The sequence below is a fragment of the Carettochelys insculpta genome, chromosome 1 (assembly GCF_033958435.1).
Source record: "Carettochelys insculpta isolate YL-2023 chromosome 1, ASM3395843v1, whole genome shotgun sequence".
In the NCBI taxonomy this organism is placed as follows: domain Eukaryota; kingdom Metazoa; phylum Chordata; order Testudines; family Carettochelyidae; genus Carettochelys; species Carettochelys insculpta.
In genome coordinates, this window is record NC_134137.1 from 12,585,819 (window position 1) to 13,673,669 (window position 1,087,851).

A 1,087,851-nucleotide genomic window follows, 5' to 3' on the forward strand; every position below is an offset into this window, starting at 1 on the left:
CTGTTAAATATCTCCAGTGATGGAGATTCCATGTCCCACTTAAACCTCCCTTACTGCAATTTAAACCCATTGCTTCTTGTCCTCTTATCGGAAGTGAAGGAGAACGATTTTTCTCCCTCCTCCTTGTAACTCCCTTTTAAGTACTTGTAAACCACTGTCAGGTCACCTCTCAGTCTTCTCTTTTCCAAACTAAATCAAACCCAGTTCTTTTCCTCTTCTCTCATGGGTCTTTTTATAAACCTTCAGGCATTTTTGTTGTTCGTCCCTGGACCCTCTCTAATTTCTCCACATCTTTCCTAAAATGTGGTGTCCAGGACTGGACACAATACTCTCGTTGAGGTCTAATCAGCGCAGAGTAGAGCCTAAGAATGACTTGTCTTGTCTCATGTCTTGTGCACAACACTCCTGTTAGTGCGTCTCAAGATCATGTTTGGGTGTTTTTTTTTGCAACAGTGTCACACTATTGACTCCTGTTTAGCATTTGGTCCACTACGACCCCTCAATCCCTTTCTGCAGAGCTCCATCCTAGGCAGTCAGTCAGTTCCCGTATTGCACGTGTGAAACTGATTGCTTCTCCCTAAGGGGAGCACTTTTGTACTTGTTCTTATTAAACTTCATCCTGCTTCCCACAGACCATTTCTCCAGTTTGTCCAGATCGGTTTGAATTCTGACCCTGTCCTCCAAAGCAATTGCAGCCCCTCCTGGCTTGGTATCATCTGCAGCCTTGATAAGCGTATGCTCTGTGCCATTATATACACCGCTGGTGAAGATATTGGACAGAAATGGCCCCAAAACTGACCCCTGTGGACCCCCAGGTGTTGTGCCCGTCCAGCATGAATGTGAACCATTAAGAAACACTCCCGGAGAGCAGTTATCTGGCCAGCTATGTCCATGTGACAGGTGAGTTCCATTGCCCAGGGCACTCATGGAAGGTGCCTGAAGACTATAGTGAGGAGAGTATCAGAGGAACCTCTCTAGACTGGAGAACAAACAGCTGTACCCCCTGTGTCCCAGGAGGCTGCTGTGTGGGTTTCATTCTCAGTTGTTCCTTCGGTGTTAATTTAAGTGGGATCCAATTTTGCAGGTGATGCCAGTGTGGGAGGGTTGGCAAATAGGCTGCAGAAGTGAAGCAAGCTGCAAAGTGTCCTGGGATGAGGAGAGCAGAGGAGAGGGGCAAACATGCTGTAGAGGTCCCCAGCTAAGCAGTCAGTCCTTAGGTCTGGAGATGATCAGGCTGAGAGGTCCCCAGGAAAACCTCTGTCTTCAGCAGCAGACAGGTAACTCTGCCTTTAGGTCATGGGCCTGATTCTCTGCCTGCTGATTTGTGCATCAGCCAGGCAGCGCTCTGCCCAAGCCAATGGAATTATACGAGCTACAATCCAACATTCTGTTGAGGGGCAGTGTTGTCTAAGGGTTAGGGCATCAGATGAGCTTGAGCTCCTGGATTTGCCCCATCCTGCTGGATGATCTTGGACAAGTCACAGCGTCCTGCTGTGCCTCAGTTTCCCTTCTCGCACTTTGTCGGTTTCGCCTGCAAGCTCTGTGGGGCAAGGCCTGGCCCTCTCTGTGTGGCATCCCATGCAATGGGGCCCTGATTTCACGTGGATCTTCCATGCGCTACTGTCATATAAATAATATTTTGGGTTGGCTGGCTCCCAGTTTCAGCCAAATCAATGACAAAACTCCCCGGAACCCAGATCTCTTCTGCCACCCACTGGCTGTCATTCACAGCCCTGTGGAGCGGATGAAGAATGTGACCACAAGTGGAAAAGAATTGCTTCTCGGCCTGTAGCAAATGCCAGGATTTCCGGTCACAGCTGTATCGCCCCTCTGGTTACTGGAGAGCACAGAAACATAGTGTGAAATGTGAAGGAATCTCATGAAGAGGGGGCTGGTCAGTGTATCCACCCTGCACGCAACCACCTGTTAACCTGTGGAACTCATTGCCAGGGGATGTTGCAACACCAAAACTATAACTGGGGTTGAGAAAAGGGCTAGAGACATTCATAGAGGACAGCGCCGTCAATGGCTATGAGCCAAGAATATCAGGGATGTAACCAGTGTTCTCCGTAAGCTGAGCGCGTGGGCGGCCACTCAGGAGAGATGCAGGTGCTGCCCAGCTGATTAGCAGAGCACCCACAGGCAGCAGTGTGTGCTTCCACTGGTGGTGCTCATCTGCACATGCCTCGGTGCACAACAAAATTTATTCTGCATATGGATGCAAACAAATTAAAGAGAACATTGGCTGTAGGAGAGGTGGATCTTTGCAAATTAACCCTGTTCTGTACATTCCCTCTGACACTCTGATACTGAAGACTGTCACCGACAGGCTCTTGAGTTAAATAGACCCAGGGTGTGAGTCACCAGGGAAGCTGTTACGCTCTCACATGGTCCATGCACTTCCTTGGTGTGCGGTTCTCTCCCAGCTAGTGGCACCAAGCCCCATTAACAAGTCTGCTCTCTGGCCTTCGCTGAGGCTTTTAGCTCACACAACAGAGGCCAGAGGGCCAGAGGGCCAGGCTTCAGGAGTTCTAGGCTCGATCCTGTCTGCCAACAACACACACAGACCAGGGCAGTGGAGTCTTCCAACGAGTTTCCCACAAGGCTCCTTCATGGCCCTGCCCTTGCCCCGCCCTTCAGCTTGAAGCCCCGCCCCCGGACTGGGGTGAGAGCCTCGGCCCCTCGATTTGTCTGGGGTGAGGCAACCTGAGAGCAGCTCTTACATATGTATAGACTCTAGGTCCCCTGCGCACGGCAGATGGAGGGTCTGCGACTCCCCATGGATCCCTGGGCTGCTCCAACCCGGGCCACGCTTCTCGCCTGGCTGGTGGGCAAGGTCTGGGGAGCTGGGCCTGTAGTGCAAAGTAGGAGAGCCCTGGCCCCCTACTCCCCACAGCTCCTGTTCCAGCTCCCCGGCAGAAATGCACATCCTGCAGACCTGTGCACACTCACGAACAATCATGTGTGCAAACACATGCAGAGACACACATGTGCACCGGGAGAGCTGCACACGCACAGGTATTCCTTCCCAGACAGAACCGACCCAGCACCACTCTTGGTGTTTTGTTCCCATCAAGAACAACTCGGTTTTGTTTCTCTTTCTTTTCTTAACAAATCAATGCAGCGATTTGCAGCTCTGCCACGTTTTCCAAACCTTGAACTAGAGGGGAAAAAAAAAGAAAGCTGGAAAGATGAGGGATTTCATCAGAAAAGACCTTCCCGGAAAATCACTTTGGATTGGCTACTTAGAGGCGCAGGATCCCGTAGAGAGGTTTCCATGACTACCTGCGAGACCTCGGCAACCAGAACCCAGTGCTGAGAGGGGAGCAGGGCTGCAGTGAGCCCCATGTATTGTCAATGCTTCATAACCATAATAGCGATCAATCGTGGTGGCAAGCGAGTGCCTGCTGTCTGAGCGCTTGGCAAGCGGTCGTGCTTTTAGCCAGACAACCTCCATCCTCCTGAGAGATTGGGATGCATCGTCGGCCCCTTCGGATCCTGGGGAAACTGAGGCACGGAGCCAGGAGGTGATTTGCCCAAGGTTAGCCAATCATTGGCAGAGAGCCAGGGAGGTGGGAGGCACGTTCTCCCTTGCTCTGCAGCATAGGCCTTGTATTGCTTCCTGGCTAGAGCAAGCATGCCTGATGCAGATGCGGTATCCTCACCTCAAAAAAGATATATTGGCATTAGAAAAGGTTCAGAAAAGGGCGACTAAGATGATTAAGGGTTTGGAACGGGTCCCATATGGGGAGAGGCTAGAGAGACTGGGACTTTTCAGTCTGGAAAAGAGGCAATTGAGGGGCGATGTGATAGAGGTATATAAAACCATGAATGGTGTGCAGAAAGTGAATATAGAGAAATTATTTACCTTTTCCCATAATACAAGAACTAGGGGACACCAAATATAATTGATGGGTAGTCGGTTCAAAACTAATAAAAGGAAATTTTTCTTCACACAGCGCACAGTCAACCTGTGGAACTCCTTGCTGGAGGAGGCTGTGAAGGCCAGGACTCTATTAGGGTTTAAAAAAGAGCTCGATAAATTTTTGCAGGTTAGGTCCATAAATGGCTATTAGCCAGGGATAAAGTATGATGCCCTAGCCTTCATAACAAGGGCAGGAGATGGATGGCAGGAGATAAATCACTTGATCATTGTCTTCTGTTCTCCTTCTCTGGGGCACCTGGCATTGGCCACGGTCGGCAGACGGGATACTGGGCTGGATGGACCTTTGGTCTGACCCAGTATGGCCATTCTTATGTTCTTATGATGGGTTTTCTGCAGCATGAAGTATTTAAACCATGATTTGAAGACTTCGCTATTTCAGCCAGAGGTTCCATGCCTGCTCCAGGTCTGTGGCCTGCAGTGCACCGGACGTCAGAGCAGGTGATCACACGGGTTCCTTCTGGTGAGGATGGTTCTAGAGGTAGCAGGGGCCATGTGGCCTCCCTCAGTCCCCCTTCGCCGCAAGACCTGTCCTTCCCCTGCCCCCTGCTCCTCTCCCACCCGCCTCTTCCTCTGGAAGTCCCTCCTGGTGAGCAATAGGGGGGGTGCGGCTGTAACTCCATAGTAACTCCCCCAGGCTGCTCCATACAGGTGCCAGGAGTCACGAGCGTGGTTGAACTGGGCACCTGCAGCACTAAAAAGCCAGCAGCTCCCTAGAGCCTGAGCAGGGGTAAAAAAGCAGCTGCTGTGAGCCTAGGCCTGTCCGTTAGCTCAGTGCTCCACAACGGGTGTGCCATGGCACACTGGTGTGCCACAAATCAGCGTTTGGTGCGCCTCAGAGCCGTGCGCCACAAGTGCTATCTGCTGCTCGGTGCACGCACCTCACCGCTTGGTGGGAGAAGCACATGGCAGCAGTGGTCCTGGAGCAGTGACAGCGGCTCTGGTGAGTCGCCGGCATTGAGTTAGAGCTGAACTGGGGGTGCCTGGCTCTGCGGGAAGGGGAGAGGGATTGGATTATATATGTTGGGTGTGGCCTGAAATGACATGTGCCGGGAGGCGATACCGCCCTGCGCTCGCCGAGCCCAGGCACTAGATTATCGCTGTGTATCTCCAGCTATTTCAGAGCAGGGGCTGGTTCGCTGCCTTCCCGAACTGCAGCAGGGATGTCTCAGGGACCGGGGCCAGTCCAAGGACCTGTCCTAGAGAAACTCCACCCCCTAGGAGGACTGGCTCCCTCCGGCAGGGGTGGCCTCCAGACGCTTCTGGGGTCAATGCTCAGTTCCTCGCAGTCTGTGCTGTAGGAGGGCGCCGTGCTCAGCTCGGGAGGCCGGGACAGCGGAAGTGGCCACCAGTGGGGATGGATGGGGCCTGTCATGTGAAGATCATGGACCCCTCTGAGATTCCGGGATTTGGGAAAGGCCTGGGAGGCGCCGTCCCCCTCAGCTCACCACTTGTTTCCCCTGCTGGGCTCCTGGGGCTGCCAGCCCAAGATGGTCATGAAACATCTAAAGGCAATGCAAAGCCTCCCTCCTGCAGGTGCATGGTGGCCTTTTGCAGGTCTCTGGTTCGAAACCAGGTGGAGATGGCACCAGCACCCCAGCCTGTTATCGTGCTCTGCTCCTAGGGTGCTGATACCTGAACCCTGAGTTATGCACTAAGAGGTACCAGCCACTGCTACTATTTCAGCTCCCTGGGGCCAAGAGCAGGTGGTGACCGTCGCTAAAGCCAGCTGCTGGAGGTAGACGTGATTTCTTGCTGCAGACAGGGGACAGCCCTTCCACGAGTGAGTTCGAGCTCCAGGCCCGTTCAGTCCCTACCCATATTGCTGCCTTCAGAGGGGTGGGCCACACAGCCTCAAGGAAATGAACTGAGATTCACTTCAGGATCAGGGCCTAAGTCCTTTCTCAGAGCCCACTGGCCTAGCAGTACCCTCACTGCATGTTCCCCAGCTGCCCGGCCTGACCTGCCTTCAGTTTAATCCCCTCCAAGAGCCCAGGGGCGACCACGGAAGAGGAAGCCCCTGTCTGCTGCTAAACACAAGCAAATAGATCCGCTGCAGCAGCTTCTCTCCACAGGGCCCCGGTGGCGGGAAGCCAGGCTGAATGCATCTGAGCTGGAAGTTGCTCTTCGCGTCTCTTCCATTACACGGGGAAATGAGGAGGAAAATAGGAGCACATCAGGGACCCGGAGTGGAGATTTTTAAAGGCAGTTAGGGGAGCATCACCCGGGCCATGTCTTGCAAGCGAAAGTCCTGGGACGAAGCCGGAGCGTGTTTTCCTCCGTGTGCTCCAGGCTGCTGGCTGGGGTGGGAACAGCAGGAGAGAGCAAGGGTTCTCTGCTGGCTGTGTGACTTTGGCAACTTGCTTCGGCTGCTCTGCCTCAGTTTCCCCATCTGTCTAATGAATGCTGCCGCAGCTCGCCAGGGTGCTGGTGCTGTGGAGCCCAGGCGTGAGCCCCATGAAGTGGAGAGAGATTAACAGGCTGATTCTTTGGTCACCAGTGGGGCAAGCTGAACTGGGAGGGGAAAGGGTCAAGGGTCACACTGCTGCTACCAATCTGACTCCAGGTCAGTGGAGATGAAGCAAAACTCTTAGCATGAGGGGATCGCCAAGCACTTCTCCATCTTTAATATTTGGCTCTGGATGACAACCTTGGGAGGTGGGAAGATGTGTGTGCGGTGCTGACAGCTGCTGCAGGCCCAGGGGGAAAGTGGGAGGGGGGGCCTGGCTCTGTGCCCCAAAAGGGGTGGGACCAAGAGAAAAAGGGGCGGGACAAAGGACCGTCAGCACCACCCAGACTGTGATGCTGCCCCTTCCCCGTCACTCCCTGACAGCCATGTGCAGCCAGAGCAGCGCTGCTGTGGCGTTTCAGAGGGGCCCAGGGACCACTGTCCCCTTTGCCCCGGCAGGCTGCAGGTCTCTGTGTGTGTGTGTGTGTGTGTGGGTGTGACTTCAGGCCCAACACAAGCAGAGAGGTGGGGCTCAAAAAATTATCAGCAGCAACAAATTTCAACCACGCTCCAGAGGTTTTGTCCAGTCTTTGTGTGGGATTTTTCAAGGTTTTGTGGAAAACCTGCAAGCCCCATGCAGGTTTCGGTGACCTGAACGTGGGTCAAACCTTTGAAGTTTGTGTCATAAAAGTTTCCATTAAGTCCAAAGATCATTTTGGCCCAAAGTCACGTTGCTGCGAGTTTGGTGTTCGGAGCAGGACTATGAAACTCCAGCACGAAGGGCTGGCTGAGCGTTCCCCAGGGTGAGAACACCCACACAAGCAGCTCCTCGGCCCTTCGCCTTCCTGCCTGAACCAGCAAAGTTGGATCATCACCATGGTAGCACGCCCTGGGCACGTCAACGCATCTGCAGGATTGATCTGGCTCTTTCTTGGCCTCTGAGGATAGGACAAGAAGCAATGGGCTTAAACTGCAGCAAGGGAGGTTTGGGTTGGACATTAGAAAAAATTCCTAACCGTCAGGGTGGTCAAACAGTGGAATAAATTGCCTAGGGAGGTTGTGGAATCTCCAAATTGACGCAGCTCACCGCCACGTGGCTCATTCAGACGGGGCTCCTTTTCCAAAGGAACCTGGCAACTTCGAAGTCCCCTTATTCCCATCTGCTCACAGGAATAAGGGGACTTCAAAGTAGGCAGGGTCCCTTCGAAAAGGAGCCCAGTCTGGACGAGCTGCGCGGCGGTGAGCCGCGTCAATTTCGAAGTGCCGCGGCCGCCCGCATGCTAATGAGGCGCCGAATATGTATTTCAGCGCTTCATTAGTAAACTTCGAAATGGCCATTTATATGGCCATTTTGAAGTTTGGGGCTAGTGTAGACATAGCCCAGGTGAGATAAATGTCTGTTGGGGATGGTCTAGAGGGTACTTGGTCCTGCATGAGGGCAGGGGGCTGGACTCGATGGCCTCTCAAGGTCCCTTCCAGTCCTAGCATTCTATGATTCTGCTGTAGTGAAAGGAGAACATACAAAGGCCTCTGGCGAAGGACCTGCTGCATCCCTCCCCCAAGGAGGAAAAGCAGAAACACAAGAAGAAGCGCCTGATCCAGAGTCCAGACTCTTATTTCATGGCCATGAAGTGCCCAAGTTGCTATAAAATCACCCCTGTATTCAGCCATGGACAGACTGTGGTTCTCCGTGTTGGCTGCTCAACTGTGCTGGGCCAGTGTGCTGGAAGAAAGGCTGGGCTTACAGAAGGATGCTCCTACAGATGAAAGCAACACCAGACCATGTTGTGCCTGAGAGGGGTGGGATCACCAACCCAGTTGTGGCACAGACAAATACAGAGGGTTGAGGAGCATAGGATGCAGCCACAGAGAAACATTGTCAAGATGTGAGCAGAAGGCTTTTAAAACACAACGCTGGAAAGTGACTGAGAATGTGACTTTCATTTTGTCCCTGTAGCCACATCCATCTGTCAATACGTTTTGGATTTAAAAAAAAGTGGGGGGAAATGTCTCTTCTAAGAAGAACATAAACGTGGTTAGTCTGGTCCCTCTAGCCCAGTATTTTGTCTTCTGATAGTGGCCAATGCCAGGTGCCCCAAAGGCAACGAATGGAGCAGGTAACATCGAGTGATCCATCCCATCACCTATTCCCAGCGTCAGGCAAACAGAAGCTAGGGCTTCCATCCTTGCCCACTTTGGTTAATGCCCATTCATGGACCTACCAATCTTTAACGAACCCTTTCATAGCCTCGGCCTATACAACATCCTGTGGCAAGGAGTTCCACGGGTTGACTGTGCATTGTATGAAGAAATACTTCCTTTCCTTTGTTTTAAACCTGCTGCCTATTAATTTCATTTGGTTACCCCTAGTTCTTGTCTTGTGAGTATTTTTCATTGAGATATTTTGCTTTTCCCAATGAAAATGCTCTGCCAGCATAGTGGTGTTGTAGCCATGTTGGTCTCTGGATACTAGAATCTCAGGGTTGGTCCAATAAAAGATATGATCTCATCCACCTTGTCGCTATAGAAACGTCTTTTGGAATGTGCTTGTTCATTTGTTTGTCATTTCCCAGTTGGGGGAGAAGGGTTTGGTCATGTTGGTTTGAATTGGGTGGCATTACCCCGACAGGATGTTCCAAATTCAGTGCTTTTCATGGTCTGAGCTATTCTCTTGTCAACACTGAAAACTTTTGTTTAGAAAATGAAAACTTTTTTTTTTAAAAAAATGGGGAATTTGAGAAAAAATGTTCTGTGGAAAACATTGGAAAATTCAAAATAAAAAAAAGAGGCAAAACGTCTCGTCTAAAAAGAACACAAAAGCCGTTATTCTGGGTCAGCTAAAAGGTCCCTCTAGCCCAGTATTTTGTCATCTGATAAGTCTCACCAGTGTTTTGGTTGGCTCTCATTAGCAGTACAGGGCCTATGACACACAGAGTAACTCGGCATTCATGTTGCACAGGCCGTCATTGCACACATGGTCTCTGGTTCACAGCTGGACAGAGACACACTTTGTATCTAATGCTCCCTAAACCCAGGTGGCAGAGAATGGCGAGATCCTTGTTAAAGGGACGGGCTCCTGGAGTGTCAGTGCCAGGGTTCTGGTTCATACACAGACTGGTGTTTTGTCCATTCAAGGGAAGGACTCCGCATATGTTGCTAAAGTGAAAGAAACAGGTGGAGCCTCTTCAGTATTTGGCAGGGAACACAGCCTGCCCTGGGCGGGCTCATGTCATGGGCTGGGCTTGGATCCCTGGTGCGTGGCAGGATGTTGTTCCATCACAGCCTGAGTCCCCACAGCCCCCAGTGATACAAGCCCCAACCATCTGTGGGCAGGTGTCCCACTGCCCAGGGTCGGAGCAGCAGGGCCAACAGCCGCCGCAGGCTCCAGCACCCCAGCTGCCCATCATGGGGCTGCATTTATTGCTTCCTCATGGCTGGTGCACATGCTGTTCCTGCAGGCACTTCCTGGGCCATGGACAGACCTCTGCAGCGTCGGGGCTGGAGGGGTGGGAGCTGCTGAATCCCTGGCGTGCTAAGATTTACCCAGAACGCGGGGGCTTTGTGCAGCTGTTGGGTTTGATAAGGTTTCACAGCCAGGGTTCCCCAGCTGATCTCCTGCAGGTGCAGGGGCTAGAGCTGCCCCATTGACCAGAGGAGACAGTCAGCTGATTAGCCCCACTGCGATCCTGCCCTCCCGCCAGAGGGGAATATGGATCCCACAGTGTTGCCATAGAACATACCGAGGACATTAGATGGCAGGAGCTGCCGGGCAGCTCTCTCGCATGGTCTGATATGTAGGGCTCAGGGAAGAGTAAACGAGGCCCATTGGGATAGGCATGGCCTGGGGGCCGTGGCTGGATGGTCCCATCTCCAAGATTCAGGAGGGTCACATGCATCCAGGCACTTTGGTGGACTGGCTGCTTTCCTGCTGCAGCTGAGTCCTGCTTGCCGGAGGGCCAGGTCTGTTTCCCTGCCCAGCTGCCCTTAGCGGCCTGTTCATTCTCACACCCTAGCCTGGGAGCAACTTGGAGCCAGGATTGCTCTTTCTTGATTGCCTGGAAAAGGCTGTGGACGTCACCCTCAGGCAGTAGGTGCCCATTGCTTGCTTATCCCACTTCAGGCTCTGCTGGGGCTACTCTGCCTCTGCCCTGGAGGCATAGGAAACTGTTAGGCTGCCGTGAAGCTCTTAGCTTTGGTCCCGGACAGTGCTACCTGTAAGCAGAGCACTTGGGTGGATGCCCAGGAGACAGTCAGGTGCTGCCCAGCTGATTAGCAAAGCTCCCACAGCCAGCAGTGTATGTTTCTGTTGGTGGTACACCTCTGCACACGCCTTGGTGCGCAGAACAAAATGCATTCCATGTAGGGGTGGAAAAACAGAGTGAAAACTGGTTCCAGCAACCTGGAGTGAAATGTGCCTTTCCCTCCTGGCTGCTGCAGCCCCAGCATGTTGGCCGGGAGCCGGGGGACTTCTACTGGTGCTGCATAACTGTAGCCCCCATGAGCCATCCTCTGGAAGCCACTGGCTAAGGGTGGAGATAAGAAATCCCACCTCATCCCCTTTGTGATGCTGGTTAGACCCATTCCCCCAGGGAAGGCAAGACAGCCCCAGTGGTGCGACGTGAGCTGCTGGATGGAAAGCTGGCAGGAAGCAGGTTTAGGCAGCTACCTGGGAATGCCTTCTGTGTACTGGGAATCCCCGGGTGGCATTGTATCGGCTCTAAGCCATGCCCTCTTCCTGCCAACTCTGGGGCCAGGGGCGGGGCTGGTGAAAAGGAGGTGGGGCCAGCTGAAAAGGAGCCCTGTGTGGCAAAGCAGCAGGGCACCCATTAAACCCCACACGCTGCTGTGCCTGACCCCAGGGCATGTGTGTGGATGCAGACCAGTTCCTGGCCACTCCCAGAATCTGTGGGGGTGGCACTTTCAGTTCCCCTCCCGCCACCACTTTCTCTGCCATTGACTCCAAGGAGGGCTCAAGCTAGTGTAATGCCAACAGACCCAGGTTGCTAGCCCCAAGGATAGACCCTGTGAGCATAGGGGTTAAAGCCCTGTACCCTACCATGTGAGCCAGAAGCCAGCTAGCTTTCAGCTGAGGCTGTAGAGCAGAGACTTCACTCACCCCTGCTGAGGTCTCAGTACCTCTGGGTACTAGCTAGCTAGTTTTCTCACTTGCTTTCCCCCAGCTAATGTCTCCTCCACCTCCGAGCTCATTGAAGATGCCAGACCCATTGCTCTTGGCTCCCCCCATCCCCTAGCCTCCCCGCTCCCCATTCCTGTACCACGACAGGCTGGGGAGAGATCCTGGCAGCTGCCAGGGCTGAAGAAACAAGCGCGCCAGCTCAGTGTCAGGTGTGATGAGATGCAGACTCCCCCGCTGCAAGTGAGTGACAGCCACCTGGGCTCTCCCTGGTAGGCAGATTGTGGCAGCCAATCCCACAAAGTGCATGTCTCTATGAGGGCAGAATCCTTAGCTGGGGCTGTCACCTCTGTCCCACCCCTGTACCAGACACCTGGCTATGGAGCTTGCTAATACACACCAGGTGTGTGTTCACCATGAGCCTTTAATGTGCTGCCAGGTCTGGCTGAAGCTCTTTGGAAAAGAAGGTGCTTTTCACACAGGGACGCCAGCAGAACAGGGTAATCCACTCCCCCTCGCCCTTGCCGTGCCAAACACCTGCCCTAGACAATGTTTACACCCTCACCCTGCATTTGAAGTTCAGCCCAGCTCAGTCTGTTCAACGTCTGTGCATCATGCTGGTTTTCTAATTGGATGACCTGCATTTGTGAGGGCTTGGTCAGCTGCTGGTCCATTTGTTGTGCACTACCCAGAGGTACTGAGACCTCACTGGGGCTGAGGGAAGTCTCTGCTCTACAGCCTTAGCTGACAGTCAGCTGGCCTTTAGCCCCTCTGCTTACAGGTTCTATTCCTGGTGCTAGCAACCCAGGTCTGTTCAGCATTACAACTGGTGCCTTATCCAGGAAGAACTGCTGGAAGGTCTCAGAAGCTGAGGATGCACTTCCTCAGCCCAGGGCAGCATGTAGTACCCAGAGGTACTGAGACCTCCTCTGGGGTGAGTGAAGTCTTTGCTCTGCAGCTAAGCGCCAGCAGGCCTTTAACTCACATGATAGAGTGCAGGGCTTTAGTCACTATGCTTGCAGGTTCTATCCCTGGTGCTGGCAACCCAGGTCAGTCAGTGTAACAGTTGTAATAGCTGGAATGCTTGAGCCATTGCCTTTCTGCTCTGCACTGCCACAGGTAGAGTCTGCCCTGTTGATTGTTGTTCAGCAGTGCTGTTGAAACCTCTCAGTGGTTTGCACCTTGGCCTGCTAAACCCAGAGTTGTGAGCTCAGTCCTTGAGGAGATTATTTAGGGACTAGGGCAAGTGGATGGCAGGGAGGGTGCTTGGTCCTGCCAAGAAGGCAGGGGGCTGGACTAAATCACCTCCTGAGGCCCCTTCCGGTTCTATGAGATGTGCATCTCCATGTTCATTTATTTAACCTCTCCTGGCAATCTTGATCACAAAGGACTTGGCTATTGTATTCTTTTTCTCTGTGACAGCTGCTGCTCACCTCTTTTCTCCATCTAGTTTGCCATTGTCATGGGTTCACTTTGTTCCTTGAGAGCACTCCTAGCTATGGGATGTGGGTTCTTGCACTCCCCCAAGGTTCAGTAAAGTCTTTGGGCTTCTTGGCCATCTAGTTATGTCTCAGTCTATGTAGCAACAAGTCTTTCAGTTACTCAGCCATCCCTGCTGAGTTGTGGGCCCGGTCTACACTAGGGAACAAAGTTGACCCCACATACACAATTCGAGCTATGCCATTAGTGTAGCTAAACTCGATGTATCAGAATCAACTTTCTGTCCTAGTGTAGATTAGGCCTTTTCGGGCTCATGCCAATGTCCCTTACTCCATGCAATAGCGTGGAGACCAGCGTTGGCAGCTGAACCCAGAGTGATCGATTTTGCCATGTCTTCACACATACACAGCAAAAATTGAACTCTGGAAGATCGACCACGGCACGGCGACCTTCTTGTAAGAAAAGACATACCCATAGTCCCCAGTAATCGTGGTTGCCTTTATAGGCTCAGCCCTCTGTTTGGGCCACACTGCGTGGAGATAAAACTTCTGCTGGGTTAAGGGCGTGTCTTGGAGCCCTTTCTATAACGACTCTTTAATAGCGTCCTTGCCATTCTCAGGGTTCTACCTGCTGTCCATCAGCATCTGCTGCAGACCCCCGTGCCAGCCAGCTCTCTACATGGAGCTCTCCAAGGTAGGTCTTTCCCCAATGAAGTCTCCAGCCACACTTATCTGGCTCGGGTGCTGCAGTGCCTTTTTACAGGCCTCCCTAACTCCTGATTGGCTGCTTGTCCCAGCCGCTGCTCTAGGCTCCTTGGAGGACTTCTCTATGGTTGGGAGGGTGGGACGAGGCCCCAAGACTCAGCAGGAGCGTTGTGGGGCCATGATCTCGGTCAGCGGGTTTTAGAGCTGGTTGTTGTCTGGGGCTCTATTGACACTGTGGAATTATTTTGGGATACCGAGGTACCCAAAATAGTAACTCCTCATCTAGGAAACATGCCCAGTATTGCAAAATATTTTTCGAAATAGCGGGTGCACTCTTCCAGCCTCCCTCTACCCCTCACTGTGGGAGCAGTAAGGGGTGTCTTGAAATAACCCAGTATTTTGCAATTTGGCGCCACATAGATAGCACTAAATCCCAGAATAGCCTATTTTGAAATTGACTCAAGGTAGGCCACGCAATTTGCATCGAGCAAACTGCGTATCTTATTTTGGGTGAAGGGCACAGTGTAAACATAGCCTGAGGGACTGACATCTCTTGTGAAAGGTGTCATAAGATCTTTTAGCCTTTTATCTGATCTGACTATTCTTTTCATAGAATCATACAAGATTAAGGTTGGAAGACATCTCAGGAGGGCCTTTAGTCCAACTCCCCTGCTCAAAATAGGATCAGCCCCGAATAATTCATTCCAGGCTGGGCTTTGTCAAGCTCGGCCTGGAAAACTTCTAAGGATGGAGCTTCCACCATCTTCCTGCAGAACTCATTCCAATGTTTCACCACCCTCCTGGTGAAATAGTTTTCTTAATGCCCAACCTAGACTTCCTCCACCGCAACGTCAGACCATTGCTCCTCGTTCTGCCATCTGTCACCACTGAGAACAGCCTGGCTCTATCCTTTTTGGAACCTTGCTCCAGGTAGTTGAAGGCTGATATCAAGTCCCCCTCACTCTTCTCTTTTGTAGACCTAATTCGCCCAGCTCCTGCAGCCTCTCCTCATAAGTCATGTGCTCCAGCCTCCTAATCATTTTTGTTGCCCTCCACTGGACACTCTCCAATTGGTCCACATCTTTTCAGTTCTGGTTGCTTTGCAGACAAATTCTTTTCCAAACTGGAAGAGTGGCTCTCAGTAGCCTTGCCATCAGGAAGCCATGCTGGACTCTATCCAGTAGCTGCTATGGATGTTGCGCTGTAATCCAGCAGAGCCAGGGATAGGTCTTCTTGCGGTTGGATTTTCTGGCCTGTCTGTGTATCTCTGAGCCTCTCCATTCCCTTGTGGGTAAGTCAGCCTGTCAAAATCACATGGCTCTTCGAAGGACTTCAATGCCATGGCCGCGAACTGTGATTCATTGTTGGCTGCTCTGAAGGCAAGCCGCAGAGCTGAAGGTGCATTTGAAAGATGGGCCTGCTATTCCCCAGGCGTGTTAAAATACAAGATGATTATCTGCATTGCTCATGTAGCGCGTCGTCTAATCACCTCCACACAAGAGCCTCTCTTGCTGGCGGGCATTGATTTCATACAAATCCATTACTGCCTTCTGCACATCTAATTGCTGGCTGCTCATGGAGTCAGCACTCCCTTCTTTTATGCAAGATGACACAAAAGGAAACGACTTGGTAATTCTGCTAATTTCGGAGTCTCTGCGTCTGGCTGGTGGGTTTTTTTCCTAGTTCTTTTCTGAGGCCGTCTGATGAACCCATTAGCATTTGCTTCATTGCTCGTGGCACTTTAGCCATGGGAAGACTCTCTAATTGCAAGGTAATATGAAACCATGGAAGTGCCCTGCCGTTACCGGGGGGCTGCAGGTTTAGACTAATGTTGTGAGAAGCTGTACCATGGAATGGTGCCCTGTTACTCTCATATTCATCAGTTATATATGGATGTGATATTTCAGCCACAGCATACCATGGAAGGTATCATAACAAAGGTTCAAGTCAAATATATGTACACTCATCCCTCATTAAACAAGTACTTTACTAACGAGTACTTGCTTAAATGAGAGACACATTTACTTACCTTAGTTCACTCATAGAGTGAACTCCCCCCAGCTAATATGAGGCTAATGCCCTCCCCATGGCTCCAACCTGCCCTAGTCTGACCCCCCAACAGCCCTGTGGCCCCAACGCATGGCAGCCTGACCCCCCGATCCTGCAGCCCCAACCCACAGCAGCCCGACCCCCCCCCAACCCTGCAGCCCCAATCTGCGGCAGCCTGACCCCCCCAACCCTGCAGCCCCAACCCGCAGCAGTCTGACCCCCCAACCCCACAGCTCCAACCTGCTGCAGCCTGACACTCCCCTACCGCACCCCGGACCACACACCCAACCTTCAGCAACCTGAACCCCCCACCCATCCCACTCACCCAACCGGCCATCAGGTTTTAACCTTTCCTCCCACTCATGGACCTAAACTTCCCCCAGCCTTTAACCTTTTCCAACCTCCAAACCCAAGGGTCACTTACCTTCCAAACTCAGTGCCACCTGCTGTCGCTCCTTCCCCGAGCTCGAGGAACCAGGCGGAGACTTCTACGTGTATTTTAATGAGAATTTAGCGTCCCTCTTACGAGTTTTCGCCTACAAGCACAAAGTTGGGATCCAGTTGTGCTCGTAGAGCAAGGGATGAGTGTATCCTTAGTGCAGGGTTCAGCACGAACAAGAGCAGCACCCAAGCTGCTTTTCATCAGCATGCGAGCCGGCAGCTCAGCCACATCCCTACTCCCCAGTGCAGCCGGGAGCTAGCTCAAAGCCAGGCTGCCTGCAGATGAACAAAAGAGCGGCTAATGCCACCAACCACCACCTAGACCGTAAAGCTCTGCATTGCCACGTATTTATTTATTAAGGAAGCTGTTGGAAGTAGGACTACGAGGGACTTTAAAAAGCATCCTCAGCATTCGGCAGGTACGTAGAGGTTGAAAGGTCACTTTTCGGCCCTCCGCCTCCGGAGGTTTGTTGACCCTGCCTTCGTGCAGAACAAGTGAGAAGATTTTGCTGCGTGGGCAGTGCTGGACGACGGCATAAATTTACAATTGATGTGATGCCCATTAATTAAGAAGAGCATAGGTGATATCCAGGGGTGCACAGGGGCCACATGGACCCCCCCAGCATCACCCCCAGCCACACTCACTGCAAGCACTGCACTGCTTCTGATGGGTGTGGGGGTGGACGTGGCCCTAGAGTAGAGTGGACTTACTAGCTCATGCTATTCCTATGCTGCGCCATGCCAGGGGAAGGCGGGGGCTGGCCCCACCCCCACTGGAAAAAGCACAGCACTGTGGCGGGAAGAGTGGAGCAGGGAGGGGGAGGGACATGGGCAGAGCAGAATGGGAAGGGGTGGGGCCAGGATAGGGGCGGAGCATGAGCAGAGCAAGGACAGGAGCGGTAAGAGCCTGGGCTGGGTGGGGGCATGGCAGGGGCACATGACTGGTGCATCCGCTACTATCTCCACCCCAATCACCTTTGAGCGGAGACACTGGAATTGAAAGATTGCAATTTACCAAGGGTCACCCAAGCACCACCCAATGCGGACAGCCGGACCCTGTGTCTCAGTTGCACAAGACCACTCCCAGAGGATGGCCAAATCCAGGAACTCAGCAAAGCCCCCCAGGACATGTCTGGGCACGTGTGGACTGAGGATGTAAAGTGGGGAGCATAGCAGCCTCCCCACCTACCGTGGAAGAAGCGATGAAAAGCCGAAGGGATGAAAACTTGACCTGTGAGGAGACTCGTGCAGGTTTTAGAGGGAAACTGAGATCACTCGGCAGCAGTGACATGTCCTCTTCTTAATTCACCACTGTCCAAATTTCTAGGGCACCTGCAAACCTATCAGGAATGATTTATGTTCACTTCCCTGAGCTTCCATTGATAAGAGTGTTAACTGGTGTAGGGCCCAGCACCGATCCCTGCAGGACCCCCCTGGAAACATTCCCAACCATGATTCCATTTACAGATTATATTTTGAGACCTGTCAGTTAACCAGTTTTTAATCCACTTAATACCTGCCGTTTTGCTTTTATATTGTTCTAGCTTTTTAATGAAAATGTCTTGCGGTACCATGTCAGACGCCATGCAGAACTCTAAATATATCACATCCGCCCATTAGCTTTATCAATCAAACTTGGAATCTCATCAAAAAATGTCAAGGCGGTCTGATAAGATGTATTTTCTACAAACCCATGTTGATTTGCATTAATTACATCACCCTCCGTTAATTCCTTATTAACAGAGCCCTCTGGCTGCCTCTCCAGCATCCAGCTCAGGATCAACAGTGATGGGCCACCGTGCAAAACCAAATGATGGAGAAGTTTTCTGGCCTTTGGTACAAAGGTGGTCAGACCAGACTGGGGTCTGCAACTGAAACAGCGAGAAGAGCCATTGTTTTCAAATTCCGTTACGAAATCAATCCTTCCAGAGCCGCGATGCACGTGAATACAGGACAGTCCTTAATAAGTAACATCAAACCGTACTTCTTATCAGTGCGATTTTAAGACCAGCACACACAATGATTTGTACTAGTTGGAAAGTTGTTACCCCCCTCTCCAGGTTTTACCCGCCTCAGCCCCCAAATCTGTCAACTATCCCCAGGCTTTATCCCCATCCCACAACTCCACCCTCCACCCCAAGTTTTAACACCTCTCAGCTCCCATCCCTGGGGTTAGCTCGCCGCTACGTGTGCAGCTCCTCTGCGTTACTGCCTCACCCCCGTTGCTCCCTGCTGCCCCTCCTCCTCCTTCTTGGTGGAGCTGCGCGGGTCCAGCAGGGGCAGGTTTGGCTGCCCCTCCATCTGCTCTCCTGAGGACTTAGCGCTTCCCCCACACGCTCCCTGCCCTGCTGGCTTTCTTCTCCAGGGCTCCCTGCTGCAGCTGACTGCTCATTGGCTCCAGAGGCTGTCGCCACTTAAACAAAAGAAATACAAAATTCAGTTGATTTAATGGTGGGCAACTGAATTTAGATTTTCGTTTACATGGTGGCAGCCTCCGGACCTGCAAGAGGAGTCAGTGGCGGCGGCAGCGCTCGGAGCTGCAAATGGCTCTTTAAAGAGCGCCAAGTGGTTCCAGAGATTCAGGCTGCCGACTCCTGGACTAGATGATTACAGTGGGACCTCCTGGCCTTAGATTTGCTGAACGTAGGTATTGTCTTGCTCCAAGGCTGTGCAGCAGGAGCTCAGAGCTTTACCCAAGCAAGGACTGAGAGGATCGTAGAATCCTAGGGCTGGAAGGGACCTCAGGATGTCATCTAGTCCAGCCCCCTGCTTCAAGCAGGATTAACCCCCACTAAGTCATCCCAGCCAGGACCTTGTCAAGCTGGGACTTAAAAACCTCAAGGGATGGAGAATCCACCACCTCTCTAGGCAACGCGTTCCAGTGCTTCACCACCCGCCTGGGGAAGTCGTTTTTCCTAATAGCCAACCTACCCCTCTCCTTCTGTAACTTCAGACCATTTCTCCTTGTTCTGCCATCTGACACGACTGAGAACAGTTTCTCACCATCTTGTTTAGAGCCCCGCTTCAGGAAGTTGAAGGTTGCTATTAAATCACCCCTCACTCTTCTCTTCTGTAAACTAAACAAGCCCAAATCCATCAGCCTCTCCTCATAGGTCTTGTGCTCCAGCCCCTTAATCATTTTTTTTGCCTTCCCCTGAATCTGCTCCAGCAAATCCACATCCTTTTTATACCGGGGGGGCCAAAACTGGACACAATATTCCACATGTGGCCTCCCCAGTGCCAAATGGAGGGGAACAACCACTTCTCTAGATCTGCTCAAAATAGTCCTCCTAATGCACCCTAGTATACCGTTAGCCTTCTTGGCTACCAGGGCACACTGTTTACTCATATCCAGCCTTTCATCCACCATAACCCATAGCTCCTTTTCTGCTGTACTGCTGGTGAGCCAGTCGGTCCCCAGAGAAGACCGTGACATTCCACTAACACAGTGCAATAAACTCTGGGGTCACTAGGACTATACCACAATGTTTAGGCTGCACAGCTAGAATACAGAACCTCCTGCTCCAAAACACAAACATCTACCACTTGAACAGTAGGACAATCCCCACTGGGATTTGACAGTCTGGGGCATATGACACACACACACAACATTGCCCATTCCAAGTGTTCAGGAATCATGAGCGGGGCCTTCTGAAATTGTGAGAGTGAGTTAAAGATCAGGAGATTTTTAAAAAAATTTATACATTTTGGATCCTTTGGCTTGTTAAACTGTCGGGTGCTCTCGGGTCACGTTTTCACTTGCAAAAGGATGAGAACTAGAGATTCACTTTTTGAAAAGGAAACCAGAGCGGCTCCCTTCTTCACGGGAATGCGGGAGCTGGAGGGTTAAGAATCACAAAGAGTTAGCAACAGGACATACGGTTGCTCAGTGCAGACTCTATAGGTAGGTCTGCACTGTAGAGTTATTCCAAAATAGTTAATTCCAGAGTTACTATTCCAAAATAAACTATTCTGGAATACTGCATCTATGCTACAGGGAAGCCCCCAAATGAGCCAAACTGATTCTGAAACAGTGCATCCACACACAATAGAGCCTATGTCAGAGTAGAGCTCCCAGAAGCACTGCTTTGTGGGGGCTCTAATCTAAAATACTGTGTCTACACAGCAGCTTTATTTCAGAATAAACTATTCAGGTGCATCTACCCTTGCATTCCTTGCGCAAAGGAGGCATGCAAATGAGGGAACTCAAAAATGCAAATGAAGTACAGATTTACATATCTGGCACCTCATTTGCATATTCCTTTTTCAAAGGAGCTTCTTTCGAAAGAAGAGAAGCAGTGTAGACACGGCTCTTTCGAAAGTAAACCCCATCTTTGAACGAATCCTTCTTCCCTTTCAAAGATAGGGTTTACTTTCGAAAGAGCCGTGTCTACACTGCTTCTCTTCTTTCGAAAGAAGAATATGCAAATGAGGTACCAGATACGTAAATCTGCACTTTCAATTTCCCTCGTTTGCATGCCTCTTTCGAAAGAGGAATGCAAGTGCAGACGCACCCTTCCAGAATAGCTTATTTCGAAATAGCCCCTATTTCCTGTCTACACAGCCCCTGTTCCGAAATGCCTATTTTGGAACAGGCGTTATTCCTTATAGAATAAGGTTTACCAAATTCGAAATAAGATGTCCGCTATTTGAAAATTATTTTGAAATACGAGTTGCGTTGTGTTGATGCTCGCAAAGTATTTTCAGAATTGCAACTGTTATTCTGAAATAACTTTGCTGTGTAGACATACCCTAAGGAGGAGAGAATAGTTATGTACATACACAAGCCTCCATTCATCACACCACACTGAGGCATAGCTATAAAATACACCTGCATAGTGGATGTCTTAATCCCACCTGCTTCTAACAGAGCCTTAACACATGCATGCTGCTTCAGGCCAAAAGGCACCAAATGCAAATGCTTGATAACAACAACGATTTCTTGGAGGACGCGTCAGATTCATCCTGGCGGTCCCGGCATTGGCCGTGCAATTAAAAGGATGTTTTGAAAAGGCAGCAGCTCTCGTTCAAGCGCCGTGGGACGCCTCCGAGGAGAGTGAACGACTGATTTCGTGGTGGCTCACGAAGGCGCTGGGGGGGAAATGACCCGGAAAATAGTCATCTGCTGCAGAAGGATGTTGAAATCAGGTCAGGTGCTGGCTTCCCTTCCTTCATGAAGCAGATCACGGTAGCGCCCACAGCTGGATAGCAGCTTCTCAATGCCCCAGCCCCTTAACAAGCCAAACCTACTTAATCTGCGGAACATTCATTACAGGGACAGGCGTCCAAATTGCTGCAAATGATGTATGACTCATAAAATTAACTCTGTGTGGCTTCTTGCACAGTCATATCCCCTATGGGACAGCAGAGACGCATGCAGCTGCATGAGCACAGGGATTCCTTGGGGAGGCTGGGGGTGAACATTCTCGCCTGTCTCCCGTGTGATTTGGATGGTGAGTTCGTCGGGCCAGGGCTGGCTGTCCTGATGTGCATATCCTGTGCCTAGCCTGGATTTTGACTGGGGCCTCGGTGGCCATTGCTATGTCACAGGACGGTGCCTGGGCCCAGAAGAGCTTCTCGTTGAAATCAGAGGAGCCGACAGTCTTGCTTGGCCCCTGGACTAGGTGTGTGCGGTGAGAGATGCACTGAACACCTGGAAGGGGTGGAGCTTGGGAGAAAGGGGCAGAACTCAGGAGGAAGGGGCGGGGCCTTGGGATGAAGGGGCAAGGGGTGGGAGCAGACAGATTTAAAAGGTCTGGGGCTTTGCTGCAGTAGTGGTGGCAGCAGCCAGATCCCTTGGCCCTTTTGAACTGCCAGGACCCGGGGCCAGTGCTCCCTTCCCTCCCCTCATCGGCAGGCCTGGTTGAAACTGACACAAATGGGAGGTGAACCAGAGGCAGAGAAAAGGGAAGCGATGGTCTAAAGTCATGTGGGAAGAGCTTGCACGAGACTGCAGGTCCCTGACTCCCAGGCCGGACACACAGGCTACTGGGACACGCAGGTTTGCTGGTGCAGGAGGGCCGGGGAATGGGAGTAGTTGCCCCAGGGCCCAACAGCAGTGGCCAGAGCCCCACAGCCTTTTGAATCACAGGTTGGGTGCTCAGCAGGTCTCCCATGGCTGGGTGGGCAAGGACCACTGAAGTCTACGCAGTGCTGGGGACTGGCCTCCCCTAGCCCTACCCCTTCCACTTGAGGCCCCGCTCCTTCGCAGGCTGCAGAGCTGCCCCATTCCACTTTCCCCACCTGTGGAAGCTGTCAGGCCCACTGGGGAATGTGCAGACATACTCATAACCAGCCATGCAGTGCCGGATGTGGGACAGCCAGCCCCAGCTGCAACCCTCTCGTGAGAGCAGCAGTGTGGCGGAAGGTGGGCGAAACAGCCGGCCTTTGGTCTGAGAGCATCACCCTGAGCAGAGGCCTCCGACAGGTGCCTGGCTTAACAAGGCAGCTGAGTCTAGGCAGGTTTAAGGGGGCTGGGGGCCAGCCAGGAAAGGCAGAAGACGAAGTACTCCCATTATAGAACTGGATGGAACCCGGAAAGGTCATCAAGTCTGGTCCCGTGACCTCCTGGCAGGACCTATCACCTATCAAACTCTCTCAGATGAAGAGTTAATGGGCACAAAACAGACATAAAAACACTCCTGATCCACAAACTGGTCAGCCAGCATTTTAATGGCGTGGGCCATTCTGTTAATGACTTAAGAGTTTGGGTGTTACTGAAGAAGAATTTTCACATGACTTTGGAAAGAGAGGCTGCTGAACTCTCTTTTATATTCAATTTTGACACATTAACACATGGTTTGAACCGGGATGTGAATTTTCTGGGTCATTATAGGGGCTGTTTTGCAAACTTGGCTTAATCTAATTCTTGACTCTCCCCCCACCCCACCTTCTGCCCCTCTACTCTCTGATTTGCTCACCTTGATAATATCTTTCTGATTTGTCAACCTAGATTACTATTTTTGGTTCTCTGTGCCTTAATATTGAGTCTGTTCTGGTATGGCTATGGGCTGAAGAAGTGGGTCTGTCCCACGAAAGCTCACCTAATAAATTATTTTGTTAGTCTTTAAAGTGCTACTTGACTGCTTTTTTGTTTTGATAGTATATAGACGAGCACAGCTTTCTCTCTGTTACTATCCCTGGGCATTATTTTTTAATCTAACGTGCCCCAGACCCTTGAAAGGTCCCTCAAGGGCTGAACTCACAATCCGGGTTTGGGAACACATAGAAATACTGAGCTGAAATCAGGCTGGATCACCCGTGTGCTAAATGGGCATTAGATTGATATGAATGTGATTAGTGTTTTGATTTTATTGCCTGATTGTGAGTTGCTGCCTGCTTTAATATTACTTATGACAGCTGTAAGCCCTACAGTGAGGCAATATCTGAGTGATGGTACGGCAAGCCTCTGTGAGGGCGTAAATCACGGACAGGAGAGAGAGACAGTGACTGGGGGTGAAGGGCTGGTCTGTGATCCAAGGTGTTATGTCTCGTCCAACAGGAAATGGCCAGCAACCCTGGATGGACCACAGGAGGATGAGAAAGACGGTAAAAGGTTTTGTCGTCCCCTTGCCCAATTGAGTCATATATTTGGATTCCTCCCGCCAGCTCAGCTTGCCGCCCAGAGCACAAGGTGAAGGAAACAAAAAGGAAATAGATCTCTGAGCTGCTTTGATTCTGGGGATGCCGGGGGGTGGGTGGGGGTGGGGGGTTCCTAGGCAAAGCAAGAAAACTCCCTCTGCTTACCTTGATTTAGCCTTAATCCTCGTATAAAAGCTTCTATTGCCTTTTGAAATGTAAGGCTTTACCTGCTTTGTGTATCTATCCTTACTCCCCTTTGCTTTGTCCATAACTGGCTTGTTTCCTGATGTAATATTTAATACACTCCGTGCAGGTTATTACCGCCGTGTTTCCCAAAGCGTGGGACGTGTACCACTGCCAGTACGTGAAAGGGTTTCCAGGGGTACGCAGCAGAAAATAAATTCCTAAAAAGCAGGAGATCAGCACTGGGACTAAGGGAACCATCCATCCCGTTTTCAGCAGGACAGTCCTGTATTTTAGGCAGGCACCTTCTTTTACCAAAAGGTTAATTGCGCCGTATATTCACTCCCTTTCCTTAACTCAGGGCAGCTGCAGGTAAAATCAATCAGGAGCTGGCTGGGCACCACGTGCAGCTCATACTGACCGGCCAGTACAGGGAGCAGCCAGAGACGGCGCCAGTAGCAGGGCCATAGAGGTAAGGCAGGGTATGTTGGAGGAGTTGAGGGGTGTGTTTTGTCCTCCCTCTAAGATTTTAATGGGGACCTGGTGGCCCAGCTGTGCTGGGCAGCTCTTCCATGGGGCAGCTGCCCCTGCAGCTGGGGAGCTCTCCTGCAGTGGGGCAACACTGGTGCTGGCATCCCATGGCATGGGGCAGCCACACAGCTCTCCTGCGGGGTGGCAGCCCCACTGCCAGTGACCCCAAGGTGTGGGGCAGCCACCCTCTGCAGCTGGAGAGGCCTCCCGACAGCAGGGCGGCTGCCCTGTTGCTGACGCCCAGAGGTGTGGGGCAGCTGGTATCTGCAGCCGCCCCTCCCCAGGGTGGCAGACCCCACAGGAGCCATGGAGCATCCCTGCAGCATTCTCGGAGCACAGTGGTGTGGGGCAGCTGCCGAACCCCTCCCCCTTCTGCAGGGCAACCACAGAGCTCCCTCATGGGGTGTCAGCCCCATTCCAGCACCCCATGGCATCAGGCAGCCAGGGAACTCCACTTGCTTGGCAGCCACAGCCGGGGAGCTGCCCCCTAACCCCAGGGTGTCCTGTATGTGGCATAGGGAAATATGGTCACCCTAACTGGGACGGTGCTGGGAGAGAGGGTACGCCAATATGGCAGAAGTCCCGCAAAGGGTACGTGAATGTTTTAAGTATGGGATTGGCTGTATTGGGATAAGTGACTGGCCCTTTGGGACCAGGCGTAACCTGAATACTGCTGTGATCTTTGGTATAAAGGGCTGTTTATCACCAAGGCAGGCTTCACCGGGTGATGGGACAGATGGGAGTATCCAAGGGAACTGTCCAGGGCTGTGGTAAGGCTGTTACCGTACCTGAAGAGTTTACGCTTGATAACTAGTGACTGAAAGCTAAGTACAGAACTCACAGCCAGTTTGGGGTCTGTGTCAGGTTCTTATCAGCCTGCTCTGCAGTCGGTAACTGTGCTCTCGAGTTTGCTGCAGGTACTGAGCCTCTGCAAATCCAAGAGCTGGTCTGCTAACCCTCAGCTAGCGTCAGTGGGCCCTGCAGTCAGCAGAGCTGAGCTGATTCACTCCAGCTCAGGAGCTGGCCTAGTCCTTTTTGCTGTATAAACTCAATAAGCTGCCAACATGGAACGTGGCCAGAGACACCAAGCAGCTGTTTTCACACTGACATTTCAAGCCAAGATGCTGAGGAGGTGGCAGGCTGTGCTCATTTCATGCAAGGAGCAATAAGAATCAGCAGTAGCTTAATTACATTCTCCTGCTCTGGGATGTCAGATGAATTAGTCCTGATTCTGCTTTCATTTCTTACATTGGGTGTCAATCAGGAATGATGCTACTGGAAGCAAATGCTGAGGTTATTGCTGTGTCCAGGGGATGCTGCATAGGAATCAATTGTGACTCCCGCATCATGGAACTTATTCTGGGATTGCTTAGCTTAGAGCAGCCTTGAGGCTGCTCTAAAGTCAGGTGGCTGATTATAGTCCATACAGCCAATACAGCAGCTGAGAACAGCCAGAGTGAATAGTGAGCTATCCTCATAGGCTCTGCCTACGCAAGGTCTATTTCAGCTGATGACTCTATTGCTTCTCTAGAAAAATGCTGGAGTGGCCCAAAGAAGCTACGTTGTGGCAGAAGAGTCTGGGGCACAGGAGCTTTTCTAGGTACATAATGGGGACTGGGCCTGGTGTCTTAACCCTTTGACCTGACCCTTGTCTCTTTGTTTTTCCATTTTCCTCTCAACATATGGCTACAGGCAGTGAAGTGAAATGAGATAGCCAGCTTAGCCTTGAGACAAAGTGTCTTAATCACAAGCCTCTGCGGGAATCATTTCTCTGTGCTGCAAAATCCTGGTGCCAATTGTTCGAGAGTTGTAAATGGAGACGCAGGAATGTGCGATTCAGCATGGTGAGCTCACGTTCCTTTCCATCCATATGCCTCTGACAGCTCGAGAGAAGCCGGGGGCGACGGCTGGAATACTGCAGATGGAAATTGGTTCTGATTAATTAGGCAGGATAGCTAGAGAGACTTTTGCATTCAATGCTGGGGAAAGGAGTTTAATCTTACTGGTCCAGAGCTTCTGGATCAGCCACTGCACAGCAGATCATGAGGGCTGTGCTCATGAATGAGCATCTTTCTGGCTTGGACTGGAACCAGAGCCTCATAATATACTGGCATGCAATGAAAGTAACACAAGTGTATGTGTGTCAGTGTTTCCTGTAAGCGGAGTGCTTGGGCGGTTGCCCAGGAGAGATTCAGGTGCTGCCCAGCTGATTAGCAGAGCGCCCACAGCCACCCACAGCTGGCAGTGTGTGTTCCTATTGTGGTGCGCATCCACGCATACCTTGGTGCACATAATAAAATGTATTCTGCCCATGGATGGAAAAAATTAGAAGGCACCCTGGCGTGGGTGGGAGAGACAGAGAGAGGGAGAGAGAGAGTGGGGGGAGCAGGGAGGGGAGAAATTTTAACAAAAATGAACACGTTTTCAGTTTTTTTGACACTTTTTGATAGTTTGAGGGCAGTCATTGAAATTTTAATTATATTCGTTTGCTTTTGCCAACAAACAGCCAAAGCATTTCCAACTGGAGGGGAAAAACTGGGGGTGGGGGGATGTTATTTGCTAATGAAGATGCCCCAAATATTGTCAAATGATTATTTGTGGTTAAAAAAAAAAGGCGGGGGGGGAACTCCAACCCGCTGTAACTAGAAACACCAATTAGCTTGTTGGGGTGTTTTAGCTGCCGCTTGGCCCCATTGCATCTTGGGAGTACAACTTCCCACAGGGGGTGGAAGGCAGCAGCTGACCCAGGAGGGAGGGAAAGTTATTTCTGGGCCAGCTGATCACCTCTGCTGCAGGTGAAGTCTAGAAAACAAAGGAGGCCGCTATTCAGGCACATGATGTGTCTGCATTACACCGAGCAAAACTCACACGGAGCCGGTCTGGGCTGGAGGGAGCTACCTGTAGCGAAGCTGCTGGAATTGGGGCAAAGCTGAGAGATTTGCCTTGTGCTCACTAAGTTGCAGAGGTTTTTTCAATCAAGCCTGACCACTGGTGCGTAGCTACAACAGACTGCCTGAAGCAGGCATACGGCCGTGCTAACAGCACAGGGACGATCTCACCCAAGCCTTGGTGGCAGGCCCAAGCAGAGCTGACATCTCAAGGAGTTTGGCTTCCTTCTCTCAGCCTGCCTGTCTCATCATCCGTGCACCTGGGAGGATGGAGTGCCATGCTGCAACAAGGAAGGCCCAGTAAGTGCCTTGACAGGTGGGGTCATCGATTCTAAGGCCAGCAGGGACTTGATCGTCCCAGCGGAGCTGCAGAGAACTGCCCCGAATTCCCAGAGCCGATCTACGAAACCAGCCAGTTTGGATTTAAAAACTGCCAGTGGTAGAGACTCAGGCCCACCCAACCTGAGTGATCTATGCGCTCGGTTTCTAGCTGTAGCACCCTGTGTTTGGCAGTATTAAAATTCAGTCACAGAGGTTGGGGGGCTAACAGAACAGGGCTGACTTGCATAAGGCCTCTGGCCCTTGGAGGAGCGGGCCACCTAGCGATGTAACTCCAATGCCCCATGGTCGCCGGCTGGCACAATTGAACCTGGGACTCTGGAGCTAAACACATGAGTATTGCCTGAGCTAGAAGCCACAGGGCTCTCAGCTCAGGCTCCAGCAGACTCATTCATACCTAGGAGGTCTCCGGGCCACTAACCGGGGGCAGAGCACCACACCCAGGAGGTATGTGGGTTACAGGTATGCATGACCAGCATCTTCTTAGCTCCACACCATCTCCATCCCTCAGCAATATGCTTTTCCCTTGTAGCTGTAGGTAGGGATAGCTCAGAGGTTTGAGCAGCGGCCTGTTAAGCCTGGGGCTTGTGAGTTCAATCCTTAAGAAGGCCATTTAGGTGCCTGGACCCAGTAGACTTTTTAAAAATAACTCTCTCAGGTAGGGTGCTTGTTCCTGCCGAGAGGGCAGGGGTCTGGAGTTGATGACCTGCTGAGGTCCCTTTCAGCTTGATGTGATGTGACTGCCTGTATTCTTCCTTCCCCTGTGCAGACATCCATAGGTTCCTTCCCAAGGGTACCTAAGCCTGGGGTGTTCTAAGTGCTCCCCGGAGGCGTTACAGGCGTGTCTCCTGATCTGCAGCACTTGGGCTTATGGACCTGGTGCCTTCTGACTCTGTGCTTGAGCATCCACACTGCATTTCCAACCTGGGCTTAACGGTGGCAGGAGCCAGGTCTCATGGCTGTGCTGACACGCAGACACTGCATTGCACAGCCTTTCTGACATGGGGCTGTGGCTGGGGGCGGGGTGGAGGCCATGCTGCAAAATGCCTTAAGTGGGCACTGGGGACCTCCTGTCTTCTAGAGCTGTAGATCACTCTCAAACTTTTCCAGAAGTCCCCAGGCATTCCGAAAGACTGTCCCGTGTGTGCAGGGCACAGCCTGCCCCAGCTGAGTGGCTTATCACCGAGGGCAGCCGTTTTCCTTCCTTAGTTCCCCGCTGCCGAGCTCACCTTTGCATTGCTTCTCTTCCTTCTAGCTCCTGTTTGAGTGGAAGGGGTTCTAGCTGCATTTTTCCCTCCCCAGGTGCATCCATACTTGGCTTGGGCCAGAGCAGGCTCCTCCCACTGCTGCAGCCCTCCCTGAATTTCTGTGGACTCAGCTGTTCTCCCAGTGGCTGGTCAGATTCGATGAGAAAAGTCCTCGTCTCTGCTGGCGTTTCCCCAGGGGAAGCAGGAGAGTTATGCGAACAATGTGGCCTCGCTGCTTTCTGTTAAACTGAGCATATCTTTCCTTGCTCGTCTGGCCCCTGCTTCCGCTCAGCCTCCCTCACCCAAAACAAGCAAACAGCAATCAGACTGCAGCGTTCTCTCCACTGACCCCAGCCTTCCAGCTCCAGGCTTGTACGAAGCTAGTGTTGGGGTGGGAATGTAAATAGCAAGCTGGACATCATCCCTGCTGTTACATTTTAGGGTGCAGTTGATTCACGAGCAAGGGGGGAGGTCCTCTGGAGAGCCTGGTATAACTCAGCACAGGGAGACATGAGCCTGGGACCTTTAGAGCTCCCTGCAGGGGGCACTACAGGTTGAGCTAACCACCAGCTGGGTCACAGCTCAGCCTGTCGAGGAGACTCATTCTTTCCCTGTGTAAGTTGTCTAAATGCCGCTCCATGGGGCAGTTAGCCAAACCTAGGTGTGTGGGTTACACTGTTGGAAGAGAGGACTCTGGGCTAGATGGATCTTTATTCTGACCCGGTAGGGCTGCTCTTATGGCTGCCCTGCAGCTCTGGGAGGCTTCAATGCTATTCCTTTGGCTCACCGTCCGGACACCAGCCGCCAGCCCATGAGCATGCCGAGTTCCCCCAGTCCAGTTACTGTGTGTCGAGCGACCCCAGGTGGGAACTTCCCCCCAATGGTCTCTCTGCAGCATCCCGCAACGCTTAGCAAAGTTATTAAGTCCATGGCTCTGTTAAAGAGGCAGAAACGGCCGCCTGTAACCTTGACAGGAGTCACCATTCCATTCAGTTCAATCACAGCACTGGGGCTGTTCAGAGCACAAGTAAAGCCAGCGCATTTAAGGTCAAAGAGGCTTTAAGTGAGTCCAAGTGCAAGGGACAAAATTAGGAAGGTTTCCCAATGAAGCTCAGTAAAAATATGCTTTCTCATGGTTGAGATTTAACATAACAAGCCACACTCTTTGCTCAATGAAGTTTCCTCTTCAGGGTTCCTTTCCTAGGTTAACATTTAGCCCAGCTCCCTGCAGTTTTCTTTTTCTCCTTGGGGACAGGGTAATTTAAGAGTTGTCTATAAAGCTTCTTAGTGCCCAGTGAACCTTTCAAGGTACCACTCCCCATGTGACTGCCTACAGGGGGACTCAAGCCTGGTACTTCAGGGCAGGTACTACTACAGCTGCAGCTACAGGCCAGCCAGCTCTAAGCTCCGGCTGCATCAGGCACTTTCTCTGTGAAGTGGTCTAGGTACCACTGGGACAGTTAGTCACACGTAGGTGTGTGGGTTACGCTCCGCTCCAAGAACCAGGAAGGCTTCCTGCAGTGCTGTCAGTGTGCCCCACTGGGATGGTTTAGAGAGCACTTTTCCCCCTGCTTGCTCTCCTGATGGCTTTGTTTGCCTGTTATGCAAATGAGCTTTTCTTTGGCTGTGGGCCCGCCTCACTTGGTTTACATGGGAGACGCATTCAAGCAAGCGGAACCGCCGTTCTTTGTCTGTAAAAAACTCGTTTATCAGCTCTGCGGGCATGCCTGGATTCCTGTCCGAATGATCCTCTGCCTGTCAACCTTGCATACACTAGGCAAGAATATTAAGGGTCAGTGAGTGGTTCGTTGCCTGGTGGCATATTACATGACATGTTGTAGACATAGATTATAACAATAGTGAGCTGAGGTGCACGGAGCTGGTCAGGCCAGTTGCAACTCACTGTCCCTCTCCTGCAGGCAAAGGGAAGGTCTTAGAGTCACTCTGTGCCTCTGCTGGACTCAGGCTCGGGCCCAAGCCCCTAGCAGGCTCCTAGGATGTGTTCCTGACTGCTCGCTGATCCAAGCCTGACTGCCTTGTGTGTGAGCAGCAGGCCTGCTGATGGGATCGGAGGGCAAAGGGAGCAATTGCCCAGGGGCCTGGTGATCCCAGAGGGCCCAGAGCTCCTGTCTGCTAATGTCGGAGCCTCAGCTCTGAGGGCTGCCTAAGGAGAGGGGGCAGCGTGTGCTGGGTGGCCCTGCGGGCTGGCTGCCTTCAGCCCCACCCCTTCCACCTGAAGCCCTGCTCCCATCATGCCCAGGAACTGAGCAAGACCCTGGTGAAGGGAAGCCGGGCTTGGGCTCAAACCAGAGCGAGCACCTTAGCACACAGCGTGGATGTACCTTGCACATGACCTGTGCTCCAGGTGCTCGGCTCTGTTAGGGACTGGCCTTCCAGTTCCTGTTGCATCCAGAATGCAAGCACAGCCACAGCTGCTGAAGGGCAAATCTTCCCCCCGCCATTGCTGGGAGCCAGCGGGGCTGCTTGAGGCAAAAGGGGAGAAATGAATCAAGAGGCGATTGTCCCCTCGCTGCGGTGCACTGGACTGGCGGCTTTTCGTTATTAAATGCAAGCTGGGTTAGCAGCTCCTGGTGAGGTTTGTTTTAATTTCCTTTACTATCTGGATAAAAGATCTTTTCATTAACAGCTTCCTTCAAAGGCTGCAAAACCTCTTGTCTCTTCAGCTCCCAAACATGTTCATTACCTGCTGAGGCTACAGAGGAATAAAACATCCAACATGTTAGTTACTGTTCCTCCAGCTATCGGGGTTCTTCTTCCTCTCATAGGAAGGGATGTCTTGGCAGGAGCTGGCAGTGTAGCTTCCAGCACAGGTGGATGTATATGCATGAGCTGTGATTGAACTGGGAAGCAGGGATCTAGTCTGGGTTCAGTCTGTTCAATAGTTTCATCAATGATTAGATCATGGCATAGAGAATACACTTATAAAGTTTTCAGGTGATACCACACTGGGAGGGGTGGCAGGTGCTTTGGAGGAGAGGGTCAGAATCAAAATGATCTGGAGAAAAGCTCTGAAGGAAATAGGATGCAATGCGATAAAGACAGGTGCAAAGTACTGCACGTAGGAAGGCACAACCAGTTACGCACATACAAAATGGGAAGTGGCTGCCTAGGAAGGAGCGCTGCAGAAAGGGGTCTGGGGATCATAGTTATCAAGCTAAATATGCGTCAAACTGTGGCGAAGAAAAGCAAACTTCCTCCTGGGATGTAGGAGCAGAAGTGTGATGAGCAAGGTGTGAGATGTAATTCTTCCACTCTGCTCTGCACTGATTAGGCCTCAGCTAGAATATTGTGTCCAGTTCTGGGCTCCACGTTTCAGGAAAGTTGTGGGTGCATTGGAGAAAACCCAAAGAGCAACGATGATGAAAAGTCTAGAAAAGATGTCCTATGAGGGCAGATGATAAAAAATTGGGGTTGTTTAGCTACATAAAAGGCCTTACACGGAGGAGGGAGAAAAAATGTTCTCCGTAACCTCAGACAATAGGACAAGAAACAAGGCTTAGGTTGGATATAAGGAAAACCATCCTCACTGACAGGATGGTGAAGCACTGGAATAAATTGCCTAGGGAGGCTGTGGAATCTCCATCTCTGAAGATTTTTAAGAGCAGGTTGGACAAACACCTGTCAGGGGTGGGTTAGATAATACTCAGTCCAGCCATGAGTGCAGGAGGCTGCACTAGATGTCCTCTCGAGGGCCTCTCCAGTCCTGTGATTCTATGCTAAAAATAGCCCAGTAGCCCTGGCAGTGGGATGGACTATCTGTCTAAGACCGTACATATGGTTTTAGATGGGGTAGCGCTCGGGGCAGGTAGCCCATCTGGCCACCTGTGCTGCTGGACTGTAGTATTTAGAGCGCTAGCTCGGCTATGTCACCCCCCCTAGAAATTACATCCCCGGTTGCAGTGCAGATGTGCCCTCAATCGCTTTCACCTCCCCCAGTCATGTTCTCAAGGGCCAAGAGAGTGTTATTTTGGGTAACTGCTATGGATTGTGGTTAAGGCATCTGCCTAATTCCTAGGAGACCTGGATTCAGTTTCCCCCTGTAAGACTGGTTTCCTTGGGAAAGGTACTTAAGGTATCTCATGCCTCAGTTTCTCCTCTGTAGAAAGGGCAGAATAGCATTTCTTTGTCTTAGGGATATCGCAAGCGTAAATGCACTGATCTCTGTGTTTTGTGGATACTTACGGCCCCATCCCTTCAAAATGCATTGTAACATAGGTATTGTCACATGACTCCCGTAGGTTTCTCTTGTCCCTGTTGAATAAAATGGAGGAACAGAGAGGCTAAGGGACTTGCCCAAGACCACAGAGGAAGTATGTGGCAGAGCAAGGAATTGTAGATGGGTTTTCTAAGTCTTAGGCTGGTATCCTCTCCACTGGACATCCTTCCTATTAACAAGTGTCAGGTGCTCAGAGACGATGATGTTGGGATTCCAGCTATAAAAGGAGATGGAGTTCTTTCATGTTCTGTCCACACTTGCTGTTAAAATTGTCATAATCATAGTTTTATCACCTAAGGATTGATTTTGTTTTTGCGAACAGTGGTGGATTAATCATGTTATAAAACCCACGCTGTGGCCCTCTCTGAGAGTGGGTTTAAAGTAGAGATCGGCAACGAATGATTTTTGTTCCCATAGTGAATTTTCATAAAAAGGGGAACTTTTTTTGCCCACATTCTTTTTCTACAAAAATATTGAGGTTCTGGTTGAACCCTCTCCCCGCTAATTCTCCTCCCACCCACTTCCAGTTTTTGGCAACCCAAACAGCTGAAAAGTTTATCTGAAAATGGACATTTCCCACAAGAATTTTCCCCTCTGACAAAAATAAAAATGTTTTTTGAAAAAAAAATCCAATGAAGAATTTTGAGACTTTTGATGAGATTTTTTTTTAACCCATTCTCAGGAAAAGCCATCTTCTGAGTCCTGTGCTGGAACATACCATGTTTAGAGATTGCTGTTGCTACCACGGTTCTAGCTATCTCATAAGTGTTTCATGTCGAGTAAGAGTTTGGCTACCTGTAGAGGCTTCCTCCTTTCTTCCAGGCTGGCAGAGCTGTGTTCAGATCCAGGGTCTGCATATTCCATGCACCTGCAGGAATGTCTCTGTATAAAATGTAGCCATGTGTAACTGCCCCACCTGCTGGGGAAAGTCATTCATTATCTGACTCTTGCAATAAAGCATCCGAGCATAAGACAAGCTAAAGAAGCCTCTGGGTAGGTCCCTTGGTGTGAGTGGGTGTGTGTTTGCACATCCTTGGTGCATGGTTGGCTCCCTCAGGGTAATGTCACCCAGCTCCCAGGGGACTGGGGTTCTCCAGAGCAGTGGATCAGGTCAACAGCACAGAAAAATGTGTCTGTCCCACAAAAGCTCACCTAATAAACTATTTTGCTAGTCTTTAAAGTGCTACTTGACTGCTTTTTGTTTTGATAGTGTATAGACTAGCACGGCTTCCTCTCTGTTACTAGAAAAATGTGTGTGTTAGACATGTCACATTGTTGGCCTCCTATTTCTCTCCTAATTAGTGGTGGTCCAGGCCCTGGCCCCAAAGCCTCCACCTTTCCAGGATGGGTGCTACTGGTAGCAGAGGCTGCCCCTGGAAAAAACAGTGTGTGGTTCTCGGTGTTCCTTGCCTGTCTGTCTGCTGGGTTTCAGAGCTAGCTGTCTTAGTCTGTTTCAGCACAAACAACAAGAAGTCCAGTGGCACCTTATGGACTAACAATTTTATTATGCCCTGAGCTTTCATGAGTTGTAACTCACCTCATCAGGTGCATGAAGTGAAAGGAAAAGAAGGGGGAATGTTACCACAGAGCTAATTCAATCAGGTTGGCTGTAGATATGAAGGTGAGAATACTCAAGGGTGAGAATAATGTGTCCAGTTCTGGGCACCACATTAGAGGAAAGAGGTGAAGAAATTGGAAAGGGTCCAGAGAAGAGCAACTAAAGTGATCAAAAGTTCTAGAAAATAGGACTGATGAGGGAAGACTGAAAGAACGGGGTTTGCTTAGTTTGGAAAAGAGAAGGCTGAGAGGGGATGTGACAGCTGCATTCAAGTACCTAAAAGGATGTTCCAAGGAGGAGGGAGAAAAGTTATTCTCCTTGGCCTCTGAGGATAGGACAAGGAACAATGGGCTTAAATTGTAGCAAGGGAGGTTGAGGTTGGACATTAGGGAAAAATTCCAAATTGTCAGGGTGGTAAAGCGCTGGAATAAGTTGCCTAGGGAGGTTGTAGAATCTCCATCATTGGAGATATTTAAGAAGAGGTTAGACAAACATCTAACACAGATGATCTCTGTGGGGCTTGGCCCTGCTGTGAGTGCAGAGGACTGGCCTTGAAGAGCTCTAGAGGTTCCTTCCAGTTCTAGCCATCTGTGAAAGTGGAAAATTACTTAGCGTAAGAGAGACCCATTCTGGTGGTGTCAAATTTGCATATGAATTCCAGCATCGTGTGCCAGCAAAGCCCTTCTGCCATGTTCGTTGGACCAACCGGACTGTCTCTATGCAACCGAATAAATGGACGCAAATCAGACTTCAAGAAAGGTAACATACAAAAACCAGCAAGAGAACGTTGTAACCTCCCTGGACACAGAATGACTGACCTGAAAGCTGCCATCTTCAGCAAAACCAGAACGAAATCTTCAAAAACAGGCAGCAACTGTTGAGCTGGCATTCGTATTGTTAATTCATGGCCATGCGTTTTTAGTCTTTAAGGTGCCACAGGACTCTGCTGGGTTTATTCCATAAACACGCTATGGCCCTTTTTTGTCTTGAGAGGCGGTGATTAGCAGCCGTGGTGAGGATCTGTGGGCAGTGTTTGAGCCTGCAGCTTCTCTCACGGCTTATCCATTGGATTTGCACGGTCAATCACAATAACCGCATGTCAGTCTATTTCCGAATTCTTGAGTCTTAGAGCTTTTCCTTCTAAGATGACGTTCTTTTGCATGGCTTGCACATATGCTACTGAAGGATGAGATTCCCTGTCGTAGCAACCAGCACCAGGTATTTCGATCTGATGATGTAGATTCACAGGATTTTGGATCAATGTTGAATTTTTTCATGGTGTTTTTGCATGTATCCTGGAATCTTCGCTTCGGTCTTCCTCTTGTTCTCAACCTTCATGACACTTCACCGACGAGGATTTCTTTCAGAAGACATTCATCACTTATTCTTCCCACATGACCAAGCCATCATAGTCTTCTGCTGTTGAGGATCGCTGTGAGGCTGGGTGTGCCAGATCTTGACAGGACATCTACATTTGAAACTTTATCTTGCCAGTTGATATTCATAATTCTGCAGAGGCAGGGAAGATGGAAGCAGTTCAGTTTTTTCTCCTGGTTCGAGTAGGTGGTCCGTGCCTCAGAACAATATAGCAGGATACTCAATACACATGCCAGGTAGATTAGCATCTTTGTTTTCACTGTTAGCTTAGGATTGTTCCATGTTCGTTTCGTAAGTCTGCCAAAAATTGTAGCTGCCTTCCCAGTTCTGATGTTCAGTTCTTCGTCCATGGATAGGTTTGTGGTGACAGTAGATCCAAGGTAACAGAATTGTTGAACCACATTTAATGAGCTGTTATCCAGAATTACATTGGGTCGCTGAGGTACACCTTGAGTGAATACAACCGTTCTCTTCATGCTTATGTCAAGGGAAAACAACTTGCAGGCTGTGGATAGAGAATCCATCAGTGACTGTAGCGTGTCTTCATTAGGAGCAATGGAGGAGTTCCCTGATGAGGACTTTCTTGACCTTAGTTTTGGCCTTGAGTTTTGCCAGGTTGTAGAGAGAGCCCTCTAATCTTGTGTGGAGAAAGACATCGCTGTGTGAGTTTTGAAATGCGCAATTTAGTAGAACTGAGAAGAACATGCCAAAGAGGGTAGGGGCAAGAACACGCCCTTGTTTGACTCTGCTGTTCGTTGCAAACGGTTCCGATGTAGATCCGTCATATTGCATTGTTGCTTTCATGTTTTCATGAAAGGATGTTATGAGCCTGAGTAGGGTCCGTGAGCAGCCAATCTTGGTTAATACTCTGTATAGTTCTGATCTACTAACTGTGTCAAATGCCTTTGTTTAGTCCACAAATGCTGTGAATAACGGCTTTCCTTGTTCCCTGCATTTTTCCTGTGGTTGTTGAAGTGAGAAAATCACGTCCATTGTTAACCTGCCAGCCCTGAAACCACATTGTTTCTGGACAGACTCGATCTGCGAGGTTTTGCACATGTTTGAGAATGACATGGGCAAATGCTTTGCCTGTGATGCTCAGTAACGAGATGCCTCTGCAGTTGTTGCAGTCGCCCTTGTCACCTTTGTTTTTATAGAGAGTGATGATGTTTGCATCCTTCATGTCGTGTGGGTCACCACCTGCTCTCCAACATTTTAGGAGTCAATCACAGAGGAAGGGGAAGAGCACAGCCTTGTTTGCCTTCAGGACTTGAGCTGGGATTCTGTTGTTTCCTGGTGCTTTTCCATGGGAGAGAGCACCAAGAGCTTGAGAAATTTCCTCCTCTGTAGGTCTGCATCTAGCTCAGACATTTCTGGAAGACTTGCGATGAGGTTGTCAAGTTCAGGTTGTATTGTACACTGATGGTAATAAAGACTTGAGTAGTGTTCCACCCATCTGGACAGCTGCAGCTTTTTGTCTGTGACCACCTGTCCATTTAAATGCTTCAGTGGGTGACTTGGATAATATTTGGTCTGAGTGCTTTTTTCAATCCATCGTACATGGCTTTCATGTTGCCCAAATCAGATGCCTTTTGAATAGTAGAACATAGATTGGCCCAGTACTCCTGGCTTCTCTCTGAAGAACAGATCTTGTGTGTCGAAGTTGATCTCTTGTGCTTTGAGATGGGTTCTTTACGTTATTCAGATGTGCCTTGTGTTTTCTTCAAGAAGAGGCCTAAGAATGTCAGCTTTTTCATTGATCTAGTCTTTGTTAGAGAATTTACATGTTCCAAAGGCAGATCTGGCACATCCATATATTGCTTCTCTCAGCATGGACCATGTTTCATCAATGATTTGTTGGTCAGGTTTGTGTTCCGTTTTGTGAGTGAGATCCTCTGCAAAGACAGAGCATCTCTGGTATTGAGGGTATTGACTTTTGGCTTATTGCAGTCCTTTGTCATTTAGAGTTTCTTTGGGGCGATCTTCACTCTGCTGATGCTCAAGGAGTGATCAGTGTCACAATCTGCGCAGCGATATGTGCATGTAATTTTGACGGCATTGAGATGTTTCCTGCGTACCAGTACAAGGTCAAGTTGATGCCAGTGACCAGATATGGGGTAGCTCCAGGCAACCTTGTGACACTCTTTAAAGTTAAAGAAAGTATCAGTGATGCAAATTAAATAAATAAACTGGCTACTGCATATGTGTTGCCACTGCCCTCTAGTGGATGGACTGGGAGTTGCTCACCTGTGTGTCACAGGCCCTGTACTGCTAGCTTGTGCCCATCCAGGGAAAAGCCAGCTGAGCCAAAGGCTATATGCTTCCCTCCTGAGTACAAAGAGCATATCCCTGGCTAGAGTCTCCTCCCAGGATGAGAGAGAGGAGGTGAGGGTGTCTGGGGAGGCAAGGTCATCTACAGACCATGCACGTCACGGGCCTTCTGTCGGAGGCTGGAGATGACACTTGTGCAACCCAGTGGCCAGCGAGCATGTGTTATGTGTCTGATACGGGGACAAAAGGGGCACAGGAGACTGAAGATGGGGAGAACAGGAGAGTGAAGAGAGAGAGGAGGATACTTACCACGACTTCACCACGTTCTGCGCCATGCATGAAGCCTTCCAGTGACTGTCCCATTCACCCAGAAAGGACCTGGCTCTGCCTCCTTTGTCCTCTCCAGACCATTCAGTTAATTGGTAAGCGTGGGAAAGGTCATAGACAAAGCACGTGGTCCAGGTGGGGAGGAGGCATTTCCTTGGCAGACAGCCAGGCTGAAGGCAAGCAAGCACCGGCGCCAACCAACAGGAGAGCTCCCTTGTGTCCCTTTTTAGCTTTTGCTTCACCAGGCGTGTGCTCCACTGCCTCATGATGGCGAAAGCCCACCCCTGTGCAGGGGTGAATTTCACCCGCCTGACGTTCACTTAGATCCAGGACCTCATTTCCCACTAGCATCTGCCTGAAGACAAACTCCTCCTGCCTGGTTGCTCCCCAAAAGTGCATTCAAGCCAGGGGCAGAAGGCAGTGGGAAGAAACCGTAGAGCCTAGCAAACTGGTCTTTTGGCTCTGAGCTCTTGGTTCTATTCCTACCACTGGACGTCTCCGTGACCTTGTGCAAACTACTTTGCCCCTTTGTTTCCCTTCCGATCCCTGGTCCCAATTGTAAGCTCTTCAGAACAGGGCTGCCTCTCCCTATGTGTCTGAGCAGCACCCTGCACAAAGGGGGTCCAGTTCTGAATGGGACTGTCATGGAGTTTTGGGGCCCCAGGCCCTGCACCCCACCCACAGGCAGATGTGACTCTCATTCACAGGGAGAACAGAAGGTTATTGGGCAACAGGGACACAGCATAGAACAGACTTGTCAGCACAGAAACCAGAAGCCGTCAGTACAATCCACCTTGGGGAGAGGGGCCCAGAGGGGGTCCCCGAGCCAGGCCCTGGTCCTCCTTCCTCCCTGCTAAGTCAGCCAAGACCCTCAACGCAACAGCCCAGTTCCAATTCACACCAGCCAGGCCCCTCCTCCCTCCTTCGTCCTGTTCCCCAGGGAAGAAAAGTGTCACCTGGTTGCCTAGGCTACAAAGGCCATGGAGGGCCATTGTGTAGGGGAGCGGGGAGGCGGGAGAGGAAGAAGTCATCACACTGAGACTCCCATCACCAGCTATGCACTGATGTGGTACCTAGGGAAACTGAGGCACCCAGCTGCTGTTCCTAAGGGACAGCAGGAAACACATGCAACCCAACCTGGGGAATAAAGACCTCACACACCCCACTTTGTCATGGTGACCTCTGGGAGCTATTGTCACACTCACAATAACAGCATCGCTGAAAATCTTTGTCTAATCCTGCCACTAACTGGCTCACTCTGCCCGTGCAGCATTTATTCGGTATACCCGATGGAAGGCCATACGGAGCGGCTGATGGACGTGCAGCTGACTAAAAGCTTGACTCGGAGAAGTGAGTTTGGGGGATTCCTTGGGAGAAGAAAGGTCAGTATGTGGAACAGGGTGTGATCACACGGTGGGCCCCGTTTATCACAGGGAGCGGCCTGCATCTGAACCCACCTCACAGGCATTTGGAGAGCTGGGGAAACGAGGCCGATCCGGATGGGTTCTGAGGTTTCAGCAGAGACTCCTGATCGGGATGAAATCTGAGAGGCAAAGTTTCTCAGGAGAAGGGGGGCCACTTCAGCATGCACTTCCCTTTAAGCCTGCCAGCTTTCCCAGGACTAGTCACGCTTAACATTAAGCACCTGCATCGGGTTCTGGGGAGGGGATATTGGCTCTGATGCAGCAGAGAACATGGAAAAAGCAATTGTCCGGTGTCTGTGAGCGGTGCAGGAAAACAAGTTGTTTTCCTACTGCATGTGACAGCATGGAGCCGAGTGCGTCCAGGCGCTCTGAGAACGGCGAGGCAGCGATGTGGATCTCTTTGGAGGCTCGCTGGCTGCAGAACAAATTACTTTCCATCAGCAAACATCTCTCCCTTCACAATGGAACTGCCATCCTTTACAATGGGCCCTGTCGCGCCGCGCGAGGCTGTTCAAAATTCCAGCGCTCAATGCCATAGCTAAGGAGATTCTGCAGAACTCTCGTTTTCATATTTCGGGTGCAGAATGCCAGCAGAAGGCAAGGAGACATCAGGAGATGTTTTAAAAACGAGCATCACTGAACCTTCCATGAGTAAATATAGACGTATAAACCAGGGTCGTGCTGAGAGCGCCAGGTGCTGTACGTGGACAAAGGAAGCATGATTGCTCTCTGATAGCAATGGGGAATGGAGGCAGAGCCCAGAACTTAGTGGAGTCGAGTTAGGGTGGCTTTGAGCTCCCTTTGAACACCCACCATCCCGAGTTGCCCTGTGAGTAACTTACGTCAGGCTCTACTCTAGTATGCTCCCCAGCTTGACACTAGACACACCCCATGCCCCCACTCTGTGCAGCTGTCTTCCATGGAGATAGTCTGGCAGAACCCTCCCCATCACCTTTGATCTGAGGAGCATATTACCCCAGAATGTACTTAATTGCAGCCAGAGAATGTTCATTCTGCCACATTCATAAAACAGCACACCGTTAATTACAGGGGCCGACTAACATAAGGGCAAAGGGGGCAGTTGCCCCAGGGCCCCAGGTGTGAGGAGTCCCAAGGCTCCCTTACTCCATTTGGTTTAAACAATCCCCTTGAATGGAGCAGAATGAATGTGTCACGTCATTCTTACTTTAAAAATGAATTTAAGTGTAATTTATTATGCATCTTGGGTAATAATAGGCATGAATAGATTTTGAAGCTTAAATAACGATGTTATATTAATCTTTTAATATATTGGGAGAGGTCTTTGTAACTTCTTTGTCCCAGGGCCCCACCTGTTCTTAATCCACGCCTGCTAAGTGAAGGGTTAATTTGGACAAACTGGGATTCCAGGGGTAAATTTAACCACCAGCAGCATGTTCAGAAAGGGAGGAGGGGAGAACAGGTCAGACACTTCATGAGGCTGAGGCTATGTCTAAGCTATCCCGGAAGGACGACCCACTCAGGGACAATCTTCTGGGGTTTGATTTTGTGCGTCTAGTAGTGATGCGCACAACTGACCGCTGAGGGGTCACAGTCGACCCCTGTCCTCCTCATGAGGAGGGAGGGAAGTTGATGGGAGAAGCCCTCCCATTGACCTTGTTCAGTAGGGACGGCCAAGTGAGCTGACCGCAGATAGGTTGAGTCTAGTTAGGCAATTGCTGCAGCTAGAATTGCATATCTGAGGTCAGTGTCCTTGCCTACCAGAACAGCAAGAAGTCCTGTGGCACCTAAAGGCTAACAGATATTTTGGAGCATCAGCTTTCGTGGGCAGAGACCCGCTTCATCAGACTTAGTATAAGGTGCACAGGACTTCTTATTGTTCTCGAAGATACAGACTAACACAGCTACCTTTCTGATCCTTGCCTACTGCAGACAGAGCCTGAGAGAAAAGAAGTGGATGGGACCTTGAGCTGGAGTGCCCTTGAGATAGCAGCTTATGATGGTTACAACTGTTAGGAACGTGTGTTGATAAGTAGCTGGTTGCAGTTGGGTGAAGCAATGACCCAGTAGGGGTCACTATGAGCTGTGGGTTGTGTGAAAATTACTTTTAAAAAGACTCCATACTGGAACAAAATAGCAGCAATGTAGCACTTTAAAGACTAACACAATGATTTATTTGGTGATTAGCACCAAATTATCTCAGACAGGACAATTAACATCCCCCCACCTCTCACCCCCTTCCTTCAATCCTATTTGATTTGTCAGTTTTTATTGCTTTTTTGGGGGGGCGGGGGGGTGGGGGGTTTGGTCCGCTGTACTTATAAATGTCAGTCTGTATTGGAAATGAAATTCATCTGAAGAATGGGTCTGTCCCACAAAATCTCATCACTGAATAAATCATTTTATTAGTCTTCAAAGTGCTACATTTCTGCTGCTTTGTTTTGTTCGAGTACAGACTAACTTGGCTACTGCTCTGTTACCATTCGATAATGGAGTGTGCTTTGGAGCAGTTCTCTGTAGCTATCCTGAGAGACGTTTTCCTTCTCCCTGGTGGGGAAGAGAACAGCCAGTGCTGGTTGTTGCTAATTACTCGACACAGCTCAGATTTTAACTAGTTATTGGGATGTTCTAAACTAGACGTTCTCAAACTTCATTGCGCCCTGACCCTCTTCTGACAACAAACATTACTACAAGGTCCCGGGAGTGGGGGCCTCTGAGCATGCCTAAGTCCTGCCATTCCTGGCTGGGGGCCATGGGCTTCAGCCCTGCCGACGCCATGCAAGCATTCTAAGCCTATTGCCTGTGCCGGTGTGTGCTTAAATCTAGTAAGCAATAGCCTTAGATCAGCGCATGTCTACTAGTGTCAATCTTTCATCACTCGGAAGCGCTGTGATCCATTGATTTATTGCTTTCACCGCCTGGTGACGCAGGGCATGTCTATGCAGCAAAACCACACCCCCTGGCAGTGACTCTCAGAGTCTCAGGGGACTCGAGCTTGTGCTACCAGGCTAAAAAAAGCAGTGGAAATGTTCCCCCTCCCGCCCCTCCATGAGGTCTTACTGCCAAGGCTCCAGCCTTAAGATCTACATGGCTGTTTTTAGCTCAAGCCAGGTCTGAGACTCAACACCAGGCCAGCGGACTTTCGTTGTCAAGTCAATGGTCTGTGGTGCCATAAAAGACCTTGACAAAGACTGAGAACTGCAGCAGAGGAGCTCTGACACCCTGACAGGCAGAAGGTCTGTGACCAGTGTTCCCTGTAAGCTGAGCACTTGGGCAACTGCCCAGGAGAAATTCAGGTGCCATCCATCCATGGGACTGGAGCACTTCCTGTAGTCTTCAGAAGAGAAAAGTGAGAGGGGGTTTGATAGCAGCCTTCAAGTACCAGAAGGGGAGTTTCAAAGAGGATGGAGAGAGGCAGTTTTCAGCAGTGGCAGATGATAGACTGAGGAGCAATGGCCTCAGGTTGTGGAGCGAGAGGTCTAGGTTGTATATCAGGAAAAACCATTTCACTAGGAGAATGGTGAAGCTCTGGAATGGGTTACCTCGGGAAGTGATAGGATCTTCTTCCCTACAGGTCTTTAGGTCCCAGCTTGAGAAAGCCCTGGCTGGGATGATTTAGTTGGGACTGGTCCTGCTTCCAGAGGGGACATTGTTCTTGCTGACCTCCTGAGGTCTCTTACAATCCTGTGAGTCTATGCTTCCTGCAGGTTGCTGGGTCACAGCTGCCTGGCTCAAAAAGGATGAAGATGGGCTGGATCCCTGAACACATGGGAGGTGCTGAGATAGGACATTGGTGGCAGCTGTAGAAGAACAGGGACGAAATGCTTTGCCCTCTAAGAAATAGAATGTGCTTGCCAACAGATGGAAGGAAGCTTCTTACACTGCTAAATAGTCTCAGAGGGGTAGCTGTGTCAGTCTGCAGCTTCACAAATAACAAGCAGTCCCATAGCACTTTAAAGACTAAGGAATTTATTAGGTCATGAGATTTCATGGGTAAAACTCACTTCATCTGATAATTCACTCTTCGGCTGTTTGTACTGAAAAAGGCTGTTAGGGTGGGTAGCTGTTTAACAAAAGTGCAGCACACACCCTCAAGAGAGGCTGATAAAATGGGAGGGGACAAGCCCTTACGCAGGAGAAAATACAATTGACCCAAGAGATCTTGTTATAAAGAGACATGAAGATATGGAAAAGCAAAGAATTACTGGAGAGGCAGCATTGGCTAGAGGCCACATTAGTGCTACAGTTGCACTGAAAAGCCAAATAAAGTATAAATATGCCTTGATCATAGGAATTTAAGCAGAGTCATTAAACGGGAAGGTGGTATTATGAAAACTGTTGAAGCAGCAACTAAGTTCTCTGAAGCAAAAAATTATTCTCTGTCTGAGATGCAGGACATGAATTCCAGCAAGGCAAGGTGGTGAGTTAACGCTAAGCTAATGACTTAATACACCATTTGGATGTTATAAATGTAAGAGAGTGCAGTTTGGTATTAGTTCTGCTCCCAAGATATTTCAGCGCCTAAATGCACAGACCTTTGAGGGATTACAAGATGTTGAATTTATAATGGGGGGGATTCTTCTCCAGGCTAAGGACCTTTAACAAAGTAATGAATAGCTTAGGCAAGTGTTAATAGAGAACAAAAGAGAGGCACTTAATTCTGAACGTAAGAATCCAAAATTGGCTTATCAGAAGTTATTTGTATTGGGCATAAACCCAGGGCTTAGCTGCTGGTTCAGGCTGAACAAAGGCCTGACTGGAATCCCCACTCCCCCATGAAAAGCAGAGCCAGAAGGGGAGCTATTTGGCAAAATCCCTTCTATGGTCAACTGCTGGAAAAAGATGTCGAGAATGTAGAGAAACGTGGGCATCTGAGCAGTCATCTCTCACCACCAGACTCCACATATGGTAGAACAACAAAGTCAAAGGGTTTGTCAGTGCACCTTCTAAAGGACCCCGTGCGCCTTACAGGAATAAATCCCAGGAAATCCAGTGGACTGTATTTCCGATTCCAAGGCCGGGGTCTTATTCTCAATTTACTGATGATTACCAAGCGTGACTCTGAGGTGCAGCAACCAGCATCCAGCGAGACTGGCTTTGCCTGGCCAACAGGAGAAATCTGCCTGCCTTTATCAAGACTGGTGAGCATGACACTGAGTGCTTAGCGTGTATTCTGCTTGCTTGGTAATTCTCACGAAAGAGAGAATGAGAATATTACTGTGTGAGGCTTTTTCAGTGGCAGAGATCCTGCATTCCCACAGGAAATTACGCCCTGAGCCCTAGGAACTGGGTGAGGGCATGTGTGTTCCTGAACTGTGGAAAGAATAAAGAAATCGGTGCAGGTAACAGAGGGACCAGTGTGATCAGCTAGACATTAGAAGATCACAATGGTCCCTCATTGCCTAATCTATGAACCAGTGAGCTGACTGTATGGGAGGGAACAATCAATCACATTTACACAGAAGCCCTGACCAAGGCAAAAAGGAATAAACTACTTCCCTCGCAGAAGGACACGAAGAGGCTTGGGAATCACCTATCCCCCATTATTTTGATGCACAGGTCTGCATTGTCTTTCTCCAGTGAGTTTCATTTTGATTGAAAAGAAGGTGCTGGTGAACTCAAGCTGTTGTACTGAAAAGAACTGCACAGGATCTTTTCAGGGGAAGAGGCAAAATGCCGCATTTATTGGTAATACACATATAGCAATCAACGCTTACCATATGCATATGATATATCCCATTCCCGTTCATACATAAACACACACACACACAAGCACACTCCTGTCTTGTTGCTGTTACCAATAGTTGCTCCCCATAACTGCACTGGCAAGGTGAGTTAGATGGGGGAGGGGTGGAGCCGGGCTTCTGCCGATCCAGATCGGTGCTCCAGTGATGACAAGACAAAACCTGGGGTCCTGGTGCAAGATGCCTTCGTTTATACAGGCCTCTCTCTCAGGCAGGTTGCCACAAGTTAGCCAGCTCATGCAGATGCATACTCTGGGAGTGCACTTTTAAGAATATGCATTTAGCACCTTCTGGGTGGTGCTTCCAAAGTCAGGCACTTGCTGGTGACTCCCAAGGTGTCCATGTGTCCAGTCTTCTTTCAATGGGCCCACGTCACAGGCTCCATTGTTCTTCTCACTGGTCTTGGATCTACCTTCGCCACACCTGGAGGTGCTGATCTCCCACGCCTTTCCATTCACACCTCATTCACTCAAGAGGACAATTAATTAAGCAATCCAAAAAGAAAGGGCACAGAGAGTTTTGGCTTTACCTTCCCTACTTCGAGGAACTGTTCTAAAAAATAGAACTACATTTCTGTAAAACAAGGCTTAATACAAAGATACATAAAATGACTTGACAATATTTAAAAATTCCAATGGGAATATAGTTAAAACAGAGATGTATCTACAAAGCCCCCCCGCCCCCCCACACACGTAGGGCTGGAGTGGGCTGCAAGAGGCCCTTTAGTTCAATAGCAATGTACAAAAGCCTGTAGGAGAACACTTCAGTCTCCCAGGACACACAGTAACAGATTGAAAAGTAGCCATCCCACAGCAAAACAATTTTAAAACCAGTCTCCAAAGAGAAACTGCTGAGCTGCATTTCATTTGCAAATTTGACACCCTCAGCTCAGGATTAAACAAAGACTGTGAATGGCTTTAATTTAATGAAATTTAATGGCTTTAATTTAAATTTAATGGCTTTAATTTAATGAAATTTAATGTGGGTAAGTGTAAGGTAATGCACGTTGGAAAAAATAACCCAAATTACACGTACAACATGATGGGGTCAAATTTAGCTACGACAGATCAGGAAAGGGATCTTGGAGTTATAGTGGATAGTTCTCTGAAGACATCCATGCAGTGTGCAGCAGCAGTTAGTAAGGCAAATAGGGTGTTAGGAATTATTAAAAAAGGGATCGATAATAAGACAAAAGATATCATACTTCCCCTATATAAAACTATGGTACGCCCACATCTTGAGTACTGCGTGCAGATGTGATCTCCTCACCTCAAAAAAGATATATTGGCATTAGAAAAGGTTCAGAAAAGGGCGACTAAGATGATTAGGGGCTTGGAACAGGTCCCATATGGGGAGAAGCTAGAGAGACTGGGACTTTTCAGTTTGGAAAAGAGGCGATTGAGGGGCGATATGATAGAGGTATATAAAATCATGAATGGTGTGGAGAAAGTGAATATAGAAAAATTATTTACCTTTTCCCATAATACAAGAACTAGGGGACACCAAATGAAATTGATGGGTAGTAGGTTCAAAACTAATAAAAGGAAATTTTTCTTCAGTCAACCTGTGGAACTCCTTGCCCGAGGAGGCTGTGAAGGCCAAGACTCTACTAGGGTTTAAAAAAGAGCTTGATAAATTTTTGCAGGTTAGGTCCATAAATGGCTATTAGCCAGGGATAAAGTATGGTGCCCTAGCCATCAGAACAAGGGCAGGAGATGGATGGCAGGAGATAAATCACTTGATCATTGTCTTCTGTTCTCCTTCTCTGGGGCACCTGGCATTGGCCACCGTCGGCAGATGGGATGCTGGGCTGGATGGACCTTTGGTCTGACCCAATATGGCCATTCTTATGTTCTTATGGCTAGCTAAATACAAAAGCAGTTTCTCCTCTCTTGGTGTTCACACCTCCAGATCAACTGCTGGCCATAGGCCTCACCCTCCCTGACTGAGTTAACATCATTATCTCCAGCCTTGCTCTGGCCTGCCTATTTATACCTGCCTCTGCAAATTTCCACTACCTGCATCTGACGAAGTGGGTCTTTGCCCACGAAAGCTCATGCTCATACATTTCTGTTAGTCTATAAGGTGCCACAGGACCCCTTGCTGCTTTTGCAGATCCAGACTAACACGACTGCCCCTCTGATACTTAGTTCCGCCTCCTGTGCTGAAGCAAGACCAAGTAAACCTAGGCCATTTGTGAGCCATAATTGTCCAGCCTGGTGTTAAAAACCTCTGAAGATGGGCATTCCACAACCTCCCTTGGGAGTCTATTCCACTGCCTCACGAGGCTTAGAGTTAGGAAGTTTTCCCCCTTATCTAACCCAACTCTCCCTGGTTGCAGATCAATCCCATTACTTTTTGTGCTACCTTCAGTGGACCTGGAGAACATTTAGTCACTGTCCTCTTCAGAAGAGCCCATCACAGAATTTAAGGCTGTTGTCTAGTCTCCTCTTGCTCTTCTTTTCTTATGACTAAGTTGTCACAGAGTGTGGGGGTCCCCAGGCCCTGCACCCCATCCGCAGTCAGATGTGACTTTCATTCAGCAGGGAGAACAGAAGGTTATTGGGCGACAGGGACACAGCATAGAACAGACTCAGCACAGGAACCAGAAGCTGTCAATACAATCCATCTTGGGGAGAGGGGTCCAGATGGGGTCTCCCAGCCGGTAGCCCTGGCCTCCTTCCTCCCACTCCAGCCAGACCAGACTGCCCCATTCAACTGCTCGGTTCCATTTCAAACCAGCCAGGCCCCTCCTCCCTCCTTTGTCCTGTTTCCTGGGGAAGAAAGGTGTCACCTGTTTGCCTAGCTTACAAAGAGCCTGGAGGGCCATTGTGTATATGGGAGAAGTCATCCCACTGAGACTTTCATTGCCAACTATGATGCTGTGCCTGGGGAAACTGAGGCATCCATCTCAGGTTACTAAAGGACAGTAGGAAACACATGTAACCTAATCTAGGGTATAAAATTCTCACACCCCTCACTTCGTCACATCAACATGCTCTATGAATTCACAACTTGACAGGCATGGACTGTGGTGCCTTTTGGCTACTGGCAGTAGACCAGCATCCCCAAGCGGAGGACTTCAGATTCTCAGATGCAGGATGATGGTGCCCACAATTCAGAAAACATGTTGATAAATTGAAAAAGGTTCAGAGAAAAAGAGCCATGCAAATGATTAAAGTATTAGAAGAGCTGCCGGATAGAGATAGACTCAGGGAACTCCATCTGTTTAGGTTGGCAAAGACAAGGTCAAGGCGAGTTGGTTACAGTCCATAAGTACCTACCTGGGGACCAAATGGTTAAAAAGGGGCTATTCAATCAAACAGAGACAGGTCTAACCCAATCCATTGGCTTAAAGCTGAAGCTTGGCCGGTTCAGACTGGGAGTAAGGTGGACATTTTTAATGCTGAGAGCAGTTAAGCCCTGGGAGAGTTTAACAAGGGTGGTGGTGGATACTCCTTCACTGGCGAGAGTTAAATCAAGACTGGCTGTTTTCCTAAATGCTCTGCTCAAGGAATTACTGCGGGGCAGGTCTCAGGCCTGTGCTGTCCAGGAGGGTGACCAGGTGATCACAATGATGCCTTCTGGCTTTGGGATCTCTAAAGTTCAGGTATTGTGAGTCTCACCTCCTCCCTGCACTCTCACTAGACCGGCGGGTTGCAGAGTTGCCTGGTGAAAATCACAAGATTGTTAGTCGGGCTGATGCCAGTGGACATTAGTAACAAACCAATAGAAGGGCCAGATTCTCCATCACAGCTGCTCAAAGGGCAGATAAACCAGGCCTTTCGCTGGTTCCCTCGGGTGGGGTTGGTCTCCCTGCTTCAGCCACATGCTCAAGTCAGGCAGGCAGTGGCCGTACAGCTGCTCCAGCACCAGCAGATCAAACAGTTCCTCTCTGGTCTGGGCCCCTGCCCCCTCTGCTCACCAGTCCACACAGCTGCTCCTGCAAAGGCCAACCTTTGCTTGCCATCCATCATCTCTGGTCTGACACTGATTGGAAGCTCTTTGGGGCAGGAGCCATCTGTTTGTTGTGTGTTTGGACAGCATGTAACACAGTGTGGCCCTGGCCTTTGACTAGGCCTCCGAGACACTATGGTACCGCAAATAGTAAGTGCTAACAACAAAGAGGCAAAAAAAGGAGCGTGCGGCACAACAGCACAATGGCTATAGAAACAGCATGGCAAAATTGTCAAGACGTATTTGCCCCGCAGACCTGTTTGACATAGGAGAGCAATTCTGTGCCATGAGAAATCTGTATCTGTGCCCACTGGATCTTTCCAGGCAGCAGCATGCACGAGGTCACCATCATGATGAACGGGAGCTTTGCTAAGGTTGCCAGAGCCCAAATCACAGCCAGCAGCAGCCACCTGAGCCACCTAGCACAGCTGTGGGCTGGAAGAGCTGATGCAGACAGGGCTAATGTAGAAATAAACAGCTCACCTGGCGTCTGAGCTGGTGTCTGTCAGATGACGAACCTCTCGCTGATTTCAGTAGTTCGCGGCTTGGGCCTGTTCAAAAGGTCCTCCAGAAGCGATTGGTTCAGGAACTAAAGCTCCTGTCTCAGAGGAGCTCACAGGCAGGCTGCCACGTTGCGCAAGGCAAGGCTGCTCTTGTACTAGCACTGCCCAGGACTTGGCAACTCTTCTGCCAGGCCCTGGCTTCTCGACAGACTGACTGGACAGCTCATTCACCACTCAGCACCTCGCCTGTACCATGTGGATAAAGGCTCCGCCCCCACCACTTACCTGTCTGGCCTATTGAGGATCTAAGATCTTCTGGGAACAATCTGTCACCTGCTGAGCAAATAAAGTGTAGCCAACTCTCCCAGCTGGCTCGCACTACTCCCCCAGTCCTGGCTGTTCCGAATTCCCGGCCTCTTGGAATCAGGTGAGGACATGAGAACCACCATTGCCTTTTCTTGCTTTTAATAAGTTTCCTGCTGTTGTGGCAGCAGAGAAAAGCTTCCAAATGCAATTTTCTGCAGGCTCCAAAGCCGGCCGGGCCAGTGAAAAGAATCTTCCAAAGTGGATTAAAAAACAAACAGCTCGTGATTTTAGAGGCACTCTCATGCTTTTGGAGTACTTGGGGTTCTTGAATACAGTGCCAAGCACAATGGGAATCTGGTTTGGCTGGGGAGGCGGATGCCACCATAGGATTAATTAATAATAATTGCAATAAAGGAGTGACGGTGTTAAACCTCTGATGGCTGAGGGCCCAGTGGGTGAAACACACCCCTTTACAAGTGCCTGTGAAAGACAGGGCGGGGCATCAAAGGCAGAAGCCTGGTGGTTTGGTGTCAGCTGACTTGACAGGGAGGGAGGACCAGCACCCAGCTTGGGGACCCCCTCTGGGCCCCTCTCCCCAGGATGGATTGTACTGATGGCTTCTGGGCCCTGTGCTGACAAGTCTGTTCTATGCTGTGTCCCTGTCACCGAATAACCTCTTCTCCCTGCTGAGCAAGAGTCACATCTGCCTGCAGATGGGGGGCAGGGCCTGGGGGCCCCCACGCTCCGTGACAGAGGAAGCGTGCCTCAGTTTCCCATCTGGCCAATGGGGATAACAGCAGGGTCCCAATGGCTGGAGCTACTCGGGGGATAAACACATAAAGAATTGGCAGGGGCTCAGACAGTACAAGGGTAGGGGGCTGGCAGAAAACTGTGCCCAGGGAACAGTGCAGGGGTGTGTCACATGGCAGAGTCTGATGCTGATTGCACACGGTGTTTAAGAGGATGAGCCGTGCCCAGCGACGTCGTGTGCTGGGGCAGCTGCCGCGGGCCGGATCCTCAGCTGCTGTCAATCAGTCCTGCTCCCGCACCGTTAATGGAGTTCCATTGATCGGCTGCAGCTGAGCGTCTGGCTTGGTGAAGTCGGAGGCTCCTTGGCCTTGTCTGATACTTGGATGCTGTTCTAGCTGCTCCCTCCCACCTTCACCAGGTGTAAATGCCATGGGGGTTCACACGCCAGATCGGAAGTGAAACGCCTCTGTCCCTCCCTCTCCCTGGCATTCTGACCCACTGCAACACAATGCAGGGAACAAAGTGGGGGAAGTCGTCCGTCCAGAGCATAGGAACAGCCTCACTGGGGCAGACGTAAAGTCTATCTAGCCCAGTGTCCTGACTTCTACCAGAGGCCAATGCCAAGTGCCCCAGAGCGAGGGAGCAGAACAGGGAATCTGTAAAGGTGAGAGCTTTGTTGGACCAACTTCTATCGGGGCCAGAGACAAACTCTCAAGGATCAGAGTTCTGGTCTTCTGCAGAGCTCCAAATTTTCTCTCTTTCACCACCAGCTGCTGCTCTTATAAAAGAAATCACCTCACCCACCTAGTATGTCTTATATCCTGAGACCAACACGGTCACATCACCACCGCCTGGAACTCAGCCAGCAAACAAAACTGGGCTCAGCCACAGAGAAGATGAAGAACCATTGAGCTGCCTTGACACCACTTTAGCAGGATAGAGGGAGCCTTCACGGTGCTGAGTATCCAGCCCATGGAGCAAAATCCAGGTGGAAAAGGGAGCAAGACCAGGCTCAGAGAGTGACTCCAGCCACCACTACAATCATCAGAAGGTGCCAGTCTCTGTTTCACAGTGTGAACCTGGAGTGACTCAGCTGAAGTCAAAGGGCCAAAAACCTCAGCTGGTGGAAAGCATTGAAACTCACAGAGCTGCACTGTTTTACATCAGCCAGGGAATAGACCCAGGGGATGTTATGCTGGATTCTCACCAGTTTCAACTAAATCTTGTCCGCCCTCCCCTAGATCAGTGGTTCTCAACCAGGTGGATACTTACCCCGGGGGGGTATGCAGAGATCTCCCTGGGGGCATCTGCTTATCTAGAGATTTGCTTCATGTTACAATAGGCTGTGTAAAAAGCACTAGCAAAGTCAGCACCCTCTTGAACCCTCTTGTTTACGTAGCTGTAGAGATGGTCTGCTGACAGCTAAGTACAATATTTATATTCCAGTTGATTTATTTTACACCTATATGGTAAAACTGTGCAAGTTAGCAATTTTTCAGGAACAGTCTCCTGTGACCCTTTTATATTTTTATGTCTGATTTTATAAGCAAGTCGACGGGGTGGATTAAGACCAGGTGTGGGGCCCTGGAACAACACAGTCATGAGCCCTGCCGCCCAATATATTAAAATATTAATGTAATGTCATTCTTCATGCTTTAAAATCAATTCATGCTTATTAATACTCATGGTGCACAATAAAATTACACTTATGTTAATTTTAAAATAAGAATGACAGGACACATTTCTCTTTGCCCCATTAAAGCAAATTGTTTAAACCAAATGAGTTACGGAGCCTTGGGGCCCTTCACATCTGGGGGCTGTGATGCAACAGCCCCTTTTGCCTTTGTGTTAAGCTGCCACTGCTAATTGTTGTTAAGTGTGTATGGTGGGGTTTTATGCGAAACGTATCAGACTCCTCAAAGGGGCACGGCAGTCTGGAAGGGTTGAGAACCACTGCTTTAGATTACTGACATCCATGAGTGTGATTTAGCATTCAAATTAGGGTAGCCTCTAGAGGCCAGCCAGGTCAGACCCTGCTGCGCTCGGGGCTGTACACAACTATAGTAAATTACAGGGCCAGCCCCAGAGAACTTGCAGTCCAAGGGTATGTTTACACCAGGGGTGAGCAACTGTTTTACATCGGACCCTACTTTTCATCCCTGCAATTAACAGGGCCTCCCTCCCAACCTGTCTGATGCAATCCAAACCGATGGAAATTTCGGTTATGTTCATACAAAAACCCCAAACCTTTCAGCCCGTGTAAGACAATAAGTCTGTAGAATGTAAACACTTTATGAAGCGGTATGTAAATGTGAACACACCCACATAAAAACAGTAACAGATTTCAACATTGTTTATGAGATGGATGAGTCTGAGACCCAGCAGCTGATCACGCTCCCCTCCCCCTTATGAAATGTCATGCCGCCGCCCCCCCCCCACGTTGCACACCCTTGTCTACATGGTGATCGGAGCTGTGACTGCAGCACACGCAGACGTAGCCAGGCTAGCTGTGAATGAGCTAGCTAGCACGTGTGAGGGCAGCACATGATCTGAAGAAGTGGGTCTGTCCCACGAAAGCTGATACATTATTTTGTTAGTCTTTAAAGTGTTACCTGACTGCTGGTTTGTTTTCGCAGCCATGAAGCTGTGGTGGCATGAGCTAGCCACTCGAGGATGGGGAGAAGCATGGGAACCCCTCTTTGGAGCTCACCATTCTGCAGAGGTACTTGAGTGCCTTTGTTGGCCATTGGAGCTGGGCAGGTGGGTGGCACCAGACCAGCACAGCTCTGTGGTGGACAGGGGCCAGGGACCAATGAAGAACACCCATGTCCCGCCCGGAGCTGGGACCAGGTGCCGTTGTCCCTCTGGCCTTTTGGCTCCAGGCTGCGGAGAATTGGCTCCATCTCTCCCCTTGGGAAGTGGGCGAACAAGAGATGAGGAAACAGCAGGATGAGATCATAGCCATCATAAGGATGCAGATCGACAGCTTGTCCAGCAGAACCCAGGTAGCCAAACCATGCACCTGCTCGTGAGGCTGGGTACGGCTGGAGGAGGGGCAGGTCTCACCAGCAGACAATTGATTGTATCTGAGACATCTCTTTGGAGATCCACTGGGACTCTGGGCTCTCAGGAATGCTGACAGGGCCAGCCAGCCAGTCCCCTCCAGCAGCTAACCTGGTATGAGTGGAGAGGCGGCTTCCAGTTCTGACTGGGGCGAAAGTAACTTCACATTTTTTACAGGTACCACCCTATTGCAACCCAGGTCCCTGCGAGCTCTTTGCATACTCTCGGCTGGCTTTTGCCACAAGCTGTGCACCAGGACGCTCTGGCTGACTTTCACCTCTGGTTGCGACACACTCGGTGTCACGGGGCTGTGTGTGTTGGTGCACCCAGGTAGCTTTGTACAGATGCCTCAGTCACTATTGAGACTCCGGGGGAGGTGACGGGAAGGGGTGGATCGCAGCTAGCTTGTGTGTCTGCCTGCACTGCAATCACACCTCTGACTGCAGTGTAGACATAGGCTATAAGACAAGGCATGGCAGATGGAGGAGGGCGGGGTTGGGGTAACAGTACAAGCAGCATGTGCACTATTTTCAGTCCAGCAGGACCACTGAAATCCATCGGTGGAAGCCAGGGGACTTTCCTCCAGGGTTTTATTTGGCTCCAGGGCATGAGGAATAAATGCCTTGCAGGCCAGGCAGGCAGGCAAGACAGCTGCAGGCTGGGTCTGCTCCAGCACGGATTGCTCCAGAGCTCCAACCAGGGTGATGACAAAAGAGGCAGAAGATGGCTCAGGGTGGGGCTACCAGCCCCCCCAGCTCCCCCAGGCCTGCGCTGCACGCTCAGGGATCACACACTCCACTCACTCCCAGCGGCTGTAACAAAACAGCCAGGCTTCCCAAACCGCATGGATTAAATCACTAATGTGCACCCAGCTAATAATAGCCGGAGCCATTTCAGCAGCAGAATGCCAGGACCCACAGCGCCTGGTTCACTCCTGGCTCACAGGCTGGCCAGAGCAGGGCCCAAAGCAGAGGGGGAGACATGGGGGTCCGGGTGGGTGCCAGTCAGTGTCACACCACTAGGGTCACACAGGGCTTTGCTGGAGTCTGGGAGCTGGGGGTGGGGGCTGGTTACAGCAGCCCCGGCTGACACATGCCACGGGGCTGGCCCATGAGCCCAGTGAGTGTATAGCTGTTACACACACACCCTGATGACATCAGGTGAGGATTTGGCTCTGCTCCTGTGTAGCTCTCTCTTTCTGACTCACTCACCCAGACACACATACAATGACACCAGGCGAGGAGGTAGCCAACAGCCCAGTGAGTGCACGGAGATGTTACACAAACACACTCATTGGCACCATCTGAGCATATGGCCCACCCTGTGCCTGTGGATTTTACACACACACACACACGCATGTATGCACACACACACTGAAACCAGCCTAGGATCTGGCCCATAAGCAAAGTGGGGGTGTGTAAATATTACACAAACACACACACACTGACACTGATACCAGCCTAGGATCTGGTCTACTGGCACAGTGAGGGTGTGTAGATGTTACACAAACACACTGACACACACACACACACAAACACTAACCTAGGATCTGGCCCCTTGGCACAGTGAGGGTGTGTAGGTTACACACACACACACACACACACACACTCGCCTAGGATCTGGCCCCTTGGCACAGTGAGGGTGTGTAGGTTACACACACACACACACACACACACACACACAGAGGATCTGGCCCCATTGGCACAGTGAGGGTGTGTAGGTTACACACACACACACACGCGCGCCTAGGATCTGGCCCCTTGGCACAGTTAGGGTGTGTAGGTTACACACACACACACGCGCGCCTAGGATCTGGCCCCTTGGCACAGTTAGGGTGTGTAGGTTACACACACACACACACACACACACACACAGGATCTGGCCCCATTGGCACAGTGAGGGTGTGTAGGTTACACACACACACGCGCACGCGCCTAGGATCTGGCCCCTTGGCACAGTTAGGGTGTGTAGGTTACACACACACACACACGCCTAGGATCTGGCCCCATTGGCACAGTGAGGGTGTGTAGGTTACACACACACACACACACACACACACACACACACACACCCAGGATCTGGCCCCATTGGCACAGTGAGGGTGTGTAGGTTACACACACACACACACACACACGCCTAGGATCTGGCCCCTTGGCACAGTTAGGGTGTGTAGGTTACACACACACACACACACAGGATCTGGCCCCATTGGCACAGTGAGGGGTGTGTAGGTTACACACACACACACACACACACACACACACACAGGATCTGGCCCCATTGGCACAGTGAGGGTGTGTAGGTTACACACACACACACACGCCTAGGATCTGGACCCTTGGCACAGTTAGGGTGTGTAGGTTACACACACACACACACACACACACACACACACACACAGGATCTGGCCCCATTGGCACAGTGAGGGGTGTGTAGGTTACACACACACACACACACACACACACACACACAGAGGATCTGGCCCCATTGGCACAGTGAGGGGTGTGTAGGTTACACACACACACACACACACACACACAGAGGATCTGGCCCCATTGGCACAGTGAGGGGTGTGTAGGTTACACACACACACACACACAGGATCTGGCCCCATTGGCACAGTGAGGGGTGTGTAGGCTACACCCCGCCCCCCCCCCACCGGTCCGAGCCGCACCCCCGCCCCGGCCGTACCCCGCTGCCCGCCGCCCCGCGGGGCTCCCCCCGGCCCGGGCGCTGCAGCGGCGCGGCCGGGCCGGGGCAGCCCGAGCGGGTCCCGCTCCCCCTCCCGCGCCCGCCCAGCGCCCGCCCACCCCGCCTGCTCGGGCGAGCTGCGCTCGGCTCGGTGACGGCTCCGCTCCCCGCCGCCGCAGCCGCAGCCCGGGCCGGCAGGCGGGAGAAGGGCGCCCGGACCTTCGGCAGCAGCGCCCCCGGCCCCGCCTGCTCCTCCTGGCCGGGCGGGCGAGAGGATGAGGAGCCATGGGCCAGGCTTGCGGCCACTCCATCCTCTGCCGGAGCCAGCCCTACCAGCCGGCCGCGTCTGACATGTGAGTGCCGCCTGCGGGGCGTGCGGGGCGGCGGAGGGAGCAGAGGCTGGGAGCCAGCGGGGGGAAGGAGGAGGGGGAAAAGTTCTGCCTGGCTCCCGGCCCGGGAGGGGAGAAGACACCAAGCCCCCGGGGCCAGCTCCCCTGGGGTCTGGCCAGCCCCTGCCCCCTGCTGCGGGCGCCTGCAATAGCTGGAGCCCTTGCTGCTGCCAGCTGGGTGCGGGCAGGCAGAACCAGGGCAGAGCGTGCTGCCCTGTGACATCCCCCGGGGGGCCGGGCTGAGTGGGTGGCGAGGGAGCAGGCCCAGGGGAAAGGGTTGCTTCCCAGGCTGCTCCTGTCTTGGGCCTGTATGCAGCGGCCCGGAGCACCCAGTGGGGCAGCGGAGCAAGACCGGCCCCCCACCCCCCTCCGCTGCCTCAGTTTCCCCTGAGTTGCTTTGGCCTGGCAACTCAGCCTTGTGGGGAGGGAGCGAGGGGGTAGCTCCCAGCACAGCATGGGAGTGTGGCTGGGGCAGGCGAGCCGTTTCCCAGGGAGCCCCTGGAGGAATGTTGGGCTCCTTTTGTAAAGGAGAGTGTGTGTGTGTTTGTGTGTGCGTGTGCGAGCACACGTGCAGGGAGGAGGGGGAGAACTTCGCACTGACAGCTACAACTCTCCCTGTACCACTGACATGGGAAGCAGTGTCCTTCCCAAGCCACAGGAGCGCCGACACTGGTACGGCTGCACCTGTCAACTCCCTCCCTGCAGGTGCTGCATTCTGCCTCTGGAGCCAGTGTTTCCCTGCAGGGACTCCACGGGAGGACCCCTGGGTAGTGGGGTACTGGCCTGGGGGCGTGGAGCATTTCAGGTGCTGGGACGGTTGGCCGGACCCGAACTGTTTACAGCCTTCATGTAGGTGCAACGTGCCTCATTGGGTACCTGACCGGGATTCATCAGCGAGTTTCGTCCTTGGGTTGGATCATTAGCATCCCCGGCCTGGGCTGGGCGTTGGTGTGATTTGTGGTGGAACAAACGGGTGCAAAACTGCCCTTGTAAGCCGGGGAGGAGGCTGCCTGGTTCAGCCTGCCATCTCCGGGTCAGGGTCAGTGGAGGGCCTGCTGCCTCCTCGGGTGGCTTTTCCGCTGCCATCTGCCAGCAATAGCCGGCAAGCGTCCTCCTGGTGCCCCGGGGCTGGGGGCGCGGGGCAGGGACACTGTGTTTTGATTGGGTTCCTTTGTTTGCCCGCGTAAGTCACCAACAGTCAGACAATAGCTGAACAGTGTCAGCCCGTGCAGTGAGGCCCGTTCCAGACCTGCTGGTTATTAAACAGCAGCCTTCTGCTTGGACGTGATCCCCCAAACATCCCCTTTCCCGAGGTGCCCATGCAAACCCCCCCTGGCCAGCTGCTGATCTCTTCAGGCCTTGTCTTAACCCTGCTGGCCCTGGGGCCAGCCAGAATTCCTATTTCCCCTGGGGGGAGGCGTTTGTCCAGCCGTTCCCCTGGTTCCTTGGTTGCTGGCACGTTTCCTGCCCACCCACGGGCACAGAGGGTCGTTGCTATGCCTTGCGGATGTCGCAAGCAGGGAGAAACTGAGAAGTGAAACCTCCGCCTGTTGCAGGGAGAAGCCACAGCTCCCCTCTTCCCCCAGAGCTGATTTGCATCTGAAAGCCAACGGCAGCAGCGGGGTGCAGCTCCTGGCGAGCCTGCAGGCTCTTGGAGCAGCGCCCAGCAAGCTGGGGGATCCACGTTGCTCTCTGGGTAAGAGGACCGTACAAAGAAGCTGCCCTTGGCCTTTCCCCAGCACCCTCCAGCCTTGCCGCTGTGTGCAGCAGGCAGCCCAGAGCCGTCCGTGGCACGAGGGCACCAGCCGTAGCAAGCCCAGCCCAGCTGGAAACAGGGAGTGGAGAGGTGCCCTGCAAGGCACTCTGCAGCAGTGGGGGGAGATCTGCGGGCACTTGCTTCCCACCAGGAGCAGGCCCCACTGGGGAGCTCCGTGTCTCCTGAGCTGCCTGCCCCAGCTGGGATGCCAGCACTCCCCCTTGGAGCCAGCAGGGGGCTCACTCCACCCTGCTGGTCCATCACAACCACCCCCAGGCCTTCAGGGCAGAGCCTGCGGTGGGGACCCAGAGGCCCTCTGTGCGGTGGGACGGCGAGTGACGGGCACAGCTAGCGGATGGTGTGCTGGCCGCACCCGTCTCTGGGCAGCACGGAACACCGCTTGGACTGGGGCTGCCTCTGCTGTGACCGCTCCGGGGACGCCCTTCAGCCAGCCCTTTCCCTAGGAGCTACAGGGGGCAGGTCTCCAGTGGAGCAGGTGCCCCATTGGGACCGACTCTCCTTCTATATGCACAGGCACTGGTGCCAGCACACCCTCTCCAGCCCCCCAGGTGCAGTGGGCATGGATGAGTAACTGGGAAGCTGGTGCTTTCCCTCCTGATCCATGCACTCCTGGAGCCCTCCTCTCCCCATGCAGGCTTCCAGCTGTAGATTGCAAACACAAGCTGAGGCACCCATGCACTACCAATGGGGAAACTGAGGCACGGGGCAGTGAGCGGCCCTGCCCCAGGTTGCCCAGCGGGCCAGTGTCAGAGCTGGGACCACAACTCGTGTCTGCTGTCTGGAGCCTTCTCCCTACATGACCATCGCAGACGCAGGTGCAGGGTGGGAGCTGGATCACCAGTGCTGCCTGGCCTTGCGGGAAGTACGTCAGTGGCGTGATATGCCGCTCATTGGTGGTTTGCTTTGGGCTTAGAGCACAGACCAAGAAGTCAGGGCTCCTGGCTCTGCTCTGGATCGCAGGACGGTGCTGCTAACCTTCCTGCAGGGATGTGGAGCTCTCAGTAAGGCTGGTAATGTGAGCGCTGTCATCCCCTTACTCGGTGGCAGCGTTCCCTATAAGCTGAGTGCTTGGGTGGCCGCCCGGGGAAGATTCAGGTGTGGCCCAGCAGATTAGCAGAGCATCCGCAGCCATGGGTTTCTATTGGTGGTGCACATCTGTACATGCCTTGGTGCACATAACAAAATGTATTCCGCCCTGGATGGGAAAAATTAGTGGCAACACTGTCTGGTGGGCGCCATGGAAGGCTTGTTAGCATGGGCAGGGGATGGTCACAGGCAAGCATTGTGTGATGGAGCCAATGCCAGGCAGAGAGATGGGGGCAGGAAAAAGGAGGCTTAAGTGCATTTTTTTTTTATCACTGGTGCAAACAGGGCTGGATTGAAGCACACTGACCTCCCTGGCTGGGGAGAATTGATGGGGAAGGACCAGAGATGTTTAGCTGCTGCCTCAAAGCATTCCCATGAGGGCTGAGCTCAACACAGCCCTATGTCACGGGTAGGGAAACTGCAGTAAAGAAGTGAAGTGACTCGCCCAAGGCTGCATAGGAAATCAGTGGCAGAATCTGGGTTAGCCCTCCATTCTCTTGGCTTCCAAACCCAGATTTATTTGTTCATCCTGAGTGGCACCGGGCACCAGGATGAGCCCACTCACAGAAGAGATTCAGAGGTTTTTAAGGCAAAAGGACATAGTGCCATCTGCTCTGACCTCCTGAACAGCTGCAGCCAGGGACCGTCACCCCTGCATCAAGCCCAACAGCCTGTGGCTCAGCTGGTGCAGAGTATATGAAAGATGCCATGTCTTGATTTTTCAGTCTTCCTGTGATGGAGCTTCAGCCGTGGCCGCGAGGGTTAACTGGCCCAGTTAGTTTCCAGATCGGGCACAAGGACCCTCTGAAGGGCAAATGATTTCTCTGGGCGTTTCTTCTTAGTGAAGCAGCCTCCCCTTCTCTGGCTTCAGGGGCAGTAACAGGGCAGAGAACTGATTCCCCCATTGCCTGGGGCTTTGTGGTCTGTGCAGTGCCAGCACTCTGATGAGGCAGTGCTTTACTGTCACTGCAGAGGGGTGTAAGTGGTCACACAAGGTAACAGCACTGGAGAACTGCTCCCCTGCCCCCCACTTTTCCACCGTATTCCTGTCTCTGGGTAAGTCAAGCTGCAGTTCAGGGCGCTATAGCTGGTTGCTATGACGGCTGGGTGAGTGTTTGGTCTCACTGACAGGTAGACACGGTTAGACGCAGCTGTGGGTTGCAGCCCTTCTATGGTACTTCTGCAGGTCTGATCAGCACCATGTCTCAGCACCTCACAGTCATTAATGCGTGTTTCCTCATGCCCTTCTGGAGTCAGGACAGGGCTGTTATCCTCATTACTCAGATGGGAAACCGAGGCACTGGACAATTCAGGATTGGCCTAATATCATGCAGGAAGCACATGGCATAACCCTGAACCCAGAGGTCTCATGTCCTAGACTAGCGCTCTAACCACTGCACCATCCTGCCTCTCAGGAGCATGGCCCAGTGAGTGACTTTCAGTCCTGGAGAGATTAAACAGCCTCTGCTGTCATTTATCCCCGTGCCAATCTGTGGCACCGCCACTGAATTCAGTAACATTACTCTGCCAGTGCCTTGAAGATACAGAGTCCAGCCTGACCCTGCATATCTGGAAGTCAAGCTGCATGGGAAGCCACATTTCCCCCCTGGTGGCGCTCCGTGGGTGACTCCAGGGAGGACTGGAGAGTAGAAACCAAATAACTAAGGGCACAGAGAATGCCCCAAGCTTTAGAGCTGAACTGCTGCTCACTCTGGCGCTTGTCGCATCTTTTGGGGGCAGCTCAACACCTCTGCATGACAGAAGTTTTGTCGATCAATTGCCCGTGTGGACGTTGCCAAAGTGGGTCAGAAGCAGAATCAGGCTTGGGACACGCAGGGCCCAGTTCATCTCTGTTCTGCACCAGGTGCGGTCATTGGCAGTCCAGCCAAAGGCCTGCGAAGGAGGGTGACTCCCTCCCTGTACTGCAGATAGATCCCAGGGCCTTCCTGAGGCTTCGTACAGCAAACACCTGCAACTATCCCTACAGCCAGGGGTGGGGGGAGAGACCTGTCAGTCAACAGCTGTGTACACAGGACAGCGTGACTGCCATATCTAGCCCTCCACGTCGCAGAGGGGTTTGTAACAAGCTCAGAGTGCAAATCTGCTGCAGGCCAGTGGGGAAAGGCTGCAGCGTTTCCTGGAGCCGAAGCAACCCCCTATCCTCTGTGCGACCCTTTCCAGCCTGGCTGGTGCGAGTGGGTGGGATGTATCCAGCAGCCTATGAGCTTGGGTGGGGATGGGGGTGGGGAGCTGTCCATGAACAGCTCTCATCACGTTTCACCCCAATGCTCATTGAATGCCAGCCCTGCACTTCCCGAGGGAGATCCGGAGCCAAGCTTTTCTCTGTCCTGAGCTCAGGGAGACATCCCAAATTGACCTTCGCTCTGAGACCCATTGCATAGACTTCCTGTGCAGCCTTTCTCCACTCTGAGACCCATTGCATAGACTTCCTAGACAGGCTCCTCTCTAGCACCGCCTCCCTGCCAGGGCAGGACTGGCTCAGCAGGGCTTTGCGCAGCCTGTTTGGGAACGGCTCATCTCATCATTCTGAGGGACGGGTGCTTACTTGTGCCAATGCTCCAGAGCCTATTGTCACCTGCTTCTCAATCCCTGAGGCTGCTGAGGGATGATTCAGCCTCTGGTGTTAGTTAGAGCAGCCTTGGGGGTGCTCTAACTGATGCTGACTGGTAAAGGCCACTTCTGATTTGTCACCACCCTGTGGTGCTAGGAATGGGAACTGACATCATTGGAAAAGGGAACTGGCCATCTTTCAAAGAGCTACGTGCTTGCTTCCAGCCCTGGATGCAGCCAGCTTTAAAGTCTCTTATGTAGCAGTGAAAGTAACATAACATTTCTTATAGGTACCATCTTATGGCAACCCAGGTCCTGGCCAGCTCTTTAAAGAGCTCCCCACTGGGTTTTGCCTCAGCTCAGCCAGATCTTGCTGGAGCTGTATACCAGGGCAACCAGCTTACTCTCACCACTGCTCTGATGCCTAAGAAAGTCTGTGATGGAATGAAGGGGGCAGTCCCCAGGCCCTGTGCCCCAGCCACAGTCAGAGTGGGCCTCACCCACAAAAGTTCCTTACCAAATACATACATTTAAGGTGCTACAGGACTGCTTGTTTCTTGCTCAGTAGGGAGAACAGGAAGTTCATTATCAGAGGGAGAGCTGTGTTAGTCTGGATCTGCAAAAGCAATGAGGGATCCTGTGGCACCCAGATCCAGTGGGTCTTTGCCCACGAAAGCTCATGCTCATACGTTTCTGTTAGTCTATAAGGTGCCACAGGACCCCTCATTATTTTTGCAGGAAGTTTATTAGGCGACAGGGACACAGCATAGAACAGACTTGTCAGCACAGAAACCAGAAGCCGTCAGTACAATCCTCCTTGGGTAGAGGGGCCCAGAGGGGGTCCCCAAGCCAAGACCCTGGTACTCCTCCCTCCCCCTCCACCCAGACCAGACTGCCCCACTCAACAGCCCAGTTCCAATTCACACCAGCCAGGCCCCTCCTCCCTCCTTTGTCCTGTTTCCCAGGAAGAAAGGTGTCACCTGGTTGCCTAGGTTACAAAGGCCAGGGAGGGCCATTGCCTAGGTGCCAGAAGTCATCACAGCGAATCTCCCCTCACCACTGCGCACTAATGCTGCGCCTAGGGAAACCAAGGCACCCACCTGGCATTACTACAGGACAGTAGGAAACACACACAACCCAGCCTGGGGAATAAAGTCCCCCCAATCCCCACTTCATCGCAAAACCACACGGCGTTCTTGAGCCGATTCTTCAGTACTAGCTGCAGAATATGTGGTGTCACTTGTGGCTGCTCTGCAACCCTGAGCACATTGTTGGCGCCTTGCAAATAACAAATCATCAGAAGAATAATCAAATGTAGGACATTAATGGAATTAATCCCATTGTGTCTGCCGATTGCTGGCCAGACACTACAGCAGATGCTGTCAGTTCGTATAGGCTCTGCTCCATTGGACGTGACTATATCCTTCAGCCAGCAGTCAGTCAGGGTGGGGAATTTTACCACCTGAGCCAAAAATGACATGGATGAGCTGGCGGGAAAGATGCCACAGCTGGACATGACTGCCTCCTTCCCAGCACAGGGCAGCATGCATAGTGTAAGCAAGTGCCCCAGCTAATGGCTGTTCCATAAGAGAACAGCCTACTACTGCTGGCTGCTGTCACAGAGGGTGGGGGTCCCCAGGCCCTGCACCCCACCTGCAGGCAGATGAGACTCTCACTCAGCAGGGAGAACAGAAGGTTATTGGGCGACAGGGACACAGCGTAGAACAGACTTATCAGCACAGAAACCAGAAGCCGTCAGTACAATCCACGTTGGCGAGAGGGGCCCAGAGGGGTCCCCGAGCCAGGCTCTGGTCCTCCTCCCTCCCTCTCCAGCCAGACCAGACTGCCCCACTCAACAGCCCAGTTCCAATTCACACCAGCCAGGCCCCTCCTCCCTCCTGTGTCCTATTTCCCGGGGGAAGAAAAGTATCACCTGGTTGCCTAGGTGACAAAGAGCATGGAGGGCCATTCTGTATATGGGAGAAGTCATCCCCCCCAGATGTCCATCACCAGCTCTGATGCCCTGCTGAGGGAAACTGAGGCACCCACCTCAGGTTACTCCTGGACAGTGGGAAACACATGCAACCCAGCCAGGGGAATAAAATCCTCTCCCCTGGCCCCAGCCACTTCATCATAGCTGCTGAGGGAGCTGTTTCATTGGCTCAAGTTGGAGGGCAGAGCTTTAGTGCTGACAGCCCAAGCTGCCAGTCTGGTTGCTGACTCTTGCTGGGAACCGTTGTGTGAGCACATGCTGAGGGAACCCCCCCAGGGGGAATTGTTTTTTTTCCCTGGGAAGCAGTGAATGATCTAAAATGCATTTCCAGGAATGCCCGATGCTTCTCAAGCCAGTCTGTCTCTTCTCGCTCTTTCACCACTGCTAGAGTTTTGCCTGTCTCTTTCCAGGCTCCCACGTGGCTTGCTGATAGCTCGGCTGGTCATGAGCCAGAAACATGGGCGTGTTGGAGCATGGAGGAGGAAGCTGTCCTGGGACTCTGGAGCAGTCCAGCCCTCCCCTACAAAGGGCTGAGCTGGGCTACTTAACGGATGGAGCTGCTATACGAGGTGGCTGGGGTGGGGGGGAACCCTTTGAATGACTCTTCCCACCAGGGCTGTGACTGTTGATGCTGCTGCATCAGCAAAGGAAACGGTTAAGCTAAGCAAAGCAGGAACTGGGCTACTTTGAGATAGACCGGAGAAAACACTGCACTGCTAGGCACCAGATCACAGCATCCTCTTTGCAATAGGAATGGGCCCCCATAACCCTTAAATTTTGGGGTGTTATTTGCTCTCCGTCCAGACAAGAACCCCCTAGTTTGCAACAGGCTGACCCCAAAACCCTGCACCTAGGTCCTTTGGGGGTCTTCAAAACCCAGATACAAAATTTTGCCCCTTGAGATCCTGTTTAAACAGTGCATGCACAGTGTCCTTGCAAGTACCAGAGCTATGCCCTGGATAAAAGACACATGCCAGTTCTGTGAAGCAGGACAGGGAACCAGCTCAGGAAGTGGGAAGCCTGCCTGCAACTCAGGCTAGTGGAAGGAAATCGAATAGAGCAACATGTATTCTCTGCCACACCCACCTAGTTCTTACTATGGAACATGCGACGGAGGCAGAGGAGGTAAGGACAGCTCTGTAAAGCTCTCTGGGCTACAGCTGACAGGCTGCTGCCTGTGCGTGTCCCAGACTGAGGTGGATCTCAGCTGAAATGTTGCCGTGATTTCAGACCTCGCAGCTCACCCAACAGCCGGCTTCTTTACGAGCCGTTTGAAACATACCCCGTGCAGCTGGGGGACGTAGCCCAGAATGAATATTTAGAGAAAATATTTAGAGAAATAGTTTATGCTGGTGTGGATTTCCTCTCTTGTTGTGGTCGTCATCATCAAACATCAATAACCGTGGGCTCAGCACCCATGGTGTCTGATGCCTCTCTCACTATTTCCTTCTATCTTTCCCTGTCCAGTGCAGAGTGGCTTAGTTTCTGTAGACCAGCTCCGCACCAATCTACTATATCATCTACCCATTCTCTGTGGGGTCTGCTTCTCCTATTCGAACCGTCCGTTAAGCCCAATACCAGGGTCTTGACTTTTCGTTCGTCGTTCATTCTGCAAATACGCCCGAATAGGTGTAACTTGCGTTTTATAACCTTCTGCAGCTGTATCTTCCTCTATAATTCCTCATTGGTGACCTTCTGCATCCATCCTCTTCTCAGAATCTTTCTATAACAACTCCTTTCGAATGCCAATATTGGTCTTTCCGTACCTCACCCTAAATGCACAATGAAAACCCACCGCACCAGGGTTCTGTCTTTTGCTCTGACCTGGTGGGTCACTTTGGGCAGGTCATTGCCCTTCCCTGTGCCTCAGTTTCCCCTTTGGCTTGGCTAATTAGACCGGCAGCTCCTTTGGGGAAGGGGCTATCTTTTATTATGGGCTTCTCTCCAAAACAGGCACTGCGGCACTGCCGCTGTAGCGTAGGCATTCACTACAGCAACAGAAAGGGGTTCTTCTGTCGATCTAGCAGTGTTAGCTAGGGGAGTAGATTGACTTCATTATGTCACACTGGGGCGTGATTTTTTTCACACGCTGGAGTGACATAGTCGTGTAAACTAGGCCTGTGCATCCATTGTCTAGCACGATGGGGCCCTGAGCTGAGCAGCGGGGGCCTCTAGGTGCTATTATGTGTAATAATAACCGTTCTTATCACCAACCCCCCAGACTCAAGCCAAGGACGGAGCAAGGAAATACTGTTCAGCCTATTAGCAGCCAGCCAGGCCGTTAAATAGGCCCTTATTTGCTTGCACTTTTCGGCTGGGTGACTCAGAAGACACCGTGGAGTTATTTATAATGAACAGCTGGGATGCTAAGACTGCTTAAGAGTTTTATTTTTCTCGTGCTGTTATAAGCGACGGGCCGAAAGCAGCTGCACTTACTTCCACCAAGGCTGAAATCGGGACTGGCCCCACAGTGACCTTCCAGGGCTAATCATGGGGATAGCAGCAGCTCCAGTGAGAGCTGGCTCCTCTATAGCCCTTTTCATTCAGATGTAAGTCCGATGGATGCGGGTTGTCAGCAGCGGGGAATGAATGGGCAACCTTTAGGCCTAAAACCACATGCTCTACTGCATTAGCTAAAATAAGCTGCACGACAGCTAAGGCTGTAGGGGAGACATCACTCTCCTTTGTCTGTGATCCCAGGGCCTTTGGGGTTACACATAGATCACAACCTGCTTTTCAAAGGAGGTTAGCCTATGAGCCCTGTGTTGCAGAGGGGGAAACTGAGGCACAGAGCAGGACCCAAGCTCATCTTGCAGCTAGTGGCCAAGCCAGGAAGAGAACCCCAGGTTTGCTGAGTCCTAGTCCAGCCCACTGTCTGCTGGGTTTGCACAGCACAAGGAGGGCTAAGGGATTCCAGTCTTCCTGTTAAAAGCAGTGTTATTCCAGTGATTGTGTCCCTTTACTGCAGTGTGGGGGGTGGGGTTAAAGCAGCAACTGGGCAAGGCTACACCAGAGCCAGACTGGTGGGGTGACGCTGCAGTTTAGGACTGCACCGCCGCCTTGAACAGGTCAAAGGAAATATACCGAACCCCTGATTGTCCCCTGGAACTCACTGCCACAAGATACCACCGAGGCCAAGAGATTGCGAGGAGTCACATAAGAAGGGATTGGCTGTTGCTGTGGGTGATCAAATAGTCCCCTCTGTTACCAGGGCTGACAGAACAGCTAGCAGGGAGAGAAACCTCGGTACGTCAGCGCATAGGCTCTGCACCGGTAGCTGGGGGTGTCAGAGCTCTCAGGCAGCTCCATCATGTCTCTGTTTGAATCTCTGCGAAGAGTAAACGACCCCTTCACCATGTGGGGAAACTGAGGCACACACACGCGTCAAAGGAAACATGTGCACGTTGTCACACGGGGTTAGAAAGAGCCGAACAAGACAGGCCCCGTGTGCTAGAGCAACGCCATATTCCTCAGGTGGAACAGGGCCCAGCCTACCAGAGCTGCCACAGCTCGCGCTAAAGGGCTACACCCGCAGCTTGAAGCTGCAGCTGACACCCTGCTTTGCTGGGCCTGCCATTCAAGGGGCCCACAGCTCACACTGGCTGTAGTTCCAGTGCTCCTTGGCAAACTGTTCTTCCTCCTGACAGCCTTCCCCATCAGCGAACCCTCGCTGTGGCTTCGTTTCATCCCAGCAGCACTCAGAGCCACCCCCCATGCCCTCCACCAGCCCAGAGCAACCCCCCCTTCTTCCTTATGGCTGCGTCCCTCCCGCCCTGCGTAGAAGGGCATCAGAACGGCAGACCCCCGTGGAGGCTGCCACGTTTAATTTAAACAGCGGCGCTTTCGGCGGCCCAAGGCAAGAGAAGTGCAGGGATTAGAGCAAGGAAATGAGGCCAGTTGCAAACAAACTGCTCACGTGGGATTAGCTGGGGGGCTTGTCACAGAATTCCATGTTCCGGGCGCCGGACAGCGAGCGGCGAACGCAGGCGGGAGGGATGGGGGAGATGGATTTGGGAGATCCAGGGGAGCTGGCAGGGCGGTTGGATGGTTCAGGCTCCAGACTGGATCAGAGGGTGTCTAGATGCCTGGCTGTGTCATAGATGCCATCTGGGGATCCAGTCAGCCAGGCCGGAGCAGCTGGGCTCGCCTCCGTTCATAAAGAGACCGAGTGGCTCCCACTGATGGCAGGGTGGCCTAGTGGCTAGGTCCCCCTTGCCGGGGCCTGGGTCTTCAGCCCCCACCCAAGAGGCTAATGGATAAGCTTGGGGAGTAGCCTGAGAATCTAGCTTCCCCTCCAGTGGGAGAGGGGCTTGCGGGGGGGCTCCCCTCTTTGTGTCTGGGGGAGGGTCTGCCCTCCAGGTATCCCCTCTGGCTTGGGCCCTGCTACCTCAGAGCCAGCTCTTAGCTATCAGCCCTGAACTGGGCTGGCTTCCCTCCTTTTATGTGCCCCCAGGCCTGACACTGGCTGCAGGTGAACCGGGGTGGGGCTGACTGGGCACACAGGCCCTGTTTAACCCCCACCTTGCCTGGTCTTCCTCACCCACCCTTACAGGACATAAAATACAGCCCTGCTGGTGGGGCTGACAGCCGCCATGGGCCCCACAGCAAGGCTGGAGGGGGCCTGGCTTTGTGCCCCCGGAATGGGCAGGACCTAGGGCAGTCAGTCCTTAGTGCCACGGTGCTCCCGCCTGGCCCCAGCCCCGTCCTCGCCATGTGGAGCAGCAGCCAAAGTAGCAGCAATGGCAGCCGGAGCTCTGGGCCTATCTGAAATGCCCAGCCCCAGAGCAACTGCTCCTCCCACCTGTCAGTGGGCCTGCTCCCTGCAACGCACCCGCCGCGCTTAAAGCCCTTCGACCACACAGGAGGGAAGCTGTCGTGGGCAGGGTGCTAGCTGAGGAGCTGGGAGGCCTGGACTCGACTCCCTGCTTGGCATCAGACTTTGGGCAGATTATTCAGGGAAGGTCTAACACAGCAGCCGGGGCTGCAATTTCCAGCTTTGATGGACCTGTGTCTGCTCCAGTCATGCTCCTAGGGCTGGAAGCTACCTCAGGAGATCATCGAGTCCAGGCGCCTGCCAAAGCAGGACCAACCCCAACTAAATCCTCCCAGCCAGGACTTTGTCAAGCCAGGAATTAAAAACCTCTCAGGCCAGAGAGTTCACCCCTCTGTGGGCAAACCACTGCAGTGCTTCACCACCCTCCCAGGGACACTGCTTTTCCTAATACGCAACCTGTCCTGCTGTGTGGAGCAGAAACCTTGAGACCAATAAAGACAACTGTCAAAAAATCCAGAAGTTTATTAGTCACGGCCTCCGTAAAATCCTACGGATCCACAGGCCAGAGACCAGGCAACTGACTCACCAACTTCCTGCCGAAGAAGAAATCAGGAAGAGAAGATGGCGATGGATTGGATGTAGCCTCAGAAAACCAACCCCCAGCATCACAAGGCAAGCCACAAGTTGGAACCCGGAAGGAGAAAGGGAAAAGAGGGCGCCCCAGAAACATCCGGCACAGAGACCTGAGGCAGACACTCAAAAGATGGGATACACCTGGTCAGAGCAAGAAAAGATCACCCAGGACAGGGGACGCTGGCGAACAGTCGTCAATGGCCTGTGCTCCAAGTGTCGGAGTGGAAGAGGCTTATTAGTACTGCTAATATCCAACCCAGTGTGCTAAAAAGAGCAGCAGCCTCCTCCAGCCATGCTGGGTACAATCCCCCTGCCTGACCCCTGGGTACATGGTGAGATGGACAGCCCATGCAGACATGACTACCTGCTATTCTCAGCGCGCCTGCCCATCGGAGCGCACACTGGGGACCTGGATCTGAGCTGAACTTTTATCTCCCCATTGCAGTGTAGACATATCCTTAATGTCTGTGCCTGTTTCCCAAGTGCCAATGGGACAACAGCCCTTCCTTAACTTTCCTAGCTCTGGGCAGAGGGGTAGCTCAGTGGTTTGAGCATTGACCTGCTAAACCCCAGGTTGTGAGCTCCATCCTTGAGAAGGTCATTTAGGGATTGGGTCAGATAGATGCCAGGGATGGTGCTTGGCCCTGCCAAGAGGGCAGGGAACTGGGCTACATGACAGTCCCTTCCAGTTCTAGGAGATGCACATCTCTGATTATTATACAGCCCCAGGGGAGTTGGAAGTCTCTGCACACAAAGGATTCTGCCCTGCCAGGCACTAGCACAGTCCAGATTTGTATCTCACTGATACCTGAAACAGACTCCAGTGTCCGATCGCGCTGTGGGGCTGCCACAAATGGGCTTTAAATACTATTGAAACCCTCCCGGCAGCAGCACCTTCTTAAATGGAAGAAGTAGGGGGGGGCACCCTGACATAAAAAATCACAGCAGACAGGACACATCCAGCAGTTAAGGGGGATGCTGAGTCCCGAAAAGTCTTTCATCTCCTTATTCACGCCGAGCGACAACACAAATGTTGCTATTTATTGTCGGTTACACTAGGCAAGCCATTGTGTCCCTGCCCCGTCACTGTCTGTGCACTGCCCTCGTTTGCTCGCCCGGTTGAGTGCGGACAGGCTTTGCTGTATGGGGACAGTGGCCATGCATGCTCCTATGCTGCACTGAACAGAGGATGCAGGACACACAACCTCCTTTGATGGGAACCATCTCCGTGGTGCCGTGCGCCCTTTTGGGTATGGCCTTTTCAGCGGGAGCTGAGCAGGGCTCCTCTCATTTCTCCCATCCATAGTGGGGGGGACTAAAGTTTTTTCTGTGCACGAAGGCATGTGCGGATGTGCACCTCCAGTGGGCACGCACGGTGGTGGCACTGGGTGCCCTGCTAATCAGCTGGGCAGCACGAGAATTTCTCCTGGGCGGCTGCCCAAGCACTCGCTTGCAGGCAACACTGGAGCTGAGCTCCTTTCAGGAGCAGACCTGGACTCCTGCTTTGGGAATGGGAAGGTATAATGCAGGCTCCCAGGGCAGCCCGTGAATTATGAGTGCACATGCTCTGCCCCACTCGGGTGGTTGTAGAGTATCTACGGAGGTGCCGGCAGACAGGCTAAAACCCAGAGCCTTCAGCTCTAGTACCACTGGATGGAAGGTTGGCTGAAGGTAGTGTTAGGCTTTTATCTTCTTTGCAGACCAGCCGCAGATGGGAGACAGAATCACAGTCGCTTTGGAAAGCCTGGCAAATGTAGGAAGTCCCAGGCAGGCTGGGACAGGTCGATGGCAATGGCCTGGAGAGCTGGCTGGCGACCTATGCCACTGATTCTCTGCATGACCTTGGGCAAGTCACTTCATCTCACCAGGCCTTGTCAGAGAATGAGGGCATAATGATTCTGTTGTTTCTATTCAGCTGGCCAGGTCTTTGTACAGGGACTGGCTCTCATGAAGAATTTCTATAGTGCCCAGCACAACAGGCCAATAGTGACGTAACAGAGTCTGGAGTACAAATATCCCATAGTTACATACAAAACAAAAAAGGTGTCAAGTAGCAAAAAAGCCAAGAACAGAACACCCCTGGTCATTACCTACAGCCCCCAACTCAAACCTCTGCAACACATCATTAACGACCTACAACCTATCCTTAATCAGGATGCCACACTCCAGAAGGCCCTAGGTGACAGGCCTGTTCTTTCCTATAGACAATCTCCCAACCTTATGAGGATTCTCACTAGCAACCACAGGCTATACCACAATACTAACAATCCTGGATCTTTTCCTTGCAACAAGGCCCATTGCCAATTTAGTCCACATATCTGTTCTGGAGATATCATCACTGGACCTAACCACGTTAATTACAGAATCATGGGCACATTCTCCTGTTCCTCAGCTAACATCATATATGCCATCATGTGCCAAGAATGCCCACACACCATGTATATAGGACAGACTGCAAACACTCTTGGACAAAGAATGAATGGACACAAAACAGACGTCAAAAAACTCCTAACTCACAATTGTTAGCCAGCACTTTAATGGAGTGGGCCATTCTGTTAACGACCTGAAAGCCTGTGTTTTGCTGAAAAGGAACATTAACAATCGTTGACAGAGGGAGTGCTCAGAACTGTCATTTATACTCAAATTCAAGACATTAACATGTGGTTTGAACCACGACAGCAATTACCTGGCCCATTATAAGGACTCTTTTACATACTTTATCTAACTCTTAACTTCCCCACCCCACGCTCCCCTCCTGCCGCCCCTCTGCTCTTCTGATTTGCCAACTTTGATAACAATTTTTCTGATTTGCCAACCTTGATAACCATTTTTGGACCTCTGTGCTTTATATATTGAGTCTGTTCTGGTATGGCTATGGTCTGAAGAACTGGGTCTGTCCCATGAAAGCTCATCACCTAATAAATTATTTTGTCAGTCTTTTAAGTGCTACTGGACTGCTTTTTTGTTTCAATAGAATACAGATAACATGGCTATCTCTCTGGCATTATTACATACACAGTTCCTCTATGTGGTACTTCACTGGCCCCCATGGCTGTCATGTCCCCATTGTTAATGCATTTAGCCTGGCAACAGCCCTGTGAGAGGGTCACGCGGGGGCTCTGAGGCACAGGAAGGAGCAGAAGCCAGTTCTCCCAAACCCTAATCTAGAGCATGGAGCATTGGGCCTTCCTTCCTCACACACTGTGTGCCAGCACTTTGCTAATGGAGGAGGGAAGGCCAGGTGCTTGAGTCAAGGCGCTCACCCAACCTAGCCACAGATGGAGCTTGGGGAGGGGAAAAATAGCAGGGGCTGGTGCCACAAGTCACTTTCCAGCATTCCCTGTCAGCTGAGTGCTTGGACAGCCACCCATAAGGAAGTCAGGTGCTGCCCAGCTCATTAGCAGAGTGCCCCCAGCCGGCAGCGTGTGTTTCTGGGTGGTACACATTTGCACATGCCTCAGTGCACAGAAAAAATTATTCCACACAAGAGGGAAAGAATTAGCGGGAACCTTGGCTTTGACGCATGCAGGCAGCAGGGCAGGGTGGTCTTTAAGAGGAGACAGGAGAGGGTCTGTGTGGACAAACTCAGGCCAGCAGCATGGTGCATTGTGGCAGGTCTGTAGAAGAAGCACAGGAGTGTCTGTGGGACAGAAATGTTGGGCGGGTGTGACGTTATTGGATTTTCAAGTGAACATGTTACATTGCTACAAACTTCTGTAACATGTTACATTGTAACAAACATTGTTACAAAGCTCTGTTCTGTGTTGGTCCCATATCTTGTGCAAAGTGGGCCGGGGAGGTGTCTCCTGAAAGCTTACAGTACACCAATTCTGTTTTTACTGCTCGTACACATGTATTGTCTTTATATCTGGAGTTCTAAGGATTGGCTCTGTACTTGTGTTTGTCGTTTCTGGGAGACCTCAAGGGGAGGTTTGGCAGCCTGTCTTGAAAGTGTTCCTAGTCAAGTGAAGCCCTGCTTGACAGACAAAGGCTACGTCTACACGTGCACGCTACATCGAAATAGCTTATTTCGATGTAGAGACATAGAAATGATGAATAACGTCTACACGTCCTCCAGGGCTGGCAACGTCGACGTTCAACTTCGACGTTGGGAAGCACCACATTGAAATAGGCGCTGCGAGGGAACGTCTACACGTCAAAGTAGCACACATCGAAATGAGGGTGCCAGGCACAGCTGCAGACAGGGTCACAGGGCGGACTCAACAGCAAGCCACTCCCTTAAAGGGCCCCTCCCAGACACAGTTGCACTAAACAGCACAAGATCCACAGAGCCGACAACTGGTTGCAGACCCTGTGCATGCAGCATGGATCCCCAGCTGCCGCAGCAGCAGCCAGAAGCCCTGGGCTAAGGGCTGCTGTACATGGTGACCATAGAGCCCCGCAGGGGCTGGAGAGAGAGCGTCTCTCAACCCCTCAGCTGATGGCCACCATGGCGGACCCCGCTATTTCGATGTTGCGGGACGCGGATTGGCTACACGTGCCCTACTTCAACGTTCAACTTCGAAGTAGGGCGCTATTCCCATCCCCTCATGGGGTTAGCAACTTCGAAATCTCGCCGCCTAACGTCGATTTCAACTTCGAAATAGCGCCCAACACGTGTAGCCGTGACGGGCGCTATTTCGAAGTTGGTGCCGCTACTTCGAAGTAGCGGGCACGTGTAGACACAGCCAAAGAGCGTTATCAGGTTCCAATCAACGTCTGAGGAGTTCGGCTGTGACCCTGCCATCCAGCAGCCAGGCAATGGCTGATTGCTTACCTGCCATGTCATCTTGGAGGTGCTTCCACACAAGGAGAACAATGGAATTTGCTCCCCATGAGCCAGGGTGTAAAGGGGGCCCTGAGAGCTCCTCATTTGTCTCCAATCCACTCATCACTTCAGGAGCATCTTTGTTATGAACTGAGCCTGGAGGGACAGCTGACCCATCCCAAGAAAGGATGGAGTTCAGAGCTAGCAGCCTACTCCACCGCTGCTGCGTGTCTGCCTCGAGAGCTTTGTGATTGGTGTGTGTAATTTGATTGCTCTAAGAACCTCCCTCTCACCCTAGTCTGTCCTTTTTATTAATAAACCTTAAGATTTTAGTTGCTAACAGACTGGTGCAACGTGCTCTGGTGGGTAAGATCTGAGTAGACATTGACCTGGGGATGGGGCTGATCCTTTGGGACTGGAAGAACCTGTTTGGCTTTGGTGAGATTGGTTTACATAAACCTCCCAGCTGTGTAAGAAGAGGACTGAGTCCGGCCCAGGAGAAGCTTAAGTGTGCAAGGGAACTGCTTGTGTGACTTCTTGCTGGGCAGTGTGGTGAACAGAAGTGCTCTGTGTGACTGGTTTCGTGCCTTGTAGCGGAGGACCACCAGTCTGAGGCTATAAATAGCCCTGTTCGAAGCAATTTCCCCTGCTTTGGCCCTTGCAGCAGTGCCTAGAAAAACCTCCCATATTACAGTGGGCAGAAAAAACTGGGAGTTGCCGGCAGAGGGTGATGGAGAGCATGGCAGGAGCAGAGGAGAAACAGGAGGGCAGAGTTCCATGCTGCTTTGAGGCTAGGACCTGGACTTGAAATCTGATGCAAGAGCAGACAGAGACCTGTAACACCTCGGCTGTGTTCTGTCTGCTCCGGGTTTGTTTCTCCTGCACAGTCATTAAAATCTCCTCCCGAGAGTCCCAGGAGCATCACCCAGCAGCATTTTCCGGGAGTTGTGTTTCACATCACGGCCCCTCTGGCTGACAGGCGCTTTTAACAAGCTCCTCTGGGTTGCACCGGGGTGGTTGGGATTTGCAGACAGGTGGCTGCTCTGTCCTCATCAGTGGCTCATTTCTGTTTCCGGTCGAGGGAGGCTGGGTGGTGAGCTCTGAAATCCTGCAGCACTCGTTAGAGAGCCACTCTCTGTAAGATCATCTCTCGACTCCTAACACGCTGGCACCTACCCTGCCACTCACTGGCTAGTACAGCGAACGATGTGCACTCTTCCCTTTAAAGAACAAGGCCTTTGCATGCCTAGGTTAAAGATCCGTGGGACAGGTCAGAGGTTCTCAGCCACGTGCCCAGCAGTGGATGGGGAGCCAAGGGACTTGGGCTCTAGCCCTGGCTCTGCCCCTGGCTTGCAGGATGTATGTTTGTTGTCTCCTCCAAGGGAAATTGTGGCTGTCACTATGCCAGGGAGCTGGCCTGATTTCCCTGTGCTGCCAGGTGGCCTCCGTCACTCTGAGTAGCTTATGGATAATAGTGGGGTTGTCCTCCCACCACTTCTGCAAGAGTGCTGTTATTCCATTTGTTTTGCAGATGGGGAAACCAAGACACACAATAATTAAGGGGTGGAATTTTCAGAATTCCCCCCCTGCTTTCAGGCACCAAAATAAGCAGTCGGATGTCAACCGAAGAGTCTGTGATAAAAGAGCCTGGTTCTTGAGAGGCCCAATCCAGTGTCTCAACAGGGACTGTCACATCTCATGCATCTGACGAAGCAGGTCTTTGCCCACAGAAGCTTATGCTTCAAAATATCTATTAGTCTATAAGGTGCCTCAGGACTTCTTGGCTATGTCTACACGTGAAGCCAACATCGAAATAGCTTATTTCGATGTAGCAACATTGGCTATTTCGATGAGTAACATCTACACGTCCTCCAGGGCTGGCAACGTCGATGTTCAACTTCGACGTTGCGCAGCACCACATCGAAATAAGTGCTGCGAGGGAACGTCTACACGCACACATCGAAATAAGGGTGCCAGGCACAGCTGCAGAAAGGGTCACAGGGTGGACTCAACAGCAAGCCGCTCCCTTAAAGGGCCCCTCCCAGACACAGTTGCACTTAACAACACAAGATACACAGAGCCTACAACTGGTTGCAGACCCTGTGCCTGCAGCATGGATCCCCAGCTGCCGCAGCAGCAGCCAGAAGCCCTGGGCTAAGGGCTGCTGCCCATGGTGACCATAGAGCCCCGCAGGGGCTGGAGAGAGAGCGTCTCTCAACCCCTCAGCTGATGGCCGCCATGGTGGACCCCTCTATTTCAATGTTGCGGGACGCGCAACGACTACACGGTCCCTACGTCGACGTTGAACGTCGAAGTAGGGCGCTATTCCTATCCCCTCATGGGGTTAGCGACTTCGATGTCTCGCCGCCTAATGTCGAAGTTAACTTCGAAATAGCGCCCAACACGTGTAGCCGTGACGGGCGCTATTTCGAAGTTAGTGCCGCTACTTCGAAGTAGCATGCACGTGTAGACACGGCTCTTGTTGGCATCTAATAATGTATCAGCTTATGTTCAGGAGTCATGGGAGCTGGGATCAGGGCCACCAGGAAAATCTTGATCCAGGCCCAGGTTCCAATTCAGCTGGTCCACGGAGTTTGGTGCTGTTCAATTCTGAAGCCCAGCTGGGCGAGGCGCCTTGGTCGGAAAATGAGGCAGGCTCTGGACTGCAAGGCTCCGAGCTTCTGCTGACATGACCACAGTCCGTGGCTGAGTCGTGGTGCAGCGAATGCACTGCTGTAATCAAAACGCACTCGTTATTCCTGTCCTGTTAAGTCTGCGACTCCTCCACTGCAACTTGACACCCTGTTAACGGTGTGGTCATCAGGGACTCCGACTCATTAGCTTCCATGGTATCATTTGATCGCACTAGCTGCATTTCTACCCCTGTTTCCTGCCCACCCCAGCCAGTAACTGCTGCTTTGGCTCCGTACACCTGGCCCTGAACAGAGAACTAAAGATAATGCTTCGGTTTAAGTGGCACTAATTATACAAGGGTTTGCGGGCAGCCCCAGGAAAATGGATTTGGCTCTGCTGTGCTTGCATGGAAATGTAATTCTCAGCGCAGCTGGAATGCTTGTTTTCGCCTGGACTCACTTGATCCAGGAGCTGGAATGGGCACTCGGATAGGGCGTGGAGGGCTCCGGCTAGCAGGGTGTGCCAGCTGCAAGGGTGGCAGGCACCAGCTATGCCAGTGGTAGATCTTGTTTTAGTGAGGCTTTTGACATTGCCCACGGAACGTTCTCGTAAGCAAACCAGGGAAACTTGCTCTAATGCACACCTGGGTGTAAAAACCTACTCCCAGAGCAGTGTGATGGGGCAGACTGGGCCTTGAAGCCCCCTGCTGGAGCCTTGCAGCCCTGCCACACCCTAGCTCAGCAAACACAGAGGAGTCCTCCAAGTAGGGGCTAGAGAGGCAGCTGAAGGAAGCGGCCAATCGGGGCCAGGAAAGTCCTATATAAAGGGTTGCAGCACCACAGCCAGCTCAGTGCAGGAGAAGTTCTCGAGGGGCGGAGGACCTCCAGGACTGGCTGCTGGAGATGAGGCAGCACCTTGGAGAGCTCACTGGGGGGGGAAGGGCTGAGGGACTGTGATAGAGACCTGAGGAAAGGGCAAGGAGTCCACAGGTGCCCAGGGAATTGGCAGCAGTAAAATGAACTTGGCATATAGGTGCTCTCCATAGGGACCCCGGGCTGGGCCTTGGACTTGAGGGTAGGATAGGACCCCTCCAGTTCCACCCCTCCCACAGCAAGTGGGAGTGTGTAACCTGCATACCTAGGTGTCATTCCCTCTCCCATGCAGTAGCACTGGACCACTTACTCAGCAGAAGAGCAAGTCTCCTCTACACCCTAAGCTGAGAGGCAGCTGGCTTTTAGCTCCAACTGTAGAGGCTCCAGCACTAGGCTGCAGAGGTCCTAGATTACCTGGCCACTGGCATCCTGGGGGGCACCAACCTGGGACCTCTGGAGCTCAGTGCAGGAGCCTGTCCAGTTTCTCTAACCCAGTGGGCACCAGTCCCTGTTGCAGGTGGGATACGGCTCTGAGAGCGGCTGACCCTTCCTGGGTAGTCAGGAGCAGAGCACAGATCTCCTGGCCTATGTCTACATTACAGCCATCTGTCGACAGAAGTTACAGCTGGAAGAGCTCTTCCGACAAAGCTGCTGTTGACAGCAAGTCCACACACAAAAGCAGATCGGAAAAGCACTCTGCTTTGTCGACAGAGAGTGACTGCAATGCCCGGCTGCTCTCTGCACAGAACGGCTAACTGGAAGCGCGGGGGACCTGGAAGCCCTGTCTGTCAACAGAGCCTCCCCCCGCCCCCCCGGAGTGTCCATGGGGCTTTTTAGTTGACAGATTCTATTGAGAAAGGCGCTCTGCTTCACGGGGGAGAGGCAGACGGCTGTCGATAAAATGCCAAGTTCTGTCGACAGAACGCCTTTCTAGTGTGGACGCACCGTGAGTTTTTTCGACAGAGCCGGAGTTTTGTCGACGAAACTGTAGTGTAGACGTAGCTCTGGTATTTAGGCAGGGGCAGGCTGGCTGGCCCTCACTCCCTAATCCCGCGGTTATAAAACACAGCATCTGAACTTTGCAGCGGGGTTTGTCAAGGAGGACACGCTTCTTGGACACTGGTTGGCTTAGCAACACCACACCTTCCTGGCTGTGTCTTGACCAGTATCCCTTGCACTCAGGGGTGGAGTGGGCTGGGGCTTTGCCTCTTAAGACCGAGGGAGGCAGGCCTGGTCCAGGCTGAGAATGTAGCTTGACCTAGCTACAGAGCCTGGGAGTATGAAAATCCACGCCCCCAAGAACTGTCATTGTGCTGAGCTAAGCCCTAGTGTAGGTCTGTTAGCCGATGGCCAAGGATGTTTGGTGAGGTGCCAGCTATGCCCGTTTCACACCATCTGTGACTTCAACCGCTAGGACTCACTGTCCCTTCGCGGCGGGCAGTCAGAATTGACTGACAGGCACCCGAAGAGTTTGCCCCGTGGAGGCGGCACAACTCAACGCTAGGCTCTTAGTACTCTCACCTAATGGCCAGGCTTTATAGCCAAACCGGCTGAGGTTCTTTAATTGTGTTGGCTGCTTTACAGTAACCCAGGGAAACAACAGTCAGGCTTGTGCATAAACGGTCACCAAAATTTATTAAACTAGATTCTAATCATGTGGTTACAAAATTGCTAGCGCCTACTTATTTCAATGTATAGATGTTACACACACAAACAAGTTACAAAACTGAAGCCACGATCCCAAAGAAGAGAAAAAAAAAACCAAACTATAAAGCTCTATTTCAAAATATGTGTACACTAAAGATAGGAGATCAGGTGTGGGAGCTTCTTACCCTCCTTGCATCTCTCGATTCCAGAGGTGCCAAGCCAGGATCGGTCACTCAATTCCGCGGAAAGACGAATAAGGGACAAGGCTTAGGGACCCCTTTTGCTGCAGAAGCCTTGGGAGGCTGTCACTTATCTGACCAGCAGATAGATAGTGAAAAGCACTCAAAAATTATGGTGCTGTTGGTCCCATACTTATACCTCTGTAGTCCTGTATTCTCTTTCTCCTTTCTTATGCCAAATTGGGGCTGGTCTGTCTGGGTGACGCCAGCTCTCGCAAGAGTAGTATGAACTTAATTTGCACTTGCAAGGGAGAGTAACAATAAGTTTTGACTACTGGACATTCCTTTTATTAGGGTAAATATTTCCCACCTGGGATGTTAGTGTGTGTGCATCACGTTATTAGTAGGGGCTAAGAGCCATGTCTGTCACAGCTCCTCTGTCTGCTGTGAGCCTAATCGTTGTGTATGTTCCCAGAGGCACATTGTAGCAGCACCTGTGCTTTCTCACAGCCTCAAAGGCTGTGCTGGAATTTACGTTAAGTGCCCTGTTGTCTTGGCTCCCTTGTTTTCCCAGCAATGCTGGTCTGAGGGGGGGCTGGCTGTCTGGCTACAAGGTCCAGCTTGGGTGATGGAGGAATCTCTCGCCCTTACTGGCATTGCTCAGGGAGTGATGGGAAAAGCTCCTTCCGCGATCGTAGGCTGCCCCCACACCATGCGGTTATAGCAGCGTGGCTGCAGAGCCGTAGCTGGGCCCTGGAGTCCCTGTAGTGCAGACAGGCCCTGGCACCTCTCTGAAAGGAGATGGAGTCCCCTGCTTTGAGGAGGGAGCCCATGTGCTGAGCCTGAACGCTGCTGTTGCCTCTGGAGGTGCCCTGCCCTTTCCCACTTGTTGATAAACCAGCACGGCGAAAGCAAAGCCATTTCCCATGGCTCCATGAAGGAGTCAGTCACTCTCGGGATTCGGGTTCCCTCTAAGTTTTCCTATCTGTGGGTGGAATAAATTTTGTGATGTGCACCAAGGCATGTGTGGAGGTGCACCACCAACAGAAACGCATGCTGCCGGCTGTGGATGCTCTGCTACTCAGCTGGGGGGCATCTGAATCTCCTAGGTGGCCACCCCAGCGCTCAACTTCTGGAGAACACTGACCGTGGGAAAGACCACGGCAGCTATATAGAGGCAAGGGCAGGGCAAGTAGGACCCAGCTCCACCGAGTGCAGAGCACCGAGGAACGCTGGCTTGGCAGGACATGCTCAGCACCAGGTTGTGTAACTTCCCCCACACCCGGCTTTGGGGAACTTTTTCTGTGCCACCACCTTCTGGGACAGGCTTCCTTTCTCCTTCCCTGAGCCTGCTCCCCGGTCCTCTCCTCCAGCTTAGCTAATGCACCCAGATGCAGCCCTAGCCCAGCATGGGAATCCCCCGCCGGTCTGGCCATTAACCAGGGATAGGAACAGCGAGGACATGTTCCGAGTCTCCCAAGGCTGCATTACATCGGCTAACGCTGGTATGAATCACACACAGCTGGGCACTGGTAAAGTAGAATCCAGCTCTCTCCTGCCTGGGATAAAATAACTCCTGGGCCAGATCCAGCCAGGAACTGAGCACCTCTAGTGACATGCTCCTGTGGCCCCCAAAGGAGGTGTGACGAAGTGGGTGTGTGTGAGGATTTTATTCCCCTGCTTAGGTTGCATGTGTTTCCTACTGTTCTGTAGTAACATGAGGTGAGTGCCTCAGTTTCCCTCGGCACAGCATCAGTGCATAGTGGTGAGAGGAGTTTCGGTGGGAAGACTTCACTCATGTAGATAATGACCCTGCAGGCTCTTCGTAACCTAGGTAACCAGGTGACACCGTTCTTCCCTGGGAAACAGGACAAAGAAGGGAGGAGGGGCCTGGCTGGTGTGAATTGGAACTGGGCTGTTGAGTGGGGCAGTCTGGTCTGGCTGGAGCGGGAGGAAGGAGAACCAGGGCCCGGCTCAGGGACCCCCTCTGGGCCCCTCTTCCGAAGATGGATTGTACTGACGGCTTCTGGTTTCTGTGCTGACAAGTCTGTTCTACGCTGTGTTCCTGTCGCCCAATAACTTTCTGTTCTCCCTGCTCAATGAGAGTCACACCTGACTGTGACAGGGTGCAGGGCCTGGGGCTCCCCACACTCCACGACACCGGGCAGCTTCATTGTTTGCTGTGGCTGTGCTGGTTTATCAACAAGTCAAGGCTCTGTGTGTTGCAGCCAGGAAAGATCCTCTGGCACTTGGTGTTAACGTCAGTGTGCTGGGCATGTTTTCATCCCCAGTTGCTGCCCTGGGGCCTGGACTCCCACTGTCTGCAGAGAGAGTTCAGCCCCGTGCTGCGTCACAAACATTCCCTTCTCCTGTATGTTTCACTGGCCTTGTCCCACTGGAGCCAGGCCAGTTGCTACTAGCTGAGCCACAATCTCCACTCCTGGAGAAACACTATGCAGCGGGGATGCCTTAGTTGCTTTTTTTCCCTCCCTTATTGCCCCTCTTTCACCAGCTTGGTGGAGTGGCTGCTTCTCTCAAGGGTACTTCCGCCGCCTGAGTCCCCACAGCACCTGAGCATCTTGCAATCTGTGGCGTATTTATCCACACACGTCGCTGGGAGGCGGGGCAGGGCTGTGAGCCTCATTGCATGAGTAGGATCTCCGAGACGCAGTTCTATTAATGTGGTGGGACTGGCAATTGAAGCCTGATTGCACCAATATCACCTTAACCACTAGATAACCTCTTCCTTCCCCCTCACCTTTTCCCTGACTCCTTAGAGATGCTGCTCTTATTATCATTGATCCTTCGAGCTGGATTCTTATAAGCAAACCCAGGAAGTGCCATACCGAGAGAGAATACCTGGGCCAGGATTTGCCTAGTGCTGAGGCTTCAGAGCAAACTTGCCATTGTGGGCCCATTGTGCAGCACTGTGTCATGCTCCTTGATTATTGCACCGGGGAGAGAGACTAACAATGAACGACCCTCCCAGCACCCCATTCAATGATCAAGGAGCGTGGGCTGCCTCTGTGGACTTGTAATAGGCATGCAGCTCTTGTCCCGGCACTGCTAAGCCCCTGTCAACAATAAGCAGTCAGAAGCTTTGCCATCTCAAGGTCCTTGCGTAACTTGTGATTAAGGAAGAAGAAAAGCAGGAGAGCGCAGTGTGCGCATGTTGTCTCTTCGCCATGCGGCATCTGCTCAGAGAGCAAAATGGGCCCTGTAAGGTGAAGGTACGAGAGTGAGAGTAAAGATGGTGGGAGGGGAAAGGTGTGTTCTATAGAAGACGGTTCTGTTGCTGTGATCACCCACCAAACTTGAGGTTACTGGGTGAGAAGTGGCACAAGGTGGTAGCAGCCATGACAAGATACTCACAGTGGGGCTGGAAATGCAGGTGCTGGGAGGTGCTGCCTGGCTTGAAGTAGCAATAACAAACCCCAAATAGATGGTTTCTGTGGTTTCCATCAGCAGCACCCCCCCACGATAAAATGATTCCAGCCCCCCTGGAGGCTAAGGCGCTTCTGGGAAAGTCTGGGTGGCTGGCTTCCAGATGTATCAAGGAAAAAGCACTATTGAATTGACTGGATATTACAGTCCTTTTACAGAGATTTTGGCCGATAGGGGGATTATATCCATCCAGCGTAGCTCTGTCAGATGAGTCAATAAATACACAGATTTCAGAGGGCAAGCCATGTTTGTGTGTTTCAGCAAAACCAGCAAAGGTTTCCGTGGCACCTGGAAGGTAACACATTTATTTGGGCATCAGCTTTCGTGGGCTGGAGCTGACTTCATCAGATGCAACTGACAAAGTGGGCTCCAGCCCAGGAGAGCTGAGGCTCAAATAAATTTGTTAGCCTTAAGGCATCACAGGGATCATCCTTGTTTTTGCAAAAGAGCCTCTTTCTCTACAGAACACCCCAGGGCTTTAAGGGTCATTTCTGTAGAGCCCCTTAAGTTTCTATAGCTTCCATTGCTCTTGGCTTCTAAAGGACTCTTCCCCAAGGAACACCCCCCCTGTAACTGATCAGCTGAGAGGCCAAATGGATCACAGAGAGAAAGCCCGAGCAAATCAGCAGGCAGCCTCATTGGCAGACAGCATGGGGCAAGCTCTGGCGCAGGACATATGGTGCACATTGGTCTCCTTTCACGTGTGTGTGCCTGGTTTCAGGGGTGGCCTGCAGTTCAAGGGCACAATCCTCGTGCATAAGACAGTGACTGCTCCCTTCTGCTCTCGAGCCCCGTGGTTTCTGGCTGCAGGCAGGCGTCAGCAGTGACACTTGTGATGTGTCAGTTTCACATCTTTAGAACGAAAGGCGCTAATGAAAGTGGCTGAGCCCCGGCGTCCGGGCAGGGGTCTGCAGCTTGTGGTGGAAGTTATTGGCCTTGAAGCAAGGAGCTCTGCTGTGTGGATAGCATGTGCCCCAGGAACCCTGACATATGGGTGTTTGCAGTAGCACCTGGAGAACACAGCTGTGCTGAGGCCCCTATTGTGCTGGGTGCTGTACATACAGAGTAAGAGAGAGTCTCACCCCAAACTGCTTACAATTTAAAGGGCCAAGGCAGGCGAGGGAGTATTAGCTCCCCATGGCCCACAGGAGTAACTGAGGCAGATATCTGTCCAAACTCATGTTGGGAGTCAGTGGCCAATGAAACCCCAAACCCCAATTCACTGCCGTACCTACAAAAGAATCTTGCGACCTGGTGTTGCAAGTGTACAGCTCCTGGCCATAGCATGCACCTGGGCTGACTTCACCGCACAGCCGCGTCAGGGAGCAGCCCCACCAGCACAGGCATAGCAAGTCAACCCTCACTTTCTCTCCACCGTGGCCCGATTCCGTCCCCCGAGTGAGAAACGTCTGGCCTGTTGGAACTCCCTGCCCTTTCACTGGCTGCTGTGCGTGTGACACGGTTGCACAGGGTTGAGCTCAGTGGGGAGCAGATTAGAGGTCTGGCACTAAAGCCATGAATGGAGATTCTCCCTTCGCCCGGGCGGTAGGGGAACAGACACATCGTTCTTCTCCATAGCTGGCCAGTCCCGGCAGCAGAGCTGCCTCGTGCCAGCCTGAGAGCACAGGGGACGCTGGCTTTTCAGCATGGGGGCAAATGTGCCTTAGAAGGCTTCCTGAATCACTGGGACACATGGCTAGGCAGTAGAGAGGGTGTACACCCCATGCCCCTCCCTGCACCCTCTTAGGGCACGTGGGTACAGCCATGTGCACAAAGGACTAACCCAAGGCCATTCTGTTGGATCAGGGCAGGGGGAAGCCTTCTGTTCTCCCTAGTGGCAGTTGCCCGGGGTACATTGACAGCAGGTTCTGATTTCAACCGAGCAAAGGTCTCAGGACAGAGGGCAAAGAACCCTTTGCAGGCCAGCTGGATGTTCACTGGGGTGGAGCACGCAGTAGCGAGGGATCTTAGCAGTGCTTCCAGAGGTTGCAGCTGTGTGATAGAGAGGCACCATTACACCCTGCTCCCTCTCTGAGAACTTCATTGCTCATCATTGGCCATTACTCAGTGAGGAGGGAGAAACAGTAACAGGGAACTTGGAAATGACAGAGATGCTTAATGACTTCTTTGTTTTGGTCTTCACTGAGAAGTCTGATGAAGGAATGCCCAACATAGTGAATGCTAATGGGAAAGGGGTAGGGTTAGAAGTTGAAATAAAAAAAGAACAAGTTAAAAATCTGCAAGTCACCAGGGCCTGATGAAATGTACCCTAGAATACTCAAGGAGCTGATAAAGGAGGTACCTGAGCCTTTATCTATCATCTTTGGAAAATCATGAGAAACAGGAGAGATTCCAGAAGACTGGAAAAGGGCAAATATAGCGCCCATCTATAAAAAGGGGAATAAGAATAACCCAGGAAACTACAGGCCAGTCAGCTTAACTTCAGTGCCAGGAATGGTAATGGAGCAGGTAATTAAAGAAATCATCTGCAAGCACTTGGAAGGTGGTAAGTTGATAGGGAACACCCAGCATGGGTTTGTAAAGAATAAATCTTGTCAAACTATTCTGATAGCTTTCTTTGATAGGATAATGAGCCTTGTGGATAGGGGACAAGCGGTAGGTGTGGTATACCAAGATTTTAGTAAAGCATTTGATATGGTCTCTCATGATATTCTTATCAAAAAACAAGGCAAATACAATTTAGATGAGGCTACTATAAGGTGGGTGCATAACTGGCTGGACAACCGTACTCAGAGAGTAGTTCTTAATGGTTCTCAATCCTGCTGGAAAAGTATAAAAAGTGGGGTTCCGCAGGGGTCTGTGTTAGGACTGGTCTTGTTCAATGTCTTCATCAATGATTTAGATATTGGCATAGAAAGTACACTTATTAAGTTTGCAGATGATACGAAGTTGGGAGGGGTTGCAACTGCTTTGGAGGATAGGGTCATAATTCAAAATGATCTGGATAAATTGGAGAAATGGGCTGAGGTAAACAGGATGAAGTTTAATCAGGACAAATGCAAAGTGCTCCACTTGGGAAGGAACAATCAGTGTCACACATACAGAATGGGAAGAGACTGTCTAGGAGTGACTACAGCAGAAAGGGATCTAGGGATTATAGTGGACCACAAGTTAAATATGAGTCAACAGTGTGATGCTGTTGCAAAAAAAGCAAACATGATTCTGGGATGCACTAACAGGTGTGTTGTGAACAAGACACGAGAAGTCATTCTCCCGCTCTACTCTGCGCTGGTTAGGCCTCAGCTGGAGTATTGTGTCCAGTTCTGGGCACCGCAGTTCAAAAAAGATGTGGAGAAACTAGAGAGGGTCCGGAAAAGAGCAACAAGAATGATTAAAGGTCTAGAGAATGTGACCTATGAAGAAAGGCTGAAAGAATTGGGCTTGTTTAGTTTGGAAAAGAAAAGATTGAGGGGAGACATGATAGCAGTTTTCAGGTATCTAAAAGGGTGTCATAAGGAGGAAGGAGAAAACTTGTTCTTCTTGGCCTCTGAGGGTAGAACAAGAGGCAATGGGCTTAAACTGCAGCAAGGGAGGTTTAGGTTGGACATTAGGAAAAAGTTCCTAATTGTCAGGGCGGTCAAACAGTGGAATAAATTGCCAAGGGAGGTTAAGAACAGGTTAGATAGATGTCGATCAGGGATGGTTTAGACAGTACTTGGTCCTGCCATTGGGGCAGGGGGCTGGACTCGATGGCCTCTCGAGGTCCCTTCCAGTCCTAGTGTTCTATGATTCTATGATTCTTTGTTCCAAGGCACACACGGAGCTTTCTCTTTATGCTCCCACAGCCAAGAGAGCACCACGGGCAGACAAGCAATCGTTTGTAATGACCAAGGCCTGCTCATGCATACAAGCCACGTCATTGCTTAGAGCCAGGAACAAGCTACACTGCCGTCCTCTGGGGCTTTGCAGCAGCCGCCTCCACACGCAGCCTCCACATATGCCAGGCAATATTCCTGCCTCACTCCCTGCTGTTTGGTTAGCTGCATGGCATTTGAGATGCGCCAACAGGCAGCCACGCTCTGGTGCCCAGGCTATGCAGGGTTTCCTCTGCAGGAGACACCACAGTGGCAGGCCATAGAGGCGGAGCGGGGTGCAGAAGGAGGATGACATTGGGTGGGAAAGTCGCAGTTTGGCCAGGAACTTCCACGGAGACATTGCTGAGCTGCGTTTTTCCGTGAGGCCGAAGCATGTCGTTTGGACTTGGGCATTTCAGCTTGTAGCTCGGACGGGAATGGGAATGACAGCATCATCACTGGGAGGGTTTGAGAAGAGGTTGGACAACCGCCTGTTAGGGTGGGTCTCGGTTTCATGGACTCGTAGAACACTGGAACTGGAAGGAACCTTGAGAGGTCATCAAGTCCAGTCCCCTGTCCTCATGGCAGGATGAAGCACCAGCTAGATCATCCCTGATGTATATTTATCCAACCTCTTCTTCTATATCCCCAAGGGTGGAGATTCTGTGACCTCGATAGGCAATTTATTCCAGCGCTTCACCACCCTGACAGGAAAGTTTTTCCTAATGTCCAGCTGTGGTGTGGTCAGACTCATTCCTGGGCCCCAGGCTCTCTGTTTAGTCCACTGGCCCCACTGTATGCACCACATTACCCTTGCTGGGGCAGGCTGGGGAGGAACCCGGTCCCCACCCACTCGCTCCGGGTTCCGGCCCAGGGACCCTGGACAGCCGCTACCTGGGAGAGCTGACTTAATTCTCCCTGGCCCCTGCAGCTTCTCTCCCTGGGCCACTTCTCCCAGATGCTTCTCCCTGGTATCCCCTTCCTCAAGTGGTAGTCGTGGCAGCTGGTCTCCTCCTTAGTTTGGCTCCTTCCGCTGACCAGTTCCTCCAAGTCTCTGGTGAGGCTCCAGGCCCTCCCTGGGTTGGGGCAGCACCATCTTTTCTTGCCTGTGCCTCAGGGCAGGCGGGTGGACTGCATGACCATTCATGGTCTCTTCTCACCCGACTTCTCTATCATTCTGTTGTGTGATGGGCTGTTGGCCAAACCCTGTCGCCTGATGGAAATGCAGTCCTTCAGTAAGGTCCTTTGGAGCATCCAGAAACCAGGTTTTTTTTAGAAAGGCCATTTGGGTGGACAGTGGTGCTGGAATAATTTTTAGGGAGAGGGTGCTGAGCTGTGACCCCTCTGCTTTACCCTTTCTACGCCCCTCTCTGCTCTATGCCAGGGCCACAGGTGGTGGTGGTGCAGAGCTCCAGGCCTGGGGACAAGAGTCGGGGCCCAGTCCTATGGTAAAGCCCTGAGGCTTGGCGGCTAGGACCCCGAGCAGCAGCAGAGCTGCTTGTGGCCAGGATCACGTGGCCAATGCTTCCACCAAGGACACCCAGAGAAGCTCCACATTTTGCCCAGCTCTGCTTAGAGCTCCAGCCAGCCACCTGCTCTTCAACTCAGAGCCTGGAAGCCCATGAGCTGAGAGGCAGAGTCACCCAGGCCTTTTAATGCTGGTTGAATGCTCAGCAGCCCATTCCTACCAGGACTCGTTCTTATTCCAGGTGGTATTGTTACAGCATGGCCCTCAGAATCTGCCTTCCTGGCTCTGCTGCTGACGTAGTGTGGTCCCTTGGGCAACTTTTTGTTGCCTCAGTTTCCCCTGCCATCCCACATCTACAAACAACCCTCCTAGCAGACTGTGTTTTCCATCAACTTGCTCAATGTGTTGATTCCCAAATGAGTCACTTGTTTGTCCTACCCATCCCCACCTCATCGGTTCATTCCACCCCGCCGTGACTGCATCATTGGCTGTTCACCCCGACGCTTGTTGTGCAAGGCCCCTTCCCCTGCCTACCACTGTTTGTGCCCTGTTGTCTCTGCACGCACACATACACACACACACACTGAAATCACACACAGCTACTCCCTCTGCACATCCATTCTGTTGCTCCCAGGCACCGCTTGTGAAGCCAGCCCCTGGGCAGCAGTACACAAAGGAAAATGCCTCCGCAGCTCTTCTCCTGTGCCAGTAAAGCCCAGAGGTAGGACGGCAGGACCAGCCCTGCCTGCTCCTGTCCACCTCTGCTTTCCTTGGGGCGAGGCACTCCCCCACCCCAGTCCCTGTGTCACCACCACTTCCAGAGTGTTTGGCCTCATGATTCTGCTGCCTGGGTCCCCTTTCTCTGTCCAGGAAAGTTACACCCAACCCCTCTTATATCCCCCCACTAAGGGGTCAGATCAGCCTGGTCCCGCCCCCAACTCCACAGCACCCACATTCCCACCTCCCCGCCCCCCATTTCAGCTTCCTCCAGCTCCCTGCCCCACGCCATGGAATAGCCCTGGCCTCTTCCAGTGAGTTCAGAAGTAGAGGGGTGAGATTCCCAAAGTTCTTATCTGTGGGAACTTCTGCTAGTCCGTCCCCCAGCTGACCCTCACTGCCCCATGTCTCTCTTCCACACTTCTACCCCCGCACCAACTCTCCCCATGATCCTCGGCCCCACGGTGCCTCTATGTGACCTATCCCTCCCTCGTGCTTCTGGCACCTGTGCCCAGCTGGTCCTGCAGTCAAGAGGCTCAATGCATCTCTGGCTCAGCCATTTGCTTAGCTGCTTGGGAGGTGGGGGTCGGTGCTCTGTCCGCTCTGCCTGGGTGTCCTCAGCCTGCGTAGCAGCTCTGAATGGCTCACCTGCCCCAGGAGATGGGTGCCTGGGAAGAGACACCCGATCCAATTAGGGAGTATCCCTGCAGAGCCAGCAGCGATCAATGGGACAATCTGGAGCAGTAGAAGGTCTGTTTTCCCCATCCAGGGGGCTCATGAGCTTTATTGACCCGCCAGAGGCTGAGGAAGGTCCAACCGGAAATCACTGCTGGAAAAGCCTTCATGCACACAGTGCCCCCGGGGTCCTTGCAATGCACGTCTGCCTTTGGCCTACGTGGGCCGGAGCCACTGCTGGTGTGATGGGATCGTCATGGAAACCAGCCTTCCATGCCAGGGAAGGGAGGCCAGAGAATGCTGGACCAGGATACCAGCCAGCAAACTTGGCATCTGATACCTCCAGCTGGCCGAGCCCAGACAGAACTGGGTTACCCTGGTGTTCCTGAGGGGACTTCAGCTGAGAAATGATTTTAACTCTGCCTTGAGAACGCCACAGTCCACTAGGAGCCCAACTGCCCCCCCCAACATCTGGATATCCACTGAAATCAGTGCTGCTTACTGGGCTCTGCAGATGCAGCTAGGAGCAGGAGTCAGCTCACCTTCATTGGGGGCGAACGCAACTTTGGAAAGGAAACACCCTGGGCTTGGCTTGGCTTGGCAAGATGTGTTCTGAATCAGATAGATGTTGCTGTAAATGACTTTCATTTTAGCAAGCCACCAAAGCCCAGGAGTCTTTTCACTCTGATTCTATCTTGCAAATAATGATCATCGTCATCATATTTTGCTTTCATATGATGCACTTTCCTGAAAACAGACGCTAAAGAGCTTTGCAGGTAATATAGGGAGCATAGCTCAGTGCCACTGAAATGTGGCCAGCTCTGGAGTGGAGCAGACAGATTGTCTTTAATGCCCATGTCAGGGTGGCACTTAGAGGCCCCAGGCTCAAGGCTGGGTGCTGCGCATGTGCAGAGAATGAGATGATCTGCGCTCTCGGGAGGGAGTCAGATCACTCCGGCGTTGATTTCTATAAGCTCTAAGTGATTTCTTTAAGGCCACATAGAGTCTGTGGCAGATCCCAAGCTGACTCTATCACCAGATCCCAGCCCAGAGCTTCCATTACAAGCTCTGCACCTTCACTTCTAAAAGGGGAACTTTGAACCCCGAATCGTGGGGAAAAGATCTCCAAGCAACAGCTGCTATTAAAGAGCTGGGGCTGTAGCAGGTCAGAGCAGCTGAGAGGTAGCCCAGAGCTGTATCTCACATTCAGTGGCAGGTTGCACACACAGGAGTGGGGCTCATGTTTTAAGATCAGAACATTTAGGATTACTACTCCATGCACCGAAATGTACAATACAATAACAGGGTCTGGCTTAGTGAAGCTTCCATGGCTGCTAAGAAACCCCCTTCCCCTGCCTCCCAGCCCATAAGTCATCTTAGGCCCAGCCGGCTAAGACAAACTGTAACCCCAATGGGGCTATAGATCAGCAAGGAACTGGGCGGCAAGCAGGGAAAGGGAGACAGATGCGAGCCAAGCAGCAGAGACCCCAGCCAAGGAACAAAGAAGCTGAAAGATAAAGAGAGAACCTGTCACCAGATGCCTCATCCTCATTAGAAAACAAACCCATTCATTACAAGGTGGGCTGGCGATGTTTTTATTAACCCGCGACACCCAGCCAGGAGGGGAAGATTAAAGTTAATCGTATGTCTCCATTAGCCCTGCAGGAGTGCTGCAGATTTCTCTCACCCCAGCGGAAAGTCGCCAATCTTGTCTTTTCCCTGGTTGCATTTATTTATTTATTTTGGAGCTTGCATTAAAATGAATCAAAGGTGATGCGGCTCCTTTCCCCTCTGACTGAGTTCCTTTCATCCCCATGGCTCCCCTTTGAATTGTTCTTCGGCAGCTGAGAAGTAGCATTACAGCTGCAAGAGGCCCTGAGCCCCTGAACCACAGTTCTTGGTTATAGTCAATGAATCAAACACAAACCGATTTAACCTTTGGTGTCTCGAATGCCTGGGAGTTTACTCTGCCTTTCAGGAGCGGAAGGGAAACGTGTCATTTGGAGATGCCTTTTAGTTGTTCTGTACATTGGCAGCATGTGTATTCATCCTCCTCTCCTGGCTGTGCTAGCTAATGGAATTCCTCCTGTACCTCAGCTGGTGGAGCTCAGAGCTCCAGGGCTGTGTGTGGTTCATTGTTGCTGTGGGCTGTTAGGTTATCACTAGGGCTCTGTCTACACTAGAGAGTTTTGTCGACAAAACCTGTGGCGTGTTTACACACAAAAGGCGTTGTGTTGGCGGTCCGTCGACAAAACTCTACACTTCCGCCGACGGCTTCTGCCTCTCCGCGAGGAGGAAGAACAGCTTTGTTGACAGCTGGTCGAAAAAAAAGCCATGTAGATGCTCTGGGGGGGCCTCTGTCGACAGACAGGACTTCTGGTTCACCAGACAGCTCTGTTTGTTGAGCTTCCGGTTGGCCGTTCCGTGGAGAGAGAGCCCAGCAGTCTGGCTGCTCTCTGTCGGCAGAGCAAATTGCTCTTTCCGTCCGCTTTAGTGTGTGGGCGTGATCTGCCGACAGAAGTTTTGCTGGAAGGTCTCTTCCGAGAGTAACATCTGTCGAGAGATCGCTGTAGCACAGCATAGACGTAGCCTAGCAGAGCAGACGGGGGGAATTAGAAAGAGGCCAGAGGAGCTGCACGCATGTTCCTTCCCCTTCACTGAGGGCCTTTTATCTGTTCTTGGCAAGTGAAAGGTTCATGACATACTCAGGTCTTCTCCAGAAGCAGGACAGGGCAGGGCCGAGACCTAGATGTAGGGTGACCTAGATTCACCAACCCCAGCACTGAGAGCTGGTTTAGTGGTTCAGGAGCTGTGCACAGCTAGTAACATGTTCTCCTTACATCCTGGGCAGTGAGCTCAGCTGTCACAAGTCCCGCAGGCTTCTGAGAGGGTGGGACTGGGATGGGAGACTAGACACCTCTCCTGATCAGTGGTCCCAACCCACAGCCCTGCCTGCCACGTGCTCTGCTGGCTGGCAGGAGATGCTTAGGGCCTGATTCACCCTAGGGAAAGGAAGAACTAGCCCCAGCTGCTGTTATCTCTATTATGGAAGGGCACAAGGCCCTAATCAGAACCCCATTGTGCTGCAGCTTGTCCAAGATGCTACCTTGAAGCAGGTACCAGGTAATAATACCCAAGGTGCCTGCACCTGGAGATGGGGATGGGAGTTAGTGTTCCCTCTAAGCTATTCCATCCATGGGGGGAATAAATGTTATGTGCACCAAGGCTTGTGCAGATGTGAACCACCAATAGAAACACAGGCTGCCGGCTGTGGGCGCTCTGCTAATCATCTGAGCAGCACCTGAATATCTCCTGGCTGGCAGCCCAAGTGCTCAGCTTACAGGGAACACTTGTAGGAGCAGAACTGGCAGAAAATGGCTGGAAAATTACCTCTGTCAGAAAACACACCCATTTGTGGTAATCTAACATTTCCAGAGGGTCGGGGCTCAGAACTGGGGCTCCCAGTGTCCCCAGATAGGTTCCCTCTAATCTGTTCTATCCATGTGAGGACTATTTCCATGCATGGGCGTGTACCACCAGTAGAAGCAAACCCAGCTGTGGGTGCTCTGCTCTTCAGCTGGGCAGCATTGGAATCTCTGCTGAGCAGCCGCACAAGCACACAGCTTACAGGCAACGCCGGTCCCCAGCTCTGCAGCTGTCACCGCAGTGGCCTGTCCCTGAATTAAGGCTCCCCCCCGTTCCCTGGGTCCTCAGGCAGGAACATTTTGAACAAGTCCAAACGTCCTTTTAGTGTCTCCCTCCCCCTCTGTGAATGCTGGAATTCCCGTGCAGAGAGAGACTTTTAAAAGCCATTGTGTAGCCTGCCTTGGAATGAACATCATTACAGTGATTTTTCACAAGTTCAGGCAAAATAGAAATTCTGCTGTCCTCCAGATGGGAGGCACCACAGTCTCAGCTGATGCAGGACCCTCGACCTGAGAGGAGTGGGGCTGTTTTACATGAGCTGAGAAGCTAGCCCACAAAGTTCAAGTAAAGAAGGATGGCCTAGTGGTTAGGGTGCTTGCTTAGGGTTTGGGAAAAGGGGATTCACTTCCCATTTCTGCTGTGTCTGTTCTGTAGGTCATTGGGCAAGTCCCCTCCTCTCTCCATAGCCTGGTTTCCCATCTGTACAAGGCGACAGTAGCTCTTGCCTGTCTCCTGGGGATTTGTGCAGGTTGCAGCTCCCAAAACTGGAATTCTCTGGTCCGGAGACTTCCATCATCTGGCAGGACCAAGGATTTTGCTGGATCAGAGGGCCCTTGCTGGTGGGCTCCTAGGATAAGGACCAACAGCTGGGAGCCCTGCGGGGCTAGCTAGCACCCCTGTGCAGGGGAGGCCGGGGGCTTATGTCCCTGGTGCCAGCTGCCTAGCCAGGGCTGGAACCAGCTCCCTGGCCAGGGCTTGTGCTGGTAGCCTGGCCAGGACTGGAGCTAGCCTCCAAGGGGCCAGCAGCTGATGCTGTGGCCATGCCGGGTCAGGACCTGCAGCATCAGCCCAGCAGGGGCCAGCCACAGGTATGGGGGCTGCTGGGGCTGGAGGTGGGGGAGCCAAAGCAGGGGACCTCCCTTGGTCTGGCAAATTCCCTCATTTGGGACAGATCAGGTCCTGAGAGTGCCGGACCAGCGAGGTGCCCCTTAACATGCAAGTAAAACACGTGATGAAGGGGCTGATGAAAACGGGCATGGAGCCAGCTAGCAGTTCTAGAGCACTGGCCCATGAAATTTCCCAGCAATAATTGTCGCTATCTGAACACATCTCCAAATCAAATTCCAGCTCTTAGTTCGCTTATCTCACTCTGCAGGGTCTGCTTCCCCCCCGCCCCCAAAGAGCTCTGCCCTCCACAACCTTACCACTTCTCAGAATCCCTATGCAAAGCCAGCAACAGCCCCTGCCCTGAGGCTGGCAGAATTACGCAGTGAAAAAGCGCTGGCAATTAACACAACCCTTGCAGTTTGTCCCTCGAATTTACACAGCATAAATCAGCTGCTTTCTGGCTGGGTAACTGAGGTAAACAGGCGCTTTTCTTTCACTGCCTGGGGCAGAACAAAATCAAATACATCTCCCCAGAATTCAGCACCTGGGTTCTTTTCCAAATCCCTTTTCTGTTATCCCGCACCCTCCCTAGGCTTCTGCAGCTGTCTTTGGCCTGGATTTCAAGAGCCTGTTGTCACACTAGGGATTCTCCTCCTCCATCTCATATTTTGTGGAGTAAAACAAAAAAAAACAAAAAACAGTCCTGTAGCACTTTAAAGACTAACAAAATAACCCACTTCTTCAGATCTGGAGATAGTCGTCCAACTGGATGTCACCAGGAGTAGTCATCCACCCAGTTATCTGTTTCTGTGTTATGCCTCTTCCCCTTCCCGGGTCTGCCCTGGGAAGTGCTTAGGGAAAAGGCATCATAGAATCCTAGGGCTGGAAGGGACCTCAGGAGGTCATCAAGTCCAACCCCCTGCCCAAAGCAGGATTAAACCCAACTAAGTCATCCCAGCCAGGGCTTTGTCAAGCTGGGACTTAAAAACCACCAGGCGTGGAGATTCCACCACCTTTGTAGATAATCCAGTGCTTCACCACTCACATAGTTTTTCCTGATTTCTGACCTACAGCTCCTGCTCTGAGACTGCTGCTCTGGGTTTAGTACCCAGCACAGCCAGGTCCTGTAACAGCGTACCTTGCTGCAGGGTCTGGAGTGGCTGGGACCAAGCCAGCACCTGGGTTGTATCAGGTCTTCCAAGGATAAAAACAGCAGAAAGGTACAGCCAAGTGGGGTGTAGTCTAGTGGGGATGGATTTACACCTTATGTACCCCTTCCCCTACAACTGACCTTTGTGTTGCACAAAGTCCAGATGCCCCTAAAGCACTGGTGCCCTTCGGCAGATGTCTTTGTGGCCTAATACGAAATCTGGCCCTGGCGTCTAGAGAGGTGTGAGTTCAGATCTGGTGTGGTATGGCTCATGCAGGGAGATTCCAGTGGAGCCTGTAGCCGGCAGAAAGGGGAAGCTGCCAAAGCAGGAGAAAACTTTCCAGGCAGAGAAGTCGACTCTCCAGGCCAACTGGCAGGAAGACTCTATAAAGGTGTCAAGTATCGGATTAACTAGCAGTTAGCCAATGAACTCCTAGATTGCTGTCAGGGGAGAGGCATATATATCAGAGGAGTAAATCAATGTGACCCTTTGCTGGTGCCGTTTGACCTTTCTTTGAATGGTGAGGTACTAAAGATGGGGAAACTGAGGCAGCGCACTGCAGGGTGAACTCTGGCCAGGAGAGCATGCTTGAGAGGTGGATGCAGGATGTTACAAGCCTGAAGTTTGGGCAGTCTGTAAGCACTGCAGAACCAGCTATGGCTAATAATGTCTATCTTAGAGTTATATGCAGTGCCCCATCATAGCAGCCAAGTCCTTAGTAGACTTGATGTCATCTCTGGCTCTTTTCTCTCCTTCCCGCCTGGACAAATCTGTGTAAAATGCTAACCGGGGAGTGAGAGGAGATTCTGGATTTAGTCCCTGGGAGTCCCTCCCTCTGAAGTTTGGTCCCAGAGGGGAGGTCTGTGTTTCCATACTATGCCAAGCCCAACAGAACACTGCTCTCCGCTGGGGTCCGAGCCCTGAGCTCTTTGAGTCAGAAGATTTAAGGAAAACCGAGACTCTCATGTGAAAAATAAACACCAAACAGTGTGAGACTCCCTCTGAAATTGCAGGAGGTGACAAAGCTGGACTGCCCTGCCCTGGCAGGCCCCAAAGCTGAGTCTTCTCCACGCTTTCTTCGGATTAATTTGTATGTTTCTTAATGTGACATTAATCTGACATCCGTTTCCTTCTTTTCCAAAGGGGAGGATCAGCCACTGGGAAAAATCTCTGGCTTTTCTATTTCTTGTAACCCTATAGCGGCTGGAACAAGATCTACAAAACCAGGAGAAAAATTAGACAGCTCTCTGCTGGTAGAAGTCACCCCTCTTGGGGCTGACCCTACTGCCTTTGCTAAACGAGACTCTTGGCCACCTCTTGCAGAGCAGCTATGAGAGAGGAGCACACCTCTTACTGTTTATACTAGTCGCACTTTTCCCCCTACGCTGTTCCCATTAATTCAAGAGCATTCATATGACCATAGGTCCACTGATTCTCAGGCTACAGCCCCTCCTCATATGCAGAGTAGCTCCATCCAAATCAACCTTACTCTAGTGCAGTGATGGGCAACCGAGGTTAGTGAGCAGGCCACATGATGGGTTCCCTCCCGTTGTTCAGGATAACAGTGCTAGGGACAAGACGCGTGTAGTACAGATTTCCTGATTCTCATAAGTCACTAGAGCATGTACACGCATGGGCCACTAAGTAGTGTAATTACAGCTAAGCTTTAATTAACATAATTACGTTTCTGCACAAATAAAACATTCAGTACAGTAATTCCTAGTCTGCAAATTCAAACTGGCAGGTTTTCCTCCAACTCGAGGAAGGCCGGTGTTCACAGAGCAAAGCAAATATTTTCAGGGTGCGCCATGAATGAAACTGATGGGCTGGTGCGTGACTCTGTGGCCCCGCTGCCCTCAAGTGAGTTAAATTGGAGCTGCAAGTCATAAGCCCTATACTGCTGAAAGTTATCCTGCTTCAGCAGAAGTGGAAAGGACAGGAGATTATCAGCCTTATTGGTCCTTGTCTGGCTCCCACCCGCATTGTATCTGAGCACCTCAGGAGCTTTAATTTGGTTGTGCTCACACCACCTCAGCGAGGAAGGGAAATGCTACCGATCTCTTCCATTTCAGCTGAGGGGAAACTGAGGCACAGGCCTACTTACTCAAGGCCACATAGCAAACAGGTAGTAGAGGTGAGAATTGAACCTGTCCATCTTTAGTCCCACTCTAGCACCTTAACCACCAGACTGCTGTTCTGGTGGAGCTGTGCAGCTGGATCCCACACCCCTTGTTTCCAGGAAATTCCAAGTTGCGTTGGCGAGCCAGGTAGCAAGATCTGGGGCATTCTGGATGAGCACTGGCCTCACTTCATCGTACCCCAAGAAGTGAGACTCCAGTAATCAGTTTCCTCCAATTCCCTTGGATTTGGTCTCTTCTGAAAGGGACCAAGCCTCATAGGACAGCTGCAGTGAAGTTACGGCAGGTTTTTGTCGTCATCATCATCATCAACCATCATCATCAACCATGGGCTCAGCGCCCATTGGTGTCCGATGCCTCTCTCACTGTTTCCTTCCATCTTTCCCTGTCCGGTGCGGAGTGGCTTAGTTTCTGTAGACTAGCTCTGCACCAATCTACTATATCCTCTACCCCTTCTCTGGGAGGTCGGCCTCTCCTATTCGAAGTGTCCGTTATGCCATATACCAGGGTCTTGATTTTGTGTTCATCCTTCATTCTGCAAATATGTCCAAATAGCTGCAACTTCCATTGTATGACCTTCTGCAGTAGGTTCTCTTTCAGCTGTCTCTTCCTATATAATTCCCCATTGGTTACTTTCTGCATTCAGCCTATTCTCAGGCTCTGTCTATAACAACTCCTCTCGAAAGCCAATATTCTTCTCTTTGAATCTTTTGTTATCACCCATGTCTCATATCCGTACGACAAGCTGCTGAATACATACATTCAGGACACTCAGCTTTGTTCCTAAGCTAATTGCTTTGCTTTTCCAGATCTTATCCATCGTCTTCAAACTCACTCTGGCTTTCACTCTTCTAGTCACTATTTCCTAGTTCCTAGTAGTCTAAATCATATGTTATGTTGCTTCCCGGATACATGAACTTCTCTACATTTTCTAGTTCAATACCATCCACACTGATCTTCCCTCCTATTTCCTTATCTCCAAATACCATTGTTGTTGTTTTATCGATGTTCATAATCAGTCCATACTGCTTCCCTTCCTCCTTTAGCACCTGCACCATTCTCGCTAACTTCTACTCATCTTCCTCAATGATAAGTATATCATTCATGAACCTGAAGTTGTTAACTCTTATCCTGTGCACCGATATCCCTTCTACCTCTTCCTTGACTTCCTCCATTGCTTTCTCTAGGTGCGTGATGAAGATATTCGATGATATCGGACCTCCTTATCTCATATCGCTACTCATTCTAAACCAACTTCCCGACTCTCCGCATGTTCTCACCACTGCCTCTGCATTGTCGTTGATATCCTTCAACAACCGTATCAGTCTGCTATCCATGCTGTATGATTCCAGCACCGCCCAAGACACTTTCTGATCTATGCTGTCAAATGCCTTTTGAAAATCGACGAAGCAAGCGTGTATGTTCTTGTTCTTTCGTCGAGCTTTCTCCGCTATCAGTCTTAGTGCCAATATCTGCTGTATGGTACTTCTATCTTTCCTGAACCCCACTTGCTAGTATGTATTTTGCAAGCAGTCTCAATAGCTACTTGAGTTCCCAAGACACAAATTATAACTGGACAGATTATCAGCTACTGCAGGACAACATGGGACAGATTGCTAGCGCTTGGGGTGCACCTAATAGGTAGGCTCTGAGACCCGCTAGGCAAATTGCTCCTCTAACCTCTCATGGTCTTGTTGAGGATATTCCCTGCTCACGTCTCAGCCATCACCCCCCCACTGGGTGAAATTCTCCTTCTCTCAGACCTGGCCCTTTGGGGCAGTCCCCTGTATCTCAACCATGATCTACATTAGCAGGCCTTACATGTCCAGACCCCGCTGTTCTACGCTCCCTAAGACAATGGCAGGGTTCCCAGGTACCACACAGCTTCCTCAAAGCAAACCAGTGATGAGAAAACCTATTTTAAAACCCGATCATCCAAAGCACAATTGTCTGGCTTACTGGGTGTTTCACCTAATTATCCTGGCTCCCTTAGGCCAGGCATGAGCAAACATTTTATGATGAGCCCCACTTTTCGTCTCTGTGATTAGCATCTCCCCCACCCCACCCTGTCTAACGTAATCCAAACCGATGGACATTTCCATTAGGTTTGTATGAAACAACCCTTTGGGCGCAGGTAAGAAAATAAGTCTGTCGAATGTGAAAACTATTAATCAGGAGAGAAGGGTGAATGCACGGACATGAAAACAGAAGTGTCCTCCTGCATTTTTAATGAGATGGACGAGCCTGAGACCCTGCTCATGCTACAACCCCCTTACGAAATTTCATGCCCCGCCAAGGGGGCCCCCCACTTTGTGCACCGCTGCCATAGGCCAGGAGCATGCAAAGTGGGGAGCAGATCCCCTCATGGGGGCATGAAATGTCATGGGGGGGGTGCAGAATGATCAGCTGCTGGGTCTCAGGCTCATCCAGCTCATTACAGATGTTGAACTACGCTACTGTTTCCACGTCTGTGCATTCTCATTTCTATACCAACTAACCTACTTTCTGGGCTGCCTTGGGTCTCTTCAAGGCCAGGACCCCTGGTTTATTCTGGCTGCTTTTCAGGAAAAAGCGATGAGATTTCGGGTGACAAGAGGCAGTTCACACTCTTGCTTTAATGCCGGCCGTTAAACTCACTTGCGCTGTCCCTCCTGGAACAGCTCTCTGCTGCGCTCTGTGTTTATTGCTTCTCCTGTTTGTGGAGGAAATGTTGCGCGACAGTGGCTGGGCTGGGCTGGGCTGTGTGCTCACCCTGCTGTATTTTCCAGGCTTGCCCTGTGCTAACAGCACTGCCCTAGAGCTGGGGAAGGCGGCTGGAGTATAACATAGGTGCTACCTAACCCTGCTGTGAGTGACCCGCTGCTGCGAATGTGTCTGATAACAAAGCTGGTGCCTGAGGATGGGGCAGGTGAAGGGCAAAACATGAAATCGCGATGCTGGAAAGCCAGTGCAGCTTCTGTCATCTTGGGCTAGTTATCCAAACACGGCTCTGTTATTATGTGCCAGGCTGTCAAGGCTGATCCCTACTCTGCGTGCAGAAGGTGGGCCCTGCAAGAGATTGTAGAACACCTGGCCTCTATAGGCTTCTCCTTACAAGCTTTCCAATGTCACAGATTCCCTGACCCTGGGAGGTAGCTGGGCTGCTACCACCCAAGTGAGAAAACCCCCCTCTGAAACCCAGGAAGACACACTTGGGATGTCTCCTTGTGGGGTAACCCCAAGCGCTTAATTCTCCCTTAGGAGAGAGCTTGGAAACAAAAGGAAGAAATTAAGTTGCAGTCTGATAGCCGGCCTCTCAGTCTTAGGCCTGGATACACACAGACCCTTCTCTAGGACACAAGAATCAAATCATTGTCTTTAAACAAAAACGATGATTTATTAACAAAACAAAAGATGAAGATGAAATACGCCAAGAAAGTAATAAAGCATAGCTGGTTGCTAAGTGTTACAAAGCTACTAAAAAGAAAGTAGATAAAAAGACAGAGAATTATTTCCCCGGGATTCAGGTTTGGTGTTACAGTGTATCGGAAGAATACCTTGGCCAGCCTGAGATGCCCTGCACCAAACCCAAAATAAAAAATAACCTGAGTGTGTCTGACGAAACATTTCCTCTCTACTTACATAGCTGTATGCCCAGGTTGTGTTATGGCCTGGGTATTTACTGGACTCATTAAGCCAGCTAGCTTGGTGTCTCCGCTGTGCCCAGCAAAGAAGGACCCCTCCACCACACCAGGTAACTGCTTCAGTTCAAACGATCAGTCTCTCTTCCCGTTGGCTTATCTGGCTGCATGCCAGCAGAGAACCCCCTCTCTCTGGGTTTAACCCTTTCCAGGCATTCATTCACAACACAGGCCAGCTGCAGCCGAGGAGGGGAAATCATCGTGGAGCAAGTTTATTTCAGCCCATGCTGCTGGAAGATGTCAAGCCCTTTGCAGCTGCCCTTGTTGGGACAAAGTCCGAGCACACCTCCCTGCCACATGCTGGTGAGCAGGGCAGGCATTGAGGGAGCATCATCCCTGCTCCCTGCCACTGGTAGACAGGAGCAGCTTGTGTAACAGCCCCCAGGGCAGGCTTGAACCTGGGACTTCTGGAGCTTAGTGGAGGTGTCTCTACAGCCTGAGCTAAAGGCAGGGAGCTTGGGCTGTAGAGGACATTCTTGCTCTGTGACATGGTCTAGAACCTACTCCATGGGGCAGTTAAACACTCATAGGTGTGTCGGTTACACTTGCTGGCCAAAAACTGGTAGGGGAAGGTGCTGGGCGGGGGGGAGGGTGTGTGCTTCCCAGCCAGAGCACCTGGGTGCTCTAAGGCACCTGTTAGGCAGAACCAGCCCGGAGCCAACACAGAGCAGAATTGTTCTTGTGGCCCCTGAAGCACTGAGAGTGCCTCGGCACGGCAATGCAAGGCCCACGGCACAGCTGCGGCTGGCTGCTAGGGCCAGTGCAGGCCTCTGGGCTCTGAAACTGGGCGTACGTGTGTGGGCACCTGAGCGCCAACCTCTACGCTGAGGTCTTAGAGCCCACGCCCTAAGACCTGCGCCAGGTGACCCAAGCTCTCCACTTCAGTGCGGTGAGCTTTGCCGTCGATGCTCCCTGCAGGCAGGTTGGAGCTCCTTCCATGTGGCCGCTGTCTACTTCCTCCTGGTGGGTGGGTGGGAGAAGGGCAGTGGCACATGTTATGGCCTGGCAACTCTGGGCCTCGCTGCCGCTGGTCCCAGCTAGTGGTGGTAGCTGCCTTTGAAAATTCAGCCCCTTGAACAGCTGCCTAGGTGTCCTGCACTCAGGAGCCTCGCTCTGTTCTTGGCCTCTGGGCTGCAAGTGCCAAGGAGTTTGTTGTGGGCATGTCTCACCCTTTGCCCACCAGTCCAGCTCCTGGGAGAATCTCCTAAGGTCCCCTAGCAGGCAGTGGACAACTGCCTAGGGAGCCTGACGCCCCGCGAGAACTCCCATCGGATGCTGAAGACTCGTCAGACCAAAAGGCCTTTAAAATCCAGCATTACGACTTTTCCTGCCTCCCCGCCCACCTCGTGCAGTTTGATTTGCTTTGAGTATCAGATCTTGGCACAGGATTTGTCTCTGCCAGAGTACCGGTGTCTGCACTTATTGTATTCCTCAGGAAAAAAATCCAATCGCCTTCCCTGATAACAGGGACTAATTGACAGCCTGGCCTTAAGAGCAGCAGGGCCCCTGTTATTAAATATCCCCTTAAAAGGCTTTCCTGGGATGGGTGCATGGGGAACGGGAGAAAATCAGTGCATGGATTGCCGCCTCTTGTACTCCTCTTTTCGCCTGTGCCAGTTATCAGAGCAACCGGACGCTCATGCTGTCCCCAGCCAAGCCCCACTGCACCTTTGCAGGCCCCCAGGAGCATGTCAGACGGTCATAGCACGGAGCAGATTGTTACCGCCTCTACCATACATTGCCACTGCAAGTCCCAGCATGCACTGCTCCACATTGCCCTGAGACCCTTTAGCTGGAGAGGAGGCACTGCATTCTGGGCCCTGCAGTCTGCGTGCCCCCTGCCCAAAGGAATGGAAGGGAGCATCTGGCTACTTTAAAGGGAGTCAGGCTCCCCCTTGCCTTGGAGTAGCAGTTACCCTCCCCCTGATCCCAGCCTGGTGACTCCATTTCAATGTGTGACTCCACAGGGAACCAAAGCACAAACCCTGGAACAGGGCTAGGTTGTACCGTACCGATATCTTATGTCACCCATTTCCCCAAAGAAGAGAGATCTGTTCTCTGCCACCGCTGAAATGCAGCCACCTCGGGGGTGGAGCACATCCATCTGTTTAACAGTATATGGGAACGCTATAAAGTAGTGTAAGCCAGGAGAAGAAGCCTGTTGCAATGATACCTGGCAGGGGTGTCAAATATCAACTTCGAAAGGCATTGCAGAGTGTTCGTCATGGGGCTGTTGGGTGACATTATTATTACAGTACTGCATAAAAGCCCCAGTCAGGATTAGGCCCCTACCGTGCTAGGTGCTGTCCATAAAAAGAAGGGCCCCGCCAGATCTCATTGTAAGACAAGTGACAGCAAGCTGCTGTAACAGAGAGAGCACCAGGGAAGAGCGAGGGTGATGGTGATTAGTGTAATAAGCAGCATTTTTACAGGAGAATTTGCCTCACGGGCAAAGCACAGCGGCATGGCTGCAAAAGGAGAGGCGGAGTCAACATTTCACTAGCATCTGACAGATGATTGGCATGGTGGGGAGAAAATGCAGGTAGGTGTTGGAGGCTTAGAAAGGAAACCCAGATCCCAGTTTCATATTTGTAGCTTGCCATGTCAGCTCTCACCATCACAGATCTGGTATCCTGCCTCCAGCATGGCTAATACCAGACATTTCAGAGGCAGTAGGTCCTGTCCAGTGGTCTCTGTAAGCTGAGCGCTTTGGTGGCCACCCAGGAGGAATTCAGGTGCCCCCCAGCTGACTAGCAGAGTGCCCCCAGCCGGCAGCGTATGTTTCCATTGGTGGTGTACATCTGCACAAGCCTGGGCGCACATAAGAAAATTTATTCCACCCACGGATGGAAAAAAATAGAGAGAACACTGATCCATTTCTCCAGTGTATTTACACTATTTATACAACACTGTTGTTAGGGGAGGCATCAACAGAGAGCTCTGTCACACAGAGACACGCAAGTTCTTAGCATGTGAGCCAGTTTATAGTATTGGAAGAAATTGCTGTGCGGGTTGGCTTTTGAGGCGGGTGCTTTGGGAAAGCTGTGGCATGCAGGAAGAATTGTAGAATCATAGAACTGGCAGGGACCTCAAGAGGTCATTGAGTCCAATCCCCTGACCTCTGGCAGGACGAAGCACCATCTAGACCATCCAGATAGATATCTGTCTAACTCGCTCTTAAATGTCTCCAGCAATGGAGATTCCACAACCTCCCTAGGCAATTTATTCCAGTGTTTAAGCACTATGTTATTTGGGAAGTTTTTCCTATTGTCCAACCTAAATCTCCCTTGCTGCAGTTTAAGCCCATTGCTCCTTGTTCTATCCTATGTTCCTTCTATCCTCAAGGAGCACAGTTTTTCTCCCTCTTCCTTGTAACACCCTTTTTGGTACTTGTACACTGCTATCATGTCTCCTCTCAGCCTTCTCTTTTCTAAACTAAACAAGCCCCGTTCTTTCAGTCATCTCTCATAGCTCATGTTCTCTAGACCTTTAATCATTCTTGTTGCTCTTCTCCGGACCTGCTCCAATTTCTCCACATCTTTCTTGAAATGTGGTGCCCAGAACTGGCCACAGTACTCCAATGGCGTGATCAGCGCAGATTGTTTCATGACAGATTTAGAGAGAGTAGAATTAACTCATTGCACTAAGAATATACCCGAATCTGTGTTACATTCCTCTCACGATGGGAAACCAACAGGCAGGGCTGTGACATCTGCTGGTACTTGGCACAGGGACTACACTATATAGGCAAGGAAAGAAATTCCTTCCTGACCTCAGCAGCGATCGATGCAGCTGCTCTTGAGGCATGAGATCTGTCTCGCCTAGACCTTAACAGGAGTAACTTCAAATCAAATGTTCCTGGCTGGAGTCATTAACAAGGACTAAAGCCTCAGCATCCCTTGTTCTAGCCATTAGATCAGACAGAACTGTTAGCCTAGAGCCCTACTTCTAAAAACCATTAACTTAGGCACATAAAAGTTGGGGAAATGTGTAATTATGATTTTAATTTAGAATTTCCTAAATGCCCTTTTTATTTTTGTAGCGCCTTTTTCGCTAGTGCTGAATATTGAGGCAATTATATAACTAGCAGTAAATTGCTTAAAAGGAATGACTCATTACAGCAAGTACAGAGAAGTCACGGTGTATTTTTGGAACACACACACACACACACTACACCCTCCTGTTAACCCTCCAGTAGGAATGGAAGGCATAGCTCAGCCCCAGCCTGGTCCAGTGCATTTTCCCATGCTGGGTTGCAGCTCTTTACCCCATGCCCGGCCATAGTCACAGCTGCCCTGCTTTCTCCCTTTCACAGTCCTGAAAGATTTCCTTCAGAACCCCTCTTCCAGCCTTCAAACAACCCCCACCTTCTCCATCGGCATCAGAACCAGACCAGGACACACTGATTCAAAGCAGCACCAGACCCTTCCAGAACGACAGACGTAAAACCTGCAGACATAGCTTCACTGGTACAATAATCAGCATCGCTGTGTATCTGACCCCTCTGTCCTTCTTCCCAAAGGAAACCTGGGCAACGCTTTCAGAAGACAAGCCCAGGAGCTTAAATGCATAATTCTGTTGGAGACTAAAACTCATCATCTTAATAATGACACCAGATTAATGGCTTATTCCATCCATTTGCCACCCGCCCTTTTGTCCTATGACTGTAGGTGCTTGGATGGGCCATTTTGCCTGGAATGGGCCCTTAGGGTACATGCTAAGTTACTCGTGCTAAACTGTCAGTTTGATCTTCTATTTTGCTGCCGTACCTTGTCCAGGACCTGAAGAAGAGCTCGGTGTAGTACGAAAGCTCGTCTCGCTCACCAGCGAGCGGCTCAAGCTGTGAGTCCAGGAAGGGTGCAGGCAAGAGTGAATTCCCTCTGTGGATATTGCTGAGGGAAAGAGCTGGGGGCCAGGTAGAGCACTCAGATGACCTGGCCTTAAGGGGTGAGACAAGGCTGAGCCCCACTACCACCAGCAGTAGTGGGTCCTGCTTCTTATTGATTCTGAGGCCAGTAAAGACCCTTGGGGTCATTGCGTCTGATGACTTGTATAGTGCAGGCCAGAGAACTGCCTCACAAGAGGTCTTAGTGCAGTGGTGGGCAACTTGTAGCCCACAGACCCTCAGCTGCCCCCCTCCCCCACACCTCCTAGGTCTCCCCCCTCTCTCCCAGCCCTTTTGGAGCTGCAAATCCCCTGATTTATGCTCCATCTCCTGTCCTCCAGCTCCGTCTCAGAGCTGGGAGGCCACAAATCAGCTGTTTGCAGCATTCCAGGTCGGGGAGGTAGAGGGAGGAGGAGGGACAGAGCAAGGATCAGGTGATTCAAGGCTCCAGAAGTGCTGGGAGGGAGGAGAAGGAGCAGGTAAGAGGGGGGCTTCATTGCATGAGAGGTGTGGGGGAGGAAGGCACATGGAGGAGGAGCTGCGCATGGAATCCTAGTGGCCTGGGGGCTGCTCCGGCCCAGGGAGATGAAAAAGGGTCACACCTGGTTGCCCATTCCTGTCCTAGAGCCAGCCTTTTAGATAGTGTTTCTTAAACTATGTTCTGCAGAACACTGGTTTTCCACCAACTCGCAGCTGTGCCACGAGCGGCTGACGCTTATTTGATATCATGCACTGATGGGCTGTATTTTCTGTTATTAAAACCAGATACAATGTTACTTCTTCCTTGCTGTCCCTGATTACATTCTACCTGATTAAATTACTTCATTTTGGTTTTGCTGTATATCTTGCCGGGGTTTTTTTCTTCCATTGTTTTTGGTCTGACAACATTTTTTGTTTTGAAGAACATTTTCATAGGTGTTCCCATGGTCTCTAAAAGGTTAGGAAACAGACTTATGCATCTGACGAAGCGGGTTTTTGCCCACGAAAGCTGATGCTCCAAAATATCTGTTAGTCTATAGGGTGCCACAGGACTTCTTGTTGTTCTCGAAGATACAGACTAACACGGTTACCTCTCTGATACTGTTTTAGACAGCATCCGGTCTTGATTTAAACTGTGCCCAGGAAGCAAAATCCAGAGTGGTAACTTGCTTCAATGGTTAATTACCCTCACTGTGGCTACATCTTCGCTACAGCTATCTGTCAACAGAAGTTACTGGCGGAAGAGATCTTCTGGCAAAATTTCTGTCGACCGATCATGTCCACACACAGAAGTCTTTCAAAAGAGCAATCCGCTCTGTCGACAGACAGCAGCCAGACTGCCCGTCCGTTCTCTCGACAGAACAGCCAACCAGATGCTGAGCACACAGGGCGAACCGGAAGCTCTGTCTGTTGACAGAGGAACCCCCAGAGAACGCACACGGCTTTTTTGTCGACAGAAACTGTGAAGAAAGGCATTTTCCCTCATGGTGGTGAGGCAGAACGCTGTTGGCGGAAATGCCGAGTTTTGTCGACAGACTTTCGACAAAACGCTTTTTGTGCGTAGCTGCTCCGTGGGTTGAGTGGCAAAACTCTCTTGTGTAGACATACCCTGTGAAAAAGACAGGGTTTATTTCCAGGCCAAATATGTCTAGCTTTATCTTCCAGCCACCAGCCTGTGTTAGACCCTTTTCTGCTAGATGACAGACTCCGTAATGGAATATTAGCAATCTTTGCGGGTACTTATACTGTTCACTGAAGTGCAGACAGCAGCAGCTTCCCTCGGTTACAGTGAAGCTGTGCCGATTTACACTCAGGGCAGGTGGGGAGGGGCAGTTTTGGTTGGTTCAGAATACAATACCCCAACAGCTGATCCACAGGGGGAAATCTTCGCTTTGCAAGTGACTTTCCTTTGGCGCTGTGCTCACTCCACCAGCTGAGACTTCCCTAGGAAAACATGCTGCAATCTCTTAGCCCGAGTCGGCCTGAAATGGCCATGATCCTTGGCTCAAGGTAGTCATTGCTCCCTGTCACTCTTAGCCATTGCTACCAATTAAATGGAGTCCTGGCCGGACATGAGCTCAGGTGGGGTTGTATTTCTGTACCAAGACTGCCCGGTGAGTTCATTTAGACATACAAATGATGAACAAATTAACTGGAGTGTGTGTGTATGGGGGGGCGGGGACCTGATGAAGTTTTATTCCAGGTTAAATTAGCCAGCAAATACATTGGGGGTGGGAGTTGGGAAGACCCTTGAGAAGAATTAGCATTTGTAGCTACTTAAGCATCCTGGAAGCAGCATGCAGACGCCTGGCTCGGTCACTCACTGCTGTGGAAGAGTAGAAGTGGCTAATGTTATGGACTCTGGAGCTGTGTCTACACGTGCACGCTGCTTCGAAGTAGCGGCACTAACTTCGAAATAGTGCCCGTCGCGGCTACACACGTCGGGCGCTATTTCGAAGTTAACTTCGACGTTAGGCGGCGAGATGTCGAAGTCGCTAACCTCATGAGGGGATCGGAATAGCGCCCTACTTCAACGTTCAACGTCGAAGTAGGGACCGTGTAGACGATCCGCGTCCCGCAACGTCGAAATTGCCGGGTCCTCCATGGCGGCCATCAGCTGGGGGGTTGAGAGATGCTCTCTCTCCAGCACCTGCGGGGCTCTATGGTCACCGTGGGCAGCAGCCCTTAGCCCAGGGCTTCTGGCTGCTGCCGCGGCAGCTGGGGATCCATGCTGCAGGCACAGGGTCTGCAACTAGTTGTCGGCTCTGTGTATCTTGCGCTGTTTAGTGAAAGTGTGTCTGGGAGGGGCCCTTTAAGGGAGTGACTTGCTGTTGAGTCCGCCCTGTGACCATGTCTGCAGCTGTGCCTGGCACCCTTATTTCGATGTGTGCTACTTTGGCGTGTAGACGTACCCTTGCAGCGCCTATTTCGATGTGGTGCCGCGCAACGTCGAAGTTGAACATCGACGTTGCCAGCCCTGGAGGACGTGTAGACGTTATTCATCGAAATAGCCTATTTCGATGTTGGCTTCACGTGTAGACGTAGCCTGGGTGTGGTTAGGGGTGGGAGGGTGTGGGGGACACCAGGGCCTGCCCCCCATCTGCAGTCAGATGTGACTCTCGTCCAGCAGGGAGAACAGAAGGCTAATAGACAACAGGGACCCAGCGTAGAACAGACTTGTCAGCACAGCACCAGAAGCCATCAGTACAATCCATCCTGGGGAGAGGGGCCCAGAGGGGGTCCCTGGACCAGGCCCTGGTTCTCCTTCTTCCCTCTCCAGCCAGACCAGACTGCCCCACTCAACAGCCCAGTTCCAATTCACACCAGCCAGGCTCCTGCTCCCTCCTGTGTCCTGTTGCCCTGGGAGAAAAGCATCACCTGGTTGCCTAGGTTACCAAGGCCATGGAGGGCCCAGCCTACATGTGAGAAATCATCCCACCAAAACGCCCTTCACCACTATGCACTGATGCTGTCATGAGGCACCGGGAAACTGAGGCACCCACCTGATGTTGCTACAGAACAATAGGAAACACATGCAACTCAACCAGGGGAATAAAATCCTCACCCCTCCCCCACTTCGTCACATCTAGAAGCTAAGAAAGAAAATGTTTGATCTAGAGGCTGGTCCTCTGGGGGAGACATGCTGGGGCAGCGGTGGGGCAAGTATTCAAGCCCCGAAGAGAAGGGGGAGTTGTCTGACATGCCCAAGAGCTGAGCAGTGTGCGGTACCCAGGTGGGGGCATGAACCAGCAAGGTGCGTTTAGTTAGTTGGCCTATCCAAGGGGCATATGGGAGCCCCAGTACTGGTCAGGTCCCTGGTGTTGTCAGTGCTGCATGGACACAGAGTGAGAGAGCCCCTGAAGGAAATAAGGCTCTGAAGCTGTGATTGGGCTCAGGCCTGGGGAGTTTCCCAGATCCCTGTGTGCAGGTCAGTGGTTCTCCCTCAGGAACCCTGCAGCTAAGGGAGCCTGGATTCAAGCTGGGGGAGGCTGAAGGTGTGGGCTTCCTCGCAAGGGAAGTGGCTACCCCTGCTCCTTGGTGTGTCACTGAGCACTTCCCATCCCCAGGGCCTGTTCCCGTGGGGAAATCCCTGTTGGAAAGGGACGAAAGGAGCATGCACTGCAGCTCTCCATGGGGGAGTACAGGTGCCCATGGTAGGAGCAGGCGTGGAATAGCTCTGGTGCCCGAACACACTCAGCATCACCATTCCCAGGCGGTAGCAGAGACCCTCGTGCACAGAGAGCTGTGTAAGGGGTGCATGCTCGTGGCAGAGCTGGCAGGCATAGAACCCTACTGGTGCCAATGCACTAGCTCCCTCTGCTTCCCCTGGGCTGCCTTAAGTCTGGTTTCCTCTGCTCAGCCTCCAACGATGCGTGTCGGCAAACTGACCTTGATTTGATTCCCTCTAAGTGGCGGCTTTAATCGAGGGGCAGCCGGAGAATTGGCCGCAGATGCAATAGAAAGAACTAGGGCACAAGTGAGATGCCCCTTATCCTGGCTCTCCCTGCTGCGTCCTCTGCTTGTAGGCAGCCGGCAGAGGTTACGCCTTTAGTTAATGATCTAGACGTCATTAACATGGCCGCCGATGCTCATGAAGATGGGACCCTGGCTCAGCTGCCGGTCTGGGCTCAGTAGCCTGTTCGGAAATGAAGTCATGCAGTGGCTGTCCCGGTTCCCCCAGCAGCAGAGGTGGGATTGGAAGCCGCATTTCTGGAGTGCCAGTTTGGTGCTAGTTCCACCATGCCACACCCCCTCCCTTTTGCCTAAGCTATGACTTGCTCAACTTCAATGAAAACTCACCCAGATCACCTTGCGGCTGCACTGGGTAGCAGTGCGGGGTTTAGCTAGTCACTGGTGGTTACGCCCAGCCGGAATTGGGCTGCTTTTCCTACTGATGAAAAACCCCGGGGTGAGAAGCTGACCAAGATGGCGACCTTAGGGCACTGCCCCACAGAGCACCAGCCTAGAGCACGTTGCAGCTGAAACTCTCAGAGTCCTTTCTCTGGTGGAAGAGTGTCACCAGGCTCCTTTTACCATGACCTGCCAGCCTCCCACAGAGCTGGGGAGCCTGGATCCCAAGCCAGTCTCCTGTGCCCCTGGCTTCCCTGCCTCCAGGAACTCATTTGAACATAAGAACGTAAGAATGGCCAAACTGGGTCAGACCAAAGGTCCATCTAGCCCAGTATCCTGTCTGCTGACAGTAGCCAATGCCTGGTGCCCCAGAGGAGGTGAACCGAAGACAATGCTCACGCGATTTGTCTCCTGCCATCCATCTCCCGCCTTCAACAAAAGGCTAGGCACCAGACCTTACCCCTTGCTAATAGCCATCTATGGACCTAACCTCCAAACATTTATCGAGCTCTTTTTTTAACTCTGTTAGAGTCCTGGCCTTCACAGCGTCCTCCGGCAAGGAGTTCCACAGGTTGACTGTGCGCTGTGTGAAGAAAAACTTCCTTTTATTAGTTTTGAACCTGCTACCCATTAATTTCATTTGGTGTCCTCTAGTTCTTATATTATGGGAACAAGTAAATAACTGTTCTGTATTCACTTTCTCCTCACCTTTCATGATTTTATAGACCTCTATCATATCGCCCCTCAGTCTCCTCTTTTCTAGACTGAAAAGTCCCAGTCTCTCTAGCCTCTGCTCATATGGGACCCATTCCAAACCCTTAGTTGCCCATTTCTGAACCTTTCTAACGCCAATATATCTTTTTTGCGGTGAGAAGACCACATCTGCATGCAGAACTCAAGATGTGGGCGTACCATAGTAGCTATCACCTGCAGCGGAGACTAGGTCCGGAGCTAGCTGGCCCAGGCAAGCTGAGCAGTGCAGGAGGGAAGAGGGGAGTTTGCACGGCCCATGGGCTGTGCTTTGCCAGTTCTGGGAGTCCGGGGAGAGCAAGAAGCCCAGCTGGTCTAGATCAGCATTGATCCCTTGATGTTGGTGGAACTTGGGCAGCTGGCCCTGCCTGCCAAGGCCATCAGGGAGGGGGAAAAGGAGCACGATCCTATAAGGACTGGAACCCTGTTTGCTCTGTTCCCCGCTTTCATGGCCTGTTCTGAGTGGCAGTGTGGGCGAGTGGCCAAAGCTGAGAACTCCTTGCTTGGTTCCGGGGCTGCTGGCTCACCTTGAGTAAGCCCCTTAGCCCTCGATACTCAAAAGCACTTAAGTTCTGAAAGACCTTTGAGGATCTGGGCCATTAACAGCTCCGTGCCTTGGCTTCTGTAATAGGTGGTTAATGATCCTTTGCAACTTGCTTTGAGATCTTTCTGCCCACCTTGGCTGTGTCTACACTACAAAAATAACTTCAAAGTTGCTTAGTTTGAAGTAGAGCGTCTCCACACACCTTACTTGGCCATGTCTACACTAGCTCCAAACTTCGAAATGGCCATGCAAATGGCCATTTCGAAGTTTACTAATGAAGTGCTGAAATGCATATTCAGCGCTTCATTAGAATACGAGCTGCCGCAGCACTTCGAAATTGACGCGATGGGAATAAGGGGACTTCGAAGTAGGCGGGGTCTTTTCGAAACGGAGCCCCATTGGGATGAGCCGCGCAGCGGCGAGGCGCGTCAATTTCGAAGTGCCGCGGCCGCCCACGTGGCCATTTTGAAGTGCCGCGTGGCCATTTTGAAGTTTGGGGCTAGTGTAGACGTAGCCCTTGAGAGTTAAACCCCAGGAATGGAGCAAGGACTTCGAAGTTGGCCCCCCTACTTCCAAGTTAACTTCGACGTAAGGGAAAATGTATGTAGACTCTCTGCTGGCTACTTTGATGTAGTGCCTAACTTGGGAGTTAGTTCCTCGTGTAGACGCACCCAGTTTGGCTGTGGCCATACTTGGCCAAAACTTCGAAAAGGCCATGCAAATGTCCATTTCAAAGATTACTAATGAGGTGCTCATTAGCATTAGGATGCTTCGAAAGTGCCACTTCAAAAGCTCCACTTTCGAATGCTTGTGGCTCGGCGCAGCTACACGGGGGTCCTTTTCGAAAGGACCCTGCACTTTTCAAAATCCCCTTGTTCCCCTCCACTGAGAGGAATAAGGGGATTTCGAAAGGTATGGGGTCCTTTTGAAAAGGACCCCCGTGTAGCCGCACTGAGCCACAAGTGTTCGAAACTGGCGCTTTCGCAGCGCCGTGGCTGGAAGCATCCTAATGCAAATGACGCGCTGAATATTCAATTCAGCGCCTCATTAGTAATCTTCGAAATGGCCATTTGCATGGCCATTTCGAAGTTTTGGCCAAGTGTAGACACACCCCTTGTGTAATAATGTCCGAGCAGTGTAAGCACTAATGTGAGAGCTGGCTAGGCTGGAAAAGCAAACCTGGGTGCCATGTATGGGCTCTGCAAGTCCAGGGATGAGCCATCTGGGTGCAGTTACAGGGAGAACTGTCTGAATGAGCATGTCTGTATCCCATAGGTGCGGCGGGACTGTGCCAAGCTTCAGAAGGGACAGGGCTGGAGGGTTTCCAAACAGCTCAGCTCTGTCTGGGGGCAGGTCTCTGGCCTGTGCTGGCAGGCTCACTGGTACGGGCTCCAAGCAGGGGGCAGATGTGGGCCTGCCAACGGGGGGGCAAAGGAGGCAGTTGCCCCAGGGTGTTTAAAGGGATCCAGCGTTCCAGCCACTGTTACGATCGCTGTTACTGCCATGCCATTGCCCTGGGCTCAGCACTCTGGTCCAGGAGAGCACTAAGGTCCCTCTCCTTCCGCCCTTGCCCTGCCCAGAGCCGGGCCCCCCCTCCCATCTTGCCCCAGGGCCCATGGTGGCTGTTTGCCCCACTGAGCAGCTGCATAGGGGCCCAGAGCTCCCGGCTGCCACTGTTGCCACAGTAACAGCAGCAGAGGCTGGGCATTCCGGCAGCATGATGCTGCTTCTGAGGTCTGGGGGCGGGGGGCTCAGTCCCAGGCCCAGGTGGCACTAAGGTCTGACTGTCTTTGGCCCCGCCCTGTCTGCCCAAGACTCCGCCCCTTCCGGCGGCATGGGTCAGGCCCCTACACCTTGCCCCCAGGCCTGTGATGACTGTCAGCCCTGCTTTGTGCTCGACAGGAGGTCAGACTAGACGGTCACAGTCCGATTCACTGGTGTGTGCGCATGCAGAACTGGGGTGGGCAGGAATTTCACCGAACCACCTTATGTATCAGACCCAATGAATGGCGTGAAGTCTGTGTGACAAAGAAATCACTGCCCTAATCAACTGGTCTGAGCCTCCCTGAGCCCCAGGCAGCACAGCTTCCGAACAGCTCAGTCACGGGCGGGTTTATTTCCACCCCATGCCCAGGAGGCAGGCAGGACTTCACAGCTTTTTACAGAGGGGGAATTGAAGCCCAGGACAGGCTGCAGACACTCATATAGGAGCGGTTCTAAACCGGGGGCCACCAAGCCAGAACCAGTGTTAAACACACAGGGGCCTGGGTCAGCCCGAGCCCTAACCCTGAGCATCTGAGCTTCATGGGGCCCCAGGCACTTTTCTGCCCTGCTACCCCTATCGCCAGCCCTGGCTGCTAGATGCAGAAAACCAGCTGTTGTAGCTTCGGTGGGCCATGGAGTTTTGTAGCAAGATGTGAGGAAGGGGAGCTTGGAAAGCAAAACCTTGAGAAGCCCAGAAGCTGACTTGGAAGCTGAGCTTGGGTGTCGTCCAGCAGCTGTGCCCCTACTCACCTGCCCCCGACATTAACGCTGCCTCTGGAGAATCCTAAATATCTTTTGGGAGCAGAGGTGCATGAACACGAGCGTCCTGGAAGAGTCCAACATGACCAGCCTTGAAGCCATTATTATGCATCAACAACTTCCTTGCACTGGTCACACGGTTCAGGTGTCTGATCAGCGCCTCCCACAATGGAGTCTGTTTTCTGAGCTGGAGGAAGGACAGAGGAGCACTGGGGCCAGCGGAAGTGATATAAAGACAGGCTGAAGGCACACGTCCAAAAGCACAAAACCGGCATTGACATCTGGGGGAGCCTTGCCCAAGACCATCCCCAGTGCAGAACGGTAACCCGTGAAGGGATGGCACAATTTAAGACGTCCCACCACAGCACACATGGGGAGAGGCGGAGAAGGAGAAAAGAGCAGTAAAAATGCCCCTTGTCCCTCTGAGAGCTACCAGCACCTGCCCCTTCTGTGATATGAACTAGTAGTAGGCATCCTTCAGTCTGCATAGACTATGGATCACGCCCTTTATAGTTTTAATTGAGGACTTCATTTACAGCGTCTACTGTGACTATGAAGAGCCACACGAGAGTGACAGTCCTTGCTGCATCTCTTGCAGATGTGTGGGTGTCTGGCAAGTCCTTAGTGTGCATTCTGTGCGCTCGCTTCTCCTCTGCTAGCTGTCTGATCTTCATCTCACCCTTCTGAAGGCCCTTGTGTAACCCCTGCCTCCATCTGCTGCGGTCGTCTGCTAGTTCTTCCCAGTTGTCCAGCTCGATGTCTACCTCTCTGAGGTCTCTCTTGCAGACATCTTTGTAGCATAACTGGGGGTGTCCCGGAGGTCTTTTGCCAGAGGCTAGCTCACCATACAGGATGTCTTTTGGAATCCTTCCATCATTCATCCTGTGGACGTGGCCAAGCCAGCGGAGTCGACGCTGCCTGAGGAGGGTGTGCATGGTTGGGATTCCAGCTTGCTCGAGGACGGCGGTGTTGGTCACTCTGTCCTTCCAGGATATTCCAAGGATGCACCTGAGGCAGCAAGTGGAAGATGTTCAGCCTCTTTTCCTGGTGGGCATACAGGGTCCAAGTCTCGCTGCCATAAAGGAGGGTGCTGAGGATGCAGGCTCTGTAGACTTGCATTTTGGTGTGAGTGTGCAGCTTGTGGTTATTCCACACTCTCTTGCTGAGTCTCGACAGAGTTGTGGCCGCTTTTTTGATCCTCCTATTTAGTTCTGTGTCCAACGACAGGGTGTTAGCGACGGTGGACCCGAGGTAAACGAACTCGTGGATGACTTCTAATGTATAGTTGTCAATGCTGATTGATGGGGATTCAGCAACATCCTGACAGAATCAGGCTAGTCAACCATCAAGGGACTCACAAATAGGAGGGTGACGAAGAAGTCCTACTTGTTATCGAGTCACTGCCCAGAAAGACAATGCTGCTAGCACAGAGCTGGGTGAAACTTTACACCTAACATTTTTTGGCACAGAGGGCTGCTTGGTGCTGAATAGCTCAGTGGTTAGTGCACTGGCCTTAAAAACCCCAGGGTGTGAGTTGGAGTCTCAAGGACATCCACGGCAAGTGTGTTTAAAACAATAGTTGCCAAGAATTGTGGTAGGACTTCCCCTGAGGCCAGGGATTTGGATTGGATGACCTTGTGAGGTCCCCTCCAGTTCTATGATATGACAAGCATCAGTTTTCCCAGATTGTTTCAATGATGGGGAGGGGAAGGCATGCTGAAAAAGTTCAAACCAGTGGTCACTTCTTAAAGGGAAAAAACTTTTTTTTTTTTTTGATCCTTGTGGGGCATAACTCTTTGTACTGAAATGGAAGAAATGCACATGACAAAATCAATTTGAAAACCTGAAAAATGCTTAAAATCCAAGCCCCACTTTTGGGGGTCGAGCAATGTGTTTCAGTTGACATGGAACTAACTTTTTTGACTTTTTGATGTTGCAAAACATTTCCGAATATTTCATTTTCAAGTTGCTCTCAAACAATTTTCCTGCATTTTTGAGAGAATCACCTTTATTTGTTATTCGTGAACCAAATTTTTTAAAAAAATCCGTTATTTGCAGAGCCCTGGTCTGCCAGAGACAGCAGAGCTCATGTCTCTATGTCTGCTGGTTGGATCCAATGCCACACCACAGATTTGTGGTTGCAAGGCAGTCTCTTCCCCACATGCATCTGACAAAATGGGTCTTTGCCCATGAAAGTTTATGCTCCAAAAAATCTGTTAGTCTATAAGGTGGCCCAGGACCTCCTGTTGTTTCTGTAGATACAGATTAACATGGCTACTCCTCTGATACTCTTCTGTATTATTCCTTTCACCCTCTCAGATGGTTTGTGGCTCTTCCCTGGGGATGTGCCTTATCTATATAAATTTATTCAGGCCTTGTATCTCCTCTTGGTTTGATGCATTTGTTCCCGAGTTGTCTCCGGACGCAGGCACCCGATGTAATTAGAGTTTAAATTATTTGTGCTATCACTAATGCTGTAATGACTTGCATAAGTACCTCTGGACGAACATAACCCAGCTGGCTGACTTGCATATCTAATTTATAGCTCGTGTATAACTCAAGATGGGAATTTACATTGAAAAAATAACAGTCACATTCAGGTCTGGCTTTATTCCATTGGTCACAGTGGCCTGACACTTGAGATGGATTTGGCCTATTTTGTTTTGACACAGTTGTTTATAAGCGATGGGGTCGAAATTAGCTGGGTGCCACCTGAGAGAGAGAGAGCTTGGAGCCACTGTGGAGTGTTCTCTGAAAACATCCTGGCTACGGTTACACTACAAAGTTCAGTTGACAGAAGTCATAATCGGAAGAGATTTCCTGACAAAACTTCTGTCCACAGAGGCAACGTCTATGCTAGAACGACTGTTGACGTCTACAGTAACGACTGTTGACAGAGTTGTGTCGACAGAGACAAAGTGCATCCGCACACAAAAGCAGATGGATGGAGCAATCCGCTCTGGAGACAGAGACCAGCCAGCCTGCCCGGCCCTCTCTCAACAGAACAGCTGACCAAAAGTTCTGCAAACAGGGCTGCCCGGTGAACCAGAAGCCCTCTCTGTCGAGAGAAATGTCTGCACAGCATTTCTGTTGACAGAGCTCTGAGCATCCAAGCTTCAGGCACTTTTCTGCCTTGCTTCCTGCCGACAGAGCGTTATTCCTCAAATTTTCGAGGGGTAACACGGTTGAGACAAATGCAGAGTTCTGTCGAGACTCTGTTGAGAGAATGCTATATGTGTGTAGATGCTCCCTGAGTTATGTCAACAGAAGGCCCCTTCTGTCAACAAAACTCTCCAGTGTAGACACAGCCAGAGTGTGGCCACACACAAAAGCCAATCGGGAGAGTGTTTTGCTCTGTCGACAGAATGGCCAGACTGCCCTGCTGCTCTCTCGACAAAACAGGCACCTGGAAACACAGCAGACAGGGCTGCCCATTGTCCTGGACACCCTGCCTATCAAGAGAAGGCCCCCAGAGTGTCCACACAGCTTTTCTGTCAACAGAACCTGCCGACAAAAGGCACCCTTTGTCATCTGGGAGAGGCAGGTCATCGGCAAATGTGCTGGGTTTTGCCAAGATACTGTTGACAAATCCCAATTTGTGTGTGGACACTCCACTAGTTTTCTCGACAAAACTGGGGTTTTGCTGGCAAAACTTGCTAAACTAACCATAGGCCGAGTGTGCAGCAGCAGTCAGAAAAGCAAACAGCATGGTGAGAACCACTTAGAAAGGGATAGATTGTGCAACAGACAATACCATTGTATATATTAAGTCCTTGGTGTGCTCGGAGCTTGAATCCTGAATGCAGACCTGGTTGTCCTTTCTCACAAAAGAGATACATTAGAATTGGAAAAGGTTGTGATAAGGGCAACCAAAATGTATCAGAGAGGTGGCCGTGTTAGTCTGTGTCTTCGAGAACAACAAGAAGTCCTGTGGCACCTTATAGACTAATAGATATTTTGGAGCATAAGCTTTCGTGGGCGAAGACCTGCTTCATCAGATGAAGCGGGTCTTGGCCCATGAAAGCTTATTCTCCAAAATATCTGTTAGTCTACAAAATGCTTAGGGACATGGAGCCACCTCTCTGTGAGGAGAAATTAAGGAGACAGGAACTGTTCAGCTTGGAAAGGAGACAAATAAGTAGGGGGAATATGATAGAGGTCTATAAAACCTATGAATGAGGTAGAGCAGGGGTTCCCAACCTTTTCATTATTGTGGAATCAGCTCCCCAAACTGTCCATAGACCCCCAAATGACTCCCTCCAAGCCATTCACAGACCCCCATCAAAGTCAAATCTAGCTGCTATGTACACTTCATTAAATGAAAAAAGGAACCACAACATAGATTTTCAGACAGCAATGAGTAACATTATTGGAAGATATTTAATCTAAAAATAATAACTGACTGTAATGTTGCAATTTATTGAAAACTTATTTACTATGATCATTTTCACTGATCTTTTATTTTTTGCATGGGGGTCCACAGGCCCCAGGTTGGGAACCACAGATGTAGAGAAAGTGTGTCAGTAAGTGTTGTTTATCCCTTCCCGTAACACAAGAACCAGGGGTCACCCAATGAACTGAATAGGCAGCAGGTTTAAAAGAAACATAAGTCGGTATTTTTTCACACAGCTCAGTTAGCCTGTGGAACTCCTCGCCAGGGGATGGAGTGAAGACCAAAAGTGTAATGCAGTTAGAAAGGGAACTAGGTAAGTTGATAAAGAACAGGCTATGACTGACATAGAAATGATCGTCTGGGCTTCAGTTTTGTGTTTACACTTCCATAGCACAAGAACGGGAACAAGGACAACCATTGCACTTAAAAAGCTGCACACTTAGTGCTGACAAAAGGAACTTCTGTTTTACGTAACATGAACCTTACCTGTGGAACTCACTGCTGCCGCACATCACTGAGGTGAGGGACGTAGTGGGTACATTCAGCAAAGGAGTACATTGAACTGTTTGTTCAAGATGAATCTCAGTTCAGCCCAGAATAGGGGATTCTGGGAATTGTAGTTCCTGTCAGGGGCTGAGGGAAACCATAGGCTGCACAGCAAGGAATGCTTGGAAGCAGCAGTGAGATATAAGCAACCCCTTCCCTCACAGTGGGAAGACACTGGGTACAGATGTCCTGGGAGACATAGCAGGTGCAAGGGAGAGCCCAGCCTGGAGAAGGTGCCTAAGGAAGGGGTGTTGATTTGACTGGAGAGCCAAAACTAAAAGGGGAGTCACCCATGGAATGGATCGAGTGGAGGTGCTAGCCTTGGTGGAAGAGAAGTAGGGTGTATACATGGTGGCACCTGCCATCCACCTCACTGGGTAGAGCTCAAAGGTTGGAGCTGTGGGGAGAACTCCCATTGGACTCTGAAGAGCCAGCAGGAGGTGCTATTGCTACAACCCTAAGAAGGATGGAAACTGACTTGGAGAGCTGGGTATCCTTCCCTGCTCTGCCACAGACCCCTCCTGTGACCTTGGCCCAGTCACCCAGCCTCTTTGTCCCTCAGTTCTGCAGCTGTGCCATGCAGAAAACAGCCCTGCCCTGCCTCAGGGGGCATGTGAGGATAAACACCCACTACAGAGATAAGGGCCGTCTAAGCACCATACCCAGACAGACCCTCGAGGCAGGCCCTTGGCCTCAGTGAGATTGGGAGACATTTGGAATTTGTTTTCTCAGTTGGACTTGAGTTTTTGGTTAAACTACCCAGCCAGTGAGACTCAAGCCAAGACAGTCAAGCCTTTGGGACAGCACTCTGAGCTGTGGAAGCCTCTCCTGCCAGACTAGCGAGACCCCATTGTATGAGATGCTGAACTACACTGGTCCATGTGCTAGAAAATGTCCTGCAGAGCCCACCAGAGGCTGGGACTGGACTGCCTGGAGCCCAGCAAGACTGTTCTAGCTCTCATTTCCAGGGGTCTCCCCAGGCTTTCTGTCTCATGCCGTGTTCTGAGCTTCAAATGAATTAGGAGCTTGGTTATCCTTTCCCTGACACCCCTGTGACCCTTCCTGGCCCCTGACTTGCACTGATGTAACCAGTGTTCCCTGTAAGCTTGGCACTTGGGTGGCCGCCCAGGAGAGATTCAGCTTCCCCCCAGCTGATTAGCAGTGTGTCTGCAGTTGGCAGCCTGTGTTTCAACTGGTGTTGCACATCCATACAAGCCTTGGTGCGCATTACAAACTTTACCCCACACATGCTTGTTAAAAACAGAGGGCACACTGGCTGTAACCCTTGTGTTAGGGGGTTGGAGGTGAGTAGGGGGGAGGCTCCAGGTAGGTGAGGCTGACTGAATCAGGCAGGGATGAGCCTTCCCTGCCCCAATCCTTGGTGGATAAGCGCTGTTTAATCTACTCCTCCTGTCTCCTATCCCTGCCCCTCCTGTCTGGAGCCATTGGAGTGTTCCAAATGGCCCTCTGGCTGCCGGTGCTCCTGCCCTGGAATGTTTTCTGCCCCTCTCCGCAGAGGAGGGATCTCCAGCCAGGCAGATGGACCCATTGATTGTCTTTATCTTTTCATTAAGCCGCTGGAGATGCTGCCGTGATGTTGACCTTCCAGTCACCTGGGCATGTTCCACGCAGATTTGCACAGCTGCTGGCAAGACAGATGCCTGGCATGGGGGCAGTAGGGGTTGCGGCTCTCTCTCTGCCTCTTGGTAGCGTGTGCCGATGCACCGGTCATGTGACTAGCTCCCCCAAGCTAGGAACGTGTCTTCCATCTGCTTCCTGGAACTCCACTTAGCTGAGGACTTGGTTTCATGCCAAAAGTGGGGAAGACGGATTCTTCACAGGCCAGTGTCATTTCTCAGCCGGATAATCAGCCGTCTCGATTTTATCATCACCCCTGAGGGCCCCGACTGAGATCAGCACTGCCTTGTGCTAGGCACTGGGCGTACACCTGGCGAGAGCTGCAGAGAGCTTGCAGTTTAGCTAGACAAAGCAGCGGGAGGAAAGATTTCTGCTGCTGCTTTACAGGTGGGAGACTGAGGCATTGGGGTGATGATGTGACTAGCCCAAGGTCACCCAAGGAATCTGTGGCAGGGCTGGGAGCTAACACTGAGGGCCTTAATCCCAAGCCTGACCTCCCTCTTTATGTGCTCAGCAGACAGCATATCTCATCCAGCTGACCAAACAGCTGTCCCATGGGAACTGCAGTCTGGCTGTTAGGTTCCCAAGGGTGGAGACAGCTGCTAGAGCTCAGGGGATAGATCAGTGTGGGTGCTGGCCCTGGATAGGCCCAGGAATTCAGAACAGCTCTATTCCCAGGCCCTTCCCCATCTCACAGCCAAAACACCCCTGTCACCGCCAGCCACCCTGCTGACTCTCCTTTCCTTGGTACAGGGCCGTCAAGGCAGGGCAGGATCAATGCTGCAGGCTAAGCCCACCTATTGGTGTCTCCAAGCCCACGCCTTGAGCATCCACGCTGGGCTGACAGTGGGTGGGTCTCCAAGCCAATGGGCATATTTGCAGTGCCCTGTGCAGAGCTTCTGATCCAGGTCTGCCGCATGAACAGCAAATGCCAAGGCCTGGATCCACAGCAGGGCACATTCTCTGTGCCACCCTCCAGGCAGGGCCCTCGGGCTGGAGTCAGACAGATTTGTGTGTGGACAGAAGATGGGCTCACACCGGAGTCGGCACCAGAGTTGTGGTGGGGAGCAGACATGCCCCATGAGGGCCAGGCGCAGCTTACAGCCTGTTCCTTTCTACTGGTTAGAATAAGGCCTTTTTCCTGTGCAGTGTTCAGCACCGTGGAAAGCTCCCTTCCAACTTCAGCCGCTGCTGCTGTTTTGCTGGCTAGGCTGGCTAGGAATTGACTGGCTAGATCTGTGGTTCTCAAACAAGTGGACTTGCTCCTCTGCGGGGTATGCAGAGGCCTTCCACCAGGCACATCTTATCTAGGGATTTGCCTGGTGCTACAACAGGCTACCCAGAAAATCTAGCTGTGTCAGTACCCTCTAAAATTTCCCATGGACAATGACTGGCTTATATGCTATATAGACTATGCACTGACATGTAAGTACAATAGCTAGATTCCAACTGATTTATTTTATAACTATATGATGAAAATGGAAAAGTCAGCAACGTTAGGAGTCATTGAAAACCTGTGGAACTCCCTGCCAGAGGATTTTGTGAAGAACAGGACTCGAACAGGGTTCAAAAAGAGAGAAATAAATTTGTGCATGGGCAGGAATGGTGCCCCTAGCTTCTCTCAGGGCTAGGAATGGGTGACAGAGGATGGCTCACTTGATGATTAACAACAAAACAAAACAACAGAAATGCGGCACTTTAAAGACTAACAAAATGATTTATTCAGTGATGAGCTTTCGTGGGACAAACCCACTTCTTCAGATCAATCTAATTTCCAATATCTATAAGTACAGAGGCCCAAAAAATTGCAATTAAAACTGACAAATCAAATACATAGGGCTAAAGTATGTGGATGAGGAACTTGGGGGGATGATAATTGTCCTGCCTGAGATAATTACAAGCATTGGAGGAAAGGAAGCAGTCCCTGTAATGGATGAGGTAATTTACTGCAGTTTTTTTTCTGGGCCTCTGTACTTATAGATGTCAGTCTGTATTGGAATTGCGATTGATCTGAGGAAGCGGGTCCATCCTATGAAAGCTCATCACTGAATAAATCATTTTGTTAGTCTTTAAAGTGCTGCATTTCTGCTGCTTTGTTTTGTTGGAGTGCAGACTAACACGCTGACCTCTCTGTTCTGATTGATGATATCCTGTTCTGTTCCTTTCCTTTGGAGTGCCTGTCACTGGCGGCTATCGGCAGACAGGACACGGACCTAGACAGACCTTTGCTCCGACCCAGTCTGGCCGTTCGTATGTTTTCAGTACTGTGTTCTGACCCTTCTATTTTGACGTCTGATATTGTAAGCAACTGGCTTTTAAGTGGGATGAAACTTGAGGACACAAAGGACAAATCAGGCTCCTGAAAGGAGTACGGCAGTCTGGAAAGGCAGAGAACTGCTGCAGTAGCTCAGATCTGGGGACTACCTAACCCAGCACTGGAAGCACCAGCCAAAGGTGTCAGAACCCTGCACAGCACAGGCGGGGTTATCTACCCCGACACTGGGGACTTGGCCCTCTCGGAGATCAATCAGCTGATGCCCCAAAGCACAAGGCTTAATATCTCTGGATATTTTTATCCATCATGATGTCCCGTCCCTTTCTGAGTCTTGCCTGGTGTTGGCCTCTCAGTGACTTCCTGGGGCTGTGGCAGTTGGATGACGGGATGTCATTTCACGGGGTACGGACTGATGTTTCAGGGACACTGTCCCCTCAGATCTCAGCTGCAGCCCTTCGGCTGTGCCCGGCTGCTGGGGCAGATAAAGGAGTGGGGCACAGGCACTGTGGGAGGGGTATAATATTTACCATTATACCTCTGGATCAGCTCCTTGGCCAGAGAAGCCAGGGCCCATCAAAGGCGGGCAGCTCACGAGAAGGTGCCTGGGACTCTCACGCTGTCTGAGTGGGTAAACGTCCTCAATGTGGTACAGCCACCTTGTGGTAACAATTTGGACCCAGCCGCATAGGGGTGTGTTAGGCACATTAATTCTACCACCAGCTCTGCGGCTGGCCCTGCCTGACCTGAGGCAGGTCACTTGGGACCACCTTCTCACACAGGATTTAACTGCCTGATTTTGGGGACCAGGGTTGTAAAATGTTGGTGCCTCAGTTTTCCCAACTGGAAATGAGGACTGTGCCTTCATATGCCTGTGTGCAGTGCCTGGCACAGCAATGTTATTCACAAAGGCGCATGTGGTGGTGAGATGAAGTGTGGGGGTGTGTGAGGATTTTATTCCCCTGGTTAGGTTGCATGTGTTTCCTCCTGTCCTGTAGCAGCCCAGGTGGGTGCCTCAGTTTCCCTAGGCATGGCATCAGTGCATAGTGGTGAGGGGAGTTTTGGTGGGATGGCTTCTCCCATGTACACAATGGGCCTACTTTAGCCTTTGCAATCTAGGCAACCAGGTGACATTTCTGGCTGGGGGTGGGGTGGGGGGTGTGGTATCCCCTGTGGTCAGCCTCTGCCATTGGCGAACTTAGGCAGCTCCATGCTGGTGTTTGAGGAGTCCATTCCATGCTGCTTCCCCCTCCCTAGACCTTGTGGAGGCATGAAAGGGCTCTGGGCATCCGTGATACTCCTCCGAATTTTCTGGGTGTCCCAAAGCACAGCATTGCAACAGCCAAGTCCCTCTGTGGATTCAGGCTTAAACGACTTGCCCAAGGTCACACACAGAGTCTGTGGCAGAGCTGGAACTATTCCCAAGACCGTCAGTGTCTCAGTTTAGTGCCTTAGCCATCAAAACTGCCCAAAAGATCCCTGGGGTGAGTGGCAGATTCCACCTGAGACTAATAAGCCAGGAGTTCATCTCTAAATCAAAGCCAAGAAGACACATTAGCTCCCCAAGCAGTGCACAGCTGAGTCTCAAGGTGTGATTCCTCCCCTGGGAAGATCACGATGTTGCAAGCAATCCCTGTGCAGAGTGGCGTTCCAAGCCGAGCGTCAGGTGACGGGAATTCCTTTGCAGAGGGCTCAGCTATCCCAACTGGAAAACTGCGTGGCAGAAAGGCAGAACCCGCCGGCCAGCCAGCGAAACAGACGCATCAAATAGCGAGACGATAACAAGATGAGCCTTTTTTTTTCTGCCACCAACTCCCGCAGGACCCAGCCTCTTTCTTAAAAGAGGAACAGTCTGTAGAGAAACCCACTTTCCACTCCAGCTCCCTAATTCATTGGGCTCACCGAATGCTTCTTGGGCATAAAGTCTCCATCAGGTCCCCCTCTCACCCTGTCCTCTGTTAATTTGTGCATCCACTGTCCTGTTGCCATAGGGTGTTAGTTAGGGCTCCGTGACTTATTCATCAGCTGGGAGCGCAATACTCAGCTGGTCCCGCTTTCAAGTTAAAAATGAAAACGGCTGTTGTTTACGAAAGAAGTTTGAAGTGAGTTTAATCCTGGTGATTGACAGGGGAGGCATCACTCAATGGTTACCTGTTCTGCTCAGCCCCTCTGGGGCATCTGGCATTGGCCACTGTCAGAAGACAGGACCCTGGGCCAGATGGACCTTTGCTCTGCCCAGTAGGGCCATTCCTATGCTCTGGTGAGTGCTGCCTTCTGCCAAGCGCTGTGGTCTACTGGTTAGAGGGCAGGGCTGGTAGGCAGGACAACTGGGTTTTCTTTGGCCACTGGACCATTGTACGACCTTGGATAAATCACTTCTACTCTCTCGCCGTTGGCCCATGTATAAAATGGTACCAATGACACCTACTGGCCTTTGGGCACGTCAGCTCAAACGCACAACGTACGTACACAGGGTCTTCACTGTCGGGTGTGTTCTCCTGCAGCCTTCGCCTGACAGGGTCTGAGGGCAGCGTTCCCTGCAAGCTGAGCACTTGGGCAGCTGCCCAGGAGAGATTCAGGTGCCGCCCAGCTGATTAGCAGAGCACCCCCAGCCGGCAGCCTGTGTTTCTACTGGTGGTGCACATCCCCACATGTCTGGGTGCACAGAACAATATTTATTCCACCCATGGATGGAAAACATTGCAGGACACACCACTTGAGGGTCATTTTCCTTCCCTTCTCAGCATGGAAGCCAATCCATGTCCACTGAGATCGTCTTAGCTGGGGGACGCAGGTGAATGGAGTTCTCTGGTGGCTGACCTTGCTGCATTCCTTCACAAGCTTACCCCTCCTGGCTCCTCTGCTTTATGCCTGGCTGGGGAGAGCCCTGTCCTGGCCACGGGTCATATCTCCCTGTGCCTGGGGCTGAGGAGTGGTATGTGAGTGGATAGGGCAGGCAGCCCTGTGCCAGCTGAGGAGGGTTATTCTCAGGCAGCCAGAGTCAGCAGCATTGCAATCAGCCCAGGCAGGGGCCAGGAGCTGGCCAAGTGCATGTGAAAGGCGCCTCGGCTGGGGGTGAGTGACTGACCACAACCTGATGGCAGGGGAGGGGCCCCGACTGTGCTGCTGTGAGCTAAGCCTGGGAAAGAGCCCAGCCCTTTGTCCCCAGCGCTCAGATCCCAGCGTCAGACGGAACGTGCCCCACGGCCGTCACCATGCTGCAGGCGGTTTCCTTTTAGGGACGAGCTCGCCTGGGGGAGCCCACGGACTGGGTTGCACAAAGCGGCCAGGGCGCAGCTGGAGACAAGCGTGTTGGAGCAGTGAAGCCAGGAAGGATCCTCTGTCACCTTCTCGAGGCACCGCCTCTGGAACACTGCTTCTGCCTGGGACTTCTCAGCCCTACAGGACTATGGAGGGTAGTAATGAAAGCCAAAGTGCCTGGGTTCTCTTCCTGGCTTGGCCCATGTGCCTCCGTTTCCCCGCTTGTGAAATGGAGATGTCACTCCTTTGCAGAGTGTGTGGAGGTCTCCTGGAGCAGGCCCTGGGGACAGGCATATTAACTGCTGCTTCCTTGCATGCCTCGTGCCCCTTCCGCCTCTTGCCAAGATGATGCTGGGTTTACTGAGTCCTCGCTGGCGGGTGTTGTACTTGCAGGCAGCTGGCCGGGCTCAGCATAGGGTCTTCTTGTGTCTCTCTCTGGACACTTGCAACAACATCAACGTGGATGTAGGGATGAGGCAGTCTAACACTGCACGTGTTCCCCCAATGGAGATTCACGCGCTGTTGATGCCTCTCCAACATCTACTGAGGTCAATGGAAAGATTCTCCTTGATTTCAATGGGCCCCAAAGACAGGTGGGACCAGAACCTGATTGTCAACCACTCAGGTGGAGTAAGTCATTGAAGTCAGGGGAGTGACTCCGGCAAGTGTGAGATCAGCATCCGGCCAAAGGTCTCACATCCTCGTGTCTCTGGTACTGGAGATGTAAATATTTCTGGCTCTGCTGGGCAGGATAATGAGCCCAGCATGGATAAGTGTCACTCTCCTGTTCCTGCTTCATCGGCAGGGCTTTGAGGGCGGAGGAGTGATTCACCGCTGCTTTGCTCTTCTGAAGCAGCGTTGAGCTGGACAGAGTGCGGAGGGCACCAGAGAAGATGCTTCCTGCTTGGGCGGTCTCCGAGCCAGGCCCAGCAGCCAGCTGCCCCTTGTCATGGCCAACTGCTGGCTGGCACCACGTCCCCTCTCACTCAGCTTTTCCATCAAGAAATCCCTCTGCCTTTTCCAGGCAGGTGAAGCAGGAACAGAAGAGTGACCCTTATCCATGCTGGGCTCATTATCCTGCCCAGCAGAGCCAGAAATATTTACATCTCCAGTGCCAGAGACTTGGGATGTGAGACCTTTGGCCGGATGCTGATCTCACACATGCCGGAGTAAATCCCTGACTTCATTGACTTATCCCTGCCTGAGTGGTAGGACGGTCGGATTCTGGTCCCACCTGTCTTTGGGGCCCATTGAAATCAAGGAGAATCTTTCCATTGACCTCAGTAGATGTTGGAGAGGCATTAACAGTGCGTGAATCTCCAGTTGGGGAACATGTGCAGTGCGAGACTGCCTTGTCCCTACATCCATTTTGACATTATTTCATGTGTCCATATAGAGACATAAGGAGACCCTATGCTGAGGCTGCATCATAGGACTATAGTGTTAGTAGGGACTGCAAGGTTAACCCTCTGCCAGGATACCTACAGCACAAATTAGAGCAGCCCAAAGACTGCTCTAACCTGCCATCATAAGGAAATAGAGCAGATGCCCAATGTGATTTCAAACACCACCAAAGTTCAGGATTCCTTATTTCTGGCCCTTTTTTATCACCAAAAACAACTGTGTGCATTAAAAATTGTGCCCTTGACTTTTTCTCACTGGTAAGTTACCTGTATTCCACATCCACTTCTATAAGGACATCAGCAGCCACAAGAAAGGAATCCCCTGCAGTCATAGTCACCTCTTCTCAGCAATGGGCCAGGAGCTGGTGAAATCAGCCAGGCAGGCAGGCGCTGCAAGCATGAGACTGGTATAAATATCCAAGTTACTCACTGCAGCGAGAGGCTCACCTGAGGTAGGAAGCTGGGGGCTCATTCAACCTGGGAAATGAATGAGAAAGGAGCAGAAGAGTTTTCATATGACTCATCCCCTTGTCTGTTTCATAAAGTGTCAGTCCCCAGAGCTGGGCTGGAAGGTTCCGATGGGTGGGCAATGTTTGCACTCCAGCCCCGAAGTCGGAGGCATGGTGAGTGCAAGGAAGGTTACTGGGGCTGAAATGTGGAGAGTTATTCCTCGGAAAGGCATCGCGATGGGAGAGCACACTGCAGCATGCAACCTTTGGGCTCCCTGCTTTGCTGTGCCCTGCGGTGACGCCGACCTGATCGCTTGTACGGCTGTGATAAAGACAAAGCTGTAATTTCAGATTGGTTCTGCGTCTGGTCTGGGGGGACCCTGGGAGCCCTGCTAATGAGGTTTTGCAAAAAGCGGATAATTTGGTTTCAAATAATTATGAATGAAAATTCATGGGGCTTTTTCTTTCAAATCACTCGCAGCGCGTTTCCACTCCACTTGAGCTAGCTGGTCACTTCTGCTGAGCAAATGCTTGGTGACGGGCCCTTGAATTTAATTTATTCTACTCCTTTTTGGAATTGCAATTCCCTTGCATTCAAGTGTGGAATTGGGCCTTTGTGTATTTCTGTAGGACCTGTCCCTGCGTGTGGACCAGCCCTCGGCTGTGCTAGGTGCAGTGCAGACACAGAAGGAAAAGATGTATCCTGCCCCAGGTGCTTACTGTTGTCTAAGAGAGCAAGAACATAGAATACTAGAACTAGAAGGGACCTTGAGAGGACATCAAATCCAGTCCCCTGCCCTCCCGGCAGGAGCGAGCACCGTCTAGATCATCCTTGACAGGCAGTTAAATAACCTGCCCTTAAAAGTCTCCAGTGATGGAGATTCCACAACCTCCCTAGGCGATTTATTCCAGTGTTTGACCACCCTGGCAGCTAGGACGTTTTTCCTAATGTCCAACCTAAACCTCCCTTGCTGCGATTTAAGCCTATTGTTTCTGGTCCTATCCTCAGAGGTTAAGGAGAACAATTTTTCTTCCTCCTCCTTGCAACCCCCTTTTAGGTACTTGAAAGCTGTTATGTCCCCTCTCAGCCGTCTCTTTTCCAAACAAAACAAACCCAGTTCTTTCTGTCTTCCCTCAAGCATCATGTTTTTCTAGGGTTTAATCACTTTTGTTGCTCTTCTCTGGACCTTCTCCAATTTATCCACATCTTTTTTGAGAAGTGGAACCAAAAACTGGACACAGCACTACAGCTGAGGCCTAATCAGTGCAACGTAGAGTGGAAAAATGACTTCCTGCGTCTTGCTCACAATGATCCTGTTCATGACATGACAACCAGTGGAGAGAAGCTCGTTGCTGGCAGAGGCTGGAGTCATGCTCTGTCAGACTCCAGTGATGCGGGTTCCGTTCTTAGCTCTGTCACTGACTCTCTGTTCGACCTTGAACAAGTCACTCGGTGTGAAAAGGATTTAGGCTCCCAATAGGAGTTAGGAGCTCAAAGACCCTTATGATCGGGGACTTTGGGTTCAAGAGGGAATGTTAATCCCTTCCCCCCTTGCTCGGTTTAGACCAGTGGTTCTCAACCTATTTATCGTTGTGAGCTGCATGTGCAGCTTTCCATGTGTTATGTTACGTGGGCTGCATCTGCACCAGTATGGCCCCGAGGTTGTCACATGGGCCACACATGAGTGCTGATTGGCCTGCAAGCAGCCCATGGGCTGCAAGTGGAGAACCGTTGTTTTAGACTAGGCTCTTATGGGAGAGAACTGCCTCTCCTGGGGGCGTTTGTAGAGCACCTGATGGAGAGGGGCCCTGAACTCAGACGTGTCCCTTAAGAACCAGGCTTGCTGGTGGCGAGAGGTTAGGAAAGGGGACAACTGCCCTGGGGCCCAGTGATTCACAAGGTCCTGGGGTGCTCAGCAGTGTAACTGCCCCGGGAGGCCATGCTCTGGACAGCGCTAAGGGCTGGCGGGGGTGGGTGGTGGGGGTCGCAGCCAGAACCTCAGTAAGGGGTTGCGGAGAAGCTGGAAGAGGAGCTGCAGCCTGGTACACTCAAGGTAGATGTGTGCCGGGGTCTGCCTCATGCTGCAGAAAGAACAGGGCTCAGGGATGGGGTGAGCCACGCCAAGAGCACGCCTGTGCTGCGTGGAGAGCCCTCCAGCTGACGTCCCCACCAGGCCGTCGTGCGGACAGCTGTCTGCCCCGGTGCTGCCTCTTGCACCTGAGACCGGCCCCTCCCAGGAGCACGGAGCTGCCCCCAGTGTTGCCCAGGGACAGCAGGGCCGACGGCTGCTGCAGGTGTCCGGCCACGGTGGGAAGGGAGCCCAGTTCCCTGCCCCAAAGGGGCGTGGTCTTGACTGGAAGGGGTGGGGCCTAAGGCAGGCAGCTCTCGGCACGGCGCAGACCGTGGTGCTGGTCCTTCCTACACTCCGGCTGCCAGAGCTCCCGGCCCCTTTGAAATGCTGGACCTGGGGCAACTGGCCCTTGGGAGCCCCCTGTCCATGGGCCTGCCCAGAGACCTGGCAGTTCTGTCAGCCCTCCTGCTAAGAGCTGCCATAAAACTGCCACTTCCCAGTACTGCCCACACAGGCCTCCAGCCAGCAGGTAGAAATCTGGCCCACGGGGACACAAAGCACTGAAGTGAGTGGAAGAAATGTCCCGTTTTCAACTTCATTCTGGTGGGCTGACTTCCTGCACCTCCTTATATGGCGCGACTTTGCATCCCTTGCCAGGGCAGAGGCTAATGCACCTTCCATCCACTTCCGTCACGTTGCCAAGCCCTTAGCAAACGCTTCTCTTATTTCCCAGGCCAAGGAACTGTAACGGAGCTGAGTGCCACTGGGTCACCAATGATGCTGTTTCATCAGCTCCCGGGAAAAAGCCAACTGGAGCCCCTCAGTTTAAATTTCAACACGTGATTAGCTTCTTATTTCCTGCTGGAATGAGCCCTCCTGCATAACTTTCGGCAACCCATTATTTTCCCACCGCAGACACCAAGGGCAGGAGGTTGAATTGTGATTTAAATACACGGTGCTGGGCTTGCGAGCTGGGGTTTGTGCGTTTTCTTCCTGTGGCTAAATCTCCATTGTCAGGCAGTGCGAGCCTGTGTCAGAGAAAAGCAGCGTCGGCCTCTACATGTGTAGCCCACAGACTTCCTGGGTGTGGTCGACAATGTTCCTTGTGAGCTGAATGCTTGGGTGGCTGCCCAGCAGTCAGCCAGCTGCTATCTAGGTGATTATCAGAGTGCCCATACCTGGTAGTGTGTCTCTTTTGGTGATGCACATCCACCAACACTTGGGTGCACATAACAAAATTTATTCTGCCCATGGATGGAAAAAAATTAGAGGAAACGCTGGTGCGGTACTGTCCTATCTAGTGAAACTGAGACTACATAAAGGAGTCTGCTCTTCAGCCTTAGCTGAGAGACAGCTGGCTTTTAGCTCATGTACAGAGGTCCCGCGTTTGATTCTGCCCGTAGATGACTGGTGTCTGTCAGCATTACACGCGCAGCAAATCCTGGTTCAAACTCTGGTTCCATCACACGCTCCTTAATGGGATGGAGGCAGACCATTTACTCTGCCTGGGCCTTGGCTTGCTGTTTGTAAAACAGCATTTGTGGTACTTCTTTTCCCTTGAGATAGCAGCATCTTTGAGGCAGGCGCTGCCTCTCACTGTGGGTACGTACAGCACCTAATGCACCGGGGTCCTCGTCTCGGCTGGTTTCTCCAGATGCCAGGCAGGGTGCAGAAAATAACCTGCGAATGGCTTGCTTGGCTCAGGACTGTCCGTGGGGGTGGGAGAGGAACAGTGGGGGTCTCAGAGCGCGTGGTAAGGACCTGCGAAAGCTCGACCTGCAGAGCCCTGCTAATTAACGGCAGTCCTCATCTGCAGCACCCCCTATTGTTCCAGGCCTGGGTCGCTGCACCGAGTAACAACCCGCACTGTTCACTGCTCCAGCCCCCTGTGCTGCTCTGCAGTATGCTGACCAGCCTGACCTGCCGCCCTGGGCTGCACACGCCCTTCTGCTCTGCCCTAGCGACCTCATTTCCGCTCAGCAGCTCCCCCCGGCCCTTAACACAGCTCTGCTAGTGCAGCTCAGTCCTGATTTGCACCTGCCTCTGTGTTGCAGCTGTATTTCGGGGGAGGTGGAACCAGGGCCTCTGACTCATTGTGTGAACACATGCACACAGGTTAATAAGCTAATTTGCATCTCTGCAAATTGGGTGTATGTCTATCAGCGGTTGAAAAAAAAGGCATGTGCGTTTTGGGCTGAAGACGTGGTTGGTTTATCAGCCCTGGGGAAAGAAACCCTCTGCTTTCTGGCAAGGCCAACATCCCATCTCCCCGCATGCCTTGCTCCAGATCCGGAGCATGGCTTCTTTCTGGGGTAGTTGTCTCCAGATCCCAGAAAGGTCTTGGCCCTTTAATGCAAAGAGGGTTGTGTGGGGGAGTGAGGTTGTTCAGTGTTGCCTGGAATGGTGGCCTCCTAAATAGATCTTATGTAGAGGCCTCCAGTCCTTACTGGGGCTCCAAGGCTCCAGACCACTCTTTCCTGGAGCAGCCCCATAGTAGCAGCCTAAGCAGCTGAATTTATGAGATTGAGCCCTGGACCCTTGTCTGAACTTGGCTAACCCGGATCCCAACCTCACGACCCCAGGGTACCTCTCCTGTCGTGAGGATGCTGTGTAGCCTATACACCCAGTGCGTGGGCTGGGAAGGAGTTTCTCGGGAGAGGAATGATGAAAGGTATCTGAAATGGCCTGCTGGGTTGCTACAGGCTATACTTCACTCCCAAAAGTTCCAGGAGGATTCAGAGAATGCTGGGGGTGGAGAGGCAGAACAGTTCAACCTCCGCAGGTGACAAAAAGTAACTCTTTCCCTCCCTTGCCAGCCACTCTCCCAACTGACTGCAATTCACACCTCCCCTCCAGGCAGATGGCTGAACGGTGGGGAGCCTGGGGATGGGGCTGCATGCTCTGTGTACCGCCAAACAACTCACATCCCAGTAATTAGCAGATGACAGCCCTGGCTGGTGCTGGCATCTGGTCAGCCAAGCGCCGGCTGGTCCCCTCAGTAGCCAATCTGAGCCTGCCCTGTCAGAGACGACGGGGAAGAAGGAGCGTGTGGGTGGGCAGAGGGGAGGGGAGACATGCCAAAGAGCTGGACAGCTGTGCTGGGTATCACGGGGGCACTGCAGTGGGAGGGGGAGTAGCCATGGCAACGCATTTGGATGGAGGAAATGTGTAAGCACCAGAGAGGGCCAGGAACTCCTTAGAAGTATCTGCACAGGGTGGGAAAAGAACCCCAAAAGTTACTTGAGTAAAAGCGCAGCTGCTTTCGCTTTTGGATGATTGAGTACAATCAAGATGTGATGTGATGGGGGGGTGTACTTTTACTCAAGTAGCTTTTTGGGTGCTTTTTCCACCTTTGGGTCTAAACCAACAGTGTTAAAGCTGAGACATATTCTCCTCCTAGGAGACTCTGTAGAGATGGTGCTTGGTTACTCCCGGGGGAGTTGTCCCAACCATACTTAATGCTTCTTTTGAAATTTGATGGAGTTCTGGGGTTCTCAGGGCAAACTGGGAAAGAGCATTTGGAGTCAGTGCAGTACCCAGGAAACCGTCCCCTCTCCCAAGCCTTTTCCGTTGCTTTCATGTTCTAGGGCTTTGTCTCAACCAAGTGCACAAAAAGGACCTGGCAAGCTCTTAACGACCCAGTTTCCTTTTTGAAATCTGCCCCCCGCCCAGCAACTCAGTCAGTCTTTTGTACCCCTCTTATTTCGGTGAGGTCCCAAGCAAACATCGCAGCGTAGTTGATTAAATCTAAACCATAAAAACCAAGTATTTCCCTAAGCCTGGCCGGCTGCCAGTTCCAATTAGTAGTTCTGCCGGCCCAAGTAGCAAACCCCAAAGACTTCATCGTTTTCATGCATTGCAACACAATCCCCAAAGTTGGCTTTGTTACAGATTCAGCTGCAATGAATGGTTTGATCCCTCTGGGTGATACGGCGCCTTTGTCCTGGCCTCTTCAACTTTTCCCCATTGCTTGATGTATTTCTTCTGCAACCTGGCCAAAGTCTGCTTGTGGGTGTGCTTCTTATAGAGTCTAAGATGCCACTGAGAATTGTGTTTAACTGCGTGGAGGTGTTCGCCAAAGATTCATCTACTTTGTAATAAATTACTTGGGGGATGTAATTAATTCTGTTGTGTGACTATGTGAGTTCTATTTGCAGATGGATCCCAGGGATTCTTGGCTGGAAGCTGATGTCTTAACCAGTCTCTCATTACATCTCTTTTGCCATAATAAAAGAAGCTAATAGTCAATCCCACGGAACGGCTTTCTTTGTGCTGATCATGACAAATCAAACTGAAACACTCATTCCATGGATAATAATCTGTAACATGAACAGAATTAATCAGGGCTCATGTTCTGAGCATTAACCGATAACTAGGGGCTTACCAAATTCATGGCCATGTCTGTGAAATCTGATCTTCCCTGTGAAATTTAGCTATTGTAGGGGAAAAACAGGGCACATCAAGTTCCTATCATATGCCAGGCTTCAGCTGCTAGTCCCAGCTGGGCTGGGGAGAGACAGGACTTCCTTTCCCTCTGCAAAGGCTGCTCCTGTGGCCAGGTCAGACCTACCTGTGGGAGAACCCCCCCAGCTTCCAGAAGCCCTGTGGTTGCTGTCTGGAAGCCCAGCTCTGAAAGCAGCTCAAAACCAATGGTTGCCACTTTTGTGTTGCTGGCTTCAGAACTGGCTGCCTGGCCAGCAGCCACCACTTTCCAGCCATGCAGCTCTGAAGGCAGAGCTCCTGCCAGCAACAGCACAGAGGTGAAAATGGCAGTCTGACAACCCCACTACCATAGCTCTGTGGTTCGATGGCCTCCTTTTGGATCGGAGCTCCCCGGTTACAGCACCCTGATGTGAACGTTTGAGACTGTGAAACTGACTATTTTAAGAATCCCCAACATTGAAATTGACTAAAATGGAGCATGAATTGTTAGAGCTGCCTGTTTCAACAGATTTTTAATTATACTTGAACATTTTCTCCAACAGATACCTGCATAATTGTTCTACACTGGTAATTTCATGCCATTGTGTTCATGAGAGAAGGGCTTTTGAATGATATCTTGACTGACTTAACTTAAACACTTGTACTCTGGGTGGAGCATAGATCATTTACAAGTCTCCTGCATTTCACTCTGTCCTGGGACAAAACTTCTAGCTGATTCTCAGAGTACCCCAGCTGTTGTCCCTCAGTCTCAGTAGATCTTCTCCACGTTGTCCGAGGTCTTCCTTTTTTGCGTTTTCCTTGAGGGTTCCATGTGAGAGCTTGACACATTATGCTGGATGATGGTTTTCTGAGAGCGTGGCCTCGCCATCCCCACTTTCTTCTCTTGATTTGAATGTCAAGTAGTTCTTGTCCTGCTCTGTTCCAAAACTCCTCATTTTGACCAAATCTTGGCCCGTTGATGTGAAGGACGAACCTCAGGCATCTGTTTATGAATGTCTGTAGCTTGTGATTTGAAGACTTTTTCATATGCCAGGTCTCGCATCCATACAAAAGCTCCCTCTTCATATTTGTCTAGTAACAGAGAGGAAGCCGTGCTAATCTATATACTATCAAAACAAAAAGCAGCCAAGTAGCACTTTAAAGACTAGCAAAATAATGTATTAGGTGAGCTTTCATGGGACAGACCCACTTCCGTCTGAAGCCTGGCATATGATAGGAACTTGATGTGCCCTGTTTTTCCCCTACAATAGCTAGATTTCACAGGGAAGATCAGATTTCACAGACATGGCCGTGAATTTGGTAAGCCCCTAGTTATCGGTTAATGCTCAGAACATGAGCCCTGATTAATTCTGTTCATGTTACAGATTATTATCCGTGGAATGAGAGTTTCAAGTTCAAGTCTGTCCCACGAAAGCTCACCTAATACATTATTTTGCTAGTCTTTAAAGTGCTACCTGACTGCTTTTTGTTTCTTCATATTTGTGTTGAAGATCCACAGTTTTGTACTCACAGACATTATCTGTGAACTCCATACGGGACAAAGAGTCAAATGCAGCTATTGCTTTCCCCATCCTAGCACTGATATCCTTGTCTTTTCCTCTGTTGCTGTCCATAATACTCCCCAAGTAGCTGAACTTCTCCACATCTTCCAGGTCATCCCCTCCCAGCGTGACGGAGCCGTTTGACTGGCTGATCCTCAGTGTGTCATTGTAATACCAAAATTTCCACTGTCTGGAGGACCTCGGTCAGCAAGCACCTTCTGCCAGGCCACAGGGGCTGACTCACTTGAAATCATGACTCTGTAGTTTATTATGACTCCAGAAACACCTTCCTTCCATTCCTACCATTAACTTTCCCATGTAATTACACATGCTTCCAGGCCAAGGATTCCAAACCTATAGGTCACCATTAGACTTGGTAAGTGTTGCTGGCTGGGTGGCTCTGAGCATCGTTTGGCTTTTAAAGGAACCGTTTGCAGCTCCCATCTCTGCAGCTCATTCCTCTGGCTCCCAGTCACGCTGAAATGGAACTCAACTGATCTGGTTTAACAGCCAGCATGAGGGATCCGGCCATTAAACCGATTAAATTGAGCCCCATTTCGGCGCGGCAGGGCAGGGAACTGCTGGTGCTGCAGGTGGGGGACGGGAATAGGAGGGCTGGGGGGAGCCACACAGAGGAAGAGGCAGGGGCAATGGCGCAGCTTAGGAGCAGCAGGGGGCAGCAGCCCACAGAACTCATGTGAGGCAGGTGGGGGTCGGGGAGGGGGCTGAGATCCAGGCAGGGATCCGCACCCCAGCCATGGGGCTGCGGGGGTTACCCCCAGCTGGGGATCCCGCAGGGCTGAGCGGGGTTTAAATCTGGGGGTCGGGGACAGTTTGGGGCTGAGATGGGTTTAAGCTGGGGTGCAGGGGTGGTGTATTTTTTCCCAGGGGAGAACTGCTCCCCCCACCATTGAATTGCCTTGGGTCACATAGTCTTACTGAATTGTCAGATCAGGTCCCTGTCTCGAAAAGGTTGGGAACCGCCGGTCTAAGCTGTCTGTCAGAGCTGGGAGCTGAACACCCGGGTCTGGTGCACATATTTATGCTCATTCCCAAGTGGGACCAGTCATTTTGCACTCGGCAATTAAATGATTATTGAATGAGGCCGACGAGAGGATTAAAAGCTGGCCTATTGTCAGACTGAAGGAGCACAATCTCTTTAGTTCATCAAAGCGAGGGTGAAGAGGTGACTTGTTCAGTCTGTAAGGACCTACGGGGGAATGGGAATTTGATAATCGGCTCTCCAGTCTTCCAGAGAAAGATACAACAGGATCTAAGGGCTGAATGTTGCAGCGAGACAAATTCAGGCTAGCAACCAGGCGTATATTTTGAACAGTGACGGTAATTGAGCATTGGAAGTGTTTGCCAAGGGCATTTTTAAATGGAGAGTGGCTGGTTGTCTAAAGAAGCTGCCCTTGGAGTTATCCGGAGGAGGGTCTTAAACCTGTGCTAGACCAGAGATGGGACCAGAGGATCACATTAACTGTGGGCACATGTCATTGGAGAGGTGAAGCTGAGAGCCTGGCTTGGGGGAGAGATGGCACGAAGCAACAGGTGGGATGGTTGCCCTAATGAGTCATCTAGGCAAGGTGCTGATAATGATAATGACTGAGAGACTAAGATCGCAGGTAGAAGAACATATAGCAGACGAGCAAGCGGGGTTCAGAAAAGATAGAAGTACCACACAGCAGATATTGGCACTAAAACTGATAGCAGAGAAAGCTCGATGAAAGAACAAGAACGTGTACACTTGCTTTGTTGATTTTCAAAAGGCATTTGACAGTATAGATCAGAAAGTGACTTGGGTGGTGTTGGAGTCATACGGAGTGGATAGCAGAGTGGTACGGTTGTTGAAGGATCTCAATGATAACACGGAGGCAGCGGTGAGAACATGCAGGGAGTTGGGAAATGGGTTTAAAACAAGTAGAGGTACGAGACAAGGAGATCCAATATCGCCAAGTATCTTCATCGCACATCTGGAGAGAGCGATGGACAAGATCAAGGAAGAGATAGAAGGGACATCTGTGCATGGGAAAAGGATTAACAACTTGAGGTTCACAGATGATATAGTTATCATTGAGGAAGATGAGGAGAAGCTAGCGAAAACGGTGCCAGTGTTAAACGAAGAAGGGAAGTGGTACGGACTGATCATGAACATCGACAAAACAACAACAATGGTATTTGGACATAAGGAAATAGGAGGGAAGATCAGTGTGGATGGTATTGAACTAGAAAATGTAGAGAAGTTCACATGTCTGAGGAGCAACATAACGTATGATCTAGACTGTAAGAAGAAAATAGCGACTAGAATAGCGAAAGCAAGAGGGAGTTTGAAGGTGATGGATAAGATCTGGACAAGCAAAGCAATTAGGTTAAGAACAAAGCTGAGTGTCTTGAAAACGTGTATTCAGCAGCATGTTGTACAGATGTGAGACACGGGTGATAACAAAAGATCCATAAAGAAGAATATTGGCATTCGAAAGGAGTTGTTATAGAAAGATTCCGAGAATAGGATGGATGCAGAAGGTCACCGATGAGGAATTCTATAGGAAGATACAGCCGAAAGAGAACCTGCTGCAGAAGGTTATAAAACGGAAGCTACAACTATTTGGCTATATTTGCAGAATGAACAATGAATGAAAAATCAAGACCTTAGTATTCAGCATAATGGATGGTTCGAATAGGAGAGGCCGACCCCACAGACAATGGGTAGATGATACAGTAGATTGGTGCGGAGCTGGTCTACAGAAACGAAGCCACTCTGCACTGGACAGGGAAAGATGGAAGGAAATAGTGAGAGAGGCATCAAACACCCACGGGTGCTGAGCCCACGGTTATTGATGATGTTGATGAACATGTGGGAGGAAGGTGGAAGGAGGTTGGGAAAGAGAGCGGGCGACTCATTCCCCCGCGCTCGGAAATTGCTGAGCTGCGAGAGGAGGTGGTGCGAAGGAAGGAAGAGGATGCGGTGAAGGCAGCTGCCTTGACCGACTGATGGCTGGTCCTTTATGGCTGCATTCAGGAGGGATATGTGAGGCATCGGCTCGGAGTGTCCCCTTCAACACTGGTGTCCAAGGAAGCCCTGTTTGCTCCCAGGGTCCCAGGGGAGGAGAAAGCAGCCTCCCTCAGCCAACAGGGCTCCACTCTCTGTGTCGTGCACAGGCAGCAAAGAGGCAAGCAGCCAGATCTTCTGCAAAAGCCACTCAGCCGAGGCCACGAAATGCTCTTTGGGGCCACGGGGCATTGAAAATTGTATTGTGTCCTAGAGCAAAGGAAATCTCCTTCTTCTGCCCCCTCCTCTCATGAACACCCTGGCAAAGATAAACCTCACTCCCGGGGAATTAAGGTCTGCAACAGGTTTCCAAGGGAGGCAGTGGAAGCCTTGTCACTGAGGGGTTTAAGAGCAGGCCAGACACACCCCTGGCAGGGCTGGTCTAGGTTTACGTGGTCTTGCCTCAGCGCTGGACTGGACTCGATGACCCCTGGAGGCCCTGTCCAAAGCAACACTTTTCTGATTCCGCACCTGTCCACGTGGCACCCGTGCCAAACGTCACGCCTTGCAAGGGCTCCTTGGGGCACGTGTTATGTTCTCACTATGGGCCTATAACAAAGTGTTCAGGCCCCAGGAGTAAATGCTCTTAGACTCCCGCTGCCTCCCCCCAGTGGTTGCTCCGTACAGAGGATAACAACCTTACGATTGCTGCCAAGGGAGGGAGTTGTCCGTTAGCTCGAGCGTTAGAGGGGTATGCTGCCGCATAGGGCATCCCGGGGCCAAACCCTGGTGGTGGCTGGGTGGACAGGTGTTATATGGGCGTGATTTATAGTGGCCAGTCCGTGAGGATGCTAAGATGGAGCAATGGGAGGGGCAGAGGTGGGCTGTCTGGGGTACCCCAGAAGCTTTGATATGAGCTGCCCTGTATGATATGACCTCCCGCAATCCCTCTTGCATGTGCATCTTCTTAGCCAGCGTGAAAGGCGCACGCAGAGGGAATTGCTGGCAGATAGCGGGCTCATAGCACAATCCCTGCACTGGCTGGGGAAATGAGCGGTCGGACACGTCGCCAGGCGTTCTCCACTGGGACAGAACCCAAGCTGAGCATATGATAAGACCCGTCCTCAGGCCCAGCATGGTGGTGTGCCTTGAGTGTGTGTTCTTCTTGCCTTACAACCAAAGGCAGCTGTCATGGAGTGTGGGGTCCCCAGGCCCTGCACCCAATCCACAGTCAGGTGTGACTCTCACTCAGCAGGGAGAACAGAAGGTTATCAGGCAACAGGGACGCAGCATAGAACAGACTTGTCAGCACAGAAACCAGAAGCCGTCAGTACAATCTCCACCTTGGGGAGAGGGGTCCAGAGGGGGTCCCCGAGCCAGGCCCTGGTCCTCCTTCCGCCCTCTCCAGCCAGGCCAGACTGCCCCACTCAACAGCCCAGTTCCAATTCACACCAGCCAGGCCCCTCCTCCCTCCTGTGTCCTGTTTCCCAGGAAGAAAGGTGTCACCTGGTTGCCTAGGTTACAAAGGCCATGGAAGGCCATTGCCTAAGAGTGAGGAGTCATCCCAGTGAAACTCCCCTTATCACTGTGCACTGATGCTGCACCTGGGGAAACCGAGGCACCCACCTGGAGTTACTACAGGACAGTGGGAAACACATGCAACCTAACTGGGGGAAGAAAATCCTCACACAGCCCCCCCTTCCTCCCAACAGCTCCCTCTGAGAGCCCTAGCAATGGTCTGTGTTGCAGAGGTGGTGTATAAAGGTTGCAGAAACCCCTGTGTTGTTACTATCAACCTGGCTGAGCTGTCTCTGCCTCACAGGGATTGGAGCCCAAGTGAAATGGGTTTAGGTGCATGGGTAGCTGTGGATGCAGAATCCTGGATAGGCAATAGTCATTCTTCCGCTCTACCCTGCGCTGGTTAGGCCTCAGCTGGAGTATTGTGTCCAGTTCTGGGCACCGCAGTTCAAAAAAGATGTGGAGAAATTAGAGAGGGTCCAGAAAAGAGCGACAAGAATGATTAAAGGTCTAGAGAATGTGACCTGTGAAGAAAGGCTGAAAGAATTGGCCTTGTTCAGTTTGGAAAAGAAAAGATTGAGGGGAGACATGATAGCGGTTTTCAGGTATCTAAAAGGGTGTCATAAAGAGGAGGGAGAAAACTTGTTCTTCTTGGCCTCTGAGGATAGAACAAGAGGCAATGGACTTAAACTGCAGCAAGGGAGGTTTAGGTTGGACATTAGGAAAAAGTTCCTAACTGTCAGGGTGGTCAAACAGTGGAATAAATTGCCAAGGGAGGTTGTGGAATCTCCATCGCTGGAGATATTTAAGAACAGGTTAGATAGATGTCTATCAGGGATGGTTTAGACAGTACTTGGTCCTGCCATTGGGGCAGGGGGCTGGACTCGATGGCTTCTCGAGGTCCCTTCCAGTCCTAGCGTTCTACGATTCCATGAATCGGCTTCTTTGAGCCAGGCGCTGTGCAGATGCTTCATTAAGCAGCATATAGCTTTGGTGTGTCACAGCTGTTGTATTCTGCCAAGAGGTGGCTGCCCTTCGGTGTTGGCTGGCTCCCCTCTTAGATGGACAGCCTGGACGATCCTTTGCAATGCTCTTTGGGAGCCCAGTGCTGAAGCTATGTTCATTTTTCTTTGCCACAAAATTTCGGCTACCGGAAAACAAAACAAACAGACCCTCTGCAAGCATGATCCTCGCCTCTGTCCCCTGTTGGATGGAGTCAGTTATATCATGTACACTGGGGTATTTGCAGATGTGCCTAACCAAACAGACTCATATGCTAGCAGCTGGTGCCGCTCAAGTGCTCAGCTTACAGTGTATACTGCGGGGCTCCCTCCCCCCGCTGTTTGTTGAGTTTGGATGCAAACTCTGGGTTCGTAAGGAAGCTGTATGAGAGGGAAGTGCCCTGGCACCTGGCCAGCAATGGAAAGAGGTGAAAGCCAAGGGTACACGGCAAAGGTTTGGAGCAGATTAGAGGAGAGATGTAATGCAAAGGTTTGTACAGGCTGTTTGATGTCCTGCTAACCTTTGCGATACTGCTGGCAGCAGGTGACATAAATGTATAAGCCGGGTGATAAAGTCTGAGCAGCTTCTGAGAGGCAGCAGTAGCGTCATGTAAGCCATGGGGATTACTGCAAGGGCTGCATCCCACGGCCCCAAGTAAATCATTTGAGCCAGAGGCTCGTTTCCGGGGATGGCGCTGGCTCCGGTGGGATAAGCGTACGGCATCTCACTTGCATGCGGAGGTTTGGGGCTGGCTGAGGGCGCAGAGCACTGGCTTCTCCCTCTGAGAAGGAGGAGGAGGGAGCAACGCTGTTGCGATCAGGGGAGCTCTGGCTAAACTCAATAGGACAGCAGAGATTCTGTAGCTGGCATTGCGTAATAGCAGAGTGCTGGAGGCAGAAAACTGTGGGCCTGTCCGCTCAGGATCCATAAAGAACCCAGAGCACGTGTAGGAAGAGCTGGCTTACTCACTTGGATTTGGGCAGTGGACCTGTGTCAGTTAGAACATTCAGCCTGGTGAATCACCCCTCCCATTTCAGCTGGCTGTGGGGTTTTTCCTTCCCCTCCTGTCCCAGACCGGCACGTAGCACTGGTGTCAGCTGTTAGAAAACATCCCCAGTCCTCCCCAGAGCTGGCTGCATTTCAGGGGGGGAGTGGAGTGGGCTGGCTGTGGAGCTATTCTCTGCTGGCCGTTCGTTAGTCATACGGCTTGTTGCCAACCCTGTGCTCCCTCTGGGAGTTACTTACTCCTGCTGCAGGTGCTTCGCTCTCATTACAGTTAGTCATGGGGGCGTAATTTTCAAAGCTAACGAGGAGTCCTAGCCACACAACTCCCACAGAAGTCAGTGTCGCCTTGGGGGTTCTGGAATGCATTGGGCCGACGGATACACCGCCCTCTTCCCACTGCGCTGAGATGCATTAACCGCTGCCTGTACAGAGTGCTTTGCTCACATGCTCTGTCTAAAGCAGTCCCAGGCCCCTTGTTTTGCAGACTGGGAAACTGAAGCACAGAACGAGGAAGTGACTTGCTCAAGCTCACCCAGTAGTAGAACTGGGAGTAGAACCCACCTCACCTAAGGTTTACCCTAGTGCTTGGGCCTCAAGGCCACCCTTCGAGATGGACCATGGGGAGGCCAGGTCCTCAGGGGCATGAAGTGGCCCAGCTCCACTGGAAGCAGTAGCGATCAGCTGAGTGTCTGGTCCGGAATTTGTCAGCCTGTTCTCCCAGCCTAACAACACGGACGGTGGCTGAGGCAGATCAGGTGCCGCATGTCGTTGCATCATATTGCAGACCTGAACTGTTACGTCCCTTTCACCAACAGCTGCACCAAAAATCTCCCCCCTGCTGGCTAGTGAGGTTCACCCCGGAAGAGCAAAAGAACAGCTGGGAACAGCTCAGATTTTTCCAGGAGCTTGAACCAAAAATCTCCCCCAGCTTTGAGGAAGTTCTGAACTGGGTGCAAACTTTGCAGCTGCTGGCGCCTTTCACAGGCTGAGCCAAAGCCCTGGCTCCAACCATAAGAGAAGGGGGCTATTCCTGCCAGAATCCTGCTTTAGGGTAGCTTCTATAGTCCTGTAGTTTTGATGCCGACAGAATCCCCCTGGGCTGCAATTTAGGGTCAGCCTGCTCAGCCTGCAAAGTTTGTAATGTGCTCATTCTGCACTGCTTCTAGTTCTGCCGCTCAGTTCCACCCCACAGCCACCACCAGCCCTTTCGGTACAGCCTCCAAATGGCAGGGCTCCCTGGCGCTGTTGCTGCAGGTGCAGAGGCTAAGGGGCTGGGTTCTTATAGGAGCACCTAGCTCACTAGATGGGCTGTGACAGCAATGTGGTCAATGCTTCTGATTTTTCGTGGGTTTTTTTCTTGATGTTGGAGGCCTGATTCTTGGTGTTTGAATCTTCATGGTGGTCAGTGATGTGATACTGTGTCTGGGGGCCTGAAGGTTTCCGCCTCCTGTTGAGGGCCAGGGGCCTGGTGCTCAGTATCCCCTTAAGAAGGGCTGTTTGTTGCGTGGGGGAGGTTCTGTGCTGGCTGTGGGATAAGTGACACTTAAAGGGGAGGTGGCCATACTTCCCAAAGGGAAAACAGGGCCCCACATGGGCAGGGTTCCCACTGGTTTATTTTCCATCTGTGGCGGAATAAATTTTGTTGTATGCACCAAGACGTGTGGATGTGCACCAGCAATAGAAACGCAGGCTGCCTGCTGTGGGCATTCTGCTGATCAGCTGGGCAGCCCCTGAATCTCTCTTGGGTGGCTGCACAAGCAATCTGTTTCCAGGGAACACTGCACATGGGGCTGGTGTGAGGACCCCCCCCAACACTCATACATGGGGCTGATCTGAGCACCCCCATTGCCTCTCAGATGGGACTGACCCACTGGTCAGCTGAGGCCCCTCCCAAGCACAAGGCTGGCCTTAGGCCACTCCCTTCCCATGTGGACCTGAGCCCCCAGATATTATTGGCATTGCTGCTCACTCCCCCTCCCCACCCTGCCCGAATGTTCCTCTGTTAACTGGGCATTTATCCCATAGACTCTTGCCAGCGCATATTAATTAAATGGGAGAATCAACTTTGGGATGCTCAAGACAGAATTCTAAAAGGAGCCACAGAGCCTCCCTGCTTCAGAGTGACCCACTGCAAGAGAAATATTGGACTTGTGACGGTTTTTGCTTCTTTCCGTGGAAGAGCGAAGGCCTGGAGCATTTGGTTTGTTTTCAAGAGGGGAGGTTTTTGGTGAATATTTTACTCTAGAAATTCAAGAGAGGTCGAGCCTGGCTTTCCTGACAGTGTCCATGGGGAATCCGAATTCTTATACCACATATACCAAGGTACTGAGACAGATGTAGTTGAAATGAGGCAGGGATTATTAAATGCCAGATTGTTTTAGAGATGGCTTTGTCCCATGGTGGTTCTTACTTAACTCAAAGGCCCCAAAACCATTTGGAGGAAAGATGTCTGTGTTAAAAGTTTGAGGGGCTGGAGCACATGACCTGTGAGGAGAGGCTGAGGGATTCAGGCTTATTTAGTTTGCAGAAGGGAAGAGTGAGGGGTGATTTGTTAATAGCCCAAGAAATTATATAGGAAGACACAGCTGAAAGAGAAGCTACTGCAGACGGTTATGCAGCAGCTACAGCTATTAGGGCATATTTGCAGAACAAATGATGAACGAAAAGTTAAGATCCTGGTATGCAGCATAATGGACAGTTCGAATAGGAGAGGCAGACCCCACAGAGAATGGGTAGATGATATAGTAGACTGGTGTGGAGCTAGTCTACAGAAACGAAGCTGCTTTGCACTGGACGAGGAAAGATGGAGGGAAATAGTGAGAGAGGCATCAGACACCAACGGGCTCTGAGCCCATGGATCATGATGATTCAACTTCTTGAAGGGGGGCTCTAAAGAGGATGGAGAGAGGCTGTTCTCAATGGTGGCAGATGGCAGAACCAGGAGCAATGGTCTGAAGTTACAGAGGGAGAGGTGTAGGTTGGATATTAGGAAAAACTACTTCCCCAGGAGGGTGGTGAACCACTGGAATGTGTTGCCTGGAGAGGTGGTGGATTCTCCATCTCTTGAGGTTTTTAAGTCCCGGTTTGACAAGGTCTTGGCTGGGATGACTTAGTGGGCTTGATCCTGCTGTGGGCAGGGGGCTGGACTTGATGGCCTCCTGAGGTCCCTTCCAGCCCTAAGATTCTATGGTTCATACCCCCACTGCACTTTCAGCAGAAGGCAGATGAAATCTCCAGCTCCCCATTACTTGCAGGAGATCTGCTAAGGAACAGCAAGGACAAGGCTTGGTCTTTCTAAGGTAAAAGCCAAAGAAGGCCCAAGCATTTTGAAACACATGCAAGGAACACAACTCTGCTTTATTCAGGCGGCCGGTTTCCTCAACCGGACAGGAATCCTCTCGCCAAGGGAAAAGCATATTGGTTTCTCTGCGCCTGATGAATTAGCTGGGTTACATAGAATGAGCCTCTTAGACCGAGAAGTATTGATCATACGCCTCCTGAGAAACCTGTAGCTAAGCAACAGAAGCTCCTAATGCTTCCAATGCCAGGTCGACATGTTTTTGCTAAAGAGATAGTGAGTAAAGGCTCAGACCCTTGTGTAGTGGCTGGAAGTGCTGCAGGGTAAGTGTCAAATCAGTAGACATATTAATGGCTGTATCTTCCCCTGTTGTGATTTCACTGCTCCTTTGGAGTTATGCTGTTACACTTCCACCATGTTCTACCTCAGAGCTGGCTGCATTTCCCTGCCCAGTGAGAAGAGCCCTCTTTCTTACAGTGATGTAGACCCGTCAGAGAGGAAGGTCTCCTCTCCGTCTGATCTATGAGGAAGACGGTCCATCATTCTGCAACCCAGCTGCGCCCCCACAGCAAGTGGATGGCGACGAATGCATCCCCGTGTTTCTTCACTAGCAGCGAAATGGCTATTGATTTGCAGCCGGGTGCACCCTGCCTGGAAAGAGCTGAGTTCCCAATCTCAGTCGTTCCCTGGAGGAACAGGGAAGGGCAGCTTCTCATGTAGGGCCCTGGCCCTGCGGCCCATGTGCAGCTGCTGCTGTGAGCTCAGAAGAAAACAGCCACCCTCTGCTGCGCTCCATTGGCCGGGGAAGGGGTTGGAGCCTGTGCCAGGGAGCAGATGGATTTACTCCCGACTGACTTAAGTGCTGGCTGAATGTGCCAGGTTCACGTCGGTGGAGAAACAACACCTTATTTATCTACTGTGCTGGCCCTGCCTCAGCAAACTACCCTGGGCTGGGAAGTGCCTGTGTGGGAGCCATTCTGCTGGAGCATTTAGCTCAGGCACCAGAGGGTGGGAGCAGAGGGGTCAAAGCACAGCTGTACCCTAATTTTCCACAAGGACCTTGGAGGAAACCCAGCAAGTCCCGGTCTCCAGTCAGAGTCAGCCACCTGGCCTCCCACCTCCGACACCGGCTCTGGTTCCAGCACTCTCCCTGTGCACCAGACCTCTGCCCCGCGAATCCCCCTGAGCGTCTCCCGCTCTGAGGTTTTCACCCTTTGTTGGGATCAAAGGCTATGAGATAGGCAGCCGGTTCAAAGCAGAGGCGGGTTTATGGGTCATCAGGGACCCAGCATCGGAGGGGGACCCTTAGCAATGTTCCCTCTAATTTTTACCGTCTGTGGGTAGAATAAATTTTGTTGCGTGCACCAAGGCCTGTCACGCTGTGGCTATGGGTGGCTGTGCGCACTCTGCTGATCAACTGGGCAGCACTTGACTGTCCCCTGAGCAGCCGCCCAAGCACTCAGCTTACAGGAAACACTGGCCCTCAGTCTCGGGAAGCCAAATCCTGCAAAGACTTCCTGCTGCCACTGGGCCGGTTCCCCTTCAGCTGCAGGAGCTTCACAGCCTCAGAGACACCATCCATGGCAAAGGCCGGGTGGCTCTGCCAGCTCGTCTCCAAAGGCCCTGCAGGTCTTTCACAGCTCATTGGCCCCACTAGCTCTCCAGAGCCTGCTTCCGAGGCATCGCCTGGTTTCAGGATAGACACCCACAGTCCCTCTATGGCACTCGCATCTCGGCCCTGGCCTGGCGCATGCCATGGACACTGCTAAGATCGGACGCAGCGCACCAGCCGGCAGACCCACTGCTGGCTGTGTCCCCTGCGCTGCCGATGAGCTGCCCCTGGCCGAATGGAGCTTCATGGATCTGACGTCCTTTACGGCAATGCTGCTGGAGCTGGTAATTGCCATGCCGTGTTCCATTGGCATCCTTCCGCTTTTGCCAGCCACGCAGGGCCCTGCTCCTCGCAGGGTGGCTTGTTCCCGTCGGCCGAGCATGACGCGGGCATGTTCTGTCTCCACTAGGGGACAACTGGCAAAGTGAGGCGGCGGCGCAGACTCTGTGGCGCATTTGCCATAAGGCAATTTATTGTTGCCATAGCTTAGGTGAAGTTTCATGGTCTAGGGCAGTGTTTCTCGACCTTCGCGGTACACTGAGGTCTTCAACTCGTCTAGACATTTGCCTAGTTTTACAGCAGGCTACATAATAACACTTTTAAAGTCACAGAGAGATAGCTGTGTTAGTCTATACGCTATCAAAACAAAAAGCAGTCAGGTAGCACTTTAAAGACAAACAGAATAATTTATTAGGTGATGAGCTTTCGTGGGACAGACCCACTTCTTCAGCCCATAGCCAGACCAGAACAGACTCAGTATTTTAGGCACAGAGAACCAGAAACAGGAATCCAGGAGGATAAATCAGAAAAAAAAATGATCAAGGTGAGCAAATCAGAGAGTAGAGGGGCAGAAGGGGGGGTAGTCAAGAATTAGATTAAGCCAAGTATGCAAATGAACCCCTATAATGTTCCAGAAAGTTTGCATCCCAGTTCAAACCATGTGTTAATGTGTCGAATTTGAATATAAAAGAGAGTTCAGCAGCCTCTCTTTCAAGACTGTTGTGAAAATTCCTCTTCAGTAAGATGCAGACTTTTAAGTCATTAACAGAATGGGCCATTCCATTAAAATGCCGCCTGACCCAGTTTGTGGATCAGGAGTGTTTTTATGTCTGTTTTGTGCCCATTAACTCTTTGTCTAAGAGCTTTTAAATTCAGTACAAGCTAAAGGTTAATTCAGACAATGACTTGTTTCTGTTGCTTCATATGCCTCCCACTGAAATGTAACTCCAATGTTTCTCTTCCAGTTCATTTCCTTGGTAATAAGATGGCAGGAAGTCGGCACGTTTTCAGCAGTAGCCTTCTGTGATAGTTTTACATGTTTTTGTACGTAAGTTGTTTTTAGGTGAGGTGGAACTTGGTGATATGCAAAACAACTCTGACTCCTGCAAAGGGTACAGTAAACTGGAAAGTTTGACTATTAACAGAGAGGGAGCCGTGCTAGTCTATATACTATCAAAACAAAAAAGCAGTCAAATAGCCCTTTAAAGACGAACAAAATAATTTATTAGGTGAGCTTTTGTGGGACAGACCCACTTCTTCAGCCCATAGCCAGACCAGAACAGACTCAATATTTAAGGCACAGAGAATCAAAAACAGTAATCAAAGTTGACAAATCAGAAATAAATTATCAAGGTGAGCAAATCAGAGAGCAGAGGGGCGGTGGGGGGCGGGGGGAAGTCAAGAATTAGATTAAGCCAACTATGCCAAAGAGCCCCTATAATGTTCCAGAAAGTTTGCATCCCGGTTCAAACCACGTGTTAATGTGTCGAATTTGAATATGAAAGAGAGTTCAGCAGCTTCTCTTTCTAAAGCAGACTGAAAATCCTTCTTCAATAAGACGCAGATTCTTAAGTCATTAACAGAATGGTCTACTCCATTAAAATGTAGACTAATTGGTTTGTGGATCAGGAATGTTTTGATGTCTGTTTTGTGCCCATTAACTCTTTGTCCGAGACAGTTTGAAGTCTGTCCAATATACAAAGCATCTGGGCATGGGTGGCACATGATGGCATATATGATGTTAGTAGAGGAACATGAGAATGTGCCCATGATTCTGTGACTAACCTGGTTAGGTCCAGTGATGGTATCGCCAGAATAGATATGTGGACAAAGCTGGCAGTAGGCTTTGTTGCAAGGAAAAGTTCCAGGGTTGGTATTCTTGCGGTATAGTCTGTGGTTGTTGGTGAGAATCCTCACAAGGTTGGGAGATTATCCGTAGGAGAGAACAGGCCTGTCACCCAGGGCCTTCTGGAGTGTGGAATCCTGATTAAGGATAGGTTGTAGGTCTTTAATAATTTGTTGCAGTGGTTTGAGTTGGGGGCTGTAGGTGATGAGCAGTGGTGTTCTGTTCTTGGCTTTTTGGGGCCTATCTTGGAGTAGCTGGTCTCCGGGTATTCATCTGGCCCTGTCAATTTGATTTTTATTTCTCCTGGACTGGCACTTGGTTCAAGACCTCAGATTAACTCAGGACCATATTTCTCATCTGGTGGTATGTGTACCCTTAGGGGCACATGAAAGAAGTCTGGGGATACCTTTTTATTTGTTTTTAAAAGGGGTGCTTTATTTAAAAAAAGGTTGAGAAATGCTGGTCTGGGGCCATCACGAACAGGGCAAGCTGCTGTCTGAAAGGTGAGCTTGTATCAGGCAGTGAGATGGTTGTGTCTGTTTTGCCCCGTGGCAACTTTATGGGGCAGAGAAGGGCTGAGCGTATATTTCTTTCTGCTTGTCTCTTAACTTTGGAAGGGCAGGTCTGGCTTTGCTGGATAACTCACTGGAGGTCTTAGCGATGACTCTTGTGAGCATTCGCTGCCTTCCACTGAAGGAGTGGGGAAAGATCTTTAGCACAGACAACTTCTCTCCCAAATGTGTGTGAGGCCTTTGAGTTAAATGAGAGTCAGTGGAAAAGCCTGCTCAGGGTATGAAGGATGAAGATGACAATAGTGTGTCCCTCTGAGCATCCACTGGGTAGCATTTCCATTCCCTGCCGTCCTGCCAGTGAAGCCAATGCAGTGTACCATGAGCACACAATCCATGTGCTTACAGGCGACCCTGAAAACACAGGGGCTGATCCTTACGGGAGGAGCCTTCATTCTGCTGTGGGACTAAGTGCTGTGCAGGGAGCCAAGCCTGGTAAGGACTCCGCACTGGCCCTGCTCCAGCCCCTCACCTAAGGGAAGGATCAGGGGATAGAATGGATTGTGTGGTGTCTAGGGTCTGCTCCTCCTGGCCAAAAGGGAGTCACAGCATGGGTGGGAGCAGCCTTGTGGCTGCTCTGACTTACCCTGGGGAGCGATGAGGCAAGGTGAATACAGAGAAAGCAAAGATGGTTTACAGCCCACCTCTTCAAGTCCATGATCCAGCCGGGAAGGCAGTAACTGGGAATCAGGCCCCCCAGCTCCTCAGGCAGCAGCTAAATGCTGCAGCCCAGCCCTGGCACTGCTTGGCATGTGTGCAAGGAGCCCATGGAAGTTTGGCAGCCACGGAAGTTTTCCTGGGGGGTGCAGGGCAGAGCTTGGTGCACAGAAAGGGAGTGGATCTCACACCGCCTACCTGCCTCCATGGCTGCTCCTTGTCCTCCCTACAGGAGCGTGTAGTTCTCTCGACTCCTCTTCAGTCCCCTTTTCTAGGTGGCCATGCGGCTGGACTCCCACATGTGCAGGACTGGGCTTGCCTGACTGCCCTCTTGTGCTCTTCCACAGGCAGCATCACATCCCCAAGACAGCTGACATTCATTGCTGGCTAGTCCCCTGCACTGGAAGTCACTGCCCGGCGAGTGGCCGGCTGTCTCTGCTCCATTGGCCACCTGCCGGAGCACTTGCTTTGGGCCGTACCTCTCTGCAATTTTGCTGCAGGGCTGTGGCTGAAAGCTGGTGATTTAGCCGCAGTGACCTGCCAGGGGCTGTCATTACAGTAGCTCCGTCATTGCCAAAGGCTGATTTTATACTTACCTGCGGTGTCCCTCATCCCACCGAGTTTCCCAGCCCTGTGCATACGGTGGGTTTGTCCCTTGCCTGGAGCCCCCAACTAATTCCTCTGCATGCACCGCTGATTCCCTAATGACCACAAGGGGGCAGGATGGAACCAGCCGGTAATAAGCTGACTATGAGCCTGGGAGTGTCCATTAGGGGTTGAAGAGGGGCAGGGGAGGTGCCACAGTCCTTGTGGATAACAGTCTACTACTGTGACCAACTGGTGGAGCTGCTTCTCCTGTTCACATGGGAGGTGTCTGAACCACATTGCTAAAGATCTTGAGGTCGCGGCCTCCATGGGGGAGGGGGGTCGCTAAACCTTTTCAGTCCTCACACAGGCAAACCTACCATTGACTTCCCAGTTCAAGGATCTTGGCTGTGCAGCATCTCCATTTCCATCAGGTTTCTTACATTGTTTGTCTTCGGCAGCCTGTGCCCTTTCAGTCGTAAGGCCTGAATGACGAACAGCTGCTCGTTATAGCTGCCAGTCATTAACAAACCCAAACTGGGATCCGCCGAGGGGGGGTGACTGGTCGTGGGCACCAGGTCGCACTCCGAGGGGAGTCCTGTGAGCGACGGAAGGTTGGTGGGAGCTCAGCCCAGATTCCAGGTGCTCCACAGCTCACAAAACAGCCAGCAGCCCGAGTGCCTGGCACAGGGTGACTGGCCCTTTAAGGGCAGATGGGTCCAGCTGCCCCGTCCTCCCCAAGTAGGACAGATGAGTAGCCACAGGACGGACAGGTGCTCTGAGTGCAGGGATAATAGATGGGAGTCAGGTTAGAAGCCACTGCTTTGCCAAGAGCCAGGAGAAACTCCCAGAAGGAGATCAGCTCCTGGAGGAGATTGGTCTGTCAATGGCTAGTAGCCAAGGGGCTCTGGGTATTCCCAGGCCCCTGATTGCCAGGGGCTGGGATCAGATGACAGAGGGTGGGTCACTGAGTGAGCACCCTGCTCTGTCTGTTCCCTCTGCAGGACCTGGACACTGGGCTAGCTGGCCCTGTGCTCTGACCCAGTGTGGCCATTCTTATGTGAAGAAAACAGTGGGTTTGTCTGCCTACAATGCAGCTCAGGTGGTATATACCTGGCTAGTTCCAGTCTGCAAAGAAGCCACAGCTGGGGGGGCGGTTTCTGTGTGGGTTACCCGAGGCCACCTGGAATGGGGGGTCACCATATGACCAGCTAGCTTCTGCTGAATTCAGTGCGTCCGTAGCCTCCCTGCTGTGGTACCTCAACTATCCAGGGGCAGGCATCGGGGGGGGGGTGGTTACAGAGCTGCCCTATTAGAGCAAAGGACAGCAAGGGGAGTGCAGAATGCCTGAAGTGTCTGTCCCTACGTAAAAGAATAAATGGACATAAATCGGACATCAGGGATGGTACCATACATAAACCTGTTGGAGGACACTTCCGTCTCCCTGGACACAGGAACAGATTTAAAAGCAGACAGCCAGCAACCAAAACACTTCAAAACCAGACTGCAAAGAGAAACTGCAGAGCTGCAATTCATTTGCAAATTTGACACCATCAGCCAAGGACTGAACAGAGACTGGGAGCGGCTGGCCCATTGCAAAAGCAGTTTCTCCGCTCTTGATGTTCCTGCCTCCAAGTTAGCAAATGATAAAGGACCACATCCCCTCTGGCTGAACTGACTTGATTTCTCCTCTCTTGATGTTCACAGCTCCACATTAACTGCTGAAAATGGGCCACATCCTCCCTGGCTGAATAGACCTTGTCAGCTCTGGCCCTCCCCTTGTCTGAGACCCCCTCTTTAAATCCTCCTCTGAAATTCCCCCACTCATGCATCTGACAAAGTGGGTCTTTGCCCACGAAAGCTTATGCTCCAAAATATCGGTTAGTCTATCAGGTGCCACAGGACTTCTTGTTGTTTTTGAGGTTAGAAAGGGGACGAAAAAACCTGTGGAACAGCCATGCCTGGCTTAGCTGGGGGAGGAGAGACAGTTGCATTCCTTGTAGGGGGCTTTTTGTCTTTAATGACTTAGCTGGAGGCCCAAGTCCTGGTTATATCATATGATAGAACTGGAAGGGACCTTGAGGGGTTATAAAGTCCAGTCCCTCGCAGACACATTTTTGGTTTTTCAGGCAGGCCTGCCTCAGGTCCTTGAAAGGCCCCCACAAGGGCTGAGCTCACAGCCCTGGGCTTATAAGGCCCACGCTCTAACCACTGAGCTGTCCCTCCCCTGGTTGGTGTGCGGGGAAACTGAGGCAGCAGCTCGCCTGCGGGCCGACTGGCAGGAGGTGCTGCAGCTCTGCCCCCCGCCTGGCTGGCAATCTCTGCGGTGGAGCCAATGAAGAAACAGGCCTTGGAGACCGAGCAATGTCCACTCTCCTCACGACAGTCCCCGCAGGTCAAGGGGGCAGGCGGTGAGCTCTGCATGTGTCGCTCCTGCTTGTTCCACGCACAGCCCCATCCCCAGAGGAGTCAAGGCAATGCTGAGGCCCCTTGAAAAGAAGGATCTGCCGGACTGCACTGTGGCTCCGAGGAAGTGGGGGCTGTGGGGATTTTATTCCCCGGGTTGGGTTGCGTGTGTTTCCTGATGCCCTGTAGTAACACCAGGTGGGTGCCTCAGTTTCCCCAGGCACAGCATCAGTGCACAGTGGTAACGAGAGTTTCAGTGCGACGACTTCGCACACGCAGGCAATGGAAGTTCCCGACCTTTGACACCAGGTGACACTTTTTCTCCCAGGGAAACGGGACACAGGCGGGAGGAGGGGCCTGGCTGGTGTGAATTGGAACTGGGCTGTTGAGTGGGGCAGTCTGGTCTGGCTGGAGAGGGGGGAAGGAGGGCCAGGGCCTGGCTCGGGGACCCCCTCTGGGCCCCTCTCCCCAAGGTGGATTGTACTGACGGCTTCTGGTTTCTGTGCTGACAAGTCTGTTCTACGCTGTGTCCCTGTCGCCTGATAACCTTCCGTTCTCCCTGCTGAGTGACAGTCACGTCTGCCTGCGGGTGGAGTGCAGGGCCTGGGGATCCCCCACTCCGTGTCAGTGGCTCACCCCTGCAGAACTGCCGTGAAAAAACTCGTTACACATCCCTTCAGAAACAGCCCATTGTCACCCAGCCTTCACAGGGGCCCATCTGTTCCCCGGGACCCGGCGGGTATCATGCCAGCTCTGCGCAGAATGCCCGGCCCGAGAGCTGCTCGGCAGCCACCAGCCCAGCAGCCCCCTCCGTTCCATTTCTTTTTGAGCACAGCTCCTAAGTGGAAGCATTTGCGGCGGCTCAGGGCAGGCCTCTAACACAGCGCTGGGGGTGGCATTCACCCGGCAACTCCTGCAGCAAGGCTGCTGCTTCGTTTGAGCTACAGCCTGCCTCAGAAAGTCACCGAGCCTTGATTTAGAGACTCCGAGCTGCGGCTGCATAGGCTGGGCAGTAACCTGCCGCCGGCTGGGGCTTGCTCACAAACCTGCTGGTGATGCTGATGTACAGGCCTCAGTCTTGGAGCACCTGGGAAGCAAGCTGGGACTGGACTCGATGGGGGCTGCTGGCAGAGCCGGGTGGAACTGGGCTTGCAGTGCAGAGCTGGGGCGGAGGGAAAGCCAGGCACAACAGGCGGGCTGGGGCTACAGAAGGAGGCTGGGGGCTGCAGGTCAGGACTGAGGTGTGTTGTCTGAGCTGGGACCCAGGGCTGCATTTGCCTAGGAAGAGCTCTGTGGGCAACTGGGTCTGGAGCGAGAGGAGGGGAGAAGCCACGTGCCATGTCCCTGGCCAAGGTGCCACTGAGTCCCACAGGCTGCTGGGACACGCCGTGCTCAGCCCCCTGCAGCCCACCCGCAGGCCTCTCATGATGTGACTAGCCCAGAGGGAGCTTTTAGCCACTTCGCCCAGCTGGAGTCAGCGGCTCCAGGCTGTCAGTAGCCCCCCTCCGCTCCCCCGGCCCTGGGGAGCAGCAATACAGCCACTGTGGCCTCCTGTCAGCGCCCCCCACAACTGGAGCTAAGCCAGACAGTGCAGCATTCCCTGGCTGCAGAGGGCCAGCCCCCTGGAAAGCATACTGGGGCCAGGCCTAACAAAGCCCAGGGACAAGCACTGCTCCCATGGTACAGCCTGAGAGCCAGACCCCAGCCGGGTGGGTGGCAGAGATGCTCCCTAACCCTTAGCATGAGACTGGGGTAGCCACAGGCCTTGGAGCTGGGTATAGAGTGGAACCAGCACCCTCTGCTGGGCCCTTGCTACTCCCACGGGTCAGACGGGTGTTGATAGCTGGCTGAATTCATAGATCGGCCTTTCTATCAGCGATGGGCAACCGAGGCTGGCGCCCGAGGGTCTCTCCATCATCTCAGTGCGCTGGTAGGTTGCCCTAACCGAGAGCGCCTCCCGCTAACTGCGCCTGCGTGCCTAGAATTGGCGGGTGTTCCGGAGGAACCAGCGCTGCACTTTGATTGGGTGCAGAGGGGCGAATGGCCCTCACTGTCCATCTTGTGTCCAGTCAGAGCTCCCCTCACGTCACCTGTCCTGGCTTTGCCTGCGTGTCCCGTTAGTCGCGTAGTCGGAGGAATACTGCGCAGACGGAAACGTGCGCAATCCTGCAGCCCTTTGTGTCCTGTGGCCATTCCCAGAAGCCGATGGGCCACAAGTTGCCCACTGCTGCTTTAGATGCTTCCTGCCCCTGGGGGGTGGTAATTTGGGAGCTGCCAGCCCTCCAGCAAGGGGCTACCACATCTTCCGCCTTCCCAAGCAAAGCTGGAGGGACAGCCTGGCAGTTCTGCTCCTGGCAGTGGTGACTGGTGCCAGTGTTCCTGGGGGGCACTAGTCACAAGTCCCAGCCTGCTCGGGCCTCTCCCCTCCCTTGCCCACACCCCAACCCCTCCCTGCCCCTGTGCCATCCCCACAGCACTGCTTCTGGTGAGTGCAGGGGGGGCTCTGAATCGTGGAATCCAAGGGTTGGAAGAGACCTCAGGAGGTCATCTAGTCCAGCCCCCTATCCACAGCAGGACCAACCCAACTAAATCATCCCAGCCAGGGCTTTGTCAAGCTGGGACTTCAAAACGTCTAGGGGTGGAGATTCTGTCACCTCCCTGGGTAACACATTCCAGTGCTTCACCACCCTCCTGGGGAAATAGATTTTTCCTAATATCCAGCCTAGTCCTCCCACACTGTGACTTGAGACCATTGCTCCTTTTTCTGTCATCTGTCACCACTGAGAGCAGCTGCTCTCCATCCTTTTTGTGATCCCCCTTCATGAAATTGAAGGCTGCTGTCAAATCCCCCCTCACTATTCTCTTCTACAGACTTAATAACCCCAAATCCCCCAGCCTCTCCTTGTAGGTCGTGTGCTCCAACCCCCTCATCATTTTTGTTGCCCTCCACTGGACTCTCTCCAGTGTGTCCACATCCTTTCTGTGATGCTGGGCTATCATGGAGGCTGGGGGGTCCCAAGCACTGCATCCCGTCCACAGGCAGAAGTGATCATCACTCAGCAGGTAGAACAGGAAGTTTATTGGTTGGCAGAGGTACAGCTCAGTACAGAGGTGTCAGTACAGCAGGCAGAGATGGTCATTCTAATCCACCTTGGGGTGAGGAGCCGGAGAAGTGCCCCCATCTGGTGCCGAGCCTCCCCTCAACCCAGGCTAGCTGTCTCCCTACTCTCCCACCCCAGCATCCAACAGCCGCCTCCGATTCAAACCCCCAGCTCGGCTCCTCCCTGCTCTTTGTTCAGGTCAGAGGTATTACCTGCCAGCTTAGGTTACAGCCCCAGGGGGTCATCCTTAGCCGCTGTGAGCTGCTCTGCCTGTCTCACACACACACACATCCAGCCTGACTGTCACACACCCACCCCGCACTCCATCACAGGGGCCCAGAACTGGACGCAGTATTCCAGATGTAACCTCACCACTGTCGAATAAAGAGGAATAACCAGTTCCTCAGATCTGCTGGCAATGCTCCTACTAACACAGACCAATATGCCATTAGCTTTCTTGGCTACCAGGACACACTGCTGAGTCATGTCCAGCCTCTCATCCACTGTGATCCCCAGGTCCTTTTCTGCAGAACTGCTGCTTAGCCAGTCCGGCCCCACCCTGTAGCAGTGCTTGGGATTCCTCCACCCTAAGAGCAGGACTCTGCACTTGTCCTTGTTAAGCTGAATTAAATCACTCCTGGCCCATTCCTCCAATTAATCTAGGACTGGAATCCTGTGATTGCCTAGGACTGTGCGTCCCCATATGTCTGCACTCCCCAAGTCACCCCGTCCCCTGCCGCCTCATATGCCCCCCTCCAGGGAGTCTAACAAAGTGTACAGGGTGGGAAGAAGAGCCACAAGCTGGGGTGAAGGGATTAAACCCATGTCTGATAGGGAGAGATTTTAATCGCTCCATTTCTTTAGCTCGGCAAAGAGACGTTCAAGGTAGGACCTGACCACCGTGTGTAAGTGGGAAAGCAATAGCTAACGATGGGCTCTTCCGTCTAGCAGCTGAAGGTCTGGGATGATGCCATGGCTGGATGTTGAACTGGAAAGAAGGTGTGAATTTTTAGGGGTGAGGTTAATTAAGCAGTAGAACCATTTCTTGTGGGGGGTTCTCCATCATTCCAGCCCACCCTGGTGGTGTTTCTAAGAGCTCTGCTCTGGGAATTACCAGCAGTATTCTGACTGATTTATCTAGTTCTGAGCGTTCCTTGATTGGCTCCAGGCTGGTGGTGCTCAGCCATGGGCTAGAAGGGTTCCCCAAGGAGCTTTTGATCTAGGTAGCTCTCTGGGAAAAGCCTGGGACACCCAGTGAGGGTGTCACACGCCCCCAGCATCTGATCCCACACAACGAACGTCTATTCCTGCTCCAGGCGCTCAGGGACAGGGGCCTGTGTGGGGAGGCTGAAGGACCTGGGTGGTTGTGTCCCACCTGAGGACTTTAGATGGGGGTTGTTCAACTGAGGCCAGCGGCTTTAATCTTTACATGCTGCCTTTGCAGGGGGAAGGGGTTGAAGTGACCCCCTCTTGCCGCCAGCATGGCCGTCCCTTCTTCAGCTCCTTATTCCAGCTCCCGGGAGGTCTTCCAGGCTCAGCAAGGCAGGGTCTGGTTGCTCGCTGGATGGGAGACTTGTGGGAGCAGTGCCCCACAGCTGCCCATGTCTTTCCCACAAGAAAGGGGCCAGGTGGCGAGGTCACGATAGGCATCCATGCCCGTTGGCTGCCGTCACTGCTGGCATGCTGGCCTGTATTTGCCACTGACTCTTATCCCAGGGCCCTTTCCAGGCTGCTGCCCTGCTGTGCTGGCTAAATCCCAGCTGGGACGTTTACCTTCTCGGGCAGTCACTGCGTACCAAACAGCAGCTGCTATGCCCGGGAAGCCACTGGGTGCTGTGTGCAATGCTGGGCATGAATCAGCAGGGGGTGCTACCCCTTGTGACTCTGTACGGTGCCAATGCCCCAGTGTGGCACTAGGGGGCGCTGTGCAACAGGAGGGGAGGCGTTCAACTCTGCTGTAAAAGTTAGGTCCTGCCCTTGTGGGGTTACAAAGGAGCCCCCGGCCGCTGGAGCATCTAACAGGGCCAGGCTCCAGCCAGCCTTTGAAAGCCGGCTGTTTGAATTTCGGTGCTGAGCCCCAGCTCTGCAGCCCTTGCCCATCTTTGACCCGATCTCCTGGCCTAGTTCCAGCTCCAGCCTCCCACCCCCATCCTGCGATCTGAATGGCAGTTCCATTGTCCGGCTCCTGGGCTGGGCTGTCGCTCTTCCCTGCCCTGTTCTGCCTCTCCAGTGGCTGCCGGCCAGCGATGGCTGAAGCCAAGAGCTCCCCGGGCTCCTACGGCACTTTGCTGCCCGGGCGAGGTGCTGTGTGAATGGCTCACTAATGATAATTAATACTAATTTCCGTGTACTCTCTCCCACACGCCCACAGTGCATTACGCCTGTAACCATCACAACGGGGCCTTTATCCCTCGCTTAGGAGCTGGCTGCGAAGGCGGCTGTGCTGCGGGGGACTAAAAATATCTAACAATTATATTATTAAACAAAGAACCTACTCAGGCTGGATTTCTGCCTTCTCCGGTTTATTTCTACACCACCCTGATTTCCCTGCGTATTGCTGGGGCTGAGCCAGGAGAGCTCTCCTCTGCCTGGCTGTAACACGATGAGGTTTCTAGGCACAGCTAGAGAAATCAATCCAGGGTATCTTTGCTTAAAACTGGGCCACTTACAGCCTCAGGCTGGGATTTCCTTCTCACACAGGCAATTCCAGTTAGCCACAAAAGTATCTCTGCCAGCTCCGCTGGCCAGCCAGAAGCCACACATGCAAACCCACCGATTTTCCAGCTGCTGTACCAGCCCAGACCAACACCCCTAACAGAGGTGAGCGATTCTCTTTCACCAAGTTCACACAGATTCTCTCAGGCCCCAAAGGGTCCAGCCACAGCCCCCCGGGTCAATATACTCTTGGATCTTACCCAAAACAACATGCAAATGCCCAAATCCTTCAGATTTAAAATCTAAAGACAGCCAATGGCAAAGTCTTTTATTAGCAAAAAGAGAAAGAACAGGATAAGATAGAAGAATTGTTAAAGTGATACTTTACATATGTCAATTACAGGTATTGATGCAGACCAGCGATGTTCTATGCTGATTCTTGAAAGTTTCTGAAAGTCCACCCGATAAGGGGTAAGAGTCCAGGTTATATGGTTTTAATTACTGGAGATCTGGAGATCCGGCCAGCTGGGGCCAATGTGCTGCAACATGGATCGTTGGAACAGGAACGGGGACAAAAGACACAGGACTTTTTCTAGACAGAAGGTTTCTCTCCACGATGGCCATGGCTAGGCCACTTTTATAGTTTTCTCCTGTGGAAAGAAAAAGTCCTTCTTCTTCCCCTCAGGCCCTTGAGGGTCAATGCCATTGGTGGCTGGTTTTGCTAGCACACCCCAGTCATTTACACAACAGGGTGAATCTGAGTCTGGGCATCTGATTTCCACTCCTTTCCTCAGCCCAGGTCACATGACCCATGGGCTGCATTCTATTGACAAGTCCCAAATTTCTGAGATGTGTATTCCACATCTGAGCCTTTGTTGAGCCCATTATCCTGGCTGGGGCTGAATTCACACCTCCTATTGGGAATCTTAGCAGTAAAACATTGCTAATACAGAGAGGAAGCCGTGCTAGTCTATACACTATCAAAACAAAAAGCAGTCAAGTAGCACTTTAAAGACTCGTAAGATAGTTTATTAGGTGAGCTTTTGTGGGACAGACCCACTTCTTTAGACCATATCCAGACCAGAACATTATTGTGCTAGGCTAGTGCTGGGTCACTGCTGTTTCACACTTTTTTAAAGAAAAATGTTTAAAATATGGGGTCGTTGCTAGATAACTGCCTGTACTGCTAGTTTTGAAATATGCAAGTCTAGGTGATTGAAGTGTCTGTCTTTTTTACACAACAAATGCCATAATATTTTTTAAAGATGACAGTTGAAGGAGGACAGAAGGAATGCTGGTCATCCTTTAACAATTACTTTGTTGGACTTACAGCAAAGATGAAAATCTTAAAGATTTTTTTAAATTAAATGAAAATCATTGCTTGAAATAAATTTCCAGAGTCACCTGTTTTACTTTTCAAAAAGTGGAAGGACACGCCTACATATGTGATACAGCCATATAAGTGGCACACACAGATTCAGGGCTTTGTCAGCTTTCATTAGACACCTCACTTGCCCCTCTGGTGCACTGACTGGTGCCAGTAGATATGATGAACACATAAAACGGCTTCCATGTCCAATCACGTGTGTTTGGCTCCTGGGAGAAGAGACAGGCTCTGGCTGTAGCCCATAGACAGCACACTAGGTATAGGGACTACTGTCTGTAAGCAGACCCTGTTGCTCCCCCCCATTTCTGAGTCCCATGCAGGGTGTTCCTAAATCTTGCCCTGGACTTGGGAGTCAGGGAAGGGCCATTTGGCTTTGTGACTGCCCACAGGTGGACTTGAACCTGGAACTTCTGGTGGTTAGAGCAGGAGCCTGTACAGTTTGAGCTAAAAGCCAGCCTCAATGTGCTGGTGTACTCAGTGATCAACGGGAGATTGCCACAATGGCCCCCCTGGGCCAGGGGACCCTGAGCCTCCAGTGCCTATGGGAAGGAGAAAGGAATTTTTCCCTTAAGATGGAAAACTTTGCCATTGGCTGTGTTGCCGATGACAAGTTCCAAATTCCTGAGATGCGGATTCGACGTCTGAGTCGGAGTCTGTGTATAGTCCATCATCCCGGCTGGAGAGGTGATCACACTTCCTATTGTGAATCTTATCACTAAAACATTTCTCACACAGCTAAAGAGCCAGTATCTACAACTTCCCATACAAACACAGCACAGACATACAAGTAACATAGTGACGGTTTTCAGTTCTCCAGCCTCCAGAAATTAAGTTACGTAAACTGGGATCCCATCCTCTCACAGGGTGAGCTTTCAGAGACTTTCAAGAAATCAGCATATAACATTGCTGGCCTGCATCAATAACTGTAACTGATGTATGTAAAGTACCACTTTAACCATTTTTCTCTCTCACCCTGTTCTTTCTTTCTTTGGCTGTGTCTACACTAGCCCAGAGCTTCGAAATGGCCGTGCAAATGGCCATTTTGTAGTTTACTAATGAAGCACTAAAATACATATTCAGCGCCTCATTAGAATGCCGGCAGCCGCGGCACTTCGAAATTGACGCGTCTCGCAGCCGCGCGGCTCATCCAGACGGGGCTCCTTTTCGAAAGTATCCTGGCAACTTCGAAATCCCCTTATTCCTAGCTGCTGATAGGAATAAAGGGATTTCGAAGTTGGTGGGGTCCTTTCGAAAAGGAGCCCCATCTGGACAGGCTGCGTCAATTTCAAAGTGCCGCGGCTGCCGGCATTCTAATGAGGTGCTGAATATGCAAATGGCCATTTTGAAGTTTTGGGCTAGTGTAGACACAGACTTTGTTAATAAACCTTTAGATTTTAGATTATAAAGGATTGGCCCAGCGTGCTATTCTGGGTAAGATCCAAGTACACATTGATTAGGGACTGTGGCTGGACGCTTTGGAGCCCAGAAAAATCTGTGTGGAGGTGGTGAAATAGGTTTAATAACCTCTCACCTGAGTAAAAGACGGCTGTTGGTCTGGGTATTAGAGCAGCTGGAAAATCTGTGTGGCTTCTGGCTTGCCAGAGGGGCTGGCAGAGGTATTTTTGGGGCTGGTTTGATTTGCCTTTGTGAGAAGGAAGTCATAGCCTGGGCTATAAGTGGCCCAGTTTTAAACAATTTTACCCCGGATTGATTTTCTTAGCTGTGCCCAGAACCCCCTTCATATCACACTTGGCACTGAGCTAATGGGGGCTGCTGGCCTTCAAGTGGAGCTGAGAACCTGGCTGCAGGCAAGGGTGGGAGGTACAGGTCACACTGATTTTCTTAGCCGTGGGTTAAAACTCCATTGCACAACAGGGCTCCGTGTCTGTTGGCTGCAGTCGCTGCTGGCATGCTGGCCTGTATGTGCCACCAACTAGTATTTCAGGGCACTTTCCGGGTGAAAGTTGAAGGCTGCGATCAGATACCCCCTCACTCTTCTGTTCTGTACACTAAATAAGCCCAAATCCCTCAGCCTCTCCTTGTGGTTCATGTGCTCCAGCCCCCTCATCGTTTTGTTGCCTTCCACTGGACCCTTTCCAATGTGTCCACATCCTTTTTGTAATGTGGGACCCAGAACTGGGCACAATATTTGAGGTGTGGCCTCACCAGTATCGAATAAAGCGGAATAATAATTTCCCTAGATCTGCTGGTAAGGCTCCTAATAGTAGGCATCCTTCAGTCTGCATAGACTATGGATTGCGTCCTTTACAGTTTCAATTGAGGACTCCATTTACAGTGTCTACTGTGACTATGAAGACCCACACGAGAGTGACAGTCCCTACTGCATCTCTTGCAGATGTGGTGGGTGTCTGGCAAGTCCTTATTGTGCTTTCTGTGCGCTCGCTTCTCCTCTGCTAGCTGTCTGATCTTCAACTCGCCCTTCTGAAGGCCCTTGTGTAACCCCTGCCTCCATCTGCTGCGATCGTCTGCTAGTTCTTCCCAGCTGTCCAGCTCGATGTCTACCTCTCTGAGGTCTCTCTTGCAGACATCGTTGTAGTGCAGCTGGGGGCATCTGGGAGGTCTTTTGCCAGAGGCTAGCTCACCATACAGGATGTCTTTTGGAATCCTTCCATCATTCATCCTGTGGACATGGCCAAGCCAGCAGAGTCAACGCTGCCTGAGGAGGGTGTGCATGGTTGGGATTCCAGCTTGCTCAAGGACGGCGGTGTTGGTCACTCTGTCCTTCCAGGATATTCCAAGGATGCACCTGAGGCAGCAAGTGGAAGACGTCCAGCCTCTTTTCCTGACGTGCATACAGGGTCCAAGTCTCGCTGCCATGAAGGAGGGTGCTGAGGATGCAGGCTCTGTAGACTTGCATTTTGGTGTGAGTGTACAGCTTGTGGTTATTCCACACTTTCTTGCTGAGTCTGGACAGAAAAAAAGGCTCCTAATAAGGAAGCCCAATATGCTGTTAGGTCTTGGCTACTAGGGCACACTGTTGAGTCATGTCCAGTCTCTCATCCACTGTAATGCCCAGGTCCTTTTCTGCTGCACTGCTGCTTAGCCAGTCGGCCCCTAGGCTGTATGCCTAGGGCAGAACTCTGCACTTGTTCTTGTTACACCTCATCAGATTTATCTTGGCTCAGTCTTCCAATTTGTCTAGGTTGCTCTGGCACCTCTCCCTGCCGTCCAGCATATCTACCTCTCCCAGCTAGCTCAGTGGCCAGGTGGCCAGTATTCAAGTTTAGATGGTGAGTATTCAGCTTTGCCCTGCTGTTCTTGCTAAATCCCAGCTGGGACCGTTCTATTCCGAGGCAGTGCTGTGACCCAAATAACAGCTACAGAGCCTGGGCAGCCATAAACAGGATGAAGTTTAATAAGGACAAATGCAAAGTGCTCCGCTTGGGAAGGAACAATCAGCTTCACACATACAGAATGGGGAGAGACTGTCTAGGAGTGACTACAGCAGAAAGGGATCTAGGGGTTATAGTGGACCACAAGCTAAATATGAGTCAGCAGTGTGATGCTGTTGCAAAAAAAGCAAACATGACTCTGGGATGCACTAACAGGTGTGTTGTGAACAAGACACGAGAAGTCATTCTTCCGCTCTACTCTGCGCTGGTTAGACCTCAGCTGGAGTATTGTGTCCAGTTCTGAGCGCTGCGGTTCAAGAAAGATGTGGAGAAATTAGAGAGGGTCCAGAGAAGAGCGACAAGAATGATTAAAGGTCTAGAGAATGTGACCTATGAAGAAAGGCTGAAAGAATTGGGCTTGTTTAGTTTGGAAAAGAGAAGATTGAGGGGCAACATGATAGTGGTTTTCAGGTATCTAAAAGGGAGTCATAAGGAGGAGGGAGAAAACTTGTTCTTTTTGGCCTCTGAGGATAGAACAAGAGGCAACGGACTTAAACTGCAGCAAGGGAGGTTTAAGTTGGACATTAGGAAAAAGTTCCTAACTGTCAGGGTGGACAAACACTGGAATAAATTTGCCAAGGGAGGTTGTGGAATCTCCATCGCTGGAGATATTTAAGAACAGGTTAGATAGATGTCTATCAGGGATGGTTTAGACAGTACTTGGTCCTGCCATTGGGGCGGGGGCTGGACTCGATGGCCTCTCGAGATCCCTTCCAGACCCAGTGTTCTATGATATGCCTGGGGGGGGAGCCTATTTGGAGGCAGGGAGATAGGAAGAGGGGGTGACTGGTTTCTAGGCCCGCTCCTCTCTGACCCTCTCTCCTCGCTGGAATGCACAATCGGGCTGTAGCTTAGGTCCGCCTGCAGCTGTGGTACAGCGCTGGCTTCCCTTGCAAGGGTCTTCCTCTAATACTGACACTGCTGCTCTCCTGCTAAATCTGCTGCAGCAGCATCTGTGGGAGAGGGTGATGTGGGGCCTGCCACATGAGACAGGATTTGAGAGCAGAATGGGTGCAGCCCTGGGGTAGTGAACCCCTGCTCTGGCCAGCAGGGGTCGCTCTCCTCTGTGGAACACTCTGGGCAGTAACACAAGAATGTTATTGAAACAATCACACACACACCACAAGTATTCTGCTCCCTGAATCTCTCCACTGCCCTGGCTATGTGCAACATAGCAGCTGGGTCTGAACCCATGACCTCTGGCACAGCGCCCAAGCAAATCCCATCGAAACAGCAGGGGGACTTCAGAGAGATGGGCTCTGGGCAGACCCTGGGGTGCAGACTCAGGAGACCTGGACTGTATTCCCAGTGCTGTCACTGGCCTGCTGAGTGCCCTTGGTGAATCAAATCACTGTTCCGTGCCTCAGTTTCTCCAGCTGTAAAATGGGAGCGGTGATCCTGACCTCCTGCATAAAGTGCCTTGAGATCTGCTGGTAAAAAGCTCTAGATACAAGCAGGGTAATATTACAGCCTGCATCTGATAAAGGAGAAATTGGGGCACTGAGCACCTTTTCAAAGGTCACACAGGGATCCTGAGCAGAGCCCAGGATTTAAACACTGCTCTCCCAAGCCCCCTGCCAATGCCTTAGTTACTAGGCCACCCTGCCATGCACTTCTCACCTCAACCTTTCTCTCGCTGTTGTTCTACTGAACCCTGCAGTTCACCCATGCCTGCAAAGTGCTTTGAGATCCTCAAGCAGAAGGCACCAGTGAAGCATGTGGGCAGTAAGTGGCTGGCTATGGATGCTGGTAGGAGCTGATGGCAGTTTGCCCTCTCCCTTTTGTGCCAGCCAGCTGTAGCACAGGAAAGCAATAACCTGCCACTAAATTACCATTGCTGAGGATTAAAGCAAATGTCAGAGCAGATAATAAGATGTGACTTGGAAATGGTAACGGTATGGGTGGGGGAAACTCTTGCATACAACAGAATAAATTAACGGGCATATGAAATCCGCAGGAGACATAAAAGCCCATCTGACAAGCATAAAAACCAGGGAGCTGAGTGGGAACAAAGGAAACTGAGCTCCTGTTTGCAGTGGAAGTGGTTTTCAAGTTGGCTTCTTCAGTCTGATCCTGTTTTGTCTGTTCAACCCAGGGAGCATTGGGAGCAGGTCTGGAGAGGTTGTGAACTTGCTGTTAGCATTGGCCAGTGGCTCCATGTACCGGTAATGCAGGAACTTAGCACCAGGCTAGCCAGTAGCAGGGGGACTGATGCCGATTAGCAGTAGTATGGCTGGTAGCCTGTCTGGGGCTGAGCCAGTAGAGGGCAGCATCATGCTCACATATAACCCAAAGCCTTGGCCATATTCCACTGACCTCCAGCCCGGCATGTGGTTGGATACTCGCTGTCTTGTGTTTTTTATCTTAACACCTGTGATTCTGCATTGTTCAACAGCTGCCATGTTCTACCCAAGAGCTGGGTGCATGGGCTAAAGTGATCTCTATACAAAATTTTGGTTACGTCTACACTAGCACACTACATTGAAATAGCCTATTTCGAAGTAAGAACATTGAAATAGGCTACTTCGACGCGTATCATCTACACGTCCTCCAACGGCTGGTGCCGTTGATGTTCCCCGTCGAAGTAGCGACGGGGAATGTCGAAAGGAGCCACCCCAGAAGGAAATGTGGAGCGTTCACACACACAAGCGCCCCCTGTCGAAATAAGGGGCCAGCAAAGCCCCAAGCCGCTCCCTTAAAGGGTCCCTCCCAGATACACTTGCCCTGTACAGCACGAGATCGACAGAGCCAACAACCAGTTGCAGACCCCATGCATGCAGCATGGACCCCCAGCTGCAGCAGCAGCAGCCAGAAGCCCTGGGCTAAGGGCTGCTGCACACAGTGACCATAGAGCCCCACAGGGGCTGGACAGAGCGTCTCTCAACCCCTCAGCTGATGGCCGCCATGGAGGACCCAACTATTTCGATGTAGCGGGACGCCAATCGTCTACACATGCCCTACCTCAACGTTGAACATCGAACTAGGGTGCTATTCCCATCTTCGGATAGGAATAGCGATTTCGATGTCTCGCTGCCTAACATCGATTTGAACGTCGAAATAGCACACGGTGTGTGTAGACGCAACGCATACTATTTCGACGTTGTGCTGGCTACTTCGAAGTAGCTGGCTAGTGTAGATGCACCCTTTGAGGCATAAAGGGACTTTGAAATACCGGCAGGTGAGCCACGGCTACACACAAGCCGGCACTTTGAAGTTTAACACTTTAAAGTTGCTGCGGGGGGAGAATTAGCTTAATGAAGCGCTGCATATGCACCGCACCAGTTCCTTAGTAATCTCCCAGCACCTTATTTACCATGCTCCCTTCAAAATAGGGAGCTAGTGTAGACACAGCCCAGCCAAAGCCGATGCATTGTGCTGCTGCTGATTTAGGGAAGGGACTAGAGTCAGTGGTCTCTTGGTTTATTCTACAGCTGTGTCAGGCTGCAAACAGGGTCTCTCCCATTTGCCAGCCTCTTCCCTGTAGGAACAATGGAGGCCAAGGGGACAGGAATAAGCTAATATGACTGCCCACAGATGGTCTTGAACCTGGGACCTCAGTAGAGGAACTACTGCAGTTGGCTGCCTCTCAGTTAAGGCAGTGTAAGAAGCACCTTCTGTCTCTGGGTAGGTGGTCTAGGTGCCACTATGTGGGCCAGCAAACTAGGCATGTGGGCTATGCTCACTTCAAGATGAATCTGGCTAACTGTATGACTGGGATGCTGTGAAGGGGCTGCCCATGACAGCAGGGGCCTGGCCTCAGGATTAGAAGGTATCTACCAGGTCAATACGTCCTGCAGGCAGCAGAGCTTTGGGGTAAGTGAGTTTTAGATGGTTGGGTTTCTGCAATGTGTAGAGATCACTTTAGCCAATGCAGCCAGCTCTTGGGTGGAACGTGGCAGCTGTCGAACAATGCAGAAACACAGGTGTTAAGATAAAAAAAAAGAGACAGTGAGTATCCAGCCACAGGATGGGCTGGAAGTCAGTGGAATGTGGCCCAGGCTTCGGGTCAGCATCCTGTCCTCTTCTGCAAAGCGCCCTGCGTCCTTAGCGAGCCGCTGGGAAAGTTGCCGGCTCTGAGGGTTGAGCAGAGCAGACGCCTTCCTAACAAGGCTGCAGAGACTGCACTTCTGTCTGGCCAAGGGCTCATCGTCTTATTAATTGCTGCTTCCCAGGCGGTTTACCCATCTCTTTCCCCAGGAAGTCTTGGTGAGTCCAGACTGCCAGGGAGTGACAACTTGTGAGGAACTGGACGGGTGTGAGGATTTTCTTCCCCTGGTTGGGCTGCATGTGTTTCCTACTGTCCTGTAGTAACCCGAGGTGGGTGCCTCAGTTTCCCTACGCACAGCATCAGTGCATAGCAGTAAGGGGAGTTCCAGTGTGAGGACTTCTAGCCACTAGGCCAGGCCCTCCCTGCTCTTTGTAACCTAGGCAACCAGGTGACACCTTTCTTCAACAAGACACAGGAGAGTGAAGGGGCCTGGCTGGTGTGAATTGGAACTGGGCTGTTGAGTGGGGCAGTCTGGTCTGGCTGGAGAGGGAGGAGGGAGGGCCAATGCCTGGCTTGGGGACCCCACCCTCCCTGACACATCTCTCATCCCACACAAGCCAGAGCTCGGCTCGGCTGGGGGCTGATTTGCTCCTGTTGCTCTGTCCCTCGCTGGTGGCTCAGGACTGGCTAAAGTACCAGTGATCCAGTGCTCCCTGCAAGGGGAGTCCTCTGACTGCCTCCGGCAGGGTGCCCAGGCCAGCTTTTGGTGCTGCTGTCTCTGGATATCAGTACAAGGAGTTAAGTCAGGGTTTCCCAACCTGTGGGTCGGGACCCAAACGGGGTCGTGATTACATTTCCAAAGGGTCACCTCCTGGGCTGGGCGGCTCCACAGGTGGCTGTTAAGAAGCCATTCACATGCCTGAAGTGGTTCTCAACTTCTTAATTGGATCAACAGCTGTCAGGGAGTTAGGACAATCAATTACATTGAGAACCATTTTAGCTGCAGGGCAGAGCAGGGCCTACCTGAGGAGCAGTGCCCAGCTCAGGTGAGGTGGGTAGAGCAGAGCTGATCAGCTCCCTGGTGTTCAGCCTCTGCAAGAGGTGGGGGCCCTCCAGCCCCCCAGCCATTCTCACTGCTGGCACTGCCAGCCAGGGCTCTCTCCCAGCCAGCTTCTAGCCATGGTGAGGGGTCTGGATCTCTCCCCTGGCCAGGGCCCTGCCCCAGCTGGCTTCCTGCCATAGGAGCTGGGAATCCCCCACCCCAGCCAGCTTCCAGCCACAGGGCTGGGGGTTTCCCCTTGGACAGGCTGGGATACCTGCAGCTGATGCTGCCAGATGAGGCTTTGCACCCCAGCTGGCTTCCATCCATGGGGGTCCCTGTGCCTCCCCTAGTTCCCTTCAGCCTGGGAGTGACTCTATGCCCTGAGTGTGACTCCCTTAGCCCTGAGCTAGACACCCTTGCCCCCTTTCAGCTCCGAGTGATTCCTAGCCTGAGTGTGACTCCCCTGGCCCACCCTAGATCTCTCCAGCCTCTGTGTGACTCCCCTAGCCCCTGAGTGAGACACCCTTAGCCCCCTTCAGCCCCTGAATGTGACTCCCGTAGTCCCCTGCAGCCCCTGAGTTGCTCCTAGCCCCTGAGCAAGACTCCCCAAGCTCCTGATTGTGGGGTTTAAGCTGGGGGGAGCAGTTGGGGGATGTGTCTTTTCACCAGCCCAGCTCTGACTAACTATAGTAAATGTAGTGTTGTTGTTTTTTTTAATGTATTTCCTCTTTTCTATGAAATAACTTATGAATATATAAACATGAAGGGGAACAATGTTATATTCTTGCTTCAGGTGGAAAATTAGCTAGTTCCGGCTTGGCTCTTCCCCCCCATTTTTGAATTGCCCTGGGTCACCAGGTCTTCCTGGATTTTTAAAAACGGGTCTCTGCCTGGAAAAGGGGAACTGCTGGGTGGGTGTTTAACAGCCCCAGTTTCTATTGGGCTTATTGAAGGAAACCAGGCTCTGCATTTCAGCGAGCAAATTGAGAGCCCAGCTTGACCATCCATTTCTCTCTCGCGCTCGCTTCATTTCACCATCCCTGGAGCATCTGGGCAGTGTGCTTTAAGCTCCAGCTAGCGAGTTGGTTCTTGTGCCCCAGATCTGGTCCTGGGAGCAGCTTCTCTTCTTGGAGGACTCCAGTTGTGCCCAGTTTGGTGTTTCAGCTCACCGTGGCTCCAGATCCTCTGCAAACAGCAGGCTCTGGAGCTTGGGGTTTCTCCTATCAGTGAGACAAGACAGGGCTCAGTTCAATTATAGAATCCCAGGGCTGGAGGGGACCTCAGGAGGTCATCTAGTCCAGCCCCCTGCCTGAATTAGGGTCAACCCCAACTAAATCATCCCAGCCAGGACTTTGTCAAGGCCAGGACTTAAAAACCTCCAGGGATGAAGAATCCACCACCTCTCTAGGTAACACGTTGCAGTGCTTCACCACCCTCCTGGTGACAAGTATCAGAGAGGTCACCGTGTTAGTCTGTATCTTCAAGAACAAGAAGAAGTCCTGTGGCACCTTATAGACTAACAGATATTTTGGAGCACAAGCTTTCTTGGGCAAAGACCCGCTTCGTCAGAGGCATGACTGGGGGGGTGGTTTCAGAAGGGTATTTAAAGAATGGGGTCCCAGGAAAAGGGAGGGCCAAAGCTGACGAGCTCTATTCAGTCAGGGTGGAAAAGGCCCAGTATCAGTAGTATGCATGAAGAGAGTTAAAAACAGGTCAGATAAGATGGTGGGGATATGGCCCTCACCCTCCTGGTGAGTTCAAACTGGAGAGGGAGCCATTGTTAGTAAGGCTGCTGCACACAGGCAGCCCCTGTGGTTTTCTCCAGCTGCCGCAAGAACTGAGCACAGCAGGGGATGTCTAAAGAGGCTAAGTGGGGTCTGCCTCAACCCTGATCTGGGCTCTGCCTGGCATGACCCTATAGGGCCAACAGATACTGTGGAGTGTAGGCTTTTGTGGGCAAAAACCTGCTTCGTCTTTGCCTACTAAAGCTGATGCTCCCAAATATCTGCTAGTCTATAAGGTGCCCCAGGACTTCTTGTTGCTTGTGAAGATACAGATGAACTCTGCTGCCTTTCTGGTACTACAGGGCCAGAGGCCTCGGTGAGGAGCATGGTGTGACAGCTGTGCCCAGGGGCCGATGGAGATGGGGGACATCCACACAGCCATCCACATGCCCCCCCAGCACAGTATGCCAATGCAGGGGTTCCCGTCACAGTGAAGGGAGGCCAGGGCAGGAGTCAGGCCCCACCCCCCCAAACCTGGCTTTAGGACCAGTCCCATGGGGAGGTCCATTTCCACCTCCAGGGAGCGGAGCTGATTGCTGGAGCATGGCGTTGTTGGTCTGCAGGCTGCCTGACGCTGTTCTCGCTGGCAGAGAGCTGGCTGGGAGAGCAGGGCGTTATGCATGGTTCTTCCTTCACTTTCAACCCTTCTCCAGTGTCTGATCCCTTCCACGCACCAGCAAGCCACCCTGATTCACTCCGGTTCCTATCCCCGCCCCGCAGAGGTGCGCGCCCATGGCGTTTTGCCGCCTCCTGCCAGATGACAAGGTTCAGAAGACTGCTGGGGATTCCCCAGGGTTTGTGCTGAAAGCAGAGAGCAATCACACCTGCTGCAGCATTAGTCTGGGCAAAGCCCGGCTGGGTAAAGTTACACATTTGCTTCCTAGTCTGCTTTGGCTTTCCGTGTGCTGACAAAACCTGGGTGTGTTTGAGAGCCTCCTAGGGACTTCAGTGACAGGCTAGGGAGTGGTTGATGCTGGTGAAAATAATTTAACTCCTCCAGCTCCAAAAGTAGAACCCTTATCACAAGCTAAAGGAGAATCTCCACTAGCTGTCTAGGGCTTATGCCACACGGCTTGAGCAGCTGTGATTCCCTCCAGTGGTCCACATCCAGCCACTCAGTGTATTACATTGAGGCCCATTTCCCACTCAGTGCACCACAAGGAACTTAAAAGCTGGGGGATGTTTGCCTGCTCAGCTGTTATTAGCTCACAGCGATGGATGTAAACCCCAGCATCACACGCCATCAGGGCCAGGCTGTCCTCTTCCTTACCCTTCCATTGCAGCACTTCCACTGGTTTGCTGCTGAATTACCCCCACGTGAGCGAAGATCTGTGGGTTAGGCACCAAAGCCTGGATCCATCCTGGCTGCTCAGAGGTGTGCAGGTGTCACAGAGTGTGGGGGTCCCCTGGCCTTGCACCCCCACCGGCAGGCAGATGTCTCATCCAGCGGGGAGAACAGAAGGTTATTGGGCAACAGGGACACAACGTAGAGCAGACTTGTCAGAACAGAAACCAGAAGCTGTCAGTAAAATGCATCTTGGGGAGAGGGGCCCAGAGGGGGTCCCTGAGCCAGGCCCTGGTTCTCCTTCTTCCCTCTCCAGCCAGACCAGACTGCCCCACTCAACAGCCCAGTTCCAATTCACACCAGCCAGGCCCCTCCTGTGTCCTGTTTCCTCGGAAAGAGAGTGTCGCCTGCCCAGGAGGCCTACCATGTAGGTAGAATTCATCCCACTCAACCTCCCCTCACCACTATGCACTGCTGCTGTGCCTGGGGAAACTGAGGCACCCACCTCGAGTTGCTACAGGACAGTAGGAAACACACACAACCTAACCAGGGGAATCAAATCCTTACACATCCCACTTGGTCACACCCAGCTAATATCAGCTGCCTGTAGCTCATTCTCTTCCCCATCCTTGCCCTGTGGCACACGGGTGCATACACCCAGGTCTGTGCTGGCTCGAGTCGCCAGCGGAGGACATGTGCCTTGTCCTTGGAGTGGAAATGGAGTGAAAGTTGGGACTGTCCCTAGTTCTTCGGGGAGTAGTTTGGGACTGGCCTCCGGGTCTGGGAAAAGCCCTTTCTGCTCCCAGAGCTTAGAGCTCTCTTAGAGCTACTTACCTCAGTGGGGGACCCGTGTTAGTCTGTGTCTGCAAAAGCAAAGAGAAGTCCTGTGGCACCTTATAGACTAAAGATGTTTGGAGCATCAGCTTTCATGGGCAAAGACCCACAGATGCATCTGTCGAAATGGGTCTTTGTTTGGAGCATCAGCTGTCATGGGCATTCTGTTAGTCTATAAGGTGCCACAGGACTTCTAATTTTTTAGAGCCACTGAGCACCTCAGAGGTAAGGTCTGTGTCCTTCTGCATGGCTCCCACAGGACTTTTGCTGTGGTGGGTAGTCCTGTGGGCCAATTGCAGATTGTGTGGCAAAGAGGTCTTCCTTTTAGTGGCGCTGCATTTGCTGCCTTTCAGGTTCATGGGCCCTGCCTTTGGCTACCTGTACACTGCAGGGTTTGGGAGTAACTTATTTTGATGTTCTAACTTCTGAAAAGAACGTTTACACGGCAAGAGTGCTCTGAAATGGAACAGTCACGCTCAACAGCCCAATTTCAAAATAACCCCAATGATGGGATGCCTCTCTGGAGGCCAATTAAGGCGTAATTATCTCTGCTCAGTACACAGTGGGTCAATTTTGAAGTGGAAAGGGAGGCGGGGTTCGGGAAAGTCATTTGTTTGGGTGGAGTTATGATTTTTGAATGAAATGCCCTGTTATTCCAGAATAACAAGCTTTGCAGTGTGGATGCAAGGGGTTCTTTTTCTGGAAAGAGGGGGATTATCCACAAAAAAAAAAAAAACAACCCAGAGTAGACAAGCCCCTTTATAGATGTCAATAATTAGGCAGATCTAAGCACGTCGTAATAGCTTCCCCTCAGTGAAAGACAAGAGAAGAGCATAGAACGGACCTTCCCCTCCGCCCACCACGCCTGCATCAGCACCTGGGTGAGGATGCTGAGCTCTCTTTCTGAGCATTCAGCGGGTTAAGAGCCAGCCGTGATGCAGCTCTTCTGAGTTACAATCCTCGCCCCGCAAGGCAGGTGGGAAGCTGAGCAGCCCCACCCACAAAGCCCGGGAATCCCAGAAGCCACCGCTCCTGGCGCTGCGTTGTTAGATAGCCAGGCCAATGGAGGTGCCTCGGCTGGAGCGTACAGCAGCCACTTCCAGTTCTGGGGCAGCTGGTGGCTGCACGTGGCGAGCGTTGTCGTTTATGTAGGTGTGCTGCAGAAGACGAGTTCATAAAGCTGTTTGTTGCCTGCTGAAGAGTACATGGCAGCGGGGACAGGGCGGCTGAATCTGATGGGACCATGCGGAGAGCAGGGGCCAGAGAGGATTGTGGGATGATTAGAGCACGAAGCAGCGTGGCCTAGTGCAACAAGCACACATAGGAATCCCTTCCTCTTGCTGCATGAACTGGCTTGACTGCCACCAAGCATGGGGTCCCCAGGCCCTGCACCCCATCGCAGTCATGACTCTCGCCAGCAGGGAGAACAGAAGTTTATTCAGCGACAGGGACACAGCGTAGAACAGACTTGTCAGCTCAGAAACCAGAAGCCGTCAGTACAATCCACCTTGGGGAGAGGGGCCCAGAGGGGGTCCCCGAGCCAGGCTCTGGTCTCCTTCCTCCCTCTCCAGCCAGACCTGACTGCCCCGCTCAACAGCCCAGTTCTTATTCACACCAGCCAGGCCCCACCTCCCTCCTGTGTCCAGCAACACCCCCCAACCCCAAATATGTCACCTGGTTGCCTAGGTTACGAAGAGGAGGGAGGGCCTGTCCTGCAGGTGAGATGTCATCACCCTGAAACTCCCCTCACCACTATGCACTGATGCCGTGCCAAGATAAACTGAGGCACCCACCTCCAGTTACCACTGGGGATCAGGAAACACATGCACCCCAATGGGGGTGTGGCATAAAATCCTCACACCCCCATTTCATCACATCGCTCCCTGCTTTGAGACTGACCTGAGCGGGGTCACTTAGCCAGTGACCTGGGGAAGTTCGGGGCCCTCCCTGTGTGACGGGGCGTCAGCTATAACACCGGTGCTGCCCTTCACGAGGACCAGCTCCGTGTCGTAATCCTGCAGGAGCAGACTCCACCTCAGGAGCTTGGTGTTGGCCCCTTTCGGTGATGCAGCCCAGTCAGGAATGAGTAATCGGTGTACACAGGGACGTGCCACCCAAACAGGTGAGGCTGCAGCTTCCCCAGAGCCCACACCATGGCCAGACATTCCTTCTCCTGGGCTGCGGAGTTCTGCTCCCGGGGCAGCAGCTTCTTTCTCAGGTACCCAATGGGGTGTTTCTCTCCCTAGTCGTTCACCTGCTAATGCACGGCACCCAGCCCAGTGTCTGAGGTGTCAGTGGACTTCATAAAGGGCTTGTCAAAGTCTGGATTTACCAGCACTGGGGCAGGGCCTCCTTCAGCACACAGAGAGCCCCGGCACTACTCAGCCCAGACCACCTTGTCTGACTTCCCCTTCTTACGTAGCTCCGTGAGGGGGACTGCAGTGGAGTTAAACTGAGGCACCCACCTCGGGTTCTGAGACCTCACCCTAGCCCGTGCCTCAGTTTCCACATCTTGTCCAGAAACTCCCATGAGACTCAGTTTATGTCTACACTAGAAGCATCCGTAGACAGAAGTTACTGTCGGCAGGGTAAGCTCGCATCTACAGATTGCAGCTACGTACAACTTGCCCTGTTGACAGGGAACTGCCAGACTACACTGCCCTCTGATGCCAGAAAGCAGAACGGCAGCTCTGCAAAGAGGGCTGCCAGGCAACTGGCAGTCCTCACTGTCGACAGAAGTGTCTACGCTACACTTTCGTCGACAGCAATCTAGCCAGAGATTGTTACGCCTCAAATTTTTGAGGGATAATACTGTCGAAGAAAACGCAGAGCTCTGTCGAGACTTGTTGACAGAATGCATCAAGAGCATTGCCGGTCCCTCAGTTATGTTGATAGAAGGCCCGTCTGTCGACAAATCTCTGTAGTGTAGACCCAGCCTCAGAGTCAGTGATGCTCTTGCATGTAATGGGAGACATGCTCTTTCCTGAAGCTGTTGCAGCCTGAGCAGCTTCAGCAAAGGATGTATCCCTGGAGCCTCACATATTTTGTCGCTTCTGCAAGCTGAGCGGTACCCCAATGAGGGACAGTAGCATAATAAGCTAAGAGCTCCCTCCACTGGTCTGATTTCTCTCTCTCTTATCAGGTCTTTCTCCTGTTCTACTTTTCGCCATAGTTGTTAATAGTTCTGCCCACTGATGCCTGGAACAGACCTGGGGAGTTTGCAATTGTTTGGCTGTCATGGGGAGAAAGAGAGAGCGCAGCTGCAGAGTTCAGGGTGAAACTTTGCTTTGCTTGGCCAGTTTTCCCTACTGGCCTGAGGTCAAACTGAAGCACGGGGAGATAAGGGACTTGCCCAAACTCATTGTAAAACCTGGGAGAAAGGTGACTAGATGTTCCGATGCTATAGGGACAGGCCTTCTATGGAGAGCTTTCCCTTATACAGGTATCTCTCACCCCTTGCCTCCTCTCCTGATGGATCGCACTGGCTGTCCAGTCATGCTGGTCAGGGAGCAATCCTCATCAAAGGTGATAGTTTGTCCGAGAGGTCCATTCACTGGGAGATTCAGCCCAAAGGAGGGTATGAAGAGGCAGCTGGCAGGTCTGAGAAGCAGCTAGCTGACAAGGCCAGAGTGGAAGCGGACATTTATAGTGGCCGTGATCAGAGTCACACACCCATCAGGAAGCAAGTTGGTGATGACCCAGAAGTTGGCTAATCCAAGTCTGTGAATTCCCTGGTCCCCGATGCAGAAGTGTGGCACAGTGGTTAAGGCTGCTGGCCCAGGTCCCCTGTGTTGGGAGTTTGGGGGGACCTCAGTCATGGTGCGGGTCTGGGACAGAGCTGGAAAGTGAATCCAGAACTGGGGGCTCTCAGCTGTAACAAAATGACCAGCCCCCAAAGAGCTGCCTCTATTCGTTATTGGCGGGACTGTAGGACGTGTGGTCTGGGTCCAAATTTTGCATTGTTTCAATATCCATATGGATGAGCCATTGCAGGCCTAAAGAGAGGCCACAGGGGTAGGAGTGTAGCTACCTATAAAGGCTAGTTAGCAGATGGCAGGGAGTAATTTTACCCCATAGTTTACCTAGGTCCTAAAGTGTAGGTTCCCAAACTGGGGGGCGCCCCCCTTAGGGACCTGAAGAAATTCCAGGGGGGCATGTGGTGACCCAGCTCACCCTATCAACTCCACCACCACCACCCCAAGAAAGAGCCTGTGCTGGTTTTACCTCCTGCAAAAATGGAGGTAGCATTCCTGCCTTCCTGTGGTATGGCGGGGGAAGTCCTACAGCTGCACACCAGAGCTGGTGTCTCAGGAAACACATGTGCTGCTCCCACTCCCACACAGCTGGTGCTTTTCTTGAAAATCCAGGTCTGTTGACCACTGGTGACTTCCTGCTGCCTTCCTGCACAGAGGGCGGGGGCAGGAGGAGCCCAGGGTCCATGCCAGCTCCAACTGCCCAGGCAGCACACGCCCTGCTCCTCAATCCCCATGGCAGCCATGCACTGCCTGAGCAGTTGGAGCTGGCATGGACCCAGGTCTACCACTCCCCGCTGCACAGGAAGGCAGCAGGTGGAAGGAAGATGTGCTAGTGGAGCCCTGGGCAAGGCATTTGTAGGGGGCAGGGCAGAAGGCGAGGTAGGACAGGCACCCCAGCCCCACACAGGGAGGGTAGGTAGGACCAAGGTTCAAGGACTCAGGCCAGATTAATTCTTCTGGGGTTCCGGGGTTAGTGGAATTTGTGGGCCCCACTATGCTCTGAGGTGGGGCCAAAAGACAAAGTGGGTCTTTGGTCACAAAAGCTTATGCTGCAAAATATCTGTTAGTCTATAAGGTGCCACAGGACTTCTTGTTTTTGAAGATACAGATTAGCTCAGCTACCGCTCTGATAAATGGGGCCACAGTATCATAACACCCCTGCATCCCCGCACACAGCTCAATCCTGAGTCTATCGTACACCGGAACCCCTGTCCTGAGCCTCTCGCGTCCCCAGTCTTCTGCCACAACACTACTACACAATCCACACGGTGCCACAGGACCCTTCGTTGCTGTTACAGATCCAGACTAACACGGCTGCCCCTCCGATACTAATCCACACACTGTAAATCTGTGTGCTGAGCCCATCAGACTCCCCGCTTGCTGCCCTGAGCCCCCTCACACACCCCAGCCTGGAGTCCTACACCCCAGCCTGGAGTCCTGCACCCCCACATCCACAAACCTGTGGTTTGCTCAGCACCCCAAGACTCCACCTGACCCCAATATTCTCCAGCCTGGAGCCCCCTCCATGAGCCAGCAGCCCCTTCTCCACCTCTTCCTGCAGCCAGATTCCCTCCCAGAGCTTGCACCTTTCACCCCTTCCCACACCCAAATCCCTCATTCCCATCCCAGGGCCTGGACCGCCTGTCTTAACCCAAGGAGAGTGAGTAAAGGGTGGGGCAGCAAATGATGGAGATCGGTGGAATGTAGAGGGCGGGGCCTCAAGAAAGGGGCGGGGCTTGCCTGGCCTTTTAAAAAGTGATGTTGGGTGTAAAAAGATTGGCGACCGCTGCTGCAAAAAAATTTAAGTTTCAAACCAAAAAATGCAATTTTTTTTTTGGCCTTTCAATGCGTAGGGGTCTGAACTGAATGTTTGGTTCAAAGGGGGTTGGATGATGGTAAAGAAGCGCTGGTGGGGGCATGAGGTGTCTCAAAATCGAAAAGGAGGCGTGTTGCTGAAAAGTTTGGGAACCAGTGTCATGATGCTCATTGTCTTTGGCCGTATCTCCCCCTAGTGGCTGGCTGGAGCACTTACAATAGTCTACTAGTGGCTTACAGCCAGAGGGGATCGGTTATTCCTTTAGCTCAGGGGTTCCCACACTTTTTGGCATCACGCCCCCCTTTTGATTTTTGAGAAACCCTCACGTCCCCCAACCTCTTTTTTTGCCACGGGCCAGCCACCCCAGCTGCCTGTGAGCTGCCTGCCTGCCTCTCTGGGTGACCTCAGGCAAGCAATTGATTTGCTCTGTGCCTCAGTTTCCTCCCTGCGCAATGGGGACAATAGCCCTGCCCTACCTGTGGTTGCTATATGAGTTAGAGCAGTGATTCCCCACCTTTTTGGCATCATGTCCCCCTTTCGATTTCCGAGAAATCCTCACGCCCCCCGACTTCTTTTTTTACCATGGGCCAGCCACCCCAGCTGCCAGCCTGAGCCCTTCCCCTCCTCCAAAGCTAGGCAACACCAGCCCCTCAACTAACCCCATCCTCCCCTTCCCCCCCAACCCACACTCACTCACCTTTGCAGGAGGCAGCTAACTCTACATGTGCCTTCACCGGCTGCCTGCTTTTAAGAGCGGCTGCGCTGGATTGTCCATGTAAAATGGCAGGGGCTGAGAGCCGGAAGCAAAGGCCGGCTTTTCTTCGGGTGTGGAGAATGGCTGGGGAGGGTGTGGTCTGTGTTGCCTCACACCCCCCTGGAATTTCTTCATACCCCTCCAGGGGGACATACCCCCCGCCATTTGGGAACCATGTTTTAGCTCAAGGGGTGGCTGCTGTGACCTGAGTTCTGGAGCTTTGAACTTTGAAGACTCTCTTGCCTGCTGACGACAAGCCCTGGGGTTGCGGCGATACTGTGAACCCACACAGGGAGAGGGAGCGGGAGTGGGAGCGGGAGCGGGAGACTGACGTTACAGCAATGGCTTGTGCGGGGTAATCGGGAGTCAGCACACACACGAGAACCTGGTAACTCAATCCATATTTCAAAGCCAAACAGCCACTGGAGGCAAATAGCAGCTCACCTGAAATCAAACCGTCCCGCCACTGATTTATTTATTCATTGATTCCTTCACTCGGCCTGCCCGGGGCTTTTCCCAGGGATGCAGATCACTTTATTAAAACATACACACGGCAGCTCTTTGAACGTTTCTCTGCTCCGGGTGGCCCCCGTCTCGGGAGCGATCTGATCAAAGAAAGGGAAGGACAGATGGATGGCAGAATCAAGGATTCTCTTTGGGCGCGGAGTTTTTCTGCTAATGCACCGTGATTTGGAAGGTCACATTATCGGTGGGGGGAGCTTGCACAGCAGGCCCCTGGATTTTTTGATGCTGTTTCAATATGGCCCAATGACTGCGGAGGTGGGGGGTATAGACACGGGCATTTATGCCCATGGGAGAGCTGAAGGTCAAGGTCAAGGCCAGACCATCTTCTCGTGCAACAGCTTCAGTCAACATTCCACCCATGTCTGGCTGAGACCAGGGCTCCGTTGTGCTTGGAGCTGTACGTGCATAGCCACAGCCCCTGCCCGTAGGAGCTGACAGCAGAAGCAGACAGAGGGCTGGAGAAGGGAAGGATCACCACCCCCATGTTACAGGGAGAGGGGTGGGGGAAGGGAGGCAGCTGATGCCCAGAGGGACAAAGTGCCCTGGGCCACACAGGGAGTCAGTGCAAATCAGGGATCTGAGCTGAAGGCGGGGGAAGGGGGTGCTCTGTTGGGTGAGTAGCAAGGGGACCAATGGGTGGACGTGTAACTGGCGGTGTCTGCAGCCCATGCAATGTGACAGGTGGATGACTCAGGGGAGCTGGCAGCCTCGCTGGGCCCCTGGGCAAGGCGAGTGTGGGCGTCCAGCTCCAGTGTTCCCAGGAGGGGTTGGGCCTCTGGCAGAAGGGACAAGGCCAAGGGCAGCCAACCCTCAGAGCCGCCTAGACCACAGCATGTCCTCCCTCCCAGCCCCCAAAGGCTCCTGGGGTGTGCAACACAGCACCAGGACTCCGGGTGCTACCATAACAGCTGGGAGCTCTGGGGCCTTTTAAATAGCCGGCCCCCAGAGCAATTGTTCCCCCTATCAGCAGGGCTGGGTGACCCTGGCAGGGGGAGGCCTGCAGTCCAGGCCTACTGTTCTCCCCACTGCTTGTTGGCTGCCGTGGGGGAGGGGCTGCTTTAGGTCCAGCCTTGCTGTGGACTCCTCCAAGCCCTGGTTTGTCAGCCCCCAGCTGGGCGTGAATGAACAGAGGAGGGCAGGGGTGGCCACCCAGCTCTGCCTTTGGGGCAGTTTGTTCACAGGCCAGCCGCAAAGCGAGAGCCTTCACCGTCCCCACAGCGCCCAGGCGTTCCTTATGGCGGGGAGTTCCACGGGTTAATTGCAGATCCCGTGTCCCTGGGGCCTGAGTTGAGCAGTGGGGGTCCATGTGGCTGCTCGCTGCTGGAAGCTGAGCTCTCCACCAGGTTTAGTCATGGGCACTGTGGTGAAGGGAGATGTGTGAGGATTTCATTCACCTGGTTCGGTTGCATGCGTTTCCTGCTGTCCTGTGGTAACCCGGAGTGAGTGCCTCAGTTTCCCCTGGCACAGCATCAGTGCATGGTAGTGAGGGGAGTTTCGGTGGGATGGCTTCTCACCCGTAGGCAAAGGACCTCCCAGCTCTCTGTAACTTAAGCAACCAGGTGACACCGTTCTTCCCTGGGAAACAGGACAATGGCGGGAGGAGGGGCCTGGCTGGTGTGAATTGGAACTGGGCTGTTGAGTGGGGCAGTCTGGTCTGGCTGCAGAGGGAGGGAGGAGGACCAGGGCCTGGCTCAGGGACCCCCTCTGGGCCTCTGTCCGCAAGGTGGATTGTACTGACGGCTTCTGGTTTCTGTGCTGACAAGTCTGTTCTACGCTGTGTCCCTGTCGCCTAATAACCTTCTGTTCTCCCTGCTGGATGAGTGACATCTGCCTGTGGATAGGTGCAGGGCCAGGGCACCCCACATTCTGTGACAGGCACATCCTGCCCACTGGGCGGGGTTAAAATCTGAGGCTGTGGCTGCTCTGTGGGACCTGCTCTAACCACCCAGGGTCCGGCAGCCTCCTTCTGGCAGATGCTCTGAGGCTTCACTCACTAACCCAGGGCTGGGGGAAGTCCCTGTTAGCGGCTTGGGGCTCTCCCTCATTTGAATCCATTTCCAGGAGGCATCGGGAGCCCAGCTGTGGGCAGCTTACCCCACTGCCACCCCCGCAAGGCCCTCCCACCAGCTCTTCCTTCCCCCTACACCAGCTGGGTGAAGAGGAAGGCTGGAGGTGGGGCAAAGGCACAGGACCAGGCCTGAGATGGGGGTTCAGAGCCTAGCCCTGCTACAGGGCACCCTGTGGCCAGGGGGAAAGTCATGCCATGGTTCTGTGCCTCAGTTTCCCCTCTGTACAGCACCCGGCGCAACAGGGCACCCGCCCAAGTAAAGGGCTGCAGTGTCAGCACATGGCGCAGTAGGGGGTGCACTGTGCCCTCTAGCAGCTGGGGTAAAGGCCTTACTGCTGCTACCCAACCAGGGAGCTCTTCCTTGGCCGGAGACCTGAGCTATTCAGAGGGGGATGCTGGGGGCTCCAGCCCCCTGGAGCTGGGAGGTTTAGCAGTGGGGGGATCTGAGCCGCTCTGGCCGGGCCAAGCCTCCGGCGCTGCGTTTCCCGCCTGGCTGGAGCCCGGGGGCACTGGGCCTCCAGTGCCCGGCTCCCTCCCGCAGGTGCTTAGGACCCAGCGGACCCCTCTCCTTGCTTTCCCCCTGCCGCTGCCTGCAGCCGCTCCGCGCGCGGCACCGCCTGCCCCGGGGCCAGCTGCGCCCGCCTGGGGCTGGGGAGCGGGAGGGGCGCAGCATGGTGCTGATCCTGCCTCACCTGCTCATGGCGCTTCTTCACTATTTCAGACGGGGCCAGCACGTGTTCCGGAAGGCGGAGGAGCCCCCGCCCGCCTGCCCGGCGCTACAGGTAGGAGCCGCTCCGGGCGGGGTGGGGGGCCCCGGGCGGCTGCTTTCTCCCTCCTCCCCCCCCCCCGCGATCGGGGCTGGGGCTGCCCTGCGGAGGGTCCCGCTGAACTTTCCGCGCTCAGCCCCCGGCTGGGCGCCCCTCCCCGGCACGGGACGGGGCTGGCCCCGTGTGCGCAAACTTCCCGCGGATCCCGGCCTGGGGTGGGCAGCAGAGCCCCGCGCTTCGGGCGGGGATCGAACCCGCAGCCTCACCCCGCCCCAGCTCGCCCGTCTTCCCGCTTAGTGATGCTGCGGGGGGCCACGCTCCCAGGAGCCCTTCACCCACCCCCCTGGGTTCTGTTCTGGCCGACCCCTCCCCTGTCCCCCCGGTGTCCGGGTGCAGACTCTGGCATGCCCAGCCCCCCTTCCCGCCCCCATGCCAGGGGCGTCCTGGGAAGCCAGCTCCTGGGGCTGCAGAGAACAGTCAGGGATGGCCCCAGCCCCCACACCCTCCTGATCATAACCCTGGGGCGGGGGTGAGCATATCCCTGTTTTACAGCCCAAGAGACAGTGTGTCCAGGCATGGGTGGGAGGGTGTGTGTGTGTGTGTGCGCGTGTGTGCGCGCGTGCAGCCATGGATGCACCTGAGGCCGCCAGACCAGGGCTTGCACCCTCCGTGTAACATACGACCCACTCGGAGCTATCACAGATTTAATTCCAAGTGTAGACAGATCTCTGAGGCTCAGCCATATACTGGTGACTAACCTCTATGTCCTGCCAGGGCTCACAACTTCTTCTCTGGTAGTTTCTGGTGAACACTAAATTCCTGCTCTCCTGGGAGAGGGTAAGGAAGAGCAGTCTTGTGGTGGTGAGATGCTGTGCTTTATTCCTTTCTCTGACACCCACTCCCCACAGGGCCTTGGGACAATCACTTAATGCCCCTGTGCCTCGGTTTTCCCACCTGTAAAATGGGGGTAAGACTGCTACCCCCCCCCCGCCTGCCTGGGAGGCTTTATTTGTTAATTCAACAGTAAAATGGAAAGAGTTATGATGAGTATAGCAGGATGTCCCCAGATATCAGCCTAGAGTAGCAGTTTTTTCCCAGAGGGGATGGGTGGAGTGTAGGGCCTCGGGGGGGATTGCACTGGACAAATAATGAAGTCCTCATTCGTTTTACAGTAGCACTCAGCTGACTCAGTTGAGCCCAGGGCTGCAGCACTGTGTAAACAAACTGTACGACTGCCCCCAAGGTGCTTATCATCTCGATAGACAAGCTGGACAAAGCGAAACCTCATGACCCCCAATTTGCAGATGGTGAACTAGGGCACAGAGAGGTCACAGTCCAGATCCTCAAAAGCGTATGGGTGCCTAACTCCCCCGGGATTCCTATGCTCCAAAATATCTGTTTAGCCCACACGGTGCCACAAGAGTTCCTGTTGTTTTTGAAGATGCAGACGGACACGGTGACGTCTCTGACACTTGGGGCCAAAGGGAGTCTATGGCAATGCTGGAAATTTTAACCCCTGTCTCCGTAGGCCCTTGAGCCCAGTTAAGGCATTGGAGAAGGCAAACACCACAGCCTTATGGTATCCTGAGAACCTGAAAGTGAAACTGACTATACAAAGCTGAAACTGACAATTCTAGTTCTCCTGTCCTTGCAGAGGTGGTGCGAAGGGCAGGTGAACAGAATCAATCAGTTGTTAAAAGCTCAGGTATTGTTAATATTGTAGATCTGGGGAATTTTTTTAAATACTGTTCTGGGGGGCCTCAGAGGGGGTTGATGCAAGGTGTTCTTGATGCTCTTAGAATATGGGTCAGGTGGTGCATAGGTCTCTCCAAGGGGGAACTCCACCCTCCAAATTATATCTGGACAGGGTCCCTTCTCAGCCCTGTTTTCTCAGCTGTGACTGGGCTTGTTTGCCAGAGATTTGCTCCAAAACCACGTGCTTTGTGTGACTTTCCCACACAGAGACTAGGACCTAGCCATGTTCTTCTGGAGCCCACAAATGCAGAAAGGGGGGGATGAGCTGGACAAGGCTGCAAGGCGATCACCAGAGACAAAAGTGATCTGCAAAGAGCCCAGGGCAGTGGCAGATTCATTTGTGACTGGAAAATGGGGAAACAAATGTTTTGCTCTCTTAACGTATAATATGCAGCTGGCTGCGGAGGGGCGAGTGACAGTCTGGAGACAGTCATAGGTATTCTGGTCTTTTGGGCCTGTCTGGGGAGAATGCTCCAGCTAAGGAAGGGCCATGTATTGTTCCCTATTGGCCTGTTGAAAGAACAGCCTTAGTGGGCAGTGGGGGAAGTGGCAGCCAGGCCTCATTTCTGGACAGGTGGCAGAACCTCTGAGAGGGAATACGGTCAGGAGGAAGGACGAGCCCATGGTTTGTGTGGGAATCTTCCACCCTGGACACCAGGGTTTAAGTCCTGCTCTGCTGCAGACTCTCTGCATGACCTCAGGCAAAGAACTGATTGCTCTGTGGCTCGGGTTCTCACCTGCGCAATGGGGACAATAGCTATGCCCTGCCTGTGGTTGCTGTATGAGCTAGTGCGAGGTTGCTCAGACGCTGCCTTAAAGGGGGTCAGATAAGAACCATAGGTAGTAATGAAGAGGAATAACGGGCCTGCAGACCACTCAGAGATGCCCTGCTCCCATTCAGGTCAATGGCAAGTCTCTCTTAGAGCTCGGTGGGTTTCAGCATTGGCCTTGTCTGCCCCATTCTGCAAAAACAGACTCTCTGTTGTGCCTGGGTGTGGCTGCTGCTATCCTCTTCCCTACTAGCACAGGGTTACTGCAAGGGCCACGCAATGACTCCTGGAGGTGGGAATCTCTCTTAGCTCAGAACATGACTCCAAGCCAGACCCTGCCAGCCTGACCTGTGCTGAGGAGCGAATCATTCCTCTGGCTGACCCATGGGGTCAGGATCTGTGGCAGGATCTAGCCCTCTGCAAATTTCATCAATCTACTGCGGGCAGTAGGAAAAGTGCAGCGGGGCTGGGCGTGTGGGCACTGGGAGGCAGTGTGGTGCTGCAGACTAGCAGGCCAGTCTAGGACCAGTCGTCCCTGCCTAGCAGGCGGGTCTATTCCCATCTCCGCAGAGTGCCCTTGGGTAGTCGCTCACTTTCCCATGCCACGTCCGGACTTGGGACTTCAGTACCCTGGGTGAAAGAACAAACTATTGATCCTGCATGAGTTCCCTGTGCAGCCTCAGGTCAGCAGATGTGAGCCAAGGCTGGCAGGTACGGTACTGTCTGGCACGGAAGCCCACGGGGTTCGTGGTAGTCGAGAGACTCCACCGGCTGGGAAAAATTGGGTAGAAAGGGCCCATATGCTTTCCGAGCCTATGCAGGCAACGAACTTTAAGGTAGTGTTATCCTGCCAGGCTCCAGCCTTGGGTGGGTCACTCAGACCCACCACCCACGGCAAGCAACTATCAGGCTTCCCTGTGATGTTTTCCATCCAGGGCAGAATAAATTTTGTTCTGTGCGCCAAGGCGTGAGAAGATGTGTACCACCCATAGAAACACACTCTGGGGCCGCTCTGCTAATCAGCTGGGCGTCACCTGAATCTCTCCTGGTCGGCCGCCCAAGTGCTCCGCTGACAGGGAACGCTGGTCATGAGTAAAGACCACAGGATCACACCCTGCAGGCCTGATCGACGGCCCGTTGAAGTCAGTGCAAAAAGCTTCCATTGATTTCAATGGCTTTTGGCTGCTCAGTGGATCACAGCTGAAGCTGCTATGCGCCGACTGCTGTGAGCACAGATCACTTGTGGGAGCAAGGCTCCACCTGAGCCTGAAGGTGGAATTCACAGTGGCTAACCCAACCCCCTGGAGAACAGGGTGGATTCTGCTCCTATTCTTGTAGGGGTCATGTGTGTCATTCTGCAGCTCGACCCTGTCACTCTGATCATTGCACGGGCCAGTAGGTGGGTGCAGCCACGGCAGATCCCTGCTGGAGTTGTGTTCCTCCCCCCGGGCCCCGTCCTGCAAGCCCTCGGTCACACGAACATCTCAATAGCAGCTGTTGTAACCTGCCCATCTCACAGCTCCGCTGGTGTAGGGACGAGCAGGGTGGCCACGGACAGCGTGGCTCAGCCCCTGTGAGCTGGGAAAGCTCAATGCCAGCATGGAGCTCTGATCCTGGCAAGAGACCGCGCTTCTTCTGGGTGTCAGCAGCTTCTGTCCGCTCCTGGGAGATGGGGCTGGGGCTGTGAACGCCCCTGCAGCTTGTGGCTTTCGGGGGGGGGGCGGGGGCCACAGGGCGGTGCTGTCAGCATCGGGCAAGGCTGCCAGGGCAGATGGAGCGGCTCAGGTTAGGCCGGACAGTAACACAGTGGCATGGCCGAGGTTGCCCCAAGGGGAAAGTAACAGGAGTAAAATTAACACAGCAAGTCCAGGCTCAGCAGCTGCTCTCCCTGCAGCTGGAAAGGGATCTGGTGGGGGAGGGGATGTGGCTGAGAGCCGGGAGCTTCCTCGCCTGTGGTTTGCTTGTTGGAGAGTGAAGGGTGTCACTCTGGTGCACTCCTCCCCCGTGCCTTCGCCGGGTGGCTCCCAGGCGTGCCGGGCTCCGATCCATTTGCCTGTGACAGCGCAGCCCTGTGGAACAGCCTGGCTCAGAGGTTGGGGAAGTGAGATTCTTGCCAGGCGCAGGAGGAAAGGGGCAGGACCACCCCCGTCTCCTGCAGCCTGGCCCAGCCCTAGCGAGCTGCCCTGTCCGGAGATCCCTGCAACCACTGCAGGGGCTGGTGATGGGCTTGGAAGATGGAGAACATCCAGGACAATGTAAGATCAGACCCTTCACTTATTATTACTAATGCCAAGAACAGTTCCAGTGACTGTCCTGAAATTCCTAGCCCCTGCCAGACCTGACTCTCCCGCTTTGGGATGACTCTGGATCTTCAGTTACCAGCTCTTTCTTTCTTTCTCTCTCACTTGTCCTTGTGCGGATGACTATCACTTGTGGCCAGACAGCTGCTTTTTTTTGAGTTCTGTTCCCCACCCTGCCACCTCCGTGTGTGTGTGTGTGTGTGTGTGTGTGTGTGTGTGTGTGTTCCTTGCAGCCCTGCCACTCTGTGCAGCCCGCAGGTGTTTGCGTGACTGTGTGTCAGAGAATCTGCTGCTGGTTTTCCCTGCAGACTTTGGAGGCAGATTCCCAGCTGGGGTAAATCAGCATGGGAAGGGTGGGAGCCCTGCTGATTTACACCAGCTGAGGATCTGGCCTTTTTCCCATTCAGGGGCTTTATGTCACCTTGAGGCTCTTTCGGCTCCAGCTGTGTGTCAGAACAATGGGCATTGATTTAAACTGTGATTATTTGAACATACCTGAGATCTCCTTCTGAGCCCCATGCTGCAGCTCTGGCAGAACCAGCCGCAGGGTCTGAGCTGTCATCCCCTGGTGCTAGCACAGACCTTGTTGGCCAGAAGGTGGGTGAGTTCCCAGTGAGTGACCCCTGGGTTAGGGGAGGTGATGAGATATTATGCTTCAGGGCTTGAGCTGATCGTGGGGGCTCAGGAAGGGATTCTCCATGGGGCCATTGGCAAGGGGTGTGCGGGGGTGGGAAGACTGCTTTCCTCAGCCAGGCTGGGGTTAGCCACTGCTGGGCACTGCTCTGGTCGTGCTGTGTTTGCCATTGTACCTTGTCTTGGCATCTCCATCAGCCCAGGTCTCTCCCCCCGCAGAACAGGGAGAGCTGTCTGCACTGAAACCAGCGCCAGGCTAGGGCAAGATCCTGCTTCCATCCAAGTCAAGGGCCAGGCCCCAGCATGAGCAGGGCCTTATCCTTCCAGCCTCTCTGCCCCCTACCCTGTGTCTCACTGAAAGCCCTTCCCATCCTGCTTGCTGTCACCTTGCCTTGCCCTTCCTGCCAGGGGTGCTGGCAGATTTTTGGTAGTGGGGATTATGAAAGCTCCCTGTCTGCATCCCCCTCCATCTCCCGCTGAGAAAAGGGAAGTGGGGACCTGGGTGGAGGGAATGGAGAGAGGCCACAGCTGTGGGGGGTAGACCCAGGGCCAGGAGTGAAGCTCTGGGCAGGGGCCAGCAGCTGAGACCTCACATGTGGGGTCAAGGGCAGAGGCCTGGCCATGAGGTCCCAAGAGAGGAACCCTGGAAACATGGGGACCCAGACATAGGGCTCTGGGCAGGGGGCTGAGAGTGGGGCAAGCTCTGGGAGTGGGGGATAGGGCTGGACATGGGCCCCAGTCTAGCAGTCAGGGCCTGAGCTCCATATGAGCTGAGGGTTTGGGGAGCGAAGTGTGGGTGGAGGGCTGGGAGCAGGGCATAGGCCTGGGAAGCCCCCTCCTCACTTCTCTGCACCAGCCGCCCCCCACAACCCTGCAGCCCAGCTCCCTTGCACTGTACTTTAGACCTGTCCTCCCGGCAGGGAATGGAGCCATTGGGTGGACACATCCCTGTGCGCATCCTCCCCTGCATCCTGCCAGCCAGCAAACTCGCCTCCCCCTGCCCCCGAAAACTTCAGCTGGGCAGCTTAGCCTGCCTGGTGCCTTCAGCAGCAAACACTGACAGTCTGAAGAAGCAGGTAAGGCCTGTCCCAGCCCCCCGCTTCTGCAGGGAGATGAGCTCCCCCACCACAAAGCGCAACCACTGCTAGTGTGGACCTTTCTGCAGGTGCTTGGGACTTGCCGTCTTTGTGTGGGGGGTGGGGTGGAATGCAGCCCTGGCCCTCAAACTATGTCCACGTTCAAATGTGCTGGGCAGAGGGGGTCCCTGGCCCCCCGCTTGGGCGCCAGTGCCCCTTCCGCTTCTCCTAAGTCGCCAATGCCCTGGCTGCACACACCGTCTTCGGCTTAGTAGGGGTTTGGACAGGAGAGATCCAGAATCTCCATGAAGTCCACTAGGGACCTGGCTATCTGCAGCTGACTGTATGTGGCTGAGGCCCAGAGGTTAGGAGTGTAGCAGCAGCTAGACAGGACCTGTCCCAGCGTTCAAGCAGCCCAGTCTCCTGCCTCTGCGTGTTTCGTGCTCGATGCTTCAGAAAGAGCAAGAAAGCCACAGAGCAGACAGCTGTAGGGTTGTCTGCCTCCCATGAAAAACGCATTTTAATCCCTGGCTGTTAGAGATCCTTGCGCAGCTGTGAAGCGTGAGGCACCGTCTCCCTTCCAAATGCCTTTTTGAAGTGTTACCTATAACTCAGGCTATTCTTGCTATCCATGTCCATGTCCCAGCCCTCTCTGGTCCCGGTCAATTCCTGCCCTCCCTGGTATCTTGTGGCTGGGAGTTCCACAGGCAGATGACGAGACAGTGTTTAATATGCTCACATTTTGCTTTCCTGTTTCATTGTTCTTGTGGTGAAGACAGACTAGAAACACTGGGTTGTTCTGTGTTTGTCCAGCCCCTGGTGCCGGGGGCTCGGGGCCATGACTTGTAGGCATTATTGCGGTAGAATGAATAACAATATAGTGATGTTTGGTTCAGGTGGGACATGAAGGAAAACTTCCTTGCTGTCAGAGCGGTGAAGCACTGGAATAAATTACCTGTCAGTGGAGGTATTTAAGAGCAGGTTTAAACAAACATCTGCTAGGGGATGATCTAGATCATTCGTTCTCACCCTGGGTGTCCGCGAGGGTATTGCAGGGGGTCCTTGGGCAAAAAATAAAAATGCTCATTGAAAATGAGTTTTATATAAATTGCAAAGTTATAGTCAGTTATTTTTAAATTTAAATATCTTCCAAAAGCGGTATGAATTGCTGTCCAAAAATCTACGGCGTAGCGCCTTTGTGTGGTGAAGTGATGGTGACGGTTAGATGCAAGCATTAGCCTTACGTTCAACGCGGCTCTGTGGCTGAAATCGGGCTTGCTGAAGAGAGAGGAGCCTGATGAGTAGAGTGAAGCACCGGCAAGTGGAACATGTAAACGTTCATGATCTACGTGTCCGGTGTCGTGTGATGAAGTGTACGGAGCGGCTAGAATTGGCTTTGATGGAGGTCCACAAACCGACTGGTTTGCAGGGTGATTTGGGGTCCGCCTAAGTGAAAAGCTTGGGAACCACTGATCCAGATGGTGCCTGGTCCTGTGGTGAGGGCAGAGGGCTGTGCTTGATGACTTCTCAATGTCCCTTTTAGTTCTAGTGTTCTGTGATTCTGTGTACAAAGCTTGTGCCTGGATCAGAAAGGGAGAGATGTGTAGCAAACAGGGGAAGAGGGAGTGAAAGAGGTTATTTTTTTTTTTCTTTAGCCCTCTCCTCTGCAGCCGACTGATGCATGCTCAGTAGCTATGGATTGGGGGGGGGTGTGTGTGTGTGTGTGTGTGTGTGTGTGTGTGTGTTGCCAAGAAAGGGGAAGGAAGATAGTATACAAGAAATAACTGAGAACGGCTCTCCAGGGAAGGAGGAAATGAGCCCAAAGGCCGTCACTGTACCGAAGCAAACAATACCAGCCCTGCTGATATCCTTCAGATAAGGAAACCTGGCCAGCGCTCTGCGTAGTAGAGATGTTAATTTGCTTGTAGGCACCGTGTGGCTGCAAGTGCCAGGCACTTCCCTGAGGCAGAGGGAAGAGGAAATAAAGTGTCACAGGGAGTTAAGGGTCACCGGCCAAGACAGCAGCATTTGTGATTTCTTTATGCTGTAACTGGAGGGGGTGTGGGAATGCAGGGTGCTCTTGTTTGGAGCAGGGTGGCCGGAGGAGGTGGTGAAGGGGCGTGTGTGTGGAAGAGAGGGGCCATTTGGTTGACTAATGCTGAAGTTAGCCACAGTCACCTAATATAGACGTTTCAAACCTTTGATTGTGAAACCGACCTGCCTCTGTCTCCCCAAGGATATCGAAATTGACTCGCCTGTCTCCCCTGCTGCTTAGGTGGAAATAGCTTAAGAATCTGTTTCCAGCCCATCTGTGGGCTCCTGAGAGAAAGCAGCCGAAGGATCCGCAGGATGGAGCAAACGCATTTTGTGGCCCCGAAGGGCAGCAATGTAGTTCCAGTGTCATAGCAAGTGGCTTCCCCAGATAGTCATCAGGCGAACAGCTAAGTCCCACATCTTGCTAATAGGTGACGGGAAATCCAGGCCTTTGGTTTCTCACTACCATGGACTCCTGGTAAGTGTTCTTTCGTGGTGCTCATTCTGTTTGGCTCTTGGAGAATGTGCCCAGGTTTGGCTCCATGCGAGGGGAGGTGAGGATGCTCAAAACACCAGGGGCGCCCCCGCCTTCCATATGGACGGTGTTTCAAAGGCCAACACACAGGTGCTGTGTAGAAGCAATCTCAGTGGAGGGAAGGGAGCTGCTGGAGTCTAGGGGTGCCCTCAAAGCATGGGCTGGGAAATCACCCCAGTCTTGCATTCTGCGTGGTGTGGGAACATGAGGTTCCCTGAGAGCTCAAAATCATCCCAGCTCCTGAATGTTTGACTTACTTGACTTAAACTCTTGTACTCTGGGTGGAGCGTAGGTCATCTACAGGTCTTCTCCAATTCGCTCTGTCCCAGGACAAAACTTCTAGCTGACCCCGGGAGCACCCCAGTTGTTGTCCTTCAGTCTTGGTAGATCTCCACGTTGTCCAAGGTCTTCCTCTTTTGCGTTTTCCTTGTGGGTGCCATGTGAGAGCTTGACGGGCTGCACTGGACGATGGTTTCCTGAGAGTGTGGCCTCGCCATCCCCACTGTTTTGTCTTGATTTGAACAGCATGTGGTTCTTGTCCTGCTCTGTTCCAAAGCTCCTCATTTGTGACCAAGTCTTGCCATTAGATGTGAAGGATGGACCTCAGGCGTCTGTTCATGAATGTCTGGAGCTTGTGATTTGAAGACTTTTTTTAAGTACACCAGGTCTCGCATCCCTACAAATGCACATGCAATGAGGGGTCCTGTGGCACCTTATAGACTAAAAGAAATGTATGAGCATGAGCTTTTGTGGGCAAAGACCCACTGCGTCTCTCCCTACAGAAAAGAAAAGATGCACGCAAGTCGCATATCAGAAATGGCAACGTACAAAAGCCTGGGGGAGAGCACTTCAGTGTCCCAGGACACACAGTAACAGATTTAAAACAAAAAGCAGTCAAGTAGCACTTTAAAGACTAGCAAAATAATTTATTAGGTGAGCTTTCGTGGGACAGACCCACTTCTTCAGACCACAGTGTATAGACTAGCACGGCTTCCTCTCAGTAACAGATTGAAAAGTAGCTATCCTACAGCAAAAAAATTTTAAAACCAGACTCCAAAGAGAAACTGCTGAGCTGCATTTCATCTGCAAGTTTTACACCTTTAGTTTAGGATTAAACAAAGACTGTGAATGGCTGGCTAAATACCAAAGCAGTTTCTCCTCTCTTGGTGTTCATACCTCCAGATCAATTGCTGGTAGAAGGCCTCACCCTCCTTGACTGAGTTAACCTCGTTATTTCCAGCCTTGCTGCAGCCTGCTTATTTATACCTGCCTCTGCAAATTTCCACTCTCTGCATCTGACAAAGTGGGTCTTTGCCCACGAAAGCTCATGCTCATACATTTCTGTTAGTCTACAAGGTACCACAGGACCCCTCGTTGCTTTTGCAGGTCCAGGCTAACACGGCTGCCCCCTGATACTTGATGCAAATGCACGTTTCACATTTGTGTTGACCTGAGCATTTACAGTGGGCTAAATCCTGCTCTAGTTACTCCATAGTTCTACCTTTGACTTCAGTGTAGCACCCCTGTGCACATCAGCAGCGAGAGCTGAACCTGGTGTTCGCAACCCGAAGAGGCTGGGTGAGCTGATGGAGCAGCTCTACTGACCAGCATCAGCTGTGGGCTCTTAGCCACCTAAGTGCCCCAGCGGTGCCCGGGACACATCACAACCTAGGCAGTGTTACAGTGGGCCTGAATGAAGCCTGTGGTGGATGGGGCTCCATATCCAGCCCCGGCAATTGGTTAGCACTAATAAATGCCTGACTCCATTTGCACCCTCCTTTTGTGGTGGTAGCGGGGAGGGCTGCAGGAGCAGACCTAGGATGTCAGGGCTGCATGACCCCGAAGGCTGTGCTTAGGATGCTCCTGAGTGGGGGTAAGGGGGCTGTGCACCCAGCATGCAGGGCTGGGAGAGCACCATCCCAGCGCTTCCACTTAGTTCTAGCACCTGTTGTTGTCATAAAAGTCCTAGGCCAAGCACTGGCTGTGTGCTGGGAGCCACGTGCCCAGACTGCAGGAGTCAGGGCCAGCTGGTGGGGCGCTGAGGGGGTCAGGGGACGCAGCCAGCAGCCTGGGGTTTTGCCTGGTTGCTAGAGCACCATCAAGCCGTGACGGGGCAAGGAGCTGTGAGTGGCCTGTTCCATCCGGGTGACGGGGAGCCAGAGCAGCCGCTATCGCTGGCTACACTCAGTGACTCCTGCTGTATGCTCCTGTGAGCCCTGCGCTGCCCGAGCTAAGAGAAGTGAAGGGTAGGAGGGGAAACTGAGGCACGGTGTGGGGCTATGGCTCATCCAAGGTCCCTCGTGAGTTCAGCAGCACAGCTGGGAATAGCAGCCAGCCTTCCTGACGCCCCCGGCAGCGCCCTGTCCGCGCCACCTGCTGCCTCTGAAATGTAGCATGAGAGCCTTTGGCATGAAAGGCATGGCAGTGAATTAATAGGGGGGATGTATGGGTGCTGGACTGCGGATGGACATGGGATACATCCGGAAGGGGGGCAGGGCATGTTCTCCCTGGGCGTCCTCTCAGGCCCGGAAGCATGTGGGCGGAGCGCCTTCGTAAGTTGCATTCTAGTGGCAGCCGCCCTGGGTGTGTGAACGTCTGATCCCACTGAGGAATATACTGAGGCCCTTGCCTCCGTCTTGGGGGGAACAAAGCAGGGCAGGGCTGGCCTGTGCTGCCGGGTTCTTGGAAGTCCTTTACTCTGGTGCATCTTGTCAGAGGATCACAGTGGCTGGACTGGTCTGAAGTAGGCGCCTTTGGTAACCAAACCAGAAACGGAGCTATCTTATTCCCCCATTGATCCACCTCCTAATCTGCCCACTCTCCTACAGAGCCCCGTATGGGGGAGTGGAAAGCAATCGCTGCGCTCTGCCTGCCAGGCCGACCCACCCTACTGCCCCCAGCTATTCATCTGAGGAAGCCACGGCCAATAATTTGTCTGCAGCTGGGACCATCACCTCCGTTCTTTCCATCTCCAAAATAACAGCTCACCCAGTCCTGCTCTGCCATTATCCCGGGTCCCTGCTGAGCGCCCCTATGCAATTGCCTGCTGCCACCACTATCAATCCAAAGCTTAATTGATACGTCTTTGCCACCTGGGTAAGCAGGAAGTAATCTAATAGCAGGTAGCGCTGCTGCTCCTGCAACAGGGGCCTAGTCTTGCAGGTGTGTGTGTGTGTGTGTGTGTGTGTGTGTGTGTGTGTGTGTGTGTGTGTGTGTGTGTGTGTGTGTGTGTAGCAGAGAGGCAGGCAGAGCAGCTCCCATAAGCTGCAGGTGATCCCTTGCTGGCTGTAGCCTAAGCGGACGGGTAACATCTCTGTCCCCAAACAAAGAGCCAGGAGGAGCCCAGCTGGTTCGGAGTTAGAGGTGCACAGTTAGTGGGGGAAGGGGTCTGGAGAAAGACACAGGCAGGCTGGGCCCGAGTCGAGGTTCCCTCTGGGGGATCTCCTGCTCCCAACATGGATCAGACAGAACCCCTCTGGTTGCTGTGCTGACAAGTCTGTTCCACTCTGCATCTCTGTCTCCTAATAACCCTTCTCTTCCACGTGCTGAGTGAGCGTCATCTCTGGCTGTGCCTGGGGTGCAGAGCTTGGGGACGCCGGGGCCCTATTTCACTGTGTTAGTCGGTAGCGTCACCAATAACAAGCAGTCCTGTGACACCTTAGAGACTGACACACTTGTCAGGTGGGTAAATGTTATGATTTGTGGGTAAAACCCACTTCATCAGGTGAAAATGAAGAAGAAAAACAGAGTCCAGGGTGTCCAGACAGGCGGGGGAGAGAGTCACCTGTCCCTAGTAGGACATTTTAATGAAGCAAATTAAGTTGGATGTGTCCCATTCCTGCGAATACCACGGGTGGGGCAACTGCCCGGGTGACACACAGGATCTCTCTTCGGGCTGAGGTTAAACATGGTGAATGGATTCCAGATCAGTGTCTCCCTCGGACACCTTGTGGAAAAGGTCTGTTGGAGAAGGAGGGCGACTTTCACCTCCCTGGGCATTCCCCAGTGGATTTAAAAGCGTTCTGGGTCTTTGCCTTTCAGAGGGTCTGGCCTGTCTCCGGCGGGGGGAAGCCGGGGCAGTATGTTACAGAGGACTGGGCTCCCTTGTTCCTTCTCTGCCATGGTGACCTGACTTCTCATGGAATCAGAGCAGTGCTGGGTGGGGAGGGACCTCAGACAGGCCATGACATGAGCCCAGCCCTCCGTGCTGAAACAAAGCCATGTGCACCTCGATCAGCCCTGAGAGGGGTGTGTACTGGCTGGTGTTACAACCTCCCGTGAGGGGATGCTGCAGGCTCCCGCCGGAGCCTGGTCCAGAGCTTAACTCCCCTGAGAGCCGGGAGGATTTCCCTGGTATCTGCCCTACATCTCTCATGCTGCACATGGAGCTCCTTGCTTCTTGTCTCACCTTCACCGGCACCGACAGCAACTGATCATTGTTCTCTCTGTAACGGCCCTTAATGAATGTGATGACTGTTCCCAGATTCCGCCCTCGTCTTCATCATCCCTTGTCTCTGGGCCACACGCCCACACCCCGTCTGGGCCATACACCCTCACCCCTCTGGGCCACACCCTCAGTCTCTGCCACACACTCACCCCGTCTGTGCCGCACACCCAGTCTGTGCCACACACCCTCGCCCCATCTGGGCTGTACACCCTCATCCTGTCTGTGCCACACACCCGCTCCCAGTCTGGGCCACACACATGCAATCTGTGTCACAAAGTCTCTGTCTCACTAACTCTCTCTCTTTCTAGCCCCCCAGCTCCGCCCCTTCTGTCTGTGGCACGGCCCCTTCTAGATGCTTGGAGGTGCCCCCTGAAAACTTACCAAAATTCATGGAGTGGCCTCCCCCTGTGAAAATTATTTCCCCCCCCCAGCACTATGTGGGCCTTGGCCCTACATGGGCCCCTCCCCCACTGCACACATCAGGGTCAGTGGGAACACACCCACCTTGCCTAGGGGAAATGGGTTGCAGAATCGGGGCGGTGCCTCTCCAGTCCTGAGTTCCCAGCTTGCCACTAGTTCACGCTGCCTAGCAGAGCTGGGACAAGGACCCAGGCACCCTAATGCCAGAGCTTGGCAGACAGCCCTGCGTGTGGCAATGCCCTTCTGGCCCAGCCCAGCGAGCCAGCCCGGTGCAAGCACCAATGTTACTCTGCAGCGACTAACATAATGAGGCATTTGCACACAGCTCCGGTGCCTGAAGGGAGCTGAGTCTCCCTGGGAGTCGCAGGTTGCCTCCATGATTAACAGGTCTGCCCTGGGATGCTTCAGGGAACAGAGTTTTCTGGGTTCCCGCTAATATTTCCATCCATTGGTGGAATAAATTTTGCTGCATGCACCTAGGCTGGTGAGGACGTGCACCACCTGTAGACGTGTGCTGCCGGCTGTGGGCATTTAGCTCACAAGGAACTGGCAGGGGGAGGGAGTGTCATCCAGAGCTGGGGCTGGGTGTGAGGAGCAGGACGCCTGGGTTCTTCGCCAGGTCCAGTTCAGCAGTGCCGGCCCTTCGGCTGTGGCCACGTGGCAGGCGAGCCCTCCCGCAGGCGCATGCCCGGCTCTCGTGGCAGCTGCGCCCCGTGGTGTTTGCATAACAGATTATCCATCCGGCCTTATCGGCGGCCACGCTCCTTATCTCCTGCGCATGTGCAGCAGCCTGAGTCGCTCTCCAGCTGGGCAGCTCGGGGGGGGCGGGCTCTGAAACACCAGCCAGCTCCTGCCCTCAGGCTGGCCCCGTCCCCTCACCCCATGTCCTTACGGGGTGGAGGCTGCATTCCTGCTTCTTTCACCAGCGTAGGCCAAAATCTCCTCTGCTACACCCCTCTGCTCCCCTGACTTCCACGCAGTGAGAGGCGGGTTTGGCCCCTGGATGCCACCTGTGACGTTCTGGTCTAACCCACACACCTTCTGGGGCTGGTTCTCTGTTCTGTGGGGTGGGACCTAGACCACTTACAGAGAGAGGGGCTGAGTCTCATCTACAGCCATAGCCGAGAGCCAGCTGGCTTTTAGCTCAAGGATAGCGGCTCCTGCACTGTGCGCTAGAGGTCCCAGGTTCGAGTTCGCCTGTGCATGATTACACTGGCTCATAGAATCCATGGGCTGGAAGGGACCTTAGGAGGTCATCTAGTCCAGCCCCCTGCTTCAAGCAGGATCAACCCCCACTAAGTCATCCCAGCCAGGACCTTGTCCAGCCGGGACTTAAAAACCTCGAGGGATGGAGAATCCACCACGTCTGTAGGCAACACATTCCAGTGCTTCACCACCCGCCTGGGGAAGTAGTTTTTCCTAATAGCCAACCTACACCTCTCCCTCTGTAACTTCAGCCCATTGCTCCTTGTTCTGCCATCTGACACCACTGAGAACAGTTTCTCACCTTCCTCTTTAGAGCTCCCCTTCAGGAAGTTGAAGGCTGCTATTAAATCACCTCTAAGTCTTCTCTTCTGTAAACTAAACAAGCCCAAATCCCTCAGCCTCTCCTCATAGGTCTTGTGCTCCAGCCCCTTAATCATTTTTGTTGCCCTTCGCTGAACCTGCTCCAGCAAATCCTCATCCTTTTTATACTGGGGGGCCCAAAACTGTACACAACGTTCCAGATGTGGCCCCACCAGTGCCGAATAGAGGGGAACAGCCACTTCTCTAAATCTGCTCATCATGCTGCTCTATCAAAAAGCATTAGAGAGCGAGTGCCCAGCCAAGGGAAGGCTCTGCTGTGCAGGGTGTGGCAGGCCTTGAGCATGAGAGAGGCCCTGGCACACAACTTAGACAGAGGGGGAAACTGAGGCACAGGGCAATGCAGTGATTCACAACAGGAGGTTGCTGGTAGAGGTGGGTTCAGAGCCCAGGCATCCTCTGAGTCCCTGCTGTGCATGCAGCAGACAGCTCTGCCCTGTGGAGGAGGTTGCTTCTCTGTGTTTCTGTTGATCTCCACGGCTGTAGCCAAGGAGACCCTCCCAGTGGCCCTGGCTGTCACTCTAGAGCTAGGCGGTTCTCCTGGCTGAGGCTGTCGCCCTCCTGAGAGCAGCAACTGGTGCTTATCTCCTGCCTTGCCCTGGGGCTCGAATCCAGCTGTGAGTGGAACATTTCCGCAGAGGAAGGGACTAGTACCCGGTCAGACAGGAACCCGGGCGGAGGACTGGGGTGAGCCCCGCTGGGCTGGCTGGAGGTGACCCAGGTCTGTGTGAGGCCTGTTTATAGCAGACACCTGCCCCCTTGCCACTGACAGCTCCATTCTGCCCCCTGGCACCACATGGCCCCCCGTCCAGCAAAACTTCCTGATGGTGCGGAGCTGAGCTGGGTCCTGCGGGTTTGGTGAAGCACAGCTGGGGTCGGGAGGCAGGCAGATACCCCGCGACTGTAGAGTGGCAGACCCTGGAGCTGTAGTCCGTGTTCCCAAATGCAGGATGCTCCCCCTGGAAGCATGCTGGGGCCATGCCCCCACGACTCAGCACCTGGCGGGGAGCAGGAGGGACAGAAGGCCCCCCTGAAGTGGAATCCCCCGCAGCGCCCACTGCCTACCCCGTCACAGGCCTGTGCTTGAGAGCCAGGACTGAGCTCCTCGTGTGCTTGGGCCTGCTGCCGTCCTCCCGTGCCTCAGTTTCCCTGTGGCTCTAGCTCCAGCTCTGCTTCCTTGGTGGTGACGTGATGGGCTCGCTCCTGTTTTCCCCTGCCTTGGAGCCTCAGAGGGAGGTGGCCCAGGGAGGGCTAAGTGTTCCTGAGCCCTTGGAGAGGCCAGGTGGCTGTCAGTTTCCCAGAGAATCATTTGTCTCCACAACTGGCTCATTTCCTCCCTGCGACACACACTCATTAGCAGGGTAATAAAGGAGAGGAAAGGGCCGGGGGAGAGCCACTGCACACAATGCACCACTCGGAAGCTGGACGGGGTCGCGTCTTTCCATGGCGCTGGAGAAGTAACCTCCTTCCTTCCCTGCCTGAAGGGAACGGGTGACCGCAGGGTGAGCTTGGGGGTGTTTGGGTCGGTGCCTGGTCCACATCATTGCTTCAGTGCAGGGGGTTCAACTGGGCTGGCTGCGTGAGGCAGGTGAGGCTGGCCTACTGGTTAAAGCACTGGGAATGGGATTCAGGAGACATGCATGCAATTTCTACTCTGCCACTGCCTCCATGGGGGACCTTGCCCATGTCACCTCATCTCTCTGTGCATCCGGTCCCCCTGTGTAGCACTCTATTTGACTGTTAAAATGTGAACTTCCCTGGCAGCATCTGCCTCATACCGTGTATCTGAAAAGCCCAGTCAGGGCCTGATCTCTAGGTGCTGGTGCCAGGAAGGCTGAGCTCAGCCCAGCTGCTCATGGACAGGTGTACGCAGGCGCCAGTCAGTGGGATGGGGCAGCTGGACCTGTCTGTATTGAACCCGGAGCCAAATGCCTGCTTCTGGAGAACAGCATGAATGGGCCTGACCCTCTGGAGCAGAGGCTCACCCCAGACTGATGTAGTAACAATCAGAGACTCATCCATGGTGTTTCTGGAGAGCTGTTCAATGGAGGATCTCGGAGCCAGAGAGTTGTCTGCGCACCTTCCCGCAAGGAGGGCAAGTAGTGTTTCCTAGAGTGGGACACAGGCACGGAGAGGGCTGCCGAAGTGAGAACACCTGGTATCTGGGGTCCCCACTGTGTGCCTTTCTTGGTTGGCCGGCCTGTGGCTGACGGGTGTGGAGGCAGCAGAGCTCCAAGGAGGGCTCTGAATGGGGAGATGAGTGGGACAGAGTGCCCAAGGGGAAGGAGGCAGTCACCGGCACAGGGTTGGAAGAGGTATCCGGCTGGGACGAGGTGGAGGACGGCAGCTGGGGGCTGAGGAGCAGCTGGGGCTGAAGAGGTGGAGTTGGGAAGCTTGAAGGCCAGAGGGAGCCAGGGAAGAGACAAGCGATGGGCTCAGAGCAGGGAGAGAGGTGCTGCAGGTCGTGCTGCTCGCTGACAGATCCCCGCCAGCTGCAGAGTCGCTGCAAGGTGGGGAAGGGGCTGTGTGAACAAGCAGCAATCCAGCTTGGGCGTCCGTTGGTTCAGGCTGCAGGCAGGTGTTGGAGTTGGGTTGTAGTGATGGCTTTGGGGTGACCTGCAGGACATGCCATGGAAGGAAGGAAGCTGGGCCACCTTCATCCCTGGTGGGACTTGTAGCGTTTTGCCAAGAGAGGAAAGTGGCCATCCAGGCCTAAGCTGGGCCCCGATCCAGTCTCTCCCCAGTGGCAGCCTTCAGCCGTGGGAGACTCTCGCTCGGTGCTCCTTTCGCCAAGCAGAAGCCTGCAGGAAGGGACCTGGGCACCGAAGTGTGGTTTGCCCGTCTCGGGAAACCGCCTCCCCCGCAGGATCTCGTCAGCACCCCGAGGGGCGGCAGTGCTGACTCCCCGGGGTCTCCGTGTCAGGAGATCCAGATGGGCTTTGGGTGGCAGAAATTCAGGCTGATTCTTATATCAACCATGATGCGTTGGCCACCCCATTTACGCCCTCCTGGGACATTGGTCTCTGAAGCCTGGGGTCCCAGGCAATTAGAACCAGCACAGGATCCTTCTCGAGAGCACAGTCCCAAAAGTTTTGCTCCATCTCATTGCCAGTCTGGCTGAGAACTCCATTCCCAGTGGCTGGCCAGAGCGTGGACAACCCAAAATCATTACCTGAGAGCTCTTTCCAGTCCTGAATCTCCAAATGCTCCTACATGGCCAGCTCTGCTTTCCTCTGGCTTGTTCCTCTCCATATCCCATCACCTGGAACCTGGTTGGGGTGCAAACACCCTCCCACATCTTCATCTGAGGTAGTGCTGAGGTCCAGCCAACTTACCATCTTCTTGCCTCAATCCATCCATCACTCCCTCAGCTTTCCCTCCGTTCTTGCCCTAGGCGGCAGGTCCTCAGCTGCCCCTCGGGGCTGGCTGACAGGGAGCTGTTCACAGAGTTGCCAAGATTTTCTCTGGCTGGCTCTTGAGTTGCTAGCCAGAGCCTGTGGAGGTATCTGAACAGGGAGCTCATTCTTTGCTTGAGGGGGCTCTGTCCCATTCCTGGGAGTTCCAGATTCAGAGTCCAAGGCCAGAAGGGATGGGGTAGTTGGACCCTCTGCAGAGCAGAGGCCAGAGAACCATTCCCAACCCTGCACTGCCGGTCCATCAAATCAGTCCCACCCCCATCTAAGTCAATGGCAAAACTCCTGCTGTCGAACCCCTGTGGGGGGCAGGCCCAGGCCTGCTTCTTGCAGCCAAGCAGCACGCGGGGCTGTGTTCAGCAAATCGACTGACTGTAGCTTCGTCCTGTCAGAGGGCCAGCGCCCGGCCCATGCACTGGGACTGAGTCAGCGGTCACCCGGCTGCCATGGTCCTCCGTACGTGTCCTCTCACGGGCGAGTTCTCTGTCTTGCCAGCTCCCCTGGGATCTGAAAACCAAGCTGGGCTTTCCATCCAGCCAGCTCCACCAAGGAAGCTCCTACACTTCCCTTTGCGGGTGGCTGGCTATGCTGGGTGAGCCAGGCTAGGAGCCACCCGCTTCTAAATTGCCGAGGGCTCAGCAGGGCAAACAGGGCTGAGGTCTGTGCGCATGGGGAAAGCCAGCCACCGCCGTGCGCTGGGGGGCTGGATGCTGATCTCAGTGACACTGGTGGAAATCTGGAGGGAGTCTGTGGATTTCCACCTGTGAGGTGCCTGAAGCAGCTGCTGATGGGGAATTCTGGCCTCCGGGTGTCTGCCGGAGCGGAGGAATTTATGCGCCGTTGGGATCGGTAGCTCTGTTGCACCTGACAATGCTCTGCAGCAACGTTCCTCCAGTGGCGCACAAGTGTAGCCCTGCCTGGGAGCGGTGCTTGGTCTGGAAACGCCTCCCCTGTGCCGATCCACTGGGCCCCCATCACCGCCAGCGGGGTCATGCCGCAGGGGCAGCGTCAGCTCCGGGGACCCAGTGCGGCTTTTTGTGCTGAGCCGAGACATTTTCCGCACAGCAAAACCCACCTGGGCCCTGCCCAGGGGCCCACTCAGCCCCAGGCAGCCTGAGCACAATCCCAGGGGACCCTTCGAGCCAAATCAATCTGTCACCATGATGGGGGAGTGGGTTCCACGCCAGCTGCCAGAACCTCCAGCTGCATCCAGCCGGGAGACCAAGGCTGGCAGGAGAGCTGTCATCCCCGAGAAGGGAAGGGAGCGGCCAAAGAGACAGCCAGTGATGAATCAAGAGGGAAAGGAGCCTCCCCGGTGACGGGACAGCTGCCAGCCTTTTTCCTCTAATGGACCCACACCAGATCAGTGCCTGGGCTGGCAGCTGCTTGGAAGCTTCTGACCTCCATCTCACAGGGGACTTGTCCTCTTCCTCCCTGCCCCACTGCCTCCCTGCTCCACGCTGCCCCCTCCCCAGCTGCGCCCAGGAGAGAGAGTCCAGGGAGGTTTCAAAGCCACCAGGCTCCGGCTGCCTGGAGCGCTCAGAGCTGGATGGGGTGAGGGGCTGGGCTGGGGCTGAGGAGACCCGGTCCCCTGCTCTGGGTGATTTTGGGAAGGTCATAGCCTCATTCTGTGCCTCAGTTTCCCCACTGCAGACGAGAGGCAATGATGCCATCTCTCCTCATGGGGCTGCATGAAGGTCTGTTGGGGGTGTCTGGTGGGTGTGTGCTCAGGCACTGCAGTGACATGGGAGTGGGGAGAGGGTTAATCAGCAGGTAGAGAGGAGGTCTGGTGAGTGGTTTTTCCCACCCAAAGGGCTCTTCAGGGGTTGTTGCTGCCTCCCCTGGCTGCTGGGTGTAATCTCGCTGCCCTCGGACGGGTGAAACACGGTAAAAGAAACCGAGAAAATGGTGCGACCACGTGGGAATTTGCTGTAATATTTTGGGCTGTTCAGACAGCGCTGCCTGGGCTCGCTGCAAAGCTGGCAGGAGAACCCCGATCCCATCAGTCTGTGACATGCAGGTTCTCTGGGTCTGGGTAAAACCCTCCAGCTGCACTCCTGCCTCTTTTGCGCACGGTGCTCGGGGATCTGCCTGAGGAGACCTGTGTCTTCCTCAGAGAGGCGAGCGCCGCTCGGAAATCAGGCCAGCCCGCTTCTGGTAGAACATCCTACCCAGCCTGGGGCTGGGCCCCGGGACTCGGTCCAAGGCTTATCTCCCTCCAGTTCTGCAGCTTCCCTGACTCCGGTGGGACCTCTCCTGATTTACGCTGGGCTGCGTCAGGTCGGGCTCCAGCGTTCAGTGCTGGGTCTGGAAGCACAAAGGAGCTGTCCGGAGGGCCAAATCGCCTTTCGCGTCTACTGCTGCCACAGCTGGTGTTCGCTGGGAGCCTCCCCCTTGCAGGCCTTGGATTGCCCTGAAGACCAGGGCGGGGGCCACACCGGGGGTGTCAGTCCGGGCAGCGCCATTCCTGCCAGGCTGTCGCGTGCCCGTGCCGTGCTGTGTCACCGCAGCTGTGCGGAGCGACCGGCCGCCGTGAGCAGCCTGGCCCAGCTCCGCCGGACACCAGGGCTTACGTCCATCGGCGGGGATGTGTCCCCGGCATTGCTTAGCGGAGGAAATGGCCCATTTGTAACCCGCTGCTGTCATCCTGCGGCTCATTGTGTGCTGGGCCGGCTCCGCTGACCTCGGGTCAGGGTCTGAATGGTAAACATGTACCACGGGCCACTCCCCGCTGGCACCCTCTGCGTGCTCCTGGGCGGGCGCTGGGTCCAAGCACACGCTCCGGGCCTGCTCCTCGGCTGGCTCAGTACTGGGGGATTCCACAGCCTGATTGTCTCCATCCGGGAGGGATGTGGGACCCCGGCATGGTTACTGTAAGTGGCACCTGCGGCGGCGTTGTTGCCAGAGTTGATGGCTTCCTGTGCCAGGAGCTTGCTTCTAGACTGACCCCAAACGCTGTGTGACCCTCCCAGGCCAGAGCAGTAGGGTGGAAAGGCACCTGGTGCTGTTCTCTGCCAGCGCCCGCTTGGGAACCCCCTGGGTGCACCAGTTGCTGGCACACGGCAGGGCTGTCGCTTCCCTGCCTGTGTGTCCTGGGAAAGCAAAGCCAATAGAATGGGCCTCTGGATGTGGCAGTTCACCCTCATGCCGAGCACATAATTCTCTCCCAGCCCTGCCAGGACCCAGCTGTAGCACAGCAGAGGACAGAGGGAAATGTTTGCATGCATGGTCTGCGTAGCTGCCAGCTCTCAAGTGCCTGTTCCGCATGTGCTACGTTTATGCCGCTTAGTGTGCCAGAGCCGTGCACGGGTGTGCGTGCGTCCCACGTTTATCGTGCGTACTGTCGTGTACACGTCTAGGGTGCACACCCATTTGTGCACAAGCATCATATGCTTGTGCGCCAGATGTAACCTGTGCGTGTAGGTGTTCCGTGAGCCCTGCCTATGACACGGCATGCCAGCAGGCCATCTCCACTGCCTGTCCTCAGGCGCTGGCAGCGCTGCTGCGGCAGAGGCGGCTGTGTTTCAGCAGTGGGTGAGGTTACGGTGGCTGTCATTACACTTTGCGTTGCAATAGAAAGAGCTGGGGACCGCAGGTAACCCCAGAACACCTCCACCCGCGCGGTTACCGCAGGGGATTAATGGTCATGCTTTGGCATTGGCTTCCCCAAACCCTAACCAACCCGGCCCTGCCTTGCAAAACCAAAGTGAGATTCGCCAGGCCTTGCATCAAATCAAAGCTGCTTCCAGGGTGCTCTCTCTCCTGCCTGTCTCCACTGCCCGACAAAAGGAAGCGCAGCCCTCACTGACCCCTCCCAGCCAGCTCTGGTGTCTGACCTCCGCCCTGCTGGGTGCTGACAGATTTCCTGCTGAGAAGGGTGTCAGCCAGGCCCTCACGGACTCCAACCCCACCCACGCCAGGAGTCACACCGGGTTCTCCCGCCATCCTTCTTTGCCTGTCGGGCACAAGTGGATTTTCACACACCCGTCCTCGGAGAGGGGAAGGGCTGTAGTAGCCGGGGTGGCGTGGCCTAGTGAATGGGACACAGGCGACTGAAGAGGAGAGGATGAGTTCAAGTACTGTTTCTGCCAGTGAATCATGCAATGACTTTGGGGGTGTGCCTCAGTTTCCCCGTTTACAAAATAGGGGCATTACCATTCCACTGATAGGGCTGCTTCAAGGATTCATTAGTTTGCATCTGTAAAGGGGTTGGCAGCTGTGAAGCGCTCTGCGTGGGCTGCTGCACAAACAGTGGTTCCTTCTATGGATACTTCTTCCCGCAGCTCTCAAAAGTGGGGAGGGGCACACAAGGGCCGGTCTCTGGCCTAGCTGGCGACAGAGGGCAGGTCTCTGGAGTTCCAGGCTGTAGTTCTAACCACTTGACCACACTCTCTTGAGCTCTTACGTTATCAGAAGAGACCTAAAACACCTGGAGGTTTTCTGCCCTTCCCTAATACTAACAGCGCCTTGCTTTGCATAGCATCTCTGATCCCTAGGGCTTTGCTGAACGTCTACAGGGATCCCTGTCCCGCCACTGAAATGCAGCTGCCTCCGGTGTGGAGCACAGCATCGCTTCCACCCTCACAACACTGGGGGGAGAGGCGCGAGGGATCACTTCTCCAAGTAAAACTCCAGGGGGTTGGTAGGTAGAGAGAAGGTCATTACGCACCCCAGCACCAGGGTTCTTGAGTGAGCTCAGGTGGCTAGGGCCTGTGGTCTGCTCACAGCTGCAGTGACGCTTCCAGCTGGGCGGGGCCTGTTTGAAGGTGGTCGGCTCAGCACTGACTCAGAAGGAGGAGCCTCCTGGGGTTGTCGACACGGCACGCTAAGCCTGGGGTCAGACGGGTCTGAGCCCACTTCCGTTCACACCCGCCTCAGTCTGACTGGGGTCAACACACGCTCAGGGTCTGGGCCGTAGGACCCTGCTAGCAGGAAGGGGCAGAACCCAAGCCCTGCGGCAGCGACAGCATTCTGCAGTGCAGCCTCTCAGCTGTCAGGGAGTGGGAAACATTGAGTCCACCTGGTGCCCCAGGCTGGGATTTCCAATGAGCTGTCCTGTGTGATACCCTCTGCTGTGCATCTCGCTCAGCTCCCCTTTGGGATCTCTGCAGTGGCCTGAATCCCGGGCTGTGGAAGCAGTGGCCACTGTCGTCCAGGGGGCTCACGGCTTACGAGCCCCTAGCCAGCGGTTGCTCATGCTGCAATGTGAGCGGCCTGGCTAGGGAGCTAGTAACCCCCCCGGCCTGCAGCACACAGGAGCTGTCTCGTCCCCCCGTGCCCCAGTCCAGCCTCACCATGCCCAGGTGGGCTGGTGATGGAGCACTGGTGAGACTGGCCAGTCCCCTGCTTGGTCCGGAGCTTGTGGGTGGTTTGTAATGTCCTCTGAGGAACCCAGAAGACTTCTCCTCCCTCACCCAGGTGCCCATTTCTCCTCTACGTAGGGCTTTAAGGCAGCTCAACAGGGTCAGCAAGCTGAGCCCAATCCTGTTCCCGATCCTGCTCAGCTGTAGGTGCCGGAGTCACCGCTCGCTGATTGGCAGGTGTCTGCCCATTGATTTCAAGGGGGGCTGGACCTGGCCTGGCGCCAGAGCGGGTAGCTTTCCTGGGCAGCTTTCCCCTCTGCAGCAGGGATGCTCCCTGGGCCCCTCCCACTTGCACTGAGGGCCAGGCAGGCGGCCACCCGTGGTGCAGCTGTTTCAGTGTCCTGGCTTCTGACAGTGGCTGCTGCCGAGTGCTCCAGAGGGAACGGGGGCAACAGGGCTACGGGCCGTGTGAGCCGCCTGCTGTTGGCTGGTCCCAGTGTCGGAGGCTGAGTGGGGTCTGCACTCAGATACCCATGGCCGGCCCGGGCCAGCTGACTCCGGGTCTTGGGACTCGGGCTAAGGGGCTGTTTAACTGTACCCAGGGTCATCCCTAGAGGGCCTGAGGCAACCTCCTACCCCAGGCCCCTTTCCACTCCCTTTGGCCCCTTACCTCAAGCCTCCTCCCTGTGGGATGCAACCTGGCGGGGGGGATCTGGTGCGGGGCAGCAGCAGGGGTCACCTCCCAGCTCCACCCAGCTCCCTCCCCAGCCCACTGCTCTCCATGTTACCGTGGCAGAGTGCGGAGGGGGGACCCCTGCAGCTACCCCAAGCCAGTAATTCCCCGCTCTACCCTGGGACCACAGGACAGGTGAGGTGGCTACTGCAGGGCCCCCCAAAGTGTGAGGCTGGGGGAGCCACCATGAACCATGCTATGGCTCTGACTGTATTGCAAATGCACCCTTAGCTCTGGGACCCTCCTGCTTCCCGCTTGAGCTACATTGCAGTTATACAGCCCTTCAGTCCAAATCTGCTGCCATAGGCCAGCTGGGGTTTTAACGGCTGCCTAGCCATTTGCCTAGGGACACCCCGAGCAAGGAGTTGCATCTGTGACCGCCTGGGGTAATAGCCACTAATGGACCCATCCTGCATGCTGATTTGAGCCCAGGGATAGTTTTGGCCTTCACAACATCCCCTGGCGAGGAGTTCCACAGGTTGACTGTGTGTTGTGTGAAGAAATACTGCCTTTGTTTTAAACCTGCTGCCTATTCATTTCATTGGTCGACCCCTGTTTCTGGGGTATGTGAAGGGGTGAATAACACTTCTCTTCACTCTCTCCACACCAGTCATGGCTTTATAGACCTCCATCCTATCCCCCCTTAGTCATCTCTCTTCCATGCTGAGCAGTCCCAGCCTTTATAGTCTCTCTGGAGATGGAAGCTCTTCTGTACACTTAATCATTTTTGTTCCCATCCCTTTTCTAATTTACCATTTCTGAGGCAGGGTGACCATATTCAAAGTGTGGGCATTCTGTGGTTTTAGTGATGAGATATTTTCTCTCTTGTTACCCATCCTTTCCCTAATAGGGCCTAACATTCTGGTAACTTTTTTGACCATCACTGGCACATCGAACAGATATTTTCAGTGAGCTGTGCATAATGACTCCACGATCTCCTTCTTGAGTGGGAACAGCTAGTTAAGAACACATTGTTTTGGGTGTATATTTGGGATTGTGTTTTCCAACACACATCATTTTGTACTTTGGGCCATTGAATTTCATCAGCCATTTTTGTTGCTCGCTCGCCCAGTTGCGTGAGATCCCTTTGTAACGCTTTGCCGTCTACTTTGGACTTACTTCTCAATTTCTCAAGATAGATTATCTGCAAACCTTGTGTAACTGCCAGTTACACTTGCTACCTCACTGCTTACCCCTCTTTCCAGCTGATTTACGAATATGTTGAACAACAGTGGTCCCAGTGCTGATTCTTGGAGGACTCTGCTATTTACCTCTCTCTGTTCTGAGACTGATCATTTATTCCTACTCTTTATTTGGTGTTTACTACCTTTTCACCAGTTACTGATTCATGAGAGCACCTTCTCGCTTACCCCATGCCTGCTCCTATGGGGTAGCAGTCTTTGGACAGCAACCTTGCCAAAGGCTATATGAAAGGCTAAGTCTGTTATAAGTCTGTTATATCCACTGGATCCCCCTTGTCTGCACGCTGGTTGACCCCCTGAAAGCATTCTAATAGATTGGTGAGTCGTGGGGTCCCTATCTAAAAGCCATGTTGTCTCTTCCTGGTCATGTCATATGGATGTGTATATCATTCATATAATTCATTCTTTACTATACCTTCTGTTACTGAAGTTAGGTTCACTGGTCTGTAATTGCCACAGTCACTGCTGGGGCCTTTTAAAAAAAATCTGTGTTCCATTCGCTATGCTCCAGTTGAGGAGTACAGAGGCTGATTTAAATGATGGGTTACGTACCACCCTTAGGCTGTGTCTACACTACAAAAATAACTTTGCAGTTGCTTAATTTAAGCAACTTTGAAGCTGAGCATCTACACACGCCTTTTCTCGAAGTTAAGCTTTGAAGTAGGGCCCTACTCCATTCCTAAGAATGATGTAAGGACTTCCAAGTTGGGCTCCCTACTTCAAAGTAAGGGAAAATGCATGTAGACTCTCCGGTGGCTACTTTGAAGTAGTGCCTGACTTCGACGTTCATTCCTAGTTGAGACACACTGTTAGTAGTTCTGCAGTTTCGCCTTTGAGTTCTTTCAGAACTTCTGGCTGAATCCCATCTGAGCCTGGTAACTTACGACCATTTCGTTTATCAGTTTGTTCCAAAACCTCCTCTTCAGGCACCTCCAAGACTGTTCCTCTGATTTGTCACCTAAGAGGAATGGCTCAGATGTGGGAATCCCCGTCACATCCTCCGCAGTGAAGGTCAATGTGAAGAATTCATTTAACTTCTCTGCACAGCCCTCCTCTTCCTGGGCTGCTCCCTGAACCCCTCAGTCCTCCCCTGGCCCCACTGGTTGTTGGGCAGCTTCCTGCTTTGTTGCACTTGCAGCAAATGTTGCTGGTTGGGTTTGTGGCCTTTGCTAGTTGCCCCTCCGATTCTTTTCTGCTCGCTTTGTTGTGGCCTGCATGGCCCTCAGGTCAAAGAGGACCCCGAGGCTGCTGGGTTAGGGACTCTTCTGCCTCCTCGCAGCCAGTCGGGGGACATCTCTCTGGGAACTGATGTCTCCTTCCCTCCCACTCACGCTGGTGTAGATCAGGCAGGGAGCCAGTGGTGACTGGGGAGAGGGGACCCTGGGGGGGCCAGGCACCATGCAGCCACACGCCCCAGCCACTGCACTGCTCATCAAGCCCCACCCCTGCTCCTCCTATACCCCCTCCCGCCACTGCTGTGCCCTTCCCCTTGTTCTGCCCTCCTCCCTGCCTCTCTCTGCTGCCGCACTGCTTCTGGTGAGTGCGGGAACAGTCCTGCTCCTCCCCAAATGCTTCCTGGCTCGGTCTGCTGTAGGGCTGTGCCACTCCAGGGGAGGGGCAGGACCACCCCTGCATTCACCAGAAGTGGTGCGGCCCTGACCGTGAGTGCAGGGGGCCAGACACTGGGTGGGGCGCATGTGACCCCCTGTGCACCCCCGTGCCTGCGGGGATTCACCTGCTGCTCCTGAGCATTGTGTTGATCTGGGAGGTGGGACCCTGCACAGGCATTCAGAGCCCATTGGGGAGGGAGAGCTTAGTGGTTTGAGCAGCAGCTTGCTGAACCCAGGGTTGTGGGCTCAGTCGTTGAGGGGGCCATTTAGGGCTCTGGGGCAAATAGGCTTTAAAAAACGGGGGATGGTGCTTGGTCCTGTCAAGAAGGCAGGGGACTGGACTCCATGACCTCCTGAGGTCCCTTCCAGGTCGGAAACTTGTATCTTCCTGTCTGACACCCTGCCCATCGCAGACCCCAGCTGCTCACCCACCTACTCCTGTCATAGACCCCAACCTCTGGCCGAGTGACTGACATCCTCAAACTGTGCTTTAAGACATCAAGTGGCAGACGATCCACCATTTACACTTCTTCAGACCTGCCAGTGACCTATGCTCCCTCCTGCAGAGCTGGGGTGAGCAAACTTTCTAAGCTGGGCCCCACTTTTTGTCCCTGTAGTGAGCAGGTCTTTATCCCGACCCGTCTACTGTGATCCAAACCGATAGAAATTGAGAGAAATTCATAGGAAAAAGAAAACTCTTTTGGCGTGTGTAAGAAGAGATGTGTGTAGAATGTAAACCCTTCATTCATTGGTATAGAAATGAGAGTACACAGACATAAAAAGTAATTGTTCATGAGATGGATGAGCCTGAAACCCAGCCGCCCACCCTGCTGTGCCCTCCCCTTAGGAAATGCCATGCTTCCCTGATGGATCCCACCCCCCGACTTTGCACACCCCTGCTGCTGAGGAAGGCAAAACTCCATGCAGGGTCTCTGCCAATCTGACATGGGCCGCGGAAATTCCCTGCCGACCCCATCAATGGTGACCAGTTAGACCCTGAGCACGTGGGCCAGACCCACCAGCCTCACCCCTGGGAAAGAATTCTGTGCAGTAATTCAGCCCTCCCCCTCTACTATCCCCTCATCGATCATAGGGGATATTTGCTGGGAGAAGTCTCAGATCAGCTGCAGGCCATTGGAGGCGACTGCATTAAATTATCCCCTCTACAAGCTCAGTCTTGAAGCCTTTGGAAGCAGTTCCAGAACTTCATTTGCCTGGCTGGCATCTCTCAAATGCAGGCGTGGGGAGGAAGAAGTTAATTCATTCTCCCTCTGACAGTGCCCCTGAAAACATGACTGCTGCGGATGAACAGTTTATCACACTCCTGTAATTTCCACTATGTGAGTCTTACAATCACTGTGATTAAACCCCCAACCAAAGACTTGGAACGAAAAAAAAAATTAACTGCAGAACATTGTTACATTTCCTGGTGGACCTTTTGTTGCTGAGTTGGAAGCAGAGTGGTAAGATGAAACTCTCTCTATAATTCTGTCCCCCTAGTTGTTCCCAAAGGGCTTTGCAGCTGTAAAAAGAGCTTTGCACCCATCACTAAGATGCAGCTACCTCTGAGGTGGAATGCACCAGGGTACCAGTACCGGGAGCACAACAGTTTATAGGAAGGAGAAGAATGAAATCTCTATCCTGCAATGGTTAGAAGCTATGTAAACAGGGCTTCTCAAAGAAGTAAGGTACCCAAATGGCACTGAAATTCAGTGGGAGTTGAATGCCTAGTGCAGTTTGGAGTCTTTGAAAATCCGGCCCTTTGTTTATGAGGATATAACTTGTGAATAGCAGCTGGATCCAAGGAAAGTGATTCTTAGTCAGAGGCAGAACTGACTTGGCTGGGCATGTGCTCACACACTTTAAAAACAATTGTACGCAGCTCTCTTTGAGCATTTATCCAAGATCTCTCTCCCATCCATTCAGATTCACAGTATTTAAAATGCTACTTGTAACAGTGCAAGCCAGGGGCTGCCGAGAATTTTGCCAATCCAGTTGAAATAGCCAGTGGGGGTAAGGAAATATTAGGAAGGCAAATTGTATGGAACTTAACTGGTGTGGTCACACAAGTAGACAGGGCCTTGGTTTATGTCTCATCTGAAAGAAAATGTCCTTCAGCAGCATAGCATCCCCAACTATCTTCACATTTATTTGTAGGCCTGGCAAAATTTGCTTTTTTCTTTTATTTCATAATTTTCATGGATGATGTCTTTGTTTATTTTTAAGCTTTTTTTAATTGATTTATGTTTTCCCCACGGAGGGAAATTATGGGAGGGTTAGACAATGGGGAGGGGGATCAGACAATCATTATTTAATGATAGCAACTAGAGTGATTCAAAAAGAGAAAGTTTTATAACCATTGAATCACAAGCTACGTCTACACGTGAAGCCGACATCGAAGTAGCTTATTTCGATGTAGCGACATCGAAATAGGCTATTTCGATGAATAACGTCTACACGTCCTGCAGGGCTGGCAACGTCGACGTTCAACATCGATGTTGCGCAGCACCACATCGAAATAGGCTCTGCGAGGGAACGTCTACACGCCAAAGTAGCACACATCGAAATAAGGGTGCCAGGAACAGCTGCAGACAGGGTCACAGGGCGGACTCAACAGCAAGCCGCTCCCTTAAAGGGCCCTTCCCAGACACACTTGCACTAAACAGCACAAGATCCACAGAGCCGACAACTGGTTGCAGACCCTGTGCCTGCAGCATGGATCCCCAGCTGCCGCAGCAGCAGCCAGAAGCCCTGGGCTAAGGGCTGCTGCACACGGTGACCATAGAGCCCCGCAGGGGCTGGAGAGAGAGCGTCTCTCAACCCCTCAGCTGATGGCCGCCATGGAGGACCCCGCTATTTCGATGTTGCGGGACGCGGATCGTCTACACGGTCCCTACTTCGACGTTCAACTTCGAAGTAGGGCGCTATTCCCATCCCCTCATGGGGTTAGCGGCTTCGACGTCTCGCCGCCTAACGTCGATTTCAACTTCGAAATAGAACCCAACACGTGTAGCCATGACGGGCGCTATTTCGAAGCTAGCGCCGCTACTGCGAAGTAGCGCGCACGTGTAGACACGGCTCCAATGTGTCAGGATTGTATGTTGAAAACGCACAAAGTAAATAACCTTCAATCAGCCTTGAGGAAGTTCTCAGGCAGCATTTTTCTTACTTTGCCTCTTGGTCTGTTTTGATGATTATCTATGGAAATATTGTCTTGTCAGTTTGTGTGCGGGTGTACAGTAAACCTGACATTTGCCGATAAATATCTAGTCCTTCTCAGCCTGTTCCAAGCACTGTAAGTGCTTTTCGTCTTCAGACGTTGACCTTGGGACTTTTAGGGCAGATTGTAAGATGCATTGTTCTGCCTGGGCTGTCTCCTAACAAGAGGGGTTGGACTGCCCTTGGCTGTGGGGCATCTGCTGTGTTACCTGGTATTATTAGTTAATTGTATCACCTGAGTGACCCTGAACTCCAGTCATGGGCCAACCTGCTGTGCTAGGTGCTGTACAAACAGACAGTCCCTGCCCTGAGACATAACAGATGGAAACAGACTGATGGGAAAGTGCAAGGAAGTGGTGAGACGCTACTGGTCAGCATGCCAGGCAGTGGTCTAAGCACACCGTCAGCTTGACATTTGTCAGGTCGCTTTGCCTTTAAGAAAGCAGTATTGTCTGACCAGAGGAGGGTGGCTGGGAAGGCAGGCGGCGAGTGGGATGCTACAGATGGCAGCACCTTGGAAATGATTTTAATAATGCTGTGGTACAGGCCCCTGGGCAGTTGGGAAGTTCTGCTGTCCACAGGAGATTTCAGATGCCTAGAGAGGTGGTGGGTTCTCCATCCCTTGAGGTTTTTAAGTCCCAGCTTGACAAGGTCCTGGCTGGGATGACTTGGTGGGGGTTGATCCTGCTTGAAGCAGGGGGCTGGACTAGACGACCTCCTGAGGTCCCTTCCAGGCTTTTAATTCTATGATTTTGTGGGGAAGCGCTAAAGGGAATCATTACTTCTGTGTCAGTTTAGAACTCCTGATTTCTTGGTCTTACCCTCCAACCACTAGTCCTCACTGCTCCCTGGATCAGGAACTGCCATGTGGGATCTGACCAGGGCTGTGAGTCCCATCAGAAGGTGCAAGATCCCCTGTGACAGAATAACCCGCTATCACTCCAGGCAGCCAGGGCCTGGTGTGCACCCTACAGCTGGAGGGTTATTTCCAACCTAAGTACCTAAATTCTCCTGGAGCTCTTGGTATCCATCAGGACTTGTCTCATGCATCTGACGAAGCGGGTCTTTGGTGGTGGACTATGCAAGAACTCTGTGATTGGTGTTTGTGATTTGATTGCTTTAACAATTTCACTCTCATCCTAGACTGTCTTTCTTTTGCGGCAGGGCCAGGATGGAGGGCCCCCTCCGAGGGAGCCCGAACAAACAGAAGGGCCTTCAGGACAATCACAGGCAGCTGGGTGGGAAATGGCTCAGCCTAAGCGGGGCCAGCTGACTCCATGACTGGCCTAATAGGAGGCCTTTAAAAACCCTTCACGGGGGGGCGGGGGGAAAGGTGGGAGGAGTGGGAGAGGTGAGCAGAGAAACCCAAGGAGACCAGAGGGGTGGGGGAGAGCCTGTTTGAGAGGAGCACAGGAGAGCAGCAGGAACACCAGAGACCACAGAGGGAGAGTGGGGGGTTTCAGTGGACTGAGAGTGGGGACTTGTGACTGCTGCGGCCTGGAGAAGGTACCTGGGGGAATCGTCTGGGGAAGTGGCCCAGGGACGAGAGCTGCTGTGCCAAGGGCTGATGGGGCCAGGTCCTCCCACTGGCAGCTGCGTAGGGTCCCTGGGCTGGAACCCGGCATGAATGGGCAGGGGCCAGGTTCCTCCCAGACCACCCCTTGCCCCAGCGAGGGCAACTGGGCCCTTCAGTGGGCCCACTGGACTGAATAGAGCCCAGAGGCCCAGGAATAGAACTGACTGCCACGCTGTTCAGTGATAAACCCTTAGATCCTAAAGGACGGGCACAACATACTCTGGTGGGTAAGAGCTGCGTGTACATTGACTTTGGCACCTGGCTGGGCCTTTGGGACTGGAAGAACCTGTGTGGATTTGGTGAGACTAGTTTACATAACCTCCCAGCTGTGTGAGGAGGACGCTGGTTGTGGCACAAGGGAAGCTGGAGTGCGCGAGGGACTGGCTTGTGTGATTCTTGCTGGGCAGTGTGGCAAAGGAAGTGCTCTGTGCGACTGGTTTGGTGCCTTTTAGTGAAGGACTCCAGTCTGGGCTGTAAGTAGCCCTGTTCGAAGCAATTTGCCCCTGGAAAAACCTCCAGTATTACAGTAGCCCCAAGTAACACAGTGGGGTTTGTGGGGATTTTATTCCTCTTTTTATGTTGCCCATGTTTCCTCCTGTCCTGCAGTAACACCAGGTGGGTGCCTCAGTTTCCCTAGGCACAGCATCAGTGCATAGTTGGTTATGGATGCTCCTGGTGTGTTGACTTTTAAGAGGTACTCAATGGCTAGGCCCTTCGTAACCTAGGCATCCAGGTGACACCCCCCCGTTTGCCCTGCTGCAGAGTAAAGGCAGGAGGAGGGGCCTGGCGGTGGGGATCTGAACTGGGCAGTGGGGGAGTAGGGTGGTCTCAGCAGCTGAGGAGGAAGAGGGGAGAACCAGGGCCTGGCTCGGGGACCCCCTCTGGGCCCCTCTCCCCAGGATGGATTGTACTGACGGCTTCTGGTTTCTGTGCTGACAAGTCTGTTCTACGCTGTGTCCCCGTCGCCCGATAACCTTCTGCTCTCCCTGCCGGATGGGAGTCACATCTGCCTACGGATGGGGTGCAGGGCCTGGGGACCCCACCCTCTGAGACACACGGCGTGGCTGAGCTAGGCTGGCTGGAGAGGCGGCATGCGGGTTAACTCAGCCATAGTCACAAAGCCAGTGCAGGTTGTCCGCAGGGTGCCTGCTTTGCTGGCTCGTTCAGCCTGGCTGTGGAAGAACCAGCTGGAGACAAATGATAGTTCACCCTGGTCCATTCAGCCCACGGCCTCTGGGCTCATGAGGCTCCCAGCGGGACAAGTCGTGCTCAGCGTCTGTCCGCCTAGCCCCTTCTTTGGCCTCAGAGCCCTTCATGTTGCTTGTGCTCCAATCATCCAAAGGTCCATCTAGCCCAGTGTCCTGTCGGCCGACAGAGGCCAGTGCCAAGTGTCCCAGAGAGAGTGACCAGTGACCATCGAGTGATCCATCCTGTGACCCATTCCCAGCTTCTGACAGAGGCTAGGGGTACCGTCCCTGCCCATCCTGGGTCATAGCCAGTGATGGATTTGTCTTCCATGAATGTATCCAGCTCTTCTTGGACCTCTGTTAAAGCCCCAATCTTCATAACATCCTCTGGCCAGGAGTTCCACAGGTTGACTGTTTGTTGCATGAAGAACTGTTTCCTTTTGTTGGTTTTAAACCTGCTGCCCATTTCGTGGGCCTTAGTTCTTGTGTTAGGGGAACAAGTAAATTGCTTTTCCTTATTCGCTTTTTCTGCACCAGGCGTGATTTTGTAGGCCTTTGTCATATCCCCTCTTAGTCTCCTCTTTTTCTAACCCCAGAGTCCCAGTCTTTTCAGTCTCTCTTCAGACTGCACCTGCTCCAAACCCCTCATCATTTTTGTTGCCTTTTTCTGCACTGTTCCCAATGCCAAGATGTCGGCTTTTGAGATGAGGTGACCCCGTCTGCAGAGTACATACTCCCTTCTCCCCTTGCTCTCTGGGCAGTAACAGTTGTAGGCTCCTGGACCCGTTTGTAGCCCCTGGAATCAGACTCCTCCCTACCCTCTAAGGGCTGGCTTGGTTCTGGAAAATATAAGCCCCAACACCACTTATTGCGATTGCTCCCATGCACTGCTGGAAGGAAGAGGAACTCTGCTTTCCCCTGCATTCCTATGCTGCTTGCCTGCCAAGTGCTGAGAACACCCTGCCCCTTTGGAGAGGCAAGGGATGGATTCTTACAGCTAACAAGATTCAGGGGGGTGTTCTCTCCCCTGCTCCCCCCCCCGCCCCCGCACAAGGCAGGTTTTCCTATTTATGGCTGAAAATTGCTTTTCCCAAGAGGGAGGCCTGTTAGTTCTCTGACTGCCATCACACAAGCGGCCTGTATTTGTCAGCTGTCTGCAGAGAGCCCAGCCCATTAGATAGACTCTGATTTGATTTAGCAGTCCCCTTTAAACAAGGTGTATATTTACCAGGAACCCCAGAGCTGGGAGCTGCTCAGTTTCTGTCCCTGCTCTTGCTCTCTGCTGAAGTCCAGAGGCTGTAGGGGTGGGGAAGGAGGCCCAGCAGACTTCCTTGGTAGAAGGCATCTCTCCTTCACTCTCACTTTACCTCCATAGTGTATTCTTTGTCTTCACCCTGCAGTTTTCTCTCTTGCTTTCCTCTTTCACTCTACTTAGTGGCACAGAGAGGACACTTAAGTTTGCAGGTGATAGCAAGCTGGAAGGGGTGGCAGGTGCTTTGGAGGACAGGATCAGAATTCAAAATGATCTGGATCGACTGGAGAAATGTTCTAAGGGAAATAGATTGAAGTTCAATCAGCACAAGTGCAAAGTTCTGCACTTAGGGGGGAGCAATCAGAGTCACACATACAGAATGGGAAGTGACTCCCTAGGAAGGAGTACTGCAGAAAGAGATTTAGAGGTCGTAGTGAACCACAAGCTAAATATGAGTCAACAGTGTGATGCTGCTGCAAAAAAAGCAAACATGATTCTGGGATGCGTTAACGGGAGGGTTGTAATCAAGACACACAGAGTCATTCTTCCGCCCTTTTCTGTGCTGATTAGACCTCAACTGCAGTATTGTGTCTGGTTCTGAACACCCCATTTTAAGAGACGGTCCAGAGAAGAGCAGTAAAAATGATTAAAGGTCTAGAAAAATCATGACCTGTGAGGAAAGACTTGAAAGAATGGGGTTTGTTTAGTTCGGAAACGAGAAGGCTGAGAGGGGACATGACAGCAGCTTTCAAGTATGGTGTTACAAAGAAGAGGGACTAAAAATGTTCTCCTTAGCCTCTGGGTGTAGGACAAGAAGCAATGGGCTTAAATTGCAGCAAGGGAGGTTTAGGTTGGACATGAGGAAAGTAACCACCCTGACAGTTAGGAAAACACTGGAATAAATTACCTAGGGAGGTTGTGGCATCTCCATCACTGGAGACATTTAAGAGAAGGTGAGATACACAGCAATCGGAGATATCCTAGAAGGTGTTTGGCCCTGCTATGAGGTCAGGGGACTGGACTCAATCTCTGGCATTCCCTCCCAGTTCTCCCTCCCAGTGATACCCTTTCTCACTCCCTCTTCCCTTTCGCAGCCCAGAGCTGGGATTACCTTGGCATAAGCCCAGCTGTGCTTAGATAGAATGTCATGTATTATGGCCCTTTTTTAGATCAAGGCTCTATTGCGCCTGTTGCTGCACATTCACCAAGTGCTCCACTGATCTCCAAGCTGAGCAGACCAGGGCAGGAGTCTTGGCCCTATGTTGGCTGTGACACGGAATAACCTGGCAATCTCCAGGTGTGAGAGCGTGCACACAGTCATTCCTGGACTAGCTTTGACCTAGTGAACTCAGTTACCGCAGGAAAGCCGTGGAGACACGCACGCCGTCCAAACCCACCTGGGACCTGCCACATGTGAGTAGCTTGTGCTACAGGATGCTTTGCTACTCCAAAGCCTGAACTTGCAAGATTGAAGCGAGCAGAGGTCCATCTCCACCTGCTGCGGTCACGCTTCCAGTGCAGACAGACCTTCAGCTCACCGAGCAAATCTGTGCCAGAGGCAGGAACTGAACCTGTGACCCAGCCTGGGTGTTGTTTGCCTTGTGGTGTTGCATGTGAGTTCTGCTGTGCTATAGTGAGCCTGTGCCTCAGTTTCCCTGGGTGCTGTACTGATACCTAGATGGTGATGGGAATTTCAGTGTGGTAGCCTCCCCCGGTAAAGGATGGCTGGTGCTCTTTGATGGCTGATGCCCTTTGTAATCAGTCCAGGAGGGGGTGCAAACAGCTGACACCTTTTGCCCAAGAAGCAGGATCAAGACTGGAGGAGGGGCCTGGCTGGGCAGGGCTGAGACTGGGAGCTGTGAGTGCGTCAGTGGAGTTCTGGGTCAGTGGCTTGGGGGTCAGGAGGCAGGCCAAGGCTGGGGCTCTGGGCCCCCCTTCTCCCAGGGATGAATTGAACCGAATGCTCCTGATTTCTGAGCTGACCAGTCTAAGCTGTTCCCCTGTCACCTAATAAACCTTCTAGCTGCCGCCTGGGTGTCACTTCCGTCTGCGGATGGGGTGCAGAGCCTGGTGGGTGCCCCACACTCCATGACAGCCACTGTACTAGCCACGAGCCCACCTTCCCTTGTGCTGTTGCCTGGTCCGTCTTGGCTAGTCGTCCCCATCACCCCAGGACCGGTCCAAGCCAATGAAAGAAACACAGTGATTGGTCTGTCTCTGCGGAGTTGTCTCTGAAAGCCGCGAGGGCCTTTCGGCCTGGAGGGGTAGAGGTGCCAGACACTAGAGGAGATGGAAATAGGTGGAAGAAAGAGTAAAACCCGAAAAAGAACAAAGGCTCACATTGCCAGGAGACCCCAGCAGCACAGGGACACGGCATGGGGTTGTGCTGGAACGTGATGTGTCCTAGGCCTTTAAAAAGCTGAGGAGCAAAGGGAGCCAGGATTTATCACTCTCAAAAAGCCACAGGGAGCAGGGGAAGCTGCCAAGCCCCTGGGCCTGCTTCAGCCTTAGCCAGGTGGCGATCTATTAAAAGATAGCCATGGAGATCTTCTCCACGCCTGTCCTGGAGCAGATGGAGAGCCTAGCAACCAGCATCGGCAGCCGCCGCGGCAACACGCTGCCAACGATTATTTTTAATCAAGGCAAATGAATCTTGATTCATGTTTGTCTTCGTCCGTTTCCCTCCTGCCAATCCCCTTCTCCCCATGTTCTCGCCACCCAGTCCTGCTGCGGAAGGAGAACAGGCAGGCGGGGCAGGTCCTAGTCCCAAGATTTAGTGGGAGACCTCAGCCAAATGCTTTCCTGCTCGGTGCCTCAGTTTCCCCATCTGTATGATGGCACCAGTTGTCCTTTGGGAAGCTGTCACCTGGGAGGTCCCTGGGTGGAAAGCACAGTGGAGCAAGGGCCAGCTGAGTCACACCAGCATGAGTCGCACGGCCAGGTAGTAGCAATGGGCCACTCCCAGGCCCGGTTATCCAATGACCCTCTCTCTCACTGACACTATGTGGCAGGGGTTGGAGAAAAAGGGACCCTGGTCCCATCCACCTGCTTTTTTTCGGATTCCCAGAACAAAATATCTCCCCCCCCAAACCAAAGCTCATCTCTCTCCTTGCTGGGGCATCTCTGTAATCTGACCTCAAGGCCAATAATATAACAAAGGTGTAACTCCCTCCATGATGAGCTCTGGGCTCCATAAATCACTTTGTCTTCAGCCTCCTCGGTGATAAGGGGTGGGTGGGGGAACTAGAACTCGGCTCTTTCTGGTCTAAAAGATCAGGCTTCTCCCATGTGAGCAAAAGGAGATTTGCCAGACAGTCTTGGCAGTATAAGGCCTATGATGCACAGTTGGGCTGCTCTGATTCCGTCCCACAGGGGGAGGTGATGCACAGAGGGGCGGGGCCATGGGTCAGACAACAGCATGCACTGGACATGGTGCGAGGTGGTAGTTTAGCTGGTGGGTTTGGCAGCTCACTTGTTGCAGGGTATTTGGCAGGATGGTAACTGGGGCAGTCAGAGGGGTCATTAGCTGGCAGCAGGGAGGGTGGCAGCTGGGGCTGCAGGTCCCTAAAGCTGGGCCGGAGGCAGTAATAGCTACAGCAGCTTTATGGCTGAATGGATGAGGAGGTGGGCATGTCTCTAGCCTCAGCCAATGAAAAAACAAAAAGGAAAAGGACAAGGCGGCAGGCCAATCAGGAGCGGAGATTACATGACAAGCCCACCTCATGCCGATGGTGTCTGAACCTCAGTGGAAAGGGAAACATCCCTGCAGGGCTGCAGAAAGAGGGTGGGAGATGGCCCAGGCCCTGGATCAGAAAAGGTGGTGGGCAGGTTTTGCAAGCTGAGCAGTAATTCAGGGCAATTTACTGGGGTGCTCCAATGCTGGTGCTGATTGTGGCGGATCTAACTGCTCTGTGCCAGGGTTCGCTCTCTTTTTTTAATTTTTTCCTTATCCATGTGTGGAATAAATTTTATTCAGTGCACCAAAGCCCATGGGGAAGTGCACCACTAATAGACACGCAGACTGCTCTCTGTGGACATTGTGGGCGCTCTGCTAATCAGATGGGTAGCACTTGAATCACTGCTGGTTAGCCGCCCAAGTGCTCAGCTAAGTGGAAACATGGCTGTATGCGCGATTGGCTGAGGTCTGGCTGGAGGTCTTGATCACAGCATGGCTGGGCTGGAGTGGTGTGCTAATGGGAGACTAGCTGCCAGACGTTCAGCCGCCTGGCTCTGGGGCAAGTGCCAGCATGGCTTGATGTTCTGCTCCCCCTTGCGAGTCAACTGTGGGCTGGGGTGGGCTGTAGGGAGATGCGGTGTCCCTGACATCTCTGACTCCAGCCAGCTCTTTGCTGCTGCAGATGAATTTAGAAGGTCTCTGGATAATTTTCCTGTCCTGGGATAGCATTTCTGTCTGCTCAGAGCAGGTAATGCTAAGCTTTCTAAGCGATAGGTGGTCACTGCAGGCCAGGGCCATGGAGGAATTACTTCCCCCATATGTGATTGTCAAGGGGAACTAAGTGGAAAAGCTGGTGTGCACCCTTGCTGAAGGCTTGGTGGGTGGGGTCCTGAATCCGTTATCATATTCTTCGCCAACTTGTCCTAAACGGCTGTTGCGCTTAACCCCAGAGGTGGCTGCATTTCAGTGGCTGGCCATGAGAGTCCTAGCCGTATGGTCTATCAAGGGTTTTCCAACCCACTGCTATGTGGATTGGAATCACACCGCAGGCAGCCTTGTGCCTGCTGCCTGTGGAGCCAAGGAGCTGGACGACCTTTGCCAAGCCCCGCTAAGCCAAGAGCAAATGTCTAGGAAAAGCTCAGACACGCCAAAGGCCTTGAGCTTTGCAGCAGGAAAGTGAGCTTGGTCCAAGGGGAAGCATTCCAGGAACACGTTGTCCTGCACAAAAGGTCTGCACCACGGCTTTCTGCCTCATGACTCATGGCTGGGGAGACATCTCCTCTCGCCCAGAGGTGCTGTCCTCGTATAAGCATGATCTGGGACCCTTCCTCCCCCAAATGAAATCTGCCACCTGCTGCACCCCACCCTAGAGCTGGCTGCACACCAGGGCTACGTCTACACGTGCACCCAACTTCAAAATAGCTTATTTCGATGTTGCGACATCGAAATAGTCTATTTCGATGAATAACGTCTACACGTCCTCCAGGGCTGGCAACGTCGATGTTCAACTTCGACATTGCTCAGCCCAACATCGAAATAGGCACAGCGAGGGAACGTCTACACGGCAAAGTAGCACACATCGAAATAAGGGAGCCAGGCACAGCTGCAGACAGGGTCACGGGGCGGACTCAACAGCAAGTCGCTCCCTTAAAGGGCCCCTCCCAGACACACTTTCATTAAACAGTGCAAGATACACAGAGCCAACAACTAGTTGCAGACCCTGTATATGCAGCACGGACCCCCAGCTGCAGCAGCAGCAGCCAGAAGCCCTGGGCTAAGGGCTGCTGCCCACGGTGACCACAGAGCCCCGCAAGGGCTGGAGAGAGAGTATCTCTCAACCCCCCAGCTGATGGCCGCCATGGAGGACCCCGCTATTTCGATGTTGCGGGACGCGGATCGTCTACACGTCCCTACTTCGATGTTGAACGTCGAAGTAGGGCGCTATTCCCATCCGCTCATGGGGTTAGCGACTTCGACGTCTCGCCGCCTAACGTCGATTTCAACTTCGAAATAGCGCCCAACACGTGTAGACGTGACGGGCGCTATTTCGAAGTTACTGCCGCTACTTCGAAGTAGCGTGCACGTGTAGACGCAGCCCAGTAGTGAGAAAAAGACCCATGTGCCATATTACCATGTGCTGTTAAACAGCTGCCCCAGGGGGCAAATTCTTCCCTTCATTACATTTGGCCAATTTAGGGATCTCCACACCCACATGAAGGATGCAGCCACCTCTGGGGTGCAACATGGCAGCTATGCCAGGCCCCAAATCATTCTTTATATTAAGGTAGTGCCTAGAGGCCCCAGTGCGTCTGAAGGCAGAGGCAGAGCTGGAACTGGCATCAGCAGGTTCCTTTTCCATCACTAGCATCTCACCTTCCAGTATTATGCTGGATTAAAACACACAGGGGTTGAAAGCTCAGTCAGTGCATCCAGCTTCCAAGTAAGGATGACCAGACAGAGTAGTTGTGGCAGGTAAACAGAGGCCAGCAAATGGTGCATCTACTTTGTCTGGTGGTTAATAATTATGATTTTCCTGCAGGTGTTGGTGGAGAGAGGGATGGGTTCCTTGCCGGCTGACAAGGGAGGGAAATATTCGTCTCCTTGATTTGCATGAGAAGTGGATGGGCGGGCTGCTGTCTGGGCAATTCCAGCAGGGGACGAGACATTCATTCACCTTCTGGCCCTGATCTGTGAGGTCTTGGGCAGCAGCAGACTTGGGGCTGGCTGGATTTGAGTCTCGAGATGATCTCGGGTTAGAGAGGTACCGGTGCCCTGGGATGAAGGGACTGATTATCAATGTTCTTTTCCAGCCTCAGGGGCAAATCGCGCTCCAGAGGCGCTTCCCCGGCCCCAGCGAAGGCCAGTTGCCTGAGCCTGTCAGAAGTGGCCCCTCATCCGAGCCGTGGGGGTGGCTCCCTGCAGCCAGGCCCTGTGGAGCGTGGCTGGAGACCAGATCCAGCTGCAGAGCTTGCCTGAGATGAGAAGTGACGCGTGGGAGCTGGGGGGACGAAGGAGGCATTGGCACAGATCCTGGTTTGGGCAGATGTAGGGGCCTGGGCAGTTGGGTTCGCGAATTATAAGCGAAGGCAGCACCATACATGGAGCTGTTCCCTGGCGAGAGAGGATTGGAGTCTCCCAGGCTGCTATTAATCATGGAGTATTTAGAAAGTTGCCATCCCCGGAGGCGTGAGAAGCTCCGTTAGCTCACCCCAGCTGCCTCCCTGCCTGGGTAGCATCACGCCCTGTTTCACCCGTGCTTTAGCCAGATGAGTTGCAAACACTCTTCATCCCAAGGCTCTTGTCAGGAAGCTGCTTTGCCAGCTGCAGGAGCTCACCTTTAACTGGCTGGAATTTTAGTGTCTGGGCTGTAGCATCCAGCCCCTTCCTCCAGCCATGGCCATGGTCTGCCCTGTCTCACTGGGGCATGTTACCTGCTGGAGGAGCAGCCAGGACGGTGCTGGCCAGGGCTGGTGGGAGGAGAAATGGCTCTAGCACACAGGAGACCTGCATTTGTTTATTGCTGGTGAAGGAGGTCAGGTTAGTAGTAGTAGTAGGCATCCTTCAGTCTGCATAGATTCAACATGGGAGGCAACAGATACCGGTTATAAGCTCTTGCTCGACTGGCGTAGAGAACGAGCGCCAGGGGTTGCCTTCGACGGTGGGAGAGATCATCGCATCTCACTGGACAGTCACCGCCCGCCTCAAGCTGGGCAGCCCCCAGCCAATAGGGTACTGTCCCGCCACAGTTCACCTGCCTCGCTGGGTGCGTGAGGCTTAAGGTTCCTGAATCTGACAAGTGACTGAAATTTGGGCACCAGCCAAACCAATAAGGTAATCAACAAGAAATGAGAAACATCAACAATTCAAGCTTGCTTGCTGGAATGTGCGGACCATGCTGACCGGCTTGACTGAAGATCTTCAGGCCTTCAGTGACACCCGAAAGACCGCTGTCATCAACGAGGAACTGAAGAGGCTCCGAGTTGATATCGCTGCACTGCAAGAGACGCGACTCGCAGGTTCGGGATCTCTAAAGGAAAAGGACTACACCTTTTTCTGGCAGGGTAAAGCCCAAGAAGAACCCAGAGAGCATGGTGTTGGCTTTGCTGTCAGAAACACCCTTCTACAAATGGTGGAATTAGTCATGGGCGGATCAGAAAGACTTCTTCGGATCACGCTTCAAACTTGCGCCAGTCCCGTCCACCTGGTCAGCGCTTATGCCCCAACCCTGTACGCCACACCAGAAGTCAAAGGAAGTCAGGTTATTGGAGTGAAAGCTTGTAACCCCAGTTACAGGATGAGCAGCACCCAGCACCTCTGAGTTCATAGCGTCCCACATCACTGATGGGCTCCTCGAGAGCTAGCACCTCCTGTGGGGAGAGAGTAGGCTAGCATCAGTGTTGTCTGGAAGCTGGGCACTTGGGCAGCCATGCAGGAGAAATTCAGGGGCCTCCCAGCTGATGAGCAGAGTGCCCCCAACCGGCCGCAAGTGTTTTTAGTGGTGGTTCACATCTGCATATGCCTCAGTGCACAGAACAAAATTTATTCTGACCAGGCATATTAAAAACAGTGGGAACCCTGACTGGCATCCAAGGACATTTAGTGCTGGACTTCTGCCAAGGCTCCCTGGCTCTGATGGGACATAAGAGATCGTGGATGCTAGTTCCTGCTCTGCACAGGCTCCCCAGATGACCTTGGGCCAGTCACTTAGCTCTGTATCTCCACATTCCCCTGCCAGTACAATGGGGATCATAATCCTTTCTCTCTGTCTTGTCTATCTATTCAGCCAGCATCTTGGGGCAGGACCTGTCCCGCAGTGATTATACAGCACAGGTTTGGTAGGAACTCAGCTGAGAGCCACCAAACTCATTTCAGTTAGGCCTCCAACGAGCCAGGAGCAGGTAACAACATGTGCTTATTGCTGACCTGCGCGGGATTCAAACCAGCCACCTCAGCTCCAGTGCAGAGTCTCTCCAAGCTGAGCTGTCTGATGCCTCGAATGGCCAAGGCCCATGCAGCCCCGAGCCAAGGGAGGTGTCCAGGAAGGGCTGGGGCTACGTTTAGATTTATGATAGAGGTATATAAAATCATGAATGGTGTGGAGAAAGTGAATACAAAGAAGTTATTTACTTGTTCCCATAATATAAGAACTAGAGGACACCAAATGAAATTAATGGGTAGCAGGTTCAAAACTAATAAAGGGAAGTTTTTCTTCACACAGCGCACAGTCAACCTGTGGAACTCCTTGCCGGAGGACGCTGTGAAGGCCAGGACTCTAACAGAGTTTAAAAAAGAGCTCAATAAATATTTGGAGGTTAGGTCCATAGATGGCTATTAGCAAGGGGTAAGGTCTGGTGCCTTTCGTCAAAGGCGGGAGATGGATGGCAGGAGACAAATCGCTTGATCGTTGTCTTCGGTTCACCTCCTCTGGGGCACCAGGCATTGGCTACTGTCGGCAGACAGAATACTGGGCTAGATGGACCTTTGGTCTGACCCAGTATGGCCGTTCTTATTTAGGGAACAGCAAGTTATGGAGGAACTGCCTTTTTCCTCCTTCCCTCTCCCTGAGCTAACCAGCGCTCTGTCCTCTGCATTGGCAAGGCACCTTTCCACGCTGGTTTTCTCGCGCTGCTGTTACTTATTACACCGTCAATGCCTCCTGCTTCGCCTCCTCTGGGGCTGCTGAAATGGCTGTGCACGGTCTCCTGTGGCTTTCTTCCCACGGGGGGGTCTCATGATGTCAGGCCAAGGCAGCGTGCGCTAGAGGACATGACGATGACGTGGGGTGGAGCAGCGCTTGGAAGACCGCCCTCCGAGGGAGGTTCTCAGTGGTTTACAGCCACGGGGCAGATTTGGGTGTCTATCTAGTGGGGTCCTGCTGTGATCAGTCCTGGGACTGTTTAATATTTTCCTTAATGTCTTGGCTGACAATGTGGTTTTTTAGTCCGCAGGTCTTTAGCGCAGGGTGAACGCTCCAGTGCTCCTGTCTATCTCTGGCAAATCTTTCAGTGGCTCCCCAGCTGTGCCCCAGGGTTTTGTGGCTGGCCTCATTTTCATCTGCCTTCAGGCATCCGTCCTACTGCTGTTGTGTTGCTGGAATCGGCTTCCATCTGCAGGTCACGGCCAGTCCCCCCCTGACGCTTCCTGGTACCGCTGGCACTCATCTCTTCTTGGCGGCATGGCAGGACTAGAGCTTGGTTTGAGGTTGTGCTGCCTACGGAGGGTTTTTCTGAGGCAGGTGGCAGGGAATGAAGACAGCTTGGCCCTGTCCTACTTTCGCATTCCCCAGCAGTCGGTGTTGGCAGCATGCAGCATTGATACATATGGAGTCTGGTGTTGTTCCTGGCTTTGATTCTGTTCCTGATGTCTTGGCTTGGTTCATTGTCCTTGCCAAGAGTCCTGCCCAAGTATGTGACAGTAACCCAGACACGCGGGGATGTGGGCCACTGTCCCATGGAGTGGCACCTAGGTCACTTAGAGAGAATGAGTCTCTTCCACAGCCTTAGTTGAGAGCCAAGTGAATTTTAGCTCAAACTGTAGACTCCTGCACTGAGCTCCTGAGGTCCCAGGTTCGAGTCCACCTGCCCACAGATACAAATTCATCTACGGCGGTGAGAACATGATCTACTATCCATGCTGCCAGGGATGGGGCAACATCAAGGGTCATGACATCTGTCTTATTGTGGTTGATTTTTCTGTCTGAATGTATTGAGTTGGATTGTTCATGCTTGTTGGGTGTGGGATAGGTGAGGTGTCCAGCTGTCCCGTATTGGAAGGGACAGTCCCTTATTTGGGACGTAGAAAAGGCATCCTGACTTATTTAGGAGCCCAAGGTCATGGGCAAAATCCAGGTCTTCAAGGGAATGGAGTGGAGCACGTGCTTGTCCGATCAACTCGCTCGATGACTCTAAGCCAGGAAAAGCTGCAGGCCCGTTGGTGGAGAGGGTCAGAATTCAACAGACCCTTGGCACATTGGTGAATTGGTCTGGGACCAAGGAGATGAAAGTGGGTCAAGTTAAGTCCAAAGCACTTGACGGGGGAAGGGAAGAGGCACAGGCACAAAAGGGGCCAGGCTGGCTGGGCAGGGGCGCTGCTGAGAAGAAGCCCGGGGGGGGCGCAGCTGATCACACACCAAATACGTGCCAACAACATGCTGTAGTCGTGAGATAAGCTAGTATCACGGGGGAGGGGAGGGTGTATGTTCGGGAGCATTTGTGTGTAAGACATGAGAGGTCATTGTCCTGCTCTGTTTAGCAGTGACGAGGCCTCTCGGCTGGTCACCGCATTTCCCAATGCCGAATATGGAATACCTGGTAAAATGACTCATGTTCAAGGGAGTTCAATGGCAATCCGCCAGAACCGGGCAGTAACCACGAGCCTGTTTAAAAAGAAACACTGTGTGCGGTAATCCCTTGGCATGCACGATTTCGAGTTAAGTGCAGCTCAAAATCCTGCTCTCCCTGGCCTTCGCTCAACCCAGTGGCCCCAGTTTAACCCGCCCCCACAACCCTGCACAGCCCCAGTTCAAACCCTGCCTCCCACGTGACGCTGGTTCATCCCCACCCCACATGCCTCCGGCTTATGCCCCACAGGGCTGCGTGGCCCCGGCTTGGCCCCCAGCCTGCAGCCCTTAACCCTCCCCAGCTGCTCCCCACCCGCACCCCAGGACTTACCTTCCAAAAGGAGCTCCAGGTGCTTCTGCTGCTTCCCCAGCGACAGAACATGGCATCCGCCAGGGGAAAAAGCCATCCCCTGACTTACGCGAGATTGGAGGTTGCACGAGGGTGCGTGGGAACAGAACCCTTGCGTCACTCGCAGGACACCTGTAGTTGGGTTCTTTTTTTTGAACTTCTTGTCTTTAAGGCTTCCAGGTTCTCGCAGGGAGCGATGCCACACCCACTCCTGTACTCCAGGCAGATCACCCTGGTCCTCCCTGCCTGGTGCTCTCCACCCTCCAGACCTTGCTGGGCTACTGGGACAGACCTGCCTCTCCTGGTACCCGATGCTGCACCTTCCAAAGGCAGCATGGGGGGGAGGTCACCTCCACCCGTCCCGGCTCTCTGCCAGGATTCCCACCCGAACGTGGCCAGCAGCAGCCTTCTGGCACTGGGGAGCAAGGAAGAGCCAGGAGCTTCTTCCAGCCCCGGCGGAGGAGGGGGAGAAAGGAAGACTTGGCGTGTGTCTTTGCTGCGCTCATCCCCACTGCCCCATCTCCTTTCCCCCAGCCCTTTACCCTCACCCAGCTCTTGCCCGTCCCCCCAGCTACAACACAGGCAGGAAGGGGTTAAACCCTAAGGCTGCTTTCTGCACCAGGGCCCAAAGAACCTGACTGCGAGAGCTTCAGCCCAGAGAGGTGGCTCTGCAAGGAAGGGTGCCCTGGAGACAGAGCAGCCCTGCACTGCCTGAGGGCAGGACCCCAGGGGCAGATGAAGGGGGCGCTAAGCCCCTGTCCGGAGAGACAGCTGTGGAGCCTGCAGGGCTGGGGCACGGAAAGGCTGGAAAGCGCTTCCCCTCCACTCCGGAGCTTAGCTGAGGGGCCCAGAGGCAGCTCCATGCCAGCACCGTGTGGGGCTTTGGCACAGGCTCTAAGGTTGGAGTGGGAACCCTTAGGGTACCAGTCCAGCTAGAGTGATGGGGGAAGGAAGGAGCCTGCTGGCCAGGCTGTAGGGGAGCTCAGCTCTGGGGTTCTCCATACAGCACTGGGAGCGGGACGCGAAACCAGGTTCCACCTGACCCCTGCCCACACGGCGTGGCCACCACAGCTAACAGGGCACAGCCAGCATTGGCCAGAAACGGGACAGGTGACGAGTCCCATGCCAGCACATGGTGGGGCGGGACTGCCCCGATAGACAACCGCATCCCCATCATCAGCCATTGGCTTCTCCCATTCACTAGGGGTCAGCAGGTAGCTGGCAAACAGGGGCACCAACACTGATTCGGGCAGACAAAAACTACAGTACAACATGTTCATTTTTGAGGAGAAGTCGTGACACCAAACGGGAGCTTAAAGGAGAGTAGCCGTTTACACACGGGACACTCCACTCCAGAGCCCAGTTTGGGGCATCATGCTTGGGAGCGGGGGGACGCACGCGGAGAGTCCAGAGGGGAGCAACAAAAATGATCCCAGGGTTTGAAACCCGAGGGAAGGTTAAAACCTGGCTCTGATTAGCCTGGAGGCCTGAGAGCAGCCTTCAGGTCCGAGAAGGGCCCTGGTGGAGAGGATGAGGCTTGATGGTGAGCTGTGTCCCCTGAAGGCAGGACCGGAAGCAACAGGCTCAGACAGCTGTGAGAGAGAGTGAATGTCAATAGCAGGGAAAGGTCGCAAACTCCCAGCCAAGGGAAGCTACAGAACAGGCTGCTGGACTGGTCTAGGTGTGCTTGGCCCCTGCACTACCATGGTGTGACCGTTGTGAGTTGGGGTCGTTGGGGACAGTCTTTCCCCACTGACTCAATGGCCTTCTGAGCTAATGCTGGCCCTGCATGGGGTAGCTTTCCAGCACCCAGAGGCTAGATCCCTTTGGAGAAGAAGTGTTGCCTAGAGGATCTGCAGTGCAGAACTCACAGGCTGTGTTCTTTGCACACCCTCCTACACCCCTCCCCCAGGCCAGAATCCTCTCCTACACCTATATCCTCTCCCCAGTCCTGCACCCCAGTGCCCTGAGCCAGGTCAACACCTGAACCTCTGCACTTCCCCTCCCCCGACTCCAGGTCACAGCTCCCCCCCAGCCCCAGCCCCAGCCCCCTATTGGGCTTTAATTCCTCTAGGACTCAGCCCATATCTGTAAAATGGGGGTAGCAATCCTTGTATGGATGGATGTGTTTGTGTATGTACAGCACCTAGCGCTGATCTCAATGCACAGAGCCTCTTGGATGGGGTCTGATGTCACCTGGGGCCTGGGTGCAACCGATGGGGCCTGATGTGTGAATGTAGATGGAACATATTGGGTAACGGTGTTAACTGTTAGCACGGGTTAACAGTCAAATGGTGTTCATGAAGGGGCAGGGATTGGTAGGCAGACTTCTGCCTGCTTAGTACCCTGGAAATAATCACTGTTAATCCTTTCTAGGTAGGATTGAACTAAAGAATGTAGAGGTATTCACATCTCTGGGGAGCAGCATAACGTATGATCTAGACTGTAAGAAGGAATTAACGACTAGAACAGGAAAATCAAGAGCGAGTTTGAAGGCGCTGGATAAGATCTGGAAAAGCAAAGCGATTAGCTTAGGAACAAAGCTGGGCGTCTTGAATGTGTGTATTCAGCAGCATGTCGTACGGATGTGAGACACGGGTGATAACGAAAGATTCGAAGAGAAGGATATTGGCGTTCGAGACAAGTTGTTATAGATAGACCCTGAGAATAGGATGGCTGCAGAAGATCACAATGAGGAATTATATGGGAAGATACAGCCGAAAGAGAACCTCCAGGAGAAGGTTGTACAAGGGAAGTTACAGCTATTCAGGCATATCCGCAGAATGAATGACAAATGGAAAATCAAGACCCTGGTATTCAGCATAATGGACAGCTTGAACAGGAGAGGCCGACCCCACCAAAAATGGGTAGATGTTATAGTAGAGTGGGGCAGAGCCAGTCTACAGAAACTAAGCCACTCTGCACTGGACAGGGAAAGAGGGAAGGAAATAGCAAACAGGCATTAGACACCAACGGGTGCTGAGTCCATGGTTGGTAATGATGGTGGTGAATCCTCTCTCTAACCTTCAATTAAAGTTACAGCAGAGGATGGAAAACTGTTAAGCACTGGAAATGCAAAGTAGTAAGTGAGGCTTTCATTTGAGCAAGATTTCTTGTTTCCCTTCCCTTTAGCAGGCGAGAGCGCTAGGAGAAAGGCCCCTTTTTTGACAGTACGAGGATCAAGGTTTCAGGGTGTGGTGTGAAAGGTCTAAGGGTACATCTGTACTTACGAGGGGGGGGTTGATGCGTCATAACTGGTCTTCCAGGGATCAGTTTTGCCACGTGCATGAAGATGAGGCAAAATCGATTTCTTTGAGCTTGGCTGTCCACCCTGGCACTCCATGCTACTGCGTGGGGTAAGGGACATTGGCGCCAGCCCAAAGAGCCCCAGTCTACACCAGGGAAGAAAATCGATCCTGATACATCAATTCTAGTTATGCCATTAGGGTAGCTGGAATTGCCTGTGTGGGGTCGATTTTGTTCCCTGGTATAGACCAGGCCTAAGTTGGATATTAGGAAAAGCTTTTTCACTAGGAAGGCAGTGAAGCACTGGAATGTGTTACTTAGAGAGGTGGTGGAATCTCCATCCCTTAAGGTCTTTAAGTCCCAGCTTGACAAAGCCCTGGCTGGGATAATTTAGTTGGGATTTGTTCTGCTTTGAGCTGGGGGTTGGACTGGACGTCCTCTTGAGGTCTGCTCCAACCCTAGGGTTCTATGAAATGTCTTAGGTGATATTAAACCTTTAACAGGAGAGAATGTTAGGAGAGCGAGCTCCCTTGTCTGACGCCTCTTAGGTGGCGTTAATGAAGGTGGTAACTGTTCTTTGTGGGGAGAAGTTGGCTGAGATTGACCAGAGCTGTTGGCCTTGTGGCTGTTGAGGGTCCACTCAGCTCAGGTGGTGTTTGGGATTCACTTGGCTCCAGCAGGGGTGGTGAAGTCAGCTGGGTTGTGCTCTCTGACAAGATGTGGTACATGATTAGGATGAAGAAGGTCTTACGACCCAAGGGACAGAGCGGTGGGCCGCCATGATGGTGCCGCTCACTCCAGCAGCCTCTCTCTTCCATGAGTGTGGTGGGTTTTTTCCCTCTTTTGGTGAACTTCTCCCACAAAGCCTCGTCCTACCAAGAGCCAGAAAGGGCGTGAGGGGTGGAGCAGACCCCTCCCCTCAGCATTGCCTTCACCAGTGAGGCCCAATCGCCGACACACCGCTTTTGGTTTGTTAACTCCCCACTCCTCCTCGTCTGTTTCTAACAAGCACAATTGGAACAGTCTTTGAATACAGTCACCTTGGCCTTTTCACTTCAGATTAATCCCGTTTCTCTCCCTCGCTGGTTTGCACCTATTTTTATCGCTCTCTGTTGTGATGGCTTCGCGTGACAGCTTGTGAATTTTTACTCACTCCTTACAATTAAGCACATCATTAGGGTAGACACATGGGCCTCCTCTGGGCTCGACTGCAACATAAATAACAATCAAGAACCCGCCAGATGGATCGGTGACAAGCTGAACTGGCAGCCCCCTCGGGCGGGGTGTTTGTTGGAGGGCTGTCAGGCTGAGAGCATGCATCTCTTGGCTGACTGAAGGGCCAGTTTGTGTAACAAAGTGCCGGCTTGCAGGGTACACGAAGAGATCCAGGCTTGCCGTCTGACGGTTGTGATGATCTCTGCTCCCTCTGAGACTTTGCTGGGAGGGCCTACAGCTATCATGGGCCCTGGGGCAAGGGGGGGCCTTGCTGTGTTCCTCAGAAGGGGCGGAGCTAGTGGCAGAAAAGGGGCGGGGTCTAGCCCCCCCATCCCTACCCTAGAGCCATCGAAAGCAGTGAAACTGCGTTGCTGCAGCATTTCAAAGGTGCTGGGAGCACCGGCTGCTGCCAAAGTGACCCCTTTGAAAGGGGGGGCCCCAGGGTAACTGCCCCCCTTCCCCCTCCTCCCATTGGAGGGGCTGAACTTTGCTAGCTCCATACCAGGATACTGCGTCCCAGCCCAAAGCCTAGCAGTGACAGCCTCTTTCCCAGGGGTACAGGCAGTGGGCCTGATCAGGGAAGCAACGTTACAGCAAATAAGCTGCAGCATGGAGCGCTCCAGACCCCAGGTTCATGTGCATGTGCAAAGCCTTTGGACGAGCTTCTATTCATAGATTCCAAGGCCCGAACGGGGCACAGGAGTCTGACCTCCTGCACCGCACAGGCCAGAGACCCGGCCCATGTTAATCCCCAGAGCTTCTAGAAAACCAGCCAGGCTTGATTTCAAAGTGGCCAGCGATAGACCGGCCGCAACCCATGGTCGGCTGTTCTAGGCTGTGCTCTCTGCTGTGTTCGGGGCCCTACTCCCCCTGATTCCCTCACCTGCCCTTCTGTGTGCAGGCTGATGCCACCTGCCGCTGTCTGAGAGCGGGAGAGGAGAGGTCTCCTGCAGATGAGTTGGAGGTGGTGGCTGCAGATAGCCTGGTACATGCAGCCCGTCCCTGAGCTGTAAATAAGGGAGTTTACAACACTGGGGGCAGGGTTGCTTGTTTCTCATATGGAACCACTTGTGCATTGCCTAGGGAGGTGGTGGCATCTCCATCCCTGGAGATTTATAAGTCCCGCCTTGACATAGTCATGGGTGGGATGACTTAATTGGGGTTGATCCTGCTTAAGGAAGGGGCCTGGACTCTATGATCTCTTGAGGACCCTTCTAGCTGTATGATTCTATGAGCATGCTCTACCACACGCACACACATTGGAAAAATGACTAGTTTACTAGTCATGACTTCATCATAAACGGTGGAACTCCTCGCCAGAGGACAGTGAAGGCCAAGACTGTAACAGCTTTTAAAAAGAGCTAGATAAATTCATGGCGGACAGGTCCCTCAATGGCTATTAGCCAGGATGGGCAAGGATGGCGTCCCTTGCCTCTGTTAGCCAGCAGCTGGAAATGGGTGAGAAGGGATGGATCTGGAATACTGTATCCAATTCTGGGGCCCCCATTACCAAAAGGACATGGATTCATTGGAGACAGTCCAGCAAAGGCAACAAAAGTGAGGGGGGCTGGAGCACATGAGTTATTAGGAGAGGTTGAGTGGTTTAGACTTCTTGAGTCTACAGAAGAGTGAGGGGGGGATTTGATAGCAGCCTTTAACTGCCTGAAGGGGGATTCCAAAGAGGATGGAGAGAGTCCGTTCTTAATGGCGACAGATGGCAGAATAAGGAGCAATGGTCTCAAGTCACGAGTGTGGAAAGACTAGGTTGGATATTAGGAAAAACTATTTCCCCAGGCGGGTGGTGAAGCCCTGGAATGTGCTGCCGAGAGCGATGGTGGAATCTCCATCCCTACGGGTTTGTAAGTCCCAGCTTGACAAAGCCCTGGCTGGGATGATTTAGTTGGGATTGGTCCTCCTTTAAGGAGAGGGGTTGGCCTTGATGACCTCCTGAGGTCTCTTCCAATCCAATGATTCTATGGTCCTTTGATGATGACCTGCTTCATTCATTCCCTCTGGGGCATCTGGCATTGGCCACTGTTGACAGACAGGATATTGGGCTCGATGGGCTCATTCCTATGTTCTTACAACTTAGCCCTGGGCGATTGCCCAGAAAACACAAACTCTGAGAATACACACTAAACCCCAAAGGATAGACCAGTACATGTCTAATGAACACAGACGAGAGGAGCCACCCACCATTAACTGGTCTGCGGGCTTGGTGGCACTGGCCGTTTCCTCATTCCAGTGCCCGAACACGCAAGTGGGGCGGCCGCTTCGCTGACGGATGCATTGTCAATGCCGAAAAGTACCCTGGTTTCTGAGATGCTGTAGGAAAAGGGGCCAGGCCGAAATGCCAGGAAGCCCTTTCGACCTCAGCCGGCAATAGACCTAACAAGGGTGGTACCAATGGTGGAGCTCTCCCATCTGCCTTATGCCACATGGACACAGGCAGGTCCATTTCCCGGTGCTGGTACAGCTGCGGGGAGGTGGGAGTGTTGCCAGTACATGCACGCTAGAATCAGGTGGAAGGGTCCAGAGTGTGTGTCCCCTGGGGAGACTCCCCCCAAGTGCACCAGGGATGATTCTGTCCCAGTACGTATCTGCTGAATCATACTCAGCCAGCTGCAGATTGTGAGATGTTTATTCTTGACTTCTCCCCATCTACCCTTCAGGCATCCTGTGCTAGGCAGGCTTCTATTCTCAGAGTGACACAGAGCGGGGCAGGCCCTGGCTGCAGAACAGCTCACTGTCTAGCTTGCAGCTGGTGTCAAGCAGGGTGCCCCCGGGGTCTGTGCTGGGGACAGTTTTGTTCAACGTGTTCATTAATGACCTGGTTGAGGGGATGGATTGCACTCTCCACTACTACGTGGGTGACCCTAAGCTCGGGGGAGAGGAACATAGGCTGGAGGGTAGGAACAGGGTCCAGGGAGACCTAGACAAATTGGAGGATTGGGCGCACAGAAATCTGAGGTTCAACAAGGACAAGGGCAGAGTCCTGCATTTAGGTCAGAAGAATCCCAGGCACTGCCACAGATTGGGAACCGACTGGCTAAGCAGCAGTTCTGCAGAGAAGGACCTGGGGATCAGGTAACAGCAACGAAGGGTCCTGTGGCACCTTATAGACTAACAGAAAAGTTTTGAGCATGAGCTTTCGTGAGCACAGACTCACTTCTCTGAGCTCACAAAAGCTCATGCTCAAAACTTTTCTGTTAGTCTGTAAGGTGCCACAGGACCCTTCGTTGCTGTTACAGATCCAGACTAACACAGCTACCCCTCCGATACTGGGGATCAGGGTGGTTGAGAGGCTGTATGAGCCAGCAGTGTGCCATGGTAGCCAAGAAGGCTAATGTCATATTGGGCTGTATTAGTGGGAGCATTTCCTGCAGATCTAGAGAAGTGATTTTTCTCCTTTATTGGTGATGAGGCTATATCCGAAGTACTGCGTCTAGTGTCTCCACAGAAAGGATGTGGACCAATTGGAGAGAGTCCAGCAGAGGGCCATAAATAAGATTAGGGGCCTGGAGCACGTGACCTATGAGGAGAAGCTGGGGGATCTGTGGCTGACTGAGTTTGCGGAAGAGAAAAGTCAGGGGGATTTGATGGCAGCCTTCACCTTCCTGAAGGGGGGTTCCAAAGAGGCTGGAGAGAGGCTGTTCTCAGTGGTGACAGGTGGCAGAAGAAGGAACAATGGTCTCAAGTTATGGTGGGGGAGGTCTAGGCTGGATATTAGGAAAGCCTGTGTCACTAGGAGGGTGGTGAAGCACTGGAATACATTACCTGGCGAGGCGGTGAACTACCATCCCTAGCGAGGCAGCAGCCCAGGGGAAGGGATTGCTCAGTGGTTTGAGCATTACCCTGCTAAACCCAGGAGGGTGAGCACAGTCCTTGAGGAGGCCATTTAGGGATCAGGGGCAAATATGTCAAGGCTGGTGCTTGGTTGGCAGGGACTGGGCTAGATGACCTGCTGAGCTCCCTACCAGCTCTGTTAGAGGTTTCTGCAGACCGGTTTGACAAAGTCCTGGCTGGAATGATTTAGTGGGGGTTGGTCCTGCTTTGAGCAGGAGGTTGGCCTAAGATCTCTCCCAACCCTATGACACACACACTGCGTGCCGAATGTGACACAGGCCGAGGGGAACCAAGCCAGACAGCTGAGCTGAATGCCGTGCATGTCACACACCATCTAGGGGGCTTCCTCTTCCCCACGTTAGTCTGCCCTGCCCAAAATAAGTCTCCAGGGATAGCTGCAGCTTCTGCGGAGCCTGGCACGGCTCCTCCCTGTGCTCAGTTTATTTAGGAGGCAGTTACTGTATCCCTCTGGCCTGCTGCTATCAATCATTCGTCTGGCTGAGGGAGAGCCCTGAGGGGCCCCTCTTCCCCACCCTCCTGTCACCCTGGGTGGGCATTAACTCTCTTGGCAGCTGGCTGGCCCCCGCAGTCCCAGGGGGCACTCCATAGCAACCCGGCGTGCCCCTCGTCCCCTGGCGTCAGTGCGGAAGGGACCCTGGGTTGTATCTATGCATGCACCCTGGGCCGTTCTGCACTGAACTTAGACACTCATGGTCAGCCCATGCCAGCTGAATCAGGCTCATGGGATTCGGGCTGCCAGGGCCTTAATGCTGCAATGAAATAGCCCTTTTGCCCACGTCAGCTAGCAGAGGCCAGCTGCAAGTGTCTAATGTGAGGGCGTATCTCAGGGCCCCGAATAAGCTGCACATCTGGGGCTCAACGCCAGTGTGCCCTGTAAGCTGAACCCTTTGGGTGGCTGCCCAGGAGAGATTCAGGTGTGGTACAGCCGACTGGCAGAGCACCCACCGTGGGGAGTGTGTGTTTCTGCTGGTGGTGCACATGCCGTGGTGCACATAACAAAATTTATTCCACCCCCCTGGATGGAAAGAAATAGAGGGAACACTGCTCAGCACTACCTGCTCCAGCAAGCAGCTCACTGTTGGCTGCAATAGTATTTATCTGTATCACGGTTGCAGGTCTCTAGCTTCTAGCGGCAATCGTATAAACACCAAGTCTGATTCCATCCAGCAGGGGACAGTGGTGCCGCTGGAGGCAACAGGTAGTGCTAAATGGAGCCAGACCATTGCAGCAACTGGCCGATCAATTGGTCACCAGTGCAACTGGCAGAGGTTGAGCCAAAGTTCAGAGGCAGGCACTGCCCGAGTTCAGGGAAACGGCACCTGGACACCGCCCTCCCCAGCTAGGGTCTGCCTCATCCTTATGTCTTTCTCTGCTGGGCCTCTATTTCTGGTGCTCCCACGCCACAGCCTCACTGCGGCCTCCGACTGTTTGCCGGGAATTCTTAGAGCACCCATCCAGCCAGAGGTGATGGGGGAAGGAAGGAGCCTGCTGGCCTGGCCCTTGGGAATGCCGGCCTCTGATCAGCCTTCGACAGCTGTCCCACAAAAGCTCACCTAATAAACTATTTTGCTAGTCTTCAAAGTGCTACTTGACTGCTTTTTGTTTTGCTCATGGACTTACTTGACTTAAGCCCTTGTACTCCAGGTGAAGCACAGGTCATCTACAAGGCTCCTCCCCCTCACTATATCCTGGGACAAAACTTCTAGCTGACGCCAGGAGTACCCCAGTTGTTGTCCTTCAGTCTCAGCAGATCTCCTCCACGTTGTCCGAGGTCTTCCTCTTTTGCGTTTGCCTTGCGGGTTTGCTTGACAGACTATCCTGGATGATAGGTTCCTGAGAGCGTGGCCTTGCCATCCCCAGTGTATCCTCTTGATTTGAATGTCAAGTGGTCCGTGTCCTGCTGTGTTCCAAAGTGCTTCATCTGTGACCAAGTCTTGCTGTATGATGGGAAGGACGGACCTCAGGCCTCTGCTTATGAACATCTGTAGCTTGTGAAGACTTTTTAATACTCCAGGTCTTGCATGTGTAGACAAGCTCACCCTTCACATTTCTGTAGAAGGTTAACAACCCTATCCATAAAATACAAACGTTACAGAATCCTCTGCAAAGTAACTTACAACCCACTGGCTTCATTTTCGAAAAAGCACCTTCTTTTGCTTTCTCCCTTTCTGCCCCTCTGCCTTGGCAAGAGCCCAGCTGCTCAGCGAAGAGGGAAAGAGGATAATGGAAAATGCAGCAGGGGGTGCAGGGTTAAGCACTTTTTTTGTTTTACCGAAAAGCTTAGCAGTGTTTGGACAATGAATGTAGTGACCAGCAGTGTAAGTGGAGCAGGAGCTGAGCCTGCAGTGGGGAAAGAACAAAGTAAGAATGACTTCGAGAAGTGAGGCCACGTCTAAATTACTCAGAAGATCAACCTGCTCAGGATCTAGCACAAGGAATGAGATGTTGATGGGAGAAACGATCTCATTGACCTTCCTCAGTGAGGATGGCCAGGTAAGTCTGTTTCAGATAGGTCGATCTTTAGCTATGCTATTGCCAAAGCTAGAAATGCATATCTGAAATTCACTTATTTTCCTGATGTAGACTTCTTTGAGATGTCTTCAGGTCCATGAGGCCTGACAAAATACTTCCTACTTAAGGAACTGGCAGAAGAGGTCTCTGAGCTGTTAGTGAACGAACTTTGAAAACTTATGGAAGATGGGAGACATCCCATAAGATGGGAAAAGTGCAAATATAGTTCCTACCTATAAAAGGAGAATCAAGGGCAACCCAGGGCATTACGGACTAGCCATCTTAACTGTCCTACCCAGAAAGATAATGGAGCAAATAAGCAATCAATTTGTCAACATTTGGATGATACTAATTTGATAATGAACAATCAACATGGATTTGTCAATAACAGATTATGTCAAATCTTCCCCCTATCTTTCAATAGGGTGACAGGGCTGGTGGATAGGGGAAAGAGGTAGATGTGGTATATCTCAAGCTTAGTAAGACTTTTGATGCTATCTCATGATTTTTCTCATGAGCAAACTATGGCAAAGTAGCCCAGACAAATCTGCTATAAGGTGAGTGCACAATCAGCTGGCAAACACACTCAGAGAAGTTTGCAAGGGTTCATAGTCAAACTGGAAGGTGATATTGAATGGGGTCCCATCTAGAGCTGTCCTGGGTTTGTTCCATATCTACATAATGCATTGGATAATGGCATAGAGAGTATACACATAAAATTTGTGGACTATACAAAGAGAGGAGGGGTTGCAAGCATGTTGGAGAGCAGAATTAGAGTTCAAGATGACCTTGACAAACCAGAGAAGCCATCTGAAATAAATAAGATGAAATTCAATAAGGACAAATGCAAAGCACTCCACTTAAGGAGGAATAATCAATTGCACAACTACAAAATGGGAAGTGACAGCTTAGGAAGGAGTTTTGCAGAAAATGATCTGGGGATTATAGTGAATTACAGAGTACTTAGGAGTCAACAAAATAACAGAATTAAAAAAGGCAAACATTGTTCTGGGCTATATTAACAGAAGCATTGAAAGCAAGATACAAGAAGCAATTCTTCCACTCTATGCTGCTTCAAGTGAAGTCTTGTCTCCAGGTCTGGGACCTACACTTTGGAAAGTGGTGGACAAATTGGAGAAAGTCCAGAGGAGAGCAACACAAAGGATGAAAGGTCTAGAAAAATGTGACCTATATGGGAAGACTGAAATTGGTTTGTTTAGTCTAAGGAAGAGAAGACTGAGAGGGGACATGATAACAGTCTTCAAGTACCTAAAAGTTTGCTGTAAAGAAGAGGGTGATAAATTGTCCTCCTTAGCCACTGAGGACAGGACAAGAAATAATGGGCTTAAATTGCAGCAAGGGAGGTTTAGGTTAGACGGTAGGAAATTAGGTTAGACATTCCTAGCTGTCAGGGTGGTTAAGCACTAGAATAAATTGCCTGGGGACGTTGTGGAATCTCCCTCACTGGAGATTTTTAGGAACGGGTTGGTTGAACACCTGACGGGGATGGTCTGGATCAGGGTTTTCGAACTTGGGACCCCAAAGTGGGTAGCTAAAATTGCAAGGCTCTCCCACCCTGGTAACTGACAGGGGTCATTTCCAGTCAGGGCTTGTGTGTGCTTTGTCACTTCTTGACAGCCGGAAGAGGGGCCGGGGCTGTGATGGACGATTCTTCAGGAGTTTCTGGTTTTGCGGGAAGAATGAAACTGACATCCACTACAGGTGAAGTCTGGTGTACCCCAGCACCTGGTTCTTTTGGGGCAGAATTCCCAGCCCTTGTGACCGTGGCAGTGAGATGGGCTGCATTGGAGACCCTGGGTGTGGAACTAGGGTGTGGGGAGTGCTGTAGTCTGCACTTGCTGGAAGTGAGTTACCTCTGGCAGGTTAACAGTTTGGTTCAAGGGCTCTCAGCCCCTCTGCTACAAAAATCACTCCAGCGCCCCAGTGCAGACAGCTCTAGGGATCGGCACAGAGGAGAGACAGGGGAGACCCGCTACCCTCTCTGTTTACTACAGGGTGATGGAACGATGTGAACTAATTGTCAAACTTGTCCCCTGCATCTGATGAAGTGGGTCTCTGCCCATGAAAGCTCATGCTGCTACATTTCTGTTCATCTATAAGGTGCCACAGGACCCCTCCTTGCTAATTGTCAAAATGTTTTTCTCATTTCTGGTCTACCAAGACCCTCTGTGTTGTTGGAGGCTGGCTCACGAGCGCTAGGCAGCACAAAAGGTTCTATGTCGTAGGGCTGCTCCTCGTGTTGGGTTGGGAACTCTGGTTTCTTAGCGTAGGGTTGTTTAGTCTGTGCTGGGTGAAACACATGGGTTTGTTATTGTAGGGTTGTTAGTGCTGGGTAGATCATCCGGGTTTCTTAATGCAGGGTTATTAGTGCTGGGTGGAACACATGGGGTTAGTGTGGGGTGGCACACACAGGTTTGTTAGTGTAGGGTTGCTAATGAGACTGGGTTTGTGCGTGTTGGTTCATGCTATGGGGCGCTAAAGAGCACTGAGCTGGGCTCACTCCTTTGCTCTCGTGGGGTCCTTCCTGAGCGTTGACCTGGACACACAGTTCCCTGCCGAGAGCTGGGCTGGTCCCATCCATCGGTAGTTGCAGAGTGACACGGGGTGGCTTTGTCACCAGTGACGTGGCAGCTATACAAGCACACGAGTGAGGGAACAGGTGGAGCCCAAGCCCTGCACTAAGTGAGTGCGAGTGGGCCCTTGTAAAGCCGGATCACCACATTTTGCCCTGGTTAGAAGTGCTTTGTCTGCTGCACAAAGGAGGCCTGCAGGCATTTCCCTCTCAATTATTTCTCATGCTCGAGTAATCGCCTGTTGACAGATGTGCGGAGAGACGCTCCTGGGGCTCTGGGGTTGCCAGGTTTGTCAGGCCTGCAGGCTGTGAAACACGCTCTCCGGAAGCTTCCTGTCAACAAGTCCTCGGTGGCATTTGAATCAGGCCACAGCCCGGCGTTGAGAGTGCTGGAAATTTACGAGGCTAACTCTGGTCATAACTCACTGGAGAGAGCCTTCAGGCGACTCAGCCGGGACTGGCAAAACTATCTGCCCATCAGCATCCTTGGTGGCAGACAGGGAACATAAAGAGCTGCTGGTAACCTAGCTGCTCTGTGGCTGTGAAGCAAGCCTCGGTCTGGGAGCTGGGGAATTGGCTGAGAGCCTGGCATGGAAGGTAGTGTGTGCCCAAGAGCTGGGAGGCAGCCCGTTGCCTTTTGATGGGAACAAGCTGGTGACACAGATGCCAGGCTGCGAGGGTGCCGAGAAGGGGGTGGGCATAGCTCAGCCCCCTTCCTAGCAAGGGCTAGATTGGGCTAATTCAGTGGAGGGGGGTCTGGAATGAAGTAAATAAAACCTGAGCCTCGGGAGTGCCCTGCTGAATCACCCTTCTCTTCTGGCCAGCTTTTCCATTCCCAAGCCCCCCTAGCTGTTACCTCTCTTCCACTTACAAAACAGGAAGAGCAGGGTGGCTGCAACTTCCCGACACCTGTTTATGACCTCGCTGGCAGGGGGTGTGTCACAGCCCCTAAGCCGCGCGCCCACGGGCTAGCCCAGGGCCTGGTTGCTAGTAGCAGGATGTACCAGATGCACCAGAGGAAGGTGCAAAAAGCACTGCAGTAGGCAGTGACGGAAATAGGACCAAACACCAGGTTCCTTCCTGACCACCAGATGATAGGTGCCGTGAGCTCTGAAGCATGAGGATTTATAACCCTTCTAACTATGGATTTCTCCAAGCCAATGCAAGGGTGAATGGTCCTATTATCCTAAACTAACCTGCTACCTAATCCTGCCAAGTTCTTGACCTTATGACATCTTGTCTCAGGGAGTTCTCCAGGCTTATTATGTCCCATATAAAAACTGATTCTTTTGATCAGCTTTGCCTTTGTTGCCTGGCAGTTTTATTGAACAGTCCCTTACTCTTGTATCAGGAGAGAGAGGGAGTCGGTGAACCCAACTCACCTCTGCTGTACCAGCTGTTTTTCGTACCCATCTCCTGTTCCTTTGGGTTTGTGCCTAGATGAGCAGTAAGCTCACAAGGGAGTTGGTCATGCCAGCGGTGGTGTCTCTAATTTTTTCTGTCCCAGGGCAGAATAAATTTTGTTCTTTGCACCAAAGCATGTGTGGGTGTGCACTACCAGTAGGAAAATATGCTGCTGGCTGTGGGCGCTCTGTTAGTCAGCTGAGCAGCACCCGAATCTCTCTTGGGAGAAGCTTGTGCTGTCTCTCTGAGCAGCTCCCTTCCGGTGTACCTGTGAAACCAGCCTCTGTAGGGAGGTGGAGCTTGGCCCTGGGGGAATCGGGTTTAAGTTGTGGGTTGAAAGCGACAGGCCAGCTAAAGGCTGGGGGTGGAAAGGGGAGGTGCTTGTGATAGGTGGCAGCAAACTGGGGTTCTGGGTTTGAGTCCTGGTGCTGCTGCAGGTGTTCTGATCGCTTTCCAGCTCTCTGTGCTTTGGTGTCCCCTGTGTAGAAAGGCTGCTGACTCCTTCTCCTGTTTAGATTGCAGATTCCTCAGGTACTGGGAGCTCTCACAGCAGGTGCAGCTCCCCATGTAATGCTGCCATAATACAAACGATAACAAATCAGCCTCACTTAGTGTTGCCTGTAAGCTGAGTGCTTGGGCAGTGGCCCAGGAGAGATTCAGGTGCTACCCCGCTGTCTGGCAGCGTGCCCACAGCTGGCAGCATGTCTGGTGCACCCCAGGACATGTCTGGGTGCATGTAACAAAATTTATTCTGCCCATGGGTGGAAAAAGTTAGCAGGAACCTTGGTAACGGTGTTGTCGAGGGGAGGGGTGGAAACAGAACTGGACCAGACTTCTGGAGTGTGCAGGGCAGGGCTGATTCCAGGCAGAACCATCCCACTGCCTCTCTCCAAGAAACAGTGCAAATCCAAAGCAGGTCTCATGTCACTGCTATGATGGAGGCCAGGGTGTGTGTGCGGTGAGGCAGGGGCTTTAACAATCAAACCCGTTGACCATCCCTGCAATTTGTTTACCAGCTACACAACAATTTCCTCCCTGTTCTCTCGTGAAATCGCTTAAAAAAAATCCTGAGTGCCCCCTCTTTGTCCCCATCCCTTTCAGCTTCTTCCTTATCAGCAGCTCATTAGGAGCAAATGCTTTTGTCAGGCCTGTTCCAAGAGGAGCGTGATGTTCCGGATGACGGGAAATCCTTGAAGGAGATGGCCAGCTTCCACGACATCGTTTGTCCTCCCCAGCAATAGTACATCAACAGGAAGGGGCCTTGACTTGGGCTCCTCTTTATCAGCCACCCCTGTGTTCTTCAGAGCGAAGAGAGGGGGTTCCCAAGGGCGTGGGTGGAAAGTAACTGATAGCCGGCACTGACTGTCAGTTTCTGCATGGCCCAGCACCAACGTGCTTTGCCTGTCCACGAGCCAGGTATTTGTTGGCAGGGTCAGAGATGCCGGGTTCCATTCTTGGCTCAGCAGGGAGCTGTGGCATAATGGGTGCCCATTCTTCTTTCTCTCCCCCATTCTTAGCCTTGACACTTCCTTTCTGCTCCCCTTTAACCTGTCACGGTCCTGTCTCTGCCCGTCCCCACCCCAGTCCTGTCCTCCTGGTCGCACCACTCTGTGTGATGAGATGTGTTAGTATTTGCATACCAAAAAAGCCAAGAACGGAACACCCGTGGTCATCACCTACAGCCCCCAGCTCAGACCACTGGAACGAATTATTAAAGACCTACAACCTATCCTTAATCAGGATGCCACACGCCAGAAGGCCCTGGGTGACAGGCCTGTTCTCTCCTACAGACAACCTCCCGACCTCATGAGGATCCTCACTAACAGCCACAGTCTATACCCCAGGAATACCAGTCCTGGAACCTTTCCCTGCAACAAAGCCTGCTGCCAGCTTTGTCCACATATCTTCTCTGGAAATACCATCACTGGACCTAACCAGGTTACTCACAGAATCACGGGCACTTTCTCATGCTCCTCTACTAACATCATATATGCCATCTTGTGCCAACAATGCCCAGATGCTTTGTATATTGGACAGACTTCAAACTCTCTTAGACAAAGGGTCAACGGGCACAAAACAGACATCAAAACACTCCAGATCCACAAACCAGTTAGTCAACATTTTAATGGAATGGGGCATTCTGTCAATGACCTAAAGGTATGTGTGTTACTGAAGAGAAATTATCGCACCGTTCTGGAAAGGGAAACAGCCGATCTGGCTCTTATATTCAAATTCGGCACATTAACACATGGTTTAAATTGTGGTGGGAACTTTCTGAGTCACTCTAGGGGCTTGTCTGCATACTTGGCTCAATCTAATTCTTGACCTTCCCCCCCACCCCTCCACTCTCTGATTTGCTCACCTTGATTATCTTTTTCTGATTTGTCCTCCTTGCTTACTGTTTTTGGTTCTCTGTGCCTTAAATATTGAGTCTGTTCTGGTCTGGCTATGGTCTGAAGAAGTGGGTCTGTCCCACGAAAGCTCACCTAATAAACTATTTTGCTAGTCTTTAAAGTGCTGCTTGACTGCTTTTTGTTTTGATAGCGTATAGACTAGCACGGCTTCCTCTCTGTTAGTATTTGCACGTGTAGGGTTCTGTACAGCGACCTCATGCTTCAGGGCAGAAGCAGAGTGACAGCTGTGGTCAGGAAGGATTTCACTCGTGTTGTAAGACTGCACAAAACCTGGCTTTTCACACTTGGGGATGCTGCAGCTTTTCTCACACCAAGCTCAGGAGAGGCCCCCCCACCACCGGAGCATCTGAACACCTGACGTCTTTACCCTTGTGAGACAGGGCAGGACTGTTTTCCCCATTGTACAGAAGGTAAACAGAGGCACAGAGGGATTTAAAGTCACTTCCTGAGGTCATACAAAGAGTTTGGGGCAGCACAAGGAATTGAGCTTTCACCCCCTAGGCAAGCACCCAGGCAACTCAGCCAGCATCATCTTTATTGACTCTGTCAACCTCGCTGTCCAGTGATGCAACTCTGGGCGAGCTGGTCTGCCAGTTTGCCCTGCTGCAATGGGGAAAGTTTACCAGGGACCAGCCAAAGCCTAAGCTGGACTGGGAGCGCCCTTTGGAGGGAGTAAGGACAATACAGGCCAAAGCAGTAAACCAGACCCCCATTGGGCTGGCCTCTGGGCTGATTGGAAGGATACATGTGTGGGTGTCTGTGTGACCTTGGGCAAGTCAGGACCCCACACCGTTCCTCAGTTTCCCCAGCTGTAATATGTTTCACTAATCTCTCCCATGTGTGTGGAGACCCCCCGAAGGCAGGTGCCATACGGTGCAAGAGTGTGGCATCGTCCACATGGCAGGGCCAGGTCTAGCAACTGGGAAAGCTTTTTCTTCCAGGCCAGCATCACTTGTCTCCTCCCGGGTACTCTGCCATCCCAGCTTTGGAGATGGGTGTGGAGGGCCAGGCTGGGAGGCAGGGGGACCCAAGGAGGGGAGCAGCATGCAGGGAGGAATCTGAGCAAACTGGTGTCCAGTGAGCTTTGGGCGAAGGTAGCCAAAGGGAAGATCGGACATCAAAGAAGGCATGAAGGCCACCCTGCCAGGATGGGGGACTCTGTCCTGGGCAGCAGTGAGTGCAGAAAGGACTCAGGGTCAGAGAAGATCTGTGAGAATGATTGAAGGGTTGGAAAACCTGCTGTGGCAACAGACTCAAAGAGCTCACATTATCTGGCTGGGCAAAGAGAAGGTGCCGGGATGACTTGATCCCAAAGGAGTTGCTATGGAAAGATTCCGAGAATAGGATGGATGCAGAAGGTCACCAGTGAGGAGTTATAGAGGAAGATACAGCCGAAAGAGAACCTGCTGCAGAAGGTTATAAAATGGAAGCTACAACTATTTGGACGTATTTGCAGAATGAACGACGAACGAAAAATGAAGACCCTGGTATTCGGCATAATGGACGTCTCGAATAGGAGAGGCAGACCCCACAGAGAATGGGTAGATGATGTAGTAGATTGGTGTGGAGCCAGTCTACAGAAACTAAGCCACTCTGCACTGGATAGGAAAAGATGGAAGGAAATAGTGAGAGAGGCATCAGACACCAACAGGCGCTGCGCCCATGGTTATTGATGATGATGATGGGGAAATCGGATAGTTGTGTCTTCAGTCCAGCAGAGAACACTCTGACGTGGCCCGGAGGCTGACCCTATGCATTGGGAATAAGTCCATTTCTAACAGCCGGGAGTAACTAACCACCGGAACTGCTCTCCAGGGGTGTTGGGGGATCCCAGGGCTGCCCATGTTTAGATCAAGATGGAGTGGGAAAGATCTGCCCAGGTTCACGCCTAGCTGTGGGACCTGGAGAAGTTATTAACTGAGGGGAGTCGTATGGCCTCTGTTGGAGGTCCATGCAGAATCTTGGGTCCAGGATTGGCTAGTGCCTCTGTCTGACCAAGGGTTTCTCTGCTCTTACAAGGCTACAATTCTGTGACCGTAGCACTTCCATGTAAACCCGACCCAGCTGAGCACTTGGACAGCTGCCCAGGAGAGATTCAGGTGTTGCCCAGCTGATTAGCAGAGCATCCCCAGCCAGCAGCCTGTCTTTCTACTGGTGGGGCACATCTGCACAGGCCTCGGTGCACAGAAAAAATTTATTCTGCGTATGGATGGAAAAAACTAGAGGGAACACTGGACGTTACTCACACCGACCTATTGTTCTAGAGTAGACCAGGCCTGAGTGTCTATGTAGCCAGGCACAGAGGTGGTCCCCACCCCTACCCCAGTGTCTGAGGCTCAGCTCTACAGAGGTGTTGAGGGTCTGAGAAGCCCGCTGACAGGGAAGGCAAATAGGACAATTGCCCAGGGGCTGGGGCAATTTAAAAGGGCCCAAGGCCCCCAGCTGCTGCTACGCTATCTCTGCCTGCTCTGTGGAGAGCAGCTCTTGATTCAAAAAGGTTTTTGAGCTGCCCCAATGCAGGTTCTGGGATGAGTTTTCTTCCCCCTAGGGAAGATCAGCTCACGGCCAGGCTGGGATAGGAGCGAGATCCTGCTTAGTGAGCACTGGTGAGACCATAGCTGCACATGGGTTCCGGTTGTGGGGTCTCTGCACCCGAAAGGCCGTTGCCAAGTTGGACAGGGTGCAGAGGAGAGCTGCCCCAGGGATTCCAGAGTTGACAACCCTGCCTCCTGCCATGAGACTCAAGAAGTTCCATCTCCTGGCCTGTGCAAGAGAAGACTGAAAGGTGTCTTGATTGGTCTGCAGCTACCTCTGGCGGGGAAGAGATTCTCGATAGCTGCGGGCTCTTCCCTCTGGGAGGTGGAGGAAGAACAAAAGCTGGCTGTTGGAAGGGGAAGCTAGAGTGATTTCAGACTAGAAGGACAGTGCCCATTTCTAACTCCCAGGGGAACTGACCGTGGGAAGAACTCCCTTATGTTGGTTCTTGATTCTTGGAGTCATCCTATCAAGACTGGTCTCTGCTTCTAACGCAGGCGCTCTAGCTCAAGCCTGGCCTGAAGCAGGAATGGGGGCCAGGGGAATTGTATCACCTATCCTACAAGGGTACTCAGGCTAGCTGAGGAGCCCCAGCGCGCCCTGTAACACGCAAGCCTGAGACCCCTCTAAAACCTGGAACTGTGGAGGAGAAGGGACCAAAGAGATGGATCACTGAGCCAGGGCTCAAGGGACATGCAGCATGTTCCTGGTTGCACCTGCTGGCTTACTGGGTGGCTTTGGGCAAGTCACAGCCTCGCCCTGTGCCTCAGTTTTCCCAGCTGGGGGTAAGGATCCCAACCTTCTTTTGTTTGGTGCTTTGGGATCCACAGGTGAGGAGCAATCGGAACCGTTATGACTGTCTGCATAGGCAGGTCTCCTTTAACTCAGGCTAGAGACTTAATTTTCAGCACGTGGACACTGGGCATGGGTGATGTACCAATAACTGTGTCCTTTCCTGATAGGACACAGGTCATGGCCAGCCCTCTCCACCTTCCTTGGCTCCTTTTAAAGGGGCCTCACCTTCCTGTTCAGTCCCTTTCATGCCCAAACGTCTCCCCTTCCAAGGTCCAGCTTCAGTCGAGTTTGTAACCTAACTTGGCTTTATTTGTGTCGCCGGATTATGCCGCTTGTGGGTCTTATCTCCCCCGCAAAGTGACGCAGCGCCTTAGTAACAGCTTGCTCCAAGCCGAGTACGTGGCGGGATTACCTGCTGCCTACAATAGCCTGCGCCAGGCTCTGACATGAGCATAAGCGGCTGGAGATTTGGGCCGGCGGCAGATCTCGGTGCCTCTTTGAACGATTCTTTCACGAAGCCAGTAAATCCAACCAGCCTGGCGTGTGATCCCCTCCTTCCTTAGTGACCAGCCCTCCGCTTGTCGGAACGACGGGGAGGGGAGAGGCTGAGACAATCCCCCTCTGCAGATTGGCAGCTCAGGGTGGCTGATTCCTCTATGTTGGCCACAGTACCACTGAGCCACGGAACGTGGATCAGGGCCCGAGGTCTCCACTGAGCCACGGTGGATGGTATCCTTGGCTCACTCCGTGGCCCAGATGCTCAGTTGGCACCCATGGATGTAGCTCAAGGGAGCGACCCTGCTTCACCCCGGCTGAGGATTTGATCCTTTCTCCCCTCCCTCTAAAGCCATGGCTCTGCAGAGAGCATCGCTGGGCATGGCCTTAGGATTTGGGATCCAGGAGAGGGTTTCTCTCCCCACCGCAGGGTAAAAAGTTGGCATCCACCGTCTGCTGAGGTGACAGCTCCCACCTGGGGCATGGTGTGGCCACTCGGGCTGGTGATTCCATGGTAAGGACACTCGCCCTGGCAAGATAGCATGATAGCGCGCTGCGCTAGACACCTCGATTCAACCCCCTGCTTTGCTACGCGCTCCTGGGTGTTGGGGGGGGGGTCCCTGAGCTCTGCACCCCGCCCGCAGGCAGGAGCGACTCTCACCCAGCAGGAGAGCAGCGGGTTTATTAGCCGACAGGGCACAGCGGCGTACAGAGGAGACAGTGCAGCAGGCAGAGACAGCCAGCCCAATCCGTGTTGGGGAGAGGAGGCCCCCAGGGGCCCCCAGAGCTGAGGCCTTGCCCCCTCCTTGTCTGTCTGTCTCTCTCTCTCCCAGACTTCCTGCTTTCCAACTCCCAGTTCCAGTTCAAACCCCTCAGGCTGCACCTCCCCCTTTGTCTGCAGTCCAGAGGTGTTACCTGGCCGCCTCAGTTACCCTCAGCAGGAGCCCCCCACCCTCTGTGGGCCACACGTGCAAACACACACACTCCTATCCGCCGCTGTGTCACACTGGGATTGGTCGCACGGCTCCTCTGCTGCCAATACAAAGGCCCTTCCTACCTCCAGGAAAAGGTTTTCCCTGCTCAGGGACACTCTGACACACCTACCTGGAGCACCCGCAGGAATATAGGGTTGCTGCACCAAAGTAACTTCTCCTTCTGTCAGTGTAGCTAACCTGTCGCTCTGAAAGGCAGTAGTTACATCAGGCTCAGGCTGACCTCCCTACCATGCTAAGGCGGGGGTGGCATTTGTCAGGCTAATTGGGTGACACAGTTATGTCCGTCTTCATTTCTCAGGGTAGAGCAGGCAGATGAAACTCAGTGCTGATAAATGCAAAGTCATGCACGCTGGGAATACATCACCCCTACTATTGATGGGCTCTAAATGAGCTGTTAGCACTCAGGAGGGAGAGCTGGACGTCACTGTGGAGAGTTCTCTGAACATACCCGCCCGATAGGCAGCGGCAGTCAACAAAGCAAACGGGATGGTGGGACCCATTGGGAAAGGAATAGAGAATAAGACAGAGAACGTCCTATTGCCTCTGTGTAATCGCATGGCACAGCCACCCCTTGGATACTGAGTGCAGATGTGGTCTCTCTAAATCAGAACAAAATATTGGCCTTGGAAAAGGGCAAAGAAGCGGGTAGGGGTGAGGAACAGCTTCTGTACGAAGAGGGGTTAATGCAACTGGGACTTCTCAGCTTGGAAAGGAGACAACTAAGTGACAAGATGATAGAGGTCTATCATGTCATGACTGGTGAGCAGAAAGTCTGTAAGGAAGTGTTTGTCTGTTCACGCAATACAAGATTGAGGGGTCACCAAAGGATGAGGTCCCTCGCCTCTGCCTGCCAGAAGCTGGGAATTAGCACTGCGGGAGGATCACTCAATGATCCTGGTTCATTCCCTCTGGGGCACCAGGAGCTCTGGGCTGACCCTCCCTGGCTGTTCTCACGTGTTTATATTCTTCATCTCTCCAGCTGTGGAATCGGGAAGCTGATGGCTCTGTTGCCCTGTTCCTGTACTCCTTGTTATCATGAGGAGTAAAGGAGGTCAGCAGGAGAAATTCTCCCATCAGCCTTCCTCAGTGAGGATGGACAGGTATGTCAACTGCAGATAGTCGATTCTAGCTCCGCAGTTGCCATAGCTGGAGCTGCATATCTGCAGTCAACTTGCCTGCCTAGTGTAGACCAGGGAGTGCCTCATGGCAGGAGATCTCTTACTCTATAGATGGGTGCCCTGTGGGGTGTGGTGGCAGATGGTTGGGGGCCCTGCGCGTCAGGTTCCCACGGGAGAAGGAATCAGTGAAGTGAGGCATGGTAGACGGCCACAGCCACTCAGTTATAGCAATCCTGGAACTGCAGAACCTTAGAACTGGAAGGGACCTCGAGAGGTCCTTGAGTCCAGTCTCCTGCCCTCACGACAGGGCCAAGAGCCATCTAGACCATCCCTGGCAGATGTTTATCTAACCAGCTCCTAAATATTTCCACTGATGGAGATTCCACAACCTCCCTAGGCAAGTTGTTCCAGTGCTTAACTGCCCTGACAGGTAGGGAGTTTTTCCTAATGTCCAACCTAAACCTCCCTTGCTGCAGTTTCAGCCCATTGCTCCTTGTCCTACGCTCAGTGGTTAAGGAGAATATTTTTGATCCCTCCTCTTCATAACAACTTTTTAGGTACAGTCTTCCCCCGCCTTACGAGGGTAATTTGTTCCTGAAAAAACCCTCTTAGGGCGAATTCTCGTAAGTCGAAAATGTAATTGCCATTAATTTCAGTGGGAAAAAATTCTATGCATTCCTGAGCCCCAAAATGTGCACCTGTTTATGCTAAAACAACACCAAATCCCATTAAATCCAGTGCAAGAGGGCAGGCAGGGCATGGGGAGGCAGCCCGGCCTGATTGCAGCTTCGGTTAAGTGGGGAGGGGGCGCTGCCAGGGGCTGGCTGCATGGGGAGCTAGGCAGGCACGGGGGTCCCTGGCTGGCGAGGGGCGATTCCTCTATGGTGTGGGGCTGCACAGTGGAGCTGCCCCACTGGCGGCGGCAGCAGCAGGTGAGCCAGGCGCTAAATGGGAGGGAGCGCCACAGACGGCGAAAGGTGCCTGAGGCACAGCTGTTCAGGGCAGGCGGTGGCGGCCCCCTGGCTGCCTGGGGAGGTGAGCGGCAGCAGCGGGGCTGGGATGGGCCGGGCGCCCAGCATCCACGTCTTGCAGAGCGGCGTGATCTACTGCTGGGACTCAGATGAGTCTACCTCCCCGCACCAGACTGCCGCCCTCTCGCAGGGCGCCGCCGTCCCCCTGCACGGCCTCTTCATCAAGACCAATGCAGCCGACTCCATCCCCTCGGTGCTCGCCTCAGAGCCGCCAGCCTCCAGATCGGTCCTCGTAAATGCGAAGAAATGCCTCGTAACTGAAGTAGGGGTATTAAATGAAACTCCTCGTAAAGTCGAATTGTCGTAACTCGAATGGGCGTATCTCGGGGTATGACTGTACTCGAAAACTGCTGGCCTGTCCCCTCTCAGCCTTCTCTTTTCCAAACTAAACAAACCCAGTTCTGTCTGTCTTCCCTCAGGGTCATATTTTCTAGACCTTTAATCGTTCTTGTTGCTCTTCTCTGGACCTTCTCCAGTTTGTCCACACCTTTCCTGACATGGTGCCCAGAACTGGGCACGGTGCTCCAGCTGAGACCTAATCAACGCTGAGTACAGTGGAAGAATTACAACTCCTGTCTTGCTCGCAACGTTCCCATTAATGCATCCCAGAAGGATGTTTGCTTTTTTGACAGCAGTGTCACTCTGTTGACCCATATGTAGCTTGTGATCCACTATGGCCCCTAGATCTCTTTCGACAGGGGGCTAGAAGTAGGCATCTTATGATCCCCAGATCCCTTTCTGGGGCATATTATTACCTGAAGAGCATTCAAACCTCCTCCATGCTTGCACTGCGGTTTACATCGACTGACCCGTTTACAATAAGCTGCTCCCGCAGGAGATGCTTAAGCCGTTTGCTCCCTACTCTTTCTTTCCTCTCTTTGATCCCTTCCCCACCCTATGCCCCTGGTCAGCACCCTTCCCCGGAGAGCTGAGGTGTGTGTTCCAAGGGGAGATAGGCCAGGAGGAGATTTGCATGCACCGTAAATATTTAAATACACCTGAGAGGGCAGATCAGACAGAGGGAGGATTGTTGGAACTGTCTGTTTCTCCAAACTCAGCCATGACTTCCTGCTCTGACCGAAAAGCCCAGCACAGGGAGTTGCTGTGTCTTGGCTATTTTTTTTGCTTATGCCCGTGAAAATCAGCTGACGTGGGCGAGGAAGGCGAGCGTGGTTTATTAGTGTTTCCCGGCTGCTGAGCACACGGGGGCTTTGATTGCTGATGGGCAGCCTGCGGAGGAGCCTGGTTTTGACTTTGGTGTCGCCTGGGCTTTCTGTAAAGCTTGGGGAAGGCTTGGTGGCTCAAAAGGGATAAATGAAACCATGCTGACAAAAGGGGCGGGGCTGGCAGCCTGGGGCCTGGATAGTGCTGTGACAAGGCCGGGACCTAGCAAGGCTACTTAGTAGGCAGCAGTGCAAGCCCGTGGATAAGGCACTGGGCTGGGAGTCAGGACAGTTGGGTAAAAATCTTGGCTCCGCCCACTTGGTCAAGTGCCTTGCCCGCTCTGTGCCTCAGTTTCCCCATCTCTATTTAGGATATGTGCTCTCTCTCTCTCTCTCTCTCTCTCTCTCTTGCTAAGGGTAGATGCAGTGCCACAGGGCAGCAGCCTGGGTTAGGGTGACTGGATGCTATTGCAATAACAATGATAGAGGCTGAAATGTTCCTAGCCAAAGGCGCAGCCCAGGCTTACAGAATTGGCTTCGTGCTCCCACACATGCCACAGACCTTCTTCCTGATTCTTTGGAATGAGAAAGGTGTTCTAGCCCAGTTCATCCCCGGCGGCTTTGCTGAAGTTGTCATTCAGTGGGGGGACAAAGGTGGGGGGTTCCTAAATCCCATAAATTCCAGGTGAGGTGCCTAGCCACCTTTGACAATCTGTCCTTTAGTGCTGACTGCATTGGGTGATGCAGGCTGAGAACGGCCAAACTCGCTCCACCAGAGGACACGTCCTAGACTGACGGCATGTCATCTTGCTCAGCTGCACAGAGTGAATGGCCAAGGACACGGCAGCCGCCTCTGCCCAGCCCAACATCTCAGCCTGTTTGTGCTCCGGCCACGAGCCGCCGGCTAATAATAAATCAACCTCCGTTTATAGTCGCTGTCGTCTGGGAGGATAGAATTGGGAGCCTCCCAGCTGGGGTGAGCCGTCGGGCTGGGCGACCTTCTGGGCCTCACCCGCCTCTCGATGCTCTGCTCTTGCACCACGAAGCAGAGACAGGAATCAGAACTGCAGGGAGAAGGAGGCTTTTAAAAGGCAAGTCCTCTTGAAGCAAGCTGGCTAGACCCCCGGCAAGGAGGGGAAGGCACTTAGCTCCTCAGCTTGTTTTTAGCATAGGCCTTCTAGCCCCTGGTCTGTTCCTCTCACCTTCTATCCCCCGTAGCCGAGCCCTGGCAGCAAGGCTGCATCACAGCACCCAGAGCTCAGGCTGCCAGTCCGCCTGGGAGCACAGCAGCTTCTGGCTTTGGCCGCAAGGCAGCTGAATCAGGAGGGGAGTGGAGGCCTCAAGGTGACCCCTTCTGCCTGGTCAGAGCTGGGAGCCCTTAGCACAGGGCTGACAGTGCAGGCCAGCCATGGTTCCCTCAGTCTCAGGATCCCTGAGTCACTGCGTGCAGTGATAAACCTCCAGTGAAGGCAGAGCCCATCTCCAGCCTGCAGTACGAGGACAACACAGGACAGAAGCTTCAGCCGTTAATCTAGGCACCCAGAGGTGGAAAAAGTATGCACACAGTTACTTGAGTAAAAGTGCGGCTTCTGAGGGGGCGGTGTACTTAAGTACACATCACCAGTCTCCTCCTGGAAAATGACTTGAGTGAAAGTACGCACGCACACATGTCACATCTAGACTGTACTCAAGTATCCAGACATGGAAGCGGGCGCAGTTTTACTCAAGTAACTTTTGGGGGACTTTTTCTATTTCTGCAGGCACCCACTGATCAGTTTTACCTGGCCCTGCCTCTCCCCATTCTAGCAAGAAATTTAAGCGCAAGCCCTCCAAGATATTTAAACTCCCCACTTCCATTGCAGTCAGTGAAGTCTGAATCCCCCTAAGGGTCTGGGCCACGTTGATGAGCTCTGCTGTTTTCTGCTTGCCCCACCTGGTTTGGAACTGGTGCTTTAACAGCCGCCTCACCCAGGCTGATCACCAAGTAGCTGGCCCTTTAAATCTAGGAGAGTCAACCAACTGCTGCCCTACTGAGGCCGTTTTGCTCAGGTGTTTGCTTGTTGCATGTCCTTTCTCCATGCCCATGAGTCTGGATTTTCTTCTGTACTGTTTTCTCATACCCCTGATGCCAGGGTTAAGCTCTGCACTGTGTCCTGCTCTAGCCAATAGGCTGCGCTGCTCGTGTAGGCCGAGTTGGCTGCAGCCAGCACTGCATGGCAAGGGGAAGAGTGGGAAATGGCTGTGACCTTGGAAGCCTTGGTAGGGTGATTATAGGCAAAAGGAGTGGCAGCTGGTGGAGCCTGTTCTCCCTGCCATCCTGCTTACTCACAGCCAAGGGACTCATCTGGCCTGGGCTACTTCTTCTGTTGCTTTGAAAGCACGTGCCACTCTTTCAAGCAGCCAGGAATGTAATAATATCCCAGCAGCCAGGAAGGGGTTCATAGTGTAATGAGCTGCTCTCAGTGTTACCTCTGTCATTCAATGGGAAAAGTAAGAACTCTTCTCAAGTGTGTGTGTGTGTCATAACCACCGTACTGCTCAGAGTGAAGTGAGATTCTTTTGAGTTCAAGTGATAGGCTGTGGAGGTTCTGGAGTCTATCTCTGCTGTGAAAAACTTAGCAGCCCCAGAGTGCAGCATCAGAACCGCCACACAACCCCAGGTGGCTGCAGATGTTGTTAGTATATAAAGCATGAGAAACTGATCATCTCTTGAGAGTTGCATCCCCATCAAGCTGTTTACAAAAGTTGCAGCCTGTGGGTGAAGTTGCTCGTAATAGTTTTCTATTAGTCTCAGGCAGTCTTCGCACGCCAACCCAGAGGCAGCTGTACCTCAACACCACGCAAGATGTCTGTACATAATCAGCTGTCACACCCTGCTCCAGAGGCAGCTGTATTTCAGCTTTGGGCAATGGAAGATCACCTACCTAAACAACTGTAGTTGCTGTGTCTTCCTGCTTCCCTTGGCTTGGAGTGACAGAGTTTAGTTGTTTCACTGGGCATGGGTCGAATTCCAGCATCTCTACAATAGCGTAGTCACTCTTTAAATCATCAAGAAGCAAAGACAGATTGTGTACATGAGTGAGATGTATGAGTTTGTAAATCACGTTGCTGCTCCTTGGAATAATGAGGGGGGAAAAAAGCAGCTCTGGTGTTTCGCTCTGTTGTTAAGAAGGCAGAAGACTGTCCCCACGTCCCTCTGCTTGCTGGCGGGTACACAAATGCCTCACACCATCACCTAACATGTTATTGTTAATGTTGCCTTTTCCATGGAGTGTAGATGGCATTGCATCAGACGGAAACTGTGGCCTAATGGGCAACTGTCATCAATATAATTAGGAGTCTCCATAGTGCCTGTTAGTAAGAAAGCTCTGTGCTGCTGGTAGAGGTTATGTTCACAGGGACTCACACAGAGAAGTTAAATAAAGAGCATAAAAGCCTCTTGTGAGAGGCTTATGCCGAGCATCACTTTATGCTTCAGACTCCAGAACGATAACACACAAGAACCAAAACAGAAGGAGAGAAAGCAGGCTGCTCCCTGATGCAGACAGGCACAATTGGCCCACCTGACTCCAGGCTGGCACTTTGCAGATGAATCACACCTCATGCTTTCCTCGGGAAATCCCTAGCCGTCGTGCAAAGCCAGGAAGTCCTCACAGCATGTAAGCACAGAGTGCCTGGAGTTGTAACACAGGTTCAAAGTTCAGTAATCCCTCTGGATACACGAGGGTTGTGGTCCACACAACCCTCGTGTGTCCCGAATTTCAGGTAACTCGATGGGGTGGGGCTTGAGCAGTGGGTTGGAGCCGAGGGTTGAGCCTGGGGTGGGTTAGGGCTACGGGAGTGGGAGGGGGCAGGGGGTGTAGAGTTGAGCCAGGGCATGTGGGGGTTGGAGCTGGGTCTGTGGAGGTTGGAGCAGGGTCAATGGGGGTAGTGGGCACTGAGCTGGAGCCCGAGCCCTGTGTGCCGTGCCAGGGGCTGGAGCCCGAGCCTCATGTGGGGCTGTAGTGCGCTGGGGGCTGGAAGCCCTGTGCACAGGTTGAGGCTGAGCTGGGGCTGCAGGACCGGGGCAGGGGGGGCTGATCCTTGGCAAGGCGCAAGGGGATTTTAGCTCCCCTGGCTGCCAGCAGCAGTGGGCAGCTGGCAGGTGCTAAAACCCTTCTCCTTACCTTCCCAAAATGCTGCTGCTGTCAGCTTGACAGCAGAGCCGCACTGGCAAGCGGGGGTTAGCCTGGACGGGGGGTTAGAAGAAGGCAGCACCACTCTGGAAAGGGGGGTTTAGCAGAGATGGGCAGCTAGGTGAGCTAAAAGCCTTCCACTACCTTCCCAGAGTGGCACCTCGCACCGCTCTGGGAGGGCAGGGGAAGGGGCTCTTAGCCTGCCCCCAGCTGCGGGAAGCTAGCCAGGCTGGCAGCCACGCGTCTTCAAGTCGTGTGAAACTCGCACGAACGCGCGTTTCGCGCACTCTGAAGGCGCGTAAAGCGGGGGATGACTGTATGCCCCCGGAGGGCTGGGTGAGACCTCGCGTCTCTGGCTCAGCAGTTTAGGAGTGGCAGGCAAGCTGCTCCTCGCCGCTCTGGGGGCGAGTCTGGAGGGGCCTCTGGGGGGAATTCCACCTCTCTGACACAGCTGCCCCTTGAAACACAACCCCCTGGTCTGCCCAGAGCCGGGCTGAGCCCCTGCAGCTCACCTCCCAGGGGCCCCTGAGCTGTGACTTTAGGTTGCTTTCTCAACATGTCCACCTCCCACTTTCCCACCAAGGCGTTGCAAACCCCAGGGCCTGTTTCCCAGCTGTCGCTGGCGTGAGCCGAGGGCGATGCTGGAAGTGGCCGTCCGGGACAGGTTGCCATCAGAGGCTCGGCCAGCACACACGTAGACACACCCGAGTTAGCTTTGCCCTCGCTGGCCCCCATAACAATTGCAGTGACGTTGTCTCTGCGAGGCTGGCGTCATACCGGGGAGCTGGGGTGCGGATGTGCAGTATTTAATTGCAGCCCAGACACACCCGGGGATGACAGTCTGGCAGGAGGGGATAGTTAGCTATAGATAGCTCCTGGGGGCTGGGCAGCTGGGCTAGGGAACATGTCGGCTTCTCATAACCATCCCAGCCGGGTGGCAGCTGCCCTGGGTGTGTTTCTTTGGCTCAGCCCATTGTAGTGATTTTCAGCAGAAATGGTAATTAGCTGATAAATGGAGGAGGGTGGAAAAGTCCTGGGGGAAGGGGTGATGTGCGGAGTGGGCAGCTGGTGAGATAAAGGGGGCCGCAGTGTCGGTAGGGGAGAGGAGAGCAGCCGTCTGCGGGGCAGAAGGGGCATTGCCGGCAGAGGAGGAGGATGGGCATGAGGGAGAAGCAGTGTTGGAAGGCCGGGGTGTGTGGCAGCCATGCCCACAGCCAGAGACAAGCCCTGGGACACAGCTTCTGATCGTGTCACCAAGCCCCCAGGAGATTTGGCCTTGTTCCCTGCACGTTCCACTCCTACCGTGCCGTCCTGCCAGGGCTGGGGGTTGGAAGCCAGTGCACCAGGGTCACCGGTGATGTGACGGCTTGTTCCGTGGCACAAAAGGGCTTTGAGCAGAGGGGTTGTGTGGCTGTGCCCTCGCTAGAGCAAACAGCAGCATGCAAAGCGTGACTCACAGGTGCAATTTGCATGGAGCCCCTGGATCAGAGTTTTGCATATTTCCTGGGAAGCACCTGGCTGCTGGTGAAAGGAGCCCATTTAAGTGCCTTGGAAATTGAACTCGTCCTAGCCCAGAGCAGGGCACTGTGAGGTGAAGTCAGCAGGGGACCTGCGCTCTCATGAGTCCCAGGTTGTCCCCCTCTGTCGGAGGGCAGGCAGGCTGGAGTGGGTTGTCTGCAGGGTTGTGACTGTAGCCAGGGCGCAAAGTCGTGCCCATAGGACCTGGCCTACGACCAGAGAGAGGTGCCATGCAGGAGCAGCAAACAGCTGGCAGAGTGCAGTAACTTCTCTCTGCCTCAGAGGCGAGCCCCAGGCGGAAGCTCTGCCCCGCTGCCTGTTTTTGCTGAGGTTCCTTCCTCCGTCAGTCTCTTTCCTCAGCTCGGTGCAATTGGGCCAGAAGGCGAGGTCTGTCTCCCAGGTGGGAGCCCTCCGGCCAGTCATTGCCTTGTCCAGCAGGAGGTGCTCAAACGGCAGGGAAGCAATAACCTCTCCCAGCCGAAACACTGGGACCCCTCCCTCGGTTGGCCCTGCAGCTAGCTGACCCCAGCTCAGGCCTGGGGCTCAGGGCACAGCTGTCTCCCTCAGGGCACGGGGTTGGCATTGGCTGCTAAGGCACCGGGCCCCGAAGCCCATCATGCCAATGGCAGCAGGGCAGTGAGTGAGAGAGCAGGGGATAGCAGGGTATGGGGGGAGCTTACAGATCAGGTGACCAAGTGCTTCCCTGACCGACCCTGATGCCCTTGGAAAGTGGCTGCACTGCTGGCAGGGGTGCTGGGACAACATCACGGTGCGGGTGCTGAGAGCCCTTGGACCAAGCTGTAAACCTTACTGGAAAGCACTCCTGACAAAGGTGGTGTAAGGAGGGTTGCACAGAAGCCCCATCCCTTGGGCACGGCAAGGTAGTGTTTTCTCTAATTCGATCCATCCATAAAGCAAAGCCAGCAGTCCTGTAGCACTAACAATCGTATTTACTGCGTGATGAGCTTTCCTGGGACAGACCCACTTCAGGGCTGGAGAATTGCTAAGGCAAAAAGAAAGGAGAGAAAAAAAAATCAGGCTCTGTGTAACCTACGCAACCAGGTGAAGAGGACACAGGCATGAGGAAGGGCCTGGCTGGTGTGAATTGGAATTGGGCTGTTGAGTGGGGCGGCCTGGTCTGGCTGGAGAGGGCGGAAGGAGGCCAGAACCTGGCTCAGACTCACAGAGGTAGCCAGGTTAGTCTGTATCTTCACAAAGCAAAGGCAGCAGTCCTGTAGTAACTTAAAGTCTAACAACATCGTGATGAGCTTTCGTGGGAAAGACCCACTTCTTCAGAGTCTGAGTCTTTCCATCCATATGTGGAATAAATTTTATGTGCACTAAGGCATGTACGGATGTGCACCACGAATAAAAACGCACTGCTGGGTGTAGGTGCTCTGTCAATCAGCTGGGTGGCACCTGATTCTCTCTCCAAGCACTCAGCTTACAGAGAACTCTGGTCAAGTCCCTGGTTCAAATCAGGCCTGGGGAGGGCTCAAATGCAGGTCTTAAGCACCCAAGGGTGGCCTCCCCCACCACTAGTCTCCAGAATCTGCTTCTTGGTTTTCATGGGACATCCCATCCCTGAGCCACAAAACCTCTGTGCTGAGTGTCTCCTCAAAACCAAAGCGTTGCCACAAAAAGCAGCTGCATTTGCCCATGACAAAACACGTCGTAAAAATTCCTGCCTGCTCACTGCCAGTCCTTGGCACCCATCCGAACTAGCTCAGATGCAGCCATGCCCATCTTGCGTTTGTTCGGCTAGAAACAGTTAAAACACCCCGCTGAGTTCCCAGCCTGGTGGGTTCCCTTGGCTGATGTGTGGCTTTGGCTTCTGCCCGCTGGCAGGGCGGGTACAGCAGGTGCGGGAGGCACTGCAGAGATACCACAGGCCCAGATTTGTTCCAGAGCTGTTTAGTTCTCCCATTGTTCTGGTTTTCTCTCCGAGGCGCTGGAGGGCTCCAGCTGGGCGGCAGGAGATTATTTTGCAAGGCAGGAAGCGAAGCTTCCAGTTTTGCTGTTGCTGAGGAATTTCAGTGGCTGCCTAATAGAGGTCTGGCTCTTGTGAAAACAGGTCAAGCAGCATCCATTTCCCATCCCACTTGGACTCTGCAGATAACCACCACACAATGGCCAGAGAGCTGGCCTCCATGAAGCCCTAGTCTGGTTATTTTTGCATTTAAAAACCTGCAGTGACACCCCATGTCACATGCTCTTTGACTCTCTTGTGGAATCCCTCTAACACCCGACATTTTCCTAGTAGCTGCCCCCAAACCTCAGGAAGAGGGGGGGTCAGTGTTTATTTTAACAGCTGAAACTGTAGCGGTCTGCCTGCCCTTACTTCATGCTCCTTTAGTGCTGTTACTGCCCTTCCCTGTGAAGTAATGCAGGGTTATTGGCATCCCCACGGGGAAACTGAGCCACCCAGTTTCAGTCCCACAGGCTTCATATGTGGGTGTCCAAGATTTCCTCATGCTTCAGGGCATGAGCCGACCTCTCACAAAAGGGGTCAGGAAGGAACTGTCCTTGGGGGCAGATTATTCCCTCTCTGCCTGCGACAGGGTTGCCTGTACCTTGTGTGGAAATGTCCGATGCGAGACGCTGTCAAAGACGGGATACGGGATTGATGGACCTCTGGGCTTATCTCGTGTAACCGTTCCTGTCCTCCCTCGTCTCTCTACAGACTCCTAACGAGTGGCCTGGCTGTGAGAGGGGCTGGACATTCCCAGCTGCCATTGGCTGAGGTGGCTCTGAAGCTTTGACCTAGGTGGTGTATTCAAGTCCAAGGCCAAACCCAGCGAAGTCATGGGGACTGGGAGAGTGGTCGAGCCATTAGACCCTGCATTCTTTGAGTATGCCTGGCTGTGTCTCTGTGGTTTTAGAGAGCTCTGCAAAGGCACCTAGTGCTGGTAGCAATATCTCGCTCCAAGCAGCACGTCCACCAGTTGCTGTCCAAGCACTTTACAGAGGAGGCCAGATTCATTCACCTCATGGGGAAACTGAGGCATGCAGCGGTTCAGTGAATCGCCCAAGATTGCCCAGCTCACCCGAGCGGCAGTCTGGTGCTTTCACCACTAGGCAACTCTGCCCCACTTCCAATTCTTGTACAGTCCTGGGGACCAATTTTGCGAGCACCTAATCTCCCCAGCATGGGGCTGGAATCTCGGGGTCAGGCAGATCAGGGGAGGGGCACATAGCATGCTCCGGGGCAGCACTCACTTCTTGCCAGCACCTTCCCTGCTGTTGGTTCACAGGCCCGTTGGCCGTGGCAGAGACACCCGGCACTGCCCAGGCTTGGTTCCATGGTCGCTTTTTCTCTCTGTGCCAGGGGAGGAGGCGAACATGGGTGGGAAATCAAAGGCAGCCAGATCCTCTGGGGCAGGGCACTAGGTGGGCAGGGGCTGATATTAAAAAAGGGATCGATAATAAGACAAAAGATATCATACTTCCCCTATATAAAACTATGGTACGCCCACATCTTGAGTACTGCGTGCAGATGTGGTCTCCTCACCTCAAAAAAGATATATTGGCATTAGAAAAGGTTCAGAAAAGGGCGACTAAGATGATTAGGGGCTTGGAACGGGTCCCATATGGGGAGAGGCTAGAGAGACTGGGACTTTTCAGTTTGGAAAAGAGGCGACTGAGGGGCGATATGATAGAGGTATATAAAATCATGAATGGTGTGGAGAAAGTGAATATAGAAAAATTATTTACATTTTCCCATAATACAAGAACTAGGGGACACCAAATGAAATTGATGGGTAGTAGGTTCAAATCTAATAAAAGGAAATTTTTCTTCACACAGCGCACAGTCAACCTGTGGAACTCCTTGCCCGAGGAGGCTGTGAAGGCCAGGACTCTATTAGGATTTAAAAAAGAGCTTGATAAATTTTTGCAGGTTAGGTCCATAAATGGCTATTAGCCAGGGATAAAGTATGGTGCCCTAGCCTTCAGAACAAGGGCAGGAGATGGATGGCAGGAGATAAATCACTTGATCATTGTCTTCTGTTCTCCTTCTCTGGGGCACCTGGCATTGGCCACCGTCGGCAGATGGGATGCTGGGCTGGATGGACCTTTGGTCTGACCCAGTATGGCCATTCTTATGTTCTTATGTTCTTATGATGTCACTTATAGGAGAGCCGCCTCCCAGCATGGAGGAGAAGACAAGATCCCAGGCTTCATGGCTTAGCAAAGGGATGCCAGGCAGCTGGTGCTAGGAGTGGCTGAGGGCCACAGTAATGGCCTGTTTCTCAGCTCAGCAGCTCTGTTCCCTGTAAGACACCGTCTCCACTATGAGAGAAATCAAATGTGTGAAGTTCGAATTTGTAACGCTGGGTTTTATAAATTCGAATTAGAGTGGCTTCATCTCCCCACAAATTCCCCACAAGTTCCAGTTAGGGCTGCCACACTAAATCACCAAAGATCGACTGTTACAGCAGTGCATTGGGGGAACTTATCCCACAGTTCCCTCAGATCTGTAGCATGCTTGTTTTTTTTCCGCTGGTGCAACATAGGAAAAAAATGCCCTGCAAGTGGCTGTGGGTATGCGTCGTCATCTTCCTACATTGCAGCCCCTGAAATCTTTGCCACAGGGGTAGACTTCTGTCCCCCTCAGTGACAGCCAACCCCCAAAACCTTTGCTGTGGGGGATAGGGGGCCGACTTCCCCCTCAACAGCCAGCCCTGAAATATTTGCCACAGGGGGGAGACTGGTCAGAAAGAAAATGAATTTGCATTCCTGATACCATTCAAATTCAATTCAAATTTGTGGGCTTCCTGCTCGCTGCATGCCTGGAGAGCATGGGAGATGCCACCAGACAGAACAGACACCGGTGGGACATTGTGGGATACATGCCGGCCTCCTCTGGAGGCCAATAAAACCGGTTTAAATGGAAGCTTGTTCCACACCACCATGAATCCCAGCACTTACATTCAAACTTCCCATGAATCCCACTTGGGTTGTCACAGCTCCCCCTAAATTTGAAATCATGGTATCTGACGTGAGAAAAGGTGTAATTTAAAATGGAGCTAAGTGCCTTAGAGTTGAATTTGTGCTGTGGTGCAGGCGTAGCCTAAAATGAGTGTAACTTGTTGGCCTCTTACTGAGCAAGAAAGAGTGAGCCTCCTGCAGAGGTAGCTGGCTTTTAGCTCCAACCGTAGAGGGTCCTGCACTAAGCTCCAGAGGTCCCTGGTTTGAATCTGCCTGTGGGTGGTTACAAGAATGCTTAGGCAGTTGCCGAGGAGAGAAGGTGGCCCTCTGGGATGTCAGAGAGAAGCAAAGCGATGAGGGAGCGAGTGAGTACTGCAAAGAAATCTCTACTCCGAGCAGCTTAGCCAGGAGACTGCTGGGGCCAGGGCAAGGCTTTTGCTGCACCGTCTCCTCGCCTGGCTTGGCCCAGGAGCCAGCAGCGAAGGGAGGGAAGAGCTGGTTGCAGAGTGAAAATGTTGCACCGCAACAATCAAGCCAGTGGCAGGTCCTGTTCACCAGTCACAATGGAGCAGCGGCTTTCGAGGAGCTGATCGAGTAAGCGCAGTCCCTGCTCGGAGGCAGAAGAAAGGGCAGAGGGAGGCTGTAGGGCTTCCAGGATCCATGGCTCAGGGCAGCCCAAGGACAGGACTGAAACCCAGTTTTGAAACACTGAAAATGTGCGCACAAAGAACTATCATTCTTTGCCCAAATCCTTTGCGTGTGTTCATCTTAGGCAGGCTGAAAAACCAATAGTGTGTTTGCACACACACACACACACACACACACACACACAAAGCTGTTAATATAGCTAGATAGATTAGATACTACCCACTTCCTCTGGAATTAAAACAGCTCAACTGTGGGTCATAAGCCCTCTAGGGCTCACACTTAACAGAGACTCTCCTTTACCTCAGGCGGCCTGGGCCAGAGGTTTTTGAGCAGGAGGAGGGCATGTCTCTTATCCCCAATGCTACTGTGAACTTGCACGTGACCAGGAGTTGTGAGCACTGTGAGTTCTGAGTGGCCATAGACTTGTTCAGGATAACCCCTCGGCCTCTCCTGGAGTCCCGTGCCGAGCTCTCTGAGCCATGGAAGTTCTGCCATCCTGGGGGGTCAGCATCCCTGGCACTGGCCTGCAGGAATGGCCTTGTGGATCTTGGTAAATACGGATCCCCAAAGCAGAACATGCTGTGTTTTGTGACCAGGAGGGCCAGATCTACCATTCCACACCAGAGCAGCTGTCCAGCCAGCTCAGGGTGCTTTCTGCCCATGGCCAGGTGCTCCGCAGGAGGGTGCAAAAGAAACCCTGGTGGGCGGTTAGGGGATGTGTGGAAATGTCTCCCTAATTCCATTGCTGGTGAGTTTAGCTGGGTTGTGATTGGCAGGATGCAGTCATGTCCCCTGCTGTGATTGGTGGGACGTGAGTAACTCCTTTGCTGTGAATGCCAGGGGGCCAGCATCTCCTCCACTCTGACTGGCCACAAGAGTTGCATTGCATTGGCCTTTGCTCAGGTAGGCGGGACACCATCATGAGCTTGACTCTGATTGGTGGGTGTCAGTCCCGCGTGATAATCCAAGCCGCTCAGAGTTGGGTGGGGAACGTTGGAGAACCCTTAAGCTCTACCACAGTATCCTTTATGGGCTTGGCTGCTTGATAAAGGGCTCCCTATTTAAAGGCATTTAATTCTGCTCTCCGTAACCCGGCATAATGACCGATATTGCCTAAAAAGTCAGCAACCATAATAGAACACTGAGGGGGACTAATAAAACCCTTCTGAAAGCTAGTCCTGACATTTCCAAAGGCTGTAACTGATGGCTTCATTTAGGAGCAGCTTGTGGCAGGAAAATTACCCCAGATCACGGCAGCGCCTGTCGTTTAGATAGAGATATTTCAATTTAATGTCCCATTGGCTGGAAAAATAGCATGGAGCCAAAGAGTGACAGGGGCTACTCATCAGTGTCAGAGAATCCAAAGGGGAGGAGGAAGGGAAAGGGCTTAATATAGCATTGAAAAATACAAGCCTGCTTGGCCCTATTATTGGTACAGTGGCTACAGCCAAGTGTGGATATTAGCATCCCTTTGTGCTAGATACTGTGAAGGCATGTGGTGAGATACAGTCCTGGCCCAAAGAACTTATGGTCTTCGTAGGCAACCCAGACCAGGGAAGGGGCATTATTCTCCTGATGTAGAGGGGAAATGGAGACCCGGAAAGAAGGTGATTTTGCCAAGGTCGCATGAGGTGGTAATGGCAGGCTGGAGTTGATTCCAGAACTCTTGAAACAATTGTCTTAGCCAGGAACCTGCCTTCCCTTCTTATAGGAGGTCATCGTTTTCCAGTGGCTCAGTCTGGCCGCTCTTTGTAGGGCGCGAAAGCACCCAGCGGGGGGGTCGCCCTAGGAAGAAGAGCTCTGGCCTGCGGAAGCTCAGACTGACCCCTGCGCGCTGAGGGGTTCTCTTCAGAATTCGCACGCTGTTCCCAGCGACTTGCCTGGCCCATGGGGAACGTTCCCCTGTCAAACTGACACCGTGGGCTCTCCTCGCTGGTCTCTTTCGCAGACTCCAATTCCAGCTCTCTGACACACCAGATCAGCAACCGGGTGCAAAGCTCGGCCCATTCCTGCTTGCATTTGAGTATCTCTGGTACCCAGCAGCAGTGGAAAGCTATTATCCATGCTCAGCAAGAAGTCCTGTGGCAACTTATAGGCTAACAGATATTTTGGAGCACAAGCTTTCATAGGCAAAGACCCACTTCCTCAGATGCGTGAGTGGGAGGGTTTCAAAGGAGGATTTAAAGAGGAGGTCTCAGTAAAGGGGAGGGCCAGAGCTGACAAGGTCTATTCACTCAGGGTGGATATGGCCCATTATCAGTTTTGAACATTATTGGTCAATTATGAACTGACTTGATTTCTCCTTTCTTAATGTTCACACCTCCACATTAACTGCTGATAATGGGTCACATCCACCCTGACTGAATCGACCTTATCAACTCTAGCTCTCCCCTTAACTGAGACCCCCGTCTTTAAATCCTCCTCTGAGCCCCCACCCCTACTCGTGCATCAGACGAAGCGGGTCCGTGCCCACAAGAGCTTGTGTTCTAGAAGGTCTGGTAGGTATCACAGGACTCCTTGTTGTTTTTGAAGACACAGACTAACTGGGCTACCTCTCTGATAATTACCCATGCCGTGAACAAGTTAACAGAGGGGGAACAGCAGCACATGGACATTTTCCAAAGGGTTTATTTTTTCAGTATCCCCACTGCAGGGGCCCTGCTTACAAACATGAGATACGCACACAGAACTGGGATGGACCTCAGGAGGTTATGGAATCCAGCCTCCTGCCCTCTCTTGGCAGGACCAACCACAATCCCTTTGGGCAAGGTCCTTAAATGGCCCCCTCAAGGATCAAGCCCCCAACCTGGGGTTTAGTAGGTCATTGCTCAAACCGCTGAGCTGTCCCTGCCCCCTGCTCACAGTCTCACAGCAGGTTGTTTAATGTCACAACAGCTTCTTAAGAGACGGGCTCAGATTAGAGAGCAGAAAGAGTCTGTTTCAATGGAGCAGCCGCCACACAAGCCGGCCGCCTTGGGGGCCCGAATGGAGGCTGTCTTATTGCCCTCTGTTGGCTCTGGGTCCATCCCTTAGTCTGTGTGTCACAGAGTGGTGGGGTCTGTGCACTGGAACTGCTCTGGATGTAGCCAGGCAGGACTGAGGCAGTGGCTCCCCTCTCTGAGCACGCTGCCACCAGGGCAAGAAGCTTACACAGCTTGGACCTTCCGGGGTCTGACCTCAGCGGTTTCAGCATCCCCTTCCATGCACCAAGTCCGCCCCGTCGGGGCTCCTGGGAAAGCTGGAGGGCCCTGCCTGACTCCACAGTCAGCTGTGACTCTCTCCATGTGTAAAACGGAGGGTGTATTAGTTGGCAGGAGCACAGACCAGAACAGAGCTTGTTAGCACAGAAATCAGTACATCCAAGCAAGTCCGTTTTGGAGGGCTCCTAGGCTAGCTGCCCTGTACTCCCATTCTCCAAGTCCCACAAGGCAGACTTTCCAGCCTCGAGTAACCCAATCTCCCACCCATCCATTGGTCCTCCTCCTGGTCTTTGCCTCACTTCCTACATCACCTGGTCACATCCCCCTCCTAGGGTTCAAGTCAGGAAGGGCACCAGTCCTAGCCTACATTCAGGCAGCTGGAGCAGTCTCATCTGCCCCAGAGGGTCTCAACGACAGCCACACACCCTTATTCCTACCACCTAAGCATTGGTGCAATACCCAGGGAAACTGAGGCAAGTGCAGCAGTCCTGCAAAACAGTAATACTCACGTAGGTTCACATATAATAAGGGAAATTCCTGCTTTGTCACACTGCTTTTGCTCGTTAGAGGCTGAAGGCAATTTAGACAGGTTTGGGATTTTAGCTTTCTCTTGCTGTCCGGCTGTGCTGCCTAGTGGTTGGGGCTGGAGAATGGGCACCTGACCACTTGGATTCTATTCCCTCATTTGCTGAGTTACGTTCCAGAGAATGGGCTCAAGGAGTTGGGCTGAATCCCAGGTTGTGGGTTGTTGGTTTTTTTTGGCTAAGTCTTCACTGCCAAAATGTGTGGATTTTGTGACAGGGAGGTAACCCACGTGGGATTGCCCTCTCGGTGTAAAACCCTCATGGAGGCTAGACACTGCTGTCCAGGACTGGCTGCCCTCACCAGGGTACAGTACAGTGGGAACACAGCGCCTTGTCTCCACTTGGGTTTTGTAGGCAGATTGCTAATAGACCAGGTGTGTCCAACCCGCGGGCCGCATGCGGCCCTGGACGGCTAGTAAAGCGGCCCCACAAGATTGTAAACTTTTAACATTATTATGTGATTTATATACATTAACTATATTATATATTTTATATGCGGCCCAAGACAATTCCTCTTCACTCAGTGCGGCCCAGGCAAGCCAAAAGGTTGGACACCCATGTAATAGACCCTCCTTGAGTGAAGACCTGTCCTGTCGCTGTCAGCTGTAACCTTGGAGGAAGAAGGCTGTGGGCTGTTTGCTGTTGGAGTCCCACCAGCTCCGGCAGGCATGCGCCATGGTGGGGAAGACTGAGTTGGGTTCAGGTTGGCAATGATTGGTGGACAGTGATTGGCTCTGCATCTGCCTATCCAGCAAGTACTATGCAACAGCCATGGAAATTAGAGAGCCGCCCCTCCAAGGGGCTGCACTCCCATTGGATGCAGGTGACCTTGTTCCTGACAAAGCAACCAATGGGCGGCTTCCTGCGGAATGCGGCGCCTCGGCTCATCCACATGGCTCGGCAACTGGGATGGGTATTTCGGGCAGTGGGGTTCAGCCAGTAGCTGTGGCCTGGCTCGCACACCCGTCTCCACGTCAGATAGGGGGTATTGTAGTTCGTTTCCAATCCGAGCTGCCAATGGTAGCTCTCCTCTTCCTCCCACCCCCTGGTACCCCACCCCAGAGCGAGGAGGGGAAATAGCTTTCGTCCCAGGAATAGTTCCCATTCCAGAGGAGTAACTAATTCAATCGGCGTTGCTAAGGAACCACAATCCCATCGTGGCAACAGAAACTCTATCGACCCGCCTGAAAGAGTCTTCTCTTTCCAAGGGTTTAGCTCATGCAAGTGGCATGGGGGAGCCACAGCTGAAAGCGGAGACACCTGTTTCTCCCAGAGTGGGGAGACGGCCTGAGCTGGCGAAGGGGGGAGATGGGATTTTTGCAGTGAGGAGAGAGAGCGTCTGTCCCTGCTGCATGTCACTGGGCCCGTGCAGCTTGGGAGCTCTTTAGGGGCAGCATTCATGCAGCAACTTGCACCCAGGGGTAGGGGGTTAGATGGGCCTTCCTGTCGACAGGATTTCTGATCCGGCTGGTGAGCTCTGCCAGGCTGTGGGACAGAGGAGAATTGTTGCTACTGCTCACTCACATGCTATTGTGGGTTACAGTCCTAAGTCGTGTGTCATAAGCCCTATAGTGTGAGTGGAGTTTCTCCTGTAAGTTAGATGCTTGGGACTTGCGCTCTGGAAGAGTGACAATCTGCGATTAAAGTGCTGCCCCAGGGGGATCGGCAGGAAAAGAGGGGTTGGTTCTCCTGCCAAATCTCACATGTTCCAGGCCATTGCTTGGGAGACATACCCTCTCCAGCCACAACAGTGAAACTGGGGTCCAGGTTGTCCTTCTGTCTCTGTAGGGATGGGCAGGAGTCCATGGCCGTCTATTGGATAGAACCAGACCTGTGTCCTATCCCCCTGTCTGCTAATGGAGAATTTTCTCTCTTCCCTCTACCACCTGGGCACTGGGAAGCGGGGAAAAGGAATGCCCGTCCCAAGACGTGGCAGCTGTAAAAGCTTGCCTTAAAATGCCAGGGACCCTTTAAGAGTCATGAGCTCTCTCAGCTAAGCCTGCAGCCTCTGGCTGGGAAACAACCTTCCTCGCTAACCTACCAGGAGCTCATCTCAGAGATGCTAAAGGCCCCCAGCGCCCGGGACCTCTCAGGTAAAGAACAGGGCTGCTTCTGTGCCATTTCAGGCTGCTCTGCTCTCCAGATGACCTGGGGTGATCCAGGAGTGATAGCACAGCGACACCATTCGGGGCAGTGTAGCTGATCCTGTGTCAGAACAGCATTGGGGATTGTTAGCCTGAAAGGGGCCGGAAGACTGAGAGAAGGTGGCCTACATGCGACACCCTTGTGTGGCTGTAGATGCAGGAGTGCCTGGGCATCTGCTGGGTGCCGACTGGTGTGTGGATGGGGTTGTATGAGTCAGCGTACAGAGACAGGAGTGGGCAGATGTGTTTGTGCAGGGCTGGGGGTGTCAGAGACGCCCACATGCACACAGAGCCGGGCTGCTTTGAGCCATACTAACTCCTCGTCAGTGTGCAATCGGAGATGGATCACCGGTATTAATTAACTCTTCCTTAGAGTCCTGCAGGAGGGCTGGGAGCCACATTTCATCCCCCTTTGGCACACCTCTCACTAGCCTTTGTGCCACAGGACACTGCCAGGGTACAGCCGAGGCCAGGGACTCTCTGTGCTGGGCGTGGCATGTGCAGAGGCCCAGACCCTGCCTGGGAGAGCTTACTGGCAGACAAGACGGGCAAAGGGTGGGAGGCAGGGAGAGGGGAAGGGGCTTTTCCCAAGGTCACCCAGCTCCAGGCCCAGCTAATGGAGGTGAACAGAATGCTCAGCTCTCGTAGGAAAGGGACAGCAAGTGAGATGCTCTGGATGCCTGTCTGAAAAGGGATGTGGCAGATCTGGAAGAAGTGCAGAGAAGGCCGAGAGAGCTGATCAAGTGTTTGGAACAGCTTCCATGTGAGGTGAGGCTACAAGGATTAAGGCTGTTCAGCCCAGAGAAGAGGCGGCTAAGCGGGAGCTGGTTGAGGTCTATGTAATTATGGCCAGTGTGGGGTACTCCTGGGCTCAGCTAGAAGGTTTATCCCGGGACTGAGTGACGCGGAGGAGACTCGTAGATGACCTGTGCGCCACTCGGAGTACGAGCGTTTAAGTCACGTGAGTCAGTTGCTGAATGCGGTCGAGAGGGAATACTTGTCCACATACCTGATGGCGGCCCTGTGGAGTTCTTCACCAGGGGATGTTGGGATGGCCAGGGGTTGATTGGATGAGTTTAAGGACGTTAGGACCCTGAGTGGCTATGAGCCAAGATGCCCAGGGATGCAAACCCATTCTGGCTGAGTACCCAGACTGCTCACAGTCTCACGGGAGCAGTAACAGCCGCGATACACAGGGCGTGAGGGTTGGAGATTCAGATCCAGGCCAGCAATACCCCCGTAATTAGCACTGTGGGATCAGCACTCTCGCAGATACCCGGGTGTGCAAGGGCACGGAGGTGACTGTGAAAGCTGGGCCCATGTTTTGCTTTGTGCACATACAGCACCTTGCATGCTGGGGTCCTGGCGCAGGACGGGGGAATGATGGAAATCGCAACCCCTAATAATAATAATAGGCACAGCCTGGAATGCAGCCCCTGTGTGGTGGTCATTGTGCGCACAATTCCCTGCAGCTCACCTCTGCCCTCAGCCTCTCTGCTTCTGGGCTCCACGGTCTTTCTGCCCCTCCCTGCTGGCCAGTGGAAGGGGCTGCACCTACAAGTCCATCCCAGCCAGTCATAGATCAGCGGGGTGGGGGCTGCAGCTCGGCAGGTTACTCATCTCCAGCAGGTGTCCAGCTTGTGGGTGGCCTGGGTTAAGGTGGAGGCTGCTGCCTTGTTTCTTAGGGACACTGCAGCAAGGAGTCGGCGGAAAGGACGCGAGTGGTGGGGAGTGGCCTGGCAGAGCGGTTCAGGAAGGTCACCCGTGCACAGGAGAGGGATGTGGGAAGTGGCGGAGGACGAGCAGAAGGCCTGGAGGCTGGTCCTGCTGGCAGAGCAGAGCGCATCAGGCGCGATGGCAGATTAGGCTGCAGGTGTCAGCAGGGCGAGGAGGGACTGGAGGGGCAGGCTTCATTCTCTGCAGGTCAGAGCCGGCAGGGCGCCCTAGGCAGGGGCCCTGTGAGACGCTCCTGCTGAGGGGCGAAGTTGAGGCTGGAGGCTGATGTCTTTGAAGCAGGCCTGCTTCTTCACAAAGGCCAGAGCAAGCCCTGTTCCCCCAGCATAGGGGGAATCAAACAGCAGGAGAGAGTCTGCGTGCTGCTCCCTGCTAGCTAACACTCTGTCTCTGAGCTGAGCTCCCGCTGCAGCCTCTCCTCAGGGGACGCTCCCACGCTTGGCCCACCTGTACTGGCTTTTTCCCATTTGCATTCTCTCCCCACTTCCCTGCTCTTTCCCTATTTTTCTCCCTCACATGCAACCCTACCTGTCTCTGTGCATGGGGTGGGTGGCCCCTACCAGAGGTGGAGCAGCTGCCTGCTTCCAGAAAGGACCTTAATGCCATTTTACACCTGTCTTAAACCAAGGGGGGGACAGTTACTCCCCACATTGATGCGTGTAACCCAGCAGGACTGGAGGCTGCAGATGAGTGCTGAGAGGGACCAGGAGCAGAGCTGGGCTAAAGCAGCAGGCGAGGTGTGAGATGCCGTGGCAGGGGTGTGTGAGGCCCTTTGACTGGCCAGGATTGGGGTAAAATAAATATATGGAAATACACATCTCAGACCCAAAGGGGACCTCAGGAGTTTATCCAGTCCTGTCCCCTGCTGGCAGGATCAAGCACAATCCCACCCCCAGTGCTGTTTTTTTTAAATTTGCCCCAGATCCCTAAATGATGCCCTCAAGGATTAAGCTCACAACCCTGGGTTTAGCAGGCCAATGCTCAAAGTGCTGAGCTATTACCTCCCCTGCTCAGGCCAGCTGAGGGGCATTGGCAGAGTGTGGTGGGGCCCCAGGTCTGGGGGGAGGGGAGTATTTGCAGGCAAGGAGTGAAGGACACTGGAAGAGCCACGTAGCTTGCTCCGAGTCTGCCTGCCAAGGCAGGTCTGGCCTGCCCATCGCTCACTGCCAGGTTTCCTGTGATTTGTAGCTGCTCTGCTTCCCTCAGCTGCATGATCAGCTGCTTTGCAGTCCTGGGCATGATTCACTCATTTGTCCTTTCAGGCCCCATGCTGCTGTGGCTCTAGATTGAGAAGCCAGACTGACGGCAACTGATTAGATGGTTTGATGGCAAGGGCTGATAAAGTTAACTGCCTCCATGATCTGTGTGGGGACAGGGGGACGGCACGTGAGGTTGCAGAGTAATGGGACGCAAGGCGCTGCCGCGGCCGCTGCAGGAGATTGAGTTGGCTTGTTTTGCTGCGATGGGACCAGTCCTGGGGCAGGAAGCTGCTTCGTGGCACTGGGTGTGATTAGCCACCCCATGGTGTCAGCTTCCAGAGGTGGCCTCAGCAGGGAGAGATGCAGCCTGACGGAGAGGGAGGGATCCCAGACAGGAGCCCAGTTCTGAGGGGGGACCTGCGGGTCCCTTTCCCAAACAGAAGCAGGGCCATGTGGTTCCGCCACTCCCGTGGGGACTCAGGAGCCCTGGTTTAATTTCTGTCTCTGCCACAGACTTCTCGTGTGCCCTGGGGCGAGTCACTTTGTGTCTTAGTGCCTCGGTTTCCCACCTGTAAAACGGGGACGGTGCTGCTTGCTCCCCGGCTTTATCTGCTCTTTCTAGTTAGGGTGTAAACTCCATGGGGAAGAGGCTCTCTCCCTCACAGTGTGTCTGTGCAGCGCCTGGCAAAACGGGGCGACGGTCTTGCATGGCACCGCCAGGCGCTACAGGTGGAGAGACGGATGTGTGGCTGGCTCAATGCCATTCTGCAGTGCTGCGTTTCCTTTCCCGTCAGTAACCCCCTGCCTCTGCACCCGCCTATTAAAATCCCAAGTGTGATTATCACTTCCCATGGTGAGCTAGCCCTGCCCTCTGCGCAGGGCGCTGCCGTGTTCTGCTGATGGCGTCAGCCAACGGTACGCCAGGGTCATCCCGCACCGATGCTGTCTTTGTGCCAGCGGCAGAGAAGAAATCAGATAGAAGGTTATTAAAGGAAATTGCCTGCCCTTCACTGGCGCCCCGTGAAATCTAGTCACGGTTCTGCTGCTGCCAGCAAAGCGGGGATGTGTCTCCAGAGCTCTCCAGGGGGTCTTGGTTATTGGGAGAGAGAGAAGCCCCGTGGGGCCTTTGTTTTGTCATGTCAGAAGTGTGCCCCAGCTTGAGCTAAAGGTCCCACTGTGCTTGGAGCTGTACGCGCTCCAGGAGCTCAATGCCTACGCTGCCCAGACAAGGGAACTAGCCTCATTCACAGTGTAGAGCTGAGAGAATGGGACAGACAAAGGGCTCGTTGGCAGTCTGGGTGTAGCTCCTGAGCCCCCAGGCCAGGGGTCTGCCTCAGATGGGAACGATGGTCCTGCTCCAAAACTCCAAATCCCATCTGACCCAACCATGGCAAAGTTTGATCTGGGTCCAGTGATAATGTATGGTAGTCAGGAAAGCTGGAATCAGTTCCCGGCTCTGCCACCGACTTCCCATGGGACCTTGGGCAACTCACTGAAACTGTGCTGGGCTGTTCCTTCTTTACAGAGGGAGAACTGAAAGGGCTGGCTGCTCACGTGGCGGCTGCTCAGGGGTAATGATTACATTGATCCCGATGTCACAGGTGAGCCTACCTCCAGCTAACTCTGGACCTGCCAAGACCACCCCACTGAGCACTGGAAGCTTTCTCAGCTGACCAAAGAATTGTAATGGGGCTGTTGCCCAGTATATGGGTCAGTTATACAGCAATTGGAATCCCCAAGTCACAGTCTGTGCCTAGGCAGGTCCTGTTGCAGGATCAGACCCAAGGTTAGTGGAGTTATTTGGATGAAAACCCCAATGTTCCAGCTGGAGACCCCCTCTTTGCATGCTTAAGAGAGGCCTTAGGGCTTTATGAGTGCAACTGGCAAAGCCACAAAAGCACCAACCAGCCAAGAAGATGGAGCTGAGATAAAAGGAGCGGCACAGACACATGCCATCCCTTGCAGGAAAACCCCAAAATGTCGCTCCTCACCCTGATCCTCCCCCTCCTGATGATCGCCAGAGGTTGTCATCTGGATCTGCCGACGTCCTCGGCTCAGGGGACAGCATTACTTTCAAGTACCTACATGGGTGTTGCAAAGAGGAGGGAGAAAACTTGTTCCCCCTAACCTCTTATGACAGGCCAAGGAGCAATGGGCTTAAAGTGCAGCAAGGGAGGTTTAGGTTGGACATTTGGAAAGTCTTCCTCACGGTCAGGGTGGTGAAGCGCTGGAATAAGTTGCCTGGGGAGGTTGTGGAATCTCCATCACTGGAGATACGTAAGGACAGGTTAGATAGACGTCTGCCTGGGTGATCTAGGCGGTGCTTGGCCCTGCCGCGAGGGGAGAGGACCGGACGCTGTGACCTCTCAGGGTCCCGCCTTGTTCTATGATTTATAATGGCTTGTGCTGACGCCCCCTGTACCCAACGCACAGCCTGTAGGGAGGTCATTCCCATTTCCAGATCTGTGCTTCCTCACTCTTCTCCTGGGGGCGGGGGCCCTTCCCCATAGATGACCAGGTCTTTTGCCTCAAGCTTGTTACCACTTATGTCAACTAGTCACCCCATTCTGGGGGTTGGCAATCGGCAGATGCTCTGAACGGAACGTACCGAAAGCTGCCATCAGCTGGCGTCTCAGGGTTACCTGGCAGCTGATTAGCAGCACTTCCCAGCGGCATCAGCCCGTCACGTGGCACCTTGTGATGTAGTCGTTTAAGAGTTAGCTACTTAGAGCGATTCTTTAGCTCCTGGGCTGCTGTTCGCTCAGCCAGCTCTCATCCCCACCGGTACCTCGCCTACCTAGAGCTGTACGCTGCAGGGTCAGAGCAAGCCCTTAGAAGTCACTGTGACCATGTCAGGCTCTGTTTGTCCCAAGGTCTCTGCATCCTGTGTGTCCGGCTGGGAAGGAGAGAGGGAATTGCACGTGTTTGGTGTCACCAGGAGAATGTGGCCTGGCGTGGCCATGGCTGTGGCATGGGGCGGATGGTGTCGGGGAGCAGGGGTGCAGAGCTGCCGCTGGGAGGAATGCAAAGGTGAGAGCAGGCATGCGGACCCGGGAAGTGCGCCTGGGCTGGAGCAGAGCTGGAGGACAAGACGAGGCCTTAAAGCAGAGGGAGAAGGTCTGAGGCTGCTGCAGAATTAAACTGAAAGCCGGGGGAGGTGCTCTCCCTCGTGCCCGGGCCAGGGCTCCTGGGTTCTGATCCCAGCTGTGACTGGGGCGAGGTGCTCTGTGGGCTTGCTCCAGCTCATGGTGAAGTCAGTGGGGGTTTTTCCATTGCCCCCCTTGGGAAAGGAGCCTAAAGCTGAGCACCCACCAACGTGCACCAGGAGTGGTCCCACTCAGACTGGCGGAGCTGCCTTAGCGCAAGCAGGGTCACATTGCACAGGCTGGCAGAGGTAGGGTGCTAGCCCCGGGTCACTGAAGACCTGGTTTCAATTCCTTGCCCCTCGGGCAAGTTACTTGGCTGCTGCCTGACTCAGTTTCCCCACCTGTGCAATGGGGATAGCGGCTGCCCTGCTCGGGTAGCGAGGAGAAATACATTACAGCAAGGGCGACGCCCAGGGGCTGTCATGAGAGGGCTGTCTGCAGGCACAGAGATCAGAGCAAGCACTCTGTCTGCTCTTGCCCCCTACCCTATTCCAGCCCCTCCCTCCCCCCAAAGCCTTTGTGTCTCTGGCCCTCTGGCAGAGCCACGTTCCACAGGCTGGCAGCGCGATCAAGTCCTGGCCTGCCCCAGCCTGCTTAGGGCTGAGCCACACGCAGAGGCATCCTCGCTCTCTCCTGCAGGTGGGGAAACTGAGGCCTGCAGCAGCCACGCGACGTACGCTGGGTGTCGGCAGAGCAGCTGGGATCTGATCCCAGAGTTCCCTTGCTCCGGGTCCCCGGTGGAGCGGTGCAGGCTGACAGGTGCAGGCTCGCTCCCCCCAGCCAGCCGCTGTGGAGGGCGAGGATTGTTATTGAAGCACAGGGCTGCAGACTGATGACTTCCCAGAAGCAGCTGTCAGTATGAGGGCACCCGGTGCACCCCTTTGTTATGCACCAATAGCTGTGACCTTTTCCCTCCGTGATGGGCTCAATGAAGGGGAAAACACCAGGCAGCAATCTGACATCCTCTGTGTTTATCATCGGCCCCTGAGACATGAGGGATTAAAGCAATTTGCCGGCTGGGGGGAAGGGAGGCGGCACAGGGCACTGGCCTTATGCAAAGGCACAGCCTTGGGTACGCAGCAAAGCAAACAACTTCCCCCACGGCTGATCAAGGCCGGAAAATCCCTAAGTCGGACCTGCAAAGCGGGAGGAATTGTGTGGTGTCCCTGGAGAGCTGATTCTCTGGCTCAGCTCCACGGGTCCCCCTGAGTTTTGTCCATCCATGGGTGGAATAAATATTGTTCCACGCACCGAGGCCAATAGAAACACAGGCTGCCAGCTGTGGGTGCTCTGCTTCTCAGGTGGGCAGCACCTGAATCTCTTCTGGTCCGTCCCAGCACTCAGCTTACAAGGAACACTGCTCAGCCCTGGGATGTCACCTGCCCCCTGCCAGGCACTCCCATCCCCTCCTCCCTTTGAAAGGAGCAGCCTTGAGGTTTCAAATGCTTTTGAAACTCCCTGTGGCTTTCCTGCTACCCCCTGTCACAGCAGGCCAAGTTCCCAGGGCTTTTAAAGATAGCGCTTACCCAGCTGCCATCCCAGGTCAGAGCATTGGGCCATCCACTTGCCCACCCAGCCTCCAGGGAAGACAGACTGTCCCCACTCTACACAGTCCCTTGTGCAGTGTTGGGTGAGGGGAGGATTTCTTTGGGATCCCTGCTCCAAAGTGTGAGAGTTGCGTTAGCACATCACTGCAGCCAGAGGCATGCATGTGATGTTAGCCAGGCCCTGATTAAATTCCATGAATGTCTTTATGTCGCCGGACAGGAGCAGATTCTGCCAACAGGCTGCACAATCAAAGCCGTGATCCACCTCATTCTGCTTAGGGCTGAGACACACTAAGGGAGCTCTCTGATGGGGAAACTGAGGCATGCTAAGTGACTTCCCCTGGGTATCAGTAGAGCTGATGAGAATCAAACCCAGTCCATCCAGGTCCTATGGGGAGGTTCCCTCTCCCAGCTACATGGCTTCCCCAGTCGCCTCTCCTGAGCAATGCCACCTCCCCAGACTGCTGTCAGTAACACCCAGGCTATGTCTACACGTGAACACTACATCGAAATAGCTTATTTCGATGTAGTGACATCGAAATAGGCTATTTCAATGAATAACGTCTACACGTCCTCCAGGGCTGGCAACGTCGACGTTCAACATCGACGTTGCGCAGCACCACATCGAAATAGGCGCTGCGAGGGAACGTCTACACGCCAAAGTAGCACACATCGAAATAAGGGTGCCAGGAACAGCTGCAGACAGGGTCACAGGGCGGACTCAACAGCAAGCCGCTCCCTTAAAGGGCCCCTCCCAGACACAGTTGCACTAAACAACACAAGATCCACAGAGCCGACAACTGGTTGCAGACCCTGTGCATGCAGCATGGATCCCCAGCTGCAGCAGCAGCAGCCAGAAGCCCTGGGCTAAGGGCTGCTGCACATGGTGACCATAGAGCCCCGCAGGGGCTGGAGAGAGAGCGTCTCTCAACCCCTCAGCTGATGGCCGCCATGGCGGACCCCGCAATTTCGAAGTTGCGGGACACGCAACGACTACACGGTCCCTACTTTGACGTTGAACGTCAAAGTAGGGCGCTATTGCTAACCCCTCATGGGGTTAGCAGCTTCGACGTCTCGCCGCTTAATGTCGATGTTAACATCGAAATCGCGCCCAACACGTGTAGCCGTGACGGGCGCTATTTCAAAGTTAGTGCCGCTACTTCGAAGTAGTGTGCACGTGTAGACACGGCTCCAGTGTGCCAGCCTGCGTTTCCTGGAGCTGAGAGCCACAGGGCTGGTATAACTATCCACAGCTGGTCTTGAATCTGGGACCTCACTGCAGGAGCCTCTACAGTCTGAGCTAAAGACCAGCCACATCACTGCTAAGGCTGCAGAGGACACTTGTTCTTTCTCTATGATATAGTCTGGGTGCCACTGCATGGGACAGTAACCCACATTTAGGTGCGGGGGCTCCATTGGCTTTTCTCAGAGGCCAGGAAACCAACCTCATTGTGCTCCACAGCTCAGCTCCACAGGGGTGAGGGAGCCACTGGCCTCAAGAGAGCAGCCCCTGGGGTGGGAGGCGTGGTGAGAGACATGCCCCCCCCGCCTCCCTGCTGGGCAATGTGCTCTGGCAGGAACCACGCATGGCCACCAAGCTGCTGTATGATGCAACCCTGCTTCTTTGGGGGGTCCCATCCCCCACCCCCAGTTCTGCCCCCTCTGCACGGAGGAATGGAGCAGAAGCAGCAGGTGGAGGAGGCTGCACTGAGACCACAGTGTTGGGCACGGGGAAGAGTGCCAGGCAAGCGGAGTAAGGCTGGGATCTCGCTGCCCCCTGCCTCTGTCCCTGTCCCTCCCCCTGGTTCCCTAGTGATGGAGCAGGTGGCCACAGCGGTGGAAGAGATCTCCCTCCGGCATGCTCAGAGACCTGTGTCTGGCTGGCTGCAGCCTTGTGCTCACTGCATTGGGTCCCTTCTGACCTGACCACGCTCTCTGCACTTCCGTTGGTCCCCTTGCTCTGTAGTTCTCCTCTGCCCACGAGCAACCATAGAGCCGTGACCTGCCGTAGCACTAAACTTCCAGCACTCAGCATGCTGCCCCCGAGCCCCGCCGCAGCAGCTATGTGCTCTACCCACCAGCTCCATCAGGCCCCTGCCTGATCTGAGTGGAAAGTGGTGGTATTCACTGAGTCCTTGGCCTGCCTGGAGCTGTAAGCCCAGCTCTGTCCACGCCGCTGCGTGCAGCCAAGGGCCCAGAGAGGGCTCAGAGTTCTGGGGTGGGGAGCAAGGGTCCCTCTATTTTTTGCCATCCATGAGCGGAATAAATTTTGTTATGTGCATGGAGGTGTGCGGATGTCCAGCATCAGTAGGAACACACGCTGCCAGCCGTGGGCCTGTGACGAAGTGAGGAGTGTGAAGATTGTTTTCCCCTGGTTAGGTTGCATGGGTTTGCCACTGTCCTGTAATAACACCAGGCGGGTGCCTCAGTTTCTCTTGGCACAGCAGCGGTGCATAGTTGGTTATGGGATTTTCAGTGTGATGGCTTCTTATATGTATGCCGTAGGCCCCCATGGCCTTTGTAACCTAGGCAACCAGGTGACACCTTTCTTCCATGGGGAACAGGACACAGGAGGGAGGAGGGGCCTGGCTGGTGTGAATTGGAACTGGGCTGTTGAGTGGGGCAGTCTGGTCTGGCTGGAGGGGGAGGAAGGAGGACCAGGACCTGGCTCGGGGACCCCCTCTGGGCCCCTCTCCCCAGGATGGATTGTACTGACGGCTTCTGGTTTCTGTGCTGACAAGTCTGTTCTACGCTGTGTCCCTGTCGCCCGATAACCTTCTGTTCTCCCTGCTGGATGGGAGTCACATCTGCCTGCGGATGGGCTGCAGGGCCGGGGGACCCCTCAGCTCCGTGGCAGAGCACTCTGCTAATCAGCTAGGCAGCAGCTACATCTCTCCTGGGCTGCCACCCAAGTGCTCAGCTTGCAGGGAACACTGGCGGGGAGGATGCTGGTGGAGGTAAGGACCAAGAGGAAGAGGCCTGGCTCACCTGGAGTGATCTGATGGCCTTGGCACCTGAAGTTGGCAGGTTCTCTGGGGGAGCTGGTTGAGGTGTGTGAAGAGGTGGCCAATAACCACAGCCATCTATCTCTGTTCCCTGTGGGTGCTGCGTGCTAGTCCAGCTGCTCTTTGAAAGGCTGGGCAAGCTGATGCTGGAGACACACGTCTCCATCCCTCCCTGTAGGGTCTTGGCTCCGCAAGGTGCGTGTGGGAGCTCTGTAGGCTCCCCCCATCGCAAGGGCCCTCAGGAGTCTGTTCCAAGCAGGGCCAGGGCTCTGCAAAGGTGGGGGCGCTTCGGCTGTCAGTCACCAGCAGACGCAGAGAACTTGGAGGCTACGTAGGGCGGGGCAGGCTGGCCTCACGCCCAGTCGACTCTTCTTTGCCGAGAGGCCTGGCTGTATTCTACAGTGCATGTGTCTCCAGTGTTACTAGGCAACTGGAGATACAGCCCTGTTGGAATAACAGCCAGAGCCACTATCTCCAGCAAAAGCCCCAGGATTGGAAACCGCCTCCCCCACTGCCAGCCCTGCAGAGACGGGACAGGCGCTCAGTCCGGAGCGCAAATGAACTGCTGCAAGATGCTGTTTGCTCCCTCTGTGTGCACCACGTAATGCCGTGGGGACCCCCTCCCCTGGCCAGTCTCATGACTAGGGCTTCAGGCCAGCGACGATCGCGCCTTCTTCAGCATGTGCTTCCGCCAAGCTCAGTGCATGCTGGGAGAATCCCCAGAGCTAGGCAGATGCCCCGTCAGCTGTGCTCTGAGCTATATGTGTCCCCCAGCGTACTCGGAGCTCTTCCAGAGGTACATTAACTCAGTGTTTTTCTGCCTTTCTTTACAAATAACAAAGTGGACTTATTTTATGTTCCTCTGTTTTTTATTTATCTTTTTTGCAGTCATACGTCCAACGGCCAGTTTATTACCTAGAGGCAATTTCTTCCAACCACCCCGTTACGATTAAGTTGTTCAAACAAATGTGTTGCAAGGGTGGAAAAAATTGTGTGTCTGCAAATTGTAGGTACTGGGGGTACTTACAATGTTTTTGAAGAAGGGTACTTTATAGAACAAGGTTAAGAACCACTGGACTGAGAGACACTGAATGATAGCGAGCGAGTCAGCCAGCACCCACGGCTGGTTTAATTCCTTTGGGGGCAGAGATTCTGGCACTCCCCGGTCTGAGTTTTGGGGTGAGGAGCCAATCAAGTGCTGGCAATAGCACTACTGGGCTTTGCTTGGCAGGTAGGGGCAGACTGTTGCTGTCATAGGCTCCCGTCTCTTGTGTCTGCATGATGTCAGTGTGGTTGTTCCCTGTGGCTTGAGGCCTTGGACGCTGGGTTTGCCCCAGGTTGTGACTCCTCACATCCTAGGCTGCAGGGTTCAGAAACAGTTCCCACTCTGGACAAAGCGCTGTAGAGCTCAGCCCCCCCAACCCCCCGGCCTCAGGGACATCGGCAGGATGAGACCAAGTGGTTTTTTTCTGTGATGATAAATTCTTCCCCCACTCCCATCGCAGAACCATCCTGGCAGCCACAGGGCTGATGCTACATTCGGAGCGGCTGGTGCAGGACCACTACTGGATGGAATCAGAACTGCTCTACCATGAATCCTGGACCTATACTGCCATCAACTAGAAGAGATTCTCCTTTAGCTGCAGGGTCCCCAATCTTGGCAGTCTCCTGGCTATGGCCAGGGTGTGTGGTGGCCGTGACACTCGAGATGCCCATAAATTTGTTACCGCATCAAGCTCCTTGAATCCCCCTGGGTTTCTGCTGCTCTGAACCTTTCCAGCTCCTGGCTGTTGCAGTTGGCTCAAGAGAGCTGGGGAAGATGCTTAGCGTCCTCCCTCCCTGCCAAGCAGAGCTGGTGCCTTCGCCTTTTGCAAGGATCCAGCCCTCCTGCTGGAATGCGTCCAGCTCCAAAGCCAGGCTTCAGTGCTTTGCCTCTGGCAGTGGTGGCTGGTGGTTGGAGATTATTTGCAAAAGGCTGGCAAAGCCTTCCGGAGATCAGCTGTTCTCCAAGCAGGCAGAGAGGGTCCCAGTGACACAGCGGGTAGAGGAATTAAGGTGTTTACCCACGCCCACGCTGGATGGGAAAATGAGAGAGAACACTGGAGGAGAGCTGAATTGAGCAGGGTGATGGGTAACAGGGTGGATATGGCTCTGCAAGCCAGCCCAGGGGCGCTGAAAGCTGCCTGGGCTGAGAGGTAAGGAACCGCTTGCCTAGAACGCTGTTAGGCTGTTCATGGCTGTGCCCCACCATTAGCCACTAATTGTGCCATCAGCCAGAAATAAGGCCCCCACGTTGCAGGGGATGAAGCAGCGCAGGAGGGGTTAAGTGACTCTCCCAAGGCCATGCAGCCAGGCAGTGGCAGGAATGGGCCCCAGAAGCTCTGAGTTCCTGTCCATCACTCATGCGGTGCTGCTGCTTTTGTATGCACCAGTGGACAGATGTCCCCATGATAGGAGCTCCACCTTCCCCAGCCTGGATGCTGGGCAGACTGCTGGCTGGAGACACCACATCTGCTGGGCCTCGAGTAGTGGTGCCAGCCAGAATCGAGAGACGACTCCATGCGCAAGTTTAGGCTGGGGACACAGCCCGGAGGCCCTGGTGCAGAACTATCTCCAGCATTCATAGCACATCTCTGGCATTTTTGCTCATTATGTATTGATCCCAGTGAGCAGTCCTGTGTTTCTCTCTCCAGCCTGCAAGCTTACTGGGGCTGGGGCTGGGGCTGGGGCTGTGCCATCCTACAGTGTGTGTGAGTGTGCAGAGCAGGGGGATGCTGCTAACAACGTGAGAGAGAATCTGGGCTTGTGCCGGTCTAGGCTACAGGAGAGCTATGTGCAAATCCCTCCTCTGCCACTGCCTCATTGTGTGCCCTTGGGCTAGTCATTTTGCCTCACTCCTGGACAGTGAGGGCTAACAGACCTGTCTGTGTGTTAACGTTAGATGCGAAGGGGAAGTGGGACCTCACTCTCCGCTGCAGGTTTCAGTGTGTTGTGGGAGATTGCCAAGGGGCTCAGGAACTGAGTAAAAAAGCCAGAATAACTCCACTGTGAGTGTCCAGCACCCACAAGGCCCTAAGGTCAGTCAGCGTCTGGGCAGTCACAGCATAATGGAGCCTGTCAAGCCCCCCTGCAGTGGCTCAAGGAATAGCCCAGGCTAAACGCTGGGGATCTCATGCTTATGCTTGGAAACTCTGGCCCTCCTAGAGTCCAAGCAGCACAGAGCTAGTTTCTTCTTAGGGGCTTTCTCCACTCGTGCTTTAGCCGATGGGAGGGGCCAGCTGTGTTGGATGGGACCCAGTGCTTTCTGCTGGAAGGGAGCACATCTCCCCTGCCCAGGCCTTTTTCCGGGTGAGAGGTGTAGGCACATGCAGCAGATTACAATGCAAGCCCTGGGATGTTCCCTTCAAACTTGGACTGAGCTGGTCGTACCTGCGATCAGTGGCAGCTGCAACGTGCCAGCATTTTATCAAGTCTAAACACTGGCCACATTCCGACTGTACTCAGGTCTGTTGTAGCAACGTTGACACCCAGGGGAGCCAGCCTGATTCCAGCTCAGTGTTTGTCGGTGCTCAGCAAGACCTGGCACCTGCTCCCTCCATGTGACAGAGAGAGCAGCAGGATTCACACTAGAACTGGTGGACTGGACGACAGAGAGGCAGAAGAAATTTGATGTTGATTAAATGCAGAGCAATGCAGATTGGAAAACAAAATCCCAATCATACCTGTAAAAGCCGGGGAGGTCCAAATTAGCTGTTCCCACTCCAGAAAGAGATCTTGGAGCCCTCGTGGGCTGCCCTCTGAAGACATTTGCTTCCTGTGCAGCAGCTGTCAAAAAGCTACCAGTGCTAGGCACCATGAAGAAAGAGAGGGCTCATGATACCGCTGTAAAATCCCTGGCGGGGCTAGATTTGGACTAGAGTGGGCGGTTCTGCTTGTTCCGTCTCAGAACAGATCTATCAGTGTTGGAAAAGGTCCCGAGAAGGGCAAAGCAAGGATGAGGGGCAGAGTGCAGCCCCTGTGTCAGGAGAGAGTAAAAAACTGGGACTGTTCAGCTTAGAAAAGAGCCAGGGAAAGGGAGCGATACCAGAGGGAGGGTTAGCTCAGTGATTTGAGCGTGGGCCTGCTAAACCCAGGGCTGGGAGCTCAATCCTTGAGGAGGCCACTTAGGGAACTGGGGCACATATGTTTAAACAAAAACCTGCTGGGGATGTTGCTAGGTCCTGCTCTGAGTGCAGGAGACTGGAGCTGATGACTTCTGAAGGTCCCTTCCTGCTCTATGAGATAAGGATGCCTCTCTCTCTATAGGTGTATAAAGTGAGGCAGAGAAAGGGTTATGTGCTTAGTTGCTGACAGACAGGGGTGGGCACTTGATAAATTGCTCTGTGCTGTTTGGTCCCTCTGAAGCAGACAGACCTGGCTGTAGTTGGGGCTGGGGGGGAGAGGTGATGGAAGCCCAAGGTGTGCTTGAAAGGGGCCTACCACTCTGGCCATCACCATTGCTGAAGTGGCAGTCTGAGCTCTGGAACCCTTTGAAGTACCTTGGAAAGGTTGTTCTGCTGCTGTTCACATGAGGGAAGCCATGGCTGATTGCCCTCACCCCATCCCCTTCTGCAGACACAGAGCCTGGCCATCCTCCCACCTTGCCCTGGGGCACCATGTGTGGTTGTTGGCCCTGCTGCTGCTCTGAAGCATCTACCATTAGAAGACAGGGCGCTGCATATAACTGTAACCTCCCACAAGCAGACTTGAATCTGGGACCTCTGGAGCTCGATGCAGGAGCTGCTATGGTTTGAGCTAAAAGCCAGCTAACCCTCAGCTGGGGCTGGACAGGAGGCTCACTCTATTACTGTGTAAGTGGTCTAGGTGCCCTGCCTGGGACAGGGAACCACATCAATGTGTGAGTTACATAATTTAATAGAGAGCGACCTCTGTAGCTGGACCTCTGCCCTGACTCAGCCTGGCTCTTGCAGCACAGTCTGAAGCGGGAGGCTAATGAATTGTTGGAACAGCTCGCCAAGGGATGTGATAGATTCTCCAGCAGCTGGAGCCTTTCCATCAGAGCTGGACGTTTCCCCCAAAGAGATGTTCTCAACGCAGGTATAGGTCACAGGACTCTCGACTCACAGGGAGAAAGTCTCTGGCCTGCGCTGTGCCAGACATTGGTTGTTACGGAAGGGTCAGTTATGGACTTTTCTAACCATCCCATCTGGCCTTCGAATCTACGCCACCTATGGATGCCCAAGTACACCCGGGAGCGTGTGTACCTCATGCCTGGACTGCAATGGATATGTTTGTATGTAGGATGCAGCACAAGCAATGGCGATGGCCTTTAGTACCCCCACAGGGAGACGCTGGAGCTATCTGTGTATCTGCGGACGGCAGGCACATGCTGTTCCTTTCGCCATCTGAAGCCTGTGTGTTTATCCGCTCTTTCCCGGCTGCGGTGCCGTTGCTGTTTGATGGCTCAGACAACAGTTCAGCGAGTCTAAGCTGTTTAATTAAACTTCCCTCTCCTGCCCAGCCTTGGTGCATCTCTTTGCAGAGGCAGAGATTTAGCTCAGCCTTAGCCACGCCAGGCGGGTTTCTGGTTTCCCGTCTCATTTTCATCGTGTCGCTTTAATTGAAGATGGAGCTGGGGCCACCGGGTGAATTTCTCTGCCGACGTGTCATTTGTCAAAGGGATCCGAAATCCCAACAGGGATAGGACCCCAGGGATCAGACTCATCCCAGGAGGCTGACCTGTCCTGAAGCAGGGAGGCTAGCTAATTAATCACCACCACGATAAGTGTCATTAGCCATTTCTGTGCTTTGAGGCTCCAATTGGCCTGTAAAAGGAAGCTGGACACTGTGCTTTGCTAGGGGCCCCTGTTGGAACAGCTCCTAAGATTGTTTTGTCATGGTGGTGCAGCCAGTGGCGCTGAGTGGACGCCCCAGTCGCAATGAGGAGCCCTTTGTGCTAGGTGCTGTCTATTCCAAGTGAGAGACAAGAGCTTACAGTTGCACAGCTGAGACAAAGAGAGTGAGGGGAAACAGAGGCCCAGAGAGAGGAAGTGACGTTGCATGTGTTTCCTACTAGCCTACTTTATTCTCAATGTTATGTTGCATGTGTTTCCTACTGTCTCGTGGTAACACCGGGTGTGTGCCTCAGTTTCCCTAGGCACAGCTCCAATGCATAGTTGTTGATGGGAGCGTCCATCTGATAATTTCTCACGCGTACTCAATGGCCTTCCATGCCCTTTGCAACCTCGGTGACCAGGTGACACCTTCTGCCCAGGAAACAGGACAAAGGCTGGAGGAGGGGCCTGGTGGGTTTGAATTAGAACTGGGCAGCTGGGGAAAGGAGCAGCCTTAGCTGGCTGGAGGGCCAGGCAGGAGGGCCAGGCCCTGGCTCAGGGACCCCCTCTGGGCCCCTTCTGCCCCAAATGGATTTTACTGACGGCTTCTGGTTTCTGTGCTGACGAGCCTGCTCTACGCTGTGTCCCTGTGACACAATAACTCTTCTGTTCTCCCTGCCGAATGAGAGTCACATCTATGGGGATGGGGGTCAGGGCCTAGGGGCCTCTCCCAGCACACTTTCTGTCAGCTTGCTCAAGGGGAACACAGGGAGCCTGGTGCTGAAACCTTCCTCCAATCTCTTTGCCACAAAACCACCCTCACGAAATAAAAGAAGCCGCGTGGTTCACTGGGGGTGTGTCTATATCCCAAAGTTATTTCAGAATCAGAGCCGCTATTCTGAAATAACTGTGCAAGCGTCTACACAGCAAAACCACTATTTTGAAATCATTTCGAAACAGAGGATGGCTGACTAGAGTTCTGTAAACCTCATGGTACGAGGAACAGCACCTCTTCCACAATAGACATTTCAGAATAAGAGCTGTATTGACAGGAAATGGGGGCTTTTTTGAAATAGCTTATTCCAAAATAACGCAGCTGTGTAGACACAGACCATGGGTTGCAAGTACCTATCTTTTATGTGCTTCCTAGGGCTCTAATCTGAAATCGGCTCTATTGTGTGTGGATGCGCTGTTTCGGAATAAGTTTGGCTTCTTTTGGGGCTTCCCTGCAGTGTGAACCTCTTATTCTGGAGCACGTGTCAGGGAGGTGGCCGTGTTAGTCTGTATCTTCAAAAACAGCAAGAAGTCCTGTGGCACCTTATAGGCTAACAAATATTCTGGAGCATCAGCTTTCTGGAGAAAAGCTGATGCTCCAAAATATCTGTTAGTCTATAAGGTGCCACAGGACTTCTTGTCGTTTTATTCCAGAACAGTTTATTTTATACATGTGTAAATATATGTATCACATAGAACTGGAAGGGACCTCATGAGGTCACTGAGTCCAGTGCCTGGGGCTTACAGCAGGACCTATTACCATTCCTCACAGACATAATTTTTTTTTTTTTTTTTAAATCTAACCTGCCCCAGAACGTTGGGAGGCCCCTTTAAGGGATGAACTCACAACTGTAGATTTACAAGACCACCACACTAACCACTGAGCTCTCCCTCCCCTCAGCTTTGGAGTAATAACTCCAGAATAAGATACTCGGGCTTAGCTCTGTCGTGTAGACATGCCTGGGTGAAAAATCCGGATTCCCCGCTCACACCACAAGGGGTGTTATCCCGGGATGTCACTCTAAAGCTGTGGTGTCCAGTATGCTCCCCGATTGCCACATGCGGCGGTGAATGGGACAGAACAGCGTGGCGAAATGTGGCTCAAGAGAGCCACTCACTTGGGGTGCCCGACCGGCTGCTCCATGCATGCCTCCCACCACAAGCATGTGGCTTCAGCCGCAGAGGTGGTTCATGCAGCAGCCACAATGACTTCACCCCGGGGCAGCTCCGGTGAAAAATCTCATGGGGATGGGGGTGTCTAGCTCAGGGGAGGGTGGTGCCTGGCTGGGGTGGGGGAGTGCTGTGGCGATCATTTACATTTCTTTTGGACACCACTGCTCAACAGAGACTGTTGGCTGGAGTCCAGCCAGAGGCCAATAGAACACAGCTTATTCTCTAGCTTCCAGCAGTGGCTGTGGGATGTGGGTGAATTTAGTTAGGAGCTGCCGGGCCTGATTGCCATTTCTTTACACCGCTGTCCCTCTGCTGGCATTCGTGAAATAGCTGCTGATGTATTGCACAACCGAGCTCCGTACGCTACACCTCATCTTCCCCAGAGGTTCAGGGTCATCGCAGCTCTAATACGATTGCTGCGAGTGGGTCAGTTCCTCGCTTGTGTGATGTTCTGAAGAACCCCGAAGCTCTCCAGTGTGTGCCACTTCCTTCTGCTTTCCCCCCCGGGAGATTTTGCTGTGCACGGCAGGTCTTGTCTTCAGAAAGCCACGCCTAATCAAATCCCTGCTGTGGACACTGCTGCTCTGGGTGCCTTCATTTCAGGCCTAGGATGAGTCGAACCATTTCATTTTTACCCCTCCCCCCATGGTTTTTTTTGTCTAAATGGATATTTCAGCGGGAAATGTCCACTTTTGCCTTTTTTTCCACCCAGTTTTCCTTTTAAACTTTGCTCACAACCCTGAAAACATTTTGCATTTGGGGTGAAATGTACCAAAGCCGAGACCTGAGAAGGCTTCTTTTCATTTGGAACAGCCCAGAAAACTCTTGAAGAAACTTTGAAAGAAACTTTTCCTTGTTGTCAGTGTTTCACACGACCAGGAAACGTGTCCCTAGCGGTTGTAGTTGTGCCATCCCAGTGCAGAGAGATGATACCATGGTATTGCTACTCACGTGTTGCTAATGACCAAGGTGCCGCTCAGAAATCAAAGCCCCACGAGGTAAGGGGCCCTGCAAGCCTGTTGTAAAATTGACTCTGTCTCTGTCCACCCATGTTTATGACCTAAGTGAGTGGCAACACTCAGCCAGTTGATGAAGCAGCTCTGGGCAGGAAGAGAAACGAATCTAGGAACCTGTACTAGGACTGGAACTGTTACACTGAGTCATAAATGATCTGGTGAGCAATGAAGGGGCAGCATTTGCAGATGATACAAAACAATTCAAGTTAATTATTTCCAGAGCTGACTGCAAAGGAGATCTCACAGGGAGAGAAAACGGTAGATGAAACCAGCTAGACATACAAAATGACGGGGTGTAAATTAGCTGATATCACTCAAAAAAGAGATCTTGGGGCCATTGTGGGTGATTCTCTGCAAACATCTGCTCCGTGCACAGCAGCAGTCAAACATTGGCCAGCGTGCTCACAACCACTAGGAGAGGGACAGATAACAAGACAGGAAATATCATAATGCCAGGTTACAGATCCGAGACATGGATATGCTTTGAGCGCTGTGTGACTGGCAGGGAGAAAGGGAATAGGGAGATGTTATTTACACCTTCGGATAATGCAGGAACCAGGGGTCACCCAATGAAATTAATCCACAGGCTGAAATAGAAGTCAGTGTTGTTTCACACAATGCAGTCACTCTGGGGAATTTTGTGCCAGGGGATGTAGTGAAGGATAACACTATAGTCAGACTGAAAAAGGACCTAGATCAGTGCAGGGAGGGCAGGTCCGTCACTGGCTATCAGCCAAGAGGGACAGGGATGCAACCTGATGCTCTGGGTGTCCCTAGACCTCTGAGTGCCAGAAGCTGGGCCCTGAGGACATAGGATGGATCACTCCATAATTGCTCTGCTCTGTTCATGCTCTCTGAAGCACCTGGCTTTGACCACTGTCAGAAGCCAGGAGCCTTGGCTGGCTGGACCATTGGTCTGACCCAGTGGGGCCGTTCTTATGTGCTGCCACCCTCCCCTTCCGCCCCTCCTTCCCTGTTGCTGTGTGCTGCTGTTACACCATGCTGGAAAACATCCTTCAGGTGCCTTTGGTGGTGCTGCAAAGCAGCACAGTGCTGGGCAGGAAGGGGAGCTCATGACCCTTTCCTTGGTTTGCAGTACACCTGGCTGCTTCCTGCCCCGGTTTTTCTCCTAGCCTGTGTTTTAAGCCCTGATGCAGTGTGGTTGACCATTGGTGACCAAGCCTGGAGATCAGCCAGGTGGAGGCTCACATGCTCTGGTTTGCTCCCACAGTTATATTTTTCAGGGGGCAGATACATTTTGCAGTTACAGATTAGTGGCAGGCGTCACCAAGCCCTTGTCTGCTGTGGAGGTCTTCTGCCCAAGCACTCGCAGCCTGACTGCTCCCCTGGCTGTTCTCGCATGCAGCCGGGGCCAGTTTTGCGGTGCACTGGCAACTTTGCAGCACACAAGGCAGGGGTACATGAGGGCACAAACCCCCGCTTCGCCCTCTGAGCCTGCTGACTGGGTCTCCTGCACTGTGTTAGAGCAGTTTGTAAGCGGCTCTAATTTACACCCCAGTGGAAATGCCGCAGGAGGCCAACAATTGGTGGTGTACCAGATATAATGGTCATGCCCCTTCAGCCTGTACCAGGGCAGCAATGATTACTCTCATGAGCCCTTACACAAGCCCTATGCTTCCGAAGGATCCTGTTGTACTGCGGGCGCTGGTGCAGCTGCTTTGCAGCCAGGTTCACAAATCTATCCTGAGTGAGTCAGGGGACCATTATTGCTCCATTTGATGGATGTGGAAACTGAGGCTCAGACAGACCGTGTGACTTGCAGAGACAGCCTGAAGCTGACCTGAGAACCAAATCCAGGTTTCAGCAAGCCCAGGCAAAGACCTTGCCTGCTAGGCCATCTTCCCATTCCTGATTACATTACTGGGGGCAGGAAGGAAGCTGGTGTGATAGACAAACAGGTAAAGACCAAGGTGCATTTCTTAGTAGTCCTACCTTCCTGAGGAGCGGGAGTAGCTGAGGTGGCAGTGTCTATCTGTCTCAGTCTGAAAGCATCTCTGAGGACTTTCTGTAGGGAAGATGACTTAATTCAAACTTTTTCCTGTGCCCCCCAATGGCTAAAACGTGGCTTCATGCCCAAATGGCAGCAGAAGAGGCCTGTTTTCTATATCTAGGCCACTGGTTTGGCTGAAGGGGAAGCTGGATGGTGCCTCATTCTGTGGAAAAATCCAAGCGACCTTCACCGAGGATGCTTTCTGCTCCAGAATAGGCTCCCGTCCTAAAACAAGAAAAAGAATGAGCTTAAAATAGACAGCGGCATTGTTCTGGGGAGGCAGAACATTCCCTTCCCATTGTGTCATGGACGCGCCTGTCCGTCAGGGAGCTTTTTGTGGTAGCCAAGGGACAGACACACGCTCTTGCCAGCTCACCTTTGCCTCAGCTCTTGGTGGGGGGGTGCCGGGGATGGACAGGTTGGCTCAGGGCTTCAGACTGGCCTTGGGCAAGTCCCTCAGGGTAGACGTTTCCAAAGCACCTCAGTGATTTCAGAGCCAATCGCAGGAGCTCTGGAGCAACACTAGAGCAGCAACGCTGTCCTGAATTTAACCGACCATAACCGCAAGCGGGGGTTGGAGAAGAGTGAGCAGGGCGTGGGGTCTTGAAGGTGAAAAGGCAGCATGGGGCGGAGCCTCGGGGAAGAGGCGGGGCCTCAGGGACTAGGTAGGGCAGGGCAGGGCCCCGGGAGACAGGCCCACAGGTTGGGTGCCAGTGGCAGGAAGCGTCATCTGCTCCTGGCCTAGAGAAAACCAGTGGCACTTGAGCGATTTGGAGCAGTTCCCCTCAGTCGCTCGGGGCACGGTGGGGATAACGGGCTTCACCAACTCACTGGGCGGGTGCGGGTGTTCGTAGCTAGGTCTTGATTTAAAGACACCTTCCGCCGTTCGGCACTCGCTCGATGGGGGGCAGCCTCCTTGGAGGCAGCAGGTATCACTGTGAGCGCCCTGGAGCAGGGCTCAGAGAACGTTGTGTCCCCTCCTGCTCTGTAGTGGGCTGCCCTTGTGCAGATTACATTACTGCTGCCTGCCTCAGTTCCCCCTCTGCACCATGGGGACAGTGGCACCTCCTTTCCCTTCACCTGTGTCCGTCTTGTCTGGCTGCAGATGCAGACTGCATGCATTAAAGGGCAGGGACTGTCTCTCACCTTGTGTCTGTGCAATGCCTAGCACAATGGGGCTCTGGTAACAATCGGGGCCTCTCAGTGCTATTGTAATATACACAGTAAGAACACAAAAAAGACCATCTGTGGTCAGACCAATGGTCCTGCTAGCCCAGTACCCTCTCAGCCAACAGTAGCCAATGCCAGGTGCCCCAGAGGGAATAAACAGGATAGAGAATCAGCCCCATCCCCTGTTGTCTGCCCCCAAGTCCTGGCAATCAGAAGTTTAGAGACTCCAGGGCATGAGGATGTGTCCCTGCCCATATTGGCTAATGGCCATCAATGGACTTCACCTCCATGACCTCATCTCATTCTTTTTTGAGCCCCTTTGTACTTCACAACCAGGAGTTCCACCGGTTGACTTGTGTGTGTTTTAAATCTGCTGCTGATTCATTTCATTGGGAGACCCTAGTTCTTATGTTCTGTGAAGGGGTAAATAACATTTCCTTATTCGCTTTCTCCACTTCAGTTCTGGGTTGGTACACTTGTATCCTATCTGTACTTAGTCACTGCTCTTCTAACCTGAACAGTTCCAGTTGCTTTAATCTCTCCTCCTACAGAAGCTGCTCCATACCCCTAATCATATTTGTTGCCTGTCTGTGTACCTTTTTCCAATTCTAATGTATTGGTTTTGAGATGGACAACCAGAACAGCGCACAGTATTCAGGCTGTGGGCATACCATAGTCTTTTACAATGGCAATATAATATTGTTTGTCTTTTTCTCTATCACTTTTCTAGGGATTCCCAACTTTCTGTTTGCTTCTTTGACTGCCACTGCAAACTGAGTGGATGTTTTCAGAGAAGTCTCCACAGAGCCTGCAGGATAGCTCTCTCTTGAGTGCTAACTGCTAATTTAGACCCCATCATATTGTGTAGATAGTTGGGATTATGTTTTCCAACAAGCATCATTTTGCACTTTTCAACCTTGAATTTCATCTGTCATTTTGTTGCTCAGTCAGTCACTTTTAGGAAGTCCCTTTGTAACTCCTCAGAGTCTGCTTTGGACTTAACTAGCTTGGGAAATTTAAAATCATCTGCACGCCTCGCCACCCTCATCATTTACCCCCTTTTCTAGATCATTCATGAACATGTAAAGGTCTAGAACATGAGCTATGAGGGAAGATTGAAAGAAATGGGCCTGTTTAGTTTAGAAAAGAGAAGATTTAGAGGGTACATGATAGCGGTTTACAAGTACCTAAAAGACAGTTACAAGTAGGAGAGAGAAAAATTGTTTTCCTTGGCCTCTGAGGATAGGACAAGGAACAATGGGCTTAAATTACAGCAAGGGAGGTTGAGGTTGGACATTGGAAAAAATTTCCTAACTGTCAGGGTGGTTAAACACTGGAATAAATTACTTCGGGTGGTTGTGGAATCTCCATCACTGGAGATTTGTAAGAGCAGGTTGGACAAACACCTACCAGGGATGGTCTAGACAATGCTTGGTCCTGTGGTGGGGGCAGGGGACTGGACTCAATGGCCTCTCGAGGTCCCTTCTGGTTCTAGAGTTCTATGATTCTATCTTGAGGAGGACTGGTCCCAGAACAGGCTGTGGAAGGACACCACTTGTAACTTCTCTCTATTCTGTATGGGTAGTTGGTGAACAGAGGACAGGCCAACAGGGTGTTTGCCTGGGAACCGCCCAAGAGGGACCAACACACGCACATTCACCCACCAGTTCACTACACAGGTCTTCTAATGCATTAGGCTCCCTTCCTATCAGTTGGAGCCTGGTTGCCTGGCAGTGTTTACCAAAGTGCTGTGTGTGCCTCAGCTAGATCCTGCATCTCAGGGCTGAGATGGGGTAGGTATGGGGAAAGAGCAGGAGGGAAATGAGTTTTAGAGCTCGGTCCAAAAAATGCCATGTGCTTGCGTCTGGGGCCGTCAGCTGGAGTCAGGAGAGGGCTTCCCCTTCCACGAAGCACTTGGCACCACAAAGGATCAGGCCCTTGCAGAATGTGGCGCTCTCCCTGGTGCTGAACTATTGACACCGAGCTCCTGATCCAAAGCTTGGTGGACAGCTTGAATTCTGTTGAGTCCAACAAGCTCTGAGATCACAGCTCCAACTCTGTAGTTAGCTGAAGGAATGGGGTTGGGAGGATAAACATCCCAAAAGTTCCTGGGGCATCCTTGTAATGCTGGCAGGCCAGGTGCCAGCTCATGTGAAGGCCCTCAGGCCTCACCGAGCTCTGGCAGATGGCTCTCCATCTGGCTCACCTGTGCATTAGCATTGTTAAAACAGATGTTACATAGAAGTGAATGTGCTGAGTGTTGTCTTTACCACTTACAAGTAGCTCTGAGGATGCTGCGGGTATTAGTCTGACCTCTCCGCACCCCAAGCTCTCCAGCCACAACCAGGTTTGCATAGTAAATCCTGTGACTGAAACTTACCAACCGGGAAAGAATGCAGAATTCCAGGCCTGCGAACAAGAGAGTCTACTGAATCAAAGGAGCCATTGGGCAACATGGAAGGAGAACCGGCTGTTGCCTTCCCTACTCATGTGAAGAGGAGACAGGCGCCACCGTTTGGGACTCTGGGGGAAGGGAATAAAAATGCACAGGTAGAAGAAACTTTTTCTTCTGCTGCTTGAATTACAAGGGGCAGGGGGGTTTCTAAGCACAGCCAAGAAACCCCCGGCTTGTTAGCTTGGGTTAGCCCTAAAGGACACATTTTATCAGAGCAGCTCCTTTCACCATTGGGAACCTGAAATTTTGTCTCATTTGCATGTGGCGCTGACCCTGCTTTGACCTTGTTGCAGTTTTCTGGTTAATGAACCTTGAGTCAGTTTGTTGCACCACCGAGTGTCACCTGTGGGAGAGATCTAAGGTGCAACGGGCCTGGGATAAGTGACTGGTCCTTTGGGACTGAGAGTAACCCGGAGCGTGGTGTGATCTGGGGTGTAAGGGACTATCTACCACAAAAGCAGGCAAGCCTGGGTGCTCAGATGGAGCGGTGGTAGCAGTGCAGGATCTTTCCTGTGCTTCCTCCCAGCCTGCCCCGAAGTTGCTATACATGGGCATGAGCCACACCAGACAGTCAGAACACGGCCCTTAATGGACTCCAGTGAGTCCCGGCTGTGGGGCTGGCAGGAGGTTGGGCTTGGGGCTGGGGAGTCTGGCCCTGTGATTTAGGACAGGGCACGATGTCCTCTCCCGTTGCAAAGCCAGAGCAATAGAACAAGTCGGACAGAGTCCGTCGGCTGCTTTCTCGGGGCAGCTGTGCCTTTGTGCAGGCCAAGGAGAAGGGCTGCCAAGCAGAGCTATCGAGAGAAGGGGGATGATGGGATTCTAGCCTTCAATTCCACCCCCTCAGCCTCTCTTTTACCTGACAGCAAACAGCAGGGAGTGAAAAATGAGCCTCAGGGAGCAGGAATTTATTGGGAGCAAAATTTCAGTTCCAAGCCCCAGCGTGAGAAGGTGCTCGGACCGACGCTGTACGTCTCAGGCCAGTGGGGATGTGGGAAGGAGACCAGCTGCCAGCAGCATTCGCTGTTGGTGCCAGAGGCCCATGTTGCTCTGTATCCCACATGCCGCCTCCTGCTTCTCCGGCCGCCTGTGGGAGAGGACATCCCCCGTCACTGCAGGACCTAAAGGCTTCACAGGGTCTCGTTTTCCAGCATGGCTCTCACTGCTCCGATGTGTGAGGCATCGCACTGACAGACAGACCGAGTCCAGCCCTGCCTCCAAAAGCTACATAGACCAGACAGAAGGGAGGGGAAACTGAGGTACAGAGCAAGGGCACGTCTTACCCAAGGTCACCCAGCTGATCTCCTGACTCCCAGGCCGGTGCTCTATCCATTGGACCTCATTGCCCCGTGAGTGTGTGTGTGTGTGTGCACCTGAGTGCACGTTCTGCAGGACCTGAGGCTCTCCAGTGTAAAGCTCTTTCCATAGGGTCTGACCAGGAGGGAGCCCTCTTTCCCCAGCAGGCCTATGGGCTGATGCTGTGAAACAGCCAGGGAGGAAGGGAGTGAACGGCGCGCTGGGGATGGATGCTGAGCTGCCCCAGAGAGTGGGTCTAGAGTGGAGCTGTGCTGATGCATCTCAACCAGGAAGGACCTGGCCCCTGCTAGGGTTGCCTTTGTTGTGATCCTTGCTCTCCAATGTGATGCTTGCTGCAGAGCAGGTGGGGGTGGGGTGCAAAGAGTGGTGTTCGTGGTCCAGGAATGTCTGGACGTGTCTGGGCGGGCAGGGGGAGCCTTGGCTCTGAGCAAGGACCAGGTGGCCCCTCCTCCTGGTGAGATCTTCTGTGCCACAGTCCTCTGCAAGCGCTTGGGTTTTAAAGCAGCCGTGGGAAACCGGAGCGCAGCTTCCCAGTGTCGCTTGTTTATTTCCAAACCTGGGGCCAAACTCAGCTCTCAGAGACAGTGGGGTAAATCCACTGACATCATGCTGGGTTTACACCAATGTAATTAAAAGCAAGCTGTGCCCCCCGGGTCGCTTTGCTGTCTCTCCTAAAGAAAGAAATGATACACTGAGATGCTGCTGCTCGCAGCCCAGGGTTCCCTCTCATTTTTCCATCCATGGGTTAATAAATTTTGCTGTGTGCACCCAGACATGTGTGGATGTGCACCACCCCAGACTCATATGCTGCCAGCTGGGGGCACTCTGCTAATTAGCTGGGCAACACCTGACTACCGCCGGGCAGCCACCCAAGTGCTCAGCTTACAGGGAACCCTGCTTGCAACCCACCCGTGGCTGGAGAGCCGCACCCAGCATCTCACTAAGTGCCTTGGCTAGGGGGCGTTAGGCTTTTCCTGTACCCAGGGGCACTGTAACCAGAGCTACCACGCGAGGGCACTCTAACCAACTGGGCCTTGCCCATCTGTCTGCTACGTGGTGTGTCTGCGTAGCCTGGACTTAATCTGTACACTGGAGTGACTGTCACTGGGATGAGAAGTCTAGTGAACTACTTGGGAGTGGTTGAGCATCTAGCCCGGGGTAATTATTGCATCTTTATCACCAGAGCATGGCTTAGGGACCTCCTGGGCCTAGACTCGGTGTGGTCCCCAGGCCAACCTTCATCTGCTGCTGCTTAGCGGCTGTCCCAGAGCTGTCACTACAGGCAGAAGGTTTCCGTGAGGTTGCATGGCTAACCCCGCTGCTCCTTTCCGTGGTGCTTGGCGAATTCCTGCCTGTCGGCCCCAGCCTGCTCGTTGGAGACACAGGGACCTACGCGTGCCATGAATCAGTGCTCGGGTCAGTTTGACTAACCTTTAACGTTGCGGCTGGGCAGCCGCGGCTTTGGGTCCCAGATGTCTGATCTGCAAATGTCAAAGCGATACAATCTCTTGCCTTCCGGGGCTCAGCCTGAGCCAGCAAGGCCGGGGCAGCATTCAGGCTAGGTCATCTCACCTCAACGTTGTCTCGGGGGCCTTGAAATTCATTAAAATCCAGCCCAGGCCTCGGGAGCCAGGAGGACACCCAGCTGGTCAGTGCACCTGCCTGGTCTGAGCTTCCCATCTCACTCGTCTTCCCCCTGCTTGCTGCTTTGGGCTTGGACGGACCCAGCTATCTTCAGCGCAGGCCATTGCAGGAAGGGACCGGACTCCCAGCCAGCAGAGCAAAGGCGGCATAAAGCCACCAACCTTTGCTTATTCCCTTTAGGTTGCTCTGGTGCAGCGAGAAGGGGGTTGGGTTGGGCAGAGCTGCAGGAGAAAATTTGCAAGGGGCAGATGAGGTTACAGCTGCAGTGAGGCACCCAGGGGGAGGCTCAGGAATCGGTGAGGGGACAGGCAGGCTGGTCATGCGGGGGATGAACTGCTTTAGCGGGTGCCCCCCGACGGAAAAGGCCCAAGACAGGAATGTGGTGGAGGCCTGTGTGCAGGGGAACAGGGCAGTCTGGAGCACCATAGCGGGCGCACCTGGCATTGGGGGTGTCCAGAGCAGTGGCTTCTCTGCATCCCTGAGTTGGGCTTATCCAGCGTGAGCTCCCAGGGCCACAAGCAGTCCCCGTGGTTCCCTTTAGCTCCCAGAGCGTCTGCATGGCCCAGAATCACGTGCCGGCCTGGATGTGGCAAGCCTGGATGGCTGCCTCCACTTCCCCACCCATTATGGGTGTCAGAGCAGCTCATCAGCTCCCCATGGGCATCAGTCAATTCTGGAGCAAGGAGGCTGTTTCCAGCACAGGGCAGAGGCAACGGAGGAACTTGCTTTGTGCCTGTCTGTCAAACCAGAATGACAGTCGCTGAAAGCAAAACCTTTGGCTGGGCTTGGGAAGCCGGGATTTCAGCGGAAGCTGATCTGGCTCAGCAAGCTGCGTGTTCTGTTTAGATTTCCACACGCGCTTGTGTTCCCTGGGCTCCCGGAGGCAGCAGCCGGCAAAGGGCATCGTTAGTAATGCAAAGGAATTGACAGCGAAGCCAGGGGGTAAACAAATCAAGAACAGCTTGATGCACGAAACCCAGCTCAGTCAGCCTGATGGCTGCCACGCTGCTTCCTATGTGCTTGTCCGTCAACACAGGCAGTAAATTAGCAGTGCCTAGCAGCTCAGAATCCACATCAAAAGCAACCTGTAGGCTTATCGGATGCAGGGAGACACAGGTGTAATGACATAAAATGCTTTGTATTAGTTGAGCAGGTCATTGCTGTCTGTCAGATGAAATTAAAATAGCTCCACTGTGTGTCATAGGCCTTCTACTGCTGACTGCTAATGGGGATTCTCCTTTAGCTCAAGTAATGAGGTTCCTGCTGCTTTTCTAGGAGGAGGATTTGAGTTCTTTCCAAGCAGCGGCTGTTCAGTCCCAAGTGGTTGTTAGGGGTAGTGTAATGGTACCTGTGAATTCAGAGCTAGCCATGGGTTTGTTACCAGAAATGCAGCAGCCATAGGAAGGTACAGCCTGATGGGTTTCAGTGGGCTCTCAAGGTAAAATGAATGGGGTTGATTTATCCCTGGGAGAGCTCCACTGATTTTTTTTTTTCAGCCAGCAGGAAGGCTCTGATTGCCCACGAGAGCTCATCACCTAATGAATTGTTTTGCTAGTCTTCAAAGTGCGACAGGACAGCTTCTTTGTTTGGTTAGAACACAGCCTCACCTGGCGACCTCTCTGTGGCTGTCAGTGAGAGAGACAGAGATGCAGTTTCAGAGTTGGGCAGCGAGCTAAACGACTGGAAAAAGCCGACACAACAGGAAAGGGATGATTGTTCCAGAGGGGAGATTCAGGGCTGCCCAGCTGATTACCAGAGCACCCTCAGCCAGCAGCGTGTGTTTCTGTTGGGGGTGCTCAGCCTCCCATGCCTTGGTGCACATAACAAAACTGATTCTGCCCATGGATGAAAAACATGAGAGGGAACACTGGCGCTGACCCTTGGTGGGTAGCAAGCCCTAGGAGTGAAAGTATGGGCCTGCTGTATCTTGTCCCCTGAGAGCTCGCCCTGAATCCTCCGTTTGCAAAAATAACTGGAGGCACGACTGACCTGGGACAAGTCCACTATCTGGAAAAAAACCTGTGGATCAAAGAGTCCCTGGAATAACCGCTGGCCAGCAAGCAGGTGGGCCAGGAGCGCTCCACTGACTGGGCTGGCCTGTGCTAGCCGGGCTCTCTACAAGCCTGTGTAACCGCTGGCAGTGAGCCGGCGGAGTCCATCTGTGCCAGAGGCTGGACACACACCCACGGAGGGACACGCATCCCTGCCAGGTCTGTCCTGCCCTCCCCATTGCACCACAGTCTGAGCTGTCTCTTCCTGTTCCCCTGGCTGTGATGTGAACCCGCTGGTGCTGCCGCTTGGGCCCCGCTCGTCCAGTGACATTTGGCGAAGGCAGCAGGTGCAGCAGCCGTCATGATGGGGGGACAGAAAGGGCGGCAGCTTGACGCACGGGCCAGGCGAGGCGCCGGGGGAAGAGCCATGTCAGCGTCACGCTCTCGCTGCAGGCTCAGCTTTGCACCGGGAACGTGGCCTCATCCATCTCCCCTCACTTGCCTGACAGAGCATGTTGGCACCTGCTTTCCAAGCAAGACGCCCCTTCTCCCCCTGGGCTGGCGTCCGGGGGCCATCAGCGAGGGGCTTAGAGGGGAAAATAGCACAGCTCCCTTGCCCAAAGGCTGCGGGATCCAGCCTCTTCCAGTCTTCTGCTTCTCTGCTGATGCTGCCTCTTGGGACAAAATGAGCCCCAGCATTCACACCCATAGCAAGCTCTGCTCCTGCCTGGCTCCTGTAGATGTGGCAGTGGCAGGCAGCCCCACCAACTCATGGGATCTCGTCACTTTCATGGCCCTCCTCAGCTTGGTTCATGGCAGGGTTCCCTGTAAGCAGGGCACGTGGGCAGCCCCCCAGCAGAGCTCCTGGAGGGGTGGTATAGTTCAGCGATTGGTGCATTAGCCTGCTAAACCCAGGGTTGTGAGCTCTAGCCTTGAGGGGGCTGTTTAGGGAGGTAGGGCAAATAGAGGTGAAAAAAGAAAAATGGGGGGGATGATGCCTGATAACCAAGATGGCAGGGGACTTGGCTTGATGACCTTATAGCTCTACAAGATGTATATTTCCACCTATTTAAGCCTGGAGAGAGATAGCTCAGTAGCATGTTAAACCAAGGGCTGTGAGTTCAAGCCTTGAGGGGGCCATTTAGGGATCTGGGGGAAAAGGGATGGTACATGATCCTGCGTAGACTCTATGACCTCCTGAGGTCCCTACCAGCTCTACAAGACGTGTATCTCCAATGGCTTCTTATTTTTATATAGATATTCAGGTGCCGCCCAGCTGAATACCAAAGCACCCAGAGCAGGCAGCAGGTGTTTCTGCTGGTGGTGCCCAGCTGCACAGGCCTCAATGCACATAACAAAATTTATTCTGCCCATGGATGGAAAAAATAGAGGGGACCCTGGCTCCTGGGCTGGGGAGCAGGAGACGGCTACGGGCTGGCCTTTGGCTCTGAGCACTGTGAGGCCTCTAATTTTTGTCACATGTGTCAGTGAGTTCCACAGCTTAGATCTGGATCTGCTGAATATTCTATCTTCCCCCGTTTGTCTAGCTCAGACGTGGGAAAAGTACCCCCAAAAGTGGCTTGAGTGAAAGTACTGCTGCTGCCTGGGAGGGGAAGTGTAATTAAGTCAAAGTCAAAGTGTTCTTTCTGAAAACTGCTTGGGTCAAGGCACAAAGTGTCACTTCTAAAATCTACTCAAGTATCCAGAAGCAAAGAGCATCCCGCCTCTGGAAGCCCTGAGATACTTGAATATAATTAAGATGCGGCACTTTGTGCTTTACCTCTGACTTTTACTGAATTATGCCCCCACCCCACCCCAAGAAGCTGACCTTTTACTCAAGCACCTTTTGGGGGTACTTTTTCCACCTCTGGTCTAGATGCTCAGTCTAAATTGAGGCCTCGGGGAGCTGGGGAGAAGCTGACATCCTGTGGTTTGTAAACCCCACCGGCAGAACGAGAAAAAAGGTCAATTCTTGGCACAGTGTGCTACCTAGGTTCTACATGCACCGGTTTTCACAGCCAGAAGGGAGCATTACAATCATAGTCTGTCCTGCCCAGCGCCTGCCAGAGTCCTTCCCCCAGCAGTCCCTGCTCAGGTGCTGGCTGTCTGGGGGTCATCTGCAGCGTCCGTTACTGCAATGCTGATGCTGGCAGCTGCCTGTTAGCTGCTGGATGTCTCCAGTAACTGATGGGCTTTCTCTGCTTTTCCAGGATGCCTTACTGAATCTCGGCTCCGTGATTGATGTCACCTGCCTCCGAGAAGCCATCAAAGATGCTCTTGTGTCTGTGCTGCCCAAAGTGGTACGTAGAGGCGGGTTGTGGCTGGCCAGGGTGGGGGCATCTTTAGCCCTGTTTGCTCTGAAGTCTCTCTGGGATTCCCTGTCCCTCTGGGATTCCCTTTCAAACCTGGCCCAGCTGTTTGTGAACTCATCCGCCAGCTTCCCCGTGCTGTGTGAGTCCCCTGGCTTCCGGTCCTCAAGCCACATTCTCAGGTCAGGTGGGCACATCTCACAGAACCATTCCAGAACCATCAGGTTGACCAAGTCCTTTACGGACTGGGCTCCCATCCCGAACACACACCTTTGTTAGTACTGCGTCTACATAGGTTTCATCTTGCCTCTTCCGCGCCTCCTGGAACTTCTTCCTGTACATCTCAGGAGTCAGCCCAAACTTATGCAGCAGGGCCTGTTTGACCCGGTCATAGTCCCCAGGCTGCAGCCCCTCCAGCTGGCTGACCACTGCTATGTCCTTCTCATCCAGCGCGGGGGTGAGCTGTAGGACCTATTCGGCTAGGAAAGCCACACACTCCTCTGCAAGGGCAGCAATGCAGCGCATGAAACCAGCCTGGGGGCTGTCCACTCAGCTGCGTGATTTATGGTCCGTCCAGGGAGAGTTTCCATCTCACACTGGGATCTGCAGCTTGCTGAATTCAGCAAGGCCTCCGGTGCCGTGGTGTGATCAGCTGGTGGAGAGGCTGGATTCTAACCCAGCTGTGCTACTGACTCCCCCTGAGGACTCAGGCACGTCACTAGATTCCTCTTGGCCTCAGTTTTCCCCTCTTTGTCATAGCCTTAATCGAACCCGGCACCAAATATACTGCAAGCAGCAATCTCCTGGGCCTGGGAAGGGCAGATCAAATCACCTGGGTGGTCTCTATGACATTTAACCTGTGCCTGAGTCGTCTGATTGGGAATCACAGAGGGGGGTGGGTTGGCCAGGCAGGGCCTCATGAATTGTCTGTTCTTTGCACGGGTCCCCATTGAAGGACACTGGCAGGACTTGCCCTGCCTGGTGTTTTGCCAGTGATCTGAGTCCAGGAGAAGGCAGGACTCCATGGTCTGTCCATGGAAAGCAGATGGGATCCCAAGGAAGGGCAGAGGAGATGGGCCCAGCTGCAGAGAACCTCAGCTCGGCTCGGCTTCAGCTGGAACTGGAGGGGAGCAAAGCATTGCTCAGGCCAGTACTGGTGCCCGTCCCCCCAAGGTGAGGATCAGTCCAGGTCTCTATTCCCGCCAGACAATGGGGCCAGGATCTGACCCTGGTGCCTTTCTGTAGGCCCTGCAGTGTTCCCTGAATCTCACACTGGCTCCTTCACTGCGCTGGAGTTTGATGAGTCACCGTGTCCTGTGCAGTGGGATGGAGGGTGCATTGTTAGAACAAGAAATCTCCAGGGACACGCCCATGGGGGGCATGGAAACGGGCAGTGGGGAGAGCCACGCTGTGTCTGGGGGCCAGCTGTTAGTCCGGGAGCCTGGTTCCCCGCTGCACTGCCTCTGCAAAAGGGGACACTGCCCACGTGAGCAGTTCATGGCCCTCAGGCCTACTCTGCACTCCAGGGCATGCACCCCAGTTCCTCTCCAGCTGACGCCCAGGCACTGGTCCAGCGTCACAGTGAGGTCCCCTCCCTCAGCGGCTGTGAACGAGCTCTTGAGGTCAAAGCAGGACATGTCTACACCCTGGGCAGCTCCCCAGCAGCGATGGCGGAGCTGGTTTCTGTTGTGGTGGGGCTGTACGGACACCCCAGGGGAGACAGAGTGTGCAGTGTAGACAGACAGGGTGGACCAAATGCAGCCTGGAACTCATTTACTCACAGTCATGTGATGCACAAGGTGACTCGAACTTGGCTCTCCTGATTCCCAAGCAGGATTCCCTCTATTTTCCCATGCCTGTGCCGAATAAATTTTATTATGTGCACTGAGGCATGTGGGGACGTGCACCACCAGTAGAAGCACAGGCTGCTTCTGTGGGTGCCCTGCTAATCAGCTGGTGGCACCTGAATGTCTCCTGGACAGCCACCCGAGCGCTCAGCTTACGGGGAACACTGCTCCCAGGGTAGGGCCCTTGCCATTAGGCCACACGGCCTCTATTCTAGCACAGGCAGCGGCTCAGGGGACCGGCCACCTTCTCGACCTTGGTGGGGGTGGGAACGGTCAGTTCAGAGCCTGCTAGCTTGTTTCTGTCCCGGCTCTTGTGTTAGTGGAGCCTGCGATCCCGGTTAATGTCCTGCCTCTTTGCCAGCTGGCAGATATAACGCACATGGGCCTCCAGCCTCAGGCCTGAAATTGTTCTTGGGCTGACGTTTGCTAATCTCATTCTCCCATGTGTGCACTAATGGCCAGCAATGCACAATCTCCCCCTCCCCTGGCTCCTAGAGGCTGTCGTCTACCTAATGTCCCAGCATTATAGCATTAGCGCAGGGGGATAATAACTGTGCTGTCCCTTGCTGCCAATTGTCTGCTGGCCCCTGTAACCGGGGTGGCTTCTGCTCTAGCAGGGGTGGGTGGTGTGTTCCTACGGGGGGAGGGGTTGCCGTTCTCAGTTCATTCTCAGCACACCCAGGCCACTGCCGTTCCTCAGCCTGGATGGCTTCCTACCAGTGTTCCCACTGGTCTTTTCCACCCATGTGCGGAATCAATTTTTATGGGCAACCAGGCATGTGTGAATGCGCACCACCAGCGGAACCAGAAAACCTGGCTATGGGCCCTCTGCTAGTCAGCTGGCCGGCCGCACAAACGCACAGCTGCCTGGCAACACTGCTTCTGACCCCTGCGAGGAGGCTGGAGAATCCTGTGCCTCTCTGCAAGGGGTTGCCCAGCTGTTGTGAGGGCCTGGGTAACAAAGCCAAGGAGGCTCATCCAGGAGCAGAATGCTGCACATGACCTGCATAGGCGGGTGCTTATGCCTCTCACTTCATGGGGATAGGCAGGGACTACAATCCCATTCCTCCTCAGGGGAAACTGAGGCACAGAGGGTTGGCTTGCACAAGCTCACACAGCAGGGAACGGAGCTTTGCTCTTCTGAGCTCCTGGCAGGGTTTGGCCATAAGATCGGTGTCCCGGGCGCACAAGGGGTTCGCTGGACAAGTGGGGGACTGAGACGAGACAAGCAGTGAGCGTAAAAAACTTTATTAACAGTGGCTTAATCAATGTTATGAGGGGAATTAAGGGGGAACACCTCGCGCACTCTCTCCATCTACCCTCTCGTGATGTCAGGTGACAGACATGGGAGAGTCTGTACTTACGGGGCAGTTACCAAACCGCAGATGGCGAGCTGAGCCCACGCCAACATCTAGCCGAAAGGGTCCAAATTGTCGGCGGGAGGGACAAGCGACTCGGGCCGGCCGACGGGCTTGTCAAGGTTCACACGTCTCCGATTTGGGAGGGGGGAGTTGACCTTTTATCGGGGTTTGGACGCGGAAGCAACCCCGGGCCAATGTCAGCGTGTTGTGCTCTTTTGCTCTTTTTAGGAGTTAGGATTTTTTCCTTTTTAGGAGTTTAGTGTTGGGGGGGTGGGTCTCGCGTCCACCTATGTGACTAAGCCCTTAGCCAGCCCTGCTTCCTCGTATGTGACTGAGCCTTTAGCTCCGGTGGGGGGTTTGTCAGTGCACGCTGGCCTGCTGGGCTCTGATTGGAGAGCGAAGCCTTGATCACTCATGGGGTGCATGCAGGTTGCGGCTTGCAACGCTGTCGTGGTCACGCCACAAACGGCTGTGCCCACAATCGGCCACCGGAAGCCACCTCCTCTTTCAACGCAGCCCATCAGACGTCTTTGCGTGGTGACCCAATGGGGCTGGATTTGAGTCAGTGGTGCAGCTTATGCCTCTCACTTCATGGGAACAGGCAGGGACTACAATCCCATTCCTCCTCGGGGGAAACTGAGGCACGGAGGGCTGTCTTGCGCAAGATCACACAGCAGGGAACGGAGCTTTGCTCTTCTGAGCTCCTGGCAGGGTTTGGCCATAAGATTGGTGTCCCGGGAGTACAAGGGGTTCGCTGGACGAGTGGGGGACCGAGACAGCCCAGCAGCTGCCCAGGCTGCAGACCCTGCGGCGTTAATGCAGGTCCCAGCCAAGCGGTCGGAAAGTGATTCCCTGCCAGCAAGGCCAGCCCCACCCCAGGCTGTTGATCTGATTAGAGTGCCGGTGCCCTTGTGGAATCCAGCTGTTGTGGCCTTCTGGACCTGATCCTCAGCAGGTGTCCATCAGCAGAGTCAGTGCAGAGCTACCCTGCTCAACGCCGGCCGGGGATGTGGCCCCCCTGAATGGGAAACCTTGTAATCCCAAATACAGAAATCCAGCCCCCGGAAGGATGTAGCTCCATCATCCTGACCCTGCTTACAGGTGATGAAGTTGACGGAAGAGTTTTTCCATCCACTTAGTTACCACCCCTCTGGGAGGTGAATTGTCTATCTGAAGGGGAGATCCCCTGTCGTACGTTGAATAGCGTCTGTACTGACGCCTTAGAGCAGTGCCGCTGTTGATTTAAGTGTAGACAAGTCCTCAGGCAGGTCTCGCAGAAAAGCATCCAGTCTGGTTCTGCAGCTGCGGGGGTTTGCTGAATCTATCACTCCCTTCGCAGTACGTCCCACCAGTCAATCCCCCGCAGTGGTACATATGTGGCCCTTATTTTTCGCTGGAATTAGCCCAGCTTTGAGTTCCTGCTATTGGGCCTTGTTCAGCCTTTCTTTGCTAGAGGTTGAACCTCTCTCGTGCGGCACCCTCAGGAGCTGACCAGTGCTGAATGAGAGAATTTGCCAGGCCACAGGAGGTCGGTATTGTCTGGCACATTACTAGCATTTCCACTGCTTACTGGGCTCCTTGAAGATGTTTAGGGGTAAATTACAGCTAAATAACAGCCCAGAACGCTGAAAGCCAGGCCTGGCGGCTGGCAGCAAACTTTATGGGACCACAGGAGAATTGGCCGTGCCCATGATAAGCGGAGATTCAGCTAACTAAATCGTGCCAGATGGTACCAGATGAAACAGTGCCGGAGTAGAGAGGTTCTTCCTGTGTGGGTAAGGAGCTGCAGATTCAGCTCTTGTCCAAAGAAGTGGGACCCCTGTGTCCTTTGCACATGGTTGCCTGATTCACTCTTGCACGATTTAGATGCTCAGGCACAGGGAGCAACAGAACACCCCCTCACATCCTGCTCTTGTTTGCTTCAGTGTCAATGTGGGGTCCCTACTGACAGCAGCGGGATGGCTGATTTGAACCAGCATCTCTAACAGGCTTCCTTGTATTTTTTTTTCCATACGTGGGTGGAATAAATTTTGTTCTGTGCACCCAGGCATTTGGGGATACGCACCACCTGTAGAAACACATGCTGGTGGCTGTGGGTGCTCTGCTAATCAGCTGGGTGGCACCTGAATGCCTGACTCTCTCCCCATCGGCTGCCCAAGCACTCAGCTTACAGGGAACGCGGGTCTCTAAGGACCCGATCAGTCCTGGCTCTCCTCGCCTGAGGAAAGGGAACATTAGCTGTCGGTGCTTGGGCTGCAGGATGGCGGGATTGAGCAGCACAAAGGCTGGCATGGTGGAACGTATTCTTTTCACGCCTCTGCTGCGCTATGTAAGCAATTGAATCTGTTTTCACACAATACAATTATTCCAGTGAACTGTTAGCAAGGGGCTTGTGTGGAGTGAGGGTTTTTTTTTTTTTAATTAGTTCTTTTCAGCTGCCTGGTATCTGAGCGCACATTACTCCTTTGTTAACCAGCGCTGCCTTTATTGCCATGATAAATGTGGCTCATTCGCAGGCGCCTTGCTGCATAGGAAATTAGGGGTAACTGCCAGTGGTTTTTTAAATCTAATAACACGCGGTGTATTTATTCCAGACCCTCTCAGCACTGGGTCCATGGCTTGCTTGCATAGCTCAGGTGCTCAAATATGCTTGTAAAGTGCCATCTCAGCTTGGCACATGTAGAAGATAATAACCTACTACCACTGTTACAGTTGACGTATGATCTAGACCAGAGATTCCCAACCTATGGGTCAGGACCCAATCAGGGTTCGCGATTAGATTTGTTAAGGGTCGCCACCAGCTCGGAGCAGCATGTGGCTCTTAAAGAAGCCATTTGCAGCTCCTTAACACTACCACGTCCAGCAGCTGTCTAAATCAACAGAGAAGCAGTTACGCGTTACAAAGATAGCTTCCCTGCCTTTGATATTCGTAGCCGTCCCAGGTAAGCCACTTAATAGACACTTGGAGTTAGTAATTTCTGCCCCCTCTCCTCCCTTCCTTCCTTTTGCCCCCTTCTGTTCTATGTAGCTGATCTATCAGTTTCCATTTTTGTTTGTATCTCCCCTACAGCCTGAGTGCGACTCCCTCCAGCTCCTCAACCCCCCAACCCCTGAGTGTGACTCCCTCCACACCCCCAGCTCAAGCGTGACTTCCCCAGCCCCTGAGTGTGAGGTTTAAGCTGCGGGAGCAGTTTGGGGCTGAGGGTCTTTTCCCCACCACAACTCAGATCAACTATAATAAAATAATTAACTATAATAAACACAGGCTGTGTCTCCACTACCTTCCTACTTGGAAGGGAGCATGGTAAGTAGGGTGGCGGGAGATTATTAATGAAGTGCTGTGCTACATATCCAGCCCTTTCTTAAGCTAATTCTCCCCCGCGGCAACTTTGCTTCAAAGTGCTGGCTTACGTGTAGCTGCGGCTCACCCGCCGGTACTTCAAAGTGCCTGGGCAACTTCGAAGTCCCTTTACGCCTCAAAATTTTGAGGCGTAAAGGGGCTTCGAAGTTGCACTTTGAAGTTTAACATGGGGGGAGAATTAGCTTAATGAAGTGCTGCATATGTACCGCAGCAATGTGTATATTCAGCAGCATGTTGTACGGTTGTGAGACGTGGGTGATAACGGAATATTCAAAAAGAAGAATATTGGCATCTGAAAGAAGTTGTTATAGAAAGATTCTGAGAATAGGATGGACGCAGAAGGTCACCAATGAGGAGTTATAGAGGAAGATACAGCCGAAAGAGAACCTGCTGCAGAAGGTTATAAAACAGAAGCTACAACTATGTGGACACATTTGCAGAATGAACGACGAACGAAAAATGAAGACCCTGGTATTCGGCATAATGGACGGTTCGACTAAGAGAAGCAGACCCCACAGAGAATGGGTAGATGATGTAGTAGATTGATGTGGAGCTGGTCTTAAGAAACTAAGCCACTCTGCACTGGATAGGGAAAGATGGAAGGAAATAGTGAGAGAGGCATCAGACACCAACGGGCGCTGAGCCCATGGTTATTGATGATGATGGTGACTTCATTAATAATCTTCCAACACCCTACTTACCGTGCTCCCTTCGAAGTGGGGACGTAGTGTAGACAAAAGAGCGTTATTAATGTATTTTCCCTTCTTCTATGAAATAACTACTATGAATATATAAATACGAGGGGCACAATTTTATATTCTAGCCTCAGGCACAAAATTAGCTAGCTACTGCTCTGCTCGTCCTCCAGCCCGCATTTTTGAATTGCCTTGGGTGACCAAGTCTTCCTGAATTGTAAAAATGGGTCCCCACCTGGAAAAGGTTGGGAACCGCTGGTCCAGACTGTAAGAAGGAAATAGCACCTAAAATAGCAAAAGCAAGAGTGAGTTTGAAGGCGATGGATAAGATCTGGAAAAGCAAAGCGATTAGCTGAGGAAGAAAGCTGAGCGTCTTGAAAGCATTTATTCAGCAGCACGTCGTAGGGATGTGAGACATATTGAATAGTAACAGAGAGATGGCTGTGTTAGTCTGTATTCTATCAGAACAAAACAGCAGTCATGCAGCACTTTAAAAACTAACAAAATGATTTCTTAGGTGGTGAGCTTTCGTGGAACAGACCCATGAAAAGATCTGAAGAAGTGGGTCTGTCCCACGAAAGCTCATCGCCTAATAAATTATTTTGTTAGTTTTTAAAGTGCTACATGACTGCTTTTTTGTTTGGATGATGAGACATGGCAGATGACGAAGGATTCAAAGAGAAGGATATTGGCGTTTGATGAGTTGTTATAGAAAGATCCTGAGAATAGGATGGATGCAAAAGGTCACCAACGAGGAATTATCGAGGAAGATACAGCCGAAAGAGAACCTACGGCAGATGTATCAGAGAAGTAGCTGAGTTAGTCTGTATCTTCAAAAACAATAACAAGTCCTGTGGCACCTTATAGACTAACGGATATTTTGGAGCATGAGCTTTTGTGGGCAAAGACCTGCTTTGTCAGCAGAAGCTTATACAACAGAAGCTACAGCTATTTGGGCACATATGCAGAATGAACGACAAGTGGAAGGTCAAGACCCTGATATTCAGCATAATGGACGGTTCGAATAGAAGAGGCAGACCCCACAGAGAATGGGTAAATGATGTAGTAGACTGGTGCGGAGCCAGTCTACCGAAACTAAGCCGCTCTGCACTGGACGGGGAAAGATGGAAGGAAATAGTGAGGGAGGCATCAGACACCAGCGGGCGCTGAGCCCACGGTTGTTGTTGACGATGACGATGATGCTGTCACAATGCACAGGCGCTCTTCTAGCTCCAGGGTTAGAGGTCTGTGCTTTGGTGCTGGTGGACCCAGATTCAAGCCCCCAAAACCTACACTTGAGGTGGGCACAAGTTTGCTTTGCTCAGAAGGAAGTAAGATCGGCGCTGGGTGCCCTGTTCCCGCAGCACAGCACATCAGCCGGATGGAACCCCTTCCCTCCCAGGAGCGAGCCTGGAACAGACTTACCCCCCCACCGCCTCCGAGGTGGCTGTTGAACACTTCCAGCAATGAAGAATGTCCCCTGCTGCCTCAGTTTCCCCATCTAATTCAGCGCTGCTGCGAGGCTGAATTATTCTTTGTAAAGGCTTTGCAGTCCTGACGCCCAGCCCTGTAGCCTATCCGCTAGGCCACGCTGCCTCCCAGTGCTCGCAGGGCACTAGCTAGAGGAGACATTAGTGCGCCTTTATTTGTCCATGCCATGCGCTCTTCCTCATTGAGTGAACACGCGACCTTATTGCTTAGCCCCTCACCTGCCTCCCTCCCTCTTACTGTCTTATTTCCATTGTCCGCCTTGAGGCTAAGCATTGGGAAGCATCTGCCATGCTCCGGCGCTCTAGAAGATATTCATGTACTTGTGCCATAGTCCCTGATCCATCCTGGGGCCAGCCTGGCTTCAGTTGCCCCTGTCCTTGACTGGCCACTGGCTGCGGGCATGGCCAGTCCTGGGAGCTTGGCCGGAGATCAGCGGCTGCTGCAGATGCTGACGGCGAGTGTGGGGTGGTCGATGGGGAGGTGGATGCCCATCCATGTCTTCCCTGCATGGCTGACTCCTGTCTGCCCAGCTGGGCTGTCTAGGAAGACTCCCTCCCCTCCGCCGTGGAACCTCACTGCATGCTCCTGAGATCCAAAGCCACCCTGGCCTGTGAGTGACACAAGCAGCAATGAAGGAGTTAATGTCCTAGTGTCCCAGGGGCTGCGCCCTCCAGCCACTGCCTAGTGAGCCGAAATCAACTTGAGCTGCAGGGGCTGGGCACCTCTTCGTAGCCTCAAGTTCAGTAGCTGCTCGCCCTCGTTAGGTTAAGGCTCCATATGCCACCTCTACCTGCTGGTTTCTTGCCCGTGGAAGGTGCTACGGAGACAGCCCAGGAGGCTGAGATGCTTGGTATATCCCTGGGACAGGAGCAGAATGGCAACCCCCACCCCCTGAAAAAAACATCTCGCCGAGCCTCCCCCATCCTCTGCGGGCGAGTGGGCAGCTCTGTCTGCCAGGCTTTCTGCCGAGACCATCCACAAAGGTGCCTGTTATCACGGCATCTTCTCGGGAGGGGACCTCCCTTCCTCTCCACCCTCATCTGAGACCCAGCAACTCACCTCACAGAAGCCACCACCGAGCCAGCAGCTGGAAAAGCCTTCCAGTCACTCCTATTGGTATTGTTACAGCCTGGGAGGCGCTGACGGAGCTCCGGGCCCCATTGTGCCAGTGACCGTCCCTTCCCCAGACAAGAGCAAGTGAGGAAGGGAGAAGGGATGGATTCTGGGTAGAACTACTCTTCTGAGCCAGATTGCAAGGCCTGGACCTGTCATCAAACTCACGCTGTTGAGTTTATTCAAAAGAAGACTAGGAGGTGACTTGGCTACAAGATTTAAGACCTTTATGCAGAGATTTGGGATAGTAGCAGGCTCTTTAACCAAGCAGACAAAGCTGTAACGAGACCCGAGGTCTGGAAACAGGAAAGAGACAAATATGGCCTGGAAGGGTGTAATTTTTAATCCAAGGAAGGGAGTTAACTCGTGGTGCGACTTCCCTGGAGCTGAGGTGGAGTCTACGCCGAGAGGCCATTACATCAAGGCTGGCTGTCTTTTTGGAAGATCGACTCCAACTCGTTCAGAAGTGACAGGCCTGGTGCAGAGTTTATTGGGTGAAGGTCTCTGACCTGTGTCATGCCAGAACTCAGCCTAGCTTATCCTAATGGTCCCATCTAGATTTAGCATCGCCGAATCGTTCAGTTATTGCACCTCTCCTCTCCCCGCGCCCTCCAGCCCACTTTTATTGAAAGCAGACGAGGCACCCTCCATATTAGTCAATTACCGGCTGCCCGACAAGAAGCTGTGTCTGTTTAAGCACCGAGCTGGCTCACGGAGAAAGCATTCTTTGTGCTTGGCAGACCAAGCGAAGAGGATACCCTTGTGATCTCACTGTGTGATATATTTATTCAGATGTTCGCGTCTGTTTCCTGCAGGGTGGGAGGGAAGGGGCACATGCCTTATGGAGACAAGAAACTGAAACACAGCAGAGATCAGCCTGTTTTGTTCTAACTGCTTGGTCCTGCCTCCTGGAGGCAGTGCATCTGGCCAAGGGCGCCTCCAGGTGGGAGCGCCACATCTCAGCTGGAGAGGGACATGGGGCAGCCAGAGCGTCCTAGAACCACAGCCTCAGGAGGTCAAGTCCAACCCCGTGCTCAAAGCAGGACCAATCCCAACTAAATCATCCCAGCCAGGGCTGTGTCAAGCTGGGACTTAAAAAAGCCTCAGGACAGAGATTCCACCACATCTCTAGGCAATGCATTCCAGTGCTTCACCTCCCTCCTGGGGAAATAGTTTTTCCTAATATCCAACTCGGACCTTCCCCACTGCAACTTGAGACCACTGCTCCTCATTCTGTCTTCTGGCACCACTGAGAACAGCCTCTCACCGTCCTTTTTGCAACCCTCCTACAGGAAGTTGAAGGCTGCTATCAAATCCCCCCTCACTCTTCCCTTCTGTACACTAAATAAACCTAAATCCCTCAGCCTCTCCTAAGCCATGTGCTCCAGCCCCCTCGTTGTTGTCCTCTGCTGGACTCTCTCCAAAGCATCCACATCCTTTTTGTAATGGGGTCCACCTCCTCTTCCCTGTAACATCTGAGCACCTTATGCAGGTAACACTGAGGCAATGGCATAGTCCCCGGTGGAGTACAGCTTCCGGGGCCAGAAGGGACTGCTGTGATCATCTGTCCAGCAGCTCTCAACCTCCCCAGACACCTGTACCCCTTTCAGGAGCCTGATTTGTCTTGCATCTGGCCCTGAGTTTCACCTCACTTAAAAACTGCTTGCGTACAACTGCACTCATCAGAATACAGCAGTCGCCCAGCGCACGATCACTGAAAACCTGCCCACTTTCTCATGTTTACCATCTACCCATTGAATAAAGCGATTGGAATAGGACTAGGGCACTCGCACTGCGGTGTGTAGTCTCTCTGTAGAGCCTTGTAAAAACTAGTCATTGTCCTTATGCAGTGTTAGTTCGTACTTTCTGTGGAGCCTGTTGTAAAACTAGGCAAATGCCTACATAAGTTGATGTCCCCCAGAAGAGTCCTCTGTGTACCCCCAGGGGTACGTCTAGCCCTGGTTGAAGCCTCCCAGGATCTGATTCGCTCTGTTGGCTGCAACGTGACACTGGGAGCTCACTGACTACCCACCGTGACGCCCCAGCATCACTGCTCCCCCAGCCTGCGAATGTGGCCTGTGTGCTTTATTTCCAGATGCCTGCACTTACACTGAGCTGCATAAAACTACAGATCATTTGCTTGCATCCCCATCAGCTGCTCCCTAGCCCCGTGGCTGGCAGCTTGTCGCTTGCTTCTCCCGTTGCTGGGCGGTGAGTCAGGCTGGGCTAGGGCACTCTGTCTGCTGTGGGCTCTTCCCCCTGGGCAGGCCAACACCTCCCTGCAGTGAGCTTGACTGAGCATGAAACTGGGAGGAAGTCCAGGTCTGCCCCCCAGTAAATCAATGGGTGAGACAAGCCGCCATGAGGCCACAGCTGGTTGTGCTATGAGCTGGGTCTGCAGAGATCCGGGGTATTCAGAGAGACCAGCCCCACCCGGGCCTGGCTGCCCCCTTCCCATCCTCCACAAAGAGCATCTCTGTTGTAGCAGAGAGCCCAGGGCAGCCCTTGCTGAATGTGCATTTCCCAGGTACAGCCTGGCAGCAGCAAGTGTGGGCCCAGCCTCCCACTGTGGCTTGTCCCAGTGTGGCACTGGAGGTGGCCCAGTCTAGCCCTCAAGCTTTGGGTTGTGCTGAATTGCTCTGCGGGGGTGGGTAGAAGCTGCCTTCTCGGGTCCCAGCTGCAGAAGCAGGGTTCCCTCCAAGTTTTTCCATCCATGGGTGGAATAAAGTTTGTTCTGTGCACCAAGGCATGTGTAAATGTGCACCACCAATACAGCCACATGCTGCCGGCTGTGGGCTCTCTGCCAAGCAGTTGGGCAGCCCCTGAATCTCTCCTGGGTGGTCACCCAAGTGCTCAGTTTACAGAGCGTGCTGGAGAGGAGCTGGGCCAGACAGAGGTGCCATGTTCTCACCCTCAGGCCCAGTGTGCTGTCCAGAGGCCTCTCCAAGCCTGTGGCACAGCACGGCCTGAGCCCCACAGGGTGTCTGGCGAGCACATTCGCTCTGCTGACTTAGCACACCCTGAAGGCAGTGAGCGAACCTTGTCTGCCCCGGCCTCCGCCCATGGCAATGCCACCTTGCCTCCTGCTCCCGGCAGAGGGCACGTCTGGTTGCTCACATTCACCATCCACCCCCTGCACAACTGCAGGTCCTTGCACCCCGCCATCCCCGCCGACCCAGCTTTGCTGACACTCACAGGCAAGTTTGCTCCCACCCCCGCCCCCGGCTCCTGGCCACCCCCCTTTCCTGGCACTGACATTAATCCTTGGCTGCCGGCAAGCAATGGCTGAGTCCTGTGCCTGTCCGTCAGCTGACTTGTTTGCCAGATGTGATCGGCAGGAGCTGCTGTGGAACACAACTGGGTTGTGGCCCACTGTTTCCCTGCCGTAGTCCCATTAAATCCGTGCCCGGGGGGGTGCCATGCATTGTCTCTGACGTGAGCCGGCGAAAACAGGATTCATTGTACACAGCTGCCCAGAATCAGCCTTTTCTGCTTCTCACTGGCTCCCTGCAGAGGGCCTGGATGTGGGTGCTGGTGAGCGCTCCCTCTCACGCTGCTGGGAAGGGCAATGAGCTACGGACGGTCCTCGGAGCCAGGCAGAGGCGTGCTGGGCCGCCCAAGGCATCATGGACTGGCTGGATGGGGCAGGAGGTTACCGCAGTGATGCAGAGTGTAGGGGTCCCCAGGCCTTGCATCCCGCCCGCAGTCAGATGTGCTTCGTGTTCAGCGGGGAGAACAGAAGGTTATTTGGAGACAGGGACACAGCGTAGAACAGACTTGTCAGCACAGAAACCAGAAGCTGTCAGTACAATCCACTTTGGGGAGAGGGGCCCAGAGGGGGTCCCCAAACCAGACCCTGGTTCTCCTCCCTCCCTCTCCAGCCAAACCAGACTGCCCCACTCAACAGCCCTGTTCCAACTCACACCAGCCAGGCCCCTCCTCATGCATGTGTCCTGTATCCCGGGGAAGAAAGGTGTCACCTGGTCACCTAGGTTACAAAGAGCTTGGAGGGCCATTGCCTAAGAGTGAGAAGTCATCCCACCGAAACTCCCCTCAGCACTGCGCACTGAGGCTGTGCCTGGGGAAACTGAGGCACCCACCTGGTGTTACTACAGGAAAGTGGGAAACACATGCAGCCCAACCTGGGGAATAAAATCCTCACACCCCCACTTTGTCACACCCAGTTCGTTTCCTGGCAGGTGGAATCTCCACCCAGAGGATGGGCTCCATTTCCCACCTGGCGCCTCTCCCTGGTGCCCACAGCCCCCTGTCGGCCCCACGCCGGCTGCAGAGCACCATCTAGGGGGCACCCCATGTCTCTGTGCTGGCCCTGCCCACTTTCTGCCTCCTCAGCTTCAGAGATGATGCCGCCAGGCCTCACAGGGCTGGCCAGGGGCGCCCCCGCCCAAGGACTGCGTGCGGAGCATGTGGGGGCCACAGACGAGGCCAGGCAGGGCTGGATCCGCACTCGCTCCAGCCTGCAGAAGGGGGATGGTAAGTCCCCTCCCAGGCCCTGCTGCCGCAGCCTGCGAGACCACCAGGCAGTAGGGGGGGGAGCCCCAGCCCCACCTCAGCACCACCCGGTCACTTTGAAAGTGGAAGGTAGCTTGGGAGGGGGTGACCATGTAGGGGAGAACCGCAAAATAGAGACAACGGATTTCAGGAAAGCAAATTTTGGTAAACTCAGAAAGCTGGTGGGCTGGTAGGCAAGGGCTCATGGGAAGCAAGATTAAGAGAAAAACCAACTGAGGAGAGTTAGTTTTTCAAAGGGACATTATTAAGGTCCCACAAGCAAACTATAGCGCTGCATAGGAAAGCTAGAAAGTATGGTAAAAGACCACCTGGGCTTAGCCAGAAGATCTTGCATGATCTCAAAATCAAAAAGGACTCATATAAAAAGTGGAAAGTAGGAGAAATTGCAAAAGATGTATATGAGCAAACAATGTGCGTCTGCAGGGGCAAGATTAGAAAGGCCAAGGCACAGAATGAGCTCAAATTAGCTAGCTCTAGGGATCTCTGGCTTATGCCTAGTAACCCTGCCCCACCCAGAGTCCGGGCAGCCTAAAAATCCAGCTTTCTCCTTGTTGTAAGCTTTGATGTCCTTACCCCCTTTTGTGTGGCACTGCAGTGTTTGACAATGGGAGGTGTCCCAGAGCAGGGCTCATCTTAAGCAATAATACACAGAGATACACATCTCACAGAGCTGGAGGGGACCTCCAGAGGTCATTTAGTCCCCTGCCCTGCCCTTTTAGCAGGACCAAGCACCATCCCTCTTTTTTAAAGCCTATTTGCCCCAGGCCACTAAATGGCCCCCTCAGGGATTGAGCTCACGGCATAGCAGGCCAATGCTCAAACCACTGAGCTACCCTCCCAGGCTGATAGGGACCTCTAAACAACAGCAGTCCTTTGTTCTCCATGATGGTCCACTCTCCTCCAGCAGTGACTGGCCTTCCTCATGGGCAGGACATCGCAAAGCACTTGGTCACTCTTATTAAGGTCTCTCCAGGCTGGTGAGTGAGGCAGCCAGAGCCATATAGTGCAGACACTCAAGTGCGGCCTTATGCCACAGGATGCCCATGTTATGTATGAGATTAGCCAGGACCTCTGCTCTGAGTCCCAGTTTCTCTCCCGGCTCCGAGGTCCCGAGCCTGCCGGTTCCTCCCAGGTCATAGCTCCCAGCCAGGGGAACCATAGAAAGAGACCTTCCAGACTCAGCAACAGCCGTGGAAGTGGGGGTGGCCACTCGGCCTTGGGAAGCTGGGAGCTGCTTACAATGCCAGCGGGGACTTTCTGTGGCCTTTTCTTTGGCTCTGCAGCACTTCAGCCGACCCCTGGGATGCAGCGGGGTTTGGCCGCTGTCCCGAACCAGACGCGGTCGGTAGCCATATTTCACACCCACACCCCCTGCAGCCTCAGGTGAAGGGCATGTGGCTCAGCAAAGCACTGCCCCGCCGGACACGCTGGCCTGAATCTGGGGCATTGGGCCTGAGGTCTGACGATGGGGAAACCGTCCAAGGTAGCGTTACCATATGGAAAGGGGGGCACCCTGGGGAGGGAGCGTGTGTGTGTCAGTATTTACCAGCTCACGCGGTGTTATATCTAGTACATGAGTGCACGGGGAGTTGGTAGGTACTGATACACTCCCTCCCTGGGGTGTCCTCTTTTCTGAGAGCTCAAATGTGTGACCCTGCTCCATGGCTCCTCTGTGTGTGCACACCCAGAATCAAGAGCTGCTCCTCCACCAGGCCTGCTGGGCTCCGTCGTTACCAGGGTCCCTGCTCTCCTCTCGCCCCCAGATCAGGTATCCGTCCATCCACATTTCACCCTGTCCCAATGAGGGAGCTCCACCCTGTCATGCCCTCAGTGCACCGCCGGGACAGGCCAGCTCCATCCTCCAGACCAGGCACAAGGGGACTCTTGCGTCCAAAGGCCACACAGAGAGCCAGTGTGTGGTCCAGGAGCTCAACCCAGATCTTGTGGATCCCTGTCCAGTGCCCTGTCTGCTTGGCTCCTACCTACCCAGAGCCAGGGCATGCTCTAGCTCAAAGAGAGGTCCATGCAGGTCCAGTGGCACCGTTTTCCTGTGCCCCTGTGACTGACTGAGCACGCGGCCTTCTTCCCTTAGGAGCACGTGTACATCTACCTGCTGGACGGAGAAGCCAGGCTGATCTGCGAGGACCCTCCGCATGAGCTGCCGCCCGAGGGAAAGCTCAGGTAAGCCCCAGCTCCGTGTGCGACAGCCTGGCAAAATAACCCCCCTTCTCGGCCTCCTCTGAGACCTACGGAAGAAGCTGCAGTGTGCCACAAAGGAATTAGCCACTAATGAGAGCTGGTCAGTACATTTGCACCCTGTTTTGGGGGGCTTGAACGTGGGTCTCTTCCAGGCCACCTCCCCTGCCCCCATTAGAGCTGGCCAAAATGTCGTGTGTCAGCGAAGCTGAACCATTTACGTACATGAAATGTTCAGGAGATGGAAGTGGGGGTGCAGGGCAGAGCGTCACCCTGTCTGGACAGCTGGGCACACAGGGAGCTGCCCTGAGCAACCAGCTTTGAGTCAGGTGTGCTCCGGCTCAGGGACTTGCAACCTGGGTTTTCCCTGTCCCTATTGAATAGACTGAGCTCTGTGCTTGGTTTTGCAAACGCGGTCTGAAGCTTTGGGTTTTGTTTCAACATGGAATGAGGGTAAAAAAAACCCCAAACCTCCCGGGAGCAGAGGGGGAGCTGTGTTAGTCTGCATCCGCAAAAGCAACAAGAAGTCCTGTGGCACCTTATAGACCAGTGGTGTCCAAAAGCAAGACGCCCGGTCGCCATATGCCCTCCGCAGCCAGGCTCCTTACTTCCCTGCCCCTGGTGACTCACTGAAGCCACCCAGCCCCAAGCTGCATCGCCTGAGAGCCAGGCGGCACAGCGCCCAAGCCCCCAGGCCAGCTAAGCCCGAGCTCCTGAGCCACTGCCGTGGTTGTAGACAAACAGATCTCTGACAAAGCAGGTCTTTGCCCACGAAAGCTCCTGCTCCAAGAAATCTGGTAGCCTCTAAGGAGCCACAAACACCCCCGGTGGCTGAGAAATGGGATTGCCACCCTGCAGCCATCATTGGCCTGGGTGGAAGCCTTAATGGAGAAGGGGTAACGACAGCCACCGATAGAGTTACACCTGAGATGTGGTCTCCATTCCAGCCCCCCAGCTTTTCCCTGAAGGCTGAAATTCCCCAGGCTTGGTCCAAGCACCGAACATGGTGAGAAACGTTTGGGCCACATCATCTCCGCTGCTATTGGTGCGGAGAGTCAGGGAGAAGGCAGGTCAATGCCTGTTTCAGCTGAACCTTCTGGGCTTCACTGGAGGCACCAGAACTCGGAGACTCCCTTTGAGAACGTCAGGCAGTCGCCTTAGGCCAGCGTGTCAGGGTCTGAGTCCGCTGGGAGGACGTTAACAATTAATGGATGGCGGTGGGATTTTCTGATTGAAGGAAGAGTTGGGACTCATGTCACCTCGGCAATGATTGATGGTAGAGCCATCCAATGGCTGCTTTCATTGGCGTCTCAAAAAGCAACCAGCATGTGAAGCAAATGAGCTCAGGCCTGGGAAGGTTCTGACCCGGTGACGGCAGCAACGCAAGAGCTGAACCTAGGAGTTGGGGGAGGGGTGCTTTAGCGCCCCCAGACTTGAAGTGGTTTCCGTTTTATGCAGGGTTTCCCATTTGCTTTGATGGCTCTCCACAGCGCCAACTACAAAAATTGTTCCAGCCCGCCCTGACAGCAGTGTTGTATAATGCTGGGTGCTTTTCCGTGGTTTAGCAGTGGGGGAAACTGGAGCGATTTACCTAAGGACCAGGTGGATTTGTCATCTCTTGATAGCTTTCAATCAAGACTGGGCTCCTTTCTGAAGGAGATTATGTTGCAAGAGACGTTTTGGGCTTGATAGAACATTTCCTGCTGAAGTTCTCTGTTCTGTGCTATACCGGAGGTCACACTAGATGGCCCTCCTCCTGGCTGTATCTACAAATCCAGTGGGACAGAGGTTTGTCTCTGTCTTTATGTGATTATTCCCCTGAGAAGTCCTTTGCTGCAAGGGTCCCAGATCAGAGACACTGGATGTGGCAGGCATTTCTAAAGCTCCATGGAAAATGTATGGTTTTTTTTTTAATGGATGCGCTCTGTGGGCTTGCATCACCATCCTCTTCGGCAGCAGATCCCATCCTCTTCCAGAGGGGGACCCATTCTGACAATTCAGAAAGACTTGGTGACCCAGGGCAAATCAAATACGGAGGGGAAGAGCAGAGCTGTAACTAGCTAATTTTGCACCTGAGGCAAGAATATAAAATTGTGCCCCCTCGCGTTTATATATTTGTAATAATTATTTCTTAGAAAAGGGGAAATATATTAATAAAACAATAACACGACATTTACTACAGTTAGTCAGAGCTGTGGTGGTGGAAAGACCCTCATCCCCAAACTGCTCTCCTGGCTTAAACCCCACAATCAGGGGTTTGGGGAGTCACACTCAGGGGCTAGATGGGGCTAGGGGAGTCACTTAGAGGGGCTAGGAATCACTCAGGGGCTGAAGGGGGCTATGGGTGTCTCACTCAGAGGCTAGGAGTCACTCACAGGCTGGAGGGAGCTAGGGGAGGCACAGGGACCCCCCCTCAGCTGGAAGCTGCCTGGGGCATGGTGCTCTGGCCAGCTGTACCAGCCCCCTGGGTGTGGGGGGAACCCCGACCCTTACAGCTGGAAGCCGGCTGGGACACAGAGCCTCAGCCGGCAACAACAGCTGCAGGAACCCTGCTGGGATCTGCCAGGACCCCATCTCCTGCAGAGGCTGGAAGCCAGGGAGCTGATCAGCTCTACCCTCCCTCCCAACCTTGGCCTCAGGCCCCCACCTTACCTGAGCTGGGCGCTGCTCCTCAGGTAGGCACGTCTCTGCCCTGCAGCTGAAATGGTTCTCAGTGTAATTGATCGGCTTAACTGCCTGATGGCTGTTAATCCAACTGAGAAGTTAAGAACCACTTCAGGGGTGTGAATGGCTTCTTAACAGCCACCTGTGGAGCTGCCCAGCCCAGCCAGGACCCTTTTGAAATGTAATCACAACCCATGTTTGGGTCCCAACCCATAGGTTCAAAAACCCTGCTCTACTGGGTGGAAACAGCTCTGCTCAGCAATGTGTCATAGGCCCTATACTGATGCCAGCTACTGAAGATTCTCCCATGGCTGCGGGGCCAGGTTTATTTCTGAACAGGACTTTGCTGCTGCTTAGGAGTTCCAGTAGGAAGTGATGCAAAGTGTAGCAATAAGTTCAGCATCCCCGGGGCCCTGGGTTGGTTACAGTAGATTCTCACTCGTGCTAGTGAATGGGTTCTCTGGGGTCTTAGAATAAACCACCATCATTTCTCCTTGGCCTCTCATCTGCTTCAGAGCTACTGCAGCCCTGGCGGGAGTTTCTTAGGAAGCAGCTACCTTGCTGAGTGGCCCATTAGGTAGAGATCAATGGAGTCAGAACGAAGCTTCATTCAGGCTTTTTAATTCCTCTCTCTCGCCCCGATGCTGAATGCCCGCAGCATGAAATCACTGGAGACCTGGTCCCCCCAGAGCAGCAGCAGGCAGGGGGCAGAGTGACTGATGCAGCACTTGTCTCCCCAATTCACCTGTTGCCAGGAATTGTTTGTTCTGGTTGATTTTTCCATCTGCAAGGAAATTTGCACCAAACAGGAGTGACAGCTGAGGCAGCGCTCCCGGGACAGTGCACAAACTTCCCCCATGGCCCTGCCAGTGCTTCTCAGTCCTGGTCTTCAGCTCCAGCCTCTGCTATTCCAGTCCTGGCCACCACGTGGGTCTGAGGAACAGCTGTCCACTAATCCGCTGCCTTGTGCTGGAGTCCTGTTATGTGGGTCCTTCGCAGCTGCTGGGAAAGCTGGGCCTCCCATTACCAAGGCCCGTGAATAGCACTCAAACACGGCGAAGCTGCTCTCTCTATTGTATCAGGTGGGGAAACTGAGGCACGGAGCCGGGAAGTGACTCAGCGAAAGGCCACACACATGAACCCAGTAAATGGGGCGAGAGTTCACCCTATGTATGCAAATATCACTTGACCCACCCCCAAAATGCAACCGCCTCTGGGGCACGGAGTGGCAGCTGGTTCACTTGACAGGGAAAGACTGCCCTCTGTGGGGCAGAATTGGTTTTTCCATTCATCCTTTAGCTCTGCTAAGGATCTCTGCATTACAGATATTTTGGGAAAACATTCTCGTGCCTGGGATGCACACCCTAAATGTGCCAGGGAGAAATGCACAGATAGGAGGCTCATTCTGCATGGGATGGAGAGGAAGCAGTGTCCTTCAATTTTTATTTATTATGCGTAAGGGCAATAGCAGGGAAACAGGATCATTGTCACTTAGGAATCCTCATCCTCTGCTTTTGGGACACCGATGTCCTCGTGGCAACCAATGCTGATGTCAAAACAAAGGATTGTCATGCCAATTGCGGGGAGAGGGAACTGAAATGCCCAGGGAGTCCTGGTTTCGTGCAGCTCCCCTTGCAGTGGGAAGGCAGGCTGGGGAGAGATGAAGGTGTTTGTCTTCTGAGAGCAGCAGGGCTATCGCTGAGCACATGGCCATGATCCCCAGGTGCGTCCAGAGTTAGGAGTGTGGCATATCGGGGAAGTTGTCACTTCCCATCCCAGAGCTGACACCTACTTCCCCCTGCCCCGGAAGCACAAACTCCCTCCTGCACTAGAGGAGATTCTCCATTAGCTGTCCACAGTAGAGGATCTAAGACACACAGCTGGGCAGTTCCCATTCTACCCCAGCAGAGAACAGTGGTGTCATGGACCCACTAGCCCATGGTTCCCAACTTTCCAGTAACACGGCACACGCCAATGAGACAAACAATTCCACGGCACACCCACTTTTCCCAGCTGAATCGATTGCTTTTAGATATCACCTTTACTTCCATTTACTATGGTTACAGGCTTACTAGAGAGGTTTGCAGCACAGCAGGGCCTCCAACGAGCTAAACGAGGCTCAAGTGGGATGTTGAGTAATCGAGGAACTGCTGAAATGTCCAATTACGCACGGGGAGGGGAGGAGGCAGGTTCCAGAGAGCCGGCTCCACTTCCTGCCAGCCCATTGGAGCCAGGATGTGACATTTAAACTGCATCCCAGCTTCAATAGGCTCCCCCGCCTTCCCTCCCCCCTTGCCACAGTGGGGAGGAGGGGCGGGCTCCCTGCCAGCACTTCAGGCTGGGAAGCTGCATCTCAGCCGCCTCCCAGTGTGAAGAGGCTCCCTGTAGCAGCTCTGCAAAGAGCCACCAAGGAGGGAAACTGACCAGCCCTGTGCCACCCTGTGCTGCCTGAGTCCCAGCTGGCACAGGGCTGGTCAGTTTCCCCTCCCCGCACAGTGGCTCTGCAAAGAGCTGCCATGAGGGGGAAATTGACAAGATTTCGTGGCACACTTGGGCAGTTCTCATGGCACACTGCCGTGGCACACTGGTTGAAACCCACCCCACTAGCCCATTCATTACAATACTTGCATAAGCCCAGCATTGGCAAGGTGAGTGCTTTCCACTCCCCAACTTGGCTGATAACTAAGTTTGCCCTTTACTGCCCTGGGGAAGCAGAGGGCTCCAGTCGGCAATAAACCAAGAGAGCAGGCAGCAGAAATTAAATTGTTCCATTCAGTGACTCAGTGCGCACTCCCTATTTAATTTCTTAGCTGCCATATATCTCCAGTTGGCACTGGCTATGAGAAACGCTGTCACCATATTAATAAAGTCACAGGGTTTTATATGTCTCAGACTCACTGAGTTTTAACCTTGTTTTTTGGGTGAGTTCCGGGATGGCTCTTGCGGCGTGTTGAGATAAATGCATTAAGATTGTAAGGCATGTGGATGCTAAAGGAAAGGAGCTGTGTACATTCAGCATGAGAGACGACAAACTACAGATAAGTCCCTCAGGGATGGTGGTTTAAAGATAAGAGAGAAGCTATTGCAAGCGTTCACCTTTGCTGCTCAATGTCGGCATTTCCAAAGTAGAAAGCCTTGTTTCTATGCAATGCCCAAGTATCCGTGGAACTCCCCACAAAAGGAAACTGCTGAGGCAAATCATTAGAGCAGTAGTTTTCAACCAAGGTGCCATGCAGAGGTGAGAAAAGTACCCCAAAAAGTTACTTGAGTAAAACTCCTGCTACTTTGGGGGGGGATTACTTAAGTAAAAGTTCCAATGTCGGTCTGGAAAACTACTTGAGTAAAAGTGTGGCCGCATCACATCTTGGTGGTATTCAAGTATCCAGAAGTAAAAAGTAGCCATCTTATGGAAAGCTATGGATACTTCTGGACATTTGAGTACTGTCAGTATCCTGGATTTTTACTTTTACTCAAGCACTTTTTGATAAGGACATTGACTTTTCTTTAATTACATTTCACCCCCAAGTAGCTGTATTGGGCACTTTTTCCACCTCTGGGGCCAGATTGCACTGGTGTGCTGTGAGAACTGTCCGAGTGTGCCATGAAATTTTGTCAATTTCCCCTCCGATGACACAACGTCCCTAGCATGGCATTGAGCAGATTCCGAAAATGTGTCCATGCTGGCTACCGAAGACGGTGTATTCTATGGTGGATTTGGAAGGTGAATGCATCTGAGCCTCGTTTAGCTTGTTGGGTGCACTGCTGTGGTGCAAACCTCTCTAGTAAGCCTGTAACCCTGGTAAATGTAAGTTGACGTGATGTTTATGAGCAATCGATTCAGCTGAGAAAAGTGGGTGTGCCGGTGAATTGTCTGTCTCACTGAAGTGTGCCGGTTTGGGAACCACTGCATTAGAATAGGGGGGAGCAAATTTTTTGCATCAGGCCCCACCTTCTGTCCCTGCAATGCGTAGGGCCCCACAACCCCCACTAACATAATCCAAACCAACAGAAATGTTGGGCTTATGCTCACATGAAAAAAACAACCCTTTCGGCACGTGTAAGAAGATAAGTCTGTGGCACGTGAAAGCTTCCTTAATTGGTGTATAAATGTGGCTACACGGGCATAAAAAAACAGTAACAGCTTCCAACATTTTAAATGAGATGGACAAGCCTGAGACCTGGCTGCTGGTCATGCTGTGCTCCCCTTACCAAATCACCCCCCTGGCCCCAGGGCCGCCCCCCATTTTGTGCCCCCCCATTGTGTGCCCCCTCCCCCGCATTAGAATACCAGCTGGTCAGAGAAGAGTTGTTTAGACTTTCATTCCCAGGCCTGACTTACACGCACAGTGTGAATTGGTGTAACTCTGGCAGCCAGGCAGGTGGTTGTCTGTCGGAGCCCTCACATCGGTACAACACCTGGTGCGGTTGCAGTGACGTGGTGTACCTTGTGCTCTCCAGTGAGGGACCTTGCCCCTCTGCCTGCGCAGGGCTCGCCAAGCTGGTAAAATAGGCAGCAATGCCAGTGTTGTGTTCTGTGCGCACATGGACGTGAGTTCTCTGTGCTGAGACGTGCTCTGTGTGTGGCTCCCTGACTCCGATCTCCACCTGCTCCACAGGTTGCTGAGCACGGCCCTGCTCACCGTATTCACTCAGGGCACCCGTCCCCAGCCAGGCAGGACTCTCTGCAGCCCCACACACTGCCTGCTCCTTCTCTCTGCTGCTCCCTCCGGGGCCGGGGGGAGCCGGTGAGTCTGTTCTAAGCAGGGAGTGGGCTGGCAGCGAGCAGCTGTCAGCCTGGCTGTATGGGACCCAGGGGCTGGTACAGACAATTGTGAGCTGCAGAAAGAAAGGAGCAAGTAGGGGGAGAAGACTGGCAGGGGCTGGCTTGGGGGCAGCTCTCCCAGACACCAGTCCCTGAGTTCAAAGCCCTGGACTGTCACAGACCAGGTGCCCCAAATGCAGCCGCAGGACAAGTGATCCATGTGGAAGGGCTACAGCCCGGCCCTGGAGTGAGAAGCACAGACACAACCAATGTCCCTGGGCCTCTCAGCCCCAGCTGTGAACAGCTCAAACAGCCCTTTTAGGGCACAGAAGAGGGCTCAGCACCTAGCCCCTTGCTGGGGGGCGGTGCCAGTCAGCGCCAGAGAGAGACACCACCAACTGGAGTTGGGCCACCAGCCTGTATGCTCACTGGCAGGGCGCCCACTATTTTTTTTCCATCCATGGGTGGAATAAATTTTGTTATGTGCACCAAGCCATGGGCAGAGGTGCACCACCAATAGACACACACACGCTGCTGGCTGTGGTGCGCTGCTAACCAGCCGGGCGGCACCTGATTCTCTCCTGCAAGCTCAGCTTACAGGGAATGCTGCTCACCAGTCTATGGGGCTGTGCCTCTGGGCTGGGATACCCACAGCGAGCGCTGGATAACAAATGGGGGAACCTCTCTCTAGATTTACCTGCACTGCAGCTGCTAGGGCGGGTTCCAGCCTGTCCTGTGGCTGTACTGTGCCTCTCCCCGCTGGGCTATCGGGGAGCTGCAGCCGCTGCTCAGCACATGGCCCACCAGCACCTCGCTATTTCCGGGGGCTCCCCCAGTTGTCTGTGTCCCTTGGCTTTCTCAGCTCCCATTCAGCTGTTCCAGAAGGGCACGTCCCACTAGCTTGGTGTTTGTCCAGCACCCAGTGCAGCGTGGCCCGATACGGGATTGAGGCCCCAGGGTGCTACTCCAATGCAAATAGTGGCCAGGGCTCGTCATGCGCTCATAGCTTGGCTGTGCGCCCCAACTCCAGCCAATGCACCTGCAGCTGCGGCCAGGGCCCAAGAATAATTTTGTCAGGCCCCCCACACCCCAAGTCTCATACCACTATTTGCAGCCTGGGCTGGGCCCAGCCCTGTAAGACCTCCAGGCCACAGGAAAGCAAACCTTTTCCTGGCACTGGCTGTGGGCCCCTCAGGAGCTTTGAGTATCAGGTCTTCCCGGGACTGTGTTCAAGCAGCCTCCATCCTCATCCTAACAATCCCTCTCTCTTACCCAGCGCTTTCCATCAGCCATTCTCAAAGCAATTTACAAAGGAGGTGGGCACAGCCCCCTCCATTCCACAAATGGGAAAACTGAGGCACAGAGGGATCAATCCACAAGGCGGTGATCGAGCCAGGACCTTGGTCTCCCTGAAATTAACAGACTTTCCAAGCTGGCCTGGCTTGTGCCACATTCAGTTGCTCTAAAGGCCTGGTCTGGAATAGGGAAGAGATCGCTCCAAGCAGTTCGTCCATCAACAGAGCTCTGTGGCACCAGGTGTTGTGGGCCCATAACTAAAGCAAGAGGCAAGGAGAAAGACCCTGTTGCTATCCCCGCCTCTCTGTGTGGTCCACCGCTGATCTGTGCCTCAGTTTCCTTATCTGTAAAATGGGAGTGGAACCACCATCAGCAGAGCTACTCACGGGAAGCTCTGGATGTAATTTTGAGTCTGTGACGTGGCCTGATTTTTTCCCTGAGCAGATTAAATTGACTTTCCAACCTGGCTGCAGATCTTCATGATTTATGGCCCATCTGCTGAATCATTGGGAGCCGGTGACCTGTCGCTCCCTGACATTCCCACACAACCATGAGCAGCCAGCCCTGGTTTAATTAAACTTTTAAATAACATCCGCATAATAATGCTGCTGTGGCTTGGAAGAACGGATCCTGGGCTTGTTCTGAAGCAGCTTTAAGGATAAATTATTCAGGTCCTTGTGGGTTAACTGTCAATAATACCAGAGGGATAGAGCCATTCCTGGCCAGGACCGAGTCGCCCAGGCAGACACTGTTCACTCCCAGTGCCGTGCTCCTCACAGTCACTGGCTGCAGGAATGTACAACCCTGGGCTCAGCGTTACGGAGCCATCACCAGGAACTGAACCCAGGACAGAGGTGGGAAAAGTACCTAAAATTTACTTGAGTAAAAGTGCAGCTGCTTTCACTTCTGGGTACTTGAGTACATTAAAGATGTGATGCGGGGGGCATACTTTTACTTTTACTCAAGTAGTTTCCCAGAGGGACTCCAGTGACCTGTACTTAAGTAACCCCCTCCCCCGTGCACCACTGTGCTTTTACTCAAGCACTTTTTGGGGTACTTTTCCCACCTCTGACCCAGGGTTGCTGGGGTTTGAGCCTTTTCACCTGGAGGACTAAACCCCCTATGCAGGGTGGTCACAGACTTGTATCCTCTGCAGATCCAGTGCAGCCGGGACACTGAGCCCACTTGGACTGCCCAGGTGGTGGGTGTACAAGGCAGGAGATGTTAATGCCATCCCAAACGGCCAGCCCAGCCCTGCCCACACTGCGGCCCCAGCCCCGGTCCCCTTCAGAGCATCTCCCAGGGCTGTCTGGGCTTGGGGCCTTGCCGCCAGCCCTTCCAGCACCAAGGAGGGATGGGAAGGCTGAGGCTATGCACTGCCAGCTGGGGGAGGGGTGGCCTGCCCCTACAATGGGGGGTTGCTTGGCTCCCATGGGGTCCTGGGCAGCAGGGGTGGGGCTGGGGGTCTGCGTCTCCAAGCCCCCAGTTCACCCACAGAACAGCTCACGATAGCCGATAAACCAGCCCTGGAGCGGTGTGGGGTTCTTCTCTCAGCTCCTTCCAAACAATCAGTCTCATTCTAGTTTTTCTGGGACGGTGGCACCAACCTCTGCCACTGATTGTTTGGAAGGAGCTGAGAGAAGAACCCCACACCGCTCCAGGGCTGGTTTATCGGCTATCGTGAGCTGTTCTGTAAAACGGGGGAAGAGTCGTTAGCTGGCCTGAGATTCTGGCCTTCTTGGTTCTGGGGTGGGCTGGGAAGGGGTCACTCCAGGGCCACGGTTTTCAACTGGCGGACCCCTGAATAATTTTGACCGGAGGGAATTTTAGCCCTAGGCTGCAGCCCTGCAGGTAGTGAAACCCAGGCCATTAGCCGTCCCCGCTGGCTGGGCACGTCATTGAGCAGTAGAACGCATAAGGCCCAAGACTGGGGCATCAGCAGCTACATCCGCGTCAGGCCTTGTGCTTGCTAAAATCACTGGAGGGGAAAATACACCCTGGCTGGAAAGCTGAGCTCAGCTGCGGCAGCAGCTGCTGTGGACAGATTTTCCACCTCCAGTGGTTTCCTGATGGGGCAGCAACTCAGCAACTTGCCTGAGTTCCGCAGAGAGCGTGGTCTAACCACTCAGGGTCACCCGGAGCTCAGCCTTTCTCTGGAACCACGACCCCAGCTGGCCTCCTGGCAGTGTTTCTTATACTTCAGCAGCTCCGTCTGCTCTCTTCCACAGAAGGCTGCGCTCCCAGAAAGAGTCTCCTTCTTTTTCTTCTAGCTTAAGGGCAAAATTGACCTAGGTACTGTTATCAGCTCCAGTGTGACACCCGGACTGGCCCTCGTCCAGGGATAATGCCCCTACCCACCTGGCAAAGCATTAAACAAATCAGCGCTGGCTTGATAAAACACCCTGAAAAGTGAATTGAAGGGAGTGTGAGCAAGTCAGTCTGAGGGAGGAAGGAAGGAAGTGTGAGCCCAGCGATTAAAGTAAACGCGCTGTCCCTGGAGCACTTTGCAGCCTGAGGCTAGTCACTTGGCTGCTCCGTGCCTCAGTTTACCGAGCTCCCTGGGGAGGAGACGAGTGATTCGGAAGGGCGATGGCAAAATCAATATTTGTAACCTGCTTTGCCGATCCTGCTTGCCTGCTGCTGAAGAAGTCCGGCAGTGGGCCAGCTGTGGCCGTAGCGATGTAAATCAGGAGGAAGCGATGCGGAAGTGACCCGTGAGATGCAGGAACAGGCATTGTAAATCCACCCATCTCCAGCACCTGTCCGGCCTCAGCATTGGAGCAGCTCAGTCTTTCTGCGTAGGTACCCCCCTCCCCGAGCCAGGGCTGTTCCCCACACCCATTATGGAGATGGGAAACTGAGGTATGGGGAAGCAAAGTGACTTGGCTGCAGTCACGCGGGAAGTCTGTGGCAAAGCCGGGGAACAGACATGGAGCCGTTAGGTAAGAACCAAGGGGCTGTGCTCTCGAAGGCCCAGTGTAAACTAGTGCAGTGCCATTGGCTCGTTGCATCTTCTTGCCCAGGGATGAATCTGGCCCTGGGTTGCTCTGTGGGGCTGGGCAGGGCTTTCCCAGGAGGCTGCGGGGCTCTGAAAGGGGAATCGTCTGCGTCACTTCTCAGGGTGCCCCGTCAGTCAGCACCGAGTCTCTTTCCAGCCCTGGTGTTGCTAATTCAGTTCAGAGGGGGATTAGCCAGGCATGCTGCTCAGGCAGGGAAAGAGCTCGCAGAGGGGCAGCTGGCTCATTGAGCTGCCCCCAATCCTCTGCTCCCCGGGCGTGTGAATGGGGGCCCAGATCTGGACTTCAGCCTCCCCTGCACAAGAGCAGGGTGTCCAGGGACTGCCAGGCACTTGCGTGCTGGGTTCTAGGCAGGGCACCTAGCAGCCCGGTTCGAGGTCAGAGCCCCCTTGCACTCGGCACTGCACGCACAGCCAGTGAGGAAGCTCACAGCCTTGCTGGACAGGACGGACATAGGAGCCTGTCCTGCAGAAGGGGGATGTCAGGCTGGTCCCACCCATGCAAGCTGCAGCCAAACTCCACACGTGCTCCTCTTATCGTAGGTCCGTCCTCAAGCACTGGGTTTGTTCCGCTCCGATCTGTTGACGTCTCTCGGGCCATAGGGTGCACCCCGAGGTGGCCATGCCATTCCAGGTGCAACCCTGCTGGGACTGTCACGCACGCCAGCCTCTGACGTGTGACCGGGCACCACGCCTTGTTTGGCTTGGTCGGGGCTGCAGAAGATTGCCAGGCAATCCTGCTGCGCTAATAGCCATTGGGCAAACAGTCGTAAAAGGGAGAGTGCCATAAAGGGCCTGTACACACACCCAAGGTGTATCTCTTACGTACACCTAGCCATAAAACACTTCTCCACACAAGCTGGAGCCGGCTGTGCAAACAGCCATAAAGGGGATAAGTGGTCGCAGAGCAGACGGCGGGTGTCCGGTAAACATCGCCACGCCATCCGCCATCCGTAGGGCGTGGGCACACTGGGACAGAACCAGACAAGAAGTGAGGCCTCCATGGTCTCACCCGCTGGATAGAATTCTGCCCACCCCCCGTCATGCCCACCCTGAGTGGTAGCCCCCATCCTACACCCAACCCAGGCTCTCCCACAAAAGCTGCTGTGAGCAGGCTTGGCCCATGGGCCAGGCCAGGGACCTCACAGCCTGTATGCGCCAGCAATGGAATCTTCTCGCCAGCTGAGACGGCGCTGAATCAAGAGGTGCAAACAGCCAGTCCCAGCTGCCGGCTTATTGACAGGAGACAACAGCCGGGGAGGCCTCGACAGGCTGGCCGGATGCAAGTCCTCTGCCTTGTCTGTGCTGCGGAAGGGTTGGCAGTCCAGCCGGCGTCCTGGTGGAGAGGCGGCTCGAAGCGGAAGATGGGTGATTTTAGACAGTTCCCCAGCAACATAAGTTATGCTGGGAAAAGCTACACTGACTGTCTTCTGTCTCTGGTTGCTGGTCTACACAATGCACTGCTAGGCTGGGGAGGGCACGCATTTCACACCCTTACAACAGCAAACCCTGCCTGCACAGACCAGGGCTGAGTCTGAGCAGTAGCCACAGGCCGACGAGACGGGCAGGCTGTTCATCCGGGGCCTGGGGTGGAACAGAAGGGACCCACCAACGCCCTTACGCAGTGGCGTCTGCACCCCCTGCCTGGTGGGTCGATTCTTCCCTTGTCTTAACTTTCTAGGGCTGTGTGAGAGCCACCCTGCCCCACAGTGTCCTCTCCATGGGTCCTGCCACCTGGGCTGCAAGCTCCCATGGCTGCAGCTCTCTGCGGGGAGCCACAGTGCAGCAGGGTGATGCAGGTGGAGCACTCGGGGCTGGCTTAGACCAGCCCGTGGTATGAACCAGGTCCCCCTGTGGCAGCCCTGTCCCCAGGGCAGCCCGGAGTGCATTGCAGGAGGCCATGCGAGCAGGCCAGACTGGCTTGGCAAGGGCTTTGCTCACGGCTGTCGTGCAAAGTCAAACGGCTTTGCAAACAGAAGCGGCTGTGTCCACACGGGCATGGTGCTCTTGCATGTGTTGGGCCTGGCCCTGGTCCTTAGCACCGCCCGAGCTGGGTGCTGTCCCTGTGTGCCAAGTGAGACCCGGCCCTGGGCAAGCTGGGGACCAATGCTCACCCCTGTAACACAGCCCCCAGAGGAGACCCGTGCCCTGACTGGAGCCAGCATAGCCTCTCTAAGTCTGCCAGGGCTTAAAACAGGAGCCGGAGCTGGAGTTGGACTTCTGCAGGGATGGGGACCTGCAAAGCAGGTTGTGGGTCATTAACAGCTAAGCGCTAACTGGGGAGGAGGTCGCGGGTGAGGCATGGGGCTGGACCTGGGCGAGCCGTACCCAGGGCCAGGCTTCCCAGGCACTGGCGCAGGAGATCGGCGCCACGTCGGATTTTCACAAACTAAAGCTGCTTCTGCAGCGACGCGCCACTGAAATCGCTGAACTTCCCGGGTGCCGTTTCCTGCACCTGCTGGGGCTGCGCGAAATTGAGTGATCTAGGGACATCCATTCACCTCTGCACTCCTCAGTAGCATGGGGAGTAAGGGAGCTCGGGGGGGAGAGTTTCTCCAGTTGAATTCCCTCAGTGAAGACGGCCAGATAAGTCGATGGCAGGTCATTCTAGCTATGCCGCTGTTGCAGCTCGAACTGCGTATCTACAATCTACCAGCATGTCTAGCATAGAACTGGCCGGGTCTGCGCTAGTCGATGGTAGATATGCAATTCTAGCTACGGCAATGGCGGGGATGGAGCACAGGTTTGCTTGGCCCTGCTCCACTGCTAGACGCGACGACCACTCGAGGTTCCCGGCCGTTCTCTGATGCGGGTGTCTGCGCTGCACCTAGCACAGAGGGGAGCTCAGCTGGGGCCTCTGGGTGCATTTAACAAAATCTTTTCTCATATTACCACAGTCTTTCCAGTAGTACTAAACTATCCTCCTGGAAGCTGGTGCCCCTCTCTCTGCCAAATGCCTCTTCGTTTCCCTCTCCCCACGCAGGGATAAGAAGAGGACGCAAACAAAGACAAACCCAAAGCCCCGATAATGACAGCAAATTAAAAAACCCAGATTTAATTTGTTTTCTCGACTTCAGGGACAAAGCGACTCCGCAGCTGAAGGCTCCTGGCGGTATCAGCTGAGCGGCTGTACCTTGTTAATATTCACACGTGGCGCTGGGAGAATGTGTCCACAGACAGGCGCGTGCGGCTAATGTGGGTTGAAAAGGGAAAACAAAGGAAATTACGATGGTTTGGGTAAAGAGCAGAGACGGTTTCTATTGATCCACAGGCTTCATTTGCCAGTTGGCTCCATCTGGGCTTCTTTCATCTCGTCGAGACCCTCAGTGAGCTGTCGTTAATTGCATAAACCAAACAGATCAGAGGGAACAGGTGACAAATTGAAGCTTGGCGTGGAAAGGAATGAATCCCTCCGGCGTCCCTCTGCAGCTTGTGTCTCTTCCCGTCCCCACCGCCCCACAAGTGCCCGCAGGGCTTTTCCAAAGGGAAAACAAAGCCACAGCATGTGGCATCTGGAGAGGCAGCCTGGCTTTAATCTCCCTTTGCGAAGCCCAGCACCTGGCACAACTGGCTGGATGGTGCAGGGCAGGGAGAGTTTATTGAATCGGTTGCAGCTACAAATCTGAGGTGGGGCGTCCCATGCACCTGCCAACCTGTGGGCCTCCGTGCCACAGACGAGTCCTAACCACTGCAGAATAGTTCCGGCTTTGCAAATTCCTGACTCATCTGGTCCTGTGGCGCTGGCTAGGAACTCTAGGGTCTGTTCCTGGCCGCCTGGCTGCCTGGCCTTGGAACAGTCCCTTCATCCTTATGCGGCCTGTTCCCTCATGTGTAGCATGGTGGTAGAAGGCTACAGCGACACAAAGAGGTACTTTGAAATAAGGTAGTTGGAAACAGCTATTGCAAAAGAGCTTATTTCAGAATAACTCAGCTATGCACAGATTGCATTTCGGTACAGCACCCAGCCCTTTTCAACCTGGAAAGCGGGTGTCAGCAAAAGTTATGTCCAGAGCTGGAGTCATTATTTCAAGGGAAAAGCCCTCTTGTCTTGAATTACCCTGCCTGGCTGTGTGAACACTTTGGCTATGCCTACACTAGCCCCAGAGCTTTGAAAGTGCCGCTTTTGATCACACATGGCTCATCTACACGGGGTCCTTTCTGAAAGGACCCTGCACACTTCAAAATCCTCTTATTCCTATAACCAAATAGGAACCCAGGCCTATTTGGTTATAGGAACAAGAGGATTTCGAAGCATGCAGGGTCCTTTAGGAAAGGACCCCGTGTAGCTGAGCTGCACGCGATCGAAAGTGGCACTTTTGATGGCCGCCATTATGCTAATGAGGTGCTGCATATTCATGACAGTGCCTTATTAGCATCTTTCAAATCGGTTCATTATTATGCCCCTTTCAAAGTTCTGGGGCTAGTGTAGACATAGCCTTTGCGTGTTTTTTTTTTCCCTTCGAAAAACAGGAAAAACCTAAACCAGTGTAAACAAGGCCTCCCAGCAAACAATTTTACAGAGCATTTCAGATAGGATTACATTTTAGAAAGGATTACATAGTTACAAAAGAAATTACAAAGCAACTTTACTCAGCTTAAGCCACAAAGCAGTCAAGGTGCACAGCTTAATTTACAAGTAGCCCAGGGGTAGCAGAGTTTGTCTGTAACCTTAAAAACAACAAGAAGTCCTGTGCATGTTATACACTAACAGGGATTTTGGAGCATAAGCTTTCGTGGGCAAAGACCTGCTTCGTCAGATGCACACAAGAAGTTAATTTATGATGCACACAAGAAGTAAGAACTTATAGCAAACACTGGAGTAAAACCTTGTTCTTGGGTAAAAGAGATGACAGTATGAAGTTATGGTCACTTCTTGCCTGAACACTGGGGTATCCACTTATCAGCTTAGCCAGTGCCTATGTATCTGTAATGCCAACAGACCTGGGGCACCAGCACCAGGGATTGAATGTGCAGTTATAGGGACGGAAGCTCTGTGCCCTACTGCATGAGTTAAAGGCCAGCTGCTTCTCTGCCAAGGCTGTAGAGCAGAGACTTCGCTCACCCTAGTATGAGGTCTCAGTGCCTCTGGGTGCTCCATACCAATGACACAAGCTGTTGCGGGTGGGGCGGCTGGGGGGGGGTGTAGAAAGGAAACATACGAAACTGCTAAGCAAAGTGGTATTGTGTTACCTTTACAAACGATTACCTAGCGCTGGCACAGACTAGAGGGGCAGTGTGGGAGGCGCTGAAGGAGAGATTGTCTTGTCTGGCAGAGGCAGCTGTGAAGTGAAGGATTAAAAAATCTACAGGGGGCCACCGGCGAAGCTGCTTCCATGGCCTGCAGCCGGGCCCCTGGGGCATAACGAGCCCTCGTGCCCCATGCTCTGCCCTCCCCTCCGCAGCATTTGTCACTGGCACAGTCACCGGGGAAATGGAGCCCCCCGTTGAAAACTTCCTGCCCCTGCTGATGTGGCATCTGTAAGAGCCCTCCTGGGGACCCTGCATTTCTCGAGAGATTTTACTGAGAGTGGCCCGCTGGATTTCCTCCTAAAGAAAGGGCAGCAATGGGAGCGGGGACCTGATCAAGCAAAGGCCCCTCCTGCTCCTGAAACAGGCCCCAGCCCCAGCGTATCCAAAGCCAGGAGAGCCATTCACCCTGCAGTTGGCTAGCACTGGCCTAGCCCTGGGAGCGGTGCTGCTACAGAAACAAAGCTACTAGAGGTTGTGGCCCATGGGTCCAAAGCACTGAATTCCACTGCCCAGAATTTCCCCTCCTGGAAGAAGGAGCGCTTGGCCTTAGTGTGGGCCTTGCAGCATTGGGAATGTATCATTGATGGGTCCAGACTCATAGCACCGACCATCCGTTCCCCACTGAAATACATCATCTCAGGAAAGGTTCAGGAAGGGCAGGGATCTAACCCTAGGTTGCTTGCGTCCTGAGCCGTGGATGGGAGGGAACCTAACACAGCAGTAGATGAGGTTTCTGATTTTACCATCCCGGGGAAGTGGGGCTTGAAGAGATGTCTCCTCCTGTAGTTTATAGTCCATACGGGTACATGGGATTCAAAATCACAACTCTTTGTGATGTTGCGAAAACATCGATTAATCGAGTGAGTCATAAAATACAATTCCTTCTCGTGTACTGCCGCAGGTTCACACTGACTTCTTACACAAAGAGGAGAGCTCTCGTTGGTCTGTCTAATCCAGGGGCGGGCATGAATTTTTGATGGGGTAGGGGCACACCAAGAACTTGCTAAAGGGTCAAGATATTAATGGAGGGGGTGCAGGCTCCTGGAGGGATATTGAGTACAGGAGGGAGCTTGGAGCAGGGGATCGGGGTGCAGGATAGGGTTCTGACCTGGGGGAAAGGTGTAGAAGGGGGTGCAGAAGGTTTGGGCTGTGACAGGAGGGGGTGCCAGGTGCAGGCTCTTGCTGTGAGGATCGGCTACTCCTTTACCCTTGCAGCCCAAAGGAGCTGACTGCTGGGGCCAGCTTGTGTGTGTTAGAGGAGGGTTTCCACACACTGTCCCCACCCAGAGCACCATCCCCATAACACCTGTGGGCCAGAGACCGCTTAATGGAGCTGCCTGGGCCACAAGCAGCTTGCAAAGATCTACGAAGGGTCCCACTAGGGCACAGAACATTGATGACCCAGAGGGTCACATTTTGCCTACTTCTGCTCTAATGGTTCCTGTCTTTTAATGAACTAGTATAGATATATGGAGATCCACATCGCATAGAGCTGGAAGGGACCTCAGGAGGTCATTGAGTCCAGTCCCCTGCCCTCTTGGCAGGGCCAAACACCATCCCTGTTTTTTATTTATAGTCTATTTGTCCCAAATGGTCCCCTCAAGGATTAGGCTCACAGCCCTGGGTTTAGCAGGCCAATGCTCCAACCACTGAGCTAACCCTCACTGTAGTAATAAAGGTAAAATAGCCAAGCCCACAACTTCCCACTGGCGGCTCATGTCAGCTGCTTCTGGCACTCCTGTCCGCCGAAGAGCGGTACTGCACTTTCCCCAGCTCATTGCAAATGAGCACAGGACTGAATGGTGTTAAAGCAACATGCAGTGGTAATGAACCAGGAAAGGGGCTGGAAAGTCACGCCTGCAGCTCACTGCCGCTCGGAGTAAGAGCTGAAATGACTCTCGTGAAAAGACATCGGAAAATATATTTCCCTCCCTCCCTCTGGCCCCTGTCTTCCGTAACTTTGTGATGAGCCTTTGAGGACAAGTTGAGATGCAGGCTGGGGGTAAGCGTCCCGGTGGGGAGCCCTGAGACCTCCCCGCAGTGCCGAGCTCTCACCCAGCCACCCTGTGTAGCCTGATCTCTGTGCCTCCAGGCCTCATGTGTACCAAGGCATTGTGCTCCTCTCTGGGCACAGAGCTGGAGAAATCCAAGGACCTCTTGGTGCCCACTAGCAGAGGGCACGAGGAGTTCATGGGTCCTCTGGGTTCACCAATATAATACTATATAAGGTGACCAACAAAAGCCTGTATCACGCTGGTGATCATAGAGTCTCAGAACTGGGCAGGACCTCTAAAGGTCCTCAAATCTAGTCCCCTGCACTCATGGCAGGACCAAGCACCATCTAGGCCATCCCGGATAGGTGTCTATCTAACCTGCTCTTCAACGTCTCCAGTGATGGAGATTCCACAACCTCCACAGGCAATTTATTCCAGTGTTCAGCCACCCTGACTGGAAGTTTTTCCTGATGTCCAACTTAAACCTCCCTAGCTGCAGATTAAGCCCATTGCTCCTTGTCCTGTCCTCAGAAGCCAATGAGAATCATTTTTCTCCCTGCTCCTTGTAACACCCTTTGAGGTACTTGAAAGCTGCTATCACGTCCTCTCTCAATCTTCTCTTTTCCAAACTAAACAAACCCAAATCATTTAATCTTCTCACATGGGTCATTTTTCTAGCCCTTTAATCGTTTCTGTTGCTCTTCTCTAGACTTTTTCCAATTTCTCCACATCTTTCTTGAAATGTGGTGCCCAGAATGGGAGACCATGCTCCATGTGAAGCCTGAATCATGGAATCATAGAACACTAGGACTGGAAGGGACCTCGAGAGGCCATCGAGTCCAGCCCCCTGCCCCAATGGCAGGACCAAGTACTATCTAAACCATCCCTGACAGACATCTATCTAACCTGTTCTTAAATATCTCCAGCGATGGAGATTCCACAACCTGCCTTGGCAATTTATTCCACTGTTTGACCACCCTGACAGTTAGGAACTTTTTCCTAATGTCCAACCTAAACCTCCCTTGCTGCAGTTTAAGCCCATTGCCTCTTGTTCTATCCTCAGAGGCCAAGAAGAAGAAGTTTTCTCCCTCCTCCTTATGACACCCTTTTAGATACCTGAAAACCGCTATCTTGTCTCCCCTCAATCTTCTCTTTTCCAAACTAAACAAGACCAATTCTTTCAGCCTTTCTTCATAGGTCACATTCTCTAGACCTTTAATCATTCTTGTTGCTCTTTTCTGGACCCTCTCCAGTTTCTCCATGTCTTTTTTGAACTGCGGTGCCCAGAACTGGACACAATACTCCAGCTGAGGCCTAACCAGCGCAGAGTAGAGCGGGAGAATGACTTCTCGTGTCTTGTTCACAACACACCTGTCAATGCATCCTAGAATCATGTTTGCTTTTTTTACAACAGCATCACACTGTTGACTCATATTTAGCTTGTGGTCCACTATAATCCCTAGATCCCTTTCTGCTGTAGTCATTCCTAGACAGTCTCTCCCCATTCTGTATGTGTGAAACTGATTGTTCCTTCCCAAGTGGAGCACTTTGCATTTGTCCTCATTAAACTTCATCCTGTTTACCTCAGACCATTTCTCCAATTTATCCAGATCATTTTGAATTATGACCCTATCCTCCAAAGCAGTTGCAACCCCTCCCAGCTTGGTATCATCTGCAAACATAATGAGCTTACTTTCTATGCCAATATCTAAATTGTTGATGAAGACATTGAACAGAACCAGTCCTAACACAGACCCCTGCGGAACCCCACTTTTTATACTTTTCCAGCAGGATTGAGAACCATTAAGAACTACTCTCTGGGTACGGTTATCCAGCCAGTTACGCACCCACCTTATAGTAGCCCCATCTAAATTGAAGTCAGCGTGGAGTAGAGCAGAAGAATTCTTTCTCATGTCTTGCTTACAACATTCCCGCTAACGCATCCCAGAGTGACGTGTGCCCTTTTTTTGCAACAGAATTGTGCTGTCGACTCACATGTTTAGCTTGTGATCAACTATGACCCTTAGAGCCCTTTCTGCAGTCTTCCTTCCGAGGAGGTCCCTTCCCATTCTGTACGGTTATGTCTACACTAAAGGGTTTTGTTGACAAAACCCAGAGAGCATCCAGATTCCCAAGGTGTTCTGTGGACAGTCAATCTACAGACCTCAGCACTTGCGTCAACAGCCTTATCCCCCTCCCCACAAGGCACAGCGCCTCTGTTGACAGAGATCTGTTGGCAGAAAGCCGGTCTGGACTATCCGGGGAGGGGAGGGCCTCTCTCAGCAGACAGGTCTTCACACTGGGCAGCCCTGTCGGCTGTGCTTCTGGTTGGCTGTTTTGCCAACAGTGTGTCTGGGCAGTCTGGCCGCTCTCTGTCGACAGAGGGGGTCGCTCTTACAATCTGCTTGGCCATTGGGCCACGATCTGCCGACAGAAGTTTTGTTGGAAGATCTCTCCTAATAGAAACTTCTGCCGACAAATCCCTGGAATCTAGACATAGATGCCTCCCTGGTGCTAGCTGGGTATTGTGTGCCTCATAATAGCCGTGTGACAGCAGGCGGAGTCAGATGTTAATGCAGCGCAGGCAGGAAGAAATAAACCAGAAGATGCACAGTCAGTTGTCAGGGCAAGATCAAACGTCTGATCTGGGTATCTAGGGTGCAGAAGAATGCCCCAGGTGCCCATCAGTCGGGGACGACAGGGTTGATTGTATGAGAAGGGCTCTCGGCCAGTTGGCAAGGCGAAGGACTTGGGGAAGCTCTCCTGTCGGAGATGGGGAATGTCGTGTGAGTTGTGTGTGAGCTCTAGAAAACTCTAGGAAGTGCTTTTATATGGAACCGTTCTCTGCTTGGCTTCTCGCTCGTTAGCTCCTGCGTCTCAGCTCTCTGGTGATCCCAGTGTTCTTGTTTGTGCTGTAAATGGGTCAGTAAGAATTGCCGAGGGCAGTGGGAAATGAATGTCTTTCCATCGACCCGGGGCCATAACAGTGTCCCTCATCGCTGCTGGGAGTCAGGTCATCCCTGTTGGACTCAGGTGTTTCACTGCCAGGAACCAGTCCCCACATGACGGGGAAGCGCGGGGCAGCAGAACAGCGAAGGAAGATTGGAGAGCTGTCCCAAGCATGTGCTGATAGCGTGACATCAGGACCCATCAGTGGTCCCTGGAAGCTGAGGGCTAGGGTGGTCACCCAGGAGAGATGCAGGTGCTGCCCAGCTGATTAGCCAAGTGCCTGCAGCCGGCAGTGTGTGATCCAGTGGTGACAGATGGCAGAACAAGGAGCAGTGGTCTGAAGTTACAGAGGGGGAGGTGTAGGCTGGATATTAGGAAAATCTACTTCCCTGGGAGGGTGGTGAAGCATTGGAATGCGTTGCCTGGAGAGGTGGTGGATTCTCCATCCCTAGAGGTTTTTAAATCCCAGCTTGACAAGGTCCTGGCTGGGATGACTTAGTGGGGGGTTGATCCTGCTTGAAGCAGGGGGCTGGACTAGATGACCTCCGAAGGTCCCTTCCATGATTCTATGATTCTGTGGTGGTGCACATCCACGCATGCCTTGGTGCACATAACAAAATTTATTCTGCTCCAGATGGAAAAAACAAGAGGGAGCTCTGATACTTGCCCAGCTTGTCTACCACTCCCTGCCCTGCAGGCCAATCACCCTTCCCCTGCCAGTCCCATGTACACATCCTCCTAATCCTGGGCACACCCTCCTAGCTGGAACACACAGACATCCATGCCCACTCCCCGACTCCCACCCCACGAGCTGCAGGGCCGGTGCATGTGAGAAAAGAGGCCAGTTCATAGCGATAAAATGTGAAGAAATGAAATCAAAGCATGGCCAGGCCCAGACAGAATAAATCTCCCTTGGGCTGTCCCAGCCAGGTGCTGTCTTAGCTCAGCAAGGAGATGTGTGTGCTTTGGGGGCAGACGGCCCCAGGTTCTGCACTTGGCTCTGTGTAGGGTTCACTGGTGTGGCGAGCTGCTATGAGGCTTGGTCAGCTGGCACAGGCTGTGTGTGCTCAGCAGCATTTGGCTCGGTCAGTTGGAAAAAACTGCACTGAAATTATTCTGATTTTGCAAACTCACACGGGAAGTTGCAAAGCCCCAGCCCTGCCTGTGACTTTCCAGCCATCTGGCCCCCCAGACGGCGCCTGCGTGCTCCAAGCGTTGCAACTGGCACAACTGTTGGGACCGATCTGGGGAACAGTGTTGCACGGCTACACGCTTGTCATCGCACGCGAGTTCAGGACCCAGGCGCTGGCTGGTGCTCCTGCAGCTCGGGAGCTGATTGGCTGTGTGGAAGGTTGGCTCCAGGAGCAGGCAAAGGATCTTTCTTGGAATCATAGAATCATAGAACACTAGAACTGGGAGGCACCTGGAGAGGTCCTGAAGTCCTGTCTCCTGCCCTCACCACAGGACAAACCCCATCTGGACCATACCTGGTAGATGTCTGTTTAACCTGCTCTTAAATATCTCCAGTGAGTTAGGTTGTTAGGTGGATGGGAGGTGAATTGTTGTGATCATAGAATCACAGAATGCTAGGACTGGAGGGGACCTCGAGAGGCCATCGAGTCCAGCCCCTGGCCCTCATGGCAGGACCAAGTACTGTGTAAACCATCCCTGATCGACATCTATCTAACCTGTTCTTAAATATCTCCAGCGATGGAGATTCCACAACCTCCCTTGGCAATTGACTACGCTTGTATTTCAGCAGAGACCGTAGGGCAGAGCAGGGTGCAGGCTGTGGTAACGCATGTGGCGTTATTGGACAGTAAAAAGAACATCAGAACCATTATTGGAACGACCGTCCTAGTATTTCCCAACTGCGGCGCTGGCAGACCCAGCCATGCTAGAACATGTTCAGGTCACCTTGTTTGTGCGTTAGTACAGCTCAACGTACCGGTGAGTTACGTATGTGTGGACGGGTGGTTGAACTTCATCAAAAAGTAACGAGACCTTATCTGTGTTTGTGAGCGGTTTGCACCTGGGACGGGGTGAGCTATTGATTTAAACTCCCACCCTTATCCAATTCCTAGGGCGCAGGGAGTAATTCCCTGCGGGTCTGCAGGGTCTGTGCCACTGAAAAAGCCTCACACAGTAATAGTCTTATTCTCTATTTATTTACAATTATCAAGCACGCAGAATACATGCTGCTCACACAGTATCATGCTCACCAGTCCCCATAAGGCAGGCCGACCTCCCCTGTTGGGTCAGACAATGTCACTCTCTGCATACTGGTTGCTGCACCTCAGGGTCTGAAAGTGCTGGTCTTGGGGGGTGAGTCCTCCCAGGTTTCTTCCATAAGGTGTTCCTTCTTCCCTTCCTTCTCCTTCCAGATGCTTTGCTTCTTGGACTCCAGTTTAAGCAGTGAAACTCGAATCCCGCTTAGTTATACCTTGACCAATTATTTTAGTGTCATTTTACTAACCAATCATAAGCAATCACCCTAGTGTAACAGAATTATCTAACCAATCAAATCCCACCACCTTAACTGATTTACACCTAGCAAAATTAATTACGTAGCAGATGGGACAATTACAAACCAGACAGACATCTGACAGAAAGTGAAGACGATCATTGTAGAATGGGGATTCTACAACCTCAGCTATTGATAAGTCAAAACAAAAAAGCAGTCCTGCAGCACTTTAAAGACTAACAAAATAATGTACTCGGTGATGAGCTTCTGTGGGACAGACCCACTTCTTCAGATCATAGCCAGACCAGAACAGACTCAATATATGAAGCACAGAGGTCCAAAAATTGTTATCAAGGTTGACAAATCAGAAAATTTTTTATCAAGGTTGGCAAATTAGAAGAGCAGAGAGATGGGGTCGGGAAATGAGGGTTACATCCAGCATCAAATTTTGTGAAGGAGTCCTTATAATGGGTCAGGTAATTGCTGTCCCTGTTCAAACCACGTGTTAATGTGTTGAACTTGAATATGAATGTTAGTGCTGAGCATTCCCTCTGTAGACAGTTGTTAAACTCTGTTTGCTCCAGAACACCAGCTCCCAGGTCTTTAACAGAACGGCCCACTCTAGTAAAGTGCTGGCTGACAGGTTTGTGTAGTTGGGGATTTTTGATGTCTGTTCTATGTCTGTTCATCCTTTGTTGAAGTGTGTCTGCAGTTTGCCCTGTATACAGGGTGTGTGGGGATTGTTGGCACATGATGGCATATGTGATGTTAGTTTAGGAACAGGAGAATGTGCCCCTGATTTTGTAATTAATATGGTTAGATCCAATGACAATGGCTCCAGAATAGACATCTGGACATAGTTAGCAACGGGGCTTGCTGCAAGGAAAAGTTCCAGGATTGGTATTATTGTGGTATAGCCTGTGGTTGCTAGGGACTATCCTTATAAGTTTGGGAGGTTGTCTGTAGGAGAGAACAGGCCGGTCACCTCAGGCCTTCTGGAGTGCAGCATCATGATTTAGGATGGGTTGTAGGTCTTTAATGATGCATTGCGATGGTTTGAGCTGGGGGCTGCAAGTAATAACGAGTGGTGCTCTGTTATTGGCTTTTTTGGTTCAGACAAAATACTGTTCACTAAGTTTTCTTTACCCACCTTGAGATCTGCTTTCTGCATCTGGAGACAGTGGGTGGCACTTCAGGATGGGGTCTTCTTCTTAACAGCCTGATGTGACACTGTTGTAATGAGATTTTAGCTGGAATGCGAGTATGTGACTTCCAGCTGCCCGTTACTGGGGAGCTGCTCTGGCATTCTGGCCGTAGAGGAAAGCCATTCAGTATGGCTGTAGAAAAACTATATTGGTTACACTGAGGTATGTGTGGATGTGCACCATCGACAGAAACACAGGCTGCCGGCGCTCTGCTGATCAGCTGGAGGGCAGCTGAAGCCTTCCCGGGCAGCCACCCCAGTGCTCAGCTTACGTAAGAACGGCCAGACCGGCGCAGACCAGAGGTCCATCCAGCCCAGTAGGCTGTCTGCTGACAGCAGCCAATGCCAGGTGCCCCAGAGGGGGTGGACTGAAGACAAAGATCAAGTGATTTGTCTCCTGCCATCCATCTCCAGCCTCTGACAATCAGAGGCCAGGGCCACCATTCCTACCCTTGGCTAATAGCCTTTTATGGCCCTAACCTCCATGAATTTATCTGGCTCTTTCTTAAATTCTGTTACAGTCCTCGCCTTCACAGTCTCCTCTGGCAAGGAGTTCCACAGGTTAACTATGTGCTGAGGGAAGAACTTTCTTTTACTAGTTTTAAACCTGCCACCCATTAGTTTTATTCTGTGTCCTCTAGTTCTTGAGGAATATAACCAGAGATACACATCTCCTAGAGCTGGAAGGGACCTCAGGGGGTCACACAGCCTCATGCCCTGCCCTCTTGGCAGGACCAAGCACCATCCTTGGCCTCATCATTAAAGGGCCTCCTCAAGGATGGACCTCACAACCGTGGGCTTAGCAGGCCAATGTTCAAACCACTGAGCTATCCCTCCACTGGAATCCTCTCCTGATTAGGGGTGAGGTTCAGGCCCCTGCATTCCCTCGGGGTGGCTGATTGTCAGAGGGCTGCTTGGCTCTGGGGTCCTGGCCGAGCCCACGACTGAAATTCAAGTCCAGGATCTGCAGATGAATTTCTGCCCTGGGCTAGGCAAGGCTGAGCCTGGTCAGGGCATTTGCCAGGGTCTGAGATGAAACTTGTTCGTCCAATTCCAGCCAGAGGAGCAGGTGCTATTGGCCTCAGTCCGTCGCCACGCGCTTTCCCCTGGGCTCCCGGGAGTTGGGCGCTCACTCTGAGCATCCCACCAGTCTCCCAGGCTGGGGCAGGCTGTCCCCATCCCCTCCCGGTGGCTGCACCTGATTGGCCAGCAGGCTCGGCTTGGCGCACTGTCCATGTCCCGTTGGGTCTGAGCTCTGCCTTCTGCTCTTGTGCTTCCAGAGATGCCGTCCTCAAGCAGCAGCGGGTGGAATGCAGTGGCCTGCCCCAGTCCGAGCTCCAGGGCGGGCAGCTGGGTGGCCTGGCAGCTCCTTTGCCTCCTGATAAGCAAGGTAGGAAGAGGTCGGGTGGGGTCACGCAGCCGGGGGAGGGGGAAGTCCTCGTGTCTCGCTCTGCGTTTGTGACGGGCTGGTGCTGAGTTCCTGCTGTGACACGAGTGGGCACAGATAGCTTGAGCACCAGCACCTGCTGAGGGAGACCATGAGGTCCATGGCCCAGATCAATGGGTGGAGAGTGGCGTGCACAGGAGGGGTTGGGAAGGGGGTACAGGGGATGAATGCAGGTCAAAGGGTGAATGGCCAGAAAGGAGCATACATGGGACAGGTGAGTGGGAAGTGGGTAGATGGGGAGGGTGGGTGGATGGATGAGGAGAGGGGGTCCATGGGATGGAGAGATGGGGAGGGGTATATGGGACACCTGGGATAAATGGAGGGAGTGGCTGTATGGAGAGAGGGGACCAGGGGATTGAGGAGTGGATGGACGTGGAGAGGGAACCGATGGGTGGGTGGATGGATAGTTGGATGGAGGGGAGGGGAAGCCTGGATTCCAGGGATGGATGGTTGGAAAAGGGACCAGAGAGCGGGTGGGTGGATGGATGGATTGGGAGGGGATCAGAGGGCAGGTGGGTGGGTGGATGGATGGATTGGGAGGGGACCAGAGGGCAGGTGGGTGGGTGGATGGAAGGATTGGGAGGGGACCAGAGGGCGGGTGGGTGGGTGGATGGATTGGGAGGGGACCAGAGGGTGGGCGGGAGGATGGGTGGATGGACAGTCGGATGGATGGGGAGGGGACCCTGGGGTCCATGGGGCAGATGGAGGGTGTGGATGGATGGACAGCTCCCCATCTCTAAATGCCAGCCCATGTCCCCACTGTGCTTCCTGCATCATGGCTCTCGCGTGCGGCTCCTCTGCGCCAGGCTGACTTTGCGCCTTGCCTTTCAGTGCTGATAAACCCGCTGGTGGACAAGAACTCGGGGGGCGTGGTCACCGTCCTCCTGGTGAGTGGCTGGAGCTGGTGGGAGGGGGAGAAGGCTGGGAGGGGCGGCCAGGCGACCCAGACGCACTCCCGGCCCCACAGAGGTATCTGTGCAACGCGCTGCCCGACCCTTCCCAGACAGCCCCTCCCCGTTCCCACACACCCTTGGCTGTCCTTGTAGGCTACTGGGAAGTAACTCCCCTGGGATCCGGGCAGGAGAGGGTCACGGCTCACTGTGGCCATCAGAGGGGCAGGGGGGCCTTGGATCTGATGGGTGCAAGGAGAGGGCAACCTCTAGCTGTGGCTGCCCCAGACTGTCCCCCTGCCCAGGCTGTGTCTTCCCACGGCTGCCGCCCGCTGAGCAGGGCTGGGCAGATCTCCCCACGTCTGGCCGTGCACAGCGTTGCGGGTGGGGAGTTCCTCTTCTCGCCCACTGGCTGCTCACCCATCTCTGGCCACCCGGCGCATCCATCATCTCTGCTGCTGCTCTGCACCGAGCCCGGGAACGGATGCTCACTGGCTCCCGCGAGAGGTGAAGCAGGAGGCTGGTGGGGGCATGGCCACAGGTGCTGCTCCCGGGCTCCCCCTGCAGGTGAAAGGGTAGAATGGAGGAGGAGCCGGTCAGTTTTCAGCTATTAAATGGCAGCCCCGGCCACACCGGAGCCTGGCCAGGACGGGACAGATCAGCTCCCAGCTGGGGTAGGAGCAGCCAGCGTGAACGCACTGCCCTGGCCGAGAGTAGTGAAGGTGAAGCTAAACTGCGATCACTGGCCCCCACCCTCAGCAGAGAGCCTGGCCCAGGGCTCCCTAACCCTTCCCTGCTGCGTGCCCCTCTGCTCCCCACGGCACCACATGGTGGCTCGTGCATGTCCCCACTGCCTCCCTGGGGTGGGCTGGGCACTGCCCCAGGCCCTGACCCCCAGCTGAAGACAGCAGGTGAGATCTCTGGATTCCTCCGCTCATCGGTGGAGCCCTGCCAGGCTGCTGGGCTGGATCAGACGCTGCGGCATTGGGTGGCACTTGCTCCGTCTGGTTGCCTTCGCTCAGGGAGCTGCAGGGCTGGATGGCAGCAAAATGCGGGACCCAGCTGCTCCTCGGGTGACTTGACAATTAGCCAGATGCCAATTAGGCTGCTGCCTTGGGTGCAGTAATGAGCTCTTCTGGAACTGGACCTTGCAGCGGCCTCCCCTCACCTGGAGCCGAGCGCAAAGAGAGAGTGAGAAGAAATGCAAGGTTAATGACTAGTCCCCTCTGCACGTCCCGCCTGGGCCCAGACTGGAAGAGGAGCTATCACCACTGGGGAGCACAGCTCCCCCAGACAGTGCTCGGAGCAGGGAGAGAGCGGGCTGTGCGTGGATTAAGGAGCGAGACGAGCAGCGAGAGATTTCCTCCTGCACTTAATTAAAAAGGAATTAAGATGATTTACAAGCACCGACCTTTCTCCAACTCGCCGGTTGGCCCTGTCATGGGGAAGAGCTCCCAGCCCCAGCGAGCGAGCCCGGCTGCTGATCAAGCACACGCAAGTTCACATGGATGCCACGCCTTGCACAGATGTGACCTGCACACGCTCTGCTGTATGGAAGCTGTTGATGCAGAATACAGCCGACGACGGTGCAAGCTGCTGTCTTGAATGTCTCTGAAAATACATCCCCTGAGGGATGGGTCCCAAGTCCGTGCAGGCTGAGTTCGTAAGGGAGGCGTATCTTTAGAGATTTGCCCCATGGAGGGAAAAAACCTTTGTTTGAGAGTCCCCTGATCTGGTTCCCTGTTGGGGCAGTCTGCCGTCGTCTGCTTCCCAGAAGACACCCAATTCTTGAGATGTAACAGAGAGAAAGCCGTGCTAGTCTATAGCCTATCAAAACAAAAAAGCAGTCAAATAGCACTTTAAAGGCTAGCAAAATAATTTATTAGGGGATGAGCTTTTGTGGGACAGCCCCACTTCTTCAGCCCATAGCCAGACCAGAAGGGACTCAATATTTAAGACACAGAGAACCAAAAATAGTCATCAAGGTTGACAAACCAGAAAAAAAAATGATCAAGGTGAGCAAATCAGAGAGCAGAGGGGCGGGGGGTGGGTGGGTCAAGAATTAGAGTAAGCCAAGTATGCAAAAGAGCCCCTATAATGTCCCAGCAAAAGCAACAAGGGGTCCTGTGGCACCTTATAGACTAACAGAAATGTAGGAGCATGAGCTTTCGTGGGCAAAGACCCACTTCGTTAGATGCAGGGAGTGGAAATTTGCAGTGGCAGGTATAAATAGGCAGGCCAGAGCAAGGCTGGGGATAACGAGGTTGATAATGTCCCATAAATCATAATGTCCCAGAAAATTCCCATCATGGTCCTTGAAATGTGGATTGAAGTCTGAGCCTTTGGTTAGCCCGTCTTCCTGGCTGGGAGGTGACCACCCCCTCTGCTGTGATCCCATTCTCTGAAGCATTTCTAATAGAGGTATTGAGCCAGTATCTATCACTCCACATACACACACGGCACAGATGTGCAAGCAGCATAAGCAGAGTCAGTGAATTACCAGCATTCAACACCTCCCTTGGCCCACGATTTGGTGCAAGCTCAATGCAGTGGTTACAGCAGCGGCTTTCGAATTTAATTTAAAAATCCCGTAACGTCATAGGTGTCTGTGACACACACATGTGCCTTTTCACACACGCCACCCCCGCTGCCTGGCTTTGTTCACGCTGGGTGGCGGGCCGTGCGAGACAAGCCCCTCCAGGGTGTAGAAAGAAAACAAATGCCCCATATGTCTATCCCAGGCTGGGGAGGGCCTCACCACCACTGGGGGCTGATCCCAGCTAGCAGCCTCCATTGCTTGGGTGATGGCCGGTGACGGGCTACTTTGAAGGTGATGCTCTAACTTTCAGACCAATGCAACAGGGCAGCTGTGTGGCTCTCCATCCACTTCCAGCTCCTCGGGGCAGGCACAAGGTCCCATCCTGTGTCTGTCTGCTCCACTCACACCCTGGGCCAGATGGGAATACAGTCGCTGCGCACTGTGGCCGGCCCTGCACTAAGGGAGTCGAACCAGTTTCCTTCAGCTGAGCGGGCGTCCAGGAGACACACTTCCAGGGCTGTCTAAGAGCTCGCTTGATGCTGGTGCTGGTCCCTGTAGGGTCTGGAGACCTTCTGTAGAACATCAGTAGCAGGAGGGAGGTCCGTGGCAGAGATCACCGCATCTTCAGCTCTGCCTCCTTCCAGAGTCAGAGCTCTGCCTGGGCTGTTGGCTCTTTGCTTTCCCCTCTACAGCCAGGACTCTTCCCAACCCCCCCAGGAGGGCTTTTCCCCTGGAAGATCGGCCAATCCAAGCCATAGATCCGGCTTCACTAAAGCCGCTTCTCAGGGCAGGAAGCCCCTGGCAAGCAGGCAGGTGCATTAGTGAATGACTGGCTTAGGAGAGCAAACAGCCCATTGACACGCGGGGAGAGGTAAGTTCTGGGAGCCAAGTGGGGAAAGGTGCTACCGCCAGGTTAGCGCCTTTCCCTGCAAGTGCAAGGAGTCTCGGGTCGCTGTTCTCGGGGGCCGTTTGGGCTCAGCTCGTCAGCCTCCAAGCAGCTGCGAAGAGAAAAGTGCTAATTAATCACAGACAAAGATATGGGCTAAGAGTTAGGCATGCAACCAGAACTGGAAGAGAGAGAGAGCCGGCTGCAATCTCGAAGCAAAGAAAATGCCCACAGGACTCAGTGCTCCATCACACAGGGCCTACATGCTCTAGCACGCGTGTGCTGAACCACACAGGGATACACACCCCAACAGTGATGCCGGCCTTGCAGCTGCAAACTTCATGGATTTCCCTGAGTCTCTCCTGATTCCCCCCCCACATGAGTGTGGTTCAAAGCTGCTGGTAGAGCTGCCCCAAGTGCCTACATCGGAGATGGTCCCAAAGGAAATGCACTGGTTTCCATGGAGAAAAACTCCTTCAGGGAGTGACGGAGTTGGGGCACTGGGCTGGGAGTCAGGCTTGCGAGATTCCAGACTGCTGGGCAGGGTTCCCACTAATATTCTCCATCCAGGGGCGGAATAAATTTTGTGGTGTGCACTAAGGCATGTGTGGATCTGCACCACCTGTAGAAACACACGCTGCCAGCTGTGGATGACTATGGACGCTCTGCTAAACAGCTGGGCAGCACCTGAATCTCTCCGGGGCAGCTGCCCAAGCAGTCAGCTTACTGGGAACGCTGCTCCTAGGTGCTGATCTCTGCTCTGTCACTGACACCCGGAGAGGTCGAAAGCAGCTGAACACCTGTTCCGTGCCTCAGTTTCTCTCACTGCGGGTGAGGACAATAATAGTGACCTGTCTCCTGGCAGGTGGGAGGCTTAAAGCATGAGTGCTCATAAAGGCCTGTGTGCAGAAGGAGCTGGGAAGGTACAGATTGAATCTCTCTAGTGCGGCATTCGCTCCTCCGGCAACACCCGTCATCCGGCATGATTTTAGGTAGCCGGACAACCACTTATCACGGCTGTGGCCAAGTTTCCAACGGTGCCATTAAGTACGTTTCCAGCCACCGCTCCTGGCTCTCAGTGTCCTGTGCTGTTATTTAACTCTAATTTAGGACTATTCAGTCAGGGTGGAAAAGGCCCAGTATCAGTAGAATGTATCAAAAGAGGAGAAAACAAGTCAGATCAGACGGGAGATATGGCCCATTGTCAGTCTAGTGTGGAGATGTTAACACCCAGGGCAGAGAAGCTCCTTTTGTAAGCTGCGAGCCACTCCCAGTCTTTGTTTAATCCTTGGTTGATGGAGTCAAATTTGCAAATAAATTGCAGCTCAGAGATTTCTCTCTCCGTTTGATTTTTGAAATGTCTTTGTTTTAGGACTGTCACCCTTAAATCTGCTACTGAGTGTCCAGGGAGATTGAGATGTTCCCCCACAGGCTTCTGTACATTACTGTTCCTGATGTCTGATTTATGTCCATTTATTCTTTTACGGTGAGACTGTCCAGTTTGGCCAATGCAAATTGCAGTGGGGCATTGCTGGCACATGATGGAACATATTAGCTGTGTCTACACGTGCACGCTACTTCGAAGTAGCGGCACTAACTTCGAAATAGCGCCCGTCGCGGCTACACGCGTCAGGCACTATTTCGAAGTTAACTTCGACATTAGGCGGCGAGACGTCGAAGTCGCTAACCTCATGAGGGGATCGGAATAGTGCCCTACTTTGACGTTCAACGTCGAAGTAGGGCCCGTGTAGACGATCCGCGTCCCGCAACGTCGAAATTGTGGGGTCCTCCATGGCAGCCATCAGCTGGGGGGTTGAGAGACGCTGTCTCTCCAGCCCGTGTGGGGCTCTATGGTCACCGTGTGCAGCAGCCCTTAGCCCAGGGCTTCTGGCTGCTGCTCCTGCAGCGGGGGATTCATGCTGCATGCACAGGGTCTGCAACTCGTTGTCGGCTCTGTGTATCTTGTGCTGTTTAGTGCAAGTGTGTCTGGGAGGGGCCCTTTAAGGGAGCGGCTGGCTGTTGAGTCCGCCCTGTGACCCTGTCTGCAGCTGTGCCTGGCACCCTTATTTCGATGTGTGCTACTGTGGCGTGTAGACGTTCCCTCGCAGCGCCTATTTCGATGTGGTGCTGCACAACGTCGATGTTGAACATCGACGTTGGCAGCCCTGGAGGACGTGTAGACGTTATTCATCGAAATAGCCTATTTCGATGTCGCCACATCGAAATAGGCTACTTCGATGTAGGCTTCACGTGTAGACGTAGCCATGATGTGAGTAGATGTGCAGGTAAAGGAGCCCCTGATGGTATGGCTGATGTTCGGTCCTGTGATGTTATCGCTGGTGTAGATATGTGAGCAGAGTTGGCAGTGGGGTTTGTTCCAGGGATTGGTTCCAGGCTTAGAGTTACTGTGCTGTGATCCATAGTGGCTGGTAAGGATTTGTTTCAGGTTGGCAGGCTAAGTGTTGGTAATGTGCTAGACAATAGCGGCCTCCTGTGGTCCAGCAAATCCCCTCGCATGGCACCGGTCAGGTCTCCAGGGTGCCGGACTAGAGAGGTTCAATGTGTGCATGTTTTGCCAGTGCTCATTAGTCCCAGCTTGAAGGACAAGCCCCAGAGTGGGTTTTTCCTTTGCTGGGGTTGGCTGGCTGGCTGGCCCCTTCTCAGGAGGATGGCCACTTGCAGTGGGCACGTGCCATTTGAGCAGCCACCTCTTACCCAGGGTGCCTGAGGCTACCAGGGGGAGGCTAGAGACAGCTCAATGGCTTGCGGGGCTGGGGCTGGGGCTGGATGTGGGCTTGTGGCTCTATGGAGAGAACAGGGTGATGTCATGGGTGCTCCTTGCTCACCTGTGTGACCTCAGCAGCTGGGCTGAGCTAGAAGCACAAACAGCTTATCTACAGCCCAGGGCATCCCGGCTGGCTCTGCAATAGGGGGATGTGAAGAGTGGGAGGGAGGCCGAGGGCAGCCATGGCCGCAGTCCGGACAGCTGGCTGCACTCTGGGCGGGAGAGGGGGTGCACCGGGGGGGCTGCAGGGACATCAGCCAGGCTGCACTGCTTCACGCCCGTGGAGACGCTGGCCCCGTAGCTGGCCCAGGGCAAAGCCACGGATGTGGTGGTGAAACTAACATTGATTTTGTCAGGGTTTCGCCCACTGTCTCTGCCTGTTCATCACACGGCCCTGTGAGCACACAGAGCCCCCTTCCCTGGCCAGCAGTGCCTGCCAGCCGGGGCACCCCTATGTACGCCCGTCTCTGCTGCTGACTGTTGGACCCATGCAAGTCCCACCCGACTGGCTGTGTTAGTCCCTGTGCTGTGCGAGGCTGGCAGAGCTGAGCTGCTGCAGGGCCTCTGCAGATCGGGGGGGGCGGGAGCAGGCCTGGGGGTGGGGGGGTTAGCTCTGAGGACCACGCACGGACCTGCGGCTGGGGGTGAGGAGCCCAGGGCTGGTAGGGTGCTGCGGGCTGCCTGTGTCCTTATTGTCTCTCCTTCCTCCCCAGGTGCACTGCGGGCGGCTGAGTGACTTGGACGAGCAGAACCTTCGTGTGCTGGAGAAGCACGTGAGTTAGCGCCGGAGCTCCCTGCGCTGCATAGCCCCCAGCACTGGGCTGCCCTCTGCGCCCTGTGGGCTCAGCCGGGCTCCTGCCCAGGGCCCCTGCTGCCCAAGTGTCCCGGGCAGCCTGCCCCAGCTGCAGCTGGAGGGGGAGCATGCGTTTGTGGCCTGGCCTCACGCTGGTGCCAGAAGGGAATGGCCTGGCGGTCAGGGGGGTGGGGCGGGTAAGGGCTGGTCAGGGAGCAGGAGATTCAGTGACACACAATGATTGAGTGTGTGCACACCTGCAGGGGATCTGTGTGTGCACATGTGTGTGCAGGGGAACCATGTGTGTAAACGTGTACGTGGGATTGGCATGTGTGCACATGCATGTGGAGGGGATTCATACGTGTGCACACATGTTCAGGGGATCTGTGTGCACGCATGTGTGCGTGCAGGGATCGGTATGTGTACACATTCGTGCAGGGGATCCATATATGTGCACACGCGTGTGGAGGGGAGCTATATGCATGCACATGTGAGCAGGGGATCTCTGTGTGTGCACGTGTGTGTGCAGGAGATCCATGTGTGTAAACGTGTGCATGGGATCGGCATGTGTGCACACGCATGTGGAGGGGATTCATATGTGTGTGCACATGTGTAGGGGAGCTGTGTGCATGCATGTGTGTGTGTAGGGATCTGTATGTGTACACGTGCATGCAGGGGATCCATATGTGTACACATGTTTACAGGGCATCTGCACGTGTGCACACATGTGTGGAGGGGAGCTATATGTGTGCACATGTGTGCAAGGGAGCTGTGTGTGCACGTGTGTGTGAAGGGGATCTGTATGTGCATGTGTGTGCAGGGCATCCATGTGTACACGTGTGCAGGGCATCTGCATGTGTGCACACACATGTGGAGGGGAGCTATATGTGTGCACGTGTGCAGGGGATCTGTGTGCACGCACTCGTGTGCGCAGGGGATCCGTGCGTGCCCATACGTGTGCATGGGACCTGTGGGGAGACATGCTCTATGGGGACAGGGTTCTATGAGCAGGTGCATGCAAAGGGGATCTGTACCGGGGAAAGTGGGGGGGCGTGGCGGTGGGAACAGCACGTGTGCACGTTCACTGGTGTCTGTGTGTCTGTGTGTCTGTCTTCACCCCCGCCCCCGCTGCTCCTGGGATGGAAGGCTTCCCTTTGTGTAATGGAATGAGTCATCGCGGGGGGGGGGGGGAGATGGGAAATAGCCCAGCTGGCGGGGGAGGGGTATGGGGGATGGCGCCAGATAAACCCGCAGTCTCCAGGCTCCCCTTGGCTCAGAAGCGGGCTGGAAATTGCTGGGAGCTCTCTGCTCCTTCCTGGGCCTGGTGCGGTGCTGCCCCCTGCTGGTCACAGCAGCACAGGGTGGGTCCCACACCTGCCCAAGGCTCTGTGCCGTTTGTGGGTGAGGCAGGTTCCCCCTGCAGCAGCTCCCCAGGGGGCCGGTGGGCTCTCTGTCCATGTCCTTGTTCCAGTCAGGACAGGGCGGTTCCCTAACAGCTCTGCTGCAGCCATGACTGGGGGCAGGTCCCTGGCCTGCGCCAGGGACACAGACCCCTTCTGGCTCTGGACTGCGAGCCCTGGGGGGGCCCCACTCCAGATCCCAACTCCCTGGCTCAGTGCCCGTCTGCACGGTGAAGGCTTAATTCCGGGTTTGCTCCTGTGGCTCTGCCGGTGCTAGCATGGCAGGCGGAGGGGGTGTCTGCCAGTCATGAGGCCTGGCTGGGGCTCATGGAGCCCTAGTCCCTGCCACTCTGCCAGCCACTCAAACCCACCGGGCTCACCTCATGCCAGGGAGGGGGCGCAGCAGCCTGGGGAGCATGAGTGGCCATGCAAAGGGGCCACCCGGAGCACCAGGTTTTCTGAGCCACTGGGTGGATCGGGCAGACGGCAGCTGGGGAGCAGCATGACACCGGTTACTGCAAGTCATGGCTCCTTCCCCACTCTAGCCAGACAAATGCAGAAGTGGGGGCCAGCAAAATTACCTCCAAAACCTTATCTACCAGGTTTTGGTACAAACTTCCCCCCCAAAATCCTAAAACAACCTTAGATTTTGGGGATAGAATTCGCTGCCACCACCCAAGTGATAATAAGGAAACCAGGGAGAGACTACCTGAGAAATCTCAGCCCCAAAAGTGAAAAACCAGGACACAAACATTAACCAATACCAGGTTACTAAAAAGAAAAAGAGAGAACTTTTATCATTACGACAATATTCGTGCTGCAAGCCTCGTGACTAGATGGAAGAGTCACAAAGTAAAACACATGGGGAGTCTCCACCATGGGCCTAGAACTTAGTTACAAGGAGAGTAAAAGAACGTTTTTAAAAAGTGCCCAGACATCAGATCCCACTTCCCAAACCATAAAACAATAAAGCCTAACGGACTTATCAAAACTTTACCCTACTTAAACAAGATTGGAGGGCCTGTTCTTGGGGGGAGATATTCTGAGTCTGTCTCCCTCATGGCTGGAAAGAAGAAGGACAAGAGGACAGCAAAGGGGGGAGCCAAAAAATTCCTTTGTCCCAGTTTGGAATTCTTACCTACTTTCCTATAGACCAACCCCACCTGGCTAAGGAGGTTAACCCTTTTACTCCCAGGCTGCTGGCTAACCCTCATGATCACGACACTGCATCATAGCGATGCCCTGGCCCTGGTCCAAAATTCACTGCCTTCAGTGGGACCTTTTCCACTGATTTCACTGGGCTGCCCTGGATTTTCCAAGCCCACCTGGCCTCTGCTGAACCTTCTGCAGCGCTTGTGGCTGAGAAGCGAGGGAAGACCCCCTTCAGAATAGACAGGGGTTCTGCACCAGGAGGGAGGTGGAAGAAACTGCTTCACAACTTCCCCACTTCAGGGCAGAGCAAGGGGCAACACCTATTCTGAGACACATGGGCTACGTGTACACTAGCCAAAAACTTCGAAATGGCCATTTCGAAGATTTTGGCTAGTGCAGACACGGCTATAGGTGCACCCTAAGGCTCCTCAGCACATAAGTGTCCATTTAAATGGAAGATTTATTAATTATAGCCATCCCTTGCTTGTCTCTACGCCCTTCCATCTGGGAGCGCCAAACACTTTTATATAAGTTAGTAAAGGCCCCAGCTGTGATTGGGTCATTTTGTCCTAGGTGTTGCACAGACACAGTGTGTGAGGTGGGTCCTGCCCCATACAGCTTGCAGTTTAAAATAGGGCACCAAAGAGCAGGAGGAAGGATAAATCAGTGTCCCCAAAGTGCAGAGAGACGAAGAGCTGGTGTTTTTAAAGCCTCCCTCCTGCTGATGAGGCCAAGTTTTCCCCAGTTATTTTTGATTAAACTAAAAACCAAAACCCCTTTGGTTTCTTTATCCCCTCTCCCCTCCTGTTGTCAGTGGCAAAACGGAAGGCTCTCGAGCGGGGAGAAAGCGGAAAAAGAGGCAGAGAACAAAACCAGTGGCATTCAGGTGGTCGCGCAAGTTGTGGAATACATGACACGTGCCGCGCAAACCTCAGCTTGAAGTCTGATGCAAGAAAGTGTGAGCCCTTGGTAGCCAGCCTGGCTGCTGGCAGTGGCCGTCCTCCAGCCCAGACAGCCAGGGCAGGGCAGGGGCTGAGCTCCAGCATAGTTTCTAAGGAGGCACCGAGTTTTCTCAGCCTTCTTTCTGAGGGAGAGAAGCAGCGGCATTATTTGGTTCAGGAGCCAGCGTCTCCTCCACGCTGGGAGCAACCAGGCTAATAGGAACATCAATACGGTCTTGTCAAAGCAATTAAGGCAGCTGAATGAGTGCGAGACACAGGGCAAGATTCAATGGGAACAAGGCTAGCAGGAGCGAGGCTACATCTGATGTGTCTGTGCACTACTGCCCTCTGCTGCCCCGAGGGGGAACTGCTTCTCTACACATCACCTGAGCACCACATTGCCTGGGGATGTACCAGAGAGGTGGCCGTGTTAGTGTGTGTCTTCAAAAACAACAAGCAGTCCTGTGGCACCTTATAGACTCACAGATATTTTGGAGCATCAGCTTTTGTGGGCAAAGACCTGTTTCGTCAGAGGCATGAGTCACACGTCCGATGAAGCGGGGGTCTTCGCTTACGAAAGCTTATGCTCCAAAATATCTGTGAGCCTGTAAGGTGACACAGGACTGCTTGTTGTTTCTGAGCACCCCACGATCTTTAATACACTTACCCTCACACGCCCCGTGGGGACAAGGCTGTGATCTGCTTTGGGGAACTGAGGCACAGGGAGGTTAAGTAACAGGCCCAAGGTCCCACAATCAGAGCAGGGAATTGAACTCCCATCTGGTTCTATGTCGGGCAGATAGCTGGGCCTCTCCTCCCTGTATGCTAGACTGGGATAACAAGCCTCCCTTTGTCTGCTTAGCATGAGAGCTCTTCTGAGTGAGGGCCCTGTCGGGTCTAGGCAGGTGCATACGGAACGCATTTGCTGCTGGTTGCATCTCCAGCTGGCGGAGAAGAGACATTCGAAGGATTTTTTCGACATGCTCCTTTTTCCCAGCTGGCAAATTCCTCTGCAGATCTGAGCGCCCAGGTGCACCATGAGCTGCACCCCCTTTGCTACTCAACTCACTGACCACCTCCCGTTTGCTTCCGCGCTCACCAGCGTGTTCCATCTCCAGCGGGCCTCGTGCCTATCCCAGGAGACCCTCTGCTCCCGGGGGAACAATGGAAGTTCTACTTCGGCAACTGTATGCGTCCTATGGAAACATCTTCCAACAGTCCAGGCAAGCGGAGAGCCACACTGCCATATTGCTTTGATCCTGAAGGGCAGCAAACCTTCAAGCCTCTCTCCCTTGGTACCAGCTTACTGCAAGACGCATCTCCGGATAACGCTGCTCTCTGAGCCCTGGTGGATCATTTTAATCTGCTGCTCAGTGTTGTTCTCAAGCCGTGTTGGCCCTGTTCTGGTGCATAGATGTCTCAGGGGACCACTGACCTCTGCATAGCTGCCTTGCACGAGCCTCAACCAGGCAACTTTTCACAGGTGACCCAATCAGGAATCATCACAGAGAGGTGGCAGTGTGAGTCTGTATCTCCACAAAACAAACAAGCCGTCCTGGACCACTTTAGAGACTAGCAGATTTGTAGGTGATGAGCTTTCGTTTCCTGCTCTGAAGAAGTGGGTCTGTCCCACACAAGCTCATCGCCTAATACATTATTTCATTAGTCTTTAAAGTGCTCCAAGGCTGCTTGTTTTTGTTTTGATCAGGAACTGTCAGGAAGACGACCTGGTCTAAGAATACCGCATGACACCTCACGATAAAAAGCCTTGCCTTGGAGAAAACCACAGAAACCGCCCTATGGGTGGAAAGCACCATCTGTCTCCCAGCCGGTGGAGGTGAATACAGTCTGATTTTCTGCAGTGCTCCTAAGTTTGTCTCCACGTGCCTTTACCCTCCCACCCATCACATTGCTATCCACGCTACAGATGCAGTGACTCGGGCAACTCAGCAGACTCCCCAGTGAGCCCTGCGCAGAAGTCAGTATGCAGCCGCAAAGGACACTTTGCTAAAACCTGCCGTCAGTCTTGTTTCTGGAGGTCTCGCAGAAGAGGACAATGGCAAATAGAATCCCAACAGTTTCCGACAGGCAACACCAAACCTGGGCCCTCGGGAGATTAGTACAGGAGCCTCTGCAGCTGGAGCCAAAGGCCCCCTGGCTCTCAGCTAAGGCCGTAGAGGAGACTCATTCTTTTGCTCTGTAAGTGGTCTGAGTGCCGCTGCATGGGACAGTGACCCAAAACTAGAAGGCGCGTGGTTTCAGCTTGTGAGTTTTTGGTATTGTCTTGACTGAGCTGAGAAGTGGATGAGAAGTTACCACTGTATTCAATTCCAGAGCCCTGACTGATCCAGAACGATCTAATTCCTCCACTGAGTGAAAAGCTCTGGCATGGATCAGGGGGTAGCCATGTTAGTCTGTAGCTTCGAGAACAACAAGAAGTCTCCCTGGACACTCAGTGGCAGATTTAAGGGTGACAGTCCTGAAACAAAGACATTTCAGAAATCAAATGGAGAGAGAAATCTCTGAGCTGGAATTTATTTGCAAATTTGACTCCATCAACCAAGGATTAAACAGAGACTGTGAGTGGCTTGCAGCTTACAAAGGCAGCTTCTCTGCCCTGGGTGTTAAGATCTTCCCATTAGACTCTGACAATGGCTCATATTCGCCTGTCTGATCTGTCTTGTTTTTTTCTCTTTTGATACCTACTATTGATACTGGGCCATTTCCACCTTGCTGAATAGACCTTGTCGGCTCTGGCCCTCCCTCTTACTGGGACCCCACTCTTTAAATACCCCCCTGAAACCACCCCCCCACTCATGCATCTGATGAAGCGGGTCTTTGACCACGAAAGCTCATGCTCCAAAATATCTGTTAGTCTATAAGGTGCCACAAGACTTCTTGTTGTTCTCGAAGCTCTGGCATGTTTCCGGACAGTAAAACATTTCAGCCCCTCCCGGGGAGGATGGGAGAGTTATCTTATGATCTGATCACAAACCTCTTTCAGCTTTTTTCAGCATGCAAGACCTTGTACGAGCAATTCCAAGAATTGCCATATGGGCCATGTAACTAATGGACTTCAGTTTCCAGACAGGGAGTCTTTCAGGAGCCAGGAGCAGAACTGCAGACTGCCTGTCTCGTCTGCCCATATCATGAGCGTTCAGTAGAGAAAGTCAAAGAAGTAATTGTCATTACACCAAGTTCTGTTACAACTCAAGGAGCGATCACAGTCTCAGAGTGAGCAACGGCCCTCAGAGACAGCAAGGTATATAAGGACCTAAAGCATTACACGGTCAATGGATGACCTTAGAAGATGGGGCCACCAGAAAATTTGCAACTTTGGCAGTCACTCAATAATGAGTAGGATGTTTTTATGTCACCCTCCTCTTGGTGAGTCCGGTGATGGTTGATGAGCCCGATTTTGGAGCCACGGGTCTTACCACAGAAGGGGCAGGTGTTGGTAGCTGGTGGAAGGCATGGGGCAGTTTTTACTGCTCTTTTTATCTTCACCTCTCCTCATCTGCACTGCAGTGGGACCTCTCAAATAACACCGCCTCCTCATGGAGTACTACTCTCCATTGGGGACGGTCTTGGACAAGGTTTTTCACGTGCGCCTTCAGCATGTACTTACATTGCTTCCACTGTCCCCCAATGCTCCTCTGTCCTTCCTCCAACTTGGAAAACAGAATCTGTTCTGGAGGGTCCTGATTGGACATCTGAACCACGTGACCGGTCCAACAAAGTTGTTGGTGAATGATAATGGCTTCAATGCTGGTTGTGTTCAGCTCTTCCAGGATGCTTCTGTTTGTGCTTCTATCCTCCCAAGAGACATTGAGCATTCTCCTGAGGCAGCAGTGATGATATTGTCCAAAACTTGGAACCATATTGGCCTGCATCACCTGAGCTGTCCCTTGTAAATGGATGGAAATTGAGACTTGATCATCTTCTTGGGCCTAAGCTTCTGAGAGAACTATTGCTTTACTTAGCCGAGGAAGGACAGCTGGGGAGGAGTCAAGCTGGCAACTGTGAAACAACTTCTGGTGGCCAGGGAAGAACGAACAAACTGAGGATTTAATCCAGGTTCATGGCTTGTGCTACTAGCGAGAAGTCAGAGAAAATCTTCAACACTGCTCGTACCAGTTGCCTATCCCAGCTGCCCATGGGAGAAACCGGCTCTCAACACAGTGGGACCATTTGAAGATCAGCCTGGTCAACAAAAGTTTCTCCTCGTCTTGGGAAGCTACCATTCAAAGTGGCTGGGAGTTCCATTCACTGGAAAGGTGACCAATGAAATAGTGATTAGGTTCATACCATCAGTTTTCACCCAAGATAGGGTTTCCCACGGCGTTGACCCTGACAAAGGGATGCAGCTGACTTCTGCTGAAATGCAACACTACCTCTGTTGCAGTGGTATCTAGCACAAAATGATTTCTCTGTGCCGCCACCGAGTTAACAGTCTGCTGGAAGGAACAGAAGTTTGCAGTTTAGTTGTAAGTGAGACCATGGAAAGAAGCCCTTGTTTGCTTCAGCACCATGCTACACTCAACAAAGGAGTATCACTCTTTGAACGGTTAAGAGGATGCAAAGTAAATTTGTGACTTACATGTCAAGGATTTGTGTGTTCTTTTCTTTTTCAGCCCAATCCTAGTGTGCAACTACTGGTGAGCGTGTTGAGAAAAGACAGGAGAAAAGCAGACACAAGATGGCTAAGAAAAAATGTTAAGCATCCCAAGTTTCTGACTGGCAATTCTGGTCATGTGAAGCTGCCATTCAGAGTCCAGAGAAGGATGTTGGAGATGTTCATATCCTTTGCAGATAAGAGAAACCCGAGCGGATGTTGCTGGGTTAATATAGGGAAAGAAATGGGACATTTCAAGGTTGTCCGCAACCCGTCTGCCAGCGGCTGAAGAAGAGAATGCTGATTTCCGTCTTGGACTGGAGAACGCCGATGACACTGATAGTGATGATGGACAACTACACCATTTGTGACTTGCTCCATTGCCCAGTCTCCTTCCTGCACCTGCATGTACCAGAAGTGTGGGACAAAGGCAACTGCCTGAAAAATTGAAACACTTTGTCGTTAGACTTGAGTCACAGTTTGGAAATGACTGTTTGAACTTTTACAATGGTTATTCTGCTGGGGAAGTGAGTGTTGGATCTAGCTAGGATCAGAGAGCCACCCCAGTTTGCCCTCTGCTTATGGGGGGACCTGTAGCTTTGAGTCTAGAATGACAATTCCCAGGATGCGCTATCAGAGAGGAAAGGGAGGGTGGAAAAGGAGAAGGCAGAAAGTGAGCTCTGTGAAGGGGGGGGGGGGCTTATCTTTTGTGGTTATCTAGCTTCCTGGGCCTTCCTTAAATGAACCCTGGGCTGTGTTCCCTCTAATTCTTTTCCGTCCATATGCAGAATAAATTTTGTTACATGCACTGAGTCATCACGTGCAGATGTGCACCAGGCTGCTGGCTGCGAGTGCTCTGCTAATGTGGCATTTGACTCTCTCATGTGTAGCCACTCAAGCGCTCAGCTTACAGGGAACACTGGTGTGTGTCTGTCTGTCTGTCTGCCTGCCTCTGGCTCCTAGCACAAAAAGGGCCTGCACTTGGCTGTGGATTCCAGGTGCTACTTTCATACTAAAAGTAGTAACAGTGGATTTATTGCACCATCAATTTAAGGAAGGAGACAACTGCCGTGTCCCATTATTTAAAAGGGACAACAGTAAAAAACTTTAAGGAAGCTTTCTTAATTTCCTTGGGCTATTTTCTCGTACTAGTTTTAATTCTCAGACCTGGGACAGATCTCCCTGGCAAGGTGAATTCACCTTCTAATAGCTCAGCTCATCTAAGCTAAGTGCCTCTCCCCTCTGTACCCAAACACAGAGCATCTGTAAGCTTCTGGCTCCCCAAAAGCTGGCTAACTTTCTGTGCCACCCACCTGCGTCTCCTCGGGATGAGTCCATCCCTTCCTCCCATGGTCTAGCCCCATCCTCTTTCCATGCCTTCTGAACCAAGTCCCTGAAGTTCCCCCAGGAGTTGGTCCTAGGCTGGTGATGTGGCTTGGCTAGGAAAGAAACCAGCTGGACTGAGCGCTGTCTGTAGCCACACAGAGGCCAGGAGGTAGGCAGAGCTATAGATTCAGGGATGTATAGGAGAGACAGGAACACACACACCTGGCTGACCCCGCCTGCCCCCCTGCTTGTGCTGTGCAGATCCTGGTGGCATACCAGCGTGTCCAGACCCTCCAGAAGCTGCAGCCTTGGCCCCAGGTCAGCCTGTCCACCAGCTCGTCCCAGAATTCCCTGGCCAAGACTGAGAGAGCAACAGATGGAGGCTACACTGACCTGGACCGCAAGATTCTGCAGCTGTGTGGTAAGGGAGTGTCTGTGCCCAGCCCGAAAGGGGCTGCAGGGCCAGTGGGGGCTGGGAGGTAGTGCAGCACGTGGGCCCTTTCTCTGGTGGCACAGCCCGAGCTCCGCCCAGGGACCCCAGAGCTATAGACAGGGAGGTGGACAGGCACAGGAGTCACTAAGCTGGAGTGTACCTGGGGCCAGCTTGGCCCAGCTTCCCAGGGAGTCTCCCAGCTCCATCATCCTCTGGAGCCCCCTGGCGCTGGAGGATGGGGGGGGTCACTGTCCCAGATCTAGCCAACCCGCAGAGACACTTGGCCCGTAGCTTGGCACTTGCCCGCCAGGGGTTGTCAGGTGGTTGGAGTCAGGGCGGCTGGTTTTCAAGGCCCAACCCAGCTCAGCTGGATGGCGGCATGAGAAGGCGCAGGCACCGAGCCCTGATTCCTGGCTCGGCCCCTGTGGCTGGGAGGCAGTGGGCTAATTTGCCTCCTTCGTTGCCTCAGTTTCCCCGTGTGTAAGTGGGGAACCTGACGCAGCTGGCCAAGGAGAGGAGGAGCGACTCGCTGCCCGGCTTTCTGTAGGGAAGCCAGTGGCCCGGCTCAGCTGGCAGCTTCCGCCACAGCGTGTGTAGCCAGAGGGCCCAGGACTGACCCTCCTCCAGCTGGTGGGCGATGGCTGGACGATGGAAGGGAGGGGAGTCACCAGGAAGAACAGCCCCTGCCCCACCCAGCGCGCTGGTTCTGGCTGGGTTAGTGGCATTGCTACCTGGCCTCCCGGGGGCTTTGGCTTGAGAGCTGCTGTCCCCCCGCTCCCGCCAGCCTGTCAGCCCCGCTCACGCTCTCGCTTGTTGCTCTTCCAGGGGAGCTGTACGACCTCGACGCGGCCTCGCTCCAGCTCAAAGTCATTAACTACGTGAGTAGCTGGGTGCTCGGCTGTGGCTGTCTGACCTCCAGGGGTGGGAACGTTCTGCCCCTTCTGCCTCCCCAGGAAGCCCCAGGCAGCCCCGCGATAGACCTCAGCCGAGCTGCAGAGCCCGTATTAGCAGGGCTGGAGTACGCCTAGTGCCAGGCAGGTGTTAGCTTCTCCTGCAGAGGGTCTCACACAAAGCCGGCCCCTGCTGGGGCTGGCCTGAGCGGGCTGGTTCGCAACACAGCAAAAAGCGCAGGAGGGAGAGGGATATGGTCTGCTTCTCAGTGTTTCTAGAGCACTTATTGCCCTAGTGAAGGGGTCGGATTTGGTGCCCGGCCCAGACCTAATGGTTTTGTGTTACACTCCTCTGTCCATCCCTGTTTTCGTCATTTGGGTTGCAAGAAACCACTCAGACAATGTCTGCCGTGTCATCAGTAGGCTTCAGAGTGAACAGCTGGCTGAGCTAGCTCGGGGAGTGGGGGCAGCTCACACCTCCCACTCCACCTGGAAGGGTTTAGTTCACATTTGGGCACATGCAGAAGCATTCCTTGGCAGATGGGGCCTGGTGTCCCTACAGCTGAGCAAGGGTTAAAACACGGCCGGTAACCTGCAGCTGTCTCACTGGGTTTGGCTTTAGCGAGATCTCACAGGCTGTCAGAGGGAGGCAGGCTGGGAGGGGGAGCAGAGCAGCCCGCGTGACCCTGGGGGCTGTTGACTTACATGTACAGGGCCCGGCACAGTGACAGCCAGGAGGTGATTTGCTGCATATGGGGTGCCAGGGCAGCCCTGGAAGGGCACAGGGAGCTGGTGTAACATTGTAGGACAATGTACTGGGCAGGAGCCAGGATTTCTGGGTTCTTGTCCTCCCTCTGCCACAGGCAAGGCAGGCAGTGCCATGCCTCAGTTTCCCCACCTTTAGCCAGGCGGGAGGACCCTCTTTCTTCCCCTTTATAAGTACCAGGCAGTGGTGAGAGTCAGGGGCCCCTGGCAAACAACATAGCTCAGCTCAGCTGCTTGGAGCTGGCTGGGCTGCCGACGTGCCAAGGTCTCCTACCTGCACCGGGGAGCTCCACCCTGCCTGCTCTAAGGGGGGCCGCTCAGCATCACTCACCGCTGTTTCTCTCTCTCTCATCCAGCTGAAGCAGGAGACCCAGTCCCCCTGCTGCTGCCTCCTGCTGGTGTCAGAGGACAACCACCAGCTCTTCTGCCAGGTGGGTGGTACCGTGGCCCCACGCGGGCTGTGTCTGTCCCGGGGGAGCAGCCGTGGTCCAGCTGCCCTGTGTGGAGTGCACAGTGCAGGGAGGCAGGCTCTGGGGCTCAAGATCTGATTGGCTGTTGCAGGAGGAGCACAGCCCCATGACAGAAATCCCCGTGGTCGTCTGTCCATCCAGGCAGCCATCCACCGGTCCCTGTCCATGCTGTTCTGGCGAGGGCAGCTCTGCTTCTCTGGGGTATCTCCTGCATCCTCATCGTCCCTGCTCCATTGGAGCTGGTTCCAGTAGGGTGCTCCCATGACATCACTGGGTGTCAGTGCTCAGCACCTCACCGGATCAGGTCTGACAGATCTCCCAGGCAGGGACCTGACTCCCTTCCAACCTGCGTGGCACAGGACGGGGGCCATACCGGTGACCCCAGCAGAGGCACTGTGGTGCCCCACCGGTGTGAGTGGAGGGGACTGGGGCGGGTCCCTCAGCTGGTAACTTAGGGCACCAGAGATGCGCCTGATGCTGTGTAGCAGAACCAGCTGGAAACCAGCCCTTCCTGCCTGGGTAAAAATGTGAAATCAAAGAAAAATATTCCTCCTAAATGGGGACTGAAATGAATGTCCAAAAGGAAACCAGGAAGGAGGAGGAAGGAAGGAAACGTGTTGGGGGAGAAAACAGAAATATTTGGCTGGCTCCCTGGGTGCCGGGAGCCAGCTGCCCCGGTTGTTAGCGAGCCGGCTGCCCAGGAAGCAGCCGAGCTTGGAAGCCCCGGTTCTGTCTGCCAGATGAACTGGGAAGAAGCTGGGAGCCCAACAGGCGGCAGGAGATGAAGGCGGTTCCCACCTGGCATTAGTCCGGAATGAAAGTGACACATTCCCGGTTTTGATGAGCTGGCCTTTCCCGATGGAAACGCTTGGCATTGCCAGGGACATGGGCCCTGAGCTGAAGGAGTGGTTCCTGCTCAGGGACACACTGACCCACAGCCGAGCTCTGCCCTACCCCACGGCTCACTGCCTTCCCCCTGTACCTTCCCTCCCCCCGCTGGTTCTCCCCTGCACGCCTGTTGCATGGACAGGGGTTTTCCAGAGTACCAGTTCCTCTGCCCCCAGCCTCACCTCTGTGCTTCTTCTTCCCTCTAGGTGGTGGGAGATAAAGTGCTGGAGGAGGAAATCAGCTTCCCAGTAAGTCGTTACCTGTTCTCTGTCCTTCAGCAGCAAAGCTCAGCATGTTTGTGCCCCAGGCAGCTAGGCTGCCTGGTCCCTCTGAGACTCAGTCCATGCACAGATCTTGGATCTCCTCCTTGATCACCTTCTGTCCAGTCAGCACCAGGGCTCCCCCCTTCTTTTTTTCCCTCTGGGGTGGAATAAATTTTGTTGTGTGCACCAAGGTATGTGGGGTGTGCACCACAAGTAGAAACCTACACTGCCGGCTGCGGGCGCTCTGCGAATCAGCTGGGCAGCACCTGAATCTCTGCTGGGAGGCCTCCTGAGCATTCAGCTCCAGGGAACACTGGTCAGCACCAGAGCCACCCTGCTGCTAGCCCTGGCTAGAGATGCTCCTGCCCAGTTCTCTCCAGCTAAATGACCTGGCCACACTTCGGGGCTTGGAGAGGTGTTTCCATGTCCCCAAGTATCATGTTTTGGGGGGCAGGTTCCAGAGAGCTTGTGTCACTGCTGTGCAGGCTGCCCTGTGGGCTGGGAGCACCCCGGTTACAGGGCAGGTGACACGACCTCTCATGGGCCCGGATGCCTCCCCAGAGCATGCCACAGGGATGTGTCCTTTACTGAAGCTGAGACAGATCCCCGCAGGCTGCTCCCAATGCAGCCGCCTTCGAGTGGAGCAGGACTGGCCCCTGACAGCTCTCCCTGACTGTTAATCCAAAGCAAAAGGGGCTGATTCATCCCTGATGGAACCTGGGTAACCGCAGTGCAGCTAACACCAGGGATGCTGCTGGCCCAACGTGCAGGGTGGCTGGCAGGCAGCAGGCAGGCTTTTGCAGCCAGATTGCAACTGTAGGACTTGATGGGCACAGCAGACTGGTGCTAACGGCCATTGCATGGTGCGGGGGACCAGTGACAGCCTCTTGGTTGCAAGTCACTGGTTTGATAATGCCCCATATGCTGACCCCATCTAGCAGCTGCCTACATGGCGGGAGTTAGGTGGGTCTCAGCCATGTCCTCACTGGGACGGAAGAATCCTGAGCACTGTTACAGGCTGGGGACCAACTGGCTAAATAGCTGTGCAGCAGAAAGGGACCTGGGAACTGTGGTGGATGACAGGCTGGATATGAGTCAATAGTGTGTACTGGTAGCCAAGAAGGCTAGCGGCATATTGGGGTGCATTAGGAGGAGCATTTCCGGCAGATCTAGAGAAGTTAGCATTCCCCTCTATTTGGCACTGGTCAGGCCACCTCTGAAGTATTGCGTCCAGTTCTGGGTCCCCCAGTACAGAAAGGATGTGGGTGCATTGGGGTGGGTCCGGTGGAGGGCAACCAAAATGATTAGCGGGCTGGAGCACATGACCTATGAGGAGAGGCTGAGGGATTTAGGATTATTTAGTTTGCAGAAGAGAAGGGTGAGGGGGGATTTGATAGCAGCTTTCAACTTCCTGAAGGAGAGATCCAAAGAGGATGGAGAGAGGCTGCTCTCAGCGGTGACAGATGGCAGAACAAGGAGCAATGGTCTCAAGTTGCAGTGAGGAAGGTCTAGGTCTAACTATTTCCCCAGGAGGATGGTGAAGCATTGGAATGCGTTACCGAGAGAGGAGGTGGACTCTCCATCCCTGGAGGTTTTTAAATCCCAGCTGGACAAAGCCCTGGCTGGGAAGATTTAGTTTGGATTGATCCTGCTTAGGGCTGGGGGCTGGACTCCCCACAAGCCAAATGGCTCCTGACTCTCTTCTCTCTGCTGGCAGCTGACGTTCGGGCGCCTGGGGAAGGTGGTGGAGGAGAAGAAATCCATCACCCTGCAGGACATCAGCGCGGTACGTTCTGGGGTTTTCCCCGGGTTTGCTGTGGGGAGAGGCCTCAATGGGAGTGTCATAGAGCGTGAAGGTCCCTGGGCCCAGCACCCCATCTGCAGTCAGATGTGACTGTCACTCAGCAGGGAGAACAGAAGGTTATTCAGCGACAGGGACACAGCGTAGAACAGACTTGTCAGCACAGAAACCAGAAACCGTCAGTACAATCCACCCTGGGGAGAGGGGCTCAGAGGGGGGTCCCTGAACCAGGCCCTGGTCCTCCTTCCTCCCTCTCCAGCCAGCCAGACTGCCCCACTCAACAGCCCAGTTTCAATTCACACCAGCCAGGCCCCTCCGCCCTCCTTTGTCCTCTTTCCCAGGAAGAAAGGTGTCACCGAGTTGCCTAGGTTACAAAGAGCAGGGAGGACCACTGCCTACGTGTGAGAAGTCATCCCACCGAAACTCCCCTCACCACTATGCACTGTTGCTGCGCCTGGGGAAACTGAGGCACGCATCTGGGGTTACTACAGGACAGTAGGAAACACATGCAACCTAACCAGGGGAATAAAATCCTCATCCCTGCCCCCACTTCGTCACAAGGAGTGTGGGTCTTGGTTGGCTGAGGGGGAGGGCGTATTCAATCCTGAAGGCATTGAAACTGTGACGGCTGAGACCCCAGGTACAGGAGAGGGCTGAGCATGCAAGAATTCCTCTTGGCTATAGGCCAGTCCCATAGTCCATCTTGTCCTCCCCCAGAGCTGCTCCAACACCAGGGTGAGGGGCACAGGGTGAGACGGGCAGTGGCAGAGAAGTGGCAGACTTTGCCTGTGACAGCCTTAGCCACACAACACTCACTTTGCGGCAAGCAGCTTGGTGCCTGGCCGCGGCCACTGGGCCATTACAGGAGGTGTTGCTGCTGTCTCTGGGTGACAGGCTGAGGCCCTGAACCAGCTCCGTCGCCGGCGGAATAGCTCACAGCTGGCTGGCTGGAGAGGCCCCATGTTCCTCTCTTCTGCCTGAGGGCTCCACAGAGCCTCAGCTGCAGTGACGGTGTCACCCACCCTCAGGTGTTGTTACAGTGACACCGTCAGAGCCGTCCATCCAACACCCCCCCCGAGCAGGCATGTCAGGAGATCACCCGGAATGTATGAGCATCCCTGGGCTGGGTCCGCAGAGCACACCCTGCCGCTGCAGCCAAGGGGCTCAGTCTGGCAGCACATTCCCAGTGGGGGACACGTTTCTTTGCATCCCTGTCCTGCGATAAGGGATTAAATGACCCAGCTGATGGGTGTGTGCCCCACTGCCCTCTGTCGGGTGGAATCGGAACCGTGATGGTGTGTGTCATAGGCCTCATACAGCGCATGGCTAAAGGAGAGTTCAAAGCTTTCCATAGACACCTCACTTGGCACACTTTGATCTGTATGTTCCTATTGTAATAGGATGGGGTTTCTGGGCACAGCTAAGGAAATCAACCCAGGGTATCTTTGCTTAAAACCAAGCCACTTACAGCACCAGTCTGGGATTTCCTCTTCCCACTAAGACAAATCAAACCAGCCACAACAATACCTCTGCCAGCCCCACTGGCCAGCCATAAGCCAAACAAGCAAACCCACAGACTTCCCAGCTGCTCCACCAGCCCAGACCAACACCCCCAACTAAAGTGAAAGGTTTTTAAAACCTATTTCACCAACGCCACAGAAATTCTTCCAGGTCCCAAAGGGTCCAGCCACAGACTCCGGTCAGTATAAACTTGGATCTCACCCAATTCACCCTGCAAAAGCCAGATCCTTTTAAATCTAAATGTTTGTTAACAAAAAAAAAAAGAAAGAACGGGGTTAGATTTTGGAGCATAAGCTTTAATAGCAGCCTTCAACTTCCTTTAATAGCAGCCTTCAACTTCCTGAAGAGCTGCTCTAAAGAGGAGGGTGAGAAATTGTTCTCAGTGGTGTCAGATGGCAGAACAAAGAGTAATGGTCTGAAGTTGAAGAGGGAGAGGTGTAGGTTGGATATTAGGAAAAACTTCTTCACCAGGCAGGTGGTGAAGCACTGGAATGCGTTGCCTAGAGAGGTGGTGGATTCTCCATCCCTTGAGGTTTTTAAGTCCCACCAGGACAAGGTCCTGGCTGGGATGACTTAGTAGGGGTTGATCCTGCTTGAAGCAGGGGGCTGCACTAGATGACCTCTGGAGGTCCCTTCCAGCCCTGTGATTCTGTGATAGAGAGAAGAATTGTTAAAGAGATACTTTACATGGGAATTTTCTAGGTCATTATAGGGGCTCTTATGCATACTTGGCTTTATCTAATTCTTGACTCCCACCCGCCCCTCTGCTCTCTGATTTGCTCACCTTGATAATATTTTTCTGATTTTTCAACCTTGATTACTATTTTTGGTTCTCTGTGCCTTAAATATTGAGTCTGTTCTGGTCTGGCTGTGGGCTGAAGAAGCGAGTCTGCTCCACGAAAGCTCATCACCTAATAATTTATTTTCTTAGTCTTTAAAGTGCTACTGGGCTGCTTTTTTGTTTTGACACATCAATGCAGTGATTGACGCAGGCCAGTGATGTTCTGTGCTGATTCTTGAAAGGCTTAACTATGAGGACTGAAGAACAAAGATGGTCGCTGCCAGGGCCCACCTTATAGTTTTTTCTATGCAGAGGGAAAATCCCCTTCTTCTTCCCCAGGTTACCACGTGACCAGGTGGGTTACGGAGCGGTGTTGCAGTTCGTTGCAGCCCAGAAGGAAAATTCCACCAACCCGATAGGTGTATAGGCCGTCTGGGCCTTTGCTTAGTCCATTATCCTGGTTGGGGCTGAATTTACACCTGCTATTGTTTCCTCTTAGCACTAACAACAAGAAGTCCTGTGGCACCTTGCCACAGGACTTGTTGTTTTTGAAGATACAGACTAACTCAGCTGCCTCTCTGATCATAGCACTAAAGCGTTCCTCCTACAACTACAGAGCTAAAATCTATAACTTCACCTACAAACATGGCACAGGCCCAGCAGAAGCATACATAGACTCCGAGCATCCTCAGCTCTCATTAGACACCTCACACACACTGCCCCCCCCAGCACAATATTTGGGGCCAATAGATGCATGGGCTTCCACACCCAATATAAAAATCCAGTCATGTGACCTCTTTGCATTCCTATTGTTCTGTTTACCGCAGAAGGGTTTGGCGGGTTTGGCTTTTAAAAAGAATATAAATCCAAATGCCTGTCACCTCCTGGGCAGTGCCAGTCACACGCAGGGCCCCGCAGGGATCTGGCCTGGCAGAGATAAGCATTTCCTTTCTGCCCTTAGCAGCCTCCACCCCCAGCAGCTGGCGAAGGGCTGGAGCGATGGAATTACACACAGAAGGGCTGTGTAGTCTAACAACAGGGCAAACAGGTGTTCAGATGGACTCCGGGCAGTAAAATCCTGGAGGCTGCTGGCCGGCACAGGAGCTGAGAGGTGTGAACATCCCAGGCCGAGCTCGCAATCAGGAGCAGTGGTTTGTGATGGATTGACATTGCAGGCTCCCTTGGTGACAGCAGTGTAAGGAACAGACTGCTCCTCTCAGCCCGGTGCCCCAGCCACTCCGAGCGAGGCGAGAGAAGGGGATCCGAGGCAGCAGCTGCCTGGTGTCTGTGGGTCGCGGCTGTGGAAGGAATTAATAATGCTAATACCCAGCTCCTGCATGGGACACGGTCGTCTGCCGAACACAAGAGGCTTTAGTAGCATCGTTGCTGTTGTAGAGATGGAGAAACTGAGGCACAGAGCGAGGCTGTGACCCCCACCCTTGTCTGCCACCCCCTGCCTCACATCCTGCCCCCCAACCCCATCTGACCCTCCTGTGCCCCCCATCCCGACCCTCAGCCCCGACTGACCCTCCCCTGCCCCCCATCCTGAGCCTCAGCCCTGTCTAACCCCCTTGTGCCCCATGCCCCGACTCTCACCCGTCTGATCCTCTCTCCCCAGGAGGAACACAAGCAGCTGCACAACATGCTGGGCTTCGAGCTGACCTCCATGCTGTGCGTGCCAGTCATCAGCCGGGCCACCTCGCAGGTGGTGGCCTTGGCGTGTGCTTTCAACAAGCTGGGCGGAGAGAGGTGAGTGGCGGCCGGGGGGCACAGCCCCACCCCACTTGTCCCCCGCACTTGCCCTGTGCTGATGGCGCTACCGCTCCTCACCCTCCTTCCCTTCGCCTTGCCGCCGAGCTGCGCTGCTGGGGGGCAGAGAACAGGGGAGGCCCAGAGCCCAATGCGGAACAGGGCCCCAGCACCCAGCCAGCTCCAGCCCGGGTCCCTGCATGCCGACGGCTCCGCACTGCTCCAGCCCCGCCCGTCCAACCTGCCCGCCTGTGGCTAGCGGGAGCTCACTCTGCCGGGGTGGGCGCCCAGCCGGGGACGGGGGACCGGCTGCACTTTCATGGTGGTTCTGGCTGGCCTGGTCCTGTAGCTCCCCTGCCCCCATTCTGTGAGGGGCGCAGGCATCCATTGTAGTGAGTGCTGTGCGAGACGGGCTGGGGTAACAAGGGGCCAGCCATGGCCGCCCCTCCTCCCAGCACTCCTCTGCACCCCGAACTGGGCAGGGGAGACCTCTGTGCGCGCTGGGGCACTAGGCTGGGCACTGCCATCCCTCCCCTCGCACCTGCTGACCTTGGGGAAAGCTGCAGGGACCAACCAGGGACTCCAGTCTGCGTGGGCCAGGCAGGGGCAGAGAATTTGCTGACTGGCTTTTTTCTGCTGGCTTCCGCCCTCCTCCTTCCTTCAGCCTCCCCCACATCTCCGCCATCTCCCCTGCCCCATCCCCCTCGGCCCCTTCCCCTCCCATTTAGCTCGTCCGTCCTGGGCCCCACCCCCAAAACCCCATGGCCCCAATGTGCCGTTTGCTGCCGCGTTCTTGGTCTCTCTGCCACTGTGTCCTGCTGCTTCCCCCTCCGCGGGGCTACTGAGCTTGTCAGCTTTTCAGGGCAAGGGCCATCTGCTGCATACGCCACGTACAGCTCCTAGCGCCGAGGGGCTGAGCTCGCGACTGGCCCCGAAACGGAGCTGGGATCCCTTTGGTGAGTCCAAACCAGCCTGGAGCTCTCTGGCGATGGCAGTGACTCACCTCAGTCATGCTTTACAGTACAGGGGTGTTCAGCCCCTTCTCCCAGAGCAGAGGCAGCGCAGTGCGAGGCCTGGGAAACTGGCCTTGATGCAGTTCGTTGCAGGAGTCCGGGAAAGAGGGGGATTGCCCAGCCCACTGGTACACCGCTGCCACGTCCCACCCCAGAGGTGGCCGCAGGGCAGCGAGGCAGGGCCCCGACCGTGCTGTGCTTCTCGCCTCTCAGCTACACGGAGGCCGACGAGCACAGGATCCAGCATTGCTTCTGCTACACCTCCACCGTCCTGACCAGCACGCTGGCCTTCCAGAAGGAGCAGAAGCTGAAGTGCGAGTGCCAGGTAGAGGGGCCGCTCGCTCGGGCGTGTGGAGCAGGCCAGGCCGGGTGGCTGGAGTGTGTGTGGGGGCCGGGTAGGGTGTGTGTGTGTGTGTGTGTGTGTGTGTGTGTGTTGTAAGGTGCATGTGTGTATGTGTGGGGGGTAGGGTGTGTGTGTGGTAGTGTGTATATGTGCGTGTGGTAGCACGTTGGTGGTAGAGTGTGTGTGTATGTGTGTATTTGTGTGTGCTAGGGTGTGTGTGTGTGGTGGGGAGTGTGTTTGTGGCGGGGGTGTTTGTGGTAGGGTGTGTGTGTGTGTGTGTGGTAGGGTGTGTGTGTGTGGTGGGGAGTGTGTTTGTGGTGGGGGTGTTTGTGGTAGGGTGTGTGTGTGGGTGGGTGTGTGTGGTAGGGGGTGTGTGTGGCAGGCGGTGTGTGTGGCAAGGTGGGTGCTGGCCCAGCCCACGTTTTTGTGGGGGTGGGACGGGGCTGAGCACACACGCTCCGTCGGAGAGCCAGGGAGCGTCGAGTGGTGGGGCAGGGCCACTGCTGCCCTGGGAGATGGAGTGGGGCCAGACGGGCATTTGAGAGGGGTGTGAACGGGGCACCACCAGCAGATTGTGTCCCAGCCCCCGGCTAGCACAGGCAGACCCCGGCCTGGCAGCTCCACAGACCAGGCACCACTGCTGCCAACTAAGGGAGTAACTCCGCTGGCTGGTAGCAGTAGTTGGCCCGTATCCATTGTGTGGGCCTGTTTCCAGAGGGGGACGTGATGTGCACAGGTTGCCTGCTCCACTGGACAGGGTTGGCTGGACACCCCCCTGTGAACCCCTGCCAGGCGGGACGGGCTGACAGACAGTCCCCAGCAATGCCATAGGGCAGGGCCCATCAGGCCCCTCTCCCCTCAGCCAGGTCGCTGGGTGGTTGGGAAGGTATCCCACACATCTCCGTGTGAGCTCAGGGCTGATTGTCCTCAGGCCAGGAAAAGCCAGTCCAGTCCCACGTTTCGGGGATTCCCAGCCTGGAGGTGAGGAGCAGGGCTTCCTGCATGTGTACCCCGGTTATCTGCACCCCGGCCTTGGACCTGTCAAAGCCCCTTGCAGGGGCAAATGGATTAAAGTTCCCAGCCCCCTTGAGAGGGAGGGAAGCATCACAGGTATTTACAGCTGGGGAAACTGAGGCACGGAGGAAGCCAGAACTTGCCCCCACACTGACAGCACCTCTAGGGTAGAGCAGGCGCTGCCCGCAAGGTTTCAGGCCTGATATTAACACATAAGGAAAGCCAGGGGCAGCGCCTGTCTGACTCACCCCCCTCTGGCCTGCCCTTGGTTGGGTGTCTGGGCTGCGCTGGCATCACCCGGCCCATCCTGGGTCCACCCAGATGGGCCGGTCGGCTCCGACCCGGCTTGGCACCCAATGGGAATGAGTCGGTGCCGTGCTCTGCGGCCCTGCCGCCCCTCCCCTGTCACAGAGCTGCCACAGCGCTAATTACATTGCCTGTCGTCCAGCCCCTGCTCCGGCAGAGCTAGTCCAGAGCCAGCGCTGTTCTGCCTGGCTAAACGGGCGTGTGCCCTGGGAGGAGAGGCTGATCTGGTAGGGGCAGGCCAGCCAGCAGGGCCTCGCTCTGCCCACGGGGCCGCAGAGAACATGGGGTGCCCTGCCAACACCCCGGCACACTTGTGCACACACACGCACGAGCTGGATCACGCACGCCGACGTGCCATTTCTCTCGTGCCATTGCATGGCATGGCGCACGGGCAGCTTCTGACACGCCCAGGCAGACACCAGGACGCAGGCAGTGATCTGCTCCCGTGCGCGTGCAGAGACCCTCGTGTGCGTGTGTGTGGACGCACTCGGGATCTCACCCAGCCTCCTGGGCTGATGCTGGTTTCACACCCGCGCGGCCATTTGCGCACACCTGCCGCCTTGTGCTCAGGGTACACTTCTTCAGTGTCAGATGCTCCTGCCAACTGCACCAAGCCCCAGGGAAGCAGCATCCGCAGGCGTTCCTGGCCCCAGGGCCCTAGGAAGCAGCAGCCTCGGGTGTTCCTGGCCCCGGAGCCCCAGGGAAGCAATAGTCTTGGACTCTCCCGCCCGCACCCCAAGCCTCCTAGGGCCCAAATACAGGACAATTCATCCCTTTTAAAAAATGAGTCAGGATTTCTTATTGGCGTCCCAAATATGGACCCGTCCCACTCAATACTGGATGGATGGTCCCTGGGGGCTTGCACAGCTCCCTGCCCTGCACACTCCTTTGGCCTTGTGCTTGGGGCTCCCTCCTGTGGGGGCCCAGAAAATAACTGATAGCGACGGCATCTCCCAGGGAGGAATTAACTCCTGCCCTGAAGGACGGCAGCTGCTCCCAGGGGCAGGCTGTGTGCCCCAGTGGTTAGAACATTGAACTAGGGGACGGGGGTCAGGTGACTGGGTTCCGTTTTCAGCTTTGCCACAGTCCTGCTGTGTGACCACACCCACACCGTGCCTCGGTTTCCCCTCCCACCCTTCCTGTGGACTGTAAGGTCCCCAGGGCAGGCACCGGCTCGCTCTCATTGCACACAGCAGGGCCCTGATCTTCACCGCAGCTCTAACAGAGCTGAGCTGACAACAGCTCCCTGCATCAGCGCTCACTGGTCACGGCTCTGCACGCCCAGCACTCAGGCTGGTTCCGTGTTGCTAGCCCCACTGCCATCGTGGGCTGCCAGCTGGCACAGCACCGTCCCTGCGCCGGGGCGTCAGGCGCTCAGGGAAGATAATGAGAGCTATTAAGCAGAACCCTGGAGATTTATAGGAACTGGCGTAGGTCACAGGCAGGAAGGCAGAGGGGGGCTTGGCCGGTGGCTGGTCTTGAGCCCAGGGTGACGCCAAGACAGGGGAGCAGATTGTGTAATTAACTCTGGTAATGAACTGAGATAACCTGATTTCCCTTCTCCCCACAGGCACTCCTGCAAGTGGCTAAGAACCTGTTCACGCACTTGGGTAGGTGGCTGTTTCTGCTCAGACAGGTTTCATGCTCTGGTAGCGCCTGGCGCAGCTGGGGTACGGGGCCGTCCCCCTCGAGGTCTGTACCTGCATCTGGCTCAGGTCTGGTGGCACCAGGCAGGGGCCTGCTGAGAAGCCACAGGCCTGGTGGACAGACCAAGGGACTGAGACAAAGGCACGGCTGGTCTGTGCAGGTATTAGAGAGGCAGGGCTCACTGAGCCCAGAGCCCTGGTTTCTCAGCTCCGATGTACAGCTCCCAGCACTAGAACTGACAGCATCTTTAGCTAGTCCCTTGTGCTTCCTTCTGAGCAGTCACTAATGGGCAGCAGCTATCTCTCACACTGAGACAGAGCCCCTGCACCCTCCGGCACCCACACACAGATCCCCTGCACACACAGATCCCCTGCACATTTGTGCAAATACACAGATCCCCTGCACGCTCAGGCACACACAGATCCCCTGCATGCTTGTGCAAATACACATCTCCCTGCACACTCATGCACACACAGATACCCTGCATGTTTGTGCAAATACACAGATTCCCAGCACACTTGTAAACACACAGATCTCTTGCACACTCGTGCACACACAGATTCCCAGGATATTCGTGCACACCCATACAGACTCGCTGCACGCTCATGCACACACGCATCCCCTGCATGCACACACACATGCACAGACTGCCTGCCTCCCCTGGTATATCACAGCCTTGCCACGCCCTGGAGGCTCAGCCTTGTGCCCTGAAAACCCCTCATCCCGCTCTCCTTCCCTCTGCCCTGTAGGGCATCTGTGCCACCTCGCTCTGTGATGCTGGGCCTTAGGGTGGCAGCTGTTGCTGCGAGTGCCAACGCACAGCCTCCAGGGGAAAGGGTTAGTGGCGGGGGGGTGCTCAGTGGGGGCTGGACTGGGAACTCCCCACTCATTTCCCAAGGCAGCCATTGCTGGCGTTTTCCCACTGGTTTGGCACAGGGCTGGCTGGGCCGGGCTTTGATCCACCAAGGGGCAGGATGTGACAGTGTCCCTGGCTATCTGTATGGGGACTCTCCTCTCCAGCTGGGCCTGAGCCCCCGTTTAGCCAAGGTGGGGGGGTGTGACCCCCTCCCCCAACACCTGTTCTTGGCCCTCTGCTCTATGCTTTGCTGCTATGATTGAGTGGGGGCTGGGCCTGTGCCTGGCTCTCTGGGGACACTGATGGCAGGGCCCCTGCCCAGGCCACTGGCTGAGCACCACTGCAGAATTCCCCACGTTCCTGGGCTGGGGGCGAGGGGGGTCTCGTGGCTCTGTGGGCCCAGCTGGGAGGAGTCTGCGCAGGCTGCCCTGGAAGGATCTCAGCCTGCCTCCGGGTCAGGCGCTGTGATGGGGTAGAAATGCCCCCACCCTGGCCCGATTCCCATCCTACCAAAGCTACAGGCCGTGTGGAGTCCCACTCAGCAGCAGAAAGGCAACCTTCCAGTCCCCCTGGGGATTGAATGGGACCAACCTTTTCCCCTGGGGCTCCCAGCCCAACTCTGTTCTCAGCCAGCAGTGCCTACATCCCCCCCACATGCCCTGGGCCTGGGCCACATCATCACCCCCATTTCAGACAAGAGAAACTGAGGCAGGAACAATGACACAACAACCCATGTGATGGGGGGGAGTCCACAGAGAATTGCACCCGGGTCCCAGGCTGGTGTCTAACCCTGGGGCCAGTCTGTCATCCTCCGGCTGGTTAGCTGGTTCCCAGGCTGGCGTCCCTCAGTGGCTCTCACATGGCTGCGTGCTCCCAGATGTCCTTACTCTGCTCCAGTGGCCTGGAGGGTGTTGACAAGCCCCGCCTGTGTATCCAGAGGCCTAGGGACAGAACCAGGGCAGCAGGGCCTTGTTAGGGCTCACTTCTGCTCTCAGTGACCCCATCGGGTCCCTGGTGACACCCCTCTGGCTTTACCCCGGTGTCACCATCAGCAGTCTGGCCCTTACACCCTTTATATAGCACCTCCACCATGCCCTGAACGTCTCACCAGGCCTCCCTGTGGAGGAGGTCAGCAGCCCTGTCCCCTTGTACCAGTGGGGAAACTGAGGCATAAGGCCAGGAAGTGACTCATCGTGGAGGGAATTAGCATCAGGGCTGTGGTCAGAACCCTGGCCCGTTCACTTGACAAGGCCACAGCCTGGCACCCTAGTATAACCCTTCTGCTGTAAGGCGTTGGCAGCAACCAGGGCCAGGTTCAATATCTAGGAGTTGCTTCAGGTGTGCGTTGCAGAGGGCTCCCCCCACTCAAAGCCTTGCGGAGATGAAAGAGGAGGGGGCGTAGCAGTCAAATCCATCTTTCAGCTGTATTGCCAAAGGGCTTCCAGCCAGCTGGCTCAACCACAATGCCTCCCCCCTTTCCCCCACACAATGCTTCAAGGGGGGAGCCCTATGCAGTCCATATCTTACATGTAGTGAAGGCTGCCCTCTACCCCCCACAAAACTTAAAGCATTGATGAGACCCCACAATTCTTGCGCTGGGTGATAGCCTGAACTGTGACTTTACAGCAGACAAAAACTCCTTGCTTTGCCTGCTCCCATCAGGCTTTGTTTACAAGGCATTACATAGGCGCACCTGTGTATTTTCATGCAAAGGATCCCTGCAGGACACATTCCCCAACTTCTTCAGCAGTATTGAGCTCCTGCTGGTACATTCCTTACACTAGCAATGGACCCGCGTAGGGGGCAGCCTAGCCCCATAGCTCCAGCACAGGGTGAAGTGGGAGCCTGTGTACCACACCCCAACGTCCCCAGCTCTGGGCACTGGGCTGTCCCTTAGGGAGGCCTCTTGCTCAGTGGCCAAGGGCTCAGGCCTAGCAGCGGGGCGGGCGGGGGGGCTCCATGTCCTGTCCTGCCCTGCCTTGTATGAGCTGACGAGCCACCTGCTTCTTCCCCGCAGACGACGTATCCGTGCTGCTCCAGGAGATCATCACGGAAGCCCGGAACCTCAGCAACGCCGAAATGTGAGCGAGGGGCTGCTCTGCGCAGGGCGGTACCTGTGGGGGGGTCCCCTGGGTGGCTCCCCAGGCCCGCGGACGCCATGTGTGCTTGTGTTACTGTCCTGGGTCCCAGTGGCGGCTGGGACGTGCTCTGGGATCAGCTGATCCTGCGGGGAGCAGACCTGCAGCCTCCTGGAGCGTGGAGAGGCAGCCTGGCTCTAGCCTCATCCCGGAGCCCTGAATCGGAGCAGGGTCTGCAGAGGCAGCACCGGTTGCGGCTCCAGGCTCCCTTGGGCTCAGCAGAGGCCAGGCCCTTTGCTCTGTGATCAGCGTGGCTCTCTCTTGGGACTGGGCTGGGCTGGATGCCTCCCAGGACAGGGGCTATTGTCTGGGGCCACGTCACGGAGTGTGGGGTCCCCAGGCCCTGCGCCCCCCACCCGCAGTCAGGTGTGACTCTCGCTCAGCAGGGAGAACGGAAGGTTATCGGGCGACAGGGACACAGCGTAGAACAGACTTGTCAGCACAGAAACCAGAAGCCGTCAGTACAATCCACCTTGGGGAGAAGGGCCCAGAGGGGGTCCCCGAGCCAGGCCCTGGTCCTCCTCCCTCCCTCTCCAGCCAGACCAGACTGCCCCACTCAACAGCCCAGTTCCAATTCACACCAGCCAGGCCCCTCCTCCCTCCTGTGTCCTGTTTCCCGGGGGAAGAAAGGTGTCACCTGGTTGCCTAGGTTACAAAGAGCAGGGAGGGCCATTGCCTACCTGTGAGAAGTCATCCCACCGAAACTCCCCTCACCACTGTGCACTGATGCTGCGCCTGGGGAAACTGAGGCACCCACCTGGGGTTGCTAGAGGACAATAGGAACCACATGTAATGTAACCAGAGGAATAAAATCCTCATGTGCCCCGCCTCCTCACAGGCCACACTTAGAATGCCTCTGTCTGCCCCCTCCATTGGATTGCATAGAACGAGGTGACGATCACAGCCCAGCTCCATGTCACCCTGTGCTCAGGAGAGGCAGCAGAGTCGCCCCAAGGGGCTTGAGGGTTGCCTTCACCAGCTCTGCAGTGTGCCTGGTTGACAGCCGCATAGAGGCCCCTACCCGCGGTCCCCAGCCCCAGGGAGGTAGAAACAGGCCTGAGCCTGCAGTCCACAGGCTGGCCCCCAGAGGGCAGCACTGAGCCTGATTCCCAAGAAACGCCTGCAGGGACTGGACCTGGGCAAAATTCAGCCACCTGCGGCTTCTGCAGGGCTCAGGGAACAGGGGTTTTCTTTGGCTCCTGCGCTGTGCAGTTTCGGGTCCCAGAGAGAAGCTCCTGTGGTGCAGTGTGACAGCTGAGGTGTGACAGCAGCATAATGATGCAGGTGCAAAAAGACTAGGGGCAGTGTTAAGGGTTTGTGTTTCAGGGCAGAGTTAAGGTTACAAGCCCAGGGGCAGAGTTAAGGTTACACATTTCCCATCTTAATTTTCCACTTCTGAGGAGTCTGCTTTTGTAACTAGAACAAGAAGTGGGTTTTTATGTTTTAATTTCCCTGAAGTTTTTTTGGGTGCAGAGAGTTAGATCATCCCCTAGCTATGAGAAAAGACATAGGGACCAGGGTGTAGAAATATGCCACCCACAGACAGCTGCCATTGGCAAACCAGCTAATTTTATCCAACACAGCCCCGAAGGGTTTCACACCTATGCAAAGGGATCTCTGTCCACCACAGAAATGCAGCCACCTCCAGGGAAGAATGTGGCACCACTGTGTGGTTTAGGACAGGAAGCAAAGACCAGCTTGCCTGGAGGGGAGAGCAGGGGAAACTGAGGAAAGCCAAATGTCTTTCTACATGCGAAATTTAGCCAGAACTAAGGAGCTGATCGTTAGTGCCCTCAGGACAGGATCAGGGGAACCTTTAGTTTCCTGGTGGGGCACAGGGCCAATGAATCCAAAGTGGGGAGGTGTTAACCAGAGGCTGTGGGCCTGGTCAGAAGCTGAGGGACATCAATAGGGTTGTTCTGCTGCCTGCCAGGGGCTTTGTCTCGGGACTGGACAATGCTGCATGACCACGAATGCCTGGTTGCTGTGACGATCTGACTGAGCGGCCATGTGTAATAATATACCAGAGATTTTCTGCTGAGAGATCCAAACCTGGGCAAATTTCTTAAAACCAGGCCACTTACAGCCCAGACTGGGGGTCCTTCACATAAGGCACCAAGCCAGTCACAAAGAGCACTTCTGTTGCCACACTGGCCAGCAAGAATCACACAAGCCATTCCCTCAGACATTCCAACTTCCCTTGTCCCACAGCCAGTGTTCTCCTCCCACATCACCCTCACCAAATCCACACAGATCTTTCCAGTCCCCAAAGGGACAAGCCTCATCCCCAGGTCAATATATTCTTGGATCTTACCCAAAGCAGCATGCAGGGCCAGTCCTTTAGAATGTAAGATCTAAAGGTTTATTAATCAAAGAAAGACAGACTAGGGTGAGAGAGAAATTGTTAAAGGGGTCAAATTACAAACACCAATCATAAATTTCTTGATGCAGGCTGCAGCAGATGGAATCAGCTGCTATCCTAATAGTCTCTGGAATACATCCTTTGTCAGGGTGGGCCAATGGGCCGTACAGGCTCAGTTCATAGCAGAGATGTTCCTTCAGAAGACAGGGTGGTGACTGACGGGCTCCCTTTTATAGCCTTTCCCATGTGGAGGGAAAACCCTGTCAGCGATCACGCACACAATAGAGACCCACATGATGAGGTGACCTGTTTATCCTTCTTTGGGATGTTCTGCCCTGGCAGCCAGGCAGATCACGTCCCATTCCTGAGATGTGACTGGAGTCTGATGAGGCTTTTTCTCCGTTAACTCCATGTTCACGCTGCTAAGAGCTAGCCACGCCTCCCCTTGGGAATCCCAGCACTTTAATATTTCTAGTACAAGTACAGAGCCAAGCTTATAGCTTCACATACAAAAATGACACAGACATGGAAGCAGTGTAAACAGATTCAGTGAATCACCAGCTCTCTGTAGCCACCTCGCTTGGCCCATTCAGCACAAGATTTGGACAGTGGTTACAATCATGGTTTTCACATTCATTTTAAAAATCCACTGTCATCCCTGGGTGGGGCTGGTTGTCTCTTGCAGATGCTCAGTTTTCCTGCTGGACAGGTTCAGCCATGAGCTGGTGGCCAAGGTGTTTGATGGAGGTGTGGTGGATGACGAGGTAAGTCCTCCGGGAGCGTGGAAGGCCGAGGGGCCCAGCTGGAGCCAGGGACGGCTGGTCCCGAGGAGGAGAGCTGGCTCGTGGTGAGGCCAGAGGCCAGGCCAAGTAGTGAAGGCCTGGAGTTGGTCACTCAGCCAGGAGCTGGAGGCTAGGTGGGTCCCGGAGCCTCGGGAACTGGCCGGAGCTGGGTGTGCAGTGGGTGTAGGGAAGGCTGGACAGTGCAGGACCCATGTCTCCACCCATCCCATCCCACAGAGCTACGAAATCCGCATCCCAGCAGACCAGGGCATCGCAGGTCACGTGGCAACGACGGGGAAGATCCTGAACATCAAGGACGCCTATTCCCACCCACTTTTCTACCGGGGGGTGGACGACAGCACCGGCTTCCGGACCCGCAACATCCTGTGTTTCCCCATCAAGAACGAGAACCATGGTGAGAGCCCAGGCGGTGCTGCCGAGGGGTGCAGCTCCCTGGGGGCAGCTGGCTCCTTTGTCTCCAGGTGCCTCCGCTGGGCTCATGCGGCAAAGCAGCTGGAGACGAGGGGAAGGAGCCCCAGCTGCCTCGCACTGCCCTGGCCCTACACGGGGACGTTCCCCAAGTGCTGCCGACGGAGGGCAAAGGAGCTCTGTTTTCGGAGGCCAGCAGCACGTCTGCCAGGGGATCAGTGTGCCCACAGGTGGAGCAGAGAATGGGCACACTGGCCAACCGGGAAGCAGGTGTGGGAGGACAGGCAGGGAAGGGACCAGGGGCAGTTGAGCCCATGCAGGGGGCAGAGTGGCTGCAGGACTGCAAAGGGCAGGAGAGAAAGTCCAGGGTTAATTCCCTGTCAGTGCTCAGAGTGAGAGAGCCCAGTTGTAGTGGTGCCAGCAGGACTCCAATGGCCTGCTCATGGCTCTGGAATCCTGGACGAGGCAGATGGCTGCTCCGTGCCTCAGTTTCCCCACTTGTTTGATAAGGGTTGCGGAGCTGACTCTTGTCCTGGAGCAGGCTATGAGGAGGGAGGAGTGAATGTGAGGTGCCCTGACTCTTACAAGTACCGTGCGCTTTGGAAATCCCAGACCTTCCCCAGAGAGTATCCCACAACCTGCTTGGCATAGTGGGAGTGCCTTGGCAAGCCACCTGGCCATTCAGTGCCTTAGTTTCCCCACCTGTCTCAACAGCTGGGCCCAACTCCCAGCGGGAGTTACCTGGCAAATCTCCATTGCAGTCATCAGAGTTTTGCTGCTCCACAGCAGCCGACCATGTCTAGTGGCCATCGTAAGGGTGACGTAACGGTGAGGCGTACCTAATGGTTCTGAAGTGCTTTGAGAGCCCCAGCTGGGAGGAGCCCAGAACCCAGGCTTGGTGGCACTGCTACTGCTGGGGAGTGCCTGGCCCTGGTACTGCTCAGACTTTTGTGGGCACAGGGTCCCCAGGAGACCTCCAGCTTCGTGGGGTGTCACATTGATAAGTGGAGGTGGAAAAAGCACCCCAAAAGTTACTTAAGTAAAAGTACAGCTGCTTGGTGGAGTGTACTTCAGTTCAAGTTACTGGTGTCCCTCTGAACTACATGAGTAAAAGTACATGCACTCGCCACCCATCACCACCTCCAGCACGTCACATCACGTCACGTCTAGAATGCACTCAAGTACCCAGAAGTGAAAGCAGCTGCACTTTTACTCAGATAACTTTTTGGATACTTTTTCCACATCTGTTGATAAGTGACCCTTCTGCACCAGGGGCTGAACTCCATGCTGCAGTCTGCCAGGTTCACGTACAGGGGAGTGTGCGGGGGTCCGTGTGCAGGGTGCATCATATGGGGAGTGTGCGGGGGGGGGGCCGTGTGCAAGATGCATCATTCAGGGGATTGAGTTGGGGGGCAGTCTGCCAGGTGCATTGTACAGGGGAGTGTGTTGGGGCAGTGTGCAAAGTGCATCATATGGGGAGTGTGTAGGGGCAGTGTGCAAAGTGCATCATATGGGGAGTGTGTAGGGGCAGTGTGCAAAGTGCATCATACGGGGAGTGTGTTGGGGCAGTGTGCAAAGTGCAGCATATGGGGAGTGTGTAGGGGCAGTGCAAGGTGTGTCATACAGGGGAGTGTGTAGGGGCAGTGTGCAAGTTGCATCGTACGGGGAGTGTGTAGGGGCAGTGTGCAAAGTGCATCATATGGGGAGTGTGTAGGGGCAGTGTGCAAGGTGCATCATACAGGGGAGTGTGTAGGGGCAGTGTGCAAGGTGTGTCATACAGGGGAGTGTGTTGGGGCAGGGTGCAAGGTGCATCGTACAGGGGAGTGTGTTGGGGCAGTGTGCAAAGTGCATCATATGGGGAGTGTGTAGGGGCAGTGTGCAAGGTGTGTCATACAGGGGAGTGTGTAGGGGCAGTGTGCAAGGTGCATCGTACAGGGGAGTGTGTAGGGGCAGTGTGCAAGGTGCATCATACAGGGGAGTGTGTTGGGGGCAGGGTGCAAGGTGCATCGTACAGGGGAGTGTGTTGGGGGCAGTGAGCAAGGTGTGTCATACAGGGTTTGGTGGGACGGCCAGCACAGGGGCAAGGAAAGCAGACTGAGGAGAAGGATTTACTCTGGCTGCCTGCAGACACTCAACAGCCACCAGCACGGACTGAACTGGGAACCTTCAGCCCCTGCCTCTCCCGACAGGCCCACACGCTTGGAAATAGCAGAGCCCTGGTGAGGGTAGAGGTGGCTGGGACTGGCTCATTGCTCGCGGTGGGCAGGGATCCTGGGAAACTGAGCGCTTGGGCAGCCGCCCAGGAGAGAGTCCGGCACCACCCAGCGGATTAGCAGAACGCACACAGCCGGCATCAAGTTTCCACTGGCGGTGCACATGCACACGGCCTGGGTGCACATAACAACACTCATTCTGCCCTGCATGGAAAACATTAGCGGGAGCCCTGGGGTGGGACGGCGTTTGATGGCAGTGGCAGCCTTGTGGGGCGGCTCTCAGTGAGCAGCTTTACTCGCCGGTATCACCGAGCCCTGGGGCGGCCCATGCTATTCTGCAGTGCTCGGGGGGGAGGATCGAGGCTGTGTGGTTGCTCGTGGGAGGGTCAGGGCAGGAGCCCACCGCAGGGCAGATGGCCGGGCACAAAGGGTGTGAACTCGGCAGATTCCCTGTGCCCCCCCATAGAGCGCCCTCAGTGGGCCAGGCTGCTGTAAGGTGCCGGCTGCAGCCCCAGAGCCCCATGCTGGCTGCACACAGGGCTTTGGCCTTTCCTCCCGGCTCAACTTGCTTGAGCAGCGCTGGGGCTTGCGGGTCATTGGCGCACAGGGCTGCTGAGTCACCAGTCACCAGCCTGGGGAGGCAAGTGGGAGCAGCTCCCTCTGCGCTGGCACCTGCCCCGATCAGACCCACGCTGGAATGTGGCTGGGCCCCCAGGGAATCTCAGGGGTCCCCAGCCCACTGCAGCAGGAGCCACCCCCCACACCCCAGGCCCTGATTCACTGGGCTCTTCATGCTTTTCCAGAGGTCATCGGGGTGGCGGAGCTGGTGAACAAGATCAACGGGCCTTGGTTCAGCAAGTTCGACGAGGACCTGGCTACGGCTTTCTCCATCTATTGCGGGATCAGCATCGCCCATGTAAGTGGGACGTTGTCCAGGGACGGGAGGATTCCTGTCGCTCGGGCGCTGGCCTACAGAGCTGTCACATTTTCTGGGGAGAGCTGGAGGCAGAGACTAGCAAGTCAGGGACAGCTGGGGACCCAGTGACTCCCCACAAGCCCTCATGTTTTCAGAGTACGGCTGTCTCAGCGGAGTGAGGTGAGCCAGGAGTGTGTTCCGCCCTCCTAACACCTCCCTGCGAATGGACCCCACGCCTATCCTGAGCTGGTGTGTGACTGCGTGCCGGCTGGTGGGTTCCACTCCAGAGGCAGCTGCATTTCAGCTGCAGAGGAAGGAGCGTAGTTAGAAGTAGAGAGCTGAGACTTAACTAACACTGGCTCATCAGTGAATCCAGTCACCTCTTGGTACCTAGGAGAGGTGGAAGGCAATGCCCAGCTGTGCGTGTGTGTGAGCTGAGATCAGGGAATGGGGGGAGGAGCTCAAGGGCACCCCAGAACTCTGTGCCTGAGCTGGAGGAGGCAGGGAAGGAAACATGAAGGTTGAGGTAAACTGAGGGGCCTGTGTTACTTGTGCTGAGCGCACAGAGCCCCGTCCCAGGCCCTGGGAGAGCCAAGGGCAGCCGGATCTAGTCCTCCCAGAGCTCTGACCACCCTGTCCTTCCTTCCCCTCCAGTCGCTGCTCTACAAGAAGGTCCATGAAGCCCAGTACCGAAGCCACGTGGCCAATGAAATGATGATGTACCACATGAAGGTCAGGCCCTGGTCAGGCAGCCAGTGCAGGAGCCTGTCGCTGTCTCCATAGCAACAGAGCTGCACTGAGCTGTGGGTGGGGATGGGGAGCCCTGGGGCACCCTGGCTAAACTGCCCTCCCCGGCCTGTGGCCTGCTGCACACCCGGTGTTGCTGCCGTGCTCCACCCCAGAGACAGCTGCATTTTTGGGGCAGGCCTATGACCATCCCCCTTGGTGGAGCTGTGGATTTATCCCCAGTGTAACCCAGGGCAGAGCCTGAGGCAGCAGCCCATGGACTGCCCCAATGGCACTAGCTGGCCCACACGCTGGCAGGCTGTGAAGAGAGGCCCTGGGTATCATGGGCCACGGTGCAGGAGCCCCTTACACCCTCTGGGTCAGATCCGGGTGCCAGCCCCACAGCTGCCCAGGCTGTACCTCCAGGATTGAGGAGGCCAGCCCCAGGCTCTCAGCACAGCACCATGCGCCTGCGTCGGAGGCTGCTGCGAGGGGCCCCGGCTGTGCCCCCCGGCGCTAACGGCCCGCCCCGGGGCTTGCCTCCCAGGTCTCGGATGACGAATACAAAAAGCTCCTCAGTGACGGGATCTGCCCCGTGGAAGACATCGATTATCGCTTCGCCGATTTCACCTACACGCCGCGCTCGCTGCCCGAGGACGACACGCCCATGGTCAGTGCCCGCGGTGGGTCGGGGCCCCGCGGGTGGCTCCTTGGCACCTCCCGCGTGGGCAGATCCCTCGGTGCCTCTACTCCCGTCTCCAGCGCTCTCCTGCCTCCCTGGGTGCTAGGCAAGGTCCCGCTGTCCAGTGCTATGGTGATGGGGGTAGGGAGGTCGCTGAGGCAGCCTGGGCCTGCGTCCAGCCCTATGGCAGCAGGGGGCTTCCGCCCACGAAGGAGCTGCCTTGGCCTTTGACTAGTTCATGCTCCAGCCCTGTCTCCGTGCCAAAGCGGGGGTAAGATTTCCTGGCATGACAGGCCGCTCCTCCATGCCCGTTCGGGGCGGGGTGCCCGACAGCCCCGGGGCCGGGGGTTAGCTCCATGCCTGGCCGCCTCAGTTCCCTCTCAGCCAGCTCCCAGCTGCCTTTCCCTCCGCAGGCCATCCTGAGCATGCTGCAGGACATGAACTTCATCAACAACTACAAAATAGACCGCCAGACATTAGCCAGGTGGGATCACATGCGGCTTGGCGGGGGGCCGGGCAGGGGAGAGGGTGTGCCCAGCAGGGGGCGCCTTTGTACCCGGGGGGGTGCACCATACCAGAGCTGGAGCTGGAAAAGGGAAAATGCACAGGTGGAGCTGGGCAGCCGTAAGGGGTTATGGGGGTGCTGGGGCAGGGGAGCACAAAGAACCTAGCACACTGGGAACAAAGAGCAGTGGGGTGGGGGGAGCCAGGACTCCTGGGTTCTGCTCCTGGCTCTGGTCCATCAGGCTGCCTGTCTGCAAGGGGACACCCGGGATCCTGACCCGTCCCCCGGGGTGCTGTGAGGCTTTGCGATCCTGGCTGGGCCGGGGTGGAGCAGTAGAGCCCTGGGAGATGGGCAGCCACTGACTGCCAAGTGAGAACTGGGAGCACCGGGCCAGTGGAGTCCAGGCCAGGAGTACCAGGGTGTGGTACCAGGCATGGCACAGCCTGAGTGTCTGACACACACTTCTACTGGTGCACCTGAGGGCACACGTGCACTGACACCAGGTCCATGCACACTCACACGTGCACAGACACGCAGGTCCACACACGCTCATGTGCACCAAGACACGGGTCCACACACTCACATGCACAAGCACGCAGGTCCATGCACACTCACAGGTACAGAGACACGCAGGTCCATGTGCACTCACACGTGCAGACACACAGGTCAGTGAACACTCACAGGTGCACAGACCGGTAGGTCTATGCACACTCACACATGTCCGGACACACAGGTTCATGCACACTCACATGTGCACCAACACGCAGGTCCATGCACATTCACACCTGCACAGACACACCAGTCCATGCATACTCACCCATGCACACACACGTGCACCAACACGCAGGTCCATGCGCACTCACACGTGCATGGACACAGTGGTCCATGCACACTCACATGTGCACCAGCATACTCACACATGCACACCAACACACAGGTCTATGCACACTCACAGGTACAGAGACACGCCGGTCCTTGCACACTCACAGGTACAGAGACACGCCGGTCCTTGCACACTCACAGGTACAGAGACACGCAGGTCCATGCGCACTCACAGGTACAGAGACACGCAGGTCCATGCGCACTCACAGGCATGTGGACAACACGCGACACAGGGAGGCACTGCTCAGGCCTTGTGAGCAGCAGGACAAGGCAGCCCAAGGGTGGGAGCTCCCTGCCATGCACCTGCCAGCTGCCCTCTGGGTCAAGCTTGGGGCAGCCCACCCAGCCAGAGCCCAGGACGTTGCATTCTCACACCCTTCCCCCTCGCTCCGGCCAGGTTCTGCCTGATGGTGAAGAAGGGCTACCGGGACCCTCCCTATCACAACTGGACGCACGCCTTCTCCGTCTCCCACTTCTGCTACCTGCTCTACAAGAACCTGGAGCTGGTCAACTACCTGGAGTAAGTAGCTGGCGGCTCTGGCTCCGGCTGAGACCCAGCAACCAGCCCCCCAGCCCTGCCCCAGCTCTGCACCCCTAAGCCTGTGGCTCTCCCGGCTCAGCTGGGTGGGTGATCTGCACTTGAGCATGTGGGGCTCTCCCTGCCGGTGGCCGTGGGCTCCCGGCGTGGTGCTGGGGGGCTCTGTGCCATGCTCCCGGCCGAGCAGGGGCTTGGCCGCAGCATGGAGCACATGTCGGGACTGGCCCTGGGCCGGTGCGGGCTGCCACTCTGTTCCTCCTTGCATCCTGTGCCAAGGCCCCCGGAGCAGCGGTGGCAGTCCAGCCCGGATGGGGACGCATGGAGACCTCTGCCCCCAAGCGGGCCTGACATGAGGAGGTCCATAGAGGTCGATGGGAACCCTTCTCCCCCAGCTTCCAGTGGTGGCGGAATAGGGCCGCCTGCTTGGCGCTGCAGCAGTCAGCTGCTTCACACAGCCCCAGCGCTGCAGACCTGTCGGGGGGCTGGGTCACTCAGACTGGGCTGAGGCGGCAGCTGCCAGGGGCGTGTGTCTCCCATCCTTCCCCACCGTCATTCAGCGAGTGATTTTCCCCACAGAGACATTGAGATCTTCGCCCTGTTCATCTCCTGCATGTGTCACGACCTGGACCACAGGGGCACCAATAACTCCTTCCAAGTGGCGTCGGTAGGGAGGGGGGTTGCGGCACGTTTGCTGGGGAGGGCGGGAGGGGACAGGAGATGAGAGAGGGAAGGGGAGTACCGGAGATCAGTTAAAAAGGCCAGGACATCTGCCAGTGAGCCCTTGGGGTTACAGGAGACGTGGGAGGGAAGCCGGGGGGTTACAGGAGACGTGGGAGGGAGGCCGGTGGGTTATAGGAGACGTGGGAGGGAGGCCGGGGGGTTACAGGAGACGTGGGAGGGAGGCCGGGGGGTTACAGGAGACGTGGGAGGGAGGCTGGGTTGTTACAGGAGACGTGGGAGGGAGGCTGGGGGGTTACAGGAGACGTGGGAGGGAGGCTGGGTTGTTACAGGAGTTGTGGGAGAGAGGCCGGGGGGTTACAGGAGACGTGAGAGGGAGGCCAGGGGGTTACAGGAGATGTGGGAGAGAGGCCGGGGGGTTACAGGAGATGTGGGAGGGAGGCTGGGGGGTTACAGGAGACGTGGGAGGGAGGCCAGGTTGTTACAGGAGATGTGGGAGGGAGGCCAGGTTATTACAGGAGACATGGGAGGGAGGCCAGGTTATTACAGGAGACATGGGAGGGAGGCCGGGGAGTTACAGGAGACGTGGGGGGGAGGCTGGGTTGTTACAGGAGACGTGGGAGGGAGGCCGGGTTGTTACAGGAGACGTGGGAGGGAGGCCGGGGGGTTACAGGAGACGTGGGGGGGACGCCGGGGGGTTACAGGAGACGTGGGAGGGAGGCCGGGGATTACAGGAGACGTGGGAGGGAGGCCGGGTTGTTACAGGAGACGTGGGAGAGAGGCCGGGTTGTTACAGGAGACGTGGGGGGGAAGCCGGGGGGTTACAGGAGACGTGGGAGGGAGGCCAGGGGGTTACAGGAGAAGTCGGGGGGACGCTGGGGGATTACAGGAGACGTGGGAGGGAGGCCGGGTTGTTACAGGAGACGTGGGAGGGAGGCTGGGGGGTTACAGGAGACGTGGGGGGGGCCGGGGGGTTACAGGAGACGTGGGACGGAAGCTGGGTTGTTACAGGAGACATGGGAGGGAGGCCGGGGGGTTACAGGAGACGTGGGAGGGAGGCTGGAGGGTTACAGGAGACGTGGGGGGGAGGCCGGGGGGTTACAGGAGACGTGGGAGGGAGGCCGGGGGGTTACAGGAGACGTGGGAGGGAGGCCGGGTTGTTACAGGAGACGTGGGGGGGAGGCCGGGGGGTTACAGGAGACGTGGGGGGGAGGCTGGGTTGTTACAGGAGATCCTCCTGATTCACTGCCACTCTGTCTTCCAGAAATCGGTCCTAGCAGCGCTGTACAGCTCCGAGGGCTCCGTCATGGAGGTGAGAGGCCTTCCCCCATGTCTGGCCTGGTTCCCTCACTCTCCTGCTGCACTCAGGGGCAGCCTCTGCCTCTGGCAGCCATTTCCTAGCTCACCAGTGCAACAGCTGCATCAGTTCTCAGCCTGTGCAGCTCTGCACTGGCAGGGGAATGGGGGCTGCCACTGGTGTCCCCAGGAAGCATGGGGGCCCTGAAGAGATGGGTCTGGAATCCCCCCTATTGGGAGCAAGGAGAGAAGGTATCAGGGATCTCCCTGCCTTCCCCACAACCCAGCCACGTGGCCATCCACACCCAGAGCTGTATGGAGCATGGAGTCCTTCCCCGCTGGTCGCTATAGGCAGGGTGGGTGCGCACGCTGATGGGGGCGGTGGTCTCTCACGAACACAGCCCCTCCCACTGTGCCTCGGTTCCCCCCACCACAGAGACACCACTTCGCACAGGCCATCGCCATCCTGAACACCCAGGGCTGCAACATCTTCGACCACTTTTCCCGCAAGGTGAGTGGGGCAGGACAGGCGCTAAGCTCCCTCCGCAGCTCTCTCCAGCCCTCCGCTAGTCCAGCCCGGTCTGACCATGCGCCTCACCCCTGACCCCAGGTGACCCCGGCTGCCCCCTCTGTGCTGTGTCCTATGCAGAGCACTCCCTGTCCCCCGGGCTGGTCACACAGTGCTACTGGATGCCAGGCTTGTGCTAAGTCAGTTCCTCTTCTGGGTGGGGCCGCTCAGGAGCGAAAGGGTTTCTGCTTCTGCCCTGAATTAGGCTGTAGGTGGACTGCAGGGTGGAAGGAAGTGCGGTCTAGTGGTTAGACGAGGAGACAGGGTCTGTAGGTCCTATTCCCCGCCATGCCACTGCATCCTTTGGTGACCTTGGTTGAGTTCCTTGACCCCCCTGAGCTGACCAGGCCACTGAGTATATGGTGGTCCCCGAGTCAATCGGTGCTCAGCCCCGGTGCGATCGGCCTTGCAGGATTACCAGCGGATGCTGGATCTGATGCGGGACATTATTCTGGCCACGGATCTCGCTCACCATTTGCGAATCTTCAAGGACCTGCAGAAGATGGCGGAAGGTAAAGGCAGCCGATGCGTGCGGAGGCTGGAGTCTGTCCCCGGGAGGCAGCCAGCAGCCATCTGAGGGCTCCAGTGTGGTTTACAGCTAGAGCAGGAAAGCATTTGGGGGCCTGTGGTTAGAAACAGCAGCAGACCTCAGCAGTCCCCAGTTTGGCTCTGAAAGTAGAGGGTCTGGTCCAGGGGAAATCTGGGTGGTGTAATTCTTCCTCTGAGCACTGGGGGGCAGTGACCACTCACACCTTAACTCCTGCACTGTGTCCTGGCACCCCTGAGAACGCCCCGAGGGCAGCACCCCTGGATGCTGGGGGTTCAGATTTCAGCTCCACCTTGTCCGTCCTCTGGCAGGCACCTGCAACAGCTTCTGCAGCCATTCAGCCCTGCAAAGGCCATTCGAAGGCTCCTAACTCCCTCCGAAACCCAGGAGAGTTGGGCTCCTGAACCCCTTGTAGAGCTGAGCGTGAGCAGCTTTTCCATCCCTAAGCACGTTGGGCTGGCAAGGGGCACTTGCTCTGCTGCAGCCGGCGCAGGCTGGGGAGAGGGGCGCTGGCCCTAGGGCTGAGATCTCAGCAGCACGACCCTGGATCTGACCCGCGGGCGTCCAGCGACTCATGATGCATCCGGCTTCCTTCCCTAGTCGGCTATGACCCGAAGAACAAGCAGCACCACAGCCTGCTGCTCTGCCTGCTCATGACCTCCTGCGACCTCTCGGACCAGACCAAGGGGTGGAAAACCACCCGGAAGATCGCTGTGAGTACTGGCAGTGCCAGCATGGGCTCCCTGCTCTGCGTGAGTGGCAGGGCCCAGCCTGGGGCCCTTCGTGGCCTCGGTGTCTCCAGCCACACTCAGATGTGGCACTGGGATCCAGCACCCCCCAGAGGATGGCAGGCAGGAGGCCTCCTGCAGCAGTGAGTTCCACAGGTCCAGCCTGCATTGCCGCAGGAAAGAGCTCTGTTAGCTGGCTCTGCCTCTACTGCCCTGTAACGCCACTGAGTGCTGTGGCACAGGGAGACCTTCAGGTTGGGAGGGTGTATCCAGTGATGCCAGAGGGCCCTGCGTCTCATGGGGGGTGCCCTGCACTGTGCTGACAGTGGAGGGGGCAGAGGAGCTGGGGGCGGGCAGTGGTCAGACACCCACGTCACCCATGGCCTTTCCTTCACAGGAGCTGATCTACAAGGAGTTCTTCTCCCAGGGAGATCTGGTATGGAAATTAACCCCTCTAGAGGGTCTGTCTTGGCTTGCATCCATTCGCTCCCCTGTCCGGGCTGCCGGGCCAGCCGGAGAGCGCTGAGGTTGGCTCTCAGTCCAGGGCATCTGATGCCCAGTGCAGCTGGTGTTTCAGTAGGACTCAACAGGGGAGTTTGGCATTGCTGAGCCTGTCCCAAGGGGCCGTTCAGCCTGCCTGGGATCAGGGAACCCTCCCTCCGGCCGCAGACTGGGCTCAACTCAGCTGCGGCCCTTCACACAGGCGCTGGCTTGGCTGTCATCATGGGGCTCGCCAGATGCCAGCTGTGTGTGCGTGCCTGTAACTTCTGGGCTGCCCCAGTCACCTGCCAGCCTCCCTCCAGCACCCCAGACAGAGGCAGAACACAGGCCTGTGGCTGGCCCTCTGCACTTCCCTGCGTGGGGCTGTGTGCTCCTGTGGGCTGGGATTGCTGGCTAAGGGGCAGGCAGAGAGAAGGAAGCTGGGACTGGAAGGTCACTTCCCCTGTGCCTGTTCTCTGCAGGAGAAAGCCATGGGCAACCGCCCCATGGAGATGATGGACCGGGAGAAGGCCTACATCCCCGAGCTGCAGATCAGCTTCATGGAGCACATCGCCATGCCCATCTACAAGTGAGGCCCGGGCTGGGGGCTGGCTGCAGGGCAGGGGAGGGGCTCAGCCAAGGAACAGTGCCCCCGGAGGCACATGGTGCCCAGCAGACACACATACACACAGGCCTGGGCATCATCTGTGTCACCGTTCCTGTCCCCCACTGCCACATGCATGCAGAGCCCTGGATATTGCATCCTGTTTAACCACCCTCCCTTCTGCTCATACACACAGCCCTGGGCATTGGATCTGGTTTAGCCCACTCCCCCGCACAGACACACACAGGCCCAGCTGCGCACAAGCCTCACTGGGCGCTCGCTGGTGGGTGGTGTCTGTCACACTGTGCTGTCGCTGTGGCTCATGCCAGGTGCTTTTAGAAACACCCACAGGGCCCAGTGTCATCAGACCCCTGTGCCATGGGGTGCTGGGTCCCAAGGCAGTGATCAGACCATCACACCGGGTCCCAGGGCAGTGATCAGACCCCTGTGCCATGTGGGAGGCTCTGGGTCCCAGGGCGGTGATCAGACCCCCCCACCCCCCGCCAGGAGGGGAGGGGACGCCGGGTCCCAGGGCAGTGATCAGACCCCTGTGCCATGGGGACGCTGGATCCCAGGGCAGTGCTCAGACCCAGGTGTGTGTGGGGATGCTGGATTCCAGGGCAGTGATCAAACCCCTGTGCCATGGGAGCACTGGATTCCGGGGCAGTAATCAGACCCTGTGCCGGAGGGGCACTGGGTCCCATGGCATTGGGGATCTCTCCTCTCTCGTGGGCACACACAGCCACCAGCATGGAGGGCAGCGCCTAAGCTGCAGCAGGACAGCCTGCTTACCCAGGCCCCCTGGGCTGGGATCTTGCAGGTGCAGCAGGGGGCAGTGACTCCGTCTCTGGGATGGGAGGGATATCCATCTGGAAGGGAAGAGCAGTGAGTTCAGGCCTCCAGCGGTTGCCTAGAGAGGCCTCCTATGATCAGCCGCAGGCAGAACCAGTGAGTGCTGGTCCTCCAGCATCTAGAAGGGCTGGAGACAGGCAGGGACCAATCCAGGCCCAGCAGACTAAATAAAAAGTGCTGGCTGGTGCTGCCGTACTAGTGGCCAGGTCCGGGTGAAGCCAGGAGTAGGAAGTCTGGCTTTCTCTGCCCCAGCCCAAGCCACCTACCTGGACAGGGTCCTGTTCCCAGTCCAGTGCCCATTTGTTTTCTGCCCTGCGGCGAGCACTCCATGAGGCACCTCCCTTGCCAGCATCCAGCACGGTGCAATCCTGACCCCGTAGGCAACCTCCAGGCCTGCGGCACACCAGCCGGCTGCCGCCACAGTGACGGGCACTTTCCTTGTCCCCCAGGCTGCTGCAGGAGCTGTTCCCGAAAGCCACCGAGCTGTACGAGAGGGTGGCCAGCAACAGGGAGCAGTGGACCAAAGTGTCTCACAAATTCACCATCCGGGGCCTCCCCAGCAACAACTCGCTGGACTTCCTGGACGAGGAGTACGACCTGCAGGGCATGGGGCTGGAGAGCGCCAAGATGAACGGCTGCCTGGACACGGAGGGGCACATGGAGACGCTGGCGCAATGAGGGTCTCATCAGGGTCGGGGGGGCAGGGTGGTGACGGAGAGACAAACCCAGGCGGCCTCTTCTCACTGCCTTCCTGGATCCTGTGGAAAGAGGGAGCCGGTCTGGATAAATCTGAGCCCAGCCCGTTCGCTGCAGTCCCCGCACCTCGCACCCAGGCCCTGTGCCTGGCCGAGCCCTGCGGCAGACCGGCAGCTGAATCACACCAGGGGAGGCTCTGCCAGACTCTCGTCCCCTTGCCCTTTTCAGTTGGTTATTCTTGGACTCCTTTTGCTGCACATTGAAACAAACCCACTTGCCCCATCACCCTGTGTATGGGCGCCCTCGCTGGACTTGGCGCCCCCGGCTCAGTTTCTGGGCTGGGAACAGAAAGGGCTGAGCCAGGGTCAGGAGTTCCCAGACCCGGTTCTCAGGATGCACTCCATGGCCAGTCCCCTCCCAGCCAGCCCTCGGGCCCGTCGACATGGAGGGTCTAGCCCCTGGCTGCTTGGGGGCAGGGGAAAGTGTTTTCCCAGGGGCTGGCTATTGACTGGGGGAGGAACATGGCCCGTGGGGCAGGAGCAGGGGAGGGACATGGTTCGCATGACACTGGCCCTGTGAACATGCCTGCAGGTATTGGGTTCTCTCTGCCCTGCAGAGCAGTGGGGCTGGTAGAACCCGGGTCTCCACTGCAGGGACATCAGGCTGGCAGCACTACCGGGGCTCTGAAGAGCGTTTTTCCAATCTCCAGGCACTCAGGCGTGACTGGTCCTGTTCTCCTAAGCGCAGGCTCTGTGCTCAGATCCAGAGCCAGATGCCTCCTGCCGCCTTGTGGTGGTGGACGTGCCCAGGTGGCCTGCACTGAGTGCAGAGGAGGTGGCGGGGGCAGAGGCAGGGTCAGGCCTGGGGTAAGCAGACGTGCGTCCCTCTACATCAAGGCAGAGCACTGTGCTACCCATGGTGGGCCCCAGCTCCAGCCAGCTGACTCTCAGGGCAGCCGGTGAGAACTACAGCTCCCAGCATGCCTTGCATCTTGGCCCAGATGGAGCTCGGCATGCTGGGAGTCCTGGGCCAAGCCCTATGAGGGATGAAGATCATTGTGGGCCATGGTGTAATTATGTTGGTCCGAGAAGCATTTTCCCCAGCGGCTGCATCTTGGCCCATCGTGGCCTTTGTAACTGGAACCTGGTCAATGGAGATGAGCCATTTAGATGCTATGAAAGAGAAGTCTCCAGTGCCCGTGGGTGTCCAGCAAATTCCCAGCCACGTGCCAGTGCTCATGTGTGCCCTGCAAATTCCCAGCCTGCACTAGTGCTCTGACCGGTGCCTCGAAGGGCCAGGAATGGAAGGGGCCAGTCAGGGCCCAGCAGACCAGATAAAAGGGGCTGGTTGGCATCACGGTACTAGTGGTCACCTCTGCCCCAGCCCAAGTTACTTGCCAGGCCATTGACTCCAGTAAGACCAGGGTTTCTCCACAGCTGTTCCCCTGGGGAATTCACTCTGTGGAGAGGCCAGTCTGCTGCTTTCTCACTTTTCTTCATGCCCAGCCTGGGTCTTTCTCACAAGGGCACTCTGTGGAAACGGGCTCACATCTCTAAGACCCACATACTCCTTCGTCTCCCAACTGAAGGCGTAAACAGGCTGTCTGCAGAAGGCAAGGAAGTGAGCCGAGGAGCAGGTGCAGAAGGACATCCCCAGCTGAGGACTATGTCTTGCCTTTGGAGTGAGCTGGGCTCCCTGAACCGATAAGACTTTCTGACCCCTGTATCAGAGAGGGTCCTGGCTCAACACCCTCCTCTGAGCTGCCCCAATGGTTAGGAAAGTTGAGAGCCAGGTCTGAGCTTATGAGTTAGCCCCCAGCACCGCAAGACAGACCAGAACCCCAGATCCAAGATCTCCCTCAGCTCTGCCCTTTCTGGCTTAGACGCCCACGTGCTAACTGCTGCCTCAGCCCCTCCAGATAGACAGGAAAGAGACTTATGGGCAGGGTCTAGAGGCAGAAGCGGCTCCAAAGAGAACGTGGCCAGGTGTTACCAGCTGCTCCTGTGTCGTTTCTGTAGCAAGTCCAGAGAACCAGGTTCTACCCACACCAATGAGCATGGACGTAGGCCTGGGGTGGGCCAGGGTCTCTGACATGGCAAGCGGCACCGATCCAAATGAATCACTGGTGGCTCTTCCTAGGAGTGAAATTCGTCCTCTTTGGAGTGCTGACACTAGCCCATGACACTACATGCCCACTTAACACTGCTCCAGGCTGGGAACCGACTGGCTAAGCAGCTGTCCTGCAGAAAAGGACCTGGGGATCACAGTGAATGAGAAGCTGGACATGAGTCAACAGTGTGCCCTGGTAGCCAAAAAGGCTAATGGCATATTGGGCTGTGTTAGTAGGAGCATTGCCAGCAGATCTCGGGAAGTGATTGTTGCCCTTTATTTAACATTGGTGAGGCCACATCAGGAATATCATGTCCAATATTGGACCTCACTCATTACAGAAAGGATGTGGACACATTGGCTGCGTCTACACGTGCACGCTACTTCGAAGTAGCAGCGCCAGCTTCGAAATAGCGCCCGTCACAGCTACACGTGTTGGGCACTATTTCGAAGTTGAAATCGACGTTAGGCGGCGAGGGGATGGGAATAGCGCCCTACTTCGAAGTTGAACGTCGAAGTAGGGACCGTGTAGCTGATCCACGTCCCGCAACATCGAAATAGCAGGGTCCTCCATGGCGGCCATCAGCTGAGAGGTTGAGAGGCGCTCTCTCTGCAGCCCCTGCGGGGCTCTATGGTCACCGTGTGCAGCAGCCCTAGCCCAGGGCTTCTGGCTGCTGCTGTGGCAGCTGGGGATCCATGCTGCATGCACAGGGTCTGCAACCAGTTGTCGGCTCTGTGGATCTTGTGTTGTTTAGTGCAACTGTGTCTGGGAGGGGCCCTTTAAGGGAGCGGCTTGCTGTTGAGTCCGCCCTGTGACCCTGTCTGCAGCTGTTCCTGGCACCCTTATTTCGATGTGTGCTACTTTGGCATGTAGACGTTCCCTCGCAGCGCCTATTTCGATGTGGTGCTGCCCAACGTCGAAGTTGAACGTTGACATTGCCAGCCCTGGAGGACGTGTAGCCGTTATTCATCGAAATAGCTTATTTGGATGTCGCTACATCGAAATAAGCTATTTCAATGTAGCATACACGTGTAGACGTAGCCATTGGCGAGTCCAGCGGAGGGCAACAAAAATGATTGAGGGGCTGGAGCACAAGACCTATGAGGAGAGGCTGAGGGATTTGGGCTTCTTTAGTCTACAGAAGAGCCTGGGGGGATTTGCTAGCAGAGGAGCAATAAGCAGGGGAAAGTGATAGCTCAGGGATTAGCGTATTGACCTTATAAACCCAGGGTGGATGAGCTCAGTCCTTGAGGCAGCCTGCCAAAGGTCTGGGGCAGGTTAGGTTTAAACAAAAATAATCTGTCAGGGATTGTGATAAGTCCTGCTGTGAGATGACCTCTTGAGGTTCCTGCCAGCTCTATGTGATATGTGTATATTTGCTTCTCAGCCTTTTTACAGCTAGGATCAAGTGTTACAGCTCCGCCGTTCAGAGTGATAATGGAACAAGGAGCAATGGGCTCAAGTTGTGGCGGGCGGGGGAGATCTAGGCTGGATATGGGGAAAATCCTTCCCCAGGCGGGTGGTGAAGTGCCAGAATGCGTTGCCTAGAGAGGTGGTGGGATCTCTGTCCCTAGAGGTTTTTAAGTCCCAGCTCGACAAATCCCTGGCTGGGCTGCTTTAGTGGGGGTTGGTCCTGCTGTGGGCAGGGGGCTGGACTAGATGACCTCCTGAGGGTCCTTCCAGCCCTGGGATTCTATGATCCTAAACTCCACTTGGGAGGTAAAAACAAGCCCCAGGCCTTGCAAGAGCCTTCTGCAGTGGGGGGATGCATTTCACAGAAACCAGGCCCTTCCCTTTACTCAAGCAGCACCTTTCGACCTAGCAAGCCTGGCGACGCCCGACCAAAGCTATCCAATACCTACGCGGCTGCAAGGAGTCCTTGCCCACTGGCGGGGTGAGAGACATAGACAAGTCTTTGTGACGTGGGAAGGTGCCTTTTCTGTGACTGAATGGTAATGTTCCCTGTCAGCTGGGTGTACGTGCAGCCGCTCAGGAGAAAGGCCAGGACCACCTAGCTGTTCAGGTTTTGTTTCTACCAGCGATGCACATTCCTGCAGGCCCCAGTGCACATAAAAAACTTTTCTGGATGGCTAATCTAGCCCCAGAGAAGATGTGTGCTCACTGCTGAGTGGTTCTAGGCACCAAGAGTCAGTTCTCTGGTGGATAACGCCGGAAGCCAGGCGCCATGAGCACAACAGTCTGGGCTGGCCTTAAAACCTATGGCCGATGAGCGGCAGGAGCGGCTGGGCATGTTTAACCTGAGACAGTTTGACTCAGCCGTGTTGTAAAGTGAGGCAAATCCCAGGCCCATGAGAGGGACAGCTGGTAAATGCAGCAGCCAGGGGATCGTGTCCTGGCGAGCATACAACAGGGTTTCATCCCAGCATGGGGACAAAGAGGGGGGCTGGTATTTAGAGGAGCAGCTCGCATCCAAAATGAGGCTGCTGTTCTTGGCTTCACCGCCAACTCTCTGCATAACCTCAGGCAAATCACTCTGTCTCTTGCTGTGCCTCAGTTTCCCCATCCATGACTCCCTCATCTCACAGGAGCTGCTCTGAGGCTGTGACCCATTACTCAGGCTTTGAAAGCCTCAGCTGGCAAGGGCTACCAAAGTGAATCAGTGTCTGCAGCGGCCAGATTATTTAACTGGCGAGGAAGGGCGGGGAAGTCTAGATTCGGCAGGTGGATGAGCACAGGAGTGGAATTGTAGGAAGAGCTAGTTTTTCACTGACACACAGGCCTCATCCATTCCTGCCCTGTGCAGCATCCAGCAACCACGCACTGGGTCACGCTATGGAGTCCCGGTGGATTGGGGCTCCATACCGGTTTTCCTCGGGGTATTTCTTTAAATTGTACGTTTCTTTGACTAAATGTTGTGTGTGCCAGTGTGTGCAGGGAAACTCTGAAGACAAAGATGCTAACCGAAAACATGTATTCATTTGCCTTACCTATTCGGAGTTGCCTTTAGAAAGATGCTTTGTATAAACCTATCTGTAGGATCTTGTGTAATTACTAAATGTGAACATTGCCTGATAGCTTTGTATAGGAATACGGCTCTTTCTTTCTACCGGAATCCCTCTTAGAACAACTGTAAGTATTTGCAGAGGGGAAGATAGCAAAGAAATGGGAAAAAAATTAAAAACCCCTTAAAAAAGAAAAAAACACTTAAAATTTTTTTTCTCTGATTGTTACTCTCTCTTCTATTGTATCTGGAAGTGCTTGGCATTAATTTTAACTACTGCATTGTATTATAGCCATTGTGTGTGAATGGGATATTATATAACAACACTCCAGCTTCCACTGGGGGAAGAACAAAGGTTTGTGGCATCTGTAAACTTGCAGGAATTTGGCTTTAAGGATAATTTCTAAGGGTCTGATTTAGCCATTGGTAGCAGGATGGAAAAGGGGCCTGAGGGAAAAAAAAACAAAACGGTGGGACAAGTTTGTCTCTTTTGTCTCTGCTGAGGATGTGTAAGGAAAAACCAACAGGTGAAATTCACCGCTGTGGATAATTCTCACAGAATCACTGCAGGTTGATCCTCTTTCATCTGGCAAATTCTGTAATCTGATTAGACAGATGACCGCTTATCATGGGTGCGGCCAACTTTCCTGCAGTCCCATAAAGTTTGTTTCCAGCTACTGGTCCTGGCTCTCAGTGTTCTGGGCTGTTATTTCGATGTAATCTACCCCTCAATGTCTTGGAAGAGCTCAGCAAGCAGCGAAAACGTTGGTAATGCTGCTCTGATCTGGCACCGGTCAGATCCCAAGGGTGCCGGATGAGAGACGTTCACCCTGTAGTTTGAGGATTACATATGTGTGTAGAACTTGTGCTGGCCTGATTTCGCCCTTCGAGAACACCATTGCCGCTACCTTACGCACGTCCATCAGCATGTTTTTCCTGCAGCCTGGTCCTGGCCTGTTGCAATCCTTTCCTGCAAACGAAGCCAGAGCTGTCAGCAGACCTACACAAGGTGCCCCCTTCCTTCCATCCACAGGCCAGGACAAAAGAAGAGGGAGGGGGCCCAGATGTGCCTGTGTGCCCACCCTCCTGCATAGATGCCACCAGATCCCCCCCAGTGCTGTATAAATCGGAGACGACAAACCAAACCCAAATGTGAAATGGCTGTTTCAAAGTTGTGGCCGTGTTTTGCACGCTTGCTGGGCTCCTCGTTGCTGTGAACGCATGTGTGGTTCCGTTTCTTGCTCTCCTGTGTACATAGCCACCTGTAGATATTGTAAAGCACGTCTGGTTCGCAGGGGTTCTCTTACCTAGCGTGTGTGTGTGTGTGCGCGTGACTTATTTTCCAGCTTTTCTGCCTTCTTACATTGGCTGTTCTGGGGTTTCATTTTTTTTTCCTCCCTTGAGTAGTTGTGAAGGGGGAAAAGGGGAATATTTTTCCTAATAAATTTCATACACCGATCTCTAGCATCTGGTTTTTTTTCTGCCTGGGGACGAGGTGGCCTGTTCTGGGTGTTTCGATGACAGGGCACAGGGCCTGATGTTTCCATGTACCATGTCTCAGCAAAAGAGGCTCTGGCCTGTGTCCACTCTGGGGGGCAGATTCCCAAGAAACAGCCAGCAGTGGTGCTGGTCACACAAGAGGTACTTTTCTTTCTTTTCAGTCAGTCGGGTGGTGCTGGGACACAGCTGCCTGGAGACAACAGGTCCAGCCCAGCCAGGGCTTCACTAGGTCTCCAAGGCAGTTCAAGGAGTTGTGTTTGCAGTCTGTCTTGTTACTTGGTGTAATATACAGGAGATTTCTCAGGCACTGCTGAGAGAACCAAACCTGGGCAAATTGCTTAAAGCCAGGCCACTTACAGCCCCAGACTAGGGTCTTCCATTATAAGGCAAACCAAATCAGTCACAAAGAGCACCTCAGCTGCCTTCCTGGCCAGCGAGGGGTTTCACAAGCAAATCCCTCAGGATCTCCAGCTTCTCTGATGCCCCAGCCAGTATCCCTCCTTACACAGATGAGAGCGTATGAAAACCAATCTCACCAAATCCAAACAGGTCTTTCCATTCCCCAGAAGGTCCAGCCACATTTCCAGGTCAATATATACTTGGATTTTACTGAAAATAGCACGCTGGGCCAATCCTTTAGCATCTAAAAATCGAAAGAAAGAACAGGGTGAGAGAGAAAAATGGTTAAAGTGACACATTACATACATCAATCATACATCTCTTGGTGCAGGCTACAGCAGGTGATGTAGACTGCTACCTTAAAAAGTCTCTGGAAATACACCCTTTGTGGGATGGGTCCGCAGGCCATTCAGGCTTTGTTCATAGCGGAGATGTTTTTGCTAACTGCAGACAAGATGGAGGCTGAGGACAAAATAGCGAGGGCCAGTGTCTTCTGTAGACTTTTGCCCACGTGGAGGGGAGTTCCTGCTTTTTGTCATGTATACAGTGGAGAACCACCTCCTTAGGTCGCCTGCCCTTTCCTTTTTGGGGCATTCTGCCATTGGCAGCTTCCCAGATGACACGTCTCAGCCAAATTCCTGCGGCTGGAGTCTGCTGGGGCAGTGCCTTTGTTCAGCCCACCGTCACCTGGCTGGGGGGGGACCCAGCACTATACCATTTCTAATGCAAGCACAGAGCCACTCTTGTGATTTCACATACAGAACAACACAGATACACAAGCAGCATAAACAGAGTCAGTGAGCTGCAGGCTTACGTTCCACACTTCACTTGGCCCTCAGCACCGGATATGGTGCAAACATAGGACAGTGGTTAAAGGAGTGTTTCTCGTGCTCCTTTTAAAACTCCAATAACATCACACTTGCTAATGGAAACGCTGACGGATCCTGTGCCTCTTTGGTCAGTGGTTCTCAACCAGGGAGATGTGGTGGTACAAAGAGGTCTTCCAAGGGGGTCCATCAACTAATCTAGCGATTTGCCAAGTTTTCCAACAGGCTACATAAAAAGCACTAGGGAAATCAGACTTGTTCATGCTGCTCTATAGACTAGCCACAGACATGTAAGTACAATATTTATATGCCAATCGATTCATTTTATAATTCCGTGGTAAAACTGAGACGTGAAGCAATTTGCCAGGAACAGCCCACTGCAACGCTTCTGTATATTTAAGCCTGGCTTTGTAAACAAGTTGTTTTTAAGGGAGGTAAACCAGGGTACGCAAGACAGATCAAACTCCTGAAAGGGGCACAGCTGTCTGGAAAGGGTGAGAGCCCCTGCCCGGGACTGGTGGCCTTTCAGATCACAGGGGACTGTCATGATTGTCTCGGCTGCCCGTTGTAGGCCACAGAGCCTCACCAGCCGCACCTGAAATAGACCCCAAAGATCTGGCTGAGTTACTGATGTCCTCACATCATGCTGATAAGTGCCCAAGACTCCACCATCTACAATAGCTCAGACCTGCAACTGACCTGTGCCGCCCCCCCCTATGCTGCAGAGGAAGGTCAAATCCCACCAGGGCCTCTGTCAATCTGGCCTGGGGGGGTGGGAAATTCCTTCCCAACCCCAGATATGGTGATCAGTGAGAGGCTGTGGTCCAGACCCGCCAGCCAGACCCCTGGGGAGGCTTCTGTGCAGTAACTCAATGTTACCTGACTGGTATCACAGCCCATCAGACGCATAGCTGCTACCGCCACTGGACAGTATAGAGTAAGGCCTAACATGTCTGAAAAGTTACACGCCGGCTGCTGTACATGTACATTCTGGTCCTCTGCAGGTGAAATCAGCGCTTCTCCACTAGGTGTCCTAGACCCAATACCGCTTTTTGCAGAAAGGAGATTTTCTTGTATGTCATGTGCTACGACCCTGACCTTTCAGAGCCAGAAGTTGTGACTTCTATCCCTGCTTCCGTTGTGGGAGGAAATAGCCAGCATGGAGGCTGATATGTGCTGGCTCATGCGGGCGTGCCACGAAATGGACTAGCCCCTCTGATAATAGCTGAGGCCCGAATGAAGTGGACACAAATCCCCAACAGCAAACAGACCCTTAAGGCCCAGTAGTTAGCAGAGCTTACAGAGGTTCAGAATCACCCCACACATGGTACAGGCGGAGGGGCCCTACCCACTGCGTCGTGGGACAATCTGGAGGCCGAATCTGCTCTGGGTTCGTGACAGCCCCAGGTGAGATCCTGGGTCTCACAGTAACCCTGGCTTGTCTCCACAATGCCTAAACACGTGGGAAGCCGCTGCCCCTTCAGCTTAGCTGAGTTGCTTGTTCACTCAGCCTCGTGCTGGAGACAAGTGATTTTTTTTCCTAAAGTTACTTGTAAACTATCCTGTCAAATTAAACAAACTCCAGAGGCATTTCCACAGGCCCAGGTTAATTGCGGAGCACACAGCTGATAGCATCCATTGGGCCCACACAAGGGCCCAGCGATTACAACCACATAAGAAGCATTTCACTTCACAAGCTGCTCAGGCAGCGCTACTGAAATGCAGCCACTTCTGGGGAGGGCAACCACTGTGTGGTGTCTGGCTGGCTGCACCAGAGTGGGCAGAGGAGCCATTTCAGCCAAGCATCAGAGAGGTGGCCGTGTCAGGCTGTATCCGCAAAAACAACAAGAAGTCCTGTGGTACCTTATAAACTAACAGATTTATTGGCATATAGGCTTTGTGGGCAAAGACCCACTGCATCAGCTACATACCAAGACCGTGCACAGGAAGCCAGGTACAGAATGATCTTGTACAGCCGGGCTTGGCACAAGCTAACCACCACTGAGGAGCACCTCAGGGGCATAGGAAAAAGAAGCTCACAAGTGTTTGCTTCGGCCGGTGGCAAGCCCACGAGATGCACTCAGATCCGTTCTGCCCTCGCTGACGCCTGCTGTGGAGCATCCGTCAATGGCGATGCTGAAGAGCAGGTGAGCTAGACATCTAGCAGGGATGGTCTAGACCAGCGGCTCCCAACCTTTTCCAGACAGTGACCCATGTTGCCGGCACCGTAAGACTTTGTGACCCAAGGAAATTAACACCTGGGGGGGGGCATTATGGAGGCTCTCCCTGTGGGAAAATTGTTTTTATAAACCCTGATTTCCCCCCCACCCCCCACCCCCAGGCTTAACCCCTCCCAGCCCCAAACCACCTACCACCCCCAGGCTTAAACCCCTCCCATCCTCAAACCGCCCCCCAGGCTTAACCCCTCACAGCCCCAAACAACTTCCCACCCTCAGGCTTAAAACCCGCCTAGCCCCAAACCGCCCCCCCACCCCCAGGCTTAAACCCCTCCCAGCCCTAAACTGCTCCCCACCAGGCTTAACCCCTCACAGCCTCAAACTACCCCCTGCCCCCAGGCTTAAACCCGTCACAGCCCCAAACCACCCTCCACCCCCAAACCACCCCTCTGCCCCCAGGCTTAACCCCTCACAGCCTCAAATCGCCCCCCAGCCCCAGGCTTAAACCCCTCGCAGACCCAGTACATCCCCCCTTACCTCACACAAGTGCTACCGTTGCCCCACTGCTCCTTCATTAGGCCGCCACTGCCTCCTCCATGCAGCTCCCCCCAGGCCCCTCCCACCACCTGCAGCAGGGCAGTTCCCTGCCCTGCTGCGCAGAAATGTGAGTTGGTTTAATGGCCAGATCCCGCCTGCCAGCCGTTAAACCAAGTAAACTGAGTTCCATCTCAGCGCGACAGGACAGGGACTGGGAGCTGGAGGAGCGAGCGGCGGCAGCAGCAGCAGCAGGAGCTGCAAATGGCTCCTCAAAGAGCCACCCAGCTGACCACCCTTAGCAAATGCAATGGCGTCCCATGTTTGGGTCCTGACCCATAGGCTGGGAATCCCTGGTCTAGACGGTGCTTGGCCCTGCTGGGGGCAGGGGGCTGGACTGGATGACCTCCTGAGGTCCCTTCCAGTCCTAGTCTTCTACAATTCTATTGGTTCAGCTATCACTACTCAAAGGGGCATTTAATTCTTCCTTCCTTAGCCTGAATGCAGGCCGCTCAACAGGTGTGTGATTAGTGGCAACAACAAACTCCTTCCACCTGATTCAGGGGACTGGCCTCCTTTCCGCCCCCTCCCTCCAGCTCCTCTGTGCCAGCAGCTTCCTCTAAATGAGACACTGGGGTCTCCCTGGTAGATTTCTCACCGAATATTGATGTAGAAACAAAGGGAAGTGGCGTCTCTTACCAACGCTGGCCCTGATCTGTCCCATATTTGGGGCTGTATGTGGCACAGTCATCCGTCTGCCTTCACTGCAGGGCCAGACAATGGCCAGTGATAGTAAATCCTGTGGTTCAATGAGCGGGGTCCGGAAACGGTTCACAGTGGAACCAGCTGGCTCCGACTGCAGCAAGATCGGGCTTTGATTCACAGTCCTGGGGGAGGTGGCAAAGAAAAGCAGCTTTGTTGGCAGGGAGGGGGCGTGGGCTCGGCGCCATCATCTGACAGTTTAATCTGATAGGAAAAATTCTGAAGTAGGATGTGATATTGTCTAAGAACCACTCTTCCAAAATGAAGGCTGGTGATCCCCCTACCCAGCCACCTGGGGAGGGCAGCCCACCTGGTATAAATAACCCCCTAGGCAGCCATGTTCTAGGAAGAAGCCGTGCAGGGAGGGGAACTGGGCTATAGTTAAGGGGTGATTGACACAATTCTTTCACTACCTTCTGCTTAGATCCTGCATTGCCCGCTTGCTTTGATTCTGTAGAGCTAACACGAATGGTCACGTCCGTGCGAAGATTACATCAGGACGCCAGACGAGACATCAGTGCTCTACACATCGGTGTTGGGGACTGCACTCTTCAAAGGACTTGTGTATAGATAAAATGTTCTGTAAAATGTGCACAGAAGCTCTGTAACTCCCAGAATGGTCGTTAATTCATCGGGATTGCACATTGATTGTTCATTGATGATGCTCATTTCCTTACTGTCTGCTCCTATTCTTGCCTCTGCCTATCAGCTTGCTATGTAATCACTCACCACTTGATGCCTGTCAGTGCGCTCTGAAACTCAACCAAGTTCAGACTCACTCTGCCAGCTGGTTGTAATAAACCTGTTGCTTCACATACAGTATCCAGACTTTATTCCAAGAATTCCATTTAGTGGACAAGTCATTCTGCACTGCGAAATCTCCCTGTAAAAATGGGTGCAGAGTAAATGGTGGGCATTGTGGAACAGAAACCTAAACAGGCAGGCAGAACACCTCCCTCCTCCGGGTCACGTATTCTTAACAACACCCAGCCTGACCCCTACCCCACACCCCCAGTAGAGGATCTACTACAACTTCTCAGGGTGCAAAAATCGTGAGCACTGTGGCTCAGACTTGAGGATACCAGAGAAGTGACTCCCAAAGAAGGAGCACTGTGGAAAGGGATCTAGGGGTCATAGTGGACCATAAGCTAGGTATGAGCCAACAGTGTGATGCTCTTGCAAAAAAAGCAAACGTCATTCTGGGATGCATTAATGGAGTTTTGAGAGCAAGACACAAGAAGCCATTCTTCTGCTCTACTGAGCTGATTAGGCCTCAATTGGAGTATTGTGTCCAGTTCCGGGAATCACTTTTCAAGAAAGATGTGGAGAAATTGGAGAAGGTCCAGAGAAGAGCAACAAGAATGATTAATGCTCTAGCGAACATGAGCCTTGAGGGAAGACTGAAATAATTGAGCTTGTATGTCTACACTGCAGCCCTTTTGGAAAAGATACACCACATCCAAGGAACAAATCTCCTTCTCTGAAAACACTTTTGGAAAAGCGGGCATGTCCTTTCGCCATCCCTGTAAACCTTGTTCTAGAAGGAAGAAGAGAAGGCCCAAAAAATGAGGTTTTTGTGAAATTTGGAGCCAAACAGATGCACCAAATTTTGGAAAAGCCTCTTTTGAAGGCACGATTTGCGTATTTTTTTCCAACATTTCTTCGTAGTCTAGACATACCCTGAAAGGGGACATGGTAGTGGTTTACTAGTACCTAAATGGGTGTTACAAGGAGGAGGGAGAAAAATTGCTCTCCTTGGGCTCTGAGGATAGGACAAGAAGCAATGGGCTTAAACTGTAGCAAAGGAGGTTTAGGTTGGACATTAGGAAAAACTTCCTAACTGTCAGGGTGGTTACACACTGGAATACATTGCCTAGGGAGGTTCGTTGCTAGAGATTTAAGAGCAAGTTAGATAGACATCTCTCAGGAATGGTCTAGAAACTAGATGGGGTTTGGTCCTGCCCTGAGGGCAGGGAACTGGATTCAAAGACTTCTCAAGGTCCCTTCCAGATCTAGTGTTCCATGAGTCTGTATCAGCAAATTCCCTTAAATGCAGATGCCCTGGAAAAGTCATCTTCTCTAGTGGTATCTGGCTTGAGTTTAAGTTTATGTCATTTAGATTAATCCCTATCAGTGCTTCCTTTAGGAGGCTTGTCAGCCAGGTGCTGCAGGGTTTACAGATCTTCTTCAGGGCCTATGTACACAACTTGGCTGTTTTCAGTGATTCTTGGCAAGCCCAGCTGAGACATTTGGAGATGGCATTGCAGAGACGCACAGAGACCAGACTCACTGCTGCAGCTCCCAATGAAAGATGGGGGCCAGGGTGTTTCCCACACAAATTTCTCATCCCTTCCACACTCAGGGACGTACACACCTTTACCTAATCCGTAGGGCTCAAGGCATGACCCTGTTAATTTAAACTCCCACCCTTACCCAGTTCCTAGGACTCAGGGTGTAATTCCCCGTGGGAATGCAGGATCTCTGCCACTGAAAAAGCCTCACAGAGTAATATTCTTATTCTCTATTTATTTACAATTACCAAGAAAGCAGAATACATGCTAAGCACATATCATGCTCGCCAATCCTGATGAGGCAGGCAGACTTCCCCTGTTGGGGCTGACAAAGTCACTCTCTGGACGCTGGCTGCTGCACCTCAGAGTCTTGTGGGGTGAGTCCTCCTAAAGGTGTTCCCTCTTTCATCTTTCCTGCTCGATGTTCTTTCCTTTCCTTGCTGCTTGATGTTCTGTTCTTCCTCACCTTTTTCCTTCTTGGACCCCAGTTTTAGTAGTGAAACTTGAGTCCTGCTTAGCTATCCCTTGACCAACCATTTTAGTATCATTTTATTAACCAATCATAACCTATTGCAACAGAACTACCTAACCAATCACAACCCACTGCTTTAACTGATTTACACCTAACAAAATTAATTATACAGCAGACGGGAGCAATGACAAACCAGACAGATATGATCCAGTAAACAGTAGAAAAATGAAGCCAATCATCACAGAAGGGATTCCACGCCCTCAGCTATTGAGAAGTCGTTGCCTGCCAGCCGAAATGCTGTTAGCTAAGTTTTCTTTACCCATCTGTTTAATGATGGGTGGCATGACGATGTGGTCTTCTTCTTAACAGCCTGATGTGACACTATTGTAGATGGATATAAAGCAGTCAAGTAGTACTTTAAAGACTAGCAAAATAATTTATTAGGTGATGAGCTTTTGCGGGACAGACCCACGTCTTCAGCCCATCGCCAGACCAGAACAGACTCAATATTTAAGGCACAGAGAACCCCACCCCTCCACTCTCTGATTTGCTCACCTTGATCATTTTTTTTCTGATTTGTCCTCCTTGATTACTGTTTTTGGTTCTCTGCGCCTTAAATATTGAGTCAGTTCTGGTCTGGCTATGGGCTGAAGAAGTGGGTCTGTCCCACGAAAGCTCATCACCTAATAAATTATTTTGTTAGTCTTAAAGTGCTACTTGCCTGCTTTTTGTTTTGATAGTATATAGACTAGCACGGCTTCCTCTCTGTTACTATTGTAGATGGAATGTGAGTATGTGACTTGTAGCTTCACAGTTAACGGCTGGTGCTCTCTAGTCTGGCTGTAGACAAGTTCTAGGCCTCTCAATATGGTTAGAGAAACCATATTTAGAGAAACCAGGTTATACTGTTACAGGGGAGATACCCGAGTTAGGGCACAAGCTGGCAGTGAGTTTGTTCAGCCTGACTCTTGAAAAGGAGACGCCATCAGGAATTTGTCTGCTGTACCAACCACAAAACCTCTCCAACCCTTGGTAACCTGGCCCGCTACTCCTGGAGGTTGGTAAATGGGGTTAGTGAAATTGTGACTCCTATAATAAACCTTACAGGAAAGGGTGCGCCTGACAGGGATGATGGCCTGGGTAGAGGGCTTCAAAGAATTTAACCACTGGAATAAATTGCCTAGGCCCAGGTTTGCCAACAGGGAGGGCAAAGGGGCAGTTGCCCGAGCTCCTGGCCTTTCAAAGGGGCCCAGAGCTCTGGCTGTCACCGCTGCCAGAGTCATAGCAGCAGCCGGAGCTCCAGGCGCCTTTGAAATGCCATGGCAGCGCTATACCACCGCTCCGCATGTGGCTGTGCAGGAGCATGGGAGTGCCCAAGCCTGATTGATTTAAGCCCACCCCTTCCACCCTTGGCCCTGCCCCTTCCGGGATGGGGAGCTGGCCCTCCTCCCACCCTGCCCCAGGCCCGTGGTGGCTGTCGGCCCACTGCCTAGGGACATTGTGGAATCTCCATCACTGGAGACATTTAGGAACAGGTTAGGTCTAGAGCAGGGATTCCCAACCTGTGGGTCAGGACCCAAACATACCTCACCATTAGATTTTCTAAGGGTCGCTGACTGGGCTGCTCCGAGCCACATGGGGCTCTTTAAGGAGCCATTTGCAGCTTCTGCTGCTGCTGCCACTGCCGCTCACTCCTACAGCTCCCAATCCTGCCCTGCGGCGCTGCGCTGAAATGGAGCTCAATTTAATTGGTACAGCCGGCAGGAGGGATCTGGCCATTAAATGAATTGAACTGAGTCCCATTTCTGCATGGCAGGGCAGGGAACTGCCCATGCTGCAGGTGGGGGAAGGGAGGAGGAGGGCTGGGGGGGAGCCATGGAGAGCAGGTGGCAGTGGCCTGGTGAAGGAGTGTGGGGGGCAACAGTGGTGCTTGTGGGAGGTAGGTGAGGGGGTGTTTGGGGGTTTAAGCCTGGTGGGGGCACGGTTTGGGGCTGCAAGGTTTAAACCTGGGGGTGGGGAGGCAGTTTGGGGCTGTGAGGGGTTTAAGCCTGGGGGTGGAGTGGGATGGGATGGCAAATCAAGTTTTATAATAACAGAGAGGGAGCCATGCTAGTCTATATACTATCAAAACAAAAAAGCAGTCCAGTAGCACTTTAAAGACTAACAACATAATTAAAGGCTCCACTGGACCTAACCAGGTTATTCACAGAATCACGGGCACATTCTCATGTTGCTCAACCAACATCATATATGTCATCCTGTGCCAACAATGCCCAAATGCTTTGTACATTGAACAGACTTCAAACTTTCTTAGACAAAGAGTTAATGGGCACAAAACAGACATAAAAACACTCCTGATCCACAAACCGGTCAACCAGCATTTTAATGGAGTGGGCCATTCTGTTAATGACTTAAGAGTTTGCGTCCTATCGAAGAATTTTCACTCTGCTTTGGAAAGAGGCTGCTGAACTCTCTTTCATATTCAAATTCAACACATTAACATGTGGTTTGAACCAGGATGCAAATTTTCTGGGACATTATAGGGGCTCTTTGGCATACTTGGCTTATCTAATTCTTGACTCCCCCCAATTCTGCCCCTCTAGCAGACGACCGCAGCAGATGGAGGCAGGGGTTACACAAGGGCCTTCAGAAGGGTGAGATGAGGATCAGACAGCCAGCAGAGGAGAAGCGAGCCCACAGAAAGCACACTAAGGACTTGAAAACACACACCACATCTGCAAGAGATGCAGCAAGGACTGTCACTCTCGTGTGGGTCTTCATAGTCACAGTAGACGCTGTAAATTAAGTCCTCAGTTGAAACTATAAAGGGCGCGATGCATAGTCTATGCAGACTGAAGGATGCTACTACTACTACTACTCTCTGATTTGCTCACCTTGATAATTTTTTTTCTAATTTGTCAACCTTGCTTACTATTTTTGGTTCTCTGGGCCTTAAATATTGAGTCTGTTCTGGTCTGGCTATGGGCTGAAGAAGTGAGGCTGTCCCACAAAAACTCACCTAATGAATTATTTTGTTGGTCTTTAAAGGGCTCCTGGACTGCTTTTTTGTTTTGCAAGATTTATAATGCTTTTTTCTCAGGGGAGGACCCCCCGACTCTGGTTTTGAATTGCCTTGGGTCACAAAGTCTCACTCAAAACAACAAGAAGTCCTGTGGCACCTTATAGACTAACAGATATTTTGGAGCCCACTCATGCATCTGACAAAGCAGGTCTTTGCCCACTAAAGCTTATGCTCCGAATTATCTGTTAGTCTGTAAGGTGCCACAGGACTTCTTGTTGTTTTGAAGATACAGACTAACTTGGCCACCTCTCTGATAAAAGTCTTATTGCATTGTCAAAATGGGTTGCCATCTTGAAAAGGTTGTGAACCGCTGGTCTGCACCATCAGGGATGGTCTAGAAGGTGCTTGGTCCTGCCATGAGGCAGGGGAATGGACTTGATGACCTTTTGAGGCCCCTTCCAGTGCTAGTGTTGTGTGATTCTATGATATGCACAAAGCAGTGGGTAAAAAGCCAGTTTTCATATGCCCAAATTCAGCAAACCCTGTGTGGTGTGCCCTGACGTATCGTGTTAGACCCAGGGCTAATGCAGGCTGGACAAACAAGCCCCATTGCCTTCTAAGACAAAAAGAACCCTCTCCAAGCAGAACTGTGCTGCCATCGAGAGGGAATCATATGCGATAATTTGGGTTATTAACCACTCAGTCTGTATAGCAGGAATGTAAGGGTCTAACAGCGCACTCCCCCGCCAAGGGACCAATTTGCAATGCTACACTGCAGCCTAGCTCTGCATGAGTATCTCAGGGAAACAGCCCATGGTAAGAGAAAAGAAAATCTAATGACAGAGACCTAACTGAGACATATGCAAGAGGGTAGGTGCTCCATCTTCCTCCACCATTTTTGCACTGAGGGTGTGATGTTATCAAACCAGCTCCTGCTGAGGTCTCCATCGCTCAAACAACAACCGGGCTGGAATCGGGCTGACTCCCCCACGCGTTACAGTTGTCCAATAAGGAATTAGAACTACAAGAATGCGTTTCGAAAGTATTGGACGCTTGTGAGTTGATGTCTGCATTAATCTCACCCATAATCTCGATCTCTATCCCTGGCTGGTTGCAAGGTGACCATTGTGGGGTTATAAAGAGGACAGGAAATGTACGTTGTCTTGAATGCCACAGCCCACGAAGATGAGTCATGCAAGGGGATTCGTCTCATCAGGTGAGCGTGCAGCTCAGAGCACAAGGAAGGAGAGGATAAAAACCCCTAATGAGAAGGAACTGCCTCTCTGCTGCATGGCCTCTTAGGGGTGTGGTGAGGGGCAGGTTTACCCGGCATAAGCAAGTGGTCCTCAGTGCTTAACTGTGGTTAGCCTGAACGGACGTACAAAGCTTGCTTGTCATAGAAGCGTCTCCAGGCTGAACCTCTCTCTCCATAATCCAGCATGATTTTAATTAGCCAGACCATCACTTATCATGGCTGTGGCCAAGTTTCCCATGGTTCCATAAAGTTTGTTTCCAGCCACCTGTCCTGGCTCTCAGTGTTTTGTGCTGTTGTTTAGCTCTAATTTGCACTCAATGTCCTCTAAGAGCCCCGTAAGCAGTGAAAATGTTGGTAATGTGCTAGAAAACGTTGACTTCCCATTGTCCAGCTAAGGCTCTCAGCCGGCTCTGTTCAACTCCCGAGGGTGCCGGACGAGAGAGGTTCAATCTGTATTCCTTTTTGAAATTGAAGAGTGCAACTCATTTGTGTGCATTTCTGCTTGCACGCTTTCACCTTGCAAATAACAACCTCCTTTTCCTATTTAATAACTCTCTATGGAGCTGATCACAGGATTAGCAACAAGACTTGCCTTTGTCATCAAATCTTAGGTTGAACTGACCTACGTGACCAATCCATGGGGACTGGGAGTAACCTGAATATTGCACAAAACAAAAAACAGTAAAGTAGCACTTTAAAGACCAACAAAATAATTTATTAGGTGAGATTTGTGGGGCAGGCCTACTTCTTCAGCCCATAGCCATACCAGAACAGACTCAATATTTAAGGCCCAGAGAACCAAAAATAGTAATCAAGGTGGACAAATCAGAAAAAAAAAATTGTCAAGGTGAGCAAATCAGAGAGTAGAGGGGCAGAAGGGTGGGAGGAGTCAACAATTAGATTAAGTCAAGTATGCAAAAGAGCCCCTATAATGACCCAGAAGATTCCCATCCCGGTTCAAATTATGTGTTCATGTGTTGAAGTTGAATATAAAAGAGAGTTCAGCAGCCTCTCTTTCCAAAGTAGTGTGAAAATTCCTCTTCAATCAGATGCAAACTCTTAAGTCATTAACAGAATGGCCCAGTCCATCAAAATGTAGGCTGACTGGTTTGTGGATCAGGAGTGTTTTTATGTCTGTTTTGTGCCCATTAACTCTTTGTCTAAGAGAGTTTGAAGTCTGTCCAATATACAAAGCATCTGGGCGTTGTTGGCACAAGATGGTATATATGATGTTAGTTGAGGAACATGAGAATGTGCCCGTGATTCTGTGACTAATCTGGTTAGGTCCAGTGATGGTATCTCCAGAAAAGATATGTGGACAAAGCTGGCAGTGGGCTTTGTTGCAAGGAAAAGTCTCAGGACTGGTGTTCCTGGGGTATAGACTGTGGCTGTTTGTGAGGATCCTCCTAAGGTTGGGAGGTTGTCTATAGCAGAGAACAGGCCTGTCACCTAGGGCCTTCTGGAGTGTGGCATCCTGATTAAGGATAGGTTGTAGGTCTTTAATAATGCGTTGCTGAATATTGCACGCATCTCTGGTAGAAGGGATGGCAACGGCAGGTTTGCCAGCATGGCAAGACCGATGAGAATACCCAGTCAGAGGGGGACCTGCTGAAGTGAGTGAAGACTTTGATACTTGTGTAGGGAATGTGGCAGAAGGAATGCAGTGCTGCTGAAGGCTGGGAGGAATGAGTCTCCCAGAAGTCATCTGCATGAGAATGCAAAAGGTGTGCATGTGTGATACCTTTTCAGGCAAAGCCTAATGGGTAGCAAGTAAGCCATGAGATTGGGTCTATTGTAAACATGTAGTTGTAAAATCACAATTTAAGCTGACACTTAAGGTGGGAGTTGTGAGATCTCACCAATGCTCTGGGTTGTTGTGGAGGGACAGGGCAGTCGCCTTAGCTGTGTAAGACATTGATTACACAGGGCTCCCTGGTTTAAAGCATTGTCAGAGAGCAAGGGGAGGGGTATGGGTTGAGCCAGCTTGCTGAGTGCCTTGGCCCTGCCTGTGCCTTGGCCATATAGCTGTAAGCCTGGCTTGACTAACCCTCCCCACCTGTTAAAAGATAGAGCTGGATACTAGGGTGTTTGTGAAACCCCACACTAGAGATACCAAGAGCTGAAATCACAGAGTGGCAGCTGAGGCCACACAGAGCTGAAATCACTGGGTTCTGCCTTAGGGCAGTCCCAAGCAGTGGGGTTAGGACCAGTGGACAACAGCAGGACCAGCGGGCAGCCGGTAGGAGGGGCGGTGGCGGTAGACACCGGTGGGCGGCCGGTAGGAGCGGTGGTAGATGACAGCGGCTGGTAGGAGCGGTGGCGGATGATGGCGACTGGCAGACGGCTGGTGACAGCAAGGGGAGGCTACAGACAAGTGGACAGCTAGTATTGCCCTGGTGATGTATCTGTGGGCTTTGAGTTTGGGACTGCACCGCAGAGGGTACCACCCTGTAACCGTGTGTGTGTGGAAAAGGGCCAAGAGCCCCAGCAAGAGACTGGGTTCTACTGCATATGGGGATGGTATCTGGGTAAAGGGGGGCTTGTCTCTTCTTTGCTGAGATATGCTGCATCTGTCGCTGTAACCTTGGGGTAGGTTACGGTCATTAAACAAGCCATTTCTATCTCAGACTCTGTGCTTGCGAGGGGGGGGAGAACCGCCTTACAGGCACCCAGCACGGGGGTGAAATTGTCCCAGGCCACTGGGTGGGGGCTCGAGCCGGTTGGTTGTATCCTTGATAGGAAAACCCCACAAGAGTTGAGCCCGGCCCTTCTGGCAGGCATCTGGCGTTAACAGAAGGGTTACACTTGGTTGGTGAAATCTAAGTACAGAACAAAACCAGGGCCCAAGCCCCAGAGGTTGGCACCCAGTGCAGGCAGCGTTGAACAATAAGGAGGGAGCCCGAGATTGGTAGAAGGGCATTCACTGAGGATGGGCCCCAACTTCAGAACTGGGAGCGCAGTCCAGCTTGTACCCTTCCACGGGGCTGTTCAGGTCAGCGGCTTTGGTTCATGGCACGTAGCTCTCAGGCAGCTCCTGTCTGTCTGGAGATTTGAAACTGACGTGCTCCTTTACTGAGTGACCCAGAAGGAAGGCAAGAAAAGAATTCACTGGTGGTGGGTGCTCAGGGCACCTGCTGGGACCTGCTTGCGAAAGACGGGATAGAAATAGCCATGGTGCTGTGGTTGCTGGCACTGGGCCATGACCTAGAGGCACCCAGTGCAGAGAAAGGAGCTTCTGTTCCTGCTGCCTACTGATGCTGCATCTGCCCTTGGTGTGGGTGTGCTGGGTGCCCTGAGATGGGGACAGCACGGGGTCTGCAGCAGAGCCGGGTCTGTCCTGCATAGGCCCCTGCGCTCAGCTCACCTCCTCCTGCTGGGGCCAGGCTGGGCTCTGTGGGGGCAGCTGGTTACAAGGGGGGCTCAGCACATGGAGCGGCGGGAGGGAAACCAGGGTTCGGTGCACAGGGGGCGTATACCAGGCTCTGTATGGGACAGGGGGAGGCGGGTACAAGACCAGCTCCGTGCACCACAGGGGGAGAGGTCAGCTGGGCTCTGTGCATGACAGGGGAGATACAAGAGCCGCTTCGTGCAAGGAGGGGCAGGTAAGAGGGGAGACCGACTCCATGAATGGCAGGAGGGGCACAGGGGACACCGTGCACAGTGTGGGGGGGTGGGGGGGAAGCCGGACTCTGTGCATAGTGAGGGGGGACACCCAGGATCCGTGGAGGGGGGGGCAGCTGGGATCTGTGGAGGGGGGACAGCCGGGCTTTGCGGAGGGGGGGCAGCCGGGCTCTGTGGAGGTGGGGGAGGGCAGTCGGGCTCTGTGCATGGGGGGGGCAGTCGGGCTCTGTGCCTGGTGGGGGGGGCAGCCGGGCTCTGTGGAGGGGGGGAGCAGCTGGAGTCTGTGCATGGTGGGTGGGGGGAGCCAGGCTCTGTGGAGTGGGGCAGCCGGGCTCTGTGCCTGGTGTGGGGTCAGCCGGGCTCTGTGCATGGTGGGGGGCAGCCGGGCTCTGTGCATGGTGGGGGGCAGCCGGGCTCTGTGGAGTGGGGGCAGCAGGGCTCTGTGCATGCTGGGGGGCAGCAGGGCTCTGTGGAGGTGGGGAGCAGCCAGAGTCTGTGCATGGTGGTGGGGGGGCAGCCGGGCTCTGTGCCAGGTGTGTGTGGGGGGGCAGCCAGGCTCTGTGGAGGCGGGGGCAGCCGGAGTCTGTGCATGGTGGGAGGCAGCCGGGCTCTGTGGAGGGGGGGAGCAGCTGGAGTCTGTGCATGGTGGGGGGGGGCAGCCGGGCTCTGTGGAGGGGGGGCAGCAGGGCTCTGTGCCAGGTGGGTGGGGGGAGCCAGGCTCTGTGGAGGCGGGGGCAGCTGGAGTCTGTGCATGGTGGGAGGCAGCCGGGCTCTGTGGAGGGGGGGAGCAGCTGGAGTCTGTGCATGGTGGGGGGCAGCCGGGCTCTGTGGAGTGGGGGCAGCAGGGCTCTGTGGAGGGGGGGAGCAGCCAGAGTCTGTGCATGGTGGTGGGGGGGCAGCCGGGCTCTGTGCCAGGTGTGTGTGGGGGGGCAGCCAGGCTCTGTGGAGGCGGGGGCAGCCGGAGTCTGTGCATGGTGGGAGGCAGCCGAGCTCTGTGGAGGGGGGCAGCCGGGCTCTGTGCATGGTGGGGGGGCAGCCGGGCTCTGTGCACGGTGGCGAGGGGGGGGACAAGCCGGGCCGTGCACGGTGGGCGGGAGGGATAAGCCCCGCTCCGAGCATGGCCGGGGGCAGCTGGACCCCCCCTTCCCTGTGCCCGCCCCAGCAGCGCGCCCGGGGCTAGGCCCCGCCCGCCCGGGGCTTCCCCGCTGGTGACTGCAGGAGGTTCCCTCCCCTCGCGGCACAGCTCGCCCGCAGCCATGGCCGAGGTGGCGGGGAGCAGCGGCCGGGCCTGGAAGCGACACATCGTCCGGCAGCTGCAGCTCCGGGACCGGGCGCAGAGCGGCCGCTTCCTGGACGTGGTGCAGGCCTGTGAGCGAGCGCGGCCGGCCGAGGGGCAGGGGTGGAGCTCCTGGGGCGGGAGGGGTGTGACTTGGGAGTCGGGTGGCTGGAGTAACTGGAGTTTCTGGGAGCTCTTAGATCTGGGCAGGGGCAGGGGTAGGTGCAGACTTGGGCCGGGGGTGTTAGATTTGGGAGTGGGGGCAGGGGTAGGTGCAGACCTGGGCCGGGGGTGTTAGATCTGGGCGGCGGGCAGGGGTAGGTGCAGACCTGGGCCGGGGGTGTTAGATTTGGGAGTGGGGGCAGGGGTAGGTGCAGACCTGGGCCGGGGGTGTTAGATCTGGGCGGCGGGCAGGGGTAGGTGCACACCTGGGCCGGGGGTGTTAGATCTGGGCGGGGGCAGGGGTAGGTGCACACCTGGGCCGGGGGTGTTAGATCTGGGCGGCGGGCAGGGGTAGGTGCACACCTGGGCTGGAGGTGTTAGATTTGGGAGTGGGGGCAGGAGTAGGTGCAGACCTGGGCCGGGGGTGTTAGATCTGGGCGGAGGCAGGGGAGGGTGCAGACCTGCTCTGGGGGTGTTTGATATGTGTGGGGGGCAGGGGTGGGTGCAGACCTGGTCTGGGGGTGTTTGATATGGGCAGGGGGCAGGGGTGGGTGCAGACCTGGTCTGGGGGTGTTTGATATGGGCGGGGGGCAGGGGTGGGTGCAGACCTGGTCTGGGGGTGTTTGATATGGGCGGGAGGCAGGGGAGGGTGCAGACCTGGTCTGGGGGTGTTTGATATGGGCGGGGGGCAGGGGTGGGTGCAGACCTGGTCTGGGGGTGTTTGATATGGGCGGGAGGCAGGGGAGGGTGCAGACCTGGTCTGGGGGTGTTTGATATGGGCGGGAGGCAGGGGAGGGTGCAGACCTGGTCTGGGGGTGTTTGATATGGGCGGGGGGCAGGGGTGGGTGCAGACCTGGTCTGGGGGTGTTTGATATGGGCGGGGGGCTGGATTAACTGGAGCTGCTGGGGACTGTTTCATCTGGGAATGGAGGGAGCTTAGGGGCTTCAGACCTGGGCAGGAGGTTCGGTGGGGGAAAGCGGGGATGGAAAAGCTGGAGCCCCTAGTGGAGAGCGTACTCGACTTGCGATGGGATACGTAGGTGCAGGCCTGTGGCGGGTGAGGGGCGTGCTGCACTGGCCGTTGCTTGGGACAGGGGAAGATGTGGAGGTGGGGGTGAATGGAAGGGCTCAGTGCGCCCCTGGGGTGGGTGTCTTTGTGGCAGTGATGGAAGGGAAAGGGGTAGGTGCCGACTTGGAGCTTGTCTCTGTTTCGGGTGTGAGGCAGGAGCACCTGCAGCCCTGGTTTGTGGGTGAGTTTGGAGGCGGAGCAGCCCCTGCTGGGGTGATGGATGGGGCACTGGGGGCCACCCCGGGCCCATCACACAACGAATCTTGGGCAGTAGGCAAGACAACACTCCATTTGTTACCCAACAAACTGTTGTGTGCTGGGTTCCGCCCCTTCCCTCTCTCCGCCTCTGGCTGGGTGAGTCATTTGTTTTGTAGCTGCCTGCCTATAAAATAAGAATATCCCTTTTCTGGCCATGGGACCTGTCGTGTGCGAGCTCACTTTTCCACCTCACTCTGCTCCTCTGTTTTGACTTGGAAATCTGAGCTGCAACATTGGCCTCGTCCCCCGCTGCTGGCCCTCGCACACTGTGCACTCTGGCCTTTTTCTTCCCTGCATCTGCCAAATGCCCACTGGGGAGGCACCCAGAATTGCTGAGTCTCCCCCGGCCCTGAAAGCTGTCACAGAGCTGAAAGAAACTTTTCCATGGTGTCTGAGGCAGAAGAAACCTTAGGGGCTGTTAAGTGTCATGGGATAAGAGGGAAGGTCCTCTCTTGGATTGGTAACTGGCTAAAAAGATTGGAAACAAAGGGTAGGAATAAATGGTCAGTTTTCAGAATGGAGAGAGGTAAACAGGGAGTCTGTGCTGGGACCAGCCCTATTCAACATAGTTATTTGGGAAAAGGGATAAACAGTGAGGTGGCAAAATTTGCAGATGACACAAAGCTGCTCCGAATAGTTAAGTCCTGAGCAGACTGTGAAGAGTTACAAAAGGATCTTAATAAATTGGGTGATTGGGCAACGAAATGGCAGATGAAATTCAATGTTGATACGTGGAAAGTAATGCACTTGGGAGAATATAATCCCAACTATACATATAAAATGAGGGGGTCTGACTTAACTGTTACCACTCAAGAAAGAGATCTTGGAGTCACTGTGGATAGTTCTCTGAAGACATCCACTCAGTTTGCTGCAGCAGTCAAACAAACAAACAAAATGTTGGGAATCATTAAGAAAGGAACAGATAATAAGGCAGAAAATGTCATATTACCTTTATATAAATCCATGGTATGTCCACATCTGGAATACAGTGTACAGATGTGGTCGCCCCATTTCAAAAAAGATATATTGGAATTGGAAAAGGTTCAGAAAAGGGCAACAAAAATGATTGGGGTGTGGAGCGTCTGCCATATGAAGAGAGATTAATAAGACTGAGACTTTTTAGTTTGGAAAAAAGACAGTTAAGCGGGGATATGATCGAGGTGTATAAAATCATGACTGGTGTGGAGAAAATAAATAAAGGGTTGTTATTTACTTCTTCTCACCACACAAGAACTAGGAGTCACCAAATGAAATTAATAGGCAGCAGGTTTAAAACAAACTATAGGAAGTATTTTTTCACACAGCGCACAGTTAACCTGCGGAACTCCTTGCCGGAGAATGTTGTGAAGGCCAAGACTATAGAAGAGTTTAATAAAGAACTAGACACATTCATGGGGGACGGGTCCATCAATGGCTGTTAGCCAGGGTGGGCATGGACGGTGTCAATAGCCTCTGTTTGCAAGAGGCTAGAAATGGGCGACAGGGAATTGATCGCTTGATGATTCCCTGTTCTGTTTATTCCCTGTGGGGCACCTGGCACTGGCCGCTGTCAGAAGACAGGATACTGGGCTTGATGGGCCTATGGTCTGACCCCGTATGGCCGTTCTTATGGCTGGTTAGATCTCCGTGCTGCTGCTCGGGCTCTGAACTGCTGCCGGAAATGAGGCTTGTTCCGCCTGGAGCGGGAGGGGAGTACTCTTGTGCAGTGATGGATAAGCCAGCTTAGTGAGTGGGCCACAGGAGTGGCCCTCTTTCATCTAATGGGCTGCAAAATCATTGCAACCAAGGTGGTCTCCCAGGAGTGGGTGGTTTTGCTCAAGGTGTTGGCGCACCTCGAGTTTGCAAGGCGTGCCGATTGAACTGTAGCAGGGTTTTGATTGGCTGCGGAGTCACCGTGCATTTGTCATGCACCTCACAGTTAGTACTGCCGGTGGGAAAAAACAGCACGGATGGAAACCAGCGGAAGCTGACAACCCTGCCCATGGGCAACGGTAAATGAAACTCCTCGTGGGCCGAATACAGAGCCCCGATCCTCTGCGCATGGCCTGCAGCCGCAGACTGCCAGCCACTGCTTCAGTGTGGTAAAGGGAGAGGAAGATAAAAGCTCGGAAATGACATTAGCCGAGGAGAGAGCTAGGCTGCGTGTCAGAGAAAACTTCCTGGATGTTCTCAGCTATTTGGCTTGTGCTAGCAATGAGCATCTGGAAAGGCGATTATATCTCCTGCTTCAGGGCTCATGCCAATACGCAATGATTAGAGGCCAAATTGTGACTTCCTGGGGGGGAACAGGTTCATCAACTTCCTTTTGAAACAGCCAGTGCCAGTTGCTATCGGCGACGGTATATGTGACTGGAAGGACCTCAGACGTTGGATCGGGCAGTCATTATACTCCCCAGTCAGGATCTGTGTCCCGTTGTGCAAGGTGCTGCACATACCCACTGACTTAATCCCTGCCCCGAAGAGCTGATATCTCAGGCATGACCAAGTAGCTCTGTATCAGAGGGGGAGCTGTGTTAGTCTGTATCCGCAAAAACAACGAGAAGTCCTGTGGCACCTTAGAGACTAACAGATTTATTGGAGCATCAGCTTCCGTGGGCAAAGACCCACTTCATCGATGCATACAGCAAGCAAGCGGCTCTCTTCAGCTGTGCCCTGGAATCGTCATAGACACATTTGCAGGATAAGGGTCTATTTTAAGTCAGTACTCCAGAAGTGAATCTGATGAAGAGTATGGGGTGACTGATAAAAGGTGGTTGATAAAATCCACGGTTACATAGCTAGGCAACAGCTGTATGAGTCTGATTTTTGTTAGCCCTTGCATTTGCCAAGTTCTATTGTTTAAATCTCAGGCGGTCATCAATATACATATGTATATTTCTCTTTAAAATAAATGTAATTTCCCAAGGAAGTGCCACCCTTACAACCTTCTCTACATCATGCAGCCAAATTTTAGAAGTCCTGGGGGGCATAATCCTTCCCTGGCCTTCATGAGATAGATCAAAGGAGCTCTGTGCCTCAGTTTCCCTGTGCGTAAATACTGACCATCTTTGTAAAAGGCTCTGAGATCTGCTGATGAAAAGCTATGTAGAGCAGCTAGGTCGCATTATTATTGCTCACGTCCCTGCCTCCTGCTTTATACTTTTCTGATGGGCATCCAAAGTTTATCGTACACTCCCCTCTGCTAAATGGCTGTTCAGGGTCCAAGGTTACTGTAATTTTCCCTGTTGTTACTCACTCTTTACATTTGTACCTTTATCTCAAAGTGCTTTCCCGGCCCTCCAGCTGCATTTCTCAGCCTGGATCTAGTTTCACTGTAATTTCTGTGCCAATCTCCAGAACCAAAGCAAAGGAGCGTGTGAAATGGGGGGGCGAGAGTACCCCAGGCTCTAGGATCCCCTGCAAGGCTGGCGAGGGTTGCAGGAAGGTTCTAGGGAGAGCGCAGCTCTTTCCTTGAGATCTTTGTGTTGAGATTGGCAGGAAACGCCTGTGTGTGCTTTCGCTTTCTGCTTGTCAGAAGCAGAGGCTGTGTCAGACTGATGCATACAAATATAAATGCTGAGTACATATGTAGGTGACAGAAGCAGCTGAACCACTGCTGACTTCTGTCCTGGTCTGCACTTGTATCTAAATCAGGCTCACCGCTGGTTCTGATCGCCCTGCCAGCAATGAGGAGCTCCAGTTGCGTAGACACAGCTTGATTGTTCTTCCTGGTTTTGGCTTTGCACTCTCTGTGCCCTGGGGGTTCAGTAAGTGATATGCATCTGATAGAACTGAAAGGGACCGCTGGAGGTCAGCTAGTCCAGTCCCCTACCCCCTTGGCAGGACCAAGCACCATCCCTGCTATCTACTTGCCCCAGTTCCTAAATGGCCTCCTTCGAGGATTGAACTCACCACCCTGGGTTTAGCAGGCCAATGCTCAAACCACGGAGGGTCTGGAGGAGAGTAATTCAGGGATCCTTCACTTTGGGGGTGGCAAGGGGCTAAATTGCAGAAAACAACAAGGAAAGGCCATTCCTGACAAATGCAGCCAGAAGCACAAGGGGGGAAAAACCCTTTGTTGTATTCCGCTCTCAAGCTGTTTTCCAGACTGGCTTTCTTAACAGGACTTGGCTCTCTCCGTCTCTGGCTGTAGGTGGAGAAGGAAGGCGAACAGCCTGGATGCTCATTGCCTGTGGATCTGCCCGCCAGGGAATTGAAGGGCAAACCTTCTCAGGGCAGGTCTACCCTAGACCTGAAAGTCGACCCTAGATATGCAGTTCCAGCTACGACAATGGTGGAACAGGAGTCGACTTATCTAGGATTGACTGACCTGGCCGTGCTTGCAGCTCGCAGAGAGAGGTGGACAGGGGAAACCCGCCTATCGACCTCTCTTCCCCCTCGCGATAATGAGGAGTACCAGGGTCGACTGTTTAAGCTCTGAATGTTCAATTTTACCCGTCCCCCACTAGGTGAGCCAAGTCGAAACCCGGCAGATCGACCCTCACCAGGTCGACTTCCTGGTAAGTGTAGATGTGAGATACACCTGGCGGTTCCATTTCAGGCAGCAGAATGCCGGAGAGAAAGCAGGGTGCAGTGGTTAGGGCCCTGGCCTGTGACCCGGGAGCCCTGGATTTAGTTCCCTGCTCTGCCAGAGACTTCCTGTGTAACCTTGGGCAGGTTGCTTGCGCCCAGGTCCACAACGGTGTTCAGGCTCCGAACAACCATTGCTTTCAAATGGGCCTTCGTCCCTCAGGGCCTCGCTTTCTCTTGCATAAAACAGGACTTAGAGCATTTAGCCCCCAGGGCGATAGCCTGGTAAACACAAAATAGCCTGTGAGCCACTCAGAGACTACAGTAACAAGGGACGGATGCGATGAGTATCTCATTGTGGGAGGAGACAATTACAGCGTAGCCCAGAACTCCTGGGTTCTCTTTGCAGCTCTTCCACTGTCTTGCTGGTGCAACTCTGATCTGACTTGTTTTTCCTCTTTTGATAAGTGCTGTTGATACTGGGCCATTTCCACCTTGCTGAATAGACCTTGTCAGCTCTGGCCCTCCCTCTTACTGGGACCCCACTCCTTAAATACCCCTCTGAAACCACCCCCCCACTCATGCATCTGATGAAGCGGGTGTTTGCCCACGAAAGCTGATGCTCCAAAATGTCTGTTAGTCTATAAGGTGCCACAAGACTTCTTGTTGTTCTTGAAGCTACAGACTAACACGGCGACCTCTCTGATACTGGTGCAACTCTGGCCAGTCTTGTAAGCTTTGTGAGCATCAGTTTCCACCTCTGTGAAATGGCCCAACTTTTGTGGGTGCCTGCGGCTGCTGTGTTTGAATTTCAGGCTTTGTCTGCCCTGCTAACCAAACTTCTGTTGTTCACAGGTGCTTAATTCCCCCCCACCCCCAAACAGAAGTTTGCCCTCAGCAAGTGGCCGTGTAAACATAGACTCACAGACTCTGAGAGCTGGAAGAGCCCTCCAGAGGTCATGGAGTCCAGCCCCCTGCCCAAAGCAGGACCGACCCTGCTCAGGTGTGTTCCCCTGTCCACAGCATGACCCCCATTTGTAGGGGGTGGATGTATTTTGTCGGCAAAAGAGCTGACAAACAGCTCCTGCGCTGCCCGACGTCTAGCATCGTGGCCGTGCCCGAAGCCTCGTGGTCCCGGGGAGCTGTCAGACTGAACGAGTTTGTGTTTGGACGCAGGGGGGGAATGAGACGGACTTCCAGTGACGTGCCCGAGGCTGGGTTACCGTTCCGAATTCGTTCCTGACCGATTTCAGGGGGGAGCCATGCTCATCCGGCTCAGCAAAACCAGCACAAAGTCCAGCATGTGCCTTCGTTAGTATCTAAAGTGCCCCAGGCTCCTTGTTGTTCTAACTTGGTGCCCAGCAGGAGCCCACCGATCACCACGCTGGTGGTAGTCATCTTTCCCTACTTGCTGCATTCGTCCCACCCCGCAAATAAATGCCCTTTCCCATCCCCAGAGCCAGGCACCTCTAGCCCAGGGCGTCAGCAACCTTTTGGAGGTGGAGTGCCTGCCTAGGCCTTCCCACTCCTCTGCCCTGCATCCCCCCATTACCAGTGGGGGTCCACTGGAGGGGGCTCTGGCCCTGGATCTGCGGCGCTCCAGCCCGGCCCTGGGTAGGGGCTCGGGTGCCAGCACCGTGTTCCAGCGGGGGCCCCACAGCAGGGGCTCAGGCTCCGGCCCTGGTGCTGTGCTCTGACGGGGACCTTGTGGCAGGGGCTTGGGCTCCAGCCCTGGTGCCATGCTCCAAGATCCCCATTGGCCATGAAGCCGTGTCCTATTTGCCACGTGTGGTGAGTGGAAACTGTTTTGGACAGCACAGTTCTCACTCTTTCCTGCAGGCTGGATCACTGGGTCCTGGCAGGTTTGTTGAGATTCCCCCCCCAGGAAAAAGGTTCTATAGAAGTGCAAAGGCTGAAGTAATAGGATCACCAATGCTGTCTTGCCCACAGTGCATGAATGGTGTCCCAGTTCACAAAGACGATCGCCCCCCATCTCCAGATCTCACAGGTCTCTCTCAGATCCTGCAAGCCAGGTGCCTATTCAGGTCACAAATTGACCCCCTGTTGGCTGAGAAGACTCTCCTTGCTGTGCCACAAAAGGGGTGCGTTATGGGGGTTTGCGCTTTTCTCGAGGGCACCAGGCATTGGCTGCTGTATCTGACACAGCAGCTCCAGTGGGAAAAAAGTCTCTCTAGGTCACGCACTGTGTTTTTTTCTGCTTTAACCAAATTGATTCTCTTCCTTCTGTTGGGGGCGACTTTTCTTCTTTCATTTTCAGTAACGCTTTTCGAGCAGAGACTCGAGCCAGGGAGGCTGAATTTTGACTCACTCCCCCTAGATTATGCAATGTTCTTTGCTGTGGCCTCAGTTGAGAGTAACTCAGAACCCAACAGGAACAGGAAGTTTTTAACACACATCGGCACCGTAGAGGCGGATGACCGCTGGGACATGCAGCCGTTTTCCATCCGTGGGTCTCACTGTTCCTTTCCTGTGTAGCTCCACAGAGGGGGTGCTTCCAGGCTGCAGTTCTGAATGCACTGGACCATGGGAGCAGGGAGGAGATAATAGTGAAATCATTTTTGTAACATCCAACCTAGACTTTCCGCACTGCAACTTGAAATCATTGCTCCTCGGTCTGCCATCCGCCACCACTGAGAGCAGGCTCTGTCCCTCTTTGGAACCCCCCTTCAAGGAGTTGAAGGCAGCTATCAGGTCCCCCCTGTAACATGATTGGGTTTTAAGATGAACGGGCAAGACGTTGTCCCAGGTTTGCACCAAATCTTGTGCCAGTTGGGTCAAGTGAAGTGTCTATTGAAAGCTGGTGATATGCAGAATCTGGTCATACTGCTCATTTGTCTGTATGGCTTTTACCTGTGGAGTTAGAAGTATTGGCTGTGGGCTTACATGGGAAATTCTCGTTTCTGGGGGACTACAGTAGTTTAGTTTCTGGGCAACCAATTGTGGAAGTGTTGCTAGTCTGGCAAAGCTGGACTTGACAGGCAAAAGACCTTAATGGATTCCAATCAGCGTCTGAGGAATCTGGCTGCAGACATGTAACCCAGGCCACAGGCAGTGGCAGATGGCCTAGAAAGGCCATGCACAGGCGACCTGCCCACGTGACAGGCTCCATTTCGGACGTGCCTCCACACAAGGAGGAACAGTGGAATTCCCGCCATGTGGGCCAGGGTAGGAAGAGGTCCCTGAGAGCTGCTCTGTTTGCCTTCAGTCTAGCCCATCACTTCAGGAGCATCGCTGCTGGGGACTGGGCCCGGAAGTGCTCTGTCTGACTGGTCGGGTGCCTTGCAGTGGAGGACTCCCAGTCTGGGGCCGTAAGGAGCTCTGTTCTAAGCATTTTGCCTCAACTTGGCCCTCGTAGCAGCACCTGGGAAAACCTCCACTATGACATCCCCTCAGTCTTCTCTTCTGCAGACTAAATAAGCCCAGTTCCCGTGGCCTGTCCTCATAAGTCATGTGCTCCAGGCCCCTCATCATTTTTGTCACCCTCCGCTGGACTCTCTCCAGTTGGAACGCATCCCTCCTGTGGTGAGGTGCCGAGGTCTGGACACAATGCTCCAGAAGTGGCCCCACCATTGTCGAAGAGAGGGGAATAGTGATTTCCCTCAATCTGCTGGAAATGCTCCTGCTAATGCAGCCCAATATGCCATGAGCCGTCTTGGCTACTGGGCACACTGTTGGCTCATATCCAGCCTCTCATCCACTGTCATCTCTAGGTCTTTTTCTGCTGCTCTGCTACTAAGCCAGTCGATCCCCAGCCTGTAACAGTGCTTGGGATTCTTCAGTCCCCAGTGTAGGACTCTACTCCTGTCTGAGTTGAACCACATCTGATTTCTCTTTGCCCAATCCTCCAGTGTGTCGAGGTCATTCTGGACCCTCTCCCTACCCTCCAGCGTATCAGCCTCTCACCCCAGCGTAGTGTCCTCTGCAAACTTGGGTGACGTAGCTTCTAGCTGCTGTGTTGCACCCCAGAGGTGATTGCATTTCAGCAGTGAGGGAGACGATCCCAGAACAGATTCATAATGGTAAACCTCTTTGGGACGAATGGCACAAAGAAACGGGAGGGTTGTGTTGTTGTCATTCTGGCTTCTGTGGGATTTAGCTAGGACCCGTATTCCCTGTGCACCTGTGCAGCCACAGCCAGGGTCTTTGTTTCTAGTGGTGGTGTGCATTTGCAGTTGCCATGGTGCACATAAAATTTATTCCACACACAGATGGAAAAGATTAGCGAGAACATTGGCTGGGATCTCTGTGTGCACCTAGAAGGGCAAAACAATCGGATTCATCCTGATGACGCCGTCGCTTTTGCATCGCAACTGGATGGCACCCAAAATAAACCAAGGGTGTGTAATCAGTGTGGCCGTCTGACGGTCAGGATGAGCTGACCTGTTTCAGGGTTGCTGGGGACTTTTGGCCTCGATGTTTGTATGGAACTCTGGAGGCAATTTTCCTTCATCCCAGTGATGCCCATAACCTCCAGCCAGCTCAGAGGGTTCGGTAGCTCTGGTTCAGCGCTCCTGGGTGGATTAGTGCTCTAGGCCTGCGGTTTGAAATAGGTGGACTCCTGTAGGAGTCCTGGGACGCCCAGCCCTTGGCCTAGGGCGGGCAGCAACCAAAAGAGGGCTATAACACCGGCCCAGCCCTCAGTTCAGGGCGGGGCAGCAATTCACAATAGTAATACAGTGCAGGCCCAGCCGTCGGTTCAGGGCGGGGCAGCAGCACATGGGTTTGAGCAGAGGCCCAGCGCGGGCTGGCCCTGTCAAGGAGGGAGTGGGGGGTCGCAGGCCCTCCCACTCCACTGCGACCCGGCCCGGGGCCCTGGGGGTCGCTCACACACGACCACGGCAGTGGGGATCCAGGCCGCAACACACTGCCATGGGTTCGGGAGCGTCGTTCCCTGGGCCACTTCCTACCTCCACCTCCACCGGGGGAAGGTCCCAGTCCATCTGGTCAGGGGGTCCCGCGGGGTTGGTCTCCTTCAAATCGTCCACCTTCGAGGGCTCCGGCCAGTCGCTCATGTCGATGTCATTGGGATAGTCGGGCGGCGGTAGCACGCTGGGCCCGAGGCAATCCTGGGCCTGGGGGCTGCAGGGGTCCGCCGGGACTCTGGGACAGGCCGCTCCTGGGGCCTCGTGGTCGCTCACCCTCGCCGGTCTGGCCACGTCCGGGGCTTCTTCCAAGGCGGGGGGGTCTCCGCCGGCGTGAAGGTCCTGGCAGGTCGGGGAAGTCCGGGTAGTCCCCCTGGGGCATCTGGATCCGTGGTTGCTCTGGGCCGCTGGGGGCTTGCTCAGGCGGCGACAGACCCTCTGCCCTTGGCGCCGGGGAGCTCGCGCAGGCGCCTCCTCCCTGCCCGGAGGCCCAGGCTTTAATGGGTCCTGATCCCTGCCCTTGGCCCTTCTAGCCCTAGGCCCCGCCCTCTGAGGGGCGGGCCTCTGGTGTTCTGGCTCTGGGCCCGCCCACCCGGGCCTCTGCGCAGCCTCCTCTGCCTCTGAGTCAGCAGGAGGCCATACTGACTCACTACAACTCCCAAGTTCAAATCCCCATGGGCTTCTCTCAGGTCTCCTTTTTTCCCAAGACAGCCCCGCTGACTTTACCGTGCAGCTCTAAACAGGCAAAGTTTTTCATTGTTTTGCGGGCCCCAGGTCCCACCACACTTCTGATCTGAGCAGAGGGGCATTTTCCTTCCCCAGAAGTGGCTGCATTTGACCCTTAGTCTGAAGGGTCAGCAGGCATATGCTGCCATCGGACGTCGCTCCCTGAAGACCCCATTCCAAGGCAGGCGTTCTGCGCGTGAGGCCTCGTCGGGGTGAGGAGGACATGTATCCATTGGCAGTGTGACTGTTGCAGGGTGGGCTGGCCTAGTGAGGTATCTGTTCCGGTTTCGCTGCCTCCTTATGTTTTTCCAACGAGGAACAAAGCCCGACGTTCCATGTCTGTCGTGCAACTCGGCACCACAGTGGGAGTTGTGGAGTTGGCAGGGAGCCCCCTGGCGGCATCTTTGTCTAGGAGTGGAGGACGTGCTGCTGCTTCCAGGGAGCCAGGTCGGGAGCCTGCCAGCCCCACCACCCACCCTTCCCAGTGACAGTAGGAGTGCTGGATGATGTTCCTGGAATCACCCTCCTCCGACCGCCTGTGGTGCCCTGGGGCCACAACCCCTGCAGCACCATGAGGTATATAATACCAGCCCTGGACACATCGTGGGCCATGAATTCACAGCCCATGGCCTGTCCACAACTTTTGCTGACAACATCTGTGACTAAAACACAATGATTACTGGTAGCCAGCATGGATCGACTAAGAAGAAATCCTGCCTAATCAGCCCGAGTTCCTTCTCGGTCAGGGCAGCTGGTTTGGTGTACGGGGAACACAGTGGACATAATATACCCTGACGTTAGCAAGGCTTTTGCGTCAGTCCCATGTGACGTTCAAGCTAGAGAAATGTGGGCTGGGTGGCATTGCTGTTAAGTGGATTCGTGATTGGTTAAACAATTGCAAACACAAGTAACTATTGAAGGCCGGGGCCAGATTGGAAGACGATCTCTGGATTCCACAGGGAGCTGTTCTGGGCCCCTTGTGCTAGAACATCTTTGCTAATGGCCTGGGTGTGTGCTGTGCTCTGGGGAGGGGAAAAGTCAGTTAGTTGCCAGGGCCAGGCATGGTGAGAGGTCGTAGAAAGCTGGAACCACACTTGGTGCTGGCATAGGCCGTGCTTTGGGCCCCACCGTATTATCAGCCGATCACAAACTCAGCGACCAACCTTAGCATAGCAGCCTGGGCCGCATGCGGCACACAACAGCGTCACTTTACCCTGAGTCTTGTTGGCGCACATGGGGATGATCTGAGCAGGGCTGGATTGTCCGGTTTTCTATTCTGTGAACCCCTATCAGCTCCCTGCCTGACAAGACCCAAAGTGCTGTGGGAGCTTGATGTGTATAGCGCTGCTGAAATGCAGTTGCTTCTGGGGTGGAGCTTGGTAGCGAACATGCTGGAGAACAGTGACAGGAGGGGAAAACTTGCTTAAGAAGCCCAGAATAAACCTTCCATTTGTGGGTCTTTGATGACCACAGCAGTACAGAGGCTGTTAAGATCTCTGCAATATTCCCCCATGGGAAGTAGCAGGGGACTCAGGTTAAAAGAGGAAGCATAACTGCCTAAGGGCATGCTCAAACCCGGGACCTTACTGCAGGTACCTCTGCAGCTTGAGCTACAGGCTCAGGCTCAGCTGAGGCTGCAGAGGACACTTATTCTTTCTCTGTGAAGTGGTCTAGGTACCACTACGTGGGAGAGTGAACCCCACCTAGGTGTATGGGTTAACCAAGCATCAGCTGGGAACTGCTGGATGTGAGGTTATGGCTGAAGCCTGAGGCTCAGGGCTGTACCCCACGGCTTTGGCTGGGGTGTGGGACAGCACCCGAGGGTGAGTAAGTGCACCCCGGCCCATTGGCCTGCCTGGAGCTGATGGAGCCGCACCACCACCAGTGCAATGGGGGGTGCTCACCCCACAATGCAGGCGGTCGGTGAATGAGCACCGAGTGGCGCAGCCCCAGAGGGCGAAGCAGCATGAGAGCTGGGTGCCTGTCCCGTAGCAACCCCAGGGCTGGGCTGGGCTGGGCTGGGCTGAGATAGCAGCACTAGGGCAGAACAGTAAACACTGCAGCACAAAAACCTACCCCAGAGCAGGTCCAGCTGCCTTTGAGAGCCACCAGCTCACTCCTGGCTGATCCGGTTCCCAGGGAGCCCAGAGCAGCTGGGGCGGCTAAGGGGCAGGGCTCTGGGGGTTTTCTGCCAAGGCTCATGCCCCAGGCCAGGCACAGACTGAGAGACACATGTCTGCTGTCAGCAGAAACTGCCCCACTGGAGTCAGCCCTGGGCCAGAGGTGCTGTGCCAGTGGGGAGCTGTAAAACCCACTTGCTCCCCACTTCTGCTTGTCAATGCCCCTGAACTCAGCCAGGTGGCTGGTTACCTTCTGCCGTCCGAGAGTCCCTGGTGGCTGCATTTGGCTGCCTTCCAGCGATGGGGGGGGAAGCAGGGCTGGCTGATTTCTCAGGGGTAGGAGTAAGCCTCTTTCACACCTACGTCCTGGAGCACAGACCATTGACAACCATTCGCCAGTGTCCCCTGTCCTGGGTGATCTTTTCCTGTTCTGACCAGGCGTATCCCGTCTTTTGAGTGTCTGCCTCAGGTCTCCATGCCGCGTGTTTCTGGGGCTCCCTCTTTTCCTTTTCTCTTGTAGGTTCCAACTTAGGGCTTGCCTAGTGATGTGAGTGGTTGGTTTTCTGAGGGTAGCCATCTGGTCTCACTGAGCCCACGCACTGCGAGCTGATAACATCGCGTTTCTGCAGCCAGTGGCGCTGTCTTTCCTGGTTCATATGTTGTTCTGATGTTCCATGGTCCAATGAGCAGGTTTCCTGGGTAATAAAAGGGTAGTCGGCCTTGTAGCGTCCTTCTGGCTTTCACTACAGCACATCACACTCCCTCGAGATGAGGGCCCTTTTTCTCCCAGGAGTGGAATCTGTTGAACTGCCATCAGGGTTTCTGTAGCTGGGATTGCTAAGGTGCTAAACTTACACGCAACCCTCTTTCTTTCTCATCTGAGCTTGGAACCGGCCATGCCGGAGATTCTCAGGGCAGCTGAGGGTTAATTAGCTTGTGCTTGTGAGTGGGCCTAGAAGGTGGGTAAAGCTAAGCATCCTTTCTGAGGGGGAGGGATGGTATTTTCACGCAGAGTGGTCCTTCTTGTCTCTGCAGGGCCAAAATCTCTCCTCCACCCCAGTGGCTCCCCAAGGGGAGGGCAAGGCAGGGCAAAACTTCAGGTGCCGCAGGGCCGGAGCGAGTTCTGGAACAGGAGCTGTGGTGTGAAATCTGCCACGGCCCCTGTGAAATGCCACATGCAACGAGGCAACGCTGACATGTGACTCTCCCTGCACTCACCCAGAGAGCCACCTCCTCCTTGGCTTCCTCTCCCAGCACCAGAACCGCTCTTGCACTTTTTACTGATCACGAGGGAGATGGCTCATTCTGCTGCTGGAGCCAAATGTCACAAATCCACGTGCGTGAAAGCCCCAGCCCGCTCATCGTCTGATGCGCCAGATTACAGCACTTTGCTATCAAAGACTCCCCTGCCAGCCTCTGCTGAGGGCGGCTGAGATGGGAGCTCTCTGATCCCACATCTGCTCTGTGCCTGGGGCTGCTCGAAAGTACGTGGCCCTGGGTGGCCAGCATCAGCGGGGGGGTGGCCAGAGCAGCCATGCCTCCTGCCTGCCCTAGCATGGCTCTGCTGGTGGCAGCTTCTATGGATGTGGTGTGGAATCCTGCTGTCCAGCCTCTTTGCACCCCTCGACGGAGCAGAGAGGGCTGGGCTGCAGCCCAGAATGAGCTCCCGGGGGCTGGAGAGCCATGCAGGCTCTTCGCAGGTGCTAAAGGAATGAATATGAATCCTCAACCCTGTTTTGAGGTGGGCAGCCTTGTGTCTATCCATAAAGTGACTTTACTCAGTGGTTTGCAAATTAACCTAGGAGGAGTGATAGCTCAATGGTTTGAGCATCGGCTTGCTAAACCCAGGGTTGTGAGCTCTGCCATAGGGAGCAAATAGGTTTAAAACAAAAATCTGTCAGGACAGACAATAGGTCCTGCTGTGCAGGCAGGGAATTGGACTGAATGATCTCTTGTGGTCCTTTCCAACTCTGTGAGATAGGTACATCTACTTATTTATTCTGTCCCCTCCCCTCCAGCTGGTGGTGAGAAGGAATATGAGCAGGGATCTACCATCCATCAAGTGAATCCCCTAGCTGCTTGTCTGCAGGGTCATTCTCCCTTGTTTGTGTGGGAATTAGTATTTAATCATTACAGTGGAAAAACTTCAGCACAATTTCCAGATCTGAAGCAGTGGGTCTGCCCCACAAAAGCTCATCATACGTCACTTTGTTAGTCTCTAGAGTGCTACGGGACTGCTGGTTTGTTTTAGCATCAGCAGACACTGAGGAAGCCCCAACTAGATACAGTAGGGTCTCAACGTTTGCGAGGGGTCTGTGTTCAGAACTCTGGTGAATGTTGATTTTTGTTAATACGGGGTGTGCCCGGAGCCGCGGGGGAAGCGGCGGCTGCTTCCCACTGTGCAGTGGTCGGGGTGCTCCCTTGATTCCTGTTCGAATCCTTTCGTGGGTGGGATCCGGTTGGCTGTCTTCCACTCCAGAGACCTCCTCGTCTGGCACTTTTGACAATGCAGCCTAGTGGATAGAGCAGTGGACTGGGACTCAGGAGACCTGGATCCGTCCTTGGCTTTTCTGCCAAGTAACCTTGGGCAAGTTCCTTCCTCGCTTATGCCTTAGTTTCCCTGTCTGTAAAATAAGGCTAATAATACTTGTCTCCTTTGAGCCCCTTAGGTAAATGAAGGTAGGTCCACGTGTACGTGTGTGTGTGGGTGCAATGTCACTTTGGGATACAACCGGAGCAATCAAACAACTTGTAACATCAGCCCCATCAAGTCTTGCTCACCTGGCTGTAATTTTAAGGAGGTGTTTAAAGACCTGGACTCTTGGGTGTTTTTCCTGAGGGAGTCAGGCCAGCCAGCCTGGGCCGGTCAGGGTAGATTCATACTGGGACCAGCAGGAGGGGATGTGACTTGCGGGCAGAGCATGGGTGGGGCCTATTTGGGGAGGCAGAGCTTCCCCTTGCCTATGCTACCCGCCACCCATGAATCAAACAGTGGGGAGTCCTCCGTAACCCTGCCCTTCTAATGCTCCGTGTCCAGGAGCCCTGCTGCATAAACCATGCCTACAGAACAAAGTTTGGTTGATATGAGCTGCCTTATGTCGGTTTGCATCAGTCACCAGCTTATGTCGGAGTAGTTGGGGCTATACAATACAGTGTCCCATAGAGCGGGGTGCACAAAGCAGGGGGCATGCATGAAATTTCTTGGTGGGGAGCACAGCACGATCGGCCCCCTGCCGCCACAGTGTCACCAGCTGGACTCCAGTGCTATGAACAAGAAAAGTGTCCTGAATACTCTGTAGCTCCTTACTGCAGAGAGAGAAAAGCAGCAGAGATGCAGCACTTTAAAGACTAACAAAAGGATTTATTCGGTGATGAGCTTTCAAGGGACGGATCCACGTCGTCAGATCAATTAAGTGGCTCCGTCCCCACGAAAGCTCATCGCCAAATAAATCCTTTTGTTAGTCTTTAAAGTGCTGCATTTCTGCTGCTTTATTTTGCTGGAGTGCAGACGAACACAGCCACTTCTCTGTTACCACGGAGAAAGACGGCAGCCCTTCGCGTGACACATCTTACAATTTGACAAAAAAGGTACAAATTCCAATGCATCTTACCCTGTTGTGTGTCCCTGCAGCCCTGGCACAGTGTGGAACAAATGTCTCTCACACGTTGTACAGCATTTACCTCATGCCTAGTGGCCGCTTGACCAGAATAAACAATAGGTAAACTCAGCTGCTCTAAACTGACCAGCCAGCTGGACAGCTACTCGGATTTAACCAAACGAGCAAAAGAAGTGATTCCAGGGAATAACCATCTGGGGAAGGGGATGGGAAGGAGGAAGAATAATTAGAAAGAGTTAGACAATGCAACAAGAAGTCCTGTGGCACCTTACGGCTACCCCTCTGATATTAGACAATGCAGTCACTTCCACATCACTTCTGGGAGACTGATGCTTGCTTCTGGGGTCACCCAGAGGGTGGGGGATGCCCTTCTGATTGCAGGGATGAAAACTGAGGCCTGATGTAGGAAGTTTGCTAACCCCTGCCAGAGGCAGGGACTTTTATCTGCTGTCTCCAATTCTTGTGAATTTCATAGCTCTGTACTGGAGCCCTGAAACAGACAAGAAAGGTTGGAAAGAGTGGCAGGTGCCCTGCTGGGAATCCTGCAGCTGGCTCCAGCTAGAAGCCAGCTCCCTGCCCCGCAGCTCCCCACAGAGCTCCAGCAGTGCCCCTGCTCTCAGCAGAGACAAAAGTGGCATGAAATTGACAAGAATGTAAATTGCAGGGCTGGCAGGCTCTGTGCTGTGAAGTTAAGCCCTGGCAAGGGTCACAGCAGGGGCTGTCACCCCAGGGTGGCTGGGGAGCTCCAGCTGTGCACCCCACACTTCCCTGTCAGAGCCCCACAATGCCTCACTTCAGTGGGTGCAAGCATTCCTGGTGAGGATGCCCTCCACTGGCAGGAGGACAGCATGGACCCCACCCCCCCACCCCCACGCCCACCATCCCCAGCCGACTAACTTACTGCAGTGACTGGAAAATGGATTCAACCTGATTTTATTGTGTCGAGTAGACAAGCACTAGCTCTTGTGGCGGAGGGATAGCTCAGGGCTTTGTGTCATAGTCTCCTAAACTCCGGGTGGTGAGCTCAGTCCCTGAAAGGGCCTTTTGAGATCTGTGACAGGTTAGATTTTTAAAAAAACGTCTCAGTGATGGTGGTCAGTCATGCAGCGACTGGGCTGTTTGACTTCTCCAGTTCCTTCCAGCTCGATGAGCTGTCTAGCTCCCATGTTTCTTGGCCTTGTCTGTAAGCAGCTGGTGACAAGGTGGACTCTGAATCCTCACAGCACGGGGAACGCTTGGCTAGTCACAGGGAGAGCTAAACGCTTGTTGTCCTGGCCACGACAGGTAGTTTTGTTTGTTTTCTCCCCGGTGTATCCAAGTTAGAGGACAGTTATTTTTACGAGTTTGACTCCTGCTTGTTCCTCTCCACTGTGCATCGTACATTGCCCTGTGCGTGTCCTGTGCCCTGCGGAGACACAGTAGCACAGCTGTTGTGTTTTCCCCAGCATGCACTGAGAAACTGAGTGCTTGGCTTGGGTGCCTCAGCTGAATCATAGGGGGGGTTGTGAAAGGAGCAGTGTCGCGGGTGTGCTGGGTGAGTAACTAGCATGCTGGTTACTGAATGTGACGGTGCTTCATGGTGATGGGCTTTCCTCCAAGAATCTCGGCATTAAACCTCAGCGTGACCCTGTGAGGGGTGCCACTCTTATTAACCCCTTCTGCAAATGGGTCCAGACAGACTCAGGTCAGCATTCATTGGAGTGGCCTTTGATTTGGGGCTCCTAAATTTTTGGGGCTCCCACTTTGGAGCAGCTGGTCCCTGACATTCAAAGGTGCTCAGCTGCTCCAGCTCCTGCTGATTTCTCATAGCGCTGCAGGTGCTCAGAGCCTCTGAAAATCTGCACGTTCCAAGCCGTTTGGGGCTGGAACGGTCTCTGTGTTTGTGGGCTAATTGTAGGCGTGACACTGACACAGAGTGATTCTTGAACAGAGCTGGGAGCAGAATGCAGGGATCCTGATGCCCTGTCCCGTGCTTGACCCATGAGGCACGTGGATGCTTTCCTGTGGGAGGCATGAGCCATATTCACCACTGACATAAGCAGGCAGTCATCATCAGTCATGCTGCGCTAGATCCAGATTCCGGCGAGAATGGCATTTAGAGGTGGTACAAGATCTGTAGGCCTGGTCCACCCCATTTTGCAGGGGGATGCTGCTAGAATTGGTGGTGCAGTGGAGACTGCTAGACCTGGGAGTTCTATCCTGCCTAACCTCCCCACTCTGGGTTTCAGAGAAGGGGTTCTCATGAATGCCCCCCCCCTTCCCCTGCATGGTGTTCGTGCTCCCTATGTCCTGCTTCTCTTTGCTTCCTTGCAGACACCAAACTCTTGGAGAAGTCCAACATGCTGGTGCATTTCACAGGGAAGCTAGAGGCCAAGTCGGCTGAGCTCCAGGTCCCGCGGTAAGGAGAGCGTATCTGCCTTCTTCCTCCTCAGGCGTGGAGGAGGTGTGACAGCTCCGCAGAGCCAGCACAGCCAGGCTCTGTCCCCACGTCCCCCACAATGGCTGCACTGTTAGCTTTGAAAGTTGATAGGCAAGAGTAGCTGACCAGTTCCCAGGTCCCTTGTGGCACTGAAGGCCTCTGGTTAGTGGTGGCTGTCTGCTCCTGGGGGGAGGGAGGGTATGTGTGGGCGTGGCGGGGGGGCTTACACAATCGGGCCTTTCTTCCTTCCCAACAAAAATCCACTGAGTCAGCCCGGCACCCGGCTCCATAGCTGAGCGAGGGGCAGGGGGCTCAGGAAGGACAGAGCCATGCTTTCCCCACTGGCAATGCTGAGCTGCTGCTGTTCTTCAAAAGAAGTTTTTTGTGGTTTTGACCACAGGCCCTAGAGTAAGGGGAGCTTAAGCCTGGGGGCCAGGCTAGATTGCATTGTGGGTAATTAGGCTTAGACTTCCTAGATCCCCTCTGCAGCTTTCAGTTTGAGAGTGTTTTGCTTCTTCATGTCCTGCCCCAAACTTCTGTGTGTTAAACAGCTGCCATGTTCCACCCCAGAATTAGCTGCACTCCAAGAGGGGACCGAAGCGATCCTTTTGTGTGCATGTAGCTCGTGCTCTCTCACCCCACAAAAATCTGTGATCAGGATTCTGCCACCCTTCTCCCAGCAGGTCAGGGACACAGACTTGCTCTGATTAGGTAATGGTAAAGTTGCACAGTTAACCTATTTGCTCCAGTCCCTCAAGGATGAAACTCACAACTGGGGGTTTAGCAGGCCAATGCTCAAGCCACTGAGCTATCCCTCCCCCCTTGTCAAGAACACTTCTGTTCTGCAAAGAGGAAGCTTCCTGCAGCAAAGTGAGCATGAGCACCTAAGGTGCTCATCACAGCTTGTCTAGCTGGTGGGCAGAGTGTTGGTGTGGCCTTGGTTAAACACCCAGGAAATCTGCAGCATGTGCAGCACCGCATGAGTAATGATCTGTCTAGTGTAATATTAAGAGCAGTGGGAGCACTTAATTCCCTGGCTAGCACAATGATTGTCTTGGTTTAATTTGGCCATCGGCTTCACGCCTCAGAGAGCATCTTTGCAGGGGCCATTTGGCGCAGAATCGCCCCCCCCTCACGCCCTGTGTTTACGTTATGATTTGCTGCAAAAAAGCAGAAGCTGGTCTGTTCTCACTTGAAAGTGGCTGTTACGGCGTGTGGGGGTCCCCAGGCCCTGCACCCTATCCGCAGGCAGATGTGACTCTCACTCAGCAGGAGAACAGAAGGTTATTAGACAACAGGGACACAGCGTAGAACAGGCTTGTAAGCACAGAAACCAGAAGCCGTCAGTACAATCCACCTTGGGTAGAGGGGCCCGGAGAGGGTCCCCGAACCAGGCCCTGGTTCTCCTCCCTCCCTCTCCAGCCAGACCAGACTGCCCCACTCAACAGCCCAGTTCCAATTCGCACCAGCCAGGCCCCTCCTCCCTCCTGTGTCCTGTTTCCAGGGGAAGAAAGGTGTCACCTGGTTGCTGGGCTACAAAGGCCGTGGAGGGCCTTTGCTTATGTGTGAGACGTCATCACACCAAAACTCCCCTCACCACTATGCGCTAATGCTGTGCCTAGGGAAACTGAGGCACCACCTGGTGTTACTGCAGGACAGTAGGAAACACATGCAACCCAACCAGGCTCTGATTTCAAATCTGAAATGCAGGAAGCAAGAGAAATCATTACTCTCTTTCTTGCTCACTGCCCCAGCGGCGGTTCCCCTCTGCCTCAAGGATTTGCCCCTGCTCCTGGGGAAAACTGGTTTTCATCACCCTTGGGTGCAGGCTCAACAGGTGCATCTCAGACCTGACTTTGGCTTTGGAACCTGCTCTGTTCGCAGGCCAGGGCAGGAGACTCCTGGCTCCGTGCTGGACCCGGCCACTGGCGCTGCAGATGGGCTGAACACCTTGGAGAGACAGCACCAGAGAGAAATTGCAGGAGTGAAAGACACCAGTGGGGAGGTACGGTACTGGCTGGCAGCATAATGCTGGGAGGGGGAATCAAACCTGGGGTCTTTGCAGCTCAGTGCAGGAGCCTCTGGAGGTGGAGATAAAAGCCAGCTGGGCTGTCGGGGAGTTTAATGCTTTCCCTCTGTGCGTGGTCCGCATGCCCCTGCATGGGGCAGTGACCAGCACCCAGAAGTGTGTGGGTTACATCAGTGCTTGCAACACCTACCACAGCAGCTGGTGCCCCGGGGGACTGTCTGCATTTCCGGGAAGCTCGGCCTGGTCAGGGTCAGGCTTCTGGAGTTCGATTTTGTGCGCCTAGTAGCGACGCGCAGGGCGGGTCTGCGGGGCAAGGGGGGGTCAATAGGCGAGACTCTCCCGTCAACCTCCCTCTGCGGGAAAAGCCAGGTAAGCCGATTGCAGATAAGTTGCAATTGCTGTAGCTAGAATGACAGCTCTGCAATCGACTCACCTGCCTGGTATAGCCCAGTCCTAAGTCGGGTTGACAACACTGTCTTTCCTTAGCCTGTTTCCTTAGCCCCGGCATGGGCGTGGACGGCCATGGGCTTGGGCGGGCGCAGAGCATGGGGCAGGGGAGGAAATCCACTCCCTGCAGCAGCCAGCCTGCTGGGCCCCAGCTCCGGGAGCGAATAGGGCAGCACTGAAGGCCAGGGGTCAGGAGGGGAGTGAAAGATGCACCCGTGAGCCCAGCTCCCTGCGGAGCTCAGCCCTGGAGCACGGCCCCGTCTGCTTTCCCTGCACAGTGTCTCTCTGGCAGGGCATGTGGCCGGGCTGCGTGGTCTGGAACTGTGGCAGGGCTCTGCTTAGCGGGCATGGGGGGCTGGGAGTCAGCACTCCCAGGGGGTAGCCTCCCTTCTCGCAGAATCTCTGCCAACATCCCTGGCCGAGGAGCCATAACCACAGCAGTGGGGGAGTGAGGTGGGCAGGAGCCTTGTCCCAGCCAGGGCCATCTGCACAGAGCCCTGTCCACGTCCTCTGCCAGACAGGGCCGTCATCTGGCTCCAGCCTGCAGCATGGCCCCATCAGGTCCCCCACCCACACCTGATAACTTTCTTGGCTCCCCTCCCCCAGTTTGGAAATCTGAGCCATAGGACTGTGAGTTGAGTAAACACGGGACTGATTTTACACACTGGAGATCCTTGGCAGGCAGGGAATTAACGACAGCAGTTTTGCCTAATGAGAACATTTGGAATAGATTGAAGTCTGGGGTAAAAAGTTGGCAGCCCTGTACCCTGGGGTAAAAAGGACTGTGGGCAGCCCTGTGCCTTGGTCATGCTACTACAGGTTGAACCTCTCTCATCCAGCACCCTCGGGACCTGACCGGTGCCAAATGAGAGAATTTGCTGGATGACAGGAGGTCAATATTGTCTAGCACATTACCAACACTGCCACTGCTTCCAGGGCTCTTAGGACACATTGGAACAACTTAGAACACTTAGGACAACATCGAAGTAGGGCATGTGTAGACGATCCGCATCCTGCTACGTCGAAATAGCGGGGTCCTCCATGGCAGCCATCAGCTGAGGGGTTGAGAGACGCTCTGTCCAGCCCCTGTGGGGCTCTGTGGTTGCTGCGTGCTGCAGCCCTTAGCCCAGGGCTTCTGGCGGCTGCTGCTGCTGCTGCTGGGGGTCCATGCTGTGAGCACGGGGTCTGCATCCGGTTGTTGGCTCTGTGGATCTTGTGCTCTGCAGGCCAAGTGTGTCTGGCAGGGGCCCTTTAAATGAGCGGCTTGGGGCTTTGCTGGCCCCTTATTTCGACGGGGAGCGCTTGTGTGTGGATGCTCCACATTTCCTTCCAGGGCGGCTCCTTTTGACATTCTCCGTTGCTACTTCGACATTGAACATCGATGGCACCAGCCCTGGAGGATGTGTAGACGATACGCGTCGAAGTAGCCTATTTTGATGTTCTTATGTCGAAATAGGCTACTTCGACATAGTGTGCTAGTGTAGATGTAGCCATTTAGGGGTAAATTACAGCTAAATAACAGCCCACAACACTGAGAGCCAGGCCTGGTGACTGGAAACAAACTTTAAGGGACTGCGGGAAACTCAGCCATGCCCAGGATAAGTGGTCGTTCGGCTAACTAAAATCCTGCTGAATTACAGCTGTTGCTGGATGAGACAGTTCTGGATTAGGGACGTTCAACCTGTAGCGAGCAGGGTGTGGTATCGCAGAGGACTCAGCATTGCATAAGTTATACCACTGTGCTGGAGATCCAAAGGCAGTCCGGCTATGGAGGCTGTAGGTAGGCAAGCAACTGGGAAACCCATTTGCAATTCTGGCATCTAGAAAATAACTCTGTCTAAAAGCTGCTCCAGACTTTGTAGTTTATCCCTAAAGATCAGAAATTAGTCTCACTTGGAGATGGCTTGTGATGAGAACATACCCCAGTTGTCGGTCCCGGGTTGGTAGAGCGACGTGGCGGGACTGGGAGGATAATATCTTCTGTTAGAGCGACTCCTGGTGGTGAAAGAGACAGGAGTTTGGTCCAGTAAAAGATAATCTGAGTGCTGTTGTGTTAATGTGCAGCCAAACAACTCCATCTCTCCTAATTCTAGTATCCCACGGCACACACCACAATCGCAGGTGAAGCTCTGCCACATGTTCTTCACAGCCCTAGAGAAAGCAATGCCCATGCCTGTGCGTTTCTCTTTGGAAGATCACCTAGCCTTTGAAATCTCTCTCTCGCTTGCAGTTGGCCTATCAAATTTTTGAACTGAGCAAATTACTCAAGGCCAAAGAGTGTGAACTGCAGGAGCAGAAAACAAGGTAAGAGTACCCCAAAGCTCCTGGATTCACCCGATTGAAGACGGCTTCCTTCCCACCCGCCTCTCCCAGGGGCTGTTTTATATGGACAGCTGTTTATTTAACCAGCATGAGGGGTCAAAACTGGCCCCTCCTTCCTCTGCAGACCTCCCCCTTGGTTGGAATCACAGTCCAAGTGGCCCATGTTACTAGCAGTGCATGTTTGCAGGGCGAGTAGGAGTGAACAGTAGAGATGACCAGCGAGCTGGGTGTGTGGCAGAGAAACGCGCATGCCTAGCGCTAGGCCAGTTACCTGCCGTTTAGCCACTCTTATACGTTTCCCCGCACTGCCTGATTCAGGGTAGATCTGAGTCTGCTATAGCTCCTTGCTAAGGGAGTTGAGCTTTTAGCTCAGCTGCAGAGGTCTGTCCTCTGCTCTGCAGGCCCCCAGTTCAATCTTACCAGACTAACAAACCAAATTAGCGAACGCCTCAGTTGGCAAAGGCAGATCGTAGCACACGCCACTGCAGGCTGGTTTGGCGTTGGGAACTCTGTCAGCAACACCGATGTCTTGGCACAATGAGCGGAGGAAAGGGCCTGTCTCCAGTCAAGGCTGGCAGAGGCGGTAACATCCAACACCCGTGGAGGACAAGACTAATCGAATAATCCTGAATGGTTTAAAGGATCTGTTCAATTCAGTACCTACCTCACTGAGTAGCCAGACTACCCAGACTGAAGGCTAGTTGATCTGTTGTTATTAAATGGTACTAAATTCCTGGCATTGATCAAGGGGGTAGATGCTCTCATCTAGGTTCTCTCTCTCATGATGCTGTCTCTTGGGTGGGCCCAGGTTGGGGTCTCTGAGCGGGCAGCTATCTGAGCTGGAGGCAGAGCAGCAGTGGCTGGAGAGCCAGGCGGAGGCTCTGGGCCGTGGGAACAATGCCCTGAAGAGAGATTACGACGTGCTTCGTGAGCGTTACCGGCGCCGGGAGAGCGAGCTGCGGCGAGCGGCCGAGAAGGGGCAGGAGCTGCTGGGGAGCCTGGTGCAGATGAAAGCGGAGGCTGCCGAGCACCAGAACGAGAAGAACGAGAGGTGGGTGGCGGGGCTGTTGCCGCCCAGGGTGCTAGAGAGGTTGGTGGAGGGCGCAGGGCGTGCAGACCCCGGGCACGGCAGACGAGAGCTGATGGGGGTGTGACTGAGCAGGGCAGGAGGGAATTTTGGCCAACCCCACTACAGCGGAAGGAGGGATCGGAGCAGAGGCCCACAGAGAACATGCACAACTCTGCTCACAGCCCCTGCAGCTCCGCCTTTGCCAGGTCAGAGTCCTGGAGCGGGGGGATGTTTTCACACCGGGGTGAGCGAGCTCACGCAAGTGTGAATGCCCTGGGGTGACTGGCCCTATGCTGTGCAGCATGGTGGGGGAGAGCGGAGCAGCCCCCTCAGCAATGACAGGAGTCACTCATGGAGGCCTATGGGAACCCCTGGGGTGGGATTTCGCAGCTGTCCTAAAGGCCAGGGGATGAGGCTGTCAACGTGCCAGGAGCCTGCCCTGTACTAGCTGTCTGGCGGAGCTGCATGTCTGACTCCATCCCCCTAGAGTCTGAGCGCCTCCTGCTCTGTAATGAACTTATTCTCCCAGCCCACCAGGGGCAGGGCAGGGCTTTATTCCTGATGGGGAAACTGAGGCAAGGGCGGTTACGTGACTGGCCGAAGGTCACAGGGGCAGCCTGTGGCAGACCAAGGCCTTGACCCAAAGGTTCCCATGTCTCAGGCTAGTGCCCTAACCACTAGGCCATCCCCCCTTTTGAGTCCGGCTCCTTCTCCTGGTGGAATCGGCCTGGTTCTCTTGCCCTGTGTTACGACTTACATCCACGCAGCTGCCAGCTAAGTTGCTTCCCATGCAGCTGCCAGAAGCCCCAGTAACATCAGCAGCTAAGGGAGGTCTCCAGTTCACACAGCAGAGTACCACGAGGCACAGTCAAACCGTGGAAGTCGTTGCCAGGCGGTGCAATGACAGACCAGACCGTAACTAGGGTAAGACAGGGACTAGATCAATCCACGGAGGATAGATGCGGCGACGGCTGTTAGCCAGGAGGGGCCAGGGTGGAATCCCTCACCTCTGTTTGCCAGAAGCTGGGAATGGGTGACGGAAGGTGGATCGTGGATGGTTGCCTGCTCTGTTCACTCCCTCCGGGGCCCCTGGCTTTGGCCACTGTCAGAAGACAGGACGCTGGGCGGGGAGGCCCGTTGGGCTGACCTTGTACGGATGCTCTTAGCTTCGGAGCTGCTGGCTGTGCATTCTGCGCCCCGGGGGGCGGATGGGCGTATACATGTGCAGACGCCCTCCTGCACGTGGCCAGACGTGCTGCACGTGGACGTGCCCGACCCTGCTCTGGGCGCTGACGACGGTGGGGATTTTGAGCGGTTCTCCCTCTGTGCCTCCGGCTCGGCGGCCGCTGGTGGGAGCAGGTGAAGCAGCATGAGCGTGGACGGGAGGCAGCTGTCCGTACCCCTGCGCTCTGCAGTCCGGATGCCGCCTGTGCGCCGTACTAGCGCTCACACCTTGGCTCAGCCTGGGGCTGCGGCATGAGGGTTAGGCCAGGGAGGGAGAGTTCCCAGCTGCAGCCCGGCAAAGGGGCACACAGCCAGCAAGGGCCAGTGCTGGTGTATCCCTTTAAGCTGAGCGCCTGGATGGCTACCCAGGTGAGAGTCGCACGCTGCCCTGCTTAGCAGAATGCCCACAACGCTCCCTCCCGGCAGCCTGTGTGTCTCCCCTGCTGGGGCACATCTGCACATGCCTCGGTGCGCAGAACAAAATTTATTGCGCCCACAAATGGAAGAAGTGAGAGGCTGTGCGTCTCCCCACCCCTTCTGATTACTTGTCCGTCCCTGCAGGGCGAAGCAAGCCAGGCTGTGCCGGGAGCTGAAGAAGGCAATGAAGAGAACCGTCAGTATTGATGTGTGAGTCGATGGGCCGGGGGTGCTCGCGAGGCGGTGGGACAGACCTGTGCGCGGCTGCGGCTCCCAGGAGGGCTGGGGAGGTGTGGCCAGGCAGCCCTGCCGAGAGGCGGGATGTACCGGGCAGAGGGAACATTGCGTGTCCCAAGGGACGTCATCGCAGGCCCGTCACGTGAGCCTGCGCAGGCGAAGAGCCCAGCCAAGCGAGGAGGGTTGGGACGGTGCTGACAAGCGACAAGTCTTAGGCTGTGGGTGTCGACCTCCTGAAGGTTCCCCTGCAGTCGTCTTTTCCCTGGGCGTGGTTCCCTGGGGTGTGGCTGCCCCTTAGCTGCGTGCAGTTGGCTCTCCTGCCCCCTGCTCTCTCTCCCCTTCCTGGGAGGCTGCATTGGAGTTGCTGGGAGGCTTTGGGCTTTGGCCTGAGCTGGCGGAGAGAAGCTCCTTAGCGCGGCACGAAGCCCTGCTGCCGGCGTGTGCCGTTTGCCGTGGCAGTCAGACCTCGTGCCGAGCAGGGCTTGCCTCGCCCCACTCCAAGCCCTGCAGCAGCACAACAGCGCCCAGGAGTGGCAGGAGGCATAGGTCACCCGCCGGTTCTTCCGTTGGCCTCCCGCTGCCTGCTCTGGGTCGGCTCAGCTCCATCGCTGGGGCTGGGGAGCAGTTCGCCCCCCCCGAATGGCAGAGTTACACTGATGTCCGTTCCCGGCACGGCTCCGCCCTCGCATTGGCCGCAGCCGTCGGGGCTCAGAGACCAGCTGGCCGGCCCCTCTTGCATGGTGGTGACTGCGACTCTGTGGAAATGTGACCTTGTAGCCGACTGAGAAGCCCTGGTTCTCTGGCCATGGACCTGATTTGACTTGGCCTGTGGAGTGGGGCAGGGGGGCCTCTCTGGAGAGCTACTAATGAAGCCTCCTGAGGCTGAGACTGCCCCTGTACTGGGCATGCTTTAGATCAGCACCAGGCAACCACAGGTAGTAAGTGGGGTGCATGAGCGACCCCCCACCTTCATCTTCACACTGTCCTGGCTCCCCTCCGCCGCCCTCCCAGAGCCGGAACACCGCAAACAGCTGTTGGTGGTGTTCCGGCTCTGGGAGGAATGGGGCAGGGTGTAAATCAGTGGATTCACAACGCTCTGACAGTGCAGGGAGGGACGGGAAGGGGCAGGATGTGTGGGGCTCCAGGGCCCCAGTGGGCAAGAGGCACGTGGGGGATGGGGGCAGAGAGGGGGCCCACAGGTTGCAGGTGGACCTCACTGCCTTAGATTGTCTGCACCTCTGGTCCCTGCCCAGCTGTCTCCTGGCCAAATAACAGAAATCAGAAGCGGAGAAATGCCTGTACCCCATCTAGCCCCTGCTCCCAGGCCAGTGTTTCTACCAATATTGGCTCCTGGGGTACCCAGGGAGTGATGTAGAGAAAAGCGGTAACAGGGTGACTCCCAAGCGCTCTGCTCTGGGCTAGGCCAGCCCTGTTCTGGCTGTCAGTAGGCACACCCAGGCTCTTGAGTCCGCTTGAAGCATTTCCCTGTGATGTCCAGCCCCCAACACTGGCTGCTCCTGGAAACCTTCTGCCCGCAAAGGTGCAGCATCCCCCTGTTCAGTAGCTTTACCTTAAATCACCAGTCCCACATCACACACAGCTCCTGTACTAAAACCCACGCGGGGCTGTGTAAGAAAAGGCAGCGATTTGAGTAGGAACCAGAGAGACAGACGCCTGCAGACAAATGGTTACAACACAAACCAGAACCACAAAGCACCAGCTCCTTCTCTACCACTACCAATGGTCCCCTGGCACAAGACATCTCCTCCGAAAGGGGTGTGGAGGGCCTCTCTCCACCTTGTCTGTTGTCTGTATTCACAGGCTGGCAGATCCCTGTCTGCTGTAAGATCCTTTTTACCCCCGTGTGACTTTGATTGTTGGCTGTGGTTGCAGGTGGTTTTCCATTGCTTGTTTCAGGATGGGGGACTGAACCACCAAGTCATATCACTGCCGGGTGACGCTTTGTTACCTTTATCAGAGAGGTAGCCGTGTTAGTTTGTATCTTCAAAAACAACAAGAAGTCCTGTGGCACCTTATAGACTCACAGATATTTTAGAGTGGGTCTTTGCCCACGAAAGCTGATGCTCCAAAATATCTGTTAGTCTATAAGGTACTACAGGACTTCTCGTTGTCCTTGTTACCTTGAGACCATACTGGCATTAAACTTCAGCGTAGCTCCAGTCGTACCCACCCCCGAAACGATCACATATGTGGGTAAGTCACACGCTTTCGATAGAGATCGTACAGTGCACATTAAACCCTTTACAGGTAAATATCCTGCAAGGAACAGATTTGGTGCAGCGAGTTTGCCAGGTCTGAGATGGGAATGGCTTGCCAAAGGGCATTTCTGTCCCAACAGTCAAGCAGTGTAGCTGGGCTTTCGTTGGTATTTTGCCAGGAGAAGCTGCCTGTATTCTGGGAGTACTTTGCCCATATAGCACCAAAGATGTGGGAAGTCAGGGTGCCCCCCATGCCTGGGGGGTGGTCAGGCTTCCGGGTCCTCCAGCCCTGGGTCCTGGCCTCTAGGCAGCCCCTGTGGGGTCCTCTTAGCCCCACATGCACTGTCAGCCCTTCAGGGTCCCATCACCTGCCAGCCCCATGGGCTCTGCTGGACATTGGGTGCCCACTGGCCCTGCCCTGGGCTCCACAGCCTACTAGCCCTGGGGTCCTGTCCCCTGCAGCTGCCCCCAGTGGACCCTGTTGGGGCAGTGAGTGTTGTCAGTTCTCCCAGACTGGAAGGACCAAGCACCATTTGCAGCAATGAGGTCTGATCCAGGATAGTTGGCACCCAGTCTCAACAGGTCCAAGGGGGGGTGTATGTGCAGCTCAGCCCCCTCACCCCAGCCAGAGCTCCAGCACCACTCCCACGCCAGCGGTGCCAGGCACGGCCCGAGCGTGGGCACAGCTGTCTCAGCAGAAAGGGAGGTCTGTTGGTAGATGTATCTCAGGGCATGATGGGACTGAGCTCTGCAGTCACCCCAGCTGCCTTCATGCCAGAGCACTGCCCCAGAACCGGCCTCAGGCTCTAAACCCAGCAGGCCGCCGGCAGACAAGCCCTCGGGAAGGCTTTGCTTACCCAGCCCCCGCGGGCTGGGCCCCAGGCTTACACGCTGCTGCGTTCCCCTTGCAGGGAATCAGACGAGGTGATGCCAGCAGAGGGGAAGGTGCCCACCGGGGAGCTGGTGGAACTGGAGGATGGCGAGAAGCTGTGGAAACGGCCCTTCAGGTAGGAGATGCTGCCTGACATGGTGCAGAAATTGGGCACACACATGGAGAGACACAGCCAGAGCATCTCAGGGAGGTCCCTGGCCTGGCCTGCAAGCCCCGGAGGTGATTGTCTACTCACAAGGCTCGGTTCTGGGGCCGGTGTTATTCAACATCTTTATTAATGACCTTGATGAGGGACTGGGTTGCACCCTCAGCAAGTCTGCGGATGACACAAAACTAGGGGGAGAGGTAGATTCATTGGAGTGTAGAGAGAGAATCCAGAGGGACCTGGATAAATTGGAGGACTGGGCCAAAAGAAATCTGGTGCGGTTCAATAAGAAGTGTAGAGTCCTGCACCTGGGGCGGAAGAATCCCAAACATTGTTGCAGGCTGGGGACCGACTGGCTCAGCAGCAGTACAACGGAAAGATACCTAGGGGTTATGGTGGATGAAAGGCTGGATATGAGTAAACAGTGCGCCCTTGTAGCCAAGAAAGCTAACGGCATACTGGGGTGCATTAGGAGGAGCATTTCGAGCAGATCTAGAGAAGCAGTTATTCCTCTTTATTCGGCACTGGTGAGGCCACATCTGGAATATTGTGTCCAGTTTTGGGCCCCCGAGTATGAAAAGGATGTGGATTTGCTGGAGCAGGTTCAGCAAAGGGCAACAAAAATGATTAAGGGTCTGGAGCACAAGACCTATGAGGATAGGCTGAGGGATTTGGGCTTGTTTAGTTTACAGAAGAGAAGACTTAGAGGTGATTTAATAGCAGCCTTCAACTTCCTGAAGGGAACTCTAAAGAGGAGGGTGAGAAATTGTTCTCAGTGGTGTCAGATAGCAGAGCAAGGAGTAATGGTCTGAAGTTGAAGAGGGTGAGGTGTAGGTTAGATATTAGGAAAAACTTCTTCACCAGGCGGGTGGTGAAGCACTGGGATGTGTTGCCTAGAGACGTGGTGGATTCTCCATCCCTTGAGGTTTTTAAGTCCCGGCTGGACAAGGTCCTGGCTGGGATGACGTAATGGGGGTTGATCCTGCTTGAAGCAGGGGGCTGGACTAGATGACCTCCTGAGGTCCCTTCCAGCCCTATGATTCTGTGATTCTGTTCCCAAGAACATCTCTCCCGGCCAGGCCTTGCTCATCCATTGCCTCCTTTTCTGTTTGGCTTTCGCTGCAGATCTGCGTCGGCCACATCCATGACTCTGGCCCGGTGTGTGGACGTCTTCAAGGGGCTGTTGGAGTAAGTTTGCCTTCGTGTGTCCTGCGTTGCTGGGGGCCCGCGATTTAATGCACTTCCCAAAGGTCTGGGTCCTTCCCTTCCTTTACCTCCCCCCAGCCCTCTCCCACCAGACTGCTGGTGTAGCAGCGTCACCTCTGCTCTGACAAGGCTGGCTGGGCCAAGCCCTGTGTTCCCAGAGATGCTGCTGTTGTGACCTGGGTCTGTTCTCGTTAGTTTCAGGCTGAAGCGAGGGAAATCCCTCAGCAGCGGCTCGGAGGCGCGCTACCACTCCATGCCCATCTGCTTTGTCGCCTGCCTGCCCTCCCGAGTCAGCGATGTCCAGGTAACGGCTCGGAGACATGGGGCAATCTGATCAGCATCTCGCTTCTCCTCCCACAGCCTCCTCCCGCTCCAGGCACCACATTGCCACACTGCCCAGCAAGAATCACACAAGCCAGTCCCTCGCGCACTCCAGCTTCCCTTGTCCCACGACCAGCGTCCTCCTCATGCAGCTGCGAGGTTATGTAAACCAGTCTCACCAAATCCACACAGGTTCTTCCAGTCCCAAAGGCCCAGCCACATCCCCAGGTCAACGTCTACTCAGATCTTACCCACCAGAGCACATTGTGCCTGTCCTTTAGGATCTAAACTCTAAGGCCATGTCTATACTTGGTAAAAACTTGGAAATGGCCATGCTCATGGCCAAATCGGAGAATGCTAATGAAGCGCAGAAATGGTAGCTGATAGGAAGAAGGGGATTTCAGTGTTTGCAGGGTCCTTTCAAATAGGACCCCCATGTAGATGAGCCACGCTTTCAAAGCACCGCAGCTGGCGGCATGCTAATGAGGCTCTGAATATTCATTTCAGTGCTTCGTTAGGATTCTCCGATTTGGCCATTAGCATGGCCATTTTGACACTTTTACCAAGCGTAGACGTAGCCTAAAGGTTTATTAATAAAAGAATGAAGGACCAGGGAAAGAATGAATTTGTTGAGGCAATTAAATGACATACATGAATCACAAAGTTCTTGGTGCAGGCCGCAGCAGAGGTGGAATAAGCTGTTCTCTTAAAAGTCTCTGGAGCACATCCTTTGTTGGGATGGGTCAGCGATGCTTCTGGGCTCAGTTCATAGCAGGGGTGCTCCTGAAGTGATGATCTGGATTGAAGACAAAGATGGAGGAACCTCAGGGTCCTCTTTATACCCTGACCCACCTGGAGGGAATTCCACTGTACTTCCCTGTGTGAAGGCGCGTCCAGAATGGAGCCTGTCCTCTGAGCGGGTCATCTGTCCGTGTCCTTTCTAGGCAATCTGCCATTGCCTCTTGCCTGGCTTACATGTCCGTAGCCAGATTCCTCAGATGTTGGTTGGAATCTGATAAGGTCCTTTCTCTGACTAGTTCTGCTCGCCTGACTGGGAACGCTTTCGGAAGAGGTTGCTACGTCTCCAAGGGTGCGTCTACACTAGGAACTAAGTCCGAAGTTAACTTTGAGGTTAGGCACTACATTGAAGTAGCCAGCACAGAGTCTACACGCATTTTGAGTTCCTTGAAGGGAGCCCAGCCTTGAAGTCCTTACTCCATTCCTGGAAACGGAGCAGTGCCCTGCTTCGAAGTTGAACTTCCAAGTAGAGGGTGTGTAGACGCTCAACGTCAGAGTTGCTTAGGTGGAAGTTGTACACTCATCCATCGCTGTACGAGCACAATTGGTTCCTAACGTTTCGCTCGAAGGCGAAAAGTCATAAGCGGGACACTGAATTCCTATTAAAATACGTGTAAAAGTCTCCGATTGGTTCCAAGTGCTCAGAGTGGCAGCAGGTGGCGCTGCTTTTGGAAGGTAAGTGAACGGGGGGGTTGGTGGGGTTAAAGGCTGGGGGCAGTTTGGGGACATGAGTGGGAGGGAGGGTTAAAACATGGTGGCGGGCTGGGTTTAGGGGGGTGGTTTTCAGGCTGCTGCCAGGTTGGGTCTGTGGGGCTGGTGTGGGGGTTAAGGCTGCGGTGATTTAGGTGTACAGGGCCGGTGGGGGCGGGGGTTAAGGCTGCGGTGATTTAGGTGCACAGGGCCGGTGGTGGGGGTGTTAAATTGCAGTGGTTTGGTGTCTGTGGGGCTGGCGGAGGGGCTGGGGATGGACGTCAGGCTGCGGTGGGTTGGGACTGCAGGGCCAGTGGGGGTGGGGGGGGTCAGGCTGCGGCGGGTTGGGGCTGCGGGGCCAGTGGGGGGGGGGTCAGGCTGCGGCGGGTTAGGGCTGCGGGGCCAGTGGGGGGGTCAGGCTGCGGCGGGTTGGGGCTGGGGGGCCAGTGGGGGGCGGTCAGGCTGCGGCGGGTTGGGGCTGTGGGGCCAGTGGGGGGGGGGTCAGGCTGCGGCGGGTTGGGGCTGCGGGGCCAGTGTGGGGGGGGTCAGGCTGCGGCGGGTTGGGGCTGCGGGGCCAGTGGGGGGGTCAGGCTGCGGCGGGTTGGGGCTGTGGGGCCAGTGGGGGGGGGGTCAGGCTGCGGCGGGTTGGGGCTGCGGGGCCAGTGTGGGGGGGGTCAGGCTGCGGCGGGTTGGGGCTGCGGGGCCAGTGGGGGGGTCAGGCTGCGGCGGGTTGGGGCTGTGGGGCCAGTGGCGGGGGTTAGGCTGCGGGGCCAGTCGGGGGGTCAGGCTGCGGTGGGTTAGGGCTACGGGGCCAGTGAGGGGGGGTCAGGCTGCGGCGGGTTGGGGCTGCGGGGCCAGTCGGGGGGTCAGGCTGCAGCAGGTTGGGGCTGCAGGGCCAGGGAGGGGGGGTCAGGCTGCGGCGGGTTGGGGCTGCGGGGCCAGTGAGGGGGGGTCAGGCTGCGGCGGGTTGGGGCTGCGGGGCCAGGGAGGGGGGGTCAGGCTGCAGTGGGTTGGGGCTGGGGGGCCAGTGGCGGAGGTTAGGCAGTGGCAGGTTGGAGCCATGGGGAGGGAGTTAGTCTCATATTAGGAGGGGGAGTTCACTCATCCAGTGAACAAAAGGTCAGTAAACGTGCCCTCGTTTAAGCGACTGCTCGTAAATAAAGTACTCCTCTAGCAAGGGCTGAGCGTACTTGGAAGTAAGCACCTTGGAAGTTATTTTTGCAGTGTGGACACAGCCCTAGTGTGTCTCCCAGAAACTAACCTTCCAACCACATGCACCGCACCAGTTCGTAGCCCTCCACCAGAAAGTGATACCAGCGTGCGAGCAGCACAAACCGATTCAGCGAATCCCCAGCTTTCAGGAGACCCGAGGTGTGGCGCAAGCCTGGGATGGGGATTGCGGTGATGTTTGCATGTTCAGCTTAAAAGCCAGCAGCATCACAGCCTCCCGGTGCCGTCCTCCCCTGCAGCTGCAGCCAAGGGGCTCTGGAACAAGTTCAGGGCTGCCCCGGCCCAGGAGGCCGTCCCCCTCGGCTCCCGCTTCTCGCCAGCACCCAGTGGCTCTGCTGTGTTCTGTTCGGTGCAGCTCCTTCTATCGCCCTCATTACCGCTGTAATACAGGTGCTTTCTGGGGTGCTGCTGAGAGGGTCAGTCGGGGTGAATTGCTTAAAGACTGGGGCTGTGTCTAGCCAAGCCCCCAGCTTTGAAGGGGGCCTGGCAATTAGGGTGTTGGGAGGTTACTAACGAAACATTTTGAGGAGTAAAGGCGCTTGGAAGGTGTGTGGACGCACCGAAGTCCCTGCGGCTGACCCGCCGCTATGGCAAGCCGGGGCTTTGAAGTTTCACGCTTTGAAGTTGCCGGAGGGGAGATTTAGCCTAATGAGGTGCTGCGTATGCACGGCAGCGCTTCGTTAGTAACCTCCCCACACTCTAATTACCAGGCCCCCTTCCAAGTTGGGGGCTAGTCTAGACCCAGCCTGGGGGACTTACCGCCCAGGACTGGGGGTTCCCCAGTGTGGGGCACCAAACCAGTCGCAAAGGGCACGTCTGGTCATCGCGTGGGCCAGCAAGAGCCACCCGAGCTGTCCCCTGCGGCACGGCAGTTCTGCACCCCCCGGGCCGCTTCTCACGCCGAGGAACAATTACCAAAACCAGCTCGCCCAACCCAGCCGGGTTCTCCTGAGCCCCAGGGAGCAGCCACCTCCCCAGGTGACTGTCACTCAGAGCTTACCCCCAGGCACGCTGGGCCTGCCCTTTCGCCGCCAGCGTCTAACGCGGGGGTCGGCAACCTGAGCCCCGGAGCCACATGCGGCACTTTAAGGAGCTTTAATGGATTTAAAAGGAAGCGGCAGCAGCCCTGGAGCCACTCAGCAGTTGGGGGCAGAGCGGGGAGCCCGGAGGTGAGGGCTGTGGGGGGAAGTCAGCCGGCAGGAGAGCTGGGGGGATGGACGGCTGAGCCTGCCCCTGCTGGAGCTGCGCCCCCCGTGGGGAAGGAGTTGGAGGTGGTGGGGAGTGGGGCAGGGGAGGCTGCGGCCCCGGTGGAACTGTGCAGTGAGGTGAGTTAATCCTGCAGGGGAGGTTGGGGCTCCGAGGGGCTAAGCCTGGGGGCACTGGGGGGGAGGTTGGGGCTCCGAGGGGCTAAGCCTGGGGGCGCTGGGGGGGAGGTTGGGGCTCCGAGGGGCTAAGCCTGGGGGGGTGGGGGGGGAGGTTGGGGCTCCGAGGGGCTAAGCCTGGGGGCACTGGGGGGGAGGTTGGGGCTCCGAGGGGCTAAGCCTGGGGGCGCTGGGGGGGGAGGTTGGGGCTCCGAGGGGCTAAGCCTGGGGGCGGTGTGGGGGGAGGTTGGGGCTCAGAGGGGCTAAACCTGGGAAGGGGGGGTGGTTTGCAGGAGGGGTGGGTAAAGCCTGGGGGCAGGGAGCGGGTTTGAAGGCTGAGGCGGGTACAGCCTGGTGACGGGGGTAACAACTTTGTACCTGGCACAAATCAGCGTGCGGGCGCCTGCCCTGTGTTTCAACTCGGCATGATCAAAAGTGCGGTTTGCCGCTAGTTGTGAAGAACCGTCCCCTGTTCTCGCGCCCGGCGGCTCTTGGAGGGGCGGGTTCATAACTGAATTTCAGAAACAATGGCTCTTCTCGCGGGTTCGGTTGCGAACTCCTGGTCTCAAGGGTTATTAATGGAGAAGGAGAGGAAGGAAGGAAGGAAATAAATGGGTTTGGCGCCTTAAGTGGAGCAAGCCCCCGTCGTGGGCTGTATGCGGCCCTGGTTTGGCCCTCTCAGCCGTGCTCAGAGAAACCCCTGCTAAGCCAGCACGTTGCGTGAAGGAATACTTCCCTGCCTATTCCTTTTCTCGGGTGCCCCCTGGATCTTATGGGTAACTAAGGTCAGGGCCCTGATATCAGCTGGGCCTGCGACTTGTTACTGGGAGATTCCGGAGAGTTGCCTCCTGGGGCTTTGTTGTTGGGGAAGATGGAACCTGCTGGGCCAACAGGCGTGAGAAGACCCTGGAGAAGTGGCTAACGAGCTGCGGTTGCATGCACCCCAGCCTGCAGCCGTCAGCTGGGACCAACCAGGGAGCTCCCATCTCCCAGAGCAGGTGCGCACATGCCTGAGCCCTTCCTGCTCGAAGGGAGTGGGGTCCTGTCCTTGCTGAGGCCGGCAGCTGGAGGGAGAGCTGATCTCCCACGCTCAGTCAGTGCCTGAAGATGGGATGAGCGGTGAGATGCAGCTCAGCACAGCCCCAGACGGGGCTAAGTTAATGTGAGAAGTTGCTGTGCTTCACCATGACCCTAGCATGCCTGGGGCCTGGGCACTGAGCCCCTGAATCCTAGGGCTGGAAGAGACCTGAGGAGGTTAAGTCCAGCCCCCTGCCCAAAGCAGGATCAACCCCAACTCAATCATCCCAGCCAGGACTTTGTCAAGCCAGGACTTAAAAACCTCCAGGGATGGAGATTCCACCACCTCAGTAGTTAAAACCCATTCCAGTGCTTCACCAACCTCCTGGGGAAGTCGTGTTTCCTGATCTCCAGCCTACACCTCTCCCTCTGTAACTTCAGCCCATTGCTCCTTGTTCTGCCATCTGACACCACGGAGAACAGTTTCTCACCCTCCTTTTTAGAGCTCCCCTTCAGGAAGTTGAAGGCTGCTATTAAATCACCCCTCAGTCTTCTCTTCTGTAAACTAAACAAGCCCAAATCCATCAGCCTCTCCTCACAGGTCTTGTGCTCCAGACCCTTAATCATTTTTGCTGCCCTTTGCTGAACCTGCTCCAGCAAATCCACATCCTTTTTATACTGGGGGCCCAAAACTGGACGCAACATTCCAGATGTGGCCCCACCAGTGCCAGGCAGAGGGGAATAACTACATCTCTAGATCTGCTGGAGAAGCTCCACCTGATGCGGTGCAATGTGCCGTTAGCCTTCCTGGTCTCACCGGCTCTCCTCTCTCCCCTGCAGGAGGCGCACTTCTCCGAGGTGAACGCCGTCACGTTCAGTCCCAGCCCCGGCGTGCTGGCCACGGGCGGGGCCGACAGCCACATCCGACTCTGGAACGTGGCGGGAGGTACGGCAGCAGGCCGCTCGCTGCTCCTGGCCCTGGCGTCGTGTACCGCAGCAGCCGGGGGTTAACCCGGGAGCGGCACCGCCAAGGGGACGGGGCTGAGCGCTCATTGCCTGGCTCAGCCGGAGCCCCGCTAGCTGGTGTGGTACCTTGTCCTGGTGTGCATCAGGCTTGTGCTTGGTATTAGCTGCATGGCCAGTGAGCCCCTGCTGCCCACCCAGCCTTTTCGGGCCCTCCATAACCTCTGCAGCAGTTAGCCCACCTTCCCGTAGTGCGTGTCCTCCAGTGTGCCCTTGCTGCACAGCTGTGCGGCTGTGGCTGGGGTGGAACCCATCAGCTGCCAGACAAAACACCGCAATGTGACCGAGGCAAGCTCGGGGGAGCTGGGGGTGGCCAAGTGGGAGGCTCTGGTTTGGCCCAGCGCTGCGGGCTGCGGGCTGTGCCGGTCGTGGCTGGGTCTCAGGTGCTATAGGGTGTATGTGCAAAGGCGTAATCTGGGGGTGGCCAACCAGCGAGAGAGGAGGTGCCAAATAGCTGGGAGTAGAGTGCAAAGAGCCACGTCTTGTGCCGGGTCTCTAGCGATGGATGGATAAAAATGAATATATAATACGTGGCTCAATGCCCTCCCTGCCCCAGAGCCAGGCACCTCCAGCCCCCAACTCTGACCATCCACCTCCCCGCCCCAGAGCCAGGCACCCCCAGCCCCCCACTCTGACCATCCCCCTCCCCGCCCCAGAGCCAGGCACCCCCAGCCCCCCACTCTGACCATCCCCCTCCCTGCCCTAGAGCCAGGCTCCCCCAGCCCCCAACTCTAACTCCATCCCTCACCCCTCCCAGAGCCAGGCACCCCCAGCCCCTCTCACCTTGCCCGCTCTAAGCCAACACCGCCACCACCGCTGCCACCCCCTTCTCCCTCCCCACGCTGGGGTGCGTGCGCAGGGCGGCAGCCGTCATTCCTGGCTCGCGGCTCCGAGCAGGAGCTGCATTTCACTGCTCAGAGAGCCGCAGGCTGGTTTAACCCGCCCGGCAGATGGCAGGTGCTCTGGGCCAGGCCGCTGCAGAATGTGGCCCTGACTTAGCTGCCCCTCTGTCGGGTGTCCGCTCCCTTCAGGATGCCCTCAACCTTTCCTCCCCCACCCCTCCGCTTCCTGAATCCCCGAGGGCATGGCAGCTCTGGATTCAGACCCTGTCCTGTTGGCTGGACTCCTGCTGCTCTCCTGGGGCTTCCCTTCCTCCTCCGCTTCCTCTGGCAGAGCTAGGGAGGCGCCTGGGCCCTGAAGTTCAAACCCAGCACGCCCAGTCCAGGCGCTCTCTGCCTGGAGACGTTGCGGGGTCAGTAACCCCCACTGCACGGAGGGGGAAACTGAGGCAGGAAGGGGCTATTTCCTAACATGGTCTTGGTCCGGGGGCATCTCCCGCTTCCGAGCTGTGGGCGTCTCCCAGCACGTGGCACCTCGGTACTCAGGAGTCTGTCTGTCTGTCTGTCTGTCTGCTCGCAGGGAGGCTGGAGAGCCTGCAGATCTTGGAAGGGGCCGGCGGCAGCATCACCAGCATCGCCTTTGACCCGTCGGTGAGTGGGGCGTCTCGCTCGGCATTGCCAGGGCCAGCCCGGCTCAGATCTGGGGGGCCCCAGCTTGGCTGTGACTGTCCCCAGCCGGGAGCCTGGGACAGAGGCCCCAGGAGCAGCTGCAGGAAGTCACAGGACCTCTTAATCAGCCTCCTCTGGGCTCTTGCTGACCTGGCCACCTACGGCACCAGGAGGAGGATGCTGGATGCGGGGTGGCCCAGAGATGGTGGGGCCTATTTCTGCTCCTCCCTTGTGTCTGGGCAGAAGCCCTCTGGGTGGGGTCCACTGGGCCCCTGGCCAGCTTCAAGGAGCGGTGGGCGCTCTCCGGGATTCCCTGGTCGATGTCGTCCTCAGGGAACCTGAAGGGGACACTGAGCAGCTGCCCCCACTTTGGTTTTTCTCATTAGTGGCCCCAAGCAATCAGGTGGGTCCTGTGTCCGGTAGCCCCGCCCACTCGACTAGGGGCGGGGCCTTAGGCTTAAGCCCGCCCACTTCCCAGCATCCAAATAGTGCTCAGAGGATGACCCACCTGCCCCCTTGTCCTTTACCTTGTCCCGGCTGCGGGCAGCTGGCGTGTCCTGCTGCAGCCTCCCTGGACCCCAAGGAGGGGGCTGATGAGGGGCAGGGGTTGTTTCTAGGGGAGAGGAGAGATGGAGGGGCCAGGCCAGGCAAAAACAGGCCAGAAGCCTGCAGAGTTCTCTGCCCTGTCCGGGGAAGGGCTGGTTGATCTTCTTGGGTTCCTTTGCGGTATGTCAGAGCCCAGCCTGGTGGCCAGGTCCCCTAACACCTCCCTGCTCCTGGGGCCTGGGTCGCAGCTGTGGGACAGGGCAGCTGCTGTGTCCTCTGCTCATTTCCGAGCCATTCAGAAGCCCCGGGAGAGCGGGACGTGTTGGGAACTGCTGGGAAGCTTGTAGGGGAAGGGAGGCTCCTGGTGCCGCTGGGGCTGCAGGGTGGGAGGGGACCATAGGCTGCCCAGGAAGGGGCTATGAGGGCTGTCTCTGGTGGGGATCCCCATGCACTGCAGGTGTGTTTGCAGCGCATGGCCACTAGATGGCAGCAGGTGGCTGCGAGAGGCGCCACCTCTGGGCTGGCCGGCTCCTGGTGGTCCTGGGGTGTCCTTTAAACCTGGCTTCCTTCCAGCTGCCAGCTGGTGCTCCGGGCCGGGGCTGGTGGGACAGGGAGCCCAGTGCACCCCAGGAGTGGCAGGGGCTGGGAGGCCGGGCAGTAGGGTGCTGCACCAGGGGGAGAGCAGGACTGGCCATTTCACGCCCCCCTCATGGCGATGGATGGGGGGGGTTCCTCATTTGCATTCACACCCCCTGCAGCTACAGCCCGCACGGGCCTGCCATCGCCCATGGCCTGAGCAGGCAGGAGGTGGGGAGGGGCAGTGAGGGACAGGGAAGAGGGCAGCTCGCTGTGTGGGGAGAGGGGGTCGCCTTGGCCTGGTCCAGGGGAAGAAGGCTGCAAAGTAGCCAGGGCTGGGCGTGGGGAGGCAGCTCAGGTGGGAGATCCAGGCTGCTAGGTGGGTAGCATTGGTCTCCAGGTGATCAGCTGCCCATGGGACATCCTGGCACCTGCTTCAGAGGCAGCGGCCGAATCCAGCCTGCGCTGGGGGCAAAGCGAATGTCCCCCACTACAAGGAAAAGCAAAGGGTGGCTCTGTGCAGGAGGCCGGGTCTCCACTGAAACCACCTCTGACGTCTCTGGGGCAAGGGCGGCTGGCAGGGCGTGCCCGCTGCTCCTGAGTGCCCCACGGACATAGCTCCCTGCGCCCACGTGGCATCGGCAGATCCCAGGTCTCTGAGGTCCCAGGGCCCAGAACGATGGTCACATGCGGCCGAGGGCAGGACCCCAGCTCTCACCGCTGCTCCTCTGCCTGGCCCCGTCAATGCCCTCTTCCTCCTTTCCCAGGGCAGCCAGATCCTGGCGGCATCGTACAACAAGTCAGCGCAGCTGTGGCATTTCGGGGACTGCAATTCCAAAGTAAGTGCAGCCGGGGGGGTTCCCTGGGTCCCGGCCTCTGGGAAGGGGCTGATTTGAGCATCCCCTGCTGACCAGAGAATGATCCAGCCGCCGAGGGGGTGAGGTCCGGGTCCGAGGACCCCCGACAGTCACACATCCGCTGCAGGAGATGTCCCTGGCTGTGCTGGAGACAGCTTTCCTGCTCCGTGCTAGGAGCATGTACGCCTGTTTCACAGCCGCAGCGCACTGCCGGCTCGGGCGCACCCTGGGGTGGACCATGGGACTCTGATTTACTACGGAATTCTCCCCTGGGGGTCTGGCCGGTGGGTCCTGCCCACATCTCAGGGTCTCGCTGATCCCTGTATCGGGTGTTGGGAAGGGTGTCCCCCCTTGCCCCCCGCCAGTAGATTAGCAAAGGGCCTAGTGGGGTTTCGCCTTCCTCCACAGCATGCGGCATGGATCACTTGCTGGTTTGAATGAGAGTAAATGGTGGATTCTCTGTACGTCGCAGCCTTTAAACCATGACTTGAGGATCACAGAATCCTAGGGCTGGCAGGGACCTCCCCGCCCGATTCACAACATGGGGCAGAGGAGCGGCACTGCTGGGATTTCAAAGGGGCCTGGTGCAGCTGCAGCTCGGGGCCCCTTTGAAATGCTGAGCCCTGGGGCAACCGCCCCATTGGCCCCCGCATCAGCAGGCCTAGCAGGGGAGGTTTTGTGACCTGCAGTGTGCAAGTCAGGTTAGAGTATCATGATGGCCCCTTTGGACCTTAACATCGCCGAGCCTCAGCGCTGGTTTCGTTGTTGGGAATTGCAGAGTTCTGTGGTTTCATTAATTTACAAAAATAACCCCACTGAACTCCAAATCCCTGTGGTTCCTCAGCAGCCCCAGCAGGGGCAGGACTGAGCCTTGGTCACCAAGCCCGTAACGAGCTGCCCTGGACTCAGGCAGTGGCATGGCTCGTTTTCCTGGCTTATCTTCGATGACTTTTAAAAAACAAAATTAGATGATTGGGAAGAAAATGCCACATCCCCCCGGGCTCCTCCCCTGCAGCCTCGTAACATCCCCGGCTCTTCTGTTGTCCAGGAGACGCTCACGGGCCATGCTGACAAAGTGACGGCGGCCAAATTCCGCTCCATCCGCCACCAAGCGGTGACGGGCAGTCGGGACAGGACGGTCAAAGAGTGGGACCTGGGCAAAGGGGCTTGTAAGTAACTGGCTACCGGGCGCTGTGTCCTGTTGCACCAGTGCCCTCCACGAGGGGGCAGCAGTCCTGCTCAAGTGTGATATGTAGCGCCCCCTCGTGGCTGGGGAGATTATTACTGCATTGCAGTAGGATCCAGCGTGGCCTGGAAGCCGGGCGCTTAGGCAGCCAGCCAGCAGAGATTCAAAGGCTTCCCAGAGCGCCCACAGCCAGCGGCGTGTTTTACTACGGGTGGTGCACATTTGCACATGCCTCGGTGCCTATAATAAAATTTATTGCACACGCGAATGGAAGAAATGAGAGGGAACATTGAGCTGCACTTGGTTCACGCTGGGTTCTGTACAACCCCAGCACGAGAGGCAATCCCTGCATTGGAGAACTTACCGCTTGTGGGGGAAACTGAGGCACAGAGCGGGGACATGACTTGCCTAGGGGCATGCAGCAGATCAGTGGTAGGGCTGGGAATAGACACCCGGTCTCTTGACTCCCAGTCCTGCGCCTTAGTCCAGTGGCTGTGATACAGGCTCGAATACTGCGGCAGCTGGTAGTGTGGCCCCTTTAGTCCGAGGCTTGAGCCGCGGAGCAGAGGGTCCTAGGTCCAGTCCAGGTGCATGATGCATATGGGGTTCCCCCGGGACCTCTGCGGCCTGGCTGTGAGTCAGTTACACCAGGTTCTTACAGCCCTTCCTTGTGCAGGCCTCTCTGAGATGCCAGCTCAGTGACTGGTTCTCTTGTGGTGATTCCCCAGGGCTCCGATGCCCATTGGGCCTGGCGGTGCTGGGCACTCCACATGCGGGGAGGAGACAGGCTCTGAATCAGAATCACAGAACCTGCAGGCTGGAAGGGACCTCAGGAGGTCATCGAGTCCAGCCCCCTGCTTCAAGCAGGATCAACCCCCACTAAGTCATCCCAGCCAGGACCTTGTCAAGCCGGGACTTAAAAACCTGGAGGGATGGAGATTCCACCACCTTTCTAGGTAACGCATTCGAGTGCTTCACCACCCGCCTGGTGAAGTAGTTTTTCCTAATGTCCAACCTACACCTCTCCCTCTGTAACTTCAGCCCATTGCTCCTTGTTCTGCCATCTGACACCACTGAGAACAGTTTCTCTCCATTCTCTTCAGAGCCCCCCTTCAGGAAGTTGAAGGCTGCTATTAAATCACCCCTCACTCTTCTCTTCTGCAAACTACATAAACCCAGATCCCTCAGCGTCTCCTCGCCGGTAAAGGGACATGAAACTCCCAGCACCACCCCACTACCCCGGTGCCAGTGTTCCCTGTAAGCTGGCATAGCCCTGGCTGGGGCATGCAGACACACCACCCTCACCTGCGTGGGTGGTGCTGAATTGGCTCTGTTCGGTGGCTTTTTACCTGGAGCTGTCAGACTTGGAAAGATGGGGAAAGGAGTCTGGTCTTGTGGGCAGGGCGTGCCAGGGCCTTGGGTTCAGTTCCCAGCCTGCCACCCACACAGCAACTCGTGCCACTGTCCTGTGCCTCAGTTTCCTCCAAGGAAATTGCCTTCTGTGTTGCCCGTGTCCCGGGCAGTGAAACAGAGTCCATTCCCCTGGCAGTTTGCCTCCCAGCATCAGGGCAAGGTGGAGCAGGTGGATAAACAGACCAAAGCAGGGAACGGACTGGAGCTGGCTGCTGTATTTGCAGAGCACAGAAGGCCTTGGAGGCCCTACTAATGAACACTGGAGTGGCCAGGGGGAGCCAATTAGGCACCTGTATTGACCAGATGGGGGGGAGGGGGTCCCCGGCAGGGTTCCCTCTAATTTTTTCTGTGCGTGGGCGGAATAAATTTTGTGGTGTGCACCAAGGCACATGTGGGTGTGCACCACCCACGCAGAAACATGCTGCTGTCTGTGAGCACTCTGCAGATCAGCTGGGCTGCGCCTGAATCTCTCCCGAGCGGCTGCCCCAGTGCTCAGCTGGCAGAGACCATTGGCAGGCCGGTGCTGGGAGTTTCCCGTCCCTTGTCTTTCCACCCCTCGCCGGCAGCCAGACAACTGCTCCGGGAAGGAACACGGGGCCTCCCCGCCGTGGGCGACTCTCCCGAGAAATCTGGGGAGCTGCCGGAGAGGGTGCTGTGCCAGCCCTGGGCCTCCCCAGCCCTCCCTCTGCCAGTGAGTGTCAGGTTGGCCCCTGCACCCTGCTCTGCCAGTCCTGAGACCTGCCCCCCACAGCTGGGCGGGTGCTTCTCCTTGCTGTCTGCAGACCCAGGGTGGGAGCCGGCGCCTGCCCCAAAGCGGGCAAGAGCCAAGTGGTACCCAGGGGGCTGGATGAGGGCAGCCCCGGCTGGGCCTGGCCACCTTGAGTGGAGATTGCCCCTGGCACCGAGCCCCTGAGTGGTCTGGGCTGAGAACAAACCTGCCCCAGGCCACAGCCGGCCATGCCCTATCCCAGGAGGACTTGGCCCAGATCGCCTGCTGGGCGTCAGTCATAGAGGAGCCCTCCCCGCCAGCCTCAGCCACCGTCTTATCTAGCCCTGCTCTCGCCCCTGCCTCTCATGGTTGTGCTGTCCCTACAGGCTGCAGGACCATCAATGTCGTCTCCTATTGCAATGACGTGGTGTGCGGTGACAACGTCATCGTCAGCGGCCACCACGACAAGAAGATCCGCTTCTGGGACAGCAGGTGACTCCCCTGCCCGTGAGGGAGTGCCAGGGAAGGAGCCCTGCTGGGCTCCGGGGTCTTTGTCCCCCTTTGGTTGGTAGTGGGGGGGAGAAAGCTGGGTAAAGCACTGTCCTAATCTAGAAACACTCCCCCTCCTGGCCTCAGCTCTTTCCGCCCAGGGATCTCAAAGAGGGATTGGCTTGAGCAGAGAGGGCCCGGTCAGTCTCCCTGTCTCACAGATGGGGAAACTGAGGCACAGATTGGTTAAGTGACATGCCCAGGGACCACAAAGGGAATTGGTGTCGGAGCCAGAGCTAGCGCTCAGGAGTTGCTTGGAAGCCTGTGCTCTGTCTCTTAGGCCATGCGGCCCCTCAGTGATCTGACAAGCAGTTAACACCTCCTCCCGACCTGGGTATTCTCCGACTGGCCTTTCCCGGAGGACCTGGTGGCTACAGCTCTGGGCTGGAATGGGGGAGAACAGGTTCCCTGCCCGAGTTGTGCAATGCCTTGCCTCAGTTTCTGCTCTATGAATTCTATGCATCCTGTGGGGGCAGGAGATCAGTCTGCTGAGGGCTCAGACGCTGCTGAGTTCGTCGCCACAGGAGAACAGCAACCTTACTGCCTAAGTCACACTCCTGGCTGCCTCTGGGCCTGGCCCAGGTGTGCGCATGGGCCCATGGAACTCCCTGCCTAGGCCAATGCCAGCTGGGGCAGCCAGGCGCCAAGAGGGCCCAGCTCACTCAATGCCTCGCTCCCCCCGGCAGCCACAAGGGGTGGGCGAGGAGGCCACCGTGCACCGGAACGCCCAGTAACGGATCTGTCCAGATAATTCACTCCTGTTATTGAGCCCAGCGGGTCCCAGATCAGCAAGGCCAGACCGTAACTGATGACCTCCAGCGGGGCCACTCCGGCATGTGGGAGCCTGGGGGGCAGTCGTGGGAGCAGAGATATGGATGGACGGCAGGGCTGGTTCTGATCCCCATGGGCCTTGGGGAGTGGGCAGACTTGGGCGGGTTTCCAGGGGCTGCCAACGTAGCTGATGCACTAACCAGCTCCCACCCACGCTCCAGGGGGCCCCGGTGCACAGAGGTGATCCCCGTGGACAGCAAGGTCACCTCCCTCCACATCAGCCAGGACCAGATGCACCTGCTGAGCTGCTCCAGGGACAACACGCTGAAGGTCATTGACCTGAAGATGAACAACGTCCGGCAGGTGTTCCGGTGAGCCGGGGGTGCGTGTGTAAATAAGCCCCCTGCTCGCCTGAGCCCTGCTGGGTGTAATGCTGTTCGCTCTGCCACGGCCAGGCCTATTCTGTGCCCCCGTCCAGCTCGGGCACCTCCCTTCTGTCACCACCTGTCCTAGCAGCTGTGGATTGCACCACTTCTCAGGCTGCTGATAGGGTGCTGTTCCCTGGGGGAAACTGAGGCACTGGGCGGGTGACTTGCCCACAGTCACCCAGCAGGGCCAGTGACAGAGGCGGGAATTGAGCCCAGCCCTGCGTCCTGCCCACCTGCAGCTCAATGCACCCTCTCTTCGGTCAGCGGCTCCTCCCCAGAGCCAGTCGCACTGCTGCTCCGGGAGTCTGAAGGGGCCGGTGCTGCCTGAGCCCACGGGTGCTAGGCCCAGATGAGCAATGCTGCCCGTTGTCCTTGCGGGCTGGCCGAGATGCTGGCGTTGTCCCATCAGATGCCTGAGTGTTGGCCTGGGGCCCAGTGTCGCAGGGCTCTCGTCCCTGCCAGCAGCTGTCCCAGGGCGGCTTGTCTTGGCCCCCGGCACGTCCCCAGGGAGCCGTCGCCCTCTCTGGGGAGCGATTCCCATTCACCAGGGATGTTGGCATTTGCAGGGCTGACGGCTTCAAGTGCGGCTCAGACTGGACCAAGGCGATATTCAGGTGAGCGGGTGCTGGTGGGCTCGGTGCTGTACAGACCGGGGCGTGGGCTGGGGGGATGAAGGGTCACATCCTGCAGGGGGCATGGGGCTGTGAGGGGGGTGGGGAACTGCAGAGTCAAGCCCAGTCTGTCTCTTGTCTCAGCTCTGAGTTGCTGCTGGGAGCTCGGCTCAAACGTGAGAGGGCCCCACAGCTGGGCACAGAGCTGACCCTAACCCTAACCGGTACCACTGTGCTGGTCCTGAGTGTCCTGGTGCCCCTCCTGCCCCATGGAGCCCACTGTGCCGGTCCTGAGTGTCATTACGCAGGGCCCTGCCGGTGCCCCCTGCTTCTGCGCCACAGACTGGGCTGGGCATGTCCTGGGTGCCATCACCCCTGCCCCACACAGCCTGGGTGCCACCTCCTGTGGCCCTGCCAGTGTTCCTGACTCCTGCCCCCAGCCCCTCCTATGCCAGCTCTGGGCCTGGCCACCCACGGCCCTGCCAGTGCCCCTCACTCCTGACAATCTTTGCCCACACCCTGTAGCCTGGTCACCCCCGAGCCCCAGATGAGGAAGGGGTGGGAGAGGGACCCCAATGGGTTTCACTGCTCCCAGGAGCTGCCACACAGCATCCTGCTCTTGATCCAGACTGGCCAGCAAGGCCCCAGGGGAGCCTCCCTGGAGGAGAAATGCTGGATGCCAGGAGAAGCCCCTGGGCGCCTGCAGAAGCTTTCACCATCCAGCAGCAGGGCCCTGTGCTCTCCTGGAAGGCCCCAGGGCTGCATCCTGGCACGGGGGCTCGTTGGTGCCAGGGGTTGACCCCGCCGCTCCAGCCCCATGCCCCGGTATCAGCCCCTGAGCACTGGGCTCGCAGTCGCTCTGGCCAAGCGGCCGGTGCCAGCCAGAGCGTGGGCTGGCAGGAGGAAATGGCGCTGGCAGGCCGCGCGCTGACCCCTGGGCTGGATCGATGGCTGCTGTTGACATTGGCGCCTTGTTAGCAGGCAGCTGCGAGCTCCCATGGGCCGTGCCCCAGGCTGCGGCAGGGAGGAGTGAGCTCAGGGCTGAGGCTGAAGCCGAGCAGTGCTAATGGGGCCCATGTGGCACGAGAACGTTACCGCTGCGATGTCCCCCTGCAGCCCATCCCCTTCGCGTCTGAGCCCCTCTCCCTCCGACCGCCTCCAGAGCCCTCCAGCTGGGAGCAGAGGGCAGACGGCCCCGGGAAAAGGCCCAGCGGTCCCTCCGAGGGGCAGGCCAGGGAGCCTGCCCCACGTCACTCCTGGGCACAGGCAGCCTCAGCCGGGGTGTCCCAGCACCAGCTGCTGATGCTGCTTGGATCCCTGCTGGGGGTGGGAGGGCTCCGGTCGCGCAGGCCATGTGGGTACCCAACGCCTAGCTGTGGGCAGCCGTTTTCAGGAGCACGGTGCCCATGTCATGCCCCACAGCTGCCCATCTGTCCCGACTGGAGGAATGGAATGGCTGCAGCCCGGAGCTAGCCGCCCCGGCACAGCTCGGCTCCCAGGGACCGGCTGCCTGGGCTTGTGTGCAGCCGCCCAGGACCAAGGCAGCTGGAGTTTGGGCCGGGCCATTGAGAGACCCTGCTCCACTCGGGCCGGCCAGCAGGGGGTGGTGCAGGGCTGGGGAGGAGCCATGGGAGGGCAATGACCCCTCCCCCCGCCCCTTTGCCACCCGCAGTGCAGAGCTGTGTCTGTGCCCGATGTGATTTTACCTGTGCAGCTGTTGGGCCCCGCTTGAGGCTCCAGGGAAGGGGCCCAACAGGCAGGGAGGGAGCAGGGAAATACAGGCAGATCCTCCAGGGCAAGAAGCCAGGTGCTCCCTTTGAAATGCCCAAGTTCTCAGGGTCCTTCCCCCACAGGCTGTGCCCATCTGGGCCCTATCCTGTGTACATTCCCCAGATCCTTCACCTCTCCCCCCATGCAGTGTCTGGGCCCAATCCTGTGTATATGACCAGCTCTGTTGCCCCCTCCACGTTCTGCTGGCTGCCCCAGGGGAAGCTTCAAGGTGTCAGACTTGGCCTGTGAACCCCCAGCAGTTGGGGGTGTGGGTGGCTGGAGGGGTTGCTCTCTCCCTGGAAGTGCCTCCAGCTGGGATCAATGCACACAGCTCAGAGGAAGGCAGATCTGCCCCAGGGTGCCCCTGGTCAAACTGGGCAAAGCTGGATTTGGGAGGGGGAAGTTAGTGAGATTCTTTGCTGGCATTTGTGAGTGGTGAATGAACAGCCTGGAACATGAGCTGCAGTTACCTCTAGTCTGCCCTGGGCTTAGCAGTGGCTCTTAGAGGCTGTAAAACTCTCTAGCCCTTTTTGGTTAAGCAGCAGTTCCCAGCAGCAGGGAGTTCCACAGATTTGCTGTACTCTCTAAACTCATTGTACTTCTCCGGCTGGAACTCCCAAACCCTGGAGTGGATTCTGTGTCTCACTGGACTGGAGTCACTATGTCACGGGCTAATATCAACCTGCACAGCTGAGCTCACATGCTTCTCCGTTCCTTGTTTCCCCACAGCCCCGATAAGAGTTATGCCCTGGTGGGCTCTTTGGATGGCTCCCTCTACTTCTGGAACCTGGAGAGCGGGAAGCTGGAGACGGTCCTGTCTGGGGAGCACAGGTGACAATCTGGTAGAAAGCTGGCTTGACAGTCGAGCGCGATGGGCAGTGGTCAATGGCTCAATATCTGGATAGCAGTCGGTCTCAAGTGGAGTACCCCAAGGCTTGGTTCTGGGGCCGGTGTTGTTCAATATCTTTACTAATGACCTGCATGAGGGACTGGATTGCACCTTCAGCAAGTTTGCTGGCGACACTAAGCCGGGGGGAGAGGTAGATATGTTGAGGGTAGAGACAGGATCCAGAGTGGCCTGAACAAATTGGAGGATTGGGCCAAAAGAAATCTGGTGCTGTTCAACAAGGAGAAGTGTAGAATCCTGAACGTGGGACAGAAGAATCCCAAGCATTGTTATAGGCTGGGGCCCAACTGGCTAAGCAGCAGTACAGCAGAAAGGGACCCAGGGGTTCTGGGGCATGGAAGGCTGGATATGAGTAAACAGTGTGCCCTTGTAGCCAAGAAGGCTAATGGTGTATTAGGCTGCATTAGGATGAGCACTGCAAGCAGATCTAGAGAAGTGGTTGTTCCCCTCCTCTATTCAGCACTGGTGAGGTCACATTTGGAATATTTTGTGCCCCCCCCCCCACCCGCGCCAGTAAAAAAAAGGTTGTGGATGTGCTGGAGCAGGTTCAGCAGAAGGCAACAAAAATGATTAGGGGGCTGGAGCACGTGACCTGTGAGGAGAGGCTGAGGGATTTGGGTTTGTTTAGTTTACAGAAGAGAAGACTGAGGAGTAATTTAATAGCTTTCAACTTCCTGAAGGGGGGCTCTAAAGAGGATGGAGAGAAACTGTTCTCAATGGTGTCAAACGGCAGAACAAGGAGCAATGGTCTGAAGTTACAGGAGAGGAGTAGGCTGGAAATTAGGAAAAACTACTTCCCCAGGCAGGTGGTGAAGCACTGGGATGTGTTGCCTAGAGAGGTGGTGGATTCTCCATCCCTAGAGGTTTTTAAGTCCCGGCTTGACAAGGTCCTGGCTGGGATGACTTAGTGGGGGTTGATCCTGCTTGAAGCAGGGGGCTGGACGAGATGACCTCCTCAGGTCCCTTCCAGCCCTAGGATTCTGTGATCTGCTAGCACTTAGGGCATACTGCTGGCCCGATGAGTCCAGGCTGTGTATTAAACCAGGATCCTCGGGATGGGTGACCCCTGAGGCAGCCAGGGGTCACATCAGGAGGGAGGCCTACTCTGGCTGTTCCTGGGGATGGAATGCACAGCACAGAGCAGGCTCTCAGGATACAGAGGATCCATGGGGAGGGAAAGAAGGCTGGCTGGGATAGGGAGTCTCAGGGCTACTAAAGCCCAGACTGGGGTCTCCTTCTCAATAAGGCAAACCAAGTCAGCCACTCCAATACCTCTGCTGCCCCGCTGGCCAGCCAGAAGCTACTCAAGCAAACCCACAGATTCTCCAGCTGCTCCTAATGGCCAAACCAGCCCCCCTCCTTGCTCAGGAGAGAGGTTAAATACAACCTATTTCACCAAATTGAACTACAGCTGGGACCCACTGGAGAACATGGCCAAGGACAGACAGAAGTGGAGGACCTTTATAGCTGACCTACACGCCAGTGGGCGTAATAGGCTTTAACTAACGAACTAACTATTTCACCAAATCCACACAGATTCTTCCAGACCCCAAAGGGTCCAGCCACATCCCCAGGTCAATATATACTGAGATCTTCCCCAAAACAGCACGCTGAGCTGATCCTTTAGGCTGTTTCTACACAGGCCACTTCCTTCAGAAGCGGCATGCTAATACACGGAGGGAAAGATGCTAATGAGGCGCAGATGCAAATTCCATGCACCTTATTAGCATAACGTCACGTGATTTGGAGTCCGGAAGACCATTCTTCCAGACTCCAAAACGCCGTGTAGAAGCGCAGCCCCGGGGAAGAATTTTGGGGAAAATTTTTGGGAATTAGGGGCCTCCGGAAGAAGGACTTCCTTCTGGAAGCCGTCCCAGGGCCGCACTTCTACAGGACGTTTTGGAGTCTGGAAGAATGGTCTTCCGGACTCCAAATCATGTGACATTATGCTAATGAGGTGTGGGGAATTTGCATCCACGCCTCATTAGCATCTTTCACTCTGTGTATTAGCAAAACAAAAAGCAGTCAAGTAGCACTTTAAAGACTAGCAAAATAGTTTATTAGGTGAGCTTTCGTGGGACAGACCCAGACAGAAGTGGGTCTGTCCCACGAAAGCTCACCTAATAAACTATTTTGCTAGTCTTTAAAGTGCTACTTGACTGCTTTTTGTTTTGATAGTGTACAGACTAGCACAGCTTCCTCTCAGTCACTATTCTGTGTATTAGCATGCCACTTCCAAAGGAAGTAGCCTGTGTAGAAACAGCCTTAGAATCTAACATCTAAAGGTTTATTAATAAAGAAAGAACGAAAGAACAGGGCGAGAGAGAGAAATTGCTAAAGCAATGAATTGCAAACATCAGTTAAAGCTATTGATGCAGAATGCAGCTGATGGTAAAAGCTGCTGTTTTTGAGAGGCTCTGAAATTACGTCCTCGGAGGGATGGACCCCCCCAGGTCACACAGGCTTACTTTGTGAGCACCGAAGACATGACAGCTACTGCCAGGGACATCTTTATAGTCTTGCCTTATGGAGGGAAAAACCCTTTCTTCTTCATGTCTACTCGATCGGGTTGCCTGCTGGGACAGTCTGTCATTGGTGGCGTGGTTAGCCAGCACCTCTCAGTCATTTTCCATACGATGCGGATTCCAAGGCTGATTTTCTGTTCCTTTGTTCAGCCCATGTCCCCTGGCTGGGTGGTGACCACGCCTTCCGTTGTGATCACAGACCACTAGAACTGGCAGAGACCTCAGCAGCACATCAAGTCCAATTCCCTGCCCTCTTGGCAGGGCCAAACACCGTCTAGACCATCCCCGACAGGTGTCTGTCTAACCTTCTGGCCACTCTCAGAAGACAGGATACCAGACCAAACAGACCAATGATCCTTAACTGTAGAGCAGTGGTTCCCAAGCTTTTTGGCATCACACCCCACTTTTGATTGTTGCAAAACCCTCATGCCCCCCCCACCTCTTTTTTTTTTTTTTTACCACGAGGCCAGCCACCCCCACTGCCTGCCTGTGCCCCTCCCCTCCTCCAAAGCCAGGCACCGCCAGCACCTCATCTAACCCCATCCTCCTCCTCTCCCCGCAATCGACACTCACTCACCTTTGCAGGAGGCAGCTAGCTCCACGGGGGCCTTCGCCAGCTGGTTGCATTTCGTAGCAGCTGCGCCAGGTCGCCCACAGGAAATGGCAGGGGCTGAGAGCTGGAAGTAAGGGCCAGCTCTTCCTCGAGGTGGGGGAGAATGACCTTGGAGGGGGCTGGGTTGCCATGTGTCTCCCCCCAGAATTTCTTCACGCCCCCAGTTTGGGAAGCTATGCTCTAAAACCTTTCTAGTACAGGTACAGAGCCAGGAGCTGTAACTTCGCATCTGTCCATGGCACAGACATACAAGTAACATAAACAGGGTCAGGGCATCGGCAGCTGTCACTAAGCACCTCACTCGGTGCAAGCTTTGGTGCAGACTTAATGCCGTGGTTGCAGAAATGGTCTCATATGTAATTTAAAAGTCCGGTAACATCACACAGGGCCCACGGTTTGGGGGCTGGGTGAGTGGATCCTGGCAGCCCTTTCTCAGCCGGAGCCTGCGAACACCGGGGTGCAGGGTTAGTGCCCGGCAGGCGGGCGGATGTTTGCACCGTAGTCTGGCAGCCCCATGGAGCCCCCTCTGTGCAGGCCCCATCCCCACAGTCCTCCATCTTCACCTTCATCTCCTCTCCAAGGGCCCTTGGGGGCAGCGGGGAGGGACCAAAGCTGGTTGTGCTCGGGGCTGCACTGTGCGATCCTCCCCACACCCACGTCTTTTGCCCCAGCCCTGAGACATGCACCAGGCCTGAGCTTCAATGCACAGGGGAGACTTACAGGTCCCCATCCTGAGTAATTGAGCTTGTGCTGCTGCCTCCTAGGTAGTAGGGCAGGGCGACTCAGGGGCTAAGGGAGGTGACTGGGAGCCAGGACACCTGGCTTCTGTCGCCTCCCTCTAAACGCAGTATGTGAGTGCGTAATGCTCTGTGCCTCAGTTTCCCCATGTGGACATTGTGTCGCAAGGGTGTTTTAAGGCACGAACCATGTCTGTACACAAGCGCTGTTGGTGAAAGCACTGCCAAAGACCAATAGCTGGCGCTTTGCATTTAGAGATCTCTAAGCACTTCAAGAAGTAGGTCAGTGTCATAGATGGGGAAACCAAGGCTAAGGCGGGGGGATGAGGTGACTTGCCCAAGGTCACCCAGGAGGCCAGTGGCAGACGCAGCACCAGAACCCAGGTCTCGCTGTCCTGCTCAGCTGTGCTAGACACTAGGCCATGCTGCCTCCACAGTACTTTGGGCAGATCCTCAGTAGGGCTAAATCTGGGTCAGTGGAGCTGTAGTGGCTCCCACCATTCTCAGACTGTCCCTCAGGTGGCTGTCATACTGTCCCCATCGTTCCTGGGATAACCGCTCCTCTGTCCCGGCAGGAGGGTGGTGGGAGCACAGAACCAGGAGCCAGGATCTCCTGCATTCTGCTCCAACCCAGGCCCTGCAGGGCTTTGGCCGAGCCACTTACGGGCCTGGTGCCTCAGTTTCCCTATCGGGATAACAGCATCTCTTCCCTCCCACTGTGGCACCACCAAAGAGCTCTCGAGGACGGATCCTTAGTAGCGCCTGCTAATTCTCTTTGCCTGTGTCCTTGTCCCCCATCCAGGGCCTCTGTGAATGCCGTGGCCTGGTGCTTCTCGGGCCAGTACGTGGTGAGCGTGGACCGAGGGCGGAAGGTGGTGCTGTGGAAATAGGGCTGCATGTGGAGCCGAAGCCCAGCTGGGACACCAGCCCCTCTTCTATCTGCAGCCCTGCTCGGCCCCTGCTGCTGCAGACCAGCTCCCCTGGTGGGAACCCAGCCAAGGGCTACAGAGTGCACCTGTGCTGGAAGGGGCTGCAGGGGGGTTAGCAGCTGCCTCTGCTGCTCTCCCAAGCTCTCTGCTGCCTCTAGCAGCAGCCCCCCCCATCAGACGGGGCCCTTAGCAGGACATGGAGCGGTTGGACCTGGCATTTCACCCAGCGGCTGGGGGTGCTGGGCTTACACCCCTGGGGACGCTTCCCCGCGGTGGGCACCCTTCATGGCAAAGCGCCGCCTGTGGGACCCAGCTGGTGCGACTGGGCGTTTCCAAACCTGCGCCTGAGCGGCTGTGCTGCTGCAGAGCCGGGGCTGAGGCGTGCCCACGCAGCCCTGCTGACTCAGGTCTGGAGCCTGAGCTGCATCCACACTGCAGAGCGCCAGGCCAGCGCTCGGGTCCTAGCAAGACTCAGGCTCTCACCTTCCCCAGCAGGACCCCGGGCCCAGCCCTATGTGCTGGCCAACCCCATCAGACTCATGGGCGTGGACAGAAGGGGGTTTGCCGGGGCTCGGTGTGGCTGTGCCCAAGGGATTTGGGGACAGATCTCTAGGCTCTGTCCTGGCACCAACCCCCAGGCAACTGTGGCTGACTCTGACCCACGGGGAGAGGTAAGATCCCAGGCCCAGTGCAGGCTGTGGCCAAGCTCCTGTTAACGGTGCGGGGGGGTGGCCTGCGTTGGGCCTATGGAATCTCCCCCCAGGAAGCACCAGCTCTGTGGCAGGCCCTGGCTGGGATGGTTTAGTGGAGCTTGGCCCTGCTTTGAGCAGGGGGTGGGACTTCATGACCCCTGAGGTCTCTTCCAACCCTCATCTTCTCTGGTTCTGTGCCTGTGCCCAGCCAGGTGCCAAAAACATCAGCCCTGTGGGCTCCAGCCATGACTCCGGGAGTCAGCCACTGAGCTGCCGTCTCTCTGGAGCCCTTCCTGCCTCTGCGAGGCAGTTCTGAACTGTGCCTGGGGCAGGTCCCCACGGCTGGGATCTGCTGGGAGGGCCATCTGCTGTCTGCAGAAACGCTGGCTTTAGTTGGCCCTGCGGGGCAGCTGGCTGCTCCTGGCGAGGGAGCAGGCAGTGGGCAGCGGGCCCTATAATCTCTTCCCTCCAGATGTGGATTCTTTCCAGTCACGTGCAGAATAAATTTTTATGTGCCCCAAGGCACGTGCACCACCAGCTGGAAAAGCACCACCACCTGCGAGCGCTCTGCTAATCAGCGGGGCAGCAGCTGAAGCCCTCCCGAGGGGCCGCCCAAGTGCCAGCTTGAAGGGAGCGCTGGCAGTGGGTGCCGAGGGGCGCAGCATTCGAGTGGACGTGGTGTCAAATGCAAGGCTCGGCCGGCCCATCACGGTGCTGGGGAGTTGCCCCCCCTCCCCCCCCGGTGTCACTTGGCCAAGGGCAAAACACGCCCAGGTGGGCAGGCGAGCTCCCGCTTGCAGCCAGCAGCCAGCCTGCTCGGCCGGGGAGCGCGCGGCACTCCAGACCCGCTGGGTAATCTTTGTGGCTTTTGAGCATCTGCCTGCCTGCACTCGGTGTGGAGCTGCCGGGGTGTGTGTGTAGGGGTGGTGAGACCTCTGTGTGTGTGTGTGTGTGTAGGGGTGGTGAGACCTGTGTGTGTGTGTGTGTGTGTGTGTGTGTAGGGGTGGCGAGACGTGTGTGTATGTGTGTGGGGGGGGGTGAGACTTCTATGTGTGTGTGCGTGTGTAGGGGTGGTGAGACCTGTGTGTGTGTGTGGGGGGGAGGGGGCGAGACCTGTGTGTGTGTGTGTGTGTGTAGGGGTGGTGAGACCACTGTGTGTGTGTGTGTGTAGGGGTGGCGAGAGGGCACTTACGTACCTCTAGCTAACGCCCCCGTCACGCTGCCAGGCGCTGGCGGGAGGGGTGCTGTCACCCCAGGGGCAGGCCCAGTACCGTTTGGCTGCTGGGAAGTGGATGGGCCTATCCTGCTCAGGCCCCTCCCCCAGCCTAGTGGGCGGGGCCACTGGACGCGGGGTGGCTTGGGACAAGGCCTGGGAATGGCGGGCCGGGGGCGCAGGGCACAGCAGCGGATGTGCGTCTGAGCCCTGGCCGGTGCGCCCCGGCGTGGCTTGGGAATACAGCCTTAAAACCCACCCAGGGCTGCCAGGCTGTTTCTTTCCCCCGCTCTCGATCGCTCCTTCCGGTGCCCAGCCTCTGGGAGCAGAGACCGGCAACTCCCCAGGCGTGGTGCTCACAGAGGCTGTTGTTTTAGGGGGGCACCAGTTTCAGTGGCCTCCAAAACTGAAGACTTCCAGCCCTGGCTTGGGCGCAGTGGAATGCAGCTTTCCTCACCGATGCTCCTCAGCCCTGCCCTGGAGGGGTCAGGTCTCCCTACGCTGCTGTATGTGTGTTGAGTGCTGGGCTCCACACCAGACGCAGCTGCATTTTGATGGTGCTGCCCAGCCAGTCCTTTGGGAGCTTTGCTAGGGAGGGAGCTGTGGAAAGCCGCGCGGTTGCTAGTCCCGGGAGAGCAGTAGCCGGGTTTGTGAAAGTGATTTAGGAGGTTCATTCATGAACCCTGAAATCCCCCCCACATCCCACCCCTCATTCAAATGCCAGGCTGCAAAAAGGCCTGCACGGGCAGAGGTAAAGAGTTAGCGCTCACCATCCCCTGCTCCCCCTGGGCAGGTGAAATCCACACTGGGGCTGCCAGCTTGGCCCATGTAAATTGCAGGCACCAAATGGCGAGCACTGGTGCTGGACTCTGTCACATGGTTCGTGCTTTATTTTGCATCAGCAATGCAATGGCTAGCACCTTGCATGCTGGTGGTCCAGCCAGCTTTGCACCTGCAGGGATCAGACCCTTACTGCCAATAACAAACACTTCCCACTGAGTCACCCTGCCCCAAATGAACCTCGCGAGCCCTGCGAGCTGGGCCCGGTGGCGTAAACGAGGAAACTGACATACAAAAGACAAGAGACTTGCCCAAGACCGCACTCCCAGGCAGTAGCAGAGGAACAAACCCCAACGAACCGGTGTGCCCCCAAGCAGGGGCGTGCTGCTCCCTGACGAGGAGTTGAAGCTGCACGAATGCTCCAGTGAGACAGGGTTTCTCTCCCCTCTGCAGGGCTGGGGAACATGAGCCGGTCAGTGCACCACAGGGTAGACCTGGGCAGTGAACTTTGCTCACTTCACTGCTCCGCCACAGGGCCAGGGCTTGCTGGCACCCGGGCAAAGCAGCAGCTCTGCTGAATCCCCCAGGTTCCAACCCCATCTCTGCGCAGCTCCCAGCAAGGCCCAAAGAGCCTGCTTCTGCAGGGGTGCACAAGAGGGGCCAGGCCAACCTCAGCAGGGGCGATAGAGCCTGTTAATGTTTGTTGGGCACTTTGCAGCCAGCAGCTGCTACCTTCTCTTAGGAGGAAGCACATTGTGAGGAGGCTGCAGCAACTGAGGCTCTGACAGGTTTGCCATCAGCGGCAGCTGCTGTGGGCCTTGGGACAAAGTGGGAGGGGGCCCCAGCTCTGTACCCTGCATGGGGCGGGGCCAAGGGCAGTTCTCTGTCAGCGCCCCCTGGACCCCAGCCCTGTCCCCCCCTCCCTGACAGCCACATGCAGCTGGAGCAGCACCACCCTGGCACTTCAAAGGGGCCCGGTGCTCCGGCCACTGCTGCCAAACTAGCAGTGCCCACGGCAGGACCTCTGGGCCCCTTCAGATCCCCAGGCCTGAGAGCACCTGCGCACTTCTCAACCCACTGCTGTGTCCTGCAGGGGTCCGGAGCCGGCTGGTAAAAGAAAACATCCCAGGCCGGGGAGGGAGATGGGAACCCAGAGAAATCAGCTCAGGGCGGGTCGCAAATTTGTGTTGGGAGGGGGGCGAACGTGCCCATTGTTACGGTTTGTCCTGCGGGACTCAAATGAGCAGAGCCCGGCCCCACCGGCGGAGCACTTCACCCTGAAGCTAGAGCAAACTCTGGGCCGCTGCTTTCATGCTGCGAGGGGGAGGTGCTGGGTGATGCGCATGGGGGGGTTCCCAGGTGTCGGCCTGTAGGGTCTACAGCTTGCAGGCTACAGCAGCAAGTGGGGGCTTGAGGGGGAGGGTTGAAGCAGAGCAAGGCCGATAAAGTTTTAGTGGCTGGTGTTGCAGGGGGGTGACCCCACGGCGAGGGCAGACAAGCTCCCCAGCCCTGCCCCTTCCTTTTGTGCCCAGCCTCCCTCCTCCCCTGCACTGGGGACACTGCTGGCCTGTGCCCAGTTCCCCCCCGCTGCCCCATGGTGGTGCCCCCAGCCTGGCAGTGTGTAGCCCAGCCGTGCCCCTGGCCGAGCTCTGGAGCGTGACTGCCGGAGCTGCCCTGGTGCTCCAAAGAGAAGCCGGGGGGCCCAGAGCCCTGGAGAAGAGACCCAGGGGGTGCAGCCCAGCCTGCCCAGGCCAAGTCTACCAGGCAGAGCAGGAACCCCACCCCACCTGCAGCTGAGCCAGCTCCAGGGCCGGGAGGCATGGTGCAACCCCAGCCCCTAACACTGCTACGGGGGTGGGGGATGAGGGTGGAGCATGGGCAGGACTGGGTAAGGCTGTCTGGGATGGCGGCACCTTCCCCTCCCTGAGACCTGCTGGCCAGGTGACCCCCCCGCCTTTTCCTGGGGGTTCCTTGTGCAGGGCTGGAGAACAGGACTGACTTTTAACCTCCTCACCCCAGAACCAGGGGTCTGAAGTGCGACGCCTCCCTGGCCAGCATGAAGAGAGCGAGACAGCAGCTGAGCCCAGCACGGAGTCCCAGCATAAGGAGCCCCGGCCACCAGGCTGGCCAATGGGGTGGGAGGTGCACAGGTGCCCTCCAGCCTGGGGATCTGAAGGGGCCCAGAGCTCCTGCCGTGGGCACTGCTAGTTTGGCAGCGGTGGCCAGGGCACTGGGCCCCTTTGAAGTGCCAGGGTGGTGCTGCTCCAGCTGCATGTGGCTGTCAGGGAGTGGGGGACAGGGCAGGGCAGGGCTGGGGTCCAGGGGGAGAGACAGAACTGCCTTTGGCTCCACCCCTTCGGCTCTTGGCCCCGCCCCATCCAGGGCACAGAGCTGGCCCCCCGCTCCCACTTTGTCCCAGGGCCCATGGCAGCAGCTGGTGCTGCTGCTGCTGGCAAAGCTGTCAGAGCCTCAGTTGCTGCAGCTCTACTGCCACGCACGTGGGCAGTGCCATGCTCTGCATGGGGAAGGACTGAGATGAACATCACAGACCAGCTCCAGACAAGAAACGGAGTTCCCTTGCCTGCCCGAAAAGCAACTCAGCTCCCTTCGTTACGGAGGGTTTTATCGTAACAGCCCAGTGCAAGGTGCACCCCGGTGCAAGTACGACCGAGAGCCCAGCCCCTCCTTGTAATTAATCCAGCCCTTTAAGCAGCAGTAGCTATGTCAACATCCAGCCAGCCAGGCATGTCTCCGCCAGCCCCGAGCAACATGGCCAGGCCAAGCTAAGGTTTAGGCCTACGCCAGACCTGAGCCCTCCCTGAGAACATCTGATTCTGCAGAAGGACGTACATGAACACATGAAGTTTTCCAAGTTCTTCCCATCTGGCTCAAAGTCTCAGACACTGGCTCAAAACACGCCCCCCGGAGGGCTCACCCTGGGACTGGCTCGTTCCCTTAACTCATGCATACAAATACCACATTCCAGTTCCTGTGTTGTGCTCTTTACCAGCCAAGTGTCCAGACGGCAGCTGGTTTAATTATTTTAATGTATGACCTTTCGTGTGTTCTTGTAGCAGAACGGGGGAAAAAAAATCATGTTTTTGAATTCTATTGAACCCAAAAAGGCCTCTAGAGATTTTATTCCAAGTCCTGAAGGTTGAGAGATGTTTTTCCATCCCAAACCCGGCTCTCAGGAAGCCTCATTAACTTTCTGAGGGACTTTCTTCTGCTCCAAATGTCACGCAAAGGCTCTTTTGGAAAAAGGCATTTGGAGGGCAAGTTTGAGGAACTGAACAAGCCACTTGAGAGGGGCCTGCGTGCGCCAGGCGGGGAGGGGTGTTTGCAGAGCAGTATCTGGGTCTGAAGCATCAGATTTACAATATCCACTACATCTCCATGGAACTAAATAAGGACCTTTGCTTGTTATTTTTTGTTTGTGTAACCCCGGAGACACCCAGCCTGCTGGCAAGGGAGGGTAAGTCTCTGTTCTACAGCCTTGGCTGAGAGCCATGTGGTCTCTAGCTCATGTGATGGAGCACATCGGTTAGCCCCTATGGTGGCAGCTTCATTCCCTCCTGATGACCCTGGTCCTTTGGCTTTATGTCTTTCATGTATTTTTTTTTAATTTAATGCAAAAGAGGAAGACCGCGGACAACGTGGAGCAGATCTGCTGAGCTTGAAGGACAACAACTGGGGTGCTCCTGGGTTATGGGAAAATGCTATTTTAGACCCACCCTCTGAACCACAGCAGCATATGATGATTGCAACAAAAACTGCAGCTTCCCTGAGAGCTCCGAACTTACCGACGACGAGGGCTGCCGACCAACACGTGTTAACACCTGGGATCAATGCAGGGCAGAATTAACACACGTTAATAAACTTAACGCCAGTTGATCGCAGAGTTGCAGAGGGCAGGAAGCCAACGTCAGCTGCTCCAGAGACTGTCTTCGATAACTCGCAGTAAGGCGAACCGCCACCAGAGGGCGCATGGGAAGAGCCCCCGCGCCCCTGACACCTGGCCCTCTCCCCTTCCAGGGGAGCCTGTTTTTAAATCAGAACAACCTGGGGGCTTGCCCAAGACCTCCCCGCCCTTGTCCAGCTCATCTCTCTTAGCCTCCTGGGGCAGGGGCTCACATCTGATTCCGGGGCTGAGTCCCCGCGTCCCAAACCCTGCATGCCCATGGCGGGGTCTACCCCCGCAGCCCAGGGGCTGCCCTCCACCCCTGCTCCCTGTGCCACCTGCAGTTGGGGAGCCGAGCTCCCCCAAAGCGCACGGCCCACGGCAGAGTCTACGCCCCTCCAGCCCTGTGCCGCCCCCTGCTGGGGCTGAGATTAAAAGGACAAATGTATTGATCGTATAGATGGATGTATTGAATTAGTCCAGAAATATTTAACTAGATAGTGGCCTTATTATTAACAGTGGAATTAATCTCACTTTTGTTTGCAATCACTTGACAGCCCGAGGAAAGCTGGAATGGCACATGCTGTACGTGCTAAGGGACAAGTCCCTAGCGATCATGAATCCGCCACCTCCCATTTATACATCCGCGGAATCCTCCAGACCCCATGGAACAGTCGCTCTGGAGGACCACAGCGTGGTTATGTCTTGGACAGCAAGTAAAAATGCCATCAGGCGATCCTGGCTGGACATCTCCATGACTCCAGTTCAGCTGTGCTCAACTTAGAGGTTACATAGGCTGGGGTTTCCAAAGCAGCCTAGGGGAATTAGACACCTCTTCCAAGATGTGTCTAAATCCCCTATGCACCTTTGAAGGTCTATCATCTTTGTTTTTTGAACCCCCATCTGGGAGGCACGCTGAGGTTTTCTGGCTAAGGCTTCACCGCTTCAGCCCCTTTTCCAGTCCCGCAGCCCCCGATCTTCAACTGTTATATACTTGGGGTTGGAAGGGTTATGTTTCTCCCCCTGAACCTCAGTGTCACCATAGACCCATGTCTCCCAATTTTATTTGGCCACGGAACCCTTTTAAACGCGAAATAATTTTGTGGAGCCCCTAATAACGGTCTTATGTAGCTCGGTGGTTTGAGCATTGGCCTTGTAAGCCAGGGTTGTGAGCTCAGTCCATGAGGAAGCCATGTAGGGGTCTGAAGCAAATCGATTAACAACAAAAATCTGTCAGGGCTGGTGCTCGGTGAGAGCACACAATGACCTCTTGAGGTCCCTTCCAGCTCTGTGAGATAGGTATATCTCATGGCTTATCCCCTCTCAGCCCCAAACCCACCCCCGCCCCATCCCCAGGATTAACCCACCTCAGCCCCAGACTGGCTCTGGGAATAACCCACCTTCCACCCAACGAGGCTCCCAGCCTAACCCCACCTGGACAAAAGCCACCTGAGCTAGCTCCTCCGCTTACCTCACCCAGCGTGGCGAAAGACCGTACCTCAGCCACCACTGGTCCTCCAACACCCGTCCCGAGGGCCTGGTTCCATTGGCCTCCCTATGGCAGCGCCAGAGACCAGTTGCAGCCAATGAAAAGCGAGGATGATGCAGGCACCGCAGTGTCTGGTTCTCCTTCCACGTACCCCTGGGCTCCCCTTGCCCTGCCCTCCTTGTGCACGTGCTGGCTACTTGGCAAGTGAGGGGCTCTCTGCCTCTCCCTGCCCTGCCACCGCTGCAATAATGGAGCTAAAGTCAGTTCGTTGACTGGTCGGATCCCTCTTGCTGCCCTGCCGGCCGTTAAACCAACTAAACATAGTTCTACTGTTTCTGTGGCGGCAGGGCAGGGAGCTGCAGAGGAATCAGCAGGGGCAGCAGCAAAAGGGTCCTAAGAGCCGCAGGTTGCTGACCCCTGATCATTTTCTCGCAGAAGCCTTCTTTCCCCCTTGCAGAACCCCGGGGCCCCTGGGAATGCTATTTGAGAAACACTGCCAGAGGCACGCGAGCCGGCAAAAATCCATTTCCTGTGATGAGGCTCGAGATGTACAGCTTACCACCATACGAAAAATGCTGCTTCAGAACTTCGTAGCGTTTGAGTTTAAAGCTATTGTGTGGATCTGTTTTGACATGCCACATGCACAGGGTGTGTTTTAACCACGAGAACGCTTGAACTTTTCGAATCTCAACACGTGCTGGTCCCCTGTCCTTTCCTACCACCGTGAAAAATTTTCATTTGTAACTGGGTCACAGCTAATGATTTTGTTCACCTGCAAGAAGGCCGTTACCCTGCTCGTATGCTGGAGTGCACAGGGCTCTGCCAGAGCAACAAGGCTGAATGCCTTTGTCCCTTCGCCCTACTCGATGCATCTCCCTGCACAGGGAGAACTTTCACCCTCAGGGAGTAGCTACCGCACATGCAAATGAGACCATCAAACATGTGACAGTCACCGCTGGTTCCTCTCTCAACATGTGCCTCCAGCTGCTTGGTGTTACTATGTTCCAACATTAGATGAAGTGGGCAGAGATTCTCAGGGCGAAAATCCCATTAACAAGCAGCCTTAGGGCAGATGTTCATTTTGACTCCCTGTATCCTGTTTAGCAGGGATATGAGAAGCTTTTGCCATCTAGATCCTTGTTTAGCTGCTTTACAGAAATGCTTAGAAGTTCCTGGAGGCAGACATTAGTGGGGTCAGAGCTTTATCGTCTCTCCCAGCTAGGTAATCTCCTTACATGGATTTGAAACCAGCAGCGTTTGTGAAAGGCCAAACCAGGACTTGGATGCATCCGTTAGTTTCGTCGGCTCCAAGGTGAATGCTTAAAATCAAGCAGCTGCAGCACATTTGCCGGCTGCAGCAGTGGGGGAAAGGAAGGGAGATTTGAGCATCACAGAAGTACACTGTCCACATGGGAGTGGGGGTTGTGCATCCTTCCTGGTCAAAACATTCTCCTTGTTGATGTCAACCTGGATTGTCAGTAAGCTGGAGCTGTGGTGGAATGAATGGGCTTCAGGTGAGAAGTGGGTAAGTGCTAAGAACCTGGATCTACCCCAGGCTGACCTGCGTGAAACGGGGCCTTGCAGATAAGAGCCATGTCCCAGGCTTTACGCGATACAGCCTCAAGCAGCGGGCGTCAGACTCTGAGGCATTCGCCCTGCTCTGAGGGCAAGCACAGACTGCCCAATTGCCTTCCTTGCTGTTGGGAGACTGTCCCTCCTGAGGGTCTGGGGGATGGCAGGTTGAGGCCACCCACAACTAACAGCCTCTTGCCCTAAGAGGAGGAGCTACAGGACCAGAACCTCCAGTGAGTCTGGCGGACAATAAGTGAGCAAAGAGAGAGGGAAGTGAGGGTCATGGGGGACTGCGCAGAGAGCCCCGGACAACGCCGACCGCTCTTGGAAGGCGGCCAGAGAGCTGCGACGCCACCCAGAGGAACTGTGCCTGGACATGTAGTCTGAGGGAGGAGCAGAAGTAGGCCCCTGAGTCACAGAGCAGCTCCCCATCCAGCAGCCCCTCTTGGAGGGTGCTCCCAGCTGCCCCTCAGCCCAGCCCTCCTGCCCTCACTTACCCCACAAGCCCCCATGGCCGCCCACTCTGCGCCCCCTGAGCTGGCTGTGTGACCTGCAGCCTGTCTGGTGCCAAACCACAGCTAGGAAACAGCTCTACATGCATGCTCCTTTGCTTCCTTCCCCTCATCTGCCCTGAGGGCTGGTGGCTCCTTCACAGAGCCATGAGCATGGGTAAGTCACAGAATCACAGAATCCGCGGGCTGGAAGGGACCTTAGGAGGTCATCTAGTCCAGCCCCCTGCTTCAAACAGGATCAACTCCCACTAAGTCATCCCAGCCAGGACCTTGTCCAGCAGGGACTTAAAAACCTTGAGGGATGGAGAATCCACCACCTCTCTCGGCAACGTATTCCAGTGCTTCACCACCCGCCTGGGGAAGTAGTTTTTCCTAATATCCAACCTACACCTCTCCCTCTGTAACTTCAGACCATTGCTCCTTGTTCTGCCATCTGACACCACTGAGAACAGTTTCTCTCCATTCTCTTTAGAGCTCCCCTTCAGGAAGTTGAAGGCTGCTATTAAATTACCCCTCAGTCTTCTCTTCTGTAAACTAAACAAGCCCAAATCCCTCAGCCTCTCCTCACAGGTCTTGTGCTCCAGACCCTTAATCATTTTTGTTGCCCTTCGCTCAACATGCTCCAGCAAATCCACATCCTTTTTATACTGGGGGGCCCAAAAATGGACAAAATATTCCAGATATGGCCTCACCAGTGCCAAATAGAGGGGAACAACCACTTCTCTAGATCGGCTTGAAATTCTCCTCCTATTACACCCTAATACGTCATTAGCCTTCTTGGTTACAAGGGCACACTGTTTACTCATATCCAGCCTTTCATCCACCATATCCCCTAGGTATCTTTCTGTCATACTGCTGCTGAGCCAGTCGGTCCCCAGCCTGTAACAATGTTTGGGATTCTTCCACCCCAGGTGCAGGATTCTACACTTCTCCTTGTTGAACCGCATCAGATTTCTTTTGGCCCAGTTCTCCAATTTATCCAGTTCACTCTAGATTCTCTCTCTACCCTCCAACTTATCTACCTCTCCCCCTTGTTTTGTATCATCCACAAATTTGCTGAGGATGCAACCCAGTCCTTCATCCAGGTCATTAATAAAGATGTTGAACACCGGCCCCAGAACCGAGCCTTGCAGCACCCCACTTGAAACCGCCCTCTGTCCAGCTATTGAGCCATTGACCACTACCCGTTGGGCCCGACCATCCAGCCAGCTTTCTATCCACGTCATAGTCCAAGGATCCAATCCGTATTTCCTTAACTGTCCCTGGCACGATTCACCTGCTTTCCTTCACAACTGCGATTCAAGGGATACCCTGGTGCACAACTGCCTCCAATAGCTTCCTGGGGAGGACTTTCCTTCCCTTTCCTGCCGCCGCTCTGAGAAGGCTGCACTTCCACTGCTTTGTGCGTTGGTGTCCGCAGGACAATCCCGTCTGCATTTGGTCCCATTGTCGTGCGAAAATTAGGAAGTCCTATTCAAGCCCCACCGCTGGAACCTCTTGTTCATTTCCTCCCCTCCTTGTGGGCCCTGAAGCCGCCCATATGCAGGCAGGGACGTCCCGAAATTGCATGCGAGGCGCCCCTGTGTTCGCACGTTGAGCTGCGGTCTGGCCCCGTGTGCTTTGAAACCTCCTTTGCCGGGCAGCTCCCGCTTCGTCGGAGCCCGACTCCTGGAACCTGGCACGGCTTCCCCTTAACCGCCTTGTGCCTGTGCCATGGGGGTGCACATGGCCATGCAAGGGGCAGGGAGGATCTGGCTCATGGGCTAAGACCTTCAGAAGGGATGAGCCTCTTTGGGTGCCAGCTGGTGAGACCTGTGGGCCTGATTCTCATAATCCTCAGCACTCAGCCTCTGAGAATTGGGCCCCTTGAATATAGGGTCTGACCTTCTAATGTGCTGAGCAGGGGTGTCCCCAGGCCCCACCCTCTCTCCAGCTGTGCCCCAAGGCCCCACTTCCGCCTGGACTCTTCCTGCCCCAATTTCAGCTCCTTTCCCAAACATGCCACTTTTACTCTTCCTGCCTGTCACTGGTCAGCTGTTGCAAAGGGTGTGTTAGACGCTGGAGGGATGGGGAGGAACTGACGGGGTTGGGGGGGGAGCGCTGCCAGCAAGCGGGAGGTACTGATAGGTGAGCTGCTGGAGGGTGGGTTGGACTGGGGGAGGGGTGATAATAGGTGGGCTGCAGGAGGGTTTTTCTGTGGTGCTCCTGTCCTGTGCCTGTGCCTTACAAAGTTGGCCAAGTTGGGCAAAGGAGTCGTAGAATCATAGAACTCTAGAACTGGAAGGGACCTCGACATGTCAAATCCAGCTCCTGGCCCTCACAGCAGGGCCAAGCACTATCTAGCTCATCCCTGGTAGATGTTTATCTAACCTCTTCTTACATATCTCCAATGATGGAGATTCTACAACCTTCCTCTGCAACTTATTCCAGCGCTGAACCACCCTGACAATTAGGAATTTTTCCCTAATGTCCAACCTCAACCTCCCTTGCTACAGTTTAAGCCATTGTTTCTCCTTCCTCCTTGTAACCCCCTTTAGGTACTTTAAAGCTGCTGCCACATCCCCTCTCAGCCTTCTCTTTTCCAAACTAAACAAACCCAGTTCTTTTAACCTTCTTGCATAGGTCCTATTTTCTAGACCTTTAATCATTTTAGTTGCTCTTCTCTGGACCTTCTCCAATTTCTCCACAACGTTCCTGTAATGTGGGGCCCAGAACTGGACACAGCGCTCCAGCTGAGGCCTAATCAGCGCAGAGCAGAGAGGAAGAATGTTCCCCGGTTTTGCTCACTCACCACACGCCTGGAACACACCCCAGAATCACATTTGCTTTTTCTGCAACAGCATCACACACCACTTGTTCAAATCTTGTACTTAATTCTTTAATGTTCCTGTGTGGGGCCAGGCAGCTCACCTGCCCTGATGCTTCTTCTGCCAAGAAAGGTCACATCTGCGAGCAAAGCATGCAGCCGACCCTGACCCCCACCTCCAGCCGGGAGGACTCTACTCTGGCAAATGAAGCTGGGGTTTAGAAAATAATTTGGGGGTCCCAGTGGGAGCTCCCAGAGTCATGCTGCGCTGGCTAGGAGGCTTGGTGCAATCCTGGGATGTATATGTGGGAACCGAGAGGCTATTTCACCTCTGTCCTTGGCACTGGTACAGCCGCTGCAGGAATTCCATGCCTGCTTCTGGCTCACCAGTCAAGAAGGACAGTGATACGTAGGAGAGGTGTGGAGAAGAGAATGTTACCCGCACACATTTCTCATCCCTTCCACGCTCAGGGATACACACACAGAGTATTACCCAGGCCGTAGGGCTCAAGGCATGACCCTGTTAATTTAAACTCCCACCCTTACCCAATTCCTAGGGTGCAGGGTGTAATTCCCTGTAAAAATGCAGGATCTGTGCCACTGAAAAAGCCTCACACAGTAATAAGTATCAGAGAGGTGGCCGTGTTCATTGGTATCTTCAAAACAACAACAAGTCCTGTGGCACCTTATAGCCTAACAGCTATTTTGGAGCACCAGCTTTCGTGGGCAAAGAGCTGCTTCATTGGATGCATCCGATGAAGCGGGTCTTTGCCCACAAAAGCTGATGCTCAAAATAGTCTATTAGTTGCCACAGGACTTCTTGTTGTTCTTGAGGATACAGACTAACACGGCCACCTCTCTGCTACTTGTCACCATCAGAGAACGGTGATTCCACAACCTCATCTATTGATTAGTTGTTGCCTGCCAGATGAAATGCTGTTGACTGAGTTTTCTTTACCCATCTTGAGATCTGCCTGGCAGTGGGTGGCATGAGGATGTGGTCTTCTTCTTAACAGCCTGGTGTGACACTGTTGTACTGAAATGCAGCTGGAATGTGAGTATGTGACCTGTAGTAGTAAGTAGTAGGCATCCTTCAGTCTGCATAGACTATGGATCGCGCCCTTTATAGTTTCAATTGAGGACTTCATTTACAGCGTCTACTGTGACTATGAAGAGCCACACGAGAGTGATAGTCCTTGCTGCATCTCTTGCAGATGTGGTAGGTGTCTGGCAAGTCCTTACTGTGCCTTCTGTGCGCTCGCTTCTCCTCTGCTAGCTGTCTGATGTTCATCTAGCCCTTCTGAAGGCCCTTGTGTAACCCCTGCCTCCATCTGCTGCAGTCATCTGCTAGTTCTTCCCAGTTGTCCAGCTCGATGTCTACCTCTCTGAGGTCTCTCTTGTGGACATCTTTGTAGAGCAACTGGGGGCGTCCGGGAGGTCTTTTGCCAGAGGCTAGCTCACCATACAGGATGTCTTTTGGAATCCTTCCATCATTCATCCTGTGGACGTGGCCAAGCCAGCGGAGCCGACACTGCCTGAGGAGGGTGTGCATGGTTGGGATTCCAGCTTGCTTGAGGACGGCGGTGTTGGTCACTCTGTCCTTCCATAGCTTCACAGTGAATACCTGCTACCCTTTAGCCTGGCTGCAGAGAGCTCTCGGCCTCTTAATATGGCCAGAGAAACCATATTGGTTATACTGTTACAAGAGTGATTACAGGCTTAGAAAACCCACTTGTTGTGCTGGATTCAAGACGCACACCCTCTTTAGCTTAACCACATGTAGCTTAAGGGTGATTGCTCACAGCCTGTAAGTTTCTACATAGGGAACAAATATTTACTGAGGAGCTTTCCAGCCTAGCAGGTAAAAGGAGCACGAGCCAATGGCTGGCAGTTGAAGTGAGACATTTTCATCCTGGAAATAATGCTTAACTGTGAGGATAATTAATCTGGAACAATGTATAATGGGGGGATGGATTCCCCCCTCTCTGACAACTGTGAAATCGAGAGCAGAGTTGGTTTTTAATGAGCTACCCTCGTGATTATTTCAGGGCAGTTCTCAAGCCCAATGGCGCTCCTCCGTCCTGGACTCCTTTGATTTGTCTCACGCACTCCCAAGTTCCACCTCACTTAAAAATGACGTGCTGACAAAATCAGGCACCAAAATACAGACGTGTCACAGCCGCGCACCCTGAAAAGTTGCTCACATTCTCACTGCGCCTTGTCGTTATAAAATACGTTGAGTGCAATATAACTGTTGTGTTTGCAGTTCAGTGGATAATAGCCACATCGGTAAAAACAAGTCATTGTCTGTATGAAATATGAGTTTGCGTGGACTTCATGGGTGCTTTTTATGTGGCCTGTAGTAAAACTAGGTACATATCTGGAGGAGTTGATGGATGTGTACCACTCCTGTGGCCTATGTGACCCAAGAGGCAGGTTAGATGATCACAGTGGTTCTTTGTGGCTTTTGGCAAGTGGTAATGCCTGGGCCAGCTTGCACTGAAGGCCAGGGGAGGAAGGGAGATCTCTGAAGTCCTGGGTTTAGTCCTGGCTAGTCTCCAGATATAACCCTTCCCTTACTCCCAGCCTGCACTCAGGAGCACAAGGTGTTAAGGCTCCTGCTCTTTTTCAGAGAGTTGGTGGCCAGGAATGACTAATGAAGCAGCTAATGATTAACTAACCCCTCGCACTGTGTCAGCTGTTATGTATAATTAAACCAATATTAATTTTCCATGCTATTCATAGGATTGCTCTAATCAGGACAGCCTATAATTGGAACCTAGAATAATGACTCTTCCTCTACTTCTCATCACAGGGTTAACAGTTGTGCTGCAGTGGGGGTGTGATTATTTCTATGACTTACGCTACCGGACCCTTACATACAGAGCATTCAGTGCCCTTTAGCATCAGCCCTGGGCCAGCTTGCATTGAAGGCTGGTGGTCGAAGAGCAGTTTCTAAGGTTCTGGTCTTGACTGTGTGCCTTGATTCCTTGGTCTCCCCCTATAAAACCAAGTTATTTGTTGCCATTTGACATCATCCTATGGCTGGTGCTATGGAGACAAAGTATTATCGCTCTCCCAAAGTACAATAAACCCCAAACCTGTGCTGCTGTGGTCAGATAAGTCTGTATGTACAGTAGAGCAGAGAGTCCAGGTGAGACCTGTGTAGATAGATGGATGGATGCAGGACGCACTGTCTGGGTGTAGAAAGCTGCATGTGGTACACACCCTACACCAGCCCCAGGCAAGGTGTTCTGCAGGTTGACTGCATAGCAGAATCATAGAATGCTCCGACTGGAAAGGACCTTGAGAGGTCATTGTGTCCAGCCCCCTGCCCTCATGGCAGGACCAAGTGCTGTCTAGACCATCCCTGACAGACACTTATCTAACCTGTTCTTAAATATCTCCAGTGATGGAGATTCCACAACCTCCCTTGGCAATTTATTCCAGCGTTTGACCACCCTGACAGTTAGGAACTTTTCCCTAATGTCCAACCCAAACCTTCCTTGCTGCAGTTTAAGCCCATTGCTTCGTGTCCTATCCTCAGAGGCCAAGAAGAACAAGTTTTCTCCCTCCTCCTTATGACACCTTTTTAGATAACTGTAAAACTGCTATCATGTCTCCCCTCAATCTTCTTTTTTCCAAGCTAAACAAGCCCAATTCTTTCAGCCCTTCTTCATAGGTCATGTTCTCTAGAGCTTTGATCATTCTTGTTGCTCTCCTCTGGACCCTTTCCAATTTCTCCACATCTTTCTGGAAATGCAGCGCCCAGAACTGGACGTAATACTCCAACGGGGGCCTAACCGGCACAGAGTAGAGCGGAAGAATGACTTCTCGTGTCTTGTTCACAACACACCTACTAATGCATCCCAGAATCAGGTTTGCCTTTTTTGAAACAGCATCACACTGTTGACTCATATTTAGCTTGTGGTCCACTATCACCCCTAGATCCCTTTCTGCCACACTCCCTCCTAGACAGTCGCTTCCCATTTTGTATGTGTGAAACTGATTTTTCCTTCCTAAGTTGAGCACTTTGCATTTGTCTTTATTAAACTTCATCCTCTTTACTTCAGACCATTTCTCCAATTTGTCCAAATCATTTTGAATTTTGACCCTATCCTCCAAAGCAGTTGCAACCCCTCCTACCTTGGTATCATCTGCAAACTGAATAAAAATTTATTTCCTTACACTTGTTTTAAACCTGCTACCACTTATGCCCATTGAGGGTAGGTCTACACTACAGAGTTTTTTTCTGGAATAGTTGATTCCAGAGTTATTGTTCCAAAGTAAATGATTCGAGAATGTGTCCATACTACAGGAAAACCCCAAAATAAGCAAAATTTATTCTGAAATAGTGTGTCCATACAGAAGAACCAAGTCTACAAGGCAGCATTATTTTGGAATAAGTTATTCTAGAATAGCTTATTTCGAAATCACCCCTATTCTAAAATATCTGTTTTGGAATAGGCCCTGCTCCTCATAGAATGAGGTCTACCAAATTCGAAATAAGCCATCCCCTATTTCAAAATTATCTCAAAATAGCGGTTGTGTTGTGTCGACTCTCACAAAGTTACTTCAGAATAGCGGCCCTTATTCTGAAATAACTTTGCTGTGTGGACACACCCCTATTTACTCCAGTTGAGGTGTAATGTGACAGGGTAAATAATACTCCAGGCATGCAGGGCACATTGTATTAATTTAGATATAGTATATGGGCCACAGGTGTTAACACAACCCCGTCATTGTCCACCATTAAAGCTCTGGGGTTTGGTAGACAGAGACTTGGTACCTACTTGGCACCAGGACAAACAGAGTCAGACCAAAGGTTAACAATGTATTGATTGGAACACACACAAGGAAAACAATCGAAAGGAGGGAAACAGTGAGGCGGGGAAGTGTGCGGCCAGTATAGAATTACTCCCGATAGCTTAAGTCCAAAGCTGACTGCAGAGAATTACAAATGGGTCTCACAAAACCAGGGGACTCGGCAACGCAGCGACAGAGGCAATTCGGTGTGAAGTGCAAGGTAATGCATGCTGGGAAACGCAGTCTCAACCCCACACGCAACCTGAGCTGCTACGAGTCGGGATGGAAAACATAATGCCACTTAAGCAACCCTCTGCAGTGGCACCTGGTGAGGGGGATTCTAGGGGGGCCACCGGCCACGTGCCCCTCCCCACTACTGCTCTGCCCATGCCCTGCGCCTTTCACACCCCTCTCTCACCCCTGCTCCTCCTCCACCCCCTGATGTGCCCCCACCTGCCTTTTCCTCCAGAAGTGCTGCACCACTCCCAGTGAGTGTGTGTGAGTCCCCCGACACTCCCAGAGCAGTACAGTCCTAGCTCGCGCTGCTCTAGGGCTGCCGGGGGAAGGGGGGAAGGCAGGACCACCCCTGCACTCACCAGCAGCGATACGGCCCTGTCCAGAGAATCATAGAGCGCTTGCACTGGAAGGGACCAGGTCATCGAGTCCAACCCCCTGCCCAAGCACCCTCAAGACCATCCCTGGTAGACATCTATCTAACCTTGCTCTTAAATATCTCCAGTGACAGAGCTTCCCCAGCCTCCCTAGGCAATTTTATTCCAATTTTATTTTATAACCACCCTGACAGTTGGGAAGTTTTTCCTAATATCCAGCCTAAACCTCCCTTGCTGCAGTTTAAGCCCGTTGTTTCTTGTTCTATCCCCAGAGGCCAAGGAGAACAATTTTTTTCTCCCTCCTCCTCGTCACACCCTTTTGTAAACACTTGTAAACCGCTGTCATGTTCCCTCTCCATCCTCTCTTTTCCAAACTGAAAAAGCCCAGTTCTTTCACTCATCCCTCCTGGCTGCTGTTCTCTAGAACTTTAATCATTCCTGTAGCTCTTCTCTGGACCTTCTTTAATTTCTCCACTTCTTTCTTGAAATGTGGTGCCCAGAAAATGATGAGTGCGAGGGAGAGGGGATGACCCTAGTGGCTGCATGTGACCCCCTGTGCAACCCCCTCATCGGCCCTGAATCCATGATACACTCACACTTTGAATCCTGCATGCAGTCCTGGTCACCCCATCTCAAAAAAGAATTGGAAAAGGGGCAGAGAAGGAGGGTAGGGAACAGCTTCCCAATGAATAGAGATGGAAAAGACTGGGCTTGTTCATTCTAGAAGAGGGGGACTAAGAAGGAGAAGACAGAGGTCGATAAATCATGACGGTTTGGGGGAAAGGTGCTCAGGGAAGAGCTGTTGGCACCTTGGCATAACACATGCACCAGGGGTCACCTGGTGAAATTACTAGACAGCAGGTTTAAAACAAAGGAAGCATTTCTTCACACGACATGCACGGTCAACCTGTGGAACTCCTTGCCAGAGGATCTGTGAAGGCCAAAATTGTTACTTGGTTCAAAAAAGACAGCTATGTTCCTGGAAAGCAGATCCATTGAGGGATATTAGGGCTAGCCGTTGACGGGGACAAACCCATGTTCAGCATGTCTGTGAGCCTCTAACTTCTGGGACTGGAAGAGAGAGGTCAGGTCACATAAAGATTGTGCTGGTCTCTTCATTCCCTCTGAAGCACCTGTGGCTGGCCACTCTCCAAAGACCGGGAACCAGGCTAGATGGATTGTTGGACTGACCCTGTGTGGCCGTTCTTATATCTGGTGCAGCCTCCTACAGCCACTGGCCTGTTTCCTACGGAGCAGGGTAGGCTGCCTCCTCTCCCCAGGCTGTTGCCACGTAGTATAGTTGATTCCAGGGCTAGGTGAAACACTGCTAGGAAGAGCCAGAAGACTGGGAGGATGGAGGGAGAAAGAGGCAGCTGCGGGAGAGGAAGACAGAGTAGGGTCTTGCAGTTTGGGGTCCTTGCTGGTGTGCTGATGATGGTCTCCATCCAAGACCTGGTGTCACCAACACAGGCCTTCCACCCCAGCCATGGCTCTGTGGAAGGGCCCCAAACAGGTGGAGGGCAGACTAATTCAGCCCTTCTTTCATTGGCTTAATTTGCAACATGCCATTCCTGGCTTTCCAGTCCTCTGCTCTGCCTCTTTATTGGGCAGCCCCTTACCAGAATGCTTGAAGGGTGCCAGATGCCTGAGTTCATACTAATTTTTTCCCATCCATGGGTGGAATAAATTTTGTTATGTGCGCCAAGGCATGTGCCTATGTGCACCACCCATGCTGCCAGCTCTGGCCACTCTGCAAATCAGCTGGGCCTAAAATCATAGCCATGGGTGCTGGGAAAACCCGGGACCCTGACTCTCATTCACATCCACCTAACACTTCTAGCTGCAGTGCAGCTGCGTCTGAATTACGTGGCTGCAAAGTGAGCTCAGCCCCTGGCCCTACAATATTCGATTGTTCCCTGCTCCAGAGCCTTGCCCCAGCCAGTGTGCAGGGTGTGGGACTGTCTGTCAGAGCAGGTTTGGCTGGGCCCTACTTCTGTAGGCCCTGTTCTGCAGAGCGCGCGCTGGGCTAAAGCTAACCAGCTCGCCTGCCTTTTGCCATCTGAGTTCTTCTGTGCTGAGGTCAGAGTGTGATTAGGTTTGTTGCTAATGGTTGCAAAGGGGCCTGAGTCACCCAACGCACAGCGGCTGGGGCAAAAAAAGCAAGTCACCTCACACCGGGGGTGGGTGCAGGCAGCAGAACATGCGTCAGTCTTGGTGTATTATTAAAACCTTTTCGACGTACCACTGGCTCCAGGGCTCTGGTCACATTCTGGAGCCCTGGTGTTCCTCTGGCGCTCATTCAGAGATGCTAAGAGTTCACTGCATTCCTGTTTGCTGATCTGAAGTGCTGACGTCACGCCAATGCTTGTGGTGCCCGGCTGGAGGGTCCTGCGGGGCTTCTGGGAGCCGTGGGGAAGACAGGAGGGGGAGGAGAGGGACTACACTGGTTTATGAGACAGTAACCCCGATCCTAACGGGACTGAAGGGGAGGCAAAAGGCCAGACTACTTGTCTCACTGAAGGCGCAGGATTATTGGCGTGTGTATGGCCCAGCAGGGCTGGGATGGCTTTTATGTGATGCGGCGTCCCTCTGCCCTGTCCGTCTGTCCTGCATAGGAGTCGGCCATTCACCTTAGAAGGAAAATGGATGAAGTCTGAGCGCAGGACAAGACGCGGATCGAGTGCCTGTGCTTGCGAGGCCGGGAGGCCGGGCTGTGGCAGTTGTTCCCATCACAGAGGCGGGGGAGACGAGCCAGTTTTCTCAGCCCAGCTCTTTAGGAAAAGGGCAGCACAGCAAGTCCTCTTGGGCAGGAGTCTGATGAGGCTGAAACATACACGTGAGCCGCTCTGCTGGTGGGATTTTTGGGGCATGACTCTTTAGCACTAGTTGTTCGCCTGTTTCATGTAGGGGCAGGATATTGCAGTGGTTCACCCACAACAGGGAAGGGACCTGCTACTACTGGCAGCGGAAGGAGCTCTCCTCTAACAGGAGCTCATGAGTTGTGGCTCTCCTCTCTGCTGCTCCCGCTGTGTGTGGTGGACAGAAATGACTAGAACAGCCTGTTTGCAGCGCATGGATTCTCTTTCCATGCCCCCGTTGCCCCACTGGACACAAGAGCCCAGATTAGCTGGCTGCTAGGGGCTAGCCCTGTTGCGTTACCCATCCTGGACCAGTAACTTGTCAGGCAGCTCTCGGGGCACGAGGGCAGAAGAGGGCAGCTATCTCGGAGGACTGGGCTACAGAGTTGTTTTCCTTTCAGGCACCAGTGCAAATCCAGGCTTCATTAGTGTCTGGCCTGTGTGAAATGAGATCGTTGACTCAGTCTAGGCCTGAGTGGGCAGGGAGTTTGAATGTCGGACACACCAAGCTCATAGGTCATTTCTTTGCTGCACCTTTCCTCCCCAGTGGCTAGCCTGTGCACCATGGGTTGTGTGCTGCTGCTTCTGAGCTGGGGGACCCGGTCCTCTTACTCCACCAGTAAAAGCTCATGTTCTTAGGAATGTCGACACTTACTGGGAGATCAGCTCCTTCAGGGCCAACCGTCTGAGGTTTGATTTAGCATTGCCTCGCAGGGATGCGTTAAATTGAACCACTGGAGCTCTACAATCGGCCCCGGTACTCGTCATTTTCACGAGGAGCAAGGAAGATCAATGGGAGAGTTTCTCCTGTCGACCTCCCTCTGGGTGGACAGCCAGAAAAAAAGATCTAGGACACATCAATTCCAGCTACGCAACTGTCATAGCTGGTACTGCGTTTCTTAGATTGACTTTTCTGCCTAGTGTAGACCTGACCTTAGCATGGTAGGTCCTCACTTTGATTCCTAGCTGTGCAACCAGACACGACTCTCACCTGTACATCAGAGACCTGGGACTTGGTGGGGCTGGAGGATTGTACAGGAGAGGGATCCTTTGAGCAAACGGGGCTCTGACACCTCGTTGCCCTGCCTTGTGGATGGCCAGTCTCCTGCCTTTCCCCTGCGTGTTGTTTCTGCCCAAGATGAGCTTAGGGAGGGTGGTCTGCACAGCCACAGATCTCTGGTGTGGGGACAAAGCCCCCCAACGGTAACAGGACAACAGCCTTAATTGGGCAGCAATGGCATTTCCAGTAGGACTGGGGTCTCAGTGGACGCAGCCTTCTTGGTCCAGCTTGTTAACTGCACAGCTGGCAGGCACTGAGGTGTAATTTACAGCCCCTTCTGCATTGCCCAAGGGAGAGGCGCATGGAGGGGCAGGTAAGACTGTGTCACTCCTTCAGCTTCCCTGACGCTCACTTGTTGCCCTGACTTACAGATCACTTGGATCAGAGCCTGTGTGCAGACCACAGGGGTTTATCACCAGGGATGCAGCTAGCTCTGAATGCACAACCCCAAACCCACAGACCTCCACCCCCACCGGCTGCTCAGTGGCTGCAGACCACTCTCCCTACCCTGTTGCTACCCAGCTTTCCGTGGCTACAACACACTGGGGACGGCAGATGTATTGTGTTTCCCACCCACACCCTCTCATCTTAGAGTGAGTCATCTCCAGCCTCTTGCCTTTTGTTTCACAATCACAGCAGCAAAGAAAGGCAACCAGGCTCTGGATGCTCAGAGTTCTCCCTGTTCAAGGTCTGTCTCTCTGCTGGCAAGCGGACCGTTGCCTGGAGGCTTCCGTGAGAATGGGCTTGGAGGTTATTTTCTTTTTAAATGTAATTTGTCAACAGCAAGATTCGTTCCCGTCGCTTATTGCCAGGTGCTGGGAACAGACAATTGCCTTGAGAATGGTGTTATTGCAATGACATCTCCAATGGAAGACAGCTCGAAAAGCGGGGAGCTGGAAGAGATGGGATCTCAGCCTCTCAGCCTGTTGTGACTGTAGATTCCTAATAGCACCATGACTTAGAATTGGAGCAAGAGGTGCAGAATGTTTGGGGGTGGCTTTTCTGAAAAACCCCAGCTCCCGGAGTCATTTGAGTTGGTCAGACTCCCAGCTTTCATTTGAAACAAGAGATGCTTTTTTTTTTTTCTTTGTTGGTACTGAGTACTGGCACCTCAGCAGCCCCAGCAATGGGTGTAGCTGGAGGGGCGTTGGGCTGGGAAGCTGAGTACCAGCTCCTCTTTTTCCTTTTTTTTATTTTTTTTAAATAAATAAATTAAAAAGAGCACTGGAAAAAATTCCATGTAGGACTGCAAGTGATAGCTCATAAATATGAAACTGGAAAGCCTCAACCAGAGGCCAATAAAAAGACCAGCAAGTCTACCTTCTTCAAATCTCATGGTTATTAATTTTTCAAAGCCATTCTCATGGACTCTGAACGGTTGGGTTGTCAACATGGCTGCAAGCATACAACAGTGTGGATCTGCTCTAAGATGGGATAACGTCCCAGGTCTGCAGTGTTTGAAAGATGTTACTATCTGAGAACTTCTAGACCTTAAATCAAAAGAGTTTTCATCTCAGTGTAGTTCCTGATGATGAGGTGTCTATATTTTTAACCAGTAGGAGCTGCAAAACTCCTTAGTCCCATGGGTAGCTAACCTTCTAAAGACCTCCTTGTAATCTATGGAGCTTTCCCGGGTACTGCCAAGGGACCTAAACCTGGGCAAATACCTTAAAATCATTCCACTTACACCCTGGACTGGGTCCTTCCCTATAAAGCAAACCAGTCACAAAGAGCAGCTCTGTTGCCTCCCTGGCTAGCCAGACGTTACACAAGCGAAACCCTCAGGCTCTCCAGCTTCTCTGGTTCCCCAATCAGTATCCGTCCCCACACAGATGAGAGGTTATGAAAACCAATCGCGTTAAACTGACACAGGTCTTTCCAGTGCTCAAAGGGATCAGCCACATTCCCAGGTCAATACATACTTAGCTCTCACTCAACAGAGCACGGCAGGCCAGTCCTTTAGATTGAACATCCAAAGGTTTATTAAGAAAAAGAAAGAATAAAGTGAGAGTAATAATTGTTATAGTAGTCAAATTACATACATCAATCATAAATTTCTTGATGCAGGCTGCAGCAGATTGAATTGGCTGCTATCTTAATAGTCTCTGGAATACGCCCTTTGTCAGGATGGGTCAGCGATCCATCCAGGCTCAGTTCATAGCAGAGATGTTCTTGAAGTGATGAGCTGGATTGGAGAGGGGAGACAAAATGCAGATTGCAGAGAAGATGGAGGGATCTCAGGGTCCTCTTTAAACCCTTGCTCAGTGAAGGAAAGTCCATTGTTCCCTTGTGTCTGGGAGCACATGGTCAAGTCACCTGTCCGTGTCCTTTCCTTGGCATTTTTGGGCAACTGGCAGCATGGTAGATGACACATCCATGGTACATTCCTGAGCTGTGGATTGGAAACCATTCCGCTTCACCCACGCCTCCTATTCTGCTCTAACTTCAGCTACATTTCACACACCAAGCGATACAGACATGTACGCAGCACAAAGAGATTCAGAGACAGGATAGGACAAGAAGCAATGGGCTTAAACTGCAGCAAGGGAGGTTTAGGTTGAACATTAGGAAAAAGTTCCTAACGGTCAGGGTGGTGAAGCGTTGGAATAAATTGCCTGGGGAGGTTGTGGAATATCCATCACTGGAGATATTTAAGAACAGGTTAGATAAGTGTCTATCAGCGATGGTCTAGACAGCACTTGGTCCTGCCACGAGGGCAGGGGGCTGGACTTGATAACCTCTCGAGATCCCTTCCAGTCCTAGCATTCTATGATTCTATGATACTTCTCTTGGCCCACTTGGCACAAGATTTGGTGCAAACCTAGGACGGTGGTTACAATAATGGTTCTCATGTTCCTTTGAGAATCCAGTAGCGTCACACCCCTAATGGAGATGGTCTAGACAGCCCTGCGCTCCACTTACAGGTGAAGACAAAACCTATTTTTGTCCTGCACTTGCATTATCTCTCACTGTGGCCGAGGCTAATGGTTATGTTTACAGCTTTCAATCCACTCTAGCTTCACAGAAAAACTGAAATGGAAAAAGGGTTTTGTTTCAAAGTGTTCCAACCGGACCCATGTTTCATTTCTTCTAATTTTCAAGTAAGTTTCTTTCTGTATTTTAAAGATACATTTTGGGGGTTTTATGGCTATTCAAAACACATTGTTCTTTACAGTTTTGGGTAGCTTTGGGGAAGGCACTTGTAGGATAAAGAAAGGACCTGATGTAAGGCCTGAGGTTTGAACTGAAGTAAGTGTAATGCTGACAGATGGGGGTTGCTGGCCCCAGGGATAGAACCTGAGAGCATAGGGTCTAAAGCCCTGCACTCTACCACATGAGCTAAAAGCAGCTGCCTCTCAGCTACGGCTGTAGAGCAGAGACTTCACTCACCCCAGATGAGGTCTCAGCATCTCTGGGTACTACATGCTTCCTGGGGCTGAGGAAGCACATCCTGAGCTTCTGAGACCTTCCAGCAGTTCTTCCCAGCCAATGCACCAGTTGTAATGCCAACAGAGCTAGGTTGCTGGCCCTAGGGATGGAACCTGTGAGCATAGGGTCTAGAGCCCTGCCCTCTACCACATGAGGTGAAGGCCAGCTAGCTCTCAGCTGAGGCTGTAGAGCAGAGACTTCACTCACCCCAGATGAGGTCTCAGTGCCTCTGGGTACTACATAAGCAAGAATTGTCCTGTGAGTAATGGGCGGGCCCTCTCAGAAGCAGATGTTTGCCTGCAAGTCTGTGTCCGGGACATGAACTTGGCACTAGCACTGTTAAAACATACAGACCATGTAAATACATCCCACCAGGACAGTCCAAGGACACCTCACCTCAGTACACGACATAATAGTTTCACAAAAGTGATGAATAGTGATATTTTGTCTGAAACGTCAGGAGTCAAAGCCCAAGGATGGGGGGAAAAGGAACACTGTCTGTGGTGCCAGGAGGAAGGTACAAGGGGAAGGTAACAAACGTGTCATTAATGCGTGAGATGATACGTAAGGTGTAGGTCTTAGAATGTCTCAGTCTATAAAAGTTGGGGGACTGAATTTCAGCTTAACTCTTTGTCCAGCCTAGGGGGCAGTGTTGTAGTTCTGGCACTGACTGAGCTGAGCCATTGGAACGAGCATGCATGTCCAGGGGTCGGCCGCCCCAGGCATGCACAGTAAGTGTGGCACATGAGCCGATTTTCTATGGCTTGCAGCGGGAGCTCAGCCCTGTGCCTCCTGCTACCATGCAGCACCCTGTAGTGTCTCTCAGCCCACGGCCAGCAGTAGCTCCATGCCTGGCACAGCAGCAGCTGGGTGCATCCGGCCACTGGGGCTTCCCATTCATGGCTGCCGTCAGCTCTGCTTCCAGCCAAAAGGGCTGCCTGCCAGACTGGCTTAGCCCCCGAGACCCTTGCAAGCTCTGTGGCTGTGGCTCCCTGGTTCAGCAACATCCGTGGTCCTACCAGACCACGGATGTTGCCAGACCAGAGAATCTGGAATGAGAGAGGTTCAACCTGCATGAAGATCCCAGACATTTTTAAATATTTAAAAAACCTGGCTGGACGGAGATTTAAAGACCCAAATGGTAAAGCTCTGCATCTTTAGTTATTAATAAGGCTGCCGTAAGTAGGACTATTAGTGACTTTAAAAAGTATCACCGGCGCTTGGACCATACAGAGAGGCCAGAAGGTCAGTTTTTGGCATACTGCTTCGGAAAGGTTGCCAAGCCCTATATTAGCCTAATCCTAGACCTCTGCTCTGGGGAAGCTAAGACCATGCCTTGTTTTCAGTAAACCTGGCCTGGCACCTTGGATCCCTATCTGATTTCTGTATCTGAGAGCCGGGACATCTATCCCAAGACAAATCTCCTCGTATACCACGCCGTGGTTGTTCCAACACTACTATACACGTGTGAAACCTGGACAACATACAAGCATCATTTGAAGGCACTTGAACAATATCATCAACGTTGCCTCAGGAGAATCCTAAATATCTCTTGGGAGAATAGGTGCACAAACACAAGCATCTTGGAAGAGTTGAACACAACCAGCATTGAAGCCTTTATCATTCATCAACAACTTCGTTGGCCTGGTCATGTGGTTCAGCTGTCCGATCAGTGCCTCCCAAAACAGAGTTGGTTCTCCAAGTTGGAGGAAGGGCAGAGGCGTGTTGGAGGCCAGCGGAAGCGATATGAGGATGTGCTGAAGGCAGGCGTGAAAAACTGCAGCGTTGGCGTTGACACTTGGGAGAACCTTGACCAAGATCGTCCCCAGTGGAGAACGGTAATCTGTGAGCAGGTGGCACAATCTGAGAGGTCCTGCCACAGCGCAGACAAGGACAGGTGGAGAAGAAGAAAAGAGCATCAAAAGCTGCCCTGTGTCCCTCCACCAGCTACCAACACCTGCCCCTTCTGTGATAAGACCTGCGGCTCCAGAACTGGGCTGATCAGCCATCAATGGACTCACAAATAGGAGGGTGACATGAAGACGTCCTACTCGTTATCGAGAGACCGCCAAGACAAGTCTCATTCCTGAGAATATCGAAGGTGGGGAAATTGCCCTTGTAATGTATAAGCCAGTTAAAATCCCTATTCAGGTCAAGGTTAAATGTGCTAAACTTGCACATGAATTCCAGTTCAGGTGTCTCCCTCTGTGATCTCGCGGCTGAATTCTTTCGCTGGAGAATGGCTACTTTTAAATCCATTCGTTTGCCTCATTCACTGGTACCCTACCCCCGCTTCCTGCAATATAAGCCCTGGCCCACTATCAGGCCTAAGACAATCGGCCAAGCTGATCTGACCACACCAAAGAGCAGGCACCATTTACAGAGGCACCGGCTGGCTGCAGCACCGTATCCGGCTTGTGGAACGAATGGAGGCTTGGCAAGGGTCATCGGAGTGACCGCAACCCAAGAATCCTGAGGCACAAGGCAGCCGCTTCAACGCCTCAAACACGCTGCATCTTCTTATTGCGCTGAGTGGGCAGCCCTGAGTCCTGCCCAGCTGGCATTTAGATTCCAGCAACTTGTAACCTGCGATGGCTGGAAGGAGAAAAGAGCTAATTCTCCATTATGTACACTAAGTGGCTAAGGCAAAGGCCACTTATCTGATTCCCACCCCGGCTCCCCTACGGGGATAATTTCCTCCCCCTTCTGGGCTGCCACTGACACTCACACCACTGCTCCTATGTGACACACCAGAAACGAGAAGGGAAACGACCCTGGAAAGGTTAAGAAGTCACCCTGTCAGGAATGCTTCCTTCAGAACAGAATGCTACGGATGTGCAGGAGGAAGAGATAATAAGAGCGGGCAGGAAAGCTCATTAGGGAGGGAATAGCAGAGCCAGGAAGCTGCAAATGGCTTCTCTTTAAAAAGGAGGCTTCATTTGTTCTTCTGCATAATGACGTCGCTGAGGCCAGGGTGAACTCGGGTGAGTCGCTGCTCTTGGCACTGTGACCCAGGCCCTGGTGTGCTGGCAGGTGCATAGACACCTAGTGAGAAGTAAGAGGTGAGCTGCTCCACAGGTGAGCTGGGGTCAGACTGCGCAGCCGGTGAGAGGCCGAGATGTGAGGAGAACTCAGGTCTCGGGAGTGGTGTTCCCTGTAAGCTGAGCATGTGGGTGGCTACCCAGGGGGGATTCATGGGCTGCCCAGCTGATCGGCAGAGCGCCCACCGCTGGCAGCCTGTGTTTCTAGTGGTGGTTCATATCTCCACCAGCCTTGGTGCATATAAAATTTATTCCACCCGGAGGGGCACAAAATAGAGGGAACACTGCTCTAGACCCTCAATTCAGAGCCCTGGCTCCGGACCAGGCTGCCTCATCACTCTGGCATATGCCTGTATTGACAAAGTCATCAAATCTGACGGCCTGCAGTCGCCCAAGGGCAGGTGAGAGATGTGATATTGTATCCAAGTGTAAGGAATCTTGGAACGTGGCTGTTGGTCCTGGAACCCCCCCGACAGCTGCTTAGGGTGCCAACCCTTTAGCTCTGTGGGTACCAGGTCCTGCTCTGTGAACAACAGAAGGATCTTTCTCGGCAGAATAACACCAGGGACAGACAGTGGGTGGTTACAGACCGCTGAGGGGAGCAGCGCTCAGGCTTACCACAAGCCCACAGGAGTCTGACTGAGGCCCGATCTCTGCCGACTTCATCCCATTACTGCCCACCCCAGAGCTTACAGTCTAAGGGCACAGGATATTTTAGGAGCACCCAAAGGCCAGGCTGGGCCCACATCATAGCTACAGCCCCTCCAAATTCACCGTCCACTTTGATCAATTTCACCATCATAGGATTTTATAGGTGGTGAATTCCATGATCCCAGCTATTTAAGTCTGCTCTTTCATGGAGTTGTCATTGTTGGGGCCCTGACCTGAAAAGGCGTTATGGGGTGGACACAAGATTATTGTAGGAGGGATGCAGTATGGCTATATCTACTTCTGTGCAGCTGCTGGCAGTGACATTGCTTGAGCAGCTGGAGAGCAGCCGCTGCTGGTCAGGAATCGAGGTCTGAAGGCAGAGCGGCTGCCAGCAGCAGTGCAGAAGGGAGCATGGCCTGCTATGGTATCACCACTCTTACTTCCACACCATTGCCTGCAGAGATGAGCCCGGAGTCAGCAGCCACTTTTCTGGCCACCAGCTCTGGAAGCAGCAGGACAGAAGGAAGGGTGACATGGGTATGGTATTACTGTACTGTACTTCTATACTGCTGCTGGTGCGGTGCTGCTACTAGAGCTGGGCACGCAGCCAAAGTTACAACCACTGCGCTCCAGTTACTCAGCTCTGGAGGTAGCGCAAAAGTAAGGGGGGGGTGTTAGTTACCAGCACTGTGTTTTGGGGGGACCCAGAGCATGACCACCTGTCAGCCCTGGGCTCTTGGGGAGCCAAGGAGTGATTCTTATTCACTGTCTCCACACCAGTCATGATTTTATAGACCTCTGTCTCATCCCCATTAGTCATCTTTTCCCAGCCAAAAAACCCCAGCCTTATTACTCTTTCCTTGTATGGCAGCTGTTGCAAACCCCTTATCATTTTGTTGCCCTTTTCTGAACTTTTTGCAATGCCAAGATCTCTTTTTTAAGATGAGGCAACCACATTTGCACGCAGTATTCAATATATGGGCATACTGTGGATGTATATAGAGTCAATAAGATATCCTCTGGCATATTTTCGATCTCTTTCTTAATGATTCCCAGCGTTCTGTTTGTTTTTAGGACTGCCACTGCACACAGAGCGGCTCTTTGCAGAGAACTACCCACAAAGTCTCCAGGACCTCTCTTGAGCGGTAACACCTCATTGACACCCCATCCTTTTATGCACATGGTTGAGATTATGTTTTCCGATCTGCATTACTTTGCATTGCTCACCATTAAGAAGTCCTGTGGCATCTTATGGATCAACATTTTGGTGCCTAAGCTTTCGTGGGCAAAGATCCGCTTCGTCCGAACTTCTTGTGTTTTTGAAGACACAGACTAACTTTGCTAGTTCTCCGATATTTCTCACCATTGAATTTCATCTCTTAATTTGCTGTCCCCCCCAGTTGGTGAGATCCTTGTGAAGCTCCTTACAATTTGCTTTGGACTTAGCTATCTTGAGCAGTAAAATGGCATAATAGGATGATCTGGGGTTTACTGGGCTGTGATGTGTTTAAAAGCCAAGTAAACACCCCAGTGACTGGTCTGCATCCCAGAACTATTCCAGTCACTTGCTATTATTTGTAGAAGTGCCTGAGCGGCACAATGCTGGGCCAGGACCCTGCTGTGCTAGGCGCTGTACGGTCAGAGACCCAAAAGATGGTCCCTGACCCAATCTCTCCCCCTAGTGAACCTGGCCCCTGGCTCTAATCATTCCCATTGCCAAGCCAGGAGCTCCAGACTCCTATCTGAGTTGCAGGGAGCAGAACTAAGCGCAGTATTCCTGGTGAGGGCCTGCCATGGATCTGTAGGATTTGCTGCACTGTCACGCTATGTTTGCCCTGTTGCCTGCTGCTGTTCCGTGAGGAGAGAGATTTTCACGGCGACGTCGGTGATCTGCCGGTTGCTTCCTCTGACATGTGCATTGCTTCGCATTTCTCAGTTGGCTGCCCTTTGCCTGGAGGTTGCTCAGTCCCCTCGCTTGGTTAGGTCCCTCTGAATTTCTCCCATGTTCTCCGCTACTGAGTCACCAAAAGAACTAGGGTGTGATCCCAAACCTATGGCCGTGAAGCGGAGCCTTTCCAGGCACTTCACTTAGCTTAGATCACATCTTAATTCTCTGCCCCTGCAAGGTTTGTCAGCCGGCTGCTTGCCCCCCGGTCGAAGCACTGGACTGCAGCCCTGGGAGGCAGAAGGAGCCCCCCCAGGAGCCAATGGCCTGGGAAGCTGAACAACTCCATGTTTATGCTCTCCGCAGCCATTAGTTCTGCTGCCACTTTGGAGGAGGCATAAAGCTGGATTTAGCCCCAGGCCTGATGACTCGACTCCACGTAAGGAGGGAGCTGGTGCTTGGCGTGACAATGTGCCGGGGGAGCGGGGACACGGCTGTTTCTCAGGCTGGGATTTCACACCCCAAGCTGCTGAGGGTGGAGCAAGCCTGGGCCTCCGCAGCTGCAGAGCACGCTCAGGTGCAGGGCTTGCTGGGGAGGGGAGGGGACGGGCTGGGGGAGAGGAAAGGAGAGGCTGTCTGGGGGTAGGAAGCTGGTCAATATATTCTGGGACGGAGGAATCCAAGGGGGCCCTGGGTTTTGGGTAGGGCCCCACCCGGTGTCCAGGGGCGTGACTCCTTTTCCAGGGGCAACTAGTGGGGTGGGACACGAGAGGTCATGTGCCCCCAAAGCCTGTGCAGGGGGGCAAGGGGCCGGCCAGCAGCTGGGGGTATGGGGGGAAAAGCAGAGCAAGGCAGCCCCAGCTTGCTCTGCTTCTCTGTCCACGACACGCAGGGAAGGGGCAGGACTGGCTCCGCGGTCACCAGCGGGAAGTGGAGCGATGCAGCTGGGAGGTCAGGACGAGCTGGGCCGTGTCACTCCATTTCTCCCACCACTGCCGGCCAGTGCTGGGGGCTGGACCCCCGCGCCAGTGTTTCCTCCAGGCCTGCTAATGCCTTGGGCCACCTCGGTTGGGGGCAGAGGTGGAGCAGGGGCATGGGAGGGGGGTTGTCCTGGCCCTTTCGTGGGCTGAGGGGGTGTCTCGTGCAGGGTTCCCTCAAATTTATTCCATCCAGGTGCAGAATAAAAGTTGTTCTGTGCGCCATGGCACGTGCTGAGGGGCACCACCAGTAGATGCCCACGCTGCCGGCTGTGGGCGCTCTGCTGATCAATGGGGCAGCCCCTGACAGGGAACACTGGATAGGTGGCCCATGACCCGCCCCCACCTACCCCTTCACCAATCACCCTTCTCCTCTGCCTCTCCCATTCCCCTGACAAAGGGGCATCGCTGGACACTGGGGCCGGGGCTGGGAAGTCCCGATCATCTGAGTGGCTGAGACTGCCTGATGAACCCTCGGTGGGGCTGTGACCATGCCGCAAGGTGAGGGGAGAAGAGGAGAGGAAGGACGTGGCCGAGAGGAGGCTGGTCTGTGGACTGAGACTCTACTTGGGCTGGGACCTATTGGAGACAGGGGGGCCCAGATCAATCAACCTTTCTTTCCAGCCTTTGTCTGACCAGGAGAACCTGGAGGAGGACGGACTGTAACATGGGCCCCAGCCACTCAGATTGCCTGACACGGCCCCCTAGGATTTTTGGGGACTGCTGAGCTGCAGCCTGTCCACTAGGCCTGCCAGCTCCTACCACATCCTTGCCTGAAGAGAGATGGCTTCCAGTGCGTCTGTCAACACACAGGGCTTTGTGGTTGGCTTAGTCTGCTGCCGTGTGCACCCAACCCTGGGGGCGTTGGGGCTGAGTGGAGAAAGTCCCAAGGAAGGGAGAAACTGAGGTCCTGCTTCTAGTCTGTGGTCTGCAAACGACTTCAGGCAGGTCCAATGGCAGGTGGGCAGCAGTGATACTTTTGAGACCTAGGCCTGGAAAGCGCTAAATTAGGGAGCACAGTGGTGGGCAAAGGCTTTGTTAATCTGGCCAGTACGCACGTCGTCCCGGCGCTAAATCTAACGTTAGCACCAGACTTGATGAGTGGAGGTGCCAAGCAATTCCCAGGGATATGGCGGTGATGTAGACTGGCTCGCTGAGCCGTTAGCAGCTTTCACGTCAAAGGGTTCTGGTTGTTGAAGGTCTCCAGGCCTAAGGACAAAGACCTGAATTCTTCTCTCTTACGCACTGAGCCAGAGCTCCACCTGTGTTGTGCGGAATGTGTATTGGTACGAAATGGACCAGACCGACATCACCAGCCAAACAGCGTGAAATGGAGAGAAAGGAAACAGTCAGGAGCAGTAAGAAGAGATTACTGAAAAAAATATTGATATTACTGTAAAGGGTTACAGGATAACTCCTTCATGTGTGGCTGGGTGAGGCTCTGCTCCGAAATAAGCTCTATTGTGTGGACGCACTATTTCAGAATAAGTTTTGCTTATTTTGAGGCTTCCCTGTAGTGTGGACGTGTTATTCCAGAATAGCTAATTTTAGAAGAATAATTCTGGAATAAACTATTCTAGGATAACTCCGTACTGTAGACATACTCTTATAGGCCTCAACCAGGTCAAGGGCCAGTTGGTGCTAGGCACTGCACAAACCAAGAGTAAATGACAGAGCCCGCCCCCCAGTGTTGCATCATTTTAACTGGGCCTGGCTGAAAATTGTCTTTCATGGGAGCTGGGTCAGTGGGGCTATATCTCCCATCATGCATCAGGACCAGGGACTCCCATGATGCAGTGCCATCCCTCTGCAAGAAGGGAGACAGGTGCATCATGGGAAAGGTAGTTTTCACCAGGGAAACTGAACTATTTGGGGGTTTTCAGCCTAAAATGTCTTGGGGCAGAAAATAAAAACCATATGTGGGGAGAGAATCCCAATGGGTAATACTGCATGGCATAGAGGAGAGTCAGGCTCAAGATATCTGAATGGCTTCATCATCTGCCTCAGAAATGGAAATTGCCTCTGTTATCTCCTGGCTGTGGGAAAGATCAAGCACCGCCCCGCCCCCCCACAAACTGTCTGACTTCAGCTAACCACTTACTTACACAAACAGCCCTCTATTCGCTGGAGAGCAGTGCCTCGCGCTGGGTTAGCAGGAATCATATGCACGCCTGGTAATGGGCCACTGCGGTCTTTTTCGTGAATGAAAAGTGAGATCGAGAACGTCAGTAACATCGTGAGAGAGACTCAAGAGAGGACGAACTGCACCGGCAATGAGATTTTCAAACACACACAATCACGTAACAGAGAAAATCTCTACGGCAACGTCCCCTGTGCCCTACACTCCAGCTGGCACTTCCGTCTTCATACTGGAGAAGTTTTCTAAGAGCTGTGTGCCCTGAAACAAATGGCGGTCCGTTTCCCTCCAGGCTTCTTCCTCATGTCCCCAGCCCTTTGACTCTTCACATCATATGGTGCAACCCAGGAGCTATGGCTCCCATCCTCTGCCACAGCCTCCCTGTGTGACCTTGGTCAAGTCACTGCATCTCTCTGCTCCTGGGATTGCCTGCTGCACATAGGGGAGATTTCCTTTCCTCTGCCTGCTGCCCATTTGGGTTGTCAGGTCTCTGTGGAAAAGGACACTCTCTCATGATATATTTTTATGAGCCCAGAGTGGGATCCAGGTGCTACTGTAACAACAGGTGATGGATTCAGGGAGCTCGTTTCTGCATCTCTTGAGACAGCCACAGGGCTTGAAGCTGGCCTGGCCGGGGCACATGGGGGAACGGTGCAGACTCTCTCTCTCTGGTGCTTGCTTGGCTGATTCTTGCTGATGTGCTCAGAGTTTAGTTGCCCACTCTGTGTGGGGTCTGGAAGGGATTTTCCCCTAGCACACATAGGCACTGGCCTTTCGGGGGGTGGGAGGGGGTAGTCACAGACAGATAGCCCTGCTTCTGTGTCTCTTCAGCGTGGGTGCAGCTCAGTCAGTAGACCACCCAACTGTACCTCAGTCATTTCCCCACCACGGCAGCGTGCTTGGGCATTGGTGCACCTTGGCACCTTCTGTGTTCTGCCCATGGCACTGCCCAGCCTCCTGTGGGCTGTCAAACGTTCGCCTGATTTAGGTTGCTGGGTTGCTCGTGGCCAGCGATATGCAGCAGGTTGGACTGGGTGGCCTGGTGTGCTCCAAGCCCCCTCCACTGCCTTTATTCTGTTCAGATGTCAGCCATCCCGCATCAGCCTCTTGCAGCTCCATCCATCCCCACCAGTGCCTGCTCCGCCGCCCCCAACCAGCCCATGAAATCAGCTGAGCCTAATAAGTGACCAAAGTGTGGCCATGTCAGGCCAGTGCAGGGGCAGCTCTGGGTGTGTGACGAAGTGGAGGGGTGTGAGGATTTCATCTGCTGGCTAGGTTTCATGTGTTTCCTACTGTCCTGGAGTAGCCCAAGGTGGGTTTCTCAGTTTCCCCAGGCACAGCATCGGTGCATAGTGGTGTGGGGAGTTTCAGTGGGATGACTTGTCATAGGTACTCAATGGCCCTCCATGGTTCTTTGTAACCTAGGCAACCAGGTGACACCTTTCTTCCCTGGCAAAATCGACACAGGAGGGAGGAGGGGCCTGGCTGGTGTGAATTGGAACTGGGCTGTTGAGTGGGGCAGTCTGGTCTGGCTGGAGAGGGAGGGAGGAGGACCAGGGCCTGGCTTGGGGACCCCCTCTGGGCCCCTCTCTCCAAGGTGGATTGTACTGATGGCTTCTGGTTTCTGTGCTGACAAGTCTGTTCTACGCTGTGTCCCTGTTGCCTGATAACCTTCTGTTCTCCCTGCTGGATGAGTGACATCTGCCTGCGGATGGGGTGCAGGGCCTGGGGACTCTATGACAGAGGGGTTGTACCTGTAGCATCTCTGCTCACCTGTGCAAATGCCAGGGCTCAGCAGGAGGGTTTGAAACAATGCCCTTAAACGCCACTTCACCGACCTCTGCTGCCTGAGTTAAAGGAGTAACTCCCTCAGCCGGCAGCAGTGGTAGGCTGTTCTCTCAAGAGGGAGAGGCCGTACGGTCTGTGCTGGTGTGCATTCCCCAGTGGCAGAGGGGAGGCTCGGATGTTTGCCCTGGCCAGGAGGGGAGCTCTGGGCTGCAGCCAAATTAGAACCCAGTGCTGCTTCCAGGGCCTCTACTGTCCTGGCGATGACAGAAGGGAACAGCCCCCGCTGTTGTGCAGGGATGTGAAACCCGCCATGAGCTGGAGGGCACAGGCCGAAATTCCAGGCACAGGGCTGCAGCCACCCACTGGGAGGCCCTGTTCTGCGGAGGCCGTGTTCTGCTCCAGAGGTGGCTGCATTTCAGCTGTGGGGGAGCGAATCCATTCCGGTCTGGGTACAGGGAGGGGAGGTGGGGGCTAGCAAGAGGCTGATTCCGTAGGCAGCGCTGGGGTGAGAGCCCTCGCGCCCTGCCCCAAGGCGGCCCAAATCCAGCTGTTTGGCCCCAGAAAGAGAGAGGTCACAGCGCATTTCCAGGAACCACAAACTCCCCTGCCTAGCAAGCTGCAGCCGCGCACACGCTCCCGAGGTCACAGGCCGCCAGCAGAGCCAGCCCTCCGCTCTGGCGCAGCTCCGGGCAGCCAGAGCCCAGAGGAGGAGGAGGATTTCCTGAGCCTGTCAGTACACGGGGTGCTGCAGCTGTGCACGACTCAGTCCCGAGCTGTGCACGCCTGGGCTGGGAGGCAGTGCTGCTCGGAGGCCGGCGAGGGTGGATCTCTCTCCTTAGCGGCAAGGCGGGGAGCAGGCAGGGGGCGAGATGGAGCAGCCGTGTCTGTGGGAGACCAGCCTCTAAGGGCTCCTGTGTTTGTGTGGGTGGGTGCGCCCCTCTGCCTGGGATTTCGGCCTGTGCCCTCCAGCTCATGGCTGGCTTCACATCCGTGCACAACAGCCGGGGCTCTTCCCTTCCGTGATCTCCAGAAACAAAGGCACTCCAGAGCCGGCCGGCCACGCGCCCAGCAGCCGCCTTGTTCGGAGCCGCGGAGCCAGGCGACAGCCCCTCCGCCGTCTGCAGCGGGGCTCTGCGTGTTTGTGCGGGCGAGCGAGCAGCAGCGCCTTTCCTCTGGCTCCGAATTAAGCGCCAGTAATTTTCCACCCCTCTCTGATCCTTCCCCGGCAAGTGGCGGGAAGGTTGGCCCAGGCCATGGGAGACAAAGGAACCAGGTGGGTTAATATCTATATCTGTGGATTTCCACGCGGGTTATGCTGCTTCTTACTCGTGCACGATCTGGATGTTTGCGGGACCGCCACAGAAATACTGGCTGCTCCCGGGGCTGTTCCAGCCACTGGCAGATTTATTTTTCTGGAGGGTGGGGAGAAGCGGGAGGGGTTGGTTTTGTGTGCAGAGCGGCCCAGCGGTGCGTGGTATTGAATGGCACCGGCGAGGGGATGCAGCCTCCAAGCAGGCAGCTCGCAGAGGAGGCATTTGAACATTCATAGCCCCATGAATCACACGTCAGCCCAGGCTCTTGCTTGCACTGAGCAGCTGCCGCTAGCCGGGGTGCCTAGACCTGAGAACCTGGACTTTTCCCATGCATGGGGGTTTGCACCCTGGCCTGACCCCCCGGGGAAGCGAGGGATGGAGAGGCGGTGGTTTGGCAAGGCGCAGATCCCACACCCCGGCTGCTTGCGGGGGTTGGGGACAGGCTGGGGCCGGGGCAGGGTGGTCCCATGGCTGGGGGTGAGTGGCATTTTTGCTCTCCAGCTGTGGCTTTGCCTGGAGCTGATCCAGGGCAGTGTGGGCTGCTGAGGACACCTTGTGCGTGTGGGGGGAGGGGGGGTTTCCGTTGGGAGCTGAGCCCAGGGGAGCGGGGCTGGCTGCCCCGTTGGGTCAGGGATTGCACAGCTGCTGGCTGGCTCTGCGGAAAGCGGTGCCCTGACCCCGTTCCCAACAAATCACCGTCGCGTTCTCACCTGGCTTCTCCAGGGCACAAAGAGAAGCGGAGCCAGGGCTGGCTGGCTCGAGGCCGGGGTTGGGTTCAGTGGGGTCTGCTCCCTGGGGGATGAACACAACACTGCTCCGCCAGTGAGCCCTCTAACTTTTTCCATTCATGTGCAGAATAAATTTTGTTCTGCGCACCGCAGCCTGTGCAGATGCGCACCACCAATAAAAGCACACACTGCTGGCTGGGGGCGCTCTGCTCATCAGCTGGGCAGCACCTGAATCTCCCTTGGGCCGCTGCCCCAGCGCTCAGCTTACAGGGAACACTGCTTCTTGCAGTGGTCTGGGGGTAAAGACTGGGTGACCACATGGCACAGGGTGGGGGAGCTGCCCTCTAGTGGGGTCCCTTTGGGGCGAGGGATTAATAGTCACACCCCACGCCCTGTTCAGTCCCCATTCGGCAATGGTGGGGTGAGCCACAGGGCTCATACAATAGCTGGTGCAGCATTAGCTGGTCTGACAATCTCCCTCCCACCTGGCCCAGGCGAGTACTAATCCTTCACAAACAGGGAAACTGAGGCACGGCAGTGGTGTGACCCACTGCCCAGCGAGTCAGAACTTTGGTTAGTGTGTGAGAGGCCTGGCTCGCAGTTGGGGGCTGAGGGCTTGGCTGGCCATGCCGCGGTCCATGGGGAGCCCAGAGCTTCTCCAGCCCTGAAGTTTGTGGGTGGGGAAGGAGACAAAAGGTGCCGACTGCCGGGAGTGAGGAAATGGTGCAGGAGGTGAGTGGACCTGTGGGCCTGTAATAGGCGTGTGGAGTTGGTGCTGCAGAGAATCTTCCAGTGACAGCCGCCAGCCCTGGGTAAATCGAACTGCTCTCTGCTTCATCCTCCTGCCTGATGCTCGTAGGTGTAAACCAGGGTATGGGTGCAAAATCCCCTCCCAGCGCTGGCCTTCCCCATCCCACTCCTCCTCCTCCTCAAGCAAGGATGGTCTCATGGCTAGGAGGCTAGTCTAGGAGTTAGGAGCTTTTAGTTCAATGTATGGCTTTACCACAGACTCCTATGTGACCTAGGGTACCAACCGCTCTGTGCCTCAGTTTCCCCATATGCAGCTAAGAATCCTGCCTTTTCCCCGCCCACCCCTTGGCTATATACACTGCAAGCTCTGTAATAAGGACTGCCTCTTACTAAGTGTGTGTACAGAGGAGTCCTCATCTCACAGTGCCTAAGCGAGAGGGTAGCCAAAAAGACTGGGCACTCCTTCCCTCGGCAGATGATTGCTCTATAGGCATAAAATTTGATCCACCCATAGCAAAAAGGAACCCGTTCTTTTAGTCATCAGTGAAATGCGGCCACTTCTGGGGTGGAATGTGGCAGATGGTGAGCAGCTCACAGCAACGTCGCCCAACAGCATGGGAGAAGAAGTTGACGACCAGGTCTTGTGAAAGAGGTCATGTGGAGAACCAGGGCAGCCCTTAAAGCCAGGCAGGAGCACTGGTTAGTACAGACTCAACAGGGAGAGAGGGACACCAGAGAGCTCTGAATATGCAGGAGTAATACACAATGACTCTCCCTGCTAGTGAGTGGCCCAAAGATAGGAGAAGAGATCCTGTGCTGGAATTTCAAGGTCTGAGGGTACCTGAATACCCTGAAAAATCTGGCCCTGCTATCATCAGCCACTATGTGAGCGAGATTCACTGGGTGGCATCTTGCATAGCCACGTGCTCGGGGTTTGTAATTGATTTATTTTTTGGATTTTGTTGCTCAATGTTCCTCATACTTATTTTCCCAATTTCTAACCCCCAACCTGCCTTAGCATTTCCTTGCTAAGAAGTACCACGTGTCATACTCTTATTTATGTATTGTGGTAGCATATAGGTGGCACCATTGTGGGCCAGAGCTCCATCGTGTGAGGTGCTTTTATAAACACTAGAGGGCTTTGGGCCAGGCCCTCAGTGTCATTCTGTTGGCATGACTCCAGTGACTGCGAGGAGGAGTTAGCTGATGTACCAGGAAACTCTCCAACTGGATCCCAAAGTTCAACCTGAGAGAGATTTTCAAGGCCCCAATGGAAGCGCTTTTGAAATTTCTCCCCTTTGTGTCTGAAATAAAAAGGTGTGTACAGGAGACAGGAAACTCTCCTTTCACTGTTAGCAGTATAGGGCCTAAGCTACACACTGGAGTAGTTCTGAGTCCATCCAGCAGAGGGCGTTAGTACAGGCATGGATGCACAAACATACTGTGCATAGCGGTGTCTGTTTTCAGGAATGGGAAGAACTGGTCGGCAGAGAGAAGTATGTGAGCTCTGACAAATTCTTTGTGTTTCCCATGAGTCGGGGACTTTGGGTGCGATTAAATAGTTTTGTTGTTCTTAAAACCTTTGCTAACACTGGACCAGCCCTACTGTGCCACTTCCTGTCACTTTCTGCTGCCTGTGTGTACCCACACACCACTCCTCCAGCTCTGGCCTCCCACCTCCCGCCTCGCCCCAGCTATCAAAGGCATCTGGGGGGGAAAGGATTACTAGACCTGTAGTCACTGAGCTAAGGGGCTGAGCAGGATTTCTCTGTTGACAGGTCTCCCTTTCACAGGGACTCCCTGCCTGCAGCATGTGTGTGATTAATAATTTAAGCCCCAGGTACTTCAGGGCTGGTCTCTTGCTTGATGTTCCTGGGGCAGTGGTGCTCATCTGGCTTGTCTCTGCCTCAGGAGGTTTGCTCTTCCAGGAGCTCAAGCTGGGACTAGTTCCACTGCCCACCTGTTCCCCTGGACCCATAAGGAAAGTGCTATCATATCTGGGGAAACCGAGTCACAGGAGTCATTGTGCCGATGAGAACCACACTGCTGCCAGCAGGCCTGGTGCAACCTACTTCTCTCCCTGCAGCACGGCTCTGTGGACTGAATCATTTATGTCTGAGATACTTAAGAGACCATATTACTCCCCCCTCCAGCCTGCCGAGGAAGCCCTGATGGAGCTGATTCCTGGCTATGCAAGGCCATTCAGGATGGGGTGTGTCTTGTAACCCTTTCCACAAGCACACGCAAGCAGGGGTGGGTGGTAGGGTGCAAACACCTCAGGAACTCAGCCAAGGAGCCCGGCTATTAGCAAACCCAGCTGTATTGTTGCAGCTGTCACTATGGTCCTCTTTGTGGCTGATCTGATCTCTATGGTACAACAGGACCAGAACTTGGATCTTCTTCCCCCCTAGTGCTTAAACTCAAGGCGACTCTCCAGTGACCATTTGCAGTACAGGGGGAGTGACATCCACTCAAGCAGTTCCCATTCCATTCAGTGGGGGGCGGTGGCATTCGCTTACATACATGAGCAGTGCAGGCAGCATGGCCAGCTGCTGGCCCAACTGGATCCCGTTGGTGAAGGGCTGCCCTTTGGCTACACAGAGTGGCTGCAGTTCCGGCAGGAGGCTGGAGGTAACTTCTCTGGCGGGGGGCAGAGAGCCCCTGACTGGTTACTGTGGGAGCTGGAGTGCAGGAAGGCTGCCTTGGGGGGGCTCACGTTCCCCGGGGCAGTGCCAACAGGGGCTGATTTTTTCCCAGCCACGCTGAGTTACTCCGGGAGGAGGCGTTCGCAAGTGAGGGCTGCTAAAAAACTCCAGTGTGTGTGGGGGGCGCGGGGGACAGTACCAAGGGTGTGTATATGGGGCAGAGCTAGTGTGTATGTGGGTGGGCTTTTTCTCTCCTCTGTGTGTGTGTGTGTGTGTGTGTGTGTGTGTGTGTGTGTGTGTGTATACATGTGCTCAGCGAGGAAAGTGCTGTACGCAGTGTGTCTGTGTGTGGGGAGAGGAGGGACACACTATAGCCTGTGTGTCTGTGTGTGTTTGTGGGCATGTGGGAGGAAGGTGCTGTGCCCAGTGTGTCAGTGTGTCTGCGTGATGCCATAGTACCCTGTGTGTGTGTGTGTGTGTGTGTGTGTGTGTGTGTGTGTGTGTGTGTGTGTGGGGAGGGCTTGCCATGCCCTGGGTGTCTGTGTGTCTGTGTGTGGGGGGGAGGGGGGAGGAGAGGGCTTGCCACGCCCTGTGTGTCTGTGTGTCAGTGCGTGTGTATGTGGGGGGTGCCTTACCCAGTGTGTCAGGGGGCTGTGTTGTACGCAGTGTGTGTGTGCATATGGGGAGGGGCACAATACCCGGTGTGTCTGTGGAGGCTCTGTATCTGGTATGGCAGGGCAGGGGGGAGACGCTCCATACTGCGTGTGTGTGTGTGTGTGTGTGCGCGCGCGTGGTGCACAGAGGAGGCATCATACCCAGTGTGCCACCCTGGGGGGGAGGCACGGCGAGGAGTCCCCAGACTGTCAGTGCATGGGGGGGCAGGAGGGGCTCTGTACCCAGCATGACAGTGTGTGTATACATTTGTCTCTGTACCCAATGTGTGTGTGTGTGTGTGTGTGTGTGTGTGTGTGTGTGTGTGTGTCTATACCCAGCATATCAGCGTGATAGAGTGGCCTCTGGACTCAGCGTGTGGTTCTGGAACCAGTGTGTCAATATGTGTGTGTGCTTGTGGGGAGGTGCTCTGGACCCAGCTTGTCAGCATATGTGTGGGGCGGGGGAGGGGGGATGCTGTGTATCGTCCACACAGAACCTCCCTCCCTCCCGGGCATCGCCCACACCTCGAATCCTGTCTGCAGACCTGACCGCCTGTCTCAGATAAGAGGGATAGGAATGGGAAAAGGTGCAGAGAAGGGCGAGGTGTAGGAACAGCTCCTGCCTGGGGCGAGCGAGCAGGACTGGAAAGACGGGGGCTGTTCAGCATGGAAAAGATGTGACCAAGAGGAGAGATGAGAGAGGTCTGTAAAACCACAACTGGCGTGGAGAAAGAGAACAGGGAAGTGTTATTTATTACATCGCCTAACACAAGAACCAGGGGTCACCCAAGGACATTAATAGGTGGCAAGTTTAAAACAAAAGAAACATTTATTCACACAACCTGTGGAACTCCTCACCAGGGGAGGTTGTAACATCAAAACTATAATGGGGCCCAAAAAAGAATTCAATACGCTCGCGAAGGGTATGTTCACCTACGGCTGTTAGTCAAGATGGGCCCGGATACACCTCATGTTCTGAATGTCCTGAAATCTCACTGCCAGAAGCTGGGACCAGACAAGGGCAAAATGCCCCACTTGGGAAGGAACAATCAGTTTCACACATACAGAATGGGGAGAGACTGTCTAGGAACGACTACAGCAGAAAGGGATCTAGGGATTATAGTGGACCACAAGCTAAATATGAGTCAGCAGTGTGATGCTGTTGCAAAAAAAGCAAACATGATTCTGGGATGCACTAACAGGTGTGTTGTGAACAAGACATGAGAAGTCATTCTCCCGCTCTACTCTGCACTGGTTAGGCCTCAGCTGGAGTATTGTGTCCAGTTCTGGGCACCGCAGTTCAAGAAAGATGTGGAGAAATTAGAGAGGGTCCAGAAAAGAGCGACAAGAATGATTAAAGGTCTAGAGAATGTGACCTGTGAAGAAAGGCTGAAAGAATTGGGCTTGTTTAGTTTGGAAAAGAGAAGATTGAGGGGTGACATGATAGTGGTTTTCAGGTATCTAAAAGGGTGTCATAAAGAGGAGGGAGCAAACTTGTTCTTTTTGGCCTCTGAGGATAGAACAAGAGGCAACAGGCTTCAACTGCCACAAGGGAGGTTTAGGTTGGACATTAGGAAAAAGTTCCTAACTGTCAGGGTGGTCAAACAGTGGAATAAATTGCCAAGGGAGGTTGTGGAATCTCCATCGCTGGAGATATTTAAGAACAGGTTAGATAGATGTCTGTCAGGGATGGTTTAGACAGTACTTGGTCCTGCCATTGGGGCAGGGGGCTGGACTCAATGGCCTCTCGAGATCCCTTCCAGTCCTAGCGTTCTATGATTCTATGAAGACGGGTTGGATCACTCGATGAGCATCTGTGAAGTGCCTGGCGTTGGGCACTCTCAGAAGACAGGATACGATGGACCATTAGTCTGACCCAGTATAGCCATTCTTATGTTCTTATGCACTATGGGGAGCGGGGGGAGGAGGGAGTTGGACTCTCCTCCCACAGGGACTGGTTCCAGTCCTGCCTAGAACCCTAGAGGAAGAAATGCCCCAGCCATTCCTAGAGCAGCTCTGTCCAGCCTGAGGCATCGGGGGTAACAGAGAAAGCAGCTAGATTTTCCTAGCATGCATCATGTTCATCCCTTCGCAGTCCTTTCAGATGGTTCTCTGGGCAGGAGGCCCCCTTCTAGAGGACGCAATTGCCCCGTGCTCTCAGGAAAGAAGCAGGAGGAGCCCGCAGAGCTCAAGGTCTGCATATGGAAGCCAGGTGCCTCAAGCACCAAGACTCCCACACCTCCCACCACCTGGGCCTCTCCTGCCCTGAAGGCATCTGCCTCGCAGAAAAGCTCTAGCAAGCTCCACACGCCAGGTGAAGGACAAGCGGGTGAGGGTTACCCACTGCCCTAGCAGTGTATACACTAGCGAGCCAGAGCCTGGCTTCCCAGAGGCTTCCATTGTGGAAGGGCGGCCCAGAGGCTAGGGACTTGGCAGACCAGGGTTTGAATGTTACAGATTCCTTGGGTGAGTTGCTGAGGGCCCATGGGACTGAGGGGCTTGTGGAAATCTCCTTGGAAGTCGATGTGCAGGCACCTTGAGACCTATGTCCAGCAGCACTCGGGCTGCCTGTGCAATAGGGGTGAGATCACTGCCCTCCCTGTTGGGGGGCAGTGGAGAAAAGCCTGTTAAGATGGGGACACGGTTCATGATGGGGCCCTGTCAGTGCCTCCACTGAGGCAGGTGGAACTCGTCTGATTTTCAGCTGGGTCTCTGAGATGCCAGCTGGCACTATGGCCAGGCTGGACAACAACTCTTTAATTACACCGTTCTCTTCAAATGCAATTCCCAGCTCGTCTGGGGCGAGAAACGCCCTCCCCACAAGGGCAGCATCTCTGATCCCAGCCTGCCTGCTCAGGGGCAGCGCACCAGTTCCACTTTCCTTCTGGTTGCACCTGCGGTTCAGACCTGCTGGGATCACAGCTGGCAGCCACGTGTCCCAGGGCTGACTCCAGGCAGGTGACAAGCAGGGTGGCTGGTCCATAACCTACGTAAAATCCTGCACTGGCGTTTTCACTCCCCTTAATTTGCAACCGGGAGGTTCCTCTGGGAATGCCAGCCTACGTCTCTGCACCTGTGCAGAGCAGCTGTGTGCCAGGAGCAGGTGAGCCAGACCGTGCAACAGGTCTCTCGAGATCATCCCAATGGAGAGTAAAGCAAAATCAGAATGGCTCTGATACAGAGCTGGGGCGCCCATCCCCGTGGAGCTACGAGGCCTTTTGTTTTCTGCACACAGCATCTTTACATGTCTGAGCCCTCTGCCTGGGAGCAGACAGCCTATGTGATGGGTTGGGTCATAGACATCGCTTTGAGATTGTCACTTGTTCAACTGATCACACCACTGAGCCCACCTACCTGTCCTCTGGGGCACCCCACCACCCTGTCCTGCTGAGCCAGAAGCTCTGATCTCTCTCAGCAAAGGCGCATTGTTGGGGTTACAGCCCCTCTGCAGAGTAACACACACTGGGAATAGCCAAGCTCTGGGGCTTGACACAGACCCCTGCTGCACAGCCCTGTGGGATGAGAACCCCAGATAAATCCATCTTACCATGTTATAAAAGTTTTATATAGAGAAAGTCATTAAGTTCACCCCCCTTTGTCAATGAGAGTTATGTACAGCTTTGCCCACACCCGCGGTAACAATTATTTAAGTTGGTTTTTGTAACAAACAAGTGTTTTTATTAAGTATAAAAAGTAGGATTTAAGTGCAAGTGATAACAGACAGATCAAAGTAAATTACTAGCTAAAATAAAACAAAACACACCAGCTAAGCCTAATACACTACCCCTGAGTCTACATGCGCCCCTTCCTTTTGAAAGGGGAATGTTAATGAGTGGGTTTGAAATATGCTAATGAGACGCTGCAATGAATATGCAGTGCCTCGTTAGCATAATGGTGGCTGTGGCGGTTCGAAAGTGCGGTCTTTTGAATCGCATGCCACCCGTGTAGACGGGACCTTCCGAAAGGACCCCCCCCCCAGTTTTCGAAAGCCCTTCTTCCTAACACCAGATAGGAAGAAGGGTTTTCGAAAACTGGGAGGTTCCTTTTGGCAGGTCCCATCTCCATGGGCAGCGTGCGATTGGAAAGGCCGCACTTTCGAACTGCCACGGCCACCATTATGCTAATGAGGTGCTGCATATTCATTGCAGTGCCTCATTAGCATCTTTCGAACTCGCTCATTAACATGCCCCTTTCGAAAGGAAGGGGCTTGTGTAGACCCAGCCTATGGGTGCATGTACACTTGCATTCCTCTTTCGAAAGAGGTTTGCGAATAAGGTAGATTGAGAATGCAAATGAGGTTTAAATTGGCGTATTTGGCATATCATTTGCATATTCTTATTTTGAAAGAGCTTCTTTCAAAAGAAGAAGGCCAGTGTAGACGCTGCTCGTTTGAAAGTAAACTCATCATCGAAAGAATCCTTCTCTTTATTTAATGGGAAGAAGGATTCTTTCGAAGGTGGGGTTTACTTTCGAATGAGCAGTGTCTACACTGGCTTTCTTTTTTCGAAAGCTCTTTCGAAATAGGAATATGCAAATGAGGTGCCAAATATGCAAATTCACGTCTCATTTGCATTCTCGGTTTACCTCATTTGCATACTTCTTTTGAAAGAGGAATGCAAGTGTAGATGCACCCATAGGCTGGGTCTACATGAGCCCCTTCCTTTTGAAAGGGGCATGTTAATAAGCGGGTTCAAAAGATGCTAATGAGGCACTGCAATGAATATGCAACTCCAAAGCAGCAAACTTCGAAGTGCCGGCTTGTGTGTAGCCAGGGCTAAGAAGATTAAAGGGACTTTGATGTAGCCCGGGCACTTTGAAGTACCAGTGGGTTAGCTGTGGCTACATGCAAGCTGGCACTTCGACTTTTGCCACTTCAAAGTTGCCACGGGGGAGAATTAGCTTAATGAAGTGCTGCATATGCACCAAAAATTAGATGCCTGCAAGTCACCAGGGCCTGATGAAATGCATCCTAGAATACTCAAGGAGCTGATAGAGGACGTATCTGAGCCTTTATCTATCATCTTTGGAAAATCATGGGAGACAGAAGAGATTCCAGAAGACTGGAAAAGGGCAAATATAGTGCCCATCTATAAAAAGGGGAATAAGAATAACCCAGGAAACTACAGGCCAGACAGCTTAACTTCTGTGCCAGGAAAGATAATGGTGCAGGTAATTAAAGAAATCATCTGCAAGCACTTGGAAGGTGATAAGATGATAGGGAACACCCAGCATGGATTTGTAAAGAAAGAATCATGTCAAACCAATCTGATAGCTTTCTTTGATAGGATAATGTGCCTTGTGGATAGGGGAGAAGCGGTAGATGTGGTATACCTAGGCTTTAGTAAAGCATTTGATATGGTCTCGCATGATATTCTTATAAAAAAACCTAGGCAAATACAATTTAGATGAGGCTACTATAAGGTGGGTGCATAACTGGCTGGATAACCGTACTCAGAGAGTAGTTCTTAATGGTTCTCAATCCTGCTGGAAAAATATAACAAGTGTGGTTCCTCAGGGTCTGTTTTAGGACTGGTTCTGTTCAATGTCTTCATCAACAATTTAGATATTGGCATAGAAAGTAAGCTCATTATGTTCGCAGATGATACCAAGCTGGGAGGGGTTGCAACTGCTTTGGAGGGTAGGGTCATAATTCAAAATGATCTGGATAAATTGGAGAAATGGTCTGAGGTAAACAGGATGAAGTTTAATAAGGACAAATGCAAAGTGCTCCACTTGGGAAGGAACAATCAGTTTCACACATACAGAATGGGGAGAGACTGTCTAGGAACGACTACAGTAGAAAGGGATCTAGGGGTTACAGTGGACCACAAGCTAAATATGAGTCAGCAGTGTGATGCTGTTGCAAAAAAAGCAAACATGATTCTGGGATGCACTAACAGGTGTGTTGTGAACAAGACATGAGAAGTCATTCTTCCGCTCTACTCTGCGCTGGTTAGGCCTCAGCTGGAGTATTGTGTCCAGTCCTGGGCACCGCAGTTCAAGAAAGATGTGGAGAAATTAGAGAGGGTCCAGAAAAGAGCGACAAGACTGATTAAAGGTCTAGAGAATGTGACCTGTGAAGAAAGGCTGAAAGAATTGGGCTTGTTTAGTTTGGAAAAGAGAAGATTGAGGAGTGACATGATAGCAGTTTTCACGTATCCAAAAGGGTGTCATAAGGAGGAGGGAGCAAACTTGTTCTTTTTGGCCTCTGAGGATAAAACAAGAGGCAATGGGCTTAAACTGCCACAAGGGAGGTTTAATTTGGACAGTAGGAAAACGTTTCTAACTGTCAGGGTGGTCAAACAGTGGCATAAATTGCCAAGGGAGGTTGTGGAATCCCCATCACTGGAGATATTTAAGAACAGGTTAGATAGATGTCTATCAGGGATGGTTTAGACAGTACTTGGTCCTGCCATTAGGGCAGGGGGCTGGACTCGATGGCCTCTCAAGGTCCCTTCCAGTCCCAGTATTCTATGCTTAGTAATCTCCCAACACCCTACTTACCATGCTCCCTTCGAAGATGGGAGCTAGTCTACATAAACACAGTCTAAGAGAAATCGTTACAAATGGTAATTTCTCACCTTGGTTCTTATTTCAGATAAAGTTGTTCTCAGGCCAGAGCTGATTTTTTTTCCTGACCTGGGTCTGGCAGCGGCTCCCCTCTCTCCCATTAGGGTTCTTTTCTGTTCAGATTGTTTTATGTATCCTCTTGTGATGGGGGAGCAGACTGTGAAGCAGCTGAAGCAACCATCATTGCTTGCTTCTGATTCCTTAAATAGAATTTTCCCATTCCCCTCATTCCTATAGAAAAATACAAAATCCCAGATGGATTCCAGCACCAGCTGGCAATATCACATGGCTTTGTGTGACCAGTCACAAACAGGGTTCACAGGAAAAACAACAGTATTCACAGATCATTGCCTTGATCACTGGGCCATCAAGTTCCTTAAGTACCACTAATGGCTTTCACTAGAAGATCTAGATGAGGAGTCAGCAACCTTTTCGAGGTGGCATGTAGAAACTTGACCTTTTGACCTCTATGTACTGTCTGAGTGCCAGTGATACTTTTTAAAGTCACTAGTAGCCCGATTTACAACAGCTTCATTAATAAATAAATGAAGATGCAGAGCTTTCCCATTTAGCTGGTGGTTGTAGAATTAACTCATCTTTTGTTAATCCACAGGCAGCTTGGCTTTGAGCTAGCTCCTGGCTGCGTGGGGGAAGGAGGGTAGGGCTGAGCTTCCAACTCACAAGTTGGTGAAAATTGGCTCACCTGCCGCTCTTGGCACCTGTGCCGGAGGTTGCTGACACCTGACCTAGATTAATGAACAGGTTTACATTTCATATTGCTAACTTCACACATAAGAAAGATACATGCAAACAGAGCATACGTATCAGGGGATTACAAACTCTTGAATGATTGGTCCCATGCTCTGACTTGCATGAAGCATATCTGAGTTTTGCATATTCATAGTCAAAACACATTTTCATAAAAATATGGGGACACAGCATCACAGCATACAACTGACTTTCTCATTTTCCAGACCCCTGCAGACTCTCTCTCCCTTTCTCACACACACACAGAGCAATAGATTATGAAATTTACCAACTCCCTCTTTCCTGTACATACGACCACACATGCAGGCTGCTGGAAAGCAGTAGCTGCTTGTTGACTCAGAAGGTCAACCTGTCAGGGGCTTTGACTTCCTGACCCATTTTCCTGCTAACTCTTTCCCTTTATACACATCTCATAGAGCTGGAAAGGACCTTGGGAGGTCATGAAGTCCAGCTCCCTGCCCTCTTAGCAGGAGACTAAGCACCCTTGCTTCATTTTGGCTACAGATCCCTAAACAACCCGCTCAAGATTAAACTCACAGCCCTGAGCATACCAGGCTAATGCTCAAGCCACTGGACTATTATCTGCGTCCAATCAAGTGGGTCTTTGCCCACAAAAGCTTATATTCCAGCAAAGGTGGCTTATGCTCCAGAAAGTGCCCCAGGAACTCTTGTCACCTGCAAGCTGGGTTTTGCTCTTTGCAAAGGGTCTGTGCAGAGAGCACCCCGCAAAGGCAGCAGCTTTTCTGTGAGCCTAATATGGAAAGCAGATTGGTGAGCAAAAGCTGAGGATGCAGGCACTTGTAAGCCACCCAACTGATTAGCACAGCGCCCACAGCTGGCAGAGTGTACGTCTAATGGTGGTGCACATCGGGCACTTGCCTTGGTGCACCTAACAAAATTTATTACACAGGAGCAGGCCGTGATTCCTTGCAGTGAGGCTGGGGAATGCCAAGGCGATGAGATATGATCGCAAATCCCCCTAGTATTTTGGACACCGTCCTGCAGACAAACTATGTCCCCAAGCCCTTTGCAGAGGTCAGTACTCCAGGAGTAGAGCTGAAGTAGAGCTGGTGTTGCGCCAGTCCCAGAAAAGAGCAGGAAAGGAGATAGAGAACCTGCAAGAGGCCTGGGAAGTTGCCCAGAGTCGGTTCCAGGCAGGGGACTGGATCCCCAAATGAGTGGGTAGCCCACAGAGCTGATAGCATTTTGGAAGGCAGGTAGCTGGTGTGCTGGAATCCGCGGGCATCGAGGGTTTGTGGCAGGGGGCAGGAAGGTGTGGCTTGTACAGGTAGCGCAGCAGAGGCAGGGACAGGCAAGCCTGTGGGCAGTGCTGGGAGGCTGTGATGGGCTGCACACCAAACTCTGCTGCAGCATTTGGAGAGGTGGTCCAGCACAGATTTCAGCTTTCTTGCTCTGTGCCCCTTGGTGGCTAGCAGTGTGAGCACAGGACCTTGAGTGCCTGAGGGGGGCTCAGTGAGCCTGGGTGACTTCTTGTGACGCTTCTGTTTTGCCAGTTTCGTTCCCAGAGGTCTGAGCCCTGTTCGTCCTGCTCTCTTCCTCTTCCCATCCATCCCAGGAAATGGGCTTTTCCCAAAAAGCTCATGACCTAATAAACATGATAGTTTTTAAAGGTGCTACAGGACCGCTTGTTATTTGTGAAGCAACAGACTAATACAACATCCCTCTGAGACTCTTCCTTGCTGGGAACTCCTTGTTTGTAACACTAAGGTGGCTGTCTATGGAGAGACCTAATTACCGAACTGCTGCAGCTAGCATTCCAGCCATGTGCACACAGACCAGCTTCCATCGGCTTCCTGTAAAAACTCTTTCTCCTGCAACTCATGCTTCTCCCTTGGCGTTCCAGGCAGGTTGAAACCCTGCCTGATGCTAATCAGAAGCCCCCCCATAGGCTGGCCACCACTTTGTTTAATCAACAACCGCCAGCCCCCAGTGGTAAAGAGGACTGTTATTCCTGCATAGCTAGTGTTTGTGTGAAAAGCGTTTGCACCAAACCAGACATCAGGAGTCAAACACAGCTGGGAACCAACAGTGCAGAACTCCCAGCAGACGCCTTGAGACAGAGTCAGCATGTAAACGCAGGGACTTGTCAAACGTAGGTGGTGAGTGGATCAGGAAACAGCGTGAGCAGTGATAGAGCCAAGAAATTCAGATCAGGATTTGGGCTCTGACGCGTTCCAAGGTTTAGGATCTTTTAAGGGGGGCTGGCAGGGTGAGGGAGGGGGGACACTGACTGATTGAAGCCCAGTTCCAGTTTTGTCCTGTTATTTCGAAACCCAAGGGCAGCCCTGCACTTTCGGTTGCTTTACGGCTTTACCTTGGAGTAAAGAGAACAACCAGAAACGACCAATGCAAAGTCGCCGGTGGGGAAAGCAGAATGTCTCCTCTGTCCCGCTGTGCAGTGTGGCATTTGGACAAACCGCTGGGTCACAGTCGGGGTTCCTGGGCTCTATTCCTTCCTCTACCTATGACTCGCTGCATGATCTTGACAAATCACTTAGCCTGGGACTGTCAAAGAGGACAATGAGTATTTGAATGTCCTTTGAAAATAACCCGTGCCTCAGTTTCCTGACCCCGATTGAACCTCCCAGCGGGATTTGAGGCTTAATTAACATTTGTACCATGACTGGAATAAAGATTGCCCAGAAATCTTTCTTTCTTTCTTTCTTGGGGGTGGGGAGAGTTGGAAATTCTGTTAAGTGGCAGAACAGAAAAGCAAGCGTTACAGAAATATTTTCAGAGAAACGGCTGCTGTGACTGCATGGGCTCCCAGCCACAGCCAGCAGGGATTGCAGAGCAGAGAGAAGTGATATTATGTCAGATCCACCTACACACTGCTTCTTTCTCTGACTGCATGCCTTGCAGGAAGGCTAGGATTGGATTAAGCTGACAAATCTCTCTCAGTCGCTCTTCCTTTAATTTTCTGGGTGCATTTAATGTGCCAAGTTTTGGAATGAAGTCCCTTGGAACTTTTTTCTTTTTAGCTTGAGGGATATTGTGTCCATGATTAAAATAACGTTGGGCGCAGCCTGTTGTGTGCAGAGAACAAGTGTGGAAATTATAAAGGAGTCAGACCCTGGAGGGTTCTCTTGATTGGGGGCCGCTGTAAGTTGTGTTTTGGGCTTGATGTTTCTCTAAATTACAAGTCATTTCCAAGGGGTGTGGCCATGTATAGGCTTAGCTAGGAAACCTGACTGATGGTGGAAACGCTGAAGAAGCAAACACATAACCCATATTGGACTTTCCCGGCATGTTTCCCCCATGGAGAAGTCCTGGGTTTTCAAATACCTGAGTTAAGCATTTGAACACTGGGGCTGCCCTGAAAGCATCATTCTTGTAGCTCTGCTGCTAAAATCTGCAGGCCTGAAGCTTGGCTATTGAATTCTGCTCAGGCAGCGTCTGTCTTTTGCTGTTGAGATCAGGAGCTGGCTGAGATGGGGAACTAACTGCTCAGGGCTCAATGCAGGAGTGACCGGGGGGAAGAAGATCTCTTGTGTGTGTGATACTGGAAGTCCAAGTAAACTATTATAATTGTTCCCTCTGGCCTTACATGCTGTGGAGGTCCCTGGACCACTGTGTTACACACCGGTGTGCCAGTTGTGCTGTGTAGTGTACAAGCACGCAGAGGAAACAAGCTGCCCTTGGCTCCTACACTTTAAGGTCTTGGTCCTGGAAAGAGCTCCTGTCAGAATAGACCCCAGTGTGAGTAGGAGAGCTCAATGTAGCACCAGAGCCTAAACTGAAGATCTACGAGAGTGGATTTGACGACCCCTGTGGGAGGTGTTAGTTCGTATAACACACCACTTACCCACATCTCCATTTCTGCAGAAGGGTGGGCTAGCCCCTAGGGTGTCATAAAATTAAGGTGATTAATAATGATTTGATGGGGGCGGGCATGAGGGACAGTAATGTTCATTGCTCCCGGGGCTTTATCTGCACCTGTTTGGCAGTCCCTGGCAAGCCCATAGCTGTAGGACTGGGTTGGTATCTTGCAGCTGAAAGTCCAAGGATAGGGGACAGTAGATCAAGGCCTGCTGCCTTTCACTAGGCCGTCTCTGGCCACCCAACAGGGCTTTCAGTGAAATGATTTTTTTTTAAACAATTGTCTCTGTGAATTGATGGATGCAACTGGATTCTGTGTCTGAACTCTGCCCACCTCCAGGCCTTGCTCTAGCTCACTCTCCGGAACAGCAGTAGGGGTGCACAAGAGGCCACTAAGCCGCATCCAGTCTCTAAACCAGTGTTTCTCATCCTTTTATTTTATAAAGTACCCCCTTTTCAAAAATAAAAGAAAAGTACCCTAGTACCTACAATTTTCAGACGTGCAATTTTTTCCCCATGATTGCAACACATTTGTTTAAACCACTTCTGCCTCTAGGCAACAAACTGGCCAGCATACTTATGACTGAGCAGAAAGGATAAATAAAAAAATTAGATGGACATAAAATAAGTCCTTTTTTTTTTAATTCATAAAAAAGGTTGAGAAACACTGAGTTAATGTACCTCTGGAAGAGCTCGGTGTACCCCCAGGGGTACATGTACCAGTGGTTGAGAACCTTTGCTCTACACCCCTCGGGGCAGGGATGGCATTTTTTAATTTAATTTTAATTTAATTTAATATTTTTTAAATACCGGTTGGAGCGACGCAGTCTATATTTAGTTTTAAACCAGTGGTGGACAACCTCTGACCCATGGGGCTGCATGCAGCTCACTGGGACTCCCCGTTCAGCCCTGTCTGTCCCCACCTGTCATGTACCTCTTGCACCCTGGGGTTCCGGAGCCCCGCACTTCCTCCCAGCACGGTAGGAGTGCCACGAATCCCCCTGATTCACACTCTGTTCCTGCTCCTCACCGTCCCTCCCAGAGCTGGAATGTTGCAGATCAGGAGTTTGCAGCTGCTCAACCTCTAGGAAGGAGGGTGCCAGTAGGAAGAGGCCTGCGTGGGAGAGGGCAGGCAGGGTGTCTGTGGGGCTGCAATCTGCAGCCCGTTGAAGCCAGGTCTACATCATGAAGAAAAATCAATTTAAGATATGCAACTCCAGCTGTCAAGTATCGGAGGGGTAGCCGTGTTAGTCTGGATCTGTGACTGCTCGGCTGTAGTTGACATATTCTAAGTTGGTTTTTCCTGCCATGCCTACAGTGGGAAATTGACAGGAAAAACTCTTCCTTTGACATCGCTTACATATCAAAGGAGGAAGTTGACATAATAGGCATCTCAGAAACATGGTGGAATGAGGACAATCAGTGGGACACTATCATACCGGGATATAAATTATATCAGAAAGACAGAACAGGTCGTGCGGGTGGCGGAGTGGTACTATATGTGAAGGATAATATAGAATCAAATGAAGTAAAAATCCTAAAGGAATCAAAATGTTCCATAGAATCATTATGGATAACAATTCATTCCTCTAATATGAATATGGCATTAGGAATATATTACCGACCACCTAACCAGGACAGTGATAGTGATGCTGAAATGATAAGGGAGATTAGAGAGGCTATCAAAATAAAAAACACAGTAATAATAGGAGATTTCAATTATCCCCATATTGATTGGGTGCATGTCACCTCAGGACGGGATTCAGAGATTAAATTTCTTGATGCCTTAAATGACTGCTTCTTGGAGCAGCTAGTACAGGAACCCACAAGGGGAGAGTCGATTCTCGATCTAGTCTTGACTGGAACGCAGGATCTGGTCCAAGAGGTAACTGTTACTGGACCGCTTGGAAATAGTGACCACAATATAATAACTTTTAATATTCCTGTGTTGGGAAGAACACCGCAGCGGTCAAACACTCTGGCATTAATTTCAAAAAGGGGAATTACACTAAAATGAGGAAGCTAGTTAAACAGAATCTAAAAGGTAGAGTAATTAAACTAAAACCCTGGAAGCTGCATGGAAACTGTTTAAAGACACCATACTAGAGGCCCAACTTAAATGTATACCCCAAATAAAAAAACACAGTAAGAGACCTAACAAAGAACCACCATGGCTAAACAGCCATGTTAAAAAGGCAGTGAGAGAGAAAAGGGCAGCTTTTAAAAAGTGGAAGTCAAATCCTAGTGAGGAAAATAGAAAGGAACATAAACACTCCCAAATTAAGTGTCATAAGCTGCGTCTACACGTGCACGCTACTTCGAAGTAGCGGCAGTAACTTCGAAATAGCGCCCGTCACGTCTACACGTGTTGGGCGCTATTTCGAAGTTGAAATCGACGTTAGGCGGCGAGACGTCGAAGTCGCTAACCCCATGAGGGGATGGGAATAGCGCCCTACTTCGACGTTCAACATCGAAGTAGGAACGTGTAGACGATCCGCGTCCCGCAACATCGAAATAGTGGGGTCCTCCATGGCGGCCATCAGCTGGGGGGTTGAGAGATACTCTCTGTCCAGCCCTTGCGGGGCTCTGTGGTCACCGTGGGCAGCAGCCCTTAGCCCAGGGCTTCTGGCTGCTGCTGCTGCAGCTGGGGGTCCGTGCTGCATATACAGGGTCTGCAACTAGTTGTTGGCTCTGTGTATCTTGCACTGTTTAATGAAAGTGTGTCTGGGAGGGGCCCTTTAAGGGAGCAACTTGCTGTTGAGTCCGCCCCGTGACCCTGTCTGCAGCTGTGCCTGGCTCCCTTATTTCGATGTGTGCTACTTTGGCGTGGAGACGTTCCCTCGCTGTGCCTATTTCGATGTTGGGCTGAGCAACGTCGAAGTTGAACATCGACGTTGCCAGCCCTGGAGGACGTGTAGACGTTATTCATCGAAATAGCCTATTTCGATGTCGCAACATCGAAATAAGCTATTTCGAAGTTGGGTGCACGTGTAGACGTAGCCATAATGTAGTAAGAAAAGCCAAAAAAGAGTTTGAGGAACAGCTAGCTAAAAATTCAAAAAACGATAGTAAAATGTTTTTTAAATACATTAGAAGCAGGAAGCCCGCTAAAAAAGCAGTGGGGCCCTTGGACGATAAAGATATAAAAGGAGCGATCAAGGAAGACAGTGCCATTGCGGAGCGATTAAATGATTTCTTTGCTTCAGTCTTCACGGCTGAGGATGTTACAGAGGTTCCTAAATCTGAGCCAGCCTTTTTAGGTGACAAATCTGAGGAACTCACTCAGATTGAAGTGACATTAGAGGAGGTTTTGGAATTAATTGATAAGATGAATAGTAACAAGTCTCCAGGACCAGACGGCATTCACCCAAGGGTTCTGAAAGAACTCAAATGTGAAATTGCGGAGTTATTAACAGTGGTTTGTAACCTATCCTTTAAATCCACTTTGGTACCAAATGACTGGAAGACGGCCAATATAACACCAATATTTAAAAAAGGCTCTAGAGGAGATCCTGGCAATTATAGACCGATAAGTTTAACATCAGTACCAGGCAAATTAGTAGAAACACTAGTAAAGAGTAAAATTGCAAGGCACATAGAAGAGCACGAATTGTTGGGCAAAAGTCAGCATGGTTTCTGCAGAGGGAAGTCGTGTCTAACTAATGTGTTAGAATTCTTTGAAGGGGTTAATAAACATGCGGACAAGGGGCACCCAGTGGACATAATATACCTAGATTTCCAGAAAGCCTTTGACATGGTCCCACACCAAAGGCTTTTATGTAAATTAGGTGGTCATGGGATAGGAGGAAAGGTCCTTTCATGGATCGGGAATTGGTTAAAAGACAGAAAACAAAGGGTTGGAATAAATGGTAAATTTTCACAATGGAGGGGGGTAACTAGTGGTGTTCCCCAGGGCTCAGTCCTGGGACCGATCCTGTTCAACTTGTTCATCAATGATCTAGAAAATGAGGTAAGCAGTGAGGTGGCCAAGTTTGCAGATGACACCAAGTTGTTCAGGACAGTCAAAAGCAAAAGGGATTGTGAAGAACTACAAAAAGATCTCAGCAAACTGAGTGATTGGGCAGCAAAATGGCAAATGAAATTTAATGTGGGTAAGTGTAAGGTAATGCATGTTGGAAAAAATAACCCAAATTACACGTACTACATGATGGGGTCAAATTTAGCTACGACAGATCAGGAAAGGGATCTTGGAGTTATAGTGGATAGTTCTCTGAAGACATCCACGCAGTGTGCAGCGGCAGTTAGTAAGGCAAATAGGATGTTAGGAATTATTAAAAAAGGGATAGATAATAAGACAAAAGATATCATACTTCCCCTATATAAAACTATGGTACGCCCACATCTCGAGTACTGCGTGCAGATGTGGTCTCCTCACCTCAAAAAAGATATATTGGCATTAGAAAAGGTTCAGAAAAGGGCAACTAAGATGATTAGGGGCTTGGAAAGGGTCCCATATGGGGAGAGGCTAGAGAGACTGGGACTTTTCAGTTTGGAAAAAAGGCGATTGAGGGGCGATATGATAGAGGTATATAAAATCATGAATGGTGTGGAGAAAGTGAATATAGAAAAATTATTTACCTTTTCCCATAATACAAGAACTAGGGGACACCAAATGAAATTGATGGGTAGTAGGTTCAAAACTAATAAAAGGAAATTTTTCTTCACACAGCGCACAGTCAACCTGTGGAACTCCTTGCCGGAGGAGGCTGTGAAGGCCAGGACTCTATTAGGGTTAAAAAAGAGCTTGATAAATTTTTGCAGGTTAGGTCCATAAATGGCTATTAGCCAGGGATAAAGTATGGTGCCCCTAGCCTTCATAACAAGGGCAGGAGATGGATGGCAGGAGATAAATCACTTGATCATTGTCTTCTGTTCTCCTTCTCTGGGGCACCTGGCATTGGCCACCGTCGGCAGATGGGATGCTGGGCTCGATGGACCTTTGGTCTGACCCAGTATGGCCATTCTTATGTTCTTATGATAACAGTGTAACCCTTCCAAGCCTAAGGATATGGTTTAGAAAGACATGGGGACTTGGTAAAGGACTCTGAGTGACAGAGAAACTAGCACCTCCCTGGCTAAGGTGCACCTCTGGTTAATTGCCAGTTGTTATCAGCCACGAGAACTGCCTTTTGTATTTCACATCTTTATTTTTACCCACAATTCTATCAATGTGACATGAAATAGCCTTTGTTTAGGTAGGACCTACACTATTTTGTGATCTGCAAAGCCAGCAGACAGGAGACCAAATTAACTCCCGATATCACAAAGGATCCCAGGTCACAATTATGAAAGGGAAAAGATGCCAACCACCAAGGCTTATGTTCCACATGACAGAGTGGGGGTGGGGAGCAGGGGAGCAGTTTAGGGACAGGCGCGTTCTTGGTGAGTTTCTGGGGGAGTGAGTCAGGTTTTCTGGAAGGAAGGAAGGAGAGAGACACAGCAGGTGGTGGGAGACAGCAGGTGTGGGTTCAGATTCTTGCTTCACCATGTGCTCCGTGTGTGATGTGGAGCAAATCACTCAGCTGCTCTGTGCCTCAGTTTCCCTATCTGTAAAATGGGGTTGTCAATACTGCTGGTAAGAGCGAGATGTTATTATGCTGGGGCTGGGTCCAGATCCTCCTGAGCAGCTGCTGTATCTCAGCAGCCACCCTCCCAACATCACCAGGCCTGGCCCTTCCTTCCCCAGCAAGGCAGGGCGTTGAGTGGGATGCCTGCCCTGCCATTGCCCTCTGGGTGCCTGCTCTGAGCACGTTGGTTTCCGCGGAGGCCCATCCCACACAGGCTGCACCCCAGCATGATGTGTCTTTAAACCCTCAGCCGCCCTTCCTTCCAACCACTGTGCAGAAACCGAGGGCAGCATCTCCAAAGGTGCAAACAGCCAGGCAGGCAGCTCCTGCTGCTTATGTGGCCAGGCTGATGCAGTAAACATGTCGCCTAATTATTTGCAGCTTCACTAAACAAGCATCCCCCGATCCTCCCCCAGCACATGTGCTCGCTGTGCTCCAGCCAAGGAGAGTCACTGACAGCAAGACAGAGCTTCCCACCCTGGCCTGCTTTGTTTTCACTGATACTCCAACAGGACAAGGGCTGGCAACTTCCAGGCCTGGATCCTCCGAGCTGCACGACTCACCTTTCTTGTTCCAGCTCCTCCCTGCTGGTGCTGATGGAGACCTGGCAAAGCACTTCACTTTAAACCAGTGGTACTCAAACTTTTTTCTCCACAGCCAGGGTTCCCTCCAATTCCTCCCCCACACGCATGTGTGGAATAAATTTTGTTATGTGCACCAAGGCACAGGCAGTGTGCACCACCAATAGCACCACAGGTGGCTGTGTGCATGCTGTTAATCAGCTGAGCAGCACCCAAATCCCTCCCGGGTGGACCCCCATGCCCTTAGCTTACGGGAACACTGCCCACATCCACCCCACGCAATGCAAACCTTTCCGAGGAGCATCTGTCAGCCACCCGTGATGGCAAAATGCAGTTGCTTTTCTCCAAACACCTTAAAATCTAAATTATTCCTATTGGGCTACTGGAGCACAAAACTGTAACTATGCAGCTATACCCTAAAAGTCGGGGGGGGGCATATATTTAAATCTGATTGCATATCATATGTTAGTTGACCAACTTCCCTTTAACTGAAAAATGCATTAATTTATGTCCAAAGCAAAAGGCTTCAATGATGCCTTTATTGATGGCAGGGGTGGAGAATTGTTTTGAGTTGGGAGCCGCTGACCCATGGAAATAAATCACTCTGGGATTGCACAAAAGCAAAACAAAAACCCCCAACCCTCCCTGCTGTGACCCTGACTTAGATGCCTCACGCCCCTGGTGCTCCAGCCCTTTCTTGCTCCCCAGTATAACTGACTTCTTCCCTTCATAACCCCATGTGTTGTGAGGCCAAGACTACAACAGGGCTCAAGACGAGCTAGATAAGTCCCTGGAGGATATGAATGAAGGTTAAACCCCAGATGGAGAACTCTTGTGGCAGGAACAGATGCTACCTGGCAGTCTCCATCCCATGCTGTGTTTATTCACCAGGATGGGTGGGGATGGTGTCCCTAACCTCTGACTGCTGGAAGCTGGGAATGAGCAACAGGATGGATCACTTGCTGGTTACCTCTCTGCGTGTTCCCTCTAGCTGACATTGACCACTGTCACAGTCCACCCTTCAGAGCAACTTCTCCCTGCTGTCTTACCCACTGTTACCTGTCTGTCCTTCTCCGCTTTTTACCAAGGCCCGCAGCCCTCCCAGACCACGGTGTCCTTCCCACAGGGCACGGCCCTGCTGCAGTGCTCCCCAGTCTGGGGTCCTCCCCTCCCAGGGAAAACTGGCTCCCAAAACCCACATGACCCACTGCCAGTCATTGCCCAGCCCCTTACCTCCGGGGCAGACTGCAGTCAGAAATAGCTGCTCGTCCTTGGCAGGGGGTTGGACCTGCTGCCTTCACTGCCTCCTAATAAACAAACTTTGTTCAAGTGCTACAGACGTGCTTGTCCCTGCAGCCTTAGTACCCTCAGGCCTTGTCTGAGGCCCTGCAGCCTGGGGCTTGTCTGGCCAGAGCTCCCCAAGCCCCGTCTGGCTTTCCCCATCCCTGCTCTGTGTTAGGAAGCCCTGGTAGCTTCCCAGGTAGCCACAGCCTTCCTGCTCCACAGCAAAAACTCTTTTCCTTTTCTCCCAGAGCCCCTATTTACACAGCCCCAGCTGGGCCCTAATTGGCAGCTGGTTGCCCCAGCTGCTGGCTCCAAAGCCATTTCCCAGGGCTGGGTTTAACCCGTTCTCCTCCAGGAGTGGGGCAGCTGCCCCACTACACCATCACACACCCACTTGTTCTCATTTCAAAGCCTTTCTCCATCTCTTCCTATGTCACCTATCCACCCCAGTACCTTACCCAGTGATTGACCCCTATATACATCGCCCCATTGCACTGGCCTAGATCCTATGCTTTTTTCACGAGAACCTTCTCTTTTGCTCCTAATGTTGCTGCTAGTGTGGGAAACGCCCTGACGACGTCCAGAAAGCCACGGCCAAGTTCTCCTTCAGGCCCCTCCATGGATTCATAGAGTCTCAGGATCTAATCTGACCTCCCGCAACCCAGGCCAGAGAACTTCCCTGAGCTCACTCCTGTCTGAACTGGATCTCTTACCACACAGCCCATCGGGAGCTAAGAATTGCCTGGGGAGCTCAAAATCCAGAGCTGAAGCCTGCAGCTGGCCCTTGCGGCTCGTGCGTTTGACTCAAAGCCCTGCTGCGACATCCTGGGCTATTTGCATCTGGTTCGAAGCGCTGAGACGCGGACCAGCTCCTATTGCCAGACGGCAGGGGTAGCAGGCCTGACAACACATGGTTCCATCCATCAATGTCTGTTCCGCCTATGCACATGACTGGCGCTCCCACGCTGCCTTACAGCCCTCCGCAAAGCACACCACATCCTGTGCAGTGACAGATGCACCATACTGCTTCTCACAGGTGCTCACCCCATGAGATGCTTCAGCTGCTGCCTGTACCCTGTGGTTGGAACACCACCCACAGGGCTGGCAGACCTCACCGGAGGTTGTAGGGCGTTGGCCCAGGGCCTGCGTCATGGGGTAACAGACTTCAATCACGCACGCACGCACAGACGCCAGGTGCTTTTCCTGTCTTGTTAGGCTGCATGGTTGAGCAGTTTATTCCGTATCGCTCTATGGCTATGTGTACGTGAGAAGTGTATGTCTACAAAGGTTACTGTCAGAAGCGATGTGCCAACACAACTTCTGTCAACAGATCACGTCTACACATAAAGGCGGATCAAGCTTCTGATCCGCTCTGTAGACAAAAGGCCACCTCCTCCCCTGGAGCACCTCCACAGCTTTGCTGTCAACAGTTTCTGTTGACAAACTCATTTTGTGGGCAGACGGTCCCTGAGTTTTATCTACAAAACCCCAGTTTTGTCTACAAAACTCACTGGTGGAGATGTAGCCAGAGGTAATGTCACCAGGGTGGAGTTTAACTTCTGATTAAAAACACTCCTGGCCATGCAACCCACCACCGAGCTGCCTTTCAGAGGGGAAAGCATGTGTGAGGCTGGGACCTGGAAGAGTACAGTGCAGTGCAAGGATGGAGAGGCAGACGTCAGGCTTATGAGAAACCCATGGGATCTTTTTCAGGGGAAAAAGCAATAGGTTGCGTTTATTGAAAATGCACCACAAAAGCAGCCTAAGCATTCTCTCTCTCTCTCTCTCTCTCTCTCTCTCACACACACACACACACAGAGGACCTGCAGGTGTTCTTACAGGTACCAGTCTGTCGTGGCTCAAGTCAATCCAGTGGTCAGTGACACTGAAGACGACAGGGGAGCCGGGTTCTGTTGGTCATGATCTGAAGTGCTGAGGCCCCCTCCCCTTAACAGAAATCAGCCAGGCTGAACTGAACTTGGCAAACTAAGGGGGAGATCCCAGATGATCCTGAATGCCGCTGTTAGGTGCCGACAGGTCCTGCCAGCTGCGACCTCCGTCCCACCCCGCACCGTCTCTGACACATGTCCCCTCAGTGCCCATATGCATCCCAGGCTCACCGGTGGGTCTTGGTGTCAGCTCCCCGGGGCTCTGCATGGCACCAATGCCACGGCAGCTCGTACCAGCTCTTGAGCTTCCTCCCCACTCCCCCATGCACATGAAAAAGAGCGCACCCCCTGCCCCCTGTGATGCCCACCGCCTGGGTCTCCAGCCCAGGAGTGGAGTTAGGGGCTTGCCTGACACTTTCCACTGGGGAACGGGGTCGGCCATGGGGGCTTGCTCGGCTCCAGCAAGGCAGAGGGGGTCAGGCCATGAGGTCCCGTGTAGCAGCCTGCCTGGCATTCCTGCCGGGGAGCAGGGCTGGGCTGTGGGGCTTTGACCCACTCTGGTGCTCCAGCTGGGAAGTGGGGATCAGGGCTTTCAAGCCCACATGCCCCAATCCTGCTGCCCAGGAAGATTGCCAGGTGGGAAGCAGTGGGCAAGTCTCTGACATGGCTCTGCAGCGGGAACACTGGACAAGCAGGGTAAAACAAGCCCCTGGCCCTGGCCCCGGGCTGTGGCAGGAGTGCTGGGCAGGCAGAGCAGGGCAAGCCGCTGCACCCTGACCTTGCAAGACTGCCAGGCTTTGCCACTGGGGGAAAAAGGCCAAGTGGGGCTGGGCTTTGAGCGGAGCATGGGTGGGGCCTCATGGGAAAGAGGCAGAGCTAAGGCATCCTGGGGCGAAGCACAGGCAGGGCCCCCTGGGAAGGAGGCTAAATGGGGGCGTGGCCTGAAAGCAGAGCACAGGTGGGGCCGTGGGAATGAGGCGGAGCGGGGGCGGGTCTTGGGATGGAGCCGCAGAAGCAGCCTTGGAGAAGACTCCCAGGAGGGCGGAGCTGTGGGGTGGAGCCTGATTGGAGCAGGGGGCGGGGCTCAGAAAGATTAATCTGCTCCTGCTGGGTGCTGAGCACCCCTTTTATTTGGTGGGTGCTGGAGCCCCAGAGCACCCACCGTGTCGGTGCCTCCGGGCTGGCAGCTTTGGACGGGCCTGGGGACATGAATGCTGAGTGATCATCAGGCTTGCGTGCAGTGGGCTCCCCACCGTGCCGTTGCCACCTCGCCTGCTTCCCCTCTTAGCAAGTCACTCAGCGCCAGGCAGGTGTGCCAGCACAGGCCATTACCAGCGAGCGCCCGCCATTCAGTGCCCAAGGGAAATCAATGGCCTTGCTTTAACATCCCAGCCTGGCCATGGATAGGTCTGAGATACCCATCAGCCTTCAAAACAAAGACCAGACGAGCCTCACTCAATTATCGGCCATTAAATAAGGTGCTCGTTAGCACGGCGCAGCCCCGGATGAGTGTCTAATGAGCTCATTAAACTACCCAGCAAATCTATGGGCACACACAAGCTCAGGACTGTTCTCCATGGCCAGGAAGGGCGCCTCATCCCTTTTCATTAATACTGCTCTCCTGAGGGGGTGCTTGGCTGCAGCCCTCCCCCTGCAGTGTGGCTGGGGGTGCATTTCAGAGAGCCTACATCTGTAGTTTTGCCTGCGATCCTCGGTAGAGCAAATGTGTCCTCCGCAGCGTAGGCAGCAGCCCATCCCAGGGCAGCTTCCTCCGTACGGTGATTGTGCCAGGCCAGTAAGCAGCGTGGGCCTGTGATAAGGGAGACAGAGGGAGCCCCAGGATGTGTCCATGTCCAGCAGCTCCTCCTGGTTGCGTTGGAAACACTGTCATTCCTGGAATTTCAGTGATTTCCTTTCAGGCCCTGAGAAGAGCTTGGAAGAGCAGAGAGAGAGGTGGGGTAAAGGCAGGTGTGACAGCCAGATAGCTTTGTACACCTGGCACCAGCCCAGGCCAGCATGTGGCTCATGGCTCTGCCACTGAGGCTGTGCAAAATGGTCCTGTGCCTCAGTTTCCCCATTTGGGAAACTGGGGTGATGCTCATTTGCTGTCTCACAGGCTGTGTGTGTGTGTTTGTGTGCAAAGCTCGGTGGGCTCCTATTCCTCAAGTGCTGGGAGCCTCGTGTGGGGAAGGAAAGGAGAAGGGTTATTAGCAATTGAGCAATGTCATGAAAGGGTTAAACCGCATTCTTTGCAAACCTCCGGCTGAGTCTCAGCCTTGGGTGGGGCAGTTCTGGTCTCCGAGTGGGCTGGTCTGTTCCCATCTCCTGTCCTTCACCTCCTGCCAGGGAAGGAGGAAGGCAGAAAACTGCCTGCAGCTTGAGCCTGCTCTCACGTCAGGAAAACACAGAACTCTTCCCTTATCCGGTCGAGCGGGACTGGCTGGAGTCTCACCACCCGCCTTGTGGTCCCCGTTTCTGCTGGGCCCTCCTTACACAGCCCTGGGTCTGGGAGCGTGAAATCTGTCCAGGCCAGGTACCAGCAGGCTACGCAGGGCCACTCTGCTCACGCACCCTGAAATTTGTCCTGCACACGGACACTCTCCAGTTCCATAGCTCAGACGCTGCCTGTGTGTGCCCTCCTGGTCATGCAACAGTCCCCAGCTTGGCCAGTGCCGCACAATGAACCAGACCTCCATGCTAACAGGCTAATCCCAGTGGGGCGTACGGTGCAGCCCAGCCTGTGACGTAGCGAGCGGGGCAGACTTCAGAACCCGAGCCCCAGCATAATCACATATGCCCGAGTGGGTCGCCCCAGGCTCAGGGTCGGCTGCTCCTTGCCGTGGGCTGCAGCTGGCAGCATGTACGAACCCTAATGGACTTGCCTCCTCTGTGGGTGGGGTGCAGAGGGGGGCCCATGGCAAGCCCTGACCGATGAGCTGCCCCAGAGCTCCTGGCAGGTGGCTGGAAGGACAGCATTCTCTGGCCAGCCCAGGCCAAGAGCTCAGCAAGGGAATTCACAGCATCTCCAGGGGTCACTGCAATGTTGCCTGGAAGACGAGCACTTGGGTGGCTGCCCTGGAGAGATTCAGGTGCCGCCCATCTGATTAGCAGTGCACCTGCAGCAGGCGTGTGTTTCTATTGGTGGTGCACCTCTGCCCATGCCTTGGTGCACATAACAAAATTTATTCCACTCTTGGATGGACAACATTAGTGGGAACCCTGGTCACTGGAGCAAATGCAGTCTCAGGGCTGCTCTAACTTACACCATCTGGCCATGTCCCCAAGCTGCCCCCTGCCTGTGGGCTGTGGAGATCCTCACCAGGGGTTCCCTGCACAGGTTTGTTTGGGAGGTGGGACTGGCTTGCCCAGTTTGAGGCTAACCTCTCCTGGCAGTTGTCAGCAATTAAATGGCACAGCCCAGCCCCCAGCTCAGACAAAGGTAATATACTCAGAGAACGCCTTCCGAACCCCTGCTGCTGTTGTTAAAAGACAGTGATTGCATACTGACAGCCAGGCAGGCACATGGCATCTGTGTGACAGACCAGCCTCAGTGGTCAGGCCCTCCCCTCTTTGCACTGGTCCCGATCCCGGCTGCAGCACAGCCTGAATCCTTCAATAGAAGCTGAAAGTTCCTGTCAGCTGCTGGGAGGCCTGAGCCTTAGGGGTGCCTATTCAACCTCCCTGCATTTCTCTCCACACAAGGGACTTTCGTAACTTTAACAGGGATGCACCCTGCTCGCACGCAGGGCAGATGTACTCTGCAGCCTAAGGCGATTTTTGTCCCTATAGGAGGATGTTTAGAAATTGCAGGCACTGGAGTGTACCTATGGTTATGCTGTGCAGAGAGAGGGGCCTGCTCAGATGGGGAAGACAGTCCTGTCCTGAACCAGCTCAAGCGTACTTGGAGGTAGAATACCTGGACGCAACAGGAGTCTGTTGACATCAGCTTGCCACTGAGTTTCACGTCTCCCGGGGGGGTCTTTTCTACCCTGCTTTCAGCGGGTCAAAGCTGATTCTTGCCGGGAAGCTGGCAGTCATTACTGGGAGCACAGGACAGCACCACTTTAGAGCGCACCGGGTGACCGTTTGAGAGCATGGGGCCTGAAATGCTACAAAACTAGCCGCCTAAAAACAAAATCTATCTAAAGACAATAAAGGCTTCAGGTCTTTCAATATTGCAGTCAGTACAATTATGCACTTTGTCTTTGTCTTATTTTTCCTGGCTTTGCGCCTCTTCTCTTTATGTTTTTGGATGTCTTGAAGTAGTATGTAGAAGGCAACATCAACATCCCGTCTTGTTTCTGCTGATGTTTCAATGAGAGGAATTCCATAACACCGTGCTAAGGCCCGAGCATCAGCAAGAGGTGTCAGGGCCCGTGCGGACTGGACCAGGTTGTAAGTGGAGCATTTGAATTGGGGGGTATGGAGAAAGTTGGGTGTGTGGATTGGCTGTTTACTGTATTGGACTGGTGAGCCTGAGAGGCCAAGGACATTGCTCAATGCATTTGAGCTGGGACAGTTACTTGAGGATTGGTTATGAACTCTAGGTGTGGTATTTTCCCAAGCTTAAGCCATATGACTTTTTTTGCCTCTGTCATTAAAAGTTTCTTTTCTGCACTCAGTCTCTGTGCTTGCGAGTAGGGAAGCATTGCCTCTGAGGCGCCCAGGGGTGTGTGAACTTCCTAGGCTACTAGATGGGGGCTTGAGCTGGTTCTGTGTGAGATGGATGGAAAGGAGCCTCTAGATGTTGAACCCGGCCCTGGTTGCTGCCAGCTCCTTCCGGCAGAAGGGTTACATAAGGGTGTGATGTTGTTCCCAGCAGAAGCTTCCTCAAGTGCTCTAGCTTTTGCTTCCATAAAAGCTTTGTGGTCAGCATGTCTTGCTTTACTGTGAGCTCCATTTAGCTTACGACACGTGACCACATCACTTCTCAAGTGAGCTGGGTGACTTGGATATCCACCGGGTCTTCATTCTTGTTCTCAGTCCAGAGGCCATCCTGGTGGCATTTGTTATCCAGAATCTGAAGTCTGTCCAGGCAGTCTCAGCATCCAGATGTGCACTCAAGATCTCAGACCTAGAGGTTTCAGTGGCACAGGGGCTTTGAAAGCTGTTGATTTTCAGGACCCGACATTTGAAATCGTAGTTGTCACTTTGCCTGTGCTTTTCAGTCTGAGATGGAACATTGCAGAGACTAACTCATGCTTTGTGTGACCGAGTCCAGCAGCAGGCTGATAAGTTTTGCCGTTGCTGATGGATGATGTCCAGCAACGGGAGATGATAATTTATTTCATCAGTCATCTTCTTTGTTTTGCTGTCATTATTTGACCACATAAATTGGTGAACTGCCTTCCTGTGAAATCACGTGTTCCTAGTGACAAGCTCATGAGAAATACTCAAGTCTGAAAGGTCTTGGCCATTGCTGTTTAAGGTCTCCAGGGTAACAGGTCCGACAATGTTTTTTTCTCATGCTCTGCTCAGATTGTCAACAGCAGCAACAGAGTCACAGAAGAGACAGAAGAGTGTAATTTGAGACTTGGATGGGGAAGGTGTTGTTCCTTGCTCTGCCACACACTTCCGGTCTGCCCTTGGTCAAGTTACTTAGCCTCTCTGTGCTTCAATTGCTCATCTCTAAAAAAAGAAATAGCATTTTGTGCTGTGAGTATATTAAAGACTGTGAGGTGCTTCACTCCTATGGTAGTGGAGGCCATGCATGTAGCTAATGGAGATTAAAAACAACGCTTCTACCATGGACTGACTTCCCACTGAACAAAGAGCTTGTTTGTGGTGAGAAAAATAAACAAAACATCTTATTTTCCTTGGAAAATTGTCCTGGTAACTTTCTGTGAAAACTGGATCCAGACACACAATTTATTGGGCTTCCACACAGGGGTGACTGGTTAACTTTCTCTGAAAATGCAAATTCCATGCTGGACGTAGCTAATTTTCTGAGGTGTCAGCTGTTAATTTCCCACTCGGCCCATAAAGCAGCCAGTGACAACTTATTCTGCTCATGAACTGTGTGATACTTTCTGTGGGCTTTTTAAGGAAACTGGGAGTGTTGCTCCTTTACCTGGGCCATTTCAGTGTCATGAATGCATCACATTCATTTTTCTTCGTAAAAGCCAGTTGTTATTTTCCTAATTCCCCTCTGTATACGTCAAAGGACTGCTGGATGTTCTCTGCAGAGCACTCTGACATGGAGAAAGTTCAAATATGGTAACCCTAGTTTTTAGCTTTTCTTCTCCTTGGGAAAATAGTGCATGCATGGACTTGGTGGTTTAAATATTCAATGGTCTTTTTAGTTCCATCTTCCGTTTTATAGAATCATAGAAAGGTAGGACTGGAAGGGGATGTGAAGAGGTCATTTTATCCTCCAACCCCTGGCACTATAGTTTCTCTTTTCTCTTTTGGCAGTCATTCCATAATGAGTAAGACACCTTCATATCACCCTGCTAAATGTGAGTCTGTTGACGGCTGATCATCCCAGTTCTGGAACTGCAGGTCTTGTTCCAGAAGGGGCAGGTGTTGGTAGCTGTTGGAGGGGCGCCGGGCAGTTTTTGCCTCTTTTCTTCTTCTCACTTCTCCTTGTCCGCACCACAGTGGAACCTTTCAAATTCTGTCGAAATTTGGGAGAGCTTTACTGCACTTTTTCATGTGTGCCTTCAGCATGTCCTCCCATCTCTTCTGCTGGCCCCCAATGCTCCTCTGTCCTTCCTCCAACTTGGAAAACAGAATCTGTTTTGGGAGATCCTGATCGGACATCCGAACCATGTGACCAGTCGAAGGAAGTTGTTGGTGAATGATAACGGTTTCACTGCTGGTTGTGTTTGACTCTTCCAGAACGGCAGTGTTTGTGTGCCTGTCCTCCCAAGGGAGATTTAGGATTCTCCTGAGGCAGTGTTGATGATATTGTTCAGGTGCCTTCAAGTGACGCTTGTATGTTGTCCAGGTTTAAGACGTGTACAGGAGCATTGGAACGACCACTGCATGATATGCGAAGAGCGTTGTCGTGGCACAGATGTCCCGGTTCTTGAAGACCCACTTGTCTCAGGTGGGCGAAAGCAGAGCTAGCATGGCTCAGATGATGACGGTGGTAGGACCAAATAAACCCAGCCCCTCCCTGACAGATGTTTGCCCAGAGGTGTGTCTTGGCAAAGGGGATGGGGTAGAGCACGGGCTGGCTGTATTATTAAAATGACCAGGCATTGTGGGTCTCTGCTGGCTGACTCCCAGTTACTCCGAGGTCTGGGGTTCTTCCTCCTTCAGTCCTTGGACTCCTCAGCTCCATCACTGCCAGGTCTACAATTTCCCGCTCTCTCCTTGCTCACTGTCCCCGTTGGCGCCTTGTAAACGTAGAGGAGGAATCCAGGGTTGGCCCCAGCACCTTGACCCAGTGGGCATCCATTCCACTGCCTGCATCTGAGGCTTCAGAGGAAGGTGAGGGAAACCCACAGAGAACCTTCCATCTCAGGATTGCCACATCTTTTGCAAACAATAACAGATTAAACCAATGCCCTCCCCTGCCCTAATAGATTAAACCACCCCCCACTAATAGATTAAGCCACCCCCGCAACCTGAATGCACTTTCCCCATTTTACAGATAGAGAAACTGAGGCAAAGAGGCGAAGCAATTCGTCCAAGGCCCGTCAGCAGTCTGACTAGAAAACAGCTGTCTCAGCTTGTAGTTCTCTAGTCTGATCACTAGGCCAAGCTGCCTCCGACACGCCATCGCTGTCCTGTGGTGATATTGAGGGCTTCAGGCTCTGGGGCCGTTCGTGGTAGATGTGCGCCCATTAACCTGTGTCCTCAAGCACTCCTGAACTTGGAGGGGAGGAGTCCTGAACCAGAGCCCGTGCCAGCAAGTCAGTATGGGCCAACTTCATCTCATGGCCATTGGAGGAACGCTGGAGGAATCAATGGTATTGGCAGCTGCAGCAGTTCATTCTGAGGACTGTGGTCTGCTTGACTCTGCAAAGTGACGTGCTGAGCAGGAGGCTGGTGGGAGATCCAAACCCTTCGCCCATGAGTGCTTGGCTCTGCAATGGGCTCAAACTTTGTGCAAAGTATTTATACAACCCACAAAGGTCCCCATGCTGTTCCTGTGAGGCCAAGCAAATAACCCCTCTGAGTGGTTGGCGGCTCGGGAGAAACTGTCACTCATTTTCCATCCCCCCGTCAGGAGTCCGTCCAAAGGAGCCCATCAGAGCTCCACCCACAGGGCCTTCAAGGCCCACCCACCGCAGAGGGGCACCAATCTCAGAAAGCCCAGTAGGGATAGGACAAGGAGCAATGGGCTTAAACTGCAGCAAGGGAAGTTTAGGTTGGATCACTGGAGATATTTAAGATCAGGTCAGATAGATGTCTACAAGGGATGGTCTAGGAGGTGCTTGGTCCTGCAGTGAGGGCAGGGGGCTGGACTCAATGACCTCTCGAGGTCCCTTCCAGACCTAGTGTTCTATGATTCCTTGATCTGGAGAGACCGGCTGTGAACAGCAGAGGCGGGCGAGGAGATTTGTTGTCCTGTTTGTTCTGTAGCGACGGCAAACCTCTTAATCTCATTGCTCCCTTTCCCCACCAGCCCCAGTTCTAGGGGCAGCCCCTTGGCTCCAAACCTCTGTTTGTTTCACTCACTGCTGTGGGTGGTTGGCCTGGGTTCATCTCTGGGAAGCCAGGTGATCAAGGAACTCATTGGCCCTGGCATTTCTTCTCTTGCTCTGCTTTTGGTGCGTGGGCAAACAGCTGGAGGAGCACCAGCCTTGGACTCCAGCTTGGACGAACCAGTGGTGGAGACCATAGGAATCATGGGGCTTGTCATTGTTTTGGGGTCAAGCCCTGAATTCAGTAGGTTTTCAGGGCTCAGAGTCAGCTGGAACAGGCCAGCTCAGCAGCCCAGTGTGCTGTCACCTTATTCACCAGACCTAAGCTTTCATTTCAAACAGAAAGTCAATCTCCAGCTGTCACCACAGCTGAGACAGCCTGGAAACTGGGACCCAGATGCAATGACAGTGCCTGCATTTGCAAAGAGCCTGAGACCATAACTCAGCAAGGTGTGACCAGCCCTGTTCAGTGCGGCTGGCTCAAATGCTGTTAGCATGTGGAGTATTAAGTAGCCCACTGCTCATCAAGGGGGGGAAGGGCCATCTGTCTGCACGATTTAATGCGAAGCACACCTCTTTCTGGCACCAGGAGTGGTGGGATTGGGAGATATTGGCCAGCCCCAGGTCTGGAGTCCAGCCAAAGGAGCCAATCAGAGGGCCTGCTCCCCGTAGAGGGGAGCCAATCTCAGGCAGCCCAGCAGGGTATCCCTGAACCTGGGCAGTCCGGTCCATCTCCAGGCTGGGAGCTCTATTCAGTTTCTCCCTAGCTGTGTGTACAGGGGTCAGGGCTTAGCAGAGGCAAGCTCTGAGCTGAGCCTGCTGTGCCTGACTTTGTGCTACGCCAGCCTGGGAGTTACACGGTCTTACTGTTGGGCAGAAGGGCCTCCAGTGATGATGTAGTGGGGCTGGTGGCACATCTCAGGCTGTGCCCTGTGCCGAAGAGGAAGGTGAAATCCCACCAGGGTCTCTACCAATCTTACCTGGGGGAACATTCCTTCCTGACCCCAAATATGCTGATCAGTGAGACCTGGAGCATGTGGGTGGGACAAGCCAGCCAGACCCCGGGGGAGAATTCTGTGGTAACTCAGGACCTCCCCACCTTGTGCCCCATCTCTGGTCACTGGAGTTACTTGTTCACAGCAGTCACGAGCAGGGTACTTGGTGACTAGGTGAGCTCTTCCTCTCATCCCCTCCAGGAACCTGGGTATGGGTCTGCTGCAAGTGGAGTGGAGGGAGGGGCTGCATGGAAGAGCAGGGGTGCGAAGGTGGGAGGGCGGACAGTGAAATGCAATAAGAGTGCTCCGCTGGTATTTCCAGGGCTTGAATCCCATCGCCTATGAAATCAGTGCAATTTCTCCCCAGGAGTGAAGAAGGGCTGCTGAAAGCCAGAACCATGAGCACTGGCAGTGCTGGAGGGCTGGATGTGCAATCTCTGCACATGCTGGAGGTGCACTGGCAGTGCTGGGGGGCTGGATGTGCAATCACTGCGCATGCTGGAGGTGCACTGGCAGTGCTGGGGGGCTGGATGTGCAATCACTGCGCATGCTGGAGGTGCACTGGCAGTGCTGGGGGGCTGGATGTGCAATCACTGCACAAGCTGGAGGTGCACTGGCAGTGCTGGGGATCTGGATGTGCAATCACTGCGCAAGCTGGAGGTGCACTGGCAGTGCTGGGGGGCTAGATGTGCAATCACTGCGCATGCTGGAGGTGCACTGGCAGTGCTGGGGATCTGGCTGTGCAATCACTGTGCATGCTGGAGCTGCACTGGCAGTGCTGGGGATCTGGATGTGCAATCACTGCGCAAGCTGGAGGTGCACTGGCAGTGCTGGGGATCTGGATGTGCAATCACTGCGCATGCTGGAGCTGCACTGGCAGTGCTGGGGGGCTAGATGTGCAATCACTGCGCATGCTGGAGGTGCACTGGCAGTGCTGGGGATCTGGCTGTGCAATCACTGTGCATGCTGGAGGTGCACTGGCAGTGTTGGGGGGCTGCGTGTGCAATAGCTGTGCACGCTACAGACTGGGTGGAAGGTGCACTGGCAGTGCTGCAAGGGCAGTGACCTGAGCTATGCTCAGTTGAAGCCACGGCTTTCATGAGCCCATCTCCTTCACTCCCCTCTCATCTGCAAATGGTGAAGCCCCACTGGGCCATGCCCTGTACGCGCTGGGTGCCCCATCTGCGCTGCCTGCTCAGACCTCTGGCTGACTGCGTGGGAGGGAAGGGACCGCAGGTTCCTGAGCATGTCCATGTGCTTCCCCTGCAGTGAAGTGCTGGGCTGGGCTGGGCACCGGCCGGGGCGGTGGGGCCAGGAAGCATGCAGCAGTGTTGGTGTGCACGGGTCTCTCCGCACTTCCAGATGTTTCCGCTGATACCCTGGTGCCCTGCCAGGCTGCTCCCCAGGCTGCACTCCACACCCACCACGGAGAACTCAGGCTGCACGTCCCTGGCTCCTGAAAGCCATTGTCTCAGCACTGTCATTGAGCTGTCCACCTTTGTTTCCAGGCTCACCCTACCCTGGTGGCCCTGGCCCCAGCCACTGGGAGCGAACCAGGTGCTGCACGAGGGATTAAAAATGCTGAATCTCTTAGACCTGCAGCCCCGGCGGCGGGGTGTGACCAGCTGGGTGCTGAGCACAGGTTTCTGCCGGACACTGGGATATGGAGCTCACAGAGCTCTTCCGCCCCCACCACAGTGACAGCTTTGCAGTCTGTCCCCCAGGACCAACGGGCGTGCCCCTGTGGAGCCTGAGCACCCTGGCTAGTCTTCCTCTAAGGGGCGTGAGCTGTATATCCCTTGGCGCATCCGAGTGCTGCCTCCTCTGGAATGTATGTGCCCTCCTGATGCCCTGAGGGATGCTCACCCCCATGGGACAGGCGGAACTGCAGCACACTGAGGCTAAGGGATGTGACCAAGGCCACACAGGAAACCTGTAGCAGAAGATGGGACTGAACTCATCGCTCCACCTAGGACCCTGACCTTGGGTCTATCTTTCCTTGTGACAGGGGAGGGAAGATGCCCCCACCACCAGATCTGCATTGTCCACCCTCTTTTGTAGGGTGTAATAGCAGATTGACAGCTGTGGACATTGTAGGTGTCCAGCCCCAAGACATGGGTGGTCTAGGCAGGAGCAGGGCAGGCTGCCCCCACAATGACACACTGCAGTACTTACCTGGAAGGGGTTCCTCAAGTGTGAGTGGATCGCATATACAGGGAAAAACTGGTTTACCCAATGCACAGTTAACCTGTGGAATTCCTTGCTACAAGGAGTGTGGTCCGGGAAGGAACCTCCTCTTAGGCCATCCCATGTTTGCCTTTGTCAGTATTTAGGCTGTTCCTTACGCTGACTCTCTGAATGCAGAAGATGGGGCCCACAAGAGACCTTAAAAATACCTGGCTTCTATAGACTTCTGTTTAAATGCTTCCCAAGATCACAGATTCCCTGACCCTGGGAGGTAGCTGCCACCACACAACTGGGAAAACCCCCTTTGAAACCCAAGAAGACACAGTTGGGATACTCCCCTGGGGTAACCCCAAGCTCTTAACCCTCCCTTAGGAGAGAGCTTGAAAACAAAGAGTTAAAAATAAAGCTGCAATCTGATAACTGATCTTTCAGTTTTAGGCATGAATATACACAGACCCTTCTCTAGGGTACAGGAACCAAATCATTGCCTTTAAAAAAAAAGGGATTTATTAACAAAGCAAAAGATTTAGGTGCTAAAGCCCATGTGGTTGCTAGGTGTTTCAGAGCAACTGAAAAAAGGAGCACAGAGAATTACTTCACTGGAATTCAGTTTAGAAGCTACAGCGTACAGGAGAATACATCAGCCAGCCTGAGAAGTCCCACACCAAACCCAAAATAAAAAATAACCTGACCACGTCTGTCTAAACATTTCCTTTATACTTGCGTATCTGCACGCCCAGATCTCCTTATGGCCTGGGTATTTACTGTATTCCGTAAGCCCTGCTCAGGCTTAAAACGCCTCTGTATTCCTCTCCTCTGGCCACACATAAGAAGGACCCCTCAGCAGGTAACTGCTTCAATTCAAAAGGTCTCCCTCTCTCTTCCCATTGGCTCACCTCACTGCGGGCCAACACAGAACCCACTCTCTCTAGGTTTAACCCTTTACAGGCATTCATTCCTGACGTCAGGTTTGCAATCAACTGGCGGGGAGCTGTCAAGAGACATCCCACTGAAGTAGGCAGGACCCTGGTCTGAGCTAGCAGAGCAATACTGGCTGATCCTAGTGTCACCCAAAGGATAACATTTTCCCGATGGGGGAACAGTTCTGTAGCTGCCGTTTGTGGCCGTGTCTACACGTGCCCCAAACTTCGAAATGGCCATTTGTGTGGCTATTTCGAAGTTTGGGGCACGTGTAGACGTAGCCTGTAACACAAAGGCTATGTCTACACTAGCCCAAAACTTTGAAATGGCCATGCAAATGGCCATTTCGAAGATTACTAATGAAGCGCTGAAATACATATTCAGCGCCTCATTAGAATGCCGGCAGCTGCGGCACTTTGAAACAGCAGATAGGAATAAGGGGATTTTGAAGCTGCCAGGGTCCTTTCGAAAAGGAGCCCCATCTGGACGAGCCATGTGGCAGCGAGCTGCATCAATTTCGAAGTGTCACAGCTGCCAGCATTCTAATGAGGCACTGAATATGTATTTCAGCGCTTCATTAGTAAACTTCCAAATGGCCATTTGCATGTAGACATGGCCAAACATTTTCCAGTTCCATAGCCCATGTTCCCTAGCACATGTCCTCTTAGACAGGCGCATGTACTTGAGCAAACTGGCAGCAGGCATGCCTGCCTGTACAGACACACACCTGCCCTCTACTGGATGTAATCAGAACAGGCCTCTGTGTGCCACAGGCCCTGTACTGTTCATGGCTGAAGGAGATTCTCCTTTAACTCCAACTGTGCAGTGGGAGGTTCTGAGACTCCTCCCTTCCATGGTGTTCCAAGTACTCCTGCTGTGCAGGCCCTGGATTAACATGATGCTTCAGGATGGCTGTCGATTTAGGACAATCTACACAAATACAGCCTCCAAAGAGTTAATCTGCGAGCTGCTGTCCGGTCCGCCTCTGTACTGCAGTTGCCTTAGTACCACAGAGCTTACTTGAGGCTCGCAGTTAGTGGGAAGGTTGCAATGTGTGGCTCTCCGAGTGTCTCCAGGAAGGCAAGTGCTCACTGCATCATGTGTCCCCTTCAGCATTTCCTCTCACTCAGCTGCCCACCCCGTCCACGTAACAGCAGTCTCTGTGCATTTGCAAGCTGGTGAAATTCCTGCAGGAAGGAGGAAGGGCTGTCTGCCTGCTGGTTCAGCCTGAGTTAGCAATGCCATGGGAGGAGTTTCATGCACGGCCCCATTGTCGCCCATAGACATGAATGGGTATGGATTTGACTCCTGGCTCCTGGGTATCTCCGCACCTGGCTGATTGGCACATCTGAGCTGCTCAAGTTGTTACAACTAAGTTGCCTTTGGCAGCCAGATTTTCAGGAGCTCAGGACCCGCAACGGGAGCCAGCTTTTGCCAAAGACCTCAGAACCAGGAAGCAGAAGTGCTCTGCACCCAACATGCATAAAATCTGTTCCCTACACCTGGTACATTGCTCTGCAAATCTCACCCCCAACGGCCAACTAGATCTATTATGTCACTGTCTAGTGGTGTCAGCCTGCAGCAACAGGACCCCCTAAGGCTCCTGGCCCAAGCGTGAATTTTGCATCAGTCGCTGCTCATAGCAAATAATCCCTTCGTGTCTCAGAGAGCGAGAGCCAGAGCTTCACGTTTAACGCGTTCTGGCAGGGAGCACTGCCCTGGAGTACACCTTTGCAGGGAGCAGCGCTGCACATGAGGCTGGGGGAGGGGGAAGTGGCCCAATGGGTCTTTTCAGTCTCTTGAGGTCAATGACTCTGGAAGCAAAGGTTGTCTCCGCCAGTTACCTTGTTGTCACGGAAGCGATGTCACCCTGTCCTGTCTTGGGTGCAGAGCAAGGCAGACCCTTTTGTCTGGCAGGCACCGTGTCCTCATGCTCGGGTGACAGGCTCTTCAGCAATGCTGATTGGTCGATGGCTGGGATTTGTGATTTTTCGGGGGTGCTGAGCACTGATAAGAACATACGAATAGCCACTCTGGGTCAGACCAAAGGTCCATCTCGACAGTGGCCAGTGCTAGATGACCCAGTCCGGCAGTCTGGGGGGAGGCTGGCTGCCTGGCAGATTGTCTGATGAAACGTGGGCCGTGAGGATTTTAATCCTCAGCTTAGTTTGCATGTGTTTCCAACTGTGCTGTAGTAACCTCAGGTGGGTGCCTCAGTTTCACCAGGCACAGCATCTGTGCATAGTGGTGAGGGGCATTTCAGAGTGATGGCTTCTCACACGCAGGCAATGGCCCTCTAAGCTCTTTGTAACCTAGGCGACCAGGTGACACCGTTCTTCCCTGGGAAGCAGGACACAGGAGGGAGGAGGGGCCTGGCTGGTGTGAATTGGAACTGGGCTGTTGAGTTGGGCAGTCTGGTCTGGCTGGAGAGGGAGGGAGGAGGACCAGGGCCTGGCTCGGGGACCCCCACTGGGCCCCTCTCCCCAAGGTGGATTGTACTGACGGCTTCTGGTTTCTGTGCTGACAAGTCTGTTCTATGCTGTGTCCCTGTCGCCTGATAACCTTCTGTTCTCCCTGTGAATGAGAGTCAGAGCTGACTTCAGGTGAGGTGCAGGGCCTGAGGACCCCCATGCTCTGTGACGATGTCTAGTCACAGGCGCTGGTGGCGTGACAGACCTTTGACATGATAGTTTCGCTGCACTGGGAATATAATTTGGGGAAATTGTCAAAGCTGACACTTTCCCCGGGACAATTTCCTGCTGGGACAAATGGGCATTTCCCAGCGAGAAAAAAAAAATTCAGTGCCAAACGCTCGGTTAGCCATAAATTTGTCGCTCTTGCTCGCATGGGCACGAGGCTAGATTTCACCCAAAGCCCTAAAAGTAACTGGTTGTTGCCAACTCCCTGGGCCAGGCAGCTGCTGTCTACGTTGTCTTTTCCATCTCCCCCCTTATGACCAATCCTATGATCCGCCTTCCCAGCCCCTCCGTCTGGCCTTTGCTGGCTTCTCGCCTGGCGAGCGCCCTGCTGGTGACCTGTGGGCACAGAACGAGGTGAGGCAGTTTTAATTCATCAGCCTTTTGGGAAATCCATCATGTTTATGAGTCGTAGAGTTACTGGAACACTTCTTCCTTAAAGGGAGCATCGGGGGGGCGGGGGGTGGAGGGGGAGGGAGTGAAGCACCAGCGTTAGGAGTCCGGAGTGGAATACACAGAAGTGCGGAGGAGGGGAAAGTACCAGCAAAGAGCACCCCGCCCCCAGAGAGCGATCCCAAGTGCATCGGGGGGAAAACGGGTGTGCGAGCCAGGAAGGGCGGAGAGGAGCGGATTGAAGCAGGGAGAGGGAGCATAAGAAAGAGCAGCGCAGTGTTGGGAGCAGGTCCCCCGCCCTGGCCGAGGGCTTAGAAGAGCTGCCGCTGGTTTCCTGGGCGACCCTCAGGGAATCCCACAGGCCAGGGGTCAGCAACCTTTCCCAGGCGGAGGGCAGAAATGTGACCTTTTGAGTACAGTCTGAGTGCCGGTGGTACACGAGACACCCCTGACCCCCGCCTGTCTGTGTGGGGATGGGGGAGACGTGAGACACACCCACCTCTCAGACTTCGGAGGGGCACAGCCCCCACTGAGGCCCCTCTGTGCCCAGCGCCCCCTCCTCCACATGGGTGCTGAGGGCTCTGCAGAGCTGGCTGGCCAGGCGGCTCCCTGTGGAGGGGTCAAGGTGAAAGTGAGGGGGTAGGCACAGCACATGCCCCTTGGCCAGCCGGCTCGAGAGCGGGGCTCACCCATCCGAATCTCTGCTCTAAAACATTTCTAATACAGGCACGGAGCCAATAGCTATAACTTTAAACACACACGGCACAGACATACAAGTAGCATAAACAGATGCAGTGAAACACCAGCTCTCATTAGACACTTCTTGGCTCAAGATTTGGTGCTAACTTAATACAGTGCTTCCAAAAAATGGTTGTATATTTAATTTAAAAATCCAGTAACGTCACAGTGCATGCATGGGAGACTTGTCGAGCCCCTGCCTGGCTCTCAGATGCTACTAGCCCTCCTTTCATGAGCCCTAAGAATGAAGGAAATTCTCTGCTTAAAGTAAATAAATGCATCAATCAGAAAGGGACGAGAGAAGGGGCTGCCTCACGCTCTGAGTGGTGTATGTGTTTGATCTCTGGGAAATAATGAAAAACTTGGGCTGCGGTGGCCCTTGGGAAATCGGCCGAGCCTTGTGGTTGCGAATGCAGCGAAACAGATTAACAATTAATACCATATGAAAGCAATAGCCTGAGCCATTTGATTCTTGGAAAAAATTGTTGCTGAGCTGGGTTTGTTCTCTTTTTGCCCGTTTCCGTATGAGGTGCAGAGTAACTGCATGAGCTCTGGCACTTTGCTGATGAACACTGTCTTCAGCCCCAGGCAGCTGAAGATGGTTTGGCTTATTCTTTGGAGTGAGCAATGCAGTCATATATAAAGGGCAAACTTTATCATACATTGAATCATCCCTTACGGTCCAGAGGAAATACTTTTCTACCCAATGTACGACTGACCTGTGGAACACACTGCCACTAGTTAGCCGTGAAGCTGGGTGCTTAGTGGGAGCTAAAGCTGCGTCAGACTTCCCCAGTTACATGTGACGGGGTGGCAAAGACATAAATCCTCATGCTTCAAGGCACACCTGAAGCTCTAGCTGATGGTGGCCAGGAAGAAGCTTCTAAGAGAAGGTTACTGCAGAATTTTTGAGGATTTCTTTCACCTCTAGATGAAACATTGAAATCTGAGAGAAAGGGTACTGGTCCTGAGTGGGTTACTCCTCTTATCCAATGTGGCATTTCCTATGACCCTGTTTGCACAGCTGACAGTTGCAATTGATGCTAGAGGTATCCTTCCTTCTCAGGTTTTCGTCCGCTTTCAAGAGACTAAGCTGATGTGCTGTTTTGTTTCTTTATAGCAAATCCTGGGGAAAATGTGAATGATGTGGAGGTGGGGGGATCATTCCTCGCACTTCCATAAACCTACCAACTCCAGCTTTTCTTCTCTTTGTGCTTTGTTCCAAAACAGAGCCCAGTTCCTATGTCAGCACCCAGCCCAGTGGCGGTCTGCCTCCCAGGGGCTATCCCGAAGCACCGGAGCAGCCTAGGACTGCATTTTACTGTCACAAGCATTTTCAGAGTTTTTGTGAACACAGGCTCAGCTGTTTGCTTTTCTGAGGGTTGTGACAATTCACTACCTAGTTGTGGTGGTGTGGGACTGGTCCTCAGGAGAGGATGAAAGCTGTAGCTGTGAATTTTGCAGGATTCAGGGAGGCATAGGAGGCCAGATGGGTAATGAGCATCCAGCCTTTAACCTGTTCCTACTAACAAAATAGTATGGTCTGGGAAATTAAACCTCATGTTTTGGGACTTATACCAATCTCTAATGATTAGGGAGCAGGAGATATTCATGAGGGACAGATGTTCCTAGCTCTGCTGCTGCAGGTTCTTCCACCTTGCTTCAACAAGTGGGTTGCTGGCCGTTGTCAGAGACAGGACATGGGATTAGGTGGACTGGTCCCATGTCATGTCATGACTTTTTCCTCTTTTTTCTGTAGTTCCCCATTCTGATCTTAAATGCTATGGCATATTAAATGTAATTCTATTGGGGTCACCCATTCCTGAGCAGTTCAGACAGATTCACCTCTTAGATGAGGTCCTGTGCACCACTTAAGACTTCACAAAGAATTGCCTGTTTGTTGGTTTGAGGGCTAGTTGCTCCAATAAGCAGTCATTTATTGTGTCTAGCAATTTTAGCTTTATATTCCATCCTGGGGTGACATAGAGATAGTCAGTAGGTAGATAGTTGAAATCTCCAGTGGGTAAATAGTTGAAGTCCCCCATTATTACTGAGTTTTCTGTTTTTGTAGTCTATCTAATCTCCCTGAATATTTCACAATCGCTGTCAGCATCCAGGTCAGGTGATTTACTTGACTTAAACTCTTGTACTTCTCCAGTGGTGCACGGGTCATCTACAAAGCTCCTCCACTTTGCTCTGTCTTGAGACAGAACTTGTAGCTGACTGTATCAGTACTCCAGTTGTTGTCCTTCAGTCTCAGTAGATCTTCTTCACGTTGTCCGAGGTCTTCCTCTTCTGCGTTTTCCTTCCAAGTTCCATTTGAGAGCTTGACAGACTATGCTGGATGATTATTTTCTGAGAGTGTGGCCTAGCCATCCCCACTTTCTTCTCTTGATATGAATGCCAAGTGGTTCTTGTCCTGCTCTGTTCCAAAGCTCCTTGTGTGTGAACAAGTCTTGCCATTTGATGTGAAGGATGGACCTCAGGCGTCTGTTTATGAATGTCTGTAGCTTGTGGTTTGAAGACTTTTTAGTAAGCCAGGTCTCGCAGCCATACAAGAGCTCACTCTTTGTATTTGTTTTGAAGATTCACAGTTTTGTCTTCTCACATATTATTTTTAAACTCCATGGCTACGTCTACACGTGCCCCAAACTTCGAAATGGCCATGCAAATGGCCATTTTGAAGTTTACTAATGAAGCGCTGAAATGCATATTCAGTGCTTCATTAGCATGCGGGTGGCAGCGGCGCTTCGAAATTGATGCGCCTTGCCGCCGCGCGGCACGTCCAGACGGGGCTCCTTTTCGAAAGGGCCCCGCCTACTTCGAAGTCCCCTTATTCCCATGAGCTCATGGGAATAAGGGGACTTCGAAGTAGGTGGCGTCCTTTCGAAAAGGAGCCCCGTCTGGACGCGCCGCGCATGGGCTGAAGAGTCTTGAATGCAGCTGCTGCTTTGCCCATCCCGGCATTGATAGCCTTTGTCTGTTCCTCCATCTCTGCTTATAATACTCCCCAAGTAGGTGAACTGCTCCACATCTTCCACCACCAGTGTGATTGTGTTGTTGCTGGACTGGCTGATCCTCATTGTCGTGATCTTTCCCATGTTAATGCTCAGTCCAAACAGTGAGGCAGTTTTGTCTAGTGTTGAGACCTTTTCTTCCATGCTTTCATGTCAGTGAGAAAGGAGGGTGACATTGCCAGCAAAATCAATGTCCTCCAGCTGTTTGAATAGTAGGCCCCTTAGCCTACCTTACTCAGTAAACCTTCTCTGCTCTCCAACCTGGTGTTGTCTCCAGGAGGCACTGGAGGATCACTGGCCTGTCCCAGAGTACTGTGTGCTTGTACCAAAGACGTGTTCTCTCAATTCCTGCCTCTTCTCTCTCTGTGGTTATTTATCCTGATCCCTCAAACTCCCCTGTTCCCTGTGGAGGTTGTGATGAAGTGTGGTATGTGAGGATTTTATTCCCTTGGTTAGGTTGCACGTGTTTCCTACTCTCCTGGAGTAGCCGGAGGTGGGTGCCTCAGTTTCCCTAGGCACAGCATCAGTGCATAGTGTTGAGGGGAGTTTTGGTATAATGATGTCTTGCACAAGGGCCATCACCCTCCATGGCCTTTGTCACCTAGGCAGCAGGTGACATCTCTCTTCCCTGTGAAACAGGACAAAGGAGGGAACCTGGCTGGTTTGAATTGGAACTGGGCTGTTGAGTGGGGCAGTCTGGGCTGGCTGGAGAGGGAGGGAGAGAGGAAGGAGGACCAGGGCCTAGCTTAGGAGCCCTTTCTTAGACCCTCTCCCCAAGATGGGTTGTACTGGCAGTTTCTGGTTTCTGCTGACAAGTCTGTTCTACGCTGTGTCCCTGTCACCCAATAACCTTCTGTTCTCCCTTCTGAGTGAGAGTCACATCTGACTGAGGATGGGATGCAGGGCCTGGGGACCTCCACACCCTGTGACAGGGGTCACACAGGAGTTTGTGGCGGGTCCTCCCTCCCAAGCCAGGGCATTAGCCATAAACCCAGCCCTCCTCCTCCATTGTAAGGAGAGGCTGGTTGTGTTCCCACGGAAGGGAAAGTCCCCACGGGAGCTGACAGGGCCCAGTGAAATCAGATTAAATCTGCACCTCATTTGCATTTTCAATTTCCCTCATTTGCATACCTCTTTCAAAAGAGAAATGTAAGTGTAGACACAGCTGGTGAGTCTGCCTGAAATCAGTAGGCACCCTGTGCTTCTCAGGACAGTGAAACTCCAACACCTTCAAAGGATTGACTTCCAATTCACAGCGGTGTAAAGTAAAGGAGGCAGAAACAGACCCTGCATGGGGAGAGATTGGTTAAGACTTTCCAGGATCGCTCTTTTAGATCTGCAAGCTGTTAAAAGCGAGGGTGTTTCAGTCACTGCGATGATGCAGGGGAATCGTACACACAGAAATTGGGGTCACAGGCTCTTACTTGGATATGTTTCCTACGTTACCACTTTGTTCTTCCTCAAGCAGCAGCCCATGAGTTCTGCTCACAGCTGACAAGACTGTACACGCTTCCCCCCTTTGCTAGTGCCTCAGGGACCGTGTTGTTTTGAGAGAGCCTGAGCAAACTGCTCCGTGCTTTCTTGTAATTGTTTTCCCAGGCTGAAGTGCAGTACATCATCTTCCAAGACAAAATTGATAGAATTTAAATGCAAGCACTGATTAGCCAAGGACAACCATTATCTGTGGCCTAATGCCAAAGGAGACAGTTAATAGCATTATAAATAAGGAAGCAATAGGAGAAATGAAGATGTTTGCAGATCTGCTTTCCTGTCTTTCTCTTCTGGTGGCTGTGGATGAGGTTGTGGTCACAGCTGGGAGCTCGCAGTGTCAAATATTTGTGGGGGAGGCTTTTATCACTAAGGCCTTGTTGTAAGTGGCTATTGGTCAGTTTCGGTGGTCAGTCCCACTAGGGTTGAAAGAGCCCTTAAGACTGCTATGTCCCTGGGGAAGAGATCATCTTTGTGTTTTGTGTTTGGAGTCAGAATTACTGAGGGTGGGAATTTCAGGTGTGGCTCTTCCTGAGGGAAGCTGGCCTAGTCCCAGCATGTCCATTATGGCTGAAGCCTTTCATAAGCTGAGTCCATGTGCAGCCAGGAAACACTTTTGGCCAAGGAAGGAAAACAAAGGGCAGAGAAGGGGCTTGGGACCAGGAGCTGGACTGGGAAAGTCAGTCTCAGGTGGCACTGGGTCTGGGAGGAGGTCAGGTCTGGTCCCTGAGCCAGGTGCTCTGACAGCCCTGGGGTCAGCTGCACCCACCACGGCTGCTGCAGAAGCCACAGAGGTCGTGGAAAGTCACAGGATCCATGACTTCCGTGACCCAGTCACAGCCATAACCATAACCACTGGGCCATTCTTCCTGCCAGAGAGGAGAACTAAGTTCCAGGTCTTAATGGTTCTCAATCCTGCTAGAAAAGTATAACAAAAAGTATAAAAGTGGGGTTCCGCAGGGGTCTGTGTTAGGACCGGTTCTGTTCAATGTCTTCATCAATGATTTAGATATTGGCATAGAAAGTACACTTATTAAGTTTGCAGATGATACCAAGCTGGGAGGGGTTGCAACTGCTTTGGAGGATAGGATCATAATTCAAAATGATCTGGATAAACTGGAGAAATGGGCTGAGGTAAACAGGATGAAGTTTAATAAGGACAAATGCAAAGTGCTCCACTTGGGAAGGAACAATCAGTTTCACACATACAGAATGGGGAGAGACTGTCTAGGAACGACTACAGCAGAAAGGGATCTAGGGATTATAGTGGACCACAAGCTAAATATGAGTCAACAGTGTGATGCTGTTGCAAAAAAAGCAAACATGACTCTGGGATGCATTAACAGGTGTGCTGCGAACAAGACACGAGAAGTCATTCTCCCGCTCTACTCTGCGCTGGTTAGGCCTCAGCTGGAGTATTGTGTCCAGTTCTGGGCACCGCAGTTCAAGAAAGATGTGGAGAAATTAGAGAGGGTCCAGAAAAGAGCGACAAGACTGATTAAAGGTCTAGAGAATGTGACCTGTGAAGAAAGGCTGAAAGAAATGGGCTTGTTTAGTTTGGAAAAGAGAAGATTGAGGGGTGACATGATAGCGGTTTTCACGTATCCAAAAGGGTGTCATAAAGAGGAGGGAGCAAACTTGTTCTTTTTGGCCTCTGAGGATAGAACAAGAGGCAATGGACTTAAACTGCAGCAAGGGAGGTTTAGGTTGGACATTAGGAAAAAGTTCCTAACTGTCAGGGTGGTCAAACAGTGGAATCAATTGCCAAGGGAGGTTGTGGAATCTCCATCACTGGAGATATTTAAGAACAGGTTAGATAGATGTCGATCAGGGACGGTTTATATAGTACTTGGTCCTGCCATTGGGGCAGGAGGCTGGACTCGATGGCCTCTCGAGGTCCCTTCCAGTCCTAGTGTTCTATGATTCTATGATTCTATGCATAGAACAGCAAAGCACAGGTGACTGACAGCCTGATTTGCAAATATTCTGAGCGGGTCCAGTTCCTACCAGCGTCCCCTGGACTTGTGAGTGCTCTGAGCTTCTGAAAAGCCCATCCCAAGCAGCTGTTTAGCTGGGGCTTTCACAGGGAAACAGGTGTGTTCTTCACTTGTGCTCATGCTCCGTTGCAGTTTTCAGAACCTGTTTTCTCCCATCTTAAAGCCTTTGAGGAAACTGAGGCTTTAAGTCACCTGCTAACTAGGCCGGGTCAGTACAAAAGGGTTAGGTCGCTGTAAGGTGCCGTGTGCCATCCTAGGTGTGGAAGCATCTTCATTTAAACGTTTATGTAACTGGCCTCCCTACACTAGTTTAGTAACATCCCTCCCCCACCAGTGCAGCGTCAATGTGTCCTGAGGTCAATGCAGTATCAATGTACACACTGCATTGCTTATGTCAAAGGTTGCTGGCTCTCAGGAGCTATCCCACAATGCCCCAGGCTAAGAATACCCTTGTGACAAGTGCTCCTGGTGAGGACATCCACCGCTGACACCAGGATCCAAATGTGCACTCGCACAAGTGATTTTATAACTGTCATGGCTGTGGGCTGATGTGTGTTAGGTCGATGTAATCTGGTGAGGGAGACATGATCTTAGCACGAAAGCCTGATTTTCCCCAGACTTTTACCTGGAGTTTAGAACTCACCCTTTATCTGTCAGGTTTTTCTACCTGGGGGAAAAAGTCCACAGTAACTGGCACACGCTTGCTCTTCTGCACTAACTCTCCATGTGAACACACTTGCAGTGCATTAAACGTGCATTTGTGCACACTAGCTGAATGCACTTTGGAAGTGTCTTACACTAACCCGCCCGAGGGCACTCAGCATGCCGTAGGGGTGTGCACACGGGGAATTAGCGAGACGTAGCGAGTGCGCTTTGAATGCACCCCTGGGCTCACTGTGCATTAGCTTCCCTGTATAGACAAGCCCAGGGTTACTCCAAGGATGGAGCCCAGGGGCTCAGCTCCTGCTTTAACACTCCTGCTGCGACAGTATCACTTTTCACTGCCACGGATTCCAGAACGTTTGCTAGTGGGTCATCTGATTGAGGGGCCACATTCAGCTCTGGCACAAGCGGCTGAAATGCGCTTCAAGCCGCTGGGGTTTCTCCAAGTATGATTTTGGCTTGTGTGCACCTGTGTATAGCGATGGAAATCGTTTCATCATTCCACTGAACTGCAACCTCTGCTTGGGCGGAACGCAGCCGTTGTCGGACAGCACACAACGACAGCAAGCAATGGCTTGGAAGATAGTTGTTTCCAGTTAATTGCTCTGCTCCTGTAGCTCTGCCTCTTAGTCTGAGCCTCTTATACGAGGCTGGTGTTGGAGGCTACGTTCTTCTTTTACGAGTGGAGAAGCTGAAGCAGAGCAGTGCTGTGACTTCCTAGCATGTACATGACAGAGCTGTGAGCAATCCTGACAACCCTTCCCCCAGCCCACAGTCCCCTGCTTTCAGTTCTGCACAGCTGGCACCATCTTTCTGCACACCCCCTCCAGGCTACTTCCGTTTAAACACCAAGGGACTGGTCAGCTGTCCAAGGGAGGCTGGAAAGCCTCCATGTGCAGCTGGCTGGCTGTGTGCAAGCCGCAGCGCTGGGGTAGGGGAGACAGGCGTTGGTTTCATTAGCAAGAGCAGCAAAACCTCACAGTGCTGCACAGAGCCTTGCAATTAGACTCAGAAGCCGAAAGCTGAGCGCTGCCTCAGCGATGGATGTCCCCTGTCAGGCGACACCACACTGCTAATGGGACAGCCGCTCTCCCTGCACCTCCTTCCCCAGGGCACTGGGTTAGGAGGAGGCTGCTGAGTTGGGAAAGCTCCTATAAGTGGTGTGCTACATGGACAGGCAGTGCTTCCGTGGCTCGAGAGCAGACCCCACTGCAGTGCATCTGGAAAACTGGTGGGTCTGACCCCAGTGCTGGGCAATTTTGGGCAATGCCCAGGCAGTAAGGCAGCAGCTCTTGCATCATCTGGTCCTTGCTGCTGGAAAAGGGCTGTGGCTGGAAGGAGGAGTGAAATACCCAGGAATCCACATGGTGAGAAGAGCTCCTGGGCAGCCCTACTGGTGTCAGGATCAAGAGAGGTTAAAATGGTTTAAACCGCTGCTCTCTGAGGGGTAGCCGTGTCAGTCTGCACCGCCAGAGATGAGCAGTCCTGTGGCACCTTAAAGACTAACCGATTTATGTGAGCATCAGTTTTTATGGGTAAAACACACTTCATCAGATGCCCTGGAGTGGAAATACAGAGTCAGGGATATCTATCTATCTATCTATCTATCTATATATCTATCTATCTAATTAGTAAATCAGAAGGAGGGAATTACTTGTCAAGTGTGGGACCAATGTTAATGAGTCCAATTCAGTCCGGGTGGATGTGGGAAAGTGATCAAAAGTAGCCAACATGGATTCACCCAGGGCAGGTCCTGCCTGACCAACCCGATTAGCTTCTATGACAAGGTAACTGGCTCTGGGGACATGGGAAGTCAGTGAATGTGATATTCCTTGACTTCAGCAAAGGTTTTGATACAATCTCCCACAACATTCTTGCCCATAAGATACAGAAGTATGGATTGGATCCATGGACTATAAGGTGGATAGAAAGCTGGCTTGATGGTCAGGCCCAACGGGTAGTGGTCAATGGCTCAATATCAGGATGGTGAGCGGTTTCAAGTGGGGTGCTGCAAGGCTCGGTTCTGGGGCTGGTGTTGTTCAACATCTTTATTAATGACCTGGATGAGGGACTGGATTGCACCCTCAGCAAGTTTGCAGATGACACAAAGCTAGGGGGAGAGGTAGATACGTTGGAGGGTAGAGATAGGATCCAGAGTAACCTAGATAAATTGGAGGATTGAGCCAAAAGAAATCTATGTGGTTCGATAAGGAGAAGTGTAGAGTCCTGCACTTGGGACAGAAGAATCCCAAGCATTGTTACAGGCTGGGGGCCAACTGGCTAAGCAGCAGTACAGTGGAAAGGGACCTAGAGGTTATGGTAGATGAAAGGCTGGATATGAGTAAACAGTGTGCCCTTGTAGCCAAGAAGGCAACTGGCATATTAGAGTGCATTAGGAGGAGGATTTCGAGCAGATGTAGAGAAGTGGTTGTTCCCCTCTATTCAGCACAGGTGAGGCCATATCTGGAATATTGTGTCCAGTTTTGGGCCCCCAGTATAAAAAGGATGTGGATGTGCTGGAGCAGGTTCAGTGGAGGGCAACAGAAATGATTAAGGGGCTGGAGCACGTGACCTATGAGGAGAGGCTGAGGGATTTGGATTTGTTTAGTTTACAGAAGATAAGAGTGAGGGGTGATTTAATAGCAGCCTTCAACTTCCTGAAGGGGGGGCTCTAAAAAGGATGGATAGAGACTGTTTTCGGTGGTGACAGGCAGCAGAACAAGGAGCAATGGTCTGAAGTTACAGAGGGAGAGGTGTAGGTTGGATATTAGGAAAAACTACTTCCCCAGGCGGGTGGTGAAGCACTGGAATGTGTTGCCTGGAGACATGGTGGATTCTTCATCCCTCGAGGTCTTTAAGTCCCAGCTTGACAAGGTCCTGGCTGGGATGACTTAATTGGGGTTGATCCTGCTTGAGGCAGGGGGCTGGACTAGATGACCTCCTGAGGTCCCTTCCAGCCCTGTGAGTCTATGATTCTATGATGTGGATCACTCCCGGCAGCTAACGCGGAGGTGTGAGCTCCAAGGGAGGGGAAATTGCCTTTGTAGTGAGAGAACTGTTCTAAGTCCTTATTCTGTCCACACTGAATTGTGTTACATTTGCAAATGAAGAGCAGTTCCCCTGTTTCCCTTTGTAGTCTGGCTTTGACTGGTTTTTGTGGAAGGATGGCTACTTCTAAATCCGTTACTGGGCTTCCAGGCAGGTTAAAGTGTTCCCTTGCTGGGTTATGTACATTTCCTTTCTTGATGTCTGATTTGTGTCCGCTTGTCCGTGGGTGCAGAGATGTGTGGTTGGGCCAGTATACATGGCAGAAGGTCACTGCTGGCATTACTACTGAAACTGGTGTGTCCCCTCTCCCCCCGCCAGAGAGGTGGAATATTGTGGCTGAGGGCCCAGTTTGGCCACTGTACACTGGGCATTAAGGTGGTGCAGTGCTGGCAGGGCTGGGGTCCCTGCTGAGACACATCGGCCAGAGCAACACCTGGGATGCTTGTCCTGCTGCTTCCCACCAGGCGTTGCCTCTCCGCTCTGCAGGGCAGTTGCTCTAGCACCTTTCACCAGCCACCGTCAGACACAAAATGTCCCGAGTCCTACACTGCTCAACCCCTGGCCTCTATAGCCTGTTCACAGGGGATTTCATACTGCGCCAGATCAGACCTCAGGGCTGCTGTGGCAGAATAGGAGACCAGACCGGAGCCAGCTGCATGGTCTCTCCCAAGTCAGAGGGTGCTCGGGGCAGATCTATGGGAATCAACGCACACTTGTCAGTAGTTTATCTCAGGGAGCAGATGGGGGTGACTATGCTGTAGGGTGTCCTGGCTTTAGTGCTTACTTCCTGGGAGGGAAATAAATTGATGAGATGCCAGTGTGAGCCCTCCTGTCACAGGTGATCCCTTGTGCGTTCCATCAAGGATTGCTCTGGTCATTTTCTCCCCTCTGTGGTTAATCACTCGTAGCACCAGCACTTCCTGGAAGCTCTTCAGGTAGTTGAAGGCTGCGATCAGATCCCCCCTCACTCTTCTGTTCTGTAGAGTAAATAACTCCACATCCCTCAGCCTCTCCTCACAGGTCATGTGCTTCAGCCCCCTCATCATTTTTGTTGCCCTCCACTGGACTCTCTCTAGTGTGTCCACATCCTTTCTGTAATGAGGGCCCCAGAACTGGACACAGTACCCCAGATTTGGCCTCACCAGTGTCGAATAAAGGGGAATAATCACTTCCCTAGATCTGCTGGCAATGCTCCTACTAATGCAGCCCAATATGTTGTTAGCCTTCTAGGCTACAAGGGCAGAAGATCTTATCAGAGCCTGATCTGCAACAGCCCCCCATGTGTCTTCCATGTGGCCTAATTTCCTTCATCCATCTCTTCCCCTTGTCTTCCTCCCCTGGTTGCTTCTCTTCCCAGCCTGTTGTCCCTGGGGATGAGAACCTCTCTGTGACTTGTGAAGGGGTTAGAAGACAAGGGGCATTCCCAGGAGACGGGTGACCCCTGCACGTCACTGGCGCTGCTGGGCAGACAAGTCAGAAGATGCAGTGGGGCAGAGCAGGGCACTCTGGGGAAAGTGAGGTGACTGGGAGGTGTTGTCAGGTGGGGGCCTGCAGGCACAGAGCAGCGCACAGAGGAAAGGGTGGAGGCAGGATATGAGCTGAGGGACCTGAGGCTTGGGGAGAAGATTGAGATGAGGCGGAGCTTGGTAGGCAGGAACTAAATGAGGCAGGGCCGGGAGATGAGGCGAAGGAGCGTGGCTCCCAGGCGAGGGGTCGCTGGGGCATTGTTACGAGGGTGTGCCCGGCAGGCGTTCCAACCACAAAGGATTTGCATGCGGGGCTGGCAAGCGCTTACAAAGGGAGTGAAGGGAGACTGAGGCAGAGCTGAGCCCATAGGCTGAGCTGAGGCACCGCCCCAGGTCCCTGCCCTGTGGCCACCCCAGCCATGTTCTGGATGGGAGGCGGGAGGATGATCTGGCTCAGGATGTGGCATGGGCATCAGCAACGGCAGGGGGTTGCCTCCCCTCAGCCTCCCCGACACGCACCACACATGCGAGCGGCAGCCTCCCCCGCCGGCCTCCCGGCCCACTGAGCCCTGCGGCTCTGTGCCTGCGGGAAGCGGCCTCCACTCCCCACTGCCCGTGGGGAAGCGGGGCTCAGCGGGGCGGGGGGGCACGGCACAGCAGAGCGGAGCAGCCGGGTGGTGAGTGTTGGGGGGAGGTCCAGGGCAGGTGACCCCCTGCAGCTGCTGCCGTCCACACCATGCCCTGCCCCAGGGGATGAATCCCTGGCCAGGCTGGTTGGAGAGCAGGTAAGGGGGCAGGGTGGGGGCAGAGCAAGGAAGGGGCAGAGCCTGTGGCTTGGGGGGTACCCGGGGCCCCACACTTGGGGCAATGGGTGGGGTACCCTGGGCCCTGCCCCCCTCAGGATGGCCCTGAACTGGAGCCCAAAGCAGGGATGTGACTCGCTCAAGATGACCCGGCGGGTTCATGGCTGTAGCAGGGATGAAAGCCAGGCCTCCTGACTGCCAGCCCCGTGCCCCTGCCCACGATCCCTCACTGCACCACAACCTGCCACCGACTCCTGGCCCAGTCCTGCTTCTCCATCCCACGGCTCTTCAGCCCCCGTGGCAAAGACACTGTGTTCAGCCTACTTCCCAGACCTGGGCGCCCCCACGACAGCAGCTGGCCCCAGCAGGCTCAGCTCCTGCATTTATAATGGGTCCGTGGTGGCCGAGAAAGGGGCGTATAGGTGGGAAAACAAGTGAGGAATTTTTCACCCTGTCGGCTCCGATCTGAATGAGCCTGGAGATCAACCCCCCACCAGTGAGCGGTTCCCTTGATCTTCACGTCCTGGTGCCCTCGACCGTCCTTTCTCTCGCTGGCCGTAACACCAGAGTACAAAGGGAGACAGCCGAGTCGGAATTGATTTATCTCTTCTCAGATTTGATACCTATCACCATGGACTCAACAGAGATCTCAATTATCTTGCTCATTACAAGGACAATTTCCTCATCTTTGATATTCGCAGTGGTCCCAGGCATCCCAGTTAAATTAAGACTCTTTTCTCCTCCCCCAGCCCTTTCTTCCCCTCCCCCCATCTAGCTCATTCATCAGCTTTTGTCTTTTATTATTTTGCTATATTTTAATTTTTTTTTCTCTCAGCTATCAGTAATTCTCCAGCTCTGAAGAAGTGGGTCTGTCCCATGAAAGCTCATCACCTAATAACCCATATTGTTAGTCTTTAAGGTACTACAGGACTGCTTGCTTTGTTTTGTGAAGATACAGACTAACATGGCCACGTCTCTGAGACGACCTAGAGAAGCAGAAAGGACCTATCTCAGCAGCTGTTTCCTTTCATTGTTTTCTCTTTGTCCTCTGCAGATTGCACCGGCTCAGACAAAAACACCCTCTCCTGGCATTTGTGCTGCTGCTGCTTCTCTAGATCCCTCGGCTGGCTTTTCTTCCTCTTTGCTTCCCTTTCCCCAGTGTATTTTGTTCACTTCAGATGCGGTCAGCGTAACCTGTTCTGTCACTCTGCTAGAGCAGGGTTCCCAAACTTTTCGGCATCACGCCACTCCACCTCCTAATTTGGTTCAGGAAGAAGGGTGCTTTTCAACAGTGCTGTTCCGGAAGTGCGGGTTTCGAAAGCCAAAGCAGCCGTGCTTTACCACGATCCAAACCCTCTTTAACAAAAAATTCCATTAATAATTTAAAATAAATACAAAAACTTGACATAAAAGTTATTTAAAAATAAGCACAAATAGTTTTCTTGGCCCTTGTGGGTGCCTGGTGCTGCCGCAGCTGGCCAGCTGCCTGAGCCCCGTGTCAGCCGCCTGCCTGAGCCCTTCACTGCCTGCCCAAGCCCTGCACTGCTGGGGCCAGACACTCACCCGTCCGCTAGGGCCAGCCTCCCACCGGCCACCTGAGCCCCGTGCTGCTGAGAGCAGCTGCCCACCCCAGCCTGGGCCAGCCACCTGAGCCACCAACCCAAGCGTCATGCTGCCATTGCCAGCTGCCAGCCTGCCCGCCCGCCAGCCCAAGCCCCCCAAGCCCCATGCTGGTAGGGCCAGCCACTCACCCGCCAGCCCGAGCCACCTAGGCCCCACATTTCTGGGGCCAGCCGCCTGCCTGCTGGCCTGAGCTGCCTGAGCCCTGTGATGCCATGACCAGCTGCCCAAGCCCTGCTAGTCCCACAAGCTGGCCAGCTGCCCAAACCCCGCAAGCCCCGTGAGCCACCCACCCGAGCCCCTCCCCTCCCGCAAAGCTGGCACCACCAGCCCCCACCACTCTCACCCCAACCCTTCCCCCTCTCCCAAACCAGGCACCCCCAGCCCCACATCTAACCTCATCCTTTCCCTCCCCCACAACCCACACTCATCTTTGCACGAGAGTCTTCAACAGCAGCCTGCTTTTTATAGCAGCTGCGCCAGGCCACCCATGTAAAATGGCAGGGGCTGAGAGCTGGAAGCAAAGGCCGGCTCTTTCTTCAGGTGTGGGGAGTGGTGGTGGGGAGCTGGGTTGCCTCACGCCCTCTCCTGGAATTTCTTCATGCGTGTCCCCCAGTTTGGGACACCATGTGCTCGAGAGAGTCCCAGTGCTTAGGGCTTTTTCTTACGTAAGCACCAGGGTTCCCTGTAATTTTTTCCATCCGTGGGCAGAATAAATTTTGTGATGTGCACCGAGGCACGTGGGGTGGTGCACCACCAAAAGACACACAGGCTACCAGCTGTGGCTGGTTGTGGGCACTCTGCTAATCAGCTGGGCAGTGCCTGAATCTCTCCTGGGGGGGGCCGCCCAAGTGCTCAGCTTACAGGGAACGCTGCTAGACACTTAACTAACCTGCATCCCCAGGCCTGATTTTTCATGCTGGCTGATGCCATTGTCAGTAACCTTTGTGAAAGCAGGTTGCTTTTGCCTTCATTTTGCTTTGCTATGGCAACAATGCTCTGGCTGCATAATAAACACCGAGAATGTATGTGGGGGTGGGGACAGGTCCCTGTTCCTATGGACGTCAGTGGTAAACTTTGCCTTGACTTTACCCAATGGGTGCCACACTGGGAGGCTTGTGATCCAGGCGTGTGTGGTCCCTGGCATTTCTGCTGGGTGCCAGCCTAGGTGAAGTGCAGTTGTGATCTCTTGCATGGGGCTGAGGTGCCGGAAGTTTTGCCTAATGGTCACAGCAATGCGCAGGGGTTGGAGAAACTGCTACAGCGAGGTTCAAGAAGCAAGAGCCAGGGTCCAGGGTCAGAGACGGCACCTCAGAGGTAGCCCCAGCCAGCTGGAGTCCCGGTCAGAGACCTGCCCTCAGGAGACAAGGTGAGGTCTGGGGCTACAGCAGGCCAGACTTCTCTGCGATTGCCCAGGTACCTCCCAGGGTTAGTTAGTGTGCCCAGCAGTCAGCTGCCTGCAGGGTGCTGTCGCTTGCAGTCCTTCCCGAAGTGCCCACTCCCTGCAGGGCTGCCAGGCTGCTGCTCTGCTGGGCCCCCTGGAGGTATCCCGGACCAGCAGCTGTGCCAGGCTCTGCAGACCCCCCTGCGTGTTCCCCCGGGCACTGGACTGAGGCCATGCTTTTCATTTCGTATTAGTCCTGAACAGCCGCCCCGTCCTACAGGAATAACAGGTGACTGCTCCAGCTGAGCCAGCGATGGAGCTGGGAGAGGCACTGCAGCCTGTTACGGAGCTCCCAGGGGCCTGGGATGCTCTAGGTAAACAATTCATGAGTTCCAAGGAAGAAGATGGGTCATGTGGTTCAGATGCTCAGTTCCCACCTGTTCCACTGGCTTCCTGGGTATGTCCTAGTCCAGTTCCTTGCCTCAGTTTCCCCTTAGTATATGGGGCTGGCACATGTCCTTGTCGGAGGGGTCTGGCAGCATAACCCAGCTGCAAACATTCCTACGGCAGCTCAGATGTTGGGGGGAGGAATGAAGAGAATCTTTCATTCTCCAGTGGTTCCCCATTGCCTCCTGGATTCCTCGTGCATTTGCGGTCCCACGGAGCTGGCCAGTGTGATTGATGGGGAATTGTCTGACCCTGTAACCTCATTAGCTGACCTAATCCTCCCCGGGGGAGGTTCTGACCACGCTGTTTTCTGACTTGCTTCTCAGTGGTAACGAGACGGCACTCTACAAGTACAGGTACTGGCTTGTCAACTCACACGTCTGCATGCCTCACAGAATGCTGCATTTTGCCCCCATGACATCATGCCCCGGCCAGCTGCTTTTTAACTCATTCAGTACTGCACCCCATCACATCCTGCTGAGCTGCCTCCATGAGAGAGCTGGATTGTGCCCACCGCACTGGCCACGCAACTAGCGTGTTCTACAAGAGCATCCCTGGTTGATTTAGTGCCCCTGCAGGGCGCCCACCTTGTGCATTTAATACCATGGCAGGTGTATTCGAACGGAGCATACCTGGTGCTCTTTTGCAGTGCGGCTGGTGCGTCTGCCCAGTCTGTTCAGCAGTGAGGCTTTGCATTGCATTGCAAACATTTGCTCGGGTGTTTAGTCTGGCTCAGGGTGGCCTTTCAGCCAATGTCTCTCCAGCTGTCTCTCCCCTGGGAGATCGCCCCAGATGTTTACGTCTGAAGAGGGCTTAGGCTGCAAACAGCTGTGGCGATGGAAAATTGCGTTGGTCAAAAGGTCCACGGCTGGACAGGCTGACAGGGCAAGCCACAGGCTCCCATGCTATTGCAGCAGGGACCATCGTCAGCTGAGTCTGACAGCAGAAGGAGATGGGATGGATTCAGTGGGGATGGGACAACAGCTTGGTCACTTCTGCAGAGGCCACCGTGTTCCAGCAGAGGCCTCAGGGTTGTGTGACATGGCTGGCCTGCAGCAAGCCCTTTCTTAGGCAGTGCTTAGCACAAAGCAGAGAGTGAAATGCCAAGGGAAACAAACCCTTTCACAACGGTGCCCCTTCCAAAAAGCCTTTGACAAGGTCTGTCCCCAAAGGCTCTTCAGCAATGGAGCAGCCATGGGATCTGGGGAACAGTCTTCTCCTGCATCCATGACTGCTTAGAGACAAGGAACAAAGGGTAGAATTATTCCCATTGACGGGGCAGAGAAGTGGACAGCTCTCTTGGGCCTCATGATTTAAAAGGGCCAGAGCTCCCAATTACAGTCCCTGCTAGACTGCAACAGCAACGCTCCTGGGCCCTTTAAGTCACTACCACAGGCCTGAGCATCTTGTGCAATTGTAGGCTTCTTTGTAGATATTTCTGTAGCTAAGCGTAACACCGACAGATTTGGGTTGCTGGCACCAGGGATAGAACCTGTAAGCATAGGGGCTAAAGCCCTGCACTCTACTACATGAGGTAAAGGCCTGATGGCTCTCAGCTGAGGCTGTAGAGCAGAGACTTCACTCACCCCAGATGAGGTCTCAGTACCTCTCGGTACTACATGCTTCCCGGGGCTAAGGAAGTGCGTCCCAAGCTTCTGAGACCTTCCAGCAGTTCTTCCCAGCCAATGTAATGTATGTAGGTAGTCTGTTGTGTCTGACAATGATATCTGGAGCACGGGCAGGCTCATCCATTGTGGACTCACACGTGGCTGAGGAGTCCAAGCTTTAAATGGTATGGGCATTCACAGTCAGGGCAAGGGAATTGTCCTGGCTCTGTTGGTGAGGCCAATGCACCAGTTGTAACCCCAACAGACCCAGGTTGCTAGTACCAGGGACAGAACCTGTGAGCATAGGGGCTAAAGCCCTTCACTCTACCATGTGAGCTAAAGGCCAGCTGGCTCCCAGCTGAGGCTGTAGAGCAGACACTTCACTCACCCCAGATGAGGTCTTAACACCTCTGAGTACTATATAAGGGTAGGGCTGTTAACCCTAAGCCAATGCCTTTTACCTCAGGGAGAGGTGATCCAAATTTGTCTGGTCTTTTCCCATTGACCTGTCCAGGTTGGGCGACTCTTGCTGGAGCTGTAGCTCTCTGGGTCATTGAGACACACAAGCCACCTCACCACAAGGAACGGACAGCGGAGGAGACTTGCAGATGACCACCTGGAGTACAAGGGTTTAAGTCAAGAGACCTGGGCATTGCACACGAGGCGGCGCTGAATGGCTGGCTGGGAAGGCAAGCCCCCCAGTCTGTCTGTTACACCCAAGCCCCCTCCCATTCTGGGACCTCCCCTTGCATTTTGCCAAGAGCCTGACAAAATCTGTCAGCTGCCCTGGGCAGGAATAAATGTTCAGTTTTCAGAGAGGGGAGAGATCGCCAGTGGTGTCCTCCAGGGCTCTGGATTGAGCTTGTGCCCTTCAACATATTCATAAGCAATCTGGCAAAAGGGGCAAACAGTAAGGTGGCAAAAGCCGCAGCGATACAAAACTGCTCAAGATACTTAAGTCTAAAGCAGACAGCAAAGACCTCCACAGGGACCGCATAAAATGGGCGAAGAGGCAGGAAAACGGCTGGTGAAATTCAGCATTGATAAATGCAGAGCAGTGCACATTGGAAAACAGCATCCCAACCAGAAATGCAAAGAAAGAGGGTCTATATTAACTGTTACCACTCACGAAAGAGATCTTGTAGCAGTCACTGACAGTTCTCTGGAAACATCTGCTCAACATGCAGCAGGTGTCAGAACAGCTAACAATGCTAGGAATTGTTATGAAAGGGACAGACAAGAAAATGGAAAGTATCATAATGGTGCTGTATAAATCCATTGTGCACCCACCCCTGGAATATTGCCTACAAATCTGGTTGATCCATCTACAGAGAGAGCTATTGGAACTGGAAAAGGTTTGGAGAAGGGTAACAAAAACGATTAAGGTTATGGAAAAGAGCAAACTATGAAGAGAGATGGTAGAGGCCTATAAAATTGTGAATGATGGGGAAGGAAGTGTTAATTATTCCTTTATATAACACACAGTTCAGGGTCACCTAATGAAACTAACGAGTGCCAGCTTTGACATAAAAAGGAAGTCTTTCTTCATCCCATGCACAGACAATCGGTGGCACTTGTTGCCACGGGATGTTGTGAAGGCCAAAACTATAACTTGGTTAAAAAAAATCAGATCCGTTGCTGGAGAATAGAGCCATCAATGGCTATTAACCAAGATGGGCTGGTATGCAATCCCACGCTCTGGGATTCCCAAAGTCTCTGACTGCCAAAGGCTCAGACCAGGTGACGGGCTTGATCACTCAGTGATTACTTGCTGTCTTCTTTCCTTCTGAAGTCCCTGGCATTGGTAAGAGACTGGGCTAGCCGGACCTTTGGTCTGATCCGTTATGGCTATTCTTATGTTCTTAGGAGCCAGGTGAAATCGTGTAACACATTTGCAGTCACCTAGAACATCATAGTGGTGGTCAGTATGTTGGGTACCATTAACAACTGAGAGAATCCAGCCCTTCCTGTTGCGAAAAGCTCAGGCTCTTGCGGTGTGAGATGAAGGAGAATCTTTGTTATCTGTTTGCACTCGAGGGCCAATGACATGCATTTAGGTCATCGACAGCTGTGGGTGTCAGGCATTAGTCAGTTTATTGGGAAGAAAACCATAGCTCAGAGCAGGGAAATGACATACCAGGGGGCAGACAGAAGCCCCAAATGGCACGTGTGTGTCTTAGCCAGCACACTGACTGTGAACAACCATTCAAGTGACTGGCACCTGCCTTGCCCTGCAAAGCCAGCTGTGGAAGTGGGTGGAACTGTTGCTTCCACGGAGTCAGGGATGAATCTGACTTGATTAAAGGCTGACCCGACGCAGTCAGAGTCAGAAATGGGTTGTGGTGTACTCAGTCCACTCTCTGGCCATCGTGGCCCTCTCTCCAATTCTCCACTGCTTTGTCCTCTCTTCCCTGGGAAGCCTATTTCATTGCTGGGCAGCGTGCGCGGAACAATGCTTTGTGACATGCAGTTGAAATACCTTATGCTGGAAAGGACCTTGCAACATTATGAAGTCCAGACCCCTGCACTGTGGTAGACCAGCCCTGGCAGGTGTGCGTTCAGCCTGTCCAACCTCATGCTTTCAGTCATGCTCTCAAACCCCCTGCAGAATTCCCTTCACTCCTTGATAGTCACCCTCTCTTCTGACCCTTGGAGACTTGTAATTGTGTTTCCTGTGGTTACCGATCTTCCCAGCCAGCATGACAGGGGGCTAATGTGCTGAACTCAGCTCAGGAGATCTCTCTATCCCTGGTTCTAGCCTGACTGGTAGACTTAGGCAAGTCATGCGCCTGCCTTTCCGTGCCTCAGTTTCCCCACCTGTAAAATGGGAATGGCACCTGGGACCACCGCATGTTGCGATCCAGGGATGAAAAGTGTTGCTTTATAAGAGCTGGAGAGTGCTATTCTCACTGCTCGCTTTCGCATTTCTAATATGCCTTGGCAGACCTCAGCCCCTCCAGCGACTAAGGCCCGAACAGACGTTGAGAGAAGGGAAGTAGGTTAAACAAGGACACAACTGGTTAACCCTTTCAACTCATCTCCTGCCATCTAGCTGCATGGCAGCTCTGACCATAGGGACCACCCCCTCCCACCCCATGCCCCCGGCTATGAGGTCTTGTCGCTGGCCTCTCTGATGCTGGGGCTGCTTCAGCCCAGCATGGCTGGCCACTGCTGGCGTTCACTGCCATGGGTCAGTGAAGTGGTTAACTGGGAAGCATACTGGTCAGCCTCATGACTGTTGGACATCCCTAGAAGGAAGCAAACCAACAAGGGGATTTTGCAAGCACAATAGCTGTGGAAGGCAAATTCGTAACAGCGTTCAGAAAAGAATGAGATAAGTTGACGCATGATTGGTCTGCCCATAGCTATCAGCCAGATGCTCAGAGACACAACCCCATGCTCTAGGTGTCCCTAAATCTCTGACTGCCAGCAGCTGGGACTTGATTGCACTGGACACAACACTGGAAAATCATCCGGTTCTTTTCATTCCTAATGAAGCCCCTGCTGCCAGCCCCTGTCAGAGACAGGATCCTGGGCTAGATGGACCGTTGGTCTGGCCCATAGTGGCTTTTCTCATGACCTTAGAGTTCAGCCCCAGCATATGTCAATGTTTTAGGGTGTCACGCATCTGATCTGGAGGTTGGAACCCTCTGGTCATCCGTGCTTGTCTTGTGTGGCCAGCACTGTGATGTCTAAGAGCTTTCCAGTTCTATGGAAGTGGACTCCAAGGTCTGGGTGGATTTGTCTACACAACAGCCAAGAGTGTGCCTCCCAGCCTGGTTAGACAGACAGGTGCTTAAAATACCAGCCTGAGTATTGTGGCTCAGAAGTTGGGCATGGGCTAGTCACCGGAGTCCGAGCTTGGCCACCGCCTCGGTCTGAAGGTAAGTGGCTAGCCTGAGCCGTCACTGGTACTTCAATGTTCACCCGCGTCTCTGTCTCTCTTCCCTCTGCCGTCTGAGGTAAAGTGCCGGTTGCATTGTTTCACAACCACGATATTGGGAGGACAGATGAGCGAGCATAAGAACCCAAGAACAGCCTTGGGCTATGTCTACACGTGCACGCTACATCGAAATAGCTTATTACATCGAAATAAGCTATTTCGATGAATAACGTCTACACGTCCTCCAGGGCTGGCAACGTCGACGTTCAACTTCGACGTTGGGCAGCACCACATCGAAATAGGCGCTGTGAGGGAACGTCTACATGCCAAAGTAGCATACATCGAAATCAGGGTGCCAGGAACAGCTGCAGACAGGGTCACAGGGCGGACTCAACAGCAAGCCGCTCCCTTAAAGGGCCCCTCCCAGACACAGTTGCACTAAACAACACAAGATCCACAGAGCCGACAACTGGTTGCATAGATCCCCAGCTGCTGCACATGATGACCAGAGAGCCCCGCGGGGGCTGGAGAGAGAGCGTCTCTCAACCCCTCAGCTGATGGCCGCCATGGCGGACCCCACTATTTCGATGTTGCGGGACGCGGATCGTCTACACGTGCCCTACTTCGACGTTCAACTTCGAAGTAGGGCGCTATTCCCATCCCCTCATGGGGTTAGCGACTTCGACGTTTCGCCACCTAACATCGATTTGAACTTTGAAATAGCGCCCAACACGTGTAGCCGTGATGGGTGCTATTTCGAAGTTGGCGCCGCTACTTCGAAGTAGCGTGCACGTGTAGACGCGGCCATGCAGAGTCAGACCAAGGGTCTGTCTATCCTAGTGTCCTGTCTCCGGACAGCAGCCAATGCCTGATGCCCCAGAGTGAACGAACAGAACAGGTAACCATCAAAGGATCCATCCTGCTGCACATTAACACCCCTGACAAACAGGTTAGGAACACCATTCCTACCCAGCCTGGCTTATAGCCATTGATGGATCTAACCTCCATGAATTTATGTCATTCTTTTTGAACCCTGATGAAGTTATGGCCTTCACAAAATCCTCTGGCAAGGAGTTCTACATATTGATTGTGTGTTGTGTGGAGAAATACTTCCTGATTAGTTTCCTTTAAATTTGCGGACTATTATTTTCATTGGGTGACCCTTAGTTATTATGTTATACAAGAGTATAAATAACTTGTCCTTATTTACTTTCTCCACAGCAGTCATGATTTTATAGACCTCTATCAAATTCCCCCTTAGTTGTCTCTTTTCCAGTTGGAAAAGTCTCAGTTTTATTAACTCTCCTCATCTGGCACCTGTTCTAAACCCCGAATCATTTTTGTTGCCCTTTTTCTGAACCTCTTCCAATTCCAGGATATCTCTTTTGAGAGGACGCGACCATAGCTGCATGGCAGTATTCAAGGTGTGGGTGTGCTGTGGATTTATACAGAGGCATTAAGTTATTATCTCTCTTATTATCTATCATTTTCTTAATTATTCCTGATGTTCTGTTTTCTTTGTTGACTGCTGCTGCACACTGGGTGGATGTTCTCAGAGAATATCCATCATGACTCAAGATCTCTGGTTTGAGTGGTAACAGCTCATTTAGTTCTCATGCTTTTATACAGCTAGTTGGGATGGTGTTTTCCAATGTGCGTTACTTTGCATTTATCAACACTGAATTTCATCTACCATTTTGTTGCCTGGTCTCCTAGTTTTGTGAGATATTTTTGAAGCTCGCCTTGTGTGCCCAGCGCTGTGATATCTAAGAGCTTCCCAGTTCTATGGAAGGGGACTCCAAGGTCTGGGTGGGTTTGTCTACGCAACAGCCAAGAGTGTGACTCCCAGCCTGGTTAGACAGACAGGTGCTTAAAATACCAGCCTGAGTATTGTGGCTCAGAGGCTGGGCATGGGCTAGTCACCTGAGTCCGAGCTTGGCCACCACCTTGGTTTGAAGGTAAGTGGCTAGCCTGAGCCATCACTGGTACTATAATGTTCACCTGCGTCTCTGTCTCTTTTCCCTCCACCGTCTGAGGGAAAGTGCCTGTTGCATTGTTTCACAACCACGATTTTGGGAGGACAGATGAGTGAGCATAAGAACCCAAGAACAGCCATGCAGAGTCAGACCAAGGGTCTGTCTAGCCCAGTGTCCTGTCATTCAGGACTGCTTTGGACTTAACTGTCTTGAGCAGTAATATGGCATAATATGATAATCTTCTGACGAAGTGGGTCTTTGCCCACAAAAGCTTATGCTCCAAAATACCTGTTAGTCTGTAAGGTGCCACAGGACTTCTCGTTGTTTCTGAAGATACAGACTAACACGGCCGCCCCTCTGATATATGATAATCTTGGGGTCTGTTGCACTGTGATGTGCTTGAATGCCAAGCAAATGGCTCAGTGACTGGTCTTCCTCCCAGAACTATTCCAGCCACTTGGTAATACTTGTAGAAATGCCTGGGGGTTACAATCCTGGACGAGGACCCTATTGTGCTAGGGGCTGTACAGATACAAAACCAAAAGATGGTCCCTACCCCAGTCTTTCCTCCTAGTGACACAAGACAGCTCCTCCTGCTCAAGACAAGGGCAGTTCGTCCATAGATAGTGCTTGGCCCTGCCTTAAGGGCAGGGGACCAGACGTGATGATCTCTTGAGGTCCCTTCCAGTTCTAGTACTCTATGGTTCTATACTGGGCATGCTGGACCTGTCTGTGGCATCTGATCTGCTGCAATTGCCCAGTTCCCAGTTGCAGGGATTAATGGAATTGGCTTGACCTGCTCAGCTAATTCCTCTCCCGCTAAACCTCCAGGGTCGCTACGTTTCTTCACCTCAGCTGCATCTGCACTGCCCCTCCCTTTCGGAAGGGGCATGCAGATGTGGCTGATGGGAAATGCAAATGAGGTGCTGACTTACACACAGCTCGGCTCATTTGCATAATGGCGGCCACTCACTGTTCCGGAAGTGCGGGTTTCGAAAGCCAAAGCAGCCGTGTAGACGGGGTTCATTCGAAAGGAAAGCCTGCTTTCGAAAGCACCCTTCCTAATTTGGTTCAGGAAGAAGGGTGCTTTTGAAAGCGGGGTTTCCTTTAGAATGAACCCTGTCTACACGGCTGTTTTGCTTTCAAAAACAGCACTTCCGGAAGAGCGAGTGGCCGCCATGAGGCAAATGAGCCACACGATTTGTAAACCAGGGTCTCATTTGCCCTTCTGATTGGCCGTATTTGCATGCCCCTTCTGAAAGGGAGGGGCAGTGTAGATGTGGCTCTCCAGTGCCCCACAGGCCTCTGTGTCTGTAGGAAGCCACAGGGGGAGCTGGTGAGATGGTCCCGGCTGAAGTGTGTGCCCTCCGTACCCTGCACTGCATGCCCCCTCACAGCTCAGCCAGTGCCTGGCCAAAGCCAGCCCTTGAGGGGAAGGAGCTGGCCTTAGTGGAATACGAGCAACGTTGAGGGGCACTGCTCGTATGAGGACTGTGGGTCTCCACTTGTGCAAAGCTCCTCTCTGTGGTTTAGCTCCCTCGTGCTTCACACACTTAGCAGCCTCGCACGCTGGTTCTCCTCCAGCCCAAGAAGGAAGATAAAGGGAGATGGTTGGTTTGATTGTGAAGTACTTGGAGGTCCCTGGCACCCTTTAGGCTCCTGTCACCACAATGCCCAGGTGGACAGTGTTGTTTGGTTCTTCCCTTCCGTGCTGTGTTTGGATCTGGACCACTGTTCCCTCTAATTTTTTCCATCCATAGGCAGATTAAGTTTTGTTCTGTGCAGCGAGGCTTGTGCGGATGTACACCACCAAGGGAAACACACAGTGACGCTTGTGGGTGACTGTGGGTGCTCCGCCAATCAGCTGGGCAGCACCTCAGTCTCTCCTGGGTGGCTGTCCAAAGCTCAGCTTACAGGGAACACTGGTCTGGATGCCAGGCCAGCCCAGGGCTGGGCAAAGCAATTCCCATACTGCTCTTGCTCATTTGCATGTGGTGTTTGGCAAGGGTCACGGGACCCATGTGGAGACGCACCGCACAGATCCAAGATCATCATTGTTCCCAGCCCAGCACCGGACAGTCCAATGCAACAGAGCTTCCGCTTCGTCCTGTGGGAGGCCGCCTGACCGCGAGATTGATTGCCTGCAAACAGGAGCCTTCCCAATCCGCCCCTCGCAGGTTTCTGTGCCTTATGAAATGGCACCATTGCCCGTCCTCAAGGCGCATCAGGAGCACGTACCTCTTTCTAGTGCACACCTCTGTGGAGGAAGGACGTGCCGTAACAAGTCCCTCACCGGACGAGTGACACAAGTATGTTGTGTTGAAGACCCAAAAAAGACCTAGATACATTCCTGGAGGTTAGGTCTGTCAATACTTACTAGCTAGGTTGGGCAGGGATGGTGTCCCTTGGCACAGAAGCTGGGAATGGGTGACTGGGGATGGATCACTTGATGGTTATCTATTCTGTTCATTCTCTCGGGGGCCTGTGGCATTGGCTGCTGTTGGAAGACAGGATACTGGGCTAGATGGACCTTTGGTCTGACCCAGTCTGGCCGTTCTTAATGTTCTTTGGACTCTCAGAGTGACAGTGAGGACCAAAACCTTAGGTCATCAGTTCCTACTGCTGGAGCAGAAGGTGAACCTCTGCAAGACTGCTTAGCAATCTAGGACATATGAGACACATGTAGTACCCAAAGGCACTGAGACCTCATATGAGTGTGAGTGAAGTCTGTGCTCTACAGCCTTGGCTGAGAGCCAGCTGACCTTTAGCTCACACAGTAGAGCATGGGGCTTTAGTCCCTATGCTCCCTTGTTCAATCCCTGGTGCTGGCAACCTGGATCTGTTGCCACTACACATGGATTTGCTAAAAAGACAGCTGTGGTACATATGTACTAGCCAGGTCATTACATTACTGTCCCTGTGAGGAAACCGAGGCCTGGAGCAGTTCCATGCCTCGTCTGCAGTTGCAAAGGTGAGTCACAGACAGAGCTGACATTAGAATTCAAGCGTTCCTGTCTCCTAGGTCAGAAATTGGAGCGCAGATCTCCTGCTGCGTTCATCTGCAAAGAGGCTGGTATCCAGCAGGTCTATGGGATTTGGCAGCAGGGCTTGAAGCATAAAATCTCCTTGTAAGACTTCACCTAGAGCAGAGGTGGTTTTAGGACCCAGTAGCTTGAGGGTAGTGTCACACCACAGCTCTGGCTGTAAGCCACCCTGAGCCAAGATTTTGCTAAGCCTCTTGGCAGTGCGAATCAGTGGTTTCATGGCTTCCCAGGTCGAGCGTGCCCCTTTCAGAAGGCCTCCTTCCCTCCAAAGGCTCGGAGATCTGGATTGTGGCTTGTGGTGAGATGGGCAAAACAGCAAGAAAGCAGAGAATGATGCTGAGCGATTATTTTTTAAGGAAATCATTCACTGACAAAAACCAAGCGCCAGCAGGAAACCACTTGCGGTGCATCCCATTCTCTTCATTGTGCTTTCAGTTTGTTGTCCTCTGCCTTTCACCCAGGCCCCCCTCCCTCTCTCCTCTTTGCCACACATGGCTTAGCACAGTGGGTCTCCACCAGCGTGCCCATGACACACTGGTGTGCTATGAGAACTGTCCAAGTGCACCCTGAAATGTTGTCAAGTTCCCCTTTCCGCTGCTCTTGGCAGAGCCACCCTGTGTGTATGAGGGGGGTGAGGGGAATCGAGGACCCTGCACCAGGTGGAGCTCAAGCGGCAAGGCTGCCTGAGTCCCAGCGGGCACGAGGTTCATCGGTTTCCCCACCCCACAGGAGCCCGTTTGCACTGGGAAACAGCTGACATTCTGTGGCATGGAGGGAGGGAGGGAAGTCAGGAGCTTACTGGATCTGGGACATGGTTTAAAAGCTCGCGCCTCGTACCCCTGCCCCCGACACCATGAGTAAAAGGTCGGTGTGCCATGGAATTGCTTGTCTCCTCAAAGTGCGCCATGTGACTGCAAAGGTTGGGACGCTGGCTTAGCACGCCCCCCTGCAGAGGCTGTTTGCCCCCTGAGCCATGCGGAAGGAGTTAGCTGGCTGCAGTTCTGTCCCCCACCCCAGACACCTCCAACAGCAGCCTGGGTGGGGCCGGACTCAGCTCTGTCAGCAGAACAGGTTGTAGGAGTGAACTGCATTCAGTGCCATGCCCACTAAGTGGAATTACAATCACAGGCTCTCAGGCCATGCCTGCTTTAAACAGATTGCCTGTTCCAGCATATCTTGGCTAAAATTTTCACGGGAATTCAGGGTGCCACAATCTGAAACACCTTACAGAGATGGTAAGGGCCAAAGATATCAATTTGACTGTCTAGTCTAACCTCCTTCCTAGGTCAGGCCAGAGGATTTAATCCATTGATTCCTGCAGTGGATCCAATACCTTGCGGTTGAACCAGGGCACAGCTTTTAGAGAGAGATCCAATTTTGATTTTAAGAAGCCTGATTTTCAAAGTGCTGATTCTTAGCAGATCCACAAAGCATGGACCCTTGTAAGACGCCTCCCGCTGAGCACCCAATGTTCATGCACCTCCAACCATTAGTTACTTTTGAAAATCCCAGGCCAGGCTGTCACTGCTTTGTGCCTCAGTTTCCCTAAGTACCAAACAGTGTGATCATGCAACTTCACCTCATGGGATGAGAGAGGAGTTGGTGACATTTCATTACTGATCCTGGGGTGTGTAGATCCAAACGTAACAAAGGCCATATACATGTCTAGTCCCATCCCCCTGCCTTTGGTGAGAGATGAACTCTTAATTTTGTTCTTGGGTTTGTGCCATAACAAGCTCATGCACCAAAAGCACTGTTTTTGCTAGCTTGGCTCAGGGCTAGCCTGTGTAAGTTTCCTTGACCTGGGAATTCGCCCTCCGGCTCCAAGTGCTGGGAAAAAGATCTGTTAGACGTTTACCACGTCAGTTTCCAGCCCCAAGGGAAGCACTCCATTCCCCCTTCCAGAATGGCTACATGTTGTCAGCTTCACTCACAGAGCCTCCTGGGCAACATCGCAATGCCCTGGCTGCCAAGAGGCAGCCTGGAAGCTCTGTGTTTGTTGGTTTTCTGATGCTGATCAACAGCAGCACTCCTGGCAAACTCGCTCTCTGGGAAATTCTGTTGGGTTCTCGAAGAACTTTCTGATTACAAACAAACACTCTGAGAACAGTCTCTCTTTCCTGCACGTTGGAGCAATGACAGGGATTTGGGGTAGGGACTTTCATTTATTCTCTTTCCAATAACAGAGTGAAAAGTTGTTTTTCTCTCCCAGAAAGAGATGGTCATGTATCAATTCAATAGTTTATTAGGTTATGAGTTTTTGTGGGACAGACCCACTTCTTCAGATCTGGAAAGACTAACACAGCTATCTCTCTGTGACTATTGAGAGAAAGGTGGGTTTATAGTCCAGACAGTACAAAAAGGCATAACTAGTCACTTAGGTAAATACAGTCTGTCACCACCAGCAGCATCAATAATTACTTAAACCATGCTTAGTGCTGTCATCTGTGATGTCTTTCATTGCAAGCTCTTGCAGGATTTATGCAGCCTGCCAGCCCTTGTCATTAGTACAGGCTGAAACTCTCTAGTCCAGAACTCTCTTGTCCAGCAACATCTGTAATCCGGCATGATTTTAATTAGCCAGACAACCATTTATCATGTGCATGGCCAAGTTTCACAAGGAGCAATGAAGTTTGTTTACAGCCATCAGTCCTGCCTCTCAGTGTTCCGTGCTGCTATTTAGCTGTAAATTACCCTTAAAGGTCTTCTAAGAGCCCATTACACTTAATAAGGAGGTGGATGAGGGGGGAAACTGAGGCACAGTGGTTTGCTCAAGGTCATACAGCTGGATTATTGCTTAACGAGGTCATTGGGCACCAGATGATTGCCTATTCTGTTCATTTCCCTGTGAAGCACCTAGCATTGGCCCTTGTATAAAGCCTATATTAGCCTAATTAGAGCCTATGCTTTTATATATTTTATTGATCCAATAGAGCTTACGCACCTATATATTTTACACATTAAGGAACTTATTAAGGGTATATTTATTCTTATCTTAGCACAAGCCAAAGGGCACTTGACCTACTTTTCTAGTCTTGTTCTATTTTTTTTCTTTGTCCTGTTGAGCAGTCATGCAAAAGGGCTGCACAGAGTTCACACTGTACCAGGGGGGCTAGCAGGCTTTTTCTGTTTCTGGGTGTCAGGTGAAGAGATGAATGTTTATGAATATCTGTGTATAAATAGCCTCTAGCATTCAGTGAGAGAGAAAGCTCAGTGGGGTGAGCATTGGACTGCTAAACCCAACGTTGCAAGCTCTATTTTTGAGGAGGCCATTTAGGGGTCTGGAGCAAACAGATTAAGAAGAAATCTGTCAGGGATGGTGCTTGATCCTGCTAAGAGGGTGGGGGACTGGATTCGATGTCCTCCCAAGGTCACTTCCAGATATGTGTGATGTTCTGGCCTCCCTTTTCTGACACAAAAGGGGACGTTATCACAAGGAGCATCAGTCGGTGCTCAACAACATCATGGCCTGGTGCAATGGTCATCCTGGTGACCCAAAAGTATAGCCCCAGGGTCAGCAGCCTTTCCGAGGCAGAGTGCTGAAATTTGACCTTTTGAACTCTATATGCAGTCCCAGTGCTGGTGATACTTTTAAAGTCACTAATTGTCCAGCTTACAGCAGCTTCATTAATAAATAAATGAAGATGCAGGGCTTTCCCGTGTAGGTAATTGTTGGTAGCATTAGCTGGTCTTTACTTAATCCATGGGCAGCATGGCTTTGAGCTAGCTCCCAGCTGCATGGAAGAAGAGGGGCAGGGCTGAGCTCCCTCCTGGTGCGTAGATGAAAATCAGCTTTCATGCTGCTCTAGGCTCCCCTGCTGGGGGTTGCTGCCCCTTGCTATAGACAGAGGTCACTTGGTGGTGTTTCATTGACAGATGACTATTCTTGGAATTTGCTCACAAGGTTGCAGCAACCCACCTCATGCATATTCAGAATGGTGATGCAAATGAATTCCACCAATCAAATCTGCCTACCCCCTATATTCCTAGCGTACAGATAGCTAATTTAATATTGGAGAGGATGGGTCAAATTGATGCAAAATAGCCTGTAACACCCTTCAAGGGTTTTCAAGAGATCCTCTCACAGTTTGACCCATGAGGAGAGGCTGAGGGATTTGGGCTTATTAGTGTACAGAAGAGAAGACTGAGGGGCGATTTAATAGCAGCCTTCAGCTTCCTGTAGGGGGGCTCTAAAGAGGATGGAGAGAAACTGTTCTCAATGGTGACAGACGGCAGAAAAAAGGGGTAATGGTCTGAAGTTACAGAATGAGAGGAACAGGTTGGATATTAGGAAAAACTACATCCCCAGGAGGGTGGTGAAGCACTGGAATGTGTTGCCTAGAGAAGTGGTGGATTCTCCATCCTTGGAGGTTTTTAAGACCTGGCTTGACAAGGTCCTGGCTGGGATGACTGAGTAGGGGTTGATCCTGCTTGAAGCAGGGGGCTGGACTAGATGACCTCCTGAGGTCCCTTCCAGCCCTATGATTCTAATCCTCTATCTGTTGTATGAGCTCTTTTAATCTTTAAAGTGTTCCTCTACTAGTACTGTCTTCATGGCCACCCACCCCTTTCACTGTCTGAGGAGCAGGATTCTCAGGAAGGAGTGAGTATGGTGTTTTATTAGACCTAGTGCATAGATGCAAACCATAAATGTCATCAGATAGGCAAGCTGTATTACCATAGTCAAGCCGAGCGATCCAGCCTGTATTCAAATATAAACTCATTTGTTTGATACCACTGTGCTTCTAAAAAGGAAATTGCTGCTAAATACTCCATATGCAGTCACTGAAAATCCTGAAAACCACCTCAAGAGCTTATCAGCTCTGTGGGATTGGGAGATCCCAGGGTGGAGGTTGGACCTTGGGATCTTTAAGTCAGATTGGCAAGTCTTACTCAGACTAATATTCTATCTGAATACCTTTAAGCCTTGGTCTACACCCTGGTTTTGATCACAGGGGCACCGGGCCAGTAACACCCTTTCAATGCACTGGAACGCTTGACCTAGAGAGGTGGTGGAATCTCCATCCCTAGAGGCTTTTAAGTCCTGGCTTGACAAAACCGTGGCTGGGATGATTTAGTTGGGGTTGACCCTGATTCAGGCAGGGGGCTGGACTAGATGACCTCCTGAGGTCCCTTCCAGCCCTAGGATTCTATGATTCTGTGATTCTAGGCTTGTAATGTGTCCGTGAGATGTAGGTGTGCTGGTGAGAAATTGCTGACAATGGTTCTGCTTTTACACCCCCCTCTGACTGAGTTTTCTCAGGCTCTGGAAGCTCCTTTTATGATGTCTTCCCATAGTGACTGGCCCTCCACCCACTACTTGAGCTGCATCTACCCTGGAAACGCTGCAGTGGCACAGAGGGAGCTCTGTCACGTAGACGCTTCCTTCAGCCACTGAGGGGTTCTTCTGTCGCTGTCCTACCTCTCTGAGATGAGGAATTCTGCCCTCAGCTTGGTGGGCTTTGCCCCAGGGCTTACATCAGCCGAATTGCACCCAATGAGCTGTGAGATGTTTCCCAGTCATGAGCGATGGAAAGCAGCCTGGTTCTTCTTCGAGTGTCCCCGTGGGTGCTCCACGTTAGGTGTCGGGCTCGCCCTGGCGCCACAGGTCGGATCTTCCAAGCAGTGTCTGCCGGACCGCGCATGCGCCGGTGCGCGCCGCTCCCTTGCGTGCTCCTGGCCACGTGAGCTATACGGTCCCCGCCAGTTCCTCTTTAACCGCCATCAGCTGCAGACGGAATCCACTCAGGCTACGGCCAGAGTTAGCGTATTTAACATTTTAATTGTTTTAAAGTTTCTTCAGTCTTAGATTAAGTTAGTCGGTTGTTGTTTTCAACAAAAAAAAAAAAACAAAGAAAGGGAAGGAATTCAAAGCTTCCAATCCTACTAAGAAGCGGAGCACCGGAGGCCAGGAGCCAAAGGCCATTAGCCCTCCTGCTGCGGCAGGCTTTATCCGAGAGGGGAACAAGCACAGAGAAGGTGCTAAGTACCCTATTAACAACTCAAAGACTCACCACAATGTCCTCTTCAGGATTCAAGAAGTGTGAGTCGAGCCGCGAGGCGATGCCAGCGTCTGATGGGCACAGTCAGTGTATAAGGTGCTTGGGGGAATCCCATGTCACTCACAAATGTTCCTTCTGCGCCAAGTTAACAGCCAGAGCAAGGAAGGACAGGGAAATGCGGTTGAAAATGCTGCTGTTCGACAAGGCCCTCCAGCCAGACGTGCCGAAGCGGCCGCAGCAGAAGGGAGCGTCCGGGGCCCATAAAAGGAAAGCCGCATCCCTAACCCCATCAGCGCAAAAATGGAGGAAAATCTCCCCAACCCGATCCCTGCCGGCAGCAACAGCGAGCGGGACGGGTGGAGAGCACAGCCCCCAGCCGCAGCTACAGCTGATCGGCGGCGGCACGGAGATGCATGTGGCGGAGGTTCAGCCTCCAATGATCAAACAGCCGCCCCGCACCGCGGGCAGGGCGGCGGCTAAGCAAGTGCTGGAACCGGCAGCTCCGCAAACAGCGGCACCGACCCCCGGGGAACCGGCAACGCAGAGCGCGCAGGCACACGGCCTGCAGGCACCGGGGGAGACTGCCCGTGCGGCACCGCTGAGGAGCGTGCCGAGCGCAGTGCAGACTACGGGGCCGAGATCCCCGACGCGTCAGGGGGCGGAGCCACCCCCACAGGGGAGGGGAAAGGCAGCACAGAAAACACGGCACCGCAGTCCCTCTCCAGACAGGGCTGCAGAGCTGCTTTCTCTGAGCCCTCTGCTCGTGCTGCGGACTCCAACGAGAAGGCAGGGGTCACCCCTAGCCTATCCGGAGCCCCCATCTCCATTTCTACAGCCAGCCTCCCCATGGCTTGGACCACCTTCGCCCTTCTTGGGCTTCGAGCCACTTGAGTACTATCACAAATCGGCCTCTCCAGCGTCCCATGTCTCCAGAAGATCTCGCTCCCCCAGACGTAGGGGGTATGCACCAAGGGAGTGGTCCAGGTCACCATCCCAGGAGCAGTGCCCGTGTTGCCATGGTCGCCCCTATCATGCAGGGCATAGACACCATAGGCATACTACCAGGGACAGATCCCCACAGACGGTTCCGTATCCCCGAGGGCAATCACGAACGGGGACAGAGACTCGTATATCTCAGGGGGAGTTGGTTCTGGAACCCTGGGATTTTCCCTCGCAAGCTTCTAGCGAGTGGATGTACCACCGTCAACAGGACCCGGAGGGGTCCAGAGAGGCGTACGCTAGAGGTTCCTCGCTGTCCTCCCCGGATGAGGCTACGGCCCCGGGAGACATCCATCCTCCGGACGATCTCAAACAATTCCAAGAGCTGTTTAAAAGGGTGGCCTTCACGCAAGGCATCCAGACAGCAGAGGTGCAAGAGAAGCACCATAAGCTCCTTAAAAATCTGAGACCTCCAGCCTCCTCTAAAATAGCCATACCGCTTGACGAAGCAATCTTGGAGTCCACCACCACGATATGGCAGACCCCTGCGACTATTCCGCCTGTCCACAAGAGAGCGGACAAGAAATACTTCGTGCCGGCGAAGGGCGTGGAGTTCCTATTCAGCCACCCGCAACCAAATTCTCTGGTGGTAGAATCGTCTCAACAGAGATCCAAAAAGTCTCAGTTCAAAACAGGGGGAACGGACAAAGATGCCAAGAAACTAGAGCTGTTTGGCAGAAAGGTCTACTCCTCCTCCACCCTACTGTTGAGAATGGCAAATTACGCAGCACATCTAGCGAACCACAATTTCGACAACTACTCTAGGTTAACCTCCCTCATGGACTCGCTTCCAGAGGACAAGAAGCCGGTGCTCAAGGCTATTGTGCAAGAAGGCTACCTGGCCTCGAGGACGGGAGTTCAGATCGCCCTGGATGTTGCGGACACAGCAGCACACTCAACAGCTACGGCAGTGGTAATGCGAAGGGAGTCCTGGCTCCAAACATCGGGTATACCGAGGGATCTGCAGGCAAAGATCGTCGATCCCCCCCTTCGACACGCAGAAGCTGTTTGCTGAATCAACTGACTCGGTCCTTCATTCCAGTAAAGACTCAAGAGCCACTCTTAGGACCTTAGGGATTTACACCCCTCCATACAGAAAGAAAAAGTACTACCCTCGGCAAAGACGGTACCAGTATCAGCCACAGCGTCCCCAGTACCACAGGGGTTACGAGCAAGGGCGACATCAACAGCATCAACAATATAGAACTTCCAGGCGCTGTTCCCAACAGAGCCGTGCGTCCTCGGGGCAGGGCCAAAGGCCACAAGTTTGACACACAGATCCAGGGCTGCGCCATCACTACCATCGCACAATGTCATCCGAAGCTGTTATTCCACCATTGCCTCCGACCATTCTACGACCAGTGGCAAAGGATCACCACAGACAAATGGGTGCTGGAGATCATAGCCACGGGGTACGCGATCCCCTTCCAGTCACTCTCACCGCCACGACCTCCACCCAGGCCCCATCTGCAGGATGCCTCCCACGAAGCGAGACTCAAGCAGGAGGTAGACCATCTTATGCTCATAGGGGCAGTGGAAAGAGTGCCGGAGCAACTGCAAGGTAAAGGGTTCTACTCCAGATACTTCCTCACGGAGAAAAAGACAGGAGGCTGGAGGCCCATCTTAGATCTTTGAGGCCTCAACCGGTACCTGCGCAAGCAACGCTTTCGGATGATCACAATCGCCTCCATCCTTACGGCACTGGACGATGGAGATTGGTTCGCAGCCCTCGACTTACTAGACGCGTATTTTCACATAACTATCCATCCGGCTCACCAACGATTCCTCTGGTTCATGGTAGGCAAAGAACATTTTCAATACAAGGTCCTACCGTTCGGCCTCTCCTCGGCCCCCAGAGTCTTCACCAAGACCTTGGCAGTGGTGTCAGCCTACCTGCACAGACAGGGGGTATTTATATATATTTATATAAATCGGCAAGGAGGAGCTTGGCCCTGTGCCTTATGTGTGGAAGCAGTCCGGTTGTGGAACTGGTGCATCGCCAACAATATAACCTTGAAAGCCTCGTACTTACCAGGCGCTCACAATGTGAAGGCAGACCAGCTGAGCAGGTGCTTCGCTCTCATGCACGAGTGGCAGATCCATTCCGATCTGCTACGACCGATCTTTCACGCATGGGGCTTTCCCCAGATAGACCTGTTTGCCACTCAACACAACAAGAAGTGCCCACAATACTGCTCCAGGGCAGGACTGGGACAGGGGTCCCTGGGGGACGCATTCGCGATCTCCTGGAGGGGCCCCCTGCTTTACGCTTTTCCTCCCACAGTGCTGATCCACAAAGTCATGCAGAAAGCCAGGAGAGAAGGAGCCCGAATGATCCTGATAGTCCCAACGTGGGATCGACAGCAATGGTTCCCCCTACTCCTGCACATGTCGGACCATCCACCGATGCCCCTCCCGGTGGTGCCGGATCTGCTCACGCAAGCCCCGGGGTCCATAGTGCATCCGCATCGCCAAGGCCTGCGACTACAAGCATGGTTAATCCATGGCTCAGCTCCCTAGAGAGCACATGTACAGAGGAAGTGCAACAAGTCCTAGAAAGTAGCAGGAGGGCTTCCACCAGGAAGACCTACAAGCAGAAGTGGACTCGCTTCACGGCATGGTGTTCTACCAAACAGTTAGCCCCCCTTTCGGTGCCTATACCTGTAATATTAGAGTATTTACTGGACCTCAAGAGAGGAGGACTCTCACTATCCTCGTTAAAGGTCTACCTTGTTGCCATTTCGGCGTTCAGACACGAAGAGGAAGGGCACACGGTGTTTGCCCATCCCATGGTTACCAGGTTCCTCAAAGGGTTGGTAAACCTATACCCCCCTCGGAAACCGCTTCCACCCTCGTGGAACTTGGACCTGGTGCTTAGTGCGCTAACGGGACCACCGTTCGAGCCTTTAGCCACGGTTTCCCTCCGCCTCCTTGCGATAAAGACAAACTTTCTTCTTGCAATCACGTCAGCTCGCAGGGTGAGCAAGCTTGCGGCAGTTATGGAAACACCACCCTGCACAGTATTTTCCAAGGAGGCGGTAACCTTACGGCTGCATCCAGCCTTTGTTCCTTAAGTTTCTTCTGAGTTTCATATTAACGAACCTATTGTTTTACCCTCGTTTTATCCAAAGCCTCATAACTCTAACAAAGAGGCGTGCCTACACCTCCTGGACGTGAGGAGAGCACTAGCCTTCTATATAGACAGGACCAAGTCCTTCCGGAAAACGGAGACTCTTAGTCTCTCTCGCTCCCAAATCGAAAGGAGAAGGTCTCTCTTCGCAGAGAATCTTGAAGCACATCGTATCCTGCATAAAAATGTGCTACGAACTCAAAAAGACTCCTTTACTGGCCACGCCCAGGGCTCACTCCACTAGGGCGGTGGCGGCATCGACAGCCTTTTTCAAGGGCGTTGGGCTAAAAGACATTTGCAGAGCGGCGACCTGGTCATCCTATGACACCTTCGCCAAGCACTACGCCCTTCACAGGGTATTCCAAGAGGATACCCAGCCCTCGACAGCGGTCCTCTCGGGGACAAGCTGCACATGATCCGATTACCCACCTCCTATTTTGGGTTACTGCTGGGTAGTCACCTAACGTGGAGCACCCATGGGGACACTCGTAGAAGAAAGACAAGTTACTCACCGTAGTAACGGTGGTTCTTCGAGATGTGTCCCCGTGGGTGCTCCACCACCCGCCCATCCTCCCCGCTTCGGATCTCTGTTTAGTGTTTTTCAGGAGCATCCAAGGTGGTTGGTCAAGGAACTGGCGGGGACCGGATCACGCACGTGGCCAGGAGCGCGCAAGGGAGTGGCGCGCACCGGCGCATGTGCGGTCCAGCAGAAACTGCTTGGAAGATCCGACCTGCGGCGCCGGGGCGAGCCCGACACCTAATGTGGAGCACCCACGGGGACACATCTCGAAGAACCGCCGTTACTATGGTGAGTAACTTCTCTTTTTCTGGCCAGCCCTTCCTCACAGCTCCCTTAGCTCAAGGGGTGAAACTCATTGTCTTGGATACTGGCGTCCCAGGGCTCCCTGCTCAGAGATGCAGGTGTGTTTATGTAACGGTGGCTTGAGGCAGGGGCTCGCTCTGGGCCTGGCAAGGCAGTTCCATTCACAGATCATTTCTTCCATAGTGGCTTGCTTTAGGGCCTTGGCTCCTCATTACCCCAAGTGCTGTTGTAACCTACACACATATAGGCATGGTTGACTGCCTCACCTATAGGGGCACATGAATGAGCCAGCTGTCTTCTTTTAGCTCACACTGTAGCAGCTCCGGCACAGAGGTCCCAGGTTCGAGTCTGCCTGTGGACGGTTGCACTGTCCCTTCAAGACCTTGCTGTTTCAGCTACCCTGCTGCTGCTAGCTTTACTCCATGGAGCCTTGAAGCTCGGAACACTTCTACCAGGGAAACATCTGAACTCTTCACAGCTGCCATCTGCCAGCAGCAAGTGAGGAATAACATCTGTGCTCATGTACACAGCTTCCCTGGGTTTGGCTGCCGAGCTGCATTTCCCAAATGCCATTGGCTGTTCCAGGCAACGCATCAGACGATCTGAGAAGTGAACATACTGCAGAGAGAGCCAAGTCAGCCTCGGGCTGCTCCTGTTGGCAAGAGCTCTGAGGTTTTACAAGGAGGCCTCTCCTGACATTGCACTGACAGCCGAGGAGCGGGAACGGCATTGGGCACTTGGTGGGGAAGAGACAGTTGTCTTGGTGCTGGTGAAAGGGGATCACTGGAGAGAGAACTCCTGCTAACAACCTCAGGACAGGAACAGCATAGACGCAACCTCATCAGAAAACGCTTCTCCTGCCGCCCACATCGACCTCTCTAGCCGGGGACAGCTCCTGGAGATGAGGCTGTACCTCGCTGAGCCAGCCCCGCTGAGCTGAGCCCTTTGCCTAAGCAAAGACATACTAAGCCATTCAACCCCAAAAGAGTGCGCACACGAGGCTTTGCACCAGTTCAGTGAAACCAGTGCACTCGTGCGTGTGCACAAGGCCGAAGTGAGAAACGAATCCGGCCACCCCACACTCCCAACTGTCATTAAACTATTGCAAACTTCAGAGCAGTTTGGATTTAAGTAAAAAAATAAACCCCAGCAGCCCTTGGACAAACAGCTGCTTTTCAAGGGATTTGCATGTTGTTTACAGCTGCATATAAATGATCTGGCTTCAGGAAACCCATGTGTCACTTGGGAAGCTGCTCCCGGCTGGGGACTCTGTGGTTTGGCTTGGGCAGGATGGTGCTGTCTTACTGCAGCTGTTGTTCTTTAATTGAAACCCTTCCGTCTGCCTTTAGCTGTGGCAGGAGGCTTTCCACGACAGTTCTGGGCTGGGCATGCCAGAGAAGGGAGAGCAACGAATGCCAAGAATGGCCCATATCCAGATGGAGCAACTCCCCCCAGTGCAGTCGCCTCCTATTTTTTCCATTAATTTTCTTCTTTTTGAAAGTAATGACCCATGGCCTCCTGCAGAGGGGCCTCGCACCAGCCACCAGCAATGATCAAACCCAGGACTTTTGGCACTGATCCAAGCAACAACGCTGCTCAGTGTAAGAAGCACGTTGTTATCCTCGCTGAGACCAGCCACCAGGAGATGATATGACCCCATACACCAGGGGATCGGCGACCCAAAGAGCAAGAGGAGCCATTTTCTTCCAATTCGGTAAAAAGCTCAATAATTCAAGAGCCTCAATGCATGTGAATACGAGATGGTCCTTAATCAATAACATCAAACTGTACTTTTTGTAACCCCTATTTTAAGAACAGCGCACACACAGTGATTTGCAATGCGACGTGTTTCCTGCAGGACCTTCGCAAACTTTCTACGTATTTTGTGTCCTCACACTTTACACGTGTATTTGTGCAACCGTCTTCCTGACGTTCACTCCCGAACCTTCTCTCTCTCTGGAGAATGCTAGGGGGATTTATGCAACATTTTGAGATCCCATCATTGGCTATTTACATACGAATTGTTCATTTTGGGCCTTTTAGACATTCACCATTTATCGAAAATAATCAGGAGTTTGTTTTTGTTTTAACTTTGCAATTCTAAAGTCGGGAGCCAGAAGGACCGTAAAGAGCCGCGTGTGACTCCGGAGGTACAGGTTGCAGATCCCTGCCATATAATGAGCTGTTATAAGATGCTTTGTCTTCAAATCCCCAAGGAACGGGAAACACATGCAAGACATTCCAAGCAGCACAGGTTGCAGGAAAGGAGTAACAGTCTCCATAGGGGAAGGAAACCGGCAAAATGGAAATGACCACAGGGCCAAGAGCATAAGGGGAACCTGAGGCACAAACATCAGTCATGGAAAACATTAAGCAAATCCTCCACTGTGTCACAGAGGGCCATGCCATCTCCTGGGCAGTACATCACCAAAGCAGCCTAGAAGGCACTGGCAGCTGGGCAGAGTCCTGGAAGACCAAGGGGAAACTGAGGCAAAGGTGTGGCCATGCCCTGCTGCACAATGAGGAGGCGATCTGGGATGCTGAGTTGTGTTACAGGTCCCTTCCCTCCCTCAGCCCTGAAGGTAGGGTCCAGTGGGGCCTGGTGCCCCTCTGCTGCTCTGAACACTGTACCAGGGTCCCTAAAATACCTCAATGTCTTGCTGATGATACCTGAGCCAGAATAGGTTCACTCCCTCTCCTGCAGTAGCTGTGCCAAGCCCCAGCCCTGCTTCTGCTTTGAACCATCCCAGACCTGCTTTGGTCCCCACCTTGCTTCAATCCAGCTGTGACCCTAGGCTCCAGTTCCTGGCCTCTGACTCTGGCTGCAAACTCCTGCTCTGATTACGTGGCTGGACTCCCTCCTGCCCCAATCACTGCCGGCTGCTCCGATTTACGGTACATGGCCTGCTTGTATGGAGGCAACCCCAGGGAGTGGGCTGGATGGAGGAGCAGTGTGGACAGAGCTGAAGACCAGTTAGGAGAGGCGGGTGATGAAGTGATGAAGTGGGGTGTGTGAGGATTTTATTTCCCTGGTTCATTGCATGTGTTTCCTACTGTCCCAGGCACAGCACCAGTGCACAGTGGTGAGGGGAGTTTCAGTGGGATGACTTCTCACAGTAGGCAAAGGACCTCCCTGTTTAGGTAACCTAAGCAACCAGGTGACACCTTTATTCCATGGGGAACAGGACACAGGAGGGAGGAGGGGCCTGGCTGGTGTGAATTGGAACTGGGCTGTTGAGTGGGGCAGTCTGGTCTGTCTGGAGAGGGAGGAAGGAGGACCAGGGCCTGGCTCGGGGACCCCCTCTGGGCCCCTCTCCCCAAGGTGGATTGTACTGACGGCTTCTGGTTTCTGTGCTGACAAGTCTGTTCTACGCTGTGTCCCCGTCACCTGATAACCTTCCGTTCTCCCTGCTGACTGAGAGTCACGTCTGCCTGCGGATGGGGTGCAGGGCCTGGGGACTCCCACACTCCATGACACAGCCCCTCCCACCTCCTCAGCACGACACACACAACGTTGTGTACCCCACTAACATCCAGACCAGTGCAAGTCGTGACCCTTTTTTGATCTCTTTACAAGAGCTGTGTTGCCCCCTGCCATCACCGCCCTCACGGCCATGTAGCATGACCCAGGCCCTCTGGGGGGAGCTGTCTTGCCAGGTGCTCAGTGGGAATACCCTGTTGTCCCTAGGTTACCCCCTGTATTCACTCCTCAGACTTGTGCTTTGCTGAGGGTCTCTGGCCCGTTGTGGGGATGACCTCTCTGGTGAGGTAGCCCTCCCCATGGACAGCAACGAGCCGTCTTCATCCAGGGCTTGCCATTGCCGAGTGCAGGGGCTACGCATGTCACGTCACGCCAGCAAACCTGAAAGTGAATTTCTGGCAGGAGACCTGTTTTTCCAGCTGAGTAAGTCTGATAAGGCGGCTTTCCTGTGTAGGCTGCATCTTATCTGAAAAGGAAACCAACAGGCCCTATGAAGCGAGAGGGAGAGGAAGCAGGCGGGGAAGGAGGATGGTTACAGGCTATGGGCTGGGACTCAGGATGCCCACGGTTAAGCCCTAGCTCAGTCACAGCTGAGTGTTGTGGCCGGGGGTGAGTCACTTGACTTACTAGGTCAGTGCCTGAGCTCCCATCTGTATAGTGGGGAGCAGGAGCTGAGTCCATGTCCTGTATCTGTACAGCCTGGTTCACGACTAAGGGTCCCCCATGCTACGGTAATGTGGATAATTATTATCCAGGTAATAATAAATCCCTTCAGTCATCCACCCCTCCACTCTCCCCCGCAGTCCCCATTTATGTTGTGACCTCTGAGCTGAGAAGAAAGCGGGCTGTGTGCCTGAGGCACTGGATTGAATCCCAGGAGATCAGGGCCTTTTTCCCCTCTTGACTCTTCTGTGCCTCAGTTTCCCCATCTGCAAAACAACAATAATAGCAGTGTGTTACCTCAGAGGGGAGCGAGAATAAAATCGGTCACTGATGGTGAGGTGCTCAGTCGCTGAAGTAAGGAGTTCAATAGAAAAGCCCGTGTGAGGGGAGAAAAGTGTCATAGGCCTTATACTGCTGATGGTGATTCTCCTTTCCCTGAAGCGGGTAGGTTATGTTGTTGGAGCAGGAGATATGCGTGCTGTCCCAATGGCGTTCTGCAAGCTGTCGGGTACAGCCTAGCATCATACAGCCTCTTTACAGTGGCTGGGCGGTGGCTGTACTGCTATTTGTTGCCATTTCTGCTACTGCCTGGATCCCTATGGCTGTGAAAGGGGCATGGGGCTGGTCAAAGCTAAAATGTGCTCTGTTATCATTATGCCAAGCTCCTTCCTTCCTGGGGCTTCTTCATTTCACCTTCTCAAAACCATTTGTGCTCCAGCCACGGCGAGCAGGCCCAGCCAGGATCAGGATCTCACAGTGCTGCATATACGCGCTGTGCGAGGCCGTCACTGTCTCAGCAAACTTCCATGTAAATAGACAAACCAGAGACAGCACAAACCCGCTCCATAGGACTGCTGGAGTCACAGGTTTTTAGATTCAAAGATTTTTTTAAAGGCCACATCACGTTCTCACCACAATCAGTCTGACCTCCTGCAGAGCTGTGATGAGGTGCGTGTGTGTGTGTGAGGATTTTATTCCCCAGTTAGGTTGCATGTGTTTCCTGCTGTCCTGTAGTAACCAGAGGGGTGTGCCTCAGTTTCCCTCGGCACAGCATCAGTGCATAGTGGTGAGGCGAGTTTTGATGCGATGACTTCTCGAATGTACACAATGGGCCTCCCTGGGCTTTGTAACCTAAGCAACCAGATGACATCTTTCTTCCCCAACAAACAGGACACAGGCGGGAGGAAGGGCCTGGCTGGTGTGAATCGGAACTGGGCTGTTGAGTGGGGCAGTCTGGTTTGGCTGGAGAGGGAGGGAGGAGGACCAGGGCCTGGTTCAGGGACCCCCTCTGGGCCCCTCTCCCCAAGGTGGATTGTACTGATGGTTTCTGGTTTCTGTGCTGACAAGTCTGTTCTACGCTGTGTCCCTGTCGCCCAATAACCTTCTGTTCTCCCTGCTGAAGGAGAGTCACAGCTGATTGCGGATGGGGTGCAGGGCCTGGGGACCCCACACTCCAGGACAGCCCTGCAGACTATTTCCTGTCAACTTTGGGGGGGCTCTGCAATGGCTCTGCCACCCCCTCCTCTGGGCCGCACAAGTCAAAAGAGGTCGGTTGGGAGCTGCCAGAGCTCGGTGCCACTCAGAGCTGAGTTAGAGACAGTCCCGGGAATGGCAGCAGAGCTGAGAACAGCCTCCGGCCCGCAGCAGAGCTGAACGCCGGCATGGCTTTGTAATGACTCTGTAGCTTCCTGCCTGCCGCCTGGGCTGCTAATGCTTCGGACCACAAGCCGTCCAAGGCCTTGCTGAAGGCTGCAGCTGCAAATATCGATCATATGATGAATATTAATACCCTCTTTATTGCTGGAGCCTGAATTTAAACTCTGTCTCCCGCCTCCATATGCACAGGGAGTGCTCAGGCTTGGCCTCAGGGCAAGGTGAGCAAAGGGGTCAACCAGGGCCCTGCTCCTTCAGGGCCCCCTGCTCCAATTGACAGCACCATCTACCGCTCACTGGCCGGGCCCAGCTGTCCGTGTGCCACCTCGGGCCTCACAAAATTCATTGCCCTTTATAACACACAATCGCTTCCTCTCAGCAAATGCCCCAGGTTTCCTTCCTTCACCTTTGTTGCTCTCCTCTGGTTTCTAAGCTGCTACAGATCGAACCTCACTAGTCTGGTGCCCTCGGGACCTGACCGGTGCCAAACAAGAGAATTTGCCAGCCCCTGGGAGGTCAATATTGTCTAGCACATTACCAACGCTGCCACTGCTTCCTGGGCTCTTAGAAGACGTGCAGGGGTAAATTAGAGCAACAGCACAGGACCCTGAGAGCCGGGGTTGGTGGCTGGAAACAAAGCGTATGGCCGTGGTGTCTAATAGGTTTGCCACTTGCGACATGTGGCAATTCTGGTTCTGGAGATGCGTGCGGCTCTTGCAGCCTTTAAATGCCTCTTCTCCTAGAGCTACACGCGGAGAATTCCATCTTTGCCCACTCCGTGTGGTTGGTGGGAGAAGCACGTGGCCGCAGCGGCCGTGGGAGTGGCTCTGGTGAGTTGTTGGCTTTGGTTTAGAATGGGGGATTGGGGGTACCTGGCTCTGGAGGAGGGGGAGGGATTATTTAAAAGGGGGGGCTGAGAGTGCCTGGCTCTGGGGGAGCCTGACTGCGGGGGAGAGGAGAGGCCCTGTGTATGGGGGGAGCTGTAATGAATATTGTTGGAATAAAGTCTAGATGTATGTGAAGCAACACAGGTTTATTACAACCAGCTGGCGGAGTGATTCTCAACTTGGTTGAGTTTCAGAGTGCACTGACAGGCATCAAGTGGTGAGTGGTTATATGGAGAGCTGGTAGGCAGAGGAGAGGAGCAGAGAGTGGGGAAATGAGCATCATCAATGAACAATCAATGTGCAATACATGTGAATTAACAAACAATCTGGGAGTTACAGAGAGTTTCTGTGCACAGTTTGCAGAACATTTTATCTACAAACAGCAAGTCCTTTGAAGAGTGCAGTCCCCAACACCGGTGTATAAAGTGGTATCTCGTCTGTAATACACCGATGTGTAGAGCAGTGATGTCTCGTCTGGTGTCCTGATGTAATCGTCGCAGGGACACGATCATTCGTGCTATCTCCACAGCATCAAAGCGAGTGGGCAATGCAGGAGCAAAGCAGAAGACAGTGAAAGAGTCGTAACAGAGAGGGAGCTGTGCTAGTGTATATGCTAGCCAAACAAAAAGCAGTCAAGGAGAACTTTAAAGACTAGCAAAATAGTTTATTAGGTGAGCTTTCGTGGGACAGACCCACTTGGGTCTGTCCCATGAAAGCTTACCTAATAAACTATTTTGCTAGTCTTTAAAGTTCTCCTTGACTGCTTTTTGTTTTGATAGTGAACGAATCGTATCAGTCACCCTTTACCTATATCCCAATTGCCCTCCCCGCAGGGTCCCTTCCTGGAATGAGACTGCCTGGAAAGCTATTTACACCAGCTGGGAGGCCCTCCCCCGATGGCTGGGCTGGGGGGGCGGGGGTGGGGGGCTCACCAGACTCCACCTTGGAACAGTGGTTCTTAGCAAATATCGTGGCCTACTTCAAAATTTTATCTTATAACATGGAAGGACGACAACCACCAGTGTGGCAATCTTTGAACTCTTATTGGACACCACTGCCTTATGGGACCACGGGAAACTTGCCCACACCCATAATAAGTGGTTGCCCAGCGAACTAAAATCATATGGATGTTGCCGGATGAGACCGTGCTGGACTAGAGAGGTTCCACCTGCATTGGGGGCACAAGTCTGAGGTCATATGTAGCGGGAAAGGAGAATCCGGAGGTGATTGCAGGGAGGTTGAGGAAGGCGAACAGTTTCTGTCAGGTTGAGTACCCACCCCATGCCTGGCAGATGGTGCAGTGGGTGGTCTTGGCATATGGCTCCGTTCCACTCTGCCCTTTAGTCCTGCCCGTACCCTTCCCCTACCTCCTTCTGTGGGAGGTGAGTGTGCGGGGAGGAAAGCGGCTTTTCATGCTGTGCCAGCCAACTGTCTTTCCGAGCGCCTGTCCCCAGTGAAATGCCCCAGTGTCTCAGCATGACGGAGCCGACCGACTGGTGATCTGTGCTGGCCCTTCTTGCTGGCAGTGGCTGCAGCACCTCTGTTGGGAATGGGGCTGAGATGCTGGTGGTGCTTTCTCTGTGTTGGCTTGATTCCCCTATGTCACCTGCTCTGCCTTTGTGGGTGGAGAGGGCACCTGTCTGGCTGCCCCGGCTTGTGGAAGTCCAATCTCAGAACGGGGCAGAAGCACAGCTTGTACAGGTTGAACCTCTCGAATCTGGGACTCTTTTGTCAAGCAATATCCATAATCCGGCATGACTTTAGTTAGCCGGACGACCGCTTATCAGGGGCGTGGCCATGTTTCCCGAGGACCCATAAAGTTTGTTTCCAGCCACCGGTCCTGGCTCTTAGTGTTCTGCGATGTGTTACTTGGCTCTGATTTACCCCTCAACATCTTCTGAGAGCCCTGGAAGCAGTGGAAGTGTTGGTAATGTGCTAGACAATATTAACCTCCCATCCTCCTGCAAATTCTGCTGTCCGGCGTCAGTAAGGTCCTAAGGGTGCCGGATGGGAGAGATTCAACCTGTAGTGCTATTGGGAGCTGTCAAATGCACCATTACAGGCACTGTGCAGTCAAGGTGCCGGCAGTTAGATGTGGGAGGAAGTGCTCTTGTGGGAGAGGGGTGCATGGAAGCTATGGTATGGGGTAAATGGAGATGGTTCACTGCGTCACTGAGCGTCCCGCCGAGGGCAGAGACAGAGCTGCCAACCACAGGAGACACCTGGGCAAGCGAGTGGAAGCACAGCAGCGTTCTCGTGAGGTGGAGGGAAAGGCAGGTTGAGGAGGCACTCTCCAGTCGCCCCTCATCCTCTTTCTTCTGGGCATCTGACCACCATAGGGCAGCTATCCAGCTGGCAGGGCTGGCCAGGATCTTACTGCCTGCTGAGCAGGTGAAATCCTTCACCACCCCACAACCCTCTTCTGCCCGGGGAGGGTGTGTGTGTTGGGTTTCACAGCATTCCCAGCTCTTCTGCATCCCCTCTCCTCCATCAGCAGGTACGACCGTACTCCTGTTGCATGGTGGGGACTGTGGCTTCATCGCTGAACTAGTTCTGCTTTAGCTAGCGTGGGTCCTAAAGCAGTGTGGCCCCATGGTAGCACAGACTCCAGTATGGATCTGGGGCAGTTGCTCACCAGGGATGCTTTGACTGCTGTAGTTTCACTGCCCTGGGAAGGCAGAAAGAGCTCAGCGCCTCACGGAGAATTGAAAACACTCGGTCTCTCAGAGAACAGAGCCTGGAAGGGGAAGCTGCCTTAGGTACTTACCTGGCCCCCATCACCAGAGGATCTGAGCATCTCTCAGTCTGTTTCCTCACATACCCCACCAGGCAGGGCAGGGGTGGTTTCAACATTGTGGCAATGGGAAACTGAGCTCAGGCGAGGCTAAGTGACATGCCCATGGTCACACAGAGAATCAGTGGCAGAAAAGGGGCTTGACATACTAGCATTTTCTTTATTGGCTGGACTTGCTGACCTGCTCAGGTGTGGAATTATATTTGCCCTCTGGGGGACTGGAGGCCCAGCCAGGCTGTGAGTGCTCAGACAAGTCACAGCTGAGAGCTGGAGAAAGGACCCATACAAGTCTGTGTGGGCCACACCTCCAGCAGGAGGCATGTGTGTGCCCCAGCTTGTGGCAGAAATGCTGGGAGCAGGTTGTGTGGTCTGTTATGTGCCGCCTGCCAGTGCTATCTCGCATGGGGGCCCCTCCTTCGCCCCCATCTGCCTGTCCACTAAAAACAGCCCCCTTTCCCCCTGCCTTTAACCCTTTGCTCCACAGACTGCTGAGCAATCAGGCCTCTCAGGCATCCTTTACTTCTCAGCAGGGCCTGGCTATTTCTACCCCTCCACAACCCCCCTCTGAGCAGTGCTAGAGAGAGGTTGGCTCTGGGCCTCCTCTGCTGTCATGGATGTGCTTCTGCTGCCTGGAGGCAGCGCTAGAAATTTATGATCCCATAAAGCAGAGGAGAGAGATGGCGCCATTGCCAGTCCATTAACCTAAGGTAATAGCGGCGGGGGGGGGGGGGGGGTTGGGGGGCGCAGGCCAGGGTTAGATTCATAACTGCAAGGTGGCACCTTTGCTCCTGGAGACTGACAGGCCAGGCTCTGCTGAGGGAGGGGGCGTTGTGCCCTGCCACAGCTCTGTGATCTGCCTCAGGCTGTGAGCATGGGGCAAGGACTATCCTGGCAGCTGGGTTGGTGCTGGGCTTTTGCCTGGGAGGGCTGTGTGCATGACTCCAATGCCCAGTTCCCATTGAGCACGATGCCGACGCGTGCGATTGGCCGCCTTTGGGATGCTCCAGTTGGGTCCAGAGCGTGGTCCCCCTCCTAGTTCAGCAATGCCCCTGGCTGGGACCATGGAACAGCCACGAAGAGACAGCCAGCCCCATCGCCACCTACCACCCTCTGAACCCATCCCGGGGCTTTCGCCTGGCCCAGGGCATGCTGGGAGGGCAGTCACCCCTGCATGGTCAGGGCAGAGGTTATCACTGGGGCTGGGCTCCGGCAGCGCCTTGTGATGGGTGTTCTGCCCCATTCAGGGACAGCCTGGTGCCCATAGCCGAAGCGGTGTGAGGCAGTCAAGGAGCCCAGCCCCTGCTGAGGCTGAGCACTATAAGGAGGAACAGACAGCTGAGTAGGGGAGGGTCAGAAGCCATGCTGGCAGCCGCAGTTTGCAAGCCCTCGGCTTCTGTCTGAGCAGGGCCCCAGGCGCCTCGTTTTCTGCCTATGAGTGTGGTAGCTCTGGGGCTGGGGCCTTATGAACTGGGTTAAGTGGTGCCTGGTGGGGTGTGAGCACAGCGTCTCAGGGCTGGAAGGGACCAGCACCGCGGGAACTGCTCTGTGGAGCAAGAGAGGCAGGAGCTGGAAGCTGTTGAGAACAGAGCAGCGGAACCGAGCCAGGGGACAGACAACAGGAGCTAAGGGCTCTGGGCCCACTGGAGATCAGAGCGCGCACCCCGGCATGGCAGAGGGCAGGATTCTGCCCTGCGTGTCTGACGTGGAAGAGAGAAAGTTCAGTTCTGCGGTTCCGCACGGAACACAGAGGCTGGGGAGCTGCATAGTGGGATGAGAACCCAGGAAAACGAGGGTGAGCATTTGGGAGGTGGAGGGGGATGCTCCTGGGAGACTCGGTGTCCCCAGCACCCCTCTGGGGAGGACTCCTGGCCCACAGCCAGTGCTGAGTCTCACTGCCCTGGGCTCTGCGCGGCTGGAGGTGCCTTTGGTCTGCTCGGCTCCCTGGACTCATCCATACGTCCCACTCTCCCTGGCATGTCACAGCCTGAACACATTTTGATTGCTGTCAGCAGGGTCGCAAACCTCTCCGCTGACTCACTGGTCCTGAGAGCGATGCTGGGCTCTCTCCTCTCTTGCCAGTCGTCTGCGCCCAGACTGGTCCTTGGCTGTGGAACTGTCTTGGGCATCTTGGCATAGGCAGCAGCAGCACCAGCTGACCCAGCTCTGGGCAGCTCGCGTCGCGTCGCACTGCAAACCCCTACGGGAGCTGAGCTCTGGTGCAGAGCCAGGCCTCCGAATCCTGTCTCAGTAGCTCCGGGGTTCTTTGTTTCCAGGGCCGTTTCCGCATTAATACACTGCCCTGGGCTGGCCCGAGACGGAAACTGGCAGGACACAGCGAGGGCTGTCATTTCATTGCCAGTGCTCCATGCTCCCCCAGGACCCAGCGTGCCAGATGCCTTTGCAGCCATCCTGGCTTCCTGTCTTGTCTGCTCCCCTGCGAGGCGGCTGTGTGTGGCACGCCCCCGCCATTGTGCCTTGGCTTTGTATCGAGACCTCGTTACGCCCAATTGAAATCAGTCCTCTTGTCCCCCTTCCCAAAGCGGTGAGTGGGGAAAGGAGGAAGGGGGTGATCAAAAATTCATGGCGGCCAGACTGAAAGAGGAGCTTCTCCAGGAAAACTGACTGCGTGTTCATCTCGTTGGCCTGGGGAGGGCCAAGAATGGCTAATTAATGATCTACAGCTGTGGGTTTTCTCTGAGGGGCTCCCCCGTTAGCCCGCAAGGGCCCTTTCCTGCAGGGCTCTCAAATCAAAGACCACCAGTCCCAGGGCACTGCAAAGGGCAGCCTTTGCTGCGTTGCATCGCGAGCTGCCGTTTCATGCAGGCCCGGCTGCATTGCAGAGCCATTTGAAGCCCCAAAGCACACCCCACTAATGCCTGAGCTTAAAGAAGTAGCTCCATTCGCTGGTAGCCGTAGAAGGTTATTATCCTCTGTGCACTGGAGGGGAACACGGCATACCCCTGAGCAGAGCTCTTGCTAATTTTTTTCCATCCCAGGGTGTAATAAACGTTGTTACATGTAGCTCGGTAGGTGCTGAGGTGCATCACCCATAGAAACACAGGCTGCCCACTGCAAGCGGTTGTGGGTGCTCTGCCCATCAGCTGGGTAGCACCTCAGTCTCTCCTGGGCAGTTGCCCAAGTGCTCCGCTTACAGGGAATGCTGCCCCGACACGTTTTCCAGAGCTCCATCCTGGCTAGGGTGACCATCTGGCTCATTTTTCCCAGGACAGTCACTTTTATGTGTCCCAACTTTTTTAAGAAAATGGGCAAATTGTTTCATTTTTTGTGGGGCTCCTGTTTCCTGGCACCCCATGTCGGGGCATTTGCCCGCACTGCTGGGTAGATCTAAAGAAGTGGTTGTTCGCCTCTATTCGGCACTGATGAGGCCACATCTTGAATATTGTGTCCAGTTTTGGGCCCCCCAGTATAAAAAGGTTGTGGATTTGCTGGAGCAGGTTCAGCAAAGGGCAGCAAAAATGATTAAGGGTCTGGAGCAGAAGACCTATGAGGATAGGCTGAGGGATTTGGGCTTGTTTAGTTTACAGAAGAGAAGACTTAGAGGTGATTTAATAGCAGCCTTCAACTTCCTGAAGGGGAGCTCTAAAAAGGAGGGTGAGAAACTGTTCTCAGTGGTGTCAGATGGCAGAACAAGGAGCAATGGGCTGAAGTTACAGAAGGAGAGGAGTAGGTTGGATATTAGGAAAAACTACTTCCCCGGGTGGGTGGTGAAGCACTGGGATGTGTTGCCTAGAGAGGTGGTGGGTTCTCCATCCCTTGAGGTTTTTAAGTCCCAGCTTGACAAGGTCCTGGCTGGGATGACTTAGTGGGGGTTGATCCTGCTTGAAGCAGGGGGCTGGACTAGATGACCTCCTGAGGTCCCTTCCAGCCCTAGGATTCTATGATTCTATCAGCTCCACTGCAGGGCGACTGCCTGGTTCCTGTGCACCCTGCGCCTCAGGGCAGCAGCTCCTGCTGCAGTGATGCTCATCTGCGAGACAGGTACCCTGTTCCCCAGCACGCCACTGCCCACTGCCAAGGATCCCTGCCACCGTGCGGCTGCCCCACTCCCAGGCACCCTTACTGGGAGGCTGCAAAGCTACTATTCTCGGCACTCCCACCAGGAGGTTGTGGAGCCTCTGTTCTCTGCTCCCCTTCGCCAAGAGGCTGCAGAGCCCTCATTCCCAGCACCTCACCGTGGGGCAGCAGCCCTGACACAGGACGACAGACCCCCATCCCCAGAGGCTGGTGTTCCACGCCCACTGTCCACACCAGTCTGTCCTTACAAATGGTTCCTTCTATCTACAGACCTGGTGCTTCTTCCTGGAATTCTCCCAGCTGGGCAGGTGGGACTTTAAAACTTCTGGACAGTGATTTTTCACCGTGTCTGAAATGCAACCTGCCTCTTCATTATGCGGCACCTCCTGGTGCCAAACGGAGACAGTCACGCTGTGCCCTGGTGGGCTTGGACTTAGGCAGCGTTTTGCAAACTGCGTTCTGTAAAACGCTGGTGTTCCAGGCAATGTGAACAGGTGTTCTGTGAAAAATGTCATTGCTGCTCACATTTTTCCTTCCAATCTATTAAATAAGAAATTAGGTGTGTATACAAATTACTAAGGTATCTGAATAGCATTGAGATTGTAGGTATGTTAATATTTCTAATGCATTCGTAATATTAGATTTATTATGCAGCTCATGCTGAAACAGAGATGTAAAACACTCTTCCCACTAAAAAAACTGTCAAATGTTAGATGTTTATTTTCCAGTTTTCAGTAAAAATAATAAATTTGTAAAACCACAACATTTAAAAATATTTTCCCCTACCTAATTAGTTTCATGTTTCTTTTTCATAAACATGTTTTTTTAAGCTTTAGAGTCCTTTTAAAACCATATCATGCTTTTTACTTTTGCACAAAAGAACATCACTAACCATCCTGCTTGTGGCTACTCTATTGGGCTGTCTACACTTGCATTTTTCTTTCAAAAGAGGTATGCAAATGAGGGAAATCACAAATGCAAATGAGGTGTGGATTTGCATATCAGGTGCCTCATTTGCATATTCTTATTTTGAAATAGTTTCTTTCCACAGAAGAAAACCAGTGTAGACGCTGCTCTTTCGAAAGTAAACCCCATCTTCGAAAGAATCCTCCTTCCCTTTTTTACTGGAAGAAGGCTTCTTTCAAAGATGGGGTTTACTTTTGAAAGAGCAGTGTCTACACTGGTTTTCTTCTTTCAAAAGAAGCTCTTTTGAAATTAGAATATGCAAATGAGGCATCAAACACGCAAATTTACACCTCATTTGCATTTCTGATTTACCTCATTCGCATATCTTTTTCAAAAGAGCAATGCAAGTGTAGACACACCCTTGATGTTTTGTTTTGGTCTTGTACTTCATTTTTCACTTCATTTTAATTTTTGTAGGGTTGCTAACCGTCCTCCTATCAGAAGGACAGTAGTTGTTTATTCAGATGATTTTCTCTAGTTATTTTTTGTCCTTTGTAAAATGAGAGACACCTAAAAAACTAACATTTTTAAATCAACTTTTGAGCTTTACATATGGGTATTTTTCAGGGTGAAACCCTCCACGTCCAACCAGCATGTCTGTGTTCTGTCAATACATCCCAAGCCCAAAAGTGTTCAGTGGCCTAATTAGTTTGGGAACCACTGGATAAGGGTAATTCAGTGTTCTGGGAGCCTTATAATGAGGGGCAATATAGCGATGGTGTGAGTCGTTTATTGCAGCAAAGGGTTACTAGACAGGAGCTGGCTGCTCTGGACCAGGTGATAGGAACTGAGGCTGCTGGCTGCCTCTCAGGGCCCGCTCCTTAGGGATTGCTGCCGAGGGGGCATGTGGGGGTGAGCGTAGGCAGAGCCGTAGCTCCATGTTTGCTCCAGGGAGAGAGTTGTGTCGTTGAGTTCCCGGCCTTGCTAATTGCTTCTGATGCAGCTAACAGGGCCAGCGGCTGTGAAGGATGCGGAGTCTGCCAGCTCAGAGGGATGTGGGCACGGCAGGCCGGCAAGGAGCTGGTCCTGAGACTGACGCTGGGTGCTCCCCTCTCTGTATAGGAGCTGTGTTGTTGTGGCACTGAGGCCATGACTCCCAGCCAGGGGCAAGAGCTGAGGAGGGGGAAATGGGACAGAGCCAGGCTCAGTAGGGGATGGGCTCTCTTTATGTCCATGGACACGTGCCACTGTGTTTTGTGTGGCCAGCAGAGTTCCCTGCAAGCTGATTGCCTGGGCAGCCATCCAGAAGAGATTCAGGGGCCACCCAGCTGACTGGCAGAACGCCACAGCCGGCAGTGTGTGTTTCTACTTCTGGTATACCTCTGCACATGCCTTGGTGCGCATAAAATTTATTCCACCCATGGATGGAAAACATTCGAGGGAATGCTGGTGGTCAGAGGGGCACACAAGTTTCTGTGGAGTGTCTGGGGGTGAGCCTTGATTTTCCTTGTATCAGTGTCTCTGTGTTTGTGTTTACCTGGGGGTGGTGCTTGAATTCTCTGGGTGGTTGTGGGCAAGTGCCCTGCCCACTCTGCTTGCCTGCCTGGACCTAGTGAGCTCTCCAGCTCCCTGGGACCCGACTGCTGAGCTGCCCCCAGGGAGCAGAGGTGCCAGCCTGGGTTGGGACCCTTCTCAGGGCTTGAGCGGAGCAATGAGCACTGGTCTTTCTACTGCTGGTTCTTGGAGCATCATGCCTGCAGCCCAACACAGACCTGCTCCCTCTGCTCTGGAAGCCTAGAGGATGCCGAGCGCTACAAACCAGCCAGCTGTCACTGTGACAAAGGAGACAACCTGGCCACAGGGCTGATACCACACATCCTGCACCGAGAACCTCTCTCTTTTCCAGCTGCTCTTAGCATCAGTCGTGCTCTGAACTTGCTTTCCCCAGGCTCACAAATCTCTGAAGCTCTTTGGCCAAGCAGGACAGAGCCTGGTGAGGCTCTGGTGCCCCCACTTCATAGCCAGGGAAACCTGAAGCACAGGGAGATCAAGCAGTAGGCAATCCCACCATGCATCCAAGTGAGGAATAGAACCCCAGTATCCTGAGCCCTGCTTCTGTGGACTGGCCACTGGGCTACACTGCCACATCCCCGTAACACCTGGTGACTCCACATACCTTTGCCTTAGGGTGGAGGAGAAGTTGCAACCCTCCTGCAGTGACATGGAGAGTGCAGGCAGCGAGCACTGGGGGCGGGTGGCACTGGGCTGCCTTTGACAAGGAGACAGAGCATCTGGCAGGGACATTAAAGGCAAGGGAAGTGTCATTTCAATTATGCCCTGATTGCCCTGATGCTCTGAGCATCCCTGAAGCCCTGATGTGAGGCAGCCAGAGGGGAGGGAAAGGGAAGCACAACAACCCCCCACCCCCTCTGCAAACAGTAACCCCCAAGCCCAGAGGGGGATCTGGCTCTCAGACTGTCCAGCGGCTGTGGGATTGGCACACAGCCGATCAGGGAGCTGATTGGGCAGGGTGGCAAAGCTGTTGACATGTCTTAGGGCGGGGAGACGCTCTCGTGCACTAAGCATTTAGCTCCTGCTAAGTCAATACAGCAGGAGGCGGTTGGGGTTTTGGCTTCTTGCCGTCTCTCTCCCCTTCAGAGATCCCAGGCGGTGATTGTTTATTAACATTGTAATCGAGGCTCTGATGCAGATGGAGATTGCATCCTGCTGCGCAACCCCAGCAGCGAGACGAGCTCTGCCCCGGCACGCTTAGACAGGGTGGGAAGGGAAACTGAGGCAGGGGGAAGGGCTTGTCCAAGGTCAGCCAGCTGCAGAGCTGGACTAGCCCTCTGCCCACAGATGTGAGCTGGGTCTCAGTGGCTGGCTCTTGGGACCTTCTCGGAGGGTGGACAAGTTGGGCAAGAGCTGACAGGTGGCGTCTGAAAGGGGCGAGAGAGTTGGCAGAACTGACACACAAAGGGGGCCGGCTCAGAAGCAGTGTTTTGTGCCCTGTAAGGAGTGTGTTGTGTTGGGCTGAGACAAGGAAAGGAGAAGCAGCTCTACCACACGGTGTCCTGATGAATGTGACAACCGTGCCTGAAGACCCGGACACACAGCCTTGCAACCCATCACCTGTGATGGCCCGGGAGCAAATGAGCTCTCATCCCCATGGGCGGTGACTTGCAAGGACTCACTGCCCCAGCAGCACCTTGTGAGACGTGGAATTTCCTGGAAGGGATGTTGGTGGCCAACTTCTATTGACTTCTAGCTGATGCCTACATTCCTGGCCCCACAAGCTCTGAGCACCCACCAGTGCTGGAAACATTGGAATATCCTTTGTAAAAGGCAGAGCTTTTGCTGGCAGAGAGATCCCATCTTTGACAGGCTAAGCTGGTCTTTGTCTAACCTGGCTTCTGCGTAGGATCTGGTAGAGATGAGGGGGCAGATCCTGAGCCTTGGCTATCCCAAGCCAGGAAGGCAGTGGGAGCTGGGACCCTCTATGCTCCTTGGCATGTTCCCTGATATTACAGAGTTTCCTTGGAGAGTAAATGCTTTGGGATAGTCTATTGTTTGCTTCTGTGTTTGTATGGCACTGACAGAATCCTGGCCCTGGATTGGGAACCCATGTGAATACAATCAGCCATAGTAAAAACTCAAAGAGCAGGGTGGATAAAAAGAGACCATTTTAAAAAAATAGATTTTTTAACTTAAATCAGAATTTGTCATTTTTTAAAATCATCAATAAAATACCAAATTGCTCTTTAAAAAAAACAGATACAATTAAATCACATCCCAAACACACTGCACCCGCACTTACAGTCTCATAAAAACAAGTTAATGGCTCTAGTCTGTCTAGGCGAACAACCAGTTCTTGCTTCTCGAAAGTTCTGGGCTTTCAAGGTGTGTTTCTCCACAGACTAAGACGTACGTTGCAGAAAGACACAGGCTGGACACGGCTGTTTTGTTCTGTGCTTATGTGGTGGTGGTGACCTTTGGCCAAGCAGGGCAGAGGAGTTTGTTAAGCCATTGTCTTAAAGACAGAGGCTTCGCCTACGCTAGCACACTACGTCGAAGTAAGAACATCGAAATAGGCTATTTTGACACGTGTCGTCTACAAGTCCTCTGAGGCTGGTGCCATCGATGTTCAACGTCGAAGTAGCGACGGGGAACGTTGAAAGTAGCCGCCCCCGCAGGAAACACGGAGGGTCCACGCACAAGCACTCTCCGTCGAAATAAGGGGCCAGGAGAGCCTGCGGACAGGGTCACAGGCTGGACTAGCCCTTCTGGGGCAAGAGCAAGCTGCTCCCTTAAAGGTCCCCTCCCAGACACACTCGGCCTGCACATCATGAGGTCCACAGAGCTGACAACTGGTTGCAGACCCCATGCACACAGCATGGACCCCCAGATGATGATGCAGCAGCAGCCAGAAGCCCTGGGCTAAGGGCTGCTGCAGGCGGCGACCATAGAGCCTGCAGGGGCTGGACAGAGTGTCTCTCAACCCCTCAGCTGGTGGCCGCCATGGAGGACCCCACTATTTCGATGTAGTGGGATGTGGATCGTCTACACACGCCCTTCTACATTTTACTGAAGAGGAATTTTCACAACAGTCTTGAAAGAGAGGCTGCTGAGCTCTCTTTTATATTCAAATTTGACACATTAACATGTGGTTTGACCTGGGATGCGAATTTTCTGGGTCATTATAGGGGCTCTTTGGCATACTTGGCTTAATCTAATTCTTGACCCCCCACCCCGCCCCTCTACACTCTGATTTGCTCACCTTGATAAATTTTTTTTCTGATTTGTCAACCTTGATTACCATTTTTGGTTCTCTGTGCCTTAAATATTGAGTCTGTTCTGGTCTGGCTATAGGCTGAAGAGGTGGGTCTGTCTCATGAAAGCTCACCTAAAAATTATTTTGTTAGTCTTTAAAGTGCTACTTTACTGCTTTTTTTTATAGTATATAGACTAGCATGGCTTTCTCTCTGTTACTATTCAGCAGAATGTAGATTTCAATGTTGTTAATGAGATGGATGAATCTGAGACCTGGCAGCCGATTGTGCTGCTCCCCTTTTATAAAATTTCATCCCCCTCCACCCAGGGTAGGGTGACCACATTGCCCTGTGGCAAATATGGAACATCAGCCTCAGGGGATGGGGGCTGCTGTCCCATGTTAGGGCTTCTCAGCAATGGGGGGCTGCTGCCCCATAGTGAGGCACCGGGGATGGAGAGCTCCACAGCCTCCTGATGAGGGAGGGGTGAGGATGGAGGCTCTGCAACCTTCTGGCAGGGAGTGCCGAGAGTAGAGGCTTTGCAGCCTCCCGGCAGGGGAAGCACAAAGCAAACCCAGCTGCACTGATTTCAGTGGGTGGCTCGCCTGAGTGCCGATGGTTTGTCCAGTTTGGGAGAAGCAGTTGAAAGATCAGCTAATGCTGATCGGAGCCTTGTTAAATTTAGGGGACTCGGGTTCTACAGGAATAAGAGCAGAGAGAGAGCAGACCTGTTATATCAAAAGCCATGGACATAGGTGCCTAAACAGCCTGGGCTTCTGCTGTTGTGTTTTGGCTACACTGGTTTAGTTGTGCCATCCACTGCATGCTCCGGGGAAGTCCACCTCTTTCCAAGTCCCTCTTGTTGCTAACAAATCTTTCTCTTCCTTCTCTTGCAGGGTATTTAAGAAAGCAAGTCCCAATGGCAAGGTGAGTCCTCCTTCCCTGTATCTGTGGGTGCTGAAAGCCAAGCGTGGGGGGTGGGGGAGGTTCAAAAGCTGTTTTTTCAAGACTGTCTTGTGAAACTGCGAGGGCCCTTTTTGTGGTCATGACATGACAATGTCTGAATCTGAAATGGGTGCATGAGATTTAATGAAGTGAATGCAAAAGTAACCTGGCAGAGGCTTTTCATAATAATTAATTTTGGAGTTGTTTATTTGCCTTAGGTTTCTCAGCTGTTGGGGTTGGAGGGTGCTTGGGACATGTTATTAAACTTTGCTTTGCAGCCAGAGGGAAGAATCTTGTTTTAAATAAAGAGAGAGTGAGCGAGAGCTGAAATGGTCATGTGGTCCCATGAATCCAGGAGCCGAGGCTTTAAGAATCCCCCTTAATATCATAACTCATGATAAAATCTCAAAGTTCAGGAATGTCCAGAGCCAGAGATTTATTTTAGCCCAATGTAAATCTCTATTAAGCTGTACAATGAGAATCTGGCCTTTAATATGCAGGCAGGGCTTTATAGAAGCCCTGTTTTTATTCAGCAACAAATGAATCAGGGAAAAGTTTTGCTCCCCTGCAGCCATCAGGGAACTTCATTGTTGCTCCTTGTGCAGTGACTTGTTCAGTGTGACCAGCTGGGTCAGGTGGTCAGTCGATTACCTAGAATTCTGCAGGGATGATGACATGGCATCTGATTGGTCAGTGGGGACAGCCAATCCCAGAGTGATGTTTTATCGACCATTGAGAGGAAGCACTTGCTTTGCTTGAAAACGAAACAAACCATGGATTGGCCTCTTGCTGATGGTGAGATGATTTCAGTTTGCTGGGAAAATTGAAGGAGGTGAAATGGAACTCGAAACAGCCAGCTGGCCCCTTAGACTAGGTCTTGTGATGAGTGGACTGGTGTGTAACTGTACCGTTGCCCTCTGCTGGACAGAGTTGGAACTTCTCTGTGTGTCATAGGAACCATACTGCTCCTGGAGACTTTCCCCAAGGTCAAATGGCAGGGGGGCTGTGCTAGTGGAGCTGGAAGATGTGTGAAACCCACCAGCGGTCGGGGGTTCTCACAGTGTTTTGTAGCAGGCCACTCAGTTAAGGAAACTGCACGTCACAAAAAGGGATTAAAATGCTGCGTGCAAGGGGAGAAGTACACTGGTGATTGGGAAGGGCACTTACCTAGTAAACTGGGGCAGGAGGGTGGGACAACCCCATTGCATCTGGGAGTGGTCAGCTGGCCCCTGATGGAGCTTTAAAAAGGGCAGCTGGGGCCTAGAGGGGAGAGACGTAGTGAGTCAGAGAGGCCTGGGAGCACAGACTGCAGGAGGAAGGAACAGAGCAAGGGAGAGCTGCCAGGAACTTCAAAGCAGCCATCCTGGGTCAGGGCAAATGTCCATCTAGCCCAGTATCCCACCTGCTGTTAGGGGCCAGTGCCCCAGCCCCTCCCACTCATACCCAGATCTTGCACCTTCATTCCCTCACACTTCTTTGCTCCCTCCCTCCCTCCCTCCTAGGCCTTGCACCTTCACCCCCAGAACGCTCTTGCACCCTCCCTCCCTCCCTCCATTCCAGGCCCTGCCCCCAATAACAGCATAAACACTGTGCATTATGGATTTATCTTCTGATGTGTTGTACAGGTACAGTGCTCTAGAACTGTGGTTCCCAGTCTTTTCCCTAGTGCGGACCCCTAGTCGCTCCCCCCAAACTGTTTGCTGACCCCCACCAAAGCCACTTCTAGCCTCTACGTACACTCCACTACATAAAAAAGGCAACCGCAACAAGGAGTTTTGGGCAGCAATTCATAACATGATAGGAAGAGAGCTGATTTAAAAAGAATTGATTGCAACTTGTTTAAAACTTATCTTCTATGATCATTTTTATTTATCTTTGATTTTTTTTTCCATGGACCCCCTGCAAAACCCTCACGGACCCCGGGCTGGGAACCACTGCACTACATCCTACTGGGGACTTAGCCGTAGGTAGGAAGAGAGCTCGTGGTTGAGTCGCCAGCCACATTTCCTGCTTTGCCCTGGATTCAGGGGCAGAATGCCTGCCCAAGCATGTCCTTTGCTTGGCCCTGCTTAGCTTAGGAGAACTGTGGAGACTATGGCGCAGCAGTAAAAAGCCCAACAAGGGACGAGTGTGGCGTGAGGGGAACGCAGGGCGGGGTGGGCAAGAAACATAGGGTGAGGGAGAAGCCAGTGAGTGAGGGGATGCGGGGTCAGATAAGGGCTATCCTTTCTGCTGTCCGGTGGGCCTGCCACCTCCCACACTCCTGGCGGACGGGCAGTGAGAGGGCGGGAAGCAGACAATGGTCTGTTGAGCTCTCTCGGCTGCTAGATAAAGAGAATGTGTTTCTCTGACGTGGCCCTGTTTGTTTAGAAGAGACATATCAAATCCTGAGTCCCAGGATGCCGAGGGAGCCAAGTGGAGCCATTTGTGAACTTCCTAGTCGTCGAGTTCCTTTTGCCAGTGCCAGAATATCTTTCTCTCCAGGCTTTCTGGCTCCCGTGTGCTTGTCTCCAGGTTTTTTTCCAGGTGTTCTCTCTTACTGCCACCCAACTGAGGGACAGGTTCCTCCAGGGAGTGGCTTGACGCTTGCATTGGAAAGCAGCTAGGCTTTGGACCCAGCTGCGGACCCATGGGTTTTCCTTGTCTTTTTCTCTTTCTCTTTCTCTTTTCTTAACTCCAGAACCTGCTGTTTCTCCAGGCTCCTTTCTCAACTGGCTCATCCCAAGCCAGCCTCCCCCACACTGCTGGTCTCTCACCCCACCCTGCTTGGCAGGCCATTTTCTTCTTGTGGTTTGACATTTTCTGACAAACCTTTGAGTGGACTCTAGGCCAGAGGTTCTCACGACAATTTGCTGAGTGGCCTGATACTGCAGCTGCCAACTCCAGCTGGCAGTCACTGCTCAGACAGTTTTTCCTAAAAGACTTGGCTAACCTTAGGATAAGGAGAGACATACGCCCATATACATGGTCTCTCTGTCCCTGCCGGCCGTGGCCCTGCAGCGAGAGCCGGTCAGGACCTCATCCACCAACTATGGACTCTCAGGCCCTGGCCAGATGGGAGCTGCCCAGCTAGGGCCCCAGCAGCAAACACTACAGCTGCTTCCCTTGACAAGCCCTGCCTCAGACACCGCACACATCGGCCCCACGTATCTCCAGACATGCTGCCCAAACCCTCAGAGGCTGCGCTGTACAGGGCACCAATCTCTGCTTGTGGGCCATGCGCAAACACCACGGCGGGCGTCTGGCTGCCCTTGGTAACGGCTATTCTGCTGCAGCCGCTGGGCGCTGCAGGGTGTGGAGGCCGAGGGTTAGATGGGCTGTAATTGAAGCTGTTTTGGGGGGCAGCTGAACCTCTAAATTGTGCCTCCTCACTATCAACACGTTTGAGGGAGGAGACGGCGCCCTGCCTCCCTTCCCGCCTGGGCTTTGGGGCTGTGGGGGCCACACAAAACCCACAGTGGCCACACTTGGAAGCCCTGCTCTAGGTGCTGTTATGGGTGCGGCCCCGATCTGTCCTAACAGGGGGGCTTGTTCCTGCATTGCGGCCATCTCTGCAGATGACACATGCTGCTGGGCTGCTGTTAGCAGCCACACTCGGCGTATGCTATTGGGAACCTGGGAGGCTGGACAAGCCAAGGCAGCAGCGGATTGGGACTGGGCTGCTTTGCCTAACGAGGCTGATGCCAGGAACACTCCAACGGGTGTGTGATCCATCATTAGGGGCTTCATGGAGAGTGGTTGCTGCGTTCACTCGTGGGCATTTCTAGTCATGCAACTGTCAGAGAGTGGGGGGGTCCCCAGACCCTGCATCCCATCGACAGTCAGGTGTGACTCTCACTCAGCAGGGAGAACGGAAGGTTATCAGGCGACAGGGACACAGCGTAGAACAGACTGGTCAGCACAGAAACCAGAAGCCATCAGTACAATCCGTCTTGGGGAGAGGGGCCCAGAGGGGGTCCCCGAGCCAGGCCCTGGTCCTCCTTCCTCCCACTCCAGCCAGACCAGACTGCCCCACTCAACAGCCCAGTTCCAATTCACACCAGCCAGGCCCCTCCTCCCTCCTGTGTCCTGTTTCCCGGGGAAGAAAAGTGTCACCTGGTTGCCTAGGTTACAAAGAGCCTGGAGCCCCATTGTCTATGTGTGCAAAGTCATCACACCAAAACTCCCATTACCACTATGCACTGATGCTGTACCTACAGAAACTGAAGCACACACCTGGTGTTACTACAGTAGGAAACATGCAACTTAATCAGGGGAATAAAATCTTCACAGCCTCTCCCCACTTCGTCACAGCACCGGAATTGCAGAAAAGGCACGCCCACCCTTTTGCAAGGAGCCTTCCCCGAAGAGCTCTGAATGTCCAGAAATGGAGGCAGTACAAACAACCCAGGGCCAGGGTAATTTATCCCGTAGTGAGACAGGAGCTTGTTTTCCGAGTGCCTCTGTGTGTGCAGCTGGCCGGTGAGTCATGCTGCCGGCTCTCCAGTGCCAGGACTCTAAATGTGATTGAGATGGAAGTTTATTCAATAAGTTAATCGGATGAATCTCGGGGCAAGGGAGCTAATGAGCTGCACCTGGAATTCCAGGGACACTATGGAACAATTCCAACCTGATTTGCTTTGATGGCCAGTGAGAGGTCTCAACCTGGATGGTGAGCAAGGCAGGGGCTGTGCGCTCTCATGTGTAATAAAGGGTGAGGCCAGAATGGGGAGGAAAGGAAATCTAAGCACCAATCCAACCTTGATGTGACCCACTGACTTCACTCCAGGGCTAATCTCATCTTTCTGTTGGTTCTTATTAAGGACTAGATTCTGCTCTCTGTGATGGGGAAGAACTCCCGTGATTTCCCTGAGGTGCCATAGATGTACATGGGAGAAACATTTGACCCACTCTGACTTACCGCCGCTTACAGATCTGATTCGCAGATGCAGAGGAAGTCTGGGCTGGTAATTGGAGGGAAAGACCAGGTGTTGCTGGCTGCTATCTTAGCTCTGTTGCTCACGTTAGTAAAGTCACTTAGTAGCTCTGTGTCTCAGTTTCCTCCCTGTGAAACAGAGCTGACAACTCACCCTCCCAGGGACATTTGTGGGGCTTAATTAATGTTTGCAAAGTCCCATGGGCTCCTGGGGCTAAGAGTGGAAAAGCAAATGTAAGGCTGACAGACCCTGGTTGTCACCAGGAGGGATGGAACCTGTGACCCTGGAGGCTAAAGCCACGTGCCTCTCATGACTTAAAAGCCATCTGCTCCTCAGCTACAGCTATAAAGAAGACTTCATTCTGCCTTGTCAGTGGTCTTGGTGCCTCTGGGGATTACACAAATAATGTCACTAATACACTGGTGTGACCATATGAAGCAGCCCACAGGCAGGAGTAAACCACCCGGACACACCTGAACCAGTGACTTCACATTTCTAAAATGGTCCCTGGAGGCTTCCTGGGACACACTAAGCTGGAGAAAATGGTACCTTCCATGGCTGACTGTAAGAGCTGCACCCCAAAAGCAATCAGCCTGCATGTGACTGTGCTATGGAGGGAGCCCACTCGCCTCAAAACGCAGAGTGGCCACCCTCATAGAAGTCCATGTGTCCTTCGCTCACTGGGAAGCTGCCATCAGTGAATTAGTAAAGCTCTGCGCACGCCAGTGCAGCTACAGGCCCTTCCATGAGCGGTGAGTTATGGCCAACGAGGCCCTTTCCAAACTAGCTCCTGACATGCACAAAAGCAAGCATGATGATGGGATGCATTAACAGGAGGACCTGGGGATTACAGTGGATGAGAGGCTGGATAGGAGTCAACAGTGCGCCCTTGCAGCCAAGAAGGCTAATTGCATATTGGGCTGCATTAGGAGGAGCATTTCCAGAAGATCTAGAAAAGTGATTACACCCCTCTGTTCAGCACTGGTGAGGCCACGTCTGGAATATTGCATCCTGTTCTGGGCCCCGCAGTATCGAAAGGATGTGGATGCATTGGAGAGGGTCCAGAAGAGGGCAACGAAAATGATCAGGGGTCTGGAGCACATAACCTACGAGGAGAGGCTGAGGAATTTGGGCTTATCTAGTTTGCAGAAGAGAAGAATCCAAGAAGGTCCAGAGAAGAGCAAAAAAAATGATTCAGTGATCTAGAGAATACGAGCTATGAGGGAAGATGAAGGAATTGGGTTTGTTTAGTTTGGAAAAGAGAAATCTGAGAGGGGACATAACAGCTTTGTTGTACCTCAAAGGGTGTTACAAGGAGGAGGGAGGAAAATTATTCTCCTTTAGCCTCTGAGAAAAGGACAAGAAACGGTGGACTTAAATTGCAGAAGGGGAGGGTTAGGTTGGACATGAGGAAAAATGTCCTGTCAGGGTGGCTAAGGACTGGAATAAACTGCCTGGGGTGGTTGTAGAATCGTCATTATTGGGGATATTTAAGAACAGGTTGGATAAATATCTAAAAGGGATAGTAGATGTCGTGTTTGGTCCTGCCATGAAGGCAGGGGACTAGACTTGATGACCTCTTGAAGTCCCTTCCAGTTCTAGTGTTCTATGATTCTATGAATAAGTCTGAAGGTTGGGAACCATAGACAGGCTTCCAGGTGTCACTTGCTGGCCAGTGTGTTGTGAATGCTGAGGAGGTAAGTCAGGTATAGTGCCCAGGTATAGTGCTTTCAGCTCTGGGGATGCCTCCTTCCAGGCCAGGTGTGTTGGCCGAGATGGAGCTTGTCCCAGCTGCACAGACAAGCAGGTGTGCAGAAGCGACAGGTCTGTTCTGGGCCGTGGGGGGCTGGCCTGCCAGGAAGAGGTGATGGGGATGTGGTTAGAGGGAGTGGCACCTGTACACACGACGGCTGAGAGTGAGAACAGCTTCTTAGAGCCTTTTGCGTCTGCGATATCTGCTTGATATCTGCAGACCATGTTTGTGGATTGTGGGTCCGATGCAGGTGCAAACAGTGTATCTGCACAGGGCGCTCCAGATTTTCAGGCATAGGCATGGGCGGTAGGTATCAAAGGCAGGGGAAAGAGGTGTCTTCCCAAACTGCCTCCCCTGGCACTGTGTATGCTCTGCTGGGGTTGCAGCACCCACCAGCTCCCCAGAGCCCTGGGGCTGTGGAAGGCTGCAGCCACACTGCCCAACAGCTTCTTGGAGCTCCAGGGTCATGTTTTCCTGAACCTGCTGTCCAGCAGCCCCATTGTATGTGTATGTTTGTGGGGGAGGCAGGGGAGGGCTGGGCAGAGGCCAGTGCCTGCTGTGGCGGTGGGGACCTCAGGCAGGCGGGTGTGGCCTCCAGAAGCCCTGGGGTTCCCCACTGCCTATGGGTACAGGGTATCTAGGATCGAGGAGTTTCAAGGTCCAAGTTTATTTATATTTAGCCATAGCTTACTATTTGGTAAGGACTCCCCTTAGAGGGAGAAATTCACCCTCTGTGGAGGGCTAATGCAAGGCCTAGGCCCCGTTTAACTTCCTCCTCAGTAGCATGTACCACAGCAGGTCCATCACCAGCCTGCCATTGTGCCCATCTGGAGCATGCTCTTAGAAGAGGCATTTTGGAGATTTTCCTGTAGCAGCATTCCCCAGCCAGGGGTACATGTAACCTTGATGGTACACCGAGGTCTTCCAGGGGGTCCATCAAATCACCTCGAGATTCGCCTTGTTTTACACCAGGCTACGCAAAAAACAAAGTCAGTACAACCTAAACGTTCATTCAGACAGTGACTTGTTTCGACTGCTCAAGACGCCTTATGCTGAAATTTCTCCATCTGTTCATTTCCTTGGTAAGAAGATGGCAGAAAGTCAGCACATTTTCAGCAGTAGCCTTCTGTGATCGTTTTACATGTTTCTGTAAGTGAGTCGTTTTTAGGTGAGGTAGAACTTGGTGCGATGCAAAATAAATCTGACTCCTGCAAAGGCTACGGTAACCTGGAGAGGTTGACTGGCACTTGGTTCAAGACCTCAGAGTACCTGGCAACCATGTTTCTCAACCGGTGGTGTGCATACGTGTGCAAGAGAAGTCTGGGGGACTTACAGCAAACCCTCGATTTAACGGATTAATGGGAGTGGGGTGTCTGTTAAACAAAAAGGCTGTTAAATCGGAGGGTTTACTGCCCACCCACCCCCCGCCAGTCTCCCCCCTGCAAAAATGCTCACGACTCATAGCCACTGTAGCTGGAAGTTGCCACAGCTGGGATCCACGCTGCAGTTGGAGGCTCCACTGTGGACGCAGGAGCTACTGTGGCTGGAGGCTCTGTCGGGGCCTGGAGGTGCCCCCTCCATCGCCACAACCACCACCCCCTCCTCCCACCGGAGTGCCGTCTGCCTGCTCATGCGCCACACTCCTGGTGAGAGGAGCGCGGGGCGGCTTCGCTGGGTGGAAATGACAGACCCTCCAGCCGCAGCAGCGGTAAGTCACCCTACGTGCTTTTTGGGGGGAGTGGTTGGTGGTGGGTATGTAGGATTTTACGGGCCTCGGTTAAGGGGACTTTGGGAACAGCAGGGGGCTGAAGCCAGCTAAATCAGGGTCTGTAAAATGGAGGGCTTCCTGTGTACATTGTTTTAAATGGGGGAGATAGTACTTTATAAAACAAGATTGAGAAACGCTGTCCGATAGGACAGCTGCTGACATTGCTGCTTTCAATATCCAGCACCTCCCTCCCGCCACATCTTCCCTGAGAGCCGGAGCATCTGTCTCCTGCTGGAGAAATGCTCCATGCTCATGCTGTCAGGGAGGAAATGTCTGCAAGGACCGGCTTTGATTCATCACAGGATTTGATTGACAGGACCTCAGGAGCCCCCTGAATGCAGAGAATGACTGGGGCAGATTTGTCCATTCGCATTGATGGCTCTAGTCAGCACCATGTCAGAGTGAGATCGGCTGTTCCGCCAAGGCTTAGAAATGACACGTAGAATCATAGAATCATGGAATCCATGGTCTGGAAGGGACCTCAGGAGGTCATCTAGTCCAACCCACTGCTTCAAGCAGGATCAACCCCCACTAAGTCATCCCAGCCAGGACCTTGTCAAGCTGGGACTTCAAAACGTCGAGGGATGGAGAATCCACCACCTGTCCAGGCAACACATTCCAGCGCTTCACCACTCTCCTGGTGAAGTAGTTTTTTTCTAATATCCAACCTAGTCCTCTCTCTCTTCAACTTCAGCCCATTGCTCCTTGTTCTGCCATCTGACACCCCTGAGAACAGTTTCTCACCTTCCTCTTTAGAGCTCCCCTTCAGGAAGTTGAAGGCTGCTATTAAATCACCTCTAAGTCTTCTCTTCTGTAAACTAAACAAGCCCAAATCCCTCAGCCTCTCCTCATAGGTCTTGTGCTTCAGACCCTTAATCATTTTTGTTGCCCTTCGCTCAACATGCTCCAGCAAATCCACATCCTTTTTATACTGGGGGGCCCAAAAATGGACAAAATATTCCAGATATGGCCACACCAGTGCTGAATAGAGGGGAACAACCACTTCTCTAGATCGGCTTGAAATTCTCCTCCTATTGCACCCTAATATGTCGTTAGCCTTCTTGGTTACAAGGGCACACTGTTTACTCATATCCAGCCTTTCATCCACCATAACCCCTAGGTATCTTTCTGTTGTACTGCTGCTGAGCCATTCGGTCCCCAGCCTGTAACAATGCTTGGGATTCCTCCGCCCCAGGTGCAGGACTCTACACTTCTGGACACTTGCTGGATGGAGTTGCTCCCTGATGCTTTTGTGGCAAGAGCGGCTGTTGTAATTAGTAGAATGTACCTGGATCTGTGCATTGTCCTCTGCTCTGGCTCTGCTTCTGTGCTGCTGGACAATGTCTGCAGACTCTGTGCCTTCACAATACCTGGTGCTTGTCTGGTGCTTGTTGTCTATGGATTTTTCAGGAGAGGGTATCCTACCACAGCCTGACATTGCCTCAGTTTCCCCCTCTGTAAAATAAGGACAATGGTGCTTATCCTCCCTTAAAACTTATGGCTGAATATTGAGTCCCCCAGCAGGGGAGCTTGGACTGGAACCAGGTCTGCTGTAGGCCAGTGCGCACTAGACCCCAAAACAAAAGCAAAAATTTCACCTGCCCGAGTCTTTGTTAGCCCAAAGGGCCCCGCAGAGATGCAGTTACAGAAGAAAATCTAGACATTTTTCATCCACTTTTGGGCTGTCTTGGCACCAATGTAGCTAAATCAAAATCAGCCTCATGGCCTCGCTTAGGCCACCAATTCAAATCCAGACAGCCACACCTTGGTCTCCTCATCCTTGTGAGGCAGATGACTGAAGTTTACCGGGTGCAGGTCTTACTGGGAGAGACCTGACAAATGAAAGTCGGGTCTACTTGCTCGTATTAGTGAGGTTTTTATCATGGTAGCATCAAGAGGCACCATCTAGGTTCAGGGCCCCGGTGCGCTAGGTGCTGTACATACATGTGAAATGACAGTCCTGCTCCAAGGGTTTCTTGTCTAAGAAATGTGCTCTTTAGCCTGTTTTCCTTTTGCTCGTGTTCACCCCAGGTAGTTACAACCCTATGGGATCCCCCTGTAGAATTTTTCCTTATTTAGTGCCCTTGCTATGGTAGGGGTGGGCAAAATCAACCCTGGAGGATTAATCCAACCTTCCAAGCATTTCCCTCCAGCCCGCCCAACTGATTAACTGAGCGTGCAGACTTACAGCCAGCAGCATGTGTTCAGCTCCCCCTCCCCCCACCTTGTTCCATCTGCAGCCGAGCTGCTCCTAGGATTCTCCTGCTGGCTCTGCAGAGCGGGGCAGGGGTCAAGGGGAGATGGTATTGCTGAATTTAGGGTGTTCCCTTGCCCTTTGCCCCATCTCTGCAGAGCAGGGATCAGGGAGAGAGAGACACACACACAGTCGAGCTGCTCCAGTCCAGGAGTGCGGAGCCGGGGATCGGAGAGATGACAGGGCAGAACAGATTCCACTTAAAGAGACAGAGGGCGGCTTCTCTCGCAAACTTACCCAGCAGCAGCCAGCGCGCACACTCTGTGTCATTATCACACACACCCAGTCTGTGCCATACACATACATAGTCACTGTCACATACACCCCGCAGCACACCCTTAATCCGTGTCACAAAGTCTCTCTCTTACACACAAAAGCTGGGTCTGCACTACGAAGTTCTGTCTACAGAAGTCACTGTCGACAGAGCTTTTGCTAGAACCTCTGGCTGCAAAACTCCACTGTGCAGCTCTCTGTCGACAGAACCGGCAGGCTGGCAAACAGGGCAACCTGGTGAACTGGACACCCTCTCTGTCGACAGAGGACCCCGCCCCTGCAGAGCATTTATACTATTCTTCTGTCGACAGAAGTAAGTGTGTGTGTGTGTGTGTGTGTGTGTGTGTGTGTGTGTGTGTGTGTGTGCCTCTGAGTAAACTTGGTATATTATACGCATATAATATAATGGTGCTGTATTCTCAATAAATGTGGTGTTCTTGCCTTCTCCCTCTAAAAAGCTCCTGTGTGCTTCTTATAAGCATAACAGAATCTGTCTAGTGAGGTGCTGTGTCTCAAACTTTCAAGCTGTAATTCTGCTGGGAGAAAGGCTGTGTTCTGTTGACAGATTCTAGACAGAACGCGTGTGTAGTGTGGCCATTCCCTACCTTTGCAGAAATAAGTCCTCTTCTGTAGACAGACTTTGTAGTGTAGACACAACGAAAGTGTTTCTCTTTCACTCTCACACACTTTTTGTCTCTCTCCGAAGCATCCAGCCCCACCCCTTTCTGCCCAAGGCCCCGCTTCTTCTGGGGGGCCCAGAGCCAGCCCGCCACCAGTACCACAATTCACAGAGCAGCCCTTCTGTGCAACGAGCACCTTGTTATTCCCTGAGAGCAGAAGAAAAGCTAAATTCCAATGGACCGATCGGCCCTGACCTGCATGCTGCAGTATAGGGTCTAGCGTTGGCTTTGCTCTATGGGGCAAGGCGTCACAGCAGCTCACCTGCACAAGGTGTGGGAGGGATTGTGTCAGCCTTGTGCGGAGGCAACTTAAAACAATTGCAGCGGGTTGAAATCTGCCTTAGTTCCTCTGAGGTCTGAACTTTTGGAGCCAACAGTCTTGAAGTGCATTGTGCGAAGCATAAGATGTGACTGTAACCCACACGTGTGGCGGTGTGGGTCACCGTCCGTGTAGTGCAACACGACCACTTATGGAGAGAAAGAATGAGTCTCCCTTACTGCCTTAGCTGAGAGCCGGCTGGCTTTGAGCTCCAACTGTAGAGCGTCCTGCATTAAGCTCTAGAGCAGGGGTCAGCAAACCCCCAGCACAGGTGCCAGGAGTGGCACGCGAGCCAATTTTCATCAGCGCACAAGGTGGGAGCTCAGCCGTACCCCTCCTCTCCCATGCAGCCGGGGGCTTGCTCAAAGCCAGGCTGCCTGTAGATTAACTAAAGACCAGCTAATGCTTCCAACCAACTACCTACACGGGAAAGCTCTGCATCTTCATGTATTTAACAGCGGAGCTGTTGCACGTTGGACTGTTAGTGACTTCAAAAAGTACCATCAGCACCTGGACCACATATAGAGGTCAAAAGGTCAAATTTCGGCACTGCGCCTTGGAAAAGCTGCCGACCCTCGCACTAGCGGTCCCAAGTTCGAGTTCCCGGCATGGCTGTGGATGCTGTTACGCCCCTGCAGAGCCAGGCAGCTTAGCTTCTCGGCCTCCCATGCAACCCTGTGATCTTTTAAATGGGCCACAGTGGGTCACAAGGTGCATCAGTTACTCCCTTGAACGGCCAGGCCGCTAGGAGAAAGCAGCTTCCTGCTGCTGCTCACTAAAGGGAAGGCACCTGTGGCTCGGGTGGCAGAGGCCTGGGGTAGTAACAGAGGGGTGGCCGTGTTCGTCTGCACTCCGACAAAACAAAGCAGCAGAAATGCAGCACTTTAAAGACTAACAAAATGATTTATTCGGTGATGAGCTTCCGCGGGATGGACCTGCTTCCTCAGATCGGTTTCATTTCCAGCACAGACTGACGCTTGTAAGTACAGAGGACCAAAAAGAAAAAAGTGCAGTCCAAACTGACGAATCAAATAGGATTGAAGGAAAGGGGTGAGAGGTGGGGGGATGTTAATTGTCCTGCCTGAGATAATTACATGCATCGAAGCAAAGGGAGCAGTCCTTGTAATGCGTGGGGTAGTTGATGTCTCTGTTCACGCCACGTGTTAACGTGTCGAATCTGAATATGTTCTGTAACTGGGAAATCTCACCCCCTAATCTAGGGGTTCCAAACTTTTCGGCATCTTGCCCCGCTTTTGATTTTTGAGAAGCCCTCACACCCCTCCCCCCACCTCTGCTTCACCATCACCCGACCCCCCTTTTAACAAAAGCTTCAATTTGTAATTTAAAATAAACAAAAGCTGGATATAAAAATGTTATTTAAAATTAAAAACAAGCACAAATAGATTTTCTTGGTCTCTTGTGGGTGCCTGGTGCAGCCCCAGCTGGCTGCTGGCCCAGAGCCAGCTGCCAGAGCGGCCCATGATGGCCACCCGCCCACCTGAGACCTGGGCTGCCGGAGCGGCGTGCCTGAGCCCTGCACCACTGGGGCCAGCCACCCAAGCCGCCTGTCCAAGCCCCACACTGCCCGGGCGAGCCAACTACCTGCCGAGCCAAGCTTCCCCCAAGCCCTGTGTAACCAGGGCCTCCCATCTGCCCGCCAGCCTGAGCCACCTGAGCCCCATGCTACTGGGGCCAGCTGCCTGCCTGCCTGCCAGTCTGAGCCTCCTGAGCCCTGTGACAATGTGGCCAGCTGCCCAAGCCCCATGAGTCCTGCAAGCTGACCAGCTGCCCATGCCCTGCAAGCTTCGCAAGCCACCCACCTGAGCCCCTCCCCTCCCACAAAGCCAGGCACTGCCAGTCCCCTTCCCTATCCCGTTTACCTGAGCCAGGCACCCCAGCCCCACATCTAACCCCATGCTCCTCCTCCCCACAACCCACACTCACTCACCTTTGCTCATGGGCCTTTGCCAGCTGCCTGCTTTGTATAGCGACTGTACCAGGTCACCCATGTAAAATGGCAGGGGCTGAGAGCCAGAAGCAAAGGCTGGCTTTTCTTTGGGTGGGGGGAAAAGAAGGGAGGGACTAGGTTGCCTCACGCCCCCTCCCCCCGGAATTTCTGCACACACCCCCAGGGGGGATACACCTCCCAGTTGGGAAACCACGCTCTAATCTGTTGTTAAATTCTCTGTGCTGCAGGACACAAATTCTCAGGTCTTTAACAGAATGGCCCGCTCCATTGAAGTGTTCACAGACCGGCTTATGTGTATTCAGTTTCTTGATGAGGCCTAGGATGTGAATCTGCAGGTTGTGGCTTTGAACCTTCCTGGCTATTAGAGCAGCTCTTGGAAAAGCCCATCCTTCATTCAACCGAGAAACGCTTTCCCCAGCCTGTGTTTCCGCACCAGTGTTTTGTTGTTAGCCCTTGTGGGTGTTATGAGCGTGGAATGACTTGACTGTCTTGCATCTGATCCTGAATGTGTGTCTGTGGAAATGCCTTGAAACACTGGCATCTGCAAATCCAGGGATTTGAGATTAAGCCAGGAGGCAGCAACTTAATTTCCTCCGTTCCTGGTGATGTTCATTTCAGCTCTGAATGCTGGCTGCTGGCAACCAGCTGTTTTGCTTCTCCTCACACAGACTTCACTGGGGTTTAGTTTCCCGCCAGTCTTGGTACATGTGTGCATCTCTCTGCCAAGCTGATTCCTGCAATGGCGCTGCTGACACCTCCAGCAGGCATATACCAACCAGGGCTCGGTTTTGTTTGGAGGATGACAAAGGCCTCAGCTTCTTGTTTATCTTGCCCTGTGCAGGGCACCAAACAGGTTGCTTAAGCGAGGGGTCTAGGGAGAGATTGTTCCCAGTTTAGCTGGGGCTCAGGCTGGAGATAAGCCCAGCACAACAGGCACCTGGGCAAAGCCTGCAGATAAACAGTGGGCTTATCAGGTCAGTTCCCAGCAGGTGGAAGGTGCCACATCAACCCTGCTCAAGAACAAGGTCATCTGCATAGCAGGCAAAGGCTCCCCCCTATTTCACCCCCAATCTTGCTGGCCCTGCTCCACACTCTGAGAAGCATCTGATCACTGGCTCTGCTTCCAGGCTGCAGGAGGTGAAGCTCACAGCCTGGTGCCTCTTCTGCTGGTTGAACAGCAGGGACTTCTGAATTTTCTCCAAAGGGGGTTTTCCCTTGCTCCTCACTGCAGGTTAAGCCACTCAGGCTGTCTGGCTCACAGATGAGCCACTTTCTGCCATCAGCCAAGGTCCATGGGCTTACACCAGGGAGGAGTAGGACCACTATTGTTGCATTATTTTATTTTTTAAGGTTTATTATCTAGCCAGTGTGAACTACCCCACTTGAGCGGGCAACAGGATTTGAACCCAGGACCTCCAACACCCTTGGTTGCTTAAGTTAGTGCAGCAGCAGACTTAGAAACCTCTTCTGTGTTTCAGCCCAGAGAGGGGTATAAAGAGGTGCTCCTTGTGTGAGTGCAGCAGAAGTACCATACGCAACCAAGACTCGCTCTATCCAGACTGAGGAAGGCTTTGCCAGCTCAGCTTATTCAGCAAGCAGTTGGAAAAAGATGTATGTTAATGCAGATGTGCCTTAGAATAGCTGCTAAGTGAATCACTGCACTGTTCTCACCACTGGGGCCCAAATGCCCTACCCACCGGATTTTCCAGCCTCGGGGCAAAGAGGGAACATAGACCAGGCTTCTGGTTTCAACAGAGTGAGTGACTATGAACCAGCATAGTCTAGTTGAGAAGGTGCAGAGCTGGGAGTCCCAAGAGCCAGGAGCTAGCTCTGGTCCTGAGCTACTGTGCTTCAAGTGATTTCCCCCCTTCTGTGCCTCAGTTTCCCTGCACATCACCTTGCTTCCTTAGCTGGTCCCTCGCTGGAAGGTTTGACATTTCCTTACTGTGTGTCAGCCCAGTGCTTAGCACAATGCAGCCCTGATCTCAGCTGGTGCCTTTTGGGGCTACCATAAGGCACATAAACAATGAACTAGACCCAAGTCCCTCCTGAAGACAGGTGGAGGACAAATGTGTCAATACGGTGTTTAGATTGGCCTGCACGGAGCAGGGATGATGGTTCTTTAGCCAGCTCATAGGAAAGGTGGTTTCATATTTTTCCCCCACTGCCTGCACAGACAAAGCATGTAGTTAAAGAGAATGCAATCAGTGTGAAATATGATCGGAGCTGTGTTGCTGGGACTGGAGTGACCCTGGGCTGAACTGGAGCTGACTTTACACCTGCTTGCCCCGGATGCCACCTGTAAGCCCCAGAGACAAGCCTGCTGCCAGGCTCAGAGCCAGACTCAACAGAGCGATTGAGAAGGCATGTTGAAGTGCTGCAGAATGTCCCAAAAGCAGACACTGCTGCGGGTGGAAGCACACATTGCAGGCAGGTTGTGTGGGCAGAATGAGATGCAGAGCAAGGCCTAGATCCCTCAGTCACAGCTGCAGGTGACTCCTCTTTAGCCTTTATGAGCTGCCTAGGTATGCCGTCCTGGGAGTCTGGAAATCTCAGTTCTGTCTTGACCCCACATTGGGACCGCGGCTATGTGCCTCGGTTTCCCCAGCCATACAATGGGACTGCTGATAGTTGCCTGCTGCAGTGGTGGCCTTGACTCCATCCACACAGCAAAGTTATTTTGAGATAACAGCCCTTATTTCAAAATAACGTTGCTAACGTCTACACTACACAAATGTGATTTTGAGATATATTCGAAATAAAGGGTGCGTTACTTTGAAATTGACAAACCTCATTACAGGAGGAATGGCGCCTATTTCAAAACTAAGCGCCATTCCTTGTCTTCTCACCTATTTTGAAATAGCTATTTAGAAATAAGCACTATGTCTGTAGATTGTGCACTTTGAAACGGCTAAGTGCTATTTTTATTTTGATTATTATAATTCCCCTCTATTTGGCACTGGTGAGGCCACCTCTGGAGTACTGCATCCAGTTCTGGGTGCCCCAGTATAGAAAGGAGGTGAATGCATTGGAGCGGGTTCTGTGGAGGGCAACAAAATGATGAGGGGGCCGGAGCATTCAACCTTGAAGGAGATGCTGAGGGATTTGGGCTTAGTTAGTTTGCAGAAGAGAAGAGTGAGGGGCCATTTGATAGTGGGGTTCTAAAGAGGCTGGAGAGAGGCAGTTCTCAATAGTGACAGATGGCAGAACAAGAAGCAATGGTCGGAAGTTACAGAGGAGGAGGGCATTAGCATCCTCAACAACCATCATTGGCTCTGTCACATGGCTAGACTTTTACATTGGGTCTGGAAGCCATTTTAATGCCCAGTGTGGCTATTGGCCCCAAACATTGTGCCAGAGGGGCCATGTGAGGTGTCTAATAGAGCTAACAATGCCCTGAATCAATGTATGCTGCTCAGGTGTCTGTATCATGTGGGTAGGTAAAGTTACAGATTTTAGCTCTGTAGCTGTGTTAGGAAATGTTTCAGTGCTAAGCTGCACAATTGGAGGTGTGAACTCAGCCCCAGCCAGGACCTTGGGCTGAACAATAGGGTGGAAACCAGGTGCTCAGACACCAAATCCACATTCCAGATGCTTGGGACATGTCAATAGGGTGCAGCCCAGTGGTCAAATGACCTGGGCTGGAACAAAGGAACTTGTCCAGTTCAGAAATTGGAGACTGTCTCCTGGGATTCAGCCAATGGCAGTTTGCCATAACAGCTCACCTGAGTCAGGTGGGGGTGGACCCTCAAGGGACCATAGGAAGACAAAGGGGCTTTGTCCCAGAGGAGAGGAGGAGAACAACAAGAGAGAGCCATGGCGTGGACTTAGCAGTGTCCACCTTGGATCCTTTGTCTTTTGGTCTTCAAGGGTTCATGTGCCAGCCTGTGGACCCCAGTGGGCCAGATCTACAATGCTCCACTAACTGAATCTAGGTAACCCGAAACGAACTTTCAGAGACTTTCAAGAATCAGCAGATAACGTTGCTGGCCTGCGTCAGTAGTTATGATGTATGTATGTAGAGTATTGCTTTAACAATTCTTCTCTCTGTCCTTGTTCTTTTTTTTTATTAATAAATCTTTAGGTATTTAGATCTAAAAGGCTGGTGAGCATGTTGTTTGGGTAAGATCCAAGTATATATTGACCGCGGTCTGGGCCTGAGCCCTTTGGGGTCTGGAAGAATCTGTGTGGTGTTTGCGTGAAACAGGCTTAAGAGCCTCTCATCTTAAATTGGGGATTTTTAGTCTGGGCTGGTACAGCAGCTGAGAAGTCTGTGGGTTTGCTTGTGTGGCTTCTGGCTGGCAAGTGGGGCTTGCAGAGGTGCTGCGGTGGCTGGTTGGATTTGCCTTAGTGAGAAGGAAATCCCAATCTGGGGCTATAAGTAGCCTGGTTTTTAAGCAAAGGTACCCTGGATTGATTTCTCTAGCTGTGCCCAGAAACCGCTGTCTCATTACAGTGGCGTAGTCAAGCTTGGATCCTCACAACCTGGTCAACTGAGCTTGGGATCAGGACCCCACACTGCTCTAAATTTGAGTTTTGGGTTTTGAGAGAGTTTTGGTTAAAGTGCAGATACAATGGATTTGCAACAGTATGAGGTGCTGGAAAGAAAAGCCCTGGAGGAGATGTACTGGGAAAGAAATATCTCCTTTAGCAGAGAAGCTACAGATGGGGAGCTTAATTCTTTGTTGCAGGTGTGGTACCAGGCAGAAGCAGTGAAGAAAAAGGCTGCTGAAAGCAGGGACAAGCAGAAAAGAGGTCAGTCCAAGAGAGGGCAGCCCTTACCTAGTGCTTTGAATCCTTCAGGGGTGACCACAATAGTGGCTCAGTGCCTGTTGGTGTCTGATATCTCCCTCACTATCTCCTTCCATCTTTCCCTGTCTAGTGCAAAGCGGCTTAGTTTCTGTAGACTAGCTCCACACCAATCTACTATATCATCTACCCATTCTCTGTGGGGTCTGCCAAGTATATGTCTTAGTTGTAATTTTCTTTTGGTAACCAATTAAGCAACCCAACCCCGATCTCTGGATTGGTGTCGAGGACCTTGTTTATCCTGGCAGCCTCCGAGACCACATCTTTTATCATTGAGTCGTACTGGCATAAGATTTTATTCGGATTGTTGTTTCATGGTCAGCGCATCGTCACTCATCTGACCAACCCTCCTCCCTCATCCAGGCTTGGGACTGGCATGGAACTGCCAGAGGCTTCATGGTGGAGTTAGAGCAGGAGATGTAGATTGGATATTAGGAAAAACTATTTCACCAGAGAGTGGTGAAGCACTGGAATGTGTTACCGAAAGAGGAGGTGGATTCTCCATCCCTGGAGGTTTTTAAGTCCCGGCTTGACAAAGTCCTGGCTGGGATGATCTAGTTGGGGTTGATCCTGCTTTAGGCAGGAGGCTGGACTAGATGACTCCCGAGGGCCCTTCCAGCCCTAGGATTCTATGATTCTATTTCAAAATACATTTTTGCGTGTAGCAGCCCAATTTCAGAACAGCTATTCTGGAATAGCTTATTTCAAAATAGGGCTGCTGCGTAGACAGAGCCTTTGAAAACTCTTGGGCACCACAGTGGAAAAGGGTGAGAGGTCTGAGGTGGGTGAGTAAACTGCTCCTGTCTTTGCACCTTCTGTATGCGTGTGTAACCCCCAAGGCGCCGAGATCCTGATGAAGGAGAGTGAAGTTGCTGCCTGAATGGGAGCTGCCTTTAGCTCGTGCAGCAGAGTGTGTGGCTTCAGCCTCTAAGGTCACAGGTTCAATCCTCCCTGTTGATGGGAGCATTGCCCTGGCTCGGGGAATGGTGGCGTCAGGTTAAGTGACCTAATCCAATGTCAGGACAGCAGATGAGTTCTTTGGCCTGCCTAGTTACTGCCTCTGAGGGCAAAGCAGTGACAGGAGACCCCCCACCTTGCCCTTGCCCTGGGGAGTGTCCCCTGCAGTGGTACCTGAGGACATAGCCCCAGCTGTTTGCCGGGCTCTGTCACTTGTTCCTGCCTCACGTGTCCATGCAGGCGATGGGGAAGTTCTCTGCAGGAGAGCTGGGCCAAGCCAGCTGGTGACTCAGGCTCTGGGCTGGATTGAGTTTCTGGCTCTGACTTGAGCAAATCCCCTCCCCATTGTGGGGCAGTTTCCTGCCTGCAGAATGAGGGAACTGAGGGGCTACTCGGCAGCGACCATCTTGCGCTGGTGGACACTATGCCTGGCACAATGGGGACCCTCTCATGCACATAAGTCATGTTAAATCTCTTCTGGCCATCTCCTGGGACACCTGCCCCTGTTCACTCATCCTCCCCTGCCACAGAGAGTACTGCCTGGGAGAGAATGAGGCCACCCCCCGCACTGGACATCAGCTGGATCACCATTGCTCAGAGGCACAGTGGAGTTGAGTGGCGTTAGGCTGACTGGAGCCCAGGATGAAAATCAAAGTCTGAGGCCTGAGCCACACACCTAAGTCTTAGGCCTTGGCTACAGCCCTGGGTGGTGGGGTTCAGGTTACAGGCCCCCCTTCTTGGGGTGGTGGGGTTCAGGCCTTGACTCCCTGCCTGGGGCAATGGGGGGGGCTCAGATTTGCAGTAAGGTTTGTTGTCAGAGGGGATGGTGGTGCAGTTGTAGCTGCTCACAGAGCAGCTTGAACCTGGGACCTCTGAAGCATCATACAGGTGCCTCTGCAACTCAAGCCAAAGGCCAGCTGCCTCTTAGCTTAGGCTGCAGAGGACACTTCTTCTTCCTCTGTGAGGTGGTCTGGGTGCCACTACATGGGGCAGTGAACCCCACCCAGGTGTGTGGGTTACACAGTGACGTTCGAGAGCCCTGCTCTAGAGCACTGGGCCGGCCCGTACGGAAGAGTCCTGTGGCATGGAGCAGGGTTGGAAAGAGTTGGCGCCGAGGCTTAGGGCCTGGATGGGGAGGGAGATCCTTTCTGCGGGGGGTTCTTGAGCCATCCCATGGGGCATGGCTTGTGCATTCGGCAGAGAGGCAATACCTCCTGAACTCAAGGGAAAGACTCCTAGGAACTCCCTTAATCTGGGCCTGTAATTCCTTCTCCACGCACCATTGCTGGACCCACCATATGACCTGCAGCGTGACAGCTCTGGGGCACTGCCCGCTCTAGGGCTTGCCCACCAGCGTACTCCATAGCCTTTGCCAGCTGGGCACCAGCTCCGGCTGTCCTAGCAGAGAGTACAGTGTGGCACTGTGGGGTGCCTGCCCCCCTGCGCAGCCAAGGCCTCGCTCGGTCCCTCTCGGCAAATACCTCAGTGAAGCAGGTCTCAGCGGGGAGCTGGCTTTGCAGACTTCCTGGCCAGCTCTGCACCCTCCCACCGGCCACTGCTGCCAGCAGAGAGCAGCGGGTCCACAGCCAGCCAGTGGAGGGGCTCCGTCCCTCCAGCACCTCAACCAGAGGCACAGCACAGCTCAGAGGCCAGGGGAAGGCTGCTTGAGGGCCAGGCTGGCAGCAGACATTAACCCTCTGCTCTCAGGGCAGAGCCATGTCAAGCTGGCAGCTCAGGAAGAGCCTTTCATCCTGCACAGGCCAATGATCTTGTCATGCAAAGTGAGCTGTGGCAGCACTGTCCTTAAAGCTGTTAGGATGGAAACAAGCTCTGGTTTCTTCCCCGCTTCCCCTGACTCCAGACGTAGAGCATGTCTCTCTGCCTGCTCCCTCTTCTCCAGAGAGCAGAGCAGAGCAGGCCGGCCCTGCCAGCTGCAGACAGCCTGATCTAAATTTCAACAGCTCGTGACTCACCCATGGTGGTCCCTGCAACGCACTGGGAACATGTACAGCAGTTATCCAAGGGCGTCCGGGGTGCCCCCTCTCTGCTCCTTTTGCACTAGTGGTGGGCGATGGTGTGTGAGGTGCAGCTGGCTCAGGGACTGGGCAAGCCAGTCTCACCTTTGTGTGTCAGATCAGCCACTGACTTGTCCAGGTAAACAAGGGCATGACTCAACACGCCACCCACCCCCGACTCACACTGAGTCTATGACAGGCTCCAGGGACGTGTTCCAGTGTTCCCCTGGGACTGGAAAGGGAAGCAGGCAAGGCAAGGCTCTCCCAAGAGCAATTGCCTGCTGACCCTGCCCAGGGATGTCCCAGCACTGCCAGATGAAGACCGTTCTGTTACTAGCGTTACGGTAGCTGATGGAGGTCCCAGCCACCACCAGAGCCCCCTTGTCCTAGGCTCTGGTGCTGCACAGAGCAGGAGGCAAGACAGAGGATGGCTTAAGAAAGGGACCGTTATCCCCATTTTACAGATGGGAAATTGAGGCACAAAAAGATGGCAGCCCAGCTGCTCACTGGTATTTAGGTGCCCTCCTCCCGGGGGCGGGGATTGCAGTGTATACAGTAGGGAGGTCAAATCTCAGCAGTACATATTTGTGGTTTGACTGCTGCCTTCCTCATTTGTCTAACACGCAGATAGTAAAGAACAGAAGTGGCAGACACACTACTACTACTTAACCCCTTGTACGCCGAGTGGCGCGTAGGTCATCTACAACTTTTCTCCACTTCACTCTGTCTCAGCACAAAACTTCTAGCTGATCCCAGGTGTACCCCAGTTGTCCTTCAATCTCAGTAGATCTTCTCCACATTGTCTGAGGTCCTCCTCTTTTCTGTTTTCCTTGCGGATTCCACTTGAGAGTTTGGTGGGCTATGCTGGATGATGGTTTTCTGAGCGTGTGGCCTAGCCATCCCCACTTTCTTCTCTTGATTTGAATGTCAAATGTTTCTTGTCCTGGCGATTATTAGGGGTAGAGATGGAGGAACAGACAAAGCTATCCATGCCAGGATAGGGAAAACAACAGCTGCATTCAAGACTCTTTGTCCCACGTGGAGTTCACAAAATAATATGTACAAAGATGAAACTGAGGATCTTCAACGCAAATGTGAAGAATGTGCTCTTGTATCGGTGGGAGACCTGGTGTACTAAAAAGTCTCAAATCACAAGCTACGGACATTCATAAACAGATGCTTGAGGTGTGTCCTTTGCATCAAATGACACAGACAAGCCTAATTTGTTGAAGAGAGTCAGCATGGTCTTTGTAAAAGGAAATATGCTTCACTCCCCTACTAGACTTCTTTGAGGTCAACAACTATGTGAACGGGGTTGATAAGTCCCTGAGGTAGTCGCATGGCTCATTTTATGGAACTCGACAAAAGTTCTTACATGAAGTAAACCGTCATGGGATAAGAGGGAAGGCCCTTCTCATGGATCAGTAACTGGTTAAAACACAAGAAACAAAGGGTAGGAATAAGTTATCAGTTTTGCAGAATGGAGAGAGGTCATTAATGGTGTCCCTTATGGATCTGTACTAGGACCTGCCCCATTCAACAGACTCATAAGTGATCTGGAAAAAGGCATAAACAGTGAGGTGGTAAAATTTGCAGATGGTACAGAACTACTCAAGATAGTTCAGGCCAAAGCAGACTGCAAAGAGTTACAAAGAGCCCTCAAAACTGCATGACTGGGCAACAAATTCAATATTGGTAAAAGTGAAATAATGCCCATTGGAAAACATAATCCCAACTCTACATACAAACGGATAGGATCTGACTTAGCTGTCACCACTCCAGGAACAGATCTTGGAGTCTTTGCAAATGGTTCTCTGAAAGCAGCTGCTCAATTTGCAGTGACAGTCAAAAAAAAACAAACAAAGGTTGGGAGTCATTAAGAAAGGGCCAGAGCAGAAGAGAAAACATCAGACTGCCTCTAGATCGGGGGCTGCAGCCTGTGGCTTCACAGCCACATGTGGCTCTTTAAGGGCACTTTTGTGGCTCCTGACACCGTGATGGCAAAGTAAAATAGAAAACCAAACCCTCCTGGCTATTTTCAGTAAATGTCTAAAAGCCCAAAAATGAACAAGTGATGTCTAAATAGCAAAGGATGTGATCTCAAAACATTGGACTACGGCCCCTAGCGTCCTCCAGGCAGAGAGAGGGCTTGGGAGAGAAAGTCGGGAAGACAGTGGTACAAACACACACATGTGACGTGTGAGGAAGTTAGCATATATGGAAAGTTTGTGAAAATCCTCCAATAATAATGTGTTGCATTACAAATCATTGTGTGCGCCGGTCTTAAAATTGGGGTTACAAAAAATACGGTGTTTGGCGTTGTTTGTTAAGGACCATCTCATAGTCACAGGCATTGCGGCTCTGGAGTCATTGAGGTTTTTACCGAATTGGGAAAAAATGGCTCTTCTTTCTATTTTGGTTGCTGACCCCTGCTGTAGATGAACAGATGGCCTGCCCACATTCAGAATCCTGCACGCAGACGTGATCACCTCTCTCCGAAAAGGTGCATTGGCCCTGGAAAAGGTTCAGGAAAGGGCAATGCAAAGGATTTGGGGGCAGGAACAGCTTCCGTGGGAGGAGAGATGAATAAGATTGGACTTTTCAGCTTGGAGAAGAGAGGACTAGGTGGGGGGTAAGATAGAGGTCTATACAATTAGGAGAGGTGCAGAGAACATAAATGTTGTTTTCTCCTCATCCCACAAGTACTAGGGGTCAGCAAATGACATTAATAGGCGGCTGGTTTAACACAAACCCGAGGAAGTATTTCTTTGCAAAATGCACAGTCCAGCTGTGAAACTCTTGCCGGAGGATGGTGTGAAGGCCGAGACTATGCCAGGGTTTTAAAGAGCTTGGGTACGTGCATAGAAGAATGTCCATCAGTGGCTATTAGCTAGAATGGGTAGGGTTGTGTCCCTAGTGTGTTTGCCAGAAGCTGGGAACAGGAAACAGGAGGTGGGTCACTCAGTGATTACCTGTTCTGTTCATCCACTCTGGGTCACCTGGCTTTGGTCACTGGCAAAAGACAGAGCTTTGGGCTAGATGGACCTTTGGTCTGACCCAGAATGGCTCTCCTTGGCTGTGTCTAAACTAGCCAAAAACTTCGAAATGGTCATTTCGAAGTTTACTAATGAAGCGCTGAAATACATATTCAGCACCTCATTAGCATGCGGGCGGCTGCGGCACGTCGCAATTGACGCGGCTCACCGCCGCGCGGCTCGTCCAGACGGGGCTCCTTTACAAAAGGACCCTGGCTACTTCGAAGTCCCCTTATTCCTATGAGCAGATGGGAATAAGGAGACTTCGAAGTAGGCGGGGTCCTTTCGAAAAGGAGCCCCCTCTGGATGAGCCGCACGGCGGTGAGCCGCGTCAATTTCAAAGTGCCACGGCCGCCCGCATGCTAATGAGGCGCTGAATATGTATTTCAGTGCTTCGTTAGTAAACTTCGAAATGGCCATTTGCATGGCCATTTCGAAGTTTTTGGCTAGTGTAGACACAGGCTTAGTGTTCTTAATGTCAGTGCTCTGGGGTAGGACTTGTCTGGGCTGCACAGTGGAGCCCTGATCCCAGTCTGGGGTTCTTGGCTGCTCATGCCTGTGACCCCTGGACCTGAGTCAGGGAACCCTTGCCCTGCGTAGGGCTGCAGCTCACCCACCCCTGCCCATGGCACTGTGCTGCAGGAGGCACCTTCTCTTTCCTTGCCCTGTGGAGCAGAGAGCAGGTGAACTGAGCACTGGGCGCGTGCCTAGGTGACCTCATTCCCAACACTGGCTCTGCAGAGCTGGGCACAGGCCTGCTGGCACCTCCTGGGGTGATCACATGGCTGGTTTTATGGGACTTTAACGATCGCATGTGTTTATACATCTCTCTCCTTCCAAGTGCTACTGACAAGTGGGCCCGTTTGAGAAGGGAAGCTTGTGTGCAGGGAAATCAAATTAGCCAGGAGGCCATATGCGCCCAGGCCAGGCTGCTTTCTCTGGATCCATGCTGCCCTCTCTGCTGACGCTGCAAAGCTTCTTGCAGCAGGGTGTGACTCTGGCACAAACCACACACACGGCTGCTCCCCCCCGCTGCCCCGGGCTGGCGTGTGCCGGCGGACCAGCTCTTGGACTGCCATATCCAGGCAGCTCCTTGGATCCTTGATGACTAGTATTAGCAGGGTGGTCCTACAGCTGGGGCTGGTGGGCGAAGCATGTGCTGTCCGGCGAGTGGCTTAGTGAGGGGTGATTTCCAAGCACCAGGGGCTAGCATGGAGGGGTGGAGGGCCACGGGTGGAGGTAAGGGCAGAGGCCTGGAGGGGACGAGGCTGGGGCTGAATGGGGAAGGCCGGAGGAGCTGTGGATGGGCTGGAGGGACAAGCAGCGTGGCGGGAGGAGGCTGGCAGACTTGCTGGAAGAGGCCAGTGCAGAAGCAGGGAGACATGCAGGAGTCAAGGCCGGACTGAGCTGGTGGATGGGATAAGGCAGCGAGCCAGGAGGCGCTGTGTGGAGACACGGGTGAATGGTGCTGGCCTGAGAGCTCTGTGTTTGTCTCACCGGGCTGGGCTGTGCGGATGCGCCTTTGCCCTGAGCAGGGGTGATGGCTTTGGGCGGGAGAGGAGCTCTGGGTCCAGGGCCACTTCTGGATCCGTGACCTATTCCCAGCCCCATGCTAATAGTCCCAGGGAAGGAGACCAATTAAGGGAGCAGCTTGAGCCTGGAGTCTGGGTTCTAGTCACGGCCTTGCCGCTTGGCTCTCAATGTGCTCTGGGGCAAGTCACGGTACCGCTCTGATCCTCAGTTTCCCCATTGGGACCGTAAGTGTAGTAATGCCGCTCCCCCACCTGAGCAAAGGGCTCTGAGAGCTGCACCCAAAGGCAATCGTGCCAGTCCCCTCTCTGAGCCAGGCTGAAGGCCTCCGTAGGAGCAGCTATGCGCCCAACTCCAGTTACTTTAGGGGCTTGGTACCATGTCGCACGCGGGCACATCACGTCACCGCCCGTACCCGCAACGAGCCCCTCCCAGACCAGCTGCCCGTCCTGGCTGTGCTTCCATTTGGGCGATTCCACCAGGGTCCCGGGTGCAGTGGGCGGGGCTGTGATGCTGCGAGTGCTGCTTAGCCCCTCCCGCGCCCGTTAAGGAGCAGCCATTTTAAATTAATTACAATGAGCGTTTAGCTGCTCCCCCAGAGGTGGGACCCAGCAGAGAGGCACAGAGACACCAGCCATAGCACTGGAGACCTCATTCCCTCTGGGGGCTCCCTGCACACAGCGGACCCTGCTCCGTCCTGCAGGGGGCAGCACCCAGGCTTGTTGCTCCTTGCCACGCTCTGCTCCCAGGGAGGGACTCACGCAATGAAGCTCAGCTCTGGGTGCCTTAGTCCCTCCCCTGTGGTGCCCAGGAGCTAATTGCTTTGTTGGCATGGAGCCACGCCATCGGGAGCGAGCGGGGATCCCTGCGGGATTGTCCTGCACAGGCGGCCTCCTTTGGCCAGGCCGCATCTGGGGGAGCTGCAGCAGGGGAATGTTTACACAAAGCACAAAGCAAACAGCCGGTCCTGAGCCGCAGCCAGCTTCATCAGCGGGGAGAGCAGCATCTGGGGGCTTGCTGCTGATTGGCTGCCCAGAGTCTGGGCACGGCTCAGAGAAGGACAATCTTGATAATGAGAAGCAGAGGGTTCACCCAGCCAGGCCGGTGCTCGCTGCTCTCAGCCATGCTTGCTAACTTCAGTGCTACAGAAGGAGGTGTGCGCAGACCCCTAGTGGGATTTGGGAGCAGGGTTCCCCGTAAGCTGCGTGCCCAGGAGAGATTCAGATCAGCAGAGCGCCCACAGCCGGCGGCCTGTGTTTCCACCAGTGCTGCACCTCTGCACGTCCCTCGGTGCACAGAAAAATTCTATTCCACATCTGGATGGAAAAAATGAGGTGGAACATTGAATTGAATTCCCTGCCAGAGGATAGGCTGTGTCCTGCGCGGAGCTAGATCCAGGATGTTCTGCTTATGTATAATCACAGTGATTGTGGGGCTTCTTTACCACCAGGCCCCTTGACGCTGCTGGAGAGGGGCTGGTTAGTTCTTGTGTCTGCCTGAGACGGGAAAGGGTCAATGCATTGAGCTACATACGAGTCACAATCCCCAAATCACATGTGTAACAAGCTTCAGTGAGCACACAGCACAAGAACCCACTGACTTCTCTGGCTGTGGGTTAGGCCTGGTTTGCACACGACCCTATTCCAGCGAGGACTCATTTCACACATTTCCTTGCAGCAGGGGAACCTCCTGTCCTTCAGCTGTGCTGGGCCTGTGCATTGGAGAGAACACAAGTCTCAGCTGGGTCCCTCAGGCTCTAGAATTGTCTCTCTGCTACTCCCTAGATAAACAGACCCAGCATGTATTATACAGAAGCACAGTATTAACACAGTCACATACATGCCTCTTCCCCAAGGATCTTTCTGCTGTTGGTGTGCAATGGAAGTGCCCCGGGACAGCTCCAGGGAGGCTGATGAGGATTTTTAGCTGGGCGGAAGGTTCTTACCAAGGGCAGAATTTTGTCAGATCAGCTGTGTTAACACCTGCCTTACCCTGGAGACTTTTCAAGAATGCGCCAGGGCTCCAAGAATTCCTTTAGACACATTGCTGTTGCTTCTGATGTCACATGGATGGTGCCCAGACATTCTGGTGACAGACGTCCCTAAGACAACCTATGGTTGATCAGGCCAGGGTCAGCTTACGTTATTTGCATTGTGGCTGCAAGCAGGAACACAGGTCAGAACACACTCAAGCACAAAGGGGACTTCCAAACCGATCCCTCTGCGCTGTAAGTGGCAGATTGCTGTTGAGGGACCCAGGGGCAGTGTTTCATCTAAGTTTGCTCTTGTGCAGCTGCACAGGAGAGATTCAAACGCCACCCAGCTGATTAGCAGAGTATCCACAGTGCACATAAAAATTTATTCCACACATGGATGGAAAAAGTCTGTGCATGGATGGAACATTGCTCAGGGACCAGAGTGAGCACTGACACATCTCAGCCATTGACCGGTAAAAGTTCCTCTCCTATCTCTCAGAGATGCAGCATTTTAAGCCTACGTTGGCTGCTTCATCCCATTGGGGTCCCTGCCGCAGATGCGGGTGGGGAGCAAGAGACACAGGACACAGCCAGCATGATCAGCATGCAGCTAGGTGCCTGGCTTATGGGTTGTTGGCTGTGGTTAGTTCTAGCCCCTCCCTCCCATGTGAGCAGACAATGGTTGAAAGAGATCATAGCTTGTGACAAATGCTGGTGACTCCTGTTTCTTCAGCACTGTGTGGGGAATTACGCTTTCAGAACTTCTCAGTGATGCAGATAATTGTCCTCCAGATGGGACTCAGAGGCCAAACTGTGATACAAATGGACTCTGACAAAACAAATGAAACCTCTTGGATTTATTAGGGCTTTGCAAATCTTGCTTTACAGCCGTGTCAGCTGGATGTGATAGAGAAAAAAACCTGTACAGCAATACTGCAGATCATCTAGAGGATCTGCGTGTGATCAGTGGGAGGGGTAGCTCAGTGGTTTGAGCATTAGCCGTCTAAACCCAGGCTTATGAGCTCAATCCTTGAGGAGACCATTTAGGGGTCTGAGGCAAATAACCTTACAAAGGAAAAACCATCTGTCTGAGAGGGTTCTGCGTCCTGCCAAGAGGACAGGGGGCAGGACTCAATAACCTCCTGAAGTCCCTTCCAGCTGTATGAGATGTGTGCATTACAGTCGGAAGATAGTATGGTGTGCTTGGTGTAGAGGGTCCCTGAGACAGCCACATACCCTGATTCAAAACTTCTGTTCCACGGTTTCCCAATTTTATTTGGCCACGGAACCCTTTTAAACTCAAAAAAATTTTGCAGACCCCCGTTCCCAGGCTCTACCCCTCTTTGGCCTCCAAACCCACCCCCCATCTCCAGGCTTAACCCCTCTCAGCCCCAAACCACCTCCCCATCCCCAATATCAACCCATCTCAGCCTCAAACCAGCCCCCAGGACTAACCCATTTGCAGGACTGACTGGGAAGCCTATGCTGGGTGGCCAGGTGCATCTGGTGGAAGGAAGGCTCACGTGGAGGTGTTCTGCTGGTGGGGGTGAGCTGAGCCATGCCTACCAGGGGTGTGGCTGCTCAGGTAGAAAGGCGAGTAAGAGGCTCTCTGTGGCTCACTGCAGTGCGGCCACTGAAATAATGGAAATAAATTCAGTTGGTTTAGCGGCCGGATCCCTCCTGCTGGCCATTAAACCAATTCAATTTAGTTCTACTGTTTCAGCGGCGGCAGGGCGGGGAGCTGCCGAGGAGTCAGCTGTTGGAATAGAATTTTCTCGCGGAGCCTTATTTTCACTTTGCAGAACCCTGGGTTCCACAGCACCATTTGGGAAAGACCGTTCTACTCTTCCTGCTTCGGGGTGTCTCCAGGAGAGATCCCACCCAGCTAGGCACCTCAGCCAGTCGGCCGTACCTAACAGAGGGTTTATTAACACTTGAAATAAGCAGATTAGCTTGATCTGGGTTCCTTGACGCACCTGACTGGCCCTGGCAGCAGTCCCAGCCAGCTGCTTTTACCTTCTTACTGTCCAGCACGTCACACATCGGCTGACGATTGTTGCCCTTGGGAGCATGTGCTGGTGAAATGATGACTTTCATCCCTTGCACCCAAACCCTAACTCAGTGCAGGCCCAGAGTGCTACAGTCACTTGCTTGCTACTCACACTGCATTCAGCAAAGGCTTAGTGATGTAATGGCTGCCATCCTGGTCCTCACCATCAGTGCTCCTGTAAGTGGAGACTTCGGGCAGCGGCCCAGGAGAGATTCAGGTGCAGCCCCGCTGATTACAAGAGCACCCACAGCTGGCAGCGTATGGATTTATGGTGGCGCAGGTCCGCACGTCTTGGGACAGGGATAGAAAAAATTAGAGGGAACTCTATCCCCCCAGAAATTGACCCTCCAGAGCAGTGGTTCTTAACCTTCACTGCAGCCTGCGCTCTTTGGGTTCTCAAAATATGTTCTCGCAGCCCTTATGAAAAATCAAAAATGGAGGTGGAGGGGGCCGATACACTTTGAAGTGCATATTAAATATATATAAAATAGTTTTACGTTATTATGCACCATAAATAATAGTACACTAGGCATACAAAAATACACAAGTACTACCTAGCAATGTTGCGGAGTTTTGCTGTGGAAGTAAACTGTAACTGATGCGCTAACAGTTAGCGGCTAACTGCATTCAAACGAAGCTGCTGCACTGCCACATCATCTATGCATGTGTCAAGAAATACCCCGCAACGTGGTGGTACGCTGTCTTTTGTGGCGAGATAATTTCACAACAATTAGCTTAAAAACTTGAAAATAATTTTTTTTGTTTGTATGTGACTGTAATCGTTAAAAATGTATAATGTTAATAAATACATAGGTTTAATGAAACAAAGTAGCTGTACTTGCGCGCTTGTGCTTAATTTGTGTTTTTGATGATTTACCTTCTAAAATAATCTGGCATGTCTTGCACCCCCAGAAAAAGCATCACCCCCCCCAGGGGGTACGTGCACCTCAGGTTAAGAACCATTGTTCTAGAGCTATGCAAATCTGCTTCTACCACTGGAGCCAAGGAGCGTGGCCCTAGCTGGGAGATTTGGCAGCTTCACTGCCTGTGTAGATGTGGTGGCCATATCTCCCTGTCCCAAATACGGGACAGGGAGATATGGGAGGAGGGGCAGCTCCCCCAGTCCCTGGCAAACCAAGAAGGAGGTGGCAGCTGAGCCCCAGGAAAGTGGCAGCCACTGGCATTCCCAGGGAAGCCGCAGCCTCCGGGGCTCCCCAGGAGCCCTGGAGAAACTACAGCTGCCAGCCTCCCTGGAAGCCCTGGGGAAACTGCAGCTGGCAGCCTCCCTGGTGGCCCTCGGGAAGCATCAGCTGCCCATGCTCCCTCTGCTTCTCCAAAGCTGGTGAAGCAAATACGGGACAATCTGTGCCTTTTAAAAAAAAAGTTGGGACACCTTTTTGGCATCCCAAATACAGGACCGTCCCACCCAATACAGGACAGATGGTCACCCGATGTGTAGAGCAAGGGAGCAGGGATTCAGAACAAATACAGATTTGCAGGTTGCTATAATGTCAGAAACCTTTGGTTCCATGAGGCTTGAGTTGGAAGTTTGTGAGTCTCCCCTTTAGAAAATGATCAGGCGGCCCAACGTGGTAAAAGAATATAGAACTCTCTGACCCCAAGAGCACCCACCATCCTCTGGTGGGAACTGCACTGAGCAGAGGGTAGCTGAGCGAGGAGTTTCCTAGCTATCCTCCTGGATGATCCAACTGCACTGAGAGATGATCCCATGGAACAGATCCACAGAACAGCTAAAAGCTGGCAGCATAATGGAAGCTAGAACTGGGAACGAATTCATAAACAAGCTGCTGTGTTATTGGGGCCAACTTGTACCGTGAAAGAAAACCTTTCAGTCAATCCACAGGAGAAACACTGGGAGGGACCTTCCCCGAGCAGGGTTCTTTACCTCTTCTCAAAACATTGGAAATTTCCTTTATGATGTTAATTCTTGTCCTACATCAGGAGTCTAGTGCTGAAAATTTGGCCAACCCAGTGGTTTTAACAGCCCATTCTTGGCTGATCCTGTAGCTTTGCTGTTAGCCCCTTGCAATCAAGCCAAGTGCAACACCCAGAGCTGGCTATTTAGACCAGGATTAGACCATACTGGCTCGGACTAGTGGTCTGTTTAACCCAGTCTCCTGTTTTCTGACTGATGCTTCAGAGGGAATGAACAGAACAAAGCAATTTTAAGTCACCCATCCCCTGTCATCCTATCCCAGCTTCTGGCAGTTGGAAGTTTATTTAAGGACACCCAGAAAATGAGATTGCACCCCGACCATCCTGATTAGCAGCCATGATGTACCTATCCCTCATGACCTTATCTAATTCTGTTTTGAACCCAGCTTGGCTGTGCGTTGTGGGAAGAAATATTTCCTTTTGTTTGTTTTAAACCTGCTGCCTGTTAATTTCACTGGGTTACTCCAGAGACCTCTCTGTAACCTGGTTCTTGTGTTATTCAAAGGGCAAATAAAACTTCCTGTTCACTTTCTCCACGCAAGGCAAGATTCTATAGACCTCCATCATGATCTCCTCAGTCAGCTTTTTTCCCACACTGAACAGTCCCGATTTTTAATCTCTCCTTTTATGGAAACTATTTAGTCATTTTTTTGCCCTTCTTTGTATCTTTTCCAATTATAATGTCATTTATGAGATGGGGTGATTGGCGCTATATGCAGTACGCCAGGTGCAGTTGTACCGTGGATTTATGTAGTGGCGTTGTAATATTTTCTGTCTATCCCTTTCCTAGTGGGTTCTAACATTCTGTTTGCTTTTAGGACTGCTGCTGCTCACTGAGCAGATGATTTCAGAGAACAATCCACAGTGACTCCAAGAGCTCTTTCTTGAGTAGTCATGGCTAATTTAGACCCCATCATTTTGCACGTGTAGTTAGAATTCTGTTTTTCAATGTGTAATTACTTTGCACTTAACATTTTTCATCTGCCATTTTGTTGCCTGGTCATTCCGTTTTGTGAGACCCTTTTGTAATTCTTTACAGTCACTTTTGGACAACTATCTTGAGTAGTTTTGTGTCACCTGCAAATGTGATCACCCCATGACTCACCCCCTTTTCTAGATCACTTATGAATCTGTTTACCTGCCGAGGTCCAGGAAAAGATATATGAGGGACCCCGCTCTTTCCCTCCATCCCCTGTGAAAACAGACCATTTATTCCTTCTTTCCTTTGTTTCTTACCTTCAACCAGTGACTGATCTATGAGTGAACCTCCCCTCTTATCCCATGCCAGCTCACTTTAAGAGCCTTTGGGAGGGATCTTGCCATCTTTGCCCACCTGTGTGTTGATACTCTTAAGGAACTCTAATAGATTGGTGAGGCGTGATTTCGCTTTACAAAAGCCACTTTGACTCTCCCCCAACAAACTGTGTTCATCTGTGTCTCTGATCATCTTAATCTTTGATAGTAGCAGGCAAATTGGTTAAAAAGGAAGTTAGGCCCAATGGAATTTGAAGAAGTGGGCCTTACCCCTGAAAGCTCATTACCTAATACATACTTTTATTAGTCTTTAAGGTTCTACAGGACTGATTGTTAGGCTTACTGGCTTGTCATTGCCAAGATCACCTCTGGAGAAGTGATCCCTCTAATTTTTTTTCCATTCATGTGTGGAATAAATTTTGTTACATGCACTGAGGCATGTGCAGATGTGCACAAACAAGAGAAACACATGTTGTCCGCTGTGGGCCTTGTGGGTGCTCTGCTAATTAGCTAGACAGCATCTGAATCTCTTCTGGGTGGCTGCCCACACCCTGAGCTTAGAGGAAACACTACTCTGGAGCCCTTTCTTTAAACAATCAGTGCTATCCTCCTGGGGAAGGGGTTGGGCAGGGGACATAAATGATAGACTGGAGGTGGCCAAAGAGGTAAAAATATATTGTTCCCAAAGTGTAGCTCCTAAAACTGAATTCCATATTGGCTACGTCTACACGTGAAGCCAACATCAAAATAGCTTATTTCGATGTAGCAACATCGAAATAGGCTATTTCGATGAATAACATCTACACATCCTCCAGGGCTGGCAACGTCGATGTTCAACTTCGACGTTGTGCGGCACCACATCAAAATAGGCGCTGTGAGGGTACGTCTACACGCCAAAGTAGCACACATCGAAATAAGGGTGCCAGGCACAGCTGCAGACAGGGTCACAGGGCAGACTCAACAGCAAGCCGCTCCCTTAAAGGGCCCCTCCCAGACACAGTTGCACTAAACAACACAAGAGCCACAGAGCCGACAACTGGTTGCAGACCCTGTGCATGCAGCATGGATCCCCAGCTGCCGCAGCAGCAGCCAGAAGCCCTGGGCTAAGGGCTGCTGCCCATGGTGACCATAGAGCCCCGCAGGGGCTGGAGAGAGAGCGTCTCTCAACCCCTCAGCTGATGGCCGCCATGGAGGACCCGGCAATTTCGACGTTGCGGGACGCGGATCGTCTACACGGTCCCTACTTCGACGTTGAACGTCAAAGTAGGGCGCTATTCCGATCCCCTCATGAGGTTAGCGACTTCGACGTCTCACCGCCTAACGTCGAAGTTAACTTCGAAATAGCGCCCGACGCGTGTAGCCGCGACGGGCGCTATTTCGAAGTTAGTGCCGCTACTTCGAAGTAGCGTGCACATGTAGACACAGCTATTGTGTCCCTGTACTCAGCAATGGCTGTCTCAGAGATCACAGCTTACCACCTGGAGGCACCTATCCAGAGATCACATCCCTATCCATCACCGCAGAGTTCACTTTCTTCTCCCGCCAACACCATCACTGTTCCCTGTAAGCTTTGTGCATTTGCAGCCAATCAGGAGAGATTCAGATGCCATCCAGATGATTAGCACAGCCAGGTGTTATGTGCACCAAAGCATGTGTAAAACAAAACAAAATTTATTCTGCACCTAGATGGGAAAACTCTGCACATGGCTAGAAAAGATCAGAGGAAACAATGCCCTGGGCAGAGTCTTGTGCCAGCCCAGAGAAGGTGTCTCATTCCCCAGATCTCATCTCAGCCCACCGTCCTAAAACCCAGAAACCACAGCCGATGTCACTGGCCCTGTGTTTCCAGTCTTGGAGCCCCCATCCTGGAGACTAGCTATGCTGCTTTGGTGGCTGTGAGAGAACCTCTCCCACAGCCTTTCTGAAGAATGGCTGGTGAATACAGATACAGGTAACTCAAAGAGGCTTTGGACAAAGTGCCACATGTAACCTATCAGTTGTAACGTTACAGTTTGCTGGATCTGTATATGCTGTATTAGTGCACGCATCATTCTTCTATGTGAAGTTAGGAATAGAAAATGTAATTCTGTTTGTAGTTTTAAATGTGCTAATGACAGCCCTTAGTTCTGTCCCAACCCTAACACCAGGGTGATCCACTTAATGACTCGGAAGCAGCCTTGTTTGTCCTGTAAGTCTAAAAGGTGATTGGTGCTAGAGAGACATGTGACTATACCACTTGGTACTGAAAGCCATTTTGATCCAGTGTTTTCCCATTGTGGGGGAGAATAAAGGTTTCCTGTCCTATGGGGAAGTCTATTTAAGCAATGGGATGCTACTACATTTTGTCTTCAACCTATTTTGGAAACTGCCTGACACACCCTAAGGGGAACACAAACTTTACAGAGAACTAGAGAATAAAATCATTTCTGACTTGATGCTTTCACCTGATATAAGAACAGCTGTTTAGGGTAAGAACTTACATGTAATGAGACTCTTAGTGGAACAGAACTAGCTAGGCATTTTCCTTTTATTTTAATGCAGTAACTCATTTTGATCTGTCTGTTTTCACATATAACCACTTAAGTCCTATGTTTTTGCTTAACAAAAACTCTTCTGTTTATAATCAAACCCAGTATATATGGTTAGTAGCTGGAGAGCTCTGTGCATACCTCCCTTTCATCGCTAAAGGGGGTTTGCCTAATGAGCTCTTTCTGTGCAAATCTTTTGCACACAGATAGACTGGTTTATTTGGGGTGTTGCTCCTTTAGGGGGTTGGTTTCCCGGGTGCTGTGATCTTGAGCTGCATCTTTCCAGAGCTGAAGTAAATCAGCGTCTGCATTGCTTTGCAGGGAGGTGGGGTGGGAGCGAGAGCAATAACCCCAACTCTGTGCCTTGGCTGGGGGATACCAGAGGATCTGGCCCAGGAGGACAGTGTGGTGGGGAGCCCCAGAGAGCAAGAAAGTGGGTGTACATCCCAAGGGGTCTGCTGTGACTGAACCCTGCCACAGTAGCATTATTGCAGTTTCCTGTAACGCAAAGGTGTGCATTTGAATGCTTTATACAGTAATTTGGCTTCACCAGTAAAAAGTCAACAGCGTTGGTGATTTTCACTGGAATTGAATGGAAACCACACTAAAAAAAAGACCTTGTACCCTGCATAGTCAGCCTGGGAGCTGTTGTCTTACTATTCTGGCCCCTCTTAGCCTTGCCCTAGCAGAACAAGTGGCGTCAACGGAAGCTGAATTGCTGCCTGTTTTCCAGCCGTGCTTTGTTCTCACTCTCATTCCCTGTGTATTTGTCTCTTCCCCTGCCAGCTCACCGTCTACCTTGGGAAGAGGGACTTTGTCGACCACATCGATGTTGTGGATCCTGTGGGTAAGTCAGTGTTTGTCTTGGTTTAATGCAACGTAATAGGGACATGGTTGAATTCACAGGGCCGCAATCCCGTGACTGGCAATCTCTGTGAGCAGGTAGAAGGTGCTTTTGCTTTGTATTAGCTTCAGGTACAGCATGTCCAGAACTTTGTTCTTTTGTAACCGGTTTGCTGTACGCTCCAATTAGACTTCATATTTAGAGGTTTTCCATGAGAGCATGTTCCCTCCCCTGCGGAGGGGGTTTGTTTCAGTGCCAATTTCAACCATGAGGAACGAATGTTCTCTCCTCTAACTGCCTGATGGCTGGATTCTACGCTCCTGAGATCTAGCATTATTGTTACGGTGGCACCAAGGGCTCAGGAGAATGGCCACACTCAGCAGGAAGCTGTACAAACACAGGCTAGAAGACAGGTTGTTCTTCAGAGAGCTCCCGTTATTACGTAAAGGCCAGATGCAAGGCACTGGGAAGAGGACAAAAGCAAGGTTAATAAGAACAGGTGCTTGCACAGGCTGGTCTGGTATGGTAGTTGAGGACAATTACTAAACACAATTGCATTAAATAATAAGATTCAGATAAGGTAATACATTAGAGAGGAGCAATCCCAGCAGGATAGAGGGGCAGGGCAGCAGTTATGGATTAGTACTAACCACGTTGACGCAGCCACCAAGCGCAGACATGTATCGCCAGCATAAAGAGGGACTTGCAGCTGCCGGTACATATGTCCCGCTTGGCACTGCCAGCAGCTCCGAGGGCCGCCACAGGCCCGGGGCAAGGTGGAAGGGGATCCGGGAGGGACCAGTGGCAGAGGGGTTGGGGCTTAGAGCAGCCAGGCCTGTCCCTTTTGCCCCCTACTGTCAGCAGGCCTGGTCACTATCCAGTCATGTTCTTGCTTAGCAAGGTCAGTGGCAAACTCCCTATGCTGGCAGCGTCTGCAGGACTGCGCCAGCACTCAGTGGAGCAACATGCGTCTGATCCCAACTTGCCATGCAGAGACCCCCAGGCTTGGAGAATGTTTCCTTTTTAACTCCCTTCCAGTTGCAAAGGAGCTGGTTGCTATGTGTCTAGGCCAGCCACCTCCCAGGAGAAAGGCTGCGCTAACTCCCGGGGGGAGGATCATTATTATTTTTCCAGGCTTGAAATTCCAAAAGCGGCTTCTGATTTCCTAAGGGGAGTTGTGGCTGTGCATCTGGATCCCTCAGAAGTGTGCATCCGCTCTTTGGAACACACCAACAAACTTGTCCCCTTGGGGTGCAGTGACTATTTGTTATCAGAACCTGCGTGAGGGCTTGTGGTGTGTGCAGCTCACGTGTGTGCTACGTACTGCCGGGATTACACCACAACGTACAGCCCCGGGGGTTAAAGTGAGCTCCTGGAAGGCCTTCTGATTAGGGAAGTAGTCCAGCTCCATTCCCAGCAGAGTTATGCTGGGAGATCCTTTCCTGGGATTTTATTTCTTATTAGTTACTATGTGTACTGAGGCTGCACCGGAAGCTCCAGCTGGGATCAGAGATGCATTGCGGTCAGCCCTGAATGCACACATAATCGGATGGTCCATGCCCCCAGAAAGCTTAACACTAACCAGACACCCGTGTTGTTATCCTGCGTTTCACAGCTTGGGAGCGGAGCGTGGAGACATCCAGGGACTTGCCCAAGGTCACGCAGGGAGTTGGTGACATCAGGGTGTTGGACTCACGTGGCCAGCCTTCTTACGCTTATCCTTGGGTAGCACTTTCAGAAGTGACTTAGGTGTCTATGCCTCAGCCACCTTTGAAAATGGGACCTCAACCACTTAGTCGCTTCTGGAAATGTTTCCCACGTTGCTGTTCTCACTCACTGGTCTCTTGGGGTGTGATCCAAAACCCACTGATGTCCCTGGGAGCATTTCCATTCACCTCCCTGGGCTTTGGGTCAGGCTGTCTGTGAATGGGAGGCAGCCCTGGAGACAATAAGAGTACCAGTAAAGTTGCCTTGGGATTGCAAATCTGGTCCAGGTCAGGAGCAGCCAAAAACTATTCCTGTCTGAGGACAATTAAGAACATCAGAATTGCCACACTAGGTCAAACCAGAGGTCTGTCTAGCCCAGTGTTCTGCCAATGCCCGATGTCCCAGAAGGAATGAACAAAACAAGTAATCATCAAGTGATCCATCCCCTGTCACCCATTCCTGATGTCTCTCAAACAGAGGCTAGGGATGTCATGCCTGCCCATCCTGGCTAAGAGCTGTTGATGGACCTATCCCCCATGAGCTTATCTAGGTCTTTTTTGAACCCTGTTACAGTCTTGGTCTTCAGAGTGCCCTCTGGCCAGGAGCTCCACAGGTTGCCTGTAATGTTATAATTCCCACCTCATATGAATTTTTCATCACAAACCCAGCCCATAGTGAGGCAGGATGGGGTGGTACAGGGATAGACAGGTATAATTGGAGATACACATCTCCTAGAGCTGGAAGGGACCTTGGGAGGTCATCTAATCCAGTCCCCTGCCTTCTTAGCAGGACCAAGCACCATCCCTGACATCTATTTGCCCCAATCCCTAAAGGGCTTCCTCAGGGATTGAGCTCACAACCCTAGGTTGAGCAGACCAATGCTCAAACCAACGAGCCATCCCTCCCCCACTATGTTGTTGAAGTAGGATGATTGAAGTAGGATGATGTTGAAGTAAGGTGATTGCCAAGGGAATATTTCCATCAAGGAAATAATAGGCAGCAGTTTGGAACTGGCCTCCATCTTGTACTTAGTCTGGTCAAGTGTCAGAGAGGTGGCCATGTTCGTCTGTATCCTCGAGAAGAACAAGTCCTGTGGCACCTTATAGACTAACAGATATGTTGGAGTATAAGCTTTCGTGGGCAAAGACCCGCTTCATCTGATGCAACAGTCTGGTCAGAACTTCATCTCCTCAGCTCCTCTCTCCATGGGGCACAATGGGCTGGCGATGGGTGCTAAATCAGACCAGAATTTGCAATGTAATATGGAAACCAAAAGTGCCAGCAGTGTGACTGAGGGCTGATAAGGCAGAGAGCAGGGAGCAGTGTCTCTTGTGATGTCAGGGTGACCAGAAAGCAAATGTGAGAAATCGGGACTGGGGGTGGGAGGTCATAGCCACCTGGACAAGAAAAAGCCCCAAATATCAGGACAGTCACTATAAAATTGGGACAGATGTTTACTCTGTGCTATGTGGCAGCCATGCAATGAGGCCTGGACTATGATGCTTGAAGCCAGGTACCATATTCGCAGAAATATATTGGTAAACAAGTGGGCATGCAGAGAAGAGCATTGTGCATTTATATCCTACATGCTGGATCAAGGTGTGTCATCTTTGCCTTCTAGAAATCCTCCTCAACATTCATCGTCTTTACCCAGACACAGCATCACCTCCTGTGGTTGGCTATTTTTTCCTGTGTGCGCCTTACCCCGGACTTCACATCTCTCTGTTAACATTTGACTTTGTGTCTAAAATGACATTGATTCAAAATAACAAGCTCACTCTGCTTATTTTACATCTCAAGAGAGGCAGTTCTCTCCTTCTCTCTGGAGGAAAACCTATTTTCCCCCCTCTGCTGGTGACTAATACTTGGATAGTTTTTAAATGTGTTTTTGGTATATAGTCACATAGTTCTTCAAATGTATCTTTCAGATTCAAGTTACATTGTTTGTCTTGAAAAGCTCCCCTCCTATTACCAACACCTGGACACGAGTCAATTTCTAATTATTATTTTTATTTTTATTATGCACTTAAGCCTTCCTGGATTAATCACACAGAGTAGCCGAGAACGTTGCTTCTCCATTTTCTGCCCTCTTGCGCATGCTGGGTTTGTAAAATATTTAATTACCATCCTGCTTTTGATTACTTTAGCAAGGGGGCAGAAACAAAATCTTTTCACATTGGTAATTTCTCTTCCCTGGGAATTCGTAAACTTCACTCACCAGCAGCCCAATGTCCCTAACTTGAGGAGAAGCTGATCACACCAATTTAACTGTTTATGATACAGATTCTTCTGCTTTGTTTTCATGTAGCCGCCCCCTGCTCTTTCCTCAATAAATTAATTAATTTTCACACTTGGCTGCATCTTATTCATCCTGATTAGAGTGCCAGGTCCTGTGCCAGTTTGTTTGCTTTCTTCATGTGCATTGCAATACAGCAGAACCTTGAGATACACGCACTCAGGTTGCGGAGAGGTAGCCGTGTTAGTATGTGTCTTCTAGAACAACAATTCCTGTGGCACCTTATAGGCTAACAGATATTTTGCAACATGAGCTTTCATGGGCAAAGACCCGCTTCATCAGATGCATGAGGTGGCGGGGCAGGTTTCAGAGGGGTATTTAAAGAGTGGGGTCCAAGTAAAAGGGAGGGCTAGTGCTGACAAGATCTATTCAGTCAGGGTGGAAATGCCCCATTATCAGTAATATGTATCAAAAGAGGAAAGAACAAGTCAGATCAGACAGGGGGATGTGGCCCATTGTCAGAGTCTAATGTGGAGATGTTAACACCCAGGGCAGAGAAGCTGCCTTTGTAAACTGCGAGCCACTCCCAGTCTCTGTTTAATCCTTGGTTGATGGAGTCAAATTTGGAAACAAATTGCAGCTCAAAGATTTCTCTCTCCATTTGATTTTTGAAATGTCTTTGTTTTAGGATTGCTACTTTTAAATCTGTTACTGAGGCTACGTCTACACATGCACCCAACTTCGAAATAGCTTATTTCGATGTTTCGACATCGAAATAGGCTATTTCGATGAATAACGTCTACACGTCCTCCAGGGCTGGCAACGTCGATGTTCAACTTCGACGTTGCTCAGCCCAACATCGAAATAGGCACAGCGAGGGAACGTCTACACGCCAAAGTAGCACACATCGAAATAAGGGAGCCATGCACAGCTGCAGACAGGGTCACGGGGCGGACTCAACAGCAAGTCGCTCCCTTAAAGGGCCCCTCCCAGACACACTTTCATTAAACAGTGCAAGATACACAGAGCCAACAACTAGTTGCAGACCCTGTATATGCAGCACGGACCCCCAGCTGCAGCAGCAGCAGCCAGAAGCCCTGGGCTAAGGGCTGCTGCCCACGGTGACCACAGAGCCCCACAAGGGCTGGAGAGAGAGTATCTCTCAACCCCCCAGCTGATGGCCGCCATGGAGGACCCCGCTATTTCGATGTTGCGGGACGCGGATCGTCTACACGTCCCTACTTCGATGTTGAACGTCGAAGTAGGGCGCTATTCCCATCTGCTCATGGGGTTAGCGACTTCGACGTCTCGCCGTCTAACGTCGATTTCAACTTCGAAATAGCGCCCAACACGTGTAGACGTGACGGGCGCTATTTCGAAGTTACTGCCGCTACTTCGAAGTAGCGTGCACGTGTAGACGCAGCCTGAGTGTCCAGGGAGACTGAAGTGTTTTCCCACAGGTTTCTGTACATTACCGTTCCTGATGTCTGATTTATGTCCATTTACTCTTTTACGCAGAGACTGTCAAGTTTGGCCAATGTAAATTGCAGTGGGGCATTGCTGGCATGTGATGGCATATATTATATTAGTAGATGTGCAGGTAAAGGAGCCCCTGATGGTATGGTTGATGTTGGGTCCTGTGATGATATCACTGGTGTAGATATGTGAGCAGAGTTGGCAGCAAGGTTTGTTGCAGGGATTGGTACCAGGTTTAGAGTTACTGTGTTGTGATCTATAGTTGCTGGTGAGAATTTGTTTAAGGTTGGCAGGCTGTCTGTAGGCAAGGACAGGCCTGCCTCACAAGGTCTGTGAGAGTGAAGGATCATTGACCAGGATGGGTTGCAGATCACTGATGATGTGTTGGAGAGGCTGGGGGCTGTATGTGATGGCCAGAGGTATTCTCTTGTTTTCCTTGCAAGTCCTGTCTTGTAGAAGTTGGCTTCTGGGTGCCTGCCTGGCTCTGTCAGTCTGTTTCCTCACTTCCTTAGGTGGGTATTGTAGTTTGAAGAAAGCTTGGTAAAGGTCTTGTAGATGTTTGTCTCTGTCTGATGGATCAGAGCAAATATGGTTGTACCTTAGTGCCTGGCTGTATACAATGAATTGTGCAGTGTGCCCTGGATGGAAGCTGGAGGTATGTAGATAAGATAAAATATCTGTTAGTCTATAAGGTGCCACAGGACTTCTTGTTGCTCTCAAGTTGTGTGAAGCTTGGGTTAACATGACTCTGAGTGGAGGGGACCTAGCATCTGTCTCTGGGCTGCCCAACACTCAGGGGAGCCGGGAAACTGACTGTTGCAGCAGTCAGGCTCTCTGCTGCCGCCACTGACAGGAGCGGTTTCACAGGGGTGGTAGCCTGACTCTTGCTGCCCTCACTGACAGGAGCTGGGAAACTGAGCAGTGCAGCTATGCTGGTCAGTTTCCTCTCTCCTGTGAGCCAGGCAGCCTGGAGCCAGGCCCTCCCTTGCCTGTCACTCACAGGAGACAGGAAATTGGCCAGTGCTGCTGCCCTGGTCAGGTTCCTGGCTCCTCTGAGTTGTGCAAAATTTGACTTACGCGGGGTTACGCAAGAATGCAACCTTTGCGTAAGTTGGGTCTACTGTATATTCCTGGAGAGGGTAGGGTCATGGTGGTAGCCCAAAGGTACTCCACAGCATCTCTGGGTGGGCATGAACCATTCACTGTACTGTATATCGTCAGCTCCTCCATCAGCACCATAAACATACGAAGGACTTTACAGACACTCCAGGCAGTGTTACCTGTAAGCTGAGCACTTGGGCATCCATCTAGTAGAAAGTCAAATGCTACCCAGGTGATTAGCAGAGTGCCCACAGACGGCACCATGTGTTTCTACTGGTGGTGCACATTGGATCTTTCTTCAGTGCACATAACAAAATTTATTCTGCACATGGATAAAAAATAATAGGGAACACAGACACTAGTTTAGGATCTTGATCCAAGGAGTTTGCAGACCTGCAAATATTGCTGAGGAGAGGAGAGAGAGTTTGTGTGCAGCACGTTAACCTGTGGAACCTGCTGCTGCAGGGCGCTATCGAGTCAGTCTTAGGAGCCAAACAGCCTGCATAGATCCTGAGTTCTCTAGGGCTCTTTAGTCTACCAGAGGAAGTGCAAACATTTCATAGTGATTAACCATTGGAATAAATTCCCAAAGGAAGGGATGGACTGTCCATCAGCTGCAGACTGGCTGCCTTTCTGGGAGATGCTTTGGTTCAGCCCAAGTGACTGGGCTCAAGACAGAGGCAAATTCTCTGGCGTGTGTTCCACAGGAGGTCAGACGAGATGATCTAATGGTCCCTCTGGCCTTGGAACCAATGGACAGTGATTTGCTGGTGTTACGAGTTAGCTGGGATCAAAGTGAGGAGGGCACAAAGAAATCAGCTGCTGGGGTCAGGGAGATAGCCCTCCCCCTGCACCAGGTTGGTTTCTCTTTGGGCCAAGCACATTTTTTCTGGGAAGCAGAATCTCAGGACACAAAAGCCGTGTCTACACGTGCACGCTACTTCGAAGTAGCGGCACTAACTTCGAAATAGCGCCCGTCACGGCTACACGCGTCGGGCGCTATTTCGAAGTTAACTTCGACGTTAGGCGGCGAGACGTCGAAGTCGCTATCCTCATCAGGAGATGGGGATAGCGCCCTACTTCGACGTTCAACGTCGAAGTAGGGACCGTGTAGTCATTGCGCATCCCGCAACTTCGAAATAGCAGGATCCGCCATAGCGGCCATCAGCTGAGGGGTTGACAGACGCTCTCTCTCCAGCCCCTGCGGGGCTCTATGGTCACCGTGGGCAGCAGCCCTTAGCCCAGGGCTTCTGGCTGCTGCTGCTGCAGCAGGGGATCCATGCTGCGTGCACAGGGTCTGCAACCAGTTGTCGGCTCTGTGGATCTTGTGTTGTTTAGTGCAAGTGTGTCTGGGAGGGGCCCTTTAAGGGAGCGGCTTGCTGTTTAGTCCGCCCTGTGACCCTGTCTGCAGCTGTTCCTGGCACCCTTATTTTGATGTGTGCTACTTTGGTGTGTAGACGTTCCCTCGCAGCGCCTATTTCGATGTGGTGCTGCGCAATGTCTAAGTTGAACGTCGACGTTGCCAGCCCTGGAGGACGTGTAGACGTTATTCATCGAAATAGCATATTTCGATGTCGCTACATCGAAATAAGCTACTTCGATGTAGGCTTCACGTGTAGACGTAGCCAAAGCGTGCTAGACTCAACGCTTATGAAGTCTTTGTTGTCGCCCAGCTTCTAACTCCCATCCACAGACAGAAACCTTTTCTCCACTCTGCAGGCCATTCCTGGAACTCTGTATTCACTTTGGTCCCAATAATCAAGACATTTAAGTATCTCTTTGCCACTGAAGTCTATGGGAGGCAAGCACCTAAATACCTTTGAGGATCTGGGCTGTCCTGCTTAGTCCATATGCCCCTGAGTGTGCAGTGTGTATCATGCATCCCGCTCGTATCTTGGTCCATGGAGCATTTGCTCCGCTCCTGATCACTCCTAAAGGCTTGCAGTCCTTTGGCTCAAGAACTAGCCTCTTGTGCAGTATGCTACCATTTTTATGGCTGACTTAGAACAACGTTTCCTCAGCTCTTGTCCCCCATTACACCACCTTTACTTACGCTACATTGAGGATAGCTGTGTCATTTGGACCCATGGTAAAGAGACTCTTGAAGAATTCCACAGAGATTTGAACAACCTACACCCCACCATCAATCTCAGCTTTGACCATTCCACACGAGAGATTCATTTCCTAGACACAACAGTCCAAATCACTGATGGCCAAATCAATACCACTTTCTACTGGAAACCCACTGACCACTACACTTGCCTACATGCCTTCAGCTTCCATCCAGGGCACATCACATTGCTTATAGTTAGGTAGTAGTAGTAGCATCCTTCAATCTACGTAGACTATGGATCGCACCCTTCATAGTTCCATTTGGGATCATCATTTGCAGCATCAACTGTGACTTTGAAGACCCACATGAGAGTGACAGTCCTTGCTGCATCTGTTGCATGTGTAGTGGTTGTCTGGCAGGTCCTTACTGTGCTTTCTGTGGGCTCGCTTCTCCTTTGCTAGCTGTCTGATCCTCAACTCACCCTTCTGAAGGCCCTTGTGTAGTTCCTGCCTCCATCTGCTGCGACCATCTGCCAGCTCCTCCCAGCTGTCTGGCTCGATGTCTACCTCCCTGAGGTCCCTCTTTCAAACATCTTTGTAGTGCAACTGGGAGCGTCCGGGAGGTCTTTTGCCAGAGGCTAGCTCACCATACAGGATGTCTTTTGGGATCCTTCCATCATTCATCCTGTGGACGTGGCCAAGCCAGCGGAGCCGCCACTGCCTGAGGAGGGTGTGCATGGTTGGGATTCCAGCTTGCTCGAGGACGGTGGTGTTGGACACTCTGTTTATTGTTTATAGTTAAGCCTTTAGATACAAGCACATCTGCTCCAATCCCACTGACAGAGACCAAACACTTCAAGATCTCTACCAGGAATTTGTGAAACTTAATTACCGACTGGGAAAAGTGAAAACAGAGATTGACAGGGCCAGGTGAATACCAAGAAACCAGCTACTTCTAGACAGGCCCAAGGAGGTCAATAACAGAACACCACTTGTCATCACCCCCAGCTCCCAACTCAAACCCCTTCTGTGCATTATCAGCCACCTACAACCTATATTGGAACATGATGCTACACTCCGACAGGCTCTGGGAGGGGAGGCCCGTGCTGTCCTATAGACAACCACCTAACCTCAGGAAAATTCTCACTAGCCTTACCGTGCCATACCGCAGAAATACTAATTGTCGTCATGTGCCAGCAATGCCCCCCTGCTATGTATATTGGATGGACTGGACAATCACTGTGCCAAAGAATGAATGCACACAAGTCAGATCTTAGGAATCTGAGTACACGTAAACCTGTCAGTGAGCATTTCAGTGAAGTAGGCCACAGTATGAAAGACCTGAGAATCTATGTCCTACAAAACAGAGACTTTCACAGCAGATTACAAAGGGAAACCTCTGAACTGGAATTGTGAAATTCTATACTTTGGGACTTGGTCTTAATAGAGAGAGCAATTACCTTATGCATTACAAAGACAGATTCCCCATCTTAGATAATTGTAGTGATCTCAGGCAAGTCACTGAACTTAATAGACACTTGCAGGCAGTAATTTCCTCCATATCCTTCGACTCCACTAGCTGATTTGTCAGTTTTCATTAGTTTTGTTTGGTTTTGTTTTTTCTCTCTCTCTGCTATATATTTGTCATGCAAGTTCATTTTCAGCTCTTTTTCCAGATCTGAAGAAGTGGATCTGCCCCACAAAGGCTCATCACCTAATAAATTATTTTGTTAGTCTTTAAAATGCTACACGATTGCTTATTAGTTTTGTGAACATACAGACTAACATGGCTACCTCTCTGTAACTATTCACCCTGGCTACGTCTACACTTCCACGGCTACACTGCCTTTTGAAAAGGGGATGCTAATGAGCCACTTTTGCTGATGCTAATGAAGAGCTGCCATGAATATGCCGCACTTCATTAGCATAATGGTGGCCATGCGCATTTCAGAAGTTCCGCTTTCAAAACGCACACTGCCCATGTAGACAGGGGACTTTTGAAGGCACCCCTGGGATTTCAAAAGCTCCTGCTTCCCAAAACCAAATGGGAAGAAGGGCCTTTTGAAGTCCAAGATTCCTTTCAAAAGGCCCCTGTCTACACAGGCAGCATGCGTTTAGAAAGCGGCACTTTCGAAATGTGCGCGACCGCCATTATGTTAATGAGACTCTGCATATTCATGAAAGCACCTCATTAGCATCTGCCGAAGTGGCTCATTAGCATCCCCCTTACAAAAGGCCGGGGCTATTGTCGCCACGGTCCCTATGTGTGTAGACGCTCTGTGAGTTATGTTGACAGAAGACCCTTTCTGTCGACAAAACTCCCTAGTGTAGGGTCAGTCAGAGGGAGATTTTCCTTGAAAGGGAGTTGGGCATGTAAATCTGGTGCCTATGACACAGCCTCTCCTGCCCATGGGTTCAAGGAGGCTCTGAGCTGGCCCAAATGAGCCAAGTATCATAGCTCTAGGAAGCTCAAGAAGAGCTGTAGTGTAACTCCTGGTGGGAGCTGCCTTTGGAGAACCCCACCAGCTGTCCACCCCACCATTTGGTAAGTCAGCCTATCCATGCCCCAGAGAAATGGACTCAAATCTACAGCCAAGAAAGAGGTGGGCTGTGGTCCCTCGACGAGCTACTGCAGAGAAATGAGTCTTGATGCACTCACCAGTGAGTGCAGGGCGAGTGTCTGAGGCTGCTTGGTTCTAATCCCAGCTGACTTGTGAGACCTCTGGCACGTCATGGAGGCTCAGTTCCTAAAAATGTCTGTCATCCTAATTCCCAAAAAATCTCTGGGAGTTAGACAACTAAATACAGCTGAAGATCTGAGCTTCTCTGGTCTCTCTTTTTCTTCAGTAAGGACACCACTGCCCATCCTCCAAGGCTGTGAGACCTAATGCTTGTAAAGTCCTTTTAGATCAGTAACTCTGGCTCTGGTGGAGTGGGGAGAGCTGGATTGAAGGGCAATTAGAGCTGGATCAGACCCAGGACTCCATGTGGGTGAGGGGGGAGTGACAGAGGGATGGACAGTGTGCGAGGCAGCTGGGGATTGGCAGAGCCGTCACTTCACAATCTGTAGGAAGGTCTGTTGTGGGACACCGGGGAATTGGATGCTTCAGGTCCTCTTCCTGTCCCGACCTGAGTTTCCCGCCTAATTCTGCCTTCTTCTCTTTCAGATGGTGTCGTGCTGGTTGATCCAGAGTACTTAAAAGAAAGGAAAGGTAACTGCTCAGCCTATTGCTTCCAGCTGACTCTGCAGTGTTTAACTGGGGCTTCAGAACCCACCTGAGGAGGACAGCCATTCCCCTGTTCCGCATGGCAGCCACAATGCCAACCCTTCAGGGATACCTGCCCTGCCTTTCCAGCCCCTTTCTCCCAGCCCATAGCTTACCCTGACCAGCAAGGAGCAGGAGCCCTGCCCCCCCCGCCGAAAACATGCTTGCTTTATTTCGCAACAGAAAGCACAGATGGGGCTCCTGAATACCACAGGAGATGCAGGTCGGTCAGCTCCCTGCTGTAGCAAAGTGGGGACCAGGGACCACCCTCCAGCAAGGAGCGCAGCCATGCACACGGATCCTTCAGCAGTAGCACCGAGTTCCATAGCGCCACTAGGAGTCACATGCCAAATGTGGGCCTAGCAGGAGAATATGGGGGATCACCGTCAAGTAAGCAATTGTATTATTAGAATAGCCCTGAAAGGTCCCAGTTGGGAGGAAACCTCAGGACTGGAATTTTGTTCTCTTAAGGGCTCTGAATTGTGGCAAGGGCAATGCATTTCACTGAGCTGGAAAATAGCACCAGGGCCATAGGGAAAGGAGGAGGCTGGTTTTTTTGTTAAGGCACTTGACTATAGAAAGGATGTGGACACACTGGAGTGGGTTCAGGGGAGGGCAATGAGAATGATTAAGGGGCTGGAGCACATGACCTGCGAGGAGAGGCTGAGGCTGCAGAAGAGAAGACTGAGGGGTGATTTAATAGCAGCCTTCAGCTTCCTGAAAGGGGGCTCTAAAGAGGATGGAGAGGGACTGTTCTCAGTGGTGACACATGGCAGAACAAGGAGCAATGGTCTGAAGTTACAGAGGGAGAGGTGTAGGTTAGATATTAGGAAAAACTATTTCACCAAGAGGGTGCTGAAGCACTGGAATATGTTACTAAGAAATGTGGTGGAATCTCCATCCCTGGAAGTTTTTAAGTCCTGCCTTGACATGATCCTGTCTGGGATGACTTAATTGGGGGTAATCCTGCTTTGGGCAGGGGGCTGGACTCCATGACCTCCTGAGGTCCCTCAAACCCTAGAATTCTACGATTCTATGACTAGAACTCAGGAGAAGAGAGCCCCAGGTCTACCAGGGACTTCCCCGAGCTCTGGGACAAGTTATTTCTAGAGCCCTGCAAATCTGTGGCTATCTGCTTTGTATCCTCAGGTATCCGCATCTGCGGACGTCAGTGCGGATCTCTGCGGCTCATTTGTGTGGATGCAGATGTGGATACAAATTTTGTATCTAGAACCCTGCAAGTTGGTGGCTTTCTGCTTTGTATCCACAAGTATCCGCATCCGCAGATGTCAGTGCAGATATCTGTGGCTCATTTTTGTATCTGCTCAAGGCGCTAGTTATTTAATCTCTTACTTTCCTGTCTGTGAACTGGGGCTGTGCCATTGGGTATGCTTAGCTGTGGAGCATCCCCTTGTGTCTCTATGTCCAGCAGTCATTGGTATCCTTGGCTCTAGCACCTTCCTCCCACTGGCCATCTGCCTCTCTCTGGGTCTCTGTCATTGAGCCCTCTGGCCAAGTCAAAGTTCAGCCTCAATGGGTCCAAAAGAAGGTCCCAGCAGATATGAATTTTTCTGTCTCCTTTGGTTACAGGAGCAGTTCTGTGTCCATCTCTCAACCCCATCCCAGGGCTTCTTTCTATGGCAGCACACCTTGTTCCCTGGGAGTTTCTTTCTGTAGGAGTGTCCTGCCTTGCCTGCTGTCTCTGCCTGGATTTTGTCGTCTTTCCCAAGGCCTGCCACCAGCTTAATTCTGTCCCTGCAGCCTGCCTCAGCTTGTCTGCCCCAGGTCTGTCCCAGAGGGAGAGGAAACTCCCCCACTTCTCTCTCCTTTGTCTTCTCCCCTCAGTGGCATCCAAGGAGCTCTCTGGTCGCTAGCTGCTCCACCACAGGGCAGCCTTGCATTCCAGGACCTGTCAGCCTACAGCAGGAAGTCACAGGTTGGCTGGCCCTTGACAGGTAGCTGGGTTCAGCCCTCCCTGGACCAAATTATCACCCCCTCTCCACTTGTGCTGGGGGGATTTCTTTAAAGGGGCTCAGAAACCTTAGTGGAGAGGAAGAACCACAGGCAGCAAATCTGGGGGGCAGGGGGTCTCTTTACCACAAAGTTATTTTGGAATAACAGCCACTGTTCCAAAATAACTTTGCGAGTGTCCGTGCAAAGCAACCGCTATTTCAAAATAATTTTGAAATAGCAGACGGCTTATTTTGATTTTGGTTTATCTCATCCTGGGTGCGTCTACACTAGCCGGCTACTTTGAAGTAGCTGGCACAAAGTTGAAATAGCACACATCGCATCTACACGTGCTCCCCGTTGCTACTTTGATGTTGAACATCGACGGCACCAGCCGTGGAGGATGTGTACATGATACGCGTCGAAGTAGCCTATTTCAATGTTCTTACTTAGACATAGTGTGCTGGCGTAGACATAGCCACTATGAGGAATAGCGCCTATTCCAAAATAGATAGACAGTAAACCCTCGATTTTGCAGACCCCGATTTAGCAGACTTCAGGAACAGCCCATGTCCTCCAGCTGCCCATCCTTGTTCCTGGAGTTCGCTTAATAGATGCCCATAAAATTGTAAATCCCGCCCACCCCCCTCCAAAAATGTATGGCAACTTACCGGAGCCACTGCCTCCAGCTGCCAAACCTCCGCCGCGGCCTGGACCACCACATAAGAACACAAGAACGGTCATACTGGGTCAGACCAAAGGTCCATCTAGCCCAGTATCCTGTCTGCTGACAGTAGCCAATGCCTGGTGCCCCAGAGGAGGTGAACCGAAGACAATGATCAAGCAATTTGTCTCCTGCCATCCATCTCCCGCCTTCGACAAAAGGCACCAGACCTTACCCCTTGCTAATAGCCATCTATAGACCTAACCTCCAAATATTTATTGAGCTCTTTTTTAAACTCTGTTAGAGTCCTGGCCTTCACAGTGTCCTCTGGTAAGGAGTTGCATAGGTTGACTGTGCGCTGTGTGAAGAAAAACTTTCTTTTATTAGTTTTGAACCTGCTACCCATTAATTTCATTTGGTGTCCTCTAGTTCTTGTATTATGGGAACAAGTAAATAACTTTTCTGTATTCACTTTCTTCACACCATTCATGATTTTATATACCTCTATCATATCACCCCTCAGTCTCCTCTTTTCTAGACTGAAAAGTCCCAGTCTCTCTAGCCTCTCCTCATATGGGACCCGTTCCAACCTCTTTATCATTTTAGTTGCCCTTTTCTGAACCTTTTCTAATGCCAATATATCTTTTTTGAGGTGAGGAGACCACATCTGCACGCAGAACTCAAGATGTGGGCATACCATAGTTTTATATAGGGGAAGTAAGATATTCTCTGTCTTATTTTCTATCCCTTTTTTAATTATTTGCTTTACTGACTGCCGCTGCACACTGCATGGATGTTTTCAGAGAACTATCCACTATAATTCCAAGATCCCTTTCCTGATCTGTTGTAGCTAAATTTGCCCCATCATATTATATGTATAATTAGGGTTATTTTTCCCAATGTGCATTACCTTACACTTACCCACATTAAATTTCATTTGCCGTTTTGCTACCCAATCACTCAGTTTGCTAAGATCTTTTTGAAGTTCTTCACAGTCTGCTTTGGTTTTGACTGTCCTGAACAGTTTGGTGTCATCTGCAAACTTTGCCACCTCACTGCTTACCCCTTTCTCTTGATCATTGATGAACAAGTTGAACAAGATTGGTCCCAGGACTGACCCTTGGGGAACGCCACTAGTTACCCCCTTCCATTGTGAAAATTTACCATTTATTCCTACCCTTTGTTTCCTGTCTTTTAACCAGTTCCCAATCCATTAAAGGATCTTTCCTCCTATCCGATGACCACCTAATTTACATAAGAGCCTTTGGTGAGGGACCGTGTCAAAGGCTTTCTGGAAATCTAAGTATACTATCTCTACTGGATTCCCTGCTTCCGCTTGCTTGTTAACCCCTTCAAAGAACTCTAATAGATTAGTAAGACACGACTTTCCTTTATAGAAACCATGTTGACTTTTGCTCAACAAATCGTGTTCCTCTACATGTCTGACAATTTTATTCTTTACTATTGTTTCTACTCATTTGCCCGGTACTGACATTAGACTTACCAGTCTATAATTGCCAGGGTCTCCTTTAGAGCCCTTTTTAAATATTGGTGTTATATTAGCTGTCTTCCAATCATTGGGTACCGAAGCGGATTTAAAGGATAGGTTACAAACCACCGTTAATAGTTCCGCAATTTCACATTTGAGTTCTTTCAGAACCCTTGGGTGAATACCGTCTGGTCCCAGAGATTATCAATTAGTTCCAAAACCTCCTCTAACGACACTTCAGTCTGGGACAGTTCCTCAGATTTGTTACCCATAAAGGATGGCTCAGATTTGGGAATCTCGGAGCTGCCACATGCTCCACCTTTGGAGCTGCCACGTGCTCCTCCCACCACAGGCGGGGTGTGTACACGGGCAGACCGCACTCACATATGCGCCCCACCCCAGTGGGAGGAGCATGTGGTGTCTCTGGTGGAGATGGTAGCTCCTGAGTGGGCAGCTCCAGCCACATGGCAGGGGCTCTCCAGCCATGCTGGGGGTGGTCCCTGCAGGCGTGGCAGGTCTAGCAGCTCCTCCAGTAGTGGCAGCTCCAGTCGTGGGCGTTTTTTTCTGAGTGGGGAGTGAGGTGGACTGGGGCTGGGGGGAGCCTGGCCGGAGGGGCAGTAAACCCTCATATTTAACAGCCTTTTGGGTTTAACTGACACCCCTTCCCCGTTAGTCTGTTAAGTCGAGGGTTTACTGCATAATAGATAATAGGGGCGATTTCGAAATAGGCGGCCTTCAAGAGCCAGGAGCCCAGCTAGCCAGTCAGTGTGGCCGCTCTCTTTGAAGTAGCTGAGCGCTATTTTGAGATGCACTTTGTGGTTCGATGCGCTATTTCGAAATAAGCTCTTCTGGAAAGTCTCTGTTGGAGTAGCCTATTCCGAACGAACGCTGCTGCCTAGGTATAGCCCAGGACAGCAGCTGGAGACCAGCGCTCTTTCCCAGAGCACAGAAATGTAAAGGTGACCTGACCTTGGAGAGGTCAGCCACAGGAAGCCCTTAGGAGAGACAGGAAACCCTTTGGGGAAGGAAACTGAGGCAGGGAGGACCTGCAGCACGGCCTTCAGCCAGCGGGGGTGCTGCTCCTTTTAACCACCTGTTCCATGTCTTAGACTGCAAACTGCAGCGGGGACTGGTCTCACTGTGTGCCTACAGCATATTCCCTTCTGCATAGGCTCTCACCAAGCACCCAGCACCACAGTGCCTGAGCACAATGACAAGCACCTGTGGCTTGTTCTTTCTCCCTTTGTTTTCACAGATCGTGCTGGTCCCTTTTGTTCTTTGCCGTCCTGTCTAGAACCTGTTCTTGTGGTTTCTCCCACAAAAGGCCGAGCCAGCGCAGTACAGCTCTCCAGGCACGACTGACAGAAATACTGATTGTGCTGGAATGGAGATGCTGAGCACACAGACAGAGCCAGTCCCTGCTCTGCAATCTGCAACGGACCAGAAGAGTAGAAGGCTGGGGAGCTAATGCACAAGCAAATCATAGAATCATAGGCTCCTAGGGCTGGAAGGGACCTCAGGACGTCATCCAGTCCAGCCCCCTGCCCAAAGCAGGATCAACCCCCACTAAACCATCCTAGCCAGGATTTGGTCAAGCTGGGACTTAGAAACCCCTAGGGATGCCACCGCTCCAGGCAACGCATTCCAGTGCTTCACCACCCTCCTGGGGAAGTAGTTTTTCCTAATATCCAACCTACACCTCTCCCTCTGTAACTTCAGACCATTGCTCCTTGTTCTGCCGTCTGTCACCACTGAGAACAGTTTCTCTCCATCCTCTTTAGAGCCCCCCTTCAGGAAGTTGAAGGCTGCTGTTAAATCACCCCTCAGTCTTCTCTTCTGCAAACCAAATAACCCCAAATCCCTCAGCCTCTTCTCATAGGTCATATGCTTCCAGCAAGTGAGCCAGGCAATGTTGGCCCAGCTTTGCTAGTGACACAGTTGCCTGGGAAAGAAATTAGTCTAAATTGAGAACCCTCCTGCCTGTGCCTCCCACCATCTGCACTGCAGCACGGTACAGGGCAGCACAGGAAGGTTGTTGTTTAGGCCTTCGGACCTTGCTGCAGGTAGCTGGGCTGGAGAGGAATGGAGCTGGCACTGAAACAGCTGCGCAAATGCTGGAGCACAGCAGCTGGGTCCTGTCTGCCTAGCTGGAGTCCCTCCTCCTGCGTGTTTGGTTTGATTGTGTCATTTCTGCTTGGGGCTGTGTTTGCCGCAAGAAATACGATGAAAATGCCCCTCAGCTCATCTCGTTAAATCCAAGTGCCCAACCGCCTGCTCCCTCTCCCCACCCACCACCCTGATGGCTGCACCTGAATCTTTCATCAAAGCTGTGAAAACATGCCCACAGCCCTCCCCCTCCTCGGATTTGCACTGGTGTAAGAGGGGAATCTCCCTCATGGGCGTGTTCATATGGTTTGGGAGGCAGGAGAGGGAGGCTCAGATCCCAGTTGTTTCCCTGGCAGCATGGGCCAAGCACTCTCTCTGTTGGTTGCCTACCATGTTAATTCTGGCGAGGGGACTGTTGGTGATCTCTCTCGTTTGATGCCTTCTGTCTCCATCAGTCTTTGTCACGCTGACGTGCGCCTTCCGCTATGGCCGGGAGGATCTGGATGTGCTGGGTCTGACTTTCCGGAAGGATCTTTTTGTGGCCAACATCCAGGCCTTCCCCCCGGTGCCTGAGGAGAAGAAGCCCCTGACACGACTCCAGGAGCGGCTGATTAAGAAGCTCGGCGAGCATGCCTACCCCTTCACTTTTGAGGTAGGGGTTTCTCCCGTTTTGTTCTCATTTAACCCCCTTCATCTCTCATGCCCCTTGGTCCCAAACTGGGGTAGGGATGGGCCAGATTGGAACAAGGAGGAGCTGTTGCCATGGAAACACCAGATTCCTGCAGGGGGTGATACTGACAAAACAGTAGGTGGCGCTTTGCCATCTGTGTGGGGGACACAATAGAAGCACAAGCATCACCGGCAGTGTGCTAGGAGCTGCACGTATATGGGGAAAGTGCAAACTCCTCCAACCAAAGGGCCTGCTTCAACAACTGTGTGCCCCGAGTCTGTCCATTAAGAGCTTCCCATACAGTTCTCTGGCCTGACACTGGAGGTCAGACTAGATGGTTACACTGGTTCCTTCTCGCCTTGGACTCTGAATCTGTATTTATATTTTGGACCTTAAATGGTTTCAGCAGGATTCATTTTCATGTCCTATCCCAAACTGCTGGGCAGGGCTGCTGTGGGCTGTTTAAAGGCTGTTGCTTTCCACCTGTGATGATGAGGTGAAGTGTTCCTTGATAATCCAGTGTTCTTAAGCTAAATGTGTGGAACGCTTGGCTGACAGCGACCACCTAAATGTCCCTTGTTGTTATCAGCTCAGCTCATTCAGACAGCTCCTCTGCCCCGAGTTTTACATGCTCTGGAAATGAGCTGATGTGTGGAATGCAAAAAGGATCAACCAAACAGGGCTTGAGGGAAGGGGGGATTTTGTTTAAAATGTACAGAAGCAAAGAAGCCTGTCCTGCGACTTCCCTTCCCGATTAAACAGTAATCAAAAACAAGAAGTGTACCCAGTTATAACAGAGAGCTCTAACACCCGCTCTTAGTACATCTGCTACCTCCTCCCATCCTGGGCAGGCAATTCAATGCTGTTGATAGGGACTGTCTATTCCTGACTTCACTGCTGACCTGCTGGGTGACAATGGGCATGTCACGTCTCCGCTCAGTGCCTCAGTTTCCCCGTGCATCCATTGCCTGTTAAGACAGTCATCTCTTTGGGGCTGGGCAGGCCTCTCAAGGGGATAAGAAGACCTGGGATCAATGTGGCATGGGGGGATGCCCCTAAATGCCCCTTCGTCAGAAGCGGGTCTTTGCCCACGAAAGCTTAAGCTGCAAAATATCTGTTAGTCTATAATGTGCCACAGGACTTCTTGCTGTTTCTGAAGATACAGACTAACATGGTGACCTCTCTGATTCTTGTCACTAAATGATATACATTATAACAGGTTGTAGAATTAGAGCACAGTGCTTAGGTACCACAGTGATACAGACTGTGTAAAAATCTATCAGTGGATGGAGAAACTCATGACTGGTTATTATTTGTGTTGCTGTAGGGCCCAAGGCGACCTGTAGCCTAGCATACCATTGTGCCAGGGATTCTCCAAACCGAGAACAAGCTGATCTGTGCCCAAGCAGTTTATGATCTAAGATAAGAGAGGGAGTGTAAGGAAACAATGAGACAGAATTGGTCAGCAGGACAAGCCATGGTCTCTGCACACCGGTGGTTCGACCTCTTGGGAAAGAATGTTGAGGAAGACAATGCGGTAACAGTGTAAGGCTGCAGGCTGTGTCCAGCCAACAAGCAGCTATAATTTGCTCCACTGCAGCCAAGTGGAAAAACAAACTAGCAACATTTCCCACGCATGAGATTGCAGCTAAGCTCTCTGGGGTCACCGAATTTGTAAACACTCCCATGTCTTTGCAAAACAACCTTAATTCCTCCCAATCCCAAGATTAAAAATGTATTTTTGCATTCAATAACCTCTTGGGTTGGGGCTCTGTAAAGGGCTGGATGGTTGCAGCTAGATTCTGAGTGCGTTTTGATTCTTTTTAAAGGGAGGGAGGGTTGGAAAGCGTAATCTGAACAGAAAGTTGTTGTTGGTTTCGTCATTTCAGTGAAAACAGTCCCACCGTCCCAGCTGTAAATCTGACCTTCCCCACTTCAGATTCTAATGCCTGAAAAGCAATAAGTGAAATTAACTAGAGATGAGTAACAGAGAGAAAGCCATGCTAGTCTATATACTACCAAAGCAGTAAAAAAGCAGTCAAGTAGCTCTTTAAAGACTAACAAAATAATTTATTAGGTGAGCTTTCGTGGGACAGACCCACTTCTTCAGAGATTAGGAGTCTTCATGAGTTGTGTTATAGCCATGCCCAAAGCTCCAGTAGTAATAACATCTTCTTGTGCTGGGGTTTGTGGGTAGCATTTTTCAAAAGTGCCTGGAGTGATTTAGGAACCTAAATCCCGTTGAACATCAGTGAGACATGTGATGTTTCATCACACAGGATCCTTAAAAAAATTACCCTCTACCTATGCAAGACGGGTCCCTACTACAATGAGCTATGGGATTACTGAGACCAGGAAAGGAAGAACAGCCCAGTAGTTAGAGTGTTAGTGTTTGATTCAAATCCCCACTGTGCCACAGACTTCCTGTGTGAGCTTGGGCCAGTTTCTTAGCTTCTCTGTGCCTCAGTTTCCCATCTCTACAATGGGGATAACAGCCCTGTCTCCCAGGGAAGTGAATGAGGATAAAGACAATAATAACTGTTACATGCTCAGAATCTACCATGGGAGGGGACATTTACTAAGGATAATTAGGGCTAGGCAAAGTATCCGTGATATCTGGACTCTGCATGCTATAGAGAGGAGGCTGTCTGGACGGGTTTGCATTGCTTTCACAGCAGTGAGTTGCGGAGGTCAGTTCTTTCCACTTTCATTTCATTTTGTTTCAGTTCAGCCTTGGTCGCTCTAAGTTTTTAGCCCCATTAAATTGTATCAAGAGAGGCTGGTTTGGTGTCCGACTTGTGGGAGAGGCTGCGGGAAGCCCATTTTGCAGCATCTCACCAGGGACAGCTCGGCTTTGCCCTTATCCGAGATGCCTCAGTGAAGGGAAGCATTGCGGAAAGAGGTGACATGAGGAGGTGTAGGCAAGAGGCTGACTGGGGCCGGAGAGGTGGCCCGGAATGCGACACGGACTGTGACACGAAAAGACATAGAGCACAGACAGAGCCGTGGCACAGCACGATCTGTAAGCAGTGCATAAAACAATGAGGTAGAGATGAGCTGGAACTGAGCAGAGGGGTGACCAGCATCTGATGAAGTGAGTCTGTGCTCACGAAAGCTCATGCTCAGAACTTTTCTGTTAGTCTATAAGGTGCCACAGGACCCTTCGTCGCTGTAACGAATCCTTCCTGTCCCTCGTCAATTACAGACAACTTAGCAGCCCCGAGCAGGATTCTTTCCTGTTCCCCATAAATGCTGTTGGAGTGAAGAGAGGCAGCAGATAATTATTTGTATGGTGCTAGTGCCTGGAAGCCCAGTGGAGGGCCCGTTGTGCTGGGTGCTGTGAGCACACAACAGAAAGACTCCATTGAAGCTCTTGGGAGCAGAAAGACGGGGGGGCATGGCAGGGACCAGAGAAAACTTTGCTCTATGCACTATCCACGCGCTGCACAGTAGCTGCTAGCGGCTGGTTGAGAGGTTTGTAGGAATCCGGCTGAGGAGAGGACATTGTCGTGACTGCCTGTGAAGTCAAATGGAAAGGAAAGGCTGACCCCTGCAGGGTGTGGGGAAGGGCAGGTGATCCAGCAGCCGTCACCCTCTGAGCAAGCACCGCCTCTCACCAGCACAACTTTGCCTCGGGATGTTTTGTAACGTGGTGCCTTGCTCTGACTGGAAGGCCCCTGGGGTGTCTCTGGTTGGCCAGGGCCTGGTTCAGCCGCTGTGGGGTAGATCCATACTCGAAGGGCAGACCTGTGAGGAGTGCCCAGGCTGATGCTGGCGTGTCAGTAGGTAGTGCTCTTAGCTGGAACTCACGGCAGGACAATGCCCCCCTGCCGCGCTCGCGGGTGCCGTGCTTTGGAAGTTCTGTCTGGCGAGCCAAAGGTCTGGATGTTCGTGACCATTGAGGATCACATGATGCTTTTTGTAAGAGATTTGGATCCAGGCCTGTGGGTTAATCCTACTCAGGTGTTACACAGATGCTGTGTTTTGCCTCTGAGGTGGCTGCATTTTGGGGGCCAGGGGGAGATTCTTTCCCAGGTGTCTGGCTGGTGGGCTTTCCTCACATGCTTAGGGTCCATGTTTGGGGCTGGGAAGGTATTTTTCCCTGGGTCAGATTGGCAGGGATGCTCTGCACTGTGGAGTCACTGGGAGGTTACACTAGTGTAAACGGTGGGTTCTCTGTAACGCAGAGTCCTTAAACCACAATCTGAGGGTGTCAGTAATTCAGTCAGGGGTTACGGGTGTAATTCAGGAGGGGGTTAGAGAGGGTCTGTGGTCTGTAACATGCAGGAGGTAAGACTAAGACCATGATAACCCATTGTGGCTCTAGACTGCTGCGTATCCGACAACTGACTTGTGAGGATAAGTAAAAAAAATTGGAGTTTGGAGGGAAGGGGAAACCTACTGGGGTGATTTCACAGAGAGGCCCTGCACCCCGTCTGCAGGCAGACGTGACTCTCGCTCAGCAGGGAGAACAGAAGGTTATTGGGCGACAGGGACACAGCGTAGAACAGACTTGTCAGCACAGAAACCAGAAGCCGTCAGTACAATCCACCTTGGAGAGAGGGGCCCAGAGGGGGTCCCCGAGCCAGGCCCTGGCCCTCCTTCCTCCCTCTCCAGCCAGACCAGACTGCCCCACTCAACAGCCCAGTTCCAATTCAAACCAGCCAGGCCCCTCCTCCCGCCTGTGTCCTGTTTCCCTGGGGAAGAAAGGACTCACCTGGTTGCCTAGGTTACAAAGAGCCTGGAGGGCCATGGAGTACTTGTGAGAAGTCATTGCACCGAAATGCACTAATGCTTTGCATAGGAAAACTGAGGCACCCACCTTGGGTTACTCCAGGACAGTAGGATACACATGTAACCTAACCAGGGGAACAAAACTCTCACACTCCCCACTTCACCACACCTAATATCTCCACTGACTTCAGTGCCGCTACTGTCACTCATGCTCACCGGCGATCTGGCCTGCTGTGGCTAAACGGTGGATGATTTTGCCTTCTAGTGGCTGACTGGCAGAGCTGCTTCTGTAGGTCACAGTGCCTTGTCTGTTCATCACAGCTGGAGCCGAAGGAGCAGTTCCTCCCCAGCGCAGCCATCCCAAACGGGACGGGGCACACCTCTCTGGCAACAGTCACCCCTCTGCTAGCGTCCCCAGCAGGCTCACTGAAGTGCCGTGTGTATTGACGGCTGCTGCCGTGATGCTGGTTTGAGGCTGCAGCCCCAGCATCTCCTGCAGAATGCTCATGCGGATGTGCCCAGGGTCGCTGCCATCGGCCGTTAGCATTAGCTGCCTGGAGTCAGCTTCTTAGTCCCGGCAGCTAAGGGCAAACCCAGCCCTCCCCTGTAAGTGTGTGAGCTGTCTCTGGAGCAGCCATCCCCCATCCACCGGCAGTGTACAGATATGCTGCTTCCAAAGAAGCAGGACTGCCCCCCTATCTTAGCAGGCCCCCTGCGAACACCCAGCCCATAGATGTGTTTATGGTGAGAACAAGTCAATGCTTCTTAGCCAGCCTAGGGACTCAAGTGAGCCAGCAGGAGTATGGGAAGCACATTGCTACTGAGAAAATAAAATTGTAACATCCCTTCTAGAGCGTAGTCTTACTGAGCCAGCCACTGCCACGCCATACAGAGCTGGGCTCACCTCTAGTCCTTCCAGCAAGTCAAAGCTGCTCCGTTGCAATCTTCCATTCATGAAACAAGCCCATGAGGCCCCTTTGTCTCCCCATGGGTGGGTCTCTGCATTCCAAGAGCTACCCAGCAATCCAATGTCTTTACTCATGAGTAGGGTCCCCTCCTGCTGTCTGTCTTGTACAGTCCCGCTCTCAAAGATTTCACAGTCTTTCCTGTAGCAATTGTTGTGGCTTGCAAAGAGTTGGTTGAGAGACAGGCAATGCCCCATAGGCTCCTGACCAGACAGTCGATTACTTCCTGGTTTCCTGCCTGAAAAACAGAATTTTCACAGCTAGGGAAATGCAGCCTAGTTAGGGCTACTGTAAGGTGGGTGTATAACTAGCTGGATAACCATTCGCAGAGCATGGTTATTAATGGTTCACGGTCATGCTGGATGGGCAAAACAAGTGGGGTTCTGCAGGGGTGAGTTTTGGGACTGGTTCTGTTCAGTGTTTTCATCAGTGATTTAGATATTGGCACAGACAGGACACTTATCAAGTTTGCAGGTGATACCAAGCTGGGAGAGGTGGCAGGTGCTTTGGAGGATAGGCTCAGAATTCAAAATGATCTGGGCCAACTGGAGAAATGGTCTGAGGGAAATAGGATGAAGTTGAATAAGGACAAATGCAAAGTGCTCCACTTAGGGAGGGACAATCAGGCCATTTCTACACATGCCACTGCTAATAAATGGCCCGAAATATGCTAATGAAGCATGGAGGCAAATTCCCCCGTGCCTTATTAGCATAAGGTCACGTGATTTGGAGTCCAGAAGAAGCGGACTCCAAAATGCCGCTTAGAAGTGTGGCCCCCGGGAGGTCTTCTGGAAGGAAGTCCTTCTTCCGGAGGCCCCTTCTTCCCAGAAATTTTCTGGAAGACGGGGCCTCTGGAAGAAAGACTTCGTTCCAGAAGCCCCCCCGGGGGCCATGCTTCTAAACGGTGTTTTGGAGTCTGGAAGAACATTTTCCAGACTCCAAATCACATGACCTTATGCTAATGAGGCATGGGGGAATTTGCATCCATGCCTCATTAGCATATTTCGGGCCATTTCAAAGAAAGTGGCATGCTAATAAACGGCCCGAAATATGCTAATGTGTAGAAACGGCCTCAGTGTCACACATACAAGATAGGAAGTGACTGCCTAGGAAGGAGCACTGCAGAAAGGGATTGAGGGGTCGTAGTGGACCACAAGCTAAATATGACTGACCAGTGTGACACTGCTGCCAAAGAAACCCCGAACATGACGTTGAGATGCATTAAGAGGCGTGTTTTGAGCAAGACACAGGAAGTCCTTCTTCCATTCTACTCTGCACTGACTGGCCTCAGTTGGAGTTTGTGTCCAGTTCTGGGCACCACATTTCAAGAAAGATGTGGAGAAATTGGAGAAGGTCCAAAGAAGAGCAACTAAAGTGAGTAAAGGTCTAGAAAAAATACAAGACTCAGGAGGGAAGACTGAAAGAATTGGGGTTGTTTAGTTTAGAAAAGAGAAGACTGAGAGGGGACATGATAGCAGCTTTCAAGTACTTAGAAGGGTGTTAGAAGGAAGAGGGAGAAAAAATATTCTCCTTAGTCTCTGAGGATGGGACAAGGAGCAATGGGCTCAAACTGCAGCGAGGAAGGTTTAGGTTGGACATGAGGAAAAACATTTGAACTGTCAAGGTGTTTAAGCACAGGAATAAATTGCCTCGGGAGGTTGTGGAACCTGGAGCTATTAAGAGCAGGTCAGATAAACATTTATCAGGGATGATCTAAAATGCGGGTGTGAGGTCCTGCGGTGAGGGCAGGGGACTGGACTTGGTGACCCTTCCAGTTCTAGTGCTCTGTGGTTCTTTAACTTCAAAAATATGTGTGAATCCAGGCGAGTCAGTGGGTTTAGCAGCGGGGCAGAAAGCAGCTCCCTGGTGTGGGGGTCGGGGGTGGGGGAGGTACTCTGCTGCCCTGTAAATGGCTGGGCAACACTCAGGAGATACCAGGGGTCTCCAAGGAGACATCTCACCCCTACTTGCCCCCCACCTTGCTCCAGTGGGCCAGCTGCAGCAACCCCCAGTAGCCAGGACACAGATGCAGACCAGCTTGTCTCCAGTGTGTCAAGGTCCTGAGCATCTCCTGCAAGATGCCAAGCACTTGCCTTCTGCTGGAGATGGGAGCACACCACATCCTGCAGGACCCTTCAGCGCCTGGCAGGATTGGGCCACTCAACACTGTGGCCAAATTGCTCCGGGGTGTAACTCTCCGCTCAGCCGTTGTGCTCCCATTTCAACCCTAATCAGACCTGGAACACTGAGGCGCCCTGAACGCACAGGTTCCCTTCCCAGTGAGGCCGGCTGAGCTCTCCATCCTTCCAAGGTGGGTCAGTGGAGCTCCGTGCTGCGGTGCAGCAGCTGGGTGGGGAGTGGTCTCTTTCATGGCCTGCCCCAGGTTACAGCCTGATCCTGACCTCAGTTTCTGTTTCAGATCCCTCCCAACCTGCCCTGCTCCGTCACGCTGCAGCCCGGACCAGAGGACACAGGGAAGGTAACTGTTTGGCTCTTCTGTGTGGGTCAGTAGCTCCCGGCTTATTCTCGGCTCTGCGGAAGCAAGCCCATGGCTCAGCCAGTCCGCTCTGCTCCTGTGGGTTTGCTCCATCTGGCCAAGGCTGGCTTAGATGCTAGGAAGCGTATTCCATGCAGCTTGCCTGGGATGGTGAGGTGGCCTCCTCTAGGTGGCTGTATGCTGGAAAGGGGCTGTGAGCCAACAGCAAGGTCGGGGGGGCCTGTTGTTTGTTGTGTCTCAGTCCTTTCCAGATCAGATTCAAACCACTAGATTTCTGCTAAGGGGCTACTGGCAGCCTGGGAGTATCTGTCCTGGCCTGGCTGAAGTAGCTGCACAGTACAGAGATCCCCTGCCTGGCCAGCTCCCCCACGATCTGAGTTACAAGCTCAGTTCCTTCCTCCTTGTGCTTCATAACCAACTAAGGTCTGCAGGCCAAATGATGGCCTGACCTCATGTGACCCCGCTGCTTACGGACTTGCAGAATGGCCTTGTAAAACGAGAGCTGTAAACAAATTCTCCTGATGCCTCAAATGAAACAGACTCCAGCTTCCTCTCCCAGACATCTGTTCTTGGCCCCTGAGACTTTAAAACCTGAGGTTGTTAGGTGTCTGCGTGCATATTTGTGATCTCGTAACAATAAACTCCATTTAACTTCCCAGGGCAGTATTTGCCACATTGTCTGTACCCCATTTTTCACCCTCCACGTCTGATTTTTAGACGCTTCAGTAACCCACACACTGAGATGCAGTTTGTCCCTTGTAATGGCACCTAGACCACTTACAGAGAGAATGAATGAGTCTCCTCTAAGCCTCAGCTGAGAGACCCCTAGCTTTCAGCTCCATCTGTAGAGGCTCCAGAAGTTACAGGTTTGACTCTGTGTCTGGGTGGTTACACTAGCCTGCCACCCTTTGGCAGGTATAAAGGAATGGCAGGAGTTCTGCTATGGGAAACATGAAGGTTTTTTTCCCAGCTCATCCTTCGTTCCAAACTGGCTACAGGGATTCTGCTCCTACTTCCCCACCATCCTCACTCCTAGAAATGTCCCTTTTGTACTGAGACCAGCCCCTGAAAATGTCAGGCCAAAACTGTGGCAGGGTAGAAGCACGTGGAAATGGGAATTAGTTACTTGGTGTTAGTGATCGGTACAAGACCACAGCTCAAATGTGAACTCTGTGTTGTCTAGGGTTCATAACTGAGCTAGTCTCTCGAAACTTCATGGAACTCAGGCCTTTGGTTGGAAAGGCCCAGACCCCAGCCACACGAGCTAAAGGCGAATCTCCATTAGCAGTGCGGGGGCTATGATGCAGTTAAGCATTCTGAGTCCCTCAGATAAAGGGTAGCGGTGCACACAACCCATCCAGGAGCTCGGAGTGACAGCCGCCTGCTCTCCAGCTCACCGTACCGCATGCTGACATTGCAAAGCTATTGGGGCTGTTACAGAAGGCCAGGAGAGATGACCTCCCGACTTTGTTCTGCTTTGTAGGCCTGTGGTGTTGACTACGAGGTCAAAGCTTTCTGTGCAGAGAACCTGGAGGAGAAAATCCACAAAAGGTAAATGGAGCAGGTGTTTTTATTGATGCCGCCCAGCGTTAAAAGCCCTTCCATGGCGGCAGCCAGTGTTCCCTGGAAGGTGAGAGCTTGGGTGACTGCCCAGCAGAGATTCAGTGGCCACCCAGCTGATTAGCAGAGGCTCTACAGTTGACCGCATGTGTTTCTATTGGTGGTGCACGTCTGTACATGCTGTGGCGCACATAACAAAGTTTATTCCACCCATGGATGGAAAAAAAAAGTTAGAGGGAACCTGGCAGCCCTGGGGAGAGAATGCAGAACATGGGGATGGGAGGGTTCAGCTGGCTGTGAACGGGACTCTGAGATCAGCCCTGGGGGAAGCTGCTACCCAAGCAGAGCTGAGGGTGCTGACGCCGAAGGCTGCATGTGGGGCAGAGCTGGTGCTAACAGCGGCTCTACCAGCCGGCCGCTGATGTTAACAGCTGCTTGCCCTTTACACTCATCTTCCAGAGCTGTCGGTGTCCTTCCTGGGCCATCCATAAGCCTCCTCCATGCCTGCTGGCTGAGAATATCACAAGTCTCAGGGCATCATCCTTCACTCGCTCACTGGGTCAGTGGTTTCACCCAGCGGGGATGAGCAGCGCAGGTCCAGCCTCAGTTTGGCCTGTGCCCCCAGGAGCTGAGGCCTGGATCCCCACCACCTGCGGGTGCTCCAGCCGCAATAGGCTGGTACATTCGTGTCACAGAGTGTGAGGGTGGGTCCCCAGCCTCTTTTCCCCCTTCCACAGGCAGATGTGACTGTCTTTCGCAGGGAGAGCAGGAGGTTATCGGGCAACAGGGGCACAGCATAGAACAGACTTGTCAGCACAGAAACCAGAAGCCATCAGTACAATCCATCCTGGGGAGAGGAGCCCAGAGGGGGTCCCTGAGCCAGGCCCTGGTTCTCCGTCCTTCCTCTCCAGCCCAGTTCTGATTCAAACCAGCCAGGCCCCTCCTCCCTTCTTTGTCCTGTTTCCCGGGAAAGAAAGGTGTCACCTGGTTGCCTAGGTTACAAAGAGCAGAGAGGACCTGTCCTATGCGTGAGAAGTCATCCCACCGAAACTCCCCTCACCGCTGTGCACTGCTGCTGTGCCTAGGGAAACTGAGGCACCCACCTCGGCTTGCTACAGGACAGTAGGAAACATGTGCAACCCAACCAGAGGGATAAAATCCTCACAGCCCTCCACTTCGTCACAGTGCCCCACCCCAGGCCCACTCTGCAATGCTGGGCTGGTTGATTCCCATTTGTCCTCAGTTCATCCTGATGCTGGTGGATGGACGGGCTGGGACCTTTCAAACAGCTGTGGGAGTCTGAATCCATTGTCTCCTCATCCAGCTCCTTTCGCCCAGCCTAGCAGCAGGTAGCAGCCGTGCCCTTTGGTGGTACAGGGTCTCTGATCACGTCCTGCTCCAGAGTAGTCCTCCTGCAGGGACATGGTGCGGGCCAGCGGAGGCGGGGCCCTGCAGGAACCCCTCACAGCCCTCCTTGGATGGCCCAGGCGATAGCTAGCCTGGAGCTTTCTCCCACTGCGTCAGCAATGGTCCCAGAGGTCCTGTTAGGAGGACAGTGAGGACAGAGCAGCAAGTGAGCTTCGGGGCTGGCCCCTCATGTCGTGGCACAGAAGGTGCTTCCCCTCCTGGGAAACCAGGCTGGACAAAACATCACAGCACAGCACCCTGTGTAGCAGAGCCCTTCAGTTCTGGAAGTAGACACCTGGCGCCCCCTTTCCAGAGGGCTGGGCCCTGCTCCCTGCTTGCGGCATGGTGTGTCTGTTACACTGCCGGACAGCTTGGTCTTATCCTCCCTCCTACACAGAAGGGGAAACTGAGGCACAAAGAAGGTACATGGCCAGACCAAGGAAGACTGGTACCGGGCAGGGGAGGAGCTAGGTTAGCACATGTGGCGCGTATGTCTGTCGTCCTGGCTAGGGATTAGGGAGTGGCCCTTTAAATGTTTTGAACAGGATAGGTGCTGACTCTGGGGGTGCCCTGGGGCTGGAGCACCCAGAGGGAAAAATTGCTGGGTGCTGAGCATCTGCTGGCAGCCCCCCTGTCATCTCCCCTTCCCTCCACGTGCCTCATCCCCACCACGACCAGTGGTTTGGGGATTTCAGGGGGCTCGGGGGAGGGAGGGGAGGAGGAAGCATGTGGCACAGTTGGCAAAGGGGACAGAACAGAGCTGGAAGAGGAAGGGGGGAGGGCAGTGGAGCGGGGATAGGAGAGGTGGCTGTGGGGCGGAGCAGGGGTGGAGCAAGGGGCAGCGTCCCCTCTAATTTTTTCCACGCATGGGAGGAATAAATTTTGTGGCGTGCACCCAGGCATGTGCGGCTGTGCACCACCAACGGAAGCAGAGGCTGCTGGCTGTGAGTTCTCTGCTAATCGGCTGGGCGGCACCTGAATCTCTTCTGGGTGGCCAGTCAGGCGCTCCACTTACAGGGAGCTCTGGCAAGGGGTCGAGCGCCCCTCGGCAGTTATGAAAGCCCGTGCCTAGCTTGCTCAACCTCTAGCGGGCCTCTCTATTGCAGAAATTCCCCAAGCCAGTGGAGGGGAAAGGTGCATGAGCAACCAGCCGCATGTGTTTGTGTGTCACTCAGAACAGGCTGAGTGAAACCCACCGCTGCCAGCATGGTGTCCTCATGCTCGGAATTAGGCTCAGCAGGCTTCGGTGTTTATTTTTTCCTAACCTGGATGGATGTCACTGGTGTTTGTGCATTCTTCCCAATTTTGAGCTATTTACATTCTCGCCGTTACAGGAAATTCCAGGGGATGAGAATAATTTTGTGATCCAAGAGAAGCTGAGTTTCCCCAAAATTCAAGCTTTAGAAACATTAAATCAGGTCTAAATCTGTAAGTCGTCTCCCCCACCCACCTGCTTTTCTCCTCCTTTACCTACATGTTGGTGTTTTTATCCATTAGAAATATCTCCAGGTCAGGTACCGTGTGAATGATGAAATCAACATCTACCGATAACAACCTAACTCTTCCAAGCTGGCTGTTCACGAGTGAATAAAGACACAGCTCCTTTCCTCTCTGGTCCCACTGCCTCATCCCCGCACAGGTGTGGGTCTGCGACACTTTGTGGGGAGGTCACAGTGTCTGGCGAAAGGGCCATGCTAATGGCCAAATCGGAGAATGCTAATGAGGTGCTGAAATGAATATTCGGAACCTCATTAGCATGCTGCCGGCCACAGCACTTTGAAAGTGCTGCGTTTCGATCGCGTGTGGCTTGGCTACACGGGGCCCTTTCTGAAAGGACCCTGTAAACGTTGCAACCCCCTTATTCCTATCAGCTTCTTCCTGTCAGGGGATTTCGACATTTGCTGGGTCCTTTCAAAAAGGGCCCCGCATAGCCCAGCCGCGCACGATTGAAATGTGGCGCTTTCGAAATGCCGCAGCCGGCGGCATGCTAATGAGGTACTGAATATTCATTTCAGTGCCTCATTAGTATTCACCGATTTGATGGCCCTTTCAAAATTTTGACCAAGTGTGGCCACAGCTTCTGCGAATGAGGTAGGGGCAAGGTTATCATAGCATCCTAGGGCTGGAAGGGACCTCAGGAGGTCATCAAGTCCAGCCCCCTGCCTAAAGCAAGACCAACCCCAACTAAATCATCCCAGCCAGGGCTTTGTTGTTGGCTATGGCGGGTCCCTGGATAGCCTTGGTAAACCGAGCCGCCCGAGAGCCATGCAGGTTGGTAGGTCTCGTCTCTTGGCGGTTCCCAGCATCTTTCTGCTTTCAGGGAATGGCTCCAGAGCCCCCTCTTTTCCTGTGGTGCACACAGCGGGAAGGGGATGGTGTCTCACTGCTGCCGTACAGGCTCAGCCCTGGCCGAGGAAGCAGGGGTGCCATTGTGTGGTCTGGGGCTGTCTGACTTGCACACAGACCTCTGAGGCTCCAGCCTGGCTCACCTGAGGCGAATGGGGTTTTACACCATTTCCTACACCGGAGCCATTGCTTCTGGCCCTTTTCAAGGGGGATGTCTTGGTAATTCTGGGCCTGGCCTGTCAGGCAGTGACAGGGAACCCTGTATCTCATTAGCCCGCGGCAAGTGTCCTTGCATAGTGTGCCAATAGAGCATGGCTGACGGGGGGAGAACTGACCTGACACAAGCCAAGAGAATGGGTTGCCTAGTGGTTAGAGCTGGAAAGCGCGCACCAGGACACCTGGGTTCCCTCATTAGCGCGGCCTCGAAGTCACCATGAGAACATGAAGTCACTTCACCCACTCCCTGTTTCTGGATAAAGGCAGGGTCCTGGAGGTGGCCTGGGCTGGGAAGGAGCCCTGAGGTTTAAGTCCTAGAGAGGCATGGCCAGAAGAGCGAGATGGACTGGGTCAGGCCTCTCATTGTTCCAGTCCCACCCAGCTCTGAGCCACAGTCCCTCTGTTTGGAAGAGGTGGTTAAAACGCCGTGCGCAAAGGCGGGAGGGGACAGTTAATTTGTCTGCATTTGGGGTGCCTGGGAGACCTGCTGGCACCCCGGGGCACAGCCCCACTGCCTCAGGCTCAGCCTCTGCCTCCAAATGTCCCTGCAGGAATTCTGTGCGCCTGGTGATCCGTAAAGTGCAGTACGCACCCGAGAGACCGGGCCCCCAGCCCATGGCGGAGACCACCCGGCAGTTCCTGATGTCCGACAAGCCGCTGCATCTGGAGGCGTCACTGGACAAGGAGGTACGACGCGCCCCGCTCCTCCTGGGGCTGTAGTGTCGCTCGGCGGTGTGGGGCCCACATGCCAGTGCCCGTCAGCTGCCCTGCACCCTATAGCGCACAGCGCAGAGGCCAAGGGCGCATACCGGGGACTAGCCTGGTGCTCAAATTCACAGCAGGTGCAAGTGGGTTCCAGGTGTGGCTCAGAGCCTGGTGAGCGGACCATAGAGACCCTGTCTGTTTGACCTTGCTGAGGGGAGGTCTCCTGTGGGTTGCTGTTCTGAACGTTGGCACTGGGGGTGCCCTGGCCTGCACAGCTGGGGAGCCCCCCCTCCCCCTGCCGGCTGCTGACTGGGGCTGGGGCCCTTGTTCCCACAGATTTACTACCACGGTGAGCCAATCAACGTCAACGTGCACGTGACAAACAACACCAACAAGACAGTGAAGAAGATTAAAATCTCAGGTGAAGGGGGCTGCCCTGTGCCCAGTACCGGCCACGCAGAAAGGCAGGAGGGGACTGGCACAGGCTATCACAGCGGGGCCGCTCCCTCCTTCCACTGGGTCCCTTTAACCTCTCCGCACAGCCTTCTCTTACACCACCCCCATCCCCACAAGCTGCCTCGACCTTCCCCCGCATGCTCATGCTGAATCCTCACATCCTCAGCTGCCTGACTTCCAGCTTCCCTTCCCGATCCAACTCCTGCTGGAGCCCTGCCTCCATTATCTACCCCGAGACACCTTCTCTCAACCCCCCTCTCCCAGCAGCTGCCTGCCTGGCCTCCTGGCTGGCTCTTTCCTCCACTCCCCAGAGATCTGCTCCCACCTGATTCCCCTGACACACTCTGGGAGTGTCTGTCTGAGGGTAGAGTCTGGCTGGGTGGCCCTCACGGTTCACGCTTGAGTGATTCCCGGTGTCTGGCAAACTGAGGTTAGGGGCACCATCACCACACTGAGGAAACTGGGGATTGTTGTGTTATGTGCGCAGGTTTGTTGTCCTGAAACTAAAAGTTGGGGAGAGACAATGTTAGAGGCCAGATACTAACAAACATGCAAAGACCACTCTTCACAGCAGACTCACTAGCCAGTGACTTTGCTGTGCAAAGAGATCTTTGTAGACCTCCAGAGGCACTGAGACCACTGACAAGGGAGGATGAAGTCTCTACCCTACAGCCTTGGCTAAACACCAGCTGGCTTTAGCTTGTGTAGCACCACACATGGTGTTAGCCTATAAGGTCAGAGGTTCAATCCCACCTACCAACAACTGAGCTCTGCCGGCCCTCCATTTGTATGTTTGTTAATCTGTCTTTCCACAGCCTTCCAGCTGGCTGGGAAGTCTGCTGTGAAAAGTGATATTAACAAACAACTCAAGGCTTCTCTTTGCAGCAGACTCAGTGCCCCAGCGCCACCCTTACTTCTGCCCACCTCTGGAGGCAGCACTGCCACCAGCAGCAGCACAGAAGTAAGGGTGGCAAAGGGCCACCAAGTCTGATGTGAAAAATGATAGTGACCAAGGCCAGGTCTACACTAGACCTTAAAGTCGATTGTAGAGATGCGATTCCTGCTACAGCAATTGCATTGCTGCTATCGACTTATCTACAGTTGACTTATCTGGCCGTCTTCATTGAACGAGGTTGACGGGAGAAACTCTCCCATCCACCTCTCTTACTCCTCGTGATATTGAGGAGCGCAGGGGCTGACTGTCGACCCCAGGCTGTTCGATTTCATGGAGCCCCACTCGGCGTGCGAGATCGACCTGATCAGGTTGATCTCCCAGGTAGTGAAGACACACTCCAAGTTTTTTGCCTCCACCCAGTATTAAATAGTAGCAATGTAAAGATAACTTTTGCACGTGTAATAATAACGTGTTAAAAATCCGTCATCATTTAAAAGCAGCGAGAGAAGGTCAGTTCTTGGTAAACCCAAGGGTTCTAAATCTAGCCGTTAGAATAAAAAAGGTGTTTGAAATTGACGAGGGTGGGGGTCTCCCTCAGAGGCTTGTTGTCGGACTGGGGGGGCTCGTACAACACCTCTGGGAGCCATTCATTTAGCTGACCAAGGCAGAACAGGCACCTGAATCCAGACGCACTCGGATTAGCCCTGTGCACCTAGCTGCCCAACAGCATTGCACAGGCTGGCCGGTGTTTTCACGCCTGCTGCGCATAAGCCCACCCTAACCTTGGCCTCCCTCCCTGTCTGTGTCTCCTCCCCAGTGCGCCAGTATGCAGACATCTGCCTGTTCAACACTGCGCAGTACAAGTGCCCCGTTGCTGTGGAAGAGGCAGAGTGAGTATGCCCCTCCACCCGTCCTTCAGTGATACGACAATCATGCCTTGTCTGCAGGGACCATGCCACGTCTGGCCATGCTGGGGCTTCCTGCTGAGTTCAGGGTTAACAGAGGAGCTCAGATTTTTATGGTTCTCTCCTGCTTCTTACAAGCTTGAGGACCATTAAAGAACTGATCTCTGGGGTTGTGGAGGACTAGCCTCTTCTGGCTCACAGCCCCACCCTCTTGTGTTTGCATCAGTCAGAGCAGCTGACTTTATTTACTAAAATAAGGCTTCGGTGATGCGGTGAAACCCCGACCAAACCAGAAGGGAAAGAACTGATTGGCTAAACAAACTGCCAATCAACCCCCTGAAACTATTTGCCAATCAACCAGAGAGACAGGTGGGACTTCTCACCAGTGCAAGGGGTTCTGGGTCGAGAAGCTGTCTATAAATTCTCTGGCTCCCTCTCCGCTGGGAAAGGAGAGCTGTGGGGCTGGACTGGAAGGCGTGTTAGAAGGCATTTGAGATACTCTGGCTGTAAGTGGAAGCATGTGCCCCGGCCAAAAGATATCTGCTGTCATTCTACTGACTTTTTTTATTTTGATTAAAAGAAAATGTCAGTTCTGTTTCTTTTCCACTAAACACCTCTCAACTTAGTTCTGCTGATTTGCCTGGGCAGGCTTGGCTGCTGCTGCCTGTCACAGCTCTACTGCTTTTCCCTCCTGTTAGCCACAGTCTGAGCCCGTGACCTCTGGTGCAGAAAGACCCTGGCTTGCCTTGCGGCATGCAGGCTGAGTTTGGTGTAGAAAGCTCTCTGGAGTTAAAATCTGAGCCCTTGTGTGCTGGAGTCCTGAAATAACACACAAGGAGCCTCCACGATGGCGTTTTTAGAATGTCTGTAGTCATGTCACGACACAGGCTCAGTGTTGTGAGGCTGCTCCCCCACCACCACCCTGGGATGCAGCATTGATTAGTGAGGACTCTCCAGCGTTGCTGCAAGCATTGTAACGCAGCTTCCGTGCTGCACGTCACAGGACAGAGCAATTTTGCTCCGCTTGGGGTCGTGGCAGCCTTCCGTCGGCTTGGCTATTGATTGCATCTCAAAACGCGGAGGGAATCGCAGTCAGAACCACTGAGCTTTACATGGCTTCTGCCCATAGGTGTGGGACATGGGTGGGGGGATGCTGTAGCATCCCCACATTTTGTGTGTCCTGGGCCTGCACCCCCGCCACCCAGGGTAGTGGCAGCCAGCTCTGCACTCCTGCCCTTTGGGGGCTCAGCCGCCAGGCCAGCTGCTGCCCAGGGGCGCTGCTGCTGGCCCCGGTCCTGCTTGGCCCTGGGACCCTGCCCCGCTGCCAGCCCTGCGCCATGGAGCTCTGCAGCTGGGCTCAGTCCTGGCCACCAGCCCTGCATGCAAGGTCCCGACTGCTGGGGGTGAAGCGGGGTGTGGACAGAGATAACAGGGGAGATGCACAGCTTTACTCCCCTGCTCCAATAACTGTCCCAGCACCGCTGCTTCTGCCTGAAATCGCCCCCTTCACTGGCAACTTGCTCCTAGTTCCCTGGAGAGATGCAGGGAGGGGTCGTAGCTGAACTAGGGCTGTTGGGTGTGGTCAGGAGGCTGCCACAAACGACGTCTCTTGTGCTAACTCCCGATCACCCTGCCAAGGGTGAGGGGGCACGTTCAGAGCCGCACTGGTAGCTCTTACATGAGGGTTTCACTGTGTCACAGAGAGGGAGTCACTTCCCATCTGCCTGATGGTGTCAGGCACTCATGGTCAGTGCTCCTGAAAAGCTGAGTGCACAGGTGCCCACCCAGCAGAGATTCAAATGCCACCCAGCTGATTAGTCGAGTGCCCACAGCCACCCACCGCCATCAGCATGTGTTTCCGTTGGTAGTGCACATCCATACCTACCATGGTGCACGTAACAAAATTCATTCCACCCCTTGATGGAAAACAGTAGCAGGAACCCGGCTCCAGGGGGCCTCAGGGGGGTTAACCTGTCACAGTTGTATTCACCAGTGCATCGTGCTTCAGACATTTTCCTTTCCCCTAGAGCTGGGAGCTCTGGGACACCAAAGAGATGTGCAGGTATTGGTTTGGTCCCAAATGTTGTATCTGTTTCCTTCTCCCACATTATTTCCCCAGCGACATGGTGGCTCCAAGTTCAACGTTCTGCAAAGTCTACACCCTGACCCCCTTTCTCGCCAACAACCGGGAGAAGCGTGGCCTGGCCCTGGACGGGAAACTTAAACACGAAGACACCAACCTGGCTTCCAGCACATTGTGAGAGCTCCTGCTTCCCTACCCTGCATGCCTGTGTGGCTTGTTTCTCCCTGCCGTGTGGATGGGCCACCTAGTGGATGTCTGCTGTGATGAATCCTGGTGCTATAAAACACCCAACGGAGTCCCCTGTCCTGGAGAGCACTTGGCACAGCTTAACTCTTAGTACATGAGTAGCCTGGTTGGTGTCAATACCAACTAGCTTCATTGGGACAGCCCATGGGCTCCTGTGCTTTGTCACACTGGGGTTGGAACCTCTGTCTTGGTACCACGATCAGAGGTGGTAGAAGTGAGACATTCAACCCCATGTAGGGGGCATTGCTGGTCACCTGCCTTTCAAATTACCTAGTAGCAGCTCTTTCTAATTTCTGGGCTACTGCAAAGACAGCGGCCAAAGCTGCCACACCCAGCTGCTTAAAGGTAGCCCCGGAAAATGTCAGTCTAGGTCCCCACCTGGATCTAGAAGGCGGCACTGTCAGCTCGTCCCTTTGGGTGGGATCCACACAGGGATGTGGGCGCTTAATCCCTCTTGCTTTCACTGCCCACTGACTTTTCTATTTCCATGATCAGAGGAAACGCTGGGATTTTTGGAGCAATGGGCCCATTTTCATTCCATCTGTTTTGGTGGCTGGAGGGGTAACAAAGGGTCATTTCCACAATGTCACACCCCTGCCCAGCTAGTCAGTTTTCCCATTTAAATATGTGAAATTTCAAAATGTTGCCAGATTCCTTGGGGAAAGTGCCTAAAATGTGGTGTGGGAGCCAGGAGCTGGCCTGGGATTCAGAGTCTGGGTTTGGGATCCTTGGAGGGGAAGAGGATCTGTCATTTTCACCCGGTTCTAATGGAAAGTCCCAGGAGCCGTTTCCTTACAAACCCCTCCTCTGCCTTTGCTTCTAGACTCAGAGATGGAGCCAATAAGGAGATCCTGGGCATTATCGTCTCGTATAAAGTGAAAGCGAAGCTGGTGGTCTCTCGGGGAGGGTGAGTGTCCTTTTGCTTCTGCCGTATCCTTTAGCTTCCACCGCCAGTTTCAGCCTTGACAAATCCAACCAAGCTTTCCTGTGCCCCAAATAAAGGCCACAGAGATGCGATGATGCCAATCTATCCCACCGTTTAACCCTTCAGCCTCCTAGAGCACACCCTCGAGCCCACGGCCACACCCCCAAAGCCTGGAAAGGAGCGTTCAAAGGAGGAAGCCTTGGCGCTGTTTCTAGACAGAGGGTTTGTTGAATCTTCTTTTGTCCGGCCCTGAATTAGGATAATGTTCACAGGGCTGGGCAAAGGGCCACTTGCTTTGGTGCAACAGGAGTTGTCAGCCCACACTTTGCACGGCCACCCCATGCCTGCGCTGCGTGGTGTGGTCCCCGCTGCCCGTGGGGCCTTCATTGCGGCATGCTGCAGCCGGCGCTGACGCTTGCGTTGCTCCAAACCGTGTCCCGGCTGGGAGCAGCTCCTGCCCTAGCGCCGGTGCATGCTGAAGGGGTGGCAGTGTTTGTTCCTAGCTTTGCAGCAAACCCACAGTGCCTTTCCGCGCCGCATCTCAAAGCGCGTTACAGGCACCGGTTCATTCTCCCAACACTCCCTTGAGCAGCTGGCCCAGCACCACGCAGCGAATCTGTGGCAGAGTTGGATCGGGAAGCCAGGAGTCTCGCTTCCCTCCGTTTGGTGTGTGCGCTGGGCTACTGCTGTTTGGTTGAGGTTGACTTCAGTCAGGTACCACCGATCCCAGGCTGCTACCTGCAGCTGGAAAGAGGGTTTTGGAGGCAGGTGACTTTGCTTATGGTTGGCGTAAGCCCCAGCGAGGCTCAGGGCTGGGCCAGCAACCTTTGCTGGCAGGGGCCTGTAGCATCTCAGCTCGTCCTGCTCACCAGCCTACAGAGAGTCCTGGGTAGGTGGTTCAGTTCACACAGGGTAAAAGCTCTTACCCTCATGTCAGGGGCTCAGGCTGGGAGGACCCCAGGAAGGGTGAGGATTGGGTAGAAGAGATGTGGAGCAGGCTGGAGGCTCAGCACTGGCCCACTATGTTGTGGTGCAAAATTTGAGGCATTCGGGGATGCCTAGCTCCCAAGGAGCACTAGATCTGTAGGCTAAGAGCAAGGCCTGCTGGGAAAGGGGGCGGGATTACGAGGACCCTCTCTTTGCTCAATACGGGGAGTGGGCAGGAGATGCAGTGGGGCGTCCCACTGAGAGGGTGGGGGAAAGAGGCTGGTGAAGAGGGTTAACAAGAAGAGCAGAGACTCCAGGAATGGGTTAGTTGGTTCCTGGTGAAAGGCAGCTCAGAAGCCACTGGGCCCAGGAGGTGATGGGTCCTGGACCTCGGTTTCACTGGATACTTCCTTAAGGCGTGTCAGCGCTGCAGGGCAAACCTCAGTCTGCTGGAGCAGGCTCCGTGTTGGCAAGCCTGCACCTGGTTTTACAACAGCCAGAGGCAGGGCTCTCCGCCAGGCTACTGCAGGTGCCCGGCACGGCCCTTCTGATTCAGGTCTGTGGCCTGAGCAGCATCCTGCCCCTGCAAAATGACAGGGTCTTGCCCCAGGTCAGTGGAACTGGGACTCTGACCCAACCTCAGCAGGACCTCAGGCACCTGGTCCGGAGGCTGTGCAGACCGGAGTCAGCATGATGGGCGTGGGGATGGTGTGATGGCTGGGGCTCAGAGCCAGGCTGTAGCCCAAAGAGCTAGAGTAGCCTTTTATTGTCTCAGCCGTTACTCCAGGAATCTGCTGCCTTGTGTCCTGTGAGACATCAGCTGGCACAGGCCTGTGAGCCTCCGCACAGATACAATGGCCCAGCCATGTGTCACTGCCTGTCTCCCGCCTCTCTCTGTGTCAGGCTGAGTGCTCTGGTTCTCAGTCCCATCCGTCATCTTTGTCCCACAGCCACCCTGTGGGGAGGGACCTGGTCAAGTTAGATGCTGAGGTGTTGCCCCTTCCCTGGTAAGGAGGTGAGGTATCTCTGGTTGTAGGATGGAGGCCTCACTTATCTGTGGTGCATCCTTCCCTTGACCTTATCTGCTTGTGGGTCCTGGCAAGTCAGAGGTCAGGAGCCCTGCATGAGTGAAGCTCTTGGTCCTTCAGCAGTGACCTCTCGAGGTCCTTTCCAGCCCAACATTTCTGGGGTTGTACCAGCTGCCTGGTGGAGAAGCTCAGTTGTTATGTCCCGTCTCTAGTGCCCACTTCTCCTGTCCCTCCCCTGCCTGGAACTGCTCTGCAGATACTGTGGAAGTGGCCCAAAGGACGGTGGGGCAGGTTGTAGAGAGGAGTGGCGTACTGTGGGATCCTGGCGGGACCTGGGTCACACACATCTATTTACAAGTAGCTCAAGGTGATGTAATCAAGTCAGAGGGGTCAAGCTAGGAGTTGATCTGAGCCTTGTTCCTGTTTTCAGACTTGTTAGCTGCCTGTGCTTTTTATTTAATTATTTAAAAAAAATACAGTGACTAATTCTCTTGTCTCCTTTGAACTATGCCAGCCTGCTGGGAGATCTTGCATCCAGGTAATGCTTTCCAGCTCTGCCCCACAGGGGTGTGCCACGCAGACACCTTCATCTCAGCTTTTTCATTTTTATTTCAGATCCCTCCATTCTTCTCCTCATCTCAGTCATCCTGCGCTTTCCCATTGGTCTACTTCATTGTTTCTTTTGTCTTCTGTTCCTTCTCCAGCCAGACCCCTGAATATCTCCCCAGACTCCCACCTGGAGAAGGATGACAAACTATGCAGATAAACCATTCACTCATTTCCTAATTTACTGCCTTTATCTGTCCCTAGGCTGGGAGGTCCTGCCCTCTGTTGGTTCACTCCACAAATCCTCTAAGTCTTTCTGGTATCAAAGATGATCTCAGAGAAGTGAAATAAGACGTTGAGGTTGAAGGCACCTGGGACAATAGCTCTGAGAACTATCCCATTCATCTCAGGGAGAGGTTAACTTCAAAGTCAACACTCCGTAAGAGCAGGACAGGCAACGTTCACCATGAGAGACCTCTAGTCTCCTAGGCCACGTCTACACAGGTGGCTTCTCCTGACACAAGTGGGCTTTTGTTGGCAAAAACCTGTGAAGCATCTACGCGGCCAAAGCGCTCTGTCAGGAGTTTGCTGACAAAACCCAGCTGATTAGCTGGCAGAGTTATTCCACTCCCATATCAGGTACAGCGCCTCTGTCAACAGTTTTTAAGTCCCAGCTTGACAGAGTCCTGGCTGGGATGATTTATGGGGGGTTGGGCTTGCTTTGGGCAGGGGGCTGGACTCGACCTCCTGAGCCTGTGATTCTATGACAGAGAGGGCTTTCAGTTTACCGGGCAGTCCAGTTTGCAGAGCTTCTGGTCAGCTGTTTTGTTGAGAGAGGGCCGGCCAGTCTGGTTGCTCTCTGTCGGTGGAGCAGATCGCACTTTGGATCTGCTTTTATGTCTAGACGCCATCTGTCTCCAGAAGTTCTGCTGGGAAATCCACTCTGACAATGACTTCTATCAACAGAGGCTTCTCATGTAGACGGACCCTAGCAGAGCCAATGGCCATGCATTGGCCTTAGTGAAACAGAGCCAAGTGGCAAATGATCCCAGCTTGAATATATGATGAGGGGGTGTCTCGTTCTGGCAATTCATGGGTGGGCTTATTTTGTGGGCAGAGCTCGGAAGAGTCCCACTTCCTTCCCTTGGTTGTGGAAGTGATGACAGGCTGCTGCAGTCTAGGCCTATGGCTGGGCCATGTTACACACCATGACAAAATGGTGTTGATATCTGTTGGCCAGAGCATGCCACCTACCCAGCTGACCATTGTCTCTGCAGCCTGAGGACTTCCAGTGAACAGACTAGCCAGAACCCCCCTCTCCTGCTATACTCTTGAACGCTATGCAGTAATCTTGCCAAAGTCAGCACCCAGGAGCACGCCCTGGCTGTCACTGCTCGGTTCCCAGCTGCTACACAAATGCTGAGAGAGGGGATGGAAAGCACCTCTCCCCATAACGGGCCCCACTGGCGATAAGTGGGCAGTCCCATCTGGCTTCCTCAATCCAGTGAAGGCAAAAGAGCAGTGCTCCGTATCCCTGCACAGTGCTGTCAGTGGGGGCCGTGGTTGCTGATGAGCTGGGAGGGTCCTTCAGCTATTCAAGATAGTGGTTCTCCAGCTGTTTCATACTGCGAATTAGTAACAATCCAGGCCCCACTATGGGCTCCCACCAAGGCTTGGTTCTCAGAATGTTTACACCAACGTGGCTCGAGCTGCCCTGCAGCCGCCTGTCCCTCACTGATAGCTACGGCAGCTGAGATCAGCGGGGACTTTGCTCCCAGCTGTCCTCCCAGTCGAACTCTCGGTCTCCGGGTGTCTGCAGCAGGAGGCTGCAGGTGGTGGAACTCCCTACCACTGTAAATGAAGATGATCTCAAGTCTTGTGAGACCCATTTCCTTACCCAAACCTTTCCTCCGTTACCAGAGCCGCAAAATGGTTGTCCTCACGGAAGACCCACCCCAGTGATCCTGCTCGGGTGGCATTGAGGAAGGGCCAGGCAGTTTGGGCTTCTGTTGTGCAGAGTTAGGTGTGACTTATCCCACAAGGCAACAGTTTCACATTCTGCGCACCACGACACGAACCCAAGGTGCTGTTTCCCCTTTGCACAGCCCATACGTTTCCCTAGAGATTGGCAGGGAAAGTTCACAGGAATGTTTGCGGAAAGCAAAAGTCTCATGAATACATCTTCTTGATTTCCCTTCTCTTTATAAACTACTTTCCTCTGATTGGCTCAGTAACAACACCATGGGATTTAGGTATCAGGGAGGTAACCGTGTTAGTCTGTAACTTCAACAACAGAAAGTCCTGTGGCACCTTATAGACTAACAGATATTTTGGAGCATAAGCTTTCGTGGGCAAAGACCCACTTCATCAGAAGCGGGTCTTTGCTCATGAAAGCTTATGCTCCAAAATATCTGTTAGTCTATAAGGTGCCACAGGACTTCTTCTTGTTCATGTGGTTTAGGGGAGCAATCACACAGCACATGGCATCAGAAGTGACCAAAACAAACCTCCCTTTGGCTGGAACAGTTTGGCATGAGCTGCTGGCTGGTGACTTCCTACAGATCTAGCTGTGGCTAATCTGTGAGCAGGGCTGAATTTATCAAACCCCTTGTGCTCTGCCAACAGGCCACCAAGTTGGAATGGCTGCTCCTTTTGCCGTGCGTTGCAGTTCTTGCTGTGGAATCAGCCTCCCCAAGTGGCTAACCACAAAGCTGTTTTGAGTCCAGGGAAGAGCAGGGAGAGGAAATAGGGGAGGGAGCCCAGGGGAACTGATGTTCTGCCAACTCAGTGGGGCTGAGCCACAAATAATGGAAACCGATATTTATGCAAGAATAAACAAACGCAGATGAGACAGCGGGGCTGGAATTCCCTTTCATCCTCTGCCACATCTTTGCATTCTTCTCTGTACCTAAGACAGTAGGAAGAGGCTTTTAGGCAGGTTATTTAATTTGCAACTAATTAAAGTCCATTTTGCAAATGTCCCAGACATCAAAGGGATAAACTACAGAGCTTGTCAGCAGGGCATAGAGCAAAGAGTTTTGTGCTTCTTGGGCTGCGTCTACACGTGCACGCTACTTCGAAGTAGCGGCAGTAACTTCGAAATAGTGCCCGTCACGTCTACACCTGTTGGGCGCTATTTCGAAGTTGAAATCGACGTTAGGCGGCGAGACGTCGAAGTCGCTAACCCCATGAGGGGATGGGAATAGCGCCCTACTTCGACGTTCAACATCGAAGTAGGGACGTGTAGACGATCCGCGTCCCGCAACATCGAAATAGCGGGGTCCTCCATGGCGGCCATCAGCTGGGGGGTTGAGAGATACTCTCTCTCCAGCCCTTGCGGGGCTCTGTGGTCACCGTGGGCAGCAGCCCTTAGCCCAGGGCTTCTGGCTGCTGCTGCTGCAGCTGGGGGTCCGTGCTGCATATACAGGGTCTGCAACTAGTTGTTGGCTCTGTGTATCTTGCACTGTTTAATGAAAGTGTGTCTGGGAGGGGCCCTTTAAGGGAGCGACTTGCTGTTGAGTCCGCCCCGTGACCCTGTCTGCAGCTGTGCCTGGCTCCCTTATTTCGATGTGTGCTACTTTGCCGTGTAGACGTTCCCTCGCTGTGCCTATTTCGATGTTGGGCTGAGCAACGTCGAAGTTGAACATCGACGTTGCCGGCCCTGGAGGACGTGTAGACGTTATTCATCGAAATAGCCTATTTCGATGTCGCAACATCGAAATAAGCTATTTCGAAGTTGGGTGCACGTGTAGACGTAGCCTTGGTCTCTGTCCTCCTTTCCCAGCATTGGCTGCCTACCCCCAGCACGTCTGTTCCCTTACACATTCGGCACGCCCTGGCTTGTGTTCCTGCCTGGTGAGGCATCGGCTTTAATAATGAGGATCGAGGAGAACTGCTGCTAATTGTGGGGCACGAATCGAGACTTTCTATTCAGCGATGTGTACGTCTCATGGCAGGAGGGCTTTATCGCTTAATAAACCCTACCCCACATACGCTATGCAGCGCAGCGAGAGGAGTCCTGTGCCATCGGCAGCATTTCTGGACACAAGCTCCCTTGAACAAGGAGGAGAAATCACAGCGAAAGGTGTCATTTCCCTTCTGCTGGCTAAGCTGCAGAACCCTATGCTCCCCAGTGGAGCGCAGAGTGACTGCCCTGGACTGACCTCCTCAGCCTGAGGTGACCTCTGATTTCCCCGCCATGCTGAGTAGCTCGTGATCCCCATGCACGTGGTGTCTGAGAGGCAGCTGTGTGAGTCTGTAGCTTCACAAAAAACAAGCAGTCCTGTAGCCCCTTAAAGACTAACAATTGTATTGATTAGGTAATAAGCATTTGTGGATAAGACCCACTTTGTGCTGAGTGTTGCTTGGTGTTTAAATGCTGCAGCAAGAGGTGTGCTTGGTGAGCCAGCTGCAACGTGCATCTTTCACTGTCCGAGGACTGTCTTTCTGACCTGGAGGGTTCGAACTGCGTTTCCTTCTCAATCTCCACCCCCACCTCTGAGATCAGCCTCTCGCCTGGGGTTCAGTGTGTTATTGGTGGTGGGGCAGGGACAGCTGCTCGAGCTGGTAATCGTGAGAGCACCTGCTGTCTTGTGGCTGCCAGTCAAGAATCATAGAACACTAGAACTAGAAGAGGTCTGGAGAGGTCATCAAGTGCAGTCCCTGCCCTTACGGTAGAGCCAAGCACTGTCTAGAGTCCCCAGATCATCCACGATAGATTTCCAGCTAACTGGCTCTTAAGTGTGTTCAGGGTTGGAGAGTCTACAACCTCCCTAGGCAATTTATTCCACTGTTTAACCACCCTGATGGTCAAGAAGTTTTCCCTTATGTCCAACCTAAACTGACCCAACATAGTTTAAGCCCACTGTGTCTTGTCCTATTGTCAGAGGCCAAGGAGAACAATTTTCCTCCCTTCTCCTTGTGACACTGTTTAAAAACAGGTTGAACCTCTCTAATCGGGAACTCTCATTCAGCCACATCTGTAATTTGGCATGATTGCAGTGAACTGGCCCACCACTTAGCATGGGTGTGGCCAAGTTTCCCGCAGTCCCATAAAGTTTGTTTTACAGCCATCACTCCTAGCTCTCAATGTTCTGTGCCATTATTCAGCTGTAATTTACCCCTATGTGTCCACTAAGATCCCAGTAAGCTGTGGGAGTGTTAGTAATGTGTGAGAAAATATTGACCTTCCATGATCTGGCAAATTTTCTCATGCGGCACCAATCAGGTGCCAGATGAGAGAGGTTCAACTTGAAACCGCTTTCATGTCCCCATTCAGATTTTTCTGTTCTAAACTGAACAAGCCCAGTTCTTTCAGTCTTGCCTCATAGCTCATGTTCTCTCAGCCTTTAGAGTATTGTTCAGGTGCTTTTACCACCCAGCAGCTGTGCGGTGGCAGCTGGTGGGCTCCATCCAGGCCAGGAAGCCACAGAGCTGTGCTGGCCTTTGGCTTGTTGTTGGAAGCCTTTGGTGGAGAGGCTATGGACTTGCTGGGCCTTGGAGCCTGATTTTTTTCTCTCACTTGGGCAGAGTAGGGGAAACAGGCTCAGTCTCTGCTCGTCCTGTATTTACGCTGTGGCTAACCAAGGGTTCAGTCCCTGAGAGAAGCTCCTTGCACTAGCACTGAAAACCAGCTGGCCAGAGCCATGGAAGGTGCAGCTCTTGTTTGTACAGGGTCTAGAGGGGCAGCAGCCCTGCAACAAATTGCAGAGTACACTGGCTACACAGAGTTTCTCTAGGTCTATCCAAATCCAGAAGCTCCTGAACTAGAAATGCATCACTGAGCTTGGTCAATAGCTCCTCACACAGCCGTTGAGCAAGCTTCATGGGAGCAGGCTGGCAAGCTGAGCCGGGAGTAGGGCTCTCAGGCCTTTGTAATGGACGCGGACGCTGAGCCTGCTAGAAGAGGGGTAGACTAGGTTTGCCGTGTGTCTGGTTTTTGATTGGAAAACCTGTTCTAAAAGGGACCCTGGGGGCTAAGGCGGGCTTCCTGCCTGCCCTGGCTCTATGACCCCTGCACAAGAGGCTGGCATGTCCGTGCAGCCCAGAGGTGTAGATATGATCTGCCTCTCCCACCCCTCCAGCTCTGCATCTCTCATTGGCTAGGAACTGTGGCCAATGGGAGCTGTGGAGGCAGTGTTTGTGGGCAACTTGCAGAGCCCTCTGGCCCATCTGCCTAGGAGCTGGACATGCCAGCCACTTCTGGGAGCAGCACGGAGCCAGGGCAGGCAGGGAGCCCACCTTAGCCCCACTGCACTGCCAGCTGGGTGCTGCTGGAGGTGAGCACAGCCTGACCGGAGCCTGCACCACAAACTCCCTGCTTCATGTCAGAACCCCCTCCTGCACCCCAAGTCCACTGTCCCCAGCCACACCCCAGAGCCTGCACTCCCAGCTGGGGCCGTCACCCCCTCCTGCTCCCCAATCACTGCCCCAGCCCAGTGAATGTGAATGAGGCTTGGGGAAAGTGTATGATGGAGGGATGAAGTGAGGGGGCGGGGCCTTGGGGCAGGGGGTGGGGCAAAGCTCCTTAGTTTTGTGCAGTTAGAAAGCCAGTGATCCTCCTAGAGACACTGTCATTTCAGGTACATGAGCCTGTTCCCACTAACTCCAGTCCCCCACCCCCCCCTTGAGGCGCTAGAGAAGTTGGGTGGGTCCAGGTGCCAGCGTGTGGCTTAGTCTCCACTGGCGTAGAGCTACTCCAGCGATAGGCGCTGCCCTGATGTCAGCGGAGCCCCCTCCCCCCGCCTTATTCAGGTGTGAGAGATGGCTCACGTTGCCCGGGATTTACACAGACAGCACCAGGAGCAGCATCTGGCCTCGTCACCGCGTGAAACCCTTCTCGTGCAAGGGGAACAACGCGTCCACTCACCCAATCGGCTCTGACTTCCCAAGTCCACCACTCTGCCAGCAGGGGGTGCCAGAGAGCTGCTAGCAAAGTCGGTCTGCTGCCTCATGGGGGCACAAGGCGTGGCTGGGTGTCACACACTGCTGGCTTGCACCATTGGTGTCAGTGGCAGAATTTTGTGTGTGGGGGCGGGGGGGGGGGAAGCAGGAATCAGGCCTTTCCTGAGGCAGGGCAGCTGCAGGTGGGGCCAACCAGCAGAGCCCCCACAGCCCTGGTGGCCCTAAGAGCCCACATCTCAGCCGTATCTCCTGGTTTGTTTCAGCGATGTGGCCGTGGAGCTGCCTTTCACACTTATGCACCCCAAGCCTAAGGAGGAGCCCTTGCACAGGGACGGTGAGTTTAACCCTTTTCTAGCCCCTCTTGGCTTTGGGACTTGCTCTGCTGAGGGGGAGGGGGCGCCTGCTGGGTGGGGTGGCTGGATACAGAACTGGTCTGTGCCGGGTTGGAGGGTTCAGACCCCCCCTTTGGGCATCTGTGTCAACACTTGCAAAGAGAAGCTGAAAGTCACGTGGTGTGCGGGCTCCTGCCGAGCCCGTAATTGCCTGCAGACCACCTTGCATGTGCACTGACACTATTTCCACGTGCAAATGCCCCTTTGCTTGTGTAAATGGTGCAGTAACTGTGGCCCAGGCCCTCCATCCTTCCAAAGCAGATAAACTGAACTCCATGTGGCTTGCCAGAGAAGAGCTCACTGGGTGGGAAAGATCCATGTTTCTCTTTCCATGTGTGGTGGGGCGGGGGGGGCCGCGGGGGAGTTGATCAGGGATCCCTCTATTTTTTTCCACCCCCTGGGTGGAATAAATTTTGTTCTGTGCACAGAAGCATCTGCACCACCAATAGAAACACACACTAGCCACTATGGGTGGCTGTGGGTGCTCTGCTAATCAGCTAGGTGGCCCCAGAATCTCACCTGGGTGGCCGCCCATATGCTCATCTTACAGGGAACACGGGTGTGGATTCCAGCATTAGGGCGGAAGTTTCCTTTCCCTGGTGCTGCCATAGAATGATAAGAGTGGAAGGGAGCTCGAGAGGCCAATCCAACCAGAGCCCTTTACTCATGGCAGCAGTAAGGGTTATCCTAGGCCACATAAGGGTTGATTGCCACTCGGCACCCCAGAGGTGGCTGCATTGGAGTCCTAGTCCTTGGACGTTTTGAAGCCAAATGCCATTCCCATTGACTTCCAAACGAGTTTCGTCCAAGCCGGATTGTGCCCTGAGCCTGCTGTGCTGTGGGATGAAAGAAGCTGTGCAATGGTTATTTAGTAATTTATTATTATTATTCAAGTAACTAACCCTGTGCAATAATTCCCTGTCTTTAGTTCCAGAGAACGAAGCTCCCATAGATACAAATCTCATAGAGCTTGATACAAAGTAAGCTAAAATCATCCCGGGGTGTATATGGGCGTGTTGAATCATTTGTATATTAACTCAATCAGTGACCAACTCATTTGCATGTCATTCAATAACTAGCTAACTCATCTAGACATAATTCGGTCAATATCATTTCCATGCGACAGTCAACAATTAACTCACGTGCATGGAACGTTTAATGCCTGGGGAGGGGCTTTTCTTTTCTTTCTGTTTTGCATGGCAGCCATCATCTCGCATGGGTTTTGCAACAGGAAAAGCACCGTAAGAAACCACCTTCTCTGTCTCCGGGTTGTGTTTGACTCCCTTGCATCTGTGTCGTTGTACAATTGCAGCTGACCTTGGCCCCCAGGCAGTGGAATCCTGTTTTAAGCGAGTGTCACTTGTGGGGGACCGTTAAGTGCCATGGATCAAATCACTGGCCACCCTTGGGTGCTTAAAGCTCAAGCCATAATTAGCCATCTAATTTTCTGGAGGGCCTGATTTTTCAGAGGGGCTGAGTGTCCTTAGCAGCTCTCACTGACGTCGGTGAGGCCAACCCCGGCTGTTGCAGGCAGCTCAGGTGCAACTCACGTGCTAGCAGCCAAATTTTCACAAGTGGACGCTGGTTTTGGGTCCCTCGGATTTTGGGATAAACTGACATGGCATCATCAAAGCCTGGGCTCCTCCGAGAGGCACATGCAGCTCTCGGTACCTTCAGTGGGAGCCAGCGAGACTATGTGGGGGGCCCTGGGGTTTTCAAGTTGGGCAGATCAGTCTCCGCAAATCAGTGGCTGGTTGAGATTTTGAAAACCAGGTGGCGAATGGAAGTGTTGAAACTGCTGGGACTTTCTAAAGCTCCTGAGGCTTTTAGCTGGAGGAACAACCCACCCATGGGTGCCTGTGGGCGCCTGACATCTCAGCCAGATTTCCAAACTCCGAATCCTGACACATTGACCTGTAAATACGAGGGGGATTTGGGCTGACAGGCTCAGAGCAGAACTGATTTTCTATGATGTTATCCAAGGCTCTAATGTCACTCTGGGGTCTCTCTCGTGCCTTCCTAGTGTCTCTCTCCAGCACTGAGTGCTAGAGAGAGCAATAGAGATGCACAACATTCTGCCTGACCTGCCTGTTAGAAACCCACTCATGGCAATCTGGCTTCTCCATACAATCTGATCCAGGGCACTTGCTCTCTCAGGGCCTGAAGCTGTGAATAGGAGATGCCTGGGTCACTCCTTTAACAGAATTCCACTGGGGCGCCCTTCCTTGAACATGAACCTCCTCCTTTGCTCCACCGTGAAAATGTGTTTCATTCGTGGGGTTAGCGCAAAGCCCTTTCCCAGCTGACTCGGGAGCAGGTCTGTTCTCCATGCAGCAGGGCAATTCAGGGCTTGCTGGTATTTGCCTGCTGGAAGCTTCCTAGTTCTTTCTGCCTTCTCTGCTCCCTATCGCACAGACCACATCCCCTCTGCTCTCTCTGGCAAAGTGGCAGCTTGGAGGTCAAATCAACTGTGTTGATGACCCCCAAGTCTGTATCACTCTGTAAAGATTTGCTTGTTATCCTCCCGCCCCGTTCCTGTACCTGCACCTCCAGACCTGGGTTGGATGTTTTGGACCTGATTCCAACCGTAGAGATTAGTCTTGAGTTCACTAGAAACCCCTTTATATTCCCCAAAGGCTGATGGACTTCTTACCAAAGGAAGTACATCCCTTATGCTACAGTCACTGTCACTATAACCCCCTACTATGTAATGCTTCCCTAAGGCTAAGCAATGGCCTGTCATATACCCTACAGCTGGAAGAACTCACCACATCACCCAGGTATCTGTGCTCTCGGGGGGTCCAACAGGCCAGGTGAGCCGGTTTCATTTCTGCACCCGAGTGCCGGCTGCACTGTTTGGGTGCCTGCCAGCGTTCTGCCTGTCTCAGCCACCCTCCCTGCAGCCCTGCACAGGAGAGCGGATTCAATCGATTTCTCAATCGATTTCTGCGCTTTGAGCGCCTTTGAATGAGGTTTAACAACAGGGCCTGCCCAGCAACTCACCCTGGATTAATTTCAATAGCTGTCTTGCATCACTCGCATTCCTTTGCCCCCTCTGCCTGCTCCACATGGGTCCTGGTGAAAAGAGCCCCTGGTTCTTCCTCATCCTGAGTGGTGCAGGTGAAAAACCCCCCAGAGAACTAAGCAGCTTCGGGGGGGTGATCTGAGAACCCTGAGCCCAAACGGCTCCAAGCTCTGGGAGTTATTCAAAACTGAAACGCTGGGGTTTGGACCAGGGGTAATTGGCTGGGGCCAGTGTCTCCTCTTGGTATGCCTGGGGCAGGGCCCCAATGAAACCCACTGTGGGCTCACTGGGAGACCCCTGCAGTAACCAGCCCTTGGCTTGTGACTTCGATTTCACCCCTGATCCTGGGCATGATAAGATTGCCTGGCGCCGGATCCAGCTGTGATGGCTCACTTGGTGCCTGGCAGGACCAGCGCTCAGTAAGGGGCACGGCTCTTGGCACAGCCTGTACCGAGCTGGGATCGCTGCTGAGGTGCCAGTCATTGTGGGAGGCTCCTGGCAAACCCCAGGCCCCTGTCACTACCAGCTGATGCCTCCACCCCCACCCCTCACAATGTCGCTGCCGAGTAGATGGTCCTTAGGCCCCAGAGGGCCCCTGCTGCGGTGAGGGGAGGCTCCCTGTACCAGAACCCTGCTGGCTCCCTGCAGGGGCCTACACACGCTTCCCCGTCTCTGCTCCCTCTCAGTGGCCCCTTTGCTCCCTCAGCCGCTTCCCCTTCCCGACAGCCAACCCAGTGACCGCATGAGCCTTCCAAACGCATGTGAGTTGGGAGGCCAAAGCCAGCCCACCTGTCCCTGCCTACGAAGCCAGGTCCCCGCCCCAGCAGCAGGGCGTGGCTGCCTCCTGCCTTCCCCCCGCCACTCGCTCCATTGTGACCGGCGCCCCATCTCTCCTGCCAGTGACGACGACATCGTGTTCGAAGACTTCGCCCGGCAGCGACTGAAGGGCATGAAAGACGACAAGGAGGAAGACGAGGAGGGGACGAACTCGCCGCAGCTGAACGACCGATAAACGGGATTTGTGGAGTCGCGTTCGCTCGGGGCCATTTGCACCTCCGCGTTGGGCTTCTTATATATTTTGTATGATTTTTTTTTTTTCTACATGTACCAGGAGCCTATGGATCACCCAGATCGTGATGGCCATTATAACCCTCCGGCTGTGCCATACTATCACCGTGCATCTAGCTACCTAGGCTGAGTGCTTGGCAGCTGCTGCTGAGAACAAGCAGAGGGTGGCGGGCCTGATCCTGAGGGGGATTGCAGCAATTGGGTATCGCTGATGCTTAGCGCCCCTCAGGATTGGGTCCCTGCCAGTCCTGGGCTCTGTTTTCGTGCTGGAGCAGCTGCTCTCAGCCCTTTCATATGATCCGCCTCTTTTGCGCATTTTTGTATAATCCAGATGAGCCCCAGCTTTGGTACGGGGGAGGGAGGCGCCCGCAGAAGGGTTTGTTTTCGAGCCACGTTGTGTTCATTGCAGATGGGCTCAGTTCCACACCTGGCTGGACAACAGTCGTGACCCCCGTCAGCTGGTTCGCAGCCTATTGGCAAAGTTTGCAGAGCTGTGCATGGCAGATTGAGCCTCGAGCCTGGCCTACCCCTAGCACAGAGCTCTGCTCCCGCTCTCCGACCTCTGTACGGCTGGCCCCAGCCCCGTTGCTCGTCTGACTGGCTGATGGCAAGGAGGTCCCTCCCTCAGGAGCGATGGGACTCGCCAGTGTGGGTTCCATGGTGGTCCTGCCTTGACCCCCGCCAGGATGCCAGCCCTGCTTAGGGTCTTGCAGAAACTTGAGGTGGGCTGGCTGGGGCTGGGTGCTCAAGGCCTGCGCAGCGCCACTGTGCGCTCCAGACAGGGCTGAGCTGGGTCTGCGCCTGGTGGGGGGGAAAAACGCATCGGGGGGGGGGGGGGGAGGGCTGCTAACGACTCAGCCCCAGTAGCTTGGTTGTGTTTGCAACACGCCCTCCTCCCAGTCTGGCGAGGTGAGGCGGGATGAGGGGATGGGGCATCCCAGGAAAGAGACGCGCCCCCACCCCACCATTCCCAAAGAGCTGGCAGGAATGTGCTGGGTGTTCTGGCTCCCAGTGCTGAGGTCTTATGGTAGGTTTCCCCTTCCCTCCACACTGAACTGCCTGGTTGCCATTTGGCACCTCATGTGCCGTGCCATGCCATGGGCTTGGGCTGCTTCAGACCCAGCAGGCAGCAGCCATTCCCCCAGGGGGCTCAGGAGTCCCCGGTGAGAGGGAGGCGGTGGGCGCCAGCCTGGCTATGTGCAGATGGGAACGGCTGCGTTTGGACATTGGCAACTGTGAGGCCAGGCAGGTGACAGAGATGCACACAGGCCGAGTGGCCATTTGCTCTGCCAAAGGCGGCAACACTGCAGTGAGTGCCCAGTCCATTAGTGAGAGGCCACCCCCACCTTGCGGGATCTGCCCTGTGCGCTGCCTTCCCAGGGTCACAGCTGCCTGGGAGCTCAGGCGGCCGCCGGGCGTACACCACCCCCCACAGGCCTGGCATGTGCTGAGCCGTGATCCCCAGCATTCAGAGAGGGAGGTGTGAGTGGTACTCCTGGGCCCTGGCAAGAGGTGAGAAACAGGCAGTGCAGTAGGGCCAGCCCCTTTGGCCACAATGGCAGGGACGAGGGGGACTTAGGGGGCTCTCAGGGGACCAGGCCTTGGCAGCTTTACCAAGGCAAAATGCTCCAGGGCCTGTACAAGCTTTGGCTGGTTGGAGGCGCCCTTTGGAGTGGCTGGAAGTGGGCAGGGACCTGCGCGTTGGAAGTCAACGTTGCTTCGGGCCCATTAGCTCTGTGGCCTGTACATGCCTGACCCAGGAGAGACTACCGCAGCCAACCTTCCCACCAGGAGGCAGAGCTGTGCTGCTCCTGTGTATCGCTGCAGGCTGTCACCATCCACGCCTCATTGTCCTGTCAGGCCGTGTGGCGCTGAGGGCTCAGCGAGCCAGCGCTGGCTCCATGCTTGCTGCTGAAGGAACCTCTGTCCTGCCTCCCGCTGTTGACTTTTATTATCCCAGTGCCAAATGGTGGACAAAAGTCAGCCCTGGTGCAACGCCATTGAGTCCAGCAGGCTTCTGTCAGGGCTCGATTCAGTCCCACTTTGCTCCCTGTTCGGGCCCTCACTTCCGCTGCCCTAGAGGGTTACCTAACTGGCTAACTGATTGGAGAGCTGGTTGATAGGAAAGAGGCCCCTTGCGATAAAGCTCTGCTAAGGGGAGCTGCAGGCCCTTCTGGGACCATAAGAAGCCATCTTCTCTGGTCAGCCTCCAGAGATCCCACGGTGGGGTTGGAGCCCTCCCGCTGCCCCCAGCCAGCCAGGCTGACCTCTTCCCCATACCTATCCTGGGTACCCCAAGGTCTGCTGATATGGGGGCTGGTAGCATTATGGCCGCCAGGGCTCAGGCTACGCATGAGACAAAGTGGGTGAGGGAATGGCCCTAATGTGACCTCCCAGAGCTCTTTGGCACGAAGGCTGGTGGTAGGTTACAGATTGTAGCTCACCTTAAAACCAGGGTGTGTCTTAGGACTGTGCTGTTTGGTGCCTCTCCGAGTTTGGACTGTGAGCGCCCAGGCTGGCAGGGTGAAAGCACTGTGTAGGCGTCTTTGGCGGGAGCAAGAGCTGGTTGGAAGCAGGTGGGCTGTGACCAGTTTGTCTCTGGTGAGCGGGTGTCTTGGCCTCATCTGACTGCCTTGCCGAGTTGTGTTTTTTATTGCACCCATGTCGTTATTGCTCAGCCATTTGATGCAATGGGTCGTGTGCAGCCCATGTTGTGGTAGGCATGCGTAAGGTGCCGGTGCCTTGGGGGGGTGGGGGGGGTGTCACTGTAGCAGCAGAGCCATGGCTGCGGCTTTCATACCTGTTGTCCTGGCAGGGGCTCGGGCTACTTTGAGCTGGGGGGCTTGGCCAGTCTTGCTTTGAACAATGTGCTTGCCAGGTTGGGGAGCCGTTTGAAGGCCAGACAAAGGGCACGAGGGAAGAGTTATATCAGGATGGAACCCTCATAACATCTGGATTGTGCTTGTTGGCCGATACACCATAGGGTAACATAGCCAGCTGGTCAGTCCTGGCTGGAGGTGTGCAGACAATGGGGTAATTTTCTGGCGTTACACACGTTCTCCCAGGATGTTTGGGGGCGGGGGGGGGGGGGGGCCTGTACTCTGGCATGCCAGCTCTCCACGGAGGCACCTGTGGCATGACTGACATGGGGCAATATTTGGCCACTGCTGGCGTAAACTGGTGCAGCGTCACCACTCTGCAAGAGAGGAACTCAGCACCTAAGCCGTGGCCCTGTCCTGGGATGAGCACTGTTCATTACACGAATCAGTGGGCTGGAAAAGAGACTGTGCAACAAGGCAGCAAAATCTGCAGGGGACGCATGATTACTTAGGTCAGAGAAGACTATCAGGTCTGCCAATCGGACAAGTGCCAGGTGCTGCACATTGAACCACGCCACTTTATCTACTCATCAACAACCTGGCCACAAGCTGGAGAAAAACCTGAACTGCAGGTTTGGGAACTCCTCTACTCCATGTGCGGCAAACATGGGACATACAATGTTAGGGAAGCCTGAGAACTGGGACAGGAAAATGATGCTGAAATGATCGTACGCCCCAAGAGAAGGTGTTTAGATCAGGTCCCCTTCAGTCACAAAAGAGCAAAAACCACAGGGGCCTTAAACAGGTGACGAGCATGATGAGAAGGTGAGCTGGACACCAGGGTGGAACTAAGTAAGAGGGGACATAAGGAAGCCATGCGAAACAGTGGGCTGGAGAAAGGGAATGAGCCACTTCCATTACCGGTGGGACGGGGACGGACACACACACACGCACACACGCACACACAGAGAGAGAGAGAGAGCGCGAGCTTGGACTGCCACATGACATCAGCCACAATTTCAGGTGAGGGGCTAAAAATTACACGATCCTTAGAAGGGCTAAAAACCTGCATGCTTCAGGCATTAGCCCGCCTCTAACTGGGGCAAGGGAAGCCCTTTCCCCTTGGGCCAGAATAGTCTGTAGCAGGCCACTGCCACATCAGTCACTCCCCAGGGCAGAACCCAGGAGGAGGGCAGCACGCAGGCAGCAGCTGGCAACAAGGCCATTGACTGTCCTGCAGGGCTGAGGCCAGGCTGGCGATGCTGGTTTGAATCCAGCACTAGCTAAGCTCTCGCTCAGCAGCAAGCACATGAGCAGCAGCCTCATGCCCCGGTTCTCTTGGGCCTGCTCTGGTTTGGTGGGTGCGGCCGAGGAAAAATCTCTGTAGCAAATGCTAAGAAAGGCTACAGAGCTGTACCTCAAAGGGTGGGGTGGGGACGTGTGTTCTCGGGGGGGGGGGCGCTACTTTGACTGTTGGCTGCCCATGACCTACTTTTCTAGCGAGTCCCCTCTGCCAGCCACACCAGACATTCATTCTACCAGCTTCAGCTCCCACAAGGGCAACGGGCGCACAGCCGTCAGTGCTGCAGCGTGCCCGCAATTTGCAGGGGAGGCCATTAGGTACCAGAGCTACAGTTTGCTTCAGTGGTTCTGAGCATCTCCCCCATGCAGCTATTTCCGGCACCCAGCAGCTGCTGATCGCATTTGCGTAGGTGTAAAGCAAGCACAGTGCCCACTGGCCGCCCGCACCTCCCCTAAACGCCGCTGCTGCAGCACTCCTCGGTGTAACACAGCTCAGACCTGCACAGGCAGGCTTTTGCGTGACCCACTGACAAGCCCCATGGGCCTGAACCACATCCTCCGAAACAAACAGGAGGGCAGTAAGCCCCTGCTTGACGTTCGTGGGTTTTGGCTCAGGCCTGTAAGAGCGTGTCACGTCCCTCACCAGGCCTGCAAAATTGCCCTGCGTGCTGGATTTGGGGCAGCTGCACGTGCCAGCAGGGAACGGCCGGTGCTCTCACAGCCATCTGTGCCCTCTTGCTTAAGCCTAGCAGCTCTGAGGTTTGCGAGTGGGCTGGTAAGCTCTGGAGCATCCCACTGCATGAAAGCAGTAGCAAAGCCAGCCTTGGGGGAGAAAACCATAACCTTGCAATAGCAGGTAGGGGATCACCTGTCCCGGCCCCAAACCACTCATGGAGCCAGTAGCACACACAGCAGGGAGCAAATTCTAATAACGAGAGCTCTTTGCCCATAGTCGTTACTCACGGGCACTCAGTATGCCCGTTCGGGAGCCGTGCAGTGACCCCACCACCGGAGCGCTGGAGTGAGTCGCAAAGCCAGCCAGCCCGCCCACCCCTTTGTTATTTTCAGGTCACCTGACTGGGCAATGTGGTACTTTTGGTAAAGTGGTTCCTTTGTACTGGTCCTTGATAACTTGCTTCTTTGGATTCGCCCCGTGTCTGTGACATTTCTGTGTTCTGTCCAATAAATTATTCTAGTTTATTAAACCCAGCGAAGAAACCAGAGCCCTGCGGTGGCTTTATTTTGCATCCTCAGCAGGAGTCCCTCTGATTGTTTTCCATCCATGGGTGGAATGATTTTGTTCTGTGCACCAAGGCACGGGGGGGGGACACACATGCTGCCAGCTGTGGGCATTCTGCTAATCTGCTGGGTACCACCTGAGCCCTCGGCTTCCAGGGAATGCTGATCCTAAGGCGTAGTATTTTGGAATCTGGAACCTGCCAATGAGGCCATTAAGGGGCAAGTGCTGACTAGGTTACACTGGTGTAAAGCTGAAAGCCACCCCCTCCCCCCAGCAGTGAGTGAGTCCAGACTTACACCAGCGTAAGGAGCTGCTTTGGCCCAAATGGCACTGCATGCTGCCAGCTGCACAGCCATGCCCGCTGCTGACAGCCCCTGAAGCCTTACACGTGTACAGGCTGTGGTACCTCCAGCCATGTCAGCCCTAGTGCATGGAGCCCCCTGGTGCTATTTGACTTTCAGTGAAGAGTCCAGCATGTGGCCTGTGCTGCGTAACACTAGGCCTGGCATTTCTCGTACCTGGGGTGGGGTGGGTAGGGCATCTGCCTCACTTCTCACTCCTGGTTAACCCAGGTCCCACTGCCACTGGCTCCTCAGGCCTGGCTCAAGAGACTTGTACCCACCGACTCCAGCCTAAAACTTTTACTCAGCCCAGGGCTGGGCCTGCCTGGTGTCCATGGCACTCCCATTTCAACGTGCCTCTTCCCATTTCTCCACTGCTCCCAGGACTCTGGGCGTTCCATGGGGGCACACTCAGGTCCCGCAGTGCTGAGCTGCCACTGGGCCTGAGCTCAGCCTCCCCCGGTCTGTGGTGTTCCAGTTTGTATGTGTCCATCACTAACACCTGCAGGGGCTCTCCCCACTTGGCCACAGTGGCGTTAGTGTGGATTTCAGATGCTGCTGCTGAAAGCGGAGTTGGGCCTAAATTAGGGCCTTTATGAAGGAGCCAGCCAATCTCCTTCAGTGTTGGATGCTGAAGCAGCCGAGAAGGCCCAAGGTCCATGTCCCCCATCCTTCCACAATGGCATCAAACAACTCACATGGGCTGCCCTGCCCCACCCCGCCCTAGGCGAAGGTGTTGAACGCCTGTGGTCACACCCAGCATATCCTAAGGAAACGCTTCACCTGGTAACAATGTTACCTCCTCCCTATGGGCAGTGAGCACAGCAAACGCTGCTGCCCTTTCCCGGGGGCAGCGGGTGCTGTGTGCTGGATAGGCCAGGACCATTCTCCTGAGCAGCACAGCAGGGGGTGGGAGTGGCAAGGCAGACTGGGCCTCACAGCTCGGATGCAGGGGTCTCTGAAGGGACAACCAGGCCCCTCTCCCCATCTCTTCTGCTGCTTGATCTCCCATACACCAGTCTCACCCCTGATTTTACCAGGAGCAGGACCCCACCCCCTGGGCTCTGGCCTGAGCTGTCTGAGACAGGGGGGTGGCGGTGGGAGTAGCTGTGGTGACAGGGCCTGAGCCCCAGGCAGCATCAGCTGTGTCCCAGCTCAGCGACAAACCAGTTCAGACAGATGGTGCAGGCCCTGCCCCTTGCCCTGCCGCCGCAGTGCAGCCCAGCAGGAGGGGGCGGTGAGAGCGCGGGGGCTTTTCCTACAGAGCCAGCCCTCCCAAGAAGAGAGAGCTGCAGCCTGCATTAAGTCTGGCATATACACCACCCATCTGTCCATGGAACCCTTGTCTCTGTCTGTCTTCCCCTCTGGCATCCCAAGCTCTGCTGGCTTTTAACTCCCTGCCTTAGAGGAAGGGAGCTGTGCTCTGCTGCCAGGCCCCCTCATGGGACAAGAACACCTCCTCTCCCTGAGGCTTTGATACCCAGCTGGCTGGGGCTGAAGCAGAGGTACTGCCAGACTGGACCAGCCCTCAGGTTCCTCCAGCCCAGACTCCAGCCATTGTGCCATGGGTGTCCAGGGCCAGGCATGCCAGAGGCCAGGGTAAGACCCCTGCAGCAGCCTTAGGTGTCACTCTGGGCTCTGATAACTGGAGACCAGTTAGGCTCCAAAGTCCTCTGCTTCATATCCCCATTGTACATATTAACTGTGGACCCTGGTTGTGCTGATTTTCCATTCCTATCACCAGCCCCCACTTGGATGCTGGCTGCGGGGCAGGCCTCACACAACCAGACTTCCCCAGGCCACTGCCCAGGATGTGAGAAAGGTCCGCTGTGAACATGCCACTTTTTAATGGCACTGACTGCCTTTATGGCCTTCAACTAGCTGCCTTCCCCTGGAGCAGCCATTCCATTGTGGCCTCTTTTCACGCCCCTTTCCTCATCACCTGGCACCTTGAACCAGTCCCAGCTTCCCAATCCATTGCTGTCATCTTCCTAGGTCCTCCCTGTCAGCTCCAACCCACCACGACACTGCAAGGCGCTTGCTGAGCTGAGCAGTGCTGTTCACAGGCTCCGGCTGAGGCTACAGTACCGAGAATGATTAGAACAGCCCGTGATTCCCTGCCTGGCCCCAGAGCCGACTGATGATGCTTCCCTCTTGCGATCCACCTGTTATCCCTGAGCGCTGGGGCAGCCCCCCTTGCCGTATGGCTGAGCTCACTGTCACTAAGCCAGCTGTCACTGCGCTGGGAGCTGCCTGCTATAGGCAAAGACACGGAATATGATGTGCAGCAGGCAGGTTACCCAGTGTAAAAACACAGCCTTTTTTCTGTGGCCAGTTGAAAGGTCTGTAGCCGTACAGGAAGGATAAGGCCTTCATCTGCAGCCCAACTGAATGAGCAGCAGCCGAAATGATCAGACACTTAGCCTGATGCAAAGTGCTATGACTCCACTACAGGATATCAGCAACCACGCTTTCTTGGCCTTAGTTACACAAAAGAGATCAAAAGCCCCTTCAAAATTGAGTTAGGTGCATTTGTGCTGTGTACATCACAGGAATCACAGGTGTTGAATGACCAGTCCACTCGCTTCACGGGCAGAGCTATTCACATGGTATAAAGTAACTTTCCTGAAATGCTGCTGGTTTAAGTAGCAAATTTTCCTCCACGGTGTTGCAAGTTAGCTCCCAGCATCTTTGAAGAACAGTGAGAGCGCCAGGCCACATGAAGGGGACCCAACAAGTAAAATAGGATCAATGGCAAAAAATGAAACATATGTTTAAAATTCTTACATTTTAAATAACCCAAAGGGTAAAACTTACTCTGAACATTTATCTGCCATCTAGAGTGCCTTACAGATGGCCACATGCAAGGGTGGCAGATTTTAGAGTGGAAATACAGGAAAAAAAAATCAGTTTTCGCTAACTGTTGTTGTGAAATTCAGCCCAGTCCCAGACATGCAGGGAGCCATCACTTGCTGCTGACAACAACATTCTTGGTTTCCATGGATGCCAAGCGTGTGTTGTAACTATGGGAGTCTCTCCATCACTGTCCATGTCACTGAAGATATGTCCTTTGTGACTAAACAATGGCTCTGCTCCTCCACCAGACATAGACCAGTCCTGTGTGTCATAGATGTCAACAGTCCCATCGAAACCTTTGTCAAAAGGATAAAAAAGAACAGACTATAGAAACAGCCAGCTGCAGTGTGAGTAACCCGATGCTCCTGTTCATGGATTTCACTCATGCAGGACAGGGGAGATCTAACAGGCTACAGTCCATGTGTCATTTATCCCTGGCTGGAAAGAACTCAGTGCAGGCTCAGGTTACCTTAGAAGTCAGTTAGCTACATTTTGTACCATCCAAGCTGAAACAAGACCTCATGTCATGGTGCCCCAACAGGTACCTCCCTGGGATCCTAAATCAGCATACATGGACACAGATGGCACTGACGAACAGGCACCATTTACCAACAGCTTCCACAGAATGGGAAGTGACCATCTAGAATGGAACTCTCCAAAAAAGGGTCGGGGGGGGTCATAGTGGATCACAAGCTAAATATAAATAAACTCACCAGCATGAGTTAATATTCTAAGTAGTAGAGGAAACTAGCCCTTTGCATACTACTGGGTGACAACTACAATAGACCCCCAGCTTATGTGGGGGTTGTGTTCTAGCAACCCCTGCATAAGTCAAATTTCCTGTGCAAAGCAGGGGAGCCAGGAAACTGACTAAGGCACCCGTGAGGGGACGGCAGGGGAGCTGGGGACCAGACCAGAATGATCCTCAGTCAGTCATCTCGTCCAATCCCCACAGTCAAGGCAACAGTAAGTAATAACTAGACCATCTCAGACAGCTGGAGGTATCTGAGGTATCTGAGCCTTTATCTATCATCTTTGGAAAATCATGGGAGACAGGAGAGATTCCAGAAGACTGGAAAAGGGCAAATATAGTGCTCATCTATAAAAAGGGGAATAAGAATAACCTAGGAAACTACAGGCCAGTCAGCTTAACTTCTGTGCCAGGAAAGATAATGGAGCAGGTAATTAAAGAAATCATCTGCAAGCACTTGGAAGGTGGTAAGGCAATAGGGAACAGCCAGCATGGATTTGTAAAGAACGAATCATGTCAAACTAATCTGATAGCTTTCTTTGATAGGATAACGAGCCTTGTGGATAGGCGAGAAGCGATAGATGTGGTATACCTAGGCTTTAGTAAAGCATTTGATACAGTCTTGCACGATATTCTTATTAAAAACTAGGCCAATACAATTTAGATGAGGCCACTGTAAGATGGGTGCATAACTGGCTGGATAAACGTGCTCAGAGTAGTTCTTAATGGTTCTCAATCCTGCTGGAAAAGTATAACAAGTGGGGTTCCGCAGGGGGTCTGCGTTAGGACCGGTTCTGTTCAATACCTTCATCAATGATTTAGATATTGGCACAGAAAGTAAGCTCATTATGTTTGCAGATGATACCAAGCTGGGAGGGGTTGCAACTGCTTTGGAGGGTAGGGTCATAATTCAAAATGATCTGGATAAATTGGAGAAATGGTCTGAGGTAAACAGGATGAAGTTTAATCAGGACAAATGCAAAGTGCTCCACTTGGGAAGGAACAATCAGTTTCACACATACAGAATGGTGAGAGACTGTCTTGGAATGACTACAGCAGAAAGGGATCTAGGGGTTGTAGTGGACCACAAGCTAAATATGAGTCAGTGTGATGCTGTTGCAAAAAAAGCAAACATGATTCTGGGACACATTAACAGGTGTGCTGTGAACAAGACACGAGAAGTCATTCTTCCGCTCTACTCTGTGCTGGTTAGGCCTCAGCTGGAGTATTGTGTCCAGTTCTGGGCACTGCAGTTCAAGAAAGATGTGGAGAAATTAGAGAGGGTCCAGAAAAGAGCGACAAGAATGATTAAAGGTCTAGAGAATGTGACCTATGAAGAAAGGCTGAAAGAATTGGGCTTGTTTAGTTTGGAAAAGAGAAGATTGAGGGGTGACATGATAGCGGTTTTCAGGTATCCAAAAGGGTGTCATAAGGAGGAGGGAGAAAACTTGCTCTTCTTGGCCTCTGAGGATAGAACAAGAGGCAACGGGCTTCAACTGCAGCAAGGGAGGTTTAGGTTGGATATTAGGAAAAAGTTCCTAACTGTCAGGGTGGTCAAACACTGGAATAAATTGCCGAGGGAGGTTGTGGAATCTCCATCGCTAGAGATATTTAAGAGCAGGTTAGATAGATGTCTATCAGGGATAGTTTAGACAGTACTTGGTCCTCCCATGGGGGAAGGGGGCTGGACTCAATGGCCTCTCGAGGTCCCTTCCAGTCCTAGTGTTCTATGATTCTATGATCTAACCTGCTCTTAAAAACCACCAATGACAGAGAATCCTCAGCCTGCCTGGGCAATTTATTCCAGTTTTTACTACTGGTATCTAAACTGCCCTTGCTGTAATTTAGGTCCATTGCCTGTTGTCCTGAACTCAGACATTAAGAACATTTTTTCTCCCTTGAAACAATCCTTTACATTCTTGGAAACTTACATTCCCCTCAGTTTTCTGTTCTCCAGATTACAAAACTCATTGTCTTCCATCCTCCTTCACAGACCTTTTCTAGACCTTTGCTCGTTTTTGTTGCTCTTCTCTGGTCTTTCTCCAACTTGCCTACATCTTCCTGAAATGCAGCACCCGGGACGGACACTATACTCCAGCTGAGGCCTAATCAGAGCGCAGTACAGAGTGGAAGAACGACTGCTCTTATTTTGGAATTGCATCTTGTGTCTGGTTTACAACATTCCTGCTGATACATCCCAGCAAGATGTTTTCTTTTTTTTGCAACAGCATCACACTAATGACTCATATTTAGCTTATGATCCACAGTGACCCTCCAGACCCTTTTGCGCAGAGCGCTGTTCTAAGAGTCATATCCCATTCTGTACGTGTGCCGGTGACTAATCCTAAGTGCAGTTCTTTGCATTTTGTCCTTATTGAATTTCAACCTATTTGTCTCAGACCATTTCTCCAGCCAGTCCAAATCATTTTGAGTTTTAATCCTATCCTCCAAAGCACTTGCAACTCCTTTCTGCTTAGCATCACCCACAAATTTTATAGGAGTACTGTGTCACTGACAGTTGCTAAATCATGGATGGTAACTGAATACAGCCCACCCCAGAACAAACTCCTGTGATAACTCGTCTCTGGGAATGGTTATCCAACCAGTTCTGCACCCACCTTATAGTCCCTCCACTTAGGCTGTTACTTCCCTAGTTTGTTTAAGGTACAGTCATGCAAGATAGTATCAAAAACCTTGCTAAAGTCAGTATATACCACATTATTAGAGAAAGCTATCAGCTTGGTTTGTCATGATTTGTTCATCACAAATCCATGTTGACTGTTACTCATCAACTTATTACCATCCATGTCTTTCTTTCGGGTTTCACAAGAAGGCTGGTGGCGACTGGACCCCTAACATAGTGAATGAAAATGGAGTAAGATCCAAAGCTAAAATAGGGCATGAGCCCATTAAAAATTACTTGGGGGTTAGATGTCTTCATGTCAGCAGGGCACCTTGAGTACACAGCTCACCATGGGACCAGGCTTTCATGAAAAGTCAACCAGAGCTGAAAACATGGGAGACAAATCCCCTTCCCCCACGAGTTACCTGAAACAGCGAGGCAGCCATCCAGAGCAGGAGCCCAAGAGACGCACAGGAACTCCGCACCAGGACTGGCTGCGGAAACTTTGCACTTTGCCGATTTCAGAGGCTTTGGGATATTTCTCAGGTCCGTTAGCACGAGCTGCCCTCCAGATGAGAGGCGGGCTATGGCAGGTGCATTTACATCAGAGGCTGGCAGGCCAGGACTGACGCCCATGCACCACTGCTCCCCATCGAGGGCTGAAGGGACGGACATGTCACCCAGGGGACTCTGCGGCTGCCGAACATCTGCCAAGCACAGCTGCCCCTTCATGCAGCAGGCCAGCAAAGTGTGACAGTCCAGGAATTCCAGGCCGCTGAGCTCATCGCTGAAATTAGAGGCTAAGAGAGGAGGAAGAGAACCTCAGACTCCAGGGGATGCCTGGTGACACCTGCTAGGCTCATGAACAGCCAAGATAATAAGTATATTGCTGGGAGGGGGCAGAGGCAAACCCTTGGGCAAAGGACTGGCACAGGTAAATCTCCGACACAAGGCTGCTCCAAATCCCCCCTGCACCAAAGTGCCTATAAGCCTCACAGCTATTCCCTCCTCCTTGCTACTGAGAGCAATGCTACTGATAGAATGGCAGCAACGCAGAACCCCATGATGCCAGCTATTTTTTGCTATAGACCTGAACTTCCTAATGCCCCTCAGGACAACCAGACCAGCTGCTGGGTGTCTGTAAGCCACTGGGACTGGTTTACACTTTAATTCTTCCTAGCCTGGGGAATACGTGATCCCCTCTGAGACCTGAGTGGCCACCCAGCAGAGTCAGATGCTGCCCAGCTGATTAGCAGAGCACCCACAGCTGGCAGCCTGTTTCTAATGGTGGTGCACACTGAATACAAGCACTGTCCCTCAGGTGGTGGGTCTGTCGGAAGTAGAAACACAGCTAGGCCTGACAGAAGCCTGCTATGAATTTTAAGAGAGTGTTCTGAAGGTGTTTATCAGAGTAAGTGTAAAGAGAACTGCATCTGTGTAAGAATTTGCAGACTAATCATCTTTGAGAGAGCAAGAAAACATAATGTAACTAAAAAGCTAAAAAAGACCGATGTGAATGAACACTAACCCTGTACTGCTGAGGGAGCAGAGCCACCTGTGCTGAGAGATTCCTGATGAGCTTCCCCCAGCCGAGTAACTGACCACTACTTGCTAAGTGTTTTGCCTTATGAGATATTATGTAGTCCCATCTACTGAGTAAATGAAAGAACCTGGATCAAGGAATATGGAATTTTCCTGGCTTTGGACAGAGTTTACAAAAGGGGTTAAGGTCCACTGATTTACAGTGAGATTTAAGTTCCTAAATGGCACCCCCAGGGAAGAGTTCTGAAGTGCTAGCAGACAGATCAGTCTAAGGGAATGTTGCATTGTGGGACTGCAGTGGAGGGACTACTTATGCTGGTACAGGCATGTTCATACTGTCATGGTGCCAACAGAGCTTTGCCAGCCTGGATAGCTGTGTTACCCTGAAAAGGGAAAAAGCTACACTGGAAGAGATGGTGGATTTTGTCAGGAGGCAGCAAAATTAGGGACATACACCAGGCTGTGCTCCAAAAAGGGGGGTTTTATAGGTACAATTCTCTAGCCCAGATCAGGGCGTAGGAATGGTTGGTCTACAGCACAGTTTCACAGGATACAGCTGGGCTCATGGTGTTGCATCCACCTCCCTTTCCTCATGGCTCAAGAAGGAAGCCAAAGCTATTCTCTGCTGCAACATGGGGTCAACAGGTACGAAAGGTCGAGGATAAAATTTCTGTGACTGCCAAAAGGACTCAAAACCACTGATTTAAAGAGCATGCAGTTCAGCTAGTCTATTGTGAAATATTCCCTCCCACCAGGCAACAAGACCAGATTTTTCTTTACATACCTGCTGTGTAGATAGCTTTCTTTGATTCAATCTCTGTAATTTGCACATCGTTGACTCTTGAGCCATGAACGACACAGGGGATTTTGGTGAAAGTGGTTGCAATTTTAGCCCAAGGTTTCTTCTTGTCATTTTCTGTAGGAATGGTACTAACGGCTCGAATGACATCTATTTGAAAAAGACACATACTGCGCTGTAATAGTGCAAGGATGGAGTGCATTACCTTTCTGAAGTGTTTTGTGAAGATGCAATACAATTCAACACACGTTTGCTATTGTAAATTCTCTCGTAAGGCAAAAAGTACTCTTCACAGCAGTTGGGTGGGTATGGTCAAATGGTCGATTTGGAAATCTAGAAAACCCAAGATAAGAGAGTTGAATGGGTCGCTTGTTGTCACTACACAGCAGAATAAGTAAAATAATTGCAATAAATATGTAGGGCACCTCTTCCATCGGCTTCACAGCGCTTTACAAAGAGGGGAAACACCAGAAACCCCCATTTGACAAGTTGGGAAACTGAGCCACAGAGCAGTGATGTGATCTGCGGTATGCCACAAAGGGTCAGAGCATAAAGCCCTTGGCCACCTGGCAGAAAGCTTCTGCTTAGGAGACTGCTGCCAGTGAAACGAATGGGACAACCGTGAATACAAGCACTCGCACGGAAGAGAAAGGGATTTACAAACCCACCCAAAGTAAACCAAAGGCAGAAGGGGAACAGATCCCAGCTATCCTCACTTCTAGCGTAAATGGGCTGAGCAGCCAGCCTAGTGACAGTACTGCACATGCCAGCAGTAGAAGCATGACACTGTGCTTTCACCTAAACATCTCCAGGGCCACCTGCAGTACAGGAGATTCAGCCATGTGGCTAAGAACTCTGAGTGAAGATCATCTGAATGTAGCCACAGAAACGTGCTGTATATGGGCTCCAGGACCTGTAACATAACCTGATTTATACAAGCAGAAGCTTCTCTCCAACAGTGAGCTCAGACGATGGCTCAGAACCACGGCTGGCTCTGGGTGAACTTCAGCTCTCTATCGAACAATTTCATGCCAGACATGCAGGTCAAAGTTTCCAGCAACTAATGATTTTCAGGGCTCTGCAACACCCTAAAGAGCCTGATCCTCAGACATGCAGATCCCTCACTTCTGGGGGTCTCCACTTGGGCCCTCCATAATGCCCAGTGTCTTTGCAAATTCAGGCCATAGAGACTTTTTTGTGCTCTGTAATTTCAGGGCACTTCAATAAACAGCATTACCAGCACTCTGCGTTTCTCTAGAACCTCCAGCCAAGAGCCTCCAAGCACTCATCCACGGCAGGATTAAGTCACACGACCCCAAAGTAGGGAAGCGCTACAACCCTTGTGCAGCAAGGCCGAGCGAGCTGTCAACAGTATTTATCGCATCACCAGTGGTGCAGAAGGGCTGAGCAGAGAGGACTCAGTGGCAGACTGTTCACCTGCCAGCTTACGCCTGTGTAACAGCTGTTCAGACATGCACTCACCAGTGTCCTCTGCTGCCAACTGCCAAACCTGCAGGGAACTATCTGGTGGGCCACTTGTCACCAGCCAGCTGTGAAAAGAAGGAAACCAGATACAAGTTTCTCCAGGAAGTAGCTTTTTGCCTCAGGACTGGTCAGTGATGACAGCCATGGCTGTTCTGTTTCCTCCCATCATGTCTACGACTCGGGCTCAGTTACTTCCATCCTGCACCCGGGGCACAGATCGCCTCCCCACCCCCCGCCAAGGGAAAGTCATTAGCTTAGTGTATTTGCAGCACATACCAAGCCTCAGAATGATATGAGCAAATGCGAAGGACCCACCCTTAGGTGCACTGGGGGTGTGGGGAAGCTCTGCAGGAGTGAATACATAACAGAAGTTGGCTGTCTGCGTGGCCCTCAAATGGCCCTAAGAAAACCCTTGCAGAACAGAATCACACAGAATCACAGGGCTGCAGGGGACCTCAGGAGGTCATCTAGTCCAGCCCCTGCTTCAAGCAGGATCAACCCCCACTAAGTCATCCCAGCCAGGACCTTGTCAAGCGGGGACTTAAAAACCTCAGGGGATGGAGAATCCACCACCTCTCTAGGCAACACATTCCAGTGCTTCACCACCCGCCTGGGGAAGTAGATTTTCCTAATATCTAACCTACACCTCACCCTCTTCAACTTCAGCCCATTGCTCCTTGTTCTGCCATCTGACACCACTGAGAACAGTTTCTCATCCTCCTTTTTAGAGCTCCCCTTCAGGAAGTTGAAGGCTGCTATTAAATCACCTCTAAGTCTTCTCTTCCGTAAACTAAACAAGCCCAAATCCCTCAGCCTCTCCTCATAGGTCTTGTGCTCCAGACCCTTAATCATTTTTGTTGCCCTTCGCTGAACCTGCTCCAGCAAATCCACATCCTTTTTATACTGGGGGGCCCAAAACTGGACACAATATTCCAGATGTGGCCTCACCAGTGCCGAACAAAGAGGAATAACTGCTTCTCTAGATCTGCTCGAAATGCAGTGCTCCCCCGGGATGGGACACTTCGGACCCAGAGAGGGGAGAGTCTGAGGCGCAGCAGACAGTGCAGGTTGCTCGAGTCCTTTGAGAGCCATTGGGACCCAAGAGACTCCAAGGGCTACTCAGCTTTTTCATTCCAGCCCAGGTATAATATCAGCAACTGACTCCCAGCCTGTAACACTAGAGCAGGCAAAGCACTGGAAAGCACCCAGGGAGTGATCTGAGGAAGCGCAGAAAGAGAATAGGGAACAGGGAGAAGCTGTTAGCTCCTGTAAAGGAGGCTGTTTGCAGGGGCTGCAGCCTAAAAATTCTACCACCAGGGTAGTCCCTTCTGCCCCCCAGAGCTGTCAGCCGTTTCTGCCATCACTGCCTCTTCTCTACAGCTGTTCCCTTTCTAAGGGCTCCTCTGAGCTCTCCTCTCCCACATGACTCACTACAGCACAAGTGACGGGGCCAGCTGCTCCATGCCCCCTCCCACACGAGCAGTTCTGTACTGGGGAGGCAGGGGAAGGGTGTAGCTTAGCAGGTGAGGTCCTCAGGCACCTGTACTGGGCAAGTCCTGGAGATAAACCCAGAGAGGTAGGTCAGCTGGAGGAAGATAAAGGAGTGAACCAATGGAATGCAGAGGAGAGTATGCAAGGGGATGGCCACTGGGGAGGAGACAGGAAAGGGTGAGGGAGGAAGACAGTGAACTGGGGCAACAGCAAGAGAAGGTGAAAGAAGAAATTGGCATGGCACTGAAGGGAGAAGGATGGAGCCAGAGTGCTTTCCGCTCAGGGAATTTCACATACTTTCCTGTTTTACTGCACAACCCTGAGCAGGGGGCCTGTCTGAGGGGCTCTTTAGAGCCCAGCACATTCATTTTTGCTGGCCAGAGAAAGGGCAGTTATCACTGAACACAACCAATCCCATGCATTCATTGAACAGGAACCAGGAAGTCCCCATCCATGTACCTGGTTTCTGGCACATGCCGTAGGCTGTACACCGGGCGATCAGAAAATCCACCCTCTTTGACCTTGAAATCTCTCTCGGGACACAGGCCCTAAAACCAGCAGACAGATGCTGTTATTTAGCACATGCCAGTACGTTCAAGATCCCTTCATCCTTTCAAGGTAACTGGGCAGTAAGTAGAGGGCTGAAATTCTCAGTTAAAACTAATACCGTGAGATTTAAGCAATCTCTTTCACCCTGAAGGATCTCAAAGCCATATGAAAACAAACTCAAGTACAGGGAGTGTTTCTGCACCCAGATCTGGGGAGAAGCCTTCCATATGACCATTGAACCATCTGAGAGAAGACATGAGGAATTCTGTATCTAATACAACTGCAAAAGGACAACTGCAGCTGGGGAGTGGCCATGTTCCAGGTTTAACATTCAAGTACTGGGGGTCATTGCAGGTTCCAAAGCATTTCTCACTAGTAGCTATGACTTTGGATTTACTGCTCACCTAACAGACAGCATCTCCAGCAGCAGAGTGCCCCATTCATGTGTGCCAGCAAACTGGGCAGTGGAAAACATGCCACCCAATAACCAATACCATTCCCTGCAGCACCTTGGGACGTTTACTATCTAAGTACTGGCCCAGTCTGTTTCCACTGCGCTTCAGAGATCAGTGAAGAGCACAGCACAAGCTGGTACAGGAGGTACCAATACAAAGCATTTGCAAAGTTTCTTATACATGCAGGGAGATGCTATGGGTTTCCTTTCAGAAACCAAAGGGTGCAAAGCTGAGTTGTTGCTGTGCCACAAAAGTTTATGTTCATAGGGTAGAGCCAAGAGTCAGAACTGAGCAGAGCTGCTCAAATGAAGACAGACACCCAGTTGGCAACATGGCTCAGTGGACGGACAAGCGTAAGGATGAGGCTTTTTTCTGCAGCCATGAGCTAAAAAAGCAGAACCTCACATCCTTATGTTCCCTCTGAATTACATTAAAACCACGTCACAAGAGGCAATTAAGAAGGTTATCCTGTTCTAATAGTACCCATCATCACCAGATAAACAGATCTTAACAGGCTTAAAGAAAACTTCGTTTGACTGGACTGTCTGGCAAGAAATCACTTACCAGTTGTGCTTGTGAATTCCCTTTTGTCTACTATTTTATTGTCCCCATTCCTCTATTATTTATCTATATGGTCTCTGGCTGGATCTTTGATTTCTTCTCTCTGTTTCACAACGCATTTTGCTAGCTGTAAATCAATTAAGGGGGTGGTGTATGACTGATGAAAAAATTGTTTTACAATATGCTCGGATTGGCTGAAGAATTGTTTTGTAATATTTTAGTAAAATGACTGGCTAAGATACACCTAAGCAGGACTCAAGTTTCACTATATAAACTAGGGATCTAAAGAGAACAGCAGAAGAAACAGAAGAATGAGGGGAAAGACATGGAAGAAGAATTTGCTAAAACAGCCTAAGATTGGGGCTGCTAAGAATCCCCTGCATGACCATGACATGCAATGAGAATCCAGACAAGACTGACCTCGACTGGCCAACAGGGAGAGTCTGCCTGCATGATCAGGATTGGGGAACATAGCACTGTTTGCTCAGTGCTGATATTCTGCTTGGTAATTGCTGCTAAGGAGAGAATAAGGATATTACTGTGTACAGCTCTTTCACCAGTAAAGGGGTCCTGTGAAGACACAAAGACTATGCTCTGAACCCTAGCAACTCAGAAAGGGAAGAAGTCCCTTAATCAAGTGGGTTACACCTTGAGCCCTAGGAACTGGAGAAGGAGAATGCCCTAGTGTGCGTCTAAGAGAATTTGGGTGGGTAACAGTACTGGACTCTCACTCAGAAGATATGGGTTCTATTCCTTATTCTGTCACTTGCTTGCTGGGTAACCTAAAAGCCACCTGCTTTGCTCTACTATGCTTCAGTTTCCCTGTCTGCAAAATGAAGACGATGAACATGATGTCTGAAGTAGAGCACTTTGAGATCAACTGAGAAAAGTGCTTAGAAAAGCAAGGAATTCTTATTCTGCATGAGGACCTGAATGTAAGGAGTTGGCAGGACTGGGCACTTAGTGAGGTATGTAGTTCATCAGGCCAGTTCTTCCTTTTCTCCTCCCAGCCTTATGCCGAATCAGTCCACACTCAGCCCCACTGCTGTACGCAGACAGAAATGTCAAGATGCATCCATGCCTTCAGAGAGGGATCTCAATGCACTGCTTGTTCTACCTTTATCATCTAGTCAGGGCACGTCTACATGCAGCCAGCACGTTCTTTAGGGAGTGAGCCCCGGGGTTTTTCGGCAGGTTTCTGTAAAATGCCTATTGGCTGCATGCATTTGGAGGTAAAGAATTTGAAATGAATAGAGTCACCATCACCTGCTTCTCTTTCACACACAGTTTTTGAGGTAACAGGAGCTGGAGAATTTCATTTCTTCGGGAGTTTTCATATCCTGCGACACAGATACCTGGAGATACAAATGAAACAACAAGAAGAGGGCAGGATGAGCGAGGTCATCCTTTTGGAACAAGCTTCTGATATGGAATTTAAGGGTTAGGATGTCAGCTGTTCTGTGGGAAATCGGCCTCAAACCACAACATGCTGCTGCAGGATCAAGTTACCATTCTCCTCTACATCTGCAGGAGACTCACTTTTCTAAACCATTTCTTCCTTCTACTGAAGGGGCATGCAAGACACAGCCCACGGGCGCCACCTCAGGCACAGAGCAGCCAGCCGTTGATTTAAGCGGCTTCCTGCTCCCTGTAGCTCTCCGCTCCAGGTCCAGGAGGGAAGGGAAGGGTTCACATGCAGCTCCTGCCCACTTCCTAACTATCTCATCTCCCATTGGCCAGTTTATGCTTTTCAGATAACAGGAGCTCAGAGATTTTGTTGGTGAGCAGGAGCAGCCTGCTAAGCCTTCCCCACCCCTCTGGTGTGTGGAGCAGAGAGATACAGGAAAAAGACAAGTTTTCAGTGATGTGGGGCTGCAGCAAGGCTGCTGGCCAGGAGCCACCCAGGCAAGTCTCTCAGCCAGAGCCTCCCTCTGCCTGTCTAGCAACCCGCATAACCCTAACCCTCTGCTCCTTCTGCACTCATACCCCTTCCCATACCCTGCACAAGGTCGCAATGGTCATAACCCACTCCTGCCCTAGGGTACAGCCCAAACTCCTAAACCCCCTGTTGCATCCCAGACCCCTGCCCTGGGTCACAATCACATCTTTCACCCAAACTCTACCCCCCAGTCCAGCACCCCAATCCATTATCCCAAGCTCCCTTCTGCATCCAACCCCCACCCCAGACCCCACACCTCCTCCATTCGTATCATGGAAGAGTGAGGCCTTTGAACGCTTTCCAAATTCTTGGTATGGGCCCTCCATCAAAAATTACCGCCCACTCCTGTTCTACTGGGTGCTTTTTACCCCAACAAACTTCTCCTTTTTTGTTTTCCTGTCTCATTTTAGTCTCCATATGGTCACACCCCAGTCTCAGGTACAGCACACAGTACTTGCCTATAGGCACCGATGGGACCCACACCTAGTAACACTCAGCTAATTCTGCTGGACGTAGAGCTATGCGCAGGAGAGCAGGTGGTGAAAGCGCATGACAGTGTAGGAGAGGCACCTCCAAGCAGCAGCATCCCCAGTGCCCAACAGCAGCCAAGGACAGAATTTGCATTTCGCAAACTGTATGTAAAGCAGAATGAGCTTGACAAAAAATTGTATCCCTTTGTACTGCTGCTCCTGGTAAGGCCACTCAGCCGTTGATTTAAGTTATGTAACTTCAGCTATGTGCATAATGTAGCCGAAGTCAACACATACTTAGATCTACTTACCGCCCTGAAATAAGTCAATAGCTAACACTGTCCCACTGACACAACTTATGCTTCTCATTCTAGTGGAATACAGGAGTTGACAGGAGAGTGCCCAGCAACCCCTTTATTTATCTCTGCCTGTTGTTCAGAGTGTAGCGAAGATGTGTTCTAAGTGGGTGATGAAAACAAGGAGCGCAGTTTTCTTTTATGGCATCAGCACCTTTAATCAACCAAAGCACTAGACTCCAGATCTCAGCCAGTCTCCTGCAATCTCAAAAAGTCTTGGACTGTGACGTATGCATTACAGAGGGCAGATGGAGGCAGCTTTCATCATGATGGCAATGTCTGGGTATATGGTGAGAGATGAACAAGGGTCCCCAACCCTGATAAGGAAAACTTTGTGATCTGAAAGCATATACCTCCCACCAAAAAGTTGGTCTGTAAAAACAGAATTTAGAAAATTAAGGCTAATGCCCGAAATTAAAATTCAGATGGTACACCAATTTAGAGGAAATTCTCCGTATCTCTGGGCTCATGCTTGATTTGTTTAAAATAAAATGCCTTGCTTAGAAAAATCACAAGACAAATATAACACATAATCACCATTGACCACTCTTGCCTGGATTTAGGTGTGCACGTTTATCAGTACAGTTAAGGTAGCAGTAAATTAAGTGTATGAGAACAACAAACATCATAAGTTTTACAGTTAGTTATGGCAAGTAGTTGTGTAAATGCACAGATTGCCTCTCAAGCCGCTGGTATTTGGAGTAGGCTCGCTGTACGAAGACAGTCCGCCAAGGAAGAATTAGGGCTACTTCTCTGTGTCCGTCATTGGTGCTACTGTTTGTCTGTCTTGGTGTCCTGTGATGTGTCCCATTTTTATGTCGCTCAACCATTTCGTGTATTACTCCCCCCATCTGTCCCATTCACAGATTACTTAGCAAGACTGCAAGCGCCTCTCAAGCCTACTAATGAACTATCCAAAATCTCCGCAAACCTCTGTAAAGCTATGCTGCGTTTGCCAATGCTGTACCTACTTCCATGGGGTGACAAAAGAGTTAAAATCTCCCAGGCTGCTACGCGGGCATCTTTCACAAGCACTGCGTTCATTCACAAATACCGGTGCTGATTTCAGAACTTAGTGGCTTCCAGTTTTGTCAAGCACACAAAGCGCAGCGACTCACTTTTTTCTCCCGTCCACTCAATGACTCTTGTCGGCTGCTGCAGCTCAAACACATGCAAATCGTTGTAGCTGAAAGCAAGGAAAAGCGCATTAGAGCAGCGGCGCTGGGGCAATTTGCAGGGCTGGGTGCGGCGGGAGGGGGCAGCTGAGAGCCACTGACCCAAACCCCGCATATAATGCGGGCCAGGGCCAGGGCCAGGGCCAGGAGGAAGGTGCAGCGGCGGCAGCCCCAGCTCCTGTGCTTCAGGACAGCCCTTGTCGGGGGCGAGCTCTGCCCTGGCCCGGACCCCCGACCCAGGAGCTGGGGCGCTCATAACCGCTTGCTCGCGGGCAGCCTGGTCATCGCCCCACCGCTCACACGGGGAAACTGAGGCACGGGGCGGCGCTCCGCAGTTCTGCCCCCTCCCCCCCGACAGACACCGCCCGCTGCTGGGGACCGGGGCCGGGATCCCGCGGCGCTCACAGGCGCAGGGACTCCACCAGCCAGTCCTCCGCCATGCCGACACAGGCGCCCAACGGCCGGCGCGGTCACGTGCCGCCCCGCCCACGTGACCGACCGCCCCCCCCCGTCTTTTCGGGGCGGGACGCGCGCCGTCACGTGACGGGGACTGCGTCACTGCCGTCTCTGTCGCCTGAGGGAGAAAGGCGGACGCTAAAGCTGTCGACGAAGGCGCAGCGGTGGGTGACGTTCCAGTTGTGGCTGTTCTCTGCTCACTGGTTCAGCTTTTCGGGGGTTTAGTCTTTTCCGCGCTTCATTTATGGAATTCACTGATCCCGGATCTTTCGAGTCTAAGTCTGTGTTTGCACAAAGAGCTCAGTTTAGTGCGACGGTCGGTTGGTCGGTCGGTTGGTCTCTCTCTCTCTCTCTCTTTTATTGTAAGGCGCGGAGGCGGTGCGTGAATGCAGGAGAGAATTACCGGTAAAAACGAAACCAGTTTCCTGAAATGGAAACGGGGAGCGGAAAAAACAACAGAAAAACGACAGTCTCGATAAATGAAACTACGCTTGAATCCTGGGAATGTCGAGGCACCAATATCTCAGCAGGGTTCCACAGACTCCTTCAGTGGCAGAACTGATTAGAAAAACGTTCCTTTTTTTAAACTTTGAGCGTCTTGTATTTTGTGAGACAAATAGCTTCCCTTCAATTTTTTTGATCAAATACTGACTTTTTTTTCCCATCGCGTTCGTCTAAAAAAAGCCAACCGAGTAAAATGAGTAAAGCATCACTAAATACAACAGCCAGTTTTTATATAGCCGTATTTATCCTACCAATCAGGTTCTAGCATTCAGAGTTCTAAGCAATTATATTCCTTTGAGAAAAGAGGACCTATTTTTAAAGAAATAAAAGTTTGTACGAACCACTCACATTTCCAGTTTCACTTTACAAAGATTTCCAGTCAGGCACTATGGCCTTGTTACTGACTGATTGGAAAACATTGTTTGCTATATCCGTCATTCCCAATGTGCTAGCTATTTATGCAATAACAGGTAAAAAACCAAAAAAACCCGAACCTCTCAAGAACCTTAAAGTTGCACAGCCAAGTGCTCATGTTAAGAATTTTTTTCTCTTTAGGATTATTTTAACTCTCGCTATGCATCCATCTTATACCATAGAAATCTATACAAAATTAAAATACAAACCAGGCAATCCAGGATTACTTACTCCATCCTGGGATAGAAAGAAATATCCACTGACAAAAACAATGGTAATAAAATAAACCTCAGTCACATGTAGCCTTAGCTCTGTGCCTTGTGTGAGTGTGTCTGGGTGCTCTATTTACATGCTCATGTACTGTTTTCCAAGTTTAATAAATTATGGCTACGTCTACACTAGCCAAAAACTTCGAAATGGCCATGCAAATGGCCATTTCAAAGTTTACTAATGAAGTGCTGAAATACATATTCAGCGCTCCATTAGCATGCGGGCTGCCGTGGCACTTCAAAATTGACATGGCTCGCTGCTTTGCGGCACGTCCAGATGGGGCTCCTTTTCGAAAGGATCCCAGCTACTTCAAAGTCCCTTTATTCCTATCTGCTCATAGGAATAAGGGGATTTCAAAGTAGCTGGGATCCTTTCGAAAAGGAGCCCCATCTGGACGAGCCGCATCAATTTCGAAGTGCCACGACTGCCCACATGCTAATGAGGCGCTGAATATGTATTTCAGCACTTCATTAGTAAACTTCGAAATGGCGATTTGCATGGCCATTTCGAAGTTTTTGGCTAGTGTAGACACTGACTATATAGTTTTTCAAGAACTGTGCGTGAGTGGCATAATGCAATGTGTTTTTCACTCCTGAATACTTATACTGGATCTTTGTAACAACCAAGTCAGTGTATCTTTATTCACTCAGGCCCAGTTCACAAGCAGGTCCATGTTGGTGAACCTCATTCTGTGCCCAGGCAGAGCCCATTGTAATCAAGCAGGAGTACAAGGTTGGGCCCACAGACATTTTACATTACTTCTTACTGTAGGGAATGTGGCAGAAGGAATGCAGTGCAGCTGAAGGCTGGGAGGAATGAGTCTCCCAGAGGTCATCTGCATGAGAATGCAAAAGGTGTGCATGTGTGATACCTTTTCAGGCAAAGCCTAATGGGTAGCAAGTAAGCCATGAGATTGGGTCTATTGTAAACATGTAGTTGTAAAATCACAATTTAAGCTGACACTTAAGGTGGGAGTTGTGAGATCTCACCAATGCTCTGGGTTGTTGTGGGGGGGACAGGGCAGTCGCCTTAGCTGTGTAAGACATTGATTACACAGGGCTCCCTGGTTTAAAGCATTGTGAGAGAGCAAGGGGAGGGGTATGGGTTGAGTCAGCTTGCTGAATGCCTTGGCCCTGCCTATGCCTTGGCCATATAGCTATAAGCCTGGCTTGACTAACTCTCCCCACCTGTTAAAAGATAGAGCTGGATACTAGGGTGTTTGTGAAACCCCACACTAGAGATACCAAGAGCTGAAATCACAGAGTGGCAGCTGAGGCCACACAGAGCTGAAATCACTGGGTTCTGCCTTAGGGCAGTCCCAAGCAGTGGGGTTAGGACTGGCGGACAACAGCAGGACCAGCGGGCGGCCGGTAGGAGCGGCGGCGGCGGCAGTCGACGGCGGGCGGCTGGCCGCTAGGAGCGGTGGCAGATGACGGCGGCGGGCGGCCGGTAGGAGCGGCGACGGCGGCGACCAGTGGGTGGCTGGTGACAGCAAGGGGAGGCTACAGACAAGTGGACAGCTAGTATTGCCCTGGTGATGTATCTGTGGGCTTTGAGTTTGGGACTGTACCGCAGAGGGTACATCCTGTAACCGTGTGTGTGTGGAAAAGGGCCAAGAGCCCCAGCAAGAGACTGGGTTCTACTGCATATGGGGATGGTATCTGGGTAAAAGGGGTTTTGTCTCTTCTGTGCTGAGATATGCTGCATCTGTCGCTGTAACCTTGGGGTAGGTTACGGTCATTAAACAAGCCATTTCTATCTCAGACTCTGTGCTTGCGAGCGGGGGGGAGAACCGCCTTACAGGCACCCAGCACGGGGGTGAAATTGTCCCAGGCCACTGGGTGGGGGCTCGAGCCGGTTGATCGTATCCTTGATAGGAAAACCCCACAAGAGTTGAACCCGGCCCTTCTGGCAGGCATCTGGCGTTAACAGAAGGGTTACATTACTCTTACCTAAACAAAAAGCAGTCCAGTAGCACTTTAAAGACTAACAAAGTAATTTATTAGGTGGTGAGACCACCTAATAAATTACTTTGTTAGTCTTTAAAGTGCTACTGGACTGCTGTTTTTGTTTTGATAGCATATAGACTAGCACAGCTATCTCTGTGTTACTCTTATCTGTTTACCCTTCCGTGTATTCAAGTGTCTTTTATGGAATTATTTGTCGTGCCTGCAGGTGAAGAGGCCACACAGCTCTCATTGGCTGGAACAAAGAACCATGGGGGATAGTGCCTGCCAAAGGTCAACGTCAGCAAAATGTCTTGTGCAGGTTGCTGCCCCCCACTGGTTTAGGAGCTGCAGGAAGAGGATCCTGAACACACTGCAGGAGTCTGCCCAAACCCAGAGAACTCTGGGGTTTGGCACTGAGGCAGAGTAATGCACATTGTGTGTTTGTTAGTTTGTGTCAGTCTGTATTTTTCATACTACTTAGCAAAGAGCAGGAGTGGTACAGCATCCGGTGCAAAATTTGTATTTTCTTCTGGTCTTCAGTTGCCGAGGAAGTAAGCTATAAACCCAACGGCTCAGGTGTTTGGTGGGATTCTGAGAAACCTGCAAAAGCTCTTGAGAAGAGGCATTAGTTTTAAGATCCAGGCATTTGGACCGCGGTGCTCCGCATTACCTGAGGAGTGTCATACATGAGGGCTGCACCTGGAGTGCAGGCCTAGATGTTCAAAGCCAGGGTCAGTGGTAAACTCCACCAAGCTCCTGTAAGTGAAACTATGTCTTACAGTCATCTCACGTGCTCTGCCTCACACTCTCACTCTTCTCTGGAACCAGCCAAGGACTGGGAAATCTGTGTAATGGCATCTACTTTCTCAAAGGAAGGATAAACAGTGAGTAGGAACTGAAAAGTCAGACACATGGTGGCACCCTTTCTCTTGGCGATACTCAGGAGGCGTTTTCTTGGTTTTTAGGTGATGGGTCTGAATAATTGGAAAGGAGAATGTCGTGCCCCTTTTGCCTGATGCCAGGTCATTTCCCGAAGATTTCATGACTATTCAGAATACTGAAGGCTTGCAGCAAATACTTCTGTTGGTTGAAAAACTAGGGACTGGCGGGGAAAGAAGGCCCACCTGTCTGCCTAACACTACACATCATCTATTAGATAATATCTGTTGGAACTTTTGTCTGGTGCCCGTGAGAGGCTCAGGTGAGTGATATTATAAAGAGTGTATGGGGGAGGGTCTGCATTAGGAGACCCAATGCCCGTGAGAGAAGTACTGAAAACAAACCATTGACGTAGGCTAATGATAGTCTTAAAATGCACTTAAATGTTCTGTTTACTATAAAATGCAAAGCAACTCTATATGTTTATCTCACCTTACAGTTTTTGCAGCAAAGCCCAGAAATACAGTCAGCACCTTGCTTTATTGTACAGTTGGCTAGGCAACAACCATTCTGTTGGCACACTTTTAAATATGAAATGAAATAGCTTCACTATAATACTCTGCTGCAGGGTTCTTGTGCATAACATGGTTCTTATAATTTGCTTCATGAGCATCATGGCTATGTCTACACTAGCCAAAAACTTTGAAATGGCCATGCAAATGGCCATTTCGAAGTTTACTAATGAAGCACTGAAATACATATTCAGCGCCTCATTAGCATGTGGGCGGCTGCGGCACTTCGAAATTGACGCGGCTCGCAGCCGCGCGGCTCGTCCAGACGGGGCTCCTTTTGGAAAGGACCCTGGCTACTTCAAAGTCCCCTTATTCTGATAAGCAGATGGGAATAAGGGGACTTCGAAGTAGCCGGGGTCCTTTCGAAAAGGAGCCGCGCGGCAGCAAGCTGCATCAATTTCGAAGTGTCGCAGCTGCCAGCATTCTAATGAGGCGCTGAATATGTATTTCAGCGCTTCATTAGTAAACTTCGAAATGGCCCTTTGCATGGCCATTTCGAAGTTTTTGGCAAGTGTAGACACGGCCCATTAGTGCTATTTCTTTAAAATAGATGTAAAAGATTATGAGTTATTCAGCTTCTAATGATGGGGGCATCACAAATACCATAGACCAGTGGTTCCCAAACTTTTTGTCATCACCCCCCCCTTTTGATTTTTGAGAAATCCTCACCCCCCCATCTCTTCTTTACCATGATCCAACCCCACTTTTAACAAAAAAAAATCAATTCTTAATTTAAAATAGACACAAAAACTTGGTATAAAAATGTTATTTAAAATTAAAAATATGTGCAAAGAGTTTTTCTTGGCACCTTGCAGTGCCTGCTGCAGCCCCAGCTGGCCAGCTGCCTGAGCCCTGCGCTGCCGGAGCCCCCCAATCCAAGCTACGCTAGGAGAATGGACTCGATGACTTCCAGAATTACACTTCACAGAGGCTACATCCAAATAAGTGAAGCAATCTTTGCAGGCTGCTAATAGTCAGGGAGCTTGTGTGATGCATGTCCTTTGCATGGCAACCCCCATTTGCACCATTCTTGCCTTACCAGTGGAGGTACACTGCCAGGTCCCTTGAAAGGGCCATTGTGGCTATGGAGGATTGAGCTAAATTTGCATACAAAGGGCTTGTCCTCCAGTAAAGGCAAGTAATATATACACCAGAGTTTGCAAAAGAAACTCACACAAAGTGGTGTCTTTGTATACATAACTCTCATTGACTTGAAGAGAAGCAGTAAACTTATGATCAGTCTTAAACTGAAGAGGGAATATATTCCTGGTTTTTAAACATTCTCAGTGTCAGGGATTTTTATCCCTAGGGCATTATCATCCCCGTGTGTCAGGGGAAACAAGCCTCTGGCAGTGTAAAAATCAGTGCAGGTACATGAAAAAATCTAAAGTTACATAGGCTGCCATTTAGCAGCCCCCTGCAATGGTCACTCTGAGTCAGTTGGTTTCCCCAGTAACCTGAACTCATGAATTATTCATGGTTGCAGGTTTGAAATGGAGTCTTCTGATTGGCCCAGGTGAAAGATTTCGAGCACCTTAGGCCAAGCAGAGGACCTGTGTGAAAGCACCTGCACGGAATTTTCAATATGGTAATCATGTTATTAATATTCATGAGTCTGCTCTATAAATCTAGGAGCCGCAGCTCATTCTGCGGCCCTTGGGGACACAGATGAGGACTCTGTGACCCAGTACAGGGGAGCGTGGCAGCTCCAGCTGCGTCCACTGGACTCTGAGGTCAGGCTCTTAGGAGCGAAGAGCTGAATCGCTAATCACTGAGCTTGAAATTCACTCACTGAAATCACTGTAGCGTCTAACTTACCTGTGTGGCCCTGCAGCCGAGAAGCGGCTCTCTCCAGCGTCAGCGCCTCAGCGCTCACAAGCGGCGCGCTGGCTTCTAGGAGCAACAAGCAGAGTCTTCGGCCAGGCTGCCGGGTGGCGAACTGGCCCCCACTTTGGTGGGGGTTACTGTGTGCCCGGCGGCGCAACCTGGGGTCTGCCACCGTGCACCATCATCACAGCTCCGGCCATACCACCACCTGCGCCGCTCCTTAACAGAGACAACCTACCGGATGTGACAAACTTACCTGGACAGGACTTCACTCAACGGACACGTAAACCATTTATTGACCCGTGGCACAGCCCGGGCAATTACTAAACCAGACATTTCACTTACTTACCAGACACTTTACTTAGAACAACACTTGGGTACCGGGACCCCTAAAAGCGGGGTGAGGGGTTGCACCCTTTGCCGTGCCGTGTTCCGGCAGGGGGAGGGCAGAGCCTGCAGGCCCGACTCCTTTGAGCTGGGCCTGAAAACCCATACATTTATAGCCAATTAGCGCACACTTGATTAAAAAGTTAATTATTAATTCATTATAGGTATTAGTTTTAGTAATAGTATCATTAGTTAACTATAAGATCTCAACCAGTAAAAACAAAGCCACCTCATCCCTTTCAACCTTTTATTCCCTCCTTTTGTATTTAACCTGGTGTGGGTCAAAAGATCCCCGGGAAAAGGCTGGGGTTTCGAAGGGGACCGACTCAGGTAATATCCCCAGCAGCCCCTACCACCAGCCACTTGGACCGGGAGTAGCGCCCCGGCCCAGATTCCTTTACTCCTTTTTTCCCTTTTCTCCACCTCAATTTACTAATCAAACCTTTTTGTCTTCCGGTAAAATAAACAAAATCATACAGGTGTCGGTGCGGGCAAAGTCGCGGACCAAAGCAGGCCTTGCTGACCCCACACCAGTAGGCTGTCCGGACCCTCAAGGGGCTCGAGACGAGGAGAAGGAGGGAGCGGCGGAGACCAGGCGACGAGTGAAGGTCGCCTCACCCCTTTGCAGACCAACCCCACCCACCTGCGGCAGGGGGCCCCCGGGGACTGCGCACAGGCCCTGAGGGAAGAGGGTGAGACGAGAAGAGGAGGACGGCTGATGCTGGTACAAATAACAACAGAGTTTATTAACAAGCTAACTGAACAAACAGAAAGGCAAACAACAAGTGTAATACAACTACTATTGCTATTATACTAAGATGCTGAAACAATATGTTACTTAAACACTTACAACTATTATATTCAGGAAGTTCATGAGGTAGACCGGTACAGTATTCTCTATTCAGTTGAGAAACAAAGAGGGCAGTTGAAGGAGAGGGAAAGGGGAGAAGGCTTAGGGGACTTAATTTGTTTCTTCGGTTCTGAGCAGGGACAGGTTAATATACCTTTCTTTCCCTTACTGCTCTGGGTGGTATGGTTGTCCACCCTAGTGGGGACCCAAGGGCTGCTTTGCCTGCTGGGGTCTCCTCCCAGGGAAGTGTTACCTTCCTGACTGGGGTTTGGAGGGTAATAGAAAGACAAGGTTAGGGTTAGAACACAAGGGTAGAAGGGTGCCGGGGAGGCTAAACCTCTACCAAATATTTAACTAATATCTTATCTAATAACTAATTAAGTTTAATTAAACAAACTTCAACTGTGAAAGCTATTAATACAAATGTGCGCTGATGTTTTAAGCCTGGCGTTAAGGTCCGGCCCTAAAGGCGAGCCTTCGGGTACGTCCCTCCCTCGGCCATGGAAGAGCGTGATTTGGGCAGCGACCCCAAACCCCCCAACGCGGGGACCCGACACCCACAATACTATTACAGTATAATTTTTACGACCCGGGCCAGGCCTTGGGCTTACAAAAAGTTTTTTGTGGCCTGGAGGAATTGTTAGGCCTGTGAGGAGTCTTAGTGGCTTAGGCCGGACCTCAGGCCTGTAAAAGTCTATATAGCCCTTGGCAGACCGCAGGACCACGGGTTGGTGAAGCCTGAGGTGAGCTTCAGGCCTGCAGGGAATTTTACGTGTCTCGACGGGTGAAGTCCTTTCAGGTGAATGGGTTGGCGGTGAGATCGTAGGTGCCGCAGTGATGGCAGGCCCTAAGGCTTCTATAGGTGAGCGTGCAGTACCTCACCCTATGGGTGAGGCCAGTTCAGCACCCACCCGATCTGCCTTAGGGCTGCGTGAAGGCGCTGGGATCGATGGTGCCACTGTGGTAGCAAGTTCTGGGCTTCTAGTGGCAAGTGTGCAGTACCTCACCCTATGAGTAAGGCCAGTTCAACACTCGCCAGACGTGCCTCAGAACTGCTTTATGCTCTTTTAGTGATAGCAGCACTGTTTTACCCCAGCAGGCGGACCATGCTGGGCGGTGCTGGTGTTGGAAGCTGTCAGGAGCTCTTTGAAAAGGCTTCTGGGCTGGAAGGAAAGGACCCCTGGCGCTGTGCTGTGCTGCTTTTTATCTGGTGTTCTTATGAATAATGTATGACATGATTTGAATATGTATGAGTTTGTTTGCAGTTTTCAGTCTGGGCCTCCATCCTGTGGAAGCTTCGAGAACTTTTCCCCAGGTACCCAATTAGAGGCCTGGGTTAAGGGTCCAATCAGAACATGACTGGAGCCGACCACTTGGAGGCCTGGATTTTGATCCGGAGTGTAAAGTGTTTGAGTTCAGGGTTACCAGGGAAACCAACTAACTCAAAATGGCCGTTACAAGGGCTGCAAATGGCAGCTTATATGTTTTTGGGTTTAACCTGTACCTGTAATAATATTAAATGGCCCAAGGCTTGTTACCCCTGACCCACGGGGGCGATAATGCCCAAGGGATGAAAAATCCCCGACAACAGGATGGAACGTGTGTTATTAATTGTAAGTCAAACGTAGTTAGATCAATAGTTAAGGAGTTTTGTTATTGTTGTTGTTGTAGTTTCACTTGTAGTTACCTTTGTTAATAAATCATTTTTAATTGCACCTCTTAATCTATGCCTGAACCTCACTCCCTGTTCCAGCTACTACCTGCCAGGGGAATAGGGTGGGCCTTAGGTGCGCTTGCATTGCTCCCAATAACGACTGTACTCCTCTCCTCCTCGGTGGACGGGGTGGGTCTGCCCTCGGGAACTGAGGGTCCTACCGCCCGGCTCACCCGCACTATTTCGGCCACTGGGCGGGGAGAAACCACCGGTTTGCGCAGCACTCAGGTATTCATTATATACACAAAGACTAGGAGATATAATTTTGCTGTGCATGTGTCATATTCTTCGTACATAATAACAAACTTTGAATTGTGGATGGCTCTCTGAAAACATCTGCTCAATATGCAATGGCCTCCAAAAAAGTGAACAGTATGTTAGGCACCATTTGGAAAGAATAGCTAATGAGAGAAAATATAAGTATGCCACGATATAAATTCATGGTACATACACCCATACCTTGCACACTGTGTGCAGTTCTGGTCACCCCATCTCAACAAAATCATTTGAGATATGGAACAGGTTTCATGAGGAGAGATTAAAAAGCTATAGGCTGTTCAACTTAGAAAAGGGATAATTAGTGAAGGACATGACAGAGGTCTATACAATCATGAGCGGTGTGGCGAAAGTGAACAGGGAAGGGTTAATTATTCCTTCACATAACACTGGAACCAGGGGTCACCCAATGAAATTAACAGACAGCGGATTTAAAGAATGCTTACACACCTTTCCACAACTGTTCTTTGAGATTTGTTGCACATCTATTCCATTGTAGATATGCACTACATCTATATATACTTCATATACCATGAGTTGTCAGAGTACATTCTCCCTTAGATGGTGACAAGTATCAGAGGGGTAGCCATGTTAGTCTGTATCTGCACAAATAGCGAGAAGTCCTGGGGTATTTTACAGACTAGCAGATTTTTTGGAGCATAAGCTTTCATGGGCAAATACCTACTTTGTCAGATCTGATGAAGTGGGTCTTTGCCCACAAAGGCTCATGGTCCAAAAAATCTGTTAGTCTATAAGGTGTCACAGAACTTCTCATTATTCTCTCTTAGAGACAGTCATCTGGGAAGTTTGAGCATCGTCTGTCAGCACATGCCACTTTGTCCAGGTATACGAGGGCAGAGGTGCCTTCAGCCTGTCTCAGGTTCTTCTTACTTGAAGAGGCCAACAGAGACAGGAACGTGGGTGGGTCACGGAATGCAAATGTTCAAAACATTGTGACAAAGAATGGTTATGGAAAAGCAGATGACCATTTTTCTTATTAGTCTGATTGCACTTGGCCATTCAAGTAGACTTTCAAATAGATTAACCTAGAAATAGGCTTGGAGTCAACTTGAACAATGGTTGTAGAACAACCCTTTGAAAACTGGTGTCATGCATAGGAAATGGCATAATGAGCAATAAATATATGAAATGATGACCAGGTTGCTGCTCATTAAATAAAGGGAAGAAGGATTCTTTCGAAGATGGGTTTCCTTTCGAAAGAGTAGCATCTACACTGGCTTTCTTCTTTTGAAAGAAGCTCTTTTGAAATTATAATATGCAAATAAGTTTCCAAATATGCAAATTTATACCTCATTTGCATTTTCAATTTACTCATTTGCATATCTCTTTTGAAAGAGGAATGCAAGTGTAGACGCACCCTTGCTGTGAAAGTTCCTCCTCAGAAGTCTGACAGACAGCAATCACTTTGCTTCTGATTGGTTCCAAGGGGCATTCCAGGAAGTGTCCAGTCATCAGTGTGGCTCTCCTTTAGATGTTGTGACTGCTCTTTGTTCCTGGATTCCTGACTTAGATCTCAGCTTGATTTGGAATTTGTCTCCTGCCTTGGACCTCGAAACCTGACTCAGACTCTGATCCTTGTTATCTAGAAAATGAGTACAAACTCCTCTGATACTCTAATCCCCAGGTTTCACCCTGTTTTGACCCTTGGCCCTGTCTGCCATTATTAGGATCTTGACATGCTATTAGTATGAACAGGGCTTTGCGTGGTTATGGTATCAGAGGAGAAACAAACAGCAAGGGGTGCAGGTCTCTGACCAGCATCACTCTGGCACATGACAGGCATGCTTTAATCCCAGAGGGCAAGGCATAGCTCTGGTCCCAGTCCTGAGCATAAAATGTGGTCCAAAAAGGACTTAAAAACTGTGATAGTGAGGATACGTTTCAATCCATGTACTACACCTAATTAACTACCAAACATTGTACAGTAGAACCCTGACCTTTGCTCAAACTAGGAAGAACGGTTCTTTCGAAGACGGGATTTACTTTCGAAAGAGCTGCACTTACACTGCTTTTTTTCCTTTGAAAGAAGCTCTTTCAAAGAAGAATATGCAAATGAGGTGCCAGATATGTAAATCTACATCTCATTTGCCTTTTCCATTTCCCTCACTTGCATGCGTCTTTCAAAGGAGGAATGCAAGTGTAGACACAGCCCTCTAGTGCAGAACAGGGCCCATTGAGCTAGATGGACCATTGGTTTGACTCAAGATGGTAATTCTTCAGTTTTTGTGTTATAATCCCTGCTCTGAGTGCAAAACTGAACTCAGTCTTAACTTGAACCATGAACAGCACTTCTATGATAACAGCAAAATGACATCCTCATTGTATTTCTTGCAGAGAAGTGTTGGATTTGGATAAAATGCAAGAAACTTCTGTACTTCTGTAAAACCTACATGAAAGTGATGTGTTCAGTTACTAACCTCATCCAGGCCACAGTCACACACCCCCTCTTCATCTATCAGGCCATTACCACACATCCGTACTCCAAATGCTTTCTTCTCTGGTATGTCAAGTAGACAAGTTTTTTCTGGTTTTCTTATCGTGTCATAATATATAGCTCTAGAGCAGTTACTGAATTCTGTACGCAGTATCCTCCTGTGTAAAGAGGAGATATCTAATTCTAAAGAGCATTTTAATCTGTCAGACAGATGAATATCAAAATCGAGTGGCTTGGAGTTAGAGTCATAGACTTTAAGGTCCAAAAGGACCAACATGATCATACAGTCTGACCTCTTGTACAATGCAGGCAACAGAACCTCACCCCTCAACTCCTGAAATACACCCATTGCCTCTGGCTGAGTTACTGAAGTCCTCCACTTATGATTCAAAGACTTCAGACTACAGAGAATCCACCATTGACACTAACTTAAACCTGCAGATGACCTACGCTCCAGAGTGTAGGGGAAACTGAACCTCCCCACCACACTGATTTTTTTCTTAAAGTAGAAACATATATTATTCTGAAATCATTTATTCAGAGGAGGTTTAGAGAATTGATTCAAAATTAAATGTATGCCTCCAATACACAACACAGAATGCAGGCAAAATTATCATGCACATAAAATATAAAGACAAGACAAACAATGCTCGGCTTAGGAATAGCACTGACTATTTTAAAATAATGGTCTAGGTCCTGCTTGGTCCTGCCATGAGTGCTGGGGACTGGATTCAATGAGCTGTTGAGTTCCATTCCAGTTCCACAAGTGGATGATTCAAGGATAGAACTTGTGCATAATTTAGTGTTTGAAGAGAAAGCCCCTGACAGAGAACTTAGTCCTTAATTATGAAAGGGGATGATTCATGCATTTTGCACGGGTGGGTAAAACTGTTTTTTTAAATCGTTAATATCCAAATCCATATAAATCTCCAGACAACTCAGAAAATGGCATAACCGTCAATGTGCCAAGGCCCTTTCTACAATGCCCTGAGTGCCAAAAGAGAAGGATGTTGCATTTGTCTTTTAAATGTCCTTTGAGCAAACAAAAAGGGAAAAAGAGGAATACCAATCAAAAGCATTGCTGCCTTACAGTAGTTAGACAAAATTTGTGAGGTATCTTTCATATAACAGTAATGACATTATGTACATTGTTTAAATCCCAGAGACTGCTTACCTATCAGGACTACAGAGAAAGTAAGGGAAAAGGGAATCTGTTCAAAGAGAACTAACATTTAATGAACACAATTACCTGCTCACACTAAGCCCTATTTACTTAACAACACATCAAAAAGCTGCAACACAGGGAGCTACAACTTGCCTCACAGGCATAAAGAAAGAACTGAGGACTTGAGAAAAATATTACTTGTTTGAATCAGAGAAGACTCCTACATTTAATTCCTTTGTCAAATGGAAGCCAACTGCCTATGTGGAAAGGAAAAGGAGAGGAGTCTATGACTGAGGATATGAACATTTTCAATGGCCGTTCTGTCCCACTACATAATATGCAAAACAGAGGAAGGACTATCCTGGCCCACGTGCATCAGAGGAAATCAGTCTGTTTCTCCAAGAGGAGCTTATTAAAAGCTGTAACTATTAAAATTTTAAAAACAAGCATTACTCACGAAGCATGTGACCACATGATGCATTTTCCTCCTCTGGCGCATTTGCAAACACAGCCTCTAGCTGTATTTTTCTTAGAATTATCATGAGCGAAGCCAAGAGAATGGCCCATCTCATGTGCAATACTGATTGCATCATAGAGCACTGATTTAGGTCTTGCCTGTACACAGACAGAACACAAAGACAGGGAATTATGGATTAAAAGACAAATTTTAAGAGTTGGGTGATCTCATGAATTCACTGGAGAATATCATTGGAGAATATCATTTGCAGACATAATTCTAGAACACTGCAGAAGTCAAAAGGCTACGTCTACACTTGCATTTCTCTTTTGAAAGAGGAATGCAAGTGAGGAAAATCAAAAACGCAAATGACGCTCTGCTTTACATATTGTGTGCTTTATTTGCATAATCTCTTTTTGGAAGAGATTCTTTCAAAAGAAAGAAAGCAGTGTAGATGGGCATCTTTCAGAAATAAACCCCAAAGAACCCTTCTTCCCGAAACAAAATAGGAGGAAGGGTTCTTTTGAATATGGGGTTTATTTTCAAAAGAGCCCCATCTACACTGCTTTCTTTCTTTTGAAAGAATCTCTTCCAAAAAGAGATTATGCAAATGAAGCACAATATATGTAAATCAGTGCCTCATTTTTATTTTTGGTTTCCATCATTTGCATTCCTCTTTTGAAAGAAGAATGCAAGCGTAGACACAGTCAAAGAGAACTTTCAAAGTGGAGGAATAATTTCTCCACACTACTTTCTTGGATCCTTGCAACAGGGGAAAAAATTAACCATTTTCTGAGTGATATGCATAGCTCTGCCAACGTCCCCAGGCCGTAAAATTTTAATGAATAATTTCCCTACATCAAGCCCATATATGGAGATTACTTACTGTAACTGGATGTTCTTCAAGATGTTCAGTCCCTATTTGTACTCCACACCTGGATAGATCTGAGCCTGACAGAAAGAGACCCCTACACAAAGTAGTCCTTAGTCCGTGGGTGATGGGTAAATCAGGTTCCTCATTAAATAGAAATTGTGAGGAAGAATGCTTTCTCAATGCTGAGTCCAAGCATGCTGCTATAAAATTTATTGTCCTTCTGGGAGATAAAGCAGCCATTTGTTCATTTATGTAAATGAGTAAGGTAGAACCATAGTGTAGAAGAGTTCCTGTTGCTATTGTGACTTCCTGATGAGAATGACATATGAGGAGACAATTTGCCAAGTATGGGAAGACTGTTATGCCATGGTGCCTCATCTGGACTGCTACCACAGAGAAAACTTTCATGAATGTCCCGGGTGCCATAATCAGCCCAAAGGACAGAACCTGAAACTGGTTACATTCCTAGCTAACCATGAAATGCGTGAACATCCTGCACGAGGGGGGAGCGTTCACATGAGCATACATGTCTTCATATCAAGAGCCACAAACCACATCCCATTTTGAAGAAGGGGATTAGAGAAAGCAATGTCACTGTAACTCTCATGTTGAACAGGGAGATACTGCTTTAGGAGATCTGTATCAGGGAGATGAGTTGTGTCGCTCTCTGTAGCTGCCTGTGCCACTGAGTTGGGGGCAAAATGGAAAAATGGCAGCTACTATGGCAGGAATGAAATGTCCCTCAGACCTTTCTGGTATATGGGCACAAAATAGCTACGTCTACACGTGAACGCTACATCAAAGTAGCATTTTTCAATGTAGAGACATCAAAATAGGCTATTTCGATGAATAACGTCTACACGTCCTCCAGGGCTGGCAACATCGACGTTCAACTTCGACGTTGTGCAGCACCACATCGAAATAGGCACTGTGAGGGAACGTCTACACGCCAAAGTAGCACACATCGAAATAAGGGTGCCAGGCACAGCTGCAGACAGGGTCACAGGGCAGACTAGCGCTTCCGGGGCAACAGCTAGCCGCTTCCTTAAAAGGCCCCTCCCAGACACACACAGACTGCACAGCACGCGGTCTGCAGAGCCATAGACGCACACCTCGAGCGACGCAGTCATGGACCCCCAGCAGCAGCAGCAGCAGCAGCAGCAGCCAGAGGTCCACCCAGCCGCGCCTGCAGGAGCAGTGCTCGCCCTGCTCAATGCCATGCAGGAGGCAGGTGAGCACCTCCTTGCCACAGAGGAGGAGCTGCCCACAGGGGAGGAGGACTCAACCCCCAACCCTGCAGCACCCCGCCGCCCCCCCGCCTCACACGCCGCCGCCTGTGGAGCTACCCCACCAGCACCGACTGGTGGGAGCGGCTGGTGCTCAGAGAGTGGGACGACGACCGCTGGCTCCAGAACTTTCGGATGAGCCGGCAGACATTTCTGGAGCTCTGCCAGTGGCTCACCCCCGCACTGAGGCACCAGGACACCTTCATGCGGCGTGCCCTCAGCGTCGAGAAGCGGGTCGGCATCGCTGTCTGGAAGCTGGCCACTCCAGACAGCTACCAATCTGTGGGCCAGCAGTTTGGTGTTGGCAAGGCCACCGTCGGGGCTGTCCTCATGGAGGTAAGAGGATCCACGGATGGAGGGGGAGGCAGCCCTGGCAGGGGAGGGGAGGGAAGGGGGGCCCTGGCAGGGGAGGGGAGGGGGGCCCTGGCAGGGGAGGGCCACACATACCCCGCACACACCTCATTGGTGCTCTCCCATGTGCTTCCCCTGCAGGTCGTCCGTGCCATCAATGCCCTGCTCCTCCACAGGCTCGTGAGGTTTGGGGACCCGGATGCCACCATCGTGGGCTTTGCCACCCTGGGCTTCCCCAATTGCTTCGGGGCTCTGGATGGGACCCACATCCCCATCCACGCCCCGGAACACAGTGGAGGACGCTACTTGAACAGGAAGGGCTACCACTCAGTGGTCCTCCAGGCCTTGGTGGACAGCCGGGGCCGTTTCCTGGACATTTATGTGGGCTGGCCTGGCAGCACCCACAACGCCCGGGTATTCCGGAACTCGGGCCTGTGCCACCGGCTGGAGGCGGGGACCTACATCCCCCAGTGGGAGATCCGTGTGGGGGACACCACCATGCCCCTCTGTGTCATCGCAGATGCAGCATACCCCCTCCAGCCCTGGCTCATGCACCCTTACACGGGCCATCTGTCTGCCAGCCAGAAGCGCTTCAACCAGCGCCTGAACCACGCGCGCCAGGTGGTGGAGTGCACATTTGGCCACCTCAAAGGGCGCTGGAGGTGTCTCCTCACCCGCCTTGATGAGGGCCCCACCAACATCCCCCAGATTGTGGGTGCATGCAGCGCCCTACACAACCTCGTGGAGCGCAAGGGGGACGCTTTCTTTCAGGGCTGGGCTGTAAAGGCCGGCAGGGCCGATGTGCAGCCACCCACTGCCCCCAGTCGCCAGGTGGACCCCGAAGGGACCCGGGTCCGGGAAGACCTGCGGGCCCAGTTCGATGCGGCCGCAGGGTGAACGCTGGCAGGCCCCCCACTGCACCCCCCCCATCCTCCACAACACTCCCTGCCCCTACACCCACACCACAGAGCACCCAAGAGCACACCCCCCACACTTTTCTTGTAAAAATAAAAGCAGACAGTTGTTTGTCAACTCAAACATTTTCTTTACTACAACTCTTATACGAATATTATTATTATTATTATAAATATTCTGAACAAGACAAACTATGTACAGGGGAAATCAAACTGATAAATATATATACATTATAAAAATTGGGATAACATAAAAGGGGAAGACAAGGAAGGGGAGAACTATTTACATGGGGGGCTAAGGATCAGCAAAGTAATGGGTCACAAATACAAACTATTTACAAGAAAAGAACAATAAACTGGGGGGAATATATACAAAGGGAGGGGGACCACGTCCTGGGCCTCACACCCCTACAGTCCAGCGCTGGGGGTGGGCGGCCAGGATCCCCGCCTCGGCTGCAGCCCTGGCCAGGGCTGGCTGGTGGGCCGGGCGGACCAGGAGATACGGCCAGCGAGTGTCAGCTGGCCCCAGGTCTCCCTCGGTGGAATGGCCCTCGGTGGCGGGTGGCAGTGCGACGGCGGATGGCGCAGCGGATGGAGCAGCAGGTGGAGCAGGCAGGGTGGGCGCTGCGGCAGCTGGCGCGGCCTGGGGGGCCAGGGAGTCTGTGATGTGGTTGAGGGTCTGCATGTAGGCTGCCCACGCCTCCTGGCGCCAGGCCAGCGCCCGCTCCTGCAGGTGGAGGCGGTGTTCCTCCACCCGCAGCCACTGCTCGGCGACCTCCAGCTGCTGACGGTGCAAGGCCAGCAGCTGGGGGTCCGTCGCTGGCGGCTGGTGGTGCTGCGTCTGCTGTCTTCCCCGCCATGGGGCCGGTCGTTGCTCCGCCGAGGGGCTGGCCTGTAGTGATGGCCCCGGAGGGCTTTCCGGGACCACTGACACCTCGCCGGCGCTCTCCGGTCCTTCCGATGGTGCAGCTGCAGAACACAGGAGGCGGGGAAGAAGAGTGGAGACAGCCATTAGTGTGGGCCCCGAGCCGTGGCCCTTGCCCCCTAACCCCTCTGCTGCAGGTTCCCCATCTCCGTCCCCGGGAGATGCTGCTGTGATGGGGTTCAGGGGTCCCCCTGCACTGCACCCCGTCCGCTGGCAGGAGTGACTCTCACTCACTCAGCAGGTACGACAGGAGGTTTATTAGGCAACAGATGCCCAGTTTCTCCCAGAAGCGACAGTACAGCAGTCAGAGATGGTCCTTCCAACCCGTCCTGGGAAGAAGACCCCGAGGGGTGCCCCTCTGGGGTGTAGCTTTCCCCCTCCTCAGGCTGGCTGCCTTCCAGCTCTCCCTTCCCCTAGCCTCTAACTGCGGCCCCAGATTCAAAGCCAGCTCGGCTCCTCCCTCCTCTTTGTTCAGGGCAGAGGTGTAACCTGCCAGTTGTAGCCCCAGGATCATCCTTAGCCACTGGGAGCTATTCAGCTTGTTTCTCATATCTATCCTGAGTCTTGCATTTGCACTCCCCACACTCCATCACATGCTGCTGCTGCTGGGTGTCCCACCCCCTCCCCCCGGGGGACCCTAGAGGTTCCGCTCCCGCCAGCCCCGGGGATGGGGCATGGCACTGTCGTGCTGGGGGGGGCAGGGGCTGATGCACTCTTCTGAGGGACATGCCACTGCTGTCCTTGGGGCCATGGTCATCTGGGCATGTGGAGGGCCCTGGCCATATCTATTACCCCCACCCCTCAACCCTGGGGGTGTGCACCAGGGGGGTACATACCTGACGGTCCACTCCAACGGTCAGGGGACACCCGGGGGGGCGGGGACGCCCGGCTGGAGCTCCTGGATGGGAGTATGATGTGCAAGCCGCCATCATTGGAGGAGGAGTCCCTCTCCTCCTCCTCCAGTGCCCCGGGGGTGGGCTCCTGGGGGGGCCCCTGGGGTGCAGGGCTTGCCTCCGGGGCGGACTCCGCCTCCGGGGCCTGCTGGGGCTCCTCGGCCGAGGTATCAAGAGTGGCCGGAGGGGAGGAGGTGTGCTGGGGGCCCAGGATGTCCCTGAGCTCCCTGTAAAAGGGGCAAGTGACGGGGGTGGCCCCAGATCGGCCGGCCGCATCCCGGGCCCGGGCGTAACCCTGCCGCAGCTCCTTCACTTTACTCCGGACACAATCCGGAGTGTGGGCAGGGTGACCCCAGGCGGCCAGGCCCTAGGCCAGCTGACCGAACGCATCCGCGTTCCCCCTCTTGCTCCCCATTACCTGGAGCACCTCCTCCTCGTTCCAAAGCCCCAGCAGGTCCCAAAGCTCGGCCTTGTTCTGGAAGGGGCCCCGCTGCCGGTTCCCCGCCTGGCTGCTGGGCTGGGAGCCCTGGCTCCCCTTGCGGGGGGGTCCCCTGGGGGCACTGGGGGGGCTGCCGTGTGGCCATCGCAGCTAGGTGGGTGTCTCTAGCTGGCTGAGGGACATGCAGGCTGGCCGTGTGTCTGCGCTGCCGCCTGCACGTTCTCTCAGCTTCCTGCACAGGAAGGGAGGGGGCGGGGAGCTTTAAGGGGCCGCTCCACGTGGCCACCATTGAGCTCAGGGGCTGGAGAGAGCGTCTCTCAACCCCTCAGCTGATGGCCGCCATGGAGGACCCCGCTATTTCGATGTTGCGGGACGCGGATCGTCTACACGTGCCATACTTCGATGTTGAACGTCGAAGTAGGGCGCTATTCCCATCCCCTCATGGGGTTAGCGGCTTCGACGTCTCGCCGCCTAACGTCAAAGTTAACTTCGAAATAGCGCCCAACACGTGTAGCCGTGACGGGCTCTATTTCGAAGTTGGTGCCGCGACTTCAAAGTAGTGTGCACGTGTAGACGCGGCTAATGTGTGTGTGGCTATGTCTACACATGCCCCAAACTTCAAAATGGCCATACAAATGGCCATTTCGAAGTTTACTAATGAAGCGCTGAAATGCATATTCGGTGCTTCATTAGAGTGCGGGCTGCCGCGGCACTTCGAAATTGACGCGCCTCGCCGCCGCGTGTCTCGTCCAGACGGGGCTCCTTTTTGAAAGGACCCCGCCTACTTCGAAGTCCCCTTATTCCCTTGAGCTCATAGCAATAAGGGGACTTCGAAGTAGCCAGAGTCCTTTCGAAAAGGAGCCCCGTCTGGACGAGACGCGCGGCAGCAAGGTGCGTCAATTTCGAAGTGCCGCGGCAGCCCACACTCTAATGAAGCGCCGAATATGCATTTCAGCGCTTCATTAGTAAACTTCGAAATGGCCACGCAAATGGCCATTTCGAAGTTTGGGGCACGTGTAGAAATGGCCTGTGTATCTTAACACTCCAGCCGGATCTAGTACTGGCCCATAGGAAGGGTGTTGTTGCTATGAGTCATTGCTGCCATGCACTGGCCCTGCATTTTGGACTGAAAGATCTGTCAGGCTAGTTGCACAGCTCTGAGCTCCTTGATACTGATGCGTAGTGAGAGCTTGGTTTGCAACCATAGACCTTGTGCCTGGAGGTCTCCGAGGTAGGACCCCCAAAAACCACAGCTGATGCATCCATTACTAGGATCATGGAAGGTTGAGGGGTACTGAAGGGTACTCCTGTGTGGACTGTGCAAGGGTCTAGCCACCAAGAGAGGGATTTTGGAACTTGCTCCGGCATTGTCACCAGAGTCCAAACTGTCTCCTCCTGGGTGATAGGTTAAGGTGAGCCACGCCTGGTGTATCTAACAACATAGGTGCAGGCTATCGCATGCACTTGCAGTTGTAGCAGGGTATTGCCTGTGAGTCTGTATAATGCTGGTCACTGCTTGAAACCGGGACTCTTGCAGAATTGCTCTTGCTGGTACTGAATCCAGCACCCCCCAATGCATACTGTCCTTTGGGTCCTTTGATTTGCTTAGGTTGAGAAGGAGTCTTAGTCTCTTGAAAGTAGGTCTGACAAATCAGACTTGAGACTCCACCAGTTTCCTGACTCTCCTCCAAAGCCCTATGGCAAGGAGTAATTGAAACTCCTGGATATGAAGTTGATCATGATAACGAGGGATAGGGAAGAGGAGTGTGGGGGAGAAGAGGACCAAAACTGGAGACAATATCCCACTTCTACTGTATGGCGTGCCCAGCAGTTCAATGTTATGTGTGACCAAGCACAATAGAAGTGGAACATATGGTTCATGGCGCACGGGGAAGGATCCAGGAAGGTGGTAGGTATGCCATCCACAGGTGTCCCCTTCAGAAGCCTTGTTTGGGGCCTGACAATGGCTTGTTTAGGCCCTGTCACTGTTCTGAGGGTGGATTTGAAGGTTTATACCTACTATTTTTACCTCTGTGGTAGTAGAAGCCCTACCTTGGGCAGGGCTGGTACTGTCACTGCCACTCTGACTGGGGCCTGAAATGCTTGCACTGGGTAGCAGGAGTGCTATCCTCAGCAGCTTCATAGTAGCACTAGAGTCTTTCAGTCTGGTCTGAGAACAGCCCTGTGCTCTCAAAAGGGAGGTCCTTCAAGGTCCATTGAACTTCTGGAGGTAAACCAGATGCTTGGAGCCAGGAAGTTCATCTCATCACCACCCTCAACGAGATCGGGCAGGCAGGTGAATCATCTGCGTCAAGGGAGGTCTGTAAATCTCCTGTTAATTACCTTCCTTCTTGGACCAGGGGGAGAAGAGCAAATTCTGCATTTCCCTCAACATACTCCTTAAACTTTCACCTGCACACAGAGACAATGAATAGACTCAAATTGCATACCACAAGGTTTCAGGCTATCACCTGCAGGGGTGTGGAAGTAATCCTGTCCCCACAAACACAACTGGCTAGATATATCTGAGCATGAGCATTTTCATGTGACACATCAGAAACTGTCCACAGCTGGAAATGGGACACTGAATGGCTGGACCAGAGAATCCTTTTCTTAGATGTCTGATGCAAGGGTCTTTCTCCCACGGCTCAGGGTCCAATTGATTGCCAGAGTTGGGGCTGGGGAAGGAACTTTCTCACAGATCAGACCAGCAAGGACAGGAAGTTGTTTTGTTTTGTTTTGTTTTACTGACTCTGCAAGGGGCATGGCTCATTTACTAAGATCATCTAGACATATTTAATCTAGTCATTTCTATGCTATCGTAAGGGCCTTGGTGACACCTCAGTCTCTCCTGTTGTCTGCCTGTGGTACACAAGTCTTTTGTGGATTGAAATGCTTTGGTCTGACTCAAGTTACCGGGCTTAATATCTGAATGAAAATTAATGTCCTGTAACATGCACAATGTCGAACTTGGTCATCATTCTATGATTAAAATTCATGAAATTATGAATTATTAGCTTAGTGTTAATGAAATTATCAATTTTTAAAGAGTACATATTACAAACTATACTTCACATACTTTGATGGTTGCTACTGAGGGAAGTTTAGCACACAGAACATCTCCATATGAATATCCATCATAAGCATAATCTCCACCACGATCGTACAAAATACAGAAACACATATAGACTATTCCATTGATACTAAACTGCTGTCTAAGCTATAAATGCATTCAGTCTAAATTAAAAGAATGAAAATAAAACTTATGTTAGAGCTATCAGAAAACAGCTTACTCTCACCTGTCAATCCATCTTTTCATAACATAAATGCCTAGTAATCCAGAGTCACTTACTTACTAAAAGTCTGCCCCTCATAATCAACTGGAAACATCCCTGCTGAAATGTTATTTAATTGACCATGTTGGAATATTAACTATTTATGTGACATCATATTAAAATATTAGTCTCAGTAGTAAGGATAAATATGCACATAAGAGTGAAGTTGTCCCATTGTCATATACATAGGCCCAGAATTACCTGGTGTGAACTGGTATATTTCACAGCTGAGTTATACTAAGCTATGTCATGTCATGATTTTTTCCTCTTTTTTCTGTAGTTCCCCATTCTGAGGTTAAATGCTATGACATATTAAATGTAATTCTATTGGGGTCACCCATTCCTGAGCAGTTCAGACAGATTCACCTCTTAGATGAGGTCCTGTGCACCACTTAAGACTTCACAAAGAATTGCCTGTTCGTTGGTTTGAGGGCTAGTTGCTCCAATAAGCAGTCATTTATTGTGTCTAGCAATTTTAGCTTTGTATTCCATCCTGGAGTGACATAGAGATAGTCAGTGGGTAGATAGTTGAAATCCCCAGTGGGTAAATAGTTGAAGTCCCCCATTATTACTGAGTTTTCTGTTTTTGTAGTCTATCTAATCTCCTTCAATATTTCACAATTGCTGTCAGCATCCTGGTCAGGTGACTTACTTGACTGAAATGCTTGTACTTCGAGTGGTGCACAGGTCATCTACAAAGCTCCTCCACTTCGCTCTGTCTTGAGACAGATCTTCTAGCTGACTTTAAAAGTACCCCAGTTGTTGTCCTTCAATCTCAGTAGATCTCCACATTGTCTGAGGTCTTCCTCTTTTGCGTTTTCCTTGCAAGTTCCATTTGAGAGCTTGACAGACTATGCTGGATGATTATTTTCTGAGAGTGTGGCCTAGCCATCCCCACTTTCTTCTCTCGATATAAATGCCAAGTGGTTCTTGTCCTGATCAGTTCCAAAGCTCCTCATTTGTGACAAAGTCTTGCCATTTGATGTGAAGGACGTACCTTAGGCATCTGTTTATGAATGTCTGCAGTTTGTGATTTGACTTTTTAGTATGCCAGGTCATGCATCCATACAAGAGCTCACTCTTCATATTTGTGTTGAAGATTTTCAGTTTCATCTTCACAGATATTATTCTGTGAACTCCATATTGGACGAAGAGTCTTGAATGCAGCTGTTGTTTTCCCCATCCTGGTATTGATAGCCTTGTCTGTTCCTCCATATTTGCCCATAATACTCCCCAAGTAGGTGAACTGACCCACATCTTCCAAGTCATCCCCTCCCCGTGTGATGGTATTGTTGTTGGACTGGTTAATCCTCATTGTCTTGGTGTTTCCCTTGTTAATGCTCAGTCCAGTCACTGATGCAGTTCTGTCTATTGTGACAACTTCTTCTTCCATGCTTTCAAGTCGATGTGAAAGAAAGGCGACATTATCAGGAAAATCAATGTCCTCTAGCTGTTTGAAAAGTATCCACTGAATGCCCTGTCGATGGCCATCTGTTGTCCTGCTCATAATCCAGTCCATTGTGATCAAGTACAGGAAAGGTGAAAGTAGGCACCCTTGTTGTACTCTGAGAGTATGCTGAAGGATTCTGTCAAGACACCATTGTGAACAACTTGGTATGTCGAGGGTTCATCTTTGACCTGTCCAGTTTGGGTGACCCTTCCAGGAGCTGTAGCTTCCACTGGTATAGCTTTCCAGGTCACTGAGACACACAAGCCACCTCACCTTAACGAGGAATGGACCATCCGGAGGCCCTGATCAGGTGGCTGGTAGAAAATTCCTATGGCTATAATCTTATTAGTCAAGCATGGCATTTCTATCTATAAAGATTCTACAGTACTGTTTGATTCATTTGAAAACTTATCAAGATAGTCAATACCTAGTTTTCTGTCTTCATGTGATGTAATTGAATGGGATTATTTTTCACTTGTTTCTCTTCAATTCCTATCAACTTCCTTTAGCAACTTCTATTCTCCCCTGTTTACTAGGATATAGAGAAGTGGTGGGCAATAATTTTTGATGGGGGTCACTACAAGGATTTGGAAAGTGGCAAGGGCTGCACTCTTCCATGCTATCAGTGGAGGAGGTGTGGGGTCTGGGATGGAGGTGGGTGCAGAAGGGAGTTTGGGGTAAGGGATTGGGGTGCATGAGGGGTCTGGGGTTTGGGTGAAGGAGGTGGTTGTTACCGGGGCAGTGGTTTGGGAAGCAGGAGTGGGTGTAGGGCTTTGGGTTGTGACCTAGAGCAGGATGGGGGTTGTTACCCAGGGCAGGGGACTGAGCTGCAGGGGTTTGGGCTGCAAGCTAGAGAATGAGGAAGTTGTGACCTGGGACAGGGGACTGGGATGCAGGGAGTTGGGTTGTGACCAAGGGCACAGGGTTGGGGGTCAGAGTCTGGGATGGGGTATAGGTGCAGGAGGATGGGCAGAACATTAGGGTTATCTGGAGATGGGAACAGAGGATTAGGAATATGTAGGGTTAGAGAAGGAGTGGAGGGGGTAGAGGTCAGTGGGGAGGGAAGATCTGGGGTTCCAAAGGCAGGCTCTGGCCGGGACATTTACTTGGCTCAAAAGTTCAGATCTTTTTACAGGGTTCCACTGGCACAAGGCTGAGAGCTGCAGCTGCTCAAGCTCATGTGTTCTGGTCCTGCCTGGCAGGGCAGGGTGTGGAGATGTGGCTCCATGTGCTGCTGTTCCTCTCTGCTGGGCTGGAGCTGCAAGGGCCAGGAAGTCCTGTCATGTGCTTCCCTTCCCTCCTCCACAGACTCCACCTTGCAGATCCCTGTAGTTGGGAATCATGGCCAGTTGCTGCACAGGGCAGTGCCTGCAGGAGAATGCAGGGCTGCACACAGAGCCACCTGCACTCTCTTCCTTTTCCTTTGGCCTGCACCACCACAGGAGAGTGGCCACGGGTAAGTGTACTGCACAGTTTCTAGAACTGGTATTTTCCAAAGCAGATGGAGATTATAAAACTCCCCACAGATCTTAGGGTACTTTTGCATGGTAATTAAGACTTCAGCTGACTCAGGTTCACAGGGCTTCAGGTGGTGGGACTGCTAAATTGTCGTGTAGGTGTTCTAGCTCAAGCAGCAGTCTGAGCTTTGAGACCCTCCCACCGCACAGGGTCCTAGAGTCTTCTGGGTCTGGGCTAGAGCACATCTGCACTGTAATTAAGCAGCACTACATCCCCAGTACCATGATATTGACTAACCTACCATGGGGTAAAAGCTTTTAAATGCAGTATACACTTCTCCTTCAGCTGCAGAAGCAGGGGTTGGGGAGGAACTATGCAATGGCCCCCTGGGCATAGCAGAGATCAAGAGATACCTTTTAGGGGCTATTTTTTCTAATTCCAAACAGAATATTGCAATATATTTTTAAAGCCCTAATTAATAAGTATAAAGCACGGTATTCATATATATATTACACATTAAGATAAACGCCTTATACAATTAATTCTGCGTGGTCGAAATGTGCCCGGTGCTGAAGAAATTTTCCAACATAGTTTAAAAGAAATTCAACAACCTGATCCAAAAGGTGAGTAATTGTGATGAGGTCTCTTTCCGCCCAGATCTCTAATCCCACCAGTAAAACATGAAGACTAAATGGACGGTACATCTAAAAACATAATATTAACTATTAAAAAGACATCATCTACATGTAATACTTTGAAGCTACTGTTCTCAATGTTCCACATTGGTAATGTGCCTCCCCATCTGTGTTCATGTTGGCATCATCAGTAGCTGCAGGATTCAGCTTAAAATCACAATGTTAAAGGAGGCTTATTGATTTGAAAATATTCTTTCTGGCTGGAAAAAATGTTTACATGTCTTAATTACAAACAATACTTGTAATTATAAAAGATAAAATAACCTAGAACTATATCCACTTTTTCATTTCTTTACTTCGTGCATTTGACAATATTTTTTTGTACAGCAAGTTTCTCTTTCCTGTTGGTCGTCACTTGTACTTTCTGTCTAATGCATGAACATAACATCACTCTTATGCACTGTTCTGGAAGTGGGGGTTGGACAGGATTCATGGTGTTTCACTGGAACAGAATAGAGGGCCATTAACAAAATTATGATGTACAGAACAATTCACCAGTAAGTTGGCAGGAAGCTAAACTAAATGTGGTTTGATAAACACAGGTCAGGTCTACGGTAGAAGTGTTACACTGGCACAGTGACACCAATGAAGCTGTGTTACTGTAGTGCATCTGGTGAAGATGCTCTAGGCTGATGCAAGAACAATTTCCCATTGACATAATTACTCTACCTCCGTGACAGGTGGAAGCTATGTTGGTGGGAGGGCATCTCCTGCTAACATACTTCCAGTGTAGATAGCATTTTGGTTGCTGTAATTTGTGCCTTTTTCACCACCCTGAATGTTGTGGGTTAGATTAATTTAAGCAGTAGCATAGACCTCCCCTCACATTTTAAGGCCAGAAGAAACCATTGTGGTCATCTAGTCTGACCTCCTGCATATCACAGGCAACAGAAGCTCACCCACACCCTCCTGCAATAGGTTCATAATACCTGGATGAATTACTGAAGTCTTCAAACCTTAATTTAAAGATTACATAGAATTTGCTACTTATGCTAGTTCAGATCATTGAGTGACCCATGCCCCATTCTGCAGGGAAAGGCAAAACCTTGGCAGCATCTCTGCTAATCTATCATGGGGGAAGAATTCCTTCACAAATAAGGTGATCAGTTAGAGTGATCAAGATACGACCCACTACCAAAACACCTGGGAAAGAATTTTCTTTACTAACTCACACCTCTTTCCATATGGTGTCCCATAGAATTGTAGGTTTCGAGAGAACCTCAAGAAGTTATCTACTCCATTCATGGCAGGACTAAGTATTATCTAAATGATCCCTGGCAGGAGTTTGTTTAACTTGCTCTTAAAAAACAACAAAAACTCTAATGACAGCAATCCCAGACTCACTAAGCAATATATTCAAGTGCTTCAATACCCTGACAGGAAGTTTTTCCTAATGTCTAACCCAAATCATGTTCCCCTCCATGACCCCAGTATTTTCTTCTTCTAACTAAACAAATGCAATTTCTCCAGTCATCCTCATAGGTCATGTTTTCTGACCTTTAATCATTTTTTGTTGCTCTTCTCTGGATGAGACTTAATCAGTGCAGAGTAGATTCTACTTTTCTTGTGTCTTGCTTACTACACTCCTGGCAATACATCCAACCCTTCCCAATTTGGTATTATCCGTATTTTATAAGTGTACTCTCTAGGTCTAGGACATTATAAAAATCATTGATGAAGATATTGAACAGAATTGCATCCAGAATTGGTTCCTGTGGGACTCCACTTGATATACCCTTCTAGCTTGACTGTCAGACACTGGTAACTATTTTCTGGGAATGGTTTTCCAAAAAAATATAAACCTATGTTATAGTTGTTCCAACTAGGTTGTCTTTCCTTGATATTGGGCTTGCGATTTCATGTGCAAATGCCTTTAATATTCTTGAACAATGATTTATCCAGACCCATTGATTTGCTATGATTAAGCTAATGGAGTTTGTCATCCATCCTGGATGTGGTAATTCCAGAACCTTGTTCTCATGAGCTGCACAGCAACTGCCCCAAAACATCTCATTATTGATATTAAAAATTGAGGAAAAATATTTTTCTACAAGTTGGGTGAGACTTTGTTGTTAGTCCTTAGCAATCCCATTGGGAAACATGGAGCAGTGTTTACGTCCTGCTCCCCACCAGTATGCTGGGGAAGATAATGAGCCATCTAGTAGACCAAATTAGGTGATGAATTCTGTTAACTTGTCACCTCAGGCACAGTGCACATTCTTTTAATTTGTCAATGATTGTCAGTGGCCTATACTCCGATTCTTTCAGTCTTCCCTCGCGAGTCTTGTGTTTTTCTAGACCTTTACTCATTTTAGTTGCTCTTCTCTGGACCTTCTCCAATTTCTCCACATCTTTCTTGAAATGTGGTGCCCAGAACTGGACACAATGCTCCAATTGAGGCCTAATGAGCGCTGAGTAGAGCAGAATGACTTCTTGTGTTTTGCTCACAACACTCCTGTTAATACATCCCAGAATCATGTTTGCTTTTTTGGCAACAGCACCACACTGTTGACTTATATTTAGCTTGTTGTCCACTATGACCCCTAAGTCCCTTTCCACAGTATTCCTTCCTAGACAAGTACTTTCCATTCTATATGGATGAAGCTGGTTGTTTCTTCCTAAGTGGAGGACTTTGCATTTGTCCTTGTTAAACTTCATCTTGTTTACCTCAGACAATTTTTCCAGTTTGTCCAGATCATTCTGAATTATGAGCCTATCCTTCAAAGCAGTTGCAACCCCTCCCAACTTGGTATCTGCAAACTTAAGGGTACTCTCTATGCCAATATCAATATTGCAAGTTGTGGTTCACACGTTATTTAAAAACTCATGTTTCACCCATTCTAAACACATTAATTTATCATGCTGGAACCATGTAGAAGCCATGCTTTGAGCTCTTCCTTTTATAGGACCTCTTTCATTCTGTAGAAGGTGATTGGTCCATAAAGAAAGAACTTGCCTCTAGGTGCAAGAGGTAAGGGAACCAAGTATGGGCCACAAGGGAGCAATCAGCCTGATACGGGCTTTGTTGGTTCACATCTTGTGAATAACTCATGAAATTAAAGGTATTGGTGGAAATGCATACATGAGTGGTGTGTCACACAAGATGAGGAAGACATCTCTGAGAGAGCTGGACACTAGTCCAGGGCTGGAGCAGAAGAATGGGCACTTTATGGTTGGTTGCTGACGCAAACAGATTTACAGATAGATAGCTCCACGTCTGAAATATCGATTGGAGGACACTGTTATTTATTTTCCCTTCATGTTCCTTGGAGAAATGGCTGCTTAGCATGTCTACCATTGTATTCTGACACCTTGTGAGGTAAAATGCTGAGATGGTTATGTTCTGGTGAATGCACCAGGTCCACAATTCTAGGGACTCAGTGCAGATGTTGACGATTGATACAGAATATGCATGCTATGTTTTTGGTCAGTATGCAGACTGATTTGTTCAAGAGGAAGTGCCAGCATGCATTATATACCACTCAGACCTCCAGGTGATTGACGTGTAGCTGATTTTCTGCCTGTGACCACTTGCCTTGTATGATTTGCTGGTCTAAGTGAGCAACCCAGCCTATCAGTGATACATCCATATGGTTATTAGTGGTGGTCCTAGTGCAAGGACCATTTGTCAACCTGCAACTCTGGAGCCACACGCAGCCCTTTAAGGAATCACTTGCAGCTGTGGATTCTGCAGCCACTGATTCCTTTTGTGGCTCCCTGTGCTGCTGCAGCTGAAATAGCAGAAAAGACAGTTGCCTGCTCTGTAACTGGTGTTCTTCGAGATGTATTGCTCATGTCCATTCCAATTTGGGCGTGCGCCGAGCGCATGCACAGTTGCTGGAAGCTTTTTGCCCTAGCTGGTAGCCCTAGGGTCGGTGTGGCACCCCCTGGAGTGGTGCCCGTACGGCCACCCATATATGCGCTACCCACCATGCCTTCCGCTCAGTTCTTTCTTGCTGGCTCTTCCGACAGCGGGGAAGGCGGGAGGGTTTTGGAATGGACATGAGCAGCACATCTCGAAGAACACCAGTTACAGAAGAGGTAACTGTCTTTTCTTCTTCCAGTGGTTGCTCATGTGCATTCCAATGTGGGCGAATGCCAGCCAGTGCCTAGGAGGGGAGGTCGGAGCCCCGAAAGGAGTGCAGGACAGCCCTGCCCACTGCAGCATCTTCCCCTGCGTGCTGCGTAACTGCATAATGCGCTGTGAACGTGTGAATGGAGGACCAAGTGGTCGCCCTGCACATGTCTGGGACAGGGACCTCGTCCAAGAACGCCACAGAGGACGCCTGTGCCCTCGTGGAGTGAGCCTTGATCGGGGGAAGGGGGAACCCCCACCAGCTTGTAGCACTCTCTGGCCGTGTCCACACAAGCCCCAAACTTCGAAATGGCCATGTAAATGGTCATTTCAAAGTTTACTAATGAAGCGCTGAAATACATATTCAGCACCTCATTAGCATGTGGGCAGCTGTGGCACTTCGAAATTGATGCGGCTCGCCGCCACGCAGCTCGTCCTGACGGGACTCCTTTTCGAAAGGACCCCGGCTACTTCGAAGTCCCCTTATTCCTGTGAGCAGATGGGAATAAGGGGACTTCGAAGTAGGCAGGGTCCTTTCGAAAAGGAGCCCCGTCGGGACGAGCCGTGCGGCGGTGAGCTGCGTCAATTTTGAAGCGCCGCAGCCGCCCGCATGCTAATGAGGCGCTGAATATGCATTTCAGCGCTTCATTAGTAAACTTCAAAATGGCCATTTGCGTGGCCATTTCAAAGTTTGGGGCTAGTGTAGACGTAGCCTCTGATACAGGCCACTATCCAGGAGGAGATCCGCGGAGAGGAGACTGGGTGCCCCTTCATCCTGTCTGCCACTGCAACAAACAACAGCTGGGACTTCCAGAAGGGTTTGGTCCTGTCCATATAGAAGGCCAGTTCCCTCCGGACATCCAAGGTGTGTAGGCTCTGCTCCCAGGGGAGGCATGGGGCTTTGGGTGAAACACCCGTAAGGTGATGTCTTGGTTAATGTGGAAAGGGGAGACCACCTTAGTTGGAAACACCAGGTGGGGTCTCAATCTGACCTTGTCTTTATGGAACACCACATAAAGTGTGTCCACCGTCAGGGCCCTGAGCTCTGACACACTTCTGGCTGAGGTAATGGCCACCAGGAATGCCACTTTGTAGGTAAGGAACAACATAGAACAAGAAGTGAGAGGTTCAAATGGGCAAGCCATCAGCTTAGACAAAATCAAATTAAGGTCCCATGTTGGCAGGGGGGCCCAAACCTGTGGTTTGAGTCTTTCCATTTCCTTCATGAACCTTTTTACCACCAGGTCTGAGAAGACCGAGGACCTCCCAGCCCCTGGGTGAAACGCCGAAATGGCGGCCAAGTGCACTTTTAGGGAGGACAGTGACAGCCCCGTATCGCTTAGGGCCAGCAAGTAGTCTAGGATACATGGTATTGGGGCCTCTCCCGGGAACAACCCCTTTTGGGTGGCCCATATAGTAAAACTTTTCCATTTGGCTACATATGTTACCCTCGCAGAGGGTTTACTGCTGTTAAACAGTACTTCCCTGACAGGTTCGGAGCAGGCCAGCTCAACCGGTCTCAGCCATGGAGCCTCCATGCTGTGAGACTCAGCGCCTGGAGATTGGGATGCCGCAGTCTCCCCTCCTCCTGTGTCAGCAGGTCCGGGCGCAGTGGAAGCACCTTCAGGAAGTGAGTGGACATCTCCAAGAGGGTCGAGTACCAGTGTTGTCGAGCCCAGGCTGGGGCCACCAGGATAACTGATTCATGGTCTGACCGAATTTTCAACAGCGTTCGGTGGATGAGCGGTATCGGTGGGAAGGCGTACAGCCATGGACCCGACCAACGAATGCTGAAGGCCTCTGCCCAAGAGCCTGGACTTCACTTCTGGTAAGAGCAGAACATTCTGCACTTCGCATTGAGATGAGTGGCTAACAGGTCTACCTGGGGACATCCCCGCTTCTGGAAAATTGAATTCAGTACTTCGGTGTGTAATGACCACTTGTGGTCCATGAAGGACCTGCTGAGGCAGTCTGCTATGGAGTTGTGAGCCCCAGGCAGATAGAACGCCCTCAGGAGAATCTGGTGCTGGTTGCAGAAGTCCCAAAGCACGAGGGCCTCAAGACACAGGGGCGACAAGCGTGCACCTCCCTTGTTTGTTTATATAGTACATTGCCGTAATATTGCCCATGCTAACTGTGACACTGTCCCCTCAGTTCGTTCTGAAACACTTCACACGCCAGCCGAACTTCTCTGAGCTCCCACACGTTTATTTGGAGCTGAGCATTGGTCTTGCTCCACAGGGCCTGCGTCTGGCTGTCCCTCAAGTGTGCCCCCCAGCCCAGGTCCGAGGTATCTGTGACCAGGGAGAGGGAGGGTTGCGGGGGATTGCAGGGCACACCCATGCAGACCAACCTGGCTTCTAGCCACCAGTGTAATGCCATTAGCAGTCTTAGGGGGACTGTGACTAACTGGTCTATATTGTCCCTGATAGGTCTGTATACTGAGGCAAGCCACAGCTGAAATGGGCGCATTCGTAACCTGGCATGCTGGACTACGAACGTGCATGCCGCCATGTGGGCCAACCATCTGAGACATCCCCTGGCCCATGTTTGAGAAGACAGGATCCCTTCTTCTTACCTGAAGAGTGCTCCCGTGACTGTCTCCCACCTGAATCCCTTGTAGAGTCTCTGCCCCAGCTTGGCTTCAGTATTGACACACCCAAGCAAGGTACCTAAACTGAGAGGATCTCTACTTTTTCTTCACAATCAGTGACAATGTCCGAAAAGCTTCAACAACGCTGGCTGGCTTACTTCATACCTTAGCTGATATATTCGGGGTGGTCTCCCTGTGAGATGAGTCCAAGGAACCGTGAAGTGCTGCCTCCTTGAACAAACGCTTGAGCCTCACCACTCTTTATTTCTGTGAGTGGGGCTTAATTCTCACCTACAGTCATGTGCACACACTTATATGCACCTGCCCAAACATGCCAAAAAGGGAGAAAAGCACTTACTACAAGTTTGAGATTGCTTCATTAATCATGACTGAGGCTGGGTCTTCTGATGCCAGTAAGCAATGGCGTGTTGCAGGAGAGGAGGCTCAAGCCATCCTGATGGGTACCAGTGAGGGAAAGAGTTCTCTTACAACTGTGCATGAGGAACATTCACATGTGCAAGCACTCTGAGAACAACTAACTATCAGCTCCCTGAGGATAGAGAGTTCTAGGTACAAATCCTAGGGATACAGAGGACAGGATCATCTTAGCAGTAGGGTGAAAGTCTATGAAGTTCTGGGGAGACACAAGAATACAGAAAGAGAGGTATAAATAAGGGCAAAACGTGTTTATTTAAATTACAAAGTGGAATAGAAGAATACAATAAACTGATGGTTAAAAAAAGTAAATTCTCCATGAGTCTCATGTAATTGGGAATTTGTATCACCATCTCAGCAGATTTTCACAAGCTCTTTCAGTGTATGAACTGAGAAGAAATGCATTGCTTTATCAAACTTCTGGAATCTTGCATTTTGCTAAACAAAGAAATCGCTTCCCTTCTAATTTCTAGATTGGCTACTGCTTTTCTTTTTTGAGGCTTTTCTAAGAAACAATAAAATGAGCAAAATGATTAAAGAACAGTTTATATAACTGGCAAACGTTACATTAGCCCACCTACATGTATCCCGCCTACACTCAGGGTCTAGCATCTAGAGTTCTAAGCAGTCATGTCCTTCTGAAGAATCATAAGTTAGTACAACAAGGTCACATTTCCAGTTGTACTTTCATAAAGCCCCTCTCTCAGGCGCTCTGGTTTTCCATGCTACTGATTGATATGGAAACATTATTTGCTAAACCTACCAATTTCTTTGTGAAATGTATTACTGTACCAAAATACTTCAAGAAAGCCTTTTAGAGACTGTAACATTATATAGCTAAGCACTCAAGTCAGGACATTTTCTTTCTTTCTTTAGATTTATAATAAAATCCTCACTATTCATTCAGCTTATCCCTTAGAAAATATTACAAAATTAAAATATAAATAGTCACTCACTTCAGGATTACCTGAGATATAAGCAAACAAGCAAGCAAGCAAATAAATAAATAAAATGACTGATGACAATAAAATACACAGATGCCTCCCAGCCTCAGCCAGTTGCATCCACAGCCTTAACTCTGCCCCTTTTGTGAATGTCTTGGGCTGTTGCTTTGGCTCTTCACATAGTGGTTTTCAAATTTCATAAATCACTATGCATTTTCTCCAGAACAGTGTGTGTGTGTAACACTTTGAAAGCCATTTTGCACTCTTGAGTAGTCACAATGATTTAGAGCCGGGGTGCGCAAACTGGAGGGCATGACGCTTTGTAAGGTGGTCTGCAGAGCGATTGGCCCCAGCTTCTCCTGTTTTGCCAGCCCTCTGCCACTGTGTCAGAGGGTTGCAGCAGAAGCTGTGGGGTGGGGAGGGGAGGAGAAGGGAGCCAATTGTTTTGGGCCTATCAGGGAGAGCCACTGCTGGGCTGGAGTGGTTGGTTCCCAGCAGGGGGGCCTGAGCTGGCTGGAGGTGTCCCAGAAGGGTGCTTGGGCTACCTCATGGCACCACAGCAGGTCTGGCCCCATAGCATTTCCCCCTTCCCCTGGGAGGAACCGCTGCTTGCCCAGGTCTGAGCCCCTGGTGAGCACATGCCCTGACCTGCATTTCTTCTTCACCTCACCCGCCTCTTCCGTCCAGGTTCAAAGGTGAACTCTTCAGATGAACTTCTGAATTCTGGGGCTACACTTATCAAAGACAGGGAGTGGGATAGAGACAAGGAATATGTTCTGCAGGGTATACAAACAGTCTGTTTGCTCTTCTGAAAGGTTTTGTTCTTCGTAGGTAGAATGTGAGTGCACTGCAGACATCTAGCATGTTCATGAGAGCCTCTGTGTTGTTCGACTGGGGTTTGGGGAAGAAAGCAGGTTCATGACAGTGGTGATGAGTAGGCACTTTAGGGTGGAATTTGGGGTGTGGGTGAAGTACAACTTTATCTTTGTGAAACATAGTACAAGGGAGGTCTGTCATTAGAGCTCCCATTTCTCCCACCCTTCGTGCAGATACGATAGCGACTAAGAACGTCCTCTTCACAGATAGGTGGAGAAGTGAGCATGTTGCCATGGGCTCAAATGGCTTTCTCGCAAGGACTGACAATATGAGGTTCAAGTCCATGGTGGTGTAGAGGCTTTAATCAGTATGGCACTGAGTCATCCAGTGATGCGGATGCTATGTGTGCTGGAGGCAGAGGTTCTGATGTTGAGTCTTCCTCCAGATTGTCTGAGCCCTCCTCCTCAGGCTGTGGGGATGGAGCTGGCAATGCATGAGACCTGGGTACATATGGCAGGGGTGGCGTAGGCTGTGGGTGTTGTGTCCTGTAGGCTGCTCAACGGTCCCAATAAGGCCAGTCCATGGTGGCAGTTATTGCTGAGGTTGCCACTGTAAGTGGTTGTTGGTTGATGTCTTGGGTGAAGAATGTTGAGGAGTGTCACATGCAATAGAGCTGTCCTCATCTTTACCCACACTAGCTAGGGGTGAAGCTAAACCCACCGGAGTAGCAAGCATGCTCATGCAGGAAGTGTTAGGAGTATCATCAGTGCCAAACAAGGGAGTGCCCAGTACTGAGGACGCTCGTAGATCCACAGCTGTTAAACAGAGTATAATGACTGAAGAAAGAGGCAACAGTGGTGCTACTGAGGCAGTCCGTACTGCCCGCGGTGGAGCTGGTGCCAGTCACCTCTCCTCTACTATTGGTGTCTATTGTTTGGTGTGTGCCAAGGTCTTGCTGTGTGTTGGTGCCTTACAGCTGGCCCTATCCAGGTCCTTAGCGCCTCTAGCTACCTAGGTGTTGGATGTGCCCAGTGCCTCACAGTCCAGTACCTTGGATTTTGCTGGTACTGGGGTCAATTTTTCCTTGTGGGAGAGATTTCTGCAAGGAGATTGGCTTTGTGAGTCTCAATGGGAGCACTTCTTATCAGAGTGCCCTAGTTTGGAGTCTGAGGGAGAAGCTCTTGATGTGGGTGCTACCCATTCAGAGCTCGCCATTGGTGAAGGTTGCTTGGGTGGTGATGAGTGCCCCAGGTCAGAGGCTGGCCTCATGGATTTTTCCATGAGGAACAGTTTGAGTTGGAGCTCTTGTGCCTTTCATGTTTCGGCAGTGAGCTTTTTACAGTGAGAGCACTTGCTCCTGTAGTGTCCTTCACTGAGACATCAAACACATTGACAGTGTCAGTCCGAAATTGGTACGGACATTCTACAGGCCAGACATCTTTTTAAATCTGGTGAACCAGGCATGGCTGACCAGCAAAGAACAGCAAACAGACAAAAATTATTTTTTTAAACAATGATGAAACTTTACTTATACTATGGCTACTACTAGAAACGTATGAACAAGTAACTATCTAAACTATGAGGGAAAGCGAAGTTGAAGAGGGGAAAACAGGTTGTGACTGGGGCCAATGGCAGCAGAGAAGGAACTGAGGGGTTGTCAGGCTGCATATTTGCGGTAGCCATCATATTCAGTATGTGCTGGCTGCTTTGCATGCCCAGCTCGCTGAGGGGACTACTATCATATTTTCCTGACTACAGGCGCACGGGGAATTGTTAATATCTAGGTGGAGTAATACCTCATATCCCAACCAGTATTCCTTGATAATGTATGGGTAGCTAGGATTAGATGTAAGTGGAAATGTCACAATCTTATCATATAGCATAAGCATGCGTGGAATTTTACTTACCTGCTGAAGGCTTGAGCAATCTGATCTCTTTTATGCACAGCAAAGCCAACAACCAGAAGAAGAAGTATGCTTCCAATTGCTATTCCAATTATGATGACAATGTCACTGCTGGACACTTGGAAAGAAACAGACACAGAACATGACATTTTGTTTTCACTTAAGACTTAGTCATACGCGTGTAACAAACTTTTTCACAGAAACTACGGCTTGTCCCTATATGAGCTGCACATCATCTCACACACCGTTCCCCACTATCTCTTATGCACAAGTATGTATCAATAATAACAAACACAGCCTCCAAACGCATTTTGTCTGCACATGAGATGCCAGCATTACTGCTTAGTTCTGCTGTGCATCCCACCTAAGCAGGGATGCCATGTTCTGGCAACAAGTGTGCACATAGTGTGGTTGGCATGTTGCGTATGGATTTGTGATGCAATATAGCTGACAAAAATGGTTATTGTGGTTTCAGGCTGTGTATGCATAAGAACCATTTCATGGATTAAGGAGGGAGTACTTAATCATGGCTAACTGAAAATGTGTTGTTTTAATGAAATTTGTAATTTACATAAAACTTTGCACTTGTGCATCTGTTGTTATTATTCTGGGACTTCATAGCTGCGTCTACACGTGCACGCTACTTCGAAGTAGCGGCACCAACTTCGAAATAGCGCCCGTCGCGTCTACACGCGTCGGGCGCTATTTCGAAGTTAACTTCGACGTTAGGCGGCGAGACGTCGAAGTCGCTAACCTCATGAGGAGATAGGAATAGCGCCCTACTTCGACGTTCAACGTCGAAGTAGGGACCGTGTAGACGATCCGCGTCCCGCAACATCGAAATTGCTGGGTCCTCCATGGCGGCCATCAGCTGGGGGGTTGAGAGATGCTCTCTCTCCAGCCCCTGCGGGGCTCTATGGTCACCGTGGGCAGCAGCCCTTAGCCCAGGGCTTCTGGCTGCTTCTGCGGCAGCTGGGGATCTATGCTGCAGGCACAGGGTCTGCAACCAGTTGTCAGCTCTGTGTATCTTGTGTTGTTTAGTGCAACTGTGTCTGGGAGGGGCCCTTTAAGGGAGCGGCTTGCTGTTGAGTCCGCCCTGTGACCCTGTCTGCAGCTGTGCCTGGCATCCCTATTTCGATGTGTGCTACTTTGATGTGTAGACGTTCCCTCGCTGCGCCTATTTCGATGTTGGGCTGAGCAACGTCGAAGTTGAACATCGACGTTGCCGGCCCTGGAGGACGTGTAGACGTTATTCATCGAAATAGACTAGTCGCAACATCGAAATAAGCTATTTCGATGTTGGCTGCACGTGTAGACGTAGCCCATGTGTTCCTAGAGCCTCCAAATTGGGGAAGCCACCAGAAACAATTTCATTCAGTTGAGTTTGAAACTCTAGCCATTGGAGATAAATTCAGGGTGGTGCTATCGTCAGTGCTAATTTCACTTTAAACAAAATAGAAAGTTACATACTCTACCCTTCAGAGACTACTCATGAATCTGGGAATCATCCCTGCTGTGTTGGTCTTCTAGAACATATTTCCAGGGTAAACGCAGGGCCGTTGGATAGCTCTCCTGAAGAAAGCAGCAATCCCGTAACCTGACTGCTTTGGCACATAACTGAAAAGAATGAGGTCTCTCTTGTCTGTATACATGCATAGCAGTTTTGCTGTCAATTGCCATACATACTCCCTCGTACATGTGGGAGGAATGAACTGAGGTCCAAACAAACTGTTCTTAATTATAAGACACTAATCTTCAAGCTCTTTTCCGGAAAAATCCACTGATTCTGGATTGTAAATTGAATTATATAGGCTCCCTATTCAGTGCTGGCTGTATTTGGCATTATTGTAACCAAAAGTGAAGGGGGAAGGAATAGTACACCCTCAGAAGACATTTTATCTTTGTCTACCATCAGTGAATTCAGAACATCCAGAAGCATGGTGATAAACATAAGAAGACTGTCACAACTGGGTATGCAAACTAGGGACATCCAAGGCTACACTGGCTGCATTCTGAGATGAGCAAAGGAGGTTATGTAAGTACAAGACGCCATCAAACCATAAGAGCCAGAAAAAAGATTCTGTACTGGCACTCCCATTTCTTGAAATTACGTAGTGGCAGCTGGGTGCCCTGGGCCTTTTTGAATTGCCAGGGTCTGGGGCAACTGCCCCCTTTCCCCTAGTGGTAGGTCTAGGTGAAAATGACAGGTTTAGCAGGAACACTTTGTACTGGAATCAACATCCTGACACCAAAAATGCCGGTATTTTCAGTGACTGTCAAATATAAGCAGGAAAATAAGCATCCTTGGAAATCAGGAGTGGTGAAACAATCTGTCAGTGTAAGGACAGAAACTATGGAGGTCACAGTTAAACTACTAAATCAGGTTTACAATATGGAACCAGAATTTCCAGATGCATTTTTTTATCAATTTTCTGAAATCTAAAATCAGACTGAGAATCCTATTTTTTTTCAATTACAAGAATTATCATGAGTAGAATCCATGATCCCAGATATGTTCAGATAAATCTCCTATAGCATCTACATGGAACAGCTTGTGAAATTCTGTTAGTAGAATAACTTCGAGAAGCAAGTTTCTGACAAGGCAAGGATAGAGGATCTGAAAGGGGAAGAATTTTTAACTGAATGGTACAGCTTGTCACTATATTCTTTAGTATTCCTACATAAAGTGTAATGAAATTATTAATGCCTCCATGGCTATGTCTACACTAGCATTCCCCTTTTGAAAGAGTCATGCAAACGAAGGAAATGGAAAATGCAAATGAGGCACAGCTTTACATATCTGGCACCTCATTTACATATTCTTCTTTTGAAAGAAGAAAAGCAGTGTAGATGCATAAGTCTGGAGGCCTATGAACTTTGGCCCAGAAAAATGGCCTAATGATCACCTCTAAGTTTTTGGGAAATGGAAATAGAGTGTGTAAGGAGGAATTTTGTCCATGACACCATTGGCCAACCACAGGAACATGAACTAACACTGGCTTTTGGAAAGATCATCCACAGACAGTGGCCCACAGGAGTGCCATGGCAACAAACTGATATGTATGATAAAAAGTGTAGATTATTAGTACACTATGCAATAGGAGAAGTGTACCTTAACGTTATTAGGGTGACAAAATACAAACAAGGAAGTGGGGAGAAACCCCTGTATGTTACACATTATAAAAGTTGTGTCCAAGCCTGTGCATGAGAGGAATAAAAAAGTGTTGTCCTCAGGAGATGCCAGGAAGATAATGACCAATATTTAAGGTTTTTCTACAAAGGAGGGAGAGAGTATATGGATGTTCAGCTCCACATTCTGCATTATCGGTAGCCACTTCATTGGGTTTGAATGTTTGTGACTTTGCTAAATGTATGAACTGTTGTAAAGCCTTCTCATATTGCGAGTGTTGCAACTGTGCACATCCCAAATATACAATAATTATAAGAATATTGGGTCTGAATTTGGGACAAGAGTCCGTCAAATCTCAGAGTGATAACTGAGAATTCCTAAGTAACCTATACAGTTAATACATGGTCACAGATCAGGCTATGCTTGAGTATAGTAAGGATTTCAGAATCACACCATTTGGGTATCTTTTAGGCAATGAGTTCCAGGTCCTTTCCAGAATAGTTTCAAGCTATGGTGTAGCCCTGGCCTGCGTCTACGCTGCCCCTCTCAGGGTCAATTTTCATAGAATCATAGAATTACAGAGCTGGAAGGAACCTTAAGAGATCACTGAGTCCACCCCCCTGCTTAAAGCAGGATCAACCCCAACTAAGTCATACCAGCCATGAGTATGTCAAGCTGGGACTTACAAACCTCTAGGGGACAGACTTTTCACCACCTCTCTAGGCAATGCATTCCAGTGCTTCACCACCCTCCTGGTGAAGTAGTGTTTCCTAATATCCAACCTATATCTCTCCCTCTGTAACTTCAGACCATTGCTCCTTGTTCTGCCATCTGTCATGACTGAGAACAGTTTCTCGCCATCCTCTTTAGAGTACCCCTTTAGGAAGTCGAAGGCTGCTATCAGAATACCCCTCAGTCTTCTCTTCCATAAACTAAATAAGCCCAAATCCCTCAGCCTCTCCTCATAGGTCATGCACTCCAGCCCCTTAATCGTTTCCACTGCCCTCCGTTGAATCTGCTCCAGCACATCCACATCCTTTTTATACTGGGTGGCTCAAAACTGAACACAGTACTCCAGATGTGCCCTCACTAGTGCTGAGCAGAGGGGAACAACTTCTCTAGATCTGCTCAAAATGCTCCTCCTAATGCATCCTAATATGCCCTTTGGCCTTCTTGGCTACAAGGGCACACTGTTTACTGATATCCAGCCTTTCATCCACCTAATCCCTTGGCACGCCGTACTGCTGTATAGACACTTGGTCCCCAGCCTATAACAATGCTTGGCATTCTTTCTTCCCAAGTGCAGGACTCTACACTTGTCCTTGAACCACATTAGTTTTTCTGGGGTTTTGTTTCGCGCATCTGCAAAACAGCACTTTCTGGGGTTAAAGTCAACTCCAGAACTACTTGCAAGTGCTGAGGGTTAAAGAAGGTTGACAAGAGAAACACTCTTGTTGACCTTCTTCCGTTTAGACAGCCATAGCAGTCAACCGCAGACAAGTCAATTTTAGCTACACAATTGCAGTAATTAAAATTGTGTATCAGTAGTTGACTGCTATGTCTAGTGTAGCCATACGCTTGATGTGACAAAGACTTGAGCGCCTGCTGCCAGGAGCCCTCTAGAATGCAGGTTTCAGGTTTCTGGCTTTAGACTAAAAACAAGGCACTTACGCGCTGCAGTTGGAGTGGGCCCACTGTCAACACTTCCTCCAAATCCTTTTAATTTACAGTCTGGAGGGGCCCACCCAAAATCACAATGGCAGCTTTTCTTACTGTTGCACACCTGAAATAGAGTAAAGGTAAAAATAACATGAACCAAATGAGTAACTTGATGAAAACACAGCTGTCTTGAGTTGTTCATTCTAAGGCTACATCTACACGGCAGTGCTAGTCCAAAATATTTCAAAATAACTATTTGAAAATATTGTATTTTAAAATAACACGTCCACACACAAAATGCATTTCAAAATAACACCCAGCTATTTTGAAAAAGCATTTCTGGGTCCACAGTGCTATTTTGACATAGTGCCATTGGAGCCCATTCTGACTAATTTTAAAATAGCTCTATTCCACTACAGTGACCCTTGAAATATTAGCATTGGCTATAAACACCTTTTAATTTACTGTGGAGAACTGCTTAATCCAGTAGCTATGGAGAAATATAGCAAATTAAGATAAGAGAACTGGCAGGAGAGAGTGTGTGTGTGGGGGGGTCCTGTCAGTCCAGAGGACTGGGTTCAGCCATAAACTGCCTCATCAGGCTCTAGCCGAGAACTGATAAACAGCAATAGCATGACTTACTCATTCTAGAGCAAAAAACTTAAGCTTTTTAGAGGTTTCTTTTGTCACAGCTTTTTCTTATTCCTCTGCAGTGATGCTAAGACTGGCAGGATTCTTGCAGCCCTGATCCTTTTGTGCGTATTTGTGCAATGCTTATAATTGTGCTGTCACTAAATTATAAATATGTGTACACTGATATTTGCCTTTTGAATACAACCGACACCAAGTTGCCTCTCAATTAATAAAGGAATACTTATGTACAAGCTATGTCATCATGAACCTTACAAAATGTATTGGTAAAATTATTTCCAACAGTACTGCTTTGGCTTCTCAGTTTTCTAGCTTGTCACCCCACCTTGGAATGAGCTGGGTCTGGCTTACAACATCTGACTGCTCCCATACCCATTAGCCTCTGAGGGGACTACTTAACTGGAGTTAGCTGCTTGGGTTCTTACCCCTCCTACTATGTAGCAGTTCACTGTCAGAGAGTTGCAAGATAGTACAAGCAGTGAAGTTGGCCTACAGACACAATGAAATGCACAGCCCTCTAACACCCATCTGTCTTAGCTCCAAGATGCATTAGTGTAATGTACTCCATGTATGGCCAGTCTTGAAGACCTCAGCAAATTTTATCTTGTGCTGTGAGAATGTAACATCTGATTTCTTGTTCTCCACTGATTCCCCAGATGACTGTAAGTGCACCATATAGAAGTCATTTATTAGCAGTAAAATCCCAAACAGGATGAGATCTGGTTATTTTGCAGATCTTTCTGTACCATGTGCCATAGAGGATTTTTAATGAGGTAGCTTTTCAAGATCTTGTCCAACTAAAATAATACATAGTAACAAAGAGGAAGCCGTGCTAGTCTATACACTATCAAAACAAAAAGCAGCCAGGTAGCACTTTAAAGACTAGCAAAATGGTTTTTGCCAGTCTTTAAAGTGCTACTTGATTGCTTTTTGTTTTGATAAAATAATACAATTAGTCTAACATGAAGCACCACTTTTAGGAGGATACATTTAGTGTTCTACTGTGTTCTGCAGGGACTGGACTTGATGACTTCTTGAAACCCCTGCCATTTCTACTAGTCTACGATTCTATGCTATACTCTCGAAATCTGAGTATGCTAAAATTTTTAGTACTTACCCCTCTGTTACTGCATTTTGTGTAATTACAATCATAATTGAGAATACTTAAACTGACGCATGTTCTGTTTATACATATCTGCAAAAAATTCACAAATAAATATAAGTGAGATAATAGATTGGTTATTAAATGTGTAACTAACTGCTTTTTCCAAGCTTCTTGGCACACATACACTCAGGAGTTGCACTTCAACAGGTACACCATGCCAGTTGTACATGCAGCCCATGTGATTTTGGTGGGAGATTTTCAGTAACAGTATTCATTCAGCCCACTCATAAGATCCAGACTCCCTCAGGCCATGTACAGAGGTTATATAGAACCACACTGGCTTAACTGACAACAGGTAGACTTGATGCTGGGATCTCTGGACCTTAGTGCATGAGCTGCTACAGTTTGAGCTGAAAGCCAGCTGGTGCCCAACTGAGGCTGTAGAGGAGACTCATGCGACAACATGTGTTAGTGAACGATGTGCAGTAGGTGTGTGGGTTGCACTGGTGAACTGGAGTGTAATGGAACGTCCAAAGGGAAACACATCTCAAAGAACAGCAGTTACTGCACAAGAGGAGTAGCCTCTCCTTTCAGCAGTGTCCACGGGGATGCTTTAATTTACATAATTCCTGAGTAATATCCCTGAAGTGCTCTCTGGATTTGAGTCCAAACGCTGAAGACAAAACTTCATTGCTACTCGCAGCATGTGATCTGGCTGCACAAACTAAGGCATAGTGGTGGCTGCTGCTCTACAAATTTCAGCCACTCGAACATCTTGCAGTAAAACCCTAGAAGCAGACAGGGGTCTAGCAAGATGGTCTAGAACCTTATGTGATGTTACTGGATTTTTCAATTAAATATGAAAACCATTTCTCTAATCACTGCATTAAGTTTGCACCAAATCTTGTGCTATGTGACGTGTCTAATGAAAGCTGATAAGTCACAGAATCTATTTATGCTACTTTTATATCTGTATCATGTTTGTATGTGAAGTTATAGATATTAGCTGTATAATGGTAGTCCATTGATCCGATGATGACAAATCTGTGCAGATCATCTGTTATTGGTCTCATGGTGTGCCCTCTGGTGACGGTATAAGCCAGTTCTAGAGGTGCACATTTTGCCGCAGATAGTGCATGGGAAGTTTGCAATCTGTGGGTTGTGCACTGCTGATGCTCTGTGACGTCGTTCACGTGCCTCTTGTAGATGCCGGCAGCAGTCTTCCTCAAAGGTAATGCAGGTATTTCTGACTGTTGCACGCCACTGTGTTCTGTCACTGGTGGCATCCTCAAGGTCCCTAGGTTTGATACTGCTGCACTGCAGATTGGCTTTGATGGTATCCTTGTAGCATTTCCATGGACGACCTATACGCCGGATGCCCTGGGAGAGTTCACCATACAGAAGCTGGCAAGGGATTCTGTTGGCATCCATGCGGCTGACATGACCAGTCCAACGTGGTTGTGACTTCATAATTATCATTTCGATGCTTGTCATCTGGGCTCTCTCGAGGACCTCAAGATTGGGCACTTTGTCTTGCCAGCTGACCTTCATGATGTTACGGAGGCAGCGCACATGGAATGCTTTGGGCTGCTTGATGTGATGCCTATATAGTGTCCATGTTTCGCGCCCGTACAAAAGAGATGAGAGAACAACAGCTCTGTACACAAGCAGTTTTGTTGACATTCAGATGTTATTGGCTGTATACCTGTATTATAAATGTTGTAGAACTACAGATCACCAAAGAAGGCATGGTCTCCTCCCAACGAGGAAGATGGGCTAAAACAAAGACTCAGACTTCAGTACACTTCTCAGGAATTTGGTGTCCTCTGAGAAGTGGCCAATGGCAGAGCACTGCAACAGATAACCTGATCAGGTGACTCTCCATTACCTATGTGAGGAAGAAAGTGTTTTTCCCTCCAAAGGGCAAGTCTATAAAGATGGCCCTGGCAGCGGACATCTTGTGTTTCCGTCCTCCTGAACTAAGCCTGCAGGGACTAGCAACCTGTCCTTCCGGGGATGTATTTTCACAGACACTCAAGACAGTAGCTTGTACCATCAGCTGTACCGTGCATCAATAGCTTTAACTGATGTATGTAATCTACCACTTTAATGATTTTTCTCCCTCACTCTATTTTCTTTCTTTCTTTCTTACGAAACCTTTAGATTGTGGATTCTAAATAAATACCTACACTAAATTAATCTAGGTCACCCTAAAGCTAAATTTTGGGCAACACTAGAAACTGACATGCTAGATGTGCCCTCTCAAACCAAGATGGCTGAGAAAGAACTGAGACTGTTTGCTCACACAGCTGTGTATAGCCTCAGAACGGGACATGACGTCTGCAGCGCATGTGAGGACAGAACAAGTCCTAGTAGTGAAAATGTCTGACAAAAGGCACATGGGGTACATCTGATAAGGAGCACCCACAAGGCCAGTAACTGAAGAAGAAGTGATGAAAACTTCCCATGTTCCATTTTAACAGCAGACCTTAAAACACAAGTGCAATAGATCTTGAAAGCTTTTGTCAATTCAGCTATGATATCACTGATATTCAGAGAGGAATCAGTGGACTTTCTTAGTTAACCTGCAAAGATGAGCACTGTGTGTCTAGGAGACTCAACTGTGCAGATAACCTCAGGAATCAAAATATAGCGACACTGGATGTATAAGTAGCTAATTAGATGGAAAATTAGTCTGTATATCCAACCAGTGGAAGAATAAAACAGGGGACCAGTCATCCCATCTTTACGTGTAATGGAACAGACAGACCCCAGGGCTGTGGCGACACTATCTCTCACTTTCGGAAGATGCATGTAAATTATGACAGTTTGAAAATGCAAATGAGGTGCTGATATGAATATTTAGCACCTCGTTTGCATAATGCAGGCCAGTTGGCCCATTGAAAGTGCTGATTTCAGACTAAAAAATAACCCTGTAGCTGGGGTTCCTTTGAAAGGGTGCCCCGATTTCAAAAGCACCCTTCTTCCCCAAAAAATGAGAATTGTGACACTGACCATTAATTTCCATTTCTCCATCCACCATACTGAATGGAACAGAACATTTACTGATCCTTGAAAAAAGTTAAGATGGTTTTCTTTGGCTGCTTGTGGGTGAAAAATGGGCTGTCCTTAAACCGATCTTTAAAGCTGTTCAAGAAGGGAGAGAAAGGACACCTGGACATGGAAAAGGAGTTCCAGCCTTCCTTCACATGTCATTCCACCCCATTCACCAATCTAACTATGCTCATGACAGTACCTTGTTATCACCACATGCTGTGCCATCTCCCACTGAGCCAACATCCACCATGTCGCTGCCAGCGTGAAATTCCGTACCCCAACACAAATTATTATCAACTGGAGTTTGAACGATGGACCCAAGATTTTTCCTCTGAGGTAGTTTTTTAACATTAACACACTGCACTCTTCCACATAAGACATCTCTGTAAACAAACAAACAAAAATAAATCAGTTGCTTAAAAAGTTTGTGCAGGATTTGAAGAACTCTGTATGAGCGTTGTTGTTCATCTTACTAATAAAACAAAAAAATCTCTCCCTTAAATTCTTCCCTACATCCATTCTATGTGTGCCTTGCTAGTCCCACTAATGTTCCAGCATGATTACTGATCTTTCTGCCATGAAGGGCTCCGTACAGTTCAATCAACAGCTCATCAGTTCTGCTGCAGCAAGGCAGAAAGGTGAAAGCACAGCAATGGGATGGGCTACTTCTGCAGTGCTGTCAGTCTGATGCCTATGAATAAGAAACTGTGTCCTGAATTTTGATCATATACTGTAAACTTACTGTGCTACCACCATCCCTACTATCCTCCTCTGTAAATACTCTGGCATACATGGATGAAAGTAAGTAGCTGTAGTTTTCTCATTTATATCAGAGTTCTCACTAGCTATATCACAGTTGTTCTCTTTCATATCTGAGGGATCGAATCACTATGGTAGGAAACAATATAATGTTACTAGTTTTATTTACTTGAGCTGGGTCATTTTTGCATGTGGGAGATGTCTGTGGACTGACCCATGACTTCACATTTCTTTGTACCTACTGACTGGGTTAGTGTCTTCATCAGTGGACATTCTGGGTGCGTCTACATGAGCAAATACATTCAAAATCCAGGCCGCTAGACTGATTTCTTTCGGAAGAACCCGCGGAGTGTCTACACATACATGGCCCTCTTTTGAAATTAACTTTGAAAGAACTCCCCCATTCATTCGAAGTCGATCCTCCATTCCCGGGATGGCAAGAATGCCCTCCTTCGAAAGATAATTTTGAAAGACAGCAAGTGCAGACGCTCTGCGGCCTGCTCTTTGAAAGAGAGAGTCCTCCATGGCCGCGATCAGATGACAAGCAGCGGCGCCACTCACAGCACAAGCGGAGCTCTATGGTTCTAGCGTCTGGCAGCATCTAAGGATGCAGGCTCCCAGAAATCCTCGGGGAGGATGCTGAGAGTGTGCAGGCAGCGGGGAGCCCACACGGCTGCACAGCCTGCTCCCTGAGACAACACTCCAGACAGTCCAGCGCCCTCCTTGGCACCATGGCCAGCGGCCCCGAACCCTGTCCACCCCAGGGGCCCCCCCAAGGAAATCAGGTCCCCTCCCAGGCAGACACTGAGCTGCAGGACCTCCTCCCCCTCTGGGCAGACGAGGAGGTCCAGAACCAGACGGGGGTCTGGTGAAGGAATGAGGCAGATGGAATGCGCCTCACCACAGGCCTCACCAGCCAGGGTCGCCCCACCTGGACCCCAGACCACATGAGGTCCAAGGTGAAGGAGCTGTGCCAGGGGTACTGCTGGGCCCGGGACACGGCTGGGCAGTCAGAGGCAGCACCCACCAGCTCCCCTACTATCAAGAACTGGATCACCTCCTTGGGCGCAAGGGGGTGGGACGCCCATCTGTGCTGCTGGACACCGCAGTCCTAGGGACGGAGCAGGAGCCCAAGATGGGGACTAACGGGGAGTCCTGTCCCAGACCTGTGGCCAGCACCAGGAGCCCATGGAGTCTGGAAACCACCGGTGATGACAAGGGCTCAAGCGAGGGGGCCCTCATCATCAATGGCCTGTCTGGGCCGTCCAGCCGGGCCCCATCCATCCATATCTCCCCGGACTTCCTGGAGGGACCCACAGGTAAGTGGCCCACACACCAGCCACCCCAGGAACTGGGGAGGGGGCGTTTGGTCCTGCCCTGGGTGGCCATAACCCTCCCACATGCCCGGCCGTGTTCCCCAGGCATGGGCAGCGGGCCAACGTGCAGCACTCAGCACCACGTGGGTGGGACAGCACCACAGGCTGGCTGGCTGTGGAGGGACTGGGGGTAGCTTGGGACAGCCCGTGCCCTTGGCATCCACACAGGAAATCCCAGGGAATGGGTATCACAGGGCACCTGGGGGAGGGGGCGGGCTCAAGAGTCTGTACCTGGGACTAATGCCCCCTCCCCCTCCCCGCTCTTCCATTTTGTCTCCACAGCTCCTGTAGCCAGCAGCTGGACCAGCCCGACCACTGAGGGCAAGGGGGAGCAGCCCAGAACCTGTGCCATCCCTTCACGGACCCGCCGCTGGGCCATCCACCGGCACCATCGGGGTGGAGAGGAGGAAACAGGGGATGCTGCCCACATCGCAGCACTGTGGGACCTTTCCGGTGTGCTGCAGGAGTGGCTGGTCATAGAGCGGCAGGCCTGGGACTGGGTGGAGGCCAACCTGGACACCCTGACCCAGGCTGTGGCCAGCCACCTGGCCCCAACTGCTGCTCCATCACCACCCACTCCTGCAGCTTCCTTCCTGCCTCCACTCCACAGTCCCCCATCTGCCCAAAATTGAGGAGTAAAGGGACTTGGATGTACTCCCGGCTCTTTGAAGTACCAGCAGGTGAGCCATGGCTACATGAGCCGGCACTTCGAAGTTTAACACTTTGAAGTTGCTGCGGGTGGGGGAGGAATTTGCTTAATGAAGTGCTGCATATGCACCACAGCACTTCATTAATAAAATCCCAACACCCTACTTACCACGCTCCCTTCGAAGTACGGAGCTAGTGCAAACAAGCCCTGAGTAAGGAGTTTTTAATTTACAGTGGGTTTTTATTAGTGCATTTTCAGTGGACCTGAGTCATGAATAAATATAACTTACTTGTCTTCACACTTCGAGTAAGTAAGTCCATCCCCACCACAGTTGCCACTCCGGTCACCTTTAGCATTCACTGCTTTGAAACAACTCAGCGGTGCCAGATGTGCAGCTGCAATGATAGGAGAAGCACAACTTAAATGTCAAGGCAGAAGTAAAGCACACAATGTGCTGTATTAATGCCTCCAATCATATCAAGGCATTCAGGGGAAACTAAAGTTAAGTACTTTTAACCCTAATTCTTTGAGATGGACTCTGCATATTCACATGCAAGGGAGGTACTCCTGGTGCACATGGGATGGTGGAAAACTGAAGTAGTAGATCCTGTTGGATGCTCACATCCTCTCCTACCCTTGCCATCACTGTGGCTGAATTTTGTGAGGGCAAGGCTATAAAAGGTGGCATGGCATTTCGGTCACCCCACTGACTTCTATGACTTCCTCCAAGCATCAGGTTGTATTCAGGACTTCAGGGAAGAGGGAGTGGGTGTACAGAATGAATATGCGGAGCACATCTTGAAGAGTTCTGGTTACATTTTGATAACCTTGTTTCTTGTTTAAGTGTCCTCTGCGTGTTCCTACTCATGGGACAGTTTGCCAAGAAATTCTGCATTTAGATGAAGAGAGGTGGAAGTACTTTAGCACCACATTAGCTGTGTAGCTGGGGTGGGATTTGGAAATAACCCCCCCGATTCTGAAAGCCCTCTCTTCCCAAAACAAAGATGGGAGTCGTTTCAAAAGGCCCCCAGCTACACAGGTGGCGTGTGTTTTGAAACTGGTAGTTTCGAAGCATGCATGGCTGCCATTATGCTAATGAAGTGTCGCATATTCACGGCGCACTTCATTAGCATATTCCAAAGTGCCACATTAACATAGCGTTTTCGAAAGCAGGGGCTAGTGTGGCCACTGTGGTCTGGCTGTAAACAATTATCTTGTATTTTTTTCACAACCCTCCTCCCTCCTATTTCTGAATAGCCTCTCTCTTTAGAAGGGAATTTTGAGGAGTAAAGGGACTTTGAAGTAGCCCGGGCACTCTGATGTACTGGCAGGTTAGCCACTGCTACACGCGAGCCAGCACTTTGAAGTTTGCCACTTTGAAGTTGCTGGGGGGTGGGGAGAAGAATTAGCTCAATGAAGTGCTGCATATGCACCGCAGCACTGCATTAGTAATCTCCCGACACCCTACTTACCATGCTCCCTTATCAACTGGGCGCTAGTGTAGACACAGCCATTATCTTTTTAAAATGATGTAATCAGATTTTGCAAACACCATCATCTTTTTCCCACAGATTTTATCTGTGTTGTACCATCACAGCTTGACGGTTAGCCACTCTTATGACAACTATAGGAGAAGTAAATACTTTTGTTCCCAGAATATCTTTAATTTTTCCTTCATCGTGAGATGAGGAAGACTGAATCTGACAGCTGTAAGATCTGTAGGCTGCAGCCTCTCCCAGAACTAGGAAACATATGTGAGAAGTGAAGAAAGAGGGAGGCGAGCAAGTGAGCCTGCTGCTGAAGAAGCTACCGGGTGAGAGCGCTGATCTCTGGGTGAGGGAGCGTGTGCTTTAACTGCTGGCATTTGAACTGCCATTTTGATTCCAGGTGGGGGGAGTTTCAGTTTCAGTTGCAGTGGCAGCTGGGACTGCCTGCCTGACCTTTTGCTCCCTTGATCAGCCTTCCCTTGCGTGACTCACAGGGGGAGGGCCTGAGAGAGGCCAGCAGGCTTAAAAGCCAGAGGCAGGAGCGACCAGGGCAGAGAAGCGGACAGGGAGCTGCAGACAGGGGAGTTTAAGAGGGAGTGTGGGAGGGAGTGTGACAGAGGACTATAATGGTTAGGAAGACCCGCAACACCTGTGCCAGCACTACTGCTGTCTCCTCCACTTTGCCTGTAGTCAGACAGCCTGCCTGACCATGGATGTTTCTACCCAGATCCTGGTGTGGTTCTGCAAGGACTGTGACTTGCCGTTCCCACTTACTGATACCCAGGCTGAGGGGAATATTCAGTGTGGAAGGTGCCTGCTGGTGGAATCTCTCAGGCGGCAGGTGGGGGAGCTACAGGAGGAGGTGGCCAGGTTGAGGAGTATCCGAGTCCATGAGCGGTTCCTGGATAGTATTCAGGTGGAGACTGCGGAGGTGACTGTCCCAGTGCACAGGACGGCTGATAAACCACTGGAGGAGGTGGACCAGGGTGGACACTGGCAGCTGGTTACTTCTCGCAGCGGGCAGTGTCCCACCCCTGCTCAGAACCCTCCCACCGTGGTACTGGAAAACCGTTATGCTGTACTTGATACAGGAGACCATGAATTACCCTGTACAGAAGAGGAGAAGCCTCGTACCCCCAAGGCTGGGAAGTCTACTGCCACCCCTGCAAGAAGGAAACGTAGAGTAGTGGTGGTTGGAGACTCTCTTCTGAGGGGGACGGAGGTGCCCGTCTGTCGCCCTGACATTTCCTCTTGGGAGGTGTGCTGCCTGCCGGGGGCCCGTATCCGAGACGTTACGCAGGCATTGTCGAGGATTGTCCGGCCCTCTGACTACTATTCCATGCTTCTCATCCATGTGGGCACTAATGATACTGCGAGGTGTGACGCTGAGCAGGTCAAGAGTGACTTCAGGGCTCTGGGGGCATGGGTGAGGGAGTTTGGGGCGCAGGTGGTATTCTCTTCAATCCTGCCTGTCAGAGGTAGGGGCCCAGGCAGAGACAGGTGTATCCTGGAGGTGAATGCTTGGTTGCGTAGATGGTGTCTCCAGGAAGGCTTTGGTTTCTTTGACCACAGGATCCTTTTCCGGGAAGGACTTCTAGGCAGAGATGGCGTTCACCTTTCGAGGAGGGGGAAGACCATATTTGGACACAGGCTGGCTAACCTAGTGAGGAGGGCTTTAAACTAGGTTCAACGGGGGCAGGGGAGCAAAGCCTGCAGGTAAGTGGAGAGCATGGATACCTGGGAGATGAACTTGAAATGGGAGGGAGTATGGGAGAGTAAAAAGAGGGCCAGGGCAAAACTGGGAGGCAAGACCAAATCAATGTCTGAGATGCCTATATACAAATGCAAGAAGTATGGGAAATAAACAAGAAGAATTGGAAGTACTAATAAATGAATACAACTATGATATTGTTGGCATCACAGAAACTTGGTGGGATAATACTCATGATTGGAATGTTGGTATTGAAGGGTACAGCCTGCTTAGGAAGGACAGACAGGGAAAGAAGGGAGGAGGTGTTGCCTTGTATATTAAAAATGTACACACTTGGACAGAGGTGGAGATGGACGTAGGAGATGGATGGGTTGAAAGTCTCTGGGTTAGACTCAGAGGAGTAAAAAACAAGGATGAGGTCCTACTAGGCGTCTACTACAGGGCCCCTAGCCAGGTTGAAGAGGTGGATGAGGCTTTCTTTAAACAGCTAACAAAATCATCCAGGACCCAGAATTTGGTGGTGATGGGGGACTTCAACTATCCAGGTATATGTTGGGAAACTAATACAGCAGGGGACAGACTGTCCAATAAATTCTTGGATTGCATTGCAGACAACTTTTTATTCCAAAAGGTTGAAAAAGCTACCAGGGGGGAAGCTGTTCTAGATTTAATTTTAACAAATAGGGAGGAAATTATTGAGAATTTGAAAGTGGAATGATGCTTGGGTGAAAGTGATCATGAAACCATAGAGTTCACAATTCTAAGGAAGGGTAGAAGGGAAAACAGTACAATAGAGATAATGGATTTCAGGAGGGCAGATTTTGGTAAACTCAGACAGCTGGTAGGTAAGGTCCCGGAAGCTAAACTGAGGGGAAAAACGGCTGAGGAGAGTTGGCAGTTTTTTAAAGGGACATTATTAAGGGCCCAAAAGCAAGCTATCCCACTGTGTAGGAAAGATAGAAAACATGGCAAAAGACTGCCTTGGCTTAACCAGGAGATCTTGCATGATCTCAAACTAAAAAAGGAATCGTATAAGAAATGGAAACTAGGACAAATTACAAAGGATGTATATAGGCAAACAACACGAGTGTGCAGGAGCAAGATTAGAAAGGCTAAGGCACAAAATGAGCTCAAGCTAGCTACAAGCATAAAGGGAAACAAGAAGGCTTTTTACAAATACATTGGTAACAAGAGGAAGACCAAGGAGAGGGTAGGGCCATTGGTCAGTGACAAGGGAGAAACAGTAACAGGGAATTTGGAAATGGCAGAGATGTTTAATGATTTCTTTGTTTCGGTCTTCACTGAGAAATCTGAAGGAATGCCTGACATAGAGAATGCTAGTGAAAAAGGGGTAGGTTTAGAAGTTGAAATACGAAAAGAACAAATTAAAATTTACTTAGAAAAATTAGATGTCTGCAAATCACAGGGCCTGATGAAATGCATCCTAGAATCCTCAAGGAGCCTTTAGCCTATCTGAGCCTTTAGCAATCATTTTTGGAAAATCATGGGAGATGGGAGAGATTCCAGAAGAGTGGAAAAGGGCAAATATAGTACCCATGTATAAAAAGGGGAACAAGAATAACCCGGGAAACTACAGGCCAGTCAGCTTAACTTCTGTGCCAGGAAAGATAATGGAGCAGGTCATTAAAGAAATCATCTGCAAGCAGTTGGAAGGTGGTAAGGTGATATGGAACAGCCAGCATGGTTTTGTTAAAAACAGATCATGTCAAACCAATCTAATAGCTTTCTTTGATAGAATAATGAGCCTTGTGGATAAAGGAGAAGCAGTGGATGTGATATACCTAGACTTCAGTAAAGCATTTGACACGGTCTCGCACAATATACTTATCAATAAACTACTCAAATACAACTTAGATGGGGCTACGATAAGGTGGGTGAACAACTGGCTGGACAACCGTACCCAGAGAGTAGTTATTAATGGCTTTCAATCCTGCTGGAAAAGTATAACTAGTGGGGTTCTGCAGGGGTCTGTTTTAGGACCAGTTCTGTTCAATATCTTCATTAACGATTTAGATATTGACATAGAAAGTACACTTATTAAGTTTGCAGATGATACCAAGCTGGAAGGGGTTGCAACTGCTTTGGAGGATAGGGTCATAATTCAAAAGGATCTGGATAAACTGGAGAAATGGGCTGAGGTAAACAGGATGAAGTTTAATAAGGACAAATGCAAAGTGCTCCACTTGGGAAGGAACAATCAGTTTCACACATACAGAATGGGGAGAGACTGTCTAGGAACAACTAGAGCAGAAAGGGATCTAGGGCTTTTAGTGGACCACAAGCTAAATATGAGTCAACAGTGTGATGCTGTTGCAAAAAAAGCAAACATGATTCTAGGATGCATTAACAGGTGTGTTGTGAACAAAACACGAGAAGTCATTCTCCCGCTCTACTCTGCACTGGTTAGGCCTCAGCTGGAGTATTGTGTCCAGTTCTGGGCACCGCAGTTCAGGAAGGATGTGGAGAAATTGGAGAGGGTCCAGAGGAGAGCAACGAGAATGATCAAAGGTCTAGAGAACATGACCTATGAAGAAAGGCTGAAAGAATTGGGCTTGTTTAGTTTGGAAAAGAGAAGATTGAGGGGGGACATGATAGCAGTTTTCAGGTATCTAAAAGGGTGTCATAAGGCAGAGGGAGGGAACTTGTTCTTCCTGGCCTCTGAGGATAGAACAAGAGGCAATGGACTTAAATTGCAGCAGGGGAGGTTCAGGTTGGACATTAGGAAAAAGTTCCTAACTGTCAGGGTGATCAAACATTGGAATGAATTTCCAAGGGAGGTGGTAGAATATCCATCACTGGAGATATTTAAGAAGAGGTTAGATAGATGGCTTTCAGGGATGGTCTAGAAAGTGCTTGGTCCTGCCATGAGGGCAGGGGGCTGGACTCAATGGCCTCTCGAGGTCCCTTCCAGTCCTACTCTTCTATGATTCTGTGAAAGGCTCAGGCAGTAATTGCTGGCATGTAAAATTAAACAAGCTCACAAAGGAGTTTTCAACTAAGGACTTGGGGAAAAACAACAGGTGGGGATCATCACATAATTCAGACAGAGATGTCTCTTATGGGAAAATGTATTGAAGGGATATTCTTTATCCTAATGAAGAGGAGAGGACAGACCTGAAGAGAAACAGCCAATTGAAAAAGAGTCCCATTTCATTACATCACAGTGAGGCAGGTGAATAAATACTGAAACATTTTATTAGTGACTTTTGTAGTGGGGCAGAGTTGCTGCCCACTGACCCACTAGAAGCCATTTTGGACTCAGCCTGCGCCTCCCAGTCAGCTGACTGGAAGTCAGGAGGCAGGGCCAGGACTATATAGCCCAGCCTAGGGGCTCAGTAGGAGACTAGCTTCCAGGGGAGCCAGAGGTCTGCTCCAGACTCACGGCCTGGGAAGCTGAGAACCTGGAAGCAGCCACAGACTGGCATGGACCTCCCGGAACCCAGCTGACTCAGGAAACCTGGAGAAACCGCCCGGACACCCGGGTATGTGCTGGGGCCAAGACCAGGAGTGGCCCAGGGAATAGTGAGGACCAGTAAAGGTCCGTGGGTCAGTGTGTTGCAGTCTGGATTCCCTGCTGACCTCTGTAGCAGACAGCTCTGCTGCCACCAGGGCCCTTGGCCAGGACGCAGTGGAGTGGGTGGGCCCATGTCCCTCCTGCCACAGTCTTCACTCAGCTCGGCTAGCACAGGCGAAGTGTCTGTGTCCCTTTTTGAACTCTGTAGACTGTTGGCTGCTCTGCCCTCAGCTAGGGCCTGGGCCTCCTGAGACTGCGTAAACTGCATTGGCAGCCCCACCCTGAGCCAGGGTCTGGGCCTCCTAAGACTGCTTGTTTATTGTCCCACACTGAGCTAGGGGCTAGGCCCATCCTGAGACTGGGTCTTTGCTGCCCTGCCCTGAGCTTGGGCCTGGGCATATTGGCTACGTCTACACGTGCACGCTACATCGAAATAGCTTATTTCTATGTAGCGACATCGAAATAAGCTATTTCGATGAATAACGTCTACACGTCCTCCAGGGCTGGCAACGTCGATGTTCAACTTCGACGTTGGGCAGCACCACATCGAAATAGGCGCTGCGAGGGAATGTCTACACACCAAAGTAGCACACATCGAAACAAGGGTGCCAGGAACAGCTGCAGACAGGGTCATAGGGCGGACTCAACAACAAGCCGCTCCCTTAAAGGGCCCCTCCCAGACACACTTGCACTAAACAACACAAGATCCACAGAGCCGACAACTGGTTGCAGACCCTGTGCATGCAGCATGGATCCCCAGCTGCCGCAGCAGCAGTCAGAAGCCCTGGGCTAAGGGCTGCTGCACACGGTGACCATAGAGCCCCGCAGGGGCTGGAGAGAGGGCGTCTCTCAACCCGTCAGCTGATGGCCGCCATGGCGGACCCCGCTATTTCGACGTTGCGGGACGCGGATCGGCTACACGTGCCCTACTTCGACGTTCAACTTCAAAGTAGGGCGCTATTCCCATCCCCTCATGGGGTTAGTGACTTCGACATCTCGCTGCCTAATGTCGATTTCAACTTCGAAATAGTGCCCAACACGTGTAGCCGTGACGGGCGCTATTTCGAAGTTGGCGCCACTACTTCGAAGTAGCGTGCACGTGTAGACACGGCCATTGAGAGCACGAAGGCGCTGCCCTAACCTAGGGTGAGGCCAAGACTTGAGTTAATTCCAAAGCGCCCACCTGAAGTAAGGCTGGGCTCATGAACTGCTGCTCCTCACCCTCCTGAGGCAAGGTGGGGGGCAAAGAACTATTGATTTGGGGGTCTGTTATGGGACCCATGGCAGTGGGATGGAATGGCTGCCCACTGACCCAGAGGGAGAGGAACACCTCCAGGAAGTCCAGCTGGCTATACTTCATACAAATATTAAAAAGATAAATACTAGAATAGGTGCATTGGAAAATTTAATATTAAATGAGGATATTGAAAGAGTGAAAATTAATCAGACATGTTAATGTCATGGTAAAAACACACAGGAATGCCCAAGTAGGTCATCACTACATGAGGAAAAGAATAGAGTCAAATACATTAAAAACCCTGAAATAAATCAAACAGAACCACAGACTCTCTAATAGAAATTCCATGCTTGAATAAGAAGAATGCAGTAGTAGGAATATCCTACCAACCACTTGACTGTGATAGTGACAGTGACTAAAATATGCCCAGGGAAAAGAAAGAGGAATCTAATATAGTGGGTTTCTGAAGCACGGCTGAGAGGGCCAAATCAGAATGGATTCCTTATAGACAGGGCTACTTAGGGACAAAGATTAGGGGGTCCTCCACTGTAAGGCACACCAAACCAGTTACAAACAGCACACTGGCTAACCAGAAATCACACAAGCAATTCCCTCAGATACTCCAGCTCTCCTGTGCCACAACCAGTATCACTCCTTACACAGATGAGAGGTTATGAAAACTGGTCTCACCAAATCCAAACAAGTTTTTCTGATCCCTAAGGACCAGCCATATTCCCAGGTCAATGTCTTACCCCAAAGAGCGCGATGTGCCAATTCTTTAGAATCTAAAATCTAAAGTTTATTAATAAAAAGAAAGAAAGAAAGAAAAGATTGAGAATAAAATTGTTAAAGGAATCAAATTACATACAGCGATACAAAATTCTTGGTGCAGGCTTGTAGCAGAGTTGGAAATAATTTGCTGTCTTTTAACTCTCTGGAATAATACTGGGCTAAGATGGGTCATCAGTCCATTGGGGCTTAATTCATAGCAAAGATGCTCCTGAAGGGATGAGAAGGAATGAAGACAAATGGAAGACCCACTAGGACCCTTTTTACACCCTTCCCTATTTGGAGGGAATTCCATTGTTCTTCTTCTTTGAAAATACATCCAAGATGGAGTTAGTCACATGAGCAGGTCACCTGTCCATGCATGACTCAGTCCTTTTTAGGTAGTCATTGATTACAGGCTGGTCTGAAAGATCACAGCAAAAAGTTCCTCCAGTGTGGACTGGCACCTATTAACACCCATTATCCGTTAAGTACTCCTATTAACTTAACTGGCAACCCTTTGATAATAGGTTGGCCAAGCTTCCTGTTTATGTCTCTTACAAGCAAACATTTGAAATACAAGTACAAAGCCAATTGTCATAACTTCAAATCAAAAATGATACACTCATATGAGCAGGACACACAGAATCATCAACTCATTCGGTGGTTGTACAAGATTTGGGGCAAAGATATGGCAGTGGTTGTGATTATGTTTTATGTGTTCATCTCAAAAATTCAATAAAGAGAGACAAAAACCAGAAACCCAGGAATAAAGCGGGATTTCAACTATCCCCATTCTGAATGGGAACATATCACCTCAGGACAGAATGAAGAGATACAATTTCTGTATAAGACTAATGGCGGCTTCTTAGAGCAGGCAGTGCTGGAATCTTCATGGGAAGAGACAATTCTTGACTTAATCCTAAGTAGCACATATATCAGAGGGGTAGCCACTAATTCTGTATGTTGAAAAACAACAAAAAGTCCTGTGGCACCTTATAGACCAACAGATATTTTGGAGCACAAGCTTTTGTGGACAAGCATCCGCTTCATCAAATGCATGAGTGGGAGGTTCCAGAGGAAGGTTTAAATATATGGGCTTATGGAAAGGGAGGAGTCTCAGTCAAGGGGAGGGCCAGAGTTGACAAGGTCTGTTCAGTCATGGAGGATGTGGTCCATTATCAGCAGTTAATGTGGAGTTGTAAACATCAAGGCTACGTCTACACTAGCCAAAAACTTCAAAATGGCCATGCAAATGGCCATTTTGAAGTTTACTAATGAAGTGGTGAAATACATATTCAGCGCTTCATTAGCATGCGGGCGGCTGCGGCACTTTGAAATTGATGCAGCTCGCTGCCGCGCGGCTCGTTCAGACAGGGCTCCTTTTCGAAAGGACCCCACCTACTTCGAAGTCCCCTTATTCCTATGAGCAGATGGGAATAAGGGGACTTCGAAGTAGCCGGGGTCCTTTCAAAAAGGAGCCCCATCTGGACGAGCCACGCGGCGGTGAGCCGCATCAATTTCAAAGTGCCGCAGCTGCCCGCATGCTAATGAAGTGCTGAATATGTATTTCAGTGCTTCATTAGCAAACTTTGAAATGGCCACTTGCATGGCCATTTTGAAGTTTTGGGCTAGTGTAGACATAGCCCAAGAGAGGAGAAATAAGGTCAGTTAAGTTAGGGAGGATGTGGGCCATTATTAGTAGCTAATGTGGAGGTATGAACATGAAGAGTGTAGAAACGGCTTTTGTAATTGGCCAAGCAGCCTCTGCTCAATCCTTGGTTGATGGTGTCAAATTTGCAAATGAATTGCAGCTCTGCAGTTTCTCTTTGGTGTCTGTTTTTTAAGTTTTGTTGTTGTTGTTGTTTTTGTAGGATTGCTACTCTTAAATCAGTTATTGAGAGTCCAGGGAGATTGAAATGTTCTCCCACAGGTTTTTGTATGTTACTGTTCCTGATGTCTGATTTGTGTCTACTTATTCTTTTATGTAGACACTGTCCTGTATATAGGATCTGCTGCCAGAAGTGAATAGAGCTGAATTGTTCAGTAATAGCAGTCATAATGTAACTCACTTCAATTTAAGATCCTTATGTAACCCACACCCCTAGGTGTGGTTAACTGTCCCACGTAATGGTGCCTAGACCACTTCACAGAGAAAGAATAAGTATGCTCTGCAGTCTAATCTGAGAGCCAGCTGGCCTTTAGCTCAAGCTGTAGAGGGCACTGCACTAAGCTCTAGAGGTGCTAGGTTGAAGACTGCCTGTGAATTGTTACACTTGAAGTGGGGAAAATACCAGAGAAATTAACCACAACAGTGTTTAACATCAAAAAGGAGAACTACACAAAAATAAGGAAGCTAATTAAACTGAAATGAAAGAGAAGAATCACAAGAGTGAAATGCCTACATACTTTTTAAACACACCGAAATAGAGGCTCAAATTGTGTGTATATCCCAAATTAAGAATGGAAACACGGGAAAAGGAGGAAAAATGCCACAACGCTCTTTTCTGGGATGGGAAGAGACGGGGCCGAAGGCTTTCAGCAGGGGACCTCTGTATCTAATAACCTTCTCACATCAAACAAGATGCTGAGAGTGACTGCATTTTTACTGGGGGTCTCAAGACTCTTTCCTCTTTAAAATATTGCCTGTTTCATTAACTCTCACCTAGCACCTTCTGTAGTAGTAGTAGTAGTAGTAGTAGGCATCCTTCAGTCTACGTAGACTATGGATTGCGCCCTTTGTAGTTCCATTTGGAATCATCATTTGCAGCGTTGACTATGACTGTGAAGGCCCACATGAGAGTGACAGTCCTTGCTGCATCTGTTGCATGTGTAATGGGTGTCTGGCAGATCCTTACTGTGCTTTCTGTGGGCTCGCTTCTCCTCTGCTAGCTGTCTGATCCTCATCTCACCCTTCTGAAGGCCCTTGTGTAGTCCCAAAACCAGCCGTTCCCACCAGTAAGCTGGCTTGTGAGTTAGGAGGCACTCCAAATCTCTTCTCTTGCTTCCTGAGCTGAGGAAGCATGGAGGAACCAAAAGCAGGGGAAATATGGCACAATGAGGCTGTTTAGACATTTCAGTGATCAGTGTTATGGAATAACAGTACTTATATGCAGGACTGACATGCAAAATAATTAGAAGGGAAACTCAGGGGAAAGGGCAGATTCCTCGCAGAGGTGAGTCAGGATAAACCAAGCTTGCAGCCACTCCCATAAGCCTCACAAACTTTCCCTTCTTTCTACAGAGTCCACGAGCCTAAACATCTGTTATCAAGTTCCCAGATGGCAATCTCTTGAGAGCTGGCTAATTTCTTAAGAGTTAATTAATATTGCTATGGATTTTTGTACATAATAATGCAAGACTTGCCTTTGCCAAATATAGCTTTGCACTGCCTTTCGTGGTTATGGCATTGCCCTTGGAAACAATGGTCTTTGTCACCACATGGAGTTCCATCTTGCTTCAATACATCCTCTGGGCACAAGTGTGAAGTCCCATTGCAGTACTCAGGAAGGTCACACTCACCAATGCTTTCTCTGCAGATTTTTCCTTGTCGATGAAACTGTTAAAATAATAATACAAAGATCAGGATGTGATTTCTCTCTGCTGGGACATCCCATGAGCCACCATTTGCCTTCTTAACATATCTTTGGTTTAGAAGTCCCCAAACATCTCATAGAGAAGGAAAATGCAGAAATGCAGAAAGTCACCTGTATTTAGTTTCTTAGCCATTTATTTTAATACAGATAAGGTAAGAGGAAGAACCAACATAAATACACCTTTTGCTGTTTATTAAGGACTTCCATCTAATTTCAGTTCTCAAAATATCTGCCAGTTCTTTCCATACTCACATGATGATAAAATTAATCAGGCTCTTAATCAATAATACTGAAGAAAGGAAAACAAAGTTTATGCCCAGCTATTCATTTTTCCAAGTTGGGTCTGCTGAGGTTAGAGCTGGGGACACTTCAGAAGCTAGATCTGTCAGTCATTGGGACAGGGGGATGGCTCTCCCTAACAACGTCCTCTCCAGAATGACTATTAAATAGAAATGGTATTAGCCTAGTACCTAGAAGCCATAGGCTACGTCTACACGTGCACGCTACATCGAAATAGCTAATTTCGAAGTAGCGACATCGAAATAGCCTATTTCGATGAATAACGTCTACACGTCCTCCAGGGCTGGCAACGTCGATGTTCAACTTCGACGTTGCTCAGCCCAACATCGAAATAGGCGCAGCAAGGGAACGTCTACACGCCAAAGTAGCACACATCGAAATAAGGGAGCCAGGCACAGCTGCAGACAGGGTCACGGGGCGGACTCAACAGCAAGTCGCTCCCTTAAAGGGCCCCTCCCAGACACACTTTCATTAAACAGTGCAAGATACACAGAGCCAACAACTAGTTGCAGACCCTGTATATGCAGCACGGACCCCCAGCTGCAGCAGCAGCAGCCAGAAGCCCTGGGCTAAGGGCTGCTGCACACGGTGACCACAGAGCCCCGCAAGGGCTGGAGAGAGAGTATCTCTCAACCCCCCAGCTGATGGCCGCCATGGAGGACCCCGCTATTTCGATGTTGCGGGACGCGGATCGTCTACACGTCCCTACTTCGATGTTGAACGTTGAAGTAGGGCGCTATTCCCATCCCCTCATGGGGTTAGCGACTTCGACGTCTCGCCGCCTAACGTCGATTTCAACTTCGAAATAGCGCCCAACACGTGTAGCCGCGACGGGCACTATTTCGAAGTTACTGCCGCTACTTCGAAGTAGCGTGCACGTGTAGACGCAGCCATAGTCAGGGAACCAGATTCCCTTGTGCTCAGTGCTGTACAAACACAGAGTGTAGGAAGTCCGGAGACGCCCAGCCCTTAGCCTAGGGTGGGCGGCACCCAAAAAGGGTTAGAACACCAGCCCCGCACTCAGTTTGGGGAGATCAGCAGTTCACCGTTACAAGACAATACAGGCCCCGGCCCTCAGTCTAGGGCGGGGCAGCACTTCTCAATAGCAATACAGTACCGGCCCAGCCCTCAGTCCAGGGCGGGGCAGCAGTTCATAATAATGTACAATTCCGGCCCAGCCCTCGGTTTGGGGTGGGGCAACGGCCCAGGGTTTGAGCACAGGCCCAGCCCTCAGTTTGGGGCGGGGCAACAGCACAAGGGTTTAAGCACAGGCCCAGCCCTCAGTTTGGGACGGGGCACCAGCACAAGGGGGTTAGCACAGGCCCAGCGCAGGCTGGCCCTGTCAAGGAGGGGGTAGGGGGTCGCAGGCCCTCCCACTCCACTGCGACCCAGCCCGGGGCCCTGGGAGTCGCTCACACACGACCACGGCAGTGGGGATCCAGGCCGCAACACACTGCCATGGGTTTGGGAGCGTTGTTCCCCGGGCCACTTCCTACCTCTCCCTCTGCTGGCAGAAGGTCCCAGTCCATCTGGTCGGGGGGTCCCCCTAGGTCGGTCTCCGCCAGGTCGTCCACCTTCGGGGGCTCCGGCCAGTCGCTCATATCAATGTCATTGGGATAGTCGGGCGGCGGTAGCACAGGGGACCCGAGGCGATCCTGGGCCTGAGGGCTGTAGGGATCCGCCGGGACTCTGGGGCAGACCGCTCCCGGGGCTTCTTCCAAGGCGGGGGGTCTCCGCCGGCGTGAAGGTCCTGGCAGGTCTGGGAAGTCCGGGTAGCCCCCTGGGGCATCTGGATCCGGGGTAGTTCGGAGCTGCTGGGAGCTTGCTCCCCTGGCCTGGCCGGGCGGCGACAGGCCCTCTGCCCTTGGCGCTGGGGAGCTCGTGCAGGCGCCTCCTCCCTGCCCGGAGGCCCAGGCTTTAATGGGTCCTGAGCCCTGCCTTTGGCTCTTCTAGCCCTGGGCCCTGCCCTCTGAGGGGCGGGCCTCTGGTATTCTGGCTCCGGACCCTCCCACCAGGGCCTCTGCGCAGCCTCCTCTGCCTCTGAGTCAGCAGGAGGCCATACTGACTCACTACACTCCCCCCCCTGAAATCCGTCTCCCGTGCCATGGGGGCGGACTCCTCCCTCTCCCCCAGGCGGGAAAGGAAGTCGGCGTTTATATGGTCTTTACCTGCCCGATGACGTACGTCGAAGGCATATGGTTGTAACGCTAAATACCAGCGCATAATACGGGCATTGGTATCCTTCATTCGGGACAGCCACTGTAACGGTGCATGGTCCGTAACTAGGGTGAAGGGGGCGCCCAACAGGTAATATCTAAGGGCGTCGCAGGCCCACTTCACCGCCAGGGCTTCCTTTTCTATTACAGCATAGCACTGTTCCCTCGGAAACAGCTTCCGGCTGATATAGACTACCGGATGATCTTCGCCGTTGATCTCCTGGGACAGGACAGCCCCCAGGCCTACCCCGATGCATCAGTCTGCAGAATGAACAGACGGGTGAAGTCGGGGCTGTAGAGAACTGGTTCCTGCATTAGGCACTGTTTCAGTGTCCGGAATGCCTTGTCTGTAGCTGCAGTCTATACTACCCTTTGCAGCTGGGCTTTCATCAAAAGCTGCATCAGGGGGGTGGCAATTGAAGCAAACTCCGGGATGAAGCGTCAATAGTACCCTGCCAGTCCCAAGAACCGTCGTACCTGCCACTTGGTACTGGGGGGAGGGCAGGCCGCTAGGGCCTGCACCTTGTCTATGAGGGGCTTTACCTGGCCCCCTCCTATAGTGTACCTGAGGTACGTCGTCTCCTGCCATCCAATGCGGCACTTCTTCGGGTTCATTGTTAGGCCTGCTGCCCTCAGGGACCTAAGGACCGCTGCCACCCGGTCCAGGTGTTCTTCCCAGTGGTGACTATATACGACGATGTCGTCGAGGTAGGCCGCGGCGTAGTCCCGGTGGGGCTGAAGTAGACGGTCCATCAGCCGCTGGAAGGTTGCTGGGGCGCCGTGGAGACCGAAAGGCATTCGGGTGAACTGGTATAGGCCTGATGGAGTTGCAAAGGCCGTCTTCTCCCATGAAGAAGGTGCCAAGGGGATCTGCCAGTACCCCTTGCTGAGATCAAGGGTACTGAAATAGCGGGCCGCCCCCAGACATCCCAACAGTTCATCGACCCGGGGCATCGGATATGCATCGAATTTGGAGATCGCGTTCACCCGCCTGAAGTTGATGCAAAATCTCCGAGCGCCATCAGGCTTCGGGACAAATACCACAGGGCTGTGCCACTCACTTTGGGACGGTTCTATGACTCCCAGGGCTAGCATCGCCTGTACCTCCTCTTCTACCACTTCTCGCATCCGGAAGGGTAGTGGGCGCGTGGCGTCGCGAACCACCTTCCCAGGTTCCATACAGATGACATGGCAGACCAGAGAGGTGTGTCCGGGGAGGGCGGTGAAGTTCTCCTGGAATGCCTGGAGGAGGCACTGGGCCTGCTTCCGCTGCTCATTGGTCAGCGTTGCCCCAAGGGCCGGTCGTGCCGGTTCCTCCCCGTGAGGCACCTGGGGTCCTAGCTCGGGGTCCAGGGGGCAGGGGTTTATCATGAAGCCCTCCCGGTCCCGCCATGGTTTTAGGAGGTTGATGTGATACCGCTGCGTCTTCTTACGGCGGTCGGGTTGGTAAACCTCATAGGTGACAGGCCCCACGGCTCGAAAAACCTCGTAGGGTCCCTGCCATCTAGCCAACAGCTTAGATTCGCTGGATGGCAGCAGGACCAAGACCCGATCACCTGGCTCGAAGCTGTGACTACGTGCCTCCTGGTTGTAGTTTCGAGCCTGGGACGCCTGCGCAGCTCTCAGGTTTTCCTCTGCGAGGGCCCCTACCTGTTCCAGGCGTTTCTGGAGCTGGAAAATGTACTGCAGCAGTCCTTTTGAGGGGGACGCGGTTTGCTCCCAGACCTCTTGCATCAGGTCGAGTACTCCCCGGGGACGGCGTCCGTACAATAGCTCGAACAGTGAGAAACGCGTGGAGGACTGGGGAACCTCCCGGATGGCCAACAGCAAGGGAGGTAGCAACTGATCCCACCGGCGCAGGTCTTCTGGGGGGAATTTACGCATCATCTCCTTCAGTGTGCGGTTGAAGCGCTCTACCAGGCCATCCATCTGGGGGTGGTACACAGAGGTGCATAACTGTTTAATCCCCAGGAGGGCACAGACCTGCTTCATCAGGCGGGCTGTAAAATTGGTTCCCTGATCGGTGGGAAGTTCCCGTGGCAGTCCTACTCGGGCGAAGATCTTCATTAACTCCCCCGCGATGGTGTGGGCCGTGATGTTGCGCAGTCGGATCACCTCTGGGAAGCGGGTTGCATAGTCCACGAGGACCAACACAGACTTGTACCCGGCTACGCTCTTCGGGAGTGGGCCCACCAGATCCATGGCCACCCGCTCGAACGGGGTCCCCACCACTGGCATCGGGATCAATGGGGCCCTAGGGACCTGCGGGGGAGCAGCAAGCTGGCACGCAGGGCAAGAGCTACAATAGTTCTTCACCTCCTGGTGGACCCCTGGCCAGAAGAATCGGGACAGTATCCGGGCCAAGGTCTTTTCTTGGCCCAAGTGGCCGGCAGCAGAGATATCATGGGCCAGCTTCATCACGGCCCGTCGGTGGCATTTCGGCACCAGTAGCTGTGCTTGTTGTTCCTGGGTCTGGGGGTCCCGGTCCACCCGGTATAGCTGATCCTGGCGCAGCTTGAAGTGGGGCCACTGTGCCACAAGCTGGAGGTCTGTTGCCACCGTGTCGATGGCCGCCACCTGGGCATAGGCCCGGCTTAGTGTGGGGTCGTCTTTCTGGTCCCGGCAGAAATCCGAGGTTGCCCCATCATCGGGGCTGGTCCCCCTTGAGCCTTCAGCGGGTCCTTCAGTTAGGGGTCCCAGGTCCGACCCCACGCTCTCCTCGGGTGGGTCCTCGGGCGTATTCCCCTCCAGGACAGGGGCCGCCTCCCTCTTGAGTCCAGTGGCCGGGCGGAAGATACCCGCGAAGCCTGGCCAGTCCCAGCCTAACACCACGGGGTACGCCAGTCAGGGCGCTAGGCCAATAACCAAATGATGGGTCACCCCTGCCACCGTCAGGGGCACCCGTACGCTGGGGTATGGACGCACGTCGCCATGAATGCATTGCAGCCGGATGGTCCCTAGAGCGGGGTCAGCCTCCAGGCCGGCCCGTTGGCGTACCAGGGTCTGGCTGCACCCCGAGTCCACTAAGGCGACCGTGGCTTCAGTTCCCACGAGGACCGGGACCGTAATTGTGGGTGCCTGTGGGGGTCGCGCCCTCTTTTCGGCCACCCATACTCGACCAAAACTACAAAAACGTTCCAGGCAGTCCCGTTGGAGGTCTCTCCATTGACCACAGCTGAAGCAGGGCCCTAGCACTGGTTGGGGCCGCCCATGGGCCTGGCGCCCCCCTGGACCTGGTGGCTGCGTGCTGGTGGCCCCCTCCGTTCGCCCCTGGGGGTTACTGGGGCCTAGCTTTCGCGGTGACCTCCAACAAAGACTGGGTGGTTCCCGCAGCTGGCCAGGTACTTTGGAGTGGATCTCCCCTGGCTTCTTGGCTTCCCGACGCGGGGGCCGTGACGACGGGGCTGAGCCCATGGGTGCCTCTGGTTCCTCCACGGCTAGGATGTCCTCCATGAGGTTGACAGCAGCTTGCACGGTCGCAGGTTGGTGGCGCCGCACCCACGCCCGCCCTCTAGGTGGGAGGATGCAGAGGAGTTGTTCTAAGATGACCTGCTCCATGAGCTCTGCGGGCGTCCTCGCCTCTGGTTGCAGCCACCGCCAGCACGCGTCCCTCAGCTCCTGTGCCATGCACCGCGGCTGGGCCCCCGGGGCGTAGGTCAGGGTCCGGAACCGCCGGTGGAAGGTCTCCGGGCTAACATCCAGGGTGTCGAGGATGGCTGCCTTCACCCGGTCGTAATCTCGGGCGTCTTCGACAGATAATGCCCAGTATGCTCTTTGGGCCCCCCCGGTCAAATAAGGGGCCAGTAATGTAGCCCACTGGTTCCGGGGCCACCCAGCCACCACCGCTACCTGTTCAAAGGTGACCAGGAAGGCCTCTGGATCATCTGCTGGGTCCATCTTTGTCAGCCGTACCGGCGGGACTGATGCAGGGCTCTCCCCTGAAGTTCCCTGCCGTGGCTCGGCCGGCAATGCCACCAGGGCTGCCAGCTGCTGCAGGCTTCGTCGCTGGTGCTCCTGGTTCTGGGCCATCAGTTCAGTCAGCAGCTGTGTCTGCTGGGCTCCCAGCTTCTGGATGAGCTGCTGTTGCTGCTGTAGCTGGGCAGCTTGCTGCTTCTGCTGGCTTTCGGCCAAATATTGCAGTAGCTTGTCCATCTCCATCGGGGGAGCGGGGTTAGCAGTAATACACAAGAACCAAAAACAAAACAAAACAGTGGATAGTTGCCTGCACGGTCCGGGGTCTTCTTTCCTCTCTCTGTGGGTCTGCGCCCACTCCCTCACCCCTTACGTCAGGGGTGGGGATCGAGTACTCACATTCTCCACCACATGTAGGAAGTCTGGAGATGCCCAGCCCTTAGCCTAGGGTGGGCGGCACCCAAAAGGGGTTAGAACACCAGCCCCGCACTCAGTTCGGGGCGATCAGCAGTTCACCGTTACAAGACAATACAGGCCCCGGCCCTCAGTCCAGGGCGGGGCAGCAGTTCATAATAATGTACAATTCCGGCCCAGCCCTCAGTTTGGGGCGGGGCAACAGCACAAGGGTTTAAGCACAGGCCCAGCCCTCAGTTTGGGGCGGGGCACCAGCACAAGGGGGTTAGCACAGGCCCAGCGCAGGCTGGCCCTGTCAAGGAGGGGGTAGGGGGTCGCAGGCCCTCCCACTCCACTGCGACCCGGCCCGGGGCCCTGGGAGTCGCTCACACACTACCACAGGAGTGGGGATCCAGGCCACAACACACTGCCATGGGTTCGGGTGCGTCATTCCCTGGGCCACTTCCTACCTCTCCCTCTGCTGGCAGAAGGTCCCAGTCCATCTGGTCGGGGGGTCCCTCTAGGTCGGTCTCCTCCAGGTCGTCCACCTTCGGGGGCTCCGGCCAGTCGCTCATATCAATGTCATTGGGATAGTCGGGCGGCGGTAGCACAGGGGACCCGAAGCGATCCTGGGCCTGAGGGCTGTAGGGATCCACCGGGACTCTGGGGCAGACCGCTCCCGGGGCTTCTTCCAAGGCAGGGAGTCTCCGCCGGCATGAAGGTCCTGGCAGGTCTGGGAAGTCTGGGTAGTCCCCCTGGGGCATCTGTATCCGGGGTAGTTCGGAGCCGCTGGGAGCTTGCTCCCCTGGCCTGGCCGGGCGGCGACAGACCCTCTGCCCTTGGCGCTGGGGAGCTCGTGCAGGCGCCTCCTCCCTGCCCGGAGGCCCAGGCTTTAATGGGTCCTGAGCCCTGCCTTTGGCTCTTCTAGCCCTGGGCCCTGCCCTCTGAGGGGCGGGCCTCTGGTATTCTGGCTCCGGACCCTCCCACCAGGGCCTCTGCGCAGCCTCCTCTGCCTCTGAGTCAGCAGGAGGCCATACTGACTCACTACACAGAGCAACAAGATAGTCCCTTCCCCAAAGAGTGAAAACCCAGTTATGAGATAAGAGACAAATGATGGGTACCGATAAATGGGGGAACCATACAAGAAAACAATCTGACAGTATCTGACAGCTTGATAGGCAATGGTCTCAGTTCACCAGCAACCTAATGTTGTCAAATTTTTTGGTAGGCATTAAGAAAAAGGAGAGTTTTGAGATGGGTTTTGGAGGATAATTAGTTATTTTTGATCAATGTTTATGGGGAATTTCTCCCGAGCATGAGAGGCAGCTTGTGAGAAAGCAAAAGTGGGTAATGGAGGATAGCATCGTGGGTGGATTGGAGATAAGTGATAAACAAATAAGGAATGACATGGTAGTGATTGTCCATGGAGGGCCTTGAAGGTGAAGACAGTTAGGAAAAGACAAGTGTGATTGAGGAGAGGGAAGCAGGAAAGAGAAGAAAACTGACTGACCAGGAAAATGGAATTTGCAGCAGCAGTCTGAAAGTAACTCCACCATGAAGCCACTGAGAGCTCCATGCTAGTCCCAAGCCTGGATGAAGGAGGAGGGTTGGTCAGATGTGTGTTGATGTACTGACTGTCAAACAACAATATGAATGAAATCTGATGCCAGTACAACTAAATGTTAAAAGATGGTGGCTCAGATGTCGCCCAGATAAACAAGGTCCGCGATACCAATCGAGTGATTGGGATTGGGTCGATATGTTGGCTACCGAAAGAAATTACAGCTAATACATATGCTATCCATTGGAACGTGGAACGTCCGAACACTGTGGGCAACTGCAAAATTAGAGCTGCTTCGGAAGGAAATGGAGAGATACCGATGCGATATACTTGGACTGGCAGAGATGCGTTGGACGGCATCAGGAGAGATATGCAGTTGCGAAGTCATTTGGTCAGAAACAAAACGAAGCATGAAGCAGGAGTTGGATTCCTTCTTAGCAAAACAGCTAGAAGGGCATTATTAGGATACAAACCAGTGAGTGCAAGAATGAGATTCGAAGCAAAACCCTTCAACATCTCAGTCATTCAGGTGTATGCACCCATGTCGGACAGTATGCAGGAAGAGATTGGGCTATTCTATAAAGACTTGACAAAGATGGTGGAGGAGATACCAAAGAAAGATGTGTTGATCATCGGAGGAGATTGGAATGCGAAGGTTGGAACAGAGAATGAAGGTTGGGAGGGAGTCATGGGAAGGTTTGGATATGGAGAAAGAAACAAACGAGGTGAGAAACTGCTAGAGTTTGCTACAGAGCATGAGATGGTGATCTGCAACACAAGATTCCAACAAAAGGACTGTAGGAAGTGGACATGGTGATCGAATGACGGGAAGTCCAAGAACATGGTAGATATGATTTTGGTAAGAAGAAGGATAACATCAGTACAGCAGTGCCAAACTTTCCAAGGAGCAGATATAGACTCAGAGCACAGTCTAGTGATCCCAAACATTGAGATAAAACTCAAAAGAAAATGTAAGACACAGTTTAAGAAAATTAGAGATGTGGCGAGGCTACGTGAGGAAGAAACAGGGAATGCATACAGAGCAATGCTCAAAGAGAAGATTAAAAATATTTTATCTAGAGAAAGACCTAGATAAGAGAGTCACAGGGATAGCCATCGCTATAGAAGAGGCAATTGATCAGACCGTTACAGAAGAAGAACAGATCAATAAGAATTGGATTAACCAGGAGACACTGAAGTTGGTTCAAGAGAAGAGAGCGTTGAAGATCAGAAGAGACGGCAGAACAGCAATATAGGATGAAATGCAATGAGGTAAGGAAAGCAGCCGGAAAGGATAAGGAGAAATGGTTAGAAGAGCAATGTGAAGATATAGAGAGGTATTACAGCAAATGTAAGACCAGGGAGGTGTATAAGACAGTTAAGAATATTAATAGGAAATGGCAACCAAAGCAGATGGCGATCAAAGATGAGAACAAAGAAGTGCTCATGAACAGGGAGAAGATTGTGCAACGATGGACAAGATATTACACTGATCTGTACAAAGCACAATTGGACCCGAGTGTCTCAGAGAGACTGATTGAAGATTTGAAAGAGATATCTTACCCATGCATTGCGAGGAAGACCAATACTTTGAAGGAGGAAGTAGAAAAAGCAGTGAAACAACTAAAGAACAACAAGAGCCCTGGAAATGATAAAATCATGGGAGAGATGATCAAATGTGGAGGAGAAAGCATGATGCAGGAAATACGCCAAGTATGTAATATAGCAAGGAAAGAAGGGAAGGCACCTAAGGAATGGACAAGATCTGTGCTAGTGACAATACCCAAGAAAGGAAGTACATTGGCATGCAAGAACTACAGAAAGATTGCCCTAATGAGTCATCTAGGTAAGGTGCTGATGATGATACTGACTGAGAGATTAAGATTGCAGATAGAAGAACATATAGCAGACGAGCAAGCAGAGTTCAGAAAAGATAGAAGTACCATACAGCAAATATTGGCACTAAGACTGATAGCGGAGAAAGCTCGATGAAAGAACAAAAATGTGTACACTTGCTTCACCGATTTTCAAAAGGCATTTGACAGTATAGATCAGAAAGTGACTTGGGTGGTGTTGGAGTCATATGGAGCGGATAGCAGATTGATACGGTTGTTGAAGAATATCAATGATAATGCAGAGGCAGCGGCGAGAATATGCGGGGAGTTGGGAAGTTCGTTTAAAACAAGTAGAGGTATGAGACCAGGAGATCCAATATCGCCAAGTATCTTCATCTCACATCTGGAGAGAGCAATGGACAAGATCAAGGAAGAGGTAGAAGGGATATCTGTGCACGGCAAAAGAATTAACAACTTGAGTTACGCGGATGATATAGTTATCATTGAGGAAGATGAGGAGAAGCTAGTGAAAACAGTGCAGGTGGTAAATGAAGAAGGGAGGCGGTATGGACTGATTATGAGCATTGATAAAACAAAAACAATGGTATTTGGAGATAAAGAAATAGGAAGGAAGATCAGTGTCAATGGTATTGAACTCAAAAATGTAGAGAAGTTCACATATCTGGGGAGCAACATAACGTATGATCTGGACTGTAAGGAGGAAAAAGTGACTAGAATAACGAAAGCAAGAGCAAGTTTGAAGGCGATGGATAAGATCTGGACAAGCAAAGCAATTAGCTTAAGAACGAAGCTGAGTGTCTTGAAAACGTGTGTATTCAGCAGCATGTTGTATGGATGTGAGGCATAGATGATAATGAAAGATTTGAAAATGAGAATATTGGCATTCAAAAGGAGTTGTTATAGAAAGATTCTGAGAATAGGATGGATGTAGACAGTCACCAATGAGGAAGTATATAGGAAGATACAGCCGAAAGAGAACCTGATGCAGAAGGTTATAAAATGGAAGCTACAACTATTTGGACATATTTGCAGAATGAATGATGAATGAAAAATCAAGACTCTGGTGTTCGGCATAATGGATGGTTCAAACAGGAGAGGCAGACCCCACAGAGAATGGATAGTTGATGTAGTAGATTGGTGCGGAGCTAGTCTACAGAAACTAAGCCACTCTGCACTGGACAGGGAAAGATGGAAGGAAATAGTGATAGAGGCATAAGAAACCAATGGGCGCTGTGCCCACAGTTATTGATGATGATGATGGTGATAATGATGATTCTGAAACTATATTTGAGGTCAAAGATTGCATTTGTCCAATTTGAAGTTCTAGAGACAGTCCCACGTCAAAGATGGCAGCCAGGTAACAGGCCTGAGGGACAAAGAGGATGGTGTTGTCCACAGTCATCAGAAGGGAGTTAATGGGGATGTTCTGGGGTGGATGGAGAGAAATAGATCAAGAGCTCTGTTTTAGCCATGTTGAGATTGAGATGATGTTTGAACACACACAAGGAGAAATCAGAGATAGGATGAAATTTCTCTTTGGAGATAAGACAGGTCTGGAGTAGTAAAGTAGATGTGTAGCAACGTGTTTTATCTGTAGTCTGAAAGGTGAGTCTGAATGTGTCCTCCTCTGTTTATTCTAGAGGATTCCAGCAGAAAGTAAAGACAGAGTATTTCTAATCCCTGGAGCATCTCTAATGAGTCCCATATATTCTGATCATTTGGGATACTGATCTGTAGGGTGGGCTGAATGGAAGCACCTTCCACTACTGGAAGAAAGCACAAGAACCTTCTGCTATTGACACCAGCTTTCCTGTGGCCTCAAAGAGGTGATTTGATGCTTTATTGCAGAACCGTGCATTGGGGTGCTCTGTGCCACCAAAGTCTCCTCCAGATGAGCTGACAGATCTCAGACAGCTCTCCGGAAGGTGCAGAAGAGGACCTTCTTTCCGTCTAAGTAAGGATGCCTTATACCAGGAGCTGGAATAGGCTCCCCTTCTTAACGTGAGCAACCCTGACAATGCCCAGGCTCAGATGACTCTGGACATAAAGGCACTGTACTCTGTGGCAGAAAGCTAACAATGGCAAAAAAGAAATAGAAGGACAATAGACCTTACAAGTCTGTGTAATATTGGGGGAAATATCAGTCTGTGGCATTTTGAAGTCACGTAGGATACGTCTACATGGCACTTGGGAGCAAACCTCCCAGCCAAGGTCCACAGACCTGTTCGAGCAAGGCTTGTGTTAGTGCACTATTTTTGGCTGTGTAGATGGTATTTAAGTATTTTGACTCAGGCTGGATCCTGTGTTCTCAAACCCACTCCCCCTGACCCAGGATCAGAGTCTGAGCTCCAGCCCAAGCCACCATCTCAAGTCACTGTCTACACAGCACACTCGAGCACATACTTTTAGCAGAAGTCTGCTCACCTAGGCTGTGAAGCTCAGTCCCAAGATTTGACTAGACATTCTGATGGGCCTTGGAGCCCTTCACGGCCAAGCAAGCAGAATGTTTGGGAGAGAATGTTGATGGGCAGGTCCTTTCAGCCTCTCACCCATTACTGACAACTTTAGCTGCCTCCCTAACTACCAGGCTACAGAAGCATTCTCAAGCTTTCCCTGGCCCAATGACTAGTAAGTTGTGCATAATGATAATAGATAGTTATTGTGTCTCGGAAGGCAAAGAGAATGACCACCTCAGTAGGTAGTTTGGGCATTTACCTAGGACGGGGTGCACAAAGTGGGGTGTGTGCTCCTGTTGAGGGGTGCAAAATTTCAAAAGGGGGGTGCAGAGCAATCTCTTTTCCCTATGCTCCCTGGCCTCCACTGGCTCCCCAGGCCAGTCCTGCCCCCTCCTTCCTGGAACAGTAGCAGGCAAGCTATGCTGGCTGGCCACATGTGAGCAGCTGCATCTGCTGCTCCACGTGAAACCTGAGCTCCCAGCCTGCAGCCATGCCCTTCTGCCTGGGGAAACCAGGCAGAGGTCATCAGAAGGCTGCTGCTGAGCAGTCCGGTGACTCACTCTGGAGGCAGTGAGGGAGGAGAGAGTGTAAGTGAGCAGCACTACTCTGCTCCTGCCTTGCCTCACCCCACCCAACTGCTGGTCTCCCCAGCCTGGGGAGGGAGCCTTGAACTTTGCAGTTAACTTTGCCTGGGCATCTCTGGATGCCCTGCAAGGAGATGCCGAGGGGTGCAGGTGTAAGTGGTGGGCATCGGGGGAGAGTGGAAAGGGTGTTTAGAGGCTCAGTCAGCAGGGGTAGAGGGTGAGCCCCAGCTGTGCCTGAGGGAATGTGTAAGTGACACCAGCCAGTCCCTTCCCTAGGAAAGGCAGGAGGAGGTGTTCACCCCATGCTTTGGTTGGGCAGGGCGCCGCCTCTCCTAGGATACTTGCCTGCCATTCTAGCACTGCTTAATGTGATTCCCAAAAAATCCTAGTGCAGGGGTGTATAAAGCGGGGAGGTATGAAATTTCATAAGGGGGAGCAGCAGAATTGGCTTGCCTCCCCCACAGCCTCTGCTGACTCCTCCAATCTGCTGCCTCCCTGTACCTGACTCCTGCAATGGGAACACGGAATGTCACCTCCTGGAGACCTCCACTCACTTCCAGGGCTGTTGGGGGGCCCCTGTTAATTGCAGGGATGAAAACTGGGGCCCAATGCAAAAAGTTTGCTCACCTCTGATTTAGGATATTAGGGACCCGAGTGAAGGCCCCTACTCCAACAATGATTTATTAATTTAAAATGGTTCAACAGGAGACCCTGTTAAACGATCCCATAATATCCCATAGCTCAGTAGCTAGGACACTCTCCTGCAATGTAGAAAACCCACATCTAAATTGCTATTTCACATCATGCAAATGGGGGAAATGTGTATTAGCTTCCCACATCTGAGAGGAACCTAACCATTGTGCTAGCTCTTATAAGGGAGCCACAATCCCAGCATTTTGCAAATTTCCTCTCCTTTTCTTTTGTCAAAGTGACTGGTCAAAACAAAACAAAAATGTTTTGAAGTGAAACAAAACATTTCATTTGAACATTACTGAAATATTTTCGTTTTTTTGTGTTGGTCAAAGTTATTCAGCGAGTTAACATGAACTTTTTTGACCAAAACTTCTAGTTTCAGCAAATTAACTACTTGCTAAAAACAAGTTGCACAGCTCTAATCCCAACATATCTATTTGGGATTAGCAGATCCAGTACTTGAGAAAGAAGCTTTGAAAATTAAGAGGATTACCACTGGTTATTAACTTTTAAAAATAGTAATTAAACATTCAATTTACCATAAAGTACAAAACCTACAATATTGATTTCTTACCTGGCAGTTATTGCAGCAAAGTCCAGAAACACAAGCAGCACCTGGCTTTATTGCACAATTGGATAGGCAACAACCACTCCGTAAGCACATCTTCAAGGAGAAAATGAATAACACCTCATCTTACAAACCTATTTTGGGACTTCCGCAGAGCAATATCACTCTGACCATTTACGGTTTAATTTCAAACAGCAGTGAAGCTCAGTGAATTTGAGGGACAAACTCCCATTTCTCACCTTAGTTATAGTGACCATACACCCAATTTTGGTGGGGACAGCCACTTTTTAAGCCCTATCCCTGCCATCCCAACTCTTTTGGGAAAAGTGGACATTTGTACCATTTGCTCTTGCCAGCTATATCCGTTGGCATTGTACAGGAGACAGTCAGGGCTCATATGAGCAGCTGGGGTCAGCCCAGTATGAGGGAGGTTCCAGCTAACCCCACATGGTGTCCCATTTTCATTTTGGGAAATATAGTCCCCTTAACCATAGTTCCGATTACATGGATTTTTAAAACACAATAAAATCAGGCTGGAAATTAGAAATAACCATCAGAGGAGTGAGGTTCTGGAAGAGTTTTCCAGTAAAAGTAATAAGGGGCTTACAGTCATCCTGAGATCAACCAGTACATCCGAGACTTTCTTTTCCCTCTTTGCTTTGGCCTGGTAAGATCCCAGATTTTAGCTAAAAAAAAAATCTTATTGCTGGGTCTCAAGTGCATGCTTTGCACTTTGCACTATTAAATATCATCCCACTTCTATTACTCCATTTTCAAAGTTATCCCACTCCTGTATGATAGTCTGGTCGTTTGCAAAATTGGCAGTGCCTCCCTACTTTGTGTCTTCGACAAATTTTATTAGCACACTCCCACTTTTTGTGCCAATAAAATTGTTAAACCAGAGTGGTTGCAAGACCAGCGCTCTAAAAATTCACCAATAATCTCCCCTGAGACTGAAAGTTCAATTTCAATGTTTTGTAGTCTCCCTTTAACTAGTTCCTTATCCATCCTTCCATTCTCATAGTAAACCCCATGATCTACCTTCTGTAAAACCATGTTGTATTGAATCCCAATTTCTGTTTACCTGCATGCACTGATCTACTTTCATCATCAAAATTTGTTCCACGATCTTGTCTACAAGTGAGGTCATACCAACAGGTCTGTATGTTCCTGGATCAGTTTTTCCCTTTTCTTAAAAATGGGTACTATGTTAGCAATTCTCCAGTCATACAATATGACCCCTTAGTTTATGGTCAGTTCTTTAGGTAGTTAAAGAGTTATTCACTTTGTACTGGAAAGCTGTGATTTTGATGTGCATAAGATGTGTTCTACAAATGTAATAAAATTATTTGGGTCACTGCTTTAAGTGCAACACTCAGCTCACTGAACTCAGGAACCATGGACAGCACTTCCATTGTAAATCCATATGTCCCATGGACTAGTTCTGCAATTGCACAAAACACACTTAATAATGCTTTTGTAAGATGTACATGTAACTAACATCTCTAGTTACTGACCTCATCCATACCACAGTCACATTCCTCCTCATCTTCTATTACACCATTACCACACACCTGTGTTCCAAATATTTTCCGTTCTGGTATGTTAAAAAGGCAGGTTTTCCCTGGCTTTCTTATAGTGTCAAAGTAGTATGCTCTGGAACAGTTACTGAACTCTGTACACAATATCCGCCTGTACAGGGAGAAAATATCCACTACTAGAGAGCACCTCAGTATGTCAATATATCAAAATCCAATGGCTGGAAATTGAAGTTAGACAAATTCAAACAATAGAGAATGCAACAAATTGCCTCAATCAGCAAGCAAGATGGCTGCTCAAAGGTGTATCAAGAATCTCAAATATGCAGCCATGTATTACCTTCAAGCCATTTGCCCAGATAAGATGTGAAAATCTGATTTAAAAATAAATGAACTTCTCTAATACACAACATAGAATGGAGACCAACTGACTGTGCACTTAGTTATAAAATAAGACCATGTTTGGCTGAGGAATAACAATGATTATTAAAAATGTATGTACGGTAGCATTAGATCGATCACATATATTTTAAATGAATTAAAATACTTTTGATGTTGTAATGAATGCCAATTTTGAGAAAGAATTCCATTCTTGGATCATTCTCTCTTGCAGAATGATTCCATTATATAGACCAGGTTGATAAACTTCTTGTATATGCAAATCAGCATTTCAGCTGAATTAGCCAGTTACTGAAGTGTGAAGGATGTGCAGTTTTGGATGTGGTTCACAGAAAAAATTCCCACTTGATAAGTTCTTTTTTCTGTGTCCTGTTCCTAATATGATGAGAAACAAAGCTGTTTTGAAAGGTCTATCCTCTCAGCAAGAGCTAGGAGGGAGAAGAATGGTAAGAAAGAATCAAAATCATGACTTTGGAGAACTGGGAGGACCTACATCTTAGCAAAGGCCTATGAAAATTAATGTTAGAAAAATGAAGGTTACTTACCTGTACTCAGAATTCCTCAAGAAGGACTCTCCCTATTCACACTCATTAGATGCTCTGATTGGTAGAACCCAAGCTAGCAATGCCTGCTGGAGAACTCCTCCTTAGCAGACATTTAACACTTCAGCCATTTGAGTTCCTCCCTTCCCATCCCAGGTCCTTTGGTCAGTAGGATTCCAAGAAATTGGGGAAAGATGGACAGGGATGGTCTATTTGCAGAGTCCATCTAGAAGAATTCTAGGTACATAAACTTAATTATTTCTTTTGGGACATTTGCATACTTCCCTTCTCGGGATAGACCAACAAGCAGTAACTCTAACCCAGGATGTTGGGATACGAAGTCCTAACTGAACAATGATCACAGAACAGACATACTATATTTTGCATCCAAGATAGACTCTAAATCTAATGAAGAGCACCTAGTGAAAGTATGCATTGAAGTCCAGGTTGCTGCTCTACAAATTCCTACAGAAGCAATATGTTTGGAAAAGGGCACATGAAGCTGCCTTAGTTCTCATAGAAAGTCCAGAGGACCTTGTACTTTTGTCCCATTGAACTATACAGGGACCCTTATTGTAATGGTTCCTGTTCTGTCTTCTGTCATCCACACCTGGCCGTGCTCATGTTCCTAATTCAGTAGGTTTTCGGTACAGTGTGGTACTGATCAGGCCATCCTTGATTAGTACTGTAGTGTCCAGGAAATGTGCCTCGATTACAACATGCAAGAGATACATTTCCTGGACACTACAGTACTAATCAAGGATGGCCTGATCAGTACCACACTGTACCGAAAACCTACTGATCGCTATACTTATCTACACCCTTCTAGTTTCCATCCTGCACACGTGACTAGATCCATTGTTTACAGTCAAGATCTTAGGTACAATCGCATTTGCTCTGATCCAACTGACAGAGACCAAAAACTACAAGAACTTTACCAAATATTCATAAACTTGAATTACCCACCAGGAGAAGTAAAAAAACAAATCGACAGGGCCAGACGCATACCCAGAGACCAGCTACTCCAAGATCAGCCCAAAAAAGCCAAGAACAGAACACCACTGGTCATCACCTACAGCCCCCAACTCAGACCACTGCAACGAATTATTAAAGACCTAAAACCTATTCTTAATCAGGATGCTACACTCCAGAAGGCCCTGGGTGACATGCCTGTTCTCTCCTACAGACAACCTCCCAACCTCATGAGGATCCTTACTAACAGCCACAGTCTATGCCCCAGGAACACCAGTCCTGGAACCTTTCCCTGCAACAAAGCCCGCTGCCAGCTTTGTCCACATATCTGCTCTGGAAATATCATCACTGGACCTAACCAGGTTACTCACAGAATCACGGGCACTTTCTCATGCTCCTCTACTAACATCATATATGCCATCATGTGCCAACAATGCCCAGATGCTTTGTATATTGGACAGACTTCTAACTCCCTTAGACAAAGGGTCAACAGGCACAAAACAGACATCAAAACACTCCAGATCCACAAACCAGTTAGTCAACATTTTAATGGAATGGGCCATTCTGTCAATGACCTCAAGGTATGTGTGTTACTGAAGAGAAATTATCGCTCCCTTTTAGAAAGAGAAGTGGACGAACTGACATTTATATTCAAATTCGGCACATTAACACATGGTTTAAATCGTGATGGGAACTTTCTGAGTCACTATAGGGGCTTGTCTGCATACTTGACTCAGTCTAATTCTTGATCTTCCCCCCCACCCCTCCACTCTCTGATTTGCTCGCCTTGATTATCTTTTTCTGATTTATCCTCCTTGCTTACTGTTTTTGGTTCTCTGTGTCTTAAATATTGAGTCTGTTCTGGTCTGGCTATGGTCTGAAGAAGTGGGTCTGTCCCACGAAAGCTCACCTAATAATCTATTTTTCTAGTCTTTAAAGTGCTACTTGACTGTTTTTTGTTTTGACCAGCTGTTAATGTGTTGAATTTGCTTATGAATTCCAATTCACAAATTTCTCGCTCTATCTGTTTTTAAATTCTTTTTGCTCCAGGACACAAATTCTCAGGTCTTTAACAGAAATGGCCTTCTCCATTGAAGTTTTCACCAACCAGCTTATGTATATTGTTTCTTGATGTCTGCCCTTTGTCCATTTATTCTTTGGCGAAGAGTTTGCCCAGTCTATCCAATGTACATAGTGGCAAGGCATTGTCGGCACATAATGGCATATGTAATGTTGCTGTAAGTGCATGAGAATGTGCCTTTGATCTTGTAAGTAACATGGTTCGCTGCAGTGACAGCATCCCTAGAATAAATATGTGGAAAAGTTGGCAGTGGGGTGTGTTGCAAGGAAAAGTTCCAGGATTAGTATTACTGTGATGTAGGCTGTGATTGCTGGTGAGAATCTTTCTTAGGTTAGGTGGTTGTCTATAGGAAAGGACAGACCTGTCACGTAGGGCCTTTGGGAGTGTAGCATTGTGATCCAGAATAGGTTGTAGGTTTTTAATGCTGTGTTGCAGGGGTCTGAGTTGGGGGCTATAGGTGATTGCAAGTGGTGTTCTGTTATTGATCTTCTGAGGTCTGTCTTGAAGTGGCTGGTCTCTGGGTATTCATCTGGCCCTGTCAGGTTCGTGGAAGTGGTGGGGCAAAAAGAAAGACCCCAGGATAAGAGAGACTCTTCAGCTGGGTTGATTTTGTAGGTTGAAAGGTTAACAATATTATCCAGTGTCTTGTAGTTGTTGTAATGGTAGTATCCTGAAGTATGAAGTAATTTACATAGATTATTGTCCTTTCTTTTTTGTAGGGTGTGGAAGTGTGCACAATAGATTTGTTGCCTAGGTAGGAAAAGTCCTGCTCTGTGGGGACTTGTGTGAAGTCTTGATTCTTGATGAGAGTTTCAAGTTCAGAGAGGTCATTCTTGATCCTTTCCTGCTTGCTGAACAGAATACTGATCAATTGGTTCCTAAGCTTCTTAGAGAGTGTGTGGCATAGTCAAGCCCTTAGATACAATCGCAGCCGCTCTGATCCTACTGACAGAGATCGAAAACTAGAACACCTCTACCAAGCATTCATAAAACTTAATTATCCACCAGTAGAAGTAAAACAAAAAAAAACAAATTGACAGGGCTAGATGAATACCCAGAAACCAGCTACTTTAAGATAGGCCTCACAAGATCAATAACAGAACACCACTTGTCATCACCTACAGCCCCCAACTCAAAAGCCCCAGGTGACAGGCCTGTCTTTTGCTATAGACAACCTCCTAACCTAAGAAAGATTCTTACCAGCAATCACTGGCTAAATCACAGTAACAGTAATCCTGGAACTTTTCCTTGCAACACACCCCACTGCCAACTTTGTCCACATATTTATTCTGGGGATGCCATCACTGGAGCAAACCATGTTAGTTACAAGATCAAAGGCAAATTCTTGTGCATGTCCAGCAACATTATATATGCCATTATGTGCCAACAATGACCTGCTACTATGTACATTAGACAGACTGGGCAAAATCTTCACCAAAGAATAAAGGGACACAGAGCAGACACCGAGAAACTCAATATACATAAGCCGGTCAGTGAACAATTCAATGGAGTGGGCCATTCTGTAAAAGACCTGGGAATTTGTGTCCTGGAACAAAAAGAATTTAAAAAAAACAGATTAGAGCGAGAGATTTGTGAGTTAGAATTCATATTCAAATTCAACACATTAACATGTGGTATGAACAGAGACATCAATTAACTCACACATCACAAGGACTGCTTTCCTACTTTGATGCTCGTAATTATAACAGGCAGGACAATTAACATCCCCCCACTACTCCTCCTCCTCCTATGTATTTGATTTGTCAGGTTTTATTGCCTTTTTTTTGTCGTCTGTGCTTATGACAGTCTGTATTGGAAATGAGAATGATCTGATGAAGTGGGTCTGTCTCACGAAAGCTCATCACCAAATAAGTCATTTTGTTAGTCTTTAAAGTGCTACATTTCTGCTGTTTTGTTTTATTACCTAGGCTAGTCACAGTAACAAAACTGAAAACCTAGGTAAACACTACAACTAACAAATATTTTTCCTCAGTTTTAGAAATTAAGAAATTTAATAGAATCAAATTGTTAACATGGATTTAAAATTGCCAGATGATAGTCTGTGTCCTTGTCAAAATGATAGATTTCAGGCCTATGAAATCCAGGGAATATAGAATTTAGGTAAAAGCCCATGCAATCTCAATTCTGCCTCTGTTGAGTGATATTTCCACATGCCCAAAGCACAAATTCCCTTTCTACATTTTCAATGACATGGAGAGGCAGTCCCTGCACTTTCCCTGCACCAAATACTAATAAGCTTCTCCAACCAATACTAGACTTTTAAAATTTAACAACCAATTCACACTGTTTGACAGCCTGTTCTCACCAGCCTATTGGATATCTCCCAGATCTGTATTTTTCCCTACCGATATTTAAATTCCACAGATTTAACTCATATATGACCTCACAAAATAAAATCTCCACATATCACAATCACAGCTCTTCCAAGCTGCTCCAATTTACTCCTCCAGCATTCAATGCAGCTGCACCTAACAGGGAACGTTGCTGGAATGAACTCCGATAATTCACAGTGGCTATTGTCAGTTCCAGTGGAGCACAGCTGAGCTAGTGTGGGCTTTTACCTTAAGTGTATCCACATTTCAGAAGTTTGAGTTTTGCTGTATTCAATCTTTTGGAAGGACAGAAGCCAGCACCAGGCAACCTGATCTCTTTATTAATGCAGTGTTTAGCCATTTAATAATTTCTTCTCTGTTATATGTATGAAGCTGAAGAAGGGGAACACTGTCTCTGATGCCTAAGCAATGGAACAAATGATGATCTTTTTTTTTTTTAAAAAAAAAAAAACCAAACACCCAAAGTGCTTCCTGTATCCCATAACTTACAGGCTTGAACCTCAGTCTACAGAGTGCACCCAAATTCTACCCTCCACCTCCACCCTCCACTGCTTACCCATGAAGCCCAGCCTCAGTTTCAGTCTCTGCCCTTATGATCTCATTGATGGAGTCCCAAAGCAGTTGATTGGCACACTGGTTTTATTGAAACCAGCAACAAGAAGAGGAATATTTCTGAACAACTGGGGCCCTGTCTGATCTGGACTGTGCACCTCGTACTTCCTTCTCGTGCTCCTCCAGCTTGCTTTCCTGGCACCTGATTCACAGTTCTGATCTTCAGGTTGTCTCCTGCCTAAGAGCCCTAGATATCATGACATGGCATGACTCAGGGTTCTGATATCAAGGTTGTCTCCTGCTTCTGACCTTCCAGTATCCCAAGCCATCTGACTCTCAATTCCTTTCTTATGAGTGCAAACTCTGGTTCTGACCATTAGGTCTGGGTGTCCATGCTTTGGTTGTGATGCTGGGCTAGATGGATCTTTGTTTTTCCAACCCAGTATTGACATTCTTTTGTTCTTAGGTGCCCTGTGCCAGAAGTCCATAGCCCAGTACTGACAAACTGGGAAGTCTTTCTCCAGTCAATATGAGCCATCTTTGATGATCTGAACTGTGTATGAACAGCCAAGACCACCTGGAGGAGACTCAGCAGGGGCTCTGAACAGGGGCCTTCCGCACAGCATGCTTCCACTGCATCAAAGTGGAAACAGGGTGGAGTGAAGCAGCACAACTGTATCAGTTGCTGTGGTGCTTGCAGGAAGAAATCGAAGATGAAATGGACCTTGCCATTTGCATTGATGATCAGCTGCGAGAATAAAGAGAGGAGAAAAGAGGGTCCCTGCAGCCCTTTTACTTCTAAATTGATACCAGCTGAATTGATACAAGCCAATATGTTTTTTCTGCAGCTAACATTTAACACATACTTAATTTACTTACGTTAGTGACTCCCTAACTATTTACAAGCAACAGTAGATGAGAAGAGTTGAAAGAGCCAGGGCTAGAAGGAACACAGGGACCTCCAATCAGAACCAGTAAGAAGGAATAGGGAGGGAGTTGGAGAAGCCTTTTCCTTTATACTCCTGAACTGTGAGCACAAGGACACAGCACATATATGTCAAGTATCAGAGGGGTAGCCGTGTTAGTCTGGATCTGTAGAGCAACGAAGGGTCCTGTGGCACCTTATAGACTAACAGAAAAGTTTAGAGCATGAGCTTTCGTGAGTTAACTCACTTCTTCAGATGCTGGTCCTGGAAATCTGCAAGGCCAGGTATAAATAAGTATAAATATAGGTATAAATAGGTATAAATAGGCCAGAGCAAGGCTGGGGATAACGAGGTTAGCTCAGTCAGGCAGGCTGAGTAGATCTGGAGGTGTGAACTCCAAGAGAGGGGAAGCTGCTTTTGTATTTAGCCAGCCATTCATGGACAGCCATTCATTCATCATGGACAGGTCTGACAACCAGAAGGAGGCTTCCAGACAACTCTGCAATACCAGATTTTACAGGCTACTTTCCTCAGACCCCACCGAGGAATACACTAAAAAACTACACCGTCTGCTCAGGACACTCCCTACACAAGCACAAGAACAGATCTACACCAACACACCTCTAGAGCCCCGTCCAGGGTTATTCTACTTACTACCCAAAATCCACAAGCCTGGAAATCCTGGACGCCCCATCATCTCCGGTATTGGCACTCTCACTGAAGGACTGTCTGGTTATGTGGACTCTCTCCTCAGACCCTATGTCACCAACACCCCCAGCTACCTCCGCGACACCACTGACTTCCTGAGAAGGCTGCAATACGTTGGTGACCTACCAGAAAACACTATCCTAGCAACCATGGATGTAGAGGCTCTGTATACCAACATCCCACACAAAGATGGAATAAATGCTGTCCGGAACAGTATCCCTGATGATGCTACAGCACATCTGGCGGCTGAGCTCTGCAACTTTATACTCACACACAACTATTTCAGATTCGGTGACAATATATACCTTCAAATCAGCGGCACAGCTATGGGTACCCGCATGGCCCCTCAATATGCCAATATTTTCATGGCTGACCTAGAACAACGCTTCCTCAACTCTCGTCCACTAACACCCCGGCTCTATTTACGCTACATTGACGACATCTTCATCATCTGGACCCATAGGAAGGAGACTCTGGAGGAATTCCACTGGGACTTCAACAACTTCCACCCCAACATCAAGCTCAGCCTGGACCAATCTACACAGGAGATCCACTTCCTTGACACTACCGTGCTTATACACAATGGACACATCAGTACCACCCTGTACCGTAAACCCACTGACCGCTACTCCTACCTCCATGCCTCCAGCTTCCATCCCAGACACACCACACGATCCATCATTTACAGCCAAGCACTTAGATATAACCGCATTTGTTCCAACCCCTCTGACAGAGACAAACACCTACAGGATCTGCACCAAGCATTCCTGAGACTGCAATACCCACCTGAGGAAGTGAGAAAACAAATCAACAGAGCCAGACGTGTGCCACGAAGCCTCCTACTACAGGACAAGCCCAAGAGAGAAACCAACAGAACACCACTAGCCATCACCTACAGTCCTCAGCTAAAACCTCTACAGCGCATCATCAGGGATCTACAACCCATCCTGGACAATGATCCCCCACTTTCACAGGCCTTGGGAGGCAGACCTATCATTGCTCACAGACAACCTGCCAACCTAAAACAAATCCTAACAAGCAACTATACACCGCACCACAGTCACTCTATCTCAGGGACCCATCCATGCAACAAACCTCATTGCCAGCTCTGCCCACATATACACACCAGCAACATCATTACAGGACCTAATCGGATCAGCCACACCATTGTGGGCTCATTCAGCTGCACATCTACCAATGTAATTTATGCCATCATGTGCCAGCAATGCCCCTCTGCCATATACATCAGACAAACTGGACAGTCCCTACGTAAAAGAATAAATGCACACAAATCAGACATCAGAAATGGCAATATACAAAAACCCATAGGAGAGCACTTCAATCTCCCAGGACACACAGTAGCAGATTTAAAAGTAGCTATCCTGCAGCAAAGAAATTTCAAGAACAGACTCCAAAGAGAAATTGCTGAGCTACAATTCATCTGCAAATTCAATACCCTCAGCTCAGGATTAAACAAAGACTGTGAATGGCTGGCTAAATACAAAAGCAGCTTCCCCTCTCTTGGAGTTCACACCTCCAGATCTACTCAGCCTGCCTGACTGAGCTAACCTCGTTATCCCCAGCCTTGCTCTGGCCTATTTATACCTGGCCTTGCAGATTTCCAGGACCAGCATCTGAAGAAGTGAGTTAACTCACGAAAGCTCATGCTCTAAACTTTTCTGTTAGTCTATAAGGTGCCACAGGACCCTTCGTTGCTCAGCACATATATGCAATCTCAACATTAATGGTAGCAACAGCCTTCAGTTCTTGTGCATTGGTCAGATATGCAATGTATACATTTGCAGTCACTTGAAGGAGAACCACTGCTGCAAGACGTTTCAGGCCAATATAAGCAGAGTAGGGCCCATGACACCTTGCTGTTCTTGGATTTCAGCCCAAATTCTACAATAAATCCATGAAGTAATTTATATCAGTTCAAATGTTGAATAAGGGTCAGAGAGAGAGAAAGAAGAAGAAGAAATAAAGGAAAAATATCACTTGTACAAATCAGAAAAGACTCCTGAATTTAATTGATTCCTCAAAGACAGGAAGCCAAATAGCCATGTCACAAGGAAGGGTGCAGGAGTCAGTGACTGAACATGTGAACATTTTCAGCTGGTATTCCTCCTATATAATATGCAATATAATATGCAATGTCCATACTAATAAAACCACATCCCCGACTTCTCCAGTGACTGTGATAGGGTATATAGACCACACCGATGAGGAAGGCACCAGAGACATCATGGGGGATGGGTGAGTCCTACCCTGCTGGTCTACTCACTCATATATTGTTGGCGGGGAGTATTGTAAATGGAGAAAACTGCAGTCAGCTGGAGGGTGGAGTGATAAGACAGCCCTAAGTAAGAGACATCTGGTGTCACTCCTGGAGCCAAAAGGGCAGCTCTTATTGACATCTTCTCTGCCACTATGGGCACGAGAGCAAACATCTAGGGTTAGCTGGACAGAGTATGCCTGACTCAGCAGCCCAGTTAGAGAGATATCTCAAAACCTAGTACAAAAGTTCTGTATTGTTGACAGCACCATGAACTTTCTTTCCTCCCAGGAAGGTCCCCAAGGAAAGGGAAGCACTTGAGTCCATGGAGACATTTAATTTTCTTTTGATTCCCCCCATACAGCATGACTCAAGAAGCTCTGCAAAGGCCAGGACTTCCACAACCTGATTCTCCCAGCATCTGGGAGAAAAAAACTTAAGGGATTCCTTTACAACAATCTTATTAAAAGGCATTAATTGTTGTATTATACTCTTTAAAAACAAGCATTACTCACGAAGCATGTGACCACATGACACATTTTCCTCCTCCGGCGCATTTGCAGACACAGCCTCTAGCAGTATTTCTCTTAGAATTATCATGAGGGAAGCCAAGAGAATGGCCCATCTCATGCGCAACACTAATTGCATCATAGAGCACTGATTTAGATCTCGCCTGTACACAGACAGAACACAAAGACAAGGAGTTATGAATTACACATGAACATAAAAAATCCAAATTTTAGGAACTGTGTGACTTCATGAATACACTGGAGAATATCATTTGCAAGCATAAATCTAGAATGCTGCAGAATCCCCCAACAGAATTTTCAGAATAAAGGAATAATTTCTTCACACTGCAATTTGAGGCCTCTAAGGGGTGGGAAAAAAATGAAACACTTACGAGTGATATATCTAACTCCGCCATGGTCCCCAAGCCATAGAATTTTACCCAATAATTCCTACATCTAGTCCATAACTTCCGGCTGTGCTAAAGCATTTTTGTTTTTTTGTAAAGACCATCAATTCATGATTAAAGACTCCAAATGATAAAGAATCCACCATAACACTTGGCAAGCTGTTTTATTGGTTAATTAATTTCACTATGACTTTTCTCCCCGTACAAATTGACCCAGCTTCAGATTGTTCTCTTGGATAAGCTAAATGGACTGAACTTTTAAAGTCCATCAGACTGAATCATTCTTATATCTCATCTAAACCACCTGCAATTTTTTGTCATTCATGTGAAACCGTCCCTTGAGGTTTTTATGTCCCAGATGGGTAAGGTAGTGGCTAGGATGGCTTAGTGGGGGTTGATCCTGCTTGAAGCAGGGGGCTGGACTAGATGACCTCCTGAGGTCCCTTCCAGCCCTGTGATTCTGTGATTCTGTGAAATAGTAGGTAATAAGAGAGAGAAAAAGTGATGACCCCCATGTTTGGAAGATTAGAGGGAGAACTAAGTGGTAATGAATCACTGATATCAGCTTCAGATAAGAGTAGGTAAATAACTTTTAAAGATTGCTTCCACATCTTTGTTGTAGGGAGTCCATAATCATTTTAATACTTTTAAATAACTGCACAGCATGCAGACCAATGGGATTCTTGATTACATATTGGTAAGATTAAAGATTAAGGCTGAACGTAAGGTTTAATTTTTCCTTACTTTGGACAGTTTCTGGATTTTCCTTCTACCAATTATCTAGTGGCACAATATTCTTTATGGAGCTATTATAACAAAACCACTAACTCTGGGTGTATCAAATATTTGCTATGGCGACAACTAGCTTCATGGACGTACAAGAACCATTTCGGTCTTTTTGATATGGAAAACCGGGGTCTGTCTAATATCCAGTGCGTGGAGATGCTGATCCTCACTATTTTTGTGTGATTTCAGGAAGAATTCTGACATGAAGATAGCCTGCTTACCACTGGAGAGGTTGGAAAATGGGAATGTCACAAACTAATTCCACAAGGAAAGTCAATGGTGTTTCTGAGAATGAATTAAGAGGCAATGAAGTGGGATAGTTCCCCCTGGATGCACTCTTAGTCCTCTCCCAAAAGTTGCCCTGGAAATGCCTCATAATTTGTAAGTATCACCAAGTTACAAAGCAGCCCAGACATTTTTGTGCTGAAAATTTCTGGGTTAAGTTTAGAGATGAGATGTAATGTTGTGATGTTGTGGTGGGGGTCTGCTATAGACCACCAGATGAGGTTGACAAGATAGATAAGGCTTTTTCAAACAACTAACAGAAGCTTCCAGCTCCCTGTGCCAAATACTGTAATAACACTCCACCCAGCTCTATAAAGACTGCCCAGGGAGGAACTGACAGAAATTCAAGTGGGAATACAATTCCACCTTCCTGTGGAGGGATGATTCCCACCAGTTCCAGGGAATGGTGCCAAGGCAATCAGGGAGTTTTCCACAAGATGGTGCTAAGGCAATCGGATGGTTTCCCTCTAGACGGAACAGACTCTTCTGTTCTCCAGTAGTAATGCCACCTGTCTTGTACCATTAGTGATGATGGCACTGAATGTGCAAGTGGGTCCCTGGCCACAACAAATGCTGAGTTACAAATTTGTTGAGAGATGATCCAACAGAACCTGCCTACGAGGTGGAGTTGATGGTGCCATCCTCAGAATTGGCAAAGAGAAGTGGCCAGACTCCATTGCACTCTTCTTGCTTGGCTCTTGTAAGAGTTTGGGCATGTCCCCTCTTGGCCAACTTCTTCTTATCTCTTTTCTTTGCTACCAGTGAAGGAGAACAGCACAAAGAGTCTCTCCTGGCAGAAGAAGCAGTCCTCATCGAAGCTAAGGTACTGGTTGTGAGTCATCCAGATGTACATGGCAGAGACCTTTTTTTTTTTTGTTGCTTCTGCACAAGATGGAATCATCTAGGCATAGCTCATCTATTAAATTCTCTACCATTGAAGGAGCCCAGGTGGCTCCTTGGTGTGCTATTATGTGCCTGTGACATGCAACAGATTAGTCATTTAAGGAATGAAAGGCTTTGATCTGACTAAAGACATTGAGCTTTATTGAGGGGTAACTGGGTGAAATGTAATGACCTGAAATATACAGAAAGGCAGTCAAGATGATCTAATAGTTCTAGGTGCAAATGATATAAACAATGAATTATTCGCGTCCCATAACTGGAAAAATAATAACATTAATTAAAATATCATTTTGAAGCATACATACTGGGGACTATATTTCACATACTTTGACAGAAGCTACTGAAGGAATACGAGTGCACAGAACATCCCCATATGAATATCCATCAATTCCTTTATATGGTCCTCCCCTATAATACAAAATACAGTAAATGATACAAAGTGTTAATTTGATATTTACCTGTTCTTTATAGCTCTAAATAAATGCAGGCAAAGTAAAAGTGTGATATCCACAATCTGTATTTAGATATATAAGAAAACATTACACTCTTACTTATAAATACATCTTCTCATAACATCAATGTCCAGCTATCCAGAGTTACTTACTAAAGTCTGCCCCATCAGAACCAAATGGAAACATCTATACAAAAGTGTCTTCTGCTGAGACCAGTGATCATATTAAAAGGTAAGTCACTTCTTATTCTTTCAGACGCCTTGGGTAGGTAGCAATGATTACAAATCTATATTTAGATTTGATAGCCAGCACTCTGTCACATACATGTGTTTGCCTAATTTTTCATTTAAAGAGGGTTTGTCCACATCTCTCATAAAATGCCCTGGTGTGATTCAATCTGCAGCAGTCTTTCCAACATACGTCAATACCCAGTAAGTCCTTGGTGGGGCTGATGACGAGCTGATGGTTTTGAGCAGTCAAAACCCTCCATCATTCCATGTTGTTTTCAATTAAGCCTCAGTGTCAAAGTTAAGGGTACGAGCCTTGATACAGTTCTATAAAAAATGTGAGATTTTAATCTTGTCTTTGGGAGGTCCTGCAGATCCTCGTGCAATGGAATTATTGTGTCAATTTTTTAGATTGTGACTTTTTATAAGAAGTCATAAAATAACTATTTGTTTTCAGCTGCTGATTTCACTTTGATACAAGATATCTGACAGGTGACTTAATTCTAGAAAATACCCTAAGAATTCTGATACTTGATCTTGAGACAATAGGACTGCTAGTGGGCGCTGAGTTCTCCTGTTATTGCTGCCTGTACTTTTAAGTTCCTATTAAGCAAATTTGCAATGACTTCAGTGGGATTTAACCACATGCTCAAAGATTAAGCGTGTGCTTATGTGCTTTTTTTGAATATCTGCCTTGTATACCTGAAAAGGAGAGAGCATTATGAAAGAGCATGTGAAAAACAACTGGGGAAATTAAATTCAAAGAATCATCAGCTTAATATATTTTTTGTGTCTCCAGACATGCAATACTATTTCCTGGACTATGATTCTCAAGCATCCCTAGTGATAATTTATGCTCTTTTCTGGGGGGCAGGTGGGTTTGTGTTGTAGGGGATATGTTGCTTATATATTCCAAAATAGCCACCGTGAGGGAAATGGCACTGGTTTATCCATGGGTGACCATACTATTATGTGTCTTTGGGTCAATGTAATATCTCCTATGCAAAGGGTCTGTTTGGCCTGGATCATAACCTGGAGAAGAACATTGAGGAGAATATATTTCTCCTTTGTCCTCATCATTTTGATGCTCAGAAGGTGGAGCAGATCATGATGGAGTTCTGAGGTGGCTCGGTACTGACCATGCTGTGGTGTTGTTAGCACTGAGAACAGGGGATTCAGGTGTTAAAGTGACCTTGAGATCTTTACAACTCAGGAATTGTTGTAATATTAGTGGCACTGGTACTATTGAAGTCATAGCTCTTGGCACAGATTTTATCAACCTGATGGTCCTGGTGTGGTGCTCACGGAAGATGGTGCCATTACCTCTAAACATGCCAACTCACTCAGTGCTCAGTGTTTAGTTGGCTCTGCCAGTGCCAAGGCATACTTTAGGAGGAGGAGTTTAAATTGTATCTCTCCTTCCTTTCTGTTCCTGGCTTAGGTGTTGTGGTAGCTTGGGGGAGGTCTCGTGCCATGTAGTGGCTTAGGGGGTTTCAGAGGTGTCTCACACCATGCAGTGGCTCAGGGTAGCTTGTGCCCTGTGGCTCCGGTGAGTAATCTGGTGGGGGAGGGTGATGCCTGGTGGGAGGTTGGGGGGCATGAGGGAGGCTTGTAGCTATCCGGTAAATTACTTTTGTACACCACTGATTTAGAATTTGAGCAGGATTTCTCATTTGTTTATACACTGGGCATGAGAAAGTCTGGAAACCCTCTGTGCTGTTGCACAGGAGGTAAAATGAACTGAGGATATTCCCTAGCAAGTGAACACTATCAATCTGCTGAAGCCATGGGAAAACCACATGTTGCAATGGACAGCTGAGTTATTCAGGACAACAAAGGATACATTTGTGTGTGTGTGTGTGTTCTCATTTTCAAACAAAATCTTGCAAAATATCTTCAAGGTCTAAATTTAACATTGACATTTATAAGTATAAAGAATGGTATTAGCCTATTTTTTAAAGATTAAAATAAAAGAATCTTACACAATTAATTGTGTGTGGTCGAAACGTACACGTCTCATAATGAACTTTGCAACATAGGTTGAATAAAATTCAATAACCTGATCCAAAAGGTGAGTAATTGTAATGAGATCCCTTTCTGTCCAAAGTTCTAATGCAGTCAGAACAACATGAAGGCCAAATGGACGGTACATCTGAAAACATAAATGTTAAAGGCATCTACATGTCATGGATTCAGTCAATCATCCTCCACATAATCCACATTGCGGGTGTCACTCATCTTTGTTCCTGTTTACCTGTTCAGTCACAGAAGTTGCATTAGAGCACAGAATAAAATCATAATGTTAAAGCGACATTACTGCTTATTTGAAAAATCTTATTTCTGTCTGAAAAAAATGATGTTGTTACACACAATACTCATGACTACTAAAGCTGAAATAATTGATCAGAAAAGGGTTTCTTTCATTTTGTTATTTTGTGCTTTTGAAAGTACCCTGTATTTCACCAGTTTCTCTATTCTATGCTGAGACTCACTTGTACTGTGTCATAAATTAGTATGACATTACCACTTTTACCTACAGCTCTGAGGGCCTCACTTATGCTGCTTTCTGTAACTGAGTGTGTATGTGGGGAAGGCTTGTTGCTATTAATGACTTACAATTACATTGCAAAGAGCAATCTTAGAGTATGTTGGCAGAATATTTAAATAAATGAAGCTTGATAGAAGACCTATGTAGTAACTGCACTCAAACAGCATCATTTTTTAAGGGACTCTCAGCTTGATATTAAAAAAAAATAATTCCCAAAGTTCTGGTTTCTGATAGAGTCTTTCAAATAATTATGTCCTGAAATATGAAAAAAAAAACAAAAAACAAAAAACAAAGCAACAGCAACAACAACAAAATACCAGTTACTTAAAAAGATATTTATGATGAGTCTGCTTCCCCTAACTGATATTTACTGGGTCTTTTTTGTGATGCTAAACCACACCATGGTCAGTATCCAAAATGCTGAATAAGCCAGGAACCACTGAGAAGAATTTTTAGCTAGTTCCCCGGAAAGAAAGATTGTTGCCTGCTTTTGAGGAATATGACTTCTTCTCCGTGAGTGGTGTGGATTATATGCTGGCAGCCATCTCTGGGGTCAAGAAGGACTACACATGATCTTAACCAAAAGGCCATAATAATATTAATTCTAAATCAGGGCTGGGGAACCCTGGCCCATAGTCCAGAATGCAGCTTGCTTGGATCTGGACCCTGAGGCTCAAGGCTCTCCTACCCAGCATCTGTCCTGTTCCTGTGCCCTCCCTCCCACCCAGATCCCACACCCAGCCCATTCCTGAACCCCGCACTGCTGTCCCCAATGCCTTTATGCACCTTACATCCCACCCAGATCCTTCAACCCCAGATCACTTCTGCTCCTTCCTCTCCCCAGACTTTCACTCCTGGCCTGTTCCTGTATCCTCCTTCCCACCCAGACCCTACTCAGTCTGTTTCTCACCCCTCACTCCTGCTAAGACCCCTCACCTCCATCCCACTCCTGACCCTCCCACTGCTGCCCCCAGTCCACTTATGCACCTTACCTCCCACATAGAGCATCCAACCCCAACTCACTTCTGCACCCTCTCTTCAACCCAGAGCACCCACCCTTAGCTTGATCCTGCATCCTACCCCCCACCCAGGTCCCCAAAATCTACCCACTGCCTGCTCCTGCAATCTCTCTCCCACCCAGGCCCCATATTTTCTCTGCATCTACCTCTTCCCACACACTGAACCCTCCATTTTTGATCCCACCCTGGGTCCTCCAAAGAATTAAACTGGCTTGGAGGAAGCCCAAAACTTCAGTCTCCCCTTCTCCAACCTCCTGCCTGTGGCACTGGAGCATGAGGGGAGTGAGGTGTCTCAGTCAGGGGCCACATCTGTGAGAGTTTCATGGGTTTTCTTCTCACTTTAACGTGGCCACCGACTGATTTTTTTGTGGGTCAGTGGCCCCCAATCCAAAACAGTTTCCCCATCCATAATCTAAAATGTAAACAAGGGTAAACATGATACACTCTGTTGACAAAGGCCCCCAGAGTGTCTAGACAGCTCTTTCGTTGACAGTTTCTGTCAACCAAATGCATTTTGTGTGTAGACGCGCCACGAATTTTTTCTACAAAACCCCAGTTTTGTCTACAAAGCTGTCTAATGCAGATGTAGCCGAGGAAACTAAGGAGGGCTCCATCTCAAGCCAAGGATAGTGAAGAAGAAACTGAGGGTAGTTTAGTTGCACAGTGCCCTCTAACTGTCAGAAGGTGGCATGAAAGAGGGGGAGTTTACGTGTTGCTCAAATTAACACTGCTACTAATCTCTGAACATAAGAACATAAGAATGGCCATACTGGGTCAGACCAAAGGTCCATCCAGCCCAGCATCCCATCTGCCGACGGTGGCCAATGCCAGGTGCCCCAGAGAAGGAGAACAGAAGACAATGATCAAGTGATTTATCTCCTGCCATCCATCTCCTGCCCTTGTTCTGAAGGCTAGGGCACCATACTTTATCCCTGGCTAATAGCCATTTATGGACCTAACCTGCAAAAATTTATCAAGCTCTTTTTTAAACCCTAATAGAGTCCTGGCCTTCACAGCCTCCTCCAGCAAGGAGTTCCACGGGTTGACTGTGCGCTGTGTGAAGAAAAATTTCCTTTTATTAGTTTTGAACCTACTACCCATCAATTTCATTTGGTGTCCCCTAGTTCTTGTATTATGGGAAAAGGTAAATAATTTTTCTATATTCACTTTCTCCACACCGTTCATGATTTTATATACCTCTATCATATCACCCCTCAATCGCCTCTTTTCCAAACTGAAAAGTCCCAGTCTCTCTAGCCTCTCCCCATATGGGACCCTTTCCAAGCCCCTAATCATCTTAGTCGCCCTTTTCTGAACCTTTTCTAATGCCAATATATCTTTTTTGAGGTGAGGAGACCACATCTGCACGCAGTACTCGAGATGTGGGCGTACCATAGTTTTATATAGGGGAAGTATGATATCTTTTGTCTTATTATCGATCCCTTTTTTAATAATTCCTAACATCCTATTTGCCTTACTAACTGCTGCTGCACACTGCGTGGATGTCTTCAGAGAACTATCCACTATAACTCCAAGATCCCTTTCCTGATCTGTCGTAGCTAAATTTGACCCCATCATGTAGTACGTGTAATTTGGGTTATTTTTTCCAACATGCATTACCTTACACTTACCCACATTAAATTTCATTTGCCATTTTGCTGCCCAATCACTCAGTTTGCTGAGATCTTTTTGTAGCTCTTCACAATCTGTTTTGGTTTTGACTGTCCTGAACAACTTGGTGTCATCTGCAAACTTTGCCACCTCACTGCTTACCTCATTTTCTAGATCATTGATGAACAAGTTGAACAGGATCGGTCCCAGGACTGACCCCTGGGGAACACCACTAGTTACCCTCCTCCATTGTGAAAATTTACCATTTATTCCCACCCTTTGTTTTCTGTCTTTTAACCAATTCCCGATCCATGAAAGGATCTTTCCTCCTATCCCATGACCACCTAATTTACATAAAAGCCTTTGGTGTGGGACCGTGTCAAAGGTTTCTGGAAATCTAGGTATATTATGTCCACTGGGTGCCCCTTGTCCGCATGTTTATTAACCCCTTCAAAGAATTCTAATAGATTAGTTAGACACGACTTCCCTCTGCAGAAACCATGCTGACTTTTGCCCAACAATTCGTGCTCTTCTACGTGCCTTGCAATTTTATTCTTTACTAGTGTTTCTACTAATTTGCCTGGTACTGATGTTAAACTTATCGGTCTATAATTGCCAGGGTCTCCTCTAGAGCCTTTTTTAAATATTGGCGTTATATTGGCCGTCTTCCAGTCATTTGGTACCAAAGTGGATTTAAAGGATAGGTTACAAACCACTGATAATAACTCCGCAATTTCACATTTGAGTTCTTTCAGAACCCTTGGGTGAATACCGTCTGGTCCTGGCTTCCCTGGAGACTCTGATTGCAGGTTCAGGTAACAGACTCACCTAAAGTAGAGCACCCTCAGGAATGGAGTAAAAGATATTTAAATTTCCCCATACCATCCAGTTTCTCATGTCCTAATAGAGAAAATAGAACTTTTAAACAGTGGATGAAGATGATCATTAGTGGGAGCATGGAAACAAATCTGGTTTGATTTCTTCCAAAACACAGAATCCCTCCTCAAATTATGACAGGTCCTAATTTCAATGGGAAAGAAGGTCATATATCATATTTCACCTTAATCCACACCACAACTACAACACTCTGTACAGGTAGTCTCTGCAGGGAAAGGGGACACCTTATGCACCCTGATTTCCCAGTGAAGATGTATAACACCAGTCACAATTGTGCCCATAATACATAAGAATAAATAACTCACCTCATCTGTTAAGTGGACATACTGAACCATCTTCGATATCAACAAAGTTTCATTGGAACCTTCATGGAGAAACTAGGAATAAAAAGCATAAAGTATTTTTGAATCTCCATTATGTCAGATCTTTAAACAGGAACAGATGTTTCATGAAGAGCCTTTTTCAATTCCGATATATCTTTTTTGAGACGGGGTGACTACAACAGCGTGCTTTCTTCAAGATGTGGACATAGAATGGATTTGTACAGAGTCAATGTAATATTTTCTGTTTTCTTATTTATCCATTTCCTATTTCCCATCCTGTTACTTTTTAACTCTGGCTGCACATTAAGTGAGTGTTTTTGGAGCACTAGCCACCATCGGTGAAGAACTGAGGGAGTCTGTTGATTTTATTTCATAACATATGCTTCTAGGTTTTACAGGACCCCTTCCTCAATATTAAGCAGATTCATCTAGCCTTAATCAATATCATTTTCACACAGGATGAACAGCTGCAAGTACAGATAGTGACAATTATATCTCATGGAAAGGAACATTATTAAATGAGCCGTTTCCTTTATTCATTAATTCCAAATCAACAAGGGAACATTGTGATAATCCAGTCTCATGTACTCTATTGCTTAGCACATAAAAGATCCCCAAAATAATTTCTAGAGCATGTCATTCTGGAAAAAAAATTAGAATCTGAATTTTAAAATTGCCAGTGAGGGAGAATACACCAGGACCCTGGTATTAGTTGTTTCAATATTTTGCTTGTTTTCCCTTTTAAAACTGTGTACCTTATTTTGAGCCATAATATGTCTATCTTGAACTTCCAGATATTACATCATATTGTATGTTTCTCTTTTAGATGAAGAACCAATAATTAAATATTTATTTCCCTTTTAGATATTTATAGACTGTGATTAAATCACCCTTTAATATACTCTTTATTAAATAGGTTAAGATCCTTGAGTACACCACTGTGAGGATTGATTTTTAATAATTTAATTATACTTGTAACTCATCTCTGAATCCTTTCTAATTATCAACATCCTTCATGAATTGTGGACACACTGTTCCAACAATGGTCACACCAGTACAAATACAGAGGCAAAATAGCTTCCCAACTCTTGTGTGAGACTCCCTTATTTATCATGCAAGGATCAAATTAGTTCTTTGGAGTAGAGCATCACATTGGGGCAATATCTACACAACAGAATTATTCTGGAATAGTTTATTTCAGAGTTATTATTCCAAAATAAACTATTCCAGACTAACAGGTTCATGCTACAGGGAAGCCCCAAAATAAGCAAAATGAATTCTTAAATAGTGTGTCTACACACAATAGAGCCTATTTCAGATTAGAACCTCTGGAAGCACAGAGAAAATAGGCACTTGCAACCAGTGTTCTATGTCTACACAGCTGTGTATTTTGGAAAAGCCTCCATTCTGGCCACATCAACACTACAGTTATTTATTTTGTTTAGAGAAGAAGGGTTCTTTTGAAAACAGGGTTTATTTTCGAAGGAACTCTGTTTACATGGTTATTTTTGCTTTCAAAAAAGTCTCTTCCAGATATGAGATCATGTGAGATTATGCAAATGAAGCGCAAGGTTTGTAAACGAGCACTCCATTTGCATTTTTGATCTCCCTCATTTGCATCCCCCTTTTGAAAGGGGAATGTAGTGTAGACACAGTCACAAGAACAGATCAACACTGCAATTTGCTCTTTCGAAAGAGAGCATCTGCACAGCCCCTGCTCTTTCATAGAATCATAGAGTCACAGAGCTGGAAGGGACCTCAAGAGGTCATCGAGTCCAGCCCCCTGCTCCAAGCAGAATCAACCCCAACTAAGTCATCTCAGCCATGACTATGTCAAGCCGGGACTTAAAAAACCTTTAGGGATGGAGATTCCACAACATCCCTAGGAGACGTTCCAGTGCTTCACCACCCTCCTGGTGAAGTAGTTTCTCCTAATATCCAGCCTACACCTCCCGCTCTGTAACTTCAGACCATTACCCCTTGGTCTGCTGTCTGTTACCAGTGACATCATTTTCTCTCCATTCTTTCTAGAGCACCTCTTCAGGAAGTTGATGGCTGCTATTAAATCACCCCTCAGTCTTCTCTTCTGCAAACTAATAAGCCCAAATCCCTCAGCCTCTCCTCATAGGTCATCTGTCAGGAATGGTGCTTGGTCCTGTCAAGAGGGCAGGGGAATGGACTTGATGATCTCCCGAGGTCCCTTCTAGTTCTATGAGATGTGTATCTCCATATTTTTTTATCTGCTCCAGCTCTTTAATCATTTTCATTACCCTCTGCTGAACCTGCTCCAGCACATCCACATCCTTTCTATACTTGGGGGCTCAGAACTGGATGCAATACTCCAGATGTGTCCTCACCAGTGCTGAATATAGGGGAACAACAACCTCTCTCTAGCTCTGCTCAAAATGCTCCTCCTAATGCACCCCAATATGCCATTGGCCTTCTTGGCTACAAGGGCACACTGTTTACTCATATCCAACCTTTCATCCACGATAATCCCTAGGTCCCTTTCCACTGTACTGCTGCTTAGCCAGTTGGTCCCCAGCCTATAACAATGCTTGAGATTCTTCCGTTGCAGGTGCAGGACTCTACACTTCTCCTTGTCGTACCGCATCTGGTTTCTGTTGGCCCAATCCTCCAATTTATCCAGGTCACTCTGGATCCTATCTCTACCTGCCAACATATCTACCTCTCCCCCTAGCTTGGTGTAATCTGCAAACTAGCTGAGGGTGCAATCCCCTCCCTCATCCAAGTCATTAATACAGATGCTGAGCCATTGACCACCACCCATTGGGCCCGACCGTCAAGCCAACAGAACAGGACAGGGATTGAAAAATCCAGCACCATCAGGACTGCTCTTTCAAACAAAGGGCCCCCAGAGCATCTACACATGCTTTTTTCCTAAAGAAAAAATTTTCTTCCACCAGAGGGCCTCCAGACAAAGCCGCACATTCTTTCAAAAGGAATTCAAAAGAGCACAGTTTGTGTGCCCCATTCCAAAATATGTGAGGCACTATTCCTCATAAATCAGTCCTGCATCTGACAAAGAGGGTCTTTGCCCACGAAAGCTTATGCTCATGTAACCCTTCTATTAATGCCAGGTGCCTGCCAGAAGGCCGGTTTCAGCTCCTTGGGGGTTCCTGTCAAGGATACAACCAACTGGCTCGAGCCCCCACCCAGTGGCCTGGGACAATCTCACCCCACTTGCTGCGTGCCTGTAAGGCAGTTCTCCCCACCTTGCAAGCACAGAGTCTAAGATAGAAACAGCTTATTTAATGACAATAACCTACCCCAAGTTTACAGTGACAGATGCAGTATATTGAAGCAAACGAGAGACAAACCCCTTTAACAAGATACCATCCCCATACGCTACAGAACCAAATCTCTTACTGGGGCTCTTTGCCCTTTTCGCACACACAGTTACAGGGTGTACCTCTCGTGGTGCAGTCCCGGACTCAGAGCCTACGGATACATCACCAGGGCAGTACTAGCCGTCCACTTGTCTGCAGCATCCCACTGACTGCCACCTGCTGGCCACTGGCTATTCCTCCTACCGGCCGCCTGCCGGTCTGCCTGTTGCGCTGTCCGCTGCTCCTCCTACTGTCTGCCCGCTGGTCGTGCCGTCCACTGCTCCTCCTACTGGCCACCCACTGGTCACCGTCTGCTGCTCCCTTACTGGCTGCCCACTGGTCGCCGTCATCTGCCACACCTCCTACTGGCCGCCCGCCAGTCACCATTGTCGTCCACTGCTCCTATCCACCTCCTACTGGCTGCCCACTGGTTGCCGTCAGCCACCACTGCTCCTCCTGCTGGCCACCCGCCATTGTCGTCCGCAGCTCCCTTACAGGCTGCCCGCCAGCATCTGCTGGGGAATTGCCCTGAGGCAGAACCCTGTGATTTCAGCTCTGCATGGCCTTAGCAGCCACTCCGTGATTTCAGCTCTTAATATCTCCAGTGTGGAGTTTCATGAAAACCCTAGTATCCAGCTCTACCTTTCAACAGGTGGGGAGGGCTAGTCAAGCCAGGCTTATAGCTATATGGCCAAGGCATAGGTAGGGCCAAGTAACTCAGCAAGCTGGCTCAACTAGTACCCCTCCCCTCCTCCCTTACAATGCTTTAACCAGGGAGCCCTGTGTAATCAATGTCTTATGCAGCTATGGCAACTGCCTTGTCACCCACAACAACCCAGAGCATTGGTGAGATCCCACAACTCCCACACGAGTGTCAGCATAAATTGTGATTTTACAACAATGTGTTTACAATAAACAAAATCTCATGGCTTACTTGCTACCCATTAGGCTTTGCCTGAAAGGTATCACACATGTACACCTTTGCATTCTCATGCAAATGATCTCTGGGAGACACATTCCTCCCAGCCTTCAGCAGCATTGCATTCCTGCTGCCACATTCCTTACACTCATACATTTCTGTTAGTCTATAAGGTGCCACAGGACTCCTCATTGCTTTTGTATTCCTCATGGAATGATGTTTACAGAATATGAAATATGCCAAAATTATTTTGAAATAGTATTTTTGCTGTGTAGATACTCACAAAGTTATCGCAGAATAGTTATTCTGAAATAACTTCACAGTCTGGACACACCCTGGGAGCTCAGCTGATTATTCACCATGATGGCCAAATCTTTTTCAGAGTCAGAACTTTCTTGGATAGAGTCTCCCATCCCACAAGTATGACCTACACTATTTAGTTCTAGATTTATGTATTGACATTTAACCATATTAAATCACATAGGCCGTGTCTACACGTGCCCCAAACTTCGAAATGGCCACGCAAATGGCCATTTCGAAGTTTACTAATGAAGCGCTGAAATGCGTATTCAGCGCTTCATTAGCATGCGGGCAGCAGCCGCACTTCGAAATTGACGCGGCTTGCCGCCTCGCGTCTCGTCCAGATGGGGCTCCTTTTCGAAAGGACCCCGCCTACTTCGAAGTCCCCTTATTCCCATGAATGTTCCCATGAATAAGGGGACTTCGAAGTAGGCGGGGTCCTTTCAAAAAGGAGCCCCGTCTGGACGAGACGCGAGGTGGCAAGCTGCGTCAATTTTGAAGTGCGGCTGCCGCCCGCATGCTAATGAGCTCATGGAAATAAGGGGACTTTGAAGTAGGCGGGGTCCTTTTGAAAAGGAGCCCCGTCTGGACGAGACGCGAGGCGGCAAGCCGCGTCAATTTCGAAGTGCGGCTGCCACCTGCATGCTAATGAAGTGCTGAATACGCATTTCAGCGCTTCATTAGTAAACTTCGAAATGGCCATTTGCGTGGCCATTTCAAAGTTTGGGGCACGTGTAGACGTAGCCATATTCTTTCTTTGCATCCATCTTACCAAGGAAACCAGACTGCTCTGTATCAGTGACCTGTCCTCAACATATGGTTTTGGCCACACTCATCATCAACATCAATAACCATGGGTTCAGTGCCCGTTGGTGTCTGATGTCTCCCTCACTATTTTCTTCCATCTTTCCCTGTCCAGTGCAGAGTGGCTTAGTTTCTGTAGACCAGATCTGCACCAATCTACTATATCTTCTATCCATTTTCTGTGGGGTCTGCCTCTCCTATTCAAACTGTCCACTATACCAAATATCAGGGTCTTGATTTTTCTTTTGTCGTTCATTCTGCAAATATGCCCAAATAGTTGTAGCTTCCGTTTTATAACCTTCTGCAGTAGGTTCTCTTTCAGCTGTATCTTTCTATATAATTCTTCATTGGTGACCTTCTGCATCCATCCTATTCTTGGAATCTTTCTATAGGAACTCTTTTCAAATGCCAATATCCTTTTTGAATCTTTCATTATCACCCTTGTCTCACATGCATACAACATACTGCTGAATACACGTTTTCAAGACGCTCACCTTCATTCTTAAGTGCTTTGCTTTTCCAGATCTTATCCATTGCCTTCAAACTTGCTCTTGCTTTTGCTATTCTAGTCGCTATTTCCTTCTTACAGTCTAGACCATACATTACGTTGCTCCCCAGATATGTGAACTTCTCTACATTTTCTAGTTTAATACCATCGACACTGATCTTCCTTCCTATTTCTTTATCGCCAAATACCATTTTTTGTTTTATTGATGTTCATAATCAGTCCGTACTGCTTCACTTCTTCATTTAACACCTGCACCGTTTTTGCTAGCTTCTCCTCATCTTCCTCAATAACTATATCATCCGTGAGCCTCAAGTTGTTAATTCTTTTCCAATGCACAGATATCCCTGCTACCTCTTCCTTGATCTTGTCTATCACTCTCTCCAGATGTGCAATGAATATACTTGGTGATATTGGATGTCCTTGTCTCGTACCTCTACTTGTGGCCACACTGCAGCTCAATTTTGAAAGGCGAACATTTGAAACCCACCATCTAAAAGTTCACCTTTTGAAGGAGAGTGGCTACACTCAAAAATCAGATTGAGGTATCTACCCACCCTTTCAAAAGAGCCCTGTGCCTTTTGAAAGTGAGCAGCTACACAGCCCAGGGCTGCCTTTCAAAAGAATGAAGCAGGAGACACCACAGATGGGGTCACATGGTTGACAAGCCCTTCTGGGAGCCACAGCCAGCTGATCCCTTAAAGGGCCCCTTCCCATCCACACACCAAGGGCTGCCAAACTGTCTGCAACACAGCCCATCATGAAATAGACCTTTGCTTTGGAAATTATTTTTGAAGGACCTTCCTAGTGTAGGCACAGCCTGTCAGTGCTGATTTTATGTTCTAGTCTACATTATTGATAAATATGGGCAATAGCATAAGGACAAGAATTAATCCCTGCACGAGCCTACAAAAGACTATAATCTCAGTCATGATTTCCTATTACAATTACATTTTAAGAACTAACCAACTTTTAATTCTTTTAATAGGTACCATTTTAAATGTAGATCATTTTAAATAAAAAAAGTTGTGCATTACCAAGTCAAATAATTAAAGAAGTCTCTTATATCTATCAACCTTCATGAAAAAAAAGATATCAGCTTAGTTTCACATGATTGATTCTTCATAGCATTAATTACCCTCCTCTAACTCTTTATTAATCAAGTCCTGTATCAGCACTCCATTGGCTTACCCAGGATCGACGTCAGTCTGACAGACCTATAATTAACTGGGACATTCTGTTTACCTTTTTAAAGTAGTGGCACAATTTTACCTTTCTTCCTGTATTCTGTAGTTTCCACAGCATACTAAGGCTTTTTAAACTCACCACATTCCTCCCCCAGCTGTCTTAAAACTGTTCAATAAAACTCAATTGGACCTGCAGTTTTAAAAAGGTCCAATTTTCATCAAGTGCAGGGCATACCTATATTTCTAGCAAGTGACTAAGGAGAATGATTCATATCCTATCCATACATCAACCTTCAATATTTCTTATTCATGTACTTGGCAATTTAAGTGCAAAATGATCACTACTAAAACAGAGTATAAGTCTGATATTATAACTATAAAAATATTCTCATCTGATTACTTACCTTCGCTTTGTCTGCAACAAAATAACATTCTAAATATCTGGTAGTCATGTATAAAATGTTCCATTCGTCTTTCTGGAAGAAAAGACACATAATGCAGCGTTACATATGGTAAACTGAAGTGTTTAACTGCCTTCAGAATCACAGGAATACAACCCTGAACCATACCCTCCTTTATTATGTCACTCATCCAAGGGGAAAATCTTACAGAATTATAATTCTTTGACAGGACGACAAATCTAGTGAAGGGAGAATGTGGTAGATGTGGTATATCTTGACTGCAGTAAGGCTTTTAGTACTGCTTTACGTGACTTTCTTGTAAACAAGCCGGAGAAACACTACCTAAATGGTGTTTCTATAAAGGAAACACATATGGTGGGAAAACCATTCCAACAGAGTAGTTATCAATTATGCAAAGTTTAGATAATGTAGCAGGATCGGCCTCACTCCTGGCCCCTTGTTCTGCTCACAGTCCCACAGGTAGCTCGGGCCCCCCATGTTCTTGCTGTCGTTTGCTCCTTTGTCACTGGGCTGAAGGGGACTGGGGTAGGGGCTCCTGGTCAAATGCTGGGGTAGAGTGCAACACTTTGTGGGAACTCAGCGCCTCCTCCACTGTATCTGGTAATGCTAGTGTTCTCTTTCTGCTCTCTAACTCATTCTCACCTTCTCTGTTGTCCCCTCACTCCAACTTCCACTCTTCTCCCAGCTGGGGAGGCCTTTTAAACAGTCCTGCAGCAGATTCAAGTGAGCACAATTGGCCCTAATCGATTTACAGGAGCCCTTCCTTGTCTGCTTTCCCAGGTCAGCTGCTTTTCACTGTCCTGAGGTTCCCTCTGGCTACGTCTACACGTGCACGCTACATTGAAATAGCTTACTTCGATGTAGCGACATCGAAATAGTCTATTTCGATGAATAACGTCTACACGTCCTCCAGGGCTGGCAACGTCGACGTTCAACTTCGACGTTGGGCAGCACCACATCGAAATAGGCGCTGCGAGGGAACGTCTACACGCCAAAGTAGCACACATTAAAATAAGGGTGCCAGGAACAGCTGCAGACAGGGTCACAGGGCAGACTCAACAGCAAGGCACTCCCTTAAAGGGCCCCTCCCAGACACAGTTGCACTAAACAACACAAGATCCACAGAGCCGACAACTGGTTGCAGACCCTGTGCATGCAGCATGGATCCCCAGCTGCGGCAGCAGCACCCAGAAGCCCTGGGCTAAGGGCTGCTGCATACGGTGACCATAGAGCCCCGCAGGGGCTGGAGAGAGAGCGTCTCTCAACCCCTCAGCTGATGGCCGCCATGGCGGACCCCGCTATTTCGATGGTGCGGGACGCAGATCGTCTACACGTGCCCTACTTCGATGTTCAACTTCGAAGTAGGGTGCTATTCCCATCCCCTCATGGGGTTAGCGACTTTGACGTCTTGCCACCTAACATCGATTTCAACTTCAAAATAGTGCCCAACACGTGTAGCCATGATGGGCACTATTTCGAAGCTGGCGCTGCTACTTCGAAGTAGCGTGCACGTGTAGACACGGCCTCTGTTAATTAGTCAGGCCATCTTTGCTTTTTCAGTGTTATTCTCTCCCCTTCTAAGCTAGCATTCTGGCCTGACCCTGTCACAATAATGTCATAGAGAGTAAATTTATAAAAACTGCAGATAATGCCAAGTTGAGAAGGGCTCACACAGGGCTGGAGGACCACACTGAGTCAGTATGGTTAGTTGGTTCAGCTGGGGTGTACAACAGTGGCTAGCAGCAGCAGCAGGACCTCCTGGTTCAGGAAAGTCTTGGCATCTCTGGTTTCTCGTTATCATTGCTGACCTCCATGACTGAAAGGCCTATGACTGCTTGTAATTGAGGACTGGGCCCCGCCACATGTCTTCATGGGAACATCTTGGCCAGAACCTCCAACACACATCTGCTCTCCTGCTCGCTCCATTCCCTGAGACTGAGGTAAACTGCTCCCTTTTGAGATTAGTCTCAACCATGAGTATGCCAATCAGGGGTGCCTGGACAGGGATTTTTGGGCCCACTGAAGCTCCTTAATCCCTACTTCCCCAGTGTGGGATTCACACATCCTATCACAGTACTCTACTGATACCCCAGACTGTGGTCTTCCAGGAGACAAGATGTAGGTGTGGGTAGCAGAATGGACAACACAAAATTTTAGCTGTTAGCAAGGGATTTCCATATGTTAGTTTCATTTTCAGCCAGTTTCTGGACACGTGCCAAAAACCATAACCTTGTCCTTGGTTTCAAATCTTCTGTCTTTCCCAGGGACTGTTTATTGGATGGTTGAGGGTCTGGGTTCTAACAGGATCCACTGTAGAACCAGTACCCTCTCTTAGGCTATGTCTGGATGAGTGGGTTTGGTTGGCAAAACAGCCATTTTGCCAACAAAACACACGGAACATTCAGATTCCCAAGGGCATTCTGTTGACAGTAAGCCAAGAGAATGCAAAACTTTTGTCAACAGCTGTACCCCACCTGCCACAAGGAAAAATGCCTCTGTTGACAGAGATGTGTTGACAAAAAGCCAGTCTGGACATTCTGGGGTTGGGGGGGTGGGCCTTCTATCGACAGACAGAGCTCCCAGGACACTTAGCAACTCTGTCTGCTGTGGTTCCAGTTGGTCATTTTGCTGATGGAATGGCTGGGCAGTCCAGCCACTCTCTGTTGACAGAGCAGATCACTCTTGTCATCTGCTTGGCAGTCTGGCTGCAATCTGTCAACACAAGTTTTATTGGAAGATCTCTTCCAACAAAAATATCTGTCAATGAATTGCTCTATTCTAGACATAGCGTCACACAGAACATCAGGCCTTCCCTCAGCAAGACACATAGAAGGAGGGGAACATCCATTTTTCTGCCTGATGGAGTTGCAACACTGGACCTTGTTGGGCCCAGAATAAAAAAGAAAGCAAAGCAAAATGAACGACATTTTCAGAAAGAAATCAGCAAAGGGAAATAGAGTTGGGACTTTCAACAGGGGCATGTAAGCACATGTTGAATCCTTCCTTCTCAGTCAATAGTTAGGAATGATTTTAGCAATCAGATTTCTGGATGAATGGACCCCAAAATCTTTTAATTTCTTTATCATTTATATATATTTTATTTTCTCTGGAGTCTGGACCTTGATGATGCTGTAACCGAGAAATTCAGACTTTGACAAAATTAATTGACTATCCCCATGTGGAACCTCAACAGAACAGAATTGAACACATTGAACTGAATTAATCTGTTCATCTGACAACAAAGTGAATTTCCATCACAACTGAGGTCACTCCCAACAATGAGTATGAAAAACAGCTCTAACAGGTATAGGTTAGAATGTTACACAGGGGTCATAGTCAATTTTTTTTGTCAAAATCCAAATTTCTTGGTCATGGCATCATCAAAGTCCTGACTCCAGAGCAAATTTAAAAATATAAATAATAAAGAAATTAAAAGATTTTGGGGGTCCATTCAAAACAAGCTAATTATCTGAATTTGGACCATGATCTGCCAATTTACTACTCTGCACATAACATCCATTTACTTTATGTTCACATAAATGGATATCACTTTATGTAAACTCAGATAAAATACTTAATCTAGTAACAGATGTCTCTTAGTCTGCACCTGAGCAATTTGAAGATCTCCACTTCTAGTTGTTTGATTTTCAATGTCTTCATCAGTTACTCCACATCTACCAGGTGGGTCTTCATCAGTTGTCATTCGATAAATAATGTGTTGAAACGTAGAGGAAGATTTAACAGGTTCAATTTCATAGTTTAAATTGTCAATTTTCAAATATCCCCTGAGAATTGCAAAATTGAAGTGTGATTTAGAGATTTGGAAAAATTGAAAATTTATACAAAAATATAGGAGCTGGTCCAGGAACTTTCCATCTGAATTATATTTGATATATAATAGCCCTTTTGTAAAACTTTTACAGACATTTCCTCCCTTTCCTTCTGAAAGTTCTATTGAGGAAAAATATTTATAACTGAGTATCAGTGTTCTTGGTACACAGCCACCTTTGAGAGGGATAATTACAAGCCAGAAGACCCCAAATGGCCATTACGCCACAGATCAGTCGTCACTGCACTATATACTATCTTACATCCTATAGAATAGAGTGAAAATTAAGATTACAAATTTGCAATTCTAGCCTTATGCAGTGGCAGTAAATGACTCTTCCCAATAGGTTAGCATGAAATTTCCATTAGGAGAAGTGACTGACCTAGTTATTTTAATATGTTAAATTTACCCTCTCATTTCAAAAGAAGATAATTCATAACGTTTGCAATCTAGCATATGGAAGAGCCTACATTACCAGAGTCCGGAGCAGGTGCTGAGAACTGCAACAGATTCTGGGACATCCTCCACATACCCAGAGTAGTAGCAATCATCCTGCAAGGTCCAAAAATGTTTTGCTCCTCTATCATTAATAAAATAGCAAATACTAATTACACAAAATATATGCAATGTGATAGCTGTTTTTTGCATCTGATTTCAAAATATGGTTCTCATATGAAAACTGATTGTATAAAAGATACCTTTTCATTCAGCAGATCTGTTCTTCTGCGTAATCACATTTGCTGAGTTTGGAATCAAAACCCAGTTTCATTGCCTTTCACACATATCAAGGTGCAGAAATAATGCAGCCAAACTTAACTGAGCCCTGAAGGAAAGTTCTCAGTATTGCTCTGTGGCTGGGTCCCAGTGGGTTGTGAAGCTTAGTGGCTAGGTCCCTGAGTAGGCAAGCCAAATGTGGAGGGATGCTGGCCCCCTGTGGTCCTGGCTCAGGGACCCCAAAATGCTCACTTGCTACTCCTTAAATTTGGGGTGTATCTCCAATAGTCCAAATTTGCCCCTAGTTGGGATGCCTCAGAAGGTTTCCCCCTTCTCCTAGCGGGATAGGGTGGGGGCTTACATGCTCCTCCAGGTGCTAAGCAGGTTCGCTGTGGTTCCTCCACTGAACCTTCTCCTGTCTCCCAGTAAGGCAGCTCCAAACTGAGCCAGACTTCTTCTATATCTCCTCCTTCCAGGCCTGCCATTGGTTGCAAGTAAAGCAGAACTGAGCTAGCTGGGCCCAGAGGCTCTCTAACACCTTGGATGCCAGGACCTTCTTTCTACACTCTCTCGCGTGCTTCTTTCACACAGTGAATTTCTACTCACACTTCTGGTACCTTGCTATCAAGAGCTAGCTGAAGACTTATCAGTGGAAAAGGAGGCCTCCTGGAAATGACGAAATTTTCTATTGCCAACTAGTCCAAGGAAGGGGAAGGAGGAGGGATGAAACAGACTTAGTTGAACACCCAAACTTTGTAACCTTGTTTCTTCACCTACTTCTTCAAAAGTTTTAAAATGCGGTCTTACTTGTGCATTTTCTTCCTAGGAACTGCCATGCCCAGACAAGGGACTGTTCCCCTTCTGCCCACCAACTGGATGTGGTACAGTTTCAGAAAAAAATAGTTTTTCCATTAGATGACAACTACATTAAAATTAAGTAATATTTGATTCCAGTCATTTCAAACAGACCCTTAATAAGAGATTAGAGGATGTTTCATTAGAAAATAAAACAATCTTCTCTGTTAAATGACTTAACACATTAGTGGATCCTCAAAGGCAGAGTTGCACTTTCGGATATGAGGGACACTAGAAAGTATACTCACAAGCCCGAATTAAGTTTCCTATTAAAGAAGTTTCCCATTAAATGCTTGATATTGACAAAGGAGATTTTCTGTTGAATGAACAAGATGGGAGTATTAACCTAGGGGAGAATCAGTTTGCTTCACTCTTTGTGTTTTCCTTTCTCTCTCAGTGATTTTATTTACTGAGTCATTTGGGATTGTGTGTCTAGGGACTGCTTGAGCCTTTGTTGCCTGGATCATCCTTGATCGGTTTTAATAAGCTTTGTAATCACATGGGGGGGTGCAATCTGTGACTGGGTAGGGTTGATGCAGGACAGAAGGACTTAAAAGCCAGGGATCACAAACTGGGGAGCCTGAGAGAGAGTCATAATATAGTCTCTGGGGCTAGGAAGGGCTGCATTTCCTGTGCCAGGGCTGCTCATGTGTCCTCCACCTGCGCCAGCATCCGGACAATCTAACCTTGGATGCGTCTATCCAGAATCTGGTTCGGTTTGCAGAAACCTGTATTTCCCACTCACGGAAAACCAGGTTGTGGAAAACATCCACTGTGAAAGGTGTTTGATGGGGGAATCTCTCAAGAAGCAGGTGGGAGAACTACAAGAAGGGATGGCTAGGCTGAGAAGAATCCGTGCCCATGAGGAATTCGTTGACGTACAAGGGTGAGGAAGCTATCCAGCTAGAGGACTGCTATCAAACCACTAGTGGAGGAGGAGATGGCTCTGTCACAGGAAAGACACTGGCAGCTGACCATTTCTGGAAGCCGGCACCACCCACTGACCTCCCTGCCTATCCAGCATGGTGATGGAGAAATGTTATGCTCCCCTGGCAACAAAAGAAGAACAATCACCCCTAAAGTGAAGGAGCAGAATCCATGTGCCCTCAGTACTAGGAGATTTGCAGCTACCACTCCCAGGAGAAAATGTACGGTAGAGGTGGGTGGAGAATCTTTTGATGAGGACATCACCTTGACACAGCATCCTGGGAAGTATGCTGCCTGCCAGGGCCCATATTCAAGAAATTAGAGGGACTGTTGATGATCATCCAGCCTCAGACAGCAAGGTCTGAACTTCAGCAATCAATAGTGACTACAGAGCTCTGGAAATACAGGTGATGGAGTTCAGAGTGCAGGTGGTGTTCTCTTTAATCATTCTATTCAAGATAGGAACCCATAAAGAGAGAGATGCATCCTACAAGTGAATGTCCCCAGGAGGGCTTTGGCTTCCTTGACCACAGGATCCTGTTCCAGGAAGGACTGCTAAATAGTGGTGGGGTCCACCTACTGACAAGGGGGAAGTGCATATCTGGGTACAAACTGGCTAACTGGTGAGGAGAGCTTTAAATTAACTTTGAAGGGGACAGGTGACCAAAGCCCACAAGTAAGTTAAATTGATGGAGGAACAGATTGAGAATTTGATAGGGGAAGGCAGCTTGGGTGAAAGCGATTATGAAATGGTAGGGTTCATAATTCCAAGGAATGGAAGAAGGGAAAACAGCAAAATAAAGAACAATGGATCTTCAGAAGGCAGCTGTTAGAAATTCGGAACTGGAAGGTAATATCCCATGAGATGCAATTTAAGAGGAAAAACAACTGAAGAACAGTTGGCAGTTTTTCAAAGTGACCTTATTAAGAGCAAAAGAGCAAACTATTCCATTGCTTAAGAAAGAAAGATAGGATATATGTTAAGAAAAGGCTTAACTAGATGATTTTGAATGATCTAAAAATAAAAAAAGAGTCCTACAAAAATGGAAACTATGTGAAATTATAATGGATGAGTATAAACAAGTAACACAAGTATGTAAGGGGCAAAATTAGAGGCCAAGGCAAAAAGCAAGATCAAGCTAGCTAGAGACACAAAGGGTGAAAAGAAAACATCCTACAAACACATTAGAAGCAAAAGGAAAAAAGGACAGGGCAGAGCCACTGCTGAATGAAAAGGGAGAAAAAAACTAACAGAAAATGTAGAAATGGTAAAGGTACTTAATTACTTCTTTATTTCAGTTTTCACTAAGAAGGTTGGTGGAGACTGGATGCCTCATCTAGTAAGGCTAAAATAGGGAAAGTAGAAATTAAAAATACTTAGGCAAGTCAGATATCTTTTAGTCACCAGCATCTGATGAAATCAGCAGTTTGACATCCCATTTTCTTCATGTCATCCTCTCTTTCATTTAGAATTTGTCTAATTAATTTTTAAAATTCATTAATTTACCTCAGTGATTAATTATGAAATGTGTAGAAATGTGTTAAATGACGAAGGCCAAGGAAGAACTGTCGGAAGACACACAAAGACGACTTAATATTCTGACATCACCTGGGAAGAAGTACTACAATGAGCAAGTATTCTTAATCTATGGACGACTTCTACTGTTTGATGTGTCAGCCACTCAGAAGGAGCAAAGGTCTTAGGTGAAGTATTAACCGGGGGTTTATTTATCTTACTGAGGGCTAAATTCATCCGCTTTCAGGCCATGTCTTGGTTGTCTCACTACACAGAAAAGTCCCTCAAATTATATCCCACTTTGAAACCCCAGGAATTTGTTAACAAAACAGTCAAACTTCATCCATTCAGTTTGTAGAGCAAGGCAGTTTAATTTTACTCAGTTTTGTGCCTTATAGGTTACACAGCTCCTGCTTACCTGTACATATGGATAGTCTGTTATTAATTCTTTCTTCTCATTGTAAGTGAAAACTGGGAGGTTTGGGGCTATGAACATTCTGAAAATAAAAAATTTTTTTAAAAAACCTGGAAATTCAGAAACAGGGGACTCTGATAAAGAAATATATCCCGCACAAGATGGTGTTTGATATAAATTTGTGATAGTCTTTAGGTAAAATTGGTTTGCTGTTGTTGGACAAATTAAAGTTTTTTTTTTTAGAAGGGGTGTTGTTTTATGTTTTTTTTTCTTTTTGTCATCTTTAAACTGCAAACTAATTCAAATTACAAGTTGAACCTCTGATGTCCGGCACCCTTGGGCCCTCACTGGTGCCAGACAGAAGAGTTTGCTGGACTACAAGAGGTCAATATTTTCTAGCACATTACCAACTCTTTCACTGCTTACTGGGCTCTTTGGTTATGTCTACATTACTTCAGTAGATCAACTCGCTCAGGGTCAGTCTTCTGGGGCACTGTTTCACGCATGCATCAAATGGCACTTTCTGGGGTCAATGTCAACCCCATAACTCCTTGTGAGCTGCAAGGATAAAGGAAGGACAACAAAAGGAGCTCTCCCAGTGACCTTCTTCCATGAAGACAGCCATGGAAGTTGATGGCTGAAAAGCTGATTTTAGCCATGCAATTGGCATACCTAAAAGTGTGTATCAGCTGTCGACTGCTATGTCTAGTGTAGACATAGCCTTAGAAGACATGTAGGGGTAAATTACAGCTTTTGTAAATCCAGGTTTTCTCTGCTAGATATATAGGTTACATAGGTGTAGAGTTTCATGTGGATTGGTTTGTCCTTAGCAAATTTAGCATGTAAAAATCAAGTGCATAATGAAATGTAGTTTTAACTTTAAAGTACAGATATACTTGTCCATCCTTAATTATTACTGCTCTAAATAAATCCTGCAATAAAAGCAGTTTTCCTTGAATCACATCTTTCACATTTTTAACTGCTTCTTTTATTTCTCCATTTCTAGATTGACAGCTTCTGGGGGTAGGGGCTTTTGTCTTCATACTTAGTTGTAAAGCCCTTCTGTATACCTATTTCTGTATAAAAAGAGTAGATTAAAGGTTTGGAAGAGAAGAGTCACTTACTTCTTCTGTAGTAGGTGAACAATATGGAGTTTTCCTTCTACTTTAATTAGATAAGACACCTTCTCCTAGAACATTAAATAAAAAGTATAATTCAATAGTATACTAAAACTCTAATTCCTATAGATTATTCCATTTGATAAAAGTTGTATTCGTACATTTCCTTAGATTGTGAATATCATTCCTTAGATATTCATACATTTCCTTAGACTGTGAATATTATTTTTCTCCTTTCATCAAAGGACTCACTATAGTCATGAAGTTTCCAAAATATTTCCCAAAGTTGCCAATACTGGTCTGGCTGCATCACCAGGAATAGTATCAGGATTCACAACTTAAACTAGTTTTCAGTGGTTCCTAGCACTGTAGCACTGAAACTCGCTCAGAACATGTCTAGTCCACAGTGTGAAAAATAGCTGTGGCTCTGCAAGTGCTGTTTACATTAGGCTTCCCAGTATTGCTAATATTGGTGTAGCTCAGTTTACAGCAGCAAAAGAAGAAATGTTGAGAAAATTTCCCTAATATAGACAGAACCTAAGAAATGTCACTGAACACCATTGCCACAGCACTACTTTTTTAATATATATATATCTTGCAATTCTTATCAATAGTTTTGATTTGATCCTATGTTAAGCCATCTGCTTTTACTTCATTGAGGAAGCTTTGTCACCGTGTTTGTTTGTGAAGTCCCCTTTTCCTCTTTCCCTTTGGCTTCCATTCTAACTCTTGTCTCGTGATACATTCCTTGCAGTCCTTACACAAGGCAAGTGTGTGTCATAGAAAAGTGTCTCAACCTTATAGTGTGTTTAGTGTAAGACCATGAATCCGACACATGCCAGTCCCTTATCAGAAGTGGCCATTAGGGAAATCTTATTTTTAGAGAGAACACACCATACTTCCTTATGGTGTTCTTTAGATGACGTGTATTTAAAAATCAGGTCATTAGCTCAAAGTCTTTTGAAAGGCATTTTGAGGCCTATCTGAATATTAAGGCACCTAAATACCTTCAAAATCCTGGCCCTAAATCACTCTCTTATTCACAGACTATGGGTTTAAAGTTTAATCATGAGGGTTATATTGTGGCATTTAGCCATGACACAAAGCTGGGGGAGGCAGGAACCCATATAATTCCCGGTGGAAAATCAGAATATGCCTATACTACTACATTACAGTGTGAAGATGTAGTATGCGGATAGGTGAATGCTCTCCTATCAGTATAAGTGGAAGAGATGCTGGCAGAAAAGCATCTCCCATGAAAATATCATGAGGTAGACACCACTTTAAGTTGATGTAACTTCTGTCACTTGGGGGCATTATTTTCACACCCTTGAGTGACCTCTCACATCAGCAGCATACATCAACCCTTGGGCGGGAGTTGTTCCTGGGAGTCAAACATGGACAAAGAAGGGTGAAATTCACTCAGTAGTGCTTAGTTCATTTTGGCCTGTTGTCTGTTTTGCTACAGAGTTACAGGGGAAGTGTTTCATGTGGTGCTAGCTTTACTTAATATTTGGGTCACAAAACTTGACTTGCATGCTTCTAGATCCTTATACGACTTGGTGCTCTTAAACTCTTGGGCTGTGTCTACATGGGCACAAATTTTCGAAATAGCCATATTTTGAAGATTACCAATGAGGTGCTGAAGTGAATATTCAGCGCCTCATTAGCATTAGGACACTTCCGGCCGTGGTGCTTCGAAAACCCCACTTTCGAAAGTGCATGGCTCGGCACGGCTACACGGGGGTTCTTTTCGAAAGGACCCCACCCCTTTTGAAATCCCCTTATCCTGATCAATGATCAGAATAAGGCGACTTCGAAAGGGGCGGGTCCTTTAGAAAAGGACCCCCGTGTAGCTGCGCTGAGCTGAGCCGCGCACTTTCGAAAGCGGGGCTTTCAAAGCGCCATGGGCGGAAGTGTCCTAATGCTAATGAGGCACTGAATATTCAATTCAGCGCCTTATTATTAATCTTCAAAATATGGCTATTTTGAAGATTTGTGCCCATGTAGACACAGCCTTGTAGAATATTTCAAATAGGAAAGCCGTATTAAGAATCCCCAAACGATATCAAATTCTAAACTATTCAAACAGCATAGCTCAAATTCTGTACTTCACATACCAAGCAAAATTACCTTTCAAGAGATGTACCGCATAAATGCCCAGTCCTAGTACTCTATAGGGAGTTCAGGGCAGATAACCAATAAAATCAGAATGACGGAACTATTTCTCAGGACTCGTAAACCAGCCCTGACAAATGGGCCATTTTCCGCTTACTAGAAGTTACAGACAAGAATATTTTTACGATGGTATGGCCAGTCTTTAAAATTGGGTTTTGCTAGCTCACAGGGGCACTTTCGTAATTTAAAGGAATGTTGGGAGGATAAATATTTTAAAGATTGTGTATTGCTTATATACCCTGTTAATGGGGGCCATATAAGTACTTTCTGAATTCCTTAGATTCTTGCAATGAACAACACGCTATGGCCGTGTCTACACTGGCTCCTCCCTTTTGAAAGGAGCATGTTAATGAGGGCATTGAGAAGTTGCTAATGAGACAGTGACATGAATATGCAGTGCCTCATTAGCATAAGGGTGGCCACATGCGATTCGAAAGTGCCGCTTTCAGAAAGCATGCTGCCTGTGTAGACAGGAGCCTTTCGAAAGGGCCCCCTGACTTTGAAAGACCTTTCTTCCTATTTCGTTTCAGGGGTTTTGAAGTGCAGGGGTCCTTATGAAAGGTCCCTGTCTACACGGGCGGCGTGTGTTCCAAAAGCAGCACTTTCGAGTGGCGCGTGGCCGCCATTATGTTAATAAGGTGCTGCGTATTCACGTCAGTGCCGCATTAGCATCTTCTGAACTCCCTCATTAACCTGCCCCTGTTGCAAGGGAGGGGCCAGTGTAGATGCAGCCTATTTGTTTTACCTATTGTCAAATGATAAATGTTCTTAATGTGCAATGAGCTCCAATCATAAAAATGTCAATGCAGTTGCACCAGCAACAAGGTTCATCAAGCCTTATGCCTCAGAGGAGAACCAAACCACTGATAGCTCAGGATTAAGAGAAACTTTCAGCCCTAGGTAATTTATGCTACAGTTGGTTATACCTTCTGCTAACCCATCTGGTACTGGCAGTTACCAAGATGGAATTCATGGTTCACTAGTCTGTTTTATCATAATAACTCCACTTTTTTTTTAAAAAGAAAGCAGTTCTACCTTGGTGTCTATGCCATCCCTTGGTTCTAGCTTTCTTGGCACTATCAGTTCAGAGTAAAATAATTTCAAAGTCTCAGTAAAGCCTAGAAAGAGAAATAGTTTCAAATATGTTAATAGAATATAACAACAACTGGAATATGTGCTTTTAGATTCTGACACTGCAAATCATTTTATACAGAAATCACTCGATACAATGGGCAAAGGAGGAACAGTTTTAGGACACTGATGAAGGCTGCTTCTTATTTAAATGTCTGCAAACCATTTGGTAAGCTTAGACACAGAGTCTGTGTCTACATGAGCAGCTACTTTTGAGAAACCTGGGCTTTTGTCAACAAAGCTTGCCCAGTGTCTACTTGATTAAAGCTCTCTGTCAAGAGTTTGACAAAACTCAGCATTACCCCTCTCCCTAATCAGGTGTAGCACCCACAGTGTTTTGTTGACAAAGTGCCTGTGTAGACACATCTGTTGACAGAGAGGGCTTGCAGTTCCCTGGGAAGCCCTGTTTGCAAAGCTTCAGGTCAGCCATCCTGTGGAGAGAGGGCCGGGCAGTCTGGCTTCTCTCTGTTGACAGAGCAGATTGCTCTTTTGATCTGCTTTCGTGTGTAGATTCTATATGTCAACAGAAGTTTTGCTGGGGTTTCTCTGTCGACAGTGACTTCTGTTGAGAGAAGCTACCCGTGTAGACATAGCCAGAGAGAAAATAGTAGCATTACTACTCCTTTCTCTTTCCCAGCCCAAACACAATGCAATTTCTCCAACAGGCCCCTTTCATTCTTCTTGTTAGGGATTCCCTGATCAATAGGCTCTCTCTTCCAATGAAATACCTAATGCGTCTAGCAGAGTACACCTGCCCTGGTCCATCTTCACCATCATACCCAGTTTAATTCTTCTAATATACCCCACAGTAAGCCCTGCTGCTTTGTTCTTCTTTTGTATCATGCAACCCTCAACCATGGTTAGCCTCAATATTCTCTTTGCTGTGCTGTGCTCTTCAATGAGCCATGTGCTCCATATACCTCCTGTCACTGCCTCTCCTCTGTCCTCCTTGTGAGCCACAACCAATTCCCTAATTGGCAATAACTCTGCCCTTGCAATCTCAGAGGACCCTACATCACCGTCTGTTACTGCATACCTCACCCAATAAGTGGCACTCCCCACTCTCTGTTCCATCCACAGCAAACCTCTCCTCTGATGAACATTTGCCCTCCTTGCTAATGGTCAAAATCCCCTTTATTGAGCTATATTCACCTCATCCACATTCTTCAATCCCATTTATTCCCCCGTTGACAGGACTGGTCTCCCCTCCTTTTGCACAGGCCCTCTGAAACTCCACTGGGCAAGACTCATTTCCTTCTCCCTCTTCCTTCCCTCGTAAATACCGATACAAGGTGCACTCTCTCTACTGCACAGTCACAAACCCCTTCCTGCTACACCACTTTCACATCATCTGCAGCATGCTACATTCCTCTCCTCCCTTGTCCATGTCCCCAAGCTTTGATCAGCTGACACAGGTTCCTGCTTCACTGCCTAAATCGCTTCCATATCAAAGCCTTCCTTGATGGTCCCATTATCTACTCAGTCACCAGGTCAGCAACTCTCTTTCTCTCTCTGGGTTGCTTTCTCCTCCAAGCCCCTGGCCCCAGTTTCTACCCATTTGCCCAGGGCATGCTTTTCTCCACAACTTTGTCTCCACCTTTGCAGGCCCCACCACTCCCCCGCCCTTGTGCCAGTGCACCTGAGCTCCCCAAACAAGATCTGCTCTACCCTCTTCAGTGCCTGCTAATGCCCTTTGGGCATGTACTGCTCCATATCAACCTTCCGTCCCCCCGCCCCAATCTATCCATTCAGCAAGCTGTACTTTCTCTTTCCTATATACTCAAAACCACCCCTCAGAGGAACTCACTCTGCCCAACCTACACCATAACCTCAAAAAGCCTTCAGCAAACCCCACACCCCTCCCTATTTACTCTTCAAAAGTCTCTTTTTCAAGCCTCACTTTATGCCTGATTCAGCTGCCTTCAAGCTCCCCCTCAGCTGCCACTGCTTCCTACCCACATCAGCTCCTGAAAAGATCCTTAGAGGATGGGGTGCTGCTCCATGCTCAGCTCTCCTGAACCTCCTTTGGACTGCTCCCAACCCCTCTCAGTAGCCTTATGTCCCTCAACCATCACATCTTGGTTCCCTTCCACTGAACACACCCCCTTCACGGGGACCACACAACCTTCCCTGTTCAAGTGCCTCTCCAGCCTTCTGGGTGCCTTGCCCCCACTCTCATTGCAGCTATGACCCTCAAATTCCCTCCTCCACACCTCTTCCCTGCTCTCTCATGTCATTCTATACCTCCACCCCTCACCCCAACAAAAATCCTCAATCTCCCAAAAACACGGTGGGCCTGGCTCCCCTTCCCCTGCACTGTGTGCCTCTGAATGCTACCTGGCAGGTCCCTCTCCATGCCTCTTCCAGTCTCACTGATGGTGACTCCCTCTTCCTGCTCCCCTGCAACACCCCCTCACCCCCATAGCACACCAGTCCTACCTCTCCTCCCTGTTCTGGCCTTGTTTGCCCTCACAAACCCACTCTAACCCCTGGCTCCCCTTCCCTGCAGGGCCTCCCCCTTGCAAGCTTGACCCCAAACTCCTCCCCCTTTAGCATTCCTGCCCGACTCATTCCCTGACTCACCTGGGCTGAGCAGCAGGAAGAGGGCCCAGACCTGCTGCCCCATCCCCTCAGCTGTTCACCAGCCAAGTACTTGCTGAGATAAAACCTCCCTTCCCCTCCACTCTACTGCCTTAGTGCCAACCCCACCTCCTCCCCTCCTTGCCAACAGCCCCAATTCAAGCCCCGCCCAGTTTGCTTCTATGACTTCAGTCTGAGTCTCATCCATTCTGCTTCTATGACCTCAGTGCAAGCCCCACCTCCACTCCTTCCTGCCAGCAGGTCTAGCAACCAGCTTAACCTCTTTGGCAATTACTGCAAACTCTTGCCCAAAATCCTGTGGTAACTGAACTTTAAATGTTATAATATTCTCCCAGAGAGTGAGGTCTTAGTTTAATCTTTGCATCTGAACAAATTTAGTTTCTTTGAATCTGTTTTTGGAGTTGGTGCTTAGAGTCCATGTCTCTCTCATTCATGAGCAGCTAACACCACCAACTGTGAGAATATGAATGCTGATTTCCCTTAGAGTGGAAGTAATACCTATTTCAGCTGCTTTTACTGTGAGAGACAAGGTCCACCTCGCCACATTAGCTCCCTAATGGATTTATTACACAGTAGAGCCATGCTGGCAGTAGCCACTGGTAGTAACATCCACCAGCTTGTGAGAGCTTTCACACACCTATTCTGCATGAATGACAAGAATACAGACCACTCCTCTCAATAAATCAGGATGAATTCTGGTCTTCTGGCCATGGTGAATCACTGGCTGCCTCAATATCTTTGTCTGGTGACAAGGCCAAGGATGCAACAGGATTTGGAGGTGGTGGCTGCTCCAGGACTTGTGCAGGAGAAGGAGCCCAAGTGATTTTTGACTGTTTAGTACTGCTCTCAGTACTAAAGGATAATGTCATTAGTACTGATCCTCTTGACCTCAATGGTAGAAGTCAAGATGGTTGCAGGGTGATTCTAACTGGGGGAGGAAATCTAGAAAGGACACTGCTTTGGGCCTGGGGCTCATCCCTGACCAGGACATTGTCTTATTGTCAGTGCTGAGATTCTTGGATAACCTGTGGTCCTCATGTCTCTCTGATGGCAAGTATGTTCTCTGTCTTGGGTTGGACACAGATAGATGCATTTTTAAGTCTGACGAAGGAGAGTCCAGTGTAAGTGTCAGCAGGGGGACACAGCCAGTTGGGAGTGAGGATTGTTAGCCTGAACCTGGTTGTGGTGATGCTGGGGATATCTTTGGTGTCTTCCCCTTCAACTGCACCAGCATTTGCAGAATGTTGGGAAGCATGGTATCACAAGTTGCTCAAGTGGTAATGGTGGGGCTGCAGGTTTAGTATGCACTGTAAGTCTTCCTACACTGCAAGAGATACTGGCACCATGAGGTTAAGCAGGTCCCTTGTGATCTTCAGAGTGGTTGAAAGTGGTGACAGCTCTGTTGCAGACAGCTTTCACAGGATGTCCTTGATAGACCTGGCATAAGCTCCAAAGGTGGGCATCCCTCCTTCTTAGCTGGAGAGTGCTCCAGCCAGATACTCTTCCTTAATTGTCTTGTAGAGTTTGTTTCCCTAATTAATTTCAGTACTGACATACCCAAGCAAGGCATTGGACCTGAGGAGGGTCTATATCTGAGGAGGGTGAAAAGGACCAAGGAGCTGCAGACATCTTTGGTGGGTTTCTCCATAGTGAAGCTGATGTGCTTGGGATGCTCTACCCATCAGATAGGTCCGATGGAGGCTAAAGTGCTACCAAACGGAGAAAACACTTGAGCCTCAAGACTCTTTTATTGAATGGAGCTTAGATCCTTTACAAATGTAATATATGTCACTGATATGGGCGTCTCCCAAGCATTTTAAACAAGAAAATGGGGCTTTTAAAACCAACCACACACTTAGGTCAATTTTACAGTGACAGGATTTTCAAAATAATTAATTTCATAGTTTCAGATATTTACATCTGAAATTCCTCAATGTTATAATCTTGGAATGCCCACCCAAAACAGAGGTGGGTGGTTGCAAGTCTGTTGTGGGGGGTCACAGTACTGCCATCCTTATTTCTATGGTGCTAGTGACAGAAGCACTTTCTTAGCACTGGGCAACCAAAAAGCAGAGGATAGCACAGATGTGAGGGTTGGATGGTATGGGATGGGTGTTCTAACTTTTCATCATCTTACAAGTGGGCAGCTCCCCTGGAGGTACAGCTCTGTGGTTGCTTCCTATGTAGCAATCCCCATTGGTGTTGAGGTCAAAGGGAGAAGGAAGCAAGACTGGAGTGTTAAGCTTACTGTAGCCAAGGGAGGTTCCTGGATGTGGGTCTGACCTGGCCATAGGAGCCACCCTGCAAGAGAAGAGGTAGTCCAACCCCTCCCCAGCACTGCCAGGACCAGAAGCTGGATGCCAATATAAGGTAGAAGCTCTAGCTTTGCACCTCGAAGCTGTGCCCTTCCTCAGCGTATTTCACAAGAGAAGATTTCATGGAGCAAGATGTGATTTTCATGGCTGTGAATGTGGTAGTGCCCTCCCCCACAAAGGCATCAGAGAAGTACCTATCAAATCCAGTTTTGACAGTTGCAAGGAATTGTTTTGACAACCATTAATGGTGGTAACAAGGGACTGAAGGAGGTTGAAGGCAGCATTCAGTGGCGTGTGGCAACAGAAGATGCTCAAGCCTCACAGGAGATACCAGCGAAGGAAAGAGTTCTCTGACAACTGTGCATGAGGTGCATACATAACACATACAGCAGAATGGGCATATGTATGCACTTAAAGAACTGCTAAGTTTCTGCTTCCTAGAAATAGAGAATTCTAGGGATACGTAGGACAGGACCGTCTTAGAAGCAGAATGAGAGTCTATGAAGTTCTTAGGAGACTAATGCACATACAGAAAGAGAAGGACAAAACCTATTTATTTAAATAAAGTAGAACAGAGTAACAAAATAAACAGAGAGGTTCGAAACACAGGTAATTCTACATGCATCCCACACAACTGGGAGTTTCGACACACAACTATGTTTTCAGGGTTCCACATGTTCTTTCAGTGGCTGAACTGATAAGTAAAAACATTGCTTTTTCAATCTTCCAGTATCCTGTGCTCTGTTACACAAAGAGCTCCCCTTCTAATTTTTAGACCGAATACTGCTTTTTTTCTTCACAGTCTTCTAAAAATACAAAAAGAAACAGAATAAAACCATACTAATGATTGAAACATAATCTGGCTAATTGACAGACTTTGGGCACGTCTACATGGAGCCTTTCTTCAGCGCTGCTGCCCACAGTGCTATGCGAAGCAGCGTTCTCAAAAATGCAAATGGCTTCCTATTTGTACAATCATATGGCTAATTAGCATAGCCGCGCAAGAGCTCCCTGCTGGCAGAGACAGCTGCCATCAGTAAACAGGCCATGTGGATGTGCCTCTGCTGGCAAAACCCTTCTCTGTCACCAATCCTTTATCCATGATTTTTTTCAAGGATAAGGGGGGTGGTGACAGAGGGTGTTTTTGACAGCAGAGGCATGTGTACATGGCCTGTGTACTGCCACAGCATCCTCTGACAGCAGATCTTGTGCACATATGCTAATTAGACATGTGAGGGAAGCTATCTGCATTTTTGAGAACCTTGCTTAGCAAAGTGCTGCCAGCAGCAGTGATGAAGAAAGTCTCTGTGTAGACAAAGCTTTTATGTAGCCACATTTATCCTGCTTATAGTTATTCAGACTATGCCATTTAGACTTTCTTTGGAAACATTTTTGAAGATGCAAAAGTTTGTACGACTTAGAAACGTTATCCTTTAAATGTCAATTTTTTCATGTAATACTCTATTACCATGCCAAAACTTATTTTTAAAAAGCTTTTAAAAGACCTTCAAACTGTACAACTACGCCACCAAGTCAGGACATTTTGGTTATGTCTACACAGCAGAACTATTTTGGGATACCTCACTATCCCAGAATAGTTACTCTGGGTCTGTTATTTTGAAATATTTTTCTACATAATGGGTGTGCTAGTTCACCATCCCTGTACCTTTCATTGCATGAGGAGTAAGGGATGTTTCAAAATAGCACATTATTTCAAAATTTGGCACTGTTTAGACAGCACCAAGTGCCAAAATAGCCTATTTTGAAATAAACTCGAAATAAGATATGCATTTTGCATAGCACAAATTGCATATATTATTTTGCGTTTAGGGTGCCGTGTAGATGTAGCCTTACTTACTTACTTTCGTTTGATTTATAATAAAAGTCCTACTGTTCATCCATTTTATTCTTTAGAAAATTATTATAAATTAAAATATAAATTATCACACAGTCTAGGATTACTTGAGATATAAATAAACAACTATGACAATATAAAATACTGATCCCCAAGTCTCAGATAGTTGTATAAACAAGCTTAACTCTGCCCCCTTCTATGAGCGCATTACATGTTTACATACTAGTTTTCAACTTTCATAGATCCTTACACACACACAAAGGCTACATCTGCATTGCATGCAGCTGCCAGCAGGGTCATGCAAACGAGGGCATGAGACAATGCAATGAAGCGCTCATTTACAAATCACACGCCTCGTTTGCATACTCTCTCATGATGGTTATCCCGGCAAAGGTTTCAGTCACCACAAAGAAAGCCATGTAGACAGGCGTCTGCCCATCCAAACCCACCTTGTCAACAGCCCCTTATCCCTCACTTTGGTCAGGGGTAAGGGGGTCGTCGACAGGAGGGGTGTTGGTTGACAGACCCCGTCGTCGACTTGGCTTGTTTTGTGTCAGCTGAAGCCTCCGCCAGGACAGCGATCATGCAAAAGTATGCAAATGAGGCATGTGATTTGGAAATGACTGCCTCATTTGCATTGTCAAGTGCCCTCATTTGCATGACCCTGCCTGCAGCAGCACACCGTGTAGACGTAGCCAAAAGAAAGAGAAGTTTTAATGATCTCCCAGACTAGTAAATGTTTATGCATACTCTTCGAATATTAAAGAGTAACTGACATGAGCTAATGGAAAAACTCTTACTATGTCTTGAGCACTAGAATCACTTTTTGTTATTTGTCTCTTTTTGGAAGACCTGAAATACAAAGCACATGCTATTTAGACAATACAATTTGTAAACAAGCTGAAATTGTAACTATTATGCAGGGCTTGGAAAGATATTTATTATAATCCATCACAATAGCTGTGTTACATGACAGAATATTAATGAACTATAAAATCACGTTACTACATTTCAGCTTAAACCTGTTTGGCTGAATGGGTTGCTCTTTCACCTTCAGTAATTGGCATCAATATGCAAAGGCTGGCATCTGACACCCTCTTTTACTTTGGAATTCCTCACTCCAGGTTCTCCATAGCACTTCATATAAACTTTGATTCCTGAAAGGTGACTGAGGTTAACCTAAGATTTGGCCAGGGGGAAAAATGCACCCGAAGGCACCAGAGAAGCCTCTGGGCTAAGAAAGGTTGCAGGGAAATTGAGACTGCTGAGGAATCCAATACTAGATCAGTTAAGATGCTCCCATAGCCACACACAAGTGTCTTATTAAATCTTCAGTGAGAATGCTACTAAAATAGATCCTTAACTAAAATAATCTGATGACTAGGGAAGCTAGTCTCTGGAAAGGACCAGATAAATTTTTGGAAAAAAATAGAATAATTGTGTTTTTTCTTTACTGAAAGAAACAAATCACCGTGTTGCGTGGCAACCCCAACAGATTCTGAGCAGATTATGCCTTTGTCATTTTATCTATTTAGCTGTGTGCAACAGGCAGGCATGGCCTCTTTCTGAGACTGACAGGAATGATGGTCGTGAAGCCACTACACTGGGAAACTGTGACTCTGCATTAACTTTTTCTACAAAGGATAATTGGAAAATTTCCTATCTGGTGATTGGAAGAAGGGGCTTTTGAAAACTGGGGGAGGTCCTTTTGGAAGGTCCCATCTCCACAGGTGGCAAGTGATTCAAAAAGCTGCATTTTTGCAGTGCCTCATCAGCATCTTTCAAACCCACTCATTAACAGGCCCCTTTTGAAAGGAAGGGTTATGGGTTGACCCAGCCTTGGGGAACTGAGATTAGAGATAAGTGGAAGTAATAGAATCTTATCATACAGTGTAAACATATCTAACACTGACAAACCTGGGTTGCCAGCACCAGGGATAGAACCTGTGCCTATAGGGTCTGAAGCCCTGTACTCTACCTACATGAACTACAGGCCAGCTAGCACCCAGCCAAGGCTGTAGAGCAGAGACTTCACTCACCCCACATGATGTCTCAGTAACTCTGGGTACTACACATACATAGAATTGTACTTACCGCCTAAAGACCTGAGCAATCTGAGCTCTTTTATGGATGGCACAGCTGATAACCAGAAGAAGAAGAAGTATGCTTCCAATTGCTATTCCCATGATGACAATGTCACTAGCGGAGACTTGGGAAGAAACAGACGAAGAACATTACACTTGGTTTATACTTAGGACTTACTCATACAACAAACATTTCCCTAGAAACTGAGGCTCATCCTTTGTGAAGTGTGCATGCATCACACACACCTACAACTGTCTCATATGGACATTACCTATATCTAGATTACATATCTAGATGGACATTTTGTCGACAAAACCCAGGGAGCATTCCAGTTTCCCAATTGCGTTCTGTCAACCATTAGTTGACAGCTGTACCCCGCTCACCATGAGGAAATCTGTCGACAAAACGCCAGTGGATGTTTCAGGGAGGAGAGCCATCTGTTGACACTGGTTGGTTAGTAGGCTTCCTGCTTCTGATGAACTTGAAAAATTGCTATTACTTTTTGAGTTTTCAGCTAGCTGTTCTTCAAACTCCTTTTTAGTTTTCCTTATTATATTCCTACACTTCGGTTTATAGCCCTTCCTATTTTCATCATTAGGAAACAATTTAAACAATGTATTTTCTTCTCTCAATGTTTCTTTTACATGATTGTTAAGCCACAATGCACTTTTTCGGTTCTCTTACTGTGTTTTTTAATTTGGGGTATACATTTAAGTTGGGCCTCTATTATGCTGTCTTTGAAAACTTCCCATACATCTTGCAGTGATTTTTACTTTTGTCACTGTACCTTTTAATTCTTGTTTAACTAACTTCCTTCTCTCTCTCTCTCTCTCTCTCTCTCTCTCTCTTTTTTTTCAGTTCCTCTTTCTGAAATTAAATGCCACAGTGTCAGGCTGCTGTGGTGTTTTTCCCACCACAGACATGTTAAATTTTATTACATTATGGTCCCTTTGTACAAATGGTCCGATTCTATTTAACTCTTGGACCAGGTCCTATGCTCCATTTATGACTAAATCAAGAATTGCCTCTCTGTTCCAGAACCAGCTGCTCCAAGAAGCAGTCATTTAAAGGGTGAAGAAATTTTATTTCTGTCTCCTATCCTGAGGTGACATGTGCCCAAAGGATGTAGGAAATTTGAAATCCCCCACTATTATTGAGATTTTTTATTTTTATAGCCCTCTAATCTCCCTGGGGAATGTCTACACTTGCAAGTACATTCAAAAGTGGGGTTGAAAGACAGCCTTCTTTCAAAATAACCCACAGATCATCTACACCCCCCCCCATATTCTTCATTCTGTTGAAGTTGGACCTCTCTATTGACAGACAGTTATGCCTCAAATTTTTGAGGGATAACTCTGTTGAGGCAAAAGCAGAGTTCTGTTGAGATGCTGTTGACAGAAGGTTTTATGAGTGTAGATGCTTTGCGACCGGGTGCTGGCAAACAGGGTGCGTGCTAACAGGAGGGAGTTTGGAGAGGCTCTCCTGGAGGAGGAGAAGGAAGGAGCAAACTAAAGCACCTTGGGGTAAGTGGCTGCTTATATTTGGAGGTTTTGGGCTTGTGTGTTTGTTTGGAGTTTGGAGTTTGTTTGTTTGGAGTGCTGAGCTGAGTGTTTGTTTGTTTGTTTGAAAGGCCGTGTGCTCAGGCAGGCAGGCAGGCAGTTGGAAGCTGATTAGGTTTGAATTGAAACACCGTGTGCTGATTGGCTGAGCTGTAGGCAGAGGGAGGAGCTATCAGGGAGGCTGAGCACTTAAACCCTGCTAGTAAGCGACCAGGGAGCTTTGCGACCGGGTGCTGGCAAACAGGGTGCGTGCTAACAGGAGGGAGTTTGGAGAGGGGAGTTGAGAGGGGGAGCTTGGAGGGAGCCAGTGACTTACTTCTGTTGCCCTTAAACTAAATCCTTTATAACAACCTCTATCTGAAACATTTAATTAACCCTCATATATAACTAGAGTAGGAAATGGAGGCAGAAGCCCAGCAGCAGAGTGGGGGCTATCCTGTTTATTGTGTCGAGTGCAGTATGTATGACTACCTACCCTGTGGGCGGGTGGCGTATGTGTGCGCTCGATGCAAGGAGCTCCTGGCCCTCAGAGACCGAGTGCGTGCTTTGGAGGCCAGGGTGGCTGAACTGGAGGAGCTAAGGAAGGCAGAGGTGTTTGTGGATGAGACTTTCCGGGACATAGTAGGGCTGTCCCACCTCCAATCTGACAGTCCTGAGGCTGTTATGGAGGATGAAAGGCTCAGGGAAGGAGAGCAGTCAAGGGGAGCAGAGGGAAACCATCCCGTAGTTGGGACCCTCCTTCCAGAGGGTGATGTTGTATCCTCTCGTGCCGAGGATACTTCTCCAGGGGAGGGAGCACCAGCTGTTAGGAAGAAGCAGGTTTTAGTAGTGGGGGATTCGATCATTAGAAATATAGATAGTTGGGTTTGTGATGACCGGGAGAACCGTATGGTGACTTGCCTGCCTGGTGCGAAGGTTGCGGATCTCTCGAGGCATCTAGACAGACTTATGGGCAGTGCTGGGGAGGAGCCGGTCGTCGTGGTACATGTTGGTACCAATGACATAGGGAAGGGTAGAAGAGATGTTCTGGAGGCCAAATTTAGGTTACTAGGAAAGAGACTGAAATCCAGAACATCTTTGGTGGCATTCTCTGAAATGCTTCCAGTTCCACGCGCAGGGCCAGATAGACAGGCAGAACTTCAGAGTCTCAATGCGTGGATGAGACGATGGTGTAGGGAAGAGGGGTTTAGATTTATTAGGAACTGGGGATACTTTTGGGGTAGGGGGAGCCTATACAGGAAGGATGGGCTCCACCTAAATCAAGGTGGATCCAGACTGCTGGCATTAAACATTAAAAAGGACATAGAGCAGTTTTTAAACTAAGAGGTGGGGGAAAGCCGATTGGTGCGGGGGAGCACCTGGATCGGACGGAGACTTCTCTTACACGAGGCTCCATAGACAGGGATTCCCTAGAAGTTAGTCAGATAGGGAACGTGGGAAATAATATATGGGCAAGATCAGATGTGAAACAATCGTGCATAAAAAAATCCACCGCGTCTGTGAAAGGCGGACATATAAATAGTGGTAGTTTTCTAACATGCTTTTACACTAATGCTAGGAGTCTGTCTAATAAGATGGGTGAACTGGAGTACCTCATATCAAAGGAGGAAGTTGACATAATAGGCATCTCAGAAACATGGTGGAATGAGGACAATCAGTGGGACACTATCATACCGGGATATAAATTATATCGGAAAGACAGAACAGGTCGTGCGGGTGGCGGAGTGGTACTATATGTGAAGGATAATATAGAATCAAATGAAGTAAAAATCCTAAAGGAATCAAAATGTTCCATAGAATCATTATGGATAACAATTCATTCCTCTAACATGAATATGGCATTAGGAATATATTACCGACCACCTAACCAGGACAGTGATAGTGATGCTGAAATGTTAAGGGAGATTAGAGAGGCTATCAAAATAAAAAACACAGTAATAATAGGAGATTTCAATTATCCCCATATTGATTGGGTGCATGTCACCTCAGGACGGGATTCAGAGATTAAATTTCTTGATGCCTTAAATGACTGCTTCTTGGAGCAGCTAGTACAGGAACCCACAAGGGGAGAGTCGATTCTCGATCTAGTCTTGACTGGAACGCAGGATCTGGTCCAAGAGGTAACTGTTACTGGACCGCTTGGAAATAGTGACCACAATATAATAACTTTTAATATTCCTGTGTTGGGAAGAACACCGCAGCGGTCAAACACTCTGGCATTTAATTTCAAAAAGGGGAATTACACTAAAATGAGGAAGCTAGTTAAACAGAAACTAAAAGGTAGAGTAATTAAACTAAAATCCCTGGAAGATGCATGGAAACTGTTTAAAGACACCATACTAGAGGCCCAACTTAAATGTATACCCCAAATAAAAAAACACAGTAAGAGACCTAACAAAGAACCACCATGGCTAAACAGCCATGTTAAAAAGGCAGTGAGAGAGAAAAGGGCAGCTTTTAAAAAGTGGAAGTCAAATCCTAGTGAGGAAAATAGAAAGGAACATAAACACTCCCAAATTAACTGTCATAATGTAGTAAGAAAAGCCAAAAAAGAGTTTGAGGAACAGCTAGCCAAAAATTCAAAAAACAATAGTAAAATGTTTTTTAAATACATTAGAAGCAGGAAGCCTGCTAAAAAAGCAGTGGGGCCCTTGGATGATAAAGATATAAAAGGAGCGATCAAGGAAGACAGTGCCATTGCGGAGCGATTAAATGATTTCTTTGCTTCAGTCTTCACGGCTGAAGATGTTACAGAGGTTCCTAAATCTGAGCCAGCCTTTTTAGGCGACAAATCTGAGGAACTCACTCAGATTGAAGTGACATTAGAGGAGGTTTTGGAATTAATTGATAAGCTGAATAGTAACAAGTCTCCAGGACCAGATGGCATTCACCCAAGGGTTCTGAAAGAACTCAAATGTGAAATTGCGGAGTTATTAACAGTGGTTTGTAACCTATCCTTTAAATCCACTTTGGTACCAAATGACTGGAAGACGGCCAATATAACACCAATATTTAAAAAAGGCTCTAGAGGAGATCCTGGCAATTATAGACCGATAAGTTTAACATCAGTACCAGGTAAATTAGTAGAAACACTAGTAAAGAGTAAAATTGCAAGGCACATAGAAGAGCACGAATTGTTGGGCAAAAGTCAGCATGGTTTCTGCAGAGGGAAGTCGTGTCTGTCTAATCTATTAGAATTCTTTGAAGGGGTTAATAAACATGCGGACAAGGGGCACCCAGTGGACATAATATACCTAGATTTCCAGAAAGCCTTTGACACGGTCCCACACCAAAGGCTTTTATGTAAAGTAGGTGGTCATGGGATAGGAGGAAAGGTCCTTTCATGGATCGGGAATTGGTTAAAAGACAGAAAACAAAGGGTTGGAATAAATGGTAAATTTTCACAATGGAGGGGGGTAACTAGTGGTGTTCCCCAGGGCTCAGTCCTGGGACCGATCCTGTTCAACTTGTTCATCAATGATCTAGAAAATGAGGTAAGCAGTGAGGTGGCAAAGTTTGCAGATGACACCAAGTTGTTCAGGACAGTCAAAAGCAAAAGGGATTGTGAAGAACTACAAAAAGATCTCAGCAAACTGAGTGATTGGGCAGCAAAATGGCAAATGAAATTTAATGTGGGTAAGTGTAAGGTAATGCATGTTGGAAAAAATAACCCAAATTACACGTACTACATGATGGGGTCAAATTTAGCTACGACAGATCAGGAAAGGGATCTTGGAGTTATAGTGGATAGTTCTCTGAAGACATCCACGCAGTGTGCAGCGGCAGTTAGTAAGGCAAATAGGATGTTAGGAATTATTAAAAAAGGGATCGATAATAAGACAAAAGATATCATACTTCCCCTATATAAAACTATGGTACGCCCACATCTCGAGTACTGCGTGCAGATGTGGTCTCCTCACCTCAAAAAAGATATATTGGCATTAGAAAAGGTTCAGAAAAGGGCAACTAAGATGATTAGGGGCTTGGAAAGGGTCCCATATGGGGAGAGGCTAGAGAGACTGGGACTTTTCAGTTTGGAAAAGAGGCGATTGAGGGGCGATATGATAAGAGGTATATAAAATCATGAATGGTGTGGAGAAAGTGAATATAGAAAAATTATTTACCTTTTCCCATAATACAAGAACTAGGGGACACCAAATGAAATTGATGGGTAGTAGGTTCAAAACTAATAAAAGGAAATTTTTCTTCACACAGCGCACAGTCAACCTGTGGAACTCCTTGCCCGAGGAGGCTGTGAAGGCCAGGACTCTATTAGGGTTTAAAAAAGAGCTTGATAAATTTTTGCAGGTCAGGTCCATAAATGGCTATTAGCCAGGGATAAAGTATGGTGCCCTAGCCTTCATAACAAGGGCAGGAGATGGATGGCAGGAGATAAATCACTTGTCTTCTGTTCTCCTTCTCTGGGGCACCTGGCATTGGCCACCGTCGGCAGATGGGATGCTGGGCTTGATGGACCTTTGGTCTGACCCAGTATGGCCATTCTTATGTTCTTATGTTCTTATGTTCTCCCTGAGTTCTGTTGACAGAAAGCTCCTTCTGTCAACAGAACTCTCCAGTGTAGACACAGCCACTATCACTAACCTGGTCAGGTGGCTGGTATAATATATCCCTACTCCTATATTCTTATTATTACAGTATGGAATTACTATCCATAGAAATTCTGTGGAATATTTTGGTTCATTTATGATTTTTGCTTCGAGTCTACACTTTCTTTCACATGTAGTGCCATTCTCCAACCAGAATGACCTGTTCTGTCCTTCTGATAGACTGTGCACCCTCATGTAACTGTGCTCCATTGATTATCCTCATTCCACCAAGTTTCTAGGATGCCTATTGTATCAATATCCTCCTATAATACATGCACTCTAGGGCTACGTCTACATGTGCACGCTACATCGAAATAGCTTATTTCGATGTAGCGACATCGAAATAGGCTATTTCGATTAATAACGTCTACACGTCCTCCAGGGCTGGCAACGTCAATGTTCAACTTCGACGTTGCGCAGCCCAACATTGAAATAGGCGCAGCGAGGGAACGTCTACACACCAAAGTAGCACACTTCGAAATAGGGATGCCAGGCACAGCTGCAGACAGGGTCACAGGGTGGACTAGCGCTTCCGGGGCAACAGCTAGCCGCTCCCTTAAAGGGCCCCTCCCAGACACACTCAGCCTGCACAGCACGCGGTCTGAGGAGCCATAGGCACACAGACCCCGAGCGCTGCAGTCATGGACCCCCAGCAGCAGCAGCAGCCAGAGGTCCACCCAGCCCTCCCGGCAGGAGCAGGGCTTGCCCTGCTCCATGCCATGCGGGAGGCAGCTGAGCACCTCCTTGCTACCCCGGAGGAGGAGCTGCCCCCAGGGCAGCAGGGCTCAACCCCTAACCCTGCAGCACCCCGCCCCCCGCGTCACACGCCGGCGGCTGTGGAGCTACCCCACCAGCACCGATTGGTGGGAGCGGCTGGTGCTTGGGGAGTGGGACGATGACCGTTGGCTCAGGAACTTCAGGATGAGCCGGCAGACATTTATGGAGCTGTGCCAGTGGCTCACCCCCGCACTCAGGCACCGGGACACGGCCATGCGGCGTGCCCTCACAGTGCAGAAACGGGTCGGCATCGCTGTCTGGAAGCTGGCCACTCCCGACAGCTACCGATCCGTGGGACAGCAGTTTGGTGTCGGCAAGGCCACTGTCGGGGCTGTCGTCATGGAGGTAAGAGAACCCATGGGGGGAGGGCAGGGCAGGGGAGGGGGGCCCAGGCAGAGGAGGGCAGGGGAGGGGAGGCCAGGGCAGGGGAGGGGAGGGGAGGGGAGGCCAGGGCGGGGGAGGGCAGAGGAGGGCAGGGCAGGGGAGGGGGGCCCGGGCAGAGGAGGGCAGGGCAGGGCAGGGCCACGCACACCCTGCTCACCCCTCATTGGGGCTGTCCCATGTGCTTTCTCTGCAGGTTGTGCGTGCCATCAACGCCATGCTCCTGCACAGGCTTGTGAGGCTGGGGGACCCAGATGCCACCATCGCGGCCTTTGCCACCCTGGGCTTCCCCAACTGCTTCGGGGCTCTGGATGGGACTCACATCCCCATCCGCGCCCCGCATCACAGTGGAGGACGATACCTGAATCGCAAGGGCTACCATTCTGTCATCCTCCAGGCCTTGGTGGACAGCCGGGGACGTTTCCAGGACATTTATGTGGGCTGGCCTGGCAGCACCCACGACGCCTGGGTTTTCCAGAACTCGGGCCTGTGCCGCCGGCTGGAGGCGGGGACCTACATCCCCCAGCGGGAGATCCCTCAGGGGGACACCACCATGCCCTTCTGCGTCATCGCAGATGCGGCATACCCCCTCCGCCCGTGGCTCATGCACCTGTACACGGGCCATCTCTCCGCTAGCCAGGAGCGCTTCAACGAGCGCCTGAACCACGTGTGCCAGGTGGTGGAGCGCTCATTTGGCCGCCTGAAGGGATGCTGGAGATGTCTCCTGACCCGCCTGGATGCAGGCCCCAACAACATCCCCCAGATTGTGGGTGCCTGCTGCGCCCTGCACAATTTGGTGGAGAGCAAGGGGGAGACCTTTTTCCAGGGCTGGGCTGCGGAGGCCGGCAGGGCAGACGTCCAGCCACCTGCTGCCCCCAGTTGGCAGGTGGACCCCGAAAGGACCCGGGTCCGGGAGGTCCTGCGGGCCCACTTCAATGATGAGGCCGCAGGGTGAACTCTGCCCAGGCCCCCCACTGCCCGCCCCTTCCTCCACCACACTCCTGCCCCAATGCCCACACCATGGAGCACCCCACCACACCCCCCTCCCACTTTTCCTGGACAAATGACAGCACACACTTGTGGCTGAACTTTAACTGGTTTTTCTTTGAGAACTTTTTTTTTTAACTGTAAATATATAAAACAAGAACAAACTATATACAACATGTGGAAACAAACTAATATGTACAAATAAAACAATAGTAAGAAACAAGTGTCCTCATTAATAAAAAGAAAACCAGGGAGGATAAAGGGGAGAACTATTTACATGGGGGGGACGGGGCAAACGGGGGGCACCAAATAATAAGTCCCAACTATATACAAGGGGGGGGCCACGTCCCGGGCCCCTCGCCCCTACAGTCCGGCACTGGGCGTGGGCGGCCGCTATTCCTATCCCCTCATGGGGTTAGCGACTTCGACGTCTTGCCGCCTAACGTCGAAGTTAACTTCAAAATAGCGCCCGACGTGTGTAGCCGTGACAGGCGCTATTTCGAAGTTAGTGCCGCTACTTCGAAGTAGCGTGCACGTGTAGACACGGCTTAGTTCACCCATCTTATTATTCTTGACGTGTTGAATGGCACTCTTTTTCATTTGACTATTTTTCATCTGATTTTACCCATATTTTATCACCTTCCATCCTGTACTCCTTACAGGAACATGGAGAATCTTTATGTATAGACTCTCCCCTAAGATTCTTTTGGCAAGCGGTGTCTGCTTAGGCTGTGTCCGCACCTGTGGCCTAGCCAACTCTTCTCCCCTCAAGGGCAGAAAATGTGCACTGAGCCAAACTGTCCTAAACCCAGCTGTTGCAGGATTCCATAGAAATGAGGAAGGAGGGTAGGTCATGGATAACACAACTTCAGGAACTACAGTTACTGTAGGGAAAGTTAACTGTTCTTCCTCCTTTGATATATACAGTGTTGCTATAGCTATGCTGGTCCCAGAATATTATAGAAACAAGGGAGCTCAGGCATTGTCTTTTATTGGATCAACTTTTGTTAATGAAAAAGACAATCTTCTTCAGCAACTAAAGAAGAGCTCTGAGTAAGCTTCAAAATTTGTCTAACTCACCAACAAAAGTTGGTTCAATGAAAGATACTGCCTCACTCACCTTACTTTTCTGAGACATTGGTCACATGCATTCCATGCTGCAGATGACCCACTCTGATTTCATATATAGAAAGCTGTCGCTCAGCATCTATCTGACTGACGACTGAAGGACTGCTTTGCCAAAGTGTGTATCAGATCTTGGGGTCTCAGACTGGGAATAGTCAAGGACTACACTGGCAGTTCTCACCACATGGGAAGAAATGCTCTGAAGCTTAGATGAATAGCTCTGAGCTCTAGCACATTGTACGATAGTGAGTTTCTTCAAGAGAGACTAGTGTGTTTGTGTTTGAAAATGGTCGAGGTAAGCTCCCCATCTGAGTATGGGAATATCCATCACTAGCCTCTTGCTAAATGGAGTTTGAGAAAATTTTGGAGTTTGAGATGATTCTTCTACTAAGTTAATGATGAGCAAGGACTTTTCACCAGACCTGCACCTTTGTGTCAATATGTCTGTTGAACAGATATAATTTTCTCATCTTAATGATCCTTGCATGCAGCATACATGAAAGTTGGCATACTGTGTTACAGATACGCAAGGGGCCATTTGACCAAGAAACCTGAGGCAGACTCTTAATTAAGAATTTGATGATAAGCAGCAGCTGGCTGAGTTTTGCTATGGTGGTGAATCCATACTGTGGCAGATAAGCATGTGCTGTTGTGAAATCTACTGCTGTGTGCACTTTGTTCTCTGAGCTGAAAATAAAAATGATTTTTTCTCATTGATTCTGAGAGCTAATATGATGAAACGTTGCAGGATCTGATGGACTGAGTCCTTTACCTGCTGGGTTGATCTTTCTTGAATGAACAAATTATCTGTGTACAGGAAGCCACAGGCACGAGAACTTGGGGTGTGGGGAGTGTTGACTCACCACCAAGTTGTACGGTTACGAGTTTGCTGCCACTGTCAGAAGGAAGTTAGTATTATTTTGCAGTTCTTGCCTGGAGCTCTGCTGCATCTGTGTGGTGTGATCAGGAATTGCACTATTTCCCATGTTTGAAACATTGTACACAGTCTTCTTAGTTTCCCTACTATCAAAGGGTTCCAGCACCACTGAGAATGTCTGGATCCCCTGCTTTCTCATGTTAGTCACTACTGCCAAGTACTTGGTGAAAACTCTTGAAGTTGTTGCTAGACTGAAGATCAGGAATCTGTACTTGAAAACTCAGGTACTCTTCCATACATGCCAGATGAACTGTGTGAAAATGTGCTCTGCAGGTTGAGAACTGGAAACTAGTCATGAGGGAGAAGCTAGGGATAACATACTGAAGTTGAAATGGTGGGTAAAGGCACTGAGCCATCTAAGTTCAGGAGTGGAGGCCATTTCCACTTCTTCTCCACTTTTGGAAAATAACATGAACGTACTCTGCAAGGAACTTACCTGGGTTCCAGAGGCTCTGTGTGATTGTTAATCAGGAAACCCACGCTATCCCTGAGAGGGAGGGGACACCCAAAGCAGATTTAGAGCCTCCCACAGTAGTGCAGGAATATTTTTAAGAGCAGGAGGGCTGAAATCCAGCCCCTTTACACTGTCCATCCACATCAGCTGAGGCTGGGAGTAAAGCTCTGGTGCACAGGGCCAGCAGCCAGGACCCTGGGTGTGGGGCTGGCAGCAGAGCCCCTGGATGCATGGCAGGCAGCAGAGCCCCTGGTATGCAGGCTGGTGTCTGGGACCCTGGGCATGGGGTTAGCAGCAGAGCCACTGGAGTGCAAGGTGGGAGCCAGAACCTTAGGCATCAGGCCATCAGCTGAGACCCCACCATGCACAGTGGCAGCACAGCACCCTGACATGTCGGGCTGGCAGCAGAGTCTCCAGCACCCAGGCTGGCAGCTGGGACCCTGGGCACAGAAGTGGCAGCAGAGCCCCCTGGCATTCAGGGTGGCAGCAAGGATCAGCCTGGCAGTGCTGCAGTGCCCTGTTCACCCTTAGTTACTATGCCTATGATCTGCTAGGCAACCAAGAGGGAAAGAGGATAGATACTATTTATGGTGACAGGGGCCCCTGTTGGTTCAAGGAAGGATAAGAGACGAGCCAGCTCAGAGGAGGAGCAGTGTCTGAGAGTTGGGGGACAGGGGGCAAGGTCAAATGATTGGCCAGTGGAAGGCTGGGAAGAAGAGCTTATTTGACAAACAGGAAATGAGATACACAGTTAGGGAGCACTGTGAGAGGGGAGAAGTTGTTCTGAAGAAATTTGGAGCCAGCCACAGAAAATGAAAGAATTCCTATGTTGTGAGTTGGTTTGTCTCAGGACTCTGTGCAGAATTGCCTCTGAAAACTGGCCTCTGGGGACCTGACAGTAGTATCCTTCAGCTCAGTCCTTGCCGTCTTCAAGGTGACTCCCAGTTTAAAGAGTTTTGCTAGGCAAACCACCACCCAGTCAGGCTGAGTTAGTGCTTCACCTCCCTCAAAAAATCAGCCTCCCATAGCCAGCTTTGTTGTAGTTGCTAGTCCAGAATTCCCTAGCTACTATGAGCTTATCTCAGCCTTAGGACTGGAGGGTTAAAGTTTGGATTTTATTACAGTTATTGCAGTCTTAACCTTGAATGCTTACATCTACTTCTGGTAAGGGGAAATCCTGGGAATGGAAGCTGCCAGACTTCTATGTGAAGAGAACACCAGCCAGCGCTAAGGATCATGCTCAGAATTGTGAATGTATTATATTTTAGATTACTTTAGATACCTCCTACTCCCTGAACTGTGTCCTCAAGCCAAGAGTAAGGGTTTGAAGCTTTTATTGTCTGCTGACTATTGAATTGGGATACTAGTTTTTATATTTACTCTATTTGGTCATGTTAGTCCAGAGGTGTTCTTTCCCATTGGGATGACACTTGTGCCCTCCATACACTCATTTTACCAGCAGAGGGGAGATGCCTCAGTTCCCCTTCTCTTACCTAAAAAGACTGTGATATAGAGGAAAATGAGGAAGAGGAAGGCCATGACCTGTTAGTAATCTTTTTTTTTTTTCTGATGAATACACACACTCTACTTCAGGTAACTCCAGAACCATTCAGAAAGGTGGAGACTTTTGGAGTCTGCCTGAATAAAACTGTAACTCCAAATTTGAGATATAGCACAGTGTCTCACGAAAGCATGCATTGATGATTTATCTGCAGCTTTACATTTGTCCCCTGTAGCCACCTGAACCAAAAATTCATCATACAAGCATGGGCTTATGGACATTACTTTTAAATTCTCTAGTTCTGGGAAGTCTGCAGTGCAGTTCAGTAGGGACTATCATAAGAAGGAGAATTTATACTTTTTACACTAATGCATTGGCTCCAAGGTCAGAAGGGACTGCCGTAGAACAAGACATAAAAATTTCCCAAAATAATTTATTTTGAACAAGAGCATCTCTGTCAAAAAAAAAACACTACAACTTTCATCTACAACCATTTAATTATTTCTTTCAATGTGTTCTAAAGACTTCCATTTGAGTAAGTCAGACTAAAGAGACTATAGTTGTCTTAGAGTAAAGATTTTTATTAATCTCTTTCACGTGCCCATTCTTTTGGTATTCTCGGATGCAGATTATTGTGTCCTCTCACTTGAGCACAATAGCATCTTTATATTTGTATGTTATAAACATGCTATGAACTGTGGCACAGATAAATGGCCTGTCACCCCGAAGTTTGCAAGAATGGGATAAAAAGTATGCAAAGGGAAATTTTGTCCATAATGAGACCAATCAATCATGGGACCATTAGGTAATGCCAGCTTTTGGACAGAACATCTACAGATATCAGACCACAAGTGTGTCTTAGCAACAAACTGTTGTATATGACGACACGTATCAGAGGGGTAGCCAAATTAGTTTGCATCTTCAAAAACAACAGTCCTGTGGCACCATATAGACTAACAGATATTTTGGAGCGTAAGCTTTCATGGGCAAAGACTTGCTTCATCAGATGCGTGAGCTGAGTCTGGAACCCCCATTTATGCATCTGATGAAGCGGGTCTTTGCCCATGAAAGCTTATGCTCCAAAATATCTGTTAGTCTATAAGGTGCCACAGGACTTTTTCTTGTTGTTGTATGTGATGTCCATGATCACCTACAGGAGACGGATGCCTCAACATTTACAGGTTAAGGAAACGATAAGTAAGGGGGAGAAACCCCTAATGAACATGCATTAGACATAGTGGCATCAGCACCATATTTTATAAACATTACATCCAAGCCTGTGGGAGGGAGAAGAGAAAGGTGCAGGCCTTGGGAGATGAGGAAGGTGATGGTGGTGAGGAAGATAATGGTTAATATTTCAGGTTGTTCTGCAAGTGATGGTGAGAATTTATGGATGCTCAGAAGTACATGATGTATTATTCCTTTTCAGTTTGCTGGGTCTGAATGTTTGTGTCTTTGCCAAATATATCAATAAACTATTGCAAATGAAAAAGTGTTCTTGTAGCGTGAGTGTTGCAACCATGGATACTAGAGCTCTCAACTATACAGCAATGTTAATAAGATTGCACCTGAACTTGGGACAAGAATTCATCAAATCTTGGAGTGATAACAGAGAATTCTTAAGTAATCGATAGCATTAATACATAAGCTACAGCTCAGGCTACACTTGGTTTGAGTAAAGAAAGGAGAATCATGCCTTTTGGGTATTTATAAGTAAAGACATGCAGGTCTGTTGAAGCGCAACCCCAAGCCGTTCACATTGCTGTAGTGTAGCCTGGACTTGATAAAGAGCTAGAAGGGCCATATTAGCATATAGGTTACAGATTCCTGGCTTTAGAGTGAAAAACAGGATAAAATACAAAGCGCTCAGTGTTTTCACATCACTTACGTGCTGCAGTTGGAGGGGGCCCACTATCAACACTTCCTCCAAATCCTCTTAATTTACAGTCTGGGGGAGCCCACCCAAAATTACAATGGCAGCTTTTCTTACTGTTGCACACCTGAAACAGATTAACAGGAACATAATGAGTAAGTCAGTGAGCTCTTGGTGCATTCTAACTGCTCTGTACTGTACAGAAACACATATTAAATAAGAGAGAAAATGCTCATTTTACCTGCTACTGTAGGCTTCTCCAAATCTTTTGAGATGAGCACCAAGATAACTAGCTACCCAGAGTTTCCACCTTTGGCAGGAGGAATTAATGTTCTAATGTTGGTTTATTAATATGCAACCTAATCTTCTGACACAGGGGTCAGCAACCTTTCTGAGGCAGAGTGCCAAAATTTGGCCGTTTGACCTCTATGTATGGTCAGAGTGCTGATGATACTTTGAAAAATCACTATCTACAACAGCTCATTAATAAATAAATGAAGATGCAGAGCTTTATTGTTTAGGTGGCAGTTGGTAGCATTATCTAGTTTTTTGTTAATCCATAGGCAGCATGGCTTTGAGGAAGCTCCTGGCTCCATGGGGGAGGAGGGGTGTGGCTGAGCTCCTGCCTCATGTCCCAATGAAAATCAGTTTTTGTGCCTCTCTTGGCACCTGTGCCAGGGGTTGCTGACCCCTGATCGCTAATTTCTCTAACCAATTAAATCAGTTGTCCTTTCGTTTGACTTTTGTAGGAGTGTATTTTGGAGCTGAAGGACAAAGTTTACTGGTATCACGGAACTGCTGCTCTGGTAGGGATCACCAAGCCTTTGAAACCAGAGTATATGATAGAGCAAACTTCCCCTCAGATGAGAAATCCATTGTGCAGAGTTATTATTTTTATGAAGAAACATCTAATATTATTGAAACCCCCAGAGAAATCATGTGTCAAGCCTCAAAAGGAAAAATAAGGAGTGAGAACTAAGAGAAGAATGCGCCTGGCAGAGCTGATTTCTTCCTCCTCTTTGGCTTGGACTATAAAAAGTAGAGAGCTGGGCATTCTTATCATGGAGGAGTACGTTTTACACTTATGTAATGCTGGTTGGATTAGCCTGTAGGTGTGGAACTCCATTTTCAGCCATGCAATTGCTATTGTTTCTATGTTTGCACTGAACCATTTGGTGCTAGGTATACCATTTGGAAAAAAAAGTTGGTTCATTGACTTATGTGCAGTAGAGAAGAAGGGAGGTGATAATAAAATAGGCTTTCTATTTCTAGATGTAAACTGAGGTAAGAAAACAAAGCTGATTGTTATAATTTGACATTTAGTTTGCTGTGATACAGAATGGATATAAGAAGATTCAGGTCCCGTTGGGTTAGCTGGTGCAAATATATGTGGTAAGTGACAATTCTTGTCCCAAAGAACTTGGTTAGAAGATGACGGAGTTCAGATGAAGGCTCAGCAATATGGTAATCTTGGGTCAGGACAAAAATCAGCAAGATTTTTTCTGTAGAACTGAGTTTTAAGAAAGCTTTTTAGTAAAGGTATAGGTCAAACCCCTCTAATCTAGAACTCTTTCATTGGGCAACATCTGTATTGTGTATGCTTTCATCTTCTCCTCAGATTTGGCAATTCATGTGCTTATTACAAGCTGAGCTCCTCTTTTCAGCCCACTAAAGATATTTAACTCCCTAACAGTGTGACTGAAACTAGGGCACGTACATCCTCAGCTTCTTGTCCCAGTTTCACGTGTGTGAGTGTGTGTGTGTGTGATGTAAATAGTGATTCATAGAATCATAGAATCATAGAACACTAGGACCGGAAGGGGCCTCGAGAGGCCATCGAGTCCAGTCCCCTGCCCCGACAGCAGGACCGACCACTATCTACACCATCCCTGATAGACATCTATCTAATCTGTTCTTAAATATCTCCAGCGAGGGAGATTCCACAACCTCCCTTGGCAACTTATTCCAGTACTTGACCACCCTGACAGTTAGGAACTTTTTCCTAATGTCCAACCTAAACTTCCCTTGCTGCAGCTTAAGTCCATTGCCTCTTGTTCTCTCCTCAGAGGCCAAGAAGAACAAGTTTTCTCCCTCCTCCTTATGGCACCTTTTAAGATATCTGAAAACTGCTATCATGTCCCCCCCCAATCTTCTCTTTTCCAAGCTAAACAAGCCCAATTCTTTCAGCCTTTCTTCATAAGTCATGTTCTCCAAACCTTTTATCATTCTAGTTGCTCTTCTCTGGACCTTCTCTAATTTCTCCACATCTTTCTTGAATTGGGGTGCCCAGAATTGGACACAATATTCCAGCTGAGGCCTAACCAGTGCAGAGTAGAGCGGAAGAATGATTTCTCGTGTCTTGTTCACAGCACACCTGCTAATGCATCCCAGAATCATGTTTGCTTTTTTTGCAACAGCATCACACTGTTGACTCATATTTAACTTGTGATCTACTAGAACCCCTAGATCCCCTTCTGCTGTACTCCTTCCTAGACAGTCTTTTCCCATTCTGTATGTGTGAAACAGAGTATTCCTTCCGAAGTGCAGCACCTTACATTTATCTTTATTAAACTTCATCCTGTTTACTTCAGACCATTTCTCCAATTTATCTAGATCATTCTGAATTATGACCCTATCCTCCAAGGTAGTTGCAACCCCTCCCAGCTTGGTATCATCTGCAAACTTAATAAGCGTACTTTCTATGCCAATATCCAAATCATTAATGAAGATATTGAACAGAACTGGTCCCAGTACAGACCCCTGCGGAACCCCACTTGTTATGCTTTTCCAGCAGGATTGAGCACCATTAACAACTACTCTCTGGGTACGATTAGCCAGCCAGTTATGCACCCACCTTATTACAGCCCCATTTAAGTTGGACTTGCCTAGTTTGTCGATAAGAATATTATGCGAGACCGTATCAAATGCTTTACTAAAGTCTAGGTATACCACATCCACTGCTTCTCCCTTATCTACGAGTCTCGTTATCGTGTCAAAAAAAGCTATCAGGTTGGTTTGACATGATTTGTTTTTTACAAAACCATGCTGGCTGTTCCCTATCACTTTACTACCTTCCAAGTGCTTGCAGATGACTTCCTTAACTACCTGCTCCATTACCTTTCCTGGCACAGAAGTTAAGCTGACTGGCCTGTAATTTCCTGGGTTGCTCTTGTTCCCCTTTTTGTAGATGGGCACTATATTTGCCCTCTTCCAGTCTTCTGGAATCTCTCCTGTCTCCCATGACTTTCCAAAAATGAGAGCTAACGGCTCAGCTACCTCTTCTATCAGCTCCTTGAGGATTCTAGGATGCATTTCATCAGGCCCTGGTGACTTGCAGACATCTAATTTTTCCAAATGGTTTTTAACTTGTTCTTTTTTTATTTCAAAAACTAACTCTACCCCTTTTCCACCAGCATTCACTATGTCAGGCATTCCTTCAGACTTCTCTGTGAAGACCGAAACAAAGAAGTCATTTAGCATCTCTGCCATTTCCAAGTTCCCCGTTACTGTTTCTCCCTCCTCACTGAGCAATGGCCCTACCCTGTCCTTGGTCTTCCTCTTGTTTCTAATATATTTGTAAAAGGCCTTCTTGTTACCCTTTATGCCTGTAGCTAGTTGGAGCTCATTTTGTGCCTTAGCCTTTCTAATTTTACTCCTGCATTCCTGTGTTATTTGCCTATGTTCATTCTTTGTAATTTGTCCCAGTTTCCATTTTTTATAGGATTCCTTTTTTAGTTTGAGATCATGCAGGATCTCCTTGTTAAGCCAAGGCGGTCTTTGCCCATATTTACTATCTTTCCTACACAGGGGAATAGCTTGTTTTTGGGCCCTTAATAATGTCTCTTTGAAAAACTGCCAACTCTCCTCAGTTGTTTTTCCCCTCAGTTTTTCCACCCATGGGATCTTACCTACCAGCTCTCTGAGTTTACCAAAATCTGCCTTCCTGAAATCCATCATCTCTATGTTGCTGTTTTCCCTCCTACCAGTCCTTAGAATTGTGAATTCTATGATTTCATGATCACTTTCACCCAAGCAGCCTCACACTTTCAAATTCTCGACCAAGTCCTCCTTATTTGTTGAAATCAAATCCAGAACAGTTTCTCCCCTGGTGGCTTTTTCAACTTTTTGGAATAAAAAATTGTCTCCAATGCAGTCTAAGAATTTATTGGATAGTCTGTGCCCCGCTGTATTAGTGTCCCAGCATATATCTGGATAGTTAAAGTCCCACATCACCACCAAATCCTGGGCTCTGGATGATTTTGTTAGTTATTTAAAAAAAGCATAATCCACCTCTTCCACCTGGTTAGGTGGCCTGTAGTAGACTCCTAACAGGACATCAACCTTGTTTTTTACCCCTCTTAAACTAACCCACAGACTCTCAACACGTCCATCTCCTATGTCCATCTCCACCTCAGTCCAAGTGTGTACATTTTTTATATATAAGGCAACACCTCCCCCCTTTTTTCCCTGTCTATCTTTCCTAACCAGGCTGTAGCCTTCAATACCAACATTCCAATCATGTGTATTATCCCACCAAGTTTCTGTGATGCCAATGATATCATAGTTGTATTTTTTTATTAGCACTTCCAGTTCTTCCTGCTTATTACCCATACTTCTTGCATTGGTATTTAGGCATCTTAGATATTGATTTGAACTTTCCCCCCAGTTTTTACCTGGCCCTCTTTTTACTCTGACATTGTTGCCCATGCTCCCTCCTACTTCCAACCCATCTCCCAGGTTTCCATGTTCTCCACTTACCTGCGGGCTTTGCTCCCCTGTCCCCGGCAAACCTAGTTTAAAGCCCTCCTCACCAGGTTAGCAAGTCTGTGTCCGAATATGGTCTTTCCCCTCCTCAAAAGGTGAACGCCATCTCTGCCTAGCAGTCCTTCCTGAAATAGCATCCCGTGGTCGAAGAAACCAAAGCCTTCCCGGCAACACCATCCACACAGCCAGGCATTCACCTCTAGGATGCACCTGTGTCTGTCTGGGCCCCTAACCGCAACAGGAAGGATTGAAGAGAATACCACCTGCGCCCCAAACCCCTTCACCTGTGCCCCCAGAGCCCTGTAGTCGCTCTTGACCTGCTCAGCATTACACCTCACAGTATCATTAGTGCCCACATGGATGAGAAGCATGGGATAGTAGTCTGAGGGCCGGACAATCCTCGACAATGCCTCTGTAACATCTCGGATACGGCAGGCAGCATACCTCCCAAGACGAAATGTCAGGGTGACAGATAGGTGCCTCTGTCCCCCTCAAAAGAGAGTCTCCGACCACCACTACTCTGCGTTTCCTTCTTGCAGTGGTGGTAGGAGACTTCTCAGCCTTGGGGGTACAAGGCTTCTCCTCTTCTGTACTGGGCAACTCATCTCCTGTAGCAAGTACAGCATAACGATTTTCCAGTACCACAGTGGGAGGGTTCTGTGCAGGGATGGAACACTGCCTGCTGCCAGAAGTAACCAGCTGCCAGTGCCCACCCTGGTCTACCTCTTTCTCCACCAGTGGTTTATCAGCCTTCCTGTACACTGGGACAGTCACCTTAGCAGACCCCAGATGAATACTATCTAGGAACTGCTCGTGGATTCGGATACTCCTCAACCTGGACACCTCCTCCTGTATCTCTCTCACCTGCTGCCTGAGAGATTCCACCAGCAGGCACCTATCACACTGAACGGTCCCCTCAGCCTGGATATCAGTAACTGGGACGTGCAAGGCACAGTCCTTGCAAGGCCACACCAGGGTCTGGGTAGAGGCATCCATGGTAAGACAGTCTGTCTGGCTACAGGCACAGGTGGAGGAGACAGCAGTAGTGGTGGCACAGGTGTTGCGGGTCTTTCAGACCATCGTAGGCCTCCCTTCTGCCAAACTCCCTCTGTCAAACTCCCTCTGTCAAACTCCCCTGTCTGCAGCTCCCTGTCTGCAGCTCCCTGTCCACTTCGCTCCCCTGGTCGCTCCTGCCTCTGGCTTTTAAGCCTGCTGGCCTCTCTCAGGCCCTCCCCCTATGAGTCACACAGTGGAGGGGTGGCGGTGGGAAAGGTCAAGAATTAGATTAGATTAATTAGATTAATCTAATTCTTGACCTTCCCCCCCACCCCTCCATTCTCTGATTTGCTCACCTAGATCATTTTTTTCTGATCTGTCCTCCTTGATTATTGTTTTTGGTTCTCTGTGCCTTAAATATTGAGTCTGTTCTGGTCTGGCTATGGTCTGAAGAAGTGGGTCTGTCCCACGAAAGCTCACCTAATAAATTATTTTGCTAGTCTTTAAAGTGCTACTTGACTGCTTTTTGTTTTGATAGTATATAGACTAGCATGGCTCCCTCTCTGTTACCAAGTCCTGAGAATGTTGATTGCTGAGGCTCAACATTTACCTACCTACCAGCTGGACAGTAATGGACTGCGTGGCTCATGTTGCTTTTTAGTGAGATTCTTAATTCTTTAACTATTACAGGAGCTCTCTTTTTATCTCAAGCAGTAAAGGCTTGACTTCTTCAAACCAAAAGATCAGACTTCTAGCCCATACCCCCAAAAGCTTATAGCTACGCCCAGCAAGTATCTTATCCAGTCTGTGTCTGTCCATCCCTTCTACCCATGGGAAAGAAAGAATCTTAGGAGAATGAGGGAAAAACACAATGTGCGTGGGTGGGTAGGTGGGGACAGGTAGGGAATACAGAACCCCTTATGTGAGTGAAAGGTTCGAGGGATTGCAGCAACTTCCTGAAATAGAGGTAGATTAGAAGGTGTCAAGACAGATTTTATAAAGAATATTGGCGGGTATGAATCTTTAGCACTTACCCCTCTGTTACTGCATTTTGTGTAATTACAATCATAATTCAGAATTGAAACATGAACGCATGTCCTGTTAATACAGATCTGCAAAAATTCATAAATAAATATATATTAGAAAATAGGATGACATTAGGAAAGTCGTTTTTTCTGACTGGTTATTAAAGGTGAGAGCCATGCTATAAGTCAAAAAGAAAGATAATGGTATATAACTGTTATTTCAGAATTTTTTTAGTACAAAGTCACACTTGTGAGCGTGCTACATTTGATCTCGGCCTCACAGTCAAATCCCTCTAGAAAGCAACAAGCATTAAGGTCAAGCATGTCCTCATTTGCAGCACAGAGTTACTTCCACTCCTTCAAAACCAGCAACAGAGACTCTGAAGAAGCGAGGAGGGCAGATATATTTGCACAATCTACTCAAAATGTCAGTTTCTGGAAAATAGCATTTCTCCTTTAAGTGTTTGTAGTGTAGAAGTGAACAAATAAAAGCCACCCAGGGTTTCCCTATTGCTCCCCATCCATTCAAAATTATCATCCTAGTTCAGTTTTTCTCCCCATCCTATATATTCCTCTACTAGCTCCACCTTTATTCACTGCTTTGCATTTAAATTTTTTATCTTTACCCATTACCGTCACCTGGTCAGACGTGACCATTCTGGCCAGTATTTCCATCACTACCCAACAGACAGCTAATCTGCTATTTACATCCCCTGTCTTTGGTGGGAACAAGGAAGAGTCCTGCTGAGGAGATTCCCAAAGAGAACCTGCACAAAGAAAATCTTTAGAATATGAAACGGACATTCAGAATTAATATTTGTGCTTTATAAATCAATCCATTGTTGAAAATTGTGTGAGGAGGGAAAAAAGGTTGGTGAGGAGCTAATGTTCAAATGGGGCATGAACCTGAAATTCTTAGGATGATGGTGGTAAAATGAGATGAGAGGAAAATGGACGGGTCCAGCTTCAAACTATAGATTTTAATTGATGGCACAAAAAGTGCTATGGATGGGTCTGGATGAGTGTCATCAGTCTCCCATAGTGCACTAATCTCCTCCCCCTCCCTCCTGAAAGCAACAGCAAAAAGTGTTTTTGTGCCCCTTTTTCCACTGGGTATCCATGCAGGTGCCATTGCAAGGCCAGCATGGAACCTGCCCAGCTTCAAACTGTTGTGGCAACTATTATGAGCACCTCACATATTGTGCTGAGGTAGGTGCAGAGTCTAAGCAGCCTTCAGAGTGATGAGGACTCTGAGGAGGACACAGACATACATGGATGTGAAACAGTGGAGAGGAGGAACAGGAAGACACTGGCTGTTCTTGATGCTCTGTGTGCAGTGGAGTGCCAGTTTTGGTGCTGTGAAACAAGCTCAGACTAGTGGGACCAGATTGATCTGCAGGTATAGGATCATCGTCAGTGGCTGCAAAACTTCTGCATGCATAAGGTCACTTTCACAGAGATTTGCGAACTGCTTTCCTTCACCCGGAAGTGCAGCAATACCAAAATGACACCTTCTCTGACAACTCTGTGGAAGCTTGAAACACCAGACAGCTGTCAGTCAGTGGGCAATCAATTCAGAGTAGGCAAACTGGCTGCTGTCATCCAGGTAGCCACAGATCACATGCAATTTCCTTAACCCACTTGTAGCATGATTTAAAATGAGAACACACCAGAGGTCCTCTCACCACCATCTGGGTCTGGCTGCAAAACATCCTGCAAGGAGGGGTGAGATCCAAAGCTTAAAAAGTTCCTGGTTGTCAATGAGATCAGGTGCTGTGTTCGCCTGCTGACCGTTGTTGTCCTCCTCCTCATACTGATCCCCCTTGTCTTCCTTCCTGTTGCCAGAAGCTCCTTGAGGAATCTCTTGGTAGGTATCCATGGACTGTGGAAAGTGAATCCCATGCAGCTGGACATAGAAGTGGCTTCCTTGCAGTGATGACCTGGCATATCCATTTGCTTCCCTTGTCTTCTGGTATGCCTGTCTGTGCTCCTCTATTTTCATGTGGAGCTTTTGGTGTGTCCCTAGTGTATTCTTTTTCCACAATGCCCTGTGAGATCTTGGCACACATGTCTGCATTTCTTTTGCTGCTTTGTAGTTCTGCCAGCAGAGCCTTACTACCACCCCTGCCCCCAGCACTAAAGTCATTGATCTCCTGAATGCTCCATGCTGGAGCTTGTCTGTGATCTAGAGAATTCATAGCCAGATGTGCTGCTGAGGTGTGTTGCCAAGATGTACTGCCTGTTCCACTCACCTTGCTGTCCAAACAGGAAATGAAGTTCAAACTTTCCTGGGCCATTTCTTGCACAAGTGGAGAGCAGCAGAGCTGAAAGTGGTGGCCAGAGAGGTCACACTGTGGCAGTGTGGGTCACCTCCAGGAGACCAAGAACATTGAATTTCATAACATTCCATTTGCACTTAAAGTCATTGGACTAGACCTTGTAATCTGGACTGATTGCTTAGAAAATCGACCTAAGTCAGCTAAGTTTGGCCTAATATCTAGTGTAGACTATGCCTCAGTTATTGAAATAAAAATAGAGTGACAGTGAACATACAAGTATCGGAGGGGTAGCCGTGTTAGTCCGGATCTGTAACAGCAACGAAGGGTCCTGTGGCACCTTATAGACTAACAGAAAAGTTTTGAGCATGAGCTTTCTTGAGCACAGACTCACTTCATCAGATGCTGGTCATGGAAATCTGCAGGGCTAGGTATAAATAAGCCAGTGCAAGGCTGGGGATAACAAGGTTAGAAAGATGATGTCTGTCTGAGTTTGTGCAAGCTTTCTTGTGAGGTTGATAGATTTCCACTCCATACAGCTAAATGCAGTGCCTTGTATGGTGTCAAGTATCGGAGGGGTAGCCGTGTTAGTCCAGATCTGTAACAGCAGCGAAGGGTCCTGTGGCACCTTATAGACTAACAGAAAAGTTTTGAGCATGAGCTTTCGTGAGCACAGACTCACCAGCATCTGATGAAGTGAGTCTGTGCTCACAAAAGCTCATGCTCAAAACTTTTCTGTTAGTCTATAAGGTGCCACAGGACCCTTCGTTGCTGTTACAATGAACATACAAGTCGCTTAAGCAGTAGATAAATTCTTGTATATTCGCCCAAATGAAGAATAACATGGGATCCAGAAACCCTATCAGTTGTATCTTTACATATAACGGAACGAATAGACTCCAGATAGAACTTTCACCATTTTAACACTTATGGATTTTGCATTTGGATTTGTAATTCAAATGCAACATATATCCAAGCAGAGAAGGCTTAACTCATGTCTATATCTGCTGAGAGCATGTTGCAGGATCAACATTTTTGTAAAAACATTCTTCCTGGAGAGCACTGTCCTTTAGTCATGCTCTGGCATATACAGAACAAAATTTCAAGAGGGAAAAATACCTCTAGGGGCAGGTTTTTAAAGATATGTAGGCCTTCTGTGAGAATTTTCAAAGTTCTGCAACCACCAGAATTGTGACATTGACCTCCACTTACCATTTCTCCACCCACTGCTTAAAATGGAATTGAACACATGCTGCTTCTTGTAAAGGGTTAAGATGGGCTTTTGCAGCTCTTTTTGGATGAGAACAGCCTGTCCCAACAGGCATCTTTGAAGTTTTCCAGATAAAGGGACAGAAAAAAACCTGGAGTGGGTAAGAGGAACTAAAGGCCACCTTCTCCATTTAATATTGGTTCCATCCCATTCACAAATGTAACTGTACTTATTACAGTACCTTATTTTCACCACATGCTGTGCCATCTTCCACTGAGCCAATATCCACCATATCCCTCCCAGCATGAAATTCTGTACCCCAACATAAGGTCTTATCCATTGGAGTTTGAACTATAGAGCCAACAAGTTTCATTTGTGGTAGTTTTTTAACATTAACACACTGCAGTCTTCCACACAAGACATCACTGAAAGAAAGAAAAAAAAACAGATGTTTAAAAGTTTACATGAGATTTGAAGAACTCTGTGCAGTAGTTGTGATGTATCTTGCTCTTGGTTACACTTTGCATAGAATATTTGCCCAGTTTTGGAAATCACACTTTAAAATGATAAACTGGAAATTCGAAAATAGAGCAACAGAAACTAAAAAAAAATTAGAAAAGGTGGCTTATTGAGGAAAGTTTAATTTAACTGGATATGTTTAGCACTCAGCAAAGAAGACTGCAGAAGTGGGGACCTGACAAAATGTTCCAGAATGTCAAGAGCTGTTATACATAGAGAAGATTTGGCCACTGTCCTCTATGTCCCCAGAAGGCAGGATAAGAATTATTAGTCTTAATCTGCACCAAGGGAGACTTACTTAGCTATTAGGAGAAACTATAGGTAGAGCCCTGCCAAATCCCTGGTCCATTTAGGTCAATTTCATGAGCTTAGTATTTTAAAAACAGGAAAAATGTGTTCAACCTCTCCAGTCAGGCACTCTATCGTCTGACAACATCTGTGGTCCAGTATGATTTTGGATAGCAAGGTGACCACTTGTTGGTGTGGACAAGTTTCCCGTGGTCCCATAAAGTTTGTTTACAGTCACCAGTCCTGGTTCTCAATGTTCTGTGCTGTTTTTAAGTTCTAATTTACATTTAAAGGTCTTCTAAGAGTCCTGTAAGAAGTGGAAGTGTTGGTAATGCTACTCCACAATATTGACCTCATGTGGTTTGGCAAATTCTCTGGTTCAGCACCGTTTGGCTACCGAGGGTGCCAGATGAGAGAGGTTCAACCTGTATCATTTCAGATATTTAAATATGAAATTTCACAGTGTTGTAATTATAGTAGTCCTGACCCAAAAAGGAGGTGTGTGGGAAGGAGAGGGGAGGGAGTCAGAAGGTTATTGTAGAGAGAATGATGGCACTATTAGCCTTACAGATGGGTTGCTGCAGCGGAGGCAGTGTTGCTTTCAGAGCAGAACTGACTTCTATTCAGGAGTTCAGCTTTGAAGCCAGAGCCAATGCCAGCTGCATGGCAGGAGTAAATATGGAATACTATGGCATTGCCACACTTACTTCTGTGCTGCTTCCTGCAGAATGGGGCTTTCGGTCAGCAGCCGTCACTCTCTGGCCACTGAATTAAGGGTGGCATGATAGAGTACGGTCACCCTTACTCCAGCACTACAACTAGCAGGGCATTGGCTTCAGACCTGGGCTCTCTTCAGCCACACTAAGGCAGCACAGAAGTGAGTGTACCAATACCACTCAAAGACTTTAGTCTTAGGCAGTGGGCCTGCAGTTTAAGCCATTCCACCCAGAGATGAAGCCCTCTGTCTTTGGCCTTGGTCAGTGGATCTCAAGCTTCTGAGCTGGGCACCAGCAAGACTAAGCCAGCCCTGGTAATCTTATTCAAAAGGTGTGTTCCCTCTAATTTTCTTTTATCTGTCAGCAGATGGAGTTTTGTTTTGCACCAATATTGAGATAATGTGTGAGCGCAGCGCCCACCTGTTCAAACAAAAGTCCTAAAGAAAAAGAGAGAGAGCATGTGTGATAGTGTAAAGGGAAAAGAAAAAAATTTAAAACAAGAAACAATGAACAAGGTGCATGACTTTAAATACTTATTTACAATAAAAGGAAAAAAAATATTAGTAGCCATTCAGAATTTTACCATATCTGTTCCTTTAAGTCATAAAGCAAAATTGTCCAGTTTTTGACATAGAAAAAAATTCTTATTAATATTGACACATGAAATAAAATAATTGTTAGACTTTATAATTGAAATTAAAGATTATGTCTCTTGGCTTGACATGCATGAAAAAGTTTTTCTATGTGGCGTTTTTATATATCTATATCTATATTATATGTATATATTAGAGCCTGTCTATGCTACATTTATTTAGGGACTCCCCTCAAACTGTCAGAACTATGCCCACAAAATTTGGTATGCAGCTTCCTCTTACCCTAACTTAAACCAAGTTCAGGGTTTGGTTATCCCAGGATTTCCAAGAACGTGGAAAGGGAAGGGGCAGAAGAATAAAAGATTTGAAAGGGAGGGTCATAGACTGGAGGGATGTGATACTGAGAGTGGCCACTGGGGGAGCTGCAGCACAAAGACAGAGGCCAGCGAAGCTGGGGCTCTGACATCTTTCCTGCCACAAAGTCCAGGCAAATATTTCCCCTGTCCCAAACCCAGAGCCACCCACCCCCTACAAAACTCTCTAGTGTAGATGTAGCCAAAAGGAGAAGGAGCTCATGTACACTACTTCTACACTAGAGAATTTTGTAGACAAAACTGGGGTTTGTTGACAAAACCCATGGAGCACCTACACACAAAATGCATTTTGTCGACAAAGCTGTCGATAAAAAAGCCATGTAGCCATGCCAAGGAGGGCCCTTTTGTCAACAGAGCAGATTGAAATATTGATCTGCGTTTATGTGTAGATGCCATCTATCAACAGAAGTTTTGTTGGAACACCTCGTCTGACAGTAACTTCTGTAAATAGATGCTTCTAGTGTAGATGTGGCGGTAATGTTATATTTCCTGCTTTCAGGAAAAAATTCATGGAGCTCAAGACATAAATGCAGCTGTTATTAAAAAGGTATCTGCTCCTATTGCTGTTGCCAAGGATGAATTAGGAAATTACAACACCTGCAGCTCACGCAGGCTGACATGGAATGGCGGAGGGCAGCCTGGGATAGGCTCTTCACCACCCTAGAGGTCATTGCCCATGACGTCAGGGACCATACGACCACTGTTGCCTGCCTCCTGGCACCCCCGACGGCTCCACCTGCTGGTCCTGCCCTCTCCGCCCTCACTGAGCCCGCACCCTCCACCCTCACCAGGCCCACTTGCTGGCTATACTTGCTGGTGCTACCCACACCCTACCCTCTTCTCCCTACCGGGGACCCCGCACCGGGGAAGGCAGGGGCTCCAGGGGCCGACAGGGCTCACGGCCTACCACCCCGGCCCCAGAATGAGTGCCTCACCCCCCTCCAAGCTAGGGTCCCCCCGCCCCCCTCCAAGTGGGGTTCCCCCCTATACATAGTTACCAACGTTTCTTTATTGCTCACCACTCCATGCTGTGCTCCTCAGGGGGGTGGTGGGTGGTTGATGTGCAGGTGCACTGCTGGTGGGGTGGGCAGGCGGGGACGGTGGGTGACAGATGTGCGTGGGATGTGGGTGTGCATGCAGGTGGCTGTCAGCAAAGGCCTGCCTGAGGGCCTCCCAGATGCCGTGGCCATCCCAGTGGGCCTGGTGGATGGGGACGGCGCCCGGCTGCTCACAGATGGCAACAGCTGGAGGCCCCCACCAGGGACATAGGCATCCCCCTTTCCCTCCCCAGTGTTGTGGAGGATGCAACAGGTGCCCACCACCTGGGGCACGTTGAGGACCCCAACCTCCAGTTGCATGAGGAGGCACCTTCACCTCCCCTTTAGACACCCGAAGGCCCGCTCCACCACTTTGCGGGCGTGGTTGAGGTGCTCATTGAACGCCTCCTGGGTGGGTTTGGGGTGTCCTGTGTATGGCCTCATGAGCTACGGCTGCAGGGAGTAAGCTGCATCTGCCACCATGCAGAGCGGCATGGTGATGTCCTTCGCCACGGGGATCTCCTGCTGGGGTGGGGGGGGGTGGTGAAGATGCTGGCCCCAATGCGCTGGCAGAGGCCAGAGTTCCGGAAGACGCGGGCATCGTGGGTGTGGCCAGCCCAGCCCAAGTAGAGGTCGGTGAACCGGCCCCTCACATCCACCAGGGCCTGGAGCACTACTGAATGGTAGCCCTTTCGGTTGATGTACTGGCCGGCGCTGTGTGGCCGGGCACGGGCTGGGGATGTGTGTGCCATCCAAAGTGCCGATGCAGTTTGGAAAGCCCAGGTCCTGGAAGCCGGCAATGGTGTTGTCCAGATCTCCGAGGCGGACGACCCTATGGAGCAGCATCATGTTGATGGCGCTGACGACAAGCAGGGGGAAAGGGGGACACGTGCTCTAGTGCTGGTGTGGCAGCCGTCTCCCCCCACCTCGGGCCTATTCTGCCCCTTTCCCATTCAGCCCCTGTCCTGTCCAGCCCCCTGTCCCCGATCCTTCCAGCCCCTACCCCATTCGGCCCCTTGCAGCAGAGGGTTCCCCTTGCCCCAGCCCCCCCACCCACCTGGCCCCATCTTACCTCCATAAGTACAGCCCCAATGGTGGCCTTGCCCACCCCAAACTGCTGTCCCACAGAGTGATAGGAGATCGGGGTGGCCAGCTTGCAGATGGCGATCGTGACCCATTTCTCCAGGGTGAGGGCTGGCCGCATGCAGGTGTTGTGGTGCCAGAGTGCGGGGGCAAGCCAGTGGCAGATCTCGGCGAAGGTCTGCCTCGACATGCGGAAGTTCCACAGCCACCTTTCCTCACCCCACTCCCCTAGCACCAGGCACTCCCACCAGTCACTGCTGCTGGGGTGGGTCCAGAGGCATTGGGGCACCCAGGGGGGTGCCCGGTGGTGCCCTGCGGGGGGGAGTCCTGCAGCCCCAGGGGGACCGCCCAGCCATGCAATGAGATCGGGTGCAGCTGCAGAGATAGTGCACAGCACTGCCAGCAGGGAGTCCATGATGAGGGCGTCCTCCTGCAGAAGCTGTTGCTGGGCCTCTGTGGTGGGCACGAGATGGCTCTGCCAGGCTGGGAGAGGCTGGGAAACATTCAGCTTGTGCGTAGGGGAAGGTGGAGGGAGAGGCCCTTTAAAGGAGGAGGCTGGCTGCAGCCCTGGAAGGGCTTGTCGGCCATGGGACCCCATCCGTGGCATTTCCTGCCTCACTTCTTTTGAAAGAGGGCTTGGAGCCATGTGGACACTCTCTTTTGAAAGACCTCAACAGTACTTCGAAAGAGCGGATCGAAGTGCTGATCTGAAAAATGGTGGCGGGTGCGCCCTTATGACAGCCACTATTTTGACCGCCAAACTTCAATTTTCACCCTTTCGAAAGGGTGCTCATGTGTAGACACAGCTTAACAGATCTTTCGGAGCATAAGCTTTCATGGGCGGAGACCCATTTCTCTGCCCATGAAAGCTTATGCTCCAAAAAATCTGTAAGTGTATAAGGTGCCACAGGACCTCTCATTGTTTTTATGAAAGATCAAAAATATTTAATATCCATCTCACCTACAGATGTTCCTTAAAGGTTTTTGCACTTTAAAGCCACTGTTTGGAAATCTAAACTTTGAAATAAACACGCACATAGAACAGGGGCACGAGAGGCATCTGCTGACTGCACACACAACATTGACTGTAAGAGCTATGGGCTTCCAATCCAACTGCTCACTCACAAATTCAAATTCTGAAACCACAGTTTGCAAAACCACCCTATCCAAGGAGACTGTCTTAGTTAGGACAATATTGCAACCAACTGAGATGAAGGAGGACCACTCATGCGGCCCACTTGCTAGTGTAGCCACAAAAAACAACACTGGATGTCATGGAACCAGTGAAAACACGACAAGTGGCTGAATTTAAATCTAAACAAAATTAAAAGAGGCGTATTGTCCTATAGCTTCATGACAATGTGAAGATGAGTACAAAACCTCTGCAGTGAGCACATATCACTTTCGCAGCCTCTGCTCTGACACATACCACTCAGCAATTTATCCTATTAATTTCTACAAATAAACAGTTACAGGTGCACATGAATAAAGAACCTGTCACCAGACAAGCTACATGAATTATCCATGGACGACCTCCTGAAAATTTCAGTGTGGCCTGCTGAGAGGAAGTTAACTAGAATGTTATCAATAGATGAAATTTTAAAACTCTTAATAATTTTATTGTGGTTTTGAGATGGTTTTGTAATTAAAGATAATTATGGTTTCTCCAGTTATGTTTCAAATGTTTAGACTCTATATTTCTGGAAAGAATACCAGTTAGTGGGGCCATCCTGAGGGGCACGGGACCTAGTAGTAACCCTTTTAAAAAGAATAAGGTCAATCTTTGCTATTTAAAATTCTCATTATTCCTTTACCAAACTTCCCAGAATCTTTTCTATGTTAGTGAGAAATGCTGTCTAAATTCATGTTGAAGAGGACTTTTTCCCACAAATGAATATCTATGCGCTAGTAGCCTTGTACTTCCTTATCCATGCTTTATTCTGAACTTTAGCTAACCCTAATATTGTGTTATCTATTACATGAATTTTAACTGGATTGTTAAATAATGTATTGTCTCCTTTGTTCTCAAGTCTTCTGATCCTTATGGAAATGTCCAAAAAGCAGCTACTTGTAACCTCTGTGGGGCAAGTGTTTTCTGTAACTGACCAGATAAACTATTGAAGCATGCTTTAAACTCATCAGGAATTGTTCTAATAGATTTCTGAGATAATGATTTATTGATAAATCTTTTCATAACTGGTAAAATAATACATGGTTGAATAAATGTTCACAGCTTATCATTTATGTACACTAAACGTGGTCAAAATTTATAGTTTTGTTCTCTTTTGCATAAACACACAGCATATAAAGAGATACTTATTATAGATTTGTGCTGTAATGGAGAAAATTGTTCAGCTGCAAAAGGATGCTCATAAATCCTCTGTAATTAGTAAAAATAGTAACTGACAAAATAGATCAGGAACATGTAAGGTGTATTCAATAATCAACATATCAGCAAACCAGTAACATACGGAACAATGTCTAAGCATTGAGAGATAAACGTAGTCACAGATTGTGCCAGCCATAGCCTTCCTTAGTAGGGTCATTGTTTTGAAATAACAATTGTTATTTTGAAATAACTTTGCTGTGTAGACCTACCCAGTGTATGGCCCCTTCAAATTTCTCAGAAGTAACTTTGGCAATACTGAGTAGATACGCTTCTCAATTTGTGGACTTTCTTATCCTAAAATTACCAGAAGGGGAGTTTCCTGGTTTAAATTAAATTGACTTCAGACTGTGCTGCTTCAGCCACAGCTGCTGCTGTGGCCCTAGAATACAAGCCTCTAGCTTTTCACTGTTACCATTCCTGACAAAGAAAATTGTGCTTCTTCCACTCTCCTGACTGATTATCAAGATGTAAGAGTCCAGCAACAACCAATATCTAAGATTCAACATCTTTGAGCAAGTAATCTTTAGTCACTCAATGAGTCATTCAACACAAAGCTGCAAAGCTGAGAAGACCATGAGCTAACTTTTTCAGCTGCATACCAGCTTCCTGAGGCTGAATAAAACCACAGGAATGGAGAAAATGTTTTCTCTGGCCTGGACTGCATAGGAGTATATGTAGAACCAATTTTAAAAAAAATCAAGCCTAAAAGAGAGTAGGGGTAACAATGACAAGCTTACACTGCATTGCTGGTAAAACGCTACTCTGCACCTCCCCTCACTTGATTGTGCTTTAGTTTCTTAAACTACATTTTAAAATAAGGGGACTTATATCAACAGTAGTTTCTTCTTAGCACATTTTCCAGTGGATCAAAGACATCAATACATACATCACTTACTTGTCTTTACACTTATTGTAAGCAAGTCCATCCCCACCACAGTTGCCACACCGATCACCTTTAGTATTCACTGCTTTGAAACAACTCAGGGGGGCCATATGTGCAGCTGCAAGGCGGTGGGAAAAAAGCACAATGTAAACAACAAGACAGGAATAAAGCACAGCATACATTGGACTAGTTCAGGGGTCAGCAACCTTTCCAAGGAGGAATGCCAAAATTTGACCTTTTGATTTCTATATACGGTCTGAGTGCCAGTAATACTTTGTAAAGTCACTAATAGTCCTACTTACAACAGCTTCATTAATAAATAAGTTAAGATGCAGAGTTTTACCATTTATGTGGTAGTTGATAGCACTAGTTGGTCTTTTGTTAATATACGGGCAGCCTGGCTTTGAGCAAGCTGCATGAGGGAGGAAGGGCAGGGCCGAGCTCCTGGCTCTCATGCTGATGAAAATTGGCTTGCGTGCTGCTTTTGGCACCTGTGCTGGGGGTTGCTGACCCCTGTTCTAATTCCTCCAATAATTTCAAGGGACTCAGCGGAAACTGAAGGTATACACCTGTAACCAGAGCTTTTTGTAATGGACTTTGCATATTCACATTTATGAGAGGCACCTGCTGCAGATGTGATGGTGGAACATTTAAGTAATGGAGCCTGTTAATATTCTTAGACCCTCTTCCCCCACTGCCTGACTGTCCTGAATGTTCTCACAGGAAGGTTGAGTTCAGCCACAAACATACAGAGCACATCTTGAAGAATTCTGGTTACAAGTTTGCTAATCTCTATTTCTTCAAGTATCCTTTGGGTATTCCTATACATGGGAGAGTGTGACAAGTAATATTCCCTTTACCAATTGGGAATAAGCAATTTTGATGTCTGGGGTTTATTTCAAAGTGCCCGTGTCTATACAACCAGTCTGCATTTTGAAAGCAGCACTATTGAAGCGTGCCTGACTGCTGTTATGCTAATGAGGCACTGAATATTCATGCGAGCACCTCATTAAACAGTTCCAATCCCTGTCATTTACAGGCCCTTTCCAAAAGGGAGTGGTAGCATGGCCACAGCCAAAGAGTGGGACTCACAAGGGCAATCATCTACAAGTCATAGCTGCTGAAGACTACAGAACTTGCTTCTAAATTGCTGTCCATCACGCATGCTCCTAGTTCCTTAGAAATTCAACGTATTCTAGCAAGAGCAACTCCCCAGTAATTTACGTAAATATTTTGTCTGTCTCAATTGCTGCAGTTATGGCTTTACTGTGCAGCAAGAGAGATGTATATTAGAGTTCCCTTCCAGCCCTATTTTACTATGATTCTATTTTCTCCCTCCTGCTTGTAAAAGCCTTTCTTCATTAAGTAGTACCTCAGTCCTCTCATTTCCAGACTAAACAAACCCCATCGTTTCAACTTTCCTAACAGCTCATAATTTTTAGACCTGTCATCCTATTTGTTGCTGTTGTCTGTTTTTCCCCCAATTTGTCCACATCTTTTTTGGAATGTGGCACACAGGATAAATCAATGCAGAGTAGCATGGAAAAATAATTTTTCATATCTTGTTTATAATACTTGACAGATAGACAGCCCAGGTTCAATGGCATGGGACCCACGATGACTGGGAGTTTCTTGTCTGCTGCAGCCTTCATCCACCTTCACAGCCCATACACTTGCTATCCTCCAATTGTTCTGCCATTGAGGACTTTTAGGATTGCTCTTTGCCTGGACCTTTTTCCTTGACCTTGCTGCTGTGGGTGACCCTGCCAGGGGTATAAGACTCTCCATGATATCGCTCTTGGGTTCATTGGAATGCACAAGCCCACTCAGCATAACAAGGTGACAATCTGGAGAACAGGAACTCCAACTCTATATGCAATATGATGGGATAGAAATAGGCCATACCACATCTAAATATACATATCTAATTCCATTTAAAACTATTATGCTAACAGAGTTATGGGGCTGAAAATTTATAACAGAATGCTGGATCTAGCAATAGCTCACAGCTAATTTCCTGTAACTAGGAGCCTACTCACAAAAGACCATAGAAAAGATCATGTAATTTTCTGCATCCCTGATAACAAAACAGAAATTAAGTAGTTGAGTCACATGTCTGATTTCTTATATTCTAATAATCATGGGATTTTCCTGCAAATATTAACTGTAGGCCTCTGATGCTTGGGAAAGACACTTTAAAATAAAATGTAATTTCTTACACTTTTTTGACTGCAATCTCAAAAATAGGAAGCATTCATAAATGCAGTTAAAAACAGTAAGATTTACAGAAAAATTTAAATTTCAAATTTAAAAATTGACAAAACTTTCATAATTTCTTTGATGTGTACAGTAGAAAAGGAAATGCTCATAACTGTTAACTGCACTCTGTGGCTATATCTACACTTGCCCCCGACTTTGAAGTAAGCATGGTAATCAGGGTGATGGTAGATTACTAATGAATTGCTGCGATGAATGTGCAGCACTTCATTAGGCCAATTCTCCCCCACAGCAACTTCAAAGTGTCAAACTTCGAAGTGCCAGCATGCCATGTAGCTGTGGGCACTTCGAAGTACCTCAGGCATGGCATGCAAATACTTCGAATTTTGACACTTTAAAGTTGCCGCAGGGGAGAATTAACTTAATGAAGTGCTGCATATGCATTTCAGCACTTCATTAATAATCTCTCATCAGTCTGATTACCATGTCCCCTTCTTCGAAGGGGTCAAGTGTAGACATAGAAGTGACCTCAAGAGTCCTCAGGACACATGAAATGACTAAATATTATCTAGACCATCCATAACAGGTGTTTGTCTAGCTTGCTCTTAAAAATTTCCAGCGATGGAGATTCCACAGCCTCCTTAGACATTATATTCCTGCATTTAACCACCCTGACAGTTTAGAAGGTTTTCCTAATGTACAACTTAAATATTTCTGCTGTAATTTAAGCCCCTTCTTGTCCTATCCTCAGAGGTTAAGAAGAACAACTTTTCTTTTTCCTCCTTCTAAAACCATTTATGTACTTGAAACTTTTCTCATATCTCCTCATAGTCTTTTCTTTTCCAGACTAAACCAATTAATTTCTTTTTTACAATCTTCCCTCATAAGTCATGTTTTTCAGACATTTAATGATTTTTGTTGCACTTGTCTGCACTTTTGCCAATTTGTCCCTATCTTTGCTGAAATGTGGTGACCAGAAATGGAGAAAATACTCTAGCAGAAGCCTAATCAGTACAGGATAGAGCGGAAGAATTACGTCTTCTGTCTTATATGCAACACTACAGCAAATACATTCAAGAATGATGTTAGCTCCTTTCACAACAGTGCTACACTGTTGACGCATATTCAGCTTGTGGACCATTATGACACCAGACTCCTTCTCATAGTACATGGAATGCTGCTATGTGGTTTTGTAAATAATGATGCAGGTCTTGCCTTTGCCAAATATAGACTTGCATTGTCTTTCATGGTCATGGCATTTGCCTTGAAAACAACAGTCATTGTCACCGCACGGAGTTCCATCTTGCTTAAATACATCCTCTGGGCACAAGTGTGAAGTCCCATTGCAGTACTCAGGAAGGTCACACTCACCAATACTTTCTCTGCATATTTTTCCTGGTTTATGAAGCTGTTAAAATAAGAACACAAGGACCATATTTCTCTCATAAGAACATAAGGACCCTATTTCTCTCTGGAGGCCTATTCTGCAAACAGCCATTAACCTTCTTAAAATATGTTTGTCTTAGGATTCCCCAAACAGCTAACACCTAAGAAAAGGGCCAAGTGAAGTTGCTTTGCCCTTTATTTTAACACAGACTAGGTAAATGGAAGATGCAACAAATACTTCTTGTGCTGCTTAATAAGGACTACACTCTAATTCTAGTATTCAAAATACTTGTGATTGCTTTCCACTCCAAAATGAAGAGAAGACTCTTCCTGCATTAAACAATAATAATAAACAATGGAAAATAGATTTTTTGCCCATATATTGTTTTTTTCTTATTGAATCTTCTAAAACTAGAGTTGAGGTCACTTCATCCACAGTTTTCAGAAGCTGGATTTGTCAGTCACTGAGGAGAGGGGGACAGTACCCATCTATCAATATCCTCTACAGAATGGGCACTTAGATGTGGTATTAGTGTAAAACCCAGGAGTCATAATCATGAGCCTAGGTCCCATTGCCCTCTGCATTATACAGTAGAAGACAGTCTCTGACCCAAAGTGACAGAACCCAAATATAAGACTAGAGACAAATGATGGATAAAGATAGAGGGAGAGCATGCAACAAAACAATTTGACAGTATTGGACATCTTAGCTGTGTCTACACGTGCACGCTACTTCGAAGTAGCGGCACTAACTTCGAAATAGCGCCCGTCGCGGCTACATGCGTCGGGCGCTATTTCGAAGTTAACTTCGACGTTAGGCGGTGAGACGTCGAAGTCGCTAACCTCATGAGGGGATCGGAATAGCGCCTTACTTCGACGTTCAACGTCGAAGTAGGGACCGTGTAGACGATCCGTGTCCCGCAACGTCGAAATTGCCGGGTCCTCCATGGCGGCCATCAGCTGGGGGGTTGAGAGATGCTCTCTCTCCAGCCCCTGCGGGGCTCTATGGTCACCGTGGGCAGCAGCCCTTAGCCCAGGGCTTCTGGCTGCTGCTGCCACAGCTGGGGATCCATGCTGCATGCACAGGGTCTGCAACCAGTTGTCGGCTCTGTGGATCTTGTGTTGTTTAGTGCAACTGTGTCTGGGAGGGGCCCTTTAAGGGAGCGGCTGGCTGTTGAGTCTGCCCTGTGACCCTGTCTGCAGCTGTGCCTGGCACCCTTATTTCGATGTGTGCTACTTTGGCGTGTAGACGTACCCTCGCAGCGCCTATTTCGATGTGGTGCCGTGCAACGTCGAAGTTGAACATCGACGTTGCCAGCCCGGGAGGACATGTAGACGTTATTCATCGAAATAGCCTATTTCGATGTTGCTACATCGAAATAAGCTATTTTGATGTTGGCTTCACGTGTAGACGTAGCCCTTGAAAGGCAGTGGACTCAGCTGACCAGCAGGATAACTATTGTCAATTTCTGATAGGCAAATTCAGGCTAATAGCAAAGTAAATCTGTAAGAATGTGTCTATTTTATCTGTGGCCTGAAGGAAGAGTCTGGATGTGTCCTCTGCCAACTCTAGAGGACTCCAGGAATCTTTGAGTAAATGCAGCCCAGTGGCAAATATTTCTGAATATTTGGGCACTGTGGAAAAAGACCTATTTATGTGCTCAGCACGACACATTTATCAGAAAACATCCTTTGGAACTTTTGCCCAATTTTCCTGAGCAACTGAAGTGGAAGAATTGGTTGATGTGATGAAGCTGGATTGCTCTCAGATGGCTTCTCCACAATACAGAAGTAAAGGACTTCTCTGCTGAGTCCCGTTATGTCTTGGCCAGTTGAGATACCAGTATTTAGGGTGAGGTGAATGGACAAATTTTCTGCTATTGTCTTGGTTTCTGTGGCAGCAAGAACCCTCTGCTAATGACAGGATTTTCTGATTTCTAGAAGACGTGATGGCTCCTTTACTGTGGAACCTTTAGTTGGGGGCCTGGCTCCTCTGGGTGATCTGAGAAATCTCAGACAGCTCTCCAGACAGTGCAGAAGAGGAATTTCTTTCCATCCAAATAAGGATGCCTTACACTGGGAGATAGAATAGAGTCTCTCTCATGCAAGCTATCTTAACAATGCCCAAGCTCAGATAACTCTGAACATAAAGCTGTTCCATGCTATCGCAGCAAGCCAAGAATGACAATGAAGGAACAGAAAGATAACAGACAGAAATTAGAAGTTCATGTAGAAAGATAATATTGGAGAAGATATCAATTAGGGAATGTTTTAAAGTTACATAAGATATGTCTACACATCATTTGGGAGTTAGCCTCCCAGCCAAGATACATGGATTAGTACTAGCAGGGCTTGTACAAGTGCACTATTTTTTAGCTTTACAGACAGTGCTTTGATATTATGAGTCAGTCTGGAACCTTTGGTCCAAAGCCCACTCTACCTGCCCTAAGCTTGTGGAGCCTGAGCTCCAGCCCAAGCTGCAATATCAAATGACTGTCCACACAGCACACTAGACCATGCCTTGCTAGCACACAAGTCTGTCAACTTAGGCCAGGAGGTCTGCTCCTAAAAGCTGTGTAGACGTTCTGATAGGGCTTGGAGCCATGCAATATCAGTGGAGACAGAAGAGTGGGGAGAATATTGATGAGCAGGTCCTTTCAGCCTCTCACCAGTCTAACATCGACAGCTTTAGCTGCCATCGTTGATGAGTTTCCTAAATATCAAACAATAGAATCATTCTCAAGCTTTCCATGGCCCTGTGAGTATTCAGTCATGCATAATGTTAATGGATAATTATTCAAAAACATTTGATTTGAGGGGAAACAAAAAACATTTAATTCAAATATTATTGAAATATTTCAATAATTTGGTTTGATCATCATCATTCTGTGAACTCTAGATGAAATAGTAAATGATTTTTGGATTAATGAATATTTCTTTTTTCAGCAAATAAACAATTTGCTAAAAAACAAATTGCCCAAATCTAATCCAGCCCTTCTATAAGGGATTAGCAAATCTAGCATTTCAGAAGGAAATTGTGAAAATGAATAGTATTGCTACAGGCTGCTAACTTTTTTTTAAACTTTAACATTCAGTTTATCATAAAATAAATAAACCTATTATGCATTTTTCTTACCTGACAATTTTTGCAGCAAAGTCCAGAAACACAAGCAGCACCTCGCTTAATTGTACAATTAGATAGGCAGCAGCCACCCCGTTGGCACACCTTTAAGTACGAAATGAATAGCGCCTCAGCTTAACAATTTGTTCTGGGACCCCCCAGGTAACAGCAATGCTCTGACCATTTATTGTTTTATTTCAAGGAGTATCAAAGGTCTGTAAATATGAGAGATAAACTCCCATTTTTTATCTAACAGTAACTGGTTGACACTCAGAACACAGGGTTTAATCTTCTTCGCTGCTGTGAGTTTAGGCAAGTCATTTTGTTTTCTGTTTCCTCAGTTATCTATCTGTAAAATGGGGTAATCTGGAAGCACTACCTCATAGGGGTGTTGTGAGGATAAATACATTAAAAAGATTGAAAAGTTTATGAGGTGCTAAACATAACAAACACATAAGTACCAGAGGTATGAGTAATATTGCTATTGATTTTAAGATATGTGCAAAGACAGTTATAGTGGCTGAAAGAGCCTTGGGTGATAGCATAAAGTTTTGTGAAAGTGCACTCTGGTGTCCAGATTGGAGCTCTAAGGGTATGTCAACTTGAGCTCCCTCCTTTCTGAAGGGGCATGTTAATGAGGGAGTCATTTTGAAAGACTCCCAGATACATGGGTGGCATGTGAATTGAAAGTGGCACTTTCAAATCACCATGGCTGCCATTATGCTAATGAGGCACTGCATATTCATGACAGCACCTCATTAGCATTTTTGATCTCCCTCATTAACATGCCCCTTCCAAAATAGGGGGGCTCATGTAGACACACCCTAAATGTACCTATTAAAGGGATTTTGTTTGAGAATGCTACTGATGTCACCATTGTCCAAGTAGAACAGGATCTGATGCCCATATGGGATTCTTTGTTGTGCATTTGGTAGAAAGTTTGGAAATACATGGGTACTCTATTGTGGAGATTAATACTCGTGGTGACTTGCAAAATGATTCTGTCTAAGTAAAACACTATAGTCTGTCTGATATTTAGCATGTGTGAACATATGCCTCTGGATCCTTATGTGATATGGGATAGCACAGGTAAATTTAAAGTTTGGTTAATTTGGGAGAGTTTAGTTACACTAGGCAAGAATTTTGGGTGAAGCTGTAACATAATTTTGTCTTTGCTGGACACAGTATTAGGAAGTTTGGCCATTAGTACCCCTATTTTGATGACCCATCTGGTAGATGTGATCTCTATCAAGAATGAAACCTTCATCGACATATGTGGGACAAAGCAACTCAAAGAGTGGTCTGGTGAGGCATTTAAGTACATGATTTAAGTCCCAGGATGGTGTAGGTTGAGGGACTTCCAGATACATATTCTGTATAAGTGTTAGGAAGAGCCTTGTGATTTGGTGAATAAAAATTGATCTTTCCCCCGTTTGATCATGAAGGACTATAATGGCAGCCAGGTGTACTTTGGTTTAGCTTATGAGGAGGCCTGATTCTTTAAGTTCTAATATGTGCCTAAGATGGTAGGTAGAGGCTCCGTGGTCACATATAGTTGTTTTTGTTGGCACCACACAGATAATGTCTTCCACTTCTGAAGGTAAGTATTCCTTGTAGTGGATAGACAGCTATTTAGTAATACAGGTTTCACTTTCTCCAAACAAACTAAAGCAGCAGAAATGTAGCACTTTGAAGATTAACAAAATGATTTATTCAGTAATGAGCTTTTGTGGGACAGACCTACTTCATCAGATCAATTTCATTGCCATCTGATGAAGTGTGTCTGTCCCACAAAAGCTCATCACCGAATAAAACATTTTGCTAGTCTTTAAAGTGCTACATTTCTGCTGCTTTGGTTTGTTGGCGTACACACTAATATAGCTACGTCTGTTACTTTTCTCCAAACAGTTTAGTTCTCCAGGTTGGAACCACATAGGACTTATGTGTGGCCATGAAGCCTCCCTGGATTTGTCTAACGTGTTCAGCCCTTGTTCTGAGACACGAGATCGATTTGTAAGGGCAGCGTTTGTGGGGTACAAACTGATAAGTGTGACAGGTAAGGGAACCAAGTCTGTTTGGCCCATGAGGGATAATGAAATTGATGCATGCCCTCTTGGGTCCTATCTTATCAATGACTTGTGGGATCAGTGGGATCAGCAGGAAGGCACACAGAAATGACACAGGCTGAGGAAAGTATTCCTTAAGGATCATGGTACCAGGCCTACTCTGGAGCAGACAAGTGGACACTTGTAGTTTCCTGTTGATTCAAAGAGGTCGATTACTAGAAAGCCCCATTGACAGAATATCATGCTGAGGACACTGTCATGTATTTCCCAGTTATGTTTCTCTGAAGTGCCTGCTGAGGATGTCCACTCTAGTATTTTGTCAACCTGGTAGATAAAATGCTCTGAGGTTAATGTTGCAGATTCACCAGTTCCAGAAGTGTATGGCTTCTGTGCATAAGGAGTGAGAATGAGCCTCTCCTTGAAAGCTGATATAGAATATGAACACTATGTTGTCAGTTACAGTGTGAAATGATTTATTTCAAATGAACAGGAGGAAGTGATGGCATACATTGTGTACTGCTCAAACATCTAGTATGTTGATGTGCAACTGAGCTTCTGTCATAGACCATTTGCCCTATATGGTATGGTGACCCAAAGGGGTGCCCCAACCTTCATCATCATCATCATCATCATCATCAATAACCATGGGCTCAGCACCCGTTGGTGTCTGATGTATCTCTCACTATTTCCTTCCATCTTTCCCTAGTCAGTGCAGAGTGGCTTAGTTTCTATAGACTAGCTCCACACCAATCTACTACATCATCTATCCATCCTCTGTGGGGTCTGCCTCTCCTTTTCGAACCATCCATTATGCCGAATACTAGGGTCTTGATTTTTCTTTCGCCATTCATTCTACAAATATGTCAAAATAGTCATAGCTTCTGTTTTACAGCCTTCTGCAGCAGGTTCTCTTTCAGCTGTATCTTCCTATATAATTCCTCATTGGTGACCTTCTGCATCAATCCTATTCTCAGAGTCTTTCTATAACAACTCCGTTCGAACGCCAATATTCTTCTTTGTGAATCTTTCGTTATCACCCCTGTCTGACATCCATACAACATGCTACTGAATACGCACATTTTCAAGATGCCCAGCTTCGTTCTTAAGCTAATTGCTTTGCTTTTCCAGATCTTATCCATCGTCTTCAAACTCGCTCTTGCTTTTGCTATTTTAGTCGCTTTTTCCTTCTTACAGTCTAGATTACATGTTATGTTGCTCCCCAGATATGCGAACTTCTCCACATTTTCTAGTTCAATACCATCCACACTGATCTTCCTTCCTGTTTCCTTATCTCCAAATACCATTGTTTTTGTTTTATCGATGTTCATAATCAGTCGGTACTGCTTCGCTTCTTCGTTTAACACCCGCACCATTTTCACTAGCTTCTCCTCATCTTCCTCAATGATAACTATATCATCCGTGAACCTCAAGTTGTTAATTCTTTTCCCATGCACAGATATCCCTTCTACCTCTTCCTTGATCTTGACCATCACTCTCTCCAGATGTGTGATGAAGATACTTGGCAATATTGGATCTCCTTGTCTCGTACCTCTACTTGTTTTCAAGCAACTTCCCAACTCCCCGCATGTTCCCACCGCTGCCTCCGCATTATCATTGATATTCTTCAACAACCGTATCAATCTGCTATCCACTCCATATGACTCCAACACCACCTAAGTCACTTTCTGATCAATACTGTCAAATGCCTTTTGAAAATCGACAAAGCAAGTGTACACATTTTTGTTCTTTCGTTGAGCTTTCTCTGCTATCAGTCTTAGTAACAATATCTGCTGTACAGTACTTCTATCTTTTCTGAACCCTGCTTGCTTGTCTGCTATATGTTCTTCTATCTGCGATCTTAATCTCTCAGTCAGTATCATCATCAGCACCTTACCTAGATGACTTCTTAGGGCAATCGTTCTGTAGTTCTTGCACTTGAATGTACTTCCTTTCTTGGGTATTGTCACTAGCACAGATCTTGTCCATTCCTTAGGTGCCTTCCTTACTTTCCATGCTATATTACATAGTCGGTATATTTCCTGAATCATGCTTTCTCCGCCGTATTTGATCATCTCTCCTGTGATCTTATCATTTCCACAGCTCTTGTTATTCTTTAGTCGTTTCACTGATTTTTCTACTTCCTACTTTGAAATATCCGTCTTGCTGTCGATGCTCAGGGGACATCTATTTCAATTCTTCAGTAAGTCTCTCTGAGACACTTGGGTCCAGCTGTGCTTTCTATAGATCAATGCAATATCTCGTCCATCGTTGCACAATCTTCTCCCTGTTCATGAGCACTTCGTTTTCCTCTTTGATCACCATCTGCTTCGGTTGCCATTTCCTATTAACATTCCTAATTGTCTTATACACCTCCCCGGTCTTAGAGTCGCTGTAATACCTCTCAATATCTTCACATTGCTCCTCTAACCATTTCTCCTTATCCTTTCTGTCTATTTTCCTTACCTCATTACATTTCATCTATATTGCTCTATATTGTTTAGAGGAGGTTTTGGAGTTAATTGATAAGCTGAATAGTAACAAGTCACCAGGACCAGACGGTATTCTCCCAAGGGTTCTGAAAGAACTCAAATGTGAAATTGCGGAGTTATTATAACAGCAATATTTAAAAAAGGCTCCAGAGGAGACCCTGGCAATTATAGACCGATAAGTCTAACATCAGTACCAGGCAAATTAGTAGAAACAATAGTAAAGAATAAAATTGCAAGGCACGTAGAAGAGCACGAATTGTTGGGCAAAAGTCAGCATGGTTTCTGCAGAGGGAAGTCGTGTCTAACTAATCTATTAGAATTCTTTGAAGGGGTTAATAAACATGCGGACAAGGGGCACCCAGTGGACATAATATACCTAGATTTCCAGAAAGCCTTTGACACGGTCCCACACCAAAGGCTTTTATGTAAATTAGGTGATCATGGGATAGGAGGAAAGATCCTTTCATGGATCGGGAATTGCTTAAAAGACAGAAAACAAAAGGTTGGAATAAATGGTAAATTTTCACAATGGAGGTGGGTAACTAGTGGTGTTCCCCAGGGGTCAGTCCTGGGACCGATCCTGTTCAACTTGTTCATCAATGATCTAGAAAATGAGGTAAGCAGTGAGGTGGCAAAGTTTGCAGATGACACAAAGTTGTTCAGGACAGTCAAAACCAAAAGGGATTGTGAAGAACTACAAAGAGATCTCAGCAAACTGAGTGACTGGGCAGCAAAATGGCAAATGAAATTTAATGTGGGTAAGTGTAAGGTAATGCACATTGGAAAAAATAACCCAAATTACATGTACAACATGATGGGGTCAAATTTAGCTACGACAGATCAGGAAAGGGATCTTGGAGTTATAGTGGATAGTTCTCTGAAGACATCCACGCAGTGTGCAGCGGCAGTTAGTAAAGCAAATAGGATGTTAGGAATTATTAAAAAAGGGATCGATAATAAGACAAAAGATATCATACTTCCCCTATATAAAACTATGGTACGCCCACATCTTGAGTACAGTGTGCAGATGTGGTCTCCTCACCTCAAAAAAGATATATGGGCATTAGAAAAGGTTCAGAAAAGGGCGACTAAGATGATTAGGGGTTTGGAACAGGTCCCATATGGGGAGAGGCTCGAGAGACTGGGACTTTTCAGTCTGGAAAAGAGGCGATTGAGGGGCGATATGATAGAGGTATATAAAATCATGAATGGTGTGGAGAAAGTGAATATAGAAAAAATTTTTCCCTTTTCCCATAATACAAGAGCTAGGGGACACCAAATGAAATTGATGGGTAGTAGGTTCAAAACTAATAAAAGGAAATTTTTCTTCACACAGCACACAGTCAACCTGTGGAACTCCTTCCCGGAGGAGGCTGTGAAGGCCAGCACTCTATTAGGGTTTAAAAAAGAGCTCGATAAATTTTTGCAGGTTAGGTCCATAAATGGCTATTAGCCAGGGGTAAAGTATGGTGCCCTAGCCTTCAGTACAAGGGCAGGAGATGGATGGCAGGAGATAAATCACTTGATCATTGTCTTCTGCTCTCCTTCTCTGGGGCACCTGGCATTGGCCACTGTCGGCAGACGGGATACTGGGCTGGATGGACCTTTGGTCTGACCCAGTATGGCCATTCTTATGTTCTTATGTTCTGCCATCTCAGAAACATCTCTTCTGATCTTCAATGCTCTTTTCTCTTGAACCAACTTCAGTGTCTTCTGGGTAATCCATTTCTTATTGATCTTTTCTTCTTCTCGAACAGTCTGCTCAATTGCCTTTTCTATAGCAATGGCTATCCCTGCGACTCTCTTATCTAGGTCTTTTTCTGTGGTGATATTCTTAATCTTCTCCTCGAGTGCAGTTCTGTATGCATTCCCTGTTTCTTCCACACATAGATTAAGAAAAGAAGAGATGTGGCGAGGCTGTGTCTTACATTTTCTTTTGAGTTTTATCTTTATGTTTGCAATCACTAGACTGTGGTCTGAGTCTATATCTGCTCCTTGGAAAGTTTGGCACGGCTGTACTGATGTTATTCATCTTCTTCTTATCAAAATCATATCTATCATGTTCTTGGACTTCCCGTCATTCGATCGCCACGTCCACTTCTACAGTCCTTTTGTTGGAATGTCATGTTGCAAATCACCATCTTGTGCTCTGTAGCAAACTCTAACAGTTTCTCACCTTGTTTGTTTCTTTTTCCATATCCAAACCTTCCCATGACTCTCTCCCAACCTTTATTATTTGTTCCAACCTTCGCATTCTAATCTCCTCCGATGATGAACACATCTTTCTCCTCCACCATCTTTGTCAAGTCTTTATAAAATAGCTCAATCTCTTCCTCCATACTGTCCGACATGGATGCATACACCTGAATGACTGAGATGTTGAACGGTTTTTCTTCAAATTGCACGACCATCATTCTTGCACTCACTGGTTTGTATCCTAAAAATGCTCTTCTAGCTGTTTTGCTATGAAGGAATCCAACTCCTGCTTCATGCTTCATTTCGTTTCCTGACCAAATGACTTCGCAACCACATAGCTCTCCTGATCCAGTCCAATGCATCTCTGCCAGTCCAAGCATATTGCATCGATATTTCTCCATTTCCTTCTGAAGCAGCTCTAATTTTCCAGTTGCCCACAGTGTTCAGACCTTCCATGTTCCAATGGATAGCATATGTGTTAGCTGTAATTTTCTTTCAGTAGCCAACTTATCGACCCAACCCCGATCGCTTGATTGGTATTGCGGACCTTGTTTATCCGGGCGATGTCTGAGCCAGCATCTTTTGACATTTGGTTGTACGGGCATCAGATTTCATTCTTATTGTTGTTTGACAGTCTGTGCATCAAAACACATCTGACCAACCCTCCTCCTTCACCCAGGCTTGGGACTGGCATGGAGCTTTCAGTGGCTTCTGTTTGTGATAATTGCTGAAGGAAAGTCCCACTGAAAAGCGATCACTGAGGAAACATTCTCCAGTTTTGTCCCACAGTTGTAGTGAGGTAATTAGCTTTGGCAGTAGTGTCACTCTTTTGCTTAGACTATATTTGCTTGGTGTATAGATCATGCTTAACCTCACCCTTAAACAGAGCATATGGAGTCTCCCAGACTTGATGATGAAAGTTATAGCAACTACATGTCCCAGAATATGAAGACAAGTCCTCACTGAAGTTTGGGGAAGTTTGTGGCTGTGACAATGAGGGTGATCAATGTAGCAAACCTGTGGCTTGGTAGTATAGCTATGTCTTGTATGGAGTTGTGGTAGGCTCCCATGAACTCTAGATGTTGATCTGGTTCTAGGGTGGATTTCTATTTGTTTATGTGTAGTTCCCTACTCTGTTAGCGATGCTGGAGTACCTCTCCAGGCGTGAGCTTGGCCGATTATTGGGATCCTGGGCTGCCCAGATGCCAGCGTTCCCCTCTCGGCTTTACTGATATAGTCCAAAGGAGAGGATAACCTCTACGTCTGGTACCAGCTCAGCTTCAGGAGTTGCCGGGTCAATGCCAGCAGTTGGCACAAAACTGCCTTAGGACTCCCCTCTGGATTTTCTGTCAGGGTTTACTCCCTAAGCCTTGCTCCTTTCCAGGATAACCCACAAGGCAGTGGGGCATGGAGAACATGGGTATGGTCCCACTAGCTCTTGCACCTCCCTGGCGCCATATGGCATAGAGAATGAGTGCCAGGGGTTGCCTCCAATGGTGGGAGAGATCGTCGCATCTCACTGGACAGTCACCGCCCGCCTCAAGCTGGGCAGCCCCCAGCCAATAGGGTTCTGTCCCGCCACAGTTCACCTGCCTCACTGGGTGCGTGAGGCTCAAGGTTCCCAAACCTGACAAGTGACCTGAAAGCTGAGCACCAGGCAAACCAATAAGAAAATCAACAAGAAAAGGAAACCAAAGTTTTAAGCTTGCTTGCTGCAATGTGCGGACCATGCTGACAGGTCTGACTGAGGATCTTCAGGACATCAGCGACACCTGAAAGACCGCTGTCATCAATGAGGAACTGAAGAGGCTCCAAGTTGACATTGCTGCTCTCCAAGAGACACGTCTCGCAGACTCGGGATCTCTAAAGGAAAAGGACTACACCTTTTTCTGACAAGGTAAAGCCCGAGAAGAACCCAGGGAGCATGGTGTTGGCTTCACCATCAGAAACACCCTTCTGCAAATGGTGGAATTAGTCATGGGTGGATCAGAAAGACTCCTTCAGGTCATATTTCAAACTCGCACCGGTCCTGTCCACCTGATCAGCGCTTACGCCCCAACCCTGTACGCTGCACCAGAAGTAAAAGACAAGTTTTATGATGTGCTTAGTGCTGCCATAGCACAAATACCTGTTCGCGAACAACAGTACATTCTGGGTGACTTCAATGCAAGAGTTGGAGCCGATCGTGACTCGTGGCCTTCCTGCTTAGGCCACTTTGGTGTGGGAAAAATGAATGAAAATGGTCAGCATCTTCTTGAACTTTGCACGTACCACAATCTGTGCATCACAAACACATTTTTCCAAACCAAGCCACAGCACAGAGTGTCATGGAGACACCCACGCTCCAAACACTGGCATCAGCTAGACGTGGTCATCGCTAGATGTGATAACCTCAAAAATGTCCTTCTGACACGCAGCTATCATAGTGCTGACTGCGATACAGATCACTCGTTAGTTTGCTCCAAACTCAAGGTGATTCCCAAGAAGCTGCACCGCTCTAAACCAACTGGAAGGCCCTGCGTCAATGCCAGGAAGACAGCTAACTCAAAGAGAGCTGAAAAGTTCAGAGCGACCCTTGAGGAAAATCTGCGCAGCAACCCTGGGGGTGCCGATGTGACATCCAGATGGCAGCATCTGAAGGATACAATTTACAACATGGCCTTGTCGGTGTTTGGAAGAAGAGCTAGAAACACAAATGACTAGTTCGAAGATAACGCTGATGAGATGATTCCAGCCATCGAAAAAAAGCGCGCTGTGCTCCTGGAGTACAAATGTTCACCGAGCCAGAATACCTTGCAAGCGCTCAGAGCAGCCAGAAAAACAGTACAGCAGACGGTCAGGCACTGTGCCAACAACTAGTGCCTCGAGCTATGCAGCAGCATCCAGACCAGTGCTGACTTTGGTAACCTCAGGGGAATGTACGAGAGCATCAAGAAGGCATTAGGACCCACCCAGAACAAGATGGCACCTCTGAAATCCAAATCTGGTGTAGTCATCACTGACAAAGCCAAACAGATGGAGCACTGGGTCGAGGACTACTCCGAGCTGTACTCACACAAGAACATTGTGGTCGACTCAGCCCTCAATACCATCAACCTCCTACCAGTAATGGACGAACTGGACCAGGAACCAACTGTGGATGAACTGAAGAAAGCCATCGACAACATTGCAGTAGGAAAGGCCACGGGCCAGGATGGTATACCACCAGAGGTAATCAAGTGTGCCACAGACACTCTCCTGGAACCCCTACATGAGCTACTGTGCCTGTGCTGTAGACAGGGAGAGGTTCCACAGGACATGCACGACGCTAACATCATAACCTTGTATAAGAACAAAGGAGACAGAAGCGACTGCAACAACTACTGTGGAATCTCCCTCCTAAGCGTCACTGGTAAACTGTTTGCTCGCTTCATCCTTGGCAGACTCCAGAAGATTGCTGAGAGGGTGTACCTGGAATCGCAGTGCGGATTCCGCGCAGAGAAGTCTACCGTTGACATGATCTTCTCTCTATGGCAGCTGCAGGAGAAGTGCAGGGAACAGAGGAAGCCACTCTACATAGCCTTCATCGACCTGACCAAGGCCTTTGACTTGGTCAGCAGGGATGGTCTGTTCAAACTGCTGCACAAGATAGGCTGTCCTCCACGGTTACTCAAGATGATCCAGTCGTTCCACGAAGACATGAGAGGAACCATCCAATATGACGGCGCATTATCGAATGCTTTCAGAATCAGGAGCAGCGTCAGACAAGGATGCGTGCTTGCTCCGACATTGTTTGGGATCTTCTTCGCACTCCTCCTGAAGCATGCCTTTGGATCTTCAACAGAGGGCATCTTGCTGCACACAAGATCTGATGGGAAACTGTTTAACCTTGCAAGGCTGAAAGCTAAGTCTAAGATGCAGGAAGTCGTCATCAGAGATATGCTGTTCGCAGATGATGCTGCTGTAGTGGTAGGCTCCCATGAGTTCATTTACCTTGGGTCCACCATCACTGACACCCTGTCGTTGGACACTGAGCTAAACAGGAGGATCGGAAAAGTGGCCACAACTCTGTCCAGACTCAGCAAGAGAGTGTGGAATAACAACAAGCTGTACACTCACACCAAAATGCAAAGTCTACAGAGCCTGCATCCTCAGCACCCTCCTTTATGGCAGCGAGACTTGAACCCTGTATGCCCGCCAGGAAAAGAGGCTGAACGTCTTCCACTTGAGCTGCCTCAGGCGCATCCTTGGAATATCATGGAAGGACAGAGTGACCAACACCGCCGTCCTTGAGCAAGCTGGAATCCCAACCATGCACACCCTCCTCAGGCAGCGTCGGCTCCGCTGGCTTGGCCACGTCCACAGAATAAATGATGGAAGGATTCCACAAGACATCCTGTTTGGTGAGCTAGCCTCTGGCAAAAGACCTCCCGGACGCCCCCAATTGCGCTACAAAGATGTCTGCAAGAGAGACCTCAGAGAGGTAGACATCGAGCTGGACAACTGGGAAGAACTCGCAGATGACCGCAGCAGATGGAGGCAGGGGTTACACAAGGGCCTACAGAAGGGCAAGATGAGGATCAGACAGCTAGCAGAGGAGAAGCGAGTGCACAGAAAGCACACTAAGGACTTGCCAGACACCCACCACATCTGCAAGAGATGCAGCAAGGACTGTCACTCTGGTGTGGGCCTTCATAGTCACAGTAGACGCTGTAAATGAAGTCCTCAATTGAAACTATAAAGGGCGCGATCCATAGTCTATGCAGACTGAAGGATGCCTACTGCCTACTATGAAACCTACCTGTAGGAGGTGATCCACTTCTTGATGTCAAAGGTTTTGGGTCTCAGAAGAGCGATATGGAAGAGGGAAGGGTGGGTGTGTTGGATATGAAGAGGCTGGTATAGCAAGATATTATGATCTCCAGAATCCATTGGTCCATTGCAATCTAAGCATGGTAAAATAGGTGCAGATGGTGGTCAAAAGTAGGTAAAGGTGAGCCTGGGAGCCCTATACTTTACATGAGATTATTCAGATTTTTGACCTGAACTTCAAAATTATGGCTTGGATGTACATGGTCAGGTGGATGAGGTCAGATTCTGCAGGGTCTGCCATCTCTGGGATCATTGTTTGTATCTGTTTTATGGAAGTGTCTGTTAATGGTAGAAAGAGGTATCCCCTGATTCCTGGTAGGGTGTGTTAATGTTTATTGGGCAGGATGTATGTGCCATGGACTGAGAGTTCTTCAGGGTATGGAGCACATCTTCTGTTTTAGATGAGAAAAGCTTTTCCCTATCAAACAGAAGGTCCTCAAATTTTAGCGGCAGTTCCTTAGGTATCTTCAATGCCTGCAGCCAGGATGCTCTGGCAATTGTTTGAGCTTGCGATATCCAGTGAGACCTGAAGTGCTGTGTGAACTATAATCTGACTCTCACTGATGGCCTTCAGCTGAGGATGCTTCTACTCAGGGAGATGTTCTATGAAATCCTGTAATTTGGTATAGTTAGAGTGATCGTAATTGGCCAGGGGACCCAAGTGATTGGTGATTCTATATGGAAGTGTAACAGATGAATGTATTTTCTACCTGAACAGGTTTAGTCTTTTGTGTTCCTTATTTTGTGGTGTGGAGTGGACTGAGATTGCTTACTGTGAGGTTGGCAGCCTCTACCACCAGAAGGTTCGATTGAGGGTGTGAGAAAACAAAGTCCATCACTTTGGCTGGTACAAAATATTTCCTATTGGCCTTTTCATTGATGGGTGGTGCTGATGCTTGTGTCTGCCATATGACCTCTGTAGACTCTGTTTTAGCCTCATCAACGAGGAATGCAATCTTAGGTGATGGAGGCTTGTAGGATTTGCAGCAATTTATGCTGTTTGCCCTGTACCTCATATAAAGCAAACTCTTGATTGCTAGCCTCCTCAAGAGATCCTGGAACTGCCTCAGGTCATCAGATGCTGTCAGGGGGAGTGGGGTTGTATAACTGCTACATCCAGTGAGGAGGAGGAATTATGGGCAGGTGAAATATGCACAGGGTTTATTTCAGAAATTATCCCTTCTTCCCCTATTCCTTCCTGGGAATCTCAGAAGTTCCTTTGCTTGTTGAGGGTAGAGGTGACTTGATTTTTCATCTTGCTGGAGTGGAGGATATAGTGAAATGGCTCCTATATATGGTCTGTTGGTCGCATGAAGGCTGTTGTATTGGGCAAGGTGGTGGTCAGTAGGGCCAGTGTTGTCCATACCAGGGGCTTTGTGTGACCAGAGTGATGACACTTAGGTTTGGTAGCCTCTTATGGAAGTCTCCTCTGTTTTGGCAAGGAGTGTTATGAGGAGATGTGATTGCCATGAATGTCCCCTACGTCATCACTATTCATGGACAAAACAGCAGGAGAGAAAGGAGGCAGTTCAGCCCTGCAGCTTAGGTAATGTTTGGAGCTGAGCAATGGCAATTGTACTGAGGAGGCTGCTATGTATTGCTTGTGAAGGAATTGTATTGGTGTTGCAGTGTTCAGTGTCAGTCTAGACTTGCAGTCAGTCTTTGTAGTGGCAGCTGGTAGCATTTTCAGTCTGTCCGCTGGAGCTGACAAGTGAATTGGTGCCGGTGGCAGCAATACTGGTTGCCATGTGATTTTCTGCACCTAGTTCTACACTGGAGTTATTGGTACTGACAACCTGACTCCAATTCAGCAAGTTGGGTCTCAGCAGAGACTGGTGAAAGGATGGCACTGGAGGTGCCTGGTGCCTCACTAGTGCTCTCTGTGGAGGAGTTTGGCACCAAAGGTAAAGATCTCACTGCAGCAGTTCTCTTTTTGTGAGTCCTCTTTCAGGGAGGTCAAGGCTAGCTTCCTAACAGTTTGTAAGTTGGAGCCTTGTCACCACTGAGGAATTTGTAGCTGTGCATCTCTGAGGATGCATATCCACAGAGAGATTCAGACTCGCACTAAGGCTGAAAAAGACCATAATGATCATCTAGTCTGACCTGCTGCATGTACATTGCAGGCCATAGAACTTTACCCACCCACTCTTGAAACAGGCCCATAACCTCTGGCTGAGCTAGTGAAGTCCTCAAATCATAGGTTAAGGATTTCAATATACAGAGAATCCAAAATTTATTCTGATTTAAACATGCAGATGACTCATCCCCCATGCTGCAGAGGAAGGTGAAACCCTGCCAGGGTCTCCGCCAGTCTGACTTGGGGAAAAAAATTCCTTCCTAACCACAAGTATCCTTGTCATTTGGACACTCAGTACTTTAGCCAGACCAAAGGGCCAGTCATCTAGGAACAAATTCTCTGTAGTAACTCAAATCCCTCCCCATCTAGTGTTCTATAATGGGCTATAATGGACATTTACTATTGGCAGTTCAACACTGGCTACATTCCAGTTGTAGGCAGACTCCTCACATCATCCCTCCTTAAATATACTTTACTACGAATGCCTTGCCTGATGCATACTAGGATCACATTAGCAGTATTCAAAGATGCACCACATTGATGGCTCATACTTATTCTGTGTCAGATCAATACACCCAAGACTTTCTCCTGTACTATTGCTTCCAGCTAATAAGTTCCCAGCCAATAACAAAAATTCTTGCTGTTAGTCCTAATTTGCCTGACCTTGCCCTTTGCACTATTCAATTCCATCCCATTTCCATTTCAGGTTGAACTTCTCTAGTCCAGCACTCTCTCATCAGGCAACATCTGTGGTCCAGCATGATTTTAGTTATCTGGATGTCCACTTATTATGGTTGCGGACAAGTTTCCTGTGGTCCCATAAAGTTGGTTTACAGTCACTACTCCTGCTTCTCAGAAATCTGTGCAGTTATTTAGCTCTGATTTACATCTAACTATCTTCTAAGAGCCTAGTAAGTGGTGCTGCTAAAAAATATTGACCTCCCATGGGCTGGGAAATTCTCTCATTTGGCACTACTAAAGTCCAAAGAGTGCCAGATTAGAGAGGTTCAACCTGTATCCATTTTCAAGGTCATCTAGATCTTTGTGCGTGATATTCTGGTGCTCTTCAACATTGGCAATACCTCTAAACTTTGTGATTTTTATTAGCACTCTCTCAGTTGTTGTGCCAAAACAAGTTCAATCAGATTGGTCCCAAGACCGATGCCTGAGGACCTCCATCAGTTCACTTTTCATTATTATTTGTTGATGTCTTCCCTTTAAGCAGCTGCTTAGTCAGCCTTCAGTTGTCATATTAATCCTCGTCTTATCCAGCTAGTAATTTTCCATGTGTAATTATATCAAACTACCTATACTGCACTTTCTTTTTCTAAGAAAATCAGTAATTTTCACAAAGAGATGAGGTTCCTCTGCCATAATCTACCTTTTGTAAAACCATGTTGTATTTTCATCCCAGTTACAGTTTACCTATATGCACTTAACAAATCTCACTATTAAATTTGTTCCAACATTGAACGTACAAATGAGGTTATACTAACAGCCGTTTAGTTTCCTGGATCACTTTTCTCCAGTTCTTAAAAATAGGTATTACATAAGCAATTCTCCAGTAATATGATATGATCCCTGAATTTATGGATTAATTAAACAGAAGCGGGAATGTATTTATTTTTTCAAACATCCTCATAAAATTCATTGTGTACTGAAAAAATACTTTGCTTTGTACTCAAAGCTGTAATGTTGATGTACATGAGTTCTTCAGGTGTAATAATAAAACAGTTACATTCCTATTTGAAGTGCAAATCTCAACTCAGTCGTAACTATAGACATGAACAGCACTTTCATCATAAAACCAGTATGTCTCACAGCGTAATTTGAATTTGGCTAAAACAAACTAACTAACGCTTCTGTAAAATACGCATAAAACTAACCTCATCCATACCACAGTCACATTCTTCCTCATCTTCTATTAGGCCATTACCGCACATCAATGTTCCAAATATTTTCTTTTCTGGTATGTTAAGAAGACAAGTTTTTCCTGGTTTTCTTATCATGTTGAAATAGCTTTCTCTGGAGCAGTTACTGAACTCTGAGCATTTATATCTCCTGGACAGGGAGAAAAATATCTAATATGAGAGAGAACTTTTACTTGTTGGCATACAAAATGCAATGTCTGAAAACTGAAGCTATACAAATTCAGATAACTGGAAATGTAACTAAATGCAAAAAGGTGTATGTATTGTGAAAAAAAACAAGAAGTCCTCTGGCACCTTATAAACTGATAGATATTTTAATGCATAAGCTTTCATGGGAAAAGACCTGCTTTGTCAGATGCATGAGTGGGGGAGTTTCAGAGGAGTATTAAAAGTGGGGGTCTCAGTAAAGGGGAGGGCTAGAGCTGACAAGGTCTATTCAGTCAGGGTGGAAATGGCCAATTATAGGCAGTTAATGTGGAGCTGTGAACATAAAGAGAGGAGAAAACAAGTCAGTTCATCAGGGCAATGTGGGTGTATTGGGAATCTTAAATGGAGCATTTTCCTTATTTTAATTCCTTGACTTTGCAATCCATTCTGATTCAGCAGGCCAGCCAAGGAGATTTCTCAAAACCCACTGACCAGGAACTATATTGTTGGCAGCACTGAGGACCTTCTTTCCACCTATGCAGGGTCCTGGGAAGAGGAAACTCTCAAATACATTGGTACATTTATCTTTCCTTTCCTTGTCCCCACCCCCCAGAAAGACTCAAGAGCTATGTCTACATGTGCACAAAAGAGCTTTTTTCGAAAGAGCGGGAGGAATGGCCATATGTATAAGGCTGTCTTTTGACAGAAAATTGAAAGAACGGTGCAGACTTCGAAATCTGAACCCCGGTCCCAGATCAGGAAGATCGGCCCCTTTCGAATTACTAAATTGAAAGAGTACACGTGTAGACACTGCACAGTCCGCTTTTTCGAAACACTGGTCCGCCATGGTGCCAGTCAGCTGGAGCATGGGGCCGCTCCAGCCGGAAGCAGTGGGGCTCTATGGTCCCTGCATTCGGCTGCCTTAAAGCCACATGCATGCAGGAAACACGTGGCAGGAAGCTGAGAGCACGCAAGGAGTAGCCTCTGCATGTGCTCCAGACCCATGCTCCAGTGCCGCCTCATGGCCAGCAGTCAGCCCCGCCGTGAGACCCACGGCCTCCCCTCCAAGCCCCCGCTGGGCTCCCATGGGAGAAAAAAAGGGCCCCTTCCTGGATGGAGCAGGAGCTGCGGGACCTCCTTGGCCTGTGGAAGGATGAGGAGGTCCTGCACGAGATGAGGGTGAAGTGGTGCAATGCCGCTGCCTTCGCCTGCCTGGTGCAGGGCCTCCACAGCAGGGGCCACCTGGAGCATACTGCAGAGGAGGTACGCTCCAAGGTCAAGGAGTTGAGGCAGGGCTATGCCCAGGCCAGGGACCAGGCTGGCTGCTCCGGGGCAGCTCCAGCCACATCCTCTTTTTCCGGGAGCTCCGGGGCATCCTGGGGCCCCAGGAAAGCTCCCCACCCCCATCGTTCCTGGACACCTCAGCCGAGGACCTGCAGCTGGAGGAGGAGGAGGAGCAGCCTGGACCGGGGACACAGGGCAAGGGGATGATGGAGTGGTTGAGTGAGGAGGGGGACCTCACCATCGTCATCCCCTCCTGCTCCTCCAGCTGGGTGACTGGGAGCCGGACATCCCCGGATGTCGCTGAGAGACCCTCTGGTACGTACGTGGAGGGGTCCACAACTGCTCCACAGGGTGGGGGCAATGCAACAGCTAGTCGCCCACCCACAAGACCAGTGGTCCCGGGCCACACACAGGCCACCCCCCACATGGGATGCGGCATCCCGAGGTGGCCCACCAGTGATGCCCAGAACCTGCCTTCAGTGGACAGCACCGCAAACTGCACAGCGGCAGCGGTCGGTCAGTGCTGGACAGCACCTGGGGCCTGCACAGCTCAGGCTGGGAAGGGGCGCCTGCATGAGAGACCCCTGAACACACTTCTGTTCCAGGAGGCTCAGCCCGTGGGAGGCAGGTCGGTGCCCCTTGGGGAGTCAGTGTCCTTTGAGGGGGGTGGGGGCCCCATGGGGTGGGCTCGGGCAGGTGGGCCACAGCCTGGTCCCCTATATGCAGGGAACATTACTGACATGCTGTCTTGCTCTCCAAACAGCCACACCATCTGTGGGCCAGGACAGCCCTGTGCTGTCCCTTGCCCCCAAGAGATGCCCACAGCCCTCGGATGTGCCCAAACGCCAATGCAGGCAGTGCGCCATCAGGGCTGTGGACGGAGGGCCCCCCACTGAGCTGAGGAGGACCCAGCCAGCCAGCGCCAGGCCGAGGTGGCTGAGCAGCACCTGAGGCTTGCCCAGGCCAAGATGGAGTGGAGGAGGGCAGCCTGGGAGAGGATGCTGACCACTGTGGAGGATATTGGCCACACCCTCTGGGACCATGCGGCCACCATTGCCCGCCTCCTGGTCCCCCTGGCAACTCCCCCCACTGAGCCCGCCTCCCCCACCCCCACCAAGCCTGCCCCCCTGCCCCATTGAGCCTGCCCTCCTCTGAGCCTGCCCCCTCTGCCCCCACTGAGCCCGCACCCTCCGCCCCCATGAGTTCCACTCGCTGGCATTATCTGCTGGTGCTACCCATAACCTCTCCTCTCCACCGGGGACCTGCACCCGGGGAATCAGGGTCTCCAGAGGCCAACAGGGCCTGTGGCCCACCACCTCTGCCCTGGAATGAGCGCCTCGCCCCCCTCCAAGTTAGGTTCCCACCCCCTGTACATAGTTAACAAGAATAGTGTACATAAATGTTTATTTTACTGTTCACCACTCCATGCTGTGCTCCTCAGGGAGATGGTGGGTGATGGATGTGTGGGTGCGGTGCTGGTGGGGGTGGGAGTGGTGGGGACAGTGGGTGGCAGATGTGCATTGGATGTGCGTCTGCATGCGGGTCAGAGGTGGCCGTTGCCAAAGGCCTGCCTGAGGGCTTCCCAGATGCAGTGGCTGTCCCAGTGGGCCTGGTGGATGGGGGTGGTGCCTGGCTGCTCATAGCCAGGTACAGTCAGAGGCCCCCCCCCCAGGGACATAGGCATCCACAACATAGTGGAGGGTGCAACAGGCCCACCACCTGGGGCACGTAGAGGACCCCAACCTCCAGCCACCTGTGGAGGAACCTCCACCACCTCTTTAGGGCCCAAAGGCCTGCTCCACGACATTGCGGGCATGGTTGAGGCACTGATTGAATGCCTCCCAGGTGGAGCCGAGATGTCCCCTGTACGGCCTCATGAGCCATGGCCGCAGGGAGTATGCCACCTCTGCCACTATGCAGGGCGACGTGGTGATGTCTTCCACCACTGGGATCTCCTGCTGGGGGATGAAGGTGCTGGCCTCCATGTGCCGGCACAGGCCGGAGTTCCAGAAGTCCTGGGCATTGTGGGTGCGGCCAGACCAGCCCACATAGATGTCAGCGAACCGGCCCCTTGTGTCCACCTGGGACTGGAGCACCACTGAATGGTAGTCCTTCCTGTTGATGTACCAGCCGATGCTGTGTGGCGGGGCGCAGATGGGGATGTGCATGCCATTCAAAGTGCCAATGCAGTTCAGAAGGCCCAGGTCCTGGAAGCCAGCGACGGTGTCGTCCAGATCCCTCAGGTGGACGACCCTATGGAGCAGCATCTCATTGATGGCTCTGATGACCTGCGGAGGGGAAGGGGGACACGTGCTTTAGTGCGGGTGTGGCGGCCATCTCTCCCCCGCCTCGGGCCCATTCTGCCCCCCTCCCATCCAGCCCCTGCCCCGTCCAGCCCCCTGCCCCCTCCCATCCAGCCCTTGTCCCCCTCCCATCCAGCCTCCTCCCTGTCCAGCCCCTTGCCCCCATCCATCCAGCTCCTGCCCTATCCGGCCCCTTGCAGTGTAGGGTTCCCCTTGCCCCAGCCCTGCTCCACCCAGCCAGCCCCACCTTACCTCCATAAGTACAGCCCCAATGGTGGCCTTGCCCACCTCGAACTGCTGTCCCACACAGCAGTAGGAGTTCAGGCTGGCCAGCTTACAGATGGCGATCGCGACCCATTTCTCCAGGGTGAGGGCTGGCTGCATGCAGGTGTCCTGGTGCCAGAGTGTGGGGTAAGCCAGCGGCGGATCTCGTCAAAGGTCTGTCTCGACATGCAGAAGTTCCGCAGCCACTTTTCCTCACCCAACTCCCCTAGCACTAAGTGCTCCCAACAGTTGGTGCTGCTGGGGTGGGTCCAGAGGTGTCGGGGCACCTGGGGAGGCATCCATCCGTGCCCCAGGTGGGGGAGCCCCAGAGCCCCAGGGGGACCGCCCAGCCACCCAATGGGATTGGGTGCAGCTGCAGCGATGGTGCACAGCACTGCCAGCAGGGCGTCCATAATAAGGGTGCTTTCCTGCAGGAGCTGTTTCTGGGCCTCCATCGTGGGCATGGGTGGGCTCTGCCAGGCTGGGAAAGGCTGGGCAGCACTTGGCTCGTGCGGAGGGGAGGGTGGAGAGAGGGGCCCTTTAAAGAGGGCGGCTGGCTGCGGCCCTGGAAGGGCTTGTCGGCCATGGGACCCCATCCGTGGTGTTTCCTGCCTCCCTTCTTTCAAAAGAGGGCTTGGAGCCATGTGGACACTGTCTTTCGAAAGACCTGTGGCAGCACTTCGAAAGAGCCAATCGAAATGCCGATCTGATAATGGCGGCGGGTGCTCCCTTTCGACCGCCACTACTTAGACCACCAAACTTCAATTTTCGCCCTTTCAAAAGGGTTCTCACTTGTAGACCCAGCTAAGAAGTCCCACAAGGGTAGGGCCTACTTGCAAAACCTAAGGAACTAGGGTCTGTGTTGGAGCCACCCAGTGCAAATAACTGGGTTAAATCTCATTCTCCCAGCAACTGAGAGAAAAAAAAACTTTAGGGGATTTCTGTATAATGACCTTATCAAGAGACATAATTGTTGTATTACAAACTTTAAAACAAAGCATTACTCACGGAATATATGACCACATGATACATTTGCCTCCTGTGGGACATTTGCAAATACAGCCTCTAGCTGTATTGCTCTTAGAATTATCATGCTTGAAGCCAAGAGAATGGCCCATCTCATGTGAAATAATGATTGCAACACCCAGCGCTGATTTACTTCCTCCCTGTACGTAATTAAATAAAACAGAAAGACAAGATGTAAATGAATTATATATGAACATAAAAATCAAATTTTAAGACTTGTGTTGTTGCATGAATAAACCAGATCATTTCATTTGCAAACATAAATCCACAACACTGCACTACCCCAGGAGAGATCTTTCACAATGTAGGAATAATAATTTCTTCTCAGTACTCTGAGATATTTTAAAGAGAGTTGAACCAAGCACAAGTGATGTATCAAACTCTTCCAAGGGTCTGAATCCATAGAATTTTACCCAATAATGCCTACATCAAATACATAATTTCTGGTTGTGCTAAAATCAGGAAATCAGTTCTTGATTTAAAGGACTTGCTGTAATGAAAAATGCATTATCATACCTATTGCTTCCATGACTTGGGGGTAGAAAAACCTCATTTTTAGTACTTTTAAATAATTTACTCCTGGGTGAATTCTATGCCAAAATAAAAATGATGCATTAAAATTTAAAATTTCTATACATAACATTTTAAATTCTGCATATTTTGTTAAAAGACAATATAGTCACGCTGTTTCTGGTTATTTCAGTAGTTAAACTACAATAAAATGGAAGGGAAATGGGAGTGGAGAACAGTAAAGAAAATCCTCAAATCACTGTGCCTAACAATAATGTAGACAGGTTTATTTCTTTTTTCTTTATTTTTCCTTTATTTCTAGTAGTTAGCCAACAAATATATGCGGCCATATGCTCAGAGCTACATCACAGGTAACTGAGGAGCAAATGAAGGCTCAGGAAAAAAACTAAAAATTTATATTGGCTCCTCACCAGGTTGTTAATTGTAAGCCGACCCCCTTTACCTCAGGGAGAGGTTATCCAAATTTGTCTGGCCTCTTCTCTTCGATCTTTCCAGTATGACTGCTCAGGGAAGAACTGGCCAGCTTCCAAAGCAAGAGATCTTGTACTGACCAAATAGCAGCTCTCAGACTGATCGTAGAACAATCACTTGAGTGGAACTCCCCCAGTACATAACCTTCATAGATTATGAGAAAGCCTTCAACAGTATTATAGAGACATTTTTTGGAAATGGCTGCAACACCAACACATTCCATCCAAAATTATTAACCTGATCTATTCAACATAAAAAACCCTCAACTTGCCAAGACAAAAGTGTCTTGACAGAATGCTTCAGCATACTCTCAGGAGTGTGCCAAGGGTACCTATTGTCACCTTTCCTGTTTTTGATCAAAATGGACTGGATTATGAAGAGGACCACCGATGGCCATCAATCAGGCATTCACTGGACACTTTTCAAATAGCTAGAGTACATTGATTTTGCTGATGATAATATTAGGAGATATGTCTATCTCCTAGAACTGGAAGGGACCTTCAGAGGTTATTAAGGCCAGTCACCTGCCCTTATAGCAGGACCTATCACCATCCCTGATTTTTTTTAAACCTATTTTGCTTCTCATTCCTAAATGGCCCCTTCAGGGGTTGAACTCGTAACCCTGAGCTTAACAGGTCAATGCACAAAACACTAAGCTATACCTTTGCCTGCTTTTGACACTGACAGCCTCTTTCCACACTGACATAAAAAGTATGGCAGTAAAGGTCACAACCCTAGACAAAATTGCCACAATGACTGGACTAAGCATTAACAAGGGAAAGACCAAGACAATGAGGATCAACCAGTCCAAAAATACCACCATCACACAGTTAGGGGATGACCTGGAAGATGTGAAGTTCACCTACTTGGGAAGTATTATGGGTAGAGATGGAGGAACAGAAAAGGATATCAATACTAGAATGGGCAAAGCAACAGCTGCATTCGAGACTTTTCATCCCATACGGAGCTCACAAATAATATCTGCAAAAATGAAACTGTGGATCTTCAACACAAATGTGAAGAGTGAGCTCTTGTATGGATGCATAACCCGGCACACTAAAAAGCCTTCATACCACAAGCTACACATATTCATAAACAGATGCCTGAGGTACATCCTTCACATCAAATGGCAAGACTGTGTCATTAATGAGGAGCTTTGGAACAGAGCAGGACAAGGACCAATTGATGTTCAAATCAAGAGAAGAAAGTGGGGATGGCTAGGCCCAGAAAACCATCATCCAGCACAGTCCATCAAGTTCTCAAATGGAATCTGCCAGGAAAATGCAAAAGAAGATCTCAGACATTGCGGAGAAGATCTACTGAGACTGAAGGACAACAACTGGGGTACTCCTCCTCAGATAGAGTGAAGTGGAGGAGATTGCAGATGACCTACACTCCACTCAGAGTACAAGGGTTTAAGTTAAGTCACTGATCATCTACAGGAAGGTCAGCAGCAAACAATTCATTGGGCACATTTTGATAGGAAATTGTTCCAGTTCAAAAAATTAGACCAGTTTTAATATGTCAAGGCTTAAAAGTTATGAAGTAAACAATTATTATCGTAATGTACTTGTAGAAAATATTTACATTACTTAAAATATCAATTGTTGAAGTGTACAAACTGCAGACTATATTTCACATACTCTGACAACAGCTACTGAGGGAGATCTTGTGCACAAATAGTCACCATATGATACTCCAAGAAGCCCTTGAAGTCTTCCACCCCTATAATACAAAATATAGTAAAAAATAAAGAATGTGCAATTGTTTCTAAACTGTTCTCTAAAGAAGTTATTTAGATCTATAAGAACACATTGGCCATGTCTACACTAGAAAAATAACTTCGAAGTAACAGAATTTGAAGGTGAGTGTCTACAGACGCCCTACTTCAAAGTTAAACTTCGAAGTGGGGTATTACTCCATTCCCGGGAATGCAGTAAAGACTTTGAAGTTGGGCTCCCTTACTTCAAAGTTGACTTCAAAGTAAGGGAAAATGTGTGTAGACTCTCTGAAGGCTACTTCGAAGTAGCGCCTAACTTTGAAGTTAACTTCGAAGTTAGTTATTAGTATAGATACACCCTTTATGTTCTTATTTGTTAATGTCTTCTCTTAAAATAAATGTTCATCAGTCCTGAGTTACTTACTAACTAAAACTTCATCTAGTCTGCAGACATTTTGCTGACGATCTTCTGCTGAGAGCAGTGATCATATTAAAACTAAGTCATTTATGTTACGTGAGGACAAATATGTATATATTAATTCAATTGTCCAGTTTTCACAGACATCAGGACTCATCCTGCCTTTTAACAGGTTTGTTTCGTGATGCCTACTACACAGCGGGTCTGTGATGACCACTACTAATTGTATCAAATACTCCATTTTTGTCAAATTATTCACCTTAAACTGGTCCTCCCATCTGTTTCTTTGTGTATCTCCACCTGTTGCCTCCTCCTGTTTGAATAGTAAGCTTTCTAGAAGAGGGACTGTTTTTGTGTTTTTATATTATATGGCTGTCATGACTGATAATCAGCTGAGCAAATGTTTCCAGTGCAACATAGAGACAAAAAGGACTACATGTTGAACCTCTCTAATCCAGCACCCTTGGGACCTGACCAGTACTGGACAAGAAAATTTGCCAGACCACAGCAGGTCAATATTTTCCAGAAGCATTACCGGCACTGCCACTTCTTACTGGGCTCTTAGAAGACATTTGGGGTAAATTACAGGTAAATAACAGTACAGAAAACTGAGAGTCAGGAAAGGTGACTATAAATAAAATTAATGGGACCACAGGAGACTTGGCCACATCCATGATAAGTGGTCACCAAGCTAACTAAAATCATGACAGGTTATGGATGTTGCCTGACAGGAGAGTTCCAGATTAGAGAGTTTCAGCCTGTATTATGATACCTGAATATATAAACAGGGGGACATTGAGAAGAAGAGAGGTTATATCAGCTCTGTATTTGGTACTGGTACAACCTGTATTGGGATATTTTGTCTAGGTCTGGTGTCCACAATTCAAGAAGGTTTTTGAAAACCGTACAGGATTCAGATAAGAAACAGGAGAATAATTAAAGTACTGAAAACATGACTTACAATGAAATACTCAAGGAGCTTAATCTGTCTAGGCCATCAAAGAGAAGGTTAAGGTATGAGCTGAATGATGTCTGTGAATACTTACATAAGTAACTGGAATCTGATAATAGAAGGTGCTTCATTCTAGTAGACAAAGCTATACCAAGAGCCAACAGTTGGAAGCTGAGACAGACAATATGGACTCAAAATAAGGCACATATTTTAACAGTGAGGGTAGTTAACCATTGGATCATTGTACCAAATTTTGTGCAAGTGTTTCTGTGGGAGGGGGGAGGTGTTCTTAAAAGATATGCTCTAGTTTGTACAGGAATAAATTCAAGCAAGTCCTATGATTGTGTTATACCTGTTAGACAAGGTAATCAAATAGTCATGTCTGGATTTACTATCTTTCAGTGTTTGCACAGTTCCTAGTACACTTGAGTCCTGGTTCCTGAACAGTGAATAAAGCAGAGCACCCTAATACAGAAACCTGAGCAAATCTACCCCTAAGATTAACTCTGCTACTAGACAACTATCTAGAATCTGAGCAGAGTTTCTCATTTGCTGTGCCCTGTGGGGGTCAGGAGGTCTGGAAGCCATCTTTGCTTTTGTACTGGAAGTAAAATGAATTTAGGATTTTCTCAGGCCAATAAGGATTATCAAACTGCTTATGCCTCTTATGCTATAGAACCCAAAAGGAAACCCAATACTGCAGTCACCACCTGGGCTATACAGGAGAATAATGAAAGCATTTTCAGGGAGGTAGGACTACTCTGTCTAGTTTTCAAACAAAATCTTCAAAATATCTTTAAGGTATAAATTTAATATTGACAATAATAAGTATAAAGAACAGTATTATATTTTAAAAGATTAAAATTAATTATCTTACAAAAGTAATTGTGAATGGTCAAAACGTATGCGACCCATAAGGAACTTTTCAACGTAGGCTGCAAAATATACAAGGCTGTCACCAGTACGGTGTGTAATTGTAACGAGGTTCCTTTCTGTCCAAAGCTCTAAGCCAATCATAACAACATGGAGGCCAAGCGGACGGTACATCTAAAAACAAATATTAAAAAATGTCATTTACATTTACGAGCTGTTATGGTGGGGGCTTGTCCGGGATGAACTGCTAGAGGGTCTCAGAAGCTTGGGATGCACTTCCTCGGATGAGGAAAGTTTGTAACCCTGGAGGCACTGAGACCACTGACAACGGAGAGTGAAGTGTCTGCATCATAGCCTTGGCCAAGAGTCATCTGGATTTTAGCTCATGGGGCAGAACTTGTAGCTTCAGCCCCTAAAGTTGCAGGTTTATTGCCTCCTGCCAACGACCTAGGTTCATTGGCTTTGCAATTGCAAATACTATTAATTACTATTGAAGCTGAAAGAATTGACCAGAAAAAAATGTTAGTTTATTTTGTAAAGTTGTTTGTACTTCATATACATCCAGTTTCTCTGTCCTGTTGATAGTCATTTCTACTTTTTATTTCATGCATTAACATAACATCACCATTCTCATGCACAGCTCTGGGATTCTCATGTGTATCCTGCTTCCTGGAACTGAGAAGGGAGGTTACTCTTAATGACTTATATTACAGAGAACAATCCAACAGTATGTTTGCAGAACACTGAATGAGGCTTGATAGATCTATGATTAACTGTACCAACTGTGATAGACCCAGGCCTGCAGCCAGCTACTGCACCCCATGGGAGGGGAGATATATAGGCAACTGGGTATGTCCTTTTATGTTTCCCAAGGACTAAGGCCCAGGAAGGAGCAGCCTGAAGCACCAGGGTAAGCCAACACCTGGGGCTAATTAAGCAGCTGCAGCCAATCAAGGCCTGTGGAGCCCTTGAAAAAGGCTCCCCCCAGGAAGGAGGGGGAAGAAGATAGAGGACGGACTGGGACTGTGGAGAGAAGGGCTCAAGGGAGGAGAACTGTAGTTATCGGAGGAAGATATTGGGGAAAATGGGGTCTGGTGGAAGTGGTCCAGGAAAGCGGACCGTGGCACTAGGAGGGTCCAGTGAGGGAAGCCCCTCCTACCACAGCTGCCTAGGGTCCCTCGGCCGAAACCCAGGACATGTGAGAGGGAGTGGGTTCCCTCCCAGACCGTCAATGCCTCAGGCCTGCCCTAGCAGGGCAGCAGCTGAGGACCGAGCCTCCTCCCCAAAAGACTGCATTTCTGGATTAGGCAATGATGAGAATGGCCCGGTGATGGCTGTGTTCGAAACTCCTGCAAGAACAGGAAGCAGAGTGAGGGACACATGGACCTCTGAGGCTGCTTTTAAACTGCCACGTAGTGCAGGAACCCACAGGAGAAGCCAGGGGTTGTGTTACATAACACAAAGTTAAGCTTTTTAAAAGGATACTCAAAACTGATATGTAAAACCTAACAGATTTCCAAAGTTCATGCTTCTGGTACAGTATCTTTCAAATACAAAATAACAAATTAAAAGCTGCTTATGATGGTTCTTCTGCTCCTTGTTGATATTTATAGGGTCTTTTTTTCAAGGGAAAAGGGACGGACCTGAACACAATACCAGTAGACCACATAAAGGTTTTGTCTCCCATACATCACCCCAACCACAAAACAAAAGATTTCCCTATTTCCCTCTGCATGTAGCTTAAGAGCAAAGGAACACAGGAGGCAGATGAGCAGAACATGTTCTTGTTTCATCATTACCATCATAATCAACATCATCCAGATGCCTTAACATGCAGGAGATCAGTAGGAACGTAGGGATAGGGCAAGAGACTGCACATCTTGCCAGACATTGAGCATAATGCTGGTTAGAAATGGGAGTCCAGGAGAATACAGTGAAGAATCTTTGGAGGTTTAAAATTTAGAAGACTTTTCATGTGGCCAATGCTTGAAAGTTGGAGCTCCAGATCAGAAACAGGTCAGTGTGGTCCCTCCTCATGTCTAGACACAGCACAGCGGTCCTTATATCTCTTAACTCATGCCAGCAGCAGACTGGGTCACTGCATGATCTGTCCTTTCTTTTGAATCAGCTACCAGGCCAAATTACTTAAAGCCTCCTCACACCTTCCAGAGTAAGAAAAAGTTCAAATAAACCTAATGTCTAGCTGCCTTTGGGGGGAGGGATTGTATGACATAGAGGGTAATTGCAAGTAACATTCCAAATATCACAGCCTGAGCTTTAACTCCGTGGTGTTCATAGACCTAAACTTATGGGCATATACACTTACTGATCTTTACAGGAAAGATGTGGGGTGGGAAGAGCTATCTTCACTTCCATATAGACCCAAAAGAGCTGACTATTAAAAAAGAAAATACTTTCTCCTTCACCTACAGGAGGACAAATTTTGGGGGATATTGCTGATGCCAAATATTTTTCCACACTAAATTCTGGCTTCTGGTAGGAGCTCTTACAAAAGCAGTTTGTGCACATTCCATATACCTTCTGGAAGACTGACATCTCTATATAGCCACCAAATAGGCACATCTACTAAGAATCTCCCATCACAGGTGCAAAGATTCAGGCCTTGGGCCTCTCCACTTACCAGGAGATCAACACTGAAGAGACTGATCTCCTTGGGGGTCAATTTAGCAGGTCTAGTAAGGCTCCATTAAATTGACTGCCAATCATACTGCCGTCAACTCTGGTAATTCCACTGGGTATTGAAGAGTAAGGAAAATAGTCTGGAGAGTTTCTCCCATCAACCTCTATCACGGGGATGATATGGAAATTCAAACTAAGTTATGTCAACTCCAGCTATGCTATTTCTATAACTGGAGTTGCATACCTTAGTTGGACTTTGCCCCAGACTTGTTTCAAGTGGAGAATGCACAGGAATGGGATAATGCAATTTTATTCCTGCGTACCCTCCAGCTGTCAATGACCCTGTAGAGAAATTGTCAGAACTGTCAAAGAGGATATGAAGAAGATGATAAATAGCAAGAGCATGGAAATCAAGCTGCCTTGATTTCTCCCAAAATACAGAATTCCACCTCAAATGATGACAGGCCCTGTTTTCAGTAGGAAAGAAGGTGATAAATTATTTGGACTTCATCCATACCAGAACTGAAACCCTTAATACAGGTGTCCTCTACCGGGGACTAAAAGGGCAACTTATGCCCACTGATTACCCAGTGAAGATGTATGTTAATCACAATTGCGCCCATAACAGATAAGAATAAATAACTCACCTCATTTGTCAAATGGACATACTGAATCATCTTTAATGTCAACAGAGTTTCATTGGAATCTTCAAGGAGATACTAGGAATAAAAATTAAAAAATACCCAAGCTGCTTAGTATCACCACTATGAATTAATTTGGTGACATCTTTAAAAAGCAGCAAACGTTTTTTGGAAAGTCTTTCCAAATTAATTGTGATTCACAAAAAGACACCGTAACTTCACTTCCTTCATTCTTAGTTACTAACATACCCTTTCATTTTCATGTCAATTATATTTTTGTGATTTTGCTCCTATGAAAATATTCCATACATATTTTCACTCTTTAATGTATCTTAAAGGACCCATTATGAAATATTTGTTCTCCATGTTCACCCAAATTTTTCAATCCGTTTTAAAAATGGACTGAACACACTATTCCAGCTATGGTGCAACATTCTGGAGATAGAAGAAATGCCATCTTCTTAGGCCAACTCAATATTGCTCTGTATGAATATCCAGTAACTGCATTTGTTCACCTAGCTACAGCTTTGCACGAGTTGCTCTTGTTCAGTTGGTTGCCCTCCATCACCGCTAAACACTTTTCAGAGCCAATGCTTTCTAATTACAATCTTCAATCCTAAAAATCACATTATTTGCCCCCAAAGAGTAGGTCTGTAGGTCCACAGTGCAGGTTTACCATCTTTACAGGTTTACTACTTTACTTTACTACTTTACATGCGTTTTAGCCCAAATCCCACTATTACACACAAGAAAACTCAAAGCCACATGCTTAAAAGTGCTCTGAGGAAGTGGTTATTCACCCAGAAGTAGTGTCCACAGGGGTGCTCCAATCTAGGGATATGTCTACACAGGACAGTTATTTCAAAATAGAAGCCACTATTTTGGAACAACTATGAGAGCAGCTACACAAGGCAACCACCATTTTGAAATAATGGTTGCCTTATTTTGAAATGTGTAAACCTGATTCCGGCTATGTCTACACTAGCTGCTTCCTTTCGGAAGGGTCATGTTAATTAGCAAGGTCAGAAGACGTAAATGAGGCGCTGCCAGGAATATGCAGTGCTTCATTAGCATAATGCTGGCTGCAGGATTCGAAATTGAAATTGCTGCTTTGGAATCGTGCGCCACCCATGTAGATGGGGAGCCATTCAAAAGGATCCCCCAATCTTTGAAAGCCCCTTATTCCTAGTTAGTTTTAGAAAGAAGGGGCTTTCAAAGACTGGGGAGTCCTTTTAAAAGGCCCCTGTCCACACGGGCAGCTCGCGATTCAAAAGCAGCACTTTCAAATCGCCAAGGCTGCCATTAGGAAGGGGCTAGTGTAGCCGCGGCTTCCATGAGGAATAGCACCTATTTCAAAATAGGGTCTGTGGAGACAGGGAATAGAGCCTATTTCAAAATAAGCGACATTGCATCCAATGGGACTATTTCAAAATAGGCTCTATTCTGTATAGGTGCTCTATTTCAAAATGCATTTTGTGTGTAGCTGTGCTTTTTTGGAATAAACTATTCCTGAATACCTCATCCAGAATAGTTTATTCAGGAATAATGCTGCTGTGCAGACATAGCATAGGTGATTATTGAGTGCTCTCTAAGGTGAAGGGAGTTTCAGAGTTGAGTTCACTGTGAAGGAAAATATAGACAAGCTGAAAACAGTATCAGGGCATAGTTGTGAGTTACAGCACAGTGTTTGGTAATTGTATATATGGATGCCAAAGTAATGGTTTTACAGATTCAAAAATCAGCTTGCTCTGGAGGAAAGTTGAGGAAGTGGGAATGGAACTTGTAGAATAAGTGCACATTTCTGAAGGTGGCTGAATTTTGCAAGACTGGTAATAAGAGCTAATGAAACTTGATGTCCAATTAGAAAGTCTCTGGATAGAGATTACTGACCCTTTTTTTCCACCTGTTAGAAGACAAATAAGCTGTGGATCTTTCTGAAGAGCTCTGTCCTGACTAAAGACAGGGCTAGGACTCTCTTGATGGGAAAGGTAGGTAGCAATGCCTCTTGGTAATTTAGATGTGATTTGTGTAGGAAGAATGGACTGATTGATGGAACTGGAAAGAAACTTAAGGTAACCATTAGGAATAGTAACACTGCATGGTTTCATCATTAAAAATACTGTTAGGGGAGTGTGATAGACCAACTGGCTTCCGTGCCCTAATGGAAGACAGATATATTGGGCTCTCTATAAACAGTTTTTTCTTCCTTGAGAAACCAAGGCAGCACAATCAGGCAGGCAGGTGGGGCCAATTAAAATTTGCCAGAAGCTGCAGGCTAATCAGAGCAGCCCATTGAATGTAAGACCAGCCCCATGCTTTTAAAGGTCTCCCTGCAGGAAAGATGGGAGCCCAAGGCCTGAGAGTGAAGAGGTGAGAGCTGAGGACTGTGAACAAGGCAGAGTGCTGTGGAGGAGCAGGACACACTTGCATCAGGAAAAGGTCAGGAAAGATTGTTTGGGGAAGTGTCATAGGGAAGAAGCTGCCAGGCTGGGAGTAGAGAAAGCCTGTCGGTTGATGATGCCTTAGGGTCCCTGGGCTGGAACCTGGAGTAGTGGGTGCACCTGGAGTTCCCCTCAATCCTCCCCACAGCACCACAGGAACTCCCTCGGAGAGGGGAAACCAGGACTACAGAGGGTTTTCACACCAAAATGTGTACTAGTCTATGATGGGGATGGCTCAGTAGGCTGTGACCCTTGGCTATAGTAAAAGGAAAGAGGCTGTGTGGAGGGTCACAGAGAGCCTCTGAAGCACACACTATCCATCAGAAGCACAGGACCCTTGGGACACAGCCAGAACTTTTCCATAGGAGGTATCCAAGGCCTCTATTGTTCCAACTCATCATACTGACATTAGAACTGTAAAGTACAGTCCTTCTAAATGTACTGTCCTTCTAAATGGAGAATAGAACTTGTAGGTAGAAGTTTGAAGGACAGACTTGTGAGACATTTAAGGTCCCATACTGCAGTAGGATAGTGGAATGCTGGACCATTGCAGGAGGACAAGGAAATGAGACCCCCATGCAAATGTTGTGTGGAGTTTTCCATCACCTGGTGTATTTTTTATGAGGTAGGCATGGAAAGAAGCATATTTAATCAGGGTCTGGTTGGTAAACACACAGCACTGAACCACCACTGAAGGCAGAACATTCGAAGCCTGGCATGTTCTGTAATGCAGGTGGTGGCTGCCACATGTCCCAGTTATTGAATGTAGTCCTTGACTGTGGTTTTGGAGCTGAGTTAAATTGTGTTTGCTCTGTTGGAAAAAGCCACAAACCTGTGCAGAGCAAGGTAGGCTATTCCTGTTATTGAATCAAGATGCACTCCTGTGAATTTACAGTTTTGCAGAGGTTTCAAGGTAGATTTTTGCAGGTACAGTTGTAGGCCCAATTCAAGAAAGAAGTAAATGAACACTTTAATCATTTTTCCTGAGGAGCTGAGCTGTTACCATCAATGACTTTCAAAAAGATTCTCAGGGCAGATGACAGACTGAAGGAAAGTGCACAGTATTGAAAGTGGTCCTGTCCAGAAATGAAACACAGTAATAGTTTGTGAGATAGCTAAGTATCAATGTAGACATTGCTGTTTTGACAGGCAAGGGCTTGGGAGAATCTATCCCCTTACCTTAATGGTGGAATTACCACTACAAGAATCACCATTCTGAATTTCTGTTCCTTTAAACAACTGGTAAGTACCGTCAGGTCTAGGAAGGGCCTTCAACTTCCAATTATTTGGGGTTTTTGTTTTGTGTTGTTTGTTTTTTGGTACCAAGAAGTATCCTGAATAAAACCACTTCTCCCTCTGCTGCATGCAGACTGGTTCTATAACTCTGAAGTGTAAGAGAGTTTATTTCATGAGGAAGAAATCTCTTGTGAGAGAGGCCTCTAAAGAAAGATGGAGAATGGGGATACACTGATGGAAGTGAACTAAAGTGGATGGTATATTCTATGGATAGATGATCTCCAAAACCCACTTGTCCATGGTGGGCATGTAAATTATCTGGATCTGCTGATTTTAAGATATCCAACTTTCAATAATTGAATGGTATATTTATATTTCTGGACAATGACAAATGAGAATGATTTACAGTCCAATGCATAAATCAAACTACAATGTAGTATGTGTCTATATATAATTTTACTAGGCAACAAAAGTGAAGAAGATTCACCACTAAAATACATTTTAAGAATAAAATTACTTACCTTTGCTTTGTCTGCAACAAAATAACATTCTAAATATCTGACAGGTGTGTAGAAACGGTCTAATTCATCTTCCTGGAAGAAAAGAGATTTACAGCTGGGTTATTCAAATTAAACTGAAGTGTTCAATTTCATGGAGAGAAATACACTCCTGAACCACATCCTCCTGTATTATGACATCCTCACAAAGTGAGAAGAATCTGACAGAATCATAATTCTTTGACAGGGTAGAAAGCCATGTGGATGGGGAGAGAGCAGTAAATGTGATATACTTTAACTTTAGTAAGGCTTTTGATACAGTCTCCCACAAGACCTTCTCCTAAACAAAGTAAATAAATCCAAGCAAGTGTAGCTACTGTGTGCATCATTGGTTGACATACCATTCACAGAGAATAGTTATTCGTGGTTCACGACCAGGATGGAAAGATATATTGATTGGAGTCCAGTATTGCTTCAGATTTGAGGGATGTGTATCCCCAGATTTTGATCAAACCGATTGTAATAATGTTGTGCATATTCAACCACCATGATTTAATAAAATAGAACATCACATAATTGAGGGTTAGTTGGAATAAGTTTCTGGAGGCAATGTCAAAATTATTAGTAAGCTTGCAGTTCCTTCTGATCATGATGGGAGAAGCGAATTTACAAATAAATAACGGAAATAACTGGATGGAGATCTTGAACTTGGGCACCTTAGATACAGAAGCTTATTATGACTAGCAAAGTTTACTAGCAATGTTTATTGATAAATAGTTTACTGAAGTTGGGAGAGGTGATCTACTAGCTTGTGACCTAGTATGAGCTTTATGTTTTGTAAAAGTTAGTTATAAAAAGACAAGATAGTAGAATGTGCTTTGGAGCTGTTCTCTGAAGTTATCCTGAGAGAATATTTCTTAAGACCTTATGCTCTGAAGAGAAAAAACAGCCAATTTCTTAGTCATGGTATAGTTGAGGAGAAGGAGGAGAAGGAGGAGGAGGAGAAGTCATTAAAATATCAATTTTTGGGGTCCATTTAAAAGCACCTAGCGGCCTAGATTTAGCCTGCGGTCTGCCTATTGACTACCCCTGTTCTACATGATATCCATTTATTTTATACAAGTCCAGATAAAACACTTACATCTGTTATAACCTCGTCACGCATCTGAACGTTAGATATTTGATGCTCTCTGCCTTCAGGTGCTTGATTTTCAGTCTCTTCATCAGTTACTTCACATCGATCAGGTGGGTCTTCATCAGGTGTCAGCCGATAAATAACATGTTGAAATGTAGAGGATGATTTAACAGGTTCAATTTCATAGTTTAAATCACTAATCTGGAAATGACCCCTGAAAATCGCAGAATTAAAATGTGACTTACAGATTTGGGAAAATTACACACTCTACAAAAATAATAGAACTAATCAAGAAATTTATATCAGAATTATTTATCATGCACAATGCAGTTTTTTACAGAACTTTTACTGAAATTTCATCCTTTGCCTCCTAAAACGAAGGTGCTATTGAGGAAAAAAAATCTGATTTAGAATCAAATAGAAATGTTCTTGGTAACACAGTAACCACAGAAAGGTTAAATTAAGAAGAGCCCTAAATGGCCATCAAGACACAGATCAGTCATGACTGTACTACATATTGTTTTACAATCTATAAACTAAAACATTAAAATTAAAAACTTGAGATTCTAGCACTATGCAGTAAGAACAAATTACCCCTAATAACTTTTTAATATGAAATATGCATTAGGAAAGGCAAAAAGGAAAAGGTGAAACCACTTATTCTGTTATGCTAACTAAGTCTATCTTTATGTTTCCAAAGAAGAAATTAATAATGCTTGCAATCTAGCATACTAAGGAGTCTACATTACCAAAGTCCAGAGCATGTGCTGAGAACTGCAAGAGATTCTGGGATATCTTCCACAAATCCAGAGTAGTAGCAATCATCCTACACAGCCCAAAATATTTTTATTTTCAATCATTAATATAAGTAAAACAGTAACAGGCACTAGTTACACAGCAATTATACAAAATACAATTGCAATATGAAAAAGGAGAGTACACATAACATCCTTTCACTCAGTTGATCTGTTCTCCTGTGTAGTACTCAGATCTGCCGTCTTTGGTGTCCAAAACAAGTTTTGCTGCTTTTTACTCAAGTTAGCAGTGAAGAGATAATGCAGTTGAGACTGGAGCTATTTCTACACAGCAGAGCTATTTCAGGATAACTTGGTATCCCAAAATAGCTACTCCATGTCTTTGAAATAAGCCCATCATTCTGAATTTTTTTCTGAAATTATGGGAGTGCCATTTCGGCATCCCTGTCATCTTCATTACAGGAGGAATAAGGGGTGTTTAAAATAGCCTATTTCAAACTACACTCAAAATAAACCACACAACTTGCACAGTGCAAATTGTGTATCTTTTTTCAAGTTGAGGCTGTTGTGTAGACATAACCTAAGTGAGCATCAAAAAGAGGTTCTCAATATTACACTTTTCACACAATGAATTACTGTCCATGGTTCTGCTACCTCACTGTCAACAACTAGTTGAATACTTATTAACAGAAAAAGAGGCCTACTGGAAATTATGAGACTATTTCTAATATTATTGTGTCCAAGGAAGGTGAAGGAAGAGGGATGCTGCAGACTCACACGCAAACTATCAGCTTCTTGAAGAAGTTTATGAAAGAGTACTGGTTTATAAGAAAATCTGACACCATCTGTGACTAGTATCAGAGGGGTAGCCATGCTTGTCTGTATCAGTAAAAACAAAGTCCCGTGGCACCTTATACACTAACAGAGTATTAGGTTTCATGGACAAAGATACTCTTTCTTAGATGGCATCTGATGAAGTGTGTCTTTACCCACAAAAGCTTATGCTCCAAAAACTCTGTTACTCTATAAGGTGTTGTCACATGATTGTTTTTTTATATTGGGTATGGAGGCCATTGGCCCCAAATATTGTGCCAGGGTAGCCATGTGAGGTGTCTAATGAAAGCTTATGATGCTCAGAATCTATGTATGCTACTTATATGTCTATCATGTGAGATCTGGTGGAAGTATGATAATGGGGCATTAGATATTTAAATCAGTGACTCATTAGCATTTTCAAATGGCTACATTAACATGCCCCTTCCAAAAGGGAGAGGCAATGTAGCCATAGTCACAGATTTTATGCTATGTAGCTGTGCTAGAAGATATTTGAGTGCTAAGCTTCACAATAGGATGTGTGAATTCAACTCCAGCCAGGATAATGGACTGTTAACAAAGGCTCAGATGTCGAATCCACATTTCAGACACTTGGGTCTTGTCAATGGAATGACGCCCTCTGGATTTGCAATAGTGAGAAAGTCACAAAAGTCACAGCTCACAGAGGCACGGATTTTAAGCAAAGTCATCCTGGATTGATTGCTCTAGCTGTGCCCAGATACCCCTTCTTATTACAGTAAAAATCTGACACCATCTGTGACTAGTACCCAGAGGGGTAGCTGTGCTAGTTTGTATCCACAAAAACTAAGAGAAGTCCTGAGACACCTTATAGACTAACAGATTTTCTGCAGCATAAGCTTTCATGGGCAAAGACCCACTTTGTCAGATGCATCTGATGAAATGGGTCTTTGTCAAGAAAAATAAAAGGGCACTTTCCCTTCTGCCAATCACCTGAATCAGACAAATTCCAGAACAATATTAATAAGCCTCTGAGGGCTGCGGGTGGGGTGGGGGCTGTCAGGGAACAAGGGATGGAGCAGGGCTTTCCCGGCCCACAGATGGTGCAGCCATATGGAGAGAGGGACAGCATTTCAGTAATGTGAGCCGGGTGGAGGGGACTTGGCTGTGGCCGGCCCACCCACCCGAACCCACCCCATGGGCCCCCCAGCCCTCCCAAAGGACACTGACCCCCCAAGGGGCACCAACCCACCTCCCACGGGCTGGGCCTCCCATCCTGGGGATGCATCCAGGTGTATCTCATGCAGCTGTCCCTTCCTGGCCTGCAGCATGCAGGCTCCAGGTGCTGTCCAGCAGTGACCGGCCACCGCATCTGTGCAGCCTGCGGTGCTGTCCACTGAGGGCAGGTGCTGGGCATCACTGGTGGGCCATCGTGGCATGTCGCATCCCATGTGGGAGCTGGCCTGTGTGCAGCCCAGGACCACCGGTCCTGTGTGCGGTTGACTAGCCATTGCATCACCCCCACCCTGTGGAGTAGGTGTGTGCCCCTCCCTGTACATACCACAGGGTCCCTCGACAACATCCAAGGATGTCTGGTTCCCTGTCGCCTGGCTGGAGGAGAGGGAGGGGAGGGCAATGGTGAGGTTCCCCTCCCCACTTGACCACTCCGTGGTCCTCTCACCCTCCTGGGTCCCCGTTCCAGGCTGCTCCTCCTTCTCCAGCTGCAGCTCCTCGGCTGAGGTGTCCAGGAATGACAGGGGTGGGGAGCTGTCCTGGGGCTTCAGGATGCCCCGGAGCTCTCGGAAGAAGGGGCATGTGGCTGGATCTGCCCCGGTGCGGTTGGCCTGGTCTCTAGCCCGGGCATAGCGCTGCTGCAGCTCCTTTACCTTGAAGAGTACCTGCTCTGCAGTATGCTTCGGGTGGCCCCTAGTGTGGAGACCCTGCACCAGGCAGGAAAAGGGACTGGCATTGCGCTGCTTCACTTCCCATCTTGTGCAGGACCTCCTCATCCTTCCACAGACCAAGGAAGTCCCACAGCTCCCGCTGTGTCCAGGAGGGGGCCCTTATTTTTTTATCCCACTGGGAGCCCTGTGGGGGCTCGGAGGGGGGACCATGGGGCACGTGTGGGAGGCTGGCTGCTGGCCATGCTGCATCGCTGGAGCGTGGGGCTGGAGCATGTGCAGAGGCTGTTCCTAGCAAGCTCTCAGCTTCCTGCCACGGGTTTCCTGTGTGCATGCAGCTTTAAGGCAGCTGGGGCAGGGACCACAGAACCCTGCTGCTGACAGCTGCAGTGGCCCCACGCTCCAGCTGACCAGCACCATGATAGACCTGTATTTCAAAAAAGCGGACTGCGGATCATCTACACGTGTACTCTATTGATTTAGTATTTCGAAAGGGTCCGCTCTTCCTGATCTGGGATCGGGGTTTGGAGTTCGACGTATGCATCCCATTCTTTTGATTTCCTTTTGAAGGACAGCATGACACGTGTGGACACTCCTCCCGCTCTTTCAAAAAAGGGCCGCTTATTTCTGTGTTTTTGCACATGTAGACACAGCTTCAAAGTAAGATCATGACCCCATTTTGCAGATACTAAAGGTTCAAATTCACTCATGCAGCAACATCCCTTGTCCAGCAGGATGACAGATCTTGCTCGACCAGAGAACACCCACAACACCCCAGCTGGGCAACCCCTGCAGCACAGCCGCTGGGAGCTGGCTGGGTCACAGAGCCCCCTGGCAGTCCCAGATGCAGGGAACCCTGTGTGTCAAGGAGAACCCTAGCATCTCCATGAGTGAGAGCCGGCCAGGTCACAGAGCCCCACTGGCAGCCCCAGCCTCAGGGAACTCTGCTGTATGGGCGTTAGCCCAGCAGCCCAGTGGGGGAGCCCTGCAGGAGTGAGGGCCACACCTCTGAGCAGCTGGACTGATCTCAGGTCCACTCAGGTCCTGAGGATGCCAGATGAGGGAGGTACAAGCTGTACTGTAATAAGTGGACACAACAGACCTATTCTAGTGTATAAAGCACAGGTCATATAAAATAGTAAACGTTGTGTGCACTGTACCTGTCTCAGATTTCTTACCATAACAGGACATTATCTGAGATCAGGTGAGAGTATCTTGAGTTCTTGGGCCCAACTGGGCTCAGAAAAGCAGCAGACTACCTCCAGCATCATGAGTCTCCAAAACATTCTGGCCATGTCTACACGAGAGTTTTGTTAACAAAACTCACCAAGCGTTGACATGGCAAACGTGCTCTGTGGGGAGTTTTCTGACAGAAGCAGGCACATCTGCTGACAGCATGATGCCTTTCTCCTCTGAGGTAAAACACCTCTTTTGACAGTACACCATGAAGACACTCTCAGGCCCCTTCTGTCAACACAGAGGTCCTCCATGGCGCCGGCTTGCTGGAACAGAGAGGTGCCCTCCCTACCACAGGCGCGGCTCTATGGCTGCAGCCTCTGGCCATGCTTAAAGGAGCAGGCAGACCCAGAAGCCCCAGGCAGGAAGATGAAGGCATGGCTCTCGCCCTGCTGCACATGACCAACAGCACACCTTGGCACCCACACCCCGCTGCCATTAAAAATAGCTCAGGCTGCCCAAGACACTCCTGGCTTCTCCTGGTTGATGAGCCTGTCCTGTTGGACCCAAGCGCCAAGCACCGCAATGCCCTAGGCTACCCATGCATCACTGGAGCCCAAGCAGAATGTAGCCACCCTGCACACACCCTTAACTGAGTGTGGGTGAAGATGAAAGAACTGTGCCAGGGCCACATGTGTGCCTGGGACACACCGTGGAGGTCACGGACAGGCTTAGCCAGCTGCCCCTACTACTGGGAGTTCAACCATTTCTTTGGTGGCGACAATGGGACCCCCACAGACTCACTGTGGACCCCAGGAAAGAGGCTCCCCCCATGGAGAGGGTGTCTCTGGTCCCTGGAACCCCACCAGAGCCACCCCACAACCCACCTCCGACCCAAAGTTCAGCCAGGGTATCCTCACCATAGCCCTGGAGTACCACCACCTCAGCCCAGGCGTCTCCCGGCCTCTTTGTGGGACCATCTGGTGAGTACCCCATGGGTTGCATGCCTCCAGGCTAAGTGGGGAGGCAGGTGGGGTGTTCCACAGAGCTAGCCAAGATGGCTCAGGCGGGCATCTACATGGGTGCCCAGCACATGTGCCCATTTCCACAGCAGTGTGTCCCACCCACAGCCAGAAGACAGCCCCTGGGTACAGCTGCCAGCCTGCTGCCAGCCCCATAGGAAGCATGAGGACACCCTGGGTCCCAGTGGTTGCGGGGGGGTAGCCAGCCCCTGCCAAGGCCAGGAGCGGGACACCCACATGGCCAATGACCAGACCCCAGGCAATGCGCAGCACTCTCTCCTGGGACAGTGGTGCAAGACGCACGAGCACTGGGGGCCCTAGGGGGCACTGGGGGACGGAGCTGCACCCAGGCCACCAGCCACCCATGTCAGGACCCCTCTGTGCATGGCCCATTGGTCTTCTGGGGGCAGCAGTAAGGCTGGTCCACATGACACCACACACTTCCCACTCGGCAAGGCCCACCACGCAGGGGGCATGGACGTGTGGACTGGGACAGCTCTATCTCATGACCCTGCTGCTCACAGGGGGTTTGGGGAAGGACCCTGGGGCATGCTGCAGGAAGGATTCACCCTCTTCCCAAACAGCACCCCCATCCTAGAGCTGGCCCAGCTCCCCTGTGAAAACAAGAAGCCCCACAGAGGAACCAGAGCTGGTGGAACCCAGAGCAGTGCCCCAGGAGATAGCTGCGCAGGCCCAGAAGGGACGTTGCCACCTGGAAGAGGACACCTTACGGGTGTATACGGCTGCCCTCCAGTGGCAAAATGACATTGCTGAGCAGAGCCTGTGGTGAAAGGAGGAATGGCACTGGGACTGGGGTCAGGGCTCCAACTAGTTGCTGGCCTGTCAGCTAGCTGCTTGCTGGAACTGGTGGAGGCCTGGTTGGCCCAGACCACCCTGTCCACAGAGCCCACAGCTCATCTCCCCACCACAGCTGATGCTCCTCCTTCCATCCCTGCCCATGGTCCTCCTGACCCTATGCCCCATGTCCTCCTCCAGGCCCTGTGGTGGGCAATGGACATGGCCAGCACCCATGCCCCCCAGATTTCCCCCTTTATCCCCTGCTCCTCCTGCCTCCTTACCAGGCTGAACCCCACAACACCCCAATCTCTCTACCTCCTCTTGCTCCCAGATCCAACCCAACCCTGAGGGGGAGTCAGCACACAGGGTGGGTGGGGGGAATACTACAGCCAGCATTGCTCAGGGCCCTCCATCCTTGCCCTAGGTTAAGGCCCACCTCCCAGTTCAAGTGGCCCCCTCCCCACTGTACATAGTTGGACACGTTGGCACTCGTACAGAAATAAACTGTGGTTAGACAATTATTTACAACTTCTATATTTTAAGTACAAGTTTATTCTTATACACTACCCCTGTGCTCCTTCTTGTTTGGGGGAGGGGGGTCTGGAAGTGGGTGGTGGAAGAGAGTGGTGTTGGGTGCTCCTGGGGATCCATGGGCAAAGATGTCATGCAGGGCCTCCTGGATGCACACCCAGTTCACATGCACTTGCTGGTTGGGGGCTACGCCAGGCTGTTTGTACAGGCCCACACCCTCCACTGTCCAGCCCTGGAGGAGGTCTTCCTCCCTGTGCTCTACCAGGTGGTGTCGGGTGCAACAGGCAGTCACATCATCAAGGAGGTTCTGCTCTCCAACATCCAGCCATGTTAGAAGGCAGCAGAATATCCCCTTCAAGTGCCCAAAGGCGAGCTCCACAGGGTTGCTTACTCAGGTGAGGCAAGCATTGAGATGGTCCTGTGTGGAGTCCAGTTGCCTGGTGTAGGGACTCAAACACAGGAGGAGTGCATAGGCAGAGAGGCATCTGCGTGTCCCTGACAGCCAGCTCCCAGTGGTGGACACTGTTCTAGCCTCCATTCTCTGGAACAGGCTGGAGTTCTGGAAGTCCCTGGCATCACATGTGTGGCTTGACCACCCCATGTACAGGTAAAGGAATTGCCCTTAGTGGTCCACCAGGGCCTGCATGACCATGGAGTGGTAGCCCTTTCTGTTTACGAAGTGTGTGGCACTGTGTTCTGGGGTCTGGATGGGAATGGGTTCCCATCCAGCACCACAGAACAATTGGGGAACCCAAGGTGGTCAAAGCTAGCTATGAGGGCATCCACATCGGTGATGCAGATGAGCCTCCAAACCAGGATCACATTGATGGTGCAGACACCTGAGAGGGGAGGAGACAGGAGATGCCTGTGAGTGACGGTGGGGGATGAGGGCTCTGGGTCCCAGTGATCTTGAAAGCTTCCTCCCTGCTACCTCTCCTCCTTTCCTCCCCATGCAGGGCATGCAGCCTGAGGATGCCTTACCTGCATAAGTACAGCCCTGAAGGTCAACTTCCTTTCACCGAATTGGTGGCCAATGGACCAGTAACTGTTGGTGGTGGCCAGCTTCCACAAAGCAATAGCAACCCACTTCTCAAGGGTGAGGGCAGGCTGCATGTTGATGTCCTGGGCAAGGGTGATCCAGATGCACATCTCAAGGAAAGTGGTCTTCCTCATCCAGAAGTTCTGTGTCCACTGCTGGTTGCCCCACAACCAGCTGGCCCCACCAATTGGAGATGGAGGGGTACCTCCAGACACACCTGACTACCTGAGGGGGTGAGGGTAGGCAGAGCACCAGGGCACCATGAGCATGCTCCACAGATCGAGGTCATCCCCACAGATGTGGTGGAACAGACCGATCAGGAACAGGGGCTGGCCCTCAGTCCAGGGTGAGCCTGGGGGCTGCCCTGGCATAGTAGAGGTCTGGCAAAAAAAAGTTCCCATTCAAGCAGTTATGGAGCCCTGCACTAGCTTTACTGTCCCTCCAGGAGGTATGCAAGCCTCTGCATGGGCAGTGAGCATGGGTCGGGGGGGGTGGGGCAGGCCTTTAAGGGTTATAGGGCTGGTTCTGTTGAATGAGTAGCCTGCATGTGTGCAATCACTTTATTGTGTAGCCTCACTCTGTCTAGGGGTGTATTAATAATCTCTGTGGACAGTGACATCACTTGAGAAAAGCTTCTCATACAGACGTGGCCTCTGTGATTTTCCTCTGTCCACATCCCAAAACTGGATCCTACTTATCTGGCTCTTGCTATTTCTGTATTGCTCACTAGTTTAATCCCTCCTCCCCAGCCCCTTAAATGTCTTTAGCCTGTCTTTTGGGTAGCTTTACACTGCTCTTTCCTTTCCCCTTTTGTTTTGGAGGTTTAGCTGAACTGATTTGCTGTGAATGCAGCTCTCCCATTTTTCAGAAGTGAGTGATGTAAGGTGAGGTTATGAACCAGGGGTTTATAAACCGTATCTATGATTAAATTCATCAGCTTTCAGCCCAGGACCTGGTTATCTCATGACTAAAGTCCTTCAAATTACAACCCAGTTGAAAACCCAGAAATTTGTTACCAAACGAGATAACCTTCATCCATTCAGTGTTAATGTCATGGCAGTTCAGTTTTACTCAGTATTGTACTCTCTAAGGCACATGTCTCATGCTTACCTGTATATATGGATAATCAGTTATTAACTTTCCCTTATTGTAAGTAAAAACTGGGAGATTTGGAGCTATGAACATTCTGAAAACAAAAGATTTTTTAAAAAATTAGAAATTGAAAAGCAGAAGACCCTGCTGAAGGAATATAAACAGTGTAAGAAGGTGCTTGATGTAAATATATAGTTGCCAGGCATTAAGTAAAATTGATTGTAACTAGCTTTGCTGTTTGGCAAATTAATAATATTTTTATATTTATTTTGCTAAAACTGCAATACTAATTCAAGCTTGTTAAAACTGTTGGGAGAAGAAACCAGCAAATGTTGCATGAGGAAGAGTCTACGTCAAGTGGAATACCATCTGACAAAAACATGTGGCTGACACTTAGTCACAGGAGACCAGAAGAGGGACTTGAGCTTTATGCTTTAGCTCAGCAAGATTGTTTCACAGCCAAAAGAACCTGGAATAAGTGATGGGTTTTTTCAGTTCTACTATATGTAATGGCCCATTGTTTATCATTGTAGGTAAGTGTTATCATACTGGGGGTTATAGTAATGCTGAGTACAGCAAGCAGATTGTACTTCCTTTGGTAAGAAGGTGATCAGCCTTTTGGAAATAAAGGTACATTTGATGAATTGCTCCCTTACAGCCTAGTCTGAAAACTAGATCCTAAAATCTCAACGACTGGTGCTTGAAATCTTGATGCAAGTGAACTGTTAGTTATAGTAGATCTAAGGCCCAGCTCCTCAAAGTTATTTAGGTTTCTTAGTCTCAAAGAAGTCAGTGAGATTTCAGCAGCTTTATGTAGCCACCTAAATGGTCTTCTGTGAACCTACAGTGAGGACCCTGTGCATTCTGCAGAGGCAAATTTGGTGCAGAAAGCTGTGCTCCACAATCTATTTATTAATTACAAAACCAGTCCTAATACAAAAATACCATTCTGTCCATTTTAGAGATGGGGAAATACACAGGATGGAGGTGGTGATATAACCAAGGTTGCCCAATGGTAGAGAGGAAAAGAATCCCAGTTCAGTGCCTTTTCTCTTGTTACCTAATGAATTCCAAGAATAATACTTTAAATAATTTTGTATTGTTGCAGACATTTTAGAAACAGCAGACAGAAATATAGTAATTTGTCTGCAAATGCTGGATCTGAGAGAAATGGGGCACTGAAAAGAATGTTTAATTGTAGCCTTTCTAGTTTTGACCTGATTTCCAGCACTGAAGGACCATTACCATCTTTAGTCACCAGCTTTTGCTATACAGTAGTCAAATTTGAAGGTCTTCGTACTGGCAGATTTTAAAGAAAAATCCAGCTTCTTTGGCTCTAGTATAGCTTCAAAGCTGGACATAAGTGCTATGTCTACACTACAGAGATCTTTCAAAAGAACCCCCTCCAGAAGGTCTCTTCTGAACGAACCTCTTTCGAAAGAGTGCGTCCACACACGAAAAAGCAGATCAAAAGAGTGATCTGCTTTTTCAAAAGAGAGTGTCCACACAGCCCCATATCTTTTGAAAGGATAGCCAGAGATCGAAAAATCAGGTGTCGTGAGGACTGCTCTTTCAAAAGAACGGCCCTGCAGAGTGTCTACACACATTTTATTTCTTCCTAAAGCATGACGGGAAGAGTGATTTCAAAAAGAGTGCTGCATTCTTTCAATTTACTTTCGAAAGAACGCTTTTTGTACGTAGATGCTCCACAGGATCTTTCAAAAGAGCCCTCTTCTTTTGAAAAGTCTTTTGAAAGAACTTGCTAGTGTAGATGCAGCCAAGGTGTTCCACCAGTTTGGAGCTAGACAAATATATCAAAGGCTTCTGTTTCTCTACTTCAAGGTTGTTGGGATAACTAGGCTTTTAAGACTACCCCAACTGTAAGTTCAAGTGCAAAAAAATGACAAAAAGTTTATAAAGTGTCACAATGACCTATAACAATAACTGTTGATCAAAAAAGTGCAAAAGAAAGACAAAGAGAATGAATTAGTCTAAACCAATGGTTCTTTGTCTGTAGCGGTAAAAGCCCTGCCCCCTGCCACACCAGTACCTATACCGATATATGCAGTGATGGTGCTTCACCTAACTTGGATTCAGCTTCCTTTCTTCCACTTGAGGGTTGGGAGCCAACAATCCATTGTAATATGAGCAAAAGCAAAACTGTTATTGTGGTCAATGCTTGCAATTAAATGTGCATACTGCATTATAACAAACAGATGACAACTCCTTTGTGTGATGGTATGGAAGCTTAACAGAAATTTGGCAGGGTGCACAGATCCAGTTGAGGATATGTCTGTAGGAATCAACTTTGTTATTCATTGGTGGGTATAGCATTCCCTCCCAAACTAATTTTCATGCTTCCTGACACTACAGTCTGTGCCCCTCCGGGGACACACTCCCCAGTTTGAGACCTTCTGATCCAAACTGGAAGTCCACTGTTATAACACAAAGGCAGTGATAAGATGTCTTGTTAAAGAAGAAAAATGTGGAACCAGAAACTAATAGAAGAAAATTGATGCGTCAAACTTAAGTCTAATTGGTAAACAGAATAATGAGGGGATGGGCTATTCCACACATCCTTCTTTTTCTTAAGATATACTTTGGGTGCTGACAGCACTGTGACAATGGCTGACGCCAGGTCTACACTAGGAGGTAAAATCAGTTTTTGAATACACAAATCCAGCTATGAGAATTGTGTAGCTGGAGCTGATTTATCTAAAATTGATTTTCACCACCATCCAGACAGTGGGCGGTCTACAGGAGAAATGGCCAGGAGTACTGGGGTCAATGGTGGCACCCTGGCAGTCTGACTTAGCACCTCCTCATTAAATCAAATTCCAGAAGACTGACTGCCAGCATGTCGATCTTCCAATAAGTGTAGATGTACTCTGACTTAAATCCAAAAGAAGAAGGAAGGAGTGAAATTCACCAACATGGCTGCCACTCCCATTGTTTCCTGACACACTGGCTGTCTTTCTTGTAATCCCAAGAGATGTCTTGCTCTTTCTCCTTTCTGAAATTTGTTTTGAAGACATAAAGTTTGATGACATATGGGCGTAGAGTTTCATGTGGATTAGTTTGAAAGCATGTAAAAAATCATCATCAAGATGGAAAGGTAGATTCAACTTTAAAGTGTGGAAATGCTCTAACTAATGCCCTCTGTAAAAGCCATCCTTCTTGATTCCCCTCTTTTAATTTTTCACTTCTTTTGTTTTGTTTTTTTTTATGTCTAGATCAACAGCTTTTGTCTTCCTATTTAATTGTAAAGTCCCACATACACTTATGTCAAAAAATAAAAAAGAGCAGATGAAAGATTTGGAAGACAGGAGTCACTTACTTCTTCTGTAGTAGGTGAACAATATGTAGCTTTCCTTCAACTTGGATTAGATAAGACACCTTCTCCTAGAGTATTAAAAAAAGTATTATTGAACAGTTTTATCAAACTCTGACTAATCACTCTATAGAATATTCCATTTTATGAAAATTGTATTTACTACATTTCCTCAGACTGTGTTCAGAGATTTTTTTTCTCCTTTTGTGAAAAGACACTTTATAGTACCAAAGCATGCTAAATATTTCCAAACATTGCCTATACTAATACAGCGAGGTCACTGTGAGCAATATTAGGACTCGCAACATAAACCAGTCTCCAGTGGTCCCAATAGTATTTAACACCAAAACAATAAAACCTGTTCAGAGCACATTCAGTCCATATGAAAAATATCTGTGGCTATGGGACTGCTGTTGTAGCATAATGTCAGCAAAAATAGAAATAGTTAAAAAATTGCCCAAGCATAAACAGAGCCTAAAAGATTACACTAAACGCTGTTGCCACAGCACTACTGTGCAGATTGGCAAGGTACTCATGTGTCTTATCAGGGTCCCACACCACTCCTTTTTGGCTGGAGCATTTAGACTGCACCCACCGCTGTCTAGGCTGGCTGATCCATCTTCTTCCCCTTTAGCCATGGTCAGGGCTTTCATTCTTGCTGGGGGAGGGCAACCTAGCCACTCTCCCATTTAGCAACTCCCTGATACTCTCCATACCTAGTTCTCCTCCTCTTATCTCATTCTCCTCTGCTTCTCTACCTCATCTACCTCCTTGCTCACTTTCTTCTCTCTCTCCCCCCCCCCCCACTCCCCTCCACTGGAACAACTTTTAAAAAACAGCTGGCCTTCATCGATTAATTGCAGTCCCTCCCTCTTTCTTCCACCTGGGTGCTTACCCAACTCTTTCTCTTTTTCCTCTAGCTGGTGCTGCCTCCTGAGCTGCCTTTCCCCCTTACTACTAGAGTCCGCTGGCCCGACTCAGTTAAAACAGTCTCTAATTGAGGCTGAATAATGATTTTGGAATAATGGGTAGAGTTAAAGCCAACAGCCTGGTGCTTTTACTGTCTTAATTTGGCAGCAGTCTCTTTTTTATGACTGCTCAGAATTTCACATTATGCTACAGAATAATATCTTTTTAGTGGTCACTGTGATTTATTCTTTCACAGCATGTGTGTGCCACAAGAAAGTGTCTCAACCTCAAACTTAGTGTTAGATCTACAGCATGAATCCCATATACGCCAGTATAGTTTCAGAAACAGCTATCAGGAAAATCTGTTTTTTAGAATGAAAATACCATACCTGTTTACAGTGCTCAATGATGAAGGTATTCTTTATATTTGATGTGTTTAAAAATCTGACCTTTAACCTAAAATCTTTTAAAAGCATTTTTGAGCCCATCTCAATATTTAGGAACCCAAATGCCTTCAGAACTCTGGCCCTAAGTCATTGTTTCAGTCACAGACTTCTTGTTGCAATTTTACCAAAAGAGTTATGTTGCGACATTTAGCCACAGCACAAAACTAGAATTCCAGGTTCATGCTTAGGATGGAGTCATTCCCCAGGAGTCAAACATATACACCTAAGTTTGAAATTCAGTTTAAAATACTCAGTTAATTTTTTTATGGTCTGTTTTACTTTAAAGGTTCCTTTTTAGGTCTGCTTTACTTTACAGGGTTCATTTTGGTCTGTTTTACTTTACAGGGTTACAATGACAATGTTTCACGAAGTACTCACCTCACTTGGTTAACATTTGTGTCATAAACTTGTATTCTTGTGGACTCTTACACCAATTGTTATAAGGTCTTGTGAAATATGTGAGACAGGAAAACTATATTAAGAACCTTAAATTACGACAATAAAAGTCAAATTCTATACCTCACATACCAAGCAAAATTATATTTTAAAAGATGTGCAATTTGAATTTCTAATCCTAATGCTCTATGAGCAGCTCAAGACAGACTATTAATAAAATCAGAATGCCAGAACTATTTCTCAGAAGTTCTAAACCAGACCTGACAAATGGGCAATTTCACCCTACCAGAAGTTTCAGGCAAGTAGAGTCTTATGATGGTGTGACTACTGTTTAAAATTAGGGTTTGACAACTCACAGAGGTACTTTCCTTGCTTCATAGGAGTGTTGTGACAATAAACATTTTAAACATTTCCTAGTGCTTATATCCTTTGTTAAGGAGAGCCTTATAAGTTCCATCTGTTTTCCTTAAATCTTTGCAATGAATAACATGCTTTAAGTTTTTACCAACTGTCACATGATAACTGCTGTAAATCCACATTGATTTTCACTCTTAAAATTTCATGTGCAATTACACAGACAAGCACAAGCTATACTAAGCATCAGTCCTTGTGCTTCAGAAGAGAACCAAACCTCTAATTTTTTAGGATTAGGAACACACTTTCTCCCATACATACTTGTTATAGAGTTGTTACCCCTATTCCTAAAGCATCTGGTACTGGTGGTTACTAAAGACTGAGATTAATGGGTCAGTAGTTTGAGTTAACACAGCAAATTCAATTTTTCTTAGAAAGTAGTACTACCTTGGTATCTATGCCATCTCTTGGTTCTAGCTTTCTTGGTACTATCACTTCCCAGTAAGAGAAGTTTAAAGTCTCAGAAAAGCCTAGGAAGAGAAATAGTTTCAAATAAATAGAATAAAAGTTTATAGTTACTGGGATATCTGCTTCTAGAGTCTAACACTGTAAATCAATTTAAGCAGTAATGACTCTGTACTATGTGCAAAGGAGGAAGATTTCCACAGACATGGATGAAAGCTGTATCTTAGTTCATTAGTGTGGGCAAACCATTTGATAAACTTAGACAACTACATGCTCTTTTGGCATTATTTCACAGCCAAATTCAAGACACATTCTCCATCAGGCCCCTTGTACTCTTTTTCTATCACCCAGCGCTAACTCCACTGTATTCTCCCACCAACAGGTTCTCTTTTCCAAGATAACACCTACCTCCTCTACGATACTACACCCTCCTTGATCCATTTTACCCATCACAAGTAGCTTCATTCTTCTAATACACCCCATATTTAGCCACACTCCTCCATTCCTCTTCTGCATTGTGCAACACTCAGCCATGGAAAACCCTATGTCCCCATTTGCACTGTACTCATCAATATGCCATATTCTCCAGTTTCCTCCTTTCACTGCCTCTCTTCTGTCTTTGCAACTTTCAGCCATCTCCATTTATGAACACAATTCTTCCCCTGCAGTTACAGCAGACACCATTTCATCATCTACTATAGCAAGCCACACTCCACACCCGCTGTTCTGTACATTGCTAATCCCACTTGGAAGAATGCCTGCTCTCCTTGCTCACCATCAAACCCTCACATACTCAGCCATAGTCCCCAGTCCATGGGCTGTGATCCCAACCACATCTCCACTGACAAGTGTTGTCTTCTGCTCTTTTATCAGGCCCTCCAAAACTTCACTGGGCAGGACCCATTTCCTTCTCCCTATTCTTTCCCTCATATCCCACATTTTCTAGGGTAACTCCCGACTACAAAGTCACATACCCCTTCCTGCTGCCCCATTCCCATGTCATCTTCACCAGACTGCACTCCTTTATGCTCTTCTCCAATTGCCCAAGTTTTAAGCTGCAGTCCCAGGTCCCTTATCAACTGCCTAAACTGCTCCCACATCAAAGCCACCCACAATGACACCTACTCTCTACTATCCCCAGTTACACAACTTTCTTCTTATCTTTTCTCCAATCCCTGCAGGTTCTCCCCACTTTGCAGACCCCGCTCCACTGCTCCAAAAATGTGCTTCTCCCAGGGACTCACTCCATCTACCTGCCCAAGACAAATCCCATCCAGGAACTCTTCGGATCTTGGCAAGCTCCACTACATTTCTCCCTGAGCTGGTGCATCTTGGCTCCCCGGAGCATGATATGCTCTACACTCTTCTGTGCTCCTCTGCCCCCATTGGAAAATCCTGCTCTATGTCTCCCTGCACTGTGTTCCCAACATCCCCATTCAGCAAGCGGTAATCCTTCATCTGTTCAAATGTACCCCAAATGACTTCTGGGAGGAACTTACTTTGCTCTTGTTACTCCATACCCCAAATAAAGCCTTCAGCAAACCTCACATTCCCTCCCTATTCTTTCCCCTACAAAAAATTGAATTTACCAAGTCACACATTTTTCCCCTGATTCATTTTCCTACAAATCACCCTCAGCTGGCACTGGTCCCCCCTCAAAAGAGCTCATGAAAACTTCCTTTAGGGGTCCTCATTCCATGCTTATCTCCCCCGAGCCCCATGTGAATGTTCCCCTTAACAGCCCTATTGCCTCCCCACCCACCACCTAGGCTCTCCTCCACCCCAGAACGCTCACCCTTTATGGCGTCTACACCACCTTCCCTGTTCAAGCACCCCTCCAGCCTTCCAGCCTTCTGTGGGCCTTACCCCATCCTCCATACTGCCCTTGAACACAGCCAAGACCCAGACTCCCTGTTTCCTACCTCTCTCGTGCTCCCCTACCTCATTTTGCCCCATATCCAGAGTCCCTTGCCTCTCATCTCAGTTTGGCTCCAGCAAGCTGCAGGCCCATGGCTCATTTCTGCCTCTGCCATGGTTCTCGGCCTTGAGCCGCTCTCAGCAGATCCTGCTCATAGTATTGCTCTGGTACCTCCTGATGTGCCCCTCTGTGGTCCTTCCTCTGGCTTCTCAAATTGCTCACTCTTTTGATTTCCCCCCACTTCAGTTCTCCCTGCTGCCCTCAAAACTCCACACTCCCCCTTCTCTGGAGTCCGGCTCCCTGCAGGACCTTGCAAGCATGATCCCAAACACCCACCATTGCATCTTTACCCAACTCACTCTCCGCCTCACCTGGGCTGAGCAGCAGGAGCAAGGCCCAGATCTGCCACTCCATCCCTCACAGCTCCTCACAGAGAGCGGACAAGCTGCACAGCACCTCCTGCCTGCTTTGGTCTGACTGCTTCAGTGCCAGCCCTTCCCCCACCTTCTGACTGCCTCAGTGCCAGCCCTTCCCCCACCTTCTGACTGCCTCAGTGTCAGCCCTTCCCCCACTTTCTAACTGCCTCAGTGCCAGGCCTTCCCCCACCTTCCTACTGCCTCAGTGTCAGCCCTTCCCCCACTTTCTAACTGCCTCAGTGCCAGGCCTTCCCCCACCTTCTGACTACCTCAGTGCCAGCCCTTCCCCCACCTTCCTACTGCCTCCGTGTCAGCCCTTCCCCCACCTTCTGACTACCTCAGTGCCAGGCGTTCCCCCACCTTCTGACTGTCTCAGTGCCAGGCCTTCTCCGGCCTTCTGACTACCTCAGTGTCAGCCCTTCCCCCACCTTCTGACTGTCTCAGTGTCAGCCCTTCCCCCACCTTCTAACTGCCTCAGTGCCGGGCCTTCCCCCACCTTCTAACTGCCTCAGTGCCAGCCCTTCCCCCACCTTCTGACTGCCTCAGTGCCAGCCCTTCCCCCACCTTCTGACTGCCTCAGTGCCAGCCCTTTCCCTAACCCTACTACCTCACTACCAGCCCCACCCTTCTTCACACTGTCCCAGTGCCGGCCCTTTCCCACCTCAAGTACCTCCACACCAGCCCTGTCCCCTCCCTTCTGACTTCCTCAGGGCCAGCTTCATCCTCTTCCCTCCAGCTGTCTTAGGCCCAATCTCGCCTCACTGCTTCTACTGCCTCCACTCCAGCTCTGCCCTCTCTGCTCCTGTTCCTTCTGTTCCAGCCATACCCCCTCCACTCTAGCTGTTTCAGTCCTTCCCTACCCACCTTTGCTCCACCAGACTCAGGCCCAGCCCCATCCCTGCCCTTTCCTATCCCCAGCACCTTCCCACCCCATACCTGAGCCTGCCATTTGCCTTGCTCCACAGCTCTAACTCCCCCAGACATACCTTGTGGTTGCCCTCTCTCCTTGCTCCACCACTACCTTGGCAATTCCTGTTTCCTTTCTCTTCTACTCCATCCATCCCACTCAATGATACTGCCTCCTTCGCTCTTCATTGCTCCCATCACCCGCCCCACCAGTGAGCTATTTCCCACCTCATCTCTCTGTAGGCCTTAATCCCCCACTCCATGTGGCATAAGGTGCAGGAACAGAGCCCTAAGCAGCAGCCCGGATCCCATAGATCCCTTGGAAGGGTGCCCCATCCCGGCTGAGTCCTCACCAACAGCAGGTGAGCAGTAGCCTTGAGGTACATCTCCACAGGCTCCCTGCTTCCTCCTGCTTCATTCCCCAACTGCCCCTTTAATGCAACTCACTTCCATACCCAGCTCCAGTTTCCCTACACTGGACCTCTATGTTCTGCTCCCTGAACTTCTTCCCTGAATTCTCCAGACACATTTCCTCAAGAAGGCAGTTTGTCCTTGCGACTGGTTGTGCATATTCCACACTAGACTAGAAAGGGGTAACCCCACACTATGGACACAGGCAGCCCCTCCCTTCAAATTGTTCTGGGCATGTTGCTATTGCTCTTCCAGTTTAAAAGGGAGCAGGCTGGCTCAGTCTAGTTTGAGTGCTCAGGAAGGAGAACTCTTGGCAGAGATGTCAGTCTTGACTGCAGCAGCTGCCAGAGATGCCAAGGACCAGACCTGAGATCTGTTGTTTACACCTGACTGACTGGAATCAGAGTCCCAAGGAGCTACCTGTCCTGAGGAGACTGGAGACCTGAATGACATACAGCTCACAGCTTCAGGAGGCAAGGTAGGAAGTGGCCCAGGGTGGAAAGCGAGTTGAAACACCCAGAGCAAAATCAGTGTGTTGTGTTAGGATCCCTTCTAACTAGATGGCAGATATGTTTACCCCGTTAGGTCCCTGGGTCAGGACCCAATGGAGCAGGGAGGTCCCAGGTCACTCTATCCTGGCTGTCATAAGAACATAAGAAAGGCCACACTAGGTCAGACCAAAGGTCCATCTACCCCAGTATCCTGTGAGATGACAAAAGCCAGTGCCAAGTGCCCCAAAGGGAGTAAACAAGAGCAAATAATTACCAGAGTGATCCCTCTCCTGGCATCCATTTCCAACTTCTGACAAACAGAGGCTAAAGACACCATTCCTACCTATCATGGCTAATAGCCATTGATGGACCTAACCTCCATGAATTTTATTTAGTTCTCTTTTTAACCCTGTTAAAGTTGTGGTCTTCACAACTTCCTCAGGCAAGGAGTTCCACAGGCCTACTATGCACTATGTAAAGAAAAACTTCCTTTTGTTAGTTTTAAAACTACTATCCATTAATTTTATTTAGTGACCCCCTAGTGCTTTTGTTGTGGGAACAAGTAAATAACTTTTCCTTATTCATGTTTTTTCACACCAGTCATGATTTTATAGACCTCTATTATATCCTCCCTTACTCTCCTTTTTTAAAGCTGTAAAGTCCCAGTCTTTTTAATCTTTCTTCCTTTGGCACCTCTCCAAACTTATAAGCATTTTTGTTGCCCTTTTCTGAACTTTTTCCAGTGCCACTATATTTTTTTTGAGATGAGGCAACCACATCTGTATGCAATATTCACAGTCACATACTGCCTGTGGTACAGCCCCTGACTCTGGCATCTGGGCTGTGTGGTCTTGTGCCCATGGTTAGCCTTATTGACTCTGGCCACTAGGGTGTTTGGTCTTGAGTCTCAGGACAGTCTAGAAGAATGTAACCATGATGATATGATACCCATAATCCCCCTTACCACCAGGCTGGTTAAGCATGGGAATGGGTTAACAGGAGAGGTTGTGGAATCTCCATCATTACCAGTTTTTATGTTTCAGAAAACCCTCACTGAGATGATTTAGTTAGGATTGTTTCTGCTTTGGTTAGGGGTCTGGACTTGATGACCTCCTGAGGTTTCTTCCAGCCCTAGGAGTCTATGATTCTATGAACATAATGCCCTTTATGTGATACTGAAGTTTCATGTGTAAGTATTCAGTCTTTCAACTTCTTCCAACCTCTACTGATACTCCAACCAGATGGATCAGGCAGCACAGATGCATTTGAAATACTACTGTTAAAGATGAAAGAGGTACACAGTACAGAGCCTGCTTTTCCGGCAGAACCAGATTCGTGTGTAAATCTCTCCATTTGGAAGAGTTTTTTGCAGCAGATGAGTGGAAAAGTATGATTTTCAGCATCTTTCAGTGTATTATGTGGAATCTGAAAACAACTAAATTTGAGAAATGCCTGCATTTGGTCAACATTGTTCTTATCAAGAAGTCCAGTATCAGGTTTGTGATCACTGTTTTTACACTGTGTCCTGTGCTAATCATAAGTTCTTGCTCGTGCTGCACAGCATCTCTGAGGATCTAATTTCTGCCTGTACAGCCTCTAAATCAAGTGTAGATTCTGTATCTGCTGCTATTCTGGGCATTTCTGTGTCTTGATTAATGAGCTCCTCATGGCCACGTCCACAGGATGAGTGATGGAAGGATTCCAAAAGACATCCTGTATGGTGAGCTAGCCTCTGGCAAAAGACCTCCCAGACGCCCCCAGTTACGCTACAAAGATGTCTGCAAGAGAGACCTCAGAGAGGTAGACATCGAGCTCGACAACTGGGAAGAACTAGCAGATGACCACAGCAGATGGAGGCAGGGGTTACACAAGGGCCTTCAGAAGGGCGAGATGAAGATCAGACAGCTAGCAGAGGCGAAGCGAGCGCACAGAAAGCACAATAAGGACTTGCCAGACACCCACTACATCTGCAAGAGATGCAGCAAGGACTGTCACTCTCGTGTGGGTCTTCATAGTCACAGTAGACGCTGTAAATGAAGTCCTCAATTGAAAGTTTAAAGGGCGTGATCCATAGTCTATGCAGACTGAAGGATGCCTACTACTACTACATTGTGACTGAAATGTCTTATTTGCTACAGCCCTTACCTCTTTATAATCTTGAAATTTTGTCTAACATTCCCACTATTCAATTCCTCTAATAACTGGTGTGTTATTATGAATATGAACATGGACAATTGCCAGATTAGATGTAAAGGTTATTAAACAAATAGAATTAAAAGTTTATTGTCACAAATAGTCTTTAAAGGTAAATCTGGAACTGGACAAAGAGGACAGCTTGTAGCTGAGCCTGATATGGTTATTGCATATGAAAACACATGAGAAAAATCAGGAATATGAAAATCTATGCAGAGATAAACATCTAATTTAAAGTTTAAATTCACTCTCAGACCAAGCAAATAACTTTGTAGTGACAGAATTGATTACAACTTTCCAAAACTGTAATCTATGCAAAAACAGTAAATAACGTTTCATGACATAGAATCACTAATCAGAAAAGCTACTCTAGTTTTTGGTCATGTTGATGAAAACTTGGATGTGACTTTAAAACTGTAAAGGCCTAAGGTCCCAAAATGATTTAAATCAATTTTTCAGGTACATATATCTTCTTTTGTTGTCTCTGTTATAACTGCAAGGTTTATAATACATGGAAATGACTTCATAGAAAAAATTCAGAATTTGAGGCCACTTTGACTCTTGAGAACTGGGCCAAATGGCTCTCTGATAGGGTCTGGGTGCAAGTTTACATTTGCAGCACCAATTCATTGACATCCATATCAGCAGGCACATGAAATGATGAATGGATGGAAATTTAATGGGTGGTTGGGCACAGAATTGAACAGGTACATACACTAAGCTTCCCTCAGCCAGGCAGGTACTAAAGATAAGTATTGCCTTGCCCTGTCTCATCTCATTCAGCATCCTCAGAATTAAGAATGTTGAGGGATAGATTTAGAACAAACTCTTCTTCCATGGTAGAAAAAATGTGTCTCTCATGGAGCGGTTGTCCAGATTAGATTCTGGAACAGAAAAGAAGTCACTTTCTGTTATCAGACATAGCAAAAAAGCCAAAGTCTGGCACATTTGATCTCTGGATTATATAATGGAAAGTGACATCATCTGGAAGGAAGGTTCCAACAAGGTGATTGTTTCCCTGCACTCTGTTTAGATGTTCTCCTTCCCTAAGACTTTCATCCTCCTCAGTATCACAGAGGCTCTGTGGACAGAAGTGGGACCACTCTATAAGCTGACTCTCTCAAATCCAGCATTCTTTCATCTGGCAACATCCATAATCCAGCATGATTTTAGTTAGCTGGACAACCACTAATCATGGGTGTGGCCAAGCTTTCTGTTCATAATGAGCAGGAATATCTTGTGGAAGAAGATGAAGGTCAATCCATACTCATCACAATATCATCTTTGTCTCCACATAAAGTAGCAACTACATCTGCTCTTTCCACAGTTGATTATGTTAAAGACTTTCAGGACATGGAGATCTTAAGATTCTTCAAGACTGTCTTAAATTGTTCATCTTTGATTTGTCTTATTTCACAAGGAGAATTGGCCATGACATTGCTCCAGACATCTGACAAAGTGTTTTTCTTTAATCCACAAAAGTTTATGTCCAGATAAATCTGTTAGTTTTTAAGGTACCATGGTACACTTGGCTGTAAGAGTGAATGAACTAGGTGATGGTTGTGGCTATTCTGTTCTTTATCTCCGCACGAGGATAAGTGTGAGTCTTACAGGGTATATGCAAAAATTAAATGGACATTCCTGCCTGATTAGAAACATAAGAAGGGGAGAATCAGTAATAATAAAATAAGACTGGACCAAAGCTTTGTGTTCATAATGCAAACACAACTCACCTTAAAACCTTGGAAGAGGAGCCAATAACCTAGTATGGCATCTGGAGGGACCCAAGGACTGATAAAATATAATTACTGATGAATGCCCACTAGAAGAGGGGTATAAAGTCAGAAAGTAGGAATAGAAAAGGGGCTTCAAGGATGAGGTCTGTTGTCTCTCAACAGAAGAGAGTTTTCTAGGGTTAAGGAGCAATACCAAGGGACACTAAGGCTATGTCTACACTTCTGGATAAATCTGAGTGTATTACAATCGATTTTATAATGCTGGGTGTTATAAATTTTAATTTGAATATCCTCACCTTCCCACAGGTTTCCCACAAATTTGACTTATTGCTGCCACACTCAATCGCCAAACATCAACTGTTTCAGTAGTGCATTGTGCAAACCTATCCCACAGTTCCCTCAGCCCCATAGCATTCTGGGTACTTTTGCAGATGCAGCATGGGAAAAAATGCCCCACAAGTGGTAGTGGGTATGTGATGTCATCTTCCCACATTGCATTGATGTCATACTCCTCCCATGGAAAGCAAACAGCCATTTTTCCAGGAGTAAGGAAAGAAAATTAGAGCCTGGCTTTGGCGAAGATCACCAAATTAACAGAAATATCTTGTTTCTATAAGTGAAATGCTTTTGATAACTGTGGGTCAGGGGTAGCTCAGTGGTTTGAGCATTGGCCTGCTAAACCCAGAGTTGTGAGCCCAATTCTTGAGGGGGCTGTGTGTAAATCAGGGCAAATAGATTAAAAAAAAACTGTTCAGGATGGTGATAGGTCCTGCTATGAGTGCAGGGGACTGGACTCAATGACTTCTCAAGGTCCCTTCCCGTTCTATGACCCAGGTATATCTCCTGTGTTAGGAAAAAGATTTTATCATTGAAATAGCAAATATTTTACAAAAAGCAGCAGATATCTGCAATGGGCAGCAAGCCCCTGAAAATATTTTTGACAGGGGGATGTGGGAGTCTGTGACTGCAGAGCCAGTTGAAGACATTTCCCCAGGCAGCAGCAATCCTGTGAGGATAGCCACTGGGGGAGACTTTCCCCTGGTGGCAGCAAGCCCCTGAAACATTCTGGGTGTGTTCACTGGTATTTGACATCATCTTCCCACACTGCCTTGCCCTCATTCCCCTTCTATGGTAAGCAAATGTCCATTTTTCCAGTAGGAAGGAAGGAAAAGAAGGGCATTAACAAAGGTCGCCAAGTTAACAGAAATGTCTTCCTTCCATAACTAAATTGCTTTTTAAAACTGTAGCTGTAACTTAATTATCATGGATTTTAATAAAAATCAGCAGGTGTGTGTCTTCTCAGCTGGCAATCTACTGAGTGTCCCCCCTCTCTTGATTGTATCTGATCCCTAAAAATAATACAGGGACAATGAAAAGCATGAACAAAGAATTGATAGTAAAGTTTTTGAAAAGAGAGTTACTGAGGGGAAGGTATTTGTCTTCCCCTTCCATTGTATAGCTTCTGTGCACACTCTGTCTTCTCAGCTGGCCCTCCACCTGCTCTTCCCTGGATGAAAGCATCCAAAATTAGAAGAAATAAGGTAGAAAAGGCTAGGAAAAAAAGATTTTTGTCTTCCCTCTTCACTACACATGCACTGCCAACATGGGAGATGGTAGAAATGCCCCCAAAATCTTAGCCCAAAAATCTTAGCCCCCAGTGGCAGAAACACCCCGAGGTCCTTGTTGCGGCCAGGACATGGGTGTGGGGAGTCAGTGGAGGGCCAGTTGAAGTAGTCCCCTTTTGCAGCAGAAATGCCCAAAAATCTTCGCCACTGGGGGAGAGTTCCCAGAAGCTTGGCCCCCCCGCAGGTCTTTGTTGGGGTGGGGGGAGGGTTCAGTGGGGGCCAGTTGAAGTAGCCCCCTGTGCAACAGAAAGCCCCCCCAAAATCTTTCCTGCTCTTGGAGCCCTTACTGCATGCAAGCCAGGACATGGTGCTGCTTGGCAGCATGATCAGCACTGAACGGCAGGCACATCCTTTTATTGGGTTGGGGACTAGCCACGTGATGTGGTTGAGCATGGGAAAGACCCCGACTGCATGGTGTCTGTGTGTGGGGACGACGGGGTGGATGCACAAATGTAAACCACTGAGAAGTTTTTTGGCCTCTTATGCAAGCATGACCCCCACAACAGCCTTGCTGCCGCGTGGTGTGGCGCGGCAGTGACTGGCACCAGGTAGTGCAGAAAAAAAATACTAAGTGTAGAGATAGAATCACGAACTCTGCTGGGGCTATTAGTAATGGGTAGATGCACTCACAGCATTAACAGCAAAGAAAGAAAGACATTCGAGTTTAAGACCTGGTGCTTCCACACTGGCCTTTAATCTAACTTTTTAATTTGAGCTTGACGCTATACCCATCAGGTACTGATGATATTGTGATATCGATATTAGTGCTCCCTAACTGAGCTACTAGTATTTACAGAAAAGGCAGTCACGGGGTAATATCGAGCTAACTGTTTTAGGAAGAATGGTGCTTTTGGAAGTGTGGTCTGCTTTCGAAGGAACCCTGTCTACACAGCGATTTTGCATTTGGAAAGCAGAACTTTTGATGTATTGAGTGGCCATCATTATGCAAATGAGGTGCAGTTCCTCATTAGCATTTTTGATCCACTGCATTTGCATGCCCCTTCCAAAAGGCAGAGGCAGTGTAGGTGCAGCCAGACTGAGCTGACCTGGATAATGCCTGAAACAGCATAAATGCAGCATCTCAGGTGGAATTTGGTTACCCTGAAATTAGGACAATATCAAGAAATGTCTGGAAGGACAAGTCATGAAGAGGCAGTATCCCAAGTCATGGAAAGAGAGCGGTATCATTGTGTGAGTTACTGGTGGAAGGGAGCTCCAGAGGGCATGAGAGCTAATTCCCTGACTTTGGCATAAAGAGGAAATTCTTCTCTGAGTAGCACTTCTTCACAAGCAGAATTCTTGTGACTGTACAGTGTGGTCAAATGAGAGACCTGGTGGTGCCTTCTGTTGCTTATAGATGACACTTCATCATGCTATTTGTATTGCATTTGAAGTTCCTAACATTTTCCCCTAATTCTGAAATCTATAGTATATTGTAATTTACAGATTCTAAAGTTCAAAATTGCACTCCAGAGTCCATTTGGATTATTTGTAAGAATAACTTCTGTTATGTTAGAATCTCTCTTAAATGGAGTTAATACAATAATGCTCAATAGAAGCCTATTGGTATGTACAGCGAAAAAATATTAGTAATTGTATTTTACTTCTATGTTTTTTCGAGAATTTTCTGAAAGCTTTAAAGCTGGAAATTCTTTCATTGCTAAGCAAGCGATTAGGGAGTAAGCTGCTTGTACTGGCAGCTAAATATATCACTTAATTCATTATGCATATTATGTGTCAATATTGCAATCTGATAAAATGTTTAAAATGACTTAGGAGCCGTATTTTATTTCTTTCCACTGCATCCTGGATATAAAGCAATGGACTTTTAAATAATTTTAACAATAAATAGTTTCAAATTACATTGCGTATTATGGGAAAACCTAGAACAGCTATTACACATTTACACCGTTAATAAACTTTAGTTGGGTCAGGTTCCCAGGCAATTGGGCACAAGAAGAGAGGAATAATTTCACTTCATCTCCTAGCTTGGGCTGCCATTTAGGAAAAGAGAAAGCTGTTTCCACTTAAAATAATTTCACTGCAACCAATTTGAAATACATATACAGCAGTGACCACCGTTCAGATTATGGCTTCTATGTAAAGAGAAGCTGTAAACCAAAGTGCAAAATGTTAAGCACAATACTTTTTGTCCCTGTCTATCACTAGAGGAAAGTTGGTATTTAGAAAAATACTCGACAGCAATAGAATGATAATTACTCCAAGGCAGACAAACCCATGCAAGACAACAAAAAGTCCTGTGGCACTCCATAGATCAACAGATATTTTGGAGCGTAAGTTTTCGTTGGCAAAGACCCACTTCGTCACTTGCATGAGTAGTGGAGTTTCAGAGGAGGCTATAAAGAAGGGGGGGTCTCAGTAAAGGGGAGGGCCAGAGCTGACAAGGTCTATTCAGTCAGGGTGGAAATGTAATGGGCCGAGTGGTTGGCCCATTACAAAAGCAGTTTCTCTGCTTTTGATGTTCACACCTTCACATTAGCTTCTGACAATGGGCCACATCCCTCCAACTGAACTGACTTGATTTCTCCTCTCTTGATGTTCACAACTCCACATTAACTGCTGATAACGGACCATTTCCACCCTGACTGAATAGACCTTGTCAGCTCTGGCCCTCCCCCTTACTGAAAACCCCTCTTTAAATCCTCCTCTGAAACTCCCCCACTCATGCATCTGATGAAGTGGGTCTTTGCCCACGAAAGCTTATGCTCCAAAATATCTGTTAGTCTATAAGTGCCACAGGACTTCTTGTTGTTTTTGAAGATACAGACTAACTTGGCTACCTCTCTGATCCATGCAAGACAAACCCTTGAAGTGCCATGTAACTTTTTTGCAAAAGAGTTAATGTGATGTCCAGGTTACCTGTAACACTCACATGTTGGAGCTAATTTTTCCCCATGAAATTAGACTTTGTTTCAAAAAGAGAAAATATCTTCAGAAAAACTAACTTTTTTACCGCACATTTTACTTCCTTGTTACGCAAAGTGTAAATGAGTGGATTTAACAATGGAGTTAAAGTGGCAAAAACAACATTACCCAAAATATGGATATCAATAGGCAAGTCTGCTCTGTAGGAAACATATGCCATAGCAATGGACGAATAGTAAGTGCCAACTACAATCAGATGGGAAGTACATGTGGAAAAGGCCTTACTGCGACCTACTTTAGAGTTGATCTTTAATATGCTGATAATGATACAAATATATGAAAGGATGACAAGTAAAAAAGGCACAGCTGAAACAGTCATGGCAAAATAAAACCCCAAGACAGACTGAAAAGTGGCAATGAAATCTGAACATGCTGCTTGCACAACTGCCAAGTGATCACAAAAGCAATTGTAAACTGTGTTTTTTTCACCAAATGTCAACAGAGAGGCCTGAAAAGTAATAGGTATTGATATTGACAATGGAGTTACCCAGGCACATGTAGCCAATAAAATGTTTACCTTCTTTGTCATTTTAATGGCATAATGGAAAGGATTACATATTGCTTCGTAACGATCATAAGACATGACTACAAGAAGCAGTGATTCAATCATAGTTAGACCATGAAAACAATACATCTGAAGAAAGCAGATGTGAAAAGAAATAGTTTTGTCATTGACCAGAAACATTGCCAACATTTTGGGAATGGTAGTAGTTGTAAAAAGTATATCTAAAACAGAGAGATTAGTTAGAAAAAAGTACATGGGTTTATGAAGTTTTTCATTGATCACAACTACAACTATAATAATGATATTACCTATTAGAATGATCAGATAGCATACTAAAAATATAAGGAAAAGAGGGATCTGGAAATCTTGAAGTGCAGGAAATCCAGTGAGATAAAATTCCTTAGCAAAAGAATTGCTGTTGCAGTTGTTCATGGTCTGAAGAGTGAAAACATCTAAAATGAAAAAAAAATCCAAATTATTTCAAGAAAGATTGTAGGGTCATGTATGAAAAGCATTTTGCTGAATACCTGTGTTTATAAAATAACATATGGGATATATTCTTGTAGATAAGTGCCTCTCCTGCAATTTCAATTCATTTTCAGTGCTTTTGTTTGGACGACGCTGGGAATGGATGATGGGATTGATCAAATTATTGGTACCTGTTCTGTTCTTGTCTTCTGGAACACTTGGCATTAGCTTCTGTTGACAGGATACTGAGCCCAACCGGACTTTTGATTGACCCAGCGAGGCTACTCTTATGTTCCTGTTTTTCAAGTTAATTCCAAGCCCTTGCGAAGAAAATGAGATGCTTTGAGTACTTTGTCAATTCTGAAAACAAAAAAGCAGTCAAGTAGCACTTTAAAGACTAACAAAATAATTTATTAGGTGATGGGGTTTCGTGGGACAGACCCATTTCTTCAGACCATAGCCAGACCAGAACAGACTCAATACTTAAGGCACAGAGAACCAAAAAACAGTAATCAAGGAGGACAAATCGGAAACACACAAACTCTTCCTGTCTGGGTATTGTTGGCACAACTAACATCATATGTGCCATCATGTGCCAACAATATCCATATGCTTTGTACATTGGACAGACTTCTAACTCCCTTAGACAAAGAGTTAATGGGCACAAAACAGACATAAAAGCACTCCAGATCCACAAACCAGTTAGTCAACATTTTAATGGAGTGGGCCATTCTGTTAATGACTTGAGAGTTTGCGTGTTACTGAAAAAAAATTTTCGCACCACTATTGAAAGGGAGACAGCTGAGCTGTCTTTTATATTCAAATTCGGCAAACTAACATGTGGTGTGAACCGGGATGGGAATTTTCTGAGTCACTATAGGGGCTCGTTTGCATACTTGGCTTAATTTAATTCTTGACCTTCCCCCACTTCTACCCCTCTACTCTCTGATTTGCTCACCTTGATCATTTTTTTCTGATTTGTCCTACTTGATTATGTTTTTGGTTCTCTGTGCCTTAAATATTGAGTCTGCTCTGGTATGGCTATGGTCTGAAGAAGTGGGTCTGTCCCACGAAAGCTCACCTAATAAATTACTTTGTTATTTAAAGTGCTACTTGACTTCTTTTTTGTTTTGATAGTATATAGACTAGCACGTCTCCCTCTCTGTTACTTATCAATTATAGTTAGCAATACATCTGTTTCTAGATGATATAGTTGCTCAGCTTTTAAATCTGGATGTATAATTAATGATATTCTTAACTACATCTATTTAGTGTAAGAAAGAAACAAAAAAGGTATCATCAGAGTGACCACACCGGGTATGAAAATTGCCCATCTAGCCCAGCATCCTGTCTTCAGACAACAGCCAGTGCCAGGTGTTTCAGGGTTAAGAACAATTGGCAACCAAGGCATGTTCCATCCCCTTTCATCTGCTCCCAGTTTCTGGGGATCAGAAGCTAGGAACAACCAGAACATCTTGAGTAACAGCCACCGATGGCCCTATTGTTCATGGACTTATCTTATTCTATGTTGAATAACATTGTATTTTTGACTTTCATAACATCTTCTGGCAATGAGTTCTACCAGTGGACTGTGTGTTGTGTGAAGAAATGCTGGGTTGTTTTTTTTTGTTTTAAACCTGATGCTTGCTAATTTCATTTGTTCATACCCATGAAACCTCATTACCTAATAAATAAACTTGTTAGTCTTAGGTACTGCAAACCTGCTTGTTATTTATAAAAAGGTAAATAACACTGCCTTATTCACACCATTGGTCAATGTATAGATTTTTATCATATGCCCTTTCAGCATCTATTTTCTAAGTTGAAAAGTCCCTGATTTTTCAATATTTCCTCACACAGAAGCTGTTCCATATGGTTAAGTCTACTTGTTGTGCTTCACTGTACCTTTTCAAATACATTTTTTTAAAGATGAGATGACCAGAACTGCCAACAGTTAGTATGGGCTTACCATGGATTTGTATGTTAGCATTATAATAGTTTCTGTATTGTTATCTGTCCTTTTTTAAAAAGATTCCTAATACTAATAGTCTGCTATTTTTTTTATTGCTCCTGCACATGCAGAAGATATTTTCAGAGCACTGTTCACAATGTTAAAACAAAAAAGCAGTCATGTAGTTCTTTAAGACCAACAAAATAATTCATTAGGTGATGGACTGTCGTGGGACAGACCCATCAGCTAATAAATTATTTTGTTAGTCTTTAAAGTGGTACATGACTACTTTTTTGTTTTGATAGATTACAGAATAACATGATTGTCTCTCTGGTATTATTCACAATGTTAATTTAGACCCTGTTGTTTAATATTTTCCAATGTATAACACTTTGCATTTTTGAAGATTGATTTTCATCCGCTTTTTTGTTGCTCAGGAACCCAGGTCAGTGAGATCCTTTTGCTACTTTTCAGAGTCTGTTTTTTACATAACTACCTTCAATTGTTTGTACCATATGCAAAATTCTGCACTTCATTGTGGTTACCCCCTTTTCATTCATAAGGCTGTTATATAACTTTGGTCTCGGTCCAGATTGCTGTGTCAAATCTCCATTTACTGCTCTGTATTCTTGAAGCTGACCATTTAGTCCTACCCTTTTTCTTTTATTTTAATCCTATTAGTGCTTATTTTGCTTCAGACAATTTGGTAAGAGATTGTGTCAAAGGCTTTCTAAAAGTTCAAGTACATTAGACATGCTAGATTAACCCTACCTACATGTTTGTTGATCCCCTCTAAGAGATATTCCATTGGGAAAACGTTGACTCTTCCCAGACAAATCAGCTGTGGCCTCACTAGCCACGCCTTTCAGAAGGGGCATAGTAATAGGTTTTGGGAAGAAGGGGCTTTTGAAATCGGGGTCATTTCGAAAGAGCCCAACTACACAGGAAATGTGCATTTTGAAAGCGGCATTTTCGAAGCATGTGCGTCCACCATTATGCTAATGAGGTGCTATATATCCATGGAAGCATCTCATTAGCATCCGCCAAAGTGCCTTATTACCATGCCCCTCTGAAAGGAGGGGGCTAGTGTGGCCACAGCCATCATTTTCACCTATGGGGGAGATAATTCTATTCCTTACTATAGTTTCAACCCATTCTGTAAGGGACTGAAGTTAGGTTTATTGGCTTATATTTGCCAGCACCACTTCGGGATCCTCTTTTAAACATTTGAATCACAATATCCATCCTCAATTTAAAATCATAAATATCTGAGTATAAGTTTATTTTAACATTGTTGGTAGCTTGAGAATAATTGATAGTTATAGCGTATAAACTGAATGAATAAATACCGAGTTATTCATAGAAGATCTAATGCATCACTTCAGCCAATCCACGAATGTTCTCTTTTCTCAGTTTATATGTACACATACACAATTATGTATTTGCCTCTGTCTTGTCCAGCTATTTTTTAGCTATCAAGGGATGGGCTTCCAGGCTTTCTTCTGAGAGAGCATTCAACATTCTCATAAATCTTACTGTTAGGAAGATTTTCATTTATTTGGCCTAATTATTTTCCCTAGTGATACAAAACAAGTCTGCAGAGCCTCCACAAAAAACAGATGTGTGTCAAGTCATAGTAAAGCTGGTGTGGGGAGTTAACATAACTTATGCATGTAATATATGTGACTATAGTCAGTGACATTACTTTCATGACCACATATCCATTTCTATACTTCCTGAATACACCAGAAATGGCAATATCAGAATTTTGTACAAAAATAGCTCTGTTTTCATTAGATTTGCAAACTGATTTTCACACTGTAAAGATTCAAATCAACACCGACATTTTATGAACAGGAAGTTGAGAGGAAGTTCTCCAGGCAGGTAAAGGAGAAGCAAAAACAGGATTTTTAATTCTAGGATGGCAGGCATCGATAGTGATAGGTCTGCTGTAGTTACCTGCTCGGGATGTGCCATGTTTGTCTTCCTCCCAGGGGAAAGAAGGGATTTTGTCTGCACTAAGTGCAAGCTGGTCTCCATTTTAGAAGAAAAAATTAGAGGACTGGAGGCTCAAGTGTTGACCCTACACTCAATCAGGGAGGATGAAGATTTCCTTGACAGAAGAGAACGTTTAATCTTGCAAGACCGGCAGGCAGAAGAACGGGGGAGGGTGGTAGGGGATGAAGCGGGGAACTGGCACCATGTAACTTCTAGAAGAAAAATATGGTGGGTACACGAGTCCCTCATTGATACAGAGATAAGTAACCACTCTCAGGCACTCTCCACTGGCTCTGCGGTGATGAATGCTTTGGAAGGAGCCTCACAGGAAGAAAATTGCAAGATACTTGCTGCTACTGCAGGACAGGGCATGTGTAACCCTAGGGGTGGGGATTCAATGACCACCATCCCCAGAAGAAAAAGATGGGTGGTGGTGGTAGGGGACTCCCTCCTAAGAGGGACTGAACCAGCCATCTGTTGACCAGACCTACAATCTTATGAGGTGTGCTGTTTACCAGGAGCTCGAATTCAGGATGTGACTGAGAGCCTTACAAAACTGCTCAAGCCTTCAGAATACTACCTCTTCCTACTTCTGCATGTGGGAACTAATGATACGGCCAAGAATGACCCTGAGCGGGTTACTGCGAATTATGTGGTGCAGGGAAGAAGGGTCAAAGAATTTGGAGCGCAAGTGGTGTTCTCATCCATCCTTCCAGTCGAAGGGAAAGGGCTAGGTAGGGACCATCGAACTGAGGAAGTAAATGCATGGTTGTGCAGGTGGTGTCAGAGAAAGGGCTTTGGATTCTTTGGTCACGGGACGCTGTTCCGGGCACAAGGATTATTGGGAAGAGTTGGGGTCCACCTAACCAAGACAGGAAGGAGTATTTTCGCAAATAGGCTTGCAAACTTAGTGAGGAGAGCTTTAAACTAGGTTCACTGGGGGAAGGTGACCGAAACCCTGTGGGTAGAAAGGAACTTGGAGGCTGGGAAGAAATGCAAAGAGGAATGTACAACAAAAGTGGACCCTTGGTTCGAGTAACGAGGGTGGGGAGATCAACTGGTTATCTAAGGTGTTTGTACGCCAATGCCAGAAGCTTGGGTAACAGGCAGGAGGAATTAGAAGCCCTGGCTCAGTCCAAGAACTATGACTTGATTGGAATAACAGAGACTTGGTGGGATGACTTGCATGACTGGAGCACTGCCATGAAAGGATATAAACTGTTCAGGAAGAACAGGCAAGGGAGAAAAGGAGGAGGGGTTGCACTGTACATAAGAGAGCACTATGATTGCTTGGAGTGCCAGCACATAGAGGGAGAAAAGCCTGTTGAGAATTTATGGGTCAAGCTTAGTGGTGTAGACAGCACTGGAGATGTGGTGGTTGGTGTCTGCTACAGGCTGCCAAATCAGGATGATGAGGTAGATGAGGCTTTTTTTGGGCAACTGAGAGAATCACGGGCTCTCATTATCATGGGGGACTTCAATTACCCTAACATCTGTTGGGAGACCAATACGGCGGTACACAAGCAGTCCAGCAAATTTCTGGAGAATGTTGGGGATCACTTCTTGGTACAAGTGCTGAAGGACCCGACCAGAGGTCGTGCGCAGCTTGACCTGCTGCTTACAAACAGGGAGGAACTAATAGGGAAGGTAGAGGTGGGGGACAACATGGGAAGCAGTGGTCATAAGATGGTAGACTTCAGGATCCTGACCAAAGGAAGGAAAGAGAGCAGCAAATTACACACCTTGGACTTCAGAAAAGCAGACTTTGACTTGGGGAAATCCTTGGAAAACTTAGGCACAAAAAGGGAACTTACAAAAAGTGGAAACTTGGACAGATGTCTAAGGAGGGGTATAAACGTATAGCTCAAGAATGTAGGGCAGTTATCAGGAAGGCAAAAGTGCAACTGAAATTGCGACTTGCGAGGAATGTGAAGGATAACAAGAAAAGTTTCTACAGGCATGTTAGCAAGAAGAAGGTGATCAGAGAAGGCGTGGGGCCCCAGTTGGATGAGGGAGGTAACCCAGTGACAGATGATGTAGGGAAAGCTGAACTACTTAATGCTTTCTTTGCCTCTGTCTTTACGGACAAAGACATGTCCCGGACTAATGGGATAAGTGATGCATTGTGGGATGAAGGTGGACAGCCTTTGGTAGGGAAAGAACAGATTAGGAGCTATCTAAAAAAGCTAAATGTCCATAAATCGATGGGTCTGGTCCTAATTCATCCTAGGGTTCTGAGGGAGTTGGCGTATGTTGATGACAAGTCTTTGGCTGTTATCTTTGAAAAGTCATGGAGATTGGGAGAGATCCCGGATGATTGGAAAAAGGCAAATGTAGTGCCCATCTCTAAAAAAGGGAAGAAGGATGATCCAGGGAACTATAGGCTGGTCAGTCTTACATCAGTCCCTGGAAAAATCATGGAGGGGCTCCTCAGGGAAGTCATTTTGAGGCACCTGGAGGAGGGGAGAGTGATCAGGAATAGTCAGCATGGATTCATGAAGGGCAAGTCATGCCTGACCAATCTGATTAGTTTCTGTGATGAGATAACTGGCTCTGTGGATAGGAGAAAATCAAAGGATGTGATTTATCTTGACTTTAGCAAAGCTTTTGATATGGTCTCCCACAATACTCTTGTGTGCAAGTTAAAGGAATATGGATTGGATAAATGGACAGAAAGATGGATAGAAAGCTGACTAGAAGGTCAGGCCCAGAGGATAGTGGTTAATGGCTTGATGTCAGATGGTGGTTGGTTTCTAGTGGAGTGCCTCAAGGTTCGGTTCTGAGTCCTGTTCTGTTCAACGTATTTATCAGTGACCTGGATGAGGGGTTGGATGGCACCCTCAGCAAGTTTGCGGATGACACTAAGCTAGAGGGAGAGGTAGATACGCTGGAGGGTAATGACAGGGTCCAGACTGACTTAGACAAATTGGAAGACTGGGCTGCAAGAAATTTGATGAGGTTCAATAAGGACAAGTGCAGAGTCCTGCACTTGGGCTGGAAGAATCCCAAGCATTGTTACAGGCTGGGGTCTGACTGGCTCGGTAGTAGTTTTGCAGAAAAGAACCTGGGAGCTGTAGTGGATGAGAAAATGGACATGAGTCAACAGTGCGCCGTTGTAGCCAAGAAAGCTAATCGCATATTAGGTTGCATCAAGAGGAGCATTGTCAGTAGATCCAGATAAGTGATTGTTCCTCTTTATTCAGCTTTGGTGTGGTCGCATCTGGAGTACTGTGTCCAGTTCTGGGCCCCCAATTATAGGAAGGATGTGGATACACTGGAGAGGGTCCAGCGGAGGGCGACCAAAATAATTAGGGGGGTGGAGCATATGACTTATGAAGAAAGGTTGAGGGAATTGGGACTGTTTAGTCTGCAGAAGAGAAGACTGAGGGGAACTTGATAACAGCCTTCAACTTACTGAAGGGAGGCTGCAAAGAGGCTGGAGAGAGGCTGTTCAGAGTGGTCACGGATGGCAGAACATGGAACAATGGTCTCAAGTTGCGGTTGGAAAGGTCCAGATTGAACATTAGGAAAAACTTTTTCACTAGGACGGTGGTGAAGCATTGGAATGGTCTACCAAGGGTAGAGTAGTGGAGTCTCCATCCCTGGAGGTGTTTAAGTCTCAGCTCAACAAAGCCCTGGCAGGGCTGATCTGATGGGTTTGGTCCTGCTTCGAGCAGGGGGGCTGGACTCGATGGCTTTTTTAGGTGTCTTCCAGCTCTATTGTTCTATGATTCTATGATTCTATGAATGTTGTACGCTTAGGTACTAATAATAATTTCTGGTCGTCTTGGTCTCAAGAAATTAGAGAGACAAGATAGGTGAAATATTGTCTATTGCAGGGGTCAGCAACCAAAATACCAGGAAGAGCCATTTTTTCCAATTCAGTCAAAAGCTCAATAATTCAAGAGCTTGTGCCTGTGCCTATTCAATGCCTGTGAATATGACACGGTCCTTAAAAATAATATCAAACCATCCATCTTGTAAACCCCATTTTAAGAACAGCACACACAATGATTTGTAATGTGATATACTGTCTTCCTGACTTTCCTCAGAAACCTCCTCTCTCTCTTGAGGATGCTCAGGGGTGTTATCCAACATTTCTAGATCACATATCATTTGCTATTTAGATATGAGTTGTTCATTTTTGGGCTTTTAGACTTGCATGTTTATTGAAAATAGTCAGGAAGGTTTTCTTTTAATTTTGTAATTATAGTGTCAGGAGCCACAAAGAAGTCCTTAAAGAGCTGCATGCAAACCCCTAGTCTATTGGCAGTGGAGAATCTGACTTATGAGAGAAGACTAAAAGAGGTTGTCAAAACTAAAAAGCAGTCCAGTAGCACTTTAAAGACTAACATAATAATTTATAAGGTGATGAGCTTTCGTGAGACAGACCCACGTCTTCAGATCATAGCCATACCAGACCAGACTCAACACTTAACGCACAGAGAACCAAAAATAATAATCAAGGGTGACAAATCAGAAAAAAAGTATTATCAAGGGGAGCACATCAGAGAGCAGAGAGCAGAGGGGCAGAAGCATGGGGGAGTCAAGAATTAGAAAAAGCAAAGTATGCAAAAGAGCCCCTATAATGAGCTATCTCTCTGTTACTAAAAGAGCTTGGTTTGTTTAGCCTAGAAAGGTTCAGGGAAGACATGATTGACCTCTGTAATACACATCAGGAAAATAATGGAGTGGGAAGGGCTATTTAAGCTAAAGGACAATGTTGGTATGAAAAGTGGGTATAAACTGGCCACGAAGAAATGGCTGGAAATTGGAGAAAGCTTTCTAACCTTCAGAAGTAGAACAATCTCCTATTAGGATAATAGTTTAGCGGGAGACAACCTACACTAGTTTAAGAGGGAGCTTGACATATTTATGCATAGAACAGTAGGATGAGGTTGCCTCCCACCACAGAAGATTCATTTTGATGATGCATGAAGTGCCTTCCAGTCCTATATTAATCTGAATTAAGTTTTTTAACCTTTGTGGTTCCTCTATCCTTAGCATAGAAAGTAACTTTGGAAATTCATTGCTATAATCTGATGTAGTTGTCTTATCTATACATCTTAATTTTTCTTTTCCTGCTGCTAAATCATCTTGAAAAAGATCTGAGCATAAAATATGTATGAGAAATGTGGTACTATAAAATACAATATTTATACTCTACAAAATGAAAATGTTTGCCAGTTATAGCCTTAAAATTAGCATTGACTTGAAACTCAGATGTGATAAATCAAACAAAAAAATCACATCTTTGGATGCTTGTTCACAAATTATATTGAAAACATTGTTTCTCTAATCAGGATACAATGAGAAAAAAGTTAAATCAAAAAGAAGCATTAGTCTGAAATTTATGAGCATTAATGTGATAATATCAACTGTACCTGACTTGTGAACTCCAGAGATTATAATAATATTGTTTTCAGTGGTGCTGCATTTACCAATATATGTCCAGCTCCTGCAATAAAAACTCTTGAAAATGCAATGATTGAGGCTTTGTGTTTCATTTGAACAGTCTGTGCAGTCCTTATATCCACAACCTTCATGTCCCCAAAGATTACATTATAATTGGTTTCTTATCTACAATTAAGAAACTCATGAAGACATAGTTATTTGCATAATAAACAATCCCAGCTGAGTTTTGAATCTCAGTTTCATTGCAGACCTAATAATTTGTGTGAATTACCTTGAAGAGTTTCACAATCAAGAAAATAAAAGCAAAGTTGTCTGCAGTACAGAGTGTGAAGCAAGATGAACATTGACAAGGATGTGTCATTGTAGTCATTATTTTGTATTTGATTCAGTCCTGCTCCTATTGATATAGGCTTCAGTAAGGATAGTTGGATCCAATTTAGTAATCTCAAACTTTTTTCATTAGATGAAACAACTAAAGCCTCATTCATTGAAACTGCCAAAACACCCAGAAAGCCAAATTATCATAAAAATGCACAGGTCATCAGTTTCTGAGGGATGGTCAGGGATGCTGACTGCCTCTCTGGACCCCTGAGCAAAGTGGGGGGAGGGTGGTGATCTGTTGTCTTGGAAGGGTCAGGGCTGGGGGCAGCCAGCCTTCAGCACTGCTTTCAGTGGTCCAAGTGGTGACATTCTTTTAGTCTTCATCTTGTCTTTTATTGATTTAGGGTATATGTTAGTCTGATACTTTATTGGGTGTTAAGTGTTCTACATGCTGCTGGCAAGCAACTTACCCTTCTGAATGGTCTTTTTAATTTCTGTCTAACTATCATGAAGATTCTTTCATACTACCGCTTTTCATTTCTGCCTCTCCGCCTAACCGACTATCACCACTGCTTTATGCAGTGGACGAGCTTCAACTAAGAGAGACTAAGGGACTGCCATAGACTATTGCATAACATAATGGTGAAAGCACTCAACTCAGGGCTAGCAGTTTCTTGTTCAAATCTGTTCTCCAACTCATGTGATGTGAGGCCTTGAAGTAGGAGGTCCTTCTTTGATGGCTGCTCCTGTGGGTTCTCCACCCTATGTGGGAGTGTGCCCTCATGCCAGCAAGTGGAGATTTTCCTTACCACTGCACACACACACATGCACACACTGAAGAAAGGGAAAGAGGAGGTTGGCTGGAAAGGGAAAAAGGAGTAATAAAGCTGTTGAGTTTTCTCCCACTCCCCTATTCAACTCTTTCCCTCAACTTCTCAAAACAATCTTCACATCCTGAGGAAGCAAGATGATGAAATGTCCAACTGTTGCCATGTCCAGTTCCCAGAGCTGCAAGAAATGCGACACCTTCAGGGATGCTGAGCCACTCTCTGATGGTCATTCTTCCTGTGTTTGCTGCCTCAGAGGGGACCATGTTCCTCAGATGGGCCACCATTGCAGCAACATGAAAGGCAGGACCAGGCATGATAAAGAACTGTGTCTGAAGATGTTTCTACTGGAAAAATACCTTCAAACATCACAGCATGAAACTCCCACTGACCCACCAAGAACTAGGTCCAAGGATAAGGCTCCAGCTCCTACCGTTCTGTGGAAGTGAGCCCCATCCTCCTCAGACAAGTACTCCTGTAAATTAAGGGTTTTCCCAGTGAGAGCTATGCCCTAATTTCAAGCTGTTCTAGAGTGAGCACTGCTGAAAACCTCAGCATCTCCTCAGCATACATGCTGATGGCACCTCAGAGGGCAGCCTCGGAGCTGACACCCAAGATAACCACATTGGCACTGACAAAGCTGTAAGTGGAAATTACACTGAATCCAACCAGTACGGAGATGCTGCTACCACTGATACTGAACTCAGCATGCTCCTTGGCACTAATGACCCAGGGACAAACGGTACAGACTATCATGATCATGATCATGATCATGATCATCATCAACAATGGGTTCAGCACCCATTAGTATCTGATGCCTCTCTCACTATTTCCTTCCATCCTTCCCTATCCAGTGGGGACTGGCTTATTTTTGTAGACTAGCTCTGCACCAATCTACTATATCATCTACCCATTCTCTGTGGGGTCTACCTCTCCTATTTGAACCATTCATTATGTCAGATACCAGGGTCTTGATTTTATGTTTATTGTTCATTCTGCAAATATGTCCAAGTTGCTGTAACTGCTGTTGTATAACCTTCTTCAGTAGGTTCTCCTTTGGCTGTATCTTCCTATATAATTCCTCATTGTGACCTTCTGCATCCATCCTATTCTCAGGATCTTTCTATAACAACTCCTCTCGAATGCCAATGGTATTCTCTTTGAATCTTTGGTTATCACACGTCTTACATTAGTACAACATGCTGCTGAACACACATTGTCAAAATGCTCAGCTTTATTCCTAAGCTAATTACTTTGCTTTTCCAGATCTTATCCATCACCTTCTCACTCTTGCTTTCGCTATTCTAGTTGCTATTTCCTTCTTACAGTCTAGATCGTACATTACGTTGCTCCCCAGATATGTGAACTTCTCTACATTCTCTAGTTCAATCCCATTTACACTGATCTTCCATCCTATTTCTTTATCTCCAAATACCATATTTCTTGTTTTATCAATGATCATAATCAGTCTGTACTGCTTCTCTTTCGCATTTTGCACCTGCACTATTTGTGCTGCTTCTCCTCATCTTCCTCAATGATAACTACATCATTTGCAAACCTCAGCTTGTTAAATCTTTCCCTGGGCACGGATATCCCTTCTACCTCTTCCTTGATCTTGTCCATCACTCTCTCTAGATGCATGATGAAGATACTCAATGTTATTGGATCTCCTTGTCTTGTACATCTACTCATTCTAAACCAACTTCCCAACTACCCACACATTCTCACCACTGCCTCTGCATTGCTATTGATATCCTTCAACAACCATATCAGCCTACTGTCCACTCCATATGACTCCAACACTGTTCAAGTCACTTTCTGATCTATACTGTCAAATACCTTCTGAAAATTGACAAAGCAAGTGTAGATATTCTTGATCTTTCATCATGCTTTCTCCACTATCAAACTTAGTTCCAATATCTGCTGTATGGTACTTCTATCTTTCCTGAACTTTGCTTGCTTGCCTGCTAGATGTTCTTTTATCTGTGATCTTAATCTCTCCATCAGCATCAGCTTCAGCATCAGCATCAGCACCTTGCCTAGATGACTCGTTAGGGCAATCATTCTGTAGTTCTTGCACTCCAATGTACTTCCTTTCTTGTGTATTGTCACTAGTATGGATCTTGTGCACTCCTTAGGTGCCTTCCCTTCTCTCCATGCTATATTACATAGTCGGTGTATTTCCTGAATCATACTTTCTCCACCGTATTTGATCATCTCTCCCATAATCATATCATTTCCAGAGCTTTTGTTGTTCTTTAGTTGTTTCACTGCTTTCTACTTCCTCCTTTGAAATATCGGTTTCACACTCGATGCTCAGTGGATATATCTCTTTTAGTTCTTCGATCAGTCTCTCTGAGACACTCGGGTCCAACTGTGCTTTGTATAGATTGGTGCAATATCTTGTCCATTACTCTAAAATCTTTTCCTTATTCATGAGCACCTCTTCATTCTCGTCTTTGATTGCCATCTGTAGCCAACCAGGCTCGGGTTCCCCAGAGATGAGGCTGCACCCAGAAGGCGAGTGCTATATTTGGTTTATTGAAAGCGCGTGACACCCGCGACGGGAGCCCCGGAGACACCGCAGTCACCAGTGGGGGAAAACCCGATGCGTCAGAGCTTCGCTCGGGGAGAGGCTCTGTAACAGGCCTTCTAACACTAGCTGATAAGCTAAGCTCATTAACATAAGATTGCCTAAAATTGCCTATGCATTCCTTATCACTATCTCTAGTGGCCTACTGCCAGCGTAGCCTTGGAGTTTTGGCAGGCGTGGCTTGTTTCGCAGGTGATGTGAGTTGTTTTGCAGCTTTCACCTTGCACAGACCAGTTCTGGTATCTCTTGTTTGTTGGCAACATGCTTCTGTATATGATTCCTCTAAGAGTTCACGGAGGGGTCGGACTGCTCTCATGAGACCGTTACAAAGTCTTCTCGCACCCTACACTCCTCCCCGCGACCCCTTTGTGAACGCTGAGGCTAGTAGTAGGACTCGAGGGAGGTGGTGGAGGCCTTCCTGGCAAGGTGTCTGGTCACACAGCGTGCACCTGCAGAACAGACTTGACAACAGCACATGAGAGCAGTGAAAGCAAAGTTATACAAAAAGGCATAGTTTTGCAAGAGAGCAGGAGTAGCACTGACACCTATGAAACAGGTGTACATGAGCTGTCCCACGGCCATACTGTGGGGCAGACAAAAGGCAGATGCGTTGATGGCAGTTTGTGCCAACGTTACCTATACGTTGGAGCGGTCACTGATACATGGGCCCCACTCCGAGGCCAGTGCTACAGCAGTCCAGAGGTATCAGCGCCACAGCCAGGCCATGGTTACAAGGTCCGTAGCGTCAGCCTGCGGGAAGAAACACATTGAGGAGAGTCCTCACCTTTAGGGAGGACCACGGCCGTGCCCGAGCCTTTTGCTAAGATTGTAACTGCTTGTATAGCCCCCGAAGGCGCACCACGGAACCAGGTGCTGATTAAAGGTGCACTGGTTGCTGGTGCGGGGGCACACTCTATGCGTGCTGTTGTGGGCGTCACAGGGACCAGCTCGACTAGGGGTTGCCCTACTTCCCAGACAACTGGCTGGTCGGTGTGATTGTAACACCATAATTCAGCCAGTGGTGGGCCAGGAACTGACCAGTAAGTTGGGACCCAACTCAACCCAGATACTCGGGTATTAACAGCAAAGAGGATCTCAGGGGTACACTCAAGCATGTCCTCCCCTGCCCAGGGTTTAGCAGTGGTCAGGGGTGCTACCATTTCTGGAGTCCCAGCAAGGAGCACCACCCAGTGTCCTTCCACTTGTACCTGGCCTGGGAGGGAGGCCTGCCTGACACGGATTACAACTCCTTGCTCAGGGGCAAGGCGCAGGCGCTCATAGGGCGTAGTGGGTCCAACCGCCCAGTTGTTAAGAAGGAAAACAGCACGGTGCACCACCTCCCCCCACCCTTTTAGGGTGTTCGTAGGCGTTAGTTTGCAGATTTGCTCTTTCAGGAGTCCATTCATCCGCTCAATTAGCCCACTCGCAGTGGGGGTATAGGGCATGTGGAATGTCCAGGTTACCTGTAGGTCAGCCGCCCAGTCACGAACGCTTTGGGCGGTGAAATGTGTGCCCTGATCACTCTGAATTGCTAGTGGGACACCATACTGTTCGCTGAGCTGAGTGAGTGCTGTGATCGTAGCAGCAGCGTCTGCATGCTTGCAGGGATGTACAAACAGCAGGCCCGTATAGGTGTCCACGGCGGTCAGCGCATACAGCCACAAGCGCGATGGAGGTAGCGGTCCGATGCAATCGATTGCCACTCACTACAGGGCAGGTGCCCGCGGCGTACGCTTCCTGTGGCTAGCACTAGCGCTACTGGGGCCAATTTGGTGCAGATGGTGCATTTCAGTCGGGCTGCCCGTTACTCCACCAGGGGGAGGTTCTCACCCTTGGTTAAGCCGTATTGGCGGGCTGCGTGAGCACCTTGGTGCCCTGACTCCACATGGAGGGCCATGGCGCACTCTGTGATTGTGTGTCCTGCCATCTGATCCACGGCTGCGTTGAACTGCGCCTCCAAAGTCGTCTGTTTGGTATGGGCATCAACGTGCCGCACCGCCAGAGGCTTCTGCCGAGCAAAAGCTAAGAGTTGTTGCCATAAGTCGGCGCCCCAGAGGGGGCGATCTGCTATTTTCCACTCCTTGGCTTCCCACATTGTTACCCAGGTGCGCAGACCCTTGTAGACCACCTAGCTGTTAGTATAGATAAAGGTCTCCGCTTGTTCAGCTTCCACTGCCAGCGTTGCTGCCTGCAATTTCGCCCATTGGCTCGAGTTACCTGTTCCCCAGGCAAAGGCGATTTCATCCCTGTAGGGGGCGTATGCGACTGCTCACCACTGTCTCTGTCCTGTTGCGGTGTATGTAGCAGACCCGTCGGTTAACCAGATGCTTCCTTTCCTCTCCTTAGGCACGGTATCCAACGGAGGAGCCTCTGCCACCGGCGAGGGGGGCTACTGGTGGGTCGACGGCGGGTAGCTCATCCGCTAGCTGGGGATCATGCTGAAAAGTAATGGTTCCCAGCAGCAGGGCATGTGGAACAGTAAGTGAGGGGGCTCCCAAGCGCATGCGCTGCTGTAAGTAGTGTTTCCACTTGAAGTGGGTAGCTGCTTGGGCTACGACCATATGTGCACGCTCAGAGGTATCCATAACCCACCGCATTAAGGGGATCGGGGTCCACATGGTAACAGGGGCGACGCCCATGACCCACTCAGTGTCCTGCAAAGCCCACACCACTGCTAGGATCTGCTTTTCCAGGGGGGTGTACCCAACTTTGGCTCCGCGGAGGGTTCATGACCAGAAACTGATAAGTTCTTTTCGCTGGGTTCCTACCTGCTGCCACAGACCCCAGGACGCCACATCGCCAACGGTTGTTACCTCCAGTTCAAACGGTTGGCCCTGCAGCGGTGCAGTGAGGCGGGCGTGTGCTACCACTGCCCCTTTGCAGAGGTCAAAGGCGCGTTGCTGCTTCTCTGTCCAGTGCCACTGGGTGGCCTTGCGCACAAGCTCCTGTAAAGGATGCATAAGAAAAGCAAGGTGTGGAATAAAAGCACGCCAGAAACCGAGAAGGCCCAGAAAGGTTTGCAGCTGCTGTTTAGACAAGGGTGTGGGGAATGCCTGGATGGTATGCCATACTTTCGGCAGAATGCATTTGTCTGTACCAATCCACAGCACACCCAAGTAGACCACACTGGTGGCTGGACCCTGCACTCTCTTGGGGTTAATCGCCCATCCCCGTTCTTGCAAACCTGTTACAACGGTGTCTAGGGCAGCTTGAACAGTTGGTTCATTTGGTCCCGAGATCATAACATCATTGATGTAGTGATAGTAGGCTGTCTGGTCAGGGAGGTTTAGATGCTCCAGATCGGCCTGCACTAGCTGATGGCAGATCGTCGGGGAGTGCTTAAAGCCCTGTGGTAACACGGTAAATGTGTACTGCTTTGTTAGCCATGTGAAGGCAGACTGCTCCTGACTCTTGGGATGAATGTCAGTAGAGAAAAACGCATTAGCCAGGTCTATGACAACATGCCACGGCAAGGCCGCCATGGTGATGCACTCCAGAATGGTAACCTTGTCCGGAACTACGGCTGTTAGCTCCGGGGTTACCTTATTGAGTTCTTGATAGTCCATTGTCATGCGCCATGAGCCATCCGGCTTCTTCACTGGCCAGATGGGGCTGTTGAAGGTGCTTAGCTTGGTGCGAATGATCTCCACCCGTAGCAATGCAGCAATAGTGTCACTGATCTCCTGCTCTCCACCAGGAATGCGGTATTGCTTGACTGACACGGGGGTCTGGGGAACTGGTAGGCGTACAGGCTCCCATGTGGGATGTCCCCGAAGTAGGGGTTCCACAGTTCTGATTGCCCGAATGTATCAGGGGTGCCCAAAGGCCACACACCGGCCACGCAAAACATCCATACCAATGATGTATTCACCTAACGGCGCAGCCAGCACAGCTGCCCGAAAGGGAGGGGCTTTCCCCAACGTGAGGGTGACCTCCACCGAATAAGCGGTGGTCTCCGCTCCTCCGAGGCCCTGCACAACCACCATAGCTGTGTCTACAGGTGCATGCTACTTCGAAGTAGCGGCACCAACTTCGAAATAGCGCCTGTCGCGGCTACACGCGTCGGGCGCTATTTCGAAGTTAACTTCGACGTTAGGCGGCGAGACGTCGAAGTCGCTAACCTCATGAGGGGATCGGAATAGCACCCTACTTCGACGTTCAGCGTCGAAGTAGGGACCGTGTAGACGATCCGCGTCCCGCAACGTCGAAATTGCCGGGTCCTCCATGGCGGCCATCAGCTGGGGGGTTGAGAGATGCTCTCTCTCCAGCCCCTGTGCAGCTCTATGGTCACCGTGGGCAGCAGCCCTTAGCCCAGGGCTTCTGGCTGCTTCTGCGGCAGCTGGGGATCTATGCTGCAGGCACAGGGTCTGCAACCAGTTGTCAGCTCTGTGTATCTTGTGTTGTTTAGTGCAAGTGTGTCTGGGAGGGGCCCTTTAAGGGAGCGGCTTGCTGTTGAGTCTGCCCTGTGACCCTGTCTGCAGCTGTGCCTGGCACCCTTATTTCAATGTGTGCTACTTTGGCGTGTAGACGTACCCTCGCAGCGCCTATTTCAATGTGGTGCCGCGCAACATCGAAGTTGAACATCGACGTTGCCAGCCCTGGAGGACGTGTAGACGTTATTCATCGAAATAGCCTATTTTGATGTTGCTACATCGAAATAAGCTATTTCGATGTTGGCTTCACGTGTAGACGTAGCCCACGTGACCCGCAGTCTGGGTAGAATGCAGAATGGTCACTTCAGCTCCAGTGTCTAACAGAGCAAGCACATGCTGCTTCCCTCCCCGGGGCCACTTGATGGTTAACGGGACGAATGGGCGCCGGTCCCCTGCTACCTGTTGCACAGCCACAGCCCGTACCACAGGGGACCCGCCTCCCCATCACTTCCTAGGGGGAAGGGTCCAGTCGACCGGGGCACTGGGCTCGGTCCTCCCCCTAGCTCCTGTACCTTTCTGTGGTGCCTGAGTCTCGCCCGCCCTCTTGGAGGCACCCACATCCTCGCTCCGCTGGGTAGGTGGCAATTGTAACCAACGCTTGTACAAGTCTGGTGTTGGCACACCATTGATCTCCTCACGGGGCACTCCTGCCTTCAGTAAATCCATCCACATAGTTCTCCGAGTCACCTTAGCACGTCCTTTTTCTTGTCCAGAGGCTCCCACCCGACCACCCTTTCCTTTTGTGGCGCAGACTGCTTTCACGCCGCCTATGACAGCCTCTAATTGCATCAACGTTCCCACCAAGTCACCTACAGTCCCACCCGCTGCCATGACCACAGCCATAAGGGAAGCCTTCAGCTCGAGAGGGGCAAGGCATAACAGAGTGGCCTTGATGGATTTCTGGACCGCTACATCGTCCGGTCCCATGTCGAGGGCCACAGCCCATGCCATGCCCAGCTGCCGCAGGGCACTCATCCCTTCTGGGATCATGCGCCAGGGCCTCACCTGTGCTTCTAGCTCCCCCGGGGGTGGGGTAGACCTGGTCCACCGCCGCAGCCAACCAGCGGTACAGGGACGGTGCTTCCACAGCATTTCCCTGTCCATCATTCAGACCTTGCATAGTCTGCACTCCCTGCCTGACTTGTGAATCCTGGGACAACACGCCCATCTGGTGGAGTTCCGCAGGCAGCAGCAACACAGAGTTGCCTGCGTTGTTCCACACACGCACCAGCCAGGCCAAAAGGCCTTCCCCCGGCTCCTGCTTAAAACTGTTCACCAGCTCCTGCAACTCACTTGTCTTAAACGTTCGCCAGACATCGGAACGCAGTTGCCCCCCTTCCGACCTCATCTCCCAAACGGGACGCGCCTGTCTCGGGTCGGTAGACACAGCCTCCCCGATCACCTCCTCCTCCTCCTCAGACGAGGAAGAGCTCCAAATGTTACCATCCCAGGTCTCAGGATCCCAAGAGGCTAGCGCTAGGACCACGCGCACTTGGGCCTTCGACACCGGTGTTTTCCCTACTTTCGCGCGCCGCCGATTCGCAACTCTCGCTGCCAACACCTCACAACGATGGGTTAACTCTTGCGTCCTTTCAGACTGCGAGGTAACCACCTCCTGCGCTATTGCCCACGCATCCGCCAAATCGCGACATTCCTGTTCCTTCCCCGCCAACGCCTTCTGCAGGCAGAGAAGCTCATCACCCAGGGCCTGGAGGGCAGTTAGGAAAAGCCATGCTACCTCTCCTGCCACCCTTTTTTCCGTCCCCAGCCGGCGGCTCAACCGCAGCTGACGCAACGCCCCTTCTACCTGTACTGGCGTCACGCCTGCTGCCTCCTGCAACTCCAGCCAGTCTGCCGGGGCTGCCCAACAGGCCACCATCCACGCTACCGACCCCCATCGCTCCGTCGAGGGCCATCCTGGTATGTGCTGCAGGGACAGCGCTGGCTTCCCTGCCTCCCCCGCTTTCAACCAAAAGGGCATCGTACCTGGAGAACCCTGCTCGCTGCGCCAACTGTAGCCAACCAGGCTCGGGTTCCCCTGAGACGAGGCTGCACCCAGAAGGCGAGTGCTATATTTGGTTTATTGAAAGCGCGTGACACCCGCGACGGGAGCCCCGGAGACACCGCAGTCACCAGTGGGGGAAAACCCGATGCGTCGGAGCTTCGCTCAGGGAGAGGCTCTGTAACAGGCCTTCTAACACTAGCTGATAAGCTAAGCTCATTAACATAAGATTGCCTAAAATTGCCTATGCATTCCTTATCACTATCTCTAGTGGCCTACTGCCAGCGTAGCCTTGGAGTTTTGGCAGGCGTGGCTTGTTTCGCAGGTGATGTGAGTTGTTTTGCAGCTTTCACCTTGCACAGACCAGTTCTGGTATCTCTTGTTTGTTGGCAGCATGCTTCTGTATATGATTCCTCTAAGAGTTCACGGAGGGGTCGGACTGCTCTCATGAGACCGTTACAAAGTCTTCTCGCACCCTACACCATCTTTTTCAGCTTCCAGTTCTTATTAATGTTCCTAATCATCTTATACACATCTTTGGTCTCACATGCACCATAATACCTCTCTATCTATATCTTCCCACTGCTTCTCTAACCATTTTGCTGTATCCTTTCTGGCCGCATTCCTTACCTGATTGCATTTCATCCTATATTTATGTTCCACCCTCGCAGAAACATCCGTTCTGATCTTCAACTCTCTCTTGTCTTGGATCAACTTCACTGTCTCCTGTGTAATCCACTTCTTATTGATCTTCTCCTCTTCTGGAACAGTCTACTCAATTGCCTCTTATATTGCCATGGCTATGCCTTAGACTCTCTTATCTAAGTCTTTCTCTGTTGCCACCTTCTTAATCTTCTCTTTGAGCACTGCTCTGTACTCATTTCCTCTTTCTTCCTGATCCTAGCCTTGTCAAGTCACATCTCTTTTTAAACTGTCTTACACTTTCTCTTGAGTTTTATTTTGATGTTTTTGATCACTAGGCTGTGGTCTGGGTCTATATCCACTCCTTGGAAAGTTTGGCACTGGTGTACTGATGTTACCAATCTTCTGATCTAAATCATACCATGTTCTTGGACTTCCCATCATTCAATCACCATGTCCTCTTCCTACAGTCCTTTTGTTGGAATCTCATGTTGCAGATCACCATCTCTTGCTCCATAGCAAACTCTAGTAGTTTCTTGCCTCGTTTGTTTCTTCCTCTGTATCCAAACCTTCCCATGACTGTGTCCCAACCTTCATTATGTGTTACAACCTTCGCATTCCAATCTCCTCCAATGACCAACATATCTTTCTTCAGTATCTCCTCCAGTGTCTTTGTCAAGTCTTTAAAGAATAGCTCAATCTCTTCCTCTGTACTGTTCGACACATGTGCATACACCTGAATGACTGAGATGTTGAATAGTTTTGCATTGAATCGCGCTACCATCACTCTTCCACTCACCGGTTTATATCCTTATAATGCTCCTCTAGCTCTTTTGCTAAGAAGGAATCCAACTCCTGCCTCATGCTTTGTTTTGTTCCTGACCAAATGACTTTGCAACCACACATCTCTCACGATGCTGTCCAGCACAGCGCCACCAGTCCAAGTATATCACATCAGTATCTCTCCATCTCCTTCTGGAGGACCTCTAACGTTCCAGTCACCCACAGTGTTCGGATGTTCCACGTTCCAATTGATAACGCATGTGTTAGTTGTAATTTTCTTTCAGTAGCCAGCTTATCAACCCAACTCCAATCACTCGATTGACGTCGATGACCTTGTTTATCTGGGCAATATCTGAGCCAGCATCTTTTATCATTTAGTCATACTGGCATCAGATATCATTCATATTGTTGTCTCATGGTCAGCACATTGTCACTCATTTGACCAACCCTTCTCCTTTATCCAGGCTTGGGACTAACATGGAACCCCCAAAGGCTTCATGGCAGAATTCATCATCATCAGGGTGGCACTAAAACATACAATGCTGAAGTGCATCTCAGCAGTGATGCAATTCCTCCACCACTCAGACATAGAAGTCTACTCAGTACTGCAATCTTCACTTCTCAGCACCAATCACTCCCCTATTGGTACTATACAAAAACTGTCTCTTTTTCCTCCAGCCCCAGCCTCCATACTGTACAGTGAGGGTGACACTGATGGTTAGGAAAGCTTTTTTTTTTTCTCTACACACCTTCTCCACTCAGAGGAAATCCCCTTAGGAACAAATACAGCCTAGACCTTCATATGGACCATTGCCTCCTCACTGGCACAGACAGCATAGCCACATCCACCACCTCTTATGCATGAGTTTCATTAACCTAATCAAAGCATTTGACTCAATCAATTGTAGCACATAGTGGACCATCTTCTCAAAGATTGGCTGCCCCATAAAATTCATTAGTTCCTTGAGGCTGCTTCATGACAACATGGCTGCCACAGTATTGAGCAACAGTGGATCCCAAAGTGACACTTTTGAGGTCAAAATCAGTGTCAAATCAGGCTGCATCATTGGTCAGTCACTGTTCTGCATCGTCATCACCATGATCCTTCTTCTCATTGATGGCAAGCTTCCAGGTGGCATGAAGATTGCCTATAGAATGAATGGAAAGCTTTTCAATCTCAGGAGACTGAAGGCTAAGAGCAAGACCTCCATGATCTCGATCATGGAGCTCCAATATGTAGATGACAACATGGTTGCTGCTCTTTCTCCCGGAGTCCTTCAGACCATCTTAAGTACCTTCATCAAAGCATACAAGAATCTTATCCTCACACTGAATGTCAAAAAGACCAAGGCGCTCCACCAACCTTCACCAATGGGACAATCACATGTACCTTCTATTGGACTGTGTCTACACTTACAAAAAACTTTGAAATGGCCATGCTAATGGCCAGATCGAAGAATACCAATGAGGAACTGAAATGCATATTCAGTGCCTCATTAGCATGCCACCTGCTGCGGCACTTAGAAATTGCTGCATTTCGCTCCCGTATGGCTCGTCTACATGGGTGTCCTTTTCAAAAGGACCCCACCAACATTGAAATCCCCTTATTCCTATGGCCATTTTGAAATTTTTGGTAAGTGTAGACATAGTCTTGAAGTCAAAGGAGAACTGCTGGAAGATGTGGAGCATTTCCCATACCTTGGAAATCATCTTTCTGCTAACGTCAACATTGATGCAGATAACACTGTCTGAGCTATGCAAGCTCTGCTTTTGCCCTTCTGAGACAAAGGGTCTTCAAGAACCAGGACAAAGTTCCTTGTATGTTGTGCAGTGGTTATTCTAATGCTACTATATGCTTGGGAAACCTGGACAGCATACAAGCATCATTTGAGGGCACTTGAATAATATCATCAATGCTGTCTCAGGAGAATCCTAAATATCTCTTGGGAGGATAGGTGCATGAACACTAACATCTGAGAAAAGTCAAACATGATCAACATTGAAGACATTAACACTCACCCACAATTTCATTGGACTGGTCACATGGTTCGGATGTCTGATCATCACCTCCGAAAACAGATTCTGTTTTGCAAGTTAGAGGAAAGATGGAGGAGCATTGGGGGCCAGAGGAAGTGATATAAGGGCATGCTGAAGGCACACATGAAAAAGTGCTGTATTGGTGTCGACTTTTGGGACAGCCTTGCCCAGAACCATCCTCAGTGGAGGGCAGTAATTCATGAGGGCATCACACAATTTGAGAGGTCCCACTGCAGTGTGGATGAGGCAAGGCAGAGAAGGAGAAAAGAGTGGAAAAATGCCTTGCAGCCCTCCAACAACTACCAACACCTGCCCCTTCTGGGTTAAGACCTGCTGCTCCAGAATTGGGCTGATCAGCCATCAGCAGACTCACAAATAGGAGGGTGACATGAAGACATCCTACTTGTTATCAATTGACCACCAAGAGAGATCCACCGCCATCATACCCTATGCACTGGACAGCTTGGAATGCTTGATTCCCCTATAGATATCATTAGACAATGGTAACTACTTTGTTGCCAGACCAGAGATTCCACTTTTTGGAAGGTGCATCCTGTATCAAGTAGTAGTAGAGATTTGGCCCTGATATTACCACCACTGTAATACTGTGTTCCGTTCTTGTGTTCACACTTTATCAAGGTTATTAGAAAATTGAAGGGGTTCTTTTAAGAGCCACAAATGTGACTAAAGGATTTTAAGACATGCATTAAAGTGAAAGACTTAAGAAGCCCAATCAATGCAACTTTATCATAGAGAAGGTTATTATTTAGTCAACCATACACTAATTATATAGGAAACAAATTATATAATAATGAGTACTCCAGCCTAACAGAGAAAAGCTATTGGATAAGATGCTGGAATTGATTCAGGGAAGCCCATGCACTGTCTTCCTGTAGGCCCTAGCTGTACTGGAGCCCCCACATTACCGTAGGAGCCACCACCATACTACCCCTTCTCCCAAACCCATCCAACCATCCCTTCCTAACCTCTTCCTATTCAGTTCCAGCCCACCCCCATGTGCACCCTGTCTCTGCTCTTCCTCATCCTGATCACAGTAAGCAGGAGGCACTGGAAGGCAGAGGAAGGGTTGGAAGGAGTTCATTGCCAAGGGCACTGGCAAACAGGAGGTGCTAGGGAGAAGGCGAAGCTGGCTGCAGTTGGGTGCTAAGTACCCAGGATTTTTTTCCATGTGTTCTCCAGGGCTGGAGCACCCATAGAATCCACACCTATGCAGGGAAATCACATGTCCTATTGTACGCAAGAGATCAGACCACTTGATCACAGTCATCTCTTCTGGACTTAAAATCCATCAATCATTCACCTTAAATAGATCATTATCCATAAATGACTTGAATTGCATGTAGTTACATCGAGAGATAATGTTTTCATTCCTTGACTCTCTGCAAATGCAAACCAACTTCCTGAGCCAACTATACCTCTTCTCCCTACTTTCCCCAACTAATCTCCCCTCATCAAGTGTCACCCCATCCCTCCTGTGCTCTGCCCTACCACACAAACCCTCTTGAGTGACTTAAACCATTGTACTCTGAGTGGAGCATAGGTCATCTACAAGTCTCCTCCACTTCACTCTGTTTCAAGACAAAACTTCTGAGTACCTTCTTGAGCAGGGTTCCACTTCACCATATATAACCTATCCCTTTAGTTCCCCATCCTCCCTGTTCCGCTGCCTACAAGGCCCTACAACTGCAGTGTGCTTTCTCCCACTGATCCTCCAGCTGTTCTCTATCTAATCTGCCTCCACAAATGACATTGGCTCAATGACCCCTTCTCCTCCCTCTGTCACCACCAGACCCCACCACTCCAACTGGGCTAAGGAGCAGACACAGCAGCTGTGCTGAGCCCCAGTCCCAGGCAGGGCAGATCTACTCTCACCAGCTACTCACGGACACCAAGCTAGCAACAGACTTGAGAATATATCACTTTCCCTCTAAGCAACAGCTTTACTGCCAGAATCCCACCCACGTTTGATTCTGGCACCTCTCAGCTCAACCACTCCAAATCATAGAATCATTGAATTGCAAGCATAGAAGGGAACACAGCTGGCTATCTAGTTCCCTGCACTCAAGACAGGACTAACTGATCACTACATCATTCCTGGCAGATATTTGTCTAACCTGTTCTAAAAAAAAATCCAGTGATGGAGATTTCAAAACCTCCTTAGCCAATTTGTTTCAGTGTTTAGCTACTATGATAGAGTTTTTCTTAATGTCTTCTAACATCCCTTTCTATTCTAAACCCATTGATTCTTGCCCTGTCCTCAGAGGTTAGAAATAATTTTTTGACATTCTCTTAGTAATAACCTTTTATGCACTTGAAAACTTGTTATGCCCCTCCTTAGTCTTCTCTTCTCCAGACTAAACAAACTCAAATATTTTCAATTATCCCTCACAGGTAATGCATTCCAGACCATTGTTTATATTTGTTGCTTTCCTTTGGACTTTCTACAATTTATCCACATTTTTCCTGAAAAGTGGTGCCCAGAGCTGTACACACTATTGCAGAGGAGGCCTTGTCAGAGCACGTGGAAACATTACTTCCTGAGTGCTGATTACAGCACAGCAGCTGACACCTACCATTAATGATGTTCACTTTTTTTCTTTTGCAACCATTTTCCACTGTTAACTGCTATTTAGTCTGTGATCCTCTATGACCCTCAGATCCATTTCTGCAGTGCTCCTTCCTAGGCCACGATTTCCCATCTGCATATGTGCAGTTGATAGTTCCTACCTAAGTGGAGTACTTTGTATTTGTTCTGATCATGTTTCATCTTAAATTCTTCAGACCATTTCTTCAGTTTGTCCAGACAATTTTGATCCCACCCTCTGTTTGCTATCATCTACTAATTTTGTAAGTATGGACCTTCTGAGGAAGTAGTTATATTCTTTGGCTAGCTTTCAGATAAGAGTAACCAATTATCAGGCATTGTTGGAGAAGTACAGCTTTCTCTAGTGTGACAGTCTTACAGCAGGTGAATACCTCAGTTACCATATTACAGATCATTTGATGGCTGTAGCCTTAGAAGGCTAACTGATGGCAAAGACTACATTGCAGACATGCTTAGATGTTTCTGAACTACAGTCAGGAAAATGGCTTTACCAGAAATTGTAGCTGAAGTTATGAGGAATTTCAAGAAAGTCCACACCATAGTTGAGGACATATCTTTTGAGAACCAAGATCTTTTCAGCTTAAAGACAGATGAAGTGCATTATTATTTGAAAGTCTTGCAAGCGTCCAGTTAATATTTTGGGCTCTGTTTTCCATGGGTGTGTGTCTACACAGCAAAGTTATTTCAAAATTATGACTGCTGTTTCAAAACAACTTTGCGAGTGTCTATACAACGCCAAGTTAGCTGGGCGCAGATACATTGATTTTAGCTACACAATTGCTGTATCCGCAGTTGACTGTCTGAGCCTAGTGTAGACATAGCCTAGGATGACCTGGATTACTAGAAGCTGGGCTGGAATCAGAAGTAGAGGAAGGCCTGTGTCCCACTTCCAGCCACAAGGAACGTGGTCCAGGATGTATAGCTGGAAAGGAAGAATATCTGAAACAGCATACAGGCAGCATGTCTGCCAGAACTTAGTTACTCTGAAAGTGAGGACAATATTAAGTTATGTCTGGAAAGACAAATCTTGAACAGTCAGGAAAGAGGGAGGGGTCATAGTGTGTGCTACAAGCAGAGGGGAGTTCCAGATGGGGCGAGAGCTAATTTCCTGACCTTGGCACAAAGAGCACCTTCTTCTCTGAGTTGGACAGTTTCACATGCAGAAATCTTGCAACTGTACAATGTGATAAAATAAGAGACCTGAGGGTACTTTCTATTGGTGCAGTGTCCAATACATTCTCCACTTGCCATGTGTGGTGAACATGACACTGTGGTGTGGCAAATCCAGCTCTTGAGCTGCATGCAGCTCCTGGAGTTGTTAAATGCAGCTCCTCCTAGATCTGCATGCAGGGAGTGCTGTCTGTCCACTCTGTGCATGCGCCCCACCACTTGGTGGGAGAAGTGCTTGGTGGCAGAGGCTACAGATCCAGCAGCAGCCCTGGCGGTGACTGAAGCTGAGGCCCTGGCAATGGCTTCGGCCCTGGCCCTGGTGGTGGATCCGACGGTGGCTGTGGTGAACAGCCAGCATAAATTAGAATTGGGGTACGAGGGGGACCTGGGGCACCCTGGCTCTGAGGGGAGGAGGAGGACATTTATCTACAGCGGAGCAGTGGGGCTGTGTCAGATATGGAAGGATGACAACCACAAGTGTGGCAATCTTTGAATTGCATTTGGACACTGCAATTCTATTGCATAAAGATAACATTTCTTTATTCCCCCAATTCTGAGATATACAATATATTGTAATTTACAGATTGTACATATTGAAATTACACTTCAGATTCTTCTGGGATTATTTGTAAGAATAACTTCTGATATGTAAGAATCTCATAAATGGAGTCCATACTATGGTGCACAGTTCCGTCCAGTGCAATGTAGAGGGGAAAAGTTTAAGAATGGTGTTTTTGTCTTAACTTATTTGGTATATTTACTGAAGGCTTGAGAGCTGGAAATGCCTTCATTAATAAGCAAGATACTAGTAAATAGGCAACTCTTATGAGCTGTGTCTACACGTGCATGCTACTTCGAAGTAGCGGCACTAACTTCGAAATAGCGCCCGTCGCGGCTACACGCGTCGGGCGCTATTTCGAAGTTAACTTTGACGTTAGGTGGCGAGACGTCGAAGTCGCTAACCTCATGAGGCGATCGGAATAGCACCCTACTTTGACGTTCAACGTCGAAGTAGGGACCGTATAGACGATCCGCGTCCCGCAACGTCGAAATTGCCAGGTCCTCCATGGCGGCCATCAGCTGGGGGGTTGAGAGATGCTCTCTCTCCAGCCCCTGCGGGGCTCTATGGTCACCGTGGGCAGCAGCCCTTAGCCCAGGGCTTCTGGCTGCTGCTGCGGCAGCTGGGGATCCATGCTGCAGGCACAGGGTCTGCAACCAGTTGTCAGCTCTGTGTATCTTGTGTTGTTTAGAGCAACTGTGTCTGGGAGGGGCCCTTTAAGGGAGCGGCTTGCTGTTGAGTCTGCCCTGTGACCCTGTCTGCAGCTGTGCCTGGCACCCTTATTTCGATGTGTGCTACTTTGGCGTGTAGACGTACCCTCGCAGCGCCTATTTCGATGTGGTGCCGCGCAACGTCGAAGTTGAACATCGACGTTGCCAGCCCTGGAGGACGTGTAGACGTTATTCATCGAAATAGCCTATTTCGATGTTGCTACATCGAAATAAGCTATTTCGATGTTGGCTTCACGTGTAGACGTAGCCATGAGCAGCATGTTAGTTACTGCTATGAATATTGTGTCAATATTTCAGTCTGATAAAATGTTTTATAATGATTTTGGAGACACCTTTTAATTTCTTTCTATGGCATCATGGATAAAAAGTAATCAATAAACTTTTAAATTATTTTAATAGTAAATGGTTTTAAATTACATAACTCATTTTGAGGAGAGCCTAGCTGAACCCAGAAATATACTTTCCTATACCTTCCTAGGTACTTGTGCACAAGATTCCCACGTAAATGTGCAGAAGAAGGGAGGAATAATTTTGCTTCATTTCCTAGGCTGGACTGTAGAAAAGAATGAAGTTTCTATTTATAAATACTGCTTCTGTAGCCAGTTTTGCAATACATGGTACAGTATTACACACAATACAGATTTTGGCTTCATTCATAGCTCTACATTCAATGTTAAGCATAATATTATCTGTGACTTTCCACAATTAAAGGAAAATTAGTATTTCAAAAAATATGTGGTATCAGTAGAAAGAAAATCACCCAAACCCACAAGGTCCCGTACATGACAAACCCTTTAAGTCCTACATAACCCCTTTATACAGGGGTTGAGGAGATGTACACATTCAGCAGGATATTTTGAGCTGGAACCAATTTTTCCCCATGAGATTTACAGTTTGTCAGAACAAGAAAAGATCTTCAGAAAAACAAACCTTTTTACCGCATATTTTACCTCCTTGTTTCGCAAAGTGTAAATGAGTGGATTTAGTAATGGAGTTAAAGTAGCAAAAACTACATTACCCAAAATATGGATATCAATAGGTAAGTCTGCTCTGTAGGAGATATATGCCAGGGCAATGGAAGAATAGTAAGTGCCAACCACAATCAAATGAGAAGTGCATGTAGAAAAAGCCTTACTGCGACCTACTTTAGAATTGATCTTTAATATGGAGATAATGATATAAATATATGAAAGGACTACAAGTATAAAAGGCACAGCTGAAACAGTCATGGCAAAGTAAAACCCCAAGAAAGTCTGAAAAGCAGCAAAGAAATCTGCACAGGCTGCTTGCACAACTGCCAGATGATCACAAAAACAATTGTAAATGATGTTTTTTTCACCAAATGTCAATAGAGAGGCCTGGAAGGTAATAGGTATTGATATTGACAGTGGAGTTACCCAGGCGCATGCAGCCAGTAGAATGTTTACTTTCTTTGTCATTTTAACGGAATAATGGAAAGGGTTACAAATTGCTTCATAACGATCATAAGACATGACTACAAGAAGCAGTGATTCAGCCATAGTTAGACCATGAAAAAGGTACATCTGCAGAAAGCAGATATTGAAAGAAATAGTTTTGGCATTGACCAGAAACATTGCCAACATTTTGGGAATGGTAGTAGTTGTAAACAGTATATCTAACACAGAGAGATTAGTTAAAAAAAAGTACATGGGTTTGTGAAGTTTTTCATCCATCACAACCACAGCTATAATAATGACATTACCAATTAGTATTATGAGATAGCATAGTAAAAATACAGGGAAAAGAGGCATCTGGTAATCATGAAGTGCAGGGAATCCAGTGAGATAAAATTCTTTAGCAAAAGAATTGCTGTTGCAGTTGTTCATGGTCTGAGTGTTGAAGACATCTAAAATAAAAAACACACAAAGTCAGGTAACAATACTAATTATTTCAAGAAAGATGGTATGTTTATGAGTGAACTGAGTTTTGCCAGTCCTCTTTGGTGATAAAATAACATATTGGATTTATTCTTGTAGATAAGTGCTCCTCATCCAATCTGATTAAACTTTCAGTGGCTTCCATGCCAAACAACATATTAAGCCAGGATGGGCAGTGATGGTGTCCCTAGACCTTGTCTGGCAGAAGCTAGTAATGGAAAATGGGATGGATTACTTGATTTTTACATATTATGTTCATTCCCTCAGGCACACTTTGCATTGCCTATTGTTGACAAACCACAGGGCTAGTACCTCTCCAATTTCATATCTGAGTTCCTTCAGAACTCTTGTGTGAATACCATCTTGTCCTGGTGATTTATTATTGGTTAATTTATCAGTTTCCTCTAAAACCTCCTCTACTCAAACCTCCATTTGGGATGGCTACTCAGATTGGTCACTTGAAATTAATACTGAAGTTTAGGAAGCTCTATCCCTTCCACTGTAGTAAAAACTGATTCAAAGAACTAATTTAACTTCTCTGTGACAGCTTTGTATTCCGTAAGTGCTTGATTGTCCAGTGGCCTCTCAGATTGATTGGCAGAGTTCATTCTTCTGCAGTATGTAAATAATGTTTATAGTGGTTGGATTTTTTTTTTCACTTTTTGGCTAGTTTGTCCTCAAATTCTTTTTTGGCCAGCCTAATTTGATTATGCTTCTTTATGCTTTCCTCCATAGCCTTGAACGTTCAATTTTTAAAAATTGCCTTTTTGCCTAGAAACACTTCTTTAACAGATGGTGTTTTATCTCTTTATTTGACTGTTTTGTTTGTTTGTTTGTTTTAATTTGGGGCATACATTTAATGTAAGCCTCTAGTATGGTGCTTGTTAAAAGGTTCCAGGCAGTTTGCAGTCACTTCACTTTTGGAACTCTAGCATTTAATTTCTTTTTAACTAACATTCTCATTTTGGCCTAGTTTGCCTTTCAGAAATCAAGTACAGGCTGAACCTCTCTAATCCAGTACCCTCGTACCTGACCAGTGTTGAATGAGAGAATTTGCCACATCACTGGAGGTGAATATTTTCTAACAGCATTACCAACACTTTCACAGCTTACTGGGCTCTTAGAAGATATTTAGAGCTTAATTGCAGCTGAATAAACACCACAGAACACTTAGAGCCAGAACTGGTGGCTGGAAACAAACTTTCTGGGACCACAGGAAACTGGGCCACGCCTATGAGAAGTGGTCGTCCAGCTAACTAAAATCAGGCTGGATTACATATGTTGCCGGATGAGAGAGTTCTGGACTGGAGAGGTTCAACCTGTACTACTTTGGTGTGTTTCTTCCAAACCTCTTCCTCCCCTCACACAAACAGGTTACATTTAATTATGTTGTGTTTGCTACTACTAAACAGCTCAGCTATACTCACCTCCTGTATGTAACTTAGGACCAAATCAAAACTTGCCTCCTCTCTTGTGGGTTGCAGGACTAGCTACTCCAGGAAGCTGTTTTTGGTGTCAAGAAACTTTATCTCTATATCCTGTCCTGAGATGACACGTGCTCAGGCAATATGGGGATAGTTGAAATCATATCACTATCACGATGATGTGGTCAGTAGTATGTTCCTGCTACACTCTTCTTATCTAAGCGTGGAATTTCAGTCCATAGAGATGCTATGTACAGTTTAAGATTTTCACTGTTTGACTTTGCGCTTTTTTTAACGAAGAGTGCCACTCACTACCAGTACAGCCTAGTCTGCCATTCCTCCATATTTTGTACCCTGCTGTTACCCTGCTGTGTCCCACTGAGTATCCTCATTCCACCAAGTTTCTGCAATGCTTAGTATGTCAGTATCTTCTTTTAAAACCAGGCACTCAAGTTCACCAGTTTTGGTGTTAAAATGTTTAGCACTTGAATACAACCACTTTACAAAAGTTGTCACTTTTGAGCTGTTCACTTTCATGTGATGTAATTTGGTGACACTTCTTTCATTTGATTGATTCTCTTCAGTTCCAAACTATACTTTATCAGTTTCCATCTTCTACTATTTACTAGGTTATGAAGAATTTCGATAAAGGATATCCCTGTTCAAACTGAATGCTTTTTAAAATGTGTCGACTTCCCTTTGCCTTGGTTTTAAAATTCCTCTTCAATGTTTATAACAGTACATGCCAGCAACTGGATTCCATTTTGGTTTAAGCGGAACCCATCCTTTGGTATAGCCTTCTCCTTTCCCAACAGGTTTCCTAATAAACCTAAATCTCTCCTCTGTACACTGTCTTCTCATCCATGTATTGATATCCTGCAGTGTTTCCTGTCTAACTGGCCCTGCACATGGACCTGGTAGCATTTTGGAGAATCATCATCATCATCATCATCGCCAATAATCATGGGCTCAGCACCCATAGGTGTCTGATGTCTCTCTCACTATTTCCTTCCATTTTCCCTGTCCACTGCAGAGTGGCTTAGTTTCTGTAGACTAGCTCCGCACCAATCTACTACATCATCTATCCATTCTCTGTGGGGTCGGCCTCTCCTATTCAAACCATCCATTATGCTGAATACTGGGGTCTTGATTTTTTGTTCATTGTTCATTCTGCAAATATGTCCAAATAGTTGTAGCTTCTGTTTTACAACCTTCTGCAGCAGGATCTCTTTCAGCTGTATCTTCCTATATAATTCCTCATTGGTGACCTTCTGCATCCATCTTATTCTCAGAATCTTTCTATAACAACTCCTTTCGAACACCAATATTCTTCTTTGCGAATCTTTCATTATCACCCGTCTCACATCCGTACCACATGCTGCTGAATACACACTTTTTCAAGACACCTAGCTTTGTTCTTAAGCTAATTGCTTTGCTTTTCCAGATCTTATCCATCGCCTTCAAACTCGCTCTTGCTTTCGCTATTCTAGTCGCTATTTCCTTCTTACAGTCTAGATCATAAGTTATGTTGCTCCCCAGATATGCGAACTTTTTTACATTTTCTAGATCAATACCATCCACACTGATCTTCCTTCCTATTTCTTTATCTCCAAATACCATCGTTTTTGTTTTATCAATGTTCATAATCAGTCCGTACTGCTTCCCTTCTTCGTTTAACGCCCGCACCATTTTCGCTAGCTTCTCCTCATCTTCCTCAGTGGTAACTATATCATCTGCGAACCTCAAGTTGTTAATTCTTTTTCCGTGCACAGATACTTCTACCTCTTCCTTGATCTTGTCCATTACTCTCTCCAGATGTGCGATGAAGATACTTGGCGATATTGGATCTCCTTGTCCCATACCTCTACTTGTTTTAAACCAACTTCCCATCTCCCCACATGTTCTCACTGCTGCCTCTGCATTATCATTGATATCTTTCAACAACCATATTAGTCTGCTATCCACTCCGTATGACTCCAACACCATCCAAGCCACTTTCTGATCTATACTGTCAAATGCCTTTTGAAAATCGACGAAGTAAGTGTATACGTTTTTGTTCTTTCATCGAGCTTTCTCTGCTATCAGTCTTAGTGCCAATATCTGCTGTATGGTACTTCCATCTTTTCTGAACTCTGCTAGCTTGTCTGCTATATGTTCTTCTATCTGCGATCTTAATCCCTCAGTCAGTATTATCATCAGCACCTTACCTAGATGACTCATTAGGGCAATCATTCTGTAGTTCTTCCACGCCAATGTATTTCCTTTCTTGGGTATTGTCACTAACACAGATCTTGTCCGTTCCTTAGGTGCCTTCCCTTCTTTCCATGTTATATTACATATTCGGTGTATATCCTGAATCATGCTTTCTCCACTATATTTGATCATCTCTCCCGTGATCTTATCATTTCCAGGGCTCTTGTTGTTCTTTAGTCGTTTCACTGCTCTTTCTACATCCTCCTTTGAAATATCGATCTCGCTGTCGATGCTCAGGGGGATATGTCTTCCAATTCTTCAATCAGTCTCTCTGAGACACTCGGGTCCAACTGTGCTTTCTATAGATCAGTGCAATATCTCATCTATCATTGCACAATCTTCTCCCATTTCCTATTAATATTCCTAATTGTCTTATACACCTCCCTGGTCTTAGAGTCGCTGTAATAACTCTTGATATCTTTACATTGCTCCTCTAACCATTTCTCCTTATCCTTTCTGTCTGCTTTCCTTACCACAGTGCATTTCATCTTATATTGCTGTTCTGCCATCTCAGAAACATCTCTTCTGATCTTCAACGCTCTTATCTCTTGAACCAACTTCAGTGTCTTCTGGGTAATCCACTTCTTATTGATCTTTTCTTCTTCTGGAACAGTCTGCTCAACTGCCTCTTCTATAGTGATGGCTATCTCTGCCAGTCTTTTATCTTGGTCTTTCTCTGTGGCGATATTCTTAATCTTCTCTTCAAGCGCTGTTCTGTATGCATTCCTTGTTTCTTCTAAACATAGCCTCACCACATCTCTTCTTTTCTTAAACTGTCTTACATTTTCTTTTGAGTTTTATCTCGATGTTTGGGATCACTAGACTGTGGTCTGAGTCTATATCCACTCTTTGGAAAGTCTGGCACAGCTGTACTGATGTTATCTATCTTCTTCGTATCAAAATCATATCTATCACGTTCTTGGACTTACCATCATTCGATCGCCATGTCCACTTCCTACAGTCCTTTTGTTGGACTCTTGTGTTGCAAATCACCATCTCATGCTCTGTAGCAAACTTTAACAGTTTTTTGCCTCATTCGTTTCTTTCTCTGTATCCAAACTTTCCCATGACTCTCTCCCAACCTTCATTATCTGTTCCAACCTTCTCATTCCAATCTCCTCTGATGATCACATCTTTCTTCAGTATCTCCTTCACCGTCTTTGTCAAGTCTTTATAAAATAGCTCAGTTTCTTCCTCCAAACTGTCCGACGTGGGTGCATACACCTGAATGACTGAGATGTTGAACGGTTTTGCTTCGAATTGCACAACCATCATTCTTGCACTCACCAGTTAGTATCCTAATAATGCTCTTCTAGCTGTTTTGCTAAGAAGGAATCCAACTCCTGCTTCATGCTTCATTTCGTTTCCAGACCAAATGACTTCACACCCACATATCTCTCCTGATGCCATCCAATGCATCTCTGCCAGTCCAAGTATATCACATTGATAGCGCTCCATTTCCTTCTGAAGCAGCTCCAATTTTCCAATTGCCCACAGTGTTCAGACATTCCATGTTCCAATGGATAGCATACGTGTTCGGTGTAATTTTCTTTCGGTAGCCAACATATCAACCCAACCCCGATTGCTTGATTGGTATAGCGGACCTTATTTATCCGGGCGATGTCTGAGCCAGCATCTTTTGACATTTGGTTGTACTGGCATCAGATTTCATTCTTATTGTTGTTTGACAGTCAGTGCATCAACACACATCTGACCAACCCTCCTCTTTCATCCAGGCTTGGACTGGCATGGAGCTCTCAGTGTCTTCATGGCAGAGTTATTCTGGAGGATGCTACCATAGAAATCCCAGATTTCAATCTCTCCACAGGTGGCACGTGATTCAAAAACCCGCACTTTCAAATCGCCACGGCTGCCATTATGCTAATGAGGCACTGCATATTCATTGCAGCGCCTCATTAGCTTCATTCAAACCTGCTCATTAACATGCCCGTTTTGAAAGGAGTGGCACGTGTAGACACAGGGTATGTATTTGCAGATGATTTCCTTAATTACTTTTTCTATTATCTTTCCTGGCACAGAAGTTAAACTGACCAGTCTGTAGTTTCCTGTGTTGTTCTTATTCCCCTTTTTATAGATGGGCACTATATTTGCCTTTTTCCAGTCTTCTGGAATCTCTCCTGTCTCCCATGAGTTTCCAAAGATGATAGCTAAAGGTTCAGATACCTCTTCTATCAGCTCTTTGAGTATTCTAGGATTTATTTCACCAGGCCCTGGTGACTTGCAGACATCTAACTTTTCTAAGGGATTTTTAACTTGTTCTTTTTTTATTTTATCTTCTAAACCTATCCCTTTCCCACTAACATTCACTATGTTAGGCATTTCTCCTTCAGACTTCTTGGTGAAGACCAAAACAAAGAAGTCATTAAGCATCTCTGCCATTTCAAGTTTCCCATTACAGTTTCTCCCTCCTCACTGAGCAATGGGCCTACCCTATCCTTGGTCTTCCTCTTGCATTTAATGTATTTATAAAAAGTCTTCTTGTTTTACTTTATGCCTGTAGCTAATTTGAGCTCGTTTTGTGCCTTTGCCTTTCTAATCTTGCCCCTGCATTCCTGTGTTGTTTGCCTATACTCATGCTTTGTAATTTGTCCTAGTTTCCATTTCTTATAGGATTCCTTTCTTATTTTGAGATCATGCAAGATCTCCTGGTTAAGCCAAGGCAGTCTTTTGCCATATTTTCTATCTTTCCTATGCAGCAGAATAGCTTGCTTTTGGGCCCTTAATAACAGCCCTTTGAAAAACTGCCAACTCTCCTCTGTTGTTTTCCCCTCAGTCTTGCTTCCCACGAGGCCCTACCTACCAGCTCTCTGATTTTACCAAAATCCACTTTCCTGAATTCCATTGTCTCTATTTTGCTGTTCTCCCTTCTACTTTTCCTTAAAATTGTGAATTGCATCTGGTTGTGGGATGAGTAAGAGATGTCTTGAAGTAACACAATATTCGATATTTGGTGCTGTGTAGATGGCACCAAATGCTGAAATAGCCTATTCTGAAAATACTCAAAATAGGATATTCTATTTACATAATGCAAATGACGTATCTTATTTTGAGTTAAAGGCAGAGTGTAAATGTAGCCATACTCACCAGTGGACTTTGCAGGGAGGGAGTATATCTTACACTTTTGCACCAGAGACATCCATAGCTCCAGTTAGTTTTCAAATACAATACACACATAGCCAATGTCATAATGTATCAGGGAGTATTTCAAAAGAAGCACAAGCTGTAATGTGTAATGTTTTGTGCGTTCCTTTGCTCTTATGTAGGAGGGTAAAGAAGTGTTCCCAAAACTGTCTATTTATTTTATATACCTTTATTATGTTACCTCTCTAAATGTAATCACCCCCATCATCTCTTTCCATGTGCCATAGCCAGGCCTTCTATCATATTCATGTTGCATCTCTGGACTTTTCTATTTGTTGCAAAATAGTTTTTGAATGAGGATTAAAACTGAAATGATCATTCAAAGCAAAAACATCCAATACATTTATATAGTGACACTAGAACATATTCTGCATTATCATCTCTCACTTCCCTAATAAAGGCATACATTATGTTTGTTTTTCTGAGTGGTCCTTTGCTTTGAGGAATTTTCTTATGTTTTTACTTTTCTGTGCACAAGGAGTCCCATGTCTTTCTCCTGAGCTGTTACGAATTAATTTTGAACTCGGTAATGTGTATGAGTAATTTGTGGTACAGCTGTCAAAGGGCACTACCTTGCACTTCTGAATTCAAGGTATTCAGTTCTGACAGATAAAGCCATTTATAATTCAGATATTGGCGATTTGAAAGATTCCCTGTCCCTGAGAAGCAACTCAGCAGTTGAGTTCAGCTGGGACATTCAACCAAAAGTCTTCAGGTTATATTAGGTTTTTTCCCCAAGGCTGTGTCTACGCTTACATATCTGGTGCCTCATTTGCAAATTCTTCTTTCGAAAGAAGAAAACCAGTGTAAATGCAGCTCTTACGAAAGAAAACCCCATCTTCCAAAGAGCCCTTCTTCCCATAAAAAAGACATGTAAATCTGCACCTTATTTGCGTTATTGATTTCCCTCATTTGCATGCCTCTTTCCAAAGAGGAATGCAAGTGTAGACACAGCCCAAGAGAAAAGGGCTGTTGGCTTGCTCAGAAGATTTTGTTTTGGATTGGGGTGGCCTTCAATGTCATTTTGAAATTATGAAAGTCTGGTTAGAGTATATGTTTTTAATAGTTTTAAAAATGGTGACTTGAGAGTTATTGGTATTTGTCATACTTATGCCTTTCATTTTTCCTCTTCTCCCTGCTATTATTATTAAGCTTTTTAAAGAACTGACTATAAAAGTTTGATGAGAAATGCTGTACTATAAAAATTGTTGCACTGTACTACATGCAAATGTTCACCAGTTAACTGCCTAAAAATTAACAAGATCAATCAAATTTTAAAAATCACATCCTTTGGTGATTGCTATCATATAATATTAAAAAATGTTTTTCGCCATGCAGGATATCATGAGAAAAAAATTAAATCAAACGGAAGCATTAGCCTGAAATTTATGGACCTTAAAGTGATAATATAAACTGTACCTGAATTGTGAATTCCAGATATTATAAGAGCATTGTTTTCATTGATGTTGCACTTGCTGTTATGTGTGAGGCTCCTGCAATAAAGCTGATGACAAATACATTAATTGGGGCTTTTATTGCTTTTGAAAAGTTTGTGTAGTCCTTATTTCCACCTTTGTGTACCAAAAGATTAAATTAACGTTGGTTTTTTTACCTACAATTAAGAAAGTTGTGCAGATGTGATTACTTGTACGCTACATAATCCCAGAAGATTTTGGAATCTGAACTGCACTCCAGAGCCGATAATTTGTGTGAATTACATTGAAGATTTGCACAGTGAAAAAATGAAAGCAAATTATCTGCAATAGGGTGTGCCATATGATAAGCTGAAATTTGTCAGCAAGATTTTGTCACTTATACCTATGCAACCACTTATTTTTAGCTTAGAAATCTCCTGTACCTATCAAGGCAAGAAAAGAATTCAACCTTGTTGGGAGCAACAGTTTGTATTTGGGACATACATTATATAATTTTTAAATATTCCAAGGAGACTTCTATACTGGCGGTATGAGACTTCCAGCAGATGTTATTAAAATTGATGTGTACTGTGATTATGCTTTTTTCCATACACATTAGAAATAAGTATTTAAGGAACCAGTCACCTGTCCTCAAGCATGATTCAGAACCATGACATCTATACCAAAACAAAGCTCCTTGCATACGGTGCAGTGGTTGTTCGAATGCTACTGTATGCATATGAAGCCTGGACAACATACGGTCATCACTTGAAGGCACTTCAACAATATCATCAGCGCTACCTCAGGAGAATTCTAAATATCTCTTGGGAGGATAAGCTCACAAACATTTTGTCCAAGAAAACTCAAACATGGCCAACATTGAAGCCATGATCATTCATCAATAACTTTGTTGGCCTGGTCACATGGTTCAGATGTCTGATCAGCGCCTCCCAAAAGAGATTGTGTTTTCCAAGTAGGAAGAAGGACAGTGGTGCATTGGGGGCCCTCAGAAGTAATATAAGGACATTCTGAGGACACACATGAAAAAGTGCAGCACCAGTGCAACACTTAAGAGAACCTTGCCCAAGACCGTCCCCAGAGGAGAATGGTAATTCATGAAGGGGTGGCACAATCTGAGAGTGTAGATGAGGAGCGCAGTGAAGTGCAGTGCAGATGAAGAGAAGCAAAGAAAAAGAAATGAGCATCCAAAACTACCCCAGCCCCTTCCAATAGATACCAACGCCTATCCCTTCTGTGATAAGATCTGTGGCTCCAGAATCAGGCTGATCAGCCATCAATGCAATCACAAATAGGAGGGTGACGTGAAGAAACCCTACTCATTATTGAATAACCACCAACAGAGTACATGATTCAGTGGTCTGTAGCTCACATTGTCTGGTACTTCATATTGCCCTTTATGGACAAGCAGACAGAGCAATCACAATCAGCGCCCTCTGCATTAATTGAAGCTGTGCTTGCTAAAAAGTCAGTGAATGATGTTGCCCCTGCCAAATGCTACATTACATGCCCCCCTATCCGTACACATTACCTTCCCCTTTTAGAGGCACAGCATCTCCAGGCCACTCCAGGCACAATCAATACATGCCATCCTTACCCTATTCATTCTCCTCCCCTGGACAGAGCACTGCATCCCCAGCCACTCCAGGCACCACCATATGAGACCTCTCTCAACCCAGTCAGCCCATTCCCCTACTCCGTCTCTGCATCCCCCATCCACCCGATGCCCCTCTCCCCCCGGCCCGGCTTCCATACCTCATCCCTCCACACATTGTCATACTCTTCTTGTCGGGGAACAGAACAAAGGGGGATGGTTATGGAGAGCCCTGCTTCATAGCTGCACAAAATCAACACCCTCCAGAAGGCTAGGGGAGTAAGGGCACTTCGAAGTAGCTTTGAAGTTTAAAACTTTGAAGTTACCACAGGGAGAATTAACCTAATGAGGTGCTGCATATTCATTGCAACACATCATTAGTATTCTCCACTCAGGGTGATTACCATGCCCCCTTCAAAGAAGGGGGCTAGTGTAGACATAGCCTCCCTGTTATTCCTTCGGGGCTGGCACAGTACGGTATCTCTGTGGCTCACAATCCTTCCACACCAGGCTTTTCTACTCCTCTAGTCCATTTCAATTGCAGTGCCTTCTTTGCTGCGCCTCGCAACAAGTTCCTGGACAGAACTTGAGCACTTTGATTTCCACCTTTTTAGCATCATATGCCCTTCCCCCATAGTATGTTAGCTTGATCTTACAGATCAATGTGCTACACTCAGCATTTCTGGCTCATTATTCATTGAGATCCAAGGTCAAGGAAAAATTCATGTCCTTCTTAGGAATCATCCAGGGGACTGTCCAAGAGGCGGAACAGGAGCCTCATTCTGAGCAGAGTACCTTGTGGAACAATATGAAGATCAAGCCATACTGTTGACCATATCATCTTTTTGCCCACATAAAGCAGTAACTACATCTGCTCTTTCCAGAGATGATTAGTTTAAGACCTTTCAGCAAATGGAGACCTTATAGCTACCCCTAGAGATACTTCAAGTGAGTCCCAAATTAGTCATCATTTTATATCGTGTTTCACATGGAGGATTGGCCATGACAATCAATGAGGGTGTCCTCCAGCCCATTGCAGATTGGTGGCATACTCCCGCTTTAAGTTTAGCAAGATCAGATAAAGCAGATTGCCAATACCAAACGTTCTGTAAGGACATGAGATATTTCCTTTTTGCTTCTAGTCCCTGGATCATAAGAAATACACATAGCCTGGTCTTAAGTTGATGTTTAGGGGAAATGGGTGATACTTGAATGGACTAGGAGCCAGTAGAAATGGGAGAAATAGCCAAGATAATATATTCCATGTGCCCCAGTAGGCTAAAGTATGTAAGCTGATGGTGCAATCAAGAGTTGTGGATCAGCTTGTAAAGATCCATACCCTTAATTCTCTCCCCTTAACAATTACCTTTCTTTTATGCCAGGCGGCAATTGCAACAAATCCAAGTATGTTAAAAAGCTATCTGGTAAGAACATAATAAACTCTCATTCCCTTTCCTTCAGGTAACATATGGCCATATATAACCCCTTAGATGGGTTTCTATTTCAGAGATGTGTAAGACAGCTATTTGGAGCTCATTCATACATTTTAAAAAAAATTACTAAAAATAACTAAATGGAAAATAATGTAACAATCTCCCATTTAAGAAATGCAAAAATAAAAATTGACTTCATAAAAATAACACTGTTGAAAAATACAATCATTTAAATAAAGCATATACATTTTCCTTTTAGTTTTAAAACAAATGTTAACAGACCCAAGCAATACTTGGTAAATATACTAGTGTGTAAATACATTGGTTGTTTCTTTACACTTGTGTAGTGGAAGAGAGTAACTAAGAATGCCCAAAAGGCTTGTATTTATTTTACATACATTTATTATGTCACCTCTTTAAATTTAATCTCCCCAAAAATTTCTTCCCATATTCCATAGCCACGTCTCCAGTCATTTTCATTTCCCTTCTCCTCACTTTTCCATTTCTTGCAGTATAGTTTTTGAATTGGGACTAAAATTGAACATATTCAAGCCAAGGGTATCCAATAAATGTATTTTCTGGCATTAGAATGTATTCTGTATAATACTCTATCACTTCCCTAATAAACATTCTGTTTGCTTTTCTGAGAGGTCTTCTGCTTTGAGGAAATGTTTTGTGTTCTTCTGTTTCTGTGCAGAATGAGGGGCAGGTCCTTCTCATGAGTTGTTACACATTAATTTAGAACTCAGCAGTGTGTCTGAGTAATTTTTGGTGTTCCTTTCCAAGTGCACTACCTTGCACTTCTGAATTCAAAGTATTCAGTTTATAGAGATAAACCCACTTATAATGTGAAGCTTGGGAATTTGAAAGATTCCCTATCCCAGAGGGGCAACTCGGCAGTTGAGGTCAGCTGTGACATTCAACCTAGAAATCTTCAGATTATATTAAATGTTTCTGCCAAGAAAATGGAAGGTATTTAGCTTGCAGGAAAGATTTTATTTGGGATAGGTGTGGCCTTTCAAAGTCATTTTGAAATGTTAAAATTCTGATTAGTGGATTACTGACATTTATAAAGAGTATAAAGAAGTATCTAAAGAAGGATACAATCTGTCATTGCAACCAACCTAGGATTGTTACATTTTCTCTCTTAATAAATATACTCACACACATACACATACAAAATTATATATTTGTCTGTCTTGAGCAGCTAATTTTTAGTTTTCAAGGGATGGGCTTCCATACTTTCTCCTGGGACAGCATTTTAATGTTCACATAAATCTTACTGTTAGGAAGGTTTTCTTATTCAGCCTAAATATTCTTACTACTGCCAAAGTGACACAAAAGAGGTCTGCTGAGGATCTATGGAACAGAGATGTGCCTGTCACATGGCTGGACTATTATATAGGGTCTGGAAACCATTTTAATGCCCAGTGTGGCTATTGGCCCCAGATATTTTGCTAAGGGTGCCATGTGAGGTGTCAAATGAAAGCTGATGATGCCCTAAACCTGCGTATGCTACTTATATGTCTGCATCATGTATGTATGTAAAGTTCTAGATTTCTAGCTCCTCAGCTGCATGAAAAATGTTTCAGTGCTGAGGTTCACAAAGGGAGGTGGGGGCTCCCAGCCAGGATAATAGACTGAGCAACGGCCCAGATAGCCAACACACATTTTGTTGTAATGGCAGGGTTTTCCTACTGGGACTGCAATGAATGGAAACTCAGCACAGAGACTCACCTGGTCAGGTGGTAAGCCTGGGCCTGTGGAGAAGAGTGGAATTTTCCCTCCACATGTGCAAAGCTATAAGGTAAGCCCTGGCAGGTACTTTCTTGGTTCTTTAGTCCTCATGAGTTAAGCCTGTCTGAACTGAGCCCCCATCCCTCAGGGGATGATGTGGATTTAGCAATGTCTATCTTGGATCTGTTGTCTTGTGGTTGAGTTCTAAAATGCTCGAGGGAATGAATCTACGTGACCTGAAATAAACTTTCAGAGATTCTCAAGATTCAGCAAATGACATGGCTGGTCTGCATCAGAAATTATGACTGATGCATGTAAAGTATTGCTTTAACAATTCTCTCTATCCCTGTTCTTTCTTTTGTGTTAATAAATCCTCAGATGTTAGATCTAAGGATCTGGCTTTTGTGTGGCTGTTTGGGTAAGATCCAAATATCCTTGGCATCCTGTCATCCTTGGCAGACTCCAGAAGACTGCTGAGAGGGTGTACCCCAAATCGCAGTGCGCATTCCGCACAGAGAGGTCTACTGTTGACATGGTCTTCTTTCTAAGGCAGCTGCAGGAGAAGTTCAGGGAGCAGAGGAAGCCACTCTACATAGCCTTCATCGACCTGACCAAGGCTTTTGACTTGGTCAGCAGGAATGGTCTGTTCAAACTGCTCCACAAGATAGCTTGTCCTCCACGGTTACTCAAGATGATCCAGTCGCTCCACGAAGACATGAGAGGAACCATCCAATATGATGGCGCATTATCGGGTGCTTTCAGAGTCAGGAGCGGCGTCAAACAAGGATGCGTGCTTGCTCCGACATTGTTCGGGATCTTCTTCGCACTCCTCCTGAAGCATGCCTTTCGATCTTCAACAGAGGGCATCTTACTGCACACAAGGGCTACGTCTACACGTGCACCCAACTTCGAAATAGCTTATTTCGATGTTGCGACATCGAAATAGGCTATTTCGATGAATAACGTCTACACGTCCTCCAGGGCTGGCAACGTCGATGTTCAACTTCGACGTTGCTCAGCCCAACATCGAAATAGGCACAGCGAGGGAACGTCTACACGCCAAAGTAGCACACATCGAAATAAGGGAGCCAGGCACAGCTGCAGACAGGGTCACGGGGCGGACTCAACAGCAAGTCGCTCCCTTAAAGGGCCCCTCCCAGACACACTTTCATTAAACAGTGCAAGATACACAGAGCCAACAACTAGTTGCAGACCCTGTATATGCAGCACGGACCCCCAGCTGCAGCAGCAGCAGCCAGAAGCCCTGGGCTAAGGGCTGCTGCCCACGGTGACCACAGAGCCCCGCAAGGGTTGGAGAGAGAGTATCTCTCAACCCCCCAGCTGATGGCCGCCATGGAGGACCCCGCTATTTCGATGTTGCGGGACGCGGATCGTCTACACGTCCCTACTTCGATGTTGAACATCGAAGTAGGGCGCTATTCCCATCCCCTCATGGGGTTAGCGACTTCGACGTCTCGCCGCCTAACGTCGATTTCAACTTCGAAATAGCGCCCGACGCGTGTAGACGTGACGGGCGCTATTTCAAAGTTAGTGCCGCTACTTCGAAGTAACGTGCACGTGTAGACGCAGCTAAGATCTGTTGGGAAACTGTTTAACCTTGCAAGGCTGAAAGCTAAGTCTAAGGTGCGGGAAGTCCTCATCAGAGACATGCTGTTCGCAGACGGTGCTGCTGTAGTGTCTCACACAGAAGACCAGCTTCAAAAACTGCTGGATCAGTTCTCCAAAGCGTGCAAGGACTTTGGGCTTATCATCAGCCTAAAGAAGACAAACATACTCTGTCAGGATGTTGCTGAATCCCCATCAATCAGCATTGACAACTATACATTGAGGTCATCCACGAGTTCGTTTACCTTGGGTCCACCATCACTGACACCCTGTCGTTGGACACTGAGCTAAATAGGAGGATTGGAAAAGCAGCCACAACTCTGTCCAGACTCAGCAAGAGAGCGTGGAATAACAACAAGCTGTACATTCACACCAAAATGCAAGTCTACAGAGCCTGCATCCTCAGCACCCTCCTTTATGGCAGCGAGACTTGGACCCTGTACGCCTGCCAGGAAAAGAGGCTGAACGTCTTCCACTTGCGCTGCCTCAGGCGCATCCTTGGAATATCGTGGAAGGACAGAGTGACCAACACCACCGTCCTCAAGGAAGCTGGAATCCCAACCACGCACACCCTCCTCAGGCAGCGTCGGCTCCGCTGGCTTGGCCACATCCACAGGATGAATGATGGAAGGATTCCAAAAGACATCCTGTATGGTGAGCTAGCCTCTGGCAAAAGACCTCCCGGACACCCCCAGTTGCAATACAAAGATGTCTGCAAGAGAGACCTCAGAGAGGTAGACATCGAGCTGGACAACTGGGAAGAACTAGCAGACGACCGCAGCAGATGGAGGCAGGGGTTACACAAGGGCCTTCAGAAGGGCGAGATGAAGATCAGACAGCTAGCCGAGGAGAAGCGTGCGCACAGAAAGCACACTAAGGACTTGCCAGACACCCACTACATCTGCAAGAGATGCAGCAAGGACTGTCACTCTCATGTGGGCCTTCATAGTCACAGTGGACGATGTAAATGAAGTCCTCATTTGAAACTATAAAGGGCGCGATCCATAGTCTATGCAGGCTGAAGGATGCCTACTACTACTACTTGGGTAAGATCCAAATATATATTAACTAGGGTCTGGGGCTGGGCCCTTTGGGGTCTGGAAGAATCTGTGTGGGGTTTGGTGAAACAGGTTTAATAACCTCTCACCTGAATTTGGGGGTTATTTGTCCGGGCTGGTATAGCAGCTGAGAAGACTGTGGGTTTGGTTGCATGACTTCTGGCTGGCCAGTGGGGCTGGCAGAAGTGCTGTGGAGTCTGGTTGGGTTTGCCTTAGTAGTGTTTCATAAACTATAAATGAGTGGATTCAACAAAGGAGTTAAAATAGCAGAAACAGCAATGCCCAGTATATGGATAGCAATAGGCAAGTCTGCTGTGTAGGATATATATGCCATGGCAGTAGATGAATAGTAAATGCCAACCACAACCAAATGGGCTGTGCAAGTAGAAAAAGCCTTATCACAACCTACTTTAGAGTTGATCTTTAATATGGCAGTCATGATGTGATCATATGAAAGGGTGACGAGCATAAGTGGCACAACTGAAATAGTCATGGCAATAGAGAAACCCAAGAAAGACTGAAAAGTTGCACTGAAATCAGAACAAGCTGCTTGCACAACTGCCAAACAATCACAAAAGCAATTGTAAATTATTGTTGTTTTTTAAATCTTAACAGCGAGGTCTGGAAGATGACAGGTACTGGTATTAATAATGCAATCACCCATGTACATGCTGCCAGTAGAATGTTTACTTCCCTTGTCATTTTAACTGGGTAATGCAAAGGGTTACAAATTGCTTCATACCAAACATGGGATATAACTACAAGAAGCCACGATTCAGTCACTGCTAGGCCATGAAAACCATACCTCTGCAGAAAGCAGACAGGAAAATAAATAGTTTTGGCATTGACCAGAAACATTGCCAACATCTTGGGAATGGTAGTAGTTGTAACTACTATATCAGACATGAAGAGATTAGTTAGGAAAAAGTACATTGGTTTGTGAAGTGTTTCATCGGTCACAACTACCACTATGATAATATTACAAAAATACAGGGAAAAGAGGGATCTGGAAATCTTGAAGTGCAGGGAATCTAGTGAGATAAAAGTCTTTAGGAAAGAATTGCTGATGCAGTTGTTCATGGTCTGGTGGCTGACAACATTTAGAGTGAAAAATCACACAGTCAGGAATAAATCCTAATTATTTCAAGAGAAATTGTAGGTTCATAAATAAAGTATGCTTCAAACTATGTTTATAGCAGTTAGCTATATATCTGTTTCTAGATGATGTATTTACTTGGTGTTAAATCTGGATGTATAATGAATGTAGTGTGTTTGGTCTTCTGTCAATGCTAAATGCTTCAGAGGAAACCAGAATACGCAACCTAAGAGTAATTCTTGAATAGTGACAACTAATTGAGACCCTATATTTCATATGTATAATTGGGATTATGTTTTCCAGTGCACAATACTTTGATTTGGCCAACACTGAAGTTTAAATAGGTTTTTGTTGCTCAGTCAGCCATAGCTGCGTCTACACGTGCACGCTACTTCGAAGTAGCGGCACCAACTTCGAAATAGCGCCCGTCGCGTCTACACGCGTCGGGTGCTATTTCGAAGTTAACTTTGACGTTAGGCGGCGAGATGTCGAAGTCGCTAACCTCATGAGGAGATAGGAATAGCGCCCTACTTCGATGTTCAACGTCGAAGTAGGGACCGTGTAGACGATCCGCGTCCCGCAACGTCGAAATTGCCGGGTCCTCCATGGCGGCCATCAGCTGGGGGGTTGAGAGATGCTCTCTCTCCAGCCCCTGCGGGGCTCTATGGTCACCGTGGGCAGCAGCCCTTAGCCCAGGGCTTCTGGCTGCTTCTGCGGCAGCTGGGGATCTATGCTGCAGGCACAGGGTCTGCAACCAGTTGTCGGCTCTGTGTATCTTGTGTTGTTTAGTGCAACTGTGTCTGGGAGGGGCCCTTTAAGGGAGCGGCTTGCTGTTGAGTCCGCCCTGTGACCCTGTCTGCAGCTGTGCCTGGCATCCCTATTTCGATGTGTGCTACTTTGACGTGTAGACGTTCCCTCGCTGCGCCTATTTCGATGTTGGGCTGAGCAACATCGAAGTTGAACATCGACGTTGCCGGCCCTGGAGGACGTGTAGACGTTATTCATCGAAATAGACTATTTCGATGTCGCAACATCGAAATAAGCTATTTCGATGTTGGCTGCACGTGTAGACGTAGCCCATGTTAGTGAAATCCCTTTGTAACTCTTCACAGCCTGCTTTGGATTTAGCTATCTTGAGGAGTTTTTTATAATCCACAAATGTTGCCACTTCACTGTTTACCCTTTTTCATTCCTCAGTATGTTATCCAGCTCACTGTGGGAAAACACAATGTATCCCTCTGCAATGTGAATAAAATACTTTGAGGAAAAAGCTATCTTTTAAAAATTGGAAGTTTAATCCTACTGAGGATTTGATAGCAGCCTTCAAATTCATGAAGGGGTTAAAAAGGGTATGGAGAGGGGCTGTTCTCAGCAAAACTTGGAATTCCAGTAGATATTCTCCAGTCATCTTGTACAGAAGCTGATTTGAATTAGAGGTTACATATCACACTCAGTAGGTCTCCAATTTAACATTTGAATTCCTTCAGAATTACTCTGTGAATGCTGGGGCGGAATAGCTTAATGGTTTGCACATTGGTCTGCCAAGCATAGAGTTGTGAGCTCAATCTTTGAGGAGGCCATTTTGGAATTGGGGCAACTAGATGTCAGGGATGCTGCAGGGGACTGGACTAGATGACTTCCTAAAGTCCCTTGCAGTTCCAGGAGATGTGTGTCTCCTACTACATTAAAATATGTAAATATGCTATCTGGTCATGGTGATTTGTTACTGTTTAATTCATCAATTTCTTACAAAACTTCCTCTGTTCACATTTCTGGGCATGGTGGTTCAGATTTGTTACCTGAAATGAATGGCTCTGGTGTAGGAAATTCCTTTACCTGCACTGTAAAGAACTCTGATGTAAAAAATTAACTTAGCTTCTCTGTCACAACCTTGCCTTCCTTGTGTGGTCCTTTGGGATTATTGTCCAGTGGCCTCTTACATTGTTTGGCAGGCTTCTTTCCTCTGATGTATTTAAATAATTTGTATGGATAGTTTTTGATTCTTTGCTAAGAGCTCTTCAGATTCTGTTTTGGCCCATCTAATTACTCTCGACTTGCCAGAGTTCATGATCCCTTCTCTTTTGCTCAGTAGGATTAAACTTCCAATTTTTAAAAGATACCTTTGTCTTCAAGGTGCTTTCAGCACTTTGTCATTTAGACATGGTGACTTCTGCTTTTTGAACCACTTCCTGTGTTTTATTAAATATGGGGCATACATTTAATTTGAACCTCTATAACGGTGTTACTAAAAGGTTTCATTCAACGTGTAGTCACTTGACCTTTGGAAACCAACTTTTTAATTTCTTTTCAACTAGTTTGCTCATTTTGGCCCAATTTCTCTTTTTGAAATTAAGTACTATTTTAGCATTCTGCCTCTCTGAATCTAATTGCCCAGTCATCTCTTTCCATATGCCTTATCCATGCCTCCAGTCATACTTATTTCCCTTCTCTGGACTGCTCTATTTCTCGCAGAATAGTTTTTGAATTGGGACTAAAATTCAAAGTATGGATATCCAATCAATTTATGTAATGTCATTAGAATATATTCTGTTTTATCCTCTATCATTTCACTAATAGCAGCTAGCCTAATGGTTGCTTTTTTCTGTGGTTGTTTGCTCTGAGGAAATGTTTTCATTCAGCTGTGCACTATGGCTTCGTCTACACTAAAGCAATCTTTCGAAAGATCTTCCAGAAGATATTTTCCAAAAAACTTTTTTAGAAAGAGTGCATCCACACACCAAAAAGTGGATCAAAATATCAATCCTCCCTTTCAATAGAGAGCATCCACACAAACCCAGCTCTTTTGAAAGAACAGGCCAGGGATCGAAAAATCCAGTGCCATGAGGACAATTCTTTCAAAAAAAGGCCCCCCCGGGGCATCTACGCATGTTTTTTTCTGAAAGAATCTTTCAGATAAAGGTGCTATTTCTCATCTGGGAGAGGAAGAGGGCTGCTGGAAAAAGTGCTGCATTCTTTTAATTTCAGATTTAAAGAGAGCATATTGTGTGTAGATGCTCCATGGATTCTTTTGGAAAAGGCCCATTTTTTTAAAAGAACTTGCTAGTGTAGACACAGCCAACAAGGGGTAGATCTTTCTTCTGGGTTGTTACAAGTTAATTTAGAACTCAGATACACATAAGAGTAATTTTTGGTGTTCCTTCCAATATGCAGTACTTGCATTTTTGAATTCTGTGTTCAGTATTGTCAGATATAGCCATTTATAATTTGGATCGTGGCAATTTTCAAGATTCCCTATTCCTAACAGGTAACTCAGAAGTTGAGGTCAACTGGAGTATTCAACTTGAAACTCCTTAGCTTATATATACAGAGGAAGGGATTGGGGTGGCCTTCAATGTCATTTTGAAACCCTAAAAATCTGATCTTCTATTGTCAATGGAGAACCTCTCTAATGAGACACGAAATCAGGACCTTGGTTTGTTTAGCTGAACAAACAAAGCCTGAGAGAGGACATGATTGGCCTCTGTAGTATACCTCAGGAAAAAAAAAATCTTGGGAGGGAGAAGGCTATTTAAGCTAAAGGTGAATGTTGGTTGATGTATTAGACTGGTGCAGAGCTAGTCTACAGAAAGTAAGGTAGTCCTCACTGGACAGGGAAAGATGGAAGGAAATAGTGAGAGAGGCATCAGACACCAAAGGGCACTGAGCTTATGATTGTTGTTGTTGATGATGATGATGATGATGATGAATATTGGTATTTTAAAAATAGCTATAAACGGGACGTGAATAATTGGCTGGAAATTTCAAAATGGTTTCTAACCATAAGAGCTGTGAGGTTCTTCAACAGCTCTCAACTTGTCAGGAAGAAAATAACCTATACTAGTTTGAGGTGGAACTTAACACCTTGTCTATGTCTACACTAGCACACTACATCAAAGTAGCCTATTTCGACATAAGAACATCGAAATAGGCTACTTCGATGCGTATCGTCTACACGTCCTCCAGGGCTGGTGCCATCGACATTCAATGTCGAAGTAGCGATGGAGAACATTGAAAGGAGACGCCCTGGAAATGCGGAGAGTCCACACACACAAGCACTCCCCATCGAGGTAAGGGACCAGCAAAGCCCTAAGCTGCTCCCTTAATGGGCCCCTCCCAGACACACTCAGCCTGCACAGCATGAGATCCACAGAGCCAACAACCTGTTGCAGACCCCATGCACGCAGCATGGACCCCAGCTGCAGCAGCAGCAGCAGCAGCAGCAGCAGCCAGAAGCCCTGGGCTAAGGGCTGCTGCACGCGCCGACCATAGAGCCCTGCAGGGGCTGGACAGAGCATCTCTCAACCCCTCAGCTGTTGGCTGGCATGGAAGACCCCGCTATTTCGACGTAGCGGGACACGGATCGTCTTCAGATAGGAATAGTGATTTTGACGTCTCGCTGCCTTACGTTGATTTCAACATCGGAATAGTGTACAGCTCGTGTAGACGTGATGCATGCTATTTCAATGTTGTGCTAGCTACTGCGAAGTAGCTGGCTAGTATAGACACACCTCTTATGGATAGAACAACAGTATGAGGTCTTCGTGTCCTATGTGAATCTGAATTAAGTTTTTTAATGCTTTTTCGCTCCATACAGAAAATCACAAATGGTAGTTTACTGCTATAATCTCAAGTAATTGTCATATGAATTTGCCTCTTAATTTTTCTCCTCTCTCTGATCTTATTTCTTTCAGCTCTGTAAAGCTCTGAAGATACATTTTATATGAAAAATGATGTGCTACAAAAATAAAAGTGTACTGTAATAAATAAAGACATTCATCATTTAATACCATTATGAGGTGACTTAAAACTCAGGCACAATAAATAAATTTAAAAAATTACATCCTTTTATGATTATAGTATAATAAAAATCTTTTTTTATCTGGAATACCATGAGAAAATATAACATCAAAAGAAAGCTTTAGTTTAAAATTTATGGACTTGAATGTAATAATATAAATTGTGCCTGACTTGTGAATTTCAGAGATTATAAAAGCTTTGTTTTCACTGATGTTGCTCTTAGTAATAGATATCAGAGGGGTAGCCATGTTAGTCTGGATCTGCAAAACCAACGAGGGGTCCTGTGGCACCTTATAGATTTGTCCTGCATCTGACAAAGTGGGTCTTTGCCCACGAAAGCTTATGCTCATACATTTCTGTTAGTCTATAAGGTGCCACAGGACCCCTTGTTGCTTTTTAAGTGATAGAGGTAAGGCTCCTGCAATAAGGTATCTGACAAATACATTGATTGCATCTTCCTGTTTCTTTTGAACAGTGTAGGCTTTTTATCCACCTTCATGTCCCAAAAGATTAAATTAACATTGGTTTCTTATCTACAATTAAGAGACTCATGCAGATGTAGTAATTTTCATGATCAACAATCCTAGCAGAGTTTGCAATCTCAATTGCACTGCAGAACTCATAATTTGTGTGAATTACACTGCAGATTATACTTCATTTTGACAGACAGAGAGGAATTGATCATAGAGCTAGCAGTGGTTGTGTGGGTGCCTTGACTATATTTGTTATGTGCAAACATCACAGCGTCCCAGCCAATAATAAAGGTACTTCACATTTTGAAAAAGCCAGTTTCACAAAGCTGAAAATAATTACCAACCTGGCATCCTAGAGAGAGAAGTAAAACAAAGATGTGAATGATAGATGCTATTTTCACAAGGAGGGCAGGGGCCAGGAGAAGGCAAAGGGCACAGCTGCACTCAGACCAGGTGATTTAAAAGGGCCAGGGCTTCTGGCCTTGGCCACTGCTCCACAGTGACCCTACTCCCTGTTCTGGCATCACCAGACATGTTCCCCTTTCCCACTTGGGCTGAGGAGCGGAAGCAGAGCCCCCTGCAGCAGGGCCGAGCCCAACAGCCCCAGGCAGGACAGACCCATCCCCACAAGTTCCACACGGACACTGGCCATTCACCAGCCTTGGGACAAATCACCTCACTGCTTCCTGCCCAGCACCAGCCCCTCCCAGCCAGGCTCCAACTGCCACCTCCCCCCTCCCCCCACGCAGCAACTGCCACCTGGCTCCAGCCTCCGTCCCATCTAGTGCCTGGAGTCCTGCTCTCTCCTCATTCTAGCCATGCCCCACACTAGTCCCAGCCCCACTGGAGCTGAGGCCTGGGCCGACCTCTGTTTGTCCAATGTGGTTCTATCTCCAGGGACCCATCCCCAGGAGGCTGCTGTGCAGAGAAGCAAGTGACTGGGCCAGGGCTAGTAAGTCCAACACAGAAGGGTTTGCCTCCAGTTCCTGCCTCCGAGTCTGAGCAGTGGGGTTGTGCACCTTAGCACCTGCTCCAGAGCTGCAGGCCAAGATAACAGCAGGTGCTGCAGTGCAAGGTCTGCCGGGGTGCACATCGCCAGGAAGGGTGCACTCACTTAACAGCTAAGCTCTACTATCGGTTTAAACTGGATTAATGGTTGGTCGCTGTCTCTGTCTCTCTCTCTCTCATATACACACACACACTTCCTTTGTCATGACCTTCCCTCTTCTCTCCATCACACTCCATTTTTCTAGCCCCCTTTTCTCCCCGTTTCAATTCATTGTCCCCATATTGGCCACGTCTACACTACAGTGATCTTTTGAAAGATGAACCTCCAGAAGATCTTCTTTCGAAAGAGTGTGTCCACACGCACAAAAGTGGATCAATCCTCTCTTTCAATACAGTGTGTCCACACAGCCCCTGCTATTTGGGTCAGGGATTGAAAATCTAGCACCATGAGGACTGCTTTTTTGAAAAAAGGGCCCACAGAGCATTTTCGAAAGCAGCTTTTGAAAGGAGGTGCTCTTCATTATCTGGGAGCAGAAGAGGAATTCTGGAAGAAGAGTTGCATTCTTTTGATTTCGGATGGAAAGAGAGCATTTTGTGTGTGGATGCTCTGTGTGTTCTTTCGAAAAAGGGCCTGATTTTCTGAAAGAACTTGCCAATATAGACATGGCCATTGAGTCTTCATCATAACAATGGCATTCCCCTGAGTTCTTTGGCTGTCCTTTCTCCCTATACTTTTTATCCAAGGCTGCTGCTGGCCACTGGTACTCTCTAGCAGCTGAGCAAGGTGTTCACACATATTCTGCCTTGGTTTCCCCTTTGGCCAGCCAATCACCATTTAGTCCTATATCTTACAGTTCTTCACTATGACACCAGTCCTTGAGCTGGATTTTTAATAGTCTCTCCTCACCTAGCAGAAAGCCTGGTCAGTCAGAAGACCGGTAATACTACAGAAGGCTTAACAGCCTCCAGCTTCTTGAGGTTGAATCCATGTTCTCAGAGACACCTGAGCTTTTCCAACAGCTGTCCCTCCCAGCTGATCTGCAGACTTTTTTATCTCCCCAGACATTGCAGGATGACCAACCAGCCGGAGATGAAGCATCTTATTTTCCTGTTAATCTTTTAGTGGCTGGGATAGCAAAGGGATTCTACAACCCATAATCCTTTCACACGAGGTTTTCTACTCCTCATTTGTGCATGCCCTACCAATAAGCTGCCAGGCAGAACCTGCCCATTCCCTGCTTGCCTTCTACTGTCTCTTCAACGGTGGGAGTTCAGGTGAATTGAACGCAGGGGATTGGAGCAGAACCTCCCTTATATCATTTCTGGACCAGAATGCTTGGTACCACAAGGGGCCCCTTGTGTCAGTCCTAAAGGCAATGCTCTCTAATTCTGGCAGCCATCTGTGCCTCATTCTCTGAGTGGGAATGCCCAGAGGCAACACCACTGAAAAGCTACATTCCAGGTGAAGTAATCTGTCTCTTGCCAGTCCTGAACAGAAATGAGGAGGAAAAGCAGAGAACACTGAGAACAAATTTCTTCTCCTTCTTGTGCTGATCATCACATGCAGAATACTAGCTGCCTGAGAAGGAGTGAGACACAAGCCATGCCATGATTTCTCAGGTGCTTAAGCTGTTCTACTTTTATGTTTATCTTTCTCTGAGAAAAGCTTACTAAAAACACATAGGCCATGTCTACATGGGCACAGTCTGTCAACAGATGTTACTGTCGACAGAATTGTTCTGGCAGGATCCCTGTCCACGTAGTTCATCTACACAGGAAAGTGGCTCAGAACAGTGAGCCACTCTGTCAACAGAAACCATCCACACATACCGGGCGCTCTTTCAATAGTATCTGCCACTCTCTCTTTGGCTCTCCGAAGGGGAGGTTCTGCTATCTGCTGAACTGGCTGGACGTGGGGAAGCAGAATATTTCCCAGGTAATGGGCACCTACTGCACCTTGCATAACCTTTCCGAGTGGAAGGAAGAGGACTTCCTACTGGGGTTGGGGCCAGAGTGCAGTGGTCCCTATGAACGCCAGTTCCCGCACCCAGCTGCCAGGCAAACACTGAAGGGGTCTGCATCCAGGAGGCCAAGTGCGAACACCTTGCCTGCAGCCCCCTACAACCGTCTGCAAATCACCTCAAGGGGCAGTCCCATGCGTGCAGCCCTTCCACCCCCCGCACCGTCACCCCTCCCTTCCCCCACACCAAACCCAGACCCACAACCTAAAGGAAGGACATTGGGACTGTCTTAATAGAATAAAGTTTACTTTTCACAAATGAAACTTAGCTAAAAATATACTTCTATGCAACACAGAATGCAAACAAAAATTAAGACGCCTTGGTTGAACTATGCTCATAACTATATGTGTGGGTGGGGGGCTCTCAACAGGGAGGGGGTCCATTGTTCTAGGGAGAGAGTGCATGGCTTGGAGACTTGTGGGCCATGTGTTCCCTGTCCAGCCTAAGTCCAGGGTCTGCATCAGGGCTGGGTTGGGGCCGGGAGCATTGAGATGTAAGGGTTGGGGGGGCAGCTGCGGGGTCAGGCTGCATGGGGGGGACAGGGGGCGATGGGGGCCATAGGTACAAGCTGTATCCGCTGCCTGCCCCAGGGCCAGCAGGAACACCTGCCCAGGGGGCTCCGGGGCACTGGCAGGGGGTGCCGTCATCGTGGGGGGGCTGGGAGGCAGCAGGTCCCCTTGATGCTATGCCCCAGGCCAGCCAGGCCTCGACCAGATCCAGGATGTTGTCCACCTGGGCCAGACACCAGTATGAGGACCACTCCCAGGCCTCGCTGCCACTCCTGCTCAGCCTGGAGCCATTCGTGGTCCTTGGCCAGGTGCTCAGGGGTGATGCTTTTCAGCTCCCTGATGGCAGGTGCCAGGAGCGAGTAGTTGTCCTCCGCTGGCTGACAATGCAGCCTTTGCCTGTGGGCATGCTCGGGGGCAGGGTGTGTCTTCCCTATGCAGCGCTGGCGCTGGTGCTGGCCCCGCTGGCTCGGGCTGCTTGCCAGGGCTGCCTGGCTGGGCAGTGGAGCTGGCCTGGCCCTCTGACGGTGCAGCTGAGAAGTGGGAAGGGGAGAGAGCAATGAATTCATCCTGCAGCACAGCCCCTACAGCTACCTCCCCTGTGCAAGCAGAAGCCTACTCCCCAGCCATGGGATGAGTCTATCTGGAGTGTGGGCACTGTTGGATGGGGAAACTGTGATGTCATGGGCACGGGCATGACCACAGCTCCCTGTCGTGTTGACCCCAGGGGCTGATGCCAGGGGGGAGGGGGGTTGGCAATCTTGAAGCAGTCCCTGCCTGGGTGGTGGGTGTGTTGGGTACAGCTGGGGCTTCCCCAGGATCCCCCAGCATGCATGCAGCTCATCCAGATGTCCAGGGATATGAGTGCTGAATGTTGCCTGCAGCTGTGCCTGGGAACTTCGAGCCACACCCTGAGGTGGGATGTGTGGGGTGAGCCCAACACCCGTATGGCTGGCACGCTCCCAGGTACAGCAGTGGCAGCTTGCTTTTCCCTCTCCCAGAGCCCTTGGGTCATGGGGCTGGTTGTGGGTCTGTGAGTGGTCCAGCAGCAGTGTCGAGGGGCTGTCTACGGGGTCCAGGTGGGATGCCTGGTGGGTACATGGTGCTCATGTCAGGCCCAGGGTGTGTGTTAATGATGGGGCTGTCCTGTTGGGGCACGTGGCATGTCCTGTCTTCTCCCTCTTCCCTCCACCCAGGTTTACACTCCCCATGGGGAACTCAGCAGAGAGTATCAGGAAGAGGTAGAGTGTAGCTTGTGCCCACAATGTGACATTAGACAGGCCATAAGACAGGGAGGTGGTAAGTGTGCCCTGGCTGGACTCAGGGTCTGAATGTGCATTGTCCAACTGCTCAGGGGGGATCGAAGATGACAGCCTGTGTCTAGGGCAGGGATTCCCAGCCTCTGGGTTGGGACCCAAACATGGATTGCAATTAAATTTGTTAAGGGTCACCAGCAGCTCGGAGCCGCATGTGGCTTGTAAAGAAGCCATTTGCAGCTCCTTAAAGTGGTCACATCCAGCAGCTATCTAAATCAATAGAGAAGCAATTATGCATTACAAAGTCCTTTGATATTTGTAGCCATCCCAGCCAAGCCACTTAATAGAAGTCTGCAGTAATTTTGCCCCCCCACCCTTCCTCCCCTTTGCTCCCCTTCTGTTCTATGCAGCTGATTTGTCAGTTTTCATTTTTTGTCTGTATCTCCCGCAGCCTTTGAGTTTGACTCACCCAGGCCCTCCAGACTTTGTGTGACTCTCCCAAGCCCCACAGCCCAAATGTGACTCTCCCAGCCCCTGAGTGTTACCATACCAGCCCTCCAGCCTCAATATGACTCCCCCAGGCTCTGAGTGTGACCCCTAGACCCCCACAACCCCTGAGTTTGACCCCCAGCCCCTCCAGCCTCTGGGTGTGACCGTCCCAGCCTCCCAACCTGAGTGTGACCCCTGGCCCCTGAGTGTGAACTCCCCACCTGCGTGTCACTCCCCCAGGTCCTCAACCCACCAGCTCTTTAATATGACCCATCCAGCTGCTGAGTGTGATGCTCCCCAGCCCCTGAGTGTGACCCCTAGCCCCTCCAGCCCCTCCAGCCCCAAGTATGATCCACCCAGCCCCTGACTGTGACCCCCAGCCTCTGAGTCCCTGAGCATGACACCCACAGTCCCCCAACTCTCCCAGGCCCTGAGTGTGACCACCCAGCCCCTCCAGCCTCTGTGTGTGACTCCTTCAGCCCCCCGATCCCCCAGCCCTTGAGTGTGACCAACCCAACTCCTGTGTGTGACTCTCCCAAGCCCCTGAGTGTGATGCCCTAGCCCCTCCAGTCCCAACTGACCCCTCCAGCCTCTGAGTGTGACTCCCTTCCTAGCCCCTGAGCATGACCCCCACAGTCCCTCAACTCCCCAGCCCATGAGTGTGACACCCCCAGACCCTCCAGCCTCTGAGTGTGATCTTCCCAACCCACCACAACCCAAGTGTGATGCTCCCAGGCTCTGAGTGTGACCCTGCTGCCCAAATGTGACCCTCACAGTCCACCAGCTCCTGAGTGTGACCCTCCCAGCCTCTCCAGCCTCTCCAGCCTCTGAGTGTGACCCCCCAACCCGCCACAACCCAAGTGTGACTTCCCCAGCCCCTGAGTGTGACCCTCCAGCCCCCACCCAAGTTTGACTCCCCCAGCCCCTGAGCATGACTCCACCCCATTCCTCCAGCCTTTATGTGGGGTTTAAGCTTGGGAAGATGTGGGGGAGCAGTTTGGGGCTCAGGGTCTTTCCCCCACCACAACTCAGATCAGCTATTATAATAAAATAATAATAAACTACAATAAAATTTGTGTTATTATTTTAATATTATTAACATTTTCCATTTTTATGTGAAATAACTACTATGAACATACAAACATGATGGTGCTTCAGGCACAAAATTAGCTAGTTATGGCCCTGCTTCCATCCCCACCCCCATTTTTGAATTGCCTCGGGTCACCAAGTCTTTCTGAATTGTCAAAATGGGTCCCCCTCTGGAAAAGGCTGGGAACTGCTGGTCTAGGGGGTCCAAGCCTGGAGCCCCATCATCGTCCCCCAGCATCTGATGCAGAGTTTGATAATAGGTACAGGTGGGCAACCCTGCTCCCGAGTGGTGCCGGGCATCCCTTAGTTGCATGTAGCCCTGGGGCAGCTCCTTCACCTTGGCATGCACCTGTTTGAGGGTGCTTGTGGGATGTCTGTGTTATGCCAGGACTGTGGCGATGTGGGAGTAGCTGGGGGCATTCCAGCACTTTGTGCTGGGGTCCAGGACAAGGGGCTCATCATCCCACAGACCCAGAAGGTCCTGGACCTCAGCACTGGACCAGGAGGGGGCCCACCTGTGAACTCCCTGGGGGGTTCCTCAGGGAGCTCCCGGTGCTTTGGAGAGGGGCCAGGGCAACCCCCACCTGCCTCTGCCATGTCTGCCTGCTCTGAGGGGAGCGGCTGCTGGGTGTGTGCCTGAGCACATGCCGGAAGCATGCAGGCACACCCCCAGCTTCCTGCATGGAGCTTCCAGGAGCCCTATGGCTTTAAGGGCAGCTGGAAGCTGTAACCATAGAGCCCCGCAGGCTGTGGGGAGAGTGTTTCCTGGCTTCGGCAGCCGGTCACCATGGCAGACACACTCTGTTAACACAACTGTCTATATGGACGCCGTCAACAGAGGCCTTATCCCTGAACAGGGAGAGGTATAACTCTGCCAGCTGAAAAGCTCACTTCTGCCAACAAACTCTCGGCAGAGCGTTTCAGCCATGCAGTCATGCAGTGAGTATTTTTGACACGCTCCCTGTTCCATTAACAGACGTGTCCGTATAGATATGGCCATAGAGTATCAGCATAGTCTTTAGATAATTTTCTTTGGTTTTTGCCTTGTAAATAGCATTGTTACTGCTTCACATTTAACAGTTTACCCATTGGGCCGCTTTCTGCTTCCACCCTCCTGTAACTCCTGTTAAAGGGAATTCGTCCCCTCAACCACTGTTTGCTTGCTTGGGGAGCAGCAGTAGTCAAACTGTCTCACCACAGCTATATCCCTGGTTCCACAGATGTACAGTGAGTGACAGTTCTTCTCTCAACACGAATGCTACTCTAAGGATGTGTGTCCTACATGTGTGAGGCTGGAATCATTTAGCTAGCAGTGTTTCTTAGGATTGCACATACCACTTGGCGTGGGCATAAATCAGACCATTTCTATTCACCACTCAGTTGCTTCTTAACAACTATGGCAGTAAGATGGAGCTCTAGAATCAACAGTTCTTTGGCAGAGTATCCGAGCTCGTATCAGGAGAGCTTTTCTACTTTGTTAATATCACTATTTTTTCTATTTTTTATAGATTTTATTTATGCTCAGTGCCAAAAAGAAAAGAACAATGCTATTTTTCCTCTGACTCTCTTCTGGGTGCTACCTGAGGCTCAAGAGTGTCACGACAGAGTCTTAGATTTTAGGCTTTAATATTTGTCCCTCTTGCACATTACTTGTTCTGATGAGAATAAAACAAGCTATATGTCTTTTCTGGTTAGTAGAATCACATGCTATTGACAAATGTCCAGTTTGCCATTTGTTTTCTTAGTGCACAAGCTTTCGTGGGCAAATCATGCATTTGATGAAGTAGGTCTTTGCCCACGAAAGCTTATGCTCCAAAATATCTGTTAGTCTATAAGGTGCCACAGGACTTCTTGTTGTTCTCAAAGATACAGACTAACACGGCTACCTCTCTGATACTTGTTTTCATAGGCTGCGTCTACACGTGCACGCTACTTCGAAGTAGCGGCACCAACTTCGAAATAGCGCCCGTCGCGTCTACACGCGTCGGGCGCTATTTCGAAGTTAACTTCGACGTTAGGCGGCGAGACGTAGAAGTCGCTAACCTCATGAGGAGATAGGAATAGCGCCCTACTTCGACGTTCAACGTCGAAGTAGGGACCGTGTAGACGATCCGCGTCCCGCAACGTCGAAATTGCTGGGTCCTCCATGGCGGCCATCAGCTGGGGGGTTGAGAGATGCTCTCTCTCCAGCCCCTGCGGGGCTCTATGGTCACCGTGGGCAGCAGCCCTTAGCCCAGGACTTCTGGCTGCTTCTGCGGCAGCTGGGGATCTATGCTGCAGGCACAGGGTCTGCAACCAGTTGTCAGCTCTGTGTATCTTGTGTTGTTTAGTGCAAGTGTGTCTGGGAGGGGCCCTTTAAGGGAGCGGCTTGCTGTTGAGTCCGCCCTGTGACCCTGTCTGCAGCTGTGCCTGGCATCCCTATTTTGATGTGTGCTACTTTGACGTGTAGACATTCCCTCGCTGCGCCTATTTCGATGTTGGGCTGAGCAACGTCGAAGTTGAACATCGACGTTGCCGGCCCTGGAGGACGTGTAGACGTTATTCATCGAAATAGACTATTTCGATGTCGCAACATCGAAATAAGCTATTTCGATGTCGGCTGCACGTGTAGACGTAGCCATAGTGTTTACAAGGAGGTCATGACACCTGCTTAGCAGATTTTCTAATGGGGCAGTCAATCAGGAGTGTTTCTCACTATGAATTCCTCCTTGGAAACAATCTACTATTCTGAAACCTGTTTATACTAGAGTGCTAGCTACCCTACTTATTCTTCGTGAGGTGTCAGATCTTCTGACTCTATCCCCATTAAGCTGGGACACCAAATCCTGGAGACACTTCATCAATACTTCCCATGCCAATGATAAAACATAGATTTAAGACAGGTTCACTTATTTACCAAATCCTAACTTTTCTATTAATACCTTTATATAAGATCTGCTGCAGCTGTCCAAAGCTACGTCTACACATGAAGCCTACATCGAAGTAGCCTATTTCGATGTGGAGACATCGAAATAGTCTATTTCGATGAATAACGTCTACACTTCCTCCAGGGCTGGCAACGTCGATGTTCAACATCGACGTTGCGCAGCACCACATCGAAATAGGCCCTGCGAGGGAACGTCTACACGTCAAAGTAGCACACATCGAAATAAGGGTGCCAGGCACAGCTGCAAACAGGGTCACAGGGCGGACTCAACAGCAAGCCGCTCCCTTAAAAGGCCCTTCCCAGACACACTTGCACTAAACAGCACAAGATACACAGAGCCGACAACTGGTTGCAGACCCCGTGCGTGCAGCATGGACCCCCAGCTGCAGCAGCAGCATCCATAAGCCCTGGGCTAAGGGCTGCTGCACACGGTGGCCATAGATCCCTGCAGGGGCTGGAGAGAGAGCGTCTCTCAACTCCTCAGCTGATGGCCGCCATGGCGGACCCCGCAATTTCGATGTTGCGGGACACGCAACGACTACACATTCCCTACTTCGACGTTGAATGTCGAAGTAGGGCGCTATTCCCATCCCCTCATGGGGTTAGTGACTTCAATGTCTCGCCGCCTAACGTCGATGTTAACATCGAAATAGCGCCCAACACGTGTAGCCGTGACGGGCGCTATTTTGAAGTTAGTGCCGCTACTTCGAAGTAGCGTGCACGTGTAGACACGGCTTAAGAGTGTCAGTATACATCATATTTCTATCAGAAAACTTTTCAGATATCATTCAAGAGTGGTCTCCAATTATGCACTATTTTGTATCTGGTTTCACAAAGCCATTCCAATTAATGAGTATCTTCAAAGCCATTAACAATCTGTGGCAGACCCCTGGGTTGGGGGTTGAGATATTTCTTTAATAACCCTGGTCCCCAGTCTTTAGTAGTAACAGCTGCTCATGAGAGATATGTGCAGCTTGATCCTCCTAGCTCAGTGCCTAGGGGTAAGGACCCTCTATCCCAACTATGGATTTTCTAGGGAAAATGGTTTACTCTTTGGCTAGCCTTCAGTTACAGATAACAGTCTTTGTCTTCTAAATACAGGTATCTCTAGTGGGACAGAATCTTACATGGGGTGAATAGCTCTGTTAGTATATTAAAGCTGTGGTTTAAGAAGACCAGTTGATGGGAAAGACTGGATTGCAGTTAGCATTGCATGCTACTCACACTGTAGCCAAGACAATGGCTACAGCAGTATTTATGTAGTTGTGTAGCTGATAAGCTGCAGAATCTAGAATTCCAAATGAAATACAAACATGGTTGAAGACTTAAATTTTGAGAACTAAATCATTTCAACTTAAAAACAGGTTAAAACCTTTGTTATTTGAAGAAAGAGGGAAAGAGAGGATGGCCTTCATCCTCTACTGCCATAGCAAACTCCCCATATTACCAATGGCTGAGGGTTTGACGCTGTGGCCAAAAGTCAAGAATGAGCTTGTGAGGATTGACACCGGTATTTTGCTGCTTTTAACAAATGCTTTTCTTTTTGGGAACTGTGAGGAAAGAAGGAAAGAACAGTTTTATTCCATCTCCCAAGCTGGAGTACAAGGTTTGCCATTCAAGGGGGAAAAAAACAAAACAAAACAAAGCAAAGCAAAACAAAAATACCACTTGTGGATGGAACAAATGTATTCCAAAATCTCTGGCAGACATGAAACACAATGCACTGTGATATAATTTTATAAAGTCCACACTGCAATACAGATGTTTTATGGCAGCCAGTAGTACATACTCTCACTGTTGGTGATTTCGCAATATGTGTTTAGTAGAACCCCAAGTTCAGATTCTGGATACAACTTAATCTCTCTATATAGGAAAGCTGTCAACCAAATTGCGAAATTACAAACAGAATCATTTTTGTTCCTTTCATCATATAGAGCAAAGTTAATATGTTCAAAAATCCATGACGATACTATACAAATCACACTTATTCAGGGGAAATCATACAACATAAACCATGTAAACCCTACTTAACCCATCTTTAGAAAGCTAATATGATGTATAGGTTCTCTGGGAAACTTTACGTTGGAGCTAATTATGCCCCATGAGATTATAGCTTTTTAAAAGGAGCAAAGACCTTCAGAAGAATAAACTTTTTTACTGAACATTTTACTTCCTTGTTTCGTAAAGTGTAAATGAGTGGATTTAACAAAGGAGTTAAAACAGCAAAAACAACATTGCCCATTATATGGATATCAATAGGCAGGTCTGCTCTGTAGGATATATATGCCACAGCAATGGATGAATAGTAAGTGCCAACCACAATCAAATGGGCTGTGCAAGTAGAAAAAGCCTTACCCCGACCTACTTTAGAGTTGATCTTTAATATGGAGATAATAATGTGAACATATGAAAGTGTGACAAGCATAAGTGGCACAACTGAAATAGTCATGGCAATGGAGAACCCCAAAAAAGACTGAAAAGTTGCACTGAAATCAGAACAAGCTGCTTGCACAACTGCCAAATGATCACAAAAGCAATTGTAAATTATGGTTGTTTTACTAAATCTTAACAGCGAGGTCTGGAAGATGACAGGTACTGGTATTAATAACGCAATTACCCAGGCACATGCTGCCAGTAGAATGTTTACTTTCCTTGTCATTTTAACTGGGTAATGCAAAGGGTTACAAATGGCTTCATACCGATCATAAGACATGACTACAAGAAGAAATGATTCAGTCACTGATAGACCATGAAAACCATACATCTGCAGAAAGCAGATATTGAAAGAAATAGTTTTGGCATTGACCAGAAACATTGCCAACATTTTGGGAATGGTAGTAGTTGTAAACAGTATATCTAGCACAGAAAGATTAGTTAGGAAAAAGTACATCGGTTTGTGAAGCGTTTCATCGATCACAACTACAGCTATAATAATGACATTGCCAATTAGTATTAGCAGGTAACATAGCAAAAATACAATGAAAAGAGGGATCTGGAAATCTTGAAGTGCAGGGAAGCCAGTGAGATAAAAGTCTTTAGCAGAAGAATTGCTGATGCAGTTGTTCATGGTTTGACAGTTGAAAACATCTAGAGTGAAAATCACAAAGTCAGAAAACAATTCTAAATATTTCAGGAAAGATTGTGGGGGTTATGAAGAAAGTGTGTTTGAAGAAGGTCTTTGTTGATAAAATAGCCTAATGGATGCAATTTCATTTAACTTTCAGTGCCTTCAACTCCCAACAATGTATTTAGCCAGGATGGGCAGGGATTGTATCCACTGCCTTTGTTAGGGAGAAGCTGGGAAAGGGTGATGGTATAGATCACTGATTATTACCAGAGAGGCCAACAGACTTGCTGGGTTCCTCGGCAGGAGTGGGGACTCTGTGCTGCAGTACACAGATCACCCTGCACCCATCGGCCAACCTTTAGAACCATCTCAGACTCCGGAAGCAATTTCAAGTTGCCAGGACTACTGCAGCAACAGTGACAGCAGCTGGGTGCCCCAGACTCCTTTGATTCACCAGGATCTGGGGAAGTTGCTCCTTTTGCACCTCCCTGTTGGCAGGCCTGATTATTACCTCTTCTGTTTTTTCCATCTGGAGCACCTGGCATTGGGCTCTGTTGACAAGGTATTGGGCTAGATGAGACTTTGACCTGACTCAATATGGCTGCTCTTGGCTACGTCTACGCGTGCCCCAAACTTTGAAATGGTTTACTAATGAAGCGCTGAATATGCATTTCAGCGCTTCATTAGTAAACTTCGAAATGGCCATTTGCATGGCCATTTCGAAGTTTGGGGCACGTGTAGAGACAGCCCTTATGTGCTTACAGTACTATTTTGATGACGGCAATACATCTGTTTCTAGATGATGTAGTTACTTAGCTTTAAGTCTGGGAGTATAATGAATGATATTCTTGAGTCTAATTATTTAGCTTAACAGAGAGAACAAAAGAACATAAAAAATGCCAACAAGGACAAATTACAAAGGATGAATATAGACAAACAACACAAGAATGAAGGAGCAAGATTAGAAAGGCTAAGGCACAAAATGAGTTCAAACTAGCTACAAGCATAAAGGGAAACAAGAAGGCTTTTTATAAATACATTAGAAACAAGAGGAAGACCAGGGACAGGGTAGGGCCATTGCTCAGTGAGGAGGGAGAAACAGTAACAGGGCACTTGCAAATGACAGAGTTGCTTAATGACTTCTTTGTTTCGGTCTTCACTGAGAAGTCTGATGAAGGTATGCCCATCATAGGATAGGATAATGAGCCTTGTGGATAGGGGAGAAGCGGTAGATGTGGTATACCTAGACTTTAGTAAAGCATTTGATATGGTCTCGCATGATATTCTTATAGAAAAACTAGGCAAATACAATTTAGATGAGGCTACTATAAGGTGGGTGCATAACTGGATGGATAACCGTACCCAGAGAGTAGTTCTTAATTGTTCTCAATCTTGCTGGAAAAGTATAACAAGTGGGGTTCTGCAGGGGTCCGTTTTAGGACCAGTTCTGTTCAATATCTTCATCAAAGATTTAGATATTGGCATAGAAAGTACTCTCATTAAGTTTGCAGATGATGATACCAAGCTGGGAGGAGTTGCAACTGCTTTGGAGGATAGGGTAATAATTCAAAATGATCTGGATAAATTGGAGAAATGGTCTGAGGTAAACAGGATGAAGTTTAATAAGGACAAATGCAAAGTGCTCCACTTGGGAAGGAACAATCAGTTTCACACATACAGAATGGGGAGAGACTGTCTAGGAACGACTACAGCAAAGGGATCTAGGAGCTATAGTGGACCACAAGCTAAATATGAGTCAACAGTGTGATGCTGTTGCAAAAAAAGCAGACATGATTCTGGGATGCACTAACAGGTATGTTGTGAACAAGACACAAGAAGTCATTCTTCCGCTCTACTCTGCACTGGTTAGCCCTCAGCTGGAGTATTGTGTTCAGTTCTGGGCACCGCAGTTCAAGAAAGATGTGGAGAAATTAGAGAGGGTCCAGCAAAGAGTGACAAGAATGATTAAAGGTCCAGAGAATGTGACCTATGAAGAAAGGCTGAAAAAATTGGGCTTGTTTAGTTTGGGAAAGAGAAGATTGAGAGGTGGTGTCATAAGGAGGAGGGAGAAAACTTGTTCTTTTTGGCTTCGGAGGATAGGACAAAAAGCAATGGACTGAAACTGTAGCAAGGGACGTTTAGGTTGGACATTAGGAAAATGTTCCTAACTATCAGGGTGGTCAAACGCTGGAATAAATTGCCAAGGGAGGTTGTGGAATCTCCATTGCTGGAGATATTTAAGAACAGGTTAGATAGATGTCTATCAGGGATGGCTTAGACAGTACTTGGTCCTGCCATTGGGGCAGGGGGCTGGACTCGATGGCCTCTCGATTTCCCTTCCAGTCCTAGTGTTCTATGATTCTATAAGAAAGGCCATACTGGGTTAGATCAATGGTCCATCTATGCCAGTGTCTTGTCTTTTGCCAATGCCAAATGCTTCAGAGTAAAAACAGATCGGGCAACCAAGGATTGTTCCACCCCCTGTCATCTACTCCCAACTTTGGGAAATCAGAAACAAAGAATACTTAGAGCATGTTGTCTAATAACAATTGGTTAGCCTATCCTCCATGGACTTATCTAATTCATTTTTGAACCATATCATATTTTTGGCTTTCACAACATTTATTGGCAATGAGTTCCACCAGTGGATGCTGTGCTGTGTGAAGAAGTTCTTCCCTGTGTTTGTTTTCAAACTGTTTTCTATTAATTTCACTTGGAGATCCCTGGTCCTTGTGTAAGAAGAAGGAATAAATCATCATCATCAACCTTGGGCTCAGCAACCATTGGTGTCCAAAGCCTCCCTCACTATTTCCTTCCATCTTTCCCTGTACAGTGTGGAGTGACTTAGTTTCTGTTTATTAGCTCTGCACCAGTCTATTATATCATCTACTCATTCTCTGTGGGGTCTGCCTCTCCTATGCGAACTGACCACTATGCTGAATACCAGAGTCTTGATTTTTCATTCATCGTTCATTCTGCAGATATACCCAAATAGTCGTAACTTCCATCGTATAGCCTTCTGCAATAGGTTCTCTTTCGGCTGTAATTTCCTATATAATTCCCAGTTGGTGATTGTCTGCACTGTCTTATTCACACCAATGACAATTTGATGGGCTTGCATCATATCCTCATCAATCATCTATTTTCTATGTTGAAAAGTATCTGCCTTAATAATCTCTCTTCATACGGAAACTGTGCCATACCCTGAGGCCTTCTTGTTGCCCTTCTCTGTACCTTTTCCAATAATCATATATTACTTTTGAAATAGGATGAACAGAACTGCCAGCACTACATGAAGTGGGCAAACCATGGGTTTATATAGTAGCATTATAATATTTTTGTTTTATTATCTACCCATTTCTAAATGATTCATAACATTCTCCTAGTGTTTTTTGGTTTTTGTTTTTTGTTTTTTAGTGCTGCTGCACACTGAACAGATGTTTTCTGAGAACTATCGACAGTGATTCCAATATCTATTACCAAGCAGTTCAGCTGTATTCACCTAATCCACCACACTCTGTGTGTCACTTAGTATTGTTTAATTCTGTGCTTTCTTTCATGTATAGTGCCATTTTATACAGGCATGGACTTTTCTGCATTCCTATATATTTTGTATGCTGTTATTACTGTGTACCATTGATTATCCTCATTTCACCATCAGTCTGTGATGCTCAATATCTCAATAGCCTAATTTAATACCAGGTGCTCAAGTTCACTCATCTTGGTACTTAGATTGCTAGCACTTGAATACAAGCACTCATCAAAGTTGTCATTGTTAAGCTTCCTGTTTTCACAGGATATAATTAACAAGTCTCTTTTTTATTTGCTTCTCTTCATTTCCCACCTGTACTGTATTAACTTCCATCCTGTACTCTTTACTAGGCTATGGAGAATCTATACTGATAGTTTCTTGCCTAAAGGATGTCTCTGTCCAAACTGTATGCTCTTTTCATCTGTCAGCTTCCTGTGGACCTTAGTTTAAAAACTCCTTTTCCAATCTTTATAACTGTAAATATCATCCATCTGGCTCCATTTTGGTTTAGGTGGAATCTATTTTTTTTCTGTACACACTTCTCCCTTCCCAAAAGATTCCTGAGTTCCTATTAAACCTAAACCTCTCCTCCTGACACTATCATTTCACCCACTTATAGAGACCCTGAAATTATACCTGTCTAACTGGTCCTGCTCATAGATATAGGAGAATTTTGGAGACCACTATTAAGGAAATCCTAGACTTCAGTCTCTTACCTCACAGCTTAAATTTGATCTCTAGAAGCTCTGTGTTGCCTTTCCATGTGTCAGCATTACCAAAACCATTGACTCCTCCCCAGCACTGCACATCTGTCTGTTTAGATGGCTACAGAATGTCACACCCAACAGGTAAATCATTATGTGGTCCTCCTGCCATTACAAACCCAGCTACCGATATTTCTAATAATCAAATCTCTTTGACTGAGTCTACACTCACCACAGAAGTGCGAATGCTTAGGTTCAGTCTTCCAGGGTGCCATTTCATGCATGCACAAAACAGCTCATTCAGGGGTCACTGTTGACCCCAGAACGCCTTGTGAGCTGCAAGGATTCAGGAATGCAGATGGGAGGAGTGGTCCTGTCAGCATTCTGTGGTGCAGATAGGGACAAATATCAACAGCTGCAAAATCAATTTTTGGTGCACAATTGGCATACCTAAAAGTGCATAACAGCCGCTGATATTCCAGGTAAGTGCAGACCCACATCTTTCCTTCAGCTGTAATTTTCTGCCATGAGAGGTATGCTTAATACAAGAGGATATTGGGACACCTTGTGGAAGGATGGTCCCCAAAATGGGATAATTTCTCTCCTCTCCAGTTTGATGTCCCTGATTCTTTCATCTTCCTTAACCTCAAAAAAGATATACTGGCATTAGAAAAAGTTCAGAAAAGGGCAACTAAAATTATGAAGGGTTTGGAAAGGGTCCCATATGAGGAGAGGCTAGAGAGACTGGGACTTTTCAGTCTAGAAAAGAGGAGATTGAGGGGCGATATGATAGAGGTATATAAAAACAAGAATGGTGTGGAGAAAGTGAATATTGAAAAGTTATTTACTTGTTCCCATAATATAAGAACTAGAGGGCACCAAATTAAATTGATGGGTAGTAGGTTCAAAACTAATAAAAGAAAATTTTTCTTCACACAGTGCACAGTCAACCTGTGGAACTCCTTGCCGGAGGAGGCTGTGAAGGCCAGCACTCTAACAGAGTTTAAAATAGAGCTTGATAAATTTTTGGAGGTTAGGTCCATAAATGGCTATTAGCCAAGGGCAAAGTATGGTGCCCCTAGCCTTTAGTCAAAGGCTGGAGTCTGATGGCAGGAGACAAATCGCTTGATCATTGTCTTCAGTTCACCTCCTCTGGGGCACCTGGCACTGGCCACTGTCGGCAGACAGGATACTGGGCTGGATGGACCTTTGGTCTGACCCTGTATGGCCATTCTTATGTTCTTATGTTCTTACGGAGACAGTGAGACTAGGGAAAGCACCACTCTACTATGTCCTAGAAAGTCTCCTCTGTGTAATTCTCTGTCTCCTCCATCTCCTCTCATGTTCCCTCTCTTACCACCATCACCTAAGGAATTCCTTCCCAAAATTCCCTTCTTAGCCACTTCTCTTTCCTAGCACAAAGGATCAGGGGCAATTTGATCAGTGTTGATAAATATCGATATGGGGAACAAATATTTAATAATGAGCTCTTCAGAGTAGCAGAGAAGGCACAACACAATCCAATATTTAGAAGCTGAAGCTAAACAAATTTACAATTCAAATAAGGTTTACATTTTTAACCAGGAGAATACATTATCTGTGGAAGACTTTTTACCCAGAAATGCGATTCTCCATCACTGGCAATTTTTCAGTCCAGATTAGATGGTTTGCTAAAAGACCTGCTCTAGGAATTATTTTGAGGAAGTTCTGGGGCATGTGTTGTGCAAAACATCAAAAGAGATCATCATAATGATCCCTTCTGTTCTCAAAATCTATAAACCTTTGTATCATATCAATCACATCTGCATTATTCATGACTTTTTCTCTTTCAGCTGGTTACTGAATCATGCTGCACTTCAGAAACTGCAGCAGTTTCCATGTAGACTTCTGATATAGCCTGAATTCAGCTAAGCATGTACTTACCTTGCAGAGAGGGAACACATCTTACACTTCTGCACCAGAGACATCCCTAGCTCCCATTTGTTTTCAAATACAATTAAAAAAACCTGATTAGAGATCAAATTTAAGCTGTGAGATAAGAGACTGAAGTCTAGGATTTCCTCAGTAGTGGTCTCCAAATGTCAATGTTATAATGTACCAGGAGATGTTTCAAAGCAAGTACAAGCTTTAAATGTGTACATGTTTTGGGGTTTCCTTTGCTCTTGTGTTATGGAGAAGAGGAATCAAGAGAGCTCAAAACACTTTTATTTGTGTTATATACTGTTAGTATGTTGCATCTGTAAATTTAATCACCCCAATCATCTCTTTCCATATGTCTTATCCATGTCTCCAATCATATTTATCTTCCATCTCCAGACCCTCTATTTCTTGCAAAATAGTTTTGAATTGGGACTAAAATTGAACATATCATTAAAAGCAAGGATATTCAATAAATTTATGCAATGCCATTAGAATATATTCTGTATTATCCTCTATCACTTTCCTAATAAAAGCTAGCATCATGGTGGATTTTCTCCGTGGTTGTTTGCTTTGAAGAAATGTTTTCATTTAGCTGTGTACAATGTGGGGCGGGTCTTTCTCATGAATTGTTACAGGTTATTTAGAACTTAGCAATGCTTACAAGTAATTTTTGGTGTTCCTTCCAATATATACTACCTTGTACTTCTTAATTCAATATAGTCATTATTGACATATAAAGCCATTTATAATTTGGATCTCAGCAATTTTAAAGATTCCCTATTCCTACAAGGAACTCAGCACTTGGGGTTAGCTGGAGCATTCAGCTTGAAAATTTTTAGATCATACTTAAAGAGGAAGGAAAGTCTTTTTGTTTGCATGATTTTTTTTTCAATTTTGACTTGGGGTGGTCTTTAATGTCATTTTGAAACTTTAAATATCTAATCAGAATATATGGGTTTTTTTTACTTGAGAGAGATTGATAGTTATGGTGTTTTGACAGAATGAATAAATGCTAATAGAATAATAATAATTAGAGATTGATCTAACAAGCCATCTCAGACAATGCAGAATTGTTCCCTTTTTCTCTCTTTATATATATATATATATATATATATATATATATAAGAATACACACACATGTGAATATATATATTTGTCACTGACTGGTTCAGCTCACTTTTAGTTTCAAGAGATGGCCTTCCACACTTTCTCCTGGGAGAGCATTCAACCTTGTTATCTTATTCTGAGGGTGAATCCAAGGAAATCTTCCTAAATCTTCCTATTCCTGCCAGTGTGACACAAAAGAGGTCTGCAGAACATCTACAGAATACAGAAGTGTATCAAGTCATGGTAAAGCTGGGTTTGGGATGTGGATGTAGCTTATGCATGAAAAATATTTTACTATAGTTAGTGACATTATTTTCATAACTAGGCATTCATTTCTATAATTTCTAATTGCAATACACACCAGAAACAGCAGTACCAGAATTCTGTGGAAAAGCAGCCTTGTTTTCATTAGGTTTGCAGCCTGATTGTCTCACTGAAAAGTTTCAAATAAACACTTAGACTTTATGAAGGTCAGACACATAGGTACTAATAAGAATTTCTGCTATATTCAGTATGGTTGTAGCCAGGTTAGTCTGAGGATATTAGAGAGGTAATGTGGGTGAAGTAGTGTCTTCTATTGCCAGTGGAGAAGAGCTCAAATGAGAGAAGACATCATGAGCTTGGTTTGTTTAGCCTTGCAAAACAAAGGCTGGGAGAGAGCGTGACTGACTTCTTATGCCTGAAGGGACTGGCAACAGAGGGGGGTTTAGCAGGCAGAGGCATGTCAACATGACCTTTTTCCTGCCAGCAGACCCCTCTGCTGAGAGCGAAATCTTGTGCGGCTATGCTAATTAGCCACAGGAGTATGAAAATGGAAAGCTATGTGCAATTTCCAGAAACCTGCTTAGCATGGCTCTGCCGGCAGCAGAGATGACAACCTGAGCCATGTAGAGGTGGCCTAAGGTGGAGCTTGACACCTTTATGGATAAGGGAATAGGATTTAGTTGCCTCTGACAGCAGGAGACTCATAGAATCATAGAATCAAAGGTCTGGAAGGGACCTCAGGAGGTCATCTAATTCAGCCCCCTGCTTCAAGCAAGATCAACCCCCGCTAAGTCATCCCTGCCAGGACCTTGTCAAGCTGGGACTTAAAAGCCTTGGGAGATAGAGAATCCACCACCCCACTAGGCAACACATTCCAATGCTTCACCACCCTCCTGGTGAAGTGGTTTTTCCTAATATCCAATCTACACTTCTCCCTCTTTAACTTCAGACCATTACTCCTTGTTCTGCCATCTGACACCACTGAGAACAGTTTCTCACCATCCTCTTTGGAGCTCTCCTTCAGGAAGTTGAAGACTGCTATTAAATCACCCCTAAGTCTTCTCTTTTGCAAACTAAACAAGCCCAAATCCCTCAGCCTGTCCTCATAGGTCTTGTGCTCCAGACCCTTAATCATTTTGGTTGTCCTCCATTGAACCTGCTCCAGCACATCCACACCCTTTTTATACTGGGGGGCTCAAAACTGGACACAGTATTCCAGATGTGGCCTCACCAGTGCTGAATAGAGGGGAACAACCACTTCTCTAGATCTGCTCAAAATGTTCCTCCTAATGCACCCTAATATGCCATTAGCCTTCTTAGCTACAGGGGCACACTGCTTGTGCATATCCAGCCCTTCATCCACCATAACCCCTAGGTCCCTTTCCACTGTACTGCTGCTTAGCCAGTTGGTCCCAGACTATAACAATGCTTGGGATTCTTTCACCCCAGGTGCAGAACTCTACACTTCTCCTTGTTGAACAGCGTCAGATTTCTTTTGGCCCAATCCTCCAATTTATCCAGGTCACTCTGGATTCTATCTCTACCTCCAACATATCTACCTCTCCCTCTAGCTTTGTGTCATCCGCAAACTTGCTGAGGGTGCATTCCAGTTCCTCCTCCAGATCATTAATAAAGATGTTGAACAACACCAGCCCCAGAACCTAGCCTTGCAGCACTCCATTTGAAACCAACCACTGTCCAGATATTGAGCCATTGACCATTACCCGTTGGGCCCAACCATCAAGCCAGCTTTCAATCCATCTTATAGGCAAGGATACAATCCATATTTCCTTAACTTATGGGCAAGAATGTTGTGGGAGACCGTACCAAAAGTTTTGCTGAAGCCAAGGTATATCCCATCCACTGACTTCCCCATGTCCACAGAGCCTGTTACCTCATCATAGAAGCTAATCAGATTGGTCAGGCAGGACTTGCCCTTGGTGAATCCATGTTGACTACTATTGATCACTTTCCCTTCTTCCAAGTGCTCCAACATGGATTTCTTGCATTATTTTGCCAGGGATTGAGGTAAGGCTGATCAGTCTATAGTTCCCTGGATTGTCCTTCTTTCATTTTTTAAAGGTGGGCACTACGTTTGCCTTTTTCCAGTCACCCGGGATCTCTCCCAATCTCCAAGGCTACGTCTACACGTGCACCCAACTTCGAAATAGCTTATTTCGATGTTGCGACATCGAAATAGTCTATTTCGATGAATAACGTCTACACGTCCTCCAGGGCTGGCAACGTCGATGTTCAACTTCGACGTTGCTCAGCCCATCATCGAAATAGGCGCAGCGAGGGAACGTCTACACGCCAAAGTAGCACACATCGAAATAAGGGAGCCAGGCACAGCTGCAGACAGGGTCACGGGGCGGACTCAACAGCAAGTCGCTCCCTTAAAGGGCCCCTCCCAGACACACTTTCATTAAACAGTGCAAGATACACAGAGCCAACAACTAGTTGCAGACCCTGTATATGCAGCACGGACCCCCAGCTGCAGCAGCAGCAGCCAGAAGCCCTGGGCTAAGGGCTGCTGCCCACGGTGACCACAGAGCCCCGCAAGGGCTGGAGAGAGAGTATCTCTCAACCCCCCAGCTGATGGCCGCCATGGAGGACCCCGCTATTTCGATGTTGCGGGACGCGGATCGTCTACACGTCCCTACTTCGATGTTGAACGTCGAAGTAGGGCGCTATTCCCATCCGCTCATGGGGTTAGCGACTTCGACGTCTCGCCGCCTAACGTCGATTTCAACTTCGAAATAGCGCCCAACACGTGTAGACGTGACGGGCGCTATTTCGAAGTTACTGCCGCTACTTCGAAGTAGCGTGCACGTGTAGACGCAGCCCAAGAGTCTTCAAAGCTAATGGCCAAAGGCTCGGCAATGACATCTGCCAATTCCCTCAGTACACTTGGGTGCATTAAACCCAGACCCATGGATTTGTGTGCATCTAATTTTTCTAGACAGCTCAGAACTTGTTCCTTCCCCACAGATGGCTGCCCTCCACCTTCCCATACTTCATTGTCTAGCACCGTAGTGTGGGAGTTGACTTTGTCTGTGAAGACTGAGGTAAAAAAAGGATTGAGTACTTCAGCTTTTCTTACATCATCTGTCACTAGGTTACCTCTCTCATCCAGTAATGACCCCACGCCTTCTCTGATAACCCGCTTATTGTTAACAAACCCTTCTTGTTACCCTTCACATCCCTTGCCAGCTGCAGTTCCAATTGTGCTTTCACTTTCCTGACTACTTCCCAGCATTCTCCAGTCATATGTTTATACTCCTCAGTCAACTGTCCACGTTTCCAATTCTTGTAAGCATCCTTTCTGAGTTTAAGCTGACTAAGGATTTCTCTGTTCAGCCAAGCTGGTTTTCTACCATGATTGCATTTCTTACTATGCAGCGGGATGGTTTGTTCCTGTGCCTTCAGTAAGACTTCTTGAAAATATTGCCAGTTTACTTGAACTCTTTTCCCCTTCATCTTCATTTCCCAAAGATCCTGCTCGTGAGTTCTCTCAGGGAGTCGAAGTCTGCTCTTTTGAAATCAAGGGTCTGTGTGTTACCGCTCACCCTTCTTCCTTTTGTTAGGATCCTGAAGTTTACTATCTCATGGTTACTGCAGCCTAGGTTTTCACCCACTTCTATTTCTCCTACTAGTTCTTCTCTGTTTCTGAGCAGCAGGTCAAGTTATGGATGGCCCCTGGTCGGTTCCTTCAGCACTTGTACCAAGAAGTTATCCCCAACATTCTCCAAAAACTTCTTGGATTGTCTGTGTGCTGCTGTACTAGTCTCCCAACAAATGTCCGGATGATTAAAGTCTCCCATGAGAACCAGTGCCTGAGATTTGGAAGCTTCGCTTAGCTGTCTGAAGAAATCCTCATCTACCTCATCTCCCTGGTCTGGTGGTCTATAGCAAACACCAACTACAACATCACCTCTGTTACTTCCACCTCTAAGCTTCACCTAGAGACATTCAACTGGATTTTCTCCCTCCTTATACTGGAGCTCTGAGCAATCTTTCTGCTCCCTCACATAGACCACAACTCCTTCTCCTTTTCTCCCGTCTGTTCTTCCTAAACAGTTTATACCCTTCCATGACCCTGCTCCAGTTATGCAAATCATCCCACCAAGTCTCCGTTATTCCAATAACCTCATACTGCTTTGACTGTGTCAAGGCCTCTAATTCTTCCTGTTACTACTGTAGGCTTCTGGCATTTGTGTACAAGCATCTTAGAGAAGTGGCTGATTGGCCCACTTTCTCCTCTTCACCCAGGACTCAGTCTAATGATCCATGGAATGCCTTCCAGTCCTATGTGAATTTGAATTATGTTTTTTTAAGTCTTTAGTCCTTCTGTCAGAAAATCACTATAGAAAGTTTACTGCTCTAATGTCAAATATTTGTCATATGAATTTGCCTTTTAATTTTTCTCTTCCCCCTGCTCTTATTTTTTATTTGAAGATACATTTTAAATGAAAAATGAAAATGTACTATGCTAAATAAAAACATCCTTCATTTAGTAGCATTAGTATTGACTTGAAACTCAGACATGATAAATTTAAAAATCACATTCCTGTTAACAAATTATATTAAAAATGTTTATGCTGGATATCATGGCAAAGAAAATTACACCACAAGAAAACGTTAGTCTAAAATTTATGGACTTCAATGTGATAATATAAACCGTACCTGACTTTGTGAATTTCAGAGATTATTAAAGCATTGTTTTACTGATGTTGTACTTAGTGATAGATGCATAGTTCCTGCAATAAAGCATCTGGCAAATACATTGATTCTTTGTGTTTATTTTGAGCAAACTGTAGTCCTTTTATACATCTTCATGTCCCAAAAGATTAAATTAACATTGATTTCTTATCTACAATTAAGAGACACATGCAGATGCAATTATTTTCATGGTAAGTAATTTCAGCAGAGTTTGGAATCTCAGTTGCACTACAGAGCTCATAATTTGTGTGAATTGTACTGCAAGGTTGCACAGCCAAGAAAATGAAAACAAGGTATTTGAAATACAGAGTGTGCATCAAGAGAAACCTTTTATGAGGATGTGCAATTATAGCCATGATTTTATATTTGATTCAGTCCTTCTCCCATTGCCATTCAATGAGGGATCATTGGATCCAACTGTGGAGTTCCAAATGTTATGCATTATACGAAACAACTTAAGGTCACATTCTTTAAAAATGCTGAAAATCCAGAGTTAACTCATCATGAAAAAAGGCTTATTTCTTAAGTTTCTGAGGGATGCAAAACAGGGACAGGATATTTGTTTTGTGTCCTGAATTACGCAGGAGATCACACTGGCGACCAGTGTTTCCTTCTGGTTTTAGAATCTGTTCCAGCAGTGATAAGAACCCCGTGTAACACGTGTGCCTTAGGTTAGTACCACTCAAATCTGTTCTAGAGCTGCAAGGCAAGGCATGTGAGTACTGACATATTACGCCTTTTTTCCTCAGTTCTCCAGAAAGGCTTTGGGTAAAGAAGGAGTTGCAAGGACAAACCCGAGCCTATTCACTGTGACGAGGATGAGGAGATTCTTTTTTTTTTCTGCCAAATGATTCACTCAGCCAGGACAAAAGCATTTTATGCCTTGGCTCTAGAAAAGCAATGCACTGTCCTATGGTCTGCATAACCCCACCAGCATTTTGTTTTCCGTTCTTCTTAGCACAAAAACATCAACATGGATCATCTGTCTTTTTTGGGTAGCTGAATATCTTTGTATGCACAGTCTTGATTGTCTCACAGACTGGGCTGAAGAGCCAGCTTCAGGAATGTCCAATAGGACTCTCCTTTCTATTCCAATAGCTGGCTCTCCAGAGGTACTTTCTGCAGTTTCAAGTCTGAGAACCTGATACTAGTTCTTTGAGGAGGTCAAAAAGCATGTGGACATAAGGGAAGCAGTGGCTATAGTGTATGTTGAGTCTCAAAATTTGCTAAATGGAAAGCAGTGAACCTTGGAGAACCCAAACGCAACTATACAAATAAAATAATTGGGTTTAAATAGCTGTTACCACTCAAGAAAGATCTTGGTGTCACTGTGCATAGCTCTCTTAAAATATCCACTCAGTGTGCAGAGACAGTAAATATGTTAACAGAATGTTGGAAATCATTAAGAAAGGGATAGATAACAAGACAGGCTATGTCTACATGGCAAAGCTATTTCGGGATACCTCAGTATCCCGAAATAGCTACTTTGTGTCTGTGAAACACGCCCATTTTTCAAAATAATGGGCATAGTCTTTTGGCATCCCTGTACTTCTTATTGCAGGAGGAGTACGGGACATTTATAAAGAGCACATTACTTCAACATTTGGTGCTGTTTAGACAGCACCAAATGCCAAAAGAGTCTATTTCTAAATAAACTCAAAATAAGATATGCAATTTGCACAGCACATATTTCGTATATTATTTCAAGTTTAGGGTGCCTTGTAGATAAGCCATATTGACACATAAAAATCTCTGATATGTCCAGTTGTGGTTTTCCAACCCAAAAATATATGCGGCAATTGGAAAAGGTTCAGAAAAGGGCCGCAAGACGAGTAGAAGTATGGAGCAGCTTCCATGTCGGGAGGGATTAATTAAATTGTTACTTTTCATCTAGGAAAAGATATGATTAAGGGGCATCTGATAGAGGTCTATAAACCATGACTGATGTGGAGAAAGTAAATGAAGAAGTACTATTTATCCCACCTCAAGAACGAGGGGTCAGCAAAAATTAATGGGCAGCAGGTTTAAAGCAAACTAAAAAAAGTATTTCTTCACACAACACAGTCCATCTGAGGTACTTTTACTCAAGCATGTTGTGAAGGCCAAGAATATAATCATAGAATCCCAGAACACTAAAACTGGAAGGCATCTCAAGAGGTCATCGAGTCCAGTTCTCTGCTCTCTCAGCAGGACAAAGCACTGCCTAGACCATCCCCAGTAGGTGTCTATCTAACCTGCTCTTAAAAATCTCCAGTGATGGAGATTCCACAACCTCTCTAGGTACCTTATTCCAGTGTTTAACCACCCTGAGGGACTGTGATGGGGTGTGACTCACCACCAAGGCAACTCCTGCTGGTTAGTTTGTGACTTGTCTCTATTCAACAGCACAGTGATGTATCACCTATTCCTGGACCTGTGTCACACTAAGGACCTCAGCTTCATCTTCAGTGGCATTACCCTCCAGCTGTTTCACTCTCTATTTTTCCCCCTTCCAGGAGATTGGCAATCTCTGTTCACCTATTTCTTCAGTGACAACAGCAGTCCTTTATCCCAGGATCACTTCTCATATAGCTCGAGCACCCTCTTTTGCCCTTGTCCAGAGCCTCAGTCTGCAAATTTTTGCAGTCAGCCAGGAGCTCTCAAGAGCTCCTTGGTCTCTGCTTGCAGCACTGTTCTGTCTCGGGTGCTTGTTGCCTTCAGCCTGTAAGGGAGCCAGCTCTTTTCCCTCCTCAAATTCCGGAGAGTGACAAGATCTGTTCCATTCTTCAACACTTATTTTGGGCTTGCTTGAACCGATTGATCATTCCTTGAAATCCCTCGGTGGTTCGTGGCCTCCTGCACACCCTCCCATGGGCTGCTTAAACACCTTGTGGACTAATGAGGGGAAGAGGCATGACAACAGAATGAAAAAAATGATATAAATTTATGGAAGATAGGTCCATCAATGGGTATTAGCCAGGAAGGGTAGGGATAGTGTTCTTAACCTCTGTTTGGTAGACACTGGGAATGGGCCACAGTGGGTAGACCACTTGATGACTACCTGTTCTGTTCGCTCCCTCTAGGGCACCTGGCATTGACCTCTGCCCAAAGACAAGACACTGGCCTTGGTGGACCTTTATTCTGACCCTGTCTGGCCATTCTTGTATTCTTATGATCAGTTACTTCCAGTTGCTTATAACTCTGCCCTATTTTCTCTCTATGGCTTGTGGCAGGCTGGTTCTTATTGGCTACGTCTGCACGTGCACGCTACATCGAAATAGCTTATTTCGATGAATAACGTCTACACGTCCTCCAGGGCTGGCAACGTCGACGTTCAGCTTCGACGTTGGGCAGCACCACATCGAAATAGGCGCTGCGAGGGAACGTCTACACGCCAAAGTAGCACACATCGAAATAAGGGTGCCAGGAACAGCTGCAGACAGGGTCACAGGGCGGACTCAACAGCAAGCCGCTCCCTTAAAGGGCCCCTCCCAGACACAGTTGCACTAAACAACACAAGATCCACAGAGCCGACAACTGGTTGCAGACCCTGTGCATGCAGCATGGATCCCCAGCTGCAGCAGCAGCAGCCAGAAGCCCTAGGCTAAGGGCTGCTGCACACGGTGACCATACAGCCCTGCAGGGGCTGGAGAGAGAGCGTCTCTCAACACCTCAGCTGATGGCCGCCATGGCGGACCCCGCTATTTCGATGTTGCGGGATGCGGATCGTCTACACGTTCCCTACTTCGATGTTCAACTTTGAAGTAGGGCGCTATTCCCATCCCCTCATGGGGTTAGCGACTTCGACGTCTCGCCGCCTAACGTCGATTTCAACTTCGAAATAGCGCCCAACACGTGTAGCCGTGACGGGCGCTATTTCGAAGTTGGCACCGCTACTTCGAAGTAGCTTGCACGTGTAGACACGGCCATTCTGTGTAACATCTGGTGAATCATGCATTTGGTGGCTATGAATACCAAGCATCTTCTCTGGTTTCAGCTCCCTGTGGTTCATGGGTGTCCAGCTTCTTTCTTCACCCCAGGCTGGTGATGCTTCCTTTATCAGGTTATCCTGCTCATCTTCTCTGATGTGCAGCTGTGTCAAGACTGGGCAGGCTGTCTCTTTTTGGCTTCAGCTGAAAAAGAACCTATAACACATCTGTAGCAGATCACTGCAACTGCTTCTTTGCTGGCCATCAGAGAACTGATCATCGAACTATACCTAGAAAGAAAGCCCTGCTCCAAACTCCCTCCCAAACCACATTATCATCACTGTTCACCACCGTCTACAGTTCATCTCACAACTGACCAGTGTATTTGGTCTTGCTGGTCAACTCCTGAGTTTGTCTTAGGGGACAGCTGGCCTGGCCACAAATTCGCTGCGTTTCTGGTGCACAAATTCCCCCACCCCTTTTGTGGCAAGGGTGCAAGCTCTGGGATGGGAGTGGGGCAGAAGGGTTTGGAGTGTGGGATGAGGCTCAGGGTTGAAGCAGGAGGTTAGGTGAGGATGCCAGGTGAAAGAACAGAAATTTGACACTGTGTTAATTCAAGCACAAGGCCTTTATTACACACAGTTGGAGGAGTGTCACTTAGCTTGATAGTCTTGGTGAGACTGACAAACAGCTGATTACAATGAATTCTATAGAGTGCCAATGGGCAGAGGGAAATGACAGGGTGTGAGTTCCTGAGCCCCTGGATAGATGCTAGCAGCAAGGTATAATGAGCACAATAAGCCAATAGTTTAAAAGATTATTCCTGGCCCAGGGGTCCCACTTCACCGAAATCTGGGACAGGTCCCCACGCCAAACCATCCCCACTCAAGTCCCTTCCCCATAGCCCTACCTCCACCCTGCCTCTGGAGCATCCACTGAGCTCAGGCCTATGCAGAGAAGTCCTATGGTGCATAAGATGTAAGAGATCAGGCTGGGTCATCCCGGTAGTCTCTCGCATCCTTAAAATCCGTGAAACATTTATTTTAAATAGATTGTATCTGTAAAATATTATGTTTGGCCCTAACGCGAGAGAGCTAAATGTTTTCATTCCTTGGCTCTTCCAAAAAGCAAGCCAATTTCCTGAGCAGGCCGTAGCTCTGCTCCCTAATTCCTCCAGCTAATCTCCCTGCTTCCCTGCGCAGGACCAACTTTCAAGGCAAGCAGTGTACAACCACTCCCTGCTCTTCTCTCTCTCCACACATCCCCGCCTTCTCAGCTCTGCTTTGTTCTCCCTCCTACTCCTCTTCGGCAGACTGCACATTCCTGCTCAGCCCCTCTCCTCCTTTCTCCTTTCCTTCCCCTCACCTCCTGCTTCAGGCTCTGTTCCTAAGTTATTCTGTTCTTGCTTCTCCTTACCTGGGCTGAAGAACAGTAGCAAAACCAACAGTAGAAGCACCAGGTCCAGGGTCATTAGATGGATTATGGGGAGTGAGATCCGTGGAAGGAGAGTTCAGGCTTCTTCATTTCCCCTCCAATCCCACTCAAACTCCACTGCTCCTCCAGGGCACCATTCCTGGAAGCAGCACACTCCCCGGCTTCACCCACTCCACAAAACAACGCTTAGCTGGCCCTGCTGCCCCCCAGAGCTCTGCAGTGTACCTCACTTCTGCTTTCCTACTCCAGCTCCCCAGTGGAGGTGCTCCCCCACTCCCACCTGAGAAGGGAAGGAGCAGAGGTCTCAGAAGCAGCATAAAACACTGCATCCATCAGTGGGTTGGCTATGCAGTCAGCTCTTCAGACATTGTTGAGCAGCTCGCAAAAGAAGAGTCCCAGGCTCTCCTGCCGATCTTTGGGAGAGTAGAGCAGAACAAGGGACCCACAGTCGTGAAAGAATAGCTTCTTCCTCCACCAGCCTCTGCAGAGCCTGAAGACTGGTGCAGCAGGACAGGGATAATGCATCAGAGGTGATGCTGAAAGTACCCCGTAAGATGGTATGTTGGAGGTTTCAGTCCATTCCCACCTGCTCCTTCACAACCCTGGCAAAGTAACTGCACTCAGAGATGTTGCCCGGCTCCTCTTTCCTCTCAGTGAGCAAAGCTCCCCGTTCTGGCACCACCAGACCCTTCCCCTCCCGGGCTGAGGAGCAGAAGCAGAGCCCCCTGCAGCAGGGCTGAGCCCAACAGCCCCAGGCAGGACAGACCCATCCCCACAAGTTCCACACGGACACTGGCTATTCACCAGCCTTGGGACAAATCACCTCACTGCTTCCTGCCCAGCACCAGCCCCTCCCAGCCAGGCTCCAACTGCCACCTCCCCCCTCCCCCCACGCAGCAACTGCCACCTGGCTCCAGCCTCCGTCCCATCTAGTGCCCGGAGTCCCACCCCTCCTCATTCTAGCCATGCCCCAAGCCTCACCCACACTGGAGTTGAGACCTGGGCCAACCTCTGTCTGTCCAATGGGGTTACATCTTTTGGGACCTGTCCCCAGCAGGCTGCTGTGCGGGAGACGTAAGTAACCGTGTGAGCACCAGGGCTGGTAAGTTGGACTCAGTGGGGATTACGTCCAGTTCCTGGCTCTGTCTGAGTCTGTGCTGAAGGTCCCCCTGCCCCAGCTCCCCGCCTGGCACACACAAAGATCGGACCGTCTCTCCACAGTTCTTCTGCCTCGTATCTGAGATGGCGTTAGGAAAGTTTTTCTGTCTTGTGAATGCTGGTATTTTTTTTAGTAGCTATTATAAATTTTATTCATGATTGGTGCCAAAAAGAAAACAGCAATGCAGTTTTTCTTCTGACTCTCCTTCGAGGACTACTTCAGCCTCCAGAGCCTCTTGGCAGAGTTTCAGTTTCTAGGCTTTAAAATCTGCCCCACTTACAAATCACTTACAGCTGTGAGCAACGGAAATGCTAAATGTTTGGGGGAGTGAGGTTGTTTATTTATGTCATGAATGTAAAGGGCTAAACCCAGAGAGAGGAGGTTCTCTGCTGGCAAGTAGCCAGGTGAGCCAATGGGAAGAGAGAGGTAGTTTTTTGAACTGAAGTAGTTGTCTGCAGAGGGAGTCTTTTGTTCTCTGGCCAGAACAAAGAAAGAGACCAAGATGCTTAATCCTGGAAAGGCTTAATGAAGTCACTAAATATCCTGGCCACATTGTAATCTGGGTGTACAGATATGTAAGTAGAAAGGAAATGTTTAGTTAGATGCAATCAGGTTATTTTTATCTTGGGTTTGTTGTGGGACTCCTTAGGTTGGTTGATGTATTCTCCCCTGTACTCTGTATTTTACACTGAATCCCAGGGAAGTAATTCTCTGTGCTCTAACCTTAATTTTTTAGTTGTTTTGTAACATTTAGCAATCGTGTATTCTTTATCACTTTCTTGGTATATCTTAATATTCTGTTTTTTTAATAAATCACTTTTTTAAGACCATGATTTGATTCCTGTGTCCCAAGGAAAGGTCTGTGTATATTCATGCCTAGACCAAAAGGTCAGCTATCAGATTCCAGTTTAATTTCTCCTCTTTGTTTCCAAGTTCTTTCCTAAGGGAGGGGTATAGGCTTGGAGTTACCCCACAGGGAGACATCCCAAGTTTGTATTCCTGGGTTTTAAAAGTTTTTTCTTTTCACTTTGTTGGCGGGAGCTACCTCCCAGGATCAGGGAATCTGCGCCCTTAGGAAGCTTTTGAGCAGATGCCTATAGAGGCATAGTATTTTTAAGGTGTCTGGCATGCCCCCACTTTCTGCACTTGGAGTGTCATAGTGGGGCTCAGCCTTGACAGTTTAGAAGAATCACATATTATGGACAAACATTCAGTTTGTCATTTCCTTGCTTAGCGTACACCTTCTTAGCACTATTGCTGATGGAGAAGTCAATCGGGAGTGTTTCTAACTCTGAAGTTTCTCTTTGGGCACAATCAACTATTTTGCAACCTCTTTCTACCAGTGCTCGAGACACCACTGATTCTGCTCCAAGAGCTGTCAGGTCTTGTGGCTCCAAGAAACCTCATACTTCTCAATAATTCTAGGGTAAGTCAATAACTATTCTTCTGAGATGGTGACATTGGTATTATCAACCTTGATACCAAATGCAATCTCCTTTTACAACTTCTCTGGACATGAGCATTCCTCTGGAACTGGATTCTCCTTGTTTATTTCTCCAATTTCTATTGATTCCAAGTCCATTCCAGTTTTGGAATCAAGAATACTGATTGTGAAAATCTCCCTATGACAAGCCCATGTGGTACCAGTGTGTGTTTCTCTGAGATTGGAGTCTGCATTTTCTTGTTTTGTTGTAACACCTCAGAAACCTGCACCACTGTTAGAGTTCTACTCAGCTGCATCTTCAGCAGTGCACAACAGTGAAAGCACTTCTCCTAGATTTTTCACTTCAGTCTGGTATCTGAAATGGATTTCAAAAGGAGTCCACATTGCTACAGTCGCCAAACATTTCAGAGGTCTGCAGCGCCTTGATTCCCATTTTTATGGAATCATATGCCCTTCTCATCTGGGATTTGATCTTGGTCTTGCAGGTCAGCTAAATACAGGTCAAGGAACAGTTCATGTCCTTCTGCAGAACCATCAAAGGATTTGTCCAAGAGGTAGAGCAGAAATCTCATTCAGAGTAGGAGATTCTTGGGAAAAATATGACTATTAAGCCACACCTTGACTATATCATCTTTATCTCAACATAAATTATTAACTGCATCTGTTCCTTTCACAGCTGGTGATTTTGAGGCTGGGTCATAGGTATTGGACATGCCCCTTGAGGTAGTCACTGACCCTGAGGAGTGACATCTGAGGATACCACATTAAAGAGAAACTGGTGGGAAACAAGGCAGACTTACCCAAACTTGTGGTTATTCTGTCATTAGAAATATCAAGCCAGTAACAAATGTAAACTTCCATCTCACCACATTGGTTAACAAGAAGTCAAAAATGCAGCCTCCTTAGGCCTTCTGAAATCAAATTTTATGTAACACAAGCTGTGTCTACACGTGCACGCTACTTCGAAGTAGCGGCACTAACTTCGAAATAGCGCCCGTCGCGGCTACACACGTCGGGCGCTATTTCGAAGTTAACTTCGACGTTAGGCAGCGAGACATCGAAGTCGCTAACCTCATAAGGGGATCAGAATAGCGCCCTACTTTGACGTTCAACGTCGAAGTAGGGACCGTGTAGACGATCCACGTCCCGCAACGTCGAAATTGCCGGGTCCTCCATGGTGGCCATCAGCTGGGGGGTTGAGAGATGCTCTCTCTCCAGCCCCTGCGGGGCTCTATGGTCACCGTGGGCAGCAGCCCTTAGCCCAGGGCTTCTGGCTGCTGCTGCTGCTGCGGCAGCTGGGGATCTATGCTGCAGGCACAGGGTCTGCAACCAGTTGTCGGCTCTGTGTATCTTGTGTTGTTTAGTGCAACTGTGTCTGGGAGGGGCCCTTTAAGGGAGCGGCTTGCTGTTGAGTCCGCCCTGTGACCCTGTCTGCAGCTGTGCCTGGCACCCTTATTTCGATGTGTGCTACTTTGGCGTGTAGACGTACCCTCACAGCGCCTATTTCGATGTGGTGCCGCGCAACGTCGAAGTTGAACATCAACGTTGCCAGCCCTGGAAGACGTGTAGACGTTATTCATCGAAATAGCCTATTTCGATGTTGCTACATCGAAATAGGCTATTTCGATGTTGGCTTCACGTGTAGACGTAGCCACAGGGTTCTTCTAATCTCAAGAGATCAGCCACAGAGACAAGTCAAACTATAACTCAGATTTCACTCAATAATCATACTGTTGCTAATCATGGAGTAACTAAAATCCAAAGGTTTATTAAGGAAAGGAAAGGAAAGAAAAGAGTTAAAATGTTTAATAGGTCAGTGCTCAGCAACCTTTATCACCCCATGGCACACTTCAGCACTCACTATAATTCACAGCACACCCAATATATATAATCCAATCCTCTCCTCCCTCCCCTAGAACCAAGCACTCCCAGGCCCCCCACAACTCCAGAACCAGACACCACCATTGCCCTGCTATAACTGAATCTGCAACTATTCCCCCAAATCCAATCTCCCCCATTTTAACTTGATGCCGGCGACTCATCAGAGCTGCCACCACCTCTGCTGCTGCCACGTGCTTCTCCCACCAAGCAGTGGGGTGTGTGCACAGAGCAACAGATGGCACTCCCAGTACACAGCTCTGAAGCACACTAAGCGCTACTCCAATGCATACCAGTGTGCCATGGCACAGTGGTTGAGGAATACTGTAATAGATCATACACACAAAATAATAAGGGTAATGCTTGCATCTCAGGATTGTAGCAGTGATGTTACAGACCACTGGCTTCTAAAACCTCTGGTAACATTCAAAAGATTGGAGAGTTCCCTCAGACCATAGCCCAGTATGATCCCTTTCCTTGTAAATCCATAGTCCACAGAATAAGAATAAAGAAGCAACATGGGGATGTTTCAGCATCTTTTATATCCTCTGCCATATATTAGGAATTTTACTGTTCCAAACAAAGCCCATGGCCCCTGTCTGGGGAAAGTTACTTGTACAAGATGGAGTTCTGGAGCACATGAGCATATCAGAGGTTGTTACATGGCTTTCCTACTCACAGGGGGTAGTCATTGGGACCTGGGAGACAGAGCCATCTGAAGGAAGAGCTATCTGAGCAGAATGAGTTGCTTCGATTGGCAGTTGTGAGAGCTAAGAGTATTTGGTGAAACATTAAACTTGACAATCTGCTGCCTATCTTAGATGTACCCTACCTTGTGGGTGTTACCCCAGAAACAAACTCAATTGTGAGGCATGTATGTAGCCAATATTCACAGCATACAGTGATGACAATCTTAAGAAGATAATCATTCAGCAAATCATAACTTTTTCGTTGACACCTTATATGACATCCTTTGTATAAGATCGGTTGCTGTTGTCTAATAGTGGCACTGTCAGAGATGCTCGTGGTCATATTTCAATCGTATGGCTTTGAACTGGTCATTCAAGAAAAGTCTCAATTTATGCACCATTTTTATCTGGTTTCACAAGGTGAATTGGCTAAGCCAATCAATGAGAGTATGCTTACACCCAATAAAGATTTGAGACAGACCCGAGTTGTTTTAGACAACATCAATACCAAACTCTGCCTGCCTATATCTACACTAGAGAGTTTTGTTGACAAAACTGGTGTTTTTTCAACAAAACCCTGGGAGTGTCCACACTGCTGCAGCACTTTTGTTGACAGAGTTCTACCGCTCCCCCATGAGGCGGAACACCTCTGTTGACAGAGATCTATGGACAGAAAGCCAGTGCAGGTGTTCTGGGGTTCTTCTGCTGACAGACAGGGCTTCTGGGACACCAGGCAGCCCTGTCTGATGTGTTTCCAGTTGGCCATATTGTCGAGATAGTGACCGGGCAGTCCAGCCACTCTCTGTCGATGAAATGGATCACACTTTCAATCTGCTTTACAGTCTGGCCGCAATCTGTCAACAAAAGATTTTTTGGAAGATATCTTCCAACAGTAACTTCTGTGAGCAGATCACTCTAGAGTAGACATACCCCTTGAGGGGTTGAGATATTTCTTTCTAAATCTAGCCCCTGGTCTTTTTGCTGTAGCAGCTGCCGATGAGAAATACATGCAGACTGGTACTCGTAAGTTAACACCTAGGGATAAACATCCACTGTCCCAAATACAGACTTTAGGAAAAATGGTGTACTCTTTGGATAGCTTTCAGTAACAAACAACAAACTATCAGGCTTTGCCGGGCTAAATACCCTTTTCTCTAGTGGAAGAGTCTTAGACGGAGTGAATAGCTTGATCAAAAAAAAAAAAAGTCTAGACCATGGTTGAGAATTAAACTTTTGAGAGCTAAAATAATTTCAAAGACAGAAGAAGCACTTTATTATTTGAAGGGCTTAACAGCAACAATTTAATCTTGTGGACTCTGCACTCCATACCAGAAGAAGAAAGCAGTTTAATCCTACATCCTTCTTGAAGTAGATATTGTTTGTGCCTTCACACCAATACTGCTAAAGATCTCATATATAAAGAAAAGGCCTCACTTCAAAAGAAAAGGAGGACCTTCTTCATCTACTCATCCTATGTATGTCCATATTTCTTTCCTTTTAACAACTGCCTTTTTTTTTACTGGAGGGGGTAGGATGGGGCTGTGATTTCAACCAGAGTATGGTAAGGACAGTTCAGTTCTGCTTCATACCAATTCTACATCCCCTGCCCTGTTCCTCAGGTAATGTCTATAGCATGTCTTCCAGGGGTACATATCACAAACAGTTGTAACGGAGCTATTTGGAGCCCTGTTCATACATTTATCAGCCACTGGCACTACTCCAACATGGCAACTTGTAGATCAGGTGCACATTGAGACAGGGTTGTCTTCCAGTCATTATTATCTATTGATCATTAGATTTGAAAATATTTTAATAGTAAGCACAGTTTAGAATTATATCACATATTACAGGGAAAACTTTGCTCAGCTCTATCACAATTACACCTTTAATATGCATTAGTTGGGTCAGGTTCACAGGTAATTGTAGAAAAGAAGGAAAGAACAGTCACATTTCATCTCCCAGGCTGGAGTACAAGGTTTGCCATTTGGCGAAAAAAAAAAAAAAAAAAGAATCTTTCCACTTGTGAACAGAACAAACGTATTCCAGAGTCACTGAGGCTATGTCTACACTAGAGAGGTTTGTAATAAAAACAGGCTTTGCAGAGAAAACTTGTGGAGCATCTACACACAAAATGTGTTTTGTCAGCAGAAATGTCAAGAAAAAAGCTGTATAGATGCTCCAGGAGGCCCTTTTGTCAAGAGAACGGATCAAAAGATCAATCTGCTTTTAAGTGTAGATGCAATCTGTTGGCAGTTTTGTAGGAACATCTCTTCCGACAGTAACCTCTGGAGACAGATGCTTCTAAAGTAGATGTAGTCTGAGAGATAGTAAACAAAATGCACCATGAAACCACTATATAAAGTTACTGCTCACAATCCAGATATTTTATGGCACTGGAACAGGGGTAAGCAAACTTTTTAACATCAGGCCCCACCTTTGGTTCCTGAAATTAGCAGCCCCCTGAACCTGTCTAATGTAATCCAAACTGATGGAAATTTTGGTTACATTCATATGAGGAAAAAAATGTTTGTCACATGTAAGAGATAACTATGTAGAAAGTGAGAACTTTATTAATGTATACACATACATAAAAACATTAACATATTTCAACATTTTCAATTAGATGGATGAGCCTGACACCCAGCAGCTGATTGGGTTGTGCCCCCTCTTAAGAAATTTCATGCTCCCCACCACCCTGGGAGCATGTCCCCTACTTTTCACACCCCTGAACTGTGACACACTGCAATGGCAGCACTACAGTGTCTTTTTCAATACATGCACAGTAGCACAGCCAGTTCAGATTCAGTCTATGTTCTGATCTCTATGTACATGAAAATTGTCAGCCAAACTGGAAAATTATAATCAAAATACTTTTGCTCTTTTCAGCTACAAAAGAAAGTTAGTGTGATCAAAAATACTTCATACTAATAAGATTAAAACCATAACAGTGCTGAAGAACCCATACAAAGCAAACCATTCAAATCCTTCCTAACTCCTCTACAGGGGCTGATGAAATGTATAGGTTCTGTGTGACACTTCTGTGCTTAAGCTAATTTTACCCAGGAGATTATAGATTTTTGCAAGGAGGAAAAATCTTCAGAATAACAACCTTTTTTACTGCACATTTTACTTCCTTGTTTCGTAAAGTGTAAATGAGTGGATTTAACAAAGGAGTTAAAATAGCAAAAACAACATTGCTCATTACATGGATATCGATAGGCAAGTCTGCTCTGTAGGAAACATATGCTACAGCAATGGATGAATAATAAGTGCCAACCACAATCAAATGGGAAGTGCAAGTAGAAAAGGCCTTACTACGACCTACTTTAGAGTTGATCTTTAATATGGAGATAATGATGTGAACATATGAAAGGGTAACAAGCATAAGTGGCCCGACTGAAACAGTCATGGCAATAGAAAACCCCAAGAAAGTCTGAAGAGCAGAACTAAAATCTGAACAAGCTGCTTGCACAACTGCCAAATGATCACAAAAGCAATGGTAAACTATCGTTTTTTCGGCATATGTTAACTGAGAGGTCTGGAAGATGACTGGTATTGGTATTAACAATGCAATTACCCAGGCACAGGTTGACAGTAGAATGTTTACTTTCTTTGTCATTTTAACTGGGTAATGCAAAGGGTTACAAATTGCTTCATACCGATCATAAGACATGACTACAAGAAGAAATGATTCAGTCACAGTTAGACCATGAAAACAATACATCTGCAGGAAGCAGACATGAAATGAAATAGTTTTGGCATTGACCAGAAACATTGCCAACATTTTGGGAATGGTAGTAGTTGTAAACAGTATATCTAAGACAGAAAGATTAGTTAGGAAAAAGTACATGGGTTTCTGAAGTGTTTCATCAATCACAACTACAGCTATAATAATGATATTACCAATTAATATTAGCAGGTAAAACAGCAAAAATACAATGAAAAGAGGGATCTGGAAATCTTGAAGTGAAGGGAATCCAGTGAGATAAAAGTCTTTAGCAGAAGAATTGCTGGTACAGTTGTTCATGGTCTGATGGTTGAAAACATCTAAAATGAAAAACACAAAGGTCAGGAACCAATCTTATATGTCACCAGAAAGTTTATGGGGTCATACATATGTGTATTTTACTAAAACAAAATAACACATTGGATATATTCTGGTAGACAAAGCCCCCTACTACAAATTCAGCTGAGTGCCTTTCATTCCACTTGATATATATGTGAAACCACTGGGGATAGAATGAGATGGTTGAAATTCCATGTTGATGACAATGACCAATACATCTGTATCACTAGATGTCAATAATATTAACTCCGTTGTACTTCTGGCCAACTGTGCTAACTGAGGGTCCCTTTATTCAAATAAGATTCAGGTAATGATAGTGGATAGTGGCTTCAGCTGAAGGAAGTGATGTGGATAGGTAAGACCTTGTCAAAGGTTTTCAGAAAATCCACGAATACTACATCTACGATCACCCTTGTTGGCAGGCATCCTTTGTCCACACATTTCTTGATCCCTCAATGAATTCTGATAGATTGGTGAGCCATGATTTCCTTTTACAAAAAATATGTTAACTCTTACTCCCCAAAAAATCAAGTTCATCTACATGTCTAATAATTCTGTTCTCTGCTACAGTTTCCACCAATTTCTATCACACTGAAATTAAGCTTGCTGTTTAATTTATCAATTTCTTCCAAACCATCAGTATTGATGAATTAATATAGGACAGTTCCTTGGATTCTCACTTTAAAGGATGACACTTGTGGTGGGTATCTCCTTCACTTCATCTGCAGGGCTGAAATGAAGCAAGAAATCCATTTATCATCTCTGCAATCTACCTGTCATTCTGTATTGCTTATTTAGCATCTTGATTGTCCAGTGGTTCCACTCATTTGGCAGGCTTCTTGCTTCCGATGTTCTTTAAAATGTTTTGATATTAATTGTCGGGTCTTTGGCTAGTCGCTGTTCGGATTATTGTTTATTTTGGTCTGCATAATTATACTTTTACACCTGATTTGTTGGCATTTATGTGGCTTTGTATTTTTCTCAGTAGGATCTAACTTCTAATATTGAAGGGATTCCTTTTTGCATCTAACCACTTCTTTTATGTTGTTTAGACACAGTGGCACTTTTTTGGTTCTCCTGTTTTTTAACATGTGGTATGCATTTAAGTTGCACTTTTATTATGATTTTTTTAAAAAAATCCATGCAGCTTGTAGGCCTTTGACTTTGGATTGGACCTTTTAATTTCTGTTTAATTAGCTTCCTGATTTTTGTGTAGTTCCCCTTTCTGAAGTTACATGCTGCTATGGTGGGCTGCTTTAGTGTATCTTATCCCCAAGGGCGATAAATTAATTTATATTGTGGTTACTATTACTAGCTGCTGCCGCTATATTCACTTGGACTAGATCCTGTGCACCACTTTGAACTAAATCAAGGATTGCCTCTTCCTGTGTGGTTTCCAGGATTAGATGCTCCAAGAAGCAACAATTTATGACAGGGAGGGGAACCTTTTTTGGTTGAAGGCCACTGACCCACAGAAAAATCAGTTGAGGGCCACGTACAAGTAAGCAGCAAAAAACAAAAACAAAACAAAAAAATCACCGACCTGGCTCTAAAGAAGTTTGGAGTATTTGCTCCCCTCCTGGCAGCAGGACAAGCTGGTGCTCATATTTCAGCCTCATGGGGTGCACCATGGCTCAGAAACTTGTGTCGGGCTGAGACGCAAGAACTAGCCTGTCCCACCTCTGGGGAAAGCCTTGAACTTTGCCGCTAGCCAGATCTAATAAGTCAGGTTCTCTGTCCCTGAATTATCGTATCAAGAAACCATATCCGTGCATCCTGTCCTGAAACGACATGTACCCCATAGTCATTACTGGAATACTTGATATTCCCCCTTACTATTGAGTGTTCTATATTTATAGGTTCTCTAATCTACCAGAGCATGTTACAGTCAGCCTCACCATCCTCATCAGGCAGTCAGTAGTACATTCCTCCTGCTCTATTCTTATTATTCAAGCATGGCATTTGTACCCATTGCTATCTAATGATACAGTTTGACTTATTTAATACTTTTTCTCTCTTTGAATGCTTCTTTCATATTTAGTGCCATTCCTACTCTTTCCACCAAGTTTCAATGATGCTCAATTCTACTATCCTTTAATACAGATAATAATGATTGGAAATTTGCTGTTATAATCTCAAGTATTTTTCCTACCTATGTCTCTTAATTTTCTTCTTTCCTTTGATATTATTTTTTCAATTCTGCAAAGATTTATGGATCAAATTTGAATGACCATATCTGTACTATAAAAATAAAATTGTTGTACTATAGTGAATGAAAATGTTCACCACTTAATAATAAAGTTCGCATTGACTTGAATCTGTCTTCAGACATGGTAAATCAGGTGAAGAAAATGACATCCTTTGTCAATTTAACATAAATTCAGATTAAAATGTTTTTCTGTATGCAGGATAGTAGGATCAAAAATAAATAAAAATGATGAGTTAATTTCAAATGTGTGGACATTTTAATAGAATATAAACTGTCACTCACTTGTAAACTCCAGAGATGACAAGATCTTTGCTTTCACTGATGTTACTCTTACCAATAGATTCAAAAAAGCCTGCAGTAAAGCTCCTGGCAAATTGACTGAGGGATTGCGTCTCTTTTGAATAAACTGTGAAGTGCTTTTCTCCACCTTCTGTCCCCAAAGATGAAATTAACATTGTTGTTCTAATCTACAGTTAAGAGATTCATACACATCTAATTATTTTTATGATAATCCCACCAGAGATTAGAAGATTGAATGCGCTGCAGAGCTCATCATTTGTGTGAATTACATTGATGATTTACACAGCCAAGAAAACAAACACTTGAGCTGCGTCTACACGTGCACGCTACTTCGAAGTAGCAGCACCAACTTCGAAATAGCGCCCGTCACGTCTACACGCGTTGGGCGCTATTTCGAAGTTAACTTCGACGTTAGGCGGCGAGACGTCGAAGTCGCTAACCTCATGAGGAGATAGGAATAGCGCCCTACTTCGACGTTCAACGTCGAAGTAGGGACAGTGTAGACGATCCGCGTCCCGCAACGTCGAAATTGACGGGTCCTCCATGGCGGCCATCAGCTGGGGGGTTGAGAGACGCTCTCTCCAGCCCCGCAGCTCACTGGTGGCCGCGTGGAGAGGCCCCTTAAAGGGCCCCTCCCCCGCCCTGACTGCAGGAGGCTGAGGCAACGTGCAGGCTCCTGCCTGCACACACCCTGAGCCTGCACAGCCCTCAGCCCCTGAGACCGGCCATGGCTGCCCAGCAGCCCCCCCAGCGCCCCCAGGGGACCCCCCCCAAGGGCAGCCAGGGCAGCCAGCCCAGCCAGAGGGCCACGCAGTCTGGGAAGCGGCAGCGGGGCCCCTCTTGGACGGAGGCCGAGCTGCGGGACCTGCTGGGGCTCTGGAGCGAGGAGGAGGTGCTCCAGGTAATGGGGAGCAAGAGGCGGAACGCGGATGCGTTCGCTCGGCTGGCCGACGGCCTGGCTGCCCGGGGTCACCCTGCCCGCACTCCTGACCACGTTAGGAGTAAGGTCAAGGAGCTGCGGCAGGGTTACGCCTGGGCCCGGGATGCGGCCAGCCGATCTGGGGCCGCCCCTGTCACTTGCCCCTTTTACAGGGAGCTCAGGGACATCCTAGGCTCCCGGCACACCTCCTCCCCTCCGGCCACCCTTGACACCTCGGCTGACGAGCCCGAGCAGGCCCTGCAGCCGGGCTTCGCCCCGGAGGTAAGCCCTGCACCCCGGGGGCCCCCCCCGGAGGCCATCCCCGGGACATCACGGCAGGAGGAGGAGGAGGAGGAGGAGGGGGGCTCCTCCTCCACTGATTCCAGCCTGCAGATCCTCCTCCTGCCATCCCGGAGCAGCAGCAGGGCCTCCAACCCCCGGGGATCTCCGGACCGTGGGAGTGGACCCACAGGTAGGTACCCCTCTCTGGTGGACACCCCGGGGCTTGAGGGGCGGGGGGAACAGAGATGTGTCCAGGGCCCCCCACACGCTCACATGGCCATGGCCCCAAGGACACCAGGGCCATGGCCCTCACACCACTGCAGCCATCAGCCCCTGCCCCCCGCCACCCTGCATGACAGTGCCATGCCCCATCCCCGGGCCAGGGGGGAGCGGAACCTCGAGGGGCCCCCGGGCGGAGGGGGTGGGACACCCCGCAGCAGCAGCATGCGATGGAGTGGGGGGAGTGCCAAAGGGAGACTCAGCCTACATATGAGCCACCCGAGCCGAGGAGCTCCCAGGGCCAAAGGAGGATCCTGGCGCTACAGCTGGCAGGTGACACCTCTGCCCTGAACAAACAGGAGGGAGGAGCCGAGCTGGCTTGGAATTGGGGGGCGAGGGCGGGGGCCACAGGTAGAGGCTAGGGGAAGGGAGAGCTGCTAGGCAGCCAGCCAGAGGAGAGGGAAAGCTGCATCCCAGAGGGGCCCCCCTTGGGGTCTTCTCCCCACGACGGGTTGGAAGGACTGTCTCTTCCGACAGCTGGTGCTGTCACTCCTGCCAGAAACTGGCCATCTGTGGCCTACGAACCCTCTCCTGCTCTCAGACCCTGCGGGGTGAAGTGAGAGTCGCTCCCACCAGGGGACGGGCTGCAGGGCAGGGGGACCCCTGAACCCCATCCATCACAGCAGCATCTCCCGGGGACGGGGATGGGGAACCTGCAGCACAGGGCAGGGGGGACAAAGGCCACGGCTCGGGGCCCACACTAACGCCTGTCTCCATTCTTCTTTCCCCCCTCCTCTCTCTCCTGTGTCCTGCACCTGCACCTGCACCATCCGAAGGACCGGAAGAGAGCGCCGGCGAGGCATCGGTCGTCCCGGAGAGCCCTCCGGGACCCTCGCTCCAGGGCAGCCCCTCGGCCGAGGAACCACCGGCCCCGCAGAGGGCCAGACGGCGGACCCCGCGCCTGCTACCGGCGGCGGCCACAGACCCCCAGCTGCTGGCCATCCTCCGCCGGCAGCTGGAGGTGTCGGAGCAGCACCTCCGGCTGCAGGAGCAGGCGCTGGCCTGGCGCAGAGAGGCATGGGGGGCCTATATGGACACCATCAACCGGCTGGTTGATTACCTGGCCCCCCATGCCGCGCTGGCCGCGCCACCACCCGCCATGCCCGCTCCTGCAGCCCCACCACCAGCTGCTCCAGCCGTCGCCGGGCCATCCGCCGTTGCCCCACCACCTCCCCATGAGGGCCACCGCACCGAGGGACCCCTGGAGCCACCCGAGACTCGCCGGCGCTGCTACCTTCCGGTGGAGCCCGCTCCCACCCAGCCGCGCACCAGACTGCAGGCCCGCCGGAGCTCCCGGCCGGGCACGCCCACTGCAGGGCTGTAGGGGCGAGGGGCCCGGGACGTGGCCCCCCCCCTTGTTGGACAGACTTTGGGGACTGGGTGGGGGGTGTGGGTGTTGCCCCTGTTTGCCCCGTCCCCCCCTGTAAATAGTTCTCCCCGTTCTCCTCCCTGCTTTTTGTTTTTCTTTTGATGGCGCACAGTGCTTTCATTTGTTGTTGTACATAGTTTTTATTTGTGCCCATCTTGGTTTTGTTGAATGTTTGTCCCTCCTTTTTGGTTTCTGTTTCACATATATATATATATTTTTTATTTAAAAAAAAAAAAAAAAATTCGTTGAGACAAAAAAAACATTAACGTTCACCCACAAGTTCGTGCTGTCATTTCTCCTGGACAAGTGGGGGGGGCGGTGGGGTGCTCCATGGTGGTGTGGGCATTGGGGCAGGAGTGTGGGGGAGGGAGGGGCGGGCAGTAGGGGGCCCGGGCAGAGTTCACCCCGCGGCCTGTTGCTCGAAGTGGGCCCGCAGGGCCTCCCGGACCCGGGTCCCCTCTGGGTCCACCTGCCGACTGGGGGCAGCAGGTGGCTGCACGTGGGCCCTGCCGGCCTCGGCGGCCCAGCCCTGCAGAAAGCTCTCCCCCTTGCTCTCCACGAGGTTGTGCAGTGCGCAGCAGGCACCCACAATCTGGGGGATGTTGTTGGGGCTGGCATCCAGGCGGGTGAGGAGACATCTCCAGCGTCCCTTGAGGCGGCCAAATGAGCACTCCACCACCTGGCGCGCACGGTTCAGGCGGTCGTTGAAGCGCTCCTGGCTGGCAGAGAGGTGGCCCGTGTAGGGGTGCATGAGCCACGGCCGGAGGGGATAGGCCGCATCCGCGATGATGCAGAAGGGCATGGTGGTGTCCCCCAGAGGGATCTCCCGCTGGGGGATGTAGGTCCCCGCCTCCAGCCGGCAGCACAGGCCCGAGTTCCGGAAAACCCGGGCGTCGTCGGTGCTGCCAGGCCAGCCCACGTAAATATCCTGGAACCGTCCCCGGCTGTCCACCAAGGCCTGCAGGACGACTGAATGGTAGCCCTTCCGATTGACGTATCGGCCTCCACTGTGGTCCGGGGCGCGGATGGGGATGTGAGTCCCATCCAGAGCCCCGAAGCAGTTGGGGAAGCCCAGGGTGGCAAAGGCGACGACAGTGGCACGTGGGTCCCCCAGCCTCACGAGCCTGTGCAGGAGCATGGAGTTGATGGCACGCACGACCTGCAGAGAAAGCACATGGGACAGCCCCAATGAGGGGTGAGCAGGGTGTGCATGGCCCTGCCCTGCCCTGCCCTGCCCTGGCCCCCCTGCCCTGCCCTGGCCTCCCCCTGTGGGTTCTCTTACCTCCATGAAGACAGCCCCGACGGTGGCCTTTCCGACACCAAACTGCTGCCCCACGGATCGGTAGCTGTCTGGAGTGGCCAGCTTCCAGACAGCGATGCCGACCCGTTTCTCCACAGGGAGGGCACGCTGCATGGCGGTGTCCTGGTGCCTGAGTGCGGGGGTGAGCCACTGGCACAGCTCCAGGAATGTCTGTCGGGTCATCCTGAAGTTCCGGAGCCAGTGGTCGTCGTCCCACTCCCCAAGCACCAGCCGCTCCCACCAGTCAGTGCTGGTGGGGTAGCTCCACAGCCGCCGGCGTGTGAGGCGGGGGGTGGGGCGGGGTGCTGCAGTGGTAGGGGCTGAGCCCTGCTGCCCTGGGGGCATCTCCTCCCCTGGGGCAAGAAGGTGCTCAGCTGCCCCCAACATGACATGAGCCAGGGCAAGCCCTGCTCCTGCTGGGAGGGCTGGGTGGACCTCTAGCTGCTGCTGCTGCTGCTGCTGCTGCTGCTGGGGGTCCATGACTGCGGCGCTCGGGGTCTGTGTGCCTACATGGCTCGTCAGACCGCGTGCTGTGCAGGCTGAGTGTATGTGAGAGGGGCCCTTTAAGGGAGTGCCTAGCTGTTGCCCCGGAAGCGCTAGCCCGCCCGTTGACCCTGTGTGCAGCTGTGCCTGGCATCCCTATTTCGATGTGTGCTACTTTGACGTGTAGACGTTCCCTCGCTGCGCCTATTTCGATGTCGGGCTCAGCAACATCGAAGTTGAACATCGACATTGCCGGCCCTGGAGGACGTGTAGACGTTATTCATCGAAATAGACTATTTCGATGTCGCAACATCGAAATAAGCTATTTCGATGTTGGGTGCACGTGTAAACGTAGCTTTGGTGTTTCATATGCAGAGTGTGTAGCAAGATACAACTTCATCAGGACGTGTCACTGTAGCCATTATTTTATTTGTGACTCAGTCTTGCTCCCATTGCAAATTGGAGTTTTGCTCTTGGCTTCAATGAAAGGTTGTTCAATCCAGCTGTGCAATTCCACATTTTTTCTGCATTACAGGAAGCAATTAAAATCCTTTCATTAAAACTGCCAAAGCATCCATGGAGTCAACTAATCATCCAAAATACTTATCTTCTATGTTTCTTGGCAGTAGTGATAATCTGAGAGATGATCAGCAGTGACAGGATGCTTATTCTGTGTCCAAGGGTTCAGATTAGAAGATGATCAATGGTCCCCGATGGCCTTAGAATCCATGAATCTACTACAGAAGCAGCAAGAACTTTGGGTTTTGAGGGACACTATGAAATTTAGCACTGCTCAAACGATTTCATGCCTTCAAGGCTAGGGAAATTACTACTGAAAAATAACCTTTCTATCTCAATTCTCCAGAAAGTTTTTGAGTAAAAAATGATTGGAGCATCAAGGGGAGGCATGAGTCTGTTCATTCTGGGAAGGGCCAGAAGATTTTAACTGTCCCAAATTACTAATTCCAACATTAGCATTTCTTTTTGGCTTTGGGAGCCCAGGGAAGCAGCAGCCACCAGCCCACCTGGGAGCCCAGGGAATCAGCGGCTGCCAGCCCACCTGGGAGCCCTGGGAAGCAGCAGGCACTGGTGCTCCCCAGAAGTCCTGGGGAGTGGCAGGAATGCGGCAGCCATCCATGCTCCCCTGCTTCCCGAGGCTTGAGGAAGTGACTCCCACCAGCAGCTGCTCCTGCGCACCTCTTGGTGCAAAAGGTCAGCAGGGTTGGGCTTAAATATGGGACAATTAGTCCCTTTTGAAAAATAAGTGGGAATGCCTTTTTGGCGTCCCAAATACGTGACCGTCCCACCTAATATGGGGCAGATGGTCACCTTGCTTCTGACAGATGACAAAATGAGGAGCAAGGGTTTCACGTTGCAGTGCAGGAGGTCTAAGTTGGATATTAGAAAATAAAACCTCTTTCACTAGGAGGGTGGTGAAGCACTGGACTGGGTTACCTAGGGAGGTGGTGGAATTTCCACCCCTAGAGGTTTTTAAGTCCCAGTTTGACTAAGCCCTGGCTAGGAAGATTTAGTTGGGATTGCTCCTGCTTTTAGCAGGGGGTTGGACTCAATTACCTCCTCATATCTTTTCCAACACTATGCTTCTATGATTCTGTCTGCCTTGTTTTACACAATGTGGAGTTAACTCAAGATCTGGGCAAGAAGGCAATGAATCTGTCACAACTGAGCTGTTCTGGTAGTTTGCCTTGCCTCGGAGTAGATGTCACTACTTTTCTTTTTAAGTAGTCTAGATTGACCTGGGAATACCTAAGGTTAAAATCTGTCTCCAGATGTATACATACTGCATCCTCTGCTACCTCTCTACCCTTTATCCAGGGTTTTTCTCACCTCAGGACAGTTTAAGGATGAGTAGTTGGCTTCTGTTAACATACTTAGAGAGGTCTGTCTCAGAAAACAATTTGTCATCATATGCCCATTTTTGTGGTTATGGGGCTACTTGCAAATCTATAACTTTTTTTTGTCTCCTTGGATTCAACCTTTCAATGGTTAGACCTCCTGCACTTACCAGGGTTATGCCTTGCAGTTGATCCACTCCTAGACTGGGACCTCAGTACACTATTTCATGTACACCCACCACTTACGCATGTCTGTCTTAATTAAACTACTATAATGGTGACCTATGGAGGCTTAGATTCCTCAGACATCCTGTGGGTACCTGTGGTTGTGTATCTCTCCATCTTGTTCTCCTTTTGCCCCTCCAAAAGGGTGTCCTTTTAGAACCTACAATGTTTTTTTTTCCTCCAGAAGACTGACAGTTTCTCAGGATGTCCAGAAATTTAAGTCACTTTGTTACTACCTGCCTCAACATAAAAGGGATTTGCTGGTGATACAATGAGGGTTTGTCTTCACTACTTGGAAGATCAACCCAATCAGGGAAAATCTTCTAGGGTTCAATTTTGCATGTCTAGGGAGGATGCACAAAATTGAAACATTGGGGTTGATCCTTGTACTCCTCAATCTCACGAGGAGTAAGAGTGGTCGAGGGGAGAGCGTCTCTCGTTGACGTTCCTCAGTGGGGAAGGCCAGGTAAGTTGATTGTAGATAAGTCGATTCCAGCTACTCAATTGCAGTAGCTGGAATTGCATATCTACAATTGACTTTAAACTCTAGTGTAGACCTGGCCTAAGTGACAACTCCATAATGACAGTAAACAAAAGTATAGCATACTTCTAAGTGACTAAAATTTAACAAGCTACCATCCTTGACTAAGATTGCCTTAAAGCAGTGTTCTCTGATGCAAACTTTCAGCATCATCCATGCACATGGCAGGAGATCCTCCATTCAAAATCACAAAGAGCATTCACCTCTTTGGACTCTAAGTAAAGGATAATTGATGCATCTTTTTGTTTCTTCTTATATTACCTAAAAGCCGTGTCTACACGTGCACGCTACTTCGAAGTAGCGGCACTAACTTCAAAATAGTGCCCGTCATAGCTACACGTGTTGGGCGCTATTTCGATGTTAACATCGCCATTAGGCGGCGAGACGTCGAAGCCGCTAACCCCATGAGGGGATGGAAATAGCGCCCTACTTCGAAGTTGAACGTCGAAGTAGGGCACGTGTAGACGATCCGTGTCCCGCAACATCGAAATAGCGGGGTCCGCCATGGTGGCCATCAGCTCAGGGGTTGAGAGACGCTCTCTCCAGCCCCTGTGGGGCTCTATGGTCACCGTGTGCAGCAGCCGTTAGCCCAGGGCTTCTGGCTGCTGCTGCAGCAGCTGGGGATCCATGCTGCATGCACAGGGTCTGCAACCAATTGTCGGCTCTGTGGATCTTGTGTTGTTTAGTGCAACTGTGTCTGGGAGGGGCCCTTTAAGAGAGAGGCTTGCTGTTGAGTCCGCCCTGTGACCCTGTCTGCAGCTGTGTCTGGCACCCTTATTACGATGTGTGCTACTTTGGTGTGTAGACGTTCCCTCGCAGCGCCTATTTCGATGTGGTGCTGCGCAACGTCGATGTTGAAGGTCGACGTTGCCAGCCCTGGAGGACGTGTAGACGTTATTCATCGAAATAGCCTATTTCGATGTCGCTACATTGAAATAAGCTACTTCGATGTAGGCTTCATGTGTAGACGTAGCTCCTGTCTGCAGCTGTTCCTGGCACCCTTATTTTGATGTGTGCTACTTTGGCGTGTAGACGTTCCCTCGCAGCGCCTATTTCGATGTGGTGCTGCCCAACGTCGAAGTTGAACGTCGACGTTGCCAGCCCTGGAGGACGTGTAGATGTTATTCGTCTATTTCGATGTCGCTACATCGAAATAACCTATTTCGATGTAGCATGCACGTGTAGACGTAGTCAAAGTTTGTCTTTGTTGCTAGTATCAGGATGAACCCCTAAGATTCACGTTTCAGCATCTTCCCCTCCTGATATTACATCCTCATTCTAATTTTTTCCTCCTCGTGACCTCTGATTCAAATGAACTGCCCATTGTCTCTGGCATCATCATGCTCATTGTGAGCAGTTTGCCTTGGTGATTGGATGGCATAGTGGCGAGGCCCCCTGGCCAGGGCCTGTTGGGTGGATCCTCAGCCCCCACCCAAAAGCCTATGGGTTGAGTCTGGGGCATGGCCCCAAGAATCTAGCTCCCTCTTTGGCAGGAGTAGGGTTCCCCGGGGGTGGGGCTCCCCACCCCCCCTCAGTACCTGGGGGAGGATCCTGGGCTGCACCCTCCTGCAGCTGACCGGGTGGCAGCTCTGGCCTGGGGTCTCTTGCCTCAGAGCCAGCTCCTGCCTCTTGGCTGGTCAGCCCCAAACTGAGCTGGCTTCCTTCCTTTTATATTCCTCCAGGCCTGACACTGGCCACAGGTGAACCGGGGTGGAGCTGATTGGGCCAACAGGCCTTGTTGAACGCCTGCCTTGCCTGGCCTCCCTCTCACACTCCTACACTGTGACACCAGCTTTCATTTGATGTCTCAAACAACATTCCATATAGGTAAATATCATGAGAACAATGTGTCAGCTGAGGTGAGTTTGTCAGTCTTGATGGGAGTGGAGTTGCTGACACTGTGTATGCCATAGATTCATCTCTGTATCACAAAATGCTAGAATCATTTGGTAGAAGGAATCTTGAGAGGTCATCAAGTTCAGTCCCCTGCGCTCATGGCAGTACTAAGTACTACCTAACCTATCTCTGGAAGATGTTTAACTAACCTGCTCTTAAAAATCTCCAGTGATGGAGATTCCACAACCTCCTTAGGCAATTTATTTCAGTCTTTAACTACCCTGACGGGAAGTTTTTCCTAAGGTCCAACCTAAACCTCCCTTGTTGCAATTTAAGCCCATTGACTCTTGTCCTATCCTCAGACGTTAAGACAATCAATTTTCTCCCCTTCTTTGTATCAGTATTTTAGATACTTGAAAATAATCATATCCCTTCTCAGTCTTCTCTTTTCCAGACTAAGCAAACCCAGTTTTTTCAATCTTGCCTCACAGGTCATGTTTTCTAGACCCCTAATTTTTTTTTTTTTTTTTGTATTCTCTGGGCTTTTTCCAGTTTCTCCACATCTTTCCTGAAATGTGCTGCCTGGAACTGGATGCAGTACTCCAGTTGAGGCCTAATCAGTGCAGAGTGGAGCAAAATAATTACTTCTCATGTATTGCTTACAACACTTATTCTACTACATCTCAAAGTCTTGTTTGCATTTTAGCAACAGTTTTATATGGTTGACTCATATTTAGGTTGTCATCCACTAGGACCTCTGGACACTTTTCTTCAGAACTCCTTCTGAGACAGTCATCTCTAGTTTTGTATGCATGAAACTGATTGTTCCTTTCTGAATGGAGTACTTTGCATTTCTCCTTATATAATTTGATCCCGTTTCTTTCAGACCCTTTTTCCAGTTTGTCCATAAGATTTTGAAGTTTAGTACTTCCCTCCAAAGCCCTTGCAACTTCACCCAGCTTTGTATCATTCACAAACTTTACAAGGATACTCTTTATGCCATTACCTAAATTATGGATGAAGACATTGAATAATACAACATCAGGAACTGATTCCTGAGGAACCTCACTCCTTATGCCCTTAGAGCATGACTGGGAACCATTGCTGATGGGCTTTGTCATCCAGGAGCCAAAGATGTTTGGTTGACTATCTAGGAACCAGAGTCATCACAACAAATTGTTTTGGCGTTGCCCTGAAACACCCTTAAGAGGAAGTTGCTAGGCAACTATTAGAAACAGCCTATTTCTTGCTGCCCCTTCTGATACCTGGACAGACTTTTATGTGACTGCCAGATTGAAGTACAGAATTAACAGTTATTAAAGACTGCTCCCATATTTATCACACATATTCATGAAGAAATAATAGAATTCCAAAAAAGAACACTTACATAATGCCAGCACATCTACTCTTGCACCAACCAACTTTCCTATAGTGGGACATGTAAGAATGATCAATCTAGTCTAATCTGTCTACGTGTGAGGAATGTGCCAACAGGAACTCAATGCTGCTGAAGGCTGGGAGGAATGTGTCCCCCAGAGATCATTTGCATGAGAATGCAAAGGTGTGCATATGTGATACCTTACGAACAAAGACTGAGGGGTAGCAAGGAAGCAATGAGATTTTTGTCTATTGTAAACACATTGTTGTAAAATCACAATTTATGCTAACAGTCAGTATGAGAATTGTGAAATCTCACCAATGCTCCAAGTCATTGTGGGGGACAGGGCAGTCGATATATCTGCATAAGACATGGATTACACAGGGCTCCCTGGTTTAAAGCACTGTAAAGCAGATCAAAACAAAAAGCAGTCAAGTAGCACTTTAAAGACTAGCAAAATAATTTATTAGGTGAGCTTTTGTGGGACAGACCCACTTCTTCAGACCATAGCCAGACCAGAACAGACTCATATCTGACTATGGTCTGAAGAAGTGGGTCTGTCCCACGAAAGCTCACCCAATAAACTATTTTGCTAGTCTTTAAAGTGCTACTTGACTGCTTTTTGTTTTGATAGTGTATAGACTAGCATGGCTTCCTCTCTGTTACTGTAAAGCAGATGGGGAGGGATAGCGGTTGAACCAGCTAGCTGAGTGCCTTGTCCCTGCCTATGCCTTGGCCATATAGCTATAAACCTGGTTTGACTAGCCCTCCCCACCTGTTGAAAGGTAGAGCTGGATACTAGTGTTTTTTTATGAGACTCCATTTTGGTAGATATCAAGAGCTGAAATCAGAGGGTGGCAGCTGAGGCCACCAAGAGCTGAAATCACAGGGTTTTGCCTCAGGCCAGACCCACAGCAGCGGACAGATGGTATGACTGGTGGACGGCTGTTAGGAAGAGCAGTGGATGATGTGACTGGCAAGCGGCCGGTAGGAGGAGCAGCAGTGGATGGATGGACAGTGTGACTGGCGGGTGGCCGGTAGGAGGAGCTAGCAGAATGCTGGACTGGCGCAAAGGTGGCATTGTCTCAGGTTATATGAGGGAGTGCATCAGCGTGAGGTGGCAGTGCCCGCCCAGACTGGACCAAGTTGTAAGTGGGGAATTTGAATTGGGGTGTGCGGAGAAAGTTGGGTGTATGGATTGGCTGTTTACAGTGTTGGACTGTTGAGCCTGAGAGGCCAAGGACATTGCTCAATGCATTTGAGCTGGGACAGTTACTTGAGGATTGGTTATGAACTCTGGGTGTGATAATTTTCCCAAGCTTATGCTAATTGACTTTTCCGCCTCTTTTTTCAAAGTTATTTTCTACACTCAGACTCTGTGCTTGTGAGTGGGGAAGCATTGCCTCTCCAAGGCGCCCAGGGGTGTGTGACATTCCCAGGCTACTGGGTGGGGGCTTGAGCCAGTTCTGTGTAAGATGGATGAAAAGGAACCCCTAGATGTTGAACTCAGCCCTGGGTGCTGCCAATTCCTTCTGGCAGAAGGGTTACATACATTTTTATAATATGTCCAGCTCAGTGTCTTGTTCCATGTCAGCATAGGCACCTATGCTCTGACCTTCCGGCATATAAGAAGTTCTTTCCAACTTTTAAAAGTTTTTCCCATTTTTTTCACAGCTTCTAAGGAAGATGTTGGTGCCATTTTTAGATCAGTGGCACAGAGGTACAAGCATGAGATCTGGCTCTCATTATGCTTCATTATACATGAGTTAAAATCTAAATTTATATCTTGCATTTATAACATTTCAGAAAATGAAGATAATCTGACTGGATTCTGCTCCAGTATCTTTTTCTTTTGGATAAAATACTGGTTTTAAAGCTAATGGAAAAATTTATTATTTAGTACTAGAAGATTTGCCTGGCATGGCTTGGATCCTTAAATCAATGAATTTTTTTGTAGAAAATAAAACGAAAATGTACATGCTTCATTTAAATCATTGCTCTGGGGGTGGGGCTGTGTATAAGGGATTGAGTATGCAGGCTGCCCTGGGAAGAGAGTACTGCCCAAGCTGTCTTTCACTGCAGCAGCTTGGAGCCAGATGAGATGCACCTTTCCACGGCCGCTGGATATCCTGTGGGCACAGCCTGGAGAGGGGTGCATGTCCCATGGCTGGAGCAGGTCCAGGTTTGTCAGGCCCTTGCACTCTCCAGCCAGTGAGGAATACAGCAAATTGTGCACTTTCCCCTCACTCCCTGAAGAAGGGGACTAGCCAACAATGTTCCCATATAAATTTTGGGGGGGGAGCTTCAGTCCCCCTCACCATCCCTAAAGGGTGCATAGAGTGTGGGAGGCTTGGGGCTGGAGAAGTCTTGATGGGACGGTTGGACCATGCCCCCAGCCAGCCTCTTACATCTACCCGGTGATTCTATCTCTTTTCTGTATGAGAAGCAATCACATTCCGAACACATCCCATTTCTCTGCCACAACCAAGCCCTCACCTTGCTTTCAGTTATGGCAAGAGGAAGCTGTATACCAAATCTGGTGATCCTCACTCTTACCATTTAGGAGGAGTTCTTGAACAAGCAGACGGACACACAGACAACTCTCTCAGGCTGTGTCTACACTAGCCAGAAACTTCAAAATGGCCATGCAAATGGCCATTTCGAAGTTTACTAATGAAGCGCTGAAATACATATTCAGCGCCTCATTAGCATGCAGGCAGCCGTGGCACTTCGAAATTGACGTGGCTAGCAGCCGCACGGCTCGTCTAGACGGGGCTCCTTTTCGAAAGGACCCCACCTACTTTGAAGTCCCCTTATTCCTATGAGCAGATGAGAATAAGGGGACTTTGAAGTAGGTGGGGACCTGTCGAAAAGGAGCCCCATCTGGATGAGCTGCGCGGCGGCGAGCTGCGTCAATTTTGAAGTGCCGCAGCCGCCCGCATGCTAATGAGGCACTGACTATGTATTTCAGCACTTTATTAGTAAACTTTGAAATGGCCATTTGCATGGCCACTTCGAAGTTTTTGGCTAGTGTAGACGTAGCCTCGAACATATTGTAGCTGGTATATATGCCCCAGTCAAAGATCATATGCCCCATATGCATATGCCTCAGTCAAAGATCATTGCATTAGATACCATGCAAGCTAGTAACAAAGATAGTCCTTGCCCCAGAGACCATCCAGTCTAAGTGTCAGAATGTAACAGCTTGAGAAGAGAGACAAATGAACAGTTTCCAGAAAAATGGACATTTCAGCAGCCAAACCACATCTAGGTGGCAGTAATTTGTAGATTACAGCAAAGTTGGGATTTAATAGATTTTAGGAAAAAGAAGTCATCAGTTTTACACTCAGGATCCTTACCAGGATTCTCAGGACCAAGGGTCAGAGCAGGGTCAAAACTGTGATTGAGAGTAGCGGAGGAATATGTAGTCAAGTTTCAGGCCAAGGCCAATACCAAACATCAGAGTCTGTAACAGGTTTCAGGGTCCAGGTGAGGTCCAAATCAGGCTGAGGTCAGAGCCAGCCATTCGAAAGGAGGGAAAAGGAATGGTCATGGCAGCTACAGGAGATGCAGGCTGCTGCTGGGACACTTCCTGGACACCAGTTGGTCTATATTGAGTGTGGAGCCAATCGGGAACCAGGAGATCACTACCTGTTGGATCCCTGGAGGTGGATCTTCCTCTGGTCTGTTTCTACAGCAGCTTGTGAATAGCAGAGCCCAACTGGGTGGCAGCGGGGAGCTGTTTGAGGCCTGACAGCTTCACAGACTCATGTTAACCCTACTCCTCGCCCTCTGTCCTGGAGCTTCCTGAACACTGGGAATCAGCTGTTTGTAGTACCCCAGGAGCACTGGGAGGGAGGGGAAGAAGTTGGTCAGCTGGGCCAACAGCAGGCAAGGGAATCGGGTGACATGGGCAAGGGAATCTGTGAGGGGAAGCTTCATTGTTTGGGGTTGTTTGCTCAGCACCCAATAATTTTCCTCATGGGCATCTAGCTCCGGAGCTCCCATGCAACTGGTGCTTAGGATGGTGCAAGAGAGCACGGGGCTCTGTGGAGTTTCCACTGTGGATCCAGTCTGCCACCCATATGTTAAGTACAATCTTGTTCCAAGTAACTGCATTGTGGGTGGTAACCCTGGACCCTTATATTTTGCCATGTCACAATAGGAATTTCAAAACATAAATGAACAGCGAGCTTGGCTGATGCCACTTAGAAATACGTTGACAACACCCAGAAACTATGGAATATTGTATTTTTGTGCTTTGAATCTACCTGTCTTGCACAAATAAAGGCATCTGAAACTATGGAAAGGACATGAATACATTACCAAATTCAGAGAATAAAACCCTTGCTGTTGGAAGTCTCATTTCACAACCACTGGATGTTACTGTTGCATTCAGAAAATAGCAGCGTGCTCTGAAATTCTTCCACAGAAACAAGTGAGAAAATGTCATAGTGTGGGTAACAATGAGGTGTTTACAACTGAATGTAAACCATCTGATCTGTGCTGATGTCTTGTCTTGCCGGCTACCTTCTACACTTTAATTACAAATAAATTTATTACTGCTACTGTGTGTGATCCTGGGATTATCCGGGCTCAAATCATGCTCAACAAATCATTGTGAAAATGTGCTAAGGAATGTCAATTGTTTCTTCTAACCAGCAAATTTCTTAATCTTTAGTGTTCAGGAGTTTATTATTTTCTGTGAGCCCAATCCTGTTTACAGTTAAGGCATTCGCCATTTTGCCATTAACATCCAAGGGGACAGGATTACCTCATTAAGGATTAGCCTATTCCAAGCAGATTGCTACACTTGAAGGTTACATTGTATGCCCTTGGTAGTGTCCTTAAAGAAACAGTGTATAATCCCTTTATGAACTTGCTATAGCTGCTTGAAGGATGAAAGTATGGGTTGATGCTATGTATTAAATATCATGATAGCCCCAGGCAGAGGACAGGAGAGTGCAAGGAGGATTCTTCACCTCCCTTTCATACAATGCACAGGTTTCAAAATGTCTCTGCCTGCAATAGACTTTGAGATACAACCCACTTTGTACAATCAGCACTGCACCTCCACTAGTGACAATGACTGGAGACTTTCTAATGTAGACAAGTCATTGGAACTGACTGCCATTGTGGCCACGATATTGTCTAGAACTGTTCTCAGTAGCATAGCCAGAATTCCTTCCAAGGGTCCTGCCACAACAGTGCTACTCTGTACTTTCTCATGGTGCCTACTCCTGTACCACTGAAGTCAGTGAGAGTGGCAACCTTTATTTCAGTGTCTGCAGGATCAAGCTCAAAAGGCACAGCTGTATCTTTCTTGATAACTAACACAGAAAACACACACAATTTTCCACTACCTCTGGTTATGTTCCGTGAGCTTCATCAAAAAGAAAGCTCTCTTTCCAACTACTTCCATATCTGTCTTCTTCCCATCATGTCCAAACTAATCAGAAAAGCTATCTTCCTCCATTATCTCAAGTTCTTCTCTAGCTCCTTCCTTGGTCAGCCGCAATCTGGCTTTTGTCCCCTACACTCCATTAAAATCATTCTCTTCCACTTGACTAGATCTCTATACTCTATCTTAATCCTTCTAAATCTCAGCTGCTCATGGCACTGTTCCTCACTCCCTCCAGCTTGATATCTTGTCCTCCCTTGGTTTTGTGATATAGTTCAAACCTGGCTCTCCTCTTATTTCTGAGGTCATTTCTTCAGTGTCTTTTTAGCACTGAAATCCACAGCAGGAAAAATATTAGGGCTTTCTGCTCTCTTTCTATGGTGAAGGCACGAAGGCAACATGGCAGGCCAGAGAACGTTGCCTAACACTGAGAAAAGTATATTCAGAAAATAGTGTCAGTGAATGTCAGTGAGTGTTAATGTGTACAGCTGAAACAGTCACAGGATAGTCAGTTCGTTATCCGATACAGATATTGTAGAAGAGGATTTCCTAGAGCAATTAGTTGTTTAAGTTCATTAGTCTATTTAAATGGCTATGGCTTATTTTGCAGCAGAGCTTCTGTCTTTACATGAGGGAAAAATTACTTTAAACATTTCATAATTAGAAAGTTTCATTTCAAAACATGTTTATTTTGATAGATTAATTTTTACACTTGGGTATTCAGCAGTAAAAAACACTGCAAATTGGTCTCTTGAGGTTTGCCACTCTTCTGTCATACAGGGTGTTTCTCCACAATAATTAATATCCAGGGACTGCATAATCAGTGTTTGTGCTATCACTACTGGATTCTGCTATGGCAATATCACTATGATACACAGCAACACTCTACCAGGCCTGAGATACGATTTGAACTTATGAACAGTGAATTGTGTTTTGGAACTACATTGTAGGTTTTAAATCACTGCAATGTTCTTTTTTTTTTTTTTTTTTTTTTTAAAGAAACCACAGTGGGAGTCTCTGCCACAGTAGTTCTAGGTGATGGCATTCAGGCTGAACAGGATATTGGCTGGCAGATTATCTCTGGGGAAAATAGGGAAAGCACCTGGACAAGGAGAAATTGGTAAATGCTTTAGAAGGATGTTCTTCTCTGTTCAATAGTCCTCATAGACTGGGGCCAGGCTGTGTCTCTTCCTATTATGGTTAGCCCAGATGGTGACACTAATATTTCTGCCATTTGCTTGTTCAATAAAATAAACAGAATATGAGTGCCTGATTAAAACACAGATTCTTTCCATTGACTACAAGGGACTTCTTGCCAGGCCTTTGCTGCCAAAATGGCTGATGATCTCATTGTCTACTGTGGAGCAGCAATTACTGAGAATTAAACTGAGTTCACCAATCTAACTTTCCTTATGACCCTTCATACAATTTGAGTGGAGATACACAGAGGTGAAGGGTTAGAGAAACAGCAACATACTATTATGAGTCTCTTCCTTCCCTTGATCTTACCTAAAAACCCAGGACACTATGGCTGGGTCTACACTTGCCCCCAGCTTCAAAGGGGGCATGGTAATCAGGGCCACAGGAGATTACTAATGCAGTGCTGCAGTGAATATTTTTATATATATAATTATATATATAATATAATTTTCCCTTGCGGCAACTTCAAAGCTTCACACTTCGAAGCGCCAGCATGTGTGTAGCCGTGGGTCGAAGTCCCTTTACTCCTCAGAATTTTGAGGAGTAAAGGGACTTGGAAGTAGTGTGGGCACTTCGAAGTACCGGCGGCTGACCTGCAGCTACACGCAAGCCAGCACTTTGAAATTTCACACTTCGAAGTGGCTGAGGGGGAGATTTAGCATATGCACCGCAGCACTTCATTAGTAATCTCCTGTGGCCCTGATTACCATGCCCCCTTTGAAGTTGGGGCAAGTGTAAACAAGCCCTATGAGTTCCATTCCTAGCTCTGTGAATCTCTTGTTCTATGATTTTTGCTGAACGAATATCTTTAATATTTTGCAATAATATTCAGTGCACATGTAATGCCATCAGGTAGAACTGAGCCAGAGATCTTTAGAGCTTAGTGTATGAGCCAAAAGCTTTCCAGCTATTAGCTAAGGCTATACATGACACTCATTCTTTCTGTTTGAATATTAACACAGGGATAACCTCATTAGTCTATATTCTATCAAAATAAAAAAGTAGTCCAGTAACACTTTAAAGACTAACAAAATAATTTATTAGGTTGTGAGCTACTGGACGGCTTTTTTGTTTTCATAGAATGCTAGGACTGGAGGGGACCTCGAGAGGTCATCGTGTCCAGCCACCTGCCCTCATGGCAGGACCAAGTACTGTCTAAACCATCCCTGATAGACATTTATCTAACCTGTTCTTAAATATCTCCAGAGATGGAGATTCCACAACCTCCCTTGGCAATTTATTCCAGCGTTGGACCACCCTGACAGTTAGGAACTTTTTCCTAATGTCCAACCTAAACCTCCCTTGCTGCAGTTTAAGTCCATTGCCTCTTGTTCTAGCCTCAGAGGCCAAGAAGAACAAGTTTTCTCCCTCCTCCTTATGACACCCTTTTAGATACCTGAAAACTGCTATCATGTCCCCCCTCAATCTTCTTTTTTCCAAACTAGAAATATTCTTTACAAATATTCTTTCTTTTTGTAAGTGATTTAAATGCCACTACATAGGACTGTGCACCACATCCAGTAGGTGTGTGGGTTACATACATCCCCTAGATGAGAAAGCTTGTCTCAAGCTTCAGAGACTCAACTGAAATCCTGGGCAAGCCCCAACTTGTAACACTGACTGGTGGCACCAAACCTGGGGCCTTTGGAGCTTATTGCATAACCCTCTACCACTTGAACTAAAAGCTAGTTAAATCTAATTGAAGAACAGACTTAACTAAAAGCAAACCATCTGATTTTTGGATGGTGGGAATAACTTTACATTACTATGAAAAACAAGATTAATAGTGATTGAAAAATGACTTCCATTTTGTCTGTGTTCAAATGGTATGTCTACACTGCAATTCAGTTGTTTCTGACTACACATGTTAATAGTAAATCTCCAGACTTTCCAGGTGCTAGCATACCACCAGTTTCTGATTTTTAGTCAAACCTCTGTTATCAGGTCTTTGTGACATCTTTTCTCAGATACAATTCAGATAGAAATTAGTGAACACATGACATATAAATGAGCAGAGCAATTTGATTAATAAATTATTCATATATACATTTCAGCTTCATAAAAATTGCATCGGCCATCTTAATTTTTGGATTACTTCTGCATGACACGCTGGTTACTAAAATAAGCAATAAGCGGGAAGGGATGAGTCCTATGGCAGGATGAGGTTAAGCCTTCTTTAACCTCAAACAGCTCACAGATTCTGATCTACTGGAATATGTGCTCATGTTAACTCATCCAGTGAAGATGTTGGAAAAGATACACAGAATGCCTAGAAGCACAACTGTTTTTATGCATTGCATATAGCTGCCACTGTAGATATAAGACCTATAAATTGGTCTCCATGGTATGTCTACACAGCAGTCCTATTTTGAAATAAACTGTTCCAGAATAGCTATTCAAAAATGGCTATTTCAAAATAGGGCTGCTACACACAAAAATGTATTTCAAAATTGCACGTCCCTATTTTGAAATCCGTAGCCTGAACACATAGTGCCTATTTCAAAATAGTTATTTCAAAATAGGTGCTGTTAAGACAGGCTATGTCTAAACTAAAGAGGCTACATTTACACTGACCTGAACTGCTGGCAGCAGTATGCAAATAGATGGCCTCAAAAATGCAAATGGACACTCATTTGCATATTCGCTTGGTGGTAGAGGCTGCTGACAACAGAATAAAGGCACTGTAAATGTAGTTCTGCCAGCAAATCCCCCATCCCTTTGTCGGCAGCCTCTTATGCCTGGAAAAAATCAGGCATAAGAGGCTGCCGACAAAGGCGCACTGTCACCGGCAGAACCACTTTTACACTGCTTTCCTCCTGCTGGCAGTAGCCTCTGCCAGCAAGCGAGTATACAAATGAGCAGTCATTTGTATTTTTGAAACTGCCCGTTTGCATACTGTTGCTGGCAGTTCAGATCAGTGTAACTATAGCCAGAGATCTTTTGAAAGAAGCCCTTCTGGAAGATCTCTTCTGAAATAACTTATTTCAAAAGAGCGTGTCCACACACAAAGAAGCAAATCAAAAGAGTGATCTGCTCTTTCGAAAGAGACCATCCACACAGGCCCTGCTCTTTTGAAAGAATGGGCCAGGGATCAAAAAATCAGGCGCCATGAGGATGGCTCTTTTGAAAGAAGGGCCCTGTGGAGTGTCTACACACATTTTCTTTCAAAAGAAGCCTTAGAAAGAAGGCGTTCTTCCTGAAATGTGAGTGAAAGAGCACTTTTGAAAGGAGTGCCGCATTCTTTCAATTTACTTTCAAAAGAACACTTTTTGTGTATACACGCTGTGCAGGATCTTTTGACAGAGCCCCCTTCTTTTGAAAAATATTGCTCGTGTAGATACAGCCACAGGAAATAGCACTCATTTCCAAATAAGCTATTTCAGAATAAGTGCTATTCCCTGTCTTAACAGCACCTATTTTGAAATAGGTGAGCTGCCTCATAGAATGAGGATTACCAATTTCAAAATAACTCAACTGCTTTTTGAAATTATTTTGCAATAGAAGATGCATTGTGTTGGTGCTAGGATAGTTATTTCAAAATAACAGCTCTTATTTCAAAATAACTATGATGTGTAGACCTACCCCATATGATTTGCCCCCAAGCTGACTTGTGCTTTGTTTGCACTTAGGAAAGTTATCTGTTGCTGATGACTAATGTTAGCCAGGGATGTAACTTGAGCAGAGCTGAAAACAATTTAAATGCAAATTAAGCTTTATTATAAATTATTAGTACAAATTAAGCCTTGGGCAGTGTTGTCGTAGTCATGCTAGTCCCAGGATATTAGACAGATGAGGTAGGTCAGGTAACATCTTTTATTGGACTAACTTCTGTCACTGGGAGACACAAGCTTTAGAGCTACTCCAAGCTCATGGTGCTGTGCTGCGTTTGGTCCTGTCCAGTGCCTTTTTTGTAAAAAAAAAGAGGTGCCAGTACTCAGCCAGCTCCCCGCCCCCACATCAATGAATCCCAGAATACTGGAACAAAAAAAGCAACTGGTCCTGTCCAGACTTGCAGTGAAGCTGTTTTCAACATCAGTTCACCACAACTATTGTGTAGTTGTCATCCACATTGTCAGCAACAGGTACATTTCTTAATGTAGAATTAAGCTCCATGCTAAAATATTTATACAATGATCAGGTTAATAATTTAATCGACCAGAAACGTTTCTCATTTGTTTATATGGGAGAAAAATGGCCCATGCAGTTAATGGGTAATGGTATAAGAAAGGTAGAGGTCATAGAAAGATCTTCTCACCTACGGCCAGTTTATCAACCTGTGGGTAGAAGAATGTTTCAAAGGGTTGTGTGGTAGGTTCTGTGGCTCCTGTCCCAAAGGACTGGCTGGTCCTGTCTTGCTTCTCTAGGCACAGTGAACTCTGGGGTTCCAACAAAACTCAGTTTTGGACCAACCATCTTGATGATGGGAATCTGAGGAAACCAAGCAATATTGCTCCAACCCCATGAGCCAGGTAACAATTCCACTCACACAAATGGTCTTGCAGTCCTGGACTTTGCAACACCCAGAGATGAGAACCAAACCAAGCCCAGTCAGCCTCAAAGCACAGGAGCTGCTGAAGCCAGGATAATCAGGTGAGTCCTGAGCAGGACAAGGGGGCAGGATCCAACTGAAAATACCCAGGGCCTCTATCCCCAGGCTATTTACTAGGTTGTGGCATTTATGAATGGGTCCTGAGCCCCAAAATGTTGAGAAATACAAAGATAGACTTGTATGACTGAAAAGGGCTTCGAGACATCACCCAGCCCAGTCCCATACTCCAACGGCAGGACAAAGTATTATCTAGAACACACCTGACAGGCATTTGTCTGACCTGCTCTTAAAAATCTCCTGAACTTTGCTAGGCAAATTATTCCAGTGCTTAACCATCATGACAATTAGGAAGTTTTTCCTAATGTTTAATCGAAACTTCCCTTACTGCAATCCAACCCCTTTGCTTCTAAACCTATACTGTGAAGTTAAGGTGAAAAACATTTTCTTGTAACAACTTCTCAGATATTTGAAAACTTTTACCATTATCCGTTCCCAGTCTTCTCTTCACCAGACTAAACAAACTCAGTTTTTTCAATCTTCTCTCACAAAACATGTTTTCTAGACCTTTAACCATTTTTGATTGTCCATCTCTGGACTTTCTCCAGTTTGTCCACTTCTTCCTGAAATGTGGTGCTCAGAACTACTTACAATACTCCAGCTGAGGCCTAATCAGTGCAGAGCAGCGATGAAGAATTACCTCTAGCTTCCTGCTTATAACGCTCCTATTAGTTCATCGGTAGTTGTTTCTCAGTGGGTCACAACTGAAAATACCAGACTTAGGACAACCTGCTGACACATAGGGCAGGCCACACTCAAAAACTAGTGATTACTGTTCCATAAGATGTACCAAACCAGCAACAAAATAATCTGTCTCACCACACTGGCTAATAAGTTCGTAATGCAGCCTACTTAGGTAGCCCAGCCCTTGTTCCAACATCCAGACGCTAGCCCTAATGATGGGTAGCTATTTAAAACCAATTTCATCAACTTCTGCTCCCAAAGCACAAGCCAAACACCCAGGTCTAAACTGAAATTGTCCACACACTTTATGTGTATTCTCTATCCCATTATCTAAATCACTGATGAAGTTATTAAATAGAAACAGATCCAAAACTGATCCCTGTGGAATCCCACTCAATAGCCGCGTCTACACGTGCCGGCTACTTCGAAGTAGCCGCGCCAACTTTGAAATCGACATAAGGCGGCGAGACGTCGAAGTCGCTATCCTCATGAGGAGATGGGAATAGCGCCCTACTTCGAAATTGAACGTCGAAGTAGGGCATGTGTAGCCGATCCGCGTCCCGCAACATCGAAATAGCGGGGTCCGCCATGGTGGCCATCAGCTGAGGGGTTGAGAGACGCTCTCTCCAGCCCCTGCGGGGCTCTATGGTCACCGTGGGCAGCAGCCCTTAGCCCAGGGCTTCTGGCTGCTGCTGCTGCAGCTGCAGCTGGGGATCCATGCTGCATGCACAGGGTCTGCAACCAGTTGTCGGCTCTGTGGATCTTGTGCTGTTTAGTGCAAGTGTGTCTGGGAGGGGCCCTTTAAGGGAGCGGCTTGCTGTTGAGTCCACCCTGTGACCCTGTCTGCAGCTGTTCCTGGCACCCTTATTTCGATGTGGGCTGCTTTGGTGTGTAGACGCTCCCCTGCAGCACCTACTTCAATGTAATGCTGCCCAACGTCGACATTGAACGTCGACAGCACCAGCCCTGGAGGATGTGTAGATGTTATTCATCGAAATAGCTCATTTTGATGTCGCTACATCGAAATAAGCTATTTCGATGTAGCATTCACGTGTAGACGTAGCTAATATGTTCTTCGAGCTGGACAACCATTGATAAGTACTTTTGGGGGATGATTTGCCAACCAGTTATGCATCCATCATCTAGTAGCTCCATGTAGATTGTATTTCTTTAATTTGTTTATGAGAAGTTCATGTGAGATAGCATCAAAAGTGTTACACTGTCAAAGAAATCTGTTACAGTAAATTCTTTCATATCCATCATTCTATTATCCAGAATTCTCAAATAACTGGAATTTGAACCATAAGTAAATTTGAGTTACTTTTTCCATAAGAACAGAATAGTGAAAATAAATGCAAATAAATACAGCAAATACTGGATACTAATGTACAGTACCACTGTTGTTGGTAAATAAAGTAACTTGCATACATTTTTCTTTGTTTTTTAATATCTAATCTTGTTTTTCTTCAGTGTTATGCATTGCTAGGTATTGACTTAAATCCTTGTACTAGGAGTGGAGCATAGGTCATCTACAAGTCCCCTCCACTTCTCTGTCTTGAGACAAAACTTCTAACTGACTCCAGGAGTACCCCAGATGTTGTCCTTCACTCTCAGTAGATCTTCTCCATGATGTCAGAGGGTCTTCCTCTTTTGCGTTTTCCTTGCAAGTTCCATGTGAGAGCTTCAGACAATGCTGGGTGATGGGTTTTTGGCAGTGTGGCCTAGCCATCCCCACTTTCTTCTCTTGATTTTAATGTCAAGTGGTTCTTGTCCTGCTCTGTTCCAAAGTTCCTTGTTTGTCAAAGTCTTGCCATTTGATATGAAGGATGTACGTCAGGCATCCGTTTATGAATGTCTGTAGCTTGTGATTTGAAGATATTCAGAGTATTTGTATATCCGTCAACCTCCCGATCCTGTGGTTACCAGATATGAAATAGTTTACTGTAGGTTGATTTGATATGATTTCTTCTTGACAAGTCCATGCTAACTGTTACTTACCCCAAATTAACTTTTGGGTGTTTTGAAACTGATTGCTTAATTATTTGCTCCAATATATTTCCAGGTCCTGAAATCAAGGTGACTGGTCTGTAATTCCCTGATTTGTCCTTATTTTCCTTTTTAGTAGATGGATAAATAAAAAGTGAAAAACACTTTGTACTGGCTAAAAATTAAAACAAGCTACAGTGTTTGTTCAAGGTAGTGTTCTTACTAATATACCTTACTGCAAAATGTCTGACCCCTCTGACCTGGATCTCCCTCAGTGTCCAAAGTACTCCATCCTTTTGTCTTCTGAGGTGAAAGGTCACTTGAGGTTCTTTACCCCTCTTTTTAATAGTCCAATGAAGCCCAGAAATGGACTCTTCAGACAGTTACGTCCCAAATTAAAGTTTATTTAAGATGCAAGGGAGAAGATGTGGATTCTGCTAGGGAAGACAGTACCATGCTGGTTTCTTCTCCAACCGGTGTCTGCTAAAATGCAAACTGATACAATCATAGTCTTTTTCCTTTGCAATGAATCTCAGTGTTTATCTCCTCTCTTTGTTGGCTTGAATCATTCTATTACCTTTTGTCTAAATTGCATATCCATTATTTCTTAATGTGCCTTGGAAATACCTTTAAAGTGACAGAACCATACTTGTTTGACTCAGGTGGGGCAATTACAGCATGTGTGACAAGCACTCTTTAAGAACGTAATTCCTAACAGATTCGCAATTTTAATTTGTCTTCCAAACATACCCTACACAGTAATATTAATTCTCAGTATGTTTTTAGCTTTCTATTGATATGGGAAATTGATATTGAGATGGAACACCTTTTAGATACAAATTAGGATATTAGTGTGTTGATGTACACTCAGGCCAGCTGAAATTTATTGCAAGATACCAGTAAGCTACTTCCTTTCTTTCACTGGGCTGCTGCTAGGGCTCTAACTGTATGTTAGGTGAGTTGTTGGTTTAGTGATGGGCCACGTATAAGAAATCTTATAGTTGTTGCACACACAGTATGTGTCACTGGCCAAGAATGTATTCAGCAAACACTGAAAAGTGAGACTGGACAAATGGTCTGACAATAGGACGGTAATCGTGCAGCGTGGAGCTCAGAAGCAGAGTGGGTCAGTGCCCTAGCTTTTCATCTTAGGTTAATCAGTTACATATTGTCCTGTTCTTTGAAGATGTAAATCCCTAAAAGGGATTGTGTTCAGTGTCATTATCTCAGCAGAACTGCCTTCACGACTTGGGCTTAGGTTGTAGAAGCTGAAGAGCACTTGAAAACCAAGATAAAATCTTAACAAACCTTTTCAGAAGGCTAATTTTATGATATTAGAAGAGTCAGTTCAACAGCCCTTTTGCCCAAAGAAGGGGCGTTTTGGTTTAATTAGTATGTTAGGCACTGTATGTGCTACAAAGTTTAGCAGAGTTTGTAACCAGTAAGTGGCATGGTTGAGTGGAAATCATTTCACTGCTGGGCTTAGACGAAAGAGGACTGGGGAAGATCAACATTTAGATCACTGTAATATCTCAGGAAAGAATAACTTGTTTCAATATTGGTTTAATAATTCACTTGAAATGGTGTAACAATTTTAATGAGAGCAAAGCTCTTCTGAGAAGCAGAAGCTCCATCCATTATGATGCATCTGGGAGAAGTGCATTTTGAACTTTACTGTGAAGTCTAGCTGAGTAAATACTTCCTGCCCAATGAGATTCTCTGCTCAGAAGGAAATACTCCCCTGCTACTGATATTCAGGTCATTGAAAGCAATTAAGGGAACTTCGGTCACTCTACTGGTACAGCGGCTACCCAGAGCAGTAACAGACTGCAAAACCTTTCCTCTGTGTAATCCCCATTCTTTACTCCCTGGGTTACTCAGGAGCAGGCAGTGCTCACTTGCATGCCTGTGCATCTGGTGAATTTAATATTAAAAGAGATCCTGACTGTCCCAGTGGTGATGTGGGATAGTTGTGAATCCCTTTTCCACCCGTGATATCTAAAGGTATGTAAAATGGCAGTGCCTCCACCTGGCTGGCCCTGTGCACACTTAGTCGTGTGCCTTGGAAACCTCCAGAACTCCTTATTCCAGTTAGAATCTGGGTTTAAGTCCTAAACAGCAATTATAAATAGCATGTATCTAGTAGACCAAAATAGAATTAACACATCTTTTTACTTAACAGCTTAAGGAAACAGGGTTACAGACTAAACAAAAATACCAATTAAAAATAGACACAGAAATAAATGAAACTTACCTAACTAGCATGTACACTGTCATCACTTATCCCACCCTGGAGTGCACAGTCTTCAGGCACCAGAGTTGTAGATACCTGCTTGCGTTGGTGCGCTTGCAGGTGTTACACTGGATTGCAGACAACTCAGTGGAGGTTCTGTGTGTTGGTTTAGGCAAGACAGCAAGCTGACCAGCCCTTCTGACTTGGAGCTGGCCCCAGTCGCACTTTAACAGGCAGCGATAACTACAATCCCATCTTTGCAGGGCATCTCATCAGCAGGCTGTAGCTTCCCAAAGCAGTTCCTGGCTGGGAGAACGCTCCACACCTGCCCGAAAGTGGTTTGTTTGATCACAGGCTGCAGTGTGCCCACAGCAGCAGTCAACTTCCCAAAACAAAGAGACCAATATCTTCCCCCCTAGCCTGGCCAAAAAGTCGCACTTTTCTTACTTTTTCTTCCCAAAGCATAATGGGCGTTGTAGTCTCTAGAGCCAGATTGCAGCACAAATGATCCTCCCAGTAAAAGTCAGAGGCTCCTATGGACAGAGAGGCCTACGTGTGAAGTTTACATTAGGTTCTTAGCACGTACTGGGGTCCCTCTCTGATGGCTATTCACAGTACCACGTATAAAATTATTTGTTTGTCACTGTCCCATTCCTCTTGAACAAGTATCTTAAGCCCAAAGGTTAACATCATAACTGGCAATGAAAATTGAACTAATGGTTCCACCAATCAGCACTGACTCCATAGGGTTGAAGTCCCCTGCGAGGGTGACATGAAAGAGCTCTCAGAAGTGCTGCCAGATTCCTAGGTTAAGGAAGGGCCTTGTTCTCCGAAGGCTCTCAGATGAAGCATTTCTCTGCACTGCTACTTGACTGCGCTGTAACTTTCTGCCTCAGCAGTGTGAAAAAACTGTGTTACAATGCCGTAAAATGCTGACATATACAGCATCCCAGGAGTGGGAGCCATGCTCCCAGCTCTGTAACTACTTTACTCACAGAGGTAGTCCCAAGATTAACCCCTGAGGAACTCCACTAGTAAACTCCTTCTAGCCTGACAGTTCACCTTTCAGTATGACCCACTGTGAGAGCAGTCTTGTCCATAGGATGGTTCAGGGCAGCTGTCCCAGGCCCTGCACTTTGGGATCCTCATAGCAACCACCTCAGTTGTCCTATATATGGGGCCCAGGGCAGCCTGGGGCATTTCTTGGGGATCCCGGCACAGAGCAACAGCAGGGGTTGCCCCTCCTCCACCATGGCAGGGGGAGCCACAGCAACGCAGCAGCCTGCTCAACTCTGCTGCTCATCTCCTGGCCATATCTGCTTGGCTTCATCACAGCAGTGGGAAGCAGACCTCCATGGCCCCAGCCCCTGCATGCTCCATTCCCGCTGCTGTGGTGAAGGGGAGCACAGAGGGCTGGGAGAGGGTGGCACAGCAGGCTTCTTCCGCCACAGTGAGTGTTGGGTGGGGCAGTGACCTCTGCTACTGCTCGGCACGAGGCTTCTGGGTAGTCCCTCTGCCCAAGTCACTTGGCGGACAGGGCTTTGGGAAAGGAGACAGAGCAGGGGTGTGGCTTGGGGAAGGGGTGGAACTGGACTGGGGCAGGGTGAAGTGGTGGCAAGTGGGTGTGGAACCTACGGCAGCGGAGTTGACCGGGTCCCCATGACTAGGACACTGGGGTAGGGAGGCTGCCCCTGGTCCATCAGCCCCTAGAGTAGGCCCTGCCCATTGTAGTCCACCAGTTAACCAGTTCCTTATTCACCTTTCCGTTCTCACATTAATTCCCATCTTCTCTAATCCAACTAATAATTTCCTGTGTAGCACTGTATCAAATGCCTTCGTGAAATTCAGGCAGATTAGCTCTACTGTATTTCATTTACCTTAAAAAATAAAAATAAAAAGCAGTTGTCTTCTCAAAGAGATTAAGCTGGTGTGGCATGATCTGCCTTTTGCAATGCCATGTAGTATTTTATCCCAATTACCATTTACCTCTGTGGCTTTGATTACTTCCTCCTTCATGCTCAAAATTTGTTTCTAAACTTTGCCTAGAACTGAAGTCACACAAATAGGACTTTCAATTTCATATGTCTGTTTGTTTAATATTCTTGGGTGGAAATTATCCAGGCCCTGGATTTGAACCTACTAAGCTGTTTGAGTTTGAGTTCTTGGTCATTTCTCTGTCTTCCTCCTCATTTTCATTGTTCTGTCTGCCACCATAGAATCATAGAATCTGAGGGCTGAAAGGGACTTTAGGAGGTCATTAAGTACAGCCCTTGGCCTAGAGCAGGATCAACCCTAACTAAATCCTCCCAGCCAAGACTTAAAAATCTTTAGGAATGGAGAATACCTGACTTCAAACTTGCATATGTTGGGAAGGTAATATCACCTCTCAGGGTAATGCACTCCAGTGCTTTACCACAGTCCTGCTAAATAGATTTGCCTAATACCCAGCCTGCCTGCACCTCTCCTGCTGTAACTTTGGACCATTGCTCCTTGTTCTGCCATCCATCACTACTGAGAACAGCCTCTCTCCAGCCTCTTTAGAGACCCCCTTCAGGAGGTTGAGGGCTGCTATCAAATCACCCCTCACTCTTCTAGAAACTAAATAAGCCTAAGTCCCAATGTATGGAGACATACTTATCTCATAGAGCTAGAAGGGACCTGGAGAGGTCATCAAGTCAAGTCTCCTGCTCTCACAGCAGGTGTTATCACCATCGCTCACAGATTTGTTTTTAATCTATTTGCCCAATCTCTAAATGGCCCCTTTAGGACTGAACTCAACCCTGGGTTTAGCAGGTTAACATGCAAACCACTGAGCTATCTCTCCCCTCACCTGTAAAACCCTCATTACCCTTATTAAAAATTGTTGTTGTAGGCATCCTTCAGTCTGCATAGACTATGAATCGTGCCCTTTAAAGTTTCAATTGAGGACTTCATTTACAGCGTCTACTGTGACTATGAAGACCCACACGAGAGTGACAGTCTTTGCTGCATCTCTTGCAGATGTAGTGGGTGTCTGGCAAGTCCTTATTGTGCTTTCTGTGCGCTCGCTTCTCCTCTGCTAGCTGTCTGATCTTCAACTCGCCCTTCTGAAGGCCCTTGTGTAACCCCTGCCTCCATCTGCTGCGGTCATCTGCTAGTTCTTCGCAGTTGTCCAGCTCAATGTCTACCTCTCTGAGGTCTCTCTTGCAGACATCTTTGTAGCACAACTGGGGGCATCCGGGAGGTCTTTTGCCAGAGGCTAGCTCACCATACAGGATGTCTTTTGGAATCCTTCCATCATTCATCCTGTGGACGTGGCCAAGCCAGCGGAGCTGACGCTGCCTGAGGAGGGTGTGCATGGTTGGGATTCCAGCTTGCTCGAGGACAGCGGTGTTGGTCACCCTATCCTTAGTATTCCAGCAGGTACAGTCCATGCCTAAATTATCTTTGATCTCCACCCCATCCTCACTGTTTAGTGCTCCCACTTCTTCTTTTCCTGTCTTTGTTTTATTTATATAGCCAAAGATTCTGTTGTAATTCCAACAGGAGTTAATTCAGGGAAATCCAATGATGTGTATTATACAGGAGGTCAGATTTGAGGGCTCTATAGCCTCTTATGAAGCAATGAAGCAATGAAGCAATGGCATTTCCATCATTTCCTTTGGAAGATTCAACCTTTGCAAACCGCCTGTAAAGAACAATCACACTGTTCAGAAATGTGACAGAAGCCGTGTCTACACGTGCACGCTACTTCGAAGTAGCGGCACTAACTTCGAAATAGTGCCCGTCACGGCTACACGTGTTGGGCGCTATTTCGATGTTAACATCGACGTTAGGCGGCAAGACGTCGAAGCCGCTAACCCCATGAGGGGATGGGAATAGCGCCCTACTTCGACGTTGAACGTCGAAGTAGGGACCGTGTAGTCGTTGCGCGTCCCGCAACTTCGAAATAGTGGGGTCCGCCATGGCGGCCATCAGCTGAGGGGTTGAGAGACGCTCTCTCTCCAGCCCCTGCGGGGCTCTATGGTCACTGTGGGCAGCAGCCCTTAGCCCAGGGCTTCTGGCTGCTGCTGCTGCAGCTGGGGATCCATGCTGCATGCACAGGGTCTGCAACCAGTTGTCGGCTCTGTGGATCTTGTGTTGTTTAGTGCAACTGTGTCTGGGAGGGGCCCTTTAAGGGAGCTGCTTGCTGTTGAGTCCGCCCTGTGACCCTGTCTGCAGCTGTGCCTGGCACCCTTATTTCAATGTGTGCTACTTTGGCGTGTAGACGTTCCTTCGCAGCGCCTATTTCGATGTGGTGCTGCGCAACGTCGATGTTCAACATCGACGTTGCCAGTCCTGGAGGACGTGTAGACATTATTCCGCCACATCGAAATAGGCTACTTCGATGTAGGGTTTACTTGTAGACGTAGCCAGAGATAGCCGTATTAGTCTGTATCTATCAAAACAAAAAAGCAGTTAAGTAGCTCTTTAAAGACTAACAAAATGATTCATTAGGTGATGAGTTTTCATTGGACAGACCCACTTCTTCAGATCTGAAGCCTTTCCCATGAAAGCTCATCACCTAATAAATAATTTTGCCCGTCTTTAAAGTGATACTTGACTGCTTTTTTGTACGGTTAGGAAATAAATGTGAATGTTTTTCATTACAAACATTTAATGTCTATAAATATTAACTTAAAGTTCACCAGACTCAGATATTTCAAATATCCCACATTCAGCAGTTTTCATTAGCTCCACTAGGCTAGTTTTCCAAATGCTTGACTTGTAAAAAGGAGTAATGTGGCTGATGTCAAAACACACACGCTGTTTTTCAAGACCGGGCCCTGCTACTGATCACAGGTCACTGAAATAAACTGCTGCAGATATGAATCTTCGCCCCTAGGTGGCAGTATTGGTAAAGGGATAAAGCCTCAGATGTCAGGCATTCGGTATGCTCCCTTCCTTGACTGCTTTTTGTTTTGAGAATACTTACTGTCAAGTAGGGCACTTCACTCTAACGTGCGTTTGCACTTTTTACTTAGCCTGTCACCCCTTTCTTCTCAAGTGTTGTTTCTGAATTAGTACCACTATTTGTTACAAACCAAAAGCACAATGAGCACTGTACAAAACGAAAGACCCTGCCCCGAAGAACTTACAGTCAGACAGCATGTTCCTATGCAGGTCATGTCACTCTTTGCTACAGGCTCTGCGGATTAAATGACTTGCTCAAGGTTGATGGCACAGCCAGAAATCTCTGTTCCAGTCCACTGAACTAATCACAAGACCAGGCTCTTCTTTCTGGATGGAAGGCAGTATGAGTTCAGGACCCTCAGCTGCTCCCAAGAGGCACTCAGTAACCCATTGTCCAGACTAATGGATCAATCAGTTCCTGAGAGATAATGAGCAACTGCAACTCCCTTTGACTTTGGATTTGACGCACAGAAACTAAGAGCTGAATTATTCCTTGGTTTGTGCTGGGCTCCTACTGAGGTCAACAGGAGTTAAACATGCAAATATGCCAGAGTAATATTTGGCCCTAAACAGGTAATATCTTTTCTTAGTTCAGAATGGTCTATATAGAATTCCCTGAAACCATATCTCACTTCAAACTTGCATGTGTTGGGAAGGTAATATCAAAGTGTGTGTTTCCAGATTTCTGTATAAAATAGTTCATATGCAATAAGGCTACAGACAAGCTAACTTGTTGCAGAACTTGCAAGAGAAATTTGAAGAGTAGATTGGATATGTAATATATCCAGGACCCTTTATAGATAAAACCCACATCCTAAACTTCACTCTGAAACAACTTTCGTTGTCCTTAATAAGAATAAAGGACAACGAGGCCGTGTCTACACTTGGCCAAATTTTTTAAAGGGCCGTGCTAATGGCCAAATCGGAGAACACTAATGAGGGGCTGAAATGAATATTCAATGCCTTATTAGCATGCTGCTGGCTGCGGCACTTTGATAGTGCCACATTTAAATCACATTTGGCCCATCTACACAGGATCATTTTCGAAAGGACCCTGGAAACATCGAAATCCCCTTATTTCTATCAGCTCCTATCCTTGCCCATTGTTAGTGCCCTTAGTGCTGCGGCCGGCAGCCTCCTAATGTGCTGAATATTCATTTCAGCACCTCATTAGTATTCTCCGATTTGGCCATTAGCATGGCCCTTTCGAAATTTTGGCCAAATGTAGACACAGCCCTTTGTCTTTGTTTTTCTAGAATTTAGAAACCAATGTCATTATATCAGTGGAATGATACTTGTTTAGTAGTAGTAGTAGGCATCCTTCAGTCTGCATAGACCATGGATCACGCCCTTTAAAGTTTCAATTGAGGACTTCATTTACAGCCTCTGTTGTGACTATAAAGACCCACACGAGAGTGACAGTCCTTGCTGCATCTCTTGCAGATGTAGTGGGTGTCTGGCAAGTCCTTATTGTGCTTTCTGTGCGCTCGCTTCTCCTCTGCTAGCTGTCTGATCTCCAACTCGCCCTTCTGAAGGCCCTTGTGTAACCCCTGCCTCCATCTGCTGCGGTCGTCTGCTAGATCTTCCCAGTTGTCCAGCTCGATGTCTACCTCTCTGAGGTCTCTCTTGCAGACATCTTTGTAACGCAATTGGGGGCGTCTGGGAGGTCTTTTGCCAGAGGCTAGCTCACCATACAGGATGTCTTTTGGAATCCTTCCATCGTTCATCCTGTGGATGTGACCAAGCCAGCGGAGTCAACGCTGCCTGAGGAGGGTGTGCATGGTTGGGATTCCAGCTTGCTCAAGGACAGCAGTGTTGGTCACTCTGTCCTTCCATGATATTCCAAGGATGCGCCTGAGGCAGCACAAGTGGAAGACGTTCAGCCTCTTTTCCTGGCAGGCGTACAGGGTCCAAGTCTCGCTGCCATAAAGGAGGGTGCTGAGGATGCAGGCTCTGTAGACTTGCATTTTGGTGTGAGTGTACAGCTTGTTGTTATTCCACACTCTGTTGCTGAGTCTGGACAGAGTTGTGGCCGCTTTTCCGATCCTCCTATTTAGCTCAGTGTCCAACGACAGGGTGTCAGTGATGGTGGACCCTAGGTAAACGAACTCGTGGACAACCTCTAACGTATAGTTGTCAATGCTGATTGATGGGGATTCAGCAACATCCTGACCGAGTACATTCGTCTTCTTTAGGCTGATGGTAAGCCCAAAGTCCTTGTAGGCTTTGGAGAACCAATCCAGCAGTTTTTGAAGCTGGTCTTCTGTATGAGACACTACAGCAGCATCATCTGCGAACAGCATGTCTCTGATGAGGACTTCTCGCACCTTAGACTTAGCTTTCAGCCTTGCAAGGTTAAACAGTTTCCCATCGGATCTTGTGTGCAGCAAGATGCCCTCTGTTGAAGATCGAAAGGCATGCTTCAGGAGCGGTGCGAAGAAGATCCCGAACAATGTCAGAGCAAGCACGCATCCTTGTTTGACGCCGCTCCTGACTCTGAAAGCATCCGATAATGCGCCGTCATATTGGATGGTTCCTCTCATGTTTTCATGGAATGACTGGATCATCTTGAGTAACCATGGAGGACAGCCTATCTTGTGGAGCAGTTTGAACAGACCAACCCTGCTGACCAAGTCAAAGCCTTGGTCAAGTCGATGAAGGCTATGTAGAGTGGCTTTCTCTCTTGTCTAGTGACAGGTGTTTAATGGTATATAATGATAGACCCAAAGTGAGGTAGGAAGTCAGGTGATGTAGTGCCAGAGATAAGCCCAAATAGAAAGAAAAGTGGATCCAGCCACTTTTCCCACTAATGTAATCTTTAGGTATGGCTGGATCTGGATTGCTGTCTGCGAGTAAATCTGTAAATCTAATCCCAAACCCAAACCGCCCCCAGCTTCAAAAAGTTCACATTCATATCCAAGTCTAGATCCAGAGCCACACTTTGTGAATGGGGCACATTTCTAATCACAGAAGAAAATCTATGTGTTCACAATCAGAGAGCCTTCGCTTCCTGTCTCCTCCCATGAGACGGTGTATTTTTTAATACTTGATTGGATATTTCTAAATTCAAAAAGCACCCAAAAATAATCTCATGAGTTCATGGAAACAAATTCCAACAGTAGATGCAGCAATGGCTACAGGGCAGTCCGACACTCTTGCATCCTGTGGATTCCTTAAGATGCAGTGTGCCAATAGTTTTTGATTTCCTACAGTGAAAAGCAGGCAACTTAGAGAGTGTCTAAAGAGCTGCATTGAGAAAATGTCTCAGAGATCTTCCACAGAGACCCTTTTGTATGCCACAAACAGGCAGAGACAACACTTCCTGACCTCACTAATATTGAAATGGGGATGGTTTGGATTTTGCAGACTCAGAACTACAGCTTGTTCAGCCATGGGTCTAATTTTACGTGACCCACCAAATCTGGGGATGTGATAACAATCGTCTGCCTCGGACCCATTTGAAAACCACAACCAATACTTTAAGTCTGTAGCTTCCAAAGCAACCAGACCCCAGCTGTTCCAAACAGAAATAAAAAGTGTACATCAGGAAAAGGTAAGCAGAAAGGGCAACACATAGGCCTTGGCTACACTAGCCCCCACCTTTCAAAAGGGGTATGCTAATGAGCCACTTCGGCAGATTCCAGTGAGGCGCTGCCACGAACACATAGTGCCTCATTAGCATAATGGTGGCCATGTGCATTTCGAAAGTACTTCCCAAAACCAAATGGGAAGAAGGGTCTTTCGAAGTCCGGGGGTCCTTTCAAAAGGCCCATATCTACACAAGCAGCATGTGTTTTGAAAGTGGTACTTTTGAAACGCATGTGGCCACCATTATGCTAACTAGGCACTGCGTATTCATGGCAGTGCCTCATTAGCATCTGCTGAAGTGGCTCATTAGCATACTCCTTTTGAAAGGTGGAGGCTAGTGTAGCCATGGCCATACTGATTATCTGATCTCTTCCTGCCTCCCAAAGAACCTAGCAAATCAGTATCACTCTGTCTGTGTCTAAGGACATTTGCTCTGAGCTTCGTGGAAGGGGCTAGGATAAAGCAACCATATGCCTGGGGTTGCTTATCTGACCCCAAGCCCCAAACCTGTCAAAAGCCACTCAGCTAAGCCTCAGGATCAGAGTACATGAGGCCATGGTCATACCTGAGACAAGCAGGTGCAGCTCCTTGGGCTAAATTCACTACTGGCATAACCAAGTGCAATTATACTGAGTGGAATGTGTGACTTTCTCCTACTTCAGTAGGGTTGCTCCCACTTATATAGGCTGGGTCTATACATGTCCCTTCCTTTTGAAAGGGGCATGTTAATGAGTGGGTTTGAAAGATGCTAATAAGGTGCTGCAATGAATATGCAGTGCCTCACTAGTATAATGGCAGCCACGGCAATTCGAAAGTGCAGCTTTTCGAATCGCATGCCGCCCGTGGAGACGGGACCTTTCCAAAGGACCCCCCTATCTGGTGATCTGAAGAAGGGCTTTTGAAAACTAGGGGACTCCTTTCGGAAGGTCCTGTCTCCACAGGCAGCACTTGATTCGAAAAGCCGCACTTTCAAATCGCCACAGCTGCCATTATGCTAATGAGGTGCTGCATATTCATTGCAGCGCCTCATTAGCATCTTTCGAACCCAGTCATTAACATGCCCCTTTCGAAAGGAAGGGGAATGTGTAGACACAGGGATAAAGTCTGAATTTGACACCTAAGGATAATATTAATATGCTGCATGTCTTTAGCACTGTCCTGACATTAAAATGTTAATTTTTGCATTACTCTGGGCAGCGTTACCTCATTTTAGAAAAGGGGTTAAGTGACTTGGCTGAGGCCATTCAACAAGTCAGTGACAGAGCAAGGAATAGTGATCAGAATTCTTGACTCCCAGGTTTTAATTATTAGAATAGGCTCTCTTCTTGTTTAAAAGGTGAAATGAGGCATGGGAGTAGTACACTTTTCCTATGTAAGAGGTGCCACCCTTTTTATTTAGGCAAATATTTTCCATTCTGCCCCTCTTTTCCTTCCAATAAAAGACAGCTAGCGCCTCTTTTTCAGTGGAGTTAGAAGGTGTGTCTTTCCCCACATCCCTAAATATCCCCTTTTATAGCTCTAAAATGTCATTTCTTATCTCTATTACAAAAGCGCCTACAGGGCTTGATTAGAGATCTGGCCTCTGTGATGTTAGGTGGTGTATATGCCCTAACCTAATTGAAAAGCAATGAAATAAAGGTAGATGGATAAAGCAAGTACATGGAGGAAGAGGACGAGGTTTACATGAAACAATCCTGATTAGCTTGATAAACAGAAGGATCAACATATTCACTGCCAGATATCTGAGCTAACCTACCTGCCTTGAACTATTGTGCTTGTATCTAAGCACTGATGAACTTTTGAGACCAAAGAGCAGATGCAGGCCCAGGTTTCAGAACCTCCCGAAAGTCTAGGAATGTTTGGGTCCAGGACACGGGGCCAGCCTATTATAGATATAGGTGCAGGCTACTAAATTTGGGTTCAGATTTGAAATAACCCCTATCTCCTCATAAATTTTGGGGCTGTGTTGATTGTGGGAGTCCTCCCTACATGGAAGAATATAATACACTGCATGGAATGTGAGTGTCCTTGATACATAAGAAAACAAAAGTGAGAAGACTGCTAATTCCAGAGGGTCAGTGTGTACTCAATAAACACTGTAAACAATTTTTAAAAATGACAAACTTGAAGAGAGAAATCCCTGTTTGTTGTCCCTTCACAGATTTCGCTGCTGTCTGTACTTTAATTACTCTTTTCTGATCTGACAAAGCTGTACATGATTAGTTATATAAAGAAATGCTCTAAATCACAAATCCATAACCAGCACTGCAGTTTAGAAAGCCGCGAGTAACAAATATGAATAATGAGACAAACATGACAAACAAATCACGTGGGATGGATCCTTGGAGTGTGTGTGCGGTAGCGGTTGAGGACAGGAATTTAGCAATACAGATAGAATAAGAGCAAAGATTTCTGGTT

General features: G+C 50.5%; 11 protein-coding genes, 1 long non-coding RNA gene and 1 pseudogene across 19 annotated transcripts; 5 read left to right on the plus strand and 8 right to left on the minus strand.

Moving 5' to 3' along the window:
- The first annotated feature begins 8,012 nt into the window (after positions 1-8,012).
- LOC142003658 (small ribosomal subunit protein eS27-like) lies at positions 8,013-8,159 on the plus strand. Its single transcript, XM_074980795.1, has one exon. It carries the CDS (start codon positions 8,013-8,015, stop codon positions 8,157-8,159), a length of 147 nt encoding a protein of 48 aa, XP_074836896.1.
- A 49,103-nt stretch (positions 8,160-57,262) lies between these two features.
- On the plus strand, positions 57,263-406,727 carry PDE2A (phosphodiesterase 2A). Of its 3 annotated transcripts, XM_075018032.1 has the most exons (31): positions 57,263-57,469; positions 184,508-184,568; positions 305,773-305,862; positions 322,365-322,453; positions 349,348-349,457; positions 350,346-350,401; positions 357,328-357,387; positions 367,103-367,262; positions 368,100-368,152; positions 369,286-369,360; positions 370,494-370,535; positions 372,268-372,336; positions 376,272-376,402; positions 377,629-377,740; positions 380,649-380,688; positions 383,599-383,662; positions 386,767-386,845; positions 387,101-387,278; positions 390,309-390,421; positions 391,076-391,153; positions 391,695-391,817; positions 392,243-392,313; positions 393,614-393,736; positions 394,331-394,418; positions 395,697-395,744; positions 396,165-396,239; positions 396,709-396,808; positions 397,444-397,556; positions 397,969-398,007; positions 398,534-398,640; positions 399,957-406,727. In XM_075018032.1, exons 1-31 carry the CDS (start codon positions 57,402-57,404, stop codon positions 400,183-400,185), a joined length of 2,844 nt encoding a protein of 947 aa, XP_074874133.1. In that variant the 5' UTR covers positions 57,263-57,401; the 3' UTR covers positions 400,186-406,727. The 3 variants fall into 3 exon arrangements, with proteins under 3 accessions (XP_074874133.1, XP_074874224.1, XP_074831626.1); XM_075018123.1 differs by lacking the exons at positions 57,263-57,469; positions 184,508-184,568 and adding an exon at positions 189,147-189,333; XM_074975525.1 differs by lacking the exons at positions 57,263-57,469; positions 184,508-184,568; positions 305,773-305,862 and adding an exon at positions 189,147-189,333.
- A 16,646-nt stretch (positions 406,728-423,373) lies between these two features.
- ATG16L2 (autophagy related 16 like 2) lies at positions 423,374-485,472 on the plus strand. Of its 3 annotated transcripts, XR_012642362.1 has the most exons (19): positions 423,374-423,503; positions 443,069-443,153; positions 445,059-445,179; positions 447,881-447,954; positions 448,781-449,023; positions 450,827-450,892; positions 454,050-454,145; positions 455,301-455,363; positions 455,577-455,685; positions 461,639-461,744; positions 463,241-463,311; positions 465,219-465,290; positions 466,357-466,477; positions 469,003-469,108; positions 470,158-470,307; positions 470,931-470,978; positions 473,475-473,576; positions 478,330-479,127; positions 484,780-485,472. XR_012642362.1 is itself a non-coding variant. In XM_074975657.1 (18 exons), the coding sequence occupies exons 1-18, from the start codon at positions 423,392-423,394 to the stop codon at positions 478,415-478,417; spliced, it is 1,833 nt and encodes a 610-aa protein (XP_074831758.1). In that variant the 5' UTR covers positions 423,374-423,391; the 3' UTR covers positions 478,418-479,682. The 3 variants fall into 3 exon arrangements, 2 of the variants coding, with proteins under 2 accessions (XP_074831758.1, XP_074831893.1); XM_074975657.1 differs by lacking the exon at positions 484,780-485,472 and having other exon boundaries at positions 478,330-479,682; XM_074975792.1 differs by lacking the exons at positions 423,374-423,503; positions 484,780-485,472 and adding an exon at positions 441,635-442,439 and having other exon boundaries at positions 478,330-479,682.
- Positions 485,473-515,405: 29,933 nt separating this feature from the next.
- ARRB1 (arrestin beta 1) lies at positions 515,406-707,500 on the plus strand. The gene is made up of 15 exons (XM_074975915.1): positions 515,406-515,937; positions 615,282-615,312; positions 652,158-652,218; positions 663,955-663,999; positions 670,718-670,914; positions 679,051-679,110; positions 680,612-680,679; positions 685,209-685,344; positions 685,699-685,783; positions 687,531-687,603; positions 689,738-689,875; positions 690,771-690,854; positions 700,540-700,610; positions 701,597-701,648; positions 704,594-707,500. Exons 1-15 carry the CDS (start codon positions 515,918-515,920, stop codon positions 704,703-704,705), a joined length of 1,233 nt encoding a protein of 410 aa, XP_074832016.1. The 5' UTR covers positions 515,406-515,917; the 3' UTR covers positions 704,706-707,500.
- A 5,473-nt stretch (positions 707,501-712,973) lies between these two features.
- WDR73 (WD repeat domain 73) lies at positions 712,974-728,033 on the minus strand. Its single transcript, XM_074976052.1, has 8 exons — positions 727,921-728,033; positions 727,459-727,526; positions 724,842-724,930; positions 722,470-722,558; positions 720,517-720,584; positions 719,020-719,184; positions 717,119-717,493; positions 712,974-713,615 (listed from the first exon to the last, which is right to left on the minus strand). Exons 1-8 carry the CDS (start codon positions 727,953-727,955, stop codon positions 713,380-713,382), a joined length of 1,125 nt encoding a protein of 374 aa, XP_074832153.1. The 5' UTR covers positions 727,956-728,033; the 3' UTR covers positions 712,974-713,379.
- Positions 728,034-728,102: 69 nt separating this feature from the next.
- Positions 728,103-737,323, plus strand: LOC142003664 (uncharacterized). Of its 3 annotated transcripts, none has more exons than XR_012642871.1 (6): positions 728,103-728,135; positions 731,335-731,992; positions 732,074-732,309; positions 734,394-734,669; positions 735,253-735,497; positions 736,720-737,323. It is a non-coding gene; the product is annotated as an uncharacterized LOC142003664 (long non-coding RNA). The 3 variants fall into 3 exon arrangements; XR_012642868.1 differs by having other exon boundaries at positions 731,335-731,531; positions 731,649-731,992; positions 734,394-735,497; XR_012642866.1 differs by having other exon boundaries at positions 734,394-735,497.
- A 4,359-nt stretch (positions 737,324-741,682) lies between these two features.
- Positions 741,683-848,446, minus strand: LOC142001577 (disintegrin and metalloproteinase domain-containing protein 20-like). Its single transcript, XM_074976969.1, has 20 exons — positions 848,404-848,446; positions 845,725-845,807; positions 842,518-842,582; positions 841,397-841,475; positions 837,442-837,518; positions 836,745-836,922; positions 833,120-833,191; positions 825,633-825,704; positions 821,235-821,404; positions 818,900-818,981; positions 816,199-816,356; positions 805,854-806,028; positions 804,343-804,432; positions 789,568-789,760; positions 777,753-777,858; positions 774,879-775,062; positions 771,635-771,712; positions 769,879-769,990; positions 765,081-765,195; positions 741,683-741,848 (listed from the first exon to the last, which is right to left on the minus strand). The coding sequence occupies exons 1-20, from the start codon at positions 848,444-848,446 to the stop codon at positions 741,683-741,685; spliced, it is 2,298 nt and encodes a 765-aa protein (XP_074833070.1).
- A 3,054-nt stretch (positions 848,447-851,500) lies between these two features.
- Positions 851,501-945,282, minus strand: LOC142001585 (disintegrin and metalloproteinase domain-containing protein 9-like). Its single transcript, XM_074976982.1, has 21 exons — positions 945,240-945,282; positions 942,933-943,015; positions 940,387-940,451; positions 937,068-937,143; positions 928,693-928,769; positions 927,950-928,157; positions 926,833-926,904; positions 922,641-922,712; positions 919,358-919,527; positions 917,034-917,115; positions 914,371-914,528; positions 909,320-909,494; positions 893,770-893,859; positions 890,463-890,655; positions 887,043-887,148; positions 879,390-879,573; positions 875,672-875,749; positions 868,893-869,004; positions 854,686-854,800; positions 853,392-853,443; positions 851,501-851,542 (listed from the first exon to the last, which is right to left on the minus strand). Exons 1-21 carry the CDS (start codon positions 945,280-945,282, stop codon positions 851,501-851,503), a joined length of 2,253 nt encoding a protein of 750 aa, XP_074833083.1.
- Positions 945,283-955,548: 10,266 nt separating this feature from the next.
- On the minus strand, positions 955,549-956,529 carry LOC142001593 (olfactory receptor 2AT4-like). The gene has a single exon (XM_074976994.1). It carries the CDS (start codon positions 956,527-956,529, stop codon positions 955,549-955,551), a length of 981 nt encoding a protein of 326 aa, XP_074833095.1.
- Positions 956,530-985,540: 29,011 nt separating this feature from the next.
- On the minus strand, positions 985,541-986,512 carry LOC142003677 (olfactory receptor 2AT4-like). Its single transcript, XM_074980821.1, has one exon. The coding sequence runs from the start codon at positions 986,498-986,500 to the stop codon at positions 985,541-985,543; it is 960 nt and encodes a 319-aa protein (XP_074836922.1). The 5' UTR covers positions 986,501-986,512.
- A 15,982-nt stretch (positions 986,513-1,002,494) lies between these two features.
- On the minus strand, positions 1,002,495-1,003,354 carry LOC142003685 (olfactory receptor 2AT4-like; annotated as a pseudogene).
- A 16,685-nt stretch (positions 1,003,355-1,020,039) lies between these two features.
- LOC142003690 (olfactory receptor 2AT4-like) lies at positions 1,020,040-1,022,463 on the minus strand. 2 transcript variants are annotated; one of them, XM_074980847.1, is made up of 2 exons: positions 1,022,442-1,022,463; positions 1,020,040-1,021,019 (listed from the first exon to the last, which is right to left on the minus strand). In XM_074980847.1, the coding sequence occupies exons 1-2, from the start codon at positions 1,022,461-1,022,463 to the stop codon at positions 1,020,040-1,020,042; spliced, it is 1,002 nt and encodes a 333-aa protein (XP_074836948.1). The 2 variants fall into 2 exon arrangements, with proteins under 2 accessions (XP_074836948.1, XP_074836956.1); XM_074980855.1 differs by lacking the exon at positions 1,022,442-1,022,463 and adding an exon at positions 1,021,511-1,021,598.
- A 24,364-nt stretch (positions 1,022,464-1,046,827) lies between these two features.
- On the minus strand, positions 1,046,828-1,047,799 carry LOC142003703 (olfactory receptor 2AT4-like). Its single transcript, XM_074980868.1, has one exon. It carries the CDS (start codon positions 1,047,785-1,047,787, stop codon positions 1,046,828-1,046,830), a length of 960 nt encoding a protein of 319 aa, XP_074836969.1. The 5' UTR covers positions 1,047,788-1,047,799.
- Positions 1,047,800-1,087,851: the final 40,052 nt, after the last annotated feature.

What these genes read in the sequence shown, in the direction of transcription:
- LOC142003703 (XM_074980868.1), bottom strand. Translation starts at nt 1,047,787, where the DNA reads ATGAACAACTGTACCAGCAATTCTTCTGCTAAAGACTTTTATCTCACT.
- LOC142003658 (XM_074980795.1), top strand. Translation starts at nt 8,013, where the DNA reads ATGGCCATGAAGTGCCCAAGTTGCTATAAAATCACCCCTGTATTCAGC.
- ARRB1 (XM_074975915.1), top strand. Translation starts at nt 515,918, where the DNA reads ATGGGAGACAAAGGAACCAG. An exon ending in AAGCAAGTCCCAATGGCAAG is followed by an intron (nt 615,313 to 652,157) that starts GTGAGTCCTCCT and finishes TTCCCCTGCCAG; the next exon opens with CTCACCGTCTACCTTGGGAA. An exon ending in GGAGCCCTTGCACAGGGACG is followed by an intron (nt 700,611 to 701,596) that starts GTGAGTTTAACC and finishes CCCTGTCTTTAG; the next exon opens with TTCCAGAGAACGAAGCTCCC.
- WDR73 (XM_074976052.1), bottom strand. Translation starts at nt 727,955, where the DNA reads ATGGCGGAGGACTGGCTGGTGGAGTCCCTGCGCCT. An exon ending in TGTGTGTGAAAGAGAAGCAG is followed by an intron (nt 722,559 to 724,841) that starts GTGATGGTGACT and finishes TGCTGGTTTTAG; the next exon opens with GGCCTGTGTCCCGAGAGAGA. An exon ending in GTTGGCAGCAGAGGACACTG is followed by an intron (nt 719,185 to 720,516) that starts GTGAGTGCATGT and finishes TTTTTCAAATAG; the next exon opens with ATGTCATTCGAGCCGTTAGT.
- LOC142003677 (XM_074980821.1), bottom strand. Translation starts at nt 986,500, where the DNA reads ATGAACAACTGCAACAGCAATTCTTTTGCTAAAGAATTTTATCTCACT.
- LOC142001577 (XM_074976969.1), bottom strand. Translation starts at nt 848,446, where the DNA reads ATGGGGCAGCAGGTCTGGGCCCTCTTCCTGCTGCTCAGCCCAG. An exon ending in TTGTTGCAGACAAAGCGAAG is followed by an intron (nt 825,705 to 833,119) that starts GTAAGTAATCAG and finishes TTTTATTCCTAG; the next exon opens with TTTCTCCATGAAGGTTCCAA. An exon ending in CTTCAGTAGCTTCTGTCAAA is followed by an intron (nt 816,357 to 818,899) that starts GTATGTGAAATA and finishes GTCTGTGTACAG; the next exon opens with GCGAGATCTAAATCAGTGCT.
- LOC142003690 (XM_074980855.1), bottom strand. Translation starts at nt 1,021,544, where the DNA reads ATGCCAGGTGCTCCAGATGGAAAAAACAGAAGAG. An exon ending in AGATGGAAAAAACAGAAGAG is followed by an intron (nt 1,021,020 to 1,021,510) that starts GTAATAATCAGG and finishes TTTTCACTCTAG; the next exon opens with ATGTTTTCAACTGTCAAACC.
- ATG16L2 (XM_074975657.1), top strand. Translation starts at nt 423,392, where the DNA reads ATGGCCGAGGTGGCGGGGAGCAGCGGCCGGGCCTGGAAGCGACACATC. An exon ending in CCTGGACGTGGTGCAGGCCT is followed by an intron (nt 423,504 to 443,068) that starts GTGAGCGAGCGC and finishes GCTTCCTTGCAG; the next exon opens with ACACCAAACTCTTGGAGAAG. An exon ending in GTCCTGTCTGGGGAGCACAG is followed by an intron (nt 473,577 to 478,329) that starts GTGACAATCTGG and finishes TCCCCCATCCAG; the next exon opens with GGCCTCTGTGAATGCCGTGG.
- LOC142001593 (XM_074976994.1), bottom strand. Translation starts at nt 956,529, where the DNA reads ATGAACAACTGCAACAGCAATTCTTTTGCTAAGGAATTTTATCTCACT.
- PDE2A (XM_075018032.1), top strand. Translation starts at nt 57,402, where the DNA reads ATGGGCCAGGCTTGCGGCCACTCCATCCTCTGCCGGAGCCAGCCCTAC. An exon ending in AGGAGGAAATCAGCTTCCCA is followed by an intron (nt 370,536 to 372,267) that starts GTAAGTCGTTAC and finishes CTCTGCTGGCAG; the next exon opens with CTGACGTTCGGGCGCCTGGG. An exon ending in ACTCCTTCCAAGTGGCGTCG is followed by an intron (nt 394,419 to 395,696) that starts GTAGGGAGGGGG and finishes TCTGTCTTCCAG; the next exon opens with AAATCGGTCCTAGCAGCGCT.
- LOC142001585 (XM_074976982.1), bottom strand. Translation starts at nt 945,282, where the DNA reads ATGGAGTGGCAGATCTGGGCCTTGCTCCTGCTGCTCAGCCCAG. An exon ending in TTGTTGCAGACAAAGCAAAG is followed by an intron (nt 922,713 to 926,832) that starts GTAAGTAATTTT and finishes TTTTATTCCTAG; the next exon opens with TATCTCCTTGAAGATTCCAA. An exon ending in GCCCCCTCCAACTGCAGCAC is followed by an intron (nt 854,801 to 868,892) that starts GTAAGTGATGTG and finishes TTTCTTCCCAAG; the next exon opens with TCTCCGCTAGTGACATTGTC.